The sequence below is a fragment of the Rhinoderma darwinii genome, chromosome 6, assembly GCF_050947455.1.
Source record: "Rhinoderma darwinii isolate aRhiDar2 chromosome 6, aRhiDar2.hap1, whole genome shotgun sequence".
Lineage (NCBI taxonomy): Eukaryota > Metazoa > Chordata > Amphibia > Anura > Rhinodermatidae > Rhinoderma > Rhinoderma darwinii.
This window is the reverse complement of record NC_134692.1, coordinates 47234616-48233192: the sequence shown is the minus strand read 5'-3', so window position 1 is coordinate 48233192 and position 998577 is coordinate 47234616. Positions and strand designations below refer to the sequence as shown.

Genomic DNA, 998577 nt, shown 5'->3' with positions numbered 1-998577 from the left:
GACCATAACACAAAAGATCTGTTATTGCCACATTTTGCATTTACAAGATAAGACAAGCCGCCATTCAGAAGCATAGTTAAAGATTTTAGTAAGGATTTCAGTATGTAACTTACAATATAATTCCCATTATGAAGCTTTAAAAGTGTAATTCCTCATGTGTCTCTTAACGTGTTCCCTGCACCGATGAGGCGTAGCCGAACATGACTTGTATGCCCAGCGTTATGATGTCACTTCTGAGAGGAACTGCAGCACGCTCACGATAATGAAGAAGAATGGAGGCATTTGCATTTAATTGCTGTAATTTCATTAATGAATGTTTGAATAATTGTTAGGTTTCTTTCTATTGCAATTCGGAAGATTTCATTTTATGCTTTTTTAATGTGGAATGCAAGGCTAATTACTTTGTTTTTCTGAGCTGTGCAGAATCTTTAGGAGAAAATGATGGTGAAGAGGGAGAGCTGTACAGGTCCTTGCAAAACATATTGGAGGGAGAACGAGAAGGATTGGCAAAGGGAGACATATTTATAAGAGGCATGATTGTCACGAAAGTAGTAAAATGTTGCAAAATGTAATAAAAAAACATAATGCATCCTTGTGCTGTAGGGACAAGGGTACTAAATCCATGTCTAATAAGGGTGGCCTATACCAGGAGTATGTTGTATAATGAGCAGACATTTAAAATAAACCTATATATTTTTAATTGATGTCTCCGTCATGGTGCATGTAGGCAGGGGCGTAGCTAGAGGCTCATGGGCCCCGATGCAAAAATTCTTACTGGGCCCCCCCCCCCCCGCAAACTTCTCATGGCCGACGGTCCACTTTCAGCTGCATCGCTGGGTCTCCTAAGTGACCCAACAATGCAGCACTAGCAGCCGGGGGCGTCACTAAGGCTGGGTTCACACACACTATTTACGGATGTAATTAGGGCGTTTTAGCATTGAATTACGTCCGAAAATGCGGCTCAAAAGCGTCGGCAAACATCTGCCCATTCATTTGAATGGGTCTTACGATGTTCTGTGCCGACGGTCATTTTTGTTTACGCGTCGCTGTCAAAAGGCGGCGCGTAAAAAAGTGCCTGTCACTTCTCCAGACGTAAATGGAGCCGTTTTCCATGGACTCCATGGAAAACCAGCTTCAGTTACTTCCGTAATGGACGCAGCAAAAGACGCCTCCACATGCCATTACGGCTGAAATTACGGTGCTGTTTTCTCCTGAAAACAGCACAGTAATTTCAGCCGTAACGGACGCTGCCGTGTGAACATACCCTCAGGGCTTAAAATGTCCGGGAAATAGTCCCAATACATATGTGTCCGCCCCAAAAAATAGTGTGTATATGAGACAGCATAGCATATCTATAGCACTACGACCCTATAAACTATGGATAGGATTAGATACAGTGGCTGAGCAGACAGTATCACACATGATAGGATTAGATACAGTGGCTCAGAAGGCAGTATCACACATGATAGGATTAGATACACAGCTCAGCAGACAGTATCACACATGATAGGATTAGATACAGTGGCCCAGCAGACAGTATCACACATGATAGGATTAGATACAGTGGCTCAGCAGACAGTACCACACATGATAGGATTAGATACAGTGGCTCAGCAGACAGTACCACACATGATAGGATTAGATACAGTGGCTCAGCAGACAGTATCACACATGATAGGATTAGATACAGTGGCTCAGAAGGCAGTATCACACGATAGGATTAGATACACAGCTCAGCAGACAGTATCACACATGATCGGATTAGATATATAGGGCCCAGCAGACAGTATCATACATGATTGGATTAGATACACAGCTCAGCAGACTGTATCACACATGATAGGATTAGATACAGGGCCCAGCTCGCTGACATTTTGCTTCTTTATGTGTTACTGATTATTTTTGTGTTTGTGTTTTTTTTTACAGGTTCGGTTGTTGGACTTCGGATTTGAGGACTTCAATGACGGCGTTTTTTTTATTCTCAATAAAATGGTTAATGAGGGTTGTGTTTTTTTATTTCAATAAAATATTTTTTCTATGTGCTTGTATCTTTTTAAACTTTATTACTACCGCCTTAGTAATGGCCGCTGGCTGATTGACAACCTCCATTACTAAGGCGAGGCTTAATGTTAGGCGGTGCAGAGGCCAACACTAAACCCCATTATCACCCCGGTACCCACCGCCACCAGGGGTACTGGGAAGAGCCGGGTACAAACCAGTACCCGACCATCTGTAGTGACGGGCAGGCACCGGGGTGGCCGCAGGCTGGTAGTATTAGGCTGGGGAAGGCCAAAAACAGTGGCCCTCCCACCCTTGTAATACTGCCTGCTGCTGCTGTGTTGTATCTGGCTGGTTATGAAAATTGGGGGGGACCCGACATCGTTCTTTCCAATTATTTTTTTTTTTTTTTTTTTTTTAAATGACGTGGGGTCCCCCCCATTTTCATAACCAGCCAGATACAATAAAGCAGCAGCAGGCAGCATTACCAGAATGGGAAGGGCCACTGTTTTTGACCTTTCCCCTCCTGATAATACCAGCCTGCGGCCACCCCAGTGGCCAACCATCACTAGAGATGGTCAAGTACTGGATGGTACCCGGCTCTTCCCAGCACCCCTGGTGGTGGTGGGTAACGGGGTAATAATGGGGGTTAGTGTTAGCCTCTATACCTGCTAACACTAAGCCCCGCCTTAGCAATGGATGCTGTCAATCAGCCGGCGGCCATTACTAAGGCGGTAGTAATATAGTTTAAAAAAAAAAACACAAAGACATAGAAAAAATATTTTATTGAAATAAAAAAAAAACCCACACAGCCCTCATTAACCATTTTATTAATAAAAAAAAAAGCTGTCATCGAAGTAGTCCTGGAATCCGCCGTAGTCCAACGACCGAACCTGTAAGAAAACACACAAAAAATGATTAGTAACACGTGTTAGGGTATGTGCACACACACTAATTACGTCCATAATTGACGGACGTATTTCGGCCGCAAGTACTGGACCAAACACAGTGCAGGGAGCCGGGCTCCTAGCATCATACTTATGTACGACGCTAGGAGTCCCTGCCTCGCTGCAGGACAACTGTCCCGTACTGAAAACATGTTTACAGTATGGGACAGTTGTCCTGCAGCGAGGCAGGGACTCCTAGCATCGTACATAACTATAATGCTAGGAGCCCGGCTCCCTGCACTGTGTTCGGTCCGGTACTTGCGGCCGAAATACGTCCGTCAATTACGGACGTAATTAGTGTCTGTGCACATACCCTAAGGCTTAGATACAGGGCCCATGTGTGATACTGTCTGTGGGACCCTGTATCTAAGCCTACCACAAGGTAGGCTTAGATACAGGGTCCAGCAGACAGTAATCTTATACAGTATAAGATTAGTGTGTGCTGGGGCCCTGTATCTAAACCTACAGTGTGGTAGGCTTAGATACAGGCCCAGCAGACAGGATCACGCATGGGCCATGTATCTAAGCCTACCATGTGATTGGCTTAGATACAGGGCCCAGCAGACAGGATCACACAATCTGTGATCCTGTCTCATGGGCCCCCTAAGCCTGATACATCGTAGGCTTAGGGGTTGTGCAGTCCCTAAACATTGATGGCCTATCCACAGAATAGGCCATCAATAGCTGATGTGTCGCCCGGGACCCGCAAATCAGCTGTTTTGAAGGGGCCGCAGCACTCGTACGAGAGCTGCTTCCCCTTCATTTCACTACTCGCTCACACTGTGAATCGCCGACACCGATTCACAGTGTGACCGGAATGAAGTGACAGGAATGAAGGGGAGCAGCTCTCGTACGAGTGCTGCGGCCCCTTCAAAACAGCTGATTGGCGGGTCCCGGGAGTCAGACCCCGCCAGTCAGGGCTAACCTTACCTTCCTCTTCGGCCGCGGCGGGAGTTCTGTAGTCTCGATGCTGTGCGCGGCGGCATAGCGCTGAGACGTCATGCGCTGCGCACAGCGCTTGACGTCAGGACCTCCGCTGCGATCCGGAACCAGGAAGGTAAGTAAAGTATGTTACTATAGTAACAGGGGCCCGCGGCCCGAGTTACTATAGTAACTTTTTATTGATGTGGTGCGGGGGGCCGTGGGCCCCCCTGGCTTCGGGGCCCGGTCGCAATTGCGACCGCTGCGACCCCTATAGCTACGCCAGTGCATGTAGGGTTAAAAAGCTGTTGAAGAAACCTTCCTTGATTGCACAGTAGGTGCAGATGCAATACTTTTTATTTGTTTACGTTACCTTTAAAATTCACTTTTTCTTTGTCCTTCAATAATCACATTTCCCAAAGTAGGTTTAGAGGTAGGTTGTCAGGGGTCACGTTGCTTGATTCTCAGCAATGGCGGATAGTCTGCACTGCACACTGTAAACAAAGCTGCAACATCATCAGAGAAGGCAGGGAGCTGGGGAGAAATATTTTGAGGTCTGAACTCTGACGTCTAAATTAATTTTGGGATCGGAAGTCTGGAGCTTGCATTCATTTTTCGGTATTGGGTCTGAATTATTGTTGGGGTCTGAATTAACTTTAGGGTCTGGTGAAGAGTATTGCGGGGTTTTTGAAGCAGTCATGTTTACTACTCGGGCATTAGGTTAAGTGTAAGGTTACATTTTGAGGTGAGGAATATGTTTGTAAAGAACCTGTCTATAATGGTAAAGAGTTTGGGTTCTGCAGTGGGGTCCTTAGCTGGTTTGGTGTTCCCTGGACTGGCAATGGACCTAAAGCACCATTCACCCTTAACTGTTTTTTTTTAAATAATGCTAAAACTACTGTATTGTGTACAATTTTAGGCACCTGTGTATAGGAAGGACATGGCTGAACTAGAACGGGTGCAAAGAAGGGCGACCAAGGTAATTAAGGGAATGAGCGGATTGCAGTACCAAGAAAGATGATTAAACCTGGAGCTATTTAGTTTAAAAAAAAGACGGCTTAATGTACAAATATATAATTGGACAATGTATATTGTCCAATTGTCCTTGTCTGTAAGGGTATGTTCACACGAGGGCGTCCGTAACGGCTGAAATTACGGGGATGTTTCAGCCTGAAAACATCCCCGTAATTTCAGCCGTAACGGCATGTGCAGGCGCTTGAACGGCGCGTCAATTACGGACGTAATTGGCGCTGCTATTCATTGGAGTCACTGAATAACGGCTCCAATTACGGCCAAAGAAGTGACAGGTCACTTCTTTGACGCTGGCGTCTATTTACGTGCCGTCATTTGACAGCGGCGCGTAAATTACGCCTCGTGTGAACAGACAAACGTCTGCCCATTGCTTTCAATGGGCAGATGTTTGTCAGCGCTATTGAGGCGCTATTTTTGGATGTAATTCGGGGCAAAAACGCCCGAATTACGTCCGTAATTAGTGCGTGTGAACATACCCTAACAAGGACAAGGGGGTATCCTCTACTTCTAGAGGAAAAAAGTTTCACCATCAAAAAGGATTCTTTACTGTGAGAGCAGTGAGACTATGGAACGCTCTGTCACAGGATGTTGTGTGGTTGATTCTTTGAACAAGTTTAAGAAGAGCTTTGATGCCTTTATCGAAAAATATAATATTACAAGTTATGTGTACTAGAATCTGGAGATGGGTTGTTGATCTAGCGATTTATTCTGATTGAAATATTTGGAGTCAGGGAGGAATTTTTCCCTTAATGATGCAATTGCCATCAACCTTATGGGGGTTTTCCCTTCCTCTGGATTAACCTGGTAGAATTATAGGTTGAAATTGATGAACCTGAGTCTTTTTTCAACCTTATTAACTATGTAACTATGTAACTGTGTAACTATGTATACTGTGACACTTATAAAGACAAAGAAGTAGGGAATAAGGAAGGGAAGAACATAACTACAGATGTAGCAATATACAACTTGACTCTTAAGTGGTAAGAAACTTTAACTTGACCTTTTCAATGGCAATGTGAGATATAACGCTGCAGCAAGTTTTTAAAGACTATGTACACCTTTGACATCATTTTCTTTTTTTTAAATAAAATTGTGCATCAGTGTGATCCACGCAAATTCCTAAATACATTTTATTAAAAAATATTTTTACTCTTTGAGATACAGCTGCTTTGTATTCTGTATACAGAGCAGCTGTATCGTTCACTAAAACCTGAATCCATCAGGTCTGCGGGGCTGACGAGTTCAGTGAAAGCGGGTCATATGTGTCTCCTACACGCTGGTTCTAGCTGTAATCTATCACATCTAAGTTCTGAACGTTAACAGCTCAATCCTGTGTGTCAGAGACATACAAGACTGGCTGACACTGAACGCGTCAGTCCCGCGGACATGACGGATACAGGATTCAGTGCAAGATACAGCACAGTACACAGAATACAAAGCAGTTGTATCTCAAAAAGTAAAAATAATTTTTAATAAAATCAATTTAGGAAGTTGCACCAATCGCACAGAAAAAAAAATGATGTCAAAGGTGTACCTAGCCTTTAAGTTAAACTTTGCTACATCTGTATTTGTGACACTATAGATTTATATTACGCTGGGCTATCTTTAAAGCTGGATGTTAATGAGACTGTATGCTAACTTAAAGTGATTGAGTTTTGTGAAATCAGCTTTAATGGAAAACTCCACTTTTAACCCCTTCCCGACATTTGACGTATCCATAAGCCAAAGTCGGGTAGGGGAAGTATGAAACGTGCTCACGGAGTGAACCCGCTCCATACGATGTGGGTGTCGGCTGTTTGTTACAGCCGACACTTCAGAGCAACGAGTGGCATCACGCTCGAGCGTGATCCCGCTCGCTTAACTCGTTAAATGCTGCGGTCAATAGCGACAACAGCATTTAAATCATTAGAAAGAGGGGGGTGACCCCCTCTAACAGCTTATCGCGCCCCCCGCAACGCAATCGTGGTGGGGGGGGGGCGATGGTTGCTATGGCTGCCTGGGAGCCTATTGAAGGCCCCCAGGTCCGCCATCTTTGTGCACCTATTAAGACCTAATTTTCCCATTTTACCCCTAGAGCATAGTAGAAAAAAAAACATACTTGGTATTGCAGCGTCCATAGAAGTCTGAACTATGACAATATATCATTATTTAACCCGCACGGTGAACGCTGTGTGAAATAAAATATTGTAAACGCCAGAATCTCTATTTTTTGGTCAACCAATCTCCCACAAAAAATTAAATAAAAAGTGATCAAACCGTCGCATGTACACCAAAATGGTATTATTAAAAACAACAGCTTATCCCGCAAAAAATAAGCCCTCATACAACTTAATCGACTGAAAAATAAAAAAGTTATGGCTCTAGGAATTTGGCGACACAAAATAAATTTTCTTTTTTACACTTTTATTTGTAAAAGTAGTAAAATATGGAAAAAACTATATATATTTGGTATCACCGTAATTGTATTGACCCACAGAATAAAGTTAACATGAGGTTTTAATTGCACAGTGAATTCCGTAAAAACGGCGTGCAAAAAAACATGGAGGAATCGTTGTTTTTTTTCATTTTCCACCCCACAAATAATTTTTTGCCTGTTTCCTAGTACATTATATGGCAAAATAAATGCTACGAAAAACGACAACTCGTTTCGCAAAAATCAAGCCCTCATAGTACTATATCGACAGAAAAATAAAGACGTTATGGCTTTTGGAAGGTGGGGAGGAAAAAACGAAAATAAAAATCTGAAAAAGGGCTGCGGCGGGAAGGGGTTAAAGTATATTTTCAGTAAAAAAATTAAAATATTACTGTACTTCTGAAACTCTATGGGCAATACATAGGGGTAGTCAGCCTTCAGCTAAATCCACAGCAATATCTACATCTAACACACATGCCTAATAGGTGGAATTATTTGGTAATAAAATAACACATCACACAGGTATTTCTATTTGTATTTTATTTTGCTAAACCGCGGTTTTACATCCAGACATTTATAATTAACTCGACTTTCAAAACCAATAATCTCTTCAGGAATCATACAAGGATAAATATCCTTAGCTCTTGCTTTCCAGCCATTTTGCCATCCCCAGTTCCACCTTCATATGATTTAGCTATACCTCCAGTCCATTATTATCCCAGAAGCCAGTCATTGGCACCTACAGGGATAATCACACCTTACAGCCTTCTGAAAGAACTTGCTTTAGTGTCTTAAGTTTGGTGGGGGTGGGGGGGGGGTTCAGACATATGCTGTAATTCATATTTATGGACGTATTTGTGCCTCTTTTGAAATATATAAAGCCATTTTTGTGTATTCTTCTTTTGCTAGTAGAAATCCCTTTGTGCTATGTGTCTCTAAGCTCTACCGTAAATTGTAACACATAAAAGGGATTTAGCTTTATATGTGCTCTGTAGCACGGTCGTCACTCATTAACGACATTCAATAGAGGATTTACAGGCGCCATAAAAGTTCATTGATACACAATACATAGCAATAACAGGTCTAATTACAAGCTTTGTATTAATTACATTTGATCCTTTTCGTAATGATTACTATACTGCAAGTCCGTGTTCACTTCTTAACAAACTGCTGTTATTGTTAACACTTTAATCACCGGCCTATTTTAAGTAATTATTTCTGTTTTTTCATCGTCACATCATTTTTGAATTTTTCTGTCAACATAGCTGTATGGGAGCCTGTTTTTTGCGGGATTAGTCGTATTTTTCAATGGCACAAGTTTCAGGTACATATAGTTTACTGAATACGTTTTATTAACTGTTTTTTGGTGGGAGAATAAAAAACAACACATGTCAATAGTCCTGGAAGCCTGGATAGCTTGTATAAAACCCCAACGCGCGTTTCGCGATGTCTGCTTCCTCAGGGGGTGTATGAATCAGACATTGCGAAGCGCGCGTTGGGGTTTACTTGCATTATATAATATTATAGAGTCTCTCCATTTCATTATGTACCTTTTTAAATGTTTGTCTTACATATGTAATTAATAAAATTTGTTAGATTTTATATATACTTGGCTTCGTACTCTGCTTTCTCTGTGCATAAATATCTATTATGGAGTTGCCTTTGCATTAAAGAGGGAGGGTGTCTCATTGGGACATTACCTAGCCTGTTACTATCATGCATTAGGAGTTTATAGAATTACAATGTAGTTTTCATTTTGTAGCATTTTGGGATACATTGGACTTGTTGATAATTCCAATAGAAAAGTAGTTGAATCCAGCACTTGAAAAATAAAACTTCAAATTTTATTGAAACATATTAAAAGTCAGAAGCGAGGGGTTCACAAGTCTTACGCGTTTCGAGCGCTAAAGCTATCTTAGTCATTGGAGAGTTTTAGCGCCTGAAATGTGTAAGACTTGGGAACCCCCCACTTCTGACTTTTAATATGTTTCAATAAAATTTGAAGTTTTATTTTTCAAGTGCTGGATTCAACTACTTTTCTATTGAAATTATCAAAAAGTCCCATGTATCCCAAAATGCTACAAATGCTACAAATCCTAAACCAGCCAGTCCAGCTGGTTCATCCGTGCACTACCTGAAGTCCAGCAGTCCCTACAAATCCTTGATTTTGGTCTGGATGAGCTGTTCAATTACTGTATTTTGGGACTTTTTGATAAAGGGGGAATAAAAAAACAAACAATTCTGTCATAGTTTGTTGCTTTTTTTCTAATGCCATTCACCATGTGGTTTAAATAACATGTTAACTTTATTGTTCGGGTTGTTACGATTGCGGCGAAATAAAAGCATTTTCTATGGAAAAAATGGTTTTAATATTTTTTAATCTTGCACAGTGTTTGTATTAACTTTATTTCACAATAATATTTTTTTTTTTAGTCCTTTTAGGGGACTTTACAATGCGATGACTTGATTGCTTCTATAATGCTTTGGTATACTTATTATACCAAAGCATTAATGCCTGTCAGTTTCAAACTGTTAGGCAGTCTATTAGGCCATGCTTCTACCACGGCCTAATTGGCATACAGCCATGGCAGACCTTGGGCCTTTACTAGGCCTCTGGCTGCCATAGCAAGCCATCAGTGGCCCATGATCGCATTTGCGGGCCACTGCGGGTGACAGAGGGAGGCTCCTCCATCTATAAATACCTTAGATTCCGCGGTTGCTATTAACCACAGCATTTAAGGGGTTAAACGGCTGCGATCAGACTTAACTCCGATGCACCGTTAAAAGGCTAATGCATTGGAATAAGACCCCTTAGTAAACACCATGCAAAGGCATATTGGCGGGCACTGAAGGAAGAAGGTTCTATACAACATTTATAGGACGTTTTTGGTGTAGTAAATAGATAAAGGGGTAGTCCTACTAGAGCAGAACCTGACAAGATGGCTTATTAGGTCATATTAAAGTCAAGAACTCTCCTCTATAATCCAGAGTGGTAAACAGCAGCTCACACTCTGGAGGACTGTATTACATGGTTGGCCATTAATTTAAATGAGCACCACATAATAGCACATTACTCTCAAGTGCCCGCTGCAGGGAAAATGTGCAGCCACCTACTGCTTCCCCTATTACTGGGCGTTTCAGCTGACAGTCCCATCACAATCAGCTGATCATCATCGCGTCCTCAGTTAGAAAAGGCGTTGTTCAGATAGGCTCCTTGCTTCTTAACAGCTCTTTGGTCAATTTCAATTGCAAGGCTTGAGAGTCACCAGCTCAGTCCAGAACATGTCATTTGATGGACAGTGGGAAGCACTATTACTTTTACGGTGAGCCCACTCATGTACAAGATCTTTGTACAGGGCTCCTGTATATCTGCTCATGAACAGAGCATTTCTAGGCAAGCTGATTGTGAACTATAGGGATATCCCACCGTAACCCTCAATATCATGTATTTAGCTGATAGAATAAAATGAAAATTCCAGTGTACAATCAGGAAAAGGAAGATGAACAATCAGAAATAAATTCAGACTTAGTCAAATCAGAAGTAAGAACAAAAATCAGAATATTTGGGTCACTTCTTCATTGACCAGGGCAAGCACTGAACTCATATTGACTGGTTGACATGAGGCTATTTATTCAGACAAGAAACTTTATAAGGTGAGAAATCATTACAAGCAGTTGGTTGTAAAGTCATTCTAGCCCTGCCTAGATGGTAGTAGTAAGCAAAAGTTGGTAGAATACTGGACTTGTGGCCCACTGTGTAATGGCTGTACCTTTGTTATACCCTAATGTAGGTTCAGGCCATGCTATGAATAGTGTTGGATTTATTTAAACAGTAGCCATCATGGGCTGAAGAATGTTGGCATCCATGAATTGTGACCAAAATTCCATGAATACATTCAACGAGCCAAAATATTTTAATTCTAACTGAACTTCTATGCTATGTTGGAACATCTTGATCTTTCTGAGTAGTTCTCCATAAAGCTATACACATCCAAACGAAATAATAAAAATACGCAAGAAATATTTTCAACAGGTTTTCTTTTACTGGCACTATCTAGTATGCCGTAGCAAGCGTATGAAGCTAATACCAAGCTAACTGGGAAATTGCCAGTACTTCTGCCCATCCTTCTTCTGAGCTCATTCATTTTCTTCATCTTCTGTATATTAATTCTGTAATGGTAAGACATGAAAAATGTAATGGGTTATTGTGCTCCTATTTGTTTGCTGTGACTCTTGATTTTTCATAATTCCCAAACCTTGTGTTTCTTGCCTCTGGTCACCATCCTTGAAAAGTTCCAAATAAGAAGCAAATTGACCTCAAGGAAGGATTTTATCATGCGGACTTCTATACACTACGGCTTCCTGGGTCATACAAGACTACCTGGAGCCCACCAGTGGAAATGAGATTGAAAATCCAACACCTGCAGAAGAGTGCATGTTCTCTTTTATTTCATTGTAATTTCTTTGTAATCTCTGCTGGATTTCATGGTCTCTGTTGTGGCTTGGGCACATAATCATGCCAGGACCTGGGTCCACTTGAGGATCTTCTGATGGCGAGTCCAACAATGACTGATCTTCATTTTGTTGTTAATACAATTTATTGGGTTTCTTTACTTTCTTTCTGCACTGTTTGGGTAAGAGTTTAAATGACCAAATGAAAGCAGTATTCATACTCTCTAAGGTGAATTTTAAAAAGTGGCAAGAAAAGTAGGCGGGTTAAGCAGGGGCGGAGACATCAAGTTTCCGACATATGTAACATTTTTGAAGACAGAAAATGACACACATCTAGACCTGATCATAGCAGGCATAGAATTCATTATCGGTCTTTAGGGCTGCCTGAGAGGCACCAAATGAATGCACCTTTAACTCCAATTTGAAACTTCAATTTGATACTGGCATATGAAACGCTTATCTTAATAAATTCCCCCCTTGGTGTCTAAACAACAGATGCAGAAGAATAGCTTTCATTTATTATTGTATCCAATGAATGCTTTAATTTGGAAATAAAACTCCCTTCATACATTTGAGTGTTATATAAGATGCCCTTTTCTTTATTCCACAAATACTGACTTTGGAACATTAATGGCATTATTGAATGGTGATGCATCTCTTGGGATATATGATTTTGGCCTTGATACATAAATTGGATTTTTAGAATCTCTGTAAAGCTGGAACGCTTAGTTGAAAGTGCCTAGTGTGTGTCATTGTCACTGCACAGCGCTGCAAACACTGCCAGCAACAGACAGTCATGAGAAATAATTCACACGTTATTATGTCCGTAAATTGCGCGCTCTGTAAAATGACTTCTATTCTCTCACATGTTTATTGGGTTATTCCTCTCTTCTTCAGTGAATTTTCAGTGTTGAGAGAAAAATATGCCGTCTGCTGTCACCCCTCCCCTTCAATGCTCCCGGATAAATAGAAGGTCAATATATTTTTACGATACAATCCTTCTGCTCACACAGCTATGTATTAGCCCATAAAAACAATGTATATTATCAGCCTGCAAATTTATTTTCCACACCTAACTGGGGCGATGACACTTCTGGAAATGAAAGTTTAAAGCTCAGGGAAGGCAGACGTATTCGTCAATTCCTTTTTGTCTCTGTTTCTTTTTCTTCTCGTTTTATAAACCTTTTGTCTCTTTTCATTCTTTCTTTGCTTTCTCCACTCTCTCCCTAATTTCTTTCCTCTCATTCGCTAGTAGTGTCCTCCTCTGTTCATTTGCCTCCCCCTTTTTTTCAAATTTATTCACACACAGTATCTTGTCTGCACTCATCTCTTTTTTCCACTTTTTCCATTGTCTTTTTCTCTCTAATCTCTCCTCACTCTTCTTTTCTTCTCGAATTAAAGCTGCTCCTGAAACAAAAACTGTGATAGTGAGTTGTGAGTTGTACAGAATATCCAAAATTGTAGCAGCTTTTCCGATACTAAGGTTTGTACATCAAGCCATCATTATTAAATGATTGATTATAGATTGTGAAAAAGGAGCTTTTTGGTAAGGGTATGTTCACACGGCTTATTTACGGTCGTAATTCGGGCGTTTTACGCCTCGATTTACGTCCGAAAATGCGCCTCGATAGCGTTGGCAAACATCTGCCCATTCATTAGAATGGGTTTTACGATGTTTTGTGCACACGGTCATTTTTTTTACGCCCCGCTGTCAAAACGCGGGGCGTAAAAAGGACGCCCGCGTCAAAGAAGTGCCTGTCAATTCTTCAGACGTAAATTGAGCCGTTTTCCATTGACTCCATGGAAAAACAGCTCCATTTACGTCCGTAATGGACGCAGCGAAATAGCGCCTCAACATGCCATTACGCCTGAAATTACGGAGCTGTTTTCTCCTGAAAACAGCCCCGTAATTTCAGCCGTTACGGACGCTGCTGTGTGAACATACCCTTAGGGTGTAGGAAAACATCTTGGTGTGGCGCACATTAGTGCACTGGTTGGTGCCATATCCTACATATTAATGTAATATATTTTTATTGAGCTTCCTGAAAATATAATGAAAGAAATAATACTAGAAAATGGTGGGGAGGCATGGTAAAGGGGGGAAAGTATGGACGACTGAGGATTAAAGAATATTGGCAGAACGAAGGACTATATTTAGGTATCTTTAATTTCTCCAAAGTATATTATCATATAGGAAGGTGCCAGTATACCACATATACCTTCCAGGGCAGGCATAAACAGCATAGGGCCCCTTTCTCTTATTAGCCCATCATAGATCACACCCTCTATGTCTCTCTAACAACTCACCAGTATTTGTGAGATTCATTAGCCCAGTTGCTTATATGCAATCTAATAGACAGCAGGAAGCTCATATGGTATGTCCGCTCCAATATTATCCTTGTTAAAGAGCATATTGTAGTAGATACAATGTAAGGAGTAATTTTACAGTGTCTGCTAAATGTCTTTAATTTAATATATTAATTCACATGCATGCACTGTATATCCAAGTATATCAATAACTGACAACAATGCTTGGAGAATTTCTACCGGATAATCCATGCTAAAATTGGACAAGCATTTACTGAATCCTCATTCTTTTCACAACTTCACAGATCTCAATGGTGCTGTAAGTTTCAGTAGAACCGCATGAGCTCCAGCTTCCAGTGCCCGGAGGCAGTCGGAGCAGCTGATCGGCTTCCGGGACTGGGTGTCGGACCCCTACCGATCATTTACTGATGACCTATTGACTTATCATGTGTATAAATCAGTATGAAAAACAGCCCCCAACCTGGATAACATGTAAACACAGATACAAAATGCATCTGAATTATGTCTAAGGACAAAACAAGAAACTTGAGGAGTGCTACTTACTGTACCTAGTTCTCTCATACTTAACTTCAAAAACAAGCGCAGAACCTTATGATCAATAATCAGAGCACTGCAGCACCATTTGCCAATGGGATCATAAGTTTTAGAAATCATTATGAACATTATCTTGCCCTCCTTGAGGTACTGTTGTTCATCTTGCTAAATCTTACAACGAATAAGTTGCCTTCACATTGAAGAGAGGGGGGGGGGGGGGGGTCAGGAGTAAAATGTCCCCCTGCAGTTCCAGTAGGAGGGACAGGGACTTCTAAAATGCAAGTCCCTCATGAATGAAGCTGGGCTATGGCGTTTCACTAGCATGAGACATGTCTTCAATATGGTGGTATTTCCTGATCAGTAAATGTTGCCTGAAATTCTAGTTAACTACAGTAGCTAAAATATACTATCTCCCTCTAAATATGTGTGTATGTATATATATATATATATATATATATATATATTTTTATTTTTTTTTCTTCTATGTTGCATATGACATTAAATCAATGATTTCTACACTTTCTCTATACTTTGACTAACATCACCTTGTACAATTAAATAAAACGGAAAATTTTATTGATATCAACTTGTGCTCCTAAAAGCATATCTTAGGTTTGTATTTTCAAGGTCCAGACTCCAGAGCACTGCTATCCATCATTTTCACATAATCTTCTTATAAATGTAATGAGTTATTTACAGAATGCTTGCGCTATATTTATGCATCGTCCTGATTATCTTTTGTTCAGCCCCGCTCCCCTCTATATCAGAGTATCAGCATATTCTGTCCTTCTTTCCTTTCCTTCATTGCTAAATCTCTTTTTTTATGGCACTGTTTTGTAGCACATCACCCATCAAGTTATTCTACCTTTTTTACACTTCTACCTCTCTGTCAATCTGTTTATCTCACTCTTCCCATCTCTCTTCTCTGGTTTGGTTATCTTCTAGGAAACAGAAGCGGGGTCATCTGGTGTGCTGACGGAATGCAAGCAATTATAGCGCCATTGTGAGAGTATAATACTGGGGAATAGGTTCATGAAATATCATGTTGCATGCAGCTTACTGAACTGCTGAAATCACATAGTACTGCAGTAATAAGAGAATGTGATTTATAATGTCAATAGATATAATTACCTCCCTGACTTCCGCAAGGTGCACATATTTTAGGTGAGGGTGGGGAGAGTGGCTCAGTAAATAAACGAATAGCTAAGCAGTCTTCTGGTGCGATGGCTCGGCAGTGTGGAGAAATTGCATAAAACAGACAGTGCTCCATTCCTTTCTTTGCGATCTGCTCATGTGTTTTTATTACAGTAGCTGCATTAACCTACGGCACTGAAGAGCACAAAAATACATCTATACTATAAGTTGTTATGGTGCAGGGGACTGATTCTTGTATTTATCTTTACAGTGAATGTTACATGACTGAAGGATTAGACGTAAATTAAAACCTATGGTTTATTTACCCCCTTGCCAACATGTGACGTAACTCTATGTCATAGTCGGTAGCGGGGAGTATGCCTCTCACTCCTGATCTGCAATCTTTCTGCTTCTATTAAGTCTTGCCAGAGACAGGACTTTAAAGGAGATGGTAAAAATTACAATATACTGCAATACATAGGTACCCCTAGGGGGCCTAAAGAAAGTAAAAAAAAAAATAAAAATAAAAAAAATTGTTATGTAAATTTTTTAGTAATGTGCAAAAAAATTGTAACCGTCTTTTTTTAAAAAAGAAACCTTTTCCCATTTTTACACTAAGGTAATGTAAAAAAGAAAAAAACAAACATAATGTGTATTACTACATCTGTAAAAGTCTGAACTAATAAAATATAATATTATTTAACCCGCAGAAAAAACACTTTAAAAACCAAAACGAAAAACCTACCAGAATTGCTGTTTTTTGGTCACCTTAGCTCCCCCCAAAAAATTTAATAAAAAGTGACTATAAAGTCATATGTGTTATGGAATCACTGGTTAAACAATTCTCAGGGTGGAAGTATATGGAATTGCTAGGCGAGCGATTCCCCAAAGGCTGATGGAAACTGCCGGGAGTGAGCGAGCAAATATTTCAAATCAGTACACAAGGGGTTATCCAGAGACAAGCCGAGGTCAGTTTCCAAGAAGTCCAGAAGTCAGAGGTATCGAGAATTTTCAGTAGCTTGATCACAACACCTGAAGACAAGGAAATTCACAAGCAAAGAAAGAGGGGAGGAAGCCACATATAAGTACTCCACCTTTACACCTGACAGGAAGAAAGACCGAGAAGTGGGATAGGCTCAACAAGGAAAACCAGAACCGCCCAAAAGCTAGATTAGTAGTCATGGCGATCTTTGAAGGAACAGATTTTTCTTAACAATATGTACCCTATAAAAACTACAGTTCACCTCGCAAAAAAAACAAGCCCTCACACTGGTCCATCGATGGAAAATTAAAAAATGTTATGGCTTTCAGAATATTGCGAAACAAGACAATTTTTTTTTTAACAAATTGTTTTTTCTTTGTAAAAGTAGTACATTATAAAAAAAACGATATCAATTTGGTATTGCTGTAATCGTATTGACCAGCAGAATAAAGTTAACACGCCACTTTTACTGCATGGTGAACGGAGTAAAAATTAAATCAAAAAAACCATGGAGGCATCAGTGTTTTTTTTCCCATTCCCCAATGATTTTTTCTTTTCCAGTTCCTCAGTACATTATATGGTAAACTAAATTTTGCTGTTAAAAGCTACTACTAGTCATGCAAAAAACAAGCCCTAATACAGCTATGTTGATGGAAAAATGTAAAAGTTGTGACTTCCGGAAGGCAGAAAGGAAAAAACTAAAATGAAAAACCGAAGAATGGCTGCAGCAAGGGGTTAGGAACTAAACAAATTCTATGACATTGCTTCCAACAAAATGTATTTCATTCCTTCAAGAAGACAAAAATTTTCAAAAAAAAACTATAAAAGGGGTTTTCCAGCTTCTGGCAACTCTAAGGGTATATTCACGCGATTAATAAAATACGAGTGAAAATACGGAGCTGTTTTTAAGGGAAAACAGCTTCTGATTTTCAGATGTTTTTTGAGCAACTCGCGTTTTTCCCGGCGTTTTCGCAGCGTTTTTTACGGCCGTTTTTGGAGCTGTTTTTAATAGCGGCTATGAGAAAACGGCTCCAAAAACGTCCCAAGAAGTGTCCTGCACTTCTATTGATGAGCCGTCATTTTACACGCCGTATTTTGACAGCGACGCGTAAAATGATAGCTCGTCTGCACAGAACATCGTAAGACTCATTGCAAGCAATGGGCAGATGTTTGCCGACGTATTAGAGCCGTCTTTTCAGGCGTAATTCGAGGCGTAAAACGCCTCCATTACGTCTGATAAGAGGTCGTGTGCACATACCCTAAGAGTTTGTCCCAACTGAGAAATATCTCATTATACTGCAACGTTTTCTCATCCAGTGTAATAATGCTTCAGAAGATGAAGTCATAGATGATCAAGCTAAGGATTTGTGTGTATGAAAGAAAAGAGGATGTGGTTTATGAAGAGTTGTGACTTCCTGTCTCACTTTCTTCCTGTTTCCTTTCCCAAAAGAAATGGAAAAATTACCAGCTACTGTAGTTTTCTACAGCACAACCTTTTATGTTTAGTCATCTATCCTGTATAATTATTAATAATATTATTTTTATATATATATATATATATTTATTTTGTTGGACATATATTGTTATGATTTATTTATATTAAAGAGAAGTACTTTGCATACAATATTTTTTATTGCTTCAATACCTCTAGAATGAAAATTAAGCAATTTTGCTAATAGTTTTAAAGGGAATGTGTCGCTAGAAATTTATTTTTATTTTTTTAGTTATACAATTAGTGTAGAAGTGATTAAACATTGTTCTAATTTTTTTTATTTTTTCACGAGTCAGGAAATATTATAAATTCGATTCTAATTTATAACATTTCCCAGTGCTGGTCACTAGATGGAGCAATTTTGCAGCAAAAATTGCAGCATTGGCATGTGGTAAAGCAACCACATTGCTTTATGCTGCAAAATTTGAGAAAACACACTCGCTCTAGTGAGCTCTCAGAATCCCCCCCTCCTTTATCCTGGCTAGTGCCAGGAAAAAGGAGGGGATTGAACGGTCAAACCTCCTACACTGTGTGTCGCCATTTTTTGAGCTAACACACAGTGTAGTAGGTTTACATACAGTAGTAATCGCACACTAAAACACGTACATACACAGACCTAACTTACCTGCTCCTGCCGCCGCTGCTCCCCCCGGTCCGTCCGATCCGTCTGCTCCCTCCGCTCCAAGTGCACAAGTCCGGAAGCCGCGACTGGAAGTAGTAATCTTACTGTCCGGCCGCGGCTTCCGGTCCACAAGAAAATGGCGCCGGACGTCGCTCGGCCGAAGACCTTCAATTTGGACTATGTGGGAGCGGCACATGCGCCGTTCCCACACAGACGGCGTACAGCATAGTGGATGGAACGGGCTCCGTTCGCATTCACTATGGGGCTGTATGTGCCGTATTCCATGTCTGTATGTGTCGTTAATTGACACATACAGAGATGGAAAAAAAAATGGCAGCCCCCATAGAGAAGAAAAAGTTAAAAAATAAAAAAAAGTAAAATACAAACACACAAATACATTTTTTTTTTTTAATAAAACACTAAAAGCAAATTGATATCAAAATTATTTTTTTCGCGACACTCGTCCTTTAAGAAAAAATCTCCTTTTATTTTGTGTTTATAGCTCATATGGAGACGGTCTCAGATTACTTGTTTTCTACTGTTGCTAGCTTTTTTGTTTCCCATAAGGTATGTATCTCTCACAATAAAAACGTAAGATGCTTTTAAAAATATCCCATTTAGTATCTGTACTCCTATTGTTGAGGATATTAAATTCTCTTGTATATGGTGGCTTATAGCAAACCCTTAACCCCTTCAGGACTACGCGATTTTTTGCTTTTTCATTTTCGTTTTTCACTCCCCGCCTTCCATGAGCCATAACTTTTTTTTAATTTTCCACTAATGGAGTGGTGTTTGAGCTTATTTTTTGCAGGAAGAGTTGTAGTCTCTATTGGCGCTATTTAAAGTACTATATAATGTAGTGGTAAACTTTAAAAAAATTATTTGTGGGATGGAATTGGAAAAAACTGTGATTCCTCCATTGTTTTTTTGGGTTTTGTTTTAATGGCTTTCAGTGTGCGGTAAAAACGAGAACTTAACTTTGCACTGCTGCTCAATACGCTTACAGTGATACGAAATTTATATTGTTTTTTTTATATTTTACTACTTTTACAAAGAAAAAAAACATATTAATAAGAGCCATCGAGTGGTGTGAGGGATTATTTTTCTTGCGGGACGAGCTGTAGTTTTTATTGGTATATACACCCTTTTGATCACTTTTTATTAAATTATTTTTAAAAGCTAAGGTGACCAAAAAACAGCAATTTTGGTGTTTTTAATTTTTTTTTTTACGACTTTCTCTGTGCGAGTTAAATAATGTTATAACGTAATTGTTCGGACAATTTTTTTTTATTATAATTCTTTACATTACTTTAGAGCAAAAATGGGAAAAGTTTTTTTCTTTTTAATTTTTAATTTTTTCTTTTTTTTTCCCACTACTGAAAACTTTATTCAACTTTTTTTTTACAAATTTTATTAGCCCCCCCCCAGGGGACTTGAACCAGCGATTGTTAGATCGCTCGTACAATACACTGCAATACTAATTTATTGCAGTATATTGTCATTTTTACAGGCTTCTGTTAAACCCTGCCCATGGCAGACTCGGGGTCTTCATTAGGCCCCTGGGCTGCCAACACAACCATTGGCAACCCGGGATCAGGGTTCATATGTTTTCAGGACGACTAGCAGAGAAACCTCACAACACAGAGTCCTAAATAAGGATGCTTTAGCATTGTTATTTTATGGGAAATTAAGTATTTACTAAATCAGGAATGTCAGGAGAGCTGACGTATCCTCCTTAAATGATCATTTTTGCTCGGCTTCATCTGTTGCTTAGATTTAGATTAGGGAAAGTACCTACATTCCCTACTGATAATATGTCAACCATGATTGAGTTCATTTATTTTACTACATAGTTATATAGCAATTGTATGTTATCCAATATTGGTGCTTGGCTGAAGATGATTCACATAAATTTAAGATGGTTATCACATCTAAAATGTAAAGACAGTGAGCCTGTGCAATGTGCAATATTTATTATTGCACCAAAATGTATCATATCATTGCAATTGAAACATTTTGTAGATCTTCATAAATAAATATAACCATAATATTCTGTTTTGAAAAAAAGGCAACCAATTTCTTATGAGAAAATTGTCTTTGTAAGTCAGATGCATATCCTTAAGTGCATTTAGGTAATAGATGATATTTCATGCTAAGTCTGTGCGGAATGGTTAGTAGACTTTGACAGGAAACAAATGAAACAGTTATTGTTTTTGTCGTCTTCATGCTTCTCTGCTATATTTTTTGGGAAGAATTGCTTGTCACCCTTTTATTATATGATAAGAGGGGATTTTACTCAAAGCATTCCTGGAAATAAATGTGAAGAGATTTAATTTCCAGGAATTTCATAAGAGAATCTCCTTCTTATCACTTGGATGTCTAAATGCAGGTTCATTACAGACACAATTTGACCTTCTTTTTATAGGGAATCGAGGACCCAGCACAGCTGATAACTCTCCAGATCCCGGCAGCGGGACAACAGGATAAATAACTCCATGTAATGTACAACATTTCACTAATCAAAAAATGGATACATCTGCAACTTCGCTTTTGTTGCAAAATAAAAAAGCTGCACATTTTATATTTCTTTCCGCTGTGTAAAATAATTGGAATATTCTGCTCATGATAGATGTGATGTTTATGTCTTCTTGTTTAAGTGCATTCATAGCAGTGTAAGAAGGCGCAGTGACATGCTCAGAATAATGAAGAAAAATAAAGGTGTATAATAAAACTAGTCATGATATATACAACATTTTTACACACTGTATGCACAAAAACAATCTTTGTATTTACTCTACTAAGAATCTAATGTCATCCATCAAATTGTAGGAGATTTACTGGAAATATGATGTGCTGCTAAACAATCTTCGTTATAACTGGGCTGCAGGGAAATGTCAATATTACTATATGTCACTGCTTTAATATGCTGAACTTAATACAATTGCCCGAAAGTTGAGAGTGTAACATGTGAAGAACATTGCATTATCTTCATGTTCATAATAGCAGCTCCAATGGGTACCAGATAAGGTTATGATAAATTAGGCTTCGTTCACATCTGCGTTGGGACTCGGTTCATGGGTTCCGTCAGAGCTTTCCGTCAGGGGAACCCATGAACAGAATCCAAACTGAAACCATAGGTTTCTGTTTGCATCACCATTGATTTCAATGGTGACGGATCCGGTGCAATTGGTTTTCGTTTGTCCCCGTTGTGTAAGAGTTCCATCATTTTGACTGAATAAATAGCGCAGTAGATTCTGTCAGAATGACGGAACTCTTAAACAACGATGACAAGCGGAAACCATTTGCACCAGATCCGTAACCATTGAAATCAATTGTGATGCAATCGGAAACCTATGGTTTCCGTTTGTTTCAGTTTGGATTCTATTTATGGGTTCCCCTGACGGAAAGCTCAGACGGAACCCTTGAAAGGAGTCCCAACGCTGATGTGAATGAAGCCACTCTTTAAATTAAATACTGGTGTTTTCTTATGTGACAGAGGGGCATTTTGGCCCACTCAGGTACCAGGGACACAAACACACAGTGTTTTTTTAGGAAAAAAAGCCAAGTTTTTTGCATTTTAGCATTAAAAAAAAAACTCTGCGGCCAGATATAAGCTTGAAATCAAAGGGGGGAATATAAAACAAAAACGTGCTACACAAACATAGCGTTTTTTAGGTGTTTTTCTTTCTCTGTGGAATTTTTCAAAAACAACAGCAAGCCTGGCTGTGGCATTTTTTGCATTATTTAGAATTGTTTTTCTCCCATAATCCTGATTAAGTTTTTCTTTCCTCTTTAAAAAAATACAAGTGTCAATGTGCAGTAAAAATTTTTATGAAGTTTTTGGTGGCGTTTTTTTCCCAAAAAAAGGATGTATTGAAAAAAGGAATCTTTGCATCACATGATCTTTGAATCAGATGATCTTTGAATGAAAAACATGATTTACAATGTAGAAAACGCACCTAAAAAAACGCAGGTCGTAAAGTACACCATTAGAAAAAAACGCCACCAAAAAGCCATAAAAAACGCACGTACCATTTTAATAAAAAAATATAATTTTAGACAAGAAGTGTGTGTGTGAAGGAAGCCTAAGGGCATGCCCCCACGTGGCGGAATTCCTCCGCAACTGTCCGCATCAATGCCGCACCTAATCCGGGTTGCGGATTACGGCTGCGGATCTGCCCAAAATGTGCAGTAAATTGATGCGGACTAGCTGCTGCGGACTGCGGGAAAAGTGCTTCCCTTCTCTCTATCAGTGCAGGATAGAGAGAAGGGACAGCACTTTCCCTAGTGAAAGTAAACGACTTTCATACTTACCGGCCGTTGTCTTGGTGACGCGTCCCTCTTTCGGCATCCAGCCCTACCTCCCTGGATGATGCGGCAGTTCATGTGACCGCTGCAGCCTGTGATTGGCTGCAGCCGTCACTAAGACTGAAACGTCATCCTGGGAAGCCGGACTGGAGACAGAAGCAGGGAGTTCTCGGTAAGTATGAACTTCTATTTTTTTACAGGTTGCTGTATATTGGGATCGGTAGTCACTGTCCAGGGTGCAGAAACAGTTACTGCCGATCGCTTAACTCTTTCAGCACCCTGGACAGTGACTATTTACTGACGTCTCCTAGCAACGCTCCCGTAATTCCGGGAGCCCCATTGACTTCCTCAGTCTGGCTGTAGACCTAGAAATACATAGGTCCAGCCAGAATGAAGAAATGTCATGGCAAAAAAGCAAGACGCATCCGCAGCACACATAACATGTGCATGACAGCTGCGGACTTCATTGCGGAATTTAGAATCTCCATTGAAGTCAATGGAGATATTCCGCCATGAGTCCGCAACCAGTCCGCCACTGCTCCGCAACAGACAGAGCATGCTGCGGACACCAAATTCCGCTCCGCAGCCTATGCTCCGCAGCGGAATTTTACTCAACGTCTAAACGAACACTTCTAAATTAAAGTGGAAGTCAATGGAGAAACGGCTCCGCTGCGGATTAACGCTGCGGAGTGTCCGCAGCGGAATTCAAGTGCAATTCCGCCACGTGTGAACCCAGCCTTACAGGTCTTAGTTTTGTTCATTTATGTTTGCTGAATTGTGTCACATAGATTTTTTTGGATTTCCACTTGCTATTCTTACTCATACTGTGATACTATATCATCTCCCTTTATAAAATACAAATAAAAACAATACAAAAACAAAAAGTTTGAGAAATAGATATGTAACGTTATGGCCCTGTGGACAGCAACTGAATAATTCATAGCTAAAACATTGGGAACATGGAATACAGAATCCTCTGTACACACTTGAGTAGACCTGTTTCAAACTTGTTAGCTCTCATCAGTGCAACACATGGAAATCTTGGCAGACAATGTCTCTCATGAGCTCCTCTGTATGGTCCTGTCACCCAGCATTCTAAGGCAGCAGAGAAGATTAAGGGATTAAACCAAGTTTATTTGTAGAAATGGCTACGGCTGTATAATGTGGCTGACACTACTGTGTGGACACTATTATAGTTCTCAGGCGTTTAAGAACATTAGCATAGTTAACACTATTATACAGATGTAGCCAAGTTTATCTTGACTCTGATAACTTACTACAGCGCTATATCACACCACAAAAGCCATTGCAAATCCATTGAAAATGTCAAGTTAAAGTTTCTTACCACTGTGTATTTAATGCGTTAAAAGGCAAGATAAAGAGTGCTACATCTGTATATGGATTCTATTTGAGAGTCTGGAAGTAAATTAAGCCATTTGGGTTTTTGTGTGACAAAATTTTAATTCTGCGCAATGATTTTAAAAACTATGTAAGGCCAGTGAAAAAACTTTTTGTTTCTGGTAGTTGAAATTGTACCATAAAATGACTTATCCACACACAGGTGTATTTTTACCATATTTTATTGAATTTCATTTATATTAAATTAAAAATATATTTCTGACAGATTCATTTAACAAAAATGCAGAACAGGTTTCAAATTGTTCAGCCGGGATGGTATGGGTGGCATGATAATAAAACAAAATGATGCTGGACTACTGTCCGGAAAAAGACTACAGCCTAATGTATGAGAGCAGAGTGGTGCACGGGTGCATAATTTTCAGAGAGCCAATATGCTCACAGCATCTCTGCTCTTTCACAGATGGTTGAGAGTCTGTTTGAAGTTACAGGGGTCACCGGTTACTCTGCTAGAGTTTAAACATTATGCTATTAAGTAGCTGCAGTTCATCCAGTAATTGTATTCCATTATTACACACAATTCCATGACCTAATGTCTTAACCTAAACTGCTTCTTATTCAATTTTATGTCTCTAACAATGCACTTGAGGCAATCACAAGGTTAATCTGGTACCAACCCTTGGAAACATCCATTTGGTTAAAATGAGACTTCTCAAATGATAACCACTTTTTAAGCAATATCCCGGTGTAGCAGAGCTGACATTCTCATTAAACTCTTCGGGGCTGTACACATAGTATTTATGCATAAGGATTCGGTCCGATGTCTAACCACATATGACACATTATATTGCAATAAATCGTATCAAATGCTAAACTCTACTATTCTACATCTGTCAATCTTAATCCTGTTACCATCGGTAGATCTCTTAATTTAGCAATAAACACTGGGCTCATTATGGCAAATATAAAATCTTCTAATATTAAAATGGAAATGATGAAGAAGTTTGCTAGGAAGAAAGTAAAAAAGACAATACCAGATTTTGATGTTTAACCTTTTGCATACACTATGAACAGGCAACCATTAGGATGGCATAACCACTACTAAGAGAAAGGTAGGCTTTTATGGACTGACCACCTACTATTATAGAGTCATAATAAGCAAATACTTCATACAACACATAGTAAAGGCTCCTTGTTGTTACACCACAAAATGACCACACTGTACACTGTGCATACAAGTTAAGGGTAATGAACACTAACTTTTTAGATATATTTTATGTCCATGCTCTTTTTGTAAAGCTGGTAAAATAATTTTCAAGTGGCCCTGTAACTTGAAACAGATGAGTCACTACCAGGACATAGCCAATGACCTAAGAATAGGCTACCTTTACCACTTGCTCTAAAGTATATCACAGCAACAATGCATTGCTCAGTTATTACCTTCAAGATAAAATGTAGATTGATGTTGAATGTTTATTAGTCTTAAAGGGGTTGTCCACTACCAGACAACTGATGACTTGTCCACTGGATAGGTCATCAGTACATGATCTGTAGGGGTCCAATACCTGGACCCTGCACCGTTAAGCTGCTCCGGCTGCATCCGGGCACTGGACGTCCATGCCGGAAGCAGATAGCTCCGGTCATGTAATAGCAGCCTAACTGCAGTACTCCAGCGCTGCTCCTATTCAAGTGAATAGGAGCAGAGCTGCAGTTCGAGAGCACGGTCGCTATGCTATGTACGGAGCCAACTGCTTCCGGCTCCGTACATTGCATAATGTGCGATAACATCCGGTGCCCGCAGGCCACAGGAGCAACTGATTGGTGTGGGGTTTGGGTTTCGGATCACTTCTTTATGTATAATGTATGTCAGAGCAATGCATTGTTGAGTTAACAGGTAAAGGAGCACTGAAGTTGAAGAAAGCAGAAATCCCCAAATAATGGTTATTAGTTTACCTGAATTAAGGGTCTCCTAATATAGCCGGACACCCACCACAGCCAATGACAATTCTTAAGTGATATCTCTAATAGTTATCATTGGAAGGTGATGGTAAAAATATTAGATCAGGAGATCTACAGGACGTCTTAATATTGGTGGATTGTGTATATTAATTCCCAAGAACCCCCATCACATGTAAATTTAAAAAAAAATAGATCATCAGTGTGCAGCATTTATAGCTGCCATAAACTGCACTCATACAGTACATTAGCAATGGATCAAATCACAACACGTACAACATTAATCAAAACTCCCTCACATGAAACTACAACATAAAGAATAAAAATAGAAGAAATAATACTATATTAAAAAGTTAATAAGAACCTTCATGCCTCTCCTTCTGTCAAGAGGATGCTTTTGGGTAATGCATTGCCCCTTGGCAGGAAAGAGGCTTACGTGCGGGGGCAGGGAACAGTCCTTCATTGTAAAAAAACACAAACCAAAGGGGATTTCTGAGCAAAAGAACAGGAGGGCTCACGTATTTGAGGAATATTCAAAGCAAGTGCAGGAATTAAGCAAGCCACAGCAACAGAATCACATGTAATGTCAAAAAATTATACCAAGTGTGAGGAAAAAAACCAAAACGAAATAAAGATGAAAATACAGGAATTTAAACCACCAGCTGTACACAAATATATACAGATCAACTGAAAAGAGAGCAGCTATGTTCCAAAGGAAGATGTCTTGTGAATGAAGAAAGTACCCACCCTTATGTACAAATTCAACTGGCTGTGTCTCTGACAAGCTATAAAAATACTATTCACATTTTGTTAGTAACGTACAATTGTATTTTTTATTTCAATTTTTTAAGTTTTTTTGGCAGCTGAACATGAGAGCAGAGGATGCTTTGTGTGCATTGAAGAGATGAATTAGTACAATCGTAATAACCACCAGTTCAGTAATTAGAAAATGGGGTGCATAGCTCTGATACCGCAAATAAGGCCTGTAGAGAGGCACATAAATGTCCCTGTGGTTCCATATTATGGAGCAGTAGATGCTCTGTGCCCCTGTATGTTGCCTCTGTATGGCACCTTATTCTGCCCAAGAAGCAAGGCTTTTGGCATGCAATGAAACATGCTGCAATTTTTTTCCTCACAGATTCATATGGAAACCTTTGTATGCAGCTATACAGACATACAGAGGTAAAAAAGATTGATTTAGGTGCCCTATCATAGAGTTATTAGGTGCCCCATCACAAAACCATACAACACAGATCTATTATATGTCTGTGAGCATGAGACCTAAAATAGTAAAATGATCAGCCTATACAACCTTACCTATCATGCCACTGCTATGATACTTGAAGGTGAGTGACACTGCCACCAAACCACCTTTCCACCAAGCACTGTTCCTGTGGCCCCTAAGTGAACTATTCTCAGAGATCTGCAGAAACAGAGACAGTGAAAAAATTGGGATTTGATGCCAGTTGCCATAGTAGGTCTTCTATATACTTTCTTATGGATTATGCTGAAATTTGTAGTTCCTTAATACTGAAGAGCCAAATGTTATCTATCTCTAATACTGAATAACATTTAAAAAAAACGCTATCAATAGTGGCACCATTTTAGCCAATTTTTAAGTTACAACTCGACTATCTTATTGACATATGTTGCGGAAAAATGTATGACTGCCTCTCTCCTTTTGATAAATCTGTCACTACCATTATCTTTTACATGTCAGTTCTTCTATGCCAGGGTCTGTGTGGAGTAGAGAACCTGGATTTATCTTACTTGTTCGAAATCTGCACTGAATGGATCTGACATAAGAAAATTATTTACTGGGTTTTGCAGAGGCTCAAAAGGGAGGGAGCACTAAATAATAGAAAGTCACACATTGTTAGTATACTCTGAATACAATTAACATTACACTAAGCTGATGCATCTGGCAAGTGACTGCCACATCTTAGAGACCAAACACAGACAGGTTATAGTATACAGTGCCTTAAGTCAATGGAAATGGCCATAAAACTGAGATATTAAAATGATAAATCTTATTAAGAATTGGTCAAAGAAAATAAAACTTGCAACTACGGACATGCATCTGATATTAAATGGTTAGGAAATTGGAACACGGGAAAATATAAAACAATGAAGCGTTTAAATAAGATGATTAAAATCCAAAATCTCATTATTCGGCTCTTAAAACAGCAATAAAAAGAAGTGGTGTCTGAGTTTATGTATTAATTCCTTACAGAAGAAAAAGTTCTGGCATTTTTAAAACTGACACTTTCTCTTCTACAATATATTGGCATCAATGTAAGATCTGTGTATACTCTCGGAAAATGGATTATTTTCTGAAGGCACAGTTGTATATACTTAATTTATGTACTGTAAGAATAGTTATGTTAATTATTCAGACATTAGAGAGATCTTTTGGCAGAAATATAGCAATCTTTTGTTCATATCGCTCTTGTCATATAGGCTCTGGTAATAATTCAGGACATGATAACAATATTAATGACTTGATGATGACGACGACACAGCGCAGATTGGCACAGCGCACTATAAGTCCACCCAACTATATTTAAAATCAATAAATTCTGTTCGGGAGTCTCTGTATTTCTGACACAGGGGTACCCCACTTTCAGGAAGGATGAATAATGTTTTGTGTCCCCGGCCATAATGGTAGCCATAACAGGTATCATATATCTTTGCAATGGAATTTGTGTTAAGGATAAATCCTTTGCTTTCATATTTAGCTGCCAAGACATTAGAGTTGCTCTGTTAAACTACCACACAGAAAATTTTGCAACAGTTTTAAATCTTCTCTCAGTTGTGGGATAAAATAATGATCGACCCATTTTACAGCGGAACTACTTAATGCTACATAATGTCATTACAACATGAGTGCACTACATAAACACATTCTGTGGTTTACTTTGTGTTCACTGGGGTGCACTTGACCAACCATATATTTATGTTGGATACAGTGCCCATGCTTCTGAAGTTCATTACAGTCCGCACCTTAAGAGAGTTACTTGATGGCCATAAACACAGAGATTCTGTTTAACCCCTCTTAAAAAACTCAATGCCAATATCCCAAGCAATCTAGTAGCAGTGAATAAGACCTTCCTCATCATAAATGATAGTAAGCAGTTGGCAGTGTTTATGAAGAATATTTTATGCCCAAAATACGGCAAGGATGGAAACCACCATTTGGCATTACATAGTCTTCGGTGTAGAAACTCTGAGATAGTCCATATTCTCATACAAAGCACTCCGGATGATTTGACCATGAACTGTACAATTCCATTATAAACTGCTATGTTCAACATACAAGTCCACTAAGCAACCATGCTGTAGAGATGAACTTCCGGCATTTGTTTCTATCATAGGAGCTAATTATCCAGTCCATTTTCTGCTTTTAATGGTGCTTCTTTCGTAGTATGGTTATTTATTTTAATTTATATAAAATCCAGGGCTTAAGTAACAAAATTCCACAATGCATGAAATCCATACAGTACTTCTCTCTGATATGCATCATTGGTATTTGAAAGGGGTCAATCCCACGCTATACACAAGTGGTGTCTTCGTTTGTAATATCACGTTCCTCTTCACCTTTATCAATTGGCAATTTCAGTATAAAGACACCTCAAATTTTATACTCACATAGATCAGCTTATACATATTTGTAATTTCATAGCTTCATTTATAATACTATGATGCTTTTAACTTTTCCAGGACATTGCTTGCTGTTCAGAACAACTACCTAGATCATATATTCAGCAAACATAAAGTAGAAATAAAAGATAACAAATACATAAACACAATAATATATATCTGTTTCTAAAAAAATATCCCTTCTAAATGAAAGACTACATACAATATAGTGTTAGAAGAAATAAAAAGATGAAAATCTATCATAGTAGCTTTGTTCTTGTTTACATCGTTTCCATAGCTCTTGTAAGGAATGAGATCAACTTGAAAGCAGCACAACACCTAAGATCAGCCTAGCAAACACCACAGATCACTAAACCTTACAAATTAGCTATTTGACAAGAGAACATGGTGTTAAAACAAGATTTGAAGACAAGCACTGACATGTAACATATACTGTAGATGTTCATCTCTTAAATCTAAAAACTCAAGCTGCAGGAAGACCTTAAAGTGCTTTTATGTCTGAGGATTCTCCATCCAAGAATAGGAAATAGCATTACATATGTAGTTAACCCCCCCCCCCCCCCAAAAAAAAATAAATTACTAAAATGTCTATCTTTAGGCGCAGTAATTTGTAGTTTTAGAAAACTCTTCAATTCAAAACCTGCTATTTATGACCCTGACACCTTTATCATTGACATTTTCACTAGTATTCTGTCTAACCCGTTACATTATATATTATTCTATACTGTAGCTTATATTCATAAGAATGTCTAGTTACTTTCTTTGTTACAAATAGTATGAATCTGTTTTAACATTTTCAGTCTTTTGTGTACATCATTTGATTCTGCTGGTTGCCTCCATATTGCTTCATTCGAAATAAAAAAAAAAGTGTGACCAAAAGAACCCAAAAACATACAACAGTCTTTAAAGGACAAAGAGAAAATCTTAAGTGCAAAACTAACTTTCCAGACTAAAAGTCTGCAATTCCCTGCTGCATGAAATTTTTCTTACAGTCTTTCTGTTAAGCTCCCAATCGGCTAGAACACCTTAGTCATCACCGTTGACATCTCTGACTTGTCATGTGGTTGACCAGTCTGCTGCATCTCAGTTGCTTTAAGTCCTGAAAAAAACATATGGCTCCAAATACTGGTAACATTACCCTTAAGCAAGTCACCAGATGGAAAGGTATGAAATTTGCTCCCATATTCGTCTTTGTAATCCTCAAGAAAGTTTTTGTTGGTGCCAGTTTTTGAAAGTTTTTGTAGATTTGAACAGTGAAAAGCAGACTGAATGATGCAAAATTATGTCTTTGTGGTATAATTGATTTTAAGGATTAAAGAAATTATATAAAATGCACTGCTTTCATTTATTTTTAACTAAATCGGGCCTGTCTCATAAGACTGTCATCAGTTTGTACTTTTAGACCATGTCAGAGGACTTATACCATGTACGGGACCATGTCAGAGATCTTATACTGACACAACTGATAATGTCTTGGTTTTATACTGTTGTGATACTGATCATCCAACCAGGTAAGTCAGATTTTATCTTCCCAGTTGACTTCATAATCAATAAAAACTGTCAAGCAACAGATGGTAATACGATCACCATTTACATCTTGACTAGCATATACTGTACTTATATATTTCTAGTTTAAACCATATCTTTACAAATCAATTATTTTGACGTTCTAAGAAAAATACAAACTTTGTAATATGAAAACCTAACTTTAAAAAGAAAACCCAAATTTATTTAGAATTGAACACCCAAATATGCTAGCAAAGTGAACTGCGTATTCTTAGCTCACAAATTTCAATTAAAGTTTCTAGACAGTCTAGTTTAACTGACTAGTAACATGTATTTTTGAATGTGGATTGCCATAAAAATAAATTGATTATTTGGATTTGGTTCTTCATGAAATACTGATTTGAGCTGATTTAAATACTGCAATGTCTGCAAAATGGAAACATAAGATGTAGGTTGATCAATTGCTACAGCTTCATAGTTCGTCAGATGGTTTCTACCAGTGCCTGGTCCTCTGATGACAAATAATGAATGAGCTGCCGGTCAGTAACGAACATAATCAAATGCTCTCTTTAATAAATAATAATAAAAAATCCTAGCACATTCTTTCACCTTCTGATGGGAGAGATCTGGCATGGAGAGAAAGCACACCTGAGGAAGTAAGGTGGCTATTAGAGAAGGAGGACTCAAGGACTCTATAGGATTTTGGGTTTATCCCAATATCAATAATACTGAAAGTTCTACACAACAGTGTTCCGGTGCCTGTAAGGTGGAGGGGGGAGGACAGTGCCTGGCTTCAGCGTGAACTCGGTCAGGTACTCTGGATTTTCTGCAACTACGGGCCTGATCCGTCCATTTTGCTTATAAAAGTATTTTGTGCTGTACTCATGCAGATAATCTGGGTGTTGAATGGTGCTCCTGGGAGGCAAGCTGTGGTTCCAGTATTCTGGGTTGTCGAATGCCTTCGTAGCTTTGTCTGGCACAGTTAGTCCAATGTTTTTCATGAATTCAGCATTTTCCATAGGCTTAGCATAAGAGTTAAAGTAAAGGTGATCATTGACATATTCATCCTCTGATTTTGGTTTCCCACTGGGTCCATTGTGGTATTCAGGATTATCCAGAGCTTGGAGATCACCATTTTTTCTTCTTGAGACAAAAGGATTCTCTTCCACAGGGCTCAAGTAGTCTAGGAAACAAGATAGGGATGTCTCTTTAAAAACAATATGTCTGCTAATTAATAAAAAATACAAACTAATGACAAAATTAACGACTGTTGTAGACCATGTCAATTAATAAGAAAAATAAAATCTTTACAATATGAGTAATTCCCAATTACAGTTTGTTCCCCTATTTTCAATGTATTTGTATATTTCCATGTATTTAATCAATAGTATGAATGGTGGTCTGTCGATAGTCTACTGTGAGGAGTTTTTGGGGAAATTACTGCTCTTGACTGGGTTCCGAAATCTGTTAACCAAGACCAGGGTTTTACCCATTTAAATGTACATTTGCTCATTTGTAGCAGAGTAATGTTCTATTCTATCTACTGTAAATCAGTACAGTAAGAATGATTGAATGTTACGTTTTGGACGCAAAGAGATATAAGCAACATTAAAAAATAAAGGTTCATGATTAAATGTAATATTAGTGCTTTGGACCAACCTGTCTTAGGCTTTTCTTTCATGGGTGTCATATAACCATCTTCTCCTACGACACCCCGTGAGGTGCGTTCCCGTACAAATGCAGTGGGGTCAGCACTGTATCTCTGTAGACTACTGTCTTCTGGAGCTCGCTCTGTATTCTGCTTGCGGAGAGTCCCATTGCAGCATGTATCTTCAAACACTTCAGAAGTTGCACCCTGGACTGTAGTAACTTCTGGTATGGGGCAAACAGGTGGTCTGTATGGCAGGGTCAATGATTCTTGTGTGGTGTAGCCTCCATCTCGGTACACAAACTGATTCTGTCAAAGATACAAAAAGGTGCAAAAACAGTTTTTACCTTACTTTAAATGCAAGGCATTTAGTTGAGTTGAATTGTTATGTACACAAAATATAAGTGTGCTGCATTGTCAGACTGGGGTTACTTGGACCGATCAGAGAAAAGGCCCATCCTCCATCAATACAGAATGTGTTCACATTGCACCACTAGCTGAAAAGTAGTTCACGGGTAATGAGATAAGTAGAGAAAATTTTCTTAATATGATTTAAATATACATTTCTAAAGAAATAGACTTTATATGTGGTCTTTCTATTGCCAAAAATGCAGGTTTCTGAAGCTACTGTAGTCAGATTAGGCAAAAAAGTTTTGCTGTCATAACAGAAACACTTCAGAAAGTTACATTATCTAAAAATGTCACTAAACAGACTTTGGAACAATTTGTCTGTCTGGAAAATGTTGAATGTTGTAAAATGCCCCTGAGACGCAGCTATAGGTAGTACTGGGATGTTTTTAAATTACACATATTTAACAGACAGTAAAATTTGTGAAAATGAAGGAGAAATATACAATTGTCAATTCTATTTAACTGTTATACAGTATTGAATGAATTTCCATTCATATGTAGAATTAGTAGTGTGTCAGTGAACAGCTCCCAAGTACCGGTGTCACTGTATATATCATGTCTCAGAGGTTTGGCATGACTATGATTACATTGATTGGCATTTCTGTGACAATATGCCATGAAAGGTGAATTTACAAATCTCAGTATAGTTATTTACTGCAAATATACCACACAGATACTTACTGAAGGCGTATGTATATTATATACCTGCACGTCAGATTTTATAGCATAGCAATAAGTGATAACTATACTATAAGGTACAACATTTTTTATTTCAAGATGCCAAAAACATTATCACCATGATCAGTGATCATTGAGTAAAACAATGGCATAGACTCTATCTGGAATACCTTCTTTCACTCCTATACTGGCCTAGAAGTGTATCAATAGGACAACATGAGGCATCAAAAACATAGAAAGCGGTAGATGACTGGACGCTACTGAGCACAAGCAATCAAACTAATAAAATGCCTCCCTTTTTTCTTTCCGCTTTCCGCATAAATGCCTCCTTCGTTAAGCGCAGATCGTCTCATAATCTAATGCTTGTATGGGTATACAACATAAGTAAAAATTCAGTGCCAAAATACTCATAGCCTGCCTATAAATTCATACTATATCCCTATGCGTCTACAATTTTATACAGAGGAACACAGAGGTTTTTATCTTCAGCATATGCTGTGTTATAGATTTATTCTCCCCTAGAAGTATTGCTTCTAAGGGAGAATACAGTGCCTCCTAGAGGCACCAGGTGGCATACAGATTGCCTACAGTTCCGTAATATAGACCTATAGTAACTCTGTGTGCCATTATACGGTGTCCATGCGAGCAGAGAAGAAATAAAAAAGTCTGGAAACATTACTTGATAAATGTATTTCAACTGAGTTAGTTGCAACATTACAATGAAGCTTAAAGAGGCTCTGTCACCAGATTTTGCAACCCCTATCTGCTATTGCAGCAGATAGGCGCTGCAATGTAGATTACAGTAACGTTTTTATTTTTAAAAAACAAGCATTTTTGGCCAAGTTATGACCATTTTCGTATTTATGCAAATGAGGCTTGCAAAAGTACAACTGGGCGTGTTGAAAAGTAAAAGTACAACTGGGCGTGTATTATGTGCGTACATCGGGGCGTGTTTACTACTTTTACTAGCTGGGCTTTCTGATGAGAAGTATCATCCACTTATCTTCAGAACGCCCAGCTTCTGGCAGTGCAGACACAGCGTGTTCTCGAGAGATCACGCTGTGACGTCACTCACAGGTCCTGCATCGTGTCGGCACCAGCGCTACAGATGATTCTGCAGCAGCATCGGCGTTTGCAGGTAAGTCCATGTAGCTACTTACCTGCAAATGCTGATGCTGCTGCAGAATCATCTGTAGCCTCTGGTGCCGACACGATGCAGGACCTGTGAGTGACGTCACAGATCTGCACTGCCAGAAGCTGGGCGTTCTGAAGAGAAGTGGATGATACTTCTCATCAGAAAGCCCAGCTAGTAAAAGTAGTAAACACGCCCCGATGTACGCACATAATACACGCCCAGTTGGACTTTTAGTTTTCAACACGCCCAGTTGTACTTTTGCAAGCCTCATTTGCATAAATACGAAAATGGTCGTAACTTGGCCAAAAATGCTCGTTTTTTTAAAATAAAAACGTTACTGTAATCTACATTGTAGCGCCGATCTGCTGCAATAGCAGATAGGGGTTGCAAAATCTGGTGACAGAGCCTCTTTAAAAATGATACACATGTTTTTAAAAGAATGACATTTTGTGGAGAAAGAGCATCATTATTTTTACAACGCTAAGTTGTCATGAGCTTGACTGTCTTACACACATCACTAGTGCATACTGTACATCACAACTTGCTCTGCTTAAAGGGGGAGTCCAGTTTAGAAAAAAAAATCATATGCCCTATTAGGGAATTCTAAATTAATAGAGGGGGTTTCCCTTTTCGGTATCCTCATCTCTTGGCCAGAGTGGAGAGCAGTTACATAAGTGTCTTTCCCTCTGGAGGACCTGTCCTGTCCTGCATTACACAGACAACGCGTTGGTTTGAATGGACACTGTGTAGTGCTTAATTTCTCCTATGGTGGTGCTGCAGGAAAATTAAACACTCACGACAGATTAGAGCTGATTGCTGGGGGTCCCGGTAGGGCGACACTTTGTGATCAGCTTATGGTCAGGGACTCTTCTACATGTAGAGATTGTCCAGAACCCCTTCAAACAGCCGATGTCACAGTTCAAACTTACAGGCACTTGAATTGCTGAACATTTGTAAAACGAACAATCTCAAAGCATTTTTCTGTTTAATATAGAGACTGGTTACCCGTTAAATGCTCTACTACCATTTTACACTATAATTCAAATGCGTTTACCTTATTTCCCCTAAGAAAACAAGAAAAATAAAAGATTGCCTGTCTTGCTTAACCCCTTGAAGACCTAGACATTTATGGCCTTCAGGACCTAAAGAATTTTTCTTTTTTTACTCTTTTAGCCTTCTGGCAATCATAATTTGTTTTAATTTTCAGACGATATACTTGTATGAGCCCCTTTTTTTTTTTTTGCAGGAATAATTGGGTTTCTTTTTGGTACCATTTTTGGGTTCAAATGTTAATGCTTAATTTAAATGAAATTATATTTAGACTGAAATACCGAAAAAAAAAGTTGTACTTTGTATACATTTTTTTTACGCCACTCATCAATCACATTAAATAATGTAATAGATTTTTTTACAACAGGTTTTTACGGTTATGGTGAAACCCAATATGTGTGTATTATTTGTTGCTTTGTAACCATTATATAATAAAATTTATTATATGTAAAAATATATTGTTTGCATGTATTTATTTTTTAATGTTTACTTTTTTCACAGATATTAACCCTATAATGTAAGCTTTCTTAATTATTTACGATTTTACATAATAATGTACTTACATATATACATACATACAGTTTATGCCCGATATTAGCCTTTGTAATTATAAGTACCCAGGATGTTGTTATAGCATACCTAGGTATGCCCTAACGATAAGAATCCTGAATAGACAGCCCTGGACTGCCTAAGTGTGGAAGTATGGGGTGTATATTGCATCACAGGATATCCAAAGCGGGCTCCCTCCTGTGCTTTTCTCTTGTATGCCGTGATTTGCTTTAAACGCGGCACACAAAGTGGTAAATGATGGTGTCAGAGGTTTCTCTCATCTTCGTATTTACAGCAGGACTACGGCTGTGTATTACAGCTGCAATCCAGCTTCTGATGGCGTGGGCACAGTGACATTGCCTGCACGATCAGAGAGTCGTAATAGTATGGCGCAAGTCCTCTGCAGACTCCTGACTGGGCTGCACTTTTACTTTGCAATTCGTCAAGGGGTTAATAAACAATCTAGTATTTGTACACATGATAATATTCATATATTGGGCACATATTTTAGTAATTTTCACAATGGAGAAAACTTTGTGATCAGCCTTTTACGATTGAAGATATATTTTACTTATTTTGCACACTAAAAAATACTTTTAAAACCTGTGCATGGACTTGTTTTTTGCAGGATGAGTCGACATTTTAATTGTTACCATTTTGGGAAACACGGACTTTTTTCTCGCTATTTATTCGTTTTTTTTTGGCGGCCAGGATAAACAAAAGAAACAGCAATTCTGACATTGTTTTTTTTAAATTTCTACATATAATACACTGCAATAGTTCTGTAACCTAATATTCCAAGAATCCAAGTCTAACCAAATAGGTGTACCAAAATAGCACACCTGGAGACCACTGTTAGGCCCTAGCAAGCCATGATTGCATTGCCGCCTTTGTCTGTGTAACCACTTAGATGCCGTGGTTAACATTGACGAGAGCATTTAAGGGTTAAATGACCAAGATCTGAGTTATCTCAGCTACTGAGCTCTATACAGTTCCTGTATCCTCTATGATGTAGTATTACGTCAATTCATGAGAACTGCCCCCTCAGTTCTGCTCTCGTTAAAAACACAAAATAGCCCACATTTACTAATGCTGTTTTATAGTTAGACAGTGTAAACTTAGACCAGGCAGGTGTATATGTTTTGTCTGGGCTGTTTTTTTAAGGTACACAAAAAAAATTAAATTTGCTGACTATACAGTGGCCTACATGTTAGTCAGAGGTGGAGTTTTACTATAATTACCAATTAAAAATCTCTCTTTATGAAAATATTGTAGGCTTCTGTGTGCAGTGGCATAACTACCGCTGTAGCAGCCGTAGCGGCTGCTACGGGGCCCGCAGCATGAGCGGGCCCGTGCCGCCCGCCGGCATGACCCCCCCCTCCTATGGCCGGAGGCTACAGCGCGACGCCACTGAAGGGGTTGTTCCTACAAAAGACATGCATCCCCTATCCGCAGGATAGGGGATACATGTGGGATCGCTGGGACACCCAGCGATAGGGAGAACAGGAGACCGAAAGTCCCTCGAAGTTCTCCATGACAGACCTCAGACTTCCGGAGTCTGTCGGCAGCTCCATAGAAATGAATTGTGCACAGGTCGCGCTTGTGCGCATGCGTGACCAGCGCTCCTTTCATTTTTATTGAACTGCGCAGACCCCGGAAGTCCGAGGTTTGTCATGGAAGAAATTCGGGGGACTTTCAGTCCCCCGTTCTCCTTATCGCTGCCAGCGATCACACATGTATCCCCTATCCTGTGGATAGGGGATGCATGTGTTTTGTAGGACAAACTATAGGCCGTTTTTTTTGGGGGGGGTTGGGGGCTGCATGGCGTTACCTACAGGGGGGGGGTTTAGGGCTGTATGGCGTTATCTCAAGGGGGGGTTTGGGGCTGTATGATGTTATCTACAGGGGGAGGGCTGTATGGCATTATCTACAGGGGGAGGGCTGTATGGCGTTATCTACAGGGGGGGGCTGTATGCCGTTATCTACAGGGGGAGGTCTGTGTGGTGTTATCTACAGGGGGAGGGCTGTATGGCGTTATTAACAGGGGGGGCTGTATGGCATTATTAACAGGGGGGGCTGTATGGCATTATCTACAGGGGGAGGGCTGTATGACGTTATCTACAGGGGGGCTGTATGGCGTTATCTACAGGGGAGGGCTGTATGATGTTATCTACAGGGGGAGGGCTGTATGGCGTTATCTACAGGGGGAGGGCTGTATGTCGTTATCTACAAGGGGGCTGTATAACGTTATCTACAGGGGGCTGTATGATGTTAGTTACAGGTAGCTGTATGGTGCTATCTATAGGGGGCGCTGTGTGGCGGAATCTATTTGGAGGCACTATCTACAAGGGGGGGTTGTGTGATACCCAGTGGAGGGGGGCCCATGTCAAAAGTTTGCTATGGGGCCCAGTCTTTCCTAGTTACGCCCCTGCGTGTGTGTGTGTGTGTGTGTGTGTGTTATACCTGTGTAAGGACTCACTAAGGCATGCCCTACCCTAGAGAAGCCCACAATGATAGCACACAGCAAATATAACAAAATAAATCAAACGTAATCCTGCCTTGTACTGTATGAGGCCTCATGCACATGACCTTAAGGGTTTTTACTGTTTGCAAATACGGATCCGACGGCTACGGATACTCATCCGTAGCCGCTTGGAATTGTGGAAGTGCCCATAGACTTCTATGGGCAAGTCCGTACCGCAATTGTGGACAAGAATAGGATATTTTAGGCATGTCAGATTTAGTAATATGCCCTTCTCAGACTTGACTTCATGCTTCATTGACCAGTTCTAGGTTTTCTCAGGAAAAAAAATTAATTGTAGATCAGTGGTGGTGAAGATGACTACAGTATATATGGACCATTAAAATACACAATCAATTCGGATGCATATTCTACATGTCTAGGTAAGGACCAGTGGCGTAACTACCACTATAGCAGCCGTAGCGGCTGCTACGGGGCCCGCGGCATGAGGGGGCCAGTGTCGCCCGCCGGCACGGGCCCCCACCATGGCCGGAGGCTCCGCTAGCTGCCGCTATGGCTGCTACAGCGCGACGCCACTTAACACTACGGCAAAGCAGGGAGGTATCTCCCCGCTCTGCCATTAAACAAAAGACATGTATCCCCTATCCACAGGACAGGGGATACATGTGTGATCGCTGGCAGCGATAGCGAGAACGGGGGACTGAAAGTCCCCTGACGTTCTCCATCACAAACCTCGGACTTCCGTGGTCTGTGTCGGCAGCTCCGTAGAAATGAATGGAGCACCGGTCGCGCTTGTGCGCATGCGTGACCAGCGAACCTTTCATTTCTATTGAGCTGCGCAGACGCCGGAAGTCAGAGGTTAGTCATGGAGAACTTCGGGGGGACTTTCAGTCCCCCGTTCTCCCTATCGCTGCCAGCGATCACACATGTATCCCCTATCCTGTGGATAGGGGATACATGTCTCTTGTAGGACACGCAGTAGGTCACATTTTTTTGGGAGGGGGGATGCTGTATGGCGTTCCCTGCAGGGGGGGGCTGTACGGCGTTCCCTACAGGGGGGGGCTGTATGGCGTTCCCTACAGGGGGGGGCTGTATGGTGTTCCCTACAGGGGGGGGCTGTATGGCGTTCTCTACAGGGATGCTGTATGGCGTTCTCTACAGGGGGGGCTGTATGAGCCCCCTCTGTAGATAACGCCATACAGCCCCCCCTGTAGAGAACGCCATACAGCCCCCTCTGTAGAGAACGCCATACAGCCCCCCTGTAGATAACGCCATACAGCCCCCCTGTAGATAACGCCATATAGCCCCCTCTGTAGATAACGCCATACAGCCCCTCTGTAGAGAACGCCATACAGCCCCCTCTGTAGAGAACGCCATACAGCCCCCCTGTAGATAACGCCATACAGCCACCTCTGTAGATAACGCCATACAGCCCCCTCTGTAGATAACGCCATACAGCCCCCCTGTAGATAACGCCATACAGCCCCCCCTGTAGATAACGCCATACAGCCACCCCCTGTAGATAACGCCATACATCCCCCCTGTAGATAACGCCATACAGCCCCCACTGTAGATAACGCCATACAGCCCCCACTGTAGAGAACACCATACAGAGTCCCCCCTGTAGATAACGCCATACAGCCCCCTTTGTAGATATCTACAGAGGGGGCTGTATGGCGCTATCTACAGAGGGGGCTGTATGGCGTTCTCTACAGTGGGGGCTGTATGGCGTTATCTACAGGGGGGGCTGTAAAAAAGGCACTATCTACAAGGGGGGGTTGTGTGACACCCAGGGGAGGGGGGGCCCCAGTCAAAAGTTTGCTATGGGGCCCAGTCTTTCCTAGTTACACCCCTGGTAAGGACCCTTAGCAATTCTACAGAATGTTGGAGAATATAATTGTGGAAAAAATATTCTTTAACGTATCTGCTGGGTTGCTGTGACACTTTTCTACACCGTATTTACATTTTGAAATAGAGAGAACAAGAATGTAAAATTCTTGAATGATGGGGGATTTTTCCCATCGCTTCAGAGAATGCAGGGTTAAAGACTGCTGGGAGTTAACAGCTTTGTCCTGTAGAGTAGTAATTAGTGTATTTGCCACAGCTTTTGATGACTTGCTGACCTACAGCCTGAGCCCAGCATCAGAAAGCAAATGACTGATTGATTCAATTACCGTGCTGTCTTCCTATTCACCATCCCTTCTGTGATGGTCCTGGACGCTCTATATTAATGATGCTCCAGACTGCTCCTTCTACGTCTCTCCTCATAATGAACTGTTTCATGTCTACGGTTATTTGTGCGATGTTTATGAAGATACACAAGTGTCAAGGTGCTATGGTCATAATTCGGAATTCTTTTTCTAATTAATTTTTCCAGAGGTTCTAGAAAGTTTCTGATGCACCAATTGCACCAATTGTCTTCTTTACTGTAAAGTTTCTTTTGATACTTAAATATTTATTAGAACATGTCTGCTTCTTTTATTTAAACCTTAAACCTTTTTCCCATGATCCTCAACAATTATCATGATTATCGCCAATCTATTGAAAGCCATTTGCTACTGCAATTTGCGGCAACTTGTAAATGCAGCATTGTAAACTTGTAATAGAAATGCTCTATATCCAACAGTAATCCCTAATGGCTTTTATTGTGGTGCTGATGGTGCTTCATCATTCATGAATGGACTCCTACCTTCTCCAGCCATAAATACTGCATGACACAACAGTCAATGACAATGGCATGTTTAGGGCTTATACTTCATGTATCGAATAGAGACTTATTTCTAGATAGCAGCTAGATGGATGCCTGCATCAGGAAAGATACAACTATTTTACCTGCAACATTTGGCAGCAGTTCAGTATGTTATTGTATAGAAGAAGGATGAAATTGTAAATGTAACAAATTGCTAACTTTTAGTAAGTGATAATATATCTTAAGTGGCTGGATATACAAGAAAAAAGAGATAGAGGTAAATACTAAAGCTGAGAGTTAATATTTCATACTGGAAAGCAAAAAAAGTCAGTTTGAAATCGAGCAGAAGAAGGCTGGCAACTTTAAGACTGGAGGCAAGAATATGAAATGGCCATTTGTGGTACTGATCTTGTGGTTTCATATGTACAATAATAGGTTATTGATCAGTTCCCAATGCTGGTATTGATAAAAGTTAATATTTCTATAACAATTGCTTGTTTACATTTTTTTGCCAGACCGCTCGTGCCACGAAACTTGGTATGGAAATCTGAGGTAGGAGATGAAATATAAGTGAAATGAAGAGTGAGGCATAACTTGGTATCAAGGTTAGAAGGACTGGGGAAGGAAACCATTTGTGTCAGTCATTTTGGCCAGTATAATAGTTAAGTGTGACTGACAATGTGTTGCATGGTCATCAAATGTCAGACTAACCCAGTACACCCCTACAAGAAAAAAAGAAAACAACCAGAGGATAAGCCAGTTAAGACATTTACAGTTAAAAGGCCAATGCGGAATACTTACTCCTGACATAGGGGTGTAGGCAGGAGGAGGGCTGTGTCCAATTTCACTCTGATAGGAAAGAAAATGGAATGACGGAAATAAGAATGAAAAGAATTCATGAGCTGTATGAGCTAGTAAGAAAAAAGCATGCAGCAAAGTGATGCCAACTTATGGGTGCATGTATATAGTATTTAATACTAGGTACTATAGAACAGGGTTTTCTAAATGAGGGTTCCATGGATCCCTGGTGTTCTTTGAAGCCTGGTAATGGTAGCAAGATCTGACTCTTTTGCTGTAAGGATAGTAAACTGGTTTTAGAATGATCAACAAAATCACCTCCAGATCATGGCCTAGAATTATCTGGAATGGTTTTCCAACCCCAACACTGAGCTTTCTGATGTGCAGGTAGCAGTACCCCCAATCTTAGAAAGGTAGAGAATCACTGCTATGGAGTCTTGACAGACATGTTCGGTTGCAATACTAATGGCAAGTAAAACTGTTATGGCTTTAAACCATATGAATTATAGAAATAGAAATATGTATTTTACAGGTTATCAACTAGACATCATAAAATGTGCTCAAATTGTTCATTTTAGTTTGATTTTATTTAAAAACATTGAAAAGCATCTATTTCCAACTTTTAAAATTACTAGGAATTGGTGATATGACAAAGTCATGGTGTTTGTAACAAATGCCTCCTAGTGAATTGACAGTTTTTATATGGAGTCAACACTTATGTACGATACTGTATATGCTTAGCACTCACGTGTTAAATACAGTACTGGATCTACATCTCAAGAGCCAGTAGGAAGACTCTGCCCAATAAGTAGGCAAAACATCATATTTGTTTGCAGTTTCACATCTAGTGACCTCTGCAGTCTTCCTTTTCGTACCTTCCTGGGTAACCCCCTCCCCCACAATACTGTGAGTGCCATATTAAAATATCAAGACACATAATTTACATATCAATACATACTGTTTTATGTATTCACGTGTAAATTTCCCCTCAACAGGTGTCCTTCCCCCAGTGTTGCCTATAGGCCTAATATGCCTATAGGTATATCCGGTCCTGGTCACATTAAATGTGATAGGAGATCTGTCTTACAGGCTGGAATAATCGGGCTGGTCAGCAAGCTGTACAAAGGACCAGGGGACATTCTTTACATGTGAGGGAAAGGCGTTTCAGATATCAATAAGGGAAAGGGTTCTTTACAGTTAGAGTAGTTAGAGTATGAAACGCCCTATCCCAAGATAGAGTAATGGAAGATACTCTGTCTGCAGTCAAAAAAGGGCACAATGATTTTCTAATGACAATGGCATTGAGTGTTATAAATAATTAAGCAATGAATGATGTATAATTGATCTTGGAAAGGTGGATGAATGTGTTGTTTTTTTTAACCCAACTAACTATGCAACAATTACATGACCAATGCAAACATTAGGAATCCATAAAAAAAAGTCACCATGTTGTAGTTCACTATTATGGGCAGTAGTAGAAGTAATATTGGATGCAAAACATTATAGAACATTTTTTCTATTGTTTTACATTTTCAGGCTACTAAACATTTACCGTGAATAATATTAACAGCACAGTTTTTCTATATTTGATATAGGTTTGTATTGCACTACATTATTATTCCGCTGCATCTGACAGATGAAGCAAAACCTAAACTATGGGGTGAGTCCAGCCATCTCTTGATTGTCTGTGCTGATAAGGTTTGAAGGCACTAACCTATGGAACTTGTATCAACTCATCCTACAACAAACATGACAGTAATAGACATTTCCCTTGACTTGGCATTAAGATTCTGGAATACTAAGTACAGCTCCATTCAAATCTAATTTATTGCTATCTCAGCTTGATGTTTTGCATTCCTTTTAATGCTTTCATGTCAAAATGCAGCCTCCCATTCCAGTAGTTGGCAAATCAATATGCAGGAAAGTCCACTTTTGAAATGAAAAATAAGTGATATATAATAACAAGATGAATTGAATGTTGTAGTATTAGGATGTTTTGAATGTAGGAAATCATGGTCTACTAACCGGTGTAGTATTAGGATGTTTTGAATGTAGGAAATCATGGTCTACTAACCGGTGTATTGCTTATATAGTGCCAACATATTCCACAATGCTATTTCTCATCATTCACATTAGTCCCTGTCCCCAGTGGGGCTCACAATCTAATTTCTTCATTTCATAGGAGCCGAACGACCATACCGTATGTTTTTGGAGATTGGGAAGAAACCAGAAAACCCAATAGAAATAGATGCAAACACGGGTAAAATATATAAACTCCATATAGATGTATACTGTCTCCGTGTTTGAATCAACTCCGGTGCATGTCCATATACTCAGTATAATTTATTAAAAGCACACAGAAAATAATATAGGTAGTGTGATATACAGTAGCTTCGGGATGTTCCCAGTGCCACAGTACATGCCCATTATGTTAAGGGCATAGATGGTGATTAGCCATTTGTACTGTTTGGCTTTGTAGGGTGGGATGATATACAAGACATTCTCGATAGTGTGTTATGACATTGCTTTACACAGCTGATAAAGCAGTACAGATTCCCCCTAAAAAAAGAGATCTCTAGTAGAAAACCCTTTCAAGTGTGTCTTCGCTCATCAAATTATTTTCCAGACAGAGCTGATGTTTGCTCAGGCTGAAATTTTCCTCATTTCCCTCACCACACATGTTTGATAATAGTGAATGCCAATGAAATACCAGTAAAGCTTCCCTCGCTGGCACCCCAAGAGCAATGTACCTCCATAATATTGAAGTAAATGGAATCACAGCCTTATTGGCTAGGGTTATTGCTAGATTATTTTTTCAGCAATGTGCTTTTTGTTATTGACCTTTAAGAATTCCTGAATTTGGTATTTCCCTGGCTCTCGTGTTGCTTCGAGTTTCAGGTGCATGACTCAGTAGCCTCATGACTTCAGACACCATGGGAGAGAAGTGTCTGAGACAACGGCAAATGTAAATAAACATCATTTCAGTATTCGCTGCTGTATATTAAACACGGAAATATTTACTTTCCGGAGATGAATTTCCCTTTTTCCGTCTGTCTTAGAACATATCTAATTGTTTACATACTAGGAAGACCCTTTTAGCAGTCTAGCTTATTACTGTTTTGTGATGCTTGAAGTATAATGAAGTGAATGGTACAATAGGAACATATGGTGCTGAGATAGATAGATTGATAAATGGATAGATAGAAAATCCCCAGTCCCAACTGTTATATCTATATAATGAATGACCTACAAGATCGAGATATTATTTTTCTTAATGAAAAGAATCAGGCCCAGTTCCCATATGTCATATTTGACACAGAGATTGGCGCGCAAGCTGAAATCCGCATCACATCCAATGGCAATCCTGTTGCATTGCACATAAATGGCGTTTTGCAACCCTCTTTACATGCTGTGGGAAATTTTGGTGCGGATTATTCCCATGGATTCCACCTGGTGGATTTCCACATGTGGAATAGGGCTATTCCGCAGCACATCAAACGACACATCTGTGGCAGAAATACCAGATAAGGCTCTGTTCACATCTATGTTGGGGTCCCGTTCTGACGTTCCGTCGGAGGTTTCAGTCAGAACGGGACCCTGAGCAGACACAAACTGACACCGACGGAAACCAGAGGTTTCCGTTTCCATCACCACTGGTTTTAATGGTGACGGAGCCGGTGCCCGTGGTTTCTGTTTGTCTCGTTTGTGCACCAGATCCGTCACGTTTGCTGGAAGCAATAGCGTAGTCGACTACGCTATTGCTTCCGGAAAAACGACTGGTCCGGTGCACAACAGACACAAACTGAAACCATGGGCACTGGATCCATTACCATTAAAATCAATGGTGATGGAAACGGAAAGCTCTGGTTTCCGTCGGTGTCAGTTTGTGTCTGCCCAGGGTCCCGTTCTGACGGAAACCTCAGACGGAACGTCAGAAAGGGACCCCAACGTAGTTGTGAACAGAGCCTAAGTCTTGAATTTCTGCCGCAGATCCTGCAGTAAATAAGTGTTGGATTTGCCTGTGGCAAATCCAACCTATGTGAACATAGTCACAGATAGATAAATAAACAGATAGATAAGATAAAATCCACATAATGATGGAAATAGTCCATAGATGCCATAAAAAATGAATCTTATTGAAACATATTTCCTTAATAGATAGATATAAGATAATAGGTTAATATGATAACGCTCCCATTTCTACCGGTACCTGCTGATTAAAAGCACGATTAGTAGAAGATTTACTAAGTTCACATCTCAATTTGTGCACACATTTGTGGCATATGACGACATATACGTTTTTAAAGTTACCATAACATATGCATTTGTAACAAACGCTTACGTTTTTTAAGTATACCTCGTATATATTTCTATACGTTTGTGTCCGTTCTTACTGCTAAAAACGTATACTTTTATGTTCTTGTGCTAAATCAAACTTTGTAAAGTCAAGATTTCCCATATATGGTGACAAAAACATATACGTTTTACGTATGCAAACATAGGGTTTAAGATTGCATACATCGCCATTGACTTTAATACAAATAAACAGTATTTTGGAAAAGTACTGAAAAGCGTAGTAGAATACGCTTTTCAGGACATGGAAAATAAAAGATAGAACATACGTAAGCACACAAAATGTATGCACAAAATACACCATTAGGGCATCCGTCCTGACCATAGTAATCAGTGTACACGCTGTGGTACTCATTTCGACACGTTTTTTTTTGTCAAAACGTACATGTCAGACGTGCAGTGAAAACGGGATGTGAACTTAGCCTTAGCTTTCTGCTCCACTGAAGTAAAGTGCGTCAGAAATATTAAGAGGCGCACGCGTCTTAATAAATGTGTCGTAGAAAAACAATTGTGATTGCACTGGTGGGCCCCATCCCTCTCACCCTGACATAATGCACAAAAAATGCACTCCCTGTTCCCTGTTCTGCCCCTGGCCACGCTTTTATTGGCTTTATGTACTCTTCATTATGCCAGGGACTGCATTTCTATCATTTGTTATCCCACATAATAAGTTACTTTATGTTCAAAACCTGTTATCCAGAAAATAGGCTTTATTTCTGTTTACTGAACTGTACAAGTTGCTGGAAACAAAAGTGAGACTTTGATTAACCAAAAACCTGCCTTTGCAGTGTCACCTTGCCCGGTCTGATTTCCCCAAACTGTCACGATAGATAGATAGATAGATAGATAGATAGATAGATAGATAGATAGATAGATAGATAGATAGATCATACCTCCCAACCGTCCCGGATCCGGCGGGACAGTCACCGCTGTCCCACCGCCCAGGGCAGTATGCAAAATGTCCCGCTGGGCTCTGCAGCTGTATCAAAACAGCTGATCGCTGCTGACAGGCGCCCTGCATGCCAGACGACTGCAGCAGCGATCAAAAGAAGTCAGGAGTCTTGCGGCGGTATTCTCACTGGGATCGATACCGGCACAGAAATGGACCAGTCCAGTCACCTGACCTGTCATCTGACCTTACCGGTCAGGTGACTGGACTGGTCCACTCCCGGGCCGTCAGCGACATCAGTGAGAACGCCGCCGCAAGACTTCTGCCTTCTTCTGACGGTGAGTGAAAACAGAGCGGAGAGTGGCAGCAGTAGGTTCGGCTACCTCTTATAAGGGGGTTGTGTTGCGCTACCTACAGGGAGCTATCTACAGGGGGGCTGTGTATGGCGCTATGTACAGGGAAGCTGTGTGGAGCAATCTACAGGGGGGCTGTGTGTGGATCTATCTACAGGGGAGCTATGTGTGGAGCTATCTACAGGGGGGCTGTATCTGGAGCTATCTACAGGGGGGCTGTGTGGAGCAATCTACAGGGGGGGCTGTGTCTGGCGCTATGTACATGGGGGCTCTGGAGCTGTGGAGCTATCTACAGGGGGACTGTGTGTGGAGCTATCTACAGGGGGGCTGTGTGTGGAGCTATCTACTGGTGGGCTGTGTCTGGCGCTATGTACAGGGGGCTGTGTCTGGCGCTATCTACAGGGGGGCTGTGTGTGGAGCTATCTACATGGGGGCTGTGTGTGGAGCTATCTACATGGGGGCTGTGTCTGGCGCTATCTACAGGGGGGCTGTGTGTGGAGCTATCTACAGGGGGCTGTGTGTGGCGCTATGTACAGGGGGGCTGTGTGTGGAGCTATCTACAGCGGGGCCGTGTGTGGAGCTATCTACAGGGGGGCCGTGTCTGGCGCTATGTACAGGGGGGCTGTGTCTGGCGCTATGTACAGGGGGCTGTGTGTGGAGCAATCTACAGGGGGGCTGTGTGTGGAGCTATCTACAGGGGGCTGTGTCTGGCGCTATGTACAGGGGGGCTGTGTGTGGAGCAATCTACAGGGGGGCTGTGTGTGGAGATATCTACAGGGGGGCTGTGTGTGGAGCAATCTACAGGGGGGCTGTGTGTGGAGATATCTACAGGGGGGCTGTGTGTGGAGCTATCTACAGGGGGGGCTGTGTGTGGTGCTATCTACAGGGGGCTGTGTCTGGCGCTATGTACAGGGGGGCTGTGTGTGGAGCAATCTACAGGGGGGCTCTGGTGGATGATTTTTCCATTGACCGGTAGCAGAGTTACACAACTGGAAAAAAAAATCCCCATCATGTAACTCTGCTACCTGTCAATTGAAAAGTCATCAACCACAGGGTCTCCCTTTTGACTTTTATTGTTCTCAGCCTTTTGGTTTGTCCTGCAGCTGCTGCCGCCGTGATGAGCAAATGTTATACCCAAGTTAGGAAAAGTAACACAAAGACGATATAACCGGATCCATAATATCTGTGATATCCAGACAGTCTAGAGATCCGCAGTGAGAATGTGCGAGCGTTATTTGCAGAAGGATCTGGCCGTGATTTGATGTGTTGATGCGGGATATTGGGCGTGGTTAGTGGGCGTGGCTTAAAATGTCCCTCTTTTCCGAATTCAAAAGTTGGGAGGTATGGATAGATAGAAGGATAGATAGATAGATAGATAGATAGATAGATAGATAGATAGATAGATAGATAGATAGATAGATAGATAGATAGATAGATAGATAGATAGATAGTTGACTATATCAATGGTGTAAACTCCTTTACCTGTAGCATCTGAACAATGCATATTGAAACCTTTTCTCCGTGTAAACTCTATCTTTGTTCTATAATGTGTATTATAGTTCAGTCACATACAGAAAAGAATAAACCCTCAGATTTTATTTTCCTGGTTTTGAAGGATGGATTACGCTGCATTCCTTGTCCTGTATTGCAATGTGTGATGTGGTGTTGAGAAGAACGGGATGTCCTTGTGAACTTAATAATGGTTTTCTCACTTCCCTTGTCAGAACATGAGACTTGTACAGCGTGTATTTGATTGTAAAATCTTCCTGCCAGGGCTGTGACTGCTGTATCCGATAAAATGTTACTGGGGGCACAGAGCAACATATAGAAAATACGACGTGTTACTGTGCTCTGCAACATGTTCTCAAATATATAAAGCGCCATGTAAGAAGTATGCAGTCCTGTCACTGAATGCAATAAAAAAAATAGTTATTTACTTCCCCAGCCATTATTTGCTGCTTTGTGACTAAAATAATGATTTTTGGGGGTGAAAAAAAAATAAAAACAGCAATGAATCAGAGCTCAACTTTCATTTCTTAATATTCTCAGGAGTGTTCTCTGTGCTGTGATTAGTTGCTATGGGCAACCAGGCCGGTCTTGTTGTTAGACAGTGTTGATAAATGAGACTTAATCTTTTTTACTATTTTGAAAAACCGATTGAAGTGCATCAATGTAATTGTAGCAATAATAATTGTAGTAATCCCTGAATTCTGATGAAAAATCTTTGGGAGCCATGGTAATGTTTTAAGAAAATGATAGGCCCCAGTTACCAGAACTGTCTAACAGACAAACAGGTCTTAGTGCCAATTACAGCCCATGTGTTTTTTTTTTATGAAAAGAAAATAAAGTAATGAAGAAATACTGAACGGTGAGTGCCGTGCCTATTATTCCTTCTATTGTTGCCTATTACGGGTGATTTTTTTTATTTTCAAGAGCATTTTAAAGGGGTCCTCCGCTTTGGACAATCCCTACTCGTTAGTAGGTTCCCTTGACAATAAGCTGATCTCAAAGTGTTCTCCTGCTAGTATCCCTAGCGATCAGCTGTAATCTGCAGAGAAATCTGTCAGTAAGTGTTCAATTTCCATGCAGCGCCGCCACAGGGGGAAATTAAGCATTACACAATGTTCATTCATATAAATGGGTTGTCTGTGTAATGCCGGACGGAGCGTGCCCCCCAGTGCTAGAGACACTCTTTGTAACTGCTCTCCACTCTGGCCTACAGATTAGGATCCTGAACAGAGGACCCCCCTCTAAAGCTAAATTGTGAGCTTTTTTGCTAGACAGTTTTGATAAATCTCCCCATCTTTATCTTTTTTTTTCTCGCTGTCACGCTCAAATCAGCAGTTTAATGTTATGTAAAATATAGTGCATCTGTTATGAGGGCTTCATACAGAATTGCGAGGAGAGCTAGACTCTGCTACCACCTACTTACTGAATGGGCAGAAGAGATTGTGTCGTTTCAGAGAATCCCTGCCAGTCTTTGTGAAACAGCCAGAGCTCTCTTTGTGATGCTTATTTTCTAGGAGATGGTAAGGGATTAATCACACTGCACTCTACATTCAGTCAAATCAGCCAGGAGGCTGCACGAGGTTAACCCTTCATATTTCAAATGTCTCAGTTTAAAGTGCATCTGTCTTATGACATAAGGGAGTGGTCCAGTCTTTATTGTTTGATGAAAAGTTTTGCAACTTTCTATTAGGCCGCATGCATATGACCGTATTTTCATCCATCGGTAAATACTGTCCATTAATACGGATCCGTAGGCATCCGCAACTTATCCGCATGTAAATGAAATGGTAGCTGCAAATACGGTCTGTAATGCATCCGTATATATGGATCCGCAAAAAGAAGAATAAAACCACAAATGATGTGCAACATCTGCAAATATGGCGATGCTTAGCAACACTTCCGTAATTACGGAGGGCTACGAGTGCACATCCATAATTACGGAAGCGCCCATAATCTTCTATGGGGAGTCCGTGCCGTAAGTACAGAGAAGAATAGGACATGTTCTATATTTTACAGATCATTTCTACGGAACAGACACCCATCCGTAAAATTACAGAAAGGTGTCCGTAGCCCATAGAAATGAATGAGTCCGTAAGTACGGTCCGTAATTATATGATCGTGTGCATGGGGCCTTATACTTTGTGTTTCAACTGATTATGATTTTTATGATCTCTATGTGCTCTCAGTGAACAAAAACACATAAACTTGTCTTAATCAGGGTCAGCTAACAAAGATACATGGTTACTTTTAAAGGGAACATGTCACTAAATTTTAGGGCACCAAAACCACCAGTATGTGTTGATGGGGGTTTAGCATCCAAAACATACCCATCTCAAAACTATCCGATTCAGCATTTTGTCTAAACAAACACAGCAAGCCTATCCATTTCCAGATTTTCAATGTAAGGCCCCATGCACACGACCGTAAAAATCGTCCGTATTTGCGGACTGCAATTACGGACCCATTCACTTCTATTGTCCACGGACACCTTCCCGTTTATTTACGGTAAGGTGCCCGGGCTGTAGAAGTGTACTGCAAAAGATAGGACATGTCCTATCTTTTGCTTTTTACGGACTGTGCTCCCATACTTTGTAAAGGAGCACGGGCTGAAAATGCAGGTGGCTGTCGTGGCCTGTGATTACGGGCACGACCGTGTGAATGGGGCCTAAATAAGTATGTCTCCATGCACTGACAGCAACTAGAGATCTAAAAAATTGGTGAAATTAAAACACAAAATATAATAGAAAGTTGCAGAACTTTCCATTATAGAATGAAAAAGTTTTATTTACATAAAATAGGAAAACCCATTTAAAATACAAATGACCACATTAGACACTAGAAATGTTGATGTCACAAAAAACTGTTTAAGGCTGTGTTCACATCACCGTTCCTTTCCACTGAGGGGTTCTGTCGGAGGTTTCCATCGGGCTAACCCCTCAATGGAAAGGCAAACGGAAACCATAGCTTCCGTTTCCCTCACCATTGAACTCAATGGTGACGGAAACCTAGCTAATGGTTTGAGGGAATCAATAGCACAGTCGACTGCGCTATTGGTTCTGTCAAGAACAACGGAACCATGTCACAATGGTGACAAACGGAAACCATTAGCTTGGTTTCTGTCACCATTGAGTTCAATGGTGAGGGAAACGGAAGCTAAGGTTTCCGTTTGCCTTTCCGTTGAGGGGTTAACCCGACGGAAACCTTCGACTGAACCCCTCAGTGGAAAGGAACGGTGATGTGAACAGGCCCTAAGGCCAATTTTACAATCGCATAGTAGAGGCACATATTACGATTGCAAATCTCGGTTTGAGATTATCTAATCTTCTGACCTGAAGATCTAATGACCTGAAGATCTAATGACCTGAGCTATCAGCATCATAGATCCCCACTAGACCGGGTTCGGGTCATTAGACCCGCTGTCGGACTGGGATTTGATTAGGCTCGCGTGAATCCGGCCTTAATGAAATAAACATGACAACTATACCCTACTATAGACTTGGAACCTATGCTCCATCAGCATTATATTCACATAAATACTAATTGTTAATCTCTACAATGTAGCCAATTGTTTACCAGACTATACAATGTGAAAAAAAATCTAGCAAGACATTTTATGGAGGAAATGAGACATAAAATCCTCCTAGCCACTAAGCTGCCTCCCCCTAAGCTTGCCACAATTAGATTTGGGACTGTGTGTGCTTGGGGCTACCTTCAGGTGTGCACATCTGGCTTTGTGTGACCTGTGTTATTGAGCACGGAGGTGATCTCTGCAGGATGATGACAGCATTCTCTGACAACAAACACGGGCCTGTCTCTGGGGCTGCTCTTTCCAATCTGGTTTTGATCTCTTCTCTGATCAGTTGCAAATAGCAGCCGATGCCTTTGAAATGGAGCCGGTGTTTGCTCAGGGAGGATGGGATTCGGACTTGTTTGCTTGGCCAAATCGCTGGAGGGACATTTTGAGATGTTCACTTCAAACATGTCTTTAAAAGGCAAGAAAGCCAAGATTTAAAAAGCACTAGAAAGACCTCTTCAGGTCAGTGCATTGATTTATCTAGGAGAGTCATTGGACAACCATAGTAGTTACTGTTCTTCACCACGTGTGTAATGATTGTTCATTGTGTAATTTAAGTCAGCGGTGGATAAGAGAGAACTGGGATTACATACATAGTGGTTTGTTCTCAATATAAGAACTTGCATCCTGCTCCTCTGAATACTTGTATGGTACTGTAATGACTATTGCATTATCCAGTTACAACCCTAGATACGTGAAAATCAGACATATAGTTCTATATTGTGTCACCATCCTCCAGCAATGAAAGCCAAGGATGTTATAGACACCCAGAAGTTCATGGACTTGGTTAAAACAGCATCTTGCCTTTTTCACAAATTATTTCAAAGTCATAAAATCCTTCTATTTTATGTATTTCATAAAATGATCTAATATATTGGTCCGCTTCATTTACAATTACTTTGTAGCTGTGGCCAACCCCAATTGCTTCGAAGGAGCTGAGCTGCAATACCAGACACAATCCACGTGGTGATGTGTCTGAAAGAAATCCGCCATGTTTTACTATTCTGTACAACTCCTTTAAAATACATTATTCTATAGGAATGGACACTATATGTGCGCCCCTTTTGTGCCATTTACAAGCTAGGCTTGATATCCATACTCTACAATGATGTATGAGTTCTCTCCGTAATACCCTGACTAAATCATGAATGAAATAATAACATGTAAAAATAATTGCAAATCTAAAGCAGTGAAGACCATCTTGTATATTCTCTTTCTATGTATTGTATTCTTGTACTGAGGCATTTGTACCATATCCATTTTTTAAATGAGCTTTGTAGAAATAACATATGTGTGTTCATTGCACTGAACTTTGCACTTTTTTTTTAACAATTTGTCCCCCAAACGAGGATCATGGGAACTAGGACTGTATGGTATGTATGTGATAAACTTGCCCATTTAGCTTGCTCTATAGACAATTTCTGCACATTAATCTCTTTTCATGTAACTATATGGCAGACTAAGTAAAGGCCTTTTTACACGGACCAAAGCGCAGGCAATGAGAGTTCATATGATTGTTTGTTCCCGATCATCGCATGGTGTAAACAGGGCAAAGATCAGCCAATGAACCAGCAAACGCTTGTTCATCGGCTGATCGTATCCTTTATGCAGCAATAAATGTTATTGTGGTCGGCCGCACATCTCCCTCTGTAAACAGGGAGATGTTCTGCCGACACGATGAAAATGCATGGGGACGAGCGATCTGCACAACCAATCATTGCTCCTTCTGAAAGGAGCAAACAAGCGCCGATCAATGAGCTGTGTCGTTGATCGGCGCTTGTTTTCACGGTCCATATTGGCTGGTATAAAAGGACTTTAACTCTATGGAAGAACCACATATTACCGTAGTTGTGTACAATGTACGCTGCTTGTTTAAGATACATTCTGTCCATTCAGCATCAATACCCAATAACTTAGCTCATTGTGAATCAAAAAATATTCAAGCTGTAATGAGCACTAAATGTTAATCCCATAGAATCACATTAGGTTATGAAATACTTTTAGGGATATTGTCCCCCAAACATATGGTATGACAATAAAGATTGAAGGTTAAAATTTAAAATAAAGAATGTGGTAGATTATTATTTGACATACCTACTATTAAAAGTAATAGTTAATGTTGTCTAGTACATACTAATGTATCACGCATAATATGGTCATATAGCGCCATGACATACAGGTGTCATACAACACGGGTTGTTACAGTTTTCGGTCTATAATGTGGCACATCAAAGGAGAACTACCAGAAGTGATGCATAAAAGGCCCTTGAGTAGACGTAAAAATGGTGAACCAAAAATGTAATAATTCTTGACGTTATAGGGACGAAGCCTTCAGCTACTCTACTGCTATGTTCTCGTGACCAAATTTTCTGCCTGTGCTCTGGCTTTGTGTAGCCTTGTCATAAGCAAATTGCATGGCTTTGAATCACCATCCTCATCAATGTCCACATCCTTTTTATTAGTCACAGTTATATGAGCAGACATCAATGAGGATGGTGATTTGGATTTATACAATGTATCTATGCAACTTCCTAACAGCAGGTTCACTTTTACATCAACTTCTATACATACAAACTGAGAAACAGTGTGGAGTCCAAGGTGACGCCCTCACAACTACCAAAATGATGGACTAGTGTATTTCTTAAAATGTCTTTGTGTATGAGTTATGTTCCAGCTTAGCGTACAATAAAAGGAAGAACAGTTATGGGCTGAAATACATCCAATTTGGCAGCTGTGCAATCTCCTGTCACAAAATCTGACCTCAGAAACACATTGGAAAAGTGTCACAAACGCAGAAAGAAGCAGAATAAACAGTCTGAAAGAGGGGTAGCGAGACAGAGAAAAGAATGGCGGAGAGGCTGACGGGTAGACTGTCACATCAGCTCTTCATCTTCCTGTACAAAGCGGCAATCAAGGCACATTCTGCGCTTCCCAAAGAGTATAATTGAGGGTGAAAGAAGGGGTTCCTTCTAGTTCATGCCGTGAATGCAAGACACGGAAAACTAGAAATTCTTTGACTTTTTTTTTAGTGCTGAATAGCAAGTTGATGATAATTTCTTTCTCTTTCCTGCTCAAATGCTCCATGATGCTGCCATCTGTAATTGAGCTTCTTGTCTGGTCGCTTTTTAGTTTTGAATGGAGTTGATAAGGAACGGCAATGTAGAGTCGATCTGACTATGAAGGAAACCTTACAAGTATAGACCTCCACACCCATGCAGCAGCTGTGCTGAGATAACACTCATGCCAAGCAATATATCATATCAAATACATACAAAAAGGGTGTCAATGGTGTCTCTTACACTTCATTTAAAGGGTCTTCTAAATTGTCCGTATAGTTATAGACACATTTCTACATTATAGTAATAACATGTTTTGCTTTCTTACAACAGTTTGATCTATAGTTGCTCTATGCCACAATATTAGCATTTTTGACCTGACTGACAAGTCATCTGCCTATGAAATACAATTTCCAGATACATTGAAAAAAGAGAAACATATCTGGTTAGTAAAAATGGCTCAAATAAAGTTGTTTTCTTTTCCAGAATTCAGAATATTTCAGATTTATAGAGTACATCTAAGGAAACTGATATTCCATACATTTTAAGCAATTGCTAATTTTTGTTAAAAATTCATCAAGATCTGATTTCAAGCCACTCAAAGACTCCTGAGGGAACTGATGTGCTACATTGTATACAACCAGCACTTATAGAAATAGGTCTGCAAATACAGCATTAGGGGACAACTTTTAAATGACATTTTATATTTGTAAATATTTTGTTTTACTGATCTTGTACTGGTTGTTAGAGGTAGACCCCCACTTATCAGGAGAATGGCTTGGCTGTTTCTGGTAACTCCCATAGACTTGAACACTGTAGTTAAATCTGCACCTGGATGCAGCATCCGGCGGCTGCCTCCCATGGTGGAGCAGGGCTCATGGGATCTCTATTCTCCCGGTAGGTGAGGCTCAAAGGGAGACAACCGAAAAATTCTGCTGGATTCTTGAATTCAAGGATCAGTCCGATGTGGGGACTTGAATGATAGTGTTAGAACTTATCTGTTAGGTCACGTGTCTGTTTAGTATAGCTACCTCACTGTTTGATAAAAAGCCAATCAGGAGAATTCTGATTATATAAGAATTAATAAAATATAATAGTAACTTAAAAAGTAAAATTTGCAAAAGTATATTTTTTTGTAGAGCTATACTGAAATTTTGTAAAAAAAAAAAGATACTTTTTAATCTATCGCTAATGAAGATACCTTTTTTTCTGCTGTGAAGAATCAAGCAACTTCTTGTTAATAGTAACATATAACCCTATCTTGACTTTCCACATTGGAATGAATATGGTAAATATATTTAGTCTATCCTTCTTTATATTACTAAACTGAAATACAATAACATGTACTGTCCAAAACTGCAGCAACCTGTAGACAAAAATTACTTGTTGAGGTTATACAACTTCAGCACCTTGGTCAGTTTCCATTCCGCTCTCCGGACATGAATGTTTTAGTGAATACTTGTAGTATTGAACATATTTTCTTAGAGGTCTGTGTTGTATCGTTCTTATGAATAAATTGACAACTTAATATAACCATTCCCCTTACTGTGTAGGTGAGTGTCCCTACATAGTTTGGCACTGTGAGCACTGATTGGATGAGTAGGAGTGTGTTGGGACACCCTCCAATGGGTAACACTTAGTTGTAAACGTATTCATTCATTTCTAGGAGGAATAACAGAGGAATGGCAAAATGTAGAGTACTAAGAAAAGATGCTCCAGAATTGATATTTCATGGGGAATACAAATAGTTACTAAAACAGAAATGTCAAGAGAGTTGAGAGGTCCTCTTAAAAAGGGCATTCTCGTCACACAAATTGACGGCATATCGCTAGCATATGTCATCACTTTTTGATCAGTTGAAGTCCAATTGTAGGGACCCCACTGACACATATTGTAGGAGCAGTAGTGCTGATTTAGCACTGCGTCCCCTTCTCAGTTATATTAGCACAGCGGCGCTCCCGGCCACCGGCTGTGCAATACATGGACTACTGAGTGCTACCAGTTGGGGGGGGGATTGTCCTCCACACAGTCTGAATTGGTCAATCACTGCTCACAGTCCCATACTGTGTAGGGACACGCCCTTTTGACGAGGGAAATGGTAACACCCAGTTGTCAATTTATTTATAACATTATAGGAGGAATAACAGAGGAATAACACATTGAAGAGTTCTAGGAAAAAATGGAGAATAAAGGTGTTCAGTAAAATAGACGTGTCACGAAAGTTGACAGGTCATCTTTAAAATATTTTTCCAGTTTTATGTCAATATAGCTTATTCATTGTAGAATGAGAAGACATGCAGCTTAATAATGTTTAAATTTTCTCTTATTTTCAAGATTTCTATTTGCTTAGGCCCCATGCCACAAAGTATGGGAGCACGATCCGTAAAAAACAAAAGATAGGACATGTCCTATCTTTTGCGGAGGCTTTCTACGGCCCGGACACCTTCTCGCAATTTACGGGAAGGTGTCCGTGGTCAATAGAATTGAATTGGTCTGTAATTACGGTCCGCAATTACGGACAAATTCTACGGTCGTGTGCATGGGGCCTTACAGATTTTTTTTCCTTAAATTCAGAGGCTGAATAACTGTCCTGATAAAGTCTAACTGACACACACAGGTGCATGGCTTGTTAGAAGAGAGAGATCCAATATACTTAAGAGTTTTGTTCCTTTGTCAGTTAGACACGATCAGGGCAAGTTTTTAACCAGTGGATGTAAATAAACATGTTTCCATTCATTGACAGCAAGAGATCTTGAAAATATGGAGGAATTGACACACAAAGTATATTTGAAAGTTGCAAAGCTTTTTTTTTTTACATAAAACCTTATCAACCCTTTAATTACTGAATTATTATTTTGGGTTACAAAGTAACAGCCCTAACTAAAACATCCTTAAAATAATAATGTCACTTAAATATAAATGCATACCACTCTTTAAATCTACAGAATTTTGTACAGAAGACAGATATCAAAGACTTGGCTAACAAACTACTGAAAGCAATATTAACAGTACTGTTTAAAAACGCTTTGATCTATTATCTTGAAAGGAACTTGTCAATTGGATAGGCCTCTTTATTTGTAGCGTGTTATAAATTCCCTTATAATGTTGAATCATTTATCCCTATCAGCCATTCAGCAGAGCTGAGCTGAGGAGGAACAGAAAGACCCCATTTAGAAAAAGAGCACATAGGAAGATAAAGTGGTCCCCATGTCTTCTTGCCCACTGACTGTGACTTTGGTGGGCAATATATGATAAAATATATTAAAAAGCGTATTACTTTATATATCATGTAGTTCCATAAGTAATTAATAACATTATGTACAATGCGCACAGTGTAATCACTTACTCTGTTGGAGTCGATTCGTGTCCTAGAAGTATAGATTGGAGGTGGTATATTAAAGGCCTGAGGAACAAGATACTCCTCAGCATCTATCATGTCTTCTAAATCTTCATCATCAAGGAGGTTTTGGAAGAACTTGCTGTGATTAGGACTGGGAAGCTTCATGCGGTCATCACCCTGGAGGCAAAAAAAAGTGTCATTATTAAATATCTATCTATCTATCTATCTATCTATCTATCTATCTATCTATCTATCTATCTATCTATCTATCTATCTATCTATCTATCTATCTATCTATCTATCTATCTAATATCTATCTATCTATCTATCTCATATCTATCTATCTATCTCATATCTATCTATCTATCTCATATCTATCTATCTATCTATCTATCTATCTATCTATCTATCTATCTATCTATCTATCTATCTATCTATCTATCTATCTATCTATCTATCTATCTATCTATCTATCTATCTATCTATCTATCTATCTATCATATCTATCTATCTATCTATCTATCTATCTATCTATCTATCTATCTATCTATCTATCTATCTATCTATCTATCTATCTATCTATCTATCTATCTATCTATCTCATATCTATCTATCATCTATCTATCTATCTATCTATCTATCTATCTATCTATCTATCTATCTATCTATCTATCTATCTATCTATCTATCTATCTATCTATCTATCTATCTATCTATCTATCTCATATCTATCTATCTCATATCTATCTATCTCATATCTATCTATCTATCTCTATCTATCTATCTATCTATCTATCTATCTATCTATCTATCTATCTATCTATCTATCTATCTATCTATCTATCTATCTAATACAGGGCTTAACATGCACACATTATATTCTTATAAAAGAAGTCATTCAGTTCCACTCCATCAGAATGCACCACAGAACACAAAGACATTGAGTAGCCCCAGGAACACATCTCAAGACAGTCCCTCCAACACTGCATAATTTGATTTATTCCGGGACATATTGACTGAATCAGGAAAGCTATGCATCAATTGAGACTATCCACATTACTGCTTCTCTTTGCTTTATCTCTGCTTTTCTCTCTGTCTACCCCTCTAACGGAATCAATTTCTGGACAGAGTTTGACAGGGTCTGTTGATTCCTTGTGAGAGTTTTTTGGACTGTTACAGTTTGACATGATATAGAAGGAAGCAGCTGAGCACATTCACCTTCAAACTTTACACAGCTCAGAGGACGGGATTTTCGAAGCTCATTAGCGGTTCTTTTTAGACCCTATGGGATCTTTGTGGTTATAGGGGAATCTTTTGTCAATTTTTTGTTTTTGTATTTACATTCAGATAGAGCAAAGCTTTTAATAATTTCTCGACAAAAGTAAATTCAAGTTATAATGTAAACAGTTGTAGTTTTTTTAGTCTTTATTTTAAGGCCTGCATCAATCCAACCCACTAATTGCTTATCCAAACTACATCTTGGAACAAGTGCACCGTCTGTTAATAGCAAATGGACTGGAATGTATTAAATTAAGCTTATCAACTAAGGCTTCGTTCACATCTGTGTCAGGGCTACGTTGCGACATTCCGTCTGAGCTTTCCGTCGGAATGGAGCCCTGACTGACACAAACTGAAGCCATAGGTTTCCGTTTCCATCACCATTGATTTCAATGGTGACGGATCCGGTACCAATGGTTTCCATTTATCTCCATTGTGCAAGGGCTCCTTCGTTTTGATGGAATCTATAACGTAGTCGACTGCGCTATTGATTCCGTCAAAACTACACAACGGAGACAAACGGAAACCATTGGCACTGGATCCGTCCCCATTGAAATCAATGGTGATGGAAATGGAAACCTATGGTTTCCGTTTGTGTCAGTCAGGGTCCCATTCTGACAGAAAACTCAGACGGAACGTCGGAACGGGACCCTGGCGCAGATGTGAATGAAGCCTTAAGTGTGCTTCTCTGTGAAATAAAAACACCTGTAAATATAAGTCCTTGAGTTATTTTGTGTGAGGTCTTTTAATGTTCTATGCAGCCATTTCTTAGTTACGGTACATACTGAATGTTTCTGGTAAAGCAGAATAAACCATTATGGTCACCATTACAGCTCCTACCAGCTGTTGGCTAACTTTTTTACATTCCTGAAATTATCCTAGTTATGTAGTGAAACTGCACATACACTACCCTGAAATACTTAATACCAAGCAGATGTGCCATTGAGGAAAGCTGGGTGAGCACCACTTTGGAAACTCTAATAGTAGTCATATTGGTTGGCACACATGTTTTCTAATACAGACATATCTAAGACACATCTACAGCAGCTGCAAAAGCAAATAGGATTAAAGGGTGTATAAAAGAGAGATAAAAAACGGTGCTTCCAATGCAATATAAACATCTATAAATCCCTTGTAAGCCCATATCTTGAATATGGAATTCAGTTTTGGGCTCCACATTATAAAAAGGATATAGGAGAACTGGAGAGGGTTCAAAGACGACAAGATGATAAAATGGGATGGCTGGAGAACAGATGGAGAAACTGGGCTTGTTCAGCTTGAAAAAAAGACGCCTTAGAGGTGATCTTAATAACATGTATAACTGTATGTGTGGTTAATACAAAGAACTAGCACATAATCTGTTCTTCTAAGGACTCTACAAAGGACCAGGGGACAGTCATTGCTTATGAAAGAAAGACGTTTCAGACATCAATATAGGAAAGGGTTCTTTACAGTTAGAGTAGTCAATGGAATGCCTTACCCCGAGATGTAGTAATAACAGATACTATGTCAGCATTTAAAAAAGGCTAGATGATTATTTACTGACAAATGGCATTGAGGCTTATAATTAAGTAAGCAATAAATGATGTGAAATTGATTGAGAAATGTCGAACTTAATGGACCTGTGTCTTATGTAACTATGTAACATGACTAAGGACACATTTTAACAATTTAAATTTTAACTACTGTATGTAAGTTTTAAAACAAACCTGTCACCTCAATCTTTTGCCCTAGACAAAAGCATCGTATTACAGGGAGAGGTCCCCTCTCCGATTTGCCCAAACTCCAATGTATTTATGAGAGTAGCACTCCCCCCACCTGTCCCCATCCCCTTGGCAATGATTGATGGGCTGCTGTGTAAGCAGATACAAAACAGTCAGCCATTAGTCACTGTGAGGAGGGCAGGGAGAGACAGAGAGACTGTTTCCTCCTAATTACACAAGATTCATAACTATGAGTCTGGTGCATTCTTTGATCGCTCCTGTTAGTCAAAACAGCACAATATTTTTTTGTGCCATTTTGACTAATTGGAGAACGAACTTGTCCCTTTAATATGGTGCCCTTATTGAGCATATTGAGAAACAAATCTGGTTTAAGATAGGAGCACAACTCAGCAGCTTTACTTGGGACTGATTGATTTTAAGGGAAACACTCTTAAATACTGAGAGATCTGGGAATAGTTACATAGTTGATTTTGTCAACTTCAACCAGGGACCGAAACCCCAATGCAAAATCAGTCACAAGACCCCCCCCCCCTCAGTACCATTTATAATACTGGTGTCTTTATATGTAGCAGAGGGGACTTTGGACCCCCTCAGACACCAGGACGTGGGGAGACTGCTACCTCTGCACGCTATAGCTACATCTCTGACCAGAGAATCAAGTTTAAACAGATATAACCACCCAACCTGTTAGTTCCCTATATTATTAAGAGCAAAGTAAATTATTTGGTTTGAATAGACATTAATACAGGAATTAGAGATGTTATCATCAATTTAGCCTTTATATATAACCTGGCAAGAAACCGCCATTTCTATTTTCTTTTTCAGATTTTTCAAAGGGAGAGGAAAATTTACATAATCTTGAAAGACACAGAAATGAATCCTATAATTATGTTTCTATAAGAAAGTCAATTAAATTGGCAGGATCTACTTAAAGACTTGTTCTACGTGCTCCTTTAAGCAAAAGGCCACCTGCGGGAGATTGGTGATGCTATGGCAATTACGTTTTTAAAGATTGTGACATTGAAATCCTGTATGATATCCTGGCATTATATTATCTTCCCCAGAACACAATGGCAGTAACTCAGCATCACTGAGGACAATAGATATATTCTAGTTCCTGGTAACAGCATGGTGACTGCAATGGGAGAACCGATACAAATGTGTTAGAATAAGCACAAAGAACCTGGATTATTAGTAACATGAGGATAAAAATGAAATTGTCGGAGAGGTATGGGAAGTTGTTTGCACATTCATGAGCCTACTGATCCAGCCACGTCCAGGGCTCTGTGCATGTAGCATTGGGGGTGGAGGGGGACTCTTGCGGCTAAAGTAAAATACAGTTGCGTTAATATTATTACATTTTTTCTTCTTCTTCTTCTTCTTCTTCTTCTTATTATTACTTTTTTCTTCTTCTTTTTCTTCATATTATTACTTTTTTCTTCTTCTTCTTATTATTATTATTATTATTATTATTCGTACTATTATTACTTTTTTCTTCTTCTTCTTCTTCATATTATTATTATTATCACTTTTTTCTTATTATTATTATTGCTTTTGTTACAGAGTTGTATTTCACAATAAACAAATAAATCCACCATCTTTAATAATCTATTAACACAGTACACATTATATAAGTGAAATGGTAATAGCAATAACTAGGATTACTTGGCTTGCCATATATTTTAAAGGGGTTATTCTCTAGAATTTAAATTTATTTTATAGATATTGTACTTTCAGGTTTTTATTTAATTATGCAAAGCTATACTTTGAAATAAAGCATATCCTAAGAGCCTGACCTTATGTTGAACTTTTTATACTTAATATGAATGTTAGGGGAAACTCCAGTAAAATATGTAGTATCCCTTTGTAATTAAATAGTAGTGATTTATTCCTTCTCCCTAAAGAATAATTATTTGGGCCTGATGTTTCTAAACAGCAGCTTTAACATTTTGGGATGTTGCTTAGAAACGCAGGCCATGAAATGTGGGGTCACAAACAGATCTCTACTCTGGCAACCATAAGTCAACCATATTCAGTTCCACTGCACTTCCACTAGAGCGCATTGGAATTTGCAAAATAAGTTAAAACGCTTTTTGACTTAATGGATAGATTAGTAAAAGGAACATTAATCAAATAGATAGACAGATAGATATGAGATAGATATTGAACTTTGAAGAAAACCTTACACTACACTCTATATCAGTAAAGCTGGATTTTGTTCTCCTCAGCAGGTTTGAATGTGGGATCATGTAAACTGCTTATGGAAAAATCACCACTACTGGTACATTTGCAATTTAGTCAATTGTATCAACCTAAAAAATACTATAGCAATGGCTTAGAGGGGTCTCAGGGAGTACAGGGTCACTAGAAAGGAAATATTGTCATTAAGGTCGCATGTATATGACAAAACCATGTGAACATGTGAACAGAGCATGTACGGCTTTAGGAGCATTACAATTTGCGGAGCTGAAGGCCCCCCATATGGGATCATATTCTCCTTTAAAAGCAATGCTTTTAGGGGAGAATACCTCCATACTATGGCATGTGGTGGAGCATGCCACAACTATTTTTCTGTATGTCGGAGGCACATATAGTTACAGTATAGTCCCATGGACTTCTATAGTTGTTGTATTACAAATCCGTACAAGGATCTGGGACACAGCCATGTGTATGACTGCCAACCTTGGCACAAAGAAAACTTTATAGATATTATTTCCACACACATGCTGTTTCTATTGCTTATTGACTACATTTAAATTGATAATTTGATCTTTTCTATCTAAAGAATGAAATGGTTATTAAAGGACTTTAAAATTGGAAAAATGCATTTACTGCTGTTTACATATTGTTTGTATTTGTTATTACATCGTAATATATAATAACACAGACGTAACATACTTAAATTAAGCAGAACAACGTCCTACAGATATATTGCTTTTCATGGCTGGAGATATAAGAAACCATGAAGCAGTTAATAAAAAATGGATTCTGTTCATTGCATTCACACAGACATTATCATAGTGATAATGATGATAATGTAACAAGTAGGCATGTTCTCTGCCTTAGGTGTATATGTGGTATATGGTACCTGTATGACAAGGTATCTCTGAGGGTCTCTTGCCATCCTAGAAAATTCTGCAGCCAGCTCCTTAAACTTAGGGCGACTATCGGCATCAATCATCCAACCTTTGGAAAGGAAAAACAGATTATTATTTCTCTAGATATAGGCAACATTCATGAGCAGAAGTCAAATGCTGACCAATAGAAATCTGTGTAATCCTAGAAATGTCCTTTACAAATGTTCATATAAACAGCTGTAAAGTCAATGTTTCATTTGTTAATGAGAATTAACCACATAACCTCCAGCTTTGGTAGTCGAGTAATCATGGTAGTTTGATGTGTTCTTTTAACCTTCTAACTGGAGGGGGTAGCAATCTTACTTTAAACTATATTTGCATATTTGTTACTTACTTTTATGTGGCCATAGTGTCCTCTTAGAAATGGCAACTGCACATACATATATTTTCCTACAATGTGTTAAGTAAATCTTGGTCATGTAAAGGACTTCTTGTTTTTTCTTCTACTTTTCTTCATGTATTTCTTCTTAGGCAGGTGACGACTGGCTGGAAGGACTGTCTGATAATTCACACAATGTACTGAATATTATACAATGATTAAAGGGGTTTTCCCATGACGGACATTCATGATATATCCACAGGATATGTCATAAATGTCAAATAGATGCGAGTCCCACCTCTGGGACCCGCACCAACCAATCCCTGTTCTAGCTTTTTGTTCTCATACTGACTCCCGGACACTTACATGGTTGGGCATGGACGGGAGTTAAGGAAACAGCGTAACTTGCTGTGCCACGCTGTTTCCGTAATTCCCATAGTAGTGAATGGAAGTTACGGAAGCAGCGTAGCATGCGAGCTACACTGTTTCCGTAACTACTATTCAGTTCTATGGGAGTTACAGAAACAGCGTAGCTCAGAGAGTTACGCTGTTTCCATAACTCCCAACCATGTAATCAGTAAGTGGACGGGAGGCAGCGTGAGCAGAAAAAGCTAGATACCATGTGTATATGTCATAAATGTCCTTCATGGGAAAGCCCCTTTAATTACTTGCAAAAAGTGAAAATGAAACTCTTGCCCTCTTTTTTTTTTTTTTGCATTTTGCAGCATATTTTTGTCCTTACTTCATTCCACATGTGATTGTTTAGATTATTTTATGTAATTGCAATATAGATAGATAGATGGACCGGCCATAAACATATGCCCAACTGTGGGGGAAAAAAAAATATATAAAGCCATTTTAGGCATGTTCTACACATGTTACATCAGTATCGGTGGCATGTTACCCTTTCTAAAGAAATATGTTGCCATTGTACATAGAATGAAAGGGCTAAAATCATCCTGCAATGGTTTGCTGGGCCCTCTGGCATAGGAGAAGTTAGTTATTTCTGCCAAGGTGAAATACGTGTCTCTCTCCAGAACAAAGCCTTACAGAAAACCATATATATCATGTGCCTGCCTCCCGCTCTCTCTTTCTCCCAAGCCCCCTGTTTACTGGTGCATGAAGAGATAAAGTACAAAGCATTTTAAAGTATTTGCAGTGTTGCTCACAGGGATTTAACTCTTGTGCACACAGTCCGTCTAGTTATAGCCCTTCATTTTGGCCGTGAGTTGAAAACATCACCTTCATTAAGTGAATGGACTTTTTTGTCTATTGATTATTCTGGTGCAGTTTTTCTGTTTGATGGGTTGACTATGATACATAAAGAAAAGTTGTGTAATCTCCCATTATTTGAACTGTGCCCAATGTACCTTAAAATGTCTACATTATTTCTAAGATTATTCTTAACAAATACTAAAAGAGGCCTAAAAACACAATATTGATGTCACAGAGAACGAATATAGTTGAGAGCAAAATTTTGCTTAGAAGACAGCAATGGATTACTTTAATTACAAATATTTATCATACTAAGAAACCTGGCACTTATCCATGGCCGGAAATGTAACTGGAAGCCCCTGGCCCCCAATGAAAAGTGTGTAACAGCCCCCCCCCCACATACCATGTGCACTTTACAATACTGGTGTCTTCTTATGTGTTAGAGGGGCCTTTGGATTGAGGGGCGTAGCTAGGGGGGGGGGCAGGCGGGGCATGTGCCCCGGGCGCAACTAAGAGAAAAGGTAGGGGGGGCGCCGGGCCGGGCGCACAGGGACACACATACCATGTGTCAGGTTGAGCAGCAAACAAGAGGCCACCACAGAGACGCTATAATCTCTCTCTCTCTCTCTCTCTCTATCTATCTATCTAAATCTGCAACAAATGTCAAGTCCCCAAAAAATAACCCAGTATTTTTGCATAGTTTAAAATAAAAAGACTATACTTGCCTCCCGTGACACTCTTGTGGCAACACATCCCTGGTCCCCTGATGGTTTCTGTACAGCAGCGAATCACACACAGGATGACAACTGTACAGAGACCATCCAGAGGACCTGGGAGGCGAGTATAAGGCTGGGTTCACACACACACACTATTTACGGACGTAATTCGGGTGTTTTAGCCCCGAATTACGTCCGAAAATACGGCTCCAAAGCGTCGGCAAACATCTGCCCATTCATTTGAATGGGTTTTACGATGTACTGTGCCGACGGTCATTTTTTTTACGTAAAAAAGACACCCGCATCAAAGAAGTGCCTGCCACTTCTTGAGACGTAACTGGAGCCATTTTCCATTGACTCCATGGAAAAACAGCTCCAATTACGTCCGTAATGGACGCAGCGAAAAGCGCCTGCACATGCCATTACGTCTGAAATTACAGAGCTGTTTTCTCAAACAGCTCTGTAATTTCAGCCGTAACGGAGGCTGCCGTGTGAACATACCCTATGACTTTTTTTTTTATCTCCACTGGTTTCCACAGCACGATTTGGTGCAGATTTTCTGGCAGATTTCCCTGCGAATTCTAAGTTGCATTTGCTGCAGAATTTTCTGCAGCAAATTTTATCCATGTGTACATACCTTATATGGACACAAACGTTACAAATTCTCCACTAGTATACAGGTTTATGCCACCCAAAAACAGATGTAAACCCCCCCAAACTCCCCCCCCCAAAAAAAAACAAAACAAAAAAAACATATACCTCTGCACAGTGTGAAACTGCACAGGAGTCGTTGCATATATTATACTGCATGGGGGCATCTATGGGGGCATTATGCTGTATGGGTGCATCTATGGGGGCATTATTGTAAAGGATCTGCCAGACACAACTTCTGTGTCGACGCCCATAGGTAATCAGTCTGCACCTGCTTCTATGTCTGTGAGACTGACTCCATCTTCCACCACCCAGGATGGCAGGCTTAGGAGTGGGAGAGCCTATCACAGCCTGGCCAGACGGAGCTAGCTCCCGCCCTCTGTCTATTAATACCTGCCTTTCCTGTTCCTCCTTTGCTTGTGATTCTTCTCTGTTTGTTTCCTGGCCCTGCTGCAGCTTCTTGAACTACTGATTCTCTGCTTGTGATTGACCTTGGCTTTTCTGACCACTCTTCTTCTCTGCGTTTTTGTACCTCGCTCATCTCCTGGTTTGACTCGGCTCGTTCACCTCGCTTGTTGCTCACGGTGTTCCCGTGGGCAACTTCCCCATTACCCTGGCTTCTTTGTACCCTTGTCTGTTTGTCTGTCGTGCACCTATTGAGTGTAGGGACCGTCGCCCAGTTGTACCCCGTCGCCTAGGGCGGGTCGTTGCAAGTAGGCAGGGACTGAGTGGCGGGTAGATTAGGGCTCACTTGTCTGTTTCCCTACCCCGACATTACAATTATGCTGTATGGGTGCATCTATGGGGTTATTATGCTGTGTGGTGGCAGCTATGGGGGTATTATACTGTGTGGTGGCAGCTATGGGGGTATTATACTGCGTGGGGGCAGCTAGAGGGCATTATACGGTGTTGCTATGTGCGCTGCATCAGTTTTCCATCTTTGTGTTACTTGAAAGTTGGGAGGTATGGTGGAATCCCCAGCCAAACCATTGCCGATGCTCTTCCTCGGGATTCCGCTCCAGGAGTAGCCCCTGATGCCACTATCCATATATGGACAGAGCCACCAGGGGCTCCCCTTGGAAGCCCCAATGGCGCTATGTACAGGGGGGGGGGGTGTAGCGCTAGTTAGAGGAGGGTGGGTGTGGCACTATCTACAAGGGGTGGGTGTGGCATTATCTGCAAGGGGTATTATGGCACTATCTACAGGGCGCTGTGTGGCACTATCTACAGAGGGCTGTGTGGCACTATCTACAGCGGGCTGTGTGGCACTATCTACAGGGGGCTGTGTGGCACTATCTATAAGGGGGGTGTAATGCACTATCTACAAGAGAAGACTGTTCATTATTTCACCATAAATATTCTCATTAGCCTGTTATACAATCTGTTTAGTCCGGCACTGACATCTTAATTTATTTTCTTTTAATTTATTGTTATGTTAACTTTTTTTTATATAACTATATCGCTTATAAAATGTACAAATGGTTCTATGCTCAAGTTACATAAAAAAAATATGAAAAAAAAATGACATGTCATTGATTGGTTGAGAAAGCAAACCTGGCGAGGGGGAAGGTAATGTCGGGAAAGTGGTTGGGGGGGGGCGCAAACTGAATTTTTGCCCCGGGTGGTGGAGAACCTAGCTACACCTCTGTTTGGATCCCTTCAAAAAAATGGTGTCCAGGTGCGACTGCTACCTCTGCACCCCTATAGCTATGCCCATTTCTGTGCCTGGAAAAATATTGAAGTACTATAGAGCATAGAGGTGCACGGGGGTATGGGCCAAATTGCTACTCACATAGGAAAACAATAGACGCATCAAATATAAATGCAGGGAATTTACAGGGACTTTTTTTTATCATTTGGAAGTGAAGTGATCGATAAAATGCAATTTCATACAAATAACTTTGGTTATGTGTAGCTAATTTAATTTATCCTGAATATTACAAAATGAATTATTAAAAGCACTTTAGCAAGAATCAGATCAGAATAAGGCCTCTTAAAATGGGTGTAATTACGGCAGTTAGGCAACATTCACACGATCGTATCAGATTCATGCGCATCAAAAACGTGTGTAAATCTGGTCCATGTGTACTGTGTTATGCATCAGTGTGCTTTGTGAGTGGCATGCGTTTTTTACGCACTGCAAAGCACATATTTTTTTTCTTTCCAAACGAATTGGTGCGTGGTTTTTACGCACCCATTGACTTCAATGGGCGCGTAGATGCGTGAAAAACGCACCAATATAGGACATGCAGTGAGTTTCACGCAACGAACACTAGCTGCGTGAAAACTTATGCATGTGTGCATGGCCATATTGAAATCAATGGGTCAGTGTGCTGTGCGTGATTTTCACGCACAGCACATGGACTAGTTTTACGCTCATCTGAATGAGCCCTAACGCCCGGACCTTCTATGGCGATCTAATTTGTGTTACACAATTACATCCCAGGGAAATGGCGAGAATATGAATAAAAGGAAAGGAGAGGGCTTAAATATAGAACTTTCTTTCCCCTGTTTGATCCAGAAATAGGAAAAAAAATTGAACCAATCTGCCCTAAAAAGTGAAAAATTATTTTCTGATCCCAAGTGACAATCAGACTGGATATTCAGTTGAACCATGGGAGTTCTGCCATCTGAAACTACAACCACCTTATTCTAAATTTTGGGCACCCTTAAATGGGTTCTACCTACTTTTAATAAGGTTTCCTTGACAAAAAGCTGATGATAAAGTGTCCCCCTGTTGGCACCCTCAGCGATCAGCTGTTATATTTGGAGAAACCTTGTAGTAAATGTTCAATTTCCCTGCAGAACCACCTGCAGGGAAATGAAGCATTACACAGTAAATGCATGACAGGCCCACCACAGCGAGAGACTCTCTTTGTAACTGATCTCCATCCCACACACAGATGAGGATCCTGAAAAGAGTACCCCCCACCCTATATTAACTCAGAATTCCTTTGTTTTCTAAATTGGGCAACCCCTTTAATCCTCGCATTGAACTAGTTCTGTGGATGACGAATTATTGGAATTTTCTTGTAGTGCTTATTTCTAGAAATATATTGTTTTAACGCTTATATATAACCCCAATTTTATTTACATTCCTAAGGATAATAATAATAATAATAATAATAATAATAGTACAAATATTATTATTAACATGTGTAATGTTGCATGGGTGTGTTTTATCTTACAGTAAACGTAAATAAAAATCTATAATAATTGTATATCTCCAATGGAGAGACTTGTAGAGCAGAATGTAATTTTGTGCACTTTTTTCTATTGAATTTAACTGTTTGCTGCAGCAATAAATAAATGTGCAGCTCCGCGGGATATGTTTGAGTCAGCAGGGGGCATTACAAGACTCTGCATTCTTATGAACACACAGGCACAAAGTCTCCTATTAAAGCCGGGCTCATTCATCGTCACAGATTTCTGGTAAAGCAGTGGCCTTTCAGGATAAACCAGATAGGGAAAAGAGACGTCTCTAAGGGAGGAGGCGATAATCGCACTTAAATAAAGAAAGAATCTCCAGGGAGATTTTGCTTATAATGAGATTGAATGGACTGGAGAGACACACTTCAAGAGACAAGTGACTTGCTGCTCTTTAATTTCATTGTGGGACACATAAGTATTATCCCCAAAATATATGTTTTGGTTAAATCGCTTTAATACTGTATACTGCTGAAAGCGAATTTAGCACTGTGTGGCCTGAAAAACCTAATAAATCACTATGTAACATACACTGTATAATAAGGGCTATACCCTATACCAAGTGGGGCTCTTCTTACTTTCACTAGATGTAGCAGAAGGGAGTTTGTTATTTGGCACAACTCATTGTGATATCTTAATGTATTATCGCTGGTAGACATAGGACTGCGGGCAAATCTACAGCATTACCTTTTTTCTGTTATAACAATAGACAAAATGATGTTACACAAAATGAAAGGACAAATTCATCACTGCTACATTTGTATTTTTCCTTAGTTTTGTGAACAAACATTGTATATTTAAAATGATTCTAACTGTATTATTAACAGGGTCTAAACATGCCTCAACTTCATATTATATGGCATTATAGAATTCCTAGGATAGATGCCAGTGGGGTTTTTCTGAGGACAGGATATATAAATGAACAGAGAAAAAAGATTGTTTGTCACAATACTTGCTAGCACATTGCAACATGACCGCTTACAGAATACGTAAACGTATTACCATGGGTGAAGAAACGTCACTTTTTCACTTGATCATCTCCGTGAGCGCTGCCTATTCCTTGGAATATTGCATATCGATTATAGGATCTCAAGCTAAGGTCCAGAGGCTTGCACCCACTAGTTTTTCATTTTTTTTGTATAGTGTGGCTATATTTGTATTTTTATCTATCTATCTATCTATCTATCTATCTATCTATCTATCTATCTATCTATCTATCTATCTATCTATCTATCTATCTATCTATCTATCTATCTATCTATCTATCTATCTATCTATCTATCTCTACAGGATCTACAGAGGATGTCAAGAAGCCGCTCTGCCTTGGCCAGGGTCGTAGACATAGGGCAAGGGAAGCAAACTGAATCTTTGCCCTGGGTGAAGGAAAGCCTAGCTCCCAGAATATATAAATTTTTTTAAGATGTTTTAAATAAGGATAACCTTAAAGAGGTTTTCCCATCAGAGACATTTATGACATATCTACAGGATATGTCATAAATGTCAGATAGATGCGGGTCCCACCTCTGGGACCCACACCTATCTCTAGAACGGGGCCCCCTTAACCCTCTTCTACCTCACTGTGTTGTGACTGACGCGTGTAATTCCCGACCATGAATTACGCTGAGCTAAGCTGTTTACGTAAGTCCCATAGAACTGAATGGTAGTTAAAGGAATGTTAGTCCCGTAGAACTGAATGGTAGCTACAGGAACAACGTAGCTCGCATGCTTCGCTGCTTCCGTAACTGCCATTCGCTACTATGGGAGTTATGGAAACAGTGTAGCTCAGTGAGCTACGCTGTTTCCGTAATTCATGGTCGGAAATCACATGCTTCAGCCACAACACAGGTAGAACGGGGTTACGGGGGCCTTATCCTGTGAATATGTCATAAATGTCTCTGATGGGCAAACCCCTTTAAAATGGTCATATGATCTCATTCAGGCTTTTACTGTGGGAGTAATTTTTATGCAGCTCTCGCTTGACCAATATTCAAGATGACAGAAGATGATAAATAAAGAATAGGTTTTTTTGCGCCAGACACAACCTAACCTTAAAGATGCCCTCATATAAGAATTCCTTCAATTACACTACTGGATCTTAATGAATGCATTGTCTCCTCCGTTATACACATATCACAATATTTCTCTATGATGTAACACACTGACTTGATTTAATACCATGATATAACGGCATGTCTTCCCTCTTTATGCTTTCAGCTGTCAAATATTCAGATGGGGGTGTAGGAAGTGAGGTTCGTTAACACGTCTATAATTCTCACGCAAACTTAAATCACAGACTGAGAACTAATGAAACAGATGCTAGTAAATAAAATTACATATTAATAAAAATAAAAAGCGAGTTTGAGCATGTGCTGCCTATCAAAAACTTGGCTTTAGGAAACTGGTGTCTATTATCCAGAAACCTAGTTTGCTAAGTTCCAGTTAACAGAAAGATAAATAAGATTTAATTTAACCAATTTTACCCTTTAAAGTTAAATGTAAGTGCTCTAATGTACCTACCATAGACTATCTTTTTTTCCATATAACAGTAAAGGTCCTCTTACATGGCACGTCTGCCGACAAAAATAATATTTTTCATTTTTAAAATGACACGACCAGCAGATGAACGAGCGTTTGCTCATTCATCTGATGATCGGTGCCCTATTTACACAGGGCAATTATCGGCAACCTGTTTACACAGGGCAATTATCGGCAACAAGCTTTCTATGAACGAGCGTTTGCCGATAATTGGCCCATGTAAATGAGCCTTTAGTTCTGAAATTCAGTCACCAATCCAAGCAGGCAGTGATGTACCAACCATAAAGGAAGTGCATGAGACAGCTATGAGGCCATGATGGGAGGAAGCCCAGTACTGAACGTCTTCCCCTGCTTACTATGACACTGTCATAGTGGCCACCTGCAGCCACCACTAGGGGGAGCTCACTGCATACACAACTTCTATTAAGTTAAATGTATTAGTTTCATATATAGTTAGCTCCTCTTAGTGGTAATTATATGCACCAAAAATTATATAATTTATCAAGTCAAAAAACATAGCTCCCCTATGCAGATATATTATAAACTTGATCAGCGTAGAATTCTGAAATGGTTGATATTAACTTTAAAAAAGGAATTGTATATTTAACAGAGTTTTTAGTAAGGAATGGGGTCCATTCTGAGTTTTGATACCACACCCTTTGATTTCTGTGTATCTCCACGCAAACAGATCATGTTTTTTTCCAGCATTTTGCCACTACACCTGAAGTAGCACTAATTAAATTGCCCAGGCACGCTCAATACTTACACTTCACCATAACCATATAAACGTCAATGGTGCACACAGGTGGCTGAGGAAGTCTTTCTCCTTTCTCTAGAAGATCAGGGATTTCCCGTGTTGGAATTCCATCATAGGGTTTTCCACCAAATGTCATCAGTTCCCATATAGTGACGCCTATAAGACATACATTTTAGTCCAATACATACATTGCCCACTCTTGCTGAAAATATATATATTTTTTTATAAAAGTATTGACCACTTTAATTCTTCGATGACTGTCACTTTCTTTTCTTTGTTGTACTTATATTCTATTTAAAGTAAGGGTATGCTAACCAGTGTGAGTACAAATATGCAAGTGAAGAAGAGAACGGTCCATGAGATCGTTCTGCTTATAATGAATATCCATGAACCAGCGTACTGATGGGGGCAAGGATACATATAACATATTCAACTCCTATAAGCTTACGAGAACCAACCACACAATATAGTAAACATTTAAAATAGAATAGTAAAGATGTAGACAAGGGAGACGAGAGAAAGTTAAGAAGGAAAGGGGAAGGACATGTGGCTGGTGTCAGTAACTGGAGACGTTTTCACATATATTACAACTACAAAGAACAGGATGACCAAACTCTGTCATAAAATTGCAGATAACCTTCTACTCTACACAATGAATATTATTCTATAGTACAATATGGGGAATACAATACTTACCATAACTCCAGACATCGCTTTGATGGGTGAACTTCCTATAGTGGATACATTCCAGGGCCATCCACTTAACCGGCATCTGTATAGAGAGCATTGTAATAAGCTAATGGTATATCTGTGCAAAATATTTACTTATTATTTTTACTCAGTGTCTCACACAGTAATGATATAGATTGGTTTACTCAATATTAAATAGGTTATTTTAGACAATGGATGGAAGACACAGAATGGCTAGGAAAACAAATCATATTAGCTTTCTTTTCTAAGTGGCTCATCGAAAGCCTATATTAGGCGTTGAATACTAAAGTAGAAGTCTTGACAGTCGATTATGGTGCCTGGTAGCCTAGAGGGCTTATGGGTGCACTAACCTATAACTTAAAAGCTTCAAGCATCATACTGTGCTTTGTCTCTGCTTGAATTGAAGCATAATGTCACTTTCTGACTCTTAATAGCGTAAGGCGCGCTATAAAATGGCAATATTTGGTTGAGACCCTGATATATATTCCACATTTAGTAAATATAGTGCATATAGTTGTTAAATTATATATAATTGCCGCTGTGGCATTAACTGTGAATAGAAAATAGTGAGATATTAAAAGCTTCTTACTTTGCCCCCATCAGCGTTGTATTCCTTCTCATCTCCTTCTAGTAGACGGGCTAGTCCAAAGTCTGTGATCTTCACATGGTTAGGAGACTTCACCAATACATTCCTGGCTGCAAGGTCTCTGTGAACTAAGCGGCGTTCCTCTAGGTACATCATGCCCTGTCAAATAATAGAACATAGAGGTGTTACTCAATATATGCAGGTGTCATTCATGTACAGTATATGCACTCAATACTTTGTCGGGCTCCTTTTGTAATGAATCTATGTAATATATGAGTTTCACTTTTTGAATTGAAATACTGAAATAAATTACATTTTGATGATGTTCTAATTCATTGAAAAGGACCTGTATAAACACAGAGTATGCTGGTAGAACAGAATAGAAAAATCCTTGTTAATAAACATCTTTTGTAGTATATCCAAGGTTTAAAGGGTAACTACACGTTTGACAAACTTCTGACATGTCATAGTGACATGTCAGAAGTTTTGATTGGTGGGGGCCCGAGCACTGAGACCCCCACCAATCGCTAAAACGAAGCAGCAGAAGCGCTCGTGTGAGCGCTCAGCCGCTTTGTGTCTGTTCGGCTTTGTCAATGATATCAATGTATAGGAGTACAGGCTCAATAGAAAGTCTATGAGCCCGTACTCCGATACATCGGCTTTCTGGAAAAAGCAGAATAGAAACTAAGAGACTGAGCGCTCACACGAGCGCTTCTGCAGCTTACTTTTTAGCGATTGGTGGGGGACTCAGTGCTCTGACCCCCACCAATCAAAACTACTGACATGTCACTATGTCCGAAGTTTGTCAAACGTTTAGTTACACTTTAATGTAGCAAGTAGCCAAAAAACGCTAACTCATTATATTAGGTTCATTAAAAGAAAATATTATGGTTATTGCCTGAGTACTGTATAATGCATAAATGGTGATTGTACATTTCATTATATCATTGCGATTATGTGCATTCATTTGCATACAAGTATTGCAGAGTTGGAGATAAAATTTATTTTTTACTGTCCTTGTGCTGGTGAGGATGTAGATTTTATCAAATGAATAAATGTGTTAAATAATATATTAACGTATAAAATTAAGTACAAAAACAGCCATATTATAGACAGAGCAGTAACTTGAAGCTCCAGGGGTTCCAAAGAAAACATCTGTAACTAGGTTTTATTGTCCCCACTCAGGCTCCAGGACCTTTGTACGATAGCAACCTCTGCGAGCCCCTTGATTGTGGTCTGTATGGTCCCATTACTATATTTCCTAAACGGAAATTATATATATATATATATATATATATATATATATATATATGATACAATATATATACTGTACAAAAAAGCTGATTGGTTGCTACATGGTGCTTGGGGTTGTTAAAATAACTCAGGTGCTTCACCTGATATCACATGGGATTTGACAGATAAACACATGATGATATCATCATAATTAGTTGTAGTAGCGATATACTCATCTCTGCTGCATCAGTATCGTTTGTCTACTGAGATAGGTTGTTCATATTTGCATAATATGTGATTACATCTTTACACTCTGCACTTATATTGCAGATATATTTTTTGTCGAATGAGCCACCTAAACATATTGGCGGCTTGGGTGCTTCCGCAACATCAGTGCACAATATTTCTTCATCATGCTTAGATTATCCTGTGTTGGTCCAGATATTAACCATTGACTGGCACTTTATCATTTATTTAGCATGTATGATCCCCATATTGGCTATAGACTGATAATTTCCTTAATTAATTCTAACAATGCTTATATGTATTTGTGTAGATTCTCTCTATATGCAAGCATATGTACCTTCACATTTTTGTTCGTTTGCTATGCTGGAATTTATGCAGCTCCAAACTCAAGTAAGTAAATAATCGTCCCCTTCTTTCCAGTGAGTGTTTATTTAGCATAAACAGACTCAATGCACAAAGTCAATTAATGGCACAGTCTCCCATGGCAATCCTCCAATTCTTCTCTTCTAACTATTAATATTGTACACTCGGATGTTGAGACTGTTAGACAAGATCCATGTTCTGTGTCGGTATCCTGAGCACATTCATTTTGTTGTGAGCTGTTTGCTATTAATGAACCATCCAGGTGTCTTGACAGATAAGCCAACAATACCTCAATGCATGTCTCGTGTTTTCCCCAAAGCATTTCTCAGCTCGGGCGGATCCTAGACTTGTGCTATCACAGTCTGAAATGTACACGGTATCTAGTTACAATAACATAACACTTTGCTAGCGACTTTCATCGCTCAGTCATAACTCTTCCATTTTCCGTACTTATCTGAATACATCCAGCGTGATTGTTTCTTCTTTAAGGATGTCTCCACTGTTTCACCATATATGTGCAATGGAATATTTATTTCCACACCAAATATTTAATTTTAGGAATATTTAATCTAGTAATGGTATTAGTATTTGTGAATGTAGTCATTTTATTTTTTTAAGACAACTAATGATAACTGTTAGGGCACGTTCAGACGTGGTGGAATTTCTGTGGAATTCCGCTGCGGACAGTCCGCAGCGGAATTCTCCAGCGGCCGTTTTTTTACAGTTGTTTCAATACATTTTTAGGTAAGTTAGTTCAGACGTTGCGGGAAAACTCAGCTGCGGACCGTAGGCTGCGGTGCAGAATTTTCCCTCCGCAGCATGCACTGTCTGTTGCGGAGAAGAAGCGGAATTTCATTGCGGATTTCAGCCTTTGCAATGCAAAAACTGAAATCTGTGGCAAGTCCGCTGTGTTTTCTGCAACGTCTGAATTACCTGTCAAATATGCAAATGTTGGTGCAGATTCGTTGCGTAATTGCACCAAATCTGCACCATTATTTTCATTGGAAAAACTCTGCCACGTCTGGACATGCCCTTAGGGTCAGTTCACACAGGGCCGATACTCTGCGTAATGGTACACAGTGCATACGCCCTGTTGCCCGCAGGGAATTTCGGCTGAAAAACCACACCAAATTGTGGTGCAGTTTTCGCCCCAAAATGTCTGCTGCGGAAATCCTGCAATGAAAAAATAAAATGGATATACTTACCATGCCGATGCTTCCCTCCGATGTCCTGATGTTCTGCAGCCCTGGGATGACGTTTCATCCCATGTGACCGCTGCAGCCTGTGATTAGCTGCAGCGGTCACATGGGATGAAATTTTTGCAGCGGACTTGTACCTTTTCCGCTGCAAAAAAACGCACAATTACTTGTTACACATTATTTGTTGCGGGTTTTACCTCCCCATTGAATTCAGTGGGGGAAACCTGCAACAAAAAAACAGCCATTACTCAAATACAATTGGCGTGCTGCGGATTTAAAAAAACACACCGTGTGTCAGTTTCTGAGCATTTTTTTCCACTTATTATTTACGCAGGGTGTGGATGAGATTTGTTCAAATCTCATCCACACACTGCTACTGTATTCCGCTGCAGATTTTCTGCAACCAAATCTATTGCGGAAAATCCACAGTATTTACGCTACGTGTAAACCCGGCCTTACTGAAACAATTGTACGTGAGTTAAATGATGTCCTATCCATCCCTAATGACAGAAGTATGCACTTGCAAAAAATAAACTTGGCAATGCATTTCCAGGCTGATTTGGAAATTGAGGCCATCTGTCTTTTTAAATAAGTGTTCTAAGGGTCTTCAGACCATAGCTTGAGGGTAGGACATGTGCTCGACTTACATGGCTATGATAAATTGGATCCTCACAAAAATAAGATAATTTACATTTATTGCAAGATCAGCAGGGAAAAAAAACATAAAATTGTCTTCCTAAAACGAATTCTGGAAATGTGGTCTAAGAATGATGCACATCCCAAGAAAAATTATGCTGATTATTTTCTTCAGTTAAAGCTGCATGATGACACAACTAAGATTACTATTTAGCTGCGTTATCTACTCGTGGTCTGGGGTGTTCTAAAAAGTCACCCCCTGTCTCATTACAGACATAAGCTTCTTTCTTCCACACCATGCTTTATACTGCAGCTCTATTTGTTCAGATTGGCTACTGTACATATGCACAACCCCACCACAAGCTCACCAGGAATTCAGTACACGTAGTGCTCATTTTCATTACAAGCAGCTGAAAAATCGAAGCTGCAGATCTGTTTACTTTTTTTTTACCACAGGGGACAATGGGAAACTTCCATTTTTTAGTATAAGGCCATGCGATTTGCAGTTTCCATTGGCGGTATACTTCGGGAGGATTCCCCCACGTTTACCTCCGATGGATTCCACTGTACAGACATAGTACACCGTGCAGTGTATGTCTTTTAATGGAGGCCTCTGTATGGAATAGCGCAGACTGCCTCACCATTCAAAATTACAGAAAAAAGGCATCACAACGTATATCAGCCCGATGGAGACCAAAAGGACGGCAATAGGATACAGTAGGTTAGGAAAAACTGGTTCAATGTTAAAATGTGGTTTAATCTTATTAGGGAAATTGTTAATATTACATTGTAATATACTACATGTGCTACTAATTTATTGCAGTATATAAAATCTATAGTTTGGTTTTTACTGAAAGCCAATATTACCAACATACTGAATGCCAAGTACTACAAAAAAAATAATCTAGAAGGTTGTCCACAAAACAATTCCAGAAACGGTCTTAGAAACAGATCCCATTCAATAGGAGTTTATTTCCAGCAAAATTTAAAAGTGGTTGTCCATGGTGGCAAAAGGCTTTGTTTATGACAAAATATAAAAATATGCTTTTCTGTCTGGCACAACATCAATCAGCCAACCAACCCATCATGCCATTCATTTTTTAACATGGAATTCAATGGCATGGGTCGATAGAGGTAGGACATCAAAATGACGAATTTTAAGAACCATATGGCTGAGTTCACATGGGGCGGATACGCTGCATAAAAGCACGCAGCGTATCAGCCCTGTGCGCCGCAGGGAATCCCAGGCGAAAAACCACACCAAACTGCCGCACTTAGACGGCCTCCTGGGATGACGTTTCATCTCAGGAGAACGCTGCAGCCTGTGATCGGCTATATAATCGGCTATATAATTCCCACACAGATGCCCCCATACAGTATAATGCCCACACAGATGCCCCTATGCAGTATAATGCCCACACAGATGCCCCCATGCAGTACAATGCCCAAAAAAATTCCCCCATACAGCATAATGCCCCATAGCTGCCCCCACAGTATAATGCTCCCCATAGCTGCCCCATACAGTATAATGCCCCCCATAGCTGCCCCCACAGAGTATAATGCTCTCCATAGCTGCCCCACACAGTATTATGCCTCCAATAGCTGCCCCCACACAGTATTATGCCTCCAATAGCTGCCCCCACACAGTATAATGCCTCCAATAGCTGCCCCAGACAGTATGCCTCCCATAGATGCCCCCACAGTACATTGCCCCCATAGCAGCCCCCACAGTATAATGTCCCATGCAGTATAATGCCCCCCATAGTCGCCCCACACAGTATAATGCCCCCCATAGCTGCTCCCACAGTATAATGCCCCCTCATAGCTGCCCCCACAATATGATACCCGCCATAGCTGCTTCCACAGTATAATGCCACCCGTAGCTGTCCCCATAGTATAATGCCTCCCATAGCTGCCCCCACAGTATAATGCCCCCCAGTATAATGCCCCACATAGCTGCCCCCACACAGTAGAATGCCCCCCATAGCTGCCCCCACAATATAATGCCCCCATAGCTGCCCCCACAATATAATGCCCGCCATAGCTGTCCCCACAGTATAATGCCCCCCATAGCTGCCCCCACAGTATAATGCCCCCCATAGCGGCTGCTAGCGGAGCCTCTGGGCACGGGCCCCCTCATGCCGCGGACCCCGTAGCAGCCACTATGGCTGCTACAGCGGTAGTTACACCAATGCTTCTGGGATGACATTTTCCTCAATCTGACCACCGCTACAGCCTGTGATTGGCTGCAGCGGTCACATGGGAAGAAACGTCATACCAGGAGGCTGTGCTGGAGGGAGGAACACAGACTCCAGGGTAAGTATAAGATTTTATTTTTTTCCGTGTTGCGTTTTTTGCGCCTGAAACGCTTCGAACCCACCGCAAAAAACCTCAACATCTTCTATTTGTTGCAGGTTTTATATCCCTATTGAATTCAATGGGGAAAACCCGAAACAAGTAAGCAGCGTTTACGCTAATACAATTGGCATGCTGCGCAATAAAACACAATTTCTGAGTGCTTTTCCCCCTCACTATTTATGCAGCATGTGGTTAGATTTGTTCTATCCCATCCACTTTGCTGCTACTGTATTTGCTGCGAATTTTCCGCAACAAATTCTGTTGTGGAAAATCTTCAGTATTTACCCAACGTGTGAACTGACCCTATCAATGTTTAATTAAATTAATTTAATTGTTACAAACGATTGATAAAAAAAATGATGTCCCAAATCACTTCTATGGTGGATCTTATGTTTTTAAAACCATTGATGTAAATAGGATGACAAATTTAAAAAACTGATACCACTGACGACAACTTTTTTCATCAACAGCCTCAGTGTTATAGTTATTCACCATCCATTCTATTAAATAGATGTGAACATAAACCTAGAGGTTTGATTTTTGTACACATATTATCAAATATTAATGCTTGCCTAATTCCCAGTCATGTACCTGAAGCTATAGAGGAAAGGTAACTGCCTGTTATATACATGCCATTAATTATTACTACTTTAGTTCCTCAGAATATATATTTCCAGAAACATCACCTCACATGAGTTCCGTAGTCAATAAAAATGTACCCTGCGGCCTCTTTCTGAAGTGTGGCTATTAAATATTACTTTAAATGTCAAAAGGAGGATGTGATTATATTTTAAAGCAATTAATCCAGCTATTTTCTCCAGGGTCAAAGAATTATATAAAGTACACAGAGTATTGTAACGAAAATACACCCCAATCCACAGCTAATTGCTACCAAGTGTCACTGCGCTGGACCCTCTGCCCACCATTACATTCTACTTGTAGCAGCTAATGGAATAGCCAAAAAACAGCAATTTACATAGTGCTATGGGTATCCCCATCTAAAAGGTGGCCCCAAAAATGAGAAATGTTTTGTGACTCAGAACACCAATTAACACCTTGTTACGGCAATAAAAGTGAATAAAAAATAAACAAAAACAGGATAATAATTGTTGTTAAATAAACAAAGTAAAAATCTACCTAAAGGCAATTAAAAATGTCCTTTAAATGCTATGCACACCTTTGAAATATTTTTTTTTTTAAATCAGGGTATTTTGTGTACATTTGAAATTACATTTTATTAAAAAATATTTTTACTTTTTAAGATAGAGCTGCTTTGTATCTTGTATACCGAGCAGCTGTATAGTGCGCTGAAACCTGTATCTGTCTGGTCAGCGGCATTGACGGGTTTAGTGTCAGCGGGTAATGCGTGATCGAGTTGTTACCGATCACATCTAAGTTCATAACAAATTTTCAAAAAAAGAAATGATATAAAAAAATATTAACCCCTTCCCAACATCCGCCAAGTCTAATATAAATCACGATATACTGCAATTCAATAGTATTGCAGTATACCGTGCAAGCGATTCAATGATCGCTGGCTTAAGTCCACTAATAAACAAAAAGTCAAATACAGTTAAATACAGTCAAATTATTTTTAAAAAAAAATATGTATATATATATATATATATATATACTATATGTATATATATATATATATATATATATATATATATATATAAAATTAAAGTTAAAAAAATAACTTTACATTTTCACTCAAAAGCAATAAAAAAGTTTGAAAAAAACAGCGCGTAAAAAAAAGTGTATGTCACTTCTTGAGACGTTTTTGGAGCCGTTTTTCATTGTGTCAATAGAAAAACAGCTTAAAAAACGGGTGCAAAAAAACGCATCAAAAAACACTTGATGCTTTAAAAATGGCTGAAAATCAGAGGCTGTTTTCTCTTGAAAACAGCTCTGTATTTTACAGCCGTTTTTGTTTCTGCATGTGAACATACCCTTACAATACAACATTATTTAACCCGCGTGGTGAACATCGTAAAAAAAAAAAAATTAAACCACCAGAATCACAGGTTTTTGGTCACCTCATGTCCCACAAAAAATAAAACAAAAAGTTAGAAATCGACGAAAAGTTTAAAAAGTTATGATTTTTTTTTTGTAAAAGTAGTAAAGCATAAGAAAAACTATATAAATTTGGTATCGACATATTCATATTGACTCTCAGAATAAAGTTAACATGTCATTTTTGCTGCAGGGTGAATGCTGTAAATATGAAACCAAAAAAACAATAGATAAATTGCTTGTTTTTTTTCCATTCCACTAAAGAAATTAATTTTAATAACGTCTCAGTACATTAGATGATACATTAATTATCTCTATTAAAGACTACTACCGATCCCATAATTTAAAAAAATCCTTATTTAAATTATAAACAACAAAAAACATATGTTTCGGTATCAATCTATCTTGCACTGTTTCCTACTGACAATACTATCATAGCTCTGAGAAAGCTATAAATGCTCCCGACTTGTGGGAATATATACTGATTTATCATGTCTTTTTTTTTGTCAAATAAAGAGTTTGAAAAAAAAAAAATTTTAAAAATCATATATGGCTAGGTTGCCTGAAAAACATAAAAATTATGATGGGATGCGGGGAGACAAAAAAATTAAAAATACAAAATGTAAGGGGTTAAAATTACTAGAACAAGATACATTGCCTGTATTTATTACATACTGTTTATATAGCATAAAAATGATAAAATATTGATCAGTCTATAATGATCTATAGCATGCTGTGAAATCTTCCTATCTGTCTTTAGCACTACTTTTTCTGAAGCCACAAACTACAAGCAAGTCTATTGGTTCAGTAGAAGAATGCTGTCAGTATTGCCGAAGAAATCGTATGTGACTGAAAGTCTAACATAATATGGCTGCACTTGGGGAGAAAATACATCATTCCTGAGACTGGCCTTATTCTATAGTGTCCCAAGAGACTTATTGGAGCATATGTTCCGGCTTCTTCAGTTTAACTATTAAGCAATGAATTCCTTGACCTGTACATAAATTAGTGTACCCAAACAGTAGACCAATTTAGTACTCGTCTGCGTGGCACTCAGTTATGTCAGGTGCACTCACTCTTTAAACCAAGTATTGCTTCCTTGTAAAAGAATGTCTGAATACACCTTGATGTCCCTTATGGATATTGGTTTTAATTTCATACAATGTAGTAAACAGGACAGAAAGTGCTTAATCTTTGTAATACATGCTCCATGTCTCATGATCATGGGACGGGCATAGCTTATTTTATTACTCTAGGATGGCCACATTTGGTTTGGGATCCGCATGCGACTTATAGGCTTCTTTTATGTGGCTCCTAAAGCTCTAAGCTCATTGACTGAGTAACTAGTCAGTGGGCACTTTTATGTGATTATTTTAATGGATAATTTTGTGCGGTGGGCACAATTGTATGGACTCCTGCATTGAAACTACCATTATGCATTAACTACTACATAGACATTGCAATGTGGCATATCTGCAGTTTGGCACTACTATGTAAGCAGCATGTATCCCTAGTGTGAAAACAGTCTTCTATGGGCACTACAATTTTGAGCGATTTAGAGGTTCTTGAAATCACTACGTCTGGAGGTACCAAGAGAACACCATACTAAGATTGCAATCATGGCTGAATTTGGAGTGGTGGGGCCAGGGTGGGCATTACATTAAAAAAAAATATAATGGTACAAGCACTTTAAACGGAACCTGTCACCAGCATTTCACCTATTAAACCAGCAATACCAGGTGGTAGGGGTGAAAAATAATTTCTATATAACCTATAATTGTCTTCTTAGTCGGCTCTGTAGCTTTAGTATTCAGTTTTTCAGTGTTCCCACACCGTATGCTGATGAGCAGAAAAGAGTCAAATCTTCATTTGAAAAGAGTCAAATCTTCGTTTAAAAAGTCATATCTTCATTCCTCAAGTCTTTCTGAGTTTACACCGCCTCCTTACTTTTGATTGACGGCTCCTCTCCACACAAAATCCTTAGCTTGCGCATTGATGTCCTCTTCTGGTGTGTGCGTACAACGAGACACCGGATTATTACGATAAAAAGCGCAAAATGTTTTCAGACCGTTATTTACAGTCGGAGGTTGAGTTTAGGCTGGCGATAACGGCAATGAACTTTTGATAGCAGCGGCCAGTGAGGGATAAGTAGAGTTCAATAGGTGAAATGCTGGTGACAGGTTCCCTTTAATGATTGGGGCTCCAGAAGGACAGTTAAGCCATTATTGTGGCTCTCGAAAGGTCATATAGTGTCAATGTCAAGGTTGTGTAATAACCGCTTACTCTTAAAATCAAGTACTGCATCCTTGTAAGAGTATATCTCAATACAGCCTGATGTCCCTTATGTCTATTATTTTTAATTTCTATCAATTTTTTATTCATTTTTGAAAAATAGATAACATCTTTAGATGTACCTATACAATCTCTGCTTACCAATAATAATACATTTTATATACAGAGACAGTCTCATATACAGAATTTATAAAAAGAATCCAACAATAAAAAACAAATAAACAATTCTATGAGAAATTTGTTGGAGAATTAATCAAGTCCATATATGATTGAACTATTCAATAAAGTTCTAACAATTGTCCTACTTAACAAGAGTTACCACCATTACAATGTGAATCCAAAAAGTTATTAAAAAGAGGGGTTATAATAATAGTACTCAGCACGCATTCGGTCATGAGCATCATTATACACGAAAAGAGAGAAGTCACGTATGGGAGACTCTCAGGCAATCTTATGTACATAATTCAGATCCTGGATGAAAAGTGTCCAGGAACTACAGATTCTTTTACTTCTTGGGATTCCTCAACACCCAATAGCATATTTCCTCAAGTCTGGAATGTTGGGCTACCTTCTGCATCCCACGATTGATAGAAGGAGTTTGTGTATTACGCCAGTAGAGAGGGATCATAGCTTTCGTAGCTAGAACCAACTTCAACCATAAAGGTTTATTAAAGGAGGTATGGGAAGAGGAATTTATGTTCAAAAACAAGATTTTAGAGGGTTAATTTCAGAGCCTGAGGGCACATAGACTCGATTACGTCTCCCACTCTAGACCAGAAGGTTTTTTGTTTTTTTAAATCACACCAAAAATGAGAATACAATCCCAAATGTTGAAGACATCTCCAACAATTTGGAGGAACAAAGTTGTCAATTTTAAGAGCACTGGGGGCCTGTGCCATCTTCTCTAAAGCTTGCAACTAGTTTTGTGTACATTATTGCATCTAGAAAGGCCAAAACAATGTTTATAAATCTGCTTAGTTTCTAAAGGAGTAAAAACCACATCCAGCTCCTCCTCCCAAGCCTTGATATAAGGCAAGGCTCTATCAGGATTCTGAGAGTTTATTTTTTTTAAATAAATTTAGACGTGGCCTTGAGAATCGGGGAAGTTTCTGTAATCATTTATTCATACAGCATGAGAGCTCTCAAACAATACCCCTGCTTTACTAATTGTTCAAAGTAATATTGTAGCTGAGAATAGGTAAAACCAAATTAATAGCAGCTTGTGGGTATATGGAACATAATTGATCCAAGGCTGGGAATGCCCGGTATTTCAAAATATGTCTAATAGTTTTCCCTTTAGCATTACCTGCAGGGGAAGCCATGCTGTAGGCAGAGAATTGCTCAGACTCAGTCATCGACATTCGTTAATGATGAGGGATGGGGCCGTAAAGTGAGTGTTGGAGACAAATGTAACCATACTTCCAGGTGTGCTTTGGTCCCTATAGCCCTAATCTTATCCCTGTAACTATTTTTCTGTTACAGCAAAGCCTGGGTAAGAGAAGAAGACAAACAAGGATTTCTCAACATCTAAAAAAAAGTTTATGAGTTGATGTCCTATGCAAGTCAATAATTCTAATTACCTGTACAGCTTGATAGTAGGCCGCTAGGTCTATGGAGCCAATGCCTCCCAAACATTTCAGTCTAGTTAGAGTTGAGCATTTTATTTTATGTCCTGTATTCCTTCAAATATAATTCAAGAGATTCCTTCTAAGTCTATAGTAAAATGTACATTCTGGTTCATTCACATATGGATGCCCGGAAAATATTTCAGCTGTTTGGAAAACATGATAAATGACATTCTTTGGCGGGGTAAAAGACCAAGGTTGAAGTATACTAGTAAGTACACAATGTATCCATTACTAGAGGGAGAACTAGCAGCTCTTAACTTTAGATTGTATTATTTGGCCGCACAATCTACTTATTTTTGTACCCAATCTGTCAGTATCCTGTTAATCTTTGTAAAGACCCTAAGTTTGATGGACTGGTCAAGCTTTTGGAATCTGGCCAACTAATTAGGGTGTCCTATAAAAAGTTTTCACTAGCTATTCAAATGCATAAGGTCTAGCAGGCAGTTAGAGAGATTGGGGGTATAACGACCACAACGAAATACACTCCAATATGGAACAATTCTCACCTCCTTGAGCTGAAGGGATTCCACAGTTTTTGGATAAAAAAGAAAATTGAATTAAGAGAACAACTTTTTGTGGAAGGAACACTAAAAAGTTTTGATACGTTAGTAGATGAGGGGTTAATGGTGAGAACTTAGGTCTTTTTTTATCTTCAACTAGAGAGTCTGGTGACCAATATTTCTAACCCTCAGTATATGGAAGCTGTGGATTTTAGATTCTTTGAGTTTATCCATGCTGATGGAGAAGTCAAAAGTTGTCTTTCTAGAATATATAGACTTCTAATGGAAATGTTCATACGTGTAAATTTGCCTTCTGGGTAGATCTAAATGGAACGATGAATTGGCCCCGGCTAGTCCAATAGATTTATGGTCAGTTTTTAAGAATGTAAAAGTTAGTTCTTAGAATTTTTCACACAGAACCACTCAATGGTTAATATTGAACAGACTACACTATTCACCTAGCAGATAGGCCCTAATGGGTCTTAGATCTACCTCAGAATGACCAAAGTGCTTTTCTAGCAATGCAAACCGTATACACTTTTATTGGAGCGGTCCAACGTTGTGGTGCTACTGGGTAAAGATCATGAATGAGATTAACCGTATATATGGGTTAAAATTCTCTATGGTTTTAATTTTTTTTTATTCTTGGTGATACAAGCAGTATCAAGGTTTGTGGCAATGACAAAATAGCGGCTCTTACGTTTCTAATGATAGCTAGAGTGGTGTTAATGCAATATTGGACGTCTCCGCAAATTCCTCCTATTCATTGTTTGGAGAATCGGGTATCTGGCAATATAAGGTTTGAAAAGAATATTTTATTCAATCGAGAAACAACTAGTTCGATTTCATCAAATATTGGATAAATGGATTTCCGCTCATGTATCTCATTAATTGGAATAGGGGTGGGTATGGGCACCTCGATCGTGATAGAAGTTATAAACTGCTCAACTTAAGCAGATTGACTGATGTTTATTTTCCCCTTTTCCTCTCGCAGACTACTGGGGGGGGGGGGGGGGTGGGAATGGGTCTGCTTATACTTTGTTGGAATTTAAAAAAAGGTGTATGTTATATATTTTTTTATCTTTAAATAAGAAAACATTTTTTAAATAAGTCTACAGTAAAAAGATTGTTGTAAATGTTTGCAAGAGATAAATGACCTTAGGTATGATCAGCACTTTAAGACGGTTACTTCTCTCAACCCAAGAAACAAAGGGTATATTCCAACATTTCAGAAAATTATCTATTTGAGTTAGCAAAGCTTTGTAATTAAGAGAAAACCAAAAGTCAGAAGAGGCTGATTTGTGTAGGCCATGTGTATAAGGCCATAACTTGTTTTGTAGTAGCTTTTGGTATCCCAAACTTTTGTAAAGCTACATTCATAAACATCCAGTCCACTCGGTCAAAGGCTTTTTGCGTGTCTGTTGATAGCAAGAACAAAGGCAATCCCTTAGGTCAGGCAAAATGGTTTAAGAGTCTTAAAGGGATCCTGTCATCAACATCTTACCTGTTAAACTCGCCTGACCCCTCAATGGCCGCAGCTGTTCAGAGTTCGTTCCTGTTCTCTTCTTTCCTAAAGCCCTCCTCTGTAGTTAAATGTAGTCGTTTAAACTCTTCCCGCCTTTTATGGTAATTATTTTTCCCTCTGGGAAGCAGCTTCTTAACCCCGCCCACCCCCGCTACCTGTCCGGCCCTGACTGGCTAAGGAGCTGTCAATCAAAAAGAAGGAGGCAAAATCCACTCAGACGCTGGAGGAATGAAAATCTGACTCTTTTCAGATGAAGATTTGACTCTTTTCTGCTCATTTGCATACGGCGTGGGACCACTGAAAAACAGAATACTAAAGGTACAGAGCTTACTTAGAACATATTTATAGCTTAGATGACAATGATTTTTCACCACCTTTCACCAGGTATTGCTGGCTTTATAGCTAAAATGCTGGTGACAGGTTCCTTTTAAGGTGTTGTCTTTACCCTTCCTATTAATGATGAACCCTACCTGTTCAGCATGAATCAAACAAGGGAGGACAAAGTTCAGCTTATTTGCCAAAACCTTGGCATACAGCTTTATATCCATGTTTAGTAGCGAAATAGGATGTTAACTGCTGCACTGAGATTCGTTCTTACACTGTTTTGTCAGTATTAAAATATGAGCTTCCAGGGACTGTTTGGGGAAGCCATATGTGTGTAAAAGCATATTAAAAACATCTAATTTGTTTGGCAGAAAAATATCTTGAAATATTTTGTAATAAGTAGCCGGAAGACCATCTGGGCCTGATCTTTTGTCCAAAGTGTTTCCGGTAAAGCAGCATCTAGCTTTTGTTGCGATAATGGTTTTGATAAACCATCTTGTAGGAGTGAAGTCAACTTAGGGAGCCCTAACTCCCGAAGAAACTCTTCAATGAAATACCTTCTGATGTCCCCTCAAGTTGTAAAGTGACTCATAATAAATCTTAAAATGTTCTGCAATCTCTTAGGTGTGTGCAATGATATTCCCAGTTGAGGACTTTATATGCTATATAAGACCACTTATTACCATGCATATACCTTTTCTGATGGCTACATTAGTAGGAGCAGCCTTGAGTTCAATAAATGTTTTTGTCTTTCTTTCGAAATTGTCAGTTCAGCTAGAGTCTCTGCATTCAAGGACTTCTTATGTTTCCCTTCAAGGGCAATAATACTGGCAAGCATATCATCAATTTCTTTGTTTTTTTGTTTTCTTTACATAAAACTCCAAGGAAATGAGCTCTCCCCTTACCATGGTTTTATGAGCTTCCCTAATGACTGGTTGAGACACACTACTTTGTGTATTTTCATGAAAGTAGTTAAAGAGCGTCTGAAATGTTCTGTTTTTTTATCCTTTATAATCAGTTTATTAAATCTCCACATTAAAGTTTTGGGGAAAGAGTCAAGAACTTAATATCCATGCAAATAGGTGCGTGATCAGAGACCGCTATAAGCTGTAAATGTTGGGATGTAATAACATAGTCTAACCTTAGATAAGATTCGTGGGGGTCAGAATAGTAGGTAAAATCTCTACCTGTTGGATAGCAGGTTCTCGATACATCTCTTAGTCGCATGTCAGAAAGGTTTCTATGGAGCACTTTTAATTTTCAATACGATTACTGAGAGGATATAGAGGAGGAGTCCAATTGTGGTTCTAGTGTGACATTCAGATTGCCTGCAATGATACATATCCCTTTTTTTTTAAAGATTATAAGCATTTATTTATTTATTTCAGTTACTTATATAGCGCCAACATATTAAGCAGCGCTGTACAGAGTTCCTCTTTTACTGTCCCCATTTCTAAATTCCCTATTGGTATGTTTTTGGGGTGTGGGAGGAAACCGGAGTACCCGGAGCATTGCAGGGTCTCTCCTAATCGTGCAGTTGGATGTTTATTTGGTGCGTTACAACCCTAGCAAATGTAACAGGATTGTTCACTATTAGATCTTTCAGGAATAAGAATCTACAATGATTCTGAGCTAAATGTGATTGATATGTAAATGGCACAGGTTTCTTCAATGCTATCATTACACCTCTGATTTTAGAGGAGTACTAGCATGAATGATATCATTACGAAAAAAAAGATGATAATAGATTTGGAAGTTTGCCTGCTTTAAGGTGGGTTTCTCGCTTTGTGGGAGAGTTCATTCCCTTTACATTTCAAGTGGTAACATGTATTGTGGACAACTAAAACCTAAATTAATAATACAACAAATGGGTGAACTAGAACTGTACGGATAAGTAGAGAAGGTGCCAGGAACATGTACAAATGCAAACCCAAGTAGTATGAACATGGTTAGGTCGGGATCAAGGGGGTAGAATAGGTGAATATGCGTCATGTTACCAAAATAACCGACAAGGAGTAGTAATTGGTTATGTTTGCAATGAAACACCATAATCTAGCTAAATATATCAATTTATGTTGAGAAAGTATCCATGGAGGCTATTCCAAATGTCTAGTGCACACTGTGAGAGGCCCAATAAGGCCATGTAGCCCAATTGCACAATCCAATTTGTAGACATAAATAAACATCACATATAACATGAACCAGAGATGTCAGTCATTATTCGTTAAAAAAAAACAAAGTAGTAAACGTAGTCAACAAGATGTACCTTACCAGTGGAGGTGCAACCACTTAATCAGCAATGACCCAGTCGTCTAGAACAGGGGTACTCAACTATTTTTAGTGAAGGTCCATTTACCTGAATCTGCCATCAGGTGAAGGTCCGAGCTGAACAGTAAGGCTATATTCATACAAGTTGGATTTACTATAGGTCATTCCGACCCGTGGATCTGCAGCAGAAATCCAAGGCTTATCTCCCACAATGCTCCTCATAGAGAGTGCCACACAGTTCCCCTGAAGATAGGCCACACACAACCCTGTAGATAGTGTCACACATCCCTAGAGATAGTACCCCCAAAAAACAAATAAAAAAACTTGTACTCACCTTGCCCCGTTCCCACAACGAATGGAGCTGCACGGCAACCTCAGCTATGTTAGGCCTGGAGTCTATGAGACGCCGAGACTGGACCCTTGTGTTGGCCGACGTGATGCAGTGAGATCATCGCGCCGGCCTGTGCAGGGATCTTGTCCCTGCGTCTTATAGGCTGCAGGTCTAATGTGGCCTGTAGCCTAGTGTAGCCCAGTGAATGGCGGAGCAGGGAGCTATCAGCTCCCTGCTCTGCCACAGTATTCAATTGTATCTACATCCTGTTGAAGTCGGCAGGGGATCCACCTAGGGACGCCACTGGTCTGATAAACTGGCATCCGCTGTCTGGGTTCGGACAGCAGTTCGCAAGTCGAGGGACCTCTGCTCTACAGTATTGAAGCCCGTCATTCTCCAGGTGTAGGAAGGCTTTGTCAGGTATCCAAAAAGGTACCATAGGGAGGCTCGGAAGTTCTGAGACATCTGTGATCTGTAGCCATGAAGGACGACTGGTAGAATCTGGATAAGGTATCCTGAAAACGAGCGTTTCAGAGACACGTCTGCTTTCTTCCAGGCTTAGGTCCCCTATTGTTTTTTATTTGAAACAATGGCGTAATGAAGTCAGAAAGTGAATAAACTTTGTAATGCATGCTCCTTGTCTGGTGACCATGGGACCGCCGAGCACATTTTATAACTCTAGGGTAGCCACAGTTGGTTTGGAAACCCCAAGCGATTTATTGGCCTATTTCCTGTGGCTTTTAAATCTCCAAGCTCATTAACTAATCAGGGGGAACTTTTATGTGATTCATTTTATGGATAATTTTTTTAGGTGGGCACAATGGCATCAGGTTCTGCATTGGAAATAAAATTATTTATTTACCACTATATGGACATTGCAACGTGGCTTATCTGCAGAGTGCCACTACTATGTGAGAAGCATATGTCTCTAATGTGGGAGCGCTACAATTTGGAACAGTTCGGAGGTTCTTGAAATCACTAGGTCTGGGAGTACTTAGAGAACACCATACTAAGATTACAATCAGGGTTGAGCTTCGGTGGGGCTGGAGTGGGCATTACATCTGAAAAAAATATGATGTTAAGTGCATTTTTATGCCTTCATGACTGGAGCTCCAGAATGGTGGCTTGCCATTATTGTGGCTCCTTAAAGGTCACGGTTGTGTAATACCTGCTTATGAACCATTGCATTTCTGGAAGACCCAATGAAAACAGCATGATCTATCAATATCAATCCAAGGTCTATGGATAGTTTAATGGCTGATGGTTGTAAGAAGTGTAAGTACTCCGTTATACAGTATATATCCTATGGGTCCTGTATAGCTCTAGGGCCATGATATCACATAAGAGAACAGCAGCACTATATGTAGAGGCACAATGACAATTTCACAGTGATGTAATCATTTAATACAGCGCTATCTCACTTTACAAATCAGTGCTTGATATTTGTAATGCATTTTGATCCTTTACAGTATCATATAATACGATAAGACAAAATGCATAGTTGTTGCCTCTGAGGCAGGGTTCACACAACCTATTTTCAGGCGTAAACGAGGCGTATTATGCCTCGTTTTACGCCTGAAAATAGGGCTACAATACGTCGGCAAACATCTGCCCATTCATCTGAATGGCTTTGCCGACGTACTGTGCAGACAACCTGTCATTTACGCGTCGTCGTTTGACAGCTGTCAAACGAAGACGCGTAAAAATACAGCCTCGTCAAAAGAAGTGCAGGACACTTCTTTCAGACGTAATTTGAGCCGTTCTTCATTGAACTCAATGAAGAGCAGCTCAAAATTTACGGCTGTCAGAGAAGCCTCGCAAAATGCGAGGAGCAGCATTTACGTCTGAAACGAGGCAGCTGTTTTCTCCTGAAAACAGTCTGTCTTTTCACACATAAATGCCTGCTATCGTGTGCACATACCCTTAGTAATTTTGAAGGGACAATCTCTCGTGGTGCCCAAGGAGGGAGTTTCAGATCCCTGAAGTTCAGCATGCTATAGTAGCTGTCTAATCGACAATTATATTAATTTAACTGCACTAAAGGAATGCACTTCAGTCCTAGGAACTTAAAGTATTATCAAGTGCATGGACTTCCAAATTGCTTGAGCAATGAAATACATAGGCAGAATGTTTGTCCCAGCAATGGTGGACCCAGGTAAGGTTTTGACAGCTTGGCCCAAGTGCATCAAAGTTATGACCTTGTTGTAAAGATGTTTTTTTATGGTTTACAAAGGAAGAAATTATATATTTATATATATATTCATTATATATCATATCAATTATTCCTTCTTTTCTGCAACAAAATATTTGAGCTTTTGACATATGACTCCCTTTATGCACATATGTAGATTTTTAATTTCATGCTTGCTTAATAGGTTTGCCTAACTAGCGGCATGAACATTGCTGGAGGTCAACGTGATGAAAATCTATGAGAACAATGACATAGATAAAAGATATATTAAATAGAAACTGTGCTTTAAAGAATATCCTATTGCTAGGACTTTGCAAATAGATCAGTTTGGGAGAAACTGTGCATATCAGTCCAAAACTATGCTCGAATTTCTAAAGCATTAAAGTAAAGAGAAGGATGCATGCATGTTGTGTTCCAGCTCAAAGCTTTGCCGGTGTCCTGTCTGGAATAAAGGAGCCGGATTAAATCAGAAGAGGAAAAGATGTGACAGGTGAAGTCTAAGCTTGCACGGAGATATCATGACCACAAATAAGGATGCAGAAAATAAGCACGATAAACCCTGCAGGTTCCTAAAGACTTTCATCCAAAGAGATATAATTAGAGACCAATTAAAAGTGGGTCACAATACTTTAATTCAGTCTAGTATTAATTGAGCCTAAAAGTGTGTGGAGATCAAAGCATATGTTATATAAGATATTTTTTTTATTCCAATGAATACCAAATAAGTTAACACTAGAAACTGCTAAGTCTCTAATGTTTGAAGTTTATGGATAAAAATAGTTATTTTTTTATTGGCAGCGCATAACTCAGCATGAAACTTAAAGTTGTAGGGTGTGCTACAACCAGGACCTAGAAGCATTTTGTTTTTTATTGTATCTCAATGCATTACAAAAAGACAAATCGTGATGAAGGTATTTATGTGCCTTGGTCCTTCGTTAGATTTTATGAGAGAAAGTTGCGGTGACCTCTGAAAATGTATTTTTCTATTCAGTTTATGTTTGTGTCTGTGTCTGTTTATGGATTGCTCAATAGTAATCCAAGTGTTTTATCTCACAATGGACTTTCATGTAAGCTTGGGATGATGGATAAATGTTTGTACTTCCTAGTTTGACCATAAAATAAGCCTTGATTCTGATAAAATAAAATCTTAAATTCCGACATGCCTTTAGGAGCATCTCACTGCAAAGGGTAAGTAAAGGCTCCATGGGCTCCGGTGCAACAGTCAAAAGTCAAGTACATAGGATTTGTAGAACCATTGCAAATATTTTATGGGTGGATATTGGTGACCTTTTGGTTGTATTATTGCATGGGATGTCAGGACTGTTATTTTGATTTAAAACAACCTCTATAATGCATCATTTCTACCAAGGTCTTACATGGAGGATAGAAGATCTTGTATCAGAAAATAAAAAAATGAGCTTTATAACTCCCCCAACAGTGCTTGTTCGTGCCAACAGTGCTTGTTCAGGCCAACAGTGCCTGTTCATGCCAACAGTGCTTGTTCATGTCAACAGTGCTTGTTGGCCAGCTTGTAATACCTTATAGGAGAGAAGCAGTACTCTTGGACTAAGGCCCCCCTTTCGGATATTGCTGCATCTGTATAGAGGTAGACACTAGTGCTGCTCTACACTGCGGAAGAGGATGGAGACAACTTCAGCTGCTTGTCCTCTTCACAGCCACTATAGCAGTCCCTGTAGTATGTACAGTATGGCCTCAAATTCTGCTGTTTAAGATGGCATAGACAAAGTATACTCAAGTCCATGCAGTTCTACAGTTGTGATATGACTAATAACCCATTCAAAAAGGCAACACATAAGCGTGTTTGATGTTTCCAATGAATCAAATAAACTATATTCTTTGTAGTGCTGGTATACCACCTTCTCAGGGCCCCCTGAGTATGTTTACGAGTAAAGCTGCTGTACTACCGCAGTTAACCCGGTTGTTACACTATAGTATTAAAGAAGAACTCCCATTAAATTTTTTATTGCTGTGCCAGTTTGTAATGGTCATCTTGTGCATGTAAATTATATTTATTTTCTCACCCAGCGTCTAGCTTTCAATCTATGGGCTCCGTTCGGCTCCCCCGTTCAGACTCACATTATGAGTCTCATAGACTTACATAGGGAAACTGGTGACATTTGGTGGGAGGTCAGCGGGGAATAGAGCACTTGCGCTGTAGTAGGGGGGATTTTAGGGGTAAGTACAGGATAGTTTATTATTTTATAGCATTTCCTGCACTAAGTACTATTTTTAAAAGTCCCCCCAAAAAAACTTTAACACTATCAAACCCTCATTGTAAATTGTATTTATCTCTTTGAATGTATGCTAAAAATTAGAATTCTCCATAATGTTAAAAAAATCTACACACCACGGTACACATCAAACAGCACTAGATCACTAATCACAAGGATAGAAAAATGGCACCAAATTTATATGCATTCTTGCAGTTGTACTACTGTGCCTAAAGGTCCTATCACACGGCTTGATATGGGCCGTGAAAATGCGTCTGATCAAGAAGATTGATTTGCGCTCATTTGCTCCTTTTACAAAAACCAATGATTGGTTATGTATGAGGACAAGCGATCATTACTACAATCGTTCGTCCCCATACATTTCCAGCAGCACATCTCCCTGTTTACATGTTGCATAAACGATACGATCCGCAGATGATTGAGTGCTTGCTCGTTCATCTGTTGATCATTGCCCTGTTTACACACGGCAGTGATCGGGAACGACATTCATATGAATGCTCATTTGCCCGATAATTGGCCCGTGTAAAAGGGCCTTAAGTTTCTTAAAGTGGAAAGATCTAATTTTCAAGTTTAATGAAATTGATAATTGTACGTATAAACATTACGGGCTCCCCGAAGCCCATTTTATAATGACGGATATTTTAATTTCGGCTGAACACTTTCATGTCCGCTTATTATTAAATTATACAAAGATGCTCAAATTCAAGTCTGATGGCTTTAACCGTGTAAAAAACGAAAATGTATAAATCACGGGATTCCTTACAGCAAAATACCCAGCACAGTTGTCTTAAAAGCTCTCCTGGATATTTGCTGGTAATAGTCTATCCTGGCTTATTATGTGATGTAATGTGACTATTAATGAAGGAAACGAGCTTCTGTGATTTACTATGAAATCTTTATTTAATTCCTTTCAGTTTATGGGCTCTTTGTGCAAGTATCTAAATCAATCTCACATAAGTCAGTGAAAAGTCCCATGGGAACTGCAAAAAAAATGCTATCACTAGGATGGATGGGCTATAAAATACTTATTGGTCTGGGACTTGGATAAGGGTTAATTCCAACTGCTTGTATACTGCATGAGCTGTAGTACTGCCTTGTTTGCTAATGCTTTAGTGAAACATTTCTTAAATACTCTGTACAATTTCAAGCTAATAAACATTTTACAGGTGCAGGCAAACTATTTACCAATCCAGAACAGCAGAAATGAAACATGAATGGATTAAAAAAAGCAACACATCTTGGTTTGATTTGCCATTGTGCACCCCTATATTTGCAAGTATATATAAAATAGCAAATTATAATTTTCATAATTAAAATAATTGGGCCAGTATATATATATATATATATAAATATCTAGCCAGTGGCGGAACTATAGGGGTCGCAACGGTCACAATTGTGACCGGGCCCCTTAGTCTAGAGGGCCTACAGGGCCCCCGTTGCCACACAGCGCGGATAACATTGGTCTCACTTCCAACTGTATCTGCGTCCTCAGGACGCAAATACAGTCGACTTGCCAATGGTGCAGCAAGGAGCTGATGGCTCCTTGCTCCAGCATTCGTTCTGCCATGAGCGGCCCGGCGCAGGCACGCGCGATGTAGTGACGTAATCGCACCTGTCTGCGCCGAGTCACTCACAGCACAGTCCAGAGGAGAGAGATCTCCTCCACCCATTGTGAGAACGGGGATAGGTAAGTAATTATGTTATTATTTTACTATGAGGCACAAATGGGGGCATTATACTGGGTATGGGAGGGAGGGCCTGATATGGTGGCTGCTATAAGGGGTATTATACTGTATGGCGAGCATTATACTGTATGGGGCAGCTATGGGGGTCATTATACTGTATGGGGCAGCTATGGGGGGCATTATACTAGGGGGGCAGCTATGGGGGGGCATTATACTGTGGGGACAGCTATCAGGGGCATTATACTATGTGCGAGGCAGCTATGGGGAGCATTATACTGTGGGGGCAGCTATGGGGGCATTATACTGTGGGGGCATCCATGGGGGCTGTCGGGCAAGATGGCTGGACATATGGGTCTGGAGTTCTTGCACCAGGGCCCGTGAGCCTTTAGATACACCCCTGGATCTAGCCACTGTTTATTTAATGCGTTAAAAGTCAAGGTAAAGACGTCTACATCTGTATATATATATATATATATATATATATATATATATATATATATATATATATATGAATATATATATATATATATATATATATATATATATGCTAATTCAAAATGTAAGGGTAATATTTCATAATTATGATTTCACTGTATCAATGTAGGATGTGTTTTATGCTGAATACTAGAATTTGTCCACTGCTGAGTTTCTAGGAAAATTATGGACAATTATGGACAAATGTTAAAAACTAAGTAGCATAAAGTATAGGGATATAGTGCTTGCCATACCTGGTACTGACATTTTACTCCACTATAACAACTTTGGGCACTTCGTAAGATTACTCGTGCACACATCTCTCAGGTTTCTATATCAGATGTCCACATACATGAATCTCGAGAGCTATGTACATTCAAGCTTTTCTAATCTATGATTGGTAAGGAAAGTAAAGAAAGTGGTAGAAATGGTACCACATGATCCAGGCAAGTTACACTGAACCAACTCAGTACAACATAGTACATATTCTTTTCTAATTATTTTTTTCTTACATACATACGCTTATATATATAACTTTATATTGAGATCTGCGTTCTGACATCCATTTAGAGCCTCCATCTTCAGCCACGTCACTTTTAAAGGCATGAATTACGCAGTATACGTCACTATTCTTTCTTTAAAAACTATGCAAACCTCAATGGTCCATCTGGCATTGTTTGTGTCTGTTGTACGACAGATCCAGAAGAGCTTCCATTATAAACAGAAGCCACAACGCAGATGTGAACAGAGCCTAAGGGTATGTTCACACGGCGGGGGTCCGTAACGGCTGAAATTACGGGGATGTTTCAGCCTGAAAACATCCCCGTAATTTCAGCCGTACCGGCATGTGCAGGCGCTTGAACGCTGCGTCAATTACGGCCGTAATTAGCGCTGCTATTCATTGGAGTCAATGAATAGCGGCTCCAATTACGGCCAAAGAAGTGACAGGTCACTTCTTCTACGCGGGCGTCTATTTACGCGCCGTCATTTGACAGCGGCGCGTAAATATACGCCTCGTGTGAACAGACAAACGTCTGCCCATTGCTTTCAATGGGCAGATGTTTGTCAGCGCTATTGAGGCGCTATTTTCAGACGTAATTCGGGGCAAAAACGCCCGAATTACGTCCGTAAATAGGCCGTGTGAACATACCCTAAGACCTAAGGCTCTATTCACACTGACATTATTGCTTCCATTTTAGCAGGATTCATGATGGATATGATGAACCCATTATGCTCCATCATGATCCGCTATAATCCATTTGCCAGATTAGTTTTTTGCCTCATTTATGGGTCCATCAGGTTTTCATCGAATGCCCTTTTTTATTGAATACAATAGCATACCTCCCAACTGTCCCGGATCCGGCGGGACAGTCCTGGTTTCTCACCGCTGTCCCGCCGTCCCGGGCGGTCTGCAAAATGTCCTGATGGGCGCTGCATCAAAACAGCTGATCGCTGCTGACTGCAGCAGCAATCAGAAGAAGGCAGGAGTCTTGCGGCGGTGTTCTCACTGGGATTGATGCCGACACGGGATCACCGGTCAGGTGACTGGACTGGTTCACTCCCGGGCCGGCATCGACACCAGTGAGAACACTGCTGCAAGACTCCTGCCGGTGAGTGACGTGAAAGCAGAGCGGAGAGTGGCAGCAGTAGGGCCGGCTACCTCTACCGCTCTCCGCGCTGGCGACAATGTGGCACAAAGTATAAGGTGGTTGTGTTGCGCTACCTACAGGGGGACTGTGTGTGGAGCTATCTACTGGGGAGCTGTGTGTGGAGCTATCTACAGGGGAGCTGTGTGTGGAGCTATGTACAGGGGGGCTGTGTCTGGTGCTATCTACAGGGGGGCTGTGTCTGGTGCTATCTACAGGGGGCTGTGTGTGGAGCTATCTACAGGGGGGGGCTGTGTGTGGCGCTACCTACAGGGGGGCTGTGTGTGGCGCTATCTACAGGGGGGCTGTGTGTGGTGCTATCTACAGGGGGGCTGTGTGTGGCGCTATCTACAGGGGGCTGTGTGTGGAGCTATCTACAGTGGGCTGTGTGTGATGCTATCTACAGGGGACTGTGTGTGTGACGCTAACTACAGGAGGCTGTGTGTGGCGCTACGTGCAGGGGGGCTGTATCTGGCGCTATGTACAGGGTGCTGTGTGTGGCGCTATGTACAGGGGGGCTGTATCTGGCGCTATGTACAGGGGGGCTGTGTGTGGTGCTATCTACAGGGGGGCTGTGTGTGGCGCTATCTACAGGGGGGCTGTGTGTGGCGCTATCTACAGGGGGGCTGTATCTGGAGCATTCTACAGGGGGGCTGTATCTGGAGCTATCTACAGGGGGGCTGTGTGTGGAGCTATGTACAGGGGGGCTGTGTGTGGAGCGATCTACAAGGAGGCTATGGTGGATGATTTTTCCATTGACCGGTAGCAGAGTTACACAACTTGGTAAGTATTCAGGTCACAAAAAAGCAATGGAAATCTGATGGAAAATAAGTTCTGCAAGGCCTAACATAAAAAACATAGACTTCCACATGTGCAAATAGAAAAAGTAGAAAGGATTGAGGTCACATTGGTACTATACCTTATAAACAGAATAATTCAGAATACAATGCATGTAATAAAGTTTCCCCCAACATTACTGTCTAGTCATGAATGTACAGTATATTTCTGTATACCATTTATCTATGATCCATGATACTCATTTGGCTTCTGATTGACATCACAGAAGCAGCTGGAGGGATAAAAAAGTCAATAAGTCTGTCTGAATTATTATGCAAATGTCCGATCTGCATTAGCAGTTTACTTTTACGGTCCCCTTTTCTTTTGCCATAACCTCTTCCCAATGCCTTGTAATTACAAAGGACATGTCTGCATTATCGAGCTACCGCACTCTTACAAAGAAGTGTATTTAAAATGGATTACTCCTGCTCCTTAGGCAGGCGATCAATACGGATGTGGTTCTGAATAAGTAGTGAGACGTCAGTGGACTGAGGCAGCTCTTCTCTATGTCTCTCGGAAAAATTAATTAAAAATCAATGAGGTGTGCTGCCTATTAATAGCGAATCCATGGGATTAAGAGACACAAGAAGGGATTGCTTTACATTGCTACAAGTTAGGTGGATTACTCTAGGATAATATGAATGGATATATAAGAATATGCAAAGTAGGAAAAAGTAATCAATTTTAATGAATAGCAAATGTGGGAGGATTGGAAGGATCATATGTAATGATATCTAATTATTATGTAGATTCATTATGGGAAACCACATATAAAATATTCACATACATATATATTGTTACATATGATCCACTAATTCCTCCCACATAGGTACTGTGTTTTGTATATCCATTTACACTATGCCTGAATAATCCATTTAAGTTGTACCAGATCTTTATCAATAATGTTGCAAAGACAGGTTTGGCGCTATGTAAAAAACTGTCATTAATTTAGGCAATGTATATGACATTATGTTGGATGGTTTCATGATAAATGTCTCTAATATATACTGTTATGAAACATACACAATTCCTACATGAGATCTGAGCTATAAAACATGAGTTCGACTACTGTCAGGCAACACTCTGTTCTGGCATAGCTGTCACTTTTAATCCATAGTCCCATCCGTTTCCACAGTTTCTTAGGGTTATTGGCAGTTTAAAGAAAATATCCCAGTAATAGATATGGCACACGTAAGAATTTACTGGACACTCTTCAGGGGTAAACCCAGGATTTTTATAGGGGGGTTTCCAAGTTCGTGCCCACGTTGAAGATTTACTTTGGAGATTTTATGGATAATTGGTAAAACCTAATATTCCTGGTGGTTTAGGGCAGGAGAATCTACCTCTAATTTATTTATATTTAATCTAAATAAGTCCAGAATTCATTATAGGGGTCAGAGGTTTTTCTGATTAAACAAAAACCCCAAAAAAGCCACATCTCCTGCTTTCTTACACACACCCAAAGACGTATATGTTAATATTCTGGTGCCTGCAGCAACCACTGGAAGGAGCTTACTGCATAGGAATTTATACAGCTCCCTTTGAAGTCTATAATAAATCCATATGATGTGAGCTCCCCCTAGTGGAGTCAGAATTTTATCCTTTAAATCAGCTTCTCATGAATGGTTCAGATAGGGATTTCCAGGTATTAGGAAACACCCATCTTACTGTTACCGTACAACATATTGATTAATATTAGCTACATGGTTGTTATTGGGCATTTTAGCTAAAAAAAAAGCCAGGAATAATAATTGATTATACAGGTCGTAAGTGATTACACATGCGGCATATATTAAATGTATTGCTCGTTTTTTACAACACAAATGGGTACAGCAGGGATGCAGATTTCTCTAATTAATTGAGTCTTAAAGTGTCCAGGATTAGAAAGATAAATCTGATAAAAAAATTTCCAGGAAATGTGCCACTCTTGTCCATTGGCTGTGTTTGGTATTGCAGCCCAGCCCCATTCACTGCAATACCAGATAAAGCCCATAGAAAAAAACTTGCTCTGTTTCTGTAAAAATAAACAGACCTTCTAATCCCAGACAAACCTTTACAAGTATCCGACATATTACCAGTATTATCAATATTAGTATTATAAGGCTGGGTTCACACTAAGTTTTTTGCAGGCGGAAAATCTGCCTCAAAATTTTGTTTGGAAGTTTGAGGCAGATTTTCCTCTGCCTTCACGCTGATTTTCGCTGCGTTCTTCGCTGCGTTTTTCACCCGCGGCCATTGAGCGCCGCGGGCATAAAACGCAGCAAAATACGCTTTCTCTGCCTCCGATTGATGTCAATTGGAGGTCAGAGGAGTAACCGCGCGGGAGAAAACCGCCTCTGCCTCCCATTGAAATCAATGGGAGGCATTTTCGTCCAGTTTTTCGTCAAAAAACTCTGTGTGAACCCAGCCTTAAGGTCTCCAAAACTGTGCAGGGGTTAGTAGAGGTGGTTTAGAGAAAAAACGAAATGATCTAGTCTTGAAGTCAAGCATGTTAGCTAAGATTTCATCCGTGTACTGCTCTATAGAACACATTTTCCAGATCACTACATTTAAAAGAAGCCTCTGCAGATATGCTTTCCCAAAATTCCTATTTCACCAGTACTAACTAGCAGCAATGATAGGGTTACAGACCTAGGTATAAATGTTTTTGTGGAACATTGCTACAATATGTTAAGGGATTTTGAAACTGAGCCTTTAACAGTTGCAGGTAGAGCCTTGTCAATCCAGAGATCCAGTGGAGACAGTATAATGAATATAAAACAAGGAAACAGAAAGCTCTACAAAACCATTTTTCCAGGAAAAACAGCTAAAGTATTATGATTGGCTATTATATGCCATGGTGCATGGGTAAGCAATCCTTGGATATCCATCTGTTGTTTGACTACAAATGCCAAAGCAAAGGGTCGCTTATGCACAGAAAAGAGTGAACCCATGTTGTAAATGTCATATATGAAAGCAATAACTTAGTTTTGCAACTTGCAAGTTGTTGTTTTTTTAAACTAAGATCTGTAGTGGCATGTGCAGGCCACTAGGCTGTCTTGGTGGATTAAGGAAGTTTCTTCCTTTGGACTAGGTACCTTCAATAAGCAAGTCTAGCCTAAAAGTTCAATAAACGATTTCCTTCTGTGGGGCATTATTTAATTAGTTACTATTCTTTCAACAAACATAAATCAATAGTATTAGCGAATATAACAAAAAAATATAAAATTTGTAATATATCTTATTAAAGAAATATGCCTATTTCTCCACTCATGAGCCACTGATCACACACTCTCAATTCACTGCTAAAATCTGTCTTGAGAGACAGGGGCCAGAGGGAGCATGAGCAGAGTGAGAAAGAGAGGCCGAGAGACACACAAAGCCACTGCTGCAGCTTCTAGTAAGTGTTCTATCTCACCCCAGTACTGGATTCGCAGCTACACTGCTCAGTACTGCTGTATAATGTCCTCCATGTTGCTGTTTCTGAGGATGTTCTCTTCTCTATGTATGCGGTATATAGGGGACATTATGGTAGATAGGCTCCATCCACTAGCTCAGGCAAAACTGAGAATTAAAGATAGAGCCGGATAGCATAGGCAAAATGGCAAAAAATAAATAAATCAGGATACAAGTCATAAAATGGACAGAAGTGTGTGTGTGTGTGTGTGTGTGTGTGTGTGTGTGTGTGTGTGTGTGTGTGTGTGTGTGACAATATTCTTTCAAAAACTTCCATAAAATGCCCAGATAAAAGTATTAGGCAATGTTCAGATAATACCATCATATAGTGACCACTTAATTATTGTCCTGAGTAGGATTTGGAGACCCCTAGGTGGTGTATGCCCCAGGGCATTTGTCCCTTTTGTCCTCTATAATTCAGACCTGGATTTTATGAGGCTGTGTCCAAGATTTATATGCATGCACATTTTGTCATTTCCTTTAGGGATAGATTGGTGGCATCAAGAGATAAATTACACATTGAACGTTAATGACATGACTATGTATGCTATAAAGAGTCCTTCTGTGGTCCCTCAGAAAAATAAAAGGTTTGGACAGTGACCTATGTGTTAGATGGAGTTTTCTTGGTAAGTGCAGCAGTAAAAGCTCATAATCTGCCTATAATTCTGTATGTTTGGCATGTTTGAAAAGAAACCCTTATCGAAGTCATGTTCCCCACAGTATTCTGTAGGTCAGAATATGGTTAGACCTTCTTACATTATACTGTCAAGCAGTGTGGCAGCCAAATTGTCTCCAGGGCAATGTGTGCCAAGATGTGGAACACAACCAGCTTGAGCCTGTATGTAATGAGAGTGAACAGAGCTGCAAGGTAAATCCATCCCCTCCGTATCCACCTGCTCAGGTCTCCTGAAGCAGAATACAGCTGAAAATCAAGAAAGCAGTCTGTCTCACAACACATTTCACCCTGGAGGAGGCTCTTGGGATTAATATGTCTCCTGCTTGTCTTAGCTGAATGGATAAAGTTATGAACTGCAAGGCAAGTGCTAAACTTAGAATTTTAGGGGGTCTTGTGATTCTGCAGTGAGCTATTTTATCATGAATTTAGGTGAAACCCTTCAACAGTAAATGAAATTATGATCCAAAGATAGCAAAATAAAATACACAATGGTGAACAGTAGTTATTTTCTGGAATCAACTATTGTCTTATAAAACATGTAACAGGAAATTGTCCACAGTAAAGTCTCAAAATAATATTGTAAAACACTGATGATACAAAAAAAAGGCAGCGCAACACAACCGCTGCTCATCTCTCTACCGGCAATAGTGATCTATTACAGGTCACTACTACCGCAAGCTCTTCTGTCTATCTGTGCTATGTAGGCAGCCACAGATGGGACAGAGAGGCAGAAACTTTATTTAGGAAAAGCTTACCTGATCTCACTGGACAGGATTGTATTCCTTTCTTGACTGTAAGGGTAGGAACACACTAGACGTAAACACTGCAGATTTTCCTCAATGGATTAATTTCGGAAAATGCGTAGCATTTTACAGTAGCAGCAGTGTGGGTAAGATTTAAACAAATCTTGTCCCCACGCAGATAAAAAAAGCCACTGAAAAAAACACACATAAATTGACCTGCGTTGCGGTTTCTCCAGTCGCAGCATGTCAATTAATGCTGCGGAATCGCTGCTCTTCTGTTGCAGGTTGTCTCTATTGAATTCAATGGGGTGCTTAAACCCGCAACAAAGTAGCGTGTTGCGATATTTGCGGCGGAATAACAGTGATTCCGCAGCAAAACTCGCAAGTAAGAAAAAAAAAATGTTATACTTACCCAGAGATCCCTGCTTCTTCTCCAGACCAGCCTCCTGGAATGATGTTTGATCCCATGTGACCGCTGCAGCCAATCACAGGCTGCAGCGGTCACATCGCCAGAGAAGTGGGAGGGTGTAAGTATGAACGTTTTCACCACAATGTGGTTCGGTTTTTCGGACGGCATTCCCTGTGGTGTTCAGGGCGGATACGCTGCGGGTATTGATGCAGCTTATCTGCCCTGAGCTGCGTGCGTGCGTGCCCTAAATTTACATCTCCTGTGGGAAGCAATAATATTCTTGTGTGTAGCCAGACTAAGGACTCTGAACAGGCCATATTATGGCTCCATACAACCCCCACGCAGTACGGATCCGTAAGTCTGTGGGTCCTCACTGAACATCCATTATCATGCAGAGGCATACAGAGGTTTTGTTTTTTTTCTGTCAGGCTGCGTATGAATCATATGTCATATTCTGGAGATATACTTCTCTAGAAGCATTGCCTCTAGTGAATAGATCTGTAAAACCGTGTTGCACAGAGGCATCATATGGTAGCACATAGGGGACCTGAAGCTCTGTAGAAGGGATCTGCAGGGATTCTGTGTACCTCCGTATAGGCTGCATGTTATGTCGTTGAGCCCTAAGGCTGAAATCACACATGCAGTTTTTATAATGATTTTGAAAAAGTGTGGAAAAAAACGGGAGACGGAGAAAGGGAGACACAGGCGCTCCTCTAAGGTAAATAATGTAGGGGTGTGTAAATGCGCAGAAAGATGAGTGTACATATAGGGAAATCTATACTGACTCACCTTCGGGGGTTGTGCATGATCATCGGCACAACTCAATTTTGGGACATGTTGCGGGCCTTCGGAGTAGACACCGATACCGGTAAAAACCATGTCCTTCCCAGTGAAAAATTGGTTCAAACAGAGTCAGAGATAAAAAAAAAAAATCACTCCTTGTTTAGACGCATCTGTGTTGATAGATTTAACGAAGGAGCTGGTTTCATAAAGGGAGCTCCAGAGGTATAGAATAAAAATGTATTCTTAAAATAACATACAAAAGTAAATATAAAACATGCACCACGTTTCGACCTAGTCCTAAGGTCTTCATCAGGCATAACTGGTGAAGACCTTAGTACTAGGTTTAAACGCGTTGCATGTTTTATATTCACTTTTGTATGTTATTTTAAGAATACATTTTTATTCTATACCTCTGGAGCTCCCTTTATGAAATGAGCTCCATCGAAAACTTTATCAACACAGAAGCGCCTTAAGTGATTTTTTTATCTCTGACTCTGTTTGAACGTGCAGTTTTTATGGCAATTTTTTTTAGCCAAGCAAAGGAGTGGATCCAAAAACAAGGGGAGTATAAAGAAAAGACTTATATGTCTCTACGTTTGAATCCACTTCTGTGTTTGGCTCAAAAAGCTGCACAAAAAGTCCACACATGGTGTTAAGTTGCAGCTGAAAGCTGCAATACAAAACTGAATGATAACCATGGCAATTTTAGTACATGCATTGTTTTTGGAGTTTTGCTATGACCATGGATGCATGCATTTTTTGGTACAAGAAACAGTTCTAGGCATTGTTCCCGGAAATGTTATATGGATCACTGAGATCCCAGTGCTGCAAGTAAAAAACATGATTGTGGTTTTTACATGCGCTTTTCAATGTTCTTTTTTCCCATTTAAGTCCATCCGACGGAACCCCTCAACGGAAAGCAACGCTGATGTGAACAGGCCCTAACATGTGGACATTGATTTTTTTTCTCGCTACACGAAAAAAAAATCAAAGCTAGGTGTGAACTTTCAATATAGGAGCATATTCATATTCAATATGGGGAAACACACAAATCCTATGCAAAAGTTGCCCTAGTCATTTGGAAATATTATCTGATAAGATGTACACACAATTAGGCTTGGTTCACACTGTGCATTTTTGTTGTGCTTTTAAGATGCATTTTTGGGTTTTGGCAGATAAACTTCCATGTCTCTCAGTTCACCAACCAAAACAATACAACAAAAACGCACAGTGTGAACCCAGCCTTAGGGCTCATTTACACGAGCGTGTTATACGTCCGTGCAACGGGCGTGCTTTTCACACGTGTCGTACGGGCCTATGTTAGTCTATGGGGCAGTGCAGACATGTCCTATATTTATGCGTTGCTCAATGGGTGCGTGAAAATCACGCATGCCACACGGAAGCACTTCCGTGGGACGAGCGTGATTCGCGCAACAGCTGTCAAACTCTGAATGTAAACAGAAAAGCACCACGTGCTTTTCTGTTTACAAACATCCAAACGGAGTGTCATAATGATGGCGGCTGCGTGAAAATCACGCAGCCGCACATCATACGCTGATGACACACGCAGCTGTTAAGTGCCTTTTGCACACGCAAAACGGCGCGTTTTTTGCGTGCGCAAAACACATATGCTCGTGTAAACCCGGCCTTACTGTGATCTTGTGTTTTCCAATTAACATGAAACAGATGCAACTGTGCTCAATACAAAGAGCAATAATTGTAAGTAAATAAATGAAAGTAGTTCTTCGTGCTTAGTATAATTGTATGCTGAAATAGATCACCAACTATATAAAGCTTAAAACTGTGGACTGCAGAGGAAAAATAGAAGCGTCTCTACAAGACTCTGATCAGGCATTAAACCCACATCATCATGTGACCTGCCATTCGGTGTGTTTGCAAACAAACCATTTATAATAATGACCCAGACCTCCCTCTGTCCTTTAAACTCCCATGGGGCTCATTTAACCAACGACATAATTGTTTTTTTCCAACCTGTGTGTTTTATAATTAAGCAGTAATCCCAAAGAAATAAACAGGAGCCAACTTCCTCATTAGTGGGACACAGCATATCGCTGGGAACTGAAACGGTCCAAATAAAGGACGGAGCTCACTAATGAGCCCCGGTGACACATTTTATTCACAGCATCACAAAGGCTCAGTGGTGAATTAACCCCTATACAGCTAACTAAGGATCCTTCAGTAAATCATGCCAATGAAATGTCTAGTTTGCCTGTCTTCCTTGACTTTCGCAAGAATATTTCCCCTACTCATATATGGCAGGTTATGATTTTTTTTTTTTTTTTTTTTACGTATTTCTTCCAAACTGACAGTTTACTGTTTACTAAATGGGTGAATTTTAGAAATGGTTGCCTCTTCTGTGTTTGCTAGAATGGTAAACGATAACAAATGAAAGCACATTTGCCTATTAAAATGAAGAAAAAAAATATAAACAATAAATTTATATTGTTTTGTCAAGTTGGGTGGCAACTAATACGGCTCCCATCCTAGACTATACCGAGGTTTCCTCCCAGCTTTCTTTACGTATTGAAAAGTAAATTTGCCTCTACTGTATGTGCACCTCATTGTATAACTATGTATATTTGCCATTCTTTTCATTCTCTGAGATTTGTTATATGGTAACATTTGTTGTCATTCTGGATTCCCAAAAATATCTAAAATTTACAATAAACAATCAACTCCAATTTTAGAATTTTATGCACAAATCAAGGACATGTACATACTGTAAAACCTAGTTTTGACACATAGCAGCCGCCTCCGAATTAAGCCACAATAATAATCCACAATAATAATTCTTGCAGGACATACTGCTATTGGTGAGAAACAGTAAGCACACGATTTACCGTACAGGAGAGTGTACAGACCGCTTTGAGGAGAAGGTGGCAGAGTTTTTGGTCTCCAACATCACCCTTTTAAAGCCTCGGAAGAGGAGATTTCCCATCTTGCAATCAAACTCCATGGACAGCTTGGAAAAAGTTTAAAATAAAAATGGAAAAGCTTCTCTGGGACTTCACTGTATGTCAGGAACTCTCCCCCAGGCTACGCCTCATGACCTCACCATCAACAGGATCTATAGGATCCTGCAACCTTATAGACAAGACCCCTAAAGACATTCCAGGCATCAGCATTTTATCATATTTGGTTGACACCTAAACCTGATTACAAATATGACAATTTTTAGATTCCTTGACACCACTTGACTTCTTCCTTCCATTGAAAAACCATCCCTGCTTATAGGGGAACTGGAGATAAATCTTAATAGTTAAAAAAAAAAATTGGCCAGCAACTACATATCCAGAAAGGGAAAATCAAACATGTTTAATGCAACTTCTTTTATAAAATCTTTTTTTACAACTATGTAACCTCTGGTTGCTCTAGTAAAATATCTCAGTAGAAAAAACAGTACATGTGAATGGAATAGATTTTTATCTGCAACCTTGCAGTATTGTGTCATTAGACCACCCAACAAATACCTGTATAGACAGTGCCTTGCCAAACTATTATTCCCTTGGTGTTTCTCTTGCCTTGTTGTATTACAACCTGGTAATAAAATTGTTATTGTTTTTTTTTTGGGGGGGGGGGTTATAGTGTCTGATTTACACAACATGCCTTACAATCTGAAGGTGCACAATATTTTTTACAATGACACAAACAATAATTTAAAGAAAGAACTTTAATGTGCAGAACTATTCACCCCCTGAAAGTCAATACTTTGTGGAGCCTCCTTTTGCTGCAATTACAGATGCCAGTCTCTTGGGGTATGTCTCTATTGGCTTAGCACATCGACGCTGGGATTTTTGCCCATTCATCTAGGCTAAACTGCTCCAACTCCTAGTTAGTTGGTGTACAGAAGTCTTCAAGTTATGCCACATATTCACAGTTGTATTGAGGTCGGGGCTGTGACTCGGCCATTCCAAGACATTTAAATGTTTCCCCTTAAACCACTTTATTGTGGCTTTGGCAGTATGTTTAGGGTCATTGTTCTGCTGGAAGGTGAATCTCCGACCCAGTCTCAAATCTCTTGCAGACGGAAACAGTTTTTTTGATAAGAATTGCCCTGTATTTACTGCCATCCATCTTTCCTTCCATACCGACAAGCTTGACAGTCCCTGCCGATGAAAAGTATTCCCACAGCAAGAGGTTGCCACCACCAGGCTTCACTGTGTGAATAGTGTTTTTGGGTTATTGAAAAGTGTTGGGTTTGCGCCATACATAGCGTTTCCCATGATGGGAAAAAGTTAAATTAAAGTCTCATCTGATCAGAGAACCTTCTACCATGTGTTTGGAGATCTGCCACATGCTGATTTTCTCTTGCTTTTCTTTAAGCAATCGCTGACATCATGTGACAGATCATGTGACACTTTTTTGACCTTAAACAACTAATCATGTGACTTCTGAAGTTAATTGATTTGACTCGACCTTATTTAGGGGTTTCATAGCAAAGGGGGTGAATACATATGCACTCACATCTTTGAGGGGTTTTTTTGTTTTGTTTTTTTACATTAAATATTTTTTTTTTTCACTATAACTATTTGGACTATTCTGGCAGGTCCTTTAAATAAAATAAAATTTAAAATCCGTATTAATTACAGGTTGTAATGCAAAAAAACTGGAGAAACACCAAGGAGGTAAATACTTTTGCATGTCACTGTACGTACCTAATGTACATTCACTGACCATGCTAATTATTCTAAGGAATAATAGTATAATATATCCAAATTATAAATCCCAGTAGTTAAGGTACAATAAACGTTTTATTTTTTTAATGTGTAGTATTTAATTTCTTATATTCATGTACTCTACTTCAACATCTAAGTATCCCTGAGATCTTTGTGTAGGATATTAAGTGGTGTCATTTCCTTGGATTTCTGCTATGAGCGGAGACAATTGAGTCATCGCTGTCTTAATTTGTTGGGAACAAAGAGTCTAGCACTTTTTCTATAAACACTAGCGATTTGCTGGACCACAAGAAATCCTTTTCACACCCCCCACAGCGAGAACTCAGCTCAATGTGCTTAAACATTTCACTTTTTCCAGCGTCTGTGTTAAAATAACAATTACTCATTGTTATATAACATTGTCAGTCTCCGAGCTGCACAACGTAAAGCGAAGGGACAAAGCTAGTCATTAATCTGTTGTCATCCGAGCCAGAAAATATGTTTTGAGGCCCAGCAGCAGTCTCTCATGATCATAACCGGATGACTTCTGCTAAAAGAAAATTAGACTGCAAACTCCATAGGATGAAATCTATATCCCTAGATTCAAAATGTAAGAGCAATGAACTTGCTGCTGCTTAACCCTTGAATTTTCAGTTTAAAAGATGTACTTATAGGATAACTATTAATTTTATGTTGTATTGAGATGAAAGATACCGAATGCCCTCCACTGGAGTAGTCTCAAAGAGGACGTGTCACTAGGTCATATAAGTTGAACTAGTTTACTGACCTGAAAGTGTTAGGGTATGTGCACACGACCTATTTTCAGACGTAATGGAGGCGTTTTACACATCGAATTACGCCTGAAAAGACGGCTCCAATACGTCTGCAAAAATCTGCCCATTGCCTGCAATGGGTCTTACGATGTTCTGTGCAGACGAGCTGTCATTTTACGCGCCACTGTCAAAAGTGATTCCAATGAAGAACAGCTCCAATTACGTCCGTAAAAGACGCCGCGAAAAACGCGAGTACATGCAAAAACGTCTGAAATTCAGGAGCTGTTTTCTCCTGGAAACAGCTCCGTCATTTCAGACGTATTTGGTGTTGTCGTGTGCACATACCCTTAATGTCCATTTACACAAGCACATATTCGTATTAGTGATCTTTGATACGATCGCTATAAGTTCCAGTCAAATATCTACACGTTATTGTCTCAATAATTGTTAAAAATTTGTCTTTTGGCTGCCTATTTAACAACATGTCTACTATCAATTGAACAATTCATGTTAACATGCCACAATGTCAGAATGACCAACGATTATGTTCGCATAAGGGCCTATTCACATCAGCGTTGGTTTCCGTTGAGGGGTTTCGTCTGACCTTTCCATCGGAGGAACCACTCAATGGAAAGGCAAACGGAAACCATAGGTTCCGTTTGCATTACCATTGATTTCAATGGTAACACTTCTGTTGCTTAGGAACTCAGTTTGTCACGGTTGTGTAAAGTTTCCGTTTTTTGGGCAGAATCAATAGCGCAGTAGACTGCGCTATTGATTCCGTCAAAAAAACTGAACTCTTTCACAACGGTGACAAACAGAAACGATTAGCGAAGTATCCGTCACCAATGAGATCAATGGTGATGCAAATAGAATCGATGGTTTCCGTTTGCCTTTCCGTTGAGGGGTTCCCCTGACGGAAAGTTCAAACGGAATCCCTCAACGGAAACAAACACTGATGTGAACACAGCCTAAACAATAATTTGTGTGATCGACGTGCGTTTTCTTGTTAGCTGTTTAGACGCTTCCCCTAACATTTATGTGCACGATTGCTTGTTAGGGTATGTGCACACACACTAATTACGTCCGTAATTGACGGACGTAATTCGGCCGCAAGTCCCGGACCGAACACAGTGCAGGGAGCCGGGCTCCTAGCATCATAGTTATGTACGATGCTAGGAGTCCCTGCCTCGCTGCAGGACAACTGTCCCGTACTGTAATCATGTTTTCAGTACGGGACAGTTGTCCTGCAGCGAGGCAGGGACTCCTAGCATCGTACATAAGTATGCTGCTAGGAGCCCGGCTCCCTGCACTGTGTTCGGTCCGGGACTTGCGGCCGAAATACGTCCGTCAATTACGGACGTAATTAGTGTGTGTGCACATACCCTTAGTGTTGGCACCTGACCGACTATCTACTTTTGTAAATGGGTCATTAGACTGTGTAGGGACACACCCTATTAACAAGGGGAATGGTAAAAGCCAGTTAATTTATTCATAAATTTCCAGGAGGTATAACAGGGGAATAGCACAATGCATAGTTCTGTGAAAAGACGCTCCGTCAGTATATCTGAAGGACAAACACAGAAAGACCACAACCATGTTTACACTGACAGTACTAATTAGCCCAGCATTACAGGTGGTGGGCAGTAGCGGAGAGGGCATGGAAATATACCCTTTGGCCTCCGTATAGTTTATCTAAATAATGACATCTTTGGACAGATGGACTGCAGTATAATAGTTTTATCCTGCACACAAAAGGGAAGTGTTCTTCCCAAAACCACCTCTGTATCATCTCTAGTTATCTGTTGCTGTACTTACTGTAATCTGCAATATCTACTACTGGCAACTGCATACAAGGCAGGGTGGGGAGCATACCGGGACATTTACTATACTCAGCATATCATGTCAAATAGGCAAAACACACAAAACTTCAATTGGGAACTAAAATTGTCTAATATATGTAGAAATAACTGCTACAAAAGTAAAAAATGAAACGTCCATCTCTTAAAAATAATGTTCCTATCGGAGTTACTGTACTAGATTCTTACAATACATCGAGGAGATATATTAAGATATGCAAGAAGAACTGTGCGGTGCTGGCTTATGGTGAATACCTAATTTTTTTGTGCAGTGATTAGCATAAATTAAAGAACAGTCCCGCATGCTTTAGGTACACTGTAACAAGATTTGGTAATGCTTTGCTGTAAAGCTGGTCGTACTGTACCTGGTCAAATCGTGAAGATAAACAGGTGTAGCAGAGCTGGTGATACCGTGCTGTGTTATCTGTGATATTCCATAGGATGGCAGGTAAACCTAATGTAGCCGATTTACTTGTTATAATCTGCTAGAATTCTGTTCACATGCTGTTTGCCACAATTATTAACTGTTTTACTGTAGACACTTTTTAAGACACACTTGACACGAGTGTGTGTGTATGTTCACACGGCAGCGTCCGTTACGGCTGAAATTACGTAATTTCAGCCGTAATGGCATGTTGAGGCGCTTTTCGCTGCGTCCATTACGGACGTAAATGGAGCTGTTTTTCCATGGAGTCAATGGAAAATGGCTCCATTTATGTCTGAAGAAGTGACAGGTACTTCTTTGACGCGGGCGTCTTTTTTACGCCCCGCCTTTTGACAGCGGGGCGTAAAAAAAATGACCGTCGGAACAGAACATCGTAAGACCCATTCAAATGAATGGGCAGATGTTTGCCGACGCTATTGAGCCGCATTTTCGGACGTAATTCGGGGCTAAAACGTCCAAATTATGTCCGTAAATAGTGTGTGTGAACCCAGCCTTAGGCTTAGGCCTTATTCACATGAACTTATTTTACATCCGTGATATGTTAGGCAATGGGGACGTTCAGACTGTCCGTGATTTTCACGCAGCGTATGTCCGCTGCGTAAAACTCACGACATGTCCTATAATGGGCCGTTTTTCACTCAGCACGCACCCATTGAAGTCAATGGGTGCGTGAAAATCACGCACGGCACACGAAAGCACTTCCGTGTGCTGCGCATGATTCGTGCTACAGTTGTAAAATAAATGAATGAAAAAATAAAAGCACCTCTTGTGTCATAACGATGCCATATGCACGAAAATCACGCAGGCACACACCAAATACTGATGCCACACGGAACTGCTACGCACGCAAAACACAGCGTTTTTTTGCGCGCGCAATACGAACATGCTCGTGTGAATAAGGCCTTAGTGGGGGATGGGCGTGGTCTATCAGAAAGGGGTGAGGCTTAAAATGTAACACATCGGGCCAGAATTTTGACCAAAAAACTGGCATAAACCAAGCCAATAAGAAAGAGATAAGTGTCTAACATGTCTAGCTAAATGCGTCAAATTTGTCATACAGCATGCACCCCTGATAAATTTGGATTATTTTCTGACTGTCTAAATTTGCATTGTCGAAAACTTATACAGTATTAATAAATCTGCCCAATGAGTTATCTTAACTCAGTAAGAAATCATGGTCCACAAAAGAGTTCAATGACAATTTCAGCTCTGCTACATTTTTAGGGTATGTTCACACGGCGGGGGTCCGTAACGGCTGAAATTACGGGGATGTTTCAGCCTGAAAACATCCCCGTAATTTCAGCCGTACCGGCATGTGCAGGCGCTTGAACGCCGCGTCAATTACGGCCGTAATTAGCGCTGCTATTCATTGGAGTCAATGAATAGCGGCTCCAATTACGGCCAAAGAAGTGACAGGTCACTTCTTCTACGCGGGCGTCTATTTACGCGCCGTCATTTGACAGCGGCGCGTAAATATACGCCTCGTGTGAACAGACAAACGTCTGCCCATTGCTTTCAATTGGCAGATGTTTGTCAGCGCTATTGAGGCGCTATTTTCGGGCGTAATTCGGGGCAAAAACGCCCGATTTACGTCCGTAAATAGGCCGTGTGAACATACCCTTAGAGTTTTCAACCATTACTCAAGGTTACATTTGCAGAAAGATTAGGACATACAGACACTGGTTATATATGTATAGTATAGCTAATGGCTATATAGCTAACACAGAATTACTAGCCTATCTTTGCTTTTCAACACTAACAAGCATTTTATATTGAATGACACCTTTACTATAACCTCAGGTTCTTAGGTTTAGGGTTTATTATATACTGATGAATAGTATTTAACCATGGAGACAGACTTTACTCATAGCAGTAGGATGTATGGCAGATAGGGGAGATAACATTTCCATACGGAATCCAATGGGGCTTGCCACAATTGTTATTCTGTTTAACTCTTGCAGAATCAGACAGAAAAAAAACCTTAGTATTCCTCTGCATGAAATTGGAGGCATATGAAGGTACAAACGAGACCTACAGAAGTCTATAAGTGCCCTATTCTGGCTCGGCACAACTTGGAGGTTTAACAGAGCCTTAAAGAGGCTCTGTCACCAGATTTTGAAACCCCTATCTGCTATTGCAGCAGATCGGCGCTGCAATGTAGATTACAGTAACGTTTTTATTTTTAAAAAACGAGCATTTTTGGCCAAGTTATGACCATTTTTGTAGTTATGCAAATGAGGCTTGCAAAAGTCCAAGTGGGTGTGTTTAAAAGTAAAAGTCCAAGTGGGCGTGTATTATGTGTGTACATCGGGGCGTTTTTAATACTTTTACTAGCTGGGCGCTCTGACGAGAAGTATCATCCACTTCTCTTCAGAACGCCCAGCTTCTGCCAGATCACGCTGTGACGTCAATCACAGGTCCTGCATCGTGTCAGACGAGCGAGGACACATCGGCACCAGAGGCTACAGTTGATTCTGCAGCAGCATCGGCGTTTGCAGGTAAGTCGATGTAGCTACTTACCTGCTAACGCTGATGCTGCTGCAGAATCAACTGAAGCCTCTGGTGCCGATGTGTCCTCGCTCGTCTGACACGATGCAGGACCTGTGAGTGACGTCACAGCGTGATCTGGCAGAAGCTGGGCGTTCTGAAGAGAAGTGGATGATACTTCTCGTCAGAAAGCCCAGCTAGTAAAAGTAGTAAACACGCCCCGATGTACGCACATAATACACGCCCAGTTGGACTTTTACTTTTAAACACACCCACTTGGACTTTTGCAAGCCTCATTTGCATAACTACAAAAATGGTCATAACTTGGCCAAAAATGCTCGTTTTTTAAAAATAAAAACGTTACTGTAATCTACATTGCAGCGCCTATCTGCTGCAATAGCAGATAAAGGTTGCAAAATCTGGTTACAGGGCCTCTTTAAGGGGGATTTACACTGGACGATTATCGGGCAGACGAGCATTCACAGAACGCTCGTTGCCGATAATTGTCCTGTGTAAACAGAGGAACGCTCAGCAGATGAACGAGCAAACGCTCCATCATCTGCTGGTCGTATCGTTTTAAAAAAGTGAAATATTATCGTTGTTGGCAGCACATCTCCCTGTGTATTATTGCAAGTTTGTGCAATAGAAGTTCCTTCTAATTAAATAATTATATTAAATCATGTACTTTTAAGAACTTTATAATAAAAGACCTTTAAATGTTTTTGTTTTTTATTAAATCAATGTTTTTTGTGTTTTTAAGTACATTTTTAATTGACCTTTATTAAAAAAAGTTTTAACTTTTTACGATAGAGCTTCTATATATCCTGTGTACATAGAAACTGTATTGTAAAAATGTAAATTTTTAGGTTCTATGTATCCTGTATACAATGACGCTGTATCACGTTCAGCAGAATTGACGGTTCGTTTGAAAGCGGGTTCTGTTGAAAGTGGGTCCTACTGCTGTCATTCACAACGTGATCTCACGAGATCACGCTGTGCAGCGATTAAGTCCCACACAAACTTTACCGAAGTGTCGGGAGTGTAAATAGACATCGCGTCCTGGCTGGTGGTGATGTCTATTTACTGTCAAGACACTTCGGTAAAGTTAATGTGGGTGTATGTGACAGCACAGCGTAATCTCGCTAGATCACGCTGTGCTGAGTACAAATGGACATGAATGGAGAGAAGTGTATGACGCTGATTGGTCACTGATTGGTCAGCGTCATACACTCCTTTTTACAACGCCCACTTGGTCAAAAGTTAAAACACGCCCAGTTGTCTATTAAGAAAGTAATTAGCATAAATCTAAAATTGCTCATAACTTGCTCAAAAATGATCATTTTTCAAAATAGAAAACAGTGTTGTTATCTACATTACATTACAGCGCCAATCAGATTATGTAGGAGATAGGGCACTTATAATCTGGTGACAGAGCCTCTTTAAGAATTAAAATACCTTCGATATTAAGGGGTTAAGTGCAGATTCCTCCAATTATGTTATCCTTGTGTGTAGCATAAGAATTGGCTAACTATTTGTGGTCAGTCTCCACAGGGATTGCCTGGTAGATAATAAATAAGATGCTGCATCTTACTGTGCAAGTCTTTAATTAGAGAGTATACTAGGTTTATTTTACTCTGTAAGGGTAGGTTCACACAAGGTTTTTTGCAGGCAGAAAATCTGCCTCAAAATTCCGTTTGGAATTTTGAACAGATTTTGCTCTACCTGCACGCCGTTTTACGCAGCATTTTTCACCCATGGCCATTGAGCGCCGCGGGCAATAAACACACTTTCTCTGCCTGCCATTGATGTCAATGGGAGGTCAGAGACGTAAATACCCGAAGATAGGGCATGCCACTTCTTTTACCCGCGAGGAAAAAAATGCCTCCGCCTCCCATTGAAATCAATGGGAGGCATTTTCGACCATTTTTTGGCGCGTTTTCTGATGCGGTTTCCACATAAAAAAACGTGTAAAAAAACTCTGTGTGAACTTACCCATAGACGTCTGCTGATAAAATGTTCAACTATACTTACCATGTTTATAATTAGTATTTTTTGCAATGCTATAGCTCATTGATTAATTCTTGGCGAGTGGATCTTAATATATACCAATTTTGCCACAATCCAAGTATAATTTTTAAGAATATGGGGCACACTTATGGAAAATTTACACTTGCGGCTAGTTCACACAGAGTATTTTTGCGCTGTTTTTGATGCAGAAATCGTGTCGGAAACAGCACCAAAAAACCCGCCCGAAATCGCATCCCATTGATTTCAATGGGAGATGGAGGCGGTATTTCCCCGCATGCGGTAAAAAACGCTTGCGAAAAAAAGAAGCGTCATGCAATTTCTCCGGGCGTTTCCGTCTCTTAACTCCCATTGACATCAGTGGGAGGCAGAGAAAGCAGTTTTATGTGTGTGAACAGGGCCTAACATGGTATTTTTTTTTCTGTACATGTATTATATGAATTTTTGGAAACTAATAAAACATATTTTAAAAAACGGTACTTTGTAACAATGTGTTCAGTGGTTAATGTATTAGATGTACTCATTTAAATGAATGATGTCATAATACTATGTTCTGCCGGAGCCTCAATCTCAGTTGCGTATTGTGCTATGCCTCTGTTCTCTGCTCGCAGAACTGAAAGTATACATGATTATTGAGTCTAGATTAAAAAAAATTGGATCCCATCAGATCCTGATATCTATAAATTCAAAATCAACCCTAACAACTTATGTATGTGCAAATCATTGTGTGAAAAAAGTTGCTACTATATTAATAGTAGTTCTTGCCATAACTTTAGACTATCACTTGCCAACCATGGGTCATAAAGAACCAGTAGTCTGAAATCATCCCCAGAAAATGTTCTGACACCTAATATTAGGCATTAGCATAGTCTGAGTGAACTTATTTACCAACTGGTGCCCAACCACTCGACACTGCGGCATCGGGAAGAAGAATGCTGGGTCATTGAGTGTCGTTACTTAAAGGTTCTCCAATTTTTTTATGTAACGAATGCTTAGTCACTTTATAAATGATAAGTTATAAAACTTTCTAATATACTTTATGTTTTAATTTCTCACCATTTTTAGGATATTAGTTTGCTGTGGGTGAATGAGGATATTCTTGTTTACATTCAGAGGCTAAAAAACTCTGTGAGCTAAATACATCAGCAGCAGCTGCAGAAATCTCTCTGCTAGTTTGCTGCAATGTATTATTGTGGAGTCCTGGCTGTTTAGCTCACAAAGCATTGCCTGCACTTCTCAGGCGAAGTTCAACTTGCGTTGTATAATCCGTAAGGCTTTGTTCACATCTGTCTCAGGGCTACGTTCAGGCGTTACTCTGAGCTTTCCATAAGAACGGAACCCTGACTGAAACAAACGGAAACCATAGGTTTTCGTTTGCATCACCATTGATTTCAATGGTGACGGATCCGATGCAAATGGTTTCCGTTTGTCTCAGTTGTGCAAGGGTTCCGTCATTTTGATGGAAGCAATACTGTAGTCGACTGCACTATTTATTCCATCAAAACGGCAAAACCCTTAAACAACGGTGACAAACGGAAACCGTTTAAACCGGATACGTCACCATTGAAATCAATGGTGAAACAAACGGAAACCTATGGTTTCCGTTTGTTTCAGTCAGGGTTCCGTTCTGACGGAAAGCTCAGACAGAACGCCAGAACGGAGCCCTGACACAGATGTGAACGAAGCCTAGCCTCAGCTGAGTGCAGGACCAGCTATGAATAGGTTTTGCAGCATCAGAATGTAAACAAGAGAGTTCTCATTCACTCATACCAAAAAATTATTTGAAGATGGTGAGAAATGTATAACTTCATTTATACAGAGATTAAGCTTTCTTAACCAAAAACTGGAAAACCCCTTTAACTGGTAAGTATTGATTTTTTTTTTTGTAAGTGGAAAACTTTAAATAAGTTTATATTTTCATTATGAAAAAGTGCTTATTCATGTCTTTGAGAAATACAAAAACCAAAATCAACATACCACACATTCTATAATAATTTTGTTGTCATTGAATTTCCTGTAAATAGGGTGTAATAAAAAAAACAAAAAACTAAATTCCACCATAGTTTTTAGAGTTTTGTTTTTACTGTGCTCACTGCGCGGTAAAAATTACATGTTAACTTTATTCTGCGGGTCAATATGATTATAGCAATACCAAATGTATTTCGTTTTTTCTATCTTTTACTACTTTTACAAAGTAAAAACACTTTTAAAATAAAAAATTAGTTTTGTGTCACCATAATATGAGACCCATAACATTTTTATTTTTCGGTCAATGGAGCGGTGTGATGGCTTGTTTTTTTGCGGAGCTTGCTGTAGTTTTAATTTGTATAATTTTTTGGAAAAGACAACTTTTTAATCACTTTTTATTACATTTCATAAAAAAAATATATGTTCATTCTGCAGGTTAAATAGCAGGATATTTTAATAGATCTGACCTTTATGGACCCAGCGATTAATAAACATTCTTTTTTCCTTCTTTTGGTTCCCCTAGGGGGCTCCATGTGATCTATGGATCGCTCATGAAATACACAGCAATCCTTATGTATTGCAGTGTATCGCCTTTATCTGTGCTCTACTATTAAGTCTTTCTTCTGGAAAAGTTTAATAATAGAGCACTGATGGCAGACCTGGAGTCCTTCAATAGGCCTCCAACTGCCATAGCAACCGATAGGCCCCGAACATTTTTTTCGCAGGTGGGCTGATGAAGGGTGACAGACGTAGCCAATTCCCTCTGTTTAACCACTCTGATGCCGCAGTCAATACCTGAGCATCTGAGGGGTTCAACAGACATAACTTCGATCTCGGCTGTTGCAGGTGTGTGTCAGCTGTATTAAATAGTCAGCACACTCCGTGTATGGCGCGTGTTCAGCAGCTGAGCCCGCTCCATTTCGGAGTAGCGCACGTGCCGCTAAGGAGTTAATAAGTTTGTATTATAGTTTTACACCAGCTAGATAGAGTTGATATAACTAATACTAGTACTTTTCTTATTTAACCATCTTCTTTATTCTAATACATAATCTTTTTCCAAATTTGCTCAGCGGGTCTTTTTTCTAGGATGCGAACAGTTAACGCGGTTAATTTACCACAAAACAAGAGTCTAAATACTTAGTGTTAAGCACAGCGGAATTAGATTTATTGTGTGTATACTGCAGTTGTTGGATAAGTAGCTTTCGAAAATCAATATTTAATTAGCTCACATACTGTTTTATTACAAGCGCCGCTGAGAATCGCAGAGTATTTCCCCTGCTGCCTTCCCAAGGCGCAGCTTTGGTTTCTCTGGAAACAGACTCTAACACACCGGGATTTCACCATGGGGGCTGGACTACCGATCCCAGAGACGACAGAGATGTCATACTGTTTGCATTTGATCTAAACTTGTAAACAGGTCCTAGCTTGTAGACTTTATTGTAACATAATGAAAAAAGGAAATTTTAGACAATCTTACACCTCAAGTCTCCTTGGCCTGCCTTTTGCAGACTTCACATTCTCTACAGAGCTACTACCACAGCTGTCAAGCTATAAGTGCTCTCTTGTCTGGCAACAGATGCGTCTTTATCTACTATTTATTACAATGTAATTAAGATAGCAACTATATCGTAATCTTCATTTTAATATCTGCAAAAATAATCTTTCTAATCTCAGAAGAGGTCTAGTTCCAGTTCTGCAATAATGGGGCCATCTGAATTTAAATGTACTTATCCCATTGTGCCTAGGAGCTGTATGCGAACATTACAATACAGATTGGAACGATGCTTAAGCATTGTAACAGATGCTAAACTATTTTCTGAAAATGTCTTACAAACAATACAGTGTTATTTGTGGATTCTTTTTGGATCTTTTTTTACAATGGACTTTATATCAATTCAAAGACCAATTCAAAGACTAGTGTATGACCTTCCTAAACATCAAAAAATCATCAACGCCATCTACATGATGCCAATGTGCATGTTTCAGATGAACTATCAACTGCACAAAACTTTGTCCTCAGTCATATAAATGCAAATAAGCAAAGTAATAAGACAATAATTGGGGAGACAGAGAACATGTGGTACAAATACTATACATGTTGATGGCTTCACTTGTCACTCTAAGGCTTCGTTCACATCTGCTTTGGGACTCCATTCATGGGTTCTGCCATAGCTTTCTGTCAGGGGAACCCATGAACGGAATCCAACGGAAACCATAGGTTTCCGTTGCATCACCCTTGATTTCCATTGAGTGAAAATGGTTTCCGTTTGTCACCATTGTTTTGACGGAATCAATAGTGCAGTTGACTAGAATATTGATTCCGTCGGAACCCTTAAGAAACGGTGACAAACGGAAACTGTCTGCACCGGATCCATCACCATTGAAATCAATCAAGTTTGGATTCCGTTCATGGGTTCCCTTGATGGAAAGCTCCAATGGAACCCATGAATGGAATCCTAACGCAGGTGTGGACGAAGCACAAGCAATAAAGTAACATACGTATCATAAGATTTATATACCCTATTTAACTAAGGATTTACTTGTATGGTGAGACAGCTGTGCCTAAAGTTATTACATAATTGCGCTACTAGAGTTGCCATGTTATTATGGTACAAATGGCAGATTTTAAGACCAAAGTAAGAATCTCTCCAAGCTCTATTACGATGCCACTAAAAAATCTAAAGTGGTCTCTAATTGAGAGCATTGGGACATTTGACTTGAATGAACATAACAAAAAAAAAATGGAGAAGTTAACAAAAGTATTGACTGAAATACAGTGGGGCAGATTTATTAATATTGTTTTACAAGTTTAGAACTAGACCAGATGCACAAAAGTTATTACAGTGAATCATGCTGTATGATAAATTTAGCACATCTTTAAACTCTTTTGTCTAACTTTGCCACCTTTTGGTTGACTTGCTTTAGACAAACTTTTTGCACCAAAATTTTGGTGCCATGTGGTGCAATATAAACATTGCCCCTTTTCCTCCAAGTCACGCCCCCTTGTCGAGCAATGCACAAAAAGTGTCTAAAAAAGTTTGAAAATGTGGCACATGGCATGTGTGCCAGAATTCTGGCTCAATTTCAACTAGAACTCGGGTGCATTTTGAATAGTAAATCTCCTCCCATATGTTTCATGTAGGTACCTTTAGGAACATTTTAACTTCTGAGTTGATTTCAACCTATTTTTTTTAAGGGCAATTTAGAAAAAAAAAATCTAGGCTTACATAATGCACCATGCAGTTGGCAAGCAGACTCTCCAAAAATATTTGTTTTACTGGAAATAAGCCCTCATATGAGCTAATAGGTGTTACACAGCAGACAGGCTGCTATTCCTACAGGTGAATGAGTGTAAAATACTGTTTTTTCAGAAATGTATGGAGAGAACAGATGTTCTCTACAAAGACTGAGTAAAGCTTCTGCTCCGGTGACGTTACCGCTTTCATAGCTCTCATGCCTTTACATTTTCTTAACTTTTACTTACGTAAAGAGATAAAGTTATTCCTTACCTTTGCTATCTGAACACACCAGTTAAGAAGAAGCTGTGAACCAATGTTGTCCTTGTGTTCATGTACATAATCCAGAAGGCATCCATGAGGCATTAGCTGGGTGACCAGTTGAATAGTAGGACTCAGGCACACTCCAAGCAAGCGGACCAAGTGGGGATGATCCATACTAGCCATAATCAGGGCTTCCTAAAATTAGAAGCATACAATCCAGTTATTCCTAGTCACTACTAAGTACTATTACTATATTAACATTAAAGGGCCTTGAAAATGTTTTTTTTTCATAAACAGTACAGTTGATTTTTATAAAGAAGAGGCGGAAACATGTTTAAATTCACCATCTACAGCAAGTCACTTTTGACATTTTAAAATACAAAGGCCAACTGGAGTGCTCTCAAGTGGTGGGACCCTGTCAAAATAATTTTTATATTTCAATTTCCAGGACCTTTAGGGGAAGGTGAAAGTTTACTACGTATGGACATACACAGCTCCCATTTTACTCAAAGGGGTTCTCCCATTAGTGCAAGCCCTGTCCATAAGCCCTATCAAGGCATATGCATGTAATAGAGGGGGTCCGCTGCTTGAGAACCCCACTTTATTAGCCAGAGCAGAGAACGGCAGCAGGGAGAATCTCCTGTCCTAGTGGACAACCCCTTTAATAACAAATCTGTATACAGTACCCATTGTGGCAGCTGCTGGCAGTCAGAATTTTATCATTTATCTGTATGGCTGTGTGAAGGGAAGCAGGGGATTTAGAGCTCAGAAAAAAAAAAAAAAAAATAGCGCTCCAGCTCTCATAAATATATATTATAAAATTAATCAGCACAGAATTTTGAACCTCAAACCAAATGATGTTTAAAAGTGAAGGTGCATTTAGTTTTCTAGAAAAAAAGAAGCTGAAATTATACTCTATAATTGCCACTTATATCTTCCAGTGCTTCCTCTGTAAATAAAAAGCAGATGTCTTAGTTTTGCATTCTCCTGTCATAATGGAAAGGAAAAAACATATTTTAAAAAAACTGATATTGCTGAGTTAGTAGAAAGAAATTCAAACACTTGAACAGTTGCTGAGGGATGTACTAAGCTTTAGGACGTGTACAGCATTATAAGAATTCATTCTACAACAGGGACAATGATCCATTTATTAAAAATAATTCACGACAAAAATCGGATTAGTCCTGTAGGATGATTCTTCAGGTTCAGCTTTTTATCCCAGTTTCTGCATTTAGTATCATCAATAGCATCCATCGTACAAAGAGATGGCACTGCTATAGGCATACTAAGTGAAAGTCTCATTCATTTGGTGACTAGTTGTGGAATTATGTTGGATTTAAGCTAACATGGTAGTAATGTTCTAACCAAGTTCACATAATCCATTGGCATGGGGAATGGAGTCAACCTAAACCTTAGTCTCACTTACCAGGGTCATTAAAGAAGTTTCTGGAGCATGGCTCTACTTATGTCTCATTTGTGGATGAGGAAAACATACATAGTGCTCTAAATATAGTACAGTACATATATTTGTAAGTAAACAACCTTCCCTCTTCTCCCTCCACTCTTCTGGATGCCATGGTTTCTGCCCACTGTCTATTTATACCTGCCTTTCCTGTTCCTCCTTTGCCTGTGATTCTGCTCTGCTTGTTTCCTGGCTCTGATGCTGCTGCTTGAACTACTGATCCTCTGCTTGTTATTGATCTTGGCTTACTGACCACTGTCCTGCTCAGCGTTTTGTACCTCGTGCACTCCTGGTTTGACTCGGCTCGATCACGACTCTCGTTGCTCACGGTGTCTCCGTGGGCAGCTGCCCCATTTCCCTAGCTTCTGTGTATCCTTGTCTGTTTGTCTGTCGTGCACTTACTGAGCGTAGGGACCGTCGCCCAGTTGTACCCCGTCGCCTAGGATGGGTCGTTGCAAGTAGGCAGGGACTGAGTGGCGGGTAGATTAGGGCTCACCTGTCTGTCTCCCTACCCCGTCATTACATATATATATATATATATATATATATATATATATATATATATATATATATATATATATAAAAAACAAGGTGTTGGGACACACCTCTTTATCATTGAATTCACATGTTTTTTTATTCAGTTCCATTGCCAAAGGTTTAGAAAATCAAGCACCTAGCCATGCAGTCTGTCTTTACCAACATTTGTGAAAGAATGGGTCGTTCTAAAGTGTATAATAGGATGCCAACATTGCAAGTCAGTTCATTAAATCTCTATCCTCCTAGATATTCCACGATCAACTGTGAGCAATATTATTAGAAAGTGGAATGGAAGCATTTAGGAACTACATGAAGTGGCAAACCCCCGTAAAGTTACAGAACGGGGTCACCGAGTGCTGAGGTGCATAGTGCATACAAGTTGCCAATGCTCTGCTGACTCAATTTTAGAGCTGCAAAACTCCTCTGGCATTAACATCAGCAGAAAAACTGTGCGCCGGGAGCTTCATGACATGGGTTTTCCATGGCTGAGCAGCTGCATGCAAGCCTTACATCACCAAGCACAATGTTAAGCGTCAGATGGAGTGGTGTAAAGCACGCCGCCACTGGACTCTGGAGCAGTAGAAACATGTTATGTGGAGTGACAAATCACTCTTCTCTATCTGACAGGCTGATGGATAAATCTGGGTTTGGATAATTCCAGTAAATTGTTACCTACCTGCCTGACTTCATTGTGCCAACCGTAGAGTTTGGTGGAGGGGGAATGATGCTATGGGGTTGTTTTTCAGGGGTTGGACTAGGCATTTTAGTACTAGTGAATGGAAATCTTAATGCTTCAGAATACCTAGACATTTTGGACTATTGCATGCTTCCAACATTGTGGGAAGAATTTGGGTTCGGACCTTTTCTGTTCCAGCATGACTGTGCCCTAATGTACAAAGCAAGGTCCATAAAGACATGGTTGGGTGAGAGTTTGGTGTGAAGAACTTGACTGGCCTGTACAAAGCTCTGACCTCAACCCCATCGAACACCTTTGGGATGAATTAGAACGGAGATTGCGAGCCAGGCCCTCTCGTCCATGATCAGTGTCTGTCCTCACAAATGCTGTGCTGGATGAATTGGCAAAAATTTCCACAGACACACTATAAAATCTTGTAGAAAGCCTTCCCAGAAGAGTGGAAGCTCTTGTAGCTGCAAAGGGGGGGACCAAATACATATTAATGCCTATGCATTTAGAATGGGATATATATATATATATATATATATATATACACACACACACATGCACATCAAATCTTTGAGTCCCTGCCTTACTTATGATACTTACCAAGGCAATAAGTATGTTGCCTTCCTTCTCCCTATGATAAGTGTGCGTTGACAAGTATGTATCTGCAGATTATGCATAAAACTAATCGTATTACCATTTAGCACAAGGCAATACATTGCAGCCTTTTATCACTCCAAGGTTTTTTAGTTTAAAGATCTTACATGTTATTTATATATATATATATATATATTTTTTTTATTTTAACCAGAGTTTCAAGGCCTTTGTTGTTGACTATCGGGGGGTAGAAATGATTGCTATCAGAGTTCGTCTTCCAGCAGCTCCTTGAAGAGTGAGAAGACAGAATCACAATGACCGAACACAGAGAAGCGATTAAGTGGACACCCCATGTGGGATCTCTCTATACACGATGCTTTGTGGACACACAATACAGAATCATTAGCCAACACCTGGGGGACTCTTTACAGCTTCAAGTTAATGTTCATCTTCCAAAATTTCCATTACCACCTTCTTCTCACAGATAGTCACACCTTAACTTATCGAACAGCTGGATTTTACGGCCAACATCAAATGAAGAGGTACTTGATACACGATCCAATTTGCAGAGTGCAGGGCCAGCTTATTAATGGACCAAATGACATAAAATTACATTTCCTTTAAAACATTGAGTTGTCTGTGTCTGATTTTTCAGCATCTAATAACAGACATTTGTATTGTTGTTTGAGTATGCTAGTATATACGTTCTTAGTTTTCATTAATGCTATTAGTGTTAGACAGACAAGGAACAGTGCTTATAAAAAAACATACATTCCATTCTGCTGAAAGCTTAATGGAAAAAATATAAAAACAGATCAAGAAAACATCAAGAAAACCAGTGGTCAGAGAATGGGGCGTAAGTAAAGGCTCATGGGTCCCCGATGCAAAAGTTCTTCTTGGGCCCGCCCCAACTTCTCTTCATGGCCAACTGCCTGCAGTTTTTATCTGCATCGCTTTGTCTCTTAAGTGACCCATCGATGTAGCACTAGCAGCCAGGGGAGTTGCGAACGATTTTAAACATCAAGGGCACAATCCCTAAGACATATGTTTTGCCCCTTCAAAAAAACTATAGATATTGTAACGGGATTAACTCGTGGGATCGCCATCTACTGGGATAGACAGGCACTTCAGGCACAACAAGAACATAGTCCACTCCAGTTAAATGTGGTGCAACTGGCCGCAACCAGCTTTATTTGTTATTCAGGCAGTTAAAGAAACAACATAAACAGGTGCAAAAGAAAATCCTAGGTCGTCTGGCCACTAACTACAGGTAGAAGAGCTAACTCAAGAGAGCAGAGCCTAGAGCTCAGAGTCTCTAACAAAACCACAGCAGTTGCTTTGCTCACAACAGGAGCAGCGAGCCATCAGCTTGTGAACTCCCGGCCTTTATAAACCACACCTCAGCTGTTGAAGGTAATTAGCCACAACCATCCGAAACACTGAGTGGGTAACTGGAGTAGGAACGCACCCAACTCTCCCTACTTCAACAGTCAGGCCCCTTTCACATGTTTTAAATAAAGCCCTTGAGTAGGGAAACACAGCTTCCTTGCTACAAAATCTCTCTGGCTTTTTAAAACGTATAAAACGGGAACCTGGGAGGAATATACACTCCTTCAAACACTTTTCCCCTGGTCCTGTCACAATATATACAGTGAAGGAAATAAGTATTTGATCCCTTGCTGATTTTGTAAGTTTGCCCACTGTCAAAGACATGAACAGTCTAGAATTTTTAGGCTAGGTTGATTTTACCAGTGAGAGATAGATTATATTAAAAAAACAAAACGAAAATCACATTGTCAAAATTATATATATTTATTTGCATTGTGCACAGAGAAATAAGTATTTGATCCCTTTGGCAAACAAGACTTAATACTTGGTGGCAAAACCCTTGTTGGCAAGCACAGCAGTCAGACGTTTTTTGTAGTTGATGATGAGGTTTGCACACATGTTAGATGGAATTTTGGCCCACTCCTCTTTGCAGATCATCTGTAAATCATTAAGATTTCGAGGCTGTCGCTTGGCAACTCGGATCTTCAGCTCCCTCCATAAATTTTCGATGGGATTAACGTCTGGAGACTGGCTAGGCCACTCCATGACCTTAATGTGCTTCTTTTTGAGCCACTCCTTTGTTGCCTTGGCTGTATGTTTCGGGTCATTGTCGTGCTGGAAGACCCAGCCACGAGCCATTTTTAATGTCCTGGTGGAGGGAAGGAGGTTGTCACTCAGAATTTGACGGTACATGACTCCATCCACTCTCCCATTGATGCGGTGAAGTAGTCCTGTGCCCTTAGCAGAGAAACACCCCCAAAACATAATGTTTCCACCTCCATTCTTGACAGTGGGGACGGTGTTCTTTGGGTCATAGGCAGCATTTCTCTTCCTCCAAACACGGCGAGTTGAGTTAATGCCAAAGAGCTTAATTTTAGTCTCATCTGACCACAGCACCTTCTCCCAATCACTCTCAGAATCATCCAGATGTTCATTTGCAAACTTCAGACGGGCCTGTACATGTGCCTTCTTGAGCAGGGGAACCTCGCGGGCACTGCAGGATTTTAATTCATTACGGCGTAATGTGTTACCAATGGTTTTCTTGGTGACTGTGGTCCCAGCTGCCTTGAGATCATTAACAAGTTCCCCCCGTGTAGTTTTCGGCTGAGCTCTCACCTTCCTCAGGATCAAGGATACCCCACGAGGTGAGATTTTGCATGGAGCCCCAGATCGATGTCGATTGACAGTCATTTTGTATGTATTCCATTTTCTTACTATTGCACCAACAGTTGTCTCCTTCTCACCCAGCGTCTTACTTATGGTTTTGTAGACCATTCCAGCCTTGTGCAGGTCTATGATCTTGTCCCTGACATCCTTAGAAAGCTCTTTGGTCTTGCCCATGTTGTAGAGGTTAGAGTCAGACTGATTAATTGAGTCTGTGGACAGGAGTCTTTTATACAGGTGACCATTTAAGACAGCTGTCTTTAATGCAGGCACCAAGTTGATTTGGAGCGTGTAACTGGTCTGGAGGAGGCTGAACTCTTAATGGTTGGTAGGGGATCAAATACTTATTTCTCTGTGCACAATGCAAATAAATATATATAATTCTGACTATATGATTTTCTGTTTTTTTTTAAATATAATCTATCTCTTACTGGTAAAATTAACCTAGCCTAAAAATTCTAGACTGTTCATGTCTTTGACAGTGGGCAAACTTACAAAATCAGCAAGGGATCAAATACTTATTTCCTTCACTGTATATATATATATATATATATATATATATATATATATATATATATACATATATATATATATATATATATATATATATATATATAAATATATATTCTATCGGAGTCAGCATGTCTATAAGACTATGACCCTTATAGCTCCACCACTGGATAGGATTAGATTCAGCGGCTCAGCAGATAGTATCACACATGATAGGCTTGGATACTGATCCCTGCAGATAGTATCACATATGATAAGCTTGGTGTAATAACGGGGTAAGGAGACATACAAGTGAACCCTAATCTACCCACCACTCAGTCCCTGCCTACTTGCACGGCCCGTCCTAGGCGACGGCGTACAACTGGGCGACGGTCCCTACGCTGAATAAGTGCATGACAGACAAGGGTACACAGAAGCTAAGGGAAATGGGGCAGTTGCCCACGGCAACACCGTGAGCAACAAGATTAGTGAATGAGCCGCGTCAAACCAGGAGTGTACGAGGTACCAAACGCAGAGCAGGAGAGTAGTCAGTAAAGCTAGGGTCAATTTGAAGCAGAGGTCAATAGTACTAGCAGGAACAGCAGAGCCAGGAAACCAGACAGAATCACAGGTAAAGGAAGAGCAGGAAATGAAGGTATAAATAGACCGAGGGCGGGAGCTAGAACCGTCTGGCCAGGCTGTGATTGGTTCTCCGACTCCTGAGCCTACCAGCCTGAGTGGTAGCAGATCGAGTCACTCTATCAGACCTAGGAGCAAATGCAGACTGATTAACCACGGGCGTCGACACAGAAGCTGTGTCTGGCAGATCCTTTACACTTGGATACTGGGCCCAGCAGACAATATCACACATGATAAGCTTAGATACAGGACCCAGCTGACACTATGACACAATATAGACTTAGATACAGGGCTTAGCAGACAGTATCACACACAGTAGTCTTAGATACAGAGCCCAGCAGACAGTATCACACATTTTAGGCTTAGATACACGGCCTAGAAGACAGTATCAAACATGATATACTTAGATACAGGACCTAGTAGACAGTATTCTTATACTTACTCTCCTCGCACTTCATCACCAGGTGCTGCCCGGGTACTGACGCCATTTAGCGTCACAACATTGTGCGCGGCGCAAATAATGTCTAGACACTGAAAGGCACTGGAACTTAGTTTGGCGCCCGGTGACGAGGACGACCCCATTCAGCCGCGAGAAGGGTAAGTATACTGTTACTTTAGTAACAGGGGCCCATGTCGTTTATTACTACATTACTACAGTAACTCTGGATAGAAGTGACCTGGTTTCGGGGAATGATCACAATTGTGACTGCTGTGACAACCTATAGCTACGGCACTGGTCAAGGATTTTATAGGCCACATAAAATATTTGACAGTATATAATTTCTTAATCATTACAAAACAATATAACTAAACCTTTATGCTGTCATTTTACTGACTTCCAGTGGGTAGTATATGAACACATAATGTATGCAATTTTAAAGAAACAGCATAGGCAAAAGTGAATTATTGTGTTCATGCCTTCTGCAGTGCCTAAGGGGATGGTCCATGACACATTGGTCCAAAGAACACCAAAGAGAGAATCAATGTGTCAGGCACCTCCCCCTCATTCCCAGCATGACGCATAGCACAGTGTATCACTTTGACTAGAGTATTCCTTTAATGTATCCTAAATTGTAGTAACTGTAGTTGATAATCTTAAACAGTTTTACTGTCACCAAACCATTGGTTCTTTTAGAAAAATTAAGATTGTATAACAAAGACCCATTAAACTCGAGTCTCTAACAACAGTCTGTCATAAACACTCTACTATATATTGGAACGCCAGGGCACGTGCTTAAAGGTTTATCAGGAAGCAGAGACATGCAAAGAGCAATCCTAAATAATAAGAAGTTCTTAAGTATAGGCTTTCAATTTCTTCTTGTACATTTCTGGCACTAATTGTTCCTCTCAGAAGCCGTAGCATACTTACAGTTACAGGCCTTTGTCTGTTTCATTGTGATGAATGTATCAAGAGCTGCACAGTAATTGTCTACTGTGTTATACAGTCCTTTCTTATTATTATTTTAACAGGCACCACAAAATAAGTATGCTTGACAGTCAGCTTTAGTTTCCAGATAAGTAAATGTACATTCATGTGAATACTCATTTGTTGCCTACTAGTATTTGCAGGTGATAATTGTTTTCTCTCTAGTGTGGATGGATCCTATGTTCTATTTGAAATAAATAGAGAAAATAAAATCGAGTGTTGATTTTCAGATAATCCCTGTGACTCTTGGAAGCATATATCAAAACTACAAGTATTAATGGAATATCTCCCAACTTTTGAATTCAGACATTTTAAGCCACGCCCCTAACCACGCCCAATATCCAGCATAAACACATCATATCACGGCCAGATCCTTCTTCAAATAACAAGATCATATTCTCATTGCGGATTTCTAGACTTACAATTACAAAAAAAAACTATGGATTTCACCAATATTATGGATCAGGTTATATCGTCTTTATGTTACTTTTTCTAACTTGGGTATAACATATGCTCATCATGGTGGAAGCAGCTGCAGGACAAACCAAGAGGCTGAGAGCAATGAAAGTCAAGAGGGAGACCCTGTGGTTGATGACTTTTCAATTGACAGGTAGCAGAGTTACATGATGGGGATTTTTTTTTCCAGTTGTATAACTCTACTACTGGTCAATGGAAAAATCATCCACCAGAGCCCCCTTGTAGATAGCTCCACACACAGCTCTCTGTAGATCGCTCCGAACACAGCCCCCCTGTAGATAGCTCCACACACAGCCCCCCTGTAGATAGCTCCACACACAGCCCCCCTGTAGATAGCTCCACACACAGCCCCCTGTAGATAGCTCCACACACAGCCCCCCTGTAGATAGCTCCACACACAGCCCCCTGTAGATAGCTCCACACACAGCCCCCCCTGTAGATAGCGCCACACACAGCCCCCCTGTAGATAGTGCCACACACAGCCCCCTTTTGTACATAGCGCCACACAACCCCCTCCCCCTTGAACATAGTGCCACACAGCCACCCTTCCCCCTTGTACATAGTGCCCAACAACCCCCTACCCCCTTTTACATAGTGCCACACAACCCCCCTACCCCCTTTTACATAGTGCCAAACAACCCCCCTCCCCCTTATAAATAGTGCCACACAACCACCCTTCCCCCTTGTACATAGTGCCACACAACCCCCTCCCCCCTTGTACATGGTGCCACACAACCCCCCTCCCCCTTATACATAGTGCCACACAACCCCCTTATACTTTGTGCCACAATGCCGCCAGAGGAGAGAGCGGTAGAGGTAGTCTGCTGCTGCCACTCTCCGCTCTGCTTTGACGTCACTCACCATCAGAAGAAGGCAGGAGTCTTGCAGCGGCGTTCTCACTGGTGTCGATACCGGCCCGAGAGTGGACCAGTCCAGTCACCAGACTTGTCAGGTCAGGTGACAGGTCAGGTGACTGGACTGGTCCACTCCCGGGCCGGCATCGATCCCAGTCAGAACACCGCCGCAAGACTCCTACCTTCTTCTGAAGCTGATCGCTGCTGCAGTCGTCTGGCATGCAGGGCGCCTGTCAGCAGCGATCAGCTGTTTTGATACAGCTGCAGCGCCCAGCGGGACATTTTGCAGACCGCCCGGGACGGCAGGACCCCGGTGAGAAACCGGACTGTCCCACCGGATCCGGGAAGGTTGGAAGGTATGCCTAAAATAACTCTGACTGATGTAGTATTTCCTGGACCATAGATATTGTGCACAGAAAACCTCATGTTATGGTATATTTGGAGAAATATTAACCCCTTAATGACCAGCATATAGTCTTTTTCCGTCAGCCGTTTGGGGTAGTTCTTCTGAAGTCGGCACTTCAAAAGAAGTTTTCCCGAATTTGGCGGGGCGCTTCAGAAGCCCGTGCTGTTGCTAACAGCCTCGGGCTTTAGGGCATCGATCGGAGACCACTAGCAGTGGTGTCCGATCATGTTTAACCCCTCGGATGCGGCGGTCAATAGCGACCGTCGCATCTGAGAGGTTTTAGAGGGAGGGGGGCGATGGTTTCTATAGCACTTGGGGGCCCCCAGGCCTGCCTTTAGTAAGTGCTTGTTAGGTCATGCCAGAGGCATGGCCTAACAGATGCCTGTCAGTTTTAGATTGGCGATAAAAAGATCGCATAGTAAAGTCCCCTAGTGGAACTAAAAAAAGTTAAAAAAGTTTAACAAAGTTTGTAATAAATAAATAAAAGTTCCAATTAAATAATAATTAAAAACCCACTTTTTCCCTTTACAAAATACTTTATTATGAAAAAAAGTAAAAAGCTACATTTATTTGGTATCACCGCGTCCGTAACGACCCCAACTATAAAACCATTGCATTATTTAACCCACACGGTGAATGGCGTAAAAAAAAAAAAAAAAAAACAATGCCAGAATTGCTGTTTTCTGTTCATCCAACCTTTTAAAAAAAAAAATTTGATCAACAGTGATCAAAAAGTCGCATGTACTCCTAAATGGTACGAAAAAAAGCTACAAGTTGTCCCACAAAAAAAAAAAGCCCTCATACAGCTATGTCAGCAGAAAAATAATAAACTTATAACTCTTAAAATATGGCAACATAAAAACAAACAATTTGAAAAATAGACTGTGTAAAAGTAGTAAAACATAAAAAAACTAGCTAAAAATAGTATCGCTGCAATTGTAACGACCCACTGAACAAAGTTATGATGTTATTTATACCACACGGTAAATGGCGTAAATTTAAGACACAAAGAAGAGTGGCAACATTTCAGGTATTTTTCCTATTACCCCACCAAAAAAGTTAATAAAATTGATCAATAAATTATAAGTACCCCAAAATGGTGCTATTAAAAAAATACAACTTGTTCGCGAAAAAACAAGTTCTTATACAGCTATGTTGACGGAAAAAGAAAAAAGTTATAGTTATATTGCTTGGTCATTATGGTTTAAAATACCTTTGGTATTAAAGGGGTTATCCGAGATACGATCAAATTTTCAAAAAGTGTGTCATACATTACCCCTTATACAGACAACCGAAATAAAGCAGTATTTAAAAAAAAATCCACTTACCACATATCTTCTTTGAATTTAGCGCTGTTTGTTTACATGCACTCCAGGTCCAGTTTGTTGATGTTTCCTTCTGATGAAACTTTTTTCCCTGCATGCTTTGCAGGCTGTAATGAGCGTGCATGTAGGGTCCATGTGTGACACTATTTGTTAGACCCTGTATCTAAGTCTAACACAATGTAGGCTTAGATACAGGACCCCAGCAGACAGTAATCTTATACAGTATACTATTATAGACTCTGAGGAATCCCCTGATATCGGAGCAGAGCCTATACTAGCGTTGTGAGGCTCCTCCTTGGGTCTGCTCTGTCCTCTCCCTAGGGAGCAACGGGCAGCAGATAACAGCCTCGAGGGCTGCATGCGGCCCGTGTGCCGCGGGTTTGATAACCCGTTATCAAAGCCTACTATGTGTAGGCTTTGGCAGTGTATGTAGTTCTAAAACATAAAAGTGCCGGTGCTGACATTGTACCCCGTAGACCGGGATAGTCATACGCAGGTGCCGTCCTTGTTCACCGTGAACACGCACAGGCGCGCTCACAGTGAACAACCACATAGGCTGGGCGGGCACTAAAGAACCAGCACCCGAAGAAACGACACATCACCAGTGACGTGTCGTATACCACCCGAGGTCTCTCTGGTCCGAGACCATGTGATCGGTATACGACACGACAGTGGAGGAGGCAGAAAACGTGACGTCGGAGCTCATGTGATGAGCAGGAAAAAGCTGCCAGAGCGGAGAACAGAAGCAAGATTGCAAGGGTAAGTATATTATGAAATTGTAAATATCAGCAATGTGGTTTTAAATGTACAAAAAAAAAAAAATCTCGGATAACCCCATTAAGGGGTTCGTTTATTATTATTAACAGCTAATTTCTGTACATACATGCCTGAAGAAGAAGCAGGTACTATGAAGCACTTGCTTGTTTTTCTTTTTCAGTATACTATTCCCTTTAATATGATCTGTAAAGTGTCTCCAAAATGATGCTACATAAGAACATCACATTAGTGCTCTACAGAGTGAGCTGTTCTCATATTTGATTCTCTCATGGAGTGTTTGCAATTGTACACTAAAGTCTCTACGCCAAAAATGTATTCATTATTAAGAAAGAAAAACCTTCTACATTGGGCAAAACCAGTTGATTGGTTAGGTCAAGCACCACATTGTAAGTATGAGTAGGACCCCTTCCTCTTGCTATAGGTGCCCATACCTTACTACATAGTACATAGTGTGCAGACAAATATTACAGTCATACAGTGTCTAAATAGTATTACAAGAAAGAGCATAAATAATACTGCCATATAAAATGTCCTGACATGCAGTGAGGTCCAGCTATCTTTCCTGGTGTATTGTAGGTAATACGCAGTGGTTGGAATGCCCTTATTTCACAATGACGGAAACGATGGTTCGAAAGGCATATTTTGTCTTTTAATCTGGTACTGACAAAGTCATCATGTTGTATGTCGGCGTTATTATCTTTTTACATTCACGTTCACTCACAACATATTTTATTGCGGATGTGTCTCACAATCCAGATATAAAGTCTTAAGTATAAATTGGATAACATGGTAATTGCATGCAGAAAACAGAAATGTGCTGGAGAAGCCTTTGAGAGGAAGCCAGTTCAGACTTGGCAAGCCTAACTAGCTGAAAGGGAGAGTTTCTCCAAGGAATTTTTTAGGAGAATGATGTCTTTTTTTTAGTTGTAGGATGTTGGCAGCTGCATAACAAGAGCTCATTCACGGATTTTCTTGGATATTAGTCTACAGAACAGTGCCATCCAAATACATAGTCATTTAAATGAAGCAATTTGTGGCTGTCAGAAACCGTTTTCTATTGGGCTTAAACATAACTATGTACAAAACAAGGGGCTTCAAGAAAATCTGCCAATAACGTATAGTTATATTAGTTAAATGAATGTCAAATCCTTAACATGAGCTATACTAGCGGTTGTAGGGGCAAACCTTCCATTTAAAGGGACCAATCAGTTGAAAAAATTAAGCATGCTACATATTCCAATGGGCACTTATGGTGGTTTCTCACTCAGTGTTGATCATCTAGGATGGATCATGTAATGTTCTACAAGGCTCCCATGAAAGCTCCTACATTATGGAGTTCTTCAGAACTGGTCAGGTGGGCTCTAACAGGCCTAGGGGATTGAGGCTATACAATATATTACTCAGTAGCACTTCGGGGTGGGGTTGCAATTTAATCCATCAGATGTCTGTTGAAGTGACAGACCTTCTTTGAATTTTCAATATATGTGGTATTATTTCAGGTTTTTTTTATGATCAAGCCAATTAAAATGAGCAATGTCTGTGCCTCTAATGCTTGAATAAATTAGAATAAATACTGTAAAAACATAAGGTGACTGTTGGTTTTGCTCTGGTAAAACATATTTTTGTAAAGACTGCATTAAAGAGAAGATACTAACATTTATTTCCTCAACATTTTACTATAAAGTATTAGACAGGGCTAGAATATACTGTAGAGGTCTAATAAAAACTCGGCAGTTTTTTTATGTAAATTAAAACCAGGCAGAAGGAGCAAGAATCAGAAAAACAAATATTTGAAGAGAAAATAGGCATAGGAGAAGCGAAGCCAGAAGTTTCCTCTGAGCATCTCCAAGCAGTCAACCTCAAGAGACATGGCAGACTGCAAGCCTTAAAAAGGCATCTGGATGGTGCTCGGCTGCCATAGTTATCAGCACTCTGTAAGATGTCATACAGACTGAGATGGGAAATTGAAGCAAAAACACATGAATAGAAACTTCACAACCCTAAACAATACTCACACTGTAATATTAGCACCAAGTACTTTACATTAAAGAGCTAATCCTTGAGGCCTTCATAGACTGCAGCCACGAAAGTAGCATTTCCTACTGATGATCGTATCTTACTAAAACATATAAACTTACCCTTTACATTAACCTTGTTTTATGTGTGTGCGTCCTGCCATAGTTTCTTCCCTCAAGTACTTAGTAAGGACCAATAGCGCTATTTTTTTTACCTTCCTGGAGAACAAATATATGCCAGAGCTACTGTGACATTAAAACAAGCAGTAGAAGAGGGGAAGCTAGTGGAATGTAACAATGGAGAATTTTATGACATATCACGGACAAAACTGTATATTTCAGACAAAAAGACACATCAGACTATAAAACGCACCCAAGTTTAGACAATAAAAAGGAGTTTCGCCGTTAGTCTAGGGATAGTGGAGGAGTTAATAGCACCAGCCCTGGTGGTGTAGGGTAGTGGAGGGGTTAATGTCTGCTTCCCTGGTGCGCTAAGGTAGGAAAGAGGTTGATTCCACCATCCACCATAATGGTGGATGGCCCTGGTGATCTAGGGTAATGAGTCGTTTAATACCTGATTCCCTGGTGGTCTAAGGTAATGCAATGAGCCTTCCTTGGCAGTCTATAGTACAAGAGGGGGTTAATATCTGGTTGCCAGTCGTGTACTCACCTTCTTCAGTGATGTGTCCCCTCTCTCTCTCTGACAGTAAGCTGCATGTGATGTGCCCAATCATTAAAGAAGCATTTAGGGGAGTATGGCCCCACTGAGCCCCCTGACTCTGGACTATAATAAGCACACACTTTAAAACACAGTTATCTAACAGGGTCATTAAGTTAAATTCTAATTGTATAAATCCGCCTTTAATGTACAGCATTGTGTTATAGAAATTTATGTTTTTTTTATTAAATCCGTGCATGCATACAAAAGATCTGTGTATTAAGAGACATAGCTGGGATCCTATTACAACATAACATTGAATGAATCATTGTAAACTAGGGAATTCATTTCTGTAATTAAAAGTGTAATGACTCTTTAATAATATATTCATGTGCCTAATATTTTGTGTTATATTTTGAATTCTTGAAGAACCCAACAAAAAAAATGTATGTTATATTCTAAGGTGTATTTCAAAGGACAGCCACACTTCATAGTATATGCCGACATATTCCTAGGAAGCAATGTGCACCACTTTCTGTGATATTCATGTTCTACATTAAATAATTCACTTTTACATTGTACCAAGGGAATACAATTTCTTTTGGCTATGGAAACTTGACACATACTGCTAATGAGGGACATCAACAAAGTATCTTCTATTCGTCTACGCGAAGGCACATTGATGTATCCTTCCTCAAGAAACATAAAAGAAAAAATTCTTACATGCCAAAGATCCCCCTATGAATAGCATGTTCCATTTTATAAGGGACCAAACTTGTCTACAAGTTGGCATTTTAGCTTAAAAAATGCATGACACTGACCAGTACACAGCTGGTCAAGTCACCTGCCGCAGGCAACCCACACAATGTGTTCACTTCTATTTTATCAGGCATGTAAAGAGAATAGATCACATGCCAGGTCCTGATAAACTTCTAATGACGATGAAATACATTTCTGTATTCAATGATATCTTTCAGTCATATCGTAGCTAGAGGGCTTGAAAAAGCAGTGGGAGTTGGAATGTTATTACATCCCCAAAGACATTGAGAATGCATTTAATCTCAAATTACTTCAATTAAGTAACGAAATACCAATATTTTTATTGTTTTTTTTCTGTTCAGGCTTTTAAGGCAACCTTGTCAGACAAGTAATCCATCGCTAAACCCAAATTTAAAATCGAAATGTCACTGCTGTCATGTTTTGTAATTTATGCATAAAGTATTCTTTAAAACTAGTTAACTTTTCAAAAAATATATATAGTTTGATAGTTACATCCCAGTTTGCTTAACGCTTCAAAGGAAGACTGGCAAACAGTGGCGTTTCATGAAATAACTGCGCAGTAGACGTTCTTTATGTTAATTATTTTCTTTTTCTTTATACTTTATATGATTTTTCAATAGCAAAAGTTTACTTTCATAATCACTCAGTAGTGGACACAAAGTCGAAGTGTAATAAAACACTATTTCGTGGTCCCATATGATTCAATTTCAAGCGGAGATGCTGCTAGGAGGAAAATGGGCGTAACAGCACAACCGTGTAATGTTTTGGGGTCCTCACACCCCTTTCAAGCATCAAAAAGTGAAGTTCCCTGTTGTAATTAACCATTAGGGAGTCATTCAGACTCCCTAATGTATTTTACTCTGTGCTCTGTTTGTTAGACAGCTCTTAAATATGTTCCAGCTGTTGCCTAGTAACAGGTTCTGAAAGAAGCCGTGACTATGTTGGAACTCCTTGAAATTGTGGAGACTGGCATAGTCACCCGGAATCTAGAGAAGGGAGAAGCTCTGGTTGCAGTAATTGCAGCAATTTCGATCTCTGGCTGCCAAATCACAGCTGAATAAAGAAAATGATAGTAAATCTGTATTGGTGAGGACACACGTAGCGGCAGCCGCTTGCAACCATTTTGCTAAATTGTGCTGCCTTTAACTATCACTATGCTACTATAAAGGTCTGCAGACATTTTATTTTTTAAATCACAGCATGTCCAACCACGGGTGTTTTAAAAATAAAAAATAAATAAAATTATATTAAGCTCAAAGTAATATGCATATTCAAAGCTGTATTTTTGCAGTATTCTTTGACACTCTATTGCACCACCTAACCCATATGTGAACCCACTCTTATGGGCTGATATCCTCAAGGAAAACATGCAGCTCTCCCAAAAGAGAACTTGAAAGGGGAAATTCCAAGATGGATCTTTCTATTTATAATTGAGGAGATAGATATTACTATAGTATTATTTTACAGCATATCGTGGCATGTTGTTGTTTACAACATGTCAAGATGGCGCAAGTCAAGGATTACTACCAGCTATGGTCAGCTTATTCTGGTGTAATTTACAGTAACATAAGATAGTTACTGAATAATAAAAGGTGAAACATTTCTAGTGTATCACATGAACTCTCTCTGGGCTGATTACTTACTAAATTGAGTTGTAATATGTATTCATTAGCATATGTGGTAGGATTTATTCCAGCTGCAAGTGCACTTGGAAAGGGGAGTTTATTTATGCTCAATTGTACCCATTAGTTTACCATTATTAGGGCCAGGTCAGGTTCCCTTTAATACTCATCGGAAATGGTTAGCTTATATATTCTTTGCAATATAACCAGATCTTCAAATACTTTTAGAGATCTAATCAAAATCCACATGACGGCCTCGTAATCCCTCGACTAGGCCACTCAGAGAAAAAAGAATGTCATATGCATGTGACATGTAAAACACAATACTAATCCTTAGACTTTAATTATTAAGGTGATTAAAGAAATAAATTTTAGATATTTTCTTTATATGTTGAGCTACCATTAGTTTACACTGTACAGAAAATAATGGGAACTATGTTGTTCCAGCACAAAATTCAGCAGTGGCACATCTCAGAACGTCTTTATAAAAGCCCAGTCTCACAAAAGTCAGAAAGGCATCATGCTGAGGAGTAGAGGGGCACGAGGAAACCAACCTATGTAAATCTTACACTTGTAGCTAGTAATTATTTCTCAATGTCTAATGGAATGGGTTCAAAAAGGTTACATAAAGTGGAGTATTAATCATAGAGGAAGAATTAGCCAATAGCAAAACACACTTATGAGTTAAGATGTTTATTACATACAATGACCTCTTGGCTGGTGCACAATGTGTGTAGGTTGGGCAAAGAAAGTAGAGAGAGTTAACGAAAATTGTTAAAGAGATCACTTAATTAGTCAAATACTTATCCTCTCGTATTTATTGAACATAATTGTCTGAAAAAGCAGTTTGTCGTTTTCATGAACGGACAATAATATTGTCCCTTAGCTGTCTCATATATGATATCTAATACCAATACATTCCCACATTATGATATTGTAGCTATTAAACCTAGGCAATTTTTGACAATATAATATTCCACCTTCCACGTGAACCTATATAGTGTTGCCTTTGCATTATTATTTGTCTGTAAGAATATGCACTTAAATTGTGGTTGGGTTCCACACCAACAGCCCATGTGACAGCAAGGTAATCAACTCTCCGACTGCCGCAGCGTCTCATGTGTGGACAGGAAGTCAGTTTCTCCATTCATTACTATCACAGCCTCGATGTGAGCCTTATAGGAATGAATGGAAAAACGCACTTCCTGTCCACACATGAGACGCTGTGGCAGTTGGAGAGTCCTATTGCTGGTCACATGACACAGCGGAGGACCAGAAGAGAGTGGATAACCCACAAATACAGACACTGGTAAGAAAATTACCTTCACCATAATTTACATAATGCGCGTTTCCAACAGGCCAGAGAATAAAAAAAATTGTGGGAGTGCTTCTTTAATAAATGTAGCCCTATGTTTTGACAAATGATTTGGGTTTACTCTTCATAAAAACCAAAATTGTACATCGGCCAAGAGGTCCATTCTTCCATTATTCTTAAAATTAAGTCTTCACAGGTAATGGGGTTATGTCTTTTTAAAATCAATTCTTTCTGGTTGACATTACTGGACAGACACATGAATCTGATTTCTAAAATGTATGTTTCATTGAAAATCATAGACCATCAGAAAATCCCAGCCTTGTGTGGGATACTTTCAAAGCATGCTTGAAAGTACTTTGTTTTAAATAAATAAATAAACTCTCAAAAAGTTATTTACAAGGTCTCCCCAGTATTTTGGAGGGGGATACTTCTGAACGTCTGTTAGCAAAATTGATATAAGTTCAACAAACTACAGTAAATCATATATACTGTAGATGCTGTTAAAGACAAAGAAGGAAAGGTCCTAATGGTTAGATTCTTTATTGAAACTGAATTGATTGCTTATTTGTCAAATTTGTATACATCAGTACAAAAATACACTATTGATGGGATGGTATTGAATAAAGTACAACTCCCAAAATGGACACCAGTACAAAGAGACTTACATTAAAAGCTCCCCTCAATATAGACGAGTTGAGGCAGACTGTAAAAGCACTACCTAAGAACAAATCTCCCGACCCTGACGAAATTCCAACTGAGATTTTACTTAAAATTGTAGATAAACTGCTTCCAATATTGCCGTAAGTATTTAGTTATTCATATGTTGTATCTGCTTTACCTTAGTCTATGAATGAGGCCCTGCTAATGCTAGTCTTGAAGCTTGATAAAGGTATTTTGGTTCCCGCCTCTTAACCGGCCTATGTCCCCTTTAATTAGTGGTTATAAAATACTAGCAAAAGTACTTGCTAACAGATTATACTGTACCGTTTTGTAATTAACTTGGGTCAAGCAGGATTTATTCCTGGGCGAACGACAATAAACAATGTCCGAAGGCTCTTTTGGAATCTGCAACCTACAGGAAATGCCGGGGGAGGAGGGTGTTGTTGTCTCGCTTGATGCCGCAAAGGCTTTTGACTGGTTGAGTGGGTCTACATGCTATGTGTAGTAACCAAATCTGGATTTGGTCCAATATTTAAAGGGTGGAAAGATATATACAGGAGCTAGAGCTATAATAAATATAAATGGAGGCACATCAACTGGGTTTGAGCTTGCCAGAGGATTGAGGCAAGGAAGTCCTCCTGTCTCAACTGTTGTTTGCTCTTATCATCTATCTGATGGCTTTATATATTCGAAATAGCCATGAGAAAAAGGGATTTACATCTGGAACAAGAGAGGAAAAATGTACACTATATGCCAATGACATTCTTTTACTTTTACATACTGTTAAATGCTCTCTTGAAAAGGCAATGGATATAAATGAAACGTTTGGAAGATATTCAGGTATCAAAAGAAATGGGACCAAATCTGCAATTCTTACAAATATTGACGATCCATTACAATATGAAAAAAACTTCCTTAACTGTGTCTCTGACTTTGAAATATTTGGGAATAAAAATTGCTAAATCTCTTATAGATTATAAAAAGCTTAATATTACTCCACTGATTATAAAAAGAATTACAAACCAAAGCCACTAATAGGAAACGTTTCCCAATTACAATAAAACTCATGGGGTTACCTCAGATACTATACTGTTTACATAATTGTCTTATCTGGATTCCAAACTTCGTCTTTCTGACTCTCGATTCTACCCTTCATTCTAACGTAACCCTTCAAATAATTTCAGATCGCTACTGTAACAGTATACCAGCCTTAAAAGGATTTTTGAGCAATCACTCTCACTCTACAAAACCCTGACTCAACACGATAAATTTGTGCTATCCCTACGCGTTTCTTCAAAATATGCTGTAGCTTTTCTTGGTATGCAATTATCAGGGGAAATAAAGCATAGCAGTTGATAGATACAAATCGTACGATGGATAGACTGTTCTACTGTTGAAAATATTATATGATTTATAAAATGAAACATATTTAAGAAAATGCTATAAAAATTCTATAAAAAAAAAAAGTAGTCATGGTAGAAGGCTATAACACCATCTATTAATATTTTAGAAGCTTTTTAACATTTCTAGAATTAAAAATATAAGAGAGTGGACAGCTAAGAGCTCTTGAGTATTTACAAGGGTCTTTGAGAGAGAAAGCGGATGAAGTGCTGGGTATCAAGATAGAGATGGTCCTGAAAACCAAACTGTAAAAAATATAAATCTTAGAAGGAAGTGGTGGCTCCACATTATATAGACAGATACAAAAAAGGGATTGTCAATATTAAATCATAGGAGCAAAGAGGATGTAGACACAATGGATAGTCTAATGTGTACAATGAACAGGTTCACATTAGTATTCATTGGAGCAAAAAGAACATTAGAAATGTTGGGTACAACCAGTTCTATCGAATACAAAGCATGGAGACCAGAAGAGGTTTATCAAGCAGTTGACTGAATATTTATGAGTATATTCCAACTTATATGAAACTAGCCAAAGGAAAAAATGGTAATAAGTGGGTAATGACCAAGTGATTTTACCTTGGAGGAGGAGTATTAATGTACACTCCAAAGAACGGAAATTGTAGTTTTAAGATGAAAGACTGAGTTTGCAGAGACAAAAAAAAAAAAGGGAGGGAGGTAAACTAGTAAGTAATTGCAGAATAATTGCACGGTAGATTGATAATGGGCCAAGAAAATGACAGATGGATCATGGTACATAAGGAAGCATGGGAGGAATAAAAAAAAAAAAAGAGATATAAGGACAATAGAAAGGGTCTTGGAAAAAATATTCTTGTTCTAGTTGTTATTCCATTTTTAATAATGAGGTTAAAAATATATTTGGTCAACTCCTCCAGTAAATAGATCTATTCCTGGTCTTTTGTGACTAGAACTTTTTCAGTTACCTGCGTGTGTCAAATGGTCTATAAAGTCATATGTATGTAAATAATCACGCATATGTCACCAATCCTGAACTACAGTCCTAGGCATTCTTATATGTATTATTCCCTCAGCTAACAGCATCCTTGATACGTGCCTAAGATATTAGACAGAGAAGGATTTAGGTTGCGATAAGGGATAATCATCATTCTGTGTTATCCACAGAAAGATGGCAGCCACGTAACGTTAGTGATACCAATCGCGAGAGTCACTTGAAGACTGTTTCCTGCTTCATGGAAGGAAGGGGTAATGAATCTCATTATGTGATTATGTCACCTAGTCAGACGTGTTACCTTAGAAACAGCCTCATTGTGAAGAACAGAATAGAAAAATTCCATCTCAAATTAGTCCAGTAGTTTTAGCGTAAATTGCTTGTATTGTGGACCTTGAAGGTTTGTAAAGATTTTTTTTTTTCCCTTCATGCTGTTCCGTTCATCTCTCTCCTGAATAGGATATCAAGCAATGTATTTACTAACACACATTATGTCATTACAGTCATTAGGGATCCATTAGTAGGAGGTAAGGGGTACAAAAAAATGGAGTGCCCCATTGCCAAATTACTTTCCCTTTGCATTTTCCTTAGCGCACAATTTATCACACCATTAACCTATTCTTTGCAGCGGGATCACATCCATCTTCGGCTTTCTCATTTCCTTCTGGAAATGATTTTGTAGATATCTTGTAGACTGATAGCATTTACGTTTCTAACATTTCAGATACATGTAAAGTTAAAAATGATTTCAAATGCACTTATATCTCCCAATCCTTGGAAAAATTGTTAACTAATTTCAGATATTCCAATTTATGATACATGGCATTCTATTTAAAACTGACTTATTGGTAATAAAGAGTACTGTATACATTTTTACATGGTAATGATCATGTTTTTGGAAAGTAACCGAGCTACATTACACTAAGGGTGCACCGGTTCCTTCCTGTGATACCGTAAACCATGACATAGAACTATGTATTTATGACTAGATAAAGTGGCAGATATTTGGATAGATATTTTTATTTCAAGGTGAAAATGCAGATTTTTTTCACCCTACTCACATTCTGATGAATCTGCTGTCACTTAAAGCTCTACATGTCAACCTGTCACTGGAACCCCTCCAGTGACCCCAGATCGCAAGTCATATGGCCTGACTTTCAGATCATAGCCATATGATGGGCAGCTTGATTGTCTTTGCTGCTTGCAGAGCAGATAATGAAAGGGCAGATGAAAGATAATTATGGGCCATAAAGACAGATTTATACAAACTGATGGAGCAGCTAATAGAAAGAAAGCTGGTGAATGAACAGTTCGTGTTTAATGGTTGCTTGACAGTAAGTATTAAACTAGCTTCTGTATCTGAATTTTCATGCGCTCTTAAGAAATTGCGCTTCCCTCGAAGGTGAACTGAGGATATGACTTTTTCTTTATAAGCAAGCAGTGGCATCAAATATCTAACAAATAAGAGTGGAGTGGCTTCACCTATCACTTATGTGAAGAGGAATGCTTTTGAGAAATGCTTGCCATCAGAAAAAATTAGAAAATAGCCTCTAGAAAAGCAGTTCTTTGAAAAAGTTTTCTTTTCTTTCTGTGCTCCATGCATTAAAAGAAGCTTTCATTTTTTTAGGATAAACAGATTTCCTTATGGTTCAAAAACTTGACTCAGCTAAAGTAGAAGTCACTGTATTAATAGCAGAGGGTTATTAAAGAATTAACATATTCTTAGGCATTGAGGCTATGTGGTATGTGCACATTCATTGGTCTTTAGCCATTATTTCTCTTTAACCCCTTTATGACCGGGCCTGAAAAGGTCTTAATGACCAGCTACATTTTTCAGTTTTTACCTCTCTGCATTTCAGCAGCCATAACTTTTTTATTTTTTCATTGACAAGGCCTTGTTTTATGCGGGAGAAAAAGTATTTTTTTTTCCTCGCAGTTTGGAGGTAGAAAAAATTTATTTTTACGGCGTGAATATAAGAAAAAGCGATTCTTGGCATAGTTCTTCTTGTTTATTTTTTATCCCGTTCACGTTTCACGCTAAATAGCCTTTTAGATAAATTCTTCAGATTATTACGTTCATTAAGATACCTAATATGTGTAGGTTTTTTTGTTTTTATTTAGTGTAGGGGCAATAAAATATATTTTATGCAAAATATATATTTATTTTTTTTGCTTTTTTTAAATGTATTTCTTTTTGTTACTTTTTTTTATTATTTTTTTAATCCCATTAAGGGATAACTTTATTTAGAACTTTATTGTTTACTTATAATGTATTAGCATACTCCTGTGTGCTAATACATCATACTGTGTCACTATGACACATGCTGCTGTTAGGGCAGCACATAGTGGGCCCTAACAGCAGGCAAACTGAACAGACAGCCCTGGGGTCCTTTGTAGGTCCCCAGGGCTGACTGCAGAGGGATTCCCTGGTGTTTGATCACGTCACCGGGTTTCCGATGACGAGATCAAAACAGGGGGTTTCCTTTGATCTTGCCGCGATCACGGACCGCAGCGATTAAAGGGTTAAACAGCTGGGGTCCGAATGTTTTCCGACCCCAGCTATATTTAGCAGGCTGCTCTAAGATCAGGAGCTGTCAGTTACAGCTCCGGCTTAGACGATGAGCGCTCACAGGAGCGTTCATCAGCCTCTTCTACAGCGACGCCAAAAGACGTCGCTGTAGACTAAGGACATGCACCACCTGGCACCTAGTGAATAGAAGTGAAGGAATACAAATATGCCGCTCTGCTCTCTGATTGGCCAGGCAGTCATATGAACTGGATGTCACTGGAACTCGGCCAAGGGAGTTTATTACACCAAATAGATGGACAGGTTCAATCAGATACCAATCTGATACATTAATTTATATTGTTTTCTCCAGGAGCAGAATCCCCGGCCAAAGGGAGATTTCGCTCCTACAGAAAGGGGGGTGCTACCTACAAGGGGTCTGTAGGCTGTGTAGCGCTACCTACAAGGGGGCTGTGGGCTGTGTGGCGCTGCCTACAAGGGGGCTGTGTGGTGCTACCTGCAAGTGTGCTGTATGGTGCTACCAACAAGGGGGCTGTGTGGCGCTACCTACAAGGGGGCTGTGGGCTGTGTGGCGCTACCTACAAGGGGGCTGTGGGCTTTGTGCGCTGCCTGCAAAGGGGCCTGTGTGGCACTACCTACAAGGGGCTGTATGGCGCTACCTAAAAGGGGCTGTGTGCTGTGTGGCGCTACCTACAAGGGTGCTGTGGGCTTTGTGGCGCTGCCTACAAAGGGGCCTGTGTGGCACTACCTACAAGGGGCTGTGTGGCGCTACCTACAAGGGGTCTGTGTGGCGCTACCTACAAGGGGGCTGTGGGATTTATGGCGCTGCTTACAAAGGGGCCTGTGTGGCGCTATCTACAAGTGGCTGTGTGCCACTACCTACAAGGGAGCAGTGTGGCGCTATCTACAGGAGCCATTTAAAAGAGTATATATTTTTTAGAAAAAAATATATATTAAAAATGGATATAGGAAAGTGCTACACAAAGGAGTAATAATAAGTGGATTTATTTTGCAAAGAAGGGCAACGCGTTTCAACGCAGAACCTGCGTCTTCATCAGGCCACAAATAAATTTGGCCTGATGAAAATCAATGGTGATGGAGGCAGAACCCTCTGGTCACTGTCAGTGTCATTTTGTGTCTGCTCGGGGTCCCGTTCTGACGGAAACCTCCGACGGAACGTCAGAGCGGGACCCCAACGCAGATGTCATCAGAGCCTAAGACGGATAGTAATACAACACAAAACAGTTACTAGTTCACATTTGCCAAATGTCTACTTTATGTTGGCATCATTTTCTGCCATGTCGAATTTGCAGAGCCCCTGAGGTAGCTGTACAATAGAGACCCCTGAGAAGTGACTACATTTTGGAAACGACACCCCTCAAGGCATTCATTTAGGGGGTAGTGAACATTTTGTGCAACACAGCTGTTTCATAGATTAGAATTAGCCAGTGAAAATAAAAAATTTAGTTTAAAAAAAAAAAAAAAACGATGTTGTATTAGCTCCCAATTTTTCAAGGAGTAATAGGAGATAAAAAAAAACACCACAAAATTATTTTTACTAGATTTCTCCAGAGTACAGTAATACCCCATGTGTGGCCCTAAACTGCTGTTTGGGCACAAGGCAGGGCTCAGAAGGGAAGGAGCGCCATTTGGCTTTTGGAGCGCAGATTTTTCTGGATTGGTGTTTGGGCGCCATGTCGTATTTGTAAAGCCCCTGAGGTACCAGAGTATAGTGGAAAACCCAGGGAAGTGACTCTGTTCTGGAAACTATACCCATCAAGTCATTTATCATTTGCCTGGACACATGACAGGGCTCAGGAGTGAAAGAGCGCCATGTGCATTTGTGGTCTAATTTGTGATTTTTCACAGCATTGGACCACAATTGCATGGCTCTGAGGTCAAATGGTAAAGCAAACCCCCAAGAAGTGACCCCCGTTTAGGAAACTATACCCCTCGAAGCATTTCTTAAAGGGTGCAGTGAGTATTTTGACCCAAAAGTTTTTTTTACTAGAAATTAATGCGAAGTGGATTTTCCACTAATGTGCCATTTTAGTGCACAATTTATTCCACTGAAGACAAATATCTCATAAACAGTTAAAAGGTTTTACGGTGTTTGCACAATAAAATCACTTTTTTAAAAAAAAAAAATGTTTTTGCATTGCCATATTGTAAGAGCCATAACTTTTTCATTTTCCCATCAATAAAGCTGTCTGAGGACTTGTGTTTTTTCAAAAGGGACTTTAGTTTTTATTGGCACCATTTTTTGGGTGCATGCAACTTTTTGATCTCTTTTTATTTCATTTTTTGGGAGGTGAAGTGACTAAAAAATAGCGATTCTGGCATTGTTTTCTAGTTTTTGTATGGCGTTCACCGCGGGATAAATAACATAATATTTTTATAGTTCAGGCCATTTCGGACTCAGCAATACCAATTATGCATAGTTTATTTTATTTTTTTCATATAACAAAGGACTTGATAAAGGGAAAAGAGCGATTTTTAATTTTATTATTTGAAACTTTAACTTTTTTATTTTTGTACATTTCCTTTTACTTTTTAAACACTTTTTTTTAGTCCCACTAGGGACTTGAAGGTCCAACTGTCCGTTCGTTGATATAATACCCTGCAATACTTATGTATGCAATACTTATGCCGATGGTGTTATAACCCCTTAGATGCGGTGGTCACTATTGAACGCCGCATTTAAGAGGTTAATCGGCGTGGACCACCGCTGTGATAGCAGCCAGTACTGAGGGATGCCGGGCATAGGGGAATCCCTGCTCGCTCCGTTAGGAGAACATGTCAATTAACGGGCTGCTCGCACAAGGACCAGCGCTGCAGCCCGGGAATTTACGTGGGGTGGTCAGAAAAGGGTTAATATGACCGTTATAGAAGGAGAGATACTATGTGACTTTAGATTTTGCTAAAGCAGTATCTCACATATTTCCATATCTCTGCTCTTCTGGACCAAATAGTAACAACTGGCATTTTTAGTAATGAGCTCTGTGATGAGTAATGAGATTTTGTGGTTGTAATGAAATCTCTGTGTAAATGCTTGGCACTGGTTGATTGTGTGGGCCCATCTGCCACGTCAAGTTGACCACATTCAGATAGGTTCCTACACTAAACATTATAACTATACAAGCGGAGACTCACCTCTCTCTCTTGAACCTAGGCCTACAAAATTTATTCAGGATAGGTAGGAAGCAGCTTTAATCTATACTTATTAAAAACAGCCTTGAACAGGTGGGAGGAGTGCACAACCAAGATGTAGACAGTCACCACCCCAAAAAGTACAATGCAAAAGACAAAGCTAGTCCGCAATTTCATCAAAATGTACACTAGGAACCTCACATTTATAAATATATTAACCCCTTGACGCATTACCACGTGCATGTTTGTGATAAACGTCATAGGGAAGTATGGAGCGCGCTCACGGGCTGAGCGCGCTCCATACTAACGGCCAGGAACAGCGATTGTGCTGTTCCTGGCCGTTTAACCCCTCAAATGCTGTGGTCAGCTCCCTCTGACAGCTCATCGGTGCCCCCACTCCGCGATCACGAGGTGCTAGTGGTTTTCATGGCAGCCCAGGGGCCTAATGAAGGCCCCCAGGTCTGCCTTTTGTCTGCATCTGTTAATCCGTGTCTCTGGCACAGCTTAACAGAAGCCTGTGAAAATGACAATATACTGCAATACATTAGTATTGATCTGACAATCGCTGGTTCAAGTCCCTTAGGTGGACTAATAAAATGTGTAAAAAAAAAAAGTTTAATAAAGTTGTTAGTAGTGAAAAAAAATAATATTAAAAGTTCAAAAAACCCCCCTTTTCCCATTTTTACACTAAAGTAATGCAAAAAAAGAAAAATAAACAAAATTGATATTGCTGCATCTGTAAAAGTCCGAACTATTACAATATACCATTATTTAACTCGCACGGTGAATGTCGTAAAAAACAAAAAATGTAAAATGCCAAAATCGCAGTTTTTTTTTGTCACCTAGCGTGGATTTTTTTTTTATAAAAAGTGATCAAAAAGTTGTACGCACCAAAAAATGATCCAATAAAAACTACATCTCGGCAAAAAATAAGCCCTCACACTGCTCAATCCACGGAAAAATAAAAAAGTTAAAACTCTCAGAATGTGGTAAAACAAAACAATTTTTCTTTTAACAAAAAGTTGTTTTTTTTTTTAAAGTAATAAAATATAAAAAACCTATATAAATTTGGTGTCACCATAATTGTATTGAGCCGCAGAATACAGTTAAGTTGTAATTTTTACCGCACGCTGAAAGGCGTAAAAACAAAACCCAATAAACTATCAGTTTTTTCCAATTTCAGCAAGCAAAGAATCTTTTTTCAGTTTCCCATACTTCAAATGGTGCCATTAGAAACTACATCTCCTCCCGGAAACAATAAGCCTTTACACCAATCTATTGATGGAAAAATAAAAAAGTTAGTGTTCTTGGAACGCGGAGAGTGAAAAACGAAAACAACATTTTTTAAAATGGCTCGGTCCTTATGGGGTTGAAGATAGCAGTAATTAAATTTAAAATAATAAAAATGTTAAATGTTTGCATATATCTTAGCGCCCGTAGAGTGCTTCTGCATCTTTGTGTTTGTTTGATTTGCCGACACAGCCGATTAGCACCTGGCCATTTGTTAGGAGGTGTTGACCAACTTTGTCTTTTACATTGTGTAACCTTTACATTATAATTTTCTAGCAAGTTGCCCGCATTTGATAACTCTCATTAGATGCTGTAATTTCTTGCACATCCTTGGAATCTATGGAAATTACACTGTCTGGCCAGTTAAAATTACAAACTACAACATATGTTTCAACAATGAACACGGAGCATAAATAATAATCAGATGGGAGGGTGTCTAGTTATTGTTTATACAAAAAAATGGCTGCTCTTTGCTTTCTGAGAAGCACTTGTCTTACAGGCACAACACGAAAAACACTGCCAATAACTCCATCTGGTATTTTCATTTTTTCATTAGTTTCGGTCTGGTGTAGCTGCTATAAAGTGGGGGAAGAAATCCTTATATGTTAAGCACTTGGACATTTTAGTCATAGTTATTGCATTGATTCAAGAATTTAGATGTCTGCCTGGCAGAAATATGTGCTTAAAGGGTTTGTTCCACCATAACAGCTTATCACCTATACGAAGGATAGGTGATAAGTGTTTAATCGCTGGGACCCCCAACAGTCACGCTGTAGTCGGCTAACTCTGTCAGTTCCATAGAGAATGGAACTGGGAGCCCATTGTTAAGATCAGTGGGGATCCCAGTGGTGGGACCCCCAGCGATCAAACACTTATCACCTATCCGAAGTTGTTATGGTGAGACAACCCCTTTAAGAGCTGCAATTGTAACTGGGGAAAGGAAGTTGCAGCCATATTCAGCATTTTTCGCGAATATAGAAAGACGTCTTTGATCACCAGCTCACCGAACCTGTATACAAATATACACAAACACTTCATGCTATCAATTCCCCAACTCCTCTCTCCATGAATGTCAATCTTGTACCTGTTACTAGCATAGTCATGCTGTTTATTATGTGTGTTAAGTGTCCCTATGTACCCTGGGAGCTAGCAATGCATAATGCTTTTCAAATGATGTCACAGCCTGGGAGAAAACAGGTATAAAATATGGTAAGTCATGCATTAAAAAATGAAAAATTTTCCCTTAAGATACGTCTCTATTAGAGATAAGTAAATATCCCGAAAATTAGTCCCGGGTTCAATTCAGTCTGAATAATTTCACTGCGAATCACCCTGAAGACTCATTAAATGCAGGCCACCATTTGGCTGTGATTCGTGCAAACCTCAAAAGTTTTGGATTTTGACAAATCGATTTACTCATCTGTAATCTCTACACAATTTTGATTATATAACTTACTAGACATACTAGTACTCCTACTAATACTCATCTGGCTTATCCTCTCTACCTTAAAGGGGTTTTCCCATCAGGGCCTTTTATAGCATATCCATAGGATATGCCATAAATGTCAGATAGATGCAGGTCCCACCTCTGTCCCACCTATCTTTAGAACTGAGCCCCCTGAACACCAATTTTCCTTTCTGTGTTCCCACTGCCACTTGTGATTTCCAACCATGTAAGTAGAAAACAGCCTAGCTACGCTGTTTCCGTAACTCCCATAGAACTGAATGGCAGTTACGGAAGCAGCGTAGCATGTTTTCTACTAACATGGTCGGAAATCACAAGTGACAGTGGGAACACAGAAAGGTAGAAAGGGGTTTCGGGGGCCCCGTTATAGAGACAGAGGTGGGACCCGCATCTATGTTACATTTATGACATATCCCTGATGGGAAAACCCCTTTAATTATTCATGTAACTCCTAACAACTACCACACATAGATATTTTACTAGCACTGCCTGACGTTCCCTATGCAGGTTCATATTCAGACTAGTTAGGTGCCTTTATGGGCAACACAGTCTGAAATGGTGTAGCAAACCCTGTGACTGCTTGAAGACATTGTGGGTATAAGTAACCACTTTTAGATCTGCTATCACTTTCTATAGCACTGTAATGTCTAGTTTTATATAGTACATGTTTTTCTCACTTCAGTCTGCAATAAATAAATAGACCCTCCACTCCAAAGCCAAGAAAACCTCAATGTCAAGTTCTGTATTTCTTTTGTAGTCACTTCCCGGCAGTCTGACCTCCTGACAGCTTCTGATCAGACACCTTTCTTAAATTGAATTTTAGATTTCATCCTGCTTCTACTTCATTTGCGCTATGCTATCAATCCCATGATGCCTCAGCATAGCATTAAATGAGCAGTATTATCTCTATAATCACCCAACATTTGCACCGCCACTCGCAGGACACTTTAAGCCTTGCTCCGATCAACCCTGGAATGCCTGCAAAACATTCCAAGAAGGCCCACTTTATGCAAAACTTTTCATATGCTCTGCCCACTTTGTGACACACTTGCTGGACAATCCTACGTAGCACAGGATGATTGGGAGTTATGCCATCTCTGCCTGATGGGCATGACAGTGCAATTATCCTTCTTAATATTCTTCTAAATCATCTTAGAGATTATAAGTATTGAGCCTGGGAGGTTAAACTGTGATCTCCTTTATTATAACTGTGTGACAGGAGCCTGTCTAATAATCATCAGTAAATGTTATAGGAATGTGTGTCCCCCTCTGTGGACAACCTGTGTGGAACAGTTCATGTAATCTTATCATACAGGAAGTTCTGGTGCCTATATGAGTGACACAGGATTTTTCCATTGACTCAAGTAGGAAAAGTGTGTCACCAAAGCCTGGTTCAGACTGTTGATATGAAATGGACTCAGTATTACTGTATATTTAGTGATAGGAGCAGCAAGAAAAACAACAGGTACGAGACTGATATACGGAGCACCTTAACGGAACACATGGGAAACTTTCGTTTTGGTGGTAGTTTACCTTTAACCTTCTTACTAAGAACTACTACTATAGCATATTTTCCTACAAATTCCTACGTTATCTATGTAAAATACTTAAAATACACATTTATCACAAGTTTTCTTACATCACAAAAGAAATGCCTTTCTCGTGTACTTTTCAAAACTTCGTCAACATAAATTTTGACTTCACCAAAATATTATTTTTGAAATGATACAGACTAAACATGATGCTTAAATTATTAGTTAACACTATCAAGAACTTTCTTCAAAAACTTTATCTTAAAAAGGGAGGCAGATGTATAATAAGTTTCCATAGTTGTTTTGCTGTCTACTAATGTGTCTATGTCAAGCAATAAATATGAATAGACAATGTCATTTTTTAATCTTCTATAAGCAAACTTTCATACTTATCCATGTCTGAATTCTCTTGTAGACACTAGAAGCCTGTGCCAATATAGCCCACGTCGGAAGCTAAACCAAGCTAACACCAGGAGTATTCAGTCATGGACCACACTTTTCAAGCATGTTTCCCTTTTTAGTTTAATTTATTCCTGATGATAGAGATTTGCACAGGAGGAGGACGATACAAGTGAGCAACCTTCCATAGGTCGCATACTTGTAACTTTTGTCTTGACACTGAATAAAATAATTTTGGTAAGGTTGTGGAAGTAAAGTACGAGCACTGTGATTGGTGTTAATATAGAGGGACTGTGGCTGCCGCTAGTACAGGAGTTGTGTGACTGGCACAATATAAAGTTTCAAGGTACCTAGAATTTTTGAGAGACGCAAGGTAAAATATTGTAAGAGATAAATTACATATTGTGGGTATAGAGACAGAGACACCTTAAGTTCAGGACACCAATGTAAAATAGGTCCACAGCATGGAAGATTTTTTGTGGATGAAACATTGTTTTTTTCTTAAGTTTTACATGTTTTACTATTTATCTCAGCATTTGTATTTTACGTTTCTAAATAATTACAATAATCATGCTTTGTCATGTATATTATATCTTGAGGACCACTAGAAAGCCCCAACTGGTAAGTTTCCAATAGAAGTTGTTTGGACTCAGCAATAAGTATTACTTTTTTAAAGCTCCAAGACATCGCAACTAGCCTGCGACACATGTATCCCAATAGCTGTAGAACATAGTGATTCCTCATTAATGTAAAAGACTCGCTGATGGCACACTCATCATTAAAGGTTCCGCATTTTCTGAAGTGATTGATGCTGGTTCATTGTGTGCATGAAAGGGATGATTATGTTGGAGTCACTTGTCAGATTAAACACTTCAATGCCTACAATGTATTGATTTGCACTGAATTAGGGACCACCCTGACATGAAATTATTATTTCATTATTTTATGAATAGGAAAAAATAAAAGGTGAATGTACTATGTATAAAAGAAAAAGAAACATTCATGAGTTTCATATTTGACAGGCTTTTGTAATTTAAAAGCACAGGATCTTTTCATAGACGTCTATTGTATCTGTGTATTTCTAAGATAGTGTGGGGCAGAGAAATAGGCATTTTAAAACCACCTCCCATTAAGTCTCCTTTGATTGGAACGTTAGGGGTCTCAGCATTACATCTGCTTTTAGACATAACATAATATAAAAATATATCATTTAAAATTACTTTAAGTCATTAAATGAGAATAGCCACTGATGAGTGAATGATGTATCACTATTAATTTCAGTTAATTTTTTGTGCCACAAAAACTGCAATTTCGTAAATTACACAGTTGTTTCCCAAAAGAGAAAACAGATTAAAAAAAAAAAAAGATCCATTTGCCAAGTCAATTTTACTAGTCTGGTATCGTATTTATCTGATATTCAATATTTTCTTAAATAGAAATATTCATTAAAAATACCTCAGAAAAGGTATATCACAGTGTGTACTGGTTTTACCCTGCGGCATCTATTTGATCGACCTCCCCAGTTGGGTAAGCTTTACTATTTTTACATCCCCCAGAGAACTAATAGTAGAAATGAGTCCGGAGTTTGAATCCAAAGTGATGCAGCCACCAACTACTTTTACTCTTAAAAATGGCTGCTGTTTTGATTTTTCTAATAAAAGTACAAGTTTATATGAATATTATAGTGACTCTCCCCATACTCCTCAACCTGGAGATCAGTCAGCAGTAATATCTCACAATGTTACTTACATCCATGAATTCAGCATTGGCTTTAGGTCCCGTTGTCTCATTAAGGATCTTAATGGCCACCGGAATCTTTACGGTCTCACCTTCAGGGACCCAGATACCCTAAATAAGACAAAAAGATGACATCATCATCTGAGTGTATAATTCAAAACTTTGATATTCCATAACATTCAACATCTCTTAAATACAATATTTAATTTAAAAAAAAATCACAGTTCACCTTTATAAATGAGCATTTTATATACTTTGCCTAAGAGACAATAGGACAAGCAGATATTGCACATACAAATAAAAATGGCTGCACACTACTTGAGAACACACTTTAGAATGTAACCTGATTTGTACTTTTTATCTTTCATTACAAGTCAACATTACTCGTACTTCTCAATGTTCACATTAATTTTGGAATAGTATATAGTATGCATGCATATACTTTACTTCCATTGCAATGTAAGTTTGGTGGAGTTGGGTGCACTAAGCACATTTGTTTTAAAGTATAAATTATTGGATGTAAAATGATTGAACCATTATGAATAGAACCTTAATATAGAAATAGAATATATACAGAGAAAATAGGATTGTTAGGCGAGAGGTTGTGGGCAGCATTCCCTTTCTATGCAAATGCATGACCGGTCATTACCTTGCAAAATTTGTAGTCTCTCTAATCATTATCATCATATAAAACATTACAATTGAAGAATAAGAATATATATTTTTCGAATGTTTAAGAGTTTCCTTTTAAACCTATATATTTTTAAAACAATATTTGTCTTTTAAAAAAAATAAAGAATATCTCTATGATGCAAGTGGCCGCAAAATTAATGGAAGTGTATATATATATATATACACACACACACACGTAGATTCCAATGCATTATATGGAAGGTCAGAGTCTTTATTCTACATGACCTCAAACACTTTTGGCAGATAAGGCTTCGTTCACATCTGTGTTGGGGTTCCATTCTGACGTTCCATCGGAGGTTTCCGTCAGAACGGGACCCTGAGCAGACACAAACTGACACCGACGGAAACCAGAGGTTTCCGTTTCCATCACCATTGATTTCAATGGTGACGGATCCGGTGCCCATGATTTCCGTTTGTGTCTGTTGTGCAATGAACCCGTCGTTTTGCCAGAAGCTCTAGCATAGTCGACTACGCTATTGATTCCATTAAAACTACGGAACCATTGCACAACTGAGACAAATGGAAACCATGGGCACCGAATCCGTCAAACGAAACTTCTGCTTTCCGTCAGTGTCAGTTTGTGTCTGCTCAGGGTCCCGTTCTGACGGAAACCTCCAATGGAACGTTAGAATTGAACCCCAAAGCAGATGTGAACAAAGCCTAAGGCGCTCTCTTGTGCAGAACTTAGTATTGCATTAAACCTCTAATTCTGAGCACCTAAAATAATTAAGGGCAAATTTATACACTGCCAAACAACCAGGTCGGTGGTTTGATGTTCTGCCATATAGCCCTCAGCTAACCTAAACTGCCCAGCCTCCTGCTCTTTCTTAAGCTCATGGAACAACAGATGGAATATCAACAAATCTTGCTACTGTACATTATTCTGAAAGCATTTACGGCTGGTTCCACTTACTAAACGAAAATATGAGCAGTGAAGAAAGAATAGAACAAACAAGTTACAATTGGCACTAATATAACTATAGTAGAAATTATATTTTTTTCTCTTTTTTTCATTGACAGCATTTCCTAGAATGTTTTTATTGCCTGCTAACTGTACAAAATTATATAATACGGACAGTATCAAATGATATTTGATTTGCACTTTCATGCATAGGGCCGCACACAATGTTGCCATGGTTACCACAGACATCATCATGTTACACCTATGTGAATTGGATGATGAATTCAATTTGCTACCCATCAGCTCCCTATCTATATATAATGAAAAACCTGGACATTGGTCTGACTTCTGCTTTGTACATGTAAATATATTTTCCTACAATGGAAACAATAAAGCCTATTGTAAAATAATACATCCCAGCTAGTAGCAGAAATAGTGATTAAATTGTGAAAAATGTGTGTAGGTCAGAAAATGATTATTTAAGAGTAGTTCTTGCTCTTGATGAGAAGACTACTGTCATTAAATGACAAATTTGGTGACTTTGTAGAGCACTGGGCAAATGTTCTTTCTAAAGGAAACAAGAATTCTTGTTTTCAACAGTATACTTTTTTATAAAATTAACTTCAGTGTTTAAAGGGGTTGTCTGGTTAAAAAAAATTGTTTAAATACTGCGAATTCTATGTGAAAATGGATGTAACCCATTCCCGCAAAAATACATGTCTGGTACGTCGTAGTGCGCGCGGGGGGGGGGGGGGGGAATTGTATGGAGCGCACTCATGCGCTGAGTGCGCTCCATAAGCTATGGGGGGCGGCTGTGTTTTACAGCTAACACCCTGGACAAACTACCAGGAACAGCGATCGTGCTGTTCCTGGCTGTTTAACCCCTCAAATGCTGTGGTCGATCGTGACCTCAGCATCTACGGCGTTGAAAAGAGGGGGGTGGCCCCCTCTGACAGCTTATCACTCCCTGCAGTGAGATCAGGGGGTGACGACGGTTGTCATGGCAGCCCAGGGGCCTAATGAAGGCCCCCAGGATTGCCTTCAGTCTGCCTTTGCTAAGCCCTGCCTCAGAGCTTTAAAAATTACAATGACTAACGTCTTTCAGTGTATTATACCAGCGATCTAACCATCTTTGGTTCAAGTCCCAAAGGGTGACTAATGAAATGTTGAAAAAAACACATTTTTTAGCAGTGAAGAAAAATATATTAAAAGTTAATTTTTCGTCTAAAGTAATGTAAAACATAAAAAAGTTAACAAAATTGGTATTGCTGCATCTGTAAAAGTCTGAACTATTAAAATATAGCATTATTTAATGTGCATGGTGAACGACGTAAAAAAAAAACATTTAAAACACCAAAATCATTGTTTTTTGGTCAACTTAGCTCCCAATCTTTTTGTAATAAAAAGTGATCAAAAAATTACATGTACCAAAAAATAATACCGATAAAAAACTACAGCTCGTCCCACAAAAAATGAGCCATCACACCGCTCAATCGATGAAAAAATAAAAAAGTTATTCCTCTAAGAATGTGGCGACACAAATCAAATTTTTTTAACAAAAAGTTTTTTTCTCCTTAAAAGTAATCAAAAAAACTATAGTATCACCGTAATCATATTGAGCCACAGATTAAAGTTAAGTTGACGTTTTTACCGCATGGTGAAAGCCGTAAAAACTAAACCCAATAAACAAGAGGAATCACAGTTTTTTCCAATTTCAGCCCGCAAAGAATTTCTTTCACTTTCCCTGTATATTATATGGTACTTTAAATGATACCAATAGAAACTACAACTCCTCCCGCAAAAAATAAGCCCTCACCCCACTCTATTGAGAGAAAAATAAAGAAGCTATGGGTTTTGGAAGGTGGGGACGAAAAAATAAAAATGAAAATCTGAAGAATGGCTGCGGCGGGAAGGGGTTAATAAAGGAATGGTCCCATTCAGGATCCTCATTTATAAGCCAGAGTAGAGACTGACTACAAACAGTGCTTTTGCTCTGAAGGACGTGGCAGGTATGTGCATGGACAGTCCACTGATTTTAATGGGAACTGTGTAATGCTTTATTCACACTGTGGTGGTGCTGCAGGGGAATTAAACACCACAGATTACAGCTGATCACTGAGGTTCCCAGCAGTGGGACATACTATGATTAGTGTATTGTCAAGATAGACTTTTAACAAAAAAAATATTTCTAAAATGGACAACCTTTTTTAAAGACTAGTGTTTGCTTTAGCCCTTTTCTATGTATTTAGTGCCTTTTTTCTTTGTAAAATATAAACCAATAAGGTAATATAGGAGGGGAACAATATATAAGTTTGCACACCAAGCTTCTCAAGAGAAGTAGCCCCAATAAAAACACCATTGGCTTATTGTTAGTAGTCAAATGTCCCAGGAAAAATTTAAAATACTGTAAAATAATACACTACGTATGTAGTAATCTTCAACTTGACACTTAACGCGATAAATAAGCTGCGACATGAAACTTTAACGTAACTTTTTCAATTACTTTTTTTGTGTTAAGTGATAAGTTATCATGGTTAAGTTACCGATTGCTATATCTGTAGATCAAGTACTGAGAAGCAGCAGCGCATAAAAAATATATTTCAAACTAGAAAAAAGAACTTGATCATTTAAAAAACGGTGATTACATTTGGCTCAACCCAAGAAACACAGATGCCATTTGCATAATACTTGCTAAATAAGCACTGCACTCAGCATCTATTTAGAGTGCTATTGCTGCTGCCAATTTTTTAATCTATGTTGTAGAGATTACATAGAAGTCTTTTAAAAGCATGTGCACCTGTACAGACTGTGAATATAATGATGGACAGAGACTACAAATAGAATGTAGAGATAACTTGAAGCTCATGGGCTTTAAAGCAAAATCTGTAAAAGTGCCTCCACCTATGATGTGCCATACTGGTGCCTACTTATGTAAAAAAAAGGCGCCTTTGGTTCCCCTCAGGCACTATGGCCTGGGTGCGACTGCTACCTGTTTATCACCTATAGCTATGCTCCTGGCTTTATATTAACATCACATGGATATCTGAAATGCTATCCCAATTCTTTACATTACATTGTGACTGTTGAAGCATCCTAACTTCCCATTAGTCAGAAGAAGCTAGTCATTATTTAGAGATATAAAATAATCTCCACTACAATCTAGAACCATACGTATCTTCACAATGAATATGTATGTGTGTTATCGATTTCAAATAATTCATTTTGGCATGTAAGCTGTTAATTAGAATGGGAACGTTCTGTGTTAGTCTTAGAGAATCCGTGCCCTACTGAAAAAAGCATGCGGCTGAGAATATCGCTAGCCCTAGGGACACTGAGAGACGCCTGCCAGATGAATTTCAATGCCGGGTGTTTGCAGAAGGCATACGAGCAAAATGCAAACAGCTTCAGGCCAGAACATCCCCGGATAAAGAAGTCGCTTTGTCATGTAACTAGATTGTATGCCAGGCAAAACAGGCTGGGGAGTTCACTGCTGCTTCTCCGCATGCTGGGTTTAGCTGATATTGCTGCTCCTGAAATGATATAACGGATCTTGTGCCATTCAGTCACCATGTGTTCGACCCCTCTAGTTCATTTAATGTCAAATGAAAACATTCTCTGTATAATCCAGATCCAATGCAAATGTCTGCATGTTAACAGCATATCATAATAGCCTTACTGTTCTAAGACGTAAAAAAAACTTTGTAGCAGTAGTTGCCAAATAGTTATGATCCCTAACCAGACTTCGGTATCGCCAGTGATTCAAAGGGACTACAATATTGTGTAAGCTGTTTTAATTGTATTACAGATGTAGCAGAACTGACATTGTCATTTGTATATTTATCGTTTTGCATGGGCATAATTATAAGCAGTTGCACCAGGGGGCTGAGGGGGCCCTTCTGCCACATAAGAAGACACCGGTATTATAAATGGCACAATGCCCTGTTATAGATATTTTATTGGGGCCCAGGAGCTCAGTTATACCTCTGTCCTTTTTTGCATCATGGTAATAAATAAGTTTTACTTGCCGTTATATGAAAAAAAAAAAAGATAATAAATAATGACATCACAGTAAGGTCTCATGCACGCGACTGTGCATTTGTGGCCGCATACTATCCACAATTGCGGAGCCGCAATTGCGGATAGTAAAGTACACATGCTATCCTATGGGTCAATGAACACGACCGTTGTTTCCACAGTCCGTGCATTGCATGGAGCCCGGACTGCAACAAAAATAAAAATAGGTCATGTCATTATACGGTCCACAATTGCGGTCTGGTCTCACTGAAGTCAATGCACATCTTGTGTGTGCACGGTCCGTGATTGCAGATGGCCCCGCGGATGACACTCCGCGACCCATCTGTGCCATAATCACGGACCGCGTACAACTCTATGGTCGTGTGCATGAGACCTAAGTAATCCCTAATGACAAACAACTTATGTATGCTATATTAGTTTCCTTCTGCTTATATGACATTAACAACAGTGATGTCTTCAGGTAGTTTCCCCGTCTTATTTCCCATTTAAAATTATCACATACACACTAGGGATAATTTAATAGAAAACCAGCTATACTTATCAGTGTGTTTTTGTAGCATGGCAGGAAATCATACTAGCCAAAGCAAACCCACATGACATAGGGAGAACATTCAAAAAGTCCATGCAAATGTTGTCCCTAATTGGGTTCGAACCCATGACTAGTAATACTAACCACTAAGCAATGTGTGCTGTAAGTCTTACAGTTATGCCCTACAGAAATGCCTTAAGGCCAGGGCCGGACTGGCCATCTGGCAATTCTGACAAATGTCAGATGGGCCGGTGAACAGTGGGCCACTTGCTTGCCGCCCAAACAATCAGTGTCATTGGCCTACTGCCTCTCTGAGGGGGTGGCGGTGCCACTGAAACCAGCCACCGCCACCCCCTCCTGCACTATCTGTACCTGCCTTACAATGACGCTGTTTGGCCTGGCAGAATGACTTGTCCCGCCAATCAGCACCTTTCAACAATGCTAGCGATGGGATGACGTCATCGCCCCACTTCTTTTGTTGAAAGGCGCTGATTGGCGGGGCAAATCATTCTGCCCTGCCAATCAGCGCCTTTCAACAACGCTGGTGGCGCCATGATGTCATCGCCCCGCTTCCGTTGTTAAAAGCCGCTGATTGACGGGGCAAGTCATTCTGCCCTGCCAATTAGCCCCGTCGTTCAGCCCCAACAGACCTGCTCAGAAAAAGAGCAGGCCTGCATTAACACAGGACGGTGTGGGAATGGGATCAAGGTGAATATGTAAAGTTGTTTTTTTTCCCACCTCAACGTGTAAGTTGCTTTATTTACAAGGTGGGGAGCTATACGTGTGGCACAATCTACAGGGGAGGCTATATGTGGGGCACTATCTACAGGGGAGGCTATATGTGGGACACTATCTACAGGGGAGGCTAAATAGAAAAAGTATGGGCAGCACAGTAGAATAGAACCTCAAGGGTAACAGGGTGCAAGCCTCAGGTATCCGACTTGTAAATCCCCAAAATGTAGACAAAAAATAGGAAAAGTGGCAGGACTCCAATAGCCGTATCAAAAAGGATAAATGTATTCACCCATCAGTGCAGTGGAATGCAACGTTTCAGCTGCTCAAGCTTGACAAAGGCTGCATTGAGCAGCTGAAACGTTGCATTCCACTGCTCTGATGGGTGAATAAATTTATCCTTTTTGATACGACTATTGCAGTGCTGCCTCTTTTCCTATTTTTTGTCTACAGTGGAGGCTATATGTGGGACACAATCTACAGGGGGGGCTATATGTGGGGCACTATTTACAGGGGGCGCTATATGTGGGCACAAACTACAGGGGAGGCTGTATGTGGGTCACTATCTACATGGGGGCTATATGTGGGACACCATATACAGGGGGAGCTATATGTGGGGCACCATCTACAGTGAGGCTAAATATGGGGCACTATATACATGGGGGCTATATGTGGGGCACCATCTACGGGGGGCTATATGTAGGGCACAGTATACAGGGGGCGCTGTATGTGGGGAGCTATCTACAGGGGGGCTATATGTGCAGCACTATTTACGGGGGCTCTATGGGGTTCACTATCTATAGGGGGCTCTAAAGGGGCACTGTCTATGGGGAGCGCTGTGTGTGGGGGACACAGTGTACGGTGCTATTATAATCAGGGACACAGTGTATGGTGCTATTATAATCAGGGACACAGTGTATGTTGCTATTATAATTAGAGGTGCAGTATATGGAACTATTATATTTAGGAGTACAGTGTGTGGCACCATCAAAACGTTATCTTCGTTTATAGGTGCAGAAATGTTTGAAAAGTAAGAAGCTGAAGACATTTGAGCAGCAAACTGCAGAAATGGGCTGTGGCCGGGAGAAGTCATCGTAGAGGCCTGGACCGGATGGAGAAGAAAAGACAAAAAGAACAACTAGAATCTGTCTGAGATCATCACCGGTAAATCCCTTAAAATAAATGTTTATTCTGCCTCTAATCAGTACTGTTGTCACGGTTTTTTTTTGTGAAACAACAACTCCCAGCATAAACTTACCATTGTTCATGTCATGCTGGGAGCTGTAGTTTTACGCCGTACAAGCCAATACAACAGGGGTTGCACTAAATTGAGCTGTATTTGTGCTGGCGCTGTATTTATGTACTGAGCTTGGTTCTTGTGTTGTATTTATGTGCTGAGCTTGGTTCTGGTGTTGTATTTATGTGCTAAGCTTTATTCTGGTGCTGTATATATGTACTGAGCTTGGTTCTGGTGCTGTATATATGTTCTGAGCTTGGTTCTGGAGCTGTATATATGTACAGAGCTTTGTTCTGGTGCTGTATATATGTAATGATCTTGGTTCTGGTGTTGTATTTATGTACTGAGCTTGATTCTGGTATTGTATTTATGTACTGAACTTGGTTCTGGTGTTGTGTTTATGTGCTAAGCTTTGTTCTGGTGTTGTATATATGTACTGAGCTAAGGTCTGGAGCTGTATATATGTACTGAGCTTGGTTCTGTTGTTGTATTTATGTACTGAGCTTGGTTCTGGTGTATATGTGTACTGCATTTTTTTCTGGTGCTGTATATATGTACTGAGCTTGGTTCTGGTGCTGTATTTATGTATTGAGCTGGGTTCTGGTGCTCTATATATGTACTGAGCTTTGTTCTAGTGTTGTATAAATGTATTGAGCTTTGTTCTGGTGCTGTATATATGTACTGAGCTTGGTTCTGAGGCTGTATATATGTACTGAGCTTTGTTCTGGTGCTGTATATATGTACTGAGCTTGGTTTTGAAGCTGTATATATGTACTGTGCTTTGTTCTGGTGTTGTATATATATACTGAGCTTAGGTCTGGAGCTGCATATATGTACTGGGTTTGGTTCTGTTGCTGAGTTTATGTGCTGAGCTTGGTTCTGGTGTATATATGTACTGCACTTTATTCTGGTGCTGTATATATGTACTGAGCTTGGCTCTGGGGCTGTATTTATGTATTGAGCTTGGTTCTGTTGCTGTATTTATGTACTGAGCTTGGTTCTTGTGTATATATGTACTGCACTTTGTTCTGGTGCTGTATATATGTACTGAGCTTGGTTCTGGGGCTGTATTTATGTACTGAGCATGGTTCTGGCACTGTATATATGTACTGAGCTTTGTTCTGGTGTTGTATATATGTACTGAGCTTTGTTCTGGTGCTGTATATATGTACTGAGCTTGGTTCTGATGCTGTATATATGTACTGAGCTTTGTTCTGGTGCTGTATATATGTACTGAGCTTGGTTCTGAAGCTGTATATATGTACTGAGCTTTGTTCTGATGCTGTATATATGTACTGAGCTTTGTTCTGGTGCTGTATATATGTACTGAGCTTTGTTCTGGGGCTGTATTTATGTATTGAGCTTGGTTCTGGTGCTCTATATATGTACTGAGCTTTGTTCTGGTGTTGTATATATGTATTAAACTTTGTTCTGGTGCTGTATATATGTACTGAGCTTGGTTCTGATGCTGTATATATGTACTGAGCTTTGTTCTGGTGCTGTATATATGTACTGAGCTTGGTTCTGAAGCTGTATATATGTACTGAGCTTTGTTCTGATGCTGTATATATGTACTGAGCTTTGTTCTGGTGCTGTATATATGTACTGAGCTTTGTTCTGGGGCTGTATTTATGTATTGAGCTTGGTTCTGGTGCTCTATATATGTACTGAGCTTTGTTCTGGTGTTGTATATATGTATTAAACTTTGTTCTGGTGCTGTATATATGTACTGAGCTTGGTTCTGATGCTGTATATATGTACTGAGATTTTTTCTGGTGCTGTATATATGTACTGAGCTTTGTTCTGATGCTGTATATATGTACTGAGCTTTGTTCTGGAGCTGCACATATGTAATGAGCTTTGTTCTGGTAATGTATATATGTACATAGCTTTGTTCTTGTGCTGTATTATATGTACTGAGCTTTGTTCTAGTGTTGTATAAATGTATTGAGCTTTGTTCTGGTGCTGTATATATGTACTGAGCTTGGTTCTGAGGCTGTATATATGTACTGAGCTTTGTTCTGGTGCTGTATATATGTACTGAGCTTGGTTTTGAAGCTGTATATATGTACTGTGCTTTGTTCTGGTGTTGTATATATATACTGAGCTTAGGTCTGGAGCTGCATATATGTACTGGGTTTGGTTCTGTTGCTGAGTTTATGTGCTGAGCTTGGTTCTGGTGTATATATGTACTGCACTTTATTCTGGTGCTGTATATATGTACTGAGCTTGGCTCTGGGGCTGTATTTATGTATTGAGCTTGGTTCTGTTGCTGTATTTATGTACTGAGCTTGGTTCTTGTGCATATATGTACTGCACTTTGTTCTGGTGCTGTATATATGTACTGAGCTTGGTTCTGGGGCTGTATTTATGTACTGAGCATGGTTCTGGTACTGTATATATGTACTGAGCTTTGTTCTGGTGTTGTATATATGTACTGAGCTTTGTTCTGGTGCTGTATATATGTACTGAGCTTGGTTCTGATGCTGTATATATGTACTGAGCTTTGTTCTGGTGCTGTATATATGTACTGAGCTTGGTTCTGAAGCTGTATATATGTACTGAGCTTTGTTCTGATGCTGTATATATGTACTGAGCTTTGTTCTGGTGCTGTATATATGTACTGAGCTTTGTTCTGGGGCTGTATTTATGTATTGAGCTTGGTTCTGGTGCTCTATATATGTACTGAGCTTTGTTCTGGTGTTGTATATATGTATTAAACTTTGTTCTGGTGCTGTATATATGTACTGAGCTTGGTTCTGATGCTGTATATATGTACTGAGCTTTGTTCTGGTGCTGTATATATGTACTGAGCTTGGTTCTGAAGCTGTATATATGTACTGAGCTTTGTTCTGATGCTGTATATATGTACTGAGCTTTGTTCTGGTGCTGTATATATGTACTGAGCTTTGTTCTGGGGCTGTATTTATGTATTGAGCTTGGTTCTGGTGCTCTATATATGTACTGAGCTTTGTTCTGGTGTTGTATATATGTATTAAACTTTGTTCTGGTGCTGTATATATGTACTGAGCTTGGTTCTGATGCTGTATATATGTACTGAGATTTTTTCTGGTGCTGTATATATGTACTGAGCTTTGTTCTGATGCTGTATATATGTACTGAGCTTTGTTCTGGAGCTGCACATATGTAATGAGCTTTGTTCTGGTAATGTATATATGTACATAGCTTTGTTCTTGTGCTGTATTATATGTACTGAGCTTTGTTCTGGTGCTGTATATATGTATTGAGCTTTGTTCTGGTGCTGTATATATGTATTGAGCTTTGTTCTGGTGCTGTATATATGTATCAGCTTTGTTCTGGAGCCGTATATGTCAGAGCTTGGTTCTGGAGCTATAATTATATGGGATATATTTATAATAACTAAATTACTGGGCAGATGGAATTGTTTTCAATACATTGTATATTAAATGGGAACTTGTCAGGTAGTTTTAACCCCTTGAAACGCCACCGTGCAGTAATACATGACCTGACAATATTTCCAAACATTCTCCTGTATGTTATTTTAAGATGCAGAAAAATCTATCAAATCAACTCTTAAACTGGCGCACACTATATGCTAATTACTTATTAAAGGGTCATGAGGAGGTGCCGCTATTCTGAAGAGTCACACGGTTCAGCCTCCAAACCCACCTTTCCATGCATGATTACATAGTTACATATTTAGTACGGCTGAAAAAAGACACTTGTCCATCAAGTTCAAACAAGGGACGGGAAAAAGGAAGGTAAAAGTTTCTACAAATAGGAGCTAATATTTTTTTGTTCTAGGAAATTATCTAAGCCTTTTTTAAAGCCATCTACTGTCCCTGCTGTGACCAGCTCCTGTGGTAGACTTTTCCATAGATTCACAGTTCTCACAGTAAAGAAGGCTTGTCGCCTCTGCAGGTTGAACCTTTTTTTCTCCAGACGGAGGGAGTGCCCCATTGTTTTTTGAGGGGGTTTTACATGGAACAGAATTTCACAAAATTTTTTAGTCGTCTTTTTTCAAGGCTAAATAGGTTTCATTCTTTTGATCTTTTCTCATAACTTAGATTCTCCATGCCCCTTATTAGCTTCGTTGCTCTTTGTATTTTTTCCAACTCCAGGGCATCCTTTCTATGAACTGGAGCCCAGAACTGAACTGCATATTCTAGATGAGGCCGCACTAATGCTTTGTAAAGTGGTCATATTATATCCCTGTCCCACGAGTCCATGCCTCTTTTAATACACGACAATATCTTGCTGGCCCTTGAAGCAGCTGATTGACATTGCATGCTGTTAGTTAGTTTATGATTTACAAGTACACCCAGATCCTTCTCAACAAGTGAATCCCCCAGTGTAGCTCTCAATCCAATTACAAACTATACTTTCTAAACCTATAGTCCTTAATTTACCCATTAGACGTCTATGAGGGACAGTGTCAAATGCCTTTGCAAAGTCCAAAAACACTATATCCACAGCGGCCCCTCTGTCTAGGCTTCTGCTCACCTCTTCATAAAAACAGATCAGGTTAGTTTGACAACATCTGTCCTTAGTAAAACCGTGCTGGCTGTCACTTATAATAGTATTTTTTGTCACATAATCCTGTATATAGTCCCTCAATAGCCCCTCAAACATTTACTCCACGATGGATGTTAAGCTTACTGGTCTATAATTACCCGGGGAAGACCTAGAGCCCTTTTTTTTTTTTTTTTTAAATAGGCACCACATTTGCCCTGCGCCAGTCCCTTGGCACTATACCAGTTACTAGAGAATCTCTGAATATTATACTAGCTGAATATTATCCCTCTAGCTGTTATACATCACTACCAGTCTCCTCCAAATTTCTCAGAAGCGCCATTGCCTTGTACTACTTGGGCACACACCTTGCAGCGAAGTGTACTCTGCATGCCAGTACAAGGCAACGGCGCATCCACAAGTGTTGGAGGAGGCTGTTAGTGATGTAGAACAGCCAGGGCGATGTCAATCAAAATCTGGGGGGAACCATTTCAATTTTCACCTCAGGCAGCAGATAAGCTAGAATCGGCCCTTCGGACAGTGGTGAACACAAGCACCAACATTACAATAACTGCTACCTCCTAGTGTATAAAACCACGTCTTTCCAAGATTTATTGCTGTGTACTCTGCAATGGTGGGAAGAAGCACTACAGAAATGAAGTTTAGTGCTTGTTAGCCGAGCCACAGCTAATCATCTCTAGACTTGTTTTCTGCAATGATGCCTCACTCATTAGCGCAAATCTCTGGTGCAGCAGAGGAAAAGGAGACTCAGTACCTGCTAAGTCTGCATGTACCAATCAAAACTAATGCTGATTGGCTGAGCATCAGCCAATCAGTGATGGGCTTGCTCTTTCTTCCCCCTGAGCACTGCTTCAGTCCGGCTGGCCAGGAGAAGGAGACTCCAGCCCCTGCCAGGTACGTTGCTGATGGCTGTAGCGCCAGCAGGTTTATTTCTTTATCTGATTCAGCTTCATGTAATCTGCAAGCAGCCTTCTATAATGAGGGGGTAGGGCGGGCATAAGTGAGTGTAAAGAACATGGGTGATGCACACAGTATCTGAAAGCAACCTGTTTGTGGGAGGGGAGGGGGTCCAGATATTGTAGATAGGAGGATCTATAGTGTTAAAAGGGTGAGCATCAGGTTATGGTTAATTTGAGCCACAGATAGGAGGAGCTTTTAAAAAGGGGTGTGGCTTCATGGGCACATGGACGGGGCTTAGCGTTGGAGGAGGCATCTCAGGTAAGTGATATTCTATGTACTGCCAGCATCCGGCATGCCATTGCCCAAGAATCAGCAGTCTACAAAAAAAAGCAGGTAAATATAGCAATGTGAGTGAAGTGTTGGATTGATTTTTGTACTGTAGTGTGAGTGGTGGATGTAGTGTTAACAGTGTATGTTAATTGTATGAGTGAAATATGCAATTTGTGTGACTTTTGTGTCTTCTTCTAATGTATTAGTGGCATTTGTGTGCGTGTTGTTTTCAATGTGAGTGTGAGTGGTATGAGTGGTATAGATCTAGTGTGTAAGTGTTATGTGAGGTATGTGTTTAGCATTTGTGTGGTGTGTGCGGTATGTGTCTAGGGTAAGTAGTATGTGCGGTATGTGTCTAGTGTGTGGTACGTGTCTAGTGTGTTAGTGGTGTGTGCAGCATCTGTGCCAGGTGTGAGTAGTGCATGTTCAACATGCGTCCTTGGTGTGGGTAGACAACGTGCGGCATATTTCTTAGGTGTGAACGGCGAGAGTGGAGGATATATCCTTGGTGTGAGTGCTGTGTGTGCACATGTGTCCTAGATGTGAGTGGTGCATGTGCAGCATATGTCGAAGGTGTGAGTGGGGGATGTGTTCTAGGTGTAAGTGCTGTGCATGTGTCCTTAGGTGTGCGTGGTGTGCGTGCGCAGGTGTCCTAGGTGTGAGTGGTGTGCGTGCGCATGTGTCCTAGGTGTGAGTGGCACAAATGCAGCATGTTTCCAGCTTGTGGGTTGCATCTGTGCGTTATGTGTCCAGCATGTGATTGTGTATGTATATATGGCTGAATATAAAATTGAAATCATACTATTTAGTTACAATATCGTGATATTTTAGTATTATATAATGGTATAATTTGCAATCTTTATACATCAGTATTAGGTCATGATCACGCAATCAGGATTTGATTAGGACCAAGTCCCTGATTCCACACCTAAATCTCTTTCAAATCCACTAACATTCTGCACCCATTAAAGTGAATGGGCTATTTTATATCCTATTCACATGCAGCGGAAATAAGTCTGCTTGAATTTTTTTCCGCTCCGCAAAAAAAATCCTCTAGAATAATGAGCATGTTCATTATTCTCATGGAAAAGCAGTGGATTTGTTGGAGTTGGAGCTATCAGGACTATTCCTCTTTCCATTTACACCTGTTTTAATAAATCTCCCCATGTCTTGTATAGTTGAAAGGTGGTCCCATGTACTCCAGTCCAACACTGGCGGCTACGTATGGCCTGCGGTCGGCCTGTGTGCATAAATATGCTAGTGCTGATTTTAAGTGCCAGTCCGGCCCTACTTAAGGCCCCTAAATGATTTATGCCAGGGCAAGGAGTGAGGGGTGGCACTGGCTTTCTGCAGGCTTTAGTTAAAGTTATGATCACCCAAGAGAACGTCTTTTTTATTATTGTATTCTTATTCCAGTTTTCTTTATTTTTCATGTATATGATAAAGCATTCTGCAGTTTTGTTTTTATCACGTTTCCGGGATCCTCCACCTTTTTCCAGCTATGCGTATTCTTCAGACTGGTTTGGGATCTACATTTACATGATAAAATGGCAACTCATAAGAACAGGTACCATAGATTTATTTTATTTATTGCAGCATATTTTGGTGATGAAAATGATCACTACTCTTTGTTTCATGTGGTAAAGTGTGAAATCTAAATTGCAATTTTAATCAGATAGCCAGACCATGGGCAGTAAATTAGAATGAAGGTAATATAGAAAGCTGTGGAATGTTTTATTTAGATTTTATTTAGACGGAAAATAGTAGACGATCAATCTATAGATGCTGAGATTATTCCAAGATCAGGCTAATGTTGCAAAATCTTTTCATTACTGTTACATTCTTTATTAGTATAGAGCATATGTACATTTTTGGGCTATTATTGAAACAACCCTGTAAAAAATAATTTCAATTAATCCACCTTTGCATTGCCCTTCATAGAACATGTTGAGTCAATGATTATAATATTCTGCAAAGAGAAATTACCCAACATGTCCACTAAAACAGATTTCTGTTTGTCCCAAAAAAATGCCTTTGTTTCCATAAAAGCATTTTATTAAGCATTATCTAAGTGTCTTTGACAGTGGGGTACATAGAAGAATGGGGGGTTCCCCAAGCAAAGATGAATCTAGGCCCCCAATAACTGCGTTGGGTTTTGCCTGGTGATTGTTTCTCCTCCATGCCCTTTTGTTGCTCAATTCCTTTTTTTTGTGCTAATACAGCTTCTCTGTAGAAGATAAGATTGCACCAGTTCTCACTACCCAATGGCAAAGGGGATGAGATCAACCAGGCGGCCCCTCTTTCCACGGGTACCATAGCAGTATTGCAGTCTGCCTCTATGGTATGTACACCCTTCGTCCTCAGCTATGTTACCAGACACCAACCTTCACAACTGGTTAGCCTTTAAAGTCTGTATTTACAGATCTTCCACTGTAGTATACACTGGCCCCAATGCTAAATTTGTTACCAGGTCCTCCCCTACTATGTGTCATTTACAATACTGGTGCCTTTTTATATGGTAGAGGGGCTTTTTCTGCCCCCTCAGGTATTATGGCTTGACTATTACCTCTGCATTCCATGTAGCTACGCTCCAGTAGCTTATCAATAAAAATACATGTTTTCCTAAGGCAAAATGTGAATAAACTCCCTGTAAACCACATTTTCATACATGTAACATCTAAATACAGTTTTTTTTGCTGCGCAAAATGCATTCACGCCTATCTTATAATGCCAGCATCATCGGGTAAAAAAATGGCAAAAAAAAGTTGCGAAAACCAGACACTACGGCATACTGGGGTTTTTAAAAAAAGGTGTATTAGAAAATGGAGGCACTGATAGCTGATTCCAAAGCATCCTTGGATACATACTGTACCTTTTCACATAGAGACCCTGGATTGACTTCTTCTCCACTACAGCCTTTTAAAAAAAAAAAAAAAAGACTACCTGTATACCGTGAGCACGCATTGCTTTTCAATCTCACTGTGTGAATCTGACCATATTTTGTAGCAGCAATACTGTAGTTAAACCACCTTGTGTGAATACGGCCTTACAAAGTTAGAACCCATACAAGTATAACTGCTTGTGCAGGTAATCAAAATGCTTACCTTGTATACGGTGCCAAAAGCACCTGAACCCAGGATTTTGACTCTCTTGAGCTCTGTTTCCTTCAGGATCCGCAGCTGGGCTTGGTTTGGTGCTGTGCCACTTGGTGTTAATGGTTCTACTAACTGAAAGGGTAAAATCAGTATTAAATGGTACCTTCAGAGATGTTTCACAAGCACAATAGTTGACACTATAAAGGACCTACTTTATTGCTGTTCTCTTCCTACTTAATGTATTTCTATAATTCAGAAACATTGATTTTGCATTTATTGTATTAAGGCATCTCTACCCAGATAGCACAGCGTGTATATGTATTAATAAATGCTCTTATTCTAATAGTCTGCATAGAATATTGATATTTATTGTAATGTCAGACAGAAGAGCATTTAAACAGTGGGGCTTCATAGAGACACGCTACTAAGTACTTACAGAAACAGTGTTCAAGAGTTCTCAATTGAATAAAAGCAATTGAGTTATTATATTGTTCGCATACACAACATATTCAATGTCTTCATTTAGTTTAAATTTGACGTTCACCAGTATAAATCTACACTTTTTGAAAAACAATGTGTTTAAAATAATGTATCCATATGTCATCAGTGTTGCATCCTTATTTCAAAGGGGCAATATTAAGCCTCATGACCATGACTATATTTTGGATTTGTATCACATGGATCCCAAGTACAATGATATTGTAGTTCAAAACAAAGCAAAACATAGATTTCCTAATACAGTTGCTATACTAATGACATACAGATGCTATATGATCTGTGAATACCTCCGTAAGGGCAAGTTCAGATGTGGTGGTTTTGCAGTGCAGATCCCGCATTACAAATCTGCAGCAATTTACCGTACAGTGCAAGTGGATGGGGTTTTCAAAACTCCATCCACATTCAGCGGAGAATCTGCATTTTAAGAAGAGAATGCTGCAGATTTCCAAATTCTCAGTGTATTGCAAAGAAGCAGCAGATTTTCACCGTAGATTTCAGCCTTTGCAAAGCATATGCTGAAACATGCGGCAAATCCGCTGATAAATCCACAACAAAATCTGCATGTTTCAAATAGAGATTTTAAAGCAGATCTATACCAAAAGTTCTCTGCCAAATCTGAACATGCCATAAAGAGCCCTTTACATGGCCAATGATCGGGTGAACATCGGCCGTATAAACTTGGTAGCATTCGACCGACGAATGAGCATACACTCATTCGCCAGCTGATCGCATCTTTCATATGGCATAAAAATGGTTGTTTGTCGGCAGCACATCTTTCCATGTAAACAGGGGATGTGCTGCCAACAAAATGCAAACTATATGGGGGACAAACAATCCTATTAACGATTGGTCGTCCCCATATTGCCAATTATTGCTCCATGTAAATGAAGCAAGCGAACGCCTCAACATACTATTGTTGGTTAAACGGCACTCATTATTGGGCAGAAAATTTTCCCATGTAAAAAGCTTCCCATGAGAAAAACTGTTTTCGTCAAATGTTTGATGGGGAGGGGAGATCAACTTTTGTCAGTTTTTCTATGGCAATCAGCAGAATTTTAAAAAGCTACATATTATAAATGGTGGAAATAACATGAAATAACTCAAAAGTTGTAAAATATTTGCAAAATGTTATACTTTTTATGCAGATTTGAACTGAAATTATGCAAATCTGAATTTGAAATAGACTATTGATACACATAGAGATTGAACACATAACACAGAACACATAAATATAATAATAGACAAGTAACATTGTGACTAGAATGTAGCAATAGTAACTAGTAAGCAATAGTAATAGTAAGAGATAATATATTTGTTATAGACCATGAATAAATCCATGTACAAGTCCATCGGCAGTAATTTGTAGTTAATATATTAATCCTGAGACTTGGTCCTGGCTGTCTATTCACAAAAATATACAGGTAGTATCCAAAAATTAGTTTCCAATTCAGTTTCTTGACTGGTGAGATCCTTTGTCTATTAATACTCTTCGAGAAAAACGGAAAACACATTGAAAAGTTTATGACAAATAGTCCATCTCTCAGGTTAATATGGAAATTAATTTTAAAAGACTCTTCAAGTTTTAAAGGATTTAATAGCAAAGCGGTATTTCACCTTGTCTCCACAAGGTTAGCATTACCAGGCTCATCTGATCCATATTCTGCATCTGAAAAATGTGTTCTACCCGTGTCATACATAAAACACAATATTATATAGGTTGAGGTGAGCTATGATTTTATTGCAGCACTATGGCTGTCATATATAATTTAATTTAATTATTGATTCTTTTATTTATCAATCTATTTCTATGGTTGATTTGTGTAATGTATTTGTATAGTGATTACACAATATCTCTTGCCCTTCTTCTAACACGCAGGTGACATTGTTTTTTGTTATATTTTCATCAAAACAATTAAAACATATTATGCGTGCTTTCAGCTGGTTTAGCATTGCGCATTAGACTATCAATGAGCCCCCCACATTCCACAGGTATGGTCATGTTAAATAAAACGGTTATTAGTAAAGTCACCTTCTAATTATCTTTACATTGTTACTGCCTGAGACCCGTGCAGTAAAACTATCAGAACTGAATAAGATGTAAAAATAGAGACCGCTTATATCTTTTTTTTATTTACTAGAACAAAACCTGGTACGCTGCTAAACTCATAGCTCTTGTTAACTTAGCTGCAACAAAATAGTGGTTCATAAATCCAGAGGTACAGATAAGTCGTACAGAGGTATCAATCTTTAACTTGACCCTGATACTTTGCTGCAGAGTGATAACTTATTACTTAAATGGGTTAGCCAGGTTATAAAAATCGATGTCCTACCCTCATAGATCATCAATATTAGATCGGTGAGGGTCTGACTGTCGGCACCCTGCCGATCAGCTGTTTGAAGGGGCTGCTTGAATGGGACAGTGGTGCAATACCTTGCAAGGTCGCTACAAATGTAATGGCGTGTGCGAACAGAAAGAACTATGTAAACAATGAAGAGGCTGCGGCGCTTGTACGAGCGCCGCGGTCCCTTGAAACAGTTGATTGGCAGGGGTGCCAACAGTCGGACCCCCACCAATCTAATATAGTCTGCCTATTCTGAGGATAGGCCATACATTTTTATAACCCGGATAACCCATTTAACATAAAAAATATTTAAAAAATGTAAGTTAATGTTTCTTGCCACAGTGTATTTAACGTGTTACGTGCCAAATTAAAGATTGGTACATCGGGAAATACATCCTGAAAATCTTCCAATGTATATATGCCTGTAGACTTTCATTATTCAAATGTATTTTATGCCAAAAGAGTTCTTGAGAAAGCCTCATGCTTAATGTAATGGCAGAAATAAAGGTAAACATTTGCATGGATGACGTCGTCCTCAACTTTTCTGGTTCATGCCTGGGAGTGGACTATTATTCATGACTATTCCTTATTGACGTGAATTATGTCTATAGAGTGTCCTTTGGGCATATACTTTTAGTTGGTATATATTTACCTCAACTGTATTGAAAGTTATTTTTAAAACAATTGCTCGTATATATTTTTTTCTATAGGAGTCAATGGCAGACATATGTAACTATATATATCTACAGTTCCAGTTTGGGGCATAGATTTGGTGGATTGTTTTTAAATGGGTCCTCCGAATGTAATCCACAAACGTAGTGTAAACAGCCAAAACAAATTTTATTACATTAGTAATATTACGTATGGTAATACACTTTAAAGGACAGTAAAAATATAAAATTCCTGCAAGTCATCTTAATAATAATTGGATAATATGAATTTTTTTAAATAGTTTGGACTTTTGCTTTTATTTTGGCCCATTGTCTGAAAGAGCCAAAAGCCAGTAAGCTAAAAGCTTTCTGTAGACTGACAATAAACAAAATAGTGAAAAAAACAGCCTATGATGAAAAATCAAGCATGAGGATGCTCCTTTATAAAATAACATTGAGCCATAAAACAGCAGTGTGACTTGAACCAACAATATTTGAAAGCTCCTTGGCGCTTGGTGGCAAGATCTTACCTCTGTCTCTAGAAACCTGCGCAAGGCTCTCTTCTTTTTAATGCTTTTTCTGCGAATGTAGACTGCGAAGGTTAGTCCCATGATGACTATAATAAATAACCCTCCGATAACACTTGCTGCAATCAGGGGAGTTCTACCATTAGAGACAGAAAACATAGGATCCAGTTATATAGCTGGCAAAGAAGTAAAAACACAGACAAAATGAGGTATAATAACGGAAACACTGATAATAACAACAATGTACCAGATAAATCGGACTTCAGAATGTAATTGATTTTTTTCAAGTATTAATAGTGTTTTCAATTAATTATCTGAAAGTTTTTAACATGTTTAGGGAACTAACATATGTCATTGTAAATCTATATTTTTTTTATTATGTATCTACAGCATGCGAGACTGTCCCTATAACATACAGTACACTAGATCCAAATGGAGAGGATAACAAACAACCCATCAATATGTTTGTAGGGTGTAGGGTAGAACAAGGACACCCATGCATGCATAAGGACAACATACAGACTCCATACACTGTAGATGTGGTCTGCAAGGAAGTGTGCAATGAGACAGTACCAAACCACTAACCAGTACTGTCATGGAGGCATTCAGAAGTTTTGATCGGTGGTTGTCTGGGTGCTAAGACCCAACCAAGCACTAGAAGGTTTCCATCAGCACACTTTTTCCATTCACAAGACATAGGATCTATATAGCCTGTACATGGCTAACCCTGTTTCACCAAGGAGAGGTAGAAGTTGCCCAGGAGAGCTGAAGTTGCTAAACACTTCTGCCCCTTCTAGCAACTAGTGGGGGTCTTAGCATATCAGAAGTTTACTTAAATAATAGGAACCCTTAAAGTTAATGTAGTAGGTTTACTTGCAGTCCCAGGTAAAAGCAGCAGATAAGAACTTGTGATATCATGATGTGCCAATTGACAAACTCTGTCCTTCTATATCTGACAAACTCAACTCTGCACTTCAACTATACCAAAAATGATCAGTTACTCTTAAAACTTCTTATCCTTAATTAAATGCTGCCAACTGATGATCTACAGAAATGAAGTACCACATTAGTCTTGGCTATTTACAAGTATTCTAATTAGCACATTATCCTTATTATTTTAATTAGATGTCATGGATGATGTTAAGTGGTAGAGTAATAATACTTTATTGCAAAACCAATGTGTACCTAACAGAGAATGAGGCTTTTAAATACACCCACGTCTCGCCTGTGACTCAACAATAAGTAAGGCTGCACTAAAAGCTACCGACATCAGCAGTTTCATCCCTGATAAAGCAGCCTATGAAACGTCTGCGCTACAACACAGCTAATAGAGAGGTGGCTTTCTATGCATAGAGATAGGCAGTCAATTATCTCCTTAATGAAGCGATGCTCTGATTACAAAGACGCTGCAGTTTGCTTCCTCCGTGCATCGGTTGTGCTATACAAGGAGTACCGGGTTTCATAAGATTACAAAGCCTTAAGAACGTCAATGATGTGGTCTTATCTCTTTACTGGATGCAGCATTACCTTAATAAGAATGGTGTGCTAATTCATCCAGGATACAATGCAACAAGGTGAAGAATCGCAGTCCAGACAACTCTAATACTCTCCCAGCATGGAAGCTGTACTTCTGAATGACATGAACACTCACTTAATAATGCTCATTTCCTTAGCATTCTATGGCAGGAAATAAACAGACGTGTTCTCGTTCTGTACTGTCTGGATACAGCTGCGATGTCATTCTCAAGATGGACATTGTGTAAGTGGGATAATGATGAGTTGTAATGTAATTATGTAAGCATGCAGTGCCCTGTATATCTATTATTTCCTAAGAGTTACAGTAAATAATCTACACAATTTCATAAAATGTTCAGAGCAGCTCTTAAAAGTTCTATATATGTTACTATTAGAGATGCGCACATTCCCTGAAATTAGTTCCTGGAACCGATTAGTTCTAAACAAATTTGTTGCGAATTGCAAGTGCCCTGATTGTCCTGAAAACTCGTGTCTAAAGGCCCTTTTAAATGGGCCATTTATCGGGAAATAGATCGTTCATAGAATAATTTCCCCCGTGTAAACAGGGCAGCGATCAGCATATGAACGAGCAAACGCTCGCTCATCTGCTGATCGCATAGTTTTAAAAAAGTTAAATATTATCATTGTCGGCAGCACATCTTGTGTAAACAGGGAGATGCGCTGCCGACATGATAATAATGTATGGGGACGAGCGATTGGAGTAACGAGCACTCGTCCCCATACATAGCTCCTTGTGAAAGGAGCCGTGTAAAAGGACCTTAACTCTCTGATGTCTTTTAGGACTATATCTAACCCTTTTCAAGTTCTTTAATGCCAATACAGCATAAGCAATGTCATCAATCTACACCACTCATGATTGACTGTGCTATCAGTTTGGATAACCGCAGTACATCTTTGGTAAGCTACCTGAAGGCGTTTTAAGGATGCTCAACCGACGTCTTGTGATTCTTTGGTAAATGGTGAGGCTACAATCCGAAACTTTTGGGATATTCAGACCAAATTTGATTTGTGTAGAACCATTCCGCTCATCTCTAATTACTATAAATCCTTTATTGCTAATTAATTTATTACTTATCTAGGAAAAGTCTATATAAATGTAACCGTCATTGATTTGTCAATTGTCACTTTGTGATATCTTGCATAGGGCTCAAGACAGAAACATACCATGATGTGATTTCACAGAGGACTGCAGACAAACCTTCCCAAAGGGGTTATTCATCCCTTCTTTCCCACCTCATCTGACCTTAAGCAAGTATTGTGCACAAGTTCTATTTATTAGATTTGGACACGTGCATGATACTTGCTGGGCGTCACACTGTTGCCGTGGCAACCGTGTGGCCTGTTGTGAAGCAGCAGCTCTCCATGTCTGATGTCGGATCCGGCAGCAGAGAGGGACTGCACAACCCCTGTAATTATCTTTTAATCTAAAAAGTTCAAAGACATATTGATTTCTCATATATCTGTACTCAAATGAATGTTGATGTAACTGATGAAGGCAGTTTTCTGTTTCAGCAAATAAAGCTTATTTCTTGTAGATTGAAAAGTTCTTCAATTTTGTAATATACTTTGTGTCTTAATTTTTCACAGTTTTTAAGATCTCTGCTTGTAGTCATGAAAATAAACCTTCATTATTTACTGCCAGAGGATGAAAACCTACTCTGGCCATGTGATGCACATGCAGGTGTATGGTTTGTTACAGTTACAGTACAGTAACTACAGTGACTCCTCAGAGTCAAACATCTGTGAGTTTCTCACATGGCCGGGACAAATTTTCATCCTGTGGAAGTAATGTTCTTTTTTATTTAGAGATGAGCAAATCGATTGTAAACAAATCCAATTTGGTCCAAATTTCCCCAAAAGTTTAGATTCGGCAAAATCCTTTTTGCAAATTATAAAAATGAGAGATTAAAGAAGAAAAGGATATTTTAAAAAAAATGCCATACTCACCTGGTCTCGCGTAGTGACATGTTCTTGCCGGCCTCCAGATATGATGTCGTTTTGTCCCACGTGGACAGACTGCAGTCTTCACATGGGACAAAACTACGTTATCTCAGGAGGCCAGCTGGTATGAGCCGCTATTGACCAGGGAAAGTCACTATTGTGTATGGTATTTTTTTATTTTAGTGGTGGAATTGCAAGTGCCCCGATATCCCTATTTGACGCTCTGATGTCTTCTAGGACTGTATCCAACTTGGATAAAGTCCTAGAAGACAACAGAGAGTCAAACAGAGCAATCAGGACACTTGCAACTCACAGCTAATTTATTCAGACTGAATCAAATTGGGCAGTCGATTCAATAGAATCGGCACGGAAACTAAATGTGGGAAATTCGCTCATCTCTAATTATATAGTATGCAATAATATCTGGCTTAGATATTTCGAATCAAAAATTGTAATAATTGCCTGAAGTATTATGGCTGTCTAACAAGAGATTAAAAAGGGGGAAAAAAAACATCTCATGTAAAGATCTTTCATATTTCGTTATGTACCAACAGAACTTCAAAGACCATATCCAATGGTCCAGGATGTCTCTAACGGATGCTATGTTCACGCGGTGAAGTTATGAAGCATGACTCAGTTTAATGAGGAGCCCCTTTAGGCGATCATACCGTGCAAAGGTGAACAGTTCATAAGCAGAAATACACAAACATGTTACACATAAAGCTACGATGAGCTGGCAATTTGGATAACGCTTTGCATCTTAGCAACGATCTCATCAAAGGGAAGCCATTTAGCAAGATGGGGTAATTTGCTAAGCCTGGAAGCTGCAGCCACTGTCGAAATTCCTCTTAATGCAGTAATTTCTGATAATTGCCAGCGTGCAAATTTAGAACAACAATTTGTTGAAAAGGCAAAAAGTACATTTATCTCCCTAGAACAGGTGGCAAATGTGTGCAGAAATTAGCCAGAAATTAGCAGGTATTAACCTTTTAGTTACTGCAGTTTTAAATGTGTTAATTCGTTTAACTGAGGTATATTTCCGTTTTTATGGGTTTGTGTGTTGAGTGAAATATAAGACCATCATTAGTAGTGCTAATTATTTAATCAGTATGACAAGGACGAAAGAACAGAGCATGCAACATATTTCCAATACCATCCCAATATGCAGTCTGTAACATGAAATCATAGAACGGTATCAATTTATCATTTTCATTCTAATAAAAGTGCCCATATGTGCCGCAATTTCAATAAATAGAAGTAACCCAATATTGCACAGTTTATTGGCTTCAGACTAAACAATGGAATTCGCACAGTTAAATGGAGTAGTATGATTGGGTAGGGTTCTGATGCTACCAATTAACTATCTGAAAAGTCCTTAAAAAAAAATAAGACTTTATTCATGACTATTTATGCATTATTTTTGCAATTCTAGGGGGGCCACTACAGGCCCTTTTACACGGGCCAATGATCGTTCAAAAGAGTGTTCATATGAAGGCTCGATTCCGATCATTTCCCTGTGTAAACAAGGCGAGGCGACGGTCATCCATGGAACAAGAAAATACGGTTCATTGGCTGATTTGCTTGTTTATGCAGCCAATAAAATGGTCGCTAGTTGGCAGTACGGAGAGGGTTTTTTTTCACAAGTAATTAACTCCTTGAGGTCTGGACCAACATCAGCCTTGAGGACCAGAGCACTTTCCTCTCTGCATTCCGACGGTCATCACTTTTATATTTTTTGTTCGATGTAGCTATATAAGGCTTTATTTTCTTTGCGGGAGAAGTTGTACCTAATGTAGGTGCTATTTTTGGTACATATACATTAGTGTTTAATACATACAGTATTTATTTTAATTTTGACAAAACTAAAGGAAAAAAGCAATTCCGCTGCAGTTTTATTCACCCTTTATAGCATACACCGTTAATCATAAATTATATGAATTTATTGTACAGGTTGTTAGTCCAAATATGTGTATATTATTTTATGTTTTAGGGACTGATATTTAAAGTTTATTATATTGTAAACAAAAACTGTTTGTGTTTTTTTGCCATTTTTTTTTTACCATTACTTTTTGTTAAATTGATTTTACTTCTTTGTATGTTTTATTTTTTTTTACCTCTAAGGGGAGGTTTTCAATTTTTTTTAAATTTATTTGTTAACAATAATGTACTGGCATATATCTATATACAAATTGTACACAAGCAGTTGTTAGGGCATACCTAAGTATGCCCTAACAACAGTTAATATGGTCAGACAGCCCTAGGGTCAGACAGCCCTAGGATCAGACAGCCCTGTCTGCCTATACTAGGTATTGCCCTCAATTCTGTTGCAGGCTTTGTGTCTGAATCCATAATTAAAAGGGGTCCCCTTTAGTTTTTGTTTTTTTTAATTCAAAGGGTCATCTGACCTCTGCCGTTAGAGCAGAGCTGTGTATTACACTTTCTGTGTATGCTCATCCTGATGCGACATCTGCCTGCCACTCAGGACGAAAACATACTAAAAACCCTTTTATTATTTTATTCTTCATGAAATAAGAGGCTAGAACAAAAAAAAAATCCCATAGAACTCCTTTAAAAGAGTTATGATCCATACAAAGGATAGGTGATGAATGTCTGATCACTTGGGCCCCACTACTGGGACCCCTCCATTCCTAGCCCCCACTTCTTCTCACTGCATGACCGCAGAATTCTGGCCTAAGTTACACCTTCTTTTTGGTGCAAATAATTTGACACAAATTTTTTTAATGAAATACGCAAGAAGAACACATGTTTGGAAGTCGCACACCAAGGGGGCATGGCTTAGTAGAAAAGGGGTGCGGTTTAAGATGCGCCAAATTGGACTAAAATAAACCAACCAAAATGTGGTATGAAATTAAACAGAAGTGTCTAAGAGTGTGCCAAATTTATCATCCAGGATGAGCCATTGTCATTAATTATGTGCAGTTGAATTCTAAGCTGTCTGAATTTAAGACAGTATTAGCAAATATGACCAGTGTCAGTACAACAGAATAAAGGACATTTGGTCCTCAAATAACCAAATGCTAAAGGTAACACACAGTGGCAGATCCCCATATGTCATTGCGCCGCTTGTGTCCTGGTTAGAAGAGACCAGGCCTGCATGGTCGGAGAAGAGGACAGCACTGGAACAGGGACAGGTAAGTTTGGCACTAGCTACAGGTGCATTCTACAGATGGGCTGTTTGTGCCGTATTTACAGGGGGGCTGTGTGGCGCTTTCTACAAGGTGGCTGGTGCTATCTACAGGAGGGTGGCGCTATCTACAACAGAGCTGTATAACACTATCTACAGGGGGCTGTTTGGCACTATTTACAGAAGGTCTGTGTGGCACTATCTATAGGGGTGTGTGCGGCACTATTTACAGGGGGAGATGTGTGGCGCTATCTATAGGGGGGTGTGTGAAACTATTTACATGTGGGGCTGTATGGCACTCCAGGGGGTCTCTGTGGCGCTATCTACAGGGAGCTGTATTGTTCTATCTATAGGGGGGGCTGTGTGTGGCACTATTTTCAGGGCTGTGTGTAATGCTATCCACAGAGGGCTGTGTGGGGAGGCATTATCTACAGGGGTGTGTGTGTGTGTGTGGCACTTTTACACGGGGCTGTGTGTGGCGATATCTACAGGGGGGTGTGTGATGCTATCTACAGGGGCTATATGTGGCGCTATCTACGGGGTGTGTGTGTGGCACTATCTACAGGGGGCTGTGTGTGGTGCTATCTAGAGGGGCACTGTATATGTGGTGCATTACTTTACAGCGTTTGATACCATTATATTCAAGGGCACAATGTTTGGTACTATTTTATTCAGGGGCACAGTGTATGGTTATTATTATATTTAGGGGCACAGTGTGTGACACCATGATAATTTTATCTTCGTTTATAGGTGTGGAAATGTTGGAGAAGTGAGGAGCCGACGACATCTGAGTGGCAAATTCTGCAGAAATGGGTCATGGCCGGGAGAAGTCGTCATGAGGTCTGGAACAGATGGATAAGTAAAGAGAAAAGAAAACTACTAGAATCTGAGAAGACATCCACTATGAGTCACTGGATTTATAGAGAATCTGTCACCTCTCCTGACATGTTTATTATAGGATATCCTTGTATTTCCCATAATGTCTTTGTGCAGTCTAGGATTGATAGACAAATGGATGTTACCATTCCTCTTGTCAGGAGGATGTGTCCCTGCACAGTGTGATACAGTATGTGATGGTTGGAGACTGTCAGTACGTAGGGACACAGCCCTTTGACAAGCGGAATTGTAACAACCATTTGTTAATGCTTACACAAAAAGGTAGTGTTAACAATAGTTACAGCGCGGCATTGCGGTGGTGGAGAAGAGTGATCCAAAGTTGGGTAATAGCCCAGGGCCTATGGTCTACCTAATCCGCCGCTGGTAACACAGTACTTCAGTCTACTTACCAAGTCTGCAATGTCAATGAGAAGAAATCGCCTCAGCAAGTGTTAATGTTCACTACAATATTTTATTTTTATTTTCTACTAACTGCTGCCTGGAGAAGCATGCTGGGATTTATAGCCTAAATCATCGGGGACACTACAGGTTGACTAAATACACTGAGGGCATGGGGGGAGAACACAATAAACTGTACAAGAATAAACTGTAACATGTAAAATAGCTTATCCTGGGGACAAACAGGGAATCCCAATGTGAAGAGAAGGATATTGAGCAGACTATATTGTGTTAATGTGTTTTTTCTTTGGGGTCCAATAAACATGTGATAAAGGAAACTCGTTCATTTAACCAGAATGTCTTCTAAGGGATCCATAATTTCAGCTGATGTTTACGCGGCAGTGAAAGTATACAGCTCACAGTGGGGGATGAGGAAGACTCTCAGTTAATTAAAGCTTCATGAGTTAAATGAGGTCTGGGTAATGAGGAGCCTAATTCATTGTGTGTGCATCACTTTTCTAGGGAAGTCTAATTATAACCATTTCTGGTACAAATGTGCAGCCATATTTCCTGACCCAATTCAGTGAGAACGCAATAATCCTGATAAGCCCACATTTTTCAGATGTTACGGTGTAAGAGAGCCATTAGACTGTTTAGGTTGGCTAGAAATAAACGTATGTTAAAATTGATACTTTTCCAGTAGGACCAATCACCCATCTAATGGAATTTATCCTTACCCATAATCCCTACCCCTGCTGTAAATAAATTCTTGGCCAAAGACATGGCAATGAGATCACATTTTGCACACCAATATGCAAGTCTGTTTATGGCTCAACTAGAGAGTCTGTACCTATCAGCATATACTACAAAACAACCCACTTCTGTTGATATATTGATGACATATTTGTCATCCGGACTGCGAGCTACTAAGAGCTCAGAAAACGACAATAGTTTTCACTCTCCAATTAAAGAATTTCAAGAATTTTCATTTATGGCTTATCCTTTGAAATGAGTGATCATCTGACTCCTGGGACTAAAGGGCTGTTCAAATATGTCCGTTGCTCCTATCAGTTTCCCTCCGGTGTGTGGCAGAACAGCTGGAGGGAAACTGATGCTAGAATGGATCACATAGCTTTCTATCTAGGGATCTGTCCTGGCACAGGGGACATGAGTTGTGGCTCCGTACGGCACTGGACCTGTGCAGGAGCCGGTTCCAAAAAAGTTACCTTCAGCGTTTTTGGGTCCGGCTCCCAAGGACGTCTGGCACTGTATCCTATCTATTTTAACTGTGGCTGCATGAACGCCGGGTGCTGCCACATCCTTTTTCTGGCAGCACCTGGCGGGAAGGCGGCCGGGGGTACGTCCCGCTGTCAACTGTATCTGCATCCTCAGGACGCAGATACAGTTGAACCCAATACTGAAGCAGGGAACCATCAGCTCCCTGTTTTAAAATTAATTCAGAGTGGCGGAGCAGAGGGAGCTCCTCCGCTCGCCGAGGACTCCCCGGGCACAGCGCTACTTTAAATGCTGTGTTCGGGGAAGCCCTTGATGTCACTGTCCATATATGGACAGTGATGTCAGTGTCTACTGATTGAGCAGAATCCCCATCGCCGATGATCTGGCTGGGGGTCTGCTCTTAGAGGAAACCCCTGAGGTTACTGTCCATGTGTGAACATTGATGTCAGGGGCTCATCCTAGAGCGGAATCCCCGGCTGAGTCGGCAATGGAGATTCCGCTCAAGGAGTAGCCACTGATGTTACTGTCCATATATGGACAATCTACAGGGGGTGCTGTGTGGCACAATCTACAGTGGGCGCTGTGTGGCGCTATCTAATGTAGGGCTGTGTGACATTATCTAGAGGAGCACTGTGGCATTATATACCGAGGGCACTGCGGCATTATCTACAGAGGGTGTGTGGCACTATCTACAGGGGGAAGGGGGTTAGCGCTATACACAGTGGGGGTGGTGCTATCTACAGGGGGGCGCTTTGTGGCACAATCTACAGGCGGTGCTGTGTGGTGCTATCTAAGGTGGGCGCTGTGTGGCGCTATCTACAGGGGAGATGTGTGACATTATCTACAGGGGGTACTGCGACATTATATATGTGAGGGCACTGCGGAATTATCTACAGGGGGGTGTGGCACTATATACAGAGGACACTGTGGCATTATCTACAGGGGTGTGTGGCAATATATAAAGATGGAAATGCTGTATTATCTACTGGGGGGTATGTGGCACTATCTACAGAGGGCACTGCAGCATTCTCTACAGGGGATGTGTGGCACTATATACAGGGTGTGTGGCACTATTTAAAGAGGGCACAGCGGCATTATCTATAGGGGTGTGTGTGGCACTATATACAGAAGGCACAATGGCATTATCTACAGGGGGTGTGTGGCACTATCCAAAGAGGGCACTGCGATATTATCTACAGGGGTTGTGTGGCACTATATACAGGGGGTGTGGCACTATCTAAAGAGGGCACATCAGCATTTTCTATAGGGGTGTGTGTGGCACTATATACAGAAGGCACTGCGGCATTATCTACAGGAGGGGAGTGTGGCACAATATACAGAGGACACTGTTTCATTATCTACAGAGGGTGTGTGGCACTATCTAAAGAGGGTACTGAGGCATTAACTACAGGGGGTGTGTGGCACTATATACAGAGGGCACTGCAGCATTATCTACAGAGGGCAATGTTTAATTATCTACACATGAAATTCGTCTGTTTTTAAAAATTTGGCAAAAATGGAAAACACGGAACGGATATAAAACAGATGCAAAACGGCCATCAAAAACGGACCTAGACGGACATTTTTAATGGCCAACACCTGAACCCTGTTGTGTGAATAGAAACAACAGCAATCCCTGCGTGGTGTGGAGTGGGTAGGAGATGCTGGGTGGGATTGGGTAGCTGTAAAGGCGCAAAAAACTAGCTACTCCCTGAAGTTAGGACTAGTGTTTGGCGTCTTTGCAGGCTCACAAGACTGCGTCAAAGATCTGATCTGAGGTCAGTGGACAGCAGCTGCCTTCTGGGCTTTCTCTCGACACCGGCCTTGGTGCTGCACTGAATATGACACATGTGACATTACAATGTGTGTGTTAGACTTCAGTGTAGCGCTGAGGCCGTAGCAGTGAAGGAGAGCCCTGACATGGTTCACAACAAGTATCTAATCTATCATGTATCCAATCTATCACAAGCTATGCACCACTCTGATAAAATTGGCACATTTTCAGACCCCAGGCTATTCTTTTGGTGGACCATTGTGGTAAAAACTTATGTTAAAAACAGATGGTGACTAACAACAACTGATGGTTTTGTAGTAAAAATTGTGCAAAAGCCTGATTGGAACTGATACATGTTTGCATCAGTTGATATATGTGAACGCATCCTAAGAACGATGAACTACGGGAACTGCAGAAAATTTTGGCTCCACTGTTGTTGCAGACAGCAGTGCATCCGTACACAAACCAATCGCATATTGACAGTATATATTAGGACCTAAGTTGCTAAATCGGCTGGTAATCAAATACATCATGTAGGTACCAACCATACATATATGTACACTATCATACTCAAAAATGGCAACTTAAGTAGGAACAAGCAAACAGTGAAGTGAAATATAGCAGGTACCTGTCTATGATTCCTATACAGTCCTTGATGCGTGGTCCTCTACATCTGTAATGAAAGAAAAGAAAATAAGTCTTAGAAGTTAGAAAATCGACTAGAATATTAACAATGGAAGGATACAAAACAAGAAGGAATACCCAATATTATCAAAACCAAACTTCAATCAATTCATGCTGGGCTCACAAGTTGCATATTTTTTGCAGTGTTTCTGCAAGATTTTCATTGAAGAAAAATCATGGCCTCTGATTGTCTCAAAATGACAGCAAAAATGGCATGACCACACTTTACTGTGAAATCACAGCTTAAGGGGGGATTCACACGAGCGTGTATTCGGTCCGTGCGGGCCGCGTGGTTTTCACGCGGCACGCATGGACCAATACAAGTCTATGGGGCAGTACAGACAGTCCGTGCTTTTTGCGCAGCGTTTGTCTGCTGCGCAAAAAGCGTGACAGGTTCAATAACTCTGCGTATTTCGCGCATCACGCACCCATTGAAGTCAATGGGTGCGTGAAAATCACGCGCACCACACGGAAGCACTTCCGTGGGACAAGCGTGATTCGCGCAACAGCAGTGAAAAGGATGAATGAAAACAGAAAAGCACCACGTGCTTTTCTGTTTCCGAACATCCAAACGGAGTGTCTTTGCGATGAGCGAAGCCGGACAAGCGTACCGAACTTCACCGGGTTCGGCCAAACTCGTTTTGGCCGATCCCGGCAAAAAAATTATCGGTACGCGACGTCAAGAGATAGTCACTGTCCATGGTGCTGAAAGAGTTAAACTGTTTCAGCACCATGGACCGTGACTTCCGATCCCAAAATACATGAACCTGTAGAAAAAAAAACGAAGTTCTGACTTACCGCTAACTCCCGGCTTCTTCCTCCAGTCTGACCTCCCGGGATGACAATTAAGTCCAAGTGACAGCTCCAGCCAATCACAGGCCAAGCACAGGCTGCAGCGGTCACATGGACTGGCGCGTCATCCAGGGAGGTGGGGCCCGATGTCAAGAGAGGCGCGTCACCAAGGACGCGTCACCAAGGACGCGTCACCAAGGCAACGGCTGGGAAGTTCTCGGTAAGTACGAACTTTTTTTTTTTTTCTACAGGTTTTGCGATATTGTGTTCGGCATTCACTGTCGAGGGTGCTGAAAGAGTTAGCTCTTTCAGCACCTTGGACAGTGACGGCCGTCGACTAGCCTCATCTCTATGATGGCGGCTGCGCGAAAATCACGCAGCCGCGCATCAGACACGGATGTCACACGCAGCTGTCAAATTGTTTTTGCGCGCGCAAAACGCTGCGTTGTTTGCGCGCGCAAAAACGCAACGCTCGTGTGAATCTGCCCTTAAGGCTAAGGTTTAGGTTGCATATTGTTGTAACCCATATTTAATTCATGGTGTTACATTTATCGGAACATTGCTTGTCTCAGGCAGGAAAAACGAAAGCAATATTGAGTAACCCTGTTAGTGTGAAAGCATTAGTTGGAGCCAGTGGTGCAAGACTTTTTGGTTAGGTTACCAATTATAAGTTGTGTGGCCCCAGTTTATGCAAATGTCTTTCAGATACTTCTATGCAAACGTCTCGTTTTGCCAAAACAAAATAAAAAAACAAAAATGGAAGATAAATAGCTTTCTATAAGAAAAAAAAGTCTAAACAAACCGCAAACCAGCTGCAAAAAAGCCCAGAACATAACACTATTATTTTCAGCATTTCAAACAGAGCTTGTCATGCACAACATCTTTCATGATGTGAATGAGAGATTTAAGGAAAGGGTTAACTTTAAAGTCCTTTGTCTCAGCTGTCACCAGTGACAGAAATAATTACAATGATTGGTTTTCAAATAGCAGTAAACAAAGAGAGCAGAGCATAAAGGTGGCGCCCTCCCCTACAAATTGGCATTAGAAATACCAAGTAGGCTTCACCTGTGCCCGCGGGAGACCTCCCAATGCCAAGGTCTTGTTTTTCTGCCCCTCTCTGGTTTTCTGGCTTACACAACACTGATCCCATGATTACTACCCACAAAAAAGCAGTGCAGATCACAGCTTATCTCTATTCGAATGGCAGTTAAATGGCCAACGCACAATTATTTTCTGTTCTGTTTCTGTATAAACCCCCAGAGCTTGAAATTGGAATTGGCAACTGCAGGGCAGGCTGATGTAGACCAGTGCACTCAATGGAAAGGAAAAGGTTTGAAGGACAGGATTGGAATTTCCAAAAAGCAAATAACCCCATGTTCTTATGGGCACAGATCTTGAATAGACAAACACCTGGATTTTGCTTTCCAACTCATTATAAACATTGACATTAATGAAGCATTTCCATAAAAATATGTTTTCTGTCTCTCTTGTCATGTAGCACTAGAGAGAAACATTTCAATGGCTTAAGAAAAGCTTAGGACTGCACTGCTTCGGATCCTTCCTAATGTGTCTTCATATTTCAATTCGCTTGCTTGATGACTCGTGTTGATGTGGGCATTCTAAGAGTGATTTGTATTTATACTCAATTTCCTCTCTTTTAAGAAAGCTTCTACCTCATGTTAGTAAAGATAACAACTTAACTGTCTCCAGCGTAAAAGACTTAAATCAAAGTGTACAGTTGGTTGACAAAAAATGTAGGTGCTTAAGGAACCAGTGGCGGATCATCATTAGGGTGGTACGGGCGGCCACCCAAGGCTCCCAGTGGGACCATGGCCGCCTGAACCGCACATGACCAAACGAGCCCCCTTATGCCCTGTGCTGGCGACAGCTACATTCACTTGTATCTGCATCCTCAGGATAGAGAATCGGTCACCTCTCCTGACATGTTTATTGTAGGAAAACCTTGCATTTCACAAAAAAAAGTATTTGTGCAGTTCAGTACTGATAGATAAATGCGTGTTATACTGCTATATTTATGTATTGCAGTATATTTTGATTTTGACAGGCTCCTATTAAAACCTGCCTTCGGCATTGGACCCCTAGGCTGCCATGTCAACCATGTCAACCATCGGCACACTGCGATCGCGTCAAAGGGGGGCTTATGCAACGTCAGAATGGGCCGACCGCCTGCTTCTAACAACTCAGATGACGCAGATGCTATTGAACACAGCATCTAAAGGGTTTAAGGGAGCTCATTACACACAGCCAACTGAACGGAGTGGGCTTAGGCAGTGTGCCCGCTCCATACTTCCCCACCGACCTTCGCCGTATATACACGGGGAACGTCGAGCAGGGGTTAAGTTTTATTGTCATGATGTCGCCCTTTTATTTATATATTGTTTTTTTTTTAGTACCTTTCACCTGCCCATACATGTGCAACTGAGTGCAGCATGTAATCGGGAGGGCTGCACAAACCCTGGGGCATTTTTTATTTTTCCCTACCCTCCTCCATTATTTAGAAATCAGTGCCGTTATATTTGGCACCCGATATTTATATAACCCCCTAAACTGTCAATGGGGCGTGTAATGGCAAGGGGGGATGTTACTATGGCTGTGACACTGTCCAATCAGCTACGGACAGTGCCAAAGCAAGAGCTGGAGAGAGGAGAGCGTGTGCGCATGCACGCTCTCTCTTATCAGCTCTCGGCAGACAAGGACAAGACTCATCTTGCACTTGTCTGCCGAACTGGCAAGGGGGAGTGTAATGGCAAGGGGGCAAGTCACTGCTACGGACAGTGCAAGAGCTGGAGAGTGGAGAGTGTGTACGCTGTCACTCACTCGTCAGCTCTAAGCAGACAAGTACAAGACTGATCTCTCACAAGAGATCCCAGTCTTGTCCTTGTCTGCCGAGAGCTGAAGAGTGAGAGCACACACTCTCCTCTCACCAGCTCTGCGATTTTAGCCACCTCCATGCCATTTATGAAGGACACTGGGTGAAAGGACTGTATAAAGCATAGGTATAGTGGGATAGATTGGTTTCAAGATGTAGGTATAGAATGGAATAATAAGGGGGCAAAGCTGACACCATAAATGTATAGGCTTATATACCTTGGAAGAGACAAGGTTGCTTTAAAGAGCTCGGAGCTGTGCGCGCATGCACCTGCTCTCACTCTTCAGCTCTCCGCAGACAAGGACAAGACAGTCTTGTACTTGTCTGCCGAGAGCTGAAGAGTGAGTGAGAGCGTACACGCTCTCCTCTCTCCAGCTCTTGCATGTCCGTAGCAGTGACACGCCCCCTTGCCAGTTCGGCAGACAAGTACAAGACTGTGTGATCTCTCGCGAGAGATCACTCTTGTCCTTGTGTTCCGAGAGCTGAAGAGTGAGAGCGTGCCCGAGCAATGCTCTCCTCCCTCCAGCTCTTGCTGTGGCACTGTCCGTAGCTAATTGGACAGTGTCACAGCCGTAGTAACACGCCCCCTTGCAAAATTACACACGCCATTGACAGTTCAGGGGGTTATTTAAATATCGGGCGCCAAATATAACAGCACCGATATCTAAATAACGGAGGAGGGTAGGGAAAAAATGTAAAGTGCCCCAGGGTTTGTGCAGCCCTGCCCATTACATGCTGCACTCAGCTGCACATGTATGGGCAGGTGAAAGGTTCTCTTTAATTCTGATGATTTTCACTATTGAGCATCTCTTTTTACCTAGGCAAGCTTCTAGGTGATGCCTAACTGCTATCATGTCTCCTATATAGAGAAGGGAAGATCCTGATCTTCTATCTCTATCTCTATCTATTACATTTATAAAACCTGCCACAGATGGAGGAGAGTGTACTGTAGTAATGAGCAGTGTAGCTGAGAATCCAGCACTGGGGTGAAATATAACTCTTATCAGCAGCCTGTGTCTTTTTTCTCCCTATGCTCCTACTCCCTCCTCCTGCTGCCCCTCTTTTTCTATAAACTACTATGTGAAGTAGCATGTGTTTCTCTCTCTGTTCCTGCTGTCTCCTCCTGCTCGCCTCACTATAAACTACTATGTGTGTGTGTGTGTGTGTGTCTGTGTGTCTGTGTGTCAGTCTTTCTGTCTCTCTGCTTTTGCTCCCTCCTCCTGCTCCCCCTTCCTCCTCCATAGATTTCTATTTTGCAGGCAGTGAAAAGACACATCTCCACTTCCTGCAGTTCGTCTCCTTTGCTCTTTACCTAGACACGGATTATGCTTGACAACAGGGGGTGGAAAGTAGATTACAGGAAGGAAGACACCTAGTGGCAGTAACCTCACACAGAATTTTTTATGGATAAAATGAATACATTTTAACAGTAAGGGAATTACAAAATGGATACATATATTTGAGGTATACTATTAGATTAGCATACATTGTTTGGAAAGTTAGTGTCTGTTTAAAGAGTGAACTTACTGTTCAGTGGATTTTCATGGAATTTGTCAGTTTATAGAGTGAATTACTTAAAGACTTTGTAGAATTTGTCAGCCTGTTGAAGGAAACTACGTTTAAATGATCATCCCTGGAGTTCACTGTTTACTTTTTTTCCCATACTTTTATTACCCCTATTCTGGACACCAAGTGGAGAATTTAAGTGATTCGCACTAGTTTTGTGGTGTGATAAAGTTAAAAATTGTCAAAGTTTCAACCAGTTTTCTGAGTATCACCAAAAGTGGGTCGAGTTAACTGGGAGGGGGCATGGCAGATTTATTATTACTAATGACAGAAAATGGTGTAAAATTTAGCACAAATCTATGTCTGCTGACTATTTTCTGTCTTTAGGCTAGTCCAAGATGCGCCAAATTTATTAAGAGGTGTACACCAGCAACCTTCAGCTTAAGACTGGTGTACGAAATGCCAGTCTTAATGAATCTGCCCCCGAGAGTATATATAAATAAATAATACAACTCCAGAGGATTTAAGATCCTACCTATATAGTACCTTTCGAGCTATAGAGCTACATCAAGCCATACTATTCCCCATCTTTGCTTGCATTATTAATGAGATTTTACTAAACTAAAATATAGGTAGGAAAACCTATAGTAAATGCTGGTTCAGCACCTTTCTAATTGTTTTCCTTAGACTTAGTTCATTTAGATGTTTCTTCCAAGGAATTAGGTCTTCACATACTGTGTTAAGTTACTGCTGCTTTTAGGAGGGATGAATGCAGCAGTTTAATACCAAGTAAATACTGCTTGTGTACACAAGGTTTAAGAATTTGCTTATTTATTTTAGGCTGTCTGACTACTGATTTGCATAGACTTGTAAATTCCTATTTATATGTAACGTGTCTCATTTTCTTTTACAAATATTGCTTTAAATTTACATCTACCTTCAACACAGGAATTGTTGTCTGCAAATCTCAATTGATGGGAAAAGAAAAGAAGAAGAATTAAGCCCAGTTCACACAGTTTTTTGGCGCTGATTTTGACACGGAAACCGTGTCAAAATCAGCGCCAAAAAATGTCTGAAATCGCCCTCCATTGATTTCAATGGGACGCAGAAGTGCTTTTTTTCCCGTGCGGCTTTTAGCTGCTCCTGGGGGAAAAAGGCGGCATATCCTTTCTTGCCGCGGTTCCACCTCTGACCTCCCATTGTAATCAAGAAGAGGCAGGAAAAACATGCAGCGCTCGTTTCCGAGTATTTTTTGCAGCCTTTTTTTCCCGCAGTCTTTCCGAATGTAATAGTAATGCTTGAATTATTATTAGTATAAACTGTTATACCAGGTGTACACCACCGATAGAATAATATGAAGTGAAAGGGGTAAGGGAGGAAGGGTTGGGAAAAGCTGGTATAACACTAAAAATTTACTTTTATTAGGTATATCTGAGATATTACGGAGTACACAAAATAAAATATAGACAGAATTTGGGTCATAATTTTACCCTTCGGAATCAATAGGCTGGATATCCCCAATTAATAGACCAACCTAAATTAGAAACACCTCTTTGAGGATCTTTAAACTTCTTGTTAATTATTGTAGCCCTAGTGTGCACCACCAATAATGGAGAATTAATAAAGGAAATGGGAACATGAGGGCAAGAAGTATTGGATCGATAGATCTGATAGCAAACCGGCTGTGGTGGGTATAGTTTACCGTGCAGGGATAGGGTGAACGGTCCCTTTAGAACACCCTATGTAAATTGTCAAATCCCTCTTGACTATTGGATGTTATATTTTAACGAAGTTTAGAAAACTTTTATTGAAAGCTTGCCAAGTGGGAATAAGGAGGGATAGTAGAATAAACAGGTTTGAGTAGTGGACTCAGGTATTTCGACAGCAAATTTTCATTTAAGTGCTGTCAGTAAGAGAACTATAATATACACGGGCAGGCTACATTAGAGTGAAGTTCAATAAGTATCGGAACGCAAGGTAGGATCAAATCAGACTTCCATCAGAAGATACAATGTATTGTATGGAATGTATCTTGCATGCACTTATATCTACTAGTGGAAATAGATGCTCATTGTGTTAGGGCTTAAATATTGTCAGCAATTGTGTTTGTAACTTAAGGCTGGTATGGTAACCATTCAGTTAGAGATCTTTTTCTGCCTGTATTCCAAGCAGTATTCACAACAAATTAGCTCTTCAGTTAAGGGAGCGATAAAGGACACAACTTTTAATGTCCATCGCTCACCTCACTAGTTACTGCTGTAAGCGGATTCGTCGGAGCCTTCCTGAGTACCAGGCGGCAGTCACAGCGAGTCTGCTATTCAGCTGTAGGAGCAGCGGTTAACCGTACCGTTTCTGTGAGCAGGCGTGCCAATCATCTGCTGTGTATATACACAGCTGGCATGCACGTCAATAGCTCCGTCAGAGCGGTGTGTGTGTCACCACCGGTCTAATGAACTTAACCCCCTTAGCGATTGCTAAATTGAGTGAACCGGGGTGAGTAAATTGCTGTGCCGACTAACAGAATGTGTTCTAAACTATCCCTCAATTGTTCCATCCCTGACCTACAGCCGGGCTCATCCCGACGCGCATTTCGCCGAGTATATCTCGTCTTCTTCTAGGGGCCCGCGGTCCTTGCATTAGCTCCAATGGCCACAGGCGAAAAACTCTACGTAAAACGCGGTAAAAAAAACATGGCAAAAAAGTGCAGGCAGATCCTAAATCTATCAAGATTTTTTCTGCCTGCAAAAAATTCTGTATGAACTAGGGCTTAAGAGAAAGAGGAAGAGGATCAGAAAATTCTGGTCCAATTGCCAGTGACCACCGGAACTCCTTCTATTACTCCACTCTAGTTTTTTATTTACTCCTGTATGTAATTTTATAATAAAGTATAATATTTGTATACATTATGCAAACATAAACCTCTTTAAAGAATGTGTAATAGGTGAGATGATAATGCACTATTCATTGTTGACACTCTTCCATGTAGATTAAAGTGTAGGTTTACTCTTGGAAATACTTTACTAATAGCAAATTGCTTAGTTTTAGCTGGGGGAGTGATAAGAATATTGAGTTGCATTCAAGTGATATTTATATTCTCTAAACATTTTACTCCCACTGCCACTAGGCTGCAGAATGACATTTACAAAAGTTTACAGTGCATGGAATGTCATATGTCAATCTGGCCAGACACAATAAGATAGCTCTGTGACAGCATCAGTCCTGAATTCTCTATTAAAACTCAGAGGGATAAGCGGCTGATAAAGACCACAACTAAAAGCCCTATTACATCGGCCAATTTTGGCCGGTGCAACGAGTGCCGATCAACGAGACAGCTCGTTGATCGGTGCTTGTTTGCACCTGTCCCAAGGAGCTATGTATGGGGACGAGCGATCGCTCCTCCCCATACATTATTATCATGTCGGCAGCGCGTCTCTCTGTTTACACAGGGAGATGTACAGCCGACAACGATCATATTTTACTTTTTTTAAAAGATACGATCAACAGATGAAGCAGCGTTTTCTCGTTCATCGGCTGATCGCTGCCCTGTTTACCCAGGGCAATTATTGGCAACGAGCGTTCTACGAACACTTGTCTGTCCGATAATTGCCCAGTGTAAAAGGACTTTAAGGATCAGACGGGTTAAAAACGCAACCAGTCCAACAATTGCTGCTAATTCACTTTGTGTAAAATGGCGGGGCCTCCTTTTTTACAAAATAATCCAGGCCCCATTTGGCAGGACTACTTAATGGATGGATACAATCAAAGACATTTTAAAATGGTATTGAGATTAAAGACTGAAGATCCAATAAAAATACAGAACATTCTGGCGAAATACTTTATGGAGGGAAAAGTCAAAACTGACCTCAAAGTACATAATAATAAAAATAAAAATAATAATAATAATGATGATAATACATATAATGTTAATTTTCAGTTGTAGAAATCTCTTAATAGATTTCTAATAAGGCCCCTTGCACACGGCCATAGCCTTAATCACGGTCCGTGATTACGGGCACGGACTGCATTTGCGGGCCGTGCTCCCATTATAAAGTATAGGGCGTGTCATATTTTTTGTGGATCATTTCTATGGCCCGGATACTTTCCCATAAATATGAATGGATCAAAATTATGGTCGTGTGCATGGGGCCTAAGAGTTAGTTTATAATAAACAGACTCTTAATTTTGTGAAAATATTTTATTTCAGCCCTAAAAACAAAGTAGATCCCCACCATTATACATAATTTATAAATATTTTAGACTAGGGTCCATATGATAAATGTAGATTTATTTAAATCAGCCTCAAAGCAGAGGCATTATCCAGCACTTTGGACAACTTATTAAAATTTCTGTTTAATGAATGCTTTTTTTAACGGCAAAAAGTGGATAGAGTGCAACCTAGGGAATAGCATGAAGAATAGTAAATAAAATAAAATCCAACATAAAGATTTTGAGACATTTCAGTTGATCGACAACTCAAATGACTTTTTACTTCAAATATTTTATAGGTTTTACATTTCATATTGTAGCTATATACAGATAATGTGGCCTACTTTAAGCTAGGGAAATTCTCCTCTCTGCACAGTTTCTTGGCAGCACACGATGTTGTGACAAGCCATAGAGAAACATCTCAGTTGGGTTAATGACCTCTAAGATATGTGTTTGTCATTCAGAAACAGCTGAGTTTTTAATTGACAAGTAGGGAGAACAGTATTTTTGCATGAAGTCAACATCTACTGCCATTCCTGTCTTGGGTATCTTTATACTGTATGTCCTTTATTGGATCTTGTAGACAGTGACTCCGAAAATTTTCATCTCTGGCCCTTACAGGGCAGGTTCTACATTTATGAAGAATTTTTTTCATCTTTTTCCAGAGCTTTCTATTTTTAAATGTAACAAGCAAGATGATTCAACAGGTCTCACTTATTTTCCTGATATTTTCAAAGAGCAAAAAGTTTCTACATTTAAAGATTATTTTTATTTTCACTGTTCCAAAATGCTTCCAAATCCTGTGGATATGTCATAAATGTCCAAGGTTAGAGAACCCCTTTAATAGGATTTTGGTGCAATACACTCATTTAGGGTTGGCGAGAGGTTTCACTGGTTATCACTATCGATTTGCAGCGATGGGATCCAGTCCATTTGAGGCAACATCTGCATAGGCTTTTTATTCTTTCATCATATTTGGATGTGTTTTATCCTAATCTCAGAAATGAAACTCAAATTGATCCTACTCTCACTGAAATTACACAAAAGTGCGCATGCCAGACATAGGGAAGTTACATCATTAGCCCCACTGAGGACATAAATACCAACTTGACTGCTTTCTCTTTAAAGGGGTTTTCCCACTAAGCACATTTATCAACTATCCACAGGAGAAGTCATAAATGTCTGAACGCTGGGGGCCCCACCACTGGGACCCCTACAGATCACTAGAACGAGGATCCCGACCCCGCTCCTCCTCACTGTACGATAGCTTTTCTAATCAGATTCTGAATTGAGCGGTGGTCGCCCCTGTGCGCTGCTGCTCCATTCAATGTCTATGGGACCCCCCCCTTTCCATCAGACCATAAATAAAAAAGAAGTATACTCACCTCCCCCCTTCACTTCACTTTTCCCCACCGGATCCGCTCAGGCTTCCAAAGAATGCCACGGCTCATACAATGTCAGCATCAGGGCTTTATGTGTGTCAGTATGTTGAATGAGCTATGGCATGCTGAGGGAGCTTAAGGGGACCTTGAAAATGAAAGAGGATCGGTGAGGTGAGAATACTTTTTTTTAAATTGTCTGATGGGGATAGGGGTTAGTCTGATGGGGGTACGCCCCACAGAGTGAAATGATAAAGATTTACACTATAATTTACACCAGTTTTCTGCCATAAATGTAAAAAAATTTGTTGGGCTATGATGGCCCTGCCACTTTTGGGAAGCCACGCCCCCTTTTCACAAAAGTGGTAAGAGCGGCATAAAAAAATAAATAAATCACAATTTGCAATGCAAATTTAAACATTTGGGCCCTTTTGCGACTTTTCTACGCCAGAAAACTGGCATAGGAAGGTTGATAAATTCCCATGTAAAACAATGGCAGTATACATGTGAAATGATCAGAATGTCGTTTGTTTTTTTTTACAGCACGCATGTCTATTATTTGCAATTGATCCAGTAATGGCTCGCAATAGGAATAAATATATTTTAATATTAACATCAGACTATAACCTACAGCACTGAACACGCGTGCCTTTATCCTGGTTATTTATTAATAATCATGTGGATTATTCAGCCCGGTGTAGCTGATGAGCTGCACAGACACGAGATCGCCTCGCTGCTGTCTCATGCTTCTATCCCTCATGGCTTTGTTGTAATTAGATTTGTGAAAACGGTAAAAGGTCTCATTGTGAATGGCAACAGCTGTTGACATGGACGTGTTATACTGAATAATTTACTGCGTTCATTTTACTTGGAAGAAGAGCAGCCAGCGTTGCCTGGCTCGTGTGGCTCTTACGACATTCCGTTTCCATGTCTTCAGGCTTTCGTTCACTCTTTTGAGTCTCAGGTGAAAACATAGCATTACTGTAAGATTATCTGGCATAAGATGAGTTGCAGAGCAAATGCAACAAGTAAAACATCAGCTTCAGTATGTTGTCCACTTCCGGCGAAAAGTATTTTTTTTTTCATCTCTTTTCTATGTTGTTTAGGCCAAGCTCACACATTACATTTGAAATGCTGTTTTCATTTGCATTGCCCTGAGAGGGGAAAATGTTAAAGTAGTCTAAATGTATTATAATCACTTGGTTTATGGTCGTAACCTGTGTGTAGCAAAAAGTATAGAAGTTAATTATTTTTTATATTCCTTATTGTATTGCATGAGCAGATTTCTAAAATTATACTCTTTGGTAAAGGCTTAAGGGCCAAGATTAGCACTAAGAATCTGTGGAGACCTTTTATCTGTAGACAGATAATCATATTCTGGCCATATAATATTACCATAAATTGCTTAAATAGTTTCCAAATGATAGTTTCATAAAGTGCCCAAGCGATACCACCATATAGTCAAAATTACTATGTAGACTTCTGTCCATATCTGGAATTGATGTTGATTTGGATTCATACAGTGTCCCTGACAATGGTGTGTGGGCAGACCGGACAGCAAAGGTTGGTTTTTAGAATAGCTGAGATGCCACTTTTAGAACCACTATGACATTCAATAATTTTTTGAGCATCAATTGGGTATTGCCCTCCTGATAATCTCATATCTCATGAAATCAATATGCCTGAATACTCATATCAAGAATACATGCCAAATGACTAAATTAACTTATGATAACTTTAATTAAAAAAAATGGAAAATACTTTATTGCAAACCCATGAGACTACTAAGCCACCAAGAACACTACATGTGTATTGCATGTCCATGATAACTTGTTTTATCACTGCAAAGAACACTCAGTACTTGTGAAATCTGAAGGACCATAAGCACAGAACAATTTGATTTAATTGCTTTTTTCCGTTTCTCTTTTCTGGCTTCCTCCCTCGGCTTTCCATTAATAAAGGGTTTTGCTCCTCGTAACGGTGTTCTCATATGCATGACACATATATCATGGCAGCTAATAGTCAGACTGGTAGCTCTGGCACCTGGATTACTTTCCAAACACAACTGTCAGCACCAAGGGGACAATGTGGATATATCTCTAGATTTCCCTGTTCGTTTCAAGGCTCCACTGTGCAAAACGCTGAGATCATGTAAAGTGGGGCAGGGATTGGCCTAGGAGACCTCTATTTAATCTCCAGTTGTAACAATAAGGTAAGAACTCAGCTAAACAATGTTTTTATTAGTGTTCCAGTAATTGCTGAACATTATGCCTATGTTTTGCTGTGGGTGCACATTCCAATTTAAATTGCTCAGCCCCTGCGGGACCTGATCCTACATTCCTAAAGATAGTCTTGGGGCATTAAATGAGAGCAAGGGGAGAAGAGATCCTATTTCAAGACATATTGTCTGCACACCACACACTTCTATCATTCAACCCCCGCTGGCAGGAACGGATTATCTGAGTAATATTAAAACAAGACAAGAGTATAAATATTATAAAGCCTTTACTTACAAAGGCCTTGCGACAAACTTTAGCTTACTGATAATGGTGTATTCAACTCCAAGTCAACGTGCGGTTAATATAAAGAGTCAAGTTCCTATGCTGACAAAATCAATTTCTATATCCTTGCGATATTCTCTAATGTTAGATCTTACGTTGTTAAAATATGTCCCAGACTCTTACCCATCAGTGCAGTTAGGATGGCAGGGGCGGCATTCTCTGTCCTCATCTGCATATTTAAAAATGAAGCTGTGTGCCCCTTGTAGACCTTCAGGACATTTCTCTACACAGTTAGGCCCATCTTTAAAGTTGGAACATTTTGCGCAGTTGTCAGCACCCTAAAGAAATATATATATATATATATATATAAATATTTTTATATAGGAAATATCATGATATATCTAAGGTTATTACTGACCCAAGAGTATAGATTCTCAATCTCTAAATCATAAGAAAAAATTAGCTCATAATTCAATTCAATTATACAAGCATTTACAGGTTCCAGTATACAGCGCTTCAACAGTATCATTTCTGAATAAACTTCCCTTTTAATTTGAAAGAAAACAACTTAAATGAAAATCGAATTGCACCAGAGAATTATTAGCATGCATCAAAAAATCTAAATAAGATAAACTATCATTCTTCATTTATAGGTCTTGAAAAACTTCAGTGAAAAAAAGAGATAAGAGAAAGAAAGGAAGAAAGAAAGAAAGAAAGAAAGAAAGAAAGAAAGAAAGAAAGAAAGAAAGAAAGAAAGAAAGAAAGAAAGAAAGAAAGAAAGAAAGAAAGAAAGAAAGAGCAATGGACATGCTTTCATTTCTAAATATACTGTACATAAAATTTAGTTACTAGAAGTTCATCTTATGGACTAGCTTCAAAGGGATGGGGAGACTCTTTGCCTATAGAAATGGGAATTGCCCATATGGACATAATGAAATTAAACAAACATTGCCAGAAAGCAACACAAAACTGAAGCAGCTATGGGGCATATAACAGTTGTTTTTGTTATCTTTCACTTATTTCTTTGAGCTACATATTTATTCTCCTGAAGAAACCCTTTTAGGTTGTAGTTAGATATGGACTGATGATGCATATGATCATTCAGAACAAACTAAAGGGGTTATCCAGGTTTTTAAAATTGATGGCCTATGCAAGATATTGCAGCGTTTTCCCATTCCACAGCACAAGCAAGTACAAACTAAAAATAAATCCATGTAAACAATGAAGAGGCTCATAGGAGCACCACGGCCCCCTCAAACAGCTGATCGGTGAGGGTGCTGAGAGTCGGACCCTCACAAATCTAATATTGATGGCTTATCCTAAGCATAAACCATGACTTTTAGAAACCTGATAACCCCTTTAATAGCTTAGAAAGGTGGTATATGTCCTTTATCTGTTATCACTGCCTACAAGATGGACTTCATCCATGTTACAAAGTAAGGGTCAAAAATAGGACAACTTATGCGACACAGTAGACGACACAATTTTGACTGATACGTAATATATTTTATTGTGAAGTTGGTTTTTCTTTGCAGTTGGGTTTAATTTAGAGGTGCATTTGAAGAGCTCCTCCACCAAAATGTACTTTAAGAAATACTTCTTATTGATATTGAAGACTGAGGTGATGAATGGCTACCAAGCTATGAGCTAACTCACTGAGTCATTTAAGACTAGGTTATTTGCTAGGGACATATTTTCTTTTACATGGTGTCGTCATGCTGTGCACCAGTTGTAATTACTCTGTCAAAGATTACTTCAGTTTTACACAAACCAGGGCTAGCAACTGCCACATTCAATTGTATGCGTCCTCAGGACACAGATACAATTGAATACTATGGCGGAGGAGCTCCCTGCTCCACCACCACTAGGCTAGAGGCCACATTAGGCCTGCAGCCTATAAGATGCTGGGCAAGAGAACCAGCGCAGGCTGGTATGATGCTGTTACTGGATCACGCCAGCCTGCGCAATGGTCTCGGAGCAGGGAGCGGGGCTAGTAAGTATTTTTTTATATTTCTGTCAAGGGGAGGGGCTGTGTGGCATCATCTACAAGGGGGGGTTGTGTGGCATCATCTACATAGGGGGCTGTGTGGCATCATCTACAAGGGGGCTGTGTGGTATAATTTACAAGGGGGACTGTGTGGCATCATCTACAAGGGGGGGCTATGTGGCATCATCTACAAGGCGGGCTGTGTGGCATCATCTATAAGGGGGGGCTATGTGGCATCATCTACAATGGGTATATAAACAAAAAGAGTCCAACAGCAATGAAAATAGAAGGGGCTAGCTGCTATACGGTAGAGCATGCTCCCCTGGTAACAAAATAGGCACTCCTATACAGACATTTATGCACAGAGAAAAGAAAAGGAGAATACACGCCTATATGTAAAACGTAACTTTATTGACATTAACATATGGTATATTTAAAATGTATAAAACAGATGCACACAAAGGACTAAAGGACACTGTTCCAATAACAGTAGAAAAAGACACATATGTTCAGACTGTGTAATGATCATGCCGGAGAGCAAGAAAAATCAGTGCTGAAAGTGGAAATACAGCCATATGGTAACATGCATAGCACTGGTATTAAAACTATGACAATGAGAGTCAAAGGCAAAACAGTGTGCACAGATAAACTAGTATATATACACAGTAACCATGGAGTGGCTTACAAAGCTGAACTCAGAAAACAACTCTAAAGAGGTGTATAGGAAGTTAGCTGAGGACAAGTCTCTTACCCATAAACGGCTATAGATGCAGTCTGGCAGTGTGCACTGGACCCCAACGCGCGTTTCGCACTTTGCTTCCTCAAGGGGTTGAGGAAGCAAAGTGCGAAACGCGCGTTGGGGTCCAGTGCACACTGCCAGACTGCATCTATAGCCGTTTATGGGTAAGAGACTTGTCCTCAGCTAACTTCCTATACACCTCTTTAGAGTTGTTTTCTGAGTTCAGCTTTGTAAGCCACTCCATGGTTACTGTGTATATATACTAGTTTATCTGTGCACACTGTTTTGCCTTTGACTCTCATTGTCATAGTTTTAATACCAGTGCTATGCATGTTACCATATGGCTGTATTTCCACTTTCAGCACTGATTTTTCTTGCTCTCCGGCATGATCATTACACAGTCTGAACATATGTGTCTTTTTCTACTGTTATTGGAACAGTGTCCTTTAGTCCTTTGTGTGCATCTGTTTTATACATTTTAAATATACCATATGTTAATGTCAATAAAGTTACGTTTTACATATAGGCGTGTATTCTCCTTTTCTTTTCTCTGTGCATAAATCATCTACAATGGGGCCTGTGTGGCATCATCTACAAGGGTGGGCTGTGTGGCACCATCTTCAAGGGGGATTGTATGGCACCATGTGTGTGCCACTATGTACAGGGGGGCTGTGTGTGGAACTATCTACAAGGAGGCTATGTGTGGTGCTATCTACAGGGGGCTGTGTGTGGAGCTATCTACAGGGGTACTGTGTGTGGAGTTATCTACAAGGGGGCTGTGTGTAGTGATATCTACAGGGGGCTGTGTGTGAAGCTATCTACAGGGGGCTGTGTATGGTACTATCTACAGGGCTGTGTGTGTGTGTGCGCTATCTACAGGGGGCTGTGTGTGGAGATATCTACAAGGGGGCTGTGTGTGGAGCTATCTACAAGGGGGCTGTGTGTGGCGCTATCTACAAGGGGGCTGTGTGTGACCTCTTTAATTTATTTTCTTTTAATTTATTGTTATGGTAACTACCTTATATAACTATATTGCTTGTAAAATGTACAAATGGTTTTATGCTCGAGTTACATTAAAAAAAAGGGGGACAAAATTACATCACATTGTTTGGTAGAGAAAGCAAACATGGTGAGGGGAAAGGAAATGCCGGGAAAGAAGTTGGGGGTGGGGCACAAATCGGAATCGTGCAGGAGAACCTAGCTACACCTCTGGAGGTAAGGGCTGAGAATGGACAAGGAGGCTTGGAAATATTCACACATATTCAGATGTCTGAATAAATAAATTTTGATAGAGAACCTTCTGCCACCAATCGATGTTTCTGCTCCTGCCCGATGACAGTTGTAAGACCATTAATTTTCATCTACTTCACATGTTTTTAGTTTAGTATGCAATTTTAGAAAAATGTAATTGCTCAGAAAATGTAGTGTAGAGCAGGGGTCTCAAACTCGGCCGGGTAAGTGGGCCGCATATAGAAAAAATGGGAAGTTGACGGGCCGCATTACTTTCAAATTTGATACAATACAAAATTATTGTTAATCAATTAGTTATTTGAACTACTATAACACTATATTACTAGAATAATAATACTACATTACTATAATAATAGCGCTAGGTTTAAAATTTGAGCTATTTCTCCACGTGCTATTTCAACAATCCAGCTTTCCAGTTTAAGTGTCGCTAAATGCAGTCCGGCGGCTCAGTTAGCACACATGTCAAGATTGGGCAGCCCCTTTTTAGATAGTGCCGCAGTGCCCACTGTGGATGCTGCCGCAGTGCCCTCTGTGGATAATGCAACACACCCCTAGATAAGGCCACAGTGCCCTCTGTAGATAAGGCCACAGTGCCCTCTGTAGATAAGGCCACAGTGCCCTCTGTAGATAAGGCCACAGTGCCCTCTGTAGATAAGGCCACAGTGCCCTCTGTTGATATTGCAACACACCCCTAGATAATGCCAGTGTCCTCTTCAGATACTGTCAAACACCCACTTGTAGATAACGCCACAGTGCCCTCTGTAGAGGCTGCCACAGTGCCCTCTGTAGAGGCTGCCACAGTGCCCTCTGTAGAGGCTGCCACAGTGCCCTCTGTAGAGGCTGCCAAATTGCCCTCTGTAGAGGCTTCCAAAGTGCCCTCTGTAGAGGATGCCCCAGTGCCCTCTGTAGAGGCTGCCCCAGTGCCCTCTGTAGAGGCTGCCCCAGTCCCCTCTGTAGAGGCTGCCCCAGTGCCCTCTGTAGAGGCTGCCCCAGTGATGTCAGGGGCTTGCCCAGAGCTGGAGTCCCAGGCAGAGCGCTAGTAGGCTCTTCCTGGGACTCCAGCTGTGCTCCTGACATCACTGGGACTCCTGCTCTGCGGAAGCCCCTGACATCATTGTCGATGTATGGACAGCGATGTCAGAGGCTTCCCCAGAGTCCCGAAGCAGAGCCGATAATAGCGCTCTGCCCGGGACTCCGCTCTGGGGAAGACCCTGACACACTGTCCATATATGGGCAGCGATGTCAGGGAATTCCACAGAGTCCCGGAGCAGAGCCGACACCAGCGCTATGCTCGGGACTCCGGCTCTGGGGAAGCCCCAGACATCGCTGTTCATATGTGGACAGCGATGTCAGGGAATTCCACAGAGTCCAGGAGCAGAGCCGACACCAGCGCTCTGGGCAAGACCCTGACACACTGTCCATATATGGGCAGCGATGTCAGGGAATTCCACAGAGTCCCGGAGCAGACCCGACGCCAGCGCTCTGCTCGGGACTCCGGCTCTGGGGAAGCCCCAGACATCGCTGTTCATATGTGGATAGCGATGTCAGGGAATTCCACAGAGTCCAGGAGCAGAGCCGACACCAGCGCTCTGCTCCGCTCTGGGCAAGACCCTGACACACTGTCCATATATGGGCAGCGATGTCAGGGAATTCCACAGAGTCCCGGAGCAGAGCCGACACCAGCGCTCTGCTCGGGACGCCGGCTCTGGGGAAGCCCCAGACATCGCTGTTCATATGTGGACAGCGATGTCAGGGAATTCCAGAGTCTCGGAGCAGAGCCGATACTAGCGGCTCTGTGTCCCGCGGGCCGCAGATGACAGCCCCAGGGGCCGCATGCGGCCCGCGGACCGTGTGCTTGAGACCCCTGGTGTAGAGCATTGTGAACAGGGTTTAGTCAAAATTTCCTTACCTGTCCATAACAAGTGGCGATGCCTCCATCCATCTTTTCACATTGACTGTCACACTTGAGACAAACGGTTCCATTGGCAAACTCTCGAGTTTCTCTGAAGACAATAAAAAGAGCAAAGAGTTATAGCAAACAGAATGTGGGACAAACAGTGCACTATAGAAATACTATATGATGATGGGAATTAACTCAATCGCTTTGTATTGAACTTTATATTTTTCATTAATTTCACTGGCTATTATTATTACTGCATCTACATTTATTTATACATTTGTGCAATATGCTTTGTCTATCATGACTGTAAAAGCAGGTTCTTTTTGATCCATCTTGAAATAAAGAAGGCCCAAGGACTGTCAGGAGGTCACCATGCACAGTAGATTGTTGGCAGATCCCTCCAAAATCAGCAGATTTCAATTCATGTTTTTTTTGTTTTTTTTTTATATTAAACAAGATTGCTTAGAGAATGGGATCCCTTATTAGATGTTATTGTGGGATAAAAAAATATACCCCCTGTTGGTGCTTGCTCACGTTATTACATGAACCAGGAGATCAGCAGTTATTGTTGGGGGAAATAATGGTCAATAGGTGACAATGTAATTCATGGTAACGCCAAGTCATCTTGAGTGAGAGCTGCTCTTTGCCGTGGCTACCTACACTTGCTATAGCGGAAGGGGTAGTACCCCTCTATATAGTCATATTATTTATATGGCATGTGCACAGGGGTTGTCCGGAGACTTTGTTTTGATTACAGTTAGGACAACCAAACCCATAACTCATTTTTGTGGCACCAAATACATTTTACATTCTGCAGACACTTGGATTATACATAGCAGTTCTGCACTTCTTGTTCACGAAGCGTTGCTGTAAATAAAGATAATATCAGAGTTTTGTCAGGAGAACGGTATATATAGAGCCCATCTGCATTACAATGAGAAAGGTACAGAGAAGAGATGAAAATAAAAGGGAAAGGAGAGAAGAAACAGAAGGCATGGAGCAGAATCAGTAGGGACAACATGGGAAAAGAGATAAGGTGACAAGTAAGATGGTAGAGAGAGAGGAGGAGAACAGAGGAAGTGCCCGTGATTTGCTGTAATTAAAATGGATGATCTCTCAGGAACGAAAATTTCATTACTGCGAAAGACTGTTTATTATTATGTTGTGGGAGGAATGAGAAGAAATTGATGTTGTTTTCTTAAAGTTCATTATGCTAGAGGCTGAGAAGAAAATGAATAATAAAGGGATGTATCTGTAAGCATAATGTCCACATAATGATTTCCTACATCAAATGGGTTAAATACAAGTGGCAGTATTTTTTGTCACATTTTTATTCTTAATTTCTCAGTTTACAATGAAACGCACCGATACATCTATTAGATAATGTATTGTGTGGTCCTGTCAAACAATTGTTTGAGAAAATTATACTGAACCAACAATGGCGTTTTTTGCTACGGATACAAAGCTCATTGAATTACCGATGAGATGCCTTAAATAAAAAAATCCAGTGCATTCTATTGGGATTTAGTAAGTTACTTTTGTCTGATTGGCCAAGAGACATCACATGGTCATATCCATACCACCTTTTAATTTACTGCCTGGAGTAGTATCTGCTGATTTACCGTCTTGCACATACCAAAGACAACTAAAAAATTAGGAGTTTTATGTAAATGCAGAAAATTAATAAACTACCCAGCCTGGTCCCGTTATGACTCATGCCACTTTGAGGCCATTAGCTTCTATGAGTTGGTATAAAAAAAAATATTACATTGATTACTATGCAAAATGTGTCAACAACTTTCTGTGATATATTAAATAAATGACTCCTGGGATGGTGTCACGGGAGACATTTTAAAGGAAGGTTTGCCTATTGTTAGGTCTGTCTGTAAGGCATCAGGTTGGAGGAAAACAATTACATTTTTAAGATTCTCTCTTTTCTTTATGGTAATATAAGACATACAGATATGGGTGCCATCTTGGCTGTGATCCACCACAGAAAACAACTCAGTGATTCCGAGGAGCAATATTTTATTATTTCCGCATTTGTATTAAAAGCAGGAGCTGTTCCGTTCCACTTGGAATGGTTGATTGCTGCAGTACTGTGCGCCATAAAAATTAGTCTCCTGTAAACAGTGATGGAGAACTGGGCGCCTCACTTCCTCAACGCCTTAATTCACCCCCAGAATGTGCACATATTTATACTATTCCAAGGTAAAAACACAAACAAAAAAAAACCAGCAAAAAAAAAACTGTAAAAAAAAACCCAGCATGTACGGGGCCTTCTCTCAGATCTAAATGATGCCCAGTTGTTTGTATCTGCAGGAAGTTATTGTATAAATCTATCTATCTATCTAGTTTACGTTCACTTCTTACCCTGATTTAATGTTGCAGGATCTCACACAGGAGTTTGAACGACTAAAGTATTTACAAAAAAGGCATTGTTCAGGTCCAGGTCCCCAACAACCAGCACTGGAGCAAAGAGGATGGCACACCATTCCCTCAGCAGCTAAAAGATATCAAGATAGATCGTTAGAGCAAAAGAGAAAAAAATAATTGTATAAATGAGCTAAATATACAAGATATCCTATTTTAATGTCTTTTATATAAATATTTCAATTACTGTTTTTAAGGGTTAATTACATGACGCCTCTAGATGACAACAAAACCTTTACTCCCATTATATCTGTTAATTATATCTAGGAATGGATGATAAGAAAAAATGCCAATTCAACTCTAATAATGAATTTGCCTAATGGGCTGTAAGAATGTACATTCTAAGATACATGTTTTGTCTACTCCCTAGATCCCCAACCATAATGGGTATCATGGTCCTTCAGATCAAATATTAGAAATAGACATATATTGGATCAATGCCTGCGGTAAGATGCAATCCAAAGGTTCCAATTACTGCTTTAATAGGCATTCCAGTAAATGAAGTGTATATTTATTAACTTCAAGTCATTACTATAGGTTAGGAATATTTCATCCCTGTGCTCAAAAATAGGTAAAGAATAACAATTCCCAGGCACTAACTATTATTAAAATCTTGAATTTTTTATTTTTTGTATTTTTTCTAACTATTATTTAGTAAATGTTATTCACTCATAACTGCTGTAGGTTTAAATAAGACAATCGATTACCAAAGGATACAACAACATTATACTATCATCCCAAGGATCTTTTTGTGCCGGGTTGGCATCTTCCTAGTAATTATGCAATTCCCTAATATGACAGTTAAAGTAGCCCCAGACCTTTTTTAATACATTGTTGGGCACAATACCGAATTTCCATCAGTGCTAACCCCTGACTGAACATTTTCATACACCCCCAACTGGGAAAAAGGTACTGTCCATACTACCATCCAAGAAAAAGCAATGCAGCATTCACTCCACATACATAGATGCACATATATACACATTCACTGCAGCTGCATGAATATACACCTATACAATATAGAGATGTGTTCACAGCTAATTTTGCTTGAAGTTGGTTAAGGACTCCAACATCTCATGAAACAAATTCAATATAATATTGTGACATACTAGCAGGCTGCAATATACATTCCAGCCATTGGTTGGTCCCACATAAACACATATAGCATAGACATCTCGTGAAAGCATGTTTTTGGTTTTTTTCAAAGCTGGTCATCTCACGCCACACATCTCATGATATGTTGAGATAAGAGGAAAGGTGAGAAAGGACACATTTGTACATGGTACACTTTCACCATAGATGTGTATGCACATATAAAACCTGCTGACTAGATACATGTATAGTTGGAAATATTGTACACACATACATACATACATACATACATACATACATACATACATACATACATACTTACATATATACATACACACATACATTAAAATACACACACATCATAACCAAAATTAGTGGTCTTTTAAAGGTGTAGTTGAGGCCAGGAGCAGGTAATGATCAGGAGCCTAGCAGGGTTGGGAAGGTCCGCTTCAGACCAGCCACCAGAACCTGCACACAGCCAGTGCAAGTTCTGCACAACTAATCTAGCGTCACGTGGGACATGATCAAGTGATGCACTGCAGACAACACCTGGTACAGCTGTACTATTTGCCCTATTATTAAAGTGCCTCTTAGGGTCCCCTTACATGGCCCGACATGTGCCATGTAAACGATCGCCGATCAACGAGCCAGCTCGTTGATGGGCGCTCGTTTGCTAATTTCACAAGGATTATTATGATCGCTCGTTCCCATACATTTCTATCATGTCGGCAGCACATCTCCCTGTTTACACAGGGTGATGTGCTGCCGATAACAATAATACAAAAATTTTGCATATTGCGTTTGCTCGTTCATCGGCTGACAGTTGCCCTGTATACACAGGGCAATGATCGGGTACGAGTGTTCATATGAACGTTCGTTTAGTGCCTCCAATCCTTAGCTTTGATTAAAGTAGTGGTTCCAGATTGAAGTAACATTATATGAGATTCTCTCAAAGCTAACATCTGATTTCTTGTCAGTGCATTGTGTCATTTCACAATCCCTATAGAGACCCAGTTGCAAAATACTCACTGCAGTTCTCCGCTTTCCTGTTGTCTCTAATGGTGGATTTCTGGCTGGATGTCCTGAAGAGCGATGTCCAGTTCATAGTATTGTAGTAGCAAAGATTGTGGTTATCAGTGATATAGACATTCCCAGCGCTGATTTCTTTGAGGGACTGGAGATTTAGGGTTGTGAGGCTCTGTTGCTTGAGGATCAGTAGTGAAATTCCACTTTGTGCAAAGAAAAATTGAGATTATAATACAATACCTTACATAATTATATTCTGCTGTAATGTATATTGGGCATTTAAAAGATCAGTTTACACGAAATTTATAACAAATTTTCTACCTAAGATTTATTTTTTAAAAATCTGATCAATACCCAGGTCTGAATTGGGAGATGACATGGTTCTGCTTTTTACCATGTTTTTTTTTTTTTTTTTTTACCATGGTGGGGTTGTCAGACACTAGCAACCAGTCTGTCTCAGATCTTCAGCTAAAAAAAATGACCATTTAAAATAAATGTTGTGTTTATACCAAAACCTCTACAAGCAAAACGCAATGAAAAGTCGGTGCATAACATCTAGTACATAGCTGACACTAAGGTCTACTTTACATCCTACAGAGAACTAGAGGGCTTATTCAATCATTTAAAATATGGAAAAAAATATGTATAATTTTTTTCAGAAATATCAATTAGTATCGTTTTTTTTCTTTTTCAAGGAAGCTCTCTACTGGTGCTGTTTTAGGCTATTACACAGAAACATTGCTGCATGGGTGAATATGTTGATACTATTGAAACCCAGAATTAAGATTCAAAAGAGATGTGCATCCACCTTGGATTTTGAATTCAGTGCTATTGGTTTTAATTTTTAATTCTTTCAATTCAATGATGTGATGGTTAGGCAGGCTAATGGAAGTGGAAAATGTACTTTTTCCTGATATATAGACCGACCAGCCATAACATTAAAACTGACAGGTGAAGTGGATAACATTGATTATCTCGTTACTATGGCAAGTGAAGAGTTAGTACTTGAAGTTGATGGGTTGGAAGCAGGAAAAATGAGTAAGTGTAAAGATCTGAGCGACTTTGACAAGGGCCAAATTGTGGTGGCCAGATGACTGGGTCAGAGCATCTTCAAAACAACAGATATGCAGTAGTTAGTACCTACTAAAAGTGGTCAAAGGAAGGACAACTGGTGAACCATGAGCGCTCAAAACTAATTGATGTGTGTGGGGAGCGAACGCTAACCCTTCTGGTCCAATCCCACAGAAGAGCTACTGTAAGAGCTTCCATTGTTCAAGAATGGTTTGAAGAATATAACAAGTTCCTGCTAAAAACAGAATTTTACTGGCTAGTGAGTTACACTGTAATCCACTCTGCTCATCTATCCTCTGCAGTTACTTATTATTAATACCTCATAAAACATAAAGTCAATAAGATCTGCACAGTAGATAAAATCATACAACCCAGTTTCAGATTTGGGTCCTGCTAATAGAAGCTAAACAATAGGGTCTTGTAGATGACATCCCAGATAAGCAATGACTATCTATGAACACCCATGCTGTATGTTACTCTTAGAAATATAAATAAAAAATGGGATGAACTCCTGGAGTGTGGTATGTTGTTATCAGGGTTTGGATAGAATCCCCAAATTTACTAGTAGTCTCAAAATACCCCAGCACATACCATAAGGAAAATAAGTTTTTTTACTGATCCAAAAATGTTAATTTTATTCATAAATTAGGTTCATGTAATGTTTCCATGTTGAAATATATATGAGCGACTATTTAGACCTTTCGGCCCATCCCAGGCCTTTGTCACCACCGATGTTAATATGATACATAAATTAACATCTTTATATAAATAAAAAAATTATATAAAATTACATAAAGGATAACATAGACATATTTACATCCAAAGGTTTTCATTATTTGTAGTACAAAATAGATACATTTGTGACATCGGGGGCTTCTGGAGGGAGGAGATCATCGAGGCTGAGGTAAGAATAAATACACGTGAGTGAGTTAAATATAAATCCGGGGCATGCATGAATAAAAAATTCGAACAATATTGGTAGTAGCTGGGTGTCCATATAGGTAAGATGCAGGGCAATATACAGGACAATACGTAACATGAATATAGACCCATAGAGCCTTAAGCCAAACAACAAATTCCAACAGCATACAATCTGTTGGAATCGCTATATAGATGACATATTCTGTATTTAGAGTGGTTCTGAACAGTATCTCGATAAATTCCTTTTGGATATCTACCAGGTTAGAAAAGGCAAAAAAGAAATTGAGACAGCACTACCAAATTTTCAAAGTGAAGATCCTTTTATTCCACGGTGCAACGTTTCAGCTCAATACGAGCCTTTCTCAAGCATGCGTATTGAGCTGAAACGTTGCACCGTGGAATAAAAGGATCTTCACTTTGAAAATTTGGTAGTGCTGTCTCAATTTCTTTTTTGCCTTGACTGAGGGGTCACTTTTGGACTGTGACCCAGGAGACGTGCACCCTTTTGAAAAATCTGTCCTGTGCTGCTGATCTATATCAACCAGGTTAGAAAGGTGCTACAATTTACACTATACTGTGATCACCACAGAATCTGTTTTCTCAACATTCTGATACTCAAAGACCACGAAGGGAACTTAACTACAAACCTATACTCTAAACCCACAGACAAGAATGGACTCCTACATAAAAGTAACCATCCGAGAAACACTAAACTATCTTTACCTAAGTCATAGTTCAAGAGGGTATCACAGATTGTAACAGATGACGATATCAAGAAAATTAGATTACAAGAAATGTCCAACAAATTTAGACAAAGAGGCTATGGAACATCACTACTCAAGACCAGGAGTTATCTAAGACCCTAATGGAAGAGACGCAAAGATACATCTGACCAGACAAGAACTGATTCAAGGAGACCTCCATTCGTACATACGTATCAGCCCATGATACCTAAACTACAGAATGTCATTCCAAAACACTGGCCAGCCTTACATACAGCATATCCCCACATAGAAGAATTTTCCCCTCCAGCCACGATGTGACAAAAAAGACTGCCCAATATCCGCGATCGCCTTATCAGGGCCAATGTAGGTAGTTTAGATAAAGTATCAAGACAAACATTCCTACAAACCAAACACAATCGCATCTTTCCACGCCTACACTGTTCTAGCTGTTCCAACATCATCAGGGATGAAACAATCCAACATCCTCAAAATAACAAAACTTCCCCAATTAAAGGGTTCTGTACGTGTGAGTCCAATTTTGTTGTTTATTTAGTCAAATGCCCATGTGGCTTAGTCTACGTAGGAGAGATGACTTAACATGTTAGAGATCGCATAGCTAGCCATTAATCCACTATTCGATGTAATAAAACTTGGCTACCACTACCTGACCACTTTCAAAAACCATGCTGCAATTTTTCACAATTCAGATTTCAGATAATTGAACAGGTCCCGAGACCAAGAAGAGGGGGTAATCATATCCGCCTGCTGAAAGAGACTCATACTGGATACACACACTACCGACCCTCACGCCAAAGGGGCGCAACAGGGTTTTAATTTACTCTCATAATAAATATCAATTCTATTACATTAATAGTTATACAATTTGTTATACCTTGTTTCATGCATGTATTAAAGAGACTCTGTCACCAGTTTAATACTTCCCTATCTCCTACCTAATCTAATAGGCGCAGTGTTGTAGATAACTACTGTGTTGTTGTTTTTTTAAAACGTTTATTAGTGACAAAGTTATGAGCATTTTAACATTTCTGCAATTTTTTTTGTAAAAGCCCAACTGGGCGACGGGAGAATGACGAGACAATGCCTCCAGCCGCCTCCTGGCTGGAGGCGATGTCTGGTGATTCTCCCGACACTCCGGTGAAGGAACTGCAGGAATAAGTGACGGCAAAGCGTGATCTCGCGAGATCACGCTGTGCTGTGACTAATGCTGGACATGAATGAAGAGAAGTGTATGATGCTGATTGGTCAGCAACATACACTTTTCTTTACAACGCCCACTTGGTTAAAGTAAAAAAAAACACCAAGTTGGGCTTATACAAAAATTTAGCATAAATGTTAAGATGCTCATAACTTTGTCACTAATAAACGTTTTTGTTTTTTTTTAAATAACACAGTAGTTATCTACACCACAGCCCCTATTAGATTAGGGAGGAGATAGGGAAGTGTGAAACTGGTGACAGAGCCTCTTTAACTACATTCTTTCATCTTTTCTAGACTCGCTAGAATTTGTGCATCCATGTTTGAACAGATACCGGAACCAAAAAAAGCGGCTTACTCCTTCATGTCTCCAATAGTCTTCACGGACCCATTCACTTTAGCTGGTGAATCGGGTCCGTGAAAAATGATCCAAGTCTCCGATCCGAGGAAAGATAGGACATGTTCTATCTTTCCTCGGATCACTGACGGGACTCGGCTGGCGCACACGGTCGTGTGCATGAGGCGTAATGGATCTCTCATCCTTATTTTCTCTTGGTTCTTCCTGTGCCTCTGGCAATCTCCAACAATTACATTCTTGGTCTACATTTAAATACCAATGATTCCCCTTTTCTCTTCTAACTCCCTTCCACCCCTCCACTTGTTCATTGTCACATAGGCCATTAGCACCAATCTCATACCTGTTCAGTGAGCCATACAATCCACATGCCCTTATTCATTCTACAGAGTTATACACATAGCCCCATGTTAAACTACATTTCCCATGAGCAACATAGACTACATCACGTCAGGAACGCCGTGACGTCGTTACGCATGGCTCCCGTGACGCAGACTCTCCAGCGTCTTAGGAGCATCACTGCTGGCATCATGACGTTTACGCTGACGTCTCCTAGGAAACAATGCACAGCGTCGGGGAGACAAGCCTTAAACCAGAAGAGAATGCAGCTGCATCTTTTTATCATCTCCCGCTATATATGCAGCGGATTTTTGACTCACATTCTCATTCCTGAGCATTTGGTAGACACCTATATTGACTACTGGCACCAACACTACACTCTTATAGGTAATCACTCCATATACCTTTATACTCTTATGCACTTTCCATACTGGTATTTTATGGTATGGTCTAGAGTAGTTGTTCCCCACCCCTCCACCTATAACTAGTATAAACTTTGATACCTTATTGCTTATGGCTCTATGGATCTATATACATGATGTGTGCAACCCATGTTACGTATTGTCCTGTATATTGCCTTGCATATTACCTATATGGATGTCACACCCAGCTACCACCAATATTGTTTGTATGTTTTATTCATGCAGGCCCAGGATTTATATTTACCTCCCTCATAGAGAGCGCTCACATTTATTTATTCTTACCTCAGCCCTCGATTATGTCCCCCGTCCAGAGGCCCCTAATGTCACAAATACTTCTATTTTGTACTACAAATAATGAAAACCCTTGGATGTCAATATGTCTATGTTATACTTGGTATAATTTTTCCTTTATTTTTATTTATGTACTGATGTTCATTTTTGTATCATATTCACAGCTACCGTGACAAAGGCCTGGGATGGGCCGAAATGTTCGAATAGTCGCTCATATACATTTCAAATGCCTTCCTACATGGAAACATTACATGAAACGAATGTATAAATAAAATAACAATTTTGATCAGCAAGAAAACTTATTTTTCTTATTGTCTGTGCTGGGGTATTTTGAGACTACTCTTTGGGCTAGTCCACACGTTTTCCTCAACGTATTTAGTTGTGGAAAACTTGCAGCATAATACAGTAGCAGAGGATTGGATGAGATTTCAAGAAATCTCATCCACACGCTATGTAAGTGATATGCGGAGATTCCGCTCACAAATTAACGTGCAGTTGTTTTTATAAGCCGCAGCATGTCAATTGATGTTTCATCCCATGTGACCGCCACTATAGTCAATGACAGCGGTCTCCTGGGATGAAGCGTCATCCCTGGAGGCCGGCCTGCAGGCCGCTAATTCTGCAGTTTTCCGCAGCAGGCATTCCGGGTGAACAACTGCACCACAATTTGGTGCGATTTTTTGCCCGGAATTGCCTGCGTCTACCAGGGCGGATACACTGTGCACCTTTACGTAGCACGTCCCATGTGAACTTAACCTTAGAGTTATTGCAGTCCCTTAGCATTTAAAACTGTGCTGGATGCAGATCTTTGTTGTAGCTAATAAAGCATCTCTAAATCAGATCACCCTCCCCACCCATTTTCCAGGCAACCCAGTAACAACAGACAGCCATAGTCTGCCATAACTCCTCTTTAACTAACCACTCTGTTATCATTAGTTTGGTCAAATTTGCTACAAATGTAATGATATGCAATAATAAGTATAGACAAATATAATTACATAAGAAATTTATATAATATATCCCTGAAAGAGAACTTTGAAGTTTACCAAACAGCTGAAAGGAATAAAAAGATTTGGGAAGGCTTGAGAAGAAAAAGAAAATGAATAGTAAATTTGGCCTAAAAATATTATAAAAGGGAAGTCTAAAATTTAAAAAACTTTCAAAAGGTCAAGGAAAATGATGAGAGTGTAATGGCCCCGAGACTTAAGACCGAGGAATTTATGAGATGTTTACTGTAAGTTAGTTTTCAGTTGACTCAGCAGAGCAATAACCTAACAGTAGAGGTTTTATAAGATTATTGGCGTTAAAAAAGGCGAATCTACTGCCACCTCTACAAGCTTAAAAAAGGAATGTAGGTCTGCAAGTTAAAAGATCTATCTGTGATCTGTTTTATTTAGAATACATCACTACGATGATACAGGTCTTAAAGTTTTACGTAAACACGAATCACACAGCAGAGTACTTATCAATAGTTGTAATTAAAGGGGTTGTCTTATGAGGTCAATCCCTATCCATGGGCCATATTAGGGTAAGTCTGGACAGCACAAGTGGCATTCCCACAAAAGGACCCAAAACTGAAGAGACGCTATGAAAAACAAGAGGAACCGACCCGAGAGTGGTAAGAACATAGGGGTCTGGTCTGGGACCTGAATTTTTTTGGAGGTCTGATCTGGTAAAAAATTTTAGGGGTCCGGTCTGTGGCATGAATTAATTTAGGGGTCTGGTATGGGGTCTGAAATAATTTAAGTGTATGGTTGGAGGTTTGAAATAATTTGTGGGTCTAGTCTGGGGTTATATTGGGCGTTGAATTAATTTAGGAGTTTGGTCAGGGGTCTGAATTAATTTAGGGTTATGGTCGGAGGTCTGAATTAATTTGTGGGTCTGGTTTGATGTCTGATTGGGGGTGTGAATTAACATAGGGGTCTGGTCTGGGGTCTGGATTAATTTTGGAATCTGGTCTGTTATCTACGTAGGTGAGATAAATGCCATGTGTGAGGAGGAGGCGGAGACTTCATCCAAGCATGCCCATTGCAGTAAGAGATCTAGGGGCCTGCAGGAGCCAGAAGCAGCAGATCGCACTGCAACCTAGTGAGTGACTGTGCTACGTAAAAGTGTAAGATTGCTGAGTAAGATTTTTTTTATTGTCCCCCTGCACACCTAGTGCCTCCTCTTTGGCATCTCACAGAGTCTCTGCCCACCTGTCTCCCCCTGCCCCTCCATAGAGCCTGGCAGCCATGTCATACATCACCTAGAGACAGACAGGCAGCCATGTCATACATCTCCTAGAGAGAGACAACCATGTCATATATTACCTAGAGACAGGCAGCCATGTCATACATCACCTACAGACAGGCAGCCATGTCATACATCACCTAGGGACAGGCAGCCATGTCATACATCATCTAGGGACAAGCAGTCATGTCATACATCACCTAGAGACAGACAGGAAGCCATGTCATACATCACCTAGAGAGAGACAGCCATGTCATATATTACCTAGAGACAGGCAGCCATGTCATACATAACCTAGAGACAGGCAGTCATGTCATACATCATCTAGGGACAGGCAGTCATGTCATACATCACCTAGAGAGATGCAGCCATGTCATACATCACCTAGAGACAGGCAGCCATGTCATATATTACCTAGAGACAGTCAGCCATGTCATACATCACCTAGAGACAGACAGCCATGTCATAAATCACCTAGAGAAAGTCAACCATGTAATAAATCACCTAGAGACAGGCAGCCATGTCATAAATCACCTAGGGACAGGCAGCCATGTCATAAATCACCTAGAGACAGGCAGCTATGTCATGTATCACCTAAAGACAGGCAGCCATGTCATACATCACCTAGAGACAGGCAGCCATGTGATGTATCACCTAGAGGCAGGCAACCATGTCATGTATCACCTAGAGACAGGCAGTCATGTCATACATCACCTAGAGACAGGCAGCCATGTAATAAATCCCCTAGAGACAGACAGCCATGTCATACGTCACCTAGAGACAGGCAACCATGTCATGTATCACCTGGAGACAGGCAGCCATGTCATGTATCATGTAGAGAAAGGCAGCCATGTCATATATCACCTAGAGACAGGCAGTCATGTCATACATCACCTAGAGACAGGCAGCCATGTGATGTATCACCTAGAGGCAGGCAACCATGTCATGTATCACCTAGAGACAGGCAGTCATGTCATACATCATCTAGAGACAGGAAGCCGTCTCATAAATCACCTAGAGACAGGCAGCCATGCCATGTGTAACCTAGAGGCAGGCAGTAATGTCATACATCACCTAGAGACAGGCAGCCATGTAATAAATCCCCTAGAGACAGACAGCCATGTCATACGTCACCTAGAGACAGGCAACCATGTCATGTATCACCTGGAGACAGGCAGCCATGTCATGTATCATGTAGAGAAAGGCAGCCATGTCATATATCACCTAGAGACAGGCAGTCATGTCATACATCACCTAGAGACAGGCAACCATGTCATGTATCACCTAGAGACAGTCAGTCATGTCATATATCACATAGAGACAGGCAGCCATGTCATACATCACCTAGAGACAGGCAGCTATGTCATGTATCACCTAAAGACAGGCAGCCATGTCATGTATCCTCTAGAGCCAGGCAGCCATGTCATGTATCACCTAGAGACTGGCAGCCATGTCATGTATCACCTAGAGACAGTCAGCTATGTCATAAATCACCTAGGGACAGGCAGCCATTCATACATAACCTAGAGACAGGCAGCCATGTTATACATCACCTAGAGACAGGCAGCCATGTCATACATCACCTAGAGACAGGCAGCCAAGTCATACATTACCTAGAGTCAGGCAGCCATTCATACATCACCTAGAGACAGGCAGCCATGTCATGTATCACCTAGAGTCAGCCAGCCATGTCATGCATCATCTAAAGACAGGAAGTCATGTCATACATCACCTAGAGACAAGCAGCCATGTCATACTTAACATAGAGACAGGCAGCCATATTATACATCACATGATTTTGTATGTGGGGGGGTTACGTAACTGATGCCATGTTTAGTCCTATTCAGTTAGCCAATGGATGCATTACACAGGACTGATCTATGTGCCATACTAGTCTCCTGTGCGCCATAGTATTCTACTGAGTGCAGATACACTGGTATAAGCAAGGTTTGTGAGCAGACTTTTAAATACATGTATATCAGGAAATTAGTTTTCCTATTCTCTAAATAAATAAATATAAAAAATATAAACGACAAGCCGTTTAATGAGCTGCAAATATAATGTTTGATGTGGGTCAGAAATAGCATCACTCCAGGTGACGTGGATGTGGTCTGCAGGTAATGTCACTGCTCACAGCACACTTACTGTATTCTTAAATTCTTTAGTCCTAGTTTTCAGATTTTTATAATGATTACAATTATAATTTTTTTTTGTGAATCCCTCCAGCTACTGTTTTATATATCTGTTTACATACAGGCATATGTAAGTCCCCATGTAGCTACTTCTAGCTCAAAAATAATGTGTGGTGCAGCTGTCATTAAAAAGAAGCGTCCAGCGAGTGTCTGGTACACTATCAATACTGCAGTTTATTTAATAAGGAAGGTCAATGCTCACAGCCTGGGTTCAGTTTAGATCTATTTGCTTCCTTCCATTACTCTGTAAAGCTGGAACTACTAAAGGAGACACCTGCTATTTCAGAGAGTGCTACCCCACGGGTGCTTTAAATAAAAAAATACTTCTGCCATCACCACTCCAGACAGGGGGTGGATTGTATAAGAGCGTCTTCCAGCTCGTTGGCTACTGAGGACGTGATGTTTTATAACTTCTCAGCCGAGACCATCATTAAATGTGCCCCCTGCCCTTCCTTCTCAGCTTTAGCCCTGCAGAGACAAATAATTATTTTCAGTGCTGGTATACAGCGTTTTGTAACCTCTGTGTGGGCTCCTGCTTTCTTCTCTCTGCCATGTGGGGAGCCAGAAACTCTGTTATAGTAATTGCAGCTGAAACTGTAAATTGCTGAGCTGGGTAAACTGTCATATTAAACTACTGGGGCTTTCCCATCATCTATAAATAAGTATATTTTATCTCCTAAAATATAAGAGACATGGTCAAAAGTCGTATTTTGCCCCCCAAATATTTTTGGAACTGTGATTATGCCGGGATAAAAATGTTTTACACTTGGGAATGTCCCACTAACAATAATTACTAGACTCACAGCTATTCCTCTACCAAATAACCCATTTCCGCTCATCTTTTCCATGCTACTAGCTACAACCGCTGCCTTTAAGGAGGGATCTTACTGTTATCTTCTTACAGCAGAGTGGTCACTCGTTCTTATTATTGGAAAGCTCTAGTCTCATCTTCTATTTTATCACGGCTCAGTGATGTTGACCAAAACAAAAGGAAGGAAAAGTAGACAAACAACTTTTTATAAAAAGCCACAATATATAGGTTTACCTGCGTGACTGGGGACAAATCAATATCTAGTCTAAAACTAAAAGCACAATTTGACTGGACTTTTGATCTCACAACCCTTTAAAAGGAATCTTTCAGCAGTTCTGAGGCCTCAAAACTGCTGACACAGCAATATAGGGGAGGGGGACATAGCTTTTGTCTCTGTCATGCAAGTTGCATGTCCGAGAAACCGATGTTTGATTACCCTGGTACGGCAGTCGCTTTCTGCTCTGGGTGACAGCTGTAGGGGCAACATGCAGTGCAAGAGAACTTGCAGATTAAGTGCCCACCTTAGTGGCACTTGCGATCGCAGAACTGGGTTAATCATAGTTTTCTTGATCATTCAAATTGCATTACTGTGACAAAACATATGTTTACAATGCCCTCTATATCGCTCTGTCCTCAGTTTTAAAGGGCTCAAAACTGCTGCCACATTCCCTTTAAGAGATTGTTATTATTTATCTCCAGGTATAAGAGGTTGTGTCCGCAATTTGATATGGAGAAGGGTTGGTGTGTCACCCAAAGTGGTCGAATCTCCCACTGGATCATTTTGAACAATCTTTTTTCAAATCAACGGTTACAATGTTTTGGGCGTAGGGGCCTCACATTTATAGGAATAATTAATAGTTTGTACTAGTGCACAACTTGTGGTGGTGTCCTCAGCATTTATGGGTACATTCAGTATATGTTGTATTTATTTATATATTCTTTTAGGTCTAGTATATACCATGTATCACTTCAGAGTTTGTTGTATTTGCTTATTTTGCTGTTTTGGGGCCATTGTCACATGTATATATGCCAAATGTGTGACTTTGTGATATGTTATTTATCACTTCTAAAATCTTTTTGGGTTTTAGGGTTCTCATTGGTAACTACATGACTTACCTCTCTGATGCTTTATTTTATGGGTGTTAGTGTGTGTATATATAGCTGGCTAGCATATATTCATGGGATCCTTATATATTTGTGTCCTTTCTTAAAAATGTAAAAACATAACCATTGGTGAAAATATTGTTTGGTGCTGTATTTGACAACTTACGACAGAAACGGACAACTTTATATTGGACTGCGATCCTCCACCTCTATAACCATATAGTTTTTTGCTATACAAAACAATTTCAGGTATTTTTCCACTTTGTAAGATTTTTTATCTATTACAGATTATACATCCACCTGCCAGTGTGGAGATGCTTTGCACCCCATGCGGGCTCCGTCACTCGGTGCCTAGATGGAGGAGTGATTGCCTCTCCATTCTGTGTGCATGCGCCGGGTTTGTTTGTCATGTCGGATGTGTGTGACCTTTTGCACAGGTTTTGGCCTTGGACTTTGTTGGGCGCCTGCGCGATGTGGCTACCGGCCCCCTCACATTCTGCGTATGCCAGGGTTTTCAGCACTATACCTTGCTATATACTTGTAAAAGTAGTGGAGTGATCTATGTGTCTAAATGCCCCTGCCCGAAATTGTATGTAGGGAAGACTATACAAGAACTTAGGAGAAGGATCTCCCGACACTTCAGTACCATTAATAATAAAGAGGACACACCTCTATCAAGCCATATTAGATCTCTTCATGATGGCGATATTCGATCATTGGAATTTTGGGGTGTTTCCCAAATTAAGATGGGCCCACGAGCTGGGAACCTTGATCGTAAACTCTTGCAAGAGGAAGCAAGGTGGATTTACCGTCCGGGCACACTTAGCCCGATAGGACTGAATGAAGGCTTTACGTTTGCTGCTTTTCTTTGATGATAAAAGAACTACTATACATTACTTAAAATTTATCTATTTGGGTTTATAGATTAATTTATATCGATTTGTCATTCTCTTTTTGGCTGTATCACAGCCAATGGGGGGTACTTTCCGATTGATAATTCTTTATGAATACAACATTACAATAACAGTTTACTCTATTACCGGAACCACTTTGTTTTATTTTATTTACTATCTAGACAGCTTTGCCGTTTTTTATTTTTATTTTTATTTTATAAAGTGCTTGATCTACATCTCTACTCTTGTATATGACTATAGATGTGGCGTAATGCAATGCATGAATTTATTCTATTTTAATACTGAATAATTTAGTGTTCTAGGGATATTGAAATCCCCTCTGATACTATGTAAAAAATGAATTCCAAAGGTTTTCGCTGGTAGCTCTATCAACGGAGTTATTATCTCTGCGCAAAGCGCATAAAAATGCCATGTTTTCGAATCTTCATGCATTTAGCCACGGATATGTGTTTGCTGTGTACATGTATCGTAGGTAGAATTTAATAGGCCAATTAAAACACTTTCTTATTGGTTGACATTTACGTCTGTCCAAAATGGAGAGAGGCTTGACCTCTATATCTGGACGGGATTGGCCAATATCTAATTGATGGGACTGGCCACCGACGTAGCATCCTGACTGGTCCAGTCAGATCCTCTCAGACAAGCGGGAGGCTCGTCTTGTTTGTCTGGCTCTGATTGGAGGACTTTGTGTCTGTCGTAGTCTTCCGGCCATATTATCTCTGAAAATTCTCGGCGCGCTGTCACTAGCCCCAGTACCCCTGAGGACGCTGCCTCGTGTAGCGAAACATGTCAGGGGGGCTTTGAACTTACTTTTAAAATAATGTGCTTTTCTGCTGGTCTTCAACAATACACTGTCAAATAGGTCTGGCGTTCTGCAGTCGCCGGCCATCTCTGACTCTGTGCACCATTTTCCAACAGGCATAAACCTCCGGCAGAGGGCATGTTTGCATTTTTAACATATATGTGATTTGTTAGTTTGCTGCAATAGCATAATAAAGTTATTTATTTTAGAAATAGAGATAGTTGGGAAATAGGGATTTTTGCCAGTGGCACTTGTGAATATATACTGCTTCAGAATTGGGTTCAACTATACCTGTATCCTGAGGACAAAGATACAGTTGACAGCGGGACATACCCCTGGCCGCCTGGGACAGCGGGACACCGCCCGGAATCCGGGAATGTCCCGCTGAATCCGGGACGGTTGGGAGGTATGCTTCTGTAGCTGCTGATGTATTTAGCTCACAGAACATTACCTAGAATGAATACAATTGTATCCACTTCTCAGCTGAGAGCAGGACTACGTAGGTCTGTAGAGGTTTACAGCCTGGAATTGTAACACAACGTATATTAGAAAGTTGTACAACTTTTCATTCATATAAAGATTTAGCTTTATTACTCTTAAACCGGAAAACCACTTTTTGCTTTATTTACATAAAACTGGAAAATCCCTTTAATGGAGAGATCAACCCCATGCGGTATTTACACACTTATATGAATTTTATGTGGGACCTCCATAAATGTCCACGAAGTCTGTATCAAATAAAGTTCTATTAGCACTCCAAACTTACATGTGATTTATCTTACCTGTATAAATCTCTGCCCCCAATGCTAACCAGGTTGGAAAACACTCTAAGGTCTGTCATGTTTTTTGGCCAGGACTGTATATTTAGATAACCTGAGAAGATTAAAGAAGATTACTACAATATATTTCAATATTACAATATTAATTCAAGTATTAAGCTTGCAACAATGCACATATCATAAAAGCAGAAAGCACAATAACTGAGGACTCTCATTAAGGCGAAGTTCACACTACCGTTGTCTCCCGTTTAGGTCTCTTCCGTCAGAGAAAGAGATGACCGAAAATCCAAACGGAAAGCATCGCTTCTGTTTGAATTACCACAGAAGCAAAAGTACAAAAGCAAAAGTAAGTTTTGCTTCTGTGAAAAAGAACAGAAACCTGGCGAATGGAGGCAAACGGTATCCAACTGAAACAAAAGAATTACCATTGAAATCAATGGTAATTCAAACGGAAGCGACGCTTTCAGGGAGACAACGGTAATGTGAACTTAGCCTAACAAATTAAAGTAAAATTATTCCAATAATATTAGACTCCAAAAACAGAGCATCATACCTGTGATTTCTCGGACAGTATGGAAGATATTCAGCTTCTCTGGATTCAGCCGAGCTATATTGTGGTAGGCATCACTGGAGAATTATAAAAATGCACAAGGTTATAAAACTCATTCTTCACATAGGAACTTTAATAAGCTGCAATTTGTAGTGGTAGACACAAGAGGGTGCAAACAAGATCCAGTCCTTTGTACTGTACTGAACACAAAGCATTTTATACCTATTGTTCCATGTCAATACAAGACTATAAGCATCCTGGAAGCTGCCGCTGCTAATCTGCAGAATATCAGGAGTGGATAATGAAAAAACACGGTTTAAAACTAATTTTAAAAGTATATTTTTCAGAAATGACGCTGCTAGCAGAATACTTAAAATACATATGTGGATAAAGCAGAGCTGACATTGTCATTTAAGACTAATACTTCATGCACACGACCGTTGTGCCACTTGGGTTGTTTTTGACGGCATCTGAGTGGCACCCGATAGTCTTCACGGACTCATTCACTTTAGCGGGTGAATCGGGTCCGTGAAAAATGATCAGAGTCTCCGATCCGAGGAAAGATAGGACATGTTCTATCTTTTCTTGGATCACTGACAGGACTCGGCCGGCGCACACGTTCGTGTGCATGAGGCGTAACATTGCAGCATTTGTGCATTGTCATAACAGACACTTTACCTGCAGTCCGATGGAAAATCACATATAACACAACATAACTAAATTGAGCTATGAAGCAGAAATTCATATAAGGCCTCACATTCTCAGCCGTATTACAGTTTCGTACAAGCTTTGAATTGTTATATCACCCATAGAAGTCTACTGGACCATACTCCCAGGGGTGAACCTAGCCTGTCTGCCGCCTGAGGCGAACTATAAGAAGGCGCCCCCCCCCCCCAAATCTATCGGAGTTTTCTCATTCCTAGCTTTACACATCAAACACGCAATATATAAATTTTTTAAATAGGAAAACATTTGATGTTTATTTGTTAGGCCATGTTTACACGGAGTATTTTGAGGAGTTTTTGGGCGCGGAATCCGCTCCGCAAAACTCGTCAAAAACCAGCCGAAAATGCCTCCCGAGAAAGAAGGAACATGCCCTATCTTCGCGCGTTTACGCCTCTGACCTCCTATTGACATCAATGGGAGGCAGAGAAAGGGTATTTCGCTGAGTTTTTTGCCTGTAGCACTCAATGGCCGCGAGCGAAAAACGCGGTGAAAATGACGTGCAGGAAGGACAAAATCTGCCTCAAAATCCCAAACAGAATTTTGAGGCAGAATTTTCCTCCTGCAAAAAACTCAGTGTGAACATAGCCTTAAAGTGCTGTTTGAAGTATGGAAAATATTTAAAGAATTATTCTTACTGCCAATCAGTGCAGTGCAAATAGTACAGTCTGCCCTGCCCCATATCTCTCCGCGGCAGCCAGTCTCATTTGCGGCGTCACTCTCTGCAATTACATTCAGGCCAGTCCAGGACGGATCGCACTTAGCGCTGTTTTGAAGCGGCACGTCCTGGGCTGGTTTCTTTGCTCTACCTGCTGTATTGTAGTGGTCTGCCTGTGCTGGCTCGATGACAGTGGTGGATTAATATGATCTGAGGCCCTGGGCTGTACACAAGTTATGGGCCCACATCCCACACGTAAGTATCACCTACATGTCAAAGTCATCACATGCCACTCTGCAGACTGTCTCTTAGCCTGATCATCTGCTGCCACACTCACACTTCCCCACAGCCCCCACCACAGTAATTTACATAGATTGTAAGACCAACATTAGAAATAATACCCCATACTGTTACTGAATAATACCCCCATACTGTTACTGAATAATACCTCAATACTGTTACTGAATAATACCCCCATACTGTACTGAATAATACCTCCATACTGTTACTGAATAATACCTCCATACTGTTACTGAATAATACCCCCATATTGTTACTGAATAATACCTCCATACTGTTACTGAATAATACCTCCATACTGTTACTGAATAATACCCCCATACTGTACTGAATAATACCTCCATACTGTTACTGAATAATACCCCCATACTGTACTGAATAATACCTCCATACTGATACTGAATAATACCTCCATACTGTTACTGAATAATACCTCCATACTGTTACTGAATAATACCTCCATACTGTTAATGAATAATACCCCCATACTGTTACTGAATAATACCTCAATACTGTTACTGAATAATACCCCCATACTGTACTGAATAATACCTCCATACTGTTACTGAATAATACCCCCATACTGTTACTGAATAATACCTCCATGCTGTTACTGATTAATACTCCCATACTGTTACTGAATAATACCTCCATACTGTTACTGAATAATACCCCCATACTGTTACTGAATAATACCCCCATATTGTTACTGAATAATACCCCCATACTGTTACTGAATAATACCTCCATACTGTTACTGAATAATACCTCCATACTGTTATTGAATAATACTCCCATACTGTTACTGAATAATACCCCCATACTGTTACTGAATAATACCCCCATACTGTTACTGAATAATACCACCATACTGTTACTGAATAATACCCCCATACTGTTACTGAATAATACCCCATACTGTTACTGAATAATACCGCCATACTGTTACTGAATAATACCGTCATACTGTTACTGAATAATACCCCCATACTGTTACTGAATAATACCTCCATACTGTTACTGAATAATACCTCCATGCTGTTACTGAATAATACTCCCATACTGTTACTGAATAATACCTCCATACTGTTACTGAATAATACCCCCATACTGTTACTGAATAATACCCCCATATTGTTACTGAATAATACCCCCATACTGTTACTGAATAATACCTCCATACTGTTACTGAATAATACCTCCATACTGTTATTGAATAATACTCCCATACTGTTACTGAATAATACCCCCATACTGTTACTGAATAATACCCCCATACTGTTACTGAATAATACCTCCATACTGTTACTGAATAATACCCCCATACTGTTACTGAATAATACCCCATACTGTTACTGAATAATACCGCCATACTGTTACTGAATAATACCGTCATACTGTTACTGAATAATACCCCCATACTGTTACTGAATAATACCCCCATACTGTTACTGAATAATACCTCCATACTGTTACTGAATAATACCCGCATACGGTTACTGAATAATACCTCCATACTGTTACTGAATAATACCCCCATACTGTTACTGAATAATACCGCCATAGAGTTACTGAATAATACCCCCATACTGTTACTGAATAATACATTTATGCTGTTACTGAATAATACCTCCATACTGTTACTGAATAATACCCCATACTGTTACTGAATAATACCTCCATACTGTTACTGAATAATACCTCCATACTGTTACTGAATAATACCTCCATACGGTTACTGAATAAAACTACCAAACCATGATCACATATTACTACAACATAGTGTCAGAAAAAACCCACCATACTGTTAGTGAATAAATCACACTATATATAGACAAATATTACCACCATATAGTGACCTTATAGAGGTAGATGCCAGTTATACACAAGATACCTGCAGACCATATAAGTGATTACAGTATAGTTATATCGAGTGACTATTGTGGCAAATTTAAGTTTTTAAAATTTTTATACTGCTTTTTTTTGGGAGGTTCCGCTGGAGCATTTGCACTACGTCGTAGATTCATTGGACTACTCCGATGATCTACTTTAAAAAAAAAAAAAATTGTGAAAGAGGGTTGCATGGGGGAGCTTAGATTTCAATAAAAGTTTTTCTTATGTCTGTTTTTTTTAATACTTTATTATGGCCTTAGTAATGGCTGCTGTCTGATTGAGAGCGTCCATTACTAAGAAGGGGCTTAGTGCTAGCCAGTAAAAAGGCTATCACTAACCCCTATTATTACCCCGGTTCTCACTGCCGCGAGGGGAGTACGATCCAGTACCCGACCATCTGAAGCGACGGTAAGGCAGCAGGGCGGCCACAGGCTGGTTTTACCAGGCTGGGAAGGGATAAAAAACATGGCCCTTCCCACGCTGATGATGCTAGGCTGCAGCTGCTTTATTGTATCTGGCTGGTTGTGAAAAATAGTGGGAACCCCACGTCTTTAAAAAAAAAAAATAATAGAAAAAAAATTACGTGAGATCCCCTCCATTTTTCATAACCAGCCAGATACACTGAAGCAGCAGCAGCCTAGCATTACCAGGGTGGGAAGGGCCATGGTTTTTGGCCATTCCCAGCCTGATATTACCAGCCTGCGGCCACCCCTCTACCCGCCCTTCTCTTCAGACGGTCGGGTGCTGGATCGTACCCAGCTCTTCCCGGTACTCCTGGTGGCGGTGGGTACCGGGGTAATAATAGGGGTTAGTGCTAGCCTTATTACTGGCTAACACTAAGCCCCTTCTTAGTAATGGACGCTCTCAATCAGACAGCTGCCATTACTAAGGCGGTAATGAAGTATTAAAAAACAGAGACAAAGAAATTTATTTTATTGAAATGACAACACTTCCACACAATCCACTTTAACCATTTTATAAAAAAAAAAGAAATAAAGCTTAAATCAGCGAAGTAGTCCAACGAATCTACGACGTAGTCCAAATGGTACAGCGGAACCTGCAAAACAAAAATTAGCAGTATGAAAAATAAAAATAAAGTTGACTGCCCCCACAGACGTACAAACATATGAATAAATAGCTACCTTCGGAAACATCTTAAAATAATTAGAAAAATTAAGCCCATAAAATAAAACATATCAAATAAATAAAAAATAATTATAACACCTTTCTTTTAAAGAGAACCTTTCACCACCCCATACATGGGCAGCTGAGTTCAGCATGTAATGGGGAGGGCTGCACAAACTATGGGGCACTTTAGATTTTTTTCTTAGCCTCCTTCGTTATTTAGATTTCAGTGCTGTAATATTTGGTGCCCGATATTTAAATAACCCCATGAACTGTCAATGGGGAGGTAATTGGCAAGGGGGCGTGTAATATCGCTGTGACACTGTCCAATCAGCTACGGTCAGCGTTACAGCAAGAGCTGGAGAGAGAGCGCATTCACGCGCAGCTCCGCCACCACTAGGGAACACAAGAGGAGAAGAGTAGTGTGAATTCTTCTTCTTCTGTTCCATGGCATCGGAGCTGTGCGCGCACGCTCTCACTCTTTAGCTCTCGGCAGACAAGGACGACAAGACTGATCTCTCACCTGAGATCACAGTCTTGTACTTGCCTGCCGAAAGCTGAATAGTGAGAGCGTGTGTGCGCATATGATCTCCTATCTCCAGCTCATGCTGTTGACACTGTCCGTAGCGGATTGGGCAGTGTCACAGCGATGTTACTCGTCCCCTTGCCAATTACCGCCCCATTGGCAGTTCATGGGGTTATTTAAATATCGGGCGCCAAATATTACAGCACCGATATCTAAGTAAGGAAAGAGGGTAGGAAAAAAATATATAAAGTGCCCCAGAGTTTGTGCAGCCCTGACCATTACATGCTGCACTCAAATGCAAATCTGTGGGCAGGGGAAAGGTTCTCTTTAAAGTGCAACAACTTTTTTAAGAACTTTTGACATGTCAGAAGTTTTGATCAGTGGGGTCCGAACACTGAGACCCCCCACTAGTCGCTAAAACGAAGCAGCAGAAGTGCTCGGGTGAGCGGTGTAGGAGTCTAGGAGTCCGTACACCGCTCACTTGGCTGAAAGTCGATCATAAATTAAGCGGCACAGCGCTCACCCGAGCACTTCTGCTGCTTCGTTTTAGCGATCGGTGGGGGCCTCAGTGCTCAGTCCTCGACCGATGAAAACTTCTGACATGTCAGTATGATATATAAAGATATCTATTAATGCGATTGGTGCAAGTTTTAATTACTTCTTATAGAAAATGATTTGCACTTTTTGAGATACAGCTGCTTTGTATCCTGTATACAGAGCAGCTGTATATAGCGCTGAGACCTGAATCCATTAGGTCGCCCATTACCGATCACATCTAATGAACTTAGATGTGATCGGTAACAGCTCGATCCTGCAGGACTCGCTGACACTCGCTGACACTGAAGCAGTCAGTCCCGCTGACCTGACGGATACAGGATACAGCGCTATATACATTATATAATATATTTATTTTAATTAGGCAGGTTTATGGGGAAGGATTAGGGCCTGTTCACATCAGCGTTGGCTTTCCGTTCCGGGGTTCCGTGGGAGGTTTCCGTCGGGTGAACCCCGCAACGGAAAGTCAAACTGAAACCACAGCTTCCGTTTCAGTCACCATTGAAATCAATGGTGACGGAAACATTGCTAATGGTTTCCGTTCGTCACCATTCCGGCAGGTTTCCGTTTTTGTGACGGAATCAATAGCGCAGTTGACTGCGCTAATGGTGACGGAAACGGAAGCTGTGGTTTCAGTTTGACTTTCCGTTGCGGGGTTACCTCCGACGGAACCCCAGAACGGAAAGCCAACGCTGATGTGAACAGGCCCTAAGGCTTCTTTCATACTAGCGTTAATATACGTTTACCGCTCTTCTGTCAGAGGAAGAGAGGATCGATACGTTAAACGGAAAGCAACGGTTCCATTAGAATTACCATTGCTTTCAATGGTAATTCTTTTGTATCAGTTGCTTTCCGTTTGTCTCCGTTCGCTAAGTTTCCGTTTTTTTTTAAAGGAAACAAAAGTGCAGTCTGCAGAACTTTTATTTCCGTTCAAAAGAACGGAAACCTAGCGAACGGAGACAAACGGAAAGCAACTGATACAAAAGAATTACCATTGAAAGCAATGGTAATTCTAATGGAGCCGTTGCTTTCCGTTTAACGTATCGATCCTCTCTTCCACTGACGGAAGAGAGGTAAACGTATATTAATGCTAGTGTGAACAAAGCCGAATACAAGTAAGATATTAATATTTGGAAAAAAAAAAAACCCAGCTGGGATTTGAACCAGCTGCCCACTACACTATAGAAGCTGTCAGTTAATGCCTGTAAAACTGTAGTAGTTGAGGATTTATCAGTCTATCCTGTCTATCTGCTGCGTGTGGGTGGTGACTGGTCAGAGACTCACGGTCCGACTGGCTGTCGCAGCTGCCGCATGCAGTGTGCACTGGGAGTGACTGTGAGACTCACCAGTCACAGCCCCGCTTGTAGCTTTCCCACTCTAATTAAGCACAGGAAAGCTACAAAGCCCCTATACTGCGCTCAGCTTCCTGCCCCTTCCAGGAGTATACTGCAAGGGGGGGGGTCTGGGCGTTTTACTGACCGCAGAGGGCTCTATAGAGGGGAATTATCCCCCCACCATAGAGCCCTGACTAGTTACTATACTGAAAGGTTAGGGGGGTCTGAGCATCAGACTGACTGCTCTAAAGGGGGGGGCAGAATCCTCTGCAGTAAGTCAGACAGTCAGACGCTCAGACCCTCCCCCACCCACACCCACACTAATCCTTACATTATAGTGATGTGAGGGCTCTATGGGGTGGATTATTCCAGCCCCATAGAGCCCTTTGCTGTCTGTAAAATGCACAGACCCCCCCTTGCAGTATACTCACGTCACGGGTTCCGGTCCCAGCAAGGTAGGAACTTACCTCGTGCTTCTCGTCGCTCGACCGCTCCTCCTGCAGACTTGCTCCTCTCTGGCTGCATGTGATGTGTACAGCGTCAGAGAGGAGGAGGACTGTTTCAGACGTTCGGCACGTCTGCTATGTGCGTCTGCATGGCCCCACCCCCAGGTCCAGTCCGTCCCGGGCTGAAAATGCCGCCCCCCAAGTTTGGGTAGGTCGTGCCCCCCGAGGCTGTCGGCTCACCTGGCCTCATGGCAGGTGCGGCACTGCTGATACTCCACAACCAGACACCATATCTGCAGAATCTATAAGATAATATAAAGCCTAAGAAAATATGTCACAGCTTTTGAAAGTTGGAATAAGATGTGACATATTTTCTAAGAGGCAAACGCCTCCTAATAAATGCGTCACATCTTTCGGCCAAATATGTGCCAGAATTGTGACGCAACGACTTTGGCCATGCTCCATCCATTCCCCCCTTCCTATTGGGCATACTGTAAAATAAAAAATAATGATACTCTCCTTACAGCTCCTCTTCTCCCCTCTGTGTCCTGTCAGGTTTCCTGAGCACGCAGCGGGTCATATAAGGTCATGGTGCTGAGCAGCGTTAGGGCCTTATTTGCGACACAGCACTCAGCTTCATCAGTGCTTCATCACATACAACGTCCTGATGCTGCCTGGAATCAGAACCTTGTATAAGGGAGCCTGAGGGGACACAGACGGGAGAAGTGGAGCTATGAGGTGAGAATGAATTTTTTTACTTTTTATTACTTAATTGTCCAATGGAGATGTATGAGGATACTCTGATGAGGGGGGCAAAGATACGAGGCCTGGCACAGGACTCTGCTACATCCCACAGAGTAATGAATACGACCGTATTTTTGTCCTCCCGTAAATACTGGCGTAAATACGGGTCCTTGGTCACACGTATTCGACCCGTATTGCACCAGTATTTACGGACCCGTGCCAATAAATACGGGTCTGGTGTCACCAGTATTCCACCCGTATTTACGGGCACGTGTTCGCTGCAAAATTGCACTGCACTAATCGGCAGCCCTTCTCTCTATCAGTGCAGGATAGAGAGAAGGGGCAGCCCTTTCCGCAGTAAAAGACATACATACTTACCCGGTCGTTGTCTTGGTGACGCGTCCCTCTTTCGACATCCAGCCCGACCTCCCTGGATGACGCGGCAGTCCGTGAGACCGCTGCAGCCTGTGATTGGCTGCAGCGGTCACATGGGCTGAAACGTCATCCCAGGAGGCCGTACTGGAGGAAGAAGCAGGGAGTTCTGGGTAAGTATGAACTTCTTTTTTTTTTGCAGGTTGATCTATATTGTATTCACTGTCCCAGGTGCTGAAAGAGTTACTGCCGATCGTTTAACTATTTCAGCACCCTGGACAGTGACTATTCACTGACGTCGCCTAGCAATGCTCCCGTAATTACGGGTGCACACACATAGTCACCCGTAATTACGGGAGCCCCATAGACTTCTATGGGCCTGCCCGTGCTGTAATTACGGCCTGAAATAGGACATGTTCTATATTTTTCAAAGGCACGGGCACCTTCCCGTAAGCATATGGGGAGGTACCCGTGACCAATAGAAGTCCATGGGCCCGTAAAAACGTGCCGTAATTACGGTCCGTAATTACGGGCGTTTTTACGTTCGTGTGCTTGGGGCCTTAGGGTGCGTTCACATATGTAAGTTGCATCAGCATCAGTTTTTTTGTCTCTCAAGTGATAACAACTGATGCAAAAACTGATGCAAAAATTGGCATATATGGACAGAGAAATCAAGGTCTTGCCCGAGCACAGCGCTTAAAGTTTACGCCAGGTAGGAGCTGGCGTAGATGTCTCCATTAAAGGGAACCTGTCACCAGCATTTCACCTATTATGCCAGATATACCTGGTGGAAGTGGGTGAAAATTCATTTTTATGTAGCATATAATTATCTTCTAAGTAGGCTCTCTACCTTTAGTGTATAGTTTTTTTAGTGTTCCCGCACCGCATGCAAATGAGCATAAAGGAGTCATATCTTCATTCCTCAAGCCTTTCCGAGTTAACACCGCCTCCTTACTTTTGATTGACAGCATTCAGGGTGGGACAGTTTTCGACACTGGGCGGGCATAAGAAGAGGAACGAATGAGAGTGTCGCATTATTACCATAAAAGGCGCAAAATGTTTGCAGACCGTTATTTACATTCAGAGGAGGAGTTTAGGAGAGGGGATAACGCCAATGAGGTTTTGACAGCAGCGGCCAGTGAGGGGTGAGCAAAGTTCAATAGGTGAAATGCTGGTGACCGGTTCCCTTTAAGTTATGCCAGCTTTTTGGCATAAATTATAATAAATTTGTCATGCCCCTGCGGCCCTGACTTCTTTTTCGGAAATTACGCCCCTTTCCGCAAACGTGGTAATGGCGGCGTAAAAAGGCAAAAGTTGCAATTTGCACTTTAGGGGACTTTTTACGACTATTCCACGCCTGAAATTGCTGAGAAAGGTTGATAAATTCCCTTCATTGAATTCTTTGAAGGAAACATTTTTTCATATAGACTGCAAGTAAAAAAATCTTTCTGTGAAAACACATGGAGGTATGAAACATCTATAGGATAATATACGTGTTGAATTATAGGTGCGTTCCATACGGAACTGTACAAATCCATAACAGGGTTGTGTGCAGGAGGCCTAATATATACCTATATTTATAGTACAGTTTGGGCAGTCGCACAGTTAAATATCTTACAAATCTCCTATTATAAATAGTAACCTATGTATCTATATTATCCTACAAAAAACATTACATTTGTCTTCTCTTGTTAAATTATGCTATTTTTGGAAGAAAGCAGCCATGTTTTTCTAATTTTGGAGAACCCATTCGATAAATTGCTGAATAAAAAAGTAGTCCATTTGACATAAGAACATGACTCAAGGACTGCCGGTGAAAAAAAATATCTAGGTGGAATTCTCTTTTATAATCTTTGTACCGTACATGCCTATTGTCAATATAATTGATAACTTGTGAGTGTAAGTCATAGATTTCATGGAGCTGATGGAGGTCACTGGGACAGTTCATACCATCCTGTCTGGTTACAGGTTACGATGTCTATAATGTCATTCAGTGCTGTTTTATGATTTTCAGTCTAGCACCTATTAGCTTCTCCGATCTCTCCCGGCCTTGGTGAACTATTGCCCTGCAAGAATGCTTGTTCGGTTTTAACAGTTCTAAAGCAACGGCAAAGATTTAGAAATCAGTTATTATTTGAGAGTCACACAGTGACAGTGACACGTCAGGACCTCTCTACCTTAGTATTCCTCAGTCATGGTTTCCTAACAAGACCTCATCACCTTGGTGTCCTTATTCCTTAATCTAAGAAGGAAGACTGTTACAAGTGAATATATATTTTATCTCAAGGTTATTTACAAGTGCAGGCGATTTCTCACACACACACTCATTAACATGATTCATTTCAGGAACCAAACCTTTTTTTTCTATTTGTTAAAAATCTCTCAGCAATTCCTGCAAAATGAAATTCTATCTCAAGCGCGGACCCAGCTGGCAAGGAGCTTACAAATCCCTAAAGTTTGACTTTTTATTTCTCTGCTAGAAGTAAACTGCATAATCTTTTGGTGTAAATGCCAGCAGGAAAGACACTTTTCTTCACCATTATTATGTCTGCATTTCAAGAATCTGCAATGATTCGTTGTCACCAGGTTTATATTTTTGCATTATATATTGCTAAAGGGGAGCACTCCTAGGGCCTGTTCACATCTGCGTTGGAGGCTCCGTTAGAGGTCTCCGTCAAAGATCTGGCCGAAAATACCAGAAACAGTAGTGAAGCATGCTGCACAAAGCCAGAGACACCCTGAAGGAAACCCGACGGAACCCATTAAAGTCAATGGCTTCCGTCGGGCGCTGATGGTGTCCGTCATACAACGGAACCAGCGCTTCTGGTATTTTCATTGTTCTGCTCCTCTGATGGAGCAGGACAACGGAAACACAGACGCATGTGTGAATCTAGCCTAAAGAAATGCAAAATAAACTCACAAATGTCCTTATCCCTTTGGAAACAACTTTCTCTTGCAGCAGTGAGTGACTAAGGCTGGGTTCACACGACCTATTTTCAGACGTAAACGAGGCGTTTTAAGCCTCGATTTATGTCTGAAAATACGGCTTCAATACGCCGGCAAACATCTGCCCATTCGTTTGAATGGGTTTGCCGATGTACTGTGCCGACGACCTATCATTTACGCGTCACTGTCAAACGACGACGCGTAAAAAAGACGGCTCGTCAAAAGAAGTGCAGGACACTTCTTGAGACTTAATTTTAGCCGGCTTTCATTGATTCCAATGAAGAACAGCTCCAAATTACGGCCGTAATTGACGCCTCGCAAAACGCGAGTACATGCAATTACGGCTGAAATTACGGAGCTGTTTTCTCCTGTAAACAGCTCCGTAATTTCAGACGTAAATGCAGTGATCGTGTGCACATACCCTAAGTCATAAAGCATCTAGATTCATGTCATAATGTAGATTGTAAATGGAATCTGGAATAAAACTTTTGCATACCGGACTGAATGTAGTAATATAAATTCATTACTTTTTTTCCCAGTTTATATGAATGGTTGTAAAAAATTATATTTGAAATTCAAGTAAAATCATAATTTCGCATTACAGAACATCAAAAAATTTAAGTTTGGTCAAAAACTTAAAATGGCACTTTGACTGTTGTTTTACCTAATTCACAACCCTACAAAACGTATGCATGACTAAAGAAAAGTTCGCCATTTGAGAGTTCAATGGGCATAAAGTCTTGTATCTCATGGTATCTTTTTATTTTTTACTCATACCATACAACCCTCAGCTTATGTGTCATTCTCCACAGGTCTTTTTCAATATACCTGACAAGGGTCAAAACTATCTGTTTGAATGGGGCTCTCGCATGAACAAAGTTTGGGGACCTCTGTTCTATGGCAATGAGCTACCAGCCAATCTTCCTGCACATTTTGTAAATGGTGGATGCAGAATAGGCAAGACAGGTGAATTTGGGGGGATTAGAAGACCTTTGGTGAGTATTTCTCTGCAGCAAATGTAGAACTTTTGATAACTGATAATTTAGGCAAATGGTGGGAATAACAACAATATTAATATTTACAGTATTTGTATATTGGTGCGTGGTATACCCTAAACTGCATTTAAAGGAACATTTGGGGCAAAATACACTGTTTCTGTCTAGTAAAGGGGTGGAGCATGACACAGGCATTCTCTGTTATGTTCTTATGTCCTGCACTGCCCCCTCAGGTCTTTTACTAGGAATAACAACGTATAGGTTTTGACTGGAGTGTTATTTTAATAGAACTTGAGGGTACTAATGCATTCTGACAGAAATGACTAATAATTTGTTCAAATGGAAAATGGATATCAACATTATTACTAATATTCATTCAGGCCACATTATAAAGCCTAATATTGACATTTAATTAAAATGTCATATAGGATAACGTTTATGGGTGTAAGTTTACTCATGACTCAATTCTCTTTGTAACTAAAAATGTAGAAGCATGAAGATGATGCTAATTTATGAAACTTACAAGCTTTTCTTTGGTAATCTGGAATACATATAATGGGTCAAAAAACCCGATAAGCCACTCAAAATGTATGCCATTATTATTACTATAGTTATAGCCTTTAATATGGATCGCTTTGCTTTGCGTATTCTTTCACATTAAAAAGAAAATCTAATCAAGTTTGATGTATTGGCAGTTTTCTAACACACTGGATGCTTCTTGGCTTTTCACTTCAATATAAATTGATAAAGAAAGGAAGCATGTACGTTTTTGGACATAAAAAGGCATCACTCAGTTCCCGTTCTGCTTTGGCGCTCTCAGGACTCAGGAGAAAATGGACTTTTAATGACATTGCTGCTTTCAAGGTCATAATGTAAATTGCAATGAATATTCTTCAGTTCTGTCTCACTGCTAAATCAAGCCCGCCACCTGCCAGGGATTACATTTTTTTTAATTGTGGATTTTGTCACTTCTCCGGTGAGTTAGGCTCACAGCTCCGGTGCCTGGGGTCCCAATATTCCCAGCGGGATCTGTCTGCTTCCTCATACTAGATCCGCTTGTCACACCTTGTTACTAATCGTAGATCAAAAGCAACTGCCACCAGAGGCGTGCTAATGACATCCGTCCTTGTGATACACTCACGGGTAGACTGTATGACGGGGTGTGACAGGGGACTGAGAAGAGGGAACAACTGAATGAATGTTCTTTCCAAATAGATACACTGATATCACTGGTAATAGTGGTAGTTTATTTTCTTATCATCATAGCTATAATTATAACATAGCCAGGTCATGTAAAAACCAAATAATACCACTAAAGCACCAAAGTAGATTTGTATTCTTTCCTGGCAAGTGTAAGAAATTTATTTATTTTATTTTATTTTTTTTAATTGCCCTAATGTGTGAGGATTTTTCAATAATCAACATACAAAAATAAATTCTATAAATTGTATGACTAATACAATAATTATTAGCATAATTACTGATAGGAATACAGAAGTAGCAATCTTTAACTTGATACTTAAAGAGGCTCTGTCACCAGATTTTGCAACCCCTATCTGCTATTGCAGCAGATAGGCGCTGCAATGTAGATTACAGTAACGTTTTTATTTTTAAAAAACGAGCATTTTTGGCCAAGTTATGACCATTTTTGTATTTATGCAAATGAGGCTTGCAAAAGTACAACTGGGCGTGTTGAAAAGTAAAAGTACAACTGGGCGTGTATTATGTGCGTACATCGGGGCGTTTTTACTTCTTTTACTAGCTGGGCATTCTGACGAGAAGTATCATCCACTTCTCTTCAGAACGCCCAGCTTCTGGCAGATCACGCTGTGACGTCACTTCCCCAGGTCCTGCATCGTGTCAGACGAGCGAGGACACATCGGCACCAGAGGCTACAGTTGATTCTGCAGCAGCATCGGCGTTTGCAGGTAAGTCGATGTAGCTACTTACCTGCAAACGCTGATGCTGCTGCAGAATCAACTGTAGCCTCTGGTGCCGATGTGTCCTCGCTCGTCTGACACGATGCAGGACCTGTGAGTGACGACACAGCGTGATCTCTCGAGAACACAGCTGTGTCTGCACTGCCAGAAGCTGGGCGTTGTGAAGAGAAGTGGATGATACTTCTCGTCAGAACGCCCAGCTAGTAAAAGTAGTAAAAACGCCCCGATGTAGCACACATAATACACGCCCAGCTGTACTTTTGCAAGCCTCATTTGCATAAATACAAAAGTGGTCATAACTTGGCCAAAAATGCTCGTTTTAAAAAAAATAAAAACGTTACTGTAATCTACATTGCAGCGCCTATCTGCTGCAATAGCAGATAGGGGTTGCAAAATCTGGTGACAGAGCCTCTTTAATGCATTAAATTCACTGTGGCAAGACAATTTAACTTGACTATTTAATGATGAATTTTTACATTCGCCCTCAAGATAGAGTTATCTTTAGGTACAGCGCTCAAGCATGTGGATATCCATTAATTTGAAAGGGGTTGTCCAAGTTAGACAATTTATTTTCATATACCTTTTTAGGGAATTCTACATTTTTAGAGGGGGATCTTCTGTTCAAGATTCTCATCTCTTGGCTAGTGAAGAGCAATTACAAAGAGCATTTCTTGCTTTGGATGACCTGCTCCATCCTGTATTATACAGAAAATCAATTGATTTGAATGTGCACTGTGTAATGCTTAACCTTCCCTGTGGTGGCGCTGCAGGGAAATTGAACACTTGCTGCTAGATTTCCCCAAAGATTACAGCTGATTTCTAGGGGGTCCCAGCAGGGGGACACTTTGTAACCAGCTTAATGTTGAGGGATTGTTCTAACAGGTAGGGACTGTCCAAAGCAGAGAACCCCTAAAAAATAGGAACATATTAGCATTGTTCAGTTCTGTTACATTTTCAAAACACATACTTACCCATCAATACCAGTAACCAGAAACAAGAGATTTCCATTGATCTTGGTGCAGTTTATAAACTTGTCAATGTTGTTTGAATCCACATTCTGGGATGTCTTTAGGGACCCTGTCCCAATGCCATCACATACTAGAATGAAAAAATCATGACACAAAACCTTATAGTTTCCCCGTTGATAACATCTTCCCTACATATCGCTGAGAATCGTTCTACAGCTGAGAAAACATCTTGTCATCCCATTCATTTATGGTCAGAGTTACTTTCCATACAAATATATACGCAGTACTATATTTTTCTGTGTTTGCCAACCTCAACACATTGCTAGGCTGTAAGGCAGTAAATAGGTTTAGCTTAAAGAGGCTCTGTCACCAGATTATCAAATCCCTATCTCCTATTGCATGTGAGTTATGAGCAAGTTACATGTATTGTACAGTAACTTGTTGAGAATGTTTGGTACTGTCAGAAAAAGAATATGCAGAAGAGGCATTCTAAAAATACTCACACTGGTCCCCATTGTCTACTCTTTTCATTACTATATATAGGTACAGTAGAATTATAAAGGAGCGGTCAGATGGCATGGCAATGGATTTCATTGGGTCTTATGCAGGAAAAAAACTTCAGGAACAGACTGCCATGCCCTGCCGTATGGACTTTCTTAGTGAATCACTGAACGTTGGACATTTTTATCTTGCAGCAAAAGCACTAGTTGCATTAATTATGTACTGACAGACAAAGTATGGTTATCACAGAGACTGATTTTATTCCAAAAACAGCACCACTCTTGTACATGGGCGGTGTCTGGTATTACAGCTCAGCTGCATGAAGCAAATAGAGCTGAGCTGCAATATTAGACACAGTTTATGGGTAAGAATAATGCTGTTCCTGGAAAAAAAAGAACTTTGTTCTAATCTCCGACACCCCTTTAAAAAAAAGGAATGTTTGAGGGTATATTGACATCTACTGGTAGCGCCACCCTACTACATCAGATAATCATGCAAAAATCACCTGCTAATTCAAAGTGGTCTTATCATTTCTTTTGCTAAGGTTTATTTTCTGAAAGAAGAAGTTCTACGATATATTACTTGAATTGCTTCTTTGAAAAACAAAGGTATCGAATTGCAGTCTTTACACATTATTTGGGTAAAACAATGCAATAAAATTGGATAAAATAGCAAAGGATAATGCAGGTCATGGCATGTCTATAAATTGAAAAGCAACACAACTATCGTGTGTGATCATACCCTAAAGGAAACGTTTCCAGAACTGTTTTCTAAAGAAAAATGCTTTTATGCTGTATTTTGCTATATTGCTAAAAAAAATACTTAAACTTACCAGCAATCTCTACATAACATTGTGATACATCCTTATTTATTTATTCCCTACCCCAAAATATCCCTCTCAATGACAATACAAACCTTTGGGGCAAATTCCAGCACAGGGCTTGCACATCTTGATACCATTTTCCTCTACTTCCATCTTATTACTTGGACAGGCACGAATGCAGGAGCTGTCATCCACAACAAAATTATCTACACAGCAGTAAGAAAGAAAAACATTTATTTGCACTGTAATAGTAATTGCAGCTTCACAATGAGGCTTGAATTTATTCCTTTTTGACTCATTTCGAAGGAATTTAATTATATAGATAAAGGTGTTTCACAATATGATGCTGCATCTGGTAAGTTTCTATTATTACATAACACTACAGGTCCTACTGTTGTAAGCTAAAGCACAGTAGCATATAAACAGGGCCGGCTCCAGGTTTATGTGGTCCTTTGGGCGACACAGACTTAGTGGGAACCTTTGCGGGGGAACTCACGACGGCAGTAAAACGTCAGAAAACTGCAGTTTGTGCCCCCATATAGAAGTTAGTCCCTGTTTATGAGTACATATAGAAGTTAGACCCCCAGTTTGTGCCCCAATATAAAAGTTAGTCCCCCTTTATGTCCCCATACAGAAGTTAAGCCCCCAGTTTCAGCCCCATATATGTAGTGCCCTCTGTAGATAATGCCACAGTCCAGTCTGTAAATAATGCCACAGTGCCCTCTGTAGATAATGCCACACACACCCCTATAAGTAGTGCTGCAACTCTCTGCCCGGGATTGCGCTCCTGGAGGAGCCATGACGACAGCGAACACTGGCGGCCGAGTAGCCCGCCAAAGGCAGTGGGCCCCGGCACTTGGCCGAGTTGCCGGGTGCTGACACTGGCCCTGCATGCTAATACAAATACTGATATGCACAATAACTAAATGATCTCTGATAAAAGATTAAGTACAAATGAAAAAAACAAAAAATTAAATTTGGACTTAATTTTTTATATATTAGTTTACAAAATGTGCAATGTTTAGTAGAGAGATACCATCCAATACCTCCATAGATGGAGGAGAGGAGGTCCTATAGCTAAAAATATATAGCCCCATCCTGCAGTGATACACAAGTCTCACCACAATGGAAAAAAGAGTGCTGTTACTACTTAAACAGTTATCCTTTTCCTTGATTGATAATATTGTAGTACTCTCTTCTCAGTACCTGAGTTGTCCCCCTTCTTTAGTTAGTGCAGATACTGCCTCAGTGGTACATAAACCCTTGAAGATACCAAATTCGTTGTTCTGAATGTGTATAACATAAAAAATCTGTAACTCTAACTTACATAAGAGGCGTTCTGTCAAAGACACTTACGTGGGCATTTGTTCACGCAAAAAGCTCCATATGTGTACTTGGCCTTAGGGTTCTGTTCCAGTTGAAAAGCAGTCGGATTATATATGTTGGGTTGAGGACACTGGGTGACGCACGAACCACTGTCATTAAATTTCAAGCAGGCCTAAGAAAAGACAACAGGTTGAGAATTGGATCTCTTACTTTTTCAGACACCAAGATGCTCCAGAAATAAGAATATTAATAGTTAATTCTCCCCACTGTAACATATATAGAGCCTGCTGTGTCCTTGTGTGCCTGTGTCTAAAAATTCGGTCCAGCCACCCCTGAGTTCGGTTGACAGAAAGAACAGAAAGTCTTTGCATAGAAATGAGAAGGGAGGTGCACTCCTGCCAAATGTCCTCTGCGAGAAAATGTTCTAAAAAGTTCTGCTTTTCTTTTATAAAAAGCAACAAGCCAAAATAAATATTTTGTTGACAGTGCTTGACAGGAGCAGGCTGAGGAGTAATGCGGGTGACAGCAGTTAATAGTGGATGTTGCCTATATTTCCACTAAACACACTAATGATTTGTTCTTCGGAGGGCTGGCCCGCTGTTCTCCTACGCCACCCATTTAAATTCCAGCTGTGGCTTGAAACTACCAATTAGGAAGCGGGGCTGCCATTCATCTCCTATTGAATCTGCACAGGGGGGGAGGTTATAATTTTTACAAGAGAGAAACTAAGTCTGATATCTCCTGGGAGACCATGCTCTCCCACCCTTCCCTTGCTGTCACAGCCCCTTCATCTACGAGTCTTGACAAAGTTCCTTCTCTCATTCTTATAGATAGATCATACATAAAAACTTTATTAATCCCACAAGGGAAATGATCTTGTTCTTTACAACTCCATCACTGACAACACCACAAACATAATACAATACAATACAATACAATAATAACACTACATTAAGAATATTCGTCATGATACAAAACAACACAATACAATCAATTCACCTAAAGGCTGTGTTCACATCAGTGTCGGCCTTCTGTTCATGGGCTCCGTTAGACCTTTCGGTCGGAGGAACCCATGAACGGAAAGTCAAACGGAAACCATAGCTTCCGTTTGCATTACCATTGATTTCAATGGTAATGCTACCGTTGCAATTGGTTTCCGTTTGTTTATGTTCTGTAGGGTTACGGAACGGAAACAAATGGAAACTAATTGCAACGGAGGCATTACTATTGAAATCAATGGTAATGCAATCAGAAGCTATGCTTTCCATTTGCCCTTCCGTTCACGGGTTCCTCCAAATCAAAGGTCTAACGGCACCCATGAACAGAAGGCCGACGCTGATGTGAACAGGCCCTTACACAGACATGTTAGAACGTTTTATCGCTGTAGGCACAAAAGAATGTTTAAACCCATCGTTCGTACACCTAAACTGTATAAAACACTGACTAAAATGTGCCTCGCCTACACAATATCATATAAGGGGTGAAACACATTCAATATGATATTTTCCATTTTCTTCTGGGTTCTTTTCCTTAAACATTGACACCCCCCCCCCACCTATAATTGCACTGGACCTATGGATTATCTTATTATATAAGTTCAATGTAGTTGACGCACACAGGGGAGGTTTCAATGACGCATAGATATAGTGTGTAAATATTAGTGCGTGATCCTGATTTTTTTTTTTTGTCAGGAACAAGAATCTGCTGAGTTGGATCCACTTACGGTCTGGTCAGACATTCTCAACTGGCTAACACAGCAATTTGGATTTATTTCCTGTCACTGCCTGAGGGGAGATTCACACGAACGTTGCGTTTTTGCGCGCGCAAACAACGCAGCGTTTTGCGAGCGCAAAAACCATTTGACAGCTGCGTGTGTCATGCGTGTCTGATGCGCGGCTGCGTGATTTTCGCGCAGCCGGCATCATAGAGATGAGGCTTGTCAACGCCCGTCACTGTCCAAGGTGCTGAAAGAGCTAAATCTTTCAGCACCCTCGACAGTGAATGCCGAACACAACAGCGAAAAACCTGTAAAAAAAAAAGATAAAGTTCCTACTTACCGAGAACTTCCCGGCCGTTGCCTTGGTGACGCGTCCTTGGTGACGCGTCCTTGGTGACGCGCCTCTCTTGACATCGGGCCCCACCTCCCTGGATGACGCAGCAGTCCAAGTGACCGCTGCAGCCTGTGATTGGCTGCAGCCTGTGCTTGGCCTGTGATTGGCTGGAGCTGTCACTTGAACTGAAGTGTCATCCCGGGAGGTCGGACTGCAGGAAGGAGACAGGAGTAATCGGTAAGTTAGAACTTCGGTTTTTTTTACAGGTTAATGTATTTTGGGATCGCAAGTCACTGTCCATGGTGCTGAAACAGTTTAACTCTTTCAGCACCATGGACAGTGACTATCTCCTGACGTCGCGTACCGATAATTTTTTTGCCGGGATCGGCCAAAACGAGTTTGGCCGAACCCGGTGAAGTTCGGTACGCTTGTCCGGCTTCGCTCATCGCAAAGACACTCCGTTTGGATGTTCGGAAACAGAAAAGCACGTGGTGCTTTTCGGTTTTCATTCATCCTTTTCACTGCTGTTGCGCGAATCACGCTCGTCCCACGGAAGTGCTTCCGTGTGGTGTGCGTGATTTTCACGCACCCATTGACTTCAATGGGTGCGTGATGCGCGAAATACGCAGAGTTATTGAACCTGTCGCGCATTTTGCGCAGCAGACAAACGCTGCGCAAAAAGCACGGACTGTCTGTACTGCCCCATAGACTTGTATTGGTCCATGCGTGCCGCGTGAAAACCACGCGGCCCGCACGGACCGAATACACGCTCGTGTGAATCCCCCCTAATTGTGAACACTTTCAGAATATCTTTGTCCTTTAACATGCAAAATAATCAGAGTGCGTCTTGTTTGAATGATAAGTTATATTTATTTTAAGCCTGAGTTCCACATTCACTTAATAATAGTTCTGGAATTTGCAAGGCCAAATGCAGATGAAAGATCGGTACAGTATATTGTTCAACCAATCTGCTATTAAACTCTCCTCTTTCCATCGGCAGTCCGGCATTGCCAGGGCAAACAGTGCGACCCAGTGATAGTCATTTAGACCTAAACTGCAGAAGAATTCATTGGCTGAGCTTTACTATTTTCCAGCAGCCTGACTCTAGCCTTCGTTCCAATGTAGTTTCTGATTGACTTCGGTGACTTCCTCTCTGCTCTTGGTCTCGTTCATTGGTTTAAATATGTAAAATATCATAAAAATATTCCCTAATACTAGGTACAATGAAAAACTAAATTTTTTTCATGGAGCTTCCCTTTAAAATAAGGCTTTGTTGTGGTGAACGTGCCAGAAAATCTGCAGTGTATGTCTAAAGGATATAATGGGCTTGATAAACTCCAAAAGAGTGACCACTTGGCATAAGTTTGGGCAATATATATAGGTCCACCTTTAATTTTTGTATGGCATACATTTTTTTTACAAAGACGGACAATAGGCGACATTTGTTATACAGTTGCACATGTTGGGACTAAACGTCTTGCGTACACTCTAGGAAATTTTCCAAGCACATACGTTGAACGTGCACCATAAACGTGATATGAGCGGAATGTAAAATGTGCGGGCTTGAAATAGAGAGATTAGATTTTACACAGTCCTGGGAAAGGAGCAAATGTGAGAGGATTCTCTATAAAGCACTGTGGGGTTGAGTAAATAAATAATACATGAATATATCATATCAATTCAGAAGTCAGTGTTTTACTTTATATTACTTATCCATTAACATTATTTTTGGAGAATTTGACAAAAACTTGTATGAAGCATGTGGTGGGGATTTTGAGGCTGCACAAAATGGTAATTTTTAAATCTACAAAGTGTTCTTTTAGAAGCCAGAAATCAAATGCATTAGCACATAAATACGTTCAAATTCTTATTTGCAATGTATAAAATCTGCCAGGGCTAATGCTTCCTGTTGGTTAATGCGACACGGAATGGAAGAGTCATATGAAAAAGCTAAATGAACAGCTACGTTTGGAGGGAAAAATGGATGAGGAGGGAGAATCATTTGGTGTCAGATTCTTAAATCACAGCTAAAAAAGGGTTGTGGTGGGTAAAAAGAAAAATGACAGACAACATACAAAACAGTCCGTGTCTTTAGGTCCTGAGCAGCCTCCAGCACATTCTCGATGACAGCAATTACTAACATATGGTCCATAGCAGCGGCCATCACACTGCTCAGCACACACGATCTTCGTCACTGGTGGGGGAGAAAGATATATGTGAGGACAATTAGAAATTCTAAAGGTCAATATAAACCATAAACAGTAGTCATTGACTTATCCATTACATACCAAAATGCATTACATAGACCAAAATTGAGAGCCCTTGATGTCAAGAATTTACTTAAAATGATAAAGTGACTCCATGCTCAGTCGAAAATTTAAAATTTTCTATGTCAGATTACTATAGAGCAAGTGGTATAAAGACTACATGTACTAGAACGCAAATTGTCAGAACAAGCAGTGTGAAGACACTGCACCAGTAGGGGTTACTAATAAATGTGAGCTGAACAGCTTGCAGACATGTGAATGTACCTATAGATGAGAGTGGCCTATAAAACGTGCTAGTGAAGATCAGAACAAGATGAGCAAAATAAAGAATTTGCAATGTTAATAAACCTAAAAGGGGTTGTCTCATAAAGGCAACCCCGATTATTATACCCTATTAGGACATATGTACTTCATAGAGTGGGTACCCCCACTTCAAAGTCCTTCTGTGTGCTACAGCAGAGAGTCTAACTAAGAGTTTCCCCTTTATCTATTACATAGCCGGCCATTAATTTCAATGGCCGACACATAATGCTATATTTCCCCTGCAGCAACAACCTGCCGATAACATCTGATCAACAGGGAGTTCATCTGATCGCCGGAGCTGCTGTCTTTAGAGATGAGGTTGTCTTCATCAGACGACCCCTTTAAATCTACATCTGGTATATGCCTCTGGTAAACTGGTATATTTTAGGACTGTAGTAGTTATTTCTATCTGTGATATTTTATGTATGTCTGATGATTACCAATAACATTGAACTGCGCCATTTTTTTGTCTGATGATGCAGAATGAACCAGTCATCTATATAAAATCCCCATGCATTTTACAGGACAGAAATCTAGATTCTTAACTCAAACCGGAATAGCAAATATAGACTATGTAACTTTTCTGGAATAATAATGAGCTTTGAAATACCCCACTGCACGATGGAGAATGGAGGCGATCATACTACAATGAAAATCCCAATTCTGCACTCAAGAGCCTGGGGGAATCAGCCCCATTTTCAGTGAAATGTTTCTGTTAATTTTACATGGTGTCCAGACGCTACACCGATCTTGCAAACACAAGGCTGGTGGACAAATTAAATCAATATGGGAGACTTATGAACATGCAAAGTTATTAGCACAATACACAGATTTTAATTAAAGATGTTGTGTGCCGTGAAAGTGCCTGGGCGATTCTGATTGATTTGGGATGCTGTTTCAGCTATTTTCTTGCCGATTGCACCAAAGTCTTGCTGGATGTTCCTTTATTTAATTGGATATTAACAATACAGCTTGAATTCTCTGAGCGATGCTCACAAGAGATGTAACAGGTGCTGCTTACTCAATATTCTACTGGAGTCTCTAACAGTAGAATCATAATTTCATATTGTATTATTTACCCTCACACAGTTGTACAGCCGCACATAGTTCAGTTCAAAGAACGGGGCTATAGTTCTAATGATTACCATTCTTAGAGACATTGTTGAAAACTTTGAAGCAAACAATTTACATTTAACCCCTTAGTTACTAGCCTATTTTAGGCCCTAATGACCAAACTAGTTTTTACGTTTTTCTATAGTCGCATTCAAAGAGCTATAACTTTTTTATTTTTTCGTCGACATAGCTGTATGAGGACTTGTTTTTTGCAGGATTAGTTGTACGTTTTAGGCCTAATTTACACGAGCGTAATATACGCGCGTGCAACGCGCGTGCTTTTCACGCGTGTCGTACGCACCTATGTTACTCTATGGGGCAGTGCAGACGATGCGTCAATTTTGCGCAGCGCGAGTGCGTTGCGTAAAACTCACGACATGTTCTATAATCGTGCGTTTTTCACGTATCACGCACCCATTGAAGTCAATGGGTGTGTGAAAACCACGCATGCCGCACGGAAGCACTTCCGTGCGAACTGCGTGATTCGCGCAAGAGCTGTCAAAAGGATGAATGTAAACAGAAAAGCACCACGTGCTTTTCTGTTTACAAACATCCAAACGGAGTGTCAAATTAGAGATGAGCGCACCGAACTTCACCGGGTTCGGCCGAACTCGTTTTGACCGAACCCGGCAAAAAATTTTCAGGTACGCGACGTCGGGAGACAGTCACTGTCCACGGTGCTGAAAGAGTTAAACTGGTTCAGCACCATGGACAGTGACTTCCGATCACAATATACATGTACGTGTAAAAAAAAACAGAAGTTCTGACTTACCGAGAACTCCCGGGTTCTTCCTCCAGTCTGACCTCCCGGGATGACAATTCAGTCCAAGTGACAGCTGCAGCCAATCACAGGCCAAGCACAGGCTGCAGCCAATCACAGGCAGCAGCGGTCACTTGGACTGCCGCGTCATCCTGGGAGGTGGGGCCGGATGACAAGAGAGGGACGCGTCACCAAGGCAACGGCCGGGAGACCGGACTGGAGGAAGCAGGAAGTAAATGGTAAGTATGAACGTCTTTTTTTGATTCACAGGTTGGTGTATATTGTGATCGGAACTCACTGTCGAGGGTGCTGAAAGAGTTACTGCCGATCAGTTAGCTCTTTCAGCACCTTGGACAGTGACGGGCGTCGACTAGCCTCATCTCTATGATGGCGGCTGCGCGAAAATTACGCAGCCGCGCATCATACACGGATGACACACGGAGCTGTCAAGTGCCTTTTGCGCGCGCAAAACGCAGCGTTTTTTGCGCGCGCAAAACGCACACGCTCGTGTAAATCAGGCCTTAATGGCATAATTTTGGCGAACATATCATTTTTTTATTAATTTTTATTAACTTTTTTGATGGGAAATAGTAAAAAACCCTGAAATTCCACCCTTGTTCTAGGCGTTTTAAATTCACGCCGTTCCCTGTATGGCATAAATAACATGATACCTTTATTCTATGGGTCGGTACGATTACGGCAATACCACATATGTATAGTTTTGTTATGTTTTCAGACTTTTGCACAATAAAAACTCTTTTGAGCTAAATTTATTTGTTTTTGCATCATCGCTTTCCAAGAGCCGTCATTTTTTTATTTCTCCGTCAATGTACAGGGTGGGCCATTTATATGGATACACCTAAATAAAATGGGAATGGTTGGTGATATTAACTTCCTGTTTGTGGCACATTAGTATATGGGAGGGGGGAAACTTTTCAAGCTAGGTGTTGACCATGGCGGCCATTTTGAAGTCGGCCATTTTGTATGCAATATTAGTTTTTTCAATGGGAAGAGGGTCATGTGACACATCAAACTAATCAAGAATTTCACAAGAAAAACAATGGTGTGCTTGGTTTTAACGTTACTTTATTCTTTCATGAGTTATTTACAAGTTATGGGTGACATTATGGGTGTCAGGTCCGAGCATTCCTAGATGAACAGTTTCTTGGAAAGTGGATTGGTCATCGTGAGCCAGTTGAATGGCCCCCTAGGTCTCCCGATCTGACCCCCTTAGACTTTTATCTTTGGGGTCATCTGAAGGCAATTGTCTATGCTGTGAAGATACGAGATGTGCAGCAACTGAAACTACGGATACTGGAAGCCTGTGCTAGCATTTTTTCTGCGGTGTTGCTATCAGTGTGTGAAGAGTGGGAGAAGAGGGTTGCATTGACAATCCAACACAATCGGCAGCACTTTGAACACATTTTATAAGTGGTCAGAAACTTGTAAATAACTCATGAAAGAATAAAGTAACGTTAAAACCAAGCACACCATTGCTTTTCTTGTGAAATTCTCGATAAGTTTGATGTGTCACATGACCCTCTTCCCATTGAAAAAACTAAAGTTGGATACAAAATGGCCGACTTCAAAATGGCCGCCATGGTCAACACCCAGCTTGAAAAGTTTCCCCCCTCCCATATACTAATGTGCCACAAACAGGAAGTTAATATCACCAACCATTCCCATTTTATTTAGGTGTATCCATATAAATGGCCCACCCTGTAGTGATTTGGGGGCTTGTTTTTTGCGGGACAAGATGTAGTTTTTATTAGTACTATTTTGGGGTACAGAGAGCTCCCTCACTCTTTAAACAAGTTAAATGCAGCGGTCGCTATGGACCGAAGCATTTAACAGGTTAAACGGCCGCGATCAAAGTAAACTTTGATCGCTTCCATTGTAGTAGGGCCCGGCTGTCATCAGACAGCTGAGCACCCACTCTAGCCTGCACGGGACACCCGTGCAGGACTTAGACAAGTCTGCCATGAAAAGTTGGCGGCCTAGCCTAAGGCCCCTTAGTGACTGCCGTGAAAAGGCGTCATGGTGGCCACTAAGGGGTTAAGAACATTCTGTTACATTCCTCCTAAATAATGTTTAATGAAAAAAGAAGAAAACAAGGTGTTAATTCTTTTCAGCCCTTTCTTAGGTCTGGTTCGTGGTAAGCTGGCTGATCTCTTCTATCCACCACGGCAACTACCCCAAGTGGTTGTTCACTGGTTATTCCAGACTTGTTATTGAAGTCATATAAAAGCATGTAATGTATCACTGCAGAACTAGACAACCTTACTACTAAAGTTCTGGATTGTCACCTAACAGCCAATTTGGTTTTCACCCAGCCTTCCCAGAAGCAAATAAAACATTTGGAAAAGATTTAAAAAAAAAAGTTAAAAAAAAAAGTTTCTCAACATTTTTGTCAATTCAGGTGCCATATTGCACCAGGTGGCCAGTGTGACTGCCACCCAGCACAGTCATTGAAATTAGAGTTCTCTTTCTTGTACTTACAAATTGTATTGTTTTGCAAAATGTACAATAATTTGTGTATCAGGTCAAAGACTATCTTTTTAAAGGATTTGTCTCCCTTTTCAGTACAGAGTAGTGAGTCCGGCTCTCGCCACCCCTGGCAAACGGCTAATTTGGTTGGGGAAAGTCATGGCCAGCAAGATAGTAGCCACTAAAGGGGAAATGTAATGTTACCTGTCGGCCATTCAGATGGACAGCTAGAGTCTGCCAGAACGGTATCTGCTTTTACAGAGTGGCACTCTGTGATGGCTTATAGAGAGGGTCCCAAGTTGGAGACACCCTCTATGACAACCATTTTCCCTAATAGGGCACATGAAAAAGGATTGCTCCTTCAATCAATGGTATTGGAGTTATCCCTTTTAGAATAGTGAATAAAAAGAGTAATGTAAGAGGAGAAAAGTAACTTACGTCTCTGGCATTGGTTCTCGGATGGACCCCAACAGTGCTCAGGACAAGCTCTTGGACATTTCCCACCTGAGAGCAAAGCATAGATCATAATCAGTTAAAAGATTATAAATTACAGTAACAAATTGCCATTCAAAATATATATGTAAACGCAATTGAATACAAATAATGTCTTATATTATTTTATGTGGTATACTGAATTTTTATATAATATAATCAAAAGTTTCACAAAGGCAGCCACATATAAAGTACACATAAATATATTACATTATGTAAGGCATAAAGTGATTAAATAAAGTATTTAAAGAGCACGGCTAAATTATTTTTTGATCCCAACAACCATTGTAATTGTAATTTTATTTCAGAATTTCCCAATGGTTCAGTACTTGGAGTAAAGAAGCAGCAGCACAGGTCAGGACCATTCATGGTGACTAGCAAGTGGGTTTAAACATGACTATTGCTCTGTGTTTTTAAACAGGCCATTCTTACATTACTAATGCTGTCTTGGCATTATAGAGTTTGAAAAGGGTTGGATACAGTCCGAGAAGACCCTTTATTGTACTGTTGTCTAAATCGTGTTTTCTTCAAACGAAATGAATGTCCCTTGGTCCTTTGTACAGTTCTCAAAATAAATAAATCATAAATCATGTACAAGTTCTTTGTATCGACCATAGATATATTTATACCTGTAAATAAAATCACCTCTAAGGCATCTTTTTCTTAAAGCAGAATTCCCAAATTAAACATTTATGGAATATCCACGGGATATGACATTAATGTCTGATAAATGCGGGTACAAGTCATTAGCCCGATTGTTCGGTTATTTTCGTAAGTCCCATAGAAATTAATGAAGAGAGCCGTGCACATGTGCAGCCATCTCTCCATTAATTTTCCACCTAGATGCGGTGGCCACCTCACTAGGCAGAATGGGGGTTGCATGACCCCCGTTCTGGTGATAGCTGTAGGTACCAAATATTTGTAAGCATATGTTTCAGAAATGTATCCCATATCCTTTGGATATGCCATAAATGTTTAAGTTGGGAAAACCCCTTTAAAGATATGGACATTTGGAGCGTATGAATTGGATATGACAGAAATGTCAGATCGGTAGGGTACAAATATTAAGACCTTTACCAACTTCAAGAACAGAGTTACCTCATCATCCATTGTCTACAGCGAGGTGGACACATATTGAATAGAACTTATGGAAACAAACATGTGAATGTATCCTGCATAAACTTCTTTTGAGTAAAGGCATTAAAGAGATAAGTTATTGTGAATATTCTCAGATGTATGACCAGTGTATATCTTTTAGTGTCAGTGCAATAAAAATCGTACTATTGCATTCTATATGAAATATACATTTCGCCTATCTGTTAGATGAGACTGCCAACAGGTACCGTTCTAGTATCACGTTGAAATGATCTTACGGTTTACAATTTTCTGTCACTGGACCATCTGTTTACTTCGCTCATAAACTCATTATGGCAACATAATGCAAAATCATTTCTGTCTAACAGGACAGAATTGAAGGGGGGATGGGGTTGAGAGGTGCGGGGGAGTCTCCATCTGGCACAAATAATACAACTTTAATCAGTAATAACGATAATTATTATTAAGAAGCTACTGGAGCTTGGTGCACAAACTTAATGAGTCTAAATTGATTTATAACAAAGGGGATTAGGAATGACTGCCTAGGAAAACATCAGGTTCAGTCATATCTCTGCAGAAGGGCAGTCACATTATTTTGGATAAGGAATTGCCAAGGTGTACTAGAGAGAGTACCTGGGGCAGAAGGTCACTCTGACAAGCTTAGGCGCTCATAAATATTGTACAATAACATTATCTTCAACAGCAGAGCGCAACAGGAATCACTGGAATGATTTGAACCATTGGGGAATTTATCAACTTTTCTACCCAGTTTTCTGGTGTTAAAAAGCCACAAACGACCAGAAAGATACAATTTGCAGGAAAAATGTTGGCTTTTAGGCCATTAACGCCGCGCCCGCAACTCTCAGATATAATCAGATATTAAAATAAATGAAAATAAATGAAAAAAAACATTTACTCACTGCACTGCTTTGGTTCTACCTCCCGGATCTTCTTCGGTTCCCACATCAGGCCGCACCGCATACAAGGTCTTGACGCCGGGCAGCGTTACGGCCTTATATGTGACTCAGCAGACAACATCCTGACATTAGATATTGTTTGCTGCGCTCCTGATGTGGGAGCCTGAGATGATTTGAGGTAAGTAAAAAAAAATGATGCCCCATCGGGGGGAGAGGGATGGAGCCGCCTGCCAGTGCCAGCAGAAAGATGCCAAAGATTTATTAAGAGGCGTGCGCCTCTTGATAAATTTGTCACATCTTACTCCTGTGGAGCAGAATGCTAAGACTGGCGTATGAATCTCCAGTCGAAGTACAGTAAATCGTTTCCAATGTGCGCAAATAAGTCCCACGGAATATGGTGGTACTAAAAACATAATAGTTATGTTGCCATTACTCCCACTCTTATTACAGGAACAGTCATGAGAGTGTGCTGGGGCATTTGTGGTGAAGCTGGTTAAGCGCTTATGTCTGAAAAATTTGGTGGATTTAGACTTTTTTGTTATTTGCAGCAGAATTTTTTTGCCACCCCCTCAAATTGGATATGGGAAGGAAAGATAGTAACTTGTATTGTGCACAGCCACATAGTAGTCCGTATAGCATCCGACTCATTGTAGTGCCCGTAGTGCAAGCCTCATGTAAAGCATACAGTATGTCTAGTATCTGCTACAATTAAAAATAAGTTATTTTAAAGACTGTAAATAATATCTATACATCATATCTATCTATCTATCGATCGTTTCTATGTATCTATTGATCAATCTATCTTATCGATCGATCTGTCTATCTATCTGTGTATAAATACAATTCCCTATTTTTTTTTAAGAAAAAAAAAAGATTCCGTTTGTAAGAATAATAGGCTGAAGTTTAAAAAGTAGATACAGAGCGAAAATATAAAAATATAATTTGAGGGATAGAATGGCAGTTTAGTAATTCCCGGGCTGAGAGATAGTATTGTATGTGGAAGCTGCTACATCTGAGCCTACGGGCGATGCTCTGCCCGTCCTTGTATTACAGTCCCTATTATAATTCTAGGGATTCATTCCTTCCTCTTTTGTGCTGAGAGAAAATAAAGAAATGATTCTCTATCTTTCCTTCCTCTGCACTTATCTACTGATCTCTTGCGCTGTTAGAAGGTTAATTATCAAACTGTGGAACTCACTTCAGCTTTTCTGCCTATATTACCTCATGAGGCATCACACAATGCGGCACTATCAAGTCAGCGCACTCAGCCATGCAACACTGATGTGGAAAATCAAGCAGGATATGGGTTTTTCCCAGTATCATAGAATAGATAATTTTCTATTTCAATGAAACTAGACAAAAAAAAGCACGAGTAAAATTGTATGCATTGACTACCTATAATGTCACTAGTTCACATTCACCGACACAGAAGGAGCAATGGAGTCATTATTATTGTGAATTTCTTCGAGTGAATGTTAAAAGCATAAACGCATTGGATATATTATTTCCCTCACTTCATGAAGGGTAAGTTGTTAAATAATGATGATAACAATTTTAGATCTAACCATCATGGATTAAGATTAGAGACCATGCATGAGAAACACTTGAGTCACACGCCATTCTTGACAGGGCTTGTGGAAGGTCATATGGTAATAGAACTACAGATGTGTCCACCCTTACTTTTTCTTGAATTGCGTTAAGTTATAGAAGTTGTCATGATACTAATTCAATACAAACTTGCGTTGTCCAGTAAAAAAAAACATAAGTTAAATATATACTTTTTTTTAACATGGGAGTCTCAGGGCAATGGATGGCCGACAGACGGCATCCATTATAGGCATTTATCACAGCCATTTAGTAAAAAAAACGTGTACGTGCAATGTATGCTTTTTTAACACGGGAGTCTATGAATGACAGATGCCCGATGGATGCCTCTAATGAATGTCATCCATCGGCCATCTGTCGCCCATAGACCCATGTAAAAAAAGGTATACGTTTAATGTATAGCTTTTTTCACTAAATGACTGTGAAGTACATGCCTATGGGTGACGGAGGGATCCGTCAGAAGTATCATTTTTTTTTTAATGTTTGCTCAATTCACATCTGGCCCTGTTAGGGGTCTTTGTCGCCGTTCCGGTGAAAAATGACCAAAGAAATAGTGTAGCATACAGCGCTATTTCTTCCAGTAAATTGACGGACACCCCCATGGAAAACCTGCAAAACCCATTAAAGTGAATGCGTTCTGTTTAGCACTGTTAGTGTCTAAGATGCAATGGCTCCGACACTTCCATTTTTTCGTTCTTCTGTTCCTGTGACGGAATGTGACCAGAGCCTTAGCTTCACATCTTGCGCTATACATCTCGGGTTGTGTCCGATTTAGAGAGAAAGTAAGGGAGGACACAACTGTATATGAGAGACAAACTTTCACGCGTTTCACACATCATATTTGACAGATCTAGTGACATTTAAGAACAATCATATGGTTATAAAATTACGTGATTAACTCGTATATTTCTTGCCAGATCAGCTAAATGCTATATTCAAAATGTCTATTATATTAGTACATAGATGTTAAATTTAGGTTTCAATGGATCCCTATGGACAAAATTGCTATAAAAACACTGTTGAAATGCCATGGGAGGATGAGAGGGACACACACACAGGCCCAACGCACACACTAGTGCTGACAGACGGTAACATAGAGAACTGGAGGAGTGATCCCGTACCTTCAACATGACTTCCAAGAGAGACAAAGAAAGACTGTTGCATAAGGAAGACTACTTATCTTTCTTCTATAAATTGCAAATTGATCTATACTTTCTAATTCAAATGTCCTGTATCTTTTACTACAATATTCACAAAGATTTAAATAAACAATTTTTTTTTTGTAGAAATATAATAATCCTCCTATTATATACTGAACAAGAATTTTGGACAAACTTCATAATATTTAACACGTTATTAATAAATTATGTTTGAAAGCAATTAATATTTGTTAATGGTATTAATAGTAAGGAATTCTTGTCCGTCATATGCACAGTATTACAAAATGAGTGAATACCTCAGCACAGCCACCAAATCCATAAACAAATACAGCTCAGTATTAATGTTCAGAAACCCTTCCTTCCGATTGAAAAATCATGTGTATTCCATTTATATAAAAGTCAATTGCATAATGGGCTATTCCCTAATATATTATTCGCAGGATCAGTCTCTTTCCTCAATTCTGATTATCAGTATGCACATTTGCATAGAAATCAAAGTGTTCAACGGTTTCTTGCAGGCACCCTCAGCAGAATACATGCATTACACATGCTTGCATATACTTGCACAACAATTTAGGTTCTGTTCACATTGGCATCAAAGTTCCATTCTATCAAGTTTCCGCTGCCCATGTCTATGACGAAGAACCTCAAGTTCGAAACGCGTAAGCGTCTTTCCTAGAAATTTTTTTTACTTGTTTTAACCAGATGAAATAAACTTTTTTGTTTTTATACTAGATTGAGTGCTGGACATTATCCCCTCTATTTTTTTTCCATTTGATCTGTCTGCTACCGACACAGAGTATTTGTTCAAAGTGCTGTATTGTATTCCAGGTGTGGTGTCTAAAAAGTAGCAGGTGCATCGTGAGCGGACCAACATTTTTCTATTTTTTGTCGAATAAATAGTCGTCTGTGCTATGGCTGCTTCTGGTAAGTGTCATATCTAACCCCAGTGGTGGATTCACAGCTACACTGCTTATTACTTCTTCTCCTTCATGCTGCTGTAGCTTTTATATATTTATGTGATAGAGATAAAAGAGCAGGATTCTCCACTTTTCTTTGTGTCAGTCTATAGAATACATGATAGAAGTTAGGATTCATCCACTATCTTAGGCCTCATTTACTCGAGCGTATGCGTTTTGCGCGCGCAAAAAACGCTGCGTTTTGCGCGCGTATGCATGGCGTATGCACTGCGTAAACGCAGCCTTGTTGCGTTTTAAACGCGCAAAAGGCATTTGACAGCTCCGTGTGTCATGATGCGCGGCTGCGTGATTTTCACGCAGCCGCCATCATAGAGATGAGGTAGTCGAGGCCCGTCACTGTCCAAGGTGCTGAAAGAGCTAACTGATCGGCAGTAACTCTTTCAGCACCCTCGACAGTGAATGCCGATCACAATATACACCAACCTGTGAATAAAAAAAGACATTCATACTTACCAAGAACTTCCTGCTTCCCCCAGTCCGGGCTCCCGGCCGTTGCCTTGGTGACGCGTCCCTCTCTTGCCATCCGGCCCCACCTCCCAGGATGACGCCGCAGTCCATGAGACCGCTGCAGCCTGTGATTGGCTGCAGCCTGTGCTTGGCCTGTGATTGGCTGCAGCTGTCATTTGGACTGAACTGTCATCCCGGGAGGTCGGACCGGAGTTATCGGTAAGTCAGAACGTCTTTTTTTTTTTACAGGTTCATGGATTTTCGGAGCGGAAGTCACTGTCCATGGTGCTGAACCAGTTTAACGCTTTCAGCACCGTGGACAGTGACTGTCTCCTGACGTCGCGTACCCGAACATTTTTTACCGGTTTCGGTCAAAACGAGTTTGGCCGAACCCGGTGAAGTTCGGGGCGCTCATCTCGAATTTGACACTCCGTTTGGATGTTTGTAAACAGAAAAGCACGTGGTGCTTTTCTGTTTACATTCAGGAGTTTGACAGCTCTTGCGCGAATCACGCAGTTCGCACGGAAGTGCTTCCGTGCGGCATGCGTGGTTTTCACGCACCCATTGACTTCAATGGGTGCGTGAGTGCGCGAAAAACGCACGATTATAGAACATGTCGTGAGTTTTTTTCTGCGCACACGCAATGAGCGCAATTCACGCATCGTCTAAACAGCCCCATTGACTAATATAGGTGCGTACGACATGCGTGCAAAGCACGCGCGTCGCACGCGCGTATAATACGTTCGTGTAAACGAGGCCTTAGAGACAACTTAGAATTAGAGATAGATCCTGGAGAAGGGGACAACTGCTAAAAAAAAAATGGCATATAATGGCCAGAAATAGCATTATTCCTGAAACGTCACCTGAAACTACAGGTACGCTTTAAGATAACAAAAATAATAATACACTGCAATAATCTGAATGTAGCCTATTCTAAAGGTCATCCTTGTAGTTTATTGGGAAATTTCCATTTAATCTTTTAGAAAACATGTTGAATTGTTCAGACTTTACATCTTCCTACTACATGAAAATATATTTTGCTTGAAAACAGCTCCGTATTTTCAGCCGTATTTTGTTAACTGTGTGAACATAGCCTTAGAATTCTTCATTGGAACAATGTTGATATTATGCAATTTTTGTTTTTGGTGTCCTCAGAGTCTTGGTGTGAGACCAAAAGTAAAATGATTTGAGATGAAATTATATCATAACAGTTAATTACTAGTTAAATACTGTTATTGATGTTATTCATTGCATTTATGTTTATTTTACATAATTTGTTATTTAAGTTATTTAATATTTAGACTTTTCAAGTAATGATAAATTACTTAATTCAATGGGCGGCTGGGTGTTTCAGTCTGTTTCAAATTTAAAAAAGATGCTGTTGGTAGAATATGTAAAAGTAAATAAGTAGTTAAAGAGGCTCTGTCACCACATTATAAGTGCCCTGTCTCCTACATAAGGAGATCGGCGCTATAATGAAGGTGACAGCAGTGCTTTTTATTTAAATAAACGATCTATTTTTACCACTTTATTAGCGTTTTTAGATTTATGCTAATGAGTTGCTTAATGCCCAACTGGGCGTATTTTCACTTTAGACCAAGTGGGCGTTGTACAGGGGAGTGTATGACGCTGACCAATCAGCGTCATGCACTTCTCTCCATTCATTTACACAGCGCATAGGGATCCTGTTAGATCGCTATGTGCTGTCTTATACTTACACGTTAACAATACTGAAGTGTTTAGACAGTGAATAGACATTCCACGGAATGTCTATTCACAATCTCTGCACTTTGTTACTGTTTCTATGGTAGTTACAGCCGAGGAAGCGTGATCTCGTTGTAACCTGTCATTTACCGCATAATCTCGCAAGATTACGCGTCCTCTGCTGTAACTACCACAAACAGAGTAACGTATTGCAGAGATTGTGAATAGACATCCCGTGGAATGTCTATTCACTGTCTAAACACTTCAGTATTGTTAATGTGTAAGTATAAGACAGCACATAAGGATCTAGCAGGATCCCTATGCGCTGTGTAAAAGAATGGAGAGGAGTGCATGATGTTGATTGGTCAGCGTCATACATTCCCCTGTACAACGCCCACTTAGTCTAAAGAGAAAATACGCCCACTTGGGCATTAAGCAACTCATTAGCATAAATCTAAAAACGCTAATAAAGTGGTAAAAATAGATCGTTTTTTTAAATAAAAAGCATTACTGTCATCTACATTATAGCGCCGATCTCCTTATATAGGAGATAGGGCACTTATAATGTGGTGACAGAGCCTCTTTAAGCGAGCAGTCATGCAAAACATCCCAATCCCTATACCACAAGGGTATATTCACAAGGTGCAGTCATAGCTGCGTCGAAATGTTGCAGCTTTGTTGTGATTTTACAAAAACTGTTGCATTTTGCTGCACTTTCGGAATAATCGTGGCACAGTGTGAATAAGCCCTAAAGCATGCCTGATGAACAGAGCTAAGAGAAGAGATAGGTCAGCACTCCATATTAAAAGTAATATTTAGTAACTTTTAATTTTAAATTATTCATCCATATCATGTAATACACTACAGTTTCAATTTCAACACCACTGTGCTGATCCGATTCATTACCAGCCTGATGAAGGGGTAACATCTGAAACATTGCTACAACTACTAAAATTATATTTTCATTGAAATTTGACACGGTGGTGTATTACATGATATGGATGGAAAATTTGAAATTTAAAGTTACTAAATATCACCTTTAATATGGAGTGCTGACCTATTTCTTCTCTTACAATTTACATGTAGTAAGGTGGTTTACCACGAGGCCTGGCACCCATCCAATGCGCATTAGCTGAGTGTGCTGCCTGATAGTGGTTATGAAGTGATGAACACATCTACTAATTAATTGGAATATGCCCATTCATAGAGATTTTATAAAACCAAGAAATCCTCTATTTTTAAATTTGCGTAAATTTCTTTTTTAGGTTACCCTTCTGTGTGGGCATGAAGCTAAAGTATAAAGCCAATTTTCAAAATGGTATGTGCTGACATCAGTAAGTTGTCTCCTTTCTTGTGACTCCAGATACTACTGCTGCATCTCTTCAATGTTCCAACTGACGTTAATAGCTCATTCCACTGACTCAGCTCTGCTGCCTTCAATACAAGCTTGGACAGCTGACCAAATCCTGATTCTATTCCTCTCCTTTTGTTATGATTCTTTTCCTGTTCCTCACGTTTGACCAGCGCTGCCATTCACATGAACAGCAAATTTAATTTGACCACGATGCAGACAATTTCGGTGCACCTCACGCTTCTGCAAAGGCATGGGGCAACACAGTGAAATCCACTGGCGCCAACTCGCACACACTTGCACAAAAGTACATTACCTTTAAAGGACATAATTAAGTAGAACTGGGTCCAGACTGACCGACAATTCAGCCTTGAATTAATAGGTTTCCCAGCTGTGACAAATGTGTAAGCATTATTGCTGTTACTTTGTAATTTTGCAAGCAGTTGGAGTTTGTACTGCTTCAAAATAAGCTTTCTCCTGATAGTTTAGTTATTCATGGGGTTTAATCTCACACATCACTTTCTGCTATTAGCTGTGTGTAATGGCTCCTGCCTCACCACTGAGGTTTTATGAAGCAACATAGTACCTTCTCTGTAGTCGTACAATATAAACATGATTTATAAAGGAAGAAAAGGCTCTACCTCTATTTCTCTCTCTCCACCCCCCCCCCCCCCCTTAAAATAGCAAAAATATAGGTATATTGTCTAAGATCTCCACTTGGAAGATTTATGCCCCCCTATGTACAGTATTTATTAACACTTTACTGGCAATTATACTGCAGACCATGTGAAAATCTTGACATTGTATTGTTTAGAAAGTGCATGTTGTTGAATTTCTGAGGTTCAGCAGTCCACATTTTTTTTGGGGTTCCCGAGTCATCCCCACTACAAGGTATTCTAATACATGGTCTGTTCACTTGTTGTGCTACTGTGGGGTGGTGGCTGTTGCTGTGGTGCTGCGCTTGTGGGGGAACGTGGCCCAGAGCCAAGGAGGCTTGGCTTGGCATGATGGCATGGGTGCTTTTGGGCCTCTGGGTTGCTCCCTCTGCAGGAGCGGTGCTGCAGTGGCGGTGACCGTCACGTGGTGGTGCAACTGATAGAGTAGGGACCCACTTTTAAGAGGTCGCCGTGAAGTGGCAAGTAGGCTTGCATACAATTTGATCAAAATGTTACAAAGAACCTCTCGTTCATGTTTAATAATTTTGCCTAGCCGCAGTTGATCATAGTATATAGTGGATGTGCGGTCCATGTCTAGTCTCCCTCATTGATTTTCTAATACATGGTACCTTTACACTTGAGGAAATGCCTCTGATAGTCACCTAGCATTTATCCTACCATTGTACATTAACATTGAATGCGTTTTTAATAGGTGCCTACAGTGTTAATATGTAGAGACATAGAGCACCTATTTTCCAAGTACTTTCTAAGCTAATTTTATTAGACTGCATGTCATGTATCACATATTTAAAGCATTAAACTACTGGGTGTTATGTGCACACGCAATGGCAGATCATTATTGGGGCGGTTCGGGCTGGCCACCCAGGGACTGAGGCTCCCAATAGACCCATGGGATCCGACAGTGGCGGATTAAGTGTACCATGGGCCCTGGGCTGTTGACACAACTTGGGCCCCCTCCTTCCCCCTCACACGCAATTCAACCCCCCCAACCCGCAGACACTGTACCCGTCAGTGCCACTGACCTGACTGATACGGGTTTTAGCACTAGATACAGCTGCTCTGTATTCAGGATATAAAGCAGCTGTATCTCAAAAAGTAAAAATAATTTTTAATACGTATTTAGAAAGGTTGCACCAAACACCATACACTATTTTATTTAAAAAAACAACTTTTTAAAAGGTTTACATAGCCTTTAACAAATCAAATAAAAACAAATTGTAACACCTCTTTTTAAAGGGTAAGTAAATGTTCAACAAACTTCTGACATGTTATAGTGACATGTCAGAACTTTTGATGGGTGGGGGTCCGAGTGCTGAGACCCCCACCGATCGCTTAAACTAAGAGGCAGAAGCGCTCATGCGAGCGCTGAGCCACTTAGTTTCTGTTTGGCTTTTTCCAGAAAGCCAAAGTAGCGGTGTATGGCTCATTGACTTTCTATGAGCCCGTACACAAACTGCTCGGCTTTCCAGAAACAGAAACCAAGCGGCTCAGCGCTCACACGAGTGCTTCTGCCGCCTAGTTTTAGTGATCGGTGTGAGTCTGCGAGCGACACTGCTTACGTAACTTTCAGTCAGTTTTATGTAACGCTGTTTTCGTAACTCCCAACCATGTAATCAGGATGTGGCCAGGATGCAGCGAGAGCAAAAACAGGTGGATATGTCATACATTTCCCTTATGGGAAAACTGAGGGCTGTATGTGGGGATTATTTTGCATGGGGAGGTGAGGTTGTCTCACTGACTGCTGGGGGCTCTATAGGGAGGTCTGAGTGTCTGACTCTGACATATCTGTGGGGGGGATAGCCCCCCCCATAGAGCCCGCCGCCCAGACCTCCCTATAGAGCCCCCAGAAGTTAGTCCGACAGTGGCGGATTAAGTGTACCATGGGCCCTGGGCTGTTGACACAACTTGGGCCCCCTCCTTCCCCCTCACACGCAATTCAACCCCCCCAACCCGCAGACACTGTACCCGTCAGTGCCACTGACCTGACGGATACGGGTTTTAGCACTAGATACAGCTGCTCTGTATTCAGGATATAAAGAAGCTGTATCTCAAAAAGTAAAAATAATTTTTAATAAGTATTTAGAAAGGTTGCACCAAACACCATACACTATTTTATTTAAAAAAACAACTTTTTAAAAGGTTTACATAGCCTTTAACAAATCAAATAAAAACAAATTGTAACACCTCTTTTTAAAGGGTAAGTAAATGTTCAACAAACTTCTGACATGTTATAGTGACATGTCAGAACTTTTGATGGGTGGGGGTCCGAGTGCTGAGACCCCCACCGATCGCTTAAACTAAGAGGCAGAAGCGCTCATGCGAGCGCTGAGCCACTTAGTTTCTGTTTGGCTTTTTCCAGAAAGCCAAAGTAGCGGTGTATGGCTCATTGACTTTCTATGAGCCCGTACACAAACTGCTCGGCTTTCCGGAAACAGAAACCAAGCGGCTCAGCGCTCACACAAGTGCTTCTGCCGCCTAGTTTTAGTGATCGGTGTGAGTCTGCGAGCGACACTGCTTACGTAACTTTCAGTCAGTTTTATGTAACGCTGTTTTCGTAACTCCCAACCATGTAATCAGGATGTGGCCAGGATGCAGCGAGAGCAAAAACAGGTGGATATGTCATACATTTCCCTTATGGGAAAACTGAGGGCTGTATGTGGGGATTATTTTGCATGGGGAGGTGAGGTTGTCTCACTGACTGCTGGGGGCTCTATAGGGAGGTCTGAGTGTCTGACTCTGACATATCTGTGGGGGGGATAGCCCCCCCATAGAGCCCGCCGCCCAGACCACCCTATAGAGCCCCCAGAAGTTAGTCGCTCAGACCCCCCTATAGAGCCCCCAGCAGTCAGACAATTTGACTTCCCCTTGAAATATATTATTAACTAGTGAGGGCGCTATGGGAAGGGGGGGGGGGGGATTATACTGAATGGGGGGGTCTAACTATCTAAGTGACTCCAGGGGACTCTATGAAGGGGGGAATAACCCCCCCCATCCCCCATAGAGCCCTCAGTATTTCAGTATTTATTATACAGCAGGGGGGGTTGAGTGTGTAACTGACTGCTGAGTGTCTATGGGGGGGAAATTATTATCCCCCCCATAGAGTCCTCTGCAGTGAGTTAGATGGAAATCCCCCCATGCTGTATAATAAATACTGAAATACTGAGGGCTTGATGGGGGGATTATTCCCCCCTTCATTGAGTCCTCTGCAGTGAGATAGCTGTAAATCTCCCCCCCTTGTTGTATAATTAATCCCCCCTTAGCGCCTGCCGATTGTTGCTTGGGGCAGGAGGCGAACAGCAGACTAACCTTCTTCCTCACCGCTCTTCTCTTCTGTTCCTCACTGGCGTTACGGGCAGCGTCAAAGAGGGGCGTGTTCTACCACCTAGTAGACGCACGTCTGCTAGTCCTATCCAGCCACTGCTATTACTACCCCTCCCCCTCATCCCCATCAGCACTGCGCTGGCGGCTCTATTCCCTTACAGTCTGCCCCTCCCTACCCTCCCTCTCTCCCTCCCTCTCTCTCAGCAGCGGCCATTAGTGGCGCTAGCACTGACTTTCTTAAGTGATTTTTAAAATGATGTGCGGTTCGGGTGGCCATGGGCCCCCTGGGAGCCTTTGGCCCCGGGCGGCCGCCCGAACGGCCCATATGATAATGCCGCCCCTGGGATCCAACCGGTTTGCCCCGATTCTCCCGAAACAGTTGTTGAAATTACCGCCAGTTCGGAGAATCGGGGTGAAGCGGAACCCAGAACTGGTCCTACATACTTAATTGTATCTGCTTTCTTAGGACGTGGAAACAATTGATTAGTCTAGCACCAGAGTGGCACGGGAACTATCACTTCCCTGCCCCGCCATTCGACACTATACTGATGATACAGGCGGCAAGATTACGTCATTGCGCTGTCTGCGATGTTCCACTGGCTAAGGCCTGGTCTCTGACCTGCATTGCTAGGGGACAGTGCAGGAATGGGGACAGGTGAGCATGTAATTATTTTTTTCAGCGGGCAGTGTTGGGGGCACTATCTACAGGGGGCACTATCTACAGGGGACTCTATGGGGGCACTATCTACACAGGTCTCTATGGGGGGCACTATCTACAGGGGACTCTATGAGGGCACTATCTACAGGGGCACTATCTACAGGCGACTCTACGGGGAGCACTATCTACAGGGCACACTATGGGGAGAACTATCTACTGGGACACTATCTACAGGAGACTCTATGGGGGCACTATTTACAGTGGAGTCTATGAGGGCATTATCTACAGGGGAGTCTATGGGGCACTATCTACAGGGGTCACTATGGGGGAACTACCTACACTTCTTTGGGGAGCACTATCTACAGGGGACTCTATTTACAGGGAGCACTGTCTACAGGGGGACCTATCTACAGGGGACTCAATGGGGGCACTATATACAGGGGACTTTATCTACAGGGGGCTCTATGGGGGCACTAGCTACAGAGGACTCTATGGTGAGCAATATCTACAGGGGGCACTATCCATAGGGGACTCTATGGTGGAACTACCTACAGGGGACTCTATGCTGGGCACTATATACCGGGAGCTTTATGAGGGGCACTATCTACAGGGGGCATTGTGAATGCTACTATCTACAGGGGGCATTCTGAATGGCAGACTATCTACAGATGGCACTGTGTGTGTGGCGCTTTACTTTACAGTGTTTTACACAATTTAGGTGCACAGTGTATGGTACTATTATATTCAGGGGCACAGTGTATGGTGCTATTATATTTAGGGGCATAGTGTGTGGCACCATGAGGATTTTATCTTCGTTTCTAGGTGCGAAAATATTGGAAAGGTGAGGAGCCGAAAATATCTAAGTGGCAAATTCTGCAGAAATTGGTTGTGGCCGAGATAAGTTGTCATGAGGCCTGGACCGGATGGAGAAGAAAAGAGAAAAAGAAGATGTCACTTGATGTATAGAAAATCTGTGGTATGGGGAACTACATTTAAAAACGCATCAAATCACGGTAAAAATGCATGCGGTATTCAGCTGTAGGGATGTCACGATACCAGAATTTGGACTTCGATACTGATACTTCGTTTAGTATTGCGATTTTGATAACAAAACGATACTTTGCCAACAGTAATAAAAAAAAAAAGTTCTTCCGTTTTCTGATGTGAGGCACGAGGCGCGATGAATTTTGAATGTGCCTCACATTAATAGTAATTAATCCCATCATGTTTCTCAGTCATAATAGGTTAATGTGTAAGGTACATGATGGGGTTAATTACTATTAATGTGAGGCACATGGAGGTTAAATTCATCACACCTCGTCCCCCACAATAAGTGAAAGAAAGCAGTTTTTATTTTATTTTTTTACAGCGTACACATCATAAATGATGCCAAAAAATAGTTGTGACGGTTATTACGGCCGTGCCAATACCCAATATGTGAATATTTTATGTATTGAGACTTATTTTAATGTTTATTGTAAAAAAGGTGTATGTGTATTTTTTTTTATTTAACATTACTTTATGTTTTTACTTTATTTTTAAACGTTAATGTACTGGCATATATCTATATGCCAGTACATTAGCCTGTGTAGGGATAGTACACAGGCAGTTGTTAGGCATACCTATGTATGCCCTAACAGGAAATATGGTTAGGCAGCCCTTCAATGGACCCTGTGCTGTCTGCCCATATATGGTATGTCCCTCAATCGCGTCACATGGATTCCTGTGAAGTGATCCAAGGGGCATCCCCCCTTTTTATTTTCCCCTGAATGCTGCAGTCAGCCTTGATCGCAGCATTCAGGAGAATAACTCTGGAGATGAGAGGTTTCTCTGATCTCCGACGTTATAGAGCGGGGCTGCGGTTGTGTAATACAGCCATTGCCCCCGCTCCTGACAATAAGTGCGCGCGGTCAACATGAGGTGATGTGGTCGGCACTGCACTAATGAGCGGCGGTTCAGGCACTGAAGACAGAACATGGGGGTGTTTTGCAGTGCGCCCGCCACGTTCTGTCTTCCGTGCCGCCGCTCATTAGTGCAGCGCTGGCCGCATCACATCATGCTGACGGCGCACACTTGTCAGAACTCAGGAGCGGGGCAATGACTGTATTACACAGCCGCAGCCCCGCTCTCATGCATTCATGTGTTACTATATTTAGCTGTGCAGCCGCACAGCTAAGTATCGAAATACATGAAATAACGGTATCGAACCATCCCTAGTCAGATGTGTTTTTTTCGGTGCGGTTCTAACCGCACCTCAACCCCAACTTGTGAATGGACCCTTAGAAAGACAAAAACAGAGTTTTTAGAGTCTGCTCTGAGAAAAGATGGATGGTCCACTCCTTACCAATGCCATTTTTAATATTGAAGGTCTTTGGCCAATAGTTTTGTTTCGTGTTGTAGTAGTTTGATGGCCCACTTTCTGGTCTACAATATTTTTTTCCATTTATTTTGTGATAATTCTAATGCCCATAGGCTAAATGTCTTAGACCCAATGTCCAGTAAATCAGCATGGAGAAAGACTCCATGCTGAAGGCACAATGTTGAATATGAGTGAATATAAGGTTCATGAATAAAAGTGCAACCTTCTTCCGATTATTAACTAGTGGTGTCCCTCTGCCCACTATTTTTGTATTCCTTTTAAGTATATATTACTTTATATATTACTGTTCAGTTATTTAGAGTAGCAATCCCCAACCTTTTTTGCACCAAGAACCAGTTTCATGCAAGACAATTTTTCCACGGACCAGCAATTTAATGAAAATAAAATATAAACGTTCTTAAGGTCAGTTCACACAATGCAAAAATACTGCAGATTTTCCTCAAAGGAATTCATTGCGGAAAATCCGCAGCATAATACAGTAGCAGCAAAGTGGATGAGATAAAACAAATCTCATCCACGCGCTGCATAAATAGTGAGTGGAAAAAACACTCAGAAATTGACCTGTAATGAGGAGTTTTATTCCGCAGCATGTCAATTGTATTTGCGTAAATGCTGCTTATTTGTTTCTGGTTTTCCCCATTGAATGCAATGGGGAGGTAAAACCCACAACAAATATCAGTTTTTGCATTTATTGCGGTGGAATCGCAGCGATTACACTGCAAAAAACACAACTCAGAAAAAAATAATCTTATACTTAGCCAGAAGTCTGTGTTTCTTCCTCCAGGCCGGCCTCCTGGGATGACGTTTCATCCCATGTGACCGCCGCTATTTTAAGCTATTTGTTCATCATCAGCCCAGGAGACCGGCCTGGAAGACGTTAGAGGGCCGGCCTCCTGGGATGATGTTTCATTCCATGTGACCGCCGCTACAGCCAATCACAGACTGGAGCGGTCTCCTGGGATAAATCGTCATCCCAGGAGGCTGGTCTGCTAGCAGGCCGGCTAAATTCTGCAGTTTTCCTCAGCGGACATTCCGGGCGAAAAACTGTTTGGAGCGTCTTTTTGCCCAGAATTTCCTGCGGCCACTGGACAGATACGCAGTGTAACTTTAGGCAATGTAACCGTCCGCGGCGCAGTAGCAAATGATCCAAGGCCCGGTATTGGTCCTCGGCCCGGAGATTGGGGACCACTCATTAGAGTTTTGTCTGAATTAGATCAAAACAATCTGTTTGTGTTACATAAAATAGATAAGTGGGTATGAATATGGAAAAAATTGAGCATTACAAATAGTAATGTTTTTTTAACAGTTTAGACATATATGCAGGCAACAGAATTTAGTATTACAAATATATGTATTATTATTATTTTTTTTATATTACTATTCTTTTAATTACGTATACAAAATAGTAAAAGATGTCTACCTATTAAATAATTAAAAATCAAACAATGGAAATATGTTTTAAGCTTCTTGGCCCTAGAGTCATCTAAAAAAGAGAGACATAAACATTTGCCTCTCCAAAAACCCAAATTTGGGTAAAAAAAAGCATTGACCACATACTGTATATTATCCTTATCAGCAGTGGTGCCTCCATAAAACTTGGTATGTGGTTATTTTAAGAGAATAACTTCTTTGAACAGGTACTTCTATTAGGGAAGCAATGCCTTTTAGTAACACCTTTGTGTTGTAACATGGTTACCCTTAATCTATATAGATGGCTTGTACTGTTGTGTTTTGCTTTTTGAAATGCCCTTCTCTGGAAATAAACTGATAAGGTTACACAATGCTCTGAACTGCCCCCAGTGAGGTAACATGGACTGACATATTATACACGGACTGTCACAGCGCTGCTGTAACTTGGAAAATATTAGGACTAGAGGTCAAATCCCGCCTGGGAATATACAGTCAGTCGGAAACATGGTCCTGTAGATTTGATCAACTGTCATGCTTTGTATTGCAATGTTAGGAATAAATAGATGGTGTGCAGGGCACTGAATATTAGCCTGGGAATTCTAAATACAGTAGAACGGAGAGAAAAGACGGAAAGAACATAAAGTAGGAAGGTGGAGGTTGTTAGAAAAGACAGGAGACCTCTCACATTATTATACCCTTGTGTCAGACAAATCAGTGGACATTTTCTAGCTGTGAATCACCTATTATCCTCCTGTACAACATCATCAACCTTCCAAAGACAAGACAAATGTGAAGGTTCTGTTCCCTGCCTGTGATTGCTTTTTCTGTGACTAATTGGATCTGAAAAGCTGTGGGCTCAACTGCAAACAGCCATTTGACAAGTGAACAGTTTGCTGAGAATCTTCCCGCTATAATATGACATGCATTTGCTGATAATAAATTAGTCTTTATATCATGTTTTACTCTTCTTTGTACAGTATGTTTGCCATCTGCATCTCTTAACATATAATCACACGCCTCCCTCAGCTCCCGTTGATCTTTTACGGAACGGAAATGTACGTTATGTAAATCGGCAGATAGCTTATTTTATAGATATGTGGCTTTTATCCTCAATATAGACTTTAAATAGCTTCATTCTATGAGGTTATTGCGCAGGGTACCCCTACTTATTGCATAAAGGTTCCTTCCAGATTTTACTAGTCACCTTAGTTAATCAGATAGTATCTAGGCAATGACAATATTATTTTTTATATCAGAGGAAAGTAATTGTACAACATGAAATCCAGAAGTCTTATGTAGGGGAGCTTAATATTTTATCAATTAACCTACAATATACTAATAACGCTGGAATAGGTTCGCTTTGACACTCCATCTGTTGTGTTGCTGAAATATGCTTATTTATTAATAGCTGTAATTCCCCATACTTCCTTGAATCACAAAAATCAAATATAGATATATAATAAACTCTTGAATCGTTCTCAAATTTCTTAAAATTCTGTTCAGCCATTTCTTACCTATAACAAGATATTGAATTCATTGTAGCCTGAGTTGTCATGTATTTACTCAGTAGCTCAGTCCCGACGCCCGGATCCTCTTGTACACACCTGGGAGGGCCTTGAGATCTTGAGTTACATGTAATAACTTTTGCATTCCTTCACCTTTACAGTTAAAATTATTCATGGGATCCAATTTGGAATAAAAATTCCTATAGTCAATAGACTGCATTTATAAGTCAACAATGGTGAGGCATCTAAATGGTTTAAGATAATTGTCGGAATACCCCAATTGCGCTAGGTGATGGATTATCGCTTGGGACTCCCATCTATTAGCCACAGAGCGATGTTAAGAAGAAGTGGCTCTGCTCAGGCGGACAAAGTCTGTCTAGGAATTCCATGGATGTAAATTAATTTGTCATTCCTTTGTACGGGCTGCTGTAGAGGTAATTAGCTATTACAGCTGATCGCAGAAATGACTCTCATAAAAGTGATGAGACAATCAGTTTAATACTTTTAGAACATACAAAATAGTGGGGGAGATGTAGGTTATGTTCACATCTGCATTAGTTTTTCTGTTCTGGGAACAGAAAAACAAAAAAAATTAAAGTGCACAATCCGTTGCATGATGGACACCAACAGCTCTCAAAAGATTCTCAGTTCCGTTGCATTTCCATCTTGGTGACCATCATTTTATCCAAAGAAATAACACTATTTTTCAGATATTTTTGACGGATTCTGTAATGGAGAAGAGCCTCCAACGCAGATCTGAACACAGTCCCATTAATACTGTCTTAAAGTTAGACAGGGCTAAAACTAGATCAAATAGGCAGAAACGGTGCCACATTAATCACATTCTATATAGGCGCATTCAATATAATAAATAAAGCGCAATATGCTAGACATGTTGGACACTTTTCTCTTCCTTTACAATAATATTTAGCGCACATCGGTAATAATAAGTAATCTGGCACATTTCCTGACTCCTTTTAGCAATGCCGCTTTTCCTAGTCACTTCTTCTGGCGTGAGGTGTAAAAAGTTTCTAAATATATATTCAAAAATGCGCGCACGACATATTAACCTGTTTTTGGCGCATTCTGCTTTGAAAACCCATCCCTCCAGCAATGTGTTTTGATTGCAAATGTTCCTAATACTAAAAAGATTCAGATTTCTCATAAGCACCTATACAGTAGATGATTGGAGGCAGAGACACCGAGATAGGACGTTAGTTAACAGGAAACAAGCTGATTCAGAGTAAAATTGAACACAAATTAGTGTTGGGTGGAACATATTTCTTTAGGGGATACATATGTGACGCATGTCTGAGAAAGGCAAACTAAGAAATTACTCTACAGATATGTCCATCATGACTTTCTCTTGAATTGCTTTGTTATACAATTTGTCATGATACCAATTCAATACAATCCTGTGCCATCCAGTCAAAATTTTTATACATTAAACGTATACGGGTTTTTTTTTTTAACATGGAAGTCAATGGGCAATGGATGACTGATGGATGCCTCTGATTGATGCCATCCGTCGCCCATAGACTTCCATGTTAAAAAAAAGGAGACAGATGGGTGACAGATGGCTGACCAATGACATCTGTCGGAGGAAATCGTTGGAGGTATTACATTTTTTTACGTTTGTTTAACATCTCCTTCCATACATCTTGGGCTATGTTGGATTTATAGAGCAAGTAAGGGAGGGCACATCTGTAGTTCATATTAGTGGACACTCAGCTTTAACTAAAGGTGGGTTTACATGGACAGATTTTTGATATAACAAGTCGATTTGCACTTGTTAACAGGCCTTTTTTTACACGTTCAATGGTATATTGTATGGGGGGAAACGTTCGGTCCCCATACTTTTGCATCATTGTCGGCAGCACATCCCCGGTTTACATGTGCAGATGTGCTGCCGAAAACTTAGATTTTTTTAGGTGGCATACCAGATGTGATCAGCTGACAAACAAGCGTTTGCTCTTTGTCAGCTGATCACTGCACTGTTTACATGGGCCAATAATGAGGAGAACGAGCGTTCTTAGGAACTCTTGTTCCCAATTATTGGCCCATGAAAATGGGCCTTAGAAAACAGCTGAAAAACAACTCAAGTACTTACACTTACAACCAATACGTCATTTCCTCCCATAAGCTAAACCACAAATATACTTATTTGAGCGGAGGATGCCACATTTAGAAAACTGCAGCATGATTCAGTCTTTCATGTTTTACTACAGGTATTCTCAGTGCCATGGTTAATCTGAACATGGTCCTATCTTTTGCCTGCTTGCTCTGGATGCAGTAATTGCAGTTGCAAAGCAGTTTGATGGAGCATTATGAGGACGCTTGGAGCTTTTGTACAATATTTTTCTGGTAGAGCAGATCTCTACAAGGCTTAACTGCTTTGCTCAATTCACGCCGAGACTCTAAAAACAGAAATGTTCTGCGCACACTTACAGAAACATGCCACTCAAAGCACTATTAACCTGCAATAAGAGTCATTACACAATGTTATTAGCAATAACAACAACAACCTATGAGGGTCATTGTCATAACAAACACTAAAAATAACAACTGCACAGGACGAGCTAAGAGATTTTATGCTGCAATACAGAAATGATTCCCAATCCTAATGGGTTTCATATAATGAAATAACAAAACAATCTGTACTGGGACAAACTTCTCCAGCAGGGAAATATTTTCTAATTAACTCTGTCACTGTTCTGTAGGCAGTAAAAAGAGACTGAGTTCATCATAAGGGCTCGTCCACATGCTGCGGAATCGCCGTGTTTTTTTGAAGGCCGGAACTTCAGAAGGATAAACGCAGCAGAATACAGTAGCAGCATAGTGGATGAGATTTAAGAAATCTCATCCACACGCTGCGTAAAAAATTCCGAGCAGAAATTGACCTCCGGTGCGTATATTCCGGACCACAGCATGCCAATTCCTGCTGCGGAAAGTTGCCGGAATTGCTGCGCTTCTTCAGAGGAGATGTCTCCATATCCTAACATTGTGAAAAACGCACCAAAATCCGCACCATTTTCTGCCATAAAAACAGCAGGAAATGGTGCGTTTTTCAACGGAATTGTTGCAGAAATTTTCCGTAGTGTGTGGACAAGCCCTAACATATGATTACAACCCTTAGATATAATGTATCTCTTTTCCACAACAGTTGTTACATTTAACAGTGTATTAGATATGTACTTTCTATTCTAATGAACATTGGAGGGAATTTATTAAGACTGACGTTTCATACACATGTCTTAATAGGAAATAAGCTGGAGTAAGATGCAACAAATTTATTAAAAGGCGCAAATGTGTTGCATCTTTGGCTGTCCATGCGCCACTAACAGGGCCAGATCCAGGTTTATGTGGGCCCTTGGGCTACACAGACTTTGTAGGCCCCTTTGAGGGGGAACTCACGGCGGCAGTAAAATGACAGAAAACGTCACTGTGTGCCCCCATATAGATGTTAGGCCCTGTTTATGCCCCCATATAGAAGTTAAGCCCCCAGTTTGTACCCCCATAAATTTAGTGCCCTCTCTAGATAGTGCCACACAGCCCCCCATCACAGGTAGTGCCACACAGCCACCCCTCCCAGGTAGTGCCACACAGCCCCCCTCCCAGGAAGTGACATACAGCCCCGCCAGGTAGTGCCACATAGCCCCCCCTCCCTGGTAGTGCCACACAGTCCCCCCCTGGTAGTGCCACACAGCCCCCTCCCTGGTAGTGCCACACAGCCACCCTCCCTGGTAGTGCCACACAGCCCACCTCCCTGTAGGTAGCGCCTTTGGGGTTCACTCTTGAAGTGGAATACCCAGCCACAGCATTGCCGACGCTCTGGCTGGTGATTCCGCTTCAGGAGAAGTCCCTGACGTCACTGTCCATATATGGACAGTGTTGTCAGGGACAACCCCAAAGCCATAGTCCCGGGCAGAGCACTACTAGCACTCTGCCTGGGACCAGGGCCGCAGCTAAAGGCTCATGGGCCCTGGTGCAAGAATTCAGCTTGGACCCTTACCCCTCCCCAACACCACCAGACTCCCTGCGCATGCCTATACACAGCTGCCTTCCCCAACAGAACCCCATGAATGCCCCCACATGATAATGCCCCCCCATAGCTGTCCCCACAGTATAATGCCACCACAGAGTATAATGCCCCCCAAAGCTACCCCCCACACAGTATAATGTTCCCTATAGCTTCCACCCACACAGAGTAATGCCCCCATAGCTGACCACCACAGTATAATGCTCCCCATACCTGCCCCCATAGCTGCTCCCCATGGTTTAATTCCCCCCATAGCTGCCCCCACAGTATATTGCCACGCATAGCTGCCACATAAAGTATAATGCCCCCATACAGTATAATGCCCCCAACAGCTGCCCCGTACACTATAATGCCCCATACAGAATAATGCCCCGCATAGCTGCCCCATACAGTATAATGCCCCGCATAGCTTCCCCATACAGCATAATGCCCCCATAACTGCCCCATACAGTATAATGCCCCCATACAGTATAATGCCCCAATAGCTGCCCCACACACTATAATGCCCCATACAGTATAATGCCCCCCATAGCTGCCCCATACAGTTTAATGCCCCCATAGCTGCTCTATACAGTATAATGCCCTATACAGTATAATGCCCCCATAGCTGCCCCATACAGTATAATGCCCCCATAGCTGCCTCATACAGTATAATGCCCCATATAGCATAATGCCCTCCATAGCTGATACATACAATATAATGCCCCATACAGTATAATGCCCCCCATACAGTATAATGCCCTCCATACAGTATAATGCCCTCCATAGCTGCCGCATACAGTATAATGCCCCCATAGCTTCCCCATACATTATAATGTCCCCCATACAGTATAATGCCCCCACATAGCTGCCCCATACAGTATAATGCCCCCCTTAGGTGTCCCATACAGTATAATGCCCCATACTGTATAATGCCCCCCTTAGCTGTCGTATACAGTATAATGCCCATTTAGCAGCTGCCATATGAACCCCCTCTCCCATACCCAGTATAATGACCCCATATGTATGTACCTAATAGAAAAATAATAACATAATTACTTACCTATCCCCGTTCCCAAAACGGGTGCAGGAGATCATTCTCCTCCTCTACACTGTGCTGTGGGTGACTCTGTGCAGACAGGTGTGATGATGTCACTACATTGCGCCTGCCTGCGTCGAGCTGCTCGCATCACAGTGAATGCTAGAGCAAGGCTCCAGCATTGAACCCAACTGAATGTGCATCCTGCGGGCCCCCCAGACTTAGGGGCCCAGTCGCAGTTGTGACCCTTATAGCTATGCCACTGCCTGGGACACTGCTCTGCTCCTGACAACACTGTCCATATATGGACAGTGATGTCCAGGGCTTCCCCAGAAACGGAGTCCCAAAGCAGAACCGCTATCGCTCTGCCTGGGACTCCTTCTCTCCTCCTTACATCACTGTCCATATATGGACAATGATGCCGTGACGACGGCAGCGTCAGCACCCGGTGGCCGAGTGGGTCCCCCCATGTGTAGTGGGCCCCGGCTCTTGCCCGGTTTGCTGGGTGATGACGCCGGCCCTGGCCACTGAGCTCTGCCCAGAAAAGTAGGGAGAGCAGAGGAAATGGCTGAAATGTAAACATTTTAGCGACTTTTGAGCTAATTGCAACTTTTTACGCCAGAAAACTGGCGTAGAAAAGTTGATACATTTTCCCAATGTGTATCTCCATCACTTGGAACTAATAACGTGTTACTCTGGATTGTCTTTATATCTCAACCTATAAAGCTGGGCTTAGAACTGGGCAAGGAAGAAAATTGTCTTGCTTGGGCTGCAACACATTAGGCCACATGCACACAACCGTATTTTCATCTATCCGTTAATACTGTCTGTAAATACGGATCTGTAGTAATCCGTAACTCTTCCGTATATACGGAACGGTATCTGAAAATACGGTCCGTAGCGCATCCGTGTCGGATCTATAAAAAAAGAGGGAGGCTGCAAAAGATGTCACCAACATGTTGCATAGGCTTCTATGGGAGAGTCCATGCCGTAATTACGGCCAAGAATAGGACAGGTTCTATCATTTTTTCAGCACGGACACCCATCCGTAAATATACAGAAAGTTGTCCGTGGCCAATAGAAATTAATGGATCCGTAATTACGTTTGAAATAAGGTCATGTGCATGAGGCCTAAAAGTGGCATATCATTGTGGCAGAGTATCAGTGGCAAGAAACATTAATTAGCCAGGGCAAAACTTTCAAAATGTGTCTCCCTACCACTTAAACCTTTATTGGTGTTGTCACTGAGCTGGCCATCCTTTTCACGCACCCAGAGACATAGGTAATAACGGAGCAGAGTAGGACATGCATTAGTTTCTCGCAACGAAAACACGCTCCCTTGAAAAAAAAACAATGTGTGAATAACCCCATTGTCTTGTATGAGTCAGCGTTCTGCCTGTTATTAAACGGATAGCACACAGAAGAGAAATCTGTGAAAAAAAAATGCAACAAACTAATCATATGTCAACATGACTTTAAAGAGCTTAATAAAACTAAATTTGCTGCTACAATAATGTGCCAAGAGTCCATTTATATATTCTTTATTCCAAACTTTTCTTCTCCACTGATTCTCCAAAATGCCGAACACATTTAAAGGAGATGTCCAGGCTGGGGGATGTTTTTTATACTGATGACCTATCCACAGGATAGGTCATCAGTATATGATCGGTGGGGGTCCGACACTCTGACCCGGCACCGATCAGCTCTTCCGGTTGCCGGAAGCAAATGGCTCCGAACACTGTGTAACAGCCGTGCTGCAGTACTGCAGCTCTGCTGATATTTAAGTGAATAGTAGCAGAGCTGAAGTAACCCAGCACGGCCGCTATTCAGTGGTCAGAGCCTACTGCTACCTGCATCGACCCTGCTTAGCTTCCGGTGACCAGAGGCAGCCAGAACCGGTGATCGGTGCTGGGCCCGGGTTCCAGACAACCGACGATCATATGCTGATGAACTATCCTGTAGATAGGTCATCAGTATAAAAAAACGCCCCCAACCTGGATAACCCCTTTAAGATTGCTGAAATTGTGGAACACAGCTGGTCAATTCTACAATCTATAATATCAACTATCTGATGATGAAACTAGATTATAGTCCAGTTGCTGGTAAGCAAGTTATTTCTTGATGAATAGGTTTTTCACATGAAGTCATTAGCCGTTTCAGAATAAAATCCCCAACTAATAATAATAATAATAATAATAATAATAATAATACTAGCACCATCGCATAAAAAATGCAACATTATGCATACTTACAATTTGGATTTCTGTTCATTGAGATCACTGTAGCATTGGGATTGCGGACGATGTCCTGCCAGTTTATGGTATCTGCATGGCACAGGAAATCATTTCGATCCAGATACACTCCTCCATTTAGAATCTCTATAGCAGATAAACAAAAACAAATAGAACATGAAATGACAATAGTTGTAACATCTTAAAGTTTCATTGTACTATATACCTGCAGTTCTGTTGACCTCTATTGTGGGCAATACACACTTGACACAGAAAGAAAGATATAAACATTAAATTATGTGTCAGGTCTATTAACCTTTTGCTATGGAATGGAGAACTTGCAGCATCATATAATAAATACTTTGTATTCACTTCCACACACAACAGACCTATAATGCTGGATTCACACATTGCGTATTTGTTGCAGATTTTGTTGCAGATTTTGATGCAGATTTTGATGCAGATTTTTGAGCCAAAGCTTGAAGTGGTTTCCAAAGGAAAAAAAAAGTAAGAACTTATACTTCTGCTTCCTCCTGGATCCACTTTGGGTTTGGCTCAAAAATCTGCATCAGAGTCTGCAACAAAATCTACAACAAATTCTTACAAAATGAGAGGCGGGAAGTGAAACATTAAATGTAATAGAGAATTTCTAAAATACAGCTTTCTGCCAAGACAGCACAACAAAGCCAGAGAAAAGCTAGTACTGGGTATTGTGTTGGCACACAACGTGCAATCTTTGTTGTGCTTTGCTTGTGGGTTCATTGAAAGTTGTTAATTAAGACTTAAAAAAAAAAATTTAAAAAATTAAATGTGCAGTGGTAATGAGACCGGGATGTTTAGCCAGAAATGCTTTTAAAAGCACAGGAAAAAGGAAAGAAAATATTTGTCGCGTTCTGTATCAATCTTTTGTTTGGCACGTGCCATTGACATTAGGTGACAATTATAGATACAATTAGCAAAGTCTTCTTCACTGTCAGAGGCTGATCTGTACCAGAGCTGTGCAAGGCACAATACTTGACTGAAAACAAAAGGTTTTATTTGAGAAAATGGTAACATTTTATAATACCTTTGTATTAGTACAGGAAACCTAATTTTCTAGGTTACTCTGCATCTTGGGTAATCTAACTGCTGCAAGTCTAATTAAAAAAAAAATCATTATTTTATTAATTATCCATTTTTATTTGATTTGGCCGCTAAAAAAAAGATGGCAATAAAATATGAGTAGAGATGAGCTGTCTGATAAGTTTCGGTAGGAATACTTTCACCACAAATCGCAAATGTGCCCCATTTGCCCTGAAAACTATTATCTGACTCTCTGATGTCTTCTAGGACTGTATCTAACCCCTTTCAAGCTTTTTAACATCAAGTCAACATTAGTAATGTCATCCACCTTTATCCCTCATGATTGGCTATGCTAGAGGGAGGGATAACTGCAAGGATGCCTGCAAGACATCCCTCCCCCCCTTCTGTAATCATTATTCAAATCTGTAAAATGGAGACCGGTGCTCACCAGCAGCCACGATTTTTGCACGATTCGTGCACCATAACCCAACATCTTTGGATGTCTCCAAATCCAAAATTTTGGGGACTGAATTTGATTCATATAGAATTGGTTCACTCATCTCTAAATATAAAAATACTAGAATGTGGATTAATTCATTGAATGGTGTAGTAGTTGAATCCCAAATTCGTACTTGGTATTAAAGTCTAAGGTAGCCTAGTTTAAAGGGCACAGGTGGTTAGCATTGTGCATAGGAAAAGGAAAAATATGCAGATGTGGAGGGATACTATCAGGATGAATCAGATAAAGACTCCCTAAGGGAGCACAATTGGTTGCATTTATGGTACACCATTATATTTGCATTTTAGCCACTGTGGTAGTGTAACACAGTGGCTAGATGTTTCATGATAATGAATGGGGTTTTGTTCTGGATTCACCATGGTTTTCTCCATTCAAGTAGTGCAACAATTTACATAAAAGCTATAGTTTCTGCATGAGGAATTGTGATGCAATGTTTCAATAGAAGAGAGAAAGAAGTTGCAGGAATATTTCCCTAGAATTGTTTCTTAGAAAAATGCTTTCTAAACTAAGAATCAGATTAATGAACAACTGGCGTCTTTATATATTAGTCGTAGACTAAAATTCACTGGAGTAAGTTTCAACAATTTTTTTTAAGAGGCGCACGCCTGTTAGTAAATGTGTCACATTTTGTGCTATTCGTGCGCTACAAAGTGTAATACTGTATACACAAGCCATGAGCTGGCGTAGATTTCCGCTAAAATTGATGCCAATTTCTGGGGTAAATTATAGCAAATTTGTTAAATCGCAGGTGGCCCTGCCAATTTGACAAAGCCCTGCTCACAAAAATGTCAGGAATTGTTGTGCAAATATGGTGTGCACTATAATTTGAAACTGTTTAACGCCAGAAAACTAGCAAAAGGGCCCTTCATAAATTCCCCCTTTAAGAGTCTAGTTAGATTATCACTAGAATATCTTTGAAGGAAAGAATGGCGCAACGGGTGACATGTATCTTAAACAAGATATATGTAAATTTCAACTTGAGTGTAAGGATATAATGCAGAGTAGAAATTTAGTAACCAATCCCTTTTACCTGGTGACTGTCCCCAAGTGCAGGCTAAGATTTGGACAGTGATGCTACTGCAGTACCATAGTGCTTGTAGCAGACGCTGAAATAGTAAATTAGAATAACTCGGGAACAACCGCCGGTTTCCGGGTGCGTACAGTCTTCTACAGCGATGCTACTGCGCATGCGTAGTAGCGCACGCGGAAATACAAGTTTAGAATAAGCACTTGGGAACAGTCGCCGGTTCCCGGGTGCATGCAGTCTCGCTGAAAGGCAAGTTTAGCAGAAGCACTCTGGAACAGTTGCCAGTTCCCCAGTGCAGGCGGGGATTTGGACAGCGCTACTGCTGCACATGCGCATTAGCAGCTACAGGCTTGTAGTCACACCAAGCACTCGGGACTAATTGGAAGTTCCGGAGTACAAACGAAATAAAGCGCGTTCATGAGAACATGGAAAGCTACCACAAAGCCATACTGTGGTCGGGATCTGTCGTTTTCCGACCATAGCCAGAGGAATGGGTTATGGTCGGATTCAAGGGAAACCAGTAACACAACAAAACTTCTGATAGAGGCACGGTAATAATATATCTTTATAACAGTACATTAAAGAAAATAACATGTAATTGCACAAATATATATAACTGCCGTTTATGGACACATTTAACTGTATTTTACTTTGTGCGAAAACCCCTTTAACAATATAATTTGTATACTACGTGTATACTTGTACATAGAACAATAATACGTTGATCACGTTTATCTCATGTATTCCTACATATGGCCTGACGCCTAATCATGTAGTCACAGATAGCAAAGAAGTGAAAATTCTAGTATGTTATACATATTTCCTCTGCACTTATCATACTGTAAGAAAAAAAGAGTCACTAAAAGGAACAGACTTATTCGTAGAACATTACTGGGAAAGGAGCTGGGATGAGATCTGCGCAGAGTACTGTAAACATTTATTAACCTATATCGACTTTACACCCCAGAAGTGGCTCATAAAATATAAAACATTGACAACGAGCACAGAATAACTTCAAACACGTTCTAAATGCTTTTCTAAACATGACATTAATGGCAAATTGCAGTTAATATTTAATACGTCAACTCTGAATCAATTTGTCTACTAAAATCCTCTCTCATCTCCAGTATTATGCAGAGAAGAAATAAAAAAAAACAAGTGGTTAAAACTCCTCTGCGCTCCAATAAACATTTTTATATTTAATCAAGCGTATTAATATTCCAATTGCTTCAAAGCCATATTACTTTCCGCATAAGGTAAATTAAAGCTGCCGTAGCTTAATATTAATAATGAAAATCAGGTTATATTTTATTACCTACCAGATCAAGCATAAGCAGTTTTGCAGTCGTATTATATATTCATTTAATCAGGGATCTGAATCATTTCTAGGAAACATATGATTGGGAATTCTGATATGTTGCCATTGTAAAGAAGCTTACACATAACTGAGGGTTATTGGAAATATAATCTGGGACGGAGTTTAGAAAAGATTAACAGCTTCAGTTTTTTGCATCAATCAGTGCTGAAACGACCATTGTTTTCCATGTTATGTGTTCAGTGCTGCCTCCAATTGTAGATCACAGGTCTTAAACAAGAGGTAATCTGTAGCACCCCCTTTTTTCTAGGAATTATATTTAGGCATCTAAAAGATTTTAAAAAAAGCTAGATCTGAGTAGTGCATCTGTGTGAGGCTACCCAGTGGTTGTGATGTGAATTGCAGCCTGTCAAGGGTTTTACTAGCATGTCGCGATATTGTGTTGAATTGGTTTCCTGAGAAATTGTAATCCTTAACCAAATTGAAGCAAAGGTAAGGTTGGACACATTTATATATACAATTTATCATTTGTATTAAAAGGTTATTCCCAAGTGAAGTCATTTATTTTTAATGCATCCTAAACATAAATAAAAATATAAATATAGTACTTTAAAAAAAGAAAAAAATTATATTAATTTCCTAACTCCCTTTTTTCTTAACTAGATAATGCAGCTAGTGCTGGTTATATTTTGTAAAAGGGGGCATGAGCGGCTTGATGTCAATCAAGCCGCTCTGCTCTGTTAGTGCGCGTTCCCGACGTTATAAGATAATGTAGTTTTTGCTACACCCCCTCCCTCCCTGTAGCTACGTCCATTGGGACTCCCTCTAGGAGTGTAGTCCCCAGCCAGACCCTTTCTGACACTCTGGCCAGGAATTCCCGTCCTTAAGGAGCCCCTGACTGTAGGGTCCGTGGTGTAAGCTGCACAGCATCTTCCTCGGTCTCATGTGGTCCAGTCAGCAGTAGAGAAGCGCACACTGATACAGGGCCGGCTTCCTTACAGCCGATGGGAGCATCGGAGACCGAGCAGGATGCTGTCTCATAAAGCTGAATTACCGTATGTGCAGCTTACACTACGGACAGCGGCCAGTCCATGAATAGAACTCAAGAGGGGTGGTCAGGCATGGAGCTACTGTGTATGCTCTAGCATGTGCGTTTCAGAGATCCCGGCCATCCTCACTGCAAAATAAAGAGATAGAACGGCGCAAGGGCGACCACCGCTGCTGAATCACGGCGGTGGTAGTAACCATAAATAACATGTTAAACAATGAAGGGAAGCCTGGCTGGAGAATAACTCATATCTGAAGAAAGGTCAGATTTGAAAAATTAATGTGTTTACTAAAATTCAGATATTGACATTATCTAACATTTTAAATATGATTGCTGAGTTGGGAATACCCTTTTAAGAAAACAAAACAAGAATTGTAACCTAACAGCAGCCAGAACAAGCTCAATTTAACAAATATAATGTATCTAAAAAGCAAATGCAAAAGCTGTTATACATATATCACATTGATCAAACCTGATACTGTGCCAGTGTAACAGCTGGTTTTCCACAAGGAGAATCAGTATCTTCTGAGAGCAACTAAACTGGCATCTCATAAAGCCAATCGGAAACTTACTCTGTAATGACGAGGAGCAATAACTCAGAAACAGTGCTGTCTACAGATGGGTGTCTCTAGTTTGGCTAATAACGCCAGTCATTCAAGGCTCTATAAAGGGTTGGACATTGATTTACAAGGTTTCCAACTGTAGGTGGCACCAGACAGGCCACATCATTCCTTCTGGTGGAGAGTAGACATGAGTAGATGATATCTTAATTTGTGATTGATTTAGCTAATAAGTTAAAGCTCAACTATTTCTTGTTGTTTCTGATCCCATCCTGTTCTATATATGATTGTTTTTTTTACTGATGGTATTAGGAATCGACTTGTATTTTTGACATTTTATTGAGACTATGACAGAAATTTGTGCTAAGTGTAAAACTGTGAGCAAAAAAGTCACCAATAATTCAGGAATTGTTACTGGTTATAGGTGATCCTTAATTTATCTAATAGGGCAGTTGATATCCACAAACTAAACCGGAACAAATACAAAGTATGGATCACATATGTTTGAGTCAGTCTTATTTAGGTTGAACTCTACATTATGATGTTTTAAACATCTCTCATAATTTGAGGTATTAGTTCTAAATTATGACCAAGGAGAAATAGTATTACTGTGTCCAATGACCGTAAAGGTCATTGTGGTGTCTTTCATCTTGTTCTGAAATTGGCCTTTACCCTTCTGCTGACCCCTTCATTCTTTATATCACCTGGGAAAACGAAATTAAAGCCTCAGAGAGATAGAGGTATATTGGTAGCTTTGCACTGAAGTGAAGAGATTTTATGCAGAAATGAACATAAAAATCAATGACTTAATTTAACAACTGACCTTTGCTAGCAACCACCAGTGATCAATACACATTGTGAGAGATGACCAATACAAGCCAAAGTTAACCAATGAATAATCCAATATGTTTTATCAATTGAAAATACTTTCAGAGTGACCTACAAACAAATAAAACAATGAATCGTAATGTTGTGACGAATCTAGTACATCTATCTATCTATCTATCTATCTATCTATCTATCTATCTATCTATCTATCTATCTATCTATCTATCTATCTATCTATCTATCTATCTATCCATCCATCCATCCATCCATCCATCCATCCATCCATCCATCCATCCATCTATCTATCTATCTATCTATCTATCTATCTATCTATCTATCTATCTATCTCATATCCAGGGGCGTAACTAGGAAAGACTAGGCCCCATAGCAAACTTTTGACTGGGGCCCCCCCTCTGCTGGGTATCACACAACCCCCCCCCCTTGTAGATAGTGCCTCCCTATAGATTCCACCACACAGCGCCCCACTATAGATAGCACCATACACAGCCCCCTGTAGATAACGCCATACAGACCCCTTGTAGATAACACCATACAGCCCCCTCTGTAGATAACACCATATAAGCCCCCCCCAAAATAACAAAAACGGCCTATAGTTTGTCCTACAAAAGACATGCATCCCCTATCCACTGTGTAGGGGATACATGTTCGATCGCTGGCATTGATAAGGAGAACGGGGGACCGAAAGTGTCCCGAAGTTCTCCATGACTAACCTCGGACTTCTGGCGTCTGCGCAGTTCAATAAAAATGAAAGGAGCGCTGGTCACGCATGCCCACAAGCGCGACCGGCGCTCCATTCATTTCTACGGAGCTGCCGACACAGACCCCGGAAGTCCGAGGTTTGTAATGGAGAACTTAGGGGGGACTTTCGGTCCCCCGTTCTCCTCATCGCTGGGCGTCCCAGCGATCCCACATGTATCCCCTATCCTGTGGATAGGGGATGCATGTCTTTTGTAGGAACAACCCCTTCAGTGGCGTCGCGCTGTAGCAGCCATAGCGGCTGCTAGCGGAGCCTGTGGCCATGGTGGGGGCCGTGCTGGCGGGTGCCACGGGCCCCCTCATGCTGCAGGCCCCGTAGAAGTCGCTACGGCTGCTATAGCGGTAGTTACACCACTGCGTATAGGTTTGTACGGTGTAAAACTACAGCTCCCAGCATGGCCGGAAAGGATATGCTGGGAGATGCGGTTTCACAAAAAAAAATCATACCACCATCATCTCGCTGCAGATCATACAGTGACTACAATACTGATTAGAGGCAGAATAAACATTTACATTAAGTGACTCACCGGTGACGTCTCAGATTCTAGTTCTTTTCTTCTCCCTCCGGTTCAGACATCTATGATGGATTTCTCCCGGCCATGACCTATTTCTGCAGTTTTCCGTTTAGATGTCTTCAGCTTCTCAGTTTTAAAACATTTCTGCACCTATAAACAAAGTTAAAATTCTCAACACATCTAAATATAACTGTCTCACACACACACACACACACACACACACACACACACACACACACACACACACACACACACACACACCGTGCCCCCTGTAGATAGTGCCCACATATGGACTCCAGAGCTGCAAGGCAATAGCGCTAACCACTGAGCCACCGTGCTGCCCTACATATAGCTTCCCCTATAGTTAGTGCTCCACGTATAGCCCACCTCTGTAGATAGTGTCTCACATATAGCTCCCCCTGTATATAGTGTCCCACATATAGCCCACCCCTGTAGACTGTGCACTACATATAGCCACCCTGTTGCTAGTGCCCCACAGGTATCCCACACCTGTATATAGTGTCCCACACATAGCCCACCCCTATAGAAAGTACCCTAAAAAATAGCTCCCCTATAGATAGTGCTCTACATATACCCCACCCTTGTATAGTGTCTCACATATACTGCCCCACATATAGACCCCCCTGTAGATAGTGGCCCACATCCCCACATACAGACCTCCCCTGTAGCTAGTGCCCCACATATAGACCCCCCCCCTGTATATAGTGGCCCACATATAGACCCCCCTGTATATAATGGCCCACATATAGAGCCCCCTGTATATAATGGCCCACATATAGAGCCCCCTGTATATAGTGGCCCACACCCCCACATATAGACCCCCCTGTAGCTACTGCCCCACATATAGACCCCCCTATATATGATAGCCCACATAAAGACGACCAACCCCCCCCCCCATTATAGATAATGCCATTCACATTTTTGAAGAAAAAAATAAATAAATTGCCATACTCACATGATCCCGTTCCCACGCTGTTCACTGGCGATGCAGACATGCTCTCTTCTGAGCATGTCTGCATGAGCTGAACGAGCGTCCTCCAATGACGCTGATTAGCGGGGCAGAATGACTTGCCCCGCCAATCAGCACCTTCCAAGCATGGAAGCGGTGCGATGATGTCATCGCACCGCTAGCCAATCAGTGTCATTGTAAGGCACTGGATGGTCAGGCACGGAACATGCCCAGCCATTCAGTGCTAACACATGTATTTGGCTGCCGCTAGCACTGGGGCCCCCTCCGGTGCTAGCGACACCTACAGGCATGATGAGAGGGCCTGTGTAAGGCTCGGCGGCGCGGGCCCCACAGTAGCGGCGCTACCGCTGTAGCAGCCATAACGGCTGCTAGCGGCGCCACCGGGCATTTGCGTTGGCGTGTCGGCTGGCGGCACGGGCCCCCTCAAGCCCCGGGCCCCGTAGCAGCCGCTACTGCTGCTACCGCGGTAGTTACGCCACTGCTCATATCTATCTATCTATCTATCTATCTATCTATCTATCGATTTATCTCTATCTATTTACACCAATCAACCATAAAATCAAAACCCCTGACAGTTGAAGTGAATAACATTGATTATCTTGTTACAATGGCTCCTGTCAAGGGGTGGGATATGTCAGGCAACAAGTGAATAGTCAGCTTTAATTTTTTTATGAATTACTTTTTTATTGTTTTTGATTTATTTTCATTAACATCATTTGACCATACAAAACACACACAATAAATACAATACACACCCAACCCCCCACCCATCCCTGCCCTGACGCCCAAGAAGTTGAGAAGTAGAAAAAAAAACAATGCGAGGAGCACATCTTCATAAGAATGTTAGCGTCAAACATGGGGCCTTAGAGCAATAATTTTATCCCCAGGGTCCAAATGATCAATCCAACCTCTCCATTTGTTTAAATAATATGTAAACTTCCCCTTTGAAGGATAATAAACTCGTTCATAAAGAAACACTCTAAATACTTGCTCTGCCATTCGATCACTACAGGAAGATTTTTTTTACAAACCATTTCCTCAAAATTTGTAGTCTTGCCAGATACAATAACTGGATCACAAGATCACAATCATCCACCTTCTTTAGACCTGGTTTCCTTGAGGAATCTCCTAAGAGCATTAAACCTTGAGAATTCTCCAAAGCTATACCAAAAATAGATTTAATAATTCCAACTACCAATAACCAATATCGATGCACTTTCGGGCATCACCACAACAAATGTATCAAATCAGCCTGATCTATATTACATCTAGGACATCTATATTACATCTAGGACATCTATATTACATCTAGGACAAGTGTGATTTTCTCTACATCCCATACTACATAACAGTTTAGGAGTATAGTACAAGCGGTCCACTAACATAAATTTGGAGAATCTATGTGAATAGTTCAGTGATACACTATTAAACCCTTTAAACACTTCCCAACATGAGAAAATTCTTTAATTCATAATCACAAGATATTGTATGTGGCCATTTTTAATAAAATCTGTACTGATAATATTTCTACAATATTTTGCTGTATTTTTTTATTGTTATCCTCAGCCCTCACGTTTGCAAAATGCATTGATTTCTTTGCTAAGTGAATACCTGGATATATAGCTAACGTCATTTTGTAGAAGAAAAACATATTCAGCTTTTTTAAGTGACTAGATTCCAATAACATCCCCAAGGAGGAATGAGGTATGAAGTGCTTTATTCTCATTTATATCTCCGTTCCTTTACTAAATATATTGGTTCTTGACATTAGATGTGAATGGTCACATCCAACATGGCAGCGTCCTTGACCATCAGTATTTTTATGGGACCACCTCTGCTGCATGACTTCTCCTGGGAAAGAAATTGTAAGACATAAAACGTCACATTCATAAGAAATTGCACAGTAGATAAGACATCTACTGGTGCTCATACATCATGGTTCTCCTTCCCATTTTATGAAGAAGAGAACAAGGATTGCAGAGCTCAGAGTAACAGGGCACTGGTTAACCCGCTGTAACCTCAGGACCCTTTGAACATGAGCCTGCTGAGCTACACCGGGCTATTCATGATCAGTCAGCCTTTGAAACCTTCCTCATTGCTCTGCACAGTTGATTTCCGAGGAGCTGGGCTGTGCAGATCTGAAATGTCAGGTTTGTATTAGGGAAGGACAGGGAGGGCAGCGTGCTGTAATAATCAAAATGAGGGATTTAACCTTCTATATTTCAGCTCAGTGACCACACTGCAAAGCGCATGGAAGCAGAAGCTGCATTTCAAGGTATAAGAAGCCTGATTCCCCTCTGACAATTTGAAGCTGGAATTATGTGGGCCATTAGCCGGAAGGCAGTCATAATGGGAAGAATATTTCTGACGACGTCTGGGTTTAGTGATATTTACACATTGCCATCCAGATCTTGCAAATCATTTACAGATACAGTTATTTCTACACAGCCAACAAGTCAGGGATTTGGTATTTACATTCACAATCTTACTGTGTCAACGCCTATGACATGCCAAAGCACCGTATGAGGATTCTTGGAAATTCTACAGTAACTTAAATTATTAATAATATTCTTTTAATCAATTCAATGTCATGCACACTGATAGGTTACATCACAGTTTCTACTTAGGAGAAAACAATATGAAATTATTCCCTTTCTTGAATGTGATTCCTGGGCTGTAACTTTTTTTGCAACAACTGAATCAAAAACATTGGATTTATTCCGTTACCTAAAGTAATAAACACTTTGATTTAGGAGCTACCGTACATAGATGGAAGTAGATGTCTTTAATAGTGCTGAATAACATGGCCAAAGCGTCCACACTGGGACAGGAGGGCCAAAATGTTGTTACCCCTCTACTGCTGCTATCCTTTGTGTTAGAGAAGGGCAACATATTCCTTTAGCCGGTTCCACTCTGTTGTGCTTTCTAACATTGTGATTCCTATGGAAAGGGGGAACACTTGTATAAGGCTCCTCATTTCCATAAACAATGTTATACAATAATGGAGGAGAGAACTAGGGTTATGGTGGCTTGTATTGGCATAAAGAGGGTCCCTATTTTAAGTTTTCATTTGAGGGCCTTCTCTTCCTTGTACATGTGTGCAGGAAAAGGACAGTCTAATAGCAATGGTACTATATATGCACATAGGTTGCTAAGCATCCCACTTTGTTCCAGCATATATATATATAAAATAAAATAAGTGTATTTGTTGTGGTGAAGTGGGGGTGGCACCCCATACAGTGCTTGAGGAGGCCACCACAGTGTGGGGAGCACACAGTGAGTGAAAACTTTAAAGGGGTTTACCCATCTTGGACATTTATGGCACATCCACAGGATATGCCATAAACATCCAATAGATGTGGGTCCCACCTCTGGGACCGCACCTATCTCTAGAACGGGGCCCCCTAAACCCCATTCTGCCTTCCTCAGCTCCCGCTGCTTCCCGCCACTTCCTGATTAGATGGTCAGGAGTTACAAAACAGCAAAGCTTGCTGAGCTCGCATTCACTTCTATGGGAGTTACGGAAACAGTGTAGCGCAGCAAGCTTTGCTGTTTTCATAACTCCAGACCATCTAATCAGGAAGTGGCCGGGAAGCAGCAGGAGCTGAGACAGGCAGAACGGGTTTAGGGGGCCTCATTCTAGAGATAGAAGAAGGTCCCATTGGTTAGACCCTCTATCGGACATTTATAGCATATCCAATGTTAAAGAAGGGCAAACTCCTTTAAATGTCCTGTCTATCATGCATTTATGGCATATCCTGTGGATATGGCAAACCCTTTTAACTGGCCACTGAGCTCCATTCCACTCCAAATATTTTCTACAGACAGAGCAGCAACCATTACCTCCTAGTTATTTTTATTTGCAGTCAGTCCCATTCACGAAGCTCAGCACACACACCACACAGTAAAAGCACCAGCAGACCCAGGGGGCAGAGCAGAAGAACCCTAACACTGATTGGCTGAGAGGCTAGGCCAACCAGTATTAGGCTTAATTTAAGCAGCGCCGCTATCCCGGATCAATAACTAGTCCGAAGATAGCGATGCTGTTTACTAGCTGCGGCACGATCTATCTGGTGGTCGCAGTCACCTAGCGAGCGTCACCATCAGATGTTCCACTGCATCTGACAGTGACGCTGGTTACAAGGTGACGAAGACCACCAGACAGAGCAAGCCTCGGCAGGCTCCTCCCCTCCTAATATGTTTTCTAAGCAACAGATCGGCGCAACCGCACGACAGACAGAGAGTGCCCTCTCCAACCCTGTGCACTTTCGACAACTCACAGATCGGGCCCCCTTCCTTAACATATGTTATTGATGGCATTAATAAGATATGTGAAGGAAGAGGGCCCAATCTGTGACTTGACAAAATTTCAGAGGTATGGAAGGGGGCCCCCCTCTCTGTCTGCTGCATGGCCATGCCGATCTATGTGCTGAACTATGCGCACAGCGTTTAGGGCAGCTGGACGGGCCCCACCGCCTCTGAGCCCCTGTGCAGCCGAACCGGCTGCACCGGCGATATGTAATGCAGTGCAGGTATCTAATTAGTTTGTAATAAAGCAACAGATGGAATACTGAGTTTTTTTACATGGTACATATGGTACAAACCCAAATGTGACAGACAGAATCACATTGTTACAATGTCCCTGAGCAGGCCCATTTGACAAAGGCACTGAAAACAAAAGTCTGACTTTGAATTGTTTTCCTGACATGAGGGAGAAGAAATACATTGAGGTAAACAGCAGTGTCTTAATTCCTGCCGAGAAGATGAAAATGCTGCTTTCATAATCTTTCTTGCCAAGGATGAAAGAGAACAAGAAATAATGAACTGCAACAGACCAAGTGTCAACCTCATATTAATAGGGAACTCCATTAATATAGACAGAGAAGGAGACCGTTTGTAGAAGTCAGGTTATAGTCCCTTCATTTCAGACATCTATGTGACTGCATGTGACCTTCACTAGGCTGCATATGACTCTGCATAGGCCAGTGTGATATTTAAACTCTATATCACGTAACATTATATTTCATTTTACTAGAATAATACAAACAGAGAATAAATTATACCATATAAGAGGCTACAATATTATTAGCTAATGTGTCATGAATCACTAACGCTGTATTTTAAAGGGGTTCTCTTTGGATAAAATTAAAAAAATCTGCTTTTCTCTCTCATTTTTTAACTACACACAGCCATACAGCCGCGTCTATTGGAATTAAGTTTATGCTGCTATTTCTATACACACATAGTTTGTATACATGCGAGTGTTGGCAGAGAGCAAGTTACAAAACTATATAACTGCTAAACAACAGTAATTTATTAATTTGGAGAGCCCCTATAACTGCAAGTCTGCTCATAAGTAACGTAAGCATATAGGATATTTTTAGAGGACTCTTTTTTTATAGCTTCACCAACATGATTCAATTCCATAAAAATTTACATTGGAATTTGTTTTATAATAAAAAAAATAGATATTAGAACTACAGCCAAAGTTTGACAATTATGTTTTTTTTTCTCACTTATAGTTTCAATTGCATTGGCCATTTTTGCAAAAAACAAAACAAAGTGACAGCAGAAAGTGCGGCCACTTTGTTATTGACAGAACGTGCTGATGAAATAAGGTCATTCATTTCTGAGAAGCGAATTTCCATTTCTTAGACCCAGGTCAGAATTTACTGTATTAAGAATTCGGTTATGTTCATATCTGTGTCTGGTCTTTCCATTGTTACAAAGGAATACCGGAAGCGGCAGTTCCGTTGCACCACAGACACCACTAGCGGCTGAAGGAACCAATTGACTTGAATAGTTTCCGACAGCTTTCCGTAGGGGTGTTCGTGGTTTACCGGAAACAATAGCACAACATGCTGTGCTATTGTTTCTGGTAATCTCTGTCGACGGAGGAACCTAATGAAGCCTCCAACACAGATGTGAACAGGGCTTAAAGTCATCATGTTTAGTAGAAAATCCTTTATGTACAAATACTTGTCTAGGATTTGAACATAATAAAAACAACAATTCTAGCAGCCCATTAAGACCCAGTGAATAAATCTATAAGTTGCAATATCCCCTAGTGTCACCTATAAACAGCCCTGTGTATACAGAGTAGTACAATATAAAGATGAATTACAATCATTAGGAAGCATTGTGCCACTGAGGCATTGTCCCATTATTATGAAGTTGGTCCTGTCACCTGTACCATCTGCCAATACTTGTTCAGCAGACCCCCAGGGTAGATCTACAGCAGAGCTCCACTGAGTGTGTCAATGGGACGTGGATAGACACAATCCGTCTATGTTCCTACCATCTGGGCTTATACTTCCCAAGGCTTGAAACGGTACACCGGAAATTGTGGCTGATATTTGCTAGGGCAGCCGAAAACAAATTCTTAGCACGTTCCGGCCTTTGAAACAGCTGCTATGTGGCAGGTACAATCCATTCAACCAGCTCAGAAATAATGCAAGCATGCAAGAGCTTACTATCTATTTCTTGCCTGGGGCACTAAGAAGTACAGTATCATCTCTCAATGTTGGGAATGCTGAGTACCAAGCACAATCTTTAAAGTCCCCATCTCAATGACTGGATGACTCTTGTCACTACTGTAGCTAGTTTCCAGAACTATTTCAAAAGGACTCAGTGTAAATCTACATAGCCCGGTTGACATGTCAGATCTCATTGGGGACCACTATGAGTGCGATATAGAGAGCGTTATCTAGGGGTAAGCTGGATTTAATTACGGAGAGGTTTGATTTACATTTATTACACAAGGATATTTGGACTCATTTATCATTTGGGCTTAATGCAGATTACGGAGCCCATAACTGGATTTTAGCTGTAAAATGCTAATGGTTTTACAAAGCGTAAATTAGGTTCTCTAGAGTACTGCAGCACTTTCAGTTACAACTAATCCGCTGTTTATGTATAGGAACCATAGCAGCAAAATATAACCCCTACACTGCTGCCATACTCAAAACCACATTTATACGAGGACATCCACCTAAGATCATATTGAAGAGAGAAGTTGTTGTTTTTTTTTGCTGCAATCTGTGTGCAATATACACAAGTTTGTATAGCTGTGTGGCAAGTTTGTTACTGTCATTTTTTGGTTTTACTATTACAGTCATCTCCTAATCACTTCAATGGCAGAAGGCTGTAATACTGTGAACCACTGCTAAAAGTGTGTCGGCGATTCACAAAGTGAGTAGTAAAGGAAATGAATGGGAAGCAGTGCTTGTTCAAGCGCTGTGGCACCTTCAAAACAGCTGATCGACGGGGGTGCCGGGATTCGGACCCCGACCAATCACATATTTATGCCTATCCTGAGGATAGGCTATCAATTTCTCAGGCCTGGAAAATCACTTTAAAGCTGTAAAATTCTACCTATTTTACTTGTGATGTGAAGATTTTTGTAGATCGTAAAATTTTGGATATTTGGTGTGGTCCCACCCTACGTATGTTACGTGCCTATGGTAGATATCTCAATAAACCTATGAAGAGCACATTGGCAATGCACACAATGCAACCAACATGTAGCATTATACTTTCAATATAAGCAGATGTACAAAATATATATAGAACCTACACGTCTCCAGATAAAGCTATACGCAAATTGTGCGTTGTTGTAGCACGGTACCTTACTCCTTGCAATTTGGCTTTGTGATAGGTTAAGCACCATCACAAATATTATTTGTATTTATTTCTTAGTTAATATAATGTGTTCTTTTTCTTTGTTGTCCCGACTTAGTTGAGTGATGATTATTGCTGGCATTACTATATGCCAGTGTGAGGTACTACCATAACTCCTAGGCAGCACGCCCCATGTCTTGGGGTTAAGTTAGACTCAGATCTTTTCTCTGCTCCTTATATTGAATCACTTGCATGTTCATGTCGCCTGTACGTCAAAAACATCTCCAGAAATAGCCCTTTTCTTACTGTGAAAACTACTGTAACGCATTACTATTTCTCTCTCTTCCCCAGTCTATTCTTAATGCTGCACCCACGCTCATCTTTTCAAGTAACCACTACACCAATACCTCTACTCTCTGCCAGTCACTGCACTGGTTTTCCATTCACTTTAGAATAAAATTTAAACGTATCACTCTCACCCACAAAGCTCTCCATTTCATCTCCTCATTTCTGTCTGCCATCCTACACACGCTCTACGTTCTGCCAAGGATCTAAAATTAACATCCTCCATAATCCAAACCTCTCACTCCCGCTTACAAGTCTTTACTTGTGCTGCACCAGTCCTCTGGAATGCGCTACACCGGACAATCAGATTAATTTCAAACATGCACAGCTTTAAGCGTGCCCTGAAACACACATATTTTCAGACAGGTCTATAACATTCCCCAATCTGACACCCCTCTTCTATTACATTAGTCCTCAGAACCTGATCCCTTCATTCAGCAGTCTCCCCCACACTCCTTGCACCCTAATGCAGTGGCGTAACTACCGCGGTAGCAGCAGTAGCGGCTGCTACGGGGCCCGGGGCTTGAGGGGGCCCGTGCCGCCAGCCGACACGCCCTCCCAAATGCCCGGTGGCGCCGCAAGCAGCCGTTATGGCTGCTACAGGGGTAGCACCGCTACTGTGGGGCCCGCGCCACCGAGCCTTACACAGGCACTCTCATGCCTGTAGGTGTCGCTAGCACCGGAGGGGGCCCCGGTGCTAGCGGCAGGCAAATACATGTATTAGCACTGAATGGCCGGGCATGTTCCGTGCCTGACCATCCAGTGCCTTACAATGACACTGATTGGCTAGCGGTGCGATGACATCATCGCACCGCTTCCATGCTTGGAAGGTGCTGATTGGCGGGGCAAGTCATTCTGCCCCGCCAATCAGCGTCATTGAAGGACGCTCATTCAGCTCCTGCAGACATGCTCAGAAGAGAGCATGTCTGCATCGCCAGTGAACAGCGTGGGAACCGGAGAATGTGAGTATGTCAACTTTATATATTTTTTTCCTCATAAAAATGTGAATGGCATTATCTATAGTAGGGGGGTCTATCTACAGGGGGGGGTCGTCTTTATGTGGGCTATTATATATAGGGGGGTCTATATGTGGGGCAGTAGCTACAGGGGGGTCTATATGTGGGGCAGTAGCTACAGGGGGGTCTATATGTGGGGGTGTGGGCCACTATATACAGGGGGGTCTATATGTGGGCCACTATATACAGGGGGGTCTATATGTGGGGCACTAGCTACAGGGGAGGTCTGTATGTGGGGATGTGGGCCACTATCTACAGGGGGGTCTATATGTGGGGCAGTATATGTGAGACACTATACAGGGGTGGGCTATATGTAGAGCACTATCTATAGGGGAGCTATTTTTTAGGGTACTTTCTATAGGGGTGGGCTATGTGTGGGACACTATATACAGGGGTGGGTTACCTGTGGGGCACTAGCAACAGGGTGGCTATATGTAGTGCACAGTCTACAGGGGTGGGCTATATGTGGGACAATATCTACAGAGGTGGGCTATACGTGGAGCACTAACTATTGGGGAAGCTATATGTAGGGCAGCACGGTGGCTCAGTGGTTAGCACTATTGCCTTGCAGCTCTGGAGTCCATATGTGGGCACTATCTACAGGGGCTTCTATGTAGGTCACTATCTACAGGGGGCACTATCTACAGGGGGCACGGGGTGTGTGTGTGTGTGTGTGTGTGTGTGTGTGTGTGTGTGACAGTTATATTTAGATGTGTTGAGAATTTTAACTTTGTTTATAGGTGCAGAAATGTTTTAAAAGTGAGAAGCTGAAGACATCTAAACGGAAAACTGCAGAAATGGGTCATGGCCGGGAGAAATCCATCATAGATGTCTGAACCGGAGGGAGAAGAAAAGAACTAGAATCTGAGACGTCACCGGTGAGTCACTTAATGTAAATGTTTATTCTGCCTCTAATCAGTATTGTAGTCACTGTATGATCTGCAGCGAGATGATGGTGGTATGATTTTTTTTTGTGAAACCGCATCTCCCAGCATATCCTTATCATTGTTTCGGCCATGCTGGGAGCTGTAGTTTTACGCCATACAAACCTATGCGCAGTGGCGTAACTACCGCTATAGCAGCCGTAGCGATTTCTACGGGGCCTGCAGCATGAGGGGGCCCGTGCCACCCGCCAGCAGGCCCCTCCCATGGCCGCAGGCTCCGCTAGCAGCCGCTATGGCTGCTACAGCGCGACGCCACTGAAGGGGTTGTTCCTACAAAAGACATGCATCCTCTAACCACAGGATAGGGGATACATGTGGGATCGCTGGGACGCCCAGCGATGAGGAGAACAGGGGACCGAAAGTCCCCCCTAAGTTCTCCATGACAAACCTCGGACTTCCGTAGTCTGTCTGCAGCTCCATGGAAATGACTTGCGCACCGGTCGTGCTTGTGTGCATGCGTGACCAGCGCTCCTTTCATTTTTATTGAACTGCGCAGACGCCGGAAATCCGAGGTTAGTCATGGAGAACTTCGGGGGACTTTCGGTCCCCCGTTCTCCTTATCACTGCCAGCGATCACACATGTATCCCCTATCCTGTGGATAGGGGATGCATGTCTTTTGTAGGACAAACTATAGGCCGTTTTTTTTTTGGGGGGGGGGTCTGTATGGCGTAATCTACAGAGGGGGCTGTATGGCGTTATCTACAAAGGGGGTCTGTGTGGCGTTATCTACAGAGGGGGCTGTATGGCGTTATCTACAGGGGGCTGTGTATGGTGCTATATATAGGGGGGCGCTGTGTGGTGGAATCTATAGGGAGGCACTATCTACAAGGGGGGGGGTTGTGTGATACCCAGCAGAGGGGGGGGGGCCCCAGTCAAAAGTTTGCTATGGGGCCCAGTCTTTCCTAGTTACGCCCCTGCCCTAATGTACTTCATATCTGTCATACACAGATACTGGCTGGTGACCGGATCATGCAGCTTTATGTGTACTACCCTATTTTTATAAAAGCTGGCTGGACCATTGTACTAAACAAGCAGTTTCACCCCTTTTTTTTTTTGCGAGCAGGGTCGTGAGGAGATGTTTGAGATGTTAATTAATTTGTTACTATGTTATGTTTGATTTGGTCTATACATGTTCCCTCTGAATCATGCTGGAGAAGATTATTATTGTAACTACTTTTACTATTATTATTATTAATAAATAATTGAATTTTTATTGATATGGTGCCTTACTCCATAAATATGTGATCGGTGTGGATTCTACCTCTGGTATCCTCACCTATTGGGGGAATGAGGGTCCATTGATATGCCATGAATGCTTAAGATGGTAATACCCTTTTAAGCCTTAGTGCTGCAGAATATTTGTTAAATGTTCCTATTACTAATGTTTAAAAATACAGTATTTGAACATCATCATTTACTATCAAGGATAGAACATGACGTAAACCTAATAAATAAAAAAAAAAGAAAATTGTAGTAAGGCTGTTGTGTAATTTGAACGTTTTCATGGTTTGAATCATTACAGCCAGGATCGCACCTTAGAGGTGGCTGCTTGACAAACAGATGGGGACTATAGCGCGATATATTCTACACATCGCCTGTATGCCAGTTCTCTATAACAGGCTTCAGAGGCAGCGCTGGGTGCACACATCCACAGAAGGACTTGCTCTAATGATTAAACAGTCTGCTTCATTACACATTCTGTTTATTCTCCTCTCCTCGGGTAGAAGAGATTCACCTACAGGGATAATTATCCTTTTAGAGTCAGGAAATGGTTTTCGGCAGAAGAGAATAAACACTGTATTAGCAATGTCTTAAGGGTGAGCAAAAATTAAAATGCTCTCTTAAGCGGCTGTGTATATCTTAATCTTTTATCTGCAGAGATTATCTGTATCATTTATCTACATAACCTGCATTTACATTTCCAAAATGAGTACACTATCCATCTAAGCTATGAGCTTGGTATTTGTCCAACATATTAACCCTGCTTCACTGCCATAATGTAAACCTCTGTAGAAGGCTATTACTATATGTTACCAGCCACCAAGTCCAAGACAAACAGGAGGGTGAAGGGAATGTGAGTGTTCGATAGTAAATTAATTGTTGCAATAAGGTCGAGAAGTGTATGATTGGAGGAACAATCCAATTAAAGTCAATTGGATAGTTCCTGAAGTTATTTATAGTTAAGAATATGAACTCTTAAGAGCGAAATCCAGTCAAGATGATACATGTGAGAAGATCATTTTGGTCATTGAAAATTTGTTTTTAAGTTACAGAATGGAAGGGTTCTATACAAAGGACATACATTTATATTACTGAAAATCTGAAACAACAGTCTAAGAAAAAGGATGTAAATGGCCCTTTACTCAGAATGTTGTGTCCTATTTTTAGTATGACTATGTTCACATCTATCTATTGCCCTACGTTCATCGTATTCAAGGGAAAGCTCCGAACTCACATGCCGAATGTATCCACAGGGCTTTATTTGTACGTCATATGTTAAAAGAGTATGTAGTGGTTCAGAGCGCACAAGATCTGGTAGGTGCACGAATAGGGTCCCAACCCAATTACGTAGTAAAGAAATAATGGGCACACAAGGTGATGCTTTTAGCAAATCTTTCGGTTTTATTTTATCAAAAATTGATGCCAGAGGTTTAGCACTAAACCTCTGGCATCAATTTTTGATAAAAATAAAACCAAAAGATTTGCTAAAATCATCACCTTGTGTGCCCATTATTTCTTTAATATGCTAAAAGAGTGTCATCTTGGCATATGTCGGGTCGGCATGTGTCAGCGTACTTTTTTCGCTGTATGGAATAGTGTAGTAGACCACTCTATTTCATGCAGACGCATACATGTTTACCATAATGATAATAATCTTTATTTATATAGCGCCAACATATTACGCAGCACTTTACAATTTAGAGGGAACATAAGGTCTTATAGGTAATGTATGCCATTGTATGCATAAAAAGTGTAATAGGTTGCAGCATTTGGTCGGCATTATACATCGTGAAATCCTCCCAACATATTTCTCCAACAGAAGGCAATAACAGAGTGTGAACAAAGCCCAACAGAAATCTTGGTGCAGTGCCAATAAGGTTTGACCTGTCCATAGAGTCTTTTTATTGTGGAAATCATTGGTAGACTTCACCAACATGATCTTCTCACATGCATCTATGGCATATTATTAGGTCATTTTGAGTGGACCTTCTCTTTAAAATGGAAGAAACCTCCTTAGGTTTACAAATTTCACAATTTCCTATGGATATTGTTTTATTTCATAAACAAAACCAATCTGTTATGGCCTCTATCTCATAGCTACGGTTGACAAATACTTGGGTTATTGTTGGACTCACCAAAGCTGCTAAATTTCAAAGATTAATCTTACACACGCTGGTCATATCATTCATAAGGACTAAAAGGTTGAGTGAAATTTCCACCAATAATTGAAAATCCAGCAGCTGCTAGTTCTCGTCTTGTTGTGACTGGGTCACATTATTATATCTGAACATGCTATCACTAACTTAATAAATGGAACTGGTTTTACCATAGGACTAATTAATAAATCAGTCACTGATAAAAGAGTCCTATCAAAACATCTTTACTAAATATATCCAAAAAGCTTTTCAATAAGTTAAAAAAACATCAACCCATCTGCCCATTAAACAGCAAAACGTGATACACTGAGACAAAGTGATTACACTCACCACTCGCAGCAAGCACATGATCAGTCCTTTATGTTTCCTTTTACCATGATCCACTGGAATAAAGTATCACTCAAAGACCTATCCTTCCTAAAATATTGAAAGGTCACATTCAGTGTAGGGATTCACCACATCTATCGGAGTCGTAAGACCCTTACCTAATGTTGTCACTCTATAGAGCATCTGCCCAGAAAAGTGGAACTCTATAGAAACTTATCCCAGTAAACCCTAACCTACTCCCTAAGCTTCAATCACAAAAGCATTTATACCATAGTTTCTTGGTGTCCACAGTGGGAAAAATAGTAGTCCGGGTACAATAATCATATTTTTAAAGATAAATCATAGCCACATGTTTCAGCATACCACATGTTGTGGCATAGTTGCTTGTATCATGTCAGAATCTGAGCCCAACACAAAGTCCTCTGGTGTACTAATCCAATAATGTTTATGGTGAGCTCATGAGTTTAGGACAAATAATTCTAGGTATTTGTGTTCCTGAATCAAAAAATATTAATATCAATCCCCCACTGTCTTAATTTAGCTATACACATTAGAAAGCTGTTGGCCAAACACTTGATGCCTGCTCGGCCAAGCATGCATGTTTATTTCAAAGAGGAATACGCCACTTTTAGACACCTCTGGTAGCAGTTTATTTACTGAATCGGCACATTGATATTCAATATGCCCGTTTCTTAGTTCGTCAGGCAGGTTATGCAGACTTTTATCTAATGTGTTCTGCCAATTTTAGTCCTTAAAATCCTTCCACTGAAGGGTCTGTCTTAGGGCCCTTTTAGACCGGCCAATTATCCGGGAAACGAGCAGCCTATGAATAAGCAAGCGCTTGTTCATCGGCTGATTATAGAGTTTTAAACGCCAAAAATATTAACGTTGTCAGCAACACATCTCCCTGTGTAAACAGGGAGACGTGCTGCCGACATGATAGAAATGTCCCCATACTGGCTCCTTGTGAATGGAGCAAACGAGTGCCAATCAATAAGCTGTCTCGTTGATCGGCGCTCGTTTACACGGGCCACGTGGGACTATGTAAAAGTATCCTTATGGAACATTTGCATAAAATATCTTAATTGACAATCTTGCAATGTGTGGTTTCCATACACATGAATATGGTGTGGGGCTTAATTTTTAATGGATGAATTGCAGCTACAGATCAATTAGCTGCCCCCAAGTGATCAAAAAGGATACCAGAGGCCGAATGACTTAAACATTGGGGGTAGGGTAGTAGCCATTTGACCACTGATGTTACCAGTATTTTTCTCAGCCCCTATTAGACTAAAATGATGCACATTAACCAGGGCGGCCCATAGGAGTCACAGAAAATGAATTCTTCCACTAGGGTTGTAGAAAATAACTTGTTTTCCTAATGGGAACTGCACAATTTTATAAGTAAGACATTTTTCTTTTTAGATATAAGCCATACTGCTCATTCATGTACTTGGTATATTGCACTTTACTGTGAATACTGTTCTGGGATTATACAAAGGGGCATCTGCTTCTCATGTCAGTGTGTTGGCAATGTTTCATGTTTTTTTTTTGTATTTGCCCAGTATTTGCTCCTTGTAAACAGTAATACCATTTCAGAAATCATCTGATGCATAGACCTTAATCCCTCTTCCATGTCAGCCCTTTGAATGGCCAACTTCCAACTGTTTATTCATCCGCAGAATCAATTTCACTATGCTAACTTTCTAGAGACACAACGTCCTTCGCTCATGAACCTGTCTTAAAGGGACATTGCAGTCATGAACCATGGAAAAGCATGCACACATTGCTATACCAGTTAAGTTTACTTATACATAATATAATTTTTTACTGATGGTTTCAGAAATACATACATTAATTTGAACATAAATACAAAAACAACATTGGTGAAATAATATGAGCATAAAAAATAGTATGTAAAAGCATGATAAAGATACACATGACATAATAGGGTAAATATAGAATTTACCAAGGACAGGGTACCATAGAACCATGAAGGAAACAAATATGACAAAAAGACAAATAAATTTAAGAGTAAATTCCAAAAAGGTTGGCTGTACATTGTACACCATTCAGCCATAACATTAAAACCACTGACAGGTGAAGAGAATAACATTGATTATCCCGTTACAATGGCGCCTGTATAGGGGTGGTATATATTAGACAACAATTGAACAGTCAGATCTTGAAGTTGATGTGTTGGAAGCAACAAAAATAGACAAGTGTAAGGATATGAGCAACTTTGACAAGGGCCAAATTATGATGGCTAGACGAGTGTATCAGAGCATCTTCAACATTGCCAATCTAGTGGGGTGTTTCCAGTATGCAGTAGTTAGTACCAACTAAAAGTTGTCCTAGAAAGGACATGGGTCATGAGCGCACAAAAGCTAAATTATTGCATATGGGGCGAGAAGACTAGCCCATCTGGTCTGATCACACAGAAAAGCTACTGTAGCACAAATTTTTGAAAAACTTAATGCTGACTATGATAGAAAGGTGTCAAAACACACATTGCATCACAGCTTGCTGCATTTAGGGCCATATGGCCACAGAACGGGCAGAGTTTCCACCATCGAAAGAGCCTACATTTGGCACGTGAACATCTGAACTAAGCGAGCGCCATTACCTAACAGCGACCGAGGTCGTAAGCGCCGCATATCTATATCCATGGACGGAATCCGTATCTGAAGAAGGTGGAATGTATAGACCGAAACGTTAAACCTAATTTTGAATTACTACTTTTCGCTATATGTGAAATAAAATATCACTTATTGCATAATACCTTGGAGTGCTGAGTTCCGATTTTTTAACATCTGAACTGGACTATAGAACAACGAAAGAGGTGGTCTTGTGTAGTCTCATGGAACACATTTTCTTTTACTTCATGTGGCAGTGATAACTTTGGCAATTTTCTGCTGGGAATCCTTGGTTCCTGGCATTCATGTAGATGTTACACCTACCTAATTAGTGTTGCAGACCAAGTTGACCCGTTCATGGCAATGATATTCCCTAATAGCAGTGGCCTCCTAAAGCAGTATAATGATAGTGCAGAACTCTATTGGTGAGATAAGGAAAGAGAGTGGCAGACCTCAAGGTTAGATACATATTTGAGTATTGTTTTCCCAGTTTGCTACATGACCATCTCAAATTGTTAGGCCTTATTCACACGACAGTGATAAACGGCCGTTTTCAGAACAATGATGTTCTATGGGTGTATACACACGGATGTTTTTTTAACTGCCCGTGAATAATGGCCATCAAAAAATAGGACATGTCCTATTTTTGTCCGTTTTAGCGGCCTGATGGCCCCCATATTAGTCAATGGATCCGTTTTTAATGGCTGTCAATACATGTAACAACTGTTAAAAATTTATCTGTGACATGGGTATTTGCACGGAAACTACTAGTTCCCTTGCTGGCTATCGGCGGCGCGACAACACATACTCACCGATGCAGCGCCGACTTCTTCTGGTCTGGTCGCTAGTCTCTCGGGTTCTGCGAAGGCAGCGTGATGACATCATCGCGCTGCAGATCCCGTTGGACTAGCGACCACGCCAGAAGAAGACAGCGCTGCATCAGTGAGTACGTGTCATCCAGTCGCCACAGATCCCATGAAGACGAGAGACCTTACCTGAAGAAGACAGCAGTGCATCGGTGAATATGTAGGGCATTTATGTCGGCCTGTGTGGCATCATATACAGGGAGGTGTGTAACATCACATACACGGAGGTGTGTGGCATCAGATACAGGGAGGTGTGTGGCATCACATACAGGGAGGTGTGTGGCATCACATACAGGGAGGTGTGTGGCATCATATACAGGGAGGTGTGTGGTATCACATACAGGGAGGTGTGTGGCATCACATACAGGGAGGTGTCTGGCATTACATACAGGGAGGTGTGTGGCATCATATACAGGGAGTTGTATAGCATCATATACAGGGAGGCTGTGTGGCATCATATACAGGGAGGTGTGTGGCATCATATACAGGGAGGTGTGTGACATCATATACAGGGAGGTGTGTGGCATCATATACAGGGAGTCTGTGTGGCATCATATACAGGGAGGCTGTGTAGCATCATATACAGGGGGGCTGTATGGCATCATATACAGGAGGTGTGTGGCATCATATACAGGTGGTGTGTGGCATCATATATAGGGAGGTGTGTGGCATCATATACAGGGAGGTGTGTGACATCACATACAGGGAGGTGTGTGGCATCATATACAGGGAGTCTGTATGGCATCATATACAGGGAGGTGTGTGGCATCATATAAAGGGAGTTGTGTGGCATCATATACAGGAGAGCTGTGTGGCATCATATACAGGGAGATGTTTGGCATCACATACAGGGAGGTGTGTGGCATCATATACAGGGAGGTGTGTGGCATCATATACAGGGAGGTGTGTGGCATCATATACAGGGAGGTGTGTGGCATCATATACAGGGAGGTGTGTGGCATCATATACAGGGAGATGTGTGGCATCATATACAGGGCCTGTGTGGCATCATATACAGGAGGTGTGTGGCATCATATACAGGAGGTGTGTGGCATCATATACAGGAGGTGTGTGGCATCATATACAGGAGGTGTGTGGCATCATATACAGGGAGGTGTGTGGCATCATATACAGGGAGGTGTGTGGCATCATATACAGGGAGGTGTGTGGCATTATATACAGGGAGGTGTGTGGCATCATATACAGGAGTTGTGTGGCATCATATACAGGGAGTCTGTATGGCATCATATACAGGGAGGTGTGTGGCATCATATACAGGAGATGTGTGGCATCATATAAAGGGAGTTGTGTGGCATCATATACAGGAGAGCTGTGTGGCATCATATACAGGGAGGTGTGTGGCATCACATACAGGGAGGTGTGTGGCATCATATACAGGGAGGTGTGTGGCATCATATACAGGAGGTGTGTGGCATAATCTACAGGGAGGTGTGTGGCATCATATACAGGGAGGTGTGTGGCATCACATACAGGGAGTTGTGTGGCATCATATACAGTGAGGTGTGTGGCATCACATACAGGGAGGTGTGTGGCATCATATACAGGAGGTGTGTGGCATAATCTACAGGGAGGTGTGTGGCATCACATACAGGGAGGTGTGTGGCATCACATACAGGGAGGTGTGTGGCATCATATACAGGGAGGTGTGTGGTATCACATACAGGGAGGTGTGTGGCATCACATACAGGGAGGTGTCTGGCATTACATACAGGGAGGTGTGTGGCATCATATACAGGGAGTTGTATAGCATCATATACAGGGAGGCTGTGTGGCATCATATACAGGGAGGTGTGTGGCATCATATACAGGGAGGTGTGTGACATCATATACAGGGAGGTGTGTGGCATCATATACAGGGAGTCTGTGTGGCATCATATACAGGGAGGCTGTGTAGCATCATATACAGGGGGGCTGTATGGCATCATATACAGGAGGTGTGTGGCATCATATACAGGTGGTGTGTGGCATCATATATAGGGAGGTGTGTGGCATCATATACAGGGAGGTGTGTGGCATCATATACAGGGAGGTGTGTGACATCACATACAGGGAGGTGTGTGGCATCATATACAGGGAGTCTGTATGGCATCATATACAGGGAGGTGTGTGGCATCATATAAAGGGAGTTGTGTGGCATCATATACAGGAGAGCTGTGTGGCATCATATACAGGGAGATGTTTGGCATCACATACAGGGAGGTGTGTGGCATCATATACAGGGAGGTGTGTGGCATCATATACAGGGAGGTGTGTGGCATCATATACAGGGAGGTGTGTGGCATCATATACAGGGAGGTGTGTGGCATCATATACAGGGAGATGTGTGGCATCATATACAGGGCCTGTGTGGCATCATATACAGGAGGTGTGTGGCATCATATACAGGAGGTGTGTGGCATCATATACAGGAGGTGTGTGGCATCATATACAGGAGGTGTGTGGCATCATATACAGGGAGGTGTGTGGCATCATATACAGGGAGGTGTGTGGCATCATATACAGGGAGGTGTGTGGCATTATATACAGGGAGGTGTGTGGCATCATATACAGGAGTTGTGTGGCATCATATACAGGGAGTCTGTATGGCATCATATACAGGGAGGTGTGTGGCATCATATACAGGAGATGTGTGGCATCATATAAAGGGAGTTGTGTGGCATCATATACAGGAGAGCTGTGTGGCATCATATACAGGGAGGTGTGTGGCATCACATACAGGGAGGTGTGTGGCATCATATACAGGGAGGTGTGTGGCATCATATACAGGAGGTGTGTGGCATAATCTACAGGGAGGTGTGTGGCATCATATACAGGGAGGTGTGTGGCATCACATACAGGGAGTTGTGTGGCATCATATACAGTGAGGTGTGTGGCATCACATACAGGGAGGTGTGTGGCATCATATACAGGAGGTGTGTGGCATAATCTACAGGGAGGTGTGTGGCATCACATACAGGGAGGTGTGTGGCATCACATACAGGGAGGTGTGTGGCATCATATACAGGAGGTGTGTGGCATAATCTACAGGGAGTTGTGTGGCATCATATACAGTGAGGTGTGTGGCATCACATACAGGGAGGTGTGTGGCATCATATACAGGAGGTGTGTGGCATAATCTACAGGGAGGTGTGTGGCATCACATACAGGGAGGTGTGTGGCATCACATACAGGGAGGTGTGTGGCATCACATACAGGGAGGTGTGTGGCATCATATACAGGGAGGTGTGTGGCATAATCTACAGGGAGGTGTGTGGCATCATATACAGGGAGGCTGTAAATAGTGTCTAGGTGAACCCTCCTTTGGGTGTTTTCAGTGGGTTTGGAGAAAAAAAAGCCTGACCAATGAAATTCATCAGTTTTTTTAACGGGCATGAAAAACTGATGCAAAATGGAGGTCAAATGGCCATTAAAAACGGACAGACGGACTGGAAATGGATGAAAATTTGGATTCAAAACGGCCATGAAATACTGACAGTTGATCAGTTTTTAATGGACATTTTTTTTCACTGTCGTGTGAATGTAGCCTAATACCACAACATATAGATTTACATTAAATTACACCAAGTCTATACCACAAGGTAACAAATGCGCAAAATACTTATTCCCCTTCTATAATACTCTAATATTACCCGTTTCAATGCTGTGGTTGAGCACAATACTATATTTCTCTTCTTAGGTCAAAATTTGTCATTCCCTCATTTACCTCAAGCATGAGTTAAATCATTTTCTGAAATTTTCAATGAACAGCTTGGCTGAGAGGCTGCTATTTTCCTATTTAGTCTGAGGCCAAAAGCAATTTGTTAAAAATTTTAGATCAAACTAAGACTTATCACTAAATGGCGCTCCCACAAGAGTAGACTGGGAAGTTCTTATTTTCTGTATAGTCTATACTTCAATGACAAAGTTACTGAACCAAACATCCCATGATTTTGTTCCAAATCAGAACAGACTTTAATAGGAAACAAAGACAAATTCTCCATATGGTAGCATCTTTACAGCACCCTTCAAAATACAATTTACTGTACATAAGGTCTGAGTAATTGGCTGCTGCTACATATGCTTTTCCTTATGTATTCAAATCAACCACGTAACAGAGTGAACTGTTAAGTTTTTTTGGCAGGACGTCTTTTTACACATAAAAATAACCCAGCAACACAAATACATCAGATCAGTAAACTTTAAAGTATAGTACTACTGAAATTGACTGTAAAATAAAATAGTTTAATCAGATTAGTCTTCTACAAAATGTGGTGACAGACATTATTAGGTGTGAAGCACAGAAGTAACTTGTTTCTTATGACCTTACCACTTGCCTTAACTATAGTGCTATAAAAAGTATTTCCCCCCTTTCAAATGTCTCCAATTATTTCATATACAGTATATAGTGAACACTTTAAAGCATAATATTGGAAAATGGGACTCTTGCTAAGCACATAGTATATGTTTATAATTACTATTTAAAGAAAAAAAGTTATCTGGTACCACTCCCATCAATATGGATTTTATAAAAGCAAGTTAGACCAATATGTCCAATTCAAAGCAGTACAACAAAACTTTCTTCAATAGTGGTGTGAAAGACTAAAGACAAGGACTATTTGATCCCACTTCTTAAAGCTAATGGTTTAAAGAGGTTTTGTCCCCAGACAGATCCATAGTGTTGTCATCTAGCAGATGCCTAACAATTAGAAAAAACAATAGGTACATCTGTACCCATTGAATGCTCTCCAATTCTCCAATCGGTCAGCTGTACGGTTGACTCTTGAGTAGGAAATGAATGTGCTCAAGCCCTCTGGCCCGATAAGATGGGCCAAGTGTATTCACATGCCAGCATTTTTAAGCTGCGCTAAGTGTCAGACTGAGGTTCCTTGGGTACACAAAAGAAAATTATTCTGAAGGCCAACCGAATATCTATGCAGAACATGTGCATGTCCAGTTTTAGTATGTGAATCGACCAAGAAATAGAGCTTAGTGGGAAGTCATTGACTTCAAAGTCAGCTCTAAATAGAGTACAGGACCTTAGGGGATCATTATTGTTTCAGAGCCTGGGTCCATCAGAGGATCCTCTGGTAGGCCAATCCGATCCTGGCAGTGTATATTTAATTCTAAAGCAGTCATGTTAATATACAGAGACCTACGGAAGAGACTTCTCAATGTACTCTAAATGAGACTGGAAATGTTCTTTCCTATTCTTCATGGGTAGGTCATGCTTTGTCAGTAAGAAAATGGGTTAATATATATATTTTTTCTGTTTGAGAAGTACTCAGCTCTTAGAGTCACAACTCTTTTTTTATATCTGTGTATGGCAGCACTTTCTGTCCCTCCTTTAAACTAAATAGCTCACTCTTGCCTGTCCACATTCATAAAGCTAAGAATCTGTAAACAAATACAAGAAAAGCCATTAACTGCGAGGGGAGGTAAAAAAAAAAAAATCTCATTACACCACATGCAATTGAAATATATTTGCACAGGTCTATTGTTACAATTCAGTGTAAGTGACAGTCAAATTTGTTACCAGGGAAACCACTGTCACAATGGATTCTACCATTTCCCCAAGCGCAAGTAGGACTGTCAAAAAATAAACATGAGCCATTAGCCCCAACACTGCTTACATGGTTATCTTTGCATGACGTTTAATGAACCTCTCAAAAGTTTAACCTTTTTGCAGCAGACGAAAAAAGTCTCTCCATACTGATAGTACAAACAATAGACATAAAAGTCTCTAATTCCTGTCTTAGACGTGTCTCATTTCTAAACACTTGTGCTGATATTCACATTCTGATGGTGTAAGTACAAAATATTCAGCTCCAGTGCATTTCTACAGTATTTTCACAAAACTTTAAAAACTGGAATTTCCCCAGGGCTCAGACTACTATACAGTATTAGGCAGCTGCTATAGGCAAGTTAAGCAAGAGGTAGCAGACACAATGGCTCAGGAAGGGGTTATACAATGCCGTCTGTGAATGGTAGACCACACTGTGCAGAATGTGCAAAGTAGCAGGTGGATACCTAGGGGATATTCTGTTTCAATTAATCTTGGAATTTAAAATGATACGCCACATCTGTACTGTTATAATAACCACCAATATACTTCTCATATGCCTGGAAAGCTTAAAGTCTCATATATATATATATATATATATATATATATATATATATATATATATATATATATATATATATATGTATATATATATATATATATATATATATATATATATACACGTATATATAGACGTATATATGTGTATATATATATATATATATATATATATATATATATATATATATATATATACTATATGGACAAGAGTATTGGGACACCTATACACATTACACCTTCAGGAGATTTTATGTAATCCTATTACAGCTAAAACAGCCTCCACTCTTCTGGGAAGGTTTTCTACAAGATTTTGGAATGTGTCTATGGGAACTTTTGCCCATTCATTCAGAAGAGCATTTGTGCGGTCAGACACTGATGTTGGAGGAGGGGGCCTGGCTCGCAATCTCCATTCTAGTTCATCCCAAAGGTGCTTGATTTGAGCTGAGGTCAGGGCTCTGTGCGAGCCATTCAAGTTCTTCCACACCAAACTCACCCATCCATGCATTTATGGACCTTGCTTTGTGCACTGAGGTACAGTTTTCCTAGAGCAGAAAAGGACATTCCCCGAACTGTTCCCACAAAGTTGGAAGCATACAATTGTGCAGAATGCCTTAATATGCAGAAGCATTAAGATTAACCTTCACTGGAACTAAGGGGCCTAGGCCAACCCCTGAAAAACAGCAAAATAGCATAATCCCTCCTCCAACAAACTTGGCACAATGCAGTCAGGCAAGTAACGTTCTCCTGGCATTCACCAAACACAGTGTCACGATCTGCAGGTATGTGGAAATACTGGGCCGCGCTGCTGTAGCGGAATAGCAGCTAGCCAAACAACAGTGTACCAAGTCAATATATATAGTCCAAGCACAACGGTACCTGTGGTAGTCCAGACAGTAGTAACGGCTAGGCACAGACGGGACCTTTGGCAGCAGGTGATGCAAGACGGGGCGGAGGACACCAGACGTGGTGTAAAACAGCAGGCGTAATAGACAGCCAGCACAACTCGTCTCCACACTAGAGATGGCACAAGAACAAGTACAGCACGGGATATAGGATACGGGTAGCAGGGCACGGGAACACAGGGAACAGGATACGACTACGGGACCATTTGCAAGACTAACAGAGGATACAAACAACGCTCAGGCAAGGAGTAAAAGGGCAGAGTCCTTCTGAAAGTCCAGGGTGAACATGGGCTAATTAGTGATGTTTTACATGTGCGCGCACTAGCCCTTTAATGCCGGGCGCGATCGTGTGCGCGTGCCCTATGGGACACATCAGAGCAGAGCGGAAGTGAGCGCTAGTGTCTCCTGGGGAGGAGATGCGGGCCAGCGCTCACAAGTCCATGGCTGCGCGGGGTGAGTAATCCCGACGGTCCGCGGCCGTGGATGCTACACCCAGACTCGTCTATTAGACTCCCAATTAGAGAAGCGTGATTCATCACTCCACAGAAAACATTTCTACTGCTTCAGAGTCAATTGGCAGCATGCTTTACACTACTCCATCCGACGCTTTGCATTGTGCTTGGTGATGTAAGCCTTGCATATAGCTGCTCGGCCATGGAAACCCATGTCATGAAGCTCCTGGAGCGTTGGCGACTTTTATGCATTACGCGTCTCAGCACATCGCGACCTCATTCTTTAACTTTATGTGGTCTTCTACTTTGTGGTAAATTGCTGTGGTTCCTAAACGCTTCCACTTTGCAATAATACCACTCTCAATTGATCGTGGAATATTTAGTAGGGTATACATTTTTTAAAACTGACTTGTTTCAATGGTGGCATCCTATCACATTACCACACTTGAATTCAGTGAGCTCTTTAGAACGACCAATTCTTTCACAAACGGTTGTAAAGGCGACTGCATGGCTAGGTGCTTTATTTTATACCTCTCTGGCAACGGGACTAAATGAAACACCTGAATTCAATGATTCAGAGGTGTGTCCCAACACTTTTCTCCATATAGTATATATATATATATATATATATATATATATATATATATATATATATATATATATATATGGAACACAAACATGGAACTGCCTGGTGTTAGGCCATATATTTGTTGTACACTATTTTAAAGTAAGGTGTGTTATTTTATTAATATTGTATATGTATTGCACATTGACTTAGTGGCCATTGCTATCTTCCAGTACTGGGGCTCTGGATTCACATTTAACCAGGGCAATATCTACATGAAGTTTCTATGTTCTTTTGTGGGTTTCCTCTGAGTCCTCTCTATCAAAACGTACTAATAACTGTACTTAACTTGATACATGAGTTTCTAACTAGTGTTGTATTGTAATACAGGGAAATGAGGTTGTGGGCTCCACTGGGACATGTGGGTAAATACATTCCTTGTACAGCATAATCTTGAATAAGTTGGTTCAATATAAAAAGTCAAATAAAAGAAATAAAATGTTAAAATATTGCAGAAGACCTATGTGGCATAATTTTCTGTCCCATTAATAGCTGTCTGACAGGACCCCATTTCCGTGGTCTATACAAAATCTAAAAAAAGATCAGATACATCCTAAATAACTAACCTGGATCTAGTTTACAAACCATGATATCTATGTGCCAATGTTACGGTTCGTAGAATGTTATTCTGTAAAGAGTCAAACTGTATATACGATCTAAGAGAGGGAAAACGATTATAGATATGGTCAATAAGCTAATTTTATTGATGTACTATATCAATGAGCTCTAGCATATACCCGAGTGGATAACACAGATGGAAATCACAATTCAAATGAAGTCATAGATACTCATTGTCAGTAATAATATTGAGTACTGCCGTTATTAACTTTCATTTGTAAAAGTCGAAAACTGTCCCTGTTTATGATTAAGCCATTTTCATTAATTAGCCGTTGTAATGCTTTTCTTAGTCCCTTAGTTTTTAGGATTGACAGAGGTCCTAAAGGTTGGGTCTCCACCTGTCAGAATGTTATGACATATTCCAGCAAGAGATGGGAAGATCCATTTGGATAATAAAATTCTGTCTGCCAGCAGTCATTGTATACTGTATTATTATTGAGTTTAATGTATAATCAGTATGCAGTAAGCTCCTAAGCTCCATCTAGTGGTGGCTGCAGGTAACCAGCATTTTATCATATACTACTGTATATGTATCTCTTTGTCTATGCAGCGGATTTGGAGCTCTGTATCAGGAAAAAGGAACTCTGACCACTACAGAGATATATTTATAACTAAAAGAGCACAGAATTTTGGACATATTTTGATATTTTTAAAAAATGTTATACAATGGTGGATATTCCCTTTAAGATACTACTTTATGTACAAGCACCTGGCAGGGTACATGACTCAGAAACAAACTTGGAGTCAAGCTATTATTAATCCAATCTTATCAAATAGAGTTGTGTACAGCCCCTAAATAAATGTTAATTCATCTATAACTATTTCATTTTACTGAACTATCTAAGCAAACAGTTAAAAAAAGAAAACTATTACAAGCAAAATATGTAAACCCAACTACTTTTTTAAAACCAGTGTGAAATATGTCAAATTACTTTATAGTAACGAAAAGAAAAACGAAATAAATTTCATTACCGACTCTAATAAAACAAAAATAGACAAATGAGCCTCAAAATTCTAAATATACACTACCGTTCAAAAGTTTGGGGTCACCCAGACAATTTTGTGTTTTCCATGAAAACTCACACTTATATTTATCAAATGAGTTGCAAAATGACTAGAAAATATAGTCAAGACATTGACAAGGTTAGAAATAATGATTTTTATTTGAAATAATAATTTTCTCCTTCAAACTTTGCTTTCGTCAAAGAATGCTCCATTTGCAGCAATTACAGCATTGCAGACCTTTTGCATTCTAGCTGTTAATTTGCTGAGGTAATCGGGAGAAATTTCACTCCATGCTTCCAGGAGGCCCTCCCACAAGTTGGATTGGCTTGATGGGCACTTCTTGCGTACCATACGGTCAAGCTGCTCCCACAACAGCTCTATGGGGTTGAGATCTGGTGACTGCGCTGACCACTCCATTACAGATAGAATACCAGCTGCCTGCTTCTTCCCTAAATAGTTCTTGCATAATTTGGAGGTGTGCTTTGGGTCATTGTCCTGTTGTAGGATGAAATTGGCTCCAATCAAGCGCTCTCCACAGGGTATGGCATGGCGTTGCAAAATGGAGTGATAGCCTTCCTTATTCAAAATCCCTTTTACCTTGTACAAATCTCCCACTTTACCAGCACCAAAGCAACCCCAGACCATCACATTACCTCCACCATGCTTGACAGATGGCGTCAGGCACTCTCCTAGCATCTTTTCAGTTGTTCTGCGTCTCACAAATGTTCTTCTGTGTGATCCAAACACCTCAAACTTCGATTTGCCTGTCCATAACACTTCCAATCTTCCTCTTTCCAATGTATGTGTGCTTTTGCCCATATTAATCTTTTCCTTTTATTAGCCAGTCTCAGATATGGCTTTTTCTTTGCCACTCTGCCCTGAAGGCCAGCATCCCGGAGTCGCCTCTTTACTGTAGACGTTGACACTGGCGTTTTGCGGGTACTATTTAATGAAGCTGCCAGTTGAGGACCTGTGAGGTGTCTATTTCTCAAACTAGAGACTCTAATGTACTTGTCTTGTTGCTCAGTTGTGCAGCGAGGCCTTCCACTTCTCTTTCTACTCTGGTTAGAGCCTGTGTGTGTTGTCCTCTGAAGGGAGTAGTACACACCGTTGTAGGAAATCTTCAGTTTCTTGGCAATTTCTCGCATGGAATAGCCTTCATTTCTAAGAACAAGAATAGACTGTCGAGTTTCACATGAAAGCTCTCTTTTTCTAGCCATTTTGAGAGTTTAATCGAACCCACAAATGTAATGCTCCAGATTCTCAACTAGCTCAAAGGAAGGTCAGTTTTATAGCTCCTCTAAACAGCAAAACTGTTTACCGCGGTGCCAACATAATTGCACAAGGGTTTTCAATTGTTTTCTAATCATCCATTAGCCTTCTAACCCAGTTAGCAAACACAATGTACCATTAGAACACTGGAGCGATGGTTGCTGGAAATGGGCCTCTATACACCTATGTAGATATTGCATTAAAAACCAGACGTTTGCAGCTAGAATAGTTATTTAGCACATTAACAATGTATAGAGTGTATTTCTGATTAATTTAATGTTATCTTCATTGAAATAAACTGTGCTTTTCTTTCAAAAATAAGGAAATTTCTAAGTGACCCTAAACTTTTGAACGGTAGTGTATATTAGTAATTTATGGTCTGTTCTTAAATTACAAGCATTGCTATGTTATCAGAAAGATATGTTATAGCCCAGGGAGTCCAGCAAGTTAGAATATACTGTGTCTATAGGACCAAAGTTTTTTTTTTACTGTATCCCTCTAAGACTTAAGCATTCTTTGATGCACTTTATTATTTATCTTGTATGTGTGCTATGCAACAAAATAATATTTATTTTGAATTGCATGTAATTTATTGATGTCCTCAAGGTGGCAAGTCTCCTTTGCCGAAACTGAAGACACCTAATGTCTCTTTTTTGGTCTCTGAAGAGTGATAGAGTTAACCTTATGGGACACCAGCTCCAAAGACTCATCTATGTGTGTAAATAATATATAACAGACTCTACTGCTCTACTCTGAGAAACTTAAAGTGTTCATTCTTCAGATATGGGGATTGTAAGCATTAAATTGCCTCCATAAATCATAGCAAGGTCTTTACATTTAACAGGGGTAGGAAAATGAAGTTGGATTAGGGAAGAAAGAAAAGTTATGCCGAGCAACTGCTTTTACCTTGGTCTGCTACAATTTTTAGTACTGTTGACACCATCAGTGAGATAAGAATTTCTGTACCTGGTTGGACAATTAATGAATGATAACATTTTGTGTTTTGCTCTGTTGTAAAGTCATAGAAGCTTGGCTTTATAGGGCACATCAAAGCTAAGAACAAACACTATTCTTTAACTTAAAGGGGTTGTCCAGGCATGGGGCGGTTTTTCATACTGATGACCTATCCACAGAAGAGGTCATCAGTACATGATCGATGTTGGACCAACACCCGACCCCGCACCGATCAGCTGTTCCAGCTCCATCCCGCCACCGGATGTTTTACAGTGGCGGGTGTCGGAAGCAGATGGCTCCGTACACTGTATAACGGCCGTGCTGCAATACTGCAGCTTTGCTCTTATTCACTTGAATAGGAAAAGAGCTGCATTACTGCAGCACGGCCGCTATACTTTGACCAAAGCCATGGGCTTCGGCACAGACATCCGGTGACTGGAGACTGCCGGAATAGCTGATCGGTGCGGGGTCAAGTGTCAGACCCCTACCGATCATATACTGATGACCAATCCTGTGGATAGGTCATTAGTATGAAAAACCACCCGGTGCCCGGACAACCCCTTTAAAGCCCTTTTACACTGGCCAATAATCGGATAAGCGAACATTCATATGAGAGCTCGTTCCCGATCATTGCCCTGTGTAAACAGGGCAACGATCAGCCGGTGCACAGGCAAATGCTAGTTTATCAGCTGATCATATAGTTTATGCAGCATTAAATATTATCGTTGTCGGCAGCACATCTCCCTGTGTAAACAGGGAGATGTTCTGCCAACATGATGGAAATGCATGGGGATGAGCAATTCGTAGTAATGATCGCTTTTTCCCATACATTACCAATCATAGCTCCTTATGAAAGGAGCAAACGAGCGCCGATCAATAAGCATTATTATTTTGATCGGTGCTCGTTTTTACGGCGGATATTGGCCGGTGTAAAAGGACCATTAGACTAGTTTGTGACTCTTTTGACTTTGCTTTGATTGCTGTACAAGCATATACAGTAGGTAGAGAACAATAGTATTTTGTGTCAAAGACAGCATTTACAGTCATTTGGGTATCCAATTTGAATTGGTCTATACTTGTCATCATGAGTGCATATATCTTTGGTCATACGGGCTGACAAGGGTGGTGTTCAATACATATATCAATGGAGAAAGAACTGATTGTACAATCTCTGCTTTTGCTAAATCACATGCAATTTATACTTGAAAATATGATTGTCAGCCATGGTTGTGTTTCATGAAGCAAAACATTGACTGACAGCTTACTTCCTAATCATTTGTGCAAAACCCAGGGGCTCTCATGAACTGGTATTTAGGATAGACAAGTGACCTCCAATGGTTGTCCAAATAATTCATATCAAAGAGCAATTCCACTGCTGACTCCAAGGAATGACTGCTGCTGAAAACCGAGGGACAAAAGGTCAAATTCAGCAAATGTATGGGATGGTACAAAATAGGAAAAATTATAAAATAGGCTTTAAGGTATTTTGTTCTAGTAAGCAAGTAATAATAATAATAATTATAATAATAATTATTATTATTATTAGCATTATTATTATGCATTTAAAAGCCACACTATGAAAATGAAAACGTATCTTGAACTTTCGTTGTAAAAGCATGCTTCTCATGGGTCCAGAAAAAGTAAAACAAATCTAGAAGTTCATCATCTTTTAGGATACAAAAGGAAGATTAAAGGGGTTTTCCCACAAAAGACATTTACAGTTAGGTCCAGAATTATTTGGACAGCGACAGAATCTTCATGATTTGGGCTCTGCATGCCACCACATTGGATTTTAAATGAAATAACAGAGATGTAATTGAAGTGTAGACTTTAAGGTTTAATTCAAGGGGTTGAACAAAAATATCCCGTGAAATGTTTAGGAATTGCAACCATTTTTCTACACAGCCTCCACATTTCAGGGGCTCAAGAGTAATTGGACAAATTAACATTACCATAAATAAAATGTTTTTTTTTTTTTAATACTTTGTAGAGTATCCTTTGCAGCAATGACTGCCTGAAGTCTGGAACCCATGGAAATCACCAAACACCGGGTTTCCTCCTTTGTGATGCTTTGCCCGGCCTTTACTGCAGCTGTCTTCAGTTGTTGCTTCTTTGTGGGTCTTTCTGCCTTAAGTTTTGTATTAAGCAAGTGAAATGCATGCTCAATCAGGTTGAGATCTGGTGATTGACTTGGCCATTGCGGATTATTCCACTTCTTTGCCTTTAAAAACTCCTGGGTTGCTTTCACAGTATGTTTTGGGCCATTGTCCATCTGTACTGTAAAGTGATGTCTAATCATCCTTGCTGAATTTGGTTGAATCTAAGCAGAAAGTATATCCCTGAACACTTCAGAATTCATCCGGCTGCTTCTGTGTTCAGTCACATCATCAATAAACACTAGTGACTCAGTGCCTTTGACAACCATGCATGCCCATGCCATCACACTGCCTCCACCATGTTTTACAGAGGATGTGGTGTGCTTTAGATCATGAACCGTTCAAAGCCTTCTCCCTACTTTCGTCCTCCCATCATTCTGGTACAGGTTGGTCTTAGTTTTATCTGTCCAAAGAATGCTGTTCTAGAACTGGGCTGGCTTCTTTAGATGTTGTTTGACAAAGTCCAGTCTGGCTTTTCTATTTTTGAGGCTGATTAATGGCTTGCACCGGTGGTGAACCCTCTGTATTTGCTCTCATGAAGTCTTCTCTTTATGGTAGACTTAGATACTGATACACCTACTTCCAGGAGAGTGTTCTTCACTTGGGTAGCTGTTGTGAAGGGGGTTTTTCTTTACCATGGAAAGGATTCTGCAATCATCCACCACTGCTGTCTTCCGTGGACGTCCAGGCCATTTGGAGTTCACGAGATCACCAGTGCACACTTTTTATTCAAGAATGTACCAAACTATTGATTTGGCCACTCCTAACATTTGTGCTCTCTCTCTCTGATGGATTTCTTCATTTTTTTCAGCCTAACGATGGTCTGTTTCACTTGCATTGAGAGCTCCTTTGACCTCATGTTGTGGGTTCACAGCAACAGCTTCCAAGTGCAAATGCCACTCCTGGAATTAACTCCAGACCTTTTACCTGCTTAATTCATGATGGATTAATGAGGGAATAGCCCATGCAGCCCATAGCTTTTGAGATAATTGTCCAATTACCTTTGGTCCCTTGAAAAAGAGGCAGCTACATATTAAAGAGCTGTAATTCCTAAACCCTTTCTCAAATTAGGATGTGAATACCCTCAAATTAAAGCTGAGAGTCTGCACTTTAAGCCCATATTGATTATAAAACTGTATATTCAATATGTTTTGGTAAACAGCTAAAATGCCAAAACTTGTGTCACTGTCCAAATAATTCTGGACCTAACTGTATGACCTATCCACAGGATCGGTGATAAATGTATGATCGCAACGGCCCATCACAGCATAATCACAGTGAGGAGGATTTTGAATGGAGCGGCGATCAAGCATGTGCACTGCCGCTCCATTCAATGTCTGTAGGGTGTACATAAACCTGTCAGTATGTTTTTGGAGTAACCAGAGGAAATGTACACAAATACAAAAAGAACATAAAAACTCCATACAGATGTTGTTCTTGATGTCAAAGCGCATGGGTTCAAATTAAACCAGGGCCACAGCTGTATGTAGATCTTATACCCTCCATGTAGGTTTCTTAAAGGTGGTAGTTTCTTTTCAAAGTGGCAGTTTACTGGCTTGCGATCTAAATGACCTCTAGCATTCATGTGTTTACCTGAGATAGGGAAATCAGTGGTGAGCCTCAATGACCATAGAGACTCAAGGACATACATACTATAGAGCTCGACCATGCCTCTGCTATGGGGCTCTTGCAGAGAGGGAGCTCAACTCTGATCCCATATCGTTTCCTACTATGTAGCAATAACCTGTTGAGGACGCCTCTCTCCAGAGCAACTGTATAATTAGCAAACAAGAGGGTGGGGAATTTGTCCGTGTCATAGAAATGGAGTGGAGGAGGAACCAAAAACCATGTCATTCTGTCCTAAGTGGCAAAACCCAGCACTATAATGAGGGGCCTATTTTAATATTTTCTATTTGTGCACAGTAATACAGAATACATATTAAGTTAAGACATACAATAATGTAATATTAATTGCATGATATTCTGCAATGATAATAATTTACAGTCAGGCAGAAATCAATTCAATGTTATGCTAATGGACAAATGGTTAATACTGTTGTCTGCTATGACATACTTAGAAATAATTCTGTACACTTGTACTATTACCATACATTTGAAAGATCTACATTGAATATTGGGCTTTTTATGTATTTTATTAAGCACACTGAATCATCTAGCAGAAAACCCTTTCACAACTCATTTCACAGTCAGTGGTGACCTCCATATTTGTACAAAGCCATTCTAATAGTTGGTTCATTGTTAACACTATGCTTTGAGGTTTCATGAGAGCTGTCATGCTACAAAGTAATTTAGCACACACTGTAAAATTCTGCTTGAAATTATAATGTTTAATCACGCCGGTGTTTACAGAGATTACCGCAAACAGAAGAGAAGGACTTTGTCACACTGATCAGCCAAACAACTGGTGGAGCATGGTGAAGGGTTATTATACTCCTGTCATACGGCATGAACTTACTGTACATGTTGGGTTTGGTTACTAGAGGCCTTTTTTATACAGTGTTTAGGTTCTGGCAACTAAACTGTTAAAATATATTGAAATAATAAATGTTGAAGTTTTCAACATAAGTGATTCTAATGATTTTTAAATGCAGCAAACATTTTTGTATGTTTTATGCTTTCATCTCCCTATTGCTCTACTTGACTGGTGCAGCTCAGTAGCCGTGAATGTAGCCGCTTAACTAAAAAACAATGGTAGACACATTTGGGTAAGTCCATGCATTGGGATGCATATTCAGGCTTTTACATGAAGCAAGAAGTTAATTCTCTTCAGGCACTAAACTAGGATACAGTATGCAAAAGCACGATCAAGGCAAAGGATGGTGCTTCTTGTGAACTTATAATTCATGATTTGGAGGAGTTTTTAATGTCATTATGGAGCTGCAGATGGTCACTGAGTGCTATAAATCTCAGATTTAAAAAGGTTGTACAGGATTAAAAAAATATAATCGCTTTCTTCTAAAAAAAAACAAAAAAACTGCCACACCTGTCCACATTGTATTGCAGCTTAGCCCCATTCACTTTAATGAAACTGAGCAGTAATACCAGACACAACCCAAGGACAAGTGTGGCAATGTTTCTGGAAAAAAGCAGCCATGTTTTTCCAATCCTGTACAACTCCAGGGGGTTGTCTCATCAAGACAACTACTGTCTACATGCTCTATTAGGGTATATGGGCTTCCCTGTATTTGGACGACACCCTCTATGAGCCATAGTGGTCTGCTCTAGCAGACCTAATGTGACAATTTATTACATGGGTACTTATTAATTTGAATCAGTGTCATATAAAAAATAAAATTCCAATTCAGCACTTTTTTTGTCCCTTCCAATCTTGCAGCTGAAGTAATCCTGGATTGGTCCTGCACATGGAATACCAGACTATCAAGATTTTGACAGAATACAGTTAAGTACCAAATGTTCCATTTTTCCTACACACTTTCATCCCTTTTTGATAGATGTAAAAAAACTAGTAACAGTAGGCTGAAACTTTTCATCCCTCCTCTCAGGACTCCCTACTATTAGCTAAAGTTTTTTGTAGTGTCTCTCCCTCTAGAAGACCCAACTGGTATGAGCATTACATGAAAAGCCTGTTGATTTCAATGGGTGCTATGTAATGCTTCATTTCCCTTCAATGTCACTGCTGGGGAAATAAGGACTCAGCGATACCGGCTCATTGAGGAGGGGTCTCAAGACAACCATGATCAACTTATTGTTGGGTGACCTGTTTTGCGCTAAGGCGTTGCCCAGGCCAGAAATCCCCTAATGTAATGTGAGAAGATCATTACTGCTAATAAAATGGAGTACACCATATAGAGTAAATACATTTCCAAGCCTCACCAAAGTGCAGACATCATAAAATTAATTTCTAGAGATTTAAAAAGAGAATTACATCAGTATATTTTGTAAGCAGCCCAAAACAACAAAAACAAACTGAGTAGATCAAAAGTTAACGTGATCACCAGGACACTAATATTCTGCAGTGTTCATATCCCTTAAAACCATGTTGTGTATTAAACCCATAAACAAGTAGTTTCTGCCAAAGTTCACTTCAGAAAAATGTCCTTAATATTGAGCTGTAATATTTATTTTCCCTTCCAATTTGAAGAATACATCAAACACGTTAGCTTATTGTAAAAGGCTTTAAAAGGATAATAAGGAAAGGATGATATTTACTAAACTTGGTTATACACTATGGGGCACATTTAGTATGCAATTTCTCCTGCACTCTTGCCATTTTTCTTTAAAAAAAATTGGTGGGAGGAGCCGTTCGGGGCTTGACAAATTTACTATTATTTATACCAGATATTGACGTAAATAATTGCGGAAATCTACAACAGTTCATAGCTGACGTAAATTTCAATTTGTGGTGCACTGACAGCCTCTTAATAAATTTGCCGCATTTCACTCTAGTGGCCTTCTGTTTAAAAACACCAGACTTAGTAAATTCAGTGACTTAGCTCAAATGACACCTTTGCCACAAGTCAGTTGTTGAAATTTTTGATTGGCTAGATCAGCCCCGGTGAACTGTAATGGCTATTACTGTGAGTAGAAGCTCCTAGGAGGAAGAACAACCATGCAATAGACCACACAAACTCAAAGAGTGGGGTCGCAGATTGCTGAAGCTTACAAATCACTCATTCTCTGTTGTATCACTCACTACAGAGTTCCAAACTACCTCTAGAAGTGACATTAGCCCAAGAAATGCGCATAAGGATCCTCATGGAATGGGTTTTCCATGGACGAGCAGCTCCACACAAACCTAAGATCCCCATATGCAATGCCAATAGTGGTGCAATGCCTGAAGGGGTGTAAAGCAATTGGAATCTGAAGTAGTGGAAACGTGTTCTCTGGAGTGATGAAACATATTTCACTACCTGGCAGTCTGATGAATGAATATATGAGTTTGGTGGATGCCAGAGGAATTCTAACAATGCGTAGCGCCTACTGTAAAATTTGTCGAAGGAGGGATAATGGTCTGGGTCTGTTTTTTAGGGTTTGGGCTAGGCCCCTTATTTTCAGTGAAGGTTAATGTAAATGCATACAAAGACATTTAAAGAGGCTCTGTCACCAGATTATAAGTGCCCTATCTCCTACACAATCTGATCAGCGCTGTAATGTAGATAACAACAGTGGTTTTTATTTTGAAAAATTATCATTTTTGAGCAAGTTATGAGCAATTTAAAATTTATGCTAATTAGTTTCTTAATAGACATCTGGGCGTTTTTTTAACCTTTTTACCAAGTGTGCGTTGTAAAGAGAAGTGTATGATGCTGACCAATCAGCGTCATACACTTCTCGCCATTCATGTTTCATTTGTACTCAGCACAGCGTGGTCTCGCGAGATCACGCTGTGCTGTCTCATACACCCACATTAACTTTACTGAAGCGTCTTGAGAGTGAATAGACATTGCCTCCAGCCAGGACGCGATGTCTATTTATACTACCGACACTTCGGTAACGTTTGTGTGGGACTTAATCACAGCACAGCGTGATCTCGTGAAATCACGCTGTGCTGTGTGAGTAAGTCTCACAAAAACTTTACCGGAGTGTGAATAGACATCGCGTCCTGGCTGGAGGCAATGTCTATTCACTCTCAAGACACTTCAGTAAAGTTAATGTGGGTGTATGTGACAGCACAGCGTGATCTCGCGAGATCACGCTGTGCAGTGAACACAAATGGACATGAATGGAGAGAAGTGTATGATGCTGATTGGTCACTGATTGGTCAGCATCATACATTACTCTTTACAACGCCCACTTGGTCAAAAGGCAAAAAACGCCCAGTTGTCTATTAAGAAACTAATTAGCATAAATCTAAAATTGCTCATAACTTGCTAAAAAATGATCGATTTTCAAAATAAAAACCACTGTTGTTATCAACATTACAGGGCCGATAAGATTATGTAGGAGATAGGGCACGTATAATCTGGCGACAGAGCCTCTTTAAGGAAATTGTATGCTTCAACTTTGTGGCAACAATTTTGTGAAGGCCCTTTCCTGTTCCAGCACGTCTGTGTCCCTGTGCACATAGCAAGTTCTATAAAGACATGGTTTGATCAGTTTAGTGTGGAGGAACTTGAGTGACCTTACAGAGCTGTGACCTCAACCTGATCGAACACCTTTGGTATGAATTGAAACACTGAAATCCAGCCAGACCATCTTATATTAGTTATATGCCCTACTACAACTTCAAAGCCATAGAAGCTGATAATACTGACAAATCTGTTAAAAGCACGGATATCCAGTGTAGTCATTTCTGAAAGTGAGGACATATGGCCACTTTTGAGCAAACTCAGTGCTTGCATAATAGTCTGGAAGATTCTCTAACGTGTCATTAAAATGGGATATTTTAATTTTCATCAGAGTTCCCCTTTAACAGAACTCTGGTTGCAGTATATGGCAGGGCTAATTCTGAAAATGTTATAATCCATGCAGCCATAAACGCTTGTAATCTGATTACAATTCCCTAAAATAATTTAAAGTTTCATGTTTTATTATGTAAATAAAACGTAATCATTGTATAATGAAAGGGTAAGCAACTCTCTAAGGCTTCATTCACATTTGTGTCAGGGCTCCGTTCCAACATTCAATCGGAGCAAATCAATGTTGATGGAAATGGAAACCTATGGTTTCCGTTTGTGTCAGTCAGGGCTCCGTTCCGACAGAAAGCTCAGACGGAACGTCGGAACGGAGCCCTGACACAAATGTGAACGAAACCTAAAATACATTGTGAGTGAATGGGAACAATCCAGAGATACATCCAGTGGTTGAAAACCTATAACGATTTAGGACTGCTCACAGCTGAGAGATTGATACAATTGTATCTAGTCAAGGCAATTCTCTATGAGCCAAACAGCATGGATTTCAGACTGATACATTTTACCTACATTGATACATTGTGGCAACAATCAGGTTAGGAGAGTTTTTAAAAAGTTACAATTTTTAATTATACAATTATTAACCTTATTTACATAAAACAAAAACTTTGAAGTGGCTCTAAACTAGAGGTTTACTTTAACCTACTAGAAACATATTCTAATTTCTGCTGAAATAAACAGTTCTCCATAGAGGCAGTTCCATATAATTCAATTGAAAAAAAACAAAAACAATGTAACAGTTGCATATTAAAATTTATTGTAGATGTCAAATTCAAGATTTTTTTTTCTGCTACCTTCGGTCACTTTTTTCTTTCTTTCTTTCTTTCTTTCTTTCTTTCTTTCTTTCTTTCTTTCTTTCTTTCTTTCTTTCTTTCTTTCTTTCTTTCTTTCTTTCTTTCTTTCTTTCTTTCTTTCTTTCTTTCTTTCTTTCTTTCTTTCTTTCTTTCTCCCTTCCCTTTCCCCAATGTGAAGGGTCTTTATATTCCATGGTTAACCACACCTAATTCTCCATCCCAGGGAAGTACGAGAGGTTTTATCCAAACTGAAGCGGACATTTGGATACTTAAGCAGCTGCCACCCCTTCTTAAGAAATGACTAATCCTTTAATCTCCAGACATTCTTTTCCCCCTTTTAAACATATATTTAGCTATATATTCATAAAAGATTCATCGGCAAAACAAATGCAATACAGGATCAAAAAATTTAATCAGGATGCTTAAAATGCAATTACATTCATCGGAGTGTTCTGTTAGGCATGGTATTAAAGTTGGCTTTATTCAATATCCTCCTTTTATTATAAAGCAATATTTTTCCACTCTGTAAAGCATCTGATCCCTAGGCTAATGCCACCCCCTACAGATATTAAAATAAAAAGATGCAGTAATGAAAAAAAGGAGATGAGGAGGGGACAGCTACTCCACAGTCTGACATATTGCACTTGAAAAGGTAGTTTAACCCTGTGATTTTAGATTTGTAGATCTGCTTTTCTCTATATAGTGTGACATTTGTGATTTATATTATAGAACATTGCATGACTTGTTTGATCTGTAATTGTTTGGTAAGACAGTATGTTTATTTCAAGCATTCAGTAAAAAATTCAATGTCAGAATTAAAAGAAAACTCCAGTCGTACATGAAAGCTATTATGTGTTCAGATCCATATTCTATACAATATGTTTAAAGTATGTTGCAAAACCCACAGGCAAGCAACAGCACCAAATTAATAGACAGAACTTTAACATTAAAGGCTATGTATAATTTTGAAAGCTTTTTTTTAATCAATGTTTTTGAATTAACTTTTATAAAAAATTGTGTTTTGTTTTTCCGACACAGCTTCTATGCATCCACTATACATAGAAGCTGTATCATTCACTATGAGCCGATTTCGTCAGTTCGGCTGAACTGACGGCTCGGCTGAGAGCGGTTCCTGTGTGTGTCTAACACACAGGACCACTATGATATCAACCACATCTAAGTTCACCTAAGTATAACATCTTAAAAGGGGTTTCTGAAACGTAAATATTGATCATTGGGGGTTTGTCTCCATGGAACCCTCTGATCAGCAGAATGAAGAGACTGGAGCAGCACCTCCCTTTCAATGTTTACATATGCACAGCGCCCTCCATATAGTTGTGGCTGTGCCTGGTACTGCAGCTGAGTCCCATTTACAAGAATAGGCCTTTAATATTTTAGTCACGGAAAACCCACTTAATGTCTTAATGAGCTATGCCTATTTACAATTAGTTTCTAAAAAAAAAACAAAGAGCCCCTAAGGGTACAAATAGCCTAATATATCATTGTGCCTCTATGCTGCTCACGTTGCGTATTATGGATCCATATTTTTTTTTTGTTTTCTTCTAAATTTTAAAACATTGGCAATACAATTTTAATGGTTTTATTTACACTTCCTTTTATTTATATGCGTGTTTTTTAGACGCAATGCATTTTTTAATATGCAGCATGTACCAATGGGTGACATTTTTAACACGGAAGTCAAAGGGATAATTGTTTTTTTTTTGTTTTTTTTTTAAAGTGTTTTGTACTTGCGTTTTTTATTATCCATATTTCACTATTACAAAACATCATGAAAACAGCAAAAATTAGAACACAAAACAAATACAGATGAAAAACGGGCAAATCAGAAAACAATCCAAATACAACAAAAATGAATACTATACAGGAATCAAAAATGTAACATATTGTAAAAAAAAACCCCACGTATGTATTTGTAAATATGCATTTCCAACTTGGAACATATCCGCTTAATTATTCACAAATCTGCTCTGACTGAAATCACACAATGATGAGTGAATGGTTACAAACAACTTCTATAATTACAGAGGAAAAGTTGTGATTGCTAAAGGAATATTATAGTGACATATTTTGGTAGAACTGAACAGAAGCTGCTGAGATCTTAAAATCTTGATGCTAATGCAGGGTTGTAGCTAGGGGGGGCAGGCCCGGGCGCAACTTAGGGGGGGGTGGCACCAGCACCACCTCCTCCTGCACTATAATTGTACCTGTGTCTATAGGACACATGTACAATTAGAAGCAATGAATGACCGGGTACATTCCGTGCCCGGCTATTCAGCGCTTTTGTACCAGTGAAGCTTCCGTCGCTGAAAGGCGCTGAATGACAGGCAAAGTCATCCTGCCCAGCCAATCAGCGCCTTTCATAGACGCTTCGTTCAACCCCCAGGAGACTTGCGCAGAAGAGAGCAGGTCTCCATTGCTGCCGGCCGGCGTGGGAACGGGATTAAGGTGAGTTTAAATATATATATTTTTTTATTGTAATAAAAAAGTGTGTGGCTGTATCTATAGGGGGGGCTTTATCTACGGGGGGACTTTATCTACAAGGGGGACTTTATCTACGGGGGGTACTTTATCTACATGTGGGGGAGGGGGCTTTATCTACGGGGGGTGTCTATCTAAATTGGGGCTATATACTGGGGTGGGCTATATCTACACTGGGGCTATATACAGGGGTGGGTGATCTATGGAGCACTATATACAGGGGTGGGCTATATCTACAGGGGGCTATATAGTATATTGCCCCCCTGTAGATATAGCCTACCCCTGTATATAGTGCTCCATAGATCGCCCACCCCTGTATATAGCCCCCCTGTAGATATAGCCCACCCCTATATATAGTCCCCCTGTAGATATAGCCCACCCCTGTATATAGTATCCCACAAATAGCTCCCCCTATAGTGCTCCACAGAAAGCCCACCCCTCTATATAGCCCCCCTGTACATAGTCCACCCCTGTATATAGTGCTCCACAGATAGCCCACCCCTGTATATACTATATACAGGGGTGGGCTATCTGTGGAGCACTATATACAGGGGTGGACTATATGTACAGGGGGGCTATATACTATATGTACAGGGGGGCTATATCCAGAGGTGGGCTATCTATGGAGCACCATATACAGGGGTGGGCTATATCTACAGGGGGGCTATATACAGGGGTGGGCGATCTATGGAGCACTATATACAGGGGTGGGCTATATCTACAGGGCGCTTTATACAGGGGTGGGCTATCTGTGAAACACTATATACAGGTGTGGACTATATGTGGAGCACTATATACAGGGGTGGACTATATCTACAGGGGGCTATATACAGGGGTGGGCTTTCTGTGGAGCACTATAGGGGGAGCTATTTGTGGGATACTATATACAGGGGTGGGCTATATCTACATGGGGACTATATACAGGGGTGGGCTATATCTACAGGGGTGCTATATACAGGGGTGAGCGATCTATGGAGCACTATATACAGGGGTGGGCTATATCTACAGGGGGGCTATATACAGGAGTGGGCGATCTATGGATCACTATATACAGGGGTGGGCTATATCTACAGGGGGCTATATACAGGGGTGGACTATATGTGGAGCACTATATACAGGGGTGGACTATATGTGGAGCACTATATACATGGGTGGGCTATATCTACGGGGGGCTATATACAGGGGTGGGCTATCTGTGTAGCACTATATACAGGGGTGGGCTATATCTACCGGGAGCTATATACAGGGGTGGGCTATCTGTAGAGCACTATAGGGGGAGCTATTTGTGGGACGCTATATACAGGGGTGGGCTATATGGGGGCACTATCTACAGGGGGCTCTATGGGGGCACTATCTACAGGGGGCTCTATGGGGGTACTATCTACAGGGGGCTCTATGGCAGACACTATCTACAGGGGGCACAGTGTGTGTGTGTGTGTGTGTGTGGGACACGGTGTATGGTGCTATTATAATTAGAGGTGCAGTGTATGGCGCTATATTTAGGGGCGTAGTGTGTGGTATAATGATAACTTCATCTTTATTTATAGGTGTAGAAATGTTGGAAAAGTGAGAAGTTGAAGACATCTGAGCGGCAAACTGCAGAAATGGGCTGTGACCGGGAGAAGTCATCATAGAGGTCTGGACCGGATTGAGAAAAATAACTAGAATCTGAGATGTCACCGGTGAGTCACTTAATGTAAATGTTCATTCTGCCTCTAATCAGCACTGTAGTCACTGTATGATCTGCAGCGAGATGATGGGTGGTATGATTATGATATGATTTATTTTTTGTGAAACAGCAACTCCCAGCATAGCCTTACCATTGTTCGGGCCATGCTGGGAGCTGTAGTTTTACGCCGTACAAACCTGTACAGCAGGAGTTGCACTAAATTGAGGTGTATTTGTGCTGGTGCTGTATATATGTATTGAGCTTGGTTCTGGGGCTGTATTTATGTACTGAGCTTTGTTCTGGTGCTGTATATATGTATGAGCTTGGTTCTGGTGTTGTGTATAGAACTATATTGCTTGTAAAATGTACAAATGTTTTTATGCTCGAGTTACATAAAAAGAAATGTGGAAAATAAATGATACGTCATTGATTGGTAGAGAAAACAAACACGGCGAGGGGGAAGAAGATGTCGGGAAAGAGGTTGGGGGGGGCACCAAACTGAATCTTTGCCCCGGGTGCTGGAGAACCTAGATACGCCTCTGGCTAATGCTTAAAGAGACTCTGTCACCATATTATAATTGCCCTATCTCCTACTTAATCTGATCGGGGCTGTAATGTAGATAACAGCAGTGGTTTTTATTTTGAAAAACGATCATTTTTGACCAAGTTATAAACAATTTTAGATTTATGCTAATTAGTTTCTTAATAGACAACTGGGCGTGTTTTTACTTTTTACCAACCGGGCGTTGTACAGAGAAGTGTATGACAATGACCAATCAGTGTCAGGTTTGAAGGACTCTTGCGGAACCAAAACAGTGGAAATCCCCCAAAAGTGACCCACTTGGGAAACTAGACCCCTCAAGTGAGCATTTTGACCCCGCAGATTTATTGCAGACATTTTTTTAATTTAATTTTTTGTCATTTCCACAAGGGCTAGAGGAGAAAAAGCACTGCAACATTTGTAAAGCAATTTCTCCCAAGTAAAACAATAATCCACATGTGGTAATAAATGGCTGTTTGGACACACAGCAGGGCTTAGAAGGGAAAGAGCGCCATTAGGCTTTTGGAGCTCAAATTTAGCAGGAATGGTTTGAGGAGGCAATATCGCATTTGCAAAGCCCCTGAAGGACCAAAACATGGAAAACGCCCAAAAAGTGACTCCATTTAGGAAACTACACCTGTTGAGTAATTCATATAGGGTTGTAGTGAGCATTTTGACCCCACAGGTGTCTCACAGATTTTACTAGAATTGGGCAGTGAAAATAAAAACAATCCTTTTTCTTCAATAAGACATAGTTTTAGGTCAAAACTTTCTCAACAAATAAAGGAAAAAAACAACCCCAAAGTTTGTAAAGCAACTTCTCTGGAGTACGGCATACTCTATATGTGGTCATAAACTACTGTTTGGGCACTCGGCAAGGATCGGAAGAGAAGGAGCGCCATTTGGCTTTGGGAGTACAGATATTGCTGGATTGATTTCTTGGCACCATGTCGCATGAGCAAGGCCCCTAAGGTACCAGTACAGTGGAAATTACCCAAAAGTGACCCATTCACAAAACTACACTCCTTGAAGAATTAATCTAGGGGTGTAGTCAGCATTTTTAACCCACAGGCGTTTCATAGATTTCATTAGAATTGGGCAGTGAAAATAAATAAAAAAATATTTTTCTTCAATAAGATGATAATAACATGTTTGGCTCAACATTTTTCATTTTCTCAACAAATGAAGGAAATAAAGAACCACAACATTTGTAAAGCAATTTCTTCCAAGTATGGCAATACCCCATATGTGGTCATAAACTGCTGTTTGGGCACACAGTAGGGATCAGTAGGGAAGGAGCGGCATTTGGCTTTTGGAGTTCAGATTTTGATGGATTGGTTTCAGGTCGCTATGCCGCATTTGCAAAGCCCCTGTGGGACCAAAACAGTGGAAACCCCCCAAAAGTTACCCCATTTTGGCAACTACTCAAGGTATTCATCTAGGGGTGTAGTGAGCATGTTAACCACGCAGGTGTTTTGCAGAAATTAGTGTGCACTCGATGTTGCAGAGTGAAAATGGGATTTTTTTTTCCCATAGATATGCCAATATGTGGTGCCCAGCTTGTGCCACCATAACAAGACAGCTCTCTAAATATTATGCTGTGTTTCCCGGTTTTTTAAACACCAAACATGTGGCCCTAATCTTCTGCCTAATCTTCTGCCTGGACATTTGACAGGACTCAGGAGTGAAAGAGTACCATGCGATTTTGAGGCCTAATTTGGCGACTTACACAGTATTGGTTCACAATTGCAGAGGCTCAGATGTGAAATAATAAAAAGAAACCCCTGAAAAGTGACCCCATTTTGTAAACAACACCCCTCAAGGAATTTATTAAGGGGTGTAGTGAGCATTTTCACCCCACAGGTCTTTTCCATAAATGACTGCGCTGTGGATGGTGCAAAGTAAAAATTAAAATTTTTCCCTAGATATGCCATTTCAGTGGCAAATATGTCGTGCCCAGCATTTGCCACTGGAGACACACGCCCCAAAAATTGTTAAAAGGGTTCTCCCAGGTATGGCGATGCCATTTAAGTGGAAGTAAACTACTGTTTGGGCACGCTGCAGAGTTCTGAAGGGGAGGGAGCGCAATTTGGCTTTTGGAGTGTGGATTTTGCTTGGTAGTAGATTTGTTTGGAGTTTTACTGGTATTTCAGTTTATTATGGTGGGGCATATGTAAGCTGGGCAGAGTACATCAGGGGCATAGTCAGGTGGTATAATACTGGGGAAAAAAAATAATAAAATAATCCATAGATGTGTGTTACGCTGTGAAGCAATCCTTTCTGAGCAGGCCAGTGTTACACTGATAAATGTCCTTCCTTATCCCCCTTTTGGTCCACACTTTGGGGAATTTTACTGGAAAAGTGTTGTCCTAGTATAATACGGGAACGCTCACTTCCAGCAGATATGTTTGGGCCCTACCCTTCCTGGTTCCCTAATTTTAGGGCAATGATAAATCGCCTCTTGAAACAGAAGAAATGCTCCCCTCGGGTCTGCACATCTGCATATTTTTTAATTTCCTGACTTATTGGAGCCTTATCACATTTTATATTTTCATAGACGTAGTGGTATGAGGGCTTTTTTTTTGCGGGACGAGCTGTAGTTATTATTAGTACCATTTTGGGGTACAAGTGACTTTTTTAACAATTTTTATCCTATTTTTTGAGAGGCTTTTTTATGTTTTACAACTTTTTGCACAATAAAATTACTTTTGTAAAAATAATGTATTTTTTGTGTTGCCATGTTGTGAAAACCATAACTTTTACATGTTTTCGTCGACGGAGCTGTATGTGGGCTTGTTTTTTGCAAGACAAGCTATAATTTTTATAGGTACCATGTTTGGATACATGCGACTTTTTGATCACTTTTTATTTAAATTTTTGTAGGCCAAAGTGACCAAAAAACAGAAATGCTGGCAATGGTTTTTACGGTTTCTCTAACGCTGTTCACCGCGTGGAATAAATAACATAAAAATGTTATAGTTCAGGCAGTTACGGTCGGGGCGATACCAAATATGTATGGTTTATTTATTTTTTTCAATAATAAAGGACTTGATAAGGGACAAAGGGCGATAGTGTTTTATTACTTGAAACATTTATTATATTTTTTACAATTTCTTTTTCACTTTTTTTACACTTTTCTTAAGTTACACTAGGGGACTTGAAGGTCCAACTGTCAGATTTTTTTTTATAATACATTGCACTACCTATGTAGTGCAACGTATTAGATCTGTCAGTCATTCACTGACAGCAAGCCGATTAGGCTTCGCCTCCGGGCGGGGCCTAATCGGTTTCATAATAGCAGAGCAGGAGGCCATTGTTAGGCCTCCTGTTGCCATAGCAGCAGTTGGCAGCCCTGCCGATCTGCTGCCAACCATCTAAGGGGTTAATGGCAGGGATCGGAGCTAGCTCCGGTTCCTGCCATTACAGGTGGATGTCAGCTGTAACATACAGCTGACATCCACCGCTGATGACGCCGGCTCATCTCCTAAGCCGGTGCCATCTTGCCGATGGCTCTGGACGCCTTTTAGGCCCCGTCTCCAGTCGGGGCCTGGAAGGTTTCTGTACTAGGCAGACCGGGAAGCCACTATTAGGCCTCCGGTTACCATTGCAGTAACCGGCACCACTCCAATTTCATTGCTGTGGTGCCGATAAGCTGCAAACACCTTAAATGCAGCGATCTCTTTTGACCGCTGCATTTAAAGGGTTAATGGCAGGGATCTAAGCTAATTTTGGTCCCCGCCATTACAGCAGGGTGTCAGCTGTAAGATATAGCTGACATCCGGGGATGATGGCACCAACTCAGCTTCGGAGCCGGTGTCCACCTTTTGTCGTAAGAATATGACAATTTGCGTGAACCCTCTCTCTACAATGCGGGTGTAGGCTGTATGTTACAGCCGACACATCACAGTAACGAGCGAAATCGCGCTAAAGCGTGATCACACTCGTTTAACCCATTAACTAATGCGGTCATTAGCGATCGTGGCATTTAAATCATTAGAAAGAGGGGGGACGACCCCCTCTAGCAGCTCATCTCTCCCGCCGCAATGCAATCGCAGGGTGGTGATGGTTGCTATGGCAGCCTGGGGGCCTAATGAAGGCCACCTGGTCTGCGCTCTTTGTGCTCTAATTAATGGAAGCCTGTCAGAAAGACGACATTATTATTGTAATGTTGTTCGCCATACAGCCAACTAAAATCCCTGGTACGTAGCTAGCTTTACTTGAGCTCTCTTGCAGACAAGACAGTTCTTGAAAACTTATGTTAATGGGGTTGGCCACTTTGGACAATCCCTACTTGTTAGAGGGGTCCCTTGACAATAAAATAATCACAAACCATCCCCTTGCTGGGACCCCCAGTCATCAGCTGCAATCTGTAGGGAAACCTGCCAGTAGGTATTTAATTTTCCTGAAGCGCCACCACAGGGAAATATTGAGCATTACATGGTGCCAATTAAATTCCCACTCTGAGATTGATTCTGAATAGATGACACCCCCTCAATTAAGTCATAATTTTCAAATAGGGTATATGAAAATAAGTATTCTAAACTAGAACTCTAAGAAGTAATATACGTAGATTATGTCTAAATGTAAATTATTAAATAATGCACCAAATTGAATCTACACTTTGAGGCTGGGTTACAGTTTTGTAAACATTAAAGGGGTTGTCCACAGCTGTAATCTGAAAGAGAACATGGCAGCAAATGTTCAATTCCTCTGCAGCAGAACCACAAGGACAATGAAACATTACAAGGCGACTCTTGAAATCAATGGGTCATCCGTGCGATACTTTAATGTGTCGGGTCCTCTAAAAAGATACCTGAAGAATAAATAAGAATTGGCAATTTATGGCACAGTAGGTTCTGCAATTTTCTCATTGTAGCTACTCTCTCCTATGGCTAATTGATGGTAGTCCCCAAACAAGGTCCTCACTATTGACTTAGAATGCTCTTATAGGATATTTGAACACCTGTTTCCTAAACCAGACAATTCCAATATAGAACATCCCAGGCCAAACTAATACACATTTCATGCCTAATGGAGGGCCGAATGGGGCAGAGCAGGACACACAAATTCTTTGTTTATTGTTCTTTTAATCCCTATGTCATGTACTGCCCCCGCAGGCCAGCACTAGACATAAAACATTGTGTAAGTTTTACCTAAAATACTTCTTTAAATGGCTCTGTCACCAGCTGAAAAAACAACACAAGTGACAATGAAATAATAAGCCCAAAGTTTTTTAATTGGTTTCCGTTATTAGTAATTCTTGCTTTTGCAATAAAAAAATTAATGTAATGGAACCATGAAAAAACAGGCTTACTTTGTAGTAGTATTACAACCAGGGATATTACCGGCAGTAAAAACCATAGATTGCTAGTAATGACAGGTTACATTTGCAGTAATATACACTGTTTAGCAAAATGTGCACAATGATAAGGTTGTTACGTTCCGTTAATTATTCAAATTTACTGCCTGAAGTAGAACGATTAAAATATTGTTTAATTGATAAATCTTTAAAAATGAGCTATCCTAGCCCTCATTACAATAGAACAGGCTTCAGATAAGGTGGTCAGTAATTAGGAGAGGAATACTAGTGTGATGATGTTATTCCAACCACCAAGCAAAACCTCTCCTCTTATAGTATATTGCACTGACACACCTCACTGAAATAGGGGATAATCCAACGCGTTTCCGTGCCACTAATACAGGTGACACATCATCAGGGATTATCAAATCAGTTTATTTATCGTTTCATCTATTACTGCCGTTGAGCACAGTTGTGTGCTAAGATGAACCTCACGGCGCGTGTACGACTCTAATGCATTGGCCGCACACGCGCCGGCGAAGTTCCGGTCTATTTGACAGGCCAAAGCCCACCCACTCAGCTGACGTAGCTGAGGCCAGGCACCAACCCGCAGTGGCCACGTCAGAATATGACGTTGCAGGAGGAATGCCGAGCCTCCTATCCAGCAGCCAATCAGCTGTTCATTTCAACGCTACAGCGTCCCACGTTGCCTAGGAGATCTCCAGGCGGATCATATTCACTGCCGTATGAATTCAAAACCTGCAAACCAATGCAGCTCAAACGAGAGACACAGAAAAACACGAAGCGCAACAAAATCGCCACACAAAGACATAGGGAAGAAACCCAAAGATCGCTGATAAGGAGATGGGCACGTTCCCAGATTGGGAAAAATGTCCACATGTCGCTGAAAAAACCGCATATCAAACCGCATGTCAAAACACTTGTCACAAGATACCTGTATTTAATATCCTTGGCAAAAAACCAATAGATAGTTCGTATATATGATCTAATGCTCGATAAATTTAGTTGTGCTTATATGATCCATGTTTTACCATATAGTTATGTACAGGAAACATAAAGACACAAAAACACAAAAAAACACACAAACAAGAAGACCGATGAAAACCCAAAAAAATTATGGACAGATCTTGGAGTGACATTGGTAGCCTAAATGACAAAAAAATTGACAAAAAATTATTTTTGTCAGATGTCCATGAGATTCTGCAAAGTAATTATTAATCTTTGTGATAATGTATAACTCCAAAAAACCGTATAAAAAACCGTATAAGAACTTGGGGATATACAGCAAATAATAGATTTTACATATGAGTTTGAACGAGTATTTAGACGTACTAGGGAAATATTATAAGAAGCAGGCAAAGGAGATCTGTTCATTTAAACCTTGGGGACAAATAGTCTGAAGACGATGGATCCATTGCGCTTCTTTTTGCATAATCCTTTTATCCACGTCACCACCTCTTATTGTCTGTCTGATGCATTCCACCCCTTGAAATTTAAGGTTTGAGGAGTCACCCCCATGACATTCCCAGACATGACGGGCCACTGAGGTATCCTCTTGTCGCCTAACATCCCCAATATGCTCTCTAATCCTCCTTCTGAACTCCCTTTTGGTCTTCCCTACATATTGCTTTTTACAGTCGCAGGTGATGAGATACACCAGCCCCTTGGTTTTGCAATTTATGTAGGACCTGTTCTCAAAACTTTTCCCCGTAATGGTACTTCTAAAATTGCTGCTGCATAGTATTGACTCACAAGCTTTGCAGGACCCACATCTAAAGCTTCCTTTTAAGCCACGATTCAACCAGGTGCCAACAGAATCCTGGATATTTAAATGGCTATGAACTAACCGATCCTTAACATTACATCCACGTCTATAGGTGATCATGGGAGATTTTCCTACCAAACCCCCAATGTCTGGGTCGGCTTGCAGAATGCCCCAAAAACGTTGTAGGATGGACCTAACCTCCACACTAGAGGAGTCAAAGGTACCAATAACCCTCACCATTTCCTCCTCCACTTCCTTCGGTTTAGGGTTCAATAAGTCATCCCGATTTCTACCTAATGCATTCTGATATGCGGCTTTGAGTACTTTTCTCGGATACCCTCTCCGCCGAAATCTGTTTTCTAATTCATGAGCCGAAATCTTATAGTCGGATATGGTCGAGCAGTTTCGGCGTGCCCTCAGGTATTGGCCCTTTTTGTTGCGCTTCGTGTTTTTCTGTGTCTCTCGTTTGAGCTGCATTGGTTTGCAGGTTTTGAATTCATACGGCAGTGAATATGATCCGCCTGGAGATCTCCTAGGCAACGTGGGACGCTGTAGCGTTGAAATGAACAGCTGATTGGCTGCTGGATAGGAGGCTCGGCATTCCTCCTGCAACGTCATATTCTGACGTGGCCACTGCGGGTTGGTGCCTGGCCTCAGCTACGTCAGCTGAGTGGGTGGGCTTTGGCCTGTCAAATAGACCGGAACTTCGCCGGCGCGTGTGCGGCCAATGCATTAGAGTCGTACACGCGCCGTGAGGTTCATCTTAGCACACAACTGTGCTCAACGGCAGTAATAGATGAAACGATAAATAAACTGATTTGATAATCCCTGATGATGTGTCACCTGTATTAGTGGCACGGAAACGCGTTGGATTATCCCCTATTTCAGTGAGGTGTGTCAGTGCAATATACTATAAGAGGAGAGGTTTTGCTTGGTGGTTGGAATAACATCATCACACTAGTATTCCTCTCCTAATTACTGACCACCTTATCTGAAGCCTGTTCTATTGTAATGAGGGCTAGGATAGCTCATTTTTAAAGATTTATCAATTAAACAATATTTTAATCGTTCTACTTCAGGCAGTAAATATACACTGTTTAACCAGAATTATTATGGAGAGTGAGCTCTTCTGCAAATTATAGTGCTTAGCTGATCTGTACAAAGAGTTAGTAGAGTCGGACTGGGACTAAAACGAAAATCAACATCAATCTTTCTAGCCTGCTTAACTCGCTCATCCAAGTAAAAAGAAGAAAAGTGAAGCTGATATATCTCAGTTATTCCTTATTTCACAATCATTGTCCTTGCTGCCTCAATACACCAGCAGAGGATCAGAGTACAGACCAGACTGTGGCAGTCTGTGACCATTTTATTACAGGAAGCCTGAGAGGCTGCAGCAATTCGTATAAAAGTTTTGTATCTGCCCGTACTCCATTCCTTCTGCCAAATGCTACAAATTCTAATCCAACGGTGAATATACTTGAATTGAAAAACAATAAAGTAGCTATTACATACATAATAATTGTAAACTGATCCCTGGATACTAAAACCGAGTCTCATTTTTGGTTCCAAATGACAATGTTTAAAATCTGCTAGAAATAGCAGGAAACAAAAATGACAGGACACTGTCACGGAAAATTATCTCATGTTCTGTACATAAGGAAGATGCGTAAAAGGCTTAAGAAACCTTACCCTCCCACATCGTCTGTAATTGTGATGTCCCACAGCTAGAGAACATGTCTCGGATTTGACATCTACTCTAAGAAGCATGGCACCTCCATAGATACTGAGCGACTGCAAAGCTTATAACAAGTATGAAAGATCCACACTCATCATGTCTTTGCATTCTTCTTTTTATCAAATCACTGCTGGGTCAGCACAGGCTCAGGAAAATGAGGATCTTGTCTGAGATGAACCTGCAGTGCTGACATCTTGTCTAGCGGTGCTATTGTTTTCCTGCATATTACATTCAATTTGTTCCACTTCACTTATGCTAACGCTGTATCCATATCAGTCTTAGCGTTGTAAACACCAAGCACACGTCACTGAGATGTTAACATTGCTGTTATGGTTCCTACATTGTCGTTATTATGACTTAACGAGAAGTATTTTCTCATCTTTCCCCATAGACGACATCCCTCTGGGGATTTTGTCAGCGATGTTCCCGCATGAACAAAGGGATCTTGATATAAAACTGCAAGGCGTTAGCTTCTGGGGAATGTATGGAAGTCGAGTTTTGCAAAGAAGGGCACTTGTAATTGTCTTACAAAGGGGAAGTTGGTTACTGTAGACATAAGTCATAGTAGTTCTATATAAAGTTGGACTACTGTTAAAAATAATTGCCTCTTAATACGATACAGAACAGGAACCAGTTGATGTTTCATAAAGTGCTAAAGTTATACTGTGTATTAATCATAGAGCAGTAAGAGAATAATTCATAAACTCGTATATTATTTATAATACAGGCCAAGAAGGCACATGCTGACAGAGTATTAAAGGGGTTTTCCAGTCCTGAGAAATCGATGGCCTATCCTCAGGATGGGACATCAATATGTGATCAGTCATGGTCCGACTCCCGGCACCCTCGCCGATCAGCTGTTTTGAAAAGACTGCTGCGCTTGTGCAAGCTGCTTCCCCTTCATTTCCTTTACTGCTCGCACTATGGGAATGGGAGAAGGCTGTAATACTGTTAACCAATGCTACAAGTGTGTTGGAAATTCATAGTGTGAGCAGTAAAGGGGAAGCATCTCGCACAAGAGCTGCAGTCTTTTCAAAACAGCTGATCGGCGGGGGTGTCGGGAGTCGGACAATGACTGATCACATATTGATGGCCTATCCTGAGGATAGACAATCAATTTCTCAGGACTGGAAAACACCTTTAAATTTAGCTAACGTTAAAAACTAATTTGACAATTAATGAAGAGCTAAAATACTGCCTCAAAATGAGAGCATTAACTAGAGATGAGCAAATCGATTCTATACATGTCAAATTCACTCCAAATTTCCCAAAAGTTTTGAATACGGCCAATTCTAAAACTTTTGGAGCTTGAGGGGCATGAATTGCGGCAAAATGGATTTTAAAGATTAGGAAAAGGATCACATGACCTTGGGCGGGCTTCCCCATAATGACTTGAGGGCAACCTTCCCAAAATGCACTGCAGTTATCCTTCCATCTACCCATTTATGTTTCTTTCACTTTGACATTATATGCTGACTTGACGTTAAAGAGCTTGAAAGGAGTTGGATTTAACTTGGATACAGTCCTAGAAGACATCAGAGAGTCAGACACAAACCCCTGTTCCTCCTTCCTGTAACCTCCACAGTCTGCAGGCGCCCGCTTCTCCATTCAATGTCTATGGGACTGGCGGAAACAGCCAAGTGCTGTACTCGGCTGTTTCCGTCATTCGTATAGACATTGAATGGAGCAGCGGGCGCATAATCGACCACCACTCCATGCAAAGTCCTACACACTATGGTAGAACAGTGAGGAGGAACGGGACACATGTTTTTGTAATCGATGGTGGTTCCAGCAGTGGGACTCCCAGCAATCAGACAATTATCACCTATCCACAGGATAGGTTATAATTATCGATTTTGGTACAACTCCTCTTAATGTTGGTAAGTATGAGTTTGTAAAAAAAACATGATGGGACTGATGAAGGCTGGTGCCCTTTGTAATCAGTATGAGTCCAAATTTAAAGGATTCATCAACGTCAGCGTGCTATTTTTTTCTTTTTTTACAATAAATAATCCTACAAAAAAATGTTACAAAATATGACATTTTCTGATGGAGCTATAGTCGTTGCAGGGAAGTGTGTTGTGCTGCCTTGTTTATCACAAGGTTATAACAAAAGTATTGCTACAAAATCTGTGACTGGGAAAAAATCAGCAAGTACAAAACGGCATACACCATTTTAGAAGTTTTACAATATTGTTAGGTGATGTTGGATAAGCTGAATAAATGCTCCTTTTCTTCCCATCAATGGGAAGTTTTTAAACTTATTTGCAAACAATGGCAGATTGCTCCCATTATAAGTATTGTTTTAGCACTCTCCTTATCAGCCAAATAATAAAATGGCTAACAATTGTCTTCATTAATTGAGTTGATCCACTGTAGGGAGGGCATTAAATAATGGAAAGTCTCCAGTTGCATTTTTGGATCTAAATAGAAATTTGTTATCAGACAGTACACCCTCGATTAGCAATATTAATATGATATAAGCACCATCATTTTAATAACAATTATTAAACTCCTCCACTTCAAAGGTTAAGATTTGTCAAGAGACCATTATATAAAAATTTCAACCATGTTTATTAATAAAGCAAGTGTTGCAGGATGAGTCATGATTTAGATTTGATGTCTGTGCACCAGTGAGTGTAGCCAGTTATTAAAAAGCAGTGTTCCCTATAAGGTGTGTGGCTGCGCGGTCGCGCACCTTTCATTATCCCCCCTGCTCACTAATTTTTAAAGCCCGCGCACTGTCATGGGTGGCGCGGGTATGCAGTGGCGTCGCTAGCACTGGAGGGGGCCCCGGTGCTAGCGACAGACACATTACATTTTATCTGCGTCCTCAGGACGCATATACAAATGAATACTATAGGCTGCAGGCCACGTTAGGCCTGAAGCCTATAAGGCGCTGGGAAGACTCCTTGCGCAGGCTGGCGTGATGATGTCACTGCATCACACTGGTATGCGCATGCGTCCTACCTGCAAGGCAGTGCAGCGCTCCGTCCATCGTGGAAACGGGGCAAGCTAAGTACAATATTATTTTTTGGGGGGGCTATGTGGTACTATATACACGGGGGGATTGCTGTGTAGCACACTATATATGCGGGGGGTTGCATATACACGGGGGGAGCTGTGTGGCACTATATTCATGGGGGGGAGCTGTTTAGCACTATATTCACGGGGCATTGCTGTGTAGCACACTATATACATGGGGGATTGCATATACACGGGGGGAGCTGTGTGGCACTATATTCATGGGGGGGAGCTGTTTAACACTATATTCACGGGGGATTGCTGTGTAGCACACTATATACATGGGGGATTGCATATACATGGGGAGCTGTGTGGCACTAAATACAAGGGGGAGCTGTGTGTCACTATATACACAGGGGGAGCTGTGTGGCACTATATTCATGGGGGAGCTGTGTGGCACTATATACAAGGGGGGCTGTGTGGCACTATATATACAGGGGGATCTGTGTGGCAGTATATACAAGGGGGGGCTGTGTGGCAGTATATACAAGGGGGGCTGTGTGGCAGTATATACAAGGGGGCCGTGTGGCACTATATACAAGGGGGACGTGTGGCACTATATACAAGGGGGGCCGTGTGGCACTATATACAAGGGGGGAGCGCTGAGTGGCAGTACATACAAGGGGGAGCGCTGTGTGGCAGTATATACAAGGAGGGGCTGTGTGGCACTATATTCAAGGGAGGGGGGCTGTGTGGCACTATCTACAGGGGGACATTGTGTGGCGCTACCTACAGGGGGTTTGTTTGGCGCTAACTACATGTGTCTAACGTTACTTTATTCTTTCATGAGTTATTTACAAGTTTCTGACCACTTATAAAATGTGTTCAAAGTGCTGCCCATTGTGTTGGATTGTCAATGCAACCCTCTTCTCCCACTCTTCACACACTGATAGCAACACCGCAGAAGAAATGCTAGCACAGGCTTCCAGTATCCGTAGTTTCAGTTGCTGCACATCTCGTTTCTTCACAGCATAGACAATTGCCTTCAGATGACCCCAAAGATAAAAGTCTAAGGGGGTCAGATCGGGAGACCTAGGGGGCCATTCAACTGGCCCACGACGACCAATCCACTTTCCAGGAAACTGTTCATCTAGGAATGCTCGGACCTGACACCCATAATGACATAAATAACTCATGAAAGAATAAAGTAATGTTAAAACAAAGCACACGATTGTTTTTCTTGTGAAATTCTCGATAAGTTTGATGTGTCACATGACCCTCTTCCCATTGAAAAAACTAAAGTTGGATACAAAATGTCCGACTTCAAAATGGCCGCCATGGTCAACACCCAGCTTGAAAAGTTTCCCCCCTCCCATATACTAATGTGCCACAAACAGGAAGTTAATATCACCAACCATTCCCATTTTATTTAGGTGTATCCATATAAATGGCCCACCCTGTATATTGCAGCCTTCCTCGGGAGACCTTAACTCGTGAAATATAAAGGAACCATTGCTGTCTGTTTTGTCAGAGATGTATCTAATAGTTTTTCTCTTGCAGTATATATATATATATATATATATATATACAGGGCCGCCATCAGGGGGGTATTAGGGGTACTACTGTAGGGGGCCCGGCCAAACTTAAGTGACTTGCCTTTGGTAGGAAAAAACAGGCCCCTGCAATGGGGCCTGTTCTTTTCACCAAAACAATGTCGTGAGCTTCGGGCCCACCTCTCGTCAAACACCGCCGTGAGCTGCGGGCCCCCCTCTCATCAAACACCGCTGTGAAACACCGCCCGCTTGCGTGCGCGCGCTCGACCGCAAACACGCGCTCGACCGCACAAGCGCGCCGCGCGCACGAAGGACCGCACAATCGCGCGCGCACAAAGTTACCTGCTGGCCCGCCTCCTCCTCCTCCAGAGCGTAGCTGCGTAAGGAGAGGGGGAGGAGTCCAGTTGTTGCGCGGCGGCAGGAGTTCTACGATCCCCGCCATTTTCTGGAGCCTGGAGTTGAAGGACTGGACATCTGGACCGAAGACATCGCCTGACGAGGACTGGAGTGGGAGCAGCTCTTCTGACAGTGAGTAAAGTGTCTCAAAGTGCTGATCATGTATGGCCCTGTTCACACAGAGTATTTTGCAGGCCGACAAAATCTGCCTCAAAATTCCTTAAAGAATTTTGAGGCATGATTTTGACGTGCCCACACTATATTGCCGCATTTTTTGCTGCGTTTTTGGCCCGCGGCGATTGAGGACAGCAGACAAAAAACACAGCGAAAAATGCATTTTCTGCCTCCCATTGATTTCGATGGGAGGTCAGAGGGGGAACCGCGGCAAGAAAGGACGTGCTGCTTTTTCTTTTTTCCGCGACTGGCGCTAAGAATAGAGGATCGCGTCACCTAAACTACTGCCGGGGTAAGTCTAAACTTTTTTATAAATTTAAAAAAGTGCCTTTTTTTTTTCTCATTTGTGATTTTTGCGACAGAACCGCAGCATTTCCGCAACAGAGGAGCAGCGATTCCACAGAATAAATTGACATGCTGCGGCTTAAAAAGCCACACTGCAGGTCAATTTTCTTTGCAGCGTGTGGGTGAGATTTGTTCAAATCCCATCCACTCTGCTGTGACTGTAATACGCTGCGGATTTTCCACAATAAAATGTGTTGCATAAAATCCGCAGTGTTCATGCCTAGTGTGTTCCTACCCTAAGGCCGGATTTACACGAGCGTGTGCTTTTTGCGCGCGCAAAAAAGTGGCATTTTGCACATGCAAAAGGTCCATAACAGCTCTGTGTGTCAGCAGCGTATGATGCGTGGCTGTGTGATTTTCGCGCAGCTTCCATCATTATGACACTTTGTTTGTATGTTTGTAGCACGTGGTGCTTTTCTGTTTTCATTCATAGTTTATACTGCTGCGGAAGTGCTGGGCGTGATTTTCATGCACCCATTGACTTAAATGGGTGCGTGATGCGCGAACAATGCATGAATATAGGACATGTCGTGAGTTTTACGCTGCGTGAAAATCACTGACAGTCTGAACGGCCCCATAGAGTAACATAGGTCCGTGCGAGGCGCGTGAAAATCGCGTGCGTTGCATAAGCCCTAACAATAAGGCCCAGTTCACAGAGATATTGACTCGGACACTGCGTCAGAATCAGCATCAAACAACTTCCAAAACCACCTCCCATTGATTTAATCTGAAATCAATGGGAGCCAGTCACGGAAAAAAGAAAAAGCAGCACGTCCTTTCTTGCCGTGGTTCTGCCTCTGACCTCCCATCGAAATCAATGGGAGGCAGAAAATGCATTTTTCGGTGCGTTTTTTGTCTGCTGTCCTCAATCACCGCAGGCAAAAAACGCAGCAAAAAACGCGGCAAGATATAGTGTGGGCAGGTCAAAATCTGCCTCAAAATTCAGTGCGCGGTTCCAGGCGGTCGCGGGTGCGCGCTCGCGAGTACGCACGCGCGGGAGTTTGCGGGTGCGCGCGATCGGTCGCGCGGGCGGTGTTTGACGGCCCCCATGATGACCCCCATGCTACCCAGGGCCGCCATCAGGGGGGGGTATTAGGGGTACTGATGTGAGAGGCCCGGCCAAACCTAATTGAAAGGGGGGCCCGCAGCTCACGACATTCTTTTGGTGAAAAAAACGGGCCCCATTGCAGGGGCCTGTTTTTTTTTCTACCAAAGGCAAGTCGCGGCAGTTGCCGGGCCCCCCTTTCAATTAGGTTTGGCCGGGCCACTCACATCAGTACCCCTAATACCCCCCCTGATGGCGGCCCTGGGTACCATGATATAGTGCTGGACGGAGTACCGTTAACAGGCGGTGCCATGGTAGGGGGGCCCAGAAAATTTAGCTGTATGGGGCCCTGAGATTCCTGATGGCGGCCCTGTATATATATATATATATATATATATATATATACTGTTTAGCCTGTGGTATCTGGCACTAAGATGTTGGCAGCAAATCCTTTAAGTCCTGTGTAATACGAGGTCTCTATAGATCAGTCTTGTTTTTCCAGCACATCCCACAGATGCTCGATTGGATCATAGAAATTTGAAGACCAAGTCAACACCTTGAACTCTTTGGGGCAGATTTACTTATACTGGTGTTTCATACGCAAGTCCGCTGGAGTAATATGCAACAGATTTATTAAGTCGCACGCTTCTTAATAAATCTGTTGCATCTTTCCTCTGGCTGTCTGACACAATTGTGGCGTAACAGCTGTAGCCTAACGCTATTTATTCCCCCCATCAAACATAAACTAAAAAATCATGTATGCTCACCTCTACGTTCCTCTTTCTTTCTCCCCACCGGGTCCTCTCAGAGTCCCCCAATAGGCAGCGGAGGCCGCTAGAAGCTGACATAGACTTAAGCTATAATTTATGCCAGCTTTCTCGTGTAAATGATCAGAAATTTGTCGGGCTAGCGGTGGCCCGTTCTATTTGGTAAACCATGCTCCTTTTTTCAAAAGTGTCAAGGGCGGAGTAAAATGTCCAAAAGTTGAAATTTTTAATTCAAGCAGTATATTCTAGCACTTTTCTATCATAGCCAGCAGTAACTTTGTTATCAGTTTGTGCCAAAGTAGCTTTTCTGGGGGATCGGACAAGATTTGCTAGCCTTTACTTCACACACCATTTCACTAGTTGTCTTTCCTTGGACCTCTTTTGGTAGGTACTAACCACTGCATCCCGGGAACACCTAACAAGACCTGCCGTTTTGGAGATGCTCTAACCCAAGTCACCTAGCCATCACAATTTGGCGCTCGTCAAAGTTGCTCAGATCCTTACACTTGCTCATTTTTCCAACTTCCAACAGCTCAACTTCAAAAACTGACTGTTGACTTGCTGCCTTATATATCTAACCTCTTAACAAATGCCATATTAACAAACTAATCAATGTTAGGCTGGGTTCACACTACCTATTTTCAGGCGTAAACGAGGCGTATTATGCCTCGATTTACGCCTGAAAATAGGGCTACAATACGTCGGCAAACATCTGCCCATTCATTTGAATGGGTTTGCCGACGTACTGTGCAGACGACCTGTCATTTACGCGTCGTCGTTTGACAGCTGTCAAACGACGACGCGTAAATTGACTGCCTCGGCAAAGACTGCCTTCTTTGCAACGTAATTTGAGCCGTTCTTCATTGAACTCAATGAAGAGCAGCTCAAGATTTACGAGCGTCACAGACGCCTCGCATAATACGAGGAGGAGCTTTTACGGCTGAAACGAGGCAGCTGTTTTCTCCTGAAAACAGTCTGTCTTTTCAGACGTAAAAGCCTCTCATCGTGTGCACATACCCTTATTCACTTCACTCGTCAGAGGTTTTAATGTTACGGCTGAATGGTATATACATATATATATATACACACAGTAATAATAATTATTATTATTTTTAAAGAGGTTGAGTAGGGGTTAAGTCCACAGTCTTCAGGCATCTGAACTCTATTCTGCAAAAATTTGGCACAGCCTACAGGACAGCTTGGGTTGCCTGGCACTTGTTATTTTTGTGGAAGATAGGGCATTGTCTCTTAAGCTGGCATCATTGCCAGAAGTAAACTCTCTCTCACAGGGTTATTAGAAGAAATAGAGATATAAATGTCTCAGACAAATCCACATATAAAGATAATTAGCCTCATAAACAATTCTGCTGGATTAATTCAAAGTGAACTGAAAATCAAAGACGATTCGAGAAATTGAGGAATTGCTGAACCATAGATACCGTTTGCTTGTAACAGAAAGATAATGAACACTTTCTGATAGACACTGTAACTGAGACAGTCAAGAATCTAGCAAATGAGAACAGCTGGAATAGGATATATTCTTCTTCACTCCACTTCTAGCATAGAACATGCTCCTTAACTGCTCAGAAAAAAGCTGAGAACCCCACTGAATGGACTTACCAAAGCACAATCATACCTATAGCACCAAAAAACAGAGGGCCTGACCTGCTACATAGCAGCACACTTTACTTATCGTTGTATAAACATGAGATACAGATGATAGATAGATAGATAGATAGATAGATAGATAGATAGATAGATAGATAGATAGATAGATAGATAGATAGATAGATAGATAGATAGATAGATAGATAGATAGATAGATAGATAGATAGATAGATAGATTATATTTATTGGCAGGATATTGACTAGGCCAATCCAAAGCTTTTACTGATTGTCTGTACCTACCATTCGGGTGGCTTAGAAGTATACTCCATATTGTTCCATAAATAAGTTCAATGTATAAGTTGTATGTTGTAATGGTTTAAGCTCCCCTGGTAGTAGTTTCAGGCAGACAGAGTTGTATAATTTAACCCTAAAGCTGTGTGAGGGGAATCAGTTTATTTTGGTGATCTGTATCAGAAAACATGACTGCGATGGCTATAATGATAAATTAATCAAGAAGGAATATTAAACCTTAAAAAACAAAATGGTGTTTAAAAATGGTCAATCATTTTAAAGAACAGAAACGATATGGTGTGAATAATAAGCAGTAGTAAGGCTCATGGAGGGACTTATATTTTTAAAGTACTGTAGCTAAAAAAGTAAGCATTTGTCAGATTGCTATCAATGACATCATGCAGCACCACTCCTTAAGGGTGGAGTAATTCCTTTGGTAAGTATGATTTTATATCTTAACACGGAAGCAAGGATGCCGTCATGTTACTATGAGCTTCAACATTTATTTTCATTCCAAAACTCCAGAAAGGCAGTTACTAGCCGTTTTAAACTAATTTGCCGTTTTTCTAGCATGAAAAAAATACCCTTCTCATCTTTTTCTTTCTGCTTCCTTGGTGTTGCTGCTAATCTGTGTTTTCCTATCGGGCAGCTGACAATATAATCTTTTTTTTAGTATTACTGTAGATAGGTAAAATGGTGTCATCCACAGTCTGCACTCCCAATGAAAATACTGTATGATGAAATAAAAAACATAAAGGCTGAGTGTAGGGTTCAGACCAGATGTCAGGATTCTGAACTTTAGAGTCCAAACAAGTTGAGAAGGAGTCCCCTCAGCTATACTAACTGCAGAAGAGCTGCTCCTTCCCTGACAAGCAGGTCAGAAAACTATTGCTATTGACTGCTCTGAACAGAGGATCGCTTTGCAGAAACCTGACTGTGGAGAGATTGACTGAGCATGTGTGTCCACTAGAATTTAGCTTATTAGGCGGACGTGCACGTTGTTATGCACTTTAAACACCAGGTGGTGCTATACTATGTTAATGTAAATGTTGCTACTATTCATTGGATTGTTTTTTTAAACAGCATGCAAGGCCCTGTTCACACAGAGATTTTTCGCAGGCAGAAACATCTGCCTCAAAATTCCTGAAGGAATTTTGAGGCAGATTTTGACCTGCCTGCAGATCCCTTTAAGGATCAGTCACAATTTTTTTTAATTAATTAAAAAAAATACATTAATTTGACGTGCACAGTGCAGGATAAAATAGTAGGCATAATACTTTTGGTTTGGAGAGTCTTCACAAAATTTTTCACAATAGCCATTTTTAAGACATTCAGAAATTTTTTGTACAAACTTCTTACAGCATTACCACATTTATTATTATCCACTTGTGTGAGTATCAGATCCAGGAAGAAGCCTCCTACTCTGATAACTTCTACCTTTGTAAAGTTCTGTTTGATTGACAGCTATCAAACTCAACCATACAGTCGTTTCTTCATAGGAACTGAAGGAGAATATAAGATGTATTGTTAAGAAATGAAGCTGACGGGAAGGGTTTTATCAGAGGATTGGAACATGAGGAAGATGCGCAGATAACCAGCAGGTCTAATCATAGGTATGAACATAATACCAAAAAGCCAAACTAGGTTGATTGACACAAGCAGTAACCTCAAATCCTGTAATCCTTAGCAGCCATACTACAAGAGTATCACAAAAGGCCTCTATTTACCAATATACTGTATATACCTAAAGCAATCTAAAAATACAAAAAGTGAAAATCATGCCCACACTATGCCTCTCCATAGTGACATCCAGTTGACAGAACACAGAATAATATAAACAGTATATATAAAAAAAATATAAGTATATAAGTAATATATATTAACTGCCACAGACAGAGCATGTTGCAAGAGCCAAGATGTATGTTTAATCATAAACATTTATATATAGTGGAACTAAGTGGATTTGACTTTTCATTCTGAAGATTTATAATGTTTAGATTTGATCATATAGGAATTAGGAGTCAACCTAAATCCTGCAAACAATTGCCATTGGACTGGCTAGTATGCTGTAGATAATATTCTTCAGATTCACTGGTCGAATTATTAAAGTATATACAACTGGATCCTGGAGTGTAGCTGGAGGGGGTGAGGCTGGTGGGGCATGTGCCCTGGGTTCCAAGGGAAGCACCAAAAAGTCTCCCTGCCTTGACCAACGTATTTAGATATAGGTCTATATTATACTGAACCTTTGCCCCCGTAGAAGAAAGCCTGTCTCCGACTATGATGTGATCATATTTTTTTATTTTAGCAGTGGCATTGCGAAAGGCTTTTGTGCAAAATCTCTATTGGATATTTCTGAGATACCATATTGCACCAAATATAGACCTTTTACTGCACTAACATTTTTCTTCTTACTTTTAGGTACAGTTGTCGCCTCAGCCCCAAGAAGAGGGGAAGGACCTAATAACGATGAGATTTAAAAGCCAATAGAAATCATAGCTGATAATGTAAGATCCTTGGGTTAATAACACTTTCTAGCATTGATTCACTGTTACCTCAACTGCTATACCAATGACTAGACTGAAAGACATGTCTGAACATTGTCTGATCAATTTTACTTGGGTCAGAGAAACAGTTCAGACAACAGTAGAGATGAGTGAATCATTTCATTTCAATCCATAGTATACAATGGTAGATTTTCCCTATTATTTTCCTAAATTCACTCAAATTAAATCTCTAACCTAATTCACTCATCCCTATTTTTAATAGGTGAAGAGGCAAAGGTTGCCTAGTGTCTATGTTATCATGTAATTCTTCATGGAGATTAAAATAACAAGGCTTTATGCCAAGTAATTTTACGCTACTCATTGAAATTGAACATATTTCTCATACGGAAATATACAACATCATGATTTAATGAATCAATTACATAACTAAGGGCAATTTATACAGAAAGTAATTACAGGAGCTTTTATATATATGATTTTTCTTATGTATGTTAATAAAACATGACAATATGCAGTCTTTTTAATTAGTAAGTAAACCTGCTTACTAAAGGAGATGTCATAATATAGACATTCCAGATAAGAAATGCCGTGTTCCATATATCAGGAAGAGCAGACTTGATGTGACTGCTCTTTTATCTGTGTATGCAAATGACACTAAACAAATACCACTGTACGCAGATGTTGTGATTCTCCATCAGAGGAGTAATTACAAAGAAAGCAGTAAATAACAGCTTGTTCGATGAAAATTTGTGTTAAGCACTCTTTAGAATGGAGATGTGCATTAAAGGATCGTCTTTGTTAGGGCCTTTTTACACTGGGCAATTATCGGACAGACAGGCGTTCATAGAACGCTCATTGCCAATAGTTGCCCTGTGTAAACAGGGCAGCGATCAGCAGATGAACGAGCAAACGCTAATTCATCTGCTGATCGTATAATTTAAAAAAAGTAAAGTATTATCGTTGTCTGCAGCACATCTCCCTGTGTAAACAGGGAGACACGCTGCCAACATGTAAATAATGTGTAGGGACGAGCAATTGGAGTAACGCAGTCGTCAGCATCAGCTGATGCTCTGCTCGGGGACTTCACTATTGCTGCCATCGTCACTGTCCATATATGGACAGTGACTTGAGGGGTTTCCCATCGTTGGAGTCCCCGAGCAGAGCATCAGCTGAAGCTCTGCCTGGGTACTCCAGCATTGCTACATATTTCAAACCCGGTGAATTGTTCCCAGAAGTCCTGTAGCTTTTCTAATATTGATAATGCGCCGACATGGCCCCACGTCGCTTCCTTATTGTGCTGTTCGTGTCGGCGTGTTATCAATGCATGGCCGCTGGGGGCTGTCACATTGCCTATTGCTGGAGTCCTCGAGCAGAGCATCAGCTAGCACTTTGCTCGGGACTCCAGCACTGCTCCCGACATTTGGTCAGTGACTTCAGGGGTTTCCTATAGCTGAAGTTCCCAAGCAGAGCATCAGCTGATACTCTGCCTTGCTGCATTGCTGCCAACGTCACTTTCCATATATGGACAGCGATGTAGGCAGCAGTACGGGAGTCCAGAGGCAGAGCCCCGGGACTCCAGCATTGCTGCCAACGTCACTGTCACTGTCTATATATGGACAGTGACGTCGGCAGCAGTACGGGAGTACCCAGGCAGAGCATCAGCTGATGCTCTGCACAGGGACTCCACTACTGCTGCCGACGTCACTGTCCATATATGGACAGTGATGTTGGCAGGAATGCTGGATTCCCTGGGCAGAGCATCAGCTGATGCTCTGCCTGGGAACTCCTGTACTGCTGCCGACATCGCTGACTATATATTGACCGTGACAGTAACGTTGTCAGGAATTCTGGGAGTCCCCAGGCAGAGCATCATCAGTACTGCTGCTGACGTCACTGTCCATATATGGACAGTGACTTAAGTGGTTTCCTATCGCTAGAGTCCCCGAGCAATCCCCGACTCCATCATTGCTGCCAACGTCACTGTCACTGTCCATATATGGACAGCGATGTAGGCAGCAGTACGGGAGTCCCCAGGCAGAGCATCAGCTGATGCTCTGCCCGGGGACTCCAGCATTCCTGCCAACGTCACTGTCACTGTCATATATGGACAGTGGGGTCAGCAGCAGTACGGGAGTCCCCATGCAGAGCATCAGATGATGCTCTGCCCGGGGACTCCAGCATTCCTGCCAACGTCACTGTCCATATATGGGCAGTGACGTCGGTAGCAGTACGGGAGTCCCCAGGCAGAGAATCAGCTCATGCTCTGCTCGGAGACTCCACTACTGCTGCCGACATCACTGTCCATATATGGACATTGACTTCAGGGGTTTCATGTCACTGGAGTCCCCAAGCAGAGCATCAGCTGATGATCTGCCTGGTGACTCCAGCAATGCTGCCAACGTCACTGTCACTGTCCATATAGGGACAGCGACGTCGGTAGCAGTACAGGAGTCCCCAGGCAGAGCATCAGCTGATGTGCTGCCCGGGGACTCCAGCATTCCTGCCAACGTCACTGTCACTGTCCATATATGGAAAGTAAAGTTGGCAGCAGTACGGGAGTCCCCAGGAAGAGCATCAACAGATGCTCTGCCTGGGGACTCCAGCATTCCTGCCAACGTCACTGTTACTGTCCATATATGGACAGACATGTCAGCAGCAGTATGGGAGTCCCCAGACAGAGCATCAGCTGAGCTCGGGGACTCCACTGCTGCTGCCGACGTCACTGTGCATATATGGAGAGTGATGTCAGGGGTTTCCTGTCGCTGGAGTCCCCGAGCAGAGCATCAGCTGATGCTCTGCCTGATGACTCCAGCATTGCGGCCAACGTCACTGTCCATATACGGACTGTGATGTAGGCAGCAGTACGGGAGTAACCGAGCAGATCATCAGCTGATGTTCTGCTTGGGGACTCCAGTACTGCTGCCGAAGTCACTGCCTATATATGGACAGTGACAGTGATGTTGGCAGCAGTTCTGGAGTCCCCATGCAGAGCATCAGCTGATGCTCTGCTCGGGAACTCCAGCGACAGGAAACCCCTGAAGTCACTGACCAAATGTTGGCAGCAGTGCTGGAGTCCCGAGCAAAGCGCTAGCTGATGCTCTGCTCGGGGACTTTTGCAATGGGCAATGTGACAGCCCTGGAAGCAAGCCCTCAGTCACATGGGGCCGTGTCAGCGGGTCATCAATATTAGAAAACCTACAGGACTTCCGGGAAATATTCACCGGGTTTGAACAGCACCATTTAGTACCAAATTTTTAAAGAAAGTACATTAGTAAGTGACTTCTTTTTACATAAAAATTTGAATGCAAAGCAATTTTTTTAATTTTTGGTCCCCGGATAACCCCTTTAACTCATTGAGCTGCATTAATGCTGCGGTATAATTAAACTTCAGTTTATCTTTAGCGACAAACAAGGAACTAGAAATATACCAGAACTTTTGCAGAAATGACGACCCATATAGTAGTGCCGATAAAGTGGAACACTACATCTCAGCTAGAAACCAGTGCTTCTCTTCAAATTCTGCATGCTACAAACAATAATTTTACAAATTGGCTTTAGCAAAATGTTTTAAACCTTGTGAGTGCTCCAAGCAGCCAACTGTACATGACTGTCTTATGGCTCTATACAACTCCAAAGTGTTATGGCACCCATAGAGGTGCATGGGGCCCTAATGTACATCCGTATGCCTCGATTTAACATGGAGAAATTTTTTTCTGTCGGATTTGTGGCGGCATGATCCCTTGGGTATTCTCCACTAGAAAACTACCAAAAAATTTGCAGAGATTAATTGATCTGTTACATAGATTAGTTGAACACATGTTCAGGATATAACCTTATAGTATTTAGTAGAAAAAAAGAAAGCTAAAAAAGTTTCTATGGGCCCTATTTTCCTAATAATAAGAATGTCATGCATGGTGTTCTGCGTTCTCCTAGATACTGCAGGCTGTACAGTGTTTGTGACATAATGAGAAAGCTGCATCAGAATAAACATGGTGAAGTCTGACAGCTGTGCATAACCAATAGCTCTATATGAAATGTTATATGATTGTTAGTGTGTGGCTGTTTTTTTATTTTTTATTTTGCTTACTAATCTGCTTGGGCACTAAACAGTAGCAAAATATAGACACTTAACAAAAATAAAAATAAATCAATGGTTTAATTGAAATCACAGTGGTCCTTGACCCTAAGATATTGCAAAGATATTAAAAATGATTATATTGTGCAACATACTGCTTTAAAAAAAAAAGTCTAGACAGAAACAGCGTACAGCTGTGGATAGAATAGTCTGGCACAGAGCGGTGTAGAAGTCGTGCTATGGCACATAGTAGAGCTGTGGAAGGAGTGGTATGGCATATAGAGCTATGGAAGGAGTGCTATGTTGCATAGCAGAGCTGTAAAACGAGTGGTGTGGCACATAGTAGAGCTGTTTAAGGAGCGGTATGGTACATAGTATAACTGTAGAAGGTGTGATTTGGCAAATATTAGAGCTGTGGAAAAAGCGGTCTGACACATAGTAGAACTGGGGAATGCGTGCTCTCGTACATAGTAGAGCTAGGGAAAGAGTAGGATAGTACACAGTAGAGCCTTGTAAGGAGTGGCATGGCGCATAGTAGAACTGAGGAAGGAGTGGTCTACCACATATTACAATTGGGGAAGGGGTGTTTTGGTACATAGTAGATCTGTGGAAAAAGTTATATGGTACACAGTTGAGCTGTGAAAGGAGTGCTGTGGCACATAGTAGAGCTGTGGAAGAAGTGGTATTATACATAGTAGAGCTGTACAAGGAGTGGTATGGTACATAGTAGAGCTGTAGAAGGTGTGGTATGGATGGTACATAGTAGTACTATGGAAGGAGTGGTATGGTACATAGTAGAGCTGTGGAAGGAGTGGTATGGTACATAGTAGAGCTGTGGAAGGAGTGGTATGGTACAGAGTAGAGATGTAGAAGGTGTGGTATGGTACATAGTAGAGCTCTGGAAGGAGTGGTATGGTACATAGTGCTATGGAAAGAGTGGTATGGTACATAGTAGAGCTGTGGAAGGAGTGGTATGGTACATAGTAGAGCTGTGGAAGGAGTGGTATGGTAGATAGTAGAGCTGTAGAAGGTGTGGAATGGTACATAGTGCTATGGAAGGAGTGGTATGGTACATAGTAGTACTATGGAAGGAGTAGTATGGTACATAGTAGAGCTGTTCAAGGAGTGGTATGGTACATTGTAGAGCTCTAGAAGGTGTGGTATGGTATATAGTAGGGCTATGGAAGGAGTGGTATGGTACATAGTACTATGGAAGGAGTGATATGGTACATAGTAGAGGTGTACAAGGAGTGGTATGGTACATGGTAGAGCTGGGGAAAGAGTAGGATGGTTCAAAGTAGAGTCTTGTAAGGAAAGGCATGGCGCATAGTAGAACTGAGGAAGGAGTGGTCTACCACATATTACAACTGGGGAAGGGGTGTTGTGGAAAAAGTTATATGGTACACAGTTGAGCTGTGAAAGGAGGGGTGTGGCACATAGTAGAGCTGTGGAAGGAGTGGTATGGTACATAGTAGTACTATGGAAGGAGTGGTACGGTACATAGTAGAGCTGTACAAGGAGTGGTATGGTATAAAGTAGAGCTGTACTGTAGAAGGTGTGGTATGCTACATAGTAGTACTATGGAAGGAGTGGTGTGGTACATAGTAGAGCTGTGGAAGGAGTGGTATGGTACATAGTAGAGCTGTAGAAGGTGTGGTATGGTACATAGTAGTGCTATGGAAGGAGTGGTATGGTACATAGTAATACTACGGAAGGAGTGGTATGGTACATAGAGCTGTACAAGGAGTGGTATGGTACATAGTAGAGCTGTACAATGAGTGGTATGGTACATAGTAGAGCTGTAGAAGGTGTGGTATGGTACATAGTAGTGCTATGGAAGGAGTGGTATGGTACATAGTAGAGCTGTAGAAGGTGTGGTATGGTACATAGTAGTGCTATGGAAGGAGTGGTATGGTACATAGTACAATGGAAGGAGTGGTATGGTACATAGTAGAGCTGTACAAGGAGTGGTATGGTACATAGTAGAGCTGTAGAAGGTGTGGTATGGTACATAATAGTGCTATGGAAGGAGTGGTATGGTACATAGTAGTGCTATGGAAGGAGTGGTATGGTACATAGTAGTGCTATGGAAGGAGTGGTATGGTACATAGGGCTGTAGAAGGAGTGGTATGATACATAGTAGAGCTGTAGAAGGAGTGTTATCGTACATAGTAGAGCTGTAGAAGGAGAAGTCTGGCACGTGGTAGTGTTATGGAAGGAGTGGTCTACCACATAGTAGAACTGAGGAAGGAATGTCTGGTACATAGCAGATTTGAGTAAATAGTGGCATGGCAAAAAGTAGAGCTGCGGAAGGTGTGGTCTGACACATGGTACAGCTGGGAAGGTGTGGTCTGGAACACATTTCAAGGATAGAAGAGGACTCATGAACTTCGTTTTAAATATTTATTAATTTAGCTTTTTGCAAATATGTTATATTTTACGTTATTTCATTCTGGCATGCATTAGAAAGGCATTAGTTTCAGTGCTGGGAAATTTATCCTTCCAGCTTTTTTCACACCCATGGACCTGGGCATTTTGCAATGTTTCAGAGATTCTTCCCTTTTCTCAAGTGTGGCAATTGTCTGGTAAATTGAAGAGCTGGGGTAGGAATGGTCTATCACCTAGTAGAACTGAGGAAGCAGTGGTCTGACAAATAATAGAGCTGCGGAAGGAGTGGTCTGACACATAGTACATGTAGAGCTGGGCAAGTAGTGGTAAGGTACATAGAGCTCTGGAAGGAGCAGTCTACCACATAGTAGTAATGAAGAAGGAATGCTCTGGTACATAGTAGGACTGAGGAAGTAGTGGTCTGCCAAATTGAGGAACTGCAGAAGGAGTAGTCTATCACATAGTAGAGCTGAGGAAAGTGTGACCTGGTACATAGTAGAGTTAGGGAAGAAAGGGTCTACCACATAGTAGAGCTAAGGAAGGAATTACATAAGTCACTCGTAAGTCACAGGAAGGATCATTTGGCTACTGACATAGGTCTAACTACTCTAAAGGGTCACAATCTTTCTCACTATTTACAACAAACAAGTTAGCAAGGAATTATTTAATTATTTGGCTGATTTAAAGATGTCTGAGCATAAAATACATGGTCTATATGTGGGACAAGCATATTTCACCCAATAGATGTAATTATAAATCTTAATCATTTTCACACATTATTCCTTTTGAAGACAGACATACATTTTAATCAGTGTCTCTTTGGAATACTGGTTTATGAATTATTAATTAACAGACGGCTTCCTCCTAAAAATATCCTGAAATGCTGCTCGCACAATGCACAAAAAAATAAATATAATAATGGTAATTAAAAAATGAAAACAACTGAAAGAAAAAAAAAATTCCACCTCATTAGTGCTGGGCTAAAGACATGTGATTTGAACCTAGAGTAATTAGCAAACAGCTCATTTGTAAAAGAATTTACACTTCAGTAGTTACAGAGAAGAGAAGGCGTATGTTTCAGCACGTGTAGGAGCCTTGGCCTTGTACACATTGTTCCAAGGAAAGGCAGAACAGGTTGCAGAATGTCAGATGTTTCACTCGGGACATTCATGTTAGAAAAAGCCTTCCGATGACACTTTCAGTTTTAGAAACTAATAAACAAATTAACATATATAATGATGATTTATTTTAAGACGATAAAAATGGGTCAGAGACAGGAACTGGTTTGTTGGTTTGTAGAAAATGTTTAATATGAACTACCTGAGAGGTTCTCAGCCCTTTTGGTTATAAAGTACTATAATTTCTATGTAAAATTGTTATATATAAATTAAATACATTTTCTGTTACATTTAAAAAACAATAAAAAGAAAGTCTAGAAATGTATCTTACGACTATTGTTTCTTTAGTTAGAATTAATAAAGGTGGAGGTAAATTAGATTAAAGAGGTTGTCTCATATTCGACAAACCCTTTCCATATTCTCTGTGAGGTCATATAAATGTCATAGAGCAGGGTCTACCACTCTAGACCCCCTCTATAAGCTAGATCAGAGAGCTGATGCAAAGACCATCTCTCTCCCTCTCTGATGGACCCGGCCATTCATATATTACATAGTCGACCATATATTTCCCCAGTATTGGCCCCTACTGGGAAAATGTATGGCCAACAGCAGCTTCCCCCAGTTGATCGCAAAGAGTTTTTGAAGTCGGACCAGCGAAGATCAGCTAATCAATGGACCAGCTCTAATTAAAAATAGTTTATCAAGATGAGTCAATTCCTTTAAATTAATGATGGATGAAGGAAATGATCCAGCTGCCTTTGTTGGGTAAAGAAAGAATTGAGGCAAAATGTTATACAATGGGGTGTTATCTTTTTTGGGATCAAACATCTGGCTGTGAGAGAGGTTGAGCTTGATTGTCTTTGTTTAACATAACTACTTTTACATAACTAACTACAGAACTTTAACTACTGATGAGCACAAATGGCTGGTCAAACAGTTACTGACCATTTCTGTCTTCCGGGGGAAGTGATTCTGAACTATCCTTTCAGATAAGATGGAAGGACCATCTGAGAATATTATGTAGGGAATTCTACTAGCATGAGAAACAAAGGTGAAGGGAGGCACTGTGCAATATTTAATGTCCTAAATTGTCACCTCAATATCCAAATACTGAAGTGACTATTGAAGGCTGCCTAATGTAACCTTCTGGTGCATTAGTCTTGATGGCCAAAGGTTGGCCATAATAGTCAGACATATATACACTAAGAAATTCTCTCTTAACAAGCCAAAAATGTAGCTGTTAACATTTCAAAATAATATACAGGTTCACTTGGTTATTGAAGCAGTGCAGTAAAGACTAACATAGTAAGAAAAGCAGTACCCACTTATAGAAGTTAAAGATCTCCCCACATATTAAATATAATGGAGTTTCTTACAAGTCAAAATGCAAAAAGTTTTGTTATTTCATATACTGTTACATTGGCCCTGTAGAAAGCCTGGAAATCTCACTGTCACTTGAGTCTATTCTATTAAACTATAACTATACTATAAACAATAGTATATAATTGAGCTCCATCATACATCACTTTTTATATGTAAGTAATATCAAAAAGTTATATAAAATACAATATAGCACTAACTAATAAAATGACTGATAAAATTAAGGAAAATGTAAAAAGATTGGGGCAGTAGTGAAAAGAACAATTAAGGTGATAGACTAATAGCCAATGTGGCAAACAACTGGTTAACCCAGCATTCCTATTTCCATTCTCAAAGGCGTTCCCGCGGGAACTTATTAATGAAATAACACTGAAATCAGCAGGACTGTGGCTGCGGCGAAAAAACCAAAACATGCTTTAATGATTAGACTTCTAGTCTAATAGCCGGCTGTGCAACGCATTTGAATCCTACAGACGTATAATTGAAAACTTTGAAGATGAGGAGGTTTAGTGTTCTAGATTTCTGTGTTCTCTGATTTGCTTTAATTACTTGGAACAATTATTTCGGCAAGCTTTTGTTTTTTGTTTTATTCTCCCTATTTTTAATGGATTATGGGAATATATTCAAGAAATTTGCTAAATCTATGCTCCTAATTTTACAAGAGCAACCCTTCTGCAAGTTGCTGAGTGCGCTGCCAAAGGTGCCTCTCTAAGAATAAGAGATAGAGCTGATTGCAGTAAAGTCAGGTGTCCCTATTATACTTCTGTTGTATTATTTATAGTATCTTATTAGAATTGTAAATGACAATGTATATAGGTAGGCAAAAGACTGCAAAGGTGAGCTGAAATGTAGACAGATGATAAATATATATCATCACCGGATTTACATCTAAGGAGCCTTCTGTTTGTCTGTTGTTAGTAATAAGGCAGAATATTGCAGTGCGCCTCTCACAACATCTAGTCTCCTTTGCGGCTTCCCCCTTGTGCTTCCCTGTAAAATCCAAAATACATATAAATACACACTGTTCAGCGTGTTCACATCTAAATGTTCCTTTTAGAAGATACCCTTCCCCAACGGCCACCTATAGCCACAGTCCTACTGTACCTATAAATAACTAATATATATATATGTGTGTCTATATGTATATATATACATATATATATATATATATATATATATATATATATATATATGTGTGTCTATATATATATATATATATATATATATATATATATATATATATATATATACTGTCACATGTTTTCATTGCACCAAAATGCAAGACATACTTATATGTGGCCGACATGCAGAAAATACAAAATAACTTTGCTCACTGCAAGACCCCATACATATAGGTCAGAGTCCACAAAAGTGTCATCAGCTCAAGATACCTTTTTGTGTGGCTCGGTGGGATTATCTCTTCCACATATAGAAATAAAGTTGAAGGCAACTCCCTAGTCCAGGCAAAACACTCACCGAGATTACAACATGTTTGAATGTAGGTTCAGGACCATGGACAGATAACTTATGGATATATATATATATATTTTTTTTTTTTCTTTAACTAGTGTTATAGTTATATAGAGATGCTGAAATGCTATTCAACCGCAATGCAACAGAACTGATGACATGACCTTTGTCTGTAGGCATCAGCAACATACAGAATTGATCCTGCCTATATGTGTAATGTTTAAAGCAACGTGTGCAGGTTGCACTTGCAGGTATTACATACATCATATGGACAGTATATAGCAACTGACAATATACAATAACCTCTAACTCAGAACTCCTTTAAATATGCATTAGACTATAGTAAGTGATAAGGTAGCTGAACATGATCTGATTTCTACAATTTAAGCTCATAAAAATAGAAGAGAAAAACACAGAATGCTTCAGTATGTAAATTAAAGGACCACGGTCAATTGAATAAGTAAGCTAGTCCTAAATGACCCTGTGTATAATTCAATCACACAAAAAATTCTTCCCTTACGAAATAATTCCCACATTTACAAAAAAATCCCCTCACTAGTATCATGACCTGCTTTCCTTATTTACAGGCTGTATTTTGGAACAAGGATAGATTTACATTTTTGTAGCAAGACCTTTTAGCCTGCAAATTAGGTCTCTGCATACAAGAAGAATTTATGTGCATGAAAAGTCTAAGCGATCATTCCCCATATCTGTTAGTGGAGTGATGTTGAAATCAATAAGTATACTCTCACCCACACAAAGGTTCCTAGATATTATTCTGAAATGATTTCTGTAGGTTTTTAATAAAGGACTCACAAATAGCGGCAAAAAACTCAATCGAAAATGACTGGAAGCATTTTATTGATTGCTGGAGTTGCAGGCAGACAACAAGAGGAAAAGTAACCATGAGTTTCCACCTGTCAAATGACAAACAATAAGTTTCCAGAGGAGCTAATGAAGCTGACATCTCATAGACCTACCAAATCGTCCCAGACGTGTGAGGGAGACGGAGGGAGGCAAATCACACTTCCATTTGGAAGGTCATTAAAAATGCCCATATGCCACCAAGCTTTTACATGAGTATAATTACAGGGACATACAGAGAGTAATAGTGTATAAAGTATATCCATAATAGTAATGATAAAAATAATAATAACAATAATAATAATAATAATAATAATAATAATAGCATTATAATGATTACAAATGAATGGCAAACATTAAAAAGTGCTTTAAGGGGTTATTTCATTAAGACAACCCCTTTAAAAACTAAGCTGGTACGGAGATCAACCTGATTGGCGCTGGCAGGTGTAAGCATCAACATATTTCTATCGCAGCAGCCGTGCAGGGGAAATAAATTATTACATGGTGGCCATTCAATTATATGGCCATCCATGTGATATATAGATGGACCAGGTCTGCCAGACACTATAGATTTCTAGGGTATCTCTATGTCTCCAGATATTCCGCCTGAATCATAGCCAAATAATAAAAACATTAAGCCCCTGCAATGTTTCCCCTTGAGGAACATTTCTCATGGGCTAGCACTACTATTCTACATATAGTGACAAAGGGATCTTTCTGATAACATTAACATGAGCAGGCCGATGAAATTTCTAGATCCAAGTCTGCCCTGCCGATGATGAAATAACAGTAGAAGTAGAATATATATATATATATATATATATATATATATATATAATATATATACACACATATATACAGTATATATATATACACATATATATATATATATATATATATATATATATATATATGTATATATATATATATATATATATATATATATATATATATGGCTCTCCCAGTAATGGGTTACTTGTAAGATGAAAAGTAGGTTGTCTTAGCTTATGAAGCAAGCATTATCAATTATGTAAACATCCGAATACACAGCCAGGCTGGATAAAGGGAATCTGTCACCTACTTTGTGCTCCCCTTTCTGAGAGCAGCATGCAGTAGTGACAGGCCCGCTGTTTTGAACAGTATGTCTTTTATGTTTGAATATGGTGTCATTTAGCTAAACTTACATTTTATTAGTTGCAGCTCACTGTGCACGCTGTGTCTGGCGTATTTATGAGCTGTGGGGTGCCCCATATATCTGAGCTGATTGACAGTTTTCTCCCTATTGTCCTACTGGCTATTTTCCCATGGTAAAATAGAGACATTAATTCATGTAATTGTCATAAGGGGCAGGATGTTTTGTGAACCCAGTTCAGATTTATGACCACATTGTACCTTTCTTCTGTGCATAGTATCAGTGTCAGAGATTACCTTGCAGTTGCTCTGTAAGCGGCCGTTCCCGCTGAGTTGAACCCAATTCTGAAGCAGGGAACCATAGCTCCCAGCCTCAAATTTAGTTCATTGCGGAGGAGCAGAGGAAGCTCCTACGCTCGCCGAGGACTCCCCGGGCACAGTGCTACTTTAAGGGCTGTGCTCGGGGAAGACCTTGATGTCTCTGTCCATATATGCCAATTTTTGCATCAGTTTTTGCATCAGTTGTAATCACTTGAGATACCAAAAAACGGATGCTGATGCAACTGACATATGTGAACGCACCCTAAGAGGGTACAGTACCATTTACAGATGACAAGACTAAAACAAATAAGCTATGCAATAATTGCAGTATATCACTATATGGACGTTGATAAAGGAATTATGGATATCCAAGTACAGTTGACATGTTAAAAGCGTACCTGTCGTGTCAGGTGACTTCTCAGAATAAACTGTCCGGTGTGTGCAGAAAAAGCAGTGCTATTCAGTGTAAATAGCACCTCTACAATGCCCAAATCATAGAGCTATATTGTATCTAAATAAAAATACACCCGAACAATACCACCATACATGGCATAAGTAACAGTGCTACACAATGCTCAGATGCAGTGATTAATCCTGAACTTAAGGGTAATGGTAGAGGCTCCTAGATGGATGGTGGAGGCTCCTAGATGGATGGTGGAGGCTTCTAGATGGATGGTGGAGGCTCCTAGATGGATGATGGAGGCTCCTAGATGGATGGTGTAGGCTCCTAGATGGATGGTGAAGGCTCCTAGATGGATGGTGAAGGCCCTGGACCTCTATTCCAAATGTAATTTTGCAATATGAACTTAGATATTAATGCAATGTGTCAATAAACTCTACTATATAATCGTATGTATAACCTTACATGATAAAATGCTCAGGTGATTGGAGCAAAGGTTATTGACTCCTGAATGTACATATTGGGGGCACAGTAAAAAATGTATGTCTCATACCACCATTAATCAGATTTTACACGTAGTAGGAAGCCGCTTCTGCAAACTGTCAGCTTAGAAGGGGTTACCTGGACCATAGGGCATGCCTGAAACTGTTTATAACACCGGACCCTCCAAATATTACTCTTTGCAAAGCTCTGGGATTAAAAAGATAGTAGAATGATTTAAGCAAAGCACGAAGTAGCCAAGATTTTAATTAGTGTGTAATCCTGTGTGCAGTGCTAAACTCTGAAGGATAAAGAGCGGAAAGACTTCTTATCAGTGTAAACTGCACTACTGTAGTCAGGTTAACCCTTTAGTGACCTACTATATATCTTTACTTGCATGACGCATGAATATATTATCAATTTACATTGCTGGGTTGACCTTCTAAACGTCTATGTACAGATGTGTACAACCTTACCTTTGCTTGAATTTGGTTACGGTCTCCAATTTATCATGAAACAAATTCAATTCAATATGTAGTGTCCATGCCTCGATGGATATAACATGGTGTATAACAGTATGCATTAAGCTCTTATGCTCCCTCTAGTGGTGATGTAACAATTTAAAACATTTTAAATTTATTTTTTGAAAGACTGGTAGTTTGAAAAATTTTATTTGATGAACTTTTCAATCAGAAAAATAATTGGTCATTTTCCACAATTTTTAAACACAAGTTCGATCATAGTGGCATTTGTATGTGTGCGATTTAAATTTACATGTACCAGTACAGATACTGATAACTGATGTTATATAATAATGCTTTCATCTTGCCGGACAAGCACATACAGCTTGTTCCTGTTGCCAATATCACTGTATATAGCATATATAGTGAAGGAAATAAGTATTTGATCCCTTGCTGATTTTGTAAGTTTGCCCACTGTCAAAGTCATGAACAGTCTAGAATTTTTAGGCTAGGTTAATTTTACCAGTAACAGATAGATTATATAAAAAAAAAAAAAGAAAATGACATAGTCAAAATGATATATATTTATTTGCATTGTGCACAGAGAAATAAGTATTTGATCCCCTACCAACCATTAAGAGTTCAGCCTCCTCCAGACCAGTTACACGCTCCAAATCAACTTGGTGCCTGCATTAAAGACAGCTGTCTTAAATGGTCACCTGTATAAAAGACTCCTGTCCACAGACTCAATTAATCAGTCTGACTCTAACCTCTACAACATGGGCAAGACCAAAGAGCTTTCTAAGGATGTCAGGGACAAGATCATAGACCTGCACAAGGCTGGAATGGGCTACAAAACCATAAGTAAGACGCTGGGTGAGAAGGAGACAACTGTTGGTGCAATAGTAAGAAAATGGAAGACATACAAAATGACTGTCAATCGACATCGATCTGGGGCTCCATACAAAATCTCACCTCGTGGGGTATCCTTGATCCTGAGGAAGGTGAGAGCTCAGGCGAAAACTACACGGGGGGGGAACTTGTTAATGATCTCAAGGCAGCTGGGACCACAGTCACCAAGAAAACCATTGGTAACACATTACACCGTAATGGATTAAAATCCTGCAGTGCCCGCAAGGTCCCCCTGCTCAAGAAGGCACATGTACAGGCCCGTCTGAAGTTTGCAAATGAACATCTGGATGATTCTGAGAGATATTGGGAGAAGGTGCTGTGGTCAGATGAGACTAAAATTGAGCTCTTTGGCATTAACTCAACTCGCCGTGTTTGGAGGAAGAGAAATGCTGCCTATGACCCAAAGAACACCGTCCCCACTGTCAAGCATGGAGGTTGAAACATTATGTTTTGGGGGTGTTTCTCTGCTAAGGGCACAGGACTACTTCACCGCATCAATGGGAGAATGGATGGAGCCATGTACCGTCAAATCCTGAGTGACAACCTCCTTCCCTCCACCAGGACATTAAAAATGGCTCGTGGCTGGGTCTTCCAGCACGACAATGACCCGAAACATACAGCCAAGGCAACAAAGGAGTGGCTCAAAAAGAAGCACATTAAGGTCATGGAGTGGCCTAGCCAGTCTACAGACCTTAATCCCATCGAAAAATTATGGAGGGAGTTGAAGATCCGAGTTGCCAAGCGACAGCCTCAAAATCTTAATGATTTACAGATGATCTGCAAAGAGGAGTGGGCCAAAATTCCATCTAACATGTGTGCAAACCTCATCATCAACTACAAAAAACGTCTGACTGCTGTGCTTGCCAACAAGGGTTTTGCCACCAAGTATTAAGTCTTGTTTGCCAAAGGGATCAAATACTTATTTCTCTGTGCACAATGCAAATAAATATATATAATTTCGACAATGTGATTTTCTGTTTTTTTTTTAAATATATAATCTATCTCTCACTGGTAAAATTAACCTAGCCTAAAAATTCTAGACTGTTCATGTCTTTGACAGTGGGCAAGCTTACAAAATCAGCAAGGGATCAAATACTTATTTCCTTCACTGTACCTCTGATCAGACCTGCTCTTCTGTTTATTTGCCATCTATAAATGCGTTTGTTTCAAAAATGTAATAATCAGTTTTCTTCTACCTGAAGCCCATATGGAGTAACCCCCGCAGGAAAATTTCTCGCTGAAATATGGAACATGCATCATTTCATTGTTTTAAAATACAACACAGAAGATATTGTGCTGTTACATAACGCGCCACAAACCATTTCTTCATCTCTGGCTTGTCTCTCTTACTTGCATGTTTGATTACTTTTGTCCATGCAGACTTAGCGACATAAAAACAAATAAATTGCACGGGGACTACTGTTAATGATAGGCAGTGACATAGCTAAAAAGCCTGTAGGTAGCGTACGCATACATTATTCTTTGCCCACACACTGAGATTATATCCTTTAGCATTTTGTAAAATAGGGTGTAACTGTCTGAACAAAATGAAGTGAAGTGGCACCATTTTTTGTTAAAGCTTTGACTAAAGTTAAAATGTATCTAGACTGAGAGACTCCCAAATGTATACGGTATGTTTTATATGGACAGAACCCCAATCTTGTGGTGGCGGTGGCTGTATGACACTGGAGCGTTGAAGACTTTTTATTTGGTTTCTGTCCAACTTTCTCTTAATGTCTACCTTATTTACCCACTAACCAAATGTGGTGCAGTTGCTGAAAGTAAAAGCTGAACCTTTCTTCTAATCTGCTAGAAATGCTTCCAAGATCAGTTCAACTTAGTGTCATTTCAGTATGTAGAGAAGCTTTCAAAAGAAATCCATTGGGGACAATTTACCAACAAATACACGCCAATATTAGTTGCAAATTATGGCACACCCAATTTTTGCCCAATAATGTGTGAGTTTTTGCCGTTTTACGCCGCATCTGCCACTTTTTGGTAAGGCTCAGGGTATGTTCACACAGCCTACTTACAGCTGTTTTTCGGGCCGTAAACGTCCCAAAAAACATGTAAAAATACAGGGGCTGAACGCCTCCAAACACCTGCCCATTGATTTCAATGGGAAAAACAGTGTTCCGTTCCCACGGGGCATTTTGTACGCGGCTGTTTTTTTAAAAAACGGCTTGTAAAAAAAGTCCCGTAAAAAAGAAGTGCATGTCACTTCTTGAGCCGTTTTTTAGCCGTTTTTCATTGAGTTAGTAGAAAAACAGCTCCAAAAACCGCTGTAAAGAAACGCATCAAAAAATGCTTGATGCTTAAAAAACGGCTGAAAATCAGTGGCAGTTTTCCCTTGAAAACAGCTCCGTTTTTTACAGCGTTTTTTTTGCTAAGAGTGTGAACATACCGTCAGTGCAAGGAGAAGGGCCACCCATGGCCTGACACATTCACTATAATTTATTTCAGGAATTGGCGTCAATTATAGAGGAAATCTCCCTTTGTGGAGCATGGACAACCAGAGATGCGCCTAATTTATTACGAGTATAATAAATTAGACGCATTTTTCTCCAGCACTTGAAACGTCAGTATTAATAAATTCCTCCCTTTGTGCATTCAGTGAAGGAATTTTGAGGCAGATTTTTTTCTGCCTGCAAAATACTCTATGTGAATAAGGCCTTAAACTTTGTGCGGCTGCCCCGGTCATTATAAATGGAGGTACACTTTAATTAACTGTTCTTCATTCTCAATGGTCTAGCAAGCCTGTAGGCCAGCGGTGTCTGTGCTAGAGATATTACACTTTTACAAAGATATTGTTTTATTCATTTCTTTTTAGGGGCTGCAGTTAAACTCTGTTACAGACAGCTTTGGCGCTAGCGGCGTAATTTTGTTCTGATAGTATTACTCCCTCCCATGCCACTTCTTGTCAAAATCCAGGTGATAAGGATTTAAACTGCAATTAAAGTGTCCGACACAAGAGTACATGTCCTGGAGATTCAGCTAATTGAGAAATGATGTTTTCACACACACTAATGAAATTCAGATACTTCCCTAGTCCATCGATTCCCAAACACACAAAAGCTTCGCAGCACATCTCCACTCACTCGATATCTCTTAACCAATTAAGTCAAGCTGTTACCAGTCCAAACACTGGATTATTGTAAGAAAATGTTCCCCCCTGCACCACACATCGCTGCTCTGAATCCGTACAGCTATTTATTTTCTTGGACAGTATTCTGTAGGAATTGCTGAGAATTGGGCACGGTATCAAAAGACTCAGATACTAATAAAATAAAACTAGTGTTACATGTCTGGTTTCTTTTCCAGTTCTAGGAAAGCTTTGGGAAATACAGCGAGTAGTTTTCTAAGATTTAATAGAAAATTCTAGTCTGTATTTATCTTAGCAGCTTTTCACTTCCACATAAACCTCCAGATTTGATCAGTATTAGGGTTAGATTGTGTGTCAGAGGCACACAGGAGTTGCTGTCAGCCTAGCCGTCAGCCTAGCTCACTGACGGAATTGGTTCCCAGACGCGCTCTGGAGCTTCTATGTCAAGTGGATACATAGAAGGTGCAGAGTCAAAACGCAGCAACATTTTTATTAAATGTATATTAGAAAAGTGCTTATAATCAACATATACATACATTACAATAATTTTTTTCTAAATATTAAGCCTTCCACGCATATGTAACAGTCATAGATACATTATGGAAAAATAGTTATAAATGTATTAAAACAACACAAAATAAAACTAATGGAAATTATAATGTTTCCTTCAGTCTCATATTTGAGGTACTCCCACAAAAAATATGTCAAACAATTGCCCCGTCAAAAAAAAATCAGCCAGTCATCTCCAGGCATTTACCTCTACTCTATTGTCCCAGATGAATCTCAGATCCCACGATTCTCCAGTTACATACTCAGACACAGTGCCAATTACTGACTTTATGGAGCATCACTGCTGCGAAGGTGAGAATGACAATATACAATTCAAAACTATCTCTAAAAGAAAATATACCTCCCACCTACAGACAAACTGAGAGTTGGGAGTAGAGGATAAGCAACATTGATAATTGCGGAACCAAGATCTTGGCACTTTGGCTGTAGACTCCTTCATATACACCTGGACTGGAAATTTCTCTACAAATAATAAGAAAATGTTGACTGTTTCACAGATACACAGGATATTTAGATATTTTTTTCTAGGGTTAGTTTAGCATTGTGACATTGACTTTATTTCACAGTATACAGAGCATAGACTCCCACTGGTCATTATATTGGTGTTACCCATTCCTAGTTTGGCTCAACGTTTCCCACAGGAATAACAAGTATCTGTCCATACATGGACAGAGAGGAAATCCGGAGGCATATAGCAATATGTTTAAGACAGATGAGTTGAGCTATAAGGAGTTGGTACATGACAGAATCAGATTAATGGCACATGCACACTACTGTATTACAACTGCGTACAACCCCCAAGTTCTATGGAGCCATAATACGGCACCCATAGATGTTTTTGGTGCCGTACTGAACCTTTGTATGCCTCGAATTTCATAGTAGGGAGCCATAGGGACTCTGTGTGCCTCTAAACAGCACTTGGCTCTGTCTCGTGCACAAGGCCTAAGTGTGCATGAGTGCTGAAGACAGAGGTGTCATGTAAAAACACAGTCAAATCACCAACTTATATGTCAGAAAAAGGGGAAAATAGGACTCATGAAGATGTAGAGTTTCCAGCACCCCAAGCAAAACTGAATCTTTAGTTGTTTCTGTACCTTCTACAATTTATTCTTAATTGATGGCAAATCCATTTTTAATCAAACAGCTGATTCTTCTGTATAGGTTATAAATACACGGGCCCTTAAGCCGCCCCTCTTCAAACACTAAATGCCTGTTAATCAATGCAAATGTGTTGAGAAATAAACCTCTCTGCCTACATATACTGCATTTTCCCTTCATACCATAATCACTCCACATCATGTTGTCTCATTCACAATCCCATTGTCCGTCTTTTTTATTCCTGGCCAAATTCACTAGCTTCCTCCTTCCCTGACTTTTACAGCAGCCATCTGTCAATAACATTCAGATTTCAGTCTGTTTACGCCTATTTTTGTCCCTGCTCCTGCTATTTTTTTGGCTGGCCTTTCCCACAATGACTGTGCCTTTGCTCTCTCAGTGACCCTCCTAAATCTTCAGTCATTTGTTGGTTGCACACAATAATATCCACTGCAGAGATCCTGAACAATAGATACACTGTTTCAAGTAGACATTCTTTTTAGCATTATTTTTGCTACATTTCTCTCAACTCCTACGATATTATTAGAGTCCTGCATTTGCAGATATTCGGAAGTTCATATCTCAGACTGAGTAGGAACATGAAGCTCCCAGTGGTCTCTCTGTCTGCTGCCAGGTTTATTATAAAACTGACAGAGCAACAAGTGACTTTGTGATAATGATACATCAATCCAGTACGTTTGCTAATAACTATGGTGTAAAAAAAAGAATATATGAGGTCTTTACAATGGGGTCTTTATTGCTGCTTGCAAATTATTAACATATGCCAAATGTTTGAAATACCAATGACAACACTGGTTGTTTTACAAGTTCAAAAGCTATTACCGATATACATACTCTACTCACTTAGCAGAGACTTAGGCTTCGTTCACATTTGCGTCAGGACTCCATTCATTGGTTCCGTCTGACCTTTCTGTCAGGGGAACCCATGAAAGGAATCCAAACAGAAACAAACGGAAACCATTGGTTGCGTTTGCATCACCATTGATTTCAATGGTGATGGATCTGGTGCAAATGGTTTCCGCTGTGTAAGGGTTCAGGTTTTTTTTGATGGAATGAATAGCACAATCGACTACGGTATTGATTCCATCAAAACAACGGAGCCCTTACGCAACGGTGACAAACGGAAACCATTTGCAGCGGATCCATCACCATGAAAATCAATGGTGATGCAAACGGAAAAAGATGGTTTCCAATTGGTTCAGTTTGGATTCCGTTCATGGGTTCCCCATGAATAGAGTCCCGAAACAGATGTGAACAAAGCCTTATGGTAGCATTGTTTTTACATTGGGGTAACTCTTTAACTACTACACTAAACCTAGAAAAAAAACTTCCACAATGTTTATTCATCTGAAAGATTTTTATGGATGTTCCTGAAACAGCCTTGTAGAAATCTTGCAGAAATTCAATGGGACTAATCTGCGTGTGGCTGACTGCCTCGGAATCCGTGTCAAGAAATTACATGTCACTTCTATTTTTTTACAACATGGATGCAGATTTCACACGTAGAAATTCCACCATGTGAGCATGGTCTAACACTCTGATGTTATTATTAAACACAAAGTCCGCCTCACCAAAAAGAATGGGTTATTTATTACTTTTTTTAGGCCCACAAAGGTTATGTCAACCAAAAATAAAATGCTAAAGCCTGCTAATAAAATAAACAACAACTGTGTTCTGTTAACCCCTTAAGGACGCAGCCTAGTTTGGGCCTTAAGGCTCAGAGCCCATTTTTCAAATCTGACATATTTCACTTTATGTGGTAATAACGTCGGAATGCTTAAACCTATCCAAGCGATTCCGAGATTGTTTTCTCGTGACACTTTGGGCTTCATGTTCGTGGTAAAATTTGGTCGATATATTCAGTCTTTATTTGAGAAAAATTGCAAAATTTAGAGAAAATTTAGAAAAAATAGCATTTTTCAGAATTTAAATGCATCTGCTTGAAAAACAGACGGTTATACCACCCAAAATAGTTACTAGTTCACATTTCCCATATGTCTACTTTAGATTGGCATCGTTTTTTGAACATTCTTTTATTTTTCTTGGACGTTACAAGGCTTAGAACATAAACAGCAATTTCTCATATTTTTAAGAAAATTTCAAAAGCCTTTTTTTTAAGGTACCTGTTCAGTTCTGAAGAGGCTTTGAGGGGCCTATGTATTAGAAACCCCCATAAAGCACCCCATTTTAAAAACTAGACCCCTCAAGTATTCAAAACAGCATTTAGAAAGTTTTTTTAACCCTTCAGGAATTTCACAGGAATTAAAGCAAAGTGGAGGTGAAATTTGCAAATTTCATTTTTCTTTCTGAATTTCAATTTTATTCTATTTTTTTCTGTAACAAAGAAGGTTTTACCAGAGAAACACAACTAAATATGTATTGTCCAGATTCTTCAGTTTTTAGAAATGTCCCACATGTGGCTCTACTGCGCTCGTGGACTAAAACACAAGCCCCAGAAGCAAAGAAGCACCTAGTGCATTTTGGTGGTGCTTTTTTATTAGCATATATTTTAGGCAGCATGCCAGGTTTGGAGAGGTGTTGAGGTGCCAAAACAGTAGGAATCCCCCAAAACTGACCCCATTTTGGAAACTGCACCCCTCAAGGAATTAATTTATGGTTATTGTTACCATTTTGACCACGTAGTTTTTTCACAGCGCGTATTTGAATTGGGCTGTGAAATTAAAAGAATGACAATTTTTCCAATAAGATGTAGTTTTGGCTCAAAATTTCTTATTTTCACAAGGAATAAAATACCCCAATTTGTTGCCCAATTTGTCCTGAGTGCGGCAATACCCCATTTGTGGTGATAAACTGCCGTTTGGGCCCATGGGAGGCCTCAGAAGGAAAGGAGCGCTATGTGTTCTTTGGATTGGTTTTCGGGTGCCATGTCGCATTTGCAGAGCCCCAAAGGTATCAAAGCAATGGAAACCCACCAGAAGTCACCCCATTTTGGAAACTACACCCCTCAAAGAATTTATTTATGGGTGTTGTGACCATTTAGACCCCACAGTTTTTTCACAGAATTTATTTGAATTGGGCTGTGAATTAAAAAAAAATATATTTTTTCCAATAAGAGGTAGTTTTGGCTCAAACTTTCTTATTTTCACAAGGAATAAAATACCGCATTTTGTTGCCCAATTTGTCCTGAGTGTGGCAATACCCTATTTGTGGTGATAAACTGCCGTTTGGGCCCATGGGAGGGCTCAGAAGGAAAGGACCACCATGTGGCCTACTGGGAATTTTCTGGTGCTAAGTCGTGTGTGCAGAAGCCCCTGAGGTATCAGTACAGTTGAAACCCCCGAGAAGTGACCCCGTTTTAAAAACGACACCCCTTAAGGAATTCATCTAGAGGTGTAGTGAGCATTTTGACCCCACAGGTATTGTGTAAAAGATAATGCGCAGCAGATGGTGCAGAGTGAGATTTGCAATTTTCTATATATATATGCCATGTCAGTGTCCGATATATTGTGCCCAGCATGTGCCACCGGAGACATACACCCCATAAACTGTAATGTGGGCTCTCCCGGGTATGGCAATACCCTACATGTGGCTGTTATTAGCTGCCTGGGCACACGGCAGGACTCAGAAGGATAGGACCACCATTTGGCCTACTGGAGCTTTTCTGGTGCTAAGTCTTGTACGCAGAAGCCCCTAAGGTACCAGTACAGTTGAAACCCCCAAGAAGTGACCCTGTTTTAAAATCTACACCCCTTAAGGCATTCATCTAGAGGTGTAGTGAGCATTTTGACCCCACAGGTATTGTGTAAAAGATAATGTGCAGCAGTTGGTGCAGAGTGAAATTTGCAATTTTCTATACATATATGCCAATTCAGTGTCCGATATATTGTGCCCAGCATGCGCCACCGGAGATATACACCTCATAAACTGTAATGTTGGCTCTCCCGGGTACGGCAATACCCTACATGTGGCTGTTATCAGCTGCCTGGGCACACAGCAGGGCTCAGAGGGGAAAGATGAGGAGGGGTAAGCTGTGCGAAGTGGATCAGAGCGAGTAAAACTGGGGTAAATTAAAAATAAAGGGATGGATGATAAATTTTAAAACACTCTTTCATACAGAGCTCTGGTTTTTCGGGACACGCGTCACATTGATATATTGTGTCCTTCCTTATCCCCCTCTTATAGCAGACTCTGCACCTCTTTTGACTTTTTCCCTTCTTGCCAGTTTGGGGAACTTCTCCTAAAAAGTGTTGCCCTGGTACGATGCCTGTGGCCCCGCTTCCAGAAGTACTGTAAGGCTTCAGGACTTGATCTGACAAGTCCACCCCTCCCATGTACCTATTGTAGTCCAGGATGCAGTCTAGTTTGGGGGTCCCTGTACTGGTACCTCGTACAGGTACATGGGTACTGGTGTGGCATCTCCCTGGTCTTGTACTTGACACACAATATGTTGCTGCTAGATTGTGCCCTGCTCTCACCCCTTCTGAGCGTTTGCCCTGCAGAGTCTTAGGGAGGCCTCTCAGATTTCTTCTATTAGTGCCGCATGCCGCAGGACTTCTGGAAGCGAGGCAGTTGAAGAGTGGGACGCTGGTATAAAAATTATCCAGGTAGAGGTGGTAACCCTGGTCCAGCAGTGGGTGCACCAAATCCCACACAATTTTTGTATTAACTCCCAGTAAGGGGGGGCATTCTGGGGGCTGAGTACTGATGTCCTTCCCTTCATATATCCTAAATTTGTAGGTATACCCTGATGCACTCTCGCACAGCTTATACATCTTTACGCCATACCTTGCCCTCTTACCCGGCAGGTACTCGCGGAATTGAAGCCTCCCTTTCAAATGTACCAGGGATTCATCTATAGAAATACACTTCTCGGGGGTGAATGCTTGGGAAAACCGGGCACTGGAACGGTCTAATAGGGGTCTCCGTTTATACAAACGGTCAAAACTGGGGTCATCTCGGGGTGGGCACGGCTCATTATCAGTATAATGTAAGAAGCGAAGTATTGCCTCACTTTTATTTTATTTTTTAGTTTCCAGCTCAGTTCTGAAGTTGCTTTGAGGGGCCCATATATTAGACACCCCTATGAAACACCCCATTTCAGAAACTAGACCCCTCAAAGTATTCACAACAGCATTTAAAAAGTTTATTAACCCTTTAGGTGTTTCACAGGAATTTAGAGCAAAGTAGAGGTGACATTTAATTAATTTAATTTAATTTATTAGGCACCATGTCCGGTTTGAAGAGGTCTTGTGGTGCTAAAACAGTGGAAACCCCCCAAAAGTGACCCCTTTTTGGAAACTAGAGACCTTGAGGAATCCATTGTAGTTTTCTTGGGGTGCATGCGACTTTTTGATCAGTTTTTATTCTATTTTTAGGTGGCGTGGTGACTAAAAAAACAGCAATTTTACTATTGTTTTTTATTCCATTTTTTTACAGCGTTCACCGTGCGCTATAAATGACATATTCACTTTATTCTGCGGGGCGATACGATTACGGCGATACCAGATGTTTATAGTTTTATTTTATGTCTTATGGCGTTTGCACAATAAAATACATTTTGTAAAATATTATTTATTTTTTGTGTTACCTTATTCTAAGAGCCAGAACTGTTTTATTTTTCCATCAGGAAAGTCACGCGAGGACTTATTTTTTGCGTAACGAACTGTAGTTTCAATCATTACCGTTTTTAGGTACATGCGACTTTTTGATCTCTTTTTATTCCATTTTTTGGGAGGTGAAGTGACCAAACAATTGTGATTGTGGAACGGTTTATTATTATTTTCTCTTACGGCGTTCACCGCGCGGGATAAATAACGACATCATTTTGTAGTTCAGGCCGTTACGGACGCGGCGATACCAATTATGTATAGTTTATTTGTTTATTTATATATTTTTATTAATAATAAAGAACTGATAAGGGAAAAAGGGGGATTTTTACTTTTATTACTTTTAAATCTTTTATTTTCTTATTTTTACACAACTTTTTTTTACTTTTTCACACTTTTTTTACTTTGTCCCACTAGGGGACATGAGAGCAGGAGGCTCTGATCGCTATTCTAATACACTGCACTACATACGTAGTGCAGTGTATTAGAGCTGTCAGCTGTTCGCTGACAGCAAGCATAGTGGGTCCTGATTTTGTCGGGACCCACTAGGCTTCCGTCGATGGCGTAGCCAGAGTCCATTGTTAGAATTCTGGTTGCCATAGTAGCCATCACGGCCCGCTATCGTGTAGCAGGCCGGCGATGGCAGCTTAACCCCTAAGAAGCCGCGATCGCTATTGAACGCGGCTTCTAAGGGGTTAATCGGCGGGGACCACCGCGATCGGTCCCTGCACACTAAGCTGTGATAGCCTGCTGTCGGAAACAGCAGGTATCACAGCTCAAACACGCGCCGGGATTAAATGGAGCCGTGTTTACTCAGGTCAGTACTATTACTGACCTGAGCGCGAACTATGTACTTAATAGTACTGACCTGAGCGCGAAGGGGTTAAAGTTTAACCCATTAATGATGGTCTAAAGTTTTTCATTTTTGCCTCTGCCTTTCAGCAACCATAACTTTTTTATTTTTTTCATTGATGTGGCTGTATGAGGCCTTGTTTTATGCAGGAGAAATTGTATATTTTTTTCAGCACGATTTTGGGGGTAGAAAACATTTACCGTATAAGTTATACTATTTATTTTTATGGCATTGTTTGTTTTGTTTATTTTTTATCCCGTTCAAGTTTCACGCTAAATGACCTGTTGAATTAATTATTCAGGTTCTTACGGTCATGTAGATACCTAATATGTGTAGGTTTGTTTTTTATGTAAATATATGGGCAATTAAATGCATTTCATGCTAAAGACTTTATTTACAACTTTATTTTTAGTTATAATGTATTTGCATACTGCTGCATACTAATACATTATTCTGTGTCACTATGACATCCCATAGTGTGCCCTAACAGCAGGCATACTAAACAGACAGCCCTGGGGTCCTTTCTATGTCCCCAGGGCTGACTACAGAGGGTTCCCTAGTCTCTGATCGCGTCACCGGGTTACCGATGACTTGAACGAAGAGTGGAGTCCCCTTTGATCATGCTGCGGTCACGAACCGTGGCGATCAAAGGGTTAAACAGCTGAGGTTGGAGTTTTTTCCGATCCCAGCTGTATCCAGGAGGCTGCTCTTAGTTCAGGAGCTGTTAGCTTACAGGAACGCTCATGAGGCTATTCTACATCGACGCCAAAAGACGTCGCTGTAGATTGTGAACCTGCACCGCCCGCCGTAAAAAGTCTGTGGTCAGTCGTTAAGGGGTTAATATTTGAATAGAAAAAGAGCAACTTAAATGCCATCCTACAATCATTGCTAAAATGTTGTGTTTTTATGATTCGGTGCTACAGGCAAAACAAATGTTACACTCTCTCATTTTCAGTATGCTATTTAGAATTCTAGTCCTGTTGTCGTGTCCCTCGATGACCTATGATGTGCTGTAAACAAACTGGCATTGATCCTAAGATCTCCATCAACGTCGCTAGAGAAATGCTAGCTTAGGGTCCCCATCCCACTGCCTGTGACATGCACTGAGATGAACCCCCGTGGCCATCTAGGTTTAGAGATTATCTGCTATAAAACTTCAAGGCAACTAATAATTGGCAAAGCTTCACACCCACTGATTTACTTCATAGGGGATATCATATACACAAACATAACATGAATCACTAATATAATCCCTTCAACCACACAAAGACCCTACATATCTATCTAATCCTTTGCAATATATATATTTATATACATTGGACTATATATATAGTTATCGCATGAGAGAGATAGAGAGTGAGAGACGCTAGTTATTAGTACCGTGATAAAACTAGACAGATTAAACGTACACTAGAACAGAGGAAGATGTGGCAAATCTACCAGAATGATAAATGCAGGGCAACTTGCTAGAAATGTTATATACTTTTCTCTTCCTTACTCGATCTCATGACTGGTATAATTTACAATGAAAATTTACGTAAAAAAATGGCACACGCTGTTAATATATTTAGTGCATTTTATGACTCCTCCTAGCCAAGGGACTTTCTAGTCACTTTTAAAATTGTCTAAAATACATATATTAAATTTCCCGCACACCATATACACCAATTTTTTGGGCCTAATGTGTTCCAGAATTCTGTCTGGGGATTACTGGTAAGCAAACCTTCCCAGGTTAGATTAGAAGTCATGTAAGGTATAAATAAATGGAGCAACTTAGGTGACATACGGTATGGTGATGTGCCATGTATCTGATGTATAATCGAGGAAAACACTTCTCCAAACTTGTCTGTGAAAATGTTACAAAATTTCTCACAATTGTAATTACATTTGCAGCTTTTTCTTCTTGTAACATTAGATATTTAATAAATATTCGAAATTTGTTAATTTCCCAAACTAAATTTGTCTCGGATTGCAAGTGCCCCAATTGCCCTGAAAACATGTCTAACTCTCTGATGTCTTCTAGGACTGTATCCAACTAGTAGCATTTTATAGTTAATATAAGTCTTCCACCTATACCCCTCATGATTGGGTGTGCTAGCGGGTGGCATAACCGTAGTGCATTTGGAATGGCATTTTGGGGAAGCCAGTCCGAGATCATGTGATCCTCTTTGGAATCTGTAAAATTGTGGGGGCCGACATTTTGCTAACATTTATGCACCACGAACATAAAAAGTTTTGGATTTCAACGAATCTGAAACTTTGGGAGATTTTGACTGAATTTGATAAGTGAAGAATCGATTCGCTCATCTCTAATAAGCATGCCTCAAGAGTCTTATGTCCCAATTATTATGCTGTTCAGTATGGTTTTCATATATGATCCCTAATTTTCCTCATCTTTGTATAATAAATCTTGGGTGCTTAGTATGATTTGCAAAATGTTAGTAGAGAAAATATATGAGTAATGTGCCATATTTAGTTGCTAAAATATTGGGGTCCATTGGCCAGCCAAGTCAGCTAAGCAAGCATAAAAGCTGAAGTTTTATAAGGCATGAACATGGTTTTGTTAGACAAGGGTGTAGTTATGAGGGAGCTGGTGGACCATGTGTTGGCCGAGTGTTGGAAGCTTCACTGTCATCAGCAGCAAGAGTTAATAATAAGGTTTTGATAATCACAGGGGTATATACTATTTTGGTAGCAGTCATTTTACCAAGCTCTTGGGCTCCAATGCAAAATCTATAACAGGGCTTCCACCTACTATGTCCCTTATATAATACTGATGGCTTATTATGTGGCAAAATAACCTTTAGGCCCCCCTGGCACCATGGCCTGCATGCTATTGCTTTCTTTACACCCCTATATACCTACAGTATGTTCCTGCTCACATTGCATGGTTAGGGAGCACCGGGACACCAACCAGCTGCGGAAGTTGTGGGGCAGAACAGACTGCTGAACTACAAATCTATGTATTCACGTCAGCATACAGGGACTTTTTTGTATTACTTTATGGGGGAGGGGCATTAAAAAGAATCATTGGCCTTGGTGAAAGAAAGTCTGGCTTCATCAGTATTTTTAGAAATGATTAAGAATAGCTTATTATAATATGAACATTCCTTACCGCCAAATCGAGCACTATAACACATGGTAAAGTAAAAGTTCCCTTTTCACTTTTAAAAATAAATGAATACATAAAAATAAAAGTGCCCTTTTTAGACATTTGGTAGTTAACAGTTGAAATGTCTCAGTATAAAAAAATCCAATAAATGCATTCTGAGCATTCAGATACTGGTTGCAAAATCCTTCTGCAAGACCTGCTGAGCATTATTAGATGAAATGCTTCTGGTATTAGTCAATTTTAGAATATCAAATATCAATCTGGAGTCAATTTTAGCCAAGTAACTGTCAATGCCAGAATCGAAGGATAAATCTTTAGCACTGATTGAGAGTTTTTCAGATAGAACTCCTGATTATGAAGCACTTATGGAAGTCAAAGTGTTAATAAATGTAAATAAAAGCACCAAAAATATATTCTAAGCTTGACCAGGGGCATGGCTTCGGGTATCAGTTTTCGATGACTGGCTCACACAGGCATCCTTCAGGGTAAAGCTATGTACGAATCAGTGGTTGCAATGATCCTAAATAATTGCAGAGCATGCCTGCATAAGGGCCTTATCCCTCTCCTTACTTAACATATAAGAGTAAGGTCACACATGACAGCTAACGGTAGGTAATTTGGGGTAAGACCACATGTCGGCTTAGTGTTTTGTCCACATCACGGCAGCGTCTCGTCTGTCTGGTGGCCGTTACATGTAACCTCAACCTTGGTATTATTAAAACCAAGTGTTTGGTTGGGCTATAATCGGCTGGTCACATGATTTTCTACGTAGTTATTCTATAAAACTATGTTTAATAAAAAAAAATATGTAGCAGCTTCGTTGATCATTTGACAGCCACTACAGCGCTGTATGTGCTTATGTCATTCGAATGCCTTCCTAGCCACTGACTAAGAGAGACAACAATGAAGACCTAATAACAATTTGGACTCTAGTGCCACCATTACGGCTGGATCACTAATGAATAAAAGGGCACCAGATTGTGTCAGGTGCAGCAGGGTAGAGAATGGATAATTGTGGGGGTGATAAACAGGACATAGTTGGGACCTTTAAAGTTGAAAATAGACTGAAAATTAATTACCGTTCTCAACTACTTTCTGTTTCTAGAAGACACATTATTTACTCTCTGTGAATGTTTAAAAACCTCCTCTGTCTCCTAAACACTCTTATAGAAATCCATAAAAAGGAAGACTGGGAGGAGAGGGATGCTGCTGCAGTTGCTCAGTTTCGGTGAGGCTGCATGGTGAGATGGGAGGAGTAGAAATAGAGGGATCTGATTGGCTGATTTATGATTGTTGAGCATAGCATCACCCCAGGAACAGCCCACTCACTAGGCATGGGGAGAAAATATGTTTTTTTAAAAGACACGATGAAGTATGTAAAAAGACCTGAAAAGCACATTTTATACACCATTTCTGGTTGCCCTACATATCATATACATCAACAGACACTAAGGAGTGATTGTGATTTGAGAGGAGAAGAATAATTTGTCATTTTCTCCTGCTAAACCAACATTCTTGAATAGACATTCACTTGAAATGTTACTCTTACTGTTCAAGGAAGGAAATAATTGTTTAATAATAGTGTGCAATGTGTAATACATTCAACAGGTAAAGATGTCATAATTATTGTGTAGACTGAAGTCTGGTAGAATTGTATGAGAGATTTTTACATTGTGTCTGTAGTTTTATGAAGTTAGACCACAGGCACACTTTTATATTTAACTTAATGTTTCAACACAGTTTTGTAAAATAGCAGAATGACACGAGTCAAGAAGATGAGGAATCTATAAGGACTACTTGTTAACAGAACCTGAAATGTTTGCGTTCATTTTTTTTTGGACTCACCAGTAAGGTTTCTTAAACCAAGCTCCCGAAGCCCGTGTTTCCCATCTTTCAGGTAGTTCAGGAAGATGGATAAAGCATATCGGTCTTCATACAATTTGTTTCCTCGAATGATGCGCAGGTTCTCAAGTGGGAGGTAGTCAAACTGATTAAGAGCCACAAGGACATATCCGGTCACTTCTCGAATTGACTACAGGAGAAAAATAAGGAAAACTTAGTAAGAAGTAAACCAGACTTTGAATTTTACTAATAGTTTCTAAGTTTTTTTAAATGTTTATTTTTGATGCAGTATTGATCATAACATTGAAAAATGCTTCAGTTAACAAAAAAACATTCTCCCATCGTTCTCTTCAAGTAGTATTGTCATGGGCAGGGTAAAAATGTTAAAAAATAAATAAGCTACCTCTACACAGGATCAAGCAGAGAATTTCTCAAACGAAAGACCAGGCAGCTCATGCCAATGATGCCGGGCAGTAATGCAGAAGAAGCAGGTGGATAGGAGAACAGAAGATATCCCTGCAGCACAGGATGAGACCCCAGGGAAGACTTCAGGGTGGCAGAAAGGGATAACTTCAGGTAAAAAAAGGTAATACTTTTGTTTTTCCTATAGTTATAAATATAAATTAGGAATAAACTTTCGCTGTAGGTATTATGCTTAGTTTGACAACACAGTAATAAGAACCGTATATATGGTCAATAGATTGTCATGAGCTGAGAAAGTCTCTAGTACTGGCTCTAGTCCTAGCTATTACCGGTATAACCAGACATAGCAGATTTGGTGCAGAAATATTCTGACTGTCCAATCCATTTTAATGGGGCTAGCAGAAATCCATGCACATGCTTCAGAACAACTCTATTCAGATGTATGGAATGGATTTTTCAGTTGCAGAAATTTCTGCAACAAATCTGTCACGTCTGAATATACCCTTAAATTCAGGTATGTCTTCAGTTTAACCTAAAATGCCCCCACCACTCAATATCACACTTGCAGGTTTCTAAAAAGTCTCGATATGTTTGGTTGGTTCCTCAGACTGGAAACTGGTGGTCATCACTGATCTTTCCTACCTAACTAGCAAAATACTTTAGTGTTAGGGTACGAACACACACAGCGTAAACACTGAGGATTTTCCGCAACGGATTAATTGCGGAAAATCCGCAGTGTATTACAGTAGCAGCAGTGTGGGTGAGATTTCAACAAATCTCGTCCCCACACTGCGGAAAAATGCAGCCGAAAAAAATCGCAAAAAAATTACCTTAATTCAACCACAGCATGTCAATTAATGCTGCGGAATCATAGCTCTTCCGTTGCGCGTTTTCCTATTGAATTCAATGGGGTGCTTAAACCCGCAACAAAGTGGTGTGTGTTGCGATATTTGCGGCGGAATCACAGTGACTCTGCCGCAAAAATCGCAAGTAATAAAAAAATAAAATAAAGTTATACTTACCCAGAGTTCCCTGCTTCTTCTCCAGTCCGGCCTCCCTGGATGACATTGCAGGCCATGTGACCGCTGTGGCCTATCACAAGCTGCAGCGGTCACATGGCCTGCAATGTCATTCAGGGAGGCCGGAGGGGACGTCAGAGGAGGGAGGGGGTACGTTTGTGCGATAATTTACACAACGGAATTTACCCCTGAAAAAACGCACCACAGTGTGGTGCAGGCTTTCGGACGGCATTCCCTGCGGCGCTCATGGCGGATACACTGCACTGCTTGACACAGTGTATCCGCCCTAAATACACTGTGTGTGTTCCTACCCTTAAGGAGTCAAAAACAGATTTGTCAGGGGACTGCCTTCCATCATATTGTATGAATGGGGTAGGGCATTGTGGTTAACTGAAACCACATATGAATTTATAGGTTTTCTATTATGTTAAATGTAGTTGATCTTCCTTGTATATTACAAGGTTGTCCATTCATTTGGATAGGCTGAATGCAATACTGCATTTCCTGGGGAAATGTACTACAGGGTGGGCCATTTATATGGATACACACAAATAAAATGGGAATGGTTGGTGATATTAACTTCCTGTTTGTGGCACATTAGTATATGGGAGGGGGAAAACTTTTCAAGCTGGGTGTTGACCATGGCGGCCATTTTGAAGTCGGACATTTTGTATCCAACTTTAGTTTTTTCAATGGGAAGAGAGTCATGTCACACATCAAACTTATCGAGAATTTCACAAGAAAAACAATGGTGTGCTTGGTTTTAACGTTACTTTATTCTTTCATGAGTTATTTACAAGTTTCTGACCACTTATAAAATGTGTTCAAAGTGTTGCTCATTGTGTTGGATTGTCAATGCAACCCTCTTCTCCCACTCTTCACACACTGATAGCAACACCGCAGAAGAAATGCCTCCCGATCTGACCCTCTTAGACTTTTATCTTTGGGGTCATCTGAAGGCAATTATCTATGCTGTGAAGATACGAGATGTGCAGCAACTGAAACTACGGATACTGGAAGCCTGTGCTAGCATTTCTTCTGCGGTGTTGCTATCAGTGTGTGAAGAGTGGGAGAAGAGGTTTGCATTGACAATCCAACACAATGGGCAGCACTTTGAACACATTTTATAAGTGGTCAGAAATGTGTAAATAACTCATGAAAGAATAAAGTAACGTTAAAACCAAGCACACCATTGTTTTTCTTGTGAAATTCTCGATAAGTTTGATGTGTCACATGACCCTCTTCCCATTGAAAAAACTAAAGTTGGATACAAAATGGCCGACTTCAAAATGTCCGCCATGGTCAACACCCAGCTTGAAAAGTTTCCCCCCTCCCATATACTAATGTGCCACAAACAGGAAGTTAATATCACCAACCATTCCCATTTTATTTAGGTGTATCCATATAAATGGCCCACCCTGTACATGGCCAGCCCGCCACTGCAGTGACAACAGCTGATTGCTGGGGTTTCTAAAGCTGGATCTATGTCGATCAGTTGATCCCCAGGCTTCATCTAAGGGCAGATTCACACGAGCGTTGCGTTTTTGCGCGCGCAAACAACGCAGCGTTTTGCGCGCGCAAAAAACATTTGACAGCTGCGTGTGTCATCCGTGTCTGATGCGCGGCTGCGTGATTTTCGCGCAGCCGCCATCATAGAGATGAGGCTAGTCGACGGCTGTCACTGTCCAAGGTGCTGAAAGAGCTAACTGTGTTCGGCATTCACTGTCGAGGGTGCTGAAAGAGTTAGCTCTTTCAGCACCCTCGACAGTGAATGCCGAACACAATATCGCAAAACCTGTAGAAAAAAAAGAAAAAGTTCGTACTTACCGAGAACTTCCCAGCCGTTTCCTTGGTGACGCGTCCTTTGTGACGCGCCTCTCTTGACATCGGGCCCCACCTCCCTGGATGACGCGCCAGTCCATGTGACCGCTGCAGCCTGTGCTTGGCCTGTGATTGGCTGGAGCTGTCACTTGGACTTAATTGTCATCCCGGGAGGTCAGACTGGAGGAAGAAGCCGGGAGTTAGCGGTAAGTCAGAACTTCGTTTTTTTTTCTACAGGTTCATGTATATTGGGATCGGAAGTCACGGTCCATGGTGCTGAAACAGTTTAACTCTTTCAGCACCATGGACAGTGACTATCTCCTGACGTCGCGTACCGATAATTTTTTTGCCGGGTTCGGCCAAAACGAGTTTGGCCGAACCCGGTGAAGTTCGGTACGCTTGTCCGGCTTCGCTCATAGCAAAGACACTCCGTTTGGATGTTCGGAAACAGAAAAGCACGTGGTGCTTTTCTGTTTTCATTCATCCTTTTCACTGCTGTTGCGCGAATCACGCTCGTCCCACGGAAGTGCTTCCGCGTGGTGCGCGTGATTTTCACGCACCCATTGACTTCAATGGGTGCGTGATGCGCGAAATACGCAGAGTTATTGAACCTGTCGCGCTTTTTGCGCAGCAGACAAACGCTGCGCAAAAAGCACGGACTGTCTGTACTGCCCCATAGACTTGTATTGGTCCATGCGTGCCGCGTGAAAACCACGCGGCCCGCACGGACCGAATACACGCTCGTGTGAATCCCCCCTAAAAAAGAGGTTATTTTGTTCAGACAACGCCTATGATTGAAGATAACTATATATATATGACTATAAGGGTATGTTCACACGGCCTATTTACGGACGTAATTCGGGCGTTTTTGCCCCGAATTACGTCTGAAAATAGCGCCTCAATAGCGCTGACAAACATCTGCCCATTGAAAGCAATGGGCAGACGTTTGTCTGTTCACACGAGGCGTATATTTACGCGCCGCTGTCAAATGACGGCGCGTAAATAGACGCCCGCGTAGAAGAAGTGACCTGTCACTTCTTTGGCCGTATTTGGAGCCGCTATTCATTGACTCCAATGAATAGCAGCGCTAATTACGGCCGTAATTGACGCGGCGTTCAAGCGCCTGCACATGCCGGTACGGCTGAATTTACGGGGATGTTTTCAGGCTGAAACATCCCCGTAATTTCAGCCGTTACGGACCCCCGCCGTGTGAACATACCCTAAATGTTTATCCTGTAAGTAATATATTTAGGTCTGTAAATAGTGTAATTTTATATTATTCCAACTGAAACCGTTGTGGTCAAAGTAATATATTTAATTGGAACATCAATACATTATTCTAGTTTCTGTGAAGTCTTGCACAGGGACATATGGCAGGGCCAAATATATATATGTATATGTTGTGAGTAATCATTCATTTGGTCCAGCACTGTATAGTTTATTCTTTTTGTCTACTGGGACAATTGCATTTTTCTTTTTATGTCAAGGACAAAGCACATCCTACTTCAGTTGTCACCTGTAAAAAGTAAGAGGGTTATGGTGGCAATTAATCTTCCATTACAGATATTATGCAGAGAATATAATCAATGTTTTCTCATGAGAAGATTACAGATTTATCAGCCACCTCATATTGTATTTTCATTATCTACACTGTAGGTCAGGTTCTACATTATTCCTTATACTGGAGATCTACACATATTATTATTTGTCCCTGTAGATTCTCCATTATAAAACAATTAAGGTGGCCATACACATTAAATACCTGTTGGCTGACAGTTATTTCTCCTCGTTCGTCCGATAGTTTTCCCAAGTGTGTATGATTATGCCAATTGGCTGAGAGAGGAACAAGCCACTGCAAGAAACCTCTGGCAGCGACTTATGTCCCATGGGAGCTAAGGATTGAGCACATGGAAAACCAACGCGCCAATATTTCTTTCCCACAACATCTGCTGACGGTCGAGAGTCGGGTGGCCCCCATACACATTAGATCGTCAGTGGATCCTGCCAATTGCGTATTGGCACGTTTACAATATCATTACAATTAAAAAAAATGTCCTCTAGATTAAAAAAAGAACATATATCCAATTATTTGAGACGTAATCACAATAACATTAAGGGTAAGTTCACACGTAGCATAAATACTGCAGATTTTCTGCAAAAAATTTTGTGGTGGAAAATCTGTAGCATAATACAGTAGCTGCAAAGTGGATGAGATTTGAACAAATCTCATCAACACGCTGCGTAAATGATAAGCAGAAAAAACGCTACGAAATTGACCTGCGGTGCGTTTTTTTAGTCCGCAGCATGTCAATTGTATTTGCGTAAACGTTGCTTATTTGTTGCGGGTTTTGCCCATTGAATTCTATGGGAGGTAAAACCTGCAACATATAGCAGATGCTGAGTTTTTTGTGGTGGAAAAACAGCTGTTCCACTGCAAAATATAGAACTCAGGAAAAAAAATCCTATACTTACCCAGAATTCTGTGTTTCTTAATCTAGGCCGGCCTCAAGGGATGACGTTTCATCCCATGTGACAGCTGCAGCCAATCACAGGCTGCAGTGGTCACATGGGATGAAACGTCATCCCAGGGCTGCAGAACTTCAGGACGTCGGAGAGACGCTTCGCCATGGTAAGTATCGATTTTTTTTTTCTGTGCAGTTTTCCACAGTGGACATTCCAGCCAAAAAACTGCACCACAATTTGGTGCGGTTTTTCAGCCGGAATTCCCTGCGGTGCACATCGCGGATACGCTGTGTGCTTTTACACAGCGTATCCGCCCTGTCTGAACATACCCTCATAGTTTAGGAGAAGTCTATTGTGAACGATTAGCACATTTTTGGCATAATGACCACGTGTTTCTCTCTGAACCTCTGACCACTAGTATAACTACACAGACAGCTCTATAGAGAATCAATCACTATGGCAAATTAGGAAGAGTATATTCCCACGGCCTATTATCCACCGTTTTTCAGGACGTAAACACCCCGAAAAACTACCAAAAATACGGAGGCTGAACGCCTCCAAACATCTGCACATTGATTTCAACGGGAAGAACGGCGGTTCGTTCCCACGGGGCGTTTTTTTACGTGGCTGTTTGTAAAAATGGCACGTGTATGTCACTTCCTGAGCCGTTTTTGGAGGCGTTTTTCATTGTCTCAATAGAAAAACAGCTCCAAAAACGGCCACGTTAAAAAAACGCCCACAAAAAAGAAGTGCATGTCACGTCTTGAGCCATTTTTGGACCTGTAAAAACGCTGCAAAAAACGTGAGTTACTAAAAAACGGCTGAAAATCAGGAGTTGTTTTCCCTTGAAAACAGCTCCGTATTTTCAGACGTTTTTTGCTAAGTGTGTGAACATACACTTATACTACAATTATGAATTCTAGTACACATGGTTTCTTGCAGTTTTTCTTTTTTCTTAAGTTTGGGGATGACAAATGGTGATGGGACAAAGATGACATTTAGTAATGTTTCAGCTGTAAATGCAAATTCAGCATCAGTTCATTATAAGTTGTTCCTGCACACACATTTTCAGCGCTTCAGTAAAGAAAAAATGCCTAGTCTGTAGTTCCCCATGACAAAGCTGTGATCACTATCCAATATCTTGTAATATTTGGCAGTTTAAAAACAAGTTTTTATTAAATTTGGTATGTATTCACAAAGTTTGTAAGAAAGAGATTGATTTTGTCTGCGCTTTGCTGAGACATGCAAATGTGTAAATGATAGGCGTTGTCCAAAAGTAAGTCAAAGTCACATCATTTCTCATCTCTAATGATTCAGAAAACAAAATAATTAGGGAGCTATGTGAGTGTACGAGTTTCATCCCATTACCCCACTGTACTTAAAGGCTATGTACACCTTTAAAGAGATTTTATTTTTTTAATCAATTAATGTTTTATGTGATTTTAGACAACTTTTAAATTGACTTTCATTAATTATTTTTTTCACTTTTTAAGATACATCTTTTATGTATCTTGTATACATAGGAGCTATATATCGTTCCGTCTAAGCTGATTCCGGTAGTTCAGCTGAACAGACGGCCCGGTTGAAAGCTGGTCCTGTATGTCTCTGAGGGGGGATTCACACGAGCGTGTATTCGGTCCGTGCGGGCCGCGTGGTTTTCACGCGGCACGCATGGACCAATACAAGTCTATGGGGCAGTACAGACAGTCCGTGCTTTTTGCGCAGCGTTTGTCTGCTGCGCAAAAAGCGCGACAGGTTCAATAACTCTGCGTATTTCGCGCATCACGCACCCATTGAAGTCAATGGGTGCGTGAAAACCACGCAGGTTGCACGGAAGCACTTCCGTGCGAACCGACTGAAACAGCGCACCAGCTGTCAAAAGGATGAATGTAAACAGAAAAGCACCACGTGCTTTTCTGTTTCCGAACATCCAAACGGAGTGTCTTTGCGATGAGCGAAGCCGGACAAGCGAACCGAACTTCACCGGGTTCGGCCGAACTCGTTTTGGCCGAACCTGGCAAAAAAATTATCGGTACGCGACATCAGGAGATAGTCACTGTCCATGGTGCTGAAAGAGTTAAACTGTTTCAGCACCATGGACAGTGACTTCCGATCCCAATATACATGAACCTGTAGAAAAAAAAATCGAAGTTCTGACTTACCGATAACTCCCGGCGTCTTCCTCCAGTCTGACCTCCCGGGATGACAATTCAGTCCAAGTGACAGCTGCAGCCAATTACAGGCCAAGCACAGGCTGCAGCGGTCACATGTACTGGCGCGTCATCCAGGGAGGTGGGGCCCGATGTCGAGAGGCGCGTCACCAAGGACGCGTCACCAAGGACGCGTCACCAAGGCAACGGCCGGGAAGTTCTCGGTAAGTACGAACTTTTTCTTTTTTTTCAACAGGTTTTTTGATGTTGTGTTCGGCATTCACTGTCGAGGGTGCTGAAAGAGTTAGCTCTTTCAGCACCTTGGACAGTGACGGGCGTCGACTAGCCTCATCTCTATGATGGCGGCTGCGCGAAAATCACGCAGCCGCGCATCAGACACGGATGACACACGCAGCTGTCAAATGTTTTTTGCGCGCGCAAAACGCAGCGTTGTTTGCGCGCGCAAAAACGCAACGTCCGTCTGTATCTCCCCTGACGCACAGGATCTAGCTCACAACCATCATATCTAAATTATGAACTTAGATGTGATTGTTATTAGCTGAATCCTGCGTACCAGCTTACAGCCGAGCCTTCAGCTCAGCTGAACTGACGGCTGCGGCTTTGACAGAATGATACAGCTTCTATGTATAGATGATTATAAAAGTCAATTTAAAAGTTGTTCAAAATCACATAAAACATTTATTTAAAAATATTATTTTCAAAGGTGTACATAGCCTTTAACCCCTTAGTGACCAGCCCATTTTAGGCCCTAATGACCAAGCTATTTTATTCGTTTTTCTATAGTCGCATTCAAAGAACTATAACGTTCTTATTTTTTCGTCTACATAGTTGTATGAGGACTTGTTTTTTGCGGGATTAGTTGTGCTTTTTAATGGCACCATTTTTGGGTACATATAATTTTTATATTAACTTTTATTAACCTTTTTGGGGGGGATTGTAAAAAAAAACTGAAATTCCGCCATTGTTCTATGCGTTTTTAAATTGACGCCGTTCACTGTGCGACATAAATAACATGTTACCTTTATTCTATGGGTCAGTACGATTACGGCGATACCACATGTGTAGAGGTTTTTTTATGTTTTACGACTTTTGCACAATAAAAACACTTTTGAACTAAAATTATTTGTTTTTGCATCGTCGCTTTCCAAGAGCCGTAATTTTTTTATTTTTCCATCAATGTAGTGATTTTTTGGGCTTGTTTTCTGTGGGACAAGACGTAGTTTTGAATGGTACTGTTTTGGGGTGCGTGGGACTTATTGATTCATTTTTATTATGACTTTTTTGGGGGGCAATGGAAAAAAATTGCAATTTTGCCATGGTTTTTTGCGTTTTTTTTTTACGGTGTTCACTTTGCGGTTTAAATTACAAATTAACTTTATTAATGGAGTCATTACGGTCGCGGCGATACCACATATGTGTACTTTTTTTTTTTTTTACACTTTTACTAAATAAAACCACTTTTTATGGAAAAAAATGGTTTTATTTATTTTTTTACTGTACTTTTTAGTAATAATCTTTATTTCACTTTGATGACTGATTTTATTAGTCTCACTAGGGGACTTTACTGTGCGATATTCCGATCGCTGCTATAATGCTCTGGTATACTTCGTATACCAGAGCATTATTGCCTGTCAGTGTAAATCTGACAGGAAATCTGTTAGGACGTGCCTCCGGCGCATCCTAACAGGCATATGTCCAGGGCAGACCTGGGGGCTTTTATCAAGCCCCCGGCTGCCATGACACCCCATCGGAGACCCGCGATTGCATTCGCGGGCCGCCGATGGGTGACAGAGGGAGCGCACTCCCTCTGTAAACAAAGTTAAATGCCGCGGTCGCTATTGACGGCGGCATTTAACGGGTTAAACGGCCGTGATCGAAGTAAACTTCGATCGCGTGCGTTGGAGCAGGAGCTCAGCTGTCATCAGACAGCAGAGCCCCGGCTCCTGCCTGCACGGGAGACCCGTGCAGGACTTAGACTAGGCTGACGTGAAAAGGCGTCAGCCTAGCCTAAAGCCCATTAGTGAATCACGTAAAAAGGCGTATTAGTGGTCACTAAGGGGTTAAGTTGCAAAAAAAACAAGAAGCAAGGAGCCATGAGATATGCCATAAATGCTTTATTGGTGCGAATCTGAGTGTTGGGCCCTCATATCAGCACGACATCAGGGGTCCTCTGCCCCCGTTTACTGAGATCAGAGCCGGGAGGTGAGTAGAGGACTGAACAGTAAGCTATGCGTGAATGTGCACACTCCAATAAAGTCTATGGAATTATTGAAACAGCCAAGTACTCACTTGCCTGCTTCTATAACTCCCAAAGGCTATAATTGGGAGAACCCGTGCACACGCAGCCAATTCTCTGGTCTTCTTCTTCCAGTTTCGATCTCTATCAAGTAAGCTTTAAAATCTCTAGTTTAACAAATAATGTTTAGCTACCACTTATGAGTTCTGTCTTTATAATTAACCAAAATTAACCAAAATAATGACTATGGAATGACACTGACATGCAGCACACGGCCACCAATGTGAAGTGGGCTAAAAAGCAGGGATGGCAAAAAGTAGAAACTGCTCCGTATCCCTCATCTCTATCTTAAGCCTTGGAGAGAGGAACATAAATCGATGTACACTGTACAGATGTCTTTTCTCTGATCTCAGTGATTTCAGTCAGCTGCTACGGATGAATGTAGCCATCTTTATCTTGACTCTGGAAACTTGCTGCAGCGTGATAACACAACAAAAGCCATTGGAAAAAGTCAAGATAAAGGATCTTGCAACTGTGTATTTAATGTGTTAAAAGTCAAGATAGAGATGGCTACATCTGTATTTCTCTATTGCTTTCACACATGGAGCAGAGGAAATATGTAATTAATAAAAACTCCTTTTATTGGGACTTAGGCCCCCTGCACACGACTGTAGCGGTTTTGCGGGCCACACAACCATGGATCTGTTGCGGTCCATCGGACTGCAAAAAACCCTTGTTGTGCATCCATGTGTCACCAAGATTCACGGAAGCACAACAAAAAAAACATATTTCACCAGTAGTGTGAACCCGCAAATCCAGACCATAAAATGACTTGTCCTGTGTTTTTGCGGTCTGGATTGGCAACCCCACCACGTATCTGTGAAAACCACGGTCATGTGCATGGAGCCATAGAAATGAATGGGTCTGCAATTTTTCTGCAAAAATGCGAATAAATTGCAGACACCAATGCATGGTCATGTGCATAAGGCCTAGGAGATATAAAAATGTTTTCATGGTTACTACAGTAAGTAATTGAATGTAAAATATTCATTCATTTAGATAATACTATAAAACTTCCATGTAGAACATATCAAAGGTCAGAAAGCTTAAACTATTTTACCAGAATCTGAAACTACATTGAGTATAAACAGTAGTTTAAAACAATCTGCTCACAGGAGGAGCCACTTCATCATGGTCCTGATTTTAAAGTGTTTTCTGAATGTTACACCTCAAGAGATGCCGTAGATCACATGCACGTGCCAGGCTAAGCTGTTTCATGGGGCACGCTTGAGAGAAATGTGAATTCTTGTTGGATCCATTATGCCTGCAGGGATGAGAGGTTGATGTAGGCATCACTGCTATGCGAGCAAGAGCAACATCTGGCTCTGTGGTGAAAGACTATAAATGCTGTTTGAGGCTGTTTTCTCAATCAATCTCTCGCAGATGATCCAGGCTTTGGGGAACTGGTTCTTTGTATTGATCAGATTTATGTTACATTTCGGTTTCATGCTTTATACAGACACACACTGAGAGCATCACGCCAGGGCTTCATTGATAGATGTAAATAAACATCAGGTCGCACAGTCAGAATGGGAATAAAACAAATGCTGCCTATAGTAAAATCACCAGCTGAGTAGGTCTGCCCTTCTGTTGAGTTCAATTTATGATGTACGGAGGTTTGTCCACTAAAAAAGATACCGAACCATAAAAGGACCTCTAAGGCTCAGCATGTTACAAATTGTCATTAGTTTGTATTAATCCGTACTCCAATTCTCGAGTCTAGATTGTGCGAACGTCAAAATGTTTAACATTGACGCTTTCTCCCGTTTCTACAGAATCTCAAGTCACTAATGTAAGTCCATGCATGTGAAAAATTTACTTCTTTGCAAACAAAAATGGCTGTCTGTACCAAAATACGGGCCAAAGGAGACAAAGTGGTACAAAGATTTTTACCCCCACTGCCATTTTGTTCTATTGATTGTCAAGAACACAGTGGACAGATCCCTGATGATCAGACATTGGTGGATATCACTCCTTTATTCAAACTTGTACTAAACATTTTAAGTATCCCTCCAATAATTAGGGACTTGAGCTGTAAAGTATATTTTGGGATCAGTACTTGTTTTCGAAGTACACAGCTCTTAATCATTGAATTCAGGCATTTCATTAAGTCCCATTGTCACAGGTATAAAAAATCAAGCACCTAGCCATGTAGTCTACATGTACAAACATTGTGAAAGAGTAGGCCGTTCTATAGAGCTCACTGAACTCAGACGCAAAATGGCAGACCTTGTAAAGTTACAGAATGGGGTCCCCATAACAGTCGCCAACGCTCTACTGACTCAATAACTGCAGAGTTCCAAATATTCTCTGGCATTAACACCAGCGCAAAAACTGTGCTTCATGGCATGGGTTTCCATGTCCGAGCAGCTACATGCAAGCCTTACATCACCAAGCACAATGTCAAGTGTTGGATGGTGTGAAGCTGTGTAAACGTGTTCTGTGAAGTAATGAATCACCCATCTCCATCTGACAGTCTGATAGGCGAGTATGGGTTTTGCAGATTCCAGGAGAACGTTACCTGCCTGACTGCATTGTGACAACTTTAAAGTTTGGTAAAGTTTGGTGGATATGGGGATGTTTTTCAGTGAATCAGAAAAACAAGACATTTTGGACAATTATATCTTTCCAACTTTGTGGGAAAAGTTTGGAGAAGGCCCTTTTCTGTTCCAGTATGACTTTTCCACAGTGCACAATGCAAGATCCATACAGGCATGGTTGAGTGAGTTTAGTGTGGGAGAACTTGACTGGCCCACACAGAGCCCTGACCTCAACCCCATGAAACACCTTTTGGATGAACTAGAACGAAGTTAGCAAGCCATGCCTTCTCGTCCAACATCAGTATCTGACCGACTCTATGTTATCGTCTATGGATTTGAAATGGGATGTCATAAAAGATCCTGTAGGTGTAATGTGTAGGTGTCCCAATACATGTATCCATATTGTGTATCATATGACTAGCCAATGGCATATGAGCCGTGAGAAAATAGATGGAGACATGTACATGTTTGTAAGTGAATATGGGGCCAAAACTCCCCAGTGTCAACAGTTCTGCACACTTCTGTTATTGCTGCAGAGCAAAGGCTGTGTGACGGAAACCATGACAGTAGTCCAGAGATGCAGCACAACCCTGACTGCTCCCATTACAACATGCAGCACAAGCAGACATCTCCTCTCTGATGCCAATGACTTCTACATTGCTACATACCACTGAGCATGTAAGGGATTGGAAAATACTGTGGTTAGAGCAGTTTCATGCACATGACGCAAATACAGATCCGTCCGCAATTGTGGAAGTGCCCATAGACTACAGAGGGCAATATATTGTGTGTGTGGCACTTAGGGGGAATAATACTGTGTGGGCACAATTAGAGGAAAAATACTTTGTCCTTGAAGGAGTTATAATATATTATATTATTAAATATTATTATTATTATACTGTATGGGGACACTAAAGGGGCATTATACTATGTGGGGCACTATATAGGGCATTATACTGTGGGATGGCCCTATACTTTTTTATGGGGCATTTTTTTTTATGATGGGGTGGGGTGCGGAAGATAATTTAGCACGGGGTGCCATCTATCCTAAGGGCGGCCCTGGTACCCATGGACAGGTATGGATAATATAAGTTGCTCAGAGCCATTAAAATCGGTACTGAATAAGCCATATTATTTAGAGCTCAATATTATCATCTTTTAGGATAATGGGTTTAAAAGTTACATTCTCTGTTACAGTTTCTATGTCTTTCAAAAACAACTATTCAGAAATATATTTGTTTAAATCGTGGAAGGGCCAATTTATCTTCTTTCTTTGTCACCACAAACATGTACAGATCAATTCCCCTCAAAAAGCTTGCATAATCCCCTAGCAGAAAACACAATGTTTGTAGCGTAAATACAATTTTAAATGATTTAATGATTGCTGTAAACAAGGTCATAAAAGAGATTAGCACACAATTAAAATAATTAAAATTAATATCCTGTTCCTTTCAATGTTTCTCTTCTTTCCAATTTTGTTCCACCTGGCATCTGATAATAGATAACCTTCCCTGACTGTTGTTTGCAATTCTACCTTCATGATTCACGTTCCATGCGCATCCCATTATAAATAATACGGCACATCAGGAGCTCCTCCCACTGCGCGATACCTTCCTTCACCTGAAAGCAGCGCACATTTAATTGCAATTCAGTTCATACCGGGGGAGAGATGTGTGTAGAACGTTGGTGATAATGTATCAAATTTGTTACAAAGGATGTTTTCTTTCAATTGCCAGGAAACACACTGAGATGGATAAAGCGTCTGAAAACATTTACTATTTCATCTAAGATGACACTACAATACCAAACAAAAAATATGAACCCATATTCTTTTCAGAACATATGGGCAATTGGAAGTTTTTACTAATCTGGATTATACTAGATTATTTAATAGAATTAAATAAAACCACTCAAACCGATAAAAGGAAAGACAAGAGTGACATTCCCTCAAAATAAAATCACGAGTAACAATCGCTCATGATTCTCGTAACATGAGGCTATTAGGCCCCCTTTTATATGAGAAGGTTGGAAGTTAGCGTTTAACGGAGATCCTAAGTGCAAAATAAACTGCGAACTGTGAAAGAATATAACCCATTCAGCCAAAGCAGCACCCAGTGGCATGTATGAGTGCTGGTGGGCACTCAGGGATGGCACACTTCTCAGAACTTTCAACAAGAGAGCAAGAAGCAAGGGGGCAGATGTAGGAAATGGGGAAAACCCGCAACAGAAGAGCAAAGAATATGCAGCATAAATTTACATGCTGCAGATTTAAAATCCGGACCGCAGGTCAATTTAGGAACATGTTCGCTGCAGATTCTTTCTACAGCGTGTGTATTCGATTTCTTAAAATCGTCTCCACTTTACTGCTACTGTAAATGCTTTGGAATTTCCACACAGATTTCAGTTGCGGAACTCCGCCTGAGGCCGAATTTAGGCGACCATAGTATACGTCTGTGCGATGGCCGTTAAAACAACGGCCGTCACACGGACGCATGTATTTCAATGGGGCCGTTCACACGGCCATTGTGTGAAGGGTCCGTTGAAAAATAGAACATGTCCTATTTTCTTCCGTTTTCACGGATCCCCAATAGACTCTGTGAGGGATCCGTGAAAACGGGACCCACCAGGATGCAAATCGGACGTGAAAAACTGCCATTTTTCATGTCCAATTTTGCACTCGTTCGTGTGAATCTGGCCTAAGAGCTATTTTTAATGAACGCTAGTTTTTTTTTTGTTTAGTTGCATTAGAGCAATAACAAAATGGTTGCTAAGGTTGAGATAGCTTGTGTTTTCCAATAATGTTCTACATGGCTGTGTATGCTTTACAGAAGCCTGATGCATCTGTATTGTTTTGTTGGCATCTTTTAGTCCAAACACCATGGAGGAATTACCTTTAAGGGGTTTTCCCACAAACACATGTATCCCCTATCCACAGGGTAGAGGATACATGTGAGATCGCTAGGGGTCCGACCTCTGGGAACCCCAGTGATGAGGTAAAAGGGGTATAGAAAGTCCCCTAAAGTGCTCCATGGGAGTCGAGCAATGGTGCGTGTGCTCAACCAGTGCTCCATTAATTTCTATTGAACTGACGGAGACAGCGGTCCCGGTTGTCTCATGCAGCACTTCTAGGGACTTTCCATCTTCCTTTCACCTCATCGCTGGGGGTCCCAGAGGTCGGACCCCCAGCAATTACACAGGTGTCGCCTATGCTGTGGATAGGGAATATATGTGTTTTTTGGGAAAAGCCACTATGTATTACAGGATAATTTTGTCAAGGATTTCCTCGGCAAAGATTTACATGCTGTGGGTTTGAAAATTCTTAGCGTGTAAAGTGTGAAAAGGGGTTCCCTTCTCAAGTGTGGACGCATTGCAATACAACACCCCTAGAAGTCTATGGGGCCATTCTGTACCTCTGTATGCCTCTTATTTCACACAATGAAATATGGACGTTTTCTTCTGTCAAATGAAAAAAATCATGACTTGTTCCATAATATTAACCATATTACTAGGTATTCTTCGAATACAGCCTGTCACAGTCCCTGTCTTTTCCCGTTGTTTATGAGCAATAAAATAAAGAAGAAAACGTCAAACTGGGTAAGTGCCGCACTCTCTTTTCTCTACAAAAGGCGTATCTTGCAGTGTCAAGCAGTACATAGGGACCATACGGCGCACACGGAGTGCCTATGGCTCAGTAATACAGAGTGCCTACGTACAGGCTCTTTTCCCACGCGGCTATGCCACGTGGATGAAGTCTTATACTTCTCTGTTATTGTAGAAACTTAGGGATGTAGTTAAAATAAACCAAATAAAAAACTACCCTGTATGAACCTGACATTAATGGGACATGTTTTGGAAGCTCCCTAACAACACAGTCACCACACAGTATAAATAAAAAGTGTATAATATAACAAGATTTTTCATGATAATGGGTTCTTCAGCTATCTTTGTCATTTAGCTCAGGAGAAGTAAAGAAAAAAATTGAGCCTGTCTTCTTATATGACAGAAGCCGCTCAGAAAAGCAGCAGGTGATACTGCCTAAAAAGCGTTGTCCAAAAATCTCCAACTCAGATGGGATTTGAAAGCATGGCATAAAGCTAATCGGCGGCATTTGTGAGCGGTGAGCGCGAGGCTGATGTGGATCTTCATCAATGCTATTTATTAGCAAACAGAGAGAGGCAAAGCAGACAGAGGAGATGGAGGTAAATTCAGGTAAAAAGTGTGGAGGGGTTTACACGGCAATAACAGGAAAAAGGGCAGTGGTTGGATAAAAAAAAAAACGAGAAACGAGAAAAGTACTGAACAAATAAAAGTGGCAATTAAAACAATAAAATGACATAACTGTCAGCAGGGAGGCGCCATGAGGTTTTATTCTTGGCACACTCGCTACAAAGCAATATTAATTGAAATAGCTGAATTCATTCTTTCTACAATAGCAATTTATTCTTTGCTTGCTTACTAAAGTAGTCTATGAATCTGCACTTTTTCGATATTCAGCTTAAGGCCACTTTCGCACGGCAGTATTTAGGTCAGTATTTTGCTTCAGTAGCCAAAACCAGGAGTGGAATATAAACAAAAAAAAGCATAATGAAAAGATTTGCACCTCTTGTGTTTTGGACTCATGTCTAGTTTTAGCTTTCAAATACTGATGCAAAAAGCTGACCAAAATACTGCCGTGTAAAAGTGGCTTAAAGGGGTTGTCCTCTTTGAACAATTTAATTTTTCTACCCTACAAATAAGGTTATCACAGGGTGTCTCACTACTGGTTGTTGTTACAAAAGGGTTCCAATCTGTACCAGAATATGATATGCCTCCAATTATGTTGCATTGGCGTAGTGGGAATTTATGTGATAAGCTGGTAAGGGCGGATGTTGGCTCATTAAATAAGGAATTGGTACAATCTTATCTTGCTCCTCCCATAAAGGATAACTATCCATGCTTCGGATGTTGCAACTGTGGCAATTTATTGATCATTTTCATCACCCATATAGTGGTAAAAAGTTTAAAATCATGGATAGATACACCTGCCGGTCCAGTTATGTAGTTTACATGATTATATTACTGTAGAGCATGGTCTATTTAGGAGAAATGACCATAAGATCCGTGAAAAGATCAACAAACACAAGAGCGCCTTCAGGAAGGCTCTGGTTGACCTATCTGTGGCTGAACATTTCATTTAGAGTGAACATAATATTAAGTAACTTCATTTTAGGATAATCTATCACATACCTTCTTGAAAAAGGATAGTGATCGAAAGAGAATTCTTTGCAAAAAAAATAATTCAAATGGATCTATACCTTGGATGCAGTGCAACTGTAATGACTGAATCTGGAATTGAAAGTGAGAGGTATTTTAGAATGTGGCATTAAGTTGTTTAGTTCTGACATTAAGCACTTCATCTCTGATCAGTGTTAAAGGGGTTGTCCAGTCATAAGAAAGTGATGGTCTATCCTCAAGATAGACCATCGACATCTGATTTGTGGGGGTCTGACTCCTGGTACACCCCGCGGATAGGCTGTTTTCAAAGGGGCCTGATTCCCATTCATTCCTTATCTGTCCGTACTGTAAATTGCCGACACACTTGTAGCAGTGGTTCACAGTATTACAGTATTCTCCCATCGAAGTGAATGACAGTAATACTTTGAGCAGCGGCTTCAAGTGTGTTGGCGATACACAGTACGAACAGATAAGAAATAAGGGGAAATCAGCGTTTGTACAAGTGCCGTGGCCACTTCAAAACAGCAGATTGGCGGGGGTGCCGAGAGCAGTAACCCAACCGATCAGATATCGATCGCCTATATATATATATATATATATATATATATATATACATATAGGGTGGGCCATTTATATGGATACACCTAAATAAAATGGGAATGGTTGGTGATATTAACTTCCTGTTTGTGGCACATTAGTATATGGGAGGGGGGAAACTTTTCAAGCTGGGTGTTGACCATGGCGGCCATTCTGAAGTCGGCCATTTTGTATCCAAATTTAGTTTTTTCAATGGGAAAAGGGCCATGTGACACATCAAACTTATCGAGAATTTCACAAGAAAAACAATGGTGTGCTTGGTTTTAACGTTACTTTAATCCTTCATGAGTTATTTACAAGTTTCTGACCACTTATAAAATGTGTTCAAAGTGCTGCCCATTGTGTTGGATTGTCAATGCAACCCTCTTCTCCCACTCTTCACACACTGATAGCAACACCGCAGAAGAAATGCTAGCACAGGCTTCCAGTATCCGTAGTTTCAGTTGCTTCACATCTCGTATCGTCACAGCATAAACAATTGCCTTCAGATGACCCCAAAGATAAAAGTCTAAGGGGGTCAGATGGGGAGGCATTTCTTCTGCGGTGTTGCTATCAGTGTGTGAAGAGTGGGAGAAGAGGGTTGCATTGACAATCCAACACAATGGGCAGCACTTTGAACACATTTTCTAAGTGGTCAGAAACTTGTAAATAACTCATGAAAGAATAAAGTAACGTTAAAACCAAGCACACCATTTTTTTTCTTGTGAAATTATCGATAAGTTTGATGTGTCACATGACCCTCTTCCCATTGAAAAAACTAAAGTTGGATACAAAATGGCCGAATTCAAAATTGTCGCCATGGTCAACACCCAGCTTGAAAAGTTTCCCCCCTCCCATATACTAATGTGCCAGAAACAGGAAGTTAATATCACCAACCATTCCCATTTTATTTAGGTGTATCCATATAAATGGCCCACCCTATATGTTTATATATATAAATATATATATATTTCTAATTGGGGAATCTTTTGACATAATAGACTACAATTGTCAGCAGTCTTCTGCATATTTTTATTTTTTATAATTAATTATATGATGTTACACGCCTATTTTGGCTATTTAAAGATATATTGCAACACATTCGCACTGCTTGAAAAAAACTCCCTTTGGGGTTGAAACTTCACATGTGTAGGATGTTGTAAAGAATAAATCACTTTATTTTAAAGAAATGCTGACACCCCTGCACTATTTGTCATACTACTGGGAGCTGTAATTCTGTGTTAAAATCCTCTGCAGTGTCACCACATTGGAACTGGACCATTACATGTTGCCCTTTGATATTAAGGATCTGTTTGTGTAATGTATAGATTTATTGGCTCTTCAAGATAGAAATGCTCTATATAATAATGATGCATATTCTTCATAGTCAGGCCCCATGTACACGACCGCAAAAAGAAACCTCCGATTTTGCGGACCGCAATTGCGGTCCGCAAAAACGGACCCATTCACTTCCATTGGACGGGGACACCTTTACGTATTGCTACGGATGGGTGTCTGTGCCGTAGAAATGTTTCCGAAAATTAAGGAACATGTCCGTTCTTTTGCATTTTGCGGGCCGTGCTCCCATACTTTGTATGAGAGCACGGCACGAAAATGCGGGTGGCAGTCGGCAACTGGCCGTGCCCACAATCGCGGGCCGTGATTACGGGCACGGCCGTGTGCATGGGGCCTAACCCATATTGCTAGAAATAAACCCAAAACCATAAAAAGTGTTACTTCTAAAAGGGGTTTTCCCACCATATCGTTTCATGGGTGGGGAACTGAAGGCTGGGAAAGCACTCAATTGTCTCCATAACTACCATTTATTTTATATCCATAGCAACCTTTCTGTCACACATGACTCGGGCTGAATAATCAGTGATCTAAGAGCAAAGATGGGGTAAGGCGGCTTGGCTCTACAGATTTTTGTAAAAAATGATTATAGGTGGAGAATTTCTGTGACTATAGATTGCTAATACTTACATGTATGTTGAATACCTGTATAATCTTGTTATAACTATTCTTTAATTAAAATTAGTACAGTAATAAAGAAAGCGTGAGAGAATGAATAGAGAAGGAATGGAGGGAGTGAGGAGAGAGAAATGTGATACTTGCGTGTCCAGAGCAAAATAATAAAACATCAGGACAAGACAAATTATTTACTTTAATCAATTTATTCCCTGTGTAGAGAGTGGCTTATGATGGAGTGTGTGGCCTGTAGTCGGCTCTGAGTGGATATCTGTCCATGTCTTTCAGAGTAAAATATTGCTCGCAGTGACTGCACAGCCAGGGATGCAAAGAGCTGATAAAGTCCCGCTATAGAGGATGAATGTCTGTATCAGACTGTGTACTGCGCTGACAAGACCGATACTGCACACGCTGCCGGTACCTCATACACATGAACATCATCATCATACCCATCCACCCACCCAACAGTGTAATATATCAGTCATTGCTAACCATCTATGCCACAAGTCTTTTTATTCTTGTATAACCTGATAATGCTATGGTACAACTTCACTAATAAATTTAACCCCTTAATGACCAGGCTATTTGAGTCTTTTCATTTTCGTTTTTCTTCCTGCCCGCCTTTCAAAAGCCATAACTTTTTTATTTGTTCGTCGAATGAGGGCTTGGTTTTGTGGGACAAGTTGTAGTTTTTCTTGGCACCATTTATTGTACCGCATAATGTACTGGGAAGCTGAAAATAAATATTTGTGGGATGAAATGGGCAAAAAACAGCGATTACGAATTTTTTTTGGGGGGGGTTTTGTTTTTATGGCGTGAATCAGGCTCACCTTATTCTTCAGGTTGATACATTTACGGTGATACCAAATTTATATGTTGTTTTTATGTTTTACCACTTTTGGGGAAAAAAAATCTATTTGTTAAAAAAAATGTTTTATTCTGAGAGCCATACGTTTTTTATTTTTCCGTCAATTTAGCGATGTGCAGGCTTATATTTTGCGGGGTGAGCTGTGGTTTTTACCAATACCATTTTGGGGTACATGCGACTTTTTTGATCACTTTTTATTTAAAAAATGTTGAGAGCTAAGGTGACCAAAAAAGAGAAATTTGCGTGTTTTATATATATATATTTTTATGGTGTTCACTGAGCGGGTTAAACAACATTGTATTGTGATAGTTCGGACTTTTATGGACGCGGCGATACCAGTTATGCTAACGTCTATTTTTTTAACATTGCTTTGAGGCAAAAAAAAAATGTAAATTTTTATTTTTTTTGGTACATTCATTTTTTTTTATTTAACTGTTTTTTACTTTTTTCTATTAGTCCCCCTAGGGGACTTGAACCAGCGTTTGTTGGATCGCTTGCACAATATACTGCTATACTAATGTATTGCAGTATATCGCTATACTGACAGTCCACTTTGAAACCCTGCCGGAGGCAGGGCTTCAAAGAAGTACAATATAGCAGTCCTGGGGGCCTTCATTAGGCCCACAGGCTGCCATGACAACCATCAGCACCATGTCATGGGGGGAGCGATGGTGCATCGGAGGGGGCTGCCCCTTGATTCCAACAATTGAAATGCCATGGTCGCGATTGACCGCAGCATTTAAGGTGTTAAACGGGCGGAATCAAAGTGATCTTTGATTCTGCCCGTTGCAGTGAGGTGTCGGCTGTATTACACAGCCATTACCCGCTGAGTATGGAGCGCGTTCAGCACGTGAGCCTGCTCCATACTTCTTCTTAACGGCTACCACATACATGTACGTGATATGTCGTTAAGGTGTTAAAGTCTGTCCGAAGCATCGCCTAAACCACTTATATTGACTGCATTGACCTATCACTTTCATGGACTTTCGGATACTGGATCACCCATCGGAGCTTTTTCTAGAACATACTGTAGTTCTTTTAAATTAAGAAGTCATGTAGTTCAATGCAAAACAAAGTTTAAAATTATTTTCTTGAAGATAGGAATTTAAATTTAAAGTATGAACATTTATCTGCATAACGTACAGGGAGAGCATTGACATTGCTGAATATTTAGACTAAATTGACTTATTTAAAAACAAAATGATCCCTACTCTTTGTTATGGCAGTGGTGCATTGATGAGAGTTGGGGCACTCAATTGTTGACTTATTTATTCTCCTTCATTTCCTTCTTTACACCCTTCCCCCATCTCCTGCATTTCTTTTCTTTATTTTCTGATGCTGTCACTCTCCTTTCTTATACTGACCATTCTTCTTTTACCTGTAGTCTGTTCTCTTATTCTCAACCCCTCACAACACTCATTTTCAACTTCTTTCCCCTGTTAATCCATAAACTAGAAAAATATTCCCATTTTTCAAGTATATCATTAAGGTTTGATGCAATTTGATTGACTGCCTGATTAGAACGATTAAAATTGAATTTTATTAATATATTATAAAATATGGCTCATATAGCCCATAGTGACATATATTCAGGCTCAGACAAGGTAGTCAGGGATAGGAGGTGGTGAGACTCTCCTCTTATAGTATACAGCCCTGACAGCAACTTGCTGAGAGAAAATAATTCCAGCCCACCGGGCTCACAACAAGTGGTCAGAGAGAAGAGTTAGTCCTGTTGACGGACTAATCTTGGACAATTCTCCGAACCACCGCTGCATTAATTAGGACAACCCTACGCGTTTCAATGTCACTGGTAGGTGTGACACATCATCAGGGATTGTTAAAGTTGATGCCGGTTAAGCACAATTTCGTGCTAACATTTATTTCTCCCGGCTCGTGCACGACTCTAATACAAATGGCCGCACACGAGCCGGCGAGACTGGGAGCATATGAAGGGCTAGAGCCCTCCCCCTGCACTGACGAGGCTGTCAGCCCACCACCAATCAGACAAAGACACGTCCCAGCAGTGACGTATCCGGACTGTGGCGAGCCCCCAAACAGCCCAGCCAATCAGGCTGAAGTGTGACGATAAAGCGTCCTTCGTAACCCTGGAGACCTGAAGCGGATAAACACAGATTACGGGACAGACATGTAATAGGCAGAGATGCCGAAGATTTGTAGTATCATGATGATCCACAGACCATCCTCAAAACTCTTATCGGAAAAACCTCATAATGATACACACTCCGATCAAGGATGGAATTCTTGCCCTTATTTGATCATCATAACTAACACAGAGTGTAATACTGTCGGAACGTAGTAGGTACAGTTTAGGGTCGTTCATTAAACTAGACACAGTTTAGGCTGAAATTTGCTCCCCTGAATGACAACACCCCGATCGATGTTTTCGTTAAAGTAGTGGAGGACCAACTCAGATTACTCGATCATTCCAGGCCTTCTGGTTTCAATACAACACAAGATGAAATGGTCGCTTTACGATCACTTGAGGGTGATGACACTATCATAATAAAGCCCTCTGATAAGGGTGGTAATGTTGTGGTAATGGACCGCACGAGATATAGCATGATGTGCTACCAGATATTAAATGACCATCAATGTTATAAAGTGTTGGAATCCGATCCCTCCATGAGTTTCAGAAATCAATTGAAATGTATCCTGAGCTCAGCCAAATGCCTCAGCTTAATTAGTGAGAAGGAAATGGCGTTTATGCTGCCCGATTTTCCACAGACGGCCACCTTCTATTGTCTCCCAAAAATACACAAAGGGACTAAGCCACTGAAGGGTAGGCCAATTGTGTCAGGAATCGACAGCCTGTCTCAAAATGCAAGCATCTACATCGACCAGATTCTTAGACCTTTTGTGGTGTCCCTTCCTTCATATGTAAGGGACACTATGGATGTCTTGCGTAAGCTTGAAGGCATACGCTGCGATCAGGATGTCCTATTGGCATCACTTGATGTGGAAGCCTTATATAGCTCCATTCCTCATGATCAGGGGTGTGTAGCTGTCGAATACTTTCTGAAGGGTAAGGGCACACAGTTTCAGACTCACAACGAGTTTGTTGTAATATTGCTTAGGTTTATTCTAGAGCATAATTCTTTTATCTTTGACCAGAAAACGTACCATCAACTCAGGGGTGTGGCTATGGGAAGCCCCTGTGCTCCCACATATGCCAATTTGTACTTGGGCTGGTGGGAGCATGAAACTGTCTTTAATGATGGAATGGAAAAATGGACATCGTGCATCGTGCTATGGCTGAGATTTATAGACGATATCCTGATCCTCTGGAAAGGTACCAAGGCACAATTTGAGGAATTTGTGGCGACTCTTAATGTAAACAATCTGGGCTTGTTTTTTACTTGTGAGATCAATGACAACAAGATCACGTTTCTTGATATTTTGATCTCGAAAACACCATCTGGGAACATCCAAACCAACATGTTCCGTAAAAAGACTGCCACTAATAGTCTCCTCAGATGGGAAAGCTGCCATCCAGCTAACCTTAAACGTGGAATACCCAAGGGCCAGTTCCTGAGGGCGAGACGCAACTGTTCCACTATATCAGACTATAAAATGTCAGCGAGGGAACTGGAGGACAGGTTTAGACGGAGAGGATATCCGAAACATGTTCTCAAACAGGCCTATCAAAATGCACTTGGATGCAACCGAAATGATCTTCTTAACCCCAAATCACGTTTGAAGGATGATGACACTATACGGATCATTGGTACTTACGACTCTGCTAGTAAGGAGGTTAGAGAAATCCTGCAGAGATATTGGGGAATTTTGCAAGCTGACCCTGACGTTGGTAATCTGGTAGGGGACTCTCCCTTTATAACATACAAAAGAGGGCGCAATATAAAAGATCATCTTGTGCATAGCCACATGAGCACACAAAACAAACCAAACACCTGGTTGGACAGGGGGTTCAATGGGAGTTACAGATGTGGCTCATGTAAGGCATGCGACTCGATTTTGTGCAGTAAAAATTTCAAAAGCACCAAGACTGGCAGGGTGTTTGACAATAGGTCCTATATTAACTGTAAGACCAAAGGTGTAGTTTATCTGATCACATGTGGCTGCCAATTACAGTATATAGGCAAAACGAAGAGAGAATTTAGAAGGAGGATTAGGGACCACATTGGGGATATAAGGAGAAAGGATGATACTCCGGTGTCGCGGCATGTATGGGAATGCCATAATGGTGACTCCTTGACATTGAAATTTCAAGGGATTGAACACGTTAAACCTTTGGCGAGAGGTGGTGATCATGATAAGAAGATCTTACAAAAAGAAGCGCAGTGGATCTTTCGTATGCAAACTATGAGTCCCGCCGGTTTAAATGAAAAGATCTCATATGCATGCTTTCTGTGAGCATAACATCAAAGAAATCTATTTCTTTTGTTTACTTTTTCCCCCCATGTGGGTGGTGGTATATGTGGCACAACTATGTACCTGACCTCCCCTAACAATATCATCTGTGTGTTTTCACATTAAACTACTGTTGACCCCTGTTCACACTGTTAGAGGACCCATATGCGGTTTTCTCTCTAACTGATTCATTGAATATGTGATATTACGTTTAACTAAATTTGGGGCGTCTGTGTACAGCCTAAACTGTGTCTAGTTTAATGAACGACCCTAAACTGTACCTACTACGTTCCGACAGTATTACACTCTGTGTTAGTTATGATGATCAAATAAGGGCAAGAATTCCATCCTTGATCGGAGTGTGTATCATTATGAGGTTTTTCCGATAAGAGTTTTGAGGATGGTCTGTGGATCATCATGATACTACAAATCTTCGGCATCTCTGCCTATTACATGTCTGTCCCGTAATCTGTGTTTATCCGCTTCAGGTCTCCAGGGTTACGAAGGACGCTTTATCGTCACACTTCAGCCTGATTGGCTGGGCTGTTTGGGGGCTCGCCACAGTCCGGATACGTCACTGCTGGGACGTGTCTTTGTCTGATTGGTGGTGGGCTGACAGCCTCGTCAGTGCAGGGGGAGGGCTCTAGCCCTTCATATGCTCCCAGTCTCGCCGGCTCGTGTGCGGCCATTTGTATTAGAGTCGTGCACGAGCCGGGAGAAATAAATGTTAGCACGAAATTGTGCTTAACCGGCATCAACTTTAACAATCCCTGATGATGTGTCACACCTACCAGTGACATTGAAACGCGTAGGGTTGTCCTAATTAATGCAGCGGTGGTTCGGAGAATTGTCCAAGATTAGTCCGTCAACAGGACTAACTCTTCTCTCTGACCACTTGTTGTGAGCCCGGTGGGCTGGAATTATTTTCTCTCAGCAAGTTGCTGTCAGGGCTGTATACTATAAGAGGAGAGTCTCACCACCTCCTATCCCTGACTACCTTGTCTGAGCCTGAATATATGTCACTATGGGCTATATGAGCCATATTTTATAATATATTAATAAAATTCAATTTTAATCGTTCTAATCAGGCAGTCAATCTATCTATTCAGTGAACGACATTTACATTACCATTAAGTGGTTTGATGCAATTTGGTGGACAACCAAATATAAACACCTTCTAAAATGACATATGAATCATAGGGCCACACGGTTCCTTGGGTGGTGAAACTGAAACACCTCCAGAAAACCGTCATAAAATTGGGCATAATACATCTAGACTTCTGGTAGCACCAAAGTTGCAGTTAATAACTCAAACAGTCTCATTAGAGTACATGTTAAACTTTGCGTTAGAGATAGAGATGTATTACTTCTTGTCTAGAAACATAATTCTGAGACAAGAAAAGTTACATCAAAGTCACAGTAAATTTGCGCGTGTGACATTGACACAACTAAAAAACCTGCTTCAAAAGTCATCATGTTGCCCTAGGCTAAGAGGTCATTTTTTTTTTCCGTTTTCTGGACTCTATGAAGTGGCAACCCATGTTGCACTGTATAAACCACATGGACGACAACTTTTCATCCTGTATTGGCTGAAGTTGAATATTTTTATCTGATTCCCACAAATAAGTTTGCATCAGTATTATTATTGTTCAAATGCACTCTTCATGCACACCAAATGAATGCAAATATTATTCTGAGGGTCTAGACTCTGAATTCATTACAACAGGTCAATAGTTATTGCTGACATCACCTCGCCATTCATTTATCATTATGTAACCTAATATTTCACGCCTTTAATTGATCCATATGCTGTAGGATGGCATCTGATTATTCTATAATATGCTTAACACCACTGTTTTTTGCTCCTTTACCTAAATTTTAGGTGGCCCTAATTGGAAATGTTTAACTGAGGTATTATGTTTTGCGGCCCTACTTTTTGGCCCAGTGCTTCGGAATATAAATTTTTATTGTGTTAAATTAATTTTCTTAGCTGTTAATTTCCGGAGTAATATCCTATCTGTTTCTTGAATTATTATCTTAGTACTGATACATGTCTAATTGTATTTCTGTAAACAAAAATATAATTTATAATATAATTATGTATTTATACAGAATATTTTCACAAATCATGATATAAAAACCATGTACTTTTTGTTAACAAATCTTTGTCATCAATTAAGTAGAATGAAAAAATGTGTATTAAGGAAAGTTCTTAATAAGCTTTTACAATATGTTCATCCATAGAGATATCGTCCGATTTCCCATGCCCGTAATACGGGCATATTTTAGCACCCATATTATGACGGCAATACCAGGACCTCCCTGAACCAGACTTAGCATACTGTAGGATACTATGGTGATTTGTACTTTTAGGTTTCTGTTACCTAGATAGCTCCAACATACTCTGCAGCACTATGCAGAGATTGTAACCATTCACACCTGTCCCTGTCCCCAATGGTGCTCACAATCTAATGTACGTACCTCAGACATACATACTGTGGATATAAAAAGTCTACACACCCCAGTTACAATGCCAGTTTTTTGTCATGTTACAAAATCAGTCCAAGATTAATAATTTCAGAACTTTTCCCACCTTTAATGTCCAATTGTATTGAAAAACAAACTGAAATCTTTTAGAGTGGGGAAAATAAAAATAAAGAACAAAAATAATGTGGTTGCATAAATATGCACACCCTTAAACTAATACTTTTTTGAATTACCCTTTGACTTTATAACAGCATTCTGTCTTTTTTGGTAGAAGTCTATCAGCATGGCACATCTTGACTTGGCAATTGTTACCCACTATTCCTTGCAAAAGCGCTCCAAATCTGTCAGATTGCGAGGGCATCTCCTGTGTACAGCCCTCTTCAGGTCACCCCACAGATTTTCATTGGGATTCAGGTCTGGACCCTTCCAAAACTTTGATCTTCTTTTGGTGAAGCCATTCTTTTGTTGATTTGGAGGTATGCTTCGGGTAGTTGTCGTGATGAAAGGTGAAATTCCTCTTAATCTTCAACTTTGTAACAGGGGCCTGCAGGTTTTGTGCCAATATTGACTGATATTTGGAACTGTACATAATTCCCTCCACTTTGACTAAAGCCCCAGTTCCAGCTGCACAAAAATAGCCCCAAAGCATAATGCTGCCCCCACCATGCTTAACTGTGGGTATGGTGTTCTTTTGGTGATGTGCAGTGTTGGCTTTGCACCAAACATACATTTTGGAATTATGGCCAAAAAGTTCAACCTTGGTCTCATCAGACCATAACATGTTTTCCCACATGCTTTTGGCAGACTTGATGTAGGTCTTTGCAAAACATAGCCGGGCTTGGATGTTTTTCTTTGTTAGAAAAGGCTTCCGTCTTGCCACCCCTACCCCACAGCCCAGACATATGAAGAATACGGGTGATTGTTGTCACATGCACTACACAACCAGTACCTTCCAGAAAGTCCTGCAGCTCCTTTAACGTTGCTGTAGGCCTCTTGGTAGCCTCCCGGACCAATTTTGTCTTGTCTTTTCATCAAGTTTTTAGGAACGTCCAGTTCTTGGTATTGTCACTTTTGTGCCAAATGTAATCCACTTCTTGATGGCCGTCTTCACTGTGTTCCATGGTATAATCTAATGCCTTGGAAATTCTTTGGTACCCTTCTCCTGACTGATGCTAATAGATCAGCTGAACTTTATATGGGTTTACTCTGAATCACTTTAAATAATGGCAGCTGTGTACTGACTACTGTTTAACATCAGTTTAAATGTGATTGGCTTATTCTGAATACAACCACATCCCCAATTATAAGAGGGTGTTCACACTTATGCAACCACATTATTGTAATTTTGTTATTTTTATATTTCCCCTCTAAATGCTTGCAGTTTGTTTTTCAATGGAATTATATAGATTACGGGTCACATTAAAGGTGGACAAAGTTCTTAAATGATTCATCTTTTACTGATTTTTTGACATGACAAAAACCTGGCATTTTAACAAGGGTGTGTAGACTTTTTATAACCACTGTACATACATGGTAATTTTCCCAGGAAGCCAATTCAATTATCAGTATGTTTTTGGAGTGTGGAAGAAAATCAAAGAACTCAGAGGAAAACAAGGGGGGGGGGATATAACTGTGCTGCCATGGTGGTCAATTTCCAGTCTAACCACGGAAGGTCCAAGCATGCGACCGTATCATATCAATAGTGTGGGATGTCGATGCAAAAATGGCTCAAATATTGCTCCAGTTAACTGCAGTATAAGCAGTACTTTTTACATGCTTAGAATAAGATGGTGAATCTGTGACCTGAAGTAAGGAGGCCATGTTGATTTTTCTTCCACTATACACTGAGAAGTTAAAGGGGTTTTCCAGCCACTAAAAATTGATGGCCTATCCTCAGGATAGGCCATCAATAGCTGATGCACTGCTTCCCCTTCATTTCTTCTTGCTCATTGTAAATTGTCGACGCGCATTTAGCGGCAATTCACAGGTATTGCAGCCTTTTCTCCTATTGAAGTGATTCGCCGCTAAATGTGTGTCGACAATTACAGTGAGCAAGAAGAAATGAAGGGGAAGCAGTGCTCGTAGGAGCACTGTGGCCCCTTCAAAACAACTGATTGGCGGGGGGGTCCCGAAAGTCGGACCCCGACCCATCAGCTACTGATGGCCTATTCTGAGGAAAGGCCATCAATTTCTAGTGGCTGGAAAACCCCTGTAAATTGAACAATCTTTACAATTGACCTTTGAGCATCAGAGCAGATGTGAGTTCTGCCCAAGTCTCGTCTATTTGGAAGTTTCGGTTTCATATAAGCGTTTTATGCACATTTAATGTATGAACTTAGTTTTTTTCATTTAATATGATCTGCTATTAGCCACTATTTTGAAAAAAGCTCCATCCTGAGTGCCTCCACATATAAAATATTTAGACAACACATAAGGTCATTGTCGAGGGAGTTCTACAAATTAAAGTTGTTAGATAAAGCAAAAGTAATGTCTTTGCTGCACACCAGCGGCAGTGATTCGTGTCACTAGAGCGTATGAACTATCTATTGACTGGCAACATGTTGTGCGCTAGACACATAAAATTTTGATTGGCAAAATAACTTGTTGTTATTGTAAAAACTATAAAATTTTGGGCTACTTAACTATTGGGCTGATTGTCTTTTTTACTCCATTTACGCTTAATATTTCCCCCAATTTTAAAATTATCATATGTATGCATTTGAGGGAATTTATCAAACTTTCTAATTGCAAATTGTGACTTTTGGTCCTGTTGTGAAAAGCAGGAGTGGCTTAAAAAAGTGGCGTTGTCACAGCACCCCGACACATTTATTATAATTTGCACCAGGCTTAAATTATAGTAGAAAACTTCAGGCCCACGCAGAAGCCTGTACCTTGCCACCTCAATATCAGACAACCTCCCAAGAGACTACCCCCTAGTATTTGGGACAGTTTAAAAACCTATATACTCACCTCACCGCTCCTCTTCTCCCCTCTGGGCTCCTTCAGGCTCCCTCAGCATGCTATGGCTCAAACAAGGTCCTGATGTCAAGCAGCATCAGGGTGTTGTATGCGAGGCAGCACTGATGACATTTAGTGCTGCATAAGGCGTCAGATCCTTGTATTAGCCGCTGCATGCTGAGATAGCCTGAGGGAACAAAGAGGGAAGAAGAGGAGGGGTGAGGTGAGTATACTTCTTTTTTAGTTTATATCTGATGGGGGAAATGGATGGTGCACGGCCGCAGTCGATGCACCACAATTATGACATACCGCAGTGGTTGCGCCACACGACATGCAGGAATATGCGATGTACGCCTCTTAATAAATCTGTTTCATCTTACTCCAGTGGAGCAGATAGCTAAGACTGGTGTATGAAACCCCCAATACTTTTCTTACAAACAGAATTTTCATTTAAATTTAATTGGGTCAGTTGCAAACGACATAAAATAAACACCAAACAATTTGTTATCTGCAGGGAAAAAATAATTGTCTTCAGATTATAAGTACAAACTATTTTAGGTGTTTATGTTGGTTAAATTATTTGGATGTCTGTCTGCCTCAGACTTTCTTTTAAATGTGTGATTTTATCTTATGTGAAATAGAATCAACAGCAAGTGGCCAAATCTCTTCCATTTGCACATGGTGGGGTTTGCTGAGGTTTGATGGAGACTTAGAGCATTGGAAATAGCTTTGTGAACTTTTCTTCTCTTTATGTGTTCTTTATAAACTTTTCTGAGGACTATTTCATTAAAGGTAATGTTAAATATATAGTATTAAGATTCAACAAAGATATGGAATTGGCAAAGTTAAAGGGGTTATCCGGGGACCAAAGATTGCATTTTAATAATATATTTATGTGAAATGAAGTAACTTGCTAATGAACTTTAATTTAAAATTCTGTACTAAATGGTGCAGTTCAAACCTCGTGAATTGTTCCCAGAAGTGCTAGAGCTTTTCTAATAATGATGACGCTCCGACACGGCCGCACGTGAATGAGCTCTTGCTTCATGTGCTATTTGTGAACATGACCGCAAGGGGCTGTCACATTGCCTATTGCTTGAGTCCCCAGCAGAGCATCAGCTAGCGCTTTGCTCGGGACTCCAGCCCTGCTTCCATCGTCCATATCTGGTCAATTCAGGGTTTCCTATCGCTGGAGTTCCAGAGCAGAGCATCAGCTGATGCTCTGCCTGGGAACTCTAGCACTTCTGCCAACGTCACTGTCACTGTCCATATATGGACAATGACCTTGGAAGCAGTACTGGAGTCCCCGAGCAGAGCATCAGCTGATGCTCTGCTCGGGAACTCCAGCAATAGGAAACCCCTGAAGTCACTGACCATATATGGACAGTGATGTAGGCAAAAGTGCTGGAGTCCCCAGGCAGAGCATCAGCTGTTGCTCTGCTCAGGGACTCCAGTACTGCTGCCGACGTCATTGTCCATATATGGACTGTGACAGTGACGTGGGCAGAAGTGCTGGAGTGAGTCCCCAGGCAGAGCATCAGCTGATGCTTTGCTTGGGAACTGCAGTACTGCTGCCAACGTCATTATCCATATATGGACAGTAACAGAGTGACATTGGCAGAAGTGCTGGAGTCCCCAGGCAAAGCTCTGATCGGGAACTCCAGCGATAGCAAACCCCTGGATGTTGGAAGCAGGGCTGGAGTCCCGAGCAAAGCGCTAACTGATGCTCTGCTTGGGACTCAAGCAATAGGCAACTTGACAGCCCCTTGCGGTCATGTTCACGAACAGCACATGAAGCAAGCCCTCAGTCACGTGGGGCTGTGTCGGAGCGTCATCATTATTAGAAAAGCGCCAGCACTTCTGGGAACAATTCACGAGGTTTGAACTGCACCATTTAGTACAGAATTTTAAATTAAAGTATATTAGTAAGCTACTTCGTTTCACATAAATATATTATTGCAATGCAATTTTTGGTCCCCAGATAACCCATTTAAAGAAAGTGTGTTTAAGGAAGCAGTTATTTTGTTTAATTTGTTATTATCTTATCATGACAATCCTTTTTGAAATAATGCCACATTGGCGATCCACTGATCATCGTGGGTCTAGCTTCACTTACTCCTGTCCTGATGATGAGCTATTTTTTCGGAAAGCACGTCTGGCCATACATTTCCCATGCACTGGCTGCTTTAGGAGAAATGCAGTATTACATGGAGGCCAATCAAATGAATGACTATCCATGTATTACATGGATGGGTTGGGTCAGTCAGAGCACCAGCCTCTGGTACTTAGCAGCTCTCTCCTCTGGCTCATATGGGGGGGGGGGGGTCCTAAATGAGAGATCATTGTCTATGATGTCTATAATCCACAATAGTCTTATTTCAATAACCCTTTTAAATAACTGCAAAAATAATAATAAAAAGTTTACTTACTTTCCCTTTATTTAATATTTAATCACTCTGGAAAGAGGGGAAATTAATTTACAAAAACAGGGGACTAATAAAGTGGGAAAATACTTTTTTACAGAACTGTAAAATCTGGCTGTAGCTTAGGAGGCATATTTTCACTTTAACTATTTTAAACCTCAGGTCTCCAAGCTACTTGTTGTGCATACTATGTTTCACAATGATTAAGTTGCAACTTGTGCTTACTGAGGTGGGAGTTTGGAAACAGACCGGGTATGTGTTCTGAATTCCAATGTGGGCACTTCTCTTCCTTCCACATTGTGACAACTGACTAGTGTTTGAAGAAGGCACATGATCATACCGAGAAACTGCGAATACTTGGGACTGTGGGAGTCACTGATTTGGTTTCGGGACATTGTGTTCTGTTTTAGTATTCTGTTGGTTTGATTTGTGTTTAGATTAGAATAATTTATTTTTAACTACAATAGCAGTTCAACAGAGGAACCTTGTGTCACCTTTGCCTCAAATGATCACTAGGTAGACGTACTGAATGTGACACTCTAAGGTCGAAAAAAAAAGTTGAGGTCTATAAACTGCACATAAATATTCATTGTAACCTTTTTTTTAAAAAAGCACAAAAATTCTATCAAGTAATACTTAGACATCAAGAATTAAATATATTTCTTTCAGTACTCTTGGATTATTGCTTATAAAAAAGAAAGTAGCCCCATTATTAATAATATATACATGGATAAACTTCTGAAGACCATTTTTTCTTGCGCTCATTGACCTAGAAATTGAAGTTCATATAGTTCATTATTATTTCACTGGCTAAATGAAAATGATCCATAAACTCTAATATCTATAGATTTTGTCATAAAATAATTAATATCGAGTTGGTATAAAAAAATCTATACAAAGTATTGATTTCCACTTTAGGTTATGACGATGACTGTTGTGGGAATATGTGGGGGTTCCACATGCTGCAGCTTTATAAACATGAGTCATTTTAAAGTCATCGCACTTTTGTGGTACAAATAAATTTGACGAATCAACTTCATTTGCCTTCATATAAAACCCATTTACTGAAATACCGTAATATTTAAAATATATACAGTTGCACCCGGTTGATGGATACTTGTATGGCTATGACAATTTTGTAGCCATGTTGCACTAATTTGGCTACAACATCATGGAAGAGTTTCCCGATAATGTGCCAGACCTCTTCCTTCCAGCAAGTTTTTATAGTATATGAAGGGACACATAATGAATTAAGATTTGTCTCATAAGTATACAGCAACAATTTTGATTAGGAACATGCTTTAGTTTCACAAGTATGAATCAAGCAAAGGACATGGTCAAAGGTGTAACTTCAAGCTCCTTGGCCACAATGGGGAAAATTTTATCACAGGGCCCCCACCTACCATATATCATTTATAATACTGGTATCTTCTTATGCGGCTGGGGTCTTTTGCGTCCCTTTAGGTTCTAGGGCCCGGGTGCGACTGCTACCTCTGCACCCCCTATAGCTACGCCCCCGGGCATAGTGAAGGTAGAGGGGCAGAATTGGTGGCTCATCTAAGGCAGGGCTTCTCAATATTTTTCTACTGGGGCCTCTTCAGTCGAAACATGTTGAAGTGGAGATGCCACCGTTGGCTTAAGTGCCAAAATTAAACATTTCTTTAGCCCAGTATAACACCAAAATCCGCACAAAAGGAGTCAATTATTTAGTAAAAATGGATATTGGTGCAGCCAGGGAAATGACTATGCAGCTTATTAACATTTCTGTCAAAATTGCCTTCCTTGGAACGCTTCATCAACTACTGGGAAGGCGGAGGCCCTCAACTGTGAGGCCCGCGTCACAATTTGAGTAGCAGTGGAAGGAATATTTCTTCCAGGATGTTTGATTATGCATTATCCATCCTGTAAGGTGTTATGGCGCATGTGTTGCCCTAGGTTCAAACTCCGTTTGTTATATTTTAACTTAAAGTTTTACATTAGCCTTAAAATCATATTACATTTTAATGTACAAATGACTACAGATTGTTCTCTAATTTTGGTGGCACTTCAACGTTACTTCAGTACACCCAGGATAGTAACATCATGTAACAGTAGAGAAGTTTGGTGCATTATATGGGTGAGATTAAGGGCATTTTTCCATGGACAACTGGGTTTTACAGTTGCCAATCAAGATGTTAAAATTGTAATAAAACTTGGAGTGAGGCAGGGGATAATGCATTACTGTGTTTCTTTTCTAGCAACAAACAAGTCTCTTGATGGCTGGAACAGAACTTTATTTCTGTAAGGGACTTTTCAGGTCAGTTAGATTCCTCTTGAGGACCCCTAATGGCAGGACAATGCAGAGTTTAATGGATTGAAGTGCTACAAACAAGAAGATGTGAGGGGCCCTCAGGAGAGCATCCGCCACAATGCCACATGTAAAATATTAAACGTTTATATCTTTAGAAAAAATATAAATCAAACAAGGGAACTGTGGTGGGAATGAACATCTCCTATTCCCAGCTGTCAGAAGTAGCAGGACATCTTTGCATAAACTGAGCAGCCACACACTGTCTGCTGGGAGTTTACGTTCCTTAAGCTACACTGCGCTCTTGCACTAGAACACTTAGCTAAAGCACCCATTCTTCATAGACTGCTCAAAGATAGACCACTTGAAAAAATCTTTTGCCTCCTCCTTATTTTACACGAGAGTCCAACAAAATTACACGGTATATTTCCTCCAGAGGAAAATATTGGGGGGAGGGGGCAGGCTCCAGCGTAAAATTGTTATAAGTAAAGGAAAATGGTAGAATGAGAGCAAAAGTCACACTGATAGACAGTGACAGGTAACAGTATCCCACTGAGGTGGAGAAAGCCGAATAGAACATGAAGTAAAAGGTAGTAGTAGGATAGTAAAAGGATTCATAGGGACAGTTTTGGCCAGAGACAAAGAGATATAAGGAAGACATTATTATTGCCAACTGCCACTGATTTCCAACCAAGTATTAAAGGGGTTATGTGGGGAGCTAAAAGTATTAGCAGTGTACTCACTGCAGTATGTGAGTTCACTCGCTAATATACATTCCGATCCACCGTCACACTGTTTATGAGATTTTAATAGATTTTTATAGCGCTGACGGGGAGACCGGAAGTCTAGTTGCACAGTCTTCCTTGATGACGACAGACTCTTCGTTATGTGACTGGCACCTCTGTAATCTATGTACAAGCAGTAACTATCTCATAATCAGCGCAACGGGGGACTGGAATGTGTATTAGCGAGTGTACTCACAAACTGCAGTGAATAGACATAATCCATTTTAAAGCCCTAAAAAGCTGTGTTTCTGTTAATTTATTTATTAGCATGTCAAACAATATCATTAAATGTAGAGTTAAAGGGTAACTAAACTTTTAAAAAACTTTTGACCTGTCATAGTGACATGTCAGAAGTTTTGATTGGTGGGGGTTTGAGGACTGGGACCCCACCGATCGCTAAAACGACACTGGGCAAAAGCGCTTGGGTGAGTACTGTGCCGCTTAGTTTCTGATCGGCTTTCCTCAAAAAGCCAAGCAAGCGAGAATTTCTATTGAGCCCGTAAACCACTCCGATGGAAAAAAAAAGTGCCATTAGAATTCTAAAGTCCAATGCACCCCCCCCCATTCCACTCCTTCAAAGTACTTTGCAAAACGATAGAAAGAAAGAGAATTTTAGTAGTTGTCTGCTTTGGACAGGGGCTTTTTGTTAGAAGGGAAAGCTGTAATATGTCAGTAAAAACGGAAGAAATTAAATGATCACTAACCTTTCAACAAACTTTGCATAACTCAATAATACAAGCGAATAGAAGAAACTTTGTAATATATTTTAGCAGAGAAAAATGCCTCTTTCTCTAGTCATCAGTGTAACGTCTAAGACCGCGGACCATCATCCTGACACTCCCTGACGGCCGCGGACCTGAACGAGTGAGTTCCGGCCAGCATCCATCTTCCTCCCGGGAGATGGCGGCACTCACTTCCGCGTTCTGAGACTGGCTCCCGAAGGGTACACGCGCTCCACGTGCCCGGCCTTAAAGGCCCAGTACGCGCACATGCAGAATGGCTGCAAATTAGCCCAGAATGTCTTTGGACTATAAAAGGGGCTCTGCCCTCCCATTCATTGCCTGAGCGTTGTTGTGTTACCCTAGTTTGTCTTTGCAAATGGTCTCCTAAGTGATTTCCAGTTCCCAGTGTTTCCCGTTTCTGCTGCCTGTACCCTTTATCCCGTGCTACCGTGCCCCTGTGCCTTGAAGAGTTAGAGTCGTGTTGTGCTCTCCGCTGCTTCTACCAAGTCGCACTCCGCCTGGTGTCTGTCTACTGCCGGAGCATCATCTTAGCCTGAAACCACCTCTACAGTCTACATTGCCTCAGGTATCCTTTCAGAACTATAGACATTGCATATACCTGTTTGGCCAGCTGCTATCCCGCTATGCGGTACGGCCCAGTGGGTCCACACCCCGCGCTGTGACATTCAGGCACTTGTCCTCTTGCCCCCTGCCTCCACCACTGATAATTCTCTCTTAATTCACTGCTAAAATGTGGCTTGAGAGACAAGAGATATTATCATCTCATTGGAGAGAGGATGGAGAGAATGGAGCAGGAACAGAGTAAGAGAGAGGAGGAGAGACACCAGAGATGCTGCTGCAGCTTCTAATAAGTGTTCTATTTCACCCCAGTGCTGGATTTACAGCTACACTGCTCATTATTGCTGTATAATCTCCTTCATGCTGCTGCTGCTGCTGCTGCTGCTGCTGCTTCTATATATATATATATATGTGATAGAGATAGGGGAGTAGGATTTCTCTCTTCTATGTGTTCAGTGTATAGAAGACATAATAGAAGTTAAGCTCAGAGAACAATTAGAGATAGAGCCCGCAGAGAGGAAAACTGCTAAAAAAATAAATCAGAATACAAGTCATATAATGGCTATAATTTTATTCCTTATGTACATACATAAGACAGCTTATTCTAAAAAGTCACCTAAAAGGTTAGGTATGTTTTAAGCATTACATAGTTCCAATTTAAATCAATAGAATGTCCATTTAATTTACAGGCATATTAGTTCCCCTAGATAATTATCAGGTAATAGAGTGAGGTCTCTTTTCAGGACCATCATCAAATATTTAAAAATGGGTTTTCTCCACTGGATAACCCCTTTTTAATTAGAAGCTGGCCCGTCAATCAGCTAATACCCATATGTCTGGCTTCCCTAACCCCAGTTGATCAACTATCAAATAAATGGCTGTCTATGTAATGCATGATTGTGTCGGGTATGCTAGAGTGAGAGGTGTTCTATGAGTGGCTATTCATTCTGGCTCATACAGAGGGATTCCAAATAGGGGACCCCCCATAACATCCATATGTTCTAATAGGGCATATGGAAAAAGGTTGTCTTCATGAGACAACCCCTATGACCAATTCTAGATTCCAGCTGCTACCTAAATCTCTTTTGGAACAGGGATCATGTTGTCAGAGGTTGTCAAATTGGGACAAGCCCTTTAACTAATAGCTATCCTGTATGCGATGCAGCATCCTAATAGGAAAGTTGTGTATTCATATAACTATGGTGGATACATGTCCCTAATGTCTAAATAAAGTACTAAAAGAAAATCACAACATGTCTCTTCCTGAGGTTCCTCTATAATAGAAATATGCCATAATTTTAAGGCCATGACATAGGTCAAATACTTTATGAGAGTACACAGTCTTACAGAGCAGTCACAGGTTATATAGATAAATTAAACCTAACCACATCCTTTTCATTATAGAATGCAATGGTTCACTAAGAAACATTCTGTTTTCTAGGTTCATGCACATGGATGGTTGCTCACTGATTTTGAAAAGATGATTGCTACATGGCACTGATCAAAAGGAGGAATTTCAATCATATACAAATTACTAAATCATCCTGTCAGAGAGAACTTCATGTTTTCTGGAATAAGAATGTTAAGTGTTATCAATGAAACAAAGACGTATGCCCTTTGTGAGGTCAATAACACAGGCTTATAGCATTCTGCAGTTTGAATGAATAAAAAAGAATTCATATCTAAAAAGGAGACTGATAAGGAACAGTGTAAGACAACACAGATATAAGTATGTATTTTGTGTTCTGTACGGAATGGTTATTTCCATAGCAAAAATTTGAAACAATAGTGTAAATGAAATCTTAAGGTAAAAATATGGGCAACAGATACATGGTATCTGCTGCAGCTCACGAAGCAATATTACAAAAATGGATCGCCCCATGTCCCATCCCATAGGTTATTTCTAGATAAACTGTCCTTCCTCTTCAGGATGAACTCGGTGGAAATGTCCATTCTCAAGGAGGCAAAGGCTGAGAAATTATTTGCAGTATGGAAAAGCTTCATCTCCACTCCATCAACACTAATTCAAGACAAAATAAAAGATACTTTTTGCCACATGACATAGTACTTAGACATAGAAAATGAGCGTGATCCTCCCATGTAAAAAAAAAAAAAAACAACAGATGAAAGCACCTTAATGGAGCATGTAACAGGTGGGAGAGGGTTTCACAGCAAGAACTTCAGAAAAAACACAGGTATAAGATGGCGAACAGAAGTTTACGCCAACAGAAGCACAATATTCATGGTTACAATATTTGGTACATAAGCTTGATGGTAATATATAGGCTCTATACTTGACAATTTCTGACATAACTGGTGAGAACGGGACACCGTGTTGGCTTTGGTTTAGTCACAAGTTAAAATTTGTCTTGCAGGGGATCTTTGTTCTCATATGAAGTGCTGAGCTAGTGATATGCCATTCAGCATAGCAATACCAAGTATTTTTCGTGGATCAGTCACTTTGACCTACCTGGCAATCTCAACTGGCAGCTCTTGCCCTGCCTGGCTATCCAATCTGGCAGCTCTCGCCCTGCCCAGCTATTCAATCTGGCAGCTCTCGCCCTGCCCGGCTATCCAACAGCGGCACACGCCCCTCTCGGCAAATCAACCCACTCTGTACTGACTTCTTTCTCCCTCTCCAAGACTATGCTCCTCCCATTTTTTGTAAAGGGGCCGCACGCCACAACTGACCTCTGACGCTAATGTGCCTTCACAGAGCACCGTCCGTACAGAATATATGGTGCTCTATCGAAGGGAACCTGTTCTCCTAATACAAATACAGTTTACATAACATAACATTAGGTGCTTAATATATACACATAAGTGGGTTCGGGGCACACCCTACAAGCACACATGGACCACCGGGCAAACCCTACTTGTTTTTTCTTTTGCGCAGACACAATGTTCTTTGCTCAAGTATTCACCAACCATTCTCATGAGCATAGACAATAGTGAAGCTATCATACTACCTATTCTTCCCTTTTCAAGAATTGTTCATTTATGTACTGTATGTCCCTTTTTCCCATTCTTTTTTAAGAGGTTAAAGGAGTTCTCCAGTTTTAGCAAATTAATATTATTTTTGGATAATTAAAAGTTATACGATTTTCCAATATACTTTCTGTATTAAATCCTTACGATTTTCAAGTAGGTACATTAATTGTTTACTTCTAGTGGATACAATTCTGTCAATGGTCATGTGATCGACACATCGGTGCATCTATCAATCCTTAATAGTGTTGTATGAGATTAAAAAAAAAACATAACTGCTTTTTTCCAAAAACAGTGCCGCTTAGTCTTTGCAACGCCAGACCTAGCCTATGGACAAAAGTATTTACCGTTTCTGGATGAAAGCAGCCATGTTTTTCTTATCCCACACAACAATTATAACTTACTAGTTTGAACACTTATATTGTATGTTTATTTTCCAGAAGTACAAGGATGGGAAGAATTCTTACAGTTAATTCTTGGTGTCTTCTATTAAATATTGCCATGTTTCTTCTATGTATTGCTTGGCTGTTGTCTGCATTTTTAATGACATATCCCCATCATGAAGTCACTGCCATTTTTTTTTTTTCTTTCATACAATCTTTAAGTTCTAATTATATTTCATTTTGGAACTAATTCAACTCTCAAGTATATTCTGATGCAGAAAGATTTTTATAAATATAACAATTTTGGATATTATGATAATGGTAAATAATGGAAATTGACCTTTAGAATATTGGGACAATGACGCAACTCATACAGCTTATATATACTTCCTATATGTCCACTGCATATAGAACGTTATCCCTCTATCCATGAGCACATCTTGGTAATCCTAATTTAAACTACCACAGTTAGCAATATGAGATCAGTAATAACCCTGACCTACCGACCTTACACACTGCTTTCTTTCTTTTCAACCCCATAAGCTGATAGTTGAGCAAGCCATGCATGAAATTGCACAGAGTAAGGGAAATATAAGTGGTGTGATTACGAGGGCTTTGACCTTTAATGTCATGGACCTCTAAATTGTTATAAATTACACAGAGTCCAAAGGGCCTACTGCTTTTTGCTCTCCTGCTGAGGTGCGTATGTGGGTCGGGTGACTTCTTGTACCAAGGATAATGCGTAATATGCAAATATTATTATTACTCTGTAAATGGTCCAAAATGTGCAAGCTCACACAGTTCTCACCTTACTATAATGATCCACGCTAGCAACATGTACAATAAAATGAGCTGAATTTAGAACAATACATCCAAACATTACAGGCAATGAAAGACAAGAAAACTTTATGTGGTAAAGGCTGTAGTTTGGCCACGTCATACGTGGTTTCTCACTTCCTAAACTTCTGGCTGAAAAATAAATTTCTAGAGGCTGTGCTAAAAAAAGGAATGTATTATAAATTGTATTTAATGAGTTTATTATATTAGCAAATAAATTATGAATGATATATTAAAATAGTGCACAGGAAAAACAGTGATCTTACCCATAACAAGTCCCATTCCACATGTCGCAATAGAATAGTTATGAAATAACAGAAAATTCTATCAACATGCATTTGATTATGTATTACCCGATGTATTTGTAGATTATACCACATCTTCATTTTTGAGAAAAACTTGGAGATACAGAACGTTACAGTGAATATGAGGGTATACGAGGGAACTGCACAAACAGCAATGACCTTAGGCTATGTTCACATCACATTTGTCGATCACCTTGAGATGTACAATTTAACACGGTCAGCTGGGCGTATACCTCAGACTTATACTGTCTGAACAGTTGCATATGACGGCCATTGACTGCTCTTTTTTTTCTTTTTTTTTTTTAATTATAAACTGCAAAATAAGTTTTTTTTTCCTTTTCTTCCTTTAAAGATACCTCAGCAGACTATAGGCTGTTTTACTAGTCTGAAATCTAAATTCCATTTGCAGTATATAAAGTGCTTTGAAATGTGGTCCTTATCTTGCTGACAGATCCTCAGGACGATTATATATGATTTGAAATTCTCTACAAGTGCCTGGTCTAGTTTGTCTTGCTTCTGGTAGTAATAGACAATATTTATATATGTGAATAGCAACACATCAGAAACCAAGAATTATTCCTCAAAAAGTTCACAGATATGAGTTCCATGTACTGCTACTTTGGGAAAAGGACGCAGCATCGGAGTGGAATACCTTGGAACTACCAGAGGAAATCATTCTTGGTGCCCACTCTTGAGGTAAATAGAAGTAACACATGGCCACTCTTAGGCTCTGTTCACATGTAGGCTGAGTTCACATGAGGCAGATACGCTGCGTAAAAGCAAGCAGCGGATACGCCCTGTGTGCCGCAGGAAATTCAGGGTGAAAAACCGCACCCAATGTTTGTAATTCAACCCTTTGACTGATGGGAATTTGGGTGCTTGGGTTCTAGATAGCCAGAAGAATCTTTTTTTTTTCTGCTCTTATTTCAACAGCCATAACCTGTTTATTTTTATTGTGACGTAGTTGTATGAGGTTTTGTTTTTTTGTGAGATGGATTAGTTATTTTCTTAGGTGACATCCTGCAACACACATGTTAGCGTTTAATTTATATTAAAGGGGCTCTCTGGGACATTTATATTGATGGCCTATCTTTAGGATAGGTCATCCATATCAGATCAGTGAGGGTCCGACTCCTGGCACCCCCACCGACCACCATCCCAGGCACTATTGCTACGGCAATGTACGGCACTGTGACTGGTAAACTATGAAGGGGCCGCAGCTTTCATCGTGTGGGGATGTCGGGAGCAGGTCCCCCACGATCTTATATTGTTGACCTAACTGATGGATAGACCATCAATTTAAAAGTCCCAGAGAACCCCTTTAACTGTAATATAGAGTAAATGTAGTAAAAAAGCAATTTTGCTATTTATTTTTTTAATGTGTTAACTGTATTATTCGGGTTGTTAAGGTTAAAATGATCCTAAATATGTTATTTACTGTTATGAGATGTTTATTTAATAAAATTGTTTTAAAGAAAAATTTGTATATTGTATTTTTTTGGGCGGCCCTCTGACGTCATCCAGTTATTTTATTTTTTTAGAAAAAGTAACTTTACTGAAAAATAATTACATTTTTTTTAGTCCCATTGGGGGTCTTCCACTTTTCATATATTTATACTGGCATATATATACACCAGGACATTATGCCTAATGATATAATACTATGATGGAACAGAAAAAGGACACATAGACAACAGTGTAGCCTGTGGCGCTCTTCTAGTGTATCTGCCTCCCATAGACGAGGGGCTGACTTTGAGACCTAGTGAGGACAAGGTAAAAGGAGAGGCTAGAAAACAATTACATTTATAGAGGCATCCCACAAGAAACAGAGAAGTTATTTGGGGTCCTCTCCCAATGTCAGAGAAATACTGGAACTGCTGTGTTAAATAAATTACATAGCACATACCGAAACGGCAGCGTGATGCATCATTTTTTCTATGTAGGGGAATCTACACAGAAATGAAATGCTGCAGTGTTTTCCGGCATTTGCCCAACTGACGCAGACCCTACACCCATCACCCATAGACTGTGACAAAGCCCCCTCCCTGATTTTTTTCATGCTCAGATATGATTCTGAGCTTCATGAAGAAATAAATAATGAAGCATCAACTGGCCGCTGCTGTTTGCTAGTGCTGTGGGGACTGTCTCATTTTGTGATAAGTCCCCTTTTGTTATCAGGCAACTAAACAAACTGGCTGCACTGTTGAGATGGAGGGGGTATCCTGAAAACAAGCCTTTGACTGATAGTCCCAGGTTCAGCCAACCATTGCTAGGCTTGATTTCTGCATAGAGAGGAGCGAGATTAGAGGTTGGGCCTTCTTCGTGGCGCTGTTCTGAAATTGTGGGCTGATGAGTAGGGCGGCAATGCAGTAAACAAGCCTAGCAAGGTTTGGCTAAGGCTATGTCTATTTCTGCATCACTTCTGACTGATCATTGAGGTCCGCAATTAGGCAAACAAAGCCTCTCCCGATTGACTCCCGGTTAGATGCTGTTCTGTAAACCAGTCACAAGCCGGCAGTCATTATGAATTATTTGGTGTCAGGGCCCACCAAAGTCCTGATGAGGATTTGTTAGGATTGGGACATCTAGCACAGAACAGTACAAAACATCTAGTAACTTGTTAGTTGGTATACTAAAATGAAAGATGTCACGATTGACAAATGTATATGAATGTATTGACATTAACAGTGATGGAGATGATGTCAATGTGCGATTAACAATGGATTGAGGGATTATTGCATGTAAGTCTTTGTGCCTAATAGAACAGCTGGTTAGTAAGATGCAACATTTGCTTTGATCCCAGTCGGCGATCATCACTAATCTTCATTTAGCCCTAGGTGATAATTACAGGTACATGACAGTCTCCGTAGACGTATCTCATAAGCCAATATCACTGTTTTCTTTTTAGGTTCATCAGCTGTCACTAGTAAAGTGGCTTCAACTGCTATGTTTTATAGAAATTGTTCTTGTAGGGTAAACAGACTCCTTCCTGAGTCCTGTCTGCCATGATTCTGTGAGTCAGAAGACGCTGAGTGGGTGAGTGCTATAGATATGTACTCCGAGAGCTCAAAACATTTAGCATAATAGGCTGTCTGCAAGAAATTGTATCCTAGTGTTTGAAAACAATCATGTGTTTACATTCATGACTGAAAATAACACCAGGAATGAGCCATGATCTTGTACATTACTCATGGAGTTACTTCCCGTTGTCACACATTCTGTTTCATACGTTTTATACAGAGGAATTAGGCTCTCTTCACATTTCATTAGGGCAAAACGTTGGAGATATACGTTGGGAGTACTTCTCGACATATACCTCCAACGTAAGACTCCGATGTATAGCTCTGTAAAGCCATATAGTGGCATACATCACCCATTGGCCACAATGTTTTTTTGATGGATAACTGTATATATATATATATATATATATATATATATATATATATATATATATATATATATATATATATATAATTGCCTACCACTCCAACAAAGACCATAAGGACACTTTTTTGGTCTCCATCTGGTAAATGGGGGGCTTATGGCTACGTTTTGCGAATGTGCTGGTAGCTTTCCTGGTATACGCTTAACATGTTCACATAACATGATGTGAACAGAACCTTAGGCTGCTTTCACATCTGCGTTTTGTTTTCTGTTGTTCTGCTCCATTATAGGAGCATAACAGCAAAACAAATGGAAGCGCCTGATCCATGGCATGATGGACATCAACGGTACCCGACAGAACCCATTGACTTTAACTCCATCATGGTGTCCGTCGTTTTACCAGAAAAATAGCATAGCACTCGTCATGCCACAAGCACATATTCAGAAATCCATATATACAAGCACAATTATTGGGTTCACATAATTCAGATATATAGATGTATCACAATGGTTTGAGTATGAGCACCAAAGTATTATTATTATTATGATTATTATTATTATTATTATTATTATTATGCAACTTATCAAACTTCATCAACGTTAAAGTGACTGTCCAGTCAGTTAGTCACTTTAAATACACAGGATATCTTGAGTCATTATTTTTTTTTCTTTACTAGAATCACGCTAAAGGCTTAAAGCCATCATTGTGATTCTGGAAATCATGAAAATGTATAGATGGATGCCACCATGGCTACTGCTACACATGGTTACCATTGGGGGTGCGTTAGATTAGAAACATCACCTAAACTGCACTGGTGCCTAATCATAAACATAAGCACAGTGTCTCCTGTGGAGCAGGTGGGCATAGGCTGGTCACATCACTCAGCAGTGTCTGCTCACCCATTCCACTTTGGAAGAGCCCAGAGACCTGGCACAACAATTTATTTATTAATATACTGGAGAAACAGAATGGCTGTGCATTCTCCATCAGCCCCATAGACATTAAATGGAGCGGCAGGGCAATGCTCCACCGCCGCTCCATTTAAGCTCCTCCTGATTGCAGGGGGTGCAGTGAGCAGAAACAGGAGAGCCCTGTTCTAGTGATCAGTGGGGGTCCCAGTGCTGGGGCATACATCAATCAGACATTCATATCCTATCCTGTGCTAAATACTGCCCCTGTCAGGTCCGCAGGACTGACAGGCTCAGTCAAAGTGGGTCCTGTGTGTCTATGACACGCAGAATCCACCCGTTATCCATCCCATCTAAGTTAATAAATTAGATGTGATCAATTACAAGTGGGTCCTTTGTGTCAGAGGCACGCAGGACCTGCTGACATGGAACCCGTCAGGTCCACCGGACTGACGGATTCAGGTCATAGTGAAAGATACAGCTGCTCTGTATACAGGATTCAGAGCAGCTGTATCTCAAAAAGTAAATATCATTTTTAATAAAAACTATTTATAAAGTTGCACCAATCACACTGACCTGAACTTTTTATTAAAAAAATAAATAAATATGCCATTCAAAGGTTTACATAGCTTTTAATGATATGGCTTCATTTACTTTTGAAGAGTTGGAAAGCTTTCAATGGTAACTACTTATTAAAGATGAGCAAATCTTTAAAAATTATTCTCTCGGAAACAGCACCACTGCTGTCCATGGGCTGTGTCTGGTGTTGCCTCTTAGCTTCATTTCGGGAAAAAAAAATCTTCTCATTTCACACAACCCCCATTAAGCCCACTCTGAAACATCTAAAAAATATTCAGGCAGATGCATGAAAAGAGAAAACCCAATGCCACGACAACAATCGAAGTCAATGAACGTTTCACTGGCATAAACTGAACTATTCTAATCAATCTACACGCAGGTGCCTGACTGCATTGTGATTGGCTGGCAGACCCCATCTGATTTACAATGTCTGATAACAGCGCTGGGGCAGTTCTCACTGTCAGATCCATGTCCTTCAATATTTAACTTCACTTCTCTTTGTTCTCCCATCTTGAGCCGAACAATACGTTAATTACCCGGTGAAGCGATATAATTACTCTAACGGCTTTGCTCTTGCTTATAATTACTGCATCAACACTTTCTTTCTCATATGCTCCAATCTATACCTATTATACTGTCACCGTGAAGACACATTAACATTATAATACTGTATAATTAACTGATGAGCAATTAAATTATTCCACCACACTTGCTTCTCTTCCCCTGGTAGAAGCATCCAGGCTCTGTTATCTCCATCTATCCTCTGATTTCCTTTTAAAGAATAGTTCCCTCCTTTTAAAGCAGGAAGCTTCATTTAATCTTTTCTTTGTAAGTCAACTGAAATGTGTTTAAGTGTTTTCCGCCGACTTAAAAGCTCTTTTGACATAAAGTGTTGCACGTGCGCTGTAGGACTGGCTGCTTATCTGGTGCCTGTATGGTATTCAACAGTTTAAGCAGCAATGCCACGTACCCAGGCAACTGGGATTGAGAACAAACTCAATAATTTATTATTTACTCTTTGTTATTATATGTTTTATGTATATACTATACAGGAAATTCATACGCTCTAATTTTAACCAATATTTATTACTAAGAATAAGAAAAGCATTATAGGAATCTGTGGTCAAGTTCTCTATGGGAGTGGTAGTAAGAGGGGTGCCCGATTATTCATACAAGCTGAATTTAGGGGAACTCTATATTCTCTATCCACTTGAAAACAGTGCAAATTTGAGTATAATGTAAACTTATTTTTTTAACCAAAATAAATCATTTTCTTATTGTCTGGAGTCACTTGTTATAGTATTTATTTACATGCCATAGTTACCAGGTAAGATCACAACCATTTCACAGAGAACATAAACTGGGAAATAAATTATATTAACCAACAGAATCCAATCTAATATTGGCATTTAATCCAAAATCCACTAGAAAAAGACAGAATGTTATAACTCCATTATTGTAATTTATACGGGCAACAGCATCTCCCCCATTATCTTTACATAATTGAACTGTGAAAATCCCCATGAAATAAAGACATGGTGCGTTGTATATGACGTTGGTGTACGTCCATTCCACTCATTCTGCAGTCATTTAAAATTATTTTATTGCAATATAGTCTATAATTTATGCAATTTTACATTTTGAAAGTTATGTGGGTCAATTATTATAAAAATTTTAAGCCGGACTATGCATAAAAACCAACAGCTGGCCAGATTTAATGAGATCCTCACAATGTAAGCAAAACAGATGTTGTCAATTTGACTGTTCTACCGTGGGGAGAAATTGCCCAAAAGTGTAATTGTTAAGTGGTCTTGTCAAAAGAGATCATAAGAAACTTTAGTAATTATGACCAAAAAGCCCTGAACATACTGTAGAAATAGTGGTTCTTAAGTTGATCCAAATATGTACAGTGCATCTTGCTATTGGCCAAATCTGTTGGCATAAAACAATTCTCCCACTGACTTGGATACTATCCAATGAGTTACTGAGACAGAATCAATACACTATAAAAAGGTATCCTATACATAAGAGACTTTTTTTTCCCATGGCTTAGGTTTTTAGTGGCTTAGGCCACTATTTCCATACTGGTCTATACACAATATTCAAATTATTTCTTTGGACAAATCCCCAAAGATTAAATATACATATCTAGTTATATTTAATTTATACATTTTAAAATAACATCTGTAAATAATGGCGAAATAACAGGTGGATTGGACATTTATATATAACAAATATAATTAAATATTGATAAGATTTCTTTCTGCTCCTAACACATTGCTCTAGAATTTTGCTCCTTTCCTAGTGTGCTGAAGAATAGCTTGACAATATTTGACATTATTTTACCAATTAAACTTTTTGTCTTTAAATGGTAATTGGGAAATCTTAACTCATAATTAGGCCTAATAATCACTCATCTAGACAACATGAGGATCGAGACTAGTCATCTGGAAATAAGTGAGTGAAAACAGATTTTTGTCATTGAATGGCACTTCTGCTGACAAATCAGCTAAATCATTCAGTGATTATTAAAGTATGAGTATGTCTATGAGATTTTTGCTATGGCTGGCTCTACTGTCCATGTTGTTATTTAATGGGGCCATTCAGTCATGAACCCATTGGACATAGTGATTCTAATCTGAAGTGATTGTAATTTAGAAGAGGAAAATGTAGCTTTCTGTCATAATATGACTAAGCAGACATCCCAGGAAACAGTTAATGGTGCCTGGTCTCACTTTTTTGAAGTTGAGATGAATGGACTACAATGTTGGCAAATAAATTGAGCAAGCGGCTATATTGCTGACAAGCTCTCCCTCTGTTCATTACCTTAGACGTGCTGGGAGATCAGAAAAACTAGTTTCCATGTTATCTAAGTGATGGAAACACTGCCTATATCCTATCAATGCTTTACAATTGGCTGCAATCTTCTTAGGGTAATTACCTCTGAGTTACATTAGAAGCAAACCGTAATTACAAATAGCAAACCCGTTGTGAGTGTTCAGTCTTTACGAGGTGGTATGTTCATGTAAGCAAAAGCCTAGAGATGTCCTTTCTCTTCTTTAACTGCTCTCTGAGTAGTCATAAACTAAGTAAGATAAAAAAATAAAAAAGATTTTTGTGGTCTATGTATTTGCAAGATGCTTGTAGTTAATTATATCTTTCACATAATATCTTTTTCTCTTCTAATGAAAAAATGTACTTACTTTACTACAGTAAGTTCAGATATTAGATATTCAAAGCTTCTCTGACTGTAGAAACAGTTTCATATGGTGGTAAGGTGTCCAAATGTTAGCTTCCGTGTTATGGCAAAAATACTGTACCCGGACCTACTACAGGTCTACGGAACCATAATTAGATCACCATAATATTCTAAAATGCGGATGCATTACTGCCGTCTAAAACCAATCGTAATAACAAATAATTAGATATTTTTAGATGCTTCATGATTTTTTTTAGAATGTATGTTAGGCCTCTTTTCACACTGCGTTTATGGTCTCCGTTTGTCATATTTCCCAGGAAAAGCTCTTACTGTGTATGGTAAATGGGAGCTGTGAAGGATGCCTAACAGTGGCATCCTTTCAATAACCCTAACAACGTTTCAATCCTTTGTGGGGGTCTTTCTCAAGCAACACAAAACTACACCAAACACTAGTGTATAGATACACAGCAAAGGATGTGTTTGATAATTAACATATCGAACAATTATGTTATACAAGTGTACAACATATAAAAAAATGTATATAATATGTAAATATACCATATCGGGAAATTATGCATAGTCAACCTATCTACATACGGTACATTAACCATAATTGCATCGTGAAATGTAGTGATACAAAACATAGTGTACAACAGAATTGACTGGTAAATTAATACCACAGATGACCGATAAAAACGTCATTAATATATGAATACATAATTACCAGAGAGGACATCGCTCTCACCTTTGATGGACTCTAACCGTCCCTTTCGTTTCAATGCACATGTTTACACTGAACCGTTCAGATGTCAAACCATGCAAATTAGGATACTGTGACGTCTAGGTGTATTTGCTGATTATGGTGATCACACATGAGTTTTGCCTACCATGGGTAGACTATACGGGCTTTAGATCTCTTTCTTCCATTAGAATGATGGATCCCTGTAGGTATGTTGGGACATAACCAATATAAGGTCATTACATGTAAGAACAATGGGAGATTTCTCATTTATTCTGGGTAACGGAGCCACATCCAATCGGATAGCTTCTGGGCAAATGTCCTTATCCAATATGGCGAAGCAGTCTCCCCATTGTAGGCAGTCCCCATGCGCAATCACCAAAATCGGTGAATACACAGATTATGTATCCTACTTCTCAGTATCCTAATTTGTATGGTCTGACACCTGAGCAGTTTAGAGTGGACATGGACATTGAGACTATGGATGACGGATGCCACTGTTATGTATCCATCAAAAGCATCTGTCACCCATAGGGTATTACGGCATCTGTTTCACGTATACCTCATTTGAAAAGCTCATGATGTATATTTTAATAAATGTCTGTGACACAATCTATTCAGTGGCATCCATCCCCCATAAGATCCCATGTAAAAAAACGTATACCGCGCAGAATACGTTTTTTTTGCAGAATACCTCTGAATAGAGTAGCATAGTCATCTTTGCTTTTCTATACAGCAAATCGAGTCAGGAGTTTTTCTTGCAGTGTGAAAGGGGCCTTACAGTTAAAATTCACGGTAAAAAATAATTTATTCAAGATCTATGCATTTTACAAAAAAAAGGTCTTAAAAATAAGGTAATCTGTGGTGGTAGTAACAATATGCATTGCGTCTATTGTGATTTAAACATGTCCCAGAAATTACGTAGACAGCGAAAGTGGGTACATAGTAACACATCAAATAATGTCGAAATTCTGCTCATTTTGATAATGTTGTTTTGACATCTAAAGTATTCATATTTTGAAGAATGGGCATTGCTTTGAAAAAAGTGGTGACATTTTTTATGATTTTTTTATGTCCTCGTATATTTTGAATCTGACCTTAGACTATACTTTCAATGAAATGCCAATGCTTTCAAGCTCACTTTGTGTGGGAATCCGAAAAATTTATTTAAGGGGAAAAAATGACAAAAATACAGTAAAGGCATGTATATAATTGGACAAATATAGGTTCTCTTCACTCAAGCCTCACCAATCATGAAGAGTAGACCAATACCAGACAAAGCAAACTCAGGGGGCCACGCCACTACGCCTAGCACAGCAACCCTTCATTCTCGTGACAGGTGGGCATCCCAGTGTTCGGAAACGTAATTTAGGATATGCCATCAATTATTATTATGATTTTTAATATGGAACCACTTTTAATATTTCCAACATGCTCATTTCCAATCAGAACCAGAAACTGTGATGAGTACAAAGTAGGCATCATGGTTCATAAATGAGCAATATTATGTTAACAAAGATGTATGAACAATTTAAGTTTATAGGGAACCTTAGTCACTTAGATCCTTAGTTTAGTTGATTCTATTCTACAGAGTAACTTGATTCTGCCGCATATTCTCCGATATCATATTTGTTGTACTTAGTGATTTAATATGGAAATGATATCAATTAATTGCTGTTTGATTACTATGTAATTATTTCACGACTCTGAACGGTTTTAGACAAAGGAAGCACTATCTATGTCTAAACAGAATGATGGATGTTTGACTAATATTTTACAAAACTTGTTGTGATTTGGATGTTACTCTAATCACATCCTTTCTGCGCTGCTGTATCTGTTAAATTATGTTACAAAGTATTCTACATCTGACAGAATACCTGGTCTTTGTTGTAGGAAGGACATAACATACATAAAATCCGCACCTTTGGTAGGCCACAGAAAAAGGTAAAGTTATGTGTCATTAAGATACCTTTAGATTTTTTTAAACTGTTAATTATAGGGAAAAAATTAGACGTATGAAAAAAGCCTTAAAGGGGATGTCCACTTTAGGCAATCCCTGTTTGTTAGAGGGGACACCCAAAAATAAGCTGACAACAGATTTTTACACTGTTAGAACACCTCGCGGTCAGGTGTAATCTATAGGAGAACCTGGCAAAATGGGGACAATTTCCCGTACATCTGCAAAGAGACAGGTTGACCTTAAAAAAAAAGGATGTACAAGATTCCCATAGAGGGTTAGCTTAGCGCCCTTCCCCCCTTCAACCTCTCCCAAAATTGCATTGTCTTTAAAACTGAATTGGAGGAGTGGTCTGCACAGTCTAGTCAAAGTGTTAGAGAAGCTGATTCACCAAGTGCGTCTAAGGCCCTGTTCACACAGAGTTTTCTGCAGGCAGAAGAATCTGCCTCAAAATTCCTGCTTAGCGCCCTTCGCTCCTTCAACCTCCCCCAAAATTGCATTGTCTTTAAACCTGAATTGGAGGAGTGGTCCGCACAGTCTAGTCAAAGTGTTAGAGAAGCTGATTCACCAAACTGCATCTAAGGCCCTCATCACACAGAGTTTTCTGCAGACAGAAAAATCTGCCTCAAAATTCCTTCAGATTTTGCCCTGTCTGCACTTTCTTTGCCGTTTTTTGGCCAAGGCTATTGAGCGCCGCAGACAAAAAATGCAGTGAAAAATGCTTTCTCTGCCTCCCGTTGATTTCACTGGAAGATAAGAGACGGAACCGCGGGAAGAAAGAGAATGTCGCTTTATTTTATGCACGATTTCGGACATTTGTTGGCGCGGTTTCCGCATCAAAAACATCGCAAATAAACGCAGTGTGAACTAGCCTTAACTGTTACACTGCTAAACCAGCCATCTGATATAGCTTGTAGCTAAATGCAGTGTACCGCACCTAAAAAACTAATTTGGTGATCTCACATAACCCTTTATTGGAATGTTTTAGATGCCCAAGTTGTGCCTTATGACAGGTGACCTTATAATATTCAATCATTAATACTATTAATGCCAGTTAGTGACACCATGGTGCTTATTTTAACAACACTCATTTCTTACTTACAAACAGAAATCTATACAAGTTGTATTTCTGGATCAATATTAAACTGTGTGAAACAGGAAAATTACATAACATTCTTTTTAAAAGAGTTTATGAATCCATTTCCCACAAATGGGAAATTGCATCCAAAATGAATTTGCACTGATCTCCAACTCCAGCAAGATGTACTTTCTTCTGCATCTGCAATCAGTTAGGGCCCTTTTAAACCGACCAATTCTCGGGCAAACGAGCAATCACCGAGCGCTCGTTCCCGATAATTGCCCTGTGTAAACAGGGCAACGATCAGCCAATGAACGAGCAAACACTCATTCATCAGCTGATCGTATCGTTTTAAATATTGTTGTCGGAGGCACATTTCCCTGTGTAAACCGGGATGATAATAAAGTATGGGGACGAGAGATCAGAGTAACGAGTGCTCGTACCCATACTAGCTCCTTGTGAAAGGAGCAAACGAGCACCGAGCTGTCTCGTTGATTGGAGCTCATTTACGCGGGCCGTGTAAAAGTACCTTTAGTTGGAGGCTTTTTCTCACTTATGGTACTCTAGATCAGTGATTCTCAAACTGTGAGGCAGGTCTCACCAGTGATGTGCCCCCTAGTTGTTAGTGAGGCGCAGCAGGAAGGGCAGTTTTGAAAGAAGTGATCAAAAGCTGTCCTTTAAGAACATAATTGGCTCGTTTTGTGCTTATTTCAATGTTATACTCAGTTTAGCAGAAAAAAAATATATATAAAATTGAAATAATTTTTTAACTTTTTGGCCATGACCTTGAGCAAGGGTTTGGCCTAGGCATTACCATATTCTAACTATTGAAACCCTAGTGGAAAAAGGTTGAGAAGCACTGCTCTAGATGGTTGACCTACTTGCAAGAGCATGGCAAAGGGTTACCAGAGTTCTCTTTTATTTCTGTTAAAAAAAATTACGACATGATGTAGATCCTGTCATTTTTTTGTTCAGTGCAAAGAGGAAAGTTTAAAAAGAAAAATAATTTGGGGGTGATTTGTTAGTACCCATACATTTGTCGAGTCTATTAGGATTGACAATTGCTGTCTATTGTAGTGCCCTAATAGAGCAAAGTTTGCTAAAAGGATCTAAGTTTATGCTTTTCAAAATCTGTTTAATCATTTGCTTGCCCTTCCAGCCGGACCGCCATAATAACTATTTACACTAATAAATAGTGTATCTGCAAATTAAAATCAATATAAAGTTTAAGCTAGACTGCCACAGAAGGGGGAACACGTATAAAAAGCTGCATTTTACTTGTGTACACCAACATTTTTCTGGCACTGAAAATATTGTACATACTTAAAAAATTATCACGGTGTAAGAAACTGAACCATGCCCCAAATCTCTGTGTGATCTAACGGAGCTGTGATATTAAAGCTGGCATATTAAAGCTCACTGACACAGTCCTTCTATAGTAGGTCATTGTAAATCTCGTGCTACCTCAACAGTCGCAAAAACATTGCATGAAAGTCCCAGCAAGCAACTCCCTTCTATGTAGGACATCATACAACATAAATCCCTGTCTACTCCAAATCATAGAATAATCTTGTACCATATTTCTAGTCATTATGACATTGCTTCTACATGAGACCTCTGCATGACCGTCTGCATTTTGTTTTTAACCCTATGTGGCTTAAAAAAAAAAATGGGTGTTTTGTAGACCTATCATGCTAATAATTAAAGATGTATAAATATCAAGTTACCTTTATTAGTCTGTAATAGTTTAATATTACTTCTTTTATAAAAAAAAATTTTTTATCTCCAAAGCATGATCAGAGAGTGTAATACAGACAGGAAATGAGAACCTGGCAGAATTCCTTTTGACCACTAAACATGAACACACAAGCCCTTTTAGCCTATTCTGCTGCAACCACTCACCCTAATCTCTGAGATGCAAGGGCATCTTGGGAATGCTGAATACAATAGGCCAATTAATCATTGGTCCCACTGACTGGCTCTGACTGGTACTTTTGTTCCAAGTTTGCTTCGCTTGTAAGACTGTAATCACTTTAAATTCAGCTCGTCCATCAGACCAGGGAACCACCTGTGTGTACAAAAGGATGGTCTCGTCATCCGCTTCTGAAGGACTCAACCCCTTCTACTCCAGAGAGGGAGCATCTCTAGGGCCTATCATCTGTAGTCTAATTGACATGGGCATTAAAGTCAACTGAAATCATGTTCCATCAAGCAAAGTAACAGCTTCGTTCCTTTATCCTTCTCCACATGGCTCCACCTGTATCATGCCTGCTTGACAATTGCTCCCTATTCTTTGTTGAAAGCTGCCATTAATCTTTTGTCCATGCTGCCTTTTGACCTACCTACTCCAATAATTACATTTTAATAAGTGAACTCTAGATATAGAAAAGTATTCCTTGCTATGATTTAATGAAAAGAAATGACGTTTTATTTCAAGCTGAAAAATAGAAAGCTAAAACGCTAAGGGCCTTGGAAACCCAGCTAAGCATGTTTGCCAGAGGCAGCATATGATCATTCATGCACAAGTATAACTTCACAGCCACAGACAGGACACACAGTGCCACCTCAAATCAAAGTGTCTTTTTTTTTTTCTGGCAGGGGTCTTGGTTTAACGTGTGATACATTTCCCGGGTAACTTCTATCTTTGTTTATGTGATCTGTACTGTGATAAATGGGCAGGCGGTGCCCCTCTGACACAGACAGAAGTATACTTACCTATAACTTCTTGTGAAGTTACTTCTATGCCATCTGGAAAAAAGTGTATTGTGAATCGTAATGCATTTGCTATTAAATAAGGTTATTACTGTGATCTAGACAGACACATATAGCATTCTGTTCTTCTCCTTTCACTCGAAGTTAAAAGGCTTTTAGAGAAATCTAAAGCTAAGGAATAATCAGAACAATGGGCCTCAAACTGCTTGCGTGTTGCTCAGAACATCAAACTTATGGCTGCAGGGAGCCAAAATCTCCACAGCAAGAATGGAACATAATATTAAGTGATGCTAATTTCTACAGACAGGAACAATGGACCAAAGGTTGTCCATTTTTGCCACTGCTCTAAACATTTTACTCTAACTTCTATGTGAAGGTGATGTTGCAATGTGCAAAGGGTCTAGAATACCTGAATAAAAATCTATAAATGGTCAATTTAAGGTTCTGCAAATAAAAGCAATTAACGTCAGGGCACTCAATGATCCGTAGATAATTGATCCAGTATAGAAGGCAATAAGCCACATTTCTATTGTTAGTCTCTATATGCTAACTAAGGGCCCTTTTGCACTTCCAGATTTTCTGCCCGTTAAACGAGCGTCGATCGACAATATAGCATGCCGATCGGCGCACCTTTGCTCCATCTAAATGAAGCAATCATCGGGAGTATGGGCAGGAACGATCATTACTAGGATTGCTCGCCCCCATACATTTGCATGTTGTCGGCAGCACATCCCCTGTTTACAAAGGAAGATCTTAGAGTTTTTGTGGATGGCTAAATGCATCCATCTTATTCAGATGAAAAACTGGAGGCACATATTGATACACACTGCCAGACCTTCCATTGGCATTAGCCCCTTTTGCTTGAATGTGGATTAGCTGCAATATCAGCCATAGTCTATGGACAAGAGTATCGCTATTATTGCAAAACAGCAAATCCTACTCAGCCCTTTTAAGTCTGTAATGTGATTAGTTCCTCATTCAATAATGTTTATCGGATTTTATTTTTCTGGAGGGATAACTGAGTTTTTAAGCAAAGTACGTGCAGAATTCTTAAATGGTCCAAGTTTGAGCAGGTTAGGGTATGGTTCATGTTGATAGGACAAAACTTTTCTGCTTTGTTAAAAGGGTTTTCTGGACATTTTTTATTGATTGCCTATCCTGAGGATAAGTCATCAATGTCAGATCGGCAGGGGTCGATTCCTAGCACCTCCTCCGATTAGCTGATAAATGGGGTTGCGACGTTTGTCGCCACAGCCTCTTTCCAGTTTACAGGCACAGCGCCTTACACATCTGGAGCGGCTGTGCCTTGGATTGCAGTTACGGTCCCATTCAAGTGAACGGCACTGAGCTGCAATCCCAGGCAGAGCTGCTACCGATGTGTATATTGGGATAGGCCATCAATAAAAAATGTCCAGATAACCCCTTTAAATTAGAATGTAATCTAAAATAAGATTGCCAGGATGTCTAAAATATATTGCATACGGCACTGATCAGTTTAAGCAATGTATATTTATTGTACAGTTTGTTGCAAGCTTATGGAAAATATGTCTGCACAGTTGTTGCTGAACTACATGTCTAATCGAGCAAAGATTTAATACCACAACATCTGGAGAGACACAGTTGTCTACTTGAGTTTTCATGTATGATCCAGATAATTCTGAATTCAGGTTTAGTTTTTCCACGCACGCTGTAATTTCTGGTCCGGCAAGGAATAAATCACATCACTGCTGTCTTTAACTAAGCAAACTTACAATGAGTCAGATCTCCAATCATTGCCAATTTCATCATACGGCACATCTCTGGCGCTACATAGGAAGGGAAATTTGCACATTTATTGTTACACTTCGAAAACCATTCACAGGAATGATACTTTTCTGCGTTTTTATTCATCTGCAAGAACTCTCATTCATCAGGCATTAGTAATAACAGACCTTTAAGTACTTAAGGCTACACAAGGATTTATGAGGTTATGTGTATGTTAACACAGGGGAGTAACTTAATCAGGTAAGCGCACATGAACTGACCCATCAATTGGGGCATTTTCCACCCAGCAATGAATGGCCGATCAGCAGTGCAAGTGTCATATGTGAATAAGAATCCTAATGATTCCTATTAGATATTACCTCCACCAAAATTTTTAAAAAAATATGCTTTAAAAATGACTCTACTATTGAATGAAGTTACAAAAGTGGGTAAGACTACAACAAAGTTTCAGGTATACATAAAAAAAAAGTGCATTCAGCAAGCATTTGCTAGCAATAAGGGGTGGAGATGACAGTGGACCCCTGTCCCTGTGTGGCCCAAAGGCCTAGATGGTAGATAAGATGCAATACTCAGACTTATCATGTTAACTATATAGTGCTATCCCGTTATAAAATGAATACTTGATATTCAATTGATATTCATATTATATTCTGATCCTATCACATACAGAAGAACACAAAATACTATTTTGACTCTGCCAGTAGGTACATACTACGTGTTCACGGACTGTTACGGGTAGGTCAACAACTCTGAGGTAATGGTACCTGCACACTCTGCGGGAATGACGCTACAGAGAGCTGCATCATTACATGGCGTGAGAACCGTGTCATAAACACATGTAAATATTTTTAGTTTTTATTAACGGCACCATCAAAGGAGGGGGGGGGGTTCAACCGGGCATGTGGCCCGGGCTGAATTTAGAGTGAGGGAATGGGGGGGGGGCGCCGGTCTATTTCGCACACAGACATTGCAGAGAAGAAAAAAACCCTGAGTAATAGTAGCTTTGTCCTCAAAAACATAGCACCTTTCTGTTAGTAGCAATCAGCTGTTTTGGAGGGCGGCAATATGGGCAGAGTTGCAGAGGCAATGTTAGCAATGGTATGGCCGCACCACCACGATGCTGCTGGTGCTGGGAAGACAGGGAGTCCGAGGACTTCTGGGGATTGTGCTCAGTGCTGGGGCACGGGGTGGGCTGTGGACAGACTGGACTGCCAGGACTAGTCATGGTTATGGGCACTTCACTCACAAGACTGTAGAGGTCCAGAGACTCCACCCTCTGTCAGTACGGACACTCCTCTACAACTTGACGTGGTGATGTTAGGTCACCTGTGCTCTGCCTTTTCGGTTCTGTGCAGCAGCTTCCTTTTCTTCCTGGACCTGATCTGACAGTCTGGCCTATTGCAGCCTGCTGTGGTCCTCCTTCTTGTCTGCATGAGTCCCTGTCTGGCCCCATGCAATGTAATTATGGATAATCTGCAGACCCATTCATTTCTGTAGGCTACTGACACCTTTCTGTATATTTACGGATGTGTGTCTGGGCCGTAGAAATTATCAGCAAAATATATAACATGTCCTACTCGTGTTCACAATTGTGGTACGGACTTGCTCATAGAAGTGGGCGTGTGCAAAATTGTGAATAGCTACGGGTATGCATCCGTAGCTGTCCTTAATTGCGGAAGCGTTACTATGGGATTCCACACGAAAATGGCGCCTGAGCAATCATGTAACCTTTTCAAGGGGTTGAGACATGTTGGTGACATCATCACCATGTTATTCCGGCATATCCGTATTCCGGAGTCAGTATTTCGGACATGTGTCCCGGCTCGACAACAGGTTAAATGACCCAAACTGCATTATAGGGATTTTCATATGGGGGGGTGCCAAACTAAATCTTTACCCTGGGTGCAGACAAACCTAGTTACACCACGGGGGGTATTTCTAAGAATGTTCCTGGAATGTTCCTATGGTAAATTGCATAGCGGTTCTGCACATAAAAATCTGTAGTTACAGCTTTTACATGTGGTTTTAATGCTTTGGGGTTTTTATGGTTGTCTGGTGCAAGGTCTCTACACCAAAGTATCATGGACCCGCAACATTACAGTGAAAGTTTTGCTGAAATATGGTGTGACACATGGTGCATGTGATGGAGTTCCAGTAAATTTGTGAGTATCTTGCCGTGGACTTGGTGAGAATGAGTAGAGAAAATGAGCTTGTTTGCTGGAAAATGAGCTTGATTGCCATTATGGTTCTGTATATTTTATGCTACAAGCAGCATTTTAACAATACTTCCCCAAGGCCTCTCTATCCCACAGTGGCTACAAAACTCTTTATATTTGCAGCATTTTCATATCTGTAATCAGTGTCAGCATTTTCGCAGGTTAAAACACACATCACGCAGTAGCCCTAGAACTCTCCAAAGACCAGAACTTATAAGAAAAAAAGAAGAATAGTGTTTACATTTTTTTCAGCATTTGTAATGAATTTCTGATATGTGCAGGGGGGCTGTGATTATAGTTCTGTGCAGGCGTTTAGTGAATTTTACTTTTGAACCTAGAAAACAAGAACAGTATTATTCCTTGTTATTCAAATTGGAAAGGAGAAAACATTCAGCAATCCAATCCCATTTTTTATATTTTTTCCTGATGTGATAAGAAAAGATAAATAAATGAAGCAAGGTGACTTTTTGCTGTTCATTTATCCCAGTAAGAATTAATACATTTTCTGCAGAACTATATGGCATGTGTTCTTGTTAACCCTTCAATTTATAGCAGCATTAATAAAGTTCTGAAACATATCCATACTTTCCAATGTGACCTATTTTACCCAATAATCATGATTATGACATGAATGTGGTGTTGTCCTTACAATTGACTTTCAATAGAGAACAAGGACTGGTATAAGTGAATACAATTTTTGTACGCTGTTGTTGAATATGTTGGCACTATATACACAAGCGGTAATGCATAAAATATTAGGGCTTGTTCACATCCGTTAAAGAGTTCTGTTAGACCTTTCCGTAAGGAGAACCCATGAACGTAAGGTTCCCGTTTGTTTTGGTGGAAACAATAGCGCAGTTGACTGCACTATTGATTCCGTCAATAAAAAAAACCTTACGGAACGGAGACAAATGGAAACCATTAGCAACGGAAGCATTAACACTGAAATCAATGGTAATGCTAACGGAAAGCTATGGTTTCCGTTTGCCTTTCCATTGATGGGTTCCCATGATGGAAAGGTTTGACAGGACCCCTCAAAAGACCCTAATGCTGATGTGAACACACCCTTAAAGTGGATCCTTGCACTCCAAGTCATATCTACTTTTAGGGACTGATTGGAAAACAGAGGTTTGAGAGTCACTTGTGTTCAGTTTATCAATGAAGACCTGAGTCTTTTGGTACAATTACAGTATATGTTATGTTACTTGTGGTTTTCCATTGTATTGCAGGCACATCTAGTAAGTTACCTTATGCTAAGTTACCGAACTCAAACAAATAGAAGGTGCTTCATAGGGTATCATCTGTATGATAAAAAAAAGCTCATTGGTAATGCTGGAATGTTCCCCTATTTAGGTTATTTTGGTAGGGCAGAGCAGTTAGAAGACAAAGCAATGGGGTGGATTTGCAGACAAGAATCTGACCTGGAATCTTTGGAGAGCTGGTGAAAACAGTAAGGGTATGTTCACACACAGCAAAAACAATGCAGATTCTCTGCAACGGATTTAATTGTGGAAAATCAGCAGCGTATCCCAGTAGCAGCAGAGTGGATGAGATTCTAATCAAATCTCATCCACACGCTGTGGAAAAAATATGCTGGGAAACCGCCCATAAATTGACCTGTGGTGTGTTTTTTTAAACTGCAGGATGTCAATTTATGCGGCGGAATCGCTGCTCTTTTGTTATGGGTTTTCTCCATTGAATTTAATGGGAGGTTAAACCCACAATAAATAGCAAATGTTGTGATTCTTGCAACTGAAAAGCTGTGATTTCGGCTCAAAAATTGCAAATCAGGGAAAAAAAAATAACCCTGTTTTTTTTTAAATTGAAAAAAGTTCATAATTAGTCCCCCGGGCATTGTCATAGCGACACATTCCTCTGTTCTCCATCCAGGCTGGCCTCTTGATATGATGTGAGCATTGCAGACAATCACGGGCTGCAGCGGTCACATGAATTGAAGTGTCATCCCAGGAGGTCGGGCTGCACAGAAACTGAAATGCTCCAGCAGAACGTATGCATCGCAATGCCTATACAGTTGCATGTGTCTGCCATAGACTGGCATTTAAAATATTTTATACTGTGAAGTATACATTTTTTGTATGCAGTTGTTTTAAAAAGCGCAGCTGGCTGAGATATTCAACACATTTTGGGCTGCGGAACCCCATTGACCACTTTAGAATAAAGTCACAGAGGGGCAGATTTGTCAATGACACCAGCTGACCATAGAATCTGCCCGTCATTGTAGCCTTTATTGTATTCATCTTGATTGAGGTTCACAAATGATGAAAAACATCCCTCCCATAATCTCTGTGTGAAATGGGTATTTCTTTTTAGACCATTTGTTACCTCAGTACAGGGCTTAAAACTGGATTGTGTAAAGAGTGCATTAATATTAACTGACAATTTACAGAACGGCTCAAATGGGACCATCAGCCAAGAAACCTGGATGTTCTTAGCAAATGCCTTTATGCCTTTATGTTTATTTACTCTCCCATTTACAGCAACTAGCGTCTGTGTATGAGCGTGGACAGACTATTTCTCTAGGATTGGCCATCTAAATAACATTGTTGCTGGAGTGCTGGGGGAAGGATGGGCCCCCACTTCATCAATACAGACAGGGTCTTGGACTGTCAAATGGGTGCAATTATGCAGGAGGTGTGCAATCCCTTAAAGATGGGAGTAAATCAGTCCGAAGAAGCTCACTGAAGAACACAGGAAGAGAATCTGTGTGAGGGTTCCGTGGTGAAGTCTTTGGGAAAAATATTGCAAAAATGTGGTTATGTAAGCTGGCAGAGAATGTCAGACAGACATCCAATGCGTAGTCAGTAAAGATGAGAGAATTGATTCTACACAAATCAAATTCAGTCAGAATATCCTATTTAGAAAAATTCAAAACTTTTGAAGTTTTCGGCCCCAGCTTACAGATTAGAAAAAGAATCACATGACCTCAAATGGTCTTTCCCGTAATACTTAGGGAATTCCGTCCGAAAGTCCGCACCAAATCGTGTTTAATTTCGTGCAGAAGAAGAAGAGGGGAGAAAAGGAGTAAAAAAAAATAAAAAAATACTATATTTAAGTTTCCTGGTCTCCGGTAGTAATGCCTCCCTGCTCCCGATGATTGGTGTCTGTTAACTTGCCCTCCTAAGACAACGGTTTTTCCCATGTGACCGCTACAGACTGTTATTAGCAGCTGTCACAAGGGACAAAATCTCATTTCAGGTGGCCAGATCGACAGACACCAAGCAATAGGAGCAGGGACACGTCGCTACTGGAGACCAGGAGATGTGAGTATAGTATATATTTTTTTAATTTAGAGGTTGGAATATAGGGGCACTTGCGATTCGCTGCAAATTTATTTGGGAAATTCGCTCCTCTCTAATAGTGAGTGCTGGGCAAGCAAGAATTGAATTTGCTGTTGTTTTCAAATAAACCTGACTACAAGTGGTGACTGCCTCTATCTTAGTCGTGCACTCCTCCCACCTGTCCAAGGCTTTATAATTAGTATAAAATAAAGCTGGTTTGTACCGATCCTAAATAAATTTTGTCGGCCTAGGACCAAGAGAGAGGCAAGTCTCCTATTATACAGGCATCATTTTTAGTGTCGGAATTACGCAATTTGATCAAAACATTGGTAAGAACCTCACTATCAAAAGTATAACGAATAGAGCAGTAATGCAATTTAAGAAAATAAAAATATTAAATGTTTGTACATATCGTAGCGTCCACTAGGTACTGCAGTATCTTTGTGTTTGTTTGCTTTACAAGTCAGCTACAAACTCTTTGGGGCTTTTGACCTGATTTGAAATTAGATGCAGAAACAATGCAGCAGATTTACTAATACTGTATAAGATTTAGACAGCATAAACTTAGACCAGGCAGTAAGAACATGCGCCAAATTAATCAAAGTAGTGTACGATGTGTGATAAATTTGGCGCATCTTGATAGACATGTTTCTTTTCCTTTTTCCACCGCTTGGTTGGCTTAGTTTACACCATTTATTGTGTCCCAATTTAGGTAAGCCAGGCAATGCCCCCTTTTCTAGACACTTTTATGTATAGTGAGGCGCAAATATCTGTTCTTTTTTTGCGCAAATCAATAATAAATTAGTTTCAATTGATTTGTGCCAAAAATAAAGCGCAACTAAGGCCATAATGCTAGCGCAACAACAATAGTAAATCTGCTCCAGTATCCTCTGAACCCAGCAAAGCCGATATCACAATTGTTATAATTTGGAATTGTGCACTTGAATAAAGCTGGGTTTTAACTTGTATAAAACCAAATGGGCATTAGACATAAAAAAACAAACAAAAAGAAAACCTAAAGACATTGCATGATTTTCATTCTTCACGAGGTTCATCCCAGGCATCCTAAACGGACCACTTTATATATTTATAATTTTATATACTTATATTTTTATGTATCTAAAGTGGTCCGTTTAGGATGCCTCTATACATTTGTGCATGGGCATTTTTGCTCTTTGGTCCATATGGTATTCGCTATGGGTAACTTGAGACTTCTCTGGGTCATACTCATCTTAAAATGTATCTCTTTACCTTAAGATGTATCCAGGGCCGGCCTTAGGGGTCTGCAACCTGTGCTGTCTCACAGGGCGCATCACTCCAGCAGGTGGAAGGGGTGGCTGCGCTGGCTCCCTTCCCCTGCATGTTTCAGAAGCGCCCGAGCCCGGCGACTCAGCAGACGCCTTTTCACCCAGGCGCTTCTTCACTTAGTGCCGTCGCTACCGCTGTAGCAGCCATAGCGGCTGCTAGCGGCGACACCAGCCATGATGGCAGTGGCGCCACTAGCAGCCGCTGCGGCTGCTACACGATAGTGACGGCACTATAGCAGAGCAGCAAGGTATCTCCCTGCTCTGCTATCTACTGTAGCTCCCTGGAGCGAAATCCCCGTGTGGCTGGGGATTGCGCTCCTGGAGCGCTCCTTGATGTCTCTGTCCATATATGGATAGTGACAGCAAGGGAAACTCCGGCAGCTGCAGCGAAATCCCCGTCCAGAGCGTTGCAGAAGCTGTGACCGGGGATTCCACTCCAGGAGAAGCCAATGACGTCATTGTCCATAAATGGACATAGACGACAGGAGCTTCTCCTGGAGTGGAATCCCCGGTCACAGCGTCGGCAATGCTGTGGACAGGGACTCCGCTGCAGCTGCAGGAGTTTCCCCTGATGTCACTGTCCATATATGGACAGAGACAACAAGGAGTGCTCCAGGAGCGGAATCCCCAGACACAGCACTGTGTGGTGCTCTCTACAGGGGGCTGTGGGTCGCTATCTACGAGGGGCCTGTGTGGCGATACCTACGAGGGGGCTGTGTGGCCCTATCTACGAGGAGGCTGTGTGGTGCTACCTACAAGGGGGCTGTGTGGCACTATCTACAAGGGGGCTGTGTGGCACTACCTACAAGGGGGCCATGTGGTGCTACCTACAAGGGGAATCTGTGAGTGGTGGGCTGATGGTCATTTTACTGTGAGTTGGGGGCTGATGGTCATTTTACTGTGAGTGGCGGGCTGATGGTCATTTTACTGTGAGTGGGGGGCAGATGGTCTTCAAGTGGTTTCCGCTTCTGACCTCCAATTAAAATTAATAGGTGGCAGAAAATACCTGCGGCGCCCGTTTGGAGCTTTTTTGCCTGCGTCTTTTGCATTAGCTTCAGCGGCTTAAGAAAAAACACAAAAAAAGGTCAAACAACACTGTCACTTTTGCCAAGAAATTTTGAGGCAGATTTTATTTGCCTTACAAAAAACGCTGTGTAAACATACCTTACGACTACGAGTGTAGTGCTTTTTTTTTTAGCTGTTTTCTGTCTTTCTCGAAACAATTTTTGGTAGGGGTGCCATGAGGAAATTTTATTTTTCCAGTGCTACCTCAAGTCCGAAAAGATTGGCAAACTCTGTACCAGGCTACAACATCCCATCGTGGAGCAGCTCAGTTTGTCATGGGAACGGGGCCTAAGTGAGTACAATTTTTGTTTTTGTTTGGGGGCACTGTCTACAAGGGGGAGGTAGGGGACTGTATGGCACTGTCTACAAGGGGGAGGTGGGGGGCTGTATGGCACGATCTACAAGGTGGAGGAGGTGGGGGATTATGGCACTGTCTACAGGGAGGCTGTATGGCAAAATTTACAGGGGGTACTATACTGTGTGGGGGCCACTAAGCGGAAATTATACTGTGTAGGGGTACTACAGGTGGCATAATACTGTGGGCACAATTAGAGGACAAAATGCTGTGTCCTTGAAGGGGTTGTAATATATTATATTATTAAATATTATTATTATTATTATTATTATTATACTGCATGGGGGCACTAAAGGGGCATTATAATTTTTTATGGGGCATTTTTTTTTTTAATGATGGGGTGGGGTGCCGAAAGATAATTTCACACAGGGTGCCATCTATCCTAAGGCCGGCCCTGGATGTATCTCTTAATTGATTGTCATACTTCTACTATCACACTCTTTATTGTTGTGTTTTTATTCCTATTGTACGTTCTGTTATATTTCCATTATATTGGACTGACTTATGCTCCAGCGCTTCAGATACTCTGAATAATTATCTGGGCCCGTGAGCCAGTTTTCTTTTGTACTGTGAATGCCCTTTTATGTTTCAATAAAAAAAGATTTGAGAGAAAAAAAAAGTGCCAGTATTACCCATACCAACCAATCAGATCACTGCTTTACATTTTAAAATAAGTTCTGGAAAGTTGGAATCTGATTGGATGCAATGAACAACACTGTTTCTATACATGAGGCCTAATGTCACTTGCAATAAGCTTTCCCTAACACAATGCAATACTAGAAGTCGATCTAAAATCATTGTTATTGTTAGTAACTTGATTTATTCCGGAGATCATTATGTAATTTGCTAATTACAATGCAATCAAGCATTAAAACATCTTAAGCAAGGGATTGCCGAGCAGCAGAGAATAGAAGCACCGTCTCTAGCGGCTGAGGCATTTAAATGAAAAATGGATTTATTAGGTTGGAACAGAGTGTGAGAGCTGCTACCTTTTACCTCTGGGAAAGCTGGCATGATTTAGACTCAGCTTAAATGATATGTGTAATGAGTTTTGTAGTTTCATTTCATCCATAATTAGACAGAGATCCCAATAAAACAGGCTGTTCTGCAACATTTAATGCTCACAGAGGATCCTGGGTCTGTCTGATAGGGAGCACTTGGGTAACTTCTATAGTATTTACTACTCTATACACTTGTTCACCATGAGTTAACCACTTAATTATTTTTTTAGGAGATAGACAAGACGTAAAATAGCAGACTACTTTTCATGTGGATGAAGTGTATCTCGCATGTCAGGCAGATTGACAGTATCTCCCCCAGTCGCCTCTCTCCCCTGGGTCAGAAGCTGCGGGCACATGGCTCATGTCAGTGGGTGACAGGTTCTGCTTGTATCTATCCCTCTTCTACCTCAAACTCTGCTTATCAGCTGCCAAAACATCAGACTGAGGAAGCTATGGAAAGCCGCTCTTCCTTCATACTTCACAGAACCATTTTTGTACACTACAAGCGTTTTATTTTTTTGTACTTGATTATCTTGAAAATGGTAGGATGTAAAACCATATGGACATTCAATGAAATTTGCAGAGTAACACTGCATATGAAGACAGGCCTTTTAAAACAGAGGTTGACCCATCTGTCAGTTTATCGTCGCTTGTCTGTATCTTCTAACCCATATAGATGAACTGTTATTACCTGGGAAGTTGTATTTCAAATGAATGGCCGACCTTGTAATACTTGGACACGTCAGATCCACCAGAATGAGGGCTGTTCAAAGCAGTTTTATACTTTAGCTCATAGATGGGGTCCCCCTATGACATCAAAATGCCCTAATAGGCAGGGGAATAGATATGAGGGCTACCGGCGTTGCTGCGTGCTAACAAGCCACGTTACCTTGGCTGGGTATTTAGATACAGGAATGGGGGCACCAAACTGAACTTTTTCCCGGGTGAAGAAAAGCCTAACTACAGCTCTGTAATAGGGCAGATGGGTAAGGGGTTTGTGGCATAAACAATAAGCAACCTGTGGCATATTACATTAGGTGATGGCTAACTACATCTTCCATGCAGCTGTTTTCACCTAAGAATAGTATGCAGCAACTTGCTTACTGACATATTTTGCAATGCTCCATGCCAAACGCGAGTCAGTAAAATGCAGCTCCAGCAGGAACATTGCTCCAGTAGTCAATATATCAAACCTTCAGCTGTTGTGGAATTCAATTGCAGATTCCTGACCCTCAGCTAGCCATGTGAGAAATAGAGGTCACCCAATCACAAGTCATCCCAAGTAATAGGAAATAATGAAATAAAATATTTCCCAGATGTCTTCTAGTATAATATGTCTAGCGCATTAAATCCATTTTGATCTTTAAGAGAGAGGCCAAACGGCAATGTGCGGCCATGCTGCGGCCAAAAATCACACCAGCATGCAGTATTACCATGAATTTGTGCAATTTTGCAATACTCATTTTTGCCTGCACAGTTTTGCCAAATAGTGCCAATTCGTGGTAAAAAAGCAAGCTGCTGCAGATTTTGGTTACAGCGGTCGCTATGCGCGGCATCAAAATAGTTTCCCTGCAGAGATAAACTGTCCAAAATTTTTTTTTAACCCCCCCTAAGCCATTATTTGTGAATTAAATAGTGTGTCCACTCTATGCCACAGGGATGGCTAAAGAAGCTTGGCACTGTGAGAATCTCACCAGAGAAGCTCCGAATATCTTAGCTTCTTGTACCCTTGTGTGAAAATATGATATTTTGTTTATAGATAAGGAATCATTCAATGTAACAAATAGGCAATGATGGAGGATGCATAGGGAGGGAATACATGGGAATCTGCCAAAATGTATCAATGTTTGCCTTAAGAATAGTACTGGAAAAGCCTTGAATAGATTTTAAGTTACAGTTATATTAAAGGTATAAAAAAAATAACATCTTAAGTTTACCCGCAGGAAACTGAGGTTGCGCCCATGCTCGGTGCTGGTGATCTCCAGATTCCCCATTACCACTTCACAGTTCTCATAATACTTGCGTAGGGACTTGTACTGTTGTTCCAGATCAGATAGAGAGCTCAGTTTGTTTTCTGTTCCTGTACATACTGCAAGAGAAAAAGGGAAGATGTAAGAATAAACTTCAAGAAAAGTCAAAAGAAAATGTCGAATATTTATCAAAAGTCATTTAGCCAATGTCTAAGTTAAACTGGGACTACTTTACTGACATATGTTGTGACAAATTTATGACTGCATGTTCCTTTCTTTGATAAATCTGTCACAAAATACATCACTGCTCACAATGGCCGAAATGACTGCACTTTTGCAATGCCATGGCCTGTGAGGAGTAGAGATGCAACTTGTTTTCTGAATTGCGACTTTTTGATAATTGTGTCTAAATCTTTGTCAAGCAGTAAGCCACACCGACTTCTCACTTCACTTTTACAAACTGATATGCATGGCACAAATAGTTCTAAATTGTGTCGCAAATCTTAAAAAATGTCACAAAGCAGATTTGACACTATTTTAGGTTAAAATGCAATTAAGAGAGCAAAAATACATTTTAAAAAATTGGACCAATGAGTTAAATTCACACAGGAAATACAAGGTGGGCAAAACAATCATTTTACATGTGCATCACACACATATTTAACTATAAAGAAAGAAAATATCAGAATAATTTTGCATACCAGATGAATTTGCCTTAATAAGAAATATTTCCTGCAAATATTTTCTGCCTTATTAGCCACATACCAGGGGTCCCATTTAATGGAATAAATTGCATCACATCTCCCTAGGGCTGGCTTCAGGTGTATGTGGGCGCTAGTGGGCCCAGTGTTTACCTCACCTTTAGTTTGACAAGTGTATAGGATGTTTCCCAATTGCCATCACACCCCCCCAGGCACCCATTGGGCTCTGCTATCTGCCCACCAATGATTCACACTAATACCAGCCCCTATCCTAAGCTAAATAGGACTTAGAAAATAATTATAATAGAATATGTTGGTGATGTATAAATATAGAATAGCACATGAATCAATCATTTCACTGTTATATACTCAGACTGTATCTATACTTAGTTTACAAAGAAAGTCTAGTCTAGTGTGTTGACATATATCAAGATGCTACAGTTCCCAAAGTCTGCTCTTTACTCGATTGCATCATCTGTTATTTTCCATCAGTGTCAGGACCGATTTATCTCTATCTGCAGTGATAACATGGCTTTGTTAAACCTGCTCTACTTGTGAGGAAAGGAAATGTTCCATTGACCCAGACACATGCTGCCAAGTCCGGTACGGCAGACTGGCTAATGTTATTCCTTATCCTCTCCCCAGGGGAAACTTCAAACATTCCTGCCATAAGTCTTATTCCTGGTAAGAACTGCACCCTGGGTCAAAGTGATTAACCTTTTTAGTGCTGTATGATCAGGGTACATCACGGTATGCCAGGATCTGTAGGTCAGGAAGTCACTACGTTTCTTCTTCAAGATTTTTATTGTGTAATTTTAAGTGAACCTCAGTTTTCAGAATAAATTGTCATATGTGTGTACATGAGGCATAAAACTATTTCTGGCAATTATATGACTTGTATTGTGCATTTTTTTTTACAGTTTTTTTCACTGGCGGCTCTCTCTAATTCTCAGTTTTGTCTGAGCTAGCGGGCGGAGACTAACTGCTATCATGTCTTCTATACACTGCACAGATAGGAGAGGAAAATCCTGCTCTCTTATCTCTATCTACCACATATATAGAAACAGCAGCAACATGGAGTACATCATATAACAGTAATGAGCAGTGTAGCTATAACTCCAGTAGTGGGGTGAGATATATACCACTTACTAGGAAGTTGCAGCATTTGTGTTTGTCTTTAGCTGCACCTGCACCCCCCTTCCCTCTCCATAGACATGTACAGGCAGTATGTCTGAGTCTCTGTTCCCTTCCCCTAACCACTTCCCTTTCCATACACTTCTATGGGCAGCATGTCTGTGTCTCTATCACTCTCTGCTTCCTCCTCCTGCTTCCCTCTCCATAGACTTATATTGGAAGGCAGGGAAGAGACACACCCCTACCTTCTGCAGTCTGTCTGTAACTAGGACAGAGTTTGCTTGACAATTCTACCGTGTTGATCCAGAGGTGGATGGCAATCGATTCATTATAATAAAAATTACTTCCCGACTCCAACTATGGGAATCAGAATAATTCCCTAAATCAACATCCCATCTCCAGAATCTAGTACTCCTAACTGGTAATATTATATTTTTAAAGAAAGGCATCAAGACCCTTCTTGAACTTATTTAAAGAATCAACCATCACAACATGTTGTGGCAGAGGGTTGCCGTATCTACTATGTCCCATTTTTTGGGCAGGAAGACATCTCATGAAACTTTTGGACAGTATCCACAAAAAGTCATGTCCTGGAGAGGAAGTAGCATAGGCCATCATACGAGAAGCATCAAGGATGTTTGACTAAATGGCAATTGTTGTGTGCCAGACATCTGCCCTACATAGTGGCCAATGACTTCCTGGAGAACATTACTTGCCTAATAGAACATTACTTGCCTGTCCAGCAAATAGGATGAAGTAGAGCCAGCAATCTTTACTGCACAAGCAATAGTGTACACTTAGCCTATTTATGAAAATAGTTTATTCTGCATTTATCAGAGATGCATTACAGCATATTTGGATTAGTATTTCCACAATGTATTCTGGAATAGTCCATATTAGTTTGGCACTTCATTTCCTTTTGTTTGCTTTTACTCCTTTTCAGCATCCTTAACTCTCCTATTAGAAATGGACCTGACAAGTAATTAAAAGAATTGATTTGCACACTTCAAATCTTGCCAAATAAGTGATCTGCCATCTGTAGCATCAGCTGTTCTTCCTTGAGGTCTCCCTATGCACCTGAACTTGTGTTTGTAAAGGGGGGAGCCCTCCAGCAGGTGACATGCCATGAGCACAGATATGGTACATTAGCAGCACGTGCAAAACCCTATGTACACGAATCCCAAAGGCGTATAATGATTGCCGCCATCTTCTTCATTATTTACCCGTGCTGCATTGAACTCTTTAACAGGATAATTTGTCTCCATATACAAAAGTCTTATCATAAACTGCTATCAGTGGTATTGCAACCAAGGTTGAATTTCTAACCTTTATTTTCATTCCTGTGATCTTAGAAACAGTGATGAGATGAAGATTAACAATCCTAACCACTAAGGATCCTTTCAATGCTTTAGTATAGAACAAATGATACTCTGATCCATGTATTTACTATAAATACATATTAATCCCTATACATTAAATAAACTATTTCACTATGCACATGTACTTGTCTGGAGTCAAACATAAGGCCACCTTCACAGTTATTTCCTTATGGACTACTATGGTTAAGCCCTTCATTCTACTGCACATGGTCTAACATTAAAGCTATAAATGAACTTCTTAACATCGCTATAGGAATTATACCCACGAGGGTCTTCTTTATATGTGTGAGTTTAAAAAATATACATTTTGGAGAAATACATTTCCTAAAAAGACACAAATGACAAACAGATACTGATATTTTCTAAATTACATTTATATAAAATGCTATCTATTATTCAAAGATTGTTTTGAGTAGAAATAGCCATCAGGCTGTTCTAAAAATAAATAAATGATTGCCCAACAATGGCCAAGTGAACTGTGGGAGATCTGTGCTGAAATAAAGAATAATGTGGGTATTTCACTATTACTAAACAACCCCGAATGGATAGCATAAAATTGTAAATATTTTCCCTGAAATGTTCATGGCTTCTTAGTATTCACATTCACCAAAATAGTCCTCTTTATCTTACAGTATCCAAAGTTCATAGTTGTGCAGAAGTCTTAAGAAAATATGGTACTTATAATGAAATTCAGTAGAGTGTGTAGTTCTTTGAGACAGTATTGCAAGATAAAATTAGATTTGCCAACTCGGTAGCTGTGGTGTCTGGGTTGGTGGAAACAGCCTAAAGTCTCATTCAGACAGTCATAATGTGGCCGCATTTTATCGTCCATATTATGGCCACATGCCTGGACTCCGGCAATTTAAGTGAATCGAGGTTAGATTATAATAGGGTTTAATGAATGAGGCATAAGCTGCACAAGTTATTTCTAGAACTTTAGTGTGCATAATTGATTTCCTTTCCCAAGGATGCATTATATTAAATAATCATAGTTCACCATCAAAAATATGGAGGGGTTCAATTGCAGGTCTGTCATAGACTAAACACTCTAAATAAAGACAATTGATTGTAGCCAATTTGAGTAGTCTGATTGTATTACGAGAGATTACTAGATATATGCACTTTAAAGAATTGGGAATCCAAGTTCTTTCTGCTCTGAGACAGCACCAGGGAGTGTATATTGGGATATTTCTCCCCATTCTTTTAAAGTCTCTGTAGTAGAATTTTATATTAGTCCAGAGACCACTTTAATATCAATGTAGTATCTCTAAAGAAAGCATAATTTTGTAAAGCATGTCACGTATGTGAGCTCCTAGATGTCCTCAATGTATCTACATATGGAGATCTCTCCTTTGACACCATAGTAATGTATTCATGTTCTGAAAACAATATAACCTCTCTAAATAAAGTTATCCAGAATATAGGACAAGGGATCAGTTTCTCTTCCAGAACGCAAGCCAAATAGAGCTGTCACAAGTTAATTAGCCCACACAGTAATTGCCTACATCATTTTTAACATTGCCTCAAGCCCTTGCAGAGGCTGGTCGCCTTCTGTTATCCAACATGGGAAATGTGGCATTACATGGACCGAACTCTGCTCTGTGCAGCCAGCGTGCGGAAGGCAGGACCCTGGAGCCGGCCATAAATGAACATAGAGAAAGAACAGAATTCTACTATCGGGTGTCTCAAGGCAACTAGAAATGAATAAATGCCTAAATGTACCCCAATATTATATATGATAGAATATATGAAATGACTATGACTTTCCCTACGTATGAAATCAACAGTTAGATCTTGTAGAAAAAAATAATATATTTTTTTGCCCACATACAAGTTAATGACCAGCATGGATGTAAATTAAATATCCCACATTCAGGTTTTTTTTTTATGTTGTAGGCCTGCCTTATGTTCAGCAGCTTCCTGACACCTGCTGTTGTATGTGATTTGAAGACTGGTTGTAGTAATCTAGTACTTTAGTTAAAGTTTAGAAATATTAGTGCAATAGTACACAACACTCACTGCTCTGAAGGATCACAGGCTGGCACAACTTTTGCTACAGATGTGATAATGCTAATCACAATTTTCATTTTATTCAAAACTGGCAACCTCATACACTTGATATAAGGGCAGGTTCAAACAAGACTTCCCAACAGGATGCTGACAACCCGCAATTGCTATATAAGGGGAGATCCCACAGGTTCAAAATACTGCTAAACAGTCACTATCAAGCCTACTATTCATGAGGGGGATAAAATTATCACTGCACATAAATAAGGCTTCCACAAGTATGCCAGTTGCACGATAACGTGTAGTGCACCATGCTGGCTTACAGCCTATTAGTTACGCCCATAGTATTCGGTCAGGCGGGCTCTACAGCACATACCAGGTGCGCCACACTAAGCACTGACAAACTATTCTCCCCCAGCATAACAAGGTCTTTCTGCATCCCGAATAAACATATCAGTAATAAACATGAGGTATTAATTTATATTTTGGCCAAAATACGCAAGCTCACATTCCACGTCAAAGGTCCTCACTGTCTTGCGAGTCCCTACACTAAAACTCTTCACTCTCTATATTTAAAAACAACAGAAAAAGGGACATATATTTACTACAAAAGCAGAAAAAGCAAAGGCTATACTTAGCTGATACAAGGGCAGGGTCAAACAACACTTCCCAACAGGATGCAGACAAGCCACAATTGCTATATAAGGGGAGAAATAAATCTGACCTGCAGGCAACAAGTTTTAGAGCAAGAGGAGATGGGCCAATTGATGCATAGTTATGTGGGAAAATATACGGTAGAATTTGATTGACAGCTATCTCTGTATGCACAGTTACTGATTAGGACCGCCCCCTGGACTCCTAAGCCCATAATGAGCAAAGGTTTAGATCAATTAATTTCGTCCTCCTTCTCTATAACATGATGCCCGCAGATAGGACTATTTTTTCAACATTCCCTTTTCTTTATTCAAATTATATTAAAAGCTAAGAGACTGTTTTGGTATTTACAACATATGTTCTGAGCTACAATGTCAACTTCCAGAATGTGGTAAACAAAGAAAGAATGAAAATGCATACAAGGTTGTTTCTAGGTGATATCACACACCTGTTGAACATGCTAAACTTTTTACATGCCGAATGAAACATGTTGAATGATACATATGGTAGTGTTGTCTTATAATACAGTCCTACTTGAAGGATGTAAAGCAGGTACCATTGAGGCATCTCATGTGGTTGCTATAAGGCACATAGAAAGAGGGGGCACAGCCCTTGTTAATCGCATCCTTAAGATGGGAGGAAATGCAACTGGAACTGCATATTTAGCAAACAAAGGGTTTAGAATTGGTCCAAAGATTCAATTGCCCAAAATGTAAAAGTTTTCCCTTGTTCTATCTTCTGAGATAGACTTCTTATATTGTTTAAGACTATGGAAAAGTAATTGACCTTTCCTAACACTTGTATTTAAAAATTAGCCTGTTTAGATTCTTTAGGGGGAATTTATTAAGACTGGTGTTTCATACGCCAGTCTTAATAGAAAGAAAAATTAGAGTAAACTCCAAGACATTTATGAAGAGGCCAAAGCCTCTTCATTAACGTGCCACATCTTTGCCATATCTTTAGGCCGGGCCATGTGCCACAATTGTCCCCTTTGCCCATAAAATAAAAAAAAACACATACTCATCTCACTACTTGTTTTCTATGGCTCCCTCATCCTTCTATCACCACTCATACAAGGTCCTGATGCCGAGCAGGGTCAGGGCCTTATATGCGACGCAGAAATTCAACGTCATTGATGTGCCAAATACATTGTCTTAATGCTGTTTGGCATCATTACAAAGTATGAGCAGCTGGAATGATAAGGGGGCCAGAGGGGAGAACAAGGGAGGAGAAGTGAATATAATTTTGTTTTTATTGTCCAATGGGGGCCAGGAGGGTAGTTAAAACAGGAGGGGCAAGGTAGGGGCCCTGTACGGGCCTCTACCTTTCTACACCCCATAGAGTGAAATCTATGACAGCTAGGAGCTATAAGTTCCGGAAGTATTCTGGCATTAATTATAAGAAATTCTAACAGTTCTACACCCCCTTTACCCAAGAAAAATAGAGTAGAACTGTTGATAAATTACCCCCTTTGTGTTTTCTAGTAATGTCTTGGTCACATGATGTTTAACATACAAAGAATAGGAGGGCTGACTCAAGAGTAGGAAAATTAAGCAACCATGGGTGTAACTGTAGCCTTAGCAGCCTTAGCAGCCTCCATGTGGGCATATTTTGGATTTTTGAGGTTAAAACAAGGTGGAACTACAGTATCTAATAATTGTATCCGCATTCTCTTTGTGCAGAACATCTACTATATGACATAACTAACCATTTGTGGTGGAGATTCATCCATGACTTTGCTACGGTGCTCTTTAAATTCTAGAATTCTGAATTCTAGTACAACGGCACCCTACCTAGTTATCACCTGATTTTAACAGGTATTTTTACAGCATAGGGCAACATTCTACTTCTCTTTCATCACTAGTTTACTACTATCTGTTCCAGCAATAGACAGGTTAAAAATTCTCTATAGGCAATGTAAAATATTCTGCTGTATGTGCCAACTGAGAACTGTTTGACAATTCCTCATTTTCCTTTATTAAATCTTAGACGATGAAGGGAGATTTCTGTTTCATTAATTCCCTCGTTAAATGCGTTTTTTGTTTAGTGCTTTCAGCTGTGTAAGGCCCATTTATTATTGCTGCATGTTCAGAGCGTTTCACTTATTATATCATCAGATTAAACTATCCTAAATAATGAATGAGTCTAATTACTGGGAAGCTGTTAGACAGCAGAGCAGACTGCAGATAGGGTAATCCCTGGGATTACAGAACTATCAAGTATCAATTTCTGACAGAAAACACTGGCTACAGACACTCAGGGTATATACTTTACAAAATTAAATACTTTTGTAAGATTTTAAAGGCAGGATAAATTTAGTTTAGATATCCATAAAACTGGTAAAAGACGTAGGACAAAGGATCAGGAGGCTGATGAAAGAAGATTGCTAGTATTCAAGGGCTATAGTACCCACTGAAAATTACACCTGTCAAAAGGAAGGGTTGACCACGAGTAAAAAAAAGTAGAGGGATACATCATAATCATTGGGTTATTCCTCCTTTCTCCTCCTTCTTGATGGCTGCCTTAAAGTTTTCTGCAATGGGAAAATTGACATAGCAGAGTGCTGTTATTTCTCCCATCAGAATATACTGTGGAAGATTTGCTAAACTGTCTAATATTTAGACAGCATAAACCAGACAGTCTGATGATGAGCCAAATTTATCACAGTGGCGCACACTGTATAATAAATTTGGCGCATCTTTCACACACTTTTCTCTTCCTTATACCGATTCTTGGTTGGCTTAGTTTTTATTTGGTGCACTTTGGCGCATTTTGGTGCATTTTAAGTCCCGCCCCTTCCCTGCTAAGTAACACCCTCTTTTCTAGGCACTTTTTCTACACTTTTTAAAAGTGTATAGTGAGGCACTAACATCTGTTCTTAAATAAATCTAAAATTAAATGGCATATTTTTTTAACACATTCTAAAAGCAGTCACAGTAGTAAATCTGCCCCACTGTGTACAGCTGAATCTCATTCAGGTCTCCAAAAATGGACTACCACTTTAAAAGGATTTGACAAGTTTTTTTTTGTTTTTTTTAATGAAAGTACTGTAAACTAAATGTTTGTTAATATACCAAATATAATAAATATTGCCTCATCCCATCTCCTATAAGGGAGCCACAAGTGCTGCCTCTATAGCATTTGACTCACTAACAGAAAAATAAGTCTCTAGGCTCCTCTCTTCTTCTCGTCCTACTACCTGTCCTAGTGATCCTATCCCCTCACACCTCCTCCAGTCCCTCTCCCCATCTGTCACTGGTCACCTGACTAAAATATTTAACCTCTCTCTTTCCTCTGGTATCTTTCCCTCCTCTTTTAAACATGCCATTATAAACCCATTACTGAAAAAAACAACTCTTGACACATCAAGCGCTGCTAACTACCGACCAGTCTCTAATCTCCCCTTCATCTCCAAACTCCTATAACGCTTGGTCTACACTTGCCTTATCCGCTATCTCTCTGCTAACTCCATTCTAGACCCCTTACAATCTGGTTTCCGCACTCTACACTCCACAGAAACTGCCCTTACTAAAGTCTCAAATGATCTCTTGGCGGCTAAATCTAATGGCAAATACTCTCTACTGATTCTTCTGGATCTCTCTGCAGCCTTTGACACTGTAGACCACAAACTCCTACTTAACAAGCTCCACTCTATTGGCCTCAAGGACACTGCTCTCTCTGACCGCTCATTCAGTGTGTCATTTGCTGGTTCCACTTATTCTCCTCTTCCCCTTGCTATCGGGGTTCCTCAGAGATCAGTCCTAGGTCCACTTCTCTTTTCTCTTTACACAGCTCCTATTGGACAAACCATCAACAGATTTGGCTTCCAGTACCATCTCTACGCTGATGACACCCAATTATACGCCTCTTCCTGTGACATCACGCCTGCTCTAATACAAAACACCATTGATTGTCTGTCTGCTGTCTCTAACATCATGTCCTCTCTCTATCTGAAACTGAATGTTTCTAAAACTGAGCTCCTTGTGTTCCACTATCTACTAACCGCCGTAAACCTGATGTCTCCATCATAACTCCTAAGCAGCACGCCCGCTGTCTCGGGGTTATTTTTGACTCAGATCTTTCCTTTACTCCTCACATTCAATCACTTTCACGCTCCTGTCAATTTCACCTCAAAAACATCTCCAGAATCCGCTCTTTTCTTACGGAGGAAAACGCCAAAACTCTCATTGTTGCTCTGATTCACTCTCGTCTTGACTACTGTAACTCATTACTAGTCGGTCTTCCCCTCACCAAACTCTCCCCTCTCCAATCTATCCTCAATGCAGCAGCCAGGCTCATATTTATGACCAACCGCTACACCAGCGCCTCTAATCTGTGCCAGTCACTGCACTGGTTGCCCATCCCCTTCAGAATAAAATTCAAACTTATTACTCTCACCCACAAAGCTCTCCACAGTGCTGCACCTCCTTACATCTCCTCCCTCATCTCTGTCTACCACCCTACTCGGGCTCTACATTCTGCCAACGACCTTAGATTAAAATCCACCATGATCCGAACTTCCCACTCCCGTCTCCAAGATTTTTCTCGTGCTGCACCAGTCCTCTGGAATGCGCTACCCCAGACAATCAGATTAATTCCCAATATCCACAGTTTTAAACGTGCCCTGAAAACACATTTATTTAGACAGGCCTATAACATTCCCTAATCTGACTCCTTTCCATGGCCCTCCTTTTAGATTAGTCATCAGAATAAGATGCTGTAACACTCCTTCTCTTCATGTCCGTCATACACGGATACTGGCTGGTGACCGGCTCATGCAGCTTTATGTCACCACCCCATGTGTATAAAAATGGCCAGACTATTGTACAGAACAAACACTATTACACTTTGTGTCTCCCTTATTTCCTTATAGATTGAAAGCTCTTGCGAGCAGGGTCCTTTGTCACTGTGTAATGTTTGATATTGTTTGTTTCATGTTCCCTCTAAATTGTAAAGTGCTGTGTAATATGTTGGTGCTATATAAATAAAGATTATTATTATTATTATTATATATACCCTTGTTTTTATACAGACTGCTCATGTTGGTACTGCAGTATATTAAAACGAGGCACTAAAATGTAAACAAAACATATACTTCCATAGTATATATATATATATATATATATATATATATATATATATATATATATATATATAGTATAGAATACATTTGACACTAAGATTTGGACAAAGGTCAGTCTGCCCCAATCATCTGATATTGGTCAAGGTCACAAGACTTTTAGGGCGAACACAAACAGCAGTTTACTGTATGTCAAACCTGGTATTAAATGGTGTTATTGACCATGACAGTACAGAATATTCATATGAATAGTAAGTACGTAAAAAAATTACTTGGGATGTTCTCATTTTGGCTACAAGCAGTAAGCAAAATATCAAGCACTAAAATAAAAGTGTCACACAATCCCTGTTTTGTACTCTTTCCAAAGACTAGTTTCTTCTGCCCATACGTCTTCCAACAGCCTGCACAGTCCTGCCTTTTCTATCTCCTTGCATTTATCTGCTCATTTATATCCCTGATTTATGGAGGCACTCTATACATGACGACAGAATCATAAATTCTGCAGGATGTCTGTGAATGGAAAATGAACCCGTTCCCTCACAGAGACACCAAGAGCTCAATGGCATGAGTAAACTATCATAGCAAAGGTACAGATTCTAGCATGCCAGGCAGGAAAGGGTGTAATCACTAGTCTAAGATCTATAAGGAAATATTGGGGTCACCCTCGTGTAATGGCATTATACTAACTGTATTACCGCTATAAAGCAGAACATAAGCAGTTTTGGCATCACAAGATAAAAAGATAGACTTAAAATTCTATGTATTCATGTGACCTTTCTCATCTCTATCTTATTTTCTTTTCTTCAAAGTTAATTTTATTTTTACGCGCTTTATTTTTTTCTAACAATTGGTTAAACATGATAGTGCCACAAACCAGGCCAAGTTCCTCTAATCCAATGCTTTTAAAATTGTGGGGTGAGCCTTGCTGGTGAGGCGCCCCCAGTTAATGATGAGGTCTAGCAGAAGTGATCGTATGCTGTACGGACCTTTCTCTAACTGCATTAAACTCTAGTTTACATACATAATTAACTTATTTTTTGCTCATTCAGGACACATAGGAATGATAGATCGAGATACATATGTGTATATGTAAATGAGAATGGGAAATTAGATTGTGAGATCCAATGTGGATTCTTTATATGACACTGGGCAATATATCAATACATTTGAAAGTAAAGGTATAGGAAATGTTCACGTCTACAAATAGTTTTGAGGTACATAGAGGTGTCAAATAGGTGACAAGACCTACATTTTGCTCTATCCTACCCCAGGGTATCTGCCCACTTTCATCTGCATCTACATAAAGGTAAGAGTATGAGTTTTCTACTTCTTGAAGTAATGAATCCATGCTATCTTTCGACACATTTGTGGTATGCTTAGCTGCAATAACCATGAAATATGGGATATAATTGCACATTGCTTTATCTACACAGCGCATGTTAAACCCTTATCTTAACTGTACTACATTAATTGGGAAAAAATGTCTATACTGTTTCTGATACAAAGTAAGACAAATGTTACAGATTGAACAAAATATTGTCTTATCTTCTATTAAATCAAATAATTACATCTCTGATAGACTATTGTGATTTGTGTGAGGGGTAAAGCAATACAGATCCCTTATGGTCTATGAGAATCCGAGAAAACGCTAAACCAACAATATGTTTAGAGCTCACACATCGTCACAATATTAATCCCACTCATTTTTATTGTAATGCGGAGGACACACAGGCTGATGGGGTGGATGACCTAGTATAGGAGCTAAGAGAGCTACAATAAATTAGGACAAAAAAATGTGCAATAGATAAGGTAACTTAGACATCTACAGGGACTTGATTTACAACATTTATTTCCAAGACACGTTTACAGAAATAGTATTTAAATATACTGTTTCTCGATCACAGGCCTTGGTAAAACTCATTACACTTATCATTGCCAAAAGCTTATTGGTTCTGTGTAAGGAAGAACCCTTAATCTCTCCCTGGCTCCTAAGGCTGTCTGGCCTCTCTTGTTCCCTTGCCCAGTCCAACTTATTGTTGAGTTTCATTCTCCCTGGGTCAGCATAAAACACACATCTAATCGCTCACAGTTATCTATCGCTCTGTGCTACTGTCTGAAACAAAGCACAATATCAGGGCTGTGTATCTCTTCTCGCTCCCTCTGTGTCTGTCTATTCTTCTGCAGAGTAAAGAACAAATCTCACCTCCTGATAATATATGTTTTCAGAATATTCCGTTCCTTTTCTCCTTGTACTACATCCCCTTATTATGCCTTTTCATCTATGCTCAGCTCATTTCTATTTAAAGGTGAAGAAGACACCTCAAACTATATACAGTGTGTGTGTGTGTGTGTGTGTGTGTGTGTGTGTGTGTGTGTGTGCTTACGCGTTTTCACTTTTTTGACTACTATGTTGTGGAGTGCTGCCTATTTTTGGAATTCCTATATATATATATATATATATATATATATATATATATATAAAGAAAGAAAGAAGATTTGCAGCACTCCAATGTGAAAAAAGTGGTGGTTTATTCAATCCAAGAACAACAGCAACGTTTCAATCCTACAATAGGATCTTTATCAAGCCTAGTGACACATCTACTGCAAGAAACTAATATAGGGTTTAGACTGCTCAACATAATTAGTCTCATTATAATACAATCAAGTATACAGTGTTGTAAAACTCATATAATGCATGTTATAAGGTATCATTACGAAACACAAACATGATACAGAAAGTGCGAATGTGTATATATGACAGTGTAAGTGACAATATACAGTGACACAAACGTTAAAAACAGCTGATTACAACATAATCATTTATGCCTCAGTGGTGTTAAAAACAATCGTCATAGCCCCACTCACCAACCAGAACTTCAGATACATCAGATGAATCATTTAGTATGTAAATTCGTAAGCATACAATGTAACAAACCGCTGCACACCTAAAGTCATTAGACTTGAATACATGCGTAAAAAGCCAAGAGACGGAAGTGAATCATCGATCAGTAGCGAGACGCATCGGACGCATCAAAGTGATGTAATGCGTGTCAATGCGTTCCACTGAACTGGTCATGTGTGAAGCGGCTTCATAGGTTGCTAAGCAACTGATGCAACTATGTAACGGATAACACGTAACACGGCTGTGTCAGACAAAAAGTCTGTATTGTAACCAAAGCAAGTAAATTAATCAGTGCTCCTCATGGTAAGGAATGGAGATATTAAAATAGTATTTCAATATTATGTTATATATCAACTTATAACATAATATTGAAATACTATTTTAAGTGTGTGAAGCCGCTTCACACATGACCAGTTCAGTGGAACGCATTGACACGCATTACATCACTTTGATGCGTCCGATGCGTCTCGCTACTGATCGATGATGCACTTCCGAGGCAGGGACTCCTAGCATCGTACATAAGTATGATGCTAGGAGCCCGGCTCCTTGCACTGTGTTCGGTCCGGGACTTGCGGCCGAAATACGTCCGTCAATTACGGACGTAATTAGTGTGTGTGCACATACCCTAACTAGAAAAATTGTGATGACAAGATGACTCAGTCAGAACATCTTCAAAACAGCAGGTCTTGTGGGATGTTCCAGGTATGCAGTGGCTAAAGAGGCTCTGTCAGCACATTATAAGTTTCCTATCTCCTACATAAGGAGATCGGCGCTATAATGTAGGTGACAGCAGTGCTTTTTATTTTAAAAAACAATCTATTTTCACCACGTTATTAGCGATTTTAGCTTTATGCTAATGAGTTTCTTAATGGGCAACTGGGCGTGTTTTACTATTGACCAAGTGGGCGTTGTACAGAGGAGTGTATGACGCTGACCAATCAGCATCATACACTTCTCTCCATTCATTTAGTCAGCGCATAGGGATCCTTTTAGATCGCTATGTGCTGTCTTATACTAACACATTAACGATACTGAAGTTTTTAGAAAGTGAATAGACATTCCACGGGATGGGCACGTGCATATCAGAATTGGATCAAAGAGCAATTAAAAAGTGTGGCCTGGTCTGATAAATCAAGTTTTCTTTTATATCGTGGACAGCCAGGTGCACGTGGGTCAGTGATGGCACCAAGAGGAAGACAAGCCGACGGAGGTAGTGTGAAGCTCTGGACAATGTTCTGCTGGGATACCGTGGGTCCTAGACAGGGCCGGCCTTAGGGGTGTGCGACATGTGCGGGTGCACAGGGCGCTGCAGCCTCACAGCATGTAGGGGGCGCCACTGTGCAGGCCGTGTGAACTCTATATTTTCTGCTCCTCGTTACACACACTGAGGAGGCAGAGCAGAGCAGGAAGCTCCACCCACAGCCCGTCCTGCGGGTAAGGTCCTTTATGTGTACACATGTCTTTGTGTATATGTTCCAGTATGTGTGCGTCTATATGTGTATATATGTCTCTGTGTATGTGTAAATTTGTCTATGTGTGTGTCCGTATGTATGTATATATATACAAATACACACACGTATGTAGGTATGTATGTATGTATGTATGTATGTGCATGTGTGCGTGGTTATCACTGTGTGTTATTTGTGGTGTTACATAGGACTGCAGGTAACAGGTGTGTATATGTATACATATACATGCTTACTGTGTGTGTATGTATACATGCCTCCTGTGTGTGTATATTGTGTGTGTGTGTGTGTGTGTGTGTATATATATATATATATATATATATACATGGTGTGTGTGTCTGTGTGTGTTTGCCTGTATGTCTAAATATATCTTTGTGTACAGTATATTTGTGGTTACTTCTTTATTTGTGGAGGGCAGCATTACAGAGTCCCGCACAGGGCGCCATCCAACCAAAGGCCGGCCCTGGTCCTAGCATTTATGTGGATGTAACTTTGACATGTATCAGTCTGTAGAAAGTATTGCACACACCAATAGGAGTAGATTTGCAGGTAAAATATCTTTAATTTCTCATAGAAGTGTGAGTTTTCATGGAAAACACAAAATTGTCTGGGTGACCACAAACTTTTGAACGGTAGTGTATATGTATATGTATTTTTTATTTAAAGGGGCATGTAAGAAATGATCATATTCTACCTGAAGCTGCATAAAAAAACTACTGGTACTGGTCTGTTGAGGGATAATAGCTGTGAATGCATAAAGTTCTAAGGGAAAAGGGGTTATTAAAAGTGATTTGCAAAAGCAGCCAAGCAATTATCAACCGTGTTATTAGAAATACTGATATGGTTAAATTAAAGAGAATAAACAAAGACCATGCTTTAGAATATTGTTTCCCAATTATTTTTAAGTGTCAACATCTAATAATATCAACAATAAAAGAATATCTGATATCAAACGCTGTTACTTCAAGATCTTAGCATTGAGGACCGCATGTTTTGTAGTGTTTTGCTTTATGAAGTACTATGTAAATAATTTCCAATAAAGGGTACATTAATGCAGGTGCCAAGTCACATCTAAAGAATGAATAAGAGGACTGTCTGCTATTATTTTCAATTACAACTTTCAAGGCATAGAAAGTTTTTTTTGTTATTCTTGCAGAAACTAAAAGTGCAATAAAGGTTTTTCGATCTTTTAAAAAACCCCAGAAAAGGACCTGAATATATGTGAATGCTCACCAAATGTTGTCACCATAGTTATTTTTCATTTTCATTATGTTGTCCAGCTCTGTTGTTTTAATTTTGCTGGGCCTTGCTCTGGGCAGAATTACCATGTACAGGAGTACAATTCTTATAATGCTTCTCCCCTCACAGAAATATTGCCTATATTTACAGATGTCTACATGCCCCTCTATTACAATTTGTAAGGTAGTGCTGTAATTACTCATGACTGTTCTGCTATTCTGTTGCTCACTGAATCATCACTATCTGCTGACCAGCATGTGAAACACGATCCTTCCAGAGAGAGGGAAGGAGGGGGAGAGTAGTGGAGATAAGAGGAATGTGATGTGTGATGTCCTGTACACTACATGAAAGGAGGAAGGGTCACCACATGTTCAGTGTACCAAACCTCACACAAGAAGGAGATAAATGCCAGGAGCATGGTGCATGTGGTTACATGTGAGACTGGCATACAGAGACATTTCAGCTACAGACAGTACATTAGTATGTGACTCATATTACTGCAGTGAAGGATTTTGCAAATAATTTTTAAAGACCGGAAAACCCCTTTAACAGAGAACAAGTTTTAATTAATTCCTTTAGTCTGCCTTGTAATATGTAAACCATATTACAGTGAGATGGAATGGTCAAGCCATCCATAATCCCTTATAGGTATGATGATACAGATGTAGCCGAGTTTATTTTGACTCTGACAACTTGCTGCAGCGTAATATCACACAACAAAAGACTCTGAAAAGTCATTTAAAAAGTCACGCTAAAGTTTTTTCACACTGTATTAATTGCATTAGAAGTCAAGGTAAAGATGGATACATCTGTAAATTCAAATTTCCATTGTCAATGAAAGGGTTATCAGCACAGATTGTAAGTAGTGAGTACTTATCGTGGCACATGGTGTCCTTGAATATACTGGTGTCTGGCTGCAAGATGACAGGGAAGGTCAATGCATGTAATTTGACAATAATGAGAGTGCTAGAATATTAGACAGACCCTCCCCTGAGTCTTGTGCAGCTTCCAACACAACAGACGGTGAAAAATATGACACAGAGACAATGGACAGAGCCCAGAAGGGACTTATGCAAACGTCGCGCATATCAGTCCACCCTTTTCTTTGTCGGCCAATACAGACCTCATGCCAGGAAACAAAATGTGGATCAATCATTGGCTTGCTTATAATTTAGTATATGAATGGTATGACATGGGCTTATGTGTCTCCTAACAAATATTCAAAAAAGAACAAAGTAATTTCCAGTGTGTTGTTTAATGTGGAAAGCTGTTATAGTGGTAGTTACATTTATAGCATACTTAGCTAGTCAATGTGTGGCTGTCACAATGGTTGTTCCCCAGAGAACATCTTCATTTAGGACATATTTTTTTAGGGGACATTTGATATGTACGCAACCATCCTTCTTTAAAAAGTGGGCACCAGGATCTGGTTGTTCAGTACATCGTAGGAGGTACTCCCACCATTATAATCTACTGAGATGTCTGATTGGCAAGTTAAAATGTCCCTAAATTCTGAAATACTTTTCAATTTCTGTATTTTCTTTTATTTGTCCGGAGTTTTATATAGGCATACCAGTAAATATATTCATCAACCTGCCACATTATTAGCCTCTAACCTACCATCCACTGTAAATATAGGTATGAGTAGAAGGGTCATTTTACTGTTGCAACTAATACTCGGATGGTATAATGGAAGATTCCACTTAATAATGCACTACCAGATAGAGCTGTCACAGTTGTGTTAAAGGTAACTGAAATAATCTGTCCCCTGTCATTAAAACTGTAGAACGCAACTCTCAATCGCACTTCTGGTGTTGCTGAATATAGAAGCAGTTTCTTCTGCTTTCAAACAGTTTATATCGTAAACATGAAGCATCTAAATAAGGCCTAGTTCACACAAAGTATTTTGCAGCCACTTTCTTACCATGGTTTTCACTGCGTTTTTCACCCGCGGCCATTGAGGACTGCAGGCAAAAAACGCAGTTAGAAAACGCTTTCTCTGCCTCCTATTGGTTTCAGTGGGAGTTCAGAGGCGGAACAGTGCCACTTTTTTTTTCCCACAAGCTAAAAGCCGTTTTGGGAAAAAAACGCCTCTGCCTCCCATTGAAATCAATGGGAAGTGGTTTTGGACGTTTTTTGCTACTGATTCCCACGCGGTTTCCATGGAACTAGGCCTAAAAGTTTTCTATGTCAGTAGTGGACAGGTGGTTACTGGGTAGACAAAGGTTGTCTCCTTACAAAAAGCACTAATAACAGCGATCTCGAGATCAGTTGCCAATAGAGACCTTTGAACTGTATATTGAAAAGGCAGGGAACACACAGACCATGTGAAGTATAATAAAAAATTTAAAAGGTAAAAAGTGCACAATCATTCTATGCCACTAGTTTAGTTTTGTTTGCCCTACTTTAAGTGCTATATATTTATATGAATTTTTTAATCTCTTTTTTCCTATTCATGCATCATTTTTCTTATATAACACTCATCTTAAAAATGTTATTGATTCTATTTCAGTACCATAAAAAAAAAAAAATAAGTAGCATAAGAAATATCAATAAACTAAAAAGGTACCGAGTCATGGAAGGGCTATAAAATAAATCTAGAATTAGCCACTATTACTTGTTACCTGATTCTACTATTAGGAACATGCTTAAAATGAAAGAAAATTGCATGCTTTAATGAAAAAATAATGAAATAATAATTAAACTGAATTAGAAAATCAGGAAGATTAAGTTACACTATATAAATATATGAATTTGTTTGAATTAGTGAATTAGTCACGGCTGGGATTCTTCTTCAAACTTGAGTTATTGATTTTGTAACAAGTTTTCACAAATGTATAAGATAGACTCTCCAGGATGGCATGAAGTCTTGTAATGTGTACTGAAAAAAACCCCCAAAAACTGGCATCATACCAGGCATATTAGTCTTTGTTAACTTCTTTGGCAGTAATGGGGTTAATTGAGAGCTGATTGATGAACGGTCTTGTAAATCTATGAATGCAATGATGACAGATAAAAGCCCTACAGAGGCCCAGGTCAGTGATTCTCCTAGAATGTCACAGGCATGTCTAATGTCTCAGCCTGGTGCTAGAGATTTATTTTATCTGTGCTAGGAACTGTAGCATGAAGGGGAATCTCAGACTGCGGCCTGGCAGGAGACTACAAAATGGGCACACGGCTAATGGGAACTCTCCGGCTGGCTGACGCTAGGATTTAAATGTTCTGTAAAATTACCGCCATGATTTCAATGTCATTGGGATGTATTTTTATGATTATGAGCCCTGGCTGCCTTTTAATAACGTTTGGTTAAACACCTCGGAAACTGTGCTGCAGAACGGTGGGTGCTACCTAGATAACAAATACGATTCTTCCGTTTAACCCATCTGCTATCATGGAGCATTGATATTATGTTACATAGTACAGTCATTTCCATTCTGAGCATTATTCAGCCATCTCTCATAAATGCCCATGAACAGCTACTACTTCAACATTTACCTCGAATTTTCAATGCAACAGAAAAGGCAAGCAAATGTATTTCTAGTCAAATCTATGATGCATACGCAGTTTCTACAAAGTATATGTAACGTCCACAGCCGCGGACCGTCGTTCTTACCTGCCCCCCAACGGCCGCGGCCATGGACGAGTGAGTGTCGGTCGGCATCTCCCTCCAGAGAGACGCCGGCACTCACTATCCCATCGCTGCACTGGTTCCCGTAGGGTGCGCACGCGTTCGCGTCTGTCCTTAAAAGGCCAGTGCACACACATGAGTAAGATCTGTAATTAGCCCATAATCATCCTGGACTATAAAAAGGGCTCCGCCGTTTCACCCATTGCCTGAGCGTTGTTGTGTTTACCCATGTTAGTCTTAGCAAATGGTCCCTTAGTGTTATCCTGTTCCCATTGTTCCCGTGCCCTTCTACCTGCATCCTGTATCCTGTGCTATATCTGTTCCTGTGCTTTAACTTTTTGGAGTCATGTTGTGCACCGGTCATGCCTGCTGATATACCCTATGTCTGGTGTCTACAAATTCAAATGTGCCGAGCCTCCATTACTGTCTGGACTATTTAAGAAACTTTTGTGCTAGGACTGTTGTTTGGCCTGCTGCTACTCCGCTATGGCGGTGTGGCCTAGTGGGTCCACATATCCACGGATCGTGACAGTATAGTTATCACCTTATCCGCCAGAATCTCCCTTAAAGTAAAAAGCAACCTCTTTCTAGAGCAGTTTCTTTTAGATTAGGGTATACTATTACCCTATTACCCCTGAGCTAGTAGTTACTTTAGGAGAACCTGGGTTCAGGTTCCTTTGTACCGTGCATATGTTTGTCTGTGGGAAAGGTGTGATTCTGAACATGGTAGTATTTACTTGAAGTTGGCACATTCACACTCAATGCCTCAGGTACATTAGTTTCTTCCATGTTCCCTCCACCGTACATAGAGAGATGAATGGCTTATGACTAAATTGGTGACAGTGAGGACTAAGGATATGTGCTCTATGTGTAGAGAATGATGGAAAATGTTTGCATTTAATTTAGATTTCCACCTAGGGCCACATTAAGAAATATTTGGGCATGATCAAGGCAAATGGCCAGAGCCCCTAAATTTCCTATTATATCTATCAACCTCCTTCTTGTACCCTGCTGCCTACATTTAGTGGGAACCTGAGGAAAGCTGTTATACTTCTCAAGCACAATGAAATAAAGGAGAATATTATGATCTGTATGCATACAAGCCCATACTATAATATATAAGTAGTGAGCAGATAGATAGATAGATAGATAGATAGATAGATAGATAGATAGATAGATAGATAGATAGATAGATAGATAGATAGATAGATAGGATAGATATAGAAATATATGTCTGTGTAATCAAGCACACTATGTTGGGAACCAGTTTTGCCCATCGTCCTCTATTAAATGTGGTCCTTTTATTTTATAAGTTAAACTGTGTTACTCCCATGGGTAGCAAATAGGTGGCATCACACAGGGGAGTGTGGGCCATTTTTTTTTGCCTGGGCCCCTGACTGCAGTATCACCTGTACTGCCCTGATGGCGGCTCTGCTTGCACCTATTAACTCTAATGGCTGTTTATTTACAATGTACTTCTGTATGGTATAGATGTTATGGCCAGTAGCCCACTCAGTATTTTCTTTACAGTGAGGACTTATATTTGAATCCATTTTTGATGCTATTAACTGTATTTTGTATTTTTATCATGTCTCAATAAAAATTATTTTATTTTGAAAATGTTTGGGTCATTTAACACTGATTTTCTGCATATGTGTTTAAACTATGACTTTGGTGTTTGACCAAATTATTCTATTGAGGCACTTTTATGGTGTTATCACCTATTAACTCTACAGAGCAAGTCAAGGTGATGTCATCTCAAAATCACAGAAGTCCTGAACCAGAGACATTACATCATGAGCATTGATCGATCTATTGTTCTAAATATACAAATATATATATATATATATATATATATATATATATATATAAAAGCTTGCATACATTGACAGTCACACAATGCAGGATTTTTCTTTATAAATTACTTTCATTAATGGCGTCATGTAGAGATATGGTACAGCCTGGTTATGAAGATGTTAAGATGGTAGTAGGCTGGGTATGGCTCAAATCCATCTCTTTCTGTCAGATACCAGTGAAAAATGATCTCTCCACCAATTACATTGAATAAATCAAATCTTTATCTCCCCTTTCCCTGTGTAAGTGTTGCATTCACCATTCATTTAAGCCATCAAATTCTGCTTCCGGGGGAATATCAATCCTTAACTACTCTGCCATATTTTTTAATAAATCTTCTAATCAATTGTACTGTTACACTTATATTGCTGGACTGCAGGAAGATGCTACATTTTTACTACAATTGGATTAGAAATTATCTCTTTCTAAAATGATAAAAAAAATTCTGCTTAAAAGAAACAAATATTATAACTTCATTAGCAATTCTCTAACATATTGATATATTGTTAAAAAGTATTGGTCCTTGATCTGCAGAGGTGTGTATAATGGAATGCAGGGTTTTGCCGAATTTTGAAATGTATCTATTGCTAGGGGGATTTACTGCAGTCTATGGTGTGTGAATAACATTTAGATGATATAGATTCTTTATTATAGATTGTTTTACAACGGTCTATGTACAGCATCAGAATGCCATTTTATTGTTTGCTGCAGAGTCATAGCAAGGTTTTCCTTCACTCTGTGAAAAGATTCAGTTTGTTGTCCTAACCCTGTATCTAAATACCCCTGGTACCCAATACCCAGATCACATGCCCCCATCTGCACCCCTAGACTGCTGACATGTGGATTTAGTAAAGGAATTGAAGCTCTTAGGTTTTACTATTTCTCATGTTCTGACGTGGTCTACTACAATATATTTCAAAGTTACGCAGCATATTTATTTTTTGCGACTTTTAAAAGAAATATGGTTTTAGCGTTGAGGTTCTGCAGAATTTTTATCTGGCAACATATGACAGTATTTTAACCTACAAAATTACTGTTTGGTTTGGTGACAAAGAAGGAACGGTGCTTGTTGTGTAGAGTGGCTAAAACAGCCGGGTCCATAATTGGTTGTGATGCTCGTGCATTGTCAGGTATATTTGAGAAAAGATGTATTGGTATAGCAAACCAAATTTTAAAAGATCAGTCACATCCAAGGCACAGTCTGTTTAAATTGTTACCATCGGCCCAGAGATATCGGGTGTTTAGGGCACGTACGTGTAGGACTAGAGCAAATTTGTATCAATTTGAAGTGCGTATTTGAAATATATTATGTGATTGTATGTATGATATGTTGTATACGTACTAAACCCATTTACATTTTTTAATATGGGGATTGCTGTCTATAATTTTATACTTGACAATAAAGCATTATTCTAGTCTATGTCCTTGGGGCAACCATGAGGTTTTGAGTTTCTCTGTGATTTATTATTGTGCGTGCATTCTAGTAGGGAATTTCTGTTTAAACACTTGTTAATGTTATCTGAAATGTTCATCAAAGGTGAACCAACATCTTGGATTTTTATTATTTACATACTGTAAATTGTGAAGAGCTAATTGATTTAGATGGTTTAATTAGACTAACCTTAGTATCCCAGAATATGCCCAAAAGACATTCTGTTAGAATATAACTCAGGCTGCTATACTGTACTTTACTCTCATTTAAGAAATAATGCTGATATAGTCAGTTCTTTAATATCTCGGTTAAGAAAAGCATGGAGGGACTTCGCAGTTTTATAAAACATCAATAACTATAATTTGGATTTATTTTATGGGTACTATCAAATACTGTGTATAATTTTAATGTAAAGCATGGACGAGCTGGGTCTGATAAAGCTGGATCAGATATTAAAGAGCATCTCTCTGATTGATTCATTAAATAAGCCAAATACTGAGAACGATTCCTGTTGCACTACATTTTAGGAAATGTAACATTGTAATCATCAGAGTAAAGGCCCTTTTACACCGGTCAATTATCGGGCAAACGAGCATTCATAGAACGCTCGTTGCCGGTAATTGCCCTGTGTAAACAGGACAACAATCAGCCGATAAACGAGCAAACGCTCTTTCATCGGCTGATTGCATCATTTTCAATGCCAAAAGTATTATCGTTATCGTCATTTTCCTGTGTAAACAGGGAGACTTGCTGCTGACATGATAAAAATGTATTGGGACGAGCAATCGGAGTAACGAGCGCTCGTCCCCATACTAGATCCTTGTCTCGGGCCATATAATATCACCTTAAGGTCTATATATGAAGTGATCTCATAAGGATTAAGGTACTCTTATACGGCATGTCCTGGGCCGTGTAAACGAGCGCCGATCAACGAGACAGCTTGTTGATCGGCGCACGTTTGGGCCTTTCACAAGAAGCAAGTATGGGGACGAGCACTCGTTACTATGATTGCTCGTCCCCATACATTAATGTGATGTCGGCAGCACGTCTCCAGGGAGATGTGCCGGCGAGAAGGATAATATTTTATTTTTTAAAACGATGCGATCAGCAGATGAGTGATCTGCTCGTTTATCGCTGCCCTGTTTACACAGGGCAATTATTGGCAACGAGCGTCCTATGGATGAGTGTTTGCCTGATAATTGCCCAGTGTAAAAGGGCCTTATAGAGGCTCTGTCACAAGATTATAAGTCCCCTATCTCCTACCTAATCTGATCGGCGCTGTAATGTAGGTAACTTACAACAGTGGTTTTTATTTTGAAAAACAATAATTTTTGAGCAAGTTATGAGCAATTTTAGATTTATGCTAATTAGTTTCTTAATAGACAACTGGGCGTCTTTTACCTTTTGACCAACTGGGCGTTGTACAGAGGAGTGTGTGACGCTGACCAATCAGCGTCATACACTTCTCCCCATTCACGTGCATTTGTATTCACAGCACAGCGTGATCTCTGGAGATCACGCTGTGCTGTCACATACACCCACATTAACTTTACAGAAGTGTTTTAGGACTGAATAGACATTACCTCCAGCCAGGACACGATGTCTATTCACACTCCCGACACTTCGGTAACGTTTTTGTGGGATTTACTCATGCAGCACAGCGTGATCTCGCGAGATCATGTTGTGCTGTCATTCACAGCGTGATCTCGTGAGATCACGCTGTGCTGTGATTAAGTCCCACACATATTTTACCGAAGTTTCGGGAGTGTGAATAGACATCGCATCCTCGCTGGAGGTGATGTCTATTCACTCTCAAGACACTTCAGTAAAGTTAATGTGGGTGCATGTGACAGCACAGCATGATCTCGCGAGATCACGCTGTGCAGTGAATACAGATGGACATGAATGGAGAGAAGTGTATGACGCTGATTGGTCAGTGTCATACACTTCTCCTTACAACACCCACTTGGTCAAAAGGTAAAAAACGCCCAGTTGTCTATTAAGAAACTAATTAGCATAAATCTAAAATTGCTCATAACTTGCTCAAAAATGATCGTTTTTCAAAATAAAAACCACTGCTGTTATCTACATTACAGCGCTGATCAGATTGTGTAGGAGATAGGGCACGTATAATCTGGTGACAGAGGCTGTTTAGTCACGATTCTTCTGATTGAAATCAGTTAACAAGTTTATGGCCAGGCACACTCTACAATGCAGTGTGTCAGCCAGGTGTAAAGACTACACTGCCCAGAATGCAAGCCACCAGAACAATCTCTTTGCAGACACTAAACAAGCAGGGAATTGCTGGAGAATTGTGACTGCCACTCTAGTTTATAATAAAGGCTGCAATTTAGGGTCAGTACAAGATAAGCAAATAGTTTAGCTAATCTTCTAAGTAATCATTTTATTTATAAAGCACTAACATTTTCCACAGCGCTGAACAATAAGTTACAGAAGATTATAAATGTAAACCATAAAATTGTGCCCCTGAGTATATACTTTAATATTGCTAAGTTTTATTTTACTGTATTAAATTTAGAAGTGAACTAACTTATTAACTGCCTTTCTACATGCCCCAGATTTATGTCAAGAAAAAGTAGACAATATGTCAATCTGTTGACATGTAAACACATGAAGTGAAGTTAACACATGATTCACCTTGTCTGACCTTTCCTGCTCTAGACCTTGTATGAATTACGGCCTTTATTATGTAGACAAACTTCTAATTATAAGATTCAAGGTCGTATTATATCCTTACGATAGCAGCTCTCAATACATTTAATGCTCCAACTGCATGAAATTAACATTTCAATTATTCCCCATGGATGTTCAGAGTCCTTCTACTAGGGCCAGGAACAATACTCACAACAAGGACACATGGCAAGGTAGCCGCATGTGGCTCAAACCACTCCTTCGTGCGGTGGAAAATGGCTGCACAATTTCGCAGTTAATCGCGCGGCCATTCGCCACCGCAGGGCAGCATGATTATGGCCGCTGGCGGCTGTCGCCTCGTAAGTTCTTACCCTAAAGACAATTATTTTTACATTGGAGGGACATGAAAACATTTCCAATTTACACCTAAAACTGTATCCGCTTGCAGTTTTTGGTCAGTTTATGTCATAATGTAAATGTTATGGCTAAATTATAGATTCAATTTAGTGTAGCGGAACCAACTGTACCTGAATATTGACAGAAATGCACAAATATAAATGTAGCTGTTGCCTAATATAATGTTACACATACAAACATCCTCTTTAGCAGGAAAGCTCTATCATAATATACAATGAATGCAAAGACTCTATAGGCTATAGTGTCAGCTCAGAAGCAGAATACTGGATATTTTAATACAGTCTATAGTCTGTGTCCCATTCCCAGATTCCCAGGGCTTTGACAAGGAATTTGATATTCCCTGCAGCTCTTATACAGTGCCCGCCAAAAGTTCCAGCACACCCTCATAACTTTTGAACGACTCGAAGTAGAGAGTTGAAATTTGGTGGGATTAAATGGGGTCATAATATCTACAAGTTAATGCCCCAAAAAAAACACCCCCACCCCCTTGGGGGTGGTGGGGTGGGCTGGGGCAGCAAAATCTTAAATGGCACGGGAGGGTCAAGTGGGTGCTATTTTCAATACGAAAACAATGCCACAATCGATTTTGAGATAGGATTTTTTTTCGCTCAGATATTTAACTTTAAAGTTATCATCTTCATTATCCAAAATGTACCACGCGGGTAAAATCCTAAATGTGTGTGGTTGCATGTGCGTGTCTGTGTGAGCTTGGGAATATCACATCAAGGTGAATTTAAATTACGTTCTATTACAATCGGCCTCGGCGATACAAAATGGACCTTGTCTACGCCTGTAACATGATTTCATGTGTGCACATTTCGGTAGTCGCTTGTGAATTTCAGAGAGCCCATCGCATGTGAACAAAATGCATTTGACCAAAACGTAAAGGATCACTCTCGATAGGATCTTATTTTTTCTTCGTCATACCCTCTCATCATCAATAAAATGATCCTTTCCGTTTCGGTCAAATGCATTTTGCGATATGACAATAGAACGCCCACCCCACTGCACCCAAGAGGGTGGGGTGGTTTTTTTTGGGCATTAAGTGGTAGATTTTATGACCCCATTAAATCCCAACAAAATTTCAACCCTCTACCTAGAGCTGTTCAAAAGTTATGAGGCTGTTCCGGAACTTTTGTTGGGCACTGTATAATCAAAAAGTTCCCATTGATAAATAGGATGATTCTGAAAGAAAAACACTACATTTATGAGTTGCTGGTTAAGCACTTGCCTATATTTTCATGTAGGTTCACCAAAGATGTCTCACTTATTTTCAGTGTTGACAGGATTATTGCTTGTCCGCTGGCCATCCTTGTGGAGGGGGCCCATAAGAAGGGAAGATCCAGCTCACACCAACCCTATTCTTTCCTATTTACTGTGTGACCCTGTACATGGCTTCCTCCATCACAGCAACTTTCACGAATGTAAGGAAAAAGAGGCCAGATGATCATGCCTCCTAAAAAGGATCAGAAAGGCATAAAGGAGGGCAACAAGTCCAAATACAATGACTTCCTGTCCAAGGATGGTAGTGGATAAGGGTATGAACCAGTCCAGGGGTCTTTTAGAGTTTTGCTATGAAGCCTCTTTTGCACCGTATATAAAAGTCTACAAGTTAGTCCCAAAGGAAATGCTGGAATCTCCATAATTTCCTATAATCAAAATAAATGGATACTACAATTTAATTTAAAAAAAAAAAATGTTTACCAGCTGCATCAACTCAGTCTATCTGTTACGAATGTAATGGTCTAAAGGGCAGAATCAAAGATTTTTAGACCAGAGGCATCAGAATCCCCCAATGCCAGATCCAATACAGGATATGATACTTCCCCAAAACGTTATTACATTTCTATCAGTTAGAGTTTCCTGGTATAACAGAACAATTTAAGACAAGAGAGCAATTGTCTCAGTGTATTGGAGATGTTCAAGGGGCACAAAGGGTAATAGAAATTCAGAGTTTATTGGTAACAGCGTAATTGTAGTGGGCTATGTACTGCACTGGTGCCACTGCTATCTGCTAGCTCTGTAATGAACATTGGTTTATAGACAATATGGCAGGAGATTTCGGGAAATAGCATGATATGACCTCTGCAATAAAAGGATCATTAACTCTTCCCACCGTAGCATACAGCCCTACATTCAAAAAATGTTCTCTTTCATATGTTACTTTGGAGAGATCATATAGCCTTTTGCAGAGATATATTATATGGTAAACACTGATAACGTGTTGTATAAGGTACTAGGAATTCATTTCTGTAAAGGGTTAAATGAAACTTAACTAGAATCGTAGTCTATTTCATCATATAGGGCCCCAGGGCGCCAGACGGATGTAAATTCTAATTGGAAATCGAGTGCGTGTGTTTACATGTCCTTCTATGAGGCCCTCCCTCACTTCATTAAATCATTAACTAGATGTAGCAGGTATGAGTTTTGAAGCTTATTAATTGTGACTTGTTTTTCATTATGAGATAATTGTCAGTCAGAAAACATATCTGATGAGAGGAAAAAGTTTTGATATGAAAGCTGGAGGGGTCCGTTATGTGGCAAGCCTAGCTTAATGTTACGCACCCTCCCTACAAATAACTGTGTATTCTAAGAAATAGAGGGATTTTAATTTCTGTGGAAAACCACATCTTCTAAAATGTCAGAGCAAAATATAACCCTTTATGTACAGTCCTAAAGGCTATGACCACATTGAGTTTAGACTTTACCGGGAGCAAGGAAATTGGCTTCTGTCCTGGTGCACGCCCTCAGTCTCTATCGGCATCTTGCTCCCCACCTGCCTTCAAGAATCAAAGTCATGAGGGTAGGTCACAATAAATTATTGTAGTATGTGTATTGTGTCATTATAGTAGGGTACAGATCTAAAGACACAGCTTTCCAATGTCAAAATATGGATGTTTGAAATTGTCTAAAGAAGCAATGTTCTATACTGGTTACTGCCACAAGTAAATATGTCCAGTTAGTATGGGGGTCATTATGTGGGGATCTCAACTGGAATACATACCACTGCGCTACAAGTGTTACAGGCATTAAGCCAATGTTACTAAAACCAAGAAGACAGAGTGCTAGAAACCAAAAAATGCAATTACCAATACAGTTTAATAGAAAAACAAAACATTTACAAAATACTACTTTGGGTCTTAAGTTTGAGTGCCTCGAGCCTACAGTATTGGAGAAGCCTCGTCATTTGAATTTTTGGGACATATAAAATTTACTGGTTCTTTGATGATCCTGAATGTTATACTTATTCCATAATTGAAAGAATGTGTTATATCAAGATAAACATGTTCACTCCGCTGGTGTCATTGGCATTAGGAAATTCATGTTTTTAAGGTACCTGCAAAAACATTTATAAAATAGTAGTGCTGTATTAGCCTCTGTACACTGGTGGTTTACCTTTTCCAGTGGTTGTAAGTGCAAGAATAGCATAGTCTACTGAGCTATTCTTGCCAATAAAAAACTGGAAACCAAATGGAAACCTGAAAAACCCCAAGTAAGTTAATAAGATCCTTTAAAGCTGATCCGTAAAAGCTGTTTTGGCTCCATAAAGAAAGAAAGCCATTACGATAGTATGAACAGAGTCTTACTGAAATGTAACTAGATTTTTTTTTTTGTGAATTATTAGAATATGTCTTTAAAAGTATAAACTACCGTTGAGTAGATTCCTTCGGGGCAACATTTTAGTCTACGAAGGACTCAGACACGTTAGACATATTATTCAGACTATTAGCTAATGTCAGTCTCTCTCACCCTTCCAGTCTCAGTATATTAGAAAATAGACTCATTGCAAGTGAGTCTTTACTAAATTCCAGATGGTCCTGTGCGAAGTGGCATTGTCTCTTTTCTGGGGCATGAAGGATAATTCAGAGCTGTGTCAGACATTCAACCTGCAGCCTTTATTCCTGAGACAGGCAGTTACAGAGAACAGCAGCAGCCCTAAGGTGTGTTTATACAGCCTCTCTGTTTCCTACTCCCCTGTGATATATTAACTACTTCAGAAGTTTCACAGTACTTCTACTGGATAAATAATGGCATCAGGTGCCCAGATTTAACTTTTGTTCAGAAATTGGATACTTAGTAACTGCTGGCTATAAAGCCCTATCATTGAATGGACATCATTGTGTTGCTGCGTCATACAGTAATAGGATCTACATGGATGAGCATATCTTGAATGTTTGCATTCAGAAAAACTGTTGACTGTTCTTATTTTAGTTTTCACAGGATGTTTTCGGGAAAATGATGGAATCGCAAGACAGATCACACATTGCTTGCATTAAACCAGTAAAGTAAACTTGGGAATAAATCTACTTCTACCTTCATTTAAAATCCTCAAAGCAAGATGGATATTCTGTCCATAAGCAGGTGAAATAGGAAGAAATTAATCAGACATGGCTTTTTAATAAAAATATGTTGTTTATTATGCCTGCATGAATTAATAGTTTGGTTGGTGAGCAAGTATTGGACATGGTATATTTAATGTACAATTCAGTTGCAATTTTTCAAAGTCAACTTTCACTGAGAGAAATCTACATATAACTTTCTCCTTGGTCCTCTACACCTCATTCTAGTACAAGAAAGTTTACTTGTTTCTATTTTTACTTGCCATTCTTTATACTACAGAAGGCCAGCGTGATCTTTGGTTCTTCCTATCTTTTTTGTTGCTGTGGAGATGCGGACCATGCACAAGTCCATCGAAGGGCATTAGGACCAGCCTGATGATCAGGGTGGCAGCTTAGCTGCATTGTCTAATAGAAATCTAAAATCGACCTCCTGTCTCATCATAGACATAGACTACTGCTCAGTTACTCCATACTAATAAGCACAAGCCCACCTCAAACTCCCACATATACTGAAGCAAATGAACTTCAAGCAAGCGTTGTTCCGACATAGAAGATTTGATGCATATTTATAGCCAAAACCAGGAGTTGTTTTCTAAAGCTGGCCATACAAAAAAGATGAATGTCGGCCAAACCTGCAAACTTCAGTGGGACCGGCCAATCATCTGTTCTGTATGGTGGCGTGCCGACGCTCCCTTGTTGACAGCTGTCGGAGAAGAGAATGGTCGGGCATGTTGAATTTCAACATACCTGATCCTTTTGGTCATTAGTAGATAAGCTGCTGCCAGAAAAGTCTGGCAGTGGCTTTCTCCCTTCTCGCTTGGAAAATACATGCACGCTCGGCCGAGCCAAGCGTGCATGTGTATGGGGGAGTCAAGAGGAATAGCTGTCGTCGGAACGATCGTCAAAAGTGTATGGTCAGCTTAAACTAAAGAAACGTACCAAGGATAGACATATACTTCTCCTCTCTTCAATCTAATCCTGCTTTTGTCTGAGAAAACTGCATCTAAACTGCACTATGACTACGATTACAATCAATTTTGGTGCAGTTTTTGGCTCAGTTTTTTTTTTAGCCGAACACAGGAGTGGACACAAAATAAATGAGATGCATCAGTCTTATCTTTATACCTTTCCTTCCTTTATGAATCCACTTCTGGCTTTGGTGCAAAAAAACTGCACAAAAAAAAACCATATCAAAATTATATGTGTGATACTGGCCTAAGTGAACAAAGATTCTGGATTAATGTATATTTCTTCTGCCTGTGCTTAATTTTCATTATTCAAATGTCTACAAACAAAACAAATACTTTTCCGAAACAATATTCAACAATGTAAACACATTTGTCTCCCTAAACAAGAAATGCAGGTGAGTTTCTCAAGATACTACTTAGCTGTATATATGATATTCTAAACTGCTGGAGTAATATTGACATTATGAATGGCCCAATCCCAAACCAATCTGAAAATCAATGGAAAATAAGCCCGCAGGAAGTCCCACAATTTCACTTGTTTTTGATGGGTCAGAGAACTGTTGGTTTTCCATAAATTTAATCAAACATGCTAAATCTATTTAGAGCTGAACACACGGAGTCAACAAAATCTCTAAACTGCTTAGATTTTTAATAAAGCAGTAGGTCAGCATCTCCAAAGGAAGGGTTAATCTCAAATATCGACTTTTCTTCATCATAAAAGGCATGGCATTTTTATTGTATGGCAGCGGAATATAATTCACACCTACATACACTCTATTACACTCATAAAAAAAAATATTTATTCCATAAATCTTTACATAGTCTTTAAAGTCCCAATTCACAACTTTTTCCAAGTTTGAGGTTTCTGCTATGCAACCCATAAACCGTATGATACTGCACAGTTCTCCGCATGTCCTCAATAACATTAGTAAACATGGCAGGGAAGACAGTCCATGGTTCAAGAAACCCATTCCTTTTTTTTTTTTGTTGCCCAAAAGTTCCTAAACGTAAGTCACATATACCCCTTCCCCCTATAGGTGCCACAAGTGTCAAAGCCATAGAGACCTCCATAAGTGCTTTAGGTGTCTACCACAGATGCCCCCCCCCCCCTTGGTACAGTTGTACATGGAGATCCTGACGTGACTGATATCCCTGATATCTTGATGAGGCCAAACACATGAATATTCTGCAGAGCTGTGGGGAATTTCAAATAGCCAAATACAGGCGACCATAAACAGCAGCATGTAGTCTGTCAATAGACTGTGTCTGCTCATGGGTCCACGAGAGTCAGTAACTCATTGCAGTCCTGTAGGTTATTATAGTAACATTCCCAATATTAGCATTAGGGGATTGCTATCTAAGCAAGTTTCCCATAAACGGCATTTGTATAGGAATATACTCTGCCTCCTAGCAGGATACCAATTGTATCACACTGGGAGAAAAATGTTATTCACAATCTAAAATTTCATACACCAATTATAATAAATGTCTAGTTATGTGGTTGAAAGAATATTCTAAAAATGTAATTTCCAATTAACTACCTTCAGCCTGTTGTATGTTCTCTAAATATGCCAAAATTAGAAATATGGAAATGTTGATTAATTTTCGTCAAAGGAGAACACTAAACTCCTACATAGTCATTCTGCTTCCAGAATACCCACGGATTCTAAGTCAAATAGTTTATATTTAAGCTATAGAGTTAAAGAATGAAACGTACATTGCATTAAACTTCATAGTGCCCTCTGCCTTACTGCAGCATAAGCTCCACTAAAATTAAAAACCAACTATTAAAACTTTATATGGCATGAGTGGGTAATAAAGAAAGAAAGGGCTTTAGGGACAATTGTGTGTATTGTAAGGTTGTTAGATAATAAAAAAGAAACAAAAGGAAAAGTTATATAGGAAATAAACTCATCCTCTATATATCTTTGCTCAGGGACTTCTCAATAAACAAAGTGTGTGCAACTGAACTCTATGAAAGGCACCCAATTATCTAGAACAAGGGCAGCACAGGACTGTACACAGCACCCAGGTTATTATATAGTCTGTACTACCCTGCACATATTTAATGCTATTTTTAAAGGATCCCGTTGTTTTATGTTTTTGTAAAAATCATTATTATTTATAAGGCAAAGCATTTTTGCAGTGTATTTAATAAGTGTTCTGTTAATTTAGTATGGAGGACTGTTCCTCCATTCCTATCTTGAAAAAATGGCAGTAATCACTTCCACCACTAGGGGCTTCACCTGTAGGTACATACATACTGATCCTGCAGGAGCTATATACAGCTGTAAGCAATGAGCAAAAAACATAAGTGTATGTATAAGGCAAAAACAACCAAATTATGGTATGTTACACAAAAATAAATTGTATCTGAAGCAAATTACACCACATGTACAAAAATTAAAAACATTTAAAATAGAATAGACATAGACATGCTAACCACTAAACTCCTCGGTGCTGCCGCCCTGATAAGTGGTCAAAATATAAACCCCCTCAAAACCACCAATCCCCTCCACATGCGTCGCTAATACATGAAAAATGCATAGATAAATCAATATATTGCATCAAACCATGAGATGTGCCTGTAGCTGTATTGCCAAGGAGGAGAAAGGGGTCAAAGTGCCCCACGCGTAACACCACAATAACACTGAGGACGGCGCCTGCCCATTTGCAATGGTCATGTGCTGGGGCCGAACTTCTGCCACGAGACTCGGTCAGCTTCATTACTGAAGGAGCCTTTAAATCCCCCCCCCCCCCTGACTAATTTTGTTGTATGGGGCTCTGAAATTTCTGATGGTGGCCTTGGTGATAGAAGCAGCCATCGGCTACTATACAAGTAAACCATTGGAGGAAAGGAAAACATTTTTTGCTTACTCAAAAAATAAATAAAAAAATAAAAAATATTGCAGTGTTGAAAAATTGCTAAGCATTACAAATACTAATGATTTCTGCACAATTTGATAAAGGAGAGGTACACAATAGTTTTTATATGATAATTTTCTCCATGCAATGCAAGGTGATTACAGAGGCAATTCTAAGCAACTTATGCAAAATACTGTAATGGATATGATTATTCTGATACCTGGTGTGCCTCAGGAGTATATCTGTCATACAGGCCTAAGGGAAATTGTTAAAGGAGCCATACCGACGACACCATAGAAAAAGCTGCACATTAATTTTCAATAAATATAATTTTTTTTTTTCACTTCCAGCAAATTGCAGGGAGTCCAGAATGTGGAGCAGAGCGGTATCAGTGGTATTCCCATGTGAAATGTGTCGTTTCCTGCCTGCAATATCATGTGAATATTAAGCCAGAGCAATCAAAATATCTGTCTAACATATTATGTGTCATTCCATTCCTGACAGGTGCTCCTATAGTAGAATAGTAAAGAAAATATAATATAACGCAAGGATTTGCCCGGTACATGGATCAATATTGTACAGCATGTTACCAACCGCGACCCATTTAAATAAGTCATTGGTCGGATATTTTTGGTCAGCAACAGATGGGTTAACAGTAAACACCATCTCATTTTTCTCACCTGACAATTGCCCACTTGATGTTAAAGCATCTTGACAATTGTGAGTGTGCTTGTTGATTAGCGTTGTACAATTCGCTGGCTGTTACTTAATCCTGCCAACCTATTCACAGTGCAATAATGGGCTCTTTGTTTGGGCTGTAATTGCATAAATCTAATTGCTACATGAAGGTAGGAAATTAAAATGGCGTCCTCGGAGACAGCTCGCACACATCTCAGAATAAATTTAATTATGGGCAGGAATGCTGGACCCAGCTTTTCTCATGCCTGTTTGACCGCAAAGGGGACATTTCAAGGGCAATTTATATGGGAACAAGGAAACGGGTTTCATTCTGTGCATATATTCATATACAGATGTTGCACAGTTTATCTTGAAAAAGTTTCTTGCCACTGTGTATTTGATTCGCTAAGTCAAGATAAAGATGGCTACATCTGTAATGTTCTTGGTTTCCTATAATTATTCTACTTATAATGTCCCTTTTCTAGACCATGTACAGATGTAGCAATCCTTAACTTGACTTTTAACGCGTTAAATACACAACTTTAGCTTGACTTTTTCAATGGTTTTCAATGGCTTAGTGATAAGTTATCACGCTGCAGCAAGTTATCAAGAGTCAAGATAAGGATTTCAGCATCTGTATCCAAAGATAATGTACAGAATGCATGTTGCTACAATATAAGGAGTTTTGGAGACAATAGGGGTATCTAGACTTAAAATTACCTTGATCACTACATTAATAATAGTTTCCAATTTTCTAATCTTCAAAAACTAATAAAAAAAATGAATATACAGAAGATACGCTCCATCCATAAAGGATACCCACAAGGATAATGAATGTTTGCACGTCTGGTTTTCACACATATTCCGTATCCATAGCTTGAAGGGTTAAAGTTAGCGTTTTAGACTAAGACTAAAACATATTTCAGAGCAACAGAATCTAATTTATTTTCTGATTTTGAACTGAGAGTCATGAAAAGATACAGTATCAATATGTTGCACTACTTAATAAGTGACTTTGTATTTTCCTGAAACACAGCGCCAATTGTAAATCTTTTTTTACTGTTTCCATAAACCAAACATTAAGCGAATCTTCTAGAAAATGATTTTACAGCATAAAAAACACATCCACATTTTTATTCTTTTTTCCGGTTCTCAAACCCCCAGTACCAGTCATCATCACTCGGACCTGTATCTATGGTGCTGCATGTTCTCTTTTCAGGTGGAACATTCTATGCATAGAATTTCCTGGGAGGGCAGATGGAAAAAGTTGCCAAGGTAACAGTGATTCGTGCCTAAATGCTTGAACGATCACAGACCTTTCAGGTCTCCTCTGGTCTGACGTTCTCCCATAGGAAACAGGGACAGCGATGGAATTTAATAACAAGGCTTCCCGTGACATGCACAGAATTGCAGAAAGTAGAACAATGTGGACACAGAGGGATCGGTAGACGGGGTTGGAAATGCACATTTTGTCAGTGCATAAAAATCATTCTAATAGGAGTGTAGATATATACAGTTTGTATTATGTTCATAGTGTGGAGAGATGCTGGAAATGTATGTTGTATATGTTATTATATTTTAGTACAAGCATTTGTTCTCTCTGTGATTGTTTAATGCATTGGAAAAAGGCATTCAATAAAGTGTTTAAATGCAGATCCAAAGTAAATGACAAGAAAAGATAAAAGTGAGGCCTGCCACCTGCACCATTTGACTTGCCGTGGTAACAAGGATAGGTAAGCAATGCCCACTTTGCGACTCTTCCTGACAGTACTATCTGTATGGCACCATTGTCGGGAACACTACATGTGTGGCATAACTTTGGGGCACTATTCGTGGGGCATATATAAGGATATTTCATTTTAGAAAGACTTGTAAGAAATTGGGCAACTTCTCAGTCACAGTAGATATTATTATTTCTTCAGTCCAGATGTTAATGCCCTGAATCAAATGGTCAATGCTGTATTTTTTTTAATCTTTAGATTTTTATTAAAAATTTTCAAAAGACATACTGTATGATAACAGAGAAACAAGATATTAGAAATGTACAGCATACATTATTATAGGAGGACAGCAATGGCACAAATCACTGACCTCCAACAAAGGAAATAAAATAAATAATTCGGGAAGGAAGGAAACAGGAGGGGGAAAGGACTAAAGAGAGAGGAAAAGAGGTCCAGGGTTATAAATCACATACGGATTTAGCCATCTTTAAAGGGAATGTGTTGCAAATGAAACCTTTTTTTTTAAGTGTTGTTACTTATTTCTATTATATTTTTTAAGTTTTTTGCTGTATTTTTTTTTTTTTTCCTTATGGTGGAAAGTATTAAAAATGAAATAATAATTTGACATGTTTTCCAATGTTGGCCACCAGGGGGAGCACTTCCCAGAATTACAGCAAGGTGAATAAGGCAAAGCACAGCTTTGTAAATGTGGGAGGGAACCTCACCCCCCCTCTCACAAGCCAGGTAAAGGTGTCTTCAAATTGCTAAGCAGTGTCCGTCAGCCATTTTGGGTGTGTTCTAGGACACACCAAAAGGCTAAGTGTATGTTCACATGCTTACTAAACAAAGGGAAAACCGCTCCTGATTTTCAGCCATTTTTTAATCAAAGTCGCGTTTTTTAACGGCTTTTTCTATAAAGTCAATGAAAAACGGCTCAAAAAACGGCCCAAGAAGTGATGTGCACTTCATTTTGGTCGGGCGTCTTTTTACGTGCTGTTTTTGGAAAACTACCACGTAAAAAACGCCCTGTCGGAACAGAACGCCGTATTTCCCATTGAAACCAATGGGCAGATGCTTGTAGGCGTTCTGCTTCCGATTTTTCAGCTGAAAACATTGTGTGTGAACATACCCTTAGGGTATGTGCACACGCTAACTGCATTTACGTCTGAAATGACGGTGCTGTTTTCAGGAGAAAACAGCTCCGTCATTTCAGATGTAATTGCTCGTACTCGCGTTTTGCGAGGTGTCAATTATGTCCATAATTTGGAGCTGTTCTTCATTGAATTCAATGAAAAACGGCTCAAATTACGTCCCAAGAAGTGTCCTGCATATAATGTATATAAGTGTCCTGCACTTCTTTGCCGAGGCTGTTATTTTACGCGCCGTCTTTTGACAGTGACGCGTAAAATTACAGGTCGTCAGCACAGTACGTCGGCAAACCCATTCAAATGAATGGGCAGATGTTTGCCGACATATTGGAGCCATCTTTTAAGGCGTAAATCGAGGTGTAACATGGCGCCGCACCTGTCCTCAGGTCGTGTGTGGTATTACAACTCTGTCCTATTCACTTCAATGGAGGTGAACTGCAATACCAGACACGACCTGAGGACAGGTGCGGCGCTGTGTCTCCAGTCCAGACACCCCTTCTGTCCTGAGATGACCCAACGGGGGAGGCGGGTGTCAGAGCCACCCACCGCCATCACTGCAGACAGAACCACAACTACGGCATGAGGGCAGGGCTTGCCCTGAGTGAACTGTCTCTTGTTATGGACAGAGTTATAGTCACATGAACCCCGTCTGATGAACCGGTAACCTAGGTCCGATCACATGACAGAGGGGGATCACCAAAAACCCTGTGCACCCTCAGCCCGTCCATCCAGCCCTTTCCTGGTTATATCTGCATCTGGGAAAGCTGGGTGACCACCATTACCCCTCATACTGGAGTGTTTAGGGATGTGACTAATGAACCTCTCACACTCCAGTGGGAGGGGTAATGGTGGTCACCCAGCTTTACCAGACCCCTGAACGGTAAATCTCTCTAGTTGTGCTGAGACTGTTTGGGGATCTGACTAATGAACCTCTCAGTCTCAGCACAATTAGAGAGATTTATCATTCAGGGGTCTGGGAAAGCTGGGTGACCACTATTACCCCTCCTAGTGGAGTGTGTTTGGGGATGTGACTAATGAACCTCTCATACTCCAGTAGGAGGGGTAATGGTGGTTACCCAGCTTTTCCAGACCCCTGAATGATAAATCTCTCTAATTGTGCTGAGACTGAGAGGTTCATTAGTCACATCCCCAAACAGTCTCAGAACAACTAGAGATTTATCGTTCAGTGCTTTCCCAGTACAGTTTCTTCATGTGTCCTTCACACAAGGGGGGGGGCCGTCAGGGGGGGGCGGGCGTTGGGGGGGGGCCGTCGGGGGGGGCCGTCGGGGGGGGGGGCGTTCGGGGGGGCCGTTCGGGGGGGGCCGTGGGAGGTCACGAGAGCGGGGGTCTGTGAGAGAGAGAGTGGGACATGCAGAGACGCACATCTTACCTGCAGTGCAGCTGGTCTTCAAGATGGCGCCTGCTCTCTCCCTGCAAACAGCTGCTCTGCTCTGCGCAGGACAGAGCCATAGTGCAAAGTCAATGGGACGGGTCCCGTTCATTGACTCCTATGGACTGTAGCTGCCGTATTCCATGTCTGTATGTGTCGTTAATCGACACACACAGTAATGGAAACAAAAATGGCAGCCCCCATAGAGAAGTAAATGAATTAAAAACGAAAAAAGGACAACACAACAACATACATTAATAAAATTTCTTTATCTATCACACTAAAACCCATAACATATTAAAAAAAAGTTGGTCGTGACACTGTTCCTTTAACTTGACTCTGATAACTTGCTGCAGCGTGATATCACACAACAAAAGCCATTGAAAAGTTATTGAAAAAGTCAAGATAAGGGATCTAGTTATTGTTTACTTAATGCGTTAAAAGTCAAGGTAAAAACGGCTACATCTGTATACATCAGTCGCTAAAATGTTGGGTCCAGGGTTCCCAGAAAGCAACAAAGGAGGAATATCTGTTTTATCTCAGGTAAAAAAATCGTTCATATATGCATTGAGTTGACACCATGTTTATCACCTCATTACAAGCTATGGCTATTAGAAGCTTTGCGGAAAGCAGAATATGGCAAACTAAACGTCTAAATTCTACGGGTATTTTCTCCACACCCGGTCCATACAGTATTATGTCAAATGTCAGCCATTTGCATACAACTCAGGGAGAGGTCCCAAAGTCTGAAACTGCACCATGAATAGTATTTACTATGGTACATGGACTCCTCGAGTCACAGTTGTCACATCACGCTTTATACTCTGTAAGTCTCAGATCTACTTCAGTTATTATGATGATTATTTTTGCATTGTTGTTAGCTTGAAACTTTAGCACATCTTGAATATTTTGTCCCCGCCTCCATACTGGCCATGAAATAGTCTGGTTGAGTCCATTGTTCTCTAGTTAATTGTACTTGTAACTTGAAATTTTCATTATTCCTGACACTTAACTATAAAACACAATACAACAAACCCTATAAACACCATTCAAATTAGATAATTGCTAATAAAAAGGGACTCGCAACCTCAAACATAAATTAGCTATGTCTCTGCAATGCTTCTCCTTTTATTCATTTTTAATGCAATTTGGTTTCAATAATAGGATTCGCTGTATAGATATGTTTATAGAATTAAAACCAAGCCAAGGGTGACCATGGCATCCATGTGCCATGTGTGATATCACATAAGTGGATGGGCCACTTAAATAAAGTCTTCTTATCCATTTTGACAGTTTCGTACCTAACCAAACTGACAATTTCTAAAAATATAAAACAAAAATAACTATCCAAAAGAGCTTCTTTGATTTCAATAAACCAGATATCCACCTATAGCAGGTTTCAGGATCTTGCCTGCAACTTCTATACTGGCAAATCATTCATTTTTCACACATTGGGCTCAAAAGCTTATCGAATTTTAGAAGATATAACAGGTGAAACACCATATGAAAGCCTGACATTTTCTTAACCCATAGGCTGCAAAGACTACAGTCTTTATGCTACTCAGTCAAAATTAGATTAGAAAAACTTCTAATTAAAATTGTAAAACTTAATAAAAGAGATTATGGTAACAGAAATAAATGCGTTTTAGACAGACACATTTTAACACTGGCAACATTGGATCCCTGCAGGTCTTATGAACTGAGTTTGAACTAAGATGACCATATAGCCCTATAATGATTTAAATTCAGTTCAATAAAACGATAGGGGTCTAAATCTTGCGGCCATAATGTGGATGTTAAAATGCAGCTGTATTACAGCAGTCTGAAAGGTTTTAGACTATTCAGTACTATGCAAAAGTTTTAAGCAGTTGTGAAAAAATGTTGCAAAGTAAGAATGCTTTCAAAAATAGAAGAGTTAATATTTTTTTTTATCAACTAACAAAATACAAAATGAATGAACAGAAGAGGAATCTAAATCAATCAATTTGGTGAGACAACCTTTGCCTTCAAAACAGCATAGATTCTTCTAGGTATACTTGCAAAAAGCATTATAGTCAGGTGTATGATTAACCAATTATACTAAACAGTTGTTAATGATCATCATTTTCATATGTAGGTTGCAACAGAGTCAATAAATGTAACAGAAACAGCTATGTAGAAGACTTAAAACTGAGAGAGGTACAGCCAAACTCTGCTACAAATGTGAGGTTGTGGAAAACAGTTTTTATGTCATAGGTCCACCATGGCAATACTGAGCACAGCAACAAGACACAAGGTAGTTATACTGAATCAGCAAGGTCTCTCCCAGGCAAAGGTTTCAAAGCAGACTGGGGTTTCAAGACGTGCTGTTCAAGCTCTTTTGAAGAAGCACAAAGAAACGGGCAATGTTGAGGACCGTAGACGCAGTGGTTGGCCAAGGAAACTTAGTGCAGCATATCAAAGACACATCATGCTTACTTCCCTTCAAAATCAAATATCCAGCAGTGCCATCAGCTCAGAACTTGCAGAATCCAGTTGTACCCAGTACACCCATCTATTGTTGGAAGAAGTCTGGCCAGAAGCGGTCTTCTTGCAAGAATTGCAGCGAAAAAGCCATACCTTTGATGTGGAATCAAGGCCAAGCGACGCAACTATGCACGAAAACATAGGAACTGGGGTGTAGAAAAACAGCGGCAGGTGCTCTGGACTGATGAGTCAAAATTTAAAATATTTGGCTGTAACAGAAGGCAGTTTGTTCACCAAAGGGCCGGAGAGTGGTACAATAAGGTGTGTCTGCAGGCATCAGTGAAGCATGGTGGAGGTTCCTTGCAAGTTTGGGGATGCATCTCAGCAAATGGAGTTGGAGATTTGGTCAGGATTAATGGTTTCCTCAATGCTGTGAAGTACAAGAAGATACTTATCCACAGGGGGGGGTATCCGGCCGGTTCGCCCCGGTTCTCCCGAAGCGGCTGTTAAAATTGAGGCCAGTTCGGTGAACTGGAGTGAAGCAGGAACCCGGAACCGGTCCCCTGCACTCAATTGTATCCGCGTCCTTAGAATGTGGATACAATTGATTGGGCTAGCACTGCCTGGCGAGGAACAGGATGCCTTGCCATTCAGCACTTTAGCGGTGACGCTGACGGCGCGTTGACATCATCGCGCCGCTTCGTTGTTACGCTGGATGAGGCCTGGTGTCGCTGGAAGATGGTGTGGGAACGGTGACAGGTAAGAATATAATGCCTTTTTTTTTCTTACAGTGGGCAGTGTTGGGGGCTATATGTACGGAAGACTATATAGGGAGCCCTATTTACAGGGAACTATATAGGGCCCTATCTACAGGGGACTATATATAGGGCCCTAGCTACAGGTGCTCCTATCTACAGGCGTCTATATAGGGGACAATATCCACAAGGGACCCTATCTGCAGGGGACTATATAGGGGTCCTATCTATGGGGGACTATATAGGGGGCCCTAGTTACAGATGGTCCTATCTATAGGGGACTATATTGGGGCCCTATCCACAGGGCACCCTATCTACAGGGGACTATATAGGGGCCCTAGTTACAGGAACCCTATCTACAGGGGACTTTATAGGGGGCCCTATATACAGGTACTATATAGGGGCCCTATCTACAGGGAACTGTATAGGGGGCCCTCAATACAGGAGACCCTATCTACAGGGGACTATATAGTAGGGTCATACCTACAGGGGACTATATAGGGGGCCCTATCTACGGGGGTTGCTACAGGGGGCACTATCTACAGGGAATGCTACAGGGGGCACTATCTACAGGAAACACTACAGGGGGCACTATTTACAGGGGATGCTACAGGGGGCACTATCTATAGAGGACTATATAGGGGCCCGATCTACAGGGAACGCTACAGGGGGCACTATCTACAAGGGACTCTATAGGGGGCCCTATCTACAGGTGCCCTATCTACAGAGGATACTACAGGGGGCACTATCCACAGGGGACTATTTGGGGCCCTATCTAGATGGTGCACTATCTATATGGGACTCTGTAGGGGGCCTTATCTAAGGGGGATGCTACAAGGCACTATCTACAGGGGACTCTATCAGGGGCCCAATCTACAGGTGGACCCTACAGGGGGTACTAACTACAGGGTACTCTATAGGGGGCCCTATATACAGGGAATGCTACAGGGGCCCTATTCACAGGGGATGCTACAGGGAACACTATCTACAGGGGACTCTATAGAGGGCCCTATCTACATGGGACTCTACAGGGGGCAATATCTACAGGGGGCACTATCTACAGGAGACTCTATAGGGAGCCCTATCTACAGAGACTCAACAGGGGGGCTATCTGCAGGGGACCCTATTGGGGGCCCTATCTACAGAGGACTCTACCGGGGCCCCTATCTACAGGGGACTCTATGGGGGCTCTATCTACAGGGGACTACAGGGTGCCCTATCTATAGAAGGCCCTATCTACATGGGCCCTATCTAAAGGGGACTCTGTAGGGGGCACTATCTACAGGGGACTCTACAGGGGGCACTATTTACAGGGAACTCTACAGGGGGCACTATCTACAGGGTCACTATTTACAGCCTGTAGACTACAGGAGACACTATCAATAGGGGCACAATTTACAGGGGCCACTATCTACATGGGACTCTATGTGGGCACTATCTATAGGGGGCCCTATGATGGCACTATCTACAGAGGGCTCTGTGAGGAGCAAGTTCTACAAGGGGCATTGTGAGTGGTACTATCTACAGGGGCACTGTGTGTGTGTGTGTGTGCGTGTGCGTGTGCGTGTGTGTGTGTGTGTGCGCGTGTGTGTGTGTGTGTGTGTGTGTGTGTGTGGTGTGTGGTACATTACTTTACAGTGTTTTACACTTTACATTTTATCCATGGGCCCAGTGTATGGTACTATTGTGTTCAGGGGCACAGTGTGTAGCACTATTATGTTCAGGGGCACAGTGTATGATACTATTATTTTCAGGGGCATGGAGTGTGGTACCATAAAATTATCTTTTTATCTTCATTTATATGTGCAGAAATGTTGGAAAAGTGAGCAGCTGAAGACATCTGAGCGGCAAATAATGCAGAAATGGGTCATGGCCAGGAGGGGTCATCATAAAGGTCTGGACTGAATGGAAAAAAAGAGAATGAATCCAATCTGAGGTGTCAACTGTGAGTCACTAAATGTAAATGATCAGTACTGTAGTCACTGTATGATCTGCAGCGAGATGATGGGTGTATCGTTCTTTTTGGTGAAATAGCAACTCCCAGCATATCCTTACCATTGTTCAAGCTATATTCGGAGCTGTAATTTTATGCCATACAAACTAACTTTGTATGGCAGGGGTTAAACTGAATTTGCAAATGATTTCTGTAATGAGCTGTATTTCTGCTTGTGCTGTATATATCTTGGTTCTGGTGCTGTATATATGTACTAAGCTTGGTTCTGGAGTTATATACATCATAACAACCAAGCTCAATACATATATACAGCACCAAAGAAAAGCTCAGTACATATATACAACTCCAGAACCAAGCTCAGCATAAAAATACAGCACCACAATAAAGCTCAGTACACATACACATCATAAGAACCAAGCTCGAAACATATATACATGTCACGAGCTTGGTTTTGGTGCTGTATTTATGTACTAATCTTTGTTGTGTTGTTGTATATATGTACTGAGCTTGGATCTGCTGTTGTATTTATGTACTAATTTTTGTTGTGTTGCTGTATATATGTACTGAGCTTGGTTCTGGTGCTGTATTTATATGCTGAGCTTGGCTCTGGAGTTGTATATATGTACTGAGCCTCTTTTTGGTGCTGTAAATATGTATTGACCTTCTATTTGGTGCTATATATATGCATTGAGCTTGGTTTTTGTGCAGTGTATATGTACTGGAGTTGTATTTATGTACTGAGCTTTATTCTGGTGTTAAATATATATGAATTGAGTTTGGTTCTGGCGCTGTATTTATGTACCGAGCTTGGTTTTGGTGCTGTATTTATGTACTGAGCTTTGTTCTGGTGCTGTATATATGTACTTAATTTGGTTCTTGTGCTGTATATATGTACTGAGCTTTGTTCTGGTTTTATATTTGTGTACTGAGCTTGGTTCTGGTGCTGTATTTATCTACTTAGCTTTGTTCTGGTGCCATATATATGCACTGAGCTTTGTTCTGGTGCTGTATTTATGTACTGAGGCGATTGTATATATGTGCTGAGCTTGGTTCTAGTGTTGTATTTATGTACTGAGCTTGGATCTGGCGATGTATATATGTACTGAGCTTCACTTTGGCGCTGTAAATATGTATTGAGCTTCTCTTTGGTGCTATATATGTATATATATATATATATATATATATATATATATATATATATATACTGAGCTTGGTTTCGGTGGAGTATATATATGTACTGATCTTGGTTCTGGAGTGGTATATATATATATATATATATATATATAAATAAATAAATATATATATATATATATATATATATATATATAAATATGAATTGAGCTTTGTTCAGGCGCTGTATTTATGTATGTACTGGGTTTGGTTCTGGTGTTGTATATATGTATTGAGCTTGGTTCTGGTGCTATATTTATGTACTGAGTTCAGTTCTGGTGTTGTATTTCTTTACTGAGCTTGGCTTTGGTGTTGCATTTATGTACTGAGCTTGGTTCTGGTGCTGTATTTGTGTGCTGAGCTGTATTTATGTACTGAGCTTGGTTCTGGTGCTGTATTTGTAGTGTTCTGTTGCTGTATTTATTTACTGAGCTGGGTTCTGGTGCTGTATATATGTACTGAGCTTTGTTCTGGTGCTGTATTTATGTACTGAGCTTGGTTCTGGCACTAAATATATGTACTGAGCTTGGTTCTGGTGTTGTATTTATGTACTGAGCTTCGTTCTGGCGCTGTATTTATGTACTGAGCTTTGTTCTGGTGCTGTATATATGCACTGAGCTTGGTTCTGGTGCTGTATTAATGTACTGAGCATTGTTCTGGTGTTGTATTTATGTACTAACTTGGCTGTTATGATTTATATATGTACTGAGCTTGGTTCTAGTACTGTATTTATGTACTGAGCTTGGTTCTGGCACCGTATCTGTGCATTAGCCGGGAGATTTGTCGCAGCTTACTACGTACGCCGCACTGTCCTCCACCCTTCTCATAGTGAACAACCTAACTAAATGGTCTGAGAACGTTTAGGATATTGAATGTGTGCATATAGGTCTATACATTATGGGTGAGTTTAATATCATGCTTGGGTAGGTATATACGCTTATATAATTATATACATAGTGTGGCAATCCAGTTAAACATTGTGGACAGGGAATTTCTTTATTTAGAGTCCACTTTAACATAGGGTGTATTTGGAATATTGTAATTGTTTTATTTGATTATTAGAATAATTTTCCATGACGCGATACACCGCAAAACACTGCCCCTCCGTATGTCCATTTTGGCATAACAGAGAACCTGTTGTTAAAAATTTGAATCCCACCCCTGTTTATCCTCAATGCAATAGTAGAAAGCAGAAGACACATACTTCTCTGATTATCCACTTCTGTAATTTGCTCAAAAAACTGTATCAAAAACTGTATGTGTGAATCCAATATTTATGTGTTTTCTAGCAGTTAGCAGTTTAACCTACTTTATACCCATTGATGTTTAGGAGAATATCAGCCTCTCAGCTTTTGCCTTCTCTAGGAAATGTCCGATATACTTATTTGGTAAATCCTTTCTTTATTGGAGCACAAAGAAAAAATAACTAATAAATGTCGTTTTTGCTAAAAAAAATTAAAAACATTTCAGCCAATGCTGTGGGTTTTGCTCATCCACCCTAAATACGTTATTCATGTCTGATCCCTTTTGGAACACTCATGATTCTTTAATATCCCCACTAGAGTTTACTACATTTGAGTTTAGACTTTCAGGACACCTCAGGAGTAATAATAAATATAGAAAATCTAATACTCAAGCCTCTAAGCTATTTTCAATAAGCAGCAAGATCATCTCCCAAGTTCAATGGGATATACAGAAATGCCCTCACTACAAGGTCACTTACTTCTTTTCAAGGTCCTATTTGTACTACTGGGACATATAAGTGAAGGTCTGGGTCAATAGCCCTAATTAGAATTCACTACTCAGTCTCCGATAGTATGTGATACAGCATTCAAATATGAATGGAATTGGTTTCTTTGCTAATAAAATTATTAATACTGTAATGAAAAGCTGGTTGTATAGAGTCTTTCACCAGTCAGTACATAATATAGAACAGGACAATATGGTACTGATATCCAAAGTATCTCTTGTCAGTCTTTCCTTTGCTTGGACTCTTGGTTTGATGCCTATTTTTGTTATATAATCTTTTGTTTTGTTCTACAATATTTAGCAAATTGATAAACTACCTTTTTGTGATTGTTGATGTTGCTTATACTATGTGTTTATACATATATACTATGTATTCTGTTCCATTAATGTATTAAACTTACTTTCTAAAATAAAAATGAAATATGTATATTTTTTTAATGAAGACTATTATTTTCGGTAATTACTGTAATTAATATTCTTTTTAACAATTCAAACTGGTGCCTTGAAGCGCTGGGTTCCTGAGTTTGCTTCTGACCAGGGCATCATGTGTAGGGAGTTTGTATAGTCTTTCTGAGCTCAGGTAAGACATAGATAGATCAGTTGTCTTCATATGTGTGTCTGAAATAAGGACGGAGACTAATGAACAACTTAGCGGAATATGTAAATGAGTATGTAATTGAATCGTAAAGTGATGCCCCAGTACAAAATGTCTATATCAAATCATATACCACTGCGTACAATGCCGTTATGCAAGGGTATGATATAAAATCTACATTTACATTTAAAAAAGTGTTTATTCGGGGCAAAAACATTGATGTCAAAACCACAAGTGTTTGATTAGTCGGAGTTCAACCACCTTCTGATTAACAAAATGTTGGATCCGCAGTTCATTTTGTAGATGGGGTTGCTTTGAAGTACCAGGCACAGTCGAATGTATGGACGAGCCGCTGCGATTGGATAAACACTGAAGAGGCCATTGTGCTAGGCTCCTTCACTCGGATGATTGGAAGGGTCTTAGGGGTTGGACACCCACCAATCAAACATTGGACGCCCAAACTTAGGATAGGCTATCAATATTTTAGTACTGATTGTTAAATTATCATGAAATGCCATTACATCTTTACATTTCTCCCTTTATAATACTGCTGAAATCTTACGTGGCAGAAGGTTTTAAAGGGTCACTCAACCCCCAGGGCCAAAATGCAACTACAACCTCCTCTTCCCCAATAGCCACACCACTGATATAAATAAGGGTAACTAAACTGATAAACAACTACAAGTACTACTGTAGTAAATTCGAACCATAGGAACTGAATGTAACGTCCACAGCTGCGGACCGTCGTTCTGACTTACCCCCTGACGGCCGCGGCCATGGACTTGTAAGTGCTGGGCGGCATCTCAATCCTGAAAGATGGCGGCACTCACTTCAGCGTCGCTATGATGGTTCCCGTAGGTGCCTTAAAGGGCCAGTGCGCGCACATGTATAAAATCACTAATTAGCCCATGATTTCACTGAATTTTAAAAAGGGCTCTGCCCTTTCACTCATTGCCTGAGCATTGTTGTGTTTACCCATGTTAGTCTTAGCAAATGGTCCCTTAGTGTTATCCTGTTCTCAATGTTCCCGTAACCTGCTACCTTTATCCTGTATTCCATGCTATATTTGTTCCTGTGCCTTAGAGTGTTGGAGTCGTGTTGTGCCACCGGTCATGCCTGCTGTTATACACCATGTCTGGTGTCATCTGCCTTCAAGTTCATCTGTGACTAGCCTCCGCGACTGTCTGCACTATTAAAGGTACTCTTGTACTGGGACTGTTGTTTGGCCAGCTGCTACTCCGCTATGGCGGTGCGGCCTAGTGGGTCCACATACCCTTGGATTGTGATACAGAATGCATAAAAACTAGGCCTGTGGTTACTATAGACACAATAATGTAACAAGTAAATCCATCTATATATTTATTTCTCAAATGACAAACACAAAAATGTACAAAATAATCCAAAAAATACAGTAAACAATCTCTGGCTTTTGACCATTGTGTCATTTCTTTTAAATAGATTTATTAATCCCTTGTGTTGCTTTGCAGTTTTATCCTTTAAGTGATAATAGATGTAATATATCATGAAAACAAATTTTTAAGAGCACATCATTACAATGATGCACGCCGGTAATAAACCCTTTCACACTCGGATGAGCTTAAATCAGTTTCTCTTTATTGATTTTTGGTCATAACATAATTTTAAAGTTCAAGTCAGTTAATAAAAAAGATTTGCTCTGGCATTTGGTATTGCTGTTGCATTGTGCCTGTGTATTTCTGGGCCGTTGTCTCATAGCGCTGAACGGGGCTGTAGCTGATAAACATTGTACATTTGTGAATCGTGTTTTAAACCTATGTCTGTTAATAAAACTAAGGCTTTATTACGTTTTATTTAGAAAGGCTGGAAAATGTGAGTAGTGGTTTAAAATGAAATTAATTATATTTCACAGACTAAAATAACATTAACATGTGTTTTAGACATTACTTGTACGATACACATACAAGAAATTAAAGGGGTTGTAAAGGGTTAGAAAAATATATGTGCTTTCTTCCAGAAATAGCGCCATACCTGTCCACAGGTTGTGTGTGGCATTACAGCATAGCCACATTTACTCTAATAGAGCTGAGACAAACAAGCGTCACGGACAGGTAAGGCGCTGTTTCTGGAAGAAAGCAGCATTGTTTTTCTAATCCTGTACAACTTCTTTATGATAAAATTGCTAAGTTATAAATCTTTATTTATTTCCTGTTGCTTATATGGTGCCAACATATGCAGCAGCCCTGTAGACATTATAATCAATATAATCACATCACTTGATAGAGTAATTTTATGGGAAGCCATTGACCTATCTGTATGTGTATAGTGTGAGAGGTAACCCCTACAAGCATAGAAGGAACCAGGGCCACCATCAGGAATTTCTGACACCCATACAGCCAAGGAGTCTGGGCCCCCCTCCATTACCGAGGGTTAGGCAACGGAAAGTTGTACGCTCACGTTTGTACGTTATGCGCGTTAACTGATTTTGTTACTGACGTCAATTACAGTGAACGAAACCATGGGTCAGGCACATGACCAGTTAATGCCCTGGAGTTTGTTCAATTCAGTGGAATACAGTGGGATACGCCGCACGGGGAATGACCCTGGGGAAACCCCTGAAGTCACTGTCCATAAATGGACAGTGATGTTTGTAGCTTTCCCATGGCTGGAGTCCCCGAGAAGAGCTTCTATTAGCGCTCTGCCCAGGGACTCCGGCACTGTTCCTGATGTCCATATTTGGACAGTGATGTCAGGAGCTTCCCCAAGGCAAAAGTCCAAGGCCAGAGTGATTGTGATTCTCTGCCTGGGGAGATATGAGATAGATAGATAGATAGATAGATAGATAGATAGATAGATAGATAGATAGATAGATAGATAGATAGATAGATAGATAGATAGATAGATAGATAGATAGATAGATAGATAGTGCAGTTTATGTTGAGCCTAGTGCTAAAGATCTTAGAGAATAGAGGGTAAGACAAGGGATCATGAAAAAGATCTAACGTCATATTATTGTAGACCCTATGACCAGGCCTAGCATAGTTTTTGCACAGAAAGTGCACTTTAAGCTTTAAGAAAAAGAAAAAACACACTAGAAGTACTAATTGATCTTAATCTGCTGTGAACATTTTATTTTCTATTCAACGTTCTAATATATAGTAATTTACAGCGCTATGTTAAATAATCAACACAAGGTAGCATATAAGAAGGCAATGGAATAACAAGTACAAAGTGGCAGCAATCAGGCTAAAGCTAAACTTTTAACAGAAAGAGCTTACCATGGAAAATGTAGATTTTATACGGCATTGTGAGCACACAGACAAATAAACCAGTGCCCTCGGGAGCGTACAATCTAGTCTAGAGCTCAAACCACACCGAGACGGAGTTCAGTGGGTATCAGGTTGAGACCAGCAATACCCACTTCAATGGCCAGGCAATTCTTCCTGCAGCTGCGCTGGCAGGTCTTTTAACTGCGGACGATAATAAACCCAAGGTTGTAAGTATAAATAAAAATGAAACTCAATTATCTTCCATTGCCAGCTCAGCAGAAAGAGACAAGGAAGGAGAGATCAGCGCATCAAACTGTTACAAATAAAAAAAGGAAAGAGGCAGAGGAAAGAAAAGAGGTGGAATAAAAATAAGGAGCATTAAATCTTGCTGTCCTGCCGGGTTCCTGGTAAATGACTCTAAAGGGACAATTAAACGACGGGAGTGAGTGGGGAGAGGAGCAGTGACCGTGGCAGGCGGCAGTCTCAGAACACATAATGAAAGATGGCAGTGATGGATCGCCAAGCTCCCGGCCATGCAAATCCATTAATGAGAGTCTCGTCTCTACGATCTATCTGCTTTCTGTATGGGGGCCTGGGTAAGCAGCCCCAGGACACGATTCTCGCCAGTAACTAATATCAGCACCACACCATATTTATTTACAGAACCTACTCATTGCTATAAGCTTCTTTAATCAGAAAAGTTAGAATGTTTTTTCTTTGGGTTTTTTTTCGGGGGAGGGGGGGGGGGATACTTTATATGTTTAGCCTCAGCTTTATCTTTATCATTCTAGTGAATGGGGCTGAGCTGAAATAGCAGACAGCCTATGGACGATATTGGCACAGTCTCATAGGCAGACAAGCCCTTTAAGGCAGATTTTGTTGCAGAAATTTCTGCAACTGAAAATAAGTTCCATTCATCAGAATGGAACTTGCAGAAATACATGCACATGCTGCAGAAACCCCATTCATATCAATGGAACGGATTTTCAGTAACAGAAATTCCTGCAACAAAATTTTCTGCATGTATTCACCCTAAGCCTCAGTGAAAATCCGCAACAGAATCTTTTTGGGTGGTTTCTATAGCTTTCTAACTAACTCAGTGCAAACGTTGCAGAAAACAACCACGCGAAAGCTAGCTCTCAGTGTTGAATTTACATTTCCGCAGCATGCACAGTCTGTTGCAGAGAAGCAGCGGATTTTCACTGCGGATGTCAGACTTTGCCATGCAAAGGCTGAAATCTGTGGCAAGTCCTCCACGTCTGAATGAATCCTGCAGATTCTTTGCAAAATTGCTGCAAATTTGCGGCAAAATCCGCAGTGGAAAGTTTCCGCCATGTCTGAACTTGCCCTAAAAAGCAACTGTAATTGCACATCAAATTCCGCGGCAGAAATGACTTTTTCAGAGTTTGTGTTGAATTTGCTGCTTATTTGTGTAGCGTATTTCATTGCAGAATTTCACATACCATACAAGTCTATGATGAAATCCTGCCTCTAAATCTGTGACATACTGAAAACGCAGCAAAAAATATTTCCACAGCGGAAAATTTCCACACAGACATTTGAACCTTGTATGTGTTGCAGATTTTGTTTCCACCCATAGGAATACAAGGAGTAAAATGATGCACCCTGATGGAGTCAGGCCCCATGCACGCGACCATATTTTTTCCCTCCCGTAAATACTGGCGTAAATACGGGTCTTTTGTCACACGTTTTTAACCCGTATTTAACCCATATTTACGGACCCGTGCCCGTAAATATGGGTCCGTTGTCATCCGTATTCCACCTGTTTATAAGGTGATAGGTGCCCTATTTGGGTGTATACTTGCATTGCATTTCCGCAGTGTAAAATTAAGCTGCAGAGAACTACAATGTATGTCCATGAAAACAATACTCAGCAACTTTCTCTAGTTCTTGTGTTTCGGAATATTTTCCCATAGGCATACATTGTAATGTTTTCTGAAGCTTTTTTTTGTGCTTCGGAAATACAATGCAATTGCGCCACTTGTGAGCGCACCCTAAAGGGCTCACATAAAATGCACAGATCATTGGCGGCTGGGCAGTCGTAATGGCAGCTTATGAATACGCCAGACTTCCTCCACCCAGCGCTCGCATCGAGCTGCAATATTCAAAATGTAAGTTATCCTAAATCACTAAACTATCAGACATATGTGACAGACCGCTGAATTCAGCTCTGAGGGGGCAGCATAAAGTCAGTGACTGGTTCCCTTTAAATGTTCAGGAGGCGAATATTAACATCTATGCATGATCATAAAAAATGCAGTTTAAAAGGAAATACTCCATAGAGGTAGAAACATCCCGTACAACAAGGAAATAACTGCATTACGACTCTTAGCTATCAAAGATGCCTTGTAGACTTGTATTTGCCGTTAGATATTCTAACATTATGCTAAACACTGATTTTTATTCATGACTTTTAGTATATATTGTACATGCCAGTCTGAAGAGCAATTCAAAGAACAAATCAAAAGCTTGTAAGTAGAATTTGGAAAGATACAAATGAACTACAGTATTGTCGTCTGTTAGGAAATATTTAGGAGCATTAAACATTAAACATTAAAAATATATTCTCGCCATCAAAACTGATGCCATATTAATTAGATTACAATTAATAGGGCCAGATGGCAACGTCAGAAATGAGCCCCCCACCATGATAACAATAAACTGAACGCTAGTATTACAAACATCATCATAAATATTTGTACTTAAAGGGATTAAAATGTGTTAAAAACATCTGCAACTGTGATAAAAAAAAAAAAAGAACCAGTACTCACCTTTTCTTTCCCCTGGCAATCCAGCACTGATCCTCCTGGCAGTCCTCCTGGACATGTGCCCGCTGCAGCCAATGAGGTGGTGCTGCCAGTAACATGACACAATACAGATGAGCACTCTAATAAGTGAGATAACCTCTTCAAGAAGCTCTATCTCTTTGATATTGCCTGAGGAAGGAGTCGGTCCGGCTCCGAAACGCGTCGCTTGTATCCATCCATCTTATTAAAGAACTTTCAAGTACACACAGTGTTTGCTTCCTTGCCATGCGACACTAAGGAACCAATATCACACTTCTTCAAAAGGGAACAGCGCCGTTCGTAGGGATGATTTTTGGGAACTTCCCACTACACTGCTACTATTTCTGGAAACCGGACAAAGAATTTTGTATCCGGCACAACCCGTGGCCTGAAGTTCCATGGAAAATCTACATATCAAAGACCCAATCTACAGGGGTGTATAGATAGTCTAAGCACAACATCAACAGGTGAGCATATCACTACAACACCATTCACTCCACATCAGTTGTGGGTAATGCCCTATGTTTGCACCATTTTTTACCTTTCAGCTTCTCAAGAAGCATTCAAAGGATGGATAGTAGAAACATATAGTAGATCTGCACAAAGGAGAGCATGCCAAGTGGCACTGGACAGCAGAAAATAAAATGTTTCTGAACTGGCCCCCTCAGCTATACATACATGGCTGCAGTAATGCATAGATTATGAAATAAAGTACACAGATGCTTTTTAGTAGTACTATGCGACCAAAATTGCGAATAACATTTTCCATGATAAACCATAATTTGTAGGAATTCATTTATTCTAAATGGCAGGCTTCGAACTGTGCGTTATGTCCATCATCACAATCATAGATATTATCAATATCAGTAGTGTGGTACAAAAGCTTGTCCATGTACCTACCACCACCATAGGGAGGGGTATCGTTCTTGAAATTGGAAAAGGTTTATCAATTAGAAGGTGGTAAACTGGTATCTCTTAATAATTATTCTTCATCCAAGAAGTTTATGCAAAACTAAGTTTCATCATGGTGCCACCTGACGAAAGTAGTTATAGAAGCCTCTCACCATCGTGTCTTGTGACATTATCAGTGTGTCATTCATATCTGTCTTGTTATTCCCTAAATGCACAGCATTGTGGAATGTGCAATTTCTGTATAAAATGAATGGTAATTAATCGTCACGTCCTATTTATCAGCTAATGTACATGCGTAAAGATGCCACATTACATGACCTTGACTCAAAAAACACAGAAACGCACAACTTCTTGTTCTAGCGTTATGTCCTTACATTCCTTTTTTGTTAAATATAGATTATATATTTTAAATGATTGTGCAAGCACTATTAAACCTGCATCAATGTTAATACTGGCTGTCAGGATTGCTTGCTATGTAAGGTAACAATTCTGATAAAAGACATTACAATTCATACTGTATTCCCAACACAGTGCACTGCCTGGTGCATAATATATACGCAGAGTTAACACCAGCAGTTTTATGTCAAATTGTTGTTTATTACTTGTATTTACGTATGCTACGCTGCTTCCGTAACTGCCATTCAGTACTATGGGACTTACTGAAACAGCGTAGCTCAGCGAGCTACTCTGTTTTCGTAACTCCCAACCACCATCAGGAGGTGGCCAGGGAGGCAGAGGAAGCAGAAAAAGGTAGAATGGGGATTAGGGGTTCCAGAGATAGGTGCGGGTCCCAGGGGTGGGATCCGCATCTATCTGACTCTTATGGCATATCCTGTGAATATGTCATAAATGTCTCTTATGGGAAAAAGTTAACATTTATATTTTATGTTTTTTACATTTTTGCATGTTTGCAATTTGAATTAATTTTTCAATCAATGTTTGAATCTTGGTTTAAAAATCACAGCATTCTGTGTTTTCGGGTAAAACAAGATTAATCTGATAGGATTAATAGTGAGGATGTAAGCTTCACTACAAAAGTTGCAAGTCATTCTGAACATAGATGTATATGCAAAATTGGACTGGCCCAGTGGGCCAGGTTGTGACACAATATTGAGGCCCTGCCACAGGTCCAAGAGAAAATAAGCGACGTCCTATCACCTTTTCCATCCCACCAGACAATATATGAAGAGGTAGCTAAAGGAAATCAGAAGTCAATCCTAATTACTATTTAGAGAATCATACAGTTCTTAAAGACCTTTCTGTGCAGATAATGTAGACATGTATGATATGGCCATAAAAACGTAAACTACTGTGCTGTCTCCATTACACAGAGACCAGGTTTCCCCGTAGATTCAGCTGTATCTGGGGGTCCAAGAAGCAAGACACAATGTGATTAATTTTTTTTGTGGGGATCCTTCAAACAAAAATAGAATGTTAAAGTAGAGAACTCTTTTAAATGACAAGCTCTCTCTGAATTGGGTTTTCCTACCAAAGAAACATGTGGAAAAACTGATAGGATATGCTATCAATGTTAGGTCAGTGTGTCTGACAGCTGAGACCCCCACCAATCCTAAAAACAAAGGAATCTACAGCTTTTTAAATGCAGCACCACTCTCAACCAGTCATTGAGGCCTTTTAGTTCTTGGGATCACTAAGGGTACTAGCAGTTGTAGCTCTATTACAAGACATTGATAGTATATCCTCTATACATATACCAATATACCTGGTAGAAAAACTAATTCAAAGGGGTTTTGCCCAAGATTGAAACTTCTCACCTATCCACAGAATAGGTGATAAGTGTCTGATCGGTGGTGGTCCGACTGCTGGCAAAACAGAGGTCCCGTGTCCGCCGTTTGAATGGAGTGGAGTGGAGTAGGAGCATGCGCGCTGCTGCTCAATTCAAAGTCTATGGGACTTCCAAAGATAGCCAAGTACAGCGCTCAGTTATCTCCGTCAGTCGCTTAGTGTTGAATGAAGCGACAGCGCGCATGCTTGACCACCGCTGCATTCAAATGGGGGACACAGGGACGCTCTTTCTCATGATCCCCACAGATCAGAAACGTATTATCCATCCTGAACAGTAGATAGGTGATATGCATTAAACTTGGGCAAACCCCTTTAAGTTTGTAACAGATTAGAACTATACAAAAATGTTGACTATTTTCAGTTAAGACCCTATTGCACGGGCCAACGATCGGGCAAACGAGCATTCATATGAACGCTGGTTCCCGATTATTTCCCTGTGTGAACAGGGCAACGATCACCCGATGAAATAGCAAATGCTGATCTGCTCTTTCATGCAGTACTAAAAATCATTGTTGTCGGCAGCATATCTCGCTGTGTAAACAGAAAACGTGGTGCCGACATGATGAAAATGTATAGGGATGAGCGATCGTAGTAACGAACACTGGTCCCCATATATATCCAATCATTGCTCCGTGTGATAGGAGCAAACGAGCGCCGATCAGCCAGCTGTCTCCTTGATCAGCACTCGTTTACACGGCCCATGACAGGCCATGTAATAGTACCCTTACAGTGTGCAATTTTAATAATATATGTTTACAGCATAGATGTTTGCACAAGGAACAACTTTATCTGTATTTTCTACTGTAGCCATTCCTCCATAGATTCCTTGGAAGGCCGGTGTTTGGAGACACCACTGGGATACCACTTTTATTGTCAGTTTAACTGCAGATCTGCCCAGATAAATAGACTCATGATATCATATAGTGAGATGTGACAGGTCTGGAATGGTACATTTTAAAACCTAGAGTTGTGACATGAACAATTGGGTCTATGACAATGACAGAAAGTGAGCTCTGCCCTGCCTGCGGCCGCTGCTTTTATGGCACACCTGGGAACAAACAATTACATACTGTAATCTAACAATACATGCCATGTAATAACAGTCACATTATATGTAGCACCACAAATATAGAATGTATTATGTAGTAAATCTGACATTACCTTTAGGTGTGATCATGAATGTTTTGTAACAGCCAATGAACTATAATGCACAAACTGAAGAATGCAATTGACATTACCTGTTACTTTGATCTCTGATACAAAAGAGAACAGTTCACTGTAATTCTGTCTGACCAGGTGCTGTTTTTCTCTTTATTTTATTCAGATTATCAGCCATATATAAATGCAGTCACAATTAAAATTCTAAAATTGCCTCCCTCTTGATCACGCCAAATTTCAGCCTTTCAATTGAAATTGTATTTCATGTTCCTTCCGCCACTCAACCATTTTAATGTGATTTCCTCCTCCATTTCTGCCAATACCATTCACTTGGCTTTCCACCTCAGCTAATTCAGGATTTTTCTCTATTGAATAAATCCAAATAAATTGTACTTTGGGACTTTTCTTTTCCCACGCATGCTAGACTCTCAGGGTTTCTATTCTATTTAGTACGAGATTAACTGAATTTAACTGTAAAAGATTATCAACATCTTCAACTGCAGAGGATTTAGAACAAACAAGAGACCTCGAACCACGGAAAAATAGTAAAAACTCTACCTAATTAAAATGATTGTTCTGGGATGACTCGTGAAAAAAAGGACACCTGCTCAAAACTTGCAGTTGGCAGACTTTCGATGTCATTTGGCATACATGTTGTTCATTTCTAAGACTTCTCAGCAGCATGTCTAACTATTAACCATGGATTATAATACATGTTTCCATGCTTACAGATGCTAAACAGTACCAGTTATTCCCAACATGTTTACCAAATCCCTGGTAGGACTACTCCAAATGGCACTTTAAAGGCTGTGTACACTTTAGTTTTTATATATATATATATATATATATATATATATACACTACCGTTCAAAAGTGTAGGGTCACTTAGAAATGTCCTTATTTTTGAAAGAAAAGCACAGTTTTTTTCAATGAAGATAACATTAAATTAATCAGAAATACACTCTATACATTGTTAATGTGCTAAATGACTATTGTAGCTGCAAACGTCTGGTTTTTAATGCAATATCTACATAGGTGTATAGAGGCCCATTTCCAGCAACCATCACTCCAGTGTTCCAATGGTACATTGTGTTTGCTAACTGTGTTAGAAGGCTAATGGGTGATTAGAAAACACTTGAAAACCCTTGTGCAATTATGTTAGCACTGCTGTAAACAGTTTTGCTGTTTAGAGGAGCTATAAAACTGACCTTCCTTTGAGTTAGTTGAGAATCTGGAGCATTAAATTTGTGGGTTCGATTAAACTCTCAAAATGGCTAGAAAAAGAGAGCTTTCATGAGAAACTCGACAGTCTATTCTTGTTCTTAGAAATAAAGGCTATTCCATGCGAGAAATTGCCAAGAAACTGAAGATGTCCTACAACGGTGTGTACTACTCCCTTCAGAGGACAGTACACACAGGCTCTAACCAGAGTAGAAAGAGAAGTTTGAGGCCCCGCTGCACAACTGAGCAACAAGACAAGTATATTAGAGTCTTTAGTTTGAGAAAAAGACGCCTCACAGGTCCTCAACTGGCAGCTTCATTAAATAGTACCCGCAAAACGCCAGTGTCAACGTCTACAGTGAAGAGGCGACTCCGGGATGCTGGCCTTCGGGGCAGAGTGGCAAAGAAAAAGCCATATCTGAGACTGGCTAATAAAAGGAAAAGATTAATATGGGCAAAAGCACACAGACATTGTACAGAGAAAGATTGGAAAAAAGTGTTATGGACAGACAAATCGAAGTTTGAGGTGTTTGGATCACACAGAAGAACATTTGTGAGACGCAGAACAACTGAAAAGATGCTGGAAGAGTGCCTGCCGCCATCTGTCAAGCATGGTGGAGGTAATGTGATGGTCTGATGTTGCTTTGGTGCTGGTAAAGTGGGAGATTTGTACAAGGTAAAAGGGATTTTGAATAAGGAAGGCTATCACTCCATTTTGCAACGCCATGCCATACCCTGTGGACAGCGCTTGATTGGAGCCAATTTCATCCTACAACAGGACAATGACCCAAAGCACACGTCCAAATTATGCAAGAACTATTTAGGGAAGAAACAGGCAGCTGGTATTCTATCTGTAATGGAGTGGCCAGCGCTGTCACCAGATCTCAACCCCATAGAGCTGTTGTGGGAGCAGCTTGACCGTATGGTACGCAAGAAGTGCCCATCAAGCCAATCCAACTCGTGGGAGGGGCTTCTGGAAGCACGGGGTGAAATTTCTCCCGATTACCTCAGCAAATCAACAGCTAGAATGCCAAAGGTCTGCAATGCTGTAATTGCTGCAAATGGAGCATTCTTTGACGAAAGCAAAGGTATTTCTAACCTTGTCAATGTCTTGACTATATTTTCTAGTCATTTTGCAACTCATTCAATAAATATAAGTGTGAGTTTTCATGGAAAACACAAAATTGTCTGGGTGACCCCAAACTTTTGAAAGGTAGTGTATGTATATATATATATATATATATATATATATATATATATATATAAATGTCTATCAGTGTGATTGGTGCAACTTTCAAAATACTTTTTATAAGAAAATATTTTTGCTTTTTGAGATACAGCTGCTTTTTGTTCTGTATACAGAGCAGCTGTATAGAGTGCGCTAAGACCTGAATCTGTCAGGTCCGCAGCACTGACGGCTTCAGTGTCAGCAAGAGACACGCAGGATCATCCTATAATTGATCACATCTAAGTTTTGAACTTAGATGTGAGCTATAGCAGCTCGATCCTGCGTGTCAGAGACATGCAGGACCCACTGACACTGAACCCGTTAGTCCTGCTGACCTGTTGGATACAGGTTTCAGCGTTAGCTACAGCTGCTCTGTATATAGGATACAAAGCAGCTGTATCTCAAAAAGCAAAAATATTTTTAAATAAAAAGTATTTAGAAAGTTGCACCAATCACACTGATAAACATTTTTTTTTTTTTTTTAAAGACGATTTCAAAGGTGTACCTAGCCTTTAAGGCAAGTCTAATTCACATATTGGGACCTCAGACTATCAGTATTACTTCATGGACCCTACACAGATTTTATAAAAGAAAAATGATATTCTTAAATATGTTTCAAAACAATTCTACTCAAAATAAATATAATAATTTGGGGTAATTTCGATAACTAGCTTTGATATTTTCTTAATAAATCTTACATCAGAGTTCTGCAGTCCATTTTATTTAGTACACAGATACCCCATACTGTACAAAAAAATATTCTTATCAAATAACAATGGTGGTGATCCTGAAGCTCGAACGTGTATATAAAATGTATGTCTGAATAAAACGGTGCTTCCATTTTTCCCGTTATTTTGTCCCTCTGACAGAACATAATATCGGAAATCATAGTGCAGATGTGAACAGAGATTAAGTTCCTGAAAGTGGCGCCTTCATGCAGCCGGATGTTATCAATTATCCCTGTGTAGGAGATTTGGAAATCTGTATTATAAAAAAGGCCTAGTTCACACCAAAAGTTGCCCGGGAAAAAAAAAAGCCTCTGCCTCCCTTTTAAATTGAAGGAGTGGGATTTCGGGCATTTTTTGGTGCTGATTCCGACATAGTTGCACCAAAAACCTCTGTATGAATGGACCCTTAATATATATATTTAGAATTTAAGCGGCACAGAATGTGAACCTAAAAATAACATCTAAAAGGTAGGCAATCCCTTTAAGTGTGACATGATGTGACTCGATGTACTTCCATAGGTGAAATATTCTATATTTATTATTGATTTCTATTTGGACACAACTCAAGGAAACAATCACTTGTCCTACCTGTTAAATGAAGGATATGTCTATGTGAGTCCAGACTTCTTCATTGAGTCAAATGCATGTATACCATAGCCATTAGAGAGTACCAAATATTCCATAATTTACTAGGACCGATTCGGTCGAATAGGCTGTCTGATTCAATCTGAATACAATTGCAAATCAAATGTGCCCCGATTGCCCTGAAAACTCTTGTTTGACTCTCTGATATCTTCTAGGACTCTATCCAACCCCTTTCAAGCTCTTTAACGCCGAACCAGCATTACTAATGACAGCAACATCTATGGGTAGAGGAAGGGATAGCCGCAGTGTACTTTTGGAAGGCTGCCCTAGGTCATGTGAACCTCTTTCTAATCTGTAAATGGCCACCATTTTGCCGCGATTCGTCTGACACTATTCTTAAAATGTTTGGGAAAAACGGACTGACTTCGATTTGCGTAGAATTGATTCGTAAAAGCCATGTTCAATTTGAATGGCCATGTCTTCTTTCGGGTTCAATAATCGTCATACTTCTACTAAAATAATTTTTGGGGGAACTGGCTTATAACTGAATTGTAAAATAAGCATAAAAAAATAAATTGCCTCTACATTCGTTCTGAAGTGTATAGTGACCCTGCATAATTATTGGAAAACCTTCCTTTTGAGACTTTTTCTAATTGTCTCTCAATGTGTCAGTAAATCCCTCTACTAGAGAATAATTAGTATCTTACACAATTGTAGCTCTTGCGTGAAGCCTGTTTGGCTGTATAAGCAGTTAAGTATCTACACTGGAACAAGTTGGGAGATGTGTGTATCTATGCCAGGCTGATATTATGACTTGCTGTGACAGAGGCATTTAGGTCTCAGCTGGCTGGAACAGCAACAAACTAACAGCAACGCTTACCCTGGGCGGGAAACTGTGCACTGTGTGCTTGTAATTACATTGTATCCGCATGCAGCCCATCTATCTGCATCAGTAAGTGTATCCTCTAAGATAATAGGGGAGGTTTTGCATGGTGCAAAGCCACATTAGGGTGATCATAGACACACATCAAGGGGTATGCTCAACTTTAACTCTTTACTGCTACTAAGACTGCACATTTCTGTCCTTCATAGTTGACATAGGTTACATTACATTTGGATTTATTTGGCTTTGGTTGTCAATATCTAACAACTATTCTATCTTCAGTTATGGTCATATGGATAAAAATGGTATACTATATTTGCCACTGGTCTGTCTTATAATAGCATTAATAATGGAGCACTGCCAGATCATATTAGATTTTTGTTTTGAGGATTATTGTTTTTAGAATTCCACCAACAATTTATCAATAAGTTTCAGTATATGGTCAAAAATGCCTTTAAAACAATTTTCCAATTAATTCTTCAGGAAGAAGTCAATAAGATATGCTATAAATTTTTTATAAGTTATGGTCCAGGAGATGGGTCCCCAACTGATGCCCGGAATGAATAGTCCTGTTATTTATTTCAATGGATAGATGAGTGCATACATGGCCACCTCTACATTGAAATCAATGGGCGATATGGAATCCTACAAGTGAAACCCCTTATAGATTTACGTAACTCCCATTGATTTCAGTGGAGAGGGGGCTCTACACACTTGACCACCTCTCCAAAAAAATCGGCATCTATACATTGATAGGTTTCCATCTCCCAGCCTCACATTGATATGAAGCTTAAATAACTCTGACATGTTTAAATGGAGACACATTTAATTTAAAGGGAATGTGATTGTGAATGCATGAAAATGTTTAAGTATAGCCATAGTTGTGTAGAACCCATTGAGGCTTAGCTCACTGATATACTGACACATGATACAAAAATGTGGGACATAAATAGGGCTGCATTACTATTTATAAGGCACACTTCATTTGGAATAAGATTGCAACAGGCAAGTCCCATTTATCTGGGTGAATGCTTGTAAAGTGAATCAACTCATCCTCAAAATTGAGTTTCTTTATGGTCAATACACTTCACTCATGAACTTTCTTTTAATGTTTTCCCAAGGCCTATAAGAAAGGGGAGCTGAGAATTAAGGTCAGCTACCAAGAAGGGAATACATTGCCTTTGACAACTTGACTCAATATTAAACCAGGCTAAAAAACATTGACATGTAGGGCCATAACAGAACACTGCATTTTGCAAGGTGTACAAGACATTATGCTGTGTACATCATAAATGGAATAGGGTTCTAGAAGGTTCCATTTAATTTTATTAGAAAGCTCACAGTGAAATCACATTAGGCAACCCCCATGCTCCTTTGCAAATGAGGAAACCGTGTGACAAGTTAACTTATTTCACCATCCAAACATGTGCAGCTGATTGCACCATGTTATAGGCGCTGCTGCACAGACCCTGGGGCATTTTTAATTACCTGTCTCTGGGGTTCTGGAGATATTGGTGCCTTTATTATTGGTGCCCAATATGTAAATTAGCCCCTCTATGGTTAGTGGGGTGTTCCTGGACATGGAAAGGGTGGGGGGACGTGATAGTCAGCGCTCTGACACTGTCCAATTAGCTGAGGACAGTGTCAGAGCGGCTTCTGCTGTGTGATCTCTCTCGCAAGATCACACTGTCTTCTCATCACTGGCTGACAGGAGCGGGTGAAAGGAGGAGAGCTTCTCCTCCTCGGCGGCAGCAGCAGTGACATCTGTGCTGTGGATCACTGGAGTGTGTGTGTTTTTACTGTGCTGTCATATGTGTTACATTTTTTAATTAACCTATATACTACTGTATAACAATGACAATAAGAGTATATTAAAAATGGCACAAATATGTACAAATATATACAGAGCCGGCTCCAGGTTTATGTGGGCCCTTGTGCGACACAGTCTTAGTAGTACCCGTGGCAGGGGAACTCACGGCGGCAGTAAAATGGTAGAAAACGTCACTTTGTGTCCCCATATAGATGTTAGGCCCGGTTTATGCCCCCATATAGAAGTTAGGCCCACTGTTTGTACCCCCATAAATTGAGTGCCCTCTGTAGATAAGGCCACACAGCCCCCTCCCAGGTAGTGCCACACAGCCCCCCCAGGTAGTGACACACAGTCCCCCTCCCAGGTAGTGCCACACAGCCCCCCTCCCAGGTATTGCCACACAGCCCCCCTTCCTGATAGTGCCACACAGCCCCCCTTCCTGGTAGTGCCATACAGCCCCCCTGCCTGGTAGTGCTACACAGCCCCCCTCCCTGGTAGTGCCACACAGCCCCCTCCCTGTAGGTAGCGCCTTTGGGGCTCCCTCTAGAAGTGGAATCCCCAGCCAGAGCATTGCCTAAGCTATGGCTGGGGATTCCGCTTCAGTAGAAGCCCCTGACGTCACTGTCCATATATGGACAGCAGTCAGGGGCAACCCCAGAGCCATAGTCCTGGGCAGAGCGCTACTAGCACTCTACCTGGGACTCCTGCTCTGCTCCTGACATCACTGTCCATATATGGATAGTAATGTCCGGAGCAGAGTTGAAGTCCCGGCACAGCATTAGTAAGGCTCTGCTCCGGTACTCCGTCTCTGGGGAAGCCCCTGACATCACTGTCCATATATGGATAGTGATGTCAGCGGGAACCCCAGAGTCAAGTCCTGGGGCAGAGCGCTACTAGAACGCTGCTTGGGACACTGCTCTGCTCCTGACATCACTGTCCATATATGGACAGTTATGTCAGGGGCTTCCCCAGAGATGGAGACCCGGAGCAGAGCCGCTCTGCCTGGAACTCCTTCTCATGCCACAGGCCCTGTGGCAGCCACTATGGATGCTACAGCGGTAGTTATGCCGCCTCCTAGAGAGGGCTCCGTCTAGAAGCAGAATCCACTCCTGGAGGAGCCATGATGGCAGCATCAGTACCCGGCGTCCAAGTGGGCCCCTTCAAGGGTAGTGGTCCCCGGCCCGAGTTTGCACCTGCTGACGCCGGCCCTAAATATATATACAGTATATACATAATAAATTATAAATAATACAGAATCTTAACTTTTTATATATATATATATATATATATATATATATATATATATATATTATATATTTATACACACACACGCACATGAAAAATGCACTGCAGTAAATATTGTAACCTCACTGAATGTTATGTGTGCAAAAACCTTAGTGGCCACTTTCAGCCCACGGGCAGCCGACTGGACAACCCTGATATACAAGGAGAATTGGACAGAATGATAAATATAATAAATATAACCTAATAACAGCAGCAGAGTAATATGCCTCGAGGAAGATATATTATTCTGCCAAGGAAGATAGAGACTGGAAAGACAGGAAAGCTTTAATTTTAAAGCAGGTAACAGTTCAGAAGCTTACTGTCTATGCCTCTCAAGTCTACTGTAAAATTATTTTTGACTGACGGAATGTACAAAAAAAAGTCACATTTAAACTTTCTTTATTAGCAGAACATCACTAGCCACAGTGATACATAAGGGTTAATGTCACCACCAGCCAATAAGGTAGAAGATCACAGTGCTGCAGGATGGCAACAGATGTGAGAGGACGTGGCAGCTCCTCGGATCAGGTCTGATTGTATTAGACGGAGCACAGCCGCAAGAATAAATATTTAGAAACAGGAGGTGGCATTAAATACATATCAAAGTGTCAGATCCCATATCAGCCAGCTGACAAGCACTCACCCATACGCTACCTCTTCTACCGGCCCCTCCCCACCCTCTGTGTCTGCAAAATCTAAGCTGTGTCCACCCTCATCTGCTGCTTAAATAACGCACACTTCCTAAAAACAATGCCTAAAATCATTTGTTACTTCTAAGATTTACTTGTTACTAATTTATTTATGAAGCGATTGATGATTTATAGATATTCTAACATATTGAAATGACAGAAACAAACTAGAAGAATAGATAATGATGGTTTGAATAACTTTCTAATATACGCAATGCTGAATTTCAGCCCTGTTTGCCAATTGGGGGCTATGATCGTAAGGTTTACAATATTTTTATATGTTCATCCATAGACGTCACATACAGTATGTGTGATATCACAAAGAGTTGTGCCAAATTACGAACTCTGCTTTAAGGCCGGGTGTATACGTAGCGGAAATGCTGCATATTTTCAGGTTTTACGATTTATCAGCCATGTGCGTGAGATTTGAACAAATTTCTTCCACATGCCGCAGAATTGTTCTATGCAGAAATTGACCTGTGGTATGGATTTTAAAATTTCAATTTCTGCAGCAAATTTGCAGTCTTCCCCAAAACCAATGCTTTTATTTCTCTACCACATTGCAAACGAATGGTATTCCCACCTGCATATTTTTATGAAAATTAGCCAAAAGAGTAAGGATGAGCCCCTTGGCTTAGATTGACTGTAACTTGTTAATTTAGGTGTGTATTGAATACTTGCAGCTCTACTAAGCTACTCTTTACAGAACAGTCCTACATTACACTCCTACATTATTACAGTATGTTTATCTCAATCTACACATTGTGCTCCCCCTGCTGCATTGTCATGAACAATGTATTACAACCGTATTCAGCTAGCATTGCTTTGGGAAAACACATATAGTTTTCTTTACATAAAGAACAATCTTAGTCATGAAATTAGACAGCAAAGATCTTTGTCTTGGCAACAAGCAAAGCAGCCATTAGATAGCAATTAATTAGCATTGCAGCAAGTAACTAACGGAGACAGACTGCAATGTGAGATTATGTTAGAAGGCACAAAAAGAATGGCTGCAAATGTGCCAAGAAGAACTATGTGATCAGGTTTTCAGAGAAAACCAGAAGATGTCATCAATGCTCTAGACCTGGTCACTAGGCAGACCTTGCAAGTCATCTGAATGCTGATGTTTTGTATCACATTTTTTGACACAACATTCTAGAGAAGAAACGACAACTGTTTACAGGACTAAAGCAACACACAAAATGAACACAATATTGTATTATGTATAGCTCCAAAGCGAAATTGCTTATTTCAATGAATGGAAAAATCTGGACAAGTTTAAAACCTAACTTAACTCTAAACCTAAAAAGTGAAATGCATTCCAGAGAACAATCCTGCCCTCCATGACGCACTCAAAAAGCTGAAATATGGAAGTTATTTGGTGAGGTCCTCATACCGTAGATTTGCTTTAGATGGTCTTATGCATGCCTGTGATGAAGGAAGACATAGTGGTCACCAACAGGGTCATTCTTATCATGGGGCCAATTGTGCAGCTGCAGAGGGAAGGAGCTTATCCCTGCACTACAGAGCAGCCATGGAACATTATGTGTGTGTGTGTGTGTGTGTGTGTGTGTGTGTCTGCCTGTGTGTGTCTGCCTGTGTGTGTGTGTATGTGTGTATATCTGTGGTGCGCAAAAATGTGTAGTGTGTATGTAAATATGTGGTATATGTAAGTTTATAAATTGGTGTATATATGTATTTATGTGGTGTATTTGAGTGTGTGTGTATATAGTATTTGTGACAATTATATATGTGGAGTGTGTATGTGCTACAAATATATGAGATGTGTGTATAATGTGTGTGTGTATGTGTGTATATATATATATATATATATATATATATATATGTGTGTGTGTGTGGTGTGTATATAATGTGTGTATGTGTGGTTGTATTGCAGGGGAATAGAATGGGGAGATACATTGCGCCGTTCTCGTTTTAAAATGTTAGAGGGTATAAAAAAAAACAGCAAGGGGGACCCACTCATAAAATCTTTGCATTGGGCCCTCAGAAGTGTAAAAACGACCCTGGTCACCAATTTTTTTTTCCCCGAGCAACAAAACCCTACAGAAACACTAATTTGGTAGTAAAGGAAGGAAATCCACCAGTGACCACAGTGTCCCTTCCATGTCTTAGATAAACACAGGTCCAGCTAACACAGCTCTATAAGAATGAAGGGTTACTCCCATCTCAAACATTTAGGCATGTGCATGGCTCTCTCTATTCACCTCTATGGGAGTTACAAAAACTGTTTCCGTAACTCCCATAGAACAGAATGGAGAGAGCCGCTTTCAATGCATTCTCTGCCTGAATGCTAATGGCCGCCTCACCAGGCGGGACGTGGTTTGGGGGACTCCCATTCTCTACATACAGTAAGTGTGAGTCTCAGAGCTTGCATCTATCAGAAATGTATGGCATATCCTCGCAGATTTATTAGGTATCTGATAAAAGAAAAATCATATTTTTACGTTACCTTGGAATACAGAGATCAATACATAGATCAATGGATACACATTATTTGGCATAGTGTAGACAAAAAAAACTACAGTTTGATAGCTCCCAGACAGTTAAAATGCAATAATGATTGCTGTCACCCCACAAATTTCACAAATCTGTACAATCATATAAGCTTTTAAGTACATTTGCATAAATGTCTCATATAAATGAAAAATTGCGAGACATTACGTTTTCTGCAGTGTTTTCTCCTGGGTTTATGGAAACTGACATCACTAATAGAAATATGCATTAGGAGTTTTCCTGTTGTGTTCAGTGTTCATTAATATGCCCATGCTCAACTGGCATCACAAGAGACTCTGACAGGTTCCTGTCAACTCAAGAACGCAATAAATACCTGGGCTCATACATCAGCTCCAGGGATGATACAAACAGGGAACAGGATCTCACAGGAGGTTGGTTGTGAGTGATTCGACATGAAGGTAAAAAAAACAAAAACACAACAACACCATGAGCAGTTTGTTATATAACAAAAACATATAAAATGCATAGTAATACTGTACATGTAATACAAAAAGCGCAAGATAAATACTGAGATTACTTTATCACATGCTCAGACTTTACTTGAGACATCAACTGCTGTACCCCACAGCTTGTGCTGTTCTTGTAACACCAGGTCCCCTCTGGTCCCACGAGTCCTTTGCCCTGATAGATCTGGACACACAGAGATTTGCAGTCTGTCAATTTTATGTTTGCTGCCCTGGAGTGACTATCACACGAAGAGAACAATCTTAGCAGTGGGAACACGAAGGCTAAGCACATACATTAACGGACAGAAAAGAAGAAAAAGGAAGATGGAATGTAAGAAAAGTTAGATAGTAGTTATGTCATGACTATCTGGACACAAGAAGAGGTACTGCTGACAATGACAGCACGTTGTGGGGTCTGGCCGTCAGAGATGAGGAGGTCTTAAGCAGCCTGTTTTGGTGCACTCATATAGTCACATAGTCCAATTTATTGTCATCTCAGGTTGAAAACCAGAACATTAATGGAAACCTTTAAGGCTACTGTACAAGCAATATAATGGTGCTTTAATTCGCAAATAATCGGAAATAGAAGTAACAGATGTAGTCTGCTCAGTGGTGCAACTTAGTAGAACTCAGAGGATTTTGGGGAGGCCGAGTATGACCACTTACTTAATAGACTTGGACCATACACAACAATAAGCGTATTCTAAAAAAAGAAGTGAAGGAACACCCTGTAGTAGCCAATCAAATGTAATTCTATTATGACTTTAAAAATGTCATCTGGTGTCTGGTTAGTTTCTATGGGTAACACCACAACATTTTCTTTGCACTGATCTTTATTAATCCCCAAAGAATACTACCTCTCATGTCTTGTAATAGCAACATGCTCCAATTTGTTTGTGTCCGCATCCAGGGTCAGAATATAGGGAGGGCACCCAGGGTAACATTGGGGCCTCCCCCTTGTTATAGGCCCAGCAGGGCTGAAGTTAAATGAGGATTAGCAAGAGCGCAGCGCAGTGCTAACAATGTTTAAAGCCGGTCACTCCAGGGGAACACTTACATCAGTGTCAATCAGGCTCCAGTTGCGGCATCACCACACCTTCTGGTCTTTCACATCTTTGTGCAGCGTGGGCCGTGAGGAGCTCTTTGCTGATGCACTGAAGAATAATGCATCCAGCCCTTTGCGGGGGCCATAGCAAAAGTCGGACTCGGTGGAGGCCCCCGAATCAGAGACAACAGGAGAATTTCAGGTACACTAGCCCCTACCCTGGCAACAGGCTGGCTATTGAGATAATGTATCTTCCCATCTTGACTCCATTTTATAGTTCACTATGCAATGTAATATTGCGGTAAATAAACACATATTTGCGCAGACTGTCAGAGACTGTTTCACATAAACGTAATACGGGAGTATTCAAATCCCAGCCAAACCGCGTATTCGATGATACGAACTATAATTTATGATGCTGTTAGTTCAGGTCATTAGGCCTGCGGTATGGCCAGGATTTGTTTCCTATAGAAACTGTCAAGTGCTTAAGTGGCATATCATACAGAATTTTCTATAGGTGCTAGTCTGTGTAGAAATGTATTTATTGTCAACCACTGTATATTACATAGGGCTCAGTACATGTATGCATTTCTACACAGAATGTCCATATAGAAACTAGTGCATATGCTGAGCTCTATATAAAGTAAAATAGTGGAAATGCATGTGTTGTCCACCATATTAAATTACATTAGGGGAGAAAAATAATCATACGGAATCCTCATCTATCATAATTTTTGAAGAAAAAACATGTAATTTAAAGTATAATCCTCACACAATTGGTATCCATATGACTGTAAAAAAAACCTGTACAGATGTGTCCTTCCTTATATTTCCTCTTATCTCAACTAATCCTAAGATGTGTGGCGTGACATGACCAGCTTTGAAAAAAAACAACATTGTTTTGCGATACTCTGTCACGAGATGACTATGCCATATGTGTCCACCCAGTGGTTGTGATGTAAATTGCAGCCTGTCAAGGGCTTTGCTAGCATTTAACAATTTCGTATTGAATTGGTTTTATGAGAAATTGAAATTCTTAACCAATTTCAAGCAAAGGTAAGCATGGACACATCTCTAGACACACTTAGTTTGGGTCGGCCACTGTATGATGAACATTCAATTGAGTCCATTAGGTCTAGAATAATGCATAACGGAAATCCTGAGGACGCAGAATGAGATATTGCATGTTATTCCCTTTTAAATTTCAGCTACAATTCCTAAAGACTTTTGACCTACAATTAGAAGAAACCAAAAGTGGTATTCATCATTTTCATTACTATAGACATATGCATAGGGGAACTGATTGATTGATTGAAATGAACAACTGTCTGCGGGATATCTGGATAAAACTACTTATTTTAATTGATAGGATTACTAAATTTTGTTTGCAAGTGCTGAAGGCAAAACATCCAAACTGTGGTAGAGATATTAAATCACAGATACTACACACCAGACCCAGTGGGATTCGTTGCCCCCAACACTTGATTTGTTTTATAATAATGAATATCTACTTTAAAATGATGCCTAATTCTAGACTAAAGGATGCTTCCTGTTTTTTCTTCCCCATTTATGTTTTTCCTGTTTTGCTGTTCAAACAGGAATATCTCCACAAAAACATATGTTCTTAAAATCATCTACTGATATATAATAAAAAAGACATAAACTGCCACTGTCAAAATGTTACTGCACTGCACAGCTAAAACATACTGACTGGTTGGTTTCAATGTAATTGTCATGTCCGTGGCTGCGGGCTGTCAGCTCCATTCTCCCCCTGACAGCCGCAGCCACGAGTCGTCAAGTGCTGGCCTCAGCCTCCTCCTCAGGAGAAGTCAGCGCTCGCGTCTACACACCAATGCCGGATCCCGTAGGGTGCGCGTGCACGCTCGTGCCCGCTCTTAAAGGGGCAGCGCGCGCGCCGGACCTCATTCCTGAACTTTGACTCGTGAGTACTCTGGACTATAAGAGGGGTCCAGCCCCCTAGTTCTATGGCTGAGCTTTGTTGTTGTATTCCTAGTCTGTCTTGCAAATGGTCCCCTAGTGTTTCCTGCTCCCAGTGTTTCCTGTTCCTGTAACCTGTATCCTGATCTAGTGCTGAGCTGTAGCCGTGCTGTGCTGCATTCCACGCCTGTCCTGCTTCTCCACACCTGACGTTCACCTGCTGCCAAGTTCCTGCCTAGCCTGCCTTGCTACTGTCCGAGCTGCCCCAGGTACCCTATACGTACTATAGACTTTGACCTGCGTCCTGTTGGCCAGCTGCCATACCTCCAAGGCGGTACGGCCCAGTGGGTCCACGAATCCTTCGTGACAGTAATATATTCCCTTATGTACACCCTTGGTGAGTAAACCCTAAATTGTGCTATGCTCTTTATGATCTCTTACCCTTTTCAATAACAGAAGGACTGAAACTCAATTAGCAAAGGTCCAAGATCTCTACCTAAAATAATGCCCAGGCTAGACAGCATCTCGATTTGCTCATTGAACATCCATACAGATACAGGTGTAAGAACGCTGAATTTGTACATTTTGATTTTGTTATTTTGAAGAATTTGTCATGATATCACAATTGATGTTCTAGAACTGCACTGCATCTAAATCTAAACTTCTTGGTCAAAATGTCAACTCAATAGCTAGAAACTTTTCGTGGTGGAAACATATCCTATACTTCAAGACAAAGCTGAACTGGCGAACCAGAGTACAGTAGGTAAGGGGGTGCACTGTCACCGTTAAAATAAGCTTCCCACTGTCTATTAAATTGTATTTCAGAGACTTGAGTTAATACATTTAATGGTTTACAATTACTAGTGAATTGCTAAAGATTTCTAAGGTGGTTTTCTATGCCGAGCTATTTGAGAGCAGAGGTCCATAAACTGGTTTTGGACAGGCACATTTCTCTATCTCTGTCAAAGGACACTATGATACTCTTAGGTACTTACAGTTTAATGGCGGGCTTATTATCACAGGGTTTATGAGGTCAAGGAGTAGACAACCCTATCTGAAGCTTATGACTTCTGTTAAAGGAGTTATCCACTTTCAGATAATTAATGTGTTTGTTTTTTTTGTATAACTAAAAGTTATTTTAGTCCTTAGTAATGATGATTGTTCATGTGTTTGCAAAAATAACCACAGGATTTACAATGAAATTAAAAGTGGGCACTCAAGTGTTTTGCATCGTTGAAAAATGGGCTCTAAAAAGAAATTCTAATGAAAATGGCTTTAGTGGGTGAGATAGAGGAAATTAGATTGTGAGCCCTCTGGAGGATAGGAACTGATGTGAGTGGTGATATCTCGTATAGCAGTGTGGAATATTCTGGCACTTTATAAGCAATGGGAAATAAATTCTCAACTAACATTTCACAGTTAACATCATGGTTTTAAGACAACTGACTTTTTATTTAAGTCAATATCAGTTTCTCTCATCATTATATTCTCCTCAGTTATTTAAATTTTTATAATTTGTCCTAAAACGAATTTCATTATTTTCTTCCTTCTCTTTTTTATTATTCTCTCTGGTCATCTCATCTTCTCAATTGCTACCTCTCTTCCTCAATATTTTACCCCCTCTCAAATATTCTAGATACTGTTTATCCCCTCCTTCCCTTCCTGTTTTATTCTTTCTTTTTATCTTTACCTTTTCTTCTTTCTCCCCAGCTGGGGATTTACTACAATTTAAAGTAAACCCTTCCAGGCAGTAATATTCTGATCCTGACCTGAGCCTTCTCACTTCCAGGTCTTTCATGAATTTCTCATGTACAGAGAATATTGAGTAAGGTGACAAAAGATGTCAAACGGCCACAGATATTAAACCCTCAGCTGTATCTGCGTTCAGCCACAGCCTGAAGAAAGATCATCACTGGAAAAGAATAACCTACTGACCCACTCAGGGAATTTCTTACATTGTGCCTGAACATATTTATATGGAAAGTGATGACTATCCATTAATGTTACATAATGATAATAGGAAAATAATAATAATAATAAAAAAAATAAAGTGTTTCTAATTGATTCTCATTCGTCATTATGCACAAACCTTGGGATTTAGTAGAACCAGAATACAAATAACAGGACCATTTTATAAAGTATATAGTTCAAGCGCTCAAGGCATCGATATTTACTCATCAATTCACCGAAAAGAAAGATATGAAGGATTCACTAGAGAATAGTTCACAAACTGGCTGCTTCATTGTAAGTCGTAAGGGTGGATGTGATATTAGTCTGAAAAGTCTCTGGACATAAAATAAAGTATTGAAGTGCATTTTCTACTAAAATCAACCAATACAATTTTTCTTAAAGGGAAAGTTGGATCATAAAAAATATGATTGCCATCACAGAGATTATTTCACTCCTTTCTCGGGAGTTATTCAGTAAAGTGTGAAGATATCATAACCCTACGCAGCTGTTCAGGATCTGGGAAAGCAGAGTAACAACCACTGGGACAGCAGTAATGTTGGACACCCAACTTTCCAGAAACAGTTAGATAAGATAATTGTGTAGAATTTTTAGCAGCAAGGGAGAGGAAGGAAACGCGTGTACTTATATTTACATTTATTGTTATTTTTAAAGGAACACTCCAGGCCAAATACTGTATAAACACTGTATTATGCTTAGTATAGGGACTGAGTGGGCGGTGCATGACACAGGGATTCAAATAATATCAAAGACAAAGTCTACAGTATGTGTCATGCACTGCCCCCTCGAGCCCGCACCAGGTGCCTGTTTAAATGTACACAAGATAATAAAAAAAAAAAAAAAAAGGGAAATAAAATAAAGCAAAACATTCATTCACTTACTACACTAAGTAAATGGTCATTCTTTCATTCACTGTGAAAACACATATACCAATTCTGCTGGTATATTATACATGACACTATAGAAAGAATCCCCATATACAGGATGTTAAGTAATAAAGGATGTCGTGTATGTTGAGTGGATGATCCTTCAAGACTAGAACATTTACTCCAGGGGTTTAAAAGCATCAACATGACACGTTACTCATTCAAGTTTAGAAAAGAGACAAGAAACATAATTAAAGTCGTGTAAGAAACTGACTTTACGCTTTATTAAACTGTTCTCCCGAAGGAAGTGTTTAAGGCATTTTGTATTTCAATATTAATATTCTGTCTAAACAGTAAAATAATTATTGAGAAGTTTCTGAACAAACTGAATTTACAGTAATTTCATCAATTTGCAAATATTATACAATGTTATTGTATAAATGGACATCCTCACCTTATTAGCTGAGGAAACACATGACGTGCAGATTTTTCATAGCAGCCTTGAATCATGTGTGTATTTATGTGTTTATCTATTTTATATACAATTGCTTCTTTATTTAGGTGTTGCTATTATTAGACAGTGGCTCTTTGAATACATGAGATACCAAAGAACATTTAGGAATTAAGGATCTGTCAGTCGGCAGCTCTCTTCCAACATTGGTGCCAGGCATTCATGACAGAGGTACGTGAACTTGCTTGTAAATGACCTCTCTTTGTGCACAGAACTAGTGGTTATGAGATTATGTCTTTGACCAAGGACTTTTGGCCAGAAATTTGCAAATATTACTATTTGGTGTTTAGAAGCCATCCCAGGTGATCATGATGAAAAAAAAAAAAAAGTATTGTTATGTATTAACATGCCCTACTTGTTTATGAATAAAATAAAAACAACAATTCTTTTACGGTTTTGCAAGATCTCTGCTTTTAGCCATTGAATGGGAACATTTTTGAAAATACGCAGCTTTTCCGCCCGATGTAAACATAGCCTAAGCAGTCCTGTACCTGTATGTTCATCACATGACATCCCAATCATTGGGAGGAATTGATAATTGAAAGTATATTAGAAAATTGGATAACTTTTCATTGTCCAATCACAACGCTTCATTTGTTGAAATAAGAATGCTTCTCTAAGAAATTTTCCAGATAAGAAATAGCTGTAATCACAATGTTATTCAGGATGGTATGTAAAGGAATAGCTCTAAATCTTTCAGGCATATTATTGAGCATTGAAGTAGACAGGCTGAAAGTGCAATGTTTACAATTCACATTTACCCTTTGTTCATGATCACATCCAAAATATCTATTTTTTTCATTTTGTAGACGGATGCCATTAATGGGATGTGCAAATAAAACTAGTATTTATACTCATTGCCATGACCATGTTACTTTTCCCACAGAAATTTTACTCTCTACAGCAGAAAATTGACAACGTTATAGAGCAGTGAGATTCAGCACCATGGACAGTGATCGGCCTTTTTATTTGCTCTGTCCATTTGTCGCTACTTCAAACAAGGAGCAGAAAAGGAAATGACATTCATTTAAAATTTAAAAAAACTGTTTAATTAAATGGAAGATTTGTCTACAGATACATGGACTAAATGTTTGAAACTTTATGTTTAAGGCTTTGATTTTCTGCACAATACAATTCTAACAGGGTATTTAAAAAAAATGTGTCTTATGGAATATGCACAAAGGGAAATATCACAAGTGCTGAGATTCTGAATGGTACTAACAGACCTGCCTTTGCAATTTACCTGCATCATATGCCATCAAAGTATTGAATGATCAGAGGGGGTCCACCCTGGGACCATCACGTTCAGCAGGACGAAATGACTGAAATATACACATGTGGTTGTGCCTGGTACTGCAGCTCAGCCCATTCAACTGAATGGTGCTGAAAGTGTTTGCGCTTCAGTACTAGGCACAACCACATTCATGGCTGGGGTGGCACTATCCCTTCATTCCGCTGGTACAATCCCTTCATTCTGCTGATCAGGTGGGGTCCCAGGGATGGGACCCCCAATGATCATACATTGATGGCCTATTGTAAGGACAGTCAATTTAGTAATTAACCTATAAATCCTTACTTATGTCACAACATCCCATATGCCACTATGAACCCAAACCTACATACTTAATAGTATATTCTTTATTATTTAATATCACTATACCAAACATCACAATTTAATAAAAAAACATACAACTATTTCACTTAGTTATAATGAACACCCAATTGGGATAGCAAAATAAAAGATCAATACATGCGACATCTGAAGTATATGATTTTAAATAATAAAGGAAATACTATTTTTGAAGACATTTAGTTAATGATATATCCTGCAAAACCCCTTTAATGTAGTATATGGAAAAATAATGTCCAATGGAAAACTAGTCATTTCTAGTATCGCACTGGGTCCTCGGGTGTGCCCAGGTTCTGACACAAATATGGGTCCCAAAGATCAAGCAGAAGAAAAGTCCATTTGAATTTAATGTGGAGACAATCACTTGCTGCTAGGAACAATTCCTATACAGTAGATTCACACATAACACAAGTAACAATGATAAGGGCATAGTTTAGTAATTAAAGTGGACATACACTTGTTATTTATGGTGGGCCAAATGGTAATTTCCTTTGGTCGACCCAAGTTACCCCAATCTGACACTGATGATTACTCAATTTCATATCTCCGCCAGTTGTGCTAAATGTCAAACTCCGCTTTGCTACATCTGTAAATATTGTGTATTTCGGATTAAATCTGTATGAATTCCAAAGTAATCATACTGTGCTCAGTGTTGCAGCATCTCTTCTACGGCAATTAGAAATATAGAGTCCTAAATAAAGCAATTATTGGATGTGTGTTTTTCTAGCAAAATGCTGCATTGTAGGTTTACCTCTGGGACCACAAGCATTATAAAATGACAGGTCCCAGCGCTGATTCCGCCTGTAGCGTGTGCTCTGGGCCCTGTTTACATTTACATAAGATGATATTTGCTGTAGATTGCATTTTTTTTTACACTCATTATATACTGAAAGTAAGAAGGTAGCAGTTTATAAGAATCCTCCCAAATAGATTTCTGCGTAGCATTGTGATTTCAATGATGATTAAAAGATATTAATTTATTTAAACTCTAAAAAGAACTAAATGATTCATCTGCATTTTCATTTTTTTTCTGTTTCTTATATGATTGATCAAATACTAAAAATAATAATAATTACAATAATAATTGAACTTGATAGGGTCACAGAACTATTTTCCCATAAAGCATTAGACCGATGTGGCAGTCGCTTTGCATATGATGTTGTGACTTTATTCTGCATTCCTTGCAAAGGTCAAGGAAATAGTTGTCGCTGTGACCTTAGACTGCCACGTTCCAGTAGTGGCAATATGGAGGTAGCGGTACTCTGAGATGCTCTTTACACTGTCCTAGCGCTTGTAATTAGATGATAGCACAGTGTAAGTGAATGGAGCAGGGGGCACAGTTGGACATGACAGTAGCCTTAAGGCCAGGATCACACAGGATCACACACACACACACACACACACACGCACGCACGCACACACACACACACACACACACACACACACACACACGCACGCACACACACTTTAAAGTGGTTGGCTACTATCAGCATACAATTTCAAAAGTGACCCCAGACAGCTCTAATGAATTGTAATAAGGGCAATCAAAGTAAATAATTTATGGGTTATCTAGTCTCTCCACCTTACCATGCTCCAGTAGCAGCGCTTTCTCCACAGGTTTGTGTGGTCGGGACCAGTGGTGCAGCTATAGGGGTCGCAACGGTTGCAATTGTGAATGGGCCCCTAAGCCTGGGAGGCCCACAGGGCCCCCCGTAGCCACATAGCACTGACTGCGCTTCCAACTGCATCCTCAGTACACAAATACAGTTCAGTTCAATGCTGGAGCCTGGCTCCAGCATTCACTGTGCCGCGAGAGATGTAGTGACGTCATCGTGCCTGTCTGCACCGAGTCACTCACAGCACAGTGCAGAGGAGGAGAAGGATCCTCTACCTGTCATGGGAACGGGGATAGGTAAGTAATTATGTTATTATTTTTCTATTAGGTACACACATATGGGGGCATTATACTGGGTATGTGAGGGGGGGTTCATATGGTAGCTGCTAAGTGGACATTATACTGTATGGGGGGCATTATACTGTACGGGGGGCATTATAATTTATGGGACAGCTAAGGGGGGCATTGTACTGTATGGGGCAGCTAAGGTGGACATTATACTGTATGGGACAGCTATAGTGGGCATTATTCGGTATGGGGAGCATTATACTGTATGGGGGCATTATACTGTATGGGGCGGCTATGGGGGGCATTATACTGTGTGGGGCATTATACTGTATGGGACAGCTATGGGGGCATTATACTGTATGGGACAGCTATGGGGGCATTATACTGTGTGTGGGCAGCTATGGCAGGAATTATACTGTGTGGGGACAGCTATGGGGCATTATACTGTATGGGGGGCATTATAATGTACGGGGGCATTATAATGTATGGGACAGCTAAGGGGGGCATAGTACTGTATGGGGCAGCTATGGTGGACATTATACTGTATGGGACAGCTATAGTGGCCATTATTCGGTATGGGGAGCATTATACTGTATGGGGGGCATTATACTGTATGGGGCGGCTATGGGGGGCATTATACTGTGTGGGGCATTATGCTGTATGGGACAGCTATGGGGGCATTATACTGTATAGGGGCATTATACTGTATGGGACAGCTATGGGGCGCTTTATACTGTATGGGGGCATTATACTGTATGGGCCAGCTAAGGGGGGCATTATACTGTGGGGGCAGCTATGGGGGCATTATACTGTGTGGGGGCATCAAATGGGGGCATTATACTCTATGGGCAGCTAAGGGGGCATTATACTGTGTGTGGGCAGCTATGGCGGGAATTATACTGTGTGGGGACAGCTATGGGGCTATCTATCTATCTATCTATCTATCTATCTATCTATCTATATATATATAGGTGTAACTATGAAAGACGGGGCCCCATGCAGACCCCGTGTAGATAGTGTAATATATATTATATATGTACACTATATATATAATATATTATATATACACTACATATATATATATATATATATATATATATATATATATATATATATATATATATATATATATATTATAGAGTCTTCTGCCTCTCCATGTCACGCCTAGCCCTGGACGAGGGAGTCGTGACTGCGGGGGATAGTGTTGTTTTTTTTACATGGGGGCGTGGCTTGTCAGAACTGGCGAAGAAGGCCGAAGGGCTGAAGACGTTATATTAGTAAGTGTCTTATTTTGCATCAAGACACCATTTAAAAGCCTTAATAGTAAACTGGACAACCACTTTAATGCAATTTTTGCTGCAGTTTTTGGCTCAGTTTTTGAGACAAACAGGAGTGGACACACACACACTAAATAAAGGAGATGTATAAGGTCTTTTCTTTATACCTTTCTTTCTTTTGGATCCACTTCTGGCTTTGGTTCAAAAATACTGAACCACAAACTGCACAAAAATCTGTATCAAAACTGCATGTGTGATCCTGGCCTTAAGGACATTTTCTCCTAAATCTTGCATTGCTGTGAATATTTCCATATATAGCAAAGAAACAGATGACTATAACATAGTCAGATGAAAACAACTTATTTTATTTATACTTACTGGTATTTTTTTTTGGGGGGGTGAGACATAATCAAATTTTATTTAATATATTGAGAAGTTAAAAGTGGTTAGTTATACTGTATGGTAGTAACTGAACATATCAAATGCCCTAAAACTTCCTCTATTCTGAACTTTTCTTTACTTGCAAATACTATGCAGTCTCCAGAGTCTCCATTATCTGCAAATTAATTCTTACAGGAACAATGTTCCTTCCTATTCTTGTGCTTGCAGCACTGTCTCTACTTAGGTGGTAGTGACACTTTGAAGAATGGAAAGACTGGGATCGTGCCAGCTGGTGCCCACAGATCTAAGGAATAACTGTTGCCATGTGATAGATTGTTTAGAATGGTAATTGCTTCAAGCATTAATGTGTTTATATTCATTACACTTAGTATTAGATGGAGCATTATGTTTCTAATACGACTAATTCCAGATTAGTGTTATTGAGCATGCATTTTTATGAAGAATATCTGGATGGCAGGCAGGCTCACAGTGTGAGAATGTGGAGCCTCAACACCATCAGCTAGCAGTATATAATGGGATGGGCACTGTCCTTGGGCGCTATGTGTATAAAGGGGATTAGTGCTGCTATGGCACACTGATATGTTCTATGATCTGATGCATTCGACAAGGTTTTTCTGCACCTGCCAGATACAATTCCTGTCTCCCTCCTGCTCCTTTCATGACCGATTTGCTTTCTTGTTTGGATTGTGGATAGAGACAGTCAAGCAGGTCATGTCTTCACAGACAGGGCTTAAGGGAAGCCAGTGGTCTTTTTATAATCTCACAACCATCTAGTTTGCTTTGCCAGTAGGAAGGTGAGCGAGGGGACCTGAGCAGTAAAGAATGTTTTTACCTAGTATTTATTGCAATGTCAACCATTCGTGATACAGGTGAGAAATTGCTCTACTTGAATGTGACTTTGTATACACATGTACCATTTTGTTTCCACAGGCTTATTGGTTTATTGTATATTGGTATCAAATAAAGTTGACTTCAGGGTATTATTATCCAAAGATTAAATGCACAATTCCTCTTTTACAGTATTTACATTGTTACATAGTTGATAAGGTTGAAAAAAATGGAAAAGGTCCATTAAGTCCAACCTATGATCCCACCGTGTTATACATGAACGCAATAAAAATGTGTGGCTATAATACTACTGAATGTAGCAAGGGACTGCATACAAAGTACTACAGGTCAGGGCTGACCTTCCAGCCAAGGTATGGATACTACCTTCAATTCTGTATCAACCACCCTGAGAGCTTTTTCAGCCCAAGTATCCCTTATATAACACATATATGAATTTAAGATTCTTCTATAGATCTACAGGGTATTCTGATAAAAATGACAGCCACTTACATGCCAACCTCCACATTTCCCCATAGCTATAGTATGGTCCTCAGTTTCCTACATGTAACTTCTGTTTCCTGAGCCTGAGATCAGCACAGGAGGAGAAACTTATGTAGCGCTGCATATTTCTGTTTAATTTGTGCTTATTATACAAATATAATTAATATACATTTAAATGCTAAAAATCATTGGCATATTTGAAATAATAATGCTTGATTTGATTTACATTATCTTAGTGTACACACAGGTAAAACATGTTGTCAGATGGGTATCATAAAGTGCAAATTTGCATATTCCCTTAACGGCACAATAAAAGCAAACAGACCACAACATATTCATCGTTCTGCACAAACAGAGACTGTCTTCTGTCCTAGATCTGGTAGAGTTTATGATATTGATGTATTTCCTGTGACAGGGGCAGCACAAAAGATCTGAGTTACTGGACTCTATCCAGTAACTGTCAAGCCAATATTGTACTGTTTGCAAGAATTCCCATTTGTGCCGAGGAGTGACTGAGTTATATTCCAGTTTGCTTGACCCTAGAGCATCCTGTGTGGTGAAAGCGCTTGCCAGAATTTTGCTAATCCAGTTAATATCATTAATAATTAAAATTTCCCTGTTGAAGTATAATTTAATTTGCCAAGATCCTTTCTCTATTTTTTTTTTCCGGGACACAGCATCAGAATTTGGAACATTTAACCCACTCGGCTATTTATTTGTACTAAAACTATCGATCTTATATTATTGATCTCCTTTTATCATAACTGTATTGAACATTTTAAACAGGGATAAACAGCACATAAGATGCCCATTAAGGGCTAACCCAGTAAGCCCCTAAAGCACTGACTACACAGCCCCCCCAAATGTGGCCTTCCTCCGATCAGCATCATAGAGAGAGCTCTTGGTGCTGCTGATCATTGGAGGAGAAGCTATTGGTATACAGGGCATTCCTCTTCTTCTGACAGCCCAGATGTTTAGATCATGAGTAGAGATGAGCGAACTTATGAAAAGTTCGGTTCGGCTAGTTCGCCGAATTTCATTAAAAAGTTCGATTCGGACCAAACTAGTTCTGACCGAACCTGTAATTTCCGTGCGCCGAGCATGGTACTGTCCAGGGTGCTGAAAGAGTTAATGGGCTGCACTCACTCTTTCAGCAACCTTGACAGTACCATGCTCGGCGCACGGAAAATAAAATTTTAATGTGATAAAAAATTTAAAAAAATACGTTCATACTTACATTCCTCCTGTCCGGCTTCCAACGATGACGTTTCATCCATGTCGCCGCTGCAGCCAATCACAGGCTGTAGTGGCGGTCACGCACGTCAGGATGACCTCAGAAGGCCGGCCTCCAGGGATGACGCTTCATCCCACGTGACCGCCTCTGCAGCCAATCACAGGCTGCAGCGGCCTCTGCAGCCAATCACAGGCTGCAGCGGCCTCAGCAGCCAATCACACGCTCCTCTCCTGAAATACTCTGTGCTGCCTTAAACTCTGTGGACAGGTCAGGATCCTGTTTCTTTTAAATGCTGCTGGGGAACCCGCTCGATCCACTATATAAGGCTGCGCTACAGTGCAGCATTTAAAAGAAACAAGATCTTGACCTGTCCACAGAGTTTAAGGCAGCACAGAGTATTTCAGGAGATGAGCGTGCAGATTCAGTGCTGCTGTGAACTCTGCTCTTACCATTACGTAGCTCTCAGTCTGTTACCTCTCCTTCACTCCTGTCCTCAATAACACCCTCACATGATTGGCAAGTCACCACGTAATGGTAAGAGCAGAGTTCACAGCAGCACAGAGTATTGATTCATGAGGATAGCACAATCAATGTACCGCCCCCAAAATCTGTTTTAATGGGTTGGACTTAGGTTAGATGGTGCCCTTTGTAGCATCTTCTATTCCTACCCCCATTATAACATTGCGTGGGGTTGTGCAAGATCCAGATGCCTAAGCCATAAGGGCCAGTGGAGTCCCCAGCAGGTAGCATACCCCTAAGGCCAGCACTGGGGGTATGCAATGAACAATCTCAACCCCCTCTGCTCTATAGTTAGCTCTCAATAGGTTAACCATTAGGGTATGTTCACACGGCTTATTTACGGACGTAATTCTGGCGTTTTACGCCTAGATTTACGTCCGAAAATGCGGCTCGATAGCGTTGGCAAACATCTGCCCATTCATTAGAATGGGTCTTACGATGTTCTGTGCACACGGTCATTTTTTTTACGCCCCGCTGTCAAAAGGCGGGGCGTAAAAAAGACGCCCGCGTCAAAGAAGTGCCTGTCACTTCTTCAGATGTAAATGGAGCCGTTTTCCATGGACTCCATGGAAAACCAGCTCCATTTAACGTCCGTAATGGACGCCGCAAAAAGCGCCTCAACATGCCATTATGGCTGAAATTACGGTGCTGTTTTCTCCTGAAAACAGCCCAGTAATTTCAGCTGTTACGGACGCTGTCGTGTGAACATACCCTTAACCTTACGGCAGGTGCTTTTTGGATCACTTTTATATCAGGTACCTGTAAGCATTTTATATTAGAAAGGGCGACTGCCTGAGCAAGTCACGCACATATACTGCTGACTATATTTATTCATGCTACAGTATGTAAGGTGGCAGAGTAAATGACACAGGAATATTGTCTATTCTAGCATTAAATTAGAGAAACGTTTGTAAATACCATTAGCATATTAACACAGCAGCGAATTTAATGCAATAATTGGTTTTTTTCTCCACACAACAGAGACACGGTCTAAGTTTACAAAATAGACAGAACTATTGGTTTTACATAATAAATGTTTTTTTCTTACTCATTTCATTTTACTTGCATGATAAGCAATACAATACAATGCAGTATAAAGCATATAACTCTAGATTTGTCTCGCTCATGTTATTATGCAGTTGTTACCAAGGTAATCAAATAGCATATTCTTTCTGACATTCCGCCTTTTCAGCATTGTCTGCCTGACTCCCGCTAGACTATGGTAGGTAACAAGATGCAATTCACCAGTAAAGAGGGTCCAGGATCTCAGTTGCTGTGTGAGCTGATTTTTTGTGACACTGCCACATAGTAGTGTTATTGCTGAAACCCTGATAATATTGTACTCCGTGTGCCTCACGTGGTGTCCCTATTAAATCTAATATCCTCTAATATAAGAGGCAAATTAAATGTGCTCCCTCATTAAGCATCACTCAGCCATGAAACAGCTGCTTGAGAAAAGCAATGGTACTGTGCATCACGGGGAGCAGCTGCTAGTATGGTAATAATCTTATGTAAAGGCATGTAGAATGCATATTACAGGTCACCTCACACGCAATTCAGTAGGTCCTTGAATTTCAAATGGAAGAAGTAAAAAAAAAATTGCTTAGAATGAGTAGACTAAGCATAAATCTGTTATATCATGTCCCTTCCAAATAAAAACTGTGATATGATGCCTTAAAGTCTACCTATAAATTTGTTTTTGGTTTTTCTGAATAATGTAGGTCAAAATTTTGTGCTGAATATTTTCCTTATATATCTTTTTAGCATTATAGCTCAGTTTTTTTTTTAAATATAGAGCATCAAATAGATCGCTTCATATCTAACAGCCAGAGTTAAATTCTAAAATTAAACCTTCCTGTTAACACCACTAGGGGGAGCTTACTGAAGACTGATTTATACAACATCTATTAAACTTAAAGGGATTTCCCGTTTTTTTTTTTTTTTAAATGATATGGAAATTGTGTAACTGGTTGTATGACATTCCATATACTGACCATGTGGTTATCTCCCCTCTCCCACCTTCCCGTAGTATCTCCATTGCTCTCTGACCCTCCCCCCTTCTTGTTCTTATATTGGTGAACAATAGTACTTTAGGACTGTTACACGGGCCAATGATAGGGCAAACCAGCATTCATATGAACACTCGTTCCCGATCATTGCACTGTGTAAACAAGGCAACAATCAGCCAATCAGCTCGTTCATCGTCTTCTTGTATTGTTTATGCAGCAGAAAATATTATCGTTGTTGGCAGCACATCTCCCCGTCTAATCAGTGAGATGTGCTTCGGACATGATGGTAATGCATGGGGGCGAGCGACCGTAGTAACGATCGCTCCTACCCATACATTACTGATCATAGCTCCTTGTGAAAGGGGCAAAGAGCGCCGATCCACGAGGTGTCTCGTTGATCGGTGCTCTTTGTTACGGCTCAAATTGGCCGGTCTAAAAGGACCCATACTTGGAGTTACACAAACCTACCAGATAAGCCACTAATAGGAAATGGTTCATTCTTTGATGAACTCTAAACCCGAAAGAGATACTTTGACATGAAGTGCCTTTCCCTATTAATGCTTGTTGTCTAGACTGTAAAAGGATTCTGGTTGCAGATATTAATGATCTTGCTATGGGCCCACTCATTGCTATGAACCTCTGTTATATTTCTAGGCTATTTGAACAGTAGGAAGGAGACTGTCATAATATAGATACTTGCACTGCATATCAAGAAATTGCTTTTTTGTAGTAACATCTCAGAAGTCTGTAACAATAAGAGATATTAGATCAGTGCTGATGTTGTGAAGGAAGGCAGACAGTGTTACAAGGCTCCCTGGGACAGTCTGCTTTTCACACAGTCACACTGCATTTATCTCAGACTGGGATTCACTAAAGAGCTCGGCTGTCACTACATTCCTTCTATACTAAACTCGTACGTTTGTGTTTTAAGACTGAGTGCGTTGCTGCTCCAGAATCTCACAGGCTTAATGCAAGTTTTCATGAAAAACGACACCTGTAACTGTAATTCAAACTCCATTAATAGGTGCCTATTATACCAAAACCAAAATGAAATGCAATGCTGCTCAGGAGGAGCAAGAACAAGTGTCTTTGTACAGTTCATCAAACTAATATCCTTCTTTGTCAAGAAAAATATTGTGATTCATTAACCCCTTCCCTCTTTGGCCACTTTTGACCTTCCTGACAGAGCCTCATTTTTCAAATCTGACATGTTTCAATTTATGTGGTAATAACTCCGGAATGCTTTTACCTATCCAAGCGATTCTGAGATTGTTTTCTCGTGACACATTGGACTTTATGTTACTGGCAAAATTTGCCCGATACATTCAGTATTTATTGTGAAAAACACCAAAATTTAGCGAAAAATTGCAAAAATTAACATTTTTCTCAATTTAAATGCATCTGCTTGTAAGACAGGCAGTTATACCACACAAAAATGTTGCTAACTAACATCCCCCATATGTCTACTTTAGATTGGCATCGTTTTTTGATCATCATTTTATTTTTCTAGGACGTTACAAGGCTTAGAACTTTAGCAGCAATTTCTCACATTTTCAAGAAAATTTCAAAATGCTATTTTTACAGGGGCCAGTTCAGTTGTGAAGTGGCTTTGAGGTCCTTAGATATTAGAAACCGCCAATAAGTCACCCCATTTTAAAAACTGCACCCCTCAAAGTATTCAAAACAGCATTTAGAAAGTTTCTTAACCCTTTAGACATTGCGCAGGAATTAAGGCAAAGTAGAGGTGAAATTTACAAAGTTCATTATTCTTTTCCAGAAATTCATTTTGAATCCATTTTTTTTGTACCACAGAAGGTTTTACCCAAGAAATGCAACTCAATATTTATTGCCCAGGTTCTGCAGTTTTAGGAAATATCCCACATGTGGCCGTAGCGTGCTACTGTACTGAAGCACCGGCCTCAGAAGCAAAGGAGCACCTAGTGGATTTTGGGCCTCCTTTTTATTAGAATATATTTTAGGCACCATGTCAGCTTTGAACAGGTCTAGGGGAACTAAAACAGTGGAAACCCCCCAAAAGTGACCCCATTTGGGAAACTACACCCCTCGAAGAATTTATCTAGGGGTGTAGCAAGCATTTTGACCGGCCAGTTTTTTTGCAAAAATTTTTGGAACTAGGCCATGAAAATGAAAATCTACATTTTTTCAAATAAAATGTAGGTTTAGCTAATTTTTTTTCATTTCCAAAAGAACTAAAGTAGAAAAAGCACCACAGCATTTGTAGAGCAATTTCTCCCGAGTAAAACAGTACCCCACATGTGGTAATAAACGGTTGTTTGGACACACGGCAGGGCTTAGAATGGAAAGTGCGCCATTTGGCTCTTGGAGCTCAAATTTAGCAGAAATGGTTTGCGGAGGCCATGTCACATTTGCAAAGCCCCTGAGGTGACAAAACAGTGGAAACCCCCAACAAGTGACCCCATTTTGGAAACTATACCCCTCGAGGAATTTATCTAGGGGTGTAGCAAGCATTTTGACCGGCCAGTTTTTTTGCAAAAATTTTTGGAACTAGGTCATGAAAATGATAATCTACATTTTTTCAAATAAAATGTAGGTTTAGCTAATTTCTTTTCATTTCCAAGAGAACTAAAGTAGAAAAAGCACCACAACATTTGTAGAGCAATTTCTCCCGAGTAAAACAATACCCCACATGTGGTAATAAACAGTTGTTTGGACACACGGCAGGGCTTAGAAGGGAAAGAGCGCCATTTGGCTCTTGGAGCTCAAATTTAGCAGGAATGGTTTGCGGAGGCCATGTCGCATTTGCAAAGCCCCAGAGGTGACAAAACAGTGGAAACCCCCAACAAGTGACCCCATTTTGGAAACTATACCCTTTGAGGAAATTATCTAGGGTATAGTGAGCATTTTGACCCCACAGGTTTTTTGCAGAAATTTTTGCAAGTAGGCTGTGAAAATGAAAATCTACATTTTTTCAAATAAAATGTAGGTTTAGCTAATTTTTTTTCATTTCCACAGGGACTAAAGGAGAAAAAGCACCATAAAATTTGTAAAGAAATTTCTCCCGAGTAAAACAATACCCCACATGTGGTAATAAACGGCTGTTTGGACACACGGCGAGGCTGAGAAGGGAAAGTGCGCCATTTGGCTTTTGGAACTCAAATTTAGCAGGAATGGTTTGCGGAGGCCATGTCGCATTTGCAAAGCTCCTGAGGGGACAAAACAGTGGAAACCCCCAACAAGTGACCCCATTTTGGAAACTACACCCCATGAGGGAATTATCTAGGGGTAGAGTGAGCAGTTTTACCCCACAGGTTTTTTACAGAACTTATTGTAACTAGGCCGTAAAAATGAAAATCTACATTTTTTCAAAGAAAATGTAGGTTTAGGTATTTTTTTTTCATTTCCACAAGGACTGAAGGAGAAAAAGCACCACAACATTTGTAAAGCAACTTCTCCCGAGTAAAATAATACCCCACATGTGGTCACAAACATCTGTTTGGACACACGGTAGGGCTCAGAATGGAAGGAGCACCATTTGGATTTTGGAATGGTTTCTGGGTGTCATGTCATATTTGCTGAGCCCCTGTAGTACTAGTACAGTGGAAACACCCCAAAAGTGACACCATTTGGGAAACTGCACCCCCTGAGGAATCATCTAGGGGTATAGTGAAAATTTTGATCCCAAAGGTTTTTTGATGAATTAATTAGAATTAAGCCATGAAAATGAAAAATATTTTTTTTTTCCAACAAGATGTAGTTTTAGATACACATTTTTCATTTTTACAAGGAATAGAGAAGAAAAAGCACCCCAACATTTGTAAAGTAATTTCTCCCGAGTACGGTAACACCCCATATGTGGTTATAATCGACTGTTTACATATATGGGAGAATTCAGAAGAAAAGGAGCGGTATTTATCTTTTGGAGCGTAGATTTTGCTGGAATGGGTTGCGGATGCCATGTTGCATTTGCAAAACCCCTGATGTACCAAACAAAAGTGACCCCGTTTTAGAAACTACACCCCTAAAGGCATTTATCAAGGGATGTAGTGACAATTTAGACTCCGCAGGTGTTTTTCAGAAATGAATACGCAGTGGATGGTGCAAAGTGAAAATTGCAATTTCTCCACTGATCTGCCCATTCACCGCACAAGATGTTGTGCCCCTGGAGAATCTTACCCCATAAATTGTTAAGCGGGTTCTCCCGGGCATGGTAATGCCTTACTTGTGGCCATAAATTGCTGTTTGGGCACACTGTAGGGCTAAGAAGGGAAAGACCGCCATTTTGAGCATGGATTTTGCTTGGTAATAGTTCTGTTTGGGGTTTTGCTGGTATTTCAGCTTATAATGTGGTGGCATATGTAATCTGTGCGGAGTACATCAGGGTATATGTAAGCTGTGCGGAGAACATCAGAGTATATGTAATCTGTGCGGAGTACATCAGAGTATATGTAATCTGTGCGGAGTACATCAGGGTATATGTAATCTGTGCGGAGTATATCAGGGCATAATAAGAGGGTATAATCATGGGGTAAATAATACAATTATCCATAGATGTGTGTTACGCTGTGAAGCGATCCGTTATGCACAGGCCGGCGTCACACTGATAAACGGTTTTCTTTCTTATCCCCCTTTTGTAAGGCTCTGCACCTTTTGGGGACATTTTCTCCTTCGTAGTTTGGGAAATATTACTGGGTAAGTTTTGCGCTGGTATAATACGGGCGCCCTCGCTTCCAGCGGATGTGCTATGTCCATTCCCTTTCCTAGTTCCTAAATACTAGGGCCCTAAAACTGCAGGAATGTTCCCCTCCGGCCTGCGCATTGAGATGTTTTTTCATCACCGCATTACTAGTGCCGTAACTTTTTTATTTTTCAGTTGATTGAGCGGTGTGCGGGCTTGTTTTTTGCGAGACGGGCTGTAGATTTTATTGGTACCATTTTAGAACACATACGACTTTTTGATCACTTTTTATTTCATTTTTTGGTAAAGGAAATTACCAAAAACAAGCAATTCTGGAATAGTTTTTTATTGGTTTTTTTTCTCTGCATCCACAGTGCGCCCTAGATTACATGTTAGCTTTATTCTGCGGGTCGATACGATTACGGCGATACCAAATTTATATAGTTTTTTTTATGTATTGCAGCTTTTGCACAATAAAATCACTTTTTTTATAAAATCATTTGTTTTCTCTGTCGACATTCTAAGACCCATAACTTTATTATTTTTGCGTGCACAAAGCGGTGTCAGGGATTATTTTTTGCGGCACGGATTGGCGTTTTTTATTAGTACTATTTTGGAGTAAATGTGACTTTTTGATCACTTTTTATAGCATTTTTTGGAAGGAGATGTGACCTAAAAACAAAGATTCTGGCGCTGTTTTTCATGTTTTTTTTTTACCGCGTTCACCGTGCGGGATAAATTACATAATAGTTTTGTAGTTTGGGTCGTTACGGACGCGGCGATACCAATTATGTATAGTTTTTTTTATTTTTACGGTTTTTCCCATAATAAAAGACTTACTATGGGAAAAAAGTCAGTTTAGCTTTATTTTTATTTGAAATGTGTGTGTTTTTATTGTTTTACCACATTTTTATTTACTTTTTTTTACTTTTTTTACTTGTCCCACTAGGGGACATGAGGGCCTGATGCCCCGATCGCTACTCTAATACACTGCACTACATACGTAGTGCAGTGTATTAACGCTGTCAGTTATTCACTGACAGCAAGCCTATGAGGACTCGCCGCAGGCGGGTCCTCATCGGCTCCCGTACAAGGCAGACTCGGACGCCATTTTCTGGCGTCCGATTGCCACAGCAACCCAGCGATTGCATCACTGGGTTGCCGATCGGGTGAAAACCTATCAGATGCTGCGCTCTATTGAGCGCAGCATCTGAGGGGTTAATCTGCCGGATCGGAGAGTAGCTCCGGTCCTGGCAGTTACAGGAGGGTGCCAGCTGTATAATACAGCTGTCACCCCGCGGTGATGGTGCCGGCTCTGCTTCTGAGCCCGCACCATCACTGCGCCGTATATATACGGCGCTTTGCGGGAACCACCTCCCGACAGCGCCGTATATATACGGCGTATGTCGGGAAGGGGTTAATACTATTGCACCACTACATTACAAATTACTACTCTTAAAGGAAATCATCATTCATTTCCAGATGCAAATTTCAAGTCGTTATTCTCATACTTCATTAAATGTGTTTCTCGACCCTGTTGACCCTAGTCTATGAAGAGAGACGGGACATAGAGGTCCCTGTGGAGATGGAACAAAACCTGGTCTTTGCACTGACAAATACACCCTTTGTGGGTGTTGATGCTGGAATAATGCTGATGCCAGAGGGCCTGTGTTTTATATAATTGTTATGTTAGTATATAGTCATGCCTATATACTGCTCAGCATGATATAACCCTTCTTTATTGTGTAGATAGGTACTCTTCGTAGGATTTTACCCATCAAACCAATACTGTGCAGCCGCATACTTTAATTTATTTCATTTCTAATCTGTTCACAATAAAACAGGGCTGTTTTGGCCATAGTTAATATAAAAACAAAAAATAAACAGCATTTGCACGGGCATAAAACCTGTGCCCATATGCATTATTAGGCTGGATTCACACAAGCATATTCGGTTCGTAAAGGACGGAACGTATTTCGGCCGCAAGTCCCGGACCGAACACACTGTAGGGAGCCGGGCTCCTAGCATCATAGTTATATACGATGCTAGGAGTCCCTGCCTCGCTGCGAGACAACTCTCCCGTACTGTAATCATGTTTTCAGTTCGGGACAGTAGTTCCTCGGAGAGGCAGGGACTCCTAGCATCGTACATAACTATGATGCTAGGAGCCCGGCTCCCTGCAGTGTGTTCGGTCCGGGACTTGTGGCCAAAATACGTTCCGTCCTTTACGGACCGAACATGCTCGTGTGAATTCAGCCTTAGACTGCTGAGTGTTACACCAACCAATAAATCCATAGTAATGCTATATTTTCCCTGCACTAGCAGCTTGTTACTGCAGACGTTTGAACTGTTGGCGACGTCCCTCGTCTGGTGTGAAGGCATTTAACACCAATATCTCCTTCCCAGTACTCAAATTGGTCCACATAGCTGAGATATGAAATTGTAAAGGAGGTCCTCATACTTCAGAGGTGGTTTAGCTATCTCTGGGACTGCATATGTCATGGAGGGAGAAACGTGGTCACCTGTGATTTTCGAAAATAGCTTTTATTTTTACCATGAAGTGGTAATATTTCATTAGACAGAGAAAGAAAGCAAACACTGATCACAGTGTTCCCTACAGGTATCAACAGGGACAAGTAAAGTAGATCTACAGTGTAAGGACACCACTAGTCAACTCTTCATAGCCAAGATTTATTGACCCCTGTGAGCGTGATGTGGAAGAAGAATAAAGGGGTAACTTTTTTATTAGGTTGCGAGTGGATTAAAGTTTTGATCGCGCTTGAATTGGGCCTACGCAATACATGAGCATGTTTGATGGCTCTGGCAAAGCCTTAATAAAAAAGGATATTTCATAGCTTAGAATTGCTAAACTTTGACTTTTGTCATACGATACCAATCTCAAGAATGTCATACTACTAAAGACACATTATGCAATTTATATGTCATTTTAATTCATGTAAGTTCTTTACTCCCTATAGAGGTTAAGGAAATAGTCTGATTCCTGTATCATGATAACAGTGCACAGCCTATGATTGAAGACGCAGGCTTTTGTGACATCATCATCCCATATGTACTTGTCCTGTATATTATGCCATTCTGATAGGAGTAATAATATTAGCAAAAAGTTCTGGTCTAGAGTGCAAGAGGCTAGGTCTGGCCTCTGTATGCAAACATCCTGTTTTATAACTCACATTAGCATTTATAAAACTAATATTTTGTTGTTGAGATAGGACAAAGTTAAAGGAATCTGAATTTTTCATTTCCTATTTCGCTGTTTAATTCCCTGGCTTGCTCTGATTTCCATTGTCCATACTGAATCTGAATGCTACCGCCAAGCTGTTAAATGCACCTCTTCCCCTGACCATTGACGACATCTCTACATTTCTATATTGAGACAAGGCAGCAATGGCTGGACTTTATCACAAGGCACTTGGTGCTGCCAGACTGATAAGCTGCTCACATGGGAGACCTACTGTCCTCATAACAAAAACTCCATCTCCGTTCCTGAGATGACCAAGCAATGAGAAGAACACAGGGCTGCCTGCCGGCATCTGCACTCTTTCATATTAGATGAAGAGCGGCTATTTGTAATAAATGTGGCTACCGCTGCATGGAAGCAAATCACAGAGCAAGAAAAGAGACTTAGCATAATAAACAGAAGGCCACTTGCATAGAGACGAAAGAACTCTGTACAAATTGCAAATATATGACAAAAGAGTGGACTGTGTCTTTGGAAAGCACTATAGAAAACAGCTTCAAGAAAACATTTAATTTCCATACAGGTGGTGAAAATTCAGGCTGTTACTTAACCTGCTCTTCCCAGGAAAATAGTTTACTCCACACTAAAATATTCACATACTATAAGGGCTTGTCCACACCCAACGGAATTGCCGCAGAAAATTTCGGACAGAAAATATGCAGCAATTCCATTATGTGTGGACAAGACCTAAATATTCTTGTGTCCGTTTATGTCACTTTATGCTGCTAGTTTTTATGTGAATGTCGAATATAGAAATAAAATATAGGTTACATACTGTATGTAGCAGTGCTTAACTTATAATTGAACTGTTTTCCTGTTTTTCCTTTATGTTCAGTATTTTACTTCAGTATTTGTAAGCCAAAATCAGTAGTGGGTCCAAAACATGGATGTAGAGGTGAAAATGCTTTCATTATACTCTGTATAGGTTTCCAAAAACTCATGCAAAAGGCTGGGTTCACACGACCTATTTACGGACGTAATTCGGGCGTTTTAACCTCGTATTATGTCCGAAAATACGGCTCCAAAGCGCCGGCAAACATCTGCCCGTTTTACATTGACCATAGAAAAACAACTCCAATTACGTCCGTAATGGACACTGCGAAAAACGTTTGGCACATGCCATTACGTCTGAAATTCCGGAGCTGTTTTCTCCTGAAAACAGCTCCGCAATTTCAGGCGTATAGGACATGTACCAATAGTGACCATAATACTGCTGTGTGAAAGAGGCCCAAGGTCAGGATCACACCTGCAGTTTTTGAGCAGTTTTTGGATCTGTTCTTTTTAGCCAAACACAGAAGTGGACACAAAGGAAAGGAATTTCATCAGTCTTTTCTTTATACTTTTCCTTCCATTTGGATCCACTTCTGGCTTTGGCTCATAAAACTGAGCCAAAATCTGCCACAAAGATTGCATCAAAACTGTGTGTGTGATCCTGGCCTAAGGGGTATGTTCATACTAAGTTTTTTGTCAAGCAGAAATAGACTGCCACTAAATTTTCTCCTGGATTTTGGAGGCAATTTTTGAGACAGTTTTTGAGGCAGATTTTTTTAGGCACTTTTTATTGGTTTGGGATCCTTATTAATCAGTAATATCCAATAGCGGCGCTGTATTTTTCTGCCTCCAATTGATTTCAAAGCGGAATCCATCCCAAGATAGAGCAGTACACTTTATTTTCAGAGAGCAGATAAAATCTGTCCTGAAAATAAAAAGCCTATGATTCCCATTGAAATTAATAGGAGGCTAATTTGGGGCGCTTTTGTTAAGCCGATTTCAAAGTGGGAAAGCGTCAAAATCAGCGTAAAAACGTATAGACAAAAGACTAATACTTCCTTTCTCTTTTGCTTACACTCCTGGCTTTAGCCTAAAAAACCGCATCAAACTACAACTACAGATCCATTAAAATAAAAACATATTTTATATGTACTAAAAAGTTTTGGGTAGTGGATGTTATAAGGCTTAGGGCACTAAAGATATATGCTTAGATAGTTCCACAAATCTAGTCCTCCTTTGCTCCTATAAGATACATTGTCCTGAATATCGGCTTTAATTCTATGTGACATCTAAAGAATATGCAAATCTTGTTTCAATGAAATAGAAAAGTCTCAGTAAAATGACATTAAATTTTTTGTTACGTTCCATGGTGTTAATTTTTGTAAAGCTAGTGAATGACATGAGCTATATAAAATGACCTTGTGCATGTAAAGCAGCCCATCTATAGGTGTAATTGTTCTGAAGCTATTGAAGCAGCATAGTAATGTTTCTACAATGGACACTGTGCTAAGGCTTTATGAGTGTGTTAAGGTTAAAAAAAATGAGAAAAGAATGCTGAATCTGAAATATCTCATTTACATATCTATATTGTATGTAATAATATACATTTCCATTCCGTTTTTCTTTTTAGTTCAAAGTACATGCTGTTCATTAACATTGAAATTAAATAGAATAGAAAAGTATAGAATCCCTATTATTGTGCAATAGAATAAGCACAATTCTATAGACCGCACATAGTCAAATGGAAACTGCTGCTCCTTCTTGCATCCACCCGAACATTCAATTAGGCATCTACGGTGTTCAATAAAACTTTTTAAAGAAAAATAAATACTAGATGCAATATGACTAGACTTTAGTAGTGCTGAGTCTGTTAATATCCCAGACAGAAGCCTGGGGACAATGAATTATGATGCCACCAAGGGTTGCATCAAAACTTTGTGTGTGATCCTGGCCTAAGGGTACGTTCACACAGAGCTTTATGCCAAGCAGAAAAAACTGCCTCCAAATTTCCTTTAGGACTTTGGAGGCGGTTTTGAGAATGCAGGTGGTTTTTTTAGGCAGTTATTGAGGGATTTTTTTAGATAGTTTTTGAGGCAATTATTTGGAGTTTGGAATCTTATTCATCTGTAAAATCCACTGGCGTTTTTTGTACAAACCTGCATCAACCATAGAGGCAGTCTAGGTGGCTGATACAGGGCATTTGTGGAGACGGGACCCAGGCCTGGTTTAGCCCATCCTCTTTACAATTGGGTGGTGAGAGCCCGTGCAGGCCTTCCCTCTACAAGGCAACTGTGTCATGGAAAGGGCATGGAGGGGTAAACAAACACTAAGCCCTTCTGGGGGTCAAAGCCTAACACCATAATGGGGGTCCAGTTTGATATTTGCTTAATATTTCTAATTTCAGTAAAATTGATGTGTTTTGGGTCTGTATTATGCTTTTTGGGTCTGTATTATGGTTGCCACAACATTTACCTTGGACCCAATGTGTAAGGTAGATCTTTTTTTGCACTGTTCTGTACACTTTAGGGAAGTGTCATATATAGGTTTTGCAATTTTCGGTCTTATGAAGATCTCAAAATATTAGTATAAAATCAGGACAATTGGATTTATGATGAAATGTGATAAACAGTTTGAAACACAGAATTTTAGAGCATCTTTCAATGAATCACCAAATTCCACGTGCAGACATTTTTATAAGTGTGACTGTTAATTAACAACAACGCAGTGAATCTCTTAACTAGATGAATGGTTCTGAAAAAGGATCGTCTGTCACCTAAATGCCTATGTGTTATGACAAGTAAGACTTCTAAAGGTAAAACACTGTAGCTGTCTTGATTTATACCACAGCCTATAAAAAATAGACAGTCTATAACCTTGCTTCTTTATGTACAGAGTCTTGAATCATTTGGTATATGACATTCATAATATTGGACATAACTGTCATGGATGAATGACATAAAATGGGCATGCTTGAATATGTTGTGCCCACAAACCTGTGAGAACCTTGAGAACACTAAAAGCATGACCATTTGGACTCCAAAAATAATAGAGATTGTGAAATAAAAGATTGTCTTCATGATATTTCCCATCACACCAGTAGTCTCCGTATAAAACTACCAATTGTACATGTTCCATTAGAGTTATAACATTGATGAACCCAAGTCAATAAACTTTGCACACGTATGTTCCCTTTCTCCTCCAACAACAATGCAATTGGATTTCTTGGAAAATACAAAGAATTGCTGTCTCCTAGTTATCTGATGACTTTGTAAATGCAAAGAGGCCAATGTTGTGGAACAGACAATCTAATGACATAGTGTTTAGTGTTCCCTAAAGCAGGAGACAGATGAAGGGGAACGGTGAACCGGCAACCTAAGCATAATTAAGACAAGGCTGAGTGCTTGCTGCTCTGCCATTACATTAATCTCACATCACTGGCACCTGGGTGAAATTTATGAGATATGTAAAAGGGTCTTTCTGACTGACCTTGATAAGACAGTGTTATTTATCACGTGAGTCAGCGGCAATAGGGTTGGGGAAAAGATATAAAGGCAAGAGGGCATCATTATTAGGAACATTAATGCAATTATGCATTAATAGCTGAACCATGCATATGTTGAGGCAGGGATCACAAGCACACAACTTTCACTTTAAAGGGTTTGCCCATCAGGAATATTTATGCCATAACCACAGGATATGCCATCAATTTCAGATAGATGCGGGTCCCACCTCTGGGACCTGCACCTATCTCTAGAACAGGGGCCCCATAAACCCCATTCTACCTTTCTCTGTTCCCGCTGTCACTTGTTATTTCCGACCATGTAACGCTGGTTTCGGAACTCCCACAGAAGTGAATGGCAGTTACGAAAACAGCGTAGCTCCTGTGCTAAGAAAGTTTAACTGGTGCCTATGCTTATTGGGGGAAATAAATCAGCGGAATTTATCAAAATTTAGCCTAACAGTGAAAATGTATATACACGTATATCAACTCGGTAGAAACTGATAAATTGATTATCTGCTTGATCCCAAATATAGCCATCTAAACAATGTGGGGGATGAGTAAACTTGAGACTGTCCACTTTTGGAAACTCTTTCAGACATAATAGCGTTGTCTTATCAAGGTTCGTCTTTGATCACCTCGGGGTTGGCGATCCGCTGTTATTCCCAGTAGAAGGTATTAGCCCTGCATGGACAATGTAGTATTACATGTCGGGCATTCAAATGAATGGCTGACCATATACAATGGTAAATGGACGGGCCGGGTCTGCTGAAGCAAGAGCAACTCTTTGTTAGTGGCTCTTTGGGCTTGCTAATAGAGATTACTACCATCTATGATGTCTATATGGTCTAATAATCCATATAGAAAGAGCAAGCCTTCACAAGATAACCCCTTACTTTTTCTCTATATGCCCTTGTATCTGAAATAGGAGAAGTCAAAAATATTATTTATGTCTATACTGTATCACATTCATCCTCAAAATGTAATTTACAGCGCATCTGTCATCATACCATTTTGCCCTATATAAGAGCAGGATAGTTTGGGAACAGATACGCTGTAATATTAGCGCAAATATTTCAGTTTAGCTAATAGAGCCTAATAAAGAATGCAGCAGAATCTGCATGTACGGTACACACGGCAGGCCAACAGTCCCTGGCAAGAGGAGCAGAGGGTGGGCAACTTAGAGGCTTTCCTGGCGCTCCCTTCGAGAATGCACTGGACTCATAACTATCAGTTTCTATTAGTTAAATTGAACAATAGTTTTTTGTGCAATTTGGGCTAATGGAAGAACAAACCTGTCCACATACCTATAGCAGTATATTTTGATAACAGTTCCGCGTAAAAACTTTTAGGCTACTTTGTCAGCAATTAGCGAGTATTTTCCCACTTTTACTACTGTATATGCTCTATGTTACCAGAGTAAAATGACCCTAAAATCTATCATGTTCAATCTGTAAGAAAAGTAATTATTACGTCCTAACTGATGTGGAAATCCCTGGTTTCACCTTAGTTCCATAAGACTACCATGCTTTAGCTCACATTAGTTGATAGGGTGGTATTGTGTAGAGGCCCTTTTAGCCTTGACTTATGCACTTATGGATTTGTAAGGATCAGAATTTACGATTGTTAAGAAATGACAATTGTACAATGACAAATGTACAATTCTGCTTCCTTAGCGTGTGTATATATGTATTACCATCAGTTGTAATAAATGTGATCTGTGATCACATAATATCTAGTAGAGCAGGGCTCAACAACCTGTGGCACTGACGCCACAGCCGGGGCTCGGGGCATGGTTTGCTGACACACTTCCCTCTCCCGATGTCCAATGCTGTTGTGTGCTTGGCACTTTGAACACAGGGAGAGAGAGCAGTGCTTCATCATTTTTGTCGCAGCTGAACACTAGCCAAGCACATGATGCAGCACACCTCTCTCCTGGTGTTTAGCATCGCCAAGCGCATAATGAAGCACTTCCCTCTTCTGGTGATCAGCGCCGCCAAGACGGAGTTCAGTGACCACTTTGTATAAGAAAGAGTTAGCAAAAGTTATCAGCTTTCTCTCCTATGTGCAACCCCAGGCTGGTGTCCTGTAGCCGTGGTCTCTCCTGTGTGCATCCCCCCCCCCCCAAGCTGGTGTTTAATCGCCACTGTTTCTCCTATGTGCACCTCCCAAATCTGATGTTCAGTAGCTGAGGTCTCTCCAATGAGCACCCCCAAGCTGGTGTTCACTACTTGCTCACTCTCTCCATTGTGTAGCACCCCCAAGCTGGTATTCAGTAGCCGCCGTCTCTCCTGTGTGCAGTTTGCCCTACTTGGTGTTCAGAAGCTGCATTCTCTCCTGTATGTGACCCCCTCCCCAGCTGGTGTTCAGTAGCCTCCTATGCACCACAGATAAATCACCTTTGAAAAGATAGTCAGGGACACACTGAAATCTAAGTTTAACTGATTCATTGTTTTATGTCACATACGTGGTAACAGTTTGACTTCCATGTTTGCATGGCACACTGAGTAATTCATCACTGATTTTTTTTTTTTCATCAGCACCCCAAACAAAATTTATACGTAGTAGAGGGACATGGTGTACTATATCATGTAGAAATCAAGCAGGGCGAACTTCTAAAATCTCTACTCTACAGGAACTATTGTAAACTGACAATGATTTTGGCGTATTGGAGGTCCACCCTGATTGGAAATACACTTTAAAGCAAAACTTTTGCTGAGATATGCCTCATGCCAACTGCAGTTCCATAGCAATAGACTGCATACTGCCACTATGTTAGTAACAGTCTGTAAGGCAGTCTGCAATCTGTTGCCAAGGAGCATCTGACAGAATTGTAAATGTCACACTATAAATCTCAAAAAAAGATTGTTTCTGTGATGACCGGGGGTAAGGAAACAGACAAGTGAGCCCTAATCTACCCGCCACTCAGTCCCTGCCTACTTGCAATGACCCGCCCTAGGCGACGGGGTACAACTGGGCGACGGTCCCTACGCTCAGTAAGTGCACGACAGACAAACAGACAAGGGTACAAAGAAGCAAGGGAAAAGTGGCAGTTGCCCACGGCAACACCGTGAGCAACAAGAGTGGTGAACGAGTCGAGTCAAACCAGGAGTGTACGAGGTATCAAACGCAGAGCAGGAGAGTAGTGAACAAACCGAGTCAAACCAGGAGTGTACGAGGTACCAAACGCAGAGCAGGAGAGTAGTCAGTAAGCCAGGGTCGATATGAAGCAGGGTCAAATGGTTCAAGAAGCTGCAGCAGGGCCAGGAAACAAAACGAGAAGAATCACAAGCAAGGAGGAACAGGAAAGGCAGGTATAAATAGACAGAGGGCGGGAGCTAGCTCCGTCTGGCCAGGCTGTGATAGGCTCTCCCACTCCTAAGCCTGCCATCCTGAGTGGTGGAAGATGGAGTCAGTCTCACAGACATAGAAGCAGGTGCAGACTGATTACCTGTGGGCGTGGATACAGAAGCTGTGCCTGGCAGATCCTTAACAGTTTCTAGTAAAATACTGTAGTACTCTGTCATGGTGTTTTTTGTCCAGTTACCACAGTTTAGTTTGCAGACTAAATATTGCACCAACTTTCCAGAGGCATCTTAAAGCAAGTTTGCAGTTCAACAAGAGAAGCCAAACATTTTTTACAGTTTGTTTTTGGCTCCATTACCAGCCCACGGGAAGTAACAGGGCCAATGGGAATATTTATTTTCTGGAAGATTCCATAGTGAACTCCATGAATAGACTTCTGTGCTCCACTGTAACCTTATCCGAGGAAAGGGCAGCAAAGCAAAGGCCTGGCAGTTAAATGTAGTATACTATGATCTCCACTTCGACGTTAGGTTGTGAGGGCTTTTAGAACAAATCCTCTATGCACTAGATTTTGCCTTTAACAAGGCAGACAGGAAACAATAACAAGCGACTGGGATTTGTGCTTCCAGCCCAGACAAATTCTAGAGGTTTATTTCACAGAGCAGGTTGGAAGCCAAGCCGTGATACATGCAGCTCTTTGCTTGTTACTTCGTAACAGCAGATTCAACAGAGTGAATCTGAGGGTTACTGGGAATTGACGCAGCTTAGTTCCTCCGATCTGCATTGCTTGTAGTGAAATATTTCAGTCCCTATGTTGTCCTTGTACTTTATGAACTTCTTGATGGGACATGGTAGAAAAAAAAACTATATTGTGACATTTATAAGGAATGCAATGATATATAAACTGCAATGAGTCCATCAGGAGGGCAGATCTACTGGTTATTACATGGATTACAGATGTAAGTGATGTCACTAGACCAACAATTCTAGATTTTCTGGCTGTATTATACTCTTTATTTTCAAAATTAAGCGTTGTTTAATGCATAACAGCTAAATATGGAGAATAAAATCATTATTTGTTATCACACTTATATATCCCACGTTTGTGTTTTCTATATTGTTATTATTGGAAATATCTGCTTATTCACTAAAATATGGCACAACTAAAGACTTTGGACAATTTTGAATGTATTGTATTATTCATTTGCTTATTAAATGCAAAATGAAGCAACTTTCTCAATAGTTTTCATTAAAGGTTTTCTAACATTTTGTTGCTGTAGTGTCTGTGCAGCTCCTGTACATAGCTGGCTGTACTGCTGCTTCTGACATAGATATGATAGTACACTGCTCCTGGCTGTGTTGGCTTAGGGCTAACATCATCTGCTCTCATCTCTCCCCTTCACTTCTTTCAGTGTTATAGATACTAATAGACAGAAGAGCAAGATAGGAAGAAGAGAATGCAAAATCTGCAAAGTGTGCAGGTGGAATGACGCAAAATGTACTATATCACAGTGCAAATAGGGAGAGCACACACGGCTGAATCTGCAGGGGTAGGAAAGGAGAGATGACACATAGGCAGCATCATTATTCTGTATGGGGGGGGGGTTTATATTGTATGGGACAGCTATGGGCGCATTATACTGTGTGGGGCATTATACAGTATGGGGCAGCTATGAAGGGTATTATGCTGTATGGTGGAATTATACTGTATGGGACAGCTATGGTGACCGTTATACTGTGTGTGGCATTATACTGTATGGGACCGCTATGGGGGCATAATACTGTATGGGGGGTGTTATACTGTATGGAACAGCTATGGAGGGCATTATACTGTATGGGGCATTATACTGTATGGGACAGCTATGGGGGGCATAATACTGTATGGGGGTGTTATACTGTATGTGGCAGCTATGGGGGGCATTATACTGTATGGGGGCATTATACTGTATGGGACAGCTATGGGGGGCATTATACTGTATGGGGGACATTATACTGTATGGGACAGCTATGGGGGCTTTATACTGTATGGGGGCATTATACTGTATGTGGCAGCTATGGGGGGCATTATACTGTATGGGGCATTATACTGTATGGGACAGCTATGGGGGGCATTATACTGTATGGGGGCATTATACTGTATGGGACAGCTATGGGGGGCATTATACTATATGGGGGCATTATACTGTATGTGGCTACTATGGGGGCATTATACTGTATGTGGCAATGTTTATGTTGCCGCATTCCAAATGCTACAACTTTATTATTTCTTCATCGATGTAGCTAAATATATAGGCTTGTTTTTTGTGGGACGAGATGTAGTTTTCAATGGTATTATATTGTGGTACATGGGACTTATTGATTAACCTTTTTTAATTTTTTTAGGGGGGATCGAAAAACAGCTATTCCAAAGCCATTGCTTTTTGCATTTTTTTTGTACAACGTTCATAAAACTGAAAAGCTATTTATTTGGCCTAATCGGGATACAGCCATAACATGCCTGGGGGCGCTTGTCAGGCCCCCGGCTGCCATGGCAACCTATAAGCGTCTCATGATCGTGTTAGGGGGCTGTCTATGGGAGACAGGGGGAGCCTCTTGTAGCGTCCATGGCCACGGACCGTCGGGTTTACTCCCCTCCCGACGCCCGCAGCCATGGATCCGTGAGCGCTGGTCCCCATCTCCTTCCTAGGAGACGCCAGCGCTCACTTCCGCTCCGGTCTGCTGTGTCCCGTAGGGTGCACGCGCACGCTCGTGCCCGCTCTCAAAGGGCCAGCGCGCGTACCTGTAAAAACAATCATTATCATCAACCACATGATTTCCTGGTCTATTAGAAGGCCCTAGCCCTTTTGATCCTTGCCTGTGCATTGTTAGTATTCCCAAGTCTGTCTTGCAAATGGTTTCCTTAGTGTTTCCCATTCCAGTTGTTACCCGTGCCCTGTTACCTGTTCCTGTATCCCGTGCTGTGTTCTTGTTCCTGTGCCTACTAGTTGGAGTCATGTCTACTACACCTGCTGTTGCCATGTCACATCCTGTGTCATCTGCCTCGTCCAGAGGGATTCGCCATGCCTGGCGCAACCTGCGGCACCTGCTGTTATCCGCCATGTCAGGCGTTACCTGCTGCACCCGCCTCCATCCGTGCCAGAGCTGCGGCCATTGTCTGGACTATCCAGGTACCCTTGTGCGGGACTTTGTATTTCTGAGGATCCTGTTGTTTGGCCAGCTGCCTCCCCGCTACAGCGGTGCGGCCTAGTGGGTCCACAAACCCACAAAGCGTGACACCTCTGTCAAACCAATTAAATGCTGCGATTGCTATTGCCCGCAGTATTTGAGGGGTTTAACAGCTTTTACATGTACGATACTAGCCTCTGCAGATGACATACATGTATGCCATTCTGCATTAAGGAGTTAATGTTTTCTCATGTAGAGCCATATAACTAATAATGTTTTTTGTTTAAACTCTGGCAAATTTGACATTTTTAGTTCAAATAACAACTAAAGTTCTTGATTATCGATGCGGCAAAGAACGAAAAACACATTTTGAAATTTACTGCAAATTACATTATTGATTGAATTGTGAAAAATGTTAATATTTATTTATAGATATTTATGAAAAAAACAAGGTAGCACAATGACTGACTGTTAGCAAAACGCAGGTTCTTCATACAAATAAGAGTGCTGCTGGCGTCTCTTTTGGTGCTTTCTTCCTGACTGCACCGACATAAATACATTAAAAACAACCACTTCTGGCCTAATAATATTTCAGTGGGCTTCTATGGAAATCTCTGACCTTATAATGTCACAGTACCCCAATTATTTGTGATCTATATGCAGGGTAACACAGGGGATATACTGATAGTGTATTACCTACAATAATAACTCCATTAAAAAACATAGGGCCCATGCAATCTACAAAGTGTCCTTTTGGTTATGTGCCATTCTGGCTAGGAGAGAAACTCAGCAGAAATATATTTGGGTCATTTAGTTGTATGAAACTTTGGAAAAATTATACAACTGAATAAAAAGAATATTTTTGGGGGTAAAATTTTATTTATATTAAAGTTCTAAGGGGCACAACAACGGAAACTAAAATAAGGATATACCAATACAGGGAGAGATAGATAGATAGATAGATAGATAGATAGATAGATAGATTAGATCGATCGATCGATCTATCGATCGATCGATCGATCGATCGATAGATAGATAGATAGATAGATAGATAGATAGATCATGAAGTCAATAGACTTTTTTTTCTGCAAGTTAACAGTCTGACTTGTCTTATCATATTAACTATTGTTAAAAGTGAACTGCTAAATCAATTTGTATGTAACATACAGGAGCTGGTGGAAACAAACTCTTCTATGATTACATGCTTCCCAGTGTGTCAGGACTAGAATTTAGAAAATGTTCTGTCAGATGAGACAGGGAGGAAAAAAAAATCAGAGATTAGAAGCTTTTAATTTTCCCTTAAAGGCTACCGGTCCATCCGGGAATCCTACTCCACCACTAAAGAGCGACTCTGCCTCTCCAGTCAATTAAGGAGCATTGCTTAGCGGCGGCTCTATGAGAACAGTGAGTGCGTCTCATCCCTCCGCCCTCCTCCCACTTTCATTCCACTCTTTGTTCTTCTTATTTACGTCCCAGCCTGTCATGGAAGTCTTTGTCTAATTAGCTGTTGATAGATCGGCTGCCCTTGTTTTTACAAACATTTAATTCCTCCGTCATCCGCATTTACTCTACTGCATGTTGAATTGTCTTTTACCAGCCTAATTTGGTTTGAGTGAATGTAAATCCCATTAAGCAGTCAGTGTGTACCTATCAGACTGTGGAGCAAAATCTCCAAACCGTCTTAGTTACAATAGCAAACATAAGGGCCAAATGAAAGGAGATTTTGGAAGCATCATCAGTAATGGTTTCCTCCCAAATCGCCAAAAATTGCAACGCTTTGATGCGGGCAGCTTTGTATAATGAGAATGTTTCCTATAATAAATGTAAGTTATATACAGCATGTACCATATTTAATTAATAAAGCAGACATTTAGTTTCGAATTTCTACTAGGACAGCATAATGTAATACATAATGTACAATAATAATACTACAGCAACGTAAAACTGCTGAGCAGCGGATCATATCGATTATTAGTATCATCTTCTATAGAAAAAGGATTGGAATGGACCAACTTGCAAAAATGCTAAGGTATTCCAGCACAATGGCAACCAAATGATGGTTTGTAGTTACAAGTCGTTGCGTCTAGTAGTAGTACATTGACAATGATTCTAGGTAATGGTCAGGATAAAACACTGGTCCATATGACCTATTAGGACATAAGGATATCACACAGGGGGGCACCACTTGAGACCCTGCAAAATTAGCAAGAACAGAGGGACACTACAGAGAAACTGGAAGGCTAGCAAACAAGAGGGTGAACATTTAGTCAAAAGTTCATGATAAGAGCATGGAGGGGTTAACAAACTCATTGGTCGGCGCTCGTTTGCTCCTTTCACACGGAGCAATGATTGCATACGTATAGGGACAGACGGTCGTTTCTACGATCGCTCGTCCCTATACATGTTCATCATGTCGGAAGTGCATCTCCCTGATTACACAGGTAGGTGTGCTGCCGACAACGATGGTTTTTAATTTTGCATAAAAGATACGATCAGGCGATGAATGCGCGTTTGCTTGTTCATCGGTTGATCGTTGCCCTGATTACACAGGGCAATGATCGGGAACGAGCACTCATATGAACACTCATTTGCCCCATCATTGGCTGTGTAATAGGGTCTTTAGTTTCAGGCTTTCTCCTGGGTGGCAAAACCTGGACACCATAAAAGAAGGCACATTAAAGTCTCTTTATGACACTATTTTTAATGTTTATTTTTTACAAATTGTTTCACATTAAGAAAACTTGTTGCTATAGTTCATATCTACGTTAGTTGTTCATGATCTTATCTACCGGGTTTAATCAGAGGGATTTTTTGTTTTTTCTATAAATAAATCTTAATCATTGCATAATAAAAAGTTATGCAGCTTTTTGTTTGGGTTCCTCACCATATTTAAGATCTCTGTTTGCTGTCGGTGTATGACAGCAGGATAATATAAATAATTTGAGCAAGCTCTTTTTGTCTGGCTCTAGACTTTATAGACTTCAGAAATTCGTACCTGACTTGAAGGGGTTGTGATATGTTTTGCAATATGAATTCTTGTCTGGAAAGGGCATCTATGGACATTTTAAGATTTTGGCAGTCTCTAAAATGGTTAATCTGAAATATAAGCTCTCTGGTAGTTGGAAAAGGATGTCTTTTTGGTCTTGCATAGCAGTCTTCCTAATGCTTATAAGTGATAAAAAATATGGTTGTCTACACTGGTATGGGGCCCGTGGGCTATGGAGGCCCGTGGGCTATGGGGGCCCGCTCTCCCTGATTACTAAGCAGCGTTTTCTTGATTGTAAATGGAAGGTGCTAATTGGTAGAGCAGCCTGTCAGTCACCGATCTGCTGTTGCTCTACCAATTAGCACTTTCCCTTAATAACAGAGAAGTGCTGATAGGTTGGCACTCATATGTGTTATATGTGTATATGTGTATAAGTATGTGTGTATCTGCTGCAATGAAAGGGGGTCGATTCAAAATTTTTGTATGGGACCTCACGATCACTAGTTAAGCCCCTGGTTGTCTATACAGTATTGTATATGGGGATAAGGTGGAGTGTGAACAATAAACATATTGAAGAACAAAACAAACATCAGGAGACAATAAACACCATATACTAGATTAACACTTTCTTTTAGCCACTGAATATTGAACAGTTACCTTGTATTTGCCAGATGCCGACTACACGATAGTTGAAATACTTCATAATTTGGAATAAATCAACTAGGCGTTAGGTGAGAGACAAATAAGGTTCTGCGGAAGAAGGTCATTCTAGATTGCCGGTGAAGAATAAAGATACAAGTGTACAAAATGGTCCTACTTCATTCTTGTGCCTTGAGATCCAGGCAAAGTGGTTCTAGAGAACCTTTCTTTTTGACCCTGTGTACTGAATTATCAGGATGGCCCAATGATAGGACAGCGTGGAGGGAACCAGCTGTCTAAGGATATTACACCATCTGTGCCCATCTTATGGCTGCCAATTGGATTGGCCGAACATGATCAGTGAAGCAAATAATCGGACCATAAATCACAAGCAGGTCCTGGGCATTGTCAATTAAGTGGCTGATGCATTGATTGTTCCAGATGAATTGGGATGTATTATCTTTTACAAAATTAACTCCTAAATGACAAATGCTCCAACCTTGAATAAACTGGCTACTTTGTTTTGAGTGTCATAAAACTTTTATAGAAATTCCTGTAGAAGAACCAGGCTATGCAACCGAATATAATTCTACATAAAAAAAAATATATAATGTTTGTCTTCTGTTTATTAATCTATTACAATAAACACATAAAAAAATATTTCAACTAAAATGTATTTGGCTTATTGCCCCCTTGTATTGCCTTGTCATAATGAAGCTTCGGAGTCATGTGTGAAGTATATCTTCAGAATGGGGGTATACAGGCCCACCTACTAGGAATAGCATTATCTGTAATCCACTAACATAGTTTCACTAGCTAAAGGAATGACCTGCAAGTTAAATCAATTTTCCTGTGGATTAAGGAAGTATGCATAAATTTTTGTATTAGTATATATATATATATATATATATATATATATATATATATAATAATAATCTTTATTTATATAGCACCATACATACATATACATTAGTATATTAGCTGTAAACCATTGGGGCAGATTTACTACTGTGTCTGGGTCTAGACAGTGTCCAAAAAAAGATGTTTAAAGATGTTCCCGAAAGGAGATGTAGCTTAGTGGGACAGGGGCGTGGCTTAAGATGCACAAATTTGCGCCACAATGTGCCAAAAAAGTGGCACAAAATTCTGGTGCAAAATAAGCAGAAAAGTGAGAAAAGTGTCTACCAGATCATGCAAGATGCGCCAGAATGATCATGCAGCATGCACCGCTATGATAAATCTAGTGCATTTTAGGACTGTCTGGTCTAAGTTTACACTGTACAACTCTATTAGACAGCATTAGGAAATGTGGGCCATTATATTTTATACATATTATCAAGGTGGACTTAGTGGTTGGGCCCCCAGGCATTAACGGTTATGGGCCCCTTACCAACCCCCATAGTTATAACACACAACGCCTTTGAGCAATATTTGTCACATGAATATTTATACTTTATTTTTTTGCAGACTAAGCACTTAAACGGCAATGAATGTGACTCAGGGGTTGTGGATCCCTTTGGGTCATGAACTTTCGGCCACTACACATATGTCTGAATTGTCAGTCCAATCCTGCACATCATGTAAGTAGTAATAGTTGTATAGTATTATACTAGGAGCATAACTATAGAGGGTGCAGTCGCACTCGGGCAGGAGTAATGCGCAGAACTTACATCTCTGATAAATACTGTAAGATTTTGTGCTGAAGGACATGGTCATCCACATACTATAATTGCATATGCCGTTTACATCCTATTAAACTATTATACCTGATCATGATGTTAACATGGCAATGTAAAAACATTTAGGTCTCACTAATTATTTATTTTTAGGAATTCTTCGACATGTACCTGTCAGACCCAGGGACTAAAATTTAAAAGGAAGAGAAAGAACCCCAAAAATACAAGGGAATTTTATTATCGCCAAAAGAATACACTATTATAACTTTATAACATTTCTACAGTTCTGCTTCTTTACAATAGACATCATTTGATAAAATTACCTGTGACAGGTTAAAAAAGAAATCCTCTCATTTAATGTTACAACTACTTTCTCTGATTTGGATTAACGGAATAAATATTGAATCTATTAACAAAAATATAGTATCTTCAGGTTAGTGAATAACAATTTTAACTATATTCTTATCCATTATTGTAGCCCATCATAACATTGTCAGTTTTCTACTGAAATAAATTGCTCTAATTGCCCCCAAACTGCATAAACTTTGCATCACCTTCTTATTTTATCCAATATTTATTAGACTGCGCCGCTGTCTTGCATGTTTAAGAGACGAGCGGCAGATCCTGAATTGATTTTCAAGCTGCCCGCTTGCTCCATCATCTCTGCTCAGATCCATTTTATGACGTTGCGTTTGTGCTGTGTGAGAATCAGCAAATTGAATGAAATGGGATAAAACTTGTTTTTTTCATACCAGATTTAATATGGGGCTGTTTATTTCCCGATTGACGCTGTCTGGATGTGGGGAGGATTCCAGATGCATCATGCTTAAATTTGCCCCATGGCTTTGTGTGGAATATACTGATTCTGGCACAATGTATTGAACTGAAATTCACATCCTTAACCCGTTTACACATGTATATGCAAGAATAACCTAAATATGTATTATATAACTAGATGAATGATATAAAATATCCTGGGAAGTGTGGCACGAGATGACCAGCAAAAAAAAACATGATTTTGCGATACTTTGTCACGAGATGTCTATGCTATATGTGTTTATGTGTGACCACCTAGTGGTTGTGACGTAAATTGCAGCCTGTCAAGGGTCTTGCTAGCAATATTGTATTCAATTGGTTTCATAAGAAATTTAAGCCCCTGACCAAATTCAAGCAAAGGCAAGGGTGGACACATCTGTGGTTTATATAGGCACTGTGTAAAATTTTATGATAGAAAATAAATACCAATGTTTTGGTCCTTGTGCTTCAGTTAGTGATGGGCCCTACTTTAATTGAAAAATAGAGGATGCTGGGAAAATGGCAGTCTACAATGATTCTTAATTTTTGTATTCAACAATCATTCTTTATTATTGGATTGGAATCTATACTAATTGCAGATTAGATGGATTTTCCTTCTTTATTCTGTCTTGAAAGCCCTCAAATTCACCTTAGTACTTCTGATATGAGGCTGATTACCAAAAATGACGCCCCCTAAGAAAGGTAGATTCTAACTAGTAATCTATAGATAGTAGAATTCAATTAGCATCTTGTAGCTTTATATCTTTTGAACACAACAATAATGGATTTGCTTTTGCAGCTGCTGATTGACACTGAATGCTAATGTTCATATTGCTGTTTACTAGTATACTCTACCACTATACTTTTCAGTATCAGAACCACCAATATTCCACCTACAATGATAAATTGACAATGAAAATGACTCGCTAAAGGCATTTTTCTAACAACCCCTGTTTAGATGCTGTGTAATATTACATTTCTTCTTGTTTTGGGGCATTTGTGATAGAATTGAGGAATTCAAATATGTACCTTTTAGAGTATTTCATAGACTTTCACTTGATGGATCGTTGGTTCTTTTCCTTATATATCACCTTCACCTTACTGGTTACATTGTCTATACAGTATATTGTATTAGAGACATTTTGTCACCTGATTTGGTGTACTGCGCATTGATGTTGATTTTTGTATGCAGTATAGGGTGATAGGATAATAGCAGAAAGGCAATAAGAGAATAGCAATAGATGTTCCTGTTTAAAATTGATGCAACAAAAATAAGTGCATAAAAAGGATTTATCCGAAGAGTTTAATGGTGCATTTCTGAAGAAGCTTATAGCGATGTATTTTGCCCTTATGTTCTGCAGAAGAAACCTTAAAAAGATAATTGCTTATTACTTTATTACGTTTCCATGTTAAGACACACTTTATATTGTTAGCAGGAGCAAACTGGAAATGTGGTTAAATGTCACGTTTGCTTATGTCATTCTTTTAACGCACACTTAGTTGACAATGTACATTTTTATATTTGTTTTAAATCATTAAAAAATAACTATTCGGGGAAAAAGCTTTGCACTACAAATTTTAAATTGAAAGTTATATGACTGCAAACAGGCTGCAGATCTGCTGACTTAATTCAACTAATTACATACTTAATCGGTATGATAAATGAGCTATGTAATAGAAAAACCCGGCTTATTTTAATAATATTCATTAGACCATTTCCATGAAACTGAATTGTGCTTTTTAACTCATCTATTATTACCAGTCTTAAACACTAGGTAATATTATACGAGATTTATTGGGGGGAATATATCAAAGATTCCATGCCATTTTTTACTCATATTAAAGTCGCAAAAAATGTGCAAATTCCAGAAAAAGAATAGCAAATACTAATGCTTTTATGCCGCTCAATGCTGAGCGGGGCTTAAAAGGAAGTGGCGGGGTCACCCGAGACCCTGACATCTACTGTAATTTACCCCAGAAACTGACATAAATTATAACGGAAATCTATGGCAGCTCGTAGCTGGACAGCAGAAATTGTGACAAATATATTACGAGGCATCCGATTCTTAATAAATTAACTGTATCTCACTTCTGCGAGCACCATAAGAAGACTATGAAACACCAGTCGTAGTAAATTTGCTCCATTGACTTCCTTTTATTGGAAAACATGTAAAATAGCAATAAAAACTTAGATCAAAACAGCAAAATATGGCACAACTTACGGTGGCCCTTACGGTGGTCCTTTGATCAAAAACTGTATAAACTAATTTCCAACATACTTTTAGATAAAACGAGGCCACCAACATCATGCCATGATACTCTGCCATGCTTTTACAACAAGGTACTTCCCGCCTGTGATGTAAATGAACGGCACAGTGCTGGGAGGGGCTGCAATACTTCTGGCTCCTGCTGCCTTCAGCTGTCACTAGGGGGAGCTTATTGCATCAAGACCTTAAGGCCTCATGCACACGACCGTGTTTTTGCAGGCCGCAATTTTCCCGAAAATCCACGGGAGAATTGCGGCCCCATTCTTTTCTATGGGGCCGTGCACACGACCGTAGTTTTTGCGGTCCGTGCACGGCCCGGGAGCCCGGACCGCAGAAAGAACGGGCATGTCTTATTACGGCCCAGTTCTGCGGTCCGGGCTCATTGAAAACAATGGCCGCGGCCATGTGCATGTCCCGCGATTTGCGGGCGGCCTGCGGCTGACAGTCCGCTGACAGTCCGCAGCCGGCCGACCCAAAAATCACGGCCGTGCACACGGCTACGGTCATGTGCATGAGGCCTTACAGTTTCCATTGGGTTCAAGGGCGTAAGGGGGCCCATTACCCTTTTTGTCAAGGGGCCCAGATGATTCTTAGTCTCCCCTTTATTTTTTTTCTAAACTTTAATGGGATGTTAATTATTCAGTAGTCCAGAAAAACCATTCCACTTATCACTCTCTGTTCCATGGTTTGCCAGATTATAAGACTTCACTACAAACATACTGCTTATGGATTTGACCTACCAAACACTAAGATATAACATTTTCAGAAGATTTTATTCTACCTATGGAGTAATGTGGTCCATAAAGCTTTCCAAGGAGTCAATGATAATAATAATAATAATAATAATAATAATAATAATAATAATAATACAGAGTTTCTAGAATTCATTAATATCAGCGCACATTTCTTACTCTCACAAACTGCTCTCTGTCCCTTGCTGGGTGGAAAATGAATCAGTAAAAGCGAGAATAGCGAAATGTGACAATGTTGATTTGAAAACAGTTACAAAGATTATTGTTATTGTTTTGATAATTCAGGAAATAAAGTCATAGTTGCCGATTCCTACCAAATCAGAATGACATATCATATAGGAATATAAACGTTTTCTCTGTGATCATTATCTGTGTACCAGGGATTCAAGGCTTAAAGTGTTTTTTCCACGACCGGACAACTGTTGACCTATCCACAGGATATGATCGGTGGGGGTACGACACCCGGACCCTGCACCGATCAGCTGCTCCGGCTGCTTCTGTGCACCGGACATCCATGCCGGAAGGAGTTGGCTCCGGTCACAGAATAGTGGCCGAGCTGCAGTACTGCAGTTCTGCTTCTATTCAAGTGAATAGGAGCAGAGCTACAGTTCTGCAGAACGCCCACTATGCAGTAGTTGGAGACATCTGCTTCAGACTCCAACCACTGAATACCCTTCAAAACATCCGGCGCCCAGATGAGATTTAAGACACCACTTTTCCAGAGAAGGGAGTTACGGAGGGGTTCATGTTGCACATCTGGTAGTACTTTCTTTTTGAAAAGAAGTTTCTACCCATGTGGGGAAGCATACCAACATACCTATTATGTTAAATACCCCCTAATACTTCTTTCTAAATCTTTTAGGTTTTGTGGCACACGAATCGCGGCAAAATGACAGCCGTAGGCAAGGGCTGGCCGTCATCTTACAGATTAGAAAGAGGATCGCATGACTTTGGACGGGCTTCCAAATAATGCTTTGCAGGCTGCCTTCCCAAAATAAACTGCGGTTATCCCTCCCTCTACCCTTATATGTTGTTGTCACTTTGACATTACTAATGATAGCTTGGCATTAAAGAGAATGAAAGGGGTTAAATACAGTCCTAGAAGACATCAAAGAGTCAGACAGGGCTATCAGGCCTCAAAGGAATTTTTGGAAATGTGTTCATCTTTGCTAATCATATGACAGTTTAAGAGGAGATCTGAAGTAGACAATTGCATCCTACAAGTGTGTTCACAGATAATGGTTACATAAAAAAATTTTACAGCAATTTTGCGAAAATTGTGGCAACGTGTGAATACAGCCTTAAACTTCCAGATCACAAGTATTTCTGTATCTTATATTATAAAATTGTAAACTATTAACATAGATAAGGGATCAACAAATCACTGTGGCAAATATCATAATGTCTGAACACATTGAGGAGTACAGAATGAAGAAATGCTACCCGACTTATTCTGTGCAAATGAATACTTTGTATCGTTCTCACCAGCTCCACCTGCTGGTCCCAAGCATAACAGCAGGAACAGAAAAAATACTTCCACTGGAGGCTTCATTAAGAAACGTAACAAAAATAAAGTACGAGAAAAAGCTTTACTACAGCATGAATTTGCTTGTGATTAGTAATACTCGAGAGAAATCATATGTTACTATTCCTCGCCTTTCTATGAGTCTCTTGGACACAGAAGGACATATTCTCAAATTCAAGAGAAGCTGCAGTAAACATTTTGGAAATTGGCTTAACAAGTAATCATGGGGCCCCTATAGCAAGACTTGGAAATGAGCCATACTCCACTGCACCTCACCTGAGTGGATATGTGGCCCCTCAAATAAGAACTCTGCTTCATTTTTTCCGTGCCCCTCCCCTCCCTGTTTAGAAATGTGATGAGGCGCAAGATAGTCAGGTATATCGGCCTACCTGGTGCTGTATTTTACGTTAGTCGCTTTGTACCAGGCCACTTTTGGGTCATGTGATCTCCATTCTGACTGCTAGAATGTCGTCTGCAGTTGAAACCGAATCTCAGTCTCTCAATGCAAGTTTATGAGACTCACATCGAGGATCTCATAAACTCGCGCTAATAGGGAACGTGAGCTGGTATTAGACCGTCGTGGGACACTATAAGATTCAGGGAGTCAAAATGGAGATCACGTGACCCAACGCCAGCCTGGAATGACTACCAATGAAATACAGCACCAGATAAGTCAATACACCACATTACCTTGCACTACATCACATTACCATTCAGAGGGGAGGGGAGGGGGCAGAAAAGAAAGGAAGCCGGAGTACTTCTTTAGCTGTTATGCCTCATACTAGTTGCTATACTTGCTGTCCTGGTAGTTACTCCCATGACATTGGACAGTGTAAACATGGATGTTTTAGAACATGCTACAATCTCATAGAATAAACTGTAAGCTCTATGGGCAAAGGATAAAAAGGTGTTGCCCTTTTTCTCAAGGTTCAGTTCTTGTAGGTGAAGTCAAGGAGTCAGCTCAATTTTTAGTCAATTTTACATGATTATCATTCAGCAGGACGCCCAAATCCAAAAAATGAAATGCAAATTGAAAAGACATTAGAAGTATGTCAGTATTAATAACCCTAACATCCAAAACTGCATTACGCTCCCATGATGAGCTGACCATCTGCCTTCTATACTGCAAATGAGGAAAAAAAAAAGGGCAGCCGTTAACCCCTCAACTGCCAGGCAGAACTTCAAGTTCATATTGTAATTAATAAAGCCAGGTTGTTCGGGGCTGTAGAAAAGATATGTAATTCCTCTGTGTGGAGCAGCTTTAATGAGAATGTTATATACAAAATGATGACAATGAACAACAACTCTATGCAAAATAAACACAAGAGACAAAATATTAGCTGCAGTATTATAATCAGAATATTCTAATATAAAAAGGGAGAAAACTCTGCGGACTGAACCAGGGCCCTGAACAAACCACATCTGCTGACTCCCAGCTCAATACAAGTTACATTTGAAAAGTTTAGAAGTTTCATAATATCATAACATTATCATAACCATAAATGATGATGTTGCAGTGTCAGTGCTCGCCCCTGGCTCTCCTGTCTCCCCTCTTGGAAGCTGAGCAGAATTCAGCTGTATCATTGTTAAATATGTTCTTCTTTGTTTGTGAACAGATGCGGCTTGAATGCCTTTGGACAGTGGATTTCTCCAGTGCGGCATCGTACAGACTTGTGCAGAATTAATTAACAGGACGGAGTCTGTGGTGGAAATATGAGCTAATTTGTAATGAGCAAAATAAGGTTATAGGTGGCTAGAGGCTCCCCCCGCAGATCTGTCTATGTCAGGGAGTACAGATACACAGCCTGAAGGAGTGCTCACACTATGCAAGCTGCCCGTACACCAATTCCGCTTGCCTTCTCTATTTGTTTATTCACTTGTAAAATTCAATATAGAAAATATCAATGCATTTCAGGAATGCAAAATTACTCTTCAAATACAGCCCTTAACCAGAGTAATGGAATATATTGACATTTCTATTATTTGGAGAGATTTTGGAAACTTCTGCAGGCCCTAAGTTACCAACATCTCCAATCATTTTCTGCTCAGATGCACTTTTCTGTCATCGGTAGGGATGCGGGTAAGAATAGCAACAACAAGTTGTTATGGAATCACTCGTTGAGCAATTCCCAGAGTGATAGTTTGTGGAATTGCCATGTGAACGATTCCCCAAAGGCAGCTGGAGACTGTCTGGAACAAGCGTGCAAGTAAATCCGCTATCTCAAGTCCGTCACAACTTTGATCAGCAGAGTCTAAGGCTACTCCATGGTCTTCATCGGAGCCCATCGCAAGGCAGGTTGCTTTAACAGTATTCGGTGTTGGACAAGAGGGGCCATGCAGGCAATACCAGAACAGATATTAAGACAGCCAGAGGGTAAACAGAAAGTCCAAATCACAAAGCTAGAGGATATCAGGAAGTGCAGAGGTCTAAACCAGCCGGGAGCAGAAAGTCCAAATCAGTAAGCAAGGTTAAATTCAGAGACAAGCCGAGTTCCAGTTCCAAAAGTTCAAATAGTCAAAGGTACAGGGTATAATCAGGAGCTTGATCAAACACATGCAAACAAGGAGAATCACAAGAAAGAGGACGAACCAAACCAGATTTAAATACTCCACCCTTGAATCTGATAGGAAGAAAGACAGAGAAGTGGGATAGGCTCTGCAACTAAAACCAGAGCCGCCCAGGAGCTAGACTAGTAGTCATGGCAATATTAAAGGGACGGACATTTCCTAACACAACTTCTCTATTGGCAAGATGACGCTTTGGTGATATAAAGGACATTGTTTTACCTTGTTCACAATTTACTATCAAGGGTTTACAAAGGCTTGTCAACAGTACATCGACAGACACACCCCTTTTAAATAGGCTGCTCTGCAATGCCTGCAGAATAGGCTGTAATATAGGCTGTACCTCCAGATCAGCACAAGGCAAGTAAATCAATGTATTTAAGAAGTTGTTCATCGTGTTATTTTGTAGATTAATTCTATGTTCAACATGTAAAATATTATTTAAAGATGAACATATTTTTTACATTGTTTCAAAATAGAATAAGACTGATCAGACTCAAACAACAAATTTCACCCCTAAATGATTTCACGTGCCTAGCCTATTTTTGCTAGTTTCCCATTATACTCATTTTTGCTCAGCCTGTGTAGCGTGGCACCAGGCACTTTGTGATCTAATCCTTTCTTTAGATAAATGTCAGTATTGCCCTAAAGAACTTGATGCAGAATGAGACCGAAATAGCTTACTTGTACTTCAGTGATTTCTCCTCAAGGTGTTTTCTAAGTAAAGACTAGTCACACAGCACTTACACTGTAAATGATCAAAAACGATAAACGCACTGATCCAATCTGTTACAATGGAGTAGATTTACTATTGTCACCCAGAATAACCACTGTTATAAAGTTAGAGCATCTAGTTAATTTCTAAACTGTCTGAATTCAGGACACCATTAGTAAATATGCCCCAATGTGTTTTAGTAGTGATTTATTTTAACACATTTGTAATGAGGACACTTTACATGGTTCAAGTATACTTCCAATTGGAGGAACCCAGCGAAATGCTCCATATGTAGTGTCAGATCAAGTCTGCCAGTGATAGTACTGATGCAGCAGAGCTCAAAACATCATTCAGTTGTTTCTATTGTGTATCATGATGCTTCACCTATACGTTTGCCTGCAGTCAAACGAAAACCAGTGATAACACATTATTATATCAGGAAACATTTTAGTGTTTCATAAATTCATGCCTCTTAACTGGTTCCCGACCGCTGGCTGTATTTTTACGTCCAGCGGTCAGGGTCCTTAAAACCCAAGCCATAGACTTTTTATGGCTCGGGTTTTAACTTGCTGCCCGCGCGATCGGGCAGCTGAATGTCGGGTGTCCGGCTGTCAGTGACTGCCGGGGACCCTGAGGAGAGGATAGAAGCAGCTTTCGTTGCTTCTGTCTTCTCCGATCTCTTTTTACACAGCGCTCAATGAACGCTGTGTATAGGAATAGAGACAGCAGCAGCGGCGCTGTCTCCATTGCTCCTGGTGTTCATGTGACTGGTCACATGATCGCCGGGTGATGTTACTGACAGACTGCTGCTGGGTCTTACTAGGCCCAGCACAGCCCTATTAGTGACAATCGTCACTATGAGAGGGCTGATTTCCCCTGTAACTAGGGCTGCTGTGCAGCCCCAGTTACAGTGGAAAAACATGGTGTAAAAGCTTTGGGGGACAGACCATAGTAATACAAAAATAAATAAAAGTAAAGTAAAGTGCAAAACATTTTTTAATTATTATTTTTCGTTTTTTTCAACATAGCTATATGAGTGCTCGTTTTTTGTGGGACAAGTTTTATTTTTCAATTGCACCATTTTTGGTTGTACATATTATATTGATTAACGGATTATATTGATTTATGGAAAAACAAGTGGTTTTGTTTTACTGTAGTCTTTTTTTTTTCTTTTCTTATAAGCTTTATTATCTTCCGATCGCAGATATAATGCTTTGGTATACTTAGTATACCAAAGCAATATTGCCTTTAAAACTGACATGCAATCTATTAGGCCTTGACATAGGACAGCCTAATAGGCATATAGCTAGGGCTGGCCTTTGTTAGGCCCCCGGCTACCATGGTAACCCGTCAGCAGCCGCCAATCGGTGACAGAGGGAGCCCACTCCCTCTGTCAAACCACTTAAATGCCGTGGTCGCTATTAACCACGGCATTTAAGGGGTTAAGCGACGGGGATTGGAGGTTTCTCCAGTTCTAGCTGTTGCAGCGGGAGCTCAGCTGACATTCACAGCCGGGCTACCACGGTGATGCTGTGAGCACAGCTTCTGTGCCCGCACGATCACAATCACATACATGCACGGTGGAATGCGCAATTAGTTGCCTATCCATGCCATGCATGTACGTGATTATGCACCAAGGTGTTAAGGAATTTCAGGTTCCTAGATATATTAACTTCTGAAATTAGACCCTATTGAAGCAAAGTACCCTGTGAAAGGAAGCAGTAGAAAATAACTTTACATGTAGTTTACGCTGTACTACAGATCCATAGGCACTCCATATGTCTTGTATAGTGCCTTTGTACTGTACAAAATTAAGAGACGTCCTCACGTAGAAGCTATACTTCTAGGAAAGAATTCCTCTCTAATATGGCATTCAATAGAGCATTCCATAAAGAAAAAAACCAGTGTGCCACTCTATATGAAATCGTGGCACACGCAGAGTTTCAGTAGCGCCTGAGGTCATGTACAAGATGGCCTGATTGAGGGGAAACGGTGGGAGAACATATCTAATGAACACTCGTATACAATAAAAATACAGGTAGAAAATTAATAATTTTGCCCCATATTTATTGACCAACAGCAATGTGGAAACTCTGTTGCCATTTCTAATCTTCCCCCATTACTAGAAATCTATATACGGAATGAAGGAACTTTTATTGTAAGACCTACTGTATAAAGCTGAACACATTGATATAATAATGCAGCTTTCAACTAGAAATGTAATCACTTGTGGTGCAGAATTCTAATGAAGGAGTGATAGAGCCATTAAATAATATTTCCGTGTCATAAATAAAGGTTCTTTCAACATCTGACTTTTAATATAGAGAAGACTGTACATTAATGACACTGTCAGAGCAAGGGTTAAGAGTAGAGATACTGTAATTACCAGCCAATACTGTCACAGATGCTGACGGGCAATATCTCTGTTAATGGCACTGCTTGGATTAGCGCGTAAAACAAATGTGTCTTGGAAACGGCTGGCTTGGTCATTATGCTAAAATGACCACAGCGTGACCTTCTGGCTCCACCGATGTTCACAAATGAATCTGTGCTTGTTGGAGCAATAAAGGATTAGAACAAAGGAGAAGCAGATTCCTAATTATCATCACTGATCAACACCGGAACAGGGATGCCGGAGGGGAGGTTTATCCAAATAATCTGCCTTCAATACATAGATTGGGGGAAAGGGAGGGGGGGGGGGGCATTGTCAAATTTATATAATTCGGATCTGGAACATTTTCAAAAATGTACTAGATTCCTAAAATGCAGATTTGTCCAAACAACACTACTACAACTGCTACAAGTATCTAGTAAATGTTGGTTAATTTCGGAATAATGGCAGAACAAACATTAGAAATCTTCACTATAGAGACACCACAGCCATTCCAGCATAATCTTTGATGCTTTGAAACATCACCATTATATTGCTCAACAAATGATGGGTTATTTAATAAGCATGAAGCACTTTGCAAAAGGTATTTACAGTAAATCTAGAGGGTTAATTAAAGAGATCTGTTACCTCTCCTAACATGTCTGTTTAAGTAAATACTTGTATTCTCCGTAAAATTACAATTCTGACGAATCTTTTTTTTAGAGCTCTACATTGTGACATTCCTCTGTTATTCCTCCTAGAAACCTATGAATAAATTGACAACTGGGTGTTACCATTCTTCTTGTCAAAGGGGCGTGGCCCTGTAAATACTGATTGGACACTGTCACAGAGTCTAGGGACACACCCCAATCTGGTAACACTTAGGGCTTATTCAGACGAACGTATAATACGTCCGTGCAACGCGCGTGATTTTCACGCGCCTCGCACGGACCTATGCTAGTCTATAGGGCCGTGCAGACAGTCAGTGATTTTTGCGCAACGTGAGTCCGCTGCGTAAAACTCACGACATGTCCTATATTTGTGTGTTTTTCGCGCATCACGCACCCATTGAAGTCAATGGGTGCGTGAAAATCACGCGGAGCACACGAAAGCACTTCCGTGGAACACGCGTGATTCACGCAACAGCAGTGAAAAGTATGAATGAAAACAGAAAAGCATCACGTTCGTGTCAATCCGGTTATCAATTCATTCATAAATTTGTAGGAGGAATAACAGAGGGACAGCACAATATAAGAAAATATCCTGCGGATTTGTTATTTTATGGGGAATACAAGTATTTACTAAAATAGAAAGGTCAGGAGAGGTGACAGGTTGTGTTCAAGACTAGTTAAGACAACTAGGTTAGTTGAACACCCCGTTTAGCAATATCCTTGGCATATATGACAGGATATGGCCATCTAGGCTACAGAATACAGAAGTTGCATTCTAGCCAGTTGTAAAGGCTATCTAGCCGGTTCAATGTACTTTGAACCATTTTTGAACACTATGATTGACTATGCTCCAACAATTGGATCTCAAAAATGAATTGAAATTGACAAAACTACTGAATGTGTTTAGGATACAACCCTCTACAACCACTGGTATTACCATAATGTTTTGGACAGATGTGATGTTGTGGTCAGTAACTTTGGGTACACCTTACCCGCTCTTTAGCCTCTGCTTAGTTGTTTTCAGCTCTGCTTCATGTGGGCAAATCCATTATCACTAACTCCAGCTTTGCTGTGTTGACTAGTAGTAGTCTGAAATTCACCTCTAATCTCAGACTTCTATATCCCTCCCCCATACTTTAAACTGCAACTTTGCCTTATCAGATTAGCTACTATGTTTAAACACAAGCTCGCCAGCAGGTTAGTACATGTAAAGTTACTTTCCTTTACTGCAAGGACAGAAATATTAAAAATTGCGAGCAACTAGACCACCAATAAAAAATCAAGTAATTGAAATACATATACTCAGCCAAATGGGCCCCAATAAGGCTTACCGTACACTAGGGACTATGGGCAACCGTAAAGCCAGATTTAGTAACGTGACACAAACAAGCGTGATAGATGCTGTCTGAGGGCAGATATCTGTGGAAAACTTAATGTGCAATGTTAGATTTTTCTTAGTCATTGTAGGGTGCAGTCAATGGAAAATCGTTCATGCCAAATAACAGATCTCTCATCAGTAGAAGTCCAGACCAGGTAACAGATCGATCTGCGATTTTTTGCTTTATCTCACAGACTGATATTTCCCTTCTGAGATGACTAATGCATAGCATCGTTAAGGGTCCTGCAATTTATCTCTAAAATGAATGTAATTTCTATAGTCCATGTTATAGGACTTTTTCCTATTATCGTTGTTGGCATAGAGACTTGCTTTCCTAGACAGAATGCCGCTGTTATCTGATCTTGATTCAGAAATTGTACCTGTACTAAAGATTGGCGAGCTGCTGATCTGAAAATCTGTACAATTCTCAAATTGAACATAAGGAATCGATTGTGTATCACCATACGTACAGTATGTCAATATATTTGACTAGACTTATGCATCAAAGTGTAGCTCCAGTTGTGCTCTCCCGCCGAACTGACATTGGAAGTGGAGAGACCCTCCTGCATGCTGAGCGGTAGTTGCCGTGACAACCGTACGATGCCCAGATAGTATTGTGCCCAGGTCCAATTCTGATTAATCTGACCAATGCACGATCTGGGTGTCTTTTCAACAGTAACTGTACAGCCCAGCGTGCACGAGCATATCTCAAGGCACAATGTCATTTCAGGCAGGAGAATACAACTGGAGCTACACTTTAGAAATGACTAAAACTGAAAGCCAAATTCTAATTGACTTTAGTACATTTCTATTTGTAGTTTAAATGACGCAACAAAATCTATTATGTTTAAGGGGTTGTCCGCCTTTTATTAGAAGGGTCCTCAATAAAAAAGCTGATCCTAGGGAGTCCCTCTGCCTTGACATTAGGTGATCAACTATGTATCAACGAACTATCCATGTAATGCTTGGATGCGCTGGGCCCTAACGAGCTGGGACCTCTAGTGATCAGTTGTATATCAAAGAACTGTCCATGTTAGGCTTTGTTCACATATGCGCTAGGGTCCCGTTCCGACGTTCCGTCTGAGCTTTCCGTTGGAATGGGACCCTAACTGACACAAACGGACACCAAAGGTTTCCGTTTCCATCACCATTGGTTTCAATGGTAACAGATCCAGTGTCAATGTTTTCCGTATGTCTCAGCTGTGCAAGGGTTCCGTCGTTTTGACGGAATCAATAGCGTAGTCGACTATGCTATTGATTCTGTCAAAACGACGGAACCCTTGCAGAACGGAGACAAACGGAAACCATTGGCACCGGATTTGTCACCATTGAAAACTAAAATCTTTGGTTTCCGTTTGTGTCAGTCAGGGTCTCGTTCTGACGGAGAGCTCCAATGGAACGTCGGAACGGGACCCTAGCGCAGATGTGAACGAAGCCTTATGCTTAGAGAGGCTGCGTTCTTATGTCCCGTGGACACTCTTGATAACTGCTCTCTGCTCCAGCTCATTGATGGAATTATCTCATTTATCTCATGAAGACAAACCCTATCCAAATGCTCTATTAGAACATATGAACATCTTAGAGGGGTCTCCCGACTGGGCCTTCCCTCTCTGAGCCGCTCCCGGTATTACATGGTCGTCGATTCATCTGAATGGCCACCAGGTAGTACTACAGTGGATGCTGCAAATGTCTAGCCAGGAAAGGCGTCCTCCAGCAAAATCAGCTATTTACGGTGTGCTTGGAGCCAGACTCATGGCGATCATCTGATCATCACCGCTGCTGCAATCTGAAAGGGGTTGTTTGATGAGACAATCCCTTTAATGAGGAACCCTATTCTGTTAACTCAAAATATCCTATTAGGGTACCTAAACAATGTTTTTGTTTTTGTTTTTTAAAGCAAACAACCCTTTTCAGTAAAATGTTATATTTTAGATAACACTTTTCCTGCTTACCAGCATCCGTGGCAGCAAACAGGTTAACAATTCCTCATCATTGTTGAAAGCAACTGAAAGCTCTGATCCCACCAATTCTCTTTCAGCCTCAGTACTCAGTCATCAGAGAGATGTGTGAGGATCCAATGCCCTGAGTCTGTGGGGAGCTGAGATATGCCAAGGAGGGAACATTTGGCCAGGGTGCTGGATACACTGATTAAACAACACCTGTCCATTCCGAGCAATCAACGCTGCCATCTCGGCTAGGAGCTAATCATCCCATCATGCCAGCTGGAGGTACGTTCTCATTAGTGGGACTGACATAAGGATGAGTGCAGGGAAAAAAAAAGTCTGAACTGTCCATTAGAAAACCCAGAACATCTTTGTTGAAGAAGATGCTGTAGATACATACACCAAGCAAAGCCCTTTAACTGTATATATCGTTTAAGTCAATCTAAGATACATATCTTTTTTTTAATTATTAAATATCCAAGATTTGATCAACATAAACAAACACATCACTTATAAGAACAAGTATTATAATAAACTTATAAAAGGTGTATGTGTACATCATGCTTGTTTAACACATATACTATAGCACATTAATTATCAAATCAGTGTGGCAATATTAAATTACATATGCCATTCAGCATGTTAAGAGATAAATATCTCAAGTGTCAAGATCAGGTGGGAGATTATAGTTAAGAAACTATAGGATGTTGTATGCAAAGAATATGTAAATTCTAATAAATTCAATGGATGGATCACTGAATAAAATCAATATGTGGACATAGCATTGGAGCCAATTCCATAAGGAATGGATTATACGGAGCAATGAATATATGGATGGTGAAAATGAATGGTATGGTCATTGTAATTACGTCTTTGAAGGGATGAAGTCCTGAAAAGTTGGTGATTTCATTGATCATTTGTGAAAGGATGGATCATTGACTTTAAGCTGATGGATAAATTGGCTGAAATCAGTGGCTTGTTTGATCAATGCAATGCAGCTATCCAAAGGACGGAGGACTGGATAGATGTCAGCGAACTCATAATCATTATTGGGATGGAATGAATAAATGAATGAAATTGTGAATGAACAGAATAATGGATTCAAGTCAATGAAGTAACTGATGATTGTAAAGAATCAATAGAAAACTACAATGAATTCAGTGAGTAAATGGCAAATGGGAAGTCAATTATCTGACATACTGTATCATTTCTATGAATTCAGGGAATTAATGGATTTTTGAATAGAAATGTGAAAATACATGGAACACTGGAATTAAGTCAGTGAATTGAAAGATTACTACAATGATGTCATTAGATTCTATAGAAGCAGAATGGAAGCAGAAAATAAATGAATCTTTCAAATGTTAGACACATTAAATGGCATGAGAGTAAGATTAATACCGTGGGAAAATATATTTGATATGGAACACCTTCTTTCCATGTTTCATGGCCATGTACTATTGTTCATTTCTGGCACCACCACCTGGATACTGCAGGAACTATACTAAGATATATGGATTATATGAATATATAAATGAACACATAGGGGGAGATTTACCATGTGATTTGCACTAGTTTTGTGGTGGAAAAACGTTGCAAATTTCGGCACATGCCTGTCTTTGGCGGAAAAAAAATTGACCTTTTTTCGATTATATGTCGCTTTGGCACTTTTCTAAATAGTAAGCGGTCCCAACAAATTTACTATAATTTACACCAGAAATTGGCAGACATTGTAACGGAAATCTACGCGAATGCAAAGCTGGTGTAGATTTTCACAGAAAGCCTAAAATTCAGAAAATTTGTTAAAAGGAACACAACTCTTAATAGATTAATAGATTTAAAGCTTCTTACTCCAGCAGGCCTCCGTTTAAGACTGGTGTACGAAATGCCAGTCTTAGTCAATTCCCCTCATAAAGTCCACCAGAAAAGATAAGAGCCCAGAGGATAAGGGACCAGAGGAGCTCAATGTTAGGCCGCCAGACTGTTCACTTGTTGACAGAAGTGGGAAAACTGCCTCCTTATTATGTTTCAATGTGTCTGCCACTATCCCTTTTGAAGCAAAAAATTAATTTAGGTGTCTTAACAAATGCTATTAGGCTCTGTTCACACTAGCATTTTTTTTTTTTGCTTTTCATTAGGTGTTCCGGTATTTTAATGACAAGAATAGCATCTAGAGAGCTATTATTTTCATCAAAATAGGGGAACTTCGATGGAAACCTGATGGACCCTATTATAAGTCAATGAGATCCTTTAGGATCCGTCCAGATCTGTACAGTGAAGAACAGGGTCACGTCTGAAAAAGGTATGGCTGTGGAGCAAGTGCATTAAGTAACTGTTAATGCCATCACTATTAGGGGGCACTGAAACATCTGAAAAACAAGGAATGCAAAAAAAAGGCAGCAACATCTTCTGCACACCACTTCAACCTGTCCCTAGTTCTATGGAACTGTAGATCACCTAACATACTCCACAAAGAGTAAATCCCATACTGAAAATGTTAGAGCACTTCTGTGATACCATAATATGAGGGTTTATCTGTATTGTATGGGAATAAAAAAAAAATACGAATAGAATAAGAATTCTAAAATTGTACCCATGTCTAAGTAGCACTTTGCTGAGCTGGGCCCAATTAGAGGCCCACTTCATGTCTGTCCCATCAAACGTGAATAGAGAATAATTATACCGTTTCCAATACAGTTTATAACTCATAATACTAATTATATAGTTGCCAAACAGAAGATAATACACATGGGATTGACTACAAACCCAAGAACTTAACTTAAGAGGGGCTGCTGAAACCCTTGAAAATATTGGAAAAGTTTGCAAAGCCCCAGAGCTGGGTTTTAACTGCATAGATACTAATTGCCTATATGCATATTCAACACAAATTGCTATTTGTAGATAAGACATCAATTATTAAATATTGAAGGGTCTGGGGGGGAAAGAGAAGGGAATCTTTACTTTATAAAGTGCTCATCATTGTGGATGAGAGTAACAAATACTGTCAGAAACACACGGAAACTCCAATATACTCCAGGGGAGTCAAATGCCTGCCAAGCGCACAAAGACGGAAATTCTCTATTTTCCTATAACTGTATGTAAAGGGAATTAACACATTCAATGACATGGTTATACATAGTGTATACCATTTTAAAGGCTAAAAATAAGAGATTATGGAACATGTAATAGTAAATAGGAATACTGAAGATAAATGAGGAGTTTTTAAAGTTATATTAGATGAATCGTGTAGTAAGTTTATACCCACTGGTAACAAAATGTCTAGGAATAAAAGGAGACCAATATGGATGAATAGGGAATTACTGAATAGAGTAAGACAAAAACAAAAAGCATTCAAAACATTAAGGGATCAGCAAAAGCATTCCAGACTTACAAAGATTTCAATAAAAAATGTAAAAATTACATCAAGTTAGAAAAGTTATCTACAGAAAAAATAAATCGCTAACGACATTAAAATGGATCCCAAAATAATTTATAAATATATTAATGCCAAAAAGAAAAAATCTGATAATATTGGCCCTCTTAAAGATGAGCATGGGAATGGAATTGTAGAGGACAAAGAGGGGGCTGAGATATTAAACATGTACTTTTCCTCTGTGGTCACTGATGATCTATCAGTGTCGGATATTAAGTGGGACTGTAATAAAGGTCCCCCCTCAATATTACCTGTTTAACCCAGAAGGAAGTACAGCTGCGTCTGAGCAAATTAAATATTGATAAAGCCCCTGGCCCACATGGCATACATCCACGGGTATTAAGGGAATTGAGCTCAGTATTGGACAGACCATTGTATCTCATCTGCTTAGACTCTCTTGTAACAGGATCAGTGCCACAGGATTGGAGGACGGCTGATGTTGTACCAATATTTAAGAAGGGTAAAAAGGTCGAAACGAGTAACTACCGTCCATTAAGTTTGACATCTGTGGTATGCAAAGTATTTTAGGGTATTCTAAGAGATGAACACAAGGATCGGTGTTAGGCCCAATTATTTTTAATCTCTTTAGTAATGACCTTGTGGATAGGATTGATAGCAAGGTGTTGACGATACAAAACTTTGTAGGATACTTAAAACTCAACTTGACTATAAAATATTACAGAAAGACCTAGATAAGTAGACAGCATGGGCAAAAACATGGCAGATTAAATTGAATGTTGATAAATGTAAAGTAATGCACATAGGACACAATAATAGCATTAATTCATATATATTAAATGGAATAAAACTGGGGATAACGCAACAAGAGAAGGACCTGTGTATTCTGGTTACAAATAAGCTAAGCAGCAGCACTCAATGTCAGGCAGCAGCTGCAAAAGCAAACAGGATTTTAGGGTGTATAAAAATATAGATAAAAACCTGTGATTCAAATTTAATATTACCCCTCTATAAATGTAATATTGCCCCTCTATAAATCCCTTGTAAGGCCACATCTTGAATATGGAATTCAGTTTTGGGCTCCACATTGTAAAAAGGACATAGGAGCATGGCTGGCCTTAGATATGTTCGACCAGTGTGGTCGCACAGGGCGCCAGCCACCACACGGCAAGAGGGGCGCCAGTGGGTGTGTGTATCCCCGCGCCGTTGCAACTACCAGCGGGGATACACACACTAACTGCAGTCGCACCCGGGCGCTTCTACACTTAGTGGCCATCGCTACCGCTGTAGCAGCCATAGCGGCTGCTAGCGGTGACACCGGGCATGAGGGCGGTGGAGCCGCTAGCAGCTGCTGTGGCTGCTATAGTGGTAGCGACGGCACTATAGCAGAGCAGGGAGATATCTCCCTGTTCTGCTGTCTACTAGCGCCACTGTAGCTCCCTTCAGCTGCAGCGGCGTTAGTAGACAGCAGAGCAGGGAGATACCACCCTTGCTCTGCTATAGTGCCCCCCATGTAGATATCAAACACCCCCCCTTCCAGGATAGCGCCACCGTAGCTCCCTGAAGGAGCGGAATCCCCGTGTGGCCGGGGATTCCGGTCCTAGAGCGCTGCTTGATGCCTCTGTCCATATATGGACAGTGACATCAGGGAAAACTCCTGAAGCGGAATCCCCGGTCACAGCATTGCAGACTCTATGATCGGGGATTCCACTTCAGGATAAGCCAATGACGTCATGGACACAGACGTCAGGAGCTTCTCCTGGAGTGGAATCGACGGTCATATCGTCTGCAACGCTGTGACCGGGTATTCCGCTTCAGGAGTTTTCCCTGGTGTCACTGTCCATATATGGACAGAGGCATCAAGCAGCGCTCCAGGAGCGGAATCCCCGGCCACACGGGGATTCCGCTCCTTCAGGGAGCTACAGTGGCGCTATATATACTGGAAGGGGGGGTTGCTATCTACAGGGGGTCACTATAGCAGAGCAAGGGAGATATCTCCCTGCTCTGCTGTCTACTTGCGCCACTGTAGCTCCCTTCAGCTACAGCGGCGTTAGTAGACAGCAGAGCAGGGAGATACCACCCTTGCTCTGCTATAGTGCCCCCCTGTAGAGATCAAACACCCCCCTTCCAGGATAGCGCCACCGTAGCTCCCTGAAGGAGCGGAATCCCCGTGTGGCCGGGGATTCCGGTCCTGGAGCGCTGCTTGATGCCTCTGTCCATATATTGATAGTGACATCAGGGAAAACTCCTGAAGCGGAATCCCCGGTCACAGCTTTGCAGACTCTATGATCAGGGATTCCACTCCAGGAGAAGCCAATGACGTCATGGACACAGACGTCAGGAGCTTCTCCTGGAGTGGAATCGACGGTCATAGCGTCTGCAACGCTGTGACCGGGGATTCTGCTTCAGGAGTTTTCCCTGGTGTCACTGTCCATATATGGACAGAGGCATCAAGCAGCGCTCCAGAAGTGGAATCCACGGCCACACGGGGATTCCGCTCCTTCAGGAAGCTACAGTGGCGCTATCTATACTGGAAGGGGTGGTTGCTATCTACAGGGGGCACTATAGCAGAGCAGGTATCTCCCTGCTCTGCTGTCTACTAGCGCCACAGTAGCTCCCTGAAGGAGCGGAATCCCTGTGTGGGCGGGGATTCCGCTCCTGGAGCGCTGCTTGATGTTTCTGTCCATATATGAACAGTGACATCAGGGGAAACTCCTGAAGCAGAATTCCCGATCACAGCATTGCAGACTCTATGACCGGGGATTCCACTCCAGGAGAAGCCAATGACGTCATGGACATAGACGACAGGAGCTACTCCTGGAGTGGAATCGACGGTCATAGCATCTGCAACGCTGTGGACGGGGATTCCGCCTCAGGAGTTTTCCCTGATGTCACTGTCCATATATGGACAGAGGCATCAAGCAGCGCTCCAGGACCGGAATCCCCGGCCACACGGACAGTAAGATTACTACTTCCGGTCGCGGCTTCCGGACATGTGTTCAGAAGCAAGCACTAGGAGCGGACGAAGCTGACGGTGCAGATGGACCGGAGGGAGCAGCGACTGGAGCAGGTAAGTTATGTCTGTGTTTGTTCGTGTTTTACTGTGTGATTACCACTGTATGCAAGTCTACTACACTGTGTATTCTCTCAAAAAATGGCGACACACAGTGTAGGAGGCTTGTACATTCAATCCCCTCCTTTCTCCTGGCACTAGCCAGGATAAAGGAGGGGGATTGTTTGAGGACGCTAGAGCGAGTGTGTCTTCTCAAATTTTGCAGCATAAAGCAATGTGGTTGCTTTACCACATGCCAATGCTGCAATTTTGGGAATTGCTCCCTCTAGTGACCAGCACATGGAAATGTTATAAATTAGAATCTAATTTATAATATTTCCTGACTCGTGAAAAAATTCAAAAAATTAGAACAATGTTTAATCATTTATATACTAACAGTTTAACTAAAAAAAAATAAAAAATTCTAGCGACACATTCCCTTTAAGATATACTGATGTTAAATAAATGTTGTAATCAATAAAAACATCCATGGGAAAAGCACATTTTAGTAAATTGAGTTACAGCTCATATATTATCTTCACGGCATAAGTTCAGTATATTTTAAAATATGTCTCCTGCAACACCTAAATTCTTGTGGCATGTGACATCTAGACTGTTGTGGGTACACACAAATCTGTCCTGACACACTGATTGGAAATCATTGGTCTACAGAAAAATTTCAAGTAACAAGCATAACATTTTTTCGCTCAGAAAGATAGGGCAAAAAATAAAGCAGGCATATTTAGACCGAACACATTTTCATGGCTGCCTTTAAATGTTTGTGCAAATCTTGTCAAAAGCCACCAAATAATGTCATTCTACTAAAAACAAACACCACACACAATACTAAATTCAAATAGGAAAGGATTTAATACGTTTTTCTCTCATTTGAGACTAACAAGAAAACATTTCTTGAATACTGATGTAAATGAGAAGAGTTTGCCATTGGGCTTGACTCAATGATCGACATTTGCAAAAGAGTTTGTGCCAGTTTCTGGCCGTTACAAGTCACAAGTAGCTGTAAAATTTATACCTTTTCCTGTCGCTCACCAAATTTGAAAAGTGGCAAGGAGAGCGGTTGTGGCCTCCAAATGAGATGTCATTTAGGTCAGATCTCTGATATAGAATAGGTGGAAATTATGCACATTTTGGAGAAAACCTACAACTGCTTATAACTGGAGAAGATTTAACTTCCTGACAGTCCCACAGGTAAAAATATTGTACTTCTTCTACACCAAGGACTGTGTGAAGTAGAGCTGCAATTTTTTTCTTCATATGTTGAAATCCTGGCCAAGCGCTACACCATACCCACTTTTCAATTCACTTTTCCAAACTGACATGCATGGCGCCAATTCTACTAAATTCTGCCGCCTAATTCTGGCATTGCAGATATTTGGAGTAAAATGCACCAGAATAAGGTCCACATATATTGATAAATGTGGGCCACTATCTCTGTCCAGTTACACGTGGTGTGCTTGTTTTGTATTTCTTTACGATGTATGCTTATAGGAAAAATATTCCACAAGATCTAGAGTTATATATGAGAATATTTTTCGCATAGGCATACATTGTAGTTTTCCACAACGCATTTTTACGCTGCGAAAATACAAAGCGTACGCCACGTGTGACTGCATTCTTACATGTACTGTATGGATGGGTGGTCATAACAGGTAAAAAGAGGTAATTGACAGCTGGGTAGAAAGGGTCATCAGATCACACAGTAGGGAGGATTTAAATGGAGACCTCCAAACAGCAGGTTGCATGGTATTTTATTGTTATTAGATTAATTAAAGTGGTTTTGCAAGTGTAAAAAGGTTTTAACACAATGTACTCAATGTAGCTCTTACTAGTTATATGACAGTTTCCACTCCGATTCAAAAGTTTTTCAATGGCATTGTTGTATGATTTTACGCTGCGGCAAGTTATCTCTCTGCTACATCTGTATGTCCTTTTCAATTATTGCTACTAGTAAAAAAAAAAACTGGGACAATCAGTAGTAGCTACAAATATTCACTAATTACTAAAACAATCAGCTAATTATTTTTACATTTTAAGACCCCCTGCAGAGTTAGTGTCGACACCGTTAGTCATCTCTGATTAGTCCTTTAAATGTTCCTCTAAGATCTTGCAAACTGTATTTCAAGGTTATACAGTATATAAACAGTGATCTACTGAGAATTAAAGGAAATACTTTACAATGTGGGAGTAGCACTAGCTGAGTATTTGAATATACAGATGTAGCCATTTTTAACTTACCCTTTAACACATTAAAGAGGCTCTGTCTCCAGATTATAAGTGCCCTATCTCCTACATAATCTGATCGCCGCTGTAATGTAGATAAGAACAGTGGTTTTTATTGTGAAAAACTATAATTTTTGAGCAAGTTATGAACAATTTTAGATTTATGCGAATTCGTTTCTCAATGACCAACTGGGCGTTGTTTAACTTTTTACCAACTGGGCGTTGTGTAGAGAAGTGTATGACGCTGACCAATCAGTGACCAATCAGCATCATACACTTATCATTCCAGCACAGCGTGATTGTGCAGTGAAAGAAGCTGGGCTGGAACAATGAGAAGTGCAGGACACTGATTGGTCACTGATTGGTCAGCGTCATACACTTCTCTTCACAACGCCCAGTTGGCAAAAAGTAAAAATACGCCCAGTTGTCTATTAAGAAACTAATTAGCATAAATCTAAAATGGTTTATAACTTGGTCAAAAATAATCATTTTTCAAAATAAAAACCACTTCTGTTATCTACATTACAGCGCCAATCAGATTATGTAGGAGATAGGGCATTTATAATCTGGTGACAGAGACTCTTTAAATACAATGGAAAGAAACCTTAACTTGACTTTTTCAATGGTATTCAATGGCTTAAAAACTGTGTACACCTTCGAATAGTTTTTTTTTATATAATAAAAATGTGTATCAGTGTGATTGGTGCAACTTTCTTGACTTTTTGTTAAAAATTATTTTTACTCTTTGAGATACAGCTACTTTGTATTCTGTATACAGAGTAGCTGTATCTTGCGCTGAGACCTGAATCCGCCAGGTCAGCGGGACTGATGGATTCAGTGTCAGCGGGCCCTGCGTTTCTCTGAACATCGGGGATTGTAATGATGATGATGGCGTAGCAACGTGATGTGCTCCTTTACTTAAAGGGAGTATGTCACCAGTTTTTTTGCCCCAAGCTGCTTACACGGCTAGTCTGGTATTTGTAATAGCATTGTCCACATACCTTTATTAGAAATCTTGTTTCTTTTATAACAACAAAAATCGACTTTTATGCCTACCTGCACTATAAGCTAATTAGGCACAAAGAGTCCTCCATATCAGAAGTGTCCTGTACTTTCCCGTCTAATGCCTCCCCTCTAACCTCAACTTAACTGCTTAGTCAGACGCCGCTTCATCCAAATCCCGTGGCAGGTATGTGGGCAATGCTTTTCACAATGCCAGATCAGTGGGGTAAGCCACTAGGGGGTGAAAAATCTGGTGACAGACTCTCTTTAATATGGTAATTAAAAAATCACCTGGATAGATGAAAGGGTGGCAAAAATGTAGTCGCTGATTCATGGTTGTCATGTTTTTTATGTTGATACATTAAAGGGGTTTTGAAGAACCTAAAAATTAATGGCCTATCCTCAGGAAAGGCTATCAATAGCTGATTGGTCAGGGGCTGACTCCTGGGACCCACAGTGATCAGCTGGTTTGAATGGGGTGCAGCGCTTGTACGATTTATAAATTTTTAGCGACCGATTCTTTAAAGAGAACCTGTCACTATGTTGATACTGCCCTATCCGATCCTATTTCTTTACAAAAACATATCCATACAGTTGACTTTGTGGATGAGCAGTGTATTTGGTGTCATGAATAGTCCTTGGTGTTAGCCACTGGTATATGTCATAAGACTAGCTGCAGCCAATGACATGTGAGACTGTGATGAGAAAAAGTAAATGGAGAGACTCATGTGTTTTAAAAAATATATGTATTGTGCTGTGTTTGGTTGATATGGGCAACAAGGACAGCTTTTCTGTAAGGGTATGTTCACACGAGGGCGTCCGTAACGGCTGAAATGACGGGGATGTTTCAGCCTGAAAACATCCCCGTAATTTCAGCCGTACCGGCATGTGCAGGCGCTTGAACGCCGCGTCAATTACGGACGTAATTGGCGCTGCTATTCATTGGAGTCAATGAATAACGGCTCCAATTACGGCCAAAGAAGTGACAGGTCACTTCTTTGGCGCGGGCGTCTATTTACGCGCCGTCTTTTGACAGCGGCGTGTAAATTACGCCTCATGTGAACGGACAAACGTCTGCCCATTGCTTTCAATGGGCAGATGTTTGTCAGCGCTATTTTCGGCGCTATTTTCGGACGTAATTCAGGGCAAAAACGCCCGAATTACGTCCGTAAATAGGCCGTGTGAACATACCCAAAGACAGTTTTCATAAATCTCCATCACTATGTCTATACATTAGGAGTTATTTAGGATCTTAGTTTGGGGGACAAATATACAAATTAAATTCATTTCAACATTTAATGTTCAAATCAATTATATCGTTCAAGGATGTGCTTAAGGCTGGGTTCACACGACCATGTTACGTCCGTAATGTACGGAACGTATTTCGGCCGGAAGACCCGGACCGAACACAGTGCAGGGACAGTAGTTCCACGCAGAGGCAGGGACTCCTAGCGTCGTATCCTACATTATAGCGCCCATCTCCTTATGTAGGAGATAGGGCACTTATAATGTGGTGACAGAGTCTCTTTAACTGCAGTTGTATAAGAAATGAGAAGGACACAGGATCAGATTCAACCTAAGTCAACAGATGGCTGGTCATATTCCTGACAGCATTTGTGAAAAAGAGCCTGTCGGGTAAAAGGGACTGTAAATGGCTAAATTTAGAGCTTTTCTCATCGACCTTGAAAAAAAATAAAATGACAACCAAACTTTTAAATCACATCTCGTTTTTTCCAGGTGCAAGACAAGATTCTCTTGGTGTCCAAAGCAGGGTTTCAGAATGTGTTCCTTTCTAACACCATCCTTTTAACATATATGTTATTCTCCATGCAGGACTGACTGACAACCCTACCATTTTTTTGGTATAGGGTCACCTGATAAGTAACAGTGGAACATGGAAACACATCTGAACAGTGTCAACATTTACATTGGAGAAGCTTAAACATCTTCCATTTTTTTTTCAGGCTCAAGCCATATTTACAAAGACCAATAATCAGGTGGACGAGCGTTCGTACGTACATTAACGATCATTGCCCTGTGTATACCTGGCAGCGATCAGCCGATGAACGAGCTCATTCGTTATCGGATCTTTTATGCGGTTATAAAAATGGTCACTCCTCAACAGAACATCGTTCTGTTTAAACAGGGGATGTGCTGCCGAGAAGATTCTAAATGTATGGGGACGAACGATCGTAGTAACAATCGTTCATCCCCATACTTCTAATCAATGCACCATTTGAATGGAGCAAACAAGCACCAATCTACAAGCTGAATTGCTGATCAGTGCTTGTCAAAGGAGGAAAAACACCTTAAGAAACCATGTGATGTGGCACCTACATATAAGTAACCATTGCATTTTCCATTGGATGGAGTATAGTATATTGGACTGTATTCTAGGGGAGAATGTGGTGCTATATATTGTACCATACAGACCGCATTTTAACGCAAAATATTGTCCTCCATGTTGTGGCCTGTAATGCACATGGTCGTGTGCAATCATGAGACCTTGCCTCTGATTAATGTTTCTGGTTTGAGATTAGATCATTTTATCAGTGGTGGAAAAATACAGTATAATTTTCTCATCCTACGATATACTGTAGCTCCGATACTTAGAACTGTGCTGGGAAACCTAAAAGAAATGTTTTTCTTAAGTATTTATCCATCGTTCCGATTCCGAGCATATTATTGTGAGTATTGTGTATTTTGTACTGATTGCTTTCTGATTAAACTACCCTTGAGAAGATGCAGACAGGTAAACACAAGGTCACAGCTAACATTTAATCACTTCTTCTAATCACCGCTGCCTTAGTTAATGAAACACAAGCATGCCTGAGAGTTAAAAGAGGGTGCCGTGTACCCAATATGCTAAATTATTGTCATTATTCATTGCTCTTTTCTAATCTTGTCAAATTATTTAGACAAATAAGTATATCATATGGGACCTGGACTTACAAGCACCATGCAGTGTGTCACACTAGAACAGAACAAGTGATGACACGACACACCATACGAAACAAAGTTTCGAGATGAGTTTATATATACATATCTTTTCCATTGCTTATATAGCACCAAAATATGTTGCAATGCTGTCAACATTTACACTAGTCCCTATACCCAATGAAGCTTACAATCTAATTTCCATATCTCAAATACACACACATTGGGGCTAATTTAAAAAAAAGTCAATTAACCTATCAGTATGTTTTTAGAAGACATCAGAGAACACATAGGAAACCAATACAAACATGGGAAGAACATGCAAAGTCTATACAGACGTTGCTCTTGGTCAGATTCCAACCCAGGACCCCAATGCTCCCAGGCAACATTTCTAACCACATAGATATCTGTCATAGTCATATATCAGTGTTTATTGCAAATATAGGGTTGTAAGGATAATTGTAAGTGATCATAAACAGGTCTTATCATTATCCGGCCTGCATAAAATTCTTCTGATCTGTTGACCTTTATCACTAGAATACAACAGTTAAATTATAATGTGTCCGGAAAGACTCCATTATGAGGAATAGCAGGGATTGATGAACATAATGTATCATTATCAGAACAGGTGAATATATCTGTGTCTCTCGCCAATGATATGAAAAAAGGCAGCACTCCAAAATTAATAGTTTGGACTTTATTAGCCCACGTGCTCTTTACGAGCCCGTGTGTCTCTGGGCAGCTATAGATAGAATACTGAATACTGAAGGATGACTGATCCATTTTTTATGGAAAGACCATCCTTTCAAGTCTTTATTTTGCTACAACAAGGTAGACATTATAAGTAAAATCTGTCAATGTTTCCATTACATTCATATAAATATTATCTACTCCCAGTCATAAAGCTGTCAATCAGCCCTGATTCTATCTCACTTGTATTCTTATTTCTAACCTCTCAACTTTAAAAACTCATTAGATAAAAAATGAAAAGGAATGTGATTAAAAACTGATTACAATGATAACTACTTGTCTTTAAAAGGATCTTGGAACAGTTAAGCCGTATCTGTCTCATCACGCATCTTAGCACGTACATTACAAACCTCATATCACATTCTTGGCATGCAGAGTAACCACAGGCGAAGGTTTTTATTAGATGAAAATAAGTCTGTTGTAAAAGAGTTCCCTACAATTACCAAACTGCTATTACAGTGGACGCAAGACAAGGCAGTTTTTCACATGAGTGTGCATGGCCTTGCAGAGGAGCTCAATACCAATATCTCAAGAAAATCATCACTTGTATTCCTATAATTGAATTTGATTACAAACATGTGTTAAAATCTCGGCAAACTTTACACTGGAGTTTTGTATTAAATCTATTTTACATAGCATAGAAAGAAAATATAAGGGAAAAAGAAGACGAAGTTGGAGATAAAGTGTATGCTCACCTTTTAACACGTTGATTTTAGGTCCAATATTTTGTGATTAATTTATTAAAAAATCTTTATATCTGCCGGTGCTACGCCTTCCTGATACAGATTTCTAATTTCATAGAGAGACATATGGGCAGATCTACTAAGAATAGCGTTCCATACACCAGCCTTAGCTTTTTACTCCACTAGGAGTTGGCACAGATTTCCACTGGTTTTATAATTAATTTGTTGGGCTTTAGTGACCCTGTCCCCTTTTGCAAGCCATACCCCTTGAGGACCAGAACATTTTCTCAGATTTTTCCTCTTTGCATCCCGGAGGTCATCACTTTTCAGTTTTTTGTTAGATGAAGCTTTGTTTTTTGCGGGATGAGTTGTACTTTATGTAGGTGCCGTTTTTTGGTACATATACATTAGTGTTTGATTTATATTAACTTTTATTTTGCCAAAAATGCATGTTTTTTACAGCCTACACCAATCATCATAAATTATGCTATAACTTTATTCAGATAAACTTATGCAGGTTGTTATAGTCGTTAAAATGCCATATATGTGTATATTATTTTATGTTTTGAGATTTATATATATAATAAAGCTTATTTATAGTAAAAAAAAAAGTGCATTTGAGTGTATTTTCGTTAAAAAAAAAAAAAAGTAACATTACTTTTTTCATTTATTTTCCTTGGCAAATTTAACATTTTTATATTTATTTTTTAATTATAATGTACTGGCATACAGTGAAGGAAATAAGTATTTGATCCCTTGCTGATTTTGTAAGTTTGCCCACTGTCAAAGACATGAACAGTCTAGAATTTTTAGGCTAGGTTAATTTTACCAGTGAGAGATAGATTATATAAAAAAAACAAAACAGAAAATCACATAGTCAAAATTATATATATTTATTTGCATTGTGCACAGAGAAATAAGTATTTGATCCCTTTGGCAAACAAGACTTAATACTTGGTGGCAAAACCCTTGTTGGCAAGCATAGCAGTCAGACGTTTTTGGTAGTTGATGATGAGGTTTGCACACATGTTAAATGGAATTTTGGCCCACTCCTCTTTGCAGATCATCTGTAAATCATTAAGATTTCGAGGCTGACGCTTGGCAACTCGGATCTTCAGCTCCCTCCATAAGTTTTCGATGGGATTAAGCTCTGGAGACTGGCTAGGCCACTCCATGACCTTAATGTGCTTCTTTTTGAGCCACTCCTTTGTTGCCTTGGCTGTATGTTTTGGGTTATTGTCGTGCTGGAAGACCCAGCCACGAGCCATTTTTAATGTCCTGGTGGAGGGAAGGAGGTTGTCACTCAGGATTTGACGGTACATGGCTCCATCCATTCTCCCATTGATGCGGTGAAGTAGTCCTGTGCCCTTAGCAGAGAAACACCCCCAAAACATATTGTTTCCACCTCCATGCTTGACAGTGGGGACGGTGTTCTTTGGGTCATAGGCAGCATTTCTCTTCCTCCAAACACGGCGAGTTGAGTTAATGCCAAGAGCTCAATTTTAGTCTCACCTGACCACAGCACCTTCTCCCAATCACTCTCAGAATCATCCAGATGTTCATTTGCAAACTTCAGACGGGCCTGTACATGTGCCTTCTTGAGCAGGGTGACCTTGCGGGCACTGCAGGATTTTAATCCATTACGGTGTAATGTGTTACCAATGGTTTTCTTGGTGACTGTGGTCCCAGCTGCCTTGAGATCATTAACAAGTCCCCCCTGTGCAGTTTTCGGCTGAGCTCTCACCTTCCTCAGGATCAAGGATACCCCACGAGGTGAGATTTTGCATGGAGCCCCAGATCAATGTCGATTGACAGTCATTTTGTATGTCTTCCATTTTCTTACTATTGCACCAACAGTTGTCTCCTTCTCACCCAGCGTCTTACTTATGGTTTTGTAGCCCATTCCAGCCTTGTGCAGGTCTATGATCTTGTCCCTGACATCCTTAGAAAGCTTTGGTCTTGCCCATGTTGTAGAGGTTAGAGTCAGACTGATTAATGGAGTTTGTGAACAGGAGTCTTTTATACAGGTGACCATGTAAGACAGCTGTCTTTAATGCAGGCACCAAGTTGATTTGGAGCGTGTAACTGGTCTGGAGGAGGCTGAACTCTTAATGGTTGGTAGGGGATCAAATACTTATTTCTCTGTGCACAATGCAAATAAATATATATAATTTTGACTATGTGATTTTCTGTTTTTTTGTTTTTTTTTTATAATCTATCTCTCACTGGTAAAATTAACCTAGCCTAAAAATCCTAGACTGTTCATGTCTTTGACAGTGGGCAAACTTACAAAATCAGCAAGGGATCAAATACTTATTTCCTTCACTGTATATCTATATGCCAGTACATAGTACACAGGCAGTTGTGCACCTTTGAAATCTATAAATAGATATATATATATGTATAAATGTCTATCAGTGTGGTACAACTTTCTAATTACTTTTTATTTAAAAAAAATTAAACTTTTTGAGATGCAGCTGCTTTGTATTCTGTATACAGACCAACTGTATCTAGCGCTGAAACCTATATCCGTCAGGTCAGTGGCACCGACGGGTTCAGTGTCAGCGGGTCCTGCGTGTCTGACATGCAGGATCGAGCTGTTACCGATGACATCTAAGTTCATAACATAGCAGGTGGATAACTCGCAATGCCCACTGTCACTGAACCCGTCAGTGCCGCTGTGCTGACGGATTCAGATCTCAGCACAAGCTACAGCTGCTCTGTATACAGGATACAAAGCAGCTGTATCACAAAAAGTAAATATAATTTTTAATAAAAAGTAATTAGAAAGTTGCACCAAACACGCTGATAGACATTTATATTTAAAAATCACGGTTGTCTGTTTATATTAGGTACATCCGTCTATCAAATCCCTGTGATGCGATCAAAGAGGGGTCTTCCTACTCACTTATTACATTTGAATTCTGCGGTCAGCTTTGATCACGGCATTCAAAAGGTTAATGGCGGATATTAGAGGTTTCTTTGATCTTTGCCGTTAGAGCAGGGCTGCAGTTGTATATTACAGCTGTTGCACTGATCCTGATCACACGGGCACACTTCCCTGTGCCATCAGCAGGACGTGTATGCTTGTCCTGATGCAGCGACCTACTGCCGCTCTTGACAAGCGTACTCGTCACGTGTTGTTAATCAGTTAAGAAGATGATGAGCACAATATTTTCAACCTACAGTATTTAGATTAAGGCCTCATACCCACTTCAATTATTTTCTTCACTGTGCTATCCGTTTTTTTAACGGATAGCACACTGACACATTCATTTCTATGGGTCCATGCACACTCAGTTGTTTTAAGGGAACCGTGTAGCCGTTCTGACAAAATAGGACAGGTTCTACTCCTGTCCGTTTTTGACGGAACAGTCTCGGCCATTCCATTCATTTGGTTCATTGAAACGACGGACTGCGCACGGAAGCCACCCGTGTGTTTCATGGATCCGCCATTAGCAGCCGTACGACGGGCAACGGATGTGTGCATGAGGCCTTAGAGAAACAAAATGGTATGAACACCTTTAATAGGATGGGAATAATTTGTGTCCACTATTACCATTTAGCCAGACATTTTTAAAAGGTGAAGGAAAGAGATACCCTACCTGATATATGTGAGCAAAGCCTAACTGCACCCACAAGGCAGTGATCTTTAACATTCAATTTGCAAATAGATAAATGTGTTTGATGGAAGTATATGTATAAAGATAGTTCACATTACAATATATGCATTAAAATATATATTTTTTTACATTTATTTAACAAAAAAAAACAGTAGTTACGGTGTTGAGAAATTATCATGACAATATCAGTCACATCAAACACTGAGGTTGAGTATGAATGACTTTTAAAAAGCAATGAGCATATGGGCTAGATTTCGCCTAACATTTTATGTTTGGTGAAATCTATAAAGCTTCTGCCCGTTATGAGAGAGTCAGACTTTTCATTTTCCTTGTTTATGCCCTTGCACAATCCCTCACTGGAAATTAACTTTCAGCTCCTGTAATACAGTCAATAAATAATTTTCAATGGAGAGAGGAATTTATTTTGTCGCTTCAGCCTAAGGACAGTGGACTTAGATCACACACACACACACACACACACACACACACACACACACACACGCACACACGCACACACGCACGCAGACACACACACACACACACACATAAAAGCATTAGGACACCTACACATTACACCTCCAGGAGGTTTTATGACATTCAATTCTAAATTCACAGGCATTAATATGGAGTTTTTTCCCTTTTGTATCTAAAACGGCTTCCACTCTTCTGGGAAGGCTTTCTACAATATTGTGTCTGAGAGAATTTTATGCCCATTCATCCAGAAGACCATTTGTAAGGTCAGACAATGATGTTGGATGAGAGGGCATGGTTCACAATCTCTGTTCTAGTCCATCCCTAAGGTGTTCAATGGGGTTGAGGTCAGAGCTCTATGTGGGGCAGTCAAGTTCCTCCACAACAAACTCACCCAACCATGCCTTTATGGACCTTGCTTTGTGCACTGCGGCACAGGCATGCTCGAACAGAAAATGGCCTTCCATTAAACAGTTCCCACAAAGTTGGAAGCATACAATTGTACAAAATATCTTGGTATGATGAAGCATTAAGATTTACCTTCACTGGAACTATGGGGCATAGAACAACCCATGAAAAACAACCACATAGCATTATCCCTCCACCAAACTTTACAGTTGGCACAATGCAGTCAGGCAGGTAATGTTCTCCTTGCATTCGCCAAATTCAAACTCGTCCATCAGACTGCCAGATAGAAAAGCGTGATTTATCTCTCCACAGAACATGTTTCCACTGTTTCAGAGTCCAGTGGCGGCGTGCTTTACACCACTCCATCGTTTGCTTGGCATTGTGCTTGGTGATGTAAGGCTTGCATGCAGCTACTCGGCCATGGAAACCCATGCCATGAAGCTCCCATGCATTGTTTTTGTGCGGTTCTTAATGCCAGAGCAGATTTGGAACTTTTCAGTTATCAAGTCAGCAGAGCACTAGCGACTTGTATGCACTATGCGGCTCAGCACTCAGCGACTCCACTCTGTAACTTTACATGGTCTACCACGTCGTGGTCTGCAACGAGTTGCTCTGGTTTCTAAACGCTTCTACTTTATAATAATACCACTCACAGTTGATCGTGGAATATCTGGGAGGAAAGACATTTCACAAACTGACTTGTTGCAACGGTGCCATTCTATTAAAGTACCATGCTGGAATTCAGTGAGCTCTTTAGAATGACCCATTCTTTTATGTTTGTAAAGGCAGACTACATGGCGAGGTGCTTGATTCTATACACCTGTGGCAATGGGACTGAATGAAACACCTGAATTCAATGATTAGGAGATGTGACCCAATACTTTTGTCCATATAGTGTATATTATGACTGAGATCATTCTTCTACCAGTGTTCACTAAAAATATATGACTACATGCCATCTATAAGACTTTTTACCCCTTGCCTAGTCTGTTTTCAAAAGAGACTCTACCAAGAAAGTTAAGTTAAGAAAGTTTTTTATTTGTTTAGTTATACCTTCACTAGATATAGCAGAATTTAGTAAGGCCTCGTTCATATCTGAGTTAGGGGCTCCTGTTATGGGCCTCCGTTGCAGATACGGCCGAGAATATAAGAAACAATAACACATGGAACCTGCAATTGAAACCCAATGGAACCCATTAAAGTCAATGGGTTCCGTTGCCCACCGGTGGTGTATGTGGTGGAACTTCCGGTTTTTCCCTTGTTCTGCTCCTCTGACAGAGTAAAACGGAATGGCAGACTAATTGGGGTAATTATTTATATACGGGGCAGGGCAGTTCATGACACCTCTATTTGTAGGTGCACAAAAAATTTTTTATCTGGAGAAAGCAGGCAGGTGCAGCCCTTGAATCTCTGATTTGAGGGACATTAAATAAATAAATAAATAAATAAATAAATATATATATATATATATATGTGCGTGTGCGCGTGTGTGTGTGTGTGTGTGTGTGTGTGTGTGTGTGTGTGTGTGTGTGTGTGTGACTTAATTTATGGAATGGAACACTGTCATTAGCTCAGACAAAAATTTAATTTTCCATTTCCTGGAGATAGAAATGAGCCAGTGGCCACCAGTATTTTCAATTTAATTTTCGTGATTCCAGTTGTATATGGAAGGCTCTAATAGGAATAATTCAATGTCTTCTGTTCTCTATTCCCTTTTTACTGACTGTTTAATTGGAAATAATTAACTAAGGAACAAGTCACTCAAAGTCCTTTAGAGCCAAAGGACTGGGAAGTCCCAGTGCTCACAGCTCTCCTGCACTTTGTAAAAAAAAATGGAATTTAATTAACATTTTCCTCAGCTCAGATTGGTTGAAAGATAATCTAACACCCAGAAGACACAAGGCAAATAAGATTTAAAAAGGGTTTTTCTTACTAAATGTCGGTAACTTCACATAATTATTCACTCAGGTGAATGTCAATCTTAAAAGCAATTGAATATTTTTGGAAGTAAAATAGTACCCATTTGCATGACTATTGTAGACACTGATGAGAAAAATATACCATGGCAAAGAGGAAACCCTACTAAAAATATTGTCATTTACATAGTTTGTCCATTAACTTCAGTCTTTTAGTCCACAAAAAGGATAAATTCTACCACTTTGGAGAATAAAAAAAAAATGTCTTTCCTAAGAGAAATGTTAAAGAATTCCCCGGTTCGAATACCGCCATACCTTCTTTTGTATTAATTATAAATGAAAATACCATTAGTCATAAGGGTCTTAAGGGAGAATTTAACAATGTTTGTTTGAACTTGATGGACATATGTATTTTTCAACCGTACTAACTATGTAACACATAGAAAAGTCGCAAAAATTGCGACTTTTTTGCTGTTTTTGCTCTCGCCTCTTTTTAAAAGTAGGAGCATGCTCCCCGCCATATTTACTTTAATTTACACCAAAAGCTGGCGGAAATTATAGCAGAAATCTATTTATTTGTTTTGTGACCCAGCATAGAGGCTTGTGGTCTTGTGCTTGATTGATATTTATTATGCTTAGCCCCAACGGTACCCCTATATGTGATAGGCATGTAATATGATGTCATATAGGATGGTTCTATGTGACAATAAAGCTTTTTGAACAAATGTCTACTTGTCCATCAAAGTTTCTTAATCAGTTCATGCACTCATTTGCATATCTTTACCCAGCATTCCTGGTTGCTGTAGAAACACACTATCCTGGGAGTTTTTGTAGTCGAAGCAGGATTCTGTCTCTGCAATTTCAAACGTAGTTGTACTCATAAGTGTTCTTTATCTTAGCTATACTTTGTACACTGGAGGATTGTATCACTTTTTATCTGACTTGAATGTCTGGCATGTAGACATGCTTCTGGCTTGCTTTATAAAGCATGTGAAGTTGCCTCATCCCTCTGCGACTGACAGAGGAATCTTTATGTAAATTTTCTCTTTGCACTCTTTCAAAATCTCTTGTCATGTGACAGCTATGTGCCACAAGACTCCATGTATTATGAAAGCTACTTTGTATGCCTGTGATTCCTTTATATATAAAATACCAAGTGCACCGCATAGCAGCACTACATCATCACCACTACTGAAATATACTGGAGGTCAATCGACTGCAACTTATTTTTTCCTGAGGGTACTGAACAGTTCAACACTGTAATATCCAAAACGACAATATCCATTAAACTGTATCATTTGTGCGCATTGAAAACCCATTGAATTGAATTGTTTAACTGATTTAAACAATTAACTCATAAAGTGAATCTACACCTTTTCACACCATATCAAACATTCTGTGTTTATTAATTTTATAATATATCTATATAGGGGCTACAGTTCTGTTTTTCTGATCAAGCTCCAAACTCCTTGCTTCTCTACACACAGCCATACAGTTAAACAATACAATTTTGGCTGCTTGCAGCCACCACTAGGGGCCGCTGAGGAGCTTAATGGATAATGTTGTTTTTTTTATTAAGTTCAATGTATGCATCGTATGCAGTAAACTCATAAGCTCCCCCTAGGGGATGCAACCATGGAATAATTTTATCATTTACCTTTATGGCTGTGAGATATTTGGATTAAAAACAGATTACCACAGATAGTACATTGTGATATTATGAGGAGTTCTTCCAAATGACAAGCTCAGCCCTGCTACATATCTATATTTACAATTTTAGGACTTACTGTAAATACATTATTAGATTGTGGTAGTGTAGTATGTATTCTTTGGCACAATTTATCTCCAAATGTTCCTTATAAAACCTGGGATAAAAATAGCTATATTGAAAATGGTTATTTGGAACATTTGAAATGTCACCTATGGACAATATACATTTGGTATGGAATTTACTGCTCCAACAAGAGACAATATGTTCAGTTTATAGTTTTAGATTACTGTCTCTATCATGTCTTCAGTCTTAAAAAAAAGCTTTAATATATTTCTATCCTTTTCTAAGAACCCCCTGCTGTTAAAGGGGTTGTCTCATCAACTGATCGCCACGGGACCAGCTTCATAAACCCCCAGCAATAAACTGTTATCACAAGGGAAATCAGGGGTCAGCCATACATTCCTCTATACTGGCTGCTGCGGGGAAAATGCAGTATTACATGCTGGCTATTTAAATGAATGGCGGACTGTATAATACATGGAAGGATACAAGTCCATTAGAGCGGTGTCTGCTCTTTGTTGCTGGCTCTCCGCTCTGTCTAATATTAGTAGATGTTCATGAGACAACCACTTTAAATGCACTGGTTCGGTCATTCCCTGGTAAGAGTAAAAGTTGCTAGAGGAAAGCATTGGACTCATCACTGTCAAGCACTCGATTTGCCATTTCTGAAATTTGAGATTGAAGACTGTGATTTGTAGTTCAGCGGAATCTGAACAGCCACTCAACCCTTTCTTATCTGGCTCCGGTGAATGAAACTGAGCTTTTACAATGGTTCAGTACCTTGCGCTGCTCTTTGAATTCCGGTATCAGTGCCTTTGGTAATTGCTTGTTTCCTTGTTTCAAAAGATCTGAAATTCTGGTAACTTGGTAACAGCTTTTTCATGTGTAACACAACAAAAATTGTGTCCGATAAAAGAGACCTATCATTTGAATTTATGGTTAGATTTTTACAGGAATTGACAATGTTCAGCTTTGCAATTGAACAGGATGTCCATCATTAATATCAGGAATGGGTAAGCAGTAGCCGTGTGAATCCTCTACACTCTTATCTGCATTCACTTCTAGCCCCCAAAAGGGGATAGTATACTGGTGTCTTTTTTTTCCCCCCACTATGTAACATATGACTTCATGAATAAATCACACCTGTTGGACTTCTTAAATCCTTTTTCCACTTTTAACCGAGGTTGCAGGCCTTAAATGAACTGCATACGGAGCCAGATGGCAACCCTTGCAGAGACTAATGTGACATCATGTATTTATGAGTGCGAGGTATACCTTCTGCCAAAGAAAAGCCATAAATATTTGCACAGGGAGTTCTGCTGTATACGTGTTTCTGCACGGCTGCCACACTGTCTCAGTGTCACAGCTGGTGGAGGATTCATCGAAGGCTGCAATGAAATCTTATTTATGTAAATATTAACATTTTGGGGGGCTTCTTTGTGATGTGCTTTGGCCACAATGAATTTCCGATAAACCTATAGAAGAAGTTAATATTGAGAAAACTTTGTCTATATAAAATGCATATTTATGTGAGTTGAAAAGCTTTTTACTTTGGTGGAGAAAAGAAGCCATATGAAAAAAATCTTGACAAGGGCATCTACTATCCATATTCTTTTGAATCAACATAGACCTATAAGCGCCCATATACAAAACATAAACTATGGACTTTGTAACATATTATTTGCAAAGTATTAGTAAGTTATAAAGTTAAAGGGGTTGTCTGCTTTGGACAATCCCTTCTGGTTCGGAGGGCTTGTTGACAACAAGCTGTGCACAGAGTGTTCTGTTGTTGGGACCCCTGGAGATCAGCTGTGGGGGGTTCTGACGAGTGTTAAATTCCCCTATAGCATCACAACGGGAGAAAAAAATCATTGCACAGTTCCCGCTGAAATAAATATGCTGTCTGTATAATGCATGGACAGACAAATTATTCTAAAGCAAGAGAGGCGCCTTCAAGCCCCTCTCTGCTCTGCTTTAAATGAGAATACAGAACAAGAGACCCTTCTCTATTAATTCCCTTATAAAATATTTGAAAATTAGTTTTCTAAGATAGACAAACCCTGAAGTTCTACATTAAAATACAATAGTAATACCACTGATTTTATTATCTAATTAGCAATATTTCCCATATTTTTTGCCATGTTATGATGCTACACATACTTTGTATGACCACTTTTCTATGGTAGCATAAACATTAAAGGGCTTCTATAGGACTTTATAAGACAATAATGGCCTATGCTTAAGTCCTCCGGGACCACTGATGATCAGTACAATAAAGAGGCTTCAGCGCTACTGCCGCGTTTACATAGGCACACTGGCTCGACCTCACAGGCAGTTGTGCTTCGTACAGCAACTCAGTCCTATTCAATTTAATTTAAGTGTGCCCCTATAAACAATGGAGACGCAGTGCTGTAATGGTATGGATATACCCTAAGGCTCTGTTTACATTGACATCATGGCTTCCGTTATTACGGGACACTTGGCGGATAAAATAAATGTGCTGGTGCATCATTAATGAATTTAAGGAGTTCTCCGGGACTTAGGTATTGATGGCATACCCTCCTTGACCCCCACCGATCACCAGAATGAAAGGGCCATGGTGAATCCCTTCCTTGTGTACACAGGCACAGTGGCAGGAGCGCCGAGGCTTTTTCATTGTGCTGATCGGCGAGGGACCTGGAGGTTGGAACCCCACTAATTACACATTGATGGCCTATCCTAAGTATAGGCCACCCATTTTTAAGTCTCAGAGAATCCATTTAATATCGTAATGACTAGTCACTCTACAGCTACTCTACTCACTCTATTGGCTTAACAGCATCCACTCTACACATCTTCCTCCCTCTAAGGCTACATTCAGACTAACATAGCCAACCTGGGACGTGAAAAACTACAGTTTTTCACATCCGAGGTGCACCCGTGCCACACCCAAGCGGGATGCGTTATCGCGCATCTCCCATAGACTAGAGTCTATGGGGGGATGCGTGAAGCGCAAAAAAACTAGGACATATCCTAATTTTTAACGGACCCTTCACACGCTCCGTTGAAACAACGGTTGTGTGAATGGCCCCATTGAAGTAAATGAGTCGGTGTGATGGCCGCTGTTTTAACGCCCGTCACACGTACTGCATATATGCTCGTCTAAACGAGCCCTTATACAAATGTAGCATTCAGCATTTTAATTGAATGTAATCTCATGGTTTTATTAGAGAGCAGACGAGAGATGAGCTTCTTAATGGATATATTGCCTGCTTTGATTTTATTTTTTCATTTTTTTTAATTTAGCAGAAGATAGAATGATTATTATGAAGAGGTCCTGTTTTCTTAGAGGATTATTTATCAATGATGTGCTGCAATGATGGCACATGAGTAAATGTCTCATTTTATATTCTACTTTATGCTCCGGGATTTCGCAAAGTAAACCTCACCTTCTGTACTGTATCATCCCACAGCACAGATATAGCACAGCAGGACCACTTAGAAAACAACCCAGTTGGAAAGATGTATTTTGGAGTATAAAAGACACACTGTGCTTGTCCTGTGCTGGACATAATGTACACAGTGACACATCTTGCCAAGCAAATACACCTTCAAAGACAACGCGAGAGCTGTTTACAAAATAATTAACAAGCAGTCTTTCTGTGGTGCTGCCAAGTGTCTGTCTTTTGAAATGACATGGCGTTTGGAGCCCCCAAAATAATAATTGGATTTCTTTACAGCCGGATTTATAAAAGGAACACAAAAAAGTGCGGACACTATTTAAGAATAAATTATTTGACTAGCAGATGTTTAACTTCTTCATTACTGACCTAGTAACACATTTTTGTTTAGTACAGAATACAGATCACAAGATTAGGTTGTTTAAAAGATGAGTAATTAACAAAAATAGTATAAAGGTTTGTCATTAATTCAGATGCCTCATGGAAACAGATGATATATAACTGTATTTGTACTTTAATATATATATATATATATATATATATATATATATATATATATATATATACACACACCATCAGTAAGTACTGAAGACCAATACTCATTCACGGCCATGTCTTTCATATATCTGCTCTGCTCCTTATTTTCAATATCTGTGTACAAGCTACAATGTGCATGCTATTATCTTCTGTAACATTAACATTAATAAAGAAAACACATTCATTACTAATGAACAACTTTTTAAAGAAATTATCAACTTTATCAATGATACCTTAACAATAAGCCTAACTTTTCATAAACTATCATACAGTGCAAAAAAAAAATCATCGATGTAACCTTCCCAGAGTGTGGCTAATTTTAAATGGACTGGACAGAAAAGAGATGGTACACCATTTAAATTGATCTGATCAGACAATCTAGGAGACAATTTCTTTAGAAGTCAAGTCTTCCCACAATACTGATACACAAGAGACATTTATGTCAATTGTTCTGAATATTCTAGTACACCCACAGTATGTCCCTATTTAATCCATGACTTGTATCTTCACATTGTGTTCCTCAGATGTACAATGTACTATATAACTAAATATTTCTTACATTCTGAGGTGTTTTTTTATATACTTACTTATAGGACTTGTATGTTGGAAGAGAAAAGGTCACCAGTGTCTTTCTGCTGTTGAACTTGACAAATTGTGATTTTTCTACTTTTTAAATATCACTGGTGGCTATAGCTAATAAAGGACCATTCCTTCATATAAAGAAGATTTTTTTGGGTCATGGTCTTCAATACATAATTTAACAACTATTGCCATGGACCGATTTACAGGTATCAGTGATCGCTGGAGAATTAAAGAGTATAATGTGTACATTTCTATTAACCCAAGGTAGGAAAGGGGTTAAAGAGTCATCATTTTGCTGTATTTCTTGAAAAAAAAGTCTATCATTTTGTGTTGATTAAATCTATAATACTTTTCTGTTCCAAATTCTTCCCTTCTAACAGTCAAAGAGTTACATGAGAAAATTATGGATGTTGTCAACCACCACTAGGGCCCTGTAGCTCACAGTATATGGATTTATAAATAAATTCATATACAGTAAGAGCCCCCTAGTGGCAGTTGCTAGAAGACAAGCTGTTTTGGAGTACAGCAACAACTGATACTTGAATGGGAAAGAGTAGTTTGACCCCATAACTCCCCTTCCTCCTGTCTACACCACTGGGAACGTGAAAATAAGCTGCTATACACCAAAGGTTACAGGTAAGAGAGTTGTAAACCACTCTTATCATTACACTCTGCTACTCTAAATCCATGTGCATGCATTATTCAACTTCATACTAATGTACAAAAAATATGATGATTATGATTTCTACATAGTAAATTACATTGCACAATAACAAAGGGCCACATAGAGAAACTGCATTGACAATGAGGGAGCAATATCAGCTAGGGCTTCCTTTAGAAATAAAGCAAGAGAGTCTTTTGAAATGACATGGCGTTTGGAGCCCCCAAAATAATAATTGGATTTCTTTACAGCCGGATTTATAAAAGGAACACAAAAAAGTGCGGACACTATTTAAGAATAAATTATTTGACTAGCAGATGTTTAACTTCTTCATTACTGACCTAGTAACACATTTTTGTTTAGTACAGAATACAGATCACAAGATTAGGTTGTTTAAAAGATGAGTAATTAACAAAAATAGTATAAAGGTTTGTCATTAATTCAGATGCCTCATGGAAACAGATGATATATAACTGTATTTGTACTTTAATATATATATATATATATATATATATATATATATATATATATATATATATATATATATATATACACACACCATCAGTAAGTACTGAAGACCAATACTCATTCACGGCCATGTCTTTCATATATCTGCTCTGCTCCTTATTTTCAATATCTGTGTACAAGCTACAATGTGCATGCTATTATCTTCTGTAACATTAACATTAATAAAGAAAACACATTCATTACTAATGAACAACTTTTTAAAGAAATTATCAACTTTATCAATGATACCTTAACAATAAGCCTAACTTTTCATAAACTATCATACAGTGCAAAAAAAAAATCATCGATGTAACCTTCCCAGAGTGTGGCTAATTTTAAATGGACTGGACAGAAAAGAGATGGTACACCATTTAAATTGATCTGATCAGACAATCTAGGAGACAATTTCTTTAGAAGTCAAGTCTTCCCACAATACTGATACACAAGAGACATTTATGTCAATTGTTCTGAATATTCTAGTACACCCACAGTATGTCCCTATTTAATCCATGACTTGTATCTTCACATTGTGTTCCTCAGATGTACAATGTACTATATAACTAAATATTTCTTACATTCTGAGGTGTTTTTTTATATACTTACTTATAGGACTTGTATGTTGGAAGAGAAAAGGTCACCAGTGTCTTTCTGCTGTTGAACTTGACAAATTGTGATTTTTCTACTTTTTAAATATCACTGGTGGCTATAGCTAATAAAGGACCATTCCTTCATATAAAGAAGATTTTTTTGGGTCATGGTCTTCAATACATAATTTAACAACTATTGCCATGGACCGATTTACAGGTATCAGTGATCGCTGGAGAATTAAAGAGTATAATGTGTACATTTCTATTAACCCAAGGTAGGAAAGGGGTTAAAGAGTCATCATTTTGCTGTATTTCTTGAAAAAAAAGTCTATCATTTTGTGTTGATTAAATCTATAATACTTTTCTGTTCCAAATTCTTCCCTTCTAACAGTCAAAGAGTTACATGAGAAAATTATGGATGTTGTCAACCACCACTAGGGCCCTGTAGCTCACAGTATATGGATTTATAAATAAATTCATATACAGTAAGAGCCCCCTAGTGGCAGTTGCTAGAAGACAAGCTGTTTTGGAGTACAGCAACAACTGATACTTGAATGGGAAAGAGTAGTTTGACCCCATAACTCCCCTTCCTCCTGTCTACACCACTGGGAACGTGAAAATAAGCTGCTATACACCAAAGGTTACAGGTAAGAGAGTTGTAAACCACTCTTATCATTACACTCTGCTACTCTAAATCCATGTGCATGCATTATTCAACTTCATACTAATGTACAAAAAATATGATGATTATGATTTCTACATAGTAAATTACATTGCACAATAACAAAGGGCCACATAGAGAAACTGCATTGACAATGAGGGAGCAATATCAGCTAGGGCTTCCTTTAGAAATAAAGCAAGAGAGTCTTTGTTTTCAGAGTGGTTGCTCATCTGCTAATCGCTGCATCTATCTCATCTTTCTGAACAAAATGTGACTGGCACAGGAAGGGCAGAAGAGGCCAACAAATTAAAATGAGCAGATATAAAAAGATGATTGACTAAACTAATTCTGAAACAAATGGCTTTCAAGACATGCAGGCAGTTTCTTACAACTTTATTACCGAATTGGAAAAAAAGTTCATTATTACTGTCAAGTCTACTAATTAGAATCACATCGCAATAAAATCAAGTTTACTTAGAGATTTCTGTTGTGACATTATAGTTATATACAGCAAGTAGCTTAAACTGGCCAGCAGAAGGAACAGAAAATAGCTGACAACTTACTTGTGTAATTCTGTATATATACTTGTGTATGGACATATCAAGTGGACCTATTTATCAGGCATGTCCAGCAAAAATTCCTACAGGTGAGAATACAGTAGATTGAGAATGTATTAAATTCAATTGAACCGTTTATGTTTCATGATATCCCTTAAAGGCTATGGGCACCTTGGAAAGCTTTTTTTATTTTTTTATTGAATACATTTTATTAAGGGAATCTATAATTTTTTTATAAAAAAAATGTAAGTTCTTATGATACAGGTTCTAAGTATCCTCTAGATATAGAAACTGTATAATTCGCTATCAGCCGAATCCGTCAGTGAAGTGAACTGAAGGCTTGGGTGATAGTGGGACTTGGGTGATAGTGTCTGTCTAAAGGGGGTTTTACACAGGAAGATTATCCGGTAGACGAGTGTTAATATAAGGCTTGTTGCCGATAATTGCCCTCTGTAAAAAGGGGAACGATCAGCAGATGAACGAGCAAACAGCGATCATTTGCTGGTCGTATCGTTTTAAAAATTATCGTTGTCGGCAACACATCTCCCTGTGTAAACAGGGAGAGTCGATGCCGACATGATAATAATGGATGGGGACGAGCGATCGGAGTAACGACTGCTTGTTCCCATCCATAGCGCCGTGTGATAGGAGCAAGCGAGCGCTGATCAACGATGTCTCGTTGATCGGCGCTCGCTGCACCGTCCGCTTATTGGCCGATATAAAAGGGATTTTACACACAGGATCACAATAATATCGATCACATCTAAGTTAATCAACTTAGATGTGATTGTAATTATGTCCGATCATTGGATTTCAAGTAGTATATTCCCCTCTACCCATTGAAATAAAGATATTGTGACTAGCGTTCATATTAATGGTAAAGTCGGGGTGACTAGCTGTCATATATATGAGTACCTTAAAGATAGGTTATTAATATTACGGTCCTGCAAAAACGTACAACTCAGAATAAAGAAGTCTAGTACTAGGTGCCAATTATTATTTTGGTTTAGTATTTGGAATGTTGGTTGCTTTGGAGCAATGAATTTCAGGCACCATAACTGGTTTTGTACTGTATATTTTCCTATTGGCTAATTGTTTTTTTCATGGAAGAAAAGTGATAACTGACCTAAGGACAAAAGAAGCAGAAATAGAACTGAGGTTATTGTAGATGAATTTGTTTTCAGTACATTGCTGCAGAAAATATCAGCATTGTTAAAAGTAAATATAATAAATATGAATAAACTAATTCAGGCTCAGGTTTGAATCTGACCAAGGGCAACATCTGCATTGAGTTTGAATGCTTTCCCTGTGTTTGCTCCAGGCTCTCTCACACTCCAAAAACAAACTGACAGATTATTTTGCTTCCTATGAATTTGACCCTAGTGTGTGTAAACTTGAGATAAGAACATTAGATTGTGAGCTTCATTGGGGACAGGGACTGATGGTGAGAATTTCTGTACAGTACTGAAGAATACATTGCCACTGTGTCGTGAAAGAAATAATATTACAAGTTATGGGTACTACCAGGGGCGTAACTAGGAAAGACTCGGCCCCATAGCAAACTTTTGACTGGGGCCCCCCCTCCCCTGGGTGTCACACAACCCCCCCTTGTAGATAGTGCCTTTTTTACAGCCCCCCCTGTAGATAACTACAAAGGGGGCTGTATGGCGTTATCTACAGAGGGGGCTGTATGGCGTTCTCTACAGGGGTGGCTGTATGGCGTTCTCTACAGGGGGGGCTGTATGGCGTTATCTACAGGGGGGGCTGTATGGCGTTATCTACAGGGGGGCTGTATGGCGTTATCTACAGGGGGGCTCTATGGCGTTATCTACAGGGGGGCTGTATGGCGTTATCTACAGGGGGGCTGTATGGCGTTCTCTACAGGGGGGCTGTATGGCGTTCTCTACAGGGGGGGCTGTATGGTGTTCTCTACAGGGGGGGCTGTATGGCGTTATCTACAGGGGGGGCTGTATGGCGTTATCTACAGGGGGGTCTGTATGGCGTTCTCTACATGGGGGGCTGTATGGCGTTCTCTACAGGGGGGCTGTATGGCGTTCTCTACAGGGGGGCTGTATGGCGTTATCTACAGAGGGGGCTGTATGGCGTTATCTACAGGGGGGCTGTATGGCGTTATCTACAGCCCCCCTTGTAGAGAACGCCATACAGACCCCCTTGTAGAGAACGCCATACAGCCCCCCCTGAAGGGAACGCCATACAGCCCCCCTGCAGGGAACGCCATACAGCTCCCCCCTGTAGGGAACGCCGTACAGCCCCCCCTGTAGAGAACGCCATACAGCCCCCCCCTGTAGGGAACGCCATACAGCCCCCCCTGTAGGGAACGCCATACAGCCCCCTGTAGGGAACGCTATACAGCCCCCCCTGTAGGGAACGCCATACAGCTCCCCCCTGTAGGGAACGCCATACAGCGTCCCACCTGTAGGGAACGCCATACAGCATCCTCACTCCTAAAAAATCCGACCTACATTGTGTACTACTAAAAGACATGTATCCCCTATCCACTGGATAGGGGATACATGTGTGATCGCTGGCACTGATAGGGAGAACAGGGGACCGAAAGTTCCCCGAAGTTCTCCATGACTAACCTCTGAATTCCGGCGTCTGCGCAGCTCACTAAAAATGAAAGGAGTGCTGGTCACGCATGCGCACAAGCGCAACCGGCGCTCCATTCATTTCTACGGAGCTGCCGACACAGACCCCGGAAGTCCGAGGTTTGTGATGGAGAACTTCAGGGGACTTTCAGTCTCCCGTTCTCCCTATCGCTGCCAGCGATCACACATGGATCCCCTATCCTATGGATAGGGGATACATGTCTTTTGTTTAATAGCAGAGCGGGGAGATACCTCCCTACTCTGCCGTAGTGTTCAGTGGCGTCGCGCTGTAGCAGCCATAGCGGCTGCTAGCGGAGCCTCTGGCCATGCCGCGGGCCCCGTAGCAGCCGCTACGACTGCTATGGCGGTAGTTACACCACTGGGTACTACATTTCTAGAGATGGGTTGTTGATCCAGGGATTAATTCTGGTTGCCATATTAGCAGTCGGGTATTATTTTTTCCCTAAGATTAGGAAATTGGCTTCTGCCTCATGGGGTTTTTGCCTTCTTCTCTATTAACCCTGCAGCAGAATAGGCTGAACTGGATGAACTTATTTTTTTTTTTCAGCCCTTAAGTACTATGTTACTATGTATATAAGCAACAGGAAAAAAATATATAAAATAAATAGATATGTAATCTGAAATAAAATAAAGCTTTCTAGCACTGAAGAACATACTAGGTGATATCTGATTTTCTGAACAGTTAAGAGAAAATGTAACAGTTTATAAGAGAACAATGCAGCCTGTCCTCCGGCTGCCGATAAATTCCCATGATAAAAAAAATCTGTAATTAAATAAGAAAAATAATAATAATTATACTGCAAGTCTTACACTAATCTCCAGGAAATACTGAATGTGGGAAGGCTGAATAAACATGAATAGAGGGCAGTATCTTAATCCCTCTTTGGGCAAACAATTTATTACAAGACAGAATGACTGAGCCCTCTTTCTTAACCTTGCTGGTTGCTCTTATAACCTCAATCTACTTTTCCTGATTTCTCAGTGTTATCGATGCCACAAGTGGAATTGTTTCCTAAGTGTGGTTAACATATACAATGCACATAGACAAAAGTCTTTACCTTATCAATACCTACCTATAGCTGGTGTATATTCTGTGATCACAAGAAGCACTTGACATCCTACTATAAGATTTACTGTGTATTTAAGCATGAGGATGCAACATTACAACGAGTGGAAAGAAAATATTGCACTGCAAAAATAATAAAAATGTAACTGTATAAGTCACTGGTACAATATTAAAATACTAGATACTTAGTATGGCATGAGGTTATTTACGTGCATTAATAGAGAATGAATAAAGCACATTGCAGCCGAGCCCACCAAAGCTGATTAAGGGGGTCTTTTTGCGGGTAACTTACCTGCTCATCTATTAATAATGTGGTCTATCACTATGATAATACTCTTTTTTCCCTACAATGTAATAGGTCATCTGATAAAATCAATAGGCATTTTACACATTGTTTTGCATCATTTAGTACATGAGAATACATAACAGCTTGTAATATATCTTACCAGGGAAAAGGGACATCTTCCTCACTTTCTCGCAGATCTGTAGGTCCCCTTTCCTCACTGTAAATGTGTAAATGTTGAGAAACACATCCCGCTGGCAAAATAAATAATCTGAAATAACACTGTCAAAGAAGATAGCGAGAGCTGCTATATATATATACATATATATATATATATATATATATATATATATATATATATATATATATATATGTATATGTATAAATATATATATATATATATATATATATATATATATCTTTTACTGCGGCCTAAGTTTTTGGTAATGATTGATACAATCTAAACAGTAAAATAAAACCCTGACCCACACACTTCATTATTGATTGGTAATAGTTTAAACGAAAGGGAAAAAAATACATAGCAAACAGCACAAATAAAAATTAGAGATATGGTATTTTCATGTAAGACACTGGAGGTTATCAGTCTGCTCAGCTCTGCATGATCTCATGTTACACCTCTGTACTCCAAGAAGTGACAGAGATTTAGCAAGCAGCTGTTCAGGATCATGTCAGCGCCCCACACTGAGATCAGATAGACAAAATGGGCACAGACAACCAATGTAAGACCCTCTCACAACTACTGCTAGTGAGAAGGTGTCAGGCAAGGTCCCGTTGCTTTATAGCGCCGCCCTACTGGGTATAACAGAATCAACCACATGGTGTTTTCTAAAAACAAAATGGATTTGCAGGCTGAAGAGTTATGATGCAAAATTCTTACAGATTTTACCATAGCTGAAATATTTGAACGCAAAAAAAATAATAATAATAATGGCATATTCTTTTGGAATTTAAGTGGTTGTCCAGGCTAGGGGCGATTTTTCATACTAATGACCTACCCACAGGATAGGTCATCAGTACATGATTGATGGGGGTCCGACACCCGGACCCAGCAATGTTCAGCTGTTCCAGCTCTCTCTGGGCACAAGATATTTTGCAGTGGCTGGTGCCAGAACCAGATGGCTCCATACACTGTATAGCAGCCATACTGAAGTACTGTAGTGTTGCTCATATTCGCTTGAATTGGAGGGGAGCTGCAGTACTGCAGGATGGTCGCTATACTGTGATCGGACCCATTTGCTTCCGGCACAGACATCCGGTGCCCGGAGGCAGCCAGAACAGCTGATCTGTGCAGGATCCAGGCAGGGCCGTCCTCAGGGGTATGTGACCTGTGCCATTGCACAGGGCGCATCACTCCAGTAGGTGGAAGGGGGCACTGCACTGGCTCCCTTCCCCTGCTTGTGTTTCAGAAGCACCCGGACCCGGCGACTCAGCAGCTGCCTTTTAGCCCGAGCGCTTCTTCTCTCAATAGCGTCGCTACTGCTGCAGCAGCCATAGTGGCTGCTAGCAGTGATACTGGGCATGAGGGCACCTCGGCCACAGTGGTAGTGACGCCACATTCAATAGTATCTGCGTCCTTAGGACGCAAATACTATTTAACACTATAGCAGAGCAGGGAGGTATCTCCCTGCTCTGCTATCTACTAGCAGGGGCAACTCCTGAAGCGGAATCCCCGTCCACAGCGTTGGCAACACTGTGGACGGGGATTCCACTTTAGGAGACGCCCCTGATGTCACTGTCCATATATGGACAGAGACATCAAGCGCTCATTCCAGTAGCGGAATCCCCAGCCACATGGGGATTTTTCTCCTTCAGGGAGCTACAGGGGTTATGTGGCACCACCTACAAGGAGTCTGTATGACATAATCTAGAGGGGGGACTATCTACAAGGGGGGCTGTGTGTGTGGCAGCCAGGGGAGGGGGGGCATTTTACTATGTGGAAGCCATTAAGCGGACATTTTACTGTGTAGGGGCAATATACTGTGTGGCACATAGGGGGCATAATACTGTGTGGGCACAATTAGAGGACAAAATACTGTGTCCTTGAAGGGTTTATAATATATTATATTATTAAATATTATTATTATTATACTGTATGGGGGCACTATATAAGGCATTATACTGTTTTGCATGGGGCGCCATCTATCCTAAGGCCGGCCCTGGGTCCAGGTGACGGACCCCCACCGATCATATACTGATAACCTATCCTGTGGATAGGTCATCAGTATGAAAAACTGCCCCGTTCCTGGACAACCCATTTAACAGCATGCTTTGGCTTTCCTAGTCTATTTTGAATAAATGATTGTGCTTGAAGGGGTTGTCCGCTTTGTACAATCCCTTTTTGTTATGAGGGTTCCTTGATGATAAGCTGATCATCTGAAAACTATGGGGGAACCTGGAAACAAGTATTCAATTATCCCGTAGCGCCACCAGATTGGAAATAAAACATTACGCAGTTTCCTCTAAAATCTGTGGAATGAACAAATGACACCCTCTATATAACTGCACTTATCTCTCTCCAATAGCTAAGGGTCCAAACAGGGACTTCCCTCTATAAACTCAGTGACAGAATACTGGACAGACACTTTAAAAAATAATACTGTAGAAGCACAATTTTACAATATTTGCTACCTTTTAATATCAAAGACAAATATTAACCAGATGAATGACCCCTAATACTTGCTATACACTTCTCTATACATGTTTACATTTTATTTACCCATAAATTCCAAACCATTTGAGTAAATCAGTACTATAGGGATTTATGGATTACTATAGCAATTTATTTTGTTATATAGTCGATTTCTACCTTTGGAGTAGATATGCAATATATTTATTGGTACTCAAATAGAAGTAAAATCTGTAAAATACAGACTTGTGGATGCCATATATCAATGGAGCATAGACCATGGTAGTCTGGAAAATATCATCCTAAGTGGTGACAATCATTTATCGTCTGTCCCTTTTTCTATTCTCTTCCATCTCACTCTTTAATCTTGACTCTGCATTTTTCATGCTGATCATAAATTTCTTGTAACAAGAGATGAGAAAATATTTGTAAAAGTCTTATTCTCCATTGATTCTTCAAAATGCAAATTTTCTGCAAAACTCGAATCTGGTGAATCAAAGTTGCCAACTTTAGTTATAAGCCTCGCAGTCTTAGATGGTTTGGGACATACTGTATAATGTAAATGACTTCATATTTATCTCATGGGCAAGGTGGACTTTCATGTCTTATCAAAGGTGGAGAAGTAAATGTCTTCAAATAGAGAATACTTTACAATCATTTTCTTCTTCTACAACTACAGACAAATTCCTAAGTATGTTTTCTCACACACTATTTATAACACTAGCCAGGAAAAGATATAAATCAGCACATTGTAGCCTAAGAACCAAGAAACCTGCAAACTTTTTAAAGTACCTGTATTTCTCTAGAAGGTGAAGCTATCTGCTTATCAGTGATATATCAAGCTATGAGTAATATGTTACATCCATCTTATCCTTCCTTGTCATGTGTGGGGAAAAAAATTCAAGTGCTGCCATTCCATCAGCAAAGAAGAAAAAGGAGAGTTTGTACTGGAAGACAGGTCAACATCCATCTGCTTTTTATTAGGAAATGACAATGACCTCAGCAGTAACTACTTCAGAGTCACAAAATGATTGACAGGCAAATTACTTGTACAGCGCTGATTTTGTCACTCAAGGTTTATGTTTTGTGTGAGAATTTAGACAGTGATGCATGAGAATGAAGATGATTTTGTGATAAGTTGCTAGTTTGTTCCTCAAATAATTTCCTATAAAATATTATTTTAAAGGTTCCTTGGATGTTGTTTTAAAGAAAAACTTTTTGGGTTATGATTGCTGCATGTCAAATAGTCAGACACACCTTTCCCTGGGCTCCAGTACTATTTTGTTGGGTCAACGAGAAGTGATCACCACTCCAGCCCTTTGAGAATCGAAGCTGAAGCAGAAGGAAGGTGTGAGAATGATAAAATGACAAACGTGAGATACCAAAGCCCAACTAAAGGTAAGAAATTCTTCCATTTTTTTTCTGCAGTCATTAAATGGTTCTATGGAGGTAAACCATTACTTTCACCCAACCCCAAACTTTTTTTAATATTTCAAACCTTAAAACTACTCTGAGTTTTCACTGTGCATAACTGGTTAAACATTAGTACAGAAAGGTAGTGCAACTTTATAAATGCTACAGACAGAATCTGGAGAACCTAAAAAAGTGATTCCCAACCATTTACCAAGGAGGAATTCTCATCCTGGAGAATTAACTCTACTTTAAAGAAGGGCAGTGTAGGGAGGAAGCAAAAGTATTCTATAATCCTCAGAAAGCACTGTTTCACATTAAGATTTATTGACTGCTTTGATGACCTTCTGGCCAAGCATCTCCAGGTTCCAAGCAACCCCAGGGCTTAACAAAACTCTGGTTGACAAACACGGATCTGAAAATAATCTATTCTTCCATACTGACTGCTTGTGTCCATCTGAATTATTTAATATTGCTGCATACACATACCAAGTCTTAAAGGAATCTCGAACTGGGGTGAAAGTTTGAACCATGTATAATCCGCTTTACCTTGTGCTTGCTGAGATAAAAATCTTTAACATGTCCTGCACGTCACCATACAAGTAGAAAGTTGTTAAAGAGTTAAGCAACAACAAAGGTCAGGGAAATAAAAAGTTAGACATTACTATATGGTGTAAAACTACTGCACTACATGCTAAATATTGCCAATGCTTTTGGATTGGCTTTGTTAAATCCCTAGCTGCCTCAAGTCACCCCAATATATGAAATCTAATATAGGTAAAGCTTTTCCTATTGCATATAACTGGACGTACAATATGCCAGCCTTGAGTTGCCTTTCCAGTGCTTTAGTAAATCACTCTGTTTAACACGGCACTGTCTGTTGCAAGGTCATTCAGAATCCAGTCTACTAAATGAATTTTGGATACTGCCCTGCATCAAACTGCATCTATCATGAGCCGTGCGTACTCTGTAATGTGTCAGAGCGAGCGCAAGATGTAGGGGAAATGGTCCAAGGAAATGCATCTTTAAATGCTCAGGGATGCTAATTCAGAAACCTGCCACCATGTTCAACCGAAGTAATGGGTAACATATTAATGTTGGTTCGCTCAGTACTTTAAAAGAAATTGTGTTGTAAGATTAGGTAAAACCAATGGCCTGCCACTGCCAGCCTCGTAAAATGGCAGCAGAATCCGCACAGCTGTGCCCTTCCTTATCTTTCCTGTTGACTCAACCTATCCGGAGATGAATGATGCGAGATGAGCAGCTGAGGAAAAAAACATGATTTTGCAATCTTCTGTCCGGAGATGTTTGTGCTATATCTGTCTATGTGTGGCCACCTTGGGTTTTTGATGTGGATTTCAGCCTGTCGAAGGTTGCAATAATGTATTTATTTTGTATCATGATAAATTGGAGTCATTAGAGAGAACTAACAGTATGTATAAAATATATTAGCTTTATGTCTATAAGCTGCATGCATAAATTATACATTCAGGGTCAAAGTGGTCCAGTGGAGGACCAGAAGCTCCTCCAGTGGCTCACATTCTAATAAGGCCTCATGCACACATCCTTCACCATTTTCAGATCCGTTTAAAACGGATCCGTGTGTCCGTTGTGACATCCGTGTGGTTTCCGTTGTCACTCCGTGTCCGTTCCGTTTTAAACGGATGCTGTGCTTCCGCTTGTTTCTTCCATTTTATCGGCTTGTTAAATTCCATCTTGTGTGTTGAATGCAGAGAACTTTGGCACGCTCTGCCATTGCTTAGCAACGGATCCGTGAGAAACGGACGGCACACGGATGCCTTCCGTTTGCCGTCTGTTTTTTTGACGGACCCATAGACTTCAATGGGCCCCATGGTCACTGAATGACAGACCAAAGTAGGACATGCACTACTTTTGATGGAACGGACGAACGGAACCGTCAAAACAACGGAAGTGTGCATGGCCCCATAGAAATTAATGTGTCAGGGTGCTATCCGTTAAAAAAACGGATAGCACCCTGAAGAAATTAACTGAAGTGGAGAGACCATGGCTACTGAACACAAGATTTGGGGGGTGCACATACAAGAGAGAGCAGACATCTTTTGCAAACTTTCTCTTTTACAGAACGGTTACTGAACTCCGTCCTTGCAGCGCTGATCACTAGGAGAGAGAGAGCAGCGCTTCATTATGCGCTTCATGACGCTGAACACCAGGAGAGAGAGCAGTGCTGCATTGTGTGCTTGCCAAGTGTTCAGCAGCGACAAGCACAATGAAGCACTGCTCTTTCTCCTGGTGATCAGCGCCGCTAAGCACATAATAAAGTGCCGTCCTCTCTCCCTGTGTTTTGGGCCGCCAAGCACACAATGACACTGGACACCGAAAGAGGGAAGTGTGCCAGCACAATATGCCCCACATGCCGGCTGTGGCACCGGTGCCACAAGTTGATGACCCCTGCACTAGTTTATCAGCAAATACCATTGAAAATTTTGACAATGTATATTAGAGCTTATATCCTTCACTCTGATCTAGCCTGTTTGTTCAATGAAAGCAGCACAGATTACAAGGCAAGTGAAAGTACACATGTGCATGTCCACTATAGCTGTAAAAATAATTTTCTCAGGCAGAGAAAATGTACCCTAGTTTGACTATTAAATACATTTATGATTAAAAGGTTATTTACACATTATAAAACTACCTTATCCCTCTCATAGTTACTAGATTATCTCACTTAACAAAACATGACATCAATGTCCGATCGGTAAAGTTCTGACCACTGTGCCACGATGGAAGAAAGCACGTGGCAACTTAAATTTTTTGGGCAAAAACTTTGTTACTTTATGGAAAACGATGAAATACACCTCCATTATATACAAATAGCATTTTAAATTTCAACACCACCCACAACCACTTCAACAGTCACTAGAAGAAAATAGCAGCAATGATCGAAAGTTTTGTGCTTCGTCAGCTTTTTCTCGTAGACTAAATAGTTATCCCATTATAATCACTGGCCAACCATGCAGCCTCCAAAAAAAAGGTGAACTTAGCCAATAGGGGCTAAAGGGGCACAGTACTTTTTGTGTGCAACTTCACTCTAGTGCTTGAAGGGGGGGGTCACAGTGATCGATCCTAGTGATGATAAGCCATCCATATCTTAAATGTTAAAAGGGTTGTCTCATCTTGACAACCCCTGTTTTACTGAAGGATGCCCGGTGATCAGCAGTCATGGGTCCAGCATCATAAACCCAGAGAGATCAGCTGTTATCACGGGAGGAAGCTCTGGCTGGACATACATATCCCCAACAGCTGCTGCTGTAGGAAAAATGTAGTACTGTATTTCAGCCATTCAGGTGAATGGCCATCCATGTAATACATGGATATGTTGAGTCTGCCAGAGTTTTTCCCTGCACAGTTGCGTTCTCGGCCACCAGCGGTCCAGGGAACTGCAACACAGTGCCATTCAAGTGCATAGGGATGGTTTGCAGCTCCATACACAACCGGTGGCCAGGAGTGCTGCTGTGTAGGGAAAATCTTTGAAGGGTTTGCAGTGATAAACTAGGGCTGTGGTCCTTTACTTCTCAGGATCATTGGGGGACCCGGTAGTTGGACCCCAACCAATAGTTTCTGTGACTTTGAACCGTCTGATCTCCAGGTAGAGAATAATTCATAATGTAAAAGTGATTTGTGTGAAAATTGTTTTGATACAATGAGGGCAATGCTTTCAGCACTGCACATATCCAGTGTCATTTTTTAGTTTGTTGGCTTCAGGACAGAGTAAACTGAACCAATGATGTCAAAATCAAGGCAAATAAATAGCAACCCAAAAGTGACGAGCAAAACAAAGCTAAATTATAATGAGTTAAGAAAATGCTGAATGAGGATTTCTGAAATTCTAGTGGTGGCGACAGCAGCCCCCTTTATGCGTCCAACAAAGGAGAACAAGAGCCGCAAAACAAAGCCTTAATTACCCCCATCAGTCTCTGAGACAAGACGCTTAAGAGTTTTAGCTGCAGTAAACAGTCCCCTGATAGCAGATAAGGAATGTGCTGAGCGCAGCCTTTGTATGGGAAACCTTAGGGGTAGAACAGTTAATCATAAGTGCAAGGTGATGGTGCGGCTACTGTCGTGCTTAAAAGTGGAGTCTTTCTTCGTAACGCAGTGAGGAATATAGGTCATAACAACCATGCTACTGACATGGGGGGTTTCAGTTCAAACTGAATGTCAATTCTAATTCAGATTGATTGCCTCAAAGCTTATTGTACAAGTAATGTTAACGGTACATACTGTACATTGAGATATATATAACATCACTGGCTGTGGGCTAAGAATGCAATGAAATATAAGGGGTTCATTGTGGAACTACTGACCAGAAAAAAAATGATATTTGACAGTATTGACACTATATAATACCATACGTATTATACTGATGCTGCCTTTTTGTGGATTGAAAAAAAAATGTCATGTTTACACATAGTGTTCCAACCCCCCCCCTGAGGATTACATTCAAATATAATATACAAAGGCAGCAGGAATTTATATTTTACACGAGAAAATCTAGGGATATTTCTGCGTGCGAGTGAACTTAACTTACACTTATTTTGAGTTACATTGTATTCTGGTATACCAACATTTAGCGATGGATGAGAATTCTAGTCTTCTTGTAATCAGTCAACAATGTACTGACAAACCCTTGACAGCTAAACTGAAAACCTATAACACACTGTAATCTACTGTGCTACATTATTGAAATGTAGAGTTTTTTTATTTTGCCTAGTATGTATTAGAAGAACATGCTCTGTGCAGAGACTGAACCAGCAGGAAATACTATGCTTTATAGTGAGAAGTCAGAGCTAAGAAGTAATCAGGATTTTGAATGCAGTTCTAGATTGGTATATTTTTTTTACTGTATATCATACCATATGTCATGCTAGTAAGCCTGTCCCCAATGCAGCTAATATTATCTTCTCTTGAAGAGTCAATGTTAGACAAAATACATAGGGACTTAGGCCTCATCTCAAAGTGTCTATGGGAAAGGGCAATTTCATTTGCATGGAGGCAAAAGGGTACTGTGCTGGGTTGGGCAGTTTATAAACTATCATTTGGTAGTTGATGGTCATGTAAGGGATAATAATTACAAAAAAGTGTTGCATTCCTGAAAAAAAATTCAGATTTTGCAGATTGACATTGAGTGGGTGGTCATAATAATCCAACAGCAAAAGTTACCTGAAAAATGTGTTTCAGTGGCTTATACAAATGTACCACCTTTTTACAGTAAGATAGAAGGCTATTGAGAAAATTCAAAGGCGGCAAGTTGTAAAGGATTGGTGTTTGTACCAGCCCTGTATACCTTGACAATTTCATGACCTTGAAGTCTAGGGAGGACTAAAGAAGTCTAAGACTAAATGGCCACTCTTTAGTATAAGCAGCACTGGCACAGGATTGCAATTTTCTCCTTTACTCTACCTAAAAAACAATTTACAAAAACGTCAATAATATATAATTTATATGTAATTATTAATGTGAAAACCTGACTTCATTTTATGCTAGAAATTCACCTGACATTACTGAAGTCGTGTTAAAGTAGTCATTGTGTAAAGGTTACATAGTAGATTTATTACCTTCCAAATTATCATTTAAAACAGCCAACATATTCAGTGGTTGTGTGCAAAACCATATAAGAAATACATAACAATGTAGACAAAATCATAAACACGAATGCAAAATCACTTGAGGTTACTAGTCGTGAAATTACAATTTAGCAAGAGGAAGATGGATATTTCAAGCAGAGGGTGGAAACGCCTCAGGCTGATGCGCAGTCCAGTTTAACTTGCTTCTTTTTATAATTTCTTGGAATAAAGACAAGTTATGAATACAGTGAACAGTTGGAGACGTAGAAGATACCAAGTAATTATGACTGGTTCACAAAACTGAGACAGCCCCGGGACCTGCTGGCTAAAAAGACAGCATAGCATGGACCTTACTGGCACGAGACATTCAAACTAACCACCCGCTCACGTTGGGATATGGATGGGGAGCTTAGTGTTCCTCGCAGTAGCACTGCTTTTATTTATTGCCTCATTAACTTTACCAAACACATTTTTTTTCTCCATATTATGACATCAGTATTTTCATTACATAAAATAAAAACACATTTAATAAACATTTCAGTCGAGTATCAGATAAGTGTGCACCTGTGCATTACAGCATGTAGATCGCACATGGTAAGTCATGTTCACAAGGTCACATCAGTGGAAATAGACAGCATTCAAAATTGTAGCATCCAGGACATGTATTCTGGGTGCCAGTGGGGCCCCACTAAGGCCTTGCCCAGGGTATTTAGATACTGGGCTGGGGCAGCAAACTCAATCTTTGCTTCTAGTACTTCAGTATATACGGGTATGTGAGAGCTCAGTGTCCTGATAATTTTTAGAGTTGTAGGATCAAAATATTTTTTTTTTATGGTATATGATAATAATCAGCCATAATTCCCTTTTTAAAAATGTTACCTGTGTCCTGAAGATGGATAATATTTTTTATTATTAGTATTATTATTAGTAGTAGTAGTATTAATAATAGGACTCAGTTTAAGGCCAGGGCTACACCTAGACTTTTTGTAGTACTATTGAGCTACAGCTGAAATTCAAATAAGTACCTTGAGTTGCATGCAATCTTGGACTGCAGCTGTCACTCAATAGTTAAAGGGAGCCTGTCACCAGAAATGTGCCTATCAAATCAGCAGCACAGAAATATAGTGTAGCCTCACCTGAATCTAACGCGTTTTAATTTTTCAACTGAGTGCCTCCGTTGCAGCAAAAAAATCACTTTATTTCTTATATGCAAATGAGCTTTTTGGACAACGTGGGCGTCACTCCAATCCGACCCTCCCTTCCCTCTTTGATTGACAGGGCCAGGCAGTGTAAAAGACGTGATCCCGTCTGGCCTTGTATTCTCCATGAGCGCACCCACGCCTCTGCTTCAGAATCGGCGCAGTTTATCACTGAAGTTTCACCGGTCTAATCGGCCGTACTGCGCATGCACCCATTATATCACACTACAACTGAATATAGTGGGACGTAATCGGCACATGCGCAGTACAGCCGATTATTCCGGTGAAACTTCAGTGATAAGCTGCGCATGGGCCGATTCGGAAGCAGAGACTGTTGCTGTAGTGTTGTTACAAAGTTGCTACATGTAGGTAGAAACCTATAGCAGCTTATTATCTAGTTTCATGACAAACCTGACAATCAATGTTCCTGAAGTTGGGGGCAAAGTGCAGAACATCAGGGCCCTAGGACGATACAAATTATTTGCCCCCTTACCATCCACAATAGGTTTTTTTTGTTTTTTGCTTTATTTAAAATTGATGAGCTGCAAATTTTATAAAAAAAATAAATAAATAAAAGAAAAACTACTCGCCTCATTAATCCCCCACAGATCCGGGGCAGATGCTTCAGTGGTGCCCCGCCAACCTATGTTTACCAGCTGCTAATGATGATGTGCCGTAGCTTAACGTGACTGCTGCAGCCAATCAGTGGCATCAGCGGTCACTTGCCATACTACTGGCATCACCGCTTGGAAAGTAATGAAAAAAGTCAAGAAGATCATGTTTTTTTAGTGCATAAGTCAGCTGCTATATACGTACAAGCGTTTGCTAGGTGTTGGGATCATAGAAACTCAGAATATTTACCTGTTATTATAGGATTTTTTGCAAGGGTCTAATGAAACTTTACTATAAGTATTATTAATAAAGATAGTTTGTTTAGGAACAAGACTTCAAACAAGAACATTAAGCCAAATACATATGCAGTCTCACAATCATGATGGATGGTACTAAGCGTACCCGGTGGTATGGTTAATAAGGCTGAAAATGCCATTTAGCAGATATGGTGACATCATAAAAAAACAGACAGAAGGTCAATTGGTTGTAGAATGTCATCGGCTTCCTAAAATTGCTATTGTAGCCTTAATTGTGCACATTTCTGGGAGAGTTTTATTGTTTTATATTTCTAGAAGCCATTTAAATGGTGAAGGTGAGTGAGTGAGGCGGTAAAACTACTGCACTGGATAAAAGGGAGGGGAGCTTCTGAGAATGGCATTGTTAAATCTTGTTAACAAATCCCCAAATGGTTCATATTTTGGACGTAATGACATTGGAAGTAGTTGCAACATTTGAGTTAGTATGGCTGCAGGTCTTGACTCCTCCGCCGGTGACCGCTTGTGATAAAGACCATGTCGACTTCTCCGGTCATCATTCAAAATAAACAGAAATTTACTTTGCCTTTATTGAGCTTCTCCTTCAGCAAATGTCATGTTGAATTCTACAGTCCACAGATCAAAGTGAGTTCTTTCTCTCTCCCTCTATCCATGAGGCTGGTAAACCTGCCTGGACCTGGTTGTATTATATGAATTTAATGCCATAGTGCAGGCTCTTTGAATATAAGCAAATAAAATCTTCATTTTTTATTCTGCTCAGAGATATAATTAATAATAATACTATACTTACCATTATTTGCCATTTTTTCTTTTAGCACCATCACATACTGCAGCGCTGTACACAGAATGTACACAATCTTTTATACCTGTTCCTTTTCCCACTTGTGCTTATAATGAAATTTCCCGAACTCAAATATAAACACTCACATATATGCAAAGGCCAATTTTTCTAGGAAGCCAAATGATTTACCAATAAATTTTGGGGTATGGGAAGAACATAAAGTAGAGAAAACGTTCACAAACTCTATACAAATTTTGTCTTGGTCATATTTGAACTTTCGCCGCAGGATAACAGTACTAACCACAGTGTCACATTCTAAAAGGTAGAGACAAGGCCAGGACATAAAAATATTCCTGCTTTCCTAATATAATAGACTTAAAGGGTTTCTATAGTTTTATATCAGTATGACTAAATATTACATAGAGAATATACCATATCAGCTTGCAAAGTAATGGTGGCCAGTGCTCGTAAAAATGGCAGAAGTATATCATAAATGAAGACTGATTTGCTGTGCTGTTTTCCTCCTTCCATCCTAACATCAGCAGGATTGTATGTGCTGTCTAGCGCTACCCAACCCCAGAGGAAGGATCTGAGTAAAGCTTAAAGGGGTTTTCCGGTTTTATGTACATACAGATTAATCAGTGTGTGAATGAAAAGTTCTGAACCTTTCTAATATACTTTGGGGGAGATGTATTACAAGATAATCGGTGGGGCTTACCAAGAGTGGGCGGGGCTAGACACAGCTGACAAATTTACTATCATTTACATAATTTAGAAATTGGCGTAAATTATAACGGAAATCTACATCAGCTCTTAACTGGTGTCAATTTTTAGTTTGTCGCCCACGAACAGCCCAATAAATTACGCTTCTTAATAATTTTGTCAAATCTTACTCTAACGGTAGACGCCAGTCATAGTAAATCTGGGCCTTTGTGTTTCAAATCATCACAATTTTCAAGATATTAGTTTGCTTTAAGTGAATGAGAACACTCTTGTTTACATTCAGAGGCTACAAGCTGAGAAGTAGATACAGGTGTATCCAGCTGATTTCCGGTGGAATGATGGATTGCATGGGCAACCGGAAAATCCCTTCCTACTGTTCTCAGCGATTCCCAGTGTGAGCAAGTAAGGGAAATGAAGAGGAAGCAGCGCTTGTACGAGTGCTGCACCCCCTTCAAAACAGCTGATTGGTGGGGTCCTGGGAGTCGGACCCCGACCCATCAGCTTTTGATTGCCTATCCTGAGGATAGGCCATCAATTTTTAGGGTCTGGACAACCTCTTTTAAGCCTACCATGTGGTAGGCTTAGATACAGGGCCCCAGCAGACAGTAATCTTATATTGTATAAGATTAGTGTCTGCTGGACCCTATATCTAAGCCTAACTTAGGCTTATATACACGGTCCAACAAACAGTATCACACATGCACTTGGGCCCTGTATCTAAGCCTACCATATGTGTTAGGCTGTGTTCACATCAGTTGTTGCCCTTCCGTTGAGGGCTGCCATCGGAGGTTTCTGTTGGGTAGCCCCGCAACATAACAGCAAACTAAAACCTCTTTTTCCGTTTCCCTCACCATTGATCTCCATGGTGACGGAAACGTTGCTAAAGGTTTCCGTTTGTCGCTGTTGTGACAGCGTTCCGTTGTTCTTGACGCAACCAATAGACTGCGCTATTGATTCCGTCAAAACAATGGAACCCTATCACAACCTTACATTTCCTGGGTCCGTTGGAGCAGCAATGTCAGTGAGCTGGACACTATATAATCCTATCATGTGTGATACTGTCTGCTAAGCCACTGTATCTAATCGTATCATGTGTGATACTCTTCTGCTGAGCCACTGCATCTAATCCTATAATGTGTGATACTGTCTGTTGAGCTACTGTATCTAATCCCATCATGTGTGATACTGTCTGCTGGGCCTAATATCTAATCCTATCATGTGTGATACTGTCTGCTGAGCCACTGTATCTAATCCTATCATGTGTGATACTGTCTGCTGAGCCACTGTATCTAATCCTATCAATAGCTATAGGGTCGTAGTGCTATAGATATGCTGTCTCCTATGTAAACATATATATACACGCGAACACATTTTTCTCTCTCTTCCGGTACTGCAAGCAAAATGATGCCTGCAAGTAGCTCTGCCATCCCTTGCAGAACATGTGGAATGAGCAGGGACTCTGCCCTATAGAAAGGTCAGGGGCATTATGGGAATTGTAAGCAGTAGGACTATACACGAGGCAGCATTCTCACATTAGGGGAGCCACAATCCTACATAGCCAAAGGAAAAAGAAGAGGCAAAATTGGTGGGCCATATTTGGCATAATTACTACAAAAGGTATAAATTCACTTATAACTGAGAAACAATACATTATTATATATTTATAGCCGATACCGACCAAACATAATATAAAATAAATAACGGACATATTACACCAATGCCCAGGAATCAGCGCTTCAGATTAAGATTAGAATGAACACCAGGGACTCCAAAAGCTGAGGTATGGTCTACATCTATGGTTCTGTGTGTTTCTTCGATAATAATATCAAGTCAGTATTTTAAATGGCAAACATTAATAATCGGACAATCCCTTGTAAGAACGAAACAAGAAGCAGCAACTTTCTGCAGAAACCCTCACTGTAAATCCTAGCTTTGAAATTGGGATTAATATATAGTAGCTTTTTTATTTTTGCCAGTAAGAGGGGAAGTTCTACTTTATGAACTGTGAGCTGCTATATATAAGCTAGACTGCGGCTCTGATTAAGAAAACATGTCCTCCCAATGGCAGATTGAAAACAAATATCAATTATATATATATATATATATATATATATATATATATATATATATATATATATATATATATATATATATATATTATAGGTTCAGCGGAACTGAGTTTGTCAATGTACCAGAATTAGTTTGTACACAACTGATCATAATTGGACTGCAATTCAGCCCAATAAGTTGTGCGGCGACATATCAAAAAAGAAAAAAGTTAAACGACAAATTCTGCTCTGCTACCTCTGTATAGAATAAGAATGGCAATTATGTGAGAAACGGATCAATCGTTACAATAGTAAAACTCTTTGGGATTTTTCACTGTCAAGGGTATGTGCACACGAGGGCATTACGTCCGTAATTGACGGACTTATTTCGGCCGCAAGTCCCGGACCGAACACAGTGCAGGGAGCCGGGCTCCTAGCATCATAGTTATGTATGACACTAGGAGTCCCTACCTAACATGTTTTCAGTACGGGACAGTAGTTCCACGGAGAGGCAGGGACTCCTAGCATCGTACATAACTATGATGCTAGGAGCCCGGCTCCCTGCACTGTGTTCGGTCCGGTACTTGCGGCCGAAATACGTCCGTCAATTACGGACGTAATGCCCTCGTGTGCACATACCCTTACTCAGCAATGAGTCTTGGGCAGGGACGGTTTCTGAACAGGAGAAAGAAAGACAGCATTCATTTTCACTGCACTGGCATACACCCCATGTGCAATGACCGCATGGCTGATCCCATTGCAATTGACACTGTTTTATACACTAAATCAATTTCCAAAGCACACCGCTGCAAAACACAGCAGGGTGAATAGAACATTTGCTTCTGTGCGTATTATGGTATGAAAGTGTCACCTTTTGACACTGATGGAAGCAGATTAATGGAAAACGTAGCATCAAATTAGTGTTTTGTTGGGTCACTATACAAATTAATATGAAGCCAGATCAGAAAGACACCCTGATCAAAGAGCACTGCACGCTCCGATGACAAGTATGTGTATTTAATGTGCGTAGAGGAGCGGGCACTTTGCAGAACAAGACTTCTTAGTACAAAGTACAGTCTGGAGACACCAAAGCAAGGTTAAAATTTTGTCGAGATTTGGTAACATTAAAGATAACATGCTGAGCTATATAACCTCAATATTTCTAAAAGACTTAACTAGAAGCTTTGGGGATGAGTTGTTCCATACAGAAGGAGGGACTGGTGGAAGTCAAAAAGCTCAATGCAATACATCAGATAGAAAGGTTCTCTTCTTTTTCACATAAACTAAGGGTAATTTTACACTGCCCGATACGGGCCGTATAAGGGTATGTTCACACGGCGGGGGTCCGTAACGGCTGAAATTACGGGGATGTTTCAGCCTGAAAACATCCCCGTAATTTCAGCCGTACCGACATGTGCAGGCGCTTGAACGCCGCGTCAATTACGGCCGTAATTAGCGCTGCTATTCATTGGAGTCAATGAATAGCGGCTCCAATTACGGCCAAAGAAGTGACAGGTCACTTCTTCTACGCGGGCGTCTATTTACGCGCCGTCATTTGACAGCGGCGCGTAAATATACGCCTCGTGTGAACAGACAAACGTCTGCCCATTGCTTTCAATGGGCAGATGTTTGTCAGCGCTATTGAGGCGCTATTTTCGGGCGTAATTCGGGGCAAAAACGCCCGATTTACGTCCGTAAATAGGCCGTGTGAACATACCCTTAACGAGCGCCGATCATCGAGACAGCTCATTGATCGGCACTCATTTGCTCCTTTCACAATGATCTAGTATGGGACAAGCGCTCGTTACTACGAAAGCTCGTCCCCGTACATTTCTATCGTGTCTGCAGCACATTTCCCTGTTTACATAGTGAGATGTGCTTCCGACAACGATAGCAGTTTCGGCATTTAAAACGATACAATCAGTCAATGAACGAGCGTTTGCTGTTCATTGGCTGATCATTGCAATGTTTACACAGGGCAATTATCAGGAACAATTGGCCGGTGAAAAAGGGCCCTAAGGCTATAAACTGGAAATAGAGATAGAAGGCACACAATTAACATCCACAAATTCTAAAACACTAAAAAGTACTGACAACGTTGTTGTCAACATTCAATCTGGTAACTGGACGTTTTTCTGTAAGATACCCAGGAATGGCATTACAACTACACAGTGTGAATCCCCATGTAGCCATTTTTCAGACTAGACTACACCTTATTATAAGGAACCCCGTGGACTAATAGCCTCTTGTCTTGTAGATGTAGACAGATTTCAAGCTAAATAAAAAAAATACAGGATTCCTATTGCTTCTAATAGTGCCATATATACAATTGTCCATATACTGTTTAGGTAGTGGTAGGGTAACTAAATTACCTCACCCAGGGTCGGGATGTGAGGTAGGCGGAGTAGTCACTGGTCTATTTTACAATCGAAGAGAGGTGGAATTTTTGGATTAAAAAAACAAACAAAGAACAAATCTGCTTTGCCTGTAAATGTCTTTGTACAGCAAACAGGATGCTATACCCCAGAGCCAAATGCGCATATTATTGGAATCGGAGGAATCAGGGCTGTTGGCGGAATGATTAACCATTTGGCAGTTATCATGCTGACCGTGGACGAAGTTGGGAGGGTTCTTAAACCCATTCCTTTATTTAGGCACCAAGAGAGTTTATCCAGTCCCTGGCCGCACTATTGCCCTTCAGGGCTGTCAATGCATACTGACAATTTTATGACAGCCTGTATATGCAGTCCATTTAATGTCTGCACATGGCAGTCTGCTATCTGGTCTGAGGGGTAATCACTGGGAATTTGAAATTTGAAGCAGTCCTGCAGGTTATGATTTGAATAGATTTGCAGCTAGACTGAGCTTTTTCTGAACATAAATGACACCTTATTGCTATTTATATTACATACTATTATTTAAAGTTCCTTCACTGTACGAAATATTAAATATTTGAATGCAAACACAATAAAAATATTAAAGCAGTTGTCATTTTTGTTCTGAGGGGAGAATATTGAAATTGAAGGCAGATTAGGATTTGTATCTAACCTGTCTCACCAGGTTTCTGACATACTGTTTTGGGATGCTGTGGATAAATATGCAGATTGGAGTAAATATAGGCATTGCAGTAGGTATTTGAGGTAAAACTCTATTAGCTCTTATTTAAAAAAAAAAATACTGTACAAAAATAGCTGGTATTTTCAAATTTTATTTCTATTCCAAATATTATTTGGCTCATATCCAGCCCTCCCCGTTGCTGTGGCTCATTTGGTCTTCGTGTGACATTTACCTTATGATCTTCTTTTTCTCACAGGTAGTTTAGTTGATATATTGGTGGGCTTATGCACAGCAGCCAACCTGAGCACACAAAACCGCAGTGTAAAAGCATGGGGGAGAGAGCAGAAGACTGGGCCACCAAAGAAAAAAGAGGTGGATTTAAGACTATCTCAGACTACATTTCTAGTTTAGAATATCATTCAGCTAATCTGCAGTCACTAGTCTTAGCTGTGCCCAGATACTGGCGGCTTAGGGGGCATACAGAGTAAGATTTCTGCAGTGATCAGAATATTTGAGCTGAGTAAGTCTCCTTCTCCTTCTGGCAGCTGCCAAGTTAGTTGCTTCTTAGGCCACTTTAACGTGGCAATATTTTGCATCAGTATTTGTAAGCTAAAATCAGGAGTGGAAAAAAACCCTGAAATAGTGTGACAGAAATATGTGCACCTCTTCCATAGTTTGGAACCACTCTGAGTTTTGGTTTACAAATACTAATGCAAATTACTGACCAGAATACTGTCATGTAAAAGTGACCTTACAGTAGTTTCCCCCTAAATAGGTAACATGGTATCCAGAGTAGTGAAGCTATATACTGTGCGACATTCACAGTATGCACTCCCTTAAAAACCAATGAAAATATAAATAACAATAAGGACTGAGTGGGCATGTGCAGGGTTCTCAACTGTCAGAGTGCAGAGCTTTACCATCCTAAAAAGCTGAGAAGAAGGAGTCTCCTCAACTATACTGCCATGCCACTGTAGAGGCTTTGCTTCTTCCCTGACAAGCAGGGAACAGAGGATCACTATGCAGGAAATTCGCTGTGTGGAGTGAGAGAGAGTTTTTATAACTCTTGAGGACTCAGCACGTCCATACGTTACACAGACAGACATTGACTTATTTCTCCTGTGGTAACACTGCAGTAAAATTGCTTTCAGGGTTCTACACAGTTTACAGCTGTTCACTGGGGGTCACAACATGAGGACACCTTGCAATTAGCTCATCATCAGAGAACTCTTCTAACAAAAAGGGATTGTCCTTAAAAGCAAGTCCTCAATCTGTTATGACCAATGGAATACATTTTCATCAATCCAAATACAAGACGGGAAAATCCTAGGAAGTGCAACCATGAAAGACGATTCCGGAGAATTCTAATCATGTTTATAAATGTCATCATTGTCTATTCAAATATCGCGTTTTAGGTACAGTGAAACAGCTCTGCTGTCATTTAATGCCTTGACATTCAATAAATAAACACGTTTGAAAATTCTTCAAAATCGTCTTTTTATGGTTTCTCATTCCATGATTTTCTTCTATGAAGTTTCATGTGGAGTCCCTGTAGTGAAGGGTCAGCTTAACCATCTTCTACAGACTTATATTGTTGTTTCATCCCACACAACATCTCAAGGTGAGAAAAACAGCTACTGTCCTCTTTTATCTGCCAAAATGTGCAACCGTTATTATTCTATGAAATCCTCTGCCCTTTTATTCTTTTAGTTCTTCTGACACTTCCATAAATCAGAAATAATTGTTTTAGCAACATGGATTTAAATATTAAGGATAGTTAACAATTATTGTTATGGGTATGGGCACCTAATTGCAACCCCCATTCCAGTCTTTATTATTGCCCCTTCTCCTGTGGCAGCATAGGCCTATCCCAGGGACATAGCTAGGGGGGCAGACGTGGCATGTGCCCCAGCGGCAACTAAGAGGGAAGGTGGGGGATGCCAGCGCCGCACCGTCCATGACGGCGGTCCCACTGAAGCCAGCCGCCACCACCCCCTCCGGCACTATAGGCGATGAATGGCTGGGTATGTTCCATGCCCGGACATATAGCGCCTTTCAATGACTCAAGTGGCGCGATTACTTCTTTGTGCCGATAGCGTCGATGAAAGGCGCTGACTGACAGGGCAGAATGACTTGCCCCGTCAATCAGCACCTTTAAACGACGTAAGCGGCACGATGATGTCATTGTTCCACTTGCGTCATTCAACCCCAGCAGAGCTGCTCAAAAGATAGCTTGTCTGCATTGCCACCGGACTGTGCGGGAATGGGATTAAGGTGAGTATGTAAAGTTTTTTGTTTTTTTATCCTAATAAAAATGTGAGTGACATTATCTACAGGGGGGACTCTATCTACAGGGGTCGGCTCTATCTAAAGGGGGTCTATATACAGGGGTGGGCTATATGTGGATCACTATTTATAGGGGGAGATATATGCAGGGCACTATCTACAGGGGTGGGCTATATTTTGGACACTATATACAAGGCTGGGCTATATCTACAGGGGGGCTATATACAAGGGTGGGCTATATATGTAGCACTATAGGGCGAGCTATATGTGAGGTACTATATACAGGGGTGGGCTTCATGTGGGGCACTATTTATAGGGGAGATATATGTAGGGCACTATCTACAGGGTTGGGCTATATGTAGGGCACTATCTACAGGGGTGGCTATATGTGGGCACTATCTACAGGGGTGGTTATATGTGGGACACTATCTACAGGGGGCTGTATGTGGGGCACTATCTACAGGGGCTCTATGGGGGTTACTATCTACAGGGGAATCTATGTAGGGCACTATCTAAAGGGGCCTCTATGGGGGCACTATCTACAGGGGGCACAGTGTGTGGGACACAGTGTATGTTGCTATTATAATTAGAGGTGCAGTGTATGGCACTATTATAATCAGGGACAGTGTATGGTGCTATTATAATTAGAGGTACAATGTATGGTGATATTATAATTAGAGGTATAGTATATGGTGCTATTATATTTAGGGGCACAGTGTCTGGCACCATGAGAACTTTATCTTGGTTTATATGTGCAGAAATGTTTGAAAAGTGAGTAGCTGAAGACGTCTGAGTTGCAAACTGTAGAAATGGGCTGTGGCCAGGAGAAGTCGTCACAGAGGTCTGGACCGGATGGAGAAGAAAAGAGAAAAAGAACAACTAGAATCTGAGATCGTCACCTTTGAGCCACTTAATGTAAATGTTTATTCTGCCTCTAATCAGCACTGTAGTCACAGTATGATCTGCAGCGAGATGATGGTGGTATGTTTTTTATTTGTGAAAGAGCATCTCCCAGCATATCCAGAGTGACCATTGTTTGGGCCATGCTGGGAGCTGTATACATTTAGTGCATACCTATACGGCAGGGGTTGAACTAAATTGAGCTGTATTTATGCTGGTGTTGTATTTATATACTGAGCTTTGTTCTGGTGCTGTATATATGTACTGAGCTTGGTTCTGGTACTGTATATATATATTGAGCTTGGTTTTGGTGCTGTATATGTGTACTGATCTTGGTTCTGGCACTGTATATATGTACTGAGCTTTGTTCTGACACTGAATATATGTACTGAGCTTGGTCCTGGCACTTTATATGTTACGTTGGGTGCGTGGACCCACTGGGCCGTACCGCTTTAACGGTATGGCAGCTGGCCAACAGGACACAGGTCAAAGTCTATAAATCAAATAAGTGTACCTGTGGCAACTTCGGACAGCTGCAAGACAGGCTCGGATGAGACTTTGGCAGAAGGTAGACACCAGGCGTGGTGTAACAGGACAGTCGTAGTACTTAGTGCAGCTCGACTCCAACTCTATACGGCACTTGGTTCTGGATGGCACGGGACACAGGATACAGGTAGCAGGAACGGGAACACTAGTAACTAGGAAACCCTAAGGGACCATTTGCAGAGACAAACATAGGTAAATGACAACAACGCTCAGGCAATGCCACAAGGGGCTGGGCCCCTCTTATAGTCCAGGGTGTTCATGGGCTAATTTGGTATATAATTCAGGTGCGCGCGCTGGCTCTTTAAAAGCAGGCACGAGCGTGCATGCGCACCCTATGGGACACAGCAGAGTGAAGCGGAAGTGAGCGGCAGGCATTTCCTGAGGAGATGGGGAACAGCGCTCACTGATCCATTGCTGCGGCCGTCAGGAGGTAAGTAAACCTGGCGACCCGCGCCATGGGCATTACAGTATATATGTACTGATTTTGTATATATGCACTGAGCTTTGTTCTGGTGCTGTATATATGTACTGAGCTTTGTTCTGGTACTGTATATATGTATTGAGCTTGATTCTGGTGCTGTATATATGTACTGATCTTCGTTCTGGCACTGTATATATGAACTGATTTTGGTTCTGGCACTGTATATATGTACTGATCTTGGTTCTGGCACTGTATAAATATACTGAGCTTGATTCTGGTACTGTATATATGTATTGAGCTTGGTTCTGCTGCTGTATATATGTACTGATCTTGGTTCTGGCACTGTATATATGTACTGATCTTGGTTCTGGCACTGTGTATATGTACTTATCTTGGTTCTGGCACTGTATAAATGTACTGAGCTTGGTTCTAGTACTGTATATATGTACTGATCTTGGTTCTGGCACTGTATATATGTACTGATCTTGGTTCTGGCACTGTATAAATGTACTGATCTTGGTTCTAGTACTGTATATATGTGCTGATCTTGGTTCTGGTGTTGTATATATGTACTGATCTTGGTCCTGATGCTGTATGTATGCACTAAGCTTTGTTCTGGTGCTGTATATATGTAATGAGCTTGGTTCTGGTGTTGTATATAGAACTATATTGCTTGTAATATGTACAAATGACTTTATGCTAGAGTTACATAAAAACAATGTGGAAAAAAAATGACACCTCATTGATTGGTAGAGAAAACAGACATGTCGTGGGGGAAGGAGATGTCGGGAAGGAGGTTCAGGGGGGAGGGGGCGCCAAACTAAATCTTTGCCCCGGGTGCTGGAGAACCTAGCTACGTCTCTGGCCTATCCTAATACAATACCATATTATTTATGCAAGTATGGACATCTCTGTAACATAGGACTCATGAAAAGAAGCAGTGAAGGAAAAGATGTCCTTTAAAATTAACATATAAGAACAATCATTATTGAAAAACAGACTATACACAAAATAAATTCAAAGATAGCACAAAATAAATCATCTGCTACACTTGCCTTGATATACAATGTACTCGATGAAAATAAATGTTTACATGAAAGCAGATTGAGCGATAAAAGTACCAAAAATAAATATGGAGCCATTGTAGATATAGAACGTTCAAGGTGATCCCACTGGGTGTGGGGAGCGAATACATTTTTCAAGGGCAGAAATGGATACAGCAAACTTCATAAATCCCTGTAAAATGCCTCATACACTTTAAAAAACTAAAACAGCTTCCTAGGCAGCAAATAATTACAATATTTGGGGAAGACTCATCCATTTTTGAAAGGTTGTAAGGAAGATGGCCCAGAGCTATGGAAGGCAGTGTTGTACTTACAGATGGACTTATTAAGCATTGCAACACCCGCTCTTGCAATACTTCGCTTTTTACACCATTTGCTCATCTTTCTGGAATATTTTAAAGTCGGCTTTTAAATATTTTATTACAGCAACTGCCTGGACTGGATTTGTTATTCAGAATTCCAAATGAATAGGTTAATCTGAGAGAACCTCACGGGCTGAAGCTTTTCTAACATTCACTGTCACTTCTCAATGATCAAAGGCACTTACTTGATTTACTTATTTAAAGCCTGGAAATAAACTCAGTATGAGCTGCTCGGTGACTCCAGGGGAAGAAATGGCTATTAGGGGATAAATATCCTAATGCTTGTTATATCTCAGAGGTACAATGAGTATGAGAGAGGGGAAATGTTCAGATTTTCCACACATCTTTTATAAAATTATTATCAGCCTTCCATTAACTTGTTCACTGCTGAGGGCAATGAATTAAAAACCTGGTAATAAGACACTGTAGTCAGTGCTAATGCCTTATTAATGCTGGTTATGTGTGGATTTGAGACTTTATGAGTTTAGTCTCCATACTGTAAAGCATATTAAATAAGTGACTCTTTTGTTCAAAGTTTTTAAATGGGAAGACAAAATATTAGCATCTGGTTTGAACAATAGTAACATTGAGACTGATTGTAATGGGAACTTTGCAGCATTTTACATGTACAGATGTAGCAAAGTTTAACTTGACTCTGGTAAGTTGCTGCAGCGTGATATCACACAACAAAAGCCATTGAAAAAGTCAAGTTGCAATTTCTTGCCATAGTGTATTTATTGCATTAAGAGTTAAAGATTGCTACATCTGTAGTTTCCATTTGTTCTGGTATGTTCACACAGGTCTGATACGTGGCAGAAAAGTATACAGCATATACGACCTAGAAGCCGCAGGGAATTCCGGCCAAAAGATCGTACCAAGTTGTGGTGCAGATTTTGGACCAAAATCGTCACTGTGGAAAGAGCAAGAAAAAAAAGCCAATACTTACCTTCAATAGCTCGGCCTCCTGTGATGTCCCTGCAGCCCATGTGACCTCTACACCCAGTGATTGGCTGCAGCAGTCACATGGGATGAAACGTAATTCCAGGAGGCCGGACTGTGCGGAGAACAGCCGTCACTATGACAACACCAAGTGAGTAAGTATAGACTTTTTGTAAATTTTATTTAAACTTGAAAAAGCGTTTTCTTTTTTTTTTCAGATTTGCGATATTTGCGGCAGAAGCGCTATTTGTTGCAGCTTTTACCTCCCTATTGAATGTAGTGGGGAAAAACTGCAACAAAAGTGCAACGATTCCACAGCATGAATTGACGTGCTGCGAATGACAAAATGACACCGCAGGTCAATTTATGCACGTTCTCTCAGCATATTTTTCCTGAAGCGTCCGAATAAGTTTTGTTCAAATTCCCCCTACTTTGCTGCTACTGTAATACACTGCTGAGTCTCCACAATGAAATACATTGCGGAAGATCTTCAGCTGATCCGCCCAGTGCGAACATACCCTTCATGTGAGTCTGAGTGTACACTGGGCACTGCCTTTTGGTAGGTTACAACCGCTATAGTAACATGTTCATACAAGCAATCATCCGACTCAGAAATTGGTCTGACCTTCTATAGAAAAGAGGTCTCTTATAGGTTAAAATTGCCATGGTACGAAAAATCCAAGTGTAGTTTTCGAATGTCCATAGATATGAGTGTATGTTCACATGGCTTATTTTCGGACGTTTTTTGGGCTGTAAACGCCCCAAAAAATGGCTGAAAAAACGAAAGCTGAACGCCTCCAAACATCTACCCATTGATTTCAATGAGAAAAACTTTGTTTTGTTCCGACTGAGCGTTTTTTTTTACGTGGCCATCTGGAAAAACGGTATGCAAATACACGTGTAATTCAGTGCAGTTGTAAACTGAGTGCAAACCATTGTGGGCACTATAATGCCTGCCATCAGTTGTCACCCATCATCTTCTACCTGAATAACTGCGATATATCTTAATAAAACAAGAAAAGCATAGACCTATATTTAATCTACTTGATGTATTTTTTTGCCAAATTTATAGAAATATCTGACAGTGAAATAAATAGTTATCTCCGCTCTCCCCCACTCCCATGCACTCTCCATGAGTGCCTCACATTTGTTTGCAGATCAGGTACCCAGCAAACTGATTGATTTTTTTGAAGTGCCCTGAGACTTTATCAATTGCTGTTATATCTTGCAGATGTAAAGATAATTGAGATCAGAGACTTACCTGCCCTGGATCACTGGGACATCTGACATCTGAAAAATACCCGCCTATTCGCATATATCTTTTTCTGATGTACCTTTTAACCCCTTTAATCTTTATAGACCAAAATCATAAACCAGTGAATACAGCTGGATGAATGTTCTGCTGATTCCAGCAAAAACTAGGAACATCTCTGAGTCCTATCTCCTGGATATATATTATATTGTGGTCCCAATGGGACCCTTAAAGGTTTACGAAAATATAGTGCAGCCTAAGAGAGGTAATGTTTTATCATTATATTCCATGCCATTTATCAGAGTAAAAAAAACGGCATAGATAGACATATTATGCTTTAAGCTGCTGTTAGGAATTGGTATCTATACAAAAGTATATTTAATGTTTAACTCTATCCTATACGGAGATTGTGTAAGAAATAAAAAAAAAAGATATACTGTATGATATTCACTCAAATGATGTAAAATTGCAATACCAGACACGGCCTATGGAAAAGAGTGGTGCTCTTTCTGAAAAAAAAACCCCAGATCCATCTGCAGCCATTGTTATGTGGTGAAATCGGCTATGACGGTGTAGAAACCTGTACAAATATTTTTGGATATTTAATATATTAAAATACAACCTCTGAAACCCTTAAAGGGTAACTAAACCTTTAAAAAAAATTTGACATGTCAAAGTGACATGTCAGAAGTTTTGATTGGTGGGCGTCCGAGCACTGAGACCCCCACCGATCGCTAAAACGAAGCAGCAGAATCGAATGGGTGAGCGCTGTGCTGCTTTGTTGTTTCTGATCTACTTTTCTCTGAAAGTTTCTAAATCTGTACACTGCCTGCTCGGCTTTCCGAGGTAAGCCGATCAGAAACTAAGCTGCACAGCGCTCACCCGATCGCTTTTGCCACCTCATTTTAGTGATCGGTGGGGGACTCGATGCTCGGACCCCCACCGATCCAAACTTCTGACATGTCACTATGACATGTCAAAAGTGTTTTAAAAGTTTAGTTAAAATCTAAAAATTAGACTGGCAGCATGGTTTATTGAAATTTTCCACTTAAATGCAGTTTTAATAAATTTGTCCTTGGGTCCCTTAGCGTCTACACACTTATTTTTATCATAGTACATTAATGAATATTGTGTAGTACAACTACAATTTAGTCATGCTGCACTTTATGTTCATTATCCTTGCCTGATGTAAACACACCATGCATACAGATGTGTCCATCGTTACCTTTTGTTGAAGTTGGTTAAGGACTTTCATTTATCATGAAACAAATTCAATATACCGTAATATTTCGACATGCTAGAAAAACCCTTGACAGGCTGCAATCCACATCACAACCACTGGGTGGTTACACATAGACACACATAGCATAAACATCTCGTGACATAGTATCACAAAATTATGTTTTTTTTCAAAGCTGGTCATCTCCCGCCATACATCTCAGGATATGTTTAGATAAGAGGTAAGGTAGGAAAGGACACATCTGTATATGTATGACAGGTACATAGCATCCTGATAAAAGCCAGTGAAGAATAATGAATAAATAGCTTTCAAAACATGCTCAACAAGGGATATCACAGACCAATATTTGCTTGGATACAGCAAAAATTGACATTAGTCATGCTGTTTAACATTCAGGAAGACAAAACTGAGGTGGGAAATTATATTTTAATTATGTTTTAATTGTAGTTTATTTTAATTGAAGGTCGAGAGCCTTGGATATTAGCATATAGAACAAACACAGTTTTAATATGTATAAAATTATAGGAGCACTACTTCTTTGGGATTTAATTAATTATACTTTTCTCAATGTAATGTTTCTCAATCACTGCAACTAGGTATTCATATATTCATCATTTATTCGCTATTTTAGTACACGTTTTACAACTTTTAGACACTTTTTTGTGCTTTCCTCGACAGATTAGAAAAGTGTCTAGAAATAGGAGTGTTGCTAAGCGGAGTCGTAAAATAAATTTTTTTGGGGGCAAAATACTGGTGGAAAGTAGGCCAGCCAAGATGTCTGGTCTAATTTTATCCTGTCCAACTTTAGGACAATTTTAATAAATCTGCCCCTATTTGTTTGGATCTAGCTTGGCTACCGACACCTTTGCAATATTTTTATTTTTATAAGTGTATTCCAGAAAAAATAGGTCTCTATTAAAAATTCTGTTCCGTTTGTCTTCTTCAGCTTCTGTTTTCCTATGCACAGCAAGATGCTTGTTCACGTTAGATGTTGATACGACAGCAGGCTTGCTAAGGCTTGCTGTCGACTAAGGCAATGATTCCTCCCGCCATCCCTCCTCATATTACAATTTACCTTAGGTCTAATAGATATTTGATTTAGTAAAATCAATTTGCCAGGTTCAGAATTCAGTTATTTGCGTTTTGAAGAATCAGTGCAGAATAAAAATGTTAAATTCACACACTTCATTTACTTGGTTTGTTTCTAGACAACTTTAAAGGGCTTCATCATACATACTTGAAGAAGCACTCCTCGCTTTTTCTCTGCTATCCAACCCCCTTCATTTGCAAGTGTAATGTAGTGATGTGTATTGACTTACCTAGTGCTGTATTTCACAAGATGCCGCTCTGTTTTCCGAACCGCTGTGAAGTCACGTGATCTGTACTCTGACAACCCAAATCCTACAGTGTCTATTGTAGAAACCGAATGTCAGTCCCTCAATTCAAGTCTATAATACTCACATCGAGGCTTTCAGACTTGCATTAAGAGCATATGCTGTAGTCCGAATGAAGATCACGTGACCCCACTGTGGCCCGGAAAGGAGCGGCAGGCATGAAATACAGCACCAGGTAGGTCAATATATATCACTACATTCCATTTACAAATTTGGGGGGTGGGAAAAAAAACCCTGGAGGGCTTCTTTAAATAAAGCTCAATGAACAGAGGATAGAATTATGTTCTAATTACCTAAAATACTGAATGCCTTTAGTATTAATCTGAAGACCATATGGATTAAATACGTATATAGGGATCTACAAATTTATTCCATGGCCATAGATGAGACATAGATAAACAAAAAGCCCATCTAGAGTTTATTGAAGTATATTAGGGTACTAGAGTATGTCTTTTACTTTGTTCATTGAGCTGTATTTTTGTATTTCTGGAGAATGCTTTTAAGCTTTTACTTTATAAAGGATACATTTTCTCATTGAAGGTGCATTTTTCTCCTATCTGCAAAGCAGCTTTTTCTACCACACATGCTCGTCGAGTGTTTTAGTTCCTTTTTTTTTTCTATACACATTTCACATGCAATTATTTGTATTTCCTTTCTTAAATGAACCCTGTGTGCTGTTACTAAAGAATCTCCAAGGTTTATTTCATGCAAGAACTGATGAGGCTTGGAGCAGTCCTGGTCTCACATTCTCAGAGGCTGAGCTATCTATCAGACCCGTTCATCCATGGCCGAGAGCTGTCTTGCCATGTCCATAAAATATACAGCAAAGGAACCATCGCTCGGTTGCTCATCAAACGCGATATGGAAGGCTCGCTTCTCAAACATTCTTCATGTGACACATGATAACGTGTTATTGAACACCGATATCCCACCCACAACCAATCCTTGACTCATGTCACTCATGTGCTTGAAAAATGGTTCTCTGGTAGCTTCTCAAGGCAGAAACTCCCTCTCAAACTACAGCCATTTATATCTGTAGCAGGTGCCCGAAAAATAACCTTGTGCTGTCATGTTTGACCAGTATGGATTTCATTATTTAGAATATAGATTAACCCTTTCTATAGAACATGTCATCTCCTATTATTTAATTATTGTATATGCTGGCAATGTAAGGCTATGCACAAAAATCTATATTTATGGACATGAATTTCCTACACAGAAACATGAATACAGGTAAGAGCTTCTGTAAAGAACCTGCACATAGCAGTTTGAATGTTAGGTGAAGCCGCAGAAATGCATTATTTATTATTTCCACTAGTATTTAAAGGGAACCAGTCACTGCCCTCATGCTGCCCTCTCTGATCTGATTTCAGCGTTCTGTCACAAATGTCTGATAGTTCAGTGATTTAGGATATCTTACATTTTGAATGTTGCAGCGTAATGCGAGTGCTAGGAGGAAGGACTCTGGTGAATTCATGAGCTGCAGATTCCCCTGTCCAGCCTCCGATGATTGACAGCTTTCTCTCTATTACTGTGCATAGATAGAAAGCTGTCAATCATGGGCGGCTTGGCGGGAGGAGCGGTATATCATGAATATGTCAGGCTCCTTCCACTTGGCACTCGATTTAACTACAAATTCTCAAGGCATCGGAACAGGTCATATTTTGCATAGCCAGTACCTCTTCTGTAGGTTCAATGGTTAATCTGCAAGCTATAGCATTGTTATTGACCCCATGGATATGGAAGGGATCTTGACTGTAGCGTCCATGGCCACGGTCCGTCGGGTTTACTCACCTCCCGACGCCCGCAGCCATGGATCCGTGAGCGCTGGTCCCCATCTCCTTCCTAGGAGACGCCAGCGCTCACTTCCGCTCCTGTCTGCTGTATCGCGTAGGGTGCGCGCGCTCGTGCCCGGCCTTAAAGGGCCAGCGCACATGAGGAAATCATCATCATCAACTGCCCATGATTTCCTGGTCTATAAGAAGGCCCCAGCCCTTCTGATCCTTGCCTGAGCGTTGTTAGTTATCCCAAGTCTGTCTTGCAAATGGTCCCTTAGTGTTTCCCGCTCCAGTTGTTAGCCGTGCCCTGTTACCGGTTCCTGTATCCCATGCTGTTCTTGTTCCTGTGCCTACTAGTGACGGAGTCGTGTCTTCTGCACCTGCTGTCGTTTGCCACGTCCAGTGTCTTCTGCCACGTCCAGTATCATGTCTACTACCACGTCCAGTGTCTTCTGCCACATCGGATACTGCCCGCCACTTCTGGCGCTACCTGCTGAACCAACCTCCATCCGTACTGAAGCCACAGCCACCAGTCTGGACTAGTTCAGGTACCCAAGTGTTACTACTACTATAGACTTTCGTATAGACTGTGACCTGGTCAGCTGCCTCTCCGCTACGGCGGACCGGCCTAGTGGGTCCACATACCCTGGGACCGTGAAATTGGCTTCCAAACACCCAATCCTCAAGTGCCTGAACCCTACTCCTCACAGAACCAATGCTTTGAGAGAAAGAGGGTTTCAAAGTAGCAAAGATCTTTCTTTAAGTGTAGGTAAAGAGTACCTACACTTTAGTTTTTTCCCCTATAACAATGGAAGATAAGAAACTTTGTACAGTAATATATCTTATTACAGATAAATGCCTCTTTTTTAACTTAAGTTAACTTAGGTTAGGAGCCTCCGTCACGGGTTCCGTCATATTTCCTGGATAAAATAGCACAGCATGAAGCTCCAATTTGTCTGGCAAAATGACAGAAAACCGACGGAACCTATAAAAGTCAATGGGTTCTGTTGGGCACCGTTGATGTCCTTCATTTGACAGATCTGGTGTATCCATTGTTTTCATTATTTTGGTCCTAAGATGGAGTGCAGATTTGAACAGAGTTTTATCAGGCTTTTCTTCTCCGCCCCCCGCCTCCTGCACTGATCACTCACTCTGAATTTACTGATGAAACCATGCATGGGAACAAGTTACAACTGCTGCCCATAGCTGTCTATGAAGAGGAGAGGGGGAGGAGGGACTTGCTGGCGGAGGTAGAGAACACACACAGACATTGCTGCAGCTTCTAGTAAGTGTTTTATGTCCCCTCAGTGCTGGATTCACAGATACGCTGCTCAGTACTGCTGTATAATGTTCTACATGATGCTGCTTCTTCTTCTATATGTGTGAAAGATAGAGTTGGGAGAGCATGATTTTCCTCTTCTAACTAGCTGCTATGATGTCTACCATACACAGCACAGTATCCTTCCCCTGTGGAGCTGAGCTCACGGAAAACTGACAGTTAGTGATAGAGCCTACAAAAGGGAAAAACTGCTGAAATAATAATGGATACAAGACATATAATGGTCAGATATAGGGTTATTCCTCATTTAGACAAGCAACAGCTTATTCTGGAAGGTACAGGTATGCTTAAAGGGAATGGAACTTGAGAGAGTGAACCAGCACCAAGTCATCCTATAATGATTTCATTTTTGCCCCCTCCCTGTGTATGAATTTCCTCACTGATTGATGCATCATGCAACTGTGACTGCTCAGTTTGTGTCACTAAACTGTATGAAATTTGAAGTAAATTAGGGCCTTCATGCCCATCATGTTTGTGCCCTACGTAAACAACTTACGTCGGGAAAACCCCCGACGTACATGATAAATGTGTACATAAAGTTCCCTTAGCCCAATGGAGACCAAAAGAGTGTCCTTTTGGTCTACGTCATGCTGGTATACATCAGTATATCTTCTTTTTTTTTTGAAGGACGGAATAGCTTAGCAGACCACCCTGAGGGATCCTGCAAAACAAAGTTTACATATTGCCACGGTGTGCAATCCATCTCATGTATACGTTTAACGTCTAGGTTTGGAAGCCCTAGTGGATAGTGATGTCAGGAGCTTCACATATCCGAAGCCCCTGAGCATAGCATCGGAAGCAGATTTTTATCATGGGAAACCTCCATATTTGTACAATATTTGTACAATGTCAGGAGCTTTCCTAGGGTAGAAATCCCTGGCCAGAGTAATTCTGATGGACAGTGATGCCCGTGGCTTCTTCAGAGCCCGGCCAGAGCATTCCTGACACTCTGGCCAGAGGCTTTGGCACTGTAGCTCCTGAAATCACTACATAAATGCTCAAGATGCTCAAGGTAGCACTCTGCCTGGGGGGTTCAGGTGACATATCCTGCTGTATGCCTATACAGTGGGATACATTGCAGCCTTCCGACGAAGGTAAGGCAAATACGTGATGTGCACAGGCCCTTAATCAGTAATTACTGCCTTGTGGAAAAAAATGGAATCTGATAAAAAAAAAACATGAGTCCATATCACTGATCAGCATAGTATACCCACAAGTTGTTTCCCTTTGCTGATTTTTACAACATGTGCGCACTTTGGCGTTTAAACATGCCCACATTTCCATATCACTTATCTCAGCCTATCTGATAAATAAATTGAGTATGCCAAAATCATAATCCTTATTAAATTGATATAATGCAAACCGGCGCACTCATCATCCGAGAGTGAAGGTGTACACTGAAATGATTCCGTATTTAAACAGGAACATTAAATATGCATGGATACTAAATTGCTACAGATTTTCTAGATATTTCATATTCACTGAGAACTTGTCGTACTACAGGGGTTGATTTTTATTATCATTTTAAGATAGGTCCATGAACTAGAAAGCTATCAAAGAATACAGAACTCAGATAAATTCTTACAATCTTTCTATACAAAGTCATCTATGCATATATATGCTCGGGTATCACTCAAATGGGGTTTTAGTTTCTGAAAATTGTAGCAATAACATCCTGAATGAAGTGCACAAAATAAGAACATACATTGCAATTCATTGAAGATTAAGGCTATGTTCACACGGAGTATTTTGCAGGAGGAATATCTGCCTCAAAATTCTGTTCCGATTTTCGCTGCGATTTTCGTGCCGTTTTTCGCCCGTGGCCATTGAGCGCCGCGGGCATAAAACACCGCGAAATACGCTTTCTCTGCCTCCCATTGAAGTCAATGGGAGGTCAGAGGCGTAAACGCCCGAAGATAGTGCATGTCGCTTCTTTTTCAGGCGAGGCAGTTTTACTGCTCGCGGGAAAAAGACGCCGACGCCTCCCATTGAACATAGCCTTAAACTCAGAGTATATTTTCTCGAGATCACCCCAGTAAAGAAATATTTATACTTGCCAGATTTGTTGTAGAAATTTCTACAGCATGTGAATGGATATCTGCAGGCTTCCTAACCGTATTTAAACAATGGTTTTTTTTGTATGATCTTGTAAGGCCTTAACAACTACATTTTACATATAAAACTTTCCCACAATCATAACTGTATATTCGTCTTACTGGAACATCCCATGTACCTTCTGATATACCATTGTGCACAGTCGCCATTGATGTCAAAATTCCCATCCATCCAAAATTTTATATCATACATGAATATTCTTCATTATATATATCATACATGCAAAATTTAGCTGTGTTTAGTAAGATTTCTTATAGAAACTAATTCAAATTGATATACACTTTTAAGTTCATTACCTTTGGAGGATAGTCACGGGAAGAAGTGAAAATGATTGTCTTGACTCCTGACCAATATTACCAGATAGGTGAATCTGTATTACATTATATGGGCCCATTCTGTACCCCTGTATGCCTCTGATTTTATCTGGAGACACACTGGTTATATTCACGTGGAGTCTGTGAGAAAACAAATCATGGCATGCTATTTCGCTTGCCTCATTACAGAAGAATTCTCCCATAGAGTCACTGCTTCTAGGAGCAAATACAGTGCCTCACAGACGTACCATGCGCTGGTACAAAGAGAGTCTAAGGGACTCTGTGTGCTGCTGTACAGTATCTGTGCACATGGCAGTGCCATATGCGTGAACCCCAAATAGCTAAAGAAGGATATGAAAAGTAAGGACTTTTAATGGGATTTTAGAAAAGACTTCTAATGAATCAATACATGGCAACTGAGCTGGAGACCTGAGGAAGGGGCTCATAGCTGAATGTTTTAGTCACTGGAATATTTTCCTTATTTTCCTTCCTTTATTTTCATTTCTAAATTCAAGCCATACCGAACAGGAGAAACTAGTGATGCTATGAAAACATAATATTATAAAAACAGACTGCTTCCAATAATATCACAAACGCTCCTTTCCTTTATTTGACACCGCAGCGGAGGTGTGCATTTGCTTAGAGATTTGCCTTTTCCTCTAGACTTGCTGCCCACCCATATTTCTTGCTGGGATTATAACAGAGGTCTGTGTGTTTACTCGTGGTATTTGTGTAACTGCCAGTTTCTGAAAGTGAATGTGTCCCCTGGATATTGTGCTGATTTTCCCTTGGAAAGCTCAATTCAGTTTTTAATAATGAAAACATCTATTTCCACAATGCCGCCATGGCTCCTATTTATTTTTATTTTTTTTAATCAATGCTCGCAAACTGTTCCTGGCACTAAGACCTGGTGAAAATAGATGGTTAATGCTGCCTGGTGGCCCATTCTCTAGGAATCTGAAAGACATTCTTAGGCACTAAAGGGTTTGATGAATGGGATCTTGAAAACATATGTTCCAACTCAGACAGTGCCAACGGCGAACATATCGACAATATATCAATCCTTTTGCTCTTTGAAGAATTATATTTGCTACCAAAAGGCTTACAGCTAAATTAATATCATACCTGCTTCCAAAAAATTCCCACATTTTAGTGTACACATAAAAGAAAAGTTCATATCTGAGGGCTAATGCTTTTCATTAAAAGTCATAAACAAGTGAGAAGCTGCAAAAATATATTTTAACTGGTTCAGGCCCAGAATTTTTGGGACCTTCAGAACCAGACATAGTTTAGCCATTTTAAGTATGAATTATCTAAACTGAGATTATTATTTTATTTGTTGGGCTATCGACGTGAATTTTGCTGATTTTTTTTTTTAATGACCAATAAATGTTTCTGTTTTCTGCATCTTTATACAGATTAGGAGGAATTTATCAACCTTGTAACATTTAATTGCGGAAAATTTGCAGCGTAATAAAGTAGCAGCAGAGTGGATACGGTTTGAACAAATCTCATCCACACGCTGAGTAAAAAATATGCCAAAAAACGTTCATAAATTAACCTGTTGTGCGTTTTTTTTAATCCAATTTATGCATTGAAATATTTTGAAGAAATAAATTCCTCAGCACATCCGTAAATCATGATATAAAAAGAGCTTTATTTGATCATCTTAAAAAAATCCATAGAGGACACAGGTAAGGCGTGTCACAGCTTACGCGTTTCGAACAGCAGTCCTTTATGGATTTTTTTTAAGATGGTCTAATAAAGCTCTTTTTACACCATATTTTGCGGATGAGCTGAGGAATTTCTTTCTTCGAAATATTACGTTTCTTGCCTGCAAACAAGCCCCCTTCCAATTGCACTCCATTGAGGAACTACAAATCTCAGAATGAAGATTGGGTGAGCACACCAATGGCTATTTTTCTGCTGTTTTTTTCTCCTTGTATGCTTAAAAATCTCTGCTTTGCTGTTGTGGGTTTTCCCCACTTAATTCAATGGGGAGGTTAAACAAATAGCAGATGTTGGAATTTTTGCAGGGAAAAGCTGCGATTTCTTCGCAAAAAAACGCAACTCCTAAAAAAATAAAGGTTATGCTTACCAAGATCTCTATGCTTCTCTGTTTAGGCTGGCCTCCTAGGATGACGTTTCATCCCATGTGACTGCTGCAGACAATCACAGGCTGCAGTGGTCACAACATGGGATGAAACATCACCCTAGGAGGCCGTGCCACAGAATATCATAGGGAAATCAGAGAGATGCGTCACCATGACTACGGGTAAGTATAACTTTTTTTTAACCTGTTGTTTTCCGCAGCTGACTTCCGTCTGAAAAACTGCAAGCACAATTTGGTGCGGTTTTTCGGCCGGAGTTCCCTGCTTTTACTCATGGTATCCGCCCTGTGTGAACATACCCTTATAGTGACTATTTTCACAACTTGTACTGTGCTTAGTTAGACCCACCAGCAGCCTCCTACTACTGGCATCTCAGCAAACATGTGTGCAATCACATGACCACCAGGACCAATAGAAGAAGCGGCAGTGCTGCTGCCTCTATACCCTACACAGCACTTATTGAGCACTATGTAACTTAGAACAAAAAGACAAAAGGGATGCAAACTGCTTCTGTCTTGTCCTATACTTATTAACAATAGGTTACAAAGAATATATAAGCTTTTATATGTGTGGAAATACATGCAGATGCACTCAAACCAGTATATTCACCCAACCCCTCCCAAGACTATAGTGGAATTTGAAATTTATATAAAAATCCTGGTTAATGCCACCACTATCACCCAGTAACTGATTACTCAGCAGAGATTTCCAGCAGATGTGTTGGAAACAGAGTACAGAAATTTTAAAATGCTTACCATAAACAGAGCTATCTACAGAATGAATTGTGGACCAGAAATAACCTTGAAGAGAAAAGATAAATGGGTTCGCTCGATGGGCCAATTGGTCTTTATCTGCTATCAAAAGCCTAGGTTTCCAAGTATTTATTTGTGTTCTGTGTCTGGTATGATGCAGTCCTCTTAAAATCCTTCATAAAACCGTTAGTCGCTACGATCCTGCAGGGGCATTATTTCTACACATATTAATTAAACATCCTTTGATTGGTGATCTAGGAGGCAGTAAAAATGATGTATGCAGCAAGATCTGCTAGAACTTAATGTAGCTTGAAATTGCATAATGGATCTGCTTAAATGATTTGCTTGAAAATGTACACATCATAAAAAAGGTGCATCAGCATGCTGACTTTAATACTAAAGATAATTAAACAAAAACATACATATATATGTGGAGGTCTCTTCTATTTCACACAAAATGAATTTAAAATAAAACACAAGCAGTCTGAACTGTACAGGGTGAGAGATCGCAGCACATCTAGCACTAGTCTGTAAACACCAGAGGATGAGATTCAAAACTTAACCACTAGGGGCACCACACATTGTGATTGGGAATCTATGACACAATCCATATTCTTTTACAAAATATCTTTATATTGATCTATACACGATATTGTATGTATTCTACATATAAAGATTTGACCCTATAAACATTTATGTATCTGCCTATTTATCAATGGATTAATAACAGTAAAGTCCTTTTCAAACTGTGTTTTCTCTGTATGTTTGATGTCTTCATTGAGAAAGCTCCTGGCGCATTCGTCAAACATACCCCTCGGCTCCTATTTTACTGACAGAGGCCAAAAGAGGGTAGTATACGTCATCTTTCAAAAACTGAGCTCCTTGTGTTTCCACCATCTACCGTATTAACCTACCTAAACCTGATGTCTCCACCCTAGTGTGCGGTACTACCATAACTCCTAGTCAGCATGCCCGCTGTCTTGAGTTTATGTTAAACTCTTTATTTTATTCCTTTTATTTAATAACTTGCTCACTCATGTCAGCGGCACCTCAAAACATCTTCAGCATCCGCCTTTTTGTTTTAATTTGGAAAAGCCAAAACTCTTGTTGCTTTAAATCACTCTCGTCTTGACTACTGTAACTCATTACTAACTCGTCAGATTTTCAAACCCCTATCTCGTATTGCAGCAGATCGGCGCTGCAATGTAGATTACAGTAAAGTTTTTTGTTTTTTTCAAAAACTAGCATTTTTGGCCAAGTTATAAGCATTTTTATATTTATGCAACTGAGCCTTTCTTAAGTACAACTGGGCGTGTTTAAAGTTATGTCCAAGTGGGTGTGTATTGTTTGTGTACATCTGGGCGTTTTTACTTGTTTTACTAGCTGGGCGTTGTGAATAGAAGTGTATGATGCTGACGAATCAGCATCATCCACTTCTCTTCGTTAACACCCAGCTTCTGGCAGTTCACAGACACACAGCGTGTTCTCGAAAGATCACGCTGTGACGTCATTTGCTGCCCCAGGTCCTGCATCGTGTCGGACGAGCGAGGACACATCGGCACCAGGCGACAGAGGCTACATCGACTTACCTGCAAATGCCGAAGCTACTGCAGAATCAACTGTAGCCTCTGTCGCCTGGTGCCGATGTGTCCTCGCTCGTCCGACACGATGCAGGACCTGGGGCAGGAAGTGACGTCACAGCGTGATCTCTCGAGAACACGCTGTGTGTCTGTGAACTGCCAGAAGCTGGGTGTTAACGAAGAGAAGTGGATGATGCTGATTCGTCAGCATCATACACTTCCATTCACAACGCCCAGCTAGTAAAACAAGTAAAAACGCCCAGATGTACACACACAATACACGCCCAGTTGTACTTAACTTTAAACACGCCCAGTTGTACTCAAGAAAGGCTCATTTGCATAAATATAAAAATGCTTATAACTTGGCCAAAAATGCTCGTTTTTGAAAAAAAAAAAAACGTTACTGTAATCTACATTGCAGCGCCGATCTGCTGCAATAGGAGATAGGGGTTTGAAAATCTGGTGACAGAGCCTCTTTAAGTTTAGGAAAAGACAAATACTGTACAATATCAACCGGATAACAGGATAATGATTTTGAGGTGGTTAAACTCTGTTTATACTGTGCTAGGTCTCTGAATTTGGCATATAAACCGGGATTGGCTCCCAATGGGCCCCCTACTATTATCCAAACCTGTGACAAGAGGGTGTCCTTACGTATATACGTTTGGCCGGCATACAGAACGTCGGTATAGCTTTTTTTCAACTGTTTTGAAAAGCGGAGTCATCTACGTTTTCAATACACCTTGATCCCACAATAGTGTCATACTTTTTTACAATTGAAGTCAAAGTCAGACGTATGCAACCAAAAATTCATAGAGCTTCACACATCTAGTGCATATGTTTGGTAGTACTCTTCAAAAGTGTACAACTAACATATACCCCAAGCACAGTGTGGACAGAGCTCTAGATCACTATTACAAATTACCTGTAAGTCATTAGCTTTTTTTTTTTAGCCCTCATAGATCATTTCTTCCTTTGTTATAAGAGCAGTTTGCTAATCATCGACATTTCTTTTACACTGTTACCTTAGGCTGTGACCTGGGTGGCCTTTCTGTCTATAGAGCACTTTTCACAGATGTACCCATATACAAATGACAACACTAAATTATGCCGTATTTAATAACATACAGATTTTGCGTGTGTGAACACAGCGCCATCAGCTACACAGTTAATAATAGTATCCAAAAATTGTACAGCATCAAGATTGGAACAATGAGAATCTTTGTAAAATGTGTATTTAAAGGGTAACATTAATATTTGAACTGTAATAACAGATTACATTATTTATGGAGCAACATAAGAGATCCGTGTATGGTTTAGTTGTAATTGAAATTCTAATCCCTTACAACCTAAAGCCCTTCCCTGCAGTTAATACCAAAATATCGCCAGGTACATTCTCTCATTTGTTAAGATTGCTTTGCCTTATGGAAAGGAGTCCTCATTTATTTCTGAATTGTCCTTAAATTGCTTTCTTGGATGCCCCCCTCCCTTCTCCAGATCCTTCTCTTTCAAGTGACATTTTCTGCGTTACTGGAGTCTGATTTAAGGCCTTTTATCCGAACCATTGCTTTCTTACTTAACTATATTGCTTCCAACCCCGTTGGGAAGCTGCTGTGTTACTCATTAACATTCAGACTAGAGCAGGCTGGAGGCAGCGAGAGCAGCAGCTCCTGCAAGCAGCGCCGGGGCCCCGAGTTAAGACTATAGGAACACTTTGCACTATTAATGAACTTGCAAAATTGACTTGGGCATTTGGTCCAGTGTATAGCAGAAATCTTCCCTTTTAATGAAGCAGTTTTCACTGGGGTCAAATGAAAAGCGGGTGATGGCAAACTTAGTGCTTGACCACTGTTTAACTTCTTTTCTTCTGCTTTAAGATCATAATTTCCCATTTTCTGTCAGGGGTTATAAGAAAATATTTGTTATACCCTGTGAATGATTCTCCATGTTCTTCATAAGTAGCTGTCTTCTTTGTATAATAAGTCTGGTCTACTGTGACAATAGATAGCTGGTTCCTGATGCCAGTGCAGGTGCCCTTTCAACACCCATTATCTAAAAGGCTAATCTCTAAATCATTTGTGTCAGGTCTTCTGATACATTGGACACTGAAAGGATTTGATCAGGCAATAGCAGTTCATTATTCTAGAACTCCACTTGTGAACACAGGTTTTCTTATCTGTGATATATTCTCTAAATTAAAGCTCTACCTTTGATTAATAATGACTATATTATTGGTAAATCTGACAATTTTGTAATGTAGCTTATTGGATGTTATATTCTGCAATGTGGGAAAAATCTTTTGCCATTTGAAAACCATCAGCAAGCAGACCCGAGCTGCTGCTGACTGATCTTAGTTATTATAAATGGATGCAGGTATTTATTTTCTATACATAAATCATGTTACTGAGATTTCAGTTCGTGAACTGGTGTCTTCTACGTATTCATAAATGATTAATGTAACCCGGTGAAGGAAGTAGTAAGTTATTTAAGATTATTAAGGGGGTTATCCAGGCTTTCCAAAATTGGCAGCAGGGTAGTAGACGGAATTGAATAGTAAACTAACAGACACTCATCCCTGAAGTACACCCCGCCCTCCAGCACTGAGGTTCCATTCTCCGCTGCTCGGGTCCTGAAAAATCCTGCAACTGTCACATTTTGTTCATCGGTCACAAGTCGCTACAGCCAACCGCTGGCCTTAGTGGTCAAGTGTCATTCACAGCAGCATGACCGCTAAGTTCCGCAATTGGCTGCAGCAGCATGTGACCAATGAACGGCATGTCACGACTGCAGGATCTTCCGGGACCGGAGCGGTGGAGAACGGATCCTCAGCGTACATGTACTCACTAAGGGCAAAGCCCCACGTGGCGGAATTGCTCTTTAATTCCGCTGCGGACACTCTGCAGCGTTAATCCGCAGCGGAGCCGTTTCTCCATTGCCTTCCACTTCTTTTTAGAAGGCTTCGTTTAGACGTGGCTGAAAATTCCGCTGCGGAGCATAGGCTGCGGTGCGGAATTTGGTGTCCGCAGCATACAATGGATGTTGCGGAACAGTGGCGGACTGGTTGCGGACTCATTGCGGAAGTTCTCCATTGACTTCAATGGAGATTCTAAATTCCGCAATGAAGTCCGCAGATGTCATGCACATGTTATGTGTGCTGCGGATGCGTCTTGCTTTTTTGACATGACATTTCTTCATTCTGGCTGGACCTATGTATTTCTAGGTCTACAGCCAGACTGAGGAAGTCAATGGGGCTCCTGTAATTACGGGAGCGTTGCTAGGAGACGTCAGTAAATAGTCACTGTCCAGGGTGCTGAAAGAGTTAAGCGATCGGCAGTAACTGTTTCTGCACCCTGGACAGTGACTACCGATCCCAATATACAGCAACCTGTAAAAAAATAGACGTTCATACTTACCGAGAACTCCCTGCTTCTGTCTCCAGTCCTGCTTCCCAGGATGACGTTTCAGTCTAAGTGACGGCTGCAGCAGTCACATGGACTGCCGTGTCATCCAGGGAGGTCGGGCTGGATGCCGAAAGAGGGACGCGTCACCAAGACAACGGCCGGTAAGTATGAAATTCTTTTACTTTCACTAGGGAAAGTGCTGTCCCTTCTCTCTATCCTGCACTGATAGAGAGAATGGAAGCACTTTTACCGCAGTACGCAGCAGCTAATCCGCATCAATTTACTGCACATTTTGGGCAGATCCGCCGCAGAATCTGCAACGCAGATTCTGTGCGGCATTGATGCGGACAGCTGCGGAGGAAAACCGCCACGTGGGGCCATGCCCTAAAAGTCACTTAGGCCTTATTAACACGAGCGATTAATATGTCCGTGTGACGGCCGTTGAAGCAACGGACGTCACACAAACTCATGTTTTTCAATGGGGCCGTTCACACGGCCGTTGTTTCAATGGACCGCGTGAAGGGTCCCTTGAAATATAGAACCTGTCCTATTTTGTTCCATTTTAACGGATCCCTCCATAGGCTCAAGTCTATGGAGATCTGTGAAAACGGGACGTTTTTCATGTCCAAGTTTCCCCTCGCTCGTGTGAATCTAGCCTTAATCACAGGCAGAGCTTTTTTGTTTTATGGCCAATGTCAATAGCTAAAAAATCTTTGCATGTAAATCTCTTAATTCCCTGATAAGTATACACATACCGTTACACAAATGTCTCCATCTGCTGCCGGTATAGCAATATACACAGACACATAAGGTAATATCTTTTAACAGACAATCGCGGCTGGTAGACAACTGTGGAACATGCATGCTCTATATCACAAATTATCACTGGACTCAATTAAATATCTAGGTTCACTTTTATTTCATCACATTGTGAAAACAAATGTATTTTCTTGCCAGTGTGCTTATCTTTGCAGGATTTCTATTTACATATTAGAATTAAGCGCTCAGCAAGGTACCCTAATCTATCTGCATGATAATAAGATGATGTTATGTAGGACATGAGATTCCTGACAAACTGCAAGTAAGCACAGTGTCGGTGTCCTTGTAGCTGATACATTCACTAGACATAACTACTGAGCTCCTTCCAAGGCTGGATTCACACATCGCGTATTTGTTGCAGATTTCCATGCAGATTTTTGTGCCAAAACTAGAAGTAGTTTTAAAAAGTACGGGAATTATAAAAGAAACGTTAAGGGCACGTTCAGACGTGGCGGAATGTTTCCGCTGCAAATGTTGGTGCAGATTTGGGGCAATTACGCATCGAATCTGCACCAACATTTGCATATTTGACAGGTAATTCAGACGTTGCAGAAAACACAGTGGACTTGCCACAGATTTCAGTTTTTGCATTGCAAAGGATGAAATTCACAGTGAAATTCCGCTTCTTCTCCGCAACAGTCAGTGCATGCTGCGGAGGGAAAATTCTGCACCGCAGCCTATGGTCCGCAGCGGAGTTTTCCGCAATGTCTGTACGAACATAACTAAAAAGGTGTGGAAACCAATGGACAAACTGTCTGCTAAGGATTTCCACTGCGGACTGTCCGCAGCAGAATTCCACAGCAATTCCGCCACGTCTGAATGTGCCCTAATACTTCTCCTTCCTCCTGGGACCCCTCCTGGCTTCAGCATAAAAAGCCGCATTAAAACCTGCAAAAAATATGTGACGTGTGAATCCAGCCTCAACACCTCAGAATAGGGTAGCATTTACATAGAAGGGCTATATTTTCAATGGGAAGATTTAAATCTTCGCTTAGATGTAGCAGAGCAGAGATTGTAGTTTATCTGTGCGTTAACTGGAATAAGGCCTTATACACACAGTGCAGAATTGCTGCGGTTTTTGCATGTATTTTTTTAAGCCAAATCCAGGAATAGAACATAAACACAACAGATATATAAAGGAAGGCCTTGTAGGTCTACTGACCTGGACGAAATTCTGTTTTTGGCTTAAAATTTTTTGGAAAATCTGCAGCAAATCTGCACTTTGTATGGAAATCTGGGGACTGTAATGGCAGCCATATTAGTTGTGTCGCATTTCTTACCCAGAAAGACATATGTCTAAGAAATAATAGAATAAAAAATAAGTTCTATTTTATGGGGAAATGTTCTTTAGCTTATTGACAAATATGTGACAAACGACCCAGTGACTTTATTACTATCCAGCAGATTACAAGATATTATAGAAGTGGCAGATTGGACACATAAGAAATTATTGGATAAATGTAGCCAGATTTATACCTGACAGCCGGTGGACAATCCATATTGGTCTTCATGCACACTTAGGGCTGAGCTTGGTCTCTGGGAAATATAGAAGATTGTTTGTCTAGCTATGTATGTAACATAGAGGGTCATGCAATTTACAGCAACTCCTGTATGGATCTGTTTTCATTAGCTGACTCAGTCAATTTTTGGGACTGCAAAATGAAGGTAATTTTTTTTTTTTTTTAAAGGCGAAATGATTGGCAAGACGTTGTTTGTCTTTTATAAGATGCAAACTACTCAAGTCATATTTAATGTGATGAATGAGAAAATAGGAACAATGACAAGCCCTTTCCCGGGGGACAATTTAGTTGATTCTGAGATATGTGTCCCCTGCCCATGGTGGTAATAATGTTTCTAAATCCATTGTCAGAAGAGAGCGTTTATAAAATAAGCCACTTAGAATGGAACATTCATATCAGTGTTTAAGAAATTATTTGTATAATTGGTTATAATAAATAACCACTGTGATGTCATCACTCTATAACACAGCTGTGATGTCACCAGAATATAACATATACATGGATTGGAGAATGGGCCACATCAAAGCTGTCTAACTGAAAAACTGGCCCTATTGTCCATGGCAACCAATCACTACGCAGGGTACATATTTCCAGATCAACTGTAGAAATGAAAGCTGCGCTGCGATTGGTTGCTATGTGCAATACGGCCAATTTTTCTGTTAGACAACTTTGCTGAGGCCCTTTGTTTCCATCCATGTATATGTTATATTCTGGTGACATCTCAATTGTGTTATAAGGTGATGATATCACAGCTATTATTTATTGGACAACAAGACTAGTTTTTTCTATAGACAATTTTAATAAATGCGGCCCATTTAGTTCTATAAAGGTATCTTCATACACTCTCCGTATTGCAGTTTTTCTGCTTGTCTATTTATATTTCAGTCTAAGCACTTGGCACCGCTGTACCACCAATTAGATCTTGTTCACTCACCAGCAATGAGAAAAATAGTAGCTACTGTGCGATGCACTGATGATTGTATATGAAACATGTCACCTTGTTCAACGACCTTATCATTGTCCATAAGGAATTCACTGCTAGGCTTTATGGTTTGGGGCGCTGCGTTTTGATTTACAGTCCATTCTGTGTAGAGAGAATTTTGTAAATCTTAATACAATGGTTTAATGGTCAGTTATCTTGACTCTAAGCATAAAGCCAGGAAGAAGGTTCATTTTGAAGCTGATTTCCTTTAGCACCTGAGAAGACAATTAAAATCTAAATGCGCGGCAAACCGCCCTGACTTGAGGCGGCTGCTTCCTGCAAGGAATTTTGATAGGCTGGTAATTAAATCTGTGGCATTTCAGACCTGCTGTCTCTCCAAATTTAGATACTATCAAATTCCTAACAGACTGGTGCACCCAATCCAGTGTACTATAGGGAAAACCATGTCCTATGAATGTCTACCAATAAGATTAACCCTCTGTTTGCAGGAAGGGCCTGTATGGGGTGCTGTCTCCCTTACAATTTGTATACTAAAGAGTCACTCTGAGTTCACAAAAAGTGTCTGTAGCTATCCAATCTCCTCTAGCTTTGTTATGTTCGTTCATTCACAATGACGTGGCGGTGGACTGTGACACAGACGGGGAATGTTTCAAACTAAACCCCCTTTACACTGGGCAATAATCGGGCAGACGAGCGTTCATATAACGCTCATTGCCGATAATTGGCCTGTGTAAACAGGGCAGCGATTAGCAGATGAACGAGCAAACGCTCCTTCATCCACTGATCGTATCATTTTAAAAAAGTGAAATATTATCGTTGTCGGCAGCACATCTCCCTGTGTAAAAAGGGAGACGCACTGCCGAAATGATAATAATGTATAGGTGTGAGCGATTGAAGTAAGGAGCGCTCGTCCCCATCCACAGCTCAACGATATGCGCTGCGCACAACATCCCTACCCTGCGGCCGAAGAGGAGGGTAAGTTTAATGCAACTGTCTGCTGGAGCTGATAGGTCGGGGTCCGACTCCCGGGACCCCCGCCAATCAGCTGTTTTGAAGGGGGTGCAGCGCTACTTCCCCTTCATTCCGGTCACTTTCTCACATTGAATCGCCAACACAGACGTGTCAGCGATTCACAGTGTGAGCAAGTAAGAGAAATGAAGGGGAAGCAGCGCTTGTACGTTCGCTGCACCCCCTTTAAAACAGCTGATTGACGGTGGTCCCGGGAGTCGGACCCCGACCCATCAGCTATTGATGACCTATCCTGAGTCTTTAGCTACGCCCCTGCATACAGCGATGCAATCTCCATAGACAAATATTGATAGTAGTATTGTTATAGCGCTCAGTGACTTTTAATGTGGCACTGTCATAGGATTTGTAAAATTTCCATATATCCATGATAACGCTGCAGTATACAAAGACATTTTAGACAATTGTATACTTCAACATTGTGGCAAGAGTTTGGGAAAGGCCCTTTCCTGTTCCAGCATGTTTGTACAAAGCGAGATACAAAATGCATTGAGGCAGACTTACTATTCAAAATGCGTTAGAATTCTAGCTCAATTTAAGCGAGACTTCCAGCGTACATGCTGTGCGCCACAATTATTAATTGTTTTAGACACTTTTTACCTCACGCTTTACAAGGGGGCGTGTCTTAGTGGTTAATGGGTCATGGTCTAGTAAACAGGGGGCATGGCTTAAACTGTAACACTATGCGCCAAAATTTTAACACAAATTACCGGCGTAAACTAAGCCAACCAATAGGTGGTATAAGGAAGAGAAAAATGTCTAGTAAGATGCCCCAAATTTATTATACAGCGTGCACTACTTTAATAAATTTGGTGCATTTTCAAAATACCCTGTCTAAGTTTACGCTGTCTGAAGATTATACATTATTAGTAAATCTGCACCATGATATGATGAGTTTAGTGTGGACTAACTCTAGTGGTCTGCACAGAGCCCTGACCTCAACCCCATTGAACACCATTGGGATAAACTAGAACAGAGATTGTGAGCCAGGCCCTCTCGTTCAACATCAGTGTCTGTCCTCACAAATGCTCTCCTGGCTGAATAGGCACAAATTCCCACAGTCACACTTCAAAATCTTGTGGAAAGCCTACCCAGCAGAGTGTAGTGTGTTAGAGATGCAAAATAGGGCCCAACGCCATAATAACACCCATGGTTTTGGAATGGGATGTCCAATAATCTCATTTAGGTATGATGGTCAGGTGTCCACATACTTTTGGCCATATAGTGTCTATGCAGATAAAGCGCCATGGATAATACAGTACATGTCCTAGTTTTCCATAATTTGTTCACCACATTTTCTTAGATAAATTATTCTGCATTGCTTTTGTTTATTGAACCTGGCCAAAAAGATTTACTAGGAAGTTCATAAATAGCAATTCCTCAGTATAATCTCATTAAGGTGTCTTTAGCCACCTAAGGGTCCATTCACACTTTGCGGTTGAGGTGCTGTTAGAACCGCATAAAAAAATAACGCATCAAAAATCGCATACTTTTTTACTGCGATTTGGTGAAATTTGAAAAATGTGGTTGCAGTAAAAAGTCAACTGCATCAAAAAAACACTGAATGCGTTTTTTTTTTCAATTTAATGTTCTGGTAGCAGAGAAATATAACATTCCCCATGACTTTCCTGCAATCCCGTCAGCAGAGTGCACGCCAGGGGCATAAATACTAGGGCAACAAGCATAGCAGAACTGACTGAAAACGCTGAAAACTCATCATTTGTGTCAGTATTTTGCATCAGTATTTGTAAGCCACAACCAGGAGTGGATCGTACACAGAGAAAAAATATAATGGAAACATATGTACCTCTTTTGTGTTTTGGACCTACTCCTAGTTTTGACATAAATACTAATGCAAAATGCTGACCAAAAATCTGCTGTTTGAAAGAGACCATAGGCTGGATTTGCCCAGCTTCATGTCATTACAAGAAATATCCTTCCGATAAAAGAATTTTACTAATGATACAATTATATTCTGGAATTACTATTTAAGCAGTTCTCTTATAAATCCTCAAAGGTGCCTATAAAGGTTGAGCATGAATTTTAAAATCCACAGTGGATCTCAGCAGGTAGAGATAGCACTGAAATAAAGCATAACGCACCTCTTTGTCCGATCCAGTAGGATGGGCAATGCTCCTTTTTTGATAAATCCCCTTTAAATGAAATTCTGTTGTAGACTAGTGATTTGAAATTTTTATTCTAGCTAGGTCAGGTCCTGAATAACAATTTTTACAGATTTTGTCTTTAGAAAATGTCTTCAAATTATATGACTTTATTGAGGTCTGCTCAAAAGTTATGACTGAGGTTCTGGAGCAAGCGAGGGCAGTCTTTTATTCTGCTTATTACAGCAACAACAAACACATACAAATGTAGCTCTTTAGCAGCCAGCAAAGTAAAAACCCTTTCAGCATGAAAAAATAAACAGCAGTCTTTTTACGACTTCAAAAGCTCCAGTCCAGAGCTGTATTTAGCGGGCACCGCTAGAAGTGTCCATTCCCTAATTAATAGAGAAAAAAAACATCACCCCCTAATTATCATAGTCTTTATGTAAGACATTTATGTCTCCAATATTTTTCTTAGATTTCAAAATATGTCTCTGATGCCTGGAACTATATAGGATAAATCCAGTACATATATATATATATATAGTTCTATCTATCTATCTATCTATCTATATATATATATATATATATAGGTAGATATATATATATAGATATATATATATCTGTATATGTATAAATATAATATAGGTAGATATATATATATATATATATATATATATATATCTGTATATGTATAAATATAATATAGGTAGATATATATATATATATATATATATCTGTATATGTATAAATATATATATATATATATATATATATATATATATAAATTTTATTTAATTTTATTTATTTATTTATTTATTTAAATTTTTTCTTTTCTTCAAATTCTAATTTTGTATTGGTATGTTTGCATACCACATACATTCTGACAGATATTCTGAAATAATAATCGGGAAAAGGTAGAACATATTAAACTAGTCATACATCGAAAATAAATTTTATAGACGGTGGATCAGGGAAGGAGGGTTTCCAAGGCTATTAGTTAACAACTATTGATCTTTCAGTCTCCAAAGGGGTAACAGTGGTACAGTAGAAGTGGTAGCCGAATCATGCGCCAGCTGAGATTGATAAAGCAGCCAAGGTGACCAGATGTTTGAAGGACTCATGCTTCCTAGTTGTCCACCTAATGAGTTCCTCAAATCTACAGACCCTGGTTCACCTTTTCCGTCTAACTAGAAAAAGTAGGAGGTTGGTTTTGTAGCCAATTAAGAGAGATTAAAGATTTTGCTGTAGCGATGAAGTGTGCACCACCCTAGACAATTTTAACAGTGTCTTGGAAATGGGTGTGGCTTAGCAGGAAAGGGGCTTGGCTTGTCAGGCAATGGGCCTGGCTTAAAATGTGCCAAAAAAAATGGCACAAAATTCTGGTGCAAAATAAGCCAATTCAAAAGTGGTATAAGGAAGAGAAAATTTTCTTCCAGAACCTGCAAGTTGCGCCCAAATTATCATGCAGCAATTTGGCGCATTTTGTGCCTGCTTGGTCTAAGTTTACGCTGTCTGACTATTAGATTGCATTAGTAGATGCGTGCAAATATTCCTTGAAATAAACATTAAAAAACCCAATGAAGAATATTTTGAAAATACAATTTTGGTATAAGAATGTAATCAACAGCATTGAATAGAGAGCATTTAAGGTGATTTTTGAAACATGACCTTTATATGTATTTTTTTTAATGATCTCAACATCTTCGGTCTTGCCTGGGAGGGTGTACTACTTAGGCAAGAAAAATTCTATTCCCTTCTCTGTCAAGTGGGGAAAAAATACTAAGTTCATATGGAAAACCGTTCTACACACAACATCTCTAGGATATTCCATTTTTCTTAGAAGAGACACAGAAAACATGCATTTTAATTTTTTTTATCAATGCAAACATAATTTATAAAAAAAAGCATTCTTATTTTATCGATAGCCATGTACTTGCAGAATACATAGCTCAGCCGGTAGCAATAAATGGTCTAGTGCTATTAGTAAAACTGCAGAATACATCCTGCAGCGTGGGGATCTGCTGACTACCCTGTAGCCTGGATTAATCGACACAAAAAAAATCGAACACCTAAATGTTCCCTTTAATATTAATTAGATTTTACTGCATGTCTGAGCTAAGTCAATGGTGGGACTGCAGGCTATGCCATTGACTTTTCAGCTCATGATAACATTTTGATTGTATATATGCTGATTTAATTACCCAACTGCCTCAGAATCAATTGGTTCGGAGTAGGGAGACCTCAATTATAACATATGTAATAAAAATCACCAATTATGTAATCCTTTGCCTGCTGGGTTCAAACTAGCAGAGGGAGTTTGATGGTATTGATGTGATGTTAGTTATACAGCTACTTAATAACTATCTGAAGTTTTATTTGTGTTGTTAAATATTATAGTGCCGCTGCCATCAAACTTTCTTTGCAGCACAAATATTTGCAGAACTTTCAACAAAGGAAAAAAAGTTTTTGGGCACAATGACTATTAACGGGGTGATTGCAGGATATTGATAAAAAAAAGTACTCAAAGCTTTATAAACATAGGGTATTTTTTTCACCGACACCCCATCTTCAGAAATCTAAGGCCATGTTCACACAGGGCGGATACGCTGCGTAAAAGTACACAGTGTATCCGCCCTGGAGCCGGCAGGAAATTCTGGATGAAAAAACCCCTCCAAATTGTGGAGATGTTTTTCAGGTGGAATGTCTACTGTGGAAAACAACAGTTTAAAAAAAAAAAGACTATACTTACCCCGGTCTCCGTAGTCATGGCGATTCGTCCCTCTGTTTGTGCAACCCGGCTTCCTGGGGTGACGTTTCATCCCATGTGACCGCTGCAGCTTGTGATTGGCTGCAGCAGTCACATGGGATGAAACACCATCCCAGGAGGCCGGGCTGGATGGAAAAGTATAGCGATCTAAGTAAGAATAACCTTATTTTTTTTTTTAAATTGCGATATTTGTGGCAGAATCACAGCTTTTCCGCATAAATACCATTATGTGGCCACACATAGACACATATAGCATAGACATCTCGTGAGATATTGCAAATCATGTTGTTGTTTTTTTCAAAACTGATAATTTTGCACCACACATCTTTCGATATGTTGAGATATGAGGATAGGTAAGGAAGGACACATCTGTATATATGTTTTAGCATTTCCAAGTTCTCATAGCAACCAATCAGATATCATCTTACATTTTGCTGCCTGAGCTAGAAAAATTAAAGCTGGTTTCTGGTTAGTTGTTGTGTGCTTATAGTAACATTAACCTGTCACATCACTGGGGCAGTAAATGTTCCCATGGAACATTTACCATTTACCCTTAGCGTTAAAAGTATATTAATTTTTCTCAAACTACCAGAGCACAGTAAAGAAAATATTATTTAGAATACAGCAATGCAAAAGGTACATTTGAAAAGTAAAACATAGTTTGGGGCAAAGTAGGTGAGATTTCTGTTTTTAGAACAAAATAATTGTTCTACCATTTTCACCTGACTCCTCTTCGCCAGAGGCTTTATGCTGAAGATGATCAATGAGCATAAATGGCAGTGGTGTTAAAATGTGAGGTAAGAATTTTCGGAAAATGCAAACATCAGCCAGAAACTGCCTGTGACTACTACCAATATATTTTTACACAATGGAACAATGCCAACCTAAAATTATTCTTGCTAGAGCAAACTCCCTATGGAAGCCACATTTTAAGTTCAAATCCCAACAGAGCCAAGCCAGTTAAAAACATCTACATAACGTTTAGTTGCCTCTGGTGTTGTTCTCGGGCTCTGTTGCACGTCACAAGGAGAATTGAGTGCTCACCTGCCCTTCCATTATAGTCCAATGTCCTGAAGGGATGCTATTCAATTAAAATGTTGAGGGCTGTGATTTGATTTTCCATGAATAAAATAATGCATGATGTCAACGGCCAGCGGGTTGGTCAGTACTTGGTAGAAACCTGAAGTTCACATTCACATTCACCTTTATTACAGTCGACTCTATCCAAACTCTCTTGTAATTTGCGGTGTTAGAATTAAGGGCAATTTAAGGGTAATTTTTTCTCATTATGAACGAGGTTATTGAATTCCGTCAGTATTGTAACATTGCATAGGGATGTCTTTCTTTAGCCTCCCTTCTTTAGATACTTGGAAGAAGAAGATTAGTATACATCTCGGCAGAGATTTAAGTATAATATACTAAATGAAACCTTCAACAGATCTCATAGAAATGACACATACAGTAACTGTAATATCCTTACAAAAGAGCAGCAGAGCTAATTCTGCTCAGGAGACAACAAAACAACTAGCGGATACAAAAAGAGAAGTATAAGGCATGCACAGGGCTGCAATAAAGATTCCTGTTGTAGGGTTCTGTAACAACAGTACCCACAGAAATCTATGAGCCCCTACTCTGTGTGCCTTTCATACAATTTCATACAACGCCTCCATGATTTTTTTCCATATATATCCATTTGAACAAAAATTTGGGCATGTTTCATGCCATAGGGCTTCTAGGAGAGAATATGGTGCCATATGTAGACACCATGGGGTTCCATAGGGAGTGACTACAACTCCATTATAACAAATATTTTTCTTAAAGGCTATGTAAACCGTATAATCTCAGATGTGATCGATAAGGGCGGGTTCACACATGGCGGAATTGCACTTAAATTCCGCTGCGGACACTCCGCAGCGTTAATCCGCAGCGTTAATCCGCAGCGGAGCCGTTTCTACATTGACTTTCACTTTAATTTAGCAGTGTTCGTTTACACGATGCGTACAATTCCGCTGCGGAGCATAGGCTGCGGAGCGGAATTTGGTGTCCGCAGCATGCTCTGTCTGTTGCGGAGCAGTGGCGGACTCATGGCGGAATTTCTCCATTGACTTCAATGGAGATTCAAAGTTCCGCAATGAAGTCCGCAGCTGTCATGCACATGTCATGTGTGCTGCGGATGCGTCTTGCTTTTTTTACTTGACATTTCTTCATTCTGGCTGGACCTATGTATTTCTAGGTCTACAGCCAGACTGAGGAAGTCAATGGGGCTCCCGTAATGACGGGAGCGTTGCTAGGAGACGTCTGTAAATAGTCACTGTCCAGGGTGCTGAAAGAGTTACGCGATCGGCAGTAACTGTTTCTGCACCCGGGACAGTGACTACCGATCCCAATATACATGTATCTGTAAAAAAAAATGAAGTTCGTACTTACCGAGAACTCCCTGTTTCTGTCTCCAGTCCGGCCTCCCAGGATGACGTTTCAGTGTAAGTGACGGCTGCAGCCAATCACAGGCCAAGCACAGGCTGCAGCGGTCACATGGACTGCCGCGTCATCCAGGGAGGTCGGGCTGGATGCCGAAGGAGGGACGCGTCATAAAGACAACGGGCGGTAAGTATGAATTTCTTTTACTTTCACTAGGGAAAGTGCTGTCCCTTCTCTCTATCCTGCACTGATAGGGAGAAGGGAAGCACTTTTCCCGCAGTCCGCAGCAGCTAGTCCGCATCAATTTTCTGCACATTTTGTGCAGATCCGCAGCCGTAATCCGCAACCCGGATTAGGTGCGGCATTGATGCGGACAGTTGCGGAGGAATTCCGCCATGTGTGGTCATGCCCTTATAGTTGGAACCTGTGTGTCAGAGACACGCAGGACCAGCACTCACCAAAGCCGCCAGTCCCGCTGACCTGATCGATTCGGCTGTGACTGCAAGACAGCTCCTATGTATCCAGGATACATACAAGCTGTATCTCCAAAAGTATTTTTTTTTTAAATAAAAACCCATTCAAAATGTATTCCAAAAAAAATAAAAATAGATTTATAAAATAAAATAAAAAAAGTCTTCAAAGGTTTACATAGCATTTAAAGGGGTAGTCCACTACGGGACAACTGATAACCTATTCACAGGGTAGGTCATCAGTACATGATCTGTGGGGCTCCGACACCCGGATCCGGCACCGTTAAGGTGCTCTGGCTGCCTCCGGGCACTGGACGTCCATGCACATGTGCCCCATTATGGTCGTAGGTTCATAGGTAGATCCTAAGTTCAGTTCTGTTTACATGTGGGAGGACCAGGTGTTATGGCTACCTGAAATGCACTCACAGTATGAATGACTGAAAACACAAATCCACACACAGCATTCACAAAAAACGTAGCGTAAACGTTAATAGACCTGCGGTGCGTAATTTAAATCTGCAATATGTAAATTTATGCTGCGTTTGCGTTGATTTTCTGTTTCAGGTTTTCCCCATTGAATTCAATGGGGATGCAAAACCTGCAACAAAAAGCCAAGTGTCCCACACAAAAACTCAACTCAGGAAAAAAAATACGGGTCGGATACGCTGCGTAAAAACTGCATATCCAACCTGGGACCCGCAGCACCTTCCTTCCGAAAAACCACACCAAACTGTGGTGCAGTTTTTCAAATGGAATTTCCACTGCAGAAAGCGGAGCTGAATAAAACCAAAACATTCATACTTACCCCCTCCCTCTTTTCTGTGTGTAGTCCGGCTTCCTAAGGCCACATGTACACGTTGCGTATTTTGCTGCAGAAAATCCGCACCAAAACCCCTGCAATTCGCAGGTAAAAACTGCCCAAATCATGCGTTTTTCAATGCATTTTTTTGTGTGGTTTTGATTAGTGTTTTCATGCTATGGGTTTTTGGTGCGATTTTCCACAGCACTAGGCAGATTCAATTTGCAAGCAGAAATGCAAGATAAATTGTCATGCTGCGGATTCTAAAATACGCACCGCAGGTAAATTTCCATCCCTAAAAATACAGCATAAATGGAGCCCAAACAGAAGAAATATATACAGGGAGGTCTTATAGGTCTGCTCTCCTGGATCCAATTCTGGTTTTGGTTTACAAACAGAATCCAAAATCTGCAGCAAATATGCACTGTGTGAACAAGGCCTGAAATGCATTTGTCTGTTTAATGAGATATTGTAGTCAAAAAAAGAGAACAATGAGTCACAAAGCCATAAATAGGCTGAGATGAGACGCTGAGATGAGACGCGTTGCAATCATTCTGTGGACCACTACATTCCCCTCATCTCTATGGGTTAGATTTTCCACACGGACCCCCCTGGTTTTACCAGGTGGGTATAGACTCACACTTAAGGCTATCCCAGGACACCTTTACCTGATCTACCTTTGGTAATCCGGGAAGTTTTGCCCATTCCCACAAACGTTCTTACGTACAAATCGTACCTTTTGCTAAACTATATGTTATGTCTTAGCACTATGACACTATAATAGCACTTATAACTGAAATAGGTGTCTTGTTTAGCCGCGCGGCATATAACTTTGCTCCGTGTGTATTAGTAACATCTACCTGTGACTGTATTATTACTTCTTGAGTGGTCCATGTACAGACAATGTTCTTTAGATCCTCTTTTCTATTTTTATACTATTTGTCTTTTTTATTAGGGTATGTGCACATGAGAACTGTCTTTTACGTCTGAAAAGACACACTGTTTTCAGGAGAAAACAGCTGCGTCGTTTCAGACGTAAAAGCTCCTCCTCGTATTATGCGAGGCGTCTTTGACTCTCGTAATCTTGAGCTGTTCTTCATTGAATGCAATGAAGAACGGCTCAAATTACGTTGCAAAGAAGTGTCCTGCTCTTCTTTGCCGAGGCAGTCAATTTACGCGTCGTCGTTTGACAGCTGTCAAACGATAAATGACAGGTCGTCGGCACAGTACGTCGGCAAACCCATTCAAATGAATGGACAGATGTTTGTCGACGTATTGGAGCCGTATTTTCAGACGTAATACGAGGCATAATACGCCTCGTTTACATCTGAAAATAGGTCGTGTGAACCCAGCCTAATAATAAAATTTATACAATTTTCTATTTATTTATGGCTTTGTGACTCATTGTTCTCTTTTTTTGTCTATGATATATGGGAGTCGGCTATTCTCTGTTTACATGGTGGAGGTGCTTTGATACCTAATTGACTGCACCTAACCGGTTACCTGACCTGTGAGACGTATGTTCATAGTAATGAGATATTGGTAGTTCTGCACAAAATAATACCATAGCTAAGAACACATGATCATATCACAATGAGTTGTGCCAAATGACAAACTCAGCTCTGCTATATATTATGTATATCGTCTAATTATACTAACATTTCCCCTTAACTCAGACACTTGGGATTTGTAAAGGGCAAAATCATCTGCCCTTGTCAATTGTAGGCAGAACATTCTTCAATAAATCGCCCATCATTATCCAGCAGGGAACTAACTTTAATAGATCCCTAATTGCACGCATGCAGAGCAATCAGCGGCCTAGAGCAGCAGCCGTCCTATAGGGAGCACATTACATATCTCTGCTGAATGTAATGCACACAGGATTCCAAGCATTTCACTTTGCGGTCAAATACAACAATGTGTAATAGGAGTGGGTGGGCTTTAGTCTATTACTATGTATAGTTCATGATGTCATATTGTAGTGGAGCTAGTGGCTATTTTCATTACACTGCATTATAAAGCCAGGGCTACACGTAGACTTTTTGTAAAGCCGGGTTCCCACGGGTCAGTTATGCTGCGTAAAAACTGTGCAGCAGATCCGCCCTGGAACCCGCAGCACCTTCCGTCTCAAAAAAACTGCACCACCATTGTGGTGAGGTTTTTCGTACGGAATTTCCCCTGCGGAAAGCAGCACTCGGAAAAAAAAAATGTCATACTTACCCCCTCCCTCTCTTATGTGCATAGTCCTGCCCCCTAAGACGACTTTGCAGGCCATGTAATCGCTGCAGCCTGTGAATGGCTGCAGCGGTCACATGGGATGAAACGTCATCCCAGGAGGCCGGCATGCAACAAGAAGGAGAGAGTTCTGGGTAAGTATGATTTTTTTTTTTCCTGAGTTGCGATTTTTGGAGCGGAATCGCTGCAATTCCGCCGGAAAAGTCGTAACACTTGGCTTTCTGTTGCGTGTTTTGCATCCCCATTAAATTCAAGGGGGAAAACCCGCAACAGAAAATCAACAAAAACGCAGCATAAATTGACATAAATTGAAATTCCGCACCGCAGGTCAATTTATTAACGTCTATGCGGCGTTCCTTTTTATGCGCAGCGTGGGCATGAAATTTTCCAAATCTCATGCACTTTGTGGCTACAGTAAATGCTGCGGAATTTCAGCCCAAAATTCTGTTGCGGAAATTCCGCAGCGTAAACGCTACGTGGGAACCTGGTCTAATGCTACTTATTGATTTTAACTATTGAGCTGCAACTGAAGTCCAAATGAGTACAATGAGTTGCATGCAATCTTGGATTGCAGCTGTCACTCAAGACTTAAAATTTATTAGTAGCACTACAAAAAGTCTCAATCTATCCCTGGTCTTAAACCTGCTCCCTTGCCAAATTTCTAAGACGTAGAAAATGGTACAACAGTGTTAGGCCGGATTCACACGAACGTGTCTATTTTGCGTCCGCAAAAAAACGCACCGTTTTTCATGTGTTGCGGGTCCGTGTACCATCATTGTTTGTTCCGTGTGGCATTCGTTTTTTATGTCAGTATTGGTGCACATTTTTTTATTTTGTCTTATCCTTTCTTTAGCAACTGTTGCGTGAAACACGGAGAGCATACAGATGACGTCCGTGTGCTGTCTATGGTTTTCACAAACCTGTAGACTTAAATGGGCGCGTGGTCTGCAAAAATGGACTACAATAGGACATGCAGTGAGTTCACACATGTCTGAATAACCCCATTGAATTGCATAGGTCCGTGTGCTGTCCATTGTTTTAACATATACAACGTTCGTGTGAATCAGGCCTTAAGGTGGTTTTCTTATACCTACCTTCACTATCAATGACCCTAAGGCCAGGATCACACGCACACACGCACACAAGCACACACGCACACACGAACACACACACTGTTTTGATGCCATTTTTGTGAAAATTTTTGCCTCCGTTTTTTGAGCCAAACACAGAATTGGACACAAAAGGAGATGCATCAGTCTTTTCTTTATACCTTTTGTTCCTTTTAGATCCACTTTGGCTCAGAAAATTAAGCTAAAAACTGCAACACAAACTGCATCAAAACTGTGTGTGTGATCCTGTCCTTAGATACTTAGTACTATTGATTTGCATCACTGGGTTCCTAGGCTTAAAACCCGCACAAGTAGGGCAACCTCTGCATGGAGTTTGTTTGTTCTTTCCATTTTTTTTCCACACTCCAAAAACATACGGGCAGGTTATTTGGATTTCTGTGTGTATTTGAGATAGGGAAAATTATTTCGTAAGCTTCACTGGGGCCATAGATTAATATAAATGACTATAATCTGTGTACAAGGCTTTTAGTATGTTGGTGCTTTATAAGCAATATATAACAAATAATACAAATGCAGGACTGTGGTTGCTTTACTACAGCCAGTAGTCTGCCAATGGACGGCAGAATACAGGCTGTCGTGAAATAGTCTTTGGTTGATTATATGTTCAAAAACCGATGGCAAAGAAGATGAAAACCCACCAGCCTTTCAAATGTATTATAGCAGTTCCCTAGTGGCTAAAGGGGTCTGAAAGGTTGTACCACAGGAAAGGTGATAATTGTCTGTTTGCAGGGGACCCCACTGCTGGGACCCCACCATTTGCAAGTATTGTTTACGTTAGTCCTCTAGACATAGATTGGAGTGGCGGACGCATCAATGAGCACCACTCTATTCAAGTTCCTTCTTCTGCAAGGGGGATTCCAAGTGGTGGGGCCCCAACGATCAGACAGTTAGCACCTATCCTATGGGTAGGTGATAATTGTCGATTTTGATACAACCCCTTTAAGCACTGCAATCTTTTTGGTTGTTTTTCCCAACAAGAGCAATGAGAACCATGAAAGCCAAGTCTCACAATACATATAAATCCCTGACATTGGCATTTTTCTTGCACTCGTTGGGTAATAGTGGTTCAATGAATGGATCATTGTTCACAAACTCCAGTATCGTCTCCATTTTTCTGTCGTTTGTTCTCTATGTAGAACTGCAATGCTACACGTAGCTCTGTGCAGTAACAGATAGACATCGGCACATTAGCATTTGTAGCCAGGCTGAACCTGAGCAGAGTTGATAAGATAGATTTGTTTCACTTTCTCTCTGCCCAAAAGATGCTCAGGACAGAGAAGATAAGATTTAATCACAGATTGCTCCATGTCCGGCACAGAAAGTCTATAGGGGTATTATAAAGCTGTTTGTACTAGAAGCAAAATTAGCCGGCTTGTAATCCTGTGCAGATAATAGAAGTTAGACAGGATTAATTCATGATAGGGTGCAAAAATTGCAAGATGGGTATTATATTAGATCCCCACAGGGTGAACTTTGAAGGAATCATGTATGATAAAAAGCAACATAACTATTTTCGAGGTTCGACAGCAGCTTAGGACAGATATGTTTTTTCAGATCAGTCTTTTTTTGTACGAATCAGAATGATTACAATCATAATATGATATGAAAGGATATTCCCTTTGTTTATCTCTTTCTGTCTCTTCTTATATCATTAAAGAGCTTCTCCGAGAGTCCATAAATACAGATGAATTAACAAACCAATTTGGCCACTGAGCACTTGTTTGAAGGATTTCGGCAGAAAGGGGAGGTCAACATTTGTTTATTCACATCTTGTCGATGGACGTGAGATACATATATATGGGTTTATGTTAGCAGCCAACGTTATTGACATAAGTAAACAAATTGGAAATCGGAAATGTAACAGGAACTCTATTAGGAATTTATGTCTTTAGTTCTATTCAATATGCGCCAAAAACATGCTACAGAATTTGAATGAATCTTCCTGTGAAAAGTGTGTGTACTGTATATATTCAATTGTGAGTTACTGTGAATGGATTCAATATGTGCACAGCATTGGGGTTTATGCCAGCACTTTGTTAATACCGGGTATAAATAATCTATTCATACTCTTGGAATAACCCATTAAGGAGATGAAATCCTACAAAGAGTGTCCTGTAAAACAGAGGTCCCAAACCTTGGTTCATCTTGTGAGAACACAAGGAGTCGGTAAGGATTATATGTTGTATAGATTATATGCCCCATGACGTATTTTTCTTTCCTGGTGGTAAACACTATTCATCGTAGCGTTTCACCGACTGGACTCTACTCACTCCTGCTGGTCAACAAGAAAGGTGACATACTTATGCAAGAGGTGTGTGTGGAAAAAACTTCAACCGCTCGCTACGCAAGACACATCGATTGGGCATGAGAGCCACACAGCAGCTATAAGTTGGAGACCACTGCTTTTAAAAGTCTCAGATATTTAGTATCTCAAAATGTGTATGCCAGAAAAGTGAATGCAAGAAAACTTCAAATTTTCAATTGGTTTAAATTGTTGAGATTAAGGATAAAATCCATGTCATAATGATGACAAGGTGCCAGTATCCTAAATCGACTATTTATAAGAGTAGAGCACATTAAAATATTATCCACTTATCTTCTTATTCCTCCATTAGTTCAAACTGTTCATGTCTGTGACTTGTGAAAACACAGCTCAAGAGATGACACTGGTGCTAGACTTGTAGCAAAGCAAAGCTACAGCATATTTATTGTTTTCCTATCGGGTGGTTTGGTGAACTTTTGGGCATTTTTCATGAAAATATCTCAACGTCCAGAGAAAATGGAGAAAAATATTTTTCCATTCATTAGGTTTGTTATTTGGGCATTTTAAGTGCATCTGACCTTTTTTTCAGGACATGTTGCGTTTTTTTATAATCTCAAAATGCTGTAAGTATGACGTTTTCTAGGTATTTTTATTTCATTGCAATAGACTAAAAATTGACTATAAAATAATACAATTGCAATTTTACATACAATAACGTAAATATATGCAGTCCATTTCCCAGAACTGTTTCTGTGTAAGAAATGACCCAACGGTCATAGCAAAATAAAAAAAAGCTTGTCAATCAATTATTTTTTCTTCAAATGAGGTGAGTGGTGTCATTCGGCTACAGTATGTGTTGCTATTTTGTATTTTTTTTATGTGAATAGAAATAATTGCTAATTTTTACAAGTAATACATATAAATATGGATGCAACTCTTGGTACAATTTATTCCACCAGTGATGGAGTCACAACAACATTTAAGGGGGTTTTCAGCTTTGGACAAGCCCTTTCGGTTACAATGGTCCCTTGACGAAAGCTAGGACCCCCAGCCATCAGTGTTAATCTTTAGAAGAACCTGACAGCAAGTATTAAATTGCTGTCAGGTTGGGAAAAATATAAGAGAAAATGAAGAATTACGTTGTACCCCTTGAAAATAATGGCTGTCCATGTAATGAACACGTGTGTCCAGCGAGGGATGCTTTTTGAAGCTGGCTTTTTTATGGCGGTGCTGAGTGAGGGCTCCCCTCTATTGACTACTTATAGGTATTTTAAGCCAGAGAATGTCGTCAAATATCGAAACATCCTTCAATATTCAAAGGAGCGATGTTGAAAAAATAAAGTGATAGTAGATATCAAAATAAAAAATGTTCTAAGAGAAGGCCACTGATGCTCGTTTTTTAGGCCTTAAGCGTTTTTAGAAATCTAATTTGTTTTCTAACTCTAATCAAACAATGCAAAGAGCTGTATTCCGGTACCAGTAATGCATTTGTCTTCTATATACACAACTTAAAGGGAACCTGTCACCAGCATTTCACCTATTAAACCAGCAATACCTGGTGGTAGAGGGTGAAAAATCATTTCTATATAACCTATAATTGTCTTCTTAGTCGGCTCTGTAGCTTTAGTATTCAGCTTTTTAGTGTTCCCACTCCGTATGCTAATGAGCATAAAAGAGTCAGATCTTCATTTGAAAAGAGTCAAATCTTCGTTTGAAAAGAGTCATATATTCATTCCTCAAGTCTTTCCGAGTTTACCCCGCCTCCTTACTTTTGATTGGCAGCTCCTCACCTTCCCCCCGCACACAAAATCCTGCGCTTGTGCATTGATGTCCTCTTCTGGTGTGTGTGCACAAAGGGACACTGGATTATTACGATAAAAGGCGCAAAATGTTTGCGGACCGTTATTTACAGTCGGAGGAGGAATTTAGGAGAGGGGATAACGGCAATGAACTTTTTATAGCAGCGGCCAGTGAGGGATAAGTAAAGTTCAATAGGTGAAATGCTGGTGACGGGTTCCCTTTAATAACGTACGTAGAATGGCTGACCCTTGCTATGCTTCCAGCTAACCATACTTTAAAGTTATTTGGTCCATAAGTGTTTTTTGTGAGAACATCTTCTCCTGCAAATACAATACCATTATAATAAACAGCCTATGTCTGTTCTACGCACTCTATTTCATTGAAGGCAAATGTGAACCAAAAACATTCTCTTTCCAACAAAAAGGTGATAATGCTTTTCTTGTTGAGATTCACTGAATACACAATTTTGACCGTCCTCGGCTTCATTGGACGTTGCCTTGATTTTATTTGCAATTGAGCACTTGAGATGCATAGAGGAAAATAAAGCATAATAAAAAGAGTTTTTTTTTGTAAAACCTATCAGCAGGAAAAATAAAGAAGAAATGATAACAGAGAGAAATCCTATTATTTGATGTGCTGGTATTTTGCTTTCTTTTTTGAACAGCTTTGCATGTATTATTGATATGGAAATTACTGTAATTATCTGCGCAAATGATCTGTTATTTATGGTGCAAGATAGAAGGGTAAATCACTTGTGGGTGACTTATTATTATGCAAATGAGAGGGAGTGGTTAATGGGGCATACATTTCAGGCTGGGTCGCTGTCGGGCTCATTTTAGAATGAAAAGTCTTGTGCATTTAACCTCTGCAGGGAAAGAAGAAACTGGAGACATGAAATTCATGAAAAAAATATTTAGTCATGAGATGAAAAATATTTTACATGATATTATCATGCTTCTATATTATTTTTCATTAACTATCAATATTTATGCCCATATGGTTTTATTATTATTTATTCATTTATTTCTAATATAGCCCCCAACATATTCTGCCACGCTGTACAGAGACCTGTGCCATCACTTACATCAATCCCTGTCCCCAAATAGGGCTCACTATAGAATTTCCCTATTTCACAGACATACACACTATGGCAAATGAACCTAATAGTAGGAGGAAACCAAAGTCCCTACGTTAACCCACGCAAGCACGGTGAGAACTTTGAAATTCCTTGGCATGGTTCTAGATTTCTTTGACTTATATAAACATAAAAAGCAATATGCTACATATGTAGGAAGATATTTACATGTTAATAGATGTCTTATATTATCTGAAAATCCAAGTCAACAGGTCAACTTGAAACCTAAGGACTGTGCACTAAATGAGGACATGTCATATTTACCCCCCACCCTTCATCCACATAAGACGTAAATTCTTCCTAGTCCTTTTGTGACAAACCACTACAATATAATCCCGATACACACATGTTATTCCTTACATTTGAGTTTCAATGTCACCTTTACATTTGGAGACTATTAAAGCTCCACACAATCCAATATAATGTGCATACACTTTCGGTGTATAGTACAGATGTCCACTGGCTTTAAAAACACATTACCTTCTTAAATATTGCGCACAGTGTACTGTGAAGGCCACGTATACGACACATTGATACATGATGCCATGTATTGCAAGGATTTACACTGTATATCCAATCATGGACATGGTAAAATAAAGGACACTTTGGATTTCTAACCTGTAGAAGAACACGTGTGGACTAATATGTTCATATATGGTGCATGTACATACCAAATGGAAATTATGACTAAAAGTTTGCATTTGAATACAGTGCCTTTAAGTGGCTGAGTATAAATGTACTAGTCTCGGAGTGTTGCCAAAGTGCACTAAGAAACTGAGCTCCAGGACAAAGATGCAGCCTGGATCCAGTTTTTTTCTAGCCGCTTTGTATCACATTCCATTAGAACATTTAGGTCAGTAATTCTGCAGGGCACATGCACCTGATCAGTCATCAGCAACTGAAAGTCAGGTGCTTGCACTATGGGTTCTTGTCCATGAGTCAGGTGTTTCAATATCAGCATTTCGAGTAAGTTAATGGTCTGGAACAATAGCAACATAGTAACATACAAATTTTAGAAAAGAGTAAAATAAAAGGGACTTTACAAATATTTTTTTTTACACCTCAAATATGCAGAGCCACTATTTTGTTAGGGTAAGAGATTTAGTAGTATGCCGTTATCGGACCTCTAAAGCACCTTTAAAGCATGATGACCTCAACAAACAATTGCACTGATCAGCCATAACATGCCTAATATTGTGTACAGTATGCCCCCCTCATGCCACCAAAACAGCTCTGAGGCATGGACTACACAATACCGCTAAAGGAGTCCTTAGGTATCTGGCACCAAGACATTAGCAGCAGATTCTTTTAGTCCGTCTTGTTTTTTGAGAGGTGGGGCCTCCATGGATTGGACTTATTTTTCCAGCACATCTCGAAGATATGCTCAATTGAATTGCAATCTGGGGAATTTGGAGGCCAAACCTTGAACTCTTTGTTTTGTTTCTCAAATTGAAGTGTGGCATGACACATTATCCTTCTGAAATAGGCCACTGCCATTAGGGAATACAATTGCCATGAATGGGTATACTTGGTCTGAAACAATGTTTGGGTAGGTGGTACATGTCAAGATAACATCCACATGAATGGTAGCGCCCAAAGTTTCCAAGCAGAACATTGGCCAGAGCTGCCTCCACCGGCTTGCCTTCTTCCCGTAGTGCATCCTGGTGACATCTCTTCCCCAGTGAAGAAACACATATGTACCTGCAGTACAAATGATCTAAAAGAAAATGTGATTCCTCAGACCAGGCCACCTTCTTCCATTGTTGCATGGTCCAGTTTTGATGTTTACGTGCCCATTTTAGCTGCTTTCAGCGGTGGACAAGGGTCAGCATGAGCACTCTGACAGGTCTGCGGCTACACAGCCACAAACGCAGCAGACTGTGATTCACTGTGTGTTTTGACACCTTTCTACCATAGTCAGCATTTACTTTGTCAGTCATTTGTACTACGGTAGCTCTTCTGTGGGATCAGACTAGATGGGCTTCCCATGTGCATCAATGAGCCTTGGGCGTCCATGACCTTTTTACCAGTTGTCCTGCCTTGAACCACTTTTGGTATATATTAACTACTGCATACCGGGAACATCCTACAAGACCTGTCATTTTGGAGATGCTCTGACCTAGTCATCTAGCCATCTCAATTTTGGCCCTCATCACAGTCGCTCAGGTCCTTACGCTTGCAAACTTTTCCTGCTTCCAACACATCAACTTCCAGAACTGACTGTTCACTTGCTACCCAAAATATCCAACCCCACCGTTGTCATTGTAACAAGATAATCAATGTTATTCACTTTACCTGTCAGTGGTGGTAATGTTATGGCTGATCAGTGTACAGTATATCAGCCTGCTAGAACCCTTTGGCTTGGGTATGAGATGTAGAAATCAACTCCAATCCCAGCTGGATTTTCCTAGTATTGCTAAATAACTTTAGCACAAGCATATTAATCATAGTTTCTCGTTTAAACAACTCAAATATCCCACTGGTCATTAAAAGGCCCATGATTTATTGGGGGTCACGTTTAGCAGGTCATAAAATGGCAATCTCTTTAAGATCGTGGCCATTTCTCTGCTCATACAAGAAATATGTCCAAAGAAGTAATTTTTCTACAGCTGAATTTTTTTTGGCCTCAGCAGTGACTTCATTAGCCATATATGCCCCTTAGAAAATGTGAACAGGGCCGGTTTCAGGTTTATGTGGGCCCTTGGGTGACACAGACGGCAGTTTGTGCTCCCATATAGAAGTTAGTAAACCTACAACAAACCTCCAAACAAGGTACGGCGATTCAAAGGGGGATCCCCAATCAATCTAGGAAACAACCTACAAGCGCACAAGCGCAAGGGACATAACATCCCAATAAAGTATGAAAGTAACTACCATGGATAGTAAAAAAATATATAACTTTATTAGTACATAACAATACATGGTATAACGATATTAGATATAATGAAAAATATGGCGGATCATATATCAAGAGGAGTAGCGATCTGGTAAAGATGACAGCATACCATAAGGAACACAAGAAACAACCAACCTCAAACAACGTCCCAGTACTAAGATGCCATGGATACAAGGGAAATAGAATGTCAATAAGACAAAAGATGTATATATGGCTATATCTATTGGAAAAATACTGCCCATTACAAAAAGTACATAGCACAAATATGCTAAGAATGAATAACGTGTATGCAGACCAACATTAAAAAATAAATGCCAGATAGAAAGAATGAGAAATTCAGGTACCTGTAGACATGATGAAAGCAGGGGACGTGGAGAGATGGCACAGAGACGCCTCGACGTGCGTTTCGCCTGCGACCAGCTTCGTCAGGAGAAGCCGGTCGCAGGCGAAACGCGCGTCAAGGCGTCTCTGTGCCATCTCTCCACGTCCCCTCCTTTCATCATGTCTACAGGTACCTGAATTTCTCATTCTTTCTATCTGGCATTTATTTGTTAATGTTGGTCTGCATACACGTTATTCATTCTTAGCATATTTGTGCTATGTACTTTTTGCAACGGGCAGTATTTTTCCATATATATATGATCCGCCATATTTTTCATTATATCTAATATCGTTATACCATGTATTGTTATGTACTAATAAAGTTAGATATTTTTTTACTATCCATGGTAGTTACTTTCATACTTTATTGGGATGTTATGTCCCTTGCGCTTGTGCGCTTGTAGGTTGTTTCCCATATAGAAGTTAGGCCGCGTTTATCCCCCTATATAGAAGTTGGGCCCCCAGTTTGAGCCCCCATATAAAATGTAGGCCCCTTTTATGTCCCCATATAGGGGTTAGGCCCTCAGTTTGTGCCCCCATATATACAGTGCCCACTGCAGAAAGGGACACAGTGCTGCCTGTAGATACTGCCACAGTGCCCTCTGTATATAGTGCCACACAGCCCCCTGTAGAAAGTGCCACACAGCCTCCTGTAGATAGTGCCACACAGCCCACTGTAGATAGTGCCACACACACCCCCATTTAGATAGTCCCCCACACACCCCTTGTAGACAGTGGCACGCCCTCCCTGTGGATAGTGCCACACCTCCCTGAACGCCATTGGGGCTCCCTCTAGTAGTGAAAACCCCAGCCAGAGTGTTGCCGATGCCCTGGCCATGGATTCCTCTCTATATATGGACAGGGATGTCAGGGGCTCCCTTTAGAAGCGAAATCCCTGGCCAGAGTGTCGGCAATGCTCTAGCCGGGGATTCTGCTCCAGGAGGAACCCCTGACATCACTGTTTAAATATGGATAGTGAGATCAGGGGCTCCCCCAGGAGCGGAATCACCGGCCAGAATGTTGGCAATGCTCTTGCCGGGGATTCTGCTTCAGGAGGAGCCCCCGACGTCACTGTCAATGTATGGATAGTGACGCCAGGGGCTTATCCAGGAGCGGAGTCCACGGCCAATGCTCTGGCCATGCTCTGGCCGGGGATTCCAGTCCTGAATGAGCCCATGACCTCACTGTCCATATATGGACAGGGACGTCAGGGGCTCCCTTTAGGAGTGGATTCCGCTCCTGAAGGACCCATGACGGCAGCATCAAGCACCCGGTGGCCAAGTGGGCTCCCCCAAGGTTGGTGGGCCCAGGCACTTGCCCAGGTGTGCCAGGTTTTGACGCTGGCCCTTAATGTGAGCCTCGTTTTCTTTTTCCCCATCAAAATATTGGGGCATTCGGTTACTGCCCCTTCATGCACTAAAGGGTCTTTCCCTTTTTATAGATTCTGTGGCCAAAAATTCAGCTCCTCTTTACAGCATGAACACATAAATCCATTCTTTCACAGTAAATACCATTAGGCTTTAACAGCTGGAGGTAGAGAATAATTTAAATTATAAAATATATATAAAATTATGTTCTATTTTTCTTCCACCCACAAAAGAAATGACCTGTATGGGCAACTCTGATCATTGGGACCATTTCCAGCACAGTACTCTGAAAATCCCCTTGTTTAAGAATCAAATTCCATAAAGCCATTTGAAGAAAAGGAAACTAATTTGAATCTGTATAAACAATAAGAGCGGGATTATCAATGTTGTCATTTCGACTCGGCAGGTGTTCTGCTTAATCTGACTGATAGTAGCAGATATGGTACAAACATGGAAGGAAATCAGAGTGCTTGGTTAAAGGTACACAAAACACATTTAATGATTAAGTGCTTTTTTCAAAATGAAAAGATGTTTGAGTATTTGTAGTCTGTTTTCAAAACAGTTAGATGAATGAGGCAATCTATTTGTAACACTTCAGCCGTTTTTTATTTGTAAAGCTTAAATCAGTCCAGTAAACCAAGTCTAAATACCTGTTTACTTGCTGAGAAGGTCAAAATGTGGCAAATTACAATAGCTGAAAAAGAACTCAGACTCAGGCAGTAACAATACTGACAGCCATCCTTCTATGATTACGTTTTTTTTTGTGAAGTCCATGACTTGCATTTTAGACCATATTTGTGAAAAGTGTTCAAAAATAAGTTTAACAGTGATGTACATACATCTTTGCAGATAGTTGTACTTCAAGGATACATTGATAAAATATCCCTTATTAGTTACTGCACATAACAATCCCATCTCATGTGAGGTGTTATCTAAGAAAGTTTAGTGCTTAAAGTCTCAAGATTAAAAGCTATCTCCTAACCACAGGATAGCTGATAACATGCTGATCAGTGGTGGTCCGATCACTGGGACTAACCCAGCAATCACGAGAACAGAAGTCACTTTCCTCCGAATGAACTGAGCAGCAGGTCGCGCATGCGCACTGCCGCTCCATTCACTGTCTTTGAGACTGCTGGAGATAGCCGAATACAGTGCTCGGCTATCTCCGGCAGCGCCTTAGAAGATGAATGGAACAGCAGCGTGCAAGCCCATCCTAAGGTCCCAGCGGTCGGACGCTCACCGATCAGCATGTTATCACCTATACTGTGGTTAAGAGATAAATTCTAATCTTAACACAACCTCTTTAAGCTGGCCATACACATGAGTTGTCCGAACCCACTATTATGGGCCAGATTGGCCGACTATTATGGGCCAGATTGGCCGACCATCGGATTGGAGTTCAACATGTCTGATCCTTTGTTCCCATGGTTGCTGGTAGACGAATCTGCCAGCAGCTTATTCCCCCCTGAAATAAATATGCACGCTTGGCCGAACCAAACGTGCATGTTTATGGTGGAGTAGGCTAAATGAGCATTCAGAAAACAGCTATCTAATGTATTTAGCCGCATTTATCTAAAGTTTTTAGATACTTAGTATTGAGAGTGCTCCAAAATACAACAGGTAAACACCTCATTCTTCAAGTCCATAATTTTAAGACTGTTTTATAGTCTATATTATCTAAAGTGGTCTTTATTTTGTACTGACAAATTATTGAGCAATTGATTTTCATGAAATTCTCTAATATGTTATAAAAAGGGACTCAAACTAGAGAAAAGAATGAATATCCAGAAAATAGACCTATTTTAGTGGACATAATGGACACAGGCTTTGGTTTCAATGTCAAACATCCAAAGCTTCATACATTATTTTAAACAGATAATTAAAAGTTTTAAAGGGTCTTGGGTAATCAAGATCCTAGGGGGATCTTGTGGAGATCCTGTCACTTCTATCTTGTTCCTTAAAGGGAGATGGGTTGGGAAACGCAGGGCGTAATTATAAGGGGATGCAGAGGTTGTAATCCTACCCAGGTCCTTGTGCTGAAGGGGTTTAAAGGCTAATCTACCACTGTCACTTGAAGCTCCTGGACCTAAATGCAAAATCTGTAACAGGACCCAACAATCACATGTCATTTATAGTCCTGGTCTCCTCACATGGGACAGAGGGACCTTTTGGGCCCCCTCAGGTTTCAGTATCCGGGTACAACTGCATCCTCTCCACCCTCTATGGTTACATCCCTGTCTACCACATAGAAAGACACAAGTACTATAATTGGAACATGATGGTTGGAGGGTCCTGGTACAGATTTTGCATCGGGCATAGGCTTCAAGTTATGCCTCTATTCAGTACTACCCTGCTTGTCCAAACAAGACACAAGAAATAGAAAAAAACCTACTAGTCCCTCAAGGCCTGCAGGAACCCATCCATAATACTGCTTAACCTAATATCAAATTCAGAATCAACACAAGTTATTATACTGTATATTGCAAACATAAAAAAAATCCTAGGATTTACTGCATCCTGATGTTCCAAAATTTCTATCTATGGATAGGGGGATTTACAATTAATATTATATACGTCTAATATTTTTCGCAGCACAGATCAAGTGTCAATCAAACCAAAATGCCATATCATGATGTCTAGTGTTAGGTTATGGAGGCTAAGAGTTCAGATGTAACTGTAGATATTATGCAGCAGGTGCAACTAAGCTCCACAAAGTGCAGCATCCAAGAAATACATTAGTATCATGCCGGAAAGAGTATAAAGTATGTTTAAAGGTTGTTCTGGGCCCAGGATAGAGACAGTTAGAAAGCGAAGCTACATTACATGGTCTAACTACACTTGTCAAATTGTATTGATACAGAGTTTGTGTAACCACACGTACTATGCAACTTGTATACATGCAACTTGCTTTTTCCCAAGGTATATCTCGTTCATGCTCTCATCCCTAAACTTCCGGTCATCTCCAGGGTACAACCTTTTGGTACTTTCTCCTATATTGCTATGCAAAGTAATGACTATTCCTAACAATAAATATTGATTTACCCAAAATGCAATGTTTTAATCACGCAAATTTTTTGGAAGTAACTATAGCATTGTCAATTGTCAGCTACTAGCAACAACAACCCTGTGATAAAAACATTAGTAGAGATGAGAAAATCTTCAAACCCCACCATTGATTCTCCAAAAGACAAATCACTCGGACTCATTACGACTCTTGACCCAGGTGATTGTGAATCAATACTCTTCACATTAATTTGAAGGAACTACTTAGATCTTCAGAACTGAGGCCACATTGGCACTGAACTAAGGTCAGCAGAGGAGCAAGTAGGCTTGGTGGCACTCAACCAATGTGCTCTTCTACATTTTTCTGCCATATTAATCAGATTTTTCTAAAATGGAATTTCCCCGGAGAACCTCGTAATTATTAAAATGTCCAATAAATTATTATGCCATAAATAATTTCAAAATAAATAGCTGACCTATATAAATGAAAAACGTAAATATAAGTGTAGGAGGTGTAGGAGAGTAAGATTTTGCACAATGATTTGACTGATCACAGTCCAGTATTTTCAGTATTCTTTGTTCACTTGCAGTTAATGCACTCACCATCTATATGTGAAAATGTTAAGCACTTTACTTTCAGAAACAATTATATGTAACAGATATCTAAAAATAACACAAAAGTGTTCACTCCAAATTCCCAAAAAGGTGCAAAAATGTCTTCTACCGCTATAATTTAGAGCAACTCTCACAAATACAACACTGACTTTTTTGCTGCCTGGTATGTCATTAGAATTAAATGACCTTTTCAGGAGAGTATTGACTCCTCAATGCTGTAATACAATGGGAACATGACAGTATATGTTCTTCAGTTGTTAGGTGTAAGGTTGTTTAGGTGTATATAGATTTTATGTTGCCTGTGATAATACCACTTGCTCCATTGACCTTTGAGCACTGTCTAATAACATCCATCTTTCTTTCTTTAAAGATTTGTTATTTATGAGCAAAATGAAAAGAACTTAGTAAAACAGCGGGTAGCAGCGCTATTGTGTTTATATATGTTACTACAGTAAATATCTCAGTATATAAACGAAGTACAATGAAACCTCTCCAAACCTCTCCAAAAGACCACTTCTTTAAAAAGACAACCCCCATTTAGACCACTTTCTGTAAAGTTTAAATTTTCCAATCTTTTGTGTACCCGGTATTTTATTGTATAGTGTTTAGCAAGGTGTGGCTACACAATGCACAAACAAACAATTCTAGAATTAAATTATTTGAATTAAATATGACATATCTCACTTACTTATATCTTTTTATAGCTGTTTGCTAAACCTGATTAAACCTGATTTCTTCTGCCAATAAATAAATGGACACACTAAGGGCTTGTCCACACATAACGGAATTGCTGCGTATTTTCCATCTGTAAATTGCGGACGGAAAATACACAGCGGAATATAGTAGTATATATGCTGCGGAAAGTGGTCTGATTTCCTGCGTTTTTCCTGTGGAATTTCTTACAGGGGTGGAAATGACATCACTAAAAGAAGAAATATCACCATCACACAGCCCTTGAAAAAAACGCACCAAAAATCGGCACTATTTTCCGCAGTAAAAATGGAATGGTGCAAATCGTTTTCTAGTTGATGTGTAAATGCTGAAGAAAATTTCTGCAGCAAATCCGTTACATGTGCACAAGCCCTAAGAGGAGGAGTTTGTTTTACCAGATTCCAGGGGCTGGGACATGTGTGCTGACATCTTGGCGCTTATACCTCATTGTTGGAGAGAGGTTCCCCTGTGAGAGTTACATACATGAGAATGACAAAAAGGTTGGGGGCAAAAATATAGGTAGATGACTAGGTGGCCTGAGACAAAGCTCCGTATTGTACAAAATAGGGGTTGACATATTCTTAGAGTTTTATGTACATAAACAAAAGAATCACATTTCACAGTCTACTTAAAAACGTGCGCTGTTAAGGTAGAGTTGGATCAATGCAATGCCCACGGCAATATCGTCTCCAACCTAAATTCTTTAAAGTGAGTCTAGTTGTTAGATTTTATTTTTCTTTCCGTAAATGTTAATGTTAGATTATACTGTGCGTAAATTTCCACTGTTTTATGTAATTGCCCCAAACCAGTGTGAGATCACCCAAAAATATCAGTCAGCTTCATCTTTTGGTGGCAGGTGTGACAGATCATGAGACAGCTCCTATAGGCAGAATTGGTGAGAAAGAAGTCATCATCTAGTTCTAACCCCAAAAAAGTCTTTGTTTACTTCAAGGCCAAATATAGTAATGGGGAAATTTCGAGAAGCCAAACTGGAATAAAGTGTATTGTACCATAGTAAAAACAGCCCTTTGTACAACCCCTTTAATGCTGTTCTCCATTTTTAAATGATTCTTGTTTATTAGGTTGTTTCTTTTTGTTTCATTTGTTATGGCTAATGAAATTATAATGAATATTCAGAGCTGTTGTTTTATATACAATCTATTGTCTGTATCCTTGCCATTAAGTACTGGCAAAGAGACAAAATTCAGGTTCCTTTGTCTGCAATTCCACATTGCCAATCAGCAGAAGTTTCTAAAGTTTCTGTTTAAGTATTGTGTACAGAAAGTACAGACTATAAAAAAGTTAATCTTAAAATTGGGAGTATCCTAATTAGGACAACATATTCAAATATATGACACAGAACAACCGTTGCTTTACTAAACACTGAAATTGCCTAATTGAAATTTCTTGTAAAACGTGAAGATGTGATGCTCAGTACAATAGCACCCCTGTTGTACTGCACTTTTTAAAGGAAGTCTTTTTTAGCTACCGATGATCAGATGGTCCCCGGCAGTCATTCAGTCCCTAGCGCTATGATAGAACTGGAGGGAGTCCTGAGTCAGACATTCCCCTCTATAAATCAAACATGACCTTCCTATTAGAAAAATCTGCTGCCTGAAACGGAATTGAATTAAGTCCAATGCATTGTTAAATAATGGAACACTAAACATAGAAAAGTCACAACATTTAAAAAAAAAAATCCCAGCAGTTCCTCCCTTAAAGTAGTATTCCCAGAATCTACAATTATCACCTAGCTACAAGATAGGTGACAATTGTCAAATTTGCTGGGAGCCCCAGTGCTGAAACCCCTACTGATTCCAAAAAGGGGGGTTTCAAATCCCCTGTTCCTCCTTGCTGCTGAATCGCAGTGGACATTGAATGGAGCGGCAGTTGAGCATGTGCGCTGCCACTACATTCAAAGTCCATGGGAATGATAGAAACAGCCAAGAACAGTGCTTGGCTGTTTCTGTCAGTCCCATATACATTGAACGGAGCGGTGGGTGCATGCTCGACCACTGCTCCATTCAAGCTCCTTTTCACTGTGGTAAGTGCAGTGAGGAAAATCTGGGGGTTAGGGATCCCCGTTCCTGTAATCGGTGGGGGTCCCAGCGGTGGAGCCTCCAGCGATCAGACAATTATTACCTATCCTGTGGATAGGAGATAATTGTTTAATCTGGGACAACCCCTTTAATATTCTCCTTTTAATTGTCTTTCTTTCCTCCTTTCCTTTGTCTATATAGTCCTATTTTGTCTTATATGGCAATTAAAACAGAGAAATATATAAAGAAATCTCCTATATTTATCTAAAAAAAATAAGCGATCCCCCTCCCTCCTCTTCACTACCGTATATCTGGCTGTAAGACAACTGGCTGTAGCAGGAGACTCCTTCACCTGCCCCATTTACAGTAGAATACAAAGATAAGCCCTTCTTTTGGGCTATGGTTCACCCCCTGAGCCATTTGCCATTCAAAAATGGTATCAGCAGGAAATTAACTCCTGCGTTCTCTGCAGGATTTCTACAAGACTGTTTGTTTAAGTAACATGCAGAATATCCTGTAGACTGAAAAAGAGTGTTATTCCCTGGTAATTGATATAATTTTTTTCTAGGCTTAGTGTTCCCTTAAACTTCTAACTTTTAACTTCCATACAAGTCAAATATTAGTCCTCTCTAGACAATAATTGGATTTAAGTATTTTCAAAGCTTCAAATGGACTGCTAACATAGAGACAGAGGCTGCTTTCTCTATATGAGGGGCCAGAACTGCTTGACAGAAAAAAAATTATAAAAATATTAATAAAGTTCAATGTCATTCAAAACATTTAATCCAGTGTTGTCATGAGTAAAATATAGATCCAAAGGTAACTTACTTCTGGTCTACTGGAATTTTCCCCACTCTGCACACCCAGCCATGCAGCAAGAGTGCACAGTTTAACATGCTGGTAGGACCAGATCCTGAGAATAAAATAGGTTCCCCTCACACCACCACCCTTCAAATCACCAGGATTCATGGGGCTTGTTTGCTCCTACCATTTTTCCTCCCTATTTGGTCGATAACCCACTTTCTAGTTGGCTCACATGGCAATGGCCAAGGAGTGTCAATTCCAGCACAAGCTCTCACCACTGATTAGAACATAGGATTAGGTCCACCGAGGCTTGGGCCTCCAAGCAGCCACATTTGCTGTTTCTATGGTATGTGCGCTCTTGTTTACTGGAGCTATATGGAAAGCTTTTGACAAAAACGTTCAGTATGGCTTAGGATAACAGCTGGCATACACTCTTGTGTGAGTTATACTGTAGATGCTGCAGATTTCCTTCAAATTGACATGCACGAGGTTGTGAAATTGAACAGTAGAATACAAGTCTACAAGCCAAGTCATGTCCCAAGATCGCTATGAGAAAGCAAAAGCACAATGTATAAACCAGAAGATTACTTAGAATTAAAGAGACTCTGTCACCACATTATAAGTGCCCTATCTCCTACATAAGGAGATGGGCGCTGTAATGTAGGTGACAGTAATGCTTTTTATTTAAAAAAAACGATCTTTTTTCACAACGTTAGGAGCGATTTTGGTTTATGCTAATGAGCTTTCTTAATGCCCAAGTGGGCGTACTTTTACTTTCGACCAAGTGGGCGTTGTACAGAGGAGTGTATGATGCTGACCAATCGGCATCATGCACTCCTCTCCATTCATTTACACTGCACTAGCGATATAGATATATCGCTATGTGCAGCTACATACACAAGCCCTAACATTACTACAGTGTCCTGATAATGAATACACAGGAAATCCAGCCTGGACGTCATGTGTACTCAGAATCCTGACACGTCTGACTCTTTTTTGTGGGCACTTATAATGTGGTGACAGAGTCTCTTTAAATTTCTCCAATAAGAGAAGATATCTCTTAGTAGAAGCAACTGTTAAAATGAATACAAAAAGGTTTTATTGTTGAAGAAATCCTACGCTGACGTAAATACTTACGACCATCATATAGGCATTGGAAGTTGTCGGTGTTCATCTACTACTTTCAACTCCAACCAAACCATATGTGCCCTAACTGACTTGAAAAACTCCCAAACCTACTAAACCCAGCTCGGCCTAAACCATGTTACATTTTATATTACCTTTCCAGTAGGTCGTGATCCTCTTGGTTCTCCACTTGGCACGTAAGAGGAAGCCATTGACCAGACAAAGACTATCATTTGTTCTTAGTCACTCTTATCTTGATTTCAGTCAGCTTATATGTTGAATCAATACTTGTGAAGAATTTAGAATCTTCAAAATATGGAAAATATTTTTCAGAACAAAAGAAAATGCGAAGGTTCTGTTCACATTGACCTGTTTCATCAGGATTCTAGTATTGTTCATGACAAAAATAAGGTATCCTGCATCATTATTCTTAGTGACAAAAACATGGGAACCATGCAGAAACCTGGTGGATCCCTTTATAAGTCAATGAATCTATCATACCTGTCATGGCTCTGTTAAGAATGAAAGCCATGACGGTAGTGTGAACAGAGTCTTCACATTGACATGCAGTGATTATTTTATGAGGTGTATTTTGCATGAATCTGCTATACATGTATTGCACAAAAGAGTGCGTGCCTGCTGTCCAAGTTCAATGGAACGACACAACACATATAAGAACAGCAAGAAATTATTTGAAATAAAGATTGTTCAAACTGCAACCAAGAACCTGTCTAATGCTGAAACTTCTTAATAAATACTACTTAAATATTTGATCCCCGTATGCTGATCTTGGGCACCACTGACATTGGGGAGCACCGTTCATTTATATGCTGATTGTCTATATATAGCATGTGGCTCTACAAGAATTGGATTGTCGAAAAACTTTCCTGTCCTTAGAAAAAAGTCTGTAAGGACAACCCAGCAAGAACTTCAATCAAACACTTAATGCCTCCTACCACAGCCCAAAATTATCTCTCAGGAGGAAATAAATATGTTGACATTGTATATTAGTTGGAATGAGCAAAAGACACCTCAGTTATTAAAGTCGATTTCAGTAGAACCCCTTTAAAGACATTTGTCATTTACTATCTGTGTCACTTCATAATTTGCAGACCTGTTGCTTACCACAAAATAAATAACAAAGAAATGCATATTATGTAAAGTGAATGAAATAAAGCAGGGGACATAGCTGGAATATAAGGTTGCATTTCTGCTCTACATGGGAAATGTACTCATGATCCCTGTATTAAGTATTTTCTGCCTCATATCCCCAAAGATATTATGCCAGTTACGTGTCAGCAGGGCGAATGTCTCCCAATTCCTATTTTGAGCAGTGAAGCAGTTAAAGTACATGTTTTTGGCTCGGATCTACAGAAAAATTAAATATTCATAAATATAGGCCCCCACTTGTGTTCATATGCTAACGAGCGAGTGTTTGCAAATCAGCCGGTGCCAGCCAGAGGGAGGCGAAAATAGTGTGTTCCAGTGTCTTGCTGTGGATATAATTTGTTACAATTGAAAGCATTATTGGAACGTCTAGAGTCATTTCCAATAGGCCAGACTGGACAAGTAAGCAGAGCAGAGAAGAGCAGATAATATGAGCCAAGAAAAGAAAAACTCAAAGATTCTCATTTTCATCCAGCACCAATCTATGAGTGAGGAAAATTCAGTGGTAGCAATTTCGCAGCTCTACCTAGCAAAGATTTATTTTTTAATTGTCTTTATCACTCATTAAATGTTGAATCCCTAGACTGTAAGTTTTTTAGGACACAATACTTTTATACTTTGCTTATGCAAGGTATTAGGCCAAGTTCCCACGGATCGGATACACTGCATAAAACTACGCAGCGTATCCGACCGAGAACCCGCGACAAATTCCATCCGGAATTTCCGCTTGCGGAAAGCAGTGCTTGAAAAAAAAAAAAAGTTCGTACATGACATGCTGCGGATTGAAATTCTGCACCAGAGGTCAATTTATAAACTTTTTCGCTGCAGATATTTTCTGTAGCGTGTGCATGAGATGTCTTCAAATCCTATTCACTTTGCTGCTGCTGTGAATGCAGCAGAATTTCTGTACACAATTCCATTGTGGAAATTCCCCGGCGTTTACGCTACATGGGGACCCAGGCTAAGGGATCTAGTTATTCAATTTTTTTTCTTTATATGTATATTGCTAGTGCTAAAATTCCTCAGTTCTCAGTCGGGTGTTTTATCTGTGTATATGGGTATACCAGAGCGACATACGGGATATTGATCCAGCAATACTGCTGATGGGAGGGGACTAAGTGTCCCTGACAGGAGTGGCCCTAAGGTAACCACAGGATGCAAGCCACAATTGGATCACCAGTAGACCACCACTAATGTGTTAAGAGTGATCTTTGGGCCTACTCGGATGCCAGGGGCTGGCGCAACTGCTACTTCTGCACCCCCTATAGCTACACCCCTGCATTCTACTATGACTTTACTCAGGTTCTGTTGTGTACATCTGTTTATAATGATGTATAATTAGTGTCATGTTGGATAATTGTAACGTTTTACATATATACAGAGTTTCACATACCCCATATACAGGTTCACTTGTTAACATTAAGACGGATGAGTCTAATTTTGGCAAGTATGTACTAACCAATAAGCAAAGCAATTGTTGGCAACTAAAGAATGAACTTGTATTTGCATTCATGTACTGGAAACATGTCAGCAGAGCCCTGTATAAATGGCAGCGAGTGTGTACAGAGCAAACTACAATCTGGAAAACTACAGATATTCATGTCAAATACCAAGAAATCCATGAATGGAAGAACTACAATGACGTTGTAACAAGCATTTTAAAAAAGCAATTATATTAACCGTCATACAGTATAGTGCTGTGCTCTAGTGTGCATGGGAATATGGAGTAGCTGTGTAACCAACAATCGCATCTCCTCTGGATATTACTTTTATATTGAACAGATGGGAAAGACTGGAAGGATTTATCTCAGCAAAGGGCAAGCCACAACCTACACCAATATTGTTTCAAAATGCCATTTACCTTCTGCAGGAAATGATGAGAATGAATAAATCCAAATGCTAAGTATAGATTTATTAACGATGTACTGTCAGCATTGAAAAATGGAATCCAAGATCCTTATTTTTGCCCGAAGTGCAATAGAGGAGATCAGATTTAGAATTTTCATTTGGATTTGTAAATGCCAAGTGAATATGACACACACAATATCTGCAGTTTATACCTGTCACACGACAACCACATATCTGATACCAAGGAAGCAGCTTCAATGGAACATCAGGTTCACGGCCTGAATTTATGGTTACCACATCCCAGGAGACATTATATACCGTACTTAACAACTTCAAGTGTGTCACTTTAGAGGTGCTTTACATTAAATATTAGAGAATTGCATAAACAACAATTCCCTGGTATATTGCTATTAAATGAAATCACTGGAGCTGTGGAAAACAAACCTACCGGATATAAACTGTTTTACATAGTCTGTCTCTCCTATGTAGATTATGGAGTATAGTACATGGTGCTCTATAGATTCCTAATGGATCCCAGAACAACCAGATGGTCTACAATTTCCCTTGCTTTATTTTGGGATCTTTCTTCCTGCCAGTTGGAATGATTTCAATAATATATCAGAGATTTGCTTTTAATGCCATTCCCTAATAATTTACTGCACCCCTTTGGGTATGTGCACACGATAAGTGTCTTTTACGTCTGAAAAGACAGACTGTTTTCAGGAGAAAACAGCTGCCTCGTTTCAGACGTAAAAGCTCCTCCTCGCATTATGCGAGGCGTCTGTGATGCTCGTAAATCTTGAGCTGCTCTTCATTGACTTCAATGAAGAACGGCTCAAATTACGTTGCAAAGAAGTGCCCTGCACTTCTTTGCCGAGGCAGTCAATTTACGCGTCGTCGTTTGACAGCTGTCAAACGACGACGCGTAAATTACAGGTCGTCTGCACAGTACATCGGCAAACCCATTCAAATGAATGGGCAGATGTTTGCCGACGTATTGTAGCCCTATTTTCAGGCGTAAATCGAGGCATAATACGCCTCGTTTACGCCTGAAAATAGGTCGTGTGAACCCAGCCTTATAGCTACGCCCCTGGATTATATTATGATTCTCTTCCAAGCAAGAGGTATTTTGAAGGGGTAGTCTGCTTTGGACAATATCTTTTTGTAAGATTGCTCCCTAAAAAGTTAGTTGATTACAAGATTTCCTGTTGCTGAGACCCCCAGCGATCCGGTGAAATTTGCATGAACGCAGAAAGTGTTCATTTTATCTAAAGCAACACCACAGGGGAAATAAGGCATTACATGGTGCTCATTTAACCCCTTACCGCCGCAACCCTTTTTCAGATTTTCATTTTCGTTTTTTCCTCCCCACCTTCCAAAAGCCATAACGTCTTTATTTTTCTGACGATATACTACTATGAGGGCTTGATTTTTGCAGGACGAGTTGTCGTTTTTTGAAGCACCATTTATTTTGCCATATAATGTACTAGAAAATGGGGAAAAATTATTTGTGGGGTAGAAAATATAATAAACTGCGATTCCTCCACGTTTTTTTGCAATATGTTTTTACAGAATTCACTATGCAATTAAAACAAGATGTTATCTTTATTCTGTGGGTCAATACGATTACGTTGATACCAAATATATATAGTTTTTCTATATTTTACTACTTTTACAAGTAAAAACCTAAGTGTAAAAAATTAAATTTATTTTGTGTCGCCAAATTCCGAGAGCCATAACTTTTTTATTTTTCCGTAGATTAAGTGGTATGAGGGCTTATTTTTTGTGGGATAAGCTGTAGATTTTAATGATACCATTTTGGTGCACATGCAACGGTTTGATCACTTTTTATTTCATTTTTTTGTGGGAGATGATAGAGATTCTGGCGTTTACAATTTTTTTTTACGCCGTTCACCGTGCGGGTTAAATAATGATATATTGTAATAGTTCAGACTTTTACGGACGGGGCGATACTAATTTTGTTTATTTATTTATTTGTTTACTATGCTCTAGGGGGAAAATGGGAAAAGGGTGTTTTTTGAACGTTTCATTTTGTTTTACATAAAAAAAACAACTTTATTTAACTCATTTTTACTTTTTTTATTAGTCCCCCTAGGGGACTTCAACCAGCGATCGTTAGATCGCTTGCACGATATACGGCAATACTAATGTATTGCAGTATATTGTGATTCTGACAGGCATCTGCCGGAGGCAGGGCTTAGTAGGTTCACAAAGATGGTGGAATTGGGGGCCCCCAAGCAGCCATAGCAACCATCACGAACCCCCCACGTGATTGCGTTGCAGGGGCCGTGATGAGCTGTTAGAGTGGGTCGCCCCCCTCTTTCTAACGATTTAAATGCTGCGGTCGCTATTGTAAACCTTTATTGATAGATTAAACTAAATTCTCACTGCAGTCGAGCACTATCTGCAGCATATGCATTGGAAAATGCTTCTGATGTATTTGTCTAATGTGCCCATGGAATTGTATTAGCCAGACTAAAACAGTGCTCTTCTGGCATATTGTTGGCCATGGGACTCAATGGAAGTCAACTACCAGGGGATTCAGTGGAAGATTTACGCTTACGGTTAACAGCATTCTTTAAATTATCGTGGCAAACATAGTGCCCAAACGCAGTGTGAACTTATCCTATCTATGACAGACCCCTCATAACTTTACAATTCCATCCCTTTTTCCAGTATACTTTTTTATATGTCTGATGTAAGTCAGATATGTTGTGTGAATAAAATCATATATGGCCAAAGCGATGTATGACTGCTAATTATGTAGGTTTTTTTTTTTGGGGAAAGTTGGGTGACAGCCATATTGCTATGTTACAAGTTGAAGGGACTTTCATGTATGTATGGGACTTTTCATTAAATATAAATCAGATCCTGCCAATATATGGTGGGGGTTAAATTCATCCAGGCACTCTTGTGACTTGTCGCATTGAGATTTAGGAGTCATTGCCATTGACTTTTTTCTCTTATTGTTATGTACAGGGTTAAGGGCAAGGCAAATACATCACAGTCTCCTTTAGTGGTTTAAAGTCTCCCGTTGGCTTGGTCGCCCCTTTTCTCTGCACATCACCCTGAAATGTGGGTCACAAGCAGAGTCCTTTCATTGACTCGCTTTCCCATACATCAGAACACAAAGGGTTTCAGGATCTAGTGAAAAGGCCTGATTGATGGTCTCCCCTGGAATTTGCAGCTTTGTCGGGACCTTTTAAAACTTGGAACAAGGAAAGCAGATTTAGTGTGCAGTAGAATTGGATGCTTGCACCCTCACATGCTTTCTGGGGGTCTGATTTGTTGTTTACAAAAAGGTTGAAGAAATTAGTAAAATTGTATAATAATAATAATGAAAGGCAGTGGGAAGAACATGGCCAACATTTGGTCTGAGGCAATAAAAGCCTTGTACCTATTCCTGGCTACCCTGAGAAAAGCAAGAAAGACTCTTTATAAATGAAAGGTCGCCCTAGTTTCCACTGTTAAGGACTTAAATGAACAAGAAGGCAGGTGCAGGCAGACATGGAGCTATGGAGCTTACTGCCATTTCTTCACTGAAAAAAGTCTCAAGTAGTCTGGAATAATTTTCAATGCGACAGCTGCAAATTAACCCCTTAGCCACGTTTGGAAGCAGCAGAAGACTGCTGTGATTTTTCCTTTTGAACTTCAAACCCAGTAAACAAATCCCAGAGCAGAAATATTTCACCGGTCTTCTCCGCTGTAGAACTGGAGGTGTTTTTTATTTTCTTAAAAAAACGTACCAGATCAATCAAAGAGGAAAACTCCATCAAAAGAGCTATTTCTTTCCAAAATCTTTGCCGCACCTTTTTAACATTTCTTTTCCAGGCAGCGTTTTCTCCCAAGCAACACAGAACAACGTGAGTCCGTACCTTATTGAGGTCTGCTTATTGAAACCACGTTAAACTCTGTTGATAGGAAAAATACATCAATGGCGTGGGTCGCTCAGGGGTGAAAGCTGCCCAAGATAGCAACCCAGATAGAACACAAACAGCCTAACAAGTAAAGGACTCAGCTGTTACCAAGGGTATTTGCACATCTGAGTGTGCGCTTGTGTACTTTAGGACCCTATATCCAAATCCATCTCTCTTGAGTGTGCATGGTAGCGGCGTATACTAAACAGGCTCCCTGCGTCTTACAAAAAGTGCAGACAGTGTTTGTACATAGAGAACGAGCGTGTACATTCTGTGCCGTGTCCTAGGTGAAGCCGAGAAAAAGCATAATGAGGCTGGAAACCACACAAACACAGGAATTTACTGTTTCTAAAGCAACCCAGCCGGCTAACTAGTCTTAGAAGCTTTTCAATGCGCCGACTAATGTTGCTGTGCAGGAACTATTTTCGTCGTGTCTGTGGACTAATTACATTTGTTGTAAAGTGTTATATCTAAAACTATAGATAAGAATAAGCCATCACATCACAAGATTTAATTATGTGCATAGTGCTTATTGTACGTTCTGTAGGTGAGGGCATACGGCACTAAATAGTTTAAAAAAAATGATCAAACAATTTGCTATCCAATTTCAGCCACATATATTGCAAGTATTTCCCATTGTAACTTTATTGAGAGTCAGTTATGGGTAATATATCTTTCTGACACAAGGAATTAACAAGCGCACTTGTAAGTTGCAAATAATAGTGTTTAACAGTCAATCAATAGCAATTTGCTTTTCAATAAAGTAGTGCCTCTATTCAATATAAATGTATTTTATATCAAATAAAATGTAATGCAGATAATTCAAAGGCTATTGCCACCAAAAAAGGAAAAAAAAAAACAACAAAAGTTTTCGAGGAATTGGGATGTGTACAATAGAATAAAACATAGTACCAGTGCAAAAGACCGACCTCTTTAGATATCAAATTTACATGTGAAGAAAAGTTGTTACTCCATGATAGATTCCCTTTAACAACCTCATGCTAGTATATAGTTAAATTCATTGCTACATTTTGCTATAGTCTTAAGACCCCCCTTGTGACTACTTTACCCACTGTCACTGTGATTTTCCCTCAGTTTATGTGAGACACTGTGTAGCTCCAGCCTTTATTTTATAGGGTGTAAGTGCTAGTAAATTCTGGAATTACTCTTAGGCCTCATTCACACGAGTGTTGTATACATCCGTGTGCGCAAGTTTCCGTTGTGTGAAACTCACTGCGTGTCCTTTTCTGGTGCATTTTTGCGGATCACGCACCCATTGAAGACAATGGGTGCGTGAAAATCACGGACAGCACACGGACGTCATCCATGTGCTGTCTGTGATTCACGCACTAGTTGCTGAAGAAATGCAGAGAGAAAAATAAATAAATAAAAAAATGTGCACCAACACTGACATCAAAAACTGATGCCACATGGAACACACAATGATGGCACACGGAACTGCAACGCGCGCAAAATGGACATATCTCCGTGTTAATCTAGCCTTACTGTGATATTGCTGAATAGGTTCACATCTTGTTTCGCCTCAGGTTTGGCGTACACAGCAGGGAATTATCCTGGAATGTATATCTAATGAGTCCCCAAACTTTTTGTAGGTCACGAACCACTTTTAAATATGACAGATAGTGTTGAGCCACACTAAATAGTGAAAGTGACGTATACTATTAAATATATGGTCCAGTAATATGGATTTTACCCTAGTGCCAAGTTTTAGTAAGGATATGACATCCCTGGTGCCATTAGTGCACAATAGTTTCATGAGCTGCCACGTGCAGGAGGGCCGAAGAGTCACATGTGGCTCCTGAGCCAAGGGTCGAGGATCACTGCCCTAGGATATTAGCTAAAGTGTCTGCTATTAGGCCAGTATACATCGGCATACCTTTGCCTCAACTGCATTGAAAAGGGTAGACAACTAAACTTTCAATACTAGTAAGAAAAACTTGGGGAAAACAATGGGAGTCAATTTATTACTTCTATTATTTTGTTATTGCTTTTAACTAGTTTTATTTATTGATATTTAATGGTAAAATATTCCACATGATGTAGCATACATTCCATTTCCAATACACGGCACGTTCTTCTATCTTACCCATGTGTCTTTCATTTGAGGTTAAGAGGACTATTACTTTGTGTAGTAAAATCATCTTTACAACATATTGAATGTGGGTGGATGTGCTAAGCTATCACTAGAATTCCTTTGTGATTCTGCTACTACAGAGGCCAGATCTTTCCACACCGGCCTTCTGAAAGAGAGACCTTTATATCCGTGCGCTTCTGGTAATTACTATACCAGTTATGCTTTCCCATCTGTTGGATAATATGTGAGTGCTCTTTCCCATAAAGAGGTATATAAAAGCGCAATTTATGTGTGGAGTTCAACATGTGCTCAGTCTTAAACTAGAAGAAAGATCTACCGGTAGACACCTGACTATGTGCACTAGATGACTACGAGCGGAGCCTATTGCTCATCTCTTCAACCCAGCAATGAAAAATATATCCAGACAAATGACATACAGTATCACATTTTCTGCTCATTGCACTCTTGCTTTTGACCTAGAGAAACAGAACATTAAATATTAACCATTTTAATTCCAATATTGGACAAAATATGCATACCAAAGCTTGGCCCTCTGGCATAAGACAGGAAACTTTCATTTTTCTTAAGGTGTATTTAATAACTTGTGTGCACTGTACCAAAAATTGAGTTACTTGAAAGGTTTGTTGGCCTGAAACGGTAAAGTAGAATTTTTTTGATTGCTCAGTCATGTTTCACTATATTGTCTTTGATATACTGAAACTTAATGATTTACTGAATCTTAATGATGTATTTGTTCTTCTTGTATCTACATTGTCAACAACTGGGAACTAAATACTAAAAGAATGTTTTGCGTTTCACATGATAGCATAATTAAGTGCATTAAAAACTGAAAACACGGCATACACTTATTTTATAACGGATGTTTATTAAGGCTGCCATTTTATATGTTAGTTTTAATAAACAATTTTACTGGCATAAGATGGGACACATTTATTAAGAGGTGAACGTGGTGTAACAAGCTCAGTTGCAGGGAGTGCACCTGAGGCCCAGCCCCATCCTTTTCTTTTTGCCAGAAAACTGGCGTAGAAAGGCTAAAAAAAAATCCTCTTTCTATGTTTGCCGTATATATAGTGTCAAAATACGCATACAGTACATCCGTATGTCATCTGTATTGCATCAACATTACGGAGCATAAGGGGAACTTAAAAGGGTTATTTGAGATTACAAAAACAGCACCACTCCTATCCATAGGGTATGTCTTGTATTGCGGATGACCCTGATTCATTTGAATACCAGACACAGCCCATGGACAGATGCTTTGCCCGAAAAACAAGCAAATATTTTAATAAAATAAAAAAAATTAAAATAAAATATATTAGTACAAATGCAACACAGATATTATATGATCGACTATTTGATCTGCTAATGCGGATCTATGTTCTACCCTCGCTCATGTGAACTTGACTTACTGGGAAAAGGTGAGTGGCAGAGTAGGTAGGTAAAAAGTTCTAATTTATTAGTAGACTGGTTGTAACTATTAGGGTTGTAAGTATAAGGATAGCATAGCTGAGTGAAAAGGTATTTATAGCCAGGTCAGGAATATAACATGCATACCATTTCCAGGCATGGAAAAAGAAAAAATGGGGATACTATAGAGGCGCTGCTAACATCCAGAAATTGGCCTGAGGAAGACGCCGGACCGGCATTGAAACGCGTAGCCACGATAACTATTAATAAATTACCTTCTTTTATCACTATTTCTGGATGCTAGCAGCGCCTCTTTGGAGTCCCCATTTTTTATTTTTCCTTGCCTGGAAATCGTATGCATATTAAAGCGGAGGAGGAATTCACCCACCGGTCTGGGACGGCAGCAGCTAACATCTAACTGTCGACACGCACACACCAGGGTTGTACTTGGACTGTACAACCAAACAAGGTGAGCGCTTATATTCCTAATGCTCCCCCATGTCTCATCCTACTTAATATACTGCATGAGGTGGTGCACTATGTTCCTTTTTGTCCTTCATATATAGGTATATAACATGTCCACCCCTACTGTTCTACTCTGAAGGCAGGGCTAAGTGTTGTTCATCCGTTTGAAGGTGAGATGGGAGTAGATTAGTTTGTGCTCTCCTAATATCTTCTGAAGCTCAGAAGAGCAAACGGGTTGAACATCTCACATTACGTGATATTGCCATCCTTTGTGTACTGATACCACAAATCCAAACCCAAGAACCTAGGGCACAATCCATTTGCCTGCATTCACATGTCTTATAGCTGGGAGGAGTTTTGGAGTGCAATCATTTTAAACGTTCCTAATGATCTGAATGAAATTGAGCTGCCAGAAGATTTGGACTCTTCCTTGGACCTTAGAAAATCTGACAATGACAAAAATAGCCTCTACAACAAAAAGTTTTCCATTTCAAACATATCTCTGACGTCAAAAATGGAAGTGTTGATATCTACATGATGACAGTCAAAATTAGTTTTAAAAATCATAACTAATCAAAAAATGAGTGCAAATATGTTACTGATGCTCTTTGCTGCAAACGCAGCCCTAAACTGAACACTAAACTGCATTAAGTTGAACAAGATTACTGCTCTATAAATTAGAGTCAACACACGTTTTATTAACTGGCAAGACAAAAATTAGATTTGTCTCTTCTGATTAGAAATGGAAGCTGGAGGTGAAGATGATGGCAGCTGAAGTGACATCCGAGTGGATAGTGAAATCTCTAGGCGGCCCGGGGCACACACTGGAATGTGCTAATTTCCCTTTCTGGCTGTATCCTTCCAAACACTTCTGAGTGTTGAGCTGACAAAAGGCAGTGTTGGGAGAATACATAAGATTCGGGGAGTGTTGGTGGTCCCATCAGGACATTAGGCTGGCTTTCTGAATCAAAATATTGTCTACGTAAACACTTTTTTAAAACATTTATCAATGGATTCTGTTCATGTCTAAGTCACTTACAAACATATTTTTGTATTCTGTTAGAAATAAAATGTTTCTGTTGGACACTGTATAATTAAACATTTTTTGGAGCATGATTTCTATCTGATCTTCAAAATCATGGCGTGTCAATGGAATATAGAGTCTACACTTTCTTAGTTAGGCATACCAAAGATATGGATAAAAATGAAAAGATATGCGGTTATTGTAAGAGGAACAAGTCATTTTGACCTAAATCCAACTGAACAGGTCATACTATTACAAGATTTAGCAGTAATTGATTCTATTTATTCGAAATTTCGACCCCATAGGATCAGATACGTAATCTCTCCAGTTTTTTGTGCACAGTTTAGAGTCAACTTGTATGAATTTGTCCCTTGGCACTATTATTAGAAATATTTTTAACCTCTGGTAAGGTAATAGGGGATATTTATTATGGACACTGAAGCACACAAAGGAGTGTAGATGTTCATTTAAGCCCTTTTACTGTACTTTAAAGTCTACTCAATGGAGACCATGACGAATTGCTGTGTACGATGCTTTTGGAAAATGATGCAAACAATATGCATAAATATTAATTAATATGATGTTTTTGTATTGTGACTCTGAACATTAATGGCCAAAGCAGTGCCTCATAGATTGGATATGACAATGCCTACTATATGAAGGGGAGGGACACACATGTCCAATGGTAACTCTTCTTGGCACTTAAAGAGGCTCTGTCACCACATTATAAGTGCCCTATCCCCTACATAAGGAGATCGGCGCTATAATGTAGGTGACAACAGTGCTTTTTATTTTTAAAAAACGATCTATTTACACCACGTTATTAGCAATTTTAGCTTTATGCTAATTAGTTTCTTAATGGACAACTGGGCATGTTTTACTATTGACCAAGTAGGCGTTGTACAGAGGAGTGTATGACGTTGACCAATCAGCGCCATACACTTCTCTCCATTCATTTAGTCAGTGCATAAGGATCCTGCTAGATCAGTATGTGCTGTCTTATACTGACACATTACCGTTACTGAAGTGTTTAGACAGTGAATAGACATTCCTCACAGCCAGGATGGGATGTCTATTCACAATCCCGACACTTCGTTAACGTTTCTGTGGTACTTACAGCAGAGCAAGCGTAATCTCGCGAGATCTCACAGTAAATGACAGGTTACAGCGAGATTACGAGTGGTGAAAATAGATTGTTTTCTAAATAAAAAGCACTGCTGTAATCTACATTACAGCGACAATCTCCTTATGTAGGAGATAGGGCACTTATAATGTGGTGACAGAGCCTCTTTAATGCAGGCTAATGAAGAGATGTGGGTACTGGTCACTATGATTTATTTTGTTAACCAATAAAGGACTTTGTCATTTCTAGAGACTAATCAAACTTCTTTAGAAGCATATATTACATAATCTAGATTATAGAATAAATTGCAATATTATTTTAAAAAAATGTTTTTAAATCAAGTACATTTTTTTTTAACGTTTTTTGTTGATTTTTTTGTACAAACATCCATACCTCAAATAACCAACAATCTGCATTTAAATATTACATATACCAGCTTCATCAATACAATCACATATTGACATGAGCATTAAGGGGGTTTTACACTGGGCAATTATTGGGCAGGCAAGCATTTATATAACGCTCATTCCCGATAACTGCCATATGTAAACAGTGCAGCTATGAGCAGATGAGCGAGAAAATGCTCGTTCATTTGCTGATCGTATCATTTAAAAAAAGTGAAATATTATCGTTGTCGGCAGCACATCTCTCTGTATAAACAGGGAGATGCGCTGCCAACATGATGATAATGTATGTGGATGAGTGATCGGAGTAACAACCTCTTGACCTCATCCATAGCTCCTTGCGACAGGAGCAAACGAGCGCCGATCAACGATGTCTCGTTGATCGGCACTCACTGCATCGGCCAAAACCGGCCGGTGTAATAGGGCCATTTCTCTGATCCCACAAAACAAAGAAGTGTAGAATTTTGCTTTTACATAGACAGATCAGATCATCAGATAAATAACAATCCAGTAAATGAATGAGTTAAAGAAATAAGAATTAACATATAGTCTTCCTATAATTAGTCTAGGATAGAGCAACGTACCTTTAAAGTGACAGTGATATTAATATTTGTGTAGTGGCATAATATATTACACTACATTATACAAATCCCCCATGAATCCTATTCCGGGTAATTTGAGGGGAGCCTGTCTCGACTTGTCCAACCAACTGGCCCACGTGCCATCAAATTTCTTAATGCTGCCTCGTTTCGTCTGAATCCCTTTTTCATGTGTAATTAACCAATAAACTTTATTGATCAGCTCAGTTATGGTTGGAGATAGCTCATTCAACCAATGCTGGGCGATAAGCTTACAAGCTACTGTATATACAACAGGCACAGCAGGGCCAACTTAACATGTTCCGTTATCTGCACATCTTCCATATAGCCTAAAACACATAAAAAGGGTCCGAGAGGCAACGAAAACTGAATATATACGTTTAACCACTTCTCCCCATTAGCTATTCAAGTTGGGGCACCTCCACATCATGTGCCACAGATCCGCCAGATCAACCATCCATTTTTAACATTTTCAAATTTGTAAAATAGAATTATTATTCTAGAGCAGATTAATTGATACACAATCACATTCTGTATGATTGTTCTCATCTGCAGACAGCGGATGAATTTCACAGTTTCTCCCATTTTTGCTTTGACTGCACTGGAGAACAATGTGTTTCTGATTAATTATTATCGTCTTTGGAACCATAAGTGTCAGCAAAAGTTCAAGACAAGCAAATGTCACTGAGGTATTTGCGATTGAATAAAATTTGTATACTCTCAGTTTAAAACACCTGCTAAATGCCTGTGTATAACAGCTATAATAGAATGCCATGCTGTGGAATCAATAATATTAATATTAATGCAGCCTTGTGCAAAGAATATAATAAACTCTTACTGTTTCAATTACTCTATGGGTAGAAGAGTTGTATCCTTTGCTTTATAAGTGGAGTTGATAACACTTGAGGCATTTTTGGTGGTGGGACAGCCACTTGAGATATGTCGGAGCTGAATAGCTATATTCAGCCTTAACATCTGTTAACAGCTGCTAGCGTAATCCTGATAATAACCATGGCAACAGAAGCCTTGACTTTCAGACTACCGGTTACCTCCAGTAGAAATATACAGGGAAGCAGTAGTCTGAAACTGTACTGACGTATGTACCAGACAGTACAGTCTAAGTGAATGGTGGGCCGGCTGACTCGGCCGAGTCTCGTCACCAACTGTGCCAATCTACTCCATTCTGAAATGGCAGGCCAGAAAAGGAACTGTTGGGGAGTGTTTGTGCATGTGCGCGTGCGCGTGGGTGTTGAAACACTTTGAAATATCCACCAAAAAGCCAAGAAAAACAGATCTAAATCGTGGCTAGACTTCTCAAAGAAGCAATCTCTTGAAGAGGTTTCACTGTAGATAGATAGATAGATAGATAGATAGATAGATAGATAGATAGATAGATAGATAGATAGATAGATAGATAGATAGATAGATAGATAGATAGATAGATAGATAGATAGATAGAAGGATATAGATAGATAGATAGATAGATAGATAGATAGATAGATAGATAGATAGATAGATAGATAGATAGATAGATAGATAGATAGATAGATAGATAGATAGATAGATAGATAGATAGATAGATAGATAGATAAGATGATAGATAGATAGATAGATAGATAGATAGATAGATAGATAGATAGATAGATAGATAGATAGATAGATAGATAGATAGATAGATAGATAGATAGATAGATAGATAGATAGATAGATGATAGATAGATAGATGATAGATAGATAGATAGATAGATAGATAGATAGATAGATAGATAGATAGATAGATAGATAGATAGATAGATAGATAGATAGAGATAGATAGATAGATAGATAGATAGATAGATAGATAGATAGATAGATAGATAGATAGATAGATAGATAGATAGATAAGATGATAGATAGATAGATAGATAGATAGATAGATAGATAGATAGATAGATAGATAGATAGATAGATAGATAGATAGATAGATAGATAGATAGATAGATAGATAGATAGATAGATGATAGATAGATAGATAGATAGATAGATAGATAGATAGATAGATAGATAGATAGATAGATAGATAGATAGATAGATAGATAAGATGATAGATAGATAGATAGATAGATAGATAGATAGATAGATAGATAGATAGATAGATAGATAGATAGATAGATAGATAGATAGATAGATAGATAGATAGATAGATAGATAGATAGATAGATAGATAGATGTCCATAATATATATCTAGGCATAATAAAAGTGTCGAATTCCATGAAGTAAGTTTTTTTGTGTGTAACTTCTTTGTACAAACAAGAAAACAAGCACACAATTGTCAGACACGCGCTTCTCTCAATGCACCAAATTTAATGCACAACAGCAAATGAGATTGTTAAAATACCTCTTTTTGTAATGAAAATATATTCTGTGCACCAAAGCAAGACCCATTCTCTGCAAGAGTTGAATATATTAAATTGATTATTGCTGAGTGAATAAAAATGTTAAACGACACCCATTTAATGGCTTGAAAATGTATTGTTCTATCCAGAAAATCTGAGCTCCATTGCTAGAAATGTTTTCTGCTAGGCTCACAGCTGTCAACAATGGCATGTACAGTAAGTACTGTATAGAAAGTTATTCAAAATCGGTCAATTTGACTCCTGTGTTAACAATTCTTGGATTTAAGAGGCTCTAAATGCAAGTGGCAGAATATATTACTTACACAATGTTTCATTTATCATTTATTTATTTGGGAGAGTTATGTTTACACATATGTATCTGCCAACTTTACTGCTAACTTGGCTGATTCTGAATGCTCAAATTATTGTAGTCTTAGGCCGGGTTCCCATGTAGCGTAAATGCTGCGGAATTTCCACAACAGAATTGTGTGCGGAAATGCCGCAGCATTAATAGTAGCAGCAAAGTGGGTAAGATATAGTAAGTCTCATGCCCACGCTACAACAAAAAAAAAACGCAGCGTAAGCGGTGCGGAATTTAATTCTGCAGCATGTCAATTTATGCTGCGTTTTAATTGTTTTTTCGTTGTGGGTTTACCCCGTTGAATTCAATGGGGATGCAAATCCTCCAACAGAAAGCCAAGTGTTGCGACTTTTGCGGCGTATTCGCAGCGATTACGCTGCAAAAACGGAAAACATAAAAAAAATCATACTTACCCAGAACACTCTCCTTCTTCTTGCAATCCGGCCTCCTGGAATGACGATTCATCCCATGTGACCGCTGCAGCCAATCACAGGCTGCAGCGTCATATGGCCCTCAATGTCATCGTAGGAGGCCAAACAACGCGCAGAGAAGACGGAGGAGGTAAGTATGAGAGCTTTCTTCCATTAGAAAAACCACACCACATTTTTCGGACAGAATGTACTGCGGGTTACAGGTCGGACACGCTGCATGATTTTTACGCAGCGTACCCGACCCGTGGGAACCCGGCCTTACAGTGGTTTTGCAAAGACCAGTATTAAAATTTGCCTCAAGGCCAGTATCTTAAAGGATCATTGTCACATTTGTACATCTCTGGATCAGGTTTAGCAGTCTGGCACTTGGGTATATTTGCTAAATCACTCTTTGTGAATACTGTAGCACAACATGATAGTACAGTCAGAAAGTGACCTCACATACAGGCTGATGGGGCCTTCACTAATTTGATTCGGTCCAAATGTCCCAAAAGTTTGTATTCTGCAAATTCTGAAACTGTTAGGGTATGTGCACACACACTAATTACGTCCGTAATTTACGGACGTATTTCGGCCGCAAGTTCCGGACCGAACTCAGTGCAGGGAGCCGGGCTCCTAGCATCATAGTTATGTACGACGCTAGGAGTCTCTGCCTCGCTGCCGGACAACTGTCCCGTACTGTAATCATGTTTTCAGTACAGGACAGTAGTTCCACGGAGAGGCAGGGACTCCTAGCATCGTACATAACTATGCTAGGAGCCCGGCTCCCTGCACTGTGTTCGGTCCACTACTTGCGGCCGAAATACGTCCGTAAATTACGGACGTAATTAGTGTGTGTGCACATGCCCTTAGGGTTTGTGAGACAAAAATGGCGGCAAAATGGTGCCCATTGGCATGTGCTGACTGCCATTTTTCAAATTAGAAAAATGATCAAATGACCTCGGACAGGCTACTCTGCCTTGAAAAAAATCTTCCCAAAATGCACTGCGTTTATGCCTCCCTTTGCCCAAATATATGTTGCTGTCACTTTGACATGCTGACTTGGCGTTAAATAGCTTGAAAAGGGATGGATTTAACTTGGATACTGAATTGGACCTGAAATTCACTAATTGCTGCCGGCTCGTAGTGAAGATCTACTCTCATCAGCCAATTTAATAATTATATTAGGAAAATACATAACTACCAATTCCCTAACATAAAGTTTATTAATGGGCGTGCTCCAATAATACCCGTGCAACACTGAAGGGGATATAACATTTGTTGCTGCTGTCCGAAAACTGCTATCAACAGTGTACGGCAACGTGGGTTTGTTAATGCAGTGATGTCACAATGCCCCCAAGCAAACCAACTCGTCTATGTAATCATTACATAAACTTGGTACAGGTTAATGTACATTGCTCTTTGACCAAATGTTTGATTGACATTGACATTGGTAAAGGGATCCTCCAATAAAAATACAAACACTGTGTAACAACTAAGAATTAGGCGGTCTATAGCTTTGTAATATACCAACTGTCAGGATTTTGGGTGTCAAAGCTATGAGAGGGTTGACGAGTACAGTGTTTGTTTGTTTGCCTGCTCATCCATTTATGCGCAAGAAAGTAGCTAGTGTAGACTGGCGTGGGCTGTTCTGAATGAAGGGGGCATCATTGGCACCAGCAGCAGGATCTAATAATAAGGTTTTTATTTATAAGGCTGATGATTGGCCTGATCAACTATAAATCAATGTAAATACATTAGAACCCAATACTTTGTAGGGGAGGGGTGCCAAACTGAAAATTTGCAATGGATAAAAGAATTCCAAGATTCATCTCTGTCTATATTGCAAAGTTCATGATCATAGGAGAACAAAAGCAACAAAAGGGATCCCTAAATACAAAGGTACAGAATTTCAACAGCATTTTAGAAAATTACGGTATGTCTACTACTCTGTCATTTAAATTATATTTATATACAAATTAGCACTTTAAAATACATTGTGATTGACGTCTTGTGCTTTTCTAAACTACAATCCCCAGCAAACTTTGTACCTTCAAGAACAGATGAGAAACCACAGTTTACCTGGGCCTAGACTAACATTCTGCAGGCAGTCTATATTGAAAAACTGCCATCCTGAGATTCCAGTCCCCGGCCCACCAGCAAGTTTTCATACAAATAAACATTTACTGAGAACCACACTGTGTAGGAATAGGACTCAAAACACAGGGATATAAATCTTCTGACAGCGTAGAAACAAGCTGCCAACATTGCTTCTGAGCAGCAAGACTTACTCCCTGTGCTCCAGATACATTAGCAGGTGATGGCTGGAGCTATATCACAGTGCCAGTGTACCTATGGAACGTTTCTGATTTTCACAAGCTGTCTCTTATTGAAACTACAAAAATTAAAAAGCTGCTAATCTGGCATGTTCTGGACCATAAAATGCCAGATTGTTAATAAAAATAGCTAGAAAGAGATATTAGATAGAGATAGATAGATAGATAGATAGATAGATAGATAGATAGATAGATAGATAGATAGATAGATAGATAGATAGATAGATAGATAGATAGATAGATAGATAGATAGATAGATAGATAGAGCGATTATTTATAACATATATTCTCCCTTTTTTTTCTCCACCCCTTTGTGCATGGTCATCTCTCAATCCCGAGCCGGCTAGTCACCATGCCACGTCTGTGTGTGACAAGCGCTATTTCATTATCAATTAACTCAAGGAAGCACCTACAGTATTATAAACTGCTTGCATATAGTGTTCAATTGGTTGTACAAAAAAAATGAAAGGCAGATAACTTATTCCAAAATAGTGCCCTAGACGGCCGTCTTCTGCGGCTACCCCTCCACCTGCCAATGGGGCCATGATTTAGATCCAAATCCTAATCCACATCCATGTGCATACAGTTTCCTTTTCCCCCTCATTTTAAAATACAGAGATTGATGTGAAGGAAGATTTGGATCCACATAATGTCCCTTTTTACTAGGAAGCATTGATTTCACTTTATGCAGGTAAAACTAACCCCCCCCCCCAAAAAAAAAAGCCTCTCTAATATAACTGTCTATATCAGCAACATAAATTCTGTGTGTATATATATATATATATATATATATATATATATATATAACAGGAACAGAGGACAAGTAACAGCACCAGGACTTCAGTGTTGGGGAGATGTTGCTTTATTCACCACCAGGTGGAAAGAATGAGCAACGTTTCGGTTCACACCTGAACCTTTCTCAAGCCTCAGGTGTGAACCGAAACGTTGCTCATAAACCAACATCTCCCCAACACTGAAGTCCTGGTGCTGTTACTTGTCCTCTGTTCCTGTTATCTCATTCCAAGGAGTTGATTCATCCCTCTACTGGTAACGTGCACATGGCCTGATGTTCAGTTTGCCTTGAGTGCTGTGTTTTTCCTATATATATATATATATATATATATATATATATATATATATATATATATATATATATATGTATATAAAAAAAATCCATTAAAAATGTAAACATTGCTACTTCCATAAACTGATAAAATGTACTGAACATTGGAATGTAATTTTCTATGTAATTTGATCACAATAATGGTAGAACAAAAATCACGATTAGGAAAGGGTTCATCTACAAGCAATGGCAGTAGGTTATTAATCGAATCAGCTCCCTGCCATTTACATCACATCACATTACATCACACAGCAAAAAAAACGCAGTGAAGAAAATTAGAAGCAGCCAGTTCCTGTCAATCGCTGACACGCAATCTAATTCTGTGCATTTCTGAGGAAGCTTCTCTCAATTATCTGTGAGATTTAGTTCAAAAGGTGCTTTGGTAGGTCTCATCCACTGCTGCGCAGGATTGCTGCTCTAGGTGACTGAAATCTAAACTTCATTGCCGTGACTAAATGTTATAGAAAAAAAGGTAGACGAGAAGGGCAATTGGCATGCAAACTCTGTCGGCGCTAAAACAATTAATTCCCCACTCTGAAATGACCCAATGGTGTTCAATGCACATAAATACTTGTCTATCAGCATTCGACACCTAAGGCAGTGGAATATTAAAACGACTCCTTGGTTTAACTAGCTGGAGAGATGCTCTGTGGATTAGTTATGCATGAAGCGCCATTGAAACCTCTGGAAATTTCCAAATAATAACCTCTCCATTTCTGCTTAAGGATTTGCCTCTTCTAAGAAATTCTCGGCAATGTTTAATTATCACTTCCAGGCACGTAAAGCAGAACATTTACTTTCTCTCTTCTATTATCTCTTTTTCACCCCCTTTATCGGAGTAACAAGGTGAGAAGTCTCCATGGAACAGTTACTGGGAGATGCAGTACTTCATACATACCAAATAAAAACCCTTCTCATACTCATGTGGTTGCTCCTGAAAGACCCTTCTATTGCCACCAAGTAGTAATTAGAAATAATGCCAATCGGTAGTAGTGGTCTGCATGGAAATCAATGGTGTTGTCCAAACTAGAGATAAAAGGTAAGGTATGAAGTGATGTTCACACGGGGTATTTTGCAGAGTTTTTTGACGCGGAAACCGCGTCGCAAAACTCGGCAGAAACGGCCCGAGAACGCCTCCCATTGATTTCAATGGGAGGTGTCGGCGTCTTTTTCCCGCGAGCAGTAAAACTGCCTCGCGGGAAAAAGAAGCGACATGCCCTATCTTCGGGCGCTTCCGCCTCTGACCTCCCATTGACTTCAATGGGAGGCAGGAGAAAGCGTATATCTCGCTGTTTTATGCCCGCGGCGCTCAATGGCCGCGGGCGAAAAACGGCGCGATAATTGCCGCGAAAATCGGCGTGCAGGGAGAGGAATATCTGCCTCAAAGTTCCAAACGGAATTTTGAGGCAGATATTCCTCCCCCAAAATACTCCGTGTGAACATAGGTTTTTACTTAATCAGTGTATATATAAAAATGTTTTTATTTACAACAGTTATATCTGTATATAAACTGTAAAATGTTACTCAAGGGGGGAAATACACTTTAAAATCAGTGTTGTATCTTCCTCAGGTTCAGGGTACAAGGGCAGTTTGAATTGCAAAGGCTAAATGTATGAAATACAAGGTCTCTTTCCATGTCCGATCACGACAAATCTATCAGTTTTAAGTTGCACTGCATGCAAAACAGCTTCTTTAATTATGGCAGCTCCCGCTCCACCGTAGAGTGCAGTGATTAACAAATTTGGCAGCGTGCAGGGTGTCTGCTGCATCTCGGGGAACAATCACGATTCGCACAAACAATTTAACCCTTTATTGCCAAGAGGCAATCCAACAGAGTTTAATCTGCAAGGCAACCCAACTGTAAAAGATCTTCAAAAGAACATTAGCAGAACAACCGGAGGAAACAGGTCATTTGAAAAGAAAGATTACTTTGCCCTGATTATTCAGGTGAATGAACAACTTGATTTAGAGGAAAACAAGAGATTATAGGGTTGGGAGTAAAAACAAAGAATTCTGCGAGCTGGCTGCTGTTTAACGGAAAGTTATTCCACCCTGATGCACCATAAGCAAAGCTTGATTTTAGCTATTTAACCAAATTGGCTCGCATTTATCCCACATGCCACTGAGCCGCTGTCCTACGTCAGTTCCCATAATGAGGTTTTACTTGTTTATCCCTCACATCTCTGCTGCGGAGACTCTTTAATTGCTCAGGCAGAAAGTATTTCATATAACAGAAATTCCCTCTTCTCTTTTCACACTACTGCAGCTTAAAGAGCGCTGGGACCGGCTAGTTATCAATGATGTGGAACTGCCACAGTTTTTCTACACATCTACCATATTTAGTATCCTGCTAACTTAATAATATTCTCCAACAGTTGCCAACTCCTCTTAAAAGGGTCTTCTGCTTTGCCCTATTAATTAAACAAATTTAATTATGTAACTATTATTTAAGTTGATGTCATTATTAAGTATATTGAGCAATAAAAGCGCTAACACTTTGTAATATATGTGCTAAGCTACGATGTTGGGGACAGTGACAGTTTTGGCAAGCTATGCATGCTAACATATACATACAGCTGCTTCTATGGATCTATCAAGCATATTAAAGTACTAACGGTTAAAATTTTTGTACAAGGTTTTAAGTATTTTCTTTGTATAGTTTTAGAAGCAATTTCGTACTGAGCACACTTCCTCTGTTCCTGTACAAAACCTTGGTAAAAATATTGGCTGCCTGTTGCTGCCACTAGGGGTCAGAGCTGTAGGCGGTTCATACTTAGGTTAACAGGAGCAATAAACAAATGTATGTAAATTAACCCTCTAGTGGTAGCGAAAAAAACGCTGAAATTGTTAGAAATAAACATGTGGGGGCAAGGGCATACATGCCATAGACAGTTACCATGTGGCTGCTATGGGGCCATTGGAGAGAAGGGGGCCCACCATTGGTTAGTCCAATCACCTTTTGCAGGACTCCCCTCTCTAGGAAAACTGCAAACAAGTGAGTGGGGAATTGGTTTAAGGTTCTTCGGGAGGCAAGAGGGAAACAAACAACTGGTCATTTTGACATGGAAAGAAAACCTGGCACCATAATGGGATAGTGCATAACAGAATTATAAAAACCTACACACCATATCCACATTCAGTTTGCTATAAGCAAAAGAACTATATAAATTTGAGTTCACAAAATAGTTTTTGTTGAAAAAAGTAAGAGTACATCAAATTATTTTTGTTTTTACACTGCGTTCCAAATTATTCTGAAAATGTTATTTTTCGCTGATTTTCCTCAATAGTCGATGCAAATGACAGTCCGTATAATCTTCAAGCCATCAACCGTTGGAGTATAATGCGAATTTTATTGAACAATCTCCTAATGATAACAGATTTTTTTTTTAGAAGTAAAAAACTCTAAATGCACTGTTTCATATTATTATGCACAACAGAGATCAAAACATTTTAAATGTTGTAAAGAGAACTAAAATGGTAATTTGTTGAATTTGCAGCATCAGGAGGTCATATTTACAGAAATCAAAAGCTCTTTTAATTAAAAAAAACTTAGCAGGCCAAGTTACATGTTAACATAGGACCCTTCTTTGATATCACCTTCACAATTCTTGCATCTATTGAATTTGTGACTATTTGGACAGTTTCTGCTTGAATATATTTGCAAGATGTCAGAATAGCCTCCCAGAACTTCTGTTTTGATGTGAACTGCCTCCCACCCTCATAGATATTTTGATTGAGGATGCTCCAAAGGTTCTCAATAGGGTTGAGGTCGGACGAACATGGGGGCCACACCATGAGTTTCTCTCCTTTTATGCACATAGCAGCCAATGACACAGAGATATTCTCTGCAGCATGAGATGGTGCATTGTCATGCATGAAGATAATTTTGCTACGGAAGACACGGTTCTTCTTTTAGTACCACGGAAGAAAGTGGTCAGTCATAAACTCTACGTACTTTGCAGAGGTCATTTTCACACCGTCAGGGACCCTAAAGAGGCCTACCAGCTCTCTCCCCATGATTCCAGCCCAAAACATGACTCCGCCACCTCCTTGCTGACGTCGCAGCCTTGTTGGGACATGGTGGCCATTCACCAACCATCCACTACTCCATCCATCTGGACCATCCAGGGTTGCACGGCACTCATCAGTAAACAACACGGTTTGAAAATTAGTCTTCATGTATTTCTGAGCCCACTGCAACCATTTCTGCTTGTGAGCATTGTTATGGGGTAGCCGAATAATAGCTTTATGCACACTTGCAAACCTCTGGAGGATCCTACACCTTGAGGTACGCAGGACTCCAGAGGCACCAGCGGCTTCAAATACCTGTTTGCTGCTTTGCAATGGCATTTTAGCAGCTGCTCTCCTAATCCTATTAATTTGTCTGGCAGAAACCTTCTTCATTATGCCTTTATCTGAACGAACCCGTCTGTGCTCTGAATCAGCCCCAAATCTTTTCACAGTACGATGATCACGCTTAAGTTTTCTTGAAATATCCAATGTTTTCATACCTTGTCCAAGGTATTGCACTATTTCACGCTTTTGGGGAGCAGAGAGATCCTTTTTCTTTCCCATATTGCTTGAAACCTCACCTGCTTAATAATGTGGAACGTCCTTCTTAAGTAGTTTTCATTTGATTGGGTACACCTGGCAAACCAAGTATCACAGGTGTCTGAGATTGATTACAATGATCCAAAGAGCCCTAAGACACAATACCATCCATGAGTTTAATTGAAAAACTAATAATTAAATGTTTATGACACTTAAATCCAATGTGCATAATAATTTGGAACATGGTGTATATATATATATATATATATATATATATGTATATATATATATATATATATATATATATATACAGATAGTAAACCTCATGCAGAAATTAAAATAATAAATGAATATTTTAAAAGTTTCTTAGCAAAATTAAAATGTAATTAAATGTTGTTGAAGTTAAGTAATATATTACCACTTCTAATGTTAAATTTCTTTCTAGTTCTTAAGGGAATATGTTTTAATTATAATTCTCTTCTTATTTCACATGGCTGTTTTATGTTCCCTAAATCCCTCTTATAGTATTCCGCTTTATTGTTGACTGAAAAATATGCATATGGATATTTTTTATTTAAATATTAACAGAACATGGATCAAAGACATGCTGTATAAAACGAGTCATAGGGATAGAAATTCGATTTAGTTTTGTCACTGGATTTTAGCCTTTTTTGGACAATACCACCATCAACATAACGAGTAAGCCTCGGGGCACTAGCATTGCATCAGTTGCTAGAAGTGAACAAAAAAAAAGTACACTCTAGGGTTTTCCAACATATAGACATAAAGATTTGCCTCTGATCAGCCATACCAAGGAAACAGATAAAACAGGAAACTAAATCATATTTAATATTTTCATTGCCCTAAGTAGAAAATACTGTACCAACAATTGAAACTTTTTGTTTCAACGGCCCATGAATGGTTAGTCTAGTCAGATTTTTTTGGAATACATGGCCAGATTAGAGAGGTTGTTTGGATTAGAAAACACATTTTCAAATACTCTACTAAAGAGTTCTGAGTTACTAAAGGGGTATCCGCTGTTCCGCTCTCTAGTCTATCAATCAGAGGATATTGGCACTGCAAGGGAATTGAACACTTGCTGTGAGGTTCCCCCACAGATCACAATTGAACACTGGGGTCCTAGCAGTACACCATGTTATCATCTTATTATTGGGTATTTGGAGCTGAAAAAGGGGGAAGATTCTCAGTACTGCTGACATCAAAACGTTAAACTGTAGTACTACAACAGTAGCTTATTATTGGCTACACATTTCAACTACGTACCGGTGTCTTCATCAGGCCTGGTGCGTTGTTTGTTCTGGCAGTTGGTTTGCATTGGTCCGCTGAGGAAATGTCCACGACGGACCAATTCTAACTGAAGGCCAAAATAAAACAAACAAACGACGGACTAGGCCTGATGAAGACGTCAGTATTACATCAGTAGTACTATTATGGACATCTTTAGCAAGTGTGTTGTGGTGTAGCTTGGGTTCACAGTCAACGCCATCAATGACGAAAAGCTACCTTATGGAAAATAATTCCTAGCCAATCAACTCTTACAACAAATTATAATTTGCTATTGATTTGGGGTATTTAGCTTTCCTGTAATTATGAGAACAAAAATATTTTCTCCTTGGCCCAATAAATGTTTATTTTTGGAGAATGAGAGTTCATTACTCATCACCATTCTAATGGTTTTCCCATGATACATATTGTAAGCAAAGTAAGTTTACACAGTTTGGGAAGTATTGGCATGTGAAGGAATATCTTTTAACTATTTGATTTCATGATACTGATGTTGGTTTCCATGGTCAATGGTATACAAAAAAAAAAAGAATTAAACAGTAAGATGTACTTTTTGGCAAAAACACAGGAATATAAAAGCTGCCTCTTTGAATAACGAACATTGAATAGACCCTAAAGAAACAAAATTCCGACAATAAAGTGCATCCAGTGTCAGATTGGTGGTAGATTAATTTTTTCTTTTTAGATTTAGCTTTTTCATAGATTAGTTAAATACGTAAACCTGTTTTCATGGGCTCCAATTAGAAACTAAAATCCTCCACAGGTAATTGCAATGACGTTCTCTACTAAAAAGACATTCTCTTACTGCTCCCCACCACTGGTGGCACTAGAACTTCTGAATATCCATAAAACCTTTAACATACAGTAAGGGCATGACCAGACGTGGCAGAATTGCTCTGGAATTCCGCTGCGGACAGTCCGCAGCGGAAATCCGCAGCGTACACGTTTCTCCATTGCCTTCCACAGCTTTTTAGTTGGGTTCGTCTACACGTTGCGGACAATTCTGCTGCGAAGCATAGGCTGCGGTGCAGAATTTGGTGTCCGCAGCATACAATGGTTGTTGCGGACGTGTAGCGGACTTGTTGCGGACTCATTGCGGAATTTTTCCATTGACTTCAATGGAGAGTCAAAATTCCGCAATGAAGTCCGCAGATGTTATGTGTGCTGCGTAGCGTATTGGTTTTACGAACATGACATTTCTTCATTCTGGCTGGACCTATGTATTTCTAGGTCTACAGCCAGACTGAGGAAGTCAATGGAGCTCCCGTAATTACGGGTGACTACGTGTGTGCACCCGTAATTACGGGAGCGTTGCTAGGCGACGTCAGTAAATAGTCACTGTCCAGGGTGCTGAAAGAGTTAAACGATCGGCAGTAACTGTTTCAGCACCCTGGACAGTGACTTCCGATCACAATATACATCAACCTGTAAAAAAATAGAAGTTGACACTTACCGAGAACTCCCTGCTTCTTCCTCCAGTCCGGCCTCCCAAGATGACGTTTCAGTCCAAGTGACAGCTGCAGCCAATCACAGGCTGCAGCGGTCACATGGACTGCCGCGTCATCCAGGGAGGTCGGGCTGGATGTCAAGAGAGGGACGCGTCACCAAGACAACGGCCGGGTAATTATGAATTTCTGTTACTTTTACTAGGGAAAGGGCTGTCCCTTCTCTCTATCCTGCACTGATAGAGAGAAGGGAAGCCCTCTTCCCCTCAATACGCAACGGCTAGTCCGCATCAATTTAATGCCCATTTTAGGCAAAGCCGCAACAGAAGCTGCAACGCAGATTCTGTGCACCATTGATGCGGACAGTGTATGCAGAACTCCGCCACATCTGGGCATACCCTAAAAGGACCTTTGCAGATCATAAATGATTGGCTTTTCCAGACCATAAGGGTGCCAGACCATAGGAATTGTGCTATAGTTAATAAACTGACCCTTGATGATAGAACTAGATGCCAAAAAAACTAAATCCATTCTCAGTTGTCTATTAATATACCATTTATCATCTATTCTTTTTAAGGACGGAAGGGTAAATTGCTAATTTCCTCAAACATTCACCGAAATTTAAAAGGAAATGTGTCCCTTACTGTGGAGTCTATGAAGAAGAACATTTCATAATTATTCACATAGCAAACGGATGAAAAGCACTACAATGCACAAATTACCAGGTGAATCTCCAGCACAGCAGAAGTTAACAATTTCTATAAACAGCCCAAGATCAAACCCGATTAAAAAGTGGAGTGCCATTTTTATTTCAGCAGAGATGAAGGTAATTTACTTCTCTCTGCATCTGTTCTCCCACCAGCACAGTAAGGACTGGCTAATTACGGGAGGAAAACCATATGGTCGTATGGATAGGCCAGATTGCTTGTCAATCACACACTCAAGATGCTTCTAGTGCATAGCGGACTCAACCGAACAGCTGATTGCTGAATCCGGCTTACATTTGACATAAAAAAGGCTAAAAAAATCATAATTATTACAAAATATTTATTCCACCATTCTGCTATTAACCTGTTTCTGTTATTTCTTTGGGCTCTTCCTTCTGGGAGTTTATTATTAACCAGCTGTTGTACCTGTAATAATAATTAACAGTCATTTGGCATGGACAGCTATTCATAATGAGGCTGCTGCACAGCTTGCCATGGTTTTCGGCTGCTTTACTATACGGGGCTATATGGGAATTTCCCAGAGCAATATAATGAACGGAGAGCTATTTGCTCCTGCACACTCTTATCCATAAGTCAAAAAGATTGCATACATTTTAGGCAATAAGTTCTTTCCCCTTAAGGGAAAAAGCAGACCCCTCACTTCAAGTTTACGTAGCTAAATACAGTGCTCAGAATTAAAAAGGGCAGTTCTTTCAGATCATGAACCCAAGCTCTACCCCTGCTGACCAGCCATATAACCCCACGGTAATATGGTACGACAGGCCTGTCAGTATGGGTATGGACTCATTGCATCAGAGGAATTGGTCTTTCTTCTATTGTTAAATATTGCATTACGTGTAGCAAAGCTTTTCCAATTAGCAGGCGAGGACACTGTGTGAATCTACGGGAGCGCAGTGTAATTATACACTCATGCATTTGTTTTTCCTCCTCATCTGGAAACACTCGGAATAATAATATCCTGCCAGGTGCTCACACTTCTGGGAGAATTAAAGAGCGGAATAGGAACAGGTTAAAATGCTTCACTTTCAAGTACAGCTCCGCAACAAGGGACACAACTCAGCTAAAATCTGTACCTTGTTCAACAAACTCATAGCACCACAAGGACATAACCTGGGGATAAAGACATGTAAATAGCACAGCCATGCGCTACTCCGTTTTCTGCTTTCTAAATTGCGGCAAGGACAAAACAATGTCCTCTAAGGGCAGGCTAATGGGTTCCATTTCATAATGGGCAACAACTTTATCTGCTGTACAAATCTTTAGAAACCGTCGAAACATTGATATTCCAAACAAGAAAAAACAAAAGAATGATACGAAAATCATCAACTTTAAATATGCGTTTGCCGTGTTTTACCTTTTAACCATTTCTTTATCTTTTTGTAGTTCCATTAACAGCAAAATGACTGCAATTGGACTGTAGAGGGCAGAGCAGAATCTATCATGCGGTCTCTGCTTCAGATGTGTTTCTGTAATATTGATTAAACAAATCAAAATGATTTCTCTATGGCATACATTTTTTTTTTACTTCTAAATATTGGGCCATGACATCATCATATGATCTGAAATTTAGGGAGAATTTTTTGGGGACTTGAAATCAGAATGAATATTTCTAATATTATAGAAATGGTTGTATATTATCTAGAGAATCGGGGGCCCCGACCCTGCCTTTTGAGGTGGCTCAGGGCTCTGTCCATTCAGTTTTAAGGGAGTTACAGAAATAGTCAAACACATCATAAATGTCTGAGATCGGAATACTCCTTTAAGGCCAGGATCACACACACAGTTTTGGATAATTCTTTGGAGGCAAAGGCAGAAGTGGTTAAAAGGAAGGAAAAGTACAATGAAAAGCCTGATGCATCTCCTTTCTTTTGTGTCCATTTCTGTGTTTGGCTCAAAAAACGTCACCAAAAACCGCATCAACATTGTGTGGGTGACCCTGGCCTTAAGGCCCCCACCTCTGCAAAAAAAAAAAGTGGCTATCAAAGTAAGCCCCTGACTTCTTTTAAACAGTGCTCTTCCTTTTCTTTTTTTTTGGGAGCCGGGGCTGAAAGGTTGTGAGTCTAAGCTTTAAACTTGGACTGGTGTCCTCGAGAACAGTATGCGTTACTGACATTCAGGCACAAGACACCATTGCAAACCTCTGTTACTATTTTTACTGAGAAATTATATTTCTATTTGGAGCAACAAGAGGTATAATTTCATGACGCAATAATTTCCACAAACCTACTATACAGCTATAATTATTATAACAATGGAGAATTTTACAACCCAGCATGAAGTCAGGAAAATGTCATTTGTCTTTCCGAGAAATATCTATGTATGTTTTATTCTCTTTAATCATTTTCTCACACTACTGCATTACAAAACATGCTCACAGATTTACATGACAATGGCAGGGAATTCGCCCTTGTTTTGCGAAAAAAAGATTTCAGGAAATTGTAATGGATGCTATTCTGTATTACATAAGTGTAAGTACAACATAGGTGTATTTACATGGAAGTTGACCATGAGAATTAAAGTTCAACTTTGCAGCATCCATAGCTGTCCACCTCAGACAAGATCCTCAGACTTAGTGAGCCAACATTATCTAGTATGACTATCCAGGACACCAGCCATCTCCCTACAGTCATATGGCACTCCCCCTGATGTGGTGAATGTACCTGGGATTTTTATATCTGCTTCCTCCCATTGTTTTTAAATCCTAATGTCAATTTCATAGTCCTAATTTTGTAAGGACTACTATGTTAAGATTGACCCAGTTATATGTTCTATATTACATCGAGAATTTATATGACATATTATGTGATGTTATGATGTGAATGAAGTGACAGCTTTCTATACTCATGATATGCTCTAATCGTGTATACATATTTTTCTAGTGCCCGACGAAGGTCTAAACGACCGAAACGTCGGCGTCGCACATATAGCCTCTGGCATCCATCTTGAGAATCTAATAAATATAATTTCTGAAACACAAGCAAGGTGTGCCGACTACAATTCTTAACCTGGGCAGTGGAGAAGTTAGAAGATGACATTATCGTGCCATCATGTTCCTTCTACATTTTCAAAGAAAGAAAAAAAAAATTAAGATTTAAAGAGGCTCTGTCACCAGATTTTGCAACCCCTATCTGCTATTGCAGCAGATAGGCGCTGCAATGTAGATTACAGTAACGTTTTTATTTTTAAAAAACGAGCATTTTTGGCCAAGTTATGACCATTTTTGTATTTATGCAAATGAGGCTAGCAAAAGTACAACTGGGCGTGTTGAAAAGTAAAAGTACAACTGGGCGTGTATTATGTGCGTACATCGGGGCGTTTTTACTTCTTTTACTAGCTGGGCGTTCTGACGAGAAGTATCATCCACTTCTCTTCAGAACGCCCAGCTTCTGGCAGATCACGCTGTGACGTCACTTCCCCAGGTCCTGCATCGTGTCAGACGAGCGAGGACACATCGGCACCAGAGGCTACAGTTGATTCTGCAGCAGCATCGGCGTTTGCAGGTAAGTCGATGTAGCTACTTACCTGAAAACGCTGATGCTGCTGCAGAATCAACTGTAGCCTCTGGTGCCGATGTGTCCTCGCTCGTCTGACACGATGCAGGACCTGTGAGTGACGACACAGCGTGATCTCTCGAGAACACGGCTGTGTCTGCACTGCCAGAAGCTGGGCGTTGTGAAGAGAAGTGGATGATACTTCTCGTCAGAACGCCCAGCTAGTAAAAGAAGTAAAAACGCCCCGATGTACGCACATAATACACGCCCAGTTGTACTTTTACTTTTCAACACGCCCAGTTGGACTTTTGCAAGCCTCATTTGCTTAAATACAAAAATGGTCATAACTTGGCCAAAAATGCTCGTTTTTTAAAAATAAAAACGTTACTGTAATCTACATTGCAGCGCCGATCTGCTGCAATAGCAGATAGGGGTTGCAAAATCTGGTGACAGAGCCTCTTTAACATTTCCTCTTTAGACCGCATACCGAAACGAATGTTGACCTATAACCTTGACCCGGTAGTCGTTGTGACTGCTGACCTTTGATTTTGTTATAAAAAAGTATGTACAGTATAACTTTTTCATTACATTACAAAATGTAATCTTTTGTATTGTGCTTTCTAGCATTAGATATAATTGTATATTTATAAGAACTTTTTAACCCTTTGCACCATTAACCCCCCAAAAAAAATCCCAGAGTGATGGTGATTGAGTGACATTGCTACCTCTACAGTGCCGATATCTACACCTTCTGACATTGGTATCAGTGTACAGGTGCATACAGTCATATGACATATACGGTAGGAAAGATTTGGCTGCAAATTATATATTATTATACTGAAAATCACCAATAAGGCATCTATATGTCCCAGTTCTATTATTGTTATGTCACAATTTTTCTAAACTAAATGCAAAAAAAAAACGCCACGGTCTTACTGCAATATTCCAAAAGTTGAGGTGTTGGCTCATCTTTATAGATTTCTGTCTGGTTACCTACAGGGTCATCATCTGTATGACATTATAAGAAGATAACGTTTTCTTTTATTGGTCCAAAAAATGGACATATAATAATCATGTTCTGTCAAAGTGCTTTTTTTTGTGGACTAGGACATGTTTTTAGGCATAACATTCTGCGTTAATACTTAATCTATCAATATGTTTACTGATTTCTATGCCACTGTTTTAGATTTCCGCGGCTATTACAAGCTCAGGGATCAGGAGGGCAAACAACTTGAAATACCAAAGTTCTGCTGACTGCAATTAATATAGCTAGCATTTGTAAGCTGTTTTTCAGATTTCCCAGATGCAGATCTACAATCAATGATATATTGATGTACCAGTCTTTGTGCACGCTAGCATAAAATGGTACGTTTAACCAAGTTCTCATACACCTCTATGTAAATTTTGATATACAGTAATCCACACCTATACAGAAAGCTGTGTGACAGTATGTAGTGACATGTCAGAGTGATACATGAGATTTGCAACAATGGAATGTGCTCTACGCAGTGACATGTTTTGTCAGCACTTTGGCCTATATATGGATTTAGATAAGGTGGGCCTGGGAACTAAGAACGAGACTCCATTACAATTATTCTAGTGACATAGGTCAAACAAAGATATAGAGTAGTGCGCCATACACATTGTAGTATCATGGAAACTCACCTGATACTGAAGGCCTGAAATAAATGTGCTGCTGAAAACTGTCTAAATGGATTGCTGTTGGCTATGCCTGCAAATGTAGAATTGAAGAAATTGGAGAAAAATACAAGGGCGCAGCCGTAGATTGATACCTCCGTAATCGTGTCAGTCCGTAATTAAAACCAGGAGAAGCAAAAACGGGTAAAGTTCATTGTACAGATAAAAACGATTCAAGGCCAAACTGGCCCCTTCATCAGGTTTGATATAAATGATGCATGAGTTCATTATACAGTATATGCACTATATGGCCAAAGTTTATGGACACCTCTCGTAATTCAGATGTTTCAGGCACACCCATAGCAATCAGGTGCATATAATCATGCACATAGCGATGCAGTCTCCATAGACAAACAGTGGTAGTAGTGTGGGTCATACTGAAGAGCTCAGTGACTCAGTGGCCCTGTCATTGGATACCACCTTTTCCACAATAATGTCACAGCATACAAAACACATTTTGGACAATTCTATGCTTCCAACTTTGAGGAAGGCCCTTTTCTGTTTCAGCATGACTGTGCACAAAGCGAGGTTCATAAAGACAAGGTTTGTCTTTTGTGGAGGAACAAGAATGGTCTGCACAGCGCCCTGACCTCAGTCCCGTCAAGCGTCTTAGTGATGAATTGGACACCTGTTGCGAGCCAGACCTTCTCGACCAACGTCAGAAGACCTCACAAATGCTTTTTTGGCTGAATGGGCACAAATTCCTGCAGACACACTCAAAATTTTGCAGAAAGTCTAGCCGCATATAGGTGTGATGATCAGGTGTTCACATACATTTAGCTATAAAGGGTAGTATGTCATCATGACATATAAGGATTTGTAGGGTCATTGTAGGTTATGACAGGGTATAGCTTTCACTCAAGACATACAAACTGCTTTGATGTGTGTATGAAAAAAGAATTGAAATAAGGGTTAAATTGTTAGGCTGGATTCAAACGAGCATGTTCGGTCTGTAAAGGACGGAACGTATTTCGGCCGCAAGTCCTGGACCGAACACACTGCAGGGAGCCGGGCTCCTAGCATCATAGTTATGTACGACGCTACTTGTCCCTGCCTCTCCGTGGAACTACTGTCCCGAACTGAAAACAGTTGTCCTGCAGCGAGGCAGGGACTCCTAGCGTCGTAGATAACTATGATGCTAGGAGCCCGGCTCCCTGCAGTGTGTTCGGTCCGGGACTTGCGGCCGAAATACGTTCCGTCCTTTACGGACCGAACATGCTTGTGTGAATCCAGCCTTATTGTTATATGTGTATAGAGCTCATATGAATACCTATTTGTCTCCATGGTTACAGACAACAAACAAAGATTCTGTGTAGCTTAATCCTGCAGTCATGTGTTACTCTCTTTAAGCTAAGCCTGTTTATTGCTATCCTTCAGCCTATAGGGACAGATGAAAAGCAGTAACACAAGTGGCTCCAGGGGGCATTTTTAATCAAGACTATTAGATGCATTGGAGCAATAAAATAATAATGGACATACCCTTTAACTTTTCATGTAGATTCCCCTTAAAAAATACATATAATCACAACATGTAAAAATTAGTTTTTTGACTGGAGTTTTCTTAATACATATTAGCACTATAACTCTTTCTGTCTGACTTTTTTTAATCCAACAAAAATGAATGGTTGAAGTTGCTGAAATCCAAGATAAAGTTTTAAGAATGTTTATTTCATTTTGCCTGGAGAATTAGGATGACAAATAGAAAAAGGTTGTTTTACACGCTGGTAATTCTCACTGTTAAAGTCCGTCCTCTGCTGGGATCCAAAGCTGTGCTTCAAGGTATTTCTCTGGATGGATTTATTTTGAAATACAACAAGTCAACCATCCATTTGCGGTTGTCTCCCATCAGGCCGCTTGCATAGGTCCATTCTTGATATATCCTTCCCCAAGGAAAGCGCTCCATCAACCCACTGCATGCGGCTGACCCTGTGTGTTCATATTCAAGTAATAACGGAGAAAATAAAAAGTGTATGTGTCAGGGTTGTATTATTTTCACTGGTCATTCCAGATACATTATGTCTGCAATGTTCTTTTTTTCTGGCTATTAAACTGTTATTTTTGTCATTTATAAACCTTCTGTTCTCATATTTTGTCTCTATTGGAAATGATAATTCTGTCTTCTTATAACACAGTAGAAGCTCTGAGGCAATGTGAAAAGAAAGGCTGGAGAAGAGTGGTGAGAAGCAAAGATCCAAAGCTCCACAGTCTCAATATCAGTATCTGCAATGTCATTCTGCATGGAGATATTATTGCCCTATTCATGTATTTTAATGGGGTTTTCCTGGACTGTGCAAATAAACTTTATTTAAGAAAGATAAGGTTATGCCCAATCTTTTGTAATACCTTCATGGGTGAAGCATCTGTATGATCATAGGCCAAGAATATGTACATATGTTCCAGTTTATTTGTTCTATTGTTCAAAGAACTCCCTTTTAAGAGGTTTTCTCATGAAAACCCTTTTAAAATTGAAACCGGCCCAACAATCATCTGATCATGCGTTATAAATCAGCTGGCCATATATTTCACCTGCAATGAATATGTAGTATTCATGTAACTGACCGACCATGCAATACATGGACGGATCGTGTCTTCTCAGCGGAAGTTGCCCTTTTTTAGTGTCTCTCAACTCTGGCTCACAGATTCATTCCATTGTCTACCTTCATTTCACCCACATATTGTTCCTTAAATACCCCTACGCCTACTATTTCCTCATAGGATATATGATATAATAAGATTCCATCTCCTACAAGACCAATAGACATCATGTGCTGCTGTGAATATGTAATCTAAGTGATTAGAGATTTCTCTATAGCCAACCACAGATGCTGAATATCCAAAAGTATTGAATAGGAAAATATGACGAGGGCCAGCTCAATACCTTAAAAGCAAAGTCCCTATAGACTGTGGTGAATTCTTTAATGCAGTGGTTTCAATTCTGGAACACCCTTCTATTAAACGTCTGGGGCTGTTGAGTGGCATAGCGGCTTACTCTAGTCCAGCAGCACCGGGGTCATGGGCCAGAATCTGGGCAACATCTCTGGGATATTTTTACTGTATGCTCCACCAGTCCAAGCAAGGGCTTTCTCTTGATATTTCTGTTTCCTTGCACACCCCAAAAACATACATATGGTTTAAATGGCATCCCATGAATTTGGGCTTAACCCCTTCCCGCCGCAGCTTTTTTTAGATTTTCAATTACATTTTTTCCTCCCCACCTTCCAAAAAAAACCTTTTCATTTTTCCATCGATATAGTCCAATGAGGGCTTGATTTTTGTGGGTTGTAGTTTTTCGTAGCACCATTTATTGTACTATATAATGTACTAGGAAATAGGGAAAAAAAATATTTCTGGTGTAGAAAATGAAAAAAAACTGTGATTCCTCCATTGTTTTTTGCGCTTCGTTTTTACGGATTTCACCGTGCAATTAAATGACACGTTAACTTCATTTTGTGGGTCAATACGATTATGGCGATACCAAACTTATATAGTTTTTGGTAAATCTTACTATTATTACAAGAAAAAAACTAACTCTGATAAATAACATTCTTTTTTGGTCGCTAAATTTTGATAGCCATAACTTCCTTATTTTTCCGCGGCATGGGGGCTTATTTTTGCAGGATAAGCTGTAGTTTTTAAAGCTACCATTTTGGAGTACATGCAAGGTTTTCTTTCTAACGATTTAAATGCCATGGTCGCTATTGACCGTGGCATTTAATCGGTTAAACTAGCGGGATCGCGCTCACTACTGTGAACTACATATGTTACAGCCGACACCCGCATCTTACCCTACCCGGCTATGACGTAGCCATACGTCAAATGTCGGGAAGGGGTTAATGTGTGTTTGTGTGTGTGTGTCTGGGATAGTGGGGTAAAGGGGGTTTTACACTGGGCGATTATCGGGCAGTTCATATAACGCTCGTTGCCGATAATAGCTCTGTTAAACAGGGCAGCGATCAGCAGATGAAAGAGAAAATGCTCGATCATCTGCTGGTCATATTGTTTTAAAAAAGTAAAAGATTACCGTTGTCGGCAGCACATCTCACTGTGTAAACACGGAGACGCGTTGCCGACATGATAGTAATGTATGGGGACACGCGATCAGAGTAACGACCGCCTGTCCCCATCAATATCTCCATGTGACAGGAACAAACGAGCGCCAATCAACAATGACTTGTTGATTGGCGATCACTGCATCGGCTGATTATCAGCAGGTGTAAAAGGACCTTAAGGCTGGGTTCACACCTGTGTCGAGTCTTTCCATTGTTCTGCTCCATCAGTGGAGCAGAACAAGGGAAAAACAGGTAGCGACAGTTCCATTGCACCACAGATACCACCGGCGGCCAACGGGTCCCATTGACTTTAATAGGTTTCATCGGGTTTCCGCCAAGGTGTCCGTGGTTTTAATTAAAACATTAGCGCAGCATGCTGTACTATTGTTTCCGGTATTCTCGGTCAGATCTGCGAAGGAGGCCCTTAACGGAGTCTCCAACTCAGATGTGAACGAGGCCTTGCTTATCTGTACAGAGAACAGGGACAGATGTAAATGAATATGTTGTAAATACAGAGCCAAAGAATATGTTGGCGCAATATAAATAGATTGTCTATTGCTATGATGAAATTGCAACTGTTTGTTCTAGTGAAGCTTTAGCTGTAAAACAATTGTAGACATGTAGCCCTGACATCTAAGCCCTGACATCTAAGTTACACCCATTAGTAGTGTAAATCCAATAATTAGCTTTTCAGTACAATAAGTGGTTGTCAAAAAATGTCATGAATCCCCACTCTCCAGAAATACAAAATAACTGTTTAAGTAACCAGTTGTCACCTTCACATTTCATTGTGCCGGACAGTTTTAACATGTTCAGCGGTTACAATTTTAGATTTAATGCTTTTGATTTTATAGTAAACATCTATGTTTTTTCATCCTCGAAATTCGCCCCCTCCAGCGTTTCCTCTGTTGATCGTCAGCGCCGGCCAAGCTTTGCAGATTGGCCGAGTCTCTCCTGCACGGAGGAAGGCGAACGAACATCAGCAAATTGAATATAAAAAATAAATAAATAAACAACAGGCTGCTTTTCTTTTCAACGGAGTGAAGTAAATAAACTAATTGAAACTGTTGTGACATTATTGGTGGCATTTTCTAAGCGTCCTGATTTCGTGCTCAGCCTGTGAATTGAGCCTTTGGTAAGTGCTGCTGCAGTCAGTCAGCTGTGTTGCCTTGTGCCAGAAACCTGCTGCGCTCTCTCTATACACATCTCCAGGACCCCAGACTGGAGCAGTCAGCGTGACTGGGATTAATGGACCAATCCCACCTTGGACCAACTCATAGCAATGAACCTTAACTCTTTGCCTCTACAATCTGAAATATTTTAAGGCAATTTTCCAAAGTGAGAATATAAAATTGAATAGTAGAGCTCATGGCTTACATATTCATTTCATGATCCTCATTTCGAACAAATCCAAAAAGGATAATAAATGCATTGATTGGAAAACAGTTCTCTTATCCTCCTCCTAGGTCTGTGGTGAATTGCAATAATTTGTTGAATCTATGATAATGTATAAGAGAATTACACAAGGTGCAATTCCCTAATATAATGTAATAATCACAATTGCTCCCTTCCAGTTACACACATTGTACACAGTTCTCTTGCCATGTGAACAACAGCTTATAGTCTGTGAATTAGATATACAGTGCACTGCAGGCTATCGTAAAGGAACCTGCCAACAGAAAGACAGGAATACAATGTGTGCTTTGAATGCGCTCAATTGCCAACAGTGATTTTTAGGAAGATCTCCTACTGGTAAATAGATTTCAAAATGAAATTTGTTGTCTGAAGAAGACAACCCCTGTTTATATACCCTAAGGCCACGTTCACACGTGGCAGAATTTTTCCGCTGCAAATGTTGGTACAGATTCGGGGCAATTACGCAACGAATCTGCACCAACATTTGCATATTTGACAGGTAATTCAGACGTTGAGGATATCACAGCAGACTTGCCACAGATTTCAGTTTTTGCATTGCAAAGGATGAAATTCGCAGTGAAATTCCGCTGCGTCTCCGCAACATAATGAGCATGCTGCGGACTGGAGATTCTGCAACGCAGTCTAATTTCCGCATACTTATTTTCCGCAATGTCTAAACCAAGTTTCCTAAAAATGCATAGAAACAAATGTAAAAACTGTCTGCTGCAGAATTCCACTGCGGAATGTCTGCAGCAGAATTCAACAGCAATTCCACCACGTCTGAACGTGGCCTAATAGGGCTTATTAATGTCATTGAGGGGGATCCCTTGCTCAGGACACCCTTTTATTAGCCATTATGGAAAGTCACTAAGAAAGAGGAGCTCCTGTCAGGGCACGTTCAGACACAGCGGATTTGCAGCGGGATACCGCTGCAGACAGGTTGCAGTGAAAAATCTGCATCAGACTTATTTCTTTCCATCATTTCCATAGATTTTTAGTTTATTTAGCGCAGACATTGCGGAAAACAGTGCGTAAAATAGTTTGCGGTGTGGAGTTTACATTTTGCAGCATGCTAAGTCTGTTGCGGAGAAGAAGCGGATTTGCAATGCAAAGGCTGAAACTTGTGGCAAGTCCGTTGCGAAATCCACCATGTCTGGACGAACCCTCAAGTATGCAAATTTTGTAGCAGATTCGTTGCGGAATTGCCGCAAACATAGGCTGGACATGGCTTTAATACAGTGGAAATAGGCTAGTCATGTAATACATCGTCTCCCATTATGGGCACTGAGTAATACTACATTTTAGGAAATGTGTGGCTTTAATATTGCAATAATAGCTGAATGGTAGGTTTTGTTTTAGTAGCCGAACCCACATAGATCTGCTGATCACAATGAGTTAATTACTAGCACAGGCTATGGAGAGCTGCGTCAATACTATATTAAATTATTGCTATTCAAGCAATTTCCTACTATATTTAGATAAAAAGGTACCAAATACGAACTTTCAATTTAAAAGGTACACCGAGATATACAGAGCTCTCTTCAGTCATTCCGGGCAGCTACATGCGCCACAGTCATAACTCATTATATATCAGAATGGTTTGGGTGTCAAGTACAGAACAGATGACTTTTAAATGTTTAGCATCGCGATTATCATTTTCGATCACTCCATGCTGCAAATTAATAATCGGTCATATAGAGTTCTAGTTATTAATCGCTTCCACACATTAGAATGGTAGGTCATTTATCACTAATACAAGTCATTCTACACAGGAAATTAGTGTTTCAGGCGATTTCTGAGAGTTTGCTAAAGTATTAAAAAGATTGCTGAAAGATTAATATCAGGGGATTAAATTGTGTAAAATCACACACAGCACAAAAGCAGCACAGATTGCTGCAAGTGATTAATCTCAAGAAATGTAATCACGGAGGATCAATATTGACTATGCAATATAGAACAAGAGGCTCATGAATAGCAAGACTCACATAATATTATGTTTTATCAGTCTTGTCATTTGTGCTAATCCTAAATTAAGGAGTAAAGGCCCTATTACACCCTCGAATTTTGGCCAATTCAACGCCGATCAACGAGACAGCTCGTTGATCGGCATTAGTTTGCTCCTGTCACAAGGAGGTATGTATGAGGACGATCGCTCATTCACATACATTGTTATCATGTTGGCAGCGCGCCTCCCTGTTTACACACCAAGACGTGCTGCCGACAATGATAATATTTCAGTTTTCTACAACGATACGATCAGCAGATGAACGGCAACGAGAATTCTATGAAAGCTTGTCTGTCCGATAATTGCCCAGTGTAAAAGGGCCTTAAGGCTTCGTTCACATCTGCGTAGGGGTTCCGTTCATGGGTTCCATCAGACCTTTCCGTCAGTGCAACCCATGAACGGAAACCATAGCTTTCTGTTTGCATTAGCATTGATTTCAATGGTAATGCTTCCGTTGCTAATTGTTCCCATTTGTCTCCAGTCCATAATGTAGATAGATAGATTAGATAGATAGATAGATAGATAGATAGATAGATAGATAGATAGATAGATAGATAGATGATAGATAGATAGATAGATAGATAGATAGATAGATAGATAGATAGATAGATAGATAGATAGATAGATAGATAGATAGATAGATAGATAGATAGATAGATAGATAGATAGATAGATAGAGATTTAAAAAATCCACCGACCAACAGCACCAGTGTAAAAATATGGGAGGGTGCACACCTCAGCAATCCGACCAGGGTTCCCTATCCAATATCCAGAAATATACAAAAGTAGGTAGCACTCCAAGTAATGGTGAAAAAAGTACATTTCTTTATTCGCTCTGGTGCGTTTCGGCTCGAACACAGGAGCCTTTCTCAAGCATGACTTTTGTATATTTCTGGATATTAGATAGATATAATTTAAATAGCTAATAATAGATAATAGATAACATTTACAAAGATAGATTAGATAGTTAAACAATATTTATTTATTCAGAAAAATTATGGTTATTATTATCATTATTGAAATGACTGAAGAAAGTTCCCGGAAGCAAGATGCCAAATGTGATATGTTTTAATCACACAAATGAATAAGCTTTCCTTACAATTCAATAATCCTGCGGAAGTCTATTGTCATTTCAATTTAACCCACAGTAGCTTTAGCAGCATAATAGATCTTTTTGATTTACTAACCCATCATTTATAGATAAAGCAGCAAAATATTTATCAAAGCTGCAAATGAAATACATAAATAATGAATGTAACAAAACAATAACATATGCAAACAAAGTCACCTAAGGCTCCGTTCACATCTGCGTTGGGGTCCCGTTCTGACGTTCCGTCGGAGCATTCCGTCAGAACGGGACCCTGAACAGACACAAATCAGAGGTTTCCGTTTCCATCACCATTGATTTCAATGGTGACGGATCTGGTGCTCATGGTTTCCGTTTGTCTCTGTTGTGCACCGGATCCATCGTTTTTCCGGAAGCAATAGCGGAACATCAGAACGGGAAGCCAATGCAGATGTCAACAGAGCCTTAGTAATACAGAAATTGACAGTATAAAGCAGGGGTGCACAACCTTCTTTTGGTCTGAGGGCCACATGGTCAGACTGTAAGGCCCTGTTCACACGGCAGAGTTTTTGCCGCAGAATCCGCCGGCAGGGAGAATACCTTGGCGGATTTTGCGGTTGGACACGCCAAGCAAAATCATCCGCGTGAACAGGGCCTTATACTAAATTGAATGAAACTTAAAGGGGAAATCCAATCCAAATCATTTTCTAATATGTCATGTGAAAAACGACATCTATGATAACGCGTCAGCACTGCTTTCCAGAATGAAAGGGCTTTATGGTGTGCCAAATCCGACTGCTCTAACATTACTGTTACTGAAACAAACAACATTTTAAACATATTACCATGATTTTATATGGCCCTTTTCATTTTTACATGGAGCCACTATCGACACAGTGCTACGTAGAAACTGCAATACAACCCGTTCATCCCAGTGAGGCTGTGTTGCAATCCCAGAGAGGTGATGTGTGTATGAAAAGCTGAAGGGGCTGAGGCCCCCTTGTTCTCTGAATTGGTCAGGGTCTTATCATCAAACTGCCACTGATCAGACAATGATATCCTTGTGATATGCCATTACTGTCTTTGACTTTCTCTGGAGGCTTGTGCAACAGCTGCAATGGTCACTATCTTGTGATATTTGCGGTGCAAAGAAATACATTGGGTCGCACAACAAAATAATAACTTTTTGGAAAGAATGAGAAAAACATGGGGTGAAAACTCATATGCAAGTACGAGATTTTTCTCGATGAATTCTGCTACAGGAGTTATAGCTCCAAAACAATGTTTTACCAGGCTGAAGGGTCATTATGCCAATTTAGGGTATGTTCACATGGGTCAAATTTCATGCAGATTTCCAATCAGATTCCAAGCTGAAATCCATGTGAAATTCGCCTCCTCTTGATTCCAATGGGAAAATCACGTGTCTATACAGTCTGGACAAAAGCGGGTGGATTTCCATACACGGATTAAATGGTGTTAATCCAAGATAAATCTCGGATATTGCAGTAAATAAGAGTCAGATTTTCCTATGGCGAATCAACCTATGTGCCTCACATAGCCTCTCTGTATCTCTTTATAGTGTATCTAAATGCTTACCACTAAGAAATAATTCAGAATATACAAGTCCATGTGAAGTGATGTACCTGTTCCAATCACTGACCAGCTCTCTGCCTAAAGGCATAATCATAAATCCAGACTTTATAAAATTTAGAATTTTACTTATTCTCATCAGGCACAAATATCTGTATAAACCTGTCACTTAAAGGGAACTTGTCATGTTGAAAATGCAGTACAATCTGCAGGCAGCATATTATAAAGCAGGAGAAGTGGAGCAGTTTGAAATATAGTTTTGTAGGAAACTATTTAGTATAACTTTTCATTTATTCATCTAAATCCCTGATCTTTCTATGCTTAGGAGTCCAGTGGGCGGTTCTACTCAATGATTAACAGCCTTCCCTGCATGATTGTGCATACAAAGATAGCTATCAATCACTGAGTGGGACCGCCCCCTGGACTCCTAATCTTAGAATGAGCAGAGATGGCTATAAAATATTACATGTTATAATTACAGGTTATACTGAAGCTTTTCCCACAAAACTATATATCAATCTGCTCAGCACTTCCTGCTCTATAACATGCTGCCTGAAAATAAAAAGGTCGGCTTTTTAAAAAAAAATGATTCCCAGAAACAGCGCTACACTTGTGTATGAGGCTAAGCTGTTATTCCAGACACTGACCACGGACAAGAGTGGACCCTTTTTTCCATTCCTGGGCAACCCCTTTAGGGTACAAACACACGGCGTATGCAGGGGCGGATACACTGCACCAAGCTGTGCAGCGTATCCGTCCTGAACACTGCAGAGATTTCTGTCTGAAATCCCGCACCACACTGTGGTGCGTTTTTTCTGGCGTAAATCACTGCTGCGTAAATTATCGCACATGCTTACCCCCTTCCTCCTCTGACGCCTGCTCCAGCCTCCGTGGATGACATTGCAGGACATGTGACCGCTGCACCCAGTGATTGGCTGCAGCGGTCACATAGCCTGCAACGTCATCCAGGGAGGCCAGACTGGAGACGAAGCAGGGAACTTTGGGTAAGTATAACTTAATTTTTTCTTACTTGCGATTTTTGCGGCGGAATCGATGTGATTCTGCCGCAAATAACGCAACCCACACCACTTTGTTGCGGGTTTAAGCACCCCATTGAATTCAATTGGAAATTCTGCAGCATTAGTTCACATCATGCGGTTGAAAAAACCGCACCGCAGGTCAATTTATGTGCATTTTTTCGGTGGCATTTTTCCGCAGTGTGTGGACGAGATTTGTTGAAATCTCACCCACACTGCTGCTACTGTAATACGATGCAGATTTTTCGCAATTAATCCATTGCGGAAAATCCGCAGTGTTTACGCTGTGTGTGTGTTCGTACCCTTAACCCGTTAGTGACCCACCCTGAGTTTTTTTACGGCAGCCACTAACGGGCTTTATTCCGATGCAATAGCCTATTTACGACGCTGCATCAGAATAAATAAACAGGGCAGGGAGCCGTTAAATCTCCCTGCTCTCAGCTACCTTTGGTAGCTGAGGGCTGGGAGCATCCCTGCTCGAACGGGTAAGTTCGATATCAGTATCGATCTCGCTGGTTTAACCCTTCAGATGCGGCGCTCAATAGCGAGCGCCGCATCTGAGTGGTTTTGGAGAGAGGGAGGGAGCTCCCGTTCTCACCCTACCAGCACCCTGTGCCAATAAAGGCCCCCAGGTCTGCCCCAGTTAATGCCTGCTAGGCCATGCCAGAGGCATGGTCTAGCAGATGCCTGTCCGTTTTACACGGACATGCAGTAATACACTGCAATACAGAAGTATTGCAGTCTATTACAATAGCGATCGGATGATCGCATAGTATAGTCCCCTAGTGGGACTGGTAAAAAAAAGTAAAAAAAAAAAAAGTTTAATAAAGCTAATACATACAAAAGTGAAAAAGTAATGAAAAACCCACTTTTTCCCCTTACAAACAGCTTTATTATTATTTTAAAAAAAAGTTCAAAAGTTACACATATTTGGTATCGCTGCGTCCAAAAGGACCTGAACGATAAAGTTAATACATTATTTAAACCGCTCGACAATGTGATTAAAAAGTGATCAAAAAATCGCATCTACTCCAAAATGATACCAATAAAAACTACAAGTCGACCAAAAAAAAGCCTTCATACAGCTGTATCGGCGAAAAAATAAAAGAGTTACGGCTCTTCAAATATGGAGACACAAATCCAAATAATCTTGAAAAAAAAAAAAAAAGGTTTCACTGTGTAAAAGTAGTAAAACATACAAAGTCTGTATACATTTTGTATCGTTGCAATCGGAACAACCCGCAGAATAAAGTTATTCTGTTATTTATACCACACGGTAAGCGGCGTAAATTTAGGACGCGAAAAAGTGTAGCGAAATTGCTGATTTTTTTCTATTACCCGCAAAAAAAGTTAACAAAAGTCAATCAATAAATATGTACCCCAAAATGGCGCTATTAAAAAAACACAAACAAGTCCTTATACAGCTATGTCGACGCAAAAAAAATTAAAAAAGTTATAGCTCTTGGAATGCGATGATGGAAAAACGTAAAAAAAATAGCCTGGTCATTAAGGTTTCATATAGGCTGGTCATTAAGGGGTTAAGCATGAACGATCTTACTACACTATGAATGTAAATGCTGCAACAAAACCTTGTGCAAAAGCCTATAAGAATAGCTCAAATGTGGCCATCGACAGCAAAAAGGGTATTTATGTTATACCTAAATGTGCAGTAACCTTAAAAACACAACCCTGGAAAAGAAAACCACTTGAAAAGGCAGCGGAATAATATTGGTCTGCTCAGTGAGCCGAACTGCCGCCCCCCCCCCCCCTAGTGTTTGTAACAGATGAAATCCTTACAAAATAGCAATTACATTGAGATGCTAGACTGTATTCTACGCTGACACATTAATATATATGAAATGAACCCCTCACCACTGTACAACGTTCAGACTCTGTGATTTCACCGCCCTTATAAGTAATGCTTAACCATATAGAAAAGCCCACTGTGCAAACATATCTGTGATGCCACTGCCTGGACTCCGTATTATACAGCGAAAAACAGCAGGCAAGGAAACCTGGAGCTGATCAGACGTTATGGTGCAACAAATCCCTCTATCCTGTAGACTTTACTATCACTGAGGGGTTTTCAGTGAAGACAAAACCATATTGAGAAAGATGTGGCCTAATATGATAAAAATATTCTCTTTTACATTCCTTTTCTTGGCAGGCATAAACAGTGCCTGCATCTATAAAAAGTGTTAAAAAAAAAAGCCTGGAATAGAAAAAATGCAGCATTGTTCTGCAAAATGTCACTTTTTGTTTAACGCAATGCTGTAAAGGTGGAGAGGAATTTTAAAATTCATATGTATCCTCTTTATATTCCAAAAATATGAATATACTTAGAAATACGGAGATATAACAGTCACAATAATTACTATTTTATTTTTTTTCAACATCTCGGTAGCTGCGACGAGCAACAAATCAAATTTACAATGTCCTTTCAATTACTAAAGGTTCCCCAAAGAACATATGAAACTATCGTCTCCTAAAATCCACGCCAGCTCAGCATCCATATTACATTCCGCCATCCTCCATTCAAACAACTTCCACTTGCTCCTGCCACCAGAAGGCCAGGTGTTTTATTCCGATTACATGTCCTTAGCAGAAGCAATTAGGATTAATTATGCTCTTTCATTCCCAGCGTCGCTAAAGTGGCGATGGATCTGGAAGACTTCATGACACTGCATTAATATGGAGGTCCCTGCGGAAGAGCGACCTTTTCAATGGCTAATTCAATGAGACACATCCCTCAGACTGTCTCTCCAGCTGTGATTGAGGAATGGCTGCATGATCAGGGAGCGAGGAACAGAAACACAAATGTAGACGTAGGGAGATCAATGTAAAAAATCCTGGATGTTAGGAGAGAGACAACCTGAAAATAAAAGTAAGAGCTCTATTGAGCAGTGAATGAAGAAAAAGTATTAAATGTGGGGAAAACCTTGGCCTTCGATAGTGGTGACCTTAGTGTTTGCCAAAGACGTCTTAAAGAAACAGTCTTTGAGGCGTCTTCGAAAGATGCTATGTGATATGAGGTGGTGTGTCTGTATAGCTACGCAGCCTGAAGATTAACATAGTAACATATACTATATATATATATATATATATATGTCTATATATTACAAATACTGCCTTTTTTGCGTTTTATAATGAAAAGTCAGCACTATAAATATATCGCTCCCCCCCCTTAATATCTACCCATACTATGTTGTTCCGCTAAATATGAATGTCTTATTTCCTTGTAGATCATCGAACCAGGCATAATTTTTTTCCACGTACAGATAGTGAGATTGTCATCTACTGGGTTTTTTGGGCACAATAATACATCAATGGTTTAATAGAAGGGTTACTTGGAGTCCTTTGGAAAACCCCAGATAACACTTTGCAATATCACAAAGTTTTGCAGTGTTCATGAGACTCAGTCCCCAGGACAGATTACTTTAAAGGGGATGTCCATTTTAGACAATCCCTTGTTGATAGAAAGGTCCTTTAACAATAAGATCAAAGAATTTCCCCCTGCTAGGTCCCGGTTATCTACTGTAATCTGTGGGGGAACCTGTCAGCAAGTTTTCACCCTAAGGGTATGTTCACACACCTCTTTTCAGGCGTAATGGAGGAGTTTTACGCCTCGAATTACGCCTGAAAAGACGGCTCTAATACGTCGGCAAACATCTGCCCATTGCTTGCATTACGATGTTCTGTGCAGACGAGCTGTCATTTTACGCATTGCTGTCAAAATACAGCATGTAAAATGACGGCTCGTCAAAAGAAGTGCAGGACACTTCTTGGGAAGTTTTTGGAGGCGTTTTCTCATAGACTCTATTGAAAACAGCTCCAAAAACGGCCGTAAAAACCCCGCAAAAAATGCCGCGAAAAACGCGAGTTGCTCAAAAAACGTCTGAAAATCAGGAGCTGTTTTCCCTTGAAAACAGCTCCGTATTTTCAGACGTTTTTTTGTTAAGCGTGTGAACATACCCTTAGGCGTCACCAGAGAAAAAAATGAAGCATTACACAAAACCCATTGACGTCAATGTAGACCTGTTGAGTTCGCTAGATCAAAAGTCTCTCCTCATAGGAGCTGTATGCTCTGGTTAAGAGATGGACATAGCCTAATAGATAGAAAATCCCTGTAAAGGGAACCTGTTAGCAGGTTTTAACCACCTTAATTTGCTTAAAGTGTGCATCATAAAAGAGGTGCTCCGAATGGGGGCTTGGGACACCATTTAATGGGTGCTGTTTTCTTCAGAACATCTATTGCTTTTTCATAATGTGGGGTATAGAAAAAAGACCACGGCGCCACATAGTGTAATTCAGTAGGGTAGGCTGATGGAGGAATAAAAGACCATGCTCACAAGATTGCCGTAGGGTAAAAGCGGATAATAACCACGAGTGCTGCTGCCAGATCCAAACCGGTTTCCGAGGGTAACCGCTGATGTGTAGTAGGTTGGTGGGGAGAAAGGAGGATCTATATCGGCGCTGCTGTGTGGTCCAAGTCAGTGGAGAAACGAGTAGTCTCTTGTAATATTTGATGAATATTTATTGCAGTAGCAACGCGTTTCGACGCCGAACTGGCGTCTTCATCAGGCATAAAATTGTTTTAAAACAGGTCAGTATAAATACACAACACTGAGTAGTGATTGGCCCAATTCAGATGGAGCAGAAGTTGACAAAAAACCGCCAAAAACTCTGGGGGTCAAAGTTCAGGATAAAAATAGGTAAATAACAGATAAGACAATGTGTAATGAGGTTAAGCAATAAAAATGAATGATATGTGAATAAATACACAGTTAAAATGTACAACGAGGGATATGCTAAAAGGTACTACGTGTCACATCTGGATTTACTGCAGTAATGGGAGCGCACCCCTTTATTGAAAAATAGGGATGTGGATAACAGCGGTATATTTCCCAACCGGTGTTAAAACCTTAGGGTGGCGGTGTTGTGTGTTTTTTGTTGTTTTTTTCTCTCTCTGATTTAGATACTTAGATAGTGTGTCGGTTCCAGTTTTTTTAATATATGAGTCGTTGTCAAGGAGATCGTATAAACTACGGTGGCCGGGAGGGACCAAAAATAGGCGGTGGGGCGCATGTGGTGGAACGCATGGTGGCCCGCACGTTGAGACGCAAACCACGGGAGTTCGTGTGGATGTACTAGGAAGGAAATAAGATCTTAGATTTTATGCCTGATGAAGACGCCAGTTCGGCGTCGAAACGCGTTGCTACTGCAATAAACATTCATCAAATATTACAAGAGACTACTCGTTTCTCCACTGACTTGGACCACACAGCAGCGCCGATATAGATCCTCCTTTCTCCCCACCAACCTACTACTTTTTCATAATGTGGCATCTCCTGGTGACACATTTCCTATATTGAGGTTTTGTTTATAAACTCGGCCCTGCTACATCTGTATAATATAATTTGTACTGTTTTAGATCGTTTATCTCAAACTGTCAATTTACTATTTTATAGTCAATGAAATAAGGATTTTTGCAAACAGAAGCGGGAAAGAAGATTTTATCCAGAAACCAGTTGCATTTTATCCAGAATTCAACAAATTCCTATTTATAAAGGCATGCTCCGAAAGACTTAATACACACCATAGATGAAATAGAGCAGATTGGTATGGAATCATAGTAACATGACACTTGTCACAAAGTACATCGTCACCCTCTATAATGTCACAACAATAGCTGTTTAGACACCCGCGCCATGCCATTCATTTAAACTCTACTGCAAAGTTTTGTCATACTCGTATCCAAGCTTCAAAGGGTTAACTGCTGCCTATAAAAACAAAGAAAAATCTGAAGAGATGTGAAGAAGATACAGCTGTAGAAATTAGACTGACATTATCATATTATCCACTAGACAGCAGGTGCCTATGCTAGAGCCGGGGCTGCACCTTTCTGTGATCCGTGTCTGGAGTCAGCATTGTATATTTTTAGAGCCCATGCAGTATGCTGAATAATTGAACAGAACATATTTACAGAAACAAATCCCACTTAATATGACTGCTGTTCCTTGTTTTCATGTTTCACATAGTAAGCAGTTACCGAGATCTGGAGAAGGAAAAGCGTGAGTTATGTGGAATATATTTCAGGTAACGGAGGCCCCACCTTTGATTTATATTGAATCTATAGTAAAAAAAAAAAAAAGCAAAACCTCAAAATTACTAATATATGTTTTTTACCTTATGCTGGTTTTCATCTTTTATATGTATTTTTTATTTTTATTTTAACAATGATCCAGTCGCTACTTTAAAACCATCAACATGCTGCCATTGACTGAGCTGTGAATCTGACTGATATACTAACAAATGAACACCACTTGCAGCCCTGATTTTTAACATATAAATACACAATGCAGGTATTAGATGATCATATTGTAATCTGTCTATTTGAATATTTTTGTATAAGGTCTTGTTCACATCATGTTTTTTGCCTACGCCTAAAGAAGCAATCCAAGTTTGTGTTATTCCACCCCTTGTTTGTAAATGTAATGTAGTGTAATGTTATGTAGTGTAATGTAGTGACTTATCTGGTGCTGTATTTGCTGCCGTAGGGTCACGTGATCTTCATTCTGACTCCCTGTATCCTACAGCGTCTAAGTCAGGCTCACAATGCAAGTCTATGAGAATCTTGATCATAGATTTGTATTGAGAGACTGACATCCGGTTGCTACGGTAGATGCTGTAGGATTTGGGTTGTCAGAATACAGATCATTGGTCCCAAGGCCGGCCCAGAAATGGAGTGGCGGCCAATGAAATACAGCACTAGGTAAATTAATACACATCACTACATTACACTACATATTACATTTACAAAGAGGGTGGTGGAAAAATGCAAATCCGGAAGCTTCCAACGTATACGTTAAACTTAGGCTGGGACGGATGCCAACAGTGGACCAGTCACCATAGACTTTAATGGTATCCATTATACGGATACGTCGTGAACTGGGGTCATGAGAAGTGTTCATGCCGTTTCTGTTAAGTGGATACCATTATACAGCAGTCTATGGGTGATGGAGGCCACTTTTAGGCATCCGTTTAACAGATCCATCACCCATAGACTATAATGTTAACCGTTTAACTGATACGTCATGAAAGGCTATTAAAAAAAAAACATGATGTATACGTTAAATGGATGCCTGCGACGTATGCCATACATGGGCATACATCAATCATAGACTTCCATGTTTCAAAACGTATATTGCTCGATATACGTTTCTTGTGTAAATCCGGCGAGATGAAAAAGCATGGTCTACCCCGCTATTCCAGCCTTCAATAAAAAGCTATACCGATATATATTAGCCCAACGGAGGCCAAAAGGACACTCTTTTGTTCTCCATCTGGCTAAAGGAGCACTATAGACATGGAGAAAGGTAAAATGATCATATATTTTCCATTTCTGATCACACAGCTAATATTAGTGAAAGGTGGAGTTTCACTTAAAGGACCTTTAAGTGAAGCTGCACTTTTTACTAATATTACCAAACTTCCAAAAGACAGTGATATGAATTTTTGTTTTTTGTTTCTCCAAGTTCTAATTTTGTCATTTGGAGTTTTTCCTCCCTTAAAATGTTCAAACCATTATTCAAAACGATGTTGTGTGGATATCTAAGTCACTGATACTATATTATTACAGACCTCAATTAAAACAGAAGTGCATGCTGACTGAGTGCAACAAGCTGGGAAAGAACATGCTGCCCTGGACAACAATCTCAGGGTACAGATGTGACCGTCAGTTATAAAATGCTACAAAAAGCTCCAGTATTCCACAACATCAGTCTAAGGCTTCTTTCACATCTGTGTTGGGGTCCCGTTCTGACGTTCCATCGGAGGTTTCCGTCAGAAAGGGACCCTGAGCAGACACAAACTGACACCGACGAAAACCAGGTTTCAATGGGGACAGAGCCGGTGCCGGTGGTTTCCGTTTGCCTCATTTGTGCACCGGAACCCGTTGTTTTGCCGGAAGCAATAGTGTAGTCGACTACGCTATTGCTTCCGGCAAAACGACTGATCCGGTGCACAAAAGAGACAAACGAAAACCAGGGGCACCAGATCCGTCACCCTTGAAATCAATGGTGATGGAAACGGAAACCTCTGGTTTGTGTCTGTTCAGGGTCCCGTTCTGACGGAATGCTCAGACGGAACGTCAGAACGGGACCCCAACGCAGATGTGAACGGAGCCTTAGGTGACTTTGTTTGCATATGTTATTGTTTTGTTACATTCAGGCTCCGTCACCATTGAAACCAATGGTGATGCGGACGGAAACCTCTGGTTTCCATCGGTGTCAGTTTGTGTCTGCTCAGGGTCCCATTCTGATGGAAACCTCAGACGGAACGTCAGAACGGGACCCCAAAGCAGATGTGAACAGAGCCTAAATGAATTATTAAGTAAGAAGTAAAAGAAAATATATAACAAAATATATATAACAAAATAGTATAAGGTAACATAAAATAGAACCTTTGGTTGTATAGATAAACAACATGAACGATTATTGTGTCTATGTGGAATAGAAGTCATTTTATAAACGTCTATTCATATGCAAAGTATGTAAATGGACAATTATTGTAAATCCTAGAAATAATTAATTTATTACAACTGTGCCATATGGAATTTCACAGTTCTATCCTAGTCTTGACTACATGACCATGACACGGACCTATGAAGTCAGCAGTATATGAGGAAGAATGATGATTATTATAGGGCTCACTCTGCTGTGACCTCTTCTGTCTCTTCTCCACGACTCCCCACTCCTGACATGGTCACGCCAACAAATATCATTTCTCTTCCTGAGCTGTCACCTATTAATCAGGTGGGGAGGGCACTTGAACTGGGGCTTTGGGAAGGCCGGGAACTCATCTGAATGCTGTATTGAAAGCACCCTGTATAAATGCAAATGGCTAAGGCAATATCATGAGTGCATTCACGCATAGCGCAAAAATGGTTGCGCCATAATTGTGCAGGGAAATAGAAAAAGAGGCACAATTATCGATTGAAAACTGACAATGTCTAAAGGGAATAAAATGAAGTAAAATCCAGTATAATGCCGGTAAATGGATCAACTAATGTAGAATCCATTCAATACATTATATTTTTGGAGATCTAATATTGCAGTACTGCTTCATCAATGAGGGCATTTTGTTGGTGTCTTTTTTGTAAGGTGTCTTTTTTTCTATGAACTTCAGTGCAATATAGAAAACGGCAAGTTATAAATACAGGCACAGTTCGTACATGTAGTAACACGCATACAATTTCAATACAAACAGTTTTAGGGCACGTTCAGACGTGGCAGACGAATTCCACTGTGAATTTTGCTGTAAAATCATGGCAAATCCGCAATGAATCTGCATATTTTACATGCAGATTTTGCAATAGATTTGCATTGCAAAGACTTAAATCCATGGTGAGAATATGCTGCTTCTCAGAAACAAAATTACCGAGCTGCAGTTATTAAGATCTGTAGCATGCTGAGCTTTTATTGTGGATTTTCCTGCTACATGGGGATGGGGTTTTGAAAACCCCTTCCACTTATATTGTACTGCTGCGGAATAGTAATACGGAATCCACATCACAAATTTGCAGCAAATCTGCCACATCTCAACTTGCCCTCATTAAGACTGAAGATCAGAGTCCTAACTTGAAGCTCCTGGGCCCCAAATCAAAATCTATAACTGAGCCTGAACCTATCATAATCCATTTATAATACCGATGTATTTTCATGCTCATCTGGCAGAGGGGCTTTTAGCCCCCCAGAAACCAGGGCCGTGGTGCGTCTCCTACCTCTGCACACTTATACCTATGCCCCTGCTAAAAAAAACAAAAAAACAAACATGTATAAACAAAGAAAAACGTTTTGCTGCAATTATTGATTTTTTTTCTTCATTGTTTCCCATTTATACAGTGTGATTCAGGCCTAATAATGCTTGAATGGAGATGCATTTGGAGAATATTAAAGCAGATGTTCAATAATCTTCTACTACAGATAGAGTGCCAGCTATAAAGTGAGGAATCCCTGTGTTATGAAGTGATTTTGTGCTTGGTTTATTCCATCTCAATGGGTATTTCCCAGTACCGACTGCCAGTGGCGTAGCTAAAGGCTCATGGGCGCTGGTGCAAGAATTCAGCTTGGGCCCCCCAACCCCTCCTCAAAACCACCAGAAACCTGTGCATGCCTATACCCAGCTGCCTTGCCCGACAGACCCCATGAATGCCCCCACATTATAATGCCCCCATGGCTGCCCCCACAGTATAATGCCCCCATAGCTGCCCCCACAGTATAATGCCCCCATATCTGCCCCAATCGTATAATGCCACCATGCAGTATAATACCCCCCATAGCTGCCCCCCACACAGTATAATTCCCCCTCATAGCTGACCACCACAGTATAATGCCCCATAGCTGCCCCCGCAGTATAATGCCCCATAGCTGCCCCCCACAGTATAATGCCCCACAGCTGCCCTCAGTATAATGCACCTATAGCTGCCCCCACTGTATATTGCCACCCATAGCTGCCACATACAGTATAATGCCTCCATACACTATAATACCCCCATAGCTGCCCCTTACATTATAATGCCCCCATATCTGCCCCATACAGTATAATGCCCCCATACAGTGTAATGCCGCCGATATAGTATAATGCCTCCCATAGCTGCTCCATACAGTATAATGCCCCATACAGTATAATGCCCAATACAGTATAATGCCCTCTATAGCTGCCACATACAGTATAATGCCCCACACAGTATAATGCCCCCCTCAGCTGCCCCATACAGTATAATGCCCTCTATAGCTGCCACATACAGTATAATGCCCCACGCAGTATAATGCCCCCCTCAGCTGCCCCATACATTATAATGCCCCCATAGCTGTCCCATACAGTATAATGTCCCCATAGAGTATAATGCCCCCCTCAGTTGTCCCATACCCAGTATAATGCCCCCCCCTATAGTATAATGCCCCCTCAGCAGCTACCAGATGAGCCCCCCTCTCCCATACCCAGTATAATGCCCCCTTATGTATGTACCTAATAGAAAAAGAATAACATAATTACTTACCTATTACCGTTCCCACGACGGGTGGAGGAGATCCTTCTCCTCCTCTGCACTGTGCTGTGAGTGACTCGGCGCAGACAGACACGATGACGTCACTACATCGAGCCTGCCTGCGCCGAGCTGCTCGCGGCAATGTGAATGCTGGAGCAAGGCTCCAACATTAAACCCAACTGAATGTGCGTCCTGCAGACGCAGATTCAGTTGGAAGCAGGACCAGCACTATGTGACATCGGGGCCCTGCGGGCCCCCAGGCTCAGGGGCCCCACCGTTGCGACCCCTATAGCTACGCCACTGCCGACTGCATATTATTGTAACAAAATGGCTTCTATATGTGCTACATTTTCTGATGGGGAAGGGAAAGATTGAACTTGAACCTGAGTCGCAGTGTATAAGGTCAGTTATTCATATACCAAAACAAACCATTTTCATTTCCAAGTATCGCTCCAGGGCTCAGCCAATCAGCTACTATTACAGAATATCCATCAATGTGCTACACCCTGGTGCAGAGCAGGTCAAAATCAACATTAACACATTCTACAGCCTTCTATGCACACTGATGTGGACAGACTATAACATCTTAGTATACTGTAGTCACTTTTGAATCTTTTGTAAACTTACTTTTATTACATTATTAGTAATTGTACATTAGGGAATATCTTGAATGGGTTTAGAAAACTTATGTCTGACTACTAAATAAAAAGAGCATTTCTCACTTTGGAGGATCCAACACACTCATACTTTACAGGGTTGGCCCATTGAGTTCAACGGCCCTTGTGTAATGTGTAATGCTTAATTTCCGCCAAAGGTGGAGCTGTGGAGAAATTGAACATTTGCTTCCAGATTTCACTATAGATTATAGCTGATCGCTGGGGGTCCCAGTAGTCGCACTCTAACACAAAAGGAAATATCCGAAGTGGATAACCACTTTAAATAACAATGTCAAAGTCACGACTTTAGCAATGAAAGTGCTTCAACAACACATATTCAAAGTGCCCGGCATACCCTGCAAATAGTCAATCCTAAACAGGCTGCTTTATAAAGACAGTAAATAGCAACATATACATTGCTAACTAAGGCCTTATGCGCACAAGTGTAATAACGCGCCCATAGAAGTCTATTGGTTCATACTGTATCGTCGTTTGCCCGCAACTTTAAAATCAGATGCTGTATTACAGAGTTATTATATATATATATATATATATATATATATATATATATATATATATATATATATATATATATATCTGACAACACTTTACCCAAAAAGCTAATTCTATTCTATAAGTGTACAACATTTCCTAAAACCTAATTTACTTACAGAAGTAGAAACACGCCTAGAAAAGAAGCAGTCACGTGTTATTAATCAATCATGACTAGGGTATTGTATACGTTCAGGACCGTCTAAAATGTACTCCCCCATAACCCTTTACCCCACAACTGCAACAAAGATGTGGACACACTGCGCGCCATTGGAATTTGGTGGCCAGAACAGCCTCTTTATTAACAAAAAAATAAATTCTAACATACAGTTCTAAATTGAATAAATACCATTAAACATTCTAAACATTATTAACCATGAGAAGTGCTGTCATATTCATGGAGGTCTTGGAAAGGACTTATTTAGCAGTACCCAAGAGCCCCCCCAGTCGCACTTTGCTGTCTCAGGGTTGACAAATATGAACCTGTTCCCCGGGACTACCCCAACGGGAACCACCATCAAATATTGCTACATGATAGGGGTCCCATACCTCCGCTGGGCCCCGACTCCCTCAATAAGTGCCATCCAATCCTCCACACCACCAACTGCTGCGACAGAAAAGAACGCAAATATATTCTAAGCCCTCACTCCGCTCACCAAGAAAACCATCATAAGGGCAGGACGGTGGGCTGTTGTCCGGTTATGTAAGCGGGAGAAGTCGTTCCCCTACTCCAAAAACCTCCTGATAAAAGATACTGCTTTACTTTTCACCAATCCCCGTTAGCTTACAGGGCTTAAACTCCACCCCCTATATTAATTAACCCCTTAGGCTATTTTTGTCCCACCCTACAAGCCAAGTCATGTCCAGTCCTACACTAAGGCTCTGCCTGCTCTGGCCCTTTTCTTAAACAATACATTTCTCAGAAATAGAAGCTTGTCTCAGAAATCAAGGTTTTTAGGATTCTATGCTGACCGAGAACTCCTCAGTGATTTCTAGTATGATAGTGATAGATGTACACCAGAGGCATACTAACATGCCATGCTCTCAAACATCCGTATGGGCACCAGAAAGGGTGTAGGGACGTTGAAGGAATATCTGACTTTTATATGCAAACATCAGAGGTTGTGCAGTTTAGAAGGCAGCCCTTTGAACGGCTCAGTGGTGGACCTCCAGCAGAAGCAAACGGCAGCTGGGCTTGTGATATTCCATCATTTTAGAAGTCACAAAAGAGAACGTGACAGTTACACAAAGCTGCATCCTATTCTGTCATTTGATGTCAATGTTGAGTAATGTATGAGGAGTCCATGAACCCCTCCACCACAGCAACGTAAGATCACAGCCTGATGTTAAATAATTGCTACCCTTCTGGTGTCAGTCATGCATTATCTGACTGCAAGGTCGCTATTCAATTCTATCATACATGGGATATATATATATATATATATATATAAATATATATATATACGGCATTCACACCCATAAGCATTTCAAGCAGTAAAATATGTATATTATATGCACAATAGAAAAGGACGGAACGTATTTCGGCCGCAAGTCCCGGACTGAGCACACTGCAGGGAGCCGGGCTCCTAGCATCATAGTTATGTATGATGCTAGGAGTCCCTGCCTCTCTGCGGGACAACTGTCCCGTACTGTAATCATGTTTTCAGTACGGGACAGTAGTTCCACGGAGAGGCTGGGACTCCTAGCGTCGTACATAACTATGATGCTAGGAGCCCGGCTCCCTGCAATGTGTTCGGTCTGGGACTTGCAGCCGAAATACGTTCCGTCTTTTACGGACCGAACATGCTCGTGTGAATCCAGCCTAATAGTGGATGCAAATTGTGTAGTCACAACTAGGCCCCTATACCTGGAGAGGCCTCAGGACTCCTTGCAACATAAAAGAACAGTAGTACTATAACATGACAGTGCAGAAGAACAATGGCATAACATGCTGAATAATATTTTAGTCTTATACTGTATATAATGTAGATAAATCCTATACAGTGTGAGTTTACCGCATACAGCAGTACGAATTAAAAGTCTGTTAGATGGTGGGTCCAGGTATAGATATTTGCACCGGAGGCCTAGTAGCTTCAGGTTACTTCTTAGTTGATGTTACACAGACTAATTTATTGCATTTACATTTTTACACTTTTTAAAAAAAATATATTTTATTTCTGATTATTTAATTTGTATTACTATTTTTGCTATTTATTTTGTTCTTTGCTATTTATTAATGTTTACTGAAAATGGTGTGTGTGCGCGTGTGTAAGCATGAGTGTGTTTTTGGAAGAAAAAATGAAGAAAAGGAAGTGAGAAAGGGAAAGAGAAGGATTTATTATTAATTTTGGCCAGAAGACTGAACTTAGTGAAAGACCTCTACTGGCAGAATGCAATATTGCAGCAATTGATTAAACATGGTTTTCTCTACTTTAGTGTAAGGCTGGGTTCACACAAGCATTTTCCGTCCGTAATGGACGGAACGTATTTCGGCCGCAAGTCCCGGACCAAACACACTGCAGGGAGCTGGGCTTCTAGCATCATAGTTATGTACGACGCTAGGAGTCCCTGCCTCGCTGTGGAACTACTGTCCCGTACTGAAAACATGATTACAGTATGAGACAGTTGTCCCGCAGCGAGGCAGGGACTCCTAGCGTCGTACATAACCATGATGCTAGGAGCCCGGCTCCCTGCAGTGTGTTCGGTCCAGGACTTGCGACCGAAATACGTTCCGTCCTTTACGGACGGAAAATGCTCGTGTGAATCCAGCCTAAAATGTAAAATCACCACTGCTGGTCATAAAGTGACTGGATGCAGATAATTTCCTGTCTTAAACGCACTAAAAAATATGGCGTTCGAGACGAACACCGCATGTATTAATTAATTTTGCCACTTTTTTCGCCACATTCGAAACAGGACACGGCTTTAGAGTCACACCAAGTGATTGTGACTCATTTAATAAAATATTCCAACATTTTTCTAAGCAGAAACCAACATCGCCAAGTCCGATTACAACGTAGCATGTGCCATATTCCCAAACACCATGCACATCTATTAATGATTATTGCGCAATTCCTAAACTATGCCAAGTTGTTTCTGCTATAGCTCACCCTTAGTTTTCAGAACTAAAAAGTTTTAAAAAACTTTTTCAAATCATCTGCATGGAGTGTACCTTGCAAGCAACAACACTTTTTTTTTCCTGACACTTTAGCGGTGTCATAGTTGGATGGGGGGGGGGCTTGATAAATAAGGATTCATGCAGAATAACACCGTTATTTTTGGCATAATCTTATAAATCTGCCGCATAATATGAACCTGGCCTAAGTGTTTCTACTGACCTGTATGTCTATAGCATCATTTTTTTGCAGATTACGTACTGCTTCTTCCAGCCACTAGGAAACATACTGTAGATGATTGATCAATAGCTGACCGCTGGAGAAGAAGAAGGTAATTCTGCGAGAAGGACGCCACGTGACTTGTTTTGTCGACAATCCTGAGCTTCAGCTTTGGTTTCCATTATTAGTGACATGGCAAAATGTCAGAGACTGATCACATATAATTACATTCACCACCGGCTTCAATCTCAGCGAATTCTTTTCATCATCTATATCTCCTGGTGGCAGAAGCCGTCTCACCATATACATTATTATTATCATCACACAACTGTAAAGTTGTGACATATAGTCATATATGCAGGTATGTGACAGGTGACACGGCTGCTGCTACAACTCAGCATTGCAGGATCACAATAAAATGTCTATCTGTCTTATGAGCTGAAAGGCACCTTGACCAATTAGTTTAAGCTGCAGCCAATTTGAAATCATCACTGCGACCGTATTTTCTGCTCGGACGGGCATTACTGCAGAAATAAAAACCCGTTGGTAATTCCTTTAGAAGAAAAAAAAGTTAATTTCTTTCTTCTAAATGTCACAGCACTTCCAGAATTTCTGGTCTCAAGGCAGGGGCTATGTTTTTCTTCATTAAATCAAAAGGACCACTTAGAAAGGTATACTGCAGTCATAATGTAGTGAGAGCGCTCACCCATGGAACATCGCATCAAACATTTTTATTGCACGTTTCATAAATCCTCGTATTGTGGGGAGGATGCAAATCCAAGGTTTGCAATAAAAAATACAAAAAAATTTAGATTTTGCAAAAAGCGGCTTGTATTTAAAAACCGGATCAATGGAGATGAAAAATGAATTTATTCTCCCTCACTTCACTCTAGTCACTGGCCAGCAAATAAAATCAAAGGACTTTTTTAAATGTTCAATTTCTATGTTTTATTTTTATTATAATACGCTATGTGAAAAGCCATTACTTTCTAATGGAGGAAATGAACACGGTGATGATAAGTCCTCATTTTCTTCTGTTTCTCAGGGACATTCTGCTCAGATGTATTATCAGTATGAAAAAAGGATTATAGTGGTAAGGAGCACTGCGGAGACTATAAAATGTTTCTGTATTGTTGTACTCAAGTAATAGGGTCTAGATCTGAAGTAGTAAAGAGGGGTAATACATAAAGTACATACATATATATATATATATATATATATATATATATATACTGTATATGTATATATATATATATATATACATATATATGTATATATATGTATATATATATATACATATATAAACTGTCATCCATAATAGAATTTGTGAGGTCAGACACTGATGTTGTAGGAAAGGGCCTATCTCACAATCACCGTTCTAGTTCATCCCAACAGTGTTCAAGGGGGTTGAGGTCAGGGATATGTACGAGCCAGTCAAGTTCTTCGACACCAAACTCACCCAACTATATCTTTATGGACCTTGCTTTGTGCACTGGGGCACAGTCTTTCTGGAACAGAAAAGGGCCAAACCCCAAACTGTTCCAACAAAGTTGGAAGCTACAATTGTCCAAAATGTCTTGGTATGCTGAAGCAGCAAGATTTCTCTTCACTGGAACTAAGGCGGCCCTGAAAAACAACCCCATAGCATTATCCCTACTCCACCAACCTTTACAGTTGTCACAATGTAGTCAGACATGTAACGTTCTCTAGTCATTCACCATCAGACTGCCAATATATATATATATATATATATATATATATATATATATATATATGTGACAAATATGTATCCATGTTCTATTAACGTAATGTTCAATCTTTAACATAAATATCTATAATATCCTGGGTTTGAAATGGACAAAGGGCAACATCTGCATGTAGCTTCTATGTTTTTCCTGTATTTGCGTGGGCTCCTTTCACACTACAAAAACATACTAAGACATGGAACTTAGATTGGGAGAACAGGGATTGATGTAAATGTTAACAATCTCTGTACAACACTGTGGAATATGTTAGGGCTATATAATAAACAACTAGAAAGAAATACATTTTTTAGAAATGTTATTGGCTTGTAAAGTTTTGGACTTCTTTAGTACGTAATGACTACACATGTAAGATTTTTCTGCTCACCACAATGCAGAGCCATTCTCAGCTTTCTGTCTTTAGTGATAGGAGGGCAGAATGGACGGAGAAAACATATAATCATACCTGAGTGCTCTGAACATTTAAAGATCCTGTAAAGAAAAGTCTGGGCACCTCGAGGTCCACAATTAGTAGCAACTGTAGTCTAAAAGTGTTCTAAAAATAGCGCCACCCCCACCTCTGATGGGTCACCTGATGCCAAGTACATGTGATAGTATACGATTGTCATATTCCTGTCTATGACAAGGCGCTGTCAGACACTGGGGTTATGCCAGGCAGCAGCTGTAAGAAAAGGCAACTAGTGAATAGAAACTGCATGAATCACACGAGTCCTCTGAAAATGATTATCGCTTTATTGGCTTGTCCAGAAATTCTCACAACTGCCTTTATTTATTACAATGTATACGATGCTGATTTATCCCCCATTGCTCTTAAGAAAATATTTTCATTTTCCAAAATGCCCAATGGAAACTCATACAAAAATACATATTAAATTAATTTAAAATGTACTAAATATATCCCTTTGGAGTACTATTATTATTATTTGAGCTACAGAGTCCAAGCTACACGGTGACATGCTCGACAGTGACACTATTGTATTATAGGTAAATGTACCTATTAACTTCCTGGCCACAATAATTTGGGCAAATTTTCATTGAACTACAATTTGACCACAGTCACAATGTCACATTATATGTGACTATATGTCACATTCACAGTGTTAGTGAATGGGCCACGGCAATGAAATGACGGCGGCCCAGGAGCTGCCTTGTCAGTCTTGGACTGCTGGAGTTTGAAGAGTAAAATATTTCAACAATACAGTACAATTGTCCTTTTCCACACGTACAGTTGTTACAGGTGGTATGTGCTCTAATACCCTCACATACGGTCATGGCCGGCCTTGGATACATTCGACCAGTGCGGTCGCACAGGGCGACAGCCGCCACACTGCAAGAGGGGCGCCAGCGGGTGTGTGTATCCCCGCGCCGTTGCAACTACCAGCGGGGATACACACACTAAATGCAGTCGCCTTTCCACCCGGGCACTTCTTAACTTAGTAGCCGTCGCTACCGCTGTAGCAGCCATAGCGGCTGCTAGCGGTGACACCGGGCATGAGGGTGGTGGAGCCGCTAGCAGCCGCTGCGGCTGCTATAGCGGTAGCGACGGCACTATAGCAGAGCAGGGAGGTATCTCCCTGCTCTGCTATCTACTAGCGCCACTGTAGCTCCCTGAAGGAGCAGAATCCCCATGTGGCCGGGGATTCCGCTCCTGGAGTGCTGCTTTAGCTAGATTAAATAAACGTTATATCTTAGTTTATTTCCACACATTTATTTGATAGATGGGAAAGCTGGGTATTTTGTGTGCTCCTGCACAGTTGTCCTTTTTTGAATGTCTATTGCCTGCCAGATATGAGGGTCATTTCGTAGTCCTTGCACTAAAAGGGGGCTGTGGGCAGCGTGGCACTACCAACCAGGGGGCTGTGGGCTGTGTGGCACTACCAACCAGGGGGCTGTGGGCTGTGTGGCACTAACAACCAGGGGGCTGTGTGGCACTACCAACCAGGGGGCTGTGTGGCACTACCAACCAGGGGACTGTGGGCTGTGTGGCACTAACAACCAGGGGACTGTGGGTTGTGTGGCACTACCAACCAGGGGGCTGTGTGGCACTACCAACCAGGGGACTGTGGGCTGTGTGACACTACCAACCAGGGGGCTGTAGGCAGTGTGGCACTACCTATCAGGGGGCTGTGGGCTGTGTGGCACTACCAACCAGGGGGCTGTGGGGCACTACCAACCAGGGGGCTGTGGGGCACTACCAACCAGGGGGCTGTGTGGCACTCCCTACCAGGGGTCTTTGCGGTACTCCCTACCAGGGGTCTGTGCGGCACTCCCTACCAGGGGTCTGTGCGGCACTCCCTACCAGGTGTCTGTGCGGCACTCCCTACCAGGGGTCTGTGCGGCACTCCCTACCAGGGGGCTGTGTGGCACTCCATAGCAGGGGGCTGTGCGGCACTTCCTACCAGGGGCTGTGTGGCGGTCCCTACAGGGGGCTGTGTGGCGCTCTTTACAGGGGCCTGTGTGGCGCTATCTACAAGGGGGCTGTGTGGCGCTATCTACAAGGGGGCTGTGTGGCGCTATCTACAAGGGGACTGTGTGGCGCTACCTACAAGGGGGCTGTCTGGCGCTACCTACCAGGGGGCTGTCTGGAGCTACCTGCAAGGGGGCTGTGTGGTGCTACCCACAAGGGGCTGTGTGGTGCTACCCACCAGGGGGCTGTGGGCTGTGTGGCACTACCAACCAGGGGGCTGTGGGGCACTACCATACAGGGGGCTGTGGGGCACTGCCAACCAGGGGGCTGTGTGGCACTACCAACCAGGGGGCTGTGTGGCACTCCCTACCAGGGGTCTGTGCGGCACTCCCTACCAGGGGTCTGTGCGGCACTCCCTACCAGGGGTCTGTGCTGCACTCCCTACCAGGGGTCTGTGCGGCACTCCCTACCAGGGGGCTGTGTGGCACTCCATAGCAGGGGGCTGTGCGGCACTTCCTACCAGGGGGCTGTGTGGCACTCCCTACAGGGGGCTGTGTGGCGCTCTTTACAGGGGCCTGTGTGGCGCTATCTACAAGGGGGCTGTGTGGCGCTAGCTACAAGGGGGCTGTGTGGTGCTATCTACAAGGGGACTGTGTGGCGCTACCTACAAGGGGGCTGTATGGTGCTACCTACCAGGGGGCGGTCTGGAGCTACCTACAAGGGGGCTGTGTGGTGCTACCCACAAGGGGCTGTGTGGTGCTAGCCACAAGGGGGCTGTGTGGCGCTACCTACAATGTGGAATCTGTGAGTTGTGGGCTGATGGTCATTTTACTGTGAGTGGTGGGCCGATGGTGATTTTACTGTGAGTGGGGGGCTGATGGTCATTTTACTGTGAGTGGGGGGCTGATGGTCAGTTTACTGTGAGTGGGGGGCTGATGGTCATTTTACTGTGAGTGGCGGGCTGATGGTCATTTTACTGTGAGTGGCAGGCTGATGGTCATTTTACTGTGTGTGGGGGGCTGATTGTCTTCAAGTGGTTTCCGCCTCTGACCTCCAATTGAAATTAATAGGAGGCAGAAAATACCTGCGTCGCTCGTTTGAAGCTTTTTTTCCTGCGTCTTTTGCATTTGCTTCAACAGCTTAAGAAAAAACACAAAATAAAGGTCACACAATTCTGTCAGTTGCTGAAGGAATTTTGAGGCAGATTTTTTGGGCCTTACAAAAAATGTGTGTGAACATACCCTACGAGTGTAGTGCTTGTTCTTAGCCTTTGGTAGGGGGGTCTTGAGCAAATTTAATTTTTCCAGTGCTGCCTCGAGTCTGAAAAGGTTGGGAAACTCTATACTAGGCTACAGGGTCACGTCGTGGAGCAGCTCAGTTCGTCATGGGAACGGGGCCTAGGTGAGTACAATTTTTGTTTTTGTTTGGGGGCACTGTCTACAAGGGGGAGGTGGGAGACTGTATGGCACTGTCTACAAGGGGGAGGTGGGAGACTGTATGGCACTGTCTACGAGGGGGAGGTGGGGGACTGTATGGCACTTTCTACAAGGGGGAGGTGGGGGACTGTATAGCACTGTCTACAAGGGGGAGGTGGGAGACTGTATGGCACTGTCTACAAGGGGGAGGTGGGGGACTGTATGGCGCTGTCTACAAGGGGGAGGTGGGGGACTGTATGGCACTGTCTACAAGGGGGAGTTGGGGGGGCTGTGTGACACAATCTACAAAAAGTAGGTGGGGGATTATGGTACTGTCTACAAAGAGGCTATATGGCAAAATCTACAGGGCAATATACTGTGCGGGGGCCTCTAAGCGGACATTATACTGTGTAGGGGTACTACAGGGGGCATAATACTGTGGGCACAATTAGAGGACAAAATACTGTGTCCTTGAAGGGGTTGTAATATATTATTAAATATTATACTGTATGGGGGCACTAAAGGGGCATTATAATTTTTTTATGGGGCATTTTTTTTTAATGATGGGGTGGGGCGCCGAAAGATAATTTCGCACAGGGCGCCATCTATCCTAGGGCCGGCCCTGCATACGGTGATACTGCACACAATGTCAGCTATTTACTTTTCTGTGCTTTAACATATGTGATCTATCATTACACTCTAACCCAGAAGTTGGTGATGGGGGTTCAGCTATACAGTTTTACAAACTTCCGTAGAATAGATATGAGGGACTTTCCCTTCAAAAGAGGAAGAGTTGTAGTGTCCCTGAAGACACCTGTGAAAGTGAAGCCACTCTTTTGTGGTGCTTAAAGAGCACATTTAAGCTTTCCTGACATGTCTGTTTTACTAAATACCTGCCTTCCATATAAAATAACAATTCTGGAGCCTTTTTTCTTAATGGCTTTCCTCTGCTATTCCTCCTGGAAATGTATGAATAAATGGACAGCAGGGCTTTACAATTATCAGTGTCAGAGTGTGTAGGGACAAACTCCTAAGACAAAGACAAAGGTAGCACTCCGTTGTCAATTTATTTATACATTTGCTGAAAGAATAACAGAGGAACAGCACAACACAATTCTAAAAGAAAAACGTTCCAGCATTGTTATTTTCTGGAAAGATCAAGTCTTTAACTAAACATGTCATGTCAGGATATAAATGATACTGTACATAGTTCCTGTCATCTGTGATGAGTATAATTCCTAGTAACCAATGGATGCATTGAACTATCCTGTTCTCTACACACAACTATCCTGTTCTCAACCGACAACTCAATCTAAGCATTGCCGAGGTAGTCACTGTGAATTGTTCAGCACTTGTATCAGTATGGAAGAGAAATGGTCAGTCAATGATTACTCCATTACTTGGAGCCATATGCTAGTGCTTTACATTTACAGTAGGTTTGTGTTGTAGATTATCATTGCTTTTTAAGCTCCACATTTTGGCTCACAGTTGTCCAAATATGGAGCTACACTTTAAGGACCTTGCACACGACCGTAATTTTGATCCGCAATTACGGATCTGTAATTGTGGATTTAAATACTGATCCATTTATTTCTATGGCCCACGGACACCTTCCCGTATATATTTATGGGTAAGTGTTCCGGCCGTAGAAATGACACGCAAAAAATAGGACATGTCCTATTTTTTGATTTTGCGGACCGTGCACCTATACTTTATAATGGGAGCATGGCCGTGCACATGGCTCAGGGGGCCTAAGAGTATGTTCCCAAATGGCATATGAACTGCAGACTTTCCAACCAGATTTTCCATGTACAGTATCAGCAAAGTGGATTACACTTTATTAAATCTCATTCACATGCTGTGGAAAAATTCTGCACAGAATAAAAGCATAAATTAACCTGCAGTGCGAATTATAAATCACAGCATGTCCATTTATGCTGCAGATTAGCTGCTATGGCAGCGCCAGGAGAGGTGAGTATAGGGTTTTTTCTTTGGTCTTCGACAGTGGTCAATCCGTCCTAGCATCCGCATCCGCATCAAAGCACACTTTGGTGTGAATACTCAACCAAAATTCCCTGCGGGTCCTGGATGGACCCGCTGCAGAATTTTGTGAACATACCCTAAAGTTAAACTACCATTATTTCCTGCTTAGGGAACATATTTGTCAGTGCAAATCTAACCTCTAAACCTGCAATATGGGAAAAAATTTACATTAGAATATCATAAAACTCTCATTCAAATATTAGTTTATCACCCAGTAAACATGTTCCTACCAATTAGATAAATCGTCATAATTGTTAATATGATAAAGTTTAATATGGGATTTTTTCTTGAAGGGTTAAGGTCAGGAGTAAGAAGGATGTTGCAAAGAATTGGCTGTACTATGCTAAAGTTCACAGTGCCTGATTGTTCATTGAAATGGGCTGGTCTGCGGAGCACAGTCAACAGAGTAAACATAGAACGACTGGAATCCAGCACACAGGCCAGGTCACGATGTGTCATTTCAGGACAACGCGTAACCTTAAAATATCATCAGCTGTTATAACTTCTATAATTACCAATGAAACAATATTAATAGTTATTCAATGTATAATGCAATGACACAATGGTTATGAATTGGACAACAACACCGATCCATGTTTGCTTCCAATATAATTTTTTTATTCTTACTTAGCAAATCTAGTGTGAAAAACACCTTTTGTTTCATGACTGGCGCAGGCTGCTGCTTTATCACTCCCTTATTCTTTACACTGCAGCTCTGTGTACTCAAATTGGCTGTGTATATGCACAATCCCAACACTATCTTACACGGAAGTCAGTGCATGTTGAAATGAGTTCCCTCAGGCCTCATTGATTTATCCGAATTTTGGCCCATAATGAGTTGAACAATACGGAACCATATCAAGTCCTTGTCAAGGCCTTGACAAAGCGTGGGTACACGCAAAACCTGTCGTAGGCTTGTGCTCCACATCCATATTGCCTTTGTTTGCCTGCCGCGACATTAAAATTCTACTGAATGGTGAGTGCCGTGGATTTTTTTCTTCTTTTTACTATTTCCCTATTTAGTTCTATCACAGGCTGCAGCGTCACATGGACTAGACGTCATCACAGGAAGAGACCAGCTGTTGGAGCACGGACTCTTCGCTATCGGAGAGTATGGTCTTTATTTTTATCCCTTCTGTTGTTTTCCGCAGCGGCAAATCCAGCCAAAAATCTGGACTAAATCAAACACTATTTGGTGCAGACTTCTGGCTGGATTTCCTTGCAGAATCTGGGTATGATTTGCTGTGGAATTTTCTGCAGAGAATCCAACCAGTGTACCGGGTGCCAAAAATATTCGGGCAATTGACAAAAACAGAATGAGCTAAATGAGCATCAGTAATGGGGCAGCCTGAAAGTCTGCTTTAACATGTAATAGGATAATTACAAAATACATTCCAGCCAATACTATACACAATTTGCTCATGAACTCTCCCAGCATAAAGTTTATTGCTCCTCTTAACATGACAATCAGGGACGTGATATCTATGATCTAAGATAAAAACAGAGCCACATAAGAATAATTCACAGCACTAAATTAAATAAAAGGACAAAAACGAGCGAGGACTCATGTAAATGTGTAAGTATAAAGGGCCTATTACACCTGCCAATATTCGACCGGTGCAAAGTGAGCGCCGATCAACGGTACATCGTTGATTGGCGCTCGTTTGCTCCTGTCACATGGAGCTAATGATGGGGATGAGCGGTCGTTACTCCGATCCACATACCTTATTATCATGTCGGCAGCGCGTCTCCCTGTTTACACAGGGAGATTGCCGCCATCTAGGGGTATGTGGACCCACTAGGCCGCTCCGCCATAGCGGAGAGGCAGCTGGCAAAGTCACAGTCAATGCAAAAGTCTATACAAAGAGTTCGTAGCACAAGGGTACCTGAGATAGTCCAGATGGCGGAGGCTTTAACACGGATGGGGCTAGATGTGGCAGGTTGCGCCAGACGTGGCGAATGATACCAGGAGTGGCAGATGACACCAGACGTGGCGTATAGCAGTAGGCGTAGCAGGTTGCGCCACACGTGGCAGATGATACCAGACGTGGCGTATAGCAGTAGGCGTAGCAGGTTGCGCCAGACGTGGCGGATGCCGGCAGCTGGCACTACACGATTCCAACACTAGACAGGCTCATGAACAAAACACAGCACGGGATACAAGTAGCAGGGCACAGGAACACTGGGAGCAGGATAACACTAAGGGACCATTTGCAATACAGATATGGGAAGACTACAACAAATCTCAAGCAAGGAGTGAAAGGGCGGGCCCTTTTTATAGTTCAGGCTGATCTGGAGATAATTAATTATTTAATTACATTTGCGCGCCGGCCCTTTAAGGCCGGGAACTAGCGTGCGCCCCCTAGTGGACACTACAGGGTAGGGCGGCAACATGTGCTGACGTCTCCGGGGATGGGGACATCTGCAGGAAGAGAGAGGTCTGCGGTCATCAGGTAAGTGGAGGCTGCGGTCGGTGACCGCGACCACTACAGAGATGTGCTGCCGACAACGACCATATTTCACTTTTTTCAAATGATACGACCAGCAGATGATCGAGCATTTGCTCGTTTATCTGATGATCGCTGCGCTGTTTACACAGGGCAATTATCAGGAACGAGCGTTATATGAACGCTTATCTGCCCGATAATCGCCCAGTGTAAAAGACCAAGCCCAGAAAGTTTTATCATTCAGATAAAGTGATTCAAGGGGCAGGAGCAAACACAGGTTTTTAAAAGGGGCTTTCCAAGTGCGTTGGTGCCCACGACAGATACAGCAATATTCCCTGCCTTCTTCGTCCACCCACGATTATACTCACTCTGCCAACTGTCTACACGTGGGTGGTTTAGGGTTTAGTGATCAGTATTTCTGTAATGTCTGTGGGGGTCTAAAGTGTCTTAGAGGTTAATAACTAGTCTCTCTAACAGTCTGATTCGATAAAGTAGTTAATGTGGTGGTCTAGGATGGTTATGGGTTAATATCTAATATCCCTGCAGATGGAGGTTTAGTGGTATTATAATAAAATTACGGTATATATTTTATTATTATATGGTTTAGTATGATGAAGAGGTGGTCTACGGCAGGAAAGTGTACCTATGATTTACCATAATTGTATTTAATTTAAATGGGTACAGAATTCTTATAGAGGTCAGAGTTCTGTTGTTCTGATACAGAGCTCCAAATCACGCACAATCATCAAGTTAATGGGATGATGTCAGTAACTTTATGCAGCCCTCCCAGACGTCTCATAACATTGCTGAAAGGTTCCCCTTAATTATAAAATTCTGCCTGTCTGCATCTGCCACTAGAGGGAGCTCACTGCAAAGTGATTATACAGCTCCGATTGAATTCAATAATAAATGTTTATACAGAGAACACCTCCTAGTGGTGACAGAAAGGTTTTTTTCATTTAACGCAATGTTTTCTCCTAAATTGCTCTGAGGTCAGTTTCCAGGAACAAACCCCTGAATTCGGCACCTAATTGTGATTTTTGCTGTCGGGCTGTTATACAGTTAATAAAAATGTTCCCCATTAACTTCAGGGTCGTCCTCAAGCTTCCAAGTACCAGCATCTACTAGTACCCCTATACATGCCCTACCATGTATGTCTTCCTGTTCCTCCACTACCTCTGCTGTAGATATGTATTCTCTTCACTTTGCTCTTCGCCTGCTGTCCTCCATCCCAATTAAAGTCAAAGCTTCGCATGAAAACATTTTATAGACGCACCTCCTGCGTGACGCTGTTCTAGCCTCCAGAACCAAGTTATAAATTGATGATAAATCAATTTCCTGCGCAGTGCAGCCTAATCTCTCCCTGTCTTTATGGAAACGCAGAGATGCCGGAATACAGAACAATTTCTTTTACTCCCGTTCATCCTCTCTTGGTCGGATTGTAATGAATTCACCACACAGGAACAGGGATAATCTCCTTTGCACTGTCACACTTTGCTCCTCGGGTCAGAAATCTATGAATGTGAAGTAGGCAGGCTTTGGCTACCAATTTACTGTGCAAATGTGAAAATGGTCTGTGCAAAATGAAGTTTATTTAGCAAAGCGAGTTCTAGCTTGGAAGAGGGCACACTGCGAATTGTAGCGCAGAATTAACTTGCGCTACTCAATGCAGAAGGAAGGACTTTGCTTAAAAGGTGACGGTGCCAAGGCTGCAGGATAACCCTTCCTTGAAAATGCAACATTTCTATAATATATCCTGGTTATGTAAAAGAACAAGTTAGTCACAAACTTCCTTCTAGGGTTACACCTCGCTTTGTACACACGGCTTCATTTCCAGAGAAGTTCGGCTCAGAATTAATAATCTGCACAATGAGCGGGTTCACGTATCCCATTTGTATTGTGGTTTTTATTTCAGGAAGCCGTATCCTTCTCTGACATTGTTGTGTGCAAAGACTCTGTAGGGTGAAATACTGAGACCCTACAGGCCCATATTAAAGGATCAGTAGCCATTCTGTGAGCCGCCGTATATTGCATCTGTGGAATACATCCATAACAGAGCAGGCGGTGGTACTACCGATACATCTGTATAATATCAGAGCTACACTGAAGTGCATGGAGGTAGAAGACTCATAGCAGTAAGGCCCCATTCACATTGCGTTTGTGCTATCCGCGAGCATATACTTTAAAAAATAAAAACGTGGACCATTAAAAATGTATACCATTTTCTGTTTACGTCTGTTTTTTTTATAGCATGTACGTTTAGAGTATACTCATACGTTGGCATACGTTTCTGTCCGTTTTTTTACCTAAAAACGTATATGTTTTTTTCTTAAAGTGAACACTGATGAAATAAAGATTTCTGAAAAGAAAAAACTTAAAGATTAACTGTATGTAAACGGAGACTAACGTACAGCATTACGTTTCCCTACGTCATCTATTGATATCAATGTTAAAAAAAAGTAACGTTGTGTATACCTTTTTTTGAAGTACAGAATAGCGTAGCAAAATTACGCTATTCAGTACCTTCAAAAAACAGTATCCTAATGTAAACCAAGACAAACGTAGACCAAAAGGTTGCTATTTTGGATAACGTTTGACCCATTATAATATATGTATATGCCAAGCCATACGTTTTAATACTTTTTCAGCATTTTCAAACATATACACTCGGTGGATAGCAGAAACGCAATGTGAATGGGGCCTAGTGTGCAATGTGAATGGGCCTAGTGTGTGTGTGTGCATGCCCCCCCCCCCCCCAAAGAAAAAAAAGTGCAGCAAATTCAATACTTTTTATTTCATTATATTCTGGGTCCACCCTGGGTATCGGATTCACAAACTGACAACCATTTTTCTTTTAAGGAGCGGGGTGTTGTCAATAATGTATTCATGATTTCTATAACAGAAAGTATCCATCCTTACAATGATTAAGTCATGTACAGAAAATTATGTAAATGATTTAGCACAGGAAGTATACTAACAAAAATTCAACTCCTTGGCACCATAGACAGTTTTTAGTTTTGCTTTTCAAATTGATATGTTTTTTTCTGTGTTACTACTTTTACAAAATAAAGTAGAAACTATCTCTTAAAAAGGGTTTTATTTTTCCGTTGGGGCTAATTTTTTGCGGGGCGAGCTGTAGTTATTATTGGTACAATTTTACATCTGGCTTTTTGATCACTTTTTATTATATTTTGTTGAGTGTAGAGGTGACCAAAAAACAGCAATACTGTTTTTTTGTTTTGTTTTTTTACAGCGTTCACTGTGCGGGATAAATAACATCTTATTGTAATAGTTTGGATCATAATGGAAGTAGCATATATAAATGATGTTGTTTATTTTTCGTTTTCATAATTTCTGAAAAATATGGGAAAAGGTTTTTTTTTATATTAAACTCATTTTTACATTTTCTTTAGTACCACTAGGGCACTTGAACATGCGAATGTTAGATCGCTTGTACAATCAGTATCCACTGTACATGAACGCTGTATGTCGCCAAGGGTCAAATAATAATCTCTGAATTTTATCAAATCCACTATATGCTAGATTATATACGAAATGCATATTTATGGATATAAAACGTACAACCTTATAAACAGTAATCTAACAATCCCACTATTAAAGTGCAGCAGGTATCGTATTCAACAACTGTTTAAAATATTACCTATCCTCATAATAAAATGATGCACTGAATTTAAGCCCTGATCTGGAAGGCTATGGCTAGATGATAGATTGGTTGCATGCTGATGTATGCCATGCTGTCAGGTGGCTGCCATGTAGCAGCTGTACCTACAGGAGTCACAACCTACAACACATGATGCTTCCTACTGCACATAAGTTGAATTTAACTACAACTTTACTGTGATAAAAGGTTGACATCATTGGCCCATATTTACTAAGATTGGCATATATTATGCCAGTTAAAGCGGAGAGGGTAGATGGCTAAATGCAGTAATTAGCCAAATTTATTAAAAGGTGCATGCTTCCTTATTAATGTGGCGCATTTTGACTTTTCAGATAGAAAAAAGGTGTTTCGCTCCTGCTTTTAGCAGCTTAAATTTGCACCATAAGTTTGCACTAGTTATGCTTACTTCTATTAATATATTTAGCCTAAACTTCCTCACTTAGGCTTCGTTCACATCTGCGTCAGGACTCGGTTCATGGGTTCCGTCGGACCATTTCGTCAGGGGAACCCATAAACGGATTCCAAACTGAAACCATAGGTTACAGTTTGCATCACCATTGATTTCAATGGTGGTGGGATCCAGTGCAAATGGTTTCCGTTTGTCACCGTTGTGTAAGGGTTCTGTAGTTTTGACGGAATTAAGTAGACTACGGCATTGATTCCGTCAAAACAACGGAACCCTTACACAACGGTGAAAAGCAGAAACCATTTGCATCGGATCCGTCACCATTGAAATCAATGGTGATGCAAATGGAAACCTACGGTTTCCGTCTGTTTCAGTTTGGATTCCATCCATGGGATCCTCTGATGGAAAGGTCAGACAGAACCCATGAACAGAGTCCCGACGCAGATGTGAACGAAGCCTTAGATGACCACGTCCACGATTCTCGTCACTTTGCAAATTTCACAAGAAGAAAAGTCCCCAAAAAATGGCCAAATTTGGTGCAAGCTCCAAAGTGACTTTTAAAAAGTAGCATATTGTCACGATCCGTGGTTATGTGGACCCACTAGGCCGCACCACCATAGCGGAGTAGCAGCTGTCCAAACAACAGTCTATACAAAGTCCTAGTACAAGACTATCTTTGATAGTCCCGACAGTAGCAGAGGCTTAGGCACAGATGAAACTTGAAGGTAGATGACGTCGCAAGTAGCGGATAATATCAGGCGTGGCAGATGACACCAGACGTGGTGTAAGACAGCAGGCGTGACAGGTGGCAAAACACGACTCTAACACTCTAAGGGTATGTGCACACACAAAATCAAAAACGTCTCAAAATACGGAGCTGTTTTCAGACTTTTTTAATCAAATTCGCATTTTTCACCGCGTTTTTTACGACCGTTTTTGGAGCTGTTTTTCTATAGTCAATGAAAAACAGCTCCAAAAACGGCTCAAGAAGTGACTTCTTTTTCAGGGTTTTTTTTTTACGAGGTCGTCTTTCAAAACGGCCGCACAAAAAAAAAACGGCCCTGTCGGAACAGAACACTGTTTTTCCCATTGAAATCAATGGGCAGCTGTTTGCAGACGTTCTGCTTCCGATTTTTTGGCCATTTTTCGGCTGTTTACGGCCTGAAAAACGTCTGAAAATAGCCCCCTGTGAACATACCCTAAGGCTCCGGAACAAACACAGAACGGGATACAGGATACAGGTAGCAGGGCACGGGAACAATGGGAACAGAATAACACTATGGGACCATTTGCTAAGACTAACATGGGAATACACAACAATGCTCAGTAGAGGAGTGAAAGGGCAGAGCCCTTTTTATAGTCCAGGGTGATCATGGGCTAATTGGTAATATTTTACATGTGCGCACAGTGGCCCTACGGGACACAGCAGAGCGGAGTGGAAGTGAGTGCTGGCGTCTCTTAGGAAGGAGATGCCGGCTAACACTCACAAGTCCATGGCCGCAGCCGTCGAGGGGTAAGTCGGAACGACGGTCCGCGGCCGTGGACGCTACACATATTACACTAAAAACTGGCATAAACTCTTCCATAAATGTGGACCATAATTTACCATGTGTTGAAAACTAGGTGGACTGACCATTCTGACTTTAGACCATTCTCTGAGGGTCCAAATCCCCTTAGGTTGTGTTGACATCATGTTTGAATACAACATTTGGCATATGCACTGGTAAAGCTATGCAGTGGCAAACATAAGAGCCTTCAAAGCTATGTGTCAGGAAATACTCACATACAAGGCTTTGATGTCATGTGAAGTGAACATAACCTTAAGGTGTTCATACACAGATGAAAGTTAGCAAAACCGGCAAATTTCAGCAGAACCCTCCAATGATCTAATGTGTATGGAGTTCTATCAACTCTCACCGAATGCAGATTTCAGGGGAAAGAAGAATTAGGCATGTTGAATTTTAACATGCCCAATCCCTTGTTCTCGCATGACATAAGCTGCTGCTGGAAGGGCCTGGCAGCAGCTTATTGCCCTCTTCTCATTAAAATAAACATGCACCCTCATGGACATTCTATGTCAGCCGCGTTAAACCTAACAAGGAGCGCCGATCACAGATGAAGATGCAGGGCGCTCAGCTGAGCACTTCTGTTTCTTTGTTTCAGCGATGGCGATATGTCTCTATGACATATCAAAAGTTTTTGAAAGTAGTTACTCTTTAAATTAAATTCCTGGGCCCGTCACTCTTTTATATAGTCAGTGGATTATTCTAAAATACGTCACTTTAGACTCTCTGTAAACAGCTGTAGTAATAATAATGATGGTGAACATTCAACCTTTTTTTTGGCATACCCTACTGTCATTTCTTCTAGAAATGTTCTTCAATATGTTACAGCCTGGCAGACACTAAGCGAGCAAGTTTTTCTAAATGATATTTGCATCTTGTCTATGTATGCAGTTCAAACATGTACACATCTCACCTGTTCTTTATCTATGAGCGTACATTTTCCCCATTGTCTTTAACCTGTTCATAACCAGAGGTGATACACAATACACCTCCATTAACAAGGCTATTGTCAAGGTTTTTGGTATAATACGTGCTTAATATGAGATTAAGTGTTAAGGCATCATGCACCCTACCGTATTATGGCTCCATAAATCTCCAAGTAGTACAGAGACATAATACAGCACCTATAGAAATCTATGTGGTCCTATTGTACCTCCAAATGTCTCCAACTTCATATAGAAGCATACAGAGACTGTGTCATTATCTACCGGACGCTGCATTTCTCTGTAATACGGCGATGTACGGAGACACATAGTATGGAGCCCTAGGGACTCTTTGTGCCTCCATAAGTACTCCTTGCACTCACTTCTGCCATGTCCATGAGGCTTTAGACATAAATATTATTCAAATATTATAATTATATTATTTTTCTTATTAGAAGAAATATATGGGACCATTTGAGACTCTAATAGGTCATAACTACTTTTAGCCACTGTGACCCTCTTTGAAGCCAGAACCTGAATACATTGTAAATTAAAGGCTCTTAATGGTGTTTACATGAACATTTATGCTTTTTTGTGGTATTTTAAGGTTTTTCATATGAAACAAATGAAAGTAGGACGCAGGATTTCATATACAGTGGAGGCAATGGCCAATGATGGCCAGTTATTGTCCGATGTTCTCGATGACAGTGGTGGTGAATGTCACCTATATAGTTTTCTTCTTTAGACAGCAACAAGAAGAAACAACATGAAATGTTGAGCTAACAATTGATAATAGCCCTTTAAGGTTAGTAAATAGAAATGTAAACTGTGAATTTATAATAGCCTCAAACTGTCCCAACTGTTTTTTGTAAGATTGTCTCACGAATCAGACCTATAAGTGGCAGAATATTTGCAAATATGCTCTAAAGTGGGCGATTTTGCTATGTTTTCTGGTCATTCCTGGGTGGAATGGGGAGTAGCTTAATACTGTCATACAAAATGTTGGGCGGTATGACGTAATGGAATGTTTCTCTAGCTTTTTAAACAAGATCATAAATTTTCTTAACATGTGTGGTTCCTTGATATGTAATGGAACATGAAGTAATAATGGACATATATTAAACAATAAGGTCCCATAGTCCAAAGAAAAATATTGCCTCTTTTTATGTGCTGGGGCATACCACACACCCCATGCAAGAACAGGAAATACTGTCTGACTCTATGGTATCTGTGTTCACATCAAGTTTTTATCCTAAACATATTTTTGAAGAATATTGTGTGTGTTTTTTATTCTCTTTGTCATTATAATAAAATAGAATCCTAAAATCGTGCAGTTTTCTCTCTGGCCACTGAGCCCCACAATAGACTGTCACTTCCTGTTCTGTAGAGATCCCTTCTCAGCAGTCATCTCATTATCATCACCGGCAGAATTACAATAAAAGGTAACACCTTTACATAAATAACACAGGTCATGTGTTGGACACAGCTTCTCATATATCCCTACCTATACAACGACCTCTGCACATGTCACCGAGCATGCCTAAAAAACTTTTCCATAGAGGTCAGCTCCTGCTCACAGGTTCCTATGGTCCATGCAGCTGCTGTAAACATATTTCTAAGGCCATATTCACGCGACAGGCATTCTCGGCCGTGTGACGGACATTTTTTTGAATGGCCGACACATGGCTGCAGTAGGAACAGTAGACCCCAAATAGGGCTATTCACACAGCCGACCCATCAAAAATTGGAACATGCCCTATTTTGGGCCGTTCTCCCGGTCACACGGCTCCCACAGAAGTGTATGGGGCCGTGTAAAGCACAGCTGCCACTTGCATGTGAGCCGAGTGACGGCCGGGCTTTCTGCCACTCGATCTCTTCTCTTCCTCACAGTGTGAAGTGCATGATAGGAGGAGGAGATTTTTCTGCTCCCTGTTGAAGCGGAATCCCTAATCCCCGGCCACAGCATTGCCGAAGCTCTGGCCGGGGATTCCGCTCCAGGAGAAGTCCCTGATGTCACTGTCTATATATGAACAGTGACGTCAGGAACTTCTCCTGAAGTGGTCCTCTACTCCTGAAGCGGAATCCCCGGCCACAGTGATGTCAGGGACTTCTCCTGAAGCAGAATCCCCGGTCCCAGCGGCTGGCGCTGTGGCCGGTGATTCCGCTCCAGGAGAAGTCCCTGACATCACTGTCCAAATATAGACAGTGAAGTCAGGGAATTCTCCTGGAGCGGTCCCCTACAGTGGCACTATTTACAGGAAGGGGGGTGGCATCTACGTGGGTGCTATGTACAATGGGGCTGTGTGGCACTACCTACAGGGGGGCTGTGTGTCACTAGCTACAGGGGGCTGTGGCAGTATCTACAGGAGGCTGTGTGGCATTATCTACAGAGGGCAGTGGCATTAGCTACAGGAAGTTGTGGCAGTATCTACAGGGGGCTGTGTGGCATTATCTACAGAGGGGCAGTGGCAGTATCTACAGGGGGCAGTGTGTGGCATTATCTACAGAGGGAAGTCTGTGGCAAAAGATGTACAAATTAAATTCATCCGTTTTAAAACGAACAGGGAAAAGGGTCAAAATCGTTAAAAACGGAAACACCTCCCGGAACGGAAACAGAACGGATGCAAAACTGATGCAAAACGGCCGAGAAAAACGGACCAAAACGGACGTTTTTATTGTCCGACACTCGGATCCTGTCATTTGAATACAGCCTAAATGCTGTTAACAGCAGCTCAGGCAAGACGGCTGCCCCATAATCATGTACAAAAAATAGAATATTGAACTCTACAATCAAAACATAAAAACACTAGAAAAAAAATATCATTTTTCACTATAGTGTTTTAATTAGTAAAAAAAATTAAAATTATAATATAAAGGTGATACATTCCCTTTAAGCTAACATACAGTTGGATATCAATTTTGAGTAGTTTATTTTACCTTTATTTGCATTTTTTTATTTCAGTTTTTGGATTCTATAGCTTTTGCCCCAACCAGTTGATTTCTGTGAGGAAGGAGCAGGTGACACATTTATGCTTCATTTGCTGCCAAAGCAAGAAACAAGATACTGTATAGCCCCCTCCTTGTATGAGATGTTATATTCCTGAGACATCTGTTACACATAGTTATGATATTCTCCTCTATACAAATTAAACTTTTTCAATTTGTGTACAAGACTTTAAGTTGCTGAATCAGCATCGAGCCAGACCATGAAATAGCAGGTATCAAGCTTCCAGTTTGCAGTACAGAATTAGCTGCATGCTTCACTGTGTGTATTCGCCTCCTCTGCTCACAGCATGCTAATTTAAGCAGCAATCAAAACAGTTTGTGCAGGAGGCAGAATATAAGTCAGCCTCCCGAAACAGGACTACACATCATACATTCCCCTACTAGAAATACAATGCGCCTTTAACTCCTGCAGTGCTGATGACAGCTGGTGAACACCATTTATCCTAAAATTATTTACATTAATATGAGAAGCTGAAAAAGTGAGCACTGCAAAGGATATTTTACCTCTTCGTTATATAAATATTAATATTTGGTTATATTTTATTTTACATTGGCATAGACAATATATGTCCCAGTCATTGTGATCCAGTAGATAGAACTAGATCCTACAGAGTTACTGTATCTAGGTGTTCCAGGTAGGCCCCCTTATGGTTGGTTGTTGCAAAATCATGACCATATTGTTACATTTAACAGTTTTCCTCAGACGGCATGTTGTTTTTATGGTGAAACAAGTACCACAATTACATGGAATCTATGGGATATATAAAAAATATACAAAGTGATCGTTATGGAATATATGGTTTATCCTATACAGGCCTAGATGTCCAGGTATAATATTAAGACTGCCCTTTGACCTGTGACTTTAAAATATACATACAAAGACCTCTTAAAGGTTTTTAAAGGGAAAGAAGGACAAAAGGAGTGGCAATTAATAAAAAGAAAAAGCACAAAAATCTTGCTAACAGAAAGTCAAATATATGTTTCATGAATTGAAGTGTTACTTTGCTTATGAAGGATGCCGTCTTTCCCACCCAACCATCAAACTGACAGTGGGAGACAATGCAGTGGTGACAGAGGGCAAAGCTCCAGTGCAGTTGGGGTTTCAGTGTCCAAATGTCAAAAGAAAAGTCTATAATTGGCAGTACAGAAATATGATGTGAAACAGGCCACATGGAATAATCACCTGCATGCTGACACTGAAACAACAATTTTTTATGAAGTTTCCACTGCCCCCTTGGAATCACAGCCAAAGTCATTGATAGTCCACTACTATGTCTCTATATGTGCACGTAGTAGTGTTTTTAAGCGTCTTTCGTGGCGTTTTTAATGGTGTTTTTGCTGTGTTTATTGTTGTGTTTTTTTTGTTGTGTTTTTAGTGCGGCCAGAAGTCTATAGTAAAATGTAAAATGCACTACAAAACTGCGTATTGGTTTGTGGCGTTTTTTAAGGCAATGTTGTGGTCAGTAGCTTTTTTCTCAAATGCAGCATGCTCTGGGTACAGTATTTGAGGTGTTTTCCCCATAAGCTTTATTACAGGACTTCAAAAAACGCCAGAAAAAAAGCATGTACAAAATGACACCAAGCGCAAAAATGCACCAAAAACGCCACTAAAAACTCCTGTCACATTTTAACAATGCTAGCGTTTTTTGATGCAGTTTAAATTGCCAGAAAAATTCTGTGTGAAGAAAGCCTAAGCAAAGGTATTGCCCGTCTCGACTTAACGTTTAAGAAGTGGAATGGATATTTGCTTGGCGTACTGATAAACTGATGCCATGCTGGATGCAAAACCACAAATTCCAAAAGGCTGTAGAATCAAAAGGCATTGTGAGATGGTTGCATTAGCTTAGTTACTGCAGGAATAAATGGGGACATGTTTAACAAAAGATTAACCATGGTTTGGAATTAAAGTTAGATACCTTCCAAATTAAGAAAAACATTTCAGAATGATTAAACCAACATTGGAACCACTGATGTAGCACGCAGATGAAATCTATAGTTAGGCCTCATGCACACAACCATAGCCATGTGCACGGCCATGATTTCCGGGTCGGCCGGCCACGGAGTGACAGCCTCGAGCCACTCGCAAATCGCGGGCTGTGCACATGGCCACGGCCATTATTTTCAATGAGCCCGGACAGCAGAACACTGCCGTAATAAGGCTTGCCCATCCTTTCTGCGGTCTGGGCTCCGGGGCCATGCACGGACCGTGAAAACCACAGTCGTCTGCATGGCCCCATAGGAATGAATGGGGCTGCAATTCTCCCGTGGATTTTCGGGGGAATTGCGGCCACAAAAGCACTTTCGTGTGCATGGAGCCTTACAGTTCACCACCAGACTAACTTACTGTGTGACTTCAATAAGGTTATATTTTCTTGGGTCTGTGGAATACAAAAGAGTAACTGCACTTTCTTTTTTTCCTGACAGATATGCAATGTATTTGAAAATCTATAAACATTATTAAAAAGCTTCATCTGTTTGTTTATATTGTTAAATCTATTTGGTTACCTGTTTGTTCTATTTCAGGGCCCCTTCAAATTTGTCCTCCGCCGTCTGTTGCTACGGCTATTCTGTCTTCAGCTCCAGGGAAGGAGGCTCACTTCAGATATTTTGGGCTGTGGTTTTGTTGTATATGAAAGATAAGATTCTGTGACACAACCAGAGATAACACCAGTTAAATACACAGTCGGGAATGTGAACTGTATATGCATATATTATACAACTTCCATTCCCGACTGAGTTTTCCACTGTTCTATGTGGTCCACTGCCCGAGATATGGCTATTTGAAGTGAGCCCCCTTCCCTCTAGCCTCAGTCTCTTACAGTGAGCCTGCATTCGGTGTCTTTAGTTAGAGTGCGTCCACAAGTCGTAGTACTCTTGCATTACGCTAAGTGCACAGTGCAAGTGAAATGACAGTAACTGTAGTGTCCCTATCTACTGTGAGATGAAGAGTGCACAGTGCGTGTGTACAGATAGAATGTATTTTCACTTGCACGGTGCCATGCACGAGTACTAGCACTGCTGGACGCGCTCTAACTAAAGACACCGCACACACCGCTCCGTTTCGTCTTCAGCATCCCTGGAGCTGAAGACGGAATAGCTGTAGCAACAGACGGTGGAGGACGAATTTGAGGGGCCCTGAAAGAGAACAAAAAGTTTCTTCAAATAGATTTTTAACAATAAAAACAAATCGGCTGATGAAGCTATTAAATAAAGTTTATTGATTTAAAATACATTGCATTTCTGTCAAAAAAATAAAGTGCAGTGACTCTTTAACCTTCTATGTTCAAGCAATTCAAGCATTTTTTTTTATTATTAACTGTGTGGAGCGGAATGATATTCTAAAGATTTTTCCAAGTTCTGCTTTTGATTGAGCGCTCGCAAACATCTGCACTCATATAATAAACAATATGTTCTCAGATACATCTTCAGAAAAAAAATCCTGAGCTGCTGTACTCTTAATGAAGGAAACATTTAGCGCTGTCAAGGGACCTAAGCACAAGAACACACCTGCATAATCACCTAACATTGTTGTTTCAATGAACAACCTTAAGATGTCCTGAAATCCTTTGAGGTGTTTTATCCAATAGCTTTGAAAAATTGTATACCCACTGTAGATCCGAAAATGCTGAATAAAAATACCATTCCTTTCTACTCTGAAGAGTGTAAGCAACAGAGCATCTCACCTAAGGGTATTACAGATTCTACTAAAGAGAGATTTGGCCTTGGGAGACAGTGATCCTATTCTGGACCAATGCATTTTATTCTGAGTTCAAAATAAATCTAATGGACGGGTATTTGCCCACTCAGTCAACCATAAAGAAAGTAGAAAACTATACAGAATAGGACGAGGCTGGTCTTGACTTATTTGGGGAACAACTGGACTTAAAGAGGCTCTGTCACCAGATTTTGCAACCCCTATCTGCTATTGCAGCAGATAGGCGCTGCAATGTAGATTACAGTAACGTTTTTATTTTTAAAAAACGAGCATTTTTGGCCAAGTTATGACCATTTTTGTAGTTATGCAAATGAGGCTTGCAAAAGTCCAAGTGGGTGTGTTTAAAAGTAAAAGTCCAAGTGGGCATGTATTATGTGCGTACATCGGGGCGTTTTTACTACTTTTACTAGCTGGGCGTTCTGAAGAGAAGTATCATCCACTTCTCTTCAGAACGCCCAGCTTCTGCCAGATCACGCTGTGACGTCACTCACAGGTCCTGCATCGTGTCAGACGAGCGAGGACACATCGGCACCAGAGGCTTCAGTTGATTCTGCAGCAGCATCGGCGTCTGCACTGCCAGAAGCTGGGCGTTCTGAAGAGAAGTGCATGATACTTCTCGTCAGAACGCCCAGCTAGTAAAAGTAGTAAAAACACCCCGATGTACGCACATAATACACGCCCACTTGGACTTTTACTTTTAAACACACCCACTTGGACTTTTGCAAGCCTCATTTGCATAACTACAAAAATGGTCATAACTTGGCCAAAAATGCTTGTTTTTAAAAAAATAAAAACGTTACTGTAATCTACATTGCAGCGCCTATCTGCTGCAATAGCAGATAGGGGTTGCAAAATCTGGTGACAGAGCCTCTTTAATGTATAAAGGTAAGGAATTTAGATGCTGAGTTTATTGGCTGATTTGACCATATGGCTGACTTAAATGCAATCTGTGGGAAGAAATAATGAAAAAAGATACAGAAAAGTAAATAAAACAAAGTACAATTAATTTCAACCTAAAACTTTGTGCATAGGGGTGAACATACCATATGTGCAACCTGTGTAGCTGCACAAGAGCCCAGTAGTTAAGGGGCCCTTAAAAGCAGCTAGCAGGTACTTACTGTCTGTAGATAGCGTGCAAGGGACTGAGCTAAATAATTTTATAGCTCTTTATTATTGGTGCATTGCTAAAGATTCATAAGGAGGAGCGCTACAATGAGCTATTGGAGAGCAGGAGGTTCATATATTGTTCTTCCACAGGGGCCTTCAGCTGTTTATGTCCGCCCTGATAGTACAATATGTATTTTTTTTTTTAGGGATTCACTAATACATCCCAAAAATCGATTATTAAACTATATATCAATAATAAATTGCTGGATAGAAGTGCTGCAAAGAATAATGGATATATAAAAAATATGGTGTGAACAAATGTGTAGAAATGTAATATTGTTACCATGAGCGTAACTATAGCTATAGCAGCCATAGCTGCTGTTATGGGGCCCAAGGGCCTCACTCAGGTGGAGTAATCTAGTTCCCTTTTGTTAAGAAGTTCTGCTATATGGCACTACTATTTGTCTATTGCTGCCTAAGGTTTCATTCACACAAGTTTAATATGGCTCTGTGCATGAGTGTGTTAAGGAGGGGAATCAGTTCCCCAGTATAGGGGCCCATTTCTGACATTGCTATGAGGCACTTTGAATTCTAGTTATGCCCGTTTGTTACACTACACAATACAGTGTACTGATTATTTGTGAAAAGTATTTGCTACAATAAATACTTGAAAACTGAAATATGTTGTATAGTAGGCTGTGGTTAGAATATTTAGAATGCTAAGTAGTTTAAAGTTATGTAAGAGAAAGGTAAGAGAGTGGAAAACGAAGACAGGATGAGGAAGGAAGGAAGAAAGAAAGGAAGGAAGGAAGGATGGGAGGGAGGGAGGGAGGAATTAAGAAGCAAGAGAGAAACAAAGAATGGATGGGAGAGGGAATAAAGGAACAAAAAAAGGAAGGAAGGAAGGAAGAAAAAGGGAAGGAAGGAAAGGAATAGAAAGAAAGAAATGCTATAGAAAAAAAAAGAAAAACTAGGACAGAAAGGAACTAGGAAGGAAGGAAGGGGCGTAGAAGAGAAAGGAAAAGGAAAGAAGAAAGCAAGGATAGAGGCTAGAAGTAAAGGAATGAAAGGAACTAGGATGGCAGGAAGAATGACGGAAGCACGGATAGAAGGAAGGAAGGAAAGTAACAAGGAAGGAAGAAAAAGGAAAGGAGAAGGAAAGGAAAGAAGCTAGGAAGGAGGTAAAGAGCTAAGACGGAGCTAAGAAGGAATAAAGGAAAGAAGGAAGGAAGAAGCAAGAGAGAATGGATGGGAGAGGAAGGAAGGAAGGAAGAAAACAGGAAGGAAGGAAAAAGGAAGGAAGCAATAGAACAAAAGAAATTATAAAAACTTGGACGGAAAGGAACTAGGAAGGAAGGAAGGGAGAAGAGAAAGGAAAAGGACTAAAGGAAGGAAGGAAGAAAGGAAGGAAGGAAGGAAGGAAGGAAGGAAGGAAGGAAGGAAGGAAGGAAGGATAGAAGCTAGAAGGAAAGAAATGAAAGGAACTAAGAAGGAAGGAAAAAGGAAGGGAGGGAGCAAGAAAGGAAGGAATGTAACAAAGAAGGAAGAAAAAGGAAAGGGGAAGGAAAGAAAATAAGCTAGGAAGGAGGTAAAGAAGAAAAGTAAGGAGCTAAGAAAGAATAAAGGAAGGAAGGAAGGAAGGTAGGAAGGAAGGAAGGAAGAACAAATAATGGATGGGAGAGGAAGGAATGAAGGAAGGAAGAAGAAGAACGAATAATGGATACAGAAGGAAGGAAGGCAGGAAGGAAAGGAGTATAAAGAAAGAAATGATAAAAACTAGGACGAAAAGAAATTAGGAAGTAGGGAAGGGAGGGGAGAAGAGAAAGGAAAGGGAAAGAAGGAAGGAAGAAGAGAAGCTAGAAGGAAAGGAAGGGTAGGAACTAGGAAGGAAGCAAGTCAGTAAGGGAGCAAGGAAGGAAGGAAGAAAAAGTAAAGGAGGAAGGAAGGAGACTATACCAATGAGTGACCCATGTTCAAATTCAATCAAAATAACTATTATAGGCAACCAGCGTTCATTGTTACTGTTATAAAGTGGAGATGGCAGTGAAATATGTCATGCAGCAAATTTGCTGCAATCCAACCAATGCAAATTTAATTACAGTATTTTCCCTTAAACTATTGTAGACCTTTATAGTAGGTATACTTAATTACGGTACAGCTTAGCTTTCCCTATTATATCTATGGTGATAATAAGCTAAGGCCTTTCAAACAGGACAACCTAATGATGTTCTCATTAGAGGAATAATCTTCTCTTAGGTTTCATTTGGACTTATTTGTGTGAAGTACACCTTAAATTTTATACTTCTATTAGTATACTTTATATTTTTGCACTTATAAGAAATAATGAAGAAACAAAAGTGTGAGTTTCATGAAAAACTGTTACTGGTCAAGCAACCAAAAAGCTTATCTCCTTTCATTTGTTTTTAATATAGTTTACATTTTATGTAAGTGACAATAACCATGTGTTTCAGTAGAGACTGCAGTAGAGGTTTCAGTATTATCAGTACATAGCTAGCCATAAACTAGTAACCTATGTTACATGTACCGGTTGTAGTGTCCATGGCTACGGTCCGTCGGGATTACTAACCCCCCTGCAGCCGCAGCCATGGATCTGTGAGCGCTGGCAAGAAATCTCCTCCCCAGGAGACGCCAGCGCTCACTTCCACTCCGGTCCGCCGTGTCCCGTAGGGTGCGCGCGCATGCTCGTGCCCGGCCTTAAAGGGGAAGCGCGCACATGGGAATCATCATCAATTAGCCCATGATCACCCTTGACTATAAGAATGGCCCTGCCCCTTTGCTCATTGCCTGAGCATTGTTAGTATTCCCATGTTAGTCTTTGCAAATGGTCCCTTAGTGTCTGCCTTGTTCCCGTGCCCTGCTGCCTGTTTCCTGTATCCCATGCTGTGTTATTGTTCCTGAGCCTGTTAGTGATTGAAGTCGTGTCCTTTTGCTCTTGCTGTCATACGCCACGTCTGGCACAACCTACTGCACCTGCTGTCGTCCGCCACGTCTGACACAACTTACTGCACCTGCTGTCATCCGCCACGTCTGGAGCAACCTACTGCATCTGCTGTCGTCCGCCGCTTCTGGTGCATTCTACTGCACCTGCTGTCATCCGCCACGTCTGGCGCAACCTGCTGAATCTGCTGTTATCCATGCTAAAGCTTCTGCCACTGTCTGGACTATTCATGTACCCTTGTGAAGCCATGACTAAGGACGCAGATCGCGTCTGAAACGCGTAGGCACCAGCCTATTCCCTTTAACTAGCCACTGTATCCTGAAGGAACACCGTTTGTCTATTTTTTAACTCACCCTTTTTGTTTTTTGTCAAATAAATCTTGGAAGAAGTTTCCGATTTTAAACCAAACCACCTGGTCTCAGCGCTGGATCCATTCCTTTCTCCTTCTTGTTCATTCACTGCGTGTGCCGACACGAGGACCCGAGCGCTACTGACAGTGTGACTGCTATGTTCAGGTGAGCTGGAGGATCCCTCTTATTCTCTAACCCTTGTGCTGCACTTTGTATTGCTTGGGTGCTCTGTTGTTTGGCCAGCTGCCTCCCCGCTACGGTAGTGCGGCCTAGTGGGTCCACATACCCACAGACCGTGACATCGGTATGTCATCTCTTTTATTATCTTATTAACTTCTTTGTTTGAGACAGAAATGGGATTGTTATGGTCAGTTATTTGTGTACATTTGCCCATACACTGTATAGTTTTGATGAAAAAAAAGATTGTGAACCTATAATAATAAACTGTATTGTTGATTTCAAAGTGTATGTGTCCACAATGCTACTAATCCCAATTGTTAAGTAATGACATGATACTATATCTCAGGCTTTCACTGAGGTAGAAGATAAACATGGTCAATAAATGGCCGTATTTGACTATATTACTAAAAACTGGCAGAACCATTTTTCTAATCTGACCTGAAGATTTGACACAATTGTGTAATAAATCATTCAGATTGATAAATGCCATAATTTTGAGACTAGCTTTATTTGTTCTTTAAAAATCCTGTTGAATTTATTTGACATTAAAAGTCTAATGTTATCACCATTAAGAGAAGGACATCAGTTTTAAATTATTTATGTTAAAATTTATGGAGAATCCAATTTTCTAAACGTATTAAACAAAAAATCTTAAGGTGGTATTGCCGGAATTAAAAACATGTTTCATTGTTCCCTGTTTTTAAAATAAGCAATGTTAGCAAACATAATCAATTAGCCCAAATATTCAGTTTTTCTAAATGTAGCCCCCCCAATTAACCCCATACTATTGGTTATTGTTATCTTAATGCTACTGCACACATCCGCCCGTAGTACTTTAGTCCACTGGATGAGCATGTGCAGTTGTCTTCAGCTCTCTGTGTAGCCTGCTTCTCTCCCTGTGCAGTGACACAGAGCATGTGCGGTTTTGCCACGCTCACATCACTGGGCGGGCATGCCTAGTGTACACAACAGAGAGCCGGGAGCAGACACACAGCGCTTGTGAGAAATGTATTTTTCCACAAGCATACAGCGGTCATGTTTGCCGCACAGCAATACCTTATATTCTACTTAGGGGACAGAGGAAGAGGACCAGACAAACGGGCGCAGAAAAGAAAGAAGATCAATAGCCAGTAAGCTGTAAAGTGCATGTATGTGTTTATTTTCTCACGTTAGGAGGGCAAAGTGGTTCATTAAAAAAACTTCCAATTCTCTGATAATCCTTTTAGGGTTTACAATTTTAACTGTCAATAGACTTGTGATTTCCACTTCTAACAGGCACCATGATGAGTATCAATGCCAGATACTGTGTAACATTTGTCTCTTTTACTGCATAGAGTAAAAGAGACAAATCGGATTTTTTGAAAAAACTCTCCTCTATAATCTCGAACTGAACAAGCCTCTTGTTACATACGAAACCATCTCCTCTCCTCATGTATCCATTTGGGTATTTCCCATGAAAATTTGCCAGGCAAGTTGCAGCTGAAGATTCGCCTCCTACGACACTAACCTTGTAGCAATGAATGATCAATAATGTTCACTTGCCTTTAGAATTGCTCTTAGGACTAGACCAATGTACTCCATTAGACCAACTAGATTGGTCTAGGGAATACAAATGTAGATTTGGAAATGAGTGACAATTGGAATGGATATAAAATATGTCAGGTTAATACACTCTTTTAGAATTATCAAAGATCAGCAATTCTGCTATAGATTATATGCAAACTTTTTTTTCATTCATTAAAAAGATGCCGAACATCACAAAATTAATGAATCCAAAAATCTCACAAAAATTATTTTGTCTTCTACAAACAGTTGGATATAATTCAACTATACTAGTAATAAACTTTCATCCATTTTTACTTCCTAGAAGAACATAAAACCATAATACCATCTAATACTGGTATATTATTGACTGAGCTTATTTTTTGTGTCCCCTGTAGATGGGGGACCCCACTACCCGTTTTTATTATTTTATTTTTTTAAATTGCATTTAAAAAATGTGTCACTTCCCCTCTGAACACTGAACATGTCTATTAATGCAAGAAGCAGATTGTCTTCTCTCGTTCCTTAATTTGTTTCATCTAAAAGCAATTCACTCAACATCTTGTCGCCCTCTGGCAGCATGGTTTGCTTATCTGCACTTAATTTCTCATTTGGACCAAAACAAACTCTTTATAGCAGTCTGCTAACTGGAGAGGAGGGGGACAGCCTTTGTGAGAGTCAGGGTGATACCCAAACAAAGGCAATTACAATTACAATGAATTGCTTCCTCTCCAGTGACTAAAGTGTTAATGCCAAAATATAGGATTGGGATATCTTGAAATATATATATATATTTATTTATTTATTTATTTTTTCAATATTTAGTTCCTGGAAAATAAAAAAATAATTAAACTACCAAGTTTTTCTTTCCAGCACTGATTCCGACCTGAACCCTTATATTTATAATTAACTATTAAGAAGACATATAAATGTATAATTATATATAATCATGTATTATATATTATAGAGGATTTCACACATCTGCTTGTAGCAACATTCATTGTGTCCTGTCCTGTAAAAAGAAAATTCTCAGGTTTCCATTAACAACATTTGGAATTCTCAGGTGCATTATCCCCTTCTAAATATTTCGGATGATATTTCGACTGTATGTAATCTTATTTGTTTCCAGAAAAGAGACATTTCCGAAGCAGCCTCTGAAGTATGAAGGATTGTGCATTCAGAGTTGCTGTACAATGCCAGCCACAAAGCCTGTCTTGTACAATAACAAAAGTGTATTATTTGCTGGTGTTATCTGTCACAAGCTAATAATGAGCCAACGTCAAATCTCGGTGTATTTTTAGCAGGACATTTTTTTAGCTTTCTTTAGTCTTTGTGAAAGAGAAATGCAAAACTAAATAAAATGACAGGAAAATACTGTATATATTGTCACAGAATGATCAGGTACATATGCAATAAGTTTTCATGTCAAGTTTATGCATATTCTGTCATACAGAAGCATAAAAAAGAAGAAATTAAATAAAAACACAAGGAGAAAAACCCTGCATGTAATATCCTATGCGTAGTGGCCATATATAGTATATGGTTAAGACTGTAAGACCATACGGATATGTATATAGCAGATAAGAGCACGTGAGCGTCTCAGGATGATGTATATACAGAATGTACAAACATTGCACATGTATATATATATTTATTTATTTATTACAATCACACATACACCTGAATATACCCACATATAGATAGATGTGACAATACTATGCTTTGTTACGTCCACTAAGTACCATTATTATATAAAGTATATATCCTCAGAATAGCCATAGCACTGAATACCTTATTGAAATACATATAGGCACACAAATTACTGTACCTATAGGAAATTGGAATTATAGTCCAATGTGTGTTTGTCTGAATATATATATATATATATATATATATATATATATATATATATATATATATATATATATATATATATATATGTATTTATATAAATATCTACAATATTTTATTTATTGAGTAGCGCTTTTTTTTTTGCCGACAAGACCCTAAAATCATACTAAACCAACCTCCTCAAATATTCATTGGACATATACTGGATAAAAGTGTTGCTAAATAAGTCAATTAATGCAACTTTGCTACAATCGAATTAAACAGGGTTAAAACACAAAATTCATTGTAAGGCCAAGAAAACAAACACATCTCCTGAGGATTGGCCTAATATATATTCTTATCAGCCACACAGGGATGTCAGGAATCAACTGTCAGGGAGTCAACAAGAATATATTTTGCATTTTGACTTAATTACATGTTTTAACCCCGTAGCTGATGTACGTGTTTGGTCATGGATAGTGTTACATATACGGAATTGTATTGAACTATCTAAGACATCTTGGAGTATGTAATCTCATGAACGCTGCGCTACAGACCGATCATTTTAATATTTGTAAAACAAAGAGTGATTAATGAGTAAATGCACATACCGTATAACATTTGTATATTTCCGTGTGAGCGATTCATTGGCTTTGAAAAGTGCCAAACGAACATTTGTCTTCCAAGAATAAAAATAATTTGATTCGCCTAAGCAACTATTAACAATACATCAACCACCATAATGATCATCTACATTATGCTGTCAAACTGCCCTGATAAATAGAAATTAAAAATGTCGTTAATGAAGATATAGTGTATTTTTGGGTATGCAAAGGCTATTTGGCAAGTTTATTTCTACACCGTTGCCTTAACAAAATCAAAAGAGGCCTACAAAGAAAAAGGCTCTTGAGATTACAAATGAAGAAGCTATGAGGTCATGTGTCAAGAGGCAGCATACTGAGCCACAACACAATGATAGACCTCCGAGGTCATAAGTTTCAGCCACAGCGAAGAGACTGCATGCAGAATGCCGATCCCATTAATTCATAGTGTCTGGTTGCCTGGGAATTGAAGGGTTAAAAGAGAATTCTGCAGGGTAGGGTTTACCATACAATGTTGTCTTGCTGAACTGATTCTTCAGCAAGTCCTTCATTTAACTCATTCATGGCCAAAAAACTCCACATGCCATTGAAGGGCACATTGTCACGATCAAGTGTGGCGTGGCCTCTATAGATTATCATAAGCAGGTTGTGCAGTCAAACAAACATCAAATTACCCATAAAAATATATAACACCAAACACTTGAAGGAAAAAGCTCCAGGTAGCATATTCTAGCAGTGATTTGTGAACCGACAAGCCTGCAAGTGCATGGCATGTGTAATACTGTGTGCACACATTACACATCTCATTAAAAGAAAATAAACTAGTAAGAGTTATCACGCCAGCCCCTGTGCAAATAAACAGAGGAGGGAGAAGGGAAGAAGGCCAATGGCAGTTGGATATGGGTTCCTGGCATGAAAAGTAGAACTTGGCTGGAGTACGAGGGAAGGAGAAAGAATACAAATACACCTGTACCTTTCTGAACTCCTTGACATGGTATTTAAAATGCATGGTGTTAAGGCCAGTCACATAACAATGCATGTACGCAACGGGTAAGGAGATACTGTATGATAATGCAGGCTGACAACTTATAGCAGATTATATTTACTGCGCGCCCTATCAGCATTATAGATTTTACAATTAAAACAATGCACATGTAAATGTGATGCTTTCAGGTCCAATCACATACTGCGCTGTTCAAATGGGTATTAAGATTTACAACACTTCATTTGTCACGGATTTGGGTGAAAAAAAGAAAATCAGCAGGTTAAAACATGATCAGGCGTCTAATATATAGTATGTAAAAAAAACGAATAAATAGATAGATAGATAGATAGATAGATAGATAGATAGATAGATAGATAGATAGATAGATAGATAGATAGATAGATAGATAGATAGATAGATAGAGACAGATGATAGATAGATAGATAGATAGATAGATAGATAGATAGATAGATAGATAGATAGATAGATAGATAGATAGATAGATAGATAGATAGATAGATAGATAGATAGATAGATAGATAGACAGATGATAGATAGATAGATAGATAGATAGATAGATAGATAGATAGATAGATAGATAGATAGATAGATAGATAGATAGATAGATAGATAGATATAGTGTATGTGAGTATGAGTGTTCTTTACACATATATCAATTTAATCTCCATGGATCTTAAAGAAACTTGAACCAAGGTCATGTTGGTAGGTATTAGAGTGACATCATACTAATCCATTACAATTCTCCTTATCCCTCCATTTAATGTACATTGAACTTTCTAAAAAAGATGCCCATCAGGAAGAAAACATTTGCCCCCACACTCTGTTGTACCTGCTGCCTGCACATTCACATACGTAGACACAAGTGAGAAGAGTTGTGAGCCAGTCAAACAGGCATGACCAGAAGTGAGAATATACACAACAAACAGACAAGGAAGAGGAATGAAGAGCAGTCCATACACAGCGTGGCCTGTCATCACCCTCTGATATCCCAGGATAAGCTGCGCACCTGTATGATAAAGTGCAAATAGCCACCTGTTACCGGCCTTCCTTCAAAAACGTATACCCAGAGGAGGCACTTAGTATAGGGTTAAAGTCTTAACATCTAAAAAGCATCTGAAGACAACTCATGGCTCATCCAGCAGTCGTGATAAGTAAGCCCCCCTGGCATGTAACCAGTACCTGGCATGTTAATGAGCTCTTTGCTTGTATGGATAATAATGGACCAGGTAGGGATAATCTGTAACACTATATAATGATGTAGATGTCAGGGCAACGCCGAAATGGGTTCATCATAGTATACAGAAGTAGTAAGTAATGCATAGCGCAGTGTGTTGGGTCTTGAATATATAATATATGTGCCATAGAGTTTGCCAGCGTACAATTGTATGGTCATTTTAGAATCTAAGCCCCTGGAATACATTAACTCCTTCATTTATAATCAAACACAAGTTATTCTGCTGCCTCTTTCAATAGCCAAAGGGTAAAAAGAAAAGCTGGAAGCAGTGTCATAAATAAATGGTGAGAAGACCCCTAGACATGTGTGAAGGATGGGGTAGACGTGTGACAGGAATATCGCAGTCCAATCTGTCCCTTTGGCGGACGCATTCTTAGAGACGTTTTAAGGGGGTCAATGTGGATATGATTTTGCTACCAGATCTCTTGGCGACACAAGTTGCTGTCAGACATGCTGCATTTGCAAATTTCAGCCACTTACCTGTCTGGCTGCATGCCCCCTGAAGTGCTCCAAGTGCCCACGACACGACCAGCCATCCAAAGTAGAGTTGCTGCCTAGCTCCACGCATCCTCATGATGTAGGTCATCTTAAATCCTTTCCAAAATTACATGTCCCATGGGCATATCCTTCCCTCCCAAATCTCAGAGTATGTGTCAGTGTCCAGGAGCTCCTGGCTTCCTGTGACAGTGACAGGAAAGTTATTTCCAAGCAGCTGGATATCCTCTGTGCACTGTATTCTTCCTCTTGTATATTCTGTTCACTTTATGTCAAGTCCTGGTGTTGTTGGAGCCTTGTATATATGTGCCTGTGTAATGCACAGTGTAGGCTGCCTAGCTCCATACAATCATATGGGAAGCTGTACGGGCAGCAGAAAGCTGAGGACCTCCCCGCCTCGGACAACAAGAACGCCTCCTCATAGTAGTTTTCGCAGCTGATTGGATAAAGGAATCACACTGAACTTGAAATCCACATGCACGCTGCACCTGTCACCCCTGCCTGTTACAGTCAGGACAGCACATGCCAGGAGGAGGAGGAGGAGGAGGAGAACAGTTGGGCATGGTAGTGGGTAGCAAAAGGGGCACAACTGGACTAAACTGCTCCAGTCTATGACTCATGAACTAAGAAGGTCATGGTTATTTCATCACAGAGACTAGCCCGCTCGTTGTCCTACTGGTCAAGTAGATCTTTTTCTTTTCCTTTGTGATGACCTTTATTTATATAGTGCCAACATATTAAAAAATATTTAGAATTGCACTTGAAAAGGAAAAATAAATTGATTTTGTGCCACTGAACTTTCTATTTGTATTATGACTTGTGGTTATTTTATTCAATCTTGCCTGGGCATCAAATTTTCTTTCACGGCTACCAAGCAGCAAAGTAAGATTTAACTCTTAAGCATCAGTACCAGAGATGTAACTAGGCTTTCTTTCCTTTATCTAGGGCAAAGGTTCATTTTGCTGCCCTAGCTCTGTATCTAAATAACCTGGCCATGGTAAAGTGACTTACTGGTCCCCCCCCCAGCACCCAGTACTCGGGGCACATGCTTAGCCCCCACCCCTCCCCGGCTGCGCCCATGATCAGGACAAGTAGTCATTGAACATAAACACATAATTGATGTTTTTCAACAAATGGCATTTTTCCTGTGTCCTAAAGCAAATAGTGTTCAAAGAAAAATGGGCATCAAAACAGGACTGAAGAATTGACGCATTCTGGAAAAATGTCTGTGGTTAAAGCATTCCTTCATAGACTTTTTCGTGTATCTCTTGCTGCTAGGGAAGGAGTGCTACCTATATACACAGCAGTATGCACATGGTGGGGGCTGTATACTCATGAATAATGGGTCCTATACTGTCCCGCATTGTATTTTATCTGGGGGGGGGGGGGGCAGGAAGAAGTTGCTCCGAGCTGGTTAAACTAATCTTTATTGCACGTTGTTTTGTGCACGGTCTTCTAAATCTTTATGTATTTCTCAGAGGCTAGCTCCCTCTAGTGACTGTTCTGCGTAATCTACTCAATTTCTTTTATTACGTACGTCGAAGCAAGGGCGGCTATATACACCTTTGAAATTATTTTTTTTTTGTGTATCAGGTTGGATTTCCATGGGTCGGATACGCTGTGTAAATATCACGCAGGATGTTCGACCTGGAACCCACAGTACAATCCGCCCGAAAAATTGCACCACCTTGTGGTGGGGTTTTTTAAGGGCGGGTTCACACATGGCGGAATTGCACTTAAATTCCGCTGCGGACACTCCGCAGCGTTAATCCGCAGCGGAGCCGTTTCTACATTGACTTTCACTTTAATTTCGCAGTGTTCGTTTACACGATGCGTACAATTCCGCTGCGGAGCATAGGCTGCGGAGCGGAATTTGGTGTCCGCAGCATGCTCTGTCTGTTGCGGAGCAGTGGCGGACTCATGGCGGAATTTCTCCATTGACTTCAATGGAGATTCAAAGTTCCGCAATGAAGTCCGCAGCTGTCATGCACATGTCATGTGTGCTGCGGATGCGTCTTGCTTTTTTTACTTGACATTTCTTCATTCTGGCTGGACCTATGTATTTCTAGGTCTACAGCCAGACTGAGGAAGTCAATGGGGCTCCCGTAATGACGGGAGCGTTGCTAGGAGACGTCAGTAAATAGTCACTGTCCAGGGTGCTGAAAGAGTTAAGCGATCGGCAGTAACTGTTTCTGCACCCGGGACAGTGACTACCGATCTCAATATACATGTATCTGTAAAAAAAAATGAAGTTCGTACTTACCGAGAACTCCCTGTTTCTGTCTCCAGTCCGGCCTCCCAGGATGACGTTTCAGAGTAAGTGACGGCTGCAGCCAATCACAGGCCAAGCACAGGCTGCAGCGGTCACATGGACTGGAGCGTCATCCAGGGAGGTCGGGCTGGATGCCGAAGGAGGGACGCGTCATAAAGACAACGGCCGGTAAGTATGAATTTCTTTTACTTTCACTAGGGAAAGTGCTGTCCCTTCTCTCTATCCTGCACTGATAGGGAGAAGGGAAGCACTTTTCCCGCAGTCCGCAGCAGCTAGTCCGCATCAATTTTCTGCACATTTTGTGCAGATCCGCAGCCGTAATCCGCAACCCGGATTAGGTGCGGCATTGATGCGGACAGTTGCGGAGGAATTCCGCCATGTGTGGTCATGCCCTAAAACGGAGTTTCCGCTGCGGAAGAAAGCCGTTCGTACTTACCCCCTCGGTCCTCCCTGCGCGTAGTCTGCTCTCCTACGATGACGTTGCAGGCCATGTGATACTGCAGCCTGTGATTGGCTGCAGCGGTCGACTCACATGCGATGAAACGTCATCCCAGGAGGACGGACATCAGGAAGAGGGAGGGTGTTCTGGGTAAGTATGATTTTTTTTTGTTTTCCGTAGTTGCGATTTTGCGGTGTAATTGCTGCGAATACGCCGCAAAAGTCGCAACGCTTGGCTTTTTGTTGCGGGATTTGCAACGGAAAATCAACTAAAACACAACATAAAATGACATGCTTGCGGAATTAAATTCGGCACCGTATGTCAATTTATTAACGTCTACACTGCGTTTTTTTTCCACAGCGTGAGCATGAGATTTTTTAGATCTCATAGACTTTGCTGGTTCTGTATATGCTGCGGAATTTCCGCACAGAGTTCCGTTGCGGAAATTCCACGGCGTTTACGCTACGTGGGAACCCAGCCTCAGTGTGTTTCGTGCAACTTTCTAAATACTTTTTATTGAAAACAATATATATATTTTTGAGATACAGCTGTTTTGTATACTGTATACAGAGCAGCTGTATCTAGCGTTGAGACCTGAATCCATCAGGTCAGCGGGACAGTGGGGTTTAGTGTCAGCTGGTCCACCTGTTATCGATCACATCTAAGTTATGAACCTGCTGACACTGAACCCGTCAGTCCCACTGACCTGACAGATACCGGTGTCAGCGCTAGATACAGCTGCTCTATATACAGGATACAAAGCAGCTGTATCTCAAAAAGTATTTTGAGGCTTATTTGCTAAGCGTTTTTTTTGTAGTAAGAATGATATATCTGTTTAAAAACGCCTCAAGATGTGACATGCCACTTCTTTTTATGGGGTGTATTGGAATTCAGGGGCGTAAAAATATGCCTCATCTGAACTACACAGCGTATTTCACATTGAATTCAATGGGAGCTGTCTCTAGGCATATTGCAAGCATATTTCGAGGCGTATTATGAGGATTTATAAGCTCCGAAATATGCCAGCAATATGCCCATGCAGGAGTAGGATCCGTCCGGTTCGCCCCGGTTCTCCCGAACCAGTTGTTAAAATTACAGCCGGTTCGCAGAACCGGGGTGAAGCGGGATATCGGAACCGGTCTCCTGCACTCGATTGTATTTGCTTCCTTAGGACGCGAATACAATTGAGTTGACTAGCGCTGCCCTGGTGAGGCACATGATGCCTCGCAATTCGGCGCTTTAGTGATGATGCAGTCGGCACGATGACGTAATCGCGTCGTTCCGCTGGAGGAGGACTGGCGTCGCTGGGGGAGGGCGCGGCAATGGGACAGGTAAGCATATGTTTGTTCTTTTCCTTTTACTGCGGGCAGTGTTGGGGGCCTTAACTATAGGGGACTATAACTGCAGGGGAGGATTATATAGGGGGCACTAACTACAGGGGAGGACTATATATGGGGTCACTAACTACAGGGGAGTACTATATAGGGGCACTAACTACAGGGGAGGACTATATAAGGGGCACTAACTACAGGGAGGATTATATAGGGGGCACTAACTTCACGGGAGGACAATATAGGGGCACTAACTACAGGGGAGGATTATATAGGGGGCACTAACTACAGGGTAGGTCTATATATGGGGTCACTAACTACAGGGGAGTACTATATAGGGGGCTCTAACTACAGGGGAGGACTATATAGAGGACACTAACTAAAGGGGAGGACTATATAGGGGGCACTAACTAAACGGGAAGACAATATAGGGGCACTAACTACAGGGGAGGATTATATAGGGGCACTAACTACAGGGTAGGTCTATATATGGGGTCACTAACTACAGGGGAGTACTATATAGGGGGCACTAAATACAGGGGAGGACTATATAGGGGACACTAACTTAAGGGGAGGACTATATAGGGGGCACTATCTACAGGGAACGCCTCAGGGGGCATTATCTACAGGGGACGCCACAGGGGGCACTATCTACAGGGGATGCTACAGGGGACACTATCTACAGGGGAAGCCACAGGAGGCACTATCTACAGGGGGCACTATCTATAGGGAAGAATAATTATAATAACGCCACAGGGGGCCCTATCTACAGGGAACACTACTATCTACAGAGGGCACTACGGGGAGTACTATCTATAGAGGACACTATGGGAAGCACTATCTAAAGGGGGCTCTATGACAGGCACTATAGGTGGTTTTACACTGGGCGTCTTTCGTGCAGACCAGCATTCATAGAATGCTCGTTGCTGATAATTGCCCTGTGTAAAAAGGTCAGTGATCATCTGCTTGTCGTATCGTTTTAAAAAAGTAAAATATTATCGTTGTCGGCAGCACATCTCCCTGTGTGAACAGGGAGACCCGCTGCCGACATGATAATAATGTATGGGGACGAGTGATCGTAGTAACAACCGCTCATCCCCATCCATAGCTTCGTATGACAGGAGCAAACGAGCACCGATTAACAATGCATCGTTGATTGGCGCTCGCTGCATCAGCCGAATATTGGCAGGTGTAAAAGGCCCTTATCTACAGGGGGCACTATCTACAAGGGGCACTGTATGTGGTGCATTAATTTACAGTGTTTGACACAATTTTATTCATGGGCACAGTGTATGGTACTATTATATTCAGGAGCGCAGTGTATAGTACTATTATATTCAGCACAGTATGTAACACTATTACACTACCATTCAAAAGTTTGGGGTCACCCAGACAATTTTGTGTTTTCCATGAAAACTCACACTTATATTTATCAAATGAGTTGCAAAATGACTAGAAAATATAGTCAAGACATTGACAAGGTTAGAAATAATGATTTTTATTTGAAATAATAATTTTCTCCTTCAAACTTTGCTTTCGTCAAAGAATGCTCCATTTGCAGCAATTACAGCATTGCAGACCTTTGTCATTCTAGCTGTTAATTTGCTGAGGTAATCGGTAGAAATTTCACCCCATGTTTCCAGAAGGCCCTCCCACAAGTTGGATTGGCTTGATGGGCACTTCTTGCATACCATACGGTCAAGCTGCTCCCACAACAGCTCTATGGGTTTGAGATCTGGTGACTGCGCTGGCCACTCCATTACAGAAAGAATACCAGCTGCCTGCTTCTTCCCTAAATAGTTCTTGCATAATTTGGAGGTGTGCTTTGGGTCATTGTCCTGTTGTAGGATGAAATTGGCTCCAATCAAGCGCTGTCCACAGGGTATGGCATGGCATTGCAAAATGGAGTGATAGCCTTCCTTATTCAAAATCCCTTTAACCTTGTACAAATCTCCCACTTTACCAGCACCAAAGCAACCCCAAACCATCACATTACCTCCACCATGTTTGACAGATTGCGTCAGGCACTCTTACAGCATCTTTTCAGTTGTTCTGCATCTCACAAATGTTCTTCTGTGTGATCCAAACACCTCAAACTTTGATTAGTCTGTCCATAACACTTTTTTCCAATCTTCCTCTGTCCAATGTCTGTGTGCTTTTGCCCATATTAATCTTTTCCTTTTATTAGCCAGTCTCAGATATGGCTTTTTCTTTGCCACTCTGCCCTGAAGGCCAGCATCCCGGAGTCGCCTCTTCACTGTAGATGTTGACACTGGCATTTTGCGGGTACTATTTAATGAAGCTGCCAGTTAAGGACCTGTGAGGCGTCTATTTCTCAAACTAGAGACTCTAATGTACTTGTCTTGTTGCTCAGATGTGCAGCGGGGCCTCCCACTTCTCTTTCTACACTGTTTAGAGCCTGTTTGTGCTGTCCTCTGAAGGGAGTAGTACACACCGTTGTAGGAAATCTTCAGTTTCTTGGCAATTTCTCGCATGGTATAATAGCCTTCATTTCTAAGAACATGAATAGACTGTCGAGTTTCACATGAAAGCTCTCTTTTTCTAGCCATTTTGAGAATTTAATCGAACCCACAAATGTAATGCTCCAGATTCTCAACTAGTTCAAAGGAAGGTCAGTTTTATAGCTCCTCTAAGCAGCAATACTGTTTACAGCACCAGAACAAAGCTCAGTACATAAAAACAACACCAGAACCAAGCTTAGTACATAAATACAGCACCAGAACAAAGCTCAATATATAAATACAGCACCAGAAACAAGCTCAGTACATAAATACAGCACCAGAACCAAGCTCACTACATATACACAGCACCAGAACAAAACTCAGAATAAGACACTAGTATAATAGCTCCTTCAGACTATTTCCCTGCACAGCCACACTATTGATCAGGCGCTGTTAGGTACTTCAACCCAGCCCCATTCACTTGCCATCACTAAATGTGAAACCCCTTTGACCCCTAGCTGCACCACTCAGTAACTATACATCGTCGCGGGAGGTTACTTCCCGCACGAGGACGTATAGTTACTGAGTCGTTCCCGGTGCACACTGTCAGTGACAGTGTGCATCGGGAACCCGGGAAGTCAGCTTTCTCAGACAGCTGACTCTCCACTCTAGCCAGCCAGCGTTCCTTTGCCGCTGATTTCGGCAATTAACCGCCGCATCTTAGGGGTTTTTAGCACATCGGCAGAGCCCACTTTGAAATCGCAGGGTTTGCCGATGGTTGGCACGGCAACCGGAGGCCAAACAATGGCATCCGTGTCTGCCATGGACAGAAGCCTATCAGGACCTCCGGCTGGTCTTGATAGGCTTCCTGTCAGAGTGAAAGGAAGTCACTGTATCGTTCTTTGATGTCACACTGACAGTTGCCATACATTACACTATTTTGTAGTGTAATGTATTCCAGCAGCGAACACTGCTGCACGTAAAAAAAAGAAGTAAAAATTAATTAAAAATGTTTTATAAAAGTGTAAAAATTCTGCTTCTCAAACACTGCTTTTTTTCCTATAGTAAGTCTTTTATTATAGAAAAAAAATGAAAACGTTAAAAAAAAGTACACATATTTGGTATCACTGTATTTGTAACGACCCAAACTATAAAACTATAATGTTATTTTTCCCGCACGGTGAACACCGCAAAAAAAACAAAAAAAAAACTATTCCAGCATCACTATTTTTTGGTCACAAGATATAGAATAAAAAGGTTATCAAAAAGTCGCATTTACCCCAAAATAGTGCCAATAAAAATTAACACTCGTCCCACAAAAAACAAGGCCTTGCACAGCTTTTTTGACTGAAAAATAAAAAGTTCTGGCTCTCAGAATATGGTGACACAAAAACTTAATTATTTTATAATAATCTGATTTTATTGTGCAAACGCTGCAAAACGTAACAAAAACTATATACATATGGTATCGCCGTAATCGCCCCGACTTGCAGAATAAAGTAAAGCATAATTTATTGCGCACGGTGAACGCCTTAAGAAATAAAGAATTTAAAGCTCCAAAATCGCAGTTTTTTTGGTCACCTTACCTCTAAAATTTTTTTTAGAAAAAGTGATCAAAAACTTGTAGGTACCATAAAATGGTACCAGTAAAAGCTACAGCTCGTCCCGCTAAAAATAAGCCCTCACGGCGCTCAATCGACCAAAAAAGAAAAAAGTTATGGCTCTCAGAATGTGGTGATACAAAACATTTTTTTTTTTTAACAAATAGTTTTTCTTTGTAAAAGTAGTCAAATATAAAAAAACTATATAAATTTGGTATCACAGTAATCATATTGTGATGCAGAATAAAGTTGTTGTCTTCACCTCACGATTAAAGACGTAAAAACAAAAAACAAAAAACAATGGAGGAATCAGTTTTTTTCCAATTTCAGCCCGCAAATATTTTTTTTTACAGTTTCCCAGTACATTATATGGTACTTTAAATGGTGTCAATAGAAACTACAACTCCTCCCGCAAAAAATAAGCCCTCACACCACTCTATTGATGGAAAAAAAAAAGTTATGGCTCTTGGAACGCGGGGAGTAAAAGACGAAAATGAAAAAGCAAAAAAGTCGTGAAAGGGTTAATTAATTTCTAATTAAAAAAAATTATTATGACCACATATGGGGTATTGCCGTACTATGGAGAAATTGCTTTACAAATGATGGGCAGCTTTTTCTCTTTTACCCCTTGTGAAAATTAAAAAATGCAACATTTTTATGGACAAAAATGTTGATATTAATTTTCATGGCCTAATTTCACTAAAATCTTAAAAAAAACTGTGGAGTCAAAATGCTAACTATATACCTAGGAAAATTCCTTGAGGGGTGTTGTTTCCAAAATGGGGTAACTTTTGGGGGTTTCAACTGTTTTGGTCCCTACAGGGTGTTGCAAACGAGACATGGCACCAAAAACCATTCCAGCAAAATCTGCATTCCAAAATCCAAAAGGCGCTCCTTCCCTTATGAGCCCTGCTGTGGGTCCAATCATCAGTTTATGACCACATATGGGGGTACTGCCGTAATCGGGGGAATTTGCTTTACAAATCTTGGGGTGCATTTTCTCCTTTATTCCTTGTAAAAATGAAAAAATTATATGTTTTAGCAGAAAAAAAGTAGATTTTCATCTTTGCATACTAATTCCACTAAATTATGCAAAAAAACAACAACTGTGGGTTAAAAATGCTAACTATACCCCTAGAAAAACTCATTGATGGGTGTAGTTTCCAAAATGGGGACACTTTGGGGGAGTTTTGACTGTTTTGGCACCACAAGACCTCTTCACACCTGACATAGTGCCTAAAATATATTCCTAAAAAAAGGAGACCCCAAAATCCACTAGGTGCTCCTTTGCTTCTGAGGCCTGTGTTTCAGTCCATTACCACACTGGGGCCACATGTGGGATATTTGTAAAAACTGCAGAATCTGGGCAATAAATATTGAGTTGCGTTTCTCTGGTAAAATTTTCTGTGTTACAGAAGAAAATGTATTACAAGTGAATTTCGGCAAAAAAAATTAATTTGTAAATTTCACCTCTACTTTGCTTTAATTCCAGTGAAACGCCTAAAGGGTTCAAATACTTTCTGAATGATGTTTTGAATACTTTAAGCGGTACAGTTTACAAAATGGGTTGATTTATGGGAACTTTCTAATATATAAGGCTCTCAAAGCCACTTCAGAACTGAACTGGTCCCTGAAAAAATAGCCTTTTGAAATTTTCTTGAAAATGTGAGAAATTGCTGCTAAAGTTCTAAGTCTTGTAACGTCCTAGAAAAATAAAAGGACGTGAAAAAAATAATGCAAATATAAAGTAGAAATATGGGAAATGTTAACTAGTAACTATTTTGTGTAGTATTAATATCTGTTTTACAAGTAGATACATTTAAATTTAGAAAAACTTTTTAAAATTTCTTTATACATATTAAACAATATTTTGTGTATGAAAAGAAAAAAAGAGACAAAGGCACTTAATGGGACAAGCATCCATTTGGTATAGCGTCAAATAGGAGTCAAATAAAGTGAGTCCTCACCTTCTGGAGTTGTGTTATACAGACACAACCCTGTGTTGGAATAATAATCAATACACGTATATGTGTCAGTTGTTCCTACCCGTGTATCAGATAATCCTGCAAATGATGCAGCTCACTTGGTTTGTCCACGCCAGGTGAATGGTCAGCAAATGCAGATAAAAAACTGAAAAAATCCAAGAAGCGCACCTAGTGCATTACTGGTAATAGGGTGGTTTGTAGGCAAATATTCTCACCTTATGGTGTTTTAGTGTCGGTACAACATGAATAACTTCATAGAATGTCTACAGTGGTCATTCATGATAAGACGTTTCTGGTTGCCCTCACCCCTTCATCAGATTGGCATGACATCAATGCAGGGTTTACTTAAGCTTTGACCACTGGAAATATTCTATGCTGTTATTCCTAATGTTATTGTTCATGTTAATATAATTAATATGAAAGAAAACCTTTGACGAGTCATTTCTGTTCATGGATTTGAATGGACTTTTGCACAGAATGTTATGTCAGATTATCAATAACAGAAATCTATGAGCAGTGCTAAAGGGGTTTAAGCAATCAATATTAAGCCCTTTAATTCTGGAAAACAGTGGGGTTCCAATATCACAGACTTCACCAATGTGATCCTCTCACATGTGTCTGACATATCAGAAGTCATTTTTTATTGAATTTCTCTTACAAGGTTCTTGTTTTTATAGCCTTGATTTCAAAACGGGATACTCTGCAAGTATACAGACAGGGGCTTCTATAAGATGATCAGAGATCTATTGTTTTGTACTCCTATGTTTACATGCGAAAAGTTAAAGAACTAGAAAACTAAAAAACCTGACTGGGGACAAAATGTTGGAGGGAACGGTAAAGCCTTATACAGTGGTCCCTCGAGTTACAATGGCCTCAGGTTACAATGTTTTCAACATACAATGGTCTTTCCTGGGCCATTGTAACTTGAAACCACATTTAACATACAATGCCACAAAAGGTTTGGATCTTGGGAGTGTGTGATTGACTGGAAGATCCAGCCAATCAGGATGGGCATTTTACTGGTAAAACTTCTGTTGTAATGCAGTGTCCTGATTGGCTGTCTAGTACCAGGACAGTACTACATGTCCTGTTCTGCTCTTTACCTGCGCCAGAATGAGTTGCTCCTTTGGACACCAGAGGAGGACGGCTCCATTTTATATTTCTTGTACACTGCGTACTGTACAGGTTCCTGAAGAAACTCCTTTCCTCATCGTAGAAAGTGATTCACAGCCTCCAGCAGCTACAGTATTTCTGACTTTTTATATGTGAGAACTTTCTTTATCTGTATTAGTTATCTGCTAAATCATCTTTTTTTCTTATCTGTGGTTGACATTTTAGGGGCTTTGGAACCAATTCCTAGTTTTCCATTGAGTTATGGTCTCAAGTTACAATAATTTCAAATTACAATCGTCGCTCCAGAACCAATTAAAATTGTATCTTGAGGAACTACTGTACTTACAATACATGCTTTATTTGTATGTTTGTGCTTATTTGTCTTCAGTCCACCTGTTTTATCTTTTCGTGTGGACATTATGGGGGTTTCAGAACCAATTACCAGTTTAGGGTTATGGTTTCAACATACAATGGTTTCAACATACAATGGTCGGCCCAGAACCAATTAATATTGTATGTTGAGGGACCACTGTACTCTAAAGACTTGGAATTCAGGGAACCTCGTGGAGATAAGTGAGAATTTTATATTACAGATTAAAAAAAAAGGTGCAACCTGAAGTTCCTAGGCCCCAATTCAAAATTTATTACAGGGCCCCTCCAACTTTACATGCAATTTTTAGTACTGGAAACCTCTAACCGTGGCCGTCGTATAATCCACGGCATATCAAGGTTCTTTCTGGCGCACGCATTAATACATTTGGCCAACAATATATGCAGTGGCGGATCATCATTAGGGCGGTTCGGGCATGCCGCCCGGGGCCCAAGGCTCCCGGGGGGCCCATGGCCGCCTGAAACGCACATGACCACATGGAATCCCTCATGCCCGGTGGCGTCGCTAGCACCGGAGGGGGCCCTGGTGCTAGCAGCAGCCACATTCATTTGTATTTGAGACCTCAGGACTCAGATACAAATGAATATGATAGGCTGCAGGCCACGTCAGGCCTGCAGCCTATAAGGCGCTGACAAGCCTCCCTGCTCAGGCCAGCGTGATGAGTTACTGCATCACGCCGGTCTGCACATGCGTCTAGTCTGGAGGATTCACATGCATCCAGCTGGAGCGGCAGCCACGCGGCAAGGTAAGTAATATATTTTTTTTTAAGGTGGGGTAGTGCTGTATATATATATTCAAGGAGGGGGGGTGCTCCGTTACACTATATACAAGGGGGAGAGCTGGGGGGCCCTATATACAAGGGGGAGGGTATCGCTGTGTGGGCCTATATAGAAGGGGGGAGGGAAGCACTGTGTGACACTATATACAAAAAGGGGAGTGCTCTGTGACACTATATACAAGGGGGGAATGCTGTGTGCACTATATACAAAGGGGGAGCGCTGTGTGCACTATATACAAAGGGGGAGCGCTGTGTGCACTATATACAAAGGGGGAGCGCTGTGTGCACTATATACAAAGTGGGGAGCACTCTGTGACACTATGTACAAGGGGGGAACGCTGTGTGCACTATATACAACGGGGGAGTGCTGTGTGCACTATATACAAAGGGGGAGCGCTGTGTGCACTATATACAAAGTGGGGAGCGCTGTGTGCACTATACAAAGGGAGCGCTGTGTGCACTATATACAAAGGGGGAGCACTGTGTGCACTATATACAAAGCGGGGAGTGCTGTGTGCACTATACAAAGGGGGAGCGCTGTGTGCACTATATACAAAGGGGGAGCGCTGTGTGCACTATACAAAGGGGGAGCACTGTGTGCACTATATACAAAGCGGGGAGCACTGTATGCACTAAACAAAGGGGGAGCACTGTGTGCACTATATACAAAGGGGGAGTGCTGTGTGCACTATATATAAAGCAGGGAGCGCTGTGTGCACTATATACAAAGCGGGGAGCGCTGTGTGCACTATATACAAAGCAGGGAGCGCTGTGTGCACTATATACAAGGGGGGAGCGCTGTGTGACACTATGTACAAAGCGGGGAGCGCTGTGTGCACTATATAAAAAGGGGGAGCGCTGTGTGCACTATGTACAAAGCGGGGAGCGCTGTATGCACTATACAAAGGGGGAGTGCTGTGTGCACTATATACAAAGGGGGAGCACTGTGTGCACTATATACAAAGCGGGGAGTGCTGTGTGCTCTATACAAAGGGGGAGCGCTGTGTGCACTATATACAAAGGGGGAATGCTGTGTGCACTATATACAAAGCGGGGAGCGCTGTGTGCACTATACAAAGGGGGAGCGCTGTGTGCACTATACAAAGGGGGAGCGCTGTGTGCACTATATACAAAGGGGGAGTGCTGTGTGCACTATATACAAAGCAGGGAGCACTGTGTGCACTATACAAAGTGGGGAGCACTGTGTGCACTATATACAAAGGGGGAACAATGTGTGCACTATATACAAAGGGAACGCTGTGTGCCCTATATACAAAGGGGGAGGGCTGTGTAGCACTATATACAAGGGGGGGCTGTGTGGTGCTATCCACAGCGGTATATGTGTTGCGCTCTTTACAGGGGGGGCTCTGTGGCGCTATTTAAAGGAGGGGGAGAGCTGTATGGTGCTTTCTATAGGGGGCTGTGTGTATCGCTCTCTACGGGGGGGATGTGTGATATATACAAGGGGCTGTGTGTGGCACTATGTACAGGGGGCTGTGTGTGGCACTATGTACAGGGGGCTGTGTGTATGTGATGTTTTACAGTGTATGGTATTATTATATTCAGGCATGCAGTCTTTGGTGCTATGATATTTAGGGGCACAGTATGTGGCGCCATGATAATTTTATTTTCGTTTATAGGTGTGGAAATGTTGGAAAAGTGAGGAGCTGAAGACATCTGAGTGGCAAATTCTGCAGAAATGGGTCATGGCCGGGAGAAGTCGTCATGAGCTCTGGACCGGATGGAGAAGAAAACGTATTCACCTGTGAGTCACTAGATTTATAGAGAATCTGTCACCTCTCCTGACATGTTTATTATAGGAAATCCTTGTATTTCACAAAAAGTCTTTCTGCAGTCCAGGACTGATAGACAATTCCCCTTGTCAGGAGGATGTGTCCCTCCACAGTGTGATCCTGTCAGTATGTAGGGACACAGCCCTGTGACAAGGGGAATCGTAACATCCATTTGTTAATGCTTGCCCAAAAAGGTAGTGTTAAAAATAGTTATGGCGCGGCAGGGCAGTGGTGCGGAAGGGGGGCCCAAGTTTGGGTAACAGCCCAGGGTCTATAGTCTACTTAATCCGCCACTGAATATATGCACCAAGAAAATGGGCAAAAGAAACCGAGGCGCAAAGACAATCATAAATCTGCCCTAATGATTTTACTGTATAGGAATAATTTTAGGCTACGTTAACACATACCATTTTTGCCACTGTTTTTGGTAAAACTGACAAGAAAAGATATGTTGCTTTCTTTTTCACCAACAACCATGTCAAAAATTGCAAAAGATGCCACATGTGAATAAACCATTACAGTTATGTAATAAAACTTAAGTATTATACACATTGATATCCCACTACAGGATAATAAACATAGTGATGTCACAGTACAAGTATAATAAATGCTGTGATGTGACATTACAGGGATGTCAAACAGTGTGATGTCACAGTACAGTTATTAAAGTACTAAAATGTGAGAGTACAGTGATAACAAACACAATGATGTCACTGTACAGATTTAATAAATAGAGAGATGTCACAGTACAAGTTTAATACATAGACTATATTATTAAAAGTAGTGTCACAATACAGAGCCTAGTGATCTCTCACATGGATAATAAAGATAGTGATGTCGCAGTACAGGAGTAATAGTGATGTCACAGTGCAGGTATGATGGACACAGTGATCATTTTCACAGTGTATCATTTATACACGGATAATACACAATGTGATGGCATAAAACTAAATTAAAGGGGTTGGCCCTTACCGGACAACTGATGACCTATCCACCGGATAGGTCATCAGTACATTATCTGTGGGGTCCGACACCCGGACCCTGCACCGTTATGTGGTTCCTGCTGCCTTCGGGCACCGGACATTCATGCCGGAAGCAGTTGGCTCCGGCCACAGAATAGTGGCTAAGCTGCAGTACTGCAGTTCTGCTCCTATTCAAGTGCATAGGAGCAGAGCTGCAGCATGGCCGCTATGCTATGTACGAAGCCAACTGCTTCCGGTTCGTTACATCACATAATGTGCCATAACATCCGGTGCACGCAGGCCACCGGAGTGGCTGATCGGTGTGGGGTCTGGGTGTCGGATCTGCACCAATGATATACTGATGACCTATCCGGTGGATAGGTCATCAATTGTTCGGTAGTGGACAACCCCTTTAACAAACACAGTAATATCACAGTACATGCACAAAAAACACCGTGAGGTCATAAGTGCACAGAGATGTCACAGTATGAAAAAAAAATGCACACAGTGATGTCACTGAACAAGGAGAATGTCACACAACAGTGATAATACACAAAGCAATGTCACACAATGGACACGTTTGGCATGTGCGCTTAATGTCTTTTAACAAGAACATGAAAGACCCACAATATCTATTGTAAGGACTAAAGGGGTTTCTCCCGAAATCTTACATTGATGGCCTAGCCTTAGGATAGGCTATCAGTGGGGGATCTGTCCCTTAGACACATATAATCAGTGTAGCAAGGAGGTGGAGGTGCTCATTGGAGCTCTGCGGACCCTTCACTGAAGTACTTGATGTCCATACGCTTGCGGCTGATGTGATTGGTGTTGGTGAGAAGCCATTATTACTGTGCTGATTTTTATTGGCTGGTGTTCATAGAAGTAGAAATCAGTCCCTCACCCCTGTACAAGAGGATCCCGGTAATGTAACTGAGCTACTGGGAATGTGTGTCCACTGGCTCTGGAAAAATGAAAAGGATGTTCTGACAAGGAATCAAAAGCCATCAGGGGGCGCCATAAAAAATATGTAACAGCAATATCTAGACACAGGTGCATTTCATTTTTATGATTCCAATTGACAACCTCTTTAACAAGTTGGGGAAATGTGATACCATTCTGGTATAAGGTTATTATTGCATTATTTACTGTGGAGGACTCTTAGGTGCTTTCCAGTCCACTCCTCCAGTTAGAAATGTTTTTATCTGCATTTTCATAATTGTGAAGTTATTGCATTCTGTATCAAGTACCTATTCATGAGAACATAATGGGTTCACTATGTCTTTTTAATTTATGCATATACAGTATATCCAAAAATTAGATGCTGCTCTTAAATGTTCCTGAATGTAAAGCAATTACAGAAGCTAAACCATGGCTGTCATTCCTCAGCACACAACGTAATCAGACAATAAATGTGTCAAGTACAATGCAAAGGAGTAAAATCTCAATCCCTACTGCGATATTAAGAGACATCTTGGTCACTGTCACATCTGGTATCTGCTGTGCCTGCTTTCTTTTTTTTTAATCATGGATGGGTTAACTTGTTTTTTTATGTATAGTTTGTATATACTGTGGTTGGAAAATTGCTGTTCAGTGTGTTAGCCATCAATCACTGCTTTTATTCATGTCACCGTAAATTGACAAAGGGGCTCTATTGTCATAGCACAATAGGAAATGGTTGCTGCGTCGAAGGCTGCTTAATTTGGGGGAGGGAGACATGGCTCTTGAATGTGCATTATAAAATATATACAACCATGACAAGTTAACTAGTGATTGACTAGATCATATGGGATATATGATGCTGTTTAGGTATGTGTTTTACCGACATAATACAAGCACAAGGTGCAATGTTGGCTACTAAACATGAACTTACACCTTCCAAGTTCCAAGTATAACGATTTTAGCTGTATAGTACCGAATTTCTTCGGTATATACTGCCAAAATTCTGTGTACCACTTTTACAGGTTTTTTTTAATTTAGTAAAATAAAACTGATATTGGTTTTGATGTAATTTACTGCGTCTCACATGTGGACTTAAGTGCCACACGTTATACAAAAAGAAGCCTGGCACAGGACGTACAGTAAGTGCGGGCTGGTCAGTGGGAACAGAACATGCATGTATGGGGCATCTCTGCCACAATATGAGCGCATGTCTAGCACGGTATGGTAGCATCTCAAGCTTAATCTGGGGGAACTTTTAGCACTGTACACTGACATCTATGTTGCTGGTATTCTGGGAGACAAGGAGAACATTTTGAGCGTGTTGCACAATGTGACTTGTGAGAGTGTTTTTTGAAACGATTACACTGCTCTCACCACTTTTCTTAGCAAGTGTGAGGAATTTAGCTGAGGGGGACGGGGACACACACGGCCTTATGCATTTACTGTAATTTCCGCCAGAAACTGGCAGAAATTTTAGCAGAAATCTACATCATCTTCTGGCTTGGGTAAATTTCGCTTAGTGGCAGCCGAAGATGCGACAAATTTAGTAAAAAGGTATTCCCGAAATCATAAATTATCACCTATCCATGGGATAGGTGATAATTTTCTGATAATTTGGGGCCCCATCTCTGGGACCCCCACCGATTGTGAGAACAGGGGAACTGAACCCCCAGATCTCCTCACTTCTTGACCTCAGTGAGCAGGACATTAAATGGAGCGGTGGTCGAACATGCGGTCTACTGCTCCATTCAAAGTATATAGGAATGACAAAAAGAGTTGAGTACAGCACTCGGCTGTTTTCGCCATTCTTAAGTGAGTGAATTGAGCGGCAGGCGCATGCTCGACCGCCACTCCATTGAAGCGTCTTCTCACTGTGGGGAGTGCAGTGAGAAGGATCTGGGGGTTTGGGACACGTTCTCAAGGTCAGTGGGGGTCACAGCGGTGGGGCCCCAAACGATCAGAAAATTATCACCTATATCATGGATAGGTAATAATCTTTGATTTTAGGAATACCCATTTAAGGGGCATGCACCTCTTAAGAAAACGGTTGCATCCTACTCCAGCTTGTTTCCTATTAGGACTGTCATTTGAAATGCCATTCTTCATAAATTGCTCCTATAGCCTGTTTTCCAATGTTTTTTTCTGAATATTTCCAGGAGCCATTTTTGACATTGTATGTGTCTGCATTATACATACAACATACACATCTCATAAAATGTACATATGGGCATGTTTTATTTGCAAAAAGTTCTCTGAACATATGTACACACTGAACCGCGAAGGATGTAAATACATTAACTTTCTGAAAACAGGGAGAACCTGACTGAAATATGTACTCAGATTATTCTCCTGGAAACATGACATAAAGCTGCATTTTACGTATCCTCTGTGTTTTACTGAAGCAGAAGGCCTTGCAAGTTGCCTACTGTATAGATATATAAATGTACACATGTCAATAGTAACATACTTTAGTATGGTTTAAAAAAGATACAAGTCAACCTATTCCCCTATAATGTTGATCCAGATGAGAGCAATTTGGATCAGATAGGCTTATGTCAATTGCAATGAAAGAGCACAAGGTATATATTTGTATACCTCCATGTTTAAGACCTTCAGCCAGGGTTTCATAATTGGACTGGCTTAAGCGTACGGAACACAACATTATTCCACCATGATTTATTAACTGCAACTTACATCATAAATGGTGTAAGATTGGTATAATGAAAATACAGCCACGCTATTGGCTGGGTGACCTGGCGTAAATCTCACAGGAGTCCCCTGTTCTTCCTGCAGTCCAGGATAGAACATGAGTCCAGCCAAAGCAAAAATTTATAGGGAATAGGAACATAAAATAAGGCAGAACAAGCATAGAAAGGTATTGAATTTACGGTAAAAACAAGACCTTACAACACTATGAAATAACCATACACTTCAGAGCAGTGTACAGTTTTACTGTTCCCTGGATCACATTTAGAGCAGTACTGCATTTATATATGACAGCGTTCTGCAAACTGTGGCTCTTCAACTAAAACTACAACCCACAGCTTGCCCTCAGAGCTAGGAGTTGTGGTTTTACATGAGCTATAGAGATATAGGCTGTACATCACTGGAATATATTAGGATGCCAGCATAATGCCCAACCCTGTTGATACTTTATGTATTTATATGCTATAGATGGTATATCAGACATAACAGTCTCTATCTGTCATCTTATATATAATCAGCAAGGTTGTGGTGTTCGAGGCACAGTTGAGAGGACACCACGTGGTTTCCGAGGCACAGTTCTTATATATAATCAGCAAGGACGTGGTGTCCGAGACACAGTTGGGAGGACACCACGTGGTTTCCAAGGCAGTTGCACAGTTAGCTCCGCCCACAGTCCGACCTGCAAGAAGCCTGTGAGGAAGGAGATGTGTTCCGAGTGACGGCCGTGCATTCTGCCGCTCGCTCTCTTCTCCTCCTCACAGTGCGAAGTGCATGTGAGGACGAGGTGGAGGGTATTTTGTTGCTCCCTGTAGAAGCTGAATCCCTGAGCCCGGCCACAGCTTCAGCTGAAGCTGTGGGAGGGGATTCCGCTCCAGGAGAAGTCCCTGACTTCACTGTCCATATATGAACAGTGACATCAGGGACTTCTGAAGCGGAATCCCCGGCACTGTGGCCGGTAATTCCGATCCAGGAGAAGTCCCTGACTGCACTGTCCATATACGGACATTGAAGTCAGGGTTTTACTGGAGCGGTCCCCTACAGGAAGGAAGGGGGTTGCCATCTATGGGGGGTGGCTATGTACAAGGGTGCTGTGTAGCACTACCTATAGGGGGGCTGTGAGGCATTACTTACAGGGGTGTGTGCCATTACATACAGGGGGGCTGTGTGGCATTACCTACAGGGGGCTGTGTGGCATTACCTACAGGGGGCTGTGTGGCATTACCTACAGGGGGCTGTGTGGTATTACCTACAGGGGGGCTGTGTGTGGCATTACCTACAGGGGGGCTGTTTGGCATTACCTACAAGGGGGTTTGTGTGTGGAATTACCTATAAGGGGGTCTTTGTGGTACTACCTACAAGGGAGTCTGTGTGGCACTACCTACAAGGGGGGCTGTGTGGCACTATCTACAAGGGGGTCTGTGGCATTATCTACAGAGGGCAGGGTATGGCATTATCTACAAAGGGCAGTGTGTGGCATTATCTACAGAGGGCAGTTTGTGGCATTATCTACAGAGGGCAGTTTGTGCCATTATCTACAGAGGGCAGTGTGTGGCATTATCTACAGAGGGAAGTGTGTGGCAGAAAATGTACAAATGAAATTCATCCGTTTTTAAAACAGACAGGGAAAAAAAACTGATGCAAAACGGGTCAAAATCGTCCGTTAAAAATGAAACACGGACCGGAACAGAAACGGAACAGATGCAAAACGGCCGAGAAAAACGGACCAAAACTGACTTTTTTTCGGCGGACACTCGGACACTGTCGTGTGAATAGAGCCTTACATAGGACTGCAGGTAACATCTACATTATCTGTACTCAGAGAGTTATCACTGTGTTATCTGTGGTGTTACATAGGACTGCAGGTAACATCTACTATATTATACCTTTACCCTGGGTGAATAATCTATTATTCTGCAAACGCTTCCACATTTTTCTTAGGTTTCAAATTTTGGTAATTAGGTTTTAAAATACACTTATACTTTTTTATAATATTTTTACAAATACTTATCATCATTCCTTTTGCTAGCAAACCCGTGTAATGGTTTTTTTATACTAGTATATATATATGAGCAGCAAGGCAGCGTGAGAAGGTGCTTTGGTTTCTCTACTCCCACTTAATGACTAGTCTGGACCATGACCTCGCTCTCTTCTCTGCTTTACATAACTTCACACTGTGATCATGAAGCAGTATTGGAGAGGCAGAGATTGTTTGTCTGGGCACGAGTATGCAATGTCTCTCATAGCTGGCTTAGTTAGCTTAGAATTCTACCCTCCTTTGTCCGTTGTGTGCCCAAACATGTAACGATGCCCCTTCAGACCTCTACATGAAAAGAAGAATTCCATTCTAAAGGTGGGAATTGAATTTTAGCAGCGCCTTGAAATGAGTTTTATGCCATTGACTAATGAGGATTCTCACTGGGAATTGTTGCCTGTAACACTGTGTCTATAAGATATAATATCTGGTAGATGTATATAGTGATTACGTTTTTCTTTTGGATTCTTCAGCAATTATGATCTTCATATTACATACCATCCACCTTTACTATACAATTATCGAATGACTCATAAATATTAGGCTCTCATATGAATATGGTCCTTTCACTTGCAGCCTCAAAATATGTTTATTTGATGGTTGTAGTGATGCTGATGATGATCAAATTTTTACTATACTAAATTTAAAATAATGATAAGTCAGGGATCTTGAAAGAAGATTGAAGCATGTTTTATTTCAGCTTACTCAGCAGTCGATGAGCGCTGTGTAGTGAATAGAACCAGTAGCAGTGCTGATGCCTCTTTTGGATACTGCGATTATGTGATTGTTGAGTGCCCCCATGTTTTATTAAAATTGTACAAATACTACATAAAATACAAGGAAACATTGTACATACACATGAGGCAAAATAAAAAAATAAATTAATCAGCTATTGACATTGACAGCATCTGCTATAAATTAAAATATATATATACTGTATATATTTTTAGCTTCTGTACAATTTACCCCCAATCGAACTAAGAAGAGAAAAATATTATTATAAAAAAACTTCCCCAAAAAAAAGCACCTACATGTCCCAAGAAAAAAAAAATACAAAACATGATTTTGGTAGCCCAACAAATAAAAAAGTTTGGGCCATTAAATCACCACGTGTGCAAAATATCTAAAGCTATGTTCACACGCGTAAATGCCTCAAAAAACGCCTGAAAAAACGGAAGCTAAATGCCTCCAAAAATCTGCCCATTGATTTCAATGGGAAAAACTGCGTTTTGTTCAGACGGGGTGTTTTTTATGCGGTCGTTTGAAAGAAGAAGTACAACAAAGTTTTTGGAGCCACTCTTCATTGTGTCAATAGAAAAACAGCAACAAAAATGGCTCCAAAAAACTTATCAAAAAAACGTTTGATGCTTTAAAAACGGCTGTAAATCAGAGGTTGTTTTCCCTTGAAAAAAGCTCCGTATTTTACAGCCGTTTTTTAATTTAGCGTGGGAACATAGCCTAAAAGGTGTCTGGTCATTTAGGACCAAAATACTATAGCCATTTAGAGTGGCAACGAAGAAAAAAGCAAGTGTATGTCTGTGCCAAACTGTGGTGTTCCACTTTTCTTTTTCTTCTTTTGTTGAATGTCTGGCTTACATATTTAAGGGTGAGAAACCACGCCCTCATGGGTGACGATTTAGCTGGTATACTGTGGTATTACTGGCAAAATCGTGTGCCTATTCACAACCGCATGTGAGCTTGGTTTCACCCGCCTGCAGCTGCAGTCATTTGTTCTCAACCTTAGGGATAGGCAAAGGCGTGATCAAATATATAGAAAAATTTACACCACCCTCCCAGGTTTAAATACTGGATCGGCCCCATGTTCCAAGTATGTAAAAATATTTTGCAACTGAACCTGCATTGTGCCCTACACCATCCGAGGCCCTAATCTTACAGAATCATAAAACCTACCTGAAAGGGGGTAAGTTGATTTTCCATCATCTACTTCCTAATGTGAAGCAAGTGGTTTGTTTTATTAATCATAGTGGTCACTATATACTGGATGAACACATGAATTGAGCATTAAGCTGTTATTTTGATTTGTAGAGTCTGCAGGGGCTGTCCAGAAGATGGGCCACATCCTCACTGATCACCTGATGACATCACCAAGAATCAACTAATGACATCATCAAGTAGATTGTCAATCATTGCTCTCTGCTCTATCATTGCCTCCATTTCTACTTTTCAGAATTAGAACATCCCAAGAACTATTAAAATAAAAAAAACTCATACTGTAAATCTGAGAGTCTGCTTGTGGTAACCACCTACATTCATAGACATGAGATCAGGAGCGTATGCAAGATTTGGTAAAGGGGGTTATAGGCTATACTTGCATAACAAATCCCACACGTACACAAAAAAACACACACACACACACACAAATACATACATTCAGACAAAGACACATACACACAAATACATATATCCAAACAAATATGCAGTGTGACACGCATATATACATACATTCACACACATACATATACACACTGTGACACACAAACTGTGACACATACACACATATACACAGAGTGACACACACACATGCACACCAAGGTTGCCATCTGATATGTGTTTTATTTTTAGGACAACTTATCCAAAAATCACGGATAGCCAACATTTTTTAGGAACAATTTGGAAAACCACAATGAATCATAAAGTTTATAAGTAGTATATGTATATAGCTTAGAATAGTGATATAAACACAATAGCAGCACGTACTGTGTCCTCTAAACCAATGCTAATTACAATCCCAGTAATTGGCACAAACTCATTCTACTTCAAAAAAAGTCACGGACACATAATTTTTTGTTACAGACACTGGAAAGAAGAACCTTGTTTTTATGGACTGTCCAGGAATTTCTGCACGTTTGGCAACCCTGATGCACACATATACACAATGTGACTCATACATACACTTACCTTCTCTGCTAGGTTTCTCTCACAGAAGAGGGTGGGCACATCAGGACAGGACCCACAGCTGGTATTGATGTGGAGACGATAGAGCTCTCCCTCCCCTTTCCTCTCTGACCCGACAATTGTCTGCCATTCGCTGGTCTACATGTCTCCCATAAAGGGTGTACACAAGGGGGCTGGTTATGAGGTTAAAACCTCCCTTTTGTCCCCTCACTCCTCCTGACCAGGCTCTCCTCCTTGGAATTCTTGACATACAATCTGTATCTAATGCTTAATGTCATCTGCCTTACATACAGACAGCTGTCGGGTCAGAGAGGAAGGGCAAGGGATAGCTACAGCGCCTCCACATCAATGCTAGCCGGAGTAGTTCTGTCCTGCTGTGCCCCCCACTCTGTAAGAGAAATACAGCAGAGGAGGTTAGTGTGTGTATGTGTCACAGTGTGTGTATGTGTGTCACAGTATGTATATGTCTGTGTTATTGTGTTTATATGTGTCACAGTGTCTTTATGTTTGAATGTATGTATATGTATGTTTGTGTAAATGTATGTATATATGTGTGGGTTTTTTCTGTACGTATGCATTTACTGTGCAAGTATGTCCGACTACCACCATTTTACAAAATCCTGCGTATGCCCCTGCTTCCCCGTAATGTTCACCTATCACAAGCAGATGGCCGACAGCATTACATGCAGACTGTCCAAAGCACAAAGGCCCAAGTCGTGACCAAAGGGGAAGGTTTTAACCCCACAAACCCCATCTTGCGTACATTCCTACATTATATTTATATATTATGTCCATAGGGATATGTGTTTGTGTGATGTTTATATGGATGAGGCATTGGCAAACATAGTGTCCTCAACCTTTAGCCATTCTCCCAATGATTGGATTGTAAAATAGAAGAACATATAGTCTTTGTTATTTGAGCCATTTATTTATATATTCATGGAGAGCCTTTTTAACAGCACATCACATTTTCAATGCACTGTAAATTCACTTTCATATTGACAAAGAGAAGTGCATCCAAAGAATAATTATAACAGATAAGAAGCACACGTAAAGGCATGAAAAGCATATACAAAGCATTTATGCACTGGTGTTTGCATGCATGTTTAAATGTTTATATAGAAGCAATTCAATACAATTTTCTCATGGGTTTCTTTTTAGCCACTTATTTGAACATCAGTTGCAAGAGAAAAACTGGTTGCAAGTTCAGATTTTTTAGAGGGGAAATTTTCCCTTAATAACTTGTAACATCATTTTTATGTTAGATGATTCCTTTATTTGGACTTGAGGGGGTCATAGAGCTCTGTAATTCACTAATCCCCTTCAGCATTAGTCACAAATTTCCATCATTAAAAATCTTCAACACCCTTTTCGTACCACCCTATACAATGTTTAACCAATAACATTAAAAGCAGATGCCTAATAATATGTACTATAGGCAGGGCTGGCCTTAGGTTGGATGGTGCCCTGTGCGGGATTCTCTAGACACGCACATACTTAAACATATATACTGTACATACATAGGAGTGGCATATTTAGACAAACAGGCAAATATATACACACACATTCTGGAATATATACATAAAGGTAAATATATAGACATACAGGCACCCACAGGCACATAAATACACTGACAGGAACATATACAAATACATAAAAGACACATATATACAAGCCCAAAGACATTCACATACATACCCATATATACACAGTGCAGATAATGTAGTAGATGTTATCTGCAGTCCTATGTGTCACGGCGCGGGCCGTACCGCATAGTGGGGTAGCAGCTGGCCAACAAGGTACAAAACAATGTCTGTAGTTCGGAATGGGTACCTGAGGCAATGTAGACAGTAGCGGAAGCAGGACTTGACTTTCACAGCAGGTGGCACCGTGGATGCAGCGGAAGGCACGACTTCACTCTCACTGTAGATACGATAGTACGGGATACAGGGTACAGGCAGCAGGAACGGGTAACAATGGGAACTGGAAAACACTGGGAGACCATTTGCAAGACAAACCTAGATATACAAAAATGCTCAGGCATGGAACCAGTCGGCAGAGCCCCTTTTTATAGTTCAGCAGCCATTTGGACTAATAATTGATGGGTGACAGCTGGAAGCGTACTGGCCCTTTAAGGCCGTGCACGCGCGGGCGCGCACGCCCTGCAGGAATCAGCACGAGGACCTGGAAGTGAGTGCCGGTGTCTCCCTGGAGGGAGCAGACGCCGTGAAGGCAGCACACCAGAGATATATAGCAAAAGCGTGTAGGTGCTTTATTAATCCATGAGTCAGGTGCACCTAAATGATGGATTAATAAAGTACCTACACACTTTTACTATATATCTCTGGAGTGCTGCCTGATTTTTTTATGTACTTGTTCAGGTCGTTTTTGGTCGAGAACCTGGTGGGCTTGCACCCATCCACTACTCTGGGACAGTGTGGCTGATATTTTTTCTATTTCTATACACACATATATAAACACAAACAGAGGCATACATATATACACACTAACATAGAGACATATATTCACATATACACACACACACACACACACACACACACATGAGGAACATACACACACACACACACACACACACACACACACATAGACACTTACCATCTCTCCTTGCTGACAGGATCAAAGGCTTCTTGTAGGATGGGCTGTGGGCGGAGCTTCCTTCTACTCTTGCTCTTGTTTCCTCTGTGTGTGTAACGAGGAGCAGAGGACAGAGCAGAGGCCACTTGCACAGGTGCCACACCCCTAAGGCCGGCCCTGACTGTAGGTCACCATTATGCAGTTAAAACAGCTCTGACCTGTCAAGGCATTGACTCCACGAGATTTTTGAAGGTGTCCGGTGGTGTCTGGCACCAAGAAGTTACCAGCATTTAAGTCCTGTAACTTGTAAAGTAACTCCATGGTTTTTCCAGAACATCCCACAGATGCTTTATCAGATTAAAATCTGGGGAATTTGGAGGCTAAATTGACACTTTGTACTGTTGGTCGTGTTCGTAAAACCATTCCTGAACAATTTTTGCAGTGTGGCGTGTTATCTTGTTGAAAGAGGCCCCTACCATCAGAGAATAACATTCCAATGAAGGGGTGTACTTGGTCTGCAAAAATGTTCAGGTTGGTGCTATTTGTCAGAGTAACATCCACATGAAAGCCATGGCCAAAGGTTTCCCAGCAAAACATTGCCCAGCGCATCACAATACCTATATTGTCCGGAGCATAACATCGCTGGCTTGCTTACTTCTCATAGATCCTGGTGCCATTTCTACCCCTGGTAAGCGATGCACATGTACCCAGCCGTCCACATGATCTAAAAAAAACAGGATTCATCAGACCAGGCCACCTTCTTCCATTGCTCCATGGTGGAGTCCTGATGCTAATGTACCCATTGTAGGCGCTTTCAGTGGTGGACAGGGGTCGGCATGGGCACTTTGTATGGTCTGCAGCTACACAGACTCAAATCCTGTAAGCTGCAAAGCCCTGTGTGCTCTTTCTATCCTAGCCAGCATTTATTTATTTTTTTGTCAATTTTTGCAACAGCAGCTCATCTGTGGGGCTGGACGGGCTAGACATTGCTCCCCATGTGCATCAATGAGCCTTGGACACGCAGAACTCTGTTGCCGGTTCACTGATTGTCCTTCCCTGGAACACTTTTGGTAACTACTGCACACTGGGACCACTCCACAATACCTGCAGTTTTGAAAATGCTCTGACCCAGTCGTCTAGCCTCCACTCCCTTGTCTAAGACGCTTAGATGCTTATGCTTGCCCATTTTTTCCGTCTTCCAACACATCAACTTCAAGCCCTTGGGAGTAGTATAATTTGACAATGTTGCCCTCAGACAAAAAAAACATTTTGTGCACCCCTGGTATAACATCATTGTAATTCTCTATATGTTCCAGGATTAAAGAGCTGCAGTGTGCTCAGTCCGGGAAATGCGGCCGACCTGTGGACCGTATATCCCGGACTGAACATGCTCGTGTGAATCCGGCCTTAGGCTGGATTCACAGACAGTGGGTCAGATTTACTAATACTGTCTTAGTTTAAAACAGCATAAACTTAGACAAGGCAGTCAGAAAATGTGTCAAATCTAACAAAGTGGTGCACAATATATGATAAATTTGGCGCATCTAGCTAACCATGCTGGACACTTTTCTCTTCGTTATACCACTTATAATTCCTTAGTTGGCTTAGTTTACCACTTTTTTTTGTGCCAAATTCTGACACATTTTATATAGTAAATCTGGCCCAGTTTTTTGCTGTGTTTTTTGTTAGTGTTTTTCACAGCATTTTTTTTTTTTAGCTAAAATACGCTATGGCAAAATGCTACTTCTATCACAGAGAGCTGATGTGTTTCTATGGCATCCATCGCCTGCCATAGCTGTATGCCTATTAGGCCATGCTAAAGGCACAGCCTAGTAGATAGCCTGTCAGTTTTTCATTGACAGGCAATAATGCTGTGGCATATAAAGCATTATATCATCGATCAAAGGATCGCATTGTGAAGCCCCCTAGTCGAACTAAAAAATTATTTAACTGAAGTTTAATAAAGTTAATGAAATATAAGTATTCACATTTTAAAAAATTTTTTTTTTTTTAAATTGGTTTGATTTTGCAAAAATGTTAAAAAAATAATAATACACCTGTATGGTATTAATGTAATTATAACACTCCAAAAACACAATGGCGGAATTGCTGTTTTTTCCATTCACCACAGAAAAAGTTAATAAAAGTTAATCAATACGTTATATGTACCCCAAAATGGTGCCATTGAGAAAAACAACTTATCCTACAAAAAGCAAGCCCACATACAGTCAAGATGACAGAAAAAACAACACGTTATGGCTCTCAAAATGCAGCGAAAAAAATGAAAACATCTCCTGTAGTCCGAAAGAACCAAAATGGGCTTCGTCCTTAAGAGGTTAAAGAGTGAATTATTGAAAAAGCGACATACACAGCATTTTAGTTTGAGGCATTTTGGTGGAATTCTTGTGGTCAGTGGCGTTTTTTTTCTCCAAACACAGCATGCTCTGGGTATAGTGTTTTTTCTGGTGCTTTTCCCATAGACTTCTCTATAGGACTTCAAAATTGCCAGAAACTATACATGTACAAAATGACACTAAAACAAAACCTTTACCAAAAGTGTATGTAAAAACGCCATAAAAATATGAACGTTACATTTAAAAACCGCTGCAGTTTTCATGCAGTATGAAATGCCACACAGGCCTTAATAAGTCAGGTTGGTCTCGGTATTAACACAAGTCAATATAAGAATAAACCTAAAACTATAGTAGCAAAAATATGATCCATTAACTGGTTGTCAGCACTTGGCATTTATGCTCAGTATAAGCGGCTGGACGTTGTCGCGTCATAACAAGCATACACGTCACGCTGATCGCACATGCACATCAAGCGTGCCCGCAGAACCAGGAGGGGGTACGGCTGTAATACCCCGTCACCGCCCCGCTCTAATGGCGGGGATCAGAGAAACCTCTGATCTCTGCCGTTTACCCCTTGAATGCCACGATCAAAGCTGATCGCGGCATTCAAACGGAAAATGAGAAGGAGGACTACCCTTTAATAGCATCCCAGGGAATCCCTTGACACAATCAAGAGACATACCTTATATGGACAGACAACCCAGGGTCCATTGAAGGACCAAAGGGCTGTCAGCCCATATTTACGGATGTTAAGGACATACTTAGGTATGCCCTAACAACACTCTGTGTACTGTCAGTACACAGGCTAATGTACTGGCATATAGATATACAATAAATAACTTGTATTAAAAGTCCCAAATTGAAAATAATATTCACATATTTGGTATTGTCACAATCGTAACAACCTGCACAGCATAAATCTGCCCCAGTATTTCAAAAACTGCAATAAAAAAAATATTTAAAAGTGCAGGTTAACTTTTGTCTACACTTACAAAAATGTGTTGCGGAATTGCATAACTAGTAATTCCCTAATATTGTCTTATTAGCTTCATTACTTCATTCAGCAGCAGGAAGACTCTGATAAGAACACTTCTTGCTTCTGAAGATGGAAAGGACAGGTCATGGCAGATAATAGATAGGATGTAGACTATAGGCTGATAACCTGACTGAAGCCTTTGTGAGCCATAAGAGTGTATTATACTGTATATAACAATGACAGATGGCTGGCAGAGGCTCTCAAAGCAATAAATACAAACAAGTTCATATCTGTATATATGATGCAACACTTTGACTTAGTACCCCGGCCATGACCGTCATATATCATATTTAATACACACAAGGGTGAAGTTTCCTGATCTCCATTATGGAAGTAATTAAACGCAGCTGTATAGCGCATCCATTGTGCTTGAGTGAACATATTGATTGCAGCAGTTTAATTAAGACCAGCACAGGTCATAGACTGATTCTTCAGCCCCAATAGAAACATGCCAAAACTAATATTGCTGACGCCTACTGAACGTGCTAATCCTATGCCAATATCTTTCACAACTAGTAGACCAAAACCAACAACTCAAAGGTTTTTGTGTCAATGCTGAATAAGTAAAATTATATTTCCTTTAGATTGAGCATTAGAAAATAATTTTATGTACATGGCTATATTACAGCTCCGTACAACTTCCGAGTTGTACGAAGCTGTAATACAAAGCCCATACATATAAAAGAGTATCCGGCACACCAATTTTGAAACAAAGGTATTTTTTTTTTTTTTTTTAATGCCAGTGGCAGAGTGCGACGTTTCGGTCTATGTGACCTTCATCAGGCACTGAGCCGTGCTGGGAAACTGAATAGACGAGCGCTAGTGGTGCTGATAGCGGCTGGCCGCTGTATCATGGCGCCACTAGCGCTCGTCTATTCAGTTTCCCAGCACGGCTCAGTGCCTCTTGTCGACATTATTTCTTCCAGATTCTATATAAATTCTGAGTTATCTTTATCTAACACCTAGGTGGGCAACATTTAGATAGAGATCTACTGGTAGATCTTTGACAGGTCCTGAGTAGATCAGATCACTGATGTCTTTGTTCAACAATGAGGGATCTTCAGTCCACAAGTTTTGGAGTAAAGTAACTGTTATCACCATAGTCCACAGAAAACCTCTGTTTTAGTTTGTTACCATACTGGCTGACACATTCTTCCCTCCTCTACCCAAACAAATTAGTTCTTCTGTGAAAATGTGCTGTTTCTGCTCCATTTTTTTTTTTTTAGAATATTTTGCAGATGTACAATGTGATTGGAACATGTATGTTTGTTTAAAATTTCAATATGAATATAGCACCTTGTATAATTACTATATGACCTAACACAATTGCTTATTTTCTGTGTGAAAAAAAGACATTAGTGTCAAAGTTGATCTTAAGAGCCTTCTGTATCATTACAGTAGATCTCTACCTCCCCAAGGTTGCCTACCCCTGGTCTAAGAGTGCTTTCAAAATTAATGCTAATAGTTTTTTTTTTATCAATTTAGAAAATGCAAAGTGAATGAACTGAGGAGAAATCTAAATCAAATCAATATTTGGTGTAACCACCCTTTGCCTTCAAAACAGCAATTCTTCTAGGTATACTTGAACACAGTTATGGATTTTGTAGGATTATAGTAAAGTGTATGATTTACCAACTATACCAAACAGGTGTTAATGTTCATCATTTTCATATGAAGGTTGAAACACAGTCATTAACTATGACAAACAGCTGTGTAGGGGGCTTAAAGAGGATCTGTCACTAGTTTAGTAATGCCCAATCTCCTAGCTAATCTAATAGGTGCTGTCACATTGATAATGCTAGTGAAAATTGTATCCCAAAACGTTTATTATTTTAAAAGTTATGAGCTTTTTTCTAAATATGCAAATGAGCCTATACTAGACAAGTGGGTGTCAACATCAGCGATCCTCCTGAGGTGGAGCTACCCCACAGCCCCTGACGCTGTCCTATCAGCGTGAAGCAGTTTCACACACCATGTGAGAAACTCAGACTAGAGGGAAGGGGGATCACTTCAAATAGCCCCATCTCGGGCTGTGGGACCACTCTGTGTGCACTCACCCTTAGGCTATATTCAGACGAAAGTGTGCAATATCGGCTGTGAAAAACTTGAGTCTATTGAGGGATCCGTGAAAACTGACAAAATTAAGACGTCCTATTTTGTCACGAGCCCTTCACACAGTCAGTTAAAACAACGGCCGTGTGAATAGCTCCATATAAATAATTGCAGCCGTGTTACAGCCGTTAAAAAAAACGTCTGTCATACTGACTATTTATACGTTCGTCTGAATAAGCCCTAACTTGGATATCTTAGTTGGAACCCCATCTTCTTGCATCTATTCACCTGTGTGATCTCACTATCCGTGGAGCTGATTGTCAAGCGTCTTTTCATTCTTCCGTGTTTTGGACCCACTCCTAGTTTTGTCTTTCAAATATTGAAGCAAAATACTGACCAAAATACTGCCGTGTGAAAGTGGCCTTAGTAAGGGTGGCATTAATACAATTGTTTGCTGCATATTATCACTCTGAGTATATCATGTTTATTACCAGTTGGCCGAAAACAGAAAATCTCATAAAATCCTACTTTACATGATTTGTATACCTCAGCTTCACAACAGCCTGTGATCCTGTTTGAATAGGAGGTGCCATAAAAATGCAAATTGTAATTATTATGCAACTGTTGAAAGCCGGAGAAAATAAAGGTAAACTTTGCAAACGGTCTTGAAAACTGTAACACGTCTAATTAAGTGAGACTTATTTATCTGTCATTGTTGCTTATGAAAAGAAAGCGCGGCTGATTCATTTGGAGATCTGCTTTGTCTCATTAAAATCTTTGTGATTTTTAATTCTAGCTATTTTAACAGCTTAAATGCCATTAAAATAATTACGTATATTTTTTTTTTTAAATGCTCTGATAGTGTCCTTGTACTGTGCTACATTTTATCTTTTGATTTATAAAATCCACCCTGGAACGGTTTGTAAAGAAAATGAAAAGGGAACAACTAAAGTAGATGCATATTGCCACAGGGCCAGAACAAGTGGACATATATATACCAGTACTCATTTTTTAAAGACCACGCATTGATCACATCTGGGACTATAGTGGAAGCACAATATGAGATTTTAAAAATGGCTTAATGCCAAGCGGTACTCCAGTATGTCATTAGAACGCAGTGTGAATATGATGCCGTTACTGAAAACTGGCACAACGGAATTGATAAATCTGTCACCTTAAACGGAGCCATTTAAACTGCTTATTGGTGCGAACAAACAAAACATATCATACTTTCAACTGGGTCCAAATGATAAGAGACCCACTGCTACCTAAAGGCCAGGATCACACACACACAGTGTTTGGTGCAGTTTTTGGCTTAGTTTTTTCTTCGCCAAAGCTAGAAGTTTATCCAAAAGGAAGCAAAGGTATAAAGAAAAGACTGATGTGTCTCCTTTATTTGTCCACTTCTGTGTTTGCCTCAAAAAACTGCCACAATAACTGCTTTAAGGGGTTGTCTAGTTTAGAAAACCCATTTTCATATACCCTATTAGGCCAGGATCATATACACGGTTTTGATGCAGTTTTTAGGGCTGTTTTTGGCTCCGTTTTTTTTAGCTAAATCCAGAAGTGGATGAAAAAGGATGGAATGGTATAAAGAAAAGATTGACGCATCTTGTTTTTTTGTGTCTATTCCTGTGAAAGGCTAAATAAACTGAGCCAAAAACTACATTAAAAAAAGGTGTATGTGATCCTGGCCTTAGGGTATTCAGGTCCCTCATCTCTTGACCAGAGTGGAGAGCAGCTAAAAACAGTGAGGCAGATTTACTAATGTGATTGTGACTAGACCTTGTCGTAAAATGTGCCAAAATATATATATTTTTTAAGCAAATGTGACAACAAGAACAGATGATTGTGCCTCAATAAACCCTTTTTGAAAAGTGTCTAAAAAAGAGGGCGTGGCTTAAAATACACCAAAGTTTGCTAACTGACACGATCTGTAGGTATGTGAACCCACTGGGCCGTACCGCCGTAGCGGGATAGCAGCTGGCCAACAGAGTACCAAGTCAGTATATAAATAGTCCTACACAAGGGTACCTGTAGTGGTTCAGACAGTAGCAATGGCTAGGCACAGATGGGACCTTGACAGCAGACACCAGACGTGGTGTAACACAGCAGGCGGAACCGGTGGCACAACACGTCTCCAACAGGTTTATGGCACAGGAACAAATAGCACAGGATACAGGGCACAGGTAACAGGGCACGAAAAACAACAGGAACAGGATAACACTAAGGGACCATTTGCGAGACTAACATGGGTAAACACAACAATGCTCAGGCAATGAGCGAAGGGGCAGGGCCCTTCTTATAGTCCAGGGTGATCATGGGCTAATTAATGATATTTTACATGTGCGCGCACTGGCCCTCTACGGTCAGGCGCGAGCGTGCGCGCACACCCTGCGGTACACAGCAGAGCGGAGCGTAAGTGAGTGCTGGCGTCTCCTGGGGAGGAGATGTGGGCCAGCACTCACCAGACCATGGCTGCGGTCGTCAAGGGGTGAGTAATGCCGACGGTACGTGGCCATGGACGTTACACTAACATTTTGGCAAAATGTAGTGCCAAAAACTGTTCTAAACTAAGTACACCAAGAGGTGGTGTATGGAAAAGTGTCTAACATATCCGGCAAGATGGGCCAAATTGGCATGCGCCACTGTGATATACTTGGCACATTTTCTGACTGCCTGGTCTAAGTTCACGTTGTCTAAATCTTAGAGCACATTAGTAAATCTGCCCCAGTGTCTCTTCCTCTGGAGGACCTGTCCTGTCCTGCATGACTAAGAGCGATCTAGGCCATTTGTCCTTTCAAACCACTATAGCCATGATACATTTGGTTTGGTTAAATCATTTGCATTGAGAAACACTTTAACCCCTTGCGTACCTTCGACGTAATAGTACGTCGCTGGCCGCTTATTCCAGCGTACCTTCGACGTACTATTACGGCGCAGGAATAAACTGTCACTATGTGAAATCACATAGTGACAGAACAGCGGCGGCAGCTGTCATTGACAGCTAACCGTCTCTGCTACCGGCCTGGGGACCAATTAGCAGTCCCCAATGCCGGCGATTGCTGTGATTGGTCAGTCTCTGAAGACTGACCAATCACAGCCGTCTGTGACGTCGTCTGCAGGAGAAAGCTCCTGTCACTTTCTCTGATCTCCTCACTTCTGTGAGATACGTGAGGAGATCAGAGAAAGCGGTGTAAAAAAACAAAACACTATTTTTATTAACCCCTTCCCGAAAATGGGCGTATAGTAACGCCCTGAGGATGAAGCGGGCACAGGAGCTGTGCTCACTCCATCTTCATCGGATGTCGGCTGTAATATACAGCCGACATCCCACTGCAACTACAGCGATCACTGTCCTCTCCGATCGCTGTAGTTTAACCCCTTAAATGCCGCTGTCAATAGCGACAGCGGCATTTAAGTGATTGATACAGAGGGAGGGGGCTCCCTCTGCACCCCATTCCCCCCCCCCGCGAAAAATTGCGGGGTTCTGATGGTTGCAATGGCAATCAGGAAGCCTAGCAACGGCTTCCTGGTTGCCAGGTACGGGAGCCTATTAGGTCCTGCCCAAGGCAGGACGTAATAGGCTCAACTGTCAGTTGTAAAGTGACAGTTACAATACACTGCACTACATCAGTACATACAGAAGTAGTGCAGTGTATTGTGCAGGGGATCAGAAGATCAGATCTTCCAGTCCCCTAGTATGTGTAAAATAAAAAGTGAAAAAAAAGTAAAAAAAAAGTTTTAGATAAATAAATAAATACAAGTTTTACGTAATAAAAACAATAATCGCCTTGTTTCCCTGATCAAGCCCTTTATAATTAGAAAAAAAATGAAAAAAAAGACAAAAACTAGACATAATAGGTATCGCCACGTTCGTATCGGCCTGACCTAAAAAAATATCATATTATTTATCCCGCACGGTGAACACCGTAAAAAAAATACCATAAAAAACATTTCCTTTTTTGGTCACGTTGTTTCCAAAAAAATGGAATAAAAAGTGATCAAAAAGTCGCGCGTAGCCAAACATGGTACCAATAAAAACGACAGTGTGTCACGCAAAAAATGTATGTACTCCGCACAGATTACATATGCCCCCACATTATAAACTGAAACACCAGTAAAACACTAAACAAAACTACTACCAAGCAAAATCTGCGCTCCAAAAGCCAAATGGGGGTCCTTCCCTTCTGAGCCCTGCTGTGGGTCCAAACAGCAGTTTATTACCACATATGGGGTATTTCCATAATCGCGAGAAATTGCTTTACAAATGTTGGGGTGCTTTCTCTCCTTTATTTCTTGCAAAAATTAGAAATTTTTACGTTTTTCCAGAAAAAAAGTAGATTTTCATTTTCACAGACTAACTCCTGAAAATATAGCAAAATACCTGTGGGGTCAAAATGCTAACTATACCCCTAGATAAATTCCCTGAGGGGTGTAGTTTAAAAAATGGGGGTCACTTTTGGGGGTTTCTACTGTTTTGGCACCACAAGACCTCTTCAAACCTGACATGGTGCCTAAAATATATTCTGAAAAAAGGAGGCCCCAAAATCCAAGAGTTGCTCCTTTGCTTCTGAGGCCTGTGTTTCAGTCCATTAGCGCACTAGGGCCACATGTAGGATATTTCTAAAAACTGCAGAATCTGGGCAATAAATATTGAGTTGCGTTTCTCAGGTAAAACCTTCTGTGGTACAGAAGAAAATGTATTACATATGAATTTTGTAAAAAAAAATGAAATTTGAAAATTTCAGCTCTACTTTCCTTCAATTCCTGTAAAACGCCTAAAGGGTTGAAACACTTTCTGAATGCTGTTTTGGATACTTTGAGGGGTGCAGTTTTCAAAATGGGGTGTTTTATGGGGTTTCTAATATATAGGGCACTCAAAACCACTTCAGAACTGAACTCGACCCTGAAAAAATCGCTTTTTGAAATTTTCTTAAAAATATGAGAAATTGCTGCTAAAGTTCTAAGCCTTGTGAGGTCATAGAAAAATAAAAGGATGTTCAAAAAACGATGCAAACATAAAGTAGACATATGGGAGATGTTAATTGGTAACTATTTTGTGTGGTATTACTATCTGTTTTACAAGTAGATGCATTAAAAATTGGAAAAATCATAATTTCTTCATATTTTCGCTAAATGTTGGTGTTTTTCACAAATAAGCAATGAATTTATCGACCAAATTTTTGCACTAAACTAAAGTACAATATGTCACGAGAAAACAATCTCAGAATCAATTGGATAGGTAAAAGCATTCCGGAGTTATTACCACATAAAGTGATACATGTCAGATTTGAAAAAATGGGTCTGGTCCTCAAGGCCAAAATGAGCTGGGTACTCAAGGGGTTAATAGTCGTGCAAAAAGAATAAGAGATCTAAAGAGAAATTCTTGGAATACATGTAGATATAGAACCATTAGGGTATAAAACCATGTAGATATAGAACCATTAGGGTATAAAACCATTAGGGTATGTTCACACACTTCGCAAAAAACATCTGAAAATACGGAGCTGTTTTCAAGGGAAAACAGCTTATGATTTTCAGACTTTTTTTTAGCAACTCGTGTTTTTCGCGGCGTAATTTACGGCCGTTTTTGGAGCTGTTTTTCTATAGAGTCAATGAAAAACAGCTCAATAAATGACATGTACTTCTTTATCACGGGCGTCTTTTTACGCTCCGTTTTTTTAAACTGAGGCGTAAAAAAATGCCCCATCAGAACAGAACGGCGTATTTCCCATTGAAATCAATGGGGAGATGTTTGTAGGCGCTCTGCTTCCGTTTCTCAGGCATTTTTCGAGGTGTAAACGCCCCCGACACACGCCTGAAAACACTACGTGTGCACATACTAATATTACTTCAAACTTACCACCAATACATTAATATGAAAAACAGTTAAACAACTTTAAATACATTTATTCAATCATACCCAATAAATCTGTGCATAAACCTTTATTGAATATGGAGTAATTTATATGAATCATCTGCTTATATAGCCAGAAAAATTTCTACCCAGTCTGAAGTAAACAATAAGTTATTTACTTAGGCTCAAATGGGCATCAAAGAGTGAAAGAAAAGTAAAGAAAATAATAGATACTAAAAAAAAAAAAGAGAGATGAGCACCTGTCAACAAAACTCTAAAAATCAGCGAGACGTGACAAGATTGTCTGTGCAAATTTATTTTTGTGACATTTGAGTCTTTCCAAAAAACACGAATAGCTTGCAAGCTATGCTCATGAAGAATATATAAATCTTGTTTAGGCACAACATTACAAATGCTTCCTTGTGCACTATACTATGTGCCATGAAGCCAACTGTTAGGGTATGTTCACACGTAGTCAACAAAAACGTCTGAAAATCCAGAGCTGTTTTCAAGGGAAAACAGACCCTGCTTTTCAGACGTTTTTTTACCAACTCGCATTTTTCGCTGCGTTTTTCGCGCCGTTTTCGCAGCGTTTTTTACGTCCGTTTTTGGAGCTGTTTTCATTGGAGTCTATGAGAAAACAGCTCCAAAAACGTCCAAAGAAGTGTCCTGCACTTCTTTTGACGAGGCTGTATTTTTACGCGTCGTCGTTTGACAGCTGTCAAACGCCGATGCGTAAATAACTGGTCGTCTGCACAGTACGTCGGCAAACCCATTCAAATGAATGGGCAGATGTTTGCCGACGTATTGGAGCCGTATTTTCAGACGTAAAACGAGGCATAATACGCCTCGTATACGTCTGAAATTTGGCCGTGTGAACATACCCTAAACCTGTTTTACTTCTTCTACAACCTTATCTGCAAATATATTCTGAACTCCATGCAAATGTCATGTGTAACATAACAATTTTTCCCAATAATGTTACCAGTAAATGCAACAACTGCAAAAATGATTTTCCACATTAGGTGCAAGGTCATTTGAAATTTTTTCCCATAGTGAAAGACAAGAGAAGAAAATATTTGATCCTCCTGCTGTATCAAGAGGGTATTTAGTGGGTTCATATGTACCCACTAACTTCTCTTTTAAAGGGTATGACTGGTGACAGTTTTTAATTAAATAGATTTTCCAAAGGGAAGAACTGTCCCTAAAATGGAAATGTACATACATCATATGGTATTTTACAGGAGGTTTGGACTTGGCGTTTATCGGGACATGTGTAGAGGTCAATGCAAGTGCTGGTAGATGTCATATCGGAGCATGTACTATTCCAAAAAATTAGCGCACATTGAGAACTGGGTGGACAGTTCATGTGAAAGGCAAAAAAAAAAAAAAAAAACTTCTTGTCAGTAGGAAAAGAAGATGTCTTATTATCCCATTTCATTAGAAATTCTAGCAAAAATGCCTTGCAACAGGAATTATCGCCAGGGTTAAGTTCAGTGGATCCCCATGCTCTTATGAAGTAGCATTTCCGACTCAGCAGTATAGTTGATATCTGCTAACAGAGGTTTTCTTCAATCACAATGCAATACCACTCATAGTTTATGTTACTATTAGGCCTTTGTTATATGGAAGTATTTTGGTCAGTATTTTGCATCAGTTTTTGGAAGCTATGACCAGAAGTGGACCCTACACAGAGAAGTATAATAGAATAATTTGTACTTCTTCAATGTTATAGACCCACCCCTGGTTTTGGCTTCAAATACTGATGCAAAATACTTACCAGTTATGTTCATTTTTTTTTTTTTTCTACATTGCTTTTTAGGGAAAATGAGAACTTGAACTTTTAATAATTTTATTTGTTCTTATATATAGGGGAAAAAAACATAATAGGGCTTAATAGGTGTGCAAAGATGGCAGACCTGAGGGCCTTCATTAGGCCCCCAGGCTTCTATGATGCCATGACAATCATTAGCACTCCATGATCGCATAACAGGGGAAAGCGATGACACATCAAATGGGTCGCTACTGACCGCAGCATCTTAGGGGTTAACAAGCGGGATGTCGGGAAGAGGTTAAAGACTATATGATGTGATCTAGTGACACATCTATATCCAAAATTACATTTTGGGTGGATTTCCCTTTAACCCCTTGCCGTCGCTGCCAGCTTTTGCCTTAACGCCAGAGCCCTATTTTTCAATTCTGACAAGAGTAAATTTATGTGGTAATAACTTTAGCATGTATTTCCCTATCCAAGTGATTCTGAGATTGTTTTTTGTGAGACATTGTACTTTATGTTAGTGGTAAATTTTTGGCATTACGCTTGGCATTTATTCATTAAAAAATTCAAAATTTCCTAAAAAATGGAATAAAAATAGATAAAAAGTCGCTTGTACCTTAAAATGGTACTGATCGAAACTACAGTTCGTTACGCAAAAAACAAGTCCTCACACAGCTTTCTTGTTGGAAAAATAAAAAAGTTATGGCTCTTAGAATATGGCAACATAAAAAGTAAATGATTTTTTTATAAAAAGTATTTTGTTGTGCAAACACCTTAAGACATAAAAAAAAATTATAAACATGTGGTATTGACGTAATTGTATCAACCCGCAGAATGAAGTGAATATGTCATTTATAGCGTGCCTCCATAAGTGTTCCAGCAAGAGTGCTCCCATAAATGCCCCATCCAAATTTCCCCATAAATGTACCATGCAAAATGCCCTCATAATTGTCTTGGCAAGAATGCTCCCCTACATGTCCCGATCACAGTGAGTGAGCTCTTAATACTTTGTTTTAAGCTGCCTCAGAACGTACATATACGCCTTAATGTATGTACATGACGAAACAGCACCATGAAACCTAAAGTTAAAGTGTAGCTAAATGTTTGAAAAACGTCTGACATGTCATAGTGACATGTCAGAAGTTTAGATTGGTGAGGGTCCAAGCACTGAGACCCCCACCAATCGCTAGAACGAAGCAGCTGAACTTTTCGTGTGCGCACTCAGACGCTTCGTGTCTGTTCGGCTTTTTCCAGAAAGCCGATGTATCGGAGTACGGGCTCATAGACTTTCTATTGAGTCCGTACACCGATACATTAATTTCTGGAAAAAGCTGAACAGACATGAAGCGGCTGAGCGCTCACATGAGTGCTTCAGGTTCTTTGTTCTAGTGATGAGTGTGGGTCTTAGTGCTCGGACCCCCACCAATCCAAACTTCTGACATGTCACTATGACATGTCAGAAGTTTGTCAAACGTTTACCGACACTTTAAGCTTTAAGCCTCTGGCATTTTAGCAGCAAATATTAATTAGCTGCATTTAGTACATGATAATAGTGATATAAGATTGTGCCAAGATTTCTGCTGGAAGACATATGGCCTGTATTTTCAGTACAGAAATATATATTTTATGAGCCAAGTATAGTGCACAACATAACAAGAGGCAGTAAAAAATTTACATCTACAAACAGAGAGTTTCTATCGTTTAGTAAAACTGCTATTAATATAAGAAATATATTAACTACATACTGGGCATGTCTTTTCCAGAAATTCAGCGTGCTTAGTCACTGCACTAGTTACATGAGATTAACCACTGAAGGCTTGTTGAGACTGTAAAGTAAAATGATTACACAATATTGCTGCTCTCTGTGGCCTCTTCGTGAACTCAATGCAATATTATAGCAATCATATTGTATTTATACTGAATCAATGCCATGTATACTAAAGAATCACAATGCATTCATTTCCTTTTTCTTTATGACTGATCCTATTAGGGTCTGTGCAATTACTATAGTTACCAAACTTAGCAAGATTATAGTGACTTTTGGGAGAAAAAGCAAAATCTCGGAAAATAAAGGTAAGGGTGTGTTAACATCAGCGTTCGCTTTCCGTTGATGGGTTCCGTCTAAACTTAACGTCGCAGGAACCCATGTACAGAAAGGCAAACGGAAACGATAGCTTCCGTTTGCATTACTATTGATTTCAATGGTAATTCTTTCTTTGCTAATGGTTTCCGTTTGTCTCCGTTCCGCAGGGTTCCCGTTATTTTGATGGAATCCATAGCGCAGTCGACTAAGGTAAAAGGTAAAATTTTTGACGATACCCAACACTTTACTACTTTTTTACAGCTGTGTTATAACTGGAGACATCAAAATAATACTAGAGCATTTCATCTAAGACCAAACGAACTAGATGCTGACACAAACTTGTCTTCTGTGTTTGTATAAAGAAGAATTCTGAGCACACTGATTAAAGAGGTGAACATTCCATGTTGGTTTTAGCTAGGAGAGCCTTGTAGGGAGAAGGGACAAAAAAAAAATGAAATATGCAAGTAGAAAACTTTTTGGAATAAATAAAACTAACCGTTCATTTTAGAATACTTTACATACAGAGTACACCATATACACAGGCATTTCATCATCAATAATGTATAAATCATTTAATTTACCTCTAGAGCAATTTTTACAGCTTGATCCTGCTAGAAACTGCAGCTGCTTTTATCATACTGTGGGAGGGTCAACTTACATTTCTTCCCATCTCTTTTATAAAAGCTTTTGCCTTAAAAAGCAAATGTATCATAGGAAATGCAGCATACTGCCATTAGTCTGTGGGTGATGTAGCAGATGGAGGAAGTTATTTTCTCTTCCAGTAACAGGCTCTGTTATTCTGGTTTTAGCTCTGGAGAGCGCTGGAAGAAGAAGGGACAAAAAAAATATATAAAAAATGTAAATAAATAAATCTTACAGTTTATTTTAGAATACTTTACATACAGATTTCATTGCATTACTAGAACTGCTTTTTAATAACTCCCAGTGGACAGGGACAGGTATGGTTTGACAGTTACTAAATAATTAAATACGTTTTACTATGAGAGCTCTAAGGATGTGTAAATGATAAGTTACTGGTAGAAAAATCCGCTAAAATCTTACCCCCCTGAAAAACATCCTCTTACTCTGTGATCCTTACAGACATCTGAATCACATGACAATTAACTAATCTGATCCTTTAAAACTACATTTAATTTGGTAGGAACCATACACCCCAAACTGGATTTGTTTTAAGTCTTCAACCATGTTTTATGTGATCCAATGTCCACTATCTGTTACAGTGCGCATCTATCTACCTTTCAATCTAGAGTCGGGATGCAACCGAATTTCCCCAGGTCTCCTGGACCAGCCGATAACATAACAGAACCGAGGAGAAGCAGGATGCCCGGCTCAGTCCCCACACTGGTGTTTTTCTACATACGTAGCCATAAGAGGGCTTGTCTTTAGTGGGACAAGTTGTCTTTTTAAAGGGTATTATTTTGAGGAAAATATTAACTTCTTTATTAAAGGGAATGTACCATGAACTTACATTAATTAACTTTAATTTGAATAATTAGAATGAAGAATATAGATGATCAATATTGTTTTGGTCATTTTTTTTAAAATGTTGTAGCTATTTCTTTTTTGTTTGTAAAATCTTTCATGGTGACAACTATATTGGAGACATACACATCCTTCCTGTACTTTTTGTGTAGTCAGTACAGCGGTGTATGTTCATGTTTTAGCTGCTGAAATTAATGGTAGTGAATTGACACAGAAAACTCATAGATTTCTTTTGTCCAGAAAGCGATTTAATACAGTCCCTCCCATATAGACCACGGGAGATGCATACAGAGGCTTATCTGTGTGTATAGTGTAGAGCAGGGGTCTCAAACTCGGCCGGGTAAGTGGGCCGCATATAGAAAAAATGGGAAGTTGACGGGCCGCATTACTTTCAAATTTGATACAATACAAAATTATTGTTAATCAATTAGTTATTTGAACTACTATAACACTATATTACTAGAATAATAATACTACATTACTATAATAATAGCGCTAGGTTTAAAATTTAAGATATTTCTCCACGTGCTTATTTCAACAATCCAGCTTTCCAGTTTAAGTGTCGGTAAATGCAGTCCGGCGGCTCAGTTAGCACACATGTCAAGATTGGGCAGCCCCTTTTTAGATAGTGCCGCAGTGCCCTCTGTGGATGCTGCCGCAGTGCCCTCTGTGGATGCTGCCGCAGTGCCCTCTGTGGATGCTGCCGCAGTGCCATCTGTGGATGCTGCCGCAGTGCCCTCTGTGGATAATGCAACACACCCCTAGATATGACCACAGTGCCCTCTGTAGATAAGGCCACAGTGCCCTCTGTAGATAAGGCCACAGTGCCCTCTGTAGATAAGGCCACAGTGCCCTCTGTAGATAAGGCCACAGTGCCCTCTGTACATAAGGCCACAGTGCCCTCTGTACATAAGGCCACAGTGCCCTCTGTACATAAGGCCACAGTGCCCTCTGTACATAAGGCCACAGTGCCCTCTGTAGATAATGCAACACACCCCTAGATAATGCCAGTGTCCTCTTCAGATGCTGCCACAGTGCCCTCTGTAGAGGCTGCCACAGTGCCCTCTGTAGAGGCTGCCACAGTGCCATCTGTAGAGGCTGCCAAAGTGCCCTCTGTAGAGGCTGCCAAAGTGCCCTCTGTAGAGGCTGCCCCAGTGCCCTCTGTAGAGGCTGCCCCAGTGCCCTCTGTAGAGGCTGCAACAGTGCCCTCTGTAGAGGCTGCCCCAGTGCCCTCTGTAGAGGCTGCCCCAGTGCCCTCTGTAGAGGCTGCCCCAGTGATGTCAGGGGCTTGCCCAGAGCTGGAGTCCCAGGCAGAGCGCTAGTAGGCTCTTCCTGGGACTCCAGCTGTGCTCCTGACATCACTGGGACTCCTGCTCTGGGGAAGCCCCTGACATCATTGTCGATGTATGGACAGCGATGTCAGAGGCTTTCCCAGAGTCCCGGAGCAGAGCCGACACCAGCGCTCTGCTCGGGACTCCGGCTCTGGGGAAGCCCCAGACATCGCTGTTCATATGTGGACAGCGATGTCAGGGAATTCCACAGAGTCCAGGAGCAGAGTCGACACCAGCGCTCTGCTCCGCTCTGGGCAAGACCCTGGCACACTGTCCAGATATGGACAGCGATGTCAGGGAATTCCACAGAGTCCAGGAGCAGAGCCGACACCAGCGCTCTGCTCCGCTCTGGGCAAGACCCTGACACACTGTCCATATATGGGCAGCGATGTCAGGGAATTCCACAGAGTCCAGGAGCAGAGCCGACACCAGAGCTCTGCTCCGCTCTGGGCAAGACCCTGACACACTGTCCATATATGGGTAGCGATGTCAGGGAATTCCACAGAGTCCCGGAGCAGAGCCGACACCAGCGCTCTGCTCGGGACTCCGGCTCTGGGGAAGCCCCAGACATCGCTGTTCATATGTGGACAGCGATGTCAGGGAATTGCAGAGTCTCGTAGCAGAGCCGATACTAGCGGCTCTGTGTCCCGCGGGCCGCAGATGACAGCCCCAGGGGCCGCATGCGGCCCGCGGGCCGCGTGCTTGAGACCCCTGGTGTAGAGTGTTGCTATTCTACCTTATTTAGGGTTCCAGTAATACGATAAAGCTCTCATTAACTAACTTGCTCACTGTATGATTCTGCCTATCCTCTGCCTTTATTTAGAGCAAATCTGACAAATGAATATAGGAAACAGGAAATATTAGCCTATTGTGACTGCTGCAGTGGCCAGTGTGAGAAATTTAATATTTTTAGATTGTTTTTCATGTGGATAATCACATAAAAAATAAAAAAAATACTTACAATTGTTGTTTTTATTTACAATATGTGTATAATAAAAATTGATTTAAATAATATGATATTTTCTGACAATACATTCATTTAACTTTTATTACGTTTGGGGGGTGAGAAAACAGCAACTGTGCTATAGCTTTTTATTTTATTTTTCACGTCGTTTATCACGTGGTATAAATAAAATGTTTACTTTATTATCTTTTTCAAAGGGCACAGTATGGTGCATTATCTTATTGAGGGGATACTGTGTGGGCCATTAGTTTATTCAGGGGCAGTGTGTTAAGCATTATCTTATTTAGGGGGCACTGTGTATATTATATTTATCAAGGGGCATTGTGCATGTAATTATTTTATTTAGTGGCATTGTGTGTGGCACTGTTAATTTTAAGTGGCACTATATGTGGCAATTTTTTCAGGTGCGCTTTGTGGGGCATTATATTAAGAGGGTACAATGTGTGGCATTATTTTCAGGGGGCTCTATATGAGACACTGATATTTTCAGGGGGCACAGTGTGTTAAGCTATTATATTCAGGGGCACAGTGTATAGCACTATTATTTTCAGGGGACACATTGTACGGAGCTATTATATTCAGGAAACACAGAGTATGGAGCTACTATGTTCAGGGACCGGTGTGTAGCACTAATGTATTCAGGGGGCATAGTGTGGGGTTGAGCTGTAAAGTGAGAATCCAAAAACATCTGGGCGACAAACTCTCGACTTCATGTTTGGGAGAAGTCATCATGGCTGGACCTGATAGAGAAGAAAAGAAAAGAGAACGACTTCCCCAGAGAAGACATCACTGAATGTTATTGTTTATCTACCCACTGGCGTAGCTATAGGGGTCGCAGCGGTCGCAATTGCGACCGGGCCCCGAAGCCAGGGGGGCCCACGGGCCCCCGCACCACATCAATAAAAAGTTACTATAGTAACTCGGGCCGCGGGCCCCTGTTACTATAGTAACATACTTTACTTACCTTCCTGGTTCCGGATGGCAGCGGCGGTCCTGACGTCAGGCGCTGTGCGCAGCGCATGACGTCACAGCGCTATGCCGCCGCGCACAGCATCGAGACTACAGAACTCCCGCCGCGGCCGAAGAGGAAGGTAAGCTTAGCCCTGACTGGCGGGGTCTGACTCCCGGGACCCGCCAATCAGCTGTTTTGAAGGGGCTGCAGCACTCGTACGAGAGCTTCTCCCCTTCATTCCTGTCACTTCATTCCGGTCACACTGTGAATCGGTGTCGGCGATTCACAGTGTGAGCGAGTAGTGAAATGAAGGGGAAGCAGCTCTCGTACGAGTGCTGCGGCCCCTTCAAAACAGCTGATTTGCGGGTCCCGGGCGACACATCAGCTATTGATGGCCTATCCTGTGGATAGGCCATCAATGTTTAGGGACTGCACAACCCCTAAGCCTACGATGTATCAGGCTTAGGGGGCCCATGAGACAGGATCACAGATTGTGTGATCCTGTCTGCTGGGCCCTGTATCTAAGCCAATCACATGGTAGGCTTAGATACATGGCCCATGCGTGATCCTGTCTGCTGGGCCCTGTATCTAAGCCTACCACACTAGGTTTAGATACAGGGCCCCAGCACACAGTAATCTTATACTGTATAAGATTACTGTCTGCTGGACCCTGTATCTAAGCCTACCTTGTGGTAGGCTTAGATACAGGGTCCCACAGACAGTATCACACATGGGCCCTGTATCTAAGCATTAGGGTATGTGCACAGACACTAATTACGTCCGTAATTGACGGACGTATTTCGGCCGCAAGTACCGGACCGAACACAGTGCAGGGAGCCGGGCTCCTAGCATCATAGTTATGTACGACGCTAGGAGTCCCTGCCTCGCTGCAGGACAACTGTCCCGTACTGTAAACATGTTTTCAGTACGGGACAGTTGTGAGGCAGGGACTCCTAGCATCGTACATAAGTATGATGCTAGGAGCCCGGCTCCCTGCACTGTGTTCGGTCCGGTACTTGCGGCCGAAATACGTCCGTCAATTACAGACGTAATTAGTGTGTGTGCACATACCCTAACACACGTGTTACTAATCATTTTTTGTGTGTTTTCTTACAGGTTCGGTCGTTGGAATACGGCGGATTCCAGGACTACTTCGATGACAGCTTTTTTTTTATTAATAAAATGGTTAATGAGGGCTGTGTGGGTTTTTTTTTTATTTCAATAAAATATTTTTTCTATGTCTTTGTGTTTTTTTTTAAACTATATTACTACCGCCTTAGTAATTGCCGCCGGCTGATTGACAGCGTCCATTGCTAAGGCGGGGCTTAGTGTTAGCGGATGCAGAGGCTAACACTAACCCCCTTTATTACCCCGGTACCCACCGCCACCAGGGGTGCTGGGAAGAGCCGGGTACGATCCAGTACCTGACCATCTGTAGTGATGGTCGGCCACTGGGGTGGCCGCAGGCTGGTATTATCAGGAGGGGAAAGGCCAAAAACAGTGGCCCTTCCCATCCTGGTAATGCTGCCTGCTGCTGCTTTATTGTATCTGGCTGGTTATGAAAATGGGGGGTACCCCACGTCATTTAAAAAAAAATAAAAAATAATTGGAAAGAACGATGTCGGGTCCCTCCCAATTTTCATAACCAGCCAGATACAACACAGCAGCAGCAGGCAGCATTACCAGGGTGGGAAGGGCCACTATTTTTGGCCTTCCCCAGCCTAATACTACCAGACTGCGGCCACCCTGGTGCCTGCCCGTTACTACAGATGGTCGGGTACTGGTTTGTACCCGGCTCCTCCCAGTACCCCTGGTGGCGGTGGGTACCGGGTAATAATGGGGGTTAGTGTAGCCTCTGCACCGGCTAACATTAAGCCTCGCCTTAGTGATGGAGATTGTCAATCAGCCAGCGGCCATTACTAAGGCGGTGATAATAAAGTTTAAGAAGATACAAGCACATAGAAAAAATATTTTATTGAAATAAAAAAACACAACCCTCATTAACCATTTTATTGAGAATAAAAAAAACGCCGTCATTGAAGTCCTCGTATCCGAAGTCCAACAACCGAACATGTAAAAAAAACACAAACACACAAAAATAATCAGTAACACATAAAGAAGCAAAATTATTATTCTTACCTATCCTGGGTCCAGCGCTGGAGCCGCAATGTCAGCGAGCTGGGCCCTGTATCTAATCCTATCATGTGTGATACAGTCTGCTGAGCTGTGTATCTAATCCAATCATGTATGATACTGTCTGCTGGGCCCTATATCTAATCCGATCATGTGTGATACTGTCTGCTGAGCCACTGTATCTAATCCTATCATGTGTGATACTGTCTGCTGAGCCACTGTATCTAATCCTATCATGTGTGATACTGTCTGCTGAGCCACTGTATCTAATCTTATCATGTGTGGTACTGTCTGCTGAGCCACTGTATCTAATCCTATCATGTGTGATACTGTCTGCTGAGCCACTGTATCTAATCCTATCATGTGTGGTACTGTCTGCTGAGCCACTGTATCTAATCCTATCATGTGTGGTACTGTCTGCTGAGCCACTGTATCTAATCCTATCATGTGTGGTACTGTCTGCTGAGCCACTGTATCTAATCCTATCATGTGTGGTACTGTCTGCTGAGCCACTGTATCTAATCCTATCATGTGTGATACTGTCTGCTGGGTCACTGTATCTAATCCTATCATGTGTGATACTGAATGCTGAGCTGTGTATCTAATCCTATCATGTGTGATACTGCCTTCTGAGCCACTGTATCTAATCCTATCCATAGTTTATAGGGTCGTAGTGCTATAGATATGCTATGCTGTCTCACATACACACTTTTTTTTGGGGCGGACACATATGTATTGGGGCTATTTCCCGGACATTTTAAGCCCTGAGGGTATGTTCACACGGCAGCGTCCGTTACGGCTGAAATTACTGTGCTGTTTTCAGGAGAAAACAGCACCGTAATTTCAGCCGTAATGGCATGTGCAGGCGTCTTTTGCTGCGTCCATTACGGAAGTAATTGAAGCTGGTTTTCCATGGAGTCCATGGAAAACGGCTCCATTTACGTCTGAAGAAGTGACAGGCACTTTTTTACGCGCCGCCTTTTGACAGCGGCGTAAAAAAAAATGACCGTCGGCACAGAACATCGTAAGACCCATTCAAATGAATGGGCAGATGTTTGCCGACGCTTTTGAGCCGCATTTTCGGACGTAATTCAATGCTAAAACGCCCGAATTACGTCCGTAAATAGTGTGTGTGAACCCAGCCTTAGTGACGCCCCGGCTGCTAGTGCTGCATTGTTGGGTCACTTAGGAGACCCAGCGATGCAGCTGAAAGCGGACCGTCGGCCATGAGAAGTTTGCGGGGGGGGGGCCCAGTAAGAATTTTTGCATCGGGGCCCATGAGCCTCTAGCTACGCCCCTGTATCTACCCCTGACTGCGGCTGATCAGTACTAGATTCACTTATATGGTCTGTTGCAAGATTATGCTTGGTAGCATTTTTGTTTGTGAAAAAATAACTCCTAGCATACCCTTACCATTGTTTAAGTCATACTGGGAGCTATTGTTTCATGTGGCACAAATATATGGCAGAAGTTATCTTGACTTTCAGTTGATATCTGTACTGAGCTTGTTTCTAGTGCTGTATTTATCTTATGAGGTTATTTCTGGCACAGTATCTATGCATTAAAGTCTATGTACTCCTTTGAATTGAATTTTTTAATAAATCAATGTTTTACTTTTTACGATACAGCTTATATGTATTCTGCATACATAGAAGATGTAGAATTCTCTCTCAGACGATTCCGTCTGTTCAAACTGACGGCTCGGCTAAGAGCATGTCCTACATGCCTCTGACAAATGGGATCCAACTAATATCGATCACATCTAAGTTCATAACTTAGTTCAAAGACACGCTGGACCCGCTCTTAACTGAGCCATCAGTTCAGTTAAACTGACAGAATCAGCCGAGAGAGAACAATACAACATCTATGTATACAGGATATATAGAAGCTGTATCGTAAAAAGTAAAACTTTTTTTAATAAAAGTCAATTAGAAAAGTCCTTAAAAACACAAAAACACATTGATTTAATAAATAAAAACAATTCCATTCAAAGGTGTACATATCCTTTAAGCTTCATTTTGATACAGTATCTGTATTTTTATATTGGGGTGGGTGGCAGAAAAAGGGAGCGGAGTCAAACAAAGTATAGTTGGAGGGAAACATGACTGGGGTGGGAGACATAGAGCGAGAAAGCGTTAAAGAGGCTCTGTCACCAGATTTTGCAACCCCTATCTGCTATTGTAGCAGATCGGCGCTGCAATGTAGATTACAGTAACATTTTTATTTTTAAAAAAACGAGCATTTTTGGCCAAGTTATGACCATTTTTGTATTTATGCAAATGAGGCTTGCAAAAGTACAACTGGGCGTGTTGAAAAGTAAAAGTACAACTGGGCGTGTATTATGTGCGTACATCGGGGCGTTTTTACTACTTTTACTAGCTGGGCGTTCTGACGAGAAGTATCATATACTTCTCTTCAGAACGCCCAGCTTCTGGCAGATCACGCTGTGACGTCACTTCCCCAGGTCCTGCATCGTGTCAGACGAGCGAGGACACATCGGCACCAGAGGCTACAGTTGATTCTGCAGCAGCATCGGCGTTTGCAGGTAAGTAGCTACATCGACTTACCTGCAAACGCCGATGCTACTGCAGAATCATCTGTAGCCTCTGGTGCCGATGTGTCCTCGCTCGTCCGACACGATGCAGGACCTGTGAGTGACGTCACAGCGTGATCTCTCGAGAACACGCTGTCTGCACTGCCAGAAGCTGGGCGTTCTGAAGAGAAGTGCATGATACTGTTCATCAGAACGCCCAGCTAGTAAAAGTAGTAAAAACGCCCCGATGTACGCACATAATACACGCCCAGTTGTACTTTTACTTTTCAACACGCCCAGTTGTACTTTTGCAAGCCTCATTTACATAAATACAAAAATGGTCATAACTTGGCCAAAAATGCTCGTTTTTTAAAAATAAAAACGTTACTGTCATCTACATTGCAGCACCTATCTGTTGCAATAGCAGATAGGGGTTGCAAAATCTGGTGACAGAGCCTCTTTAACTTAGTGGGACAGGTTCATGGCTGCCCCTCTGGGCCACTTAGCCTTTTGCTGGCAATGTTAAGGATCTGCCAGGCACAGCTTCTGTATCTACGCCCATAGGTAATCAGTCTGCACCTGCTTCTATGTCGGTGAGACTGACTCCATCTTCCACCACTCAGGATGGCAGGCTTAGGAGTGGGAGAGCCTATCACAGCCTGGACAGACGGAGCTAGCTCCCGCCCTCTGTCTATTTATACCTGCCTTTCCTGTTCCTCCTTGCTTGTGATTCTTCTCGTGTGGTTTCCTGGCCCTGCGGCAGCTTCTTGATCTATTTGACCCTGCTTCATATTGACCCTGGCTTACTGACTACTCTCCTGCTCTGCGTTTGGTACCTCGTACACTCCTGGTTTGACTCGGCTTGTTCACTACTCTCCTGCTCTGCGTTTGGTACTTCGTACACTCCTGGTTTGACTCGGCTCGTTCACCACTCTTGTTGCTCACGGTGTTGCCGTGGGCAACTGCCCCTTTTCCCTTGCTTCTGTGTACCCTTGTCTGTTTGTCTGTCGTGCACTTATTGAGCGTAGGGACCGTCGCCCAGTTCTACCCCGTCGCCTAGGGCGGGTCGTTGCAAGTAGGCAGGGACTGAGTGGCGGGTAGATTAGGGCTCACTTGTCTATTTCCTTTCCCCCATCATTACAGGCAGTTTATCCTCTGCAACATCAAAATTATACCCAGCGGTAGTTCGTTTGGAGAAAGGAACGGGCCCCATTATATTGCCGGGGTCATTCCCTACTCCAAACTAATCAAGAGATGCCCAGATGGAAGTAGAGGCAGGTACAGGCTCATGGCTGCCCCTTTGGGCCACTTAGCCTTTTGCTGGCAGTTTATCCTCTGCAACATTAAAATTATACCCAGCGGTAGTTAGTTTGGAGAAAGGAACGGGCCCCATTATATTGGGTCATTCCCTACTCCAAACTAATCAAGAGATGCCCAGATGGAAGTAGAGGCAAGAAGACTGGGGAGCCATATATACATAGGGAGTCTGGTCTGGGGTCTAACTTTTTTTTGGGGTTCTGGTCCAGTGTGAAAATTAATTTAAGGGTCTGGTTGGGAGTCGGAATTAATTTAGAAGTATGGTGTGGGGACTGTAATAATTTAGGGTTCTGATCTGGGTTTAGAATTAAAGTAGGTGTCTGGTTGGTGGTCTAACTTAATATCGGGATCTGGTCAGGGGTCTGAATTAATGTAGGGGTCTCGTCAGGGGTCTGAATTAATATGGGGGTCTGGTCTGGAGTGTGAATTTATTTAGGGGTCTCGTCTGGGCTCTGAATTTATTTAGGGGTCTGGTCGGGGGTCTGAATTTATTTTGTCATCTCGTCTGGTGTCTACACAGGTGCCACGTGGGAGGAGAAGGTATGCCACAGCAGTGACAGATTGTAGAACCTGCAGGAGCCAGAAGCAGCAGCCAGTACTGAAACATGTTGGGTGATTCTGCTGTGTAACAGCAGCAACTTCAGTGCATGATCTTATTTTTGTTGCCCCCTGAACATCTACTGTCTCCCCCTTGGCCTCCCACAAAACCCCTGCCTATTTGTCTCCCCCCTGCCCCTCCACAGAGCCCCTGGCCCCACTCCCGCCCCTGCCACTTTCCGCTCTATTAGCCTTCTCTTCCCCACAGAGACCCTGTCTACCTAGTCTCTCCCCCTTGTCCTCTGACAGAGCCCCTGCCCACTGTCTCACCCCTACCCCACTCCCGCCACTTTCCTTTGGCACCCCCTTATCCCCCGGTAATGGGGTGCACAGACGCCTTGACTGTACGGGGGCCAGAAATTTCTGATGGCAGCCCTGCAACATAGTGGTGAGCTTGCTTTTGTAGGGTTTTACGGTGGGTTTTCAAATTTCGGAAGCACCACCTGCGTTTCCTGGGACTTTGGTTCACCCTGGCTCTTCGTTATATCGTTTGTGAGTAATTGCTGAAGAGTTTGAGGTATGACAGATGGCAGGACTGTTTCAGGTCCCGCTATTACCTAACTTGTTTGTATCTCCATTAGAGGTCATCCCAAAAAAAGGAACCAAATAAGTACAGGATGATACATCACCTATCTTTTTTCAACGGAATGTCAGTGAATGACAGGATTGATCAGAACCTCTGTTCGGTATAGTGCACTTTGCTTGATATCACAGCCACATGGCTTTACAAATTTGATCTTAGCAAAGACGGATACTGAGGCTGCTTACTGCCTATTGCCCGTTCATCCTGAGAGATTTTCTCTCTTAGGTTTTTCATAGCAGGCCAATTTCTTTGTAGAAACTTGCTTGCCCATGGGGTGTGTTATCTCCTGCTCTTTGTTAAAAAAAAGTTCAGAACGTTTATGGAATTGGTAGTTAGGCACAAGGCCAGTAACAGGTCTGTCCTTCGCTACCCAGACGACTTCCTGTATTGGTCCTCCTAGATCTCGTATCTGCACAGAGTTGTTGCAAATTATTCAGAGGGCTTTAAGGGGGTTGTCCGGGCATGGGGGTGGTTATTCATACTGGTAACATATCTACAGTAGAGGTCACAGTATATGATGGGTGGGGGTCCGACACCAGGACCCCACACCGATCAGCTGTTCCGACTGCCTCCGTGCACCGAATGTTATGTAGGGGTTGGTGCCAGAACAGGGGGGAGTTCCTGGTTTGAAGTATAGGACATTCCTACGTGTATTCGGGGGGTGCAAGCTAACATCAGACCATGAGAGCGGCAGTTGCGTTTCCCTTACGAAATGGATTTGCATTAGGAGGATGCAATAGAGTAAATTGCTGCTGGAATTTCAGTTCTGTGTTAGGCCGGATCATTCCCCAGATGTACTTGTAGTTCTTGCGTGGGAAATAATGTAGGGTGCATACCACAAGGGATTTGTTGCAAGGTGATCCTGGCATTTTGCTTGGTCGGTTGGCAAAATTAACAAAATGCGTATTAAGGTGAATATATTCATAGTGTGGCAAAGCAGTTAGAAATTCTAGACTGGAAGAAGGGGAGGGGGGTCGACACAAAAGTTTGGATAATTTATAGGAAATTACTGTTACGTTTAATAATATTTATTTACTTTCCACATCAGTATATAGTATATTTGGAAATTTCTAATTATTTGAGTTGGTTAAGTAGGAATCATTTTCCACGGCACGCTATACTGCGTGCATCCTGCACATATATCTTTGTCATCCAAGTAGGGTAGATATCTCACTCTGTCTGTCTGTCTGTCTGTCTATTCATTCATCCATCCTTTGTCGTAATTGTTTTAGGCAAGTAGTAGGCAGACTTGAGCAACAGTGCCATCTATGGGCCTGAGAATAGTATGAGAAGAAACTAAATAAACTGCAATTAAATTCCAGTCTAATTACTGGATTTAAGGCTATGTACATCTTTGTAAGTCAATTTTTTGTTTATTTTTTAATAAAATGGTGTATCAGTGTGTTTAGTGCAACTTTACAAATACTTTTTATTCAAAATTAATTTTACTTTTTGAGATACAGCTGCTCTGTATTCTCTATTCAGAGCAGCTGTATCGTTCGCTATTCTCTGAATCCGTCAGTCCCACGGACCTGACATGCATGATCCACCTGTAAACTATAACATCTAAGTTCATAACTGAATTATACAATATAGTGCTGTGTGTGGTATGGATACTGTGTTTTAGTGTTATTCATCAATTTAAAATATTTAGCCTTATTATAAGTCAATTTTATCTATATAAAATCTTTCAACACTGAGGATTCTTGGATGATCATGCTCTTATTTTCTTCTGCTAAGATCCTAAGAGCGGCAAAAGTTTGACAGGCAAAGAAACATTGGGGTCAATTGCAATGCATGAAAAGTGTGGAATGTGCTAATTGAGATTCTATACATTCATACAAGTTTTATTACATATGGTTATTACGGCTACTTTTAGCAGGTAATGTGAATGCCATGCTATGGAACATTTACTCTCCACAGAACCATGACATGTCACCAAGCCAGGCCTCTAGACTTAATATAAGGATTCCCTACATGATGCCTGGTTTATTGCTGCAGTTTCGGGGCAAGTACAGGTGAAGAACAAGGCTTTTATGTGCTTCACCTGCACTTCCTACAAAACCGATTGTTGACCGTGAGGCAATTACCAGGGCTCGGCCGTATCCTGTACAGGCACCCTAAAGGTCAGTTCACACGTTGCGTAAATACTGCGGATTTTCCGCAACAGAATTAGTTGTTTAAAATCCGCAGCAAATACAGTACCAGCAAAGTGGAGGAGATAAAACAAATCTCATCCCCATGTTGCGTAAATACTGAGCAGAAAAAACACTCAGAAATTGACCTGCGGTGCGGAATTTTGTTGTATTTGCGTAAATGCTGCTTATTTCTTGCAGGTATTCCCCATTGAATTCAATGGGGAAGTCAAACCCGCATCAAATAGCAGTTGTTGCGTTTTTTGCAGCGGGTTTGCAGAAATATCTTATACTTACCCAGGAGCAGGGGCTTTGCTAGGGTCTTAAAAGATCAGGGGCCCAGGCCCCGAGACATATATTTTTTTACATATATATCGGAGATAGCATATATATATAAGACTAAGGCTCCTATAGCTACACCACTGGATAGAATTGGATGCATTGTCTCATACATGATAGACTTAGGGCTCATTCAGGCGAGCGTGATTCTCGTCCTTGTGCTGTGCATTGAAACAACGCAGAGCACACTGACCCAATCATTGGTTTCAATGGGGCTATTCAAACATGCGTGAGTTTTCATGCAACGTGTATCCGTTACGTTGCATGTCATATATTAGTGCGTTTTCACACACCTAGTCGCCCATTGAACTCAATGGGTGCGTGAAAACCACGGACAGCACACAGACGACATCCGTGTGCTGTCTGTGTTTCACGCATCAATTACATTAAAAAAAGCGCTTGCAAGTGCGGGAAAAACATGCCACACACAAAGAACACTGTAGCATTTTTTTACGCTCGTAAATCTGTCACGCTGGTGTGAATATAGCCTTAGATACAGGGCCCAGCAGTAAATATCCTTGTACTAACCCTCAGGTGCAGATTTTTAATTTCTGGGGCCCCAGACAATGTTATGTCTCGGGGCTCTAATCAAAGACACCTGTAGAGAGTGCCCCACACATTGCCCCCTGTATATAGTGTCACAAACCCCCTGTATAGTTCCACACACAGTCCCCCTGCCATACATCCCTCTTGTAGACAGTGCCATGTAGTCCCCTGTAGGTAGTCCCACATACCCACCTTGTCTCAGCAGACAGTATCATACATGATAGGCTTAGATACATGGCCCAGCAGACAATATTACACATGATAGACTTAGATATAGGGCCCCAGCAGTAAGTATCCTTGTACTAACATACGTCCACCCCCCCAAAAAAAGTGTGTGCGTGATTGTATATGTATGTGTGTGTGTATATATATATGTATATGCATGTGTGTGTGTGTGTATATATATATATATATATATATATATATATATATGTATATATATATGTATATATATATATATATATATATATATATATATATATATATATATGAGACATCATATGTGTAGCACTCTGACCCTATAGCTATGGATAGGATTAGATACAGTGGCTCAGCAGACAATATCACACATGATTGGATTAGATACAGTGGCTCAGCAGACAGTATCACACATTATTGGATTAGATACAGTGGCTCAGCAGACAGTATCACGCATGATAGAATTAGATATAAGGCCCAGCTCATTGACATTGCGGCTCCAGCGCTGGACCCGGGAAAGGTAAGTATAATAATCTTGAGGATAGACCATCAATTTTTAGGGACTGGACAACCCCTTTAACATGTAATGTTCCATCATGTATCTGATTTTGCTTGACGGCAAGAATAATTCTGCAATCTATGCTATTCTTGCCGTCACATCACAATGGAAACCCAATGGTAGGGACGCCAATTCAGCGCTGATGTGAAGAAAGACTAATGTATGTTTAAACGTGTTTTAGTGATGAGTTAAACACTTTATTCAATAACATCTGCACCTCATATAATCCCACCATGACTCTTGCGGTCTATAATGTCAGGACAATATTACCTCTGAAGCAGTAAGGTCCCCTCCACATGTAGCAAATTTGTTGCATATTTTTAATCTGGATTTGCAATTTTGATAATTCGCAGTGAAAGACTGTTGCAGGCAAGGAGATTTGAAAAGCTTTCCCCAAATGCTGCAGAACATTTCCACACGTAAAACAGAGCATGCTGCGTATTTGCTCATTCTGTTCCAGATGTTTGCTCACAATTTCACCCTTTTCAATGTAAAAAGGTTTAAATACGCAACAAATCTGCTACGTGTATGGGTACCCTAATGGTACGGTCCCACATAGTGGCATCTACATGCGGCTGAAGCCCTGTTCGCTTGCTGTGGTCAATGGCAGCATGTTTTTGCCAGTAAAACCAGGCAAAATCATGCAACCATTGACCATAGCAGATGAGCAGAACTTCGGCCTCATGGCACCGTGGCTATGTGGATCCGTTCCTCCGAATGGAGCGGAAGTCGAGCATTTCATTCACTGTCTATGGGACTCCTGGAGACAGCCGAGTCCATAGAGAATGAATGGAGCAGCAGGGAGCATGTTCGACCACCACTCCATTGGGAGGAATGGACCTTTGCGATCGGTGGGGGTCCCAGCGGTTGGACCCCCACCGACCAGCATGTTATCACCTATCCTGTGTTTAGGGGATAACATTTAAAGGGATTGTCCACGAACTAACAACTGATGACCTATCCACAGGATATGATTGTGTGGGTCCGACACTCGGACCCCGCAACGATCAGCTGCTCTGGCTGCCTGCGGGCAAAGGATGTTATTGCACAGTATGCAGTGTACGGAGCTGGAAGAAGATGGCTACATACAGTGCATAGTGGCCGTGCTGCAGAACTGCAGCTCTGCTCTTATTCACTTCAACAGGAGCAGAGCTGCAGTTCTGCATCTTGGCTGTTGTTCCATCTCCTTCCGGCATGGACATCCGATGCCCGGAGGCAGCCAGAGCAGCTGATCGATGCAAGGTCACGGTGTCGGACCCACACCAATCATATACGGATGTCCTATCCTGTGGATAGGTCATCAGTTTTCTGGTCACGGACAACCCCTGTTATATGTTTTTTCTTGGGCCATATAAGTTAGAAGGAGACTCACACTAAAATGTACATAAATTAATTCTGTTTAGAATATTAAAATTGAGGCATACTAAAACTGAATATGAAAGGGGTTATCCAGTCCCTAAAAATGAATGGCCTATCAGGATAGGCCATCAATAGCTGATGGGTTTGGGTCCGACTCCCGGGACCCCCACAATCAGCTGTTTTAAAGGGGTCGCTGTGCTCATACGAGCGCTGCTTCCCCTTAATTTCTAGCTGCTCACTGTGAATCACTGACGAAGCCGGTCACAGGGCGAAACGCGCGTCGAGACGTCTATTCAGCCATTCATCTCTTTTGACCTTCTGCGCTCTGCATCTTGTCCCAGGGTATGTGCTAGCTGTTGATTTGATTGTGTCGTAGGCCTCATGCACACGACCGTAAAAACACCCGTTATTGCGGGTCGTTATTACGACCCGCAATAACGGGCTCATAGGCTTCTGTTAGCCACGGGTACCTTCCCGTTTTCTCACGGGAAGGTACCCGTGCCGTTAAAAAAGATAGAACATGCCCTATTTCATGCCGTAATAACGGCACGGGCATCCCATAGAAGTCTATGGGGCTCCCGTAATCATGGGTGGCTGCGTGAGTTCACCCGTGATTGCGGGAGCGTTGCGAGGTGAGGCGAGGTCAGGGGACTACCCGGTCTGCAGGCCACAGCCCAGTGGCGTAACTACCGCCGGGACTACAATGAACACTATTGCAGAGCGGGGAGGTATCTCCCCGCTCTGCCATAAACAAAAGACATGTATCCCCTATCCTGTGGATAGGGGATACATGTGTGATCGCTGGCAGCGATTAGTAGAACGGGGGACTGAAAGTCCCCCCATGTTCTCCATGACTCTCACCTCTGACTTCCGAGGTCTGTGTCGGCAACCCCGTAGAAATGAATGGAGCGCCGGTCGCGCTTGTGCGCATGCGTGACCAGCGCGCCTTTCATTTTTATTGAGCTGTGGAAGTCAGAGGTGAGAGTCATGGAGAACTTGGGGGGACTTTCAGTCCCCCGTTCTCCTGATCGCTGCCAGCGATCACACATGTATCCCCTATCCACAGGATAGGGGATACATGTCTTTTGTCTACACTGTAGGTCGCATCTTTTGGGGGGGTTGGGGACAGGGGCTGTAAGGTGTTCCCTACAGGGGGGGGGGTCTGTATGGCGTTCCCTACAGAGGGTGGGGCTGTATGGCATTCCCTACAGGGGGGGGCTGTATGGCAGTCCCTACAGGGGGGGGTTGTATGGCGTTCCCTACAGGGGGGGGCTGTATGGCATTCCCTAAAGGGGGGGGGGCTGTATGGCAGTCCCTACAGGGGGGGGGGTTGTATGGCGTTCCCTACAGGGGGGGGGCTGTATGGCATTCCCTAAAGGGGGGGGCTGTATGGCAGTCCCTACAGGGGGGGGTTGTATGGCGTTCCCTACAGGGGGGGGCTGTATGGCATTCCCTAAAGGGGGGGCTGTATGGCAGTCCCTACAGGGGGGGGGGTTGTATGGCGTTCCCTACAGGGGGGGGCTGTATGGCATTCCCTAAAGGGGGGGGCTGTATGGCAGTCCCTACAGGGGGGGGTTGTATGGCGTTCCCTACAGGGGGGGGCTGTATGGCATTCCCTAAAGGGGGGGGGCTGTATGGCAGTCCCTACAGGGGGGGTTGTATGGCGTTCCCTACAGGGGGGGCTGTATGGCGTTCCCTACAGACCCCCTGTAGGGAACGCCATACAGGCCCCCCCTGTAGGTGACGCCATACAGCCCCCCTGTAGATAGCACCAAACAGCCCCCCCTGTAGATAACGCCATACAGCCCCCTTTGTAGATAGCGCCATACAGCCCCCCTGTAGATAGCGCCAAACAGCCCCCCCTGTAGATAACGCCATACAGCCCCCTTTGTAGAGAACGCCATACAGCCCCCCTGTAGATAGCGCCAAACAGCCCCCCCTGTAGATAACGCCATACAGCCCCCTTTGTAGAGAACGCCATACAGCCCCCTTTGTAGAGAACGCCATACAGCCCCCCTGTAGATAGCGCCAAACAGCCCCCCCTGTAGATAACGCCAAACAGCCCCCCCTGTAGATAACGCCATACAGCCCCCTTTGTAGATAGCGCCATACAGCCCCCCTGTAGATAGCGCCAAACAGCCCCCCCTGTAGATAACGCCATACAGCCCCCTTTGTAGAGAACGCCATACAGACCCCTTTGTAGAGAACGCCATACAGACCCCCTTGTAGATATCTACAGAGGGGACTGTATGGCGTTATCTACAAAGGGGGACTGTATGGCGTTATCTACAGGGAGGGTTGTATGGCGTTATCTACAGGGGGGGGCTGTAATAAAGCCACTATCTACAAGGGGGGGTGGGGTTGTGTGACACCCAGTGGAGGGGGGGGCCCCAGTCAAAAGTTTGCTATGGGGCCCAGTCTTTCCTAGTTACGCCCCTAACACAGCCCTCATTTGTTTTCAGAGTTCAAGAGAAAAACATGGCACTCACCAAAGTGCAAGTCGAGAGGCTCATTGCTTTTGTAGAAGACCACCCCGTGATATGGGATAAACGACAGGAGGAGTACAAGGACAGCTTGGCTAAGGAGCAGGCATGGAATGACGTGGTGATGTCGCTCCATCCCGAGGAATGGGAGTCGTCCACGGTGAAGGAGCGTCGCAAGCTAGGTAAGTTGCCACCCCCTCCCCCCAAATGTTGTTGCAGTCAGGCTATTTTATTCGGGCGGATGTTTGACACGAGCGTGTGCGTTTTGCGCACTAAAAAAAAACGTATTTTTGGATGTTTGTAAACAGAAAACCACGTGTTGCTTTTCTGTTTACATTCAGAGTTTGACAGCTGTTGCGCGAATCACACAGTTCGCACGGAAGTGCTTACGTGCGGCATGCGTGGTTTTCACGCACCCATTGACTTCAATGGGTGCGTGATGCGCGATCAGCGCCCAAAGATAGGACATGTCGTGAGTTTTTCTCAGCGGACTCGCTGAGCAAAACTCACGGACTGTCTGCACTGCCCCCTAGACTAATATAGGTGCATACGACACGTGTGAAAAAGCACCCGCCTCGCACGCACGTATATCACGTTCGTGTAAACGAGCCCTCACACAAACGTGATTTTCGTCCGTGCAGCCCGCGTGGTTTTCAAGCGGGTGGCACGGATCTATACAAGTCTATGGGGCAGTGCAGACAGTCCGTGAGTTTCACGCAGGGTATGTCCGCTGCGTAAAACTCACTACATGTTCTATCTTTACGTGTTTTTCTCGCATCACGCACCCATTGAAGTCAATGGGTGCGTGAAAATCACGCGCACCCCACGGGAGCCCTTACGTGGGATGCGCATAATTCTTGCTACAACAGTCAAAGCATGCGTTTTGTGCACGCGGAAAATGCTCACTTAATGCAAATGTATACTCCAATTCTGTTTTTTTTTTTTTTCCACAGTGTCTAATGCAAAGGCTCGATGGGGGACGTGTCGAGACCAGTTCCGTCGCGAGATCGTCTCGAAAGGCCGCAGCGGCGATGGTCACGTTAAAAAAAGACCCTACATCTTCACCGAGCAACTACAGTTCTTAAAAGCTGTGATGGACATTGGGCCGTAAGTATGCAATTATGCAAAATGTCACATGCTATTTTGTTTAATGTAAACGCATGGGGATATGGTATGTCCCACAGATACCTGTGTGACATCGCATAGCCCCATCCGTCACACCTTGCTTTATTGGCAGGGGACATGTTATTATTGTGATTGTGTTTCCATGTAACGCATGGGGATATGCTATGTCCCACAGATGCCTGTGTGACATCGCATAGCTCTATATGTCGTTTTGGATATGTCCTTTACAACATCTTTCATAATATTTTAGCAATCTATATTGAACTGATTCAATAATTTTCTTTTTTACATAGAACTACCGATAATCTGCAAGAAGTGGAGGTATCAGACGCTCCAGTGGTGGAGTCTCCGTCCGGGACCCCTAATCCCGAGGGAAATACTCCTCTGCCGGAGGAAAGCGCATCTCCCCCAGCAAGACGTCGGAGAGTAAGAAGACGACAGGAAGGGGAGGGACTGTCGTCTATTGACTCCGAGGTACTGGCACACCTGCAGAGGAGATCACAGGACACTTCAGAGGACGTTTTTGGGAAAATGGTGGCCCAACAACTCAAAAGTATGCCCTCTGAAAGGCACCTGCGTTGCCAAACCACCATCCTAGCAGTCATGGAAACATTCATGAACAATCCTGCTCCGATGGAACTCTGCAATGCAGTAGAGTTTCATCGGAACAGGCATGTCATGCATTATTCTGCTCTCAGCAGTCCACCCCCACCGCCACCAAGTGCATCTAGTTATCGTGGTTATGTGCCCTCCTCTCAGCCACAATTCAGCCAGGATCGGCCAGCATGCTCTTCAAGCGGACAGTTTGCAGGAGGACCATATGGTTACCATCAAGTTCAAGGGGCTGAAAAGCAATGCACTAACGTGGCGGGGCCTTCAAATGAGGACTTTGTTTGTTTATAGTTTGTTTATATTTTACAGTTGTAATGTTGGTGTTTTGCAATTGCTGCTTATTTAACCGGTTAAGGACTAGGCTGTTTTACAGCTAAATGACCAGAGCAAATTTCACAATTTTGCTATGCGCTTCTTTAGATGACTATAACTCAGCAGGTGAATAAAGTTCATCTTTGAATTTTACACTCTTTTTAAAGGACAGATAGGGCTTTGTTTTAGTGGCATTTGTCAGTATATATAATTATTTTTTTTTTCTCTAAAGTGGGCAAAATTGGAAAAAAATGCAAGAATTTAACAATTGCGTCGGTTTATGCTAGCATTTTTCACACACGGTATGGACCACGGACAAAATTAATCTCCTTTCACATTCTTCCACTTCTCCCGTGCATGGGGATACCAAATATGTGAGCCTTATTCACTGTGCGGGCATGTGCCAGGGCTTGGCATAAAAGGAGGCTTTTTGGCCTTTTCGGTCCAGGAATTTTGCATTTGATTTTATAGCCGTATACTGTTTTCTGGGGGGCCTAATGCTGCTGAAACATTAGAAACACCCCATAAATGACTTCATTCACACAAGTAGACCCCACAAGGTTTCCTTCAAGGGGTTTATCATATTTTTAGACAGTCCAGTTTTCTTCTGAAAGTTTCTTGAATAAGATGGAACAAAATAAAATCAGCACTTTTTTAGCAAATGCGTCAGTTTAGGCTAGCATTTTTCACACACGGTATAGACCACGGTCAAAATTCATCTCCTTTCACATTCTTCCACTTCTCCCGTGCATGGGGATACCAAATATGTGAGCCTTATTCACTGTGCGGGCATGTGCCAGGGCTTGGCATAAAAGGAGGCTTTTTGGCCTTTTCGGTCCAGGAATTTTGCATTTGATTTTAGAGCCGTATACTGTTTTCTGGGGGGCCTAATGCTGCTGAAACATTAGAATCACCCCATAAATGACTTCATTCACACAAGTAGACCCCACAAGGTTTCCTTCAAGGGGTTTATCATATTTTTAGCAAGTCCAGTTTTCTTCTGAAAGTTTCTTGAATAAGATGGAACTAAATAAAATCAGCACTTTTTTAGCAAATGCGTCAGTTTAGGCTAGTATTTTTCACACACGGTATAGTCCACGGACAAAATTAATCTCCTTTCACATTCTTCCACTTCTCCCGTGCATGGGGATACCAAATATGTGTGCCTTATTCGCTGTGCGGGCATGTGCCAGGGCTTGGCATAAAAGGAGGCTTTTTGGCCTTTTCGGTCCAGGAATTTTGCATTTGATTTTATAGCCGCATACTGTTTTCTGGGGGGCGTAATGCTGCTGAAACATTAGAATCACCCCATAAATGACTTCATTCACACAAGTAGACCCCACAAGGTTTCCTTCAAGGGGTTTATCATATTTTTAGACAGTCCAGTTTTCTTCTGAAAGTTTCTTGAATAAGATGGAACAAAATAAAATCAGCACTTTTTTAGCAAATGCGTCAGTTTAGGCTAGTATTTTTCACACACGGTATAGACCACGGACAAAATTCATCTCCTTTCACATTCTTCCACTTCTCCCGTGCATGGGGATACCAAATATGTGTGCCTTATTCGCTGTGCGGGCATGTGCCAGGGCTTGGCATAAAAGGAGGCTTTTTGGCCTTTTCGGTCCAGGAATTTTGCATTTGATTTTAGAGCCGCATACTGTTTTCTGGGGGGCCTAATGCTGCTGAAACATTAGAAACACCCCATAAATGACTTCATTCACACAAGTAGACCCCACAAGGTTTCCTTCAAGGGGTTTATCATATTTTTAGACAGTCCAGTTTTCTTCTGAAAGTTTCTTGAATAAGATGGAACAAAATAAAATCAGCACTTTTTTAGCAAATGCGTCAGTTTAGGCTAGCATTTTTCACACACGGTATAGACCACGGTCAAAATTCATCTCCTTTCACATTCTTCCACTTCTCCCGTGCATGGGGATACCAAATATGTGTGCCTTATTTACTGTGCGGGCATGTGCCAGGGCTTGGCATAAAAGGAGGCTTTTTGGTCCAGGAATTTTGCATTTGATTTTAGAGCCGCATACTGTTTTCTGGGGGGTGTAATGCTGCTGAAACATTAGAATCACCCCATAAATGACTTCATTCGCACAAGTAGACCCCACAAGGTTTCCTTCAAGGGGTTTATCATATTTTTAGACAGTCCAGTTTTCTTCTGAAAGTTTCTTGAATAAGATGGAACAAAATAAAATCAGCACTTTTTTAGCAAATGCGTCAGTTTAGGCTAGCATTTTTCACACACGGTATAGACCACGGTCAAAATTCATCTCCTTTCACATTCTTCCACTTCTCCCGTGCATGGGGATACCAAATATGTGTGCCTTATTTACTGTGCGGGCATGTGCCAGGGCTTGGCATAAAAGGAGGCTTTTTGGTCCAGGAATTTTGCATTTGATTTTAGAGCCGCATACTGTTTTCTGGGGGGTGTAATGCTGCTGAAACATTAGAATCACCCCATAAATGACTTCATTCGCACAAGTAGACCCCACAAGGTTTCCTTCAAGGGGTTTATCATATTTTTAGACAGTCCAGTTTTCTTCTGAAAGTTTCTTGAATAAGATGGAACAAAATAAAATTAGCTTTTTTTTTTAACAAATGCGTCAGTTTATGCTAGCTTTTTCACACACAAAATGGACCACGGACAAAATTCATCGCATTTCACATTCTTCCTCTTCTCCCGTGCATGGGGATACCAAATATGTGTGCTTTATTCATGGGCATGTGCCAGGGCTTGGCATAAAAAGAGGCTTTTTGGCCTTTTCGGTCCAGGAATTCTGCACTTGATTTTATAGCCGCATACTGTTTTCTGGGGGGTGTAATGCTGCTGAAACATTAGAATCACCCCATAAATGACTTCATTCGCACAAGTAGACCCCACAAGGTTTCCTTCAAGGGGTTTATCATATTTTTAGACAGTCCAGTTTTCTTCTGAAAGTTTCTTGAATAAGATGGAACAAAATAAAATTAGCTTTTTTTTTTAACAAATGCGTCAGTTTATGCTAGCTTTTTCACACACAAAATGGACCACGGACAAAATTCATCGCATTTCACATTCTTCCTCTTCTCCCGTGCATGGGGATACCAAATATGTGTGCTTTATTCATGGGCATGTGCCAGGGCTTGGCATAAAAAGAGGCTTTTTGGCCTTTTCGGTCCAGGAATTCTGCACTTGATTTTATAGCCGCATACTGTTTTCTGGGGGGTGTAATGCTGCTGAAACATTGGAAACACCCCATAAATGACTTCGTTCACACAAGTAGACCCCACAAGGTTTCCTTCAAGGGGTTTATCATATTTTTAGCAAGTCCAGTTTTCTTCTGAAAGTTTCTTGAATAAGATGGAACAAAATAAAATCAGCACTTTTTTAGCAAATGCGTCAGTTTATGCCAGTATTTTTCACACACGGTATGGACCACGGCCAAAATTCATCTCCTTTCACGTTCTTCCACTTCTCCCGTGCATGGGATACCAAATATGTGTGCCTTATTCACTGTGCGGGCATGTGCCAGGGCTTGGCATAAAAGGAGGCTTTTTGGCCTTTTCGGTCCAGGAATTCTGCACTTGACTTTATAGCCGCATACTGTTTTCTGGGGGGTGTAATGCTGCTGAAACATTAGAATCACCCCATAAATTACTTCATTCACGCAAGCAGACCCCACAAGGTTTTCTTCAAGGGGTTTATCATATTTTTAGACAGTCCAGTTTTCTTCTGAAAGTTTCTTGAATAAGATGGAACAAAATAAAATTAGCAATTTTTTAGCAAATGCGTCAGTTTATACCAGCATTTTTCACACACGGTATAGACCACGGTCAAAATTAATCTCCGTTCACATTCTGCCACTTCTCCCGTGCACGGGGATACCAAATATGTGGCCTTATTTATCACATAGAGATGTAGGAGGGCGGACGATAGAAGAAGATTATTTCACATATCGCTTTTTTTCAAAGCTGGTTTTACAAAACTCAACAGAGTTTCTATAACACTTCCAAAATATCTGCTCGTCCACACTTACATTCTGCTCAGGGGTGTAGAGTTGCAGAAATAAATTATTCAGGGAATTTATTAGCGGTCTTATTTTGAACAACCGATCCCGGTTTGCATCGGTACTTGGGGGGGCCTGTGCGTTGTCATTGAAGTGGAGGAACCTCATTATTGTCTCATAACGAGACCTGGGCATTACTGCAGAATATACTGGGGTGGCTTGGGCGGGTCTTGTTGACCAGTAAGACCTAATGGAGGGCTTTTTGACAATACCCATATTTAGGGTGAGCCCCAAATTTTTTTTAATTCCTGCAAATTGGTGGGCGTCCAATCTCTGGCATGGGTGGATGAAGGTTTCTGCCTTATATATTGCGTGGCATATAAATTTGTTTCGTGGACAATCTGATTTAGGATGTCGTCCGTTATAAATAAATGGAAGTAATCCATTTGGACAAAATTTGTATTGTCCACGGTTATGCCAGGAGTGGCAGTAAATCCGTGGATTCTAGGCCCAAAAGATGGGGCAGGTGCCCATACAAGAGCCTGGACTGGAGGGACCAGGCTGTCCCGTGCTACAGCGCTACTTGGCCCTGCGCTTTCATGTTCTGCAGTTTCGACTGCATCAGGGACAACGTCCCCTGAAGATGAACCTGAAGTGACGCTGTCATCGTCACTACCTAAAACAGGTTCCATCTCGAACGCCATCTCTGATGCGGTCTCCGACTCAGACCACAGCATGGCGTATGCCTCCTCGGCGCTAAACAACTTCCTCGCCATAACGTAACTAACACTAACACTAACTAAACAAATTTTATTTTTTATTTTTTTTATAAAACACACAAACTAAGGCCCCATGCACACGACCGTGCCCGCAATTGCTGTCCGCGATCGCGGGCACGGCCGGCCGCTGACTGACAGCCGCATTTTCGGGCCGTGCTCCCATACAAAGTATGGGAGCACGGCCCGCAAAATGCGAAAGAACGGACATGTTCCATAATTCCCGGAACATTTCCACGGCACTGACACCCTTCCGTAGTGCTACTGAAAGGTGTCAGCGTTCAATGAAAGTGAATGGCTCAGTTTTTGCGGACCGCAGTTGCGGTCCGCAAAAACGGAGGTTTTTTGCTGTCGTGTGCATGGGGCCTAACTGCTATATATATCTACACTACCGCTAACAAAAAAATAAACCGCTATTGCTATATATATTATATATATGTGGATATATATATAATTATATACTCCCTACCTGCCTATTCTAATAGAATAAAAGAAAGAAAGGTAGATAGATAGAAAAAAAGATAGATGGATAGATAGATTGTATAGATAGATAGAAATCTATCTATACAGAGAATGTTTTATAGTGTAACTGTTTGTTTTTTTTTCACTGTAATCTTCTGGCAGCAATTCTCCCGAGTCTCTTTTTCTCCTCAAACTGAAACAATATTTGAGGAGAAGAAAAGAGGCAGGAGATTTACTGCCAGAAAACTCAAAATAAAACAAATGTGGTCGCTGTGATTTTCACAGCGACCACATGTTCAGGGACCATCAGATTGGTCCCTGATACTCTGCCCAGTGCCCAGAGCTGTTGGTAACAGCGAGGGCACAGGGCTGTGTGCACGCGATCGCGGGCACAGGGCTGTGTGCACGCGATCGCGTGCACACTGTTTTATAAGCAGAAATGCATGTAATCGCTGTGATTGGTTGTCACAGCGACCACATGTTCAGGGACCATCAGATTGGTCCCTGATACTCTGCCCAGTGCCCAGAGCTGTTGGTAACAGCGAGGGCACAGGGCTGTGTGCACGCGATCGCGTGCACACTGTTTTCTAAGCAGAAATGCATGTGATCGCTGTGATTGGTTGTCACAGCGATCACATGTTCAGGGGCCAAAAGATTGACCCCTGACATTCTGCCCAGTGCCCATGGCTGTTAGCAACAGCCAGGGCATAGAGCTGTGTGCACGCGATCGCGCGTGCACAGTCTCTGAAGTGCGGCCGTATATATACTATACGCCGGACTTTAGAGACCCTGACCGCTGGCCGTATATTTACGGCCAGCGGTCGGGAACCTGTTAAAGTTTTTTTTGTAGTTTTGCATTTCCTGCTTATTTGACTTATAAAAAAATTTCTACTAAAATCTTTGTGTTGTGTTTTTTTTATAGTTGTTATGTACTAAACATTTTACATATATGGTAACGAAGGTAGTATGTCGATTTGAACATGACACTTCATATTGATGATGATTTTTTGGTTTAATAATTGTGAACGTGGGTGATTTTAAACCAGCAATCAAAAATAACATTGTCATTGTGTTTACATTTTTATTTATTGATAAAGTGAACATATAATTGTAATGAGGTATTGGTATGTATTTCTGCACACAATTCCTTTTACCATTAAGGGCACGGCCAGACATGGTGGTGTTTTTCTGCTGCAAATGAATTCAACAGCTATTCCGCAACGTCTGGGCGTGCCCTAACTTACATAACGTACAATGGTATTGCGTCAGAAATACATAAGCTCGCAACCCACGTCAAGGGTCCTCATTGCCTTGCGAGTCCCTAACTAATAACTCCAACCAGGATAAACTAACTAAAGTAAACAGTCCGGAACCAAAAATTATAACTTAACAAATTCAACTAATTAGTGCCATGGATTGCATCTACCTGCCAAGGGACTGCCCCAGCAGAGGACACAAAATAGTCCGCATAGAATTCCCACGTCAACAGTCCTGTTGCTCCCGGTCTTCCATGCATGGTGTTATCCACATTGAGGCAAGAATTTGCAGGTACAGCGTCCAGGTCAATGTCTTGTGTTGATTCGTGGATCCTGCAGAAATTGTGCAGAATGACGCTGGCTTGGATAACCAGTATCACATTCTGGGGATCCAATTGAAGGGGGCTCTGGAATATACGCCATTTGTTGCTCAGGATCCCGAAGGCACATTCCACATACCGTCTTGCACGGGTGAGCCGGTAATTAAATATGCGCCTCCGGTTATCAAGATCACGGCTGGGAAATTGCCGCAACACATGGCTTGATAGTCCAAAACCTTCATCTGCCACGATGACAAATGGCGCTGGTGGACCAGAACATCCAGGTAGTTGCCTTGGTTCCGGAATGGCAAGCTGGTTGGAGAGAAGACGTTCACCCATTCGAGAAGCCCTGAAGATGCCAGCATCCGATTAGCTCCCATAAGCCCCTATATCAACAATTACAAACCGGTAGTTGCTGTCAGCCAAGGCCAACAGCACCACCGAGAAAAACTGTTTATAATTGTAATATAGGGACCCAGAGTGAGGCGGCTTCTTCACATGAATGTGCTTCCCATCCAGCGCTCCCACACAGTTGGGAAACTGTGCAGATTGATAGAAGCCCTCAGCAATCCGTAGCCAATCTTCTGTGTTGGGCTGTGGCATCACCGCTGCTCTAAGACGCTGCCAGATGACTTGGCAGGTCAGACGGACGATCTGTGAAATTGTTGAGCACCCCAGCAAAAACTCAAAATGCAGGGATGCAAAGGAGTTGCCGGTTGCCAGGAATCTGTCAAGAAAGGCATCCAAAAATTAGTACTGCTGGTACAGGGTAACAGGACATCAGTTTCACACAGGGGACTACTACTACGGTTATGCATGATATGACGGGAAAGGGAACAGGGGACATTTACGGTTCTACTAACTTTCTACTAACTTTGAGCACAGGGGACATTATGTGTTTTACCTGAGGGTGACGATGAGCCTTTCCTCTGGAGAGATGCACCGTCGCATGTTGGTATCCTCTAAGGTGATTCCAGGACGGAGGTCCGACAACAGACGATCAAAGGTAGCGATGGACATGCGGCAGAAGTTGTGAAACTTTTCCGGGTGCTTCCTCAGATCATCGTAAAGGCAATGGAAATGTCCCTTCCTGGGCCTTTGGGAGACAATGGGATGAACCCAATACCTCCTCTTCTTCCTCAACGGTTCCTCGTCCAGCATAGGTCGCTGTCCAAATCGACGTGATAGATCAGCCAATACAGCAGAGCATCATCCACACGAGACTCTGACATCCTTTATGCGAAATAAAGAACAATAATCCAAACTATCTGAGCACAGGAATCGCACACTGCTCTCACAATGTACAAATGGCACAAAGAAAGGCGTTTCTGCGATCATGTGACTCTTTTGAGGACTTTGGTGATGATTTTTAACTCATTTCCTGCCCCCACCTTTTTTTAACGGATCCGTAAATACGGGTGGAATACGGGTGGAATACGGGTGCACACGGTACCGTATTTACGGACACGGATCCGTAAAAACGGGTGCAATACGGGTGGAATACGTGTGACCATGGAGCCGTATAAACGGCCGTTTTTACGGATGGTAAAAAATACGGTCGTGTGCATGAGGCCTCAGTCAGTGTTTAATTCATATTCTGGCGATCTTCTTTAAACTATTTGAGTTTTCTGGACACTTCATTCTTTCATGCATAAAGATATATCTTGCAGGCTATAGTGGGCATGGGTATTATCCATTGTCTACTCTTGTATACCGCTATTATCAGTTGGTAGCAATATACCTTGTGTGGACTTTGCTACCTATATTTATAGGTGTATAATTCTGCTATATGCACTATTGGAGCGTGGTCTGGTCAAATTTTTGGATGATTGACTCTGCTGCGATGGTCTATTCAATCTGACCCTGTTGTTTGTATTTCTGTGTATGACGTATCCCATTCTCTTTTCATTATATGTTATTGTCGATTATATTCAATAAAGTATTTTGTTTGCATCTTTGTATATTGTCTACCTACAATAAGGGACCCCAATATACGCCATCTCTCTGGTGTGAGTTTTTTTTAGGTTGTCTGCTCACTGTGAATCGTCGACAGGAATGTAGCGGGGATTCCCAGTATTACAACCTTCTCCCATTGAAGTGAATGGGAGAAGGTTATTACTGCTGCCTGCCTGGGGAAAGTTTTATTCTAAATTTATTTTTACTTCATGTAACAACATTAAATGTGCATTAAGCTATGCAAGCTTCTCAGGAAATGTTTTAGCTGACAAAGTGTTAAATATGCTTTTAAAGATAAACTGATATGAAGTGTGTGAGGCAGTTTAACTTCTCAATAAAGAGATTGGAATCTCCAGAGGAAGTTCAACTATGGCCTAATTTCATTCTGAAGTGTTAAACATTTTAAATGATCTGTAGAGGAGAAAAAGAAAATGCACGGCGCCACCATAGTGCAGATAAAAATTGTAAAAACAAAAACACAAGGTGAGAAATGCGCTCACCTATAGGAGTTGTGCTAGGTCAGGCACAACTCTGATGTGTGCATGGGTTAATAGAGGAATAGCTGCTGCCAAAGTCAGATCTGGGAAACAAGGATTGTTACCGCCAGAATAATGCGAGAAAAAGACCAAAAAAAGGACCTATAACGGCGCTGCTGAAATGAAGTTTTTTATACTCAAGGCAAATAGAATAAATATATGTTTTATTGGTAGGTAGGCTACGCGTTACGACATCGAACTGATGTCTTTATCAGGCCAAGCAAAATCACACTGATTGTTACAGCTTATATACACAGCACATCAGATAAAGCAGAAGAAAAAAAACACTAAATCTGTATAGCTCAAATATCAGTGATGACGTCAGTGTTTGAAAACGTAACAGAAATTTACAATAAAAACGGCTTTTAATCTAACCCACCATCTCACACTTATTTCATTACATTGATTGTAATCATGATTTTATTGTAAATTTCTATTACGTTTTCAAACACTGACCTCATCACTGATATTTGACCTATATAGATTTGGCGATTTTTTTCTTCTGCTTTATCTGATGTGCTGTGTATATAAGCTGTAACAATCAGTGTGATTTTGCTTGGCCTGATGAAGACATCAGTTCGATGTCGTAACGCGTAGCCTACCTACCAATAAAACATATATTTATTCTATTTGCCTTGAGTATAAAAAACTTAATTTCAGCAGCGCCGCTATAGGTCCTTTTTTTGGTCTTTTTCTCACAAACATTTTAAATGACAGGAAAACCACAAACAGTTTTCAGTTAGTCTGGATCGCAATACGCCTTGATATGTGTATATAAACCTGGGCTTATGTGATGAAGCTCAGACAACTGCTGATCTATCACCATTTTGTCTCCTTGCTGGCAAGAATAAAAGCAGCGCTTTTTCAACTTATTCGGATGACTCCTTGAAATTTATTGATAAGAATGGAAAATTCTCCTAACATCTTAGTTCTTCGAGCCGGAATCCAACATCTCCAGACCCTCGTCCTCTCAAGGACTGTACACCGTTCACGGGGTGAGTTGTTTAATCAACTCACTAAATCTAAAGATCTCTGGCTGAATTGCTGTCAAAATGAGGCCAGTCAGACAGAGAGATGAGGTGGAGTGACGGATTCTAAAGAAGGAAGTAAGGAGAATTGAGGATTCGAGTTTTCATCTAAATAACGGTAATATAATTTTGTTTATATATATTTTTATTATTTTTCATATTTAGATGTTATAAGGTTATGTTATAAAAAACCTAAGTTAGATCTTAGGTACTAAGAGAAGTCTTAGTTATATTAAGCAGGGGTCTTAATATAAAAACCTGAGAATACGGTTCTCGAGGTTAGTAGTCCATAGCCTGTGTTCGAAGGCTACAGGAATAAATAACTCCATGCAGCACGTTAAAGATAAAGTACTTGAAGATTTGGAGGATCTTTTATAGATCAAGGATTATAGAGTATTAAGAATATTTGTTTAATAAAGTTTAAGATTGTGATTAAAAGTATTGAATGATTGAGATAAACTAAATCCAAAGTTAAATAAAGATATAGACTTTCAAACTGTGGTGTAAAGACTCATCCAGAACATCTGCTGCTGACTGGACCGGCCTGACGCCCCTGACCCCAGACGTTTTAAGGTAATCAAATATTTCTTTGGTGAAGTTGGAAGAAATGATTGTTATAGATTAAACATATATGAGACTCCTTGACTGTGAAGATTGAATGTATGAGAGTTAAATAAATAAAACCCTATACATAAGGGGGTCCAATTAGGAATGGTCCTACGTAAAATTGTTACAAGGACAAATTAGTAAGAAAAATACTGTTAAAACACCCAGGGACATTAAGTATATGACTGAGCAACATAATACATGTGAACGTTGTTGCGTGTGTACTGTGACTTTGGTGAAAATACCTTGTGGCCAAGATATACGAGGTATACAGAATATATAGAATAAGATAGTAGGTTCTGTTATTCATATAGAATTTGCTTGTTTGTTAATCGTCAATCATGTGTGTTGTCTAAATGTGGCAAAAGTGAAAGTTGAGACAGTCTTTCACATTTCCTCGTCATGGTCACCTTTGGTGAGAGACATTACTGTCTTGGGACTGGGATTTTGTAAGCCGCTCTAGGCATCTAGGTAAGCGGCCTTATTTATAAGGTGCAGCGATCACTGTTATTCAACATTCCCAACTGACCATCAAAATCCTACAAGACTCCTTGAATGAGATCAGATTAGAGTCAGATCATAGAACCAAGACCAAATAATAGAATAAAGGGATATATGAACATTAGTAAACCAAATTGTCACGTGGCACAAAAGTGGATTAACGTCTATTGTCCCGAAGGCTTCTCATTAACTTTGATTGGTCTTTTATTATTTACTATATTTGTGATGATTAAGACACTTAAAAATATTAGAAAAGGATGAAGGCCCACCAGATTGTTTTAAATGTCTTGTCCTGAGTGTCTGTTTGGATTAATGTTGGCTATTTCCACTGAAGGTTGAAGAATAGTCAAAATAATTGATAAAGGATACGAAGTTAATTAAACAGGATTTGGTTCCTTAACAAACAATCTTTCTACATTTAAAGTATTTAGATTAAATATACATAAAACTCCTACTCTAGAAAAAAAACTATTGGCACATTATTAATGGACCTAGAAGGAGGCAAACTATATATCCCTAAAGACGCCCCATTTAGGTGTCCATTAAATAGAGAGGAACCCGAGACATATACTGAAATTGCTAAATTAGACGTCCTTTCAAAAGGACACCGCTTGTAACATGGGTAATGTGTCAGGAAAAAGATTGGGATGTGGTTGTTTCTGTTGCTGTCATAAAAATGAGAGTTTAGAAGGTGATGTGAAATATTTGCACAAGATTGACCCAGAGAGTATTAGGAAGTAATGGTACGTTAGATAAAAGAGGTTGTTTACATAGTTCAATATGTAAAACTACTTGATCGGAATAGATTCGCTTTCGATAAGAGTGACTGCACTAGTGATGCTGTAGACATGTATACAGTGTGTGTGTGTGTGTGTGTCGCAGACTAGTCTGAGGAGTCCTAGAACATTGAACTAAAGTACAAGATTGTGTAAATAGACTGGCTTTTTAAACTACCTTATCTAAAAGGTTTAAATAATTAATGTTAGCTGTGTAAAGTCAGGTTTTAGAGTCTTAATTTCCTTTCAGCATTTTTGCTTGCTGAGGCTTCTAGTTCTACAAGGAAAGGGCAGTTGTGAAAGGCAGGGGGGAGCAGTGTGTGAGAATGTTAGAAGGAAGTAAATTGCTGTTCGCTCTCAAGTGAAATATAACAAGCACGGTCTGCATAAATGACATTGCTAATTTATTAGAAAAGAAACTGATAATTATGTATTTTTCTCTATCCCTGTGTCTCCAGCTCTTTACCAATATGTTGCCTTCACACATAGAGGCAAACAATATGCCTGGATGGTGCTTCCCCAGGGTGAAGCAAATTCCCCTGATATTTTCATCTGTACAATGAACGGCTGCTGGATAAGTGGTCCCCCAAACACTCCACCACTTGTCTATTGCAAAATGTTGATGATTTACTTTTGTGTTATGTCATCCATTTTGTAACAATAATTAATTTTCGTTCTCTTATCTTAAAACTATTAAATTCTAGAATTAATTTGTGTAACAACTGTTTAAATAACTGTTTAAACTTTCTTAGATGCCTATCAGATAAGGCTAGTTACAAACTATAACGTTTGTTCCTATTAGATATGGCCCATCAGATATAGCTCTCCCCAAACTGTCACACAGCTAAAAATATGATGAGGTATGATAAATCATGTGATAATGTATATGTGTCCTTTATGATGACTCAAGCTCACAGTCCCTTGTGACTGGGGGGCACGGACAGAATGAGTATATAACATATGTATTGTTCCTTAATAAATTAGAGAAAGTGGGAAGAAAAAGGAGCAACAATCCAAAATGGATTATATATATCCACGGAAATATATATATCTTACATAGCAATCCTTTCAGATAGGCAGCAATATTGAGCCATGGGACGAGCCATGTCTCAACTGGGGGAATGGTAGAGAATATATCTAGGTTAAAAATAACAATAAGCCCAAAAAATATCCAGGACACTGCAAGCACTCATCTGGGTAAAAAAAAAATCAAGTATAAAGATATGGTAAATAAATTTATCCCAGCTATACATATATATACGGTTATAATTCCTTGCATTAATAACATTTATTCCTGGCCAGGTAGTTTTTAAATTGTATTTCTATTATTGAATAAGGACTTTTTATGGGAATTGGTTCACCAAACTTCCTTTCTTTTTTCTACAGATAAAAATTTTTTTTACCATATTATTTACAAATACATTTATTTACCATATCTTTATACTTGATTTTTTTTTACCCAGATGAGTGCTTGCAATGTCCTGGATAGTTTTTTGGTTTATTGTTTTTGGTTAAGTTACTAGGACGGCACCGTGTGGCATCCCAACCACAATTTTTTGGGTTTCTTGGATATCTTCTTTCTACCTTTTATTTATTTATTTATTTATTTATTTTAATATATCTAGGTTGTTCACAGCTTATGGGTTTACAAACTACTCAAAAACGTTTTGTTTAACATGTTTGATTTGTGCAAAACACAATCCACAGGGTAATGTAAGACCAAAGAGACAGATCAGTTCCCAAATCCACAATATCCATTCCAACACATTTGCTTGGAGTTCATTGAATTAAACAAATGTGAAGGGAAGAAATATTGCTTAGTGATGATTTATGCATTTATCAAATGGGTAGAAGTATTCCCCACAGCAAGCCCAGATGCTATCACAGTCACTAAAGCATTGGTAAAGGAGATAATACCTAGGTTTTGGATACCTGAGAAAATATACAGTGACAATGGATCTCACTTTGTGAATAATGTCATATCCTTACTAGCACAGAACTTACCAATAGAATTGAAAAATCACTGTGCGTACCATCCACAATCAGCAGGATTGGTAGAAAGACACAATGGGATACTAAAAAACTAAAAAAAAAAAACGATGGAAGAGACTGGGAAGAATTGGGTATATTGTTTACCATTAGTAGTTCTAAATATGCATGTGACTCCTACAGCATCAGGTTTGACACCTTTTGAAATGATATATGGCAGACCTTTTATAATCCCAACTCTGAGACCACTTTATAGGATTGATGAAGAAGCAGATAATACCTTAGCTGACTATATGGTAAAAATGCTAACCAACAAAGAAGTTTCTGTTCCTAATTGTATTCCAGGTGACCCTGTACCTGAACCTGAACCTGTGTGTAATGACGGGGTAGGGAGACAGACAGGTGAGCCCTAATCTATCCGCCACTCAGTCCCTGCCTACTTGCAACGGCCCGTCCTAGGCGACGACGTACAACTGGGCGACAGTCCCTATGCTCAATAAGTGCACGACAGACAAACAGACAAGGGTACACAGAAGCTAAGGGAAATGGGGCAGTTGCCCACGGCAACACAGTGAGCAACAAGAGTAGTGAACGAGCCGAGTCAAACCAGGAGTGTACGAGGTACAAATCGCAGTGCAGGAGCGTAGTCAGTAAAGCAGGGTCAAAAATGAAGCAAGGTCAATAATCATAGCAGGAGCAGCAGAGCCAGGAAATGGGAAACAATCACAGGCAAAGGAGGAGCAGGAAATGCAGGTATAAGTAGACAGAGGGCGGGAGCTAGCTTCGTCTGGCCAGGCTGTGATAGGCTCTCCCACTACTAAGCCTCCCAGCCTGAGTGGTTGAAGATGAAGTCAATCTCTCAGACTTAGGAGAAGGTGCAGACTGACTAACCACGGGCGTCGACACAGAAGCTGTGCCTGGCAGATCCTTTACACTGTGAAACCAGGAAATTGAATCCTGATCAAAGTTATAAAAAGAAAACACTGGTATCATTTTCGTTGGGAAGGACCATATTAGGTTCTACTTACCACAGCTACGGCAGTAAAGATAGCCGAACATACCTCTTGGATTTACTTATCACACTGTAAGGTAATTAGGGAACTGCCACTATCCTCCTAGGCTATAAAAGACTGATTACAAAGGGTGGTCATTTGTTAGAAGTGACTGGTCTCAAACTTCAGCGAAGAAAACATCCAGAGCCTGGGAGGAGACAGGGCAAAATGTTATTAGTTATTCTAGGCATCCTATGGAGGTCCAAGGTGTGTCAACCAAAGGTATGAGATCCCTGGGAAACAGGGCAGGGGAAACGATCCCCTAAAAACGTAGCTATATATATATATATATATATATATATATATATAATTTTATTTTTCAAAGGTCACCTAAATCAGCAATTTAATAGTCTATAAGCTGGGAATGGAGAACATCAAAATGAGACAAAGAAATTATTTGTGAAAAAAAACTGGTTAATTCTAAAATGCCTGTTGGTTCACTGAGATGTCTGTTTGAGGGCTTAAAGGGGTTGTCCGAGATACCATCATATTTTCAAAAACCCCTTTAATGCATGTAATTTATAAATGAAAATACATTTGTAATATACTTACATTTTCCAAAGTGGCCCCGTTTCCAGATCCTGCCGTGGGGAACTTGACGGATGACGTAACTCTCTGCACTGGCTCTGCCGCTTTGTTGATCTTGAATTCTTTGCCGGGTATACGACACGTCACTTGTCACGTGGTGTAGATCGGCTTGTTCTACTTCACAGCCAGTAACGCGCATGCGCTGTCACTGCTGTTCTCGCGGTCCCTGCTGTTATCAAGATAACAGCAGGGGCTGCGCATGCGCGTTACAATAGAACAAGCCGATATACACCACGTCACAAGTGACGTGTCGTATACCCGGAAAAGAATTAAAGATCAACAAAGCGGCAGAGCCAGAGCAGAGAGTGACGTCACCAATCAAGTTCCCCACGGCAGGATCTGGAAACGGGGCCACTTTGGAAAATGTAAGTATATTACAAATGTATTTACATTTATAAATGACATGCATTAAAGGGTTTTTGAAAATATGATGGTATCTCGGACAACCCCTTTAAGAATCTACAGAAGTTTCAGTGTTTTGTTAACAATTTGCATTCGTTTCTTCATAGCAGAAGCTGCATTATTATAAAATTTGACATCACTCATGAAAGTGTTTAAAGCTGATGGATCGTCAACTTCAGAAAGATGTTCCCGAGTCTTAAACCCAATGAAAATTGAATTGTTCTTTCTAAAATGGTCAGCATTGTAGTGATCAAAATCCATGAGGGAATCCTGATCTAATTGCAAAATAAATTACGGCTGGATAAACTGAGCCAATTTATTTTTCAGCAAAGTTATGAGTTGATCATATAAATCAGGTAGAATAGGTGAATTGGCTTGTAAAAGTTTGTTAAACTGAGTGAACAGAGGCAAAACTGCTTGAAGAAACAAGAAATAACATTTCACAATTGGCTGCTGCAGTTTGCTACTGATTCTTTCCACTGTCATCGAGCGATCTCCATCATCACTGGACTGGAAATAACTTGATAGTGCATCATACTCATTTAATATATTGGTAATGCAGAAGACTTAACCATCTGGTGGAACACAATTGTAAAATTTTCAACTTGTCAGCCCCAATAAATTCTTGAAACTCATGATATAGCTGTAAACGTTTTGTACTATGTGCAAAATTGTTAATATCTCTACAAAGTTGCGCCACAAATTTTGGAATTGCTTTTACAAGCATCTGCTGCACATAAAGCAGCTACATGGAAAGTGCAGTGGATATTAAATATTGACGGTTGTTCAATTTTAATTCTAGAAAGAACTGAATTTTTGGACCCCATCATGACATTGCCTCAGTCAGTTCCTAGTGCCATAACACTTATAGCACTAAAAATAGCATCAGTTGTACCATCTTTTAAATCTAGCAGTCTATACAACTTATCCTGCAATGTGCCTAGCTCTTCTTCAAAGAATACCACAAGAGCCATTTTCTTACAGGCTGTGACATCAGTGGATTCATCTACTAACAAAGTGAAGGGTGTGCCTTTTAATTTACTGCACAGACCTTCTCTTGTCTTCTGTCCTAAGATGTTATTTATTAACTTGGACCCTTTGGTCCTTCCAGAAGAAAAATCTTTGACGATCTTTGAGTAAAGAAACCAGTCAGCCACATATTTAGACAGATCATCCTTGAAGCTTAGGGGTACATTATGGCTTGCTATAAAGCTTGCCACCTTCAACCTACACTCTGTAATTTTTTTCCTATGGGAAACAATAGCTGGATTTAGTGGCTGTGGTTTACTAACAAAAGATCTAATTCCAGAGGAAGATTTTCTTCCAACAACTATGTACTTTTATGTGTTTTGCACTGCCAGCATGACTGCACAGGTCTCGCACTCCACCAAATAATACACTGAACACTTTTTTACACCATATACATTTAGCATTATTCTTGTTATCCGTGTCCATAGTAATCCATTCTTTAAACTGAGGATCTGTTAGCCATATATTAGAAAATGAACAGATCCTCTTTTGCTTTTTACATTGTTCAGATGCAGGAGCATCACAATACTGCTTTTCTTCATGGCCATCACATTACAGCTTATTTGTTGCGGATTTTCGCAATTGAGTTCAATGGGGATGTAAAACCCGCAACAAACAGCAGTTGTTGCCTTTTTTGCGGCGGATTCGCAAATATTTTTAGCCACATGAAACCTCAAAAATTAGATCAAGTGGTGTAGGATGATTGTGCGATGCCTCCTGTTTGTTGACCTGCCAGTTATCGCCAGTTGAACTGAGGTATCTTGGTTTAGCACTCCGGCAGATCGCTACTCGCCTAGGCCGAGATGTCAGCACTGTTCAATGCTCTGTGTCCCGGAGAACAACAACGAACGAGAATGATAGAAAGAGGTTGCTCGGAGGCGAACCTCTGCACAGACGAATTGTCTGATTGCAAGAAAGGTGCGTAGGAATCTATTCTGTACTGCAAGTGAAATTAAACGCCACATCCCAAGCCTAGGGCAGCAACAAGTGTCGACACAAACCATCAGAAGGCGTTTGCACAACATTGGGCTTCAAGTCAGATATCCATCTACAGGTGTTTCATTTTGACCATATGCCACCGCTTTCAAAGGCTCTCATGGTGCACAGCCAGATGGAAAAATAGGCTGAAATGGAGGTATATCCTCTTTAGAGATGAGTCACGATTTTGTCTCAGATGCAATGATAGCCAGAGATTGGTCTGGAGACCTTGCGGGCAATGCCATGAAGAGGACTTCACAAGGGAATGTCACACTGGCCCTACTCCCGGGATTATGGTGTAAGGTGGCATAATGTACAGTAGCCGGACCACTCTAGTCTTCATTTCAGGTACACTAACAGCTTGACGTTACATTCATTTGGTCGTGGAACCACTGGTACGCCCATTTTTTCTAAGTGTCCCAGAAACCGTTTTTTCAAGAGGACTATTCCAGGCCGCATGTTGCTCATGCTACTGTGAGCAGCCAGCATGGCCTAAATGTGCTACCATGTCCTGCAGCGTCTCCGTACTTGTTTCCCATCGAGCACATCTGGGACGTCATTGGTCAGCAATTGCAAAGTAAGCTTCCAGCAACCAATTTGCGTGCTCAACCATTAATAACCTCATTGATAGCATGCCAAGGCATGTAAATCTGTGTATTTCTGCGCGTGGCGCTCATACTCGATACTGAATAAATCAAGATGTTTGGAGCTCACCACTGCTGTGTTTCAATTCAGACTGCGCCCGGATCCTTGTGACAGCACATGGTAGGAATCACAAAAGAAATGAGGAACTTTGATCAAGCGCTGATAGTTTTAAAAGGAAACTGTGTTCCAATTTTATTGTAAAGAAATGTAAATTTTCAATATGCGAAAGGGGTGGTTTGCAGTAATAGTTTGCCTACGCGTTTCAGACACCTATGCATCCCTGCATCGTAATCGGCGCATGCGCAGTATCCTCAGGTCCGTCTCTTCTGGGTGAAGTCTGACGTCATTGGTGCATGCGCAGTAGTGCTGATTAGAATGGCGCACATAAGGATTATACTGTGCATGCGCCGATTAGTAAGCAGGGACACGCACGCGTTCACTGCACTACGGGGCCAGGCGTGAACTTGCCTAGTATACTGCATGGCCCCTGTCGATCAAAGCAAGCAGGGAGGGCGGTTGAACAGGGCAATGACGAGCGAGCATTTTGGAGCAGTGGTGACGCCATCGTTGCTCCAAAATGCTAATTTGCATAAATTTTATGCAAAGAAGACACTCTGGAAAAAAATAAAATGAACGTCAGAATCAGGTTAGCATCATCATTATTAGCATGTTGGTAGTTAAAAACAAACATCTGGTGACAGACTCCTTTAAAACAGCAGGCATGAAAGAGCTGATCAGCAAATTTGGTCCAGCTACAATACTACCCAAATCTACATTTTCTTTAAGAGGGTAAACAACCCTTTATTGGGTAGATAAAATTGGCCGATAATATCCAAAGTTAGTGTCCAGTCTGCATTTGCTAAATAAATAACAGATTTTGGTTGGGAACATGCTTGGAGGCTTTTTAATCAAAAGTACACTAAAATTTCTTGCTACTATAAGACTCACAAGACATTCTCCCATGTAGATATGGCCCTGGTACATCAGGGCTGTGCACGATTGGTTAGAAGAGTTGACTACACAAGAGGTATCTCTGATCATACACCATTGATATTTAAATTGGGAACCTTGGCAAATTCTATCTTAAAAAGATTTAAGATAAGTCATGCGTGGTTGGATATTATTGAAGGGAAAGACGCGATAGGGCCCCAACTTAAATTGTTCCTTCAAATAAGCAATCAGTCCTCAAAAGAATCCATAGTAAGGGACACACCAAAGGATTATTAAAGTGGAATTTTATGGAGAGAAATGGCTAGGGTCATGAGGAAATAGAGGTAGGCTCAATTATCTCTACATGTAAAACTCCAGGAATCAGAGATCAGATATGTTCATAATCCAACATATGTTAATAGGGAGACATGGGAAGGGCTTCAGACAGCATATAACAATTTAGTCATTGAAAAAGTAAAAGTACAAAATATCGATACAATACAGGGTTGTAATAGATTTATAGAGTAAGGATGTTCAGGAAAATTCCTAGCAATTTTGATTAAGAACCAGTAAAATTCATTGTTTATACCCAGTATTAAGATAGTAGATGGTAGCACTTTAAGATAACTCAGACATCCTCCAAGAATTCGTAGTATACCACGAATCCCTGTTTACCTCAATGGCTCACTTTCCATCATTATCCATTGATCAGAGAGGACCGTTGAATCATCCAATTTCCCTGGAAGAACAAAAAAATGCATTAAAAGATCATGTCAATATTATAAGTCCCCGGATGTAGATGAAATCCCCCTTGACATCTACAGGGAATCCCAGGATATACTTTTCCACAGCTATTACCAATGCATAATTACTGCCATGCTGAGGGAACCCTCTTGGATTAATGGAGAAAGCATTAATTGTTCTTATTTTGAAGCAAGATAAGAATCCCATTCTCGTAGAGTCATATAGACTTATCTACTTGATAAACTTCGATACTACACCTATGTATGTATCACATGACCATGGACAGAAGGCTATCCACTGGAAGTAAACAATAAATGTTCCTACTGAATAACAATAAGGAGATCTTGAAAACGATGAGGAATAAATATAGAAAGTATATTAGAAAATTGTACAACTTTTAATTATACAAAAAATAACATTAATTTGCTAAAACCGGACAACATTAAAATTGTGGATCTCAAATGGACTTCCATCCTGTTCAACAAGAAAACATGGAAAACATGCACAATAATATAATATTCAAAAAGAGATATACATTTCAATATAAAAAAAATTGTCTTTACTGTTGGAAACCTTGGTTAATAATAATAATAATAATAATAATAATAATAATAATAATTAAATATTAATGTACTTAGCACGTTCTAATTCTATTACTTAATATTTATTTAATTTTTTTCCCCCTTTTGGTTCCACAATGGTGAGAGCGGGTGTCTGCTTTAGATTAAATATGTATGTGGGGATGACTGTGACAGAACTGTTGTTTAACAATTTAATCTATTTTGTTACCCAATTATATGGTCGCCCCACTCTGTATATGGATAACCTTTTTGCTATTATGAAAATAAAAAAAATTACTAAAAATAAAAAAGCAAACAACACACAGACTATAAAAACACAACTCACTAATTGGCACTCATAACCACCTTCAATTTTGCATCAAAAAGTGATAAAAACTAAAATTTGTACGAAAATACCAAACAAGTCTGAGTTCACAGGTGAATATGTTTACAAGGTGCCGTGTTATTAACCTCCCCGAGGTCCTGTTCTTCATTGGTGATTTGCTACTGCCTCTGTGCTATGCACCACTCTTCTGCTCCCCAACTGTGCCTTACAGATTTTTTCCCTGGCCAAATTCGGCTGCCATGGGAAACAGGGTTCCGTCATTTTGACGGAATGAATACCGTAGTTGACTACGGTATTGCTTCCGTCAAAACGACAGAGCCCTTGCACAACTGAGACAAATGCACTGGATTCGTCACCATTGAAATCAATGGTGATGCAAACGGAAACCTATGATTTCCGTTTGTTTCAGTCAGGGTTCTGTTCTGACGGAAAGCTCCAACGGAACGCCTGACCGGAGCCCTGACACAGATGTGAACGAAGCCTTACATTGTTGTCTTGTTCTGTGTCTATTGACTCCAGATAAGTTGTTATGTCCAAAAGTCTCCTGCGTTGCCCTTCGGATTATACACTAGTATTTTTACTCTCCGTTATTGATCTCTGAACCATATCCTTACTAGATTTTGATATTCCTGTGTACTTCTGCCCAATGTGGACTGTCCTGGTATTGAGGACAAAATTGTAATTAATAACCATGTCCAAGAATGTAAAATACAGGTTGACTCTAATGCAATAATCATTATTAGATATACTATTATTATATTCAATGAACTGTTTCTTCAGAATCCACTGGTATTATCAAAGCCTTGGTGTAGTCTTTATAACTATAAGGCCCTGTTCACACGTATTAAACTTGACACGGTTTAAGTCCGAATAAATCTGTGTCAATTCCAACGAAAATCTATAACCCATGCATGTGAATAGGGTTTCCGCTACCCTGTTCAAATGCAAACTGAAAATATTTCCGCGCTGACTCTTGTCTACGCAGCGGAAAAAATCTGCAGCAGAAATAAGTATCATGCCATTTATTTCAGACGGAAACTGAAGGATAGCCTCATTGAATAAAAATGGGGCTAATCCTTGTGTGGATCTGCTGCATAACTGAAGCACATTCTAAGCAAATCCATGCCATAAATCCGAGGGTAAGTTTAAAAAATGTTAGGCGACTTGCACACGTTGCGTAATTTGGTGCAGAAAATCCACATCAAAGCCGCAGGTAAATGCAGGTAATTCCCCAGGTAAAATCCGCACCAAATAGTGCGTTTTGTGATGAATTTTAGGTGTGGTTTTTACATTTTGATGCAGAAACAGGTGGAGGTTTTATGCTGCAGATTGTGGTGCATTTTTTATAAACTTGTCAGATACAATTCGCAGGCGGAAACACAAGATAAATTGACATGCTGCAGATTTTAAAATACCCACCGCAGGTCGAATTTCGTGCGTAAAAATTCGGCAACGTGTAGATAAGATTACTTGGGATCTCATTTACTTTACTGGTACTGTATTAGGGGGGATTCACACGAGCGTGTATTGGGTCCGTGCGGGCTGCGTGGTTTTCACGCGCCACGCACAGACCAATACAAATCTATGGGGCAGTACAGACAGTCCGTGCTTTTTGCGCAGCGTTTGTCAGCTGCGCAAAAAGCGCGACATGCTCAATATCTCCGCGTATTTCGCGCATCACGCACCCATTGAAGTCAATGGGTGCGTGAAAACCACGCAGGTCGCACGGAAGCACTTCCGTGCGAACCGACTGAAACAGCGCACCAGCTGTCAAAAGGATGAATGTAAACAGAAAAGCACCACGTGCACCACGTGCTTTTCTGTTTCCAAACATCAAAACGGAGTGTCTTTGAGATGAGCGAACCCGGACAACCGAACCGAACTTCACCGGGTTCGGCCGAACTCGTTTTGGCCGAACCCGGCAAAAAAATTTCCGGTACGCGACGTCAGGAGATAGTCACTGTCCAGGGTGCTGAAAGAGTTAAACTGTTTCAGCACCATAGACAGAGACTTCCGATCCCAATATACATGAACCTGTAAAAAAAAAACGAAGTTCTGACTTACCGATAACTCCCGGCTTCTTCCTCCAGTCTGACCTCCCGGGATGACAATTCAGTCCAAGTGACAGCTCCAGCCAATCACAGGCCAAGCACAGGCTGCAGCGGTCACATGGACTGCCGCGTCATTCAGGGAGGTGGGGCCCGATGTCAAGAGAGGCGCGTCACCAAGGACGCGTCACCTAGGCAACGGCCGGGAGGGAAGTTCTCGGTAAGTACGAACTTTTTCTTTTTTTTTAACAGGTTTCTCGTTATTGTGTTCGGCATTCACTGTCGAGGGTGCTGAAAGAGTTACTGCCGATCAGTTAGCTCTTTCAGCACCTTGGACAGTGACGGGCGTCGACTAGCCTCATCTCTATGAAGGCGGCTGCGCGAAAATCACGCAGCCGCGCATCATACACGGATGACACACGCAGCTGTCAAGTGTTTTTTGCGCGCGCAAAACGCCGCGTTTTTTGCGCGCGCAAAAACGCAACGTTCGTCTGAATCTGCCCTTACTCTGTGGATTTGCTGCAGGAAAATACACGCGGCAAATACACACGTAATACGCATCGTGTGGATTTGGCCTAAGGCCACTTTCACACGTGGCAGAATTTTTCCGCTGCAGATGTTGGTGCAGATTTGGGGCAATTACGCAACGAATCTGCACCAACATTTGCATATTTGACAGGTAATTCAGACGTTGCAGATATCACAGCGGACTTGCAACAGATTTCAGTTTTTGCATTGCAAAGGCTGAAATCCGCAGTGAAATTCCGCTGCTTCTCCGCAACATAATGTGCATGCTGCGGAGGGAAAAATCTGCACCGCAGCCTGATTTCCACACAGTTATTTTCCGCAACGTCTGAACTAAGTTTCCTAAATATGTATAGAAACAAATGTAAAAAACGGCTGCAGCAGAATTCCACTGTAGACTGTCCGCAGCGGAATTCAACAGCAATTCTGCCACGTGTGAACGTGGCCTAAGGGTATGTTCACACGGCAACGCCAATTACGTCTGAAATTATGGAGCTGTTTTCAGGCGAAAACAGCTCCTGAATTTCAGATGTTTTTCAAGTGCACGCGTTTTTCGCGGCGTCCATTACGGACGTAATTGGAGCTGTTTTTCAATGGAGTCAATGAAAAACGGCTCCAATTACGTCCCAAGAAGTGACATGCACTTCTTTGAGGCGGCCGTCTTTTAAAAAAAAGCCTATCTACACAGAACACTGTAAGACCCATTGAATTCAATGGGCAGATGTTTGCCGACGGTTTGGAGACGTTTTTTCGATTGTAATTTGAGGCGTAAAACGCCTGAATTACGTCCATAAATAGGGCGTGTGAACATACCCTAAGGCAGGGGTCTCAAGCACGCGGCCCCTGGGGCTGTCATCTGCAGCCCGCGGGACACCGAGCCGCTAGTATTGGCTCTTCTCCGAGACTCTGGAATTCCCTGACATCGCTGTCCACATATGAACAGCGATGTCTGGGGTTTCCCTAGAGCGGAGTCCCGAGCAGAGCGCTAGTATAAGCTCTGCTCTGGGACTCTGTCGAATTCCCTGACATCGCTGCCCATATATGGACAGTGTGTCAGGGTCTTCCCCAGAGAGGAGTCCCGGGCAGAGCGCTAGTATCGGCTCTGCTCCGGGACTCTGTGGAATTCCCTGACATCGCTGCCCATATATGGACAGTGTGTCAGGGTCTTCCACAGAGTGGAGTCCCGTGCAGAGTGCTAGTATAGGCTCTGCTCTGGGGAAGCCTCTGGCATCGCTGTCCATACATCAACAATGATGTCAGGGGCCTCCACAGAGCAGGAGTCCCAGTGATGTCAGGAGCACAGCTGGAGTCCCAGGAAGAGCCTACTAGCGCTCTGCCCGGGACTCCAGCTCTGGGGTTGCCCCTGACATCTCTGTCCATATATTTGGACAGTGATGTCAGGAGCAGAGCTGGAATCCCTGGCTGCACTCACAACTCTACTATTATATCATGTACTTTACTCCAGTCACATCCAGAGCTGCAGTCACCACTCTACTGTAACATGTTATACTCCAGAGACATCCACAGCTACACTCACAACTCTACTGCAAGATCAGTAGATGCAGATGCAAACATCTTGTCTTATACTCCAAACAAATCCAGAGCTCCAGTCACAACTCTACTATTATATAATGTGCTATACTCCAGTAACATCCAGAGCTGCAGTCACAACTCTACTGTAACATCATGTCTTATATTCCAGCCACATCCAGAGCTGCAGTCATAACTCTACTGTAACATCATGTCCTATACTCCAGTCACATCCAGTGCTGCAGTCACAACTGTACTGTAACATCAGGTCCCATACTCCAAACAAATCCAGAGCTGCAGTCACAAATCTACTGTAGTTCGAGTGCTAGAAGCGACACTGCTCCGGGACTCCAGCTCTGGGCAAGACCCTGACATCACTGTCGTAGCATCTGCGGAGGGCACTGTGGCCTTATCTAGGGGTGTGTTGCATTATCTACAGAGGGCACTGTGGCAGCATCTACAGAGGGCACTGTGGCAGCATCTACAGAGGGCACTGCGGCAGCATCCACCGAGGGCACTGTGGCATTATCTACAGAGGGCACTGTGGCAGCATCTACAGAGGATTCTGTAGCAGCATCCACCGAGGGCACAGCGGCACCATCTACCGAGGGCACAGCGGCAGCATCCACAGAGGGCACTGCGGCAGCATCCACAGAGGGCACTGTGGCAGCATCTACAGAGGGCACTGTGGCATTATCCACAGAGGGCACAGCGGCAGCATCCACAGAGGGCACTGCGGCACTATCTAAAAAGGGGCTGCCCAATCTTGACACGTGTGCTAACTGAGCCGCCGGACTGCATTTAGCGACACTTAAACTGGAAAACTGGATTGTTGAAATATCTCAAATTTTAAACCTAGCGGTATTATTATAGTAATGTAGTATTAGTATTATAGTAATGTAGTATTGTAGTAATATAGTGTTATTGTAGTTCAAATAACTAATTAATAATAATTTTGTATTGTATCAAATTTGAAAGTAATGCGGCCCGTCAACTTCCCATTTTTTCTATATGCGGCCCACTTACCCAGCCGAGTTTGAGACCCCTGCCCTAAGGGTATGTGCACACGCTAGCTTCCTTTTACGTCTGAAAAGACAGACTGTTTTCAGGAGAAAACAGCTGCGTCGTTTGAGACGTAAAAGCTCCTCCTCGCCCGTAATCTTGAGCTGTTCAATGAAACACGGCTCAAATTACGTTTCAATTACGTTTCAAAGAAGTGCCCTGCACTTCTTTGACGAGGCAGTCATTTTATGCGTCGTCGTTTGACAGCTGTCAAACGACGACGCGTAAATTACAGGTCGTCGGCACAGTACGTCGGCAAATTCATTCAAATGAATGGGCAGATGTTTGCCGACGTATTGGAGCCGTATTTTCAGACGTAAAACGAGGCATAATATGCCTCGTTTACGTCTGAAAATAGGTCGTGTAAAAATACAGCCTCGGCAAAAGAAGTGCAGGGCACTTCTTTGGACGTTTTTGGAGCCGTTTTCTCATAGGAAAACAGCTCCAAAAACGGCCGTAAAAAACGCCGCGAAAACGGCGCGAAAAACGCAGCGAAAAACGTGAGTTGCTCAAAAAACTTCTGAAAATCAGGGGCTGTTTTCCCTTGAAAACAGCTCCGTATTTTCAGACGTTTTTGGTCACTACGTGTGCACATACCCTAAGGCTGGGTTCACACGACCTATTTTCAGACGTAAATGAGGCGTATTATGCCTCGTTTTACGTCTGAAAATAGGGGTACAATACGTCGGCAAACATCTGCCCATTCATTTGAATGGGTTTGCCGACGTATTGTGCAGACGACCTGTAATTTACGCGTCGTCGTTTGACAGCTGTCAAACGACGACGCGTAAATTACAGGTCGTCTGCACAAATTGACTGCCTCGGCAAAAAAGTGCAGGGCACTTCTTTGCTACGTAATTTGAGCTGTTCTTCATTGAACTCAATGAAGAGCAGCTCAAGATATACGAGCGTCACAGACGCCTCGTATATTACGAGGAGCTGCTTTTACGGCTGAAACTACGCAGCTGTTTTCTTATGAAAACACGCTGTCATTTCAGCCGTAAATGACAGCTAGCGTGTGAACATACCCTTAAAGTTAGGGTATGTGCACACGATGAGAGGCTTTTACGGCTGAAATGACAGACTGTTTTCAGGAGAAAACAGCTGCCTCGTTTCAGCCGTAATTCCTCCTCCTCGCATTTTGCGAGGCTTGTCTGACAGCCGTAAATTTTGAGCTGTGCTTCATTGAGTTCAATGAAGAACGGCTTAAATTACGTCTGAAAGAAGTGTCCTGCACTTCTTTTGACGAGGCTGTATTTTTACGCATCGTCGTTTGAGGCTGGGTTCACACGACCTATTTTCAGGCGTAAACGAGGCGTATTATGCCTCGTTTTACGCCTGAAAATAGGGCTACAATACGTCGGCAAACATCTGACCATTCATTTGAATGGGTTTGCCGACGTATTGTGCAGACGACCTGTAATTTACGCATCGTCGTTTGACAGCTGTCAAACGACGACGCGTAAATGGACTGCCTCGGCAAAGAAGTGCAGGGCACTTCTTTGCCACTTAATTTGAGCTGTTCTTCATTGAACTCAATGAAGCACAGCTCAAGATTTACGAGCGTCTCAGACGGCTCGCAAAATGCGAGGAGGAGCATTTACGTGTGAAACGAGGCAGCTGTTAACAGTCTGTCTTTTCACACGTAAATGCCTGTCATCGTGTGAACATACCCTAACAGCTGTCAAACGACGACGCGTAAATGACAGGTCGTCTGCACAGTACGTCTGCAAACCCATTCAAATGAATGGGCAGATGTTTGCCGACGTATTGGAGCCGTATTTTCAGGCGTAAATTGAGGCATAATACGCCTCGTTTACGTCTGAAAATAGGTTGTGTGAACCCAGCCTTACACTGATAACAATTTACCAGTCTCAATGAGCAAGAGAGATTGGTTCAGATGGCTATAGATACACAAAAAAAAGATTACTGTTGATAACAGACCGACACGTGCTGCCCATTTTCTTGTAGTACAAGATGTTAACTCCTGTCCAACAACAGGTGCCAGCCCTGCTATTCTACTTATGGGGCGCCATCTTAAATCTTGCCTTGATCATCCTAATCCAGATGATAAGTGTTAGGATGGATTCACACAAGCACATTACGTCCCGGACTGAACACACTGCAGGGAGCCGGACTCCTAGCATCATAGTTATGTACAATGCTAGGCGTCCCTGCCTCCCTGCCGGACAACTGTCCCGTACTGTAATCATGTTTTCAGTACGGGACAGTAGTTCCACGGAGAGGCAGGGACTCCTAGCATCGTACATTACAATGATGCTAGGAGCCCGGCTCCCTGCAGTATTTTCGATCCGGGACTTGCGGCCGAAATACGTTCCGTCCATTACGGACGTAATGTGCTCGTGTGAATCCAGCCTCAGGAGTTAAGAGACTCTTTCCGAGATGGTTCTAGATGAAGCAACGGATGTTACAGGGCCTGTTTCATATAAAGTTCAAACAGTGGATGGCACCCCATAGTTGTTCAGGTACGAATATGTGTTAAACAAAGACTGAGCGTAAAATGTTCAGAAATTGTTCCAAAAGACTTATTCCCAGGTGTTTCGGTTTATTTTAACCAGGGAAAAAGGAAATTCGTTCATCACATGGTGCTCCCCCATCTCCAGAGATCCATGATGGCTCTTTTTCACATGCACCCATATGTGCAGGACTCTGGCTATGATCTCAATAATGGATGGACGATTATGTTATGTGGGAGGGAGGGGTGCACTGTATCACTAGAAGGAGCTATAACCATATTTGTATGTTCTCTCTCTTATTTTTTTTTTTTATGGCAGTTGTTTGTATGTCTCTAGTCTACAGTTAAGTGTCTTTGGACAAACCCTTTTTGTAAAACAGACCACAGAGTGTCCCGCTGCAAGGGAAATTAAGTATTATGCCTTGTCCACACAGTGCAGATTTTATGCAGATTTAGCATGCAATATTTAGCCAAAACCAGAATTGGATTCAATGGAGGAGACACTTTAAGGCCTTCTTTTTATATATATTTTTTTCTGTTTATGTTCCATTCCTAGGTTTGGTTAAAAAAATACATGTAAAATCGACATCAAATCTGCACTGTGTAAACAAGACCTTACACAGTTCCCATTTAAAGGTAAAATGTGCTGTTCATGTATTAAATTGACATGTTTGATCCTCCAGAACTAGAGAAACTCTTTGTATCTGCACTGGCAGATGAGGGTCCTAAAAGGGGGTCCCCGAATATTACCTTAAAATTCCCTAATATGCTATTTGGTAATGGTTTTTCTAAACCAGACAACCCTTTTAACTATCTTTCTTTTGGAAATGTATTCTGTTGCCTCTTTATAGGCCCCATAAAGGCAGTTGTTACAAACATTATCTATCTTATGTTCCAGCACAACCTCCACATAGAACTCAACATTTACAACCAATGAATCCCTTTCTTCCACCTCTCAAAATCAATTATATGAAACAATTTTCAAGGATAAAAAGGTAAAAACAGAGAAACATAAAAAAAATTGTGTTCTGTTCCAGTATTTTGCAAATTACTGTTCCCAATAACTGCACAACAATTGGTAAATGATTCTGTGTCCAAGGTTTACAACAGTATCTGTGTAACAAATAAGACAATTGTACTGCAGTGACAACGGTGCACTAAAAATAATGACCTCTTTTTGCTGCGGCTGCGGTTATTGCTGAAATGTACAATTTACACATTTATGGAATGAGGCCGTAAAACACAAGCACATTGTCACAGCTCCTTTTAAAGTTCATTTTTCAATGCAAAAATCGTGTGCAGGAGATCTGGAAATTGCATTAGCCTCTTGTATATTTGCTTGTTAAATATCTGCCATTGCATTTCCATAACCCCTGACAGATTATCTTTTATTCTGATTTACAATTACTTTTTTTTTTTTTTAGTCACCCACCCACTCCCCCACTCTCATCCTTTCTTCTCAGATTCCTGATTGTTTATGTCTGAAAACTAGAATCAAATATTCACGGTATCAGAAAATGGAGGATACAGTATAACTTGCTGTCTTTCCCAATATACATGATAAATATGAATAATCTAAATTTTTATTGCAGTAATATTTTTTCGTAAAAAGGGGGCTACAATTCTTTTCCTTTTTTTTTGTCCTTTTTTTAATAAAACCCCAAATTCTTAATAAACAGTTCAATCTCCAGCACAGTAAAAGGAGCTCTTTTACAGCGCTGACAGATTGTGGAAAATGATTACATGCCAATTCCAGTTTAGCTCAGCTATAAATCTTTCCCCCCTCCATTTCTACTCCTTTTATTAATGTTATAGTTCTAGCTGTTTTATAGCACACAAAAGGAAAAAAAAACTCAAAAGTTTTTTACCAACAGCAAAGAGAGCAGAAAATACTAAAGTTAGTCAAGTAAAACAAAGATATTTCCTTAATTTCCACTTGGCCTTAACCTTTTCCCTTCTTGATTTTTACTTTTTAGTGAAATGATCAAACATTTACTAATATCCTCTATGGGCAACACTTTTCCCTCTAATGTAAATAATCACTATTTTACAGTTCCCATATTAAAGTAATCTACACAAAAGTTGAGTAACGTTGCATTTGCATTATGTAACTTTCCTTGCTGGCTCTATATCTTCACAGAGCATATGCTGTCAGTTGTATTCTGCTAAATGTAAACAGGTATTTTACAAAAATCTGATATAGGAAATGTTGACTGTTTTTAATAATAGCAACAAGCAGAATTGTGAATGCAGCTCTGGGCTAATATATGGGCTGTGACTCAGGACAAATGCAAACTAAATAATGCAATGTATTTAGAAAGTGGCTAAACCTTTTTTAGATGATTATATCTGTAATATGGTAATATCTTAAGTTAAGCAAAGCTCTATACTATGTTCCCCAAATCACTACCAAGCAATGAGGTCCGTTCCTATCATGTAAAGTATATTGTTGTGATGGTGCTACTTCTGGTAATAATTCAATTTTTATCTATACCGTACCTTAAGCTATTATCACTTTCTCCCCTAATAATTTGGTAGGGGTATGGTTGCCACCGGGCCGGTAAACCATCGGCCGAGCCTGTATTTACACTGGTAGGTCGATATCAGCAGTGCATTTTTACCGGCAAAAGCAAGTGCCAGTAATTCTGCATAAAGGCAGTCAAATTACTTTTTATTTGGATTGGATACTCCTCTGTAGCCAGGCCACAAAGCGTAGGATTGGCACTGGTGGGAGATGCAGCGGTTAAGTGAGTAGAGGGCCAGAGAGAATTACATTGAGTACCCAGACATGTGTAATATCCTTCTCTACTGCGGTAGAGTAAGACATAGACAGTTATAGTGAGTCAGTGTGTATCTCAGGCTCCTAGAAAAAAGGGGTAAATCACACTCAGTGTGAAGACCCGAAAACCACACCCACGTTTTACCCATGTTAGGCTATATTTTTATGTGTCAGTTTTGGGGCTTTTTTTTCTACACGATTTGTTCAAAATGATGGCAAAAAAACACCACAAAACGTGCACTTGTAAATGCATTCTAAAACTGGATAATATTTTTGGGTATAAATGGGGTATAAATGCTTAGTAAAAGCCCTCCCAAAAAATGTTTTGTCAGGGGCATCCACATACTATAGTTAAGTCCTGAACAAAATAAACACCTAATGGAGAAATTATTGTTCTATTTTTTCATTTTGTAGAAGTTAAAGATGTGTACGGAACTCCATCATAGGGACTCCATCCGGGGCCCATTCATACTGTTGTCAAAAGTAATCAGAAGAGTAACAAGAGTAATATGCTCGAATTCATAGGAGAGTGTAAAAAAAAGTTGAGAAATTGGATGATATTCAAAAAATATGACCTTTCTTTTTTGGTGGTTCTTTTTGGTTTATATGGCTTGGGCTCTAAGGCTTATTTTTATGACGGAAGCCACAAGCAGTGCCAGATCCGTCGTTCAATCAATACCAGCGGCGTCCTTCATTTTGACATCAAATTTAATGGCAATTAAATTAAATCCCAATGGAGCCTCCAACACAGATGTGAACGTATCCTAAGAGCTTATTCAGAGGAACGTATATGTAGTGTGACAAACGTTTTTTTATTGGCCAACACACGGCTGCATGTATTTCTATGGGGCTGTTCACACGGTCGTTGTTTTAACAAGCGTGTGAAGGGCCCGTGAAAAAATAGGACTTGTCTATTTTTGTCCGTTTTCACAGATCCCTCTATAGACTAAAGTCTATGAGAGACCTGTGAAAATGAAGTTTTTCACGTCCGAGTTTACACTCGTTCGTCCGAATAAGCCTTAAGAATGTGTAAATGAACTGGACTGAGCAATTCCAATTAACAGTTTTCTCTGAAATTATGATTATGACATTGAACACATATAAATGAGCAACTATCTCCTCTGTACATCTTTTCTTGTCAAGCGTGTAATAATAAAACTCTCATTCCTGTGACAATATCCGTACAGCAAAGTGCTAATTACATCTTTTTGAATGTGACACAGTTGCCTGAACTATAGCAAGCTGAATAAATCAATATGCAGGCAGACTATAGTAGATTGGTGATCTATGACTTCCTGTATCAGGGTTTATTCTGTCATATAGTCCCCATAGGCGATGGAGTTTCACTAGTTATAGTGGCGGATCTAATCCCATCAGTGTCTTTACAAAATAGAAGATAATTATTAAAAGTTCTGACATGACTCATAGGAAATTAAATCTGAAAAACACAATACTAATCTTTACTTACATAGCGCTAACATATAGCATTTAAAAGGGTCGTCTTAGGACGACATCAGCTGCCCATATGCCCTATTAGGGCATATGGGCGTCATAAAGAGAGGTTACGATGGCGAACCCGGTGCGTCTATGCATTACACTACATTTCCACCTGTGCTTGTTTCAAAACCAAGATCCATCACTTGGAATGTAGTAATACAATTGTAATACCATACATTTATTATGTCAAACAATGTTGCTGCTAACCGGTGACAAGGTAAGCCTAGCACTGATTTAACTTGTTTTTGTTTCCCTCCCTTAGGGCAGATTCAGACGAACGTTGCGTTTTTGCGCGCGCAAAAAACGCGGCTTTTTGCGTGCGCAAAAACCACTTGACAGCTGCGTGTGTCATCCGTGTATGATGCGCGGCTGCGTGATTTTCGCGCAGCCGCCATCATAGAGATGAGGCTAGTCGACGCCCGTCACTGTCCAAGGTGCTGAAAGAGCTCACTGATCGGCAGTAACTCTTTCAGCACCCTCGACAGTGAATGCCGAACACAATATCGAGAAACCTGTTAAAAAAAAAGAAAAAGTTCGTACTTACCGAGAACTTCCCTCCCGGCCGTTGCCTTGGTGACGCGTCCTTGGAGACACGCCTCTCTTGACATCGGGCCCCACCTCCCTGGATGACGCGGCAGTCCATGTGACCGCTGCAGCCTGTGCTTGGCCTGTGATTGGCTGGAGCTGTCACTTGGACTGAATTGTCATCCCGGGAGGTCAGACTGGAGGAAGAAGCCGGGAGTTATCGGTAAGTCAGAACTTCGTTTTTTTTTACAGGTTCATGTATATTGGGATCGGAAGTCACTGTCCATGGTGCTGAAACAGTTTAACTCTTTCAGCACCCTGGACAGTGACTTTCTCCTGACATCGCGTACCGGAAATTTTTTTGCCGGGTTCGGCCAAAACGAGTTCGGCCGAACCCGGTGAAGTTCGGTTCGGTTGTCCGGGTTCGCTCATCTCAAAGACACTCCGTTTGGATGTTTGGAAACAGAAAAGCACGTGGTGCTTTTCTGTTTACATTCATCCTTTTGACAGCTGGTGCGTTGTTTCAGTCGGTTCGCACAGAAGTGCTTCCGTGCGACCTGCGTGGTTTTCACGCACCCATTGACTTCAATGGGTGCGTGATGCGCGAAATACGCGGAGATATTGAGCATGTCGCGCTTTTTGCGCAGCTGACAAACGCTGCGCAAAAAGCACGGACTGTCTGTACTGCCCCATAGACTTGTATTGGTCTGTGTGTGGCGCGTGAAAACCACGCGGCCCGCACGGACCGAATACACGTTCGTGTGAATTCCCCCTTACAGACAGCTGCTGAAATTAGGTCAAACTTTACCATTTAGTATGTTAAAAAAGCAAGAGATCAAACTAATTTGACTCACTTGCCTTATTTCTGAAGGGTATCAACCAGTAAGGGCTCATCCACATGTAACGGAATTGCTGCGTATTTTCCGTCCAGAATTACGAAAATACGCAGAAGGATACAGTAGCAGCAAAGTGGGTGAGATTTAACAAATCCAAGCAGAAATTCATCTGCAATGGGTATTTTTCGTACCGCAGAATGTCAATTCCTGCTGCGGAAAGTGGACTGATATCACCATCTTCCAACATTGAAGAAAACGCAGCAAAATTTTCTGTAGTAAAAAATGCATGAAATGGAGCGGTTTTTGCGCAGCGGAATTTCTAATAGTCTCTGCGGAATTGCTGCAGAAATTTTCTGCAGCAATTCCGTTACATGTGGACAAGTCCTAACCTTATGCAAGTTTTACTCTCCATCCCACATATCGTATCATCCCAACCATCAGGGCTTGGAAATGTGAGAAAGTAGGAGTAGGTAAGATTGTAAACCACCTGCAGTTTTGTTATGCTGGTGATATGAAGTATTTCGTATTGGTATTTGTGTAGCCTTATTATATTTTATCTGCACTACTGTTAGGGCTGCATTGTGGCAGTACTGTACTATCAATGGGACACCTCATTATGGGCAATGCTAATGTGATGACTTTTTTTGTACTTTCACATGGAATCTACAGTAATTTGTGAACTGTATTGTATGCTGTAGGAACATTACTGTTTGTGTGTACTCAACTTTGGGGCACTACTATATGGGCAACACTTTGCAGGCACCTTATGATGCACTACTGTACAACCCTTGATTTGTTTTTCAAGTTCATTTAAAGGGGCTCTCCGGCCTTTTTATATTGATGGCCTATCCTTAGGAAAGGCCATCAATATCAGATTGGTCGGGTCCAACTCTTGGCACCCCCGCGGATCAGCTGACTGAAGGTTACGCAGCGTTGATCACCGTGGCCTCTTCAGTGTTTATCAAGCACATCACCATACACATCCATAGCATGTGTACTGGGATTGCAGCTCAGTGCCATTCATGCGAATGTGACTGGAACTGCAATCCCAGGCACACCCTATATGGATGTGTATGGCACTGTGCCTATAAACTGTGAACGCTGTGGCCCCATCAATCAGCTGATCGTCAGCGGTTCCGGTAGTCGGACCCCCACCAATCTGATATTGATGGCCTATTCAAAGGATAGGCTAACAATATAAAATGCCCAGAGAACCCATTTAACACTTTGGCTAATTGGAATTCTGTAAAATTGGCCCTAGTGTGGGTATGTGTGTGAGATATGTGCGAGTGATGACAATTTCTGAATGGAGCTGAAGAATATGTGCCCACTAAATAAGACAGAAAAAAATTGGAATACGTGCCAAGGTTCTGTACTTTCTAGGGGCTTTCTTTAACATTCTTTTTACTTTTCCTACGGTATCAGGCATTGCGGTGCACTGTCTTTTCCACAACCAGATTAGTGAAAGGTAAACTGGAGTTCAGAATCTAACAGAGCTCTGATATTCAACGCCAAAGCCTGCTGCGAAGCCTGGACTTTCCTGTAAGGTATCCACAGTAAACAGTCTTTAGAAGTCTCACAGAGCAATGGAGGGTGCCAGAATATATAGCAACCAGCAAAAGGACTATGGTCTAAGGTGAGAGAGAAGTCAGGCCCTAAACTGATGCATAGAGCAAAGCCATAGTTGAGAAACATAGCCAAGGTTGTAATTTCCAACCAAGTCTGTATAATGAATAATGAACTTCTCCCTTCTTCCTTACCTGTGCATTTGTAATGTTCAGGAACGCTGCCTCTCCGAGATAATTCATCTTTAGTAAAGCTTCCATTTGCCATATCCATCGTGTCTGTAATAATCATTCCTATATAAAGGGGGCTGCAGGGGTTTTCTTGTGCTGGACTCTCAATACTTCTGTTAAAGGAGTTTTCCAGTCGTAAAAAAATTGATGGCCTATCCTCAGGATACGCCATAAATAGCTGCTCAGTCGGGGTCTTACTCCTGGGACCCCCGCCGATCAGCTTCTTTGAAAGGGGTGCAGCTCTCGTACGAGCGCTGCTTCCCCTTCATTTCTTCTTGCGCACTGTGAATCCTTGACACACATGTAGCGGCGATTTACAGGTATTGCAGCCTTTTCTTAGTGAGCAAGTAGCAATGAAGGGGAAGCAGTGGTCGTAAGAGCGCTGTATCCCCTACAAAACATCTGATCTGCGTGGGTCCTTGAAGTCAGACCCTGACCGATCAGCTATTGATGGCCTATCCTGAGGATAGGCCATGAATTTTTAGGGACTGGAAAACCCCTTTATCCTACCATGCCAGGGAGTAAGGCCTGGGATTTATTGCAGTAGGCCAGATATTTGCTCCATGCCAAGACTCTGGTACTCAAGCACCCGTGACCAGAGCCTTCGTTACAACCCTCCCAAAGTATCTACTTTGTTCTGCAATGAATTTAAATCTGATTGACTGCTGCATACTGGTCTATCAGAGTTTCCCTTTAGTTAAAGGAGAGCACTGACTGATTTCAGTTTCTCCTGCTGGCAGCTCAGCCACTTGAATCTGCATGTTGACAAAGAGCAAATACTTTTCCTGTGATCCATTATTATTTTTGCCATCTCAATAAAACTGTGTCCTCACTCTATTCAAAATTGGCATAGTGCCCTAGAGGCCTGCGGGACCTACTCCTTGTTCCAATGTCCCCAAAGCATAAAATCTAAATTAAACAGCTGGTTGCTCTAAAGTATAGGAAAAAATCTCTGGGGTAGATATAAATACTACCTTTAACTCACCACGGCTCCTCTTCCAATAACTATACAGTATGATTTTAATTTTTATGCAAACAGATGTGCAAAATATGATCTTTATTCACTGTCTTCTTTGTTGTCCGCTTTTCTTCACTACCACTATATCCTGCACCTGTCATTGGAATAGTTATTATCCCCCACGCCGTATTCCGCAGTCACTTGCACTTGAAATGCTAATACTTTGCTCCTGTATAGAGTGGGAGGTGGGGGTTGAATATCTAGCAGGCTGTCACTGAAGATCAAAAGAGCAACACAAACTGTAAGGTCCCATGAGCTGAACGCAGTCTGTTTCTTAACAGGATCTGTGTGGGCCAGAGAGAATTAGCGAGAACAAGGGTTGTCCTGTTCCATCATCGCCTCTCTCCCACAGGGAACTACACAAAGTGATACACATAGTGGTGGGTGGCCCATGTGTCCCCAATAAAACACAAGGAAAGCCACAAGGACATGCAAAACACTGTGCAGACATCCTGAAGGTGAATTATTATATGTTTAATATGCATATTAATAATCTGATAGTTTATGTTCAGTTTTAACCCTTATACCAGTAAAGATATTTCTTACTTTTTTACACTAAACCAGCTATGTTTTTTCAAGTGGAACTGGCATCAGAGCCACATTAAGGCCTCATGCACACAACCGTAATGGTTTTAACTGTCCACAAATATGGACATCCGTAGCTGTCCGCAAATATGGACATCCGTAGCTGTCCGCAATTGCGGAAGCGCCCACAGACTTCTATAGGCAAGTTTGTGTCGCAATTGCGGACAAGAATAGGACATGTTCTATATTTTGCGGATCATTTCTACGGCCCGTACACGCATCCGTAAATATACTGAAAGGCATCCGTGGCCTATAGAAATGAATGGGTCCACAATTTCATCCAGAATTATGGATTCAGTAATTACGGATGAAAACTATGGCCTTGTGCATGAGGTCTTAAATTTTAATTTAGAATAGATTATATATATATATAACTTGGATCTCTCTCATTACAGGGATAATTGGATAACAAAGCAAGGCAGCGACCACCAGGAAATTAAATTCTCTGATGCTTCCTTGCAAGCACCATTCCCTGGAAGGAAGGACGGATTCACATGAGCGTGTGTGTTTTACGCACGCAAAGGGAACTTAACAGCTCCGTGTGTCATCTCCGTGTGTCAACTCCGTTTGGGTGTTTGTAAACAGAAAAGCACGTGGTGCTTTCCTGTTTTCATTCATAGTTTGACAGCTGTTGCGCGAATCACGCTCGTCCCACGGAAGTGCTTCCATGTGGTGCGCGTGATTTTCACGCACCCATTGACTTCAATGGATGCGTGATGCGCGAAATACGCCCAAAGAACGGAGATGTCGTGACTTTTTAACAGCAGACTCACGCAACTGTCTGCACGGCCCCATAGACTAATATAGGTCCGTGCGACGCCCGTGAAAATCACGCACGTTTCACGGACGTATATCCCGTTCGTCTGAATAAGCCCTAAGGGACACTGCAAGACTATGTTTGTTTTGAATGAAGGATTTAATTTTTTCACAACTAATGCCGTGTACAAAATATAATGCATTTCAAGTCCAGACCTGGTTCTTCCTCAGATAAAATCACTGTGTGAACTGTTAGGGTATGTTCACACGTAGTCAACAAAAACGTCTGAAAATCCAGAGCTGTTTTCAAGGGAAAACAGACCCTGCTTTTCAGACGTTTTTTTACCAACTCGCATTTTTCGCGGCGTTTTCACGCCGTTTTCGCGGCGTTTTTTACCTCCGTTTTTGGAGCTGTTTTCATTGGAGTCTATGAGAAAACAGCTCCAAAAACGTCCAAAGAAGTGTCCTGCACTTCTTTCGCCGAGGCTGTATTTTTACGCGTAGTCGTTTGACAGCTGTCAAACGACGATGCGTAAATAACAGGTCGTCTGCACAGTACGTCGGCAAACCCATTCAAATGAATGGGCAGATGTTTGCCGACGTATTGTAGCCCTATTTTCAGACGTAAAACGAGGCAAAATACGCCTCGTATACGTCTGAAATTTGGCCGTGTGAACATACCCTTAGGCCCCATGCACATGACCGTAAAAAAAACTCTGTGATTGCGGACCGCAATACAGTTCACAATTACGGACCAACCCGGTTCTATTAGCCGCGGACACCTTTTCGTGCCGGGAAATATGGAGCAGTCCTACTTTTTGTTTTCCGCGGCCCGCAGGTGTAGGCCTGGAAAAATCAGCTCCAGTTTTTTTGAAGTGGTTTTGCACCACAGGCGTTTTTTGATGCGTTATTTGACGCATTTTTTAACCTATTTCTTCAACAGGCAAAGGAAAAAAACGCGAGCAGTTTTTGAGATAAAAAGCATCAATAAACACGTCAAAAAACACGACGTCCGTTTCCTGTCTCCCATTTATTTCAATGGGGTTTTTGAGGCGGAAAACGCCTTTTTCCCACAAGTGTTTTTTTTCTGCTGGCGGGAAAAAGTGTCTTCACCTCCCATTGGGAGGCAATTTTGGAAGTTTTTTTCCGCGGTTTTCGCTGCAAAAATTGTGTCAAAGAATTTAGTGTGAACACAAAGAATTTAGTGTGAACAGAGCCTTAGAATGCTGCGCGGATTTAAAGGTAAAGTGCTGACAAAAAAGCAGTTCAAAGTTCATTCAGTGGTATAAATTAAATGAACAACCACATATTGAGATGAGAAAAGCAATACAGTACATAAACAGTGTCAATAGTGTTTGTCAGTCTGCAAGATTTTCTGCAGGCTCCTAGAGCAAACAGTCCTGAAGAGACCTTGCAGATTGCATGTTCATTTCTTTCTCAGTGGACAGTTGGTTGTTGGTATAGGGCTTAACCAAGGTGGATAAATGGCTTGTCTCCTGGGACACATGTAGAAGACTTTATATTTTTGTCACAGTTTTGATTGGATCAAAAGGAAGGGGGATATTTTTTGTGTATTATCTACATTTAGTTTTCCATTAAGGTTCCTCTTCACTCAAAATAGAGCCGAAACCAAACCATGAAAATCAGCCCCATATCATTATTCCATATTTACAGTTGTCTCTATGCAATCAGGCAATATTCTCCTGGTATACACCAAATCTGGATTCATATTATCTCTCCCAAGAATTTGCTTCTGCAGAGCTAAAGTTAACATCTCCCTGGTCAAATTCTACTGATCTGTGATCTTGTATGGCTTAAATGGTTACTAACTTTTTTAACATACTGTGCATAAACTGTGCATCAGCTCATTAAGGCCCCATGCACACAAACTTATTTTTGCGGCCGCAATTGACCCGCAAATCTGCGGGTGAATTGTGGCACCATTAATTTCAATGGGTCCATGCACACGACCGTGGTTTCCACGGTCCGTGCATGTCCCGGGAGCCTGGACCACAAAAAGAACGGACATGTCTTATTATGGCGGTGTTTTGCGGTCCAGGCTCATAGAAATGAGGCTGGGTTCACACGAGCATGTTACGTCCGTAAAGGACGGAACGTATTTCTGCTGCAAGTCCGGACCGAACACACTGCAGGGAGCCGGGTTCCTAGCATCATAGTTATGTACGATGCTCGGAGTCCCTGCCTCTCAGTGGAACTACTGTCCCGTACTGAAAACATGATTACAGTACGGGACAGTTGTCCTGCAGCGAGGCAGGGACTCCTAGCGTCGTACATAACTATGATGCTAGGAGCCCGGCTCCCTGCAGTGTGTTCGGTCCGGGACTTGCGGCCGAAATACGTTCCGTCCTTTACGGACGTAACATGCTCGTGTGAACCCAGTCTGAATGCACGCAGCCATGTACACGGCCCGTGATTTGCGGGCGGCCCGCGGGTGACACTCCGCAGCGGTCCCACCCACAAATCACGGCCGTGCGCATGCCTATGGCCTTGTGCATGAGGCCTTAGAGATCAGGTTATAGCTCCCCATAGAAGTCTAAGGAGAGGGGAGGGGCAAGAGGAGAGCAGGAGCAGAGGGAGTAATTGGCAGAGAGACACAGATGCTGAAGCAACTTCCTAGATAGTGTTCTGCTCCTTACTGCTTTATAATATCCTTATATGTTGCTGCAGCTTCTATATATGTGATAGATAGAGACAGGCAAGCATGATGTTCTCTTCTCTATGTGTGCTGTGTATAGAAAACATGATAGCATTTAGGCTCCACCCACTAGCTCAGGGCCAACTGAGAATTAGCGATAGAGCCTGCAGAGCGGAACACTGCTAAGTAATGCAGGTCATATAATGGCCAGAAATAGTATTATTCCACTTGTACACACATATATAGCAGCAAATTCTGAAAAGCCACCTGAAAGGTTAGGAACGCTTTAATGCTTTGTACTTCACAGCAATAGCACATACTAGCACAGCTCTAGCATGGCAACGTTTTACAAATTGGCTTGTTGGAAAGGAGGTGCATCATAAGTTACTGAATTCTTTCGTTTGACCCATTCCTATGGATTTTCACACTGCGTTTCCCCTGTACCTTTAGAGCTTACGTTAAACATACCCATAGGCTACCATTATATTAACGGTACTTTTGACCTTCATCGGGCAGTAAACATCATGATTACCATTTTTTTGCTGTATAAATCAGCGCAGCAGACTGTGCTATTCCATACAGAAGCACCCAGTTTACTTTTTTTTTTTAACATAGAAGCCTATGGGTGGCGGAAGCCACTGTATAGCATGCGTCCCAGGCATCCGTTAAATGTATAAGTCATGAGCTTTTCTTGATGTACTGTATACATTTAACAGATGCTATAATAGTCTTTGGCTGGATTCACACGACCATGTTACGTCCGTAATGGACAGAACGTATTTTGGCCGCAAGTCCCGGACCGAACACAGTGCAGGGAGCCGGGCTCCTAGAATCATAGTTATGTACGATGCTAGGAGTCCGTGCCTCTCCGTGGAACTACTGTCCCGTACTGAAAACATGATTACAGTACGGGACAGTTGTCCTGCAGCGAGGCAGGGACTCCTAGCATCGTACATAACTATGATGCTAGGAGCCCGGCTCCCTGCAGTGTGTTCGGTCCGGGATTAGTGGTCGAAATACGTTCCGTCCATTACGGACGTAATGTGCTTGTGTGATTCCAGCCTTTGTGTTATGGATGCCACTGTATTCCTATGCAATGGCATCCATCAGAGATGTCCGTCAGGAAAAAGGGCTTCACACTAATGCTTGTCTAAAGAGATTAACTGTCTGCTCAATTTTTTTGTAACCTACTAGTTAGAAGGGGTGCCCACATACTTTTAGGGTATGTTCACACGATGAGAGGCATTTACGTGTGAAAAGACAGACTGTTAACAGCTGCCTCGTTTCACACGTAAATGCTCCTCCTCGCATTCTGCGAGCCGTCTGAGACGATCGTAAATCTTGAGCTGTGCTTCATTGAGTTCAATGAAGAACAGCTCAAATTACGTGGCAAAGAAGTGCCCTGCACTTCTTTGCCGAGGCAGTCCATTTACGCATCATCGTTTGACAGCTGTCAAACGACGAAGCGTAAATTACAGGTCGTCTGCACAATACGTCGGCAAACCCATTCAAATTAATGGGCAGATGTTTGCCGACGTATTGTAGCCCTATTTTCAGGCATAAAACGAGGCATAATACGCCTCGTTTACGCCTGAAAATAGGTCGTGTGAACCCAGCCTTAGTGATGCATTGGGAGTTTAAATAAATATTCCTCTAGCCTTTAATAGCATTGAATTATTTTGCACTGTGACTGAAAACAAATTTGTGGTAGAACAAATTGAAACAAATGAAAAAATGAACCTTTGGTCTTTAGTACAAACTGAAATGAATAGATATAATGTACGGCTTTTAATTTTAAAAAAAATGAGCAATAATATACTAATAAAACATGTATAATAAAATACAGTATATAGAATTTGTCAGTAAACCTTACAGGGGTATTCTCACTGCAAGTTGGCCAGCTGCAGTCGCACATTACACATACCTCTTCAGCCTATTTGTGATCATCGTGGCTTGCTGAACAGTGGTTAGAGGACCCACATTCTTCCAAAAAGTGGTGGTTCCCAGTCATTAATAGAGTATTAAGATGACACTTTTGAAAAGTCAACCTAAAAAGTTCAACTACCTTGATAATTCACATGCATATTGCAATTCCATTACTTCCCATGGCTAGCCCAGATCCGGGTATCTCCAAGTCAAATGTGCAATGGCTCACAGTAGGCCATAAAGTTGTGGGACTTGTTGAGATTAAATAAATGATGTCATTTAGACTTGTGACATACTAAGGAAGGAGGTCTCCGTGAGTAAATTAGTGGGGTTTTCTGGTCTCAGCACGCTTGTTCATTATATAATGAATATATAATTTAGAGAAAATCTTGGCCAGAAATCACTAAATGGGACCCTTCATTGTATACAGTCAGGTGCTAAGGGCAGATACAGACGAACGTTGCGTTTTTGCGCGCGCAAACAACGCGGCGTTTTGCGCGCGCAAAAAACATTTGACAGCTGCGTGTGTCATCCGTGTATGATGTGCGGCTGCGTGATTTTCGCGCAGCCGCCATCATAGAGATGAGGCTAGTCGACGCCCGTCACTGTCCAAGGTGCTGAAAGAGCTAACTCTTTCAGCACCCTCGACAGTGAATGCCGAACACAATATCGAAAAACCTGTTGAAAAAAAAGAAAAAGTTCGAACTTCCCGGCCGTTGCCTTGGTGACGCGTCCTTGGTGACGCGTCCTTGGTGACGCGCCTCTCGACATCGGGCCCCACCTCTCTGGATGACGCGCCAGTCCATGTGACCGCTGCAGCCTGTGCTTGGCCTGTGATTGGCTGGAGCTGTCACTTGGACTGAATTGTCATCCCGGGAGGTCAGACTGGAGGAAGACGCCGGGAGTTATCGGTAAGTCAGAACTTCGTTTTTTTTTCTACAGGTTCATGTATATTGGGATCGGAAGTCACTGTCCATGGTGCTGAAACAGTTTAACTCTTTCAGCACCATGGACAGTGACTATCTCCTGACGTCGCGTACCGATAATTTTTTTGCCGGGTTCGGCCAAAACGAGTTCGGCCGAACCCGGTGAAGTTCGGTTCGCTTGTCCGGCTTCGCTCATCGCAAAGACACTCCGTTTGGATGTTCGGAAACAGAAAAGCACGTGGTGCTTTTCTGTTTACATTCATCCTTTTGACAGCTGGTGCGCTGTTTCAGTCGGTTCGCACGGAAGTGCTTCCGTGCAACCTGCGTGGTTTTCACGCACCCATTGACTTCAATGGGTGCGTGATACGCGAAATACGCAGAGTTATTGAACCTGTCGCGCTTTTTGCGCAGCAGACAAACGCTGCGCAAAAAGCATGGACTGTCTGTACTGCCCCATAGACTTGTATTGGTCCATGCGTGCCGTGTGAAAACCACGCGGCCCGCACGGACCGAATACACGCTCGTGTGAATCCCCCCTAAAACTCTGTCCTGGTCAAGTTATAATCACACAGGTGCATCGTTCATTGCAGTTCAATTATCAAAGCTGTCTCTTGTAATGAACCGCGCACCTGTGTGATCATCACATGACCAGGCCGGTTTCATCCTCTGAATGTTAACAACAATAGTTCCCATTCATCGGGGGTGATTTTTTAAGACTGGCATTTCAATCCTAATAAACGATTCGTTAGAGTAAGATGCATCACATTTATTAAAAGTCAAACACCTCTTAATAAATGTGTTGCATCTTTTGGCTGGCCGTGCGCCACAAATGTGGTGTAACTGCCACGACTGTGGTCCATCAGACATAAAGCCAGAAAAAATTGATTCTTACCTCACCACTCCTCTTCGCTTCTCCCCTCCATGTCCCCACAGACTGCTCATACGGGGTCTTGACACTGGGGAGTGTCGGGGTCTTACATGCAACGCAACACTCAATATTCTGAGTGCTGCGTCACATACAACGTCCTGACACTGCCCGGTGTCAGCGCTTTTTATGAGCTACGGCGTGCTGAGGGAACCTGAGGGGCCCTTGAGGGGACAAGTGTAGAGGTAAGGTGAGTAAGGTTTGGGGCCTGGTACCTCTACCTCGCTACGCCCAACAAAGTTACATTTCCGCAATAGTTTCCGCCAGTTTTCTGGCATAAATTATAATACATTGGGCCACAGTGGCCCGATCCCTTTTATTAAGCCATGCCCCCTTTCCCCGACAGTGGCGAGAGTAGTGTTTGAAACCCCAAAAGTCAACTTTTGCAACTTTTCTATGCAAGAAAACTGGTGTAGAAAGGATGATAAATTCCCCCCAATTACTACAAGTAAAGATCTTGAAAACCGTGAATCTATTTGCAAAGCATTTTAGAAAATTGCTGAACTTCTCATGATACAATGCATAAGCTTTAATTGCTTGAACCGGAATACCCCAGAATACTGCGTATGTTTCGCAACTCATTTCCTTGCGGAAAATCCGCAGCATAATACAGTAGCAGCAAAGTGGATGAGATTTGAACAAAAAAAAAACGGAAAAAACGCTTAGAAATTGACCGGCAGTGCATTTTATTTTATTTTTTTAAATCCGCAGCATGTCAATTGTATTTGTGTAGTCACTGCTTTTGTGTTGTGGGTTTTCCACATTGAATTTAATTGGGAGGTAAAACCTGCAACAAATAGCAGATGTTGTGGTTTTTTTTCAGCAGAAAAGATCCAATTTCGCTCCAAAAAACCGCAACTCAGAAAGAAAAATTATCTTATATGAATTCTGTGCTTCTTCATCCAGGCCGGCCTCCTGAGATGACGTTTCATCCCATGTGACTGCTGCAGTCAATCATAGGTCACATTTAACGTCATCCTAAAAGGCCGGTCTGCAGGACGTCAGAGGGTGAGTATGCGTTTTTTGAATTTTTTTAAACATGCAGTTTTACGTAGCGGACAATATGGTGCGGTTTTTCAGCCGGAATTTACTGCGGCGTCCAGGGCGGATACGCTGTGTGCTTTTACACAGCATATCCGCCCTGTGTGAACATAGCCTTAAAGAGGCTCTGTCACCAGATTTTGCAACCCCTATCTGCTATTGCAGCAGATAGGCGCTGCAATGTAGATTACAGTAACGTTTTTATTTTTAAAAAACGAGCATTTTGGGCCAAGTTATGACCATTTTTGTAGTTATGCAAATGAGGCTTGCAAAAGTCCAAGTGGGTGTGTTTAAAAGTAAAAGTCCAAGTGGGCGTGTATTATGTGCGTACATCAGGGCGTTTTTAATACTTTTACTAGCTGGGCGCTCTGATGAGAAGTATCATCCACTTCTCTTCAGAACGCCCAGCTTCTGGCAGTGCAGATCTGTGACGTCACTCACAGGTCCTGCATCGTGTCGGACACATCGGCACCAGAGGCTTCAGTTGATTCTGCAGCAGCCTCGGCGTTAGCAGGTAAGTCAATGTAGCTACTTACCTGCAAACGCTGATGCTGCTGCAGAATCAACTGCAGCCTCAGGTGCCGATGTGTCCTCGCTCGTCTGACACGATGCAGGACCTGTGAGTGACGTCACAGCAGTGATCAGGCAGAAGCTGGGCGTTCTGAAGAGAAGTGGATGATACTTCTCGTCAGAGCGCCCAGCTAGTAAAAGTATTAAAAACGCCCCGATGTACGCACATAATACACGCCCACTTGGACTTTTACTTTTAAACACACCCACTTGGACTTTTGCAAGCCTCATTTGCATAACTACAAAAATGGTCATAACTTGGCCAAAAATGCTAGTTTTTTAAAAATAAAAACGTTACTGTAATCTACATTGCAGCGCCTATCTGCTGCAATAGCAGATAGGGGTTGCAAAATCTGGTGACAGAGCCTCTTTAATCTTTAGCAGCGTTTTAAACTATCCTGCTTTCTCTGTATATTTTAAAGACTGTTAAAGATGTATTTTGTGTTTCAGTATTTTCTGAGGACTGACTATAATTACCCTTATTGTTCATTGTTTTTTGCATTTTGCTTCTTTATGTTATATGAATTCCTGCCTCATTATAGACATAAAAAAATGAGCAACTTATTAATAAGCTTTTTACTTCTAAGGGTATGTTCACACGCTAGACTAAAAAAGTCTGAAAATACGAGCTGTTTTCAAGAGAAAACAGCTCCTGATTTTCAGAAGTTTTTTGTGCCAATCGCGATTTTCGTGGTGTTTTTTTACGCCCGTTTTTGGAGCTTTTTTCACTAGAGTCTATGGAAAACGGCTCCAAAAACGTCCCAAGAAGTGTCCTGCACTTCTTTTTCGCGGTCGTTTTTTTACGTGTAAAAAAACGCTGCAAAAAACGCTCAGTCGGAACAGAACGCCGTTTTCCCATTGAAATCAATGGGCAGATGTTTGGAGGCCCGAAAAACGGCCAAAAATAGTTCATGTGAACATACCCTAAGAGTGAACAAACTGTACCACAAATCTGAGTTGCTTGGTATAAATATAAGCAAGCTTAATGCTATGTGATGGATATTACGTGCAGAGAGGCAGACGGATGAGGTGTAGATAACCTTGGAAGCGTTCTGCTGCAGTGCATTACTGACACAGAGTGGTGGATTGTTAAAGTTGCACCTGCAACGTATTAGATGGAATCTCTCATGGTATGTAATTCATGTAAATAGCAATAGGAAACAGACAGCTTTGGTGAAACAGAGAGTTAAAGGAAACTTCAGCCATTCGGCAATTGGTATCAAGGGATAAGCAGATGGTGAAAGATTTTATACCTCTTATGTAGTTTATTAAAGACTCTCAATTTCCAACTCCTAAAGGCAAATTATCAACTTGCTGAGTACCACAGAATTCATGGAAATAGATTCTAAAAAAAACAACTTATAAATCCCAAATGTTCATAAAATAAAGAATATGTAAATTTTAATCAGAATCATTTATTCCTTTCTCTGGCTGGAGCTAAACAGAGGCCTTTTGTTGGATATAGACCCAAGAGGGGCAGCACTGTTCTAACAATGTTGGTGCCTTGTCAAAGGGACGGGGTTTTGGGTTTTCCTTGTAGTACATGACTGCTGGATGAATACAGCAAGTTCACAGCTACCTTATGTCATCAGGAAATTCTGCTATGTGGCACACCTAACACAACCGTCTCACTGTAATCTGTGTAGCCCATGCCACAGCTGGCAATGTCCACCCCTTGTCCTCTTAACCCATCCTCAAGTGTGTCAATTCCTTTGGTTTCTGAAGTCTTGTTGAATACACCTGCTCTTGGTGTCAGGCATATATTGTCCAGTGGTCTAGTTCAGTGATACGTTTCTGATGTCCATCAGTCAGTGTCCAACACATTATCAAGTACAATGATTGCCCCAATCCCAGACATTCAGTGGTTATATAAACTAGCTTCTGGAATCCCTGCTACGCAATGGTTTAGTACCCCGGTTTCTTGCCTCTACTGTTTTAATGCCCACATCCTATGGCCAAAGGCCTATTGCCCCTAGCCCCCTAGTGACAGCTGGTTTAGTATCCTTGACGTGGTTGCTAGTGGTTCAGTACTCCAGGTTAGAAGAGGTGTGGAATATCTGCCCTTTGTGCCAGCAGTTTAGTGTCTCAGTCCCTGGTATTCAGTGGCTTTATAAGATATATGTATAGTGGTTTATAGCGCCAGCATTTGTTGCCATGTGGTTTACTGCCGCAATCTATAGCGTCCAGTGGTTAAGTGTCTTAGTAACTGTTAACACCTTAGTCCTTGGTGTCCCATGGTCTAGTGCAAAAGTCTCTGGTGTACAGTAGTTTGTGCCTAAGTAATTGGTGACCAGTGGTATGTGTGGCTTGTGCCATTATCACACATATCTAAACATGCTGAACACCTTCATCAGCACAAATTCAATAAGCCATAGTGGCTAAGCATGGGATTGTCATTCTCCCTGCTTCTGAAGGTAGGAGAGGGTTAAGTCTTGGAGGTGTCTGTCACTCAGCTGTTTCTGTCTCATGATTAGCTGGGAACCTGTCCATTAGATCTGTTCTCTATTTAATCCTGATTTTTTACTGGGATCCTTGCCAGTTATTGATTTTTCTTCCTGGTTCCTTCTGCTAGTGTGCTCTGTGGTCTTGTAAGTATCCTCAGTTTGGATTTTGTTTTCACCGTACCCTTTTTTGCATTCTCCCCTACTGCTACTGTGTATGACCTTGGACTGTTTGACTATTCTCCTGTCATCTGATTTGGTAATGTTTTGCCACTGTTGGTGTTTGTGACACGGCTTTACTCTGTTTATGAGGGCCGCAGATAGGAAGCATTGTCCTTGCCCAGTATTCACCGCTGGCGAGACAGTGTTGCTTTCTACTAGAAACTTGTGCTTAACTGGGATCTAAGTTCATTGGTCCATACAAAATCATTCAGGTCATTAACCCCACCCGCCTATCGTCTTAACTCTTTCAGGACCAAACTCATTTTGGCCTTCAGGACCAGCCCCAGTTTTTCAAATCTGACATGTGTCATTTTATGTGGTAATAACTCTGTAATGCTTTTGCCTATCAAAGCGCTTCTGAGACAGTTTTCTCATGACATATTGTACTTTATGTTAGTGGAAAAATTTGGTCAATAACTTCATTGCTTATTTGTGAAAAACATCAAAATGTAAAAGAAAATTAGCAAAAACTATGATTTTTCTCATTTTAAATGTATTTGCTTGTAAAACAGATAGTAATACCACACAAAATAGTTACTATTTCACATATTCCATATGTCTTAGAACTTTCTGTAACACAGAAGGTTTTACCAGAGAAACGCAACTCAATATTTATTGCCAAAATTCTGCAGTTTTTACAAATACTTTTTTTCTGAAAAAAATATGTAAAAAAATTATTTTTACAAGGAATAAAGAATAAAAAGCACCCCAAAACTTGTAAAGCAACTTCTCCTGATTACGGAAATACACCATATTTGCTGATAAATTGCTGTTTAGACCCACGGCAGAGCTCAGAAGGCAAGGAGCAATATTTGGCTTTTGGAGCTCAATTTTAGCTGGAATAGTTTTTGGGTGTCATGTCGCATTTGCAAAGCCCATGAGAGACCAAAATAGTGGAAACCCTTCAAAACTGACCCCATTTTGGAAACTACACCCCTTAAGGAATCTATCTAGGGGTATAGTAAACATTTAGACCACACTGGTCTTTTGCAGAATTTATCTGAATTAGGCTGTGAAAATGAATATCAATTTTTTTTCTACAAAAATTTTGTAATTTTTCATTTTCCCAAAGGATAAAGGAGAAAAAGCACCTCAACATTTGCAAAGCAATTTCTCCCAAGTACGGCAATATTCCACGGAGTCATAAATGTTTTTTCATTAGAAATTAATTAACCCTTTCAGGACTGATCCATTTTTTTGCTTTTACATTTTAATTTTTCCCTCCCCGCTTTCCAAGAGCCATAACGTTATTTTTTTTCGGTCAGTAGAGTGGTGTGCGAGCTTATTTTTTGTGGGAGGAGTTGTAGTTTCTAGTGACACCATTTAAAGTACCATTTAATGTAATGGGAAACTGAAAATAAAATTCTTTGCAGGCTGAAATTGGAAAAAGCTGCGATTCCTCCATTGTTTTTTGGGCTTACATTTTTTCTGAGACTTAATACCATTAAAGTGATACCAAATTTATACAGGTTTTTTTTATAGATATATTTTACTACTTTTACAAAGTAAAAACTATTTGTTAAAAAAAAACAAAAAAACATTTTGTTTCACCACATTCCGAGAGCCATAATTTTTTTTATTTTTTGGTCGATTGAGCGGTGTGAGGGCTTATATTTTGAGGGATGAGCTGTAGTTTTTATTGGCACCATTTTTTTTGAAACATACAACTTTTGGATCACTTTTTATTACAATTTTTTTAAAGGTAGGGTAACCAAAAAAACTGTGATTTAAATTCTTTATTTTTTACTGCGTTCACCGTGCGAGTTAAATAATGGTATATTGTAATAGTTAGGACTTTTACGGATGCAGCGATACCAATATTGTTTATTTAATTTTTTTTAAATTACTTTAGAGGAAAAATGGGAAAGGGGGTTTTTGGACTTTAAATATATCATATATTTTTTTCACCAATTATAACTTTATTTACTTTTTTTTTTACACATTTTATTAGTCCCCCTAGGGGACTTGAACCAGCAAACATTTGATTGCTGGCACAATACACTACAATACTAATGTATTGCAGTATAATGTCATTTTTACAGGCTCCTGTAACAGCGCGATCGCTGTTCCTGTCCGTTAGTCCCGGATGTCAGCTGTAATACACAGCTGACACCTGCAGCATATGGAGCGGGCTCAGCGCATGACCCCGCTCCATATACAACCCCCCGCATCTTTGATACGCTATTAAGTCGTGGTGAACGAAGGGATTAATGCGCAGTGGATGGTGCAAAGTGAAAATTAGAATTTTCCACTGATATGCCATTTTAACGCACAATATGTTGTGCCCAGTTTGTGCCACTGAAGACAAATACCTCATAGAATGTTGAGCAGGTTCTCCCGGGTATAAAATGTCATATATGTGGACGTAAGCTGGTGTTTGGGCACGTAGTAGAGCTCAGAAGGGAGGGAGCGCCATTTGGATTTTGGAGCACAGATTTTGCTTGGTAATAGTTCTGTTTGGGGTTTTATTGGTATTTCAGTTTATAATGTGGGGGCATATGTAAGCTCGGCAGAGTACATCAGGGCATAATAAGAGAGTATAATAAAGCGGTAAATAAATAATTTATAGATATGTGGCAAGTGTCGAACTCATAAATGGTGACCAATCTTATCCGCTTTTGGAACGCTCTGCACAATTTCTGTTGCTATATTCTGAGAGCCAGAACGTTTTTATTTTTTCTCCATCCGAGCTGTGCGAGGCTTGTTTGTTGCGGGACAATCTGTGGTTAGGGTATATGTGATTTTTTTTATCACTTTTTATTCGATTTTTTTTTGGCAAGCAAGGTAAAAAAAAACAACATAAATTCTGACAATGTTTTTTGTCCTTTTTTTTTACAGTGTTCACCTTGCGCTATAAATGACATTTTACACTATTCTGCGGGTTGATACGATTACGGCGATACCAAATGTATATAGTTTTTTTTATGTTTTGTGGCGTTTACGCACTAAAATCAGTTTTCTATAAAATAATTTCTTTTTTGTGTCACCATATTCTGAGAGCCATAACTTTTTTATTTTTCAGTCAAAAATTCTGTGTAAGGGATTGTTTTTTGTGGAATGGGTTGTAGTTTTTATTGGTATTATTTTGGTGTACATGTGACTTTTTGATCACTTTTTATAACTATTTGTTGGGAGGGGTAATGACTAAAAAATTTGTGATTCTGGCATTGTTTTTTAATTATTTTATTGCAGTGTTTGCTGTGAAGGGAAAAATAATATTATATTTTTATAGTTTGGTTCATTACGAACGCGGTGATACCAAATATGTGTACTTTTTTAAAGTTTTCATTTTTTTGCTATAATAAAAGTATTATAGGAAAAAAAGCATTTTTTTATTTTGTAACTTATAACTTACCTTTACACTTTTATAAAACATTTTTATTACCGTTTTTTAGGTTTTACTTTTTTTACTTGAAAACTGTCAATGTGACGCTGAGAGTTACACTGACAGGGAGCCTATCAGGACCAGCCTCCGACTGATCCTCATAGGCTTCCGTGCATGGCAGATCCAGAGGCCGTTGTATATCCTCCGGTTTTGCCATGACAAGCGACGGCAGCAGCCGCAATCGGTCCCCGTGAAAGTTTGTTGTAGCAACAAACTTTCCCTGCGATCACATGATTGGAAGCTGAACCAATCAGGCCCCGATCATGTCTCCGGGACCAGAGGAAGGGGTTAACAGCACGATCCGGGTGTTAGCGCTACTCTGGGACACCCGATAGCGCTTTTAACAACCACAATGAATTCACGTTGGCACTGCACAGAGCCCAGCAAGCGCCGCCGTGAATTTACAGTGGGCGGTCGGGAAGCGGTTAAATTCCCTCCATCTTTCAGCATTCCTAAAGTTTTTCATTGTTAAAAAAGTTAAATTTAAGAGGCTCTAGACTCTGAAACCTAATATAAAACTCTAAGGTTCTCTAGTGATTTTGCACTAGCCACTGGATTAGCCAGATGGTCTATGTACAGTGTTAAAAAAAACAGTGGCTAGTGTGAAATGTCACCAATATGCCAATAATCAGATTCCAGAAATCTTAATCGCAGGAAAAAGGTATCAACTATGGTTATAATTTAATACTGATAGCTAAATATAAGTGAGTGATATAATACAACTTTCCTAAACATTCCAGAATAATTCTCTCTTTAGAAATGTACCATCTGACCACAGTGAATTTTGTAACATAAATTTTAAATATATCAATACCTTATATAATTATGGTTTATGCTTTTCTTTCCCTATTGTAGAGATCAGAGATTCCTCCTAATGACAGGTGCTGGCACTAGAGCATAATGTTATAGACTATGTCATCTCTAGGATCAGGAAATTGCGGATGACATAATTAAAGTTTAATGGTGTAATCCCAGAATCAACAAAAATCACCAGGATTGCTAATAATTGTATGATCGCTGGGGGCCCCACAGTTGGTAATAACGGCAGTCCCGAACCCCCAGATCCTCCTCACTGCTCGATAGCAGTGAGAGGGGCATTGAATGCAGCGGCATTCGAACATGCGCGCTGCCACACCATTGAAAGTCTATAAGAATGTCGGGAACAGCTTAGTACAGTACTTGGCTGTTTCTGTCAGTCCCATAGACAATGAATGTAGCAACGAGCGCATACTCTACCGCCACACCATTCAATCTCCTCCTGACGGCAGGTGGTGTAGTGAGTAGTAACGAGGATTTTGGACCCCCACTCTCACCATCAGTGGGGGTCCCAGCAGTGGATAGGTCATAATTGTCTATTCTGAAAATATCCCTTTAAAGGAAAAAAAAATTAAAATTAAAAACAAGTTTTCTGTTATCATTTATTCTATATATAGGCTGTTATTCATTTTCTGAGTGCACTAAATATATTAAGATTTTTGCTGAGATGCCACATTAAGTGGGTTAGATCGCCAGATCTCCACACTCCTGTGTCTATATGACCGGACGGCTGTTGATGAACATTTATTGTGCACCACCACTCTCAGTATATACTCTTGACAATAAAGATAATCTCCTGTACCCTGTTCTGAAAGATGTTTTTCTTTTTTGCTTTTTTTAATGTAGATTATAAATAAACGTTGTTAGGGAGGTATGAAAACTGACTGTGAACTTATTTCCACCCTGCTAAAGGTTTTTATTATCTTTTGTGTTTGAAATTTTATGGATCTTTGTAATATTTTTCAATTCTACCAATTTCCTTTCAGCATAAAATTGTTCTTTTGGCCTATTTCAAAGATTTTTTTACATTATTGGTGAAAAAGAATAAAAAAAACGAAAATTAAAAACCACACAAATATTTTTTGTTGTTGGATATTCCTAAACTGAAGTTATATATCTACGAGATTGTTTGCACAGTCAATGGTAAATTATAGCTGTACAGAACCAAATATTTGTGCCCATTACAACAAAACAGTGCAAAGCAATATTTATAATAACATTTATATTAAAAGACAACTCCAGGCAAAACTTGTCTACTGTGTTATGCCTTGTGCCGAACCTCAGGGGGCGGTGCATGACACCGCAATTCTCAATTTGGTGTTCTCTGAATCCTACAACATACTCAGACCCTGAACCAGTTATAACACAGTGTATCAGAGTGCTTTTTTAATATTTATATATATTTTCCCATATTTGTATTATATGTATGAACAAAAAATTGCATCAAAAAGCTTCACCAAAAACTGCATGTGTCAATCCATCATTAGGATTATTGTAACTAAGGGTTTTCTGGACTTACGCCCTCAGGCACTGTCATAATGCCCAAATAGTAATTGCGCTCCTGGCATCCATGTATGTTTTGCATTTTTGTACATGCCAGACACATGCACACACCAGAGCCTAAAAGTCAGTACAAGGAGGCCATATGGCTCCCCAGTACAGAGCCACATGGCCTCTGTTTAGCGCTGTACACGCTCAATAGGGTGGAACATAGACCCTTTCCCCCCAGAAACAATGCTTCTAGGGTATAATACCTTCGTACATATGGCATCTGATTGAGCATGCCACAATTTTTTTTTTCTGCTGCATTCGTACGCACTCGGGTAAAATTTGAGACATCTGTGTTGATGCCTGGAGAGGCTATAAGTGGCGAAATTTGGGGGGAGAGAGAATCTGCAGGATCCCACAATGCGGGAGGGACTTCTTTTCTAGGCCCTGCTCTTGACGGTTCAACGGTGACAGCTGTGTCCACCACCATAGTGAAGTCCAATGCAGAAGAAGAACTTGTGTCGCTTTCTGAACTAAGTTCTGCGTCTGACGCAAGGTTTCCTTATCAGTGCCTGAGCTGCTGGAGCACAGCAAGGTGTACGCCTGCTCTGCAGTGAACATCCTGCGATTTCTGCGATTCATGTTCGCTTCACTGATAAACGAATTAACTATTTAGTATTTTTGTACTATTATTATTATTATTATTATTATTTTTATAATACGGCCAAAAAACCAAAATGTTACAGTAAATCGCAGCTAAAAACCGCTATTATAACAGCGTAATTAGCAAAAAAAGATCACGGAGATCACAGGTAATCTGGGGGTGATTACAGGTGATCTGGGGGTGATTACGGGTAATCTGGGGTGATTACAGGTAATCGGGGGGTGAATACGTTGTGTTTTTCACAGTATGACAGCACAATATGAAGCAGTATCTCTCTCTCCTCTCACAAAACTACAGTGAGAGGAGGGAGGGAAACAGCACAAATCCTGTGCTGTATTTACTAACTATATGACTTGTCACTCTGATAGGTATATCAAAGTGACCATATGATCAGGGACCAATTATAACGGTCCCTGATCAGTTACTATGCACAGGCAGACTCCTTGCCTTGCACTTACAGGGCATGTGTGCGCCATTTTGTTTTTCGGCGGCGGGGGAGAGGAGGGGACGGAGGTGACGATCGGTGGCTGCAGGGTGCCTAACATTAAGTTTTTTTAATCTCCTCTCACCAAACATTCATGGTGAGAGGAGATAAAAAGCTTATTTCAACTTTATACTGCATCATAACGGCATTATTTCAGCTTTATACTAATCAAGTGTCTCGGGACCGCAAACAACGGTCCCCAGTCAGTGCTCCAAGCCCTCAGCTACCTCTGGTACCTGAGAGCAGGGAGCTTTCCCCCCTCCCGGCGGCGCTAATTTATTCTAATGCAGTGCTGTGAAAGGGCGTATGCATCAGAATAAAGCCTGTTAGTGGCCACCATGAAAAGGCGTATTGGCGGCCACTAACGGGTTAAGCAACATTACAAAAACAGCAAAAAATTGTTAAAGGGGTATTCCGGAAGCAGAACGCCTACAAACATCTGCCCACTGATTTCAATGGAAAATACGGAGTTATGTTGCCACGGGGCGTTTTTTAAAAACAGGCGTGTTAAAAAATGCCTTGTAAAAAGAAGTGCATGTCACTTCTTGAGCCGTTTTTGGAGCTGTTTTTCTGAAAACCCTACTGTGTATGGGGCTCCGAAGCAGACGGATGGTCACTGCTTCTATTTTAACAAAGGTGCATTGGAAAAAAGGCTTCAATTTGCACGGCAGTATCGGAATTGGACCACCGATGATTGGCAAAGGGTTGCCTTCTCCGATGAGTCACATTTTCTGCTTCATCGAACGGATGGATGTTGGTGTGTCCGGCGAGAAACATCAGAGAACAAACACCCTGCAACCATTGCTGGAAGAACACAAGCTGGTGGTTGCAGTGTTCTGGTCTGGGGAATTTTTTCATGGCATTCTCTGGGTCCACTCATCCATGTGGATAGCACTCTGCAGATTATGTCCACCCATACATGCTGTTTATCTTCCCTGTGACAGATGGAATCTTCCAGCAAGACAATGTGACATGTCACATGGCTACCAAGACTTCTAAGTACTTCCCTGGCCCCCTAAGTCGCAAGACTTGAACCCAATTGAGCATCTGTGGGACCACCTCAATCAACTTGTTCATTCTATGAACTCTCCAGTAAATATGGGATGCACTGCAGTCAGCATGGCTCCAGATACCTGAGATAACCTCCTAGATCCTTATTGAGTCACTCGCCGCACGTCAAGATGCGGTCCGTGCTGCACACGACAGTTACTCTGGAAATTAGCTGGTGGTCATAATAATGTGACTCGACTGTGTAGGTCTGTCTAAAAATATTTATTTTTAGGGCACGTTTAAAACTGTGGATGTTAGTAATTAATCTGATTGTCTGTGGTAGCTCATTACAGTGAACTGGTGCAGCACAAGAAAATCTTAGAGACAGGAGGTTCGGATTATAGAGGATTTTAATCTATGGTCGTTGGCAGAACATAGAGCATGGGTAGGGTGGTAGACAGAGATGAGGGAGGAGATGTAAGGTGGGGCAGCCCTGCGGAGAGATTTTCAGGTGAGAGTAATAAGTTTGAATTGAATTCTGAAGGGAATGGGCAATCAGTGAAGTGACTGGCAGAGGGTAGACACTTTAGTTTAGCAGTTGGTCAGAAAGATGAGCCTGGCTGGTGAATTAAAGAGGCTCTGTCACCAGATTATAAGTGCCCTACATAATCTGATCGGTGTTGTAATGTAGATAACAGTGGTTTTTATTTTGAACATCAATCATTTTTGAGCAAGTTATGAGCTAGTTTAGATTTATGCTAATTATGCTTCTCTTTACAAAGCCCACTTGGTCAAAAGTTAAAAAACGCTCAGTTGGGCATTAAGAAACCAATTGGCATAAATGTAAAATTGTTCATAACTTGCTCAAAAATGATATTTTTTCAAAATAAAATCCGCTGTGGTTATCTACATTACAGCGCCAATCAGATTATGTAGGAGATTTATAATCTGGTGGCAGAGCCTCTTTAAGGATAGATTGGTGAGGGGAGAGTTTAGTGAGTGGAAGACCGATTAGTAATGAGTCACAGTAATCACGACCAGAGTCAATAAGAGAGATGAGAGTTTTGGCTGTCTCCAGAGTAAGAAAAGGGCGGATTCTAGAGATGTTTTTGAGGTGAAAGTGATTGAATGTGCAAAGTACAGGAAAGATCTGAGTCAAAAATAACCCCAAGACAGCGGGCGTGCTGCCTGGGAGTTATGGTAGTGCCACACACTGAGATGGAGACATCAGGTTTAGGGAGGTTAGTAAATGGTGGGAACACAAGGAGCTCAGTTTTAGAAAGATTCAGTTTCAGCTAGAGTGAGGACATGATGTTAGAGACAGCGGACAGACAATCACTGGTGTTTTGTTTTAGAGCGCGGGTGATGTCATGGGAAGAGGTATATAATTGTGTCATCAGAGTAAAGATGGTAATGGAAGCCAAATCTGCTGATGGTTTGTCCAATTGGGGCTGTGTAGAGAGAGAAGAGGAGTAGACCTGGGACTGGCCTTAGGCTAGATTCACACACAGCTTGTTGCTGCGTTTTTGTGCGTTTTTTTCATCGCGTTTTCAATGTCATTTTTAACGGCGATCTGGGGTCCTCTGATCAGAACCTATAACTTTATCAGATCCCACAAATTAAACAGACTACTGATCAGAACCCCTAAATTAATCAGACCCCATCGCCCCTTCCACCCCACCCCCTAAATGGGGTAAATTTTATATATATATATATATATATATATATATATATATATATATATATATATATGTACTGAATATTTATACCCTTTTATAGACAGAACTTATATATACAGCATTATTGTATAGACAAAGTGAGGGTATGCTTGTTCTTTCCTGTCACGTTCATCTTGGTTCTGTATGTTTTTGAAGGATATATTGAAATAAAGATCTATTATTAGTATGAGCTTGGTTCTATATACTGTTTTTGTAGGTGTATGTATTCAATTAGAGTTTTGCCACTGTTTTGTCATCAATCTGTGAAATTATATGACAATTTTATATAATATCAATGCTGAGCATGCTGATATTATTTGGTAAATTTTTTCTTAACTGAAAATTTGTATTAAAAAAAATTATTCTGTGTAACACTGCCATCTTGTGTCCAACTATGACTTACTGCAAATGTCTCACTACAAACAAGAAAACGACAAAACTTTTTGGACAACTTCAAACATCAGTAAAGACTATAAAATTGTCACAACTTGCTCTTCTCTTATTCATGACCGGGGATAAAAAGAGTACGGTTCTGTACCCCTAAAGAATTAATTACTGTGGCAACACCAACTCCCCCTCAGATTCCCCTTTTCTTCTCTTAAACCAATAATGACAAAAAACTAAGGCCCTATTCACACGACAGGGATTCCCGGCCGTTTCTTGAAAGGCCATCACATGGCCGCAGTAGGGACAATAGTCCCCAAATGGGGCTATTCACACGGCCGATTGTTTGACGCATCAAATAATGGAGCATGCTCTATTTTTTGGACGTTCTCCCAGCCGCACGTCTCCCGTAGAAGTCCATGTGGCCGTGTAAAACACGGCTGTCACTCGGATGTGATCCGAGTGACGACCAAGCTTTCTGCCACGCGCTCTCTTCCCCTCCTCACAGTGCGGAGTGCATGTGAGGAGGAGGAGGGTATTGTTTTGCTCCCTGTAGGAGCGGAATCCCTAATCCCCGGCCACAGTGTTGCCGTAGCTGTGGCCAGGGATTCCCCTCCAGGAGAAGTCCCTAACTTCACTGTCTATATATGGACAGTCACGTCAGCGACTTCTCCTAAAGTGGTGCCCTACTCCTGAAGTAGATTTCCCGGCGCTGTGGCAGGTGTTTCTGCTTCTGGAGAAGTCCCTGACTTCACTGTGTATATATGGACAGTGACGTCAGGGACTTCTGAAGCAGAATCCCCGGTGCTGTGGCCGGTGTTAGCGCTCCAGGATAAATCCCTGACTTCACTGTCCATATATGGACACAGTAACGTCAAGGACTTCTGTAGCTGAATCCCCAGCGCTGTGGCCGGTCATTCCGATCCAGGAGAAGTTCCTGACTTCACTGTCCATATATGGACACAGTGACATCAGGGACTTCTGAAGCAGAACCCGCGCACTGTGGCCGGTGATTCAGATTCAGGCAAAGTCCCTGACTTCACTCTCCATATATGGACATTGAAATCAGGGACTTCTCCTGGAACGGTCGGCTACAGCGGCGCTATCTACAAGAAGGTAGGGGGTGCCATCTATGGGGGTGTGCTATGTAAAAGGGGGCTGTGTAGCACTACGTAAGGGGGGGCTGTGGTGCACTACCTATACGGAATCTGTGTGGCATTTCCTACAGGGGGCTGTGTGGCACTACCTACAGGGGCTGTGTGGCACTACCAACAGGGGTTTGTATAGCACTACCTACAAGGGAGCTGTGTGCCACTACCTACAAGGGAGGCTGTGTGGCACTACCTATAGGGGGGCTGTGTGCCAGTACCTACAGGGGGGCTGCGGCAGTATCTAGAGAGGGAAGTGTGTGGCAAATAATGTACAAATGTAATTCATCCATTTTTAAAATGAACAGGCAAAAAAAACTGATGCAAAACGTGTCAAAATCGGCCAGTATGAATGGAAACACGGCCCGGAACGGAAACAAAACGCATTCAAAACGGATGCCAAATGGCTGAGAAAAACGGACCAAAACGGCCGTTTTTATCCGCCGACCCTGTCGTGTGAATAGAGCCTTAGGCAGGTGCTGTATTTATGTGCTGAGCTTATTTCTGAAGCTGTATATATGTACTGAGGTTGGTTCTGGTACTGTATATATGTAGTGAGCTTGGTTCTGGTGCTGTGTATATATATACTGAACTTGGTTCTGGTGCTGTATATATGTACTGATCTTGGTTCTGGGGCTGTATTTATGTACTGAGCTTTGTTCTGGTGTTGTATTTATATACTGAGCTTTGTTCTGGTGTTGTAAATATTACATAGCTTAGTTCTGATACTGTAGATATGTACTGAGCTTGGTTCTCGTGTTGTATTCATGTACTGAGCTTGGTTCTGGTGTTGTGTATATATGTACTGTGCTTGGTTCTGGTGCTGTATTTATGTACTGATCTTTGTTCTGATGCTGTATATATGTACTGAGCTTGGTTCTGGGGCTGTATTTATGTACTGAACTTGGTTCTGGGGATGTATTTATGTACTGATCTTTGTTCTAATGCTGTATATATGTACTGAGCTTGGTTCTGGGGCTGTATTTATGTACTGAACTTGGTTCTGGGGATGTATTTATGTACTGAGCTTTGTTCTGGTGTTGTATTTATATACTGAGCTTGGTTCTGGTGTTGTATATATTACATAGCTTGGTTCTGATACTGTGGATATGTACTGAGCTTGGTTCTCGTGTTGTATTCATGTACTGAGCTTGGTTCTGGTGTTGTGTATATATGTACTGTACTTGGTTCTGGTGCTGTATTTATGTACTGATCTTTGTTCTGGTGCTGTATATATATGTACTGAGCTTGGTTCTGGGGCTGTATTTATGTACTGAACTTGGTTCTGGGGATGTATATATGTACTGAACTTGGTTCTGGGGATGTATATATTGTCACGATGCGGGGTGTGGAACCACTGGACCGTACCGTGTAGCGGGATGGCAGCTGGCCAAACAGGTAAGTACAGAGTTCAATTAGTTCAGCAAGGGTACCTGAGGTAATCGTAGGCAGTAGCAAAGCAGGCACGTCCAGCACCAGGCGGCGGGAAGTCATCCGGTGAGGCGTAGCAGATCAAGCTTAGACTGTAGCACAGCATGGCAATTGCACAGCATGGCAATAGCACTAGGTAGCACGGAAACAGGATACGGGATACAGGAGCAAGGTACACTGGGAAACTGGAAGACACTGGGAGACCATAATCAAGACAAACGAAGGGTAACAAACAACACTCTGGCAAAGAGCAAGAGGACAGAGCCCTTTTTATAGCCCAGGGCATCCTGGGCTAGATTGCAGACTTCCTGCAAAAATGTGCGCACTGGCCCTGTAAGACCGTGCATGCGCGGGCGCGCGCACCCGCAAGAGACACTCGAAGTCCGGAAGTGAGTGCCGGCGCCTCACAGGAGGATGACGCTGCAGCGAGGTAAGATGTCCATGCCCACGGCCGTCGAGGTTAACGACCGAACGACGGACCGTGGCCATAGACGTTACAGTATCCCCCCTCTTACGCCCCCTCTTCTTGGGACCAGAGCGGGAGAGAAACTTTCTCAGGGGGACAGGAGCATCGATGTTCTCCTCTGGCTCCCAATACCTCTCCTCTGGGCCGAACCCCCTTCCACTAAGTAAAATGTCCTTTCTCACACCTTCTTGGTAGCCAGAATCTCCTTTACTTCGAAAGTCCCCAATGAGCCGCCAGGGGCCACTGTGGAGCTAGGAGTCCTGGAGTAGTGGTTCAGGACCATGGGTTTCAGCAAGGAGATGTGAAAGGAGTTAGGAATCCTGATGGTAGGGGGGAGCCGCAGCTTGTAGGATACCGGGTTGATCTGTAGCAGGATTTCGAAGGGTCCGAGAAACCTAGGAGCAAATTTGCACGACGGCACCTTCAGCCGGATATTCCTAGAAGAAAACCAGACTTTAGTCCCTGGAAGGAACTGCGGCTGCGCCCGTCTTCTTGTATCTGCCTCTCTCTTCATGCGGTCCACCGCCAACAGGATAGAAGATCGGGTCTGTTGCCATATCTGTAGAAAGTCCCTGAAGGTAGAATCGGCTGCAGGCACCTGGGACATAGTAGAAACAGGAAGAGGTATCCGAGGCACCTGGGACCTGGGACATAGTAGAAACAGGAAGAGGTATCCGAGGATGTTGGCCGTAGACGATGAAGAATGGACTGGAAGTGGTGGACTCACTGGTGTGGTTGTTATAAGAGAACTCTGCCCATGGGAGCAACTGCACCCAATCATCATGGTGCCTGGAAACAAAGTGACGTAGATAGTTCTCCATAATCTGGTTAACTCTCTCGACTTGCCCATTGGACTGGGGATGATAGGCCAAAGAGAAGTCCAATTTTACACCGAGGAGGCCGCAGAGTGCTCTCCAAAAAGTTGAGGTGAACTGGACCCCTCTGTCCGAGACAACATGCAGGGGCAAGCCATGCAGACGGAAGATGTGCTGTATAAAGAGGTCAGCCAATCGCGTAGCAGACGGCACGGCGGTCAAGGGAATGAAGTGAGACATTTTGGAAAATCGATCCACCACCACCCAGATCACACTGCAACTCGCAGAAGAAAGAAGATCCGTGACAAAGTCCATAGCGACATGTTGCCACGGGGCAACGGGCACAGGCAGTGGTTGGAGCATGCCAGCAGGTCTGGAGTGAGCAACTTTATTTGCTGCACATACCGTGCATGAGGAGACAAAGTCCATAACATCTTTGGGCAGCGTGGGCAACCAGAACTGACGGGTGATTAGATCTTGGGTCTTACGAGCACCCGCGTGACCTGCCAGCTTAGAATTGTGACCCCAGCGAAGAATTCTTCCTCGGTCAGCCAGACGTACAAAAGTCCTACCCGGAGGAATGTCTCTAACTTGCAGGCGATTCACAGAGAAGATGCAGGATGGGTCAATAATATTCTGTGGAGATTCCATGGCGTCTTCGGTTTTAAAAGATCTAGACAAGGCATCGGCCCTCACATTCTTGTCGGCGGGTCGGTAGTGGAGTTCGAACCAGAACCGGGCAAAGAACAACGACCATCTGGCTTGGCGAGGATTCAACCGCTGGGCCGTCTGTAGGTAGGTCAAATTCTTGTGATCCGTGAAGATCAGGATAGGATGAACCGCGCCCTCCAGTAGATGTCTCCACTCCTGCAGAGCCAGCTTGATGGCCAGTAACTCCCGGTCCCCAATCGAGTAGTTGCACACTGCGGAAGAAAACAGCTTGAAATAGTAGCCACATACCACAGCCTTGCCTTTCGATCTTTTCTGGAACAACAGTGCACCAGCACCAACCAAGGAAGCGTCCACCTCTAACGCAAACTGTAGGGATACATCAGGATGGTGCAGAATGGAGGCAGACGTGAAGGCTTTCTTTAAGGATTCAAATGCGGCTTCAGCCTCTGAAGTCCACATCTTGGCATTCATACCCTTCTTAGTGAGGGTGGAGATAGGAGCAGTCAAAGATGAGAAGTTGGGGATGAGCAGTCGGTAGTAGTTGCCGAATCCTAAAAAGCGTTGTCGGGCCCTTAAGCCTTGGGGGGCGTGGCCACTCCAGGACAGCCTTCTGGGGGTCCATCTTGATGCCCTGATCGGAGATAATATAGCCCAGGAAGGATAGAGACTTCTTCTCAAAAACACACTTCTCCAACTTGGCATAAAGACGATTCTCTCTTAGACGGAGCAACACCTGGCAGACATGACTCTGATGAGTTACTGGATCTGGGGAAAAAATCTAAATGTCATCGAGAAACACCACAACACAAACATAAAGGAGATCACGAAAAATGTCATTGACAAATTCTTGAAATACTGCGGGGGCATTACACAGGCCGAACGGCATAACTAAGTATTCGTAGTGCCCATCACGAGTATTAAAGGCAGTCTTCCATTCGTCACCTCGACGAATCCGAATCAGATTGTAGGCCGCCCGCAGGTCTAGTTTAGAAAAAAAATTTGCCCCCCGTATGCGATCAAACAGTTCAGAAATCAAAGGCACCCCACTGGACCCCACTGGAGGACCTCTCCAGAGTTCCAATCCAGGACGGGGGCGTGCAGACGAAGCCAAGGCAAACCCAGTAGCACGGGGTTGACGGCCTTGGACAGGGCAAACAGGGAGATGAGTTCAGCATGAACGGCTCCAACTTGGAGTCTCAATGGCTTGGTTACGGACACAACTGGGTCCGGCAATGGCAGTCCATTCATTGAGGCAACTATCAGCGGCCTTTCAAGCGGGATAGTAGGCAACTGTAGGAGATCCACAAGGTCCTGGCAGACGAAGTTGGCTGCAGAGCCGGAGTCCAGATATGCGGAGACCTGATGTGACTTCTCGCCAGCAATGATGCTTATGGGAATGAATAGTTTGGAAGAGAGTTCTTGATTCAATGTGTTGACGCCCAGGGTTGTCTCTCCAACCAAACCTAGGCACTGGGTTTTTTTTGCTTGTGAGGACACAGACGCACAACATGGCCAGCGAGGCCGCAACATAAGCAAAGTCCAGAGGTGCGCCTGCGCTGTTTCTCCTGGACCAATAATTTTAGTCAATCTACTTGCATCGGGACTTCGGGCAAAGCTATAGAAGCAGACAAGAGGGGTTGCTGAAAGTTGGGCACCAGTCTAGGGCGCCGACGCTCCTGACGAACCTCGTGAGATTTTTCCCTCAGCCTTATGTCTACCCGAGTGGCAAGCAGAATCAAGTCGTCCAAGGCAGAAGGCAGGTCTCGAGCAGCCAGTTCATCCTTGATCTTGGACGACAGGCCATGCCAGTAGGATGCCACGAGGGCCTCATTGTTCCAGGATAGCTCTCCTGCCAGAGTCCGGAACTGGATCGTATACTCGCCCATGGAGGTGTCCTCTTGGCGAAGGTTGAAGATGGCAGTGACTGCCGATGAGACTCGCCCAGGCTCCTCAAAAACAGTTCGGAATATTCACACGAACTCCTGGAAATCTTGGGTCTCGGGTCCCTGACGTTCCCAGATAGGATTAGCCCCGGCCAGGGCCTTGCCAGTCAGAAGGGATATGATGAATGCGATCTTGGCTCCATCTGACGGAAATGCTCGAGAGTGCAGGGTAAAATGAATGTGGCATTGGTTCAGAAACCCCCGACAAGCACTGCCGTCTCCATCAAACCGAGAGGGCAATGGCAGCGAGAACCGAGGTCCCGGCAGGAACTGCCAGGAGGAGTAACAGAAGGATCGGCTTGAAGGACTTGCATAGAGGCAGGAAGAGAAGCAACTAGCGTCCCTAGCTGCTGTGCCATAGAGACCACTGTCACGATGCGGGGTGTGGACCCACTGGGCCGTACCGCGTAGCGGGATGGCAGCTGGCCAAACAGGTAAGTACAGAGTTCAATTAGTTCAGCGAGGGTACCTGAGGCAATCGTAGGCAGTAGCGAGGCAGGCACGTCCAGCACCAGGCGGCGGGAAGTCGTCAGGTGAGGCGTAGCAGATCAAGCGTAGACTGTAGCACAGCACGGCAATAGCACAGCACGGCAATAGAACTAGGTAGCACGGAAACAGGATACGGTATACAGGAGCAAGGTACACTGGGAAACAACGCTCTGGCAAAGAGCAAGAGGACAGAGCCCTTTTTATAGCCCAGGGTATCCTGGGCTAGATTGCAGACTTCCTGCAAAAATGTGCGCACTGGCCCTTTAAGGCCGTGCACGCACGGGCGCACGCGCCCGCCGGAGACACTCAAGGTCCGGAAGTGAGTGCCGGCGCCTCACAGGAGGACGACGCTGCAGCGAGGTAACATGTCCATGGCCACGGCCATCGAGGTTAACGACCGAACGACGGACCGTGGCCATAGACGTTACATACAGTATATGTATGAGTTTGATTCTGGAGCTGTAATTATATAGGATATATTTATAATAACAGCATTGCAAGGCAGATGTAATTGTTTTCTATTCATTGTATATTTAATGGGAACCTGTCTGGTAGTTTTAACCCCTTGAACCACCACCATGCAATAATACATGACCTGAAAATATTTCCAAACATTCCCTTGTATTTCTTTTTCAGATGCAGCAAAATCTATCAAATCGGCGCATGCTATATTCGGCATGCACCGTGCAGCGTATACCACTCTGCCCGGCTTCATCACTGCACCGCACATGCCAGGAGAGTACAAGGCAACGGCGCAAGAGTTGGAGTAGGCTAATAGTGATGTGGAACAGCCAGGGGGATGTCAATGAAGATCTGGGGGTGCCATTTCAATTTTCGCCTCAGGCAGCAGAAAAGCTAGAATCGGCCCAGGTTGGGACCTCCACCAATCTGACATTTTTCCCCTATCCTGTGGATGGGCGGTAAATTATCATAATAAGAAAACCCCTTTAACTCCTTGGCTTGAATTCACAGCATCATGTGGAATAAATCATGTGGAAGAGGTCCCAATAATTTTTGAATGCACTGTATCTACAAAGAGTGTATTTTTGTACATAAAAGTCTATAGAGTAAGACACCATAAAAAAGATGATATTATGAGTTTTTATAGATGCCCAGAAAACATTTGGCTACAGCGTTTCGGCTAAGAAAACAATGCCCCCTCCCCTATTGTGACCATATAATTGTTAATGATACACATGTTCTCGAGTCTAATCTCAGTCATTCATATGTGCTTCATTGGAAATCTCCAAATGGAATGCTGGAACATACTGTATCAATGCAAATGTCCATCTTCCCACAGCAACTAAAATATATAAGAGCCTGACACATCCATGTTTTATAGCCTTGTAAACCTAAATGCTTCATTTCTCTGTCAATTTACGTAATTTTTTCCTGAATCTAACAAGCCTTTACATTAAAGATATGTTTCTTTACTCCTTGTAATATATAGCAGCTCCATCACTGCCTCCTAGATATTAGAACAAGAAGTTACAATATTTTGCTTTTATATAAGAAAAGTCTATGAATGCACTTCCACAAAAAAAAAAAGAATTCTCTGAGATTGCAATAAATAACATAAATTGTACTTGAACACTGTGTCTGGAGATCAAATACCATGTGGAGCTTAAAATAAGAGATGCTGTATGTTTACCTGTATAATAGAGAGAAAATCAATCCACTAAAGCAGGGGTCATAATTTGTGGCTTTCCAGCTGTTGTGACACTACAACCCCCAGCATGAAAGCCTTAGGACTTTGGATAAAAAAAAATTAATATACCACCGTGTTTTGACACTATGATATGCATGAACACATTAAAATGTGGAGCTTGTATGGCAGTGCTTGGTACCTCTGGCAGTTTCCGATTTTAAAGAGATATTCTCCCCTATCCAATACTGCCGTGTAAAGGTGCAGTCAAATGTGGCAGATATTGTTGCACAAATTTCTGCAACTGAAAATCAGTTCCATTCATCTGACTGGAACTTGTAGAAATCCATGCACCAGATGCAGAAACAACTCCATTTAAGATATATGGAACTGATTTTGAGGCGCAGAAATTTGTGAAACAAAATCTGCCGCATGTGAATCCAACTATATGGATCCAAAATATGCTTGTGCACATGAGGCCAAATTGCTTTGGAAGTAAACTATTCCACTACTTTTAAGTAGGAGTAGAAAGAAATACAGGAACTGAAAAGTCTTGGGTTCAGCTTCATCTTCTGCTTATAAGAGCACACAGTGATGTAACACTCAACATTGCTCCTACATGTTACAAAAAGAAAGATGCGGCTGTCCTCATGTTCTCATGGAAACGAGCAGCTGTCAGATGACAGCAGCTCCATTCTCTATTGCAGTTGACAAAAATTGAATAGATACATCTTTAATGGACTTAAAATGTGACTTTTGAAGATCACAAACAACAACAACCCAAGGCTCTTATGCATTGTAAAGGTGTTGTTTTTTAAAAAATAAAATAAAAAAAATACACATTAAGTGTTCTTAAGTATATCATGGGTCTATTTCACAATGTATGTTATATAGAAATAAAAATACTGTTTGCTAGACCAGTGCAGCAATATAAATGACAGGGACTAAATTCCTGCCCCCAGGAAAGTTCCAGTTGATCTGTATTCCGTGACCAGTAATGACACATGGCCTTGAGCTTTAATATTTTCTCATAAGCAGTTACACCTTCAGTCTCCTGATTCTGTGAATATTCTGGGCTGGGCAGAATGCGCAATTACTTCAAACCACTCCTCAGGCATGAGAGCAGAAAAGTGAGGATTGTGGGGCGAGGCTTCTCCAGAATATTGAAATATGTGCCTTCTATTCTCATCTCCCGCCTTCCCCTCACAGTTTTCACATTCCAGCAACTCTAGGGCAGGGTTGGAGTCTGATAAACACCTGCTTTTCCTGCAGGGTAACCTAACTGGTTTGGCTCCCAAGCTAATTTTATCCCAACAGTCTTAGCAGAAACTGCTCAGTTGGATAAAGGTGTGATTTATTTTATTGATTTTTTTGCTTAATCTTTAATATGTACCCAGGGAGGTCCCTGAGAAATGCTCTTGCACAATAATGTCTTAATGACATCTAATTGGGATGACAGCAAGTTTTGGAATCTTATTTTAGTTTGAAATTAATTAAAATTGATTGACGTCTCTTGATCAAAAGTGTGTGCATGACTGAAAATTGGGGATTATGGAATACTCAAACTGGGAGTTCAATGGGATTCTGCTATTTAAGTGGAGGTCCAAATAAAAATGAAATAAAATAATGCTCTTGTAAATACCTGCTATAAGTTAGAAAAACAGCTGTACAAACATGCGCATATTAGTGCACCCCATTACATTTACTTATTCCACTTTGCCAGGACAAGGGGTAGGCAGGGTAAGCGACCGTCTAAGCTGCCATCTTACAAAATGCAGATGGGGTGCAATTTTGTTAAAAAAAATTTTTTTTTGCGCCACTGTAGGGGTGTGCCATGCAGCACTATAGCCAGTTAAGGCCGCCCCCTTACCCAGCAGAAGAACACTCATTCACTTATGAGAGAATCCCTCCTCAGACTGATGTAAGTGCTCAACCAATGTGCACTTCCCTCAGTCTGAGTGAGACAGACACACAATGATACAGGAGGGCCGAGGATCAGTGAGCATGGCATGCATAACTCACTGCTCCATGGCCCTATTCTGCTCTGGGCGCTGCTGGGTGGCGTCAGGACTGAGTGTGTGCTGAAGCAGATGGAGAGTGAGGAACGGTAAATAAAGGAAGATTTTTTTTTTCCTTTGCTGTAGTCTGAGTTTAGGGGTCTGGTCTGGGGTCTTATTTTATTTAGAGGTCTGGTCTGGGGTCTGTATTAATTTATGTGCTTGATCTGGGGTCAAAATAAATTTTTACGTCTGGGGTTTGAATTAATTTAGTTTTGTGGTTTGGTCTGGGGTCTGAATGTATTTTGCGGTCTAATCTGTGGTCAATTCAGTTTGGGGTCTGGTCTGGTGACTGAATTTATCTTGGGGCCTGTTTTTTCTTCGGCCTGTATAAATTTTGGGGTCTGTATCAAATTTAAGGTCTGAATTAATATTGGGGTCTACGGCAACCAGCCCGTTATCATAACATCACACCTGGCGGCAAATTTTAAGGGAAATTCTGCTTTGGACAATCTGACATTTCATGACTATTAGTTGGTGTCTGTTCTGCATTTTTACCGTGATCTTGACCTTAAAGAGAACCTTTCACCTGCCCATACATGTTGCAGCATGTAATAGGCAGGGCTGCACAAATCCTTCGGCACTTTAAAAATTTGTCCTATCATCCTCTGTTATTTATATATCGGTGCCGTTATATTTGGCGCTCGATATTTAAATAACCCCCTAAACTGTCAATGGGGAATGTAATTGGCAAGGGGGCGTGTAACATCGCTGTGACACTGTCCAATCAGCTATGGACAGTGTCACAGCAAGAGCTGGAGAGGGGAGAGTGTGTTTGCACGCGCAGGTCCGCCGCCACCACTGAACAGAAGAGGAGGAGAAGAAGAATTTGAATTCTTCTTCTTCTGCTCCTTGGCGGTGGGATTATAGTCAGCAGTGGCATGCACGCTCCCACTCCTCAGATCTCGGCAGACAAGGACGAAAAAACTGGGATCTCTCGCGAGGGATAGGACATTGTCACAGCTATAGTAACACGCCCCCTTGCTAATTACATGCTCCATTGACCGTTCAGGGGTTATTTAAATATGGGGCGCCAAATATAACGGCACTGATATCTAAATAGGAGGAGGATTGGAAAAAAAATTAAAGTGCCCTAGGATTTGTGCAGCCCTGCCTATTACATGCTGCACTCAGCTGCACATGTATGGGCAGGTGAAAGGTTCTCTTTAATGTCGCATGGAGATTTACAACATCGTCTTCCTCCCTGTGGTTCTGTCACCTCGTACTGACTGTCATATTGCTAGCTGTTGATCCCTTGCTTATCAGTTTGCTACATCTTCATCTTCTCTAGTTTGTCGCACCATTGTCCGCTCTCCCCTGGCTTCGTTCCTGACTTTAATTCTGCATCTACTCCAGATGTTTTTCAACAGTGCACCCACCGCTAATGAATAAATGCATAGCAATATATTTATGTGCTAATATCCATCTAGGAAGAGGAGACACACGTTGTGGAGCAATATACTGAAATAACTTTAACAATGCAGACTTATTGCTCAGCAATAAGGAAAGGCAGAGGGATGTGGGTCAAAAGTGGAGAATGTACCAGTAAAAGAGGAACATTTATACGTGGTATCATTCTGATACATGTGTATATGGGAGTTCAGGCTGGCTGTAATATCACCCATTAGCCGTCTTGGTATATCAATGACTTGATTTTCTATCAATATTGCTGCTTGGCGGTTTACAGACACCTGTAATCCCTCAAAACAAGACAATGCCATGTATGAATATACCAGAATGCATGGGGATTTCCTCATAGTTATTACAATACTGTAACTTTCTTTTTTCTCATGGCAAAGTCTTAATATAAATAGGTTTTAATTCTGTCCAAAACAACAGTTATGTATCTCCATCGTGACAATGCACTTGTATTCTAATACTTACAAGTGGATTTTGCAAAATCCTCGCTTAACATAAGAGGACCAGGGGCAACTTATCATTAATTTATAAAGACATAAAACATTATGTATACTGAGGTGGGAGAGGTGTTTTCTTTCCTATAGATGCTTAGCATAAGGCAATGTTAGGCTGCTTGAAATATACGCAATGTACTAACCACAAGGAAATGACATGGAAGATTCAACTGCGATGGCATGAAATTTGCATTATTTTAACCAACTAGATCAAAATTGTGTTTTAGGGGAAGTAACTTGAGTCGACATGTGGTGGGATTGTGCCTATACCAGGTCCCTATTGGCAGAGACATTTAGATTAATTTCCAGAGAAGTCATATTGTAGAAACGGGAGATTGCCCTATTGGACATAGGCTTTGATCAACTGCCCTTAAAGAGGCTCTGTCACCACATTATAAGTGGCCTATATTGTACATGATGTGATCGGCGCTGTAATGTAGATTACAGCAGTGTTTTTTATTTAGAAAAATTATCATTTTTGACGGAGTTATGACCTATATTAGCTTTATGCTAATGACTTTCTTAATAGATAATAGCTTTACTTTTTCTGCATCGTGACCTTGTGCGCGGCACACAGCATTGTGATGGCATCTGTGCAGCATCGCGCTGTGACGTCCTGACGTGAAGAGACGTCAGAACTTCCACTGCGCTTGGGAACGAGGAGGATAAGTATACTGTCTGTTACTATAGTAACAGGGGTCCGTGTAGTTTAATACTCAGGCCCCAGTTACTATAGTAACTTTTAATAGACGTGGTGCGAGGGGCTGCGGGTCCACAGTTGCGACCTCTGTGTGCTCTATAGCTACAACACTGACGAGCGCAAAGAATCAGGCTAGACCTCGGCCCAGCTGCACCAGATCAGCGTGGAGATGCCAAGACGTCACGGAACTGACCAAGGCAAGTTATTGTGAAATACTTAGATTATTCTCACAAGATGTCTCTACTGAGAGCATTTAAAAGCAAAAATGGCAGCCTAGACTATAAGGAACATCGTATGTTGCTATTTGGTGACTTCTCAGCTTCTGTCACCAAGAAATGTTGCGCTTTCTCACAAGTTTTCTCCGAATTATACAAGACATATAAGAAATTTTCCTTAACCCCTTGCGTACCTTCGACATAATAGTACGTCGCTGGCCGCTTATTTCAGCGTACCTTCGACATAGTGACAGAAAAGCAGCGGCAGCTGTCATTGACAGCTAACCGTCTCTGCTACTGGCCTGGGGACCAATTAGCAGTCCCCAATGCCGGCGATTGCTGTGATTGGTCAGTCTCTGAAGACTGACCAATCACAGCCGTCTGTGACGTCGTCTGCAGGAGAAAGATCCTGTCACTTTCTCTGATCTCCTCACTTCTGTGAGATACGTGAGGAGATCAGAGAAAGCGGTGTAAAAAAAAAAACCACTATTTTTATTAACCCCTTCCCGAAAATGGGCGTATAGTAACGCCCTGAGGATGAAGCGGGCACAGGAGCTGTGCTCGCTCCATCTTCATCGGATGTCGGCTGTAATATACAGCCGACATCCCACTGCAACTACAGCGATCACTGTCCTCTCCGATCGCTGTAGTTTAACCCCTTAAATGCCGCTGTCAATAGCGACAGCGGCATTTAAGTGATTGATACAGAGAGAGGGGGCTCCCTCTGCACCCCATTGCCCCCCCCCCCGCGAAAAATCGCGGGGTTCTGATGGTTGCAATGGCAACCAGGAAGCCTAGCAACGGCTTCCTGGTTGCCAGGTACGGGAGCCTATTAGGTCCTGCCCAAGTCAGGACGTAATAGGCTCAACTGTCAGTTGTAAAGTGACAGTTACAATACACTGCACTACATCAGTACATACAGAAGTAGTGCAGTGTATTGTGCAGGGGATCAGAAGATCAGATCTTCCAGTCCCCTAGTATGTGTAAAATAAAAAGTTAAAAAAAAGTTAAAAAAAAGTTTTAGATAAATAAATAAATACAAGTTTTACGTAATAAAAACAATAATCGCCTTGTTTCCCTGATCAAGCCCTTTATAATTAGAAAAAAAATGAAAGAAAAGAAAAAAACTAGACATAATAGGTATCGCCGCGTTTGTATCGGCCTGACCTAAAAAAATATCATATTATTTATCCCGCACGGTGAACACCGTAAAAAAAATACCATAAAAAACAATGGCAGAATTTCCTTTTTTGGTCACGTTGTTTCCAAAAAAATGGAATAAAAAGTGATCAAAAAGTCGCAAGTAGCCAAACATGGTACCAATAAAAACGACAGTGTGTCACGCAAAAAATGTATGTACTCCGCACAGATTACATATGCCCCCACATTATAAACTGAAGCACCAGTAAAACACTAAACAAAACTACTACCAAGCAAAATCTGCACTCCAAAAGCCAAATGGTGCTCCTTCTGGGCCTGGCAGTGTGCCCAAACAGCTGTTTATGACCACATATGGGGTATTACCGTACTCTGGAGAACCGCTTAACAATTTATGGGGCGTATGTCTCCAGTGGTACAAGCTGGGCCCAACGCATTGGGCACTGAAATAGCATATATGTGGAAAATGTCAATTTTCAATCTGCAACATCCACTGTGCACTAATTTCTGCAAAACCTTTGGGGGTCAAAATTCTCACTACACTTCTAGATGAATTCCTTGAGGGGTGTAGTTTCCTAAATGGGGTCACTTCTCGGAAGTTTTCACTGTACTGGTACCTCAGCGCAATGCAACATGGCGTCAAAAACAAATTTTGTAAAATCTCCACTCCAAAAACTAAATTGCACTTTTTCCGTTTAGACCCTTGCCGTATGTCCAAATAGCCGTTTACAACCACATATAGGGTATTTCCGTAATCAAGAGAAATTGTGTAACACATTTTGGGGTGTCTTTTCTCCTGTATTCCTTGTGGAAATGAAAAATTCTGAGCTAAATCTACAGGTTATTGGAAAAAAAAATGTTTTCATTTTCACGGACCAATTCTAATAAAATCTATAAAACACCTGAGGGCTCAAAATGCTCACTGCACCTCTAATTTAATTCTTTCAGGGGTATAGTCTCCAAATTGGGATCACATCTGGGGAATTTCTACTGTACTGGTACTTCAGGGACTCTGCAAATGCGACATGGCCCCCAGAAACCAATTCAGCAAAATCTGAGCTGCAAAATCCAAATGGTGCTCCGTCCCTTCTGAGCTCTGCCCTGGGTCCAAACAGCAGTTTATTACCACATATGGGGTATTACCGTAATCAGGAGAAATTGCTTTACAAATGTTGAGGTGCTTTTTCTCTTTTATTCCTTATAAAAATTAGAAAATTCTGTGTTTTTTCAAAAAAAAAGTCTCTTTTCATCTTCACAGACTAATTCCAATAAATTCAGCAAAAAACCTGTGGGGTCAAAATGATAACTATACCACTAGAGAAATTCCTTGAGTGGTATAGTTTCCAAAATGAGGTCACTTTTGGGGGGATTCCACTGTTTAGGTCCCTCCAGGACGTTGCAAACATGACACGGCACTGAAAACCATTCCAGCAAAATCTGAGCTGCAAAATCCAAATGGTGCTCCGTCCCTTCTGAGCTCTGCCATGGGTCCAAACAGCAGTTTATTACCACATAATGGGGTATTTCCGTAATCAGGAGAAAATGCTTTACAAATGTTGGGGTGCTTTCTCTCCTTTATTTCTTGCAAAAATTAGAAATTTTTACGTTTTTCCAGAAAAAAAGTAGATTTTCATTTTCACAGACTAACTCCAGAAAATATAGCAAAATACCTGTGGGGTCAAAATGCTAACTATACCCCTAGATAAATTCCCTGAGGGGTGTAGTTTAAAAAATGGGGGTCACTTTTGGGGGTTTCCACTGTTTTGGAACCACATGGTGCCTAAAATATATTCTGAAAAAAGGAGGCCCCAAAATCCAAGAGGTGCTCCTTTGCTTCTGAGGCCTGTGTTTCAGTCCATTAGCGCACTAGGGCCACATGTGGAATATTTCTAAAAACTGCAGAATCTGGGCAATAAATATTGAGTTGCGTTTCTCAGGTAAAACCTTCTGTGGTACAGAAGAAAATTTATTACATATGAATTTTGTAAAAAAAAATGAAATTTGAAAATTTCAGCTCTACTTTCCTTCAATTCCTGTAAAACGCCTAAAGGGTTGAAACACTTTCTGAATGCTGTTTTGGATATTTTGAGGGGTGCAGTTTTCAAAATGGGGTGTTTTATGGGGGTTTCTAATATATAGGGCACTCAAAACCACTTCAGAACTGAACTCGTCCCTGAAAAAATCGCTTTTTGAAATTTTCTTAAAAATATGAGAAATTGCTGCTAAAGTTCTAAGCCTTGTAACGTCCTCGAAAAATAAAAGGATGTTCAAAAAACGATGCAAACATAAAGTAGACATATGGGAGATGTTAATTGGTAACTATTTTGTGTGGTATTACCATCTGTTTTACAAGCAGATGCATTAAAAATTGGAAAAATTTCTTCATATTTTCGCTAAATGTTGGTGCTTTTCACAAATAAGCAATGAATTTATCGACCAAATTTTTGCACTAAACTAAAGTACAATATGTCACGAGAAAACAATCTCAGAATCAATTGGATAGGTAAAAGCATTCCGGAGTTATTACCACATAAAGTGATACATGTCAGATTTGAAAAAAATGGGTCTGGTCCTCAAGGCCAAAATGAGCTGGGTACTCAAGGGGTTAATGTAATCAGCGATTCTTTGGGTCTTTCACATAGACGGCTCCTCCGTCACGTTCCGGACTCCCGAGGACGCTGCCGCCATCTTGCGGTCCCTGGATCAGTGTGCCAGATCCAATTCCCAGGAGACAGAGGGAGTTGATCCTCTAGTGGAAAACCCTAACACATCATTCACACCACTGCAGCAATGTCATCGAAACCAACCGAAGTCTCCCACCTGAAAGACTTAGATCGTATCTAGCGGGTAACCCATACTCTTTTTTTCTCATTTCTTTCTTGGAAACAGATGTCTTAGAACTGCTTTAAAGATGTTTCCTTTTTTTGTATCCTGTCATCATAATCACTGTCCTGTGATCATCCCTGGAGACTCTACAGATAATTTGCCCTCTGGTTTATATTCTTTGGAACTTGTTTTCAGTATACTCTGTTATTTTTTTTTGGGGGGGATATCTATTATTGGGGTATCTCCACGCTACTATCCCTCCGCTCCCCATGGAGAACAAGAAAGGTAACCGGAGGGGAGGGATATCGCTGAGGAGATATTTACCTATGGTATGCATACGAATATATACGTAAGATGTTTGATAACTTTATTCCCATATGTTTATGTAACAATGAAGCACCCCCGGCGAAACTTACATATCGCCAAATTATCTATGCCCTGCTGATATTTATGACTTCTCCGTGTTAGATGTTCTGGAATACTTAAGTGGAGCGGAGGGCATGGACGGATGTGCCTTTTTGTTAAGCATTGGATTTATTTTATTTACATGTCGGAATTAAGCGAAGTCCATATGCACATCAACATGATTGCTAAGGCCTCATGCACACGACCGTATTTTTTCCCACCTGTAAATACTGGCGTAAATACGTGTCCGGTGTCACACGTATTCGACCCGTTTTGCACCAGTATTTACGAACCCGTGCCCGTAAATATGGGTCCGGTGTCACCCGTATTCCACCCGTATTTACGGGCACGTTTTTGGCGGCAAAATAGCACTGCACTAATCGGCAGCCCCTTCTCTCTATCAGTGCAGGATAGAGAGAAGGGACAGCCCTTTCTGTAATAAAAGTTAAAGAAATTCATACTTACCCGGCCGTTGTCTTGGGGACGCGTCCCTCTCTTCACATCCAGCCCGACATCCCTGGATGATGCGGCAGTCCATGTGACCGCTGCAGCCTGTGATTGACCTGTGATTGGCTGCAGCAGTCACATGGGCTGAAACGTCATCCAGGACGTCGGGCCGGATGTTGAGAGGGACGCGTCACCAAGGCAACGGCCGGGAAACCGGACTGGAGGAAGTTCGAGTATGAACGTCTTTTATTTTTATTTTTTACAGGTTTATTCTGATCGGTAGTCACTGTCCAGGGTGCTGAAAGAGTTACTGCCGATCAGTTAACTCTTTCAGCTCCCTGGACAGTGACTATTTACTGACGTCGCTTAGCAACGCTGCCGTAATGACGGGTAGCCACCCGTCATTACGAGAGCTCCATAGACTTCTATGGACTGTCCGTGCCGTTATTACGGCCTGAAATAGGACATGTTCTATCTTTTTCAACGGCACGGGCACCTTCCCGTGAGAAAACAGGAAGGTACCCGTGGCCAATAGAAGTCTATGAGCCCGTTATTACGGGTCGTAATTACGACCCGTAATAACGGGAGTTTTTACGGTCGTGTGCATGAGGCCTAAGATGGAGAGGGAAGAATCGTGTTTTTCACTATGTATGCTGTTCTTGTTAACAGTTTCCGTTTACTTTATGTTTTTGGTAATGCAAATGGACAACTAGGTGAAAGATAATCCAACTTTAGACTTTTATGAGAATTGTAACATGGAATATTAAGGGTCTCAGATCGCCACATAAATGCATCATGGTCTTGAGACATTTAAAACACCATAAAGCTGATATAGCCCTCCTACAAGAGACGCATCTGCTTGAAGCGGACTATTCACATATGCAGAAACTATGGGTGGGACTGGTATATGGCTCCCAAGCCCGAGATTCAAAAGCAGGCGTACTAGTTCTCTACACAAAAACATCCCATACCCAGTGTCCAAGGTCATCATAGATAGAAAAGGAAAATGGGTTTGCATACAACTCACTGGTCCAGCAGACAATATAAGCATCTACAATGTGTATGGTCTAAATATCAAACACTCCTTTTACCAAGATATCAGTAAAGTCATTGGAGCTGACTACAGCCCAAAGAATATCTTGGGAGGAAATTTAAATGTTGTTTTACATCCTGAAGAGGATAGAACTAATCCCCATAAACTGAAATCCGTCATGAGGAATACAAAAGACACCACTTTAAAAACTTTCCTTACAGAAACAGATCTTCAAGATCCCTGGAGACTTCTTAATCCAGAGGGCAGGCAATACTCTCTCTTCTGCACATGCACAACAATCGTGGTCAAGAATTTATTACGCACTGGTGTTTTAAACCTTTTTGCCCCGCGTACACCACTGTGAGATCGATCCTATGGTTATATCTGATCATTACCCAGTAGTGCTAGATGTACATGACTGCCTTCCCTGGGGCACAGATTTCTTGTGGCGCTTTCCTTTTAACCTTCCTTCAGATGAGGCTTTTCAACAGAGATTTTGTGCCTGGTGGCAAGAATTTGAATGCTGAGGATCCCCAATTGTATTGGGAGATGGCAAAGGCAGACTTACAGGGACAATTGATAGCTTACACCTCCAACCTTAAGAAAATGACTAAACAGAAAGTACAAGAATTTAGCCGCAATCTTAGATAAATGTATACTCTCTTTCAAACCCACCCAAATCCACATAATAAAGAATTATGGCAAAAAGCCAAACAAGATTATGAGTTGTGGCTGGACAGGTGTGAGATACTGAAGCGATCAACCATGGAAACGAGGTTATTTAGATTTGGCAACAAATTAGTCAGATTACTAGCTCGGATAACTAGAAGTCCATGGTCTCATAACTATATTGCCAGGTTGAAAGACTCCACAGGACAACCTCATGTTAAGCCACAACGCATAAACTCCATACTTAGAGATTTCTATACTGATCTCCACGCTAAACACCATAATGTCTCTTTCTCTACACCCTTTGCCCTTGATTCGCTACAGCTTCCTATCCTCACGATGGAAGAAAAGGCACTAGTAAACTCCCCTAGAAGAAGAGGTTAAAGAGGCTCTGTCACCACATTATAAGTGGCCTATCTTCTACATAATCTGATCGGCGCTGTAATGTAGATTACAGCAGTCTTTTTTATTTAGAAAAACAATCAATTTTGACGGAGTTATGACCTATTTTAGATTTATGCTAATGACTTTTTTAATGCCCAACTGGGCGTGTTTATACTTTTTGACCAAGTGGACGTTGTGGAGAGAAGTGTATGACACTGACCAATTAGCGGCATACACTTCTCTCCATTCATTTACTCAGCACATAGTGATCTTGCTAGATCATGATGTGCAGTCACATACTCACACATTAACGTTACTGAAGTGTCTTGAGAGTTAATAGACATCACCCCAGCCAGGACACGATGTCTATTCAGAATCCCAAACACTTCGGTAACGTTTGTGTGGGACTTAGGCCCCATGCACACGAACGTGTTTTTGCGTCCGCAATTCCCCCGAAAATCCACGGGAGAATTGCGGACCCATTCATTTCTATGGGCCCATACACACTATCCGTGTTTTCACGGGTCCCCGCATGTCCGCAAATCCGTGCCGCACAAACTCAGGACATGTTTTATTACGGCCCGCAAATTCGATGCGGATATGCCCATAGAAGTCAATGGGCCCGTGGAAAATGCGGGTACACCTCCGTGTGTCAACCGCAGTTTGCGGATTTGCGGAAGTGTTGCTAGGTGACGACCGGGAATGAGTTCTGTCGTCATCCTGTTTTACCTAGGCTTTTTTTTTTATCCGCATTTTGCGGATTACATACGGATGAACTGCGGATTAAATACGGATGAACTGCGGAGGACATTTCACGGAACACGGTCCTGGAATTTGCGGACCAGAAAAACACTACGGTCGTGTGCATGAGGCCTTACAGGACAGCAAGCGTAATCTCGCGAGATCACGCTGTAAATTACAGCTTGAGGAAGGTTCTGCGACGAACCGAAACGTCGCTCACTTGAGGTGAATAAATCCACCCTGTTTCATCTACTCTGAATTCCTGGTGCCGTTATTCTGTTCTATGGTCTAAATACATAAAGGTAAATATATAGACATACAGATCCATATATACCCACACAGGCACATACTGTATATACACAGTACAGATGTTACCTGCAGTCCTTTGTAACAACACAGATAACACACATAGTGATAAATCTCTGATTACAGATAATGTATTAGTGTTACCTGCAGTCCAATGAATACCACATATAACACACAGTGGCACGTGCAATATTGTTGGTATGCACATTCTGTTTGGTGGCCCCTTGATGCCCATTTGCCATTTACTGCCCCTTTAGCACCTTTTAATATAGGGGCAGTAAAAGGGGCAACAAAATGGCAAATGGGCATCAAGGGGGCACTGAACAGAAGGACACCAAATGGGCAATAAGTGGGAAATGGGCACCAAGGTGGCACTAAATCCTCTGCCCGTTTGCCATTATTTCCCTTTTTAGACCCCCATCAGTGCCCCCAGTCAACCAAAGCCCACAGTCAGTGACTGACCTGCTGGGCTTCTGACAAACACTGCCCACTAGTGCTGCTGGAGCTAGAGCCACCCTGGAGAAAAAGTTTCCTCTGTATCCTCACCAGCCCTGGAAATGCATAGGAAGATAGCGCGGTGTCTCCTCCCTGTCTTGCGTCCTGAATGATGTCATCACGCCTGTCTTATCATTTAGGATGCAGGACAGGAAGAGTGATCAGCTGAGCGGTGGCCAGGGTGAGGGGCAGCCAGTATTGAGGTCAGTGCAGTTAGTAAGAGAAACCTGACCTGCTGGTGCCCCGAGTAGTGGACATGGCGTGGGGCGTGCACATGCGGTGGCGCCCCCCTTACAGTGCGGCGGGTGGGACCCTGTGCGAAGGCACCAGTCGTGTGTGCCTTATGCCGTCTATATGTGTGTGTGTCCATATATATATATATATATATATATATATATATATAAAAATATATATATATATAAAAATATATATATAGTATTGTAGGTCTGTGGCTGGGCATGAACTGGAGGGAGTGTATTACTCATCTGGCTGTTTAAGATGGGTGAGGTGAGGAATCCAGGAAAGTTGGGCTTCTCAGCAAAACTTAGTTTGCTGAGGCTTTTTGTTACGCCTGATTTCCGGGCCTGAATTTCTATGGTATAGCAAGTAGGATTGGTAGAGGGACTAGCCATTCCCTCCCCACTCTACTACTGGGTTTCTACACTTCTGGGTTTTTCCTTGCCCAAATCAGCACAAGTGTGCTTAATGGACTATTTAAAGAGTGACTGTACTTTCATCAAACTTTTGATATGTTACAGAAATAAATCAAAAGTTTGGATTGGTCGGGTTCTAGGTGCTGAGACGAAGGTGCAGAAGCGCTCATCTGAGCGCTTTGCACCTGCGGCTGTGATCAGCGCTACACATCATCCTAAAGACGGCTAACAAAGAGGTTCTATGAGAACCATCTTCTGCCTGACAGGGAGTGATTATCACAGTCGAAGGTGCAAAGTGAATGCTTCTACACCATCGTTTCAGCAACAGTGGAGGTCTTAGCACCCGGACCCCACCGATATAAACTTTTTATGTCTCTATGACATATCAAAAGTTTGATGAAAGTGTAATAAATTTTTAAGGCTGCAGTGAATGAAGGTACCCTGGTGTTTAGTTAGCGCCCAGATGGACAAGCTCTTTGTTTTATTTAAATGATGTAAGTCTTGTATGCTGGATAACCACCTGTTTAATTTTGGACTACAATAAAATTTTATACTTTAAAGAGGATCTGTCACTAGTTTAGTAAAGCCCTATCCCCTATCTAATCTAATAGGCTCTGTCACACTGATAATGCTAGTGAAAATTGTGTCCCAAAACATTTATTATTTTAAAAGTTCTGAGCTTTTTTCTAAATATGCAAATGAGCCTATACTAGACAAATTGGCATCAATAGCAGTGATTCTCCTGAGGTGGAGCTACCCCACAGCCTCTGACGCTGTCCAATCAAAATGAAGCTGCTTTACACACAGTGTATGAGACTAAGGCTGGAGGGAAGGGGGATCACTTCAAACAGCTATATCACGGCCTGTGAGCCACCTAGATATATACAGTGGCATATGAAAGATGAGATTCTAATCTTTCATATGCCACCATATGCCAAGCAACATTATCATATTCAGAAAAACGCACATAACTTTGCAAATAATAAAAGTTTTTTTAAAACAAATCACACTGTAATTATCAGCATCATAGAGCCTATTAGATGGGTTAGGAGATAGAGAATTAATAAACTAGTGACAGAGCATCTTTAAACTTGAATGGTATCGACAAGCTCATTGCCCCCATATGCAGAGACTCTTATATATATACTGCGAACACTAATGCCACCTAAGCCGCTAAAATATGCATTACTGCTAAATCTACTTACAATATGGAGGTTCTTAGTGCACATATTGATCAAATTGTGTGAGTCCACCTGCCACGACAAGGCGACCTCTATGAGGTGGGAACCTACGCTGCACATACACCCAGAACTGGGACTAAGCTTACATATTTTTGGTAATGGTAGGAACCAGCATTAAACTAATTAAAAACACCCAGGGCAGAATAGGAGGAGTGCAAGATCAAAAATGGGCGCAGTCATTAACCCCATATATATATAGGGGCAAAGAAATAGAGGCAGCACTGCAGTTGGAAAGTGAAAAAAGTGGTTTGTTTATTCACCCCAGCGAATACAGTACTGTGCAAAAGTTTTAGGCAATTGTGGAAAAATGCTGCAAAGTAAGAATGGTTTCAAAAATAGAAGTGTTAATAGTTGTTTTTTTATCAGATTTTGCAGCGAAACTGCATTGTGTATGTCCTGCAAAAAGGACCTTTAGACATAAAGTCACATGACCACATCTCTGAAGTTCTTACTACTGCTTAGAGACCTGCTGGTCACATGACCGCAGGTCCCTGAGCAGCAGCAAAATTCCACAGAGAAGACTGAGGCGAGCTGCTATGTAAGTATAAGGGAATGGATTTGTTTAGGGGGACTGTATTTAGGGGGTCAGGTGTGTGTTCTGTATTTAGGGGGTCTGGTTTGGGGACTGTATTTAGGGGGTCTGGTCTGTATTTAGGAGGTTTGTTGTCTGTATTTGTTTAAGGGGGTCTGTGGTCTGTATTTAGGGGGTCTGTATCAGTTTAAGGGGTTTAGAGTCTGTATATTTACTGTATATTTCCTGCTGCCCACTCGGTCTCCAGGATGTCGAGAGTTACTCGCTCGGGCATCGCCGGCCTGGCAGACTGAGGCAGTCTGCAGCCAATAGGAGCTCAGGAGCGTCAGGCCAATCAAAGCCTGGCTGATGTTATTGAGCTCCCGCCCTCTCCTTATTTAGTTTAGCCTGGGGTAGTTGGCCTTTGCCTGTAATTAGAGTTACCTAGCCTGGTGCTTTCACTTGTTTCAGACTCCCCTGAGCGACTTGCATTTTGACTCCTTTGTGACCTGACCCCGGCTGGACTCCTGACTTTTCTTTGCCTTCTGAGTTTTGTTTTTTCCGCACACTCCCGGTTTGATCCTGCCCGCCTGACTCTGCCTTTTGCGCCCGGGCTTGTCTGTGGCGCAATTGCCCTGCCTCTCCCTCCGTGTATTTCCTAGGTGACCCTTTGTTATTTCATACTGTCTCTGTCTCATCCATTTGTTTGTTTCACTGGTATAGTATAGGGAATGCCGCCCTCTCTGTTTACTGTCTATTTGTTCGTGATCTATATATATATATATCTATATATCTATATATATATATATATATATATATATATATATATATATATATATATATATATATATATACATATATATACACACACATATTCTTCAAATCAGCAATTTAATTTCCTTGAACAGGAACTACTATTTGACCATAATTTCACAGCCAGTACAAGGCTTTGTATGCCTGAAAATAAATACACTAATACAAATGAGCATCTTGGATTACAGCTTTAAGAGGATAATTTGGGCACATCCCACACAGAATGATGCCATAATTGAGATGTACACACACAGGCATGAACACAGCCAACAGAAGTCATGCAAAGTTCAATTAGCAATAAACAAGTAATTAGGCTGGTGATTATAATTACAAGCCTGTACAGTAACAGGTTCTATTAACCTCTGCTGCTCCAGGCAAGGTCTTCAGTGCCAAAAACACAAAGGGCCTCACACCTACAAGACTAGGATAAAACAAGTCTGATCTGCTGCTCACAAAACATCTCGTAACACCACAAAGTTGGCTAACGCTGGTGTACATTATAAGAACAGAATGATGTCGAAACAGTAAGTGGAACATTGTTCCTACTTAATTCCTGGATTTCAGTTTTTCTTTTATAGATTGTGGTTCTTGATAATGAGATAGCAGGAGAGAGATCAGTAGTGCACGGTGTTGGCAATGGAAATGCCTGAGGTGGTCATTATACTCAAGAATACCAATCATAAAATAGATTATAAGTCTGAAAATCTTTTCTGGAGACTTGCACATGAAGGTCATAGTCATTAATATGTTTACAGGTTTTACTATATATTTTAGTTATGTCAGCATTGACGCTAAATAATGTGATGCTGTACTTCAGCCACCCCCCTATGTGAAAATGTAATGAAGGGAAATCTAGTGAGGTGTAATGGCTTACTTGGTGCATTATTTATAAGTAGCAGCTTCGTTCCGAGCCAACGTTGAGTCGAGGGATCTCCAGTCTCACTCTCTGACTCCTACAGAGGAAGGACCTGAAGTCAGTCTCTCAATGCAAGTCCATGAGAGCCTTAATGTGAGTCTGACAGACTTGTATTGAGAGACTGGCCTCTGGTGCCAACAGCAGATGCTGTATGATTTGAGTGGCCAGAATGGAAATCACGTCACCCAACGGCAGCCTGGAACGGAACGACTACCCTTAAAATAAAGCACCCTGTAAGCCAAAATACCTCACTACATTTAACTTTATCACATTTCTGTTTTTTTTAGTGGAAACAATAACGTAGTCGACTACGCTATTGTTTTCAAAAAACAAACTGAAACTATACGGTACGGAACAATAAAAAACAGAAACCAACTGCAACAGAAGCATTACCATTGAAATCAATGGTAATGCAAACGGAAGCTATGGTTTCCATTTGGCTTTCCGTTAATCGGTTCCTCCAACGGAAAGGTCGGACAGAACCGATAAACGGAAGCCCGAAACTGATGGGAACCGTCCCTAAGCCATTCCTGATGAGTTGGAGGGTCCTTTTAATTGCCAGTGGAGCGGTATCAGCAATTTGGGTGCCTCTTGTAAGTGAGATAGGAGGTTAATTTTATATGGGGAGTAGGAGACAGAGGTCTTAGAGAGAATCACCATTTCTGCTTAAAGAGGAGATGACAACACTCCTATTTCTCCCAGTGACTTCTAAATCCTTTCCAAAAACATCTTTATGGAAGGGCAATGCCACCAAACGTGATAAAGAGCCAGTGGAGGAGTTACACCTCCAGCACAGCTCATTATCTATCAGGTTTAAATGTTGTAAGGGTATGTTCACACGTCTTAACAAATTACGTCTGAAATTACAGAACTGTTTTCAGGCGAAAACAGCTCCTGAATTTCAGACGTTGTTGCAAGTACTCGCGTTTTTCGCGGCGTCCATTACGGACGTAATTGGAGCTGTTTTTCAAAGGAGTCAATGAAAAACGGCTCCAAAAACGTCCAAAGAAGTGACATGCACTTCTTTGACGCAGGCGTCTTTTTACGCGCCAACTTTTTACAGCGACGCATAAAATTACACCTCGTCTGAACAGATCATCGTAAAACCCATTGCAAGCAATGGTCAGATGTTTGTAGGCGTAATGGAGCCATTTTTTCATGCGTAATTCGAGGCGTAAAATGCCCGAATTACGTCTGAAAACAGGCCGTGTGAACATGCTCTTAGAGCTCTGATGGAGGTGCTGTTTTCTGCCGCAAAATCCTTCAGACCCGGCAGGACCATGGGCTGTGACGGTCTCCCAGCAGAGTTCTATGTAGCACTGGGGGTCCTGCAGGGCATAGCTAGGGGGGGCAGGCGGGGCATGTGCCCCGGGTGCAAATTAGAGGGGGACGCCAGTGCCACCCCCTCTTGCACTATAATTGTACCTGCGTCTATAGGACACAGGTACAATTAGAAGCATTGAATGGCTGGGTATGTTCCGTGCCTGGCCATTCAGCGCCTTTCTACTAGTGAAGTGGCGTGATACTTTGCGTCGTTGAAAGGCACTGAATTACAGGGAAAGTCATTCTGCCCTGCCATCAGCGCCTTTCATAGACGCTTCGTTGAACCCCAGGAGACCTGCACAGAAGAGAGCAGGTCTTCATTGCTGCTGGTCGGCGTGGGAACGGGATTAAGATGAGTTTGAATAGTTTGTTATTTTATCGTAATAAAAAAGTGTGTGGCTTTATCTACGGGGGGTCACTATATACAGGGGTGGGCTATATCTACAGGGGGCTATATATAGGGGAGGGCTATCTGTGGAGCACTATATACAGGGGTGGGCTATATCTACAGGGGTGGGCTATCTATGGAGCACTATATACAGGGGTGGGCTATATCTACAGTGGGGCTATATACAGGGATGGGCTATCTGTGGAGCACTATATACAGGGGTGGGCTATATCTACAGCGGGACTACATACAGGGCTGGACTATCTGTGGAGCACTATAGGGGGAGCTATTTGTGGGACACTATATACGGGGGTGGGCTATATGGGGGCACTATTTGCAGGGGGCTCTATTGGGGCACTATCTACAGGGGGCTCTATGGCAGGCACTATCTACAGGGGGCACAATGTGTGTGTGTGTGTGTGTGTGTGTGTGTGTGGGACATGGTGTATGGTGCTATTATAATTAGAGGTGCAGTGCATGGCGCTATTATATTTAGGGGCGTAGTGTGTGGTATAATGAGAACTTTATCTTTGTTTATAGGTGAAGAAATGTTGGAAAAGTGAGAAGCTGAAGACATCTGAGCGGCAAACTGCAGAAATGGACTGTGACCGGGAGAAGTCATCATAGAGGTCTGGAACGAATGGAGAAAAAGAACTAGAATCTGAGACGTCACCGGTGAGTCACTTAATGTTAATCTTTATTCTGCCTCTAATCAGTACTGTAGTCACTGTATGATCTGCAGCGAGATGATGGGTGGCATGATTATGATATGATTTTTTTTGTGAAACAGCATCTCCCAGCATTTCCTTATCATTGTTCGGGCCATGCTGGGAGCTGGAAACAAATTAGTGCAAACCTATACGGCAGGGGTTGCACTATATTGAGTTGTATTTGTGCTAGTGCTGTATATATGTACTGAGGTTGGTTCTGGGGCTGTATTTATGTACTGAGCACTATGCTGGTGTTGTGTATAGAACTATATTGCTTGTAAAATGTACAAATGTTTTTATGCTCGAGTTACATAAAAAGAAATGTGGAAAAGAAATGACACGTCATTGATTGGTAGAGAAAACAAACATGGCGAGGGGGAAGGAGATGTCGGGAAAGAGGTTGGGGGGGCACCAAATTGAATCTTTGCCCCAGGTGCTGGAGAACCTAGCTACGCCTCTGGGGTCCTGATCTGTCTGGACCTGCTGGAGCTCTATGGGGAGATGTTGGTATAAGGCAGAATGCCTCCATCATTGAGGGAAGGCATGATCACTATCTTGTATAAGCAAAAGGGGGAGAGATGTGACCTGAAAAACTGACATCCCATCTCTCTCCTGAACGTGTACTACAAGAGCCTCACTAAAGTATTGGCTAACAGACTAAAGGTTGTCATCGGACGGATCATCGGATCGGACCAAACCTGCGACAGTCTTGCCCTTGTGAGATACACGGTGCTTTACATGTAAAGCCACCGTACACACCCCGCCCTGGTCAGTCTTGATCAGGAGAAGGCTTTTGACCAGGTCTCTCACAAATTCATGGGCAGTGCGTAGGCTGGGACTTGGCAGGATGTTCTGTTTGCATGTTAATCTGATGTATTCTGACATATACAGCACGGTGTTGGTGAACGGCTGGAAGACTGACCCTTTTCCTGTCCTGTCGAGGGTTATACAAGGCTGTCCTCTTTCACCTCTCCTTTGTGTTTGTGTTATAGAGCTCTTCGCAGAGTCTATCCGGCAGAATGGAGAGATCAGAGAGATCACCGCACCAGGTCCAGGAAACGTCAAGGTCAAGTGCTCGCTGTACATGGATGATGTGACCATCTTTCAGTGGCTGCACTCGTCCAGACCTGCGAGGAATTCGGACAGGTTTCAGGGGCAAAGGTAAATTGCGGGAAGTCAGAGGCTATGCTCTTCGAGAACTGGCACCTGTCTTCTTCTGTCCCCTTCCCATTTACCATCATGCCGGAGTCTGGTTCGGGAAGGAAGGTGCAGCCCTAAAGTCCTGGGAAGAACGATTGGCCAAAGTCAACCAAAGAATCGGACTGTGGAGCCTCAGACAGCTCACTATTGAGGGCAAAGCACTGGTCCTGCATAACGAAGTCTTGCTCATGCTACAATACACTGTGCAGGCATGTCCCCCTCTAGTCACTGTCTCGAGAGCCATTACCAGGACTGTGTTTCACTTCATCTGGAGCTCGAAAATGGACAGAGTAAAATGGACTGTTATGTAGAAGGAGACCCGCAAAGGTGGGATGGGTATACCCGACATTCCCACTCTGCTGCGGATTGCCTTTGTATGTGATTGTGTTTGTAGGACTCTAAGGACAGCAAACAGCTCTGCAGGCAAGGCCATGTCCCGTTTCTTCCTCCTTCCCCTCTGGCGAGGTTTTGGCTGGGACAAGTGGGACTGCTCCTTCCCTTACAACTGGCACACTCCCTGGTTCTATGGAGATGTCCGGTTTGTGAGGGAGCATCAACTGGAGGGTCTTAAGCCCAACTTGTGGAAACTGAAGACGATCCACAAGCACATCAGAGCAAAGGACTTGGTGGAGTCTGTTCCAGGGCTTCATGCCGACACTTTGGAGACTGTTTGGACTAACGTGTCATCTTGCAGGTTGACCAACAGGCACAAGGACATTTCATGGATAGCCATGCAGGGAGGACTGCCTCTTAGGTCATTCATGCATGCCCGCAACCTGTGCAAGACCCGGTAGTGCCCCATGTGCCCCTTCACGGAGGAAACATCTTTGCACACTTTCTGGCAGTGCGCCTTTGCACAGGGCCTGTTGAAAGCCTTGAAAAAATGCACTTAAGGACTCTGTTCCCAGGAACAGACTGTCGTACCACTCTGTACTTTATGGACTATTTCCTGGGACTCACACGGTTGGAGCAATCCAAGAGGCTTGGCTCCTTATGAACTGTTTTAAGTACACTATATGGTTTGCCAGGAATCGCCCAATTCTGCAAGGTGTCCATCCTGGAATGCCGAACGCTAAACCACAGCCTGCTGAGGGACTATTCCACCTGGGACAGCCCCGACCCCTATTCCTGACACTATTGGACGGCCCTTAAGAGGGCCGTCCAATAGTAATCTCCTAAGGTATGAATGCCTCTGTCGGCGTCTGACGTCATCACCTATCTGGGCTTCACCCGTCCTATTTAGCTTAGTATTCCCTCCCATTCTGTACACACCTCCCGTCAAATACTGTTGGACGAGGAGAAACATGTCCTAGAAATATCGACTATAAAATGTAAAGAACAAATTGAAGTTACCTTGAAGTTTAAGACTGACCCAGAACACCCGTGAAATAATCACATTTACAGAACACCTTTGAAAAGTTTAAATATAATTTAATTTAAGGACAGCGTCATCAATTTGTTAGCGATTTTTTACAGGATTTCCGTGAAAACAAAGCATATTCCTTTGAGGAAAGAAGGGGAAAAACAAGCCAGAAACGGATCAATCCTTTTCAGCTACAGATCTCATGGAGCCGGAACAAAACTACAACAATAAGACCAGAACTAATAGAGGAAGGAATTACTCCAGGCAATACATGGGACAGGGTCTTTCTAGAGGAAGAAATCCCCAACAATCATGGGAAACCTCACAAACAAATACAGGTGCTTCTTCCTTTCAAAGTCAGAATACATAAAGAAACATGGAATCCCTACCTTTTTTAGAGAAGGAAGGACAGAGGGCACCATATAAGTTGCGGAACAAACTGCACAACCCAAGATAAATAATGCAAGAATGATGGTTATTAACCTATCGGATAGACCCTTGTCTGACATAGAAACACATATACTCAACAGGGGTCTATCTTTCATTCCCACTACTTCATACGATGTATTTAACTGAGTCAAGGATATTAATTTGTTCACAAGAAAACTTAGATGGCATAAACTATTTAAAACCAACGACAGGAACGAAATGCCAGGAATTGGGACTGACCCTAGCAGAACTTCCGCATGCAAGGAACCTGGCCGACCTATTGTCCTCAAATGAGAAGACAAGAGGTGAAGGCCCATTTACGTCATGCAGACCAAAGAGCTATAAACACCACCACCAGGAGATGTCTCTACAATAGACGTGCTCCATAATCTGGTCATTAAGGACTTAATGGAAATTAATACCTCAAAAAACCTCAAATCTAACGAGAAGAGAACACTTAGCGCTGATGTAGCTAGAGAAAGATGAGAAAATTATCATAAAAGCCTCTGTAAAAAGGGTAGAATACAGTGGTGCTCAATAGAAACGATTATATACATATGTGTCAAAGAATTTTTAATGACAAAGACAGTTCTGAATTTCTGAAAGGGGACCCTATGAAAGAGGAACTCCTTAAAATCTTGAACCGTGCAAAAATAGAGACTCTTATAGATTTAAATGAATATAGATTCATGGCAATTGGGAAACCCCAAATTTCTACCTTCTATGCTCTTCCAAAAATACACAAGGGGATTACCCTTGTCTCAGGAATAGGGGGATTAACGCAAAATGTGGGGGTTTGCCTAGACAAAATACTCAGAAATTTAGTAGAAGCATTACTCTCATACACAAGAGATGCAATGAATCTATCTAAAATTGAGGGCCTCACGGTAGACCATAACACCATCTTAGCCAGCATAGATGTAGAGCCGCTATATTCATCTATTCCACATGGAATGGAGTTAAAGGCAGTTGATTACTTCCTCAGCACAAAGGGACTCACTTACGCCATCATAGTGCCTTCACCTTAGACCTATTACAATTCGTACAAACACAAAACCACTTTCTTTTTAACGGTCGTATCTACCACCAGCTATGGGGCACTGCCATGTGTAATTCCTGTGCGCCCACATACGCTAACCTGCTCCTGGGCTAGTGGGAAGAGACCATGGTATTCTCGGATGAACGACAACATTTGAATCTTCCAATTCTAATGTGGGCACATTCAATAGATGACGTATCTGTCCTATGCGGGGGACCTGAGAAAGATTTGGAACAATATGTAAACCTGTTGAAGGACAACTGCATTGGTCTGAGATTTACGTTTGAGTTTAATTTAAAAACCCTACCCTTTTTGGGCATCCTCATCCCCAAAGATAGTAAAGGAGGCCTAGAGTTAACCATATATAGGAAGCCAACATCTACAAACAGCCTATTTAGGTGGGAGAGCTACCAACCGATCCCATTGAAAAGCGGTATACCTTAAGTTAAAAAGGAATTGCTCTTATATAGGTGAATTTAGAAAACAAGCAAGGGAATTAAAAAATAGATTTCTTGAAAGAGGCTACCCATTAAAAACCCTTAAGGAAGCATACAAACATGTACTAAAACAAAATCGGGAAGAACTCCTTGTTCCCCAGAAAAAAATAACTCATAAAGAACTCAAACAGCCCATAAGACTAATAGGCACATTTGATAGGGCCAATCAGACGATCAAGGGTATTCTCAGAAAACACTGGGGTATCCTCCAAATGGACACAGACCTTAAGGAAGCTATCTCACCATGGGCACAGGTTACATATAGAAGAGGGAGGAGTATTAGGGATAGAGTCACACAAAGCCACTTAAAAAGACCTCAAATACAAGGTTGTTGGCTAGATAATAACAAAGTCAATGGGTGCTAGCAATGTGGACACTGTAAAGCATGCCCGCTGGTACAGAATATAAAACAATTTGTAGGTTCACATACAGGAGTGAATTACGAAATCAAAGACTTCATAAACTGTAGCTCAAAAAATGTGATCTACAAGATTACATGTGGTTGCCCCCTAGATTATATAGGGAAAACAACAAGAGAATGGAGAAAAAGGGTCCTTGAACATATAAGAGATATTAAGATTGATAGAAACAAACCAGTGGCCAGACATGTACATTAACACCATTAGGCTGGGTTCACACGAGCACATTAACGACCGTAATGGACGGACGTATTTCGGCCGGAAGTCCCGGACCAAACTCAATGCAGGGAGCCGGGCTCCTAGCATCATAGTTATGTACGATGCTAGGAGTCCCTGTCTCTCCGTGGAACTACTGTCCCGTACTGAAAACATGATTACAGTACGGGACAGTTGTCCTGTAGAGAGGCAGGGACTCCTAGCATCGTACATAACTATGATGCTAGGAGCCCGGCTCCCTGCACTGAGTTCGGTCCGGGACTTCCGGCCGAAATACGTCCGTCCATTACGGATGTTAATGTGCTCGTGTGAACCCAGCCTAAGGGGGTTGCAAGATGTCTAAAATTTACGGCCATCGAATTGATTCACCCAACCAAAAGGGAAGGGAATATAGATAAGAAGGTTTTGCTTTGATTGATTTTAGTGAATGGAAGAATGTCGATTGTTATTATTTATTATTTACTGCTTCATGGCCGGCGCTGCGTCAGAGTAATGTTTGCTTGATGACGACGGATTGTAAATAAAGCATTTTCAATAAAAAAAAGAGTTCTGATGTTCTGCATCATCTGGACAGAAGTTTAACCCTTTCAGGACCGAGCTAATTTTGGCCTTTAGGACCAGCCCCATTTTTTCAAATCTGACATATGTCAATTTATGTGGTAATAACTCTGGAATGCTTTTGCTTATCCAAGCAATTCTGAGATTGTTTTCTCGTGACATATTGTACTTTATGTTAGTGGAAAAATTTGGTCAATAAATTCATTGCTTATTTGTGAAAAACACCAAAATTTAGAGAAAATTTGCAAAAATTATGATTTTTCTAATTTTAAATGTATCTGCTTGTAAAACAGATAGTAATGCCACACAAAATAGTTACTATTTCACATATTCCATATGTCTACTTTATATTTGCATCGTTTTTTTAACATTATTTTTTTTTTCTAGGACGTTACAAGGCTTAGAACTTTAGCAGCAATTTCTCACATTTTCAAGAAAATTTCAAAAGGCTATTTTTACAGGGACCAGTTCAGTTCTGAAGCGGCTTTGAGGGCCTTATGTACTAGATTGATCCCATAAATCACCCAATATTGAAAACTGCACCCCTCAAAGTATTTAATACAGCATTCAGAAATCTACTTAACCCTTTAGGCGCTTCACAGGAATTAAAGCAAAGTAGAGGGGAAATTGACAAATTTTTATTTTTTTCTGTAACACAGAAGGTTTTACCAGAGAAACGTAACTCAATATTTATTGCCCAGATTCTGCAGTTTTTAGAAATATCCCACATGTGACTCTAGTGTGATAATGGACTGAAACACCGGCCTCAGAAGCAAAGGTGCACCTAGTGGATTTTGGGGCCTCCTTTTTTTAGAATATATTTTAGGCACCATGTCAAGTTTGAAGAGGTCTTGTAGTGCCAAAACAGTGGAAATCTCCCAAAAGTTACACGGTTTTGGAAACTACACACCTCAAGGAATTTATCTACGGGTACAGTTAGCATCTTGACCCCACAGGTCTTTTGCTATATTTATTGGAGTTTGTCTGTGAAAGAGAAAATCTACTTTTTTTCTGAAAAAATATATAAAAAAATTATATTTGCAAGGAATAAAGAATAAAAAGCACCCCAAAACTTGTAAAGATACTTTTCCCGATTACGGCAATTCCCCATATGTGGTACTAAACTGCTGTTTGGACCCACGGCAGAGCTCAGAAGGGAAGGAGCGCTATTTGGATTTTGAAGCGCAGATTTTGCTGGATTGGTTTTCGGTGCCATGTCGCATTTGCAACGCCCTGGAGGGAGCAAGACAGTGGAAACCCCCCAAAAGTTACCCCATTTTGAAGACTACACCCCTTAAGGAATTTTCCTAGGGGTATAGTTAGCTTTTTGACCACACAGTTTTTTTGCTTAATTTAGTGGAAATAGGCAGTGAATCTACTTTTTTCTGAAAAAAACATAGAAATGTTTAATTTTTACAATGAATAAAGGAGAAAAATCACCCCAAAATGTGTAAAGCAGTTTGTCCTGATTACAGCAATATGCCATATGTGGTAATAAACTGCTGTTTGGACCCACAGCAGGACTCAGAAGGGAAGGAACAATATTTGGCTTTTGGAGCTCAAATTTAGCTGGAATGGTTTCCGGGTGTCATGTCGCATTTGCAAAGCCCCTGTGGTACCAAAACAGCCGATACCTCCCAAAAGTCCCTTTAGGGGACTGGAACGTATGATCATTAGGTCGCTGGTAAAATACACTGCAATACTAATGTATTGCAGTATAATATCATTTTTACAGGCTCCTGTAACAGCGCGATCACTGTTCCTGTCCATTAGTCCCGGGTGTCAGATGTAATACACAGCGGACACCTGCAGAATATGGAGCTGGCGCAGCGCATGAGCCCGCTCCATATATAACCGCCCCCCCCCCCCGCACCACAACATGCTATTAAGTCGTGGTGCGCGAAGGCATTAATGCGCAGCGGATGGTGCAAAGTGAAAATTAACATTTTCCACTGATATGCCATTTTAATGCACAATATGTTGTGCCCAGTTTGTGCCACTGAAGACAAATACCTCATACAATGTTGAGCGGGTTCTCCCGGATATAAAATATCATATATGTGGACGTAAGCTGGTATTTGGGCACGCTGTGGGGCTCAGAAGGGAGGGAACGCCATTTGACTTTTGGAGCGCAGATTTTGCTTGGTAACTGTTCTGTTTGGGGTTTTGTTGGTATTTCAGTTTATAATGTGGGGGCATATGTAATCTGTGCGGAGTACATAAGGACATAATAAGAGGGTATAGGAAAAACGTATAACTTGTTTTTACACTTTTATAAAACATTTTTATTAATTTTTTTTTTACTTTTTACTTGTTTTACTTGAAGTCCTGCAGAACTGATGGCTGCTATAATACATTACACTATCTAGGTAGTGTAACGTATTATAAACTGTCAGTGTGACACTTAGAGTCACACTGACAGGAAGCCTATGAGGACAAGCCTCTGGCTGGTTCTCATAGGCTGCCGTGCATGGCAGACCCGGGGGCTGTTGTATGGTCTCAGGTTTGCCTTATAACCGATTGCAGCACCCACAATCAGTCCTCGGGAAAGTTTGTTGCTACAACAAACTTTCCCTGCGATCATGTCTCCGGGACCAGAGGCAGGGGATAACAGCGCGATCCGGGTGTCAGCGCTACCCTAAGACACCCGGATCGCGCTTTTAACACCCACCGTGAATTCATGTTGGTGCTGCACAGAGCCCAGCAAGCGCCGACGTGAATTTACTGTGGGCCGTCGGGAAGCGGTTAAAGGAATTCTCTTGCAGACAAGTGCATCTAGAGAATACATTACAGTGATTAACGATACATTTTTAGAGATTCAGCCTAGTTCTTTCTCCCAGGACAAGATATACGCCGATCTATCCACAAGTAATAACTTGAGGCTCTGTTTTGGCCTTGCTAAATTAAGTGGCTTGTGGATCAAGTGGAGTTACTAAACCGGAGTTAAAAAGAGGAGTTAAAGTCCCTATAAGTACTCTTCTTTTTTTCTTTTACTTTAATAATTGTTCACCGTTTTTTGGTAACTAGGATAATGGACAGGAAGATTGGAGGTTTTCTTCAGTGCACAGTTTGCCATATGCATGCACGACTGGAGCCAGAGTTCCAGGGTGAATACCTCTTTGGCAGATGTGAGCATGTTGTTCACCTGGAAGCTCGCGATAGAGATCTGGAGTAGCAAAATGCAACACTGAGGGCGATAGATAATCTTGAGCGGAGCATGCTGCTCACTGAGCAAGCAGTTAGTGGGGTAGATCTGGAGGGTGAAGACATGGGTCAGCAGGATCAGGCAAGTAGCTGGGTTAATGTAGCTAGGGGCAGTAGAAAGGGGTCCAAGAAAAGGAAGGCCAATCCTGTTTCTGATATTCCAAGCAAAATTTCCAAGTTTGGTGATGATGCGAGGGTGTCGGTCTCAGAGATGGCAGCCCTAGTGAATACTGATCTCCCTAACAGCCGGGAGAACAGCCCAGCTAGTAGTCGGCAGGATGGTAATGCAGGTAGTTGTAGGGGATTCTATAATCAGGAAGACGGATAGAATAATTTGTCACCAAGACCGCCTCAAACTAATGGTTTGCTGTCTCCTTGGGTTCGTAATGTGGTGGAATGGGTGGATAAATTACTTAGAGGGGCTGGTGATGATCCAGCTGTCGTGGTCCATGTGGGAACCAACGACAGAATAAATGGTAGGTGGAGGAGCCTTAAGAATAATTTTAAAGAACTAGGCTACAAGCTGAAGGGAAGGACCGCCAAGGTAGTATTCTCAGGAATACTGCCTGTGCCATGCACATCACAGGAAAGACAGCGGGAGCTCAGGGAGTTAAATGCATGGCATAAGTCTTGGTGTAGGGGAGAAGGCTTTGGGTTCCTAGAGCACTTGGCTGACTCTTCATTGGGGTACAAATTGTATTCTGCAGATGATTTGCACCTCAATGGACGTGGGTCCGCTGTGCTGGGGAAGAGAATTCTAGCAGGGGTCAAAGTATTTAAACTAGGGCTGAGGAGGGAGGTTAATGTAGAAAATAAAGGGGTAGTTAGGTTAGAGAGGGGTCAGACTAAATTGTTGGGGGGAGAAATAGACTGTGTGGTGAGGACTAGACAAAAGGATAAGGAGGTCCTTTTATTACAAAACAGCAATGAAAAGAAAAATGCCCAAATAATGTCAAATAATCACATTTCTTATACTGAAATTGAAAGGCATGTTAAAGTGTATGTTCAGAAATGCCAGAAGTCTAGCAAGCAAAATGGGGGAGCTAGAGGCCTTGGTACTGGAGGAACATATAGATATAGTTGGTGTTGCTTAAACTTGGCTAGACCAAGGGACTGGCGCAGGGCAAATGTGGGAAAATGTTTGAGGGGCTATTGAGAGACTATATACAGGATCATGTGACAAAAAATAATATTACAACTAACAGCCAGCGCGGTTTTACTAAGGACAGAAGTTGTCAAACCAACAGGATATGTTTTTATGAGAGAGGTGTGCAGAAGCCTAGACAGAGAGACCGCTGTGGATATAGTGTTTTTGGCCTTTGCAAAGACATTTGACACTGTCCCTCATAGACGTCTAATGGGTAAATTAAGGACTATAGGTTTAGAAAGTATAGTTTGTAATTGGATTGAGAATTGGCTCAAGGACCGTATCCATAGAGTTGTGGTAAATGATTCTTACTCTGAATGGTCCCCGGTTATAAGTAGTGTACCACAGGGTTCAGTGCTGGGACCACTATTATTCAACTTAGAGGATGGGATTAATAGCACTATTTCTATTTTTGCAGATGACAACAAGCTATTTTATATTGTTCAGTCAATGGCAGACGTTCGTAAATTGCAAGCTAATTTGAACACACTAAGTGTTTGGGCATCCAGTTGGCAAATTAAGTTTAATGTAGATAAATGTAAAGTTATGCATCTGGGTACCAATAATTTGCATGCATCATATGTCCTAGGGGGAGCTATACTGGGGAAGTCACTTGTTGAGAAGGATCTGGGTGTACTTGTAGATCATAAACTAAATAACAGCATGCAATGTCAATCAGCTGCTTCAAAGGCCAGCAAGATATTTTCGTGTATTAAAAGAGGCATGGACTCGCGGGACAGGGATGTAATATTAACACTTTACAAAGCATTAGTGAGGCCTCATCTAGAATATGCAGTTCAGTTCTGGGCTCCAGTTCATAGTAAGGATGCCCTGGAGTTGGAAAAAATACAAAGAAGAGCAAAGAAGCTAATAAGGGGAATGGAGAATTTAAGTTATGAGGAATGATTTTAAAAAATGAAACCTATTTAGCCTTGAAAAGAGACGACTAAGGGGAGACATGATTAAGTTATATAATTATATGAATGGCACATACAAAAAATATGGTGAAATCCTGTTCCATGTAAAACAAGGGGGCACTCCCTCCGTCTGCAGGGAAAACGGTTTAATCTGCAGAGGCGACAAGCCTTCTTTACTGTGAGAACTGTGAATCTATGGAATAGTCTACCGCAGGAGCTGGTCACAGCAGGGACAGTAGATGGCTTTAAAAAAAGTTTAGATAATTTCCTAGAACAAAAAAATATCAACACCTTTGTGTAGAAATTTTACCCTTCCCTTTCCCATTCCTTGGTTGAACTTGATGGACATGTGTCCCGTACTAACTATGTATCTATGTAAGAAAAAGTTTAGAAAGCAATTTAGGGATTGGTTCAGGCATTCGGACATAACACTCAAACCAGATGAGATCCCTTTTAATAGTGAATTTAGAAAGAAAAGAGTCACAACACCTGGCTTAGTAAAAGTGGTGGATGACACTCACGATTGCCCAAAAAGAGATTTCACTCCGATGAAGATGATGTCTCCGCATTAGGTAACGCTTTAGACAGTGGTACATTAGATAGATCTTTCCATACATTATATGAGTCATCGAATTGTGAATCCATAGCACATGAGATGATGCTAGAAGGAGCCAATGGGATTGGGATTGGGATTGGGAAGGGGTGGGAACCCATCCTGTTTGTGACTTTGTTTTATGCCATTTAGTAAGGGCTGCTAATGTTACATTACTAATCGATGATTGAAGAGGTAAGGGTATGTTCACACGAGGGCGTCCGTAACGGCTGAAATTACGGGGATGTTTCAGCCTGAAAACATCCCCGTAATTTCAGCCGTACCGGCATGTGCAGGCGCTTGAACGCCGCGTCAAATACGGACGTAATTGGCGCTGCTATTCATTGGAGTCAATGAATAACGGCTCCAATTACGGCCAAAGAAGTGACAGGTCACTTCTTTGACGCGGGCGTCTATTTACGCGCCGTCATTTGACAGCGGCGCGTAAATATACGCCTCGTGTGAACAGACAAACGTCTGCCCATTGCTTTCAATGGGCAGATGTTTGTCAGCGCTATTGAGGTGCTATTTTCGGACGTAATTCGGGGGGAAAAACGCCCGAATTACGTCCGTAAATAGGCCGTGTGAACATATCCTTAGAGTAGCTAGGTAACCGTGAATGTTTTTTTTTCTAGGGTATGACTGTCAACTAAATAAAAAGAGTAAAAGAGTGTCTGAGGACAAAGCTACCTGAATATATTTTATCTATGTGGAGTATAAAGAGGTTTTTATGGATTTTTTTTACTAATAACGTTGCATTTTCTCGCCATAAATACTGCAGTTATCTAGAAAGGTTAAGGGCTATTTGTATTGTGACCAGAATTCTTGACAGATTATTAACACAGATCTTGTCCAGAAAATTCTGCTAATAGTCATCCTTTTGGAAATACACACATAGCTTATTTTACCATGATAAACCCAATACAAGGTGTGTCCCTTAATGTGTCATTCTGACGTGATTATACTCCAAAAATTCCTTACACTTGCATCACATTATTAGAGCTGTCATATTCGTCACATGTGAAAAATCTAAATTTAGATCTTCATTTAAAAAGTGTCCCTACATCTCACTATGTTTAACTTCTTATGCTATGCTTTTCAATTTAGTTAATGTCATCATAAAGGATAATTTTTAAGGCCAAGGGGTTTTCTGATCTTTAAAAATGGTGTGCAGAAGGTTTAACTGCAGCAGGTGGCACATGCACCAACTGAGAGATTAGGGTGTGCTAGCTTTTTTTCATGCCCTTTTCTCTCTTTAAAGGTGTTGCCTGCTTTAGACAACCCCTCCTCATACGCCCTATGAGGGCCTATGGATGTAAGAGGGAGGATCATTGATCAGGCCCCCACTATTACCAAGATCAGAGAGTCACTGCAAAGAGTAGCTTTCTTTCTGCAGAACCCAGTATAAATGGGTGCGGAGTAATGTCTTATTTCTCCTAAAGTATCACTGCAAGAGAATTGAAGACTGGCCAGCTACTTCAGCTCATTGCCGGCGTGGCTCCCAGCAGAAGGACCCTCTGCAATCAGCTTACTGTTGGGGGACCTTTCACATGGCTAAGCGTTGTCCAATCCTAACAACCCCTTTGGGGGTGCCTTTTAAACAACTTTGAAAGAACACCTGTCTGTCAAATTTATAGCATTATTTAAAGCGTATGAAAACAGAGAAAGTTGCATTGCAAGAGTTGCAGTACACTTTTGCTGCTATCTTGAGGCCGCAGGACCATAGAAGGTTGGGTGCTTTTCAGCAACTTTTCATTAGGTGCTAAACACCTTGTTCTTATTACATTTTTGAATTATATAAAGCGGCCATTCCTGCCTTCTCTTTCATGATAACATATTTCTATGATCGTTGCTTACAAGCATCAGGTTTTTAGATCAAATGCTCCTTGATTCCTATTTTAATATCTAAAACTAGATAGGGAACTACTGTGTGTATATCTTCATTCTTGGATTAATTACAAGAATTACACACAGCAGGTGTCATAAAAAGTTCAACTAAAAGTCATCATGTAATGCAGCCTTATTGTACTTTAACATAACAAGTAGAACATCCTTTGGCCCCAAGGCTAGACAAGTCTAGCAAATATAACACCAACGCAATACACATAATCAAAAGGACTCACCCAAAACAAGATTTTCGACACTCCTGAAGGAATAAGGAGTGTCCTTTTGGCAAAGGTGCCTTATATAGGGAATTCCAGAAGGGTAATCTGTGCTGTAGTAGAATTAGAGGTGTTTTGGTTGGTTTTATAAGTGCTGAACGTTTACTGAAGGTAAACCATAGTTCAAAAATTAAATCCTATAGTAAAACTTTCCACAAAAACACATATTAATATATACAATACTAAAGCGAAAATAATTATTTTCCCACACTAGTAATGTGGTACATATAATGATGGCTATAGAAGCACAAGTATTTGATTTGAGCAATAATAGGTATCCATGGAGAGGTAAAAATTGGCCTTAACCAATGCATCTTTAAGAAAATTCATAAAAATTATTTCAAATCCGTCTTGGTCGTCAGTTATAATCCTGACAATCAAAGATTTTAACAAGTATTTTAAATCAATGCAAATATTGCTTATTTAATATGCTTTTTTTTTTAGTACAATCAATGGAAATAGTACTGTACCGAATCTGTATTCTAAAGCACTACTTGCAGTATGTAGAGCAAAACATACATTGCATTTCAAATAGTTTGTGGCTGGTACCATATTTTATGGCAGTATTACCTAACTGGTGGGGCTCTTGGGCCCCTGCATGTTGTTACCCAGCTGTTGGTACAGACACTATTGTACCGGCCTGGTGATCAGCTGATCTCCATAGATCTGGCTTTCCAGTAACCAGAGGTTTGCCGAAGTAGCTGCAGTCGCTAAGGAAATATTGTATAATATTTATATAAAAAAATAATCGACTATTTTATAAATTGACAGACTGGCTATGCCAGAGCAAGAACCATTCATTGCCAGAAAGTCTCCACTCTGGCTCATAAGGGGTTATGAGTGACATTATGACATCTATATGCCCTGATCGGGCATATGGAAAGGGGTTGTTGGGATGAGGCAATACCACTTGATCATGATCATATCTTTTTAATAGTATTTTTTCCTTTTAATCTTCAGTGTGGCTGAACATAATCTGTTGTCTTTAAAAGTGTCTCACAACCTACAAATGGTCAGGGACCTGTTTTATCGGAGCCAGGGCTGGACTGGCCATCTGGCTGCTATGACATATGCCAGATTAGCCAGTGCACTATGGGCCGGCTGGCTGCCACCCGCACAGTTCTTATTAATTATAGCTACTATCTGAAGCCTATGCATTTAAAGTGTCTGAGTGGCTTCTGTATTCTGAGCCAATAAGCAGCTACTTATACTATCTATAATAATCATATTTCTTTATCTATAGTGTAGCGCGTCAATATTTAAATATGCAGTATATGGTGGTATTATGTATGTGTACAGTTCATGTAAAGGATCTGCCAAGCACAGCTTCGGGGTTAACTCCCATAGGTAATCAGTCTGCACCTGAATCTACGTCTCTGAGACTGACTCCATCTTCCACCACTCAGGATGGCAGGCTTAGGAGTGGGAGAGCCTATCGCAGCCTGGCCAGACGGAGCTAGCTCCCGCCCTCTGTCTATTTATACCTGCCTTTCCTGTTCCTCCTTTGCTTGTGATTCTTCTCGTGTGGTTTCCTGGCCCAGCTACAGCTCCTAACTATTTGATCCTGCTCCATACTGACTACTCTCCTGCTCTGCGTTTGGTACCTCGTGCTCTCCTGGTTTGACTTGGCTCGTTCACCACTCTGGTTGGTCACGGTGTTGCCGTGGGCAACTGCCCCTTTCCCTTTGCTTGTTTTCCCTTGTATGTTTGTCTCGTGGACTTACTGAGCGTAGGGACCGCCGCCCAGTTGTACCCCGTCGCCTAGGGCGGGTCGTTGCAAGTAGGCAGGGACAGAGTGGCGGGTAGATTAGGGCTCACTTGTTCGTTTCCCTACCCCCGTCATTACAGCAGCATTATTCATGTGAACAGTATATATGGTAAAATTATTTATGTGTAAAGTATATATAGCAGCATTAGTTATGTGTACAGTATATATGGGGACATTATTCATGTGTACAGAATAAAGGCGTGTTATTCATGTGTACAGTATATATATGGCAGCATTATTCATTTGTACAGTATATATGGCAGCATTATTCGTGTGTGCAGTATATAGTGGCATTATTTATGTGTACAGTATATATGGAGGCATTATTCATTTGTATACTATAAATAGCAGCATTATTCATGTGAACAGTGTATATGGCAACATTATTTATGTGTAAAGTATATATAGCAGCATTAGTCATGTGTACAGTATATATGGGGACATTATTCATGTGTAAAGTATGTATAGCAGCATTATCGATGTGTACAGCATATATGGGAGCATTATTCTTGTATACAATAAAGAGGGGTTATTCATGTGTACAGTATATATGGCAGAATTATTCATGTGTACAGTATATATAGCAGCAATATTCATGTATACAGTATATATGGCGGCATCTATTCATTTGTGCAGTATACAGTGGCATTATTTTTGTGTACAGTAAATATATGGAGACATTATTCATGTGTAAAGTATGTATAGCAGCGTTATCCATGTGTACAGTTTATATGGCAGCCTTGTCCATGTGTATAGTATATACGGAGGCATTATTCATTTATATAGTATAAATAGCAGCATTATTTGTGTGCAAAGTATATAGCAATATTATTCATGTGTTTCGTATATATATATATATATATACATATATATAGTAGCATTATTCATGTATATAGTATATATGACAGCATTGTTAGTGTACACAGTATATGTTTGCATTATTCATGTGTAAAGTAAATATAGCAGAATTATTCATGTGTACAGTGGCAATATTATTGATTTGTATAATTATAAATATATTAGCATTATTCATGTGTACAGTATTTATGGCAGCATTATTCATGTAATCAGTATATATGGTGGCATTATTCATGTGTATAGTATAAATAGCAGCATTATTCATCTAATCAGTATATATGGGGGCATTATTTATGTGTAAAGTATTTATAGCAGCGTTATCCATGTGTACAATATATATGGCAGCATTATTCATTTGTACACTATATAGTGGTGTTATTTATAAGTACAGTATAAATGGCAGCATTATCCATGTGCATAATATATATAGACGCATTATTACATTTATATGGTATAAATAGCAGCATTATTTATGTGAACAGTATATATAGTGGCATTATTTATGTGTAAAGTATGTATAGCAGCATTATCCATGTATACAATATATACAGTATGCAGCACTATTCATTTGTACACTATATAGTGGTGTTATTATGTACAGTATAAATAGCAGCATTATCCATGGGCATAGTACATATAGAGGCATTATTACATTTATATAGTATAAATAGCAGCATTATTCATGTGAACAGTATATATGCTGGCATTATTTATGTGTAAAGTATATATAGCAGCGTTATCCATGTGTACAATATCCATGTGTACAATGCAGCATTATTCATTTGTACACAATATAGTGGTGTTATTTATACGTACAGTATAAATGGCAGTATTATTCATGTGCATAGTATATATAGCGGCATTATTACATTTATATAGTATAAATAGCAGCATTATTTGTGTGTATAGTATATACAGCAGCATTATTTGTGTGTTTAGTATATATATATATATATATATATATATATATATATATATCAGCATTATTTATGTGTATAGTATATATGACACCATTTTTAGTGTAAACAGTATATATTTTCATTATTCTTGTGTGCAGTTAATATAGCAGAATTATTTATGTGTACATTGACAGCATTATTCATGTGTGTAGTTTATAGTGGCGATATTCATGTGTAAATTATATATGGCTGCATTATTTATATGTACAGTATATATATATGGCTGCATTATTAATGTGTACAGTATATATGGCGACATTATTTGTGTTTACAGTATATAATGGTATTATTTGTATGTACAGTATATATGGAGGCATTATTCATGTGCATAGCATAAATAGCAGCCTTATTCATGTGAACAGTATATATGGTGGCATTATTCATGAGAAAACACAAGAACGCTCAGGCAATGAGTGAAGGGTCAGGGCCCTTCTAATAGTCTAGGGTGATCATGGGTGATTAGACAATTCTAAACATGTGTGCGCACTGGCCCTTTAAGGCCGGGACTGAGCTCGCGCGCGCACTCTAGTGCAGGATGGACATGTGTGCTAGCATCTCCGGAAAGGAAGGCGTCGGCAGGATGAGAGGAGTCTGTGGTCTGCGGCCGCTGACGTTACAGAATACCCCCTCTTATGCCCCTCTTCTTGGGACCAGAGCAAGAGAGGAACTTCTTAATGAGGGTAGGAGCATTGAGGTTCTCCTCTGGCTCCCAGGACCTCTCCTCTGAACCAAATCCTTTCCAATCCACTAGATAGAAGTTTCTTCCTCCTACTTTTTTGGTGTCCAGGATCTCCTTAACTTCAAATGTATCTGATGAACCGCCGGAGGTAATTGCAAGACCAGGAGTCTTGGAGCAGCGGTACAGGACCACAGGCTTCAGGAGGGAAACATTATAGCAGTTGGGGATCTTGAGGGTAGGAGGCAGCCAAAGCTTGTAGGAGACAGGATTGATCTGTTGCAGGATCTCGAAGGGTCCGAGGAACCTGGGAGAAAACTTGTGTGATGCCACCTGCAGCCGGATATTCCGAGAGGACAGCCAGACCTTGGTACCTGGAAGAAACTGAGGCGGCTCTCTTTTTCTTGTGTCCGCCTTACGCTTCATGCGGTCTACCACCAGCAGAATAGAGGATTGGGTTTGCTGCCAGATCTGCAGGAAGTCCTTGAATGCAGAGTCCGCTGCGGGCACCTGGGACGTAACGGACACCGGGAGAGGAATTTGTGGGTGTTGGACATTAATGATGGAGAACGGTGTGGCAGCAGTGGACTCCCTTGTGTGATTGTTATAAGAGAACTCGGCCCAAGGAAGAAGCTGCACCCATTCATCATGCTGCCTGGAGATGACGTATCGTAGGTAGTTCTTCATGATCTGATTGATTCTTTCGATTTGACCATTGGACCGGGGGTGGTAGACTAAGGAAAAGTCCAACTTTACATCAAGGAGTTTACAGAGGGCTCTCCAGAACTTTGAGGTGAACTGAACCCCCCGATCAGACACGATATGCAGAGGTAAGCCATGCAGGCGGAAGATGTGTTGGATGAAGAGTTTGGCCAGTCGAGAATCAGATGGTAGGCTGGTCAGCGGAAGAAAATGAGCCGCTTTTGAGAATCGGTCCACCACCACCCAGATCGTATTGCATCCAGCAGAGGGGGGCAGATCCGTGACAAAGTCCATTGCTATATGCTGCCAGGAGGCATTGGGCACAGGCAGCGGCTGGAGCAGATCAGCAGTTTGGAGTGAGCAACCTTGCTAGCCATGCACACCGTGCAGGACGAGACAAAGTCCACAATGTCTTTGGGAAGTGTGGGCCACCAGAACTGACGGGCAATCAGATCTCGGGTTTTACGGACACCCGCGTGCCCTGCCAGTTTGGTGCTGTGTCCCCAGCGAAGGATTCTTCTCCTGTCTGCCAGCCATATGAAAGTCCTCCCCGGAGGGATGTCTCTAACTTGCAGGGGATTAACAGAGATGATGCAGGATGGATCAATTATATTTTGCAGAGACTCCACGGTGTCCTCTGTCTCAAACGACCTGGACAAGACATGGGCCCTCACATTTTTGTCGGTAGGGCGGTAGTGGAGCACAAACTGGAACCGAGCATAGAACAGCGACCACTTGTCTTGGCGGGGGTTCAGCCGTTGGGCCGACTGAAGATAGGTGAGGTTCTTGTGGTCAGTACATCAGGATGGGGTGAGTAGTAGTGGATGTCTCCACTCCTCCAGAGCCAATTTGATGGCCAATAACTCCCGATCCCCAATCGAGTAATTGCACTCTGCAGAAGAAAAAAGTCTAGAATAATAGCCACATACCACTGCCTTCCCTTTGGAGCCTCTCTAGAACAGAAGTGCGCCAGCACCAATAGAGGAGGCATCCATCTCCAACGAAAACTGTAGAGATACATTGGGATGATGGAGGGTTGAGGCAGATGTGAAGGCACTCTTAAGGCTATTAAATGCAGATTCTGCCTCTGGAGTTCACACCTTGGTGTTCATATCTTTCTTGGTGAGGGTAGAGATGGGAGCCGTCAGTGAAGAGAAGTGTGAGATAAACTGCCGGTAGAAGTTGGTGAATCCCAGAAAGCGCTGTATGGACCTCAAGCCTTGAGGACATGGCCATTCCAGGACCATTCCAGGATGGCCTTTACCTTGTCAGGGTCCAACTTGAGGCCTTGATCTGAGATGATGTAGCCCAGGAAGGGGAGAGAATTTCTCTCAAACACGCACTTCTCCAGCTTGGCATACAGGCGATTCTCCCTTAGTCACAGCAGAACTTGTCAGACATGTCTTCGATGAGTCGTCGGATCTGGAGAAAAAATTAAATGTCATCTAGATAGACCACAACACAGATATAGAGGAGGTCTCGGAAGATTACAACAACGCTCAGGCAATGAGTGAAGGGGCAGGACCCTTCTAATAGTCCAGGGTGATCATGGGTGATTAGACTCTTCTTCCTCTTCCCTGTCTCAGTACTGATTATTTACTCTCAATTCACACTACTAAAATCCATCTTATTGAACCCATAAAAAACAATGGATGCAGCTAATGCCAATATAATAATATAAATAAAAAGACATGAGTCCAAACAACTTAAAAAAGCGAAGAACAACGACATTCTCAAAAATAGTACATTGTGGTAAATCCACAATAAGCTCACAATAAGCGAGTAATGTATATTATATCGGACATGGGCAAATAGATATAAACAGCAAACAAGATTGCTAACATGCAAGTGTAAACACAGACTGAATAAAGTGCAAGTGCAATTTCTCAAATATGGAGACAGAGACAAAAAGAGTGCAAGTAATAATACAGACCCATGGAGAGCTAATTCTGGAGAATGGCGTCCACCCCGACGTGCGTTTCGGCAAGATACTGCCCTCGTCCGGGGCTGGCACTATGAATAGGCACATAGATTATAAAAGCCCTGGTAACCAGTCAGATTGTTCCTCAATTAGCTGTTGTATATATAGAAGTACTTATTCAAATATATGGCGCATGTTTTATCCACAGTGAAACCAGAAGCTGGAAGGCGTCAGATAAAGCCGGAAGTACGGAGCACGGAAGCGTGTCACAGCGTGCGAACATCACGACATGGTCACGTGGTCGGCCTGCGGGCAACAGAGTAGACGCCAAGGTGGAGAGCCAGAACACCTCGGAGTGGACATGCGCACAGAAAAAGTAGATAAACAGCAGCTGGGGTACAAAGGTGAATGGAAAAAAACAAATGGTACAGAGCGCAATAATAAATATATAAGAATTTACAGAGATGATACCGTATAATAATCTCAACATCAAAACAGAAGTGACACATAAAATAACCAAAAATATCACTAAAAACTTAATTATACCGATATGTGGATATAAAGTGGAAGTGACAGGGAAATAAAATATAATAGTACACTTTGTATAAATGGATAACGTGTATTACAAAGCAAAATGCACAAAAGGCAGCACTGAATATATAAATAAATAAATTATAATGAAAGTGTATAATGTAACCAGGTGAAATAAGTAAATTTTGAAAAAAATATGATGGGATACAAAAGATATATATATGATAAATATAAATGAAAAACAAAAGCAAACAAAAATGAAAAAATCAAATATAATATTGAGTATCATCTTAGGTTGAGATGAGTGAAAAAAGCTGGAGGTAGGTGTTTTCTCGGATAATATGTTAGAGTATACAAAAAGCCATCACATAAGGAATCAAAGAGCAGGACCAGGAACCTATGGACATAAAGACAAAAAATCCATCTTAAGTGAGGCAGTGATCAAGACAGATTATTAGTCTCAGGCCTTATTCCCACAACCGTTCTTCTGTTCAGTGTGCTGTACTTTCTTTGTGTGTGTGAAATAGGTAGGAGAGCAGGAGCTCCTCTTCTCTGTATACTGAGTATGGGATATTTCGCAGCAGCTAGTCTCCGCCTCCTCTGGAACTGAGTTTGGGGACAACTGACAATTAGATGTGGAGTCTGCAAGGGGGGAAACTGCTGATATTTGCAGATACATAGTCAGAAATAGTGTCATTTCTCATGTACACATACACAAAATAGCTTATTTTGAAAAGTAACGTGAGACAGGTACTCTTTAAGTATGTATGAGTCTTTAACCTCTAAATCACAATGTATATTAGAAAGCAGCATAACTTTTCATCCAGGGGCGTAGCTAGAGGCTCATGGGCCCCGATGCAAAAATTCTTACTGGGCCCCCCCCCCGCAAACTTCTCATGGCCGACGGTCCGCTTTCAGCTGCATCGCTGGGTCTCCTAAGTGACCCAACAATGCAGCACTAGCAGCCGGGGCGTCACTAAGGCTGGGTTCACACACACTATTTACGGACGTAATTCGGGCGTTTTAGCATTGAATTACGTCCGAAAATGCGGCTCAAAAGCGTCGGCAAACATCTGCCCATTCATTTGAATGGGTCTTACGATGTTCTGTGCCGACGGTCATTTTTTTTTACGCGCCGCTGTCAAAATGCGGCGCGTAAAAAAGTGCCTGTCACTTCTTCAGACGTAAATGGAGCCGTTTTCCATGGACTCCATGGAAAACCAGCTTCAATTACTTCCGTAATGGACGCAGCAAAAGACGCCTGTACATGCCATTACGGCTGAAATTACGGTGCTGTTTTCTCCTGAAAACAGCACAGTAATTTCAGCCGTAACAGACGCTGCCGTGTGAACATACCCTCAGGGCTTAAAATGTCCGGGAAATAGCCCCAATACATATGTGTCCGCCCAAAAAAAAGTGTGTATATGAGACAGCATAGCATATCTATAGCACTACGACCCTATAAACTATGGATAGGATTAGATACAGTGGCTCAGCAGACAGTATCACACATGATAGGATTAGATACAGTGGCTCAGAAGGCAGTATCACACATGATAGGATTAGATACACAGCTCAGCAGACAGTATCACACATGATAGGATTAGATACAGTGGCCCAGCAGACAGTATCACACATGATAGGATTAGATACAGTGGCTCAGCAGACAGTACCACACATGATAGGATTAGATACAGTGGCTCAGCAGACAGTATCACACATGATAGGATTAGATACAGTGGCTCAGCTAACAGTACCACACATGATAGGATTAGATACAGTGGCTCAGCAGACAGTATCACACATGATAGGATTAGATATAGGGCCCAGCAGACAGTATCATACATGATTGGATTAGATACACAGCTCAGCAGACTGTATCACACATGATAGGATTAGATACAGGGCCCAGCTCGCTGACATTGCGGCTCCAGCGCTGGACCCAGGATAGGTAAGAATAATAATTTTGCTTCTTTATGTGTTACTGATTATTTTTGTGTGTTTGTGTTTTTTTTACAGGTTCGGTTGTTGGACTTCGGATACGAGGACTTCAATGACGGGGTTTTTTTTATTCTCAATAAAATGGTTAATGAGGGTTGTGTTTTTTTATTTCAATAAAATAATTTTTCTATGTGCTTGTATCTTTTTAAACTTTATTATCACCGCCTTAGTAATGGCCGCTGGCTGATTGACAATCTCCATTACTAAGGCGAGGCTTAATGTTATGCCGGTGCAGAGGCTACACTAACCCCCATTATTACCCCGGTACCCACCGCCACCAGGAGTACTGGGAAGAGCCGGGTACGAACCAGTACCAGACCATCTGTAGTGACGGGCAGGCACCGGGGTGGCCGCAGGCTGGTAGTATTAGGCTGGGGAAGGCCAAAAACAGTGGCCCTTCCCACCCTTGTAATGCTGCCTGCTGCTGCTGTGTTGTATCTGGCTGGTTATGAAAATTGGGGGGGACCCGACATCGTTCTTTCCAATTATTATTATTATTTTTTTTAAATGACGTGGGGTCCCCCCATTTTCATAACCAGCCAGATACAATAAAGCAGCAGCAGGCAGCATTACAAGGATGGGAAGGGCCACTGTTTTTGGCCTTTCCCCTCCTGATAATACCAGCCTGCGGCCACCCCAGTGGCCGACCATCACTACAGATGGTCAGGTACTGGATCGTACCCGGCTCTTCCCAGCACCCCTGGTGGCGGTGGGTACCGGGGTAATAAAGGGGGTTAGTGTTAGCCTCTGCAGCAGCTAACACTAAGTCCCGCCTTAGCAATGGACGCTGTCAATCAGCCGGCGGCCATTACTAAGGCGGTAGTAATATAGTTTAAAAAAAAACCACAAAGACATAGAAAAAATATTTTATTGAAATAAAAAAAAAACCCCACACAGCCCTCATTAACCATTTTATTAATAAAAAAAAAGCTGTCATCGAAGTAGTCCTGGAATCCGCCGTAGTCCAACGACCGAACCTGTAAGAAAACACACAAAAAATGATTAGTAACACATGTGTTAGGGTATGTGCACACGCACTAATTACGTCCGTAATTGACGGACGTATTTCGGCCGCAAGTACCGGACCGAACACAGTGCAGGGAGCCGGGCTTCTAGCGTCGTACTTATGTACGACGCTAGGAGTCCCTGCCTCGCTGCCGGACAACTGTCCCGTACTGAAAACATGATTACAGTATGGGACAGTTGTCCTGCAGCGAGCCAGGGACTCCTAGCATCGTACATAACTATAATGCTAGGAGCCCGGCTCCCTGCACTGTGTTCGGTCCGGTACTTGCGGCCGAAATACGTCCGTCAATTACGGACGTAATTAGTGCCTGTGCACATACCCTAAGGCTTAGATACAGGGCCCATGTGTGATACTGTCTGTGGGACCCTGTATCTAAGCCTACCACAAGGTAGGCTTAGATACAGGGTCCAGCAGACAGTAATCTTATACAGTATAAGATTACTGTGTGCTGGGGCCCTGTATCTAAACCTACAGTGTGGTAGGCTTAGATACAGGGCCCAGCAGACAGGATCACGCATGGGCCATGTATCTAAGCCTACCATGTGATTGGCTTAGATACAGGGCCCAGCAGACAGGATCACACAATCTGTGATCCTGTCTCATGGGCCCCCTAAGCCTGATACATCGTAGGCTTAGGGGTTGTGCAGTCCCTAAACATTGATGGCCTATCCACAGGATAGGACATCAATAGCTGATGTGTCGCCCGGGACCCGCAAATCAGCTGTTTTGAAGGGGCCGCAGTACTCGTACGAGAGCTGCTTCCCCTTCATTTCACTACTCGCTCACACTGTGAATCGCCGACACCGATTCACAGTGTGACCGGAATGAAGTGACAGGAATGAAGGGGAGCAGCTCTCGTACGAGTGCTGCGGCCCCTTCAAAACAGCTGATTGGCGGGTCCCGGGAGACGGACCCCGCCAGTCAGGGCTAACCTTACCTTCCTCTTCGGCCGCGGCGGGAGTTCTGTAGTCTCGATGCTGTGCGCGGCGGCATAGCGCTGTGACGTCATGCGCTGCGCACAGCACTTGACGTCAGGGCCTCCGCTGCGATCCGGAACCAGGAAGGTAAGTAAAGTATGTTACTATAGTAACAGGGGCCCGCGGCCCGAGTTACTATAGTAACTTTTTATTGATGTGGTGCGGGGGGCCGTGGGCCCCCCTGGCTTCGGGGCCCGGTCGCAATTGCGACCGCTGCGACCCCTATAGCTACGCCAGTGTTTTCATCATATAAAACCATATTCAGTTATAAATAAGCCTGTTAAGTACAATCTGATTTTATAAAGGAGTTTACAAGTGAAGTAGACGGTGGGCCCTCTAGTGGAATTCACTCCAAATTAGTTTCAGCAGTGTTCAGATATTTTGTTTCTAATTGCAGAGTTATTTTTTTCTTATTGTTTTTATATTGTCTTTGTTTTGTTTTTTTCCAAATTTTTTTTTGTAAGTGCAATTTATCTTTATAACAGGTTTATCTATATTGAATACAGAATTGTATAAATAGAAAATTGCTAAATTATATTTGTTAATATATTTTTCACCTTTAACCCCTTTCCGACATCCGCCATATATATATATATATATATATATATATATATATATATATATATATATATATATATATATGTGTGTATATATATATATATATATATACGGCAGACGTCGGGGGGGGGGGAGTATGGAGCGGGCTCACAGGCAGAACCCACTCTATAGAACGATCATGTCAGCTGTATGTTACAGCCGACACTTCAGTGTAAGAGTATGTTCACACGGGACGAGAAACGGCCGAAAAATTCGGAAGCAGAACGCCTTTAAACATGTGCCCATTGATTTTAATGGGAAAAACGGCGTTCTGATCCGACAGGCCATTCTTTTTACGTGGCTGTATTAATGCCGCCGTTAATATCGACTGCGATATCTAAGCCGTTCGCAACAGGGGGGCAGCCCCCTCTAACATTTCATCCCCTCCGTGACGCGATCATGGGATGTTGTTGGTTGTTATGTGTGTCTGTGAGTCTAATGAAGTCCTCCAGGTCTGCCTTCTTTGTAATCATATTAAGCCCTGCCTGTCGGTATAACATATACTGCAATACATTAGGGACTAATAAAAAAAAAGTTACACACAAAAAAAAAAATGCCACAATCGCTGTTTTGTGGTCACCGCATCTTCCACAAAAAATTGAATAAAAAGTGATCAAAAAGTCTCAAACCCAAAATGGTACCAATAGTAACAACAGCTCACCTCTCAAAAAACAAGCCCTCATACCGCTCAATCAATGGAAAAATAATATAGTTATGGCTCTCAGAATATGGCAACACACAATAAATTTTATTTTGAACAATTAATTTTTTCCTAGTTAAAGTATTAAAACATGAAAAAACTATATAGATTTGGTATCGCCGTAATCGTATTGACCTGCAGAATAAAGTCAACATGTTTTTCCAGCGCTGTGAACGCCGTAAAAATAAAAAATAAAAACAATGGAGGAATCACTGTTTTTATCGTATTCCACCCCACAAATATTTTTTTCCCCGTTTCCCACTACATTACATGGTACAATAAATGGTGCCGTAAAAAACTGCAACTTGTCCCGCAAAAAAACAAGCTCTCATAGAGCTATATAGACGGGAAAATAAAAACGTTATGGCTTTTGGGATGTGGGGAGAAAAAAGCGAAAATGAAAATACGAAAAAAGGTTGCGGAGGGAAGGGGTGTAGTTGGAATGGGAAGCAGGAATATTTTTATTTTATGCTTGAAGGGCTTTCAGGGAAAATAAATTCTACACTACTGTCCAAAAATCCATAAGCATATTACAGATAGCCGGTTTTCTGTCTATGGAGCAGCTGACTAAAGCTGATGTAAAATATCCTGTATCTACCAAACAGGTAAGCTGTATGGAATTTGAATGGTCTGTGGTTTTCTTGCTTTATTATCAGAGCAATTAAATAGATTCCTATACTGAGAATATATTAAGGAATGTGCAGTTACGTAGTATTTTAGTATTATTTCCTAAAAAATAAAAGAAAGGTCACTGTAATTAGGGAATACCATTATCATGAAGGGGTGTACTTGGTCTGCAACAATATTAAAGGCTATGTAAATGTTTGAAAGTGTTTTTATTTCGTTTTTTAATAAAAATGTGTATTAGGGCCTGTTCACATCAGCGTTGGCTTTCCGTTGAGGGCATCACCGGATTGATATCAATGGTGACGGAAACATTGCTAATGGTTTGCGTTTGTCACCATTCTGGCAGGTTTCTGTTTTTTCGTCTGAATCAATAGCGCAGTCGACTTGATATCAATGGTGATGCAAACGGAAGCTAAGGTTTCCGTTTGCCTTTCTGTTGACAGGTTCCACGACGGAAACCTCAGACGGAAACCCTCAACGGAAAGCCAACGCTGATATGAACAGGCCCTTAGTGTGTGTTAATAAACTTTGTAAATACATTTTATTAAAAATTATTTTGACTTTTTAAGATACAGCTGCTCTGTATTCTCTATACAGAGCAGTTGTATTGTTCGCTATTCACTCAATCCGTCAGTCCCACGGATCCTGCTTGTCTCTGATTCGCAGCATCCACCTGTAAACTATCACATCTAAGTTCATGGTGGATCATAGTCAGAGTCACGCAGGACCCGCTGTCATTGAACCCGGCAGGTCGGCAGGACTGACTGATTCATTGAACAGCGAATGATACAGCTGCTCTGTTCTTGTTGTAATTATTAAATATGTGTGGTAAAGCTGTTAACTATGAAATTTTCCTTTTCGGGATCAATGATATACATCTATCTATCTATCTATCTATCTATCTATCTATCTATCTATCTATCTATCTATCTATCTATCTATCTATCTATCTATCTATCTATCTATCTATCTGTCTGTCTGTCTGTCTGTCTGTCTGTCCCAAAAAGTGTCAGAACATTTCACTATATCAGAGCGTACATGTTGTCCTCATGAAGTACCGCTTTGGAATAAGACTGATTAATATTCTGAATCAGCAGTATATAATGTCATCTGAGTTTCACATATTGCTGCTTATTCATCTCAGCATAACCAGTATTTCTACTACTAGTCATAATAAACCAAAAGAGATACCCGATTTGAACTACAATATGTGGGTGTTTGAGCAAGATCTGAGTCAAATTAAAACAAAATAGCTTATATAGATTATAAAAGGTAACAATAGTACATGGACATTCAGTTTTAAACGTTCAATAAATAGCACCTGGATTTCTGAAATTAATGAAAGTCCCGATTCGCTTTTAACCACATAAACCTTTTTCGAGTGCCATACTAAATAATTGTACTGTCTTAAATTAATGGAAAGATATAAGAAATATTGTCATGTAGGGTTTTATTTTAGTAAATATTACTGAATACTTGGGACTCATGTCTTCTAAAACACAGCGATTAAAAGATGTAAAGGCAAAAACTCAGCTCTTACAGACCCATATATACCCACACAAGCACTTTCAGGGCAAAGAAGAAAAATAGGTTTATTTTTTTGTGTGTCTGTGTAAAATTGGGACAGATAGATTTAATGGACTGTTCAGATACATGGAGAATTGGGTATTTTACATAGAAAATAAAATTTATGTTACATAAAACTTGAATTCGATGGACTGTTCTGCTGTATTTTTGGAACACTCATAATAACATTAAAGGGAATAACTATTTCTAGTATCATTCTATTTTTGAATGCAATATTTACTTGTAGCTTCATATTTGCATGGGTTGTATCTAGTCTCACATGTATTCTGTGACTTCAAAGTGGTAAAGAATGTTATTTTTATTAAGATAGACAGGCTGCAAAAGAATTAGCATATGCAAATTTGCTAAATGTTTTTTAAGGATATGTAATGCAATATGTAGAGCAGTCACTAATATAGTCTGCCTCATTTAAAGGGTATGTAAAACCTAGCAGACCAATGATTTAGGCACAGGAGGGGATGCAAACGATCTCTATGCAGCAGCATGCATGTCACAGGCAGTGTGCAGACTTAAGCCCACTGCAAGAAGGGCAGAGATGACTGGTTGCAATAGCCTCATCTACAGGAAATTAGAAGCAGTAGATTCAGCGACAATAGCAGAATACACAGGGCTACGCAGATTTGTCACCCCGTGCACTCTTGGACTGTTGATATCCAATGTCTTATGCACATTCTGACTTATAGTTATAGTATAGTTATAATGCAGAAACCTACAAGAGACAGCAGAGACCTCAGACCTCATGGTTGCAGGTAAGATTTTACAGGGAAAGTATGTTTTGTATCAGATTGTTTTTTTGTTTAGCCTATGGTACAATATGAATAATAACCATTACCCCAGCCATTTTTGCAGTAGTGCTGTGCTGCATATACAGTACAGGAAATACAGACCAGCAGTACTCTGAGTGTGGCCTGAAAAGCTGCATTACTTTGTATCTTCATAGAAGTGTATGTTCACAAATGCCAGAAGTCTAGCAAGCAAAATGGGGGAGCTGGAGGCCTTGATACTGGAAGAAAATATAGATATAGTTGGTGTTGCTGAAACATGGCTGGACTCTTCACATGACTGGGCTGTAAATCTACAGGGTTTTACACTTTTTCGTAAAGACAGGACAAATAGGAAAGGTGGTGGTGTATGTCTGTATGTGAGAAGTGATATGAAGGCGAGTGTGAAAGAGACAATAGTGGGTGAAGACTGTGAGGAGGTTGAAACCTTGTGGGTGGAACTAGAAAGGGAGGTAAACACTGAAAAAATTACTTTTGGTGTAATCTATAGACCCCCCAATATAACTGAGGAGATGGAAGGTCAGATATATAAACAGATGGAGCGGGCTGCACAGGCGGGTACTGTAGTGATAATGGGAGATTTTAATTTCCGGGATATTAATTGGTGTCATGGTTCGGCTTCAACTGCAAAGGGGAGACATTTCCTCAACCTGTTGCAGGAAAATTTTATGGGCCAGTTTGTGGAAGACCCGACTAGAGGTGAAGCTCTGTTGGATCTGGTCATTTCTAATAATGCAGATCTTGTTGGGAATGTCAATGTTCGTGAAAACCTCGGTAACAGTGATCATAATATAGTTACATTTTACCTATACTGTAAAAAACAAACGCAGGCTGGGAGGGCAAAAACATTTAATTTTAAGAAAGCCAATTTCCCCAGGATGAGGGCTGCAATTCAGGATATAGACTGGGAAGAACTAATGTCAAATAATGGAACAAATGATAAATGGGAGATTTTCAAATCTACTTTGAGTTATTATAGTGCAAAATTTATTCCTACAGGTAATAAGTATAAACGACTCAAATTAAACCCCACATGGCTTACACCTTCTGTGAAAGGGGCAATACATGACAAAAAAAGGGCATTTAAAAAATACAAATCTGAGGGTACAGCTGTAGCCTTTGTAAAATATAAAGAGCTTAATAAAATCTGTAAAAATGTAATAAAATTAGCAAAAATACAAAATGAAAGGCAGGTGGCCAAGGATAGTAAAACAAATCCTAAAAAATTCTTCAAGCATATAAATGCAAAAAAGCCAAGGTCTGAACATGTAGGACCCCTAGATAATGGTAATGGGGAGTTGATCACAGGGGATCAAGAGAAGGCAGAGTTACTAAATGGGTTCTTTAGCTCTGTATATACAACAGAAGAAAGAGCAGCTGATGTAGCCGGTGCCAGTGCTGTTAATATATCAGTTGATATACTGAATTGGATGAATGTAGAGATGGTCCAAGCTAAATTAAATAAAATAAATGTGCACAAGGCTCCGGGACCAGATGGGTTACACCCTAGAATTCTTAAAGAGCTTAGTTCAGTTATTTCTGTCCCCCTTTTCATAATATTCAGAGAATCTCTAGTGACAGGTATAGTGCCAAGGGACTGGCGCAGGGCAAATGTGGTGCCTATTTTCAAAAAGGGCTCTAGGTCTTCCCCGGGTAATTATAGACCAGTAAGCTTAACATCCATCGTGGGGAAAATGTTTGAGGGGCTATTGAGGGACTATATACAGGATTATGTGACAATAAATAGCATTATAAGTGACAGCCAGCACGGTTTTACTAAGGACAGAAGTTGTCAAACTAACCTAATCTGTTTTTATGAAGAGGTGAGCAGAAGTCTAGACAGAGGGGCCGCTGTGGATTTAGTGTTTTTGGACTTTGCAAAGGCATTTGACACTGTCCCCCATAGACGCCTAATGGGTAAATTAAGGACTATAGGTTTAGAAAATATAGTTTGTAATTGGATTGAGAATTGGCTCAAGGACCGTATCCAGAGGGTTGTGGTCAATGATTCCTTCTCTGAATGGTCCCCGGTTATAAGTGGTGTACCCCAGGGTTCAGTGCTGGGACCACTATTATTCAACTTATTTATTAATGATATAGAGGAAGGGATTAATAGCACTATTTCTATTTTTGCAGATGACACCAAGCTATGTAATATAGTTCAGACTATGGAAGATGTTCATGAATTACAGGCAGATTTAAACAAACTAAGTGTTTGGGCGTCCACTTGGCAAATGAAGTTTAATGTAGATAAATGTAAAGTTATGCATCTTGGTACCAACAACCTGCATGCATCATATGTCCTAGGGGGCGCTACACTGGCGGATTCACTTGTTGAGAAGGATCTGGGTGTACTTGTAAATCATAAACTCAATAACAGCATGCAGTGTCAATCAGCTGCTTCAAAGGCCAGCAGGATATTGTCGTGTATTAAAAGAGGCATGGACTCGCGGGACAGGGATGTAATAATGCCACTTTACAAAGCATTAGTGAGGCCTCATCTAGAATATGCAGTTCAGTTCTGGGCTCCAGTTCATAGAAAGGATGCCCTGGAGTTGGAAAAAATACAAAGAAGAGCAACGAAGCTAATAAGGGGCATGGAGAATTTAAGTTATGAGGAAAGATTGAAAGAATTAAACCTATTTAGCCTTGAAAAAAGACGACTAAGGGGGGACATGATTAACTTATATAAATATATTAATGGCACATACAAAAAATATGGTGAAATCCTGTTCCTTGTAAAACCCCCTCAAAAAACAAGGGGGCACTCCCTCCGTCTGGAGAAAAAAAGGTTCAAGCTGCAGAGGCGACAAGGCTTCTTTACAGTGAGAACTGTGAATTTATGGAATAGCCTACCGCAGGAGCTGGTCACAGCAGGGACAGTAGATGGCTTTAAAAAAGGGTTAGATAATTTCCTAGAACAAAAAAATATTAGCTCCTATGTGTAGAAATTTTTCCTTCCCTTTTCCCTTCCCTTGGTTGAACTTGATGGACATGTGTCTTTTTTCAGCCGTACTAACTATGTAACATCACTACACTACAAATATCACTCACTGGTCCAAGCAAAGTCATAACAGCTGCCCAGTGGGCAAGAAGCCACCAATCGAAATGACAAGCAATAGTTTTAACTATTCCCTGTCACAAACTTCTGTTAGCTGTTGTTAAGGATTCCTGGAGCCCCTGCATTAATTAGACTGTAATCACATCTACAATCATCATGTGATGCCAGCGGCAGGTACCGCTACTGCTGGCGGTCCCTGTTGACAGGCCTAGTACCTCCGGCAGGGTGCCCCTCTCCCATTCAAAAGTCACTCAACCAATCCCTGTTGCCCCAGGACTATTTAAAGTACCTCCGCTATCCACCATGTCTCTAAGCAACATTGGAACAACCTAGTTGTGTCCTGCAAAGGTTCCTGTGTGCATCTGATTCCAGTCCGCTATCGATACCTGTTGTCAGCATGTATCCAGTAATCCGCTACCAGCCTGTGTCCAGTCCGCTGTCGCTATCTGTTGTCAGCCTGTATCCAGTTATCTGCTGCCAGCCTGTATCCAGTCCACTATTGCTGTCTGACGTCAGCCTGTATCCAGTTATCCACTGTCTGCCAGTGTCAAGCTACCTGCCTGAATCCAGCTGTCCGCTATCTGCCTGTATCCAGTCATCTGCTATCCACCAGTATCCAGCAAACTGCCATCAGCTTCCATCCTGCTGCCCGCTGTCAGTCCGCTTCCTGCTGTCGGTGTCAAGCCTGAAGCTTCTTCCAATCAAGGTACAATCTGTCAGAGCCTGTTTCTAGTCCGCTTTGCCAGCAATTACTCCGATGGGACCACCTCAAGAAGTAGCAACCTGGTAGCATCCTCGCAGTGAAGTCCAGATCCCTGCATAGAGGTTAAAGGGTGAAGACCATGGAGTCTACTTACATAACGCCTTTAGAGGTGGCCCTAAGACAAACAGGTGAAATAGCTCAGTGGGTCCACAACCTGGATGATGGGGGAGGCTAGCATTACTATGCGTATTACATGTAGATATGAGGTATGAGCCACAAAATCTGGGATTCTTTAAAGGAACAGTGTCATCACAATTTTTTTTTTAATATGTTAAAGATGTTAGTGCTTTATTAAAAACGTTTATATTTATTTGTGTGTTTGTGTTTTACTTTTTCTTATTTGTACACTTTTTCTTCCCTATGGGGGCTGCCATTTTTTTTCCATTTCTGTATGTGTCGATTAACGACACATACAGACATGGAATATGGCAGCCACAGTCCCATAGGGACTGCGAACGGGGCCCGTTCCATCCACTAACATGTACGCCGTCTGTGTGGGAACTGCGCATGCGCCGCTCCCACACAGTCCAATTTGAAATTGGCGCCGTCCGGGGCCATTTTCCTGTGGACCGGAAGTCGCGGCCGGACAGTTAGATTACTACTTCCGGTCGCGGCTTCCGGACTTGTGCACTTGGACCAGCGGCAGCAGACGGAGCGGACAGGCCGGAGGGAGCCGCGGCGGCAGGAGCAGGTAAGAGATTTCTATGTATGTTCGTGTTTGTGTGTGTTTACTACTGTATGTAAACCTACTACACTGTGTGTTAGCTCAAAAAATGGCGACACACAGTGTAGGAGGTTAGACCGTTCAAACCCCTCGTTTATCCCGGCACTAGCCAGGATAAAGGAGGGGGGGATGCTGAGAGCTCACTAGAGCGAGGGCTTTTTACCCAATTTTGCAATGCTGCAATTTTGGAATAGCTCCATCTAGTGACCGGCAATGGGAAATATTATAAATTAGAATTAATTTATAATATTTCCTGACTCGTGAAAAAAAATAAAAAAAATTTGAACAATGTTTAATCACCTACACACTAAATGTTTAATTAAAAAAAAAACAACATGTTTTTCTGGCAACACATTCCCTTTAAGAGTTAATGATGCTGCACAAACAAATAGTGGTTAAAAAATCTGCTACACAATACCTAAAGATGCTTTGACACTGGCAGATATATACCAGTAGATGAGCGCCGATCAATAATGTAGTGCACCAATCGGCACTTGTTTAGCTCCATATACATGGAGCAATCATTGTACTATAATGGGACAAACTGGATATTTCGTCTATTTGTATCATTATCATCAGCACATCCCCTGTTTACACGGGGAGATCTGTTGCCAACAACAAGGATTTTAGGCTGCATAAAAGATGCGATCTACCGACGACCGAGGGTTTGCTCTTTTGTCGGCTGATTGCTAGGCCACTCTACACAGGCCAATGATCCCCCCCAATCATCATTTGCTACTTCATCACTGTTTTCTTTTCTTATGTAAAACTCAATAAAAACTTTTGAAAAAAATAAATAAAATTGCTACATTAAAGCAATGGCTCACTTTACTATACAAGGTAAGTGGAAACATAAAACTATGTACTGAATCTTGTGTATTAAAATAAATATTTTAATAGGATACAAAACCTTTTTTTTAGATTGATGTAAACCTAAAATTTTGAAAAAACATTCTGTACAGTTCGGAGACAGATGGCAATAAACAGGAGTAGAACTAGAAAGGGGTGAGGCTATAGATCGAGGAGCATATATAAGTTGTGAGGAAGGATGTGAGGGATGAAAGGGCTATAGGCTTAGATCCTTAGGCTTCATCCACATACAAATAGAACAGGTAACATTCCAAAAGGTAAAGTAGATCAACACCAGCTCAGTGCTAAAAAATATATCTTATTTATTGATACCAAAGGAAAAACACCGAGATACAGCATCAATCTGAGAGAAACAGAACCTGGTTGACAAATTTAAGACCGACTCATAGTCCCCTGTATGGAGCAGTAATACTGCTATGTGCTGAAAACTTTAAGGGGTGACCTATTTTCAGTAGTTACAGACCTGTCACAATTTATTATGAATGTATCAATATCTTCTTAGGTGGATAAGTGGAGGTACATGGATGTATAAATACACCTGTCAAATTGTTTTATTAAATTACGGATGAAATTTGCTGCAAAGACAAGAAGAGAATACCTATCACTGACTAATATAACAAGTATTACATAACAATATTGTGTCAGCACCAGTTTAGGGTTGTGCGTAGTAACTATGTAAAGGCTCTAGGCAGGGGCGTAACTAGGAAAGACTGGGCCCCATAGCAAACTTTTGACTGGGGCCCCCCCTCTGCTGGGTATCACACAACCCCCCCCCCCCCTTGTAGATAGTGCCTCCCTATAGATTCCACCACACAGCGCCCCCCTATAGATAGCACCATACACAGCCCCTGCAGATAACGCCATACAGCCCCCCTGTAGATAACGCCATACAGACTCCCTCTGTAGATAACGCCATACAGCCCCCCTGTAGATAACGCCATACAGCCCCCCTGTAGATAACGCCATACAGCCCCCCCTGTAGATAACGCTATATAGCCCCCCCCCCCCAAAAAAAAACGTCCTATAGTTTGTCCTACAAAAGACATGCATCCCCTATCCACAGGATCTCCACAGGATAGGGGATACATGTGTGATCACTGGCAGCGATAAGGAGAACGGGGGACCGAAAGTCCCCCGAAGTTCTCCATGACTAACCTCGGACTTCCGGCGTCTGCGCAGTTCAATAAAAATGAAAGGAGCGCTGGTCACGCATGCGCACAAGCGCGACCGGCGCTCCATTCATTTCTACGGAGCTGCCGACACAGACCCCGGAAGTCCGAGGTTTGTCATGGAGAACTTAGGGGGGACTTTCGGTCCCCCGTTCTCCTCATCGCTGCCAGCGATCACACATGTATCCCCTATCCTGTGGATAGGGGATACATGTCTTATGTAGGAACAACCCCTTCAGTGGCGTCGCGCTGTAGCAGCCATAGCGGCTGCTAGCGGAGCCTGCGGCCATGGGAGGGGGCCGTGCCGGCGGGTGGCACGGGCCCCCTCATGCTGCAGGCCCTGTAGAAGTCACTACGGCTGCTATAGCGGTAGTTACGCCACTGCGTATAAGTTTGTACGGCGTAAAACTACAGCTCCCAGCATGGCCGGAACAATGGTAAGGATATGCTGGGAGATGCGGTTTCACAAAAAAAATCCTATCACCATCATCTCGCTGCAGATCATACAGTGACTACAATACTGATTAGAGGCAGAATAAACATTTACATTAAGTGACTCACCGGTGACGTCTCAGATTCTAGTTCTTTTCTTCTCCCTCCGGTTCAGACATCTATGATGGATTTCTCCCGGCCATGACCCATTTCTGTAGTTTTCCGTTTAGATGTCTTCAGCTTCTCACTTTTAAAACATTTCTGCACCTGTAAACAAAGTTAAAATTCTCAACACATCTAAATATAACTGTCTCACACACACACACACACACACACACACACCGTGCCCCCTGTAGATAGTGCCCCCTGTAGATAGTGACCTACATAGAAGCCCCTGTAGATAGTGCCCACATATGGACTCCAGAGCTGCAAGGCAATAGTGCTAACCACTGAGCCACCGTGCTGCCCTACATATAGCTTCCCCTATAGTTAGTGCTCCACGTATAGCCCACCTCTGTATATAGTGTCTCACATATAGCTCCCCCTGTATATAGTGTCCCACATATAGCCCACCCCTGTAGACTGTGCACTACATATAGCCACCCTGTTGCTAGTGCCCCACAGGTAACCCACCCCTGTATATAGTGTCCCACATATAGACCCCCCTGTATATAGTGTCCCACATATAGACCCCCCTGTATATAGTGGCCCACATATAGACCCCCCTGTATATAGTGGCCCACATATAGAGCCCCCTGTATATAATGGCCCACATATAGAGCCCCCTGTATATAGTGGCCCACACCCCCACATATAGACCCCCCTGTATATAATGGCCCACATATAGAGCCCCCTGTATATAATGGCCCACACCCCCACATATAGACCCCCCCTGTAGCTACTGCCCCACATATAGACCCCCTATATATAATAGCCCACATAAAGATGACACCCCCCCCCCCCCATAGATAATGCCATTCACATTTTTATGAGGGGAAAAAAAACAAAAACTTGACATACTCACATTCTCCGGTTCCCACGCTGTTCACTGGCGATGCAGACATGCTCTCTTCTGAGCATGTCTGCAGGAGTTGAACGAGCGTCCTCCAATGACGCTGATTGGCGGGGCAGAATGACTTGCCCCGCCAATCAGCACCTTCCAAGCATGGAAGCGGCGCGATGATGTCATCGCGCCGCTAGCCAATCAGTGTCATTGTAAGGCACTGGATGGTCAGGCACGGAACATGCCCGGCCATTCATGTATTTGGCTGCCGCTAGCACTGGGGCCCCCTCCGGTGCTAGCGACACCTACAGGCATGAGATGGCCTGTGTAAGGCTCGGCGTCGCGGGCCCCACAGTAGCGACGCTACCGCTGTAGTAGCCATAACGGCTGCTAGCGGCGCCACCGGGCCCCCTCAAGCCCCGGGCCCCGTAGCAGCCGCTACTGCTGCTACCGCGGTAGTTACGCCACTGGCTCTAGGCTTTGATGATGTGACTGGCTGGAGCCACTGATGTCTTTAAACAATATGAATGTCACCTAGGACACTTTCATGAAGACAGACAATGTCATTGAGGTACAAAGGGGAGATCCAGCTGGATGAACAGCTGGAATGAAGTAAAACTGGTTCATGTCTCTCCTACCTAGGAGCTGGTTGAGGAGCTTTACATAATATTTTTGGAACTTCACAGGAAGACTATACTGTGGCCACAACCAAAGATCAATTGACCCTCCCAAAGTTATGCGACCCAGGCAGTTTTGGACTAACATTATGACAGCAGTAGATGGCAACAGAGCTTTTAGCATTATTTTTGCTAAAAATGCACTTAGTATAAAAACATGGAATGAGTAAGGCTAGGACTACATGACGACTTTGGCTCTGACACAGTTTGCCACACAGTGTAACAAGACCAAAGATGCCTCCATCACAGGTAATGAAATGTATATAGTAAATTTGCAACATGCAAGTTGCCGCGACCGCGAAACCACAGTCGCAAGGACTTCAGAACTTCTGTTCGCAACAACTTGCGGGTCTTTGGCCGTGCGACCTGTGCTAAAATAACGCCCCTTTTGATGAATGTGGGCCTCTAGGTTTACTAAAACTTTATGCCATATGGATATATGTACTAATATATTGTTCTTGGTAGAATTGATGCCATGTTTCTATGGGAGGGACCTATCCATTTATTAATATTAATATTAATACTAATACTAATAGAGGTATAATTAGACACATTTATTAACTTCTCAGTATATTCAGAAAGATTCTTCAGACACTCCTTGGCCAACAATGCACTGGAACAAGATTCCTGTTAGATTAGAGGCTGCAACTTGGATTCTGCCTGAGGAACTATATGGATATAATGCTAAAATAAGTGTCGCTATATCACAATGTGGAATATTGACAACAACTATATCCAGAACACAGTTACACACGCACACACATATACATATTTTAATATTTATCACTGTTCATTCACTTTGCATTTTGTTAATTGATAAAAAAAACAACTATTAACACTTTTATTTTTTAAAACATTCTTACTTTGCAGCATTTTTACACAACTGCCTAAAACGTTTGCACAGTACTGTATGTATATATATATATATATATATATATATATATATATATATATATGTATACTACGGAGAATAAAAACACAAATTTATCAAGTTGACAGAAGTCAAAATGCCCTTTCCTCATCAATAAGTCAGACTCAATGAGGACATTAAGAATACGGTATTCCTATAGAAAACGACATAAAGAAAATGGAAAAATACTGTGTGATCCTTCTCATTTTGGTATGCCACTTTTTGCTGGGATAATCAGGTCACATTTAATGGAGAATTTACTTTATCCCTAATCTTGTTATCTGTCATGGGATTTTCCTGTGTAAATACAGTAGAAAAGGCAGCATTCAATAGGTTGGCCTTTTCTTCATTCTTCTCCATTATTGCACCCAGATTATTTTTTAAAAAGAGCCAACACTTTTTATTTAGTTTCTTATAATTGTATTTGTTTTTTAAGCAACTTATTTTTGTCTTTATAATTATCAACACATATACACTATATGTACAAGTATTGGGACACACCTTTTAATCATTAAATTCAGGTGTTCAATCCCCATGCCACAGGAGTATAAAATCCATCACCTAGCCATGCAGTCTGCCTTTACAAACGTTTGAGAAAGAACGGGTTGTGTTGAAGAGCACACTGAATTTTAAGCGTGGTAATGTAATAGGATGCCACCGTTGTTACGAGTCGGTTTGTGACATTTCTTCCCTCCTAAATATTTTACAATCAAGCATGTGTGGTATTAGTGCAAAGGGGAAGTGCTTAGGAACCACAGCAATTCAGTCACAAAGTGGCAGACCAAATATAGTTACAGAGGGTTTCCATGGCCGAGCAGCTGCATGCAAGCCTTACATCTTACAATCCCAAGCATCGGAATGAGTGGTGTAAAGCATGCCGCCAGTGGACTCTGGAGCAGTGGAAATGTGCTCTGTGGAGTGACTAATCACCCTTCTCTATCTGGCAGTTTATTTTATTTAAAATCTTTATTTTTGAAAATGTGTACAACAAAAACAGTATCATCAACCATACATGTACAGTCTCTTAGGACCTCAAAACATATTGCAGTATGTATAATAAAGTACATTGAAAAACCATAATACAGTTCCATCACGTTTCTGGCTCACATTAGCATGTATAATCTGTGACACAATGGAATCCAAACAACAGATGAAAATTGAAAATAAAAAGAAAAGAAAACGGAAACAAAAACTAAAAGGTACTTCTTTCTACCAATTAGTGCCTTTGCAACAGGTATTTCTTGAATTTATCGAAAAATGCACACTTTTTGAGTTAAGGACATCAAAACCTAAACCGTTGCAACATGAGAGAATATACTGGGTCATGTTTTGGGGGTTGACTCCCAAGTGCACCACGGAGCCCATAGTTGTATGAATTTGTCATGTGTTCTAGATTCCCAGCTTGACAATTCTTCCAGCCGAAACATTTGCCGGACTCTATTGAGTCACATTGATATGTCAGGGGGTGTCTTGTCTAGCCACTTTATCGGTATAAGAAGTTTAGCTGTCATAATGAGCAGTGATGCCAAATCAAATCTAGTAAGACAACAGTCCGATGATGGTAAGTTGACTAATATAAGAGAAGGTGTGAGTGTGATGGACGTGTTACAAATTGTGTTAACCTGCGATTCAATGGATGACCAGAACGGTTTAATAATAGGACAATCCCACCAGATGTGTAACAAGTTACCCGGAGAACTCCCACATCTCCAGCACCTATCCGATACATTATCATACATTTTTGCTACTATATCCGGGGACCTATACCATCTTGTAAGCAGCTTAAAGGCGTTTTCCTGAGTTCTAGTACATCTGGATAGACCATGAGATCTCTTAAGTATAGCTGAAGTATCCTGTGGGGAGAACTCCATGTTCAAGTCTCGCTCCCAAGCACAAAGAAATGAAGGCTTTTCCTCCGCATCATAGGTGAGCAGCTTATTATATAGAATGGAAATCAGTTTTTTGGGCAAGGGAGTAGTACTCATCAAGGCCTCGAACCAAGAGAGGGATCCAGTAATATGGTACCTTCTCAGAAATTCTAAACAAGTACCTTTAAAGTGGTCATATTGTGCTCTGGACCAAAATCGTCCCACTCCCAAGGCCTGGAGGTTATCTATTGTAGGTACCTTACCCCCTTTAAAAAGATCCCCAATTGGAGTCGTTTTCAATGATCTCCACAAGTTCAAGGGATCGTCAAAACTTTGGGAAAGAATGAATGGGAGTACGTTTGCCGTCATCAAAGGCGAGGGAAACGAGACCTTAAACATTGGTGTCGTATAAAGTTTCCGCAAGGACAGTATGCCCTTCAGCAATGGATCCTCTCTATCCATCTTCGCCGACCCACTCTCCCCTCCCCATAAAGCTATCTGGGTCTGGGTCTTGAAACTCCTCAAAGCAATTTGTTTAGCTAAGGTCGTATGAGAGCTAGACAATAGTTCCAGACGTGATCTAGCTTGGTAATAGCCCAGTACGTCCGGAAAAGCAAATCCACCTCTTGCTTTTGGGAGTGTCAGTTGTCTATAAGAGATTCTAGGTCTAGACTGTTGCCATAGGAATCTAGAGAACAATCTCCTAGTTTCTGTGAAAAAGGTAGCAGGGATGAAGACCGGGGCGGCCTGCATAATGTACAGAAACTTAGGAACGATATAGGATTTTAATAAATTCTTCCATCCTATCCATGAAATCATTGGCACCCTTAGTTCCCTTAACTGAGTTGAGACGGATTTCAGCAGAGGGGGAAAATTAAGATGCTATATATTCTGTAAGTTGCTAGATATTTTAACCCCCAAATAAGTGATGAACTCTGGAGCCCACCTAAACGGGAAGTTCCTCGAGAGGCTAGTGACCACATGTGTAGACATTGTAACATTTAGAGCCTCACATTTGGAGTGATTGATTTTAAAATTGGATAAGGTCCCAAAGTCCTCTAACAATTTCAATAGAGCAGGGAAAGCAGACATAGGATTGGAGATAAGTAAGAGCATGTTATCTGCAAAGTTTGGTGGAAGAGGGATAATGCTATGGGATTGTTTTTCAGACATTTTGGACAATTGCATGCTTCGAACTTTGTGGGAACAGGTTGGGGAAAGCCCTTTTCTGTTCCAGCATGATTGTGCCCAGTACACAAAGCAAGGTCCATACAGGCATGGTTGGGGGAGTTTGGTGTGAAGAACTTGACTGCCCCACACAGAGCCATGACCTTAAAACCATCAAACACCTTTGGGATAAACGAGAATGACGATTGTGAGCGAGGTCCAACATCTGTGTCTGACCTCACAAATGTTCTTCTGAATGAATGGGAAAAAAATGTATTCCCATAGACACACAGGAGGACTTTTATTAATATTTTAAGAACTGGTGTAAGTATATTGAAAATAGTAAAAAATAAAAAAAAGGCACAATAGTACGTATAATGTTATATATTAAAAAAAACAATGAATCTAAAAAAAATCAATGTAGAGAAAACCACTGAAGTATCGCACAAAAATCCTTCAGTTGCTCTCCTATTAAAGCCCATAACTATCTGAGGGCATCACCACAGTCATTCCCAATAACAATAAGTGGCACACAACTGTAGAAAAATGGCTTAGGTACATATAAGTGCATATTAAATAAATCACAGAAGAGGTACAAATGAGGGAATCAATATTCCATAATCATCACTGAAATCCATGAAGTTAAATAACCAAGTCCAGGATTTGTCCGGAAGCCTGGAGAAAGTGAATAACTCATCAGTCCTGGTCCTGTTATAAAGTATTACCACATTTGGACCAACTGAGAAATTCAATAAGGCCATAAAATTACAGTATAAGCCCTAGAATAAAAGTACAGGCAGTCTAATCCGATCCATATATCCGATCATCAGAATCTTCATTGTTCATCCACGCACAGCGATGTACATATAAGTGTGGTTATGCCTGGTACTGCAGCTCAGACCCTCTCAGTCTGTTCACTTAAAAGGGCTATAGTCAGACACAGAACAGTAATTATTGGCGTGGGTCCCGGTAGTCGGACTCTCACTGGTCATATATTGAAGGCCTTGCCTAGTGATTTGCTATCAATTGAAAAGCCCTGATAAAAGGGGTTAACATATATAGTATGGTGCAGCCCTCTGAAAGGTCAGTGGCAACATATGTTGGATATGTGGATAAATGTAAAGTTGTGTATCTGGGCATTCACCATATGTTCTGTTACGATCTGTGGGTATGTGGATCCTCTAGGCCACACCGCCGTAGCGGAGTAGCAGCTGGCCAAACAGCAGTGTACCAAGTCTCTATAAAGTCAGAGCACAAGGGTACCTGTAATAGTCCAGATGGTAGCAAGGCTAGGCTCAGATGGTACTTTGAAGGCAGGTGATGCAAAACATGGCAGGAGGTACGAGGCGTGGCAGATGACACCAGATGGGGTGTATGACCTCATGCGTAGCAGACAGCACAACACGACTCCAACACTAGAGAGGGCACAGGAACAAATACAGCACGGGATACAGGATACAGGTAGCAGGGCACGGGAACAATGGGAACAGGTTACGACTAAGGGACCATTTGCAAGACTAACATAGGAATACAAACAACACTCAGGAAAGGAGTGGAAGAGTTAGCACAGCCCTTTTTATAGTCCAGGATGATATGGGAGTAATTAATAAATTCTTTACATGTGTGTGCACTGGCCCTTTAAGGCTGGGAATGAGCACCCTAGTGGTCACTGGCGGGCAGGATGGCCGCATGTGCTGGCATCTCCGAGGAGGGAGACGTCGGCAGGATGAGAGGGGTCTGCGGTCCGCGACCGTGGCTATTACATGTCCCAGGGGGAGTTAAATTGGGAGATGCACTTGAGAAGGATCTAGGCATACTTGTAGATCATAGACTAAATAACAGCATGCAGTGTCAATCAGCTGTTTTTAAAGCTAGTGTAATACTGTCGTACATTAATTTGCCATGAAATTACTACTTTACAAGTCATTAGTGCGGCTACATCTAGAATATGCAGTTCGGTTCTGCGCACCCGTTAAAAGAATGAATGCCCTGGAGCTGGAAAAAATATGAAGAAGAGCAACTAAACTAATAGGGGGTATGGAGAATCTTAGTTATGAGGAAAAATGAAAAGAGACGCTTTAGCAGGGACATGATTAACTTGTACAAATATATAAATAGCCCGTGCAAAAAATCCGGTAAAACGCTGTTACATGTAAAATCCCCGCAAAAGAAGAGGTGGCACTCCCTCCGTCTGGAGAAAAAAAAGGTTCAATCTGCAGACGTGACAAGCCTTCTTTGGTGAGAGAACTGTGAATCTGTGGAATAGTCGACCGCAGGAGCTGGTCACAGCAGGGACAGTAGATGGCTTCAAGAAAAGCTTCGATAACTTCTTAGAATAAAATAATATCAATGCCTAGACCTATGTATAGAATATACATATATAGATATATACGGCGCACGTCGGGTGGGGAAGTGTGGAGCGGATCACTGGCTGAGCCCGCTCCATAAGACGAGCGTGTTGGCTGTGTGTTACAGCCAACACTTTCAGGTAACAAGCGGGATCCTCCTCAAGCCTGATCCCCTTTTTTAGCTCGTTAAATGCCACGGTCAATAGCGACCGCAGCATTTAAATGACTAAAATCAGGGGGTGACCCCGTGTAACGTTCCAACGGCCACCCCGTAGTGAGATTGGGGGGTGCCGTTGGTTGGCATGGCAACCTCGGGGCCCGATGAAGGCTTCATAGGAGACTGTTAGAATCACGATATACTGCAATACATTGCAGTATATCGTGCAAGCGATCCAACGATCACTGGTTCACATCAAGTAAAAAACAGTAAAATAAAGTTTTTTTAATAAGTAAAAAAAATATGAAAATTAAAAAAAAAAAAAGTTTTCCCATTTTCCCTCAAACACAATGTACAAAAATTGAAAATGAACATAACTGGTATTGACGCGTCCGTAAAGGTCTGAAATATTACAATATATCATCATTTAGTCCGCACAGTGAACAGGACACCATAAAAAATGAAAAACTTCAGAATCACTGTTTTTTGGTCACTTCATCTCCCGCAAAAAGTGATCAAAAAGCCTCATGTACCCCAAAAGTGTACCAATATAAACTACAGCTCGCCCTGCAAAAAATAAACCCTCATACCGCTAAATCGACAGAAAAAAAAAGTTATGGCTCTCAGAATATGTCATCAAAACTCAAATTGTATTTTTAACAATCAGTTTTTTCCTTGTAAAATTAGTAAAACATAAAAAAACAATAGAAATTTGGTATCGCTGTAATTGTATGGACCCGCAGAATGAAGTTAACATGCCGTTTTTACTGCACGGTGAACGCCTTTAAAACAAAACCACCCAAAAGATTGAGGAATCGCTGTTTTTTTCCTATTCTATCCCACAAATATTTTTTTTCCAGTTTCCCACTACATTATATGGTACAATAAATGGTGCTGTGAAAATTTACAACTCGTCCCCGCAAAAAACAAGCCCTCATATGGCAATATTGATGCAAAAAAAGTTATGGCTTTTGGAAGGTGGGGAGGGAAAAACTGAGGTGAAAATCTGAAAAATGGCTGCGACGGGAAGGGGTTAAATCTCTCTTCAATCTTGTCTGATCGCCACTTTGGATCAAAAGGGACATTTTTACTTTTTAGGACAGATTGGTTCATGCCTTTACCTTCCTCTGGATTCAAAGGTCTAAAGCAAAGTTCTAAAGTTTACCCATCCTCCTTCCCTTCATCCACATCCTGTCTCATACATTGGTCGAACCTCATGGAAATATGTTGTTTTTTTTTAAGCGTAGTCACTATGTAACTTTTTAGGTTCTCCCAATATATTGTATTTTTCATTATTTTAGTAAATTAAAATGAACTGCCAGTAAGGAAAAATTTAGAAATTTTTTTTTTTGTTAATTTAAATGTGGCAAATTCATAGGAAAAACACAATATAGACAAAACTGAAAGACGGCACATAGTCAACAGGAAACAATGTAATCACATGATACCACAGTCAAAAGACTTGCTCTTGCTCATATTATGTATTAGAATTCGGGGTTGCCAGGTGCTATTGATCTTAAAGGAGAATGCAGGTGTTACCTTACTGAAGTCCTCTGTGGTTTTCTAAAGGAAGCATTGGTGCTGAGCTTGGTAAACACCACAGCTGGATTCGAGCGTGGTTTTGTATTCCAGAAAAACCGAGCAATACAAACATTAGTGCAGCTGTATTGTCTAAACAAGACGTCTTCAATATTTGATTGAGTTCAAATAAATGTGTTTTAGTCTATTTGCCTGTCCTGATGATAGAATTATTAATAAAGTTATGTCTCACGCCATACAAGACTGTTTGTCAAGTTATCAATCCCGCAAAGAGATAATTTTAGATGAGGGAGAACAGACAGGGCCAAGTTCCCTGTTATTATATCTGTTCATGTAGATTTGAGCTTAATAAACATCCATTTGCTATGTTTTCCTTTCAATAGGTATAATTTTATCAGTCTGTATAATGTACTACCAGAAGCTCACAGTTCGCTGTCTGGAAATGTTGCCATTGGTCTGCTTGTATTATTTTTGCTAATTTTCGATTGTCAGATAGGGTCACAGATGCAAAATAGTGATTAGTCACTTCCGTATTATCAAATGTGTCAATTTATGATGATCTTTGTACTTTGAAAACTTTGAGGCGCCAATGGGCCTTGTACAAGGAGATGTAGAAGGAAAATCTTTCCAGTAACAAATACACCACAAAAAAAACTGTCTGGAAATGCTACCATTGGTTTGCTCATATTCTTTTTAGTAAATTTCCCAATCTCATTACCTTGGCCTTTTTTTCTTTTAATTGCTTAGCAGTGACTACTGCAGTCTGAAAAGGTAAAATCCTTTATGTATCAGAGGGAAGGTATTAGTATTAACAGAGATACATCAAGTCACGTAGGGTCACAGATGGAAAAAAGTGATTAGTACTTGAATCACTTTACTATTATTAGAAGTGTCAATGTATGATGATCTTTTGAAAGATTTGAGGCATCTTTTTACCTAGTACAATAGATTTAGAAGGATAAACCTTCCAGGAACAAATCTCAGATAGCACTACACAACCGGTATTTCTCTGGCAATATCAGAAGCTTATTGCCAGAGTGACCTTACAACTTAGATTCTCCTGGAAAAATTGAATAGAAGTAAATCAAGCATATCGTGCCTTCTTCCAACTGGCTTAGTTGCAATACCAATAATGTCCAGCATAGAGATGAGCAAATGGATCAATCGAACTCGAGTCTTGCCAGTTTGCCATCCACCAACTATAAAGATGTATGTAGGAAATGACTCAATTTGATTAAAAACAATGTGCCAATGAAATCATTCATTGATCAGACATCTCTAGTGACAAGGGATTGCTAACCCTAGCCATTTGACTTCATATCAAATTTGCAATTGTTGATGATGGATTCTGTTCACAAAAAATCTTGTTCCTGAATGCAATGTAAGGTAATACACCTTTAACAGAGTAATTACAATTTTGGTACATTTGCATGGATAGCCAAATGTATGTGGCCACCCCTCCTAATTATTGAGTTCAGGTATTTTAACCAAACCCATTGCAAAGAGGTCATTAAAGTGAAGCAGAAAGTCTTATAATCTCCATAGACAAATATTTAAAGTAGTATGGGTCATACTGAAAAGCTCAATGCATCCAGGAGCAACAACCGCTCAGTCACAAAGTGGTAGACTATACAAATTCTCAGAGTGGGGATACCAAGGGCTCTTGCACGTGGCGTGTAAAAATCACCTATCCTATGTCGCATCACCCGCTACAGAGTTCCAAACTACCTCTGGAAGTGACATCAGAACAAGAACTGTGTGTCGGGAGCTTTATGAAATGGGTTTCTGTGGTCGAGCACCTGCACACAAGTCTAACATCACCATGCACAATGCCAAGCGTTGGATGGAGTGGTGTAAAGCACGTCAGCCACTGGACACTGAATCAGTGGAAACGTGCTCTGTCGAATGATGAATCACACCTATGGTTATTTTTTTAGGGTTTGAACTAGGCCCCTCTTTCCAGTTCATGACAATGTTAAAGCATTCAAAGAAATTTCATACAATCGTTTTCCTGTTCCAGCATGACTGTGCACCTGTTCATAAACGGAGGTCCATGAAGACAGGGTATGATGAGTTTGATGTGGACTAACTCGAGTGGCGGAACAGAGCCCTTACCTCAACCCCATCTAACATCTTTGGGGTGAACTTGAGCGCTGATTACAAGCCAGATCTTCTCATCCAACATCAGTGTCTGACCTGACAACTGCTCTTTTGGCTGAATTGGCAAAAATTCCCACAGACACACTCTAATTTCTGGTCGAAATTCTTCGAGGAAAACTGCAGCCTGTATAGGTGGTTAAAGATTGGACTAATTCCATATTCATGGTTTTCGAATGCTATGTCCAACAAGCTCATGTAGGTGCTATGCTCAGGTGGCCACATACCTTTGGCCATACAGTGTATATTCTCTGCATGGGTCTTGGCTCACAATTTTATATCTGAGGATATGACTCTGTTACACATCAATGTTTTAAAAGTCTGCACAAAATCACCTTTAGGCTTTTAATACTAGCATACAAGTTACACAAGTAGGAATATTACAGAGCAATACGACGCCTAAGATTTACTGTCAAGTGGATTTTCACATCAATTTAAACTATGACACTTAAGTTTCTCACCCCTGATTTATTATGTCCATCAGCACCCCTGGAACCAGGAATAGAGGGAGCTAAAATCCTTTGTATATTCACTCCCATGTAAGAAAACAGAAACCAGTTCATATTTGTTTAAGAAGGAGCTTTTAAGACAACAAGACTGGAGCTGTGTCAGGGTGAGCGAGGAGGAACTGAGGGAGGATTAGGTTGGTTTGTGTGGAGTAGGAGGAGGGCTTGGTCTGGGAGTTACCATGGAAAGCTGGAATCCTGTATGACAGGTGTACTACAGGAATCTGTTAGTGGCCAGCGTGTAGTGAAACAGGGGAAAAGTCAACGGCACATAGGCGTGGAGGAGGAAAACGGAGAATTATTAAACGGAAGGAAGGGGGTTTTGAAGACCACTATACATTGTATTATATCTCTGGTTCTTTGACCCTTACGTTAACAAGGCATGTCAATTATTGTAATCTAGTTATTTCACGGTTTATAATATACCCAAAGAAATGATTGTTTTACAAACTACTGTATTAGAAAGCTCGCCAGATCAGTCATATCAATTCATACAATTTAGCAAGGACTTCACCCTAAAGGGCTGCTTTGCAAATCTCAATAATTTCTTCTAACAAGATCAAATTTAACACGGTCATTGACAAATTGCTCAGTTCAGAGATTACAGATGGCATATGCTTTGGATGAACATGTTGCGGGGATGCAGTGCAGTTACTTCGTACAGTGTATAGATGTAACATCACATACAGTATGTGGTCACGTGCATATACGGCATCTCAGAGCTCTGTCCCCCAGAACAATTAGCAAACAATGTTGTCGTCACCTGCTAAATCTCAGACTGTGTAGGGTTGCATTAATGCTTGTATACTTTATAACATATAGTCACTCTGTTTGCCCAAAAGGAAATTGCATCCATTTTTGACTGGGGGGGGTTACAAGATCCCTGGATTCATTTTCATGATGCCGTGTGAGGGCCATTAAAAAAACATCCATAACACGGCCGTTTTCTACATTCATGTGAATATGGCCTTAGCGTCCGGTATTTTTATTACCTTTCATCGTAGGGCATTCTGCCGTTTTAGCACTATTATTGCACGATTATTTAATGACCCCTTATTACTAATAAAAACAGCTTCCTTCATAAGACACATATGCCTCCTAGTCCTAGTTATAGCTCTTGGATAAGAAAGCTTATGTGTTATATCTTTACAGTTAACCTGGAAATATTTATACTTACTAATAAGATCACCGCTACCGTGTATTCTTTAGAAGACTAATTTGTTAAGTATTTTACTGTAAGGAAGACCGGTCATTTATTTTATCAATTTAGTTGCTTGTGTTTGAACCCATTTTCAAATAAACTATGCCTTTACAACACAGTGTTGCCCAAAATTATACCCTATATTCAAATTCACATTTATTAATTAACATTTTTTTCAATCTCTCATTTTTACTGATATTTGCTTTCTAGCTGCTACCTGGCATTGAGTACTGTTGATTGGTACTGCTAAGGCTTCGTTCACATCTGCGCTAGGGCTCCGTTCTGACATTCCATCTGAGCTTTCCGTCGGAACGGAGCCCTGACAGACACAAACGGAAACCATAGGTTTCCATCACCATTGATGGTTTCCGTTTGTCTCCATTGTGCCAGGGTTCCGTCGTTTTGACGGAATCAATAGAGTAGTCGACTACGCTATTGTGTCTGTCAGGGCTCCGTTCCGACGGCAAGCTCTGATGGAACGTCCGAACGGAGCCCTAGCGTAGATGTGAACGAAGCCTTACGAGTATACACAAGTCCTGGTCCTGCTCCTTTTTTACTCTCCTTACTACTTTTGATATATACGCAGCAATTAATTAACCACAGCCTATGTGAAATTTTACAGCAGGCTGCTTTTCCAATTCTAGCAAATACATCACATTGAAAATATTCTCCTGCTCTTCCTAAATGATTTATTAAGTGGCATAATTGTTATACTGACCATACATGCCAATCTTGATGCTAGCATTACGCTACCATGATGAACGCTAGAAGGGTCATTTGTCAGTGTAGTATGCATTAGACCTTAAAGGGGTTTTCCCATGAGGGACATTTGTGACATATCTACAGGATAAGTCATAAATGTCAGATCGATGTGGGTCCCACCTCTGGGAAGCACACCTATCTCTAGAACGGGGACCCCTAAACGCCGTTCTAGCTTTTTGTGCTCATGCTGCCTCCCGGCCACTTCCTGATTACACGGTCAGGAGTTATGGAAACAGCGTAACTCACTGAGCTACGCTGTTTCAGTAACTCCCATAGTAGTGAATGGCACTTATGGAAGCAACGTAGCATGCGAGCTACACAGCTTCCGTAATTACAATTTGGTTCTATGGGAGTTACGGAAACAGCGTAGCTCAGCGAGTTAACGCGGATTCTGTAACTCCCGACCATGTAATCCGTAAATGGCCAAGGCAGAGTGAGCAGAAAAAGCTAGAACGGGGCTTAGGGGGCCCTGTTGTAGAGATAGGTGTGGGTCCCAGAGGTTGGACCTGCATATTTCTGACATTAATTACATATCCTGTGGATATATCATAAATGTCCCTCATGGGAAAACCCCTTTAAGGAGTTTTCCCACAATGCTAAATTATGAGATATTGCTAGGACATGCCGTCACTTAGTTTGTGGGGCTGTATATAGGCTTTTAATCACACAGTGCAAAGGCTCAGTTGACTGCCCTAGCACTGTATCTAAATACCATGGCCAAGGCAAAGTTGTGTGTTAGTATCACACCTGACACCCAGAACCTGGGTGCCTGGGTTGGCCTCCACCAGATATTTCCCTGGCTGGGGGTCTGACCACCGGGACTGCTGCCCCTTCACAGATTTTTCCCTGCACAGTGGCGCCAACATCCACCCATTCTGCAGATAACTTCAACACAGCCCCATTCACTTGATCAGCGGGGTCCCAGAGGTTAGACCCCCACAAATTATAATATTATGGCATATCCTAGTGATATACTATAACATTATTAGATGAAAATACCCCTTTAATGACACTGGAGTATTCTTCATAGGTTGGTATTATCATTTTAACACTGTTGAGTGCGTAATAAGTATGGCACATATTTTGGTGACATATTCCTGCCGTAACTGCTATACCCTTCGGTCATAGACAGATTGATACATTAGTGCTGTATGTAAGAATAAAACACCGGACATTTATTCTGCTGTTACCTTAAGATAAATATTCAAGAACAAAAATATCAAAACATGTTTAAGCAAGCAATGTATATAAACAATAATTAAATTTTTTATCTTAATGGTTCTGAGATAGTTAATCAGCTTCCTCATTGCTGTTGGTATTCGGTAGGACAAAGGGATTTTCTTCACTCTGTGTACTGTGACCGCAGGCACCAAGGAGGTGTACGTTTTCTGCTCCCATTTTAATTATAGTAAACAAGGAGAGGGGTCACTGCTGACATCCACAGCCATTGTGCAGGCATGCTCTGGCTTGTTCGAAGACCTGCGGATCCATTCAGAGGGTGGTGATCCTGTCCAGAGATCCTAGTCCCATGGGCAACTAGATAGCTCCTCGTAAACCAACTGTGTTCTTCACTGCTGAAAGAGTTTAGGCAACAGTAAAGATTTTCCTTCTGATTGCACAAAATAAGGCTTGGTACAAAACATCCAAGATTAAAGTTAACAATCTTATTTTTGTTTAAGTCCCAACATAACATTCGCAGGAGCATTAGTTTTATTGAAAAATGTCAATATCCTGCTGGTATCACATTATATGACATTACATATAACATTCAGAACTGTGTATAGGGTTAATTCCTCCAGCAGCGATATTCCAGCCACACAGCAATGCATCAAGGAAAGGCTTCATTGCACTTGACTGTAAATAGAGCACAATTTCAAGAGACAAACAAGGAAATACTCTATTGAACAAGAAGCCGTGTGAGGGTGGGACAGGTGCATTGAAGATATCAAGTTAAGGTGTGCCTGGTGAGGATTAACTAAAAGTAGCTGTGCAGGTTTATCTGTTGCTCTGCATCTCACCATGGTAATTTCGGATAAGCCAAGCTCCAAACAATTTTTCCCTTCACCTCAATTCCTCCTAGAACGAACGATTAGAACAAAACCTGAATCATCATCATTGCCAGTCGCTGGGTTTGATTCTTATTGAAAACTGTTGTAATCCCAAAGTCCCATTCACCTGTCACTCTACTTTGTAATTATCCTAATTTTACGTAATCCACAAGACAAGGTGATAACTATAAGGAGTTATATGAACCGAACACTTTATTGAGATACAGACAACATAAATTCCAAAAATTCATGGGCACACATTGAAGTAATGCCCTATCCCATAAGTGGGTCATGTTTGTTGATAACAATGAGGGCATATCCTGATAAGTGGTGACGTTGCTAAAATTTCTATCCTATACGCTGAAGTTTTGATATTGATAGGTCCTTTCTTATAGTTAAATTGAATAACAGCCCGAATCCTTATTATACACGTGACCTGACCAAGAAGTAATGTTTGACATGCTGTCATATATAGAATAGAAATCTGTAATTATATTTGTATAATGTATTCTTGCATGTCATACATCTATATAAAATAATTTCTTGCAATGAGCAATTGTGAAAGAATGTTTTCACAATTAGTTTCACCACATCCCTCTCTATGAAGTGAAGGTCACCGATTCAGTAAGACCAACAGTTATGCCTCCAGGGCCTGGGTATGGAAACTGTCACAATGCACAGTCTTTATCACAGTAATACCTTTACAGCCTTCAGGTGTATTCAGTGAACTGCCTGATGCCATTTTTATTTTTTTTGCATTGGGAAGGATTCTACCTTCAGTGCAAAATTTAGTATACAACAAATGAATAATGTTAATTTCCTAACATGCTCCAGCCGTTATCTGGTTAGTACTTACGGGTAAAATATGCATTTTTTTACAATACTTTAACTAATAGTAAAGTAGCACTATTTGGTATGGCAGCTGGGTACATAGGAATATGGTGCAGCCGTACGGTATGGCCACTTGCCTTATTCTGGGAGTCTGGCCATAAGGGAGTGCAGAGGTGGCATTCGCATATGGGCTCTGCCAAATACGAAAACACTAGTTTTATAAATGTCACATGGTAATATAGGTGGAGGGCCTGCACAAATACAATTGAATATTGTAGTTGTATTTCCTACCTTTCTCTGTGACGCAGGTTAGGTAATCGTGGCAGGTGTAAATTTGTACAATAAATATTGAACTTTTAGAGGAATGCTGACGTTCTCTCTCTGTCTTCTACTAAACCTACCACATGGGTAAGAGTGAACCTATTGGGACGGACTGTTGCATGTTAAGCTACAATTGACCACACAAGTGATTATCTAGTGCTGTTCCTGACCAATTATTTCCATCGCACCGCTTGCGTCATTCTGCAGGAACCGGGCGAGAAGATGCCAAGGTAGCGGCTAGAAGATGTCGCAGGAATGTCAAGAAGTGAGTATTATTTACTAGGGTAGGGGCCTGGACTTGTTTTATTCAGGAGGCATAGTGTGGGCAATTTTTTTTATTAAGGGGGCAAAGTGTGGGAGTATTTTATTAAGGGGACAAAGTATGGGCATTTTTACTATTCAGGGGGCACAGTGTGCAGCATTTTTCATTAAGGGGTACAGTGTTGCCAATATTTATTAAGGGGACATTTTTTTTATTAAGGGGCACAGTGGGGGCATTTTTATTAAGGTGGCACAGTGTGGGAATTTCTATCATTTAGGGGGGACAGTGTGTGCCACTTTTTTTTATTATGGGGATATTGTGGGTATTTTTATTATTCAGAGGGCATAGTGTAGGAATTTGTATTATTCAGGGAGCACAGTGTGGGCATATTTATTATTTAGGAGGCACAGAGTGGGCATGTTTTATGAAGGTGGCACAGTGTGGGCATTTTTTTCATTCAGAGGACAAAGTGTGTGTTTTTGTAAGCGATACATTGAAAACATTTTTATTATTCAGGGAACCCAATGTGGGAATTTTTATTATTCAGGGGCACAGTTTGGGCATGTTTATTATTCAGGGGCACAGTGTGGGCATTGTTATTATTCCTAGGGAACATTTTGGGATTTTTTTTTTTAGGTGCACAGTGTATGCCATTTTTTATTCAGGGGTCAGGCACAGTAAAAGTGTGGGGCCTTCTTATTCAGGGGGCATATTGTGAGGCATTATTTTATTCAAGGGCACTGTGTGGAACATTATTTTATTCATGGGGGACAATGTGTGGCATTATGCTAATTTAGGGGACAGTGTGTGTGGCACTGCTATTTTCAGGGACCACAGTGTATTGAACTACTATATTTAGGGGCACAGTGTGTGTAGCACTATTATATTTAGGGGTCACAATGTGTAGCACTATTATATTTTAGTGCACATTATGGGGATGTGCTTCAAAAGCAGAGAGCCGAAGATCTCTGTGTGGTGAATTCTGCATAGACAAGCTATGGCTGGGAGAACTTGTCATGATGGTCTTGGCCCAATGTAGAAGAAAGGGAAGGAGAATGACTCCAATCAAAGAAGACTTCCTCTGTGAGTCACTGAGTTTTATTGTTTATTCTTCCTCTGACTGCATCTGATCTATATTGTAGTCACTCATATGGTTTGCAAAGTAATGATGGGTGCTAGCATTCTTGTTTGTGAAAAAACAACTCCCAGCATACATTCACCATTGTTAAGGTCATACTGGGAAGTATAGTTTTACACGGTACAAACTTACATGGCAGGGGTTAACTTGACATTGCAATTGATCACTGCACAGCTTGGTTTAAGTGCATTAAGCATGGTTGTGATACTGTAACTGTACTCTTGTATTTGGAGTAGGGAATGCAGAAAGCTGGGATTTGTTGCAGTGCGCTATGTGGGAGTCCATTGAGTCATTACATCACATAACAATACCAGTCAATTTTCTGACTTGGAAATCTTTGAGTCTATCATCAGAATTTTCCATTCATTTTAATCAGACTGCTAGGAGACTGAAGATTGCCTAGTCAGAAAATACCTCTGAATCACAAGGCACGAAACCTACTCATTATATTTTGTGACATGTCTCAGTACTTTCACTTTAAATAAAACGTTTAACTTTAACCGGTACAGGCTATTTTGATCCTTCAGGACCAGACACCGTTTAGCACTTTTTAGCACTCGTTAGTTAAACGGCTATAACTTTTTTATTTGATGGGCTAGCGGCATGATTTTTGCGTTGTTTTTTTCCGTAGATAATGCAGGTTTCTTTTTTTATCATTTTTATACATATCCTTTTTGCTATTTTAGAATTTTTAGGCTTAAAATTTGAAAATAATAGTAAAAAAATAAGCTTTTCTACATTTTAGCTATTTGTTTCTGGTAATAACATAGTTTTACCCTAAAATAGACCTTTTATTTGTGTTTGTCTACCGTAAATTTTTATATATTACATGTCTATTTCAGGGTAATTGCGTCAGGGTTAGCATTACAACAATGATTGGTGTTTGTTTTTGGGGTTGGTATTTTATGTGTATTATTATTACATTTTTTTGCACTTTACTTTTACTTTTTTATTACTATGGCCTGTCCCTCAAAGGTCAGAAAAGACCTTTGGGGGACTTTATTTTTTTTCTATACTTCTTTTACACCATGTTTTTCCACTGTAACTGGGGCTGCACAGCAGTCCCAGTTACAGGGGAAATCAGCCCTCTTATAGTGACTATTGTCACTAATAGTGCTGTTCTGGCTCTAGCAAGACCCAACAGTAATCTGCCACTAACGGCATACCGGAGATCATGTGACCAGTCACATGATCACCGGGACCAATAGTGATGCCGCTGCCTATATTCATATAGACAGCGCTCATGTGTAGAAGAGATCAGAGAAGATAAAAGCAGCGAAAGCTCCTTCTATCTTCTCCTAAGGGTCCCCGGCAGTCACTGACTGCCGGAGACTCGATGTTCAGCTGCCCAATCGCTCGGGCAGCAAGCTAAAACCCGCGCCATAAATAGTCTATGGCGCGGGTTTTAAGGACCCTGACCGCCGGACGTAAATACACAGCCAGCGGTCAGGAACCGGTTAAAACAGTGTTATGTCTGTAATCTCAGACAAGCTATTTAACAAGCTTAAAGCATAGTCAGATGATATAAATGTTGATAAATGGAAGGTTGTACACTAAGTGTATGTTCACACGGAGTGTTTTCAGCCATTTTACGGGCCGTAAACGTCCCTAAAAACGGCCGAAAAATCGGAAGCAGAACACCTCCAAACATCTGACCATTGAAATACGAGTTTGATTAAAAAACTCCTGAAAATCAGGAGCGGTTTTCCCTTGAAAACAGCTCTGTATTTTCAGACGTTTTTTAGTAAGCGTGTGAACATACCCTTAGGCCTTATTCATACGAATGTGTATTACGTCCGTGATACGCACTTGAAAATCACGCGCGTTGCACGGACTTATGTTAGCGAATGGGGCCGTTCAGACAGTTCGTGATTTTCATGCAGGGTATGTCCGCCACGCAGCACATACTGATGACACACGCAACTGCAACGCGCAAAATACGCTGCGTTTTTTGCGCGCGCAAAAC

The 998577-nt window shown here is 40.7% G+C and overlaps 1 protein-coding gene and 1 long non-coding RNA gene across 3 annotated transcripts; one reads left to right on the top strand and one right to left on the bottom strand.

Moving 5' to 3' along the window:
* Positions 1 to 24742: 24742 nt before the first annotated feature.
* ERBB4 (erb-b2 receptor tyrosine kinase 4) lies at positions 24743 to 790503 on the bottom strand. 2 transcript variants are annotated; one of them, XM_075829649.1, is made up of 28 exons: positions 790109 to 790503; positions 459239 to 459390; positions 389239 to 389425; positions 285846 to 285971; positions 259273 to 259338; positions 253980 to 254098; positions 249884 to 250025; positions 248620 to 248733; positions 247207 to 247333; positions 231682 to 231755; positions 231132 to 231222; positions 216959 to 217158; positions 214778 to 214910; positions 212414 to 212507; positions 206711 to 206865; positions 193198 to 193242; positions 181666 to 181798; positions 177655 to 177777; positions 160691 to 160789; positions 126784 to 126969; positions 76995 to 77150; positions 76391 to 76466; positions 75704 to 75850; positions 66246 to 66343; positions 60162 to 60332; positions 43085 to 43132; positions 33301 to 33598; positions 24743 to 32824 (listed from the first exon to the last, which is right to left on the bottom strand). In XM_075829649.1, exons 1-28 carry the CDS (start codon positions 790212 to 790214, stop codon positions 32379 to 32381), a joined length of 3912 nt encoding a protein of 1303 aa, XP_075685764.1. In that variant the 5' UTR covers positions 790215 to 790503; the 3' UTR covers positions 24743 to 32378. The 2 variants fall into 2 exon arrangements, with proteins under 2 accessions (XP_075685764.1, XP_075685765.1); XM_075829650.1 differs by lacking the exon at positions 43085 to 43132.
* On the top strand, positions 745627 to 749881 carry LOC142656298 (uncharacterized). The gene is made up of 4 exons (XR_012849647.1): positions 745627 to 745727; positions 745895 to 745952; positions 747496 to 747576; positions 749759 to 749881. It is a non-coding gene; the product is annotated as an uncharacterized LOC142656298 (long non-coding RNA).
* Positions 790504 to 998577: the final 208074 nt, after the last annotated feature.

Bases quoted from the DNA above. Each gene is read 5' to 3' on its own strand.
- ERBB4 (XM_075829649.1), bottom strand. From the start codon at position 790,214: ATGACCTACATCATGAGGATGCGTGGAGCTAGGCAGCAACTCTACTTT. The intron at 254,099-259,272 runs GTAAGTTACTTT...CTCCCCCACCAG, and splicing joins CGAGAACCAATGCCAGAGAC to TGACGAAGATCGTGTGTGCT. The intron at 214,911-216,958 runs GTGAGTATTTTG...GATATCTTTTAG, and splicing joins CAGGAAAGCGGAGAACTGCA to CTGCTGAGGGAATGGTGTGC.